The 1149977-nt window shown below is 41.1% G+C and overlaps 3 protein-coding genes and 1 long non-coding RNA gene across 23 annotated transcripts; 2 read left to right on the top strand and 2 right to left on the bottom strand.

Annotated features, from left to right (window-relative positions):
* The first annotated feature begins 43422 nt into the window (after nt 1-43422).
* On the top strand, nt 43423-79578 carry tpo (thyroid peroxidase). The gene is made up of 12 exons (XM_052025435.1): nt 43423-43457; nt 44941-45110; nt 47791-47923; nt 55629-55758; nt 61430-61639; nt 64893-65408; nt 70266-70524; nt 70627-70797; nt 71713-71950; nt 75243-75451; nt 77436-77603; nt 79427-79578. Exons 1-12 carry the CDS (start codon nt 43423-43425, stop codon nt 79576-79578), a joined length of 2391 nt encoding a protein of 796 aa, XP_051881395.1.
* A 276196-nt stretch (nt 79579-355774) lies between these two features.
* LOC127574825 (peroxidasin homolog) lies at nt 355775-559703 on the bottom strand. Of its 4 annotated transcripts, XM_052024224.1 has the most exons (23): nt 559483-559698; nt 488027-488098; nt 468707-468778; nt 455963-456034; nt 424836-424907; nt 421952-422023; nt 421018-421187; nt 419054-419171; nt 417307-417476; nt 415999-416271; nt 414704-414820; nt 413807-413965; nt 413224-413336; nt 394092-394248; nt 391525-391633; nt 389559-389716; nt 383847-385350; nt 380697-380831; nt 378020-378228; nt 366008-366128; nt 364251-364389; nt 363332-363445; nt 355775-357992 (listed from the first exon to the last, which is right to left on the bottom strand). In XM_052024224.1, exons 1-23 carry the CDS (start codon nt 559650-559652, stop codon nt 357867-357869), a joined length of 4422 nt encoding a protein of 1473 aa, XP_051880184.1. In that variant the 5' UTR covers nt 559653-559698; the 3' UTR covers nt 355775-357866. The 4 variants fall into 4 exon arrangements, with proteins under 4 accessions (XP_051880184.1, XP_051880185.1, XP_051880186.1 ...); XM_052024225.1 differs by lacking the exon at nt 455963-456034 and having other exon boundaries at nt 559483-559703; XM_052024226.1 differs by lacking the exon at nt 421952-422023.
* Nucleotides 559704-559835: 132 nt separating this feature from the next.
* Nucleotides 559836-581844, top strand: LOC127574827 (uncharacterized). The gene is made up of 3 exons (XR_007956961.1): nt 559836-559980; nt 565913-565991; nt 581156-581844. It is a non-coding gene; the product is annotated as an uncharacterized LOC127574827 (long non-coding RNA).
* Nucleotides 581845-582489: 645 nt separating this feature from the next.
* On the bottom strand, nt 582490-954761 carry LOC127574826 (myelin transcription factor 1-like protein). Of its 17 annotated transcripts, none has more exons than XM_052024239.1 (25): nt 954087-954305; nt 890011-890126; nt 846619-846660; nt 842539-842593; nt 842325-842358; nt 841965-842027; nt 800623-800921; nt 797974-798951; nt 785276-785410; nt 768927-769017; nt 767462-767569; nt 721465-721676; nt 679489-679739; nt 663720-663968; nt 637545-637669; nt 637133-637195; nt 636419-636487; nt 635220-635282; nt 625418-625501; nt 620687-620908; nt 617377-617468; nt 595495-595598; nt 594435-594473; nt 592669-592812; nt 582490-584903 (listed from the first exon to the last, which is right to left on the bottom strand). In XM_052024239.1, exons 4-25 carry the CDS (start codon nt 842591-842593, stop codon nt 584763-584765), a joined length of 3621 nt encoding a protein of 1206 aa, XP_051880199.1. In that variant the 5' UTR covers nt 846619-846660; nt 890011-890126; nt 954087-954305; the 3' UTR covers nt 582490-584762. The 17 variants fall into 17 exon arrangements, with proteins under 17 accessions (XP_051880199.1, XP_051880191.1, XP_051880193.1 ...); XM_052024231.1 differs by lacking the exon at nt 846619-846660 and adding an exon at nt 919325-919382 and having other exon boundaries at nt 954087-954101; XM_052024233.1 differs by lacking the exons at nt 846619-846660; nt 954087-954305 and adding exons at nt 919325-919382; nt 951671-951828.
* Between the last annotated feature and the right edge of the window lie 195216 nt (nt 954762-1149977).

Genomic DNA, 1149977 nt, shown 5'->3' with positions numbered 1-1149977 from the left:
GAGGAGTATGTTTCAGTTCAACTGGATTGAAAGTTAACTCAGAGTAGAAGGTGAAACGATAATTGTTCCATTCCATTTCTTTTCGGTCACTAGGATTTAAATCTATTTTGAAATTCATGGAATTTTAATGATGTACTCAAAAACAAAATCCCATGCCATCTTGTCTACACCAAGTGGAGAAATTCAGGTTGTCACATTCTAAATTTATTCACTGATCGGGAAAAGTATATTCCTTTCCAGTACTTCTTGGCTTGCCTCATTGTAATTAGATTTACCAATGAAGGTTATCTCAGCAAGATTAAATTCTTGAGAATACAGGTTTTCAAAACATTGACATTGCTAAAAGATCAAAGGAAATGGTTCCTGTGGGATGTAATTATATTGAGAAATCCACTAAATGGTTCAACAGGAAAGTAGGAAAATAGAAGATAGAATGTTAAAATCTCTCTGCAAAGTAAAATTTCTAAGCACCACCATTAGAGCAATGAACCACTGAATTTATTCAAATTCACCATCAACCTCTCTGTCCTTGCAAACTATGATCCTATCCCAACTTTTGTTTCCTCTCCAAAGTGCTTAACTGTGAAAACCACTTATGGATCAATACCCTTCTCTTCTGCAGTTCCCATTCTGAATCTGCTAACTCCCAGACAGTCTTAACCTAAGTCAACGGTGGTTGTAGTACATTTTTCTGCCTTGTGCTCAACTACCCTATTGTCCTCTACCCCATTCTCTTCCTATGTTTCTTTCTACCTCTGGCATCTGACCTCACTTGATTTTACTTTGACCAAATGTGGCCAGAGTATCTCTTTCAATATGTTCTCTTCCCACTACTGAGGTGCCAGCTTAGAAGCTCAAGGAACTTCCTAATTTGCCTTTCTACATAATATTCATTGAAGGCATCATTAGTACACAGTAACACCTCAAACAATTGAACTGCTCGTCTGCCATCTAGACCAGGATGGGCTCAGCATTAGGAAGACCAAAATTAATTGGGTCCAGGTCATCCTGGACCCAACCCTCTGACCAGAATCATGATCCACCATTCCCACATATCCACAATTACCAAGGCTGTATGTGGAGGGCTTATCATTCTTGGAATCCTAGAGTCCAACAGCAAGGTCCTAACAGGTGGGATCAAGGGTAACATAGTCCAAAGGACATGCCCCCAAAATGTACTGATACTGCCTGACAGACTTTGACAAATGCTAAAGCTGGGGTGGAGCTTTGTCTTCTGTCAAAGACATCACTGATTCTAGCAATCTTTAAATGTCTCTGACATTCAGAGATAAATTAAAATTTAATATTGAAAAAAGTAATTTTAAAAATAAATAAAAGTAAAATCAATCAAGGAATATTTAAGCCTAGAAATTGGACTGAACAGCACAAATTTATTAGGCTTTACATTATCCACTTTCAGCTTTACACAGAGTAGATCAAGTGGCACAATATTTCCAGATTAAGTCATCCCAGACACCAGAAGCAAAATTGGACCGATCACTTCTGAGTATCTTCACATTAAACCCCCTGACATTTTCCTAGCATCATGCATGCTCCAAATTATGTCACTAATTGTGCCCCATACAATGTTGCCCATAACAACTGGAGTGGAAAGCTGCACATTTTGACCATCATGGAACAGTCTCAGTAGGACTAGGAAAACATGGTGGGAGTTTGTTGCTTTTTCATAATTTAAAGGTACAGACACTCTACTGGTATCAGAAGACCTGACTGAAACCTTCAGAAGTGACTGCAGACTGCTCACTTTCCAAGGTTCATACAGTATGCTTCAGCAAACAAGGACTGTTTTTTCCAGCATTTAGCTACTGAGATATTCATTTAGTGGGTGCCTTATAAAGGACACCTTTCACAGTACTCTACCTATATAGCCATGATGCTCTCTGGGTGGGTAAGGGACCTTGCAGCAAGAAGCCAAGACATGCCTGACAATGTAAAGCTAACTCTCACTAAGTTTTCAAAGCCCACCACATCCTACTGGAATTTGCTATATAAGCAATGTGTTCAGAGGCTCAGGTTATCATTGAACAGACAGCATAGTGGTGCTGCAGGTAGCATTGCCACCTCATGTCAGTCCTGATCTCCAGTGTTGTCTGTGTGGAGTTTGCACATTCTCCTCATGACTGTGTGGTTTACCCCAGGTTTCCTCCTATAGATATGCTAGTTGTTCTGTCAATTGGCTACTGTGACATTGCCTCTAGTGTAGGTGGGTGGTAGGAGAATCAGGCAGTGCTAATGGACATATGAGAGACAATAGGTTACGGGGAAATAAGTGGGGGAATGGGATTGATGGACTTGTTCTGAGAGCCAGTATAGAGTTGGTGAGCTGAATAGCCTCTTTCTAAGTCGTGAGAAGATTATGAGAGATATTTGACATCCTACGCAAAGACCTTTGTACCTGGACCATTCCGTTCATGGAGGTCAAGTTCACAGTGGCTCTTAATTCCATGGGATCTTCCAAGTCTCCACAACAGATTTCCACCTTGTCTACCAATCTGCTTCTCATCACTGCATCAGGGAGGTCACCCAGTTACTGTGTTCACAGTGAAATGATTTTATCTACTTTGATTTCAGCGAGAAACAGGTGGCACCAAAGGCACTGGATTGCCAGCATTGCTGCTTTCCTGTGAGCACAGGCATCCTTTGGGTATACTCATAAGTCCAAAAGGGCTCTTCGTAATACCCTGAGATCTCCCATCAACAGAAAACACTTTGATTATTCCACTTTGCAGGTCATTGTGGATCATAAGTTGCCAGATGGTGAATATCAGATTTCTGGGAAGTACACCTGACTCTTGCGTCATCAAGGAGTCTGCACTGCCAGGTATTTTCAGCAGCCCGGAGCGATGGATCCTGGGGGAGTAAGGACTGCTCTCTGCATAAGTGAAAAGAAGAGAAGCTAGAAGTACTAATTAGGTTGGCAGCATCTATTGAGAGAGAAACAAAATTAACATTTCAGGTCAATGATTTAGCATCAGAACTGTCACTGTTTCTCCCTCCATTGATGCTATTAGACTTGCTAATTATTTCCAGGATTCTTTATTTTTATTTCAGATTTCCAACATCTGCAATTTTATTTGCCACTCAGCAACACTTTACTTTGCCGGCTTCTCACACCACAGCTCTCTCCAACCACAGCAGCTGAGTGCAGATACATTGAAAGCCATTAAAGTACTACCCACAGACCAAAATGCCATAGGTCTGCTGAAGAGGTTTCTTTATCTGTATTTGTCTAAGAATTAGTCACCTGCAGAATATGGTTAGCAGATGTGGAGACTTCATATCTGATATAAAGATTCATGATGTCTGATACATGATGCAAACTGCACCTGTCGATAATGACCACTGCTGCTGAAGGAAGATGACAAAAAGGAGCCCAGAGCCTGAGGACAATGAGGTGAAGCTTGGAGAGCAGGAGGATCCAAGAGGAGCAGGAGGAAAGCAGCTGCTACCAGGAGATATCCCAGCTCAACATCCACAGCCTCATCACCCAGCTGAGCTGAGGAGTTAAATATTCGCCACACTTGATATAAGGAACACCATAGCAAGACAATTTTCAAAAGGAGCCTGCAAAATAAAATTCCTCAATACCAACTAAGTGACCATCTCCATATTACCACCATTATCATCATTACCACTAACACTGTACACCAAGAATCAGCCTGGGGAGCCCACATCCACATAAAATGTCCCCACATCCTGCACTGATTGTAGCACATAACTGAATGATTTGTGCTTTGATTAATGGCTTCCTGCAACAGTTCTGTACTTCCTGATCAAGTACATCTTGCATAAAGAACTTCAAACTCAGCGACAAATAAATTTTCTGTAAGAATCTCCATTCTGCAGGATCTGAATGGCAGTGTTATGCTGGGGAATCCCAGCTAGATTGTTGTCTTCCACTGGAGTCCAGCCCCTGAATCTATCAGCAGATTCCAGACTTCTGCATTTTGCTACATTCAGGACTTCCACCGATTTTGCCATAATCTTTAACTCCCCTTTTAAACACCATAAGCTTGTTACTATCATAACCTTAACAAGGTTACTTAACCCATCCTAAACCCCACCACTAAAATGTGTTTGAAATCCCATATCCTCTCCCTCACAGTGACCAGTTACTTTCATCTATATTATATCATGTAGTAACCGTAACCTCAGCTCATTTACCTCTGAAATCTCATTTGTACTTCCAGTCTTGATTATCCCAAAAGTATAATGGATGACCTTCTGTATCATTCCACTCTCTGATGACTTGAGCTCAACCAAAGTTGTCCTTCCCCTAATCCATACTGCCCAGCTGTCCATTGCTTTGGTCTTCAGTGAAATAAAAACACTGAATGTTACAAATACTCAACAGGTCAGGCAGCTTCTGTAGAGCAGGAAACATTTCGGGTTGATGACCTTTCATCAGATCAATGACATTGTCCTTTCTGACCTGTCCTCACAAACCCCATATGGAGCTGATTAAACCTTAGCTTTTTGGTTAAATGTCTCCATAGCCTAACTTTTCCTTAACCTCCAGCTTGACAATGCCATCATCACCAAGTTCTCCAGTCCACTGCTACTGGCCTTCAGAGCTTCCTTGAACTCCTCATTTAGCCATTTCTACCCATGCCTAAAGTTAGCTAGGCCCTGATGGTGTGAAATTCTATTTGAGCCCCATCAAACCAGTTCACCTCTGTAAACTATACACCCTTGTAGGTTCTTAGTAGAGAAATGTACTGAGTTTGCAGAGTAACTCAGCACATTACTCATGCTGCAGACAGAGAGAACTTTAATAGGAGTGTCTGATTTATTTGAAGTTCTTCGACTGTGCATAATCAGAAATGCACTAATTGTGTTGCATGCATTGTATTTTAAGTTCAGTCATGGGAAGAGATTATCTGGCAGACAGAGGAAAAGTTTCAACAATATTCTCTAACCTTGTCAATAACATCCACTGACTGTTGGGAATCCTTGACCAAGCTCACTCAAAGTGGAAGAATATTTGGCCTTACCCAAAGAACTTCAAGTCCATGTACTGGGAGCACACACAATCCCAGTATAAAAGATGAAAGAGCATAAAAAATAAAACAGTGTAGCACAGGAACAGGCTTTTCAGTCCATGATGTCTATGCCAATCATGATGCCACTTTAAACTAATTTGACCTGCCTGCACATGGTCAAAATCACTCCATCCCTTGCCTGTTCAGGTACCTGTCTAAATTCAGCTTAAATATTGCTATTGCATTTGCTTCTACCATCAGCATGCTCCAGGCACCTACCGCTCTATCTGTAAAAAAAACTTGCTTTGCAAATCTCCTTTAAACTTCGCCCCTGTCATCTTAAATTCATACCCTCTAGTATTTGACATTTCCATCCTGGGAAAAAGACTCAGACTATCAACCATCTCTGTGCCTCTCATAATTTTATATACTTCTATCAGGTTGCCCCTCAGCCTCCGACATTCCAGAGAAAACGAGAATAAAAGGAGAACTTGAGAAAGGAGTGTACCATCTCAAAAACTACTCATCTACCATTCCCACTTTGATCTTGCAAAGCTTCACTCAACAATTCATGCACTGCCTTTAACTCTTCTGTTTTTCTAAACTCAAATTGCTTCCAGCTTGTATAAAACGACCACATCTCACTCACCATGAGTATACAGTTGCTTGATGTTCTCAACATCTTTGTTACTTCAGCTAGCTTTGATGGTGTAGAGTATATACCTTTGTAAGTTCTTAGTGTAAGAGCATGCAAAGTAAAGCACAGGAAACATGAAAAGGGTGTGTTTGGTTAAATTGAGGTTTCTCAGACAGGAGTCATGCACATGGTGCTCACATGATTATAAAAAGTGTCTTGCACTACACTGCTGCTGCAAAACAGCAAATTTCACGACATATGTCAGTGATAATAAACCTGATTCTGATATCTTTCTCTTTCTTTAAGAGATTTCTTAATATGTAAATGTCATAGAGTCATTCAACACAGAAACAGCCTCATAAGCCCACCTTCTCCATGCCAACCATCAAGTACCCATCTATACTAATTTCCAAGCGCCCGCCTGGTCCATAGCCTTCTATGCCTTGGCTTTTCAAGTCCTCGGCTAGATACTTTTTAAATGTTTTGAGAGTCTCTGCCTCAACCACCCATTCTGGCAATGAATTCAAGCACCATCTGAGTGAAAGCAACATCTTTCTTATATCCCCTTACCTGTAACCTATGCCCTCTGGTTACAGACACCATGGTAAATACTGTCTACACTATCAATGTCCTTCATAATTTTGTACACCACTATCAGGTCCCCAATCAGCCTTCTCTGCTTCAAGGAAAATAAACCCAGCCAATCCAATCTCTCTTCATAGCTGAAACATTTCACCTCAGGAAACATCCTGGTGAATTTCCTCTGCATCCTCTCCAGAGCAATATTGTTTGACCAAGCTCTGCCATTCTTGTGATCTTTCTTTCTTTCACTCAGCTTCCAATCATTTTGGAACATATTTTTACAGTTAAGGCAACATGCCAATGCAAGTTATTCTAGCAGTCTGATATTATTGAAGAATGAGGGCATACATTATCTCACTTAAGATAGAACTTACTTTCACAGTAGACATGGACTGGTAATGGTAATGGTAATTCACATTGCTGCCAGCTTTCTCTAAAAAAAATAAATGTTCTTGGCAGGTATTTTTTTAATGATGAACTTTAATATATGTAACCTCAGTCTCTGGGATGGAAGATCTATCTGCTACCCACACACTTCATTTGGTTCCACCTGCCCTTCACCTTCCCCTGAATGGTTACCATTATCACCTTTCTTACTTCAGATTCCAGGACCTTTTTGTTCCTGTTTATCACCCTCCAGCAGCTGTCTCCACCTTCACCTCCCCTCCCCCCTCCTGGTTCCATCTGCCTTTTTTTTTCCCTTGTCTGCTTCTGCCTATCACCCAATTGTCTCTGTCTTGCAACTCTACTCCTCCCCCACCTGGCTTCATCTGCCCATCATCCTTCGCCCTTCCTCAGTCCACCAGCCCCTGCCTCACCCCTCCTCCTCTCCTCTTCATGCTGGCTCTCTTCCCTCTCCACTCTCAGGATTTCAACCCGAAACATCAACAATTCCTCCCTCCCCACAGATTCTGTTTGACCCGCTGAGTTCCTCCAGTAGTTTGTTGTTTGCTTCAGTACAAGTGGAAGTTAAGGACGGGCGATAAATGCTGGCTTTGTCAGGAAACTCCACTTCCCAGGAACAAACAAAAAAATGTCTGCTTGATTATTTTTCTCTTTACTGTTTTAACAGAACCATTAAATAACATGACTGGAAGAGTAGAGTGAGCAATTTGTTAAATGTTCATATGTTTATACTGCTTTGTTTAAATCAACGATTGAAAGTGATAAAATCTTTATTCATTTTCCCCAAGGCTCCACAACAGTATTTATACCTTGTATATATTCTGGGCAAATCTGCTACATTTCAAGTTAATGCACAATGCATGAACCACTTTTCAGATTGGTACATGTTCTTTCTGACCTTCAGGTCTATTTCACTATAAATTTATTTATTTACCATTATGTGATTATTTTAAGAAATGTTAGGCTTCGTTTGTATTACATTCAAAGCACAGGAAATAATTGCTGCAGTTGCTTCCTAGAGTGGTGTTGTCATAGAAAAGTGTGCAGTTAATTTGCAATTAATCTTGTTGCATTTCAATGTGAAAGCAAAATAATGTACTGGTACAGTTTTTTCTAACCACCAGTAAATACTATAATGTATAGTATTTTCTGAGCACATATAAGGGGAAAGTTACAGAAGCAATATTTAAATGAAAACAATGCTTTTAAACTTTCACCTGTTACCTAGAAGACTCAATTCATAAGAGCTTTGAAAGTGTACAATCCAAAGATTAGTTTATAGCTTTCTGGTATGAAATTTCTCCATCTGTTATCTGAAAAGAAATGTTGGATTACTGAGTTAGGGTTTCTGTGTGAACATGTTAAACAGTTGACTAATCATCATACACACCAAGTTAATGGCCAAAGAGTTGTAAATTTAGCTGCCATAGCTTGAGAAGGATAACAGATATATTATTGTAGAGCATGAGTTTAATTCCTCATTGTGTTCAGTGCAGACATTGTGGGCTGAAAGGCCTGTTCCTGTGCTATACTGTCCTTTGATCTGTGTTCTATGATACTGCAGTGAGAACTGGTAAAGATCTTCCTATTGCTTAGTTAGGATATATTTTTAATAGCTGGACTTTAAATCATGAACAAAACAGTATTAGGAAATGGGCTTAGACAATACTTTTCAAATGTTGGGAAATTTGAAATCAGTGGAAAACCCAAGACGTTTAATCCACCACAGAGGCAGATCACTAAATGCTTTCAGACAGATATGAAAAGTAATCAAAAAGGCTCATGGAACACTGGGCTTCATCTCAAGAGACTTGAATGAAGGGAAAGGAAGGATGTTATGTTTCATTTGTACTGAGCCATGACCTATATCCAACTGGACTATTTCATTCACTTCTGGACATTTAACCTCACAGAGGAGATGTTGAGCTTGGAGAGGGGACTGTACAGATTAAATAGAATTATCCAGGAGCTTCTTACTGCAAGCTTTTCTTGAACGATTGCATTCAAAATAAATCTTGGATATATTTTCATGTTCAAATAGTTGAGAAGGTTGAGGATGGGTGGTTGGGGGGTGGGGGCACTGGTCATGTAATCCAGGATGTAATATGATGAAATGATTTTATGGATGTTTTACTGAGCAAGGTAGCAAAGTGATAATAGAGAAAATTGATGAAATCGGAACGGTAGGCGTGGTTTACATAAACTTTAGTCAGGTTTTTGACAAGGTCCTGCATGGTAGGCTGGTCCAGAAGGTTAAGGCACAAGGGATCTGAGGTGTGTTGGCAAACTGAATCCAAAATTGGTAATAAGAGGCAGAGGGTAGTTGGTGGATGGGTGTTTTCCTGACTGGAAATCTGTAACAAGTGGGATCAGTGTTTGTAATATATTTATATATAAATGATTTGGAGGAAAATGTAGGTGGTATGATTAATAAGTTTGCAGATGACATGAAAATTGGTAGAGTCATGGATAGCAAAGGAGGTTTTCGAAGGATACAGTGAGACTTAGATCAACTGAAAAATTGGGAAAAGCAGAACAGTTGGAATTTAATCCAGACAAGTGTGAGGTAATGTACTTCAGAAGGTGAAATTCTGGAAGAAAATACAGAGTAAATAACAGGAACCTTAGGAACAGTGATGTACAAAGAGACCTCGGGGCTCAAGTCCATAGCTCACTGAGAGTGGTGACACAGGTGAATAAAGCAGTGAAAAGGGTATCTGGAATGCTTGCCTTTATAGGCCAAAGCATTGAGTATAAGAGTTGGGACATCATGTTGCAACTGTACAAAACATTGGTTGGACTTGCACTTAGAGTATTGTGTATGGTTCTACAGAAGAGATTCATCAGGGTGTTGCCTGGAATGGAGGGCTGTAGATATAAAGACAAATTGGACAGGCTGGGTTTATTCTCACTGGAACCTAGGAGGATGAGGGGTGAACTCATAGAGGTTTACGTAAGTATAAGATGCATAGAATGGATAGATAGTCAGAATCAGGAAAGTCTAGAACTAGAGGGCACAGATTTAAGGTGAAAGGGGAGAAATTTAAAGGAGATCTGAATGGTAAATTTTTCACACAGATGTTGGTGAATATCTGGAATGAGCTGCCAGAGGAGGTGGCAGAAGCAGATACAATTACAATATTTAACAAGCATTTGGACAGGTACTTGAATAGGAAAAGCAGAGAGGGATCCGGGCCTAGTGCAGGCAAATGGGATTAGTGTAGATAGGCATCATGGTTGGCATGAACAAGATGGACCGAAAGGCCCCATTTCTGTGCTGTATGATTCTATGATTCCACGATTCTGTGACTTTATGAAATCTTGAAACCTAATTTTGAGTGAAATAGGAAAGCAAATGTTTCTCCACAGAAAAGATGGTTAAAATCTCAAATTATGCTTTCTAAAAGTTCATGCGCCGTGACTAAATTGAAAATTCCAAAACTAAGACTGATAGATCATGTCAGGTAAAGTTATCAAAGAATATGGATCAAAAGAAGGTAAATGAAGATGAGGCATAGATCAGCCACAGCAAATTGATCAATGATGCCAGACAGTCTACCCTCAATCCTATATTGAAAGTCACCTTTAAATCAGTGCCTCGAAACTCATGCCTGGTCAGTGGAGCTAAATACACTGGAAAGTTGTGTCATCAGCTTGAACTGCACCTCTGAAATTCATTCTATTGAAGTCAATGGAGGGTTATGGGAGGTGAAGTAGAGAGGGGGATAGATTGAATGGGAATAAGGTTTAGATAAGTTGGCACAACATCGTGGGCTGAAGGGACCATACTGTGCTGTACTGTTTTATATTCAATGTTCAATGGAATGAATTTCAAAAAATTGAGAAAAGGAATAAAAAATTCACAACTCTGTGAATTATTGTGCTATTCGAGATGAAGGTAAAATGAATATTGGATTTGAAGTGGTTAAAGGATTGGGCTGGAAAGTGGAGTTGAAGCCAAAGGTCAGATCTGTCATGATGTTATTGAAGGGCAAAGCAGGTCTGAGGAATCATATAGTATACTCCTGTTCCTCCTTTTTTATGTACTTACATTCTTATGACTGGAATATCTGGCTGAAGGCTTCTTATTCTGAGACTTGTGCTGGTCAGTAACTTTACCATCTTGTCATTAATTGAAGAAGTTTGGAAAAGATGCCAGATACCAGACCAAAAATATGAGTTCGGTACTTTAATCAACAATTTCCTCAATGGTTCTCTCAAATGATTGTCTTATCTTCAGGGGTACACTTGCAAAAAGTCCATCCGCAATTTCTGCTGAAATCTGGAGACCCCACCAGGAAATTTCTCATACATATTCAGAAACTGACTGCAGATCGCATTATGCCAACCCTGTGAGATCAACTGTAAAATAATAACACATATTATATAATTCCATCTAATAGATAGATAAGTTTTTTAAAAATCTTCCAGGTGGTCAAATTGAGTTTACAGGGATGATTTCACCATGCAAAATGGTCATTCAAATCTAATTTTAAAAAAAGAATGAGCAGAATAAATTAAATTACTTCAGCCAATAATCTTGATATAAGTGAACATAAAATTATAGACCTAGTTGATCACTGAGATCTTAAACTACAGTGTAACCTTGTATTACCATAGTCTAGGTGACAGAAATTTGCCTTCACGGAATTCACAAGTTACTACCAGAAAAAATTGAGAAAAGGAATAAAAAATTTGGTCGCAGAATATGTGAGAAAAATAATTAAATAAATACAACATTCAAAGGAAACAACAAATTTTGTCAACTTTAGTCAAGGAAAAATCTTGACACAGATGGTTTTCTAGGAACACAACCCCTCTCTAACGTGTGGTGTACCGTATTACTGTAAAGATACTGGAAAAGATAAGAGGTTATAATTATCAAGAAAAGTTGAACAACTTGGGCCTCCTTTCTGTAGATCTGGAAGTGACTAATAAATGTCTTTAAAGTAGTTGTGGAGATGTTTCTACTTGTGGAGAACACCAGCACTTGAGGCAATAAATGTAAGCTAATATATATGAGTGTAAAGAATTTAAAGCTCATAGCTACAAGGAGTGCCTGAGGCAAATAGTTATATGTATTTGTGTCAAACTAGGAAGAAACAAATGGTAGAATATGGTTAAATGGTTAATTGAAGAGAGGTGAGTTGAATCTCTAGGCTGCATTAAAAACCATCACAGATCATTGGGCTGAATGACTGTTTCTATAAAATCTGTGTTTATAAAATTCAGGTGACGATTCAACATTTTCAAGATAAGCAGAAAAACTACTGATGTCAGAAATCTGAAGTATGGACATAAAGTGCTAGCAGTTGCCCAATGAGATGGTCAGGTGGTTTACTGTTCTGATGGCCCTTCCTTCATGAAACCTGATATGGTGAAGATGTCCAGTCAGAACATTGCTCTTTTTGTTTCTTTCAAATGTTGGCCATCCTACTGTGGGTGTCAAGAAAGCAGACTGAATTTGGAAGAAATTCAGCTATGCTATTCTGCCTTTCTTAGATTTTACTTTCCTATGTGGGGTATTGTTCAAGTGAATTGAAATTTTCAGTGCGTTCTGGATTTCTTTATCTTATAAAGATAATGTAGGTCATGCTAAAATTTGATTGGGAAATTAGAATTGTTAGGGCCTATTGATTTAGGTTCTACAAGAGTCCTTAAAGCCTTCAAAAGGAGTCTACAACATTTATGAAGTACACTGTCCCATATTGGTGATGGGATTGACAGGTGTACATGACTGCCAGAAGAATGGAGAACAGGCAGAGGAGCTTCTAAAAGGAGGCCACATCCACTAGAATGCTCAGTGAGCATCTCTCCTTCTTGATCCTCAGGAAAGAACAATGTATGAAGCATCTGTATTCACCAGATCAATCAAACTGAAATCTGCCATTTGCTGCAGAGAAGGGCATGGATATCATTGACCATGGCTGTTGGGTAACCTTGGCAGTACACTCCTATGCTTCTTGTCCTTCCAGAATATATAGAACAACTCACAGTATGCCATTCACTCTTATGTGAGGGAGATCACTATGATTCTTTACTCAAAGAAAGTTAACTGTATTTTAGGCTCCTTGCTGACAACCAGAGTCACAGAGGAATCGTGACTTCTTTAGGATTGTAGAACTCCCCACAGCCCAGGGTCTCATTGCCCACATGCACATTGCCTTGGGGGCACAACAATTCAACTCTCCCTGATATCAGAACCTAAAGGAATCTCCAGCTCTCAGTCAACATTCAGCTGGTATTTGACGAGAGACGGGAACCATGCAGGCCATTCCTAGATGCAGCCATTGGACTTCTTGTAGCATTGTGTCCAGATCTTCATTCATTGGCCACCATAGCTAGTTACTCTCGCTACCTGCTAACTGTGTGGCTCCAGGGCTTCCCAGCCCCCAGTGGAAAGAGGACAGGTCTCCTATTTTACACCTGTCCCACCAACTCCTCCAATTCAAATTCAGAAAATCTCGGAGTCTGTTCTCTCCCAAATTGCCCTATTCTGCACTATTTCCCAAGTCAGATTCATTTGCAGAACGACAGCCAGCACCAATTGCAGCCACAGTTTAAGAACAATAGGTTATTATAACAGTGCAGACTATCTTTAATGAGTAATAGCCACTCAATAATATTGGGGCCCTCCTGGTACGCCCAGCCAATTGATGTTATCATAATGCTGGCTGCAAGTTGAAATAATTATGATAACAGGCAGCATTCTGTTGGTGCACTGCGAACTTTGCAATCAATAGGCATGGGTTAATCCACACTCTGCTCATTTTCTGCAGCTTTTAGATTCCATTTGGCTTAGAGAACCGGTGATTATGTGAGATGTGTGATCCAGTAGATTTAGGTTAAATTTCAGCTTGTGGTTTCTCACTTAACTGTGCAATCAAAAGTGTGGTGTTTCTGTAATGTAATTCTGAGCAACATCTAGGTTTAGACTTACTAAAAGCAAAAATTAACTGCTTAGAGCTGAACTTGCATGAACCAAAGTAGGAGCATGCGCTTCATTTATTTGCCATGCTTTGCAAAATTTGGAGAGTTGTCATGAAACATCTTACATCTAAAATAGTCATTAGATGGATTCAGATGATCTGAAATAAATAACTTAGCAGTCAATTGACACCATGAAAATATCCGTGTCTCAGTGTTGACGATTGCATGCAGTGATCCTGGGCCTCTGCTTCTTATATTTTGTAAACCCAATTGGAATATTTAAAACACCCAATGACCAGGTTTATCAGAAAAATTCTACCCACAGATATCAATGTAAGTGAGCAGATTTGGGTAATATGAACATACCACCCAGAATCCTTTAGTCCATTGAAACAGCATTACATTGTGAAAGCCTTCTCACTCACCTGTACTACTTGAGTATCATTTTATACATTTTTTCTTTGCTGCATTGAGTAAACTTTGTGCTTGTGGACAGCTCTAATTATGCACAATAATTTATGTCAATAAATAGACAAATTAACTATTTTCTGCACAAATCTTTGCTTGAATTAATGCAAACAGATCATGTTTTATGACTGAAACATTGAATATACAATCAAATTGTGAATTGTGGCAAAGTTTTTTTATATATTTGCACCATGTAGCCAGTAATCTATTCATTGCTTGTGGTCTGAACAGCAACACGATATATTGGAAGTTATTTTTAAGCATTTAGTCTATATTATTCAATGTAAATTCATTGAAAATATATATAAATTTTTGTACACAGAAACTTTTATATAGTTCTGACTGTGTATGTATAATGTAAATTTGAAGAAGTAAAATCATTAGTTAATGGCTTGTACTTTTTTTGAAATTTGAAAGCAGCTTTGATGCTTAAAAGAGAGCATTAATTTTGTACAATTTTTTTCAATAAAGTGAATTTTTTAATAAAAGGCTATCTCCTAGTTATTGATAAAATGAATGTCACCAGCATGTGCCAGGTTAATAGATTAGTTCTACCTATTTGCAATGACTGTCTCAACAAACCTTTGAGCTGTGTGATTTGTTAAACTATAACAGACAAATTAATGTCTGGTCTATTGATTTATAAATGTTTAATCACTCACTGATAACTGTGAACAGAAAAACTTTAAGTCAAGATACAGTGCCATATGTGTCATTCCAATTTTGAAAATTCTGTTTTCTTGTTATAACTCCAAGTGGATTTCAGGAATTTGTGCTGACACAAAGTCTAATTTTGGTGCATTGCTGAAATTGCTTGGTGTGGATTTTGAACTTGGTGTGTAGTTTGAATGTGAAGTCCCAAGTTGACTCCATCATGAAGCAGAGTGAGATTCATTCTTCTCAGATTTATCCCCTCATTGTGATGTAAAGGAAGCAATGATTCTGGGTACAAACTGCATTAAAGCTATAACTCTCTCCAAGTTAATTGATAAAGCACAAATGTAGTATTCAGAGAAAAGAAGTAAAGTTGCTCTGATGTCCAGAGAAACACTTACCCCAGAAGTAACATCACAAATAAACAATCTGACCAGTTACCTCACCACTGATTATGGCAACTCACTCTTGTGCTTCCTGATCTCAGGAAAGGTTCATTGGATCAAAATTATTTTCTAATCCAGTATGACAACCCAAAGCATGATAACTTTCTCTGTGTGTTGCATATGATTTTTTATGTTTACACATGCTAATATTTCTGGTGTTTGTCGCTACTTGAGTTACTACAAGACTAACTGCAACTCTTTCTATCTGTTGTTGAAAATTGAATTTTCCAAGAAAAACAAGACTTTCATCTGTGGTTCTAATAAAAGGGGAGACAAAAAGCTTCAGATTTAAATTATCTTTTGGATTTGACAGTCACTAGCAACTCGTGAAGTGACTTTCAATGTAAGTAAAAACATAGTCATCTGCACCTTATTTTATCAAGACCTTTTACATTTACTTTGACTTAAATATTGGACAAGATGGGAATGATTGATGCCATACAGATGCTTTGAAAATAAACCAACATCAATAAAATACTCTGAGAACTGAAAGAAATGCAAGACAGCACTAAATAAAATGAAATAAGCTATTGATGGGTACCAGTCTATTTCTGAAACAGAGTGAGCCCATGATATGATTATAAATCTATCATTCTTATTGGTTTTGACCTGGAACAAAATCTTGTTAACTTCTCAGGGATGATCCAGTTCAATGGAATGAAGCCAAAATGCTTGTTTCAATGTTTGTTCAGATATGTTTCCTTGACAGTTCAATGAAACTCCATTTGATGGGTGTGAGTGAGAGGTATCTTAGTTTGACCAAATGTATAACAGACCAAAATTAAACTCAATAGGTTGGCAAGGGCAAAAAATAAGAGGCATCAAGACAAAGAAAGCAGCATGTACTGGAGTTCAGGGAATAGAGATTTAAGAAAGAACTGGGGTACTGTGTGCAGTTCTGGTCACTACACCATAGGAAGGATAAGATAGCATTGGAGAGGGTGCAGAGAAGATTCAGCAAGATGTTGCCTGGAATGGAGCAGTTCAGCTATGAGGAGAGACTGGAAAAGCTGGATCTGATCTCTCTGGAACAGAGGAGGTTCGGATGGAACATTGTTGGGATATATAAAATTATGAGGGGCATAAACTTTTCTGCAGAAAACTTTTTCTCATATCAGGGACAAATGAAACTAGAGGACATAGATTTAGGATAAGCAGGAAGAGATATACAGGGGATATGAGGGGGACCTTCTTCACCAAGGTGTTGTAAGTATCTGGAATGCACTGCCTGAGGAAGTGGTTGAAGCTGGGTGGCTGACAGCATTTAAGAAGTGTCTGGATGAGCACTTTGGTAGCTTAGGCATTGAAGGCTATGGACCAACTGCTGGCAGAGGGGATTATTACGGAAGGGTGCCCACTGGTTCATGTGGACAAATTGGGCTGAATGGCCTGTTTCCATGCTGTATGATTCAATGACTAAGAATCCTTACAGGCTGTATCTGCTACGATATGCCATGTGTGGCACCCTGCTGTCCACTCTTGCTTTGTAAAAGTCAAGAAACATTTATTTGTTAAGCGGGGAGCCTTTGATATTTGATAAATGAGATCTTTGTATTCCATTTGGGAAGGGAAATTGATTGAATGGAGAGCTCAAAAATAGGATTTCTTCTTGCATCTCTGATCCCTTACATTTGATGGGGAACCTTCTGAAAGTGACAGGCAGTTTTGGTCAGTCAATTTTTTCAGTTGGTTGACCAGTGCACGCCATGACTGCAAGAGAGATATGTCCAACCTTTTAAGTGATGTCCAGCTTTAAAATCTGGTTCTTCTGTGAGTGAACAGTGATGGTTGTGTTGTTTGAAAATCATATTGGACATGAATGTTAGTCATTGCAGTAAGACAGAAAACCCTGGAGTTGCTCAGCAAGTTGGGCAGCATCCATGGAGGGAGATGCAGAGTTAATGTTTCAGGTCAATGCTCTTCAGTTAGAATTTTCTAGTTCTACTAGGTCATGCATCTGTAACATCAATTTAGTTTTCTCTCTCCATTGACAGAGTATTTGCAGCAAATTGCTTCTGTTTCACATTTCCAGTGATGGCTGTGTTATGTGGCTCACAGTTTCAGAATTACTTTTTTCTCTCTCTCTACTGCATTCATCTTTCTCTTTACATATCTTCAGACCAGCAATGATTAAAATGCATTCACCACCCTCTCTTAGGACAGCATTAAAAGTTTTGGGTCACTTAGCTTCTTTTGGTCTCCACATTACCATAAGCCTTCCCTTTGTTCTATCTACCAGACAATATTAACAATACAGTGACAACATTCTCAGAAAAATGCACTAACTTGGTTAACACTGTCTTTAATTTGTAGTAGGGTTCAGGCATTGCACAAAATGTTTTCTGAGCCTGTAGTACCTCATGTTTAGTGAAGCAGATTGAGGAAATAAACCCAGTATTACTAGTAATTAGTAATTAGCAGTAATATTACTGCAAACAATGGTCATTGGCATTTTTGGATAATGCATTTTAGGGAATTTCATAAGACTGTAAGATGTGAACACATTTCTGAAAGTGTATACAGAATATACAGGAACTTACAAAAAGGTTGGAAAATTATTCAATGATACATGAACTGCATATGAAAGCTCAAACACATTGATAGCTTACCAGAGTGTGTTCACTCCTTTGCACATGAAAACTACAAGCATCAAAGGCAATGATACATGGATTACATTTTCCATAACTGGTTTCATTTGTCCATGTATTGCAATTGTGTTTGTGCAAAGGATCAAAGTTTTAAAGAAAAGATTTACCATTAGAATTACATTTGACTTTGATCCCAAGTATCACCAGCAACATTTCTTTATGCCAGTACAAAATATTCAAGTCAATAACATTCTTCATAATATACTTGCAAACCTTTGAACACAAATGATTCTTGTTAGGATGAATGCTGGTTTTAGTTTCAATTGGTTTCAGTTGATTCACATTGAAAAGAGCAGGTTTTCATACTTGAAGTACCTTGTAAGTAGACTGGAATGTAATATGTAGCCTGCATCTCCATTTTCTATCTGTGGGGTTTGCAGTTTTGATCTCAGTACATCCCTGCTTTTAATAACTGAATGATATAAATTGCACATTAAAAAATACAAGGTCACAATAAACTATTTCACATTGGCATTCTACAGGAACTTCCTGAAAGTCGAATCCTGTAGTCTACATGATCTTCACATTGATTTAATAATGCAATTTGCCCAGCCAAATCAGGATCACGTCGTTTATTCTTTCAATCTTGATGGTAATTGTAATATCCCCTTTCATTTAATTTGGAACAGCCCATTCACTTCACATCTAATCTAAAGCTGAAAGACTTCAGTTAGGTGAGGACATCATAAATCTGGAACTAAGGCCAGTGAATGGAAGTGAGATGCAGATCAAACATGATCTCCCTGAATTGCAGAATAGGCTCGAAAGGCTGAATGGCTTCATCCTCTGTTCACAATTAGTATTCTTAATTCTCTCTAACCCAGAACACATTTCAGACAGACAATTACTTTATGTCAAACTTAGTTCTTTTCCTCTCCATTAACATGTCGGAATGGAGTGGACAGTACAAAGGTGTACAGAACTAAATCCACTTATTAAACATAAAAGAATGGTTACATCAGTTTGAATGAAAAATTTGGATGGGCCTGGCTGATCATCATGTGGACAACACCCTTCTGAAGCTTCTTTTATCAGGCTGCACAAAGTTAAATGTAGTTTAGAATAATCATAATCACCCATTTCAAAAATCACCTGATCCCTCAACCAGACAATAATTGTATGAAATGCTGAAAGTGCACAGTGACTCAGTTGGCATTTGTAAAATATAGGAACAATCATGTTTTGTTCATGAACTTCCCATTTTTTTAAAATAAACATACTTACTTCCATTAAATTCTGTGCTACATATTTCATGCCAAGTTTGAAATAAAGAGCAAGTGGTCCAGTTTTCATAGCAGTGAAGGTCATTCCCATAAAATTCTTGTTCAGTTTCCTTACAATGGCAGATTGATCTGCTGTGTATTTTTAAAATTTTTTAAATTAAATTTTTTAAATTTTATTTACAGTGTGGTAACAGGCCCTTTCGGCCCAACGAGTCCGCGCCGCCGATTTTAAACCCCCAAATTAACCTACCCGTACGTCTTTCGAATGTGGGAGGAAACCACAGCACCCGGAGGAAACCCACGCAGACACGGGAGAATGTACAAACTCCTTACAGACAGTGACTTTTCTCAACTTTTCAACATTTACATTTTCTTTTCATTTATCCAGTGATAATCTCAGTTTCAATGTCATTTGAGCACAGGATAGACATGAATAATTTCTTATTGATTCATGTTCCCTACTTTAATCAATGATGCAATTAGCTTCTTGCATCAGTGCACACAGTATAGGTGATAATAAGAAAGAACAGCTCCAGCTGGCCATAACATAAAGTTATAAGTAGCACTGTTTCTAAAACATCTTTACTCACAATTATATCTGATAAACTTCTTCCCAAATATTCTGCATTGTTAATCAATGTGAAAAAATCCTATTATATCTCTAGTTATACTTATAATTCAAACCAAATAACACATTTTATTCATCTATTATCCAGAACCTGTACAGTGCAGAATGCTAGAACATGAAATCATTTGAACTTCATTCCACTGTTATAGTCACAGAAAAGGCCAAATATTCAAATACGTATCATACTATGGAGTAAATTTATAAGTTGGGTGCCTCGTTTGAAAAGTGAATGTCCACTTCATTTCCGACAGGTTCAACAGCAAATTGTGTTGGTAAGGCTGTTACCCTGGAATGCTTCAGTGAACCATCAAATAATTAAAACACACATATTGTATCAGAATCAGGCTTGTTGTCACTGACTTATATGTCATAAAATTTGTTGTTTTGGGGCAGCAGTACAGTGCAAAGACATAAGATTACTAAATAAATAAATAAATGGTGCTTTAAAAAAAGGAAGAACGAAGTAGTGTTCAAAAGTTCAGGGACCATTCAGAAATCTGATGGCAAAGGGGAAGAAGCTGTTCCTTAATCATTGAGTGTGGGTCTTCAGACTCCTGTACCTCCTCCCCACTGGCAGTAGTGTTACGAGCTAAGTTGCTACTTGGTGAATGTCCCTTTAAGGCACCTGGACAGTAGAGTAGTAGTGTGTGTGTGCTGTTAGCTACAAGACCGCAAGACTATAATTGGAGCTGAACTGGCTGTTTGCACAGAGTCAAAGAGAGAGAGAGAGAAAGAGAGAGACACTGACTGCTGGTCTCTGCATCGATGGATGAAGAACAACAGCTGTGTCTGTCACTGCAATCCATGTATGGATTTTTGGAGCAATCAAGTGGAGTCCACTTTGTCGTTAACCTGTACTGGAAAGCAGGTATTTCTGTGGGCAGCCACGTATTGAATGCCTTCGGGGTGGCAGATACTTCAGAGCAAAGCAGTGGAGATCTTCGGAGATTAAGGTGTCGTATGGGTTCCATCGTGGAACATGTGGATTTCGTAAATTCTCTCTACATTCTCTCTACATTTTCTCTTCAGTCAATGGTGGTTTTGCAAAAGCCTTTGCTCACGTTCTACCTTATGACTTGCTGAACTTAACTTTGAGAAATATTCCTAGACTTGGGATTTGGGATTTTGCCACACTTCGAGTTTAGTTTTGGGGTCAATGTTTAATATCTAACATTTTTACTTATTATTACAAGTAGTTATTAATAAAATAGTTTCTAACACTTATACATGGCTTGTTATGTTTCTATTGTTGCTGGCACATAACAGTAGCAAGAAGAGGGCATGCCCTGGATGGTCTGGGTCCTCAATGATGGATGCCACCTCTTGAAGATGTCCTCAGTAGTGGGGAGGGTTGTGCATTTGATGGAGCTATAACACAATTTTAGTGTATGTTTATCCCCACCAGGTATAGATAGGTTGCTCTCCAGTGACTGTAAATAATTGACTCTGCCAAGCCATTTTGATGATTGTTTTTGATGGAGTCTCAGTTGATTTATCCATGAAAATTTTGAACTTTGAACTTTCTTGATAGTTTGGTATGGTTGATATTTTATAAACTAAAGGTATCTTGGAAAAATTAATTTTTTTTAGTTCCTCTACAACTTTGCTCTAACAAATGTTTCTTCACACCTCAATTACTATCATGAAAGAAGTTAAGAGCTCTGTTGCAAACAATATCCTCAAAAGGATCTTCAGCGCTCTTTACAATGCCTCAAAATATCACTTACTTGAACTAATTTTCCATTCCTTATTAATCATTTCCCATCAGCTTCTCATAAACTCTGCACAAGAGAGTTCTCTCCTGCTGTTATAAGATATTGAACAGCCCCCTGTACAACAGGATAGACTCTTGACCTCATAATCTACCTTGTTCTTGCCTTGCACCTTATTGTCTGCCTGCACTGCACTTTCTCTGTAACTTTAACACTTTATTCTGCATTCTTTTATTGCTTCTCCCTTGTACGACCTCAATGCACCAAGGAAATGAAATGATCTGTATGGATGGCATGCAAAACAAAGTTTCTCCACTGTACCTCAGTAAATGTGACTATAATAAACCAATTACCACTGTACATTTTAATTACTTTGTGGCAAGGAGGGAATGGGTAACATTCTTTTCTGAAGCCTGAAGTTCATTCTAACCAAAAGGTGAAACTCTGGCTTTTCTGTATCTAAAGCATAGACTTAGCTAATCATATATCATTCATTTGACTTCCATGTAAACACTGTTTTTGTAACTGAGATACCTAAGCTTTCAGTCATTGCAATTTGAAGATCAGCATCTCAAGAATTCCAATACTATTCCATATCTGTCTCCACTTTCCTCTGACTCCCATATCACTCCACTTGCAATTTTTTTGTTATCTCTTCTGATCTTCTCCCCTCTCTGATTCCAAACAGTCAGTCTTCAGGGGAGACCTTAGCTTCAACCCCTACGTACCCACCTCAATAAATTTCTGAACTTGACACAATGTTGGCCTCATCTCTGTCGCCTTCACCTCAGTGCCCACATTTTTACCCAGGTGCCTCCATCCCAGACTGTGGACCCATTTTCCCATCCTCAGAACTCCCGATCCATGAGGTCCCCTGTCTGGCCTCTCACCCCCTATAGATATATTCATTGTTAGCTACCAATGTGACACAAGCTGTCTCAATTTTTCACATTGCCCTTCCTCATTCCAAGCTTCTCCTCATGTCCTCAGAAGATCTTCCCACTACAGCTTCCAGCCTCGTTGTCTCCAAAACCTGCACAGTCTCTTCTACCTCCTCCCAAGAGCTACCAGTAGGACCATCCTGAAAACCCCCATTGTTTCAGACTGCTCTTGCCCCACAGAACTCATTTCTTCCTACCTCGATTCTATTCCCATCTCCTCGTGTCCACTCCCTTCCCCCTCTGAAACACCTCTACCATTCTCCCTCCACCATTTTGACTGTTCCCAGTTTCCTGGCCCCAACAGGTTCGTCTTCACTGTGGACATGCCTTCCCTCTACACTTTAATCCTACACAAGGATGGACAGAGGGCCCTTCCTTTTATCCTTAAATCATTTCCCCTCTACCAACACAGTCGTTTGCCTGACTGAATTTATTTTAACATTGACCAACTCCACTCACTTTCTCCAACTCAGAGATGTAGGTGTGGGAACTCACATAGGTCTCTTTTGTAGAAAGCATGGAATAGTACTTATTTCAGTACTACTCAGGCCCTCTTTTATCAGTACATTTATTACAATATCAATGCTGCTTCCTGCACTCATACAGAACTTGAAAATACCATTGCTTTGGCTGCCAACTTTCACCCCACTCCCACTTTCACATGGTCCATATCCACCTCTTCTCTTCCCTTTCATGACTTTTCTATGTCCATCTAATGGAACTGGTTAATGACCAACATCAATTAGCAGCCCATAAACTCACACAGCTATCTGACTGCATTTCCTCCCACCCTGCTTCTTGTAAGAACACTATTCTATTCTTCTGGTTTCTCCGATTCCATTGTATCCATTCTGACAGTGAGACTTTCTACTCCAGTGCTTCTGATTTATCCTCCTTTGTTCTTAACTGTGACCTGTCCTCTATCATAGCTGACAGGATTCTCAGCAGCGCCTGTTCCATTTCCTGCTATTCTGTTCTCTTCCATTCTCCGTGGATAGAGTTCTTATTGTTCTCAACTTCCACCCCACCATTTTCCACACTGACTCCACACATCTTCCATACGTTCCACCACATTTTCCTCTTCCTTACCCTTTCAGAATTCCCTTCATGAATCTCTGGTTCACTTTTCCATCTCCACTCACCACTTCTCTTGTTACCGCACTTTCCCATGCAACCTCAGGAGATGCGACATTTGCCCATTTATTTCATCCTTTTTCACTATCCCATAATTCAAACAATCCTTCCAAGTGAAGCAGCAATTCATGTGCACATCTTCAAATGTACTCTATTGCTCTCATGATGTGGTGTCCTCTACACTGATAAAACTGGATGCAGATTGGGTGGCCACTTTGAAGAACACCTTCGTTCAGACCACAAAGGTGACCCTGAGTATTCAGTTGCCCCTCACTTTAATTTTCCACCCCACTCCCACTTTGAGATCTCTGTCTTCAGCCTCCTACATTGCTCCAGCAATGCCCAACATAAGTCCCTTATTGCAGTCCTTGGGCTCAATATTGAATTTAACAATTTCAGATAACAAGCCTTTCCTGTTTGTGTTAGAACTGGTCATTTCTTATGTGAGGTCAACTCAGTTTTTCTCTCTCTACAGTGGCTGACTGATCTACTTAATATTTCCAACATTCTCTTTTGTTTCAGATTTCCAGCACCTCGCTGTATTCTGCATCACACACTCCCAGCATATTAGAGTCATAGAGTTAATTTGTTTTCATTTCCCTCTTGAACCATCTTCTTTCACCTATTAACTAAATGTCTCTGAAAGCATTGTGTCACCAGGACCACCTTGGTCTCCACTCTATCATGAACATTCTCTGTGTTCTCTCCACCCTTCGTCCATTCTGTACTTTTCTGGTTCTGATGAAGCATCATTAAACAAAATATTAACTGCTTCTCTCTCCACAGATGTAGCCTGGCCTGTTGAGCATTTCCAGCACTTTCTTTTTTATATTACGGTTTGATATGTGCTTCACTATTACTATTTCCCACTGGTGAGTACAAGAGTTGAGATGCTGTGTTACAATTGTACAATACATTAGTGAGACAATACTTGGAGTATTGTGTGTGGTTCTGGTCACCTAGCTATAGGAAGGATAGTATTAAGCTGGAGAGCATGCAGAAAAGATTTACAAAGATGTTATCAGAACTGGATGGATTGATTTATAAGGAGAGACTAGATAGGCTGTGGCTATTTTTCCCTCATGCATAGAATGCTGAGGGGTGACCCTATAGAGGTATATAAAATCATGAGGGACATAGATAAGGGGAATGATCACAGTCTTTTTACCAGAATATGGGAAGTCTAAAACTAGAGGGCATAGATTTAAGGTGAAAGGGGAAAGATTCAAAGGGCCTTGATGGACAACTTTTTCACATGTGGCTCAAGCTGCCAGAGGAAGTGGTAGAAGCGGGGTACAATATCAACATTTAAAAGTCATTTGGACAGGTACATGGATAGGAAAGGTCTAGAGAGATGTGGACCAAAAACAGGCAAATGGGACTAGCTCAGGTAGGCAACTTAGTCAGCATGGACAAGTTAGGATGAAATGTCCGTTTCCTTGTTGTATAACTCTCTGACTCTATGCTAAAACATTGCTATCCTTATTCAGTCAGCCACTGTATTGAACTATAACAATAAATACAGTTAAGCTAGTGACCAGAGCTCTGGACCATCAATCTCAAGGAACAAGTTCAAATCCCACCACTTTGAAGTGTGTCATTGTTTTAGTACAAGCAATTTAATTGCAGCAAGATCCCCAAGCAATGAGAACACTGAAGAGGTAATTTGTTTGGAGGTTTTGGATGAGAGAAATCCATTGATCAGGAGAATTTCCCTTCTCCTAATTGTGCAATTCCAGCATTTGCCTCTAAATAAGAAGGCAGTGATCCAATTTACTGTTCATTCAGGTTTTGTGATCGGGCAAAGGAATGGGACTTGCCTGTACCACAAACAAAAATCTACCCACAAAAAAATGTATAGGCTCTAGGATGTGGATACCTTTTATTCCAACACAACTTTGAATTTGATGCCATCTGTATCATCCAGCAACATTACAGACAGCAGTCAGGCTGACCATCCAATCAGATTGATCAATTCTACCCACAAAATAGATGGTAAAGATCACAGTTTATAATTTACATTTTTATCATGATGCAGAAAACAAATTAAAGATTCCACATTCACAAGGGATTAAGGTAGGATCAAAAACAGCCAGACAAAACATGTAATTTTTAGATGAGTGCAGGGTGACATAGCCACCTGTTTTTTTCCCTTTCTTGACCTAAATTTCTAGTTATCACTGAAGTGCTTGACTGATTGAGAATTTGTTGTGTGACAAAACCAAAGCTCTTTTGAACCTTATGCTAATGAACTGGAGCATCACACCAGCAATGACATTGTAATGAATGATCGTCAAGTGTTTGCAATGATTGTAAGTACTCCCACTGAAGGTTTATTAGGGTAAGCTATGCAAGACTGTGTTTCTTTCTGCAGCCAAAGTACTAGGGCTTAATGTTAATCAGAACCTGGCAATCTTATGTTAGTGGACTTCATCAGTTTTATTGTGAAGTGCCAACTTAAGACAGCTGTGCATTACTCAGAATTTATCTCCAGTGCCCAAGTGGTGTCAATCCCATCTCCTTCCAGAGATTTGCGAGTAATCAAGCTGTGTCATTAAGTGTGTGGTTGTAACAATTTAATATGACTGACAATTTTCGTTCAACAGCTGTCCAGATACAGTTCCTATCATTCCATCACCAAACCCCATTAAAGGGAACAAAGCAAGAAGCAAAGCAGCTGATGTCTTTCAGATAGAAAAGCATGTCATTTTGCAGAACAGTATATAATAGGAAGTGCCACTGGCAACGTTTTTATTGAAGGCACAAATGGTTTTTTCAAAATTTAAAATCAAACCTCAAACATTGAATGTGTTCTTTGAAGGTCCCGTTCCCTCTTCGATTTCAAATCTCAGTTTGTACAGAAAAGCTTTTTCATGAAAAAGTTGCCAGTTGCATTTTAAACAATACTCTTCATGTTTCACTTTCCTTTTAGCAGCAGCATAAGTCATGGAAAAGTAACTTATTCCATTAAATGCATACAGTAACATAAAATTCCAAGAGTACGATGTGTAGGTGGACATAGTTCCTCTTGTTTTCCTGGAGTATGATAACGTCAAAAGCAAAAGACTGTGGATGCTGAAAACCAAAAATAAAAACTGGGAGTGAGGAGAGAACAAATCAGGATTAGCATAATCAGGCATTGAATCGTCGGTGGAGACTCAGTGGGCAGAAGGGCTTTTTTTCTGGGCTCTGTGACTCCATGACTCTAAATGCTGGAAATATTTGGCAAATATCAAGCAGCATTTGTGGAAGGAAAAACTAAGTTAACAATACAGGTTTCTCAAAAATTCTGTTTATCTCTCTACAGGTGTGTGACTTGCTGAGTATTTCCAACATTTTTTGTCTTTATTTTTAATAGTTCTGTTGCTGCTCAGTGATGCTTTTTAAGAGAGTATATAAAATAATGATAGGATGTTATATCACACATTCTGACCATTCAGGCTGTCAAGATCTTCATCTCTAGCAATATTCTTTTCCTTCCACTCAACCATCTCTTTCAAGTACTTATTTCAATCCATTAGAAAAGGTAGTGCTTTGGTAATGCCTTCTGGCAAATAATTTACTGTGAAAACAGCCTCCATGTAAAGATTCTTCTAATTCTCTATAAATACTTATTGTTCTTGCCTTAAAATTGTCCACCTGTTATTGAGATATTATTACAACACTTCAGGATCTTGAAAATTTCTCTCAGGCCGCTTATAATCTTCTCAGCTCCATAGAAGCGAAACCAGAGCTTTCCAAGTCTATGCATATATAAAGCTGTTAAATTCACAGCTGACTTTACTTTTGGTTAAGGTTTGTGGGATCAATAAATACGTGTCTATGGAATCTGGAGGCAACAAGGTATCCATCATCTCCTACATAAACTATAAAACAAGCAGAGATTAGCAACCTGGTGAAAGCATTCAACATGCTTCGCATAGAAAGCAAAGCACAAGCATCTTAAAGTCTCAGTGCAGAACAAAATTAGATCATATCATTACTCTTCTACCTGAAACCCACATCACCATAACTTTTCCTAAATTAACAATTGTTCAAAATTTGTTTTGACCATCCTAAATGAGACATCATTTACTGAATCCTTTGATATTGTACTGTACAAGCTGAAGAGTATATTAAGAACATAAGAATGTAAGGATTACAAGGAGAAATAGGGCATTTAGCCCTTTAAGCTACCTCCACCAATCACCAAGGGCACAGCAGATGTTCTACCTCATCACCATTTTCCAGCACTGTCCCCATATTCCTTGATTCCTTTGATATCTGGAAATGAATGTCGGTTCTGAATGAACAAATGTGGAGTATTCCAAAGATTCTCCACCCTCTGTGAGAAGAAATTTTGCCTCATCTCAATCTTAAAAAGCCTACCCTCTATTCTGAGATAATGACCCCAGGTTCTAGACTTCTGGTCATGCTAAGGGAGGATTTGGGATTGAGTTTGTGGAGTGGGGTGCCCTAGAAGTCTAAAGAATAGGGCCCAGTGTTCCCAGCAGGGTTGGGAGCAGCAGCACAATGGAAAGTGGGACAAGTTGAGGGAGGAGGAAACCAAGGTTCCTAATGCAGAGCCTTGACCTGAAATGTCATCAATTCCTTCTCCCCACAGATAGTGTTTGACTCGTTGAGTTCCTCCAGCAGTTTGTCATTTGCTCCAGATTCCAGATCTGCAGTCTCTTGCGTCTCCAACCAAGGATCTTTGCTTGATGCAAGGATCTGTACACGCCGCTTCATGTCACAAACTCTAAAACAGTGAGAGGGAGTCTTCCAGCTGGCCAAATACAGGACCATAGAGGTCACTAGAAGGAGCACTGAAGCTGGGAGAAGCCCACTACTCTCCCCCATTCCACAGAAAAGGAAGGAAACAATTTTCCCCAACATTTATTCAGTAGTCTCCTGCAGTATTTTAGTATTGTTTGGTTAATATTACTGAAAAAAGTCTTCTCAAAATTTGTTTGACTCTTGCTATATTTATTTTTTCACATATTTTGGAAAAGGATCCTGTCCTTTCATTTCAAAATTGATCTATTACCTAAAGAGTGAGAATCAAGTCAGCTCTGATGAAAGTTATTTGACCTGAAATGTTTAATCTGTTTCCCTCTCTCAAGATGGTGCCTGATTTACTGAGTAGGTCCAACACTTTCTGTTTTTATTTCAGATTTCCAACATTTCAGGTATTTTGCTTTTGTAATAGCAAGGACTAGTTTGCATATTTCATATGCCACAGCACAGATTAGGTGTAAAAATTGCACCTCATGAATTGCTAGACACTGCGTACATTTCACATCTGTATATTGGACAAGTCACCTTATAATTTCTAGACCCATAACTTCTGCTGAATCTCTTCAAGTGCTGTGGAGCAGCACCAGGCCCACCTTGTAAATAGGATTTGACATTCCTGTCTAGAGTGCAGTAAGGGCTACCACACGGAATGTAACCTGAGAGTGGAGTTCAGAGGACTCCATAGGGCTTGTTGACAGCAATTCATCGACAGAGTTCAGATTCTGCTACTTGCATTACTTCAATATTTACACACAAAAAATAGATGAGTCTTTTTAATGCAGGGAGGAAGTGTGGCAGGACTAGTCTTCTTGAATTGGTACGTCTTTGTTCTTTGGGAAAGGAATCAATTAAGTACATAAGAAATCAATTAAGTCCTTGTGGTGCTAGCAGCAGAATGGACAATTCTGTACTGCTGCAGCCTGTTGCTCTGGTTGGGAGTAGCCAATGGCTTCATAAGAGCAAAGAAATATCCATGGCGTATGAAGCCAAATATCCAAGAAGTGTCATGATGGGAATTGTGGTGGATATAGGTTTTATTTTTAATTTATAGCCCCCATTCCCAACCTCCACCTCCTTCCCCCAAGCCATCATTTTCATGACTGTGACACAAGAAATTCTGCAGATGCTGGAATCTGGAGCAATACACAAGTGCTGGAGGAATTCAGCAGGTCAGGCAGCATCAATGGAGGGAAATAAACAGTCGACATTTTGGGCTGAGACCCTTCATCAGGACTGGAAAGGAAGAGGGCAGAAGCCAGAATAAGAAGGTGGGGGGAGGGGGAGGAGCACCCAGAAAAGAGAGTGATCTCTGCTGCTCTCCAGCTCTTCAACCACGTGCTCAGCCAGAAAAGTCCCCTGCCTGCGTGTGCTCCTCCCCAGACCTGATGGAGGGTCTCAGCCCAAAACGTCGACTGTTTATTTCCCTTCATGGATGCTGCCTGACCTGCTGAGTTCCTCCAGCACTTTTTGTGTATTTTCATGTCTGTGGTGCACTTTTAAGAAAATGTGTCCTTGAAGCTCTATGTGCTGGAAAAGGAGCTCTGTAACTAAGGTCAGGCTTTCAGGCACAAAGCTCACTTCTGGTCTGTAGAACTAATGTTTCAGCCCAACCTGACAACTTGGATGTTGCCTAAACTGCACCAAAAGTCCACTCATCGAGCACGGCAAACTTAACTGGTCAAGCATTCACTGAATGAGGCACCAACATCTTTCAAAGAGAATGAGCATCAGTGACCCAGCTGGAAACCTGTAATTCTGATTGTAGACTGAACCTCAGATATCATTCACAGACGGAGCACAGGGGGCAACAGCCAGTGGCCAACACTCTACCTGACATTTTCATCCTCCCAAAACCCTGGAGACACTGAAGCCTGCTTTACTAATGCCCAGCATCTGAATCAGTGTCTAACATCCGAGCTAAGGCTCATCATTTGTAATATTCCATTACCTCCTCTGCTTTGCTGGTCAACTCGCCATTGCACATGTTGTGCCTCAGATGATTTTCACATTCTCTGCAAAAGTCATAAATCCATTTTGAATTTGCCTTATTTTGTAATATATTACTCTGTAACAGAGAAACTAGCTCTCTGTGAGGGGTCTCAGTGCAAGGGAGAAAACAAGGGAGTAGAAACATCTTCCCTTGTTGTTACATTCTTCGACCATTTAATGGTTGGCAGAATTAGACACTTGGGTATTGTGTATTTGCAATAAACAATCAGTTCACCGTTTTCAACAATCACAGCTAATCGCAGGCATCTTATCCAGCTGAGACTAAGCTCCCATAGAGACTCATTCAGCCACACAAAGTATTTCACAAGAGCCATGGATAGCATTAGTGGATCTATTCACACAATGGTTCCTGGGGCTGGAAGGGATCGAAAAACACAATACACAGACATCAGCTGAAGATGGTCATTGTACCATTGCTATGTGATATAAAACACAACTCCTGGCAATGCAAATTGAAACATCCATCTCATTCCCTTCAAAGGCACATCAACATGACTCACACTAATTTTCTTCATCTGGCCATTAGCTCTTCCTCACTCAAAAATTCCACTGAACTTTCCTGTCTCTGCTTCATCAAACACCCATATTTTTCAGTGGCAAATTCGCTACTCATTACTTTGAAATTCACAATCCTTCCTTTGTTCTTTTTTGAAATATGTTATTTTTAAGATGGTTGAGGGAAAATATCCAGAAGTCCCCATGAATGATTATATATACCATACCTTTAGTCACAATTCCTAGGCTCGTGTGTGCTGCAAAAATTAGCCAAGCCCTGCCTAGTAACAGTCAGTCAGTCATGTTTCCTAGGCAAGAGGAATTGGAATTGGTTTATTATTGTCACTTGTATTGAGGTACAGTGAAAAACTTGCCTTGCATACTGTTCATACAGATCAATTCATTACACAGTGCATCGAGGTAGTACAAGGTAAAACAATAACAGAATGCAGAGTAACAAGTAACAGCTGCAGAGAAAGTGCAGTGCAGGTAGATAATAATGTGCAGGTCATATCGAGGTAGATTGTGAGGTCAAGATTCCATCTTATCGTACTAGGGAACCATTCAGTCGTCTTATAACGGCAGGACAGAAGCTGTCCTTGAGCCTGGTGTTACGTGCTTTCAGGCTTTTGTATCTTCTGCCTTATGGGAGATGGGAGAAGAGAGAATGTTCGGGGTGGATGGGGTCTTTGATTATACTGGCTGTTTTATCGAGGCAGTGAGTAGACAGTATATGGAGGGGAGGCTGGTTTCCGTGATGTGCTGAGCTGTGTCCACAACTCTCTGCAGTTTTTTGCGGTCCCAGGCAGAGCAGTTGCCATACCAAGCCAAAAGTTAAAGTGGACATCATCTGATGGCCCAGATGATGTTCTGGGCCATCAGATGTATCGAGAAATTTTGATGTTAAAAGAAGTAACAATAACCTTTAATCCCAGCTACTGTCTTAAACTATTCACAACCTTGATACCATATTTGACATGACAATGACACTAAGATTAGTTATGCCCAATTTACATTGATAATTCTGCTGCAGCTTCAAGCTCATCTGCAGTTGGAACTATCACCCATGCCTTTGTTACCTCTAATAAACACAATTCAGGCTGATCACCCTTGCACCAACACCTGTAAACTCGGAGCCTTTCAAAATTCTGCTCCCACTGCCCCATTAGGTATCAGTTAACTAACATCTTGACTTAATAATTCTTACCCTGGTTTTCAACCCCTCCATGGCCTCTCACCTCCCTTTCTCTGTATTCTCCTCCGGCATAGTTCAATTCTGGCAGCCATCTGTAAGGAGTTTGTACCTTCTCCCCGTGTCTGCATGGCTTCCTTCTGGGTGCTCCGGTTTCCTCCCACATTCCAAAGACGTATGGGTTAGGAAGTGGTGGGCATGCTACGTTGGCGCCGGAAGCATGGCGACACTTGCGGGCTACCCCCAGAACACTCGACACAAAAAATTGATTTCACTGTGTTTCGATGTACATGTGACTAATAAAGGTATCATATTAAAACTCTGAGCTTTTCTAATTCTGGCTTCTTGATTATCTTTGCATTTAATTATTTTACAATGGGCAACTTTCAGCTTCCAAAGCCCTCTCTAAAATATTCTCCCTGAATCTTCTTATTTCTCTATCTTTCTCTCTTCTTTAAGATGCTCCTTAAAACCTACCTCTTCAACCAAGCTATTGGTCACATGTCTCACTGAGGCCTTTGCTTGCCAAAGCTCCCATAAAGCATCTTGGGCTATTTTCCTATGTTAAAGCCATAATATGGATACAAATTGTTGTTGACACAACCTTCCTCTATCTGCCACAGCTGGCCAAAAAATGTTTCCTTTCCAACCACACCGCCAGCTGCTGACATCATGGAGTCAAGACTTTTGACCTTTCTTCACTGGTAGGCACTCATTTAAAAACCATTCCACTCCAGCCTGTATGTGAGCAGCATTCGTCAGAACCACCTCAACAGGTTGCTCACTCATTTTGACATGGGGCCTCTGCTAGTGAGAGAGACGATCAACAGGGTAAGATGTGCCACTAGCCCGAGGAGAGGTACAGGCAGCAGCAGCTCATGTGAGCAAGGCAAATCTGGCCCAACAATCAACTTTGGGCTGGCCCTAGGTCTCTTGGTTAGGGGACACAAGAGATTGCAGATGCTGGAAATCTGGAGCAATGCATAAAAAGCTGGAGGGACTCAGTGGGTTAGGCAGCATCTCTGGAGGGAAATGGGCAATCAACGTCTTGGGTCGAGACTCTTGACCAGGACCCCAGTCCTGATCGAGGGTCTCGACCTGAAACATTGACTGTCCATTCCTCTCTTGGTTAGGGCATCGCTGGATCTAGGACTTTGTTAATTAAGGCCAGTTTCACCCTGCAAATACTTTAAATCCATGCAAATTTGTGAGCAACATTTTCAAAATATTAAGGAAAAATTCTGTATGTTGTTACCTCTCTGCATTCATATTCCATGCCTCAGCCAATAAGACTAGTATGCTCCATGCCCCTTTCTGCATCTTTTAAATCTCTCATATGACCTTCAGTGATTTATGGACATTTGTCAAATTGTCCTCCTGGATATAAAGAGTTAAATGAAATAATAAAATTCTGTGGAAACTTAACAAGCAAGAAGATAGAATTATGTAATTCTGCATTACAGCAAGAAATAGCTCCCAACTATTGAATGACAATACAGATGGATAAATTGGTATCTCATGCTTTTATTGAAGATATAGCTTTTCACAGAAACAAGCAACTGAGGCCTACATGCAAAGTTAAAGCAAAAGCTTGGGGCATAAATGGCACACCTTGCAACAAAAACACCAGGAGAGTGAGGCCTTGATGGTCAATCAGGTAGCAACAGCAGAGAACAAGGAGAATAAGGACCAAGAGGTGTCAACAATCAGAGCTGCAGCTGGAGAAGGGGTCATCCAGGCAGTCAGAGGACGAGTCAGTACGCAGTCGGAGAAGGGGTCAGCTAGACAGTTGGAAGAAGAGTTGTCTAGGCAGTCGGATGAGGGGTCATCCAGGCAGTAGGCTCCAGTGTGGGTGCTGATCAGACTGAGTATCTGAGAAACATTCACACACAGCAACTATCAGCTGGTTGTTGATCTGTGAGTTGATCGTAGCTCAAGAGATTCAAAACTAGAATTGTTCAAGTGATTTGGAGGTAGTTGAAGTGGAGCCTGGTATGGAGGCTCCAATGTACAGGATTGCAAGAGGGTGCAGATTGTTGTAGACTCAGCCAGCTCCGTCACAGGCACAAGCCTCAAGGACAGCTTCAAGAGGCAGTACCTCAAGAAGGTGGCATCCATCACTAAGGACCCACACCATCTGGGACTTGCTCTCTTCCCATTACTACCATCAGGGAGGAGGTACAGGAGCCTGAAGACCCTCACTCAATGATTTAGGGACAGCTTCTTCCTCTCTGCCATCAGATTTCTGAAGTAATTACTTCTTTTGCACTATTTATTTATTTTGTAATTTATAGTAATTTTATGTCTTTGCACTGTACTGCTGCCGCAAAATAACAAATTTCACATCATATAATAAACCTGATTCTGATTGTGAATGAAAAACACCATGATGCTGGAGGAACTCAGCAGGTCAGGAGAAAAGCAGGCGGGTTTCGAGATAAGCAGGCAGTCACTCTAGATTCCAACATCTGCAGTCCTTTGTTTCTCTGATTCTGATTCTGATGTAGCAGTAGTAGGAGCATTGATAGTATCTACAGAAGATTCAATATACAATCTCAAAGTTATAAAACTCAAGCCCCTAGTCATCTATCTTGTTATTAAATCATCATCTCTCATTTAGGGATAGAAGGGTTGGGTAAATACAGGTCTTACACATTATTTCTCTGTCCGTTACACTCCTCGGTATCCCACCCCTCATTGGCTTGTTTGTACTTCCCGATTCCTAGAACCTCTTTACATGGAATTACAGCTACCACGGTAGTGTAGTGGTTAGCGTAATGCTTTACAGCGCCAGTGACCTGGGTTCAATTCCCACCGCTCTCTGTAACGAGTTTGTATGTTCTCCCTGTTTCTGCGTGGGTTTCCTCCGGGTGATCCGGTTTCCTCCCACATTCCAAAGACATACGGGTTAGGAAGTTGCGGGCTGCCCCCCAGAGCACTACGCAAAAAATGCATTTCACTGTGTGTTTCGATGTACATGTGACTAATAAAGATCTTATCTTATCTTTTGGTCGATTTGACCATCCATATTGTCTTGCAGTCTGCAGCTTTCTTCATTGTTATTAAATTTGCCATTTTTTTTGCATCATCTACATATTCATGCCTTCTACATAAACTCAAAATAATTAATTTATTTCAAGGGATCAAGCATTGAGCTCTGTGGTGACCTTTTAAAAAAAAGTCCACTCTTATTAGTCGTTAGAAGTTTATGCACAGCTATAAGACACAAAAACAAGCTTTCAACTATGTTTTAAGCTTGCCACGTTGACTAAACTGTTCTTCCTTGACGTCAATTGCAACAAGATGAACGAGTCCAGCTTTGGTTTGAAGAGCTTTGAGAGTGCATACTCAATGCTTTTTGAAAAGTTCATGCAACAGACCATGAAGGATATTTAAAGACATGAGGCACTTGGGGTAAGAAAGGAAAAACCAAAAAAACTCCTAAACTTGAGAGAGCCACAGCCTTGGTAAAAGCCAAAGAAATCAGTCTTAAAGGAACGACTTTGGAAAGCAATCAGGTAACATTGGTATTGCTCTGATTAATCTGTGTGAAGTCTGAGGATTTTTTAAATTACTAATTGATTCAATTGTGTAAAATGCTCAATTTATTAACATTCTTAATTTTCTTATTGAAAATGTTTAATTGTTTGCCTAATTTTAAATTATTCAATATATGGCCACCAATTTGATACTGAGTTCAAACATCTGATAACTAATTCAACTATTTTTGACAATAGTTGGGCGAATCATTTTAAATTACAGGGTATTTCAATATTTTAGTGTAATAAATGATTTTGAATTATCATATGTAGACAATGTCAGAATGAGTAGAATTTTAAACATGTAATCACCCAATATGGTCTAAAATGCAATTTGAAATCTTTAAGTATGAAAAAATAATTTTTAACTACTGATTCTTGAATTTGTTGAGCCTGTGGAGAAAGAAGTTATTCAGTTTGCTGTCTTTGCACTAATTTACTCGTCTAGCTTTATTCACTTGTTGTTTGTTTGCAAATGTGAATTAATGATTGGTCTGGAAAACCACCTGCAGCTCTGTACCATTAGTGGAAAGGAAAATGTAAAAGTAAAGGGAGACATATGAAGACACAACCCCTCCTCACCTTGATCTACTTATCACTCGCCAGCTCCTGCCTCATCCTTCCCCCTCACCTCTTTAACTGGCTATCTCCCCTTTACACCCTCAGTCCTGATGCAGGGTCTCAACCTGAAATGTTGACCATCCTTTTGTCTCCACAGGTGCTACCTGGCCCATTGAGTTCCTCCAGTAGTTTGTTTTTTGCTAAAGGTAAATGCACATCAGTTGTTGCCCTGACAACCTTCTTCACTGTCCACTATACTGCCAATTTTGGTATCATCTGCAAACTTACTAATCATGCCACCTACATCCTCATCCAAATCAATAACATATATGACAAACAACAGAGGATCCAGTACCAATTGCTATGGCACACCATTGGTCACAGGCCTCCAATCTGAAAAATAATCCTCCATTACCATCCTCTGCCTCCTACCACAAGCCAACTTTGTATCCAGGCTAGCTCACCCTGGATCCCACGTGCTTTAAGCTTCCGGACCAGCCTTTCATATGGGATCTGGTTATATTGCAGGAACATAAATATTACAAATGACATCCTCGCAAACTTGTCTGTAATGCTGCACTACCTTAACATTCATGGACATTGAAGATCAGCTCTTATTTGGCAAAAATCATGCAGAAAGGTGTAATAATCATAGGGCAGCTCTATCTACAAGTTGTTGAATAACCAAATGTTAATAATATCACGCCATTAAACCCATTGTTGTCATAGTAAGTACATCCACCTGCCCCCACCACAATAATCATTCCCACTTGACCCGATGAGCAGTTAACCCCAAAAGCATCTTCATGATGCTACAATGAAATATAAAGGGAATGAAACATCTCAAATAGAAAATAATTACAGAATTTCAGTAGGAAAATGCTACACTTCGACTTTGAATTTAAACTTGAACTTGGCTTAAAGAAAGACCTGCACCTGGGGCTAGCACTTGCATCCAGCAGCTTTTTGTTTCACCATCCCAATGATCCTAAAGTATTTTTGTAGCCACTGTTGTAATGGAGGAAAAGGTAGTCAACATAGGTGTATGTAAACTTGATGTAGATTTATTGAACAAACTACCACCTGGACAGTAACTTTAATTCAGAACCCCACTGGAGACTTGCCACTTGTCTCTTTGAAAATATGGCACATTAGCAGCTTTATCGATTAACAGAGAAGAGCATTTAGAACTGCCATCAGAGCATTCATAATGCTGCTGCCTGTGAAAACATGATCATATCAATAAAAGTCTTTGGGGTGCACTTAATTAGTTCACCTCACCGAATAATTCATTTCAAATATGTGAATATATATTTCTCTGTTCTCCACTCTACAAGTTTTGACCTTGTCCTTCAGAATGAGATTACTGGCGGTGCTGGGATTTGCAGTCATGATTCTTTGCATGAGATTGCTTCTCCCTTTGAATAAGAAAGGTGAAACAATTATAACCGGTAAGTTTTTAAAATTCATTATTTCAAAGAACTACAATGAAGGGGGAGAGGGGGTTAAAAAACTTTTACGTTATTACTTTATTATTTCTTTTATTATTTATTTGCCAACCTTACCTTGGAGATCTTGTTGCATTAAGACTTCTGACCAAGGGTATTTTTTTCAAAGAATATTCTTAATGCTTTTGGAATTTCTAGAAGTGGAGATTTAAGGAGAAGTTTATCCTTGGCCACTTATACCATTTCAACAATATTGGCTTTCAAAGTCCCCAGTTTTTGGAATTGGGGTACAGCATGTACATATTACTACACCTCAGGTTTACCATATGTGACCAAGGATTTTTTTTCTTCCTGGTATCTGTCTGGAAGGGCCAGCTTATGGCTTTCCATTTTAATTTACAATAGAAAATTAGAGGTTGTAATGTTTGGTTGGCTTTGAGTTGTATATAAATATGAATTAATTTATAAGCAATGGATATATTGTAGCAGCTAGCTACACACTATGAAATGAAGACACAGAGTCGTTGGTTTCAAAATCAGAGGTCGAATGCAGACCTGGGGCGCGGTGCACCTTTAATAGCTGAAAACTTCCCACGCTACCGTTCCCGCGCTGACATCATGCGCGGGTCACCTGACCTTCCCGCGCACGGGCTTTCCCAGCCCAACACTGGGGAAGAAGGAGGGCCCCGCGCCATCTTGGATCGGGGCCTCCGACGACATCGCGATGTCGGGAGCCGGTTCGAATGCCGGTGCGGTGAGTCGCTACATAAGCCCCCCCCAGAACCGGCAATACCGTCGTGAAAACCAGAATTAAATAAACTATGACTTGGGTGGCCTGCCCCTGCGCCGCACTCACTATACCACCATGGGTTGGTCTGAGTCTAAATGAGCCGGCTTCAGCCGGTCGACAGTAAACACCTCCTCGCGCCCCCCAGTGTCCAGCACGAACATAGATCCATCTCCACGGACGAGGCATGCAGGTCCTCTTCTGGCGCGGTGCGTATCCCCAGCAGGACCCAGGGGAGTTTGTCTACCCAGTTGGGCCCCTTAAGGCGGGCCATGAGCGTTGACTTCAGGTGGCGATGGAACCTCTCCACCAACCCATTGGATTGCGGGTGATAGGCAGTGGTGAGGTGGATCCGGGAACCCCACAAGTCGGCGATGGCAGACCACAGGCCGGAGGTGAATTGAGCCCCCGTCTGAAGTGATATGTGCCGGGACACCGAAACGGGCCACCCAAGCTGACAAAAGGGCCCCTGCGCAGGACTGGGCGGAGGTATCTGCGAGGGGAATGGCTTCAGGCCAGCGGGTAAAACGGTCGACAATCGTGAGGAGGTACCGCGCTCCTCGGGAGACTGGAAGGGGGCTGACTAGGTGGACATGGATATGGTCGAACCTCCGGCGAGTAGGCTGAAAATCCTGCAAGGGGGCCTTGACGTGCTGCCGTACTTTCGAGGTCTGGCAGTGAGTGCAGGACCAGGCCCATTCTGAAACCTGTTTACGCAGGCCATGCCAGACGAACTTGTCGGACACCATCCGGACTACTGTCCGGATGGATGGGTGTGCAAGGCCGTGGATGGCATCAAACACCTGTCTGCGCCAGGCAGCTGGGACGATGGGGCGGGGTCTACCCGTGGAGATATCGCAGAGCAGGGTGTGCTCACCAGGGCCTACCAGAAGGTCTTGCAGTTGCAGACCCGAGACTGCGGTGCGATAGCTGGGCATCTCCATGTCCGTTCGCTGTGCCTCCGCTAAGGCGCTGAAATCCACCCCCGGGACAAAACCTGGATGGTGGGCCGTGACAGTGCATCCGCGACCACGTTCTTCTTCCCTGACAGATGGCGGACGTCAGTGGTGAACTCTGAGATGTACGACAAGTGCCGCTGTTGCTGTGCAAACTAGGGATCTGAGACCTTGCGGAAGGCGAAGGTCAACAGCTTGTGGTCGGTGAAAGCAGTAAACGGCCTGCCCTCCGAGAAGTAACAGAAGCGTCTGACGGCCAGGTACAACACCAACAGCTCGTGGTCGAAGGCGCTATATTTGAGCTCTGGTGGTCGAAGGTGCCTGCTGAAGAATGCCAGCGGTTGCCAATGCCCTTCGATAAGCTGTTCTAGAACGCTTCCGACCGCTGTGCTGGAGGCGTCGACCGTGAGGGCAGTCGGGACATCTGTGCGAGGATGCACCAACATGACCGCGTCCGCCAAGGCCCGCTTGGTTTCGACGAACACGATGTGAGCCTCTTCCAACCAAACAATGTCCTTGCTTCCACCTGACAGGAGAGCAAACAACGGGCGCATGATGCGGGCCGCGGGTGGTATGAACCGGTGATAAAAGTTTACCATACCGAGAAATTCCTGCAGGCCCTTGATGGAGGTGGGTTGGGCGAAATGGCGGATGGCGTCGACCTTCGCAGGCAGGGGCGTGGCGCCGTGTTTGTCGATCTGATGACCCAGGAAATCGATTGTCTCCAGCCCCAATTGGCATTTGGCTGGGTTGATGGTCAGGCCGAAATCCCTCAGGCGAGAAAAGAATTGGCGGAGGTGCGTGAAATGTTCCTGGCGGCTGTTGCTGGCGATCAAGATGTCGTCGAGGTATATGAAGGCGAAGTCAAGGTCGCGCCTGACTGCGTCCATGAGTCGTTGGAAGGACTGAGCGGCGTTCTTGAGACCAAAGGGCATCCGGACGAATTCAAAGAGGCCAAAAGGTGTGATCAGCGCCATCTTCAGAATGTCGTCTGGATGCACTGGGATCTGGTGATACCTGCGGACGAGGTCGACCTTGGAAAAAAATAGACTGCCCATGTAGGTTGGCAGCAAAGTCCTGAATGTGCGGCATGGGGTACCGGTCCGGGGTAGTAATGTCGTTGAGGCATCGGTAATCGCCACAGGGCCGCCAGCCTCCGGCTGCCTTGGGGACCATGTGTCGTGGAGAGGCCCATGGGCTGTCCGACCTGCGGATGATCCCCAGCTCCTCCATTTTTTTGAATTCCTCCTTTGCGAGGTGGAGCTTGTCTGGGGGTAGACGCCGGGCGCGGGCATGGAGGGGAGGGCCCTGGGTGGGGATGTGATGCTGGACGCCGTGCTTGAGCAAGGTGGTGGAGAACTGGGGCATTAGTACGGACGGGAACTCTGCCAGGACCCTGGCAAACTCATTGGTCGATGTGGTGACAGAGTCGAAGTGTGGGGCCGGCAGCTTGGCCACACCCAGCGAGAACATTTGGAAGGTCCTGGCATGTACCAAACACTTACCCCGCAGGTCAACCAGCAGACTGTTGGCACGAAGGAAGTCTGCCCCAAGGAGTGGTTGCACGACGGCAGCCAGGATGAACCTCCAAGTAAAGTTGCAGGTGCCGAACTGGAGTGGTACCAACCGGGTGCCAAAGGTCCGAATGGCGCTGCAGTTGGCGGCTCTGAGGGCGGGTCCTCGTGTGCAGTTGTGAGTCTCACGGCCGTTGGGAGGCACGACGCTGACTTCGGCTCCGGTGTCCACTAGGAACCGACGTCCGGAACGCCTGTCCCACACATGCAAGAGGCTATCCGGGTGGCCAGCCGCCGCTGACGGCTACGGCGGCTGGCTCTGGCGTTTCCCGGAAACCTGCATGGTGGCCGGCCTGCTGGGCCTCTCGGTACGTGGCGCGGCAACATGCCCCGCTCTCCTTTTTCGCCCGCCAAAGGACATCCGCCCAGGCGGCCACCTTCTAGGGTTTGCTGAAATCGGCATCCGCCAGGAGCAGGTGGATGTCGTCGGGTAACTGCTCCAGGAAGATCTGCTCAAACAGCAGGCAGGGTTTATGCCCATCTACCAGGGCCAACATCTCACTCATGAGCGCGGAGGGGGGTCTGTCGCCCAATCCATCGCGGTGAAGTAGGCGGGAGGCTCATTCACGTCGGGAAAGGCGGAAAGTCTCGAGAAGGAGGGTCTTGAACTTATCGTACTTCGCCTCCTCCGGGGGTGCCTGGATGAAGTCCTCGACCTGGGCTGCGGTGTCTTGGTCAAGGGCGCTCAGCACGTAGTAGTACTTGGTGTCATCCCTGGTGATCTGGCGAACCTGGAACTGGGCCTCGGCCTGGTCGAACCAGACACGGGGCCGGAGAGTCCAGAAGCTGGGCAGTTGAAGGGCTACTGCCTGTACCTCTTGCTGTGCAGACATCGTGGGTCCAAAAACGTTTGGGCCCGTCGGGGTCACCAATGTAGCGGCTAGCTACACACTATGAAATGAAGACACAGAGTCGCTGGTTTCAAAATCAGAGGTCGAATGCAGACCCGGGACGTGGTGCGCCTTTAATAGCTGAAAACTTCCTGCGCTACCGTTCCCGCGCTGACGTCACGCGCGGGTCACCTGACCTTCCCGCGCATGGGCTTTCCCAGCCCAACGCTGGGGAAAAAGGAGGGCCTCGCGCCATCTTGGATCGGGGCCTCCGACGACGTCGTGATGTCGGGAGCCGGTTCGAATGCTGGTGCGGTGAGTCGCTACAATATTGATATTTTGTTACATTTCATTGGTCTGTGACCTGCCGTCCTCTCAGCTTTGTCAATGTCATTAATTTGCCTTGTCAGGAAAGGTAGTTTTACAGACCAAACCTTCCTGACCTCACATAATGATGCCTGACATAAAGGAAGGACATGGGATTGTCACAACTGTGGTCTGATCATGTTGCTAATAGTTATTGGTGCATTTCATAGAGCGATACACCACAGAAAAGGCTGTTTGATTCACTATGTCTATACTGACCATTAATTACTGATGCAATGGCTTATCTAGATGCTGATAATTGGGCACCTGGATCCACATTGCCTCAGTATAACAATGACCACACTTCAAAGCTTCATCACAGAATCTGGATTCAGGAATGGCTAGCTTATGACTTTCCAATAGTAGACAACAGTAGACTGAATGCAGGTGTTTGGCTAAACCATCACCCAACCTGTTCTTGCTTTAAGGTGCATGTGTCACTTTAATTCTCTTTCCCACTCCTGTTCTGGCCTTTCTGTCTGTGATCTCCTGCATGTGTCCAATGTAAACTTGAGAAACAGCACCTCATCTTCCATCTAGGCATGTTGCAGCCTTCTGGCCTCAATATCACATTCTACAACTTCAAGTAACTTACTGTTTCTGTAACACTAATCACTTCTACTGTACATCAAACATCTGTGACATTCACTGTTTTCCCCTCTCCATGAGTACAGCCTGACTTGCTGGGCACATTCTACAGTCTGCATCTTGCACCTTTTCTCGTTTCTGTGTTTCTAACTGCCCTCATTTGATAGCTTTTGTTCCATTTTCACCTCTCTCTAATTGCCCTCATCAAGCCATCGACCAAATGACCACCTAAAACTTATCCACGCAGCAAATCTGGCCTCACTCTATCAGAAATATTTTGTGTGTTCTATCCAACCCTCCCACACCTTCTCTGTAACTTGTTTCCTCTCTTTCCCATTTCTGATGAAGGTTCTTCAACCTGAAATGTTAACTCTGAAACATCCTCTGATCAACCCTGAAACATCCTCTTTCCACAGTTGCTGCCTGACCTGCTGAATGTTTCCAGCATTCCCTGTTTTTGTTTAAAGAAGTATTTGGTAGCATAGCAGTCGGTGTAACACTATTACAGCACCAGCGACCCGGGTTCAATTCTGGCCACTGTCTGTAAGGAGTTTGTACGTTCTCCCTGTGTCTGCGTGGGTTTCCTCCGGGTGCTCCAGTTTCCTCCCACATTCCAAAGATGTATGGGTTAGGAAGTTGTGGGCATGCTATGTTGGCACCAGAAGGGTGGCGACACTTGTGGGCTGCCCACAGAACACTCTACGCAAAAAGATGCATTTTACTGTGTGTTTTGATGTACATGTGACTAATAAAGATATCTGATCTGACCTGATCTGATCAGATATCAGATGATTCATGTGTGTGACTCACCATTTTCTTCTACTCTAAAGAATGTTTAGAGAAGCTCGGAGATCCCTTTTTGCCTCATGCAGTTCAAAGAGGATTAGATATGGTGGACAAGGCTATATACCAAACAATGAAAAGGTAAGAACAACATTTCAGACCAGATCCTTTGAAAATAAACATTTCCCTAAAAAGAAATCAAGTTAGACTGCTTGCGGATTTGTGCAAAGGTTTCCTAAATTTCCACAGAAGCTGTCCTAATATCCTGTCCTAATATCAAACAATTGATGGAGACAGAATTCTTGATCATCAAAACTGAATGGGATTTTCAGATGCTTCGCAACACCAGTGTAAGAGTCCTTGTTGGAGGCCGCTCAGAAATGGCTTGAAATGTGGAATATTTATCATATTAATAACTGTACACTGCCAAAACCCTGCCCTCAGCCCTTCCCAGTTGTCTTCTACTGATAAATAAGGCTCAGACCAGAATGTGTAAGGTGTCCACAGACTAAATGCCTTATTGTCACCTGTCTCTCACCCAATCTATGGAGGGATACTACCTGGTCCGCTGAGTTCCTCCAGCATCTTGTGCGTTACTCTGGATTTCATCATCTGCAGTCTCCTGTGTCTCTCTTTATTTTGAGATATCCCAGGAATAAACATCTCTCATTCTTCTGCACTGCTGCAATGCAAAGGAATTTGGATTGCTTCTCCCCCTATGGATTATAACCTGGGTGTTTATAATGAAAATGTCTCATTGTACTTGAACCCATTCATCAAGGTGCAAAGTGCAAGGTTTTTAATAATCAAGGATCGTACAGATGAATGCCGAGGATGCAATAATCCAGTTTGCATGATCATAAATTGAGTTCTAATCCTAAGTAAGATATCCTTGACTCTCCCAACTAATCAGTTGTTGACTGAATCCTAGAGAAAAATATTTATTTGCACTATCAGAAAATATAGAACCATAGAACCATACAGCACAATACAGGCCCTTCGGCCCACCATGTTGTGCCGACCTTCAAACTACGCCTAAGACTATCTAACCCCTTCCTCCCACATATCCTTCTATTTTAAATTCATCCATATGCTTATCTAACCATTTCTTGAACTTGACCAACGTATCAGCCTCCACCACCACCCCAAGCAGTGCATTCCATGCACCAACCACTCTCTGGGTGAAAAACCTCCCTCTGACATCTCCCTTGAACTTCCCACCCATTACCTTAAAGCCATGCCCTCTTGTATTGAGCACTGGTGCCCTGGGAAAGAGGCGCTGGCTGTCCACTCTATCTATTCCTCTTAATATTTGGTATACCTAAATATATACATGAAAACAAAAGCATAAGTTGAACTCTAATTGTCCAATGGAAGCTTTGCCTTCCATATCCACTTCTTTTCTTGCATTTCATAATGTAGCTCTGACAAAACACATTTGACTGATTATCAGGTTAATGTATTGAAAAACTGGAATACACAAGTTCAGCTCTGAGTAATCTATTTTGTTTTGCACGACTTGTATAAAACACAATCAGGATCATGTGATATTATTCGATCAAATACCTTTACACTTTAATTATGGCCTGACATGAGATGATTTGGCTTTATCTTTCATTGTCAGGGATATCAATGTCAGTAAACTGTCCACTTCCATTGAGTTGATGTCATTTTTCAAGCGGCCAGACCCTGAGAGCAAAACGATTTCAAGAGCTGCTGAGGTCATGGAAATGTCTTTGATTCTGATCCAAACGAGAGTGCACCAGAAATACAAAAGATCAGTGAATGTTACTGGTAAGGAGGTCATGTCTATACCCACGAATCAGAAGGAATATTTGCATGTATGGCAGCTTTACTCTCAGATGCAGGTTTGAGATAAAGTGAATCATTGTATATAGATTGCATCGTGTCATTAGTTCATAGGTCAGACTTAAGAAGTTCATAGGTCAGACCTAACATATGAGGAATGAAGGTCTTCCTCTCATTCTGCTGTTCCCAAAATATATATTTGTGCTCCACCATTATAAAAATAACAATTTATTTTATAAATATTCTCCACCCCTAGGGTATAACTGAGTCTGAATTTAAAAGAAAAGCAATTTTAGGATATGGGAACCACAGATAATTCCAAAATTTATGACATGATCATGGTTGCCCCATGAAGATAATGCAACTATGCCTGGACAAATCAGGGCATTGGTAATGTCGAACTAAAGTCACAAAGGCCTAACCAGGTCAGAACATTAGTGAACCAGCTAGGCTTTCACAACAGATACAAGACTTGTGTTTTCAAGATTATTACTCCAGGCTCTAGATTAATAATCTGGCCCTATAACAACTGCAGGTCTGGCCTAGATCTCACTTTAGTTTGGTACTGGGTTGATTCTTTAAAAGGCACCATTGAAATAAATAACTTTAACACAGCTAGTCAGGACAGAATTCAAATTTGGCTCTGAGAAGTGAAAAGAATTATGTGTTGCACCCACTGTACTGTTTTATTTAATATATTATGATAAAACATTCAAAAATTACATCTATTAAGCCAATGAAGGAATATATAGGGAGTGTACTATGCATTTCAAATGATTCAATCCCTGCCACATAAATTTTCTCTTTGGATACCTTTGTACATTTTATAAAGTTATTTGAAAATACATTTCCCAGCAGGTTGACAACATTTCTACAGAAAATTATTTGAGAGTAGCCAATTTATTTTAGATTGCTACTGAATATCTATTATTAGTAATAATATTCTGTGGTTTAGCCAGATAGTTTACTGAAACAAAGCATGAAGAGTTTTATTGCATAACATTATGCAAAAATCTGAGTGCATAATCATTAATCTTATACTTTACATGGATTTACAGTATCTAAGATCACTTAGATTATTGCCATCAATAAATCTAGTCACTTAAAATAACAAACTAATGAACAAAAAAGTCTGCATTCTTAGAATTCTTAGAAGCTAAATTGTCTTCCCGAGAATCACACAAACTCCAGAATGGTACTACTCACATTGACTGTAATGATGCCAGTTTATAAGGCTCAAATAAAATCAAATCAATTCCAATTTTTATCCTCCCTCCAGGAGGAGAACTAATATTTATTAGAAGTCATTCAGTTGTGTCCTCAATCTTGTGTCAGTTACTGTATTTCTCAAAGATACATGTATCTTTAGCTAAATAATACAAGAAGCAAATGAAGAATAATGTTTTCACTCAAGTACCTATGATCTAGAATTTACTGTCTGTAAGAAAAGTGGAAACAGAATCAATCAATGTCTTCAAAAGGGAACTAGGTCGGCATTGGATACAGAATAATTTGCAGGTCTCTGGGGACAGATTGGGGAACTTGTCAAACTGTTCTCCTAGGAGCCGACACAGACTTAATGGGTTCAATGGCCTCCTCCTGTGCCTTATCAATTTGGTAAATGTGCATTGTAACTCATTTTTAACAACATTTAAAGTAAACTGAATGTGGGGTCACTTGTTGACATGCAAGCAATCACACATACATGTATATTCTGGCTACAGTTAGAATTAGCATGTTATTTCTCCCTGTTCCCTTTAGTGTGTTTATTGTTAACACACTTAGGTAAAAATGAATTTGCAGACTGAAGTGATTACACAGCAAGAAAAGAGAACAAACTTGGCATCTGAAGAGCTGGGATTAAGGTGCTCCTATTACTGGAGTTCAATATCATTGAAGTGTTGGCTGTCCTATGTGGCTGGCTGTACACCTTGTAAGACATTAGAGGGGTAATCAGGAGGAGGAAGTGGAGTTGTGATTGGAAGGGACACAGATTGGGAATGATTGGATGGCTCACAGCAAGCACACACCTCCTGGCTCCACCACCAAGCAAGTATTTTGCTGGCAACCTCCTGGAGTCGTGCTACTTTAAGAAACACACATAAACCTGCTTTTTTTTTACCTTAATGTAGTCAACTGACCAAGGATCAACCCAATATTGCAGTATGCCTTCAAATAGCTGCTGGATCTCTCACCTGAATATGCAAGAGGTCCAATCCTCTTTTCAGACACCTGCTCTGGATAATCGCTTTCGGTTTAAACTAAAATCTCAGACAGAGCATTTCTGGCTTGTAATTGGCCTACACGTCATATCAAAGATGACAGTGTCCATTTAGAGCCTGAGAAACCAGCACAGCACCATCAAATTACCAGGCCTATGATTTTCCAGGCAGATTGAATTCCTAGTGGAAGTTGGTGCAGATCTTCTACTCAAAGTTCAGCAGTGTGGGCAGCAGGAAATCAAGGGCAAGTGTTTGCAATACTACCATTAATTCAAGGCTTCATAACCACATGATCTGCAGGATAACCAGTTCAGTGATACAGAATATATGGTGGTGGAAATTTTAAAAAAATATACCTTCCTAATGGAAATTATTCTAAAGGTGACACGTTTTAATAGAAACCTCGTCAACTTAAGTAAGAGATTTTTATCATGTTGGTTTAGGGCTTCTCTCTCCGAATGCGTTGAAGGCTCTTACATCTGCGTCAGGGTGTTTACCTCACATGCAGCCTCCAACTTGTTCCAGTGGTTGCTTCGCCAGAAAGTACAGGTCGATAAATGGGAACTGCAACAACAGGTTTCTGGAACTTTCTTCATTTAACTCTTCACTATTATTATGCTTGAATATTTTCCATGTCAAAGGTGTTAAGGTATTTGGATGTTGACATTGGTCAAGTACCCAGTGAGTTTTCCAAAAGCTAATGTTCCATATGCCTGCTTCTTGCATTACTTCATAAAAGGCTTGTGTTCCTTAGAGTGGCTGAACAATTCAAACCTTGGTGAATTGTGCTTCACTATGATAGAGAGTGCTGGCATTGAAATATCAAAAGCTGATGTCTAAGGACAAGCAAAAAATATCTGTGTTAACTTTGTCTTTAAAAGTTGGCTTTGAAAAGGGACACAATGAACTTGGGTGAAAGAAGCATACAGAAGAAAAATGAAAATCAAGTCAGATACAATACCTTAGGGGTGTCGGATGTGACTCAGCTGGTAGCATCCTTTCCTTTGATACATAAGTGTGTGAATTCAACTCCAGAAATTTTGAACACAGTTCAGCTGAAGCTCCAGTACTGTATTGCCAGAGATAAGGTTTTCGGATGAGATGCTAAATAGAGATTCCTACTGTTTGCTCGCTTGGGTGGAAATAAATGATCCACTGGTGCTGTTTTGGAGAAGAACAGAGGAGTTATTTGTGGTGTCAACAAACATAAGTGATTCAATAATTGGTTTGACTTATCTCATTTCTGTTTATAATGCTTTGCTGTTTACAAATAGACTTTCCCATTTCCTGCATCTCAAAAAATCCTTTGGGTTTGTGAATATAATTTAAAATACATCAAAATGTGTTTTGATTGCTAGAACTCACAAACCTGTAATCTTCAACCACAGGGCAGAGGATGATATTTGAAAACAGTACTTACAGGTTCACGGTCCTGTTATAAGTCCTAATTGTGGTGTTGACCCTACAGCAAGGTCCCGGCTTTCAACAATTCATTAAGCTATTATAGTTCCTCTGAGTACACCATGGAGAATCATTTGGCGTGAGCTGTCAGTAAACTAGATAGAGTTTACACTACATTTTGAAGAATGCTTCCTCTCCTGGTTTACTTGCCTTTTGCTGAATTGGAGAAGATGTAACCAGTGCTTCCTCCTGGTGGAAGTTGCCCTGTAAAAAGAACTAGGAATGTCCCCATTTCAATCCAGAGTCACGTCCTAGTTTACTGGCCCCAGTCAGCCAGAGTTCCTCTGCTAGGCTTCCACTGATCATAAAAGCTTTAAGCACAGGTATTGCCTGTTTTAGCCTGTTTTCCTTTATTCTCCCTCATTTTTCAGAAACATTATTTCATCCTCCCTTAGTACCCATGATTAGTTCTCTGGAGTGACGAAGGCTGAGGGAAGATTTGATAAAATTATACGAGGTATAGCTAGGGTAGACAGCTAGTATTTTTTTTCCCAGGAATGAAACATCTAGTACTAGAGGGCATATATTTAAGGTGAGAGGGGAGAAGTACAAAGGGGATGTGTGAGGCAAGTTTTTTTACACAGAGAGTGGTGGAGGTCTGGAATGCACTGTCAGGACTGGTGGTATAGGATAGTTGAAGGGACTCTTAGATAGGCACATGAATATGCAGAGAAGGGAGGGATATGGTCAATCTGCAGGGAAGACAGATCAGATTAGTTAGGAGTCATTGCTTTAATAGGTTCAGCACAACGTCATGGGCCAAGGGACCTGTCCTGTGCTGTACTGTTCTATGATCTTTGATCGAGTTTATCATATAAATATTTTTGCAGGCTGTATCATTATCCACCAGCCATCTACCCAGGTATGACCATTTGTGCTCTGCATATTGGAAATCCTACATTCTTTTGTCTATGTTCTCAGTCTCTAACTGCTCCCATTCACTCATTGACCAGATAACTTATCAATAAGTTTAAAACTTATCCCCATGGTCATTCCAGTTTACTTTATTGGAGGCATCCCCCTCCCCCACCATGCCAACAGTTTAATGAGCTCCTTTGTCCACTTCCTAGCTCTGATGAAGGGTTGTTGACCTGAAGGTTAGCTCTGTTTTACTTCCCACCAGACACGGCCTGATCTGCTGAATACTTCCAGCAGGTTCTTTTTTTTTTATTTTAGATTTCTTTTGATTTTCACCATCTGTGCTCCTTTCAGAAGTATTCCAAACTCATTTACCCTTCATTTCATGTTTAAATGCCTTATGAATAAAGCAAACTGTAAAGAATTAGCTGGTTCCATGGCCTCATCCAGAATGAGAATGAGAAAATGAAACAAGGGAAAGACACTTCAAATGTCCATTAAACCAGTCCTCAATCCCATGCCAAATAGCCAGGCCTTCCAAAGGTAGGCTCTGCATTCCCTTTGCAACTACTTCCCTCCCTATTCCCAAAGACTGGATATTCATTGCAACTCACTTTTTTATCTAAATAATGTTATGCTCCTTAAAGCTTTTTAAACAAATTCATTACCTCTTCTGCTGCTGAGTAGCGGTGGACAAGGAGAGCCTTGGTGTGATCTTCAAGCTGCACAGTTTTTCAATGGAGAGTTCAAGTGGAGGTCAGGGGGGTGGAATTCTATTTGCATTCTAGTAGCCCTAATGCTAGGAAGTGCACGTATCACTATTGCATGTGAGGTCAAGGACTGAGCTTCAGATTGTGAGGTATTTCCTTGCTGCAGTTTTTTGTTCTCTCCCAGTACCAAAAACATGGGTGAAGGAAACCAGCCTGTACACCTCTCACATTCAAATACTGCTCCTCAAGGACTAAACTCAGTTGTGTTTTTCCCTTAAAGTCAATGCAGGGGCAGGATTTGAATATAAGAGATATACAGGCTGGGCTTCTTTTACCACATGTTTTTATTGCTCTCAGAAGAGAAGAGAAAAAAAAATGGAAGGGAATACTTCACGTGGCTCACAACAGACTGAAGGACATGTTTGTTATAATGATATATTTAAAGCAATCAATAAATTGAAAAATCAAATTAACAAGCCAAAAGGTATCACTGTGGAAATCTTTTCAAGGACTTAGTCAAGTAGAATCATATGATCAATTCAGGCTTAACATTATTATCATTGCTGGATCAATGGTAGGAAGCTGCAGAATATACTGATTATTAAGATTCTGAATGGAAAGGAAAACAGAAATATTTAGGCAAGTCAGTTGATAGTGGTAACAAAAATTGAGAGAGTCTGCATCCTGGTATAAGTGCTGAGATGTGGAGCTGAGTTTACCAGTTGATGCTTACCTATTTACCAAGGCCACGAAGCTGGTGAGAGAGGTAGAGTGTTCTTCCCAACAGGAAACTAGTTTCCACTGCCCTCCCATTCTCTTCTGAAGTAATCTAGTTCCCTCCATCATTCTTCTGAACAGGTCTGCGGCTCAGAACTTCAGGTGCCAAGATTGCAATCTTGATACATTTCCTCCAGCTCAAGGCAGAAGAATTAGAAGCACCAGTGGGCCATTCAGCCCTTCACATCTGTTCTGCCATTCAATGAGATAGTGGCTGCTTTTCCTTCACCCCCAGTGCCATTTTCTGTCATTAGTCCCACATCCCTTCATTCCCTTAATATATAAAAATCAATCGATCTGTGCCTTGACTATACGTGGTGACTGTGACTTTACTGCACTCTTAGATAGAGATCCAAAGAAAATTCACCAGCCTCTAAGTGAAGTAATTTCTTCTCATCTCAGATTTAAATGCCCAGCCACCTGAGACTGACTAGTTCTAAACATCCCAGCCAGGAGAAATATCATCCCTGTATCCACTTCATCAAGCTCCATACGAATATTACATGAGATCTCCCATTGTCTTTCAATGTATAGGCCCAGTCTGCCTAATCTCTCCGCATAGGACAGCCTCCCTCCCTCCCTCTTTCTTCTCCACACTACAATCCACACCATACAGCCACACAGGCCCCCATTTGTTAGGAACTAATGTAACTAACCTTTGCTGTATTCTTTTTGTCTCAAGTATATATTCCCTTGGGTGGGAGACCCAACCAGTGCACAATATTTCAGGCACTCTCACCAAGGTCCTGTGCAAGGACAGTAAAGCCTCTTTATACTCGTAGCCAAAACCTTTTTGCAGAAATGGCCAACATACCAATTGTCTTCCTAACTTCTTGCTGCCCTACTTCTGCATCTTGATCAGTTGGTATATTTAGTCTCACCAGGGGCACTTACATTAAATTTACACCATGCTTAAATCACCCACAATATTATAAGAATCAAACAAAGCTGATTACACAAATCCATTCTAGAAGCATCTGCCTTAATAACTTTATCTTTTACAGTGGACTGCCACAGAAGTACCAATATAAAATCAACATCATTCCACAGAATCATAGAAATTTGCAGCACAGAGGTCCATCACATCCATGCTGCTTAAAAAGGGACTTTAGATTAATCCTCTTTCATAGTTCCTGGTCCTGCAGATTTACGGTTCTTCAAGTGCATAATCTGAGCTGGCTGATGGTAAATTTATCTTGGTTTAATTTCAGCAAGCTTTCTCGGTATTTTGTCCCATATTCTTCATTCCATTAATGCCTTTCAATCATTTGGTCATTTATTTCATTGGACATTGCTGATGCAAAATATTTGGTGCATTTGCTAATGTCACTGTAACCACTGAGTTTCAAAAAAATCCTTTTATGGAACAGTTTGAAATGAATTATACATGTGCAAAATAATCTTTAAAGCATTTTGGGGGTGTGACAGTCTACATTTATTGCCCCACCAATCACCTTGCCACTCAAATCCCAGATAAACCATATTAGTCTGGGATTTGAGTGGCATATAGGCCAGAATAAGTAGGTTTTCTTTCCTGAAGTACATCGGCAATCCAGTCGGGTTTCTGCAACAATCCAACTGCTCCTAGTTCACTTTTTCTGCTGGCAGAGTTGTATTTTGAAGGTTTTAACTAAAGAGTTCAAATTGTCAAAATGACATTGTGGGATGTGAACTCTAATTTTCTGAATTATTAGTTCAGACACTAGATTTGTAGTCCAGAAGCGTAATTATTACATTTGCAGATAGTTGGCTTTTCCAGCTATCCAGCATTCTGCCTGAACCCATCTATGTGGAGTTAAACTGGTCAAGGTTCACAGAATGGCACAACCCAGAACTCCTTTAAAAGTTTATTAAGATTAAACAAATATCACAAATAAAATAATATACAGTAGATACAAGTGTACATGACACGAGGTGGTAAAATAAATCAGCAGAGATTTCATAATGTCAAACACTGCAAGATATTGTGAAGTAATATGACCTCTTTACTCTAACAATCTTACACAGCTTTACACATTAACTTCAATTTGCATGCACTTCTCTTAAACTCTGAACACAATCACTCAGAGGAGCCCATCCCCATCTAGGTGGTTGGTTACCACTGTCTGCACTTCCCTTACAAGCTGCACTTTAACATTAAATATTACTCACTCTTTAAATCCAGATGGTACTTTCAGCAATCACTTCAAAGCATATATTCCCACATGTACAGAGGATCAGTCTTGTTCACAGCTACTTTGAATTGTCAAAGTTTGCCTTGAATGCACTTTATTTTACAATACCAAATCAGACATGCATCATTTTGATTGACGCAGTCCACCTTGTACTATTTTTATCCTGTTTGCTTGTTGTGGCATCTTTATGCTATTTCTTTGGTGTTAGTCCATGAATTGGTCAATTTAGAAATGTTTCTTTGATATGAGTTGTTTAATTTGACCATTATTCCAACAAAAATGGTTTAATGTGGAAAGTCTGAGTTAATCAGTATTCTGAAAAGTGAATGAATGGATTTTACTGGAGTGATGATTCTGACGTTTACCACTTTGAAAGGCTGTCAGAAACAGAACCACACTTTGATAGTCCATAGCGATTGTTGTTACTTGTCTGTTCATCCGTAAATCTTGTTTAGAGCTACAATACTGGAGTGTAGAAAAGAATGGACATAATTAATTAATGATTCTAACTGCATCCTGTCTGTATCTGCATGAACAGCATTTTCAGCATTTGGAGTATTGTGTTCAGTTTTTTTAAACCTGCTGTAGTAAAGATGCCATTAAGCTGGAAAGAGTGCAGAGGAAATTTACAAGAATGCTGCTGGCACTCGAGGGACTGAGTTATGGAGAGGTTGACCAGGTTGGGACTTTTTTCATTGGTACTTTGGAGAATGAGGAGTGATCTTATAGAGGTGTATAAGATTATGAGGGGCATAGATACGGTCAATGCCCATAGTCTTTTTCCCGGGGTTGGGTTCTTGCATAGGTTTAAGGTGAGAGGGGAGAGATTTAGTAGGAAACTGAAGGGCAACATTTTCACCCAGAGGGTGGTCAGTATATGGAATGAGCTGCCAGAGGAAGTGGTTGAAGCAGGTACATTAACAACGTTTAAAAGATACTTGGACAAGTACATGGATAGAAAAGGTTTAGAGGGATAAGGGCCAAATGCAGGCAAATAGGGCTAGCTTAGATGAGAATATTGGTCAGCATGCATTAGTTGGACCAAAGGGCCTGTTTCCATGCTATATGACTCTACGGCTCTATGTCTTCTCACCTCATTACCTGTGTCAAAAGTCATTACAAAGCCCGTTGGTTCTATGCTGTGATAGAAAGTTTGGTCGATTTTCAGATCATGTTGGTTCACCATGAGTTCAACTATTTGCTGGAGATAGAAAGCAACAATAATAACCGACATTTTCATTCAGTCCTGGTTTCTTATATTTTTTAAGTAGCCTTTTGAAAAGGAGTGCCATCTTCTTGAGAAAATCCTTCTTGACAAACATCCATTGAGAGAGGGGGAGAAGTAGTTATGGGTCATTCTCATTGCAGAGACATCAGGGTAAAATAGCATGATGGTGCATTTTGACATCTTTTTTCTTAAAAAAATAAATATTGTCAACATATGTGTCACTTCATCAGGGAACAATGGGAGTTCTTGCATGAAGAAATTTTATGTTTACAGGTTATAATAATTCAACTACATGTGATTCCAATAAATTAACAAATCTTGAAGAGTTAAATCTGGTGGTCAAAATGTAGATTTTCAAACTGGGTTTTATGTATCTGAAGTGATTAAGAAGCATTTTGATCTTTTTTTTAACTAAGTATTAACTTATTTCCTTAATGTATTTATTGTCGCTGTTTTGATTAAGAGACACTGGGTTCCAGAGTGTAATGCTGAAATTACCATGTAATTGTGAAATAATTCTTGAAAATCCTTTTTCCAGGCTACATAAAACCTGTTGCTTTCAGTAAAGCAGTATCCAGCAGAAAGAACATCTGGGGTATTTTCAGGCAAGGCATGAGATGAATTATTGTGGGTTACACTTGATAATGTTTCCTTCAGGTCAAAATGCTTGTTATCACAGTATGCACCATGTCAAATTTCAGGACAGAATTATGCATTCTGTTTAAGAGCAAAAAGGACGGCAAAGTGTGACCAGCACCACACTGTCAGATACATAACAATAAATTTTAAAAGCTGGGCACAATCACACGTAGTCCATAACTGCTCCGGTCATTAACAGAGAAGGTGAAACTTTGAACATGTTTTGAATACCTAACACAGTAGCTGAATATACTGTGGTATCACTTAGTCCCACCCTTGGCAACACTTCCGTTTTAAGGAAAAACATTTTATGTGGCTGAAAGCAGAGCATGAGAACAACATGAATAACTAGAAAATTCTTTTAAGATAACTTGAATGATAAAAAATGACCAATGTCCTCAGGATTGTCACTTTTGATTTGAGTTCTCTTTCAGAAATAATCCGAGGTGGGGGGCCTCAAACACTGCTCTTGTACGGTGGCTAGCTCCAAATTACGAGGATGGATTCAGCCAACCGAAAGGGTGGAATTCTGAACACACATACAGAGGCTTCAAGTTACCACTTGTGAGTACTTCACCTTCTCTTGACTCCAGGAGCTTGCGGGGAATCTAAGATTGACTGCTTTAGGGCACTTTAAATTGAGGCATTCTGCACACGTTCATGCACATGGACATATCACTATTGTACCCAATGATTTTGGGGTGTGGGGTTCAGGCAGCCCCTGCTGCCTGCCCCCTCCCAACCCATCACCACTGCCTTCTTCTGCTTGACGCTGAATATATTTTCAGAGCAAGAAATGTTCATTTAACTAAAGCATCTGTTTTATTTCTCAGAATTTTACCAAAATTGTGAAGAAGAACCTTTATGGGCCTTTATTTAAATGCCCAGTATTATGTAAAATGGGTCAGCTCCTGCATTTGTTGTAATTTTTTTTGTATTAACATTAATTTGAAGTGTTTCAAGAAGGTGATGTTTGTATAGAGGCTACTAATTAATGTATACTTCAAATTGTAGTGAAAAGATAATGCAGCCACTCTTGGATGTTGCAATTTGACTGCTTACTTGCATAAGTTTTGTGTTAATTCACATCATTCACAGTTCTGCGACTCCCTGGTTCACTCCTCCTCCTCCCACCTATCCTGCTTCCACCCCAGGAGCCTTCCACTGCCCCTGCCATAGGTGACCCCACCACCAAGCATATCTTCCCTTCCCCACACCTTTCTTCCTTTCATAGGGATCACTCTCTCTGTGACTCCCTAGTTCACTCCTCCCCATCCACACCTATCCCGCTCCCACCCCGGAAACTTTCCACTGCCCCTGCCATAGGTGCAATACCTGCCCCTACACCACCTCCATCACCTCCATCCAGGGACCCAAACAGTCCTTTCAGGTGAGACAGAGACTTACCTGCACCTCCCTTAATATCATCTACTGCATTCAGTGCTCCAAGTGTGGCCTCCTCTACACTGGTGAGACCAAACGCAGACTAGGTGACCGTTTCGCAGAACACCTGCACTCTGTCCGTAACCACGACCTGCATCTCCACAATGCCAGTCACTTCAACACCTCCCCTTCCACACTATCACTTATATGTCAGTCCTCAGCCTTCTCCGCTGCCAGGAGAATTCCAAGCACAAACTGGAGGAACATTTTCCATCTTGGAACCTTGCAGCCTAACGGCATGAACATTGAATTCTCCCACTTTATGTAATCCCTGCCCCCCTTCCCCATAACCACCCCCACCGTGCTTCTTCTCTTCTTCCCTTTCCTAGCCTCTTTTTTTCTACATTTTTTTTCCTTTCTCTCCTTACCTTTGACCCATCCCCCGGTGGATCTGCTCTCCCCTCCTACCCCGCACCTGCCTATCACTATCTCTTACCTGCACTTACCTATCACTACCTTGTGCCTACCCTGCCTACCCTCTTTTCTTCACCTATCACTGCTCTGCTTTTCCCTTCTTTTTATTGGGCTTCTGCTTTTCCTATCTTCAGTCCTGAATAAGGGTCCTGACCTGCTTTTCTCCACGGATGCTGCCTGGCCTGCTGAGTTCCTCCAGCATCCTAGTGTTTTTCATCTAGATTCCAGCATCTGCAGTCCTTTGTTTCTCCCCTCTCTCTCTTCACTCACAGTTCTGTTGTCCACACATAACAAAGTTTGGAAAAAAATTACAAATTTACATTTAATGGCTCTCCATTCCTTTCATTGTGTATCAATATCAACTGGTGTTATTGAAACCTGCACAGCAGCAGATGTAGTGTTCATTGGACCTGGTAGAGATATAATGAAGCTGTGCCTTTGAGAATATCAGCTGCCGGTTGTAATTGCCTCCACACATTTTGGTATTGGCATTGGTTTATTATTGTCACTTGTACCAAGGTACAGTGAAAAACTTGCCTTACAAACCGATCTTACAGGTCAAATCATTACACAGTGCAGTTACATTGGATTTGATTCAGTTGACTTTGTTAAATATGCTAAGATGAGCGCAACCAGCAGCCAGTGCTTACGTATCCATTTGATTTTGGTGGCCAAAGATGAATTTCTTCTTTTCCCCCAACATTTCATTCTTTGCACTATAAGGAGAGTGAAATTCATGTGCACTTTGTTACCTGCTATACTTGGAAGTAATGGTTACCATACAAGGCTTCTGAAATTAATTAACTCAGTTTTGGTATTGAAATGGTTAAACTATTTTGATCTAAAGACTGCACTTGCGAGAATGGGCAGGGGCCACATATGAAAAATGTTGGCATCTACGATCTTTTTATTCTTTGTGACTATGGTAACCCAGGATGTGGAATCAGTTGTGGAGGACAAGCTCTGTAGATCATATCAAAATAGTTCAAATCTGCAAAGGAACACTTCTGCAGAGAAAAACTGATGTCCACAATGGTTTTGTTTCTCAACTGATCTTACACGTATACCATGTGCTGGGCATTTTATGTACATCAATAAAAGAATAGATATTTATTTCTCATGTTTTGAAACTTGCTCAAATAGTTATGAATTATGAATCCAATTTAAGTTACAAAACCTATAGCAATGAGAAGTAGAAAGCTAAGATTTAATGGTTTTTAGTCATAAAATGCAGTTGAATTGACATCGACAACTCATCTTCTCTAACTCACATAATTATTCCTGCTCCTAGACAAGACCATTGTCATTATCAGCAGTTGTCATAGGTAATTTCTTAATCTGCTCTTATAGCACACATGGATAATTAGTTATTACTCTTGTCAGCAGAGAAGTATTACAAAAAGTTTTAAAAGAATGAAAGGAAGCTTAGTGAAATGGTTGACTTCCTACTCTATTACTATTGCCATGGAAAAATCATCACTTCAGATGGTGTGATCACAATTCCACTTGTAAAGGTTATACCCATGCCATTGCCAACATCAGCAGCGAGCTCAAAGTGGATTTATTTCTCTTTGCACTTGCAGGAATACATTATCAAACTAATCAACCATTCACCAAATAAATAGCATTAAAATTACAGTATTTGTAAATTGTCTGTCCACCTGTTCATCTCTCTCAGAAGCTCATTATCAAGAAATTATCCATATCTATATAAAGCATTCACCCTTGAATAATATGTAAATTATTACCACAAGCCACCTGTGGTGTTAAGTTTGATTTAAAGTCAGTGACACATTTGTACTTTGTTGGTCCATCATTTATCAACATGCAGCCTTTTTCTGTTCAGGAGATCTGTTGCTATTTCCTGATTGATCTTGCAACAACCTTACAGCCCTTGCTGAATGTATTCGTGGAATCTATATGCTGGGACCAGTAGCAGGAACCTAAGTATACAACTGTTAATGCAATGGTACAAGGAGTAATGTTTTTCCACTTTCTCATCAGAAAAGTAATATGAAAATCAAAGGCTCTGTTCCTTTCATCAGATTTCCTATAAGCAATGTCTTCCTTAAAGCACCAAGTCAGTTCTAACACAATAACATGCAAATGAGAATTGATGCCTGAAGTTCATTTCTGTTCAACAGTGAAAAGTATTTGTTTTTGTGCCAGTGAGCAGCACACCACCAGCAGAGCCTCTGACTGAGACATAACAACAGGGCACCACTAATGCAAAATACAATTACATACGACCTTGCACCTTGGGTTTCAGCATAGTTTCATATAGGCAATAACCTCTAAGTATTTGAGAGATTCTATTACAAGTCATTTCACTCCCCTGCCTTTATTTTACCTAATTATATTGACAGCATTCCAAGTCAAATAGTTATTTGTTATGAAATTAAATACATATTATTGGGAAAGCAATTTCAATTTTGATATGGTGTATCACATAGGGTGATATGATTGGGTGGTATGATAAGGTGCTGCAGCTTGGCATATTTTAACCTCCTAGGAGAGAGTGGGAGTTAATAATATAAATGTTTAGATCCAGCTCCACCACCCCATTTCCTGGCTTATCACTGAAATAATTGGAGCCACGTCCTGGAAGGTGAGAACAGACTGCCAACAGACATGCTAGTAGTAATATAGCATAGCAAGCCAAAGACATAGCACTTCATTTCTGTTTGACAGTCTGGTTATTTAACTTCATGAAACAAATCCTGGAACTGACAGTGCAATTGAGTTGAGATCACAGATTTAAACCAACTAGGTTAAATTCTGTATTTCTCCCACACACTCCCTCCCTTACCAGCCACCACCTCACACCCCTTCCCAACTCACAACATTGCTTGGAAACTAATTTCAGATTACTATCTGTCTTCAGTCATTATGTCTGCTGCAAGATTGACTGAGTCGCTTTCTAAGTCCCTCAGCCTGATATTTGAGATCTGATGCAGTGACATATCTTCATCCCCCCTAGTTACAAAGCCCAGTGAAACTTGTTCCCTGTATTCAAACATAAAAAAATCACTCCTTGATTTAAATATGAGGGGAAGGGGAAAGGGAAAGGGTGCACCATCCAGCATTATCACTGACTGCATGAACTTTTAACAGGGAAAAGTGGGGAAAGTTGAGAAAGTTACCACACAAAGTTGATTTAATTCGAAATTATAGAGTGTACGTATATATATATATATATATATATATATATATATATATATATATATATATATATATATATATATATATATGTAGATAGATAGATAGATAGATAGATAGATAGATAGATAGGTAGATAGATAGATATAGATATAGATATATATTCTCTATATATATATTTGAAATTATAGTGTGTATATATAGTATATATATTACATAATTGTTATATACTTTGTATAAAATATATAAAATATTGTTATTATGTGTGTGTGTGTGTGTGTGTGTGTGTGTGTAAGACCACTTAAGTAAATGTATTAATTTTAGACACAGTGAATGGATTCTTCATCTTTTTTAATATTGCATTATCAGTGATATAAATCAAGCCAACAAACATTAAAGAAATTACTGCAATAATTACAGGCAAGCTGAAATCAATGTGTATTTTAATTCTGATTAATCTGAACAAGATTTAATGATTTACGATTCAATTATAATGCACGGAATTGAAGTAAAATCCCTTTGTGTGCAGTTTAAAATTTCAGCAAACAACTTGTCTGATAAATTAATAAAAAATAAAGTACAGTGGCAATCAAAACAAATATACAAACTATGTTTCCATATTAGTCCCAAGGAGTTAGGCCATTGGATGGAATCTTGGGTGCCTTAAAATTAATCTCTAGGGTCATAAATCTAAGGCATACCACCATACTAGGTTGTTCTCACTTTTCAATATCTCAGTAGTAACGAAGCAATATCCCTTGACCCTGCTTTGTACATGTTTATGACTGGTTCTGGTGCAAAGCTCACAATGACAAATGGAAATTCTTTGATGTATGATTTTCATACTGCTTGGTACCTCGCAGGATTCAGATAATTTTCTTGTGTAATGTTATTTGAAATAAATGTGACCATTTTAATTATGATTTTTTTATGGTTTCACAATCCTGGATAGAAACATTGTATATCAGAATCCAATCTAATCATTTGCTCACTCTAGATCAAGCAGCTATTGTGTTTTATGACAAATGTCAGTTCTTCCTCCTACTACTATCAAAGGTTCTAATCAGCCTCTTCAGATAAATGTCTTTTTGTTGTTGCTTTCACAGCCTTTCTAATGAAAAGTGTCCATTTAGGCTTCTAACTCAGGAAACTCTATAATACATATTGTAGCAGCCCTTTTGCCTCAGTATCTGTTCTAAACAGATTCTTTCTCTGACAGGTCCGAGAAGTAACAAACAAAATCCTACGTATAGCCAATAAGACTACAATGGCAGAAGATAATCTATATTCCCATATCCTAGTTGAGTGGGGCCAGTATATTGACCACGATTTTGCATTCACACCTCAGAGCACGAGCCAAGCCGCATTCCAAGGAGGAGCAGACTGCAGGACCACGTGCCAGAATCTCAATCCATGTTTTCCAATTAAGGTACCTATACAACTTGAAGTGTCCAGGATCTGAACAATCAAAAGAAACAATCTGAAGATCAGGTTTCCTGATTAGTATCAGGACTGGGCATAAAAATGTATTGAGCCCAAATTTTGAAGGCTTCCTCAAGCACTTCTGGAACATAGATCTCGTTTCACTTGCTGGTGTGAAAGAAATATCTCCTGTGAATTTTAGTTTGAATAACAGTCTTTTCAAATCTTCCCTCCTAACCCCAGTGTAACTCCTGCAAATATTCCATCTGTCCTGCATCATGGTAAAAAACATACCAGTGCAAGTTTTCTACATACAATGTGCAAGTTTTCTACATCATAAAACAATCTAGGACTGAATTCAGGGTGTGCTTATACTCAGGTATTCAATGGGCATTACAGTTGAATGTTCATTTACTATTTGTTCATGGCAATAGTTAGTAATATCACAGACAGAAAGGATTGAATGGCCTTTCAACCTTCCTCTGGTTCTGTTATTGCTGCTTAGATTAGGAGATTGCTGTTGAGAGGCACAAGATTTAAAAGGTGATTAACAAATGTAGTGATACTGCAAGAGAGAACTTGGCATCTTACAAGTGGGAGTCTTTTGAAAGAGAGTTAACAAGGTTTCAATGACAGCATGCTCCGATAAGGGTGAAAGCCAAGGATTCCAAAATTAAGGAACTTTGGCTAAAAAACATGATTGAAGGTTTGATCAGAAAAACAATGGAAACGTAAGACAGGGAAAGGCAACAATAATCAAACTAGTCCAGGAAGCTGTCATGGTCTGTATTCATACTGAAAATCAGATCAAGTGAGCTTTTGCTCTTCTGCTCCATGGCAGGTTTCGTTCCTCCCTGAGCTCGTCTCAGGACACCTTCATTACGGTGTGACAGGTGCACTGCCCCAGTCAAACTCCCCACCTGCCACTGTCTCTGGAGTAGGTCGCACCCAGCTGTCTGGGTGCTTCCGACCAGAAGTGAGAGCCCCTCAGGGCTCGCCTTCCTGCATCACCAGGGAACTGAGGGATATGGATCATGTACAGGCAGAAGAGAGTTCTTTTAATTCAGCAGATTGTTCGGCGCAGACATTGTGAGCTGAAGGGCCTGTTCCTGTGCTTTACTGTTCTACGTTAAGTCCCTTGAGGAATATAGCTGGAGTAAGAGAGTACTTAAGAAGGAAATTAGGACAGAAAAAAAAGAGTCCATGAAATATCCTTGGCAGGTAAGATTAAGGAGAATCCTAAGTCATTCAATAAGTACATTAGGAGCTAGAGGGTAGCTAGGGAAGAGTTGGGTCCCCATAGGGATCAAAGGACTAATCTATGTGTGGAGCCAGGGGATGTGAGCAAGGTCTGAAATGAAAACCTCATATGTATTCACCAAGGATAAAGACATGCAGGATAGTGAGCTCAGTGAGAGATAAGTTGATTGTCTGGAACATGTAGGTATTAAAAGGTGAAGGTGTAAGATGTCTTGGAACACATAAGTGTGGATAAATCCCCAGAGCCAGATAAGAACTATCCCAGAATGCTATGGGAAACATGGGAGGAGATTGGCGGGGCCCTGACAAAGATTTTTTCATCTTCATTCATCATAGACAAGGTACCAGCAGACTGTAAGATGGCTAATATTGTTCCTTTAGTTAAGAATAGCAAGAAGGATAAGCCAATTAACCACAGGCAGCTGAGCCTTACATCAGTTGCAGGGAAATTACAGGAGAAAATTCTAAGTAACAGTGTTTATGTTCATTTTGAAAGGCAGGGACTGAGTAGGGATGGTTAGCATGGTTTTGTGAGGGGAAAACCTGCCTCACTAATTTCATTGTGTTTTTCAAGAAGGTAATAAAGGAGATTGCTGAAGGCAGGATGGTGGATGTTGTCTGTATGGACATCAGTGAGGCATTGACTAAGGTCCACTTGGTAGGCTGGTCTGTAAGGTTGAGGCACATGGGATCCAAGGTGAGCTGCCTAATCGGATCCAGAATTGGCTTTGTGATAGGAGCAGAGGGTAGTGGTGAATGGATTTTATTTTGAGCACGAGGTTGTGACTAGTGCTTTATCACAGGGATCAGTCCTGGGACCTTTGCTTTTTGTAATATATCTTAACGACTTGGATATGAATGTAGGAGAAATGTAGTAAATTTGCAGATGACACGTAAATTGGTGGTATTTTTAGTAGCGAGGAAAGTTCAGCAGGATATAGTTCAGTTGGATGGTCAAATGGAGCACTGACACATGGAATTTAATCCCGACAAGTGCAAGGTGATGTACTTTGGGAAATCGGATATGGTTAGGTCATATACAGTAAACGTCAGGGCACTAAGGAATGTTGATGAACAAAGAGACCTAGGAGTCCAGCCATCAATCCTGAAGAAGGATCCTGACCCGAAACATTGACCACCTGCTTTTCTCCACAGATGCTGCCTGGCCTGCTGAGTTCCTCCAGCATCATCATGTTTTTCATCTAGATTCCAGCATCTGCAGTCCTTTGTTTCTCTAGTCCATCCATAGTTCCCTGAAAGTGGCAACAGAGATCAATACGGTGGTGAAGAAGCCACATGGGATGCTTGCCTTCACAGGTCAAGGCATAGAATACAAAAGTTGAGACGTCATGTTGTAACTTTACCAGACACTGGCTGGGCTACATTTTGTGTGCAGTTCTGGTCACCACACTAGAGGAAGGATGTGACTGTGCTGGAGAGCATGCCTGGACTGGAGGACTATAGCTATGGATTGGATAGGCTGGTTTTTTTTTCCCTTGTAGCTCAGAAGACTAAAGGGTGACCTGAGAGAAGTTACATAAGATTATGAGAGACATAGATAGGGTAGATAGTCAAAATCTTATTTCGCATCGTAAGGGTATCAAAAACAGGAGGGCATAGGTTTAAGGTAAGATGAAGGAGTTTTAAAGGAGATCTGAAGGGTAAGTTTTTTACACAGAGAGTGGCTGATTCCTGGAACAAGCTGCCAGAGGAGGTGCTGGAGTGAGATACAATGACGATGTTTTAACAGGCATTTAGACAGACACTTAAATAAGCAAGGCATAGAAGGATACAGTCCTAATGTGAGCAAATGGGAGTAGTGTAGAATGGAAAAAAGGTCGGCATGGATGTGGTGGGCTGAAGGGCCCATTTTTGTGCTGTACAACTCTACGAGTTAGGTATGGGTTGTTTGCAGTTCTTTGATATGCTGGCTGGAAGTAAAAGATTTGCAGTGGTCCTGCTATTTTTAACTGTGTCTTATCTTAATATTCATCAAATAGGTGCCTGAAAGAGATCCACGTTCCAGCATCAATGAGTGCATCACATTTTATCGTTCATCTCCCACATGTGGGGCAGCAGATCAAGGAACTGACTTTGAAAGGCTGTCAAATCTGAACTGTCGACAGCAGATTAATGCTGTAACCTCCTTTATTGATGCCTCAACTGTCTATGGAAGCACTCCAGTTCAGGAAAGAAAGTTAAGGGACTATTCAAGCGAGGAGGGCCTTCTTCTCATGAACACAAAATACAAAGATGGCAAACGTGAGCTGTTGCCATTTGTGGATCAGGAACCATCCCCATGTGCTCAAGAGCCCAATATTACTCAGAATGAAAGGGTAGAATGTTTTCTTGCTGGAGAAAGCAGAGCAAATGAGGTTCTTACTCTAGCTTCAATGCACACATTGTGGATGCGTGAGCATAATCGGTTAGCAAAGACTTTGCACAAGGTAAACCCTCACTGGAATTCAGAAACCATCTACCATGAAGCACGTAAGATTATTGGTGCTCTGCATCAGGTTAGTAGGCTCACTATTCCTACATTGTTCAAAGATTGTCTTGGGCACAGTGCATGAAAAATACTAGCCCGAAAGTTCGACAATTCTGAACTAGCTTCAAGGTGCAATTAAAGTTATTGGAGGAAGATCCAGTGAGGCTCAACTCATATCTCATTTGTGTATAGTTGGGGTTTTACTGGGAAAATAGGCAGTCACTAAGGGTCCTCTTTGAATGATGATACAACAATTTACAACACACTGGTACACACACAAGGTGCACCGATCCTGAGGCAGATGCCCTCACACATCATTTCAACAGTACCAGGCAATCTGTGTTCACTAAAGTGAAAATACTGCCCGGCCATTATTTTGACAGTGGCATAAGACCCTGGATTTACATTCATGTTGCCTTCTGCATTCAGAAAGTTCCAGCCAGAGTCACTCAGAGAATTTTCAAAATTTTATATCCAGATTTTTCTAAATCTGACTGAAAATATGATCCTAGGTGGACTCTTCTATGTTGCTGCTTGCATAAGTAAATACAGAGTACAGCTATTGGTGGCAGTACCTCTCAACTTAAGCAGTAACATCTGATATAATGATATGTCAAGGCCACTCTATATGGTGCACTCTGTTCTTAAAAGTACCCTTACTCTTATATGCACTACGTTAAAGCACAATTAAGAGCCATTATTGATTTTCAATATTACACATGAAGGAAAAGAATGCAGTTACCCTTATACAGCTGTTGGCTTTACCTTCATAGAAATCAGTGTTAAAGAAATCTTGATTATTTAAATATTTGTAGTTGAATAATGAAACAAATATCTTTTGCTGTTGCAGTTTGCTCAGCTAATTAGGACCTGATTATCTTGGCAGCCAACAATTAATGAAATATTATTATAACTATTCCATTAAATCTACTCAGGCTCAGATTGCAGCAATTAGAAATGATTGTTTTTCCATTAAGGATTTCTGGCATTCTGTTCATTTGCAATCAATGTTCTACTTTTCAGTCATAACTTGCAATAAACGTGCAGAAACAAGGTGCTAGATTTTCAGCTTGCTACCCAACCACAAATGGTTTGACCACTTATTATGGATAACACCCAATTTTCATTTCTATTGAGATAATAATGATTAAAAACAGATGTATTTTAGACAGTAAATTAAACTATAGCATTGGTGAAAAAACAATAAGGTGCCCCATTAAATTCAAAATAACTAAAAGCAGTTTCAGAGGAACTCATTATAAGCTGATTTCCATAACCTTTGACCTGACTAAAGAGTACAATAAATGCAGATGTATCAGGTCTGAGAGTATACAAAACAGATCAAGGAGGCCCTCATGAACAAGTTACATTTTAATGATGCACCTATACCTGAAATGTCCCAAGGCGCTTGATAGGGAAATAATAAGCAGTACAGATGCCATATCAGTTGAGAGAAGTTTGAAATGGCAGCTAAAGGCTAACTTAAAAGGATTTTACAGAAGAAAAATGCAGGAAGTGTTCCAAAGATGAATACTGAGGCAACAGAAAGTGCTGACACCAATACTGGGGTGACAGAAGGTCAGAGAAAGAGAACCAAAGAATCTGCATGTGCAGCAGGTTACAGGCATAAAGAGAGCAATATAGTCTCAATATCTTAAGTGATGAGCTCTTCAATACCTCCTCTCACATGGTCTCACTGAGTGCCTGTGATGCCTTACTTGCTTATCTTCCATCTCTGTTTCACCAATCAAGAGAAGTGATTGGTGTAAACTAATACTCACTGATGAAGGGTCTTTGACCTGAAGCATAGAATGTCTTACTTTCCACAAGTGTTGCTTGACCTGTGAAATTTTTCCAGCCTTTTCTGTTCTTAGCTCACTGAAAGTTTTGATTGCAGGAAAATCATTGAAGCTGCGAGGAATGCTCACAAATGTTGATATCATTTGGGGGAAGATTTCTCCAGAACCATATTTCTATGGTTACGAAAATCCTACCAGAAAGTCACTGGTCAAATTTCCCAGCTGGAGCTGAGAAGTCTGGAAATGGCTGCAATTTTGTTTTATTCTTGGATAATCTATTTTCAACTGCACAGCATTTTTAGCATTCTGAGTAAGAATTTCTAGGCCTGCTTGTCAGGAAGAATATTCTTAAAGGTAAACTATGGGCTAAATGTAACAGCCCGTGTTCTTGAATGGCTGCACAATGCTGAAGAACCCAATTAATGAAAGCCAACCTCTATTTTTAAAAGGTTAAGGTGCACTGTGGATGGATCTGGTGATGACAGTACACTCAGATGTGGAAAGAGATTCAACAATGGCATTAGATGGGAGAGCACTGGTATCAAGAGCCACACTGAAGACTTTGGTGGAGAAAGTGTGTTCTATCCACAGAAGCCAGGAAGCTTTGCAAATTTTCAAGACAATGAGATGAGCTTGGCATGGGATTTAATACTAGGAGTCAAGCTCAGAGGATATATATGCAATTTTACAAAAAGTCACATAGTTAGTGAATACATCTTCAAATGTCATATCCCAACAACTTTCTGCACTGCTCAATGGATCACACCTCCATTCACCTTCCGACTAGTTCGTCAGTCATGAATCATAAGCAGTGTTCATATATTCAGCTTGTTCTCATATTTCAAAGTCTGCACACATAGCCAGTTATTCTACCACGGGAACTGCATCATCTAAGCACACTGCGTGACACTCACTGACACATTTCTCTTCGCAGCACAATATATGTTACAGAGGTGAGGGCACCAGTGTCTTTAAACTGCTGGGCACAGACTCAGCTTCATGTTCTTACCTCCATTAAAAAGACAGAACATGCAACTATTGGAGCAACCAACATGGGGTCTTGACCATCGATGATTCCCGAAACAATGGAAGATGATTATGTTCTCATACCCAATCATCCTCCACACAATTTCCCCCACGCTACAATCCCTGCTGGTTTAGAAGCTGCCGATGCTGTAAGAATACAATTCTTACTTTACTTACAAACCCACCTTTCTCCTTTCAGGCTCCTAACTGTACCCTGGCAAGAAAACATTGAAGACAAAAGAATAGCCTTGCTCAATCTTGCACTTGCAGCCAACAGTCCTCAGGAAGTCAGGTGCTTGTACCACAGCTCCTCTCTGGGGGAAGTTCATGGGAAAGTGAGGAGAATGAAACGGGATTCAGTTGAACAGTTGCTTGACGGTCACTGAGGACTTGGTGTCACTGAGGCACAGTGGTGTAGCGGTTAGTGTAACGCTTTACAGCGCCAGCGACCCGGGTTCAATTCCGGCCACTGTCTGTCAGGAGTTTGTACATTCTCCCCGTATCTGCCTGGGTTTCCTCCGGGTGCTCCGGTTTCCTCCCACATTCCAAAGACGTACGGGTTAGGAAGTTGTGGGCATGCTATGTTGGCGCCAGAAGTGTGGTGACACTTGCGGGCTGCCCCCAGAACACTCTGCGCAAAAAGATGTGTTTCAATGTACATGTGACTTATCTTGATGGGCTGGAGAGTGGGTTTTTATGACCATAACTATGGCTCTGAATGCAATATAGTCATCTCTCTTAGAATGTAGAGCAGATGCAAGTTCTCTCATTCAACAGTGAATGACAGTGAATTCAACAGCAAGTTACAAGGTACTGTGAATATCTCAAGCCAGAAGAAATGAAACACATCAGTGCTTGTGGCCATTGGTCATTTTGACAACTGCTGTTAAATGTCATTCTTTCTTGATGCAGAAGGTGCAGTTGTGAAAGGGTTTAGTAGTGAAGCATTTAATGAAGTGTGGATATCTCACTCACTATGCTTGACTGATGTTCAAGTTGGAAAATTGTCCATAAGCAGCTTGGGCAACAGTGACTACCGGCTGAGAGCCCCTCCCTTGCCCTGCCTTTGCTCCCTCAACCATTTCATGTGCCCTCCACTCATTTTCAAACCTGCAAGAGAAAATGCCAATATCTAATGGCATCTGAATTATGGAGAAGTCTTGGTCAGCACAGAATCCTTCACTTATATTCCCAATTCTAGCCTGCAAGTAAATAATGAAAGATCTTCTATGTATTTAGTGCATTTTACAAATGAGATGACTGTTGCTGCATTGGAGCCATTTTTACACAGCAAGGTGCTATTAAAAACAATGAGATAATTCGTCAAATTCTCAAAACCTGTGTGCTCCAAGTGTATGAATTGATCTTGGCAGGCAAAAGTGCAAAGCCCCAGTAATGGCTTTGGAGCTGACTGTTCCTCTGATTGAATTATTTCAATGAGGTTTCACCACTAGCTGCACTACTAGAGTTTGAAAGCTCACTGGCCTTTAAACTAGACAGAGTGTCAACAAGATGTACCAGGATATTGCCTGATTGGAAGACTTTAATTATGGGAAGAGATTATATAGGCTGGTTTAGTTTTCCTTAGAGAGGAGGCTAAGAGGTGACCTGATGGAAGTATATAAAATCTTTTTCCCTTGGTAGAGATATCAAAAACAAGAGGCACAGGTTTAAGGTGAGAGGAAGAAGTTTTAAAGGGGACCCGAGGGGTAAGTTTCTTTACACAGACAGTGGCTGATATCTGGAATGAGCTACCGGAGGAGGTGGTGGAATTGAATACAACTGCTATATTTAAGAAGCATTTAGACAGACATTTAAATAGGCGCATTGAAGGATATGGTCCTAATGCGAGCAAATGAGATTAGTGCAGGTGGGCAAAAGAGTCGGTATGGTCCTGTCTCTGTGATGTACAACTCTATGACTCTAGGTACACTTACGTATCTAGTAATAAGTCCATTCCAGACTGATGTTTTAATCTTTCTAGTTCAAGATGATCTAAAGTGGCAATGTCATTGCTCTAATGTTTATTCACAGGAGAATTTTGCTGTGTGTTTTTTTAGATTATTACGATGAGAGACTATATTCCTAAAATCCTTGGTTCTCAAGCATTTGATCAGTTTATTGGAACATATGAAGGATATGATGAAACAGTGAATCCCACTTTGTCCAATGTGTTTGCAACCGCTGCATTCCGTTTTGGTCATACAACTATCAGCCCGAGGATACAAAGACTTGATGAAAATTACAAGGAGCATCCCACATATCCAAGCATAAATCTCCACAAGACTTTTTTCAGTCCTTGGCGAATCATTAAAGAAGGTGAATGTTAGAGTTGCTGATATAAAACCAAACACAATTAACTCACTGTGTTTACTTAAGTCCGCCTCTGCTCTAAACCAGTATTTCTGTTGTGATTGATAGGGGGCTTAGATCCACTGTTCAGAGGGCTTCTAGCAAAGCCAGCAAAACTTCAAATGTCAAGTCAAATGATGATTGAAGAATTGACAGAGAAATTATTTGCTCTGACTAATGCTGTAGCTCTGGATTTAGCATCACTGAACCTACAAAGAGGGCGTGACCATGGTCTTCCAGGTAAGTGCAACCCCTGAGCTGGTGCAACCTGCAAGTACGATTAATCTCTGGTGTTTTTCATTCTATTCAGCAAATAATTAGCAGACAATTCAGTTCAAAATAATCCAATATATAAGAAGAGGACTATTTTTCAATTTGAACTATTCTAATGCAATGCTTTGTCAGCTCAAACTAAATTATTCAGTGTGCTTTGTTTACTGCAACAGTACCCCATTTGTGAAATGGGTTGGGGCCTCCACTTTAAAAAGGACATGCTGAGGAAGCTGATATGACTACATTAATCATTTATACAGACACATCTTATTGGAATTAAATTACAGGGGAAGTTATTATATTCCCGTTGCCTTATTTGCTTTGAAGATCATGGTAGTAAGAAGGCATTTACTGCAGTCACTACTGTTAAAGTCTCAACATTCAATGAAGTCCTTTTAGACAGACAGAGACAGTCCAACTCTGAGAGGAAGACAGAACCTCTTCAACATATCCTAATCATAGAATGGAACAGCATAGATGAAGGTACTTGTGCTGACTCTTTAAAAGAGCTGTTCAGTTACACCATTTTCCCTCTCCTTTCATAACACCATGAAAAATTTTCCTCCAAGTATTCATCTGGATCCCTTTGGAAGATACTATTGATTCTGTTGTCAACTATTGCAAACTATAGACTAAAAGTGAGTTATAATAGCTGAGTATAACAATTTACCAGTGCATTATATATGCATTTGAAGTTATTATTTATTATTTTAGTTGAGATTTATTTATTGAGTTAAAACTTCTACTAACCTACCAGAGCAAGTAATTGAGGATTATCCATTAAACCACCACACAATAATATCCAATCCCGTAATTTCAAGACTAAAGTTTGATTTTGATCATTCCAAAGCTAACAAAAAAATGACTTTATGTTACTTTTAGGATACAATGACTGGAGGGAATTTTGTAAACTTGAAAGATTGGAAACCAAAGCCAATTTAAGGAAAGTAATATCTGATTTAGATTTTGTTGAAAAGATAATGGATCTTTATGGGCATCCAGACAATATTGACATTTGGCTCGGTGGCTTGGCAGAAGATTTTCTCCCTGCAGCCAGAATTGGCCCATTATTTGCTTGTTTAATTGGAAAACAAATGAAAGCTTTAAGAGAAGGCGATAGGTGAGTTTTCTATAATATTGTTCCATCCCAATCCAGTCACATACACGGCTGTTAGCTTACGCTATTCTGGTAAATATCTAGTCTTGTCTTATTAACCAGCTTAATACAGATTAATCAAGTACTTTGAAGCAGAACAAATAGGACTAAACAAAAGCAAAGAATAGCAAAAATTACAAGCTTCTTTCCTTGGTAAGTGAATGCGATTGACTTTCAAAAGACGCAAGGTTGCAGTGATACTGTTGGATCCTACAGTTACTACAAATGGTCTCTGCAGTATTATTTGATTGGCAATAGTTTGGCAGCAAAAGAGCTGTTGGCAAGACCTGGAGCTTTATGAGAAAGGGTTATAAAGTAGAATAAAGTAAAATAAGATTACTTTTCAGAGTGTTGAATAAAAATTCCACAATTTACACATTTTGCTACCTGACAGTTAAATGTTAGTTCATACAGAACTCATAGATACATGAGAAGGAGCTGAATGGCACTCTCTGCCCAACTTTATCATGGAAGGAATTGGACTTGGTTTATTATTGTCACATGTACCGAGGTACAGAGAAAAACTTGTCTTGCATACCATTCATACAGATCAATTCATTACAACAGTGCATTGAGGTAGTACAGGGTAAAACAATACAGAATGCAGAATAAAGTGTCACAGCTACAGGCAAAGTGCAGTGCAGGCAGACAATAAGGTGAAAGGTCATAATGAGGTAGGTTGTGAAGTCAAGGGTCCATCTTATCGTATGAGGGAATCGTTCAATAGTCTTATAACAGCAGGACAGAAGCCGTCCTTCAGCCTGGTGGTACATGCTTTCAAGCTTTTGTATCTTCTGCCTGATGGGAGAAGGGAGAAGAGAGAATGCCCGGGGTGGGTAGGGTCTTTGATTATGCTGGTTGCTTTACCGAGGCAGCAAGAAGTATAGACAGAGTCCATGGAGGGGAGGCTGGTCTCCATGTTGTGCTGAGCTGTGTCCACAACTCTCTGCAGTTTCTTGCAGTCTCAGGCACAGCAGTTGCCATACCAAGCCATGATGCATCCAGATAGGATGCTTTCTATGGTGCATCGATAAAAGTTGCTGAGTGTCAAGGGGGACATGCGAAATTTCTTTAGTCTCCTGAGGAAGTAGAGCTGCTGGTGAGTTTCTTGGCCATGGCGCCTACATGGTTGGACCAGGACAGGCTATTGGTGACGTTTACTCCTAGAAACTCTTAACCGTCTCAACCTCAGCACCGTTGATGTAGACAGGTGCACGTGCACCGCACCCACCCCCCCCACCCCCTTCCTGAAGTCAAAGACTAGCTCTTTTGTTTTGCTGACGTTGACGGAAATGTTGTTGTCACTAAGCTATCTCCTTCCTGTATTCCAACTCATTGTTATTTGAGATAAGGCCCACTATGGTGGTATCATCTGAAAACTTGTAGATGGCATTAGAGGAGAATCTGACTATACAGTCATGAGTGTATAGGGAGTAGAGTGGAGGGCTGAGGATGCAGCCTTGTGGGGCACTACTTTTGAGAATGATCATGCTGGAGGTATTGCTGCCTATCCTCACTGACTGCGGTCTGTTGGTCAGGAAGTCAAGGATCCAGTTGCAGAGGGAGGTGTTGAGTCCCAGGTCTCAGAGTTTGCTGATGAGTTTGATTGGAATTATTGTATTGAAGGCAGAGCTGTAGTCAATAAACAATAGATAAGATAGATAAGATAAGATCTCTTTATTAGTCACATGTACATCGAAACACACAGTGAAATGCATCTTTTGCGTAGAGTGTTCTGGGGGGGCAGCCCGCAAGTGTCGCCATGCTTCCAGCGCCAACATAGCATGTCCACAACTTCCTAACCCGTACGTCTTTGGAATGTGGGAGGAAACCGGAGCACCCGGAGGAAACCCACGCAGACACGGGGACAATGTACAAACTCCTTACAGACAGTGGCTGGAATTGAACCCAGGTCACTGGGTCTAACGTAGGTGTATTTACTGTTTAGGTGCTGCAGAGTTGAGTATAGGGCCAGGGAGGTGGCATCCGTTGTAGACCTGTTTTGACGGCAGGCGAACTGCTGTGGGACCTGCACCAGGTTCACCACCACTTTTTAAAGGCAATTGGGAAAGGGCAATAAAAGCTAGCCTTGTCAGAAAAGCATAAAACCTGGAAAATGAACAACAAAAAAAAATACATGTGGTATACAAAAATACAACTGCAAGAAATTGACAAAGATCAGTATCTATAACACAAATATATTGTACTGCTTGGTCCCAGGTATTATGCACAAGACGTCATTTACTATGTTATTTATACCCTGGGTTGTAACTGCAGATTCATTCCTTGTAACTTTATTGTGATGCAACACAATGTGATCATATTTTAAAATGTGTTTGCAGTTTAAAACCAATTCATTGGCTGTAATGTTCTTTAAAAAGCTCCAAGGCATGATAAGAACTAAATGAATGCAAATTCTTTCTTTCCTAAGCACAAGAAACAATACAATTACAGATTCTTCCCATCTTCGCTCAGCCATCAAGAAGTACGTTGGAGACCTCCCAGTGTGACATGTAGTTCTTTCTCAAGCAATTCTGATGATTTTCCTTCCACCACTTTTTCTTCAAGTATATTCCAGAAGTTGATCCTTTCCCAGGGTGCCTTTCATCTCCCTGCATGGCTTGAATGCAACTTCACTTGTTCTGACTGAGGTGTGTTTCAGTGACAAACTCCTCCCACCCCATCCACTTGCATCTGGTTATATTTTACTGAAACCGGTGTCTGCTTATAATTCAGCCGTGAGTGGATTCGGTCGTGGAGCTCTGAAACCACGCACCGTTGCTTGGGTTTGTTTTATTCTTCTTTGTCCACTAACTGCTCCCTATGGAGTACAGCACCTTTTGCATCATGATGCTTGACAGACTGTGACGAAGCTCTGTGTGAGGTGGCTACCATAACCCTGGGATAGTAAATGATCCAAAGTAGAGTTCAGTGCTTTCAGTATTGGTCTTTCTTCTGGAGAGGTGTTGGTCATTCTTAAGCAGCCTTTCAGCACTCAGTATACCAATGCATTTCACTTGTTCTTGACTAAAGTGTTCTTTGAAAACATAAATATAATAAGTAAATGAATGTGACAAATAATGGTGCCAAATGTAAAAAGCAGCCTTCCTACTGTGGAAATACCGGAAAGTGAGATGGTTTGAAACTAGTCCGGGAATTCAAATGATAAACTTGTGACATATTATCCTCTGAAGCACAGAGACAGAAGTTTGCTCTCACACCTATTCTGTAACAAAAGCTTCCTTCTGCTTCCCAGGTTTTGGTGGGAAAATCCTGGTGTCTTCACATCTGCTCAAAGAAATGAACTTTCCCAACACTCACTGTCCCGTGTCATTTGCGATAATACTGCAATCACTGAGGTGCCACTGGATGCTTTTAGAGTAGGACAGTACCCAGAAAACTTCATAGACTGTGATCAGGTTCCTGGGCTGAACCTCCTGGCATGGCGTGAAAATCCTCAACAAGGTACTTTGACTATTACGCCCTGCTCTACACTTACAAGTTGCATGCAGATTTATCATAATTCATAATTGGTATTGGTTTATTATGGTCGCCTGTACCATGATACAGTGAAAAACTTGTCTTGCATACCCTTTGTACAGATCAATTCATTACACAGTGCATTGAGGTAGTACAGGGTAAAAACAATAACACAATACAGAGTAAAGTGTCACAGCTACAGGGAAATGCATTGCAGGTAGACAATAAGGTACAAAGTCATAACAAGATAGATGGTGAGGTCAAGAGTCCATCTCATCGTCTAAGGGAACCATCCAATAGTCTTACCAGTAGTTTGCTATGAAGAGCAGCAAACTGTCAACTGGCAGAAAATATTGGAACAAAGCAAATAGCACAATAAGATGACTTTCAAATCATTTTAATATACAAATCCTGTGAAGTTTTATTTTTCAGTCTCATGCTAACTTCCTCTGTTTCCTTTGGAAGACCTCTATCTTCAGAATGGCAAAATAGTGCAGCATGTAGAGCTGCTGCCTCATTGCTCGAATGACTCTGGTTCATTCCTGATCCCAGGTGCTGCCTGTGTGGAATTTATATGTTTTCCCTGTGACTGCATGGGTGCTCTGCTTTCCCCCCCCCCACATCCTAAAGATGTTCGGATTGGCAGGTTAATTGGTTCTGGTATTAGTATTGGTTTATTATTTTCAGATGCACCAAGATACAGTGAAAAAGCTTTTGTTTTGAGTGCCAGCCAAACAGATCATGCCATATATAATTACATCTAGTTGGTATAAAAAGAACAGGATGCAAAATATAGTGTGGCAGTTGCAGAAAAAGGACAGGGCAGGTAGGAAATTGCTCATAGTCTGTAGGTGAGTGGAAGGTTCTGGAGGGAATTGACAGGAATGTGGGGAAAGTAAGAAATGGAATTAGTGCAAATGGGTTGTCTCGGTCAATCTGATTTCATGTAGTAGACTCCATGATCTCCATGAACATTCATTTCTGTCATAGTTCCCTTGTGGACTTTGGCATTGGTTGCTTCCTCTTCTTTCTCAGAGGCTTTTGACCTGTTTCACAATGTCTTGCACCCTAACACTAAAGTGCCACGGCCACAACACCAGAAAAAGCCCTGAACATTCCTGACTCTAGAATTTCTCACTATTACTTCACCTTTGTGGACCATCGGCTTTTAACCTCCTTATTCGTTCCTCCTCCTCTATGTTGTGCAGGACACCCCTCTAATGGGTTACTTTCTGCCTCACAGTTGTTTAACATTATGACCTCTTCTTGTTCAGTGGTAAGCCAAAGACAATGTGGATGCGGGGAATTGGGAGAGTATTGGGCAGAGGGGTGGAAGTAAATATTCTGAGGGGCAACGGAAATGGAGCCATGAGCTTCCTTTCTTCTTTCCTGCTCCAATATGGGCTGATTTATGATTGCACATGTCCTATGTTGGTGGGACCCACATTAAATAAACAGATCAGGCTCGCTTTACTTTATTTGATGTACTGTGTGCATCAACAGGGCAATATTAGATATAAATAAAATGAACTTTTGACCTTGTTCATCTTAAGTAGAGTCTTCCAGTGAGAGGCATCAGTGAGTTATTGAATCAAAATTGAAAGAATTAAAATAATACTGCCAGATAAATGATAAAGTTGGCGTTGTGATATTTTAACTTTGGTGTGATACACCAATTGTTAAATAGTTATTGAGATTTTACTATGTTTTGTGAATATATGTTTACTTCTGTTGTCAGAATAAATATAACTCAATGAAAGTTAAGGGATTTAACAATGTATGGGCAAAAGTGAAGAAAATATTATATCTATAAAGGTCAAAATTAGCCTATTAAGAAAAAAAATTCAGGTTAGAAAATGACAAGTCAGGCCAGAGAGATAAAGCTCTTTCTTGGTAGAAGAAGTTTCAATAATTACAGGAAAAATATGCTGGTTGTATTTGACAACTCTAATTTATATATTTTTAGTAGGATCATGTGGCCCTCCACCTCAAATAGAAAACGGAGTATTTGTGCAGTGTGCCAGTTCTGGGCAATCCATCATCTCGTATGTCTGTCATCATGGTTTTCACTTGCTTGGCCCAGAGGAGTTGACCTGCAGTATCAGGGGATGGAGCAGTGATCCACCAATCTGCAAAGGTAAAGATTACTATCTTTGTTTTGTGTGCACCATCTGAAATAATCCATCAAACATTGCATAAATTCTGTAAGCTCTGTTTATTTAATCTGAATTTGCCAGAATGAGATGTCAATATTTGCTGCTCTTTGCAGCAACACTTTTTAAACTCAAATAGCAAGGATTTGATTTTTGAATAAATTACTGGTTGCTTTATGGATGTTGATCTGTGAAGCACTGGAATGGAACACGGCTGAAGTCATAATGTTCAATAAGTGAATAAGTGGTGTGGAAATGATTGAGTGTTGTACTCTGAAATGTAGGCTGTCATTAATTGTGCTTCTTTGTGGTTTTATATCATATAAGTTGGTCACCTTAATATACAAAATCAAAAACAATTAATACTACTAGTAACACGGCACAAATATCCTCAACTATATCAAGGCCAATATAGTTGTTTCCATGTCACACATCATCATCCATGATGGAGAGCAAAAGACACCTACAAGTGGCCTCAGGCAAAATTGCCACATGGATACCCCTACATGGCCTCTTTGTAAGGTCTCCAATGTTACATTTATCAGTCATCAGCCAATTTGAAGTTCACAATGGCATTATAAGAGGCACCTAAATACACTGGACATAGGAATGAATATAGGCCGACTATATGTTTGTGTAGTGCTTAAGACCTATGCATCAAACACCAGCCACACAGCTCCTGTGCACTGGCATCTATCCAGAAAGGCTTGTCATCCACACGCAAAAAAATAATGATTCTAACCCAGCTATTTACCAACACATTAGCCACTTCCCAATCATCACTTTGGAAGGAGGCATTAAGTGAGATGTACACATCAGGAAGCTGCCTGCTGTTGCTTAGTTCATGTTCTATTAGAACCAAGCCTCATCGCAATCTTGATCTAAATATGAATTGAATTGATGAATATCTGATAATTGGGAGTAGATATCTTCAATACCAAAGCAACATACATCATCCCCCACCTCACCTGGTTCCACCTGTCACCTACCAGCTTCTGTCTCATCCTTCCCTCTCACCTCTTTACACTGGCTATCTTCCCTCTACATTCTCAGTGCTGATGCAGAGTCTCAACCCAAATGTCGACCATCCCTTTGCCTCCACAGATGCTGCCTGACCCACTGAGTTCCTCCAGCAGTTTGTTTTTTGCTCCAGGTTCCAGAGTCTCCAGTCTCTTGAGTCTCCACTGAGGATGACAACTTGACAAAACTGAAGTCAATGAAAAATTCCAGTTAAAAGGCTTCCACTGACGTAAAATTCCTCAGTGAAGCGACCTATGCCCAAATATCTTCAACTGCTTCATCAGTGATTTTATGTTCTCCCATTGTTCAATAGGTAAAGACAATATAGAGAAGTAGGTCACCTAAACCAGGAGATCCCAGGTGCATGCCCCAGTCTTCATTACTTAAACCAATCCCAGAAAATTAAACTTTAATCATTGCGAATCAATTTATAATCAAGTGGCAGCCTGAGTGAAATTTATGTTTTCACCATCCAGCTGAAAGCTTATGAGCGATTGGATGAAGATTGTTGATGAAGGCTGGACCTGTAACGTTCCTATTCGATGAGTAGTGCTGTGCCACCTTCATGAACTGAGTGGGTTGCTGGGCCGTTTTCAGAGGGCAGTTAAAAGGGAACCATGTTGCTGTGGGTCTGGAGACAGTAATTTCAATAGTGCACCACCTGCATGTTCCACTCATTTACCCCATGGTGAAAGCGAGAAGTAACAGTAATAGATCTGTAATACCAGCTTTGGATTTGTACGTGTGTATTTTCTTATAATGCTGAAGATTCATCTCCTTATTTTAGACATTAATGAATGTGAAAATGCTGCAAGGCCTGCTTGTCACAGTTCTGCAAGTTGTGTGAACATTAAAGGAAGTTACAGATGCATCTGCTCAGATTCCTACCTCCTTTCAGAGGATGGACACAGCTGCACTGGTAACATTCCGTACAAATAACTTTCTCTGGAGGTGCTGTGTCATTGCAAACAGAACCAACAATTCAGATGTCCCTGTCAGTAAAACATATTGCAGCTGCAACATAGATGTATAATGAACATCACATTCTCTTCCTTCATTATCTGAGGTGACTCATTATCATAGCTCCACACATTGCCTGTTGGATGTTCACAAGGCAGAGTCTTCCTTCTCCTGCTTGATAAATAGCTGTGTATAAACACTAGTGATTACATCAGTTTCTCTTTCAAAGAAAACTAAAAGCTTAACCATTTATTCATACATTATTTTTCATACAGATGGATTTCTCCATAGAAATGTCATTAATCCTGCACTCCAATGACAGGGTGGGTTGTCTCTGCCAGGGAACTTTGGATTTTTCCCTTCTCCATGCCAGCTGTCGAGCGACTTTAGACTTACCCACCTTTGGATTCTCCCACTGGCTTTCCAAGGGAACCAGTAGGGATGGCTTCTCCATTTCCCCAAGTGTGATGACTCTTTCGGTTTTGGCATTCTCTGGGAAAGCGCCTCTTCCTCCATAGTTATAGCAAGGTCTATCTTTCACCTCCCCCTTTGGTTTCCCTCCTGCCTCCACTGTCAATATTTTGGTTCCTCTGTGTTTCCCATTTTTATAAATGCTCTGGCATTTCATTTTCCGATCACTGATCTCCTTACCCACAGATAGCTTCTCTAAATTGTATAAAAAAATTTAGCTTATAGAGGATTAATGCCTCTATTATTCAAGCCCTTGGGATCAAACACGAGATATATCCCTAATCCTTGGGAGACTCTGGGCAATCAGCTGACCATGCAAATGATTCCAGGCAATGCCTATAATCATTTCTCAGCACTTATCTTCCCTGAGCTCATTCATACTTTCCCCATAGGCAACTTGCAAATGCTTGCAAGTACACTCCTGGTTTCTGGTAAATGGTATCATGGACAATCAGCACTCAGTCCTGCTGTTCTTAGGACCTATTTCTTTAGACCATGGAGGGCATTCCCTTCTCTGCAGGTAAACCCCTGTACACCTCACCTAATCAAGTAGGTCAAGATGAAGACTTCTTTTGTTTCATCTCTTTGCAACCATCAACACCAATAAGTTGTTCTGCTGCTAGAAATGTTGACTTGAGCAAATGCACATGAGCCAGCTGAGGTAATTTTTCTGCAAATTCTTGCATTTGAAGTACAGTTTATGACATGGCAAACTCAATCAAGAATGAGCGAGTCTCTGATTCCATCAACTATACTTCAACTGTGTGTTCCTGGAACACATTTACAATGAGGTCATGGGTGATGGCTTGCCCATGGGCCTCAATCATCAGTCACTAATCTGTTCCAGTGGGCACCATTAAACACCATTCAGTTGACTGAGCTGTTCTCCAATTCTGTGATTTTACATTTATACTCTTGTGTGATTCCCTCATTCATGCTTTTGATTCTATAGAATCTTAAAGATGGCCTTTAGGTTTTCCCTTCTGCCTCTGCTTTTCCTGCCTACTTCTAATTCCACAAACTATTCACTGATTATTGTATTGTTCTCCACATTCTTTCCTTCCAACTCCATAATTGGTTCCTTATCAACTACTGTCTAATAGTAATCACAATAATCACACCTCCATTTATTGTTTCTCCCCTCTTGTGCTTACAACTACAGTATATAAATCCTTTTTTGGATGGGGGGGGGGAACCCCTGTCCCCATTCCCCGTCTATGTTTATTTTTGCTACACCATATTCTGTTATCCACTCTGATATCAGATTTTGGAGTGATTCTCTTTGTTATTGTTTGTCCTGCAATGCAAAGTCCTGCCACAATCACCAAAATCTGTGGAGCAGAGTTCTTCCAGCATTTCTGTACCTCGTAGTAGTTTGGCTGTGTGATTTTTCAAAAGACAAATAACTGGGATGCTATTATCAAATAACTTTGTTCAGATTGCATGTCACACTTTCTGCAAACACCAGTAATACTTTCACCCTGATTACAAATCACCTGAATTCACAGATCCCAACTCAACTGATATTTGCTTCCTCCCTCATTCCCCAGATAGTCAGTTGGGAAGAACCTGTCTTCTCATATTCAACTGTCCAGGTGAACATGTCCAACTACTATACTGATGTTCATACTCCTTATCCATTTTGTGAACTTGGTTGGGTATGTGATCAGCTCTGGATTGGCCACCTTGGCTACGTGTACCATGTCTCTTCATTGTAGTCTTGTGACATAGACTGAGGCTGTTAGGTTCCAATGTGAACAGTTTGTCTTAGATAAATCAGTTATGGCAAAGTTTACCATTCTACTGTTCCATTATGAAATGCAAATTACTCAATTATCAGGAGTTACTGCTTCTTCATATAACACAGAACAAAGCAATCCAAGGTTTATGCCTTGTGGTTCTACACAGTGGTACTCCCTTTAATTTGAGTTTTTTTCCCTGTATAAGCATTTGGTGATCAGCAAGATAATTCCACATGGGTGAGGGCGAAGCCACAAGGTAAAGATCCCAGAAGATCCTGCTTTATTCCAGATTTCACAATTTTAAAGAGGGTAGCAACGTGAAATAAATTCATGTCACTGAAGCAAAACAATATGGGACAATCATCCAAGAGCAACTCACTTGATATTTCCAGTATCTGGTAGTACTTCCAGACATTTGCAACCTTTGTCCTTCTAAGTAGGTATGGATCGTGCATTTGGGAAATGCTGGGAATTGTAGTGTACTCCATTACATTCCTGACATGCCTTGTAGGTGATGAAAAGGCTTTGAGGGAATTGCTGGTGAGTCACTCACCAAGGGATACCTAGTCTCAAACCTGCTTTTGTAACTGCAGTAGTTATATGGATTGTCCAGTTAATTTTCTGATCAAAGATCCTGAAGGTGAGGATCTAAATGATGGTAATGTCATTGAAAGTCAAGGGTAAATGGTTGGACTCTAGCTTGTTGGCAGTGGTTGTTAACTGGTACTTGCATGGCTCGAATGTAAGATGGTTGAAAATATAAATAGACATTTCTCCCCAAGCAAATATGTAAGCTGTAATCTAATGGGTCGAGGAAAATATTGGAGATATAAAATGACAGAGGGAAGCAGAAATCTAAGAATCTAACTTTCAAACATGTAAATTAGGAGTAAGCATAGGCCACTCCTCCTCAAATTTATCATTCAATAAAATCATGGTTGATCCTCTTGTAAACCCAACTCCACATTCCCATCTACCTGTGGCAAACTTTTATCCTCTTGCTTAACAAGTATCCATCTGTTTCTGCCATAAAAATATTCAAAGGCTCTTGCTTCTACCACCCTTTGAGGAAGAGAATTCCAAGAACTCACAACACTTTGAGAGAAAAGCTTTGATCTCATTGCTGTCTTAAATGAGTGATACTTTATTTTTAAACAGCAAACCTTCATTCTATATACATTCTCTCCATATCCACCCAGTTCAGGTTTCTCAGGAACTTAAAGTTTTAATCATGTCCCCTCTAAATTCCAGTGGATATAAGTCTAGCTTATTCAGTCTTTCCCCATACGACAACCCACTGTTCCAAATGTTAGTCCTAGTATTACTTAGTTGTTTCATAGAAGGAAAGGAAAAAATCCTGACTATCAATGTCCCACTGATTACAGAAACAAACTCAAAATAGGAAGAATAACAATACGTTAATCAATTAGCTGCCCTCAAAACTCCACTAGATCCAGAATGTCAGAATCTTTATGATGATGGTGAATGAATTATTGAGTCTAAGACTAAGATTCCTGCTTCTTGCTGCCATTTTTATGGGTCCAGTATTTTGTGAATACCTTTGTGAAGATGACAAATTGCCTCATGAAACTTTATTATTTTAAACTGGAACAAGGGACATCCTGGAAATGTAATTCAATAACTTTTGAATCTAATTTGAGGAATGGTGACTATTGTGTTAAAGATCAGTGAAAGAATATTAGGGAAATGAATCTCATGTTTAATAAATCCATTTATCTGGGATTTGCATGGCTCGAATTTAAGATGGTTGAAAAAATTAGTCCATTTATCGTTATGTTTAGTAGACGAACCTTACCCATTAGCTTTTGAAATAAAGGGAACATAAGGATGTTTCCTGCTGTTTTCCAGTGCATAGCTGTAGTGAGCAGGCCACCTCGCTCAACCTCTGCTGCCAGTATATACTCAGGAACCTTTGCCTATTGCCATCAGGTAGAGCATTAAACAGACAATATAAATTGGTTGAATAAACAATCAGGTGTGTTCTGAAAACAGAAAGAATTGAGGTGCACAATGAAAGGGTGAGTGGATGGATGTGGCGTTTTCTGTAACCAATTTTATTCACCACTTGATTTCTCAAAGCAGAGGCAATCTTTTGGTATGTGTCAGCTTTGTGATGTTTTGCAATTTGTTTAATATTAATTGACAGTGTTATGTAGAAAGTTCAAATTTAAATATGTATCAATTTATCCTGTTTGCTTGCAGTTATAAATTTCCGATATGAAACATCTTCCATTTATTTAGCATCATTAATATTTTGTTTGCCAGGCAGGAAGTAACACCAAGCAAATTTTTGATTAATGTGCATTTTCAACACATATAACCCTCTAATTTCCATATATACACATTGGCACAATTTATATTTTTAGATTAGTCTAGGACAGGATATTTATACAGAAATCTATATTTTAAATCTGTTTTAATTTAATTATAAATTCAATTCACAAAACAAATAGGAAAGCTGGAATTACGCACGTATAATATTGTTTACTCCATTTTTAGAACACTTGTCACTTTCCTTGGCATGAGATCAATTCCACCTCATAGAAAAGACTATCAAGGAATCTATCAGAACAAATCTACTTTAATGCTGCCAATTCACTTACTGAGCTGCTAACATGAGCTTAATGGCACAGACTTTCTGATCTGTGTTATTTTAACACCAACATTAGACCATTTATTGCAAACTAATTAATGGCATAATTAAAACAACGCTGATTGGGAGATCTAGGCCATTAACTCAAGTCCTCAGATGTTTGGTAATTCCACCATGTTGAATAAAAAGGGGCAATTTCAAGAGAAACCATCTTAGCGTTTCAGGAGAAATCGCTGCCCAAACAATGCACAAAGGTGAAAATCATTTGAAAAAGATAGTATGGCCATGAAGGAGCTTTCCTAATTTTTATCCATTTAGATGAATGGATAAAAAAGATCTGGTAGTGTCCAGTATTATTAACTCTTTGTTCTTGGTTGGTGAAATTTTATAACACCAATTTTAATAGGCATTATTTTATAACATGAGCAAGAAAAAATGATACAGCCTTACAATTAAATAAAAATCAATAAAATATAGATGTTGGAAATTTGAAATAAAAACAGAAATGACTGGAAACACTCAGCAGGTTAGGCAGCATCTATGGAAAGAGAAACACATTTCAGGTTGAAAAGGCTTTTGTTGGAAATGGGAAGGAGAGAAAACTTGTTTGCAACTCTGACGAAGGGGCTTTGAACTGAAATAGAGTCATAGAGTCAAAAAGTCATACAGCATGGAAACAGGCCCTTTGGCCCAACTGGTCCATGCTGACCAAGATTCCCATCATGGCTAATCCCATTTGCTCGCATTTGGCCCATATCCCTCTGAAATGTTAACTTTGTTTCTCTTTCCACAGGCACTGCCTGCCCTGCTGAGTGTTTCCAACTTTGCAGTTATTTCTGAACTTGCAGCAGTCAGATGTCATGTTCAGATTGGGAACAATTATATTGGTACATTACCACTTTGGGTGTGATACTTCATAACACAGTCTAACAGGAAAATTTGCCCTGATGTTTCATAATTTTTTTTTGTTTGACTCGGATAAAAATGTGTCTGCATTCTGAGTTGGAAATTCAATTGGTAAATAACATTGAAAATAAATCATGTGTAAAGTTAATATTTTTTACATAAATATTTATTTCCTTTTTCACATGAGATTATCCCAGCTAGCAAAACAAAAACATTCACCAACCCGTGGGCACTTAGCTTCAAAACTATGGATTAATTCACCCAGCACAACTCAACAGAAAACAAATCACACCAATGTATACAAAAAAGGAAAGCAGCTAAAAATCCTGAAACAGAAGCAGAAAATGTAACAACTATTCCCACTATTTTGCTTTTATTTGATTAAGACCCGTCATATTGAAAAAAAGAACTTATGTTTATGTTGTGCCTTTCACAGCTTTAGTTTCACAGCCAATAAATTATCTCTGAAGTGTAGTTACTGTTGCTGTTGACATCTCTGATAGCCAATTTGGACACAACAAATTCCAATAAACAGAATAGACAGCTTAGGTAAGAAAAAACACTGTGGATGCATAGATAATAAGGCAGAAGCTCTGAAAAGACAGTGAAAAAGAAAAGTCAGGATTATGAGAAGACAGTGAAAGTAAAATAAGCCTAACCTTATGGACTGTCTATATATCATGCATGTAACACAGAGGTATTGTAAACGTTCATTAGAACAAGTCATGTCATAACAGCAATTACTGAAAGATAGGCACTGCAAGGTTTAGCTTAAGTTAAGTATTCTGGATTCTAAGATCTTCAGAAGGGACTGCAAAGAATGAAAGTGAAAAGAGATGCCAGCCTAATTAAGGAAAATATCAGAGAACTTTGTAATAAAACCTTTGGCATGCTGGCCTTCATCAGTCAGGCATTGTATATAGAGGTTAGGATGTTATGTTACAGTTATACAAGACGTTGGTGAGACTGCACTTGGAGTATTTTGTTCAGTTTTGGTCACCATGCTATAGGAAAGATGTTATTAAACTGAAAAGTGTTCAGAAAAGACTTACAATCAAGTTGCCAGGACTCAAGGGACTGTGTTATTGAAAGAGGTTGGATAGGCTAGGAACTTTTTGCTTAGAGTATCAGAGACTAAGAGGTGATCTTTTTGAGGTGTGTAAAATCATGAGGGGCATAGATAGGGTAAATGCACTCAGTCTTTTTCTCAGGGTGGCGAATCAAGAACTAGAGGGCATAGGCTTAAGATGAGAGGTAAAAGGTTTAATAGGAACTTGAGGGGCAACTTTTTTACACCGGGGTGGTACATAAATGGAATGAGCTGCCAGAGGAAGTGGTTGAGACAGGTACATTAACAACTTTTAAAATACAGGTACATGGATAGGAAAGATTTAGAAGGATATTGGCCAAATGTGGGCAAATGGGACAAGCTTGGATGGGCAGCATAGAGTCATACAGCATGGAAGTAGGCCCTTCGGCCCAACAGGTCCATGCTGACCAAGATTCTAAGCTAGTCACATTTGCCCATGTTTGGCCAATATCCTTCTAAACCTTTCCTATCCAATGCACCTGTCCAAGTATCATGGTCAGCATGGACCAGTTGGGCCAAAGGGCCTGCTTCCTTGCTGTATGATTCCATGATTTCTACAATCAGTTTTTATCACCTTTTCAGTTAGAACATGCTAGGTAGGACAAAACCTGTGTGAAAAACTTCTCCAAGTTCTCTTGTAATCCTTTGCTAATTATCGGTGACCTCCGGTTGTTGACCCATTGGTAGGGTAATTCAGAGACTGTCTCATATCATCAACACTTGTCAACTGTTCAAGGACAGAGAGGCAGTGTTTCCTATTGCTTTGGTGAGTGCACTGCAGACACGCATAATAATCAGCCCACTCGCCAGTGAGAATTTTGTTCTACTTACTCAAGAAAATCAGTTATTTCTCAAGTGAAATATGATTGTGATAATTTCCTGGAAGTTGAACTGGGCATTTCCAGAAACAAATATTCCCATGCAGCACTGCCTTAGAGTGTTGCCTGGGAAATAAGTCTTCTTGTTTTGAGTTGAGTAATTGGATGGTATCAGAATGTTTTAACAGTGCTGCTCCAGCCCACAGTTTGGAACCTAACATCCAAGCCTTGTTAATAGGGAGACAATGAAAAACATTCTATTTTCCCCACCACTGAAATAACTGGGATTAAACCATGTACCTTCATCACATATACAGGGAAATGCCACACCCAGATGTGTTCTCCCGCTAAGCTATCAAAATACTCCTATTACATATCCATTCATCCGATCTATTCATGATGCTATGAAAATAGAACACTTAGTAACTGGTTTCTGAGCTATACCAATTTTCTATCTCTGAATCTTTGGCATCATAAGTTAAACATCTATATTTGCAAGGTAGAAAAAAAGTGACATGAAAAATGTCCCCAGTAGCAGAAGCTGGATCACATAGTATTATTTTTCAGTTCTACATATTCCAAAGTTGATTTTACCCAGAGTAAATCATGTTTTACCCAGAGTAAATCACACTGAGGTAGAATTGCATCAACTATCAAAATGAACTAATCAATTACCTTCATGAGACGTGTGTGCACTCTTGACATCTTCCAGCATAACAGGATTTAGCCCATTTCAACACAAACTGGAGCTCCAAGCCTCTGGCACCAACAGTCATGGAACATTCTCAGAAAATGTAAGAGCAAAATATACTACACTCCTGCTTTAACAGCAAGTTAAAGGGACATCCTCCTGCCACCTGTGGTAAAACCTCTGGAGAAGTGCACCTTTGGAGGTTTTGGCATAAGCACGGCAGGCAACTCATGGGGGCTTGGGGTCCTCTCTGCAGCAGACATAGAGGGTCCATTCTAAATGCAGAATGTCTTCAGACAGGACATCATATCAGGACCTGTCTGATGAGCAATGCGTTCACAAGCTCAGATTCTCTGTCTCTCATAAGAGACATCCTACAGGATGACCCCTGGCCATGCTCTCATGCATGGACTGCTCTGTCTCTCTCTCTCCCTCTCTGGATGTGAAGGTGAAGGTCACGGTAACTCTGAAATTCCTGACCACTGCATCATTTCAGATGGCTGCCTCTGACCACCGCCGTGTTCCTCAGCTTTCTGCTCGCCACAGAGAGATCACCGAGGCTTTATATTCAGGGGCAACAAATAGCATTCCAGGCATTGCGCCTTGCCAGATTTGTTGGCTTCCCACAGGTGCAGAAAGCCATCAATTGCACTCTCAAGCACAGAAGGGCTTCAAGGAACAACCTTCAAGCTCTTCATTAACGCAAAGGATTTCTAAATGCTAGACGTCTAGCTGGTCACGGATCACGACACAAAGCTCATGAAGGTGATTGTCATTTTTCCTGGCAGGCCCCCATCACTCATTTACCCCAAGACAAACCACACTGCCAGGCAGCTTCAATGGCCAGCACACCCATGAGGGATGGTTGTGGGGTGGTGAGGGCTTCTCACATCTGTTCATATGCCAACGACACCAGCTGAATGACAATACAACAAGTGTCATGCAGTAACTAGGACAGTAGTCTACTGAAGAGGAGATTACATTGTCTGCGACAGTCAGAACCAGTCCCTGCATTATACACCCAGAGGTGCAGAAAATCTGTTTAAGCATGTCCTAGACAAAGTAAATGGTAGGGTGCTGCATGCATGCACCTTATTGTCGACCTGCACTGCTCTTCCTCTGTAGCTGTGACACTTTATTCTGCATTCTGTTATTGTTTTTACCCTGTACTACCTCAATGCACTGTGTAATGAATTGATCTGTATGAACGGTATGCAAGACAAGTTTTTCACTGTACCTCGGTACAAGTGACAATAATAAACTAATACCAATACCAAAACCTGGCAAAAAAAAGACCAACAGGAGCATTTAGGGCTAGAGCACGATGAAGGGTCCAAGGGGGATATCCCCACACCCTAACAAGCTTCATCTTCCTGCTGAGCGGAGGAGGAAAGTGTTATCTGGATGGAGAATAAGAGATTCTTGTAAAGAGTCTGTAAAATCAGTCCCAGTGCAAACCAAGTGACCTCCTCCACACTCCAATCATTACCATCCACCAAAATTCTTGCAACACTGCTCCATTGAACGTGAATTCCCACTCATGGAGAAGACACCTCGAATCACATCCTCCTCGCCCCTTCTCATGGTGGTTCTGGCAGGTACCCTGGGCTCTCCAGCGCACTGCCAATTCTTTCTAACTTTCTAACAAGATTTTCAAGGTGGGTGGCCACATCTTTTGTAAAGAAACTAATCCATTTTGCATGCAACTCAGAAAATATTATAGTCTCCCAGACAAAGTAAATTGGACTAAATTAAGATTGATAACATAAGAAACTAACAGGCTATTATAATACAGTTCTAATATTGATGCGTACAACATTTATTACATTCTTTGGTACATTGCTGAGTACAAAATTTATTAACAGAATACCAGCAAACTCACTCCTGGCTGAATGATGGCATTACTCAATCCTTATCATTTAATGGATCAATGAATGGATATGTACCTCATTTTTGGTCCCTTTCTACCCTCACATTCTCTACTATCCACCATTATTTTCTCTGCATAGATTGTAAAGGTTGTTTGTCACGACTGGCAAAAACAATAATGGCTATTCAAGGAAATGCTTCTGTCGTTACTTCAAATAATTTTCGTTACTTCAAATAATTTTCGCTACCTTGCACATAATATACTCAAACTGTCAGATTATGATACAACGCAAAATGCATGATGCATAACTAATTCTGTGCTGCAAGCAGATATATATCTTTAGTTCTTATGCCAGTTTGTGCCTTTGTGTGATATTACACATTCGCAAGGCTTGGCCATTCGTTGAGGATCAGGCCAAGAGGTTAAAGCTGGTAATCAGCTGTATATTCGAATTAGCCAATACACTATCAAGTTTTATTTCAATAAACATGCAAATTATAGGTACCTTTATTTCAGGACCTCAGCATATTCATTCAAAGAATAACAAAACTAATATAAGAGGATATGTTGGACTGTCTTTGCTATAAATATACTTACATATTTCATAGTTATCAAAAGTATCACTCAAAGGATATCTCTTCCTCCATCTCCCGTCAACCATCTCCAAAATTCACGAAGTTAAAAACCATTTGAGCACAGATCAGATTAATAACTAAGTAGCAGCTAAGTGCCATCTCCTGCTCCAGTTTGGTTTGGCAGTCTAGGTAGGACAGTTCTCTGGTCGTTTCTCCAGAGAACTGAGCTGGCAACACAACTGGGGCTAACAGAAGCTGGAGATGGATGTTGGGGACAGTTGGGGTGCAGAAGGAGCAGCAATAGAAGGTGTGGCATCTGCTGTGTAAACTTTCACTAGCTGAGTGCCATGTTATTAATGTTGCATTCAGCCAAAATTGCTTGAGTGCGCTGCGTGCCTCTGGACCCCAATGCTCCCACAGTAAGGGTTGTTTCAGACAAGGACAAAGCTCAGCTATGTAGAAGACCATCTCAGCAACACAGGCAGTTCAGGCTTCAAGAGAAATGGAGCAGTGAGCATGTGTCACAATCTCCATCGCTGCCTATTCCCACTTGGTAGAGGGGATGAAAGCCAGAATCAGTGTAGAGGCCAATAGTGAACACATTTCCAAATTTCTCATACATGCTGATATATGTCCTGGTCATCATGATGCTGAAAGGTTGGCCCCGTACAATTGTGTTCTCATCGTCAATTAGTGAGACCATTTTAAATGTCAAAAACCAATGTCAGGTAATCAACCTTATGACCAATACTAAAACCATAACAAATTATCCTTCTGTGATCAACATTGCTAAAAATCTCCAAAAAGTTTGGAAAGAAGTGTGACTTCACAGATCAACACCACCTTCTCTAGGAACACCAGTTCAGGGAAAAAAGAGAAAACAAGAAGATGGCCTGGGGCAAAAAATAGATCACTCATCTATCTAGTGATGAACAGTCTACATGCCTAGAATTTTAGTTCTCGCTGCTTTGGTAAGAAGTTAAAAATGAAGCCTTGTTATTGCCTGTTCCAGTCCTGCTGAGTTCCAATTTTAAGACTGTTGATTTAAGCAGTGGACAAGGCAGGAACTTCATTCAAAAACACTAATTAGGTTTTAAGCAACAGGCTGAAGAAATCCAATAGCTGGAGGGACTGGCAATGAGGCCTTCCATAAAGTCAAAAAGTTCCTTTTCAAAACCACAAGAGCTGGCAGTTTTACAAAGATGGTCTTCAGGTCCCAGCTGTATCATTTTGACTCCTACCTGCACACATGCAATATAAGTGAATCATTTCTGTTCCTGGAATGAGCTTAAGGCATCAATGTAGAGCTTTGCCCATAAACCAGTGCAGATCGCAAAACAAAGAGAAGTCAGGAAGGCAATCCACTTTTTGAGTTAAAAGCCAGTACCACATTACTTTTGGTACAAAGGGGGCTGTGTTAATATGAAAATTCCCTTCAGTCTTTATTGGTAGTTATCGTTAATTGGAATTGCTATTGAGCACTTGTTACTTGATAAAGTCTCCATAGAATTGACGACAACAAGGTCAGCGCAAACATTTACTGTCAACACAATGGAACCAGTGTTGCCAATGAGGGTAACAAGTTGCAATTTAGTGGTTAGTGCCATGTAACTAATATAAGTCTTGACTCAAATAAGTCATTTGGGAGGTAACAAAAGAAGAGATACAGATGTTTTAAAATATAATAAACTTTCTTTAGTTTATGATCTACTTGATGTTAGTCCTTGTGCATTCTCGTTATAATGCAGAGTATGACGGCATTGTTGCATGTACTATGCACTTATAAAATATCATAGCTACATTGTACCCCATTGTATCATCTTCCATAATCATCTGAATAGTATTCTTTTTTAGCATTTCATGTTTTCTGCACTCAAAGTGACTGAAATCTTCTTTTCCATTATTGCAGTCTAGTAATCACAGAGGAAGTTTTTCTGGAGTAAATGGATGAAAGAAACCTGAAGGAATATTATTGGTTGGGGATAACTGGTGAGAGGATTACCAAAATAAGTGCTTCTAAGAATGAATGTTTAGAAAGGGAAGGAGTAACACGAAGGTGGAACCTTATGAAGGCTGTTTGAGTCAATGTTATTGTCAGATGTAGACTGAAACAGAAATGTCAAAAATTATTTCTAACGTCAACTTTAGCAATGGAAGGGAAATGGATTAAATCTATGGTTCTGTGAGAGCAACTTATTGACCTTCGACAGACAAACAGACCAAAACATATGTACCTTCATGATGAAGTCTGAATGTGACAGATGAAAAGCAATTCCATAGCAGAAAATATAGTTTACCCTTTCCTATTAAATTATTTTAACTGGCAAATCCAAGCAGTGACTATGGTTTATTTGCTGGCATGTCAAGTAAAACCTTTCATCAATTTTCTTTGTACTTATCACAAGAAATGAATAAAGCAATCATTGCACTGTCTGCAATTCTCCAATGACATTTTGACATCAGTGCTATATTGTTACTGATGGAGATCTGCAAATGATTGTAGCTTCTGGAACTATCAGATGAGGTTAATATTTGCCTAATACATGTTTATTTTTATTTGTGTAAAATAACCATTAAGAAAACCTGTGATCTGTGAATGATCTTTTTCATGTATTTAGTCAGACAATATTCTGGGGCCATTTTTTATCCTCAGATGGATGATACAGCCCAGTGATAGACCAGCCTGATATAGAATGGAGCATAGAGTATCAGACAACTTAGGGAGTCATTTGTACTGTCTGCAAATATCCCAATCATGTGGGGTAGTAATTCAATGTGAATTTGCTCCCTCTCTATTAAAATGGGCAGGTTATATCACAACTGACCTCTTGCTGTGATGGAGTTGAGCTCCAGTGTTGGAAACCTGATGTCAGCCATGCAGACAATGAGGCCTGCCCATTGGAGTTGGTTGAGCGTAAGCAGAGCCTTGAACAGGATATTTTAGAGGGTACTGATGTTGATTTGCCTTTCATAACAATGACTGAACAGTTTCCCAGGTGATCTTAGATTAGTTCCAGTGGGGAGCTTGTTGGAGGTAAGATATTGTGTTACAGCAGGGAACATTGACAAGAGGGTTGGTGCAATGGCAGAGCCTTGGTTGACTTCAGTCTCCATTGAGATTAGATCTGTAATGAACCCACAAACTAGCTGCCCAACCTTCAGTAACAATGGCCTCTAGCACAAGTCCCATCACAAATCTGCATGGTATCAGTTGTCAATTTGGGATCAATTCAGCACATGTAGCTTCCAACAAACATATGCTGTGGAAACAATTTTTGCAGCCGCTCATTTTTCAAACCTTTTCTGTAGAAGTAGATTAAAAGTTCTGACAAGTGATAGCAACAAGCAGAAGGACTTTTCCTTTGTTCAGGGCAGAAAGGGGACAAAACAATTGTATTTTTGGAACATTTATTCTCAGAAGTATTCTGTAACTACAGTATGTCTGATACCTTGGCATTATCTAATAAAAGATTTCTATTTCTTCGACTTTGGAAAATTATCTAAAGCTTCACTGGTTTGTACCATTTTATCTGTCACTTCCCTTACCTCTTGTGTTGCTCTAAGCCCTAAAGCAAACACTTTCACTGCCAGTACAAGAGTAATTAATTGAAACCTTTCTCCTTTCTCAACAATTTTTAATCTTCCTGATCACTGAAGTATTAACATCGACAGACACAAGAAGTTCTGCAGATGCTGGAAACTGGAGCAATTCACAAAAAGCGCTGGAGGAACTCAGCAGGTCAGGCAGCATCCAGACTGTTTGTTTCCCTCCATGGATGCTGCCTGACCTACTGAGTTCCTCCAGCGCCTTTTGTGAAGTATTAACATCATTATGTTTTGCAAATAGAATGAGTAGATGTGGAACTATTGTTATTCAAGTGTTTTGCACCATAATCATTAAAAAAAATAGGCCTACTATAGCTTGGCTTCTGGTAGATTTGATCTTTGGGGTTACATAATTACTGCCTTTCTTTGGATAATGGGAATCAATGGTTTTAATCTGTGTTTCTGCTACAACATTTTCAGAAACTGTAATAATTCACTGTACAGGCCTGTATGATGCTTTCAAACTACTGAGACCCTTAGAGATGGTATTCAAAACTGGAAAGGGAGCAGTTTACTGACCCAGGGGTTTAAGTAAGCCGAAGGTGCAAAATTAGTAGGCTGAGTTTATTGGTTCAGTACTTCTCTGAAGGTAGGCTATGATAAGAAGAATATAAATCACTCCAAGTTGAGGTGAAACAAATGAGCCCACAACTGGCAGCAACTGCAACAAGACTTCAATGTGCCACCAAATTGATTCCACTGGAACAAACAGAAGCAGATTGAAAATGGGTAATATACCTTCCTGTAATAATGCAGCCTCAGAGATCATTTCGAACTACAGTTACATCCTCTGGCAACCCATTCTCTTCGATCTAATTTAACTATCAGACATAAATCAGGTATAAGCAGTAGTTGCTATTAAAGCACCCGTCGCAAATCCAGTTAGTCCACTGCAGAAGGCAAGATACTTGAGGTCACAGTTGCAGGTATATGAATTTTTACCCACCCAGGGTAGTGGGAATGGAGTGCTGCACTTTTTTGGCCCAATTTCTCTGACAACCTGCTGGCTACCATCTTAACTGCTGACACGAGACTTGTGACCGATCCATTTGTTTGCAGCAGGAGGAAATATCATATATTTATACAAATGGAATTTCCCATTCTATCATTGGGATTCTGATTGGATTTAAACACTGATCTGAACCCCCACCCAGGTCATATGAACATATGAATTGGAGCAGGAGTAAGCCAAATGGCTCCTTGAGCTTGCTCCACTGTTCCATAAGATCATAGCTGATGCAATTTTAACATCAACACTATTTTCCTACACTCTTCCCAGACCCTCTTCCTTCCCATAAGATTTGCCCAAGTCCTTCTTTCTTTCAACACCAGTTGGTCATGTCCAGTCACCTGAATTTCCATGTAGGTCTGGCCACTACCTAGGAGGTCAGCTGGCCAGTAACATGCTGGTAAGGCTAGGCCTGAAGCCAGAGCCTACCAGGACATCCTGTCCTCACCTTGCAAGTTCACTCACCAAAACCTGTTGGGAGTTAAAATCAACCCCCAGGATTTTGAAAGAGTTACTCTCAATAGCATTTTTCTTATTATCCATAAAGCCAATGTTTCAGGAAATACATAACTGGCAGTATTCCCAGAATAATTAGAAAAAAACAACATGACCTGGGTAAAGGTGGATGGTATCAGTGATTTCACCCATTGTTTTCATCCTGCAACATTAACCTAGCTATGAGTTAGGTTGATGTTGCAGGATGGCTAACACAAGGGGACATAATTTTAAGGTGCTTGGAGGAAGGTATAAGGGGGATGTTAGGGGTACGTTTTTTACACAGAGAGTGGTGGGTGCGTGGAATGCACTGCCTGCAGAGGTTGTGGGGGCAGATACATTATTTATATTGATGTTGATATTGATATTGATTTATTAGTCACGATAGACACATGAATGATAGAGAAATGGGGGGTAATGTGGGAGGGAAGGGTTAGATAGATATTAGAGCAGGATAAAATGTCGGCACAACATTGTGGGCTGAAGGACCTGTACTGTGCTGTAATGTTCAATGTTCTATGTTCTATGAGTCCCTATCCAAGTCTCTACACTGAAGGGAATCGAAAGATAAAACCGCTGTTATTAGAAAGAGTCACTGTTGTCAAGATGGACACAAAGATCAGTGAAACATACAGGTACAAGGAGAAGGGAGGAATTGGCTCCAGTGTTGTATCTTTGATGTATGACAGTGGACAGATTCATTAGTGTTCTCCAAGCCTACAAATACATAAACCACATTTGGTATTCTGCAGATTGGTCTGCTATAGGTTGGGAATGCATGGTTGGGCCATAATCAGATGATCAAGGTGGAGAAAAAGAACTGAAATAATTGTTTTTGAGCCTTTCCAATGAAACAGTGCTTATTTTCTTCTTTGCATTGAAGAATGTTTTTATTCTCTGGTAGATTCTGACCTTGGGTTCCAGGGAACAGCCAGTAACTAATGCAGGAGAAGGATCCTCCAGTTTTTTGATGTTGCCATTATAATTATGGAACTTTCCTGAGAGCCAGTGGATGACCATTAACTGGGCTGCAGTGTCTGACAATTATTGCTAAGGTTGCTTATCATATAACACAGGGCAAGGAGTTCCATAGAACCATAGAACCATACAGCACAAAACAGGCCCTTCAGCCCACCATGTTGTGCCGTCCATCAAACCACCCTCACACTACCTAACCCCTTCCTCCCGCATATCCCCCCATCCCACACTCCTCCATATGCCTATCCAACAAGCTCTTGAACCTGTTCAATGTATCTGCCTCCACCACCACCCCAGGCAGAGCATTCCATGCACCAACCACTCTCTGGGTGAAAAACCTCCCCCTGACATCTGCCCTGAACCTCCCGCCCATAACCTTAAAGCCATGACCTCTCGTCTTGAGCATTGGTGCCCTGGGAAGGAGGCGCTGACTGTCTACTCTATCTATTCCTCTCAGTATTTTATATACCTCTATCATGTCTCCTCTCATCCTCCTCCTTTCCAGTGAATAAAGCCCTAGCACCTTAAGCCTCTCCTCATATTCAGTACTCTCCAATCCAGGCAGCATCCTGGTAAATCTCCTCTGCACCCTCTCCAATGCCTCCACATCCTTCCTATGATGAGGCGACCAGAACTGAACACAGTACTCTAAGTGTGGCCTAACTAGAGTTTTGTAAAGCTGCATCATCACCTCGCGGCTCTTAAACTCAATCCCGCGATTTATGAAAGCCAACATCCCATGGCCTTCTTAATTGCTCTTTCCACCTGTGAGGCAACTTTCAATGAACTGTGAATATGAACCCCCAGATCCCTCTGCTCCTCCACACTGCCAAGTACCTTGCCATTCACCCAGTACTCTGCCCTGGAGTTTGTCCTTCCAAAGTGTACCACCTCACACTTCTCCGGATTGAACTCCATCTGCCACTTGTCAGCCCAGCTCTGCATCCTATCAATATCCCTCTGTAAGATCCGACAGCCCTCCACACTATCCACAACACCGCCTACCTTAGTGTCATCCACAAACTTACTAACCCAGCCCTCCACCCCCTCATCTAAGTCATCAATAAATATCACAAAAAGTAGAGGTCCCAGAACTGATCCCTGCAGGACACTACTAGTCACTGCCTTCCAATCTGAGGGCACTCCTTCCACCACAACCCTCTGCTTTCTACAGGCAAGCCAATTCCTAATCCACACAGCCAAGCTTCCTTGGATCCCTTGGCCTCTGACCTTCTGAAGAAGCCTACCATAAGGAACCTTATCAAATGCCTTACTAAAATCCATGTAAACCACATCCACCGCACTGCCCTCATCAATCCTCCTGGTTACCTCCTCAAAGAACTCTATCAGGCTTGTGAGGCAAGATCTTCCCTTCACAAAGCAATGCTGGCTGTCCCTAATCAGTCCATGATTCTCAAGGTGTTCATAAATCCTATCCCTCAGAATCCTTTCTAACAGCTTACCTACCACAGACGTGAGACTCACCGGTCTATAATTCCCTGGCCTATCCCTATTACCTTTTTTGAACAAGGGGACAACATTCGCAACCCTCCAATCCTCCGGCACCATCCCCGTGGACAACGAGGACTCAAAGATCCTTACCAGCGGTTCAACAATCTCCTCCCTAGCCTCTCGAAGCAGCCTGGGGAAAATCCCGTCAGGCCCCGGAGATTTATTTGTCTTAATATTATTTAACAACTTCAACACATCCTCTCTCTTGATATCTACAACCTCAAGAACATTACCCCTACCAGCACTCCCTTCCGCATCATCAAGACCCTCTCCCTGGTGAATACCGAAGAGAAGTACTCATTGAGAACTTCTCCCACTTCCGCTGCCTCCAGGCAAATTCTCCCGCCTTTGTCCTTAATCGGACCTACCTTTACCCTAGCCATCCTCCTACACTTCACGTACTTGAAAAAGGCCTTGGGATTTTCCTTAACCCTACTAGCCAAAGCCTTTTCATGTCCCCTTCTAGCTCTCCTCAGCCCTTTCTTAAGTTCCTTCCTTGCTACCCTATATTCCTCACGGGCCCTGTCTGAACCTTGCTGCTTATACCTCACGTATGCTACCTTCTTCTCCCTAACAAGTCGTTCCACCTCTCTCGTCACCCACGGTTCCTTCACCCTGCCATTCCTTCTCTGCCTCACCGGGACATATTTATCCCTAACATCCTGCGTAAGATCCCTGAACATCGACCACATCTCCATGGTACATTTTCCTTCAGAAAGGACATCCCAATTTACACTCCCAAGTTCTCTCCTTATAGCCTCGTAGTTCACCCTTCCCCAATTGAAAAACCTCTTGTCCTCTCTGCACCTGTCCCTGTCCATGACAATTTTAAAGGTTATGGAGCAATGGTCACTGTCCCCCAAATGCTCACCCACCAATAGATCCTTCACCTGTCCCGGTTCATTTCCTAAAACTAGATCTAACATGGCATTCCCTCTAGTCGGCCTGTCAACATACTGCGTCAGGAATCCCTCCTGGACACATTTAACAAATTCCGTCCCATCTAAACCTTTGGCACTAAGCAGGTTCCAGTCTATATTTGGGAAATTGAAGTCTCCCATTATAACAACCCTGTTATTTTTGCTTCTCTCCAAACACTGCCTGCCAATCTGCTCCTCTATATCTCTACTGCTACCGGGGGGGCCTATAGAATACTCCTAGTAGAGTAACTGCTCCTTTCTTGTTCCTTAATTCCACCCATACGGATTCTAGAGATGATCCTTCTACAACATCCATCTTTTCCACAGCTGTAACAGTGTCCCTGACCAGTATCGCCACCCCTTCTCCTCTTCTCCCCACTTCCCTATCCCTCTTAAAACACCGAAAACCAGGAATATTCAATATCCACTCCTCTCCTGACGTCAGCCACGTCTCAGTAATAGCCACGATATCATAGTCCCCATACTTATCCAAGCCCTCAGTTCATCCCCCTTATTCCTGACACTTCTTGCATTTAAGTAAACACACTTCAGTCCATCTACCTTACTACTTTTATAGCCTGTATTCTGCTTCTCCTTCCCCAAAGCCTCTCTACCTGTTTGATCTAACTTTTCCCCATTCCCTTCTTCCTCTGACCTACTCCTCCGGTTCCCTTCCCCCTCACAAACTAGTTTAAACCCTCCCAAACCACCCTAGCAAATCTCGCCGCAAGGATATTGGCCCCCTTCTGGTTCGGTTGTAACCCGTCCTCTCTGTACAGGTCCCACCTTCCCGAGAAGAGATCCTAATGATCCAGAAATCTAAAACCCTCCCTCCTGCACCAGCTTCTCAGCCACGCATTTATCTGCCACCTCCTCCTATTCCTACCTTCACTATCACGTGGCACTGGCAGCAATCCCGAGATTGCTACCCTTGAGGTCCTGTTCCTCAATTTTCTGCCTAGCTCCCTGAACTCACTCTTCAGGACCTCATCCCCCTTCCTACCTATGTCGTTGGTGCCAATATGGACCACAACTTCTGGCTGCTCTCCCTCCCACTCAAGAATCCTGTGGACCCGATCAGTGACATCCCAGACCCTGGCACCCGGGAGGCAACAAACCATCTGGGATTCATGCTCACTGCCACAGAACCTCCTGTCTGTTTCCCTGACTATCGAGTCCCCTATCACTACTGAGAGAGAGACATAACACTTTGCTCCCACAATACAACCCGAATTTTTTATTTCCAAAATAAACTTCATTCATCATAAAAAACAAATTATTTACAACAATAAAACAGTACAAACTTTTGCATTTGTGTACGGATCAATCATTAGTGTTACCTTTTTCTTAAAAAACCACAGCACCGATTCCACTCATGTGGCTCCCTAGGGTGATACCCCAATCCCATATTCACACCACTTAAGGGGCTTCCTCGCCTGACCTCACCCTTCCCTCTCCAGTGGCAGAAGAACCCTAAACTGTAGTCCTTCCCCACCGAGCCCTTGCGTTGGCTGCACCCAGCTTCAGTGTGTCCCTCAACACGTACTCCTGCAGCCTGGAATGTGCCATTGGCAGAATTCCCCAATGGACATCTCATAGTGCTGGGAGACCAACAAATTTCAGGCAGACCAAAGGGAGACTTTCACCAAGTTGATGAGCTTCCAGCAGCAGTTGATGTCTGTCTCCGTGTGTGTCCCCGGGAACAGCCCATAGATCAGAGAATCCTCTGTTGCACAGCTGCTGGGGATGAACTATAACAAGGACCCTGGCATCTTTTGCCACACCCTCCTTGCAAACCCACAGCCCACAAAGGAGTGGGTGACCATCTCATCCCCAGCGCAGTCACCCTGAGGGCAACGCATGCTGGGAGTGATGTTTCAATCATGCAGGAAGGATCTGACTGGGAGGCCCCCTCTCACCACCAGCCAAGCAAGGTCTTGGTGCTTGTTGGTGAGTTCTGGCGATGAGTCATTCTGCTAGATGACCTGCAAAGTCTCCTCAGGGAACCACTCCACAGTATCCATCAAGTCCTTCTCCTGCAGTGTCTGCAGGATGTTCCATGCTGACCACTGCCTGATGGACTTGTGGTCAAAGGTGTTGGTCTGGAAGAACTTTTATAAAGTTAACAACCATTTTATGGGTTTTCCAGCTGTTAAAGGGACTCTGGCATCAGATGGTGCATCCTCTTTCCCACTCCTTAGGGTCAAGAGGAGTGAGATTGCTTCCCTGTCTCCTTATCCATTCTTCCCAGCCAGTCTTGGCCTTCCCTCCCTGCTGCCGTGATCCATTCTGTCAAGTTAAATCCCCAACCTCCTGACCTTCAGAACAGATTCCTCTTCAGAGAACCAGATGAATTTCCTCCCTTCAGCATCTGAATTCAACAAATTAGTTGGAAATGCAGTGAATGTTGATCAGTAAGCAAAAACTGCATTCCCCATTGCATAGAGCAAGATCCCAGAGGAAAAAGATGAATGGCAAGAAGGGTGCTCAAATCATCAGAGCACCCTATGATTTTTGTGCCTTTAATGCCCATTTAAAAGATTGAAACTGGCAGCCAGGAATTTACTCTGACATCTGTCTGAAGGATAACACTTTAAAGGTGGAGAATTTCCCCAGTAACACACTGGGCTGTTAGCGTAGATAATATTTCATTCCTGAAATATACTGCTCACTAGGCGAATGATACTATGCCAGTGCACAAGAATATTTGACAATGTTGTGTATACATCTATTAACCTTCTCACAGATCTTCTGTATGGATTTCTCCAGATCAGCTGCTAAACTATAGGCTAAATGCACATGGTTAATTCTAGGTCAGAATTTGGAAGTGGGAATGAATCACATTGGCAGCCCCATTTGAAAACCAGTATCTGTTTGTGGACTCAAACTATTTGCATGTTTAACAAACAAAAGCCCTTCTTGTTGTGAGCAGTCTGCCCTCTCCATTAGATAGGAATCTGGATAACTCATAGGCAGTGGTGACCAAGCAGCCTGTTAAGTCTTCAGGCACTGTGATACAAACAAGTGGGTGACAAAAAGAGTTCTAAGGGAATCAGGAAAGATTTGTTGAACCAGTTCACTATGTCAATTTGCTGATGGCCTCCCAATATTCTAACACATCAACTGCAAAGAAAAAGTTTCAGCAGTCACCTTCACCAGCAACATCAGCAGAGCACAACAATCCAAATCCATTTCAGTTCCACACACTGATAATGTGTTATCTGCTTTGAGAATCTAAACTTCAGCAGATAACGCAAGTCAGAATTTAATCAATGAAACGTATCTGATGCAGGCAGGTCCTCAGGGCTTTGACTTTCCATGCAATGCACATGATAATCCTTGTGTTGTCAACAATCAATCGCCATTTAGCAACAGGCGATCCTTATGTAAGTGAAAGCCCATTACACAGATCATTTGAACTGTTCATTAACAACATAAATACCCATAAGAAACGAACTGCGTGTTCAATGGGCTAAAATCTGATTCAGTGTTTGTTTCTTGAAGCATCCATTAACACAGAAGCATATGTAAAACCTTTGAGATTACAGAATTGACAATAAGAACAAATAGTGAAAGAAAAATCTGAAACACAATAGAAGGATTCAGATTAAGGATTATTGCAGCTTTCCAACTCATTTCAGTGAAATCAAACTTTCGATTTAGAATTACTTTTCTCTTAATATGATTTGGGCAAAGTATACAGATGATTGCAACACCTGGTTTTAGTGTAGGCCTGTCTCCTCCTGATTCTTTTAGTTAGATAAAGAAACAAAAGTTATTGTAATACACTTAGGAAACCTAAATTCAGTTGCTGACAGCCATAAATCCACAGCAAAATAATGTTTAAATTAGTCATCAACTAGTACTAATTGTCAGTACATATAAAAGCTGGAAATTTGAAAACAAAATAAAAATGTTCCAAATTTAGTGTTCCCCATCAGCAATTGCTTGGAGAAATTAAGAGAAAAGGAAGAGTGATGTTTAGGGAAAAGGACTTTACCGTTTAGCAGAGGCTAGGAAGTTGAGCTGTTATCAGTTCTACTGTTCTGTTATTGATGTCAGCCTTGCTTTATTATCTTGTTGGGGCCTACGTAAGACATCCCAAGCTCCCATTCAACAAGAATCATTGGATGGGCTGAGCACTGAATCTGCAGTGAGCCAATGTATATTTGTCAGAAAGTGATCTCCAAGGGATCTTTGGGGGTGGAGGGATGCCTAAAAGGATGCAGATATTAAGGATGTGTTCAAGCCTCTCAAAGGCTTTTCTTGACTTTGGTTTTTGACAGTTGCTTCCTTGAGCCTTTGTACTAATTCTCGTTGCTATTCCCAAACCTCAATTTGTCATCAGTGGGTTGTACGATCAGGGTCCAATGCACTTCAGTGGAATGATCGAATTAACCTGAAAGTATTCTGAAATTACTTTCTCATTATGTATCAACATCACTGAAGCTACTGTGAAATCTCAGGAAAAGCAGTTTTTGTGATATTATACCATAAGTATGTAACTTTACCTACTTAACAGCAAAACTACACTGATGTCAGGCAAAGTGCTCAGGATGTGTTCTCAAGAATGTGCTAAAAGGGTCATTACAGCATTATACAGATAGGGATACATTGGTAACAGCATGCTGTGCCGGGAACCTGGTGTGAATCCAGCAATGAATCTTTTACAGGTCACTGCTGGGACTGGCAGCGGCTGCCCCAGGTGTTGACAGAATGCCGGATCCCACAGTCTTTCTCCTCACCTCCTCGTGGACGTGATGGAAGGTCCTGTCTTCCCCTCTTTTTGGCTGCACAGCTTTCCCACTTCTCTGTGGCAATGAGTTCAACAGTGGTCACTAACCTTCTGAGCTTGTGCGGCCAAATAAGAAAGGGGGGAGGCAGCAACTTCCATTATATCCATTATATTATATCCAGTTGGTGATGAGGGAAACGGTAGTATCAGGGCAATCAGTCAACATACAAAGCAGGTGCTGCCAGCTCCCAGCAATGGCCTCCAGTCACTGTGAACACCGAGTGCAGCCCTGAACCCTATACCTCAGTGCTAAGTGGCCATGCTTGCCCCAGCCCATCCAACACTAGCCACACAGGCAGCCTCTCCACACCAAGATTTATCTTCTTATCCTATTCCCTCTTAAAGGTATTTACTAAATCTATCTTTACTATACATTCAGGCAATGTATTCCAAATTTAAACAACTCAAAAGAACTTCTCTCCTTACTTCAATTTACCAGCTGCCTTTAAACAGTGTCGCCTGGTTCCCAGCACCTGCAGCATTGGAACAATCGTCTGGAAATTAAGCCAGAGAGCAGCATATTGCACTGACTTTAGTTCTTTCCATTGACACCTGTGGTCTCTATATAGCCTGTTGAGCTCTACAAACAATTTCAAACTAAATTTCCCCTTATTACTTCATGACCACTTTGACATAATCTCCTATCAACTTATTTTTATTGAGTGGCAACAAGCCCAGTTTCTCCGGTCAATCCACAAATTCAAAGTCCTGCATTCTTGTGTCATTTGTGTAAATTTCCTCTATTTTCTCTCCTAGATCTTACCAATCTCCCAACAAATCAGTTACATTAAGAACTACCCCAAAAGGTTTGCCATTAATTTTATAATTGTAATGACCCAGAGGAGGCCATTCCGCCAATTTGATTGATAGGCATTCCCATGAGAGAAATCCCATTAGTCCTATTCCAACTCTCCTTACTTCCATATACTCCCTGCTACTTATTCCCTCTTACACATACCCATCAACTCCCCTTTTTGATTCTTTACCCCTTTCACCTCCACAAAGGGGTAATTTACAATGGCCAGTTAACAAACCAGAACATCTCTGGGATGTGGGAGGAAATCAGAGCACCCAAAGGAAACTCACGTGGACTCAGAAGGGAATCTCCAAACTCCAGACTCCACCAAGACAGTTCCAAGTTCAGAACCAAAGCCCGGAGCTGTGAGTCAGCAGACTAACTGCAGCAATACCATGCCAAGGCAGTCAGCTTCTGCCAAATGTCTAGCACTTCCAGACTCCTGCTGAAATTACAGAAGATGGATGTGAGACTGGCCTAAAAATTAGTTTAAGGTGTCAACATCAAAGGAATTGTAATTTACAGAAGGTCTCAAATCTGACTAAATTGGAAGATGGAAGTGCAGAGGGCATTTCTCAGTTCTTTTCATTATTATTAATTTTAACTGTTTTGAAATTCAATTTTATGACAGCTAGGGGATCATTGAGTGGTGATAGCTTCACCACATTATTAAGCTTAAAAGAAGCTCCTTGTGCCGCTGTTATTTTCTGTGTCCATGGTATTTCTCATACTATTACTAATGTTCATTTTTTCTGTAACTTAGAACATCAGTGAGAGCTCCTCTGGAAGAAAAATGAATTTGTTCTTTGTGATGTGGAAATGCGAATTCAGAGAAGAATGTCATAACCCTCCAGTGCTGCAAATTGGTTTCTAAATTCTTCACTCATCAGGAATGTGCTGCATAACAATGAGGAAAGGTTTCTGTGTGATGGTGGTGTCTTTGCAACCCATGATTTGTTGATTCACCAACAACCTCAGAATTCCACTGTTAATTGACAATATATTTTTGATTTCTGAGTATAATCAATTAAGATTCTGAAATTAATAAAACTTTAATCAGTTATAAAACTTTAATAAAACAGCTGAATTTTAAATCATTTTAAACATTGCTCTGCTGCTGAAATAAACTAAGCACATGCAGTCAATGAGAAAAAATTTAAGCCAAAGTTTATGTACAACATTTTCTAAGACCCTGCACCACCCATGAAGTCTGCCTCACAACAATTATGCTGCTGGAATATGGAGTCCACTTTGACTTTACAGCCATAATTTCTATACCTGGAATATTATGGCAATTCACCTGCTAATTTTGGGAAAGGCAACCACTGTGGTAAAATGCTTTGTTTTACACTGAGAGAAAATAAGCACATCAATAACTTGAGAGGTATTTTCACTAATTATATTTCATTCATACATTTTTAATTATTGTTATCAGAAGGAATTCATTGTTTTATATTATGTATGAATGGAATATAATTAAGCATCATAAGGAATTGACTGTATTTTTATATAATGCAGATATCTATACCTCACATTCATGGCCCCATTACCCAGTTAAGATCTATCTATCCTCTCCAGTTTTATTCATTTACTAAAGTTTATCGGGCACAGAGCAAAAACTAAAGCAGCTCTGCAATTAGAACACCATCATATCTTTTCCCTCCAGCTCCCTTGCTCACATTTTCAAGATTTTTTATAAAGAAAAAATTCTATTAAAATACTTATTGCTGTTGAATTTGTGAATAAAATGACTATTCTTTCCCATGTGCTAATAGAGAGTCATCCTCATACTCCTTGAAAGAAATTCAGGTGAAGAAGTGTATCTTTGTTCACCAGTGTTAAGCATGTATGAGAGTTTGTTCTTGAATCTTTTTCTCAGTTACCTCCTACTGCCTGAATGACTCCTTTGGTACAGTAAATGAACTGATTTCTCAAGATAACCTGTCCTCACCTAAAACCATTAATCACACTCTAGAAATAATTCGGTGATGTCTGGAATCTTTGGCTGGGATATTGGATCCTGTCACATTGTTTTTCTCAATGAATAGAATCCAGCATGGATTATTAAATGACAGGGTTAACACTGCGCCAGATGTTGGATCTGGAAGCTTCTGTCACACTTAACACTCACACTGATAATGTTGTAATGCTGTTTGCTGTGGCTTTGGTGATATCACTCCCTGCTTTGCAGCACTTTAAGTCCCAAGTGGGAGATACTGGAATATCTTGCTCTGCAGTTCCACTATGACAACAGTTGTTCATCACTTCCAGCGGGACCATGTTTTGTGATGTTTGCTCTTCTGACTGCTGCTCAAAACTCTGACAAGCAGGCATCTGGACCTCAAGATCCCACCTAATCACATCTGCCATTATACGTTGTCTCAGGACCTCTCAGCATTCAAGTATTGGAGCTGGGATTACTCTGTCCTTACACAAAGTGAATTCTTTCTTTCTTCAATTGCTTCCACATCTCTCTCTCTGAGAACCTCAAGCTTGCTCCCTGATTTCAATGTCCTCTCTGTGATACAGAGTCAAACACACACGAATTTCTGCTGTGTGTTTGGTGATGTTGAATTGGCCACTTGAGGAGATGCAACCCTTGCTATTTGCCTCTTGTACCAACAGCCGATAGTAGTTTAATATTGGAATGGCAACGCTGTTTCGTAGCGTTATTTATCAGATGTGGCAACAACTGGTAATGCAAACACAGTACAGACCGTCCCCGGGTTATGAATGCCTGACTTAGGGACATCCCTACATGCAAACAAGCTCCCATAATATTACTAAATTCAAAGGTCTGACGTCCATCCGTATGCTTGTTCCCACAAATGGCAAAACTAGTTTGCTCTCTCTCTCCACTTTTAGTAATTGTTCTTTCCTCTCAGCCTTATGTGCCTTTGATGCCATTTCATTACAATACTGTGGAGGTACGATTACCAACATAGACAAAATCGACTTAAGGATATCTGTAAAAACAGAACCCGTTTGTTACCCAGGACAGCTTGCACCATTATTTATAAATGCTGCCAATTAGCCTTTTATATTTCCTGCAACATTAGGGGTGGCTATTCAGCTCTTTGAGTCTAGCCAACTCCCAGATCAATCAGGTCAATCCTGTTGTCCCACTAATTTCCCTGTAACGCATTTTCTCACACATTCCCACCCACTACCTCCCAGATTCTACCACCTTCAGCTCAATTTACAGCGGCCAGTTAACCTGCCAACCAGCATATCTTTGGGATGTGGGAGGAAAACAGAGCACCCAGGAGAAACCTGTACAGTCAAAGGGATAATGTCTGAAACTCCACCCAGGTCGAGATTGAACCTGGGTCATTGGAACTGTGAGGTAGCAGAACTACCTGCCGCACCACCATGCTTCCCATTTTTTTTAAAGCTAGGAATATGTATGGAAGCGGTATCTCCTTGATTGGTGCACATTAAACACGCTGTGATGTTTGAACGGTGTTTTCTCATCTGTGTCCAATATCCAGGCCTTTGGTTTATGGTTAATTCTGATGCCAGTTTTAAATTCCTTTCAACTTTTCTTGCATTGTTAACAATCAAACAGACGAATGATCAATTAAATAACAGAAAGAATAACTGTGTCAAATAAAAACATTTAAGAGAGAAAATAGAAAGATTTACTTCACACCTTAGGGAATCCAAAAATACATTACAACCAATGTAGTTACCTTTTGTGGTGCCCACACTGCTGCAACCAGACAGCCAACTTTTGCACTGCAAGGTCCACAAGCATCAATTATTAAATAACCAGATGATCTATTTTAGAGCTGGTGGTTGAGAGATGAATATTGGCCAGAACAGCAGAATAACTTGACTGATCTTTAAAGCAGGGTCAATAAGATTTTGGTTTAATGTCTCATTCAAAGGCAGCAGCAGCAATTGTGTGGTATGACACAGACAGCACACGACAGTGTCAGAACAAACGTTGGACTCAAGTCTCTGAAGTGGGAACCGAATCCACAAATTTTTGATACAGAGGCGAGTGTATAACCAAACAAGTCATGACTGATTCTTAAACACCTTTCTTTTAAGCTTCTTCCCTGCAGCTTTTCTTAACTTAATATTCATCACATAAATTAACATTTGAAACTCTTGCTTTGCCAATTTTTTGTTATCTTTAGCCTGAAATCCTAGAAACTGGATCAATTTGTGTGCGTATTTCAAGAGTAAATCACACATCTAAGCCTCGTTTGCTGGGTAGATCGTGCTGGCAGCTATTTCTGGGTGAAATCAGGCCTAAGAAGAAATCATCCCAGGAACTTTTGTGTGCAATGCACTTCAGCACAGCGGATATATTCCAGGCATTAGTTGCACACTTACAGATATCACAGGTGACACAATATATGCTTTCTCCAGTGCCGACAGAAACTAGAGCTGTTGTACACAATCCACAACCCTCACTGTACTATCAAAAAAGATTAGAGCACCTTGTGCAGGGATTGGAAATGAGATAACTGCATTGTATCATGGACACCTTGCACATAGCAACTGCCAACCTCAATTTACAATGGCCGCCATTATGATAAATGCAACAATGGTTCTTACTTCACTGACCATTGCTTCTTTGTTCAAATTAATTCTGAGATGCCAGCTGCAATCACTGACCCGTCGATCAGCTCACACCTCAGTTGCATGCACCCGTCACAGCATGGAAGTCAACTAGTCCAGACCGTTATGTAGTGGTGCCCAGACACAAAGGAGAGGGCAGTGGGCCCCCCCCCCCCTTCCCTCATGCTTCCCTCCCCTCCATGGAAGCCTTTCATGCAGCTATTCTGGGCTGACCTGTTGGAAGTTCTTTAGGAGCTGACCTGGAGATCAGTGCAGCAATGACGTGACAGTTACAATTTCCGCATGTGGCTCTCAGCATGAACTGCATGGGTCCCATTTTACTGCATGATTACATCCAAGATGCTACAGTGCTCCTTTTAACGCACTTGCACTCACTTCACAGATTTTTGCAAGGAATCAAAGTGGGTGATCACACTGTACATAGCACAAGTTTGGTGCACCAAAAGTGGGTGAAATTCAATTGCTCGACTTAATTTCCATTCATTTTTGTATATAGAGTTATTGGCAAATTTTACCACCTCAACGCAGAGTGTTATCTCATGACACTCACACCATTCTCTTATGAATTTATATTACTTTTTGATAGCTAATTATGGATGGTGAATAATACAATTATATTATGTGATTTACAACATTATTAAAAATTCCTTTTTATTATTCCTTTCTTATTACTTAGAATTTATGGAACTGTTCACTGTTATGGCAAGCCTTGAATTTAATCACATATGAATGTTTAAAATGGGTTTATTTTTAAATTAATGGCCCAATAATTGGGAGTGGCATCTTTCAAAACTTACCCAGGGTCATCCCAGCCTGAAAGTCTTTATCCGGCTAATGGTTACTTAATTTTAATCTTTCAGTCACTTGATTTTAATTATTCAATCCATTTTCCAACATATGTTATGAAAGAGATTTGAAAGATTATATTCAACATAAGCAATAGCATTGCACTTGAATTTTGGTGTATTTTTTTCCTTAAGAAAACCGTTTAGCGACTGTAAGTCGATTTTTGGAGTGTGTAGTCCCATTTTTACTGATAGTTGGGGTAATGAATTCAGCTTCGGAGGCCAGGTGAACTGGAGGATGGCAAATCACAAATCTGTTTTGCTCCTCCAAAAATGAACCTGCTTTTAGAATTCCAAACTCGAGCTTGGATTAATAATAGGGTTAATCAAAGAAGAGATGGGAAGAATATAATCCTGCTTTATCAGCGAGACTGAAGAGAGTGGAATAAAATAACTGATTAATTCCCTACTCTCTTCCAATTCTGGCCTTCCATCCTTAGTTTCTTACACTGTTCTATTGAAGCTCAACACAAGTGCAAGTAACAGCAGCCCAGCCTAACGCTTATACAGGTCATGTGATCCAGGACTCTCCATGTCAACCACAAAATCCACAATTTTCCTTCTTGGTCTTTGGTGTGTACACAGAGATGCCTGGATATATGCCGTGGTATACAATGACAAGGAGTGCATCTCAGCAACATTTCTGCCAAGTTCAGTCCCCATGTAAATGGCATCAGCCACTCATTCAGCAGCAGGTCAGAACATGTGAAGTCTGCTTCATTATAACTTAAGAAGGATCTGCCTAAGCAGATAACTGATCATGGAGTTGGCACTGGGAACCAACTTCAGCTAAGTGCACTTCAGGAACAACCTTATGGTTTTGTGGTGGCTGTGCCTTAGATCCCCAGATCTCAACTCCCAATACCCTGCTTATAGTGACCCTATGTGTACACCCCCTTCTTGATTAGGATCCTAAACCATCCCCCCCCTCCCCAGGCAGTTGATTATATGCCACCCCCACCACTATCTCATGCACTGAACTTGTCCTTGAAGTCCTAAACCACCCTTCCACTGCCCACTCCGACTCACCAAGCCTGACTTAGTCCCAAGAAAGGGGAAGACAGGGGTACATCACCCCCATGCCCCTTCCTCTTCTCATGACCCACATACTGGGTGGGCCTCGTATTCATTTCCTCCACTCACTTCCCAATGGCCTGGGCCTTGTGCAAGGCAGAATGTTGCAGCAGTGAGTCCTTGGGGAAAATCAGTCCAGGCTCTGAAGAATAGCAAGGCTCTCCTTTTTGATCAGACTTCCTGACACAACACCAAATTCCACCATTTCAAATAATTATTCTACTATCACAATCTAGCACCACGATTTTTTAAAATCCATTCACATCTGTCACAGACAAGGCCATGGTTTACTGTCCTATGTGTACTGTTCGATTGCCCTTGAACTCAGCAGTTTGTGAGGGATTTTAGAGGGCAGGTAACAGTCACCCACGTTGCTGTGAGTTTAGAGACACATATCAGACCAGCTCAGGGAGGCAGGTTTCCTTTAGGAAAAACATTAGTGAATCTGATGGGTTTTCAAGGCCATGCAATTTTTTTAAGGTTGCCGTTAATTTCATCTTTATCCTCATTTCCCACAAAGGCATTTAAATTCATGCCTTCAGATTATGAGTTCACTCCTGTTGGTTATTAGGCTCAAGCTACTATGAGGCGCAGGCTGATCAAAAGGTTGGTGTTCACATCATGCAGTTCAGTATGGAATCATTATTCTTCCATACCAGAACCTACACTTCCTTCAGACCCACTTTTAGAGGGCAGTTAATGGTCCCATTCCCAATCCCTGCTGTCTTGCACCATCATCTGTTTTGTCAATTCATCTCTTCTGCCTTCCATGCCATTACTGCCCTTCTCTTCTGTTTTCTTTCTGCCCTAAAGCCTCTCCACATACCTTCACCGTATCACCACCATTCAGTACATGCAAACATCCAGTAAAAATACTCACAGTTCAGCAGATGAAACCTTTTTTGTGTCATTATCCAACCACTAGGAGAAATGGAACATCACAAACACAATGTCCATTCAAGTTTTGTGAAATTGCCATCAAGGAATTACAGTCTTAAAATTTGTTGGCCTAGAGCTTTACTCTTGTTTAAAAATGAGGGTTACGTGACACCCTGTGGAGCATCCCGCCAACTTGTTCTGAAATTACTTTCATGCAGGCATGTCAGATAAGGCATATAAAAACATAAACGTTGGAAACAGTCAGCAGGTCAGGTGGCATTTGTGGAAAGAGAAACGGAGTTCACTTTTCATTTCTGATGATGGGTCTCTGACGTGAAACATGGACTCTGTTTCTTTTTCCACAGATACTGCCTGACCTGCTCAGTGTTTCCAGCATTTCTATTTTTATTTCAGATTTCCAGCAACTGCATTTTCTTTTGATGTTCAGGAAGGGTGTTGTGCACATGATGGTTCAAATCACAGTTGTGATCATTCATGAAATTTACTGCTTTGAATCACTCAAAAACAGCAAGTCAACCCACACTTTGAAACATCATTAGCTAGTGCTGTTGAAGAGGAAGATCTCAACCAGAGGCACTGCCAGAATAAAGGGAAAGGTAGTGGGTAGACAACAGTCTACCCACTATCTTGTGAAGAATACCAGGATGGACACGGGATCAGCCACTCTGCCTCCCTGATGCTGAATTAGATATCCTGGATGTGGAAGTAGATTCTTAGAGACAGGATCAAAGCAACGAGAAGCCTTTCCATAAAACACAGAGGACCTCACCTGAATGATGATCAGAAATCTGGCCCATCATTTTGTCCAATGTGACACTAACTATGTCTCTTGTAATGGGCACCCAGCAAAAAAGTAGATAAGGAAATGATTGCGTCTCCTTCCATCTGTTACAAACTGCTTTTCTGTTTGAGCATCAAACTATTTCTTTATTGTGTATCTGCAGTGCAATGTAGTCCAATGTATCAGTCGCAGGATGAAATATATGTTGTAGGACACCTACATCACTGCCATGTGTTCTTCACATGTGGGTGTATCAAGTTCACAGAGCGCAAGATCAAAGGCTTCAAGATGCACTATGCATGAAAGAAAACATTGGGCGACTGAGATTACTCTGCAATCCATTCCACATTATGAAATGTCTAAGCCACTAAGTTTTGAACATCTACTACTTCTGATGAAAGAACTGATGCTGTCTGACCTGTTGGGTTTTTCCAACATTTTCTGTTTACATTTTGGATTTGCAGTATGGTGTTTTTGTGAAAGGGAATGGAATTTGCTTCAATTTTTAAATATATTCCAAAATATTTTTATGACTTTTTCAGTGCTCTGAGGATAAATCACTTCCACATTTTCATCCAAATCAGAGAAATAAGCTTTACATTTTATTCATGTTCATGTAAAAAATGCTATCTGGATTTTTAAAAAATCACATTTATTCACAATTATAGCCTTGTGATAGGTAATTTTTGGAAAAAAATCTATATTCATCATTCAGCATTAAGCAAAAAAAAACATTAAAATGAATAGACACTTTAATTCCGTTTGGCAGATTCATATTAGCAAACACAATCCTAATTGTGGGAGTCTGTGGTTCCCACAACTGGACTGATTCACCACCTCAGAACCTCCAAAACCAGAGTGTATGCTTTGTGCTCAAGGTGAGAAGAAATGTTGAGAATTACACTTGGTCTGTGAATAGAATCAGTTTAAGAGATTGAAAAGCCTTTTGCACAATCTAGGCTTTTGCTTTTCTTTTCTATATTTTTGAGTTGTACAATGCAAAGTTTTAACCATGCACATTTTATTGGGCAAGCACAGTAGTGTAGTGGTTAGCGTAATGCTATTGCACCGCCAGTGACCTGGATTCAATTCTGGCCACTGTCTTTAAGAAGCTTATATGTTTTCCATGTGTCTGCGTGGGCTTCCTCCAGGTGCTCTAGTTTCCTCTCACATTCCAAAGACATATGGGTTAGGAAGTTGTGGGCATGCTATGTTGGTACCGGAAGAGTGGCGACACTTGTGGGCTGCCCCCAGAACACTCTACGCAAAAGATACATTTCACTGTGTGTTTTGATGTATATGTGACTAATGAAGATCTTATCTTATCTTATTACTGTAGTGGATGTCTATCATTTGTCCCAACTATGCAAAGTTAAGCAATGCTCGAATGTCTTGGAAAGTGACTGTGGCATCAGCTTCCACCACAGTTTCAATTAGAACAATTCAACTTGATGCATTAAAAAAAATCTCCTCACCTCCCTCTGGCACCTTTACCTAATTATTCACACATTATCTGATTATTGATCTGCCAGCGAATGAGGCAGTTTCCCCTCACGGTAGCGTAGTGGTTGGCGGCACAGTAGAGTAGTGGTTAGCCCAACGCTATTACAGCACCAGTGATCGGGGTTCGATTCCCGTCGCTGTCTGTAAGGAGTTTGTACGTTCTCCCGTGTCTGCATGGGTTTCCTCCGGGTGCTCCGGTTTCCTCCCACATTCCAAAGATGTACGGGTAGGTTAATATGGGTTTAAAAAATGGGCGGCGCGGACTCGTTGGGCTGGAAGGGCCTGTTACCACGCTGTAAATAAAGTTTAAGTTTAAACTCTTTCAAATCATTTTATAATTGTCAATTATTTCCTAATTGAAAGGTATCATAAGTAAGCAAAAAAGCTAGGAGTGCTCACCGGAGCAGGTGACATCTACGCTCACAGCAACAGAATTAACACTTTAGGTTAAAGGTTTTCCTGAAGGGTTAACTTGGCCTCCTTCTCCATAAACACTGCATGAGCTGCTGAGTATTTTCATCATTTTCTACATTTATGTCCAATATTGAATCTGCAGTGTTTTGCTTTTGCATTCAAATGAAATTTTTTGGGATAATGATTTAACAAAAATTTGGAAATTACGGTTCTGAGTTTCTGCTATGTTACACATCATCCTCAGCTCAGTAATATTAAATATATAATATACAAATGTGTAACATATGGCATATGTATTATCGGTTGGTGCCACCATCATGAGATCATCTGTTTAGTGTAGAGTTGGCTGGAGGAATCTATAGATGAGAGGATGCAGTTCGTAGGACATTCTCTTAAGTGTGTTCCAGTGATGCTCAAGGGGAAACAAAGCAAAGATGGAGAGGTTAACTGAGGCAGGGAAGGTAGCATAACTGGCAGGATGAGAATCTGTCTAGGCCCACGAACTCTGCGAAAAAGGCACTACTGTATGGGGACAACAAAAGATGTTTTGCCAGACCTTTTTAAAGCAAAGTTCTTCACCGTGCTGGGTGCAAAGAATGGGTTCTAGCTTCTAAAGTGTGATGAGAAGAGCTCTTGCTGAACCTCTTTCCATGCACTATTTGTTAGATTCTGTTGGAGAGGAACCCGAGTCAGAGTCAACACAGAAGAACTTCAGCAAAGACCGAATGCTGCACTTGTAGGAGTTAGTGCAGTGAAGACCATAGCAAATGGACTTCTACTTTCACATTTCCTCATGACATGGAAGGAAGCCGTTCACCCCATCATGTCAATGCCATTTCTCAAAACAAGCTCTTCAATCCCATTCCTCCACATATTTCCCTGTACCTTATTCTCTTGTGCCTGCCCATCACACACCCTCTGTTATTTCCTTCACTTGCCTATGCACCAGGGGTAATTTACAGTGGCCAATTAACCTAACAACCCACATGTTTTTGGAATGTGGGAACAAACCAAAGCACCCAGGGAAAACTCATGTGGTCACAGGAAGAACCTGCAAATTCCACACAGACAGCACCGGTCAGAATTGAAGCAGGGTTGCTGGACCTGTGGGACAGCTGCACTACCTGCAGCACCATTATGCCATCTGGTGACAAACTGGTCTCTGAAGAGAAACAGTGGAAGAGGCAGAGTTAGACCGTGACCGTAGGTTGAGAGCCTCGGTGAGCAGATGCAGGGAGAAGCCACTGAAGCTGAATGAGCAAAAACTGAAGTTCAGAGTGAAGGATGTCTCCTTCGTGGAACACATGGTCAACAGTACAGTCCGGAACCAGATCCAGTCAATCCAAGACGGTGAACGAGATACCGAGCCTGATGAACGTTCACGAGCACAAGGCTTTCTGGACTTCTTCAGGTTCCTGCTGCTTCTGCGTGAGATGTGTGGGTCACACAGTTGTCTGACCAAGAAGGCTGTGGAACAACAAAACACAACACTGGAAGCACTCAGTGGGTCAATCAGCATCTGTGGAGGTGAAAGGTATAAGTCAATGTTTCGGGTCAAGACCCGGTATCAGAACTGAGAGGAAAGATTGCCAGTGTATAGCAGTACATGGTAAGTGGAACAGGGGCTGGTAGGTGATTGGTGGAAGCAGATGGGGAGGGGATGATAAGCAGATAGAACCAGGGAGAGGCGTGTGTGTGTGTGTGTGTGTGTGTGTGTGTGTGTGTGTCTGTCTGTCTGTCTGTCTGTCTGTCTGTGTGTGTGTGTGTCTATACACAAACACCCCATGGGTGACCTGGTTACACTACCACAGTTGTGTAGCAGTTAGCATAACGCTTTACAGCACCAGCGACCCAGGTTCAATTCCGGCCACTGTCTGTAAGGAGTTTGTACATTCTCCCTGTGTCTGCGTGGGTTTCCTCCGGGTGCTCCGGTTTCCTCCCACATTCCAAAGACATACAGGTGAGGAGGTTGTGGGCATGCTATGTTGGCGCTGAAAGCGTGGCGACACTTGAGGCCTGCCCCCAGAACACTCTACGCAAAAGATGCATTTCACTGTTTGTTTCGATGTACATGTGACTAATAAAGATCTGATCTTGATGTAAGAGATGGAGGATGCTCACAGGTAATGCAATGTCTAGAGTGAGTGAGTTAGAGATATAATGTGAGCATAATTCCACAATCTGGGTGCTCAAGGTGACTGGATCTTCAAACAGCATTTAAATAAAGTACCCTTGTTGCTAATTTGAATTAGGCTACTTTCAATGAGAGAGTGAGAGAAAGAGTGAGAGAGAGAGTGAGAGAGAGAATGAGAGAGCAAGAGAGAGTCTGTGCATTGTACTCCATTTCCAGAACACTGTTCCATTGAAGTTAATGGAACTTTTCCATTAATTATGCAAGGCACCAGAATCTGTGGCTTTGCCATTCAAATATTGAAACAGTGTACCAGAAACACAAGTTGCAGGGTCCAAACACTCGGAGCAGATTCTCAAAGTCACAGCAGTTGAGTGAAGTGCTTTTTCCTCCAGCTTTCGTCAAAATGATCATCTACAAAGATTTCTAACCAAAGACTTCCTCGGCCTTTATCAATTCATTATTGCAGATCCTTTTTCACAAACTTTTTTTGTAAGGAAGACCTCAGGTGAGAGATGGCGAACCCTGGAATTTTTTAGATGCTGACTTACTAGATTCCCCAGATGAAAGCTGGTCTTGCGAGAAATGCAGCAACCCAGAACAACCCAGAGTGGTCAGGTTGCTCTCCCAGCAGCCACCAGCATGGGATTATGTTATGACGATCAGACAAGGGTAAGTAAGGTGAGAAAATGGACCCATCTACTTTTCACTGCACCATGTGACCCTTGAGCTTGATCACACTCATTCCTGCAAAAGAATCTCAAGTTTTGTTCACAGTAAACTGTGTTGGAGGGAAAAAGTTGTTCAAGGTTCATCCCTGAAGGAACACTACTTCAAACAGATTATCTGTCCATTTATCTCAGTACTGCTTGTGAACAAATTGCTCGCCACATCTCCTTCAATGCCATAAATATATGTCTCTCTTTCACTCTGGCACACAATTTCTTGGGAGGGGCAGGCATTGGTGAAAATTAGATGGAGCAAGGTGAAGTGGGGTGGAGGTGTTGTGGGGTGGGCTGGTTGGTGGGAAGGTTGGGGGCCGTTGCTGATTGGTGGAAGAGGAGTGAGGGCTGGTGCTGATTGGTGAAGGAGAAGTGGGGCTGGTGTTGGTTGGTGGAGGAGAAGTGGGGCTGGGGTTGGTTGGTGGAGGAGAAGTGGGGCTGGGGTTGGTTGGTGGAGGAGAAGTGGGGCTGGTGTTGGTTGGTGGAGGAGAAGTGGGGCTGGGGTTGATTGGTGGAGGAGAAGTGGGGCTGGGGTTGGTTGGTGGGGGAGAAGTGGGGCTGGGGTTGGTTGGTGGGGGAGAAGTGGGGCTGGTGTTGGTTGGTAGTGCAGCAGAATGAAGAATTCCTAGCCAAAAAGTTGCTGAAAAGATAAAGAGCTTCAGGAAGAGAGAAGACTGTTGAAATCTGCTACAGTGAGGTCAGCAGACTGGTGACATCTGCAGGTGAATGCACAGTCACTAAGTCATGCAGAACAGAAGCAGGCCCTTCGGCCCATCCTATCCATGCCAACCATCAATTTCCCATCTATACTAATCCCACTTACCAGCAGGTTGGATGTTGAGCACTTAAAAAAACAAGCTGTTATTGAGCTTAGATCATCTCCATCTTGTTATGTTCATCATATCCACACCCACACATGCACTGTGTCCACTGTTCTACCCAGAAATATCTGCTTCCTTCAGTTTCCTTGTATATTACACCACTATATGTCAAGTTACTATGAAAGGGCCAGGCTAATGGAAGAAAGAGGGGAATGATGATAATTATCCCAATGATAATCAAAACCATGAAGAGAAGAATGATGACTAATACGTGCTTTGCATCTCAACTGTTGTGATCTCAGCTGCCACAACTACATCAATTTTGTCACCTTGCTGTTTTGTCCCGCGTGTCCTCCTGTTCTTTGAAGGAGCAATTCAACCAGCCCCATTACCTGATCAATCCCCTCACCTGAAGGGAAACCTATTTCCAGTTCCCTTCTGTACCCGCTTCCTCTAGTCCTCCAGGTAGTGATGTCCACATCCTTGATCTAGATCCCAAAGGGTCCTGCTTTGATGATAAGGATGTTTGCTGAACTTGTTTTTCCAACTTAGTTTTACTCTGTCGCACTTCATGTCCGTGTTAGTGCAGCAGCAGCTTCCGTTTTCCAAGGTTTCAGACTGCACTCTATTCACATTTCGTGGGAATATTGTCCTGATATTCCATGTATAACCAGTGTGGTAGACTGACTAGTAAACAAAATACTATATTTATACTTTTTAAAATGGAAGAAAATTTCCCCTAGGTATTTGCATTATTGCTTATCTTCAACTAGGTGTCAACATCAACCATTATCAAATACAGAGGACTGGCTTTGATTCACCAAATTACTTTTTTCTCTTTTTCATCTTTTTACTGTCATGTACTAATTCAGATCAACTATGAGCTGGTTCCAGATTAATTTCCCCTACTATTACTAATCTGCTCTGGTGGAGTCGAGTGTCATTATAATTTGCTGAGTAAGCACTTCAGTACTTTTAAACGGCACTGCTTATGCTACCAAGTTGGGCTCAGCAACTTGGACTCTCCTTATTCATGTTTAATCTGGGCAGATTCATTGCAACAACATTTTTCTTCAGCTAGTAATGTGCAAGTAAACTATATCATGCCATTGGAAGTTTTATGCATAATTCACTGCACTTTCTGTTTTATTGGAAGGTACAGCACAATTCGGTGATATCTTTTGCCTATTGTGAGAGGTTGCAAGGTCACAACAAAGTGTGAGTAAGTCCTACTTAATCATTCTGCAAATAAATTGCTTTTCATAGCAACTGCAGACTTTTGTGTAACACTTGGGTCACTAACCATGTCATTATTGATCTGAAGAATCCATAACAATCTTGACTACATTACAAACAAATAATAAACCATGCAATAGTCACTCTTTTTGCAGCTGTGGAGCTGATAAAGCAAATTGGTTCTGCTATACCTTCTTAGATTACTTTATGCCCACTATTCACATGATTAACTCTATGTTCTTCTGCTGATACTCATTAACTAAGGCGCAAAAACAGTTTTTTGCATGCAAGGTATTCCAGTTAGCTTTTTGACATTATGAAGAAAAACATATCAAAAACCCAGAGTAAAGTTATAGGTTTGATGATTATGTATGCTGAAATAAAATATCCTTAGTGTTAAAATATGGTTTTTGAAGCACTTTATGTTACAAAAGGCATTGACCGTAGGCATTGCCTGGGGATTAAATGAAAAGAAAATAAAGAGGCATGGAAAAAAAGTGGAAATATTTGAAATTATCTATAAAGAGAAAAGCTGGTTTAATTTGAGAGAAGACCATTGCCTGGAACTCATGGGAGAAGAGATGGGGTGGAAAGCAACTCTGTGTGTGCGTGCGTGCGTGCGTGCGTGTGTGTGTGTGTGTGTGTGTGTTAGGAGGATGGCAGGACTAGCGGACACATGGTCTTGCTGATTTTCAATTGTCTAACCATTTACAATTTTAAACACAATGGGATGCAAATTATTTTTTATACAAACTGTCACCCAAGCCCTAGCCAAACTGATTTCGGAATGGTTCTCAAATTAGACCCAGTGATCTGCTCCCCCAACCAACTCTACTCCCTGCACCCATCCCCCAAAACAGGCTCAACAATGTCTTATGCCAGTTGCAGAAGCCTGAAACAATGTTTCTTTCCCATTGGTAAGGAGACACAACCCAGTAACACTGGGTGTTGAGTGCCAGAACCAGCGAGTCTCTTGGGACAGTGCAGATTGCTCCATACGGACAACATCAATCATCTGTGGTGAGTTTTGATCTGATCACAGGGTGATGAATTAATGTCATGCTCCAAGTGCAGTCATACATAACAAAAGGTTTGCTACCATTGAAGAATGCAAATGCAAAACAAAGGCGGTCTGCAAACTTAATAAAAGCAAGTGAAATTACGAGAACTGTCATCCAAACCCTTGCCAAATTGATTTTGGAATGGTTCTCAAACCAAGCATAGCACTGCACTGTCCCAACAAATGAAAAAGTTAGAAAAGTTGACATGGCTTTCAGTTTCAGAATCAATTATTTTATACCCTTGTTAGCTTTGTAACATATAAATCAATTGAAGCTATTCCAAAGATTTCCTTTATCTACTTTTCGTATTTTCCATTTTGGCAGATATTACAATACACCCTTTCTAAGGATTGCAACCTCTTACTTCTTTGCTATTCGCCTTCATTACTTGATTTTGTTTTGCTAAATCATCCTCCCATTTCTTCTCCATTTCCATTTTGCTCCTAATTGTTTTTGCTTCTGTGTAATATTTATCTTGCCAAAATGCCTTTACAAGTGAAGATTGCTGCTTCACTCTCTAAAATTATTTCAATGGTCACGGCAGCTCTTTTGCTAAAATTAGTTCTCTTAAAGTATTTATTGCATCTCTAATAACATGCACAGTACTTTGAACCACTTATCTTAGCAATACAGGGAATTAAATTATCAACCAGTGAAGAGCTTAAATTGCACTGGACTGCACCATTACTGGCAGCATCAACAGGTTTAGAAAAATTATTTCCATGTTTCAAGTGTGCCGTCTACTCTTAAATTTCCATGAAGGTAAATCAAATATGAGCTAATACACAGTGAAGACTATTTGCCTTGCCTTTCACATCTGAAAGCAATGCAGTGTAATATTCAGTGTTTGAAGCATAGTGTCTCACACACACACACACACACACACACACACACACAGGGAGGAAATTATTTATCTGATCCCCAAATATATGCATTTAAAAGGAACATATTTACAATTCACTACATAGGGCGACAAAATTCATTCTTCCTTCTTCAGGTAATTCTGCTGCTTTTTGGAGATGACATTTCTCATGTGACTGTTAACTTTCAGTTATCATTTGACTTTGTATGCTTCTTTGGCAGGAACAGAGTCCTTCAAATTTGAATCACCACATTCCCCATCAGTATTATCAGACTTTGGGTCTTCATGATTACTGACAATTCCTTTCCACCCTCTGCATGAAATAACTTACCCCTCAGAACCCCTTTAAAACTCGTTCCTCTCACCTTAACCCCATGCCACCTTGTTTTTGCTAACCCTACCATTGTCCGTAATGGCTATCTTGAGCTCTCGATTACAAGCCACTTCATCTCCCCTTCCCATTCACAGTGACCTGTCCATCCTTGGCCTTCTCCACTACCAGGGTGAGGCCAAACAAAATCTAGAAGAGCAACACCTCATATTCCAACTGGATAGTCTACAACCAAATGGTCTGAACATTGAATTTTCCAGTTTCAGGTAATGTGCACCCCCAGGACTCCTTTCTCTCTCCTTCTAATCCACCCAAGTTTTCCCCTCCCCACTGCTGTGACTGTGACTAAGTCACTGGAGACTGGAAGCTGATAGATGCAAAAGGTCTCTATTCATCACGACAAGCAGGCTTTCCCTCGGAATCTCTCTCAACAGAATCTCCCCGGATTCAAAGTACATGGAGCTTTTGTTCTCTCAAGAGTGACTGATAACTGGAATGCGCTGCCAGAGGAGGTGGTGGAACCTGATACAATTACTATGCTTAAAAAGCAAGGCATAGAAGGATATGGTCCTAATTCGGGCAAATGGGATTGGTGTAGATGGGCAAAAAGGTCAGCATGGTCCTGGTGGGCCGAAAGGCCCATTTGTCTGCTGTATAACTCTATGACTCAAGCTCAGCCGTCTTCCCAATCTGGAGCAGGTTAAATGTTTGGCAGGTGTAATGGACGGGAGTGGGGGGGGGGGGGGGTGGGGTTAGTTCAGCCTGAGGTGCAGATTCAGGAGTATGCAACCCATTTACTATTTACTATTACCATTTACTATTTATTCACAGCAGATCCATCATTTCAAAACAGTATTGGACTAGATTCTTGAAACATCCAACTGCCAAAATTGGGACAGTCTCTAATTTATCTTGCATCACTCTGAGTGATGTTTATTTCGGATATTGGGCCCACAAATCTCCCCATGTCATCTGTGGGGAGGTGACTGGCCCCTGAGTTGTTCATATTCTCTATCCTTGATGGTTTATTACAACTCTTGAAACTGTATTTCCACCAGCCACCTTGTTCTATTATACATAACTCAGCTGTGTGTGTGTAAAGCAGCATCTATTTCAATCTATAAGCTGTCTGCAACTCATCACATCACTTTTCCATTTTCATTTGCAGGTCATTTATATGCTTTTCAACATTTTAATATGCTTAAGACACTTCTCTATTTTTGGAACTCAGCATGAATTCACTTCTCAATTATTATCAAGAGTTCCTGTACTCACTGCCAAATTGCTGGATTTATTAACTTAGGCTATTATATATGCTCACATTGTAGTCTTAACCTATTTCATTGAAAGTTACAGACATATTATAGTACCTTATATTTCCTAATTCTAAAATACACATGAAAAAACCTGCTGAAATTTGCCAAAAATTCAAAAAAACCAATGCCAAAAAATGATGAAATTTCAAGTGCAATTCAGATTCAGAGCTAATTGTTGAATCATAGAAAACTGACAACATGAAAGAAAACCATTTGGCCCATCGTGTCTGTCCCACTCAAAAAGTATCCCACCTTCCAATACTTAATCCGTGATCTGCAGGTCACAGCTGTTCAAGTACACATTCAAACAGTGCTTAATTGTGAAGAGTTCTTCTGCCTCTAGTTCCCTGTCAGGCTCTGAGTGTCAACCACTGGTCACCTGGGTGTAAAACAATTTATCTTATCTCCCTTCTATCCCTTCTACCAATTGTTTAAGTCCTTGCCCTCTAGGTCCTTCTGATCTAGACCTCTCGTAATTTTATACAGTTTAATTAAATCTCCCCCTAGCCTCATCTGTTCCAAATAAAACAGCCCAAGCTTATCTGATCTTTCCTCATAGCTGAAATTTCCCAGTGCTAGCAACATCCTTATCAATCTCGTCTGCACCCTCTCTAGTGCAATCTTTCTGTGACGAGAACAGTAAGAACTACACAGGTTGTGGTCCAAATAATTTTGAATACAGTTCTTGTATAAGCTCCTTTCTCATACATTCTGTGCCTCAGATAGTAAAGAAAAGTATCCCATATCCCCTTTTAACCATCTTTTTGACCAGTCCTGCTTCCTTTATGGATCTGTAAACATATAAGAAATCTTATTTCTTCACTGCTTTCTATATCCTTCCTTTTGTTCATTGTCTTATTATATCTCTCCAAAAGCATTATCTCACACTTCTAAGGATTAAATTCCATTTGCCATTTTTCCACCCAACTGACCAGACCATCTATGTCTTCCTTCAGTCTGAAAATTTCCTCCTCATTATCAACCACAAGGCACAAGCTTTGTGTCAACTGCAAACTTCCTTATGGTGCCTCCTATATCTACCTCTAACTCACTAGCATTTATTACAGAAAGGGCTGGTAGGTTAATTGGCCACTGTAAATTGCCCCTAGTGTGTAGGTAAGTAGTAGAATCTGGGGGAAATTGAAGGGAATGGGGGGAAGAATGCATTACAAAGAAAATCAGTGGCGGAATGGGATTGATCTGTGGGCCAGCATATGTTTAATGGGCCAAAATGTCTTCCTTCCATGTCATAACAAATCCCACTGGTAACAGCGTTCCAGTCACAAATATCACCCATCAACTATTACCCTTTGCTTCCTGTCACGGAGACAGTTTTGGATGCAATTTGCCACTTTCTCTTAGATTCCATGATGGGCTTTTACTTTTTTGACCAGCCTGACCCATTGATTCCCTTTCATACCTCTTCAAAGAATTCAATCTAGTTAGTCAGATATGATCTTCCTTGAACAAATCCATGTTGACTGCACTGCTTAATCAACTCCATATGATCTTCTGCTCTAGGGGTTAGCTACAACAATACCACTAAATAGAATTAGTGATTTTCCATTAATTGGCCTCTGCAGCATATTGCAGGTTCTTCTGAAATGGACATGGGCTGAGTTTCATCTGCACTCTTTTACTTAGACACTCAGTTTCCAACAGTGATACAAACAATGCTACAAGAGATAACCATATAACATTGTCTCTAAAGGTAGTAACAAGCCATCAAATAACAGACATATTATAGTTTCATGTGCAGGTCTTCACGAGGGCAATTAAACCATTACTTTCAATGCTTAAAGACACATTTTGATGCTGTTTTAACCACCTTTTTCACATGCCTTGCTATTTTTGTTGAAGGGCAGATGGAACAGTGAGGCTGCTATTAAAACTGCTGCTTCACAGCTCCAGCGATCCAGGTTCTGACCTGACCACCAGTGCTGTCTGTGTGGAGTTTGCGTGTTCATCTGTAACTGCATGGGTTTCTTCCAGATTCTCCAGTTTCTTCCCACATCCCAAAGGCATGTAAGTTGGTAGGTTAATTGATTACTGTAGATTCCCCCTAGTGTTTACATGTGTGGTAGAATCTAGAGGGGAGTTCATGGGAATGTGGGAAGAATAAAATGAGTTATGGTAGGATTAGTTGAAATAGGTGCTTGTGGTCAGATTTGGTGGGCCAAAGGGCTTGTTTCCTTTCTGTATCTCTCCATGACGCTCTATGGCTAAATTCCAAAGTCCATAAAGTGGTTAAAAAGCCATATGGGATGCTTTCCTTTCTCAACCTGAGGCACAGAATGCATGAGCAGGGAGTTTATACAACACTAGTTAGGCCACAGCTTGATAGGTGCACACCATTCTGGTCACCACATTACAATAAAGATTGCAGTGGAGAAGATGCAGATGAGATTTACAAGGATTTTGCAGCAAGAAGTAATTTCTCCATTTAACAATTATGAAATGTAAAACACAAAGTGCTGAAAATACTCATCAGGTCAGGCTGCATCTGTGGAGAGAGAAACAGAGCTAATGTATCAGGTGTGAAGCCTGTCAGAACTGGAGAAATGAAGAAACAAATGGGTTTTAGGTTACAAAGAGCGGAAGGGATGGAGGGAACAAAGGAAATCATTACATTTCATCTACCAAAGTTCTGACCACTTGAGCCTGGCTTTATTTCCTCGAAGTCTATTACTATTCTCCTCACAGTTCACTAAATCTCCACTGTTTCTGACATCTACATATTTGGGAGTTGTCTTTTGTGCATTTAAGTCTAAATCATAAATACATATTAAGAAATACAGTGATCACAGGACCAACCCTGGGGAACTCCACTGTGGATCTCCCTCCAGTCTGAATAAAGACTTTCCCTACTATTCTCTGTTTCCTGTTCCTTAGCCAATTTTCTACCCCATGCTGTTGCAGTCACCTGACCTGCAGTCTTGATCACGGGCCTATTATGCTTCATCTTGTCAAATGCTTTTAAGTCCATATCTATCACATAAAATATTTAATTAGGAAACTTCATCAAGTTAGTTCTCCAGTCAATTCACATTTGTCCAAGTAACTGTTAATTCTGTCCTAGATATGTGTTTCTAGAATTGACCCCACTACTGAAATTAAACTAACTGGTCTATAGTTACTAGGTCTATCCCTAAACTTCTTGTTTTAGACAAAGATGTAAACTTTGCAATTTTCCAGTCCTCAGGCACCACCCCCCCTTATCCTATAAATGTTCAGAAGATGATGTCCAGAGCCTCTGCAATTCCCTCCATTACTTTCATCAGGTAACCTCCTCTGGAGCAGGTGATTTATCCACTTTAAGTGCAGATAGCCTTTCCAGTGCCTGCTCTTTATTAATTTTTAACCCATCTAGAGTCTTAGCTACTTCTTTGTTTGCTAAGATTCCAGCAACATCTTATTCCTTGGTGAAGATTGATGTAAATACCCTTTTAGTCCTCAGCCAATACCTTCTGCCTCCATGAGTAGATTTACTTTTTGATCTCTAATCGGACCACCTTTCCTCTTACAACCCTTTTCTTGTTCACAGACATGGAATATTTTTGGATTCCTTTTTTATGTTTGCTGCCTGTTTTTTCTCATGGCCTGTCTTTGCATCTCCTCTTTTTTATTTTACATCCACCCCTGAACTTTCTGTAATCGGCCTGGTTTTCACTTATGTTAACAATTTGGCATCTGTCAAATGCTCTTTGTTTCTGCTCTTTCTTTAAAAAAAATCAATAGGTGAGATTATATACAAGGAAAAGTGCAGAATAATAAATCTGCTTTTCTCAACTTCAAAACAGCAAGCTCACCTCATCAACACAGTTTCTCTAATTCCCTTGTGGTTATTCTGTGGGATTGGATTCTCATTCACATGTGAAGGGAAGACAAATTATTTCCTGCTTTGTGCTGCAAAACTCAAATTTAAATTGAAATACAAAGGCTTAAACAGAGAAAGTCTCAGAATTTTGAAAGATGCAATACTATAAATCATACCCAAAAAAATGTATTCAGTTGAGCTGAAATATTTTCTTTTTTGCTCATGCTGTTTCCCCCATGCAATTTTGTCTCCACCTTACTAGAGGAACTGTCTGGTGCAAATTACAAACCTGACCATGTTAAGAAGTTAAATTTATACCATTCGACAAATTCGTTGACTCAGTTTCTCCAATGTCATTTTCATATATATGGGTGTTAATGTAACACCCTGTGACTGTTCAGTTTGACAACTGTTATTTTCAAATGGCTAATTAAACCATCAATGCTCGCTGCTGAGCAAGAACATTCACATAAAAGTAGAGACAAATCATTGAAAAGTTTGTGAAATTAAATCATAACTCATTCAGAGCTGTCAAGCCCCCTCTTTAATCGTCAATGTTTGTAATCTATAAGTTTATATATAAAATATTCAAAGCCCGTTTAGAGTTTCTAGAACACTAATCATGGATGACAATACTGTGTGCCAGTAATCAAGACCCAAGTGAATACATAATTAGTAACTGATACAAGTTATTGTGTGTTTTTTTTGTTAATAGAGGTAAATGATGCAAGTAACATTGTGTGTTTTTTCCTAATAATTGACAGTGCAAAGGCCAGCTTGAAGTTGTCTCAATAATAGAACGCCACAATAAGAGTGTTCATGCAAAGACATCCCATTCAAATCATTCAAACAGCAGGAACAGTACATTGTTAGAAAATAATGATGAATTTGGCAAGGAGAGACTGCATTACTCTTCAAATATAATTTATGCATGAATTACACAGATCTTACTGAAAGCCAATGCATAAATTTCATTAGGCTCTACAGACAACTCCTGAAAGACTTATTTTAGCTTTGTAAATCCAGACAGATCATTGTCATTTCCACTGTGCTGCCAGTCATAGGACTTGTGTCATAAAATGGAATGTTAATTGCTCTCCTGACAACATTGTTAATTAAGCATGAATCAATCAGTCTACACATGCACATTATAAGAAGCATAACCACTATAAAAAGATATATCACTTCTAGACTATTTTAATGAAAGTAAGAATACAATGCACATTCTCAATGCACATTTCAAGTTCCATGCTTCAATCAAGAATGGAGGTCATTAGATTTCACCTAAGTAAACTGTAACATAAGGAAATTTGCTATTCAGTAAAAAATAATATTTTAAGTGAAGTCATAGTATTGTTTTGGAGAGTAGGCTTATCACAGTAGCCTATAGAATTTCTTTTTCACCTTTTCCAATTCACCTTGATCTACTGAATTAATTATTAAAGACAATTACAAAATATACATCTTAACTAACAAAGATTACAAACATTGTGTTTACTGGAGTAAAGAGTGAGCCTTAAAAATATGGTTTTACAGATTATGAAACATGCTGTGTTATTTGCATAATTAACGCACTAAATTGCATATTATCCTTCATGTAGCAGAAACTGTAAAGTCAAACTAAACTTCAAATTACTTCTAAACAACCGCATTAAGTAAAGCCCAAAAACATGTGACCATAATAAAAATAAAAAACGCTGGAAAAGCTCAGCAGGTCGGTCAGCATAGCATCTGTGAAAATAGAAACATGTTTCTCTTTCCACAGATGCTGCTTGACCTGCTGAGTTTTTCTAACCTACTCTCCAGTTGTCAGCTTTTATTTCAGGATTTCCAGCATCTCATGATTTTCAAAAAATGTGACCACACCTTGAAGATTAGCTGTGGCCTGCACTAAGAAAAATCATTGAGAATTTCTCATTCTACATCTATTTCGTCCCACAGTTTAATGAGCTTCTTCAATGGTATTGTAAGGAATATGATGTGCTAACAAAATCACAACATCAGAAGATGGAACACCGGGAGCAATGGTCAAACCCCAAATCTGCTGAGTGACAGGATTTGGTTGAAGCCTGGAAACAGGGAATAATTCTTACTCTGCATTTCCTTGTAAACTTCCAAATCTATGACAAGGTCTGCAAGCACAAACCCAATACTTCTTAACAATCAACGTCAATCAATCACCAACAGATCCAGTCAACCTGCAGCACAGAGCCCATCATGCTGTTGATTAAGATCTGAAGTGCAAATTGGAAGGACTGACACCAAGTCTGCTTGAAAAGAGAATCGACATTCACATACTCTATAGAGTGAGAACTATAATTCTTACCTATATGCTGGATGCTGCAAGTCATGCCATAATTGTGCATGCACGTCTGTAGTATGAAAGGCCAGGGGTCAGATGACAGTGACAACACTACTGACCCCCATGGTCGGATGATAGCATTGCCTATCAGGTGGGAAGCTGCACCACTGTCAATCAATGGTCTGGCTCCGCCCCACCCATTAAAGAGCACACCTGATGATTGGCCCATAACCCACCTTTGTTCTTGACCCTGAATCATTGGCTTGTTTCACCTGAGTGGGCTCCACCCCGCTACAGCCCTATAAAAGATGGTACACGTGGGCTCTTTTCCGATTGCTGCTGGGGTCGAGACCACAGGTGAGAGGGTGCACTTCCACAAGGGTCTAGGAGCATCCTGAGTAGATTCCCAGTAGCGTAGAGCCGTTGTTTGTCCAGATTCAAGGGGTCCAGACAACGTATTTGTTTGTTCCCTGATCGTTCATACTAGTTCGTTGTGTGTGTGTGAGTGAGCATGTGTGCACTTCACCCCTGTTGTGACTCCCCCCATGTTTCGCGATCACCCTAGTGCGAGTGTGCGAGGGTGCATTTGTTCCTTCACATTCTGTTCCCGCGTTGGTCTTTGTGAATAAAATCCTCCTTTTAAAGTACAAAGACTGTGTGTCCAGATACCTTTATCTTCAAGATACCAAAAGAACCTTTCTCATAACAACATCTCACAGAAATTTCAAAGCAAACCAGTGCCTATAATGCCTAAACAATACATGCTGCTGAGCTGCAGTTCAGGATCCAAGTGCCTTTTGAGGGCGTACAATACTGCAAGAAAAGAACAGGAGCATATACCCGTACTTTGGTTCATTAATCTAGAGTTTCTTTCCAGTCTGTGCACATTGAAAGAATATCTCTGTTACAGTCTGGGCTCTCTCTCAATCCTCTTTGGTTGTCCTAGTAAAGAGCATTTTATACATGTACAAGCACGTCTCCCAAGAACTGATATTTGGAGTCTGCAGAATTAAAAAGATCATTTTGCTCTGCTATGTTACACTGCAGACTGCATAGGCTCCCAATCCTGTATTCCTGTCCACTTGAACAGATCATGCAGAAATAATAGCAGTAGAATTTACATTTAATATTTTACAGCTATACAAAGATGAAGAGCTTGCAGCAGACATTCCACATTACTGTTTGTTCAGAAGATTTTAAATTCAAAGTAATAATACCCATGAACTGAAAGGGCCAGGTGATGCTCGCCCGCTCCCCCTGCCCGGAATTTGGTTCTGTAATCCTTCGTCAGAACTGGGAAAGAGAGAGATGCAAGTTTTCATCTGGCAAGGTGGTAGGATAAGAAAAACTCAGCCAACATAGCATAAAAAACAGTAAGTGGAAAATGCTGGAAAAACTAAGCAGGAAAGAGTCGACAGGAATGACCCTGAGCTGGTGTAATAAGGTTAAGCTATGGTGGTGGTGTAATATTTTGTTGACGTGATTCCAGCAGGCCATACTATATACAGAGAGGAAAAGAAAATGGGATGGCAGACAGATATGGTTCTTATATTACACAGGAAGAAAGAGCATGTTAGAGAATTTGATATTAAGTCTGGAAGGCTGCAACATTCCCAGGTGGAGATGAGATGTTGTTCCTCAAGCTTACATTGGATTTCATTGTGACAGTGCAGGAGGCTACTGATTGAGGGATCAGAGGGAGAGTGGGATGGTGAATTAAATTCGCAGGCAACTGGGTCATTCCTATGGACTAAGTGCAGGTATTTCACAAAGCAGTCACCCAAACCTTGTTTGGATTCTCCAATATAGAAGGGGCCACATTGTGTACACTGAATACAGTACACTAGATTGGAAGAAGTGCAAGTGAATTACAGCTTTACCAGTAAGAATGGTTGGGTCCCTGCTTGGTGGGAAGAGAAGAAGTGAAAGGACAGGTGTCACATCGCTTGTGATTGCACAGGGAAGAGCCATATTACAGAGAGTGGAAGGCGGGGGGGACAAAGAGCAGAAAAGAAAGTTGCAAAGCGGAGAATCCCACAAAAAGATGAAGTGGAGGTGTAGAGGAACATGAATCTGGTGGTGGAACCTTTTTGGAACTGGCAGAAATTGTGGAAGATGATGTGTTACTAACTTGCATCTTTCACTTTCTCAGTTCCGACAAAAGGTCGCAGAGGCAAAATATTGACCGGTTCCACAGATGCTGCCTGGCCTGCTGAGTTTTCCCAGCATATTTTATTTTTGTTTCAGATTTGCAACATCTGTAGTTTTGTTTTTAATTTTCAGATCTTTGTATTGCTTCACTAATTGATGAAGTAGTAACTAACAGGGTTACATTTTATATTCACAATGTAATGAATAATGATATTTCATGTGAATAAAATACAAGAGGAAATACTCCAGGATCTAACCCAATAATCTAACCCTTTCGTGCTGTAGGTATCCATGGAGACGTGGATATTCAAGTTAGCTTGACAGAATTATGCTATAACAATGAAACTGAAGCACAAGGCAAAAAAAATCCAGGTAATAACGCTTCTTGTGATGGAGGCAGAAGCACCACCAAGTTTATTCCCCTGGACGTACTGGGCCAGGGAGCGCTTCAATGCAAGAAGATCCCTGTGTTAAGGAAATTTCCTGAGAATTGCCAGCTGTGAGAAAACATTCATTCCAAGAGATGTAAATTTAACAGGATGCTGGTGAAACGTATGATTGATACAGAACAGCATTTGGAAAAATCATCAGTGGTTATGAGTTTCATACTATTACAGTGCACTGCAAGAAATACTCAGATACAGTCTTGTGTTTGGAACTGCAATCTCAAGGGTCCAAGAAAGATTGCTTTGAGAAACTAACCTATGCTTTGAGAAAAGAAATGAGATTTGTCATTTGGGGGGAAGCATGGCGGTTCAATATATCAGTGAGTCAACAAGGCAGAATGGGAGAAAAGAACATAAAACAAAAGAAATCTCTAAAGGTGACAGAACAAATGTTGCAAGCTAAGGCTAAAGAAACCTCAAGGACACTTGAGGGTTGTAACTGCAGAAGGAAACACAAGTTCCAGAGCAGAGAATTGTGTAAAATATGTAACAAGAGCTGAAAGGACAGTGATTTTGCAAGGAAATTCTGTGAAAATAATCACCTGCACATAAGCAGGCAGACAGACCAATTGATGAGGAACCAGGATCAACAATTTTGTCGTCAATGAGATTGGCGTTTCTGGTGAATAGCTATTGCACTCGATCTACTCTTTCATCAAATTTAATTCGGTACCCTCTTTTAATTGTCAAACTTCATCGCTAAATATTATTGCAGTTTGGCAACTACCTAAAGTAGGAGTGAATGCAATGTAATTCTACACTGCTTATTAGAAAGTAACCAATGATTTTAAACTTGCACAAATGAAGACGTAAATCTGCGATGATACCTTATGGGGCGGGGGGGGGGGGGGGGGGGGGGGGGAGGGGAATCATCTTCCTGTAGGAGAACAAGTATGACTATTAGTTTGGTATGGTGACCATGAAGTAGGCTGGGTTGTATGTTTCTGAATGGCATGACTAGAAGACCTCTACTGGCCAGTAAAGCATTTTTGAGCATGAATATTATCAAGCACAACGATAATAATAATACAGGTAATAGAACACCTTCTGCCAGAGTCACGATACATGTCTGACATGATTATAACCCAGTAGACAAGGAATCTTGAATGTAGAAGTACCCTCAGGAATTTAAGGATGAAATTGGACAAGTTGGAGGCGAGTACAGAACCAAGTTTGACGAAAGAGTAGATAGAGTGCAACAAAGAATTCTAATGGATTCAAGGGCAAAGCCATTAGAGACATTTTCAAGCAAGATATTCCAGCTCCAGAACTACACCAAATGCTTGGCTCAGTTCAATGACAGCTAAATATTATGCAGTTAATTCACCTTACTTTGAATAAAAGTCAATTTCCCTTTGCAAGGAACTACTGTCGGTTTGCTATTGAAGAGGAATCAATACAACTTCATCCAAAAGACAAAGTATCTCACAGTGCAACACAGTCTGGAACATTATCCCAGTTGCTGTATTTACATCTCTGAACTGTGGCTTCAACACACAAGCTCCTGACTCAGACAAATTGACTACCAACTGAGTCACAGCTGATACTGCTCAGCTTCATTCAAACAAGGTTGCAAGTAGTTTGATTCAGGCTGAAAGAGTGGCTGCTGAGAGAGATTGACCTCAGTGGCAAATAAATTTGGTGGTTTGGAACAAAGATGATTTGTTTGATCTTGTCGTTGTTCAGACAACAAAAAAATGCACCCTCAACCAATAATGGATGATGATGGAACATAGGAGTAGTCGTCAGCAAAAACCTGGAAGCTAACCCTATACTTTTAGATGTTTTTTTTTTAATTTTATTTACAGCGTGGTAACAGGCCCTTCCGGCCCAGCAAGTCTGCGCCGCCCATTTTAAACCCAAATTAACCTACCCATACGTCTTTGCAATGTGGGAGGAAACCAGAGCACCCAGAGGAAACCCACACAGACACGGGAGAACGTACAAACTCCTTACAGACAGCAACGGGAATTGAACCCCGATCGCTGGCGCTGTAATAGCGTCGCGCTAACCGCTACGCTACCGTGCCGCTAAAGGACAGCAATGTGATTGAGGAAGAGGAAGGAGCTATGGATAGATACAGTAATTGGCAATAACAGGATTAATGGTGCAAGTCTGGGGGGAGGAGCCATTCCAGAAGAGTCTGTGGCTGCAATCGGATTGGTAAGCATGGAACCAATTCAGAGCATTGAGTGAGGATGGCAGGGCCAATGGCATCAAAGGTTGCAGAGCCATCAAAGAGATAGAGTATAGCATCCAAATTCATAAACCAGCTGATCTTTAATGTACGCCAGAGGTCAGACAGACTGGTCAGTACTTCTGTTCTCTCAAAGGGCAGATAATGCCATCCCATCATTTCTCCGTTAACAGGGTAAAATAAATCGACTTATGGAAAAAAATTGAGGCCTATCAAGATAGTGAGAGTACAATACTTCAAAAGATAATGAATACTTCATAAAAGACAGCAATGTGTATAGTAATGTTCCTGAACCAAATTAAGGATGTATGTCGGGAAATTATGCCTTGCTCTCCTTCACCCTGTGATTTTCTGGACATTAATTTCAGTGGATGGAAGACCACAGGATTGAGATGGGCAAGATCCCGATATATGCGCCAGTCACATTCTCCACCAACCAGACACCATATGTGTTCATTTCCTGCAACGTTTAAAAGGCAACCACTTTCTAATTCCACATGTCAGGGTACGTGCTTACATTTTTCTTCATCTCTGTAGGAAAATCAAATTGATTATTAAACTGGTTATGAAATGAATCGGAACAGACAGTGGTATTTAAAACTGTCCAACTTTGATGTCAATAAAGCTGTCACATAGACTGTTATCTAACACTGCAGCTGCAGACAGTCACCTGCATCTGCCATATATTGCTTTTAAACACAGCTATAAATCAAGCCCTACTAATAAGAGTTGCAGAAGAAGAATTACGATGCTCTTTTCTGTACTGTATTGTATATGTGCACACGGGCTTTCCATTGCTTTGTAGAAATAACCTAATAATAGCGATTACATTGAGCTTTTACCAAACAGTTACTTTAAATCCTGAGCCTTAAGCACCATTAACAAGCCCTGATACAGAAATATTGGCTGATGTTGAAAGGATACAGAATCATAGAATCAGTAAAAATTTGTAGCAGGAAGGAGGCCATTCAACTGATTGAACTTGCATTTGTATTGGCTTATTATTGTCACATTTAATGAGATACAGTAAAAAGTTTTTGTTTTGCATGTCATCCAGACAGATTATGCCATACATAATTACATCAAGGTAGTAAAAAGAAAACAGAATGCAGAATATAGTCTTGCTGTTAGAGAAAAAGTGCAGTACAGGTAGACAAATAAAGTGCAAGGGCCACAACGAGGTAAATTGGGAGAACAAGAGTTCAAGAGCATATGAGAAGTTCATTCAAGTGTCTTATAACATTGGGATAGAAGCTTTCCTTGAGTCTGGTGGTTGTTATCTCAGGCTTTTGTATCTTCTGCCCAACAGAAGGGGGCAGAAAAGAGAATGACCAGGGTGGGAGCTGCCTTCCTGAGGCAGTGGGAAGTGCAGACAGAGTCATTGGAGGGGAGGTTATTTGTGTGACAGACTGGGCTACATTCATAACTCTGCAATTTCTTGCAGTCTTGGGCATAGCAGTTGCCACACCAAGATGTGATGCATCCGAATAGGTTGTTTTTGATTGTGCATTTGTAAAAATTGGTAAGAGTCATCAGAGACATGCCGAATTTTCTTAGCCTTCTGAGGAAGTCGAGGCATTGGTGTGCTTTCTTAGCCATGGTGTCCACGTGACTGGACCAGGACAAATTTTTGGTGATATTTACACTGAGAAACTTAAGCTCTCAACCACCTTCACCTCAGCACCATTGATACAGACAGGGGTGCGTACTCCACCCTGCTTCCTGAAGGCAATGACCAGCTCCTTCGTTTTGCTGACATTGGCGGAGAGGTTGTTATCTTGATACTATGCCACTGGACTGTCTAAGAAGGGCCAATCTAATCCCATCTTGCAGTGGGAGATCCATAATGCAGCAGATGACATACAAGTACACATACAGTACACATATACACATACAGATCTTACAAGTCCCAAAGCAGAGGAGTCCAGATTGTGGAAACCCAGCCAACCTCAGTTAATACAAATGCTCCCAGCTGATCATAGTTGATCTACACTGGTCTCAGCTTCTCTGCTGCACCATTTCCCCAGAACCTTCAGTTCCTCGATCTTTCAAATATTTATCTACTTCCACCTTAAATATGTCTAATGATCTGGCCTCCACCACCCTCAGGAGCAGAGAATTCCAGAGATTCACTACCATCTAAGAGAAGAAATATCTATGCACCTCAGTTTTAAATGACCGGCCCTTTATTTTGTAGCTATGTCCCGTTGCTTGTGACTCTCCCACTGGGAAGAACATCTCAACAACTGTCCTGTCAAGCCCCCTTAGGATCTTATACATTTGAATAAGGTCATGCCTTGTTCTTCTAAACTTCATGGAATTGCAGACCCAAACTATCCAGCCTCTCTTGATAGGACAACCATCACATCCCCGGAAATAGCCTGGTGGATCTCCTTTGGACTGCTTCCAATGCTACTGTATCCTTTTTTTGGTGTCAAAACTGTGCACTGTATTCCAAGTGCGGCAACACCCTGCACAACAGTAACAAAACCTCCCCATTCCCCTTTGCAATAAAGGCCAACATGCCATTTGCCTTCGTGACTACTTTTCAGACCTAACTGCTAATATTTTGTGATTTGTGCACTAGAACATATAGATCTCTCTGGACTTCACTCACTTGCAGTCTCACTCCATTTAGATAATAATCCACCTCATGATTCCTCCTTCTGAAGTGCACGACCTCACACTTGCACACTTTCAACTCTGTTTTCCAGGTTATACTGCATCCTGGGCCCTTCCATCTATTTTCGTATCAGCGACAGATTTGGAAAATATACATTTTGCTCCCTTCTCTAAGTCATTCATGTAAATAGTAAACAATCGAAGGCCAAGAGCCAATCCCTGGGTTACTTCACTAGTTACATTCCTCCAGTCTGAAAAGGACGCATTTATTCCAACTCTCTGTTTTCTAAGTGACAGACGGTTTTTAATCCACACTAACATACTTCCTCTAATACCTTGGGCTCTTAACTTATGCACCAGCCTCTTATGTGGCAAGTTGTCAAATGCTTTTGGAAATCTAAATACATATCAACAGGTTCCCCTCCATCAAGTCTCCCTGTCACATCCTCAAAGACTTCAAGCAAATTTGTGAAACATGATTTGCCTTTCATAAAACCACATTGTCCAGGTTTGATTATATTCAGCTTTCCTAAATGATAAGTTCTTTCCTCTTTGATTGTTGACTCCAGCATCTTGTCAACAATAAATGTTAAACTAACTGGCCCATAGTTTCCTGCCATCGGTCTTCCTCCCCTTTTGAACAAGGGAGTTACATTGGCTGTTTTCCGATCTTCTGGTACCCTCCTGAAATTTAGCGAGTTTGAAAAATTTCAACCTTTGTGTCAACTATCTCTGCAGCCTCTTCCTTTAAAACCCCAGGTGCAAACCATTGGGTCCTGCTGATTTGTCCACCTTTAGACCCCTAAAGTTTCTCTAACACTTGATCCATTATGATTGGGATTTTTTACAAGTTCCTCCCCGTTATTTGAATTTAGCCCACCTGTTATTTTAGGGATATTTGCAGTCACCACAGCAAAGACTGATGCAAAAAATTGATTTAACATATCTGCCCTTACTTTGTTTCTTGTCATTAATTCAGCAGCTTCATTCTTTGGAGGTCCCATACCTATCTTAGCCATCTTCTTATTATTTATATATACACAGAAACTCTTACTGCTTGTTTTGATAAACATGCAAGTTTTCCCTCAAAATCAATTTTCTCTGTTACTTATGAGCTTTTCCTGCTGAATCCTAAGACCTCCCTCTGACCTTTCACTAGCCCTCAACACTTTGATTGCTCTTCTTTTCAATTTAACATTAACCTTAACCTCCATTGCTAACCACAAATCGTGTCTGTTGCTCGTGGAATCCCTCTTTGTAATTGGGATAAATTCCTGCTGAGAGTTATGGACCTGCTGTTTGAATATCAGTCACTGTTCATCTACTGACCTATCTCTTAGCTTATTTTCCCATTCCGCCTTAGACAACTCCACCTTCATGCCATTATAATTGCCCTCATTTATGCTGAAAGCTGGTTTTGGTCTGTGGTGTTTGAACTGCATCTGGAATCCTATCATATTGTGGTCATTACCTCTTAGGGTAAAACTCATCTCCAAACTCCGAAACCTAGGACTTGGCACCACCCCCCCCCCCCCACCTCCCCCCAACTGGATCCTTGACTTTCCAACCAACAGAACGCAATCAGTAACGACAGGCAGCAACTCCTCTGCCATGATTATCCTCAACACCGATGCTCCAGAAAGCTGCGTCTTCAGCCCCTTACTTTACTCCCTATACACTCATGACTGTGTGGCCAGATTTTGCTCTAATTCCATTTACAAGTTTGCAGATGACACCATCGTGGTGGGCTGGATCTCAAACAATAATGAGATAGAGCACAGGAAGGAGACAGAGATCCTAACAGCATGGTGTCAAAACAACAACCTCTCTCTCAATGTCAATAAAACAAAAGAGCTAGTCATTGATTTCAGGAAGCTGGGCAGAGTACACACCCCAGTTTGTATAAATGGTGCTGAGGTGCAAATATTTGAGAGTTTCAAGTTCCTAGGTGTAAATATCACCAGCAACTTGTCCTGGTCCAGCCACATGGGTGCTATGGCCAAGAAAGCACACCAAAGTCTGTAGCTCCTCAGAAGGCTGAGAAAATTCAGCATATCCCCAAAGACCCTCACCAATTTTTATAGATGCATAAAAGAAAGCATCCTATTTGGATGCATCACAACTTGGTACGGCAACTGCTCTGCACGTGACCACAAGAAATTACAGAGAGTTGTGAACGCAGCCCAGCCTATCACGAAAACTAGCCTCCCCTCCATTGACTCTGCCTACACTTCCCACTGCCTTGGGAAAGCAGCCAATGTAATCAAAGACTCCTTCCACCCCAGTCATTCTCTCTTCACCCCTCCCCCACCCTTCCATGGGGCAGAAGGTACAAAAGCTTCAAATCACATACCGAGCTCAAGGACAGCTTCTATCCTGCTGTTATAGGGCTCTTGAATGGACCTCTTATCTGATAAAGATGAACTCTTGATCTCACAACCTACTGTACCTTGTCATTGCCCGTGCACTTTATTTGTCTGCCTGCACTGCACTTTCTCTGTAACTGTAATATGTAATATGTTCTGCATCAGGTTTTTTTCCCTTTTGTACTACCTCAGTGTACTTAAGTATGGAATGATCTGTCTGGATGGCATGCAACCAAAAGCTGTTCACTGTGTCACAGCACCTGCGACAATAATAAACCAATTACCAATTAGCGGACCTTTAACCTCAAGATCTCTTATTATCCTTCCACATTACTTGTGACCAAATCTAAAATAGCCTATTCCCAAGCACGTTCCATAACATACTGGTCTAAGAGGCAATCTTGACACACACCACAAATTCTTCATCTACAATATCCTTGCCAGTTTGGTTTGTCTAATCAATATGTAGATTAAAATCTCCCATTATAATCACAATTCCCCATTATGCTCTGCCTTATTGAGAGGTCATATTTTGGGAGTCTATAAGTTACAGGCAGGCACGGTAGTGTAGCAGTTAGCATAATGCTTTACAGCGCCAGCGACCTGGGTTCAAATCCAGCCACTGTCTGTAAGGAGTTTGTATATTCTCCCTGTATCTGCGTGGGCTTCCTCTGGGTGCTCCAGTTTCCTCCCACATTCCAAAGACGTAGGGGTTAGGAAGTTGTGGGCATGATATGTTGGCACTGGAAGCGTGGTGACACTTGCAGGCTGCCCCCAGAAAACTATGCAAAAAGATGTATTTCACTGTGTGTTTCGATGTACATGTGACTAATAAAGATATCTTATCTTATCTTACTCCCACCCATGTCCTTCCCCTGCTATTCATGATTTTGACCAAATCCATTCTACATTACTATCCACTGCCTCTATACAACAATCTATTACTACTCTGATACCTTCCTTGAGAAAAATGGGGAAGATGATGCAAGGATGTTCTCAAAGCTTCCCTGAAAATGTGTAGCATCCTCACCAGCTCCTTGAAATCTTTTATCCGTAGTTTGTCAAAATGGAGAAGGAGAATCCATCATGGCACTAAGCAACAGAGTCCATGGATGGGGAATCATGCAAAGTCTGGCATAAAAGATGGACAGAGCACACTGCCTCCCATAATACCCACCCACCTGTCCTAGCAAGCACCTTGTACCCCACCAGAGACAGAACTTGCATAGAACCAACAGGGCTGGTGTAAGCAAGTCAACCTCAATCCCAAGAGACTGCTTGAGAAGAACGTTACACCTGCATACGTCCCCCAGCACTGTTGCTGTACATGCACACCCAATGCTGTGGCTGCACATTCACCTGATTCATCTGCCAACGTTGTGCCCAGCTGAAGCCTGAGAGTTGAAGGATCTCAGCGTTTCACAAACGCTAAAAGTCTCAGGTATGGATCATCTTAGTGAGGTACCTTTTCTTTAATTTTTCATTCACAAGCTGCAGATGTTGATGACAACACCAGCCCTAATTACCTTACTAAGAGTCAATTACAATGCAGGAGCTGGAGTCATATATATGTCGGATGACATAAAGATAGTAGATTCCTTCACTAAGGGACATTGGTCAGTAAAGTTCTACAAAAACCCTAAGTTCTAAAAAAAACTGTGTGGTGGGATTCAAATCCTTTTCTTTGAACCAGTAGCTCTGAATTCTGGATGCGAGTGTAGGGAATTTAACCACTGCACCCCATGATGGTAAACATACATGGCTTTAATATTGTACAAACTACCAGCAGCAGTTTATTTTTATTCTCAGTGGATTTTAGCAGAGAAGGACCCTTATAAGTATCTTGCAAGCTGGCAAAGACATTATGATGATGAAGTCGTGTCCTACTTGGACTGCCCAGTTAGTTTCATCTCAAAACTAACAATCAAGACAAATTTGTGCAATGGTAGTTTATAAGAGCTGACAAAATCAGGTCTATTGTGGTGGGCTTGCTTGCATGCTTTTGTCTGACTGAGTAATAGAATTTTGCTCATCAGATCTGAATTGACTTGCATCAGGCAGACAGAGAGCCTATGTGCTTAACCTCCACCTACAGCATCATGATTCATAAATATTGAGCTCAATAATGTATTATTAACTGCTCCTAAGTGTCTCAAATTTAATAGATGGGCAAATAATTTGCCAAACGTTGTCCACATAAAAGAGATATTAAAACTCCAATCAGTGCCAATTATAGGCAGATAAGGGAGTGTCTGCTTATTGAGGGTGAAGGTTAGTGTAGGAGATCTACTCAGACCTTAATCAGAAGTCTGGAGTTAATGTCCAAGCGTTGTCATTTCTCAACCGATATAACTTTACAAAAGAAAACCACAAGGCAGCAATACAAAGAGCAGAATGATTCCAGTTTAGATCTCAAGTATTTAAATAAGGGAGGATATCTTGCACTGAAGTTAATTCATTATGAGTCTTCCATGATAACATAAGAAATGTAAATGACTTATTTTAATTCTGGAATGTTGAATCTAATGTGTCTTGTCAATCATCAGCTTCTTTGTAGTTTCAATAAACTTGGATGACATTGTAAAAGTTATTTAATAGAAACAACTATCTGCATCTTTATTACAAAAGCAAAATACTGAAGATCCTGCAAATCTGAAATAAAACAAGAAATACCAGAGGCACTCTGCAGGCCAGGCTATGTCTGTGAAGGGAGCAACAGGGTTAATACTTCTGGTCAATACTCTTTCATGAAAATTGGTTTGTACTTTACGCATCTGTTTTACGTGATGTGGAGCTGCTCATGTGGGAGAGTACCCAAGCCAAGCTCTTATAATAGGAAACAGGAAGATTAACAGGACAGTGAGGACCAATTTCTGGACCCAGGCCACAGCACACCAAGGACCTCTGAAGGATGGCCCACCTGAAATTGGTTTGGACCATTTGTCGGCAACTACGTTGGCCAGCCTAAAATAATTGCTTCATCTTTTGCATTGTTGAGGAATCGTAGGATCTGTTGCAGCATAGAGGCCACCCACCCCTTCGTCTGTGGCAGTTTCGAGCAGAGTTGCTTTCAGTAGTGTATTCCAGATCATGTTCCCATTGACTAATAAGGGGCTCAATGGCCATTCAGGGCCCCTCTGGGAAGCCAAGCTCTGCTGAGCAAAGCTGGCATCAGGCCTGTTCTGTTCAAGCTTTCCTCTTGTGCATGCTACCTTGCAAATCTCACCACCAAGCCAAGGGCAGGCACAGTAGTGTAGTGGTTAGCATAATGCTTTACAGCGCTGGTGACCCAGGTTCAATTCCAGCTGCTGTCTGGAAGGAGTTTGTACGTTCTCCCTGTGTCTGTGTGGGTTTTCTCCAGGTGCTCCGGTTTCCTCCCACATTCCAAAGACTTACAGGTTAGGAAGTTGTAGGCATGCTATGTTGGTGCTGGAAGCGTGGCGACACTTGCGGGCTGCCCCCAGAACACTCTGCGCAAAAGACACATTTCACTGTGTGTTTCGATGTACTGTACATGTGGCTAATGAAGTTATCTTATCTTATAAACACTTTCAACTCTGAACTCAGCAAGAAATTCACAGCCTTCCTAAGGTCACCTGTACGCCAATGCTTGGCTAGATTTAACCCTGCCCCACAGCTAGGCAAAACTGATTCACTTGCAAAACTTTGATGGACACTGCCCATTCACTTAAACTCATTGAACCAGGTCGTAGGCTCAATATTTGTTGAGTGTGAGCCTCCTGGTAAAGAACATCACTGGCTATGTAAGCACAGTCCACTCTATCAGACTTATCACTCAGACCATAATGGTGTAAATTAGCTGCTCAATTTCTGATCGTTGTGAAGAGTCACATGGAGGTAATTCTGTTACTAACATGTGGCAAGTTGATCAGAGGGAAAACTAACAAAGTAGGAAGAATATGTGGAAATAACGAATTCAAGGTGAAGATGGTGATCATGCGATGGAAACTCTTTCTTTTTTTTTCCAAGTACTAGATCTAAAACCCTGTCCTTTTCTGCACTGAACTTAGATCATCTGCCACTGTATGTAGTTCACCTATCACATTGTCTGCACATGAACCTGCAAGATTCTAATCTTACAAGGCAGCAAATGACTAGGTGGCTTGTTCCCTTAAAAGCCTCAAGATTTTTAGGTGGCATGGTAGCGTAGCAGTTAGCGCAACACTATTACAGCACCAACGATCGGGGTTCAATTCCCGTCACTGTCTGTAAGGAGTTTGTATGTTCTCCATGTGTCTGCGTGGGTTTCTTCTGGTTGCTCCGGTTTCCTCCCATATTCTAAAAGACATACTGTACTGGTAGGTTAACGTGGGTTTAAAGTGGGTGGTGCAGACTCGTTGGGCCAGATGGGCCTGTTTCTGTGCTGTATAATAAAGTTTTTTTGAAGTTTTATTTCCTTTTAACCTGCAAACGAACAGCTCCATACAAACTATGTCCTTAAAAATGCTGTCCTACCATTTAACCCTTGAAGGGTACATTGGACCTATTCTTTCATCAAAGTAATTTAATTTCATCTCCAGTCTACCAACAATACACCAGGAAGATGTCTGTATCCGTTCATACAGATCAATTCACTACACAGTGCATTGAGGTAGTACAAGTTAAAACAATGCAGAATGCAGAGTAAAGTGTTGCATAATGTTCTTTTTTACATTAATTATATATTTGATTGTGGCTGATTCATTCTTATTACTTTGCTTGGGAATTTTCATTTTTTTTTGTTTAGTGCCGTCTTTTAAGTTTCTGCCATTCAGCAGGTGCATTCTGATAAAAAATGTATCTTGGATACAGAACCTCAGCTTCCTCAGACATTAATTGGCTTTATCATCATAGGGTCCACCCACTATCAACATCTCAGAGTCACTGATGACCAAAACTTAACTGGACAAGCTACATAAATTCTCTGTCTACAGGTGTAGCTTGGAAAAGCGGTTACTCACTTCCCAAAGCCTTTCCACCATCTACAATTCACATGTCAGGAGTGTGATGGAACACCTTCTACTCAGCTGGGAGAGCCAGCAGCACTCAAGAAACTTGACAGAATACAGAACAAAGAAGCCCACTTAATTGTCAACCAATTCACCACCTTAAACATTCATTCCCACCACCACTGGTGAGTTGTAGGCTATCTACAAAATGCAATGCCATTGCTCATAAAGACTACTTGTGACAGCACGTCCTAAAACTACAACATCACCACCAAGTCAGACAAAGGCAGAAAGCACATGACAACATCTCCTTGCATGTTCCCCTTCAAATCACAACCCATCCCTACTTGGAAATACATGGGCCTAAATTCTGGAATTCCCTACTCACCAGTGCTGCGGGAGTATCTTCGCGAAGGACTGCAGTGGTTCAGGAACGTAGTCACGATCACCACCTCCTGCAATCAGCAATCTGCAATAAATGCTGCCTGTGACAGTGGCTCCCTGTAAAATGAATGAATAAAGACTTTATTCAGAATATCTCTTCAATCTGTAGACTTGATTAACTGTGCAAGCTTTTATGGACTGCTGCACCAACATAAATGAATCGCTTTTTTTCTGCCTTTTTCAAATTATTAATCTAAAGTGCTGGATCTTCTACATTTTCTGCAAAAAAAAATGGATGATTCTCTAACTAATGCTCATTCAGTATCTCGCTGTAACATCCTGTATGGAACAAGCATAATTAATCACGCAGATGTTAATGAGAACCATAAAAGTGATCTGACTAATCTCATCTACCTTTAATGTCAGCAGTTAACAGTCCTGGTAATGTGCATTCAGCATGTGGGGCATCATCAATCCAGGCAGCAAAATGTGAAATGTCTTTTACTTCTGACTAAACCTTATGAAAAATAGAAATGATTTCAGTTTAGGGAATAATTTCCTCCATGCAAATTATTTTACTTAACTTTTGTAACTTCCAAGTTTGTTATTTGTCACCACTTTCAGATAAGAATATTTTTGCAGAAGGGTGGGTACCATTGGTGACCCTAGTGACACAATGAGTTGAATGTCATAATCAACCTCGCAAACAAGGGCAATTCCTTGATTCAACCCGGGTGTGTGTTGGTCTCGGTAAAACTGGCATTCAGCACTCTGGGAAGATTGAGAAAGATTGTATAATCCTTTATTCTGACTATGTTGAAATATTTACCTTATAAACAGGTCCCGTGGCTCTTTGTTACTCAGCCATTGTATGTGCATAATGATCACCGGTAGATTGGTTAATAGTGGCATCAGTTATAATCAAACAGAGTTGGGTCACTAATGTACAATTTTTACAGAACCAGCAATCTTCTCACTTGCTGTCTTATTCCTCCTAAGTCGCAAATTTTAGTCTATAACATAGAAACCTCCAAGTAACCAACAAATTTAATTTACTGCACATTTAAAATTTTGCGCATTTTATTCCATCAGTAAGGCAAGCAAAGTGGTAGAATCATTACAGAATTTCAGCACGAAAATCATTGCTTCAATGTAGGTGGCACATTGTGTTCTGGCGCCACCTTGAGGTAGCAAAGACAACAGTTTGAGCAGACAGTCAAAGAGGGACACAGGTCGAACAATAACTTCACATTATTGTTTAAAAGAATAGATAGACAGACATTCAGATGGAAGGAGCAAACCACAACAACTGGTCAACCTCAATGACCCAAGGAACCTCAGAAGGGAAGTTAGAAATCAAGCCAAAGGGTGAGATAATGCAACAGGAGACCAAACACTTGGTCAAAAAGGTACTTTCAAACAACATTTTAAAGGAAGTGTTCTTGAAGCTCTAGGATGCACTGACATTGGAAATCATCACTGGCCCATCAACATCTGAAAATAGAAAATGTCCCACCACTTTCCGTATTTTAAAAGTTATGGTGCTCGAGGATATATACAATTGCATAATCTTCTCAAAGTTTGAGGCAACTGCCCTTTTTACAGAGTTATTAATGTTTTTTAAAAATGTACTTTATATGTTGACAAGATCATATTGGGAGATATCCTAAAATCCATAAGATCCCATATTCCAGTTAGTTTGAAAAAAATCATTCTTCTTTCCAGAAGGCATTTTGTCTCAGTGTTTGCAAAAGTGCTAATTAGGTCTATTGAACTGGTTTATTTAGTTAACTCCTGATTACGAAACAAAGACCCAACCAGTTCCCTTCAACCAACACTCTCATCCACTTGGAAAAACTTGTTCTCACCTTCAACAATGTCTCTTTCGATCCCTTCTACTTTCTTCAAATCAAAGGTGTGGCTATGGACACTTGCATGGTCCCCAGGTACACCTGTCTTTTTGATGGCTTTGTAAACATAAATGTAGAACGTAGAACATAGAACAGTACAGCAAAGGAACAGACCCTTTGACAAACAAATTCTGTGTCAACCGTGATGCCAATCCAAACTAATCCTATCTGCCTGCACATGGTCCAAATCTCTCTATTCCTTTCCTGTTCATTTGTCTGTCCAAATGCATCTTAAACATGGGACAGTCCTTGCTACAAACCTACTCTACACATCCCCAACTCTTTCGCTGCTACAATGATGACTGTTTCTTGCAGTCGTGCAGAACTCGTTAACTTTATCTACTTTGCCACCAACTTCCACTCTGCCCTTATTTCTCTGACATTTCTTTTCCTTTTCTGGATCTCTCTGACTCCATCTCAGGAGACAAATCATCCACTGATATCTATTATAAACCTATAGACTCCCACAGCTACCTCAGCTACACCTCCTCCCACACTGTCTCCTGTAAGAACGCCGCCCCTTTCTCTCAGTTTCTCCGTCTCCACTATATCTGTTCTCAAGAGGAGGCTTTTAGCTCTAAGACTTCTGAAATGTCCTCCCTTTTCTGGAGATGTGTCTTTCCCTCTGCCATAATTGACGGAACTTTCACACACATTCCTGCACATCTGCTCTCAACCCCCTCTCCCCAGACAGAACAGAGATAGAGCTCCCCTGGTCCTCACCTTTCACTCCATATGCAGCCATCCTTCACAACTTCTGCCAGCTCCAACATGATCCCACCACCAGCCACATCTTCGCCTCTTCCCCCATTTTCTGCTTTCTGCAAGGACCACGTTCTCATGACTCCCTGGTCAGCTCTTCCCACCCCTCTCCCACCCCACCCGTCCCATCCCCGGACTCTCCCCTGCAACCACAGTTGGTGTGACATCTGTCCCTACACCTCCACCCTCACCACTATCCAGGACCTAAGCTGTCCTTCTACGTGAGGCAGAGATTCACGTGCACTTCCTCCAACCTGGAAGTGGTGTGGCCTCCTCTACACCTGCGCTCTGTCTGCAACGGCCATCTTGAGCTTCTGGTTGCATGTCACTTCAGCTCCCCTTCGCACTCCCACACTGACCTGTCTGTCGTCAGACTTCTCCACTGCCACAGTGAGGGCAAACGCAAACTAGAAAAGCAACATCTTATACTCTGCTTGGGTAGCCTACAGTTGGTGTGAACGTTGAATTTTCCAATTTCAAGTAACCCACATTCCTGTGTTCCTTCCCACTCCCACTAGCCCACCCAAGTTTTCTCCCTTTGTCCACCTTTTCCATCCCTTCCCACCCCCACCCTCCCCCCCCACTTTGTTACCAACTCATCAACCTCCCCCACCCGGTTCCACCTGCCCATCACCCACATACCTATCCACCTAGGTTTCTCCTCCCTTGGTTTACCTTTCCTCTCCCTTCCCCCTCCCCACCTGGCTCCATGGACCATCATCCCTCTCTTATCTGGTTCCACTTATCACCTACCAGCCTCTACCTTACCCCTCCCTCTCACCTCTATATACTTCTGCACTCTCAGTCCTGATGCAGGGATTTGACCTGAAACGTTGACCATCCCTTGGCCTCCATAGATGCTGCTTGACAAGCAGAGTTCCTCCAGCAGTTTGCTGTTGCTCCTGATTCCAGCACCTTCAGTCTCTTGTGTCTCCTGATCTTGATTAACTATCTTCAGACTTCCATGCCAGGACTGTGTCATTGAATGATTTTTCCTCTATCTCTTGCTTGCATGAGTTTCTCTATTTAGAGCTAAATAATAGAACACCTGTAGATGTGTTTGTTATGAAAAATGTGCCTTTTGTGGATAATAATATTATTTTTCAAACAACATGGTGAAACTATAGATTAGCCCAGCTAGGATTCTAACATAGAAAGGCATATTATTGGCCCCAAGGCAGCCAATTATTATTGAGCACTCTTTGGGCAGTCTGTTCCTCCATCTAACTGTTTGTCATTGAGTCATAGAGAGAAACAGCAAAGAAACAGGCCCTTTCGCCTACTGAGTCTGCATCGACACTAATTCTACATTCATCGCATTTTTATTCTCCCCACGCTCTCATCAACTCCCCCCAGACTGGGGCAATTTACAGTGGCCAATTAACCTAACAACCAACACATATTTGGGAGGTACAGGAAAACCAGGCACCCACAGGAAACCCATGTGGTCATCAGGAGAAGACATAAATTCCACATAAGAAAGAACCTGGGTCTGTGGCTGTGATACTGTGCCACCCTTTAATTTAGTGTTTATGTGGGAATGTACCTTTAAGAACTGAGCTCACCATGTAGTATGATACATTGTTGCATCAGATATTATTGGTTGAAGGTTGATGTCTTTCATTAGAGGATGTTCTGTTGATAGTTCTGTCTCTGTAGCAGCAATACTGAAGAGACTTGGCATTGAGTTTGGGATGTTTCTGCTTGAGGAAGTAGCAGGGCAGTAATCTGGTGTGAAGTTAATATGGAGCAGTGATGATGATGGGCAATGGATGTGACGAATATGTCGGTGAGCACAAGAGATCCAAGAGTCTCTGCCTTTTACCCCTTTTATGCAGCCAATGCAAATATTCTGAAGAGCAATGTCAAGGTATCAAGTCAGGACAAAGATCAGAACAATGCAGCCTTATGTGAGAAGAGGCCAGTGCTGCCGGTAGGGGCCAGGGAAAATGAGACATTGGTGAGACTGCCAGTCCCACAAGGTGCAGACGAGTTCTCATAATAAGACATTGTAAAAACCATGCAAAAAAACTTTAAACTGGCATCAGTGATTTTTGAGATCTACAAGCTTGGCATGTACACCCCTGTTCAAAATTTCTGTTACTGTGAATAGCTAAGCGAGTAAAAGATGACCTGATTTCCAAAAGGCATAAAGTTAAAGATGACACATTTCTTTAATATTTTAAGCAAGATTACTTTTTTATTTCCATCTATTACAGTTTCAAAATAACAAAAATGGAAAAGAGCCAGAAGCAAAAGTTTGGGCACCCTGCATGGTCAGTACTTAGTAACACCCCCTTTGGCAAGTATCACAGCTTGTAAATGCTTTCTGTAGCCAGCTAAGAGTCTTTCAGTTCTTGTTTGAGGGATTTTCACCCATTCTTCCTTGCAAAAGGTTTCTGGTTCTGTGAGATTCTTGGGCCGTCTTGCATGCACTGTTCTTTTGAGGTCTATCCACAGATTTTCGATGATGTTTAGGTCGGCGGACTCTGAGGGCCATGGCAAAACCTTCAGCTTGTGCCTCTTGAGGTAGTCCACTGTGGATTTTGATGTGTGTTTAGGATCGTTATCCTGTTGTAGAAGCCATCCTCTTTTCATCTTCAGCTTTTTTACAGACCGTGTGATGTTTGCTTCCAGAATTTGCTGGTATTTAATTGAATTCATTCTTCCCTCTACCAGTGAAATGTTCCCCATGTCACTGGCTGCAACACAAGCCCGAAGCATGATCGATCCACCCCCGTGCTTAACAGTTGGAGAGGTGTTCTTTTCATGAAATTCTGCACCCTTTTTTCTCCAAACATACCTTTGCTCATTGTGGCCAAAAAGTTCTATTTTAACTTCATCGGTCCACAGAACTTGCTTCCAAAATGCATCAGGCTTGTCTAGATGTTCCTTCGCAAACTTCTGACACTGAATTTTGTGGTGAGGATGCAGGACAGATTGGAGAAAAAAGGGTGCAGAATTTCATGAAAAGAACACCTCTCCAACTGTTAAGCACGGGGGTGGATCGATCATGCTTCGGGCTTGTGTTGCAGCCAGTGACATGAGGAACATTTCACTGGTAGAGGGAAGAATGAATTCAATTAAATACCAGCAAATTCTGGAAGCAAACATCACACGGTCTGTAAAAAAGCTGAAGATGAAAAGAGGATGGCTTCTACAACAGGATAACGATCCTAAACACACATCAAAATCCACAGTGGACTACCTCAAGAGGCACAAGCTGAAGGTTTTGCCATGGCCCTCAGAGTCCGCCGACCTAAACATCATCGAAAATCTGTGGATAGACCTCAAAAGAACAGTGCATGCAAGACGGCCCAAGAATCTCACAGAACCAGAAACCTTTTGCAAGGAAGAATGGGTGAAAATCCCTCAAACAAGAACTGAAAGACTCTTAGCTGGCTACAGAAAGCATTTACAAGCTGTGATACTTGCCAAAGGGGGTGTTACTAAGTACTGACCATGCAGGGTGCCCAAACTTTTGCTTCTGGCTCTTTTCCATTTTTGTTATTTTGAAACTGTAATAGATGGAAATAAAAAAGTAATCTTGCTTAAAATATTAAAGAAATGTGTCATCTTTAACTTTATGCCTTTTGGAAATCAGGTCATCTTTTACTCGCTTAGCTATTCACAGTAACAGAAATTTTGACCAGGGATGCCCAAACTTTTGCATGCCACTGTATAGAGACCAGAGGACACATTTAGCGAATTTGTGGTCACACTGAAGACACTGGGAGAGAAGTGTTAATTCCAGACTTTTTAGATCAAGGATTACATGATTATTTAATGAATGGACTGGCAAAGGAAAGAATTTATGCAAAGCTATTCGATGCACTGGACATAATGTTCAAGGCAGTGTGCAGAATAGTGACCAAATGGCAGTGGCAATTAAAAATGTGAGGCAGGGATTTGGCTTTCTCAGAACAATGTGATTTTTCACAAAGAGGATGTGGAGGGTCAGTTACTGAATATCTTCAAGACAGGGATTGATAGATTTTTAGATGCTGTGAGTCAAAGGATTAGAGAAGAAAGAGCGCACTGAAGCAAAAGACCAGCATCATAATGAATGGTGGAGAAAGTACAAGGGCTCAAATGGCCAACTTCTCCATCTAGTGCTTACATTAGGTACTGGCTTTGCCAATGACATCCTGTGAGTTAATAAAAAGAGGCTGAAGTCTCTCACTCTCAAGGACATCTCACTACTCACAGTCTAATGATGGTCATAAGTGGCCTCACCAAGCTGTAGAGGGGGCATTCATACAGCATTGGAACAGGCCCTTCAGCCCACTCCGGCAAGGAAATGGCAGATGAGATTCAACGTTGAGAAATGTGCAGTTGTACACTTTAGAAACAGAAATAAACGGGCAGATTATTATCTAGAAGGAGAGAAAATTCAAAGTGCAGAAGTACAAAGGGAGTTGGCGGTACTCGTGCAGGATACCTTAAAGGCTAACCACCAGGTCGGATCGGTGGTAAAGAAAGCGAATGCTATGTTGGCATTCATTTCGAGAGGTATAATGTATAAAAGTAAGGAAGTGTTGATGAGGCTCTACGGGGCACTGGTGAGGCCTCATTTGGAATACTGTGCACAGTTCTGGGCCCCATATCTTAGGAAAGATGTGCTGATGTTGGAGAGGGTTCAGAGGAGATTTATGAGGATGATTCCAGGAATGAAAGGGCTTACGTATGATGAGTGTTTGTTGGTTCTTGAACTGTACTCACTGGAGTACAGAAGAATGAGAGGGGACCTCATAGAGACATTTAAAATGTTGAAAGGACTGGACAGAGTAGATGTGGCCAAGCTGTTTCCCTTGGTGGGTGAGTCCAGGACCAGAGGACGCAATCTTAGAATTAGAGGGCACAGGTTTAAAACAGAGATGAGGAGAAATTTCTTTAGCCAGAGGGTGGTGAAGTTGTGGAATTCCTTGCCACAAGATCATTGGAGGTGTTTAAGGAAGAGATAGATAGATATTTAATTAGTCGGGGTATCAAGGGATATGGGGATAAGGCCGGAAATTGGGGTTAGAGAAAATTCTCCCCCCCTCCCAATTTCTCATTTCTTTTTTCCCTTTTCTTTGGAGCAGACTCAATGGACCGAATGGCCTACTTCTGCTCCCTTGTCTTGTGATCTTGTGATCTAGTCATGTGGATCATTAGCAGTCTAAAAAAGAATCATTGCACTTGTGTCCTAATATTTCCTATATAGTATTGTTCATAACTCACATGCTCAAAATTTTCATATCCCTTAAATATTATCAGCGCTGCACTAATTTTTGAAGAAAACTGTTTTCTGTCATTATCAATGAAAAGAAGAATTTTGGTTCTTAGAAAAATATCAGCGACAAGTAAAATGCATTATAAGGCTTACTAAAATGAATTTGCTTAATCTGATGGAACAAAATCAAGTTGTTGATTTACAGGATTTTTCATGTTTGTGCTTGCTTGGTCAAAGCTTTTTATATTGATCTCTTAAGTATGGTTAGATGCACCTCCCTTCATTCTTTGAACATCCAGCATTTAAAAAGTTCTTAGAGAGCAGTTGGCTCTTTCTCCAGTTTAGTTGTATTTTACTGGGGTATTTTACAACCTGCCTTATGACTCGTTATCAAAGAAAACAAAAATATACATGCAGAATCAGCTATAATTGTTAAAAGGAATTCATTTACATTTTAAATACATAGCTGAATCAATATCAAATTTACGGTTCTACTTTGTGAAATAAAACTGAATTCAAAGCAAGTCCAAAGATGAATAATTCGTTTGAAACCAATAAATTTACAACCAAAAGGTGGGCAATGTAATTCCAAGTAGTTTAGGAGGAATATATTTTTTTTAAATGTCAGGGCAAATAATTTACAGTGTCTCTTAGTAACATGTGGATACATTGTATAATCATATTCCACATAAATCTGGCTTAATAAACTTGTTTGTTTTCAGAATGTTGCCGTGATGTCGTAGGTCAAATCAAACACTGTCTAAATCATTGAAGTTTCCAACAACGACATTACATTTATGTAGTGTCTCTAACATTGAAAAATATTCCCAGGGCATGTCACAGGAAAGATTTTTAATCAAAATTTGACACCATCCTATGTAAGGAGTTCTTAGGACAGATGGTAAGATGATTGTTCAATGAATTAAATGTAAGGGTCATTTTAAAGGAGGAAAGAGAGGTAGAAAGGGAAGGGATTTAGGACACCCTGGATCAGGTGACTGAAGGCACTATTACCTACAGCTAAACACAGAAAATCAGGGGGTCCTCACAGTTTTGAAACAATTATTTCTTCTTCTCCACCTCCTTCTCCTCCTTCTTCTTCCTCCACGTCTCTTGGGTAAAGAGCTCCAAAAATTCACTACCCTCTGGGTGAAATAATTTCTTCTCATCTCAGTCCTAAATGGCAAACCCCTTATTTGAGTCAGAACCCTGATTCAGGACACTGAAGCACAGAAATATCATCCTTAAATCTTCTGTCATGCCCCTTAAGAATATTATATGTTTCAAGAGATCACCTCTCACTCTTCTAAAAATCTAGCAAGTATAGACCAGTCTGCATAGTCTCTTGCCATAGAGCAACCAATTCCATCCCTGCTCCCCTCCCCAAAATCACCACATCCCAAAGACCAATCTGGTGAGAAACATAGAAACATAAAAATATGAACAGGAGTAGCTATTTGGCCCTTCAAGCCTGCTCCACCATTCAACATGATCATGGTCCTACCTCGATATCATATTGCAGCTCTCTCACTATGCTCTTCATTTCTTTCTGGAAATCTACCTACTTCCTTCCAAATTATATTCGGTGACTTAGCCCTCCACTTCACTTTAAGGTAGATAATTTCACAGGTTCACCGCCTTCTCAGTTCTAACTGTCTTACCCTGTTTCCTGAGTCTGTAGCCCCTGGTTCTTGACCACCAAGTCAGGGGAAACAACTCCGTCATCCTACTTGTCAAGCCCTGTCAGAAATGGGTACATTTCAATGAGGTTTCCTCTCATTCTTCTAAACACTAGTGAAAACAGATCTAGTAGACCCAAGCTCTCCTCATCCCTGGAATCAGTCTAATGCGTCCTTGTTTCATTCCTTTCATGACAAGTTTGTTTGTCCTTAGGTAAAGAGACCAATACAACACACGTTATTCCAGGTGTGGTCTCACCAAGGTCCTGTATAATTGGAATAAAACATCCTTGATCCTGTACTCAAAAGTTTTTGCAATGAACGACAATTTACCATTCAGTTTCTTAATCTCTTGCTAAACCTGCATGTTTGCTTTGATTGGCTCATGTAGAAAGACACACACAACCATTTGTACGTAAACATTTACAAATCTATCACCATTCAGATACTAATCTTTCCTTTTGTTTTTAGAACCAAAGTGGTAACTTCACCTTTATCCATGTTATTCTACATCTGTTTTATCTGTTTTATTCTGCAGATCTGCATCTGCATCTGAGATTACCCACTCATCTCACTTTACTGGTACCAGACTGGCAGATTTACCAGACTATTGGATATAATTCAAAATAATAATACATTTTAATTCACTTTTTTAATGTTATATTGTATTATAATAAATTTTCCAGTGAACTTGGTAAAATTAAAGAGACTGTAGGAAACATGATCCTGGCCAGTTTGGGAAGGGGGATGCCAGTCAGTTGAATGGGAGTGTGAGAATTGGGGCCCCGGCTAGTTGGAAGGTCATGCGGTAACTGGGGCCCTGGTGAGTTGGAAGGGAGCGCAGCAAACATTACGTGGTGAGTCATATGCCAAACCATCAGGGTTTCTGATTAGTCGTCTATCTACTGTGCTAGTAAATACCTTCTGCACCCTTTCTTAGACATTGAGATCCTTGCTAAAGTCTGCTGTCCAGAACTGTATTTCACCAAAGCTTAACCATTGGTTAATAAATGTTTTGCACAGCTTCACTATTTATTTGTTCTATGAGTCTATTAATACGTGACAGGGATCCAGTATGTTTTTTAAATTCCTTCTCAACTATTGCTGCAACTTTCAATTGATGTAACACATCCCCCACCTCACTCTGTTCCTGTGCGTGCTTTGAATTGTCCTATTTAGTTTATATTGCTCCTACTCATTCTTTTGAACAACATTCATCAAGATTCTTGCCAAAATTCGTTTTGTCAAAGGAATGCCCAATGATGCTTGTGAGCAGGCTATCTCACCCAAGAATGTTTAATAAAACTTTATGGGTAACAATTAGATCATGGTGAGACTTAATTGCAGGACAATATGAACCTCAGTTAACAAGTAATTTGATCCTAATAAACCCACACCATGCTGTGGCAGCCATTAATTCAGTCTGATGTGCAATCTCCCAAGTAGCCAATCATCTAGAAGCAGATGTGTGAGACGGTCTACAATTACTGATGCTGTTTAAGAAATTGTTTCAACAATGCATGTGTATTTGCAAAATAATGCCCTTTCCTGTTTTTAATAGAGAAAGGGTTACTGCTAGTACTCTTTTCTTATGTATACCAACTGCAGTACTGACTGAGCATTTGCAGTTGACTTGGAATTGCCCTTCAGGCTAAAGTGCAGTGTATCTGTATTCCTATTTTCCCTGTGTAACTTCCGATGAAACAACTCTGGCAAAATTGCTGGTTGTAATTAATTGCTAACTAATATTTCTAATGAGTTATAATTGGGTTCAGACACAGATATCTACTTAATGAGTTAATCATAATTGTGAATTAGAAAGAAATGGAGGAGGTAAGTTTATTTAGTGTTGCAGCTTTTGACAAGAAGAATGTCTTTGTCTCCATTCAAAAGCTCCTATTTTTCATTCCTAAGTCACACTTATGCATTGAGATAAATATTGTCTGGACTTTCCAAGGATGCTGCTCTAAGCAGGTGTGTGGTTATGTGTGTTCAAGTGGGTATCTGTATGTCCATATTATATTTATTCATCAGCAGCAAAACTAGAATTTATTGCCCGTTCTAATGGCTCTTGGAAAAGTTACGATGTTCCACCTTCTTGAGCCACTCATAGTCCTTCTGGAGGATTTAGAGCCAGAGGCAATGAAATTGGAGGGTAACCTGCGGTGGTGGTGTTCCCACGTACTTGCAGCTATTCCCGTGTTCTTGTGTGGTAGAAGTGGGTTTGGAGGATGCAGCCAGTGTAGTAGCATGTATTTTATAGGCTCTATCCACTGGAGCTAGTGTGCTGGAGTGACTGGATGTTTAAGTTGGTAACTTGTTGGAGCTGCACATACCCAGAAAAATAGATAGCATTCTGTCGTGACTTAAAGTTCCTTCTTGATAGTGTAAAGGCTTTGGAGAGCCAATTGCCACTAGACAGTAAGCTCCTTACCTGCTTTTATAGCCACTGTATCAATGTGACTGGTCTTAAGTTACTGATCAATGTTGATCCCAAGAATGTCAATAGTGGGGACTTAGCAAAGGTTGAAAATTGTTTAGCATTCTTGCGGTGCAAATGTTGCTGGCTACTTGTCTGCACTTGTTTTGAAGTTGCCTTGCTGTACTTAGACACACACGACTTCATTTCCTGAAGTTGTGAATGGAGGTGAACATTGTGCAATCAACAATGATCACCCCACTTTCTAAAACAGAACAGAAAATGCTTGAAATACTCAGAAGGTTGGGCAGAATTTGTTGAACCATGTCAATGCCATTATGAACCTCATTAGGGATTTCACTGAAGCAGCTGAGGATGTTTGTACCTAAGACACTCTTCTGAGGAAGACCAGCAGCAATGTCCTGGCGCTGAGACAATTGCTCTGCAATACCCACAACTGTCCAAATGCAAGTTATGACTTACCGATGGAGCACTTTTCTGTTGATACTTCAAGCTCCTGTTTTCAAGGTTTGTGATACCACATTTGGTCAAAAGCTGCTTTGATGTCAAAGGCTTGATCTCGCCTCATTCCTCTGGAATTCTGCCCCTTCATTCTTGCTATAAACATGGCTATAGCTGAATATTCTTGATGGAAAAAAAACTAAGCTGGAGGGCCTTCGCATTATTATATTGTCCATTACCATTCAACCTGTGTGGATTAGAGTGCTTGTTTGTATATTTCTTTTAAAAGAAAGGAAAACAGTTCTAGGAACTTTTAAAGTTATAACTCTTGCAGATTTTGCAGGTTATTGAATGTCAGTGGCATCATTCCTCACAAGTACAGAATGATGGGGTGGTAAATGGCCAAGTTGGATTTGTTCTGTTTGTTTGTTGAAAAATGTTCCCAGGGTTGTTTCCATATTATTGACTGGATGCCGATATTATAACTGCACAAGCAGCACAGCTTGAAATGCAGGTAGTTCCAAGGTTCTTCGCTATGGCTGAATTGTTGCCTGGCTACATAGCCTGTCTTCTATCCTGTGTTTTTGGCAATTTGATATCATGTGGACTAACTGGCTGATCATAGGGACTTTGTAGCAAAGCCAAGATGGATCATTCACTTAACTGTTTGAGTTGAAACAGCCTAAAAATGCCTTGATGCTGTTATTTGCAAGCATTTGCTGGGCTCCATCATCATCTGTTCCATGGAAAATGCTTTTATCCAGGAACACACAATGAATGATTTTGTTTCTGGAATTGATGGACTAAAGAATGCTATAGTGCAAAGAACAACTTGCTTAACAAATGGCACTTAAAGATGTACAAGGACTTGACTGGCTGTAAACTTTCTGCATAACAGAAAATATAAATGAATATAGAAACATTGAAAACCTACAGCACAATACAAGCCCTTTGGCCCACAAAGTTGTGCCGAACATCTCCATACCTTAGAAGTTACAAGGCTTAGCCATAGCCCTCTCTTTTTTTCTAAGCTCCATGTACCTATCCAAAAGTCTCTTTAACGACCCTATCATATCCACCTCCACCACTGTTGCCGGCAGCCCATTCCATGCACTCACCACTCTGAGTAAAAACAAAACTTACCCCTGACATCTCCTCTGTACCTACTCCCCAGCACTTTAAACCTGTGTCCTCTTGTGGCAACCATTTCAGCCCTGGGAAAAAGTCTCTGACTATCCACACGATCAATGCCTCTTATCTTATACACCTCTATCAGGTCGCCTCTCATCCTCTGTCGCTCCAAGGAGAAAAGGCCGAGTTCACTCAATCTGTTTTCATAAGGCATGCTCTCCAATCCAGACAACATCCTTGTAAATCTCCTCTGCACCATTTCCATGGCCTCCACATCCTTTCTGTAGTGAGGTGACCAGAATTCAGCACAGTATTCCAAGTGGGGTCTGACCAGGGTGCTATATAGCTGCAACATTACCTCTCGGCTCCTAAATTCAATCCCACGATTGATGAAGGACAATACACCGTATGCCTTCTTAACCACAGAGTCAACCTGTGCAGCTGCTTTGTGTGTCCTATGGACTCGGACCCCAAGATCCCTCTGATCCTCCACACTGCCAAGAGTCTTACCATTAATACTATATTCTGCCATCATATTTGACCTACCAAAATGAACCACTTCACACTTATCTGGGTTGAACTCCATCTGCCACTTCTCAGCCCAGTTTTGCATCCTATCTATGTCCCACTGTAACCTCTGACTGCCCTCCACACTATCCACAACGCCTCCAACTTTTGTGTCATCAGCAAACTTACTAACCCATCCCTCCACTTCCTCATCCAGGTCGTTTATGAAAATCACGAAGAGTAAGGGTCCCAGAACAGATCCCTGAGGCACACCACTGGTCACCGACCTCCATGCAGAATATGACCCATCAACAACCTCTCTTTGCCTTCTGTGGGCAAGCCAGTTCTGAATCCACAAAGCAATGTCCCCATGGATCCCATGCCTCCTTACTTTCTCAATATTAGGGAAGATAAGTGAATTCTTTTTGAATGCTTCAAGTGTTTAATTTTATTGACCTGCTGGATGTTGTGGCAAGGCTGGTGCTTTTATCCAACCCTAATTTCCTTTTGAAGTGACCGCCATTTTAGAACTAGTTAACAGTCAGCAGCATAGCTGTCAATCTGGGGTCATTTGTTTGGCCAGCGCTGGATCAGGACATTGGGTTTCTTGTTCTGTGCAATAAATGAGCAAGATGTGATTATATATATTCAATTTCTTAGTAACTAGATTTTTGATTAATTTGGGTTTATTTTAATCTTCCTAGTTGGCATTATGGGATTTTAAATCTTGTTCCTGAATCATTTGTCCAGATTGAGTCCAATAACAGTTTACTTCATTGTTTGGCAGGTTGCACCTCGTGTTTACAGCAAATTTTCTTTTTTAATTTTATTTTACAGTGTGGTAACAGGGCCTTCTGGCCCAACGAGTCCGCGCCACCCATTTTTTTTAAACCCAAATTAACCTTCCCGTACGTCTTTGGAATGTGGGAGGAAACCGGAGCACCCGGAGGAAACCCACACAGACACGGGAGAACGCACAAACTCCTTACAGACAGCGACGGGAATCGAACCCCGATCGCTGGCGCTGTAGTAGCGTCGCGCTAACCACTATGCTATCATGTTGCCCCAAATAAGTTGCAGTGTAAGATTTCCATTTGATTTGAGGTTTCTTCCAGTTATAACCTAATCACTTTTAAAGAAAAGTGATTTGCCACTTCATGATAGACTGCCTTGTTCTTCTCCCATATTTGAACTCCTTCCATTATCTCCACTAACTTTCCTTTCTTGTCTGGTGCGCTGCATTAGAAGATATTAGGAGAAGTGATTTGAAGGATTATTGGTGATCTCTCAAGAGTTTCTGATAATTTCAGAGAGGACTATACTTTAGAGATGTAAGAGGACTACTTCCAAATTGCTTGCCAGTCTAATTTTCCAGCTTGGGCATATTTCTCACTATAAACTCTGACCTTCACAATGTGTGCAAGGTGATAAGGTATGGGGTTATTGCATTTATTTTATCCCCACCTCCAGGGGAAAATTTGAGAGATCTGATCAGCACATAGCTAGTCTGATCCAGTTTGTTTCTCAGCGAACAAGTCGCAATTTAAAATTATTTCTCTTCCTTCCTTACTACCTGTGGATCTTCCCGTCTCCCTTAATTTTCACCATAATTTGGAAAGCACATGTTGGCCACTGTTTTCCACATTACACCAGGGTCTATAATTCTAAATGCACTTCAATACTGTTGAATGTTTTCAAATGAATTAAGATCATGAGAGTATGATTATATATATAAATCTTTTAAAAATTGGTGTTCAAAAGACTTGATTGCAGAGGAGATTCACCAGGATATTGCCTGGGATGGAATGTTTCAGTTCTGAGGATAGGCTAGGGTTGTTTTCTTTGGAAATTGAAGGGGGGGGGGGTGATCCTGAGAGCTATACAAAATCATGGGCAGGCACTGTAGTGTAGCAGTTAGCTTAACGTTATTACAGCACCAGCAACCTGGGTTCAATTCCAGCTGCTGTCTGTAAGGAGTTTGTATGTTCTCCCCATGTCTGTGTGGGTTTCCTCCGGGTGCTCCAGTTTCCTCCCACATTCCAAAGATGTACAGGTTAGGAACTTGTGGGCATGCAATGTTGGCGCTGGAAGTTTGCCGACACTTGTGGGCTGCTCCCAGAATGCTCTACACAAAAGATGCATTTCACTGTGTGTTTTGATGTACATGTGACTAATAAAGTTATCTTATGAGAGGCATCGGCAAGGTAGACATTAGGAAACTTTGCCCCATGTCAGAGTTGCACAAGACCTGAGGGCATAGCTTTAAGTTGAGTAAGAGGTTCAGAGAGGATCAGAGGAAGAACTTACTTTTCCACCCAGAGAGTGGTGCAGTGTGGACTGAAGTGCCTGAGAAGGTTGTGGAGGCAGGTAAACACAACATTTAAGAAATATTGGTGTGAGCACTTGAATCACCAAAGTAGTGTCAGCCAAGTGCTGGTAGATTGGATTAGCAGAGATGGGTACTTGATCAGCATGGACATGGTGGGATGAAGGGTTTCTGTGCTGTATGATTCTAACTCTATGAATTCAAGTTTTATATCCAGCTCCATACCCTATTTTATTCCCCAAGATATGTTAATTCTACCTGAGTGTTCAAATGCTCAGTGTACCAAAATGACCCAAATGGTTATTCTTCAGCCTTGAGCTGAGAGAATGTTTGTTAGGTGACACACCTGAGAATGATCCTGTCCTCAATTCGTATCAATCCAGATGAAGGGTTTCAACTCAAAACGTTAACAGTCCATTTCCCTCTACAGATGCTGTTCAACCTGCTGAGTTCCCCCAGCAGTTTGTTTTTTGCTCCAGATTTCAGTATCTGCCGTCCCTTGTGTTTCAATTCATATCACATGCAAGCCCAGAAGTGGACCTAGCCAATTCTTGTTTCCCTGTCTCATGGTTGGTAATGTTCTGCAGTGCTCCAATCATGACCACAGCTAAAACTATCTGACCCAACATCGCTGGACGTTATATATTTGGTACACAATATCTTCCCATCAGAAAATCATAAGCCATCATAAACCATCATAAGCCATCAGAGAAAATCTTCCACATACTTTTAAACCAATCTCTTTCTGAATGTTTAAGTCCTAAAGATGATTAATGATCAGTTCCATCATATTTAGAAATGTATTCAAACTCCTGATTGGAGAATTGTTTCTTAACGATGACTTTTAACACTGAAAAGAAGGGTGTTTAATTAGGTATTTGCAAAATATGTTGTTCTACAAAGTTTGGATGTGTTGATTAATTCTCATAAAATATATAGCTGGTCAATTATGTCTCAATAAATGAAAGAGGCATTCATCCCTCAATAGGTGATTTTTTAAAAAAAAATCCCAGTCTCACTTCCAATTCCTATTACCCTCTCAATTTTCCTCCCACGGTCATTCTCACTGCAGCCCTTCGCTCATCTCCACCAGAGTCTTTATCCTGATGTCTCCTCCACTGTTCCCCTTCCCAGACCTGCTACTGTTCTTCCACTCTCTAAATACTCCCGCTGTCTCCCTCATAAACTTGCTCCTGACCCTTTTCCCATCTGTATTCCTGCTAGCCTCTCATCCTCAGTCCAACTGCTTTCACAACAGAACTCGCTGAATATTTTCATGGGTAATTAGGTACACAGAAAATGAGTGTAATCGGATATGAATTTGAAGAACAAATAAAGCTCATTGAAGCCTCTTAGCAGTTATTGTAGAAGATCTTTTCTACATTCTGACACATGATTGCACACTTGTAAAGCCCCTCAAATCTGTACTATGGCTGAATGTTTGATTCTATGGTGAAGTGATCCTATTTTTATCAACAGTTGAGTCTAGAGAATAGTTTATGTTCCATCACAGCAATGATGACTGTAATAATTCCTGATTAAATATTCACTATAACCAATGAGACATTAAATTAGTTAGTCTTTCCCAGAGTTCTCCTTGAGATGTAATCAAGGCCACTCCAGGCAAGGTCTGTACCATTGATTCGATGCATGCCACCCAGATCCCGTGGGTGTCTAAAGTGCTTATCACAGGGAATTTTTGTGGAGATGAATTTTTTGTGGAGTGTATCTGTTAAATTCAAGAAATGTATTTTTGTGTTTGTTATTCAAAAATATCCTTTACAAGAAAATTGCTTTAAGGATAATAGAGTTGTATCTTCTATTCGTCTCTTCCTGATGCATTTCCATCCTGGGTGGTTGCTAACTGACTTTTGGTTGTTATCTGCCCCCACAGAGATTAACCAATACAGATCCCTGGCATTTCCCCTCTACCACCCACATTCCCTTCTAGGGGACTGTAGATTAGGCATAGAGGAATTCGGCTACCCAGGACATGAATGGCAATCATAGAGGTTGAGTTCCTGATGAGCCTTCCCTCTCTAGCCTTTGCATCATCAAGGAAGTCTCTTTCCCCCTTCAAAATAGAAGACCCTTACAGTCAGCCGTCTCACTTTCATCATCTGCAGGAAGGCAAAAGTTTAAAAATGCTTCAAACACTTTGCAAAGCAATTGAAATTAATTGCTGGAATCATCCACAAGCTGTGGATGAGCACTGCTCACCTTGTAGTAACAGTCACAAAAGACTATCTTTTCCTTGCATTTTGCACCACCCTACCCAGCATCTGGAGAACCCCTGGGCCAGTCATGTGTCTATTCTGTTTATTGATTCCACATATTAATGGGAAACCTTGTGGTTGGGCTCTTGTTCCTTGGTTTGCATGGAAACCCAGGCGTAATTTCAACTTGGCAAACCAAGCACAATTTCCTGCATGTTTTGGAATCAACTGCTAATTGCACTCCATGCAGGCAGCATCTAAAGCAAGGTGCCTCTTGGCCAGGACCCTGTTTGCAATGGTTGCATAATCTTCAACCTGTCTTTGTTGAACTAAACGTTGATGCACCTACAAAAGCAGCCTGATACTCGGCCTTTAAGTCTCAGTCTCCTGGACTGTGACTTTTAAACATGGAAAGTAGCTTTCCTTTAATAGTCTGCCTGGCAATGGATTGTATTGGAAAGTTTTAGTGTGACAGGACTCTGAGAAAACAGCAAAGAAGATCAATGGACTCTGGGTATGAGAAATGCAGTTGACAAGACAGGGAGCTGAAGTTGGGGTCAAAATTCAAATTGAAAGCTGGAGGTGAAAGGCCAAAGGCTTGAGGCCTAAACTGGAAATGGACAGAACCAGTGCGCAGGAGGCATGATTGGGTTTGTTCAGAGGAGATGACAGGTGAGATGGCAAAATGTCCCATGTAAACTGATTTAAGTATAATTAACTTTCAGTACCCAGGCAGATACTTGCAGAATGGCCGAAACTAAATTAGACTCTGAGGGGAGTGATAGAGGGCATGCTGCAAATTCACTTAGTGAATAAATGAGTTATAGATTTACAGAGTCATAGAGCTTTTCACAGCAGAATAAAATTATAATTAATACAAAACAACTCATCCCTGATGCCCAAATATTGTAATTCAATTTGCCTGCATTAAGCCTGTATCTTTTACAGCTTTCCTATCCACGTGCTTTCCAAACATACACTGTAACTCTATCTAGCTCTACAGTTTCCTCTGGCAGCTCGTTCCATATAACCACTGCCCTCTGTGCCGGGCAAAATCTTGCCTCCAAGATTTCTTTTAAATTTCTCTCCTCTCACCTTAAACCTATGCTCTCTAGTTTTAGACTCTGCTACCCTGGGGGAAAAGACTCTGACTCTCTACTCTATCTATGCCTCCATAACCTTATAAACCTCTAAGAACATTCCTACACTCCAGTGAGAATAAACCCAGCCTGTCCAATCTCTTCCTGTAACTGAAGCCCTCTGTTCCAGGCAACATCCGAGTGAATTTCTTCTGCACTATTTCTAGTGCTACCTTGTCTTTCCAGTAGTATAGAAACCAGATCTGCACACAATACTCGAGGTGCAGCCTAGCCAATGTTTTGTACAGCTACAATATGACATCCCAAATCTTGTATTCAATGCCTTGGTCTATGAAGACAAGCACGTTAAACACTATCCACCTGTGTTACCATTGTCAGGAAACAATGAACTTGCACCCTTCGTCCCAAAAAAATGAACAAATAAGAATGGGCACGGTAATGTAGTGATTAGCTTAACGTTATTACAGTGCCAGCGACCCGGGTTCAATTCCGGCCGTTGTCTGTAAGGAGTTTGTATGTTCTCCCTGTGTCTACATGGGTTTAAAAAGCAAACCGCCATATCCAGCGGGCAGCGTCGGAGCGGGCAGCTGAGTGAGAGGGAGCAGAGTGGTCGGGCTTAGCCCTAAGGGGCTTCGGCGTAAAGGGGCAAGGCAGGTGAGTAGCTGGTAGGTAGGTAAAGGTAAGGTTTACCTGTTATCTGTTACAAATTTTTAAGTAAGGCAAAACTAGGGGGTAAAAAAAGGAATTAGTTCAGATGGAGGACATGGTGGTGTGCTACAGCTGCTTGATGTGGAAGCTCATGAACCTTGCTGCGGTCCAAGATGGCCACACCTGCAGTAAGTGCTTGAGGCTTAAGGAACTTCGGCTCAGAATCGATGAGCTGGAGTTGCAGCTTCAAACACTGTGCAGCATCAGGGAGGGGGAGAGTTTTGTAGATACTGTACATAAGGAGAAGGTCACCCCCCCTTAGAGCAGGTACTACTGGAGTCCAGGAAGTAGATAGAAGGGGGACTGTCAGGGGAGGGAAAAGGAAGAAGAAAACGAACAGGCAGATAGAGCAGAGGACCCCGGAGGCTGTTCCCCTCAGTAACAGGTTTTCCACTTTGGAGGCTGTTGAGGGAGATGACCTGCCGGGGCCTAGCAGCAGTAGCCAGGTCTGTGGCACTGGGACCGGTCCTGCTGCTCAGAAGGGAAGGGAGGAGAAGAGGAAGGCAGTAGTGATAGGGGACTCGATAGTCAGGGAAACAGATAGGAGGTTCTGTGGGAGTGAGCATGAATCCCAGATGGTATGTTTCCTCCCAGGTGCCAGGATCCAGGATGTCACTGATCAGGTCCACAGGATTCTAGAGCAGGAGGGAGAACAGCCAGAAGTCGTGGTTCATGTTGGTACCAACGACATAGGTGGCAAGAGGGATGAGGTCCTGAAAAGTGAGTTCAGCGAGCGAGGCAGAAGGACAGGACCTCAAGGGTAGTGATCTCAGGATTGCTGCCAGTGCCACATGATAGTGAAGGTAGGAATAGGAGAAGATGGCAGATAAATGTGTGGCAGAGAAGTTGGTGCAGGAGGGAGGGTTTTAGATTTTTGGATCATTGGGATCCCTTTTGGGGAAGGTGGGACCTGTACAGAGAGGATGGGTTACACTTGAACCTGAGGGGGGGCCAATATCCTTGTGGCCAGGTTTGCTGGGGTGGTTCAGGAGGGTTTAAACTAGATTGCGAGGGGGAAGGGAACTGGAGGAATAGGTCAGAGGAAGAAGGGGATGGGGAAAAGGCAGATCTGACAGGTAGAGAGGCTTTGAGGAAGGAGAAGCAGAGTACAGGCTACAAAAGTAGTAAGGTGGATGGGCTAAAGTGCATTGACTTGAATTCAAGAAGCATCAGGAATAAGGGAGATGAACTGAGAGCTTGGATAAGTACATGGGACTATGATATTGTGGCTATTACAAAGACATGGCTGACATCGGGGCAGGAATGGATATTGAATATTCCTGGTTTTCAATGTTTTAAGAGGGATAAGGAGGGGGGGAGAAGAGGAGGAGGGGTGGTGATACTGGTCAGGGACACAGTTACAGCTGCAGAGAGGGTAGACAATGTAGAAGGATCCTCTCTAGAGTCAATATGGGTGGAAGTTAGGAACAAGAAAGGGGCAGTTACCCTCCTGGGAGTATTCTATAGGCCTCCTGGTTGCAGTAGGGATACTGAGGAGCAGATTGGGAGGCAGATTGCGAAAATAACAGGGTTATTATAATGGGAGACTTCAACTTTCCAAATATTGATTGGCATCTGCTTAGTGCCAAAGGTTTAGACGGGGCGCAGTTTGTTAAGTGTGTCCAGGATGGATTCCTGACACAGTATGTTGACAGGCCGACTAGAGGGAATGCCATATTAGATCTAGTTTTAGGTAATGAATCGGGTCAGGTGACAGATCTCTCGGTGGGTGAGCATTTGGGGGACAGTGACCATTGCTCCATAACCTTTAGAATTGTCATGGACAAGGATAGGAGCAAAGAGGATGGGAAGATATTTAATTGGGGAAAGGTGAATTATGAGGCTATAAGGCGAGAACTTGGGAGTGTAAATTGGGATGACATTTTTGAAGGGAAATGTACTATGGAGATGTGGTTGATGTTCAGGGATCTTTTGCAGGATGTTAGGGATAAATTTGTCCCGGTGAGGCAGAGAAGGAATGGCAGGGTGAAGGAACCGTGGGTGACGAGAGAGGTGGAACAAGTAGTTAGGAAGAAGAAGGCAGCATACATAAGGTGTAAGCAGCAAGGATCGGACAGGCCTCGTGAGGAATATAGAGTAGCAAGGAAGGAACTTAAGAAAGCGCTGAGGAGAGCAAGAAGGGGACATGAAAAGGCTTTGGCGAGTAGGGTTAAGAAGAATCTCAAGGCTTTTTTCTCGTATGTAAACGGCAGAAGGATGGCTAGAGTAAAGGTAGGTCCAATTAAAGACAATGGTGGGAAGATGTGCCTGGAAGCTGTGGAAGTGGGTGAGGTTCTCAATGAATACTTCTCTTAGGTATTCACCAAGGAGAGGGGTCTTGATGATGCTGAGGACCGTGTTGGTAAGGTTAATGTTCTAGAGCATGTTGATATCAAAAGAGAGGACATGTTAGAGCTGTTAGAAAATATTAGGACAGATAAGTCCCCGGGCCTGATGGAATATTCCCCAGGCTGCTTCATGAGGTGAGGGAGGAGATTGCTGAACCATTGGTTAGGATCTTTGAGTCCTCATTGTCCACGGGGATGGTACTGGAGGATTGGAGGGTGGCGAATGTTGTCCCCTTATTCAAAAAAGGTAGTAGGAACAATCCAGGGAATTACAGACTGGTGAGCCTTATGTCTGTGGTGGGTAAGCTGTTAGAAAGGATTCTAAGAGATAGGATGTATGAGTATTTGGAGAATCATGGCTTTGTGAAGGGAAGATCTTGCCTCACAAGCCTGATAGAGTTCTTTGAGGAGGTGACCAGGAAGATTGATGAGGGTAGTGCAGTGGATGTGGTCTACATGGATTTTAGTAAGGCATTTGACAAGGTTCCACATGGTAGGCTTCTTCAGAAGGTCAGAGGCCAAGGGATCCAGGGAAGCTTGGCAGTGTGGATTCAAAAATGGCTTGCTTGTAGAAAGCAGAGGGTTGTGGTGGAGGGAGTGCATTCGGATTGGAGGGCTGTGACTAGTGGTGTCCTGCAGGGATCGGTTCTGGGACCTCTACTTTTTGTGATATTTATTAATGACTTAGATAAGGAGGTGGAAGGCTGGGTTAGCAAGTTTGCAGATGACAAACTTAGTTTGGTGGTGTTGTGGATAGTGTGGAGGGTTGTTGAAGCTTGCAGAGGGATATTGATAGGATGCAGAGCTGGGCTGACAAGTGGCAGATGGAGTTCAACCCAGAGAAGTGTGAGGTGGTCACTTTGGAAGGACAAACTCCATGGCGGAGTACAAGGTAAATGGCAGGATTCTGGGGAGTGTGGAGGAGCAGAGGGATCTGGGGGTTCATATCCATAGATCACTGAAAGTTGCCTCACAGGTGGATAGGGTAGTTAAGAAAGCTTATGAGATGTTCACTTTCATAAGTCGGGGGATCGAGTTTAAGAGCCGCGAAGTGATGATGCAGCTTTACAAAACTCTGGTTAGGCCACACTTAGAGTACTGTGTCCATTTCTGGTCGCCTCATTATAGGAAGGATGTCGAGGCATTGGAAAGGGTACAGAGGAGATTTACCAGGATGCTGCCTGGATTAGAGAGTATGGATTATGAGGAGAGACTAAAGGATCTCGGGCTGTTCTCATTGGAGAGAAGGAGGATGAGGGGAGACATGATAGAGGTATACAAGATATTGAGAGGAATAAATAGCCTGCGCCTCTTTCCCAGGGCGCCAATACTCAAAACAAGAGGACATGGCTTTAAGGTATTGGGTGGGAAGTTCAAGGGTGATGTCAGAGGGAGGTTTTTCACCCAGAGAGTGGTTGGTGCATGGAATGCGCTACCTGGGGTGGTGGTGGAGGCTGATACATTGGACAAGTTCAAGAGATTGTTAGGTTACCATATGGAGGAATTTAAGATAGAGGGATATGTGGGAGGAAGGGGTTAGATAGTCTTAGGTGTGTTTTGAAGGGTGGCACAACATGGTGGGCCGAAGGGCCTGTATTGTGCTGTATTGTTCTATGGTTCTATGGTTTCCTCCAGGTGCTCCGGTTTCCTCCCACATTCCAAAGATGTATGGGTTAGGAAGTTGTGGGCATGCTCTGTTGGCGCTGGAAGTGTGGCGACACTTGCGGGCTGCCCCCAGAATATGCTACGCAAAAGATATATTTCACTGTTTGTTTTGATGTACATGTGATTCATAAAGAAATCTTATCTTAAAGCTTAGAGTCGTGAGCTGTAATTGTTCTGGGACATGACGTACAGCAGCCCCACCTAGTGTCATAAAGACAAACTGAAGTATAATTGTAAATATGCATGTACTGTCTAATACTTCAAAACATAACTACAGATATTGCAGATAGGAGGGTCAAATATGTGATCAGAGGTGGAAAGGGTTAACAGCTTCAAATTCCTGGGTGTTAACATCTAGGATGCCCTGTCCTGGGCCCAGCACATAGATGCCTTCACAAAGAAGGCTCACCAGCACCTCTACTTTCTTTGAAGCTTAAGGAAATTTGGCATGTGACTAAGTACTCTAACAAACTTCTGCAGATGCACTGTTAAAAGTATCCTGACTGGCGGCAGCAGTACAGTGCAAAGACATAAAATTACCATAAATTACTAAAACAGTGCACAAAAAGGGAATAACGAGGTAGTATTCATGGGCAGTTTAGAAATCTGATGGCAGAGGGGAAGAAGCTGTTTCTGAATCACTGAATGTAGGCTCCTATACCTCCTCCCTGATGGTAGTAACAAGAAGAGTGTATATCCCAGATGGTGAGGGTCCTTAGTGATGACACCGCCTCTTGAGGTTGTCCTCTGGTGGGGAGGGTTGTGCCTGTGATGGAGCTGGCTGAGTCTACAACCCTCTGCAGCCTCTTGCAGTTCCTATGTTCAGGAACGCAAGAGGCTGCAGAGAGTAGTGGACATAGCCTGGTTCATCACGGGCACAGCCCTCTCCACCATTGACAACATTTACAAGAGGCACTGCCTCAACAATGTGGCATCAACCATCAAGGATCCCAATCATCCAGGTCATGCCCTCTTCTCGCTGCTACTGTCAGGCTGGAGGTACAGAAGCTGAAGTCCAAAACACCAGGTTCAGAAAAGGCTACTTTCCTACAATCATCGGGTTCTTGACTGACCTGCACAACCCTAACCCTACCTCAGCAAAGGAAAACTACGCACCTCTTGCACTGGCATGGACTTGTCTTTGAGTGTGTCTTTTTTTCACTGCTTTGATTTTGCACAGTCCTTCACTGTATGGTATAATTTTCTGTATAATTTATATTCTGTGTTGTCTGTACCTATGTGCCTGTGATGCTGTTTCAAGCAAGTTTTTCGTTGTCCTGTACCTTGCTGTATTTGTACACATGATGATAAACTTGACTGATTATCTCCTGTGTTAACTGATGAATCATTACTCTTACAACATGGAGAAGGCAATGAGTGGAAAAAACAGTAGGTAGTGAGGGCACAGAATGTACTCTGGGTGAGGTCCATCACAAACAGTGGCTTGTTAGCACCACCATTGACTGTCCCAATAGATATAGCTGCCTGACTGGATGTGAGAGAATCAACAGCAGGGAAAATCTTACTGGACTCTGCTTTCACCAGTCCAGCTACTACTAATGCACTTGCCTAAATATTCTGAAGGTGCCAGTAATTAACGTTGCTATACAGAGGACCTGAAGGGTTTTTGACTTGTATCCTCCTGCAGATGATGGAAGTGAGAGATGACCAGCCAGCCTTATCACAACAGCAAAACCAAAAGTTCTACAGCTCAGCAGTCAACACAATCATCCTATCCAAACTCGTCTTCAAGCTTCAAGACCTGTGCCTCTTTACCTCCAACTGCAACTGACTTCCTCATCAGCAGACCTCAGTCAGTGAGGATTGGTAACAACATCTCCTCCTCGCTGACCATCAACACAGGTGCACCTCAAGGCTGCGTGCTTAGTCCTCTGCTCTACTCTCATTACACACGACTGTGGCTAAGCACAGCTCCGATGCTATATACAAATTTGTTGATGACACCACTGTTATTGGGCAAATCACAGGTGGCGATGAATCAGCTTACCAGAGCGAGATAGGACACCTGGTAGAGTGATGCTGCAACAACAACCTCTCGCTCAACATCAGTAAAACTAAAGAGCTGATTGTTGACTTCAGGAAGGGGAAGGAGGGGGAACATGTGCCAGTCTACATTGGGGGATCAGCGGTGGAGAGAATCAGCAGCTTTAAATTCCTGGGTGTTAACATATCGGATGACCTGTTCTGGGCCCAGCACATAGATGCAACCACAAGGAAGGTGTGCCCACGTCTTTACTTTCTTAGGAGGTTGAAGAGGTTTGGCTTGTCACCAAACCCTAACAAACTTCTACAGATGTACTGTTGAAAGTATCCTGACTGGTTGCATCATGGTCTGGTGCAGCAATTTGAATGTGCATGAGAGCAAGTAGTGGACTCTGCCCAATACATCATGGGCACATCCCTCCCACCATTGGTAGTATCTACAGGAGGTGCTGCATCAAGAAGGCAACATCCATCATCAAAGATCCCTACCATTTGGGCCATGCCATCCTCTCACAGCTACCATTGGGCAGGAGGTACAGAAGCCTGAAATCCCACACCACCAGGTTCAAAAACAGCTACTTTCCTTCAAACATTCAGTTCTTGAGCCGACTGGGCACAACCCTAATCACTACAGTTCAGCAACACGATGATCATTTTGCACTAAAATGAACACACAAGAAATTCTGCAGATGCTGGAATCTGGAGCAATACACAAAAAGTGCTGGAGGAACTCAGCAGGTCAGGCAGCATCCATGGAGGGAAATAAACAGTCCACATTTCGGGCTGAGACCCTTCATCAGGTCTCGAAATGTGGACTGTTTATTTCCCTCCACGAATGCTGCCTGACCTGCTGAGTTCCTCCAGCACCTTTTGTGTATTGCACTAAAATGGACATTGTGTTTTTGTACAGTTGTGTTCTTCCTTGTAAAAAAAAATTGTGTATAATTTATGATTTTCTTGTAAATGTTGCTGATCTGATGCTATGTGCCCGTGATGCTGCTGCAAGTAAGCTTTTTGTTGTACCTTTGCATACATGTACTTGTGCATATGACAATAAACTTAAAATTCAGACTTAAAAGTGATCTTGCCCAACTTCAGACAACTTTCTGGAATGAGAATACTGTCCAAAGGATCTAAGTTCTGAAGCTTTTAGTCTTCCCTAGGTGGGAAATATTTATCATCCATAGTCACACAGTATGACACATTTAAGAGAATGGAGTAACCTAGAGATTAATTGGTGAGATGCAGATGAGTGTTGTTCATGTACACATGGTACATAGAACACTACAGCACAGTACAGGCCCTGTGGCCCATGATGTGCTGACATTTTATCCTGCTCTAATATGTATCTAACCCTTCGCTCCTCCATTTCTCTATTATTCATGTGGCTATCTAACAGTCTCTTAAATGTCCCTAATGTATCTGCCCCCACAACCTCAGCCGACAGTGCGTTCCATGCACCCATCACTCTCTGTGTAAAAAAAACTCCAATCACTTAAAATGATGCCCCCTCATGTCTCTGACTGTCCACTCAATCTATGCCTCTTATCATCTTGAACACTTCTATCAAGTCACCTCTCATCCTCCTCTCCAAAGAGAAAAGCCCTAGCTCGCTCAACCTGATACCTTATGTGATTTTATCTTACGATATTACCAAAAGGCAGCAAATAAGATAAGATTTCTTATGAGTCACATGTACATCAAAACACACAGTGAAATGCATCTTTGCGTAGAATATTCTGGGGGCAGCCCGCAAAAGAATGAAAGCTAGAAGGGACCTAGGATAGATCCTTAAGGCACTTCTTAGGGGATCCTGAGGAAGGTGAAGATGATAGCATATTGGTTAAGTTACTGGTCTAGCAGCCACAATTCAGTGACATGTGTTGGAATCCTACCATGTCAGATGGAAATTTTTAAATCAAGTCATTTAATAAATGTGGAATCAAAACTATTCTGAGGAACGGTAACCATGAAACTACCAGATTATGATAATGATCCCATCTGGCTCACTAACATCTTTCAGGGAGGAAATCTGCTATCATTACCTAGTTTGATCTCCATGTGAGTCCAGATCCACAAATGCAGTTGACACTGAACAGTCTCCTTGATTCAGGGGCAATGGGGGATGGGCTACAAACATTGTTTTTGTTTTCCAATAATGTCTATACCCTGTGAAAACATTAAAAATAAATAGATGTGGTCAGCTGTGTCGAAAGCCATAGATATGTCAAGGAGAACCAATGTCAGATGTGATTTTTAATAACGACCATTTCTTCACTGTGGCAGGGCCAGAAACCAGATTGGAGAGAGAGTTGTGCACAGATTTGGGAAGTACCATCACCTTTAAGAACTCTGGATCCTAAAGAGAAGTTGAAATTGTACAGATTTACCAACAAAACCCATCAGGCCCAGATCATTAAATACTTGGAACTGTGCTTTCTGCTTACTTAATGTTCCAGTTTTTATGCACACTTCAATAATTTTATGATATCGTAAATAAATTATGATTGTTTTCAACTTTTTACTTGTGTGTATGTGTGTCTGTTGCATGCTATTCAATGGGTATTACATCTGGATGGTGTACAAAATTAACTGTTGATTGTTGCTTACAGAGTCTTGAATTTCGGTTGTCCCTCTTTCTGCCAATTGCCTCTCTACCAGCCCTCCATGCTTCTTCCTTTAACAGTTTCCAATTCAAATGCTGGATTTAATTATGACAAGCCCACTACATTTCCATCACAGATGTTTATTTCTGATATTATAAGGGAGCTCTGAGGTTTTTCAACAGAACAATGAAATGAATTGCAGAAGCACCAACACATATGGTTTGAAATTTGATATGAATAATGGCAATTTTAAACATTCCATCACTTAATAGTTGATATCGTCTGATTCCTTGTTTGAAATCTGAAATAAAGTCTGCCATCTCCCAGCCAACTGTACCTACATGACACCATAACCGGAAACGTTCTGGGTATGACCAAGGAGTGAAAGTGACTTCAATTTCTTACTTACACAGTCATATGGCCACTAGTATTTCTTACTAGTAAAGCTTGCTTTCACCTCTGGGTTGACCTGGAATCTCCAGGAACTTAGGAAATTTATGAACTCTGGTGACCTTAGTGTTAACTTTGGGTCAGCTGAACTTGAGTAACTGTATGCATATCTAAATATGGCCTTTCTACCCAATAGGCCACAGGCTTAATTGTTGTGCGCAGGAGGACTGCGCATGTACTAACTGGAACCCATGCCCTCAGTATGAAGGGTTTCGGACATGGTTCTTTGGGGAAAGTTCCTGGGTGTGCAGACATTACTTTGGCACAGAACAGATTGGGCTTGTTTCCTCAGGCTCCATCCTAGTAATTGTGTTTTGGCATTTGATCAATTAGTTCATCCCTTCCAAGCAATAATTATGTTCTTACACAGTGATGGATTTCTGTTTAAAAATAATTATGTTTTCCCTGTATGAAGGCAGTGAACAACAACAATTTACACTTCTAACATCCTCCACACGAAGAGTCACGAAGTACTTCATATGAGAGTCAAAAGACAAAACTTGACACAGAATTAGACAAGAATGCGTCAGTAGTGGTAACCAAAGACAGCCCCATAAGGAACAGTATGGAGAGAAAATAAGGAGGGAATTGCAGATCTTATACCCTTGGCAACTGGATCCTCCCCTGGACAATGAGTGTCAACAGATTATTTTGTTTTTAACATTCCCCACTTCCCCATCATAATTCCCTACCATTACCGATTCTGTTAGCTGCACTCTGAATTATTATGGGCAACTCAGTGGGTTAAGCAGTATCTGTGGAGGAAGAAAGATGGTTGGTGTTTTGGATCGAGACCTTGCACTGTCTTTGCTCTAGATTACAGCATCTGCAGTCTCTTGTGTCTTTAAATTATTTGAACTCCACATTCAAAGTGTGTCTAGTTTGAGTGCATTGTTGCAATGTGAAATGATTGGATGCACAAAAATTTCATTTCACAATCTGAACATCTGTATATATTCTCCTCAGTGCAAATGAAGTTTTCACACTGTGAAAAGCATCCAGCACCAGTTCGATGGTGCATTATATCCAAGTTTGTAAGCAAAACATTTCACTGAAAATTTCTACAATTGTGCAATTTAACTCCTTCACCCAGAATCCTTCTGTTAATGACATATTTTAACTTTATCAGTTACTATAAAGCAGAAGTCTTGAACATTGTACTTGCAATAGGAGAAAGAATTATCAGAGGATTTTAATACTATTATTGCATGATGCAACCACAAGGGGGTAGTAATGAACAAAGAAAAACATTCAAGATCCAATTCAACCCCATATCAGTTTCACGTGCTGGTTATTAGCAGCTTATTTCAATGATTTGAAATTTTTGGCTTTTATTTTTGACTCTTTATTTTTGGAGTGCTTATTCTGTTTTTATTAGTTTCTGGGTACTTTAAATTAGTTAAAAATAAAACTTCAGCCCAAAGTTGCATCAAATTTCGTTCAACATAAAGTACAACTAAATTGAAATGACTATACACATTCAATATCATATTAATTCATTAAACTTACTGGGTTACCACCAAAGTGCCACTTGCCAGCACTGGAGGAGCTGAGATGTAGTCACACTTGCTCCTGAAGTAAACAATAATTCTGAATTTTCTAAAGGAACCTCTACACCTGCGGATGCTCTTGCTACCTGTTCTCTCTGTGCTTTATGCTTGCAAACTCAAATAGCTCAGCGTTCGAACTAATGTGACACAGGGGACACAAAGGAAAGAGATTTACATTGGGCAGCAACATGACCCAGATATGCCTTCATGTATTTCATGTAAAATTACCTCCTTTGAGATATATTCAGAGGTCAGAGGATTGAATCAAATGAGCCACTGGGAGGGGTGTTTGTGTGTGTTGGTGCATAATGGCATGTATATGTGTGCCTGTGCCTGTTGAGTGAACTGATTTTAGTTGGCAGAGACATTAAATGTTGGTTTCAGGATTTCTAACCTCAGGAGCAAAAACACAGAGATCTTTGAATCTGATTTCATAATGAATCAGTTCTACTGGAACATATGTGTGTGGATGTCAGTGTGATGATGTCCCACAATATCAGAACTCTCAATCTAGGTTGATATGAAAGAGTGGTCAAATGAATTCATTATCGTAAGGCTGAAATCATGAGTCAGTCTTCGATCAGAAGGGTATGCCAGTGTTAGGAATTCAGGAGTTATGGAATTATGTGAATTTTGAAGACATTAATTCAAATGAGAACCAGTCTTCAATTCTACTGTAAATTGCAAGCAGTAATCAGTTTGAAGTTAAGAGGGCAGCTTTGTAAACAAACAGCACTGCCTACAGAGCACAGGTCGCTGGGCCACAGCAGGGGGCTGGCTGCTCAAGAGATATGGTTTGTAAAGTGAGGTGACCATGAGACGTTCTCGTCTGCATCAGCCAAATGAAAGACAATGGGGTTATGTTAATTGGCCTACGTCAAACCAGGCAACTATGGCTAACACACACAAAATGCTGGAGGAACTCAGCAGTAGGCAGCAACTATGGAGAGGAATGAACAGTTGATGTTATGGGTCGAGACCCTTCATCAGGACTGGGTCTAACTATGGGTCTAACTTGAACTATGGCTGAGTTATTTTGCACCATTGTGACCAAGTTCAAGGAAGCTTGCAGACCAAACTGATGTTGTCACTTAGCACATCAAACATGGTCACTGGCATATATGCTCTATCAATGGTTGGGACATTTGTGCACTGAGAGAGTCAACCCTCACAGCATTAAAGTTGGGTGTTTGGGATCTCTGTCCTCAGAAGTTTTTAGACCATCCATGTAAGTTAATTTTGTCCCAGAAAAGGTGCTTGAACATTCAGAGGTGTCTCCCATTGTAGATGTGTAACTCAATGGAAGCATTGTCAGACTCAAGACGTTGAAATAAACAATGCCATTGTAGCTATTCAAATTATATTGAATTGCCTGCTGCTAACTTTGATCTTAAGAGCATAAAAGTCTGATGTACTTTGAGTTTGATTCCACCGACAAGGTCTCCAGGAGAATGTCTGCTTGTCATGATGAATAAAGACTTCAATATCATCAGCCTCAGTGTCTCTCCGGTGACTCAGATCCCTGTCACACCACCCGTACATCATGTTCATTGCTTTACATGGGTGACACAGTGGCACACTGAGAGACCTGCAACCAGGTTTCAATCCTGACCTCTGGTGCTTTCTGTGAGGAGCTTACGTGTTCTCCTGTGACTGTGTATATTTTGTTCAGATGCTGTAGTTTCCTCCCATATTCCAAAGATATGCAGGTTGGCAGGTTAATTGGCCTCTGTTAATTGTCCCCTATTATCACAATGAATGGTAGAATCTTGGGAGGATTGTTGGGAATGTAGGGAAAATAAAATGGGTTAGGATTAGTCTAAGGCAGGATGCTTTATGTTTGGCGCAAATTTGTTGGCCAAAGGGCCTGTTTCCATGTTGTATTTCTCTATTACTCTACGGCTGTACATTGCTATTTCAGGTCCTGGGAGAGTAGGGAAATGAGATCTCCCTGCCTCGGTAAAGCAGCCAGCACAATCAAGGACCTCCTCCTCTCTTCCATCAGGCAGAAGATACAAAAGCCTAAAAGCACGCACCTCCAGGCTCAAGGACAGCTTCTAATCTGCTGTTATAAGACAATTGAACGGTTCCCTAGTACAATAAAATGGATTTCTGACCTCACAATCTACCTCGTTATGACTTTGCACCTTATTGTCTACCTGCACTACATTTTCTCTGTAACTGTAACACTTCATTCTGCATTCTGTTATTGTTTTACCTTGTACCACCTCGACGAACTGTGTAACAAATTGGCCTGTATGAATGTTATGCAAGACAAGTTTTTCACTGTATGTGTGACAATAATAAACCAATACCAATACCAATCTTGTAAAATTAGAGACAGATATGGAGATGAATGACTCTGTGACAATTAAAGCTCATATTCATTTTTTTCATGTGGTGGATTATATTAATTCAGAAGGAAGGCTTCTTGATCGACTGCCCAGCTAGGTATTTTGGAACTTGAATCCAAAAGCCAAAGTAGTTGAGTACAAGCTGGTGGAAGTAACACCTTTTTGGTTTAGTATGATGGTCAGAGGACATCTTGAGAATGCAATCCATTTCTGGTCACACCAGATAAAAGGTGTTTTCAATACATGACAATGTACAGGTTTTATGCATCAGCTAGAATTTTGGGTGTAATGTGTGTTTGGCAATGAGTTTTCATACTTCCTATTCTGTTCTGAGGTCTTCAAACACAGATCTGTGGATTTGTACATGTGCAATACGTTATTTGGTTTCTTGAGCTTGGCAACACTGACTATTGCTTGGTAATGCAAGACAGAGATGAGTGGGCATTTAACCAGAGTCTGCATTTTCAATAGAGGAGCAAGAAGCTGTAAACTGTGGCCTTTCCCTCCATTGCAAATGTCAATGGATCGTATCCATGATTTGGTTCAAAAAGAAAACCTTACAGGTATGTGACAACCTTTCTAACTCTTCTTGTAATCATTTTCCAGCTTTTCTCATTGGTCACATTTGTCTTTTCTTGGTGCCAGGAAGTTTGATTGTATTTTGTTCCATTGCATTTCCTCTCATATTCCTATGGCACTACCATTCCAATCACCACACTTGTTCCTGTTTCACAAAGGTTAAAATTCAATAGCACTGAAACTCATTACATTATTAACTTTGTTTCAGCTTTCTCTTGTATAGTAATCAAAGGAACAGTTTAGAGGCATCAGAAATGCATGTTCAGTTCAGAGGCATGGAGGATTTCAAAACATGAATGACAATTTTATCATTTAAGGTGGTGTTGTGTTGGGATCCAACGTAGGTCAGCAAACACATGGGTAGTAGAGGAATGAGACTTGAAGTGATGTAAGTTAAGACCATAATTAGACCATTCAGCCTATCGATGGCTGATTTTTCAACCCCATTCTCCCGCCTTCTCCGTGTAACCCTTAACCCCCTTATCAATCAAGAACCTATCAATCTCTGCCTTAAATACACCCAATGACTTGGCCTACACAGCCATCTATGGCAACGAATTCCACAGGTTCACTATCCTCTGGCTGAAGACATCTCAGTTTGAAAGGGATGTCCTTCTATTCTCAGGCTATGCCCTCAGATCCTAGACTCTCCTCCTAATGAAAACATGTCCACTCACTCCAGGCCTTTCAGCATCTGGTAGGTTTCAATGAGATCCCCACTTATCCTTCAGAAATGGACAATAGAGTTTTGGTTGAGCACAGTTTTACTTAAGATGAAAAATGGGAGGTTGGCACTGGGATATTCAAGGGTACTGCTAACAAAATGTTGTATGTGACAGATGCGATCAGAATTATCTCTCCAACTATGATAACAATGGTTAGAATAATCTTCAGAAAAATAGAGAACAAGGGTTTTATCTGCAAATGAACAAGCTAGATTTGTGGATAGACATTTTAATGGAGACGGAGCTTGAAGATAGATTGGAAATGTGGTACTGGGGTCAAACATAATGCCAAAATTGCAAATGATTAGGCTCTGTTTCAGCGGACAGCCAGAGCTGGAAGCAGTAACCAGGGATTGGGCTTGCTTTGGGAACCAAAGGGAAAAGCTTCAGTCTTCCCAATTATTCTGTAAAGCATGAATGTTGAATTGTGACAGAAGGAGCACACGGATTTCCTTACATTATCAATTCCGGTTTTCTTGTGACAAACATTCACAAGTTCACAAGACCACAAGATCACAAGACAAAGGAGCAGAAGTAGGCCATTCAGCCCATCGAGTCTGCTCCATGAGCTGAACTAAAACTATTCCTATCTAGCCCCAATTTCCGGCCTTATCTCCATATCCCTTCGTCCCTTGACTGATTAGATACCTATCAATCTCCCCTTTAAATGCCCCCAATGATTGGGGCTCCACAGCTGTATGTGCTGCACTGGAATTTCTGGTGGATTCAGAAATTAATGCAGATTCTGCTTTTCTAGTCAGTTGGAGCATTCCCATTGAGGCACGGGAATGGACCTTGCCATTTCTTAAATCCTTTTATTTATTAATTCATGTGTGGATTCCCTTCTGGTGCTTCGGTTTCCTCCCACATCCCAGAGATGTGTGGGTTGGTAGGTTAAATGGCCACTGTAAATTACCCCTAATGTGCGGTGAGTGGTAGAATCAGGTGGTATGTGAGAAGAATAAAAAATGGGATTAAGGTAGAATTCTTAACATGCACAGGAAGCAGAAGTAGATGGCATGTTCTCAGAGAGGAGAGGCAATGATGTCCCAATGCTCCTCAAACTTAAACTGATCACAGTATTGACTCTTGCACACATGTCAATGGTCTGCTTTCAGATCCATTGCCCATATCTATAATCTCAGCAGGTCAGGTAGCGTCTGTAGAGGGGATGGACTGTCCATTTCCCTTTACAGATGCTGCCTGACACGTTGAGTTCCTCCAGGAGTTCATTGTTTTGCTCCAGATTCCAGCATCTGCAGTCTCTTGTGTCTCCAACAGCTATGATCTCCCTACCTGTTAGATCATTTCATTGTTCTGCACTGAGTAAATTAGATTTGAAAGAGAGAACGATGGGATTTGATTGAATTCAAACTGCATTAAAGGCTTTTGACTTGAGCTTTAAGTACATTAAAGATATCCCAAGATCTGGCAGAATTTCTGAGCAGTAAACTTCTGTGCAGGCAAACCTAAGTAATGGAATCTCAGCTAAACTTCTAAGTTATTAAAGATCTCCTCCTTAAAATGTTCAGATATTGTGGGTTTTACTCAGAAGTATCTCTCTCATGATCTTATTAAGTTCAAAATGACTTACAGGAGGATGGAATCCTGTTACTAATGTGAACATGTCAGCAGCCAGTCTCTGTATAAAATCTCTTCCAGCTATCCTGAGGCCTCGTCAGTGTGGCCATTGTAATCTCACTGAAAGTGCAGCAGGAGCACTTAAATGTGGTAAAAGGATAACTGCACCATGTCCTGCTAAGCTACAGCAGTACAGTGGGATCAGCTCCCAGGAAATTCCTGGATAAGTACCACTCAAATGAAAAGAGCATCCAAACTAAATACATAGTTCATTTTAAAAATGTACTGCAAAAATTATCTGTATAAATACATAAAGAAAAGTCAGTTGATTTTTTCGTTCTAAATAATGAAGAAACCATTCAATGTACCCAAAGAATATCCCCAACTAAAAGCTTGATTTATTTGTTAAAAGTGAATTTCTGTAGCATCTTAGGGGCAGTGGATTGAGACTATGGTTGAAAAGTTCAATTTTTTTTGATAAACCGATTATTTTAATCAAACTTTGTCAAGTTACCACTTTTAGACGCTGAAGGAATAGTTAAAGAAACTTAGAACATACTGGCCCAGGAATTCAGTCTTGCAAAAGACTGTGTGCTAAAATGGCATGACATTGGTCCCATGCCAGTTGATCTGGAGCCATTGAGATGTAATGTTCTTTTGTGGTCTTATTGTCCTCATTTGCAGGCCCTTTGCATGGTTTTGCACATAAACTGCACTTGTTTTTGTTTGGAGTTCCACAGCAGCTGTGAACTAACTTGCACGGTGGCCTGTTAATGATGAAACCCTTAAATCAGCAGCTCTCAATTGGAACAGTGGCTGGAAGAAAAGTGGTGATTTGAGGTGTAGGGTTGGAGCAGTGTTGTGCTGAGACAGACACAGAGGCAGGCACCTCACTGTTCCAACTCCGCATGTGCAATTCCAAGCTGAGCCTGTTATAATGTTTTGGACAGATCGGACTGGGGGAAGATAGGATAGAGGAGGCAAATGCAGTAAAAGAGAAAAACACACAATTTCAGCTGAAGTACTGCACATAGCATTCCACTTATAGTTAATCTTTAGCCAATGTAAATCAAAAGGACTGCAGATACTGGAAATCTAAAATAAAAACAGAAGATGCTGGAAATGCTGAAAGGTTTAGAGGGATATTGTCAACTACAGGCATTAGGGACTAGCTCAGGTAGACAATACAGGAAAAGTGCTGGAGGAACTCAGCAAATCAGGCAGAATCCATGGAGGGAAATAAACAGTTGACGTCTTGACCCAAAACGTCAGCTGTTTATTTCCATCCATGGATGCTGCCTGACCTGCTGAGTTTCTCCAGCACTTTTTGTGTATTGTTCCAGATTCCAGCATCTGCTGAATTTTTTGTGTCTCAGGTAGACAAGTTGAACATGTTAGGCCGAAGGGCCTGTTTCTGGGCTGTATAACTCTTTGTCTTTGACTTTGACTTTGACTCAGCAAGTTGGGTTGCATCCATGGGAAGAGAAACAGGGATAACATTTCAGGTCGAAGACCCTTCGTCAAAACACTGTTTCTCTTCCCATAGACGCTGCCTGACCTGCTGAGTATTTCTAGCATTTCTGTTTGTATTTATAATATTGAGCCAAGCATTTCTAAATCTAGATAAATTGATAGCAAACTTTTGAAAGGTGAACAAATAAGTACATATTGAATTTGTCGGTTTTAATAAAAAGCAAAAATCAGAGGCCAACTTGGAAAAATCAATTTTTTTGAGTGATAATATTTCATGGCAGAAATAAAGAGTAATCGAACAATCTTTACATTTACATGCACTTTTCTTAAGAATGTCTCATGGGTGACAAGAGAGGTGGAACAACTAGTTAGGAGGAAGAAGGCAGCAAACATAAGGTTTAGGCAGCAAAGATCAGATAGGGCTCATGAGGAATATAGGGTAGCAAGGAAGGAACTTAAGAAGGGGCTGAGGAGAGCAAGAAGGAGACATGAAAAGGCCTTGGTGAGTAGGGTTAAGGAGAACTCCAAGGCTTTTTTCACTTATGTGAAAAGCAGAAGGATGATGGGAGTAAAGGTAGGACTGATTAGAGACAAAGGTGGGAAGATGTGCCTGGAAGCTGTGGAAGTGGGTGAGGTCCTCAATGAATACTTCTCTTAGGTATTCACCAAGGAGAGGGGCCTTGATGACACTGAGGACAGTGTTGGTAAGGTTAATGTTCTAGAACATGTTGATATCAAAAGAGAGGATGTGTTAGAACTGTTAGAAAATATTAGGACAGACAAGTCCCCGGGGCCTGACGGAATATTCCCAGGCTGCTCCACAAGGTGAGGGAGGAGATTGCTGAGCCTTTGGCTAGGATCTTTGAGACCTCGTTGTCCACGGGAATGGTACCGAAAGATTGGAGGGCAAATGTTTTCCCCTTATTCAAAAATGGTAGTAGGGATAGTCCAGGGAATTACAGACCAGTGAGCCTTGCATCTGAGGAGGGCAAGGTGTTGGAAAGGATTCTTAGAGATAGGATCTATGGGCATTTGGAGAATCAGGGTCTGATCAGGGACAGCCAGCATGGCTTTGTGAAGGGCAGATCATGTCTTCCAAGCCTGATAGGGTTCTTTGAGGAGGTGACCAGGCGGATTGATGAGGGTAGTGCAGTAGATGTGGTCTACATGGATTTTAGTAAGGCATTTGACAAGGTTCCACATGGTAGGCTTCTTTAGAAGGTCAGAGGACATGGGATCCAGGGAAACTTGGCCATGTGGATTCAGAATTGGCTTGCCTGTAGAAAGCAGAGGGTTGTGGTGGAGGGAGTACATTCAGATTGGAGGGCTGTGACTAGCGGTGTCCCACAAGGATTGGTTCTGGGACCTCTACTTTTTTGTGATTTTTATTAATGACTTGGATGAGGGGTGGAAGGGTGGGTTAGCAAGTTTGCAGATGACACAAAGGTTGGTGGTGTTGTGGATAGTGTGGAGGATTGTCGAAAATTGCAGAGGGATATTGATAGGATGCAGAGCTGGGCTGAGAAGTGGCAGATGGAGTTCAATCTGGAGAAGTGTGAGGTGGTACACTTTGGAAGGACAAACTCCAGGGTGGAGTACAAGGTTAATGGCAGGATTCTGGGTAGTGTGGAGGAGCAGAGGGATCTGGGGGTTCATATCCACAGATCACTGAAAATTGCCTCGCAGGTGGATAGGGTAGTTAAGAAAGTTTATGGGATGTTAGCATTCATAAGTCGTGGGATCGAATTTAAGAACTGTGAGGTAATGATGCAGCTCTACAAAACCCTGGTTAGACCACACTTAGAGTACTGTGTCCAGTTCTGGTCGCCTCATTATAGGAAGGATGTGGAAGCTTTGGAAAGGGTGCAGAGGAGATTTACCAGGATGCTGCCTGGTTTAGAGAGTATGCATTATGAGGAGAGTCTAAGGGAGCTAGGGCTTTACTCTTTGGAGAGGAGGAGGATGAGAGGAGACATGATAGAGGTGTACAAAATATTAAGGGGAATAGATAGAGTAGACAGCCAGCACCTCTTTCCCAGGGCACCAATGCTCAATACAACAGGGCATTAAGGTAATGGGTGGAAGGTTCAAGGGAGATATCAGAGGAAGGTTTATTATCCAGAGGGTGGTTGGGGCATAGAATGCGCTGCCTGGGGTGGTGGTAGAGGCAGGTACATTGGTCAAATTCAAGAGATTGCGAGATAAGCATATGGAGGAATTTAAGATAGAGGGATATGTGGGAGGAAGGGGTGAGATAGCCTTAGGCGAGGTTCAAAGGTCAGCACAACATTGTGGGCCAAAGGGTTAGTATTGTGCTGATTCTATGATTGACTTTCATCCCTGCTCAGTCCAACCTACATGTGACTACAGATACAACAGTTTACCTGACTCAGCTCAAGGAGCAACTAGTGACAGACAATAAATTCCAACCTCACCATCAACATTTTTATGAATAAATAATAATCCCTTTTTAAGGAGGTGCTGTCTAATATTTTAAGTAGAAGTTACAGAAACCAACAAAACAAATTAGGCTTTTATGAAGTTAATTATAATTTCTTGTTCTGATTTAATTTTTACCATGTGTACTGTTGGTGAACCAACTTTCTAATCTAATGGTACGGTCTACTGAATGAAGGATTTCCATTTGTATATTATCTTTTGTGACCTCAAGATATCTCCAAATATTTCATAGCTTTTGAAGTGCTTTTGAAGTGCATTTACTGTTGTAATCTAGGGAACATGCTTTGGTCTAACATCTTTCAAATACATTATTTAGTTCTGACAGGTTTGCCATATTTTCAGGAACAATCAGCATAGTACCAGGCAGTGCAGTTTCAAACTTGCGAAAGTCAAATGGTGTTGTTTGAAGCCATACTGATTTGTTGACATTCTCCAGCCGAATTTTGTTTTATCTTAGCATGAACCTGATCTGTTAACTTGCACTTTAGTTTTCTTTATTTTTTGTTAAACTATTGTTTTCTAAAACCGGAAATTCACACTTCCCTTACAACAAGGTCTCTGCTGTGTTGACTTTTTGTTACTTTAGTGAGAAAGGAGTTTTGCTTTTGTGGCGCTTTGTCTCAAAGGGTGGCTTCGAACATCTGGAGTGAACAGTGTCAACATTTATTACAGGTTGCCAAGAGCAACTCAGTGATTCAGAAGAAGATGAAAGAGATGGAGGTCTTGGTGGTGCTCCTTTGCATCTTTATGTATGTTTTATCACAGATTACAAAGAGTCTCACACCCACAAACACATCGTGCACAAAACCTCCCAGGCTGTTTTAGGCACACTCTGTTTCTTTTGTGATTTGATCTGCCAGCAGAACTGGATTGTGGCCTGAAGCCAATAAAGGAGGACTAGGTTCTTATCTATCACCATTGTCCAGTCTGAATGTAAACAGGATAGTGGGAAAACTCCTCAGTAATTAGATTTCAGTTTATTTTTATCAGGGGTTGATATAAAATCTAAGCTGAACATTTGAAAGCTTTAGTTACAGCTAGGAAAAAATATTTATTTGCTTCTATGCGATTGACAGTAAAATTCAAGGAGTATCATTTGTCATACTTAAATGCTTACATTATATGCTGAATGTAGCATCAAAGCAAGATATCAAACTGCAGGCTGGAGTGTATTGTCCTCATGGCTTGGAGAATATTGTTCCCTCAATCAATGGCGCAAAACGTACAGGTCAACCAGTCATTTGTCATATTGGTGCTTGTGGGATCCTGCAGAACACAAGTGATTACGCTTGACAATGAATGCACTTCATCACGTATGAAGGGGTTATGGGACAATTTCAAGAGACGTGATGAAATGCTTTATAAATTAAGGTCCATTATTGGGTGAACTAAACAAAAACAGAATGCAAAGTTAAGGAAATTAGCAAAAGGGCCCTGGTAGAAAGAGGATTTTCTTTCTTTGCAGCAAGCTATTATGATCTGGAATGTGCTGCCTGAAGGCCTGGTAGAAGTTGATTCAATGGTATGTTTGAAAGGTAAGTTAGGAATATATCTGAAAAGGAGAAGTTTACAGGAATGTGGGCAAAGAACAGACGAATGAAACTATCTGGATAATTGTTTCAAAAAAAACAGAGAAACGTGTGAGCTGTTTTCCTTTTGTGCTGTGAAATTCCTGGGCAAGAAATTTGTCTTTGGTCACTAGCACTAAATACATGAGAAAGAAAGTGTGTGCCACCAGCGGACTTGTCTCTCACCTTTCAATTCCAATGTTATCAATGATACCATGAACATCAGCAGCCAGGCATATTATAATGGCCAACATTTAACTAATAATAACAACAGCCAATCAACTCCTTTGCATTAGTGCCTTCTCCTTCACCCAAGTAACATTCCTTATGTAGTGTCCATTCTTTTGCAAGCGATTTAATAAAAATTATTGCTAGTCTGCATCCAGTTACTTGCAAGACCACAATGTAAATCATTGCATAATGTAGCTGTAATTGGAAAAAAATTGACAACTCCACTCAGAAATGATATAGAACAGCTGGGGTCAGGAAATATAAATGTCATATTAGTGCAGGAAGGGGAACTATTAGGAGGTTGGAGGTCAGTGCATATTTGCCAGGAGTGCAGAAAAGGAGCATTACTTTTCATCAGCTTGTGTCATACCTGATGTGGGAGTGCTTGATCCTGACACTCGATGACAAAAGTGAGAGAGTGTTCCATGCCCTAGCATTGACATTCTCCTCTTTGATCCGCACAAAGACAGACAAAACTTGTTAATGGATAATATAGAGCAGACGTATTCCCCTACCCCCCACCCCACCCCACCCCCTGCAGGTTTTTCAGACATACAGCAGTTACATTGTTTTCTTTGTATGACATGGAGGATTGAGGAGATTTTTAATTTAGATAAAACATGGGACAAGAGTGAATCACGGCTGACGGATCCAAAATAAAATGCATTGGGGATGCACAGAACCAAGCTAAGAGTGTTCTGTGATCACCGATATAAATGACAAGAAAGGTTTAGGGCTAGGAGCCTTTTCAGTTCATCCTGCTTCAACCATTCAGAATAAATCATCTAAAATTCCTTCAATATATCATTTCACTGTCTCAAAGCAACCTAAAGTTTTGACCTCTGCTACCCTATCAGGACCACCATTGCAAGCATTAATCACTTATTGCTTGAGGAAAGCTGTCCCTTCAACTCTCATCAACAATCCTTCCACAAATTCTACCCAATGCACCTTCCTTTTATTATCCAGCTGTATCTTGAAGTAGTATTTGGGATCAATGTCAGCAACACAGATATCTGATCCAGTTTTATAAACTCCCCATTCAACTTCTTATAAAGCTGATTACTCCAATTATGAGGGGCACTGGTGAAACGGCATTTGGAATATTCTGTACAGGTCTGTTCTCCCCAGTTTAGCAAAGATATACTTGCAATAGAGGGAATGCAACAAAGGTTCACAAGATTGATTCCTGGGGAATGGGGAGTTTGTCTTTTGAGTAGAGATTAAACACTGTAGATTCATAGATAGAATCATAGAGTTGTACGGCACAGAAATGGGCCCTTCAGCCCACCATGTTCATGTTGACTTTTTTGGCCATCTACACTAATTCCATTTGCCCGCATTAGGACCATATCCTTCTATGCCTTGCCTATTTAAGTGTCTGTCTAAGCACCTTTTAAACATAGTAATTATATCTGATTCTACCACCTCCTCCGGCAGCGAGTTCCAGGTACCAAACACACCCTGTGTAAAAAACTTACCCCTCAGATCCCCTTCCACTCACTTGAAAACTACGCCTTCTTGTTTTTGATACTCCTACCATGTGAAAAAGATTTTGATTATCTACCTTATCTATGCCTCTCATAATCTTGTTTACTTTTATCAGGTCCTCAGCCTCCTTTGTTCCAGGGAAAACAAGCCCAGCCTATCTAATCTCTCCCCATAACTAAAGTCCGCCAGTTCAGGCAGCATCCTGGTGAATTTCCTTTGCACTCTCGCCAGCGCAATCACATCTTTCCTATAGTGTGGTGACCAGAACCACACAATCCTAGTGCTGCCTAACCTGTGTTTTGTAAGGTTGCAACATAATGCCCCAACTTCTATTATCTATGCCCCGACCTATGAAGGCAAACATGCCATATGCCTTTTTCACCACCCTAATGACCTGTGTTGCCACTTTAAGGGAACTATGGACTTGGACCCCTAAGGTTCTCAGTTCACCAACATTCCTTAGTGCCCTACTAAGTGTTCTACCCCTATATGACTACCCAAAATTCATCACCTCGCACTTGTTAGGATTAAATTCCCTCTGCCAGTGCTCCGCCCAACTTTCCAACTGATGTATATTGTGCTGTAGCCTTCCTCACTATCCACAACTTACCAATTTTCATGTCATCCAGAAATTCACTAATCATTCCTCCTACGTTCACATCCAAGTGGTTAATATATGTCACAAATAGCAAAGGTCCTGGCACCAATCCCTGTGGAACACCACTGGTCACAGACTTCCAATCAGAAAAACATCTTTCCACCAGCTCCTATCACCAAGCCAATTTTAGATCCAATTAACCAGGTTACCTTGGATCTCATGTGCCTTCGCCTTCTGGGCCATCCTTTTATGTGGAATCTTGTCAACCTCCTTACTAAAATCCATATAGTCAACATCCACACTCTGCCTTCATCAATCTCATTTGATTACACGGTAGTGTAGCAGTTAGCATAATGCTTTACAACGCCAGTGACCTGGGTTCAATTCCGGCCGCTGTCTGTAAGGAGTTTGTACGTTCTCCTCATATCTGCATGGGTTTCCTCCGGGTGCTCCGGTTTCCTCCCACACTCCAAAGACATACAGATTAGGAAGTTATGGGCATGTTATGTTGGCGCCGGAAGCGTGGCGACACTTGCGGGATGCCCCCAGAACACTCTACGCAAAAGATGTATTTCACTGTGTGTTTTGATGTACATGTGACTAATAAAGATATCTTATCTTAGCAAAAATCAACTAAGTTAGTGAGACAGGATCTCCTCCTCACAAAGCCATGCTGATGATCCCTAATCAGTTACTACCTTTCCAAATGTACATAAACCTATCCTTTAGAATTTTCTCCAGTAATTTCCCTACCACTGACATAAGGCTCACTGACCTGTAGCTACCCTGCTTACCTCTACTACCCTTCTTAAATAAGGGAACAACATGAGTTATCCTTCAGTCCTTTCATATTTCACCTGTGGTTACTGAAGATGTAAAAAATCTCCATCAAGGCCCCAGCCATCTCCTCCTGTATTTCCCATGCCATGCTTGGATAGATCTTATCCAGCCCTGGGGTTTATCCACCCTTATGTGGTTCAAGACATTTCACACCTCCACCTTCTCAAAACTGACGTGCTCCAGACTACCAACATGTCCCTCTCTGAACTCACTATCGTCCAAGTCCTCCTTGGTAAATACAGATGGGAAGCATCATTTAGCACCTCACCCACATCCCCTGGCTCCACACATAGATTGCCCCTTTGTTTCCCAGGGGGACCCAGCCTTTCCTAGCTACCCTCTTGTTCCTAATAACTTATAAAATGATTTAGGATTCTCCTTAATCTTACCTGAGAAGGATATTTCGTGGCCTAATTTTGCCCTCCTAATTTCTTCCTTAAATTCTCTCCTACACCCTCTATATTCCTCAAGAGACTCACTTGATTGTAGTTGCTTATACCTGTCCTTTCTGTTTCCTGATCAAACCTTCAATTTGTCATCCAAGATTGCTTAATCTTGCCATCTTTGCCTTTCACCCTTATTGGAACATGTTGTTCCCGAACTCTTGCTAACTCCCTTTTAAAAGACTCACTTGACAGATATTGTTTTACCCACAAGCATCTATTCCCAATCTACTCTAGCCAGGTCCTCTCTCGCACTATCGAAATCAACTTTCCCCCATTTTAGGACCTTAAGCTGACCACCAACCTGATCCCTTTCCATAATTAACTTGAAACCTACAGAATTATGGCCACTATTCCCAAAGTGTTCCCCAGCTGATACTTGCTCCACCTGCTCGGTCTCATTTCTTAAGATCAGGTCAAGCACAGCCCCTTCTCTGGTAGGATTATCTACATATTGTCTCAAGAAAACTTTCTTGGATGCATTTAACAAACTGTGCCCTATCTAAACCCCTTGCACTGAGGCAATCCCAGTTAATATTGGGAAAGTTAAAATCCCCCACACGAATAACCATACTGCTTTTACACTTTTTTGCAATTTGATTACGCATCTATTTCTGCTAATTCTGACGGGTATTGGGAAGCCTATAGTATATCCCAGCAAGGTGATTGCCCCTCTCTAATTCCTAAATTCTATACATTTGGCCTTATTGGACCATCCCTCCAGGATACCCTCTCTGCCATGATGCACTCCCTAATAATCAGTGCAACTCTCCATCTTCTTTTGCATCCCCCTCTGCCATGCCTGTAACTTTAATGTTGGAAGGCAGCACTGAGGTAGAAGATCAGCCAAGATCTAAACAGAATACAGAGCAAGCACGAGGGGCTGAATGGCCTTGTCTTGTTATGTTCTCATGATGTATCCTAATTTTGCAGAAAACAGTGTAAGTATACTGTTTGGCCTTAACGCTCGTTATCATTTGATGTAATGTAATTAACTAAGTGGAATATTCCACAATTTACTTTTTTTTTCCTGTGAATTTATTTTCCATTCTTAAGGCTTTTCTGACTACTGTTTGTTCACTAAAGTAATGGCCAGACCTAAGCAAATATATTTGGCATTGGTAGGAGCAACTTATACACCAAACTCTAGATCATGTTTTGGAAAATTCCAATCATATGAATTTACTTGATGACAAACACGAGATGAGAATATTTTCTGAGAAAGTTGCAGGCATAGATTTTGCTGTGGCTCCAGTACATGCTGTTGGCATAGTAACAATGCTCCGGGAAGCCATTTAATCTATTGCATCATAATAGTACAAATCAATTTAGAGATCCACAATCTTTATAAAGTCCAGAAATTCTAATAATGGTGAAACATAGAAAACCAGATTTTAGAAAAACTAGTTTATTGTATTACTATTCAGAGATGCTCAAATAGTGTTTTATTTGGGTTCCATACCCAACCATGCAACTTGAAATCTGAAGAGATTTTGGCCCTTTGTCACTTCCACCTATCACTTCCCAGCTTCTAACACCATTCCCACACACACCCCTCCCCCATCTGCCTATCAACCCCTCATCTGGATCCACCTATGACCTCCCAGCTCTTACTCCACCCCTTCCCCCCATCTCTTTATACTGGTTATCTCCCCTCTATCTTTCAGTCCAGATGAAGGGTTTCAACCCGAAATGTCAACTGTCCCTTTCCCTCCATAGATACTGCTTGACCCACTGAGTTCCTCCAGCGTTTTGTGTGTTGCTTGTAATTTGTTAAATTCATCTGCTGGCTATATGGAAATAAAAGTTAAAATGTTAATGTTTAATGTATCTTCTAACCTCTTCAGTCACCGGGACAACCAATATACTGTATGTTGATTGGTGCTACACCTGGGCAATTTTTGTACTTTCTTTCTCTCTTGGAGGTTCAGGTCTTGAAGGCTCAGGGCAGTTCACATGTACATCTACAAATTTGGTATCACTATTGCTTTTTAGCTTAGAGATGTAACTCAGCTCTGATTGGATGGCACTGTCTTTTTCTTTTATTCATGCACAGGATGTGAGCATTGCTGGAAAGGTCAGCATTTACTGCCTACCATTATTGTGTATGCTGTAGAAATCAATGTGTCCTGAAATCTATATCGTGAAGGGAGTCCCACAGAGCAGTTCCTCAGTGTAGTCGTTTCTCGATATAATTCAATAACTTGCCGAGACATTTTAACCATGTTACTGTGGACCTAGATTCAGATGTAGGCCAAAATGGGTAATAAAGATAAATTTCTTTAGCTAAGGATACTGTATACCTTGAAGTCGAATTCAATACAGATTGTCTCATACAAATTACTGTTAAGTATCCAGTTCCCTTTGTTTCGTTCAAGTAAAATAAATAATAATGCTCTTTCTTGTGTGAGCAAGCTAGGACCAGTTACATGCAATATGATATGTTCAATCAATCAATCTCTGCAAGCTGTCTGCAAGTTTTATACACTTCATTTGCTGCTGTGAAGTTCATGGCTATGATAATGCAGTGATAACAATAACTGAGTTCTTTAAGTCCCTCTGCACATTTCATACACCCTTTTCTAAATACATAATGGGAACATTTCCCCAGGAGCTTTATTTTCCTCCTATATTTGGGGGCATGAACTGCAGCTGAGCCTCAGAGACATTATATACCGCCATGTGTGAATATGGACTCTGAACACTGTGGTAAGAAGTTAATCAAAATTCTAGACCCTGATCACCAGAACTTTTTAATAATGAAAGACATTAACCAATGTAACATAAAGACTACTACTTTGTCCTTTGCATGAACGACTGTGGACAAGTGGAAAGTTATTCATTTATGGAATCAATTCCACCGAAGTTTTCTTGGATGGATGATGCTGTTCTTCCTTTTTTCTTCCAGTTTTGAAAGAACTGTGTTTCACATCGATTTCAATATAATGAAAAGTTGCCACGGTGTGATAGTGATTACCAATGTAAATTTGTTCCAGTAGATTACTCTTCCACTTGTTCAACAGTACCTTGTATAGTTTACAAGCACAGGACCAACACAAAGAAATGCCATTGTGATGAAGCCTGAACTTAAAGTCTTTTATGCTCAACTGCCTTCATTGGAGATCATGTACCTACATACTAGGGTAACAGTGAATCATCATTTCAGATGCAGATCAGTTTATAATTCTACAATTCTATATTGCTACCATGATCACTGAAATGTAAAGAAGTTCCCAGAAGAATACACATTGCAACAATTTAGTTGAGTAATTTTAATTTGGATGATCTAGAAAACAATAAAAGGGAAAATTGGGTAATGGATAGAAAGGGTGACTAATTTAATATCACCCATGCTACACTGTCAGCCAAAGACTATTAAATAAATAGGTAGAACCTCACAACAACTTGAAGGGTCTAATCACTAAAGGTGTCAAAAAAACAAATGGAATATTTGGGTCAAAAATAGAGGCAGGATATGCTTAGCTTCTGTGGCATTAAGGCCAATTCTGTATCAACATTTTAAGAAGGATGCCAAGTCCTGAATGACAGTGCAGGATGGTGCCTATTGTGTTGGAAGCTGGGGATTACTGCCCTAACAACAGTGTTGTTTAGGAGTCAATTGGTTAGGGTTGGTCAAAAACAGGAAATGAATTGCATCACCCCCAGTGGCACTGAGGTTGGTGACCCGCGGCTGTGGAATTGAGGTAATTGGTAAAAAGAATCTAGGAGAAGATGTGGGGGGAAATTAATTCAGTAAGTGGAGGTAGCAGACTTACAGTAGTTATAACTTTCCCAAAAGAACGAGATAAATGAAGGTGAACATTTGATGGGATATGGGGAAGCATCAGGGGCGTAGGGTTAGTGAGATAGCCCTTTGAAGGAGCCCAATCAGACAGACTAAATTGCCTCCTTCTGTGCTGCCTCATTCAGTAATTCTACAATACCATTAGTGACAGGAGATGAAAAGGAAAAATATATGCACATGTAAAAAGGCAGAGAAAATTGAAAAATTAAACAATTGCAATAGACAAAATCAACTCAAAAGAAAACAGATGAGTTGTCATATGGAAATTTCCTGCTTTTTCACAGCTGACACACCTAAAGGATAAGGATGCCACACTGTCAGTTTTGGAGCTTCTAATGCCTCAGTATTTCACTACCATCTGGAGCCTCCAGCAACAGCAGCCCAGACTAACCTTATGAAGTAAGAAGACCTTTTGGGATTTTTCACTTCTCTCCATCACTTAAGGACTAAAACATTGCATCCTCAAATAAATCCTCAAAACTTCTCAAAGTCCTTAGAAGACTATTGCCATCCTATTCCAGTTGAACATGGCCTTCAAATCTCCTTTTCAGTTTGTGTTACATTTTTTTGTTTGATGTAAATCAAAATGAACTCATTCTTCTCCACAGAAATTAATGTAATTGTGCAAAATGAAATTCCAATAAAAGCAGCATTCAGCAGATTATACCTAACAACCAGTTGCTTGTTAGCAAAGTATCCAATGTAGGAGTAAGTACATTGCAATTTTTTCGTGAATAACTTTCATTTAAAATTGACTTTGAATGAAAAAGTGAAGAAGAATGGAGACTCCATTATCTGTTTTCCCATAAAATGGAATCTGACTGCAGTAACCTTGAAGAGAAGGGCATCTCAGTATGTGTGCCAGACACTGCTTTTTTCTGTTTATCTCTGAATATCTCAGTTTGATCACTATGATTTGCCAAATATCCCACTGTAGATTAACGAGTGGAATCTATGAACACATGAAATTGCACAAGGCACGAAGGAGTAGCAAAGCTGAAGAGCCAAAGATAGTCAAGCTTTATTTATTTATGAGGGCAAGGTCTAAATAATTTACTGATGTCTAGTGAAGGCCAAGATGCGTCATTCTTTGCTACATTACTAAATCCAGCAGCAACGCTGCTGGTGAATCAGAGGAAAAATTGTTGCAAGAAGCAACGATACTGGACTGAGAAATGGATGAGAATGCTAAGTCCAGGGCCAAAATTGTTTTCCGATTACTTCAGAGCAAATCTGTAAGAAAAACAAAAGCACATGGCTTTCCTGATTTTCAATTAAAACTTTTGTGGAAGATCTTTGAATTTAGAAACAAGAGAAACCACTCAGAACCTGGAACCTATTCCTCCTTTCACTTAGATCTGAGGGACCTGTACTTTAATTTTACTAACTTGATTTCCCATTACTTGCCTAATGCATATCAAAGCTGTGAAATTTTCAATGGTAAGTTGGTAAATTAGTTTATTATTGTCACACGTACAGATGTACAGTGAAAAACTTGTCTTGCATACCATCCATACAGATCATTTCATTACAAGAGTGAATCGAGGTAGTACAAGGTAAAATAATAACAGAATGCAAAATATAGTGTTACAGTTACAGAGAAAGTGCAGTGCAGGTAGACAATAAGGTGTAAGGTCATAACAAGGTAGATTTTGAGGTCAAGAGTCCAACTTAACATACTAGGGGACCTTTCAATAGTCTTATAACAGCGGGATAAAAGCTGCCCTTGAGCTTGGTGGTACGTGCTTTCAAGTTTTTTGTATCTTCTGCCAGATGTCCAGGGTGGGTGGGGTCTTTGAGTATGTTGGCTGCTTTACTGAGGCAGCGAGAAGTGTAGACAGAGTCCATGGAAGGGAGGTTAGTTTCTGTGATGCGCTGAGCTGTGTCCACAACTCTCTGCAGTTTCTTGCCGTCATGGGCAGAGCAGTTGCCATACTAAGCCGTGATGCATCAGGATAGGATGCTTTCTATGGTGCATTGATAAAAAATGGTGAGTGTCAAAGGGGACAAGCCAAATTTCTTTAGCCTCCTGCAGGAGTAGAGGTGCTGGTGAGCTTTCTTGGCCATGGCATCCACGTGACTGGACCAGGACAGGCTGTTGGTAATGTTTGCTCCCAGGAACTTGAAGCTCTCAACCCTCTCGACCTCAGCACTGTTGATGTAGACAGGTGTACATGCACCACCTCCCTTCCTGAAGTCAATGACCAGCTCTTTTGTTTTGTTGACATTGAGGGAAAGGTTTTTGTCATTGACACAATGTCACTAAAGATCTCTAGCTCTTCCTGTACTCCGACTCATCATTATTTGAGATACGGCCCACTACAGTGGTACCATCTGCAAACTTGTAGATGAAGTTAGAGCAGAATCTGGCCACACAGTCATGGGTGTATAGGGAGTAGAGCAGGGGGCTGAGGATGCAGCTTTGTGGGGCATCAGTGTTGAGAATAATTGTGGCGAAGGTGTTGCTGCCTATCCTCACTGATTGCAGTCTGTTGGTGAAGAAGTCAAGGATCTAGTTGCAAAGGGAAGGAGGCTCAATGGGATTTTTCAAGGAGAGGACACCAGAGTTTCATTACTTCATCCCGATTTACCCCGAAGGACTTGGTCTCCTCCACCAGAGGAAATAGCTTACTTTATCTTTGCCATTAACTCCTTTAATTTTCTTCAACTCTTAAATTAGTTTACTCCTTTATGTCCTATATTCAGGTAAATACCACAATAGGCAATACAGCCTCCTCATAAGTTTACACCTTTTGTCCTGATATTACTGAGGATAAAAGGCATTTACTGACAATAGCAAATATGTGAGGCCAAACTATCTGCACTACTGTAGCTGACTCCTTACATGTATAAGCATTTGTATCTGCATATGTTCATACTATGAGCCTGATTGGGCAGGAGAGTCATGTGGTGTGCCTCATTTGCAATAATGTCTTGAGAACAGAAGAAATAGAAGGTGTGGTTCTTTTTTTGTAGTTGCACCCCCATTCAATGAGATCATCACTGATCCTTGAGTTCAGTGCTACTTCTGCATTTATCCCATATCTCCTGATTCCCATAATATCCAAAAACCTACTGATCTCTGTCTTGAATAAGAGTAACAGTCAGTCTGCAACAAGACCTTAAAGACTTGACATATAAATAGTTTAGGTGTTCTACCATTGCCTCTTTGGATATCTTATTTATAACAAGTCTTACTGCCTTCATGAAAACATTAAAAATTGGTGATGAGGATGGTAGTTTTAATTCATGATTGTCAAAAGAGACCAGTGACTCACTTGGCAAGTTTTAGGTGAATCTGTAGGTTCAAAATTGATCTTTCTGATTGTCCTGATGCAGGATTTCAACCTGAAACATCCACAATTCCTTTCCTCCCACAGATGCTGCTCAACTCTCTGAGTTCCTCCAGCAGATTGATTTTTCACAGAGTTTTCTCATGACCACTCGCATACAACCTTGCAGTTTAGGGCCTCTGCTTGCACCAGTGAGAGTGCAGGCCACATCAAATCAAAGTGGCAAGGTAGCAAAGACTGTGGTTCTAAACTTAGCATCAAGTAGTACATGCATGAAGTTTAGCTGTGTGACTTTTGAATAGGAATGGGACAACATGATTGAACCTGAGAATCAATCATCTATCTTAATCAAAGTAATGAACATTTGCAATAAAGCTTAATGGTCTCGTGAAGGTTGAAGGAGAAGGTGATATCATGGGCAGCTAAGATAATGTGAAATGTGTGTGTATAACTGTAATAATGCTGACTGACCCCCAAAATCTTTGGTGCCATGTAAATCAAAAATATCATCTTATTTAGAGATGTTGTGCAGAACTGGAAGATCGCTTTTAGAAATAGTTGAAAGCTAAGGTTGAGACAAGGAGCCAGAAGCAGAATGAGATCATTTCTGAGTATATTGTTTCATAAAATAAGTTATCCTTGCATTGCAGTTTTGGTACCTTTTTTAGATCAAGCCTTACACAATAATTTTGGGTGTGGACTGGGAGATAAATGAATTCACTTAAGTTGTTACAATTCACAAAGTTGTAAAATTGTTCTGTCAATGGAAATAGCATCTGAGAATGCTGGGGAATTTCGACCACTAATGCAGAAGCCACCTTTCACCATATCACACTGCTATCATTAAAGTTCACCAGTTTACCACCACCACAGTTTGGAACAGCCAAATGCTTCATTTGCGAAAAGAAAGGACACAGCCTTCAGGTCCAAAGCTAAGCAACAGAAGTAACTTCAGTGGCAACTCGAAAGAACAACAGAAATGAAGGTTTCATGTTTTGGAATTCAGCCATTGATGGACTGGAATTTTATAACATCTTTGCCAGAGCAGTAATGGAAGCTAACTCATAGACTTTTGAGTAATGGAGTCAATTAACTATCAGTGTACAGACATTGAAATTGATACTGCTGAACACTATTTGATAATGAGTCAGACACTTACTCTGGTGATTTCAACCCAATACCATAGACAGGAAGAGCCGACATTAAAGCAAATGGAGTTTTTCAGTTCAACACAATGAACAGCAAGAATAGCTACCATCATTAAAGGAAACCACAAAAATGCACCTATCAGGCTGTGTAAATCAAGTTTAAAGTTTAAAAGGACTGAAACAACTCAAACTAGATTGGAAGAATATATTCAACACTGATGCCTCAAAATGATGCTCAACACATTGTTAGAAAGGTGTGACGATATTTTCTAAGACAGTTATGGGAGTTTTTTTTGTACTCTATGCAAAGCCCAGAACAATCTTATATGCTCCATAGATTCAAGTTGAGAAGCAACTGGATAAACTAGAACAAAACGGTGTACCTGTGAAAATTGGCCAGAGTGAGTGGACCATGCCAACAGTGGATGTGCCTAAGGCAGAAAAAATGGTGCAGCTGTGTTGAGACTACAAAGTTACTCTATATCAAGCTGTTAACAATGAATAATATCTGCTATTCACCACAAAACTTGCACACAGAGATAGCAGGATCAACGTTTTTCACTAAATTGAATTTCCACAGAAATACCTTACTGCCAACATCCACGAAGGGCTCTATTGAGAGGCAAGGTTGCCCTCTGGAGTCAAGATTTTGCCCAAGGTGAGGGCATAAATATGAATTTGAAGAAAAAAACAATTGCTTGCTTTTGCAATAAGAGGCAGTCTACCTTGGTTTGAAGGTCGATGTTAATGGCCTACAGTTAGTAAAGGGAAAGGTAAGGATCATCAGTAATATACCCAAACCTAGGGATATAACAAAGCCAAGAATGTTCCAAGAGATTGGACTGCATTACTCATAATACCTTCTCAATTTTATAAGTGGGCCTCAGATATTGCAGAACTTGTTGGTGAAGCATATGAAATGGAGATGGAAAAAGAAAGTGGATGTGATCAATGCAAGAAAAGCTCTTTAAAAATTCATTATGATACTACATATGCGTTGTATCAACATGTGATGTATATAAAGATGTCACTAAGCTGGAGAGAATGCAAGCAAGATTTACGAGGATGTTGCCAGGACTCAAGTGCCTAAGTTACAGGGAAAGGTTGGGCAGGCTAAGACATTTTTCCTTGGAGCCTAGGAGATTGACAGGTGATCTTATAGAGGTGTATAAAATCAGGAGGTGCATAGACAGGGTAAATGCACTTATTTTTCAGAGGGAAAGGGAATGAAAAACTAGAGGGCATAGGTTTGTGAGAGGCAAAAGATTTAAAAGAGACCTGAAGGGGAACTTCTTCACGCAGAGGCTGGTGCTGATATGGAATGAGCAGTCAGAGCAAGTGGTTGGGGCAGGTACAATAACAGTTAAAAGATATTTGGACAAGTACATGGATAGGAAAGGGTTAGAGGGATATGGGCCAAATGCAGGCAAATGGGACTAGCTCAGCACCTTGGTTGGCATGGACAAGTTGGGCTGAAGGCCTGTTTCCATGCTGTATTAATCTATGACTCTATGACCGAGTTATGGTTTAAGCTAGGAAATGAGACACTTGTGGGATGCTGGCAGGAGAAAGCTATTGCTTTCAATTCTCAGACTCTCACAAAGAGCATACACAGATATGTACAAATCAAGGGCAAAGCACTGAAAATGGTGTTTAGAATTTCATCCATTTTTATTCAGCGGACCCTTTACTTAAGTAACAGATCACAAGCCACCAACTGACATTATGTCCCAAGTGAGTAATACTTAATTTGGTGATATCAAGGACGCAAACATGGGTAATCTTTCTATCACGGAAAGACAATGCAATTGAGAAGAAGGAATTTCAAGCAGAACTAGCCAAAGCTGATTAAAGTGAAACACATGGGTTCAAGCAAAGTGCTTGATGTTTGGTCATGGCTGCTAAGAGAGAACTCAGACGTTGGAAGTGAAAATGAACATGAAAACAACAATTTTCCAGTTACTGCCTCTGAAATTACAGGCACACCCAGAAAGGCCCAATGATGACAAGAAAAAATGCACAGACGCTGAAAGCATGGATAGAATTTGATCAGTGTATAGATAAGGAAATGAACTCATTCCACAATCATCACAAGAGCAGTAGTGCAAGAAATGGGATAATAGAGTAAAATTACCTGCCACCTTGAGAGAAAATAGTTTGGTTGAACTTCATACTGAACACACAGAAATCATCAGAATGAAAGCACGTGTGAGAATAATGTTTACTGGTCCCATTTGGACAGTAGCCTCAATTTATTGGTAAGCAAATGCAGTATCTGCCGAAGTTGTAGAAACAAGCCGCCAAAAGTTTCACTGCAATCAAGGTCATGGCTTACTGGATCTTTTCAGAGAATATCAACTTTTGTAAGACAGGGGATAACAATTTCCTGGATTAAGGTGAAACATATACTGTCGGTCCATATACCACGACTGAGTGTACAACAGATGAGCTGAAGTCCATATTGGTATGTCATGGTTTACCTGAAGAGCTTGCTTCTGGCAATGACTCTTAGTTTCAACCTATTCTCAAACTTAATGAAATGGATTTATATTAAACAAACTCTCATTCTTTCATGTCATCTGGCCTCAAATGAAGACACTGTGAGAGGTCACTCAGAATAGTTAAGTCAATGTCAGGAAGCAAATGTTGCAAGAATATTCTCTTGGCCAATTTCCTGCAGGAGTAGAGAACAATGTCACATACTACAACAGCAGGGGGCACAGTGGTGCAGCTAGTAGAACTGCTGTCTCACACCAGCAGAGACGTAGGTTCAATCCTGACCTCCGGTGCTGTCCGTGTGGAGTTTGCACATTCTCCCTGTGACCATATGGGTTTCCATTTTCCTCCCACATCCCAAAGGTGTGCAAGTTGGTTGGTTAATTGGCTACCGTAAATTGCCCCCAGTGTGTGGGTGAGCAGTAGAATCTGAGCGGAGTTGAAGGGAATGTGGCGAGAATAAAAAATGGGATTAATGTTGGAATACTGTACATGTCTGGTCGATGATCAGTGTGGACTCAGTGGGCCAAAGAATTTGTTTCCATGCTGTATCTCAGTGACAATGACTACAAACAGCATTCTGAAGAGAATATTGAGAACATGGTTGAGCCTTTTTCAAACACATTTGTTTCCCAGATCAGCAATCAACCTTTCAACTCTCTAATGTACAGTCAGAATCTCCCATCTCCGGCAGAATTTGGTGACCACACCACCCTTCCTCATGATCAGCCTAACTTGTCAGGAGCTTGCCCCATGCTCCTACCAACACAGCTCCAGATTCCTTTTCTTCTCCTGGCCAACATCCAGCAGATGTTCCCTACCTACTCAGCTCAACATCCAGAGATTAACCTGCTTGGAAAAAAATAAAAACACACAGATCCAGTAGAACCACACACATGCAGGGCAACCCAATTTCCTCTGAGGGTTAATAATTTGGATAATACAGAAGGGGAAATGTATTGTTTGGCCAGTTATGCCCAGACTGTGTTCATATTTCTTCCAAAGTGAATCAGTTTCATTGTTCCTTGCTGCTCATCTTGTGCATTAGCTGATATGGATTAGTATTAAGAAGAGGCATTTTAAAACCCAAGACTGGCTTGCATGACCCTTACATTAAATGTTTTCTTTTATCATTAACGATAGAACACGGAACAATGAAAACATCTAACTGCTGTCTCCTTTCTGCTCATTTAGTTACCCTAGATTGCAAGTTCAATGGAAAATTCTTACTGAGTCATGTAACCACAGGAGACTGGTGAAGACATTGTGAACATGCTTCTCAGCAACAAATTGCAGGCTTGCGGTACAGCTTCAATAGTAGTGAATGCATGAGAGCCTGACTCTGTAGTTAGTGGGGGTAAGCAACACAGAGAGCGAAAAAAAGATCAAACAGTTACACAGAGTATAAATGATGACCTGATAATTTAGATTCTACCATCCATCCTTGAGGCTGCCCACTGACTTCTTAAATTACAAGAAGACAAAGATAACAAAAGAACAAAGGAAATAGTCATAGTTTCAACCCGCTTGCAAAGAAACTGGAAATCTAAGTAGATAATATAAATATTTACAATGCCTATGTTATATTTGTAGGATTAGACTGCCTGGGTAATGTTACAGAGAAATCCTGAACAAACAGTGTCTCTTGGATTCTTCTTGATGTTTAAAAAAATATTATTTATAGACATTTAGTTGTTTATAACAGTTCCCGAGCACAGCACAATTAATGTGTGAACCTATACCAAGGGTCATATTTTGAAGTTCTTCTGTGACAACAAAGGCAGATTAAGCCTGGACTGTACAGGGCCTGTGCAGGTTTGACTTGAGGTTACCCTGGAGTAAAATTCACTACATTCAAAATTATTCTTCTACTTCTGATTGAACTGAAATTTGAGGATCTGTAATTCAGCACTTCCATTGCACTCGAGGACCTCACAAAGGCTGTCCTCATCCAGCTGTCAACTCCCAGCCAACAGGAGCGCAGGATTAGTGCAGAGTTTATGGGCTGTGCTGAAGCCTGCTGTATATGGCACCTGTGAAGAGACTCTTGGCTTCTCCAGGAGGATCTCGAGGAGCTAATCAACCACAAACATACTGTGTTTCGGGGGAAAAGAGAGAGAGCTCAATGGGCACCTGGTCCAGCTGAACACCTGAGACCTAAGTATCAGATTGCGGATGGAGAGAGCACATGAAGCCCAGCAACTTAGTGACAGCTATGCCATGTGTGGGCTCTTCATTGCTGTGAAAGCCATCTACAGCCCAATCACCCAAAAGCCCACCTCACTGAAAGCCAGGACCGGGAGTGAAATCATCAGAGACAGAGAAACAGTGAGTGCAGGCTGGAAGAAACATTCTGAAGACGTCCCTAACTGTGACACTGTCCTTCATATGAGCTCTTTGACTCCCTCCCACAGTAGCCTATTCAGGCCAGTCTTGCTCCACTTCTGATTGACAAGAAGTCAAGAAGGTTCCACTCCATCTCAACAATAACAAGCCTCAGGGCCAGACGGTGTCCTCACTGAAATCCTAAAATTTGAGAGTGAAGAGCTTCACTCAGAAATCCACAATCACATTGTCCACATCTGGGAACAGGAGGGAATGGCGAGGGACTTCAGAGGTGCTGTAATCATTAATATCCTCGAGAAAGCAGACAAGTCCAATTGTGGTAAATGCAGAGGGGTCTCCCTGCTATCTGTCACTGGGAAAGAGAATGCTAGGGTCCTCCTCAACCATCTCCACCTCCTCCCAGTAGCCTAAGAGCTGCTCTCTCAATCTCAGTCCATACTTCACATCCAGAAGCAGAGTGGACCTGATCATCAGCACACATCATCAAGAATAATACAGGAAGCAACAACCATTGTATATGGCCACATTTGATCTTACTAAAACCTTACTAAAATCCATCAATCATGATGGTCTGTTGAACACTCTCCTCAAATTCAGCTGCCCACAGAAATTTATCTCTATCGTACGTTTTCTCCACTATTATATACAAGCCATGATACTAACTAATGAGTGGACATCAGAACCATTCTCAGTGACAAGTGATGTCAAGTATGGTTGCATCATTGCCCCAATATCTTCCCCAATATAAGGCTGCAAATTTGCATCTCACCAAGAAACTTCCCTCAGGAGCAGAGTGAATCTTCGGAACTAACAAGAAACTGTTCAACCTACAGTCAGCAAAGTCTAGAAGCAAGCTTGCCCAAATCTTATTAATTGAGACAATGCTTGTGTTTGCATGGACTCAAAGGCCAAGCTCATCAATACATCATCAACTCATTCACATGAGGCTGAGATTTGGACTCAAAATCTGCAAGACCAATGCCGTTCTATCAATCTGCCCTGCTTCGCCACACTGCCCTCCAATAATAAGGGTTCACAAGAAGTCCTGGGAATTGACCCAGCTTCACATATTTTAAGAGCTGCTCCTTGTCAAAGGCAGACATCAATGATGAAATTCACCAATGCCTTCAACAGTCGATTGAAGAAAAGAGCATTTGAAAATCAAGACCACACTTGGAGTATTGTGTTCGGTTCTGGTCACCTCATTATAGCAAAGATGTGAAAGCTTTAGAGACGGTGCAGAGGAGATTTACCTGGATGTTGCCTGGATTGGACAGAACGTCTTATGAGGATAGGTTGAGTGAGCTAGAGCTTTTCTCTTTGGAGAGAAGAAGGATGAGAGGTGACTTGATAGAGGTGTACAAGATGATAAGAGGCAGAAATCGAGTGGACAGTCAGAGACTTTTTCCCAGGGCAAAAATGGCCAACATGAGGGGACATAATTTTAAGGTGATTGGAGGAAGGTATAAGGGAGATGTCAGGGGTAAATTTTTTATAGACAGTGGTGAGTGCGTGGAATGCACTGACTGCAGAAGTTGTGGGGGTAGATACATTAGGCACATTTAAGAGGCTCTTAGACACAGGAATGATAGAGAAATGGGGGGCTATGTGGGAGGGAAGGGTTAGGTAGATCTTAGAGCAGGATAAAATGTCAGCACAACATCATGGGCCGAAGGGCCTGTACTGTGCCGTAGTGTTCTATGTTCTGTGTTCTAAGACCTCCCAGACAACGTCCTGATGAATCTCTTCTGCACCCTTTCCAGTGCAATCTCATCCTTCCTTTGATGTGGCACATAATATTCCAGCTATGAACTAACCCTAGCTTTATAGAGTGGCATCAGGACTTCCATGCTCTTAAATTCTAAGGCCCAGCCAATGAAGACAAGTAACCCATTTACCTCCTTCATCATCTTATTTACCTGTGCTACCAACCTTAGGGATCTATTAATACTTTGTAAGGCCATATCATTCATGGTGTATGCCCTACCCTTATCAGACATCATTTCACACTTATCAGGACTAAATTCCATCTGCCATTCCTCGACTCAACTTTCCAGTTGATCAACATTGTTCTGTAACATAAGACTATCCTCATGAGCAACACCACCACCAATTTTGTTTGAAGATTGGATTCCAAAGGATGGAATGGCTCAGAAGCTGCCTTCGTGGCAAAACAGCAGAAATGGCCAAACAGCAGAGTGCAGCGTAGCTATGAGGAACTTGCACTGCCACAACCTGAGAGAGGGCATTCTTGAAAAATGTGGAAGACAGAGTGGAAAATAGCATAATGATTACATCAAGAGAGATCTGGCAATGTGGATCAAGAGAGATCTGGCAATGCACTTCCACACCAACTCTCAGGGTGTGGGGGGGGGGGGTGGTGGGGGTTAACCATCAACGGATTTCAAGTGGGAAACTGCTAGTTCCAGAACATTAATGGAACTCATTAGCATGCCACCAAGCCACTTCCCACTTTGAGCAGCTTCTGAACTCCGGAATTGTTAGAGCTTGGGTAAATGCATGTAGGTCTTGCAGTAGTGACAACAGCTGCTGGGGTTAGGAGGGGAGAAGAGAAGAATCTAAAATAGGGGAAGCCTACATTTTCCTTCTATGAACTGGAGCAGGACTTTGATTCTCCTTGGATAGACACTTTAGCTTTCTGATCATCTTCACATTGCCAATTTCCTGGACAGATTGAAGTTAAAATGGCTGTTGTGGTCCAACAATGTGATCCCACACTGGCCAATTTACATGGTTTAGCTGCCATTCCAGGACCTATCTGCTGACATTGGATGTGAAGAGATCCCAGCAACTTTGCAGTAATAAGTTATCCAGAGTTTTTTTTATCACCCTCCTCTTCCAGCTTCCCCCAGTTTGAAAAAATTAAGTCCTCTTTTGTGGAGTTAACAAACAGATAGTTAGCCACCAAATGAATGCAGTCTAAATTCCAACATGAAAAGGATGACAAACCTAGCAATGGGTAAGGGAAAACAGGGTAGGGTCAATATCACAGGGGTATGTAGATGCAGATGTGCATGATCTTGACCAGTAATATGAGACAAGAGAACCAATTTCACATACAAGCACATGTCTAATTGAAGAAACACCACTAAGAAATTATATGAGCTGAGTTTCACATAAATTATTACCCAATCTATCATGTTTCAATGTTTTTCAGAAACTTCAAGAAACCAGAAGATGTAGCACAATGACCCAATAAGTTTTCACCTTCATTCTTGGCTGCTAATCTGGCTGAGCAATGGCTCATTAATTATGGAACCCAGCCAATTTTTATTCCAGTGAGCGCAAGGTGTCCCTGCATCATATGATATATGAGGTAAACACAAAGGTTGGTTCCACGATTGCACACAGTCATAGGAATCCTGATCGTGGTTCATATTGTCAAGTTGTCATGAGTGAAAAGGGGAGAAACTAGAGACCAGTTTATCCAAAGACTATTGAGCACTACATTAGCTCCAAAACAACACAGGCAGATATGTGGTCATTTTCCAGTCCCCTAGACTATAATATGAGGGACAATTAATATTTCAAGTGCATGGAAAATATTCTTCTTCCCTAGATGGGGAGGAAAGTATCGTAAATCATTCCTAAATCTCACATTTAAACTTGTCAAAAGCCTTCTGAAAATCAAAATACACCACTTTTATTGGTTCTTCTTCATCTAGACATGTCCTCAAAGAGCTCCATTAAATTGGTCAAACATGATTCCCCTAGCACATTTGTTATTCCATTGAGTGTATTCTGCAAGGAACTGAGCTCGAATTCTTCCTGTGTACTTTAAAGTCATAAGGTCACAGAGTTGTACAGGCCCTTTGTGCTTATCTATACTAACCTCACTTGCCTGCATTAATTCCATAACCCTCTATGCCTTGCTCATTGTTCATTCAACTACCTATCCAAATGCCTCTTACATGTTGTTACTGTTCCTGCCTCAGGATCTCCTCTAGTGGCTCATTCCAGATACCAATTACTCTTTATGTGAAAAATTTCAGGTCTAAAATAAAAACAGAGAACATTCGAAATACTCAGCAGAAATAAGCAAAAAGTACAGAATGCTGGGAACACTCAGCAGGTCAGGCAGCATCTACAGTGAGACAAACAGCCAATGACCGAAAAGGTTGATTCTCCTGCCCAACCCGCTGAGTGTTTATTTCAGATTTCTAGAAGTTTTCTTGATTTTCAACTGCAGATAAATGTTTCCCTTCTCATTAGATTTCAGCTTCTTATTTGTAATCATTTTTTAACAAATTATCCTTTCAATTTTTTAAGCTACAAATGCTCTGCTGCTAATTTGCTGGAAGGCTCAAATCATGCACAAAAGTACCCATTGTGTGTGGTGCAGAAAATTCAAAGTAAATCAGTGCCCAGAGCTCCCAAACAGTAGTCACATGGGAGATGAATTTCATGGCAGCATATTTAATGAATCCACAATGGCATGTTCAGTGTTGGTTTGCACACTGTCAGTTTTGGCTGGGTACTATTTCAATGTAACAGGAATTAAATCCACAAAGTATTGTTGACAATAATGACAGATAGGCACAATACATTTTTCTCATGTAACAGTGTTATATTTTTATTAAAGAATTATCCATTTACTTCAACTTAGTTATTGCCTCCAGTGAATAGTAGATGGAAGAATGCAATGTGGAGGCAGTGTATTTTTTAGCTTTTATCTATTATTACTTGAATCTTAATTCTAGCTGTATAATTTTTCTTCCATATCAGAATCGCAGCGCGTTGTATTGCTTTACTGAATAAAAACAACCATCCATCAGTTTTGAGGTCGGATTTCCAAAAGAAAACTCAGAGGTTTTCCATCACATGACGTCTCTGCAATAGCCTTCATTGCTTTCAAAGCACTTGTGCCAACATTCAAGATATTTATGTTACCCAGACTGTCAACTTTAAAAATGTAAAGATTTCCAGCATTCCCCTCTTTAACTTAACCCTTTCTTTGCTCTACACAAATTGAGGTCATACTTAACTCCCATTAGGAGCTTTGATCCACTAAACTGCATCATCATTAAGTCCACCCTTTTTACCTCGGTACCATCGCCAGTCTCGATTCTTTCCTCCCTCGTTCGCTGTTGAAACTTTCATCTATAATTTGCTACCTTTATATGTGAAAATTCCAATGCACCCCTGGCTGACCTTCCATGTTTGTACCTCCATAAAATTGGCCTACAAAATTCTGCTGCCCATGAACTGACTTACAGCATCCCATTCACCCATTATTCCTCTCTTCATTGACCAGCATTGGCTGCCAGTTATCACTGAAACCCACCACCACCCCCACGTGCCATAGACTGAACTCCATTCTGTAACCTCCTCCAACCCTATAAACGTAAAAGATATCCGCTCTCCTGCAGTACTGGTCTCCAGATCATTTCCAGATGTATTCATTCCACCATTTTCAGCCATTCCCTGGACTACCAAAGCCATATAACTTTTCTCCATTTCACCTTTCCTTCTTCCTGTCAGACTTTTGTTATTATTGAGGCTTTTGGTCATTTTTCTTAATGTGGCTTGGTGTCAAATTTTGTTTGAACGTGCAGCTGAGAAGCACCTTATGATGTTCTGTTGTATCAAAGGCACTAAATAAATACAAGTTGTTGCTGGTCTTTTACTTACTTGAACTGGTTTAATGCAATGGAACAAGGAAACAAGCAGACAGCCACCAAATACTGAAGCTACAGTAATTTCCAAAATTATTCGCAAAAACAGAAAACCCTGAAAACTTCAGCAGGTCGAGCAGTGTCTCTGGAGGGAGAAACAGAGTTGGAAAAGTGAGAAAACAAGTCAAACAAAGTAAGTTGACAAGAGGGGGAAGAGGAGCAGAGAACAGAGTGAATGTCTGTGACAGGACATAGACTGAAGGTATCGTGGTAACAATTACTTTAAAACACAGCAGTTAGAGACAGAAGAAGAAAAAAGAAGCAAATTAAAACAGAGAGGTATAGCCACATTGGTGAAGGGAGAGAAAAAAAGAGTGGTTTCCTGAAATTATTAACTTCAACATTGAGTCCCAAGGGCTGCTACATGCCCAAACCAAAGATGAGGTGGTGTCTTTCAACCTTATGTTCAGTATCATTGGAGACCAAAGACAGAGAGGTCAAAGTGCAATTAAGATGGTACATTGAAGTGACAGGTGACCAGAAAATCAGAGTCACCTTTGTGGTCTGAATGGAGGTCTTCTGCAAAGTGGCCACCCAAGCTGCATTTGGTTTCTCTATTAGAGATGAATCCACATTTATGAGCACCAAATGCAATAAAATAAATTAGAAGTGCAAGTGAATTGTTGCTTCACCTGAAATGACTGTTTGGCCCCTGGATGGTGGGATGGGACAAGGTATAAGGTCAGTAATTACATGAAAAAATGCTCAGAGCAAAGGAGTAGTTGAAGGAGATGGGAGTGTAGACCAGGAAGTTGCAAGGGGAATGATTTCCTCAGAAAGGGAAAGAATGACATGGCTGGTCGTGGCAGAAATCGTGGAGCATGGTGCATTGAATGTTGAGGTTGGTGAAGTGAAGAGGACAAAGAGAATCCTATCTTTTTCTGACTGGGAGGAGAGGGTGTGAGAGAATAAATGTGGAAAATAGAGGAGAGGAGATTGAGAGCTCTATCATAGAGGGAAAGCCAGGGTTAAGAATAAAAAAAGACATCTCAAAAACACCGGTGTGGAAAGTTACATCATCAGAGCACATATGTTGGAAATAGAGAAATTACAAGAATAGAATGGAGTAATACAGTCATAGAATCGTACAGCATGTAAACAGGCCTTTTGGCTCAATTCATCTATGCTGACCAGCGGGCACACTTCTATATTAATCCCATATTCCAGCACTTGGTCCATAGCATTCTATGCCTAAGTGATTCAAGTCTTCTTAAATGCTGTCAGTGACCCAACTTCAACCATTTTCTCAGACAGTTCATTCCCTCAGGCTGAAAACTATCCCCTTCCAATCCCCTCCAAATCTCTTCCCCATTACGCTAAATCTGTGTCCTCTAGATTTATTCACCTTTGATTGGAGGAAACGTTTCCTGTGTCTACCCTATCTATACCCCCCGTAATTTTATACACCTCAATCATGTCCCCTCTTAATCTCCTCCACTCCAGGGAAAACAGATCTAGCCTCTTGTCTCTCCTCATAACTGAAGCACCCTATCCCAGGCAACATCCTGGTGACTTTCCTGTGCACCCTCTCCAGCATTAGCACAATCTTCCCACAGCATGGTGATCAAAACTACACACAGTACTCCAGCTGAAGCCTGACCAAGGTGTTATAAAGTTGGAGCCTAACCTTCCTACTTCTGTATTCAGTGCCCTGACTAATGAAGGCCAGTACCCCATAGGCCTTCTTGACTACGTTATCTACCTGTGTTGCCTGCTTCAAGGATCTATGGACTTGTATTCTAAGGTTCCTCTGCTCCTCAATACTCCCGAAGACTCTAAAGTGTGTGTCCTTACCTCATTACTCCAAAAAGGCATCACCTCACACTTATCTGGATTAAACTCCATCTGACATTTTTCAGCCCATTTCACCAACACACCAGTATCTCTCTGTAACCTAAGACTATCTTCCAAATATTCAACAACTCCACCAAACTTTTTGACACCTGTGAAATTACTGATCTTTCCTCTCACAAGGATCAGTGCTGGGACCTTTGCTGTTTTGCAATATACATGAATGACTTAGATGTGGATGTGGGAAGGAAGATTAGTAAATTTGCAGATGACAAGAAGATTGGCAGAGTTGTTGATTATGTAGTTCCATTTATCTAGCACCACTGGTGTGCCAAACAATATCAAAGTGACATTGAGCCAAATAAGGAGATATCAGGCCCGCTGATCGAAAATGTAATCAGATTATTTTTAAAGAGGATTCTAAAGGGGGAATGAGTGATAGAAATGTTTAATGAAAGTGAAGGGGGATAGGAGAGAGAAAATTCCATAGATTATGCTTTTGGCAGCATGGCCATCATTGGCAGGGAAATTAAATATGCAAATATTTAAGAGGCCAGAATTGGAAAGTGCAAATATCTCATAAGTATTAGAGCAGGAAGAGATTACAGAATTCAGGAGGATAAAAGCCGAGGAAGGATCTGCAGACTTCTAAAATCAAGATATTGGCTATCCCAGAGTGAGTGAAGATCAGTAGGGGCAATAGTATACTGGACGTACAGCCCACCGAGCCCACCTTTGTTATTAAGCATCCACATACATGAACCCTATTTTATTTTCCCCACATTCCCATCAATTCACACAGATACTACCACTCACCTGCACACTTGGGGTAATTTACAGTGGTAGAGGAGCCTACCAACACACACATCTTTGGGAGGAAACCAGAACACTCAGAGGAAATCCACACGGTTACAGGAGAAAGTGCAAACTCCACACAGACAGAACCCGAGGTCAGGATTGAACCTAGGTTGCTGGAGTTGCCTGATCTGAGTTAAAACAATTCAGTTGTGTTTTGAAATTACCTCAATAGTTGTAGGAGGAAGTCCAATGGGGCGTGCATGAGAATATTCCCTCTGCACCCATGGCTCCTTCTAGCCTGTAGAGGTTGTGGGTTTGGACATGCTTGGAAATAGGTCTTGCTGCTGTGGATTTAAAGTATATTTGTAACGAAAGGCTTAACCCATTACTAGTAACACTATCTAATATTGATGTACTTTGTAGTCAAATTATGATAATTCACTGTGATTAAAACTTTTAAAAATGTGGCTTAGAAAAAGGTTAAAAATCCCTAACAAAACATAAACTTTGTCAAAGTTTTAAAATGATGCAGATCAATATACTGAGCTTTATCCAAAAGAAGGAGCATAAACAAAGCTCTTCAAATTTAAGATCAACATTTGGATCAGAAGAGAATATGGGGAATTACTTTGCATTGTTCCAACAAAAAGCCAGCACAAGTGCTCTGGGCCAAATCAATGTTCTTCAATACTGTCAAATCACTATGACCTGATGGCTTCCATATGAGGATTGTTAAAGAAAAGATATCAGAAGTTCCAACAATAAGTGTCTAAAATTCTTTGAAAACTGTGCAAGAAGACAGCAGGGTAGAAAATGACAAAACAGGACAAATCAGGAAATTATATTTAGTCTTATTTCAACCACTATTATGAGAAGAAATTATTAAAAACTTGGCAAAAAATCAGTCAACTGGAATAAATCATTGTGGTTTGTAAAAGACTGGTCATGTTTGGCCAAGATTAATGAAATCGTAGAAATAACAGAGAGGGTAGTTGAAGGAAATGCAGTGGATTTGTGTAATATAGATGTTTATAAGCACTTGAACAGGTGCCGGTAGGAGACATTGAAGTCAATTGTTGAGCCCAGATAATCTAGGGAAAGCAAGATTCTAAATCTGTCAGAGGTGATAAGGTATCTTGGAATACATTTACACAAGTAATTCAGAGTAGTATCATGAATTAATAAAGCTTTAATATATGGAAAAAACACACTGGGATTCATTTCCAGCAGAATAGAATTTGATAAAGAAAAATTATATTACATTTGGTTAGGACATATTTAAGAATACACTTCTCATTCCTAGCCAGCATTTTGCAAAAAGTAAAAGAGGGAGGAAAACCAAAAAAACTATTTATATTACAAAACTGAAAAGGTACAATCATGAAAAGTGACAGATCCTAGGACTTTTGTCTGAGTAAAAAGCAAGCTGAGAAGCCCGATAGAGTCTTCAAAATTATGCCCAGGTAAGCCTTCTTGCAAATCTGTGCTGCAATATTTACTGATTACTTTTACATCATCATATAGCATAATATTCAAAATATACACAATATTCCAACTGTGTATTCAGTACAAACAACCGAGGATGAATCCCTACTTCTATATAACTGAAATCATAACGTTTTCAAAAGCACATACTCAGAGAGACTTCAGGATCCAACTACAAAGGTGCCAAAATTCAAGAGGCCATAGAAAAATCCATATAAAAGTAATCCTTGATTTTATATCTAATGATTTTGCTTACGAAAACCAGGTGGATCAGTGGTACAAGTTGAAGGACTGCGTACAGCTTTTGATATTAAGGACATAAAAGTAGCAACATAGCTTTACTAGAATGCAACCCTTTCATAATTTTAACAACCTCTCTGTCTTTCCTTTTCTAGAGGTGCAAGTTTCAGCCTGTTCAATCTTTTGTGATGGTTGTATGATTGTATATTTTCGGTTTGCCTATCATGCTAAGATTTTCTTCAGTGTTTCTTTGCCCATGTCGCCATGACAGAGACCAGGCGTACGAATAATGTTTTCAAATGTAATCTGTTCAAGATTCTACCTTAGTTTAATATAACTTCTCTGCTTTTGAATATGATTCTACTAGATCGGTGATGTGCATGTGCATCTCTTAACTTTTTAACCATTGTTACTTTGACTCATTTGTGTAACTGTGGCCCTTGATCCCTTTGCAACATTTAAAGACCCAGTAGCTTGGGTCCCCCTGAGCCCTCGTGTCTAAAAGCAGCTACTTGCAATTACTTCCATTGAATGTTCAGTTTCCATTCACACACTCATTCTGCAAGTTTGCTAACAATTGATATATTGCTACCAATCCTCGTCAAAATTAATAGTCACACCTAATTTTGTGTCAACAGCAAGTATTGATATTGTGCTTACTCTCCCTGAGCCCAACTCATTTTGTGTAAATTATGAACAGTGAGCCCAGCAGCAATCCACGTGAAATGCCATTTCCTATCTCCCATCACAAATGGAGAGGGAAAGAAAAAAACAAGTTAAAAGAAAGAGGAAAAAAGATCGAAAAGAAAAAAAACACAGGAAAATAAATACATCTTAAAAATCTTGAAGACATTCCATACTTCCAGTTATTCCCTTACTTGGTCAGAGAGGTCAACTAGCATTGCAGAAACATTGTCGATAAATGTTGTTCCAATCTTTTTTGAGCGAATTTAATAGATAACTATTGGCCAGTTGATAGTAAACTGCCATTTTCACCAAGTTAGTGGTAGAGCGATGCAAATTGTCAAAACTTCTGGTGATTCAAAAGTCATAGAGTATGTCTACCTCACCAAAAATTGTTGAGTTGCTTCCATGTGAGTGACAACTTGACCATTAAACTTGCTCTTATTTTGACAGTGTTTTGCATCAAAACAGAAACTGCAAGTGTCCCTTAATTAATGATTTGGCTAGTCTATGCCGCTTTGTAATTTGAAAATTATCTTTTCAGCCTTTTTTGTATCAACATGTTTATTGTTAGAAATTGCCAGTTTACTTCATATAACTGAACACTACAAAGCACCTCTTCACTCCTGATTATTAGCTGTAATAACAAACTCTACAGTTCCAAAATCACAAGCATTTGTCATATCATTTCCAAATCAGAATCAGGTGTATTTTCACTGTCTTATATGACGTGAAATTTGTTGCACAGTACGGTGCAAAAACATAAAATTACTAAAAAATTACAAAATAAATAGTCCCAAAAAAACTGGAATAATGAGGTAGTGTTCATGGACCGTTCAGAAATCTGATGACGGAGGGGAAGAAGCTGTTCCTGAATCATTGAGTGTGTGTCTTCAGGCTCCAGGTACCTCCTCCCTGATGGTAGGAATGAGAAGAGGTCATTTTGCCATAAAAATGAAGTTAAATAAAGGTTTTGATAATCTTGAGGGTTCAGCAACTGCAAAACTAAATTTTTTTACAGTGAATGTTACTTTTCTAATAGTACCAGATTTATCCAAGGATTAAATTTTCAATCTAGGAAGGTTTTCAGAATACAGATTATCAAGTGTTTAAGTGAACAATTAGCTGCAGCTACAATGTGTGGGCTATTTTGATTGGCTTAGCAGTAAAGCTGTCTTGTGTTAGTTATAGTAATAAAATATAATTAATCTTGCTTTCACCATGATAACAGCTTGTGTTTTTGAAAGAACAATTTACACATGTTGAATAAAGACATGAACTATCTCCTTACCTAGCCATGTTGGTTCAATATGCCTCAGTGACATGTTCATACCCAGAATGTTTTAAGCAAAAATATTTAATGTGACTGTACTTTGAATACATAACTACATAATTACGTAAAGTCCTTTTAGGGGAAAAAAAAGCTTATTAACAATTCTTTTACCTCAATTATCATTTAGCAATAATTCAAACAATTTCACCTGGGAACAGTCATATAAATTGTCATTCATAACATTTGAAAAGGATAGAACATAATTTTCCTCAGTTGTTTATAATAGCAACTTATGTACATAGAGTGTTTCCACAGAATTGCCTTTCGTAACCCTGGAAAAATTCATTTGCAGGAACGTGTTGCAGAAAATGTCTGATTGGTGGAACGTCTTAACATAATGGTTCAACAATGGAAAACACCAGTCGGTATAATTTGTGACAGATACATGCTAGCTCTCTTCCAGTCACGATCCCAACACATTCAATTAATACTATCTTCTCCTATCATGATATTTCTAAATCAACAGCAGACTAAGAATTCTTAAAGCTAAATAAACAGTTCATTTACCAAACTGTTCCCATCATTCCCAATGCCTAAATCCCCATTCACAAAGACTGGATCCAGATCTTCATTAGCAACTCCATTCTCCTTTAAACCCTACTACGGAAAAATTAATTTTGACCAAGTACTTGCTTTCATTGCAAACAAGTCATCCATTGGTTCAAACATTAAATCAGGTTGAAAAAAATACATAGGTAGATTTTAAATTTTTGTGCTATTGTATGAAATTGATATTGTGGATGACGTCAATGGGAATGAAATAGCCTCCATAGCAGCCAGCCCACAGCTGCAGTTTTTGGTCTGTACAGTTGATTGAACTCTATCTCTTCATATCAAAAAATTCTTACCTTTCTCAAGGAAATGATGGGACAAAAGTGGCACTTATATTCCCTCCATAAACAAAGTAAAACCTCAAAAATACTTTCTGCACAGGCGAGAAAGACTTTCTTAAAATATGGGACATGTTCCATTTCAGACAAGCAGCAGAGGCTTCTTCCAGATTATTTGTTCTCCAGTCAGAAACAGATAAAACTCCTTTTTCTGGGCTCTGCCTGCAAAACTTTGGAAACCACTTTGTGTGCATAGCAAGATGACATATTCCATTTTCTGCACCAGCTGAATTGTGGTTCGACTGAATGAAATAGCCATACTTATGCTTTTCTTAATATATGTTAATAACTTAGAGAGCATAATCTTCATATTTGTAGATCATACAAAACATGGAGTAAACTCAGAAGATAATAATATTAGACTTCAAGGAGATGTGGACAGGCTAGTCAAATGGGCAGGTAATTGGTTGATGAATTTTAGTGCTGAGAAATGTGAAGTGTCACATTTTGGAAGGAAGAATGAGAAGAAACAATATAAATTAGAGGGCACATTTTCAAAAGGGGGTACAAGAACAGAGAGATCTGGCGGCTGACACATATTTCATTAAAAATGGCAAGGGAGGTTGAGAAAATGGTTAGAAGAGCATCGGGATCCTGAAGTTTATACAAAAAAGCAACATGTAGAAGAGCAGGGAAGTCATGATGAACATTTAAAAACCAATGGAGTATTGTGTCTGACTATGAGCACTAAACTTCAGGAAAGTTATGAAGGGTTTAGAGATGATGCAGAAGAGATTTCCAAAATAATTCCAGGAATAAGTAACTTTAATTACATGGACAAAATGGGGTAGTTCTCCTTGGTATTTCTCCATGCTGTGTGGAGACTGGCTGTTGCATTTTCCTGCATTACAGTAGTGATTATACTTTCAACATACTTTGCTGAATGTAAACCAACACGAAATATCCTAAGACTATGAAAGGTGCCAGAGAAATGCAAATCTTTCCTTCTTTATCACTCTTCCTTCTATTTACAACACAGATTCATGGGATGTTTGTAATTGACTGGAATGATCCATTAGATCCATTAATCAATTGCAAATGTTGGAATGAATTATAAGATGAAAACTATTTCTTTAATTAGGTATGCCCGAAAATATGGTGAATTGCTCACTTTTCAATACTCCTGTGTGATTTTGCAATGTTCATGGATAGGTAATGGAAAATAATGGCACATTCCAGTGTAATAGTCAAAGAATCTGATAGCTATTACATTGACTTTGGCATTTAATAGATTGATTAATAAGTAAGTGAGTGACAAACTACATAAATAAATGTAATGAATAGGAAGAGGGAGACAGAGGGACAATGATAAGACAAAATAAATCATTAGCATCAGGAAAAAAATTCATAACAGGCCAAAAGTCATCACTATATCATTAGCAAGTTTGGACATATTAGGTTCAGGTTCCTCCTCGAAGTCACAAGGCCTAATGGAGATGTTTGGACTAGCTGTCTGTTGACACAGCACTAATCTGAAAATGACTCATTTACTTCTACTCTGTTCTCTAACCACTACCCATTCCCAACAACCCTAATATTCTAAATCAATCTTCCTTTCTGTGGAACATTACCAAATGCTTTTTAAAAATCTAAATACATGACACACAGAAGCTGGTTTTATTTTCTCACCCAGAGGAGGTTAAGAAAGAAAACAGTTGCATTTATATAAGATCTTTCATGACCGCAGCATATCCCAAAACACTTTGTAAGTGTAGGCAAAGTTACAATGTAGAAAACATGATAACCAATTTAGGTCCAGCATGGTTAAAAATATCATAATGAAATTAGATACAATTTCTTTTCTCCACAGAACAATTCATTCACTTGTTAGTGTGATCATTACATTAAGATTGCCTTCTTCACTCTCGTTAACTAAATGCAACATTGGTATTGGTTTATTATTGTCACTTGTACCGAGGTACAGTGAAAAGCTTGTCTTACAAACTGATCATACAGGTCAATTCATTACACAGTGCAGTTACATTGAGTTAGTACAAAGTGCATTGATGTAGTACAGGTGAAAACAGTAATAGTACAAAGTAAAGTGTCACAGCTACAGAGAAAGTGCAGTGCAATAAGGTGCAAGGTCACAACAAGGTAGATCGTGAGGTCATAGTCCATTTTATTGTATAAGGGATCCGTTCAATAGTCTTATCACAGTGGGGTAGAAGCTGTCCTTAAGTCTGGTGGTACGTGCCCTCAAGCTCCTGTATCTTCTACCCGATGGAAGAGGAGAGAAGAGAGAATGTCTCGGGTGGGTGGGGTCTTTGATTATGCTGGCTGCTTCACCAAGACAATGAGGGGTAAAGACAGAGTCCAAGGAGGGGAGGCTGGTGTCCGTGATGCACTGGGCTGTGTCCACAACTTTCTGCAGCTTCTTGCGGTCCTGGGCAGAGCAGTTGCCGTACCAAGCCGTGATACATCCAGATAGGATGCTTTCTATGGCGCATCAGTAAAAGTTGGTGAGAGTCAAAGGGGACAAACCAAATTTCTTTAGCCTCCTGAGGAAGTAGAGGTGCTGGTGAGCTTTCTTAGCCGTGGCATCTACGTGATTTGACCAGAACAGGCTGTTGGTGATGTTCACACCCAGGAACTTGAAGCTCTCAACCCTCTCGACCTCAGCACCATTGATGTCGACAGGTGCATGTACACCGCCCCCTTTCCTGAAGTCAATGACCAGCTCTTTAGTTTTGTTGACATTGAGGGAAAGGTTGTTGTCATGACACCATTCCACTAAGCTCTCTATCGGTGGTATCATCTGCAAATTTGTAGATGGAGTTAGAGCAGAATCTGTCACACAGTCGTGGGTGTATAGGGAGTAGAGTAGAGGGCTGAGGACGCAGCTTTGTGGGGCACCAGTGTTGAGAATAATCGTGCCGGAGGTATTGCTGCCTATCCTCACTGATTGCGGTCTGTTTGTTAAAAAGTCAAGGATCCAGTTACAGAGGGAGGTGTTGAGGCCTAGGTCTCGGAGTTTGGTGACAAGCTTGCTTGGAATTATTGTATTGAAGGCAGAGCTGTAGTAAATAAACAATAGTCTAACGTAGGTACCTTTACTGTCCAGATGCTCCAGAGCTGAGTGTAAGGCCAGGGAGATGGCATCCACTGTAGACCTGTTTCGCCAACACAGGATGTTCCTGAAAACTTATATAAAATTCCCCAAAATTAGATTTGCACTTTTGTAGGTAAAAATCCATACTCAGTAAACCTATATGTAATTTTAATTTGTAGAAGAAACTTGATGGCATGTTGCAATCCAAAAGGAATATTTCCAGTTCAGACAAAAAGAGTGTGCTAGGTGCTTGGAGTAAGATACGCACAAGATAAAGAGAATTGGATTAAAATAAATATTTCATTTTAATCATAAACTAACCAGCCCTTCAAAGTAAATTTGTTCGGAAAGTAAGGGAAATTCAAAAAGTAAGCAAAATGCTGTAGTACTGGCGTAGTTTGAATCACAACTGGGTTTCCTCCGGGTGCTCCGGTTTCCTCCCACATTCCAAAGACGTACGGGTTAGGAAGTTGTGAGCATGCTATGTTGGCACCGGAAGAGTGGCGACACTTGCGGGCTGCCCCCAGCACATTTTCAGTAACGCAAAAAGACGCATTTCACTGTGTGTTTCGATGTACATGTGACTAATAAATAAATATCTTAAATATATCTTGGGATATACCAGCTCGCTGTCATTTTATTTTTATTGAGCCATGGTTTAAAATAAAACACTTCACATCCACTTCCAAGTTAAAGAAAACAGCGAGGCAGAGCACCCCACCAGGCAGGTTTTAAGGCAACCTGCCAAATGCTGAATGCTCAAATTAGACTTCCTGCATCATTAGTTAATTACCAATGGTACTTTCTTTCTCGTGCTGTCTGGATTTGAGTGATTAGTTCTGCTATCAGTTTAAAACTTGCCTGCTTGATCCTAAAACTGACCTGAAATGTTTTAACTTATGGGTCTGTTTGTTGTCTCACCAGTGAGGTTGGCACTGAATTGGCTGACCCATTCAGAAATGCACCCACCTTCAAGGAGCAAACTTGGGTCAGATAGGTGCATGAAGTGGGAATGAACCTTTTAAAGGTAGCTTTCACTCCCCACAGCCACTTAGACGCAGAGGGATAAACCTCCTGTGAAATGGGTCACTGGCAAGTTCCCAGTTTCTTAAAAGCTGACTTTATGTTAACTGTGGTTAAGATGTAGGGTAACTGGCAACTCCTCTTCTCCAGTAATGTCAAGTGGGTCACCAAACACTGTCCACTAAACATTTGGAGAGCTCTCAGAGATGCTCAGCCCTGGGTGTGTCATCTGCAGACCCGCACTGAGGGCAGGAACCATTTCAATGACCTGACTGAAGTAACAAGGTTCTTCCTTTCCGCACTCTCCATATTACCTCTCCTCCTGTACCCCTCTTTCAACATTTTGTGTCTTTTCATCGCAAACCCACATGATACTGTCTCTACTTCTTAAAACAAAAATGCATTTACACCCTCCTCATTCCCTGCACACCAGCCACCAGCACATGCTCCTCTCACTCAGCAGCCTTTGCAGAGTCAGAAGCTGCTCTGGAGACTCTTTCTTTGCTTTACACTCCACACACTTGCTTCCCATTCAATTCCTCATTATCTTGCTCGATTCCCATTTCATCTCATTATCAACAAACTAGCTACCGGCACATGCCTCACAAGCTCTCACTCTCTTTACTCAGTAACCACGCACTAAGTCCCACCACTTCCTGCAGGAACATGTGGTTCACCACATTCTTGAATGGAGCAAGACCAGGAGAGATCCATTAAGCCTCATGACCCCGAGCAAGCCCAAATTGTGCTGATCAGATATGCGCTTGCTTCCTTAAAATGGTCAGACATGAAAATCAGTCACATCCTACTCTTGTTGTTTTTCCTTTCAGCACATCCTTCTCCAAACCTAGCCAAGCACAAGGAGAAGCACTCAGTGTCATTGTGCCTGACACTGCTAAGCATCTGCTCAGACACTGGCATCTCTGAGTTAGAAGCCAAGGGTTACAGAGTTCAATGTCACGAGAGAAACACCCAACGTTAATGGACTACCCTCAACTGGGAGACAATGAGAATCTAGTATGGCACCTCACTGGAGGGGGGAGGGCTCCACACATTAGTACTCCCTCAAAGACTAGGATGAGGATCACGATAGGAAGGCAATTGTGAGAAGACTGGTGCGGAAGGATACTGAGAGAGTTGGTGCATTGTTCGCCCTGCTTGACTGAATGCATGTGTGAGGATGAGGAACGTGGAGCATCCCATCCTTCCCCTCTCATAGGGCCAGGCAAGTATCACTTCCACACTTTTGTACCAAGATTTGGTGACCCTTTCACTCCACAGCAGCCATTGGGTCTTTTTTCAAACCTGAAGCCTTCAGAGTGCAGACAGCCAGGGGGAGTTATACGTACAGATGTTGTAACGACAGAAGTGGGATCTGGGCTACATCTGGGTCACATCTCCCTACCTTTGTCTACAAAAGTCTTCTGAGTGTTCCATGACAGTGCTGTCCTCAATCAAGTTGGCAGCATTACTCCTTGGTTAATATGCTTGCGGTGTCATCTCAGATATAGAACATAGAACATTACAGCACAGTACAGGCCCTTCGGCCCATGATGTTGTGCCAACATTTTATCCTGCGCTAAGGTCCATCTAACCCTTCCCTCCCACATAGCCCTCCATTTTTCTATCATTCATGTGCCTATCTAAGAGTCTCTTAAATGTCCCTAATGTATCTGCCCCCACAACCTCTGCAGGCAGTGCGTTCCGCGCACCCACCACTCTGTGTAAAAACTTACCCCTGACATCCCCCTTATACTTTCTCCAATCACCTTAAAATTATGCCCCCTCATGTTAGCCATTTTTGTCCTGGGAAAAGTCTCTGATTGTCCACTTGATCTATGCCTCATCATCTTGTACACCTCTATCAAGTCACCTCTTATCCTCCTTCTCTCCAAAGAGAAAAGCCCGAGTTCACTCAAGCTATCCTCATAAGACATACTGTCCAATCCAGGCAGCATCCTGGTAAATCTCACCTGCACGGTCTCTAAAGCTTCCACATCTTTCCTATAATGAGGCAACCAGAACTGAACACAATACTCCAAATGTGGTCTATAGAGCTGCAACATTACTTCGCTGCTCTTGAACTCAAAACCCCAACTAATGAAGGCCAAAACACCATATGCCTGCTTAACAACCCTATTGACCCATGTGGCAACTTTGAGGGATCTATGGACGTGTACCCAAGATCTCTCTGTTCCTCCACACTGCTAAGAGTCCTGCCATTAACGTTGTATTCTGCCTTCAAATTCGATCTTCCAAAGTGTATCACTTCACACTTTTCCGGGTTGATATATTTTGTCCCTCCTTGTGAAAAGGAGTAGCCACCCAGTAGGACTCCTCATCATTGGACTCGGCCATCCAAGCCTGCCTGGAATTCACTCACACAGGCGAGGAACTGGGGTGTGCATTTTTAAATAACATACATATGGGAAATTTCGCTTTGATATTTAAGTTTCTTTTGATTCAGCATTGTCTCGCAGAAATCCATTTTAACAGGTGTGCAGAGATCTATGAAAACAACTCATGAACTTGATCCGGCCCTCTGCGCATGCTCACCCCAATGTTTTTCCAAGAACCTCACTTACTTTTGGCAATCCAGTGGGCATGGTTGTCCTCGAGACAATCTTTTGTGAAGTGGATTGGTTCATGAGCAGGAATCAGGCTTCAGGTGGAAAATTAATTGAACGAATTCACGTGTAACAAATATTTTACCTCTGAACATGGATAAGAAACAGGGGCAGGAGTGGGCCATTTGACACTTTGGGCCTGCTCCACCGTTCAATATGACCATGGCTGACCCATTAGCTCAGCATCATTTTCCTGACCTGTCCCCATTACCCTTGATTTTTCTAACATCCAAAAAATCTATCCATCTCTGTTCTGAATGAATTAATGACTGAACCTCCACAGCCCTCTGTGCAGAAAATCCCAAAGGTACATCATCCATTTACACCTGAATGTCCTACCCTTTATTTCGAGACTGTGACCCTTAGTTCTAGCACGGTAGTGTGCCGGTTAGTGTAACACTATTACAGCGCCAGCGACCCGGGTTCAATTCTTGCCGCTGTCTGTAAGGAGTTTGTACGTTCTCCCCGTGTCTGCATGGGTTTCCTCCGGGTGCTCCGGTTTCCTCCCACATTCCAAAGACATACGGATTAGGAAGCTGTGGGCATGCTATGTTGGCACTAGAAGCTTGGCGACACTTGCGGGCTGCCCCCAGAACACTCTATGCAAAAAATGCATTTCACTGTGTGTTTCAAATACATGTGACTAGTAAAGATATCTTATCTTTTCTTATCTTACTCTTCAGTCAGGGGAAACATCCTCCCCGTACCGAACTAGTCCAGACATCTCAGAATTTAGGTGAGGATGCAATATTATTTGCCATCCCCTCATGATGACATGACCTCAGGTCAACATAGATAGATGAATGGACCATATAATTCACACTGGTGCTGAAATAAGCTGTGTACATGGAGCCATGGTGTGGCTTCTGCCTGCTGCCCAGTCATTACAAGGGTATTTATAGATCATGGATAGAGGCATTGAAATTTTGTTTACATGGCCTCTGCAGCCATGCAAACTTCAGTTTGATCAACAATGAGTTAACCAAGTCACTGTCAGATACTTCTCCCAGCCAAAAGCATGGCAGGTTTGCAACTTTGAAAAGGCCAATTGTAATCCCTAAGATCCAAAGTCAGATGATACACTCAAGGCTTCCACTACCCGGTGGATTTCTCCTGCAAAATTGCTCATGTGATAATACTGCAACTCTTAAAGCACAGTAAGAACTTTGTATTAGTGATGCCATGAACAGAGATGATTATGCATAATATTATGATCAATTATCCTTCTGTTCTTGAAATCCTTTGATACGAATGAAGGGATGTGATTTCAACTCATTTACTTGTAGTATGAAAAGTATGTATAACTCAAGACCACTTTAGAAATGATTAACATTTATTTGCAAATGGGTTACTTGTCTCCTGAAGACTAACAAAGCAAAATTCACACATTCTTGCAAATGATGGAGAAGAGAAGAACATTTCCACTCAAAATTGTTCAAACTTTCAAGAAAGTGGGGAGAGAAAAAAAACTTCGGAGGCTTCGTGGGTTTCGCTTTGGAAGACTTCGGAGCAGATAAGTTTTTCTTTTTTATCTTTTTTAATAGGGTTTTAATTTAAGGGTTAGTTTTTAATAGGGTTGTCATTATTAGGGTTAGATTTTTATAAGGTTCTGTTTTAAGTGTTTTATAAGTTTTAATCGGGAGGAGTGGGGGCTGGACTGCGCAGGCGCGGCGCGGGCAGTTTAGAAAGCAAACTGCCATATCCAGCGGGCAACGTTAGTGCGGGCAGCTAAGTGAGAGGGAGCAGAGTGTTTTGAGCTTTGGCTCAAAGGGCTTCGACGTAAAGGGGTGAGGAAAGGTAGGTGACTTGAGGAAAGGAAAGGGTATGAGTGCGGTTTCCTGTACTCAGTGTCAGATGTGGGAGTTCTCGGAGTCTCCCTGCCTCCAGGAAGGCTACATCTGCACAAGGTGTGTCAAACTGCAGCTCCTGAGGGACCGTGTTAGGGAACTGGAGCTGTAGCTCAATGACATGCGTCTGGTCAGGGACAATGAGGAGGTGATAGAAAGGAGTTATAGGCAGGTGGTCACACCGGGGCCACGGGAGTCAGGCAAGTGGGTCACAGTCAGGAGGAGGAAGGGGAAGAGTCAGGTACTAGAGAGTACCCCTGTGGCTGTACCCCTTGACAATAAGTACTCCTGTTTGAGTGCTGCTGGGGGAGACAGCCTACATGAGGGAAGCAACAGTGGTAGTGTCTCTGGCACAGAGTCTGGCTCTGTGGCTCAGGAGGGTAGGGAAGGAGAGAGGAGGGCACTAGTGATAGGGGACTCTATAGTTAAGTGGGCAGACAAGCGATTCTGTGGACATAGGAAAGAAACTCGGAAGGTAGTTTGCCTCCCAGGTGCCAGGGTCCAGGATGTTTCAGATCGCGTCCAAGATATCCTGAGGGGGGAGGGGGTGAACAGCCAGAGGTCATGGTACATATTGGTACCAACGACATAGGTAGGGAAAGGAATGAGGTCCTGAAAAGAGACTATAGAGAATTCAGAAGGAAGTTGAGAAGCAGGACCTCAAAGGTAGTAATTTCCAGATTACTGCCTGTGCTAAGTGACAGTGGGTATAGGAACAGAATGAGGAGGAGGTTAAATGCATGGCTGAGGGATTGGAGTAAGGAGCAGGGATTCAGATTTCTGGATCATTGAGGCCTCCTTTGGGGCAGGTAATACCTGTTCGAAGAGGACGGGTTGCACTTGACTCCCAGGGAGACCAATATCCTGGCGGGGAGGTTTGCTAAGGCTACTGGGGAGGGTTTAAACTAGAATTGTTGTGGGGTGGGATCCGAACTGAGAGACTGGGGAAAAGGTGTTTGGCTCTCAAATAGAGAAAGCTGGTAGTAGGTATGATTGGCAGGTGATAGAGAAGGGATGTGCTCAGACAGGTTTCAGATGTGTCTATTTTAACGCAAAGAGTATTGTGAACAAGGCAGATGAGCTTAGAGCTTGGATCAATACTTGGAGCAATGATGTGGTGGTCATTACGGAGACTTGGATGGCTCAGGGACTGGAACGGTTGCTTCAAGTGCCGGGTTTTAGATGTTTCAGAAAGGACAGGGAGGGAGGTAAAGGAGGTGGGGGAGTGGCACTGTTGATCAGAGATAGTGTCACGGCTGCGGAAAAGGTGGACGTCGTGGAGGGACTGTCTATGGAGTCTCTGTGGGTGGAGGTTAGGAACAGGAAGGGGTCAATAACTTTACTGGGTGTTTTTTATAGGCCGCCCAATAGTAACAGGGATATTGAGGAGCGGATAGGGAAGCAGATCCTAGAAAGGTGTGAGAATAACAGAGTTGTTGTGATGGGGGATTTTAATTTCCCAAACATTGATTGGCATCTCCAGACAGTGAGGAGTTTAGATGAAGTGGAGTTTGTTAAGTGTGTTCAGGAAGGATTCTTGACACAATATGTAGATAGGCCTACAAGAGGAGAGGCTGTGCTTGATTTGGTATTGGGAAATGAACCTGGTCAGGTGTCAGATCTCTCAGTGGGTGAACATTTTGCTGATAGTGATCATAATTCTATCTCCTTTACGTTGGCACTGGAGAGAGATAGGAACAGACAGACTAGAAAGGTGTTTACTTGGAGTAAAGGGAATTATGAGGCTCTCAGGCAGGAACTTGGAAGATTAGATTGGGAACAGATGTTCTCAGGGAAAAGTAGGGAAGAAATGTGGCAAATATTCAGGGGATATTTGTGTGGAGTTCTGCATAGGCATGTTCCAATGAGACAGGGGAGTCACAAGAGGATAAAGGAACTGTGGTGTACAAAGGCTATAATAAATCTAGTCAAAAGGAAAAGAAAAGCTTACAAAAGGTACAGAGAGCTAGGTAATGTTAGAGATTTGGAAGAGTATAAGGCTAATATGAAGGAGTTTAAGAAGGAGATTAGGAGAGCCAGAAGGGGGCATGAGATGGCCTTAGCAAGCAGGATTAAGGAAAACCCCAAGGCATTCTACAGGTACGTGAAGAGCAAGAGGATAAGATGTGAAAGAATAGAGCCTATCAAGTGCAGCAGTGGGAAAGTGTGTATGGATCTGGAAGAAATGGCGGAGGTACTTAATGAATACTTTATGTCAGTATTCACTATGGAAAAAGATCTGGGGGATTGTAGTGGGGACTTGCAGTGGGCTGAAAAGCTTGAGCATGTAGATTTAGGAAAGAGGAGGTGCTGAAACTTTTGGAAAGCATCAAGTTGGATAAGTCGCCAGGACCCGATGAGATGTACCCCAGGCTGCTGTGGGAGGTGAGGGAAGAGATTGCGGAGCCTCTGACAATGATCTTTGCATCGTCGGTGGAGACGGGAGAGGTTCTGGAAGATTGGAGGGTTGCGGATGTTGTTCCCTTATTCAAGAAAGGGAGTAGGGATAGCCCAGGGAATTATAGACTGGTGAGTCTTACCTCAGTGGTTGGTAAGCCAATGGAAAAAATCCTGAGTGGCAGGATTTATGAACATTTAGAAAGGTATAATATGATTAGGAATAGTCAGCATGGTTTTGTCAAGGGCAGGTCCTGCCTTACGAGCCTGATTGAATTTTTTGAGGATGTAACTAAACACATCGATGAAGGGAGAGCAGTAGATGTAGTGTATATGGATTTCAGCAAAGCGTTTGATAAGGTACCCCATGCAAGGCTTATTGAGAAAGTAAGGAGGCATGGGATCCAAGGGGGCATTGCAGTGTGGATTCAGAACTGGCTGGCCCACAGAAGGCAAAGAGTGGTTGTTGAAGTGTCATAATCTGCGTGGAGGTCGGTGACCAGTGGTGTACCTCAGAGATCTGTACTGGGACCCTTGCTCTTTGTGATTTTTATAAATGACCTGGATGAGGAATTGGAGGGGTGGGTTAGTAAGTTTGTGGATGACACAAAGGTTGGGGGTGTTGTGGATAGTTTGGAGGGCTGTCAGAGGTTACAGAGGGACATAGATAGGATGCAGAGTTGGGCTGAGAAGTGGCAGATGCAGTTCAACCCAGATAAGTGTAAAGTGGTTCATTTTGGTAGGTCAAATATGATGGCAGAATGTAGTCTTAATGGTAGGACTCTTGGCAGTGTGGAGGATCAGAGGGATCTTGGGGTCCGAGTCCATAGGATGCTCAAAGCGGCTGCACAGGTTGACTCTGTGGTTAAGAAGGCATATAGTGTATTGTCCTTCATCAATCGGGGAATTGAATTTAGGAGCCAAAAGGTATTGTTGCAGCTATATAGGTCCCTGGTCAGACCCCACTTGGAGTACTGTGCTCAGTTCTGATTGCCTCACTATACGAAGGGTGTGGAAGCCATGGAGAGGGTGCAGAGGAGATTTACTAGGATGCTGCCTGGAATGCAGAGCATGCCTTATGAAAGTAGGTTGAGGGAACTTGGCCTTTTCTCCTTGGACCAACGGAGGAAGAGGGGGACCTGATAGAGGTATATAGGATGATGAGAGGTATTGATCGGGTGGATTGTCAGAGGCTTTTCCCCAGGGCTGAAATGATGGCCACAAGAGGACATAGGTTTAAGGTGCTGGGGAGTAGATATAGAGGAGATGTCAGGGGTAAGTTTTTTACTCAGATAGTGGTGAGTGCGTGGAATGGGCTGCCGGCAACAGTGGTGGAGGTGGATACGATAGGGTCTTTTAAGAGACTGTTGGATAGGTACATGGAGCTGAGTAAAATAGAGGGCTATGGGTAAGCCTAGTAATTTCTAGGGTAGGGACATGTTCGGCACAGCTTTGCGGCCGAAGGGCCTGAATTGTGCTGTAGTTTTTCTATGTTTCTAACTTGCTTAGCTGCTTCATTGTTTAGCATACTTATATTCAGGACTATTGCAGGGTTGGCTGTATAAGTTAGCTGTTTTTAGTTTTCTGAAATACAGTATTTCTAAATTTCTCATGGTGTGCATAAAGTGCCATCAATTTACATTGCTGCTTACAGATGTACATGAATCCACTTCCTTCTGGGGATGAATAAGTATGCAGTCCTAACATAACAAGGCTTTGGAGGTGCAGTTTTGAAACAACAGTGAAACACAGACAGCTCCTATAATAAATCTGCAGATGGAATAAATTTGGTTTCCAAATGTTGCATTGAGGATAATTATTTCAAGGTTGTTTTTAAGGGAAGAGGCAAATATACCAAAGGATATTTGCTTTAATAACCACCAGACCAAATGGCCAGTTGTTTTGGGTTCAAGAGCCGATGAATTAAACATAATTGTGGGTGAAATGCACATTGGATTATTTAATTGTAAAATGTTTCAAAATAAATAAATCATAAAAGAAATGTAAAAATTAAATTGTGCAGTTTATGTTATATACCAAAATACAACATCGGGGACTTGACAGACAACATGTTTGGATTTATCGTTGATTAGCAGCATTTCACAGCAGCTGCAACTCTCTGTGGATCTGGACAGGTTTAAGTTTCCAGCAGGAAGTTTGAACTCAAAGTGCGCAGTCTTGAAACAACAGAAATGTGTCAGATTAGCATGAAAGGTTTGCAGACATATTTTCCATGTTCTAAAAGACAACAGATGGTCAACATTGGAGGTCTGACATTGCCCATCACTCAAACCCAAGAGCAGGTAGATGGAGTTTCAAATTGAAAACAGGTATTTTTGTCATTAGGGAAAAGAATAAAAGGGAAAAAAGGAAGCCGTGGCAATGTTGGTGACTAGGTTGTTGAAATGGCCTTCAAACACAGCTGATCTTAGAAAAGTATGGGTAATAATTATGGAAGGGATGCTTCAAGAAAAATGCTTCAACCTGTGACAGAAGATTACTGTCTATGGTTAATTAAAATTATAGTTGGAAACTGGTATATAATCCTTAGTTTGTTCACCTAAAGTTCCATTGTTCAATATTTTAATGGAGATATTTCCCCATAAAGCAAACTGAGACAAACATCTCTGCTAAAGCAGCAGATAGAAGAACTTCAGACCTATATGTAAAGAGCTTACAAAGGAACTAAAGTATTGCCATGCTAAAAAATTTCTGAACTCTACTTAATGTGTTTTCTGCTGTCCAAGTAACCACATGATATATTGATTAGACATAAAAATCTGCTTTTACCAATTAGTTTACCACACACCCAAAAATGACAGGAGGAAAACTTTGGGAACCCTGCACCCAGGTGTGCACTGGATAGGTGTTGTTGCACCAAGGCCCCAATGACTGCTTCAGTGGTGAGTCCCCAGTCCAAGTCCTCAGGCCCAGCTGTACAAAAATGTACATGTTCAGTGACAGCCAAGATTGAAAGAGGGGCACAGGATTGTGGCCGATGAGTGGCCAAGGATTGGGGAACATGGCTACAACTGAGGATCAGAGGCAACGATGAGGTTAAGGATTGGAGGTTGAGGTTTCCATTGGCAAACTCAAGGGATTGTAGCCTTGGGAGACTGGGGGGGCTGGAGGATGAGACAGTCAAGACACTTGGGCCATCAGGGGATTGGAGGATTTAATGGTCAGGGAGGGTCTTGTGGGGTCAGTAGTAACATCAGGATTAGGGGCATCACACGGGTGTACCAGGTTGTGGCAGCAATAGATGAAAGGCAAGTAAAGGACTTGTTGACAGGGGTCACAATGTAATGCTGTGTTGGGTGGATCTAGTTATGCTGGAAGTGAACAACGGTTGCTTTCCAAATAATGTTCTCCAAGTTTCCTCACAGTACTCCATATAGAATGTTACATGGAAAACAACCATATCCCCTGCAGCCTTGACCTGGAGATCATGTCAGAGACACAGAGGTGGCTCATGACCAGATGCGCCCATTTGAATTTCTGGAGTGATGCAAATGGTACAGTCCTGTACTTCTGCAGCAGCAATACTGTTGCACGGTACTGCTGCCACAAGCAACAAATTTCACGTTATATGTCAGTGGTAATAAATCTGATTCTGATTCTGGTGGCAATTGTCTTTCACTTCCAAAAAGAAACCAACAATGCTGTGAAAACAACATTGCGTGAAGAATTTTAAGGCACTTAAATCCAAGACATCCGCACTTAACACATATTTTCTTCATGGGTATTTGTCTGAAATTTTCAGCTCATTTTTAGGCATTCAAGACATTCAAGAGCTTCAAGTTGCTAGGAGTGAACATCACCAATAGCCTGTCCTGGTCCAACCACGTAGACACCATGGCCAAGAAAGCTCACCAACGCCTCTACTTCCTCAAGAGGCTAAAGAAATTTGGCACGTCCCCTTTGACACTCACCAACTTTTATCGATGCACCATAGAAAGCATCCTATCTGGATGCAGCACGGCTTGGTATGGCAACTGCTCTGCCCAGGACCTCAAGAAACTGCCGAGAGTTGTGGACACAACCCAGCACATCACGGAAACCAACGTCCCCTCCTTCGACTCTGTCTATACCTCTCACTGCCTTGGTGAAGCAGCCAGCATAATCAAAGACCCCACCTACCCGGGCCATTCTCTCTTCTCTCCTCTCCTATCAGGCAGAAGACACAGGAGCCTGAGGGCAGATATCACCAGGCTCAAGGACAGTTTCTATCCCACTGTGATAAGATTATTGAACAGTTCCCTTATACGATGAGATGGACTCTTGACCTCAGAATCTACCTTGTTATGACCTTGAACCTTACTGTCTACCTGTAATGCATTTCCCTGTAGTTGTGACACTTTACTCTGTATTCTGTGATTGTTTTTACCCTGCACTACCTCAATGCACTGTGTAATGAATTGATCTGTATGAACAGTATGCAAGACAAGTTTTTCACTGCACCTCGGTACAAGTGACAATAATAAACCAATACCAATACCAATTCTCAGATGCCCACACCCACCCACCATAAGAAAAAGAGGCTACCTTTTGATAGAACATTGTGTTGAATTACATTACCATCCATATGTACAGCAACCAACATTCAGACCAAGCATTAACAATGAATAGGCACTTGAGAGAAACTAATTTGCAGGACTCTGGGGGAAGAGTGGGGCATAGTGGGACTAATGGGATTGGAGCTAGATAGATCTGACAGAATGAATTACCTTCTTCTGTGCTGTAGCAATTCTATGATAAGATTTCCTGACATTGACATAATCTTCAGGATATACTAGGCATAGTAATTGCCTAAAATATCTATATCAAATCGCAGTTTGAAAGTCATAATTTTTACAAATATTCCTCTTTTCTTTGATTCTATCAATGATTCAAAACTAAAATAAAAGATATTTGAATAAGAAATGCCATAGACAATCAGTTAGGGTCTTCCAAGGAGATTGTAAATTGCCCCCATTGTGCAGGTGTAAAGAGCATCAATTGGAGTATTGTGGAGAATATATTCCAAAGCACAAGTTCTTGCATAGTGCTGATGGAGAAAGACATAGCTCTGCTAAATAATCCAGACTGCTCCCCATTTCCTTACACCTGCTTGGACAAACCTTCCCAAAACAACAGAGAAAACAGGAATAGTTCAAGAAATTATTGGCAAAAAAAACATAAATTTCCATTTATTTTTCGGCATCGGTTTCTTATAGTGGATGGAACGGATTCGTTGCATTTTATGCAGTTCTCTTGATCTTCTTTTAAGTGTATGTAGATGGAATAGGGTATGGTGTTAGCACAACTGATCCCTTCCACTGGTTCTCTCCCACTCCCCACCATTTATACTATCATCTGTTCACATTCTCTGTGAAGATATTAACATCTTGTTGCATCCATACATATTTTACATTTAGTGATATTTGCTCATATAAATTTTAATAGAATTTTGCCCATAAGATGTTTGCAGATGAGCCTGAGACCACCTGATGGCAATGTGGAGCAAAGATTTGAAATTTCTTTCACAACTTCCAGTTCCAGAGAGGGCCAGGTTCCACTGGAACAAAGCATTTCTTGTGTGCTTGATTGTGTCGACTTAACTTTTAAAATGTTCTTCCCAAAAAGTTTCTAGAAGTGGCATTGCAGCGGGAGTGACAGGGCTTCTGGGATTCTGATGAGCAACTGGACAATATTTCTCCTTAACTAAAGAAGAGTAAAGTATTAAAAAATAACAGCAGAAGGACCTTGAGGAAGAGTGAATTGCAGTGGGTCAATTTAACATCAAATCAAGTACTAAGAAAGAAATAAAGAGAGTAAAAGAAAAATTGTGTGAAGAGAAAAATAACAAAGACATCTTTAAAAAATCAAAATTCTGAAGTTCCAATTTTTTGAATTTTCCAACCATGAATGACAACTTGAAGGAATAAGGCTGCACCAATCGATTGTCCATTACCTAGGCCAAAATGGTTAATTGGCAATAAGCAATCGTCAGTTTCTCAAAAATCTGCTTTTATTCTAAATGAGTAGTTGATTTTCTGCAAAAACATTAGTGGATCAAAATTAACAAATGCTGCAACTTCATCAAAATTGCAATAAGTTTAGGCAGCACAGTGAAAATTGTCCAGTGACTCATGTCTATCCTTCCGGGCTACAAACTGATGGTTGATTTGCATGCTAACCAGAGTTGCTCAGACACAGTTAACCATTTTCATTTAACAAAAGGCCTTTTTTGTTTAGAAAAGGTATTTCCTTGTAAGGCAAGTTGATTTTTAACTTTTAAGTTAGTCTTTACCCTTTTCTAAATATGCACATTTTGCTTTGATCTACTTATCTCTTAGATGGTTGGGCAATTAAGATAGCTCCCCTTTACAAGCTTCCCACTGGGACTCACCCCTCCTCTCTTCTCACATACTCATCTAATCACGTAGGACATCTCCTATCGAAACCTTCTCCCTACACCTTCTTCACCTTCAAGTTGATAAGCCTGAAGATTGATAAATCCTAAGGACACCCCACAGCAGAGTTATCCTTGCTAAAAATTATGCGAGGAATCCAATTATTGCCAATACCGTCCAAGAATCTAGGCTCCTTAAAAAAATCCCCATCCAGTTTGAGAAGCTTTATTATCTAAAAGTTCAAGCACCTTATTATACTTCTTTATCCTGAGATTTTTCAGACAATCATCAACTAAAGATATGACCTGTGGTTAAGTTTTGAAAGAGATGACTTTAGAGGTAGTAGATGCTCTGGTTATCATCTTGTGACATTCTGTAGCTTCTGGAAGAATTCTTCTTATAGATTGGATGGTGACAAGTGTGATCTCACTATTTAAAAAACAGGGATAAGTTAGCCAAATGTCAGTGGTATAATGAACAATGTAATAACAGAACACTTCAAAAATAATAATAAGATTGAGCAGGCTCTGCATGATTTATGAAGGGAAATAATTTTTGACTAATCAGTGGTGGTTCTTTGAGGACGTGACTAGCAGAATAGATAATGGAAACCAATCAACGTGGCATACTTCAGTTTCCAGATGGCTTTCATTAATACCCTGCACAGATTAACAAGGTTAGAACACATGAAATTAGGGATAATGTACTGAGATGAATTGAGAGTTGGCTGTTGGACAGAAAACAAGGAGTGTGAATATATGGATTCTTCTCAGGTTGGCAGGCTGTACTAATGGGGCACTGCAGGGATTGGTGCTTGGACCCCAGCCGTTCATGATCTAATGATTTGGCTAAAGGGACAAAATGCTTTGCTTCCAACTCTGCTGATCATGCTAAACTAGGTAGGATAATGTGTACTGAGGAGGATGTAAAGAGGCTTCAAGGGGACATGTACAAGCTTAGTAAGTGGACAAGAACATGGCAGAAGGAATATAATGTTGAAAAGCATGAGGTCAGTCGTTCTGGTACTCAACACAATAATGGTGAGTAATTGGTTCGATACAAGAGACTGCAGATGCTGGAATGTGGAGCAACACAAAAAGCACTGGAGGAACTCAGTGGGTCAGGCAACCAGTCCAGGTGAAGGGTCTTGACCTGAAACATCGACTGTCCATTTCCCTCCATAGATGCTGCCTGACCTGCTGAGTTCCTACAGGGCTTTTTATGCTGAGTAATAGGGTAGTGTTGATGTGTGCTTGTACACAAGTCACTGACGGCCAACATACATGTGCAGCAAACAATTAGCAGGGCAAATAGTACATTACCCTTTATTACAAGAGAGTTTGATTACAGAAGTAAGGAAATCTTATTGCAGTTGAATAGGATTTTGGTGTGAAGGCTCCTGGAGTATTGGTATGGTGTTGGTCTCCATACCTGAAAGGATGTACTTAGTGAGAGGAAGTGCAGAAAATTGGTTAAGTGCTGGAAGGTCGTTACCCCAGGGGGAGCAGCATGAGAATAAGGGTAGGCTATCTAAGACTAGGTAATGAGAAATTTCTTCACTCAGAGAGTAGTGAAATTTAGGATTCTCTGACTGTAGGAGCTAGGTCATTGTGTCTATTCAAAACAGAAATTGATAGATTTCTGGCTATTAAAGGAATCAAGGGATGTGGGATAATGCTGGAAAATGGTGTTGAGGTCGACGATCAGTCATGATTGATGAATGGTGGAGTACATCGAAACACACAGTGAAATGCAGCTTTTGTGTAGAGTGTTCTGGGGCAGCCCACAAGTGTTGCCACACTTCCGGCACCAACATAGCATGCCCACAACTTCCTAACCTGTACATCTTTTGAATGTGGGAGGAATCCGGAGCACCCGGAGGAATCCCACGCAGACACGGGGAGAACGTACAAACTCCTTACAGATAGTGGCCGGAATTGAACCCGGGTCACTGGCGCCGTAATAGCGTTATGCTAACTGCTACACTACCGTGCCTACCCTCAAAGGAAAATTCCTGCTCCTAATTTTTTATTTAATTCAGGGTTTTTCAGATCTGCTGTTCACTTTGGTTTATGATGTACAAATTACTTGTGCTTGTTTCATTCTGTTCTCACTCTCCATGCTCTTTTCCTGGTGGATGGCTCAGAAAGCTTGGAGCTGCCGTTTACTCCCCTCCTCCAGATCCTGGACTTAGTACCTGCTCTCTTGAAGACTGACATCTCAGTTATGACCATATGTTGGTGGGAGGTGGGGCTGCTGGTCAACATCACATGGACAGAAAAAAAATCCATCCCCCTCCACTCTGCCCATGAATATATGAGTCAGACCAGGCCACAGTGGATTTCAGGACATCAGATGCAGGTCAGTTTGAGGCTGCCCATCCAATGTCCACTGAATTCCATAGAATCAATCCAATAACATATAAATTTTACTTGAATTGGCTGAATAACTCCTAGTCACGAAGCACAGATTAGGTTATTTCCACACCAGTTCCTGCACACACAATCTAGCCTTTGGCAGTTACAATACTGAATCATTTGTGGACGTTTAACTGCTTTCAGGATTGAGGTTCTCCAGAAATCGGTCATTATTTATCATGAGGTTTAAAACTCATCATAGGCACTGATTTTAATTGTATCCATTTGCTGAACTAAATGTATGGCCTCCTTAACAATTTATTTTGTTCAGTTACATTTGGACAAAGCAGAGGCAATTAAAGAACTTGGATGTTGCCAAGACTGGAAAACAACAGCGATGAACAGACCCTGACTGGGCTGGGGTTAGTTTCTTTGGAACAAAGGAGACTGTGGGAAGGGTTAATTGATGTGCATAATATTATGAAAGGCCTACACAGAGTAAACAGCTGAGATCCATTTCCCTTAGCAGGCCTGACAGTAACTAGGAAACAGAGATTTGAAGCATTCAAGGGGAGTTGAGAAAAAATGATGTCAATTCCCAGTGGTGGAGGTTTAGAATTCACTGCCAGTAAGGGTGGTGGAGGTAGAAACCTTGCCCACATTAAAGCAGTACCTGGACGAGCACTTGGAGCTGTAATCTATAGATCTATGGACCAAGAGTGGGGAAGTAGGATTCACCTAAAGACTACTTTAGGCCAACATGGACATCCTGGGCCGAGTGATCTCCTATGTTGTGAATTTCTTGATTTCATGATTATACTGCATTACGTTGTATGGTGTTGGGTCCATAATGGCCAGCATTTTAAAAATATGCACTGGAGGTGGAAAATGTCGTTTTTACACGACGAGTTCAGTTGCTGAAGGCAACTGCTCAATATCAGAGTCTCTGACTTTTAATTGGGCATCATTTTGTGCTGGAAAAATGTTGGTCAATGTATTTTGTGACAGAGTTTCTGTAGGAGCCCATCCTGTTAACCTCACCTCCTCCCCACTTCCAACTCCCCTTTCACCTTCCTCAGACATATCCATTCTGGCATACTTTACCTCCTCTTCCTGCCTAATCAAGAGAATGCCATTTCTCCTTTCCATCCCAACCTGTTCCCCTATAGTCATCATCCTTCAGTCTTTCTTGGCCTCCCCTATTGCACACTACTCATGACTTCCTATCCCCAATCGCTAACTTTGGCTCAATTAAATTCATTTGTTTCTGCCTCCATAAATGAAGTATCTCCAGAGATCAGCCTGTAATGATATAAACTAATGCACGTCATGCTGTAAAATGCAGCAATCTATTCTTAATCAGTTTATTTACTGTTATAATTGTTTAAAACTATAAATTTTCTGTTTCAAATGTCATAAAACTTCTGGTAAGTAGACAGCATGAATGCAGGATAGCTAAAGTGATAAGAAAATGATAACATTGTTGAACCTGAGAAACCACTGAGATAACTGAAGAATATATGTTACCATTATAACTTTCTGTTTATTCCATTTTGTTTCAAAGAATGTTTAAGTTTATCATTTTTAATGTAAATGGCATGAAAATTAGGCCTGTCATAAAATCCATATTGAAAATTGGAAGAAAAACTTAGAAAATCAGAGAAACTGCAAAAGCATACTTAAAATTATCACATATTTATATTTTAATCAAAAATATTTCTTACTATTTTAGTGAAGGCTTCAATTTATTTAAAATAAATTACATTTCAAATTAATGCACATTCCACACTGTAATTTTAAGGCATCCATCACTTTAAGTGGTTAAACCATTTATTTTTAATTCTTTGTTTAGGCTGTACAATATTTTCGTATGTTTCATACTGTTCAGAAAGGAGACTTAAGTAAATACTGCAGACCGCAACGGATGTTGCCTCAATGTGCAAATGAAAGAGGTAGATAGAACCAAATTTTAAATGGATTTAGAAGCCACTCAGTTTCAGAATATGAAACTGAAGCAAGGTCCTGAAATTCAACAGTAAATATAAAAGTTGAAAACATGCAATCTTCTGATTCATACTTATTTTAAATGCACTCTTATAGAGTCATTGGGTCATACAGTACAGAAACAGGCCCTTCAGTCCACCATGTCCGTGCCAGCCATTGCACTTATCCATATTACTCCCATTTACTTGCATATGGACCATAGCCTTCCATGCCTCAGTGATTCAAGTTTTTTCCAGTGATTCTTAAATGCTGTGAGAGTATCTGCCTCCACCAGCTCCCCAGGCAGTGTGCTCCAGATTCCACCCTCTGTGTGAAAGAATCCCCAACTTCAGATCCCCAATTTTGTTTTATTTTGGAATAGTTCTTTCTTTACATGTACATTTATCAGCTTAAGGTTAATGGCAGTAAGGTGAAAGTCTTACAGAAAGTCTCACTGGTGTAGGAGATCTCTCTCTCTCTCTCTCTCTCTCTCCCCCCCCCCACCTCCCCCCCCCCCGTGAAAGCATATTCCATCCAGCTATTCAAAGGTAAAAATAACGCATTTTCTTTTGGACCATTCAAAAATAGTGATTTTCTTTTGCTAACAGTGTAATTAAAAGCTTGATCAGTACTTGATTAACTCTTAAGTGCACTTAACTAAACCCAATTAAATTTGTCATTTTGCCAGTTTTCTGCTAGGGCAAAAATATATTTTAATAAGAGTTAGCTTTTCCTACTTAATTCTTTCAAGGTTGACTCATGATTTTGGACTACATCTCCAAAAACAGGTCATCCATCTTAAGGCTTCTGCATTACTATGCCTTTGCAGCTGGTGATGATGTAAATCATCCTCTGAATACAGTAGATCCATTATTGCTCAGATGACAAGCAGATAGGGAGACCTCCAAGGCATCCAGTTTTGGTAATGACATATTAAAAGTGGGAGGGCATATTTCAGTGAGGGTTGTGCCAGTTGGTCCAAGAAACAAATGGTTGAAAGAAAGTATTGGTATTGTTATTGGTTTATTATTGTCACTTGTACCGAGGTACAGTGAAAAACTTGTCTTGCAAACCGATCGTACAGGTCAATTCATTACACAGTGCAGTTACATTGAGTTAGTACAGAGTGCATTGATGTTGTACAGGTAAAAACAGTAACAGTACGGAGTAAAGTGTCACAGCTACAGAGAAAGTGCAGTGCAATAAGGTGCAAGGTCGCAACAAGGTAGACTGTGAGGTCATAGTCCATCTCATTGTATAAGGGAACCGTTCAATAGTCTTGTCACAGTGGGGAAGAAGCTGTCCTTAAGTCTGGTGGTATGTGTCCCCAGGCTCCTGTATCTTCTACCCGATGGAAGAAGAGAGAAGAAAGGTTGTCCCGGGTAGGTGTGGTCTTTGATTATGCTGGCTGCTTCACCAAGACAATGAGAGGTAAAGACAGAGCCCAAGGACTGGAGGCTGGTGTCCGTGATATGCTGGGCTGTGTCCACAACTCTCTGCAGTTTGTTGCAGTCCTGGGCTGTTCTTGAACCTGGTGATGTGGGAGTTCAGGCTTCTGTACCTTCTGCCTGACAGTAGCTGTGAGAAGATGGCCTGGCCTGAATGGTGGGGATCTTTGATGATGGATGTTGCCTTCTTGAGGCAGTGTCTTCTGTAAATACTGCCGGTAGTGGGGAGGGATGTGCCCGTGATAACTTGAGCTGAGTCTAGTACTCTCTGCAGCCTCTTACATTCCTTCACATTTGAATTGCTGTACCAGGCCATGATGCAATCAGTCAGGATACTTTCTTACTTACAAAAAATCTGCAAATACTGGAAATCTGAAATATAAACAGTAAATGCTGGAAACATTCAGCAGCTCAGGCAGCATCGGCAGAAAGAGAAACAGTGTTAACATTTCAACTCTGAAACCCTCCGTCGGAACAGACACGTAGGCCTTCATTGCAAGGAGACTGAAGTTTTGAAATAGAGAAGTATTGTTAAAATCATACAGAGTGCTAGTGAGGCCACACCTGGAGTACTATGAACAGTTTTGGTCCCCCTATTCAAGAAGGGATATATTTGATTTGGAGGCAGTCCAGAAGAGATTTACTAGGCTACTTCCTAGAACAAGAGGGTTGTTCCACCACAAATGGCTAAAGAAGTTGGATGTGTCTTCTTTAGAGTTTAGAAGAAATGGCTAAAGAAGTTGGATGTGTCTTCTTTAGAGTTTAGAAGAATGAGGGGTGAACTTATTGAAACATATAAGATCCTAAGGGAGCTTGACAGTGTATATGTTATGATGTTACCACTAGTGGGGCGGTCTTAAACAAAGAGACATAGTTACCACATAAGGGGGCAGTCATTTAAACCTAAGGTAGGTAGGACTTTCTTCTTGTAGACAGTGGTGACCCTCTGGAATTCTCTACCCTGGTGGGTTGTGAAGGCTAAATCACTGAAGGTATTTAAAGAGGTTGGAGATAAGTGTTTGAAAGTTCATTGAAGTGAAGGTTATGGGGAAACCAATAGAAGAGGAGGTGACGTCTGGGGCAAATCAGCCATGATCATGTTGAATGGCGGGACAAACTTGAGGGGCCTGGTGGACTAGACTTGCTCCTTTTTTCTTAGGTTCTTGTGTTCTCTTCTCCTCAGACCTCTGGGGACAAAGATTGAGCAAGTAGCTGCTGAATTCCGTAGCAGCAGACCACAAAATTCAGACTGCTAAAACAGTCGCTGGAGAGATGAACAGCAATCTTCTCAGTACACTTAATGGTGTGGAAGAACTTCTCGGTTCTCATGTCATTATCTCAAAGAAGAATAGCAGAGTTAGCCCTGGTGTCTTGGCCTTTGTTCACTCCTGAATTGACATCAGAAAACAGGTCATCTGTTCATTGCATCATTACTGTTTATGGAATCTTACTGTGTGTAGTCTGTTGTAGTACTCTCAGCACCACAATGATGCATGGATGCTGCTAACCTTGGTGTTGAGCATTTTCAGCATCTTCTGTTTTCTTTCTTTCTCTCTCAACATTGTCATCAAAACAACATTAAAAGTACATTTTAAACAAAGAAGTATGTGTTACTAATAAATTGCAGGGTGTAATTTCCAGGTACAATCTTAGATTGACACTGTCTAATTGCACAGCCTTCCCATTGTGACTGTATGCTCTCGTTTAAACCCAATACATGATCACTGCAAATTTTAAACTAACACAACAAGGAATTAAAATCTTTTTATTTTTGCTATTTGCTTTGCATTGTGCTCATTGATATATTCACCAATTAATTTGAGGGAACACATTATTCTACAGATTTTCAGGCACAGATTAATTTTGTTGCCAGAGGATCCCCAAAGCTAAAAACCTCTCCATTTCATGCCTCACTTCCTCCAGTGTGCCTCAATTAGGGAGACTCCTGAAACCTTGATTAATGAGTAATTAAATGAAAGTAGTTCCACTGGGAAGAGTACCATACTAATTATAAACCCATTCTGACAATACTATGTGTGTGGCATAAAACATTACTTCATTGTTCTACTAATGTGTAAAAACTATCAAATGTCAATAATGATATTCAGTTACTTCATGCATGCCAGCTTTGAGTAAAGAATAATGTGGTAACCACTATAATAATTACGAAGCTACTGTTGTTATAATGAAAGTAAGCAAGGGCCCAACCCCCCCCCCCCCCCCCCCCCCCCCCCACTTAACAATCATGGAATTGACGGCTTTGAGGCCAAGTTTGCAGATGATATAAAGATAGATAGAGGGGCAGGTAGTGTTGAGGAAGCAGGGAGACTACAGAAGGACTTTGACAAGTTGGGAGAATGGGCAAAGAAGTGGCAGATGGAATACAGCATAGGGAGGTGTACTTCTGTAGGGAAGTGCACTTTGGTAGAAGGAATAAAGCATAGACTATTTTCTAAACAGGAAGTGAATTCAGAAATTGGAGATGCAAAGGGACTTGGGAGTCTTAGTGTGGGATTCCCTAAAGGTTAACTTGCAGGTTCAGTCCGTAGTCAGAAAGGCAAATGCAATGTTGGCATTCATTTCAAGAGGACTAGAATATAAAAGCAAGGATGTAATGCTGAAACTTTATAACGTACTGGTCAGACCACATTTGCAGTATTGTGAGTAGTTTTGGGCCCCATATCTAAGGAAGATATGCTGGCATTGGAGAGGGTCTAGAGGAGGTTTACAAGAATGATCCCAGGATTAAAGGGTTAATGTATGAGTAGAGTTTGATGGCTCTGGGCCTGTATTCACTGGAGTTTAGAAGGATGAAAGGGGGATCTCATTGAAACCCACAGAATATTGAAAGGCCTGGATACAGTGGATGTAGAGAGGATGTTTCCAGTGGTGGGACAGTCTAGGACCAGAGGGCACAGCCTCAGAATAAAAAGATGTCCCTTTAGAACAGAGATGAGGAGGAATTGCTTTAGCCAGAAGGTGATGAATCTGTGGAATTCATTGCCACAGACGGCTGTGGAGGCCAAGTCATTGGGTACATTTAAAGCAGAGGTGATAGATTCTTGATTAGTAATGGCATCAAAGGTTAAACAGAGAAGGCAGGAGAATGGGGCTGAGAGGGAAAAATAAATCAGCCATGATCGAACGTCAGAGCAGACTCGAAGGGCCAAATGGCCCAATTCTGCTCTTACGTCTTATGGTCTTAATATCTTTTCTTAATGTACCAAGACAGCTGCCACAAACAAATTCATTACATTCTCTGCAATTTCTATCGTCAATTTACTATAACTGAAGAAAGACTGCAGATGCTGCAAGTTAGAACAAAAAAGCAAACTGTTGAAGGAAGTCAGCAGGTCAAGCAGTATCTGTGGGGGAGAGAGGAATGGTCGAGTTTTCAGGTCTTGTTCGACCATTCCTCTCTCCCCATAGATGCTGCTCGGTATGCTGACTTCCTCTAGCAGTTTGTTTTTTAACTATAACAGAAACCTTGACCCCTTGATCTCCAAACTAACTCTCACACAGGGCTGATGTGACAGAAGAATGGCCCATCGGTATGCCTTTGACTGAAAGTGCCTTTAGTGATTATCATAATTTACCTGTCACCTCTGGTTTCATCAAATGCAATCAGCTAACTGCAAATTTGTGAGAGGCTACATTGAAACTGCTGCTGTGGAAGGAAATTAAGTGTTCTCATGTAGACCCTGAATATTTCATTATTCCAAAATCACAAAACATGGCAAAAGGTAATTTAAAATACAGTACTATTCCCCAGTTTTCTTCTGACGTTTCCTAGGTGCATGCCAGCATGTGTTGGTATTGGTTTATTATTGTCACTTGTTTCGAGGTACAGTGAAAAACTTGTCTTGCATACCGTTCGTACAGATCAATTCATTACATGGTGCACTGAGGTAATACAGAGTGCATTGAGGTAGTATAGCGTAAAAACAATAACAAAGTACAGAGTAAAGTGTCACAGATACAGGGAAATGCATTGCAGGTAGACAATAAGGAACAAGGTCAAACAAGGTAGATTGGGAGGTGTTGTGTGAAATCGTTCTTTTCTCTCTTAAGGATCAAGGACTCTGGACACGAGCTTTGTAGACCAAAACTAGTTTAATCACAAAGGCAAACGCGGGACAGAGTAGATGGGAACAGACACACACTCACTCACACGCAGGATACCCTGAACATGAGAGGGGATCGCAACTGGGGTAAGGTACATTCACACACACATACTAATACACACAAGCACACAATAACAATGTACAACTTCAGGATATACACTTCAATGCCTGGCCACACTAGCATTGGCCCTTAACGTTCCCTGAATCTGAGTGAAACACTCCCTGATCATGTGGTGATGCACTCTTACCAATGATCTCTGCAGCGTTGTCAAAAGAGGAAGGGCTAGGGGATGCAGCCCTTTTTATGGTGCTAGGAGGCTGGGTGGAGCCTCACTGTTGTGATTTAAATGAGCCAATGGTGTGGGAGCCAAAGACAAAGGTTCCTGCCACAGCTAATGGTCAGAAAGGTTCAGAGACAAAGGGTACTGGTCAGGCAGGTTCAGAGCGGTCAGGCAAGTTCAGAGACAAAAGGTACTCTCACACCTGATGGGTGGGTGGAGCCGCACCTTGATTGACAGTAGTATCACTTCCGATCAGTGGAGCAATGCTGTCCTCCGGTCAGCGGGGGCCATTGTCGTTACTGTCACGTGACAGCCATGTAGATTTCTCACAACATGAAGTCAAGAGTCCATCTCATCATATAAGGGAACCGTACAGTAGTCTTATCACCATGGGATAGAAGCTGTCCTTGAGCCTGGTGGTATGTGCCCTCAAGCTCCTGTATATTCTGCCTGATGGGAGAGGAGAGAAGAGAGAATGACACAGGTGGGTGGGGTCTTTGATGATGTTGGCTGCTTCACCAAGTCAGCGAGAGGTATAGACAGATTCCATGGAGGGGAAGCTGGTTTCTGTAATGCACTGGGCTGTGTCCACAACTCTCAGCAGTTTCTTGCGGTCCTGGGCGGAGCAGTTGCCATACCATGCCGCAATGCATCCAGATAGGATACTTCCTATGGTACATTGATAAAAGTTGGTGAGTGTTACAGGGGACATGCCAAATTTCTTCAGCGTCCTGAGGAAGTAGAGGCGATGGTGAGCTTTCTTGGCCATGGCATCCATGTGGTTGGACCAGGACAGGCTAATGGTGATGTTCACTCCTAGGAACTTGAAGCTCTCAATCCTCTTGACCTCAACACCATTGATGTAGATGGGTGCATGGACACCCCCCCCCCCACCTTTCCTGAAGTCAATGACCAGCTCTTTTGTTTTGCTGCCATTGAGGGAAAGGTTGTTGACTTGACATCATGTCACTAAGCTCTCTATCTCCTTCCTGTACTCCCACTCATCATTATTTGAGATACAGCCTACAATGGTGGTATCATCTGCAAACTTGTAGATGGAGTTAGAGCAGAATCTGGCCATGGAGTCATGAGTATATAGGGAGTAGAGTAGAGGGCTGAGATCACACAAGATCACAAGACAAGGGAGCAGAAGTAAGCCATTTGGCCTATCGAGTCTGCTCCATGAGCTAAGGAAAAGAAAAAAAGAAAAAGAGAAAAGAAAGGGAAAAAGAAAAAAAAAAGAGAAATGGAAAAAAAACTATTCCTTTCTAGCCCCAATTTCCGGACTTATCCCTTGATACCTTGACTAATTAGATAACTATCTATCTCCTCCTTAAATGCCTCCAATGATCAGGCCTCCACTGCTGTACGTAGCAAAGAATTCCATAATTTCACTTCCCTTTGGCTAAAGAAATTTCTCCTCATTTCTGTTTTAAACCGGTACCCTCTAATTCTAAGATTGTGCCCTCTGGTCCTGGACTCACCCACCAGGGAAAACAGCTTGGCCACATCTACTCTGTCCAGTCCTTTCAACATTCTAAATGTTTCTATGAGGTCCCCTCTCATTCTTCTGTACTCCAGTGAGTACAGTCCAAGAGCCGACAAACACTCATCATATGTAAGCCCTTTCATTCTGGGAATCATCCTCATAACTCTCCTCTAAACCCTTTCTAACATCAGCACATCTTTCCTAAGATATGGGGCCCAGAACTGCACACAGTATTCCAAATGAGGCCTCACCAGTGCCCCGTTGAGCCTCATCAACACTTCCCTACTTTTATACACTATACCTCTCGAAACGAATGCCAACATAGCATTCGCTTTCCTTATCGCCGATCCGTAAGAACGCAGCCTTGTGGAGCACCAGTGTTGAAAATAATCGTGCTGGAGGTATTGCTGTCTATCCTCACTGACTGCGGTGTGTTGGTCAGAAAGTCAAGGATCCAGTTGCAGAGGGAGGTGTTGAGTCCCATATCTCAGAGTTTGGTGATGATAAATCAGGGGAAATGGAGTTATGATGTTTCGGGTTGAGACCCTTCATCAGGACCGGTGAAGGGTCTCAACCTGAAACATCAACTGTCCATTTCCCTCCATAGATGCTGCCTGACCAGCTGAATTCCTCCAGCATTATATGTGTATTGTTCCAGATTCCAGCATCTGCAGAATCTCTTGTTTCAACATATAAACTGGTTCTTGTAGTGTCTCAGTCCAGTGACCACTCTTCATGTGCAAATCCAGCAGCCACTCTCAACTATTCAACTCTGCCTGCCTTATCAGTGATTGACACGTCTACAGATTATTACAACGTGAAAGGGTTAAAATACCTCTTGCTGTGTGTTTTTTTTATTTTTGTGTAGTGATAGCACTTATTTAATTTCCTTTCACAGCACCAGTTTCTATATATTTTCCAGACCAATTAGCAGCATTGCCAGACTGCATTGTAGATCAAATAGAGGGTGACAGATGAATCACAACTACAGTGATTTGTTCCATCATAAATGCACTCCAGTCTCTGCAAGGGCAAAGGGATATCAATGGACTGATAACGTGAGAATATTTTGGCTGTTTTCTCCCCCTCCCCTTCGTTCAGGAATGCTAATGACAATTGCACTACCCCACTCCCACCAGAGGATCTTATCTCAGCACCAACCGCAAATGATCTGAGTTCTTTCCTGGTCTCTACAGTCCTTAGAATATTATTCCCAATTATTTTGTGAAAAGCGGAGAAAATCCTCCAGCTCCTGATCCTTGAACTGGTTTAACTCAAACTAATGATTCAATGGTGCTGTATTTATTGGTGCCAGTTATTTTCATAGTGATCTCTGTCCTCCTGTGGCTGCTTTGATCTTGGCAAAACTCGTTCAAAAGATGTAATTGGTGGCAAAAATACAAGAGTTTTCTTTGAATATTCTCCCATTTCTTCTGAAGATGGTAATGCTCCCACCTGGTAATATACAGCAGGAGAAGGTGGATACCGACTTCAAGGTATTTTTCTCAGGAGATATGAGGCAGCATCAGGAGGGTCTCTGAGTGCAGCTCAATCCACTGAAAGAAAGAAAACTGCCACAATGCACAAAGTGCTGGAGGAATCAGCAGGTCAGGCAGCGTCTGTGGAGGGAAATGGACAGTCAACTTTTTGGGTCGAGACCCTTCATCTGGACTGAAAGAAAGAGGGGAGATAGCTAGTATAGAAAGGTGGGGAGAAGGGATGTAGCAAAAGCTGGCATTCTTGTGAAGTTGCAAATGCACACAAGGTTCCACCAAGAGCAGTATGACAGTGACAGTGGGTAAGTGTTGGCCAGGAGCCTGGGGAGAATGCCTTTGTTATTTTTCATTACATTCCCCTGGGAGCACTGGGGCATCAGCCTAGATTTTTGTGCTCAAAGGCAACTAGGCCGCAGCTGATAGTGAAATGGTCATTTTAACACAATATTATAGTGCCACTGTGGCAACCAGTAAAGTGGACACTGACATGTATGTGATGCTGGTGATCACAATCTAGTTGCACATTGAGGGAACAGAGACTTCACTGATGCCATGGATCTGGAAAAGGTCTGCAGTATGTGTAACCCCAGAGCCCCAACCTGTTATTTCCAATTCCCTTTGAGGACAGAGATGAATTTATTCCCTTGAACAAATGTGGCACAGTTGCATATTTCAAACAGGCCTGAATCGCAGTCCAAGCAACACTGCTGGTTTACCTTCATTGTCTCCTGAAAGAATCCCTAACCAAGGGTTTTGAAGACTGTGGTAACATCAGGCATTGCAATGCAATAGTCCAGGGCAAGGCTAATTACAGCAGGCATTCAGGTCAGTGAAAGCCTCTGGGACAAGCACTGCCTCCTTATTGCTCGTTTGAGAGCCACAGGTAGTTTACCTTATGCTTTACTAACACATAAGAGATTCTGAGGGGGGAGGGTCTTGACAGTGTAGGTACTGAGAAGAGGTTTCCCCTCATCTGGGAATCCAAAACAAAGGAACATCGTTTCAGAGACGAGGAGAAATTCTTCTGACTGTGAATCTTTGAAATTATTTACCTAGAGAGCTTCGGACATGAAGTCACTAATATATTCAAGGTTCTGATTGGCAAATTTTTGGTCCACGGGGAGTTCAAAGGTTCTGGGGATCAGACAGGTAATTGGAGGGACGGTTAAGATCAGATGGTCCTTTTGAATGTTGGAGCAGGCTCGAAGGTCCGTATAGCCAACCCTGCTCCTGGTTCTTGTGTTCTTATCTTCTGCAAACATTTTACTGAGAGGGTAAAGACCTTGCAAGCTCCCGTCCCTCCAGCTGCAGCTCTTGTCCTTCCACAATTTACTGCTGCTAATCCTCCCCTTGCCCGGAAGGAATGGACAAAGCTATTCCCCTTTTCAAATGTAGCCAATATCCCTCCTATGAAGGCTTTGCTATCACAACAAGCAAAGCTCAGAAATGACTGTGGACAAACACAATGATTTCACTAAGGAGTACGTGCCCCTTAAAGTGATATTAAAACAAGTTGGCTCCAACCCTATTGCCCCCAGGCTTTGAGAGAAGTTTAGGAAGTAACAATGGTGGCACCAAATCCGGCAAAGGCAGCATGAGCTTGTGAATGTGTCATAGGACTTCCCGTTAGTGCATTAATTAATCTCTCTGACCACCCCACTATACTCCACCTTGGGAAGAACACTGGTCTCTTCAATGCAGACCAAATAAGTGAGCTTTTAGCAATAAATCTGCTACTATTATTTCCTATGGTTAACGTAATGCTTTACAGCACCAACGACCCTGGTTCAATTCTGGCCACTGTCTGTAAGGAGTTTGTACATTCTCCCCATGTCTGCATGGGTTTCCTCCGGGTGCTGCAGTTTCCTCCCATGTTCCAGACGTACAGGTTAGGAAGCTGTGGGCATGCTACGTTGGTGCTGGAAGCGTGGCGGAACTTGCGGGCTGCCCCCAGAACACTACGCAAAAAGATGTATTTCGCTGTGTTTCAATGTACATGTGACTAATAAAGATATTTTATCTTAATCTGCCTTTTATCTCATTTACAATGCAGAACAGGGTGACGGAGGGGGAGGATCATAATCCAGCCAAGGTGTCGCAGCAGGCTGACACAAACAATGCTTTGTGGTCGGGAGGGAGCTGCTGGGAGTATGAACCTTTAGGCTCCATCTTCACACACAATGTCTGTATAACGATGCTGCAGGATGTTCCATGCTAACCACTGCCTGACGGACTGATGGTCAAAGGTGTCTTCCTGAAAGAACTTTTCCACAAAGGACAGGGAGTGCAGCAAGGCCCACCTGAATGGAATATTGTATGGCAATGAGGTCAGGTCCATCTTTTGCGACGCCAGGGACAAGTAGAACCTCAGTACGTAATGACTCTTGGTGTTTTCATATTTCGGTTCCATGAGCAGCTTGATACAGCCACACACAAAGGTAGCCATCAGAACGAGGGCAATATTGGATATGCTTTCCTGCTCCCACAGCTCCAGTTGTCTGGGGACTTGTGCATCATGGCTTGTCGCATGCATTCCATCGAGGATTCCCAAATGATATGAAAAATGACTCAGGTGCCTGCCATGGCAGAGAAGCAGGGTATGGGCCACAGCAACACCAGGAACACCTCGCACCTAATGACCAGGTTCTTGCCAGTCATCGAGAGGGACCATTGTTCCCACAGCCCCAGTTTTCTTTTACCCATGCCTATCCACTCCAGCTAATGTTTGTTACATGCCTCAGGCCCTCTGAGCCAAGTCCCCCATTCCTTCAGGTAGTCAGACTGATGGCGAAGGGGAGAGTGGACTGGTCGGGTCAGTTGCCAAACAGCATGACCTCACTCTTTCTTTGACTCTGGGCCCTGACACCAGTTCAAACAGATCACAGATGCTGATCCATCTGTGGATTGACTGTGGGTCCGAGCAGAAAACAGTGACATCATCCATGTACAGGGAGATTTTTATCTTAGTACCCCCACTGCCTGGTATTGTCACCCATCTTATGCCCGCTTCCTTCTTGATGGATTCGGCAAAGAGTTCTGCACAATGCGCAAACAAAACAGGGGAGAGTGGGCAACCTGCTTGACTCCAGCCTTGATGGAGGCTATCTGCTTCCCACCCATTGATTTGGACTGCTCTACTGGTGTCTTTGCGGAGCAGTTGGATCCAATTCCCGATTCCCTCCCCAAAGCCCAGTTTGGAGAGCTCATTCATCATGTGCATGTGTAATATCCTGTCGAAGGCCTTCTTGGTCCCTGTCCCACATGTGGGCAATGGCATCCCTGAGCAGCGCAAACTGTCAAATCCTTTCCTGCTTGGTACAGCACAGGGTTGGTCTGGCTGGATCACCTGCCCCAGAGCAGACTTGATCCAATTGGCGATGACCTCGGGACAGGACTTGTACCTAACCACCAACACTCTGCTTCCCCACTCACTCACTGCCTACCCCGCTGTGATAAGACTATTGAACTGTTCCCTTGTAGGATGAGATGGACTCCGACCTCACAATCTACCTTGTTGTGACCTCGCACCTTATTGCACTGCACTTTCTCTGTAGCTGTGACACTTTACTCTGTATTGTTATTGTTTTTACCTGTACTACATCAATGCACTCTGTACTAACCCACTGTGTAATGAATTGACCTGTACGATCGGTATGCAAGACAATTTTTTCACTGTACCTCGGTACAAGTGACAATAATAAACCAATACCAATGCCAATAGTTCAGTCAGCAAACTGAGAAGCCAGCTTCAGGAAGCTTGATATAATTGCATTCAAAACAAGCCCAGCAACTCACTAGAAATGAACCAGGCTCACCCACTTAGGTGAAAGTTGTGTTGTTGCAACACTGCAAGGACCTAGTAGCGAGGATCTCCAATGGAATTTGGAGCTATCCATAGAGACTACTCACTAAATTCAGATGATTTTATTTGCTCGTGTAAGGCCTGGAGCCACTTTTCCTGCTCCAGTTATTTTGGATCTTCCATGATTACAATTGTACATTGTTTTGAACTGCATATTTCCGGTGGTAGCTAGGAGTAAGTCATCCTTGATCCCTAGGCGCTGCCTAGAATGTAGCTGAGAAAAAATTCAAGGCCACCTCCTTTAGCACAAGGAACAAATCTGCAAGATTTGTGCTGTTCAAGTTATACACACAGCACACCCACATAAGGCGAGTTCAACTTTTATTTGGAACACAATCCAAAGGCAGATCTTTCAATTATCATTCGGAAGTACAGCTGGAAAATGTTCCCAAAGTAGTGGCAGAGGACATTTAACTTTTGAATGATATTTTCTCGCAGCCTCCCTTCATGAAGTATGTACTTTCATTCCAATTTTATCTTCTAAAGAAGGAATTGGAAAATAAATGGCAAGGTATATGAGAAAAATCAAAATTGGTGAGGGGAGTAATCCGTGTTCAGAAATGGTCAACTATATTCATCAGCTCAACAATTTTTCAGAGCAATGGGAGCACTCAACTGAATCTGAACCTGTCATTTTAGGAAAGGCTTAATCAAGTAAATTTAGACACAACAATGTGGGAAGGACAGAACTCCTCATTATATTTCATACAGAAGCCTTCATTTCATTGTTGAATACAGATTATTGATGTGTTACATTATGCTTCCAGTGCCAGGAGAGAAACTACAACAGGCATGGGCTTGATTTTTGCATGGAGCACAGATCCACAGTATTGGCATTCCCTCCCTCCCAATGTGCAATGAGTTTGGGGATTCCATACTTGTGGCAGATTCCCAAATGTGATGACAGCTGTTCCCCCAGCATGTTGCCAAGTAAGTTTGACGTTGTACTCCTTGTGCAGCCCAGCAACACAAAGCTCAGCAGCAGTCCATCACTTCAGGTGAGAGATCCACCCAAACAACTTGTGCCATCTTAGACCTGGCCCATGGAGCTCTCAGCCATTGACTTCAGTGGAGGAAGCAGCCTCAGGGGATAATGTAAGTGTTGATAATTTTTGTTATTTCTAATTATTTGACTTTATTTGATCTGTTTTTAAGTGTTTCTAAAAAGATAATATTTGCTTAGCTTGATTAATTTTTAATAGTTCAGTGAAGTGCATACAAGCCAGGAGGTCTTGTCAGCTGTTAAACTGTTAACCTGAACCATTACATGAAATGGAAAAGGGTCTGGCATTTTTTTCAACCCTGCCTCCTTTGATATGACACTGGATTATGCTTTGATTTACAAGGAACATATCAACCATAGTTAATATTTGGAAGAGCATCTAATAAAATTTGGCAGCTGCAAGTGTTCCAAGCACTGACAAGACTATAGCTTAGCCTCTCTTCTGCTGAATATGATTGCTCAATATAGGAGTGCTGGGTCCCTCATGTCTGCTGCCATTGCTTTGCTGGCTGCTTTAAACCTCTTCCAGTAGATAATCCTTATCAACTGATAGGTATTGAACATCCATGAACATCAAACACAGCCAGAGGCAAAGCGAACAGACAGTCTAATGCCTATCTAAATAACAATCAATCTAAGATGGTTTCAGCACCTGCCAATCAGTGTAGACTGGGTGAGATGCAGCTTCATGGATTTTGTCAACCTGGAACAATGAAGAATTATACTAGAGATGGATTTCATCTATCTTTAGTGTACTAAATGGATGCTGCATTTAGTCTTCATGGTCATTGGGGGGACTTGCAGAAAAAATTCTGAATTGGTGAAATTAGCTTTGAAATATCGTGAGGGTGGCTTGCACCCTTTCTTTCATCGTTTATGCAATACCTGGATGTTTTCCAATGGAAACTAACTGTAGAGTTTGCAGTTGCTATGCCGTTCCCCCACTGACTGCTGGGAAATGAGCCTTAAACTACTCTCTATATGGAAGTCATAAGTCTGTAGAAGTTGCTGCTGCTGCTACTTATTGTCCTTCTTCCCTCTTTCAGGATCAAGGAAGGATTATTTCCACGACGTGGGCTCTAAAGTAACAATGAGGTCAATGTGGAAACTGCAGACTCATTGACAGATGGGCCAGAAGGTGCCTGATTGGGCAGATGCGTGGGTAGTTTGCGAGATGATTTGCTCCTTCCACCATTTAGACAGTTCTCCTTGCACGTGGACTCAAGGTTCTTAACACCATCCCGAATGCTCCTTCTCCACTTTGAGCAGTCATGTGCTACGGATTTCCAGGAGTTAGAGAGGGTGTTGCATTTCTTTCAAGGAGATCTTTTGCATATGATTGAAGCTTTTCCCCTATCCACTTGGTAATTTCTTCCCATGCCGGGGCTTGGAATAGCACGTCTGCTTCAGGAGTCTGGTGTTAGACATGTGAATGATGTGGACTGCCCAGTGCTGCCAGCTGAGTGTAATTAGGGTCTCAGTGCTGATGAGAGAGGACATTGACATTGATTAGCTTATCCTTCCAGTGAATTTGGAGGCTTTCTTGCTAGAACCAAGATCACTCAAACTCCAGTTGTCACATTACTTTTGGCAGATGATGTTTGCATTCGCAGGCCAAGATCCAAGCCATCATCAACTCATTCGCTGAAGTAGACAAGATGAATGACTTTCCACTCAACATCCACAAGACAAAGGTTTTGTTAATGAACCTACCCCTGCCAATATGCAGGTAAGTCACAACTAATGAACCATCTGCTCTGTTGCCTTCTTCTATCTCAATCCTTAATGCTGCTGATCTTCCCAGATACTGTGCATGTATTGACCTGGTAGGGAAGGGTGTGAAGATACAATTCGATGACAATGATCCAACACAAAAAAATACTCATATGCACCTTCAACATTACTCCCCTTCATCCTTATCATACCCCTTCTGCCCTGGAACCTTTATTCATACTCCTGTCACTTAATCACATTTGATCTTTCCAATACCCTACTTAATGGCCTCCTAACTTCCACAGACACACGTCCAAAATTCTACAATCTGAAGCAATATAACTCAGAATACCCCCCACTAGATTTATTGGGGTAGGAAATGTAAAATGTAGCATTGGTACAGGGAAGAATGTTTTCCTCAATTCCAATCCATCGCCTTCTGACTGCGGTAATTTAGTAGTGGGCTCCACAGGAAATGCCAGGCATTCAAACTGCTTTTTGCAGCATTTAGATAACTGGCAAGAAGCCAGCAAACAGATCTTACTCATGCTGTTGTGATCTAGAAAGCAGAGTAGTAAAGTCAAGTGAAAGCAGATTCAGTATTAACTTCAAAAGGGAATTCAATAAATGTTTGGAAAGGAAAAGATTTGTTGATCTAGGGCGAGAAAGCAAAAGAGTGAGATTAATTAGATTCCATTTGTTGGGTATCCCTCTCTTCAGGCACTTTGGCCTCTATTGTACACATGTCTATCAAAATTTTTTTCATCTTCTTGATCAGTGATTCAATCTTTCTAGCTTCATATAAAGCTACAGTTTGTTGTGTTTTAATCTGTGAAACACCACCAGACATATTTTTGCATTGATATAAATTCAAATTGTTTTGTAATCGTTAACAAATTCTGTAGTGCCACAGAAGGTAAATGATCTCTTCCTGATTACCTACAAACTGAGCAAACAGCAGAAGGCCAAGAACTCCCATGGAACTGAGCAGAGAGTGAATCTTTCCTGATATTGTCAATACAGTTTTAAATTCAGGCCCTCAAAATCTTCCATTAATTTCATATGCTCAGGAACAAGATGTCTTTTTTTTCTGCAGGTCCAACTATGTCAGAATCCTTGAATAGCTCTCGGCCAAAAATTACAAACACTGCTCACTTTAGACAAACATGGACAAGATGCCGTAAAATATTGGGTTAATTGTTCCTGTAGTTAACATTTCCTGGACCAAGGCACAACTTCATATACTTATCTGCATTTCGTCCTATTCACCAAATTTTTCTCATTGTCATCTGTGTATTGGACAGTAGGATCTACAGAGGAACTACAACCATAGTTCAATTATGGCACATGTGAGGTTGCTTCTTGAGAGCATGGAAGAAAACATTAGGTGCTGTGGCACTCTAAAATAACTACAGTCAATAACGTATTCAGTGTCTACACTCCTAGGCTACAGCCTGCAACCTTGTGGACATAGAACATAGAACAGAACAGCACAAAACAGGCCCTTCAGCCCACAATGTTTTGCCGACATAGCTATTCCCTCCTACCTGCAGAATGCCCATATCCCTCTATTTTCCTCTCATTCATGTGCCCATCCAAGCCCCTCTTAAAAGCCCCCGATGAATTTGCCTCCACCACCCTATCAGGCAATGCATTCCAGGCGTCCACCACTCTCTCAGTAAAAAATGTACCCCTCAGGTCTGTTCTGAACCTACCCCCCTCACCTTAAATGCATGCCGTCTGGTATTGGATCTCTCAATAATGGGTAAAAGATATTGCTTGTAATTTTATACATTTCCAACAGATCACCTCTCAGCTTCTGCCGCTTCAGAGAAAAGAGCCCAAGTTTGTCCAGCCTCTCCTGATAGCTCATGCCCTCTAATCCAGGCAGCATCATGATAAACCTCCTCTGCATCCTCTCTAAAGCGTCAACATCTTTCCTGTAGTGAGGTGACCAGAACTGCACGCAATCCTCCAAATGCGGCCTAACCTTGTGGTAACGTATTAGCTATATTCTGAAGATACCTGTGTTTTTTTTCATCACTGCCACAGTGGTTGTAACATTCAACTTAGGGGTTCCCTGATACATGTCATTCCCACATCTGATTCAAGCCACTGTATATAGTGTGCCATTTCATAATTCCAAGCTGTTTGATCCTCTAACATTATAAAGTTGGATTATAGCAATAGCAACAAAAGAAGAAAACTTGTGGATGCATGAGTTTTTTGGTTAATTATCACAATGTAATTCTCTGCTTCGTCAGATGTTGGAAGATGCAGTAACAGAATCCTAGAATCGTAGAGTATAGAATGAGATCACTCACCACATCGTGACTAGGCTAGATTCTTTGGAATACCTCTGGAAAGACCTTTCACCATGAACATACAAACCTCTCCCTATCAAAGTTGTGTCTAATTTTGTTTGAAACGTTACTATTAAATCTATTTTGCCAGTCTTTCAAGCAATACATTCTAGGTGATAACAATCTGCCAAGTTAAATCAATTCTTCTGAACATTTCCATCATTATTGTCACTAAATCTATGTCCTCTATACACTGGCTCTCCTGCCAGCCAAAGTTTCCCTTTATCTTCTCTAACAAAATCTTCATAATTTTAAACACAGCTATTAAATTTCTCTTTAATTTAGTTTGCTCTCTCAAGAGGGAAGAATCCCAGCTTCTCCATTCCTCCCAAATAACCAAGTCTCTAATCCACAGTAAATTCCTCTGGACACTTTCCAGGATATGGAAGCCGACCTAGAATTAGATAGAAAACCCATGTAAGGCCCAGCTAACATGGTGTAAAAGTTTACTGTCATTTCCTTGCTTTAGCTCTCTTTATCCGTACTTAGAATGCTTGTTTATTTTATTTTGCTGGCATTGAACTGAGGCATGCCCTCCGTGATATCCCTGTAAGATAAAGGGAACAGAGGACTACTTTAATGTTGAAACTGTGTCTTCAAGGAAAGTTTTAACATGCAATAATGATAGAACAACAGAAAGAAAGGTTTGCATTTACATGGTGCCCTTTATGGCACCCCAAATATTTTGGAAGTTTGGCGATTGTTGCAATGCAAAAAACCTGGCACCCAATTCACGTGTAACATTCAATAAAGTGGTAATGAATTGATAATATGCTTAACTGCTGTTAACAGAGGATAAATGTCTGTAAGTGCACAAGAGATAAATCCTCTGCTTTTTTGAAATATTGCCACAAGATTGTTTATTCCAAATTGAGGGAGCAGGTGGGACATAATTTAAAATTTCAATCAGAAGACAGTGCATCTACAATGCAGCGCAATCTGGAAATGCCAGCTTATTTTTATGCACTGATGTTCTGGAATGGAACTTAATCCTTCAACCTTTTGAGCAAAAGTAAAGGATCAGGAGTCAACTGAGGCACAGCTGACAGTAAATAAATTTGAACAAAGTATTCTTTGACTTACCAATGCTCAAGGGTGTTCGTTCAAACTTAATTAAAAAGCTCATGAGTTTCCTTAAAATAAATCAGTATAGTTAAATCCTCTTCTCCTCTATAGTCTCATTATTGTATTCATTGGCTAGACTTTTCATGTGTTCAGATCTTATGGGTGTAACCTCTGGGGCATAATACAACATATAATAAAGCATTACAGACCATTTGTTCAAACCAGATACCTACCAATACAACAAATCAACTGAGTAAATATTACTGCTTTGTTTGATCATATTGTATGTGCATTAGCATGTACTTCCACTAAAAAACAACAACATGAAAGACTAACATACCACTGGCACATGCAGTCTCATTACTGCTTCAGGAACTGACAAAGGCTGATGTAATAGTCTAGCTACTGCAATTGTTCTGGCCCAAGCATCCACAAGACCGTTGGCTGATTTAGCATTCTGAGCAACTACACTTGAATGTCAGCCAGCTGTCTGTCATTGCTGCCTGTTAAAATAGGGCTAAAAGAGAGGGGTTAAAACCTCTGGCCAGGGCATTCAGGTAATTCTCATTGCGCTCCCAAGAAAAAGTTCAAAGATTAAACAATTTGCAAATTTGTCAATGCCTAAACATCACTGTAAAAGTTATACTTTAGTCTTACCAACATAACTGGACCTTTATTTAGCCCAGAAATAAATGAAACAACATCTCTGGAGTCAATACACCTTTAAAAGCATCGGGCGAGCAAAGAAAACCAATGGATGTGATATCAGTCTAACCACTAATTATTAATCATATAAAATAGTAACAAGCATGATGGTGTAAAAGTCAGTGTGAGAGTGTATGACCCTTGGAACAGAATGAACAATTTTATTTGTGAAAGATTATTCCAGTTCAGATTGAAGAAATCGGTAACATTGTCCTTCATTGTGTTTATTACTCTGTGCATTCAAGAAGTCTACCCTTGAGTCCACCAATCGTACTGTAGTAAATGTTTCTCAAAGGAGGAAGGAATAAACTAGGTTTGAAATTGCATCCTGTCTGATTACCTGACAAGCATTTCTGTGCATGGATTAGAATTCATAAACCATTTAATTATTTTTTCATCCTAACAAAAGCAAAGGTAAACACTGAATTATATATATTTTCTATATGATATAATCAGACATAATCTAAAATATACTAGGTGAAGTAAGATTGACTACATTCATGTAAAGCTTTGGTTTATTATGGGTTTAATATTTGTTAATAATGAGCACATCAAAAATACCAAAATAATTAGAATGGAAAGTAACTTAGAATGTTGGAATAAATCTATGGGTCAAAATTATGTTCAGAAGAGAGAAGTATTTATCTGGAATTGACTGCATTTTTATACATGGCTACTTAGACAGTTTTGCTTTATACATTATTAATGCCCATGAGCAACTAACACAGCATTGACTATAATTGACACTATCAATACTCGCAGGAGATAACATTTTTCAGTGACTTGTAGTTTTTCACGGTTTATCAGCATGTGTCAGCATCTGTGCATTCTAACATTTTCCAGATGAGAACATGTCCATTTTAGAACTTTATCATTACCATTTGTGAGTACTTCGTAGAAAGCCAACTTCTGAACTAAGCTTTAGTTGTGAAGTTGATTTTTGACCAAATGGATTTTAACCAGAGAAGTAAACAAACACAAAGCAGAATGGAACTGGCACTAGTCCTGGCATGCACACAATACAACACTATGAAACTAAACACATTATCTTCCCTTTAACATTAATTAATTATATTTAAATGAAATGGTTTACATTTGGGTACTTATGCATATTGGTAAACATAATCGAGACTTGGACAGCAGAACAACGAAGAACAATTGCCCAGATATGATGCTAGTGCCAAAAGGAAAGCAAACATTTTGCTATTTAACCATCTGCTGGTCTGGCCCTTCCATGTATGCCTAATCAAATGTGAACATTCAAAACTTACTATATGATAACAGTCAATTAGCTCCCCCACAGGACATTGCTGAGATTCCCCAGTATTGATATTGGATTCTCGGATCATGATCAAACCTGGTGCTAAATCCACAACTGTATTACTTTTAATGCAATTTTAGGGCTACAGGAAAGAAAGCAAAGGATATAGGGTACGCCTTTTAGTTCTAGGAATACAGACATCTGTTCTTTGTTAGATTTGTAGAGATAAATAATTCAGAAGTATGAAGTGAACACAATCTGATTAACACTCTCAGCTCTATATCAACACCTTCTTTATAACTGATCAAGATTAACATTTCACCTTCCCCTTCTTCATCAATTGTCAGTTTCTGACATTTCTACATAACATTACCTTCTATAACCCATCCCTACCAATCCACATACTACAAACCCCCCATCTCATCTTTTCTCTCATTCTTTTTGCCAGTTACTCAAATTTGTTTCTATTTCTTCTGCACCCTAAACAGTTCCATCTTATTAATGTAATCAAAACCCTTCATATTTCTGAACAGCTCTATTTCATCACCTTACTACCTTCTCTGCCCAAAGGAGAACAATCCAAACTCTTCCATCTCTCCATGGAATTGAAGTCCACACCACTTGGACTCTTCGTGATAACCCTGACTCTAAGGTCTATAGGGGAAGCCTTGTATTGCAATTCTATTGTTATTAATGCCTTCAGGTTAATGAGTGTTCAGTGCTGCAGCTGTGAATGTTCATTTTACTCAATGTTTGATTACTTTGAACAATGCTATTATAGCATTCTAATAAATCTCTTCAGCACTCTCTCTCAGGCCTAACCAACTTTCCCAAACTATGGTGCCCAGAACTTGCCAGAATACTCCGATACTAGGAAGTGATTTATGTATTTTCAGTATGACTTGCTTGGTTTTTTATCTGTTTCTTCAACCTATTCTCCCCATGTCCCTGGATTTGTGTACAGGTATCTCCAGGTTTTTCTGTTCATCTGCCCCTTTAAAATGTACCAGGTAGTTTAGATTGTATTTTTCATTCTTCCTAAACTTCCTACAAAGTGAATCTCACCAAATAAAGAGGTCAAAGGAAAACTTGTAAACAATGGCTTAAGGAGAAGGAGGTGGAGAAGAGATGTTTAGGGAATAGGGAGGGAGGGGGGTGTTTCCAGATCTTAAGGTCTGGGCAGCTGAAAACGTGGCTGGCAATGACAGGGAATATTGACAAAGTACAGACAAGAGGCCAGGTTTGGAGGGAATGGAGGTTTGAAGTTCCAGAGGAAGTTACAGGGATAGAGGGAAGGCATCTCTCAGTCTGACGGAGATTTATGTCTGGGCTCAGTTCTACTTTCAATTTAATTGGTCCTAGGTGGAACAAGTGTTCATGGCCAACAGTGAACAAACTGTTTCCAGGCCTCCACAACGAGCCCAGCTGCTGCAAATGCACAGCACCAGCCCAGTAATGACTCACATGCAGTTTTAATTTTTTTTGCATCCACCACTGTAAAGCTGTACAAAAGAAATGCACTGGTTATTCTTAGCATGTTCTGAACACTAGTGGTAGAAAATATGTTGTGGGATAACTTCCCAGATCACATGTAGACAGGGTGGTAAAAAAGGCATTTAGCATGCTGGCCTCATTGGTCAGGACATTGAGTATAGGAGATGGGACATGATGTTGCAGTTGTATAAGTCCGCACTTGGAGTACTGTGTACGGTTTTGGTCACCCTGTTATAGGAAATACGTGGTTAAACTGGAGAGAGTGCAGGAAAGATTTATAAGAATGTTGCCAGGACCTGAGGGACTGAGTCATAGAGCGAGGTTGGCCAGGTTAGGTCTTTATTCCTTGGAATGTAGGAGAATGAGGGGTGATCTTATAGAAGTGTTCAAAATTATGAGAGGCATAGATAAGGTGGATGATAACAGTCTTTTCCCCAGAGTAAGGGAGTCCAAAACTAGGGGGCATAGGTTTAGGGTGAGAGGGGAAAGATTTAAAAGGAACCTGAGGGGCAACTTTTTCACATAGAGGGTGGTGAGTATATGGAATAAGCTGCCAGAGGAAGTGGTTGAGGCAGGTACAATAGTATCATTTAAGAAGCACTTGGACAGATACATGGAGGGGCAGGGCTTGGAGGGATATGGGCAGAACGTAGGAAATTGGGACTAGCTAGGTGGACAATGTGGTCGGCATGGACTCATTGGGCTGAAGGGCCTGTATCCATGCTGTATTGCTCTATGACTCTATGACTTTAGATATGATAACAAAGATGCTTAATGAAGCTATGATTGCCCACCTTATTTTCTTCCCCTGCTTACTGGTATCACATGGTAAAACTGAATAGAAGAAGAATATGCATTTACAGTGACTTTCACACAACCTTCAGCACTTTTCAAAGCTCTTCGCATCCAGTCAAGTGCTTTAAAAACTTATTCACTGCCATAACCTAGGGGATCCAGGCAAATTCACAGAAACATCAGCAAGATCCAAAAGAAAATCACTTGATTTCAATAATGCAAGATGCATGGGTGAGGAAAAGCACATAGGATGTGGCACTGATGGTTTAACAGTAGACATAATTAGGGGAATTAAGGGGAGCACCTCAGGCCCACACTTAAAATTTAAATTCTCCCACCTACCAAAGAAGTGTAATCAAGTGTACTCTTTCTGGCAAGGAAACTTCTAAATTTATAAGGAAAACAAATATCTTTCTCTACCACAGAGAAAACTGGCAACGTTCCAGGGCTGCAAATCATTAATACCAATGAAATTTGGAATCCAGCTATTATTCAAATAGGTCCTCCAGATGTAGCTGCTGTTCATGGGATCTTGCTCTCCACCGTTTGGGTTTCAATTCCCTGCACTGACAGTTACTACACTTCTAAAGTATTTAACAGCTTGAGAAGTGCTGAGGTCGTGCCTATCACAAGTTTCTGATAAAACGGAAAATCCTGGCTCAGAGCCTTTTGCTCCTAATGCTTTCTATCACAGGTGCTGAAATCAGTCCTACCTGCCACTGTCACAAAGAATATCAGCAATCGTCTACCCACAGCTGGTGTTTATAGACTTCCTGCAATCTTCAACTCAATAAAATCGAGTCTTGGCATAGTAAGATAATTGATATACCCCCAATTTCCCTTTTACCTTTTGCAATCGTCCAGCCAATTGTTCCCTTCTTTACTACAGTTCATCTTAGTTGAGAGAATTAGAAGAGGTAATATAAATTACATGGTTCCATTCTAGTGACCTAGCCTGTAAGCCATACCTCTTTACCCAAGCCGTCTAATTTAAGTGCTGTTCCATTCTCTTTCATAGACTTCTCCTGATCTTGAAAAGTCAACCAGATTTCTATATTTAAAATATATATATTGTGTAGATTGGATAGGTCAAGTAGTCTCCTACTGTGTTGTACTATTCTATAATTCTACATCACAAGCATTTTGACTGATTAGACGAGCTTTGCCTCTTATACAAAAACAGCATCATGTTGATGCTGGAAATCTGAAATAAAAGCAGTAAGTGCTGGAAACTCTCAGTGGGCCAGGAAGAGTCCATGGAGAGAGAGAGTTACTGCTTCAATTCAATGACCTTTCGTTATCTTTTGAATGAAAGGTCATTGACATGAAACACAAAATGTGTTTCTCCCTCTGCATAGCTGCAAGTTGTGTCATTTTCTGTTTTAATTTTCCTCTTATGCACTGAGCAATCGAAAAGAAATGTTAAAAAGCTACACCTCTTACATCTTGAAGCATTAAAAAGTATTTTACAGCCAAATTATGGATTTTCACTTTAATTCTCCATCCCACTCCTACTCTGACCTTTCTGTCCATGGCCTCATGCTCTGTTCCTACAAATCCCAATGTAAGATTGAGGGACAGCATCTCATATTACACTCTGTGTAACACATTGCAACTGTTGGTATCCACGCCAAATTCAACAATTTCAGGAACTTGTTTTCTCTGTATTAAAACTGGTCAGTACTGCTATAGGTGATCCATCTGCAATATTAACTTGAATTTTTCTTTTTTCTATGCAGACACTGCTTGACCTGCTGGACATTCCCCACATCAACAACAGCCCTGACCTGAATTTCGCCCCTTCTCAAGTCCCTTTGTTTTCACACTCTCTAATTGTCCTCACTAATCTACTAACCAGGCAGTTTCATAAACTTTGGACTGAGTAACAATGGCTTCACCCTATCAGATATGTTAGGGAATCAAGGGCCTAGGGAGAGGGAGGAACGGAAGGAAATCAGTATAAGGAAGGAAATAGTGCTAGAAAAATTAATGGGCTAAAGGCTGACGAATTCCCAGAGCTGGGTAATTAACATCCTGGAGTACTAAAGTAAGTGACTCTGTAAACAATGATTCATTGGTGGTCATCTTCCAAAATTGTTTATACACAGGAGCTGTTCCTATAGATTGGAGGGTGTCAAATGTAACCACAAATGTAAATGTAAAGTAGGAAGAGAAAAACAAGGAATTACAGACAAGCAAGCTTACCATCTACAGTGGGAAAATGGTAGAATTGTTTTTAATAGTATGGAGAGCAGTCTTAGTCTACAGGGTGATATCAATGTGTTGGTGAAATAGGTTGAGAAATGGCAGATGGGGTTTAATGCAGATAAATGTGAGGTGATGCATTTTGAGAATATTAATGAGGCTAGGACATCCACCACGAAAGGTATGGTCGTAAGGAGTAGTGAGGAACAGAGGGACCTTGCTGTGCAAGTCCAAAGATTCTCGAGGAGAGATTAGGTCTGTTCTCCCTGCATCAGAGGAGGTTAAGATGGGGATATGATTGAGTTATATAATATTATAAGGGATATAGACAGGGTAGATAACAGGAAACTTTTCCCTGTATAAGAGACAGATAAAACTAAAGGACATAGATTTAATGTAAGGGGTACAAGATGTAGAGGGGATCCGAGATAGCAGCACAGGCAGGTAATGAGGATAAGAAGGCATATGGGATACCGGCCTTCATTTGTCAGAGCTCTGAGTGCAAGAGCAGAAGGGTTATGTTCCACTTTATAAAACATATATCAGATCTCAGCTGGTGTGTTGCATGCAGTTCTGGTCACCACGCTATAGGAAAGATGTGATAGCATTGGAGAGGATGCAGAGAAGGTTCACCAAGGTCAACACAAAAGCGCTGGAGGAACTCAGCAGGTCAGTCAATGTCTATGGAGGGAAATTGACAGTCGACATTTCAGGTCGAAACCCTTTATCTGGACCAATCCAGATGAAGGGTCTCGACCTGAAACATCATCTGTCCATTCCCCTCTGTAGATGCTGCCTGACCCGTTAAGTTCCTCCAGCTCTCTTTGTGTTGCTGCAGATTCTAGCATCTACATTCTCCTGTGTCTCCAAGTTCACCAAGATGTGATTTGGGATGGAGTGTTTCAGTTATGAGGAGAGATTAGGTCTGTTCTCCCTGGAGCAGAGGAGGTTAAGAAGGGACATGAATGATTATATAAAATTATGAGGGATATAGACAAGGTAGACAGCAGGAAACTTTTCCTTATACAAGAGACAGATAAAACTAAAGGACATAGATTTAGTGTAAGGGATACAAGATGTAGAGGGGATCTGAGGGGACCCTTTTCACCTAGAGAGTGGTGAGTATCTGGAAAACACTGTCTGAGAGTGTGGTGAAACCAAGAGTCACTGCCAATATTTAAAAAGTACCTAGACGAGCATGGAAGACAATGGGCCAAGTACTGGAAGATGGGATTAATGTGGATAGGTGCCCACTGGTTGGTGTGAACTTGATGAGCCATATAACCTGTTTCCACGCTGTATGACTCTATGACTCTAGAATCTATACTAAAGATGTGATAACATAATAACATCAGATAGCATTAATAGGACTGGATAAAGTCAGCAAGTGCTTACAAAAGGGAAGTCTTGTGTTACAAGTTTGCTGGTGTTTCTTTGAGGATGTAACCAGTAGGATGGATGCGGGAGGGCCAGTCGATGCTTTGTATTTAGACTTTCAAATGCTTTTGACAATGTTCCACATAAGATGTTAGAGTGAAAATTTAAAACGCATGGGATTGGGAGTAATATATTGGTAAAGATTGAGGATAGGTTGACAGAGAGGAAACAGAATAAGAATGAATGGGTCTTTTTCTGAGAGGCAGGCAGTGATCAGTGGGGTAGCACAGGGACCAGTGCTTGAGCATCAGCTCTTCACTATATATTCCAATGTGTTGGATGAGGAACTAAACATAATGATTGTAGGTATCGTTAAGCCGGCAGTGGGTGTGAGCTGTGAGAAGGATGTCAAGACACTCCAATATCTTTTACACAAGTTGGGTGAATGGACAAATATATCGGAGAGGTAGTTTAAAATGGATAAACATAAGGTTATCCACTCTGGTTCTAAAAGCAGAAAGATTGTTAGCTGAATGTTGATAGATGAGGAAAAGAGACCAAGTGCCCTTGTACATCAAGTGCTGAAAGCAAGCATTCAGGTGCAGTAAGCAGTTATAAAGGCAAATGTTATGTTGGTCTTTATTACAAGAGGTTCTGAGTACAGGAGCAAAGATGTCTAGCTGCGGTTGTACAGATCCAGCTGGGACTCCATCTGGAGTTTTGCATGGTGACCTCTTTAATTGACAAAGGATGTTCCTAACATGGAGAGAAGGTGTACTAGTCTGCCTCCTGGGATATCCAGGATAGTAGTGGGAAAATGCTATTGGTCCCCAGAATGAGATCTTGTTAAGTCCTTGAGTTCTGGGGCTACCTTGCCAAGAAGATGTGGTACATTTCATCCCCAGGTAATGCATGGGTTCCATTCTTACAGACATCCTCAAGTTGATTTTGTCCATAAGTCAGAAAATAAACAATAGTTACTCAATAAAGTAACCGTACCTCCACATTACCGCAATGAATGGCATCAAAAGCACTTAAGACTGATAAGAAAGAACAATTGCTAAAAGTGGAGAGAAAGACGAAACTAATTCTGCCATTCATAGTGTAACGGACTCAGTGAATGTCCCTTTAAGATAGAGCATAGTGGTGTGTGTGTGTGTGTGTGTGTGTGTGTGTGTGTGTGTGTGTGTGTGTGTGTGTGTGTGTGTGTGTGTGTATCTGTGTGTCTGTGTGGGTGTGTGTCTGTGTGGGTGTCTTTGTGGGTGTGGCGTGCTTACGTCGACAGAAGATAAAGGACGTAATGACGTTGTTGAAGAAGGCAGTCGAAATCAGTCAGAGAAGAGAGAGAGAGAAAAGGGAGAGAGACACCAGCCTGCTAGTTTCTCTATCGATGGATGAGAAACAATAACTGTGTCTGTTACTACAATCCACGTATGGAAATTGGGAGTAATCCGGTGGAGTTCACTTTGTTGCTGACCTGTAGAAGGAAACAGGTATTTGTGTGGACGACCACGATTCGGATGCTTTTTGGGGTGAGGAAGTCACTAACGAGTAAACACTGAGGTGTCGTTTGGGTTCCATTGTGGAACATGTGGATTTCATAATTACTCTCTCTATATTCTCTACATCTACGTCTTATCTTCAGACAACGGTGGTTGTTGAAGAAGCCTTTGCTCACGTTTCACCTTATGGCTTGCGGAACTGAACTTTAAGAACCATTCCTGGACTTGGAGTTTGACACACACACACACACGACGAGTTTAGTTTTTGGGGTTAATGTTCAAGGTTTAACATTTTTACTTCTAACATTCTAACATTTTTACTTTTATTTTTCTTATTATCGTAAGTAGTTATTAATAAAGAAGTTTTTAACACTGAATCATGACTCAGTGTGTTTCTTTTGTTACTGGTTCGTAACAATAGAAACAAATTTATGTACGTTGGACTTTTGAATTTAATAATATTATGGGAGTTTGCTTGTATGTAGGGATGTCCATCAGTAAGGCATTCGTAACCTGGTGATGGCCTGTCCTTGCATGGTTCTCAGTCTCTTCCACTGTGGTTAAAGAGTGCATTGACATGATGCATCAGGGATGTAGATTGGAGGCGCCTGGGATACATCACTCTGGGCAGTGGTTGCTACTGTAAAACACCTGGCATTACAGATTCCCACAGGATGAAGAAGTCACATGTGCTTCCAGGAAATGAGGCATTCTTTGTGAGGAAACTTTTTACATGAGCCTCATCCCCTACACATAACGGGAATTGAAAACTTTCCTGTCGATGAAAAGGAGAACAGTTAATGTTTGCCTGCATTCAACAAAAGCCAGGTATAATGGCAAATCCCAGATCTCAGGATAATAACCATTCCACACTGAAAACATCATCCATAAAATCACTGAGACACAGGAGAATGCAGACGCTGGAAACTGGTGAAAAAATAAACTGCTGAAGGAACTCAGCAGGTCAGGCAGCATCTGTGGAGGACGAAACAGACGGCTGGCATTTCGGGTTGAAACCCTTCATCTGGACTGAAAGAGTAAAGGGGAGATTAGCCAATATAAAAAGGTGAGGGGAAGGGGTGGAACAAGAGCCAGCAAGTGATAGGTGGATCCAGGTGAGGAGAAGTGATAGGCAGTTGGGGGAGGGAAAGAAGAGTGGAAATATCAATAAAGGCTGGGAGGTGAGAGGTGGAGGCAACAAAGGGCTGCAGATGGTGGAAGCTGATAGGAGAGGAAGATGGAGCATGGAATGAAATAAGGGAGGTGGGGTGGGCAGGTGGGAATATTAGAGGGAGGGGACCCTGTGGGAGGAGTGTGTCGGTGAAGGACTGGAAAGAAACAGGGTGATGGGGGTCTAGGGTGGGTGTAGGAGAACTGGGTAGATCAGGTCGAAAGAGAAAAGGGTGAGAACAGATGACCTGAAATTGGGGAATTCAATGTTCATCCCATTGGGTTGTAGACCATCACTTTCCGGCTACGATGCCTGGACAGGCTCTCTGATACAGCTGTAAGCAGCACTTTGGGAAACATAGCAGAAACCCATGCATTTTGGAGAGTTTACATGACAAGGAGGTGAAGGGTCAATGTGACTGATCTCCACAAAGAGGATAGTCCAAGGACAGCAACATGACTTAAGCCTTTGAGAAAAGATAGAGAAGGAGGTAAAAGGGGGTGGGGAGGGGGAGAATTGCACTATTAATCAGGACAATATCACAACTGCACACAGAGAGGACATAATGGAGGGCTCCTCCACTGAGTCTATATGGGTAGAACTCAAAAATAAGGAAGCTGCAATCACTCTGATGGGACTATACTATGGACCCCTCAATAGCTGCCGGGACATTGGGGAACAGATACGCAGGCAGATTAGGGAAAGGTGCAAAAACAACAGGATTGTTGCAGTGGGTGACTTCAACTTCCCTAATATGCACTGGGACCTCCTTAGTGCAAAAGGTTCAGACGGGACAGATTTGTTAGGTGCATCCAGGAGGGTTTCTTAAATCAATATTTAGATAGTCCAATGAGAGGAGGGGCCGTACTGGACCTGGTGTTGAGTAATGAGCCTGGCCAGGTGACTGACCTTTCAGTGGGAGAACAGTTAGGGAACAGTGACCACAACTCCTTAAGTTTTAAGATAACAATAGATAAGGATAAGAATGGACCATGTGGGAGAGTATTAAATTGGAAAAGGGCACATTAGGCAGGAACTAAGGAGAGTTAATTGGGAGCAGCTGTTTTTGGGCAGGTCCACATCTGACATGTGGAGGGTGTTTAAGGACCAACTGCCCAGAGTCCAGGACAGGTATGTTCCAGTGAGAAGCAAGGACAAGGATGGCAAGGTAAGGGAACCTTGGATGACAAGAGATGGTGAATTTAGTCAAGAGGAAAACAGAAGCATATGTAAGGTTTAAGAAGCTATAATCAAGCAGAGCCTTTATTATCAAGATCAAACAGAGGATTATAAAGAAGCCAGAAAAGAACTCAAGAAAGGAATAAGAAGAGCCAGCAGGGGCTGTGAAAAATCCTTGGCAAGTAGGATTAAAGAGAATCCCAAGGCATTCTATACATACATCAAGACCAAGAGGATAACTAGGGAGTGGGTAGGACCACTCAAGGATAAAGGAGGGAACATGTGCTTGGAGGCGGAGGATGTGGGAAAAATCCTAAATGAATATTTTACATCAGTATTTACCAAGGAGAAGGAGGTGGAAGATAGGGAGATCAGTGTGGAACATACTAATATGCTAGGGCATTTCAAGATAAGGAAGGAGGTATTGCTGGGTCTTATAAAGAACATTAAGGTGGATAAATCCACAGGGCCTGATGGGATATATTATTGGGATATACTATTGGGATATATTATTGGAAGAGGCAAGAGATGAGATTGATGGAGCCTTGACCAAGATCTTCGTGTCCTCTCCGGGCACAGGTAAGGTCCCGGAGGATTTGCAAGTACGTAACGCTGTTCCATTATTCAAGAAGGGAAACGGGGATAATCCTGGAAACTATAGACTGGTGAGTCTCAAGTCAGTGGTAGGGAAGCTACTGGAGAGGATTTTTGGTGATTCTGACTTGATTGAGCTTTTCATGGAAGTGACGAAGGTGATTGATGAAGGTAGAGCTGTGGATTTTGTCTACATGGATTTTAGTAAGGTGTTTGACAAATTCCCTCATGGGAGGCTCATCCAGAAGATTAAGATGCATGGGATCCACGGTGAGTTGGCTGTTTGGCCATAGAAGACAGAGGGTAGTGGTCAATGGGACTTATTCTGGCTGGAGGTCTGTGGCTAGTGGTGTTCTGCAGGGATCTGTACTGGGACTTCTGCTGTTTGCGATGTATATAAATGTATATAAATGGCCTGGATGAAAATATGGATGGGTGGGTGTTGTGTGAAAAGGTTCTTTTGGGTCTTAAAGATGGAGGACTCTGCACACAGCCTTTGGATTTTAAAAATAGTTTAATCACAAAGGCAAACTCAGGGACAGAATGAATGGGAACGGATGCACACTCGCACACACACATGCAGGAGATCACGAACATGAGGGAAATCGCCACAGGGGTGAGATGCACATGTACACACACACACACACACACACACACACACACACACACACACACACAATAAACTGGTTACAAATGATCAAGGAATAAACAATACAATGCCTGAACACCTTGACTCTGGACAAGCATTGGCTCTAACGCTCCCTGGAATCTTTAACTGACTACCCTGAAGTAGTGCACAGCTTACCTCAACATCCTCGGAGAGAGAGTGAGAACCAAACATGAGGCACTTTTTATACTGCTGGAGGGCTGGGTGGTCCAGCAAGGACAAAGGTGTTTAAATGGGCCAGCGGTTAGGTGTGCCCAGGAAAAAAAGGTGCTCGCAAAGACTAATCCATTGGTGTATACCTAATGGGTGGGTTGGAGCCAAACCTTGATTGACAGTGGTGTCCCTTCCAACCCAATGAGCAATGCTATCCTCCGACCAGAGGGGTCAGTGTTGTCACTGTCACATGACAGCCATGTGCTTTCACAGTACAGTGGGTTAGTAAATTTGCAGACGATATGAAGATTGGTGGTGTTGTGGATAGTGAGAATATTGCCAAAGGATACAGCGGGATATAGATCAGTTGCAGATGTGGGCGGAGAAATGGCAGATGGAATTTAATCCAGCCGAATGTGAATTGTTGCACTTTGGGAGATCAAATGTAAAGGGACGGTGCACTGTTAACGGCAAGACCCTTAACAGCATTGATGTGCAGAGGGATCCTGGAATAGAGTTCACGAGCTGGGAAGTTATGTTGCAGCTTTATAAAACTCTAGTTAGGCTGCATCTGGAGAATTGCATTCAATTCTGGTTACTCCATTACAGGAAGAATGTGGAGGCTTTGCAGAGGGCGCAGAAGAGTTTTACCAGGATGTTGCCTGGATTAGAGGGCATGTGCTATCAGGAGAGGTTGGGCAAATTTGGGTTGTTTTCCCTGGAGCGGCGAAAACTGAGGGGAGATCAGATAGATGTTTATAAGATTATGAGAGGCATAGATAGAGTAGACAGCTGGTATCTTTTTCCCAGGGTTATAATGTCTAATACCAGAGGGCATGCATTTATGGTGAGGGGGTTAAGTTCAAAGGAGATGTATGGGGCATGTTTTTCTTTACACAGAGAGTGGTGGGTACCTGGAATGCACTGCCGGAGTGGTGGTAGAGGCAAATACGATAGGGACATTCAAGAGGCTCTCAGATAGGCACATGAATGTGCAGGAAATGGAGGGATATGGACATTGTGTAACCAGAAGGGATTAGTTTAATTGGGCATTTGATTACTAATTTAATTAGTTTTTTATTTCAAAAATATACTTTATTCATAGTAAAAATATATATAGAAAGGAAGAAACAGTGCAAAAACAAAACCCTAACATTCATGGTTGTTACATTTAGTAGCGTAAACTTTAAAGAGAAAAACACACAAACATAACCACTTATGTGGCTCCCTGAGGTGATACCCCTTGCACGGTTCAAGGAGCTTCCCCACCCAACTCTGCCCCTCCATGTGCGGTAGAGGAAGGAGCCTAAACTATGGTCCTTCCCCACAGAGCCTTAGCATTGGCTGCACCGACCTTCAGTGCGTACCTCAGCACCTACTCTTGCAGCCTGGACTGTGCCAGTCAGCAGGATTCCCCTACGGACATCTTGCTGTGCTGGAAGGTCAGCAAGTTTCAGGCAGACTAAAGGGCATCCTTCACCGAGTTGATGACCTTCCAGCAGCACTTGATGACTGTCTCTGTGTGTGTCCCCAGGAACAGCACGTAGATCAGAGAGTCCTCTGTTACACAGCTGCTGGGGATGAACTGGGACACGCACCCTTGCATCTGTCTCCACACCCTCTTAGCAATCCACAGTCTGCAAAGAGGTGGACAACCGTTTCTTCCCCACCGCAGCCATCCTGAGTGCAGCGTACATTGGGGATGATATGTTGTCTTCAGAGGAAACTCTGACTGGGAGAGCACCTCTCACCGCCAGCCAAGCGAGGTCTTGGTGCTTGTTGGCCAGATCTGTTGATGAGGCGTTCTGCCATATGGTTTGGACCGTTTGCTCAGGGAACAAACCCACAGAATCCATAGTGTCCCTGTCCTGCAGTATCTGCAGTACATTCCATGCTGACCAGTGCCTGATGGATTTGTGATCAAAGATGTTTACTTGGAAGAACTCTTCCACAAAGGACAGGTAGTGTGGCAACACTCAGCTGACTGGGGCTTTGCGCAGTAGAGGGGCCAGGCTGATCTTCCACAACACCGGGGACAGGTAGAACCTCAGTATGTAGTGCCCACGTTCTTTGGGTCCACACACCAACTGATACAGCCACACACAAAGGTGGTTATCAGGATGAGGGCAATGTTGGGTACATTTTTGCCCCAATTCTCAGGGGACTTGTTCAGCGTGACCCTTCAGACTCACTCCATCTTGGATCCCCAGATAAACTGGAAGACATTCCAGGTGATTTGCCGAAGCAGAGGAATGACGAAGGAAGAGCAGGCCACACCTGCACCAGGTACAACAGCCCTGAGGGCATATGGCTCCTGATGACCAAGTCCTTCCCAGTTATTGACAGAGAACACCATTTCCACAAACCCAATTTTTGTTTACCTTCCCAATCCGCTCCAGCCAATTCTTGTTACATGTCTCAGCCCCTCCAAACCAGATCCCCAGCACATTCAGGTAGTCAGGCCAGTTACTGAGGAGCATGGCCTCGCTCTTCCTGCCGTTGACTCTGGCCCCCGATGTCAACTCGAACTGGTCGCAGATGCTGATCAATCTGTAAACTGACCATGGATCCGAGCAGAAGACGGCGACATCGTCCATGTACAGAGAGGTTTTGACTTGGGTGCCCCCACTGCCTGGCAATGTCACCCCTCCTATGCTCTCATCCTTCCTGATGGATTCAGCAAAGGGTTCTATGCAACATGGAAACAAGACAGGGGAGAGTGGATAACCTTGCCTGACTCCAGGCTTGATGGGGAAGCTATCTGTCTCCCACCCATTGATTTGAACTGTGCTATGGATATCTGTGAAGAGCACGTCCATCATGTATATGTGTGATATCCTGTCAAAGGCCTTCTCCTCATCCAAGCTGACCATGTGGGCATCCACTCCTCTGTCCTGCACATAGGCAATGGTATCTCCAAGCAACACAAGGCTGTCAAATATCTTCCTGCCAGGTACAGCACAGGTTTGGTCTGGGTGGATCACCTGTCCCAGAGCAGACTTGATCTGGTTGGTGATGGCCTTGGACAGGATCTTATAGTCCACATTCAACAGTGAAATGGGTCTCCAATTCCTGACGTCCTCCCTCTCTGCCTTCAGCTTGTTGATCAGGGTAATGATACCCTTCCTCATGGAGCCTGACACAATGCCAGCAAGAAGCATAGTGTTATACACTTCCAGCAGGTCCAGGCCCATCCACTCCCACAGAGCCGAGTATAACTCTGATGGTAAACTGCCAAGGGAACAGATGGAGCCAATCAGCTCCTCCAGGGATAGTGGCTGATCCGGACTCTCCCAGTTGCTATCACCTAGCACCTCCATGATAGAGGAGAGGAAATTTTGGGAGGCTGTGCTGTCTGTGGTCTTACTGTAATACAGACTGGCATAAAAGGATCTATAGATCCTCAGTATGTCTGTCTGTGAGGATGTTACTGAGCCATCCTCTTCCTTAAGGCTGTTGGTCACAGAGCTCCCCTTGTGAACCTTTCAGAAGAAGAAGCATGAGCACATCTCATCCTGCTCCACAAAGTGGACCCTGGATCAGAAGATGATCTTGGAGGATTCAGTGGCAAAGAGGACAGCTCAGTGGCTCTTGACCCCTTGGAGTTCCTCTCCCACATCCACTCCCCTCGACTGTAGAAGGAGAAGTAGCTGCAAGTCTCTCTGGAATTGGTGCTGTTCCCTCTGACTCTGTCTTGCTTTCTAAACACCTTGAAGATGAAGAACCTCTTGATGTTCTCCTTGGTTGCTTCCCACCAATTAACTGGAGAATCAAATAGGGGCTTCATGGCTCTCCAACCCATGTAATCCCTCTTTAGTTCCTCAATGTTCTCTGGAGTCAGCAGCTTGATATTCAACTTCCACGTCCCCTTGCCTGCCTTCTGGCCCTCCTGGAGGGTTACAGGGGGCATGAAGAAGGTGGTGGTCAGAAAAAGAGGTTAATTTTGTTAATTTCAAAACTAAACTTTATTCATAATAAAAAATATGTACAAAGGAAGAAACCAGTGCAAAATACAAAAGCTTAACATTCATGGTTGTTACATCCAGTAGTGTAAAACTTAAAGAGAAATAAAAACACACAAGCAAACATAGCACCATTGCCACTCACGTGGCTCCCTGGGGTGATACCCCTTTCATTGTTCGAGGGGCTTCCCCACCCTCCTCTGCCCCTCTGTATGTGGTAGCGGAAGGACCCTAGACTGTGGTCCTTCCCCACAGAGCCTTAGCATTGCCTGCACCGAGCTTCAGTGCGTCCCTCAGCACGTACTCCTGCAGCCTGGAATGTGCCAGTCGGCAGCATTCCCCTACGGACATCTCACTGTGCTGGAAGACCAACAAGTTTCGGGCAGACCAAAGGGCGTCCTTCACAGAGTGGATGACTTTCCAGCAGCATTTGATATCTGTCTCAGTGTGTGTCCCTGGGAACAGCCCGTAGATCAGAGAGTCCTCTGTTACACAGCTGCTGGGGATGAACCGGCACAAGGACCCTTGCATCCTTCTCCACACCCTCTTAGCAAATCCACAGCCAGCACAGGGGTGGGTGATCGTTTCTTCCTCACCGCAGCCATCCCGAGGACAGCGTACATTGGGGGTGATATGTCGTCTGTAGACGAAGGCTCTGATTGAGATGGCACCTCTCACCGCCAGCCAAGCCAATGTGACTGATCTCCACAAAGAGGATTGTCCAAGGACAGCAACACTGCCTAAGTCTTCCAAGGTCACACATCTCAGTGATGGCAACTTAAAGAGACCTGAACCTACAAATGCATTATTCATCAGAAAGGTCCAGCAATGATATGGTGTCTCCACAAATCCTTGAGCGTGAGCCCATCACTGATGGGCATATCTGTGCTTCTTGCCCTATGTTAATAGGATTAGCATCTGTAGAGGAAGGCAATCAAATTAAAATCCTCACATACCTTTGTCCAAAGTCTCACCACTAGACATACTGAACTAACCCTTTGTGATCCCCATGGCCATGATGAGGTTTCCAGTAATGGACTGCTGCCAGCAATGTCCCCAATGAGGACACTTTGAGTGAATATCTGAGCAGCTCAATGCATTCCATAATACTTTTAGCACACTCAGTGGACTGCGGAAGGTGTTTGCACAGGCTCCAGGAAGATATGAGCTGTCCAACCAGATCTTCCACTGTCAGCGGTGTAATCCCTATAAATAGCATACAGAGCAACAAAGCAGTATAATTGTACATAGTTCTACTGAGCTTAACAACAGTCCTGATATGAGGCTTCCTGTTCCTGTTTATGTCAGTATAGGCAGAAATTTGTACGTAAAGGCATCAAGGGGTACAGTAGCATAGAGATTAAGTTCTGGACTTGCACCCAGAATTCTCAACCATTGATCTGGACACAAGTTCAAATTCCATCATGGCAAGAGAGGAATTAAATTTTAATTAATTATATAAAATTGGAATTGTATTTAAGAAAACAAAACTAGTCTCAGTAACAGTTGCACTTCCCTGTAGCTGTGACACTTTATATTCTTTTATTGTTGTTACCCTGTACTACCTCAATGCACTGTGAAATGAATTGATCTGTACGAACAGTATGCAAGATAAGTTTTCCACTGTACCTCGGTACAAGTGACAATAATAAACCAATACCAATACCAAGTAGCCTTGAAGCTATTGGATTGACATGAAAATTAAAATTGGTCAAGCAAGGAAATTGGTATTGTGGACTATAAGTGACTCCAGACCCACCTCTGTGGTTGACTCTTAAGTGCCTTCTCAGTTTAAGGACAGACATAGACAGAAAATGCCAGAATTGTCAGTGACATCCATACCCTGTCAGTGGATAGATTTTTTAAAAAATGGTGTGTGACCAACCCTGGGGAAATGTCAATGCCCAGTCCAATTTCATTGAGTCATACAGCATAAAAAGAGGCCATTCAGACCACCACGACAACACTGATCAGTGGGCACCCACCCGCGTTAATCCTATTTTCCAGCACTTGGCCCATATCCTTCTTTACCTTATGTGATTCAAGTTCTAGTCCAGACACATCTTAAATACTGTCAGTGACCCCGCTTCCACCACTCTATCAGACAGTGTATTCCAGGTACTCACCACCCTCAGGGTGAAAAATGTCCTCATCCAAACCCTTCTAAATCTCTTCCCGCTTATTCTAAACCCATACCTTCTTGCTTTATCTTCCTCTGATATGGGGAAAAGTTTCCTGCAGTGTTCCCTATCTATACCCTCATAATCTCAATCATGTCCCCTGTTAAACTCTTAGACTATTGTTTATTGACTACAGCTCTGCCTTCAATACAATAATCCCAAGCAAGCTTGTCACCAAACTCCAAGACCTAGGACTCCACACCTCCCTCTGTAACTGGATCCTTGACTTTCTAACAAACAGACCGCAATCAGTGAGGATAGGCAGCAATACCTCCGATACGATTATTCTCAACACTGGTGCCCCACAAGGCTGCGTCCTCAGCCCTCTACTCTACTCCCTATGCACTCATGACTGTGTGACCAGATTCTGCTCTAACTCCATCTACAAGTTTGCAGATGATACCACCGTTGTAGGCTGTATCTCAAACAGCGATGAGTCGGAGTACAGGAAGGAGATAGAGAACTTAGTGGAATGTTGTCATGACAACAACCTTTCCCTCAATGTCAACAAAACAAAAGAGCTGGTCATTGACTTCAGGAAAGGGGGCAGTGTACATGCACCTGTCTACATCAATGGTGCTGAGGTCGAGAGGGTTGACAGCTTCAAGTTCCTGGGTGTGAACATCATCAACAGCCTGTCCTGGTCAAATCACGTAGATGCCATGGCGAAGAAAGCTCACCAGTGCCTCTACTTCCTCAGGAGGCTAAAGAAATTTGGTTTGTCCCCTTTGACTCTCACCAGCTTTTACTGATGCACCATAGAAAGCATCCTATCTGGATGTATCATGGCTTGGTACGGCAACTGCTCTGCCCAGGACTGCAAGGAACTGCAGAGAGTTGTGGACACAGCCCAGCGCATCACGGACACCAGCCTCCCCTCCTTGGACTCTGTCTTTAACTCTCATTGTCTTGGTGAAGCAGCCAGCATAATCAAAGACCCCTCCCTCCAGGGACATTCTCTCTTCTCTCCTCTTCCATCGGGTAGAAGGTACAGGAGTCTGAGGGCACGTACCACCAGACTTAAGGACAGCTTCTACCCCACTGTGATAAGACAATTGAACAGTTCCCTTATACAATGAATGGACTATGACCTCACAATCTACCTTGTTGTGACCTTGCACCTTATTGCACTGCACTTTCTCTGTAGCTGTGACACTTTACTCTGTGCTGTTATTGTTTTTACCTGTACTACATCTATGCACTCTGTACTAACTCAATGTAACTGCACTGTGTAATGAATTGACATGTACGATCAGTTTGCGAGACAAATTTTTCACTGTACCTCGGTACAAGTGACAATAATAAACCAATACCAATACTCCAGAGAGAACAGCCTCTCCAATCTCTCCTCATAACTGAACTGCTCCATGTCAGGCAACATTCTGGTGAATCTCCTCTGCACCCTCTCCAGTGCTATCACATCCTTCCTACAGTGTGATGACCAGAACTCCACGTGGTACTCTAACTGAGGTCTGACCAACGTTTTGTAAAGTTGGAACATAACCCCACTGCTCTTGTTTTCAATGCCCTGACAAACCCATAGTGCAAAATTTCTAGGCTTACTTCCCTACACAGAGCTAAACTCACAATTGTATTTAATGACAGGATTGTGTATTTGCAGAAAGAAGATAAAGGAGCAAGAATGGATTTTGTAGTAAAACTAAAAGCTAAAGCTGGTGGAAACAATGGTGTCAGGAAGGACAATCTGGGAGGATGCCAATACTTGCTATGCAGATTGGATTTCACATGATGTACCAGGCAGACTGGGGAATTAAATAAGTGCTCAGTTCAGAAACAGTCATGTGAAATAAATTAACAATGTTCAATCCGCTTATGATATAAAATGGAAGGACATAAAAAAAGAGAATCAAGGGAGACTTGGCCAATAATGCCTTTTATGCAGATGTTGCAACAAAATAGGATTAACATCTGCACTGTAGAGGAAGGCAATCAGATTAAATCCTCACATGTATTTGTCCAAAGTCTCACCGTTGATCAGGTTTATTTGCTTTTCAGACCAGTGAGGTTGAAAAACACACTGCAGATGAATTTTAATATGTAGCACTAATGGTGTCACCATTTCAGGGGAGTTTTACACTGGAAAAAGGGCAAAGAATCAAGACAGAGAGAAGAAAGAACATTTGTTGGAATTGAAATACTGAACACAGAAGTTGCTGGAAATCTGAAATAAGAGAACGCTGGTCAGGCAGTATTTTAGTTAACATTACAGATTGATGATCTTTTATCAGAACTGACTTAGATCACGGAACATAGAACAGTACAGTGCAGAAACAGGCCCTTCAGCCCACGATGTCTGTGCTGAGCATGATGCCAAATTACACTAATCCCTTTTGCCTGCACATGATCGCTATCCCTCCATTTCCTGCATATTCATGTGCCTATCTAAAAGCCTCTTGAACACTACTATCATATCTGCTATTTTACTTGTATTACTTTTGTTTCTACTCTTATCTTATACTTATGCTTCTACTTGTATCTACTTCTATCGTATCAGGTTGTTTTGATACAAACTGGATAACGGCTGGTTATCTGAAATTGTTCAATTTCAATGTTGAATTCACTGTGCCAGCATTTTTTTCTCTGTCTCCTCTATTCTCATTCATCTTCTTCTATGTACATGTCTTCCAACAAATCAGTTCTGGTGAATCGGAATTCACCACCCTCTCTTGTCCAGAAGCACCACCATTTGCAGAAGTCAGCCTCTCTTGATCTTCACCCTATTACTAAGATTCCCATCGCTCTCTCCACCCCTCCCACTGCCCCTCTCCTCCCCCAGTTCCTTCCCTACAACTGAAAGCATGTTTCTTCTATCCTTTCCTAGTTCAGATGAGAAGTCATCAACTTGAAATGTTGATTTTGCTCCTATCTCCACAGATGCTGCCTGACTGCCAGTATGTTTCCAGCAATTTCTGTTTTTATTTCATAATTCTCCAACTGTCATTTGATCCTCGATTTGGTTTGTTTTTGATGAGCAGGGTGATCACATACTAGATGAGCACATGTGACACTGAAGTAGCACAGAGTGGGTGTGGAAACTACTATCAGGCTGGGTGTGGCTACCACTTTGAACCCGCAAGCTTCAAAATGAGGGCATTTTTTTGAGCACTGGCTTAATTATTAATCTTCTTGATGTGTTTGCACAGCGAGTGAGATGATTGTTGCTCCAGTTAAGGTTCAGCTTTTCGTTTGCATCATGATTGTACAGGTAGATGAGGCCAGCCACATGTTTTGTTTGGGTTTGGTTTGAGTTGATTGGCAGCAGAGTGGTGTTGCCCTGGTTAGTAAAACTGTCATTGCACGCGTGATCCAATTGCACTGCCCTCTCCATGTAGTTGGCATAGGTAAAGTTCTGTGTTTGGATGGATTGGTAAGTAAATGATAGAAAGCAGGGGTGCCAATACCCTTCTTTGAGGTAGGCTGTTGCATTGAAAACACCAACAGCTGCATTTTCCTCAGGGTTCATCACAAACGTTTTGGGTTGTCACAATGGTTTACATCTCACGGACTAGCTGATGGTTCTCCTTCATGTCATAGACCTTCCAAAGCAACATTTGATAATTGATGGTGTAATTTGCTGCTGCGAGGTCAACAAAAGTGCCACCTGTGCTTAGGTTTCCCCAAAGCTATCCTCAATGCATCGCTTTAGATTCAGTAACTGGCCGGTGCATGACTTACCTGGCCAGAGACCAGTTCATTAGAGGGTAAGTTGTCTTTAGAGAAGTGTTGATTGTCTTTCCCGATGTTAAATGAGAAACATGTATCTTTACTAATCTGATATTCTTTAATTGTGTAGAATAATAACTATTAACACACTACTAACTGTATGCACGGTTAAATTTTATTTGGGAAAAAAAATTCTTTTTAGGTGGGAGGTGTTACAGACTGGGTTACTATTAGTGAATGTCCCTTTAAAGATAGAACAAAATGGTGTGTGTGTGTGTGTGTGTGTGTGTGTGTGTGTGTGTGTGTGTGTGTGTGTGTGTGTGTGTGTGTGTGTGTGTGTGTGTGTGTGTGTGTGTATGGCGTGCTTACGTCAACAAAAGATAAAGGACGGAATGACGTTGTAGAAGAAGTCAGAAGAAGTCAGTCTGAAGAGAGAGAGAGAGAGAGAGAGAGAGAGAAGAGAGCGAGAGACACCAGCCTGCTAGTTTCTCTATCGATAGATGAGAAACAATAACTGTGTCTGTCACTACAATCCATGTATGGATTATTTGGAGTAATCCGGTGGAGTTCACTTTGTTGTTAACCTGTAGAGGAAAACAGGTATTTGTGTGGACGGCCACGACTTGGATGCTTTTCAGGGTGAGGAAGTCACTACCGAGTAAACACTGAGGTGTTGTTTGGGTTCCGTCATGGAACATTTGGATTTCATAATTACTCTCTATGTTCTCTCTACATCTACGTTTTATCTTCAGACAATGGTGGTTGTTGAAGAAGCCTTTGCTCACGTTTCACCTTATGGCTTGCGGAACTGAACTGTAATAATCATTCCTGGACTTGGAGTTTGGGACTTTGCCATACACGCACGACGAGTTTAGTTTTTGGGGTTAATGTTTAAGCTTTAACATTATTATTTCTAACATTCTAACATTTCTACTTTTATTTTTCTTATTATTATAAATAGTTATTAATAAAGTAGGTTTTAACACTGAATCATGACTCAGTGTGTTTCTTTTGTTGCTGGTTCGTAACAAAATTGGGGGCTTGTCCGGGATTGTTCCCCAGATTGACGAGATTCATCCGGGATCCAACCCAAGATTGACAAGGGTGGTCTGAAATCGAACTCAAGTCTGGTACTGGAGGTCTGAGTTTGAACAAATTAGGGTCTTAGTGGACGACTGATTGTGGTCAGTCTGATAAAAATTTCTTTTTAATTTGCTTGTGTGTGTGGAAACCAGCAACAATGGATACGTTTTTGAAAAAATCCACCCCTGGAGGATTGCAGGGGATGAGGAAGCCTGATTTGGTGAAAATTGCTGCAGAGCTACATCTGGAGGCAGTAACGCGATTTATGAGAAAGGCAGATATTCAGAGACTGATAGCTGGCCATTATGTGGAAAAGAAGGTGTTTGAGGAGGAGGTGTTAAAACAGTTTCCTGGCAGTGAACCAGCGATTTCTGAGGCACAGGTGCAACTGGCAAAGATAGAGGCTGAACGAGAACGAGAGCTAACTCAGTTGAAGTTAGAGGCTGAATGGGAACAGGAACTAACTCGGTTGAAGTTTGAGGCTGAGGCAGAGGAGAGGAAGGCCCAGATGGAAATGAGGAGGATGGAGTTGGATAGGGAGGAGAAGGAAAAGCAGCGGCAGCATGAGTTAAAAATGAAGCGAAGGAGTTTGAAATCTGATTCTGATGATGGGTTTTCAGCCAGTAGGGAGGTTCGTTTAGTCCCTCCTTTTGAGGAAGATCAGGTTGATCAGTATTTCCAACATTTTGAAAAGGTTGCTGTGAGTTCAAACTGGCCAAAGGAAAGATGGGCTCTTATGTTACAGAGTGTAATTAAAGGTAAAGCTCAAAAAGCTTATTCTGCTTTGTCTGTTGAGGATGCAGCTGATGATACAAAGGTAAAACAAGCTGTGTTGAAGGCCTACGAATTGGTACCTGAAGCTTATAGACAAAAGTTTAGAGACTTGAAGAAATCTGCAGATCAGACGTACATGGAATTTGCCAATGGAAAGAGAATATGTTTTGAACGATGGTGCATGGCTAAAAATGTAGTTGGGGATTATGAGAAGTTGACAGAATTGATGTTAGTGGAAGACTTTAAAAGATGTGTCCCAGCTGAAATAACAACATATTTAAATGAAAAGGAGGTGGAAACTTTACAAGAAATTGCTAGGTTGGCAGATGATTATGCTTTAACCCATAAATCCAAATGGGGACCACCTAAAACCTTTCTAAAGAGTTATAAGGACAATCCAGGTAAACCGGAGATTAAATTGGGAGGTAATCAAAAAGGGAAGGCTGAAAAGAAGCCAGTGCTGGAGAAACCTGTTGAGCGTACTTGTTATTACTGTAAGAAACCTGGCCATGTAATAGCTAATTGTGCCCTTTTGAAGAAAAGGAAGCCGTGTCCAATGCTCGTTTTCAGGTAATTAAAAATCAAAAAGGTTTAGGAGATGTTAAAGATCAGTCGTTCCCAGAGGTAAAGGCTGAAAAGTTGGAGGAGGTGAGGAAGGAATTCCATTCTTATGTATCAGAGGGTTTTGTTCCACTGAATGATGGGTCACCCCAGGTGCCAGTGAAAATCCTTAGAGATACTGGGGCTTGCCAACCTTTCTTGCTGGACAGTGTTTTAAATTTTGGTGAAGAAACTGACACTGGTAAGGTAAATCTAGTGCAAGATGTTACAGGTGACACCATGTCTCTCCCTTTGCGCAAGGTGATTTTAAAGTCAAAGTTCGTAGAAGGACCTGTCGAGATAGGGATACGACCTAGTTTACCAGTGGAAGGAGTTTCTTTGTTATTGGGGAATGACCTTGCAGATGGAGAATTTGTCCCTGTGGTAAGATTAACAACCAAACCAAGGGTTGATGAGTCTGAGAATGATCCAGATGTTTACCCATCCTGTGCGGTGACTCAAGCTAGAGCTAAAGACTTAGCCAAGGCCGATAGTCTTGTGCAGCCTGATGTTGTTCCCTGTGACAGCCCTAAACAGGAAGAAAATTATGATGACTTGTCTGAGACTTTTCTGTCTTCACCGGAGGATCAAAATCCTTGTATTGGGCCTGAATATAAAGGTTTGTCTTTGTCGAGGAAAGAATTTATGGTGGAACAGACTAAAGACCCTGAGCTTACTGAATTGAGAGAAAAAGCACTATCGTGATGAAATTGAGAAAGTGCCAATTGGATATTATGTCAAAAATGTTGCTCCTAAGATATCTGATATTGATACTGGGGAAGGCCAACTTAGACCAAATATTGTTCCATCAAAACTAAAAAAAAAACAAAATATCCTGCAGAACCTTGAAACGAAGTTGGATCATTTACAAGTTTCACAAAAACAACAGATTAGAGAATTAATTTTAAAATTTAAAAATCTGTTCCCAGATGTTCCAAACAGAACGTCGATAATTACCCATGATATTGACGTTGGGGATGCAAAACCAATCAAACAACACCCATATCGAATGAATGTGGAAAAGAGTAAACTTGTTGACCAGGAAATTGAATATATGTTAGAAAATGATATTATTAGACATTCCACTTCAAACTGGAGTTCGCCCTGTGTTATTGTGCCTAAGCCTGATGGAACTGTTAGATTTTGCACAGATTACAGAAAAGTGAATGCTGTAATGAAGTCAGATGCTTACCCCATTCCTAGGGTGGATGATTGCATAGACAGAGTGGGAAAGGCCAAATTTCTTACTAAGATTGACCTATTAAAAGGGTACTGGTGTGTTCCATTAACAGATAGAGGAAGGGAGATTTCTGCCTTTGTAACCCCTTCTCAATTGTATGAATATAATGTTTTGTCATTTGGAATGAAAAATGCTCCGGCAACATTTCAAAGAATGATTAATTCGGTGATTCATGGGTTAAAACATACAGATGCCTACATTGACGACCTAGTGACAGGGAATGATACATGGGAGGATCATATCTCTGCATTAAAAAGGTTGTTTGAAAGACTTTCCGAAGCCAACCTTACAGTTAACTTGACTAAAAGTGAATTTGGCCATGCCACTATGACGTATCTTGGTTATGTTGTAGGTTAAGGCAAGTTAGCTCCTGTTCAGGCAAAATTTCAAGCAATATCTGAGTTCCCCATTCCCACAGGTACAAGGACTGTTAGAAGATTTTTGGGAATGGTTGAATATTATCGTAAATTTTGTAAAAATTTTGCTGATATTGCTCTTCCCCTATCTAATCTTCTGAAGAAGGGAGTGAAGTTTGTTTGGACAGATCCTTGTCAAGAAGCATTTGAGAAGCTGAAAGCCATTTTATGCTACCATCCTGTGCTCAAATCACCTGACTTTGAAAAGCCATTTTCATTAGCAGTAGATGCCAGTGATGAAGCTGCAGGAGCTGTGTTGTTGCAGAAGGGTGACCTTGATGATATTGACCATCCTGTAGCTTACTTTTCAAAGAAATTTAATGAGCATCAAAAGAATTATTCCACCATAGAGAAAGAATTACTGTCACTTGTTTTAGCCTTGCAACATTTCAGTGTATATGTTTGCACCACTCAGAAACCACTGACTGTGTATACAGATCATAACCCACTGGTGTTTCTGAGCCGAGTGAAAAACAAAAACAGAAGGCTGTTAAACTGGAGTTTAATTTTGCAAAAGTTTGATCTCATGATAACTCACATCAGAGGCAAAGATAACATAATTGCTGATTGTCTTTCCCGATGTTAAATGAGAAACATGTATCTTTACTAATCTGATATTCTTTAATTGTGTAGAATAATAACTATTAACACATTACCAACTGTATGCGTGGTTAAATTTTTTTGGAAAAACTTCTTTTTAGGTGGGAGGTGTTACTATTAGTGAATGTCACTTTAAAGATAGAGCAAAATGGTGTGTGTGTGTGTGTGTGTGTGTGTGTGTGTGTGTGTGTGTGTGTGTGTGTGTGTGTGTGTGTGTGTGTGGCGTGCTTACGGCAACAAAAGACAAAGGACAGAATGACGTTGTAGAAGAAGTCAGTCTGAAGACAGAGAGAGAAGAGAGCGAGAGACACCAGCCTGCTAGTTTCTCTATTGATGAATGAGAAACAATAATTGTGTCTGTCACTACAATCCACGTATGGATTATTTGGTGTAATCTGGTGGAGTTCACTTTGTCGTTAATCTGTAGAGGGAAACAGGTATTTGTGTGGACGGCCACGATTCGGACGCTTTTCGGGGTGAGGAAGTCACTACCAAGTAAACACTGAGGTGTCATTTGGGTTCCATCATGGAACATTTGGATTTCGTAATTACTCTCTATGTTCTCTCTACATCTATGTTTTATCTTCAGACAACGGTGGTTGTTGAAGAAGCCTTTGCTCATGTTTCACCTTATGGCTTGCGGAACTGAACTTTAATAACCATTCCTGGACTTGGAGTTTTGGACTTTGCCACACACGCACGACGAGTTTAGTTTTTGGGGTTAATGTTTAAGCTTTAACATTATTATTTCAAACATTCTAACATTTTTACTTTTATTTTTCTTATTATTATAAGTAGTTATTAATAAAGTAGGTTTTAACACTGAATCATGACTCAGTGTGTTTCTTTTGTTGCTGGTTTGTAACAGAAGTTGATTTAGTTGATTTGCACCCATGAAGTTTGCAAGGAAATTGACTAGAAGCTTGTTAAATCTGCGGCCCAATCTTAAGTAAATAATCAGAATTTTCCTGGATGTGGAACATTTATATCAGCCAGCCTGTCCCTGCTGGTTTGAAATTTTTTTTCCGTTCCATGTGTACATTATCAGTGTCCATTGCTTCACAGTCTATGGGATCTCTTCTATGTGACCTGAGAAGTCCAAAGATCCTTGAAGGTGGCAGCTCAGGTAACTTACATGCTGAAAAAGGCATTCGGGATACTGGCCTTCATTAGTGCGGGCATCGAATACAAGAGCAGGGAGGTTATGCTCCAACTTTATAAAACTTTGGTCAAACCTCAGCTGGAGTACTGTGTCCAGTTCTGATCACCATGCTATATGAAAGATGTGATAGCATTGGAGCGGGTGCAGAGGAGATTCACTAGAATGTTGTCTGGGATGGGGCACTTTGTTTATGATGAGAGGCTGGAAAGGCAATGTCTATTTTCCCTGGAGTAAAGGAAATTAAGAGGGGACATGACTGAAGAGTAGACTGCAAGAAACTTTTCCCTTTATCAGAGGTAGATAAAACTAGGGGACATAGATGTAGGGTAAGGGGGAATAGATTTAGAGAGGATTTGATGGAGACCCTTTTCACCCAAGGGTAGTGAGTACCTGGAATGCACTGCCTGAGAGAGTCATTGAAGCAAAGTCACTGACAGAATTCAAGTTGTCAAAATAAGTACTTTTATTGCCTAGGCACAGAAGGCTTTGGGCCAAGATGGTTTTAATACAGATGGTGCCTAGCTGTTGACATGGTGGGTACCCATCCGTATTAATCCCTGTTTCCATGCTGTGGGACTCTATGACTATGACAACAGCAAGTTCTGGGAAGAGTGAGTCAGGCAGCACCTGTATAGAGAGAAACAGTGCCAACGTTTCAGGTCATTGACCTTTCATCACAACTAGAAAAATAAGTTAAAAAAAGTATGTTTGAAAATGAAAATTAAGGTGAAGACAACAATGAGAATGTTGTCACAGGCTAGAGACCAAGGTTTACCTGGTAAGACAAATGTTAATGGCTCCATTTATGAAAGGGTAAGATAAGGTAAGATGTCTTTATTAGTCACATGTCCATCAAAACACACAGAGAAATGCACCTTTTGCGTAGAGCGTTCTGGGGGCAGCCCACAAGTGTCGCCACGCTTCCGGCGCCAACATAGCATGCCCACAACTTCCTAACCCGTACGTCTTTGGAATGTGGGTGGAAACTGGAGCAACCGGAGGAAACCCACACAGACACGGGGAGAACGTACAAACTCCTTACAGACAGCAGCTGGAATGGAACCCGGGTCACTGGCGCTGTAATAGTGTTATGCTAACCACTACACTACTGTGCCTGCCCCATGATAAGTGTAAACAGAGGGAGAAAAATTAAGACATCAGAGAGGAAGAAATAAAGCTGGAACTGTGAGATATGAAGGATGTGTTTGGTGGAAATATGAAATAAAAGGGAATGCTGGAAATACTCAGCAGATCAGCAGCAGATGTAGAGAGAGGGAGACATTACAACAGAACTGGGTGGTTTTGACACAAATATGAAATGCCAGTTAGCTGAAATTTTTGAATTTGATATTGAGTTCTGGGGGGTGCAACCAGCTGAGACACAAGTTGAGGTGCTGTTCCTTGAGCCTATATTTGGCTTCATTGGAACTGAGTAGAAGACCGAAGACAGAGAGGTCAATGTGGGAGTGGGATGGAGAACTGAAGTGACGGGCAACTAGAAGCTCAGGGTCGTCCTTACAGACTGAAGGCAAGTGTTCTGCAAAAGAGTCACTCAATCTCTGGTTTCTGCAGTGTAGGGAACACTGCATATCATGAACTCTGAATTCAATACTCTAAACAAGCGATTGCTGTTTCACCTGGAAGGACTATTTGGGTCCTTGGATGATGGAAAGAAATAAAGTAAAAGGGCAGGCACTGCTTCACTTGTAGTTGCAAAGAAGAGTGTCCTAAGAAGGGAAACAGTTGGTGGAGAATTAGGTGTGAACTGGAAAGTTGTAGAGGAAACAGTCCCTTCAGAATGTTGAATGGGAAGAGGAGGGGAAGATGTATCTGGTAGTGGAATCTTGTTGAAGATGACAGACATTATGGAGGACGATCCATTGAATGTGGAGGCTGATGGAGTGGAAAGTGAGGACAAGGGGAATCCTATCCTTGCTTTGGGCAGAAGTGGGAGGCAGTGAGATTACAACTGAGCAAATAGAAGAGACACAGTTGAGAACCCTGTTAATTATGGTAACCCTGTTAATTAAGAGGAAGCCACAGTAAAGGAAAAAAGAAGACATCTCAGAAGCACTGAAGTGGAAAGTCTCATCACCAGAGCAGATGCCATGGAGATAAAGAAGCTGAATAATGGAGAGGAGTCCTTGCAGGAAGAGAAGGGGAGTCGAGGCTGATGTGGGCTTGTATTGGATATTGATTGCCAGAAGGAGACAGAGAAGATAAGAAAAGGAAGAGATGAGTTGGATATGGTCCATGTTAAAGTGAAAGCAAGGTGGAAAATGGCAGAGATAATTACATTTTGAGTTCTGTACAAGTGCAGGAAGTAGCAGCAGAGCACTGGAGAATGAGTTGGTGGAGATGGCCTGAGTCAAACTAAATCAGGATTGTTCCATGGATCCCAAAAAGACTCAGTCATAGCTGCACTCTTAATATGGAGGAAGTCAGTGGACTTTAAGGAGAAGTTACTCCATGTGAAATCAAGTTCAGCCAGGTGAAGGGGGACGGTAGTGGAGGTCTCTGGGCCTCTGTTCAAGGAGGACATGAGTGGCCCTCAGACCATCCTGGCATGGGATGGAGGTGTAGAGGGAGTATCGTCATCATTACAGTCTCAATGTATCTGGACCAGCATTTTGAAATACTAATTCTGCACATGCTATATTCAATCATAACGTCCGTTCAAACTGAAGGAGAGGTTTGTTTTACCCTATGCATGATCAAGCAATCCTCAGCAGACATCTACCATCAACGTCATATTTTTGTCCTGTGAACCAACAATAGATGATGAAAACAGGATCTAGCAACACTATTGCCTGTTGTACAACATACTCACACAGTACCGAGATAAACAATTGGAGATCATGGCAACCATTCAAACACCCAGAGTGGGAGGCTTCCCAACTCTCAACCATGTGAAATGAATACTCCTGAGCCTGCACTTGTCTGTTTACTTAGTAAAATTTGGTTCAGCCTAGCAACAACACGGAGAAAACAGACGCTAACATAAAGCTTGACAGCACAAGAAGACTGCAAACTAGCAGCCGAAAAAAATGACAAAGTGCTGACAGATTATTTGTATCAAGGATAAATATCCAGAAATGAAAGCGGTATAACTAAGTATCAAAAAAGTCTTTATTAAAAGCAGCAAATAACACATGAACCTTTTTGCAATAAATGAAAAGAATAAGATAAGATATCTTTACTAGTCACATTTACATAGAAACACACAGTGAAATGCATCTTTTGCGTAGAGTGTTCTGGGGCAGCCCACAAGTGTCAACATAGTATGCCCACAACTTCCTAACCCGTACGTCTTTGGAATGTGGGAGGAAACCAGAGCACCCTACCACATTAAAAATGGTATGGCACAGTGGCATGGCAGGTAGCTCTATTGCCTCAGAACTCCAGGGACCCACGTTAATTCCTGACCTCTGGTGCTGTCTGTATAGAGTTTGTACCTTCCCCTGTAATGGCTTGGGTTTCCCCTGGGTGGTCCATGTTCCTCCCACATCCCAAAGACATACCAGCTAGTAACTTAATTAGTTACTAATTAAATGTCTACCTAAATTAACACCTAAATTAATTAAATGACCCCTGTGGTAGGTGGCTAGTAGGTGAATCAGAGTGGAGTTAATGGGCAGGTGCAAGAGAGTTGGTTACAGGGAAATAAGTGGGGAAAAGGGATTTACAGAAGTGCTATAAGACCCATTAATGATACGATGGGCCAAATAGCTTCCTTCGATGGCATATGAAAATATGATAGATTTTTTTTAAAACTCAATGGGCCATATGTTTCTTTTAAATTCTGACAAGTTTAGAACTTAAAACAACTGAACTGGAACCCAGAGCAGACATTTTTCTGTCAGTTTTCACCCTGATAACAGCACCAATGGGGGACTTTCTCAAAGTACAAAAGTGATGAGATAAACTTTAATGAAGAAGAATGATGTTCAAAGGCTAGAAACTCATGACTTGCAAAACCGTACAACTAAAGTAATAGATAGCACTTCAAAAGAGACTAGAGAGTTTTACTTCAGGACATACACACAAAAGAGTGAATTACAGACGTTGGACTTACAGAACTTTTCAGCTTTCATTTTGGCTTGGTGCAGATTGACTTTTCATTAATGGTCTGAGCAATTGTGGGATCAATCAGGTTATTTTGAGACAACCCAAAGTGAGGGGCTTGATTCCCAGGTAAGAGATCCCCAGTTAGCTAGTCTTTACTTGCAACTTTAATCAAGGACCAATACGGTTTTTTTTTAATGGTGACAGTCAAAATTGGGTATTTTCAGTTATTAAAAAATACTTTATCAATAGATAGGTCAATCTATTTCTGTTTCTATGAAGCACAACTAAATTGATAGTCTGTTCATAAAAGATGAAAACAGCTTATTTTTATTTGAACCACATGCCTTTTCCCAGCAAGCCACTTAATGCTTTGCTCTCAAGCATGGTAGCTAACTCCAGTTAAAGTCAAGAGGTTGTGGGATGTGGGTTTTCACCCATAGTTCTGCAGTAACGTCGTGGGAATGGGCATAGATTCTCTAGAGGAAGATAAAAAGGAAAAAAATCAAATGACAGTCGAAACAAAAGTGCGCACTTTCAAAGCAAGATTCAATACTGAAGTAAAGAATTCGGTAAACACACATGCATACTCAAAGTCATAATACCTTATTAAAATTTACCACCATCAACCAGATCACTACTGTCAAAACAATGACCAGCACATCCCACAAATAAATGTACATTTTGAAAACTTGTGGCATTGCTAAAGCAAAATGAATGAAATTAATAAATTCTGATTGATTCCCATTTATTAGCAGCACAGAGTTTTACTGGGGGAGGGGAGAAATAAAAAATAATTTATCCAATTAAATTTGTAGGGATCTTCTTTTTGTTTTAAAACAAAAAAAAATTGGTGGAGTCGTAGATAGCAAAGAAGGTTGCCCAAGGATACAGCCGGACATAGATCAGCTGGAATGTTGGGCGGAGGGGTGATGGATGGAATTTAATCCAGGCAAGTGTGAGGTAATGCCTTTAGGAAGTCGAATTCTGGTTGGACGTGTAGAGCAAATGGCAGGGTTCTTAGGAGATTTATGTACAGAGGGACCTTAGATTACAAGTTCATAGCTCACTGTAAGTGGCATCACAAGTGGCCAAGATAGTGAAGAAGGTATTTGATGTGCTTGCTTTTGGAAGCCGAGGCATTGAATATAAGAGTTGGGATGTCATGTTGTTGTTGTACAAAACATTGGTTAGACAACACTTGAAGTATTGTGTACAGTTCTGGTTGCCACACTGCAGAAAGGCGATGGTAGCAATAGAGAGAGTGCAGAAGAGATTCACCAGAATGTTACCTGGAATAGAAGGCTGCAGTTATAAGGATAGATTGGAAAGGCTGGGTGTAGGAGACTGAGGGTTGACCTTATAGAGGCTTATAAAATTATGAGGGCCCCTTAGAGGATAGATGGTCTTTTTCTCAGGGCAGGGGAGTCTAGAACTAGAGGACACAGGTGAGGAGGAGAAAGTTAAAGGAGATTTGAGGTAAATTATTTACACAGAGGTTGGTGATTATCCAGAATGAGCTGCCAGAGGAGGTGGTACAAGCAGATACAGTTACAATCTTTATGAGGCATTTGGACAGGTACTTAGATAAGAAACATGTAGAGGGATATGAGCCTAATGCAGGCAAATGAGATTAGTGTACATAGGCATTATGATCAGCATAGATGAGGTGCACCAAAAGGACCCAATTCTGTGCTGTATGTTCTATGATTCAGGACTAATTATATGCAAGATTTTTATTCACCCAAGGCATTAAGCAATCAGGCACTCTCTCCAATTATCAGTCAGTTAACCTCCCATGAAAGACAAATGATTAGGTCTTCAGATTGCGTTAATAGTTATTTGATTTAGAAATCCACATTACCTTCCTGCTGTACTTCAGTGAGCTGAGGTTACTTTATACTATTCGAAAGACTCATACTCTAAGAATCACCAGTTAATGATCAACAATCACCCAAAACAAAGTCTCAGTCTTTAAGAATCTATTCATAAAAGATGTAAACAGCCTATTTTTCTTTCAACCACATGCCTTTCTCCAGAAAGCCACCCAATACTTTGCTTTCATGCATGGTAGCTAACTCCAAGGAACCATGGGTGACAAGAGAGGTGGAACAACTAGTTAGGAAGAAGAAGGCAGCATACATAAGGTGTAAGCAGCAAGGATCAGATAGGGCTCGTGAGGAATATAGCAAGGAAGGAACTTAAGAAGGGGCTGAGGAGAGCGAGAAGGAGACATGAAAAGGCTTTGGCGAGTAGGGTTAAGGAGAATCCCAAGGCTCTTTACTCGTACGTGAAGAGCAGAAGGATGGCTAGAGTAAAGGTAGGTCCGATTAAAGACAAAGGTGGGAAGATGTGCCTGGAAGCTGTGGAAGTGGGTGAGGTTCTCAATGAATACTTTTCTTCAGTATTCACCAAGGAGAGGGGTCTTGAGGATGCTGAGGACAGTGTTGGTAAGGGTAATGTTCTAGAGTATGTGGATATAAAGAGAGAGGATGTGTTGGAGCTGTTAGAAAATACTAGGACAGGTAAGTACCCGGGGCCTGAAAGAATATTCCCCAGGCTGCTTTGGGAGGTGAGGGAGGAGATTGCTGAACCGTTGGCTAGGATCTTTGAGTCCTTGTTGTCCACAGGGATGGTACCGGAGGATTGGAGGGTTGCGAATGTTGTCCCCTTATTCAAAAAAAGGTAGTAGGGATAGTCCAGGGAATTACAGGCCAGTGAGCCTTACACCTGTGGTGGGGAAGCTGCTAGAAAGGATTCTAAGAGATAGGATCTATGATCATTTGAGAATCATGGACTGATTAGGGACAGCCAGCATGGATTTGTGAAGGGAAGATCTTGCCTCACTAGCCTGATAGGGTTCTTTGAGGAGGTGACCAGGAAGATTGATGAGGGTAGTGCAGTGGATGTGGTCTACATGGATTTTAGTAAGGCGTTTGACAAGGTTCCGCATGGTATGTTCTTCAGAAGGTCAGAGGCCAAGGGATCCAGGGAGGCTTGGCAGTGTGGATTCAGAATTGACTTGCCTGTAGAAAGCAGAGGGTTGTGGTGGAGGGAGTGCATTCAGATTGGAGGGCTATGACTATTGATGTCCCACAGGGATCGGTTCTGGGACCTCTACTTTTTGTGATATTTATTAATGACTTAGATGAGGGGTGGAAGGGTGGGTTAGCAAGTTTGCAGATGACACAAAGATCAGTGGTATTGTGGATAGTGTGGAGGGCTGTCGAAGCTTACAGAGGGATATTGATAGGATGCAGAGCTGGGCTGAGAAGTGGCAGATGGAGTTCAATCCGGAGAAGTGTGAGGTCGTACACTTTGGAAAGACAAACTCCAAGGCGGAATACAAGGTAAATGGCAGGATGCTTGGCAGTGTAGAGGAGCAGAGGGATCTGGATGTTCATATCCACAGATCACTGAAAGTTGCCACACAGCTGGATAGGGTAGTTAAGAATGCTTATGGGATGTTAGCTTTCATAAATCGTGGGATAGAGTTTAAGAGCCGCGAAGTAATGATGCAGCTTTACAAAATTCTGGTTAGACCACACTTAGAGTACTGTGTCCAATTCTGGTCACCTCATTATAGGAAGGATGTGGAGGGATTAGAAAGGGTGCAGAGGAATTTTACCAGGATGCTGCCTGGATTAGGGAGTATGGATTATGAGGAGAGACTAAAGGAGCTAGGGCTTTACTCATTGGAGAGAAGGAGGATGAGGGGAGACATGATAGAGGTATACAAAATATTGAGAGGAATAGATAGAGTGGACAGCCAGCGCCTCTTTCCCAGGGCACCAATGCTCATTACAAGAGGGCATGGTTTTAAGGTAATGGGTGGGATGTTCAAGGGAGACGTCAGAGGGAGATTTTTCACCCAGAGAGTGGTTGGTGCATGGAATGCGCTGCCTGGGGTGGTGGTGGAGGCTGATACGTTGGTCAAATTCAAGAGGTTGTTAGGTAAGCATATGGAGGAACTTAAGATAGAGGGATATGTGGGAGGAAGGGGTTAGATAGTCTTAGGAGTGGTTTGAAGGTCAGCACAACATGGTGGGCCGAAGGGCGTGTATTGTGCTGTATTGTTCTATGGTTCTGTGGTTCCAGTTAAAGACAGGAGGTTTAAATGGCAGTCAAAACAAAAATGTGCACCTTTAAAGCAGGCATCAATACTGAAGAAAGGGATTCGACTGGGACTAGTGACCTAGACCGAGAGATTCTAAGCCTGTTTCTTCACAGACAAGGATACAATTATATTTAAAAGTAAAATTGATTAATATTTGCACAGACATGTCTAATAATTTGTAACGAAGAGGTTTAATTCAATATGCATCAAGAGCTCAAGCACTACCTGACAGAGCATAACCTGCAGTTTAGTGATAAATAGAAAGGAAAGTTCCAGTGCAGTTATAATTAAAATTCAGCAACAAGTTTGGTACATCCTAATGAAATAACAAATCCTACCTTGGCAATGACAAGTTCGATCGGGGTTTCAGTTTTAATTTTGAATGGATTTTTTTTAAAGCTTTTGCTTCTTTACTACCATGAACTTTCATGAGGGATGGAGACAATGTTGATTTAGGATGTTCAGTGCTTCTTATTTAGGAGGTTACTCACACTATTACATCTGAACTGCACTGACACACTATTACAAGCACAACATGATGTACTGCTATTATTAAAACCAGTTAAGTAGTAACCCAATAGAGATTATTCACAGTCACTCATGAGTGACAGTATTAGATTAAATCTGCTTGCCAACAACTGTAAATCAAGTCATCAGATGAAAATATGTTCAGCTTCACCAATATGAGGTAATGTTACTTTACTAAAGCTTCCTGTTTATCTCCATGTTTTCCCATTTTCTACTGTTGTAGGCAGCTTGCCAACACATTCCCTGCCTGTCAGTATCCAGCATTATTCCATGATCATCTGGCAGGAGACTATTAAAACAAAGCTTTGTCTTAAACGTCAGACTCTCTTATCCACCACAGGACAAAAGGCTTCCTCTGTGACACTCAACCACTGAGGACCACAAAGTAATGAAACCAGTTTGAGAGAGATTGATTTATGTGATAGATAGTCCTGGGTTTCAAGCTCATAACCTTCAGTTAGTTGGCAAAGTAACAAAAGTAAAATCATTCTTCTTGCAGAGGAGGAGGAACTTCAGCAATAGTGAAATGTAGTATCCTCTCAACAGCCTGATCTCAATTCTTGGCTGATATATGGCTCAGTATCAAAAATGGTAGTTTCTCTAACACTTTGGATATTGAATATGGCCTCTAACAATCTAAACAGTGTTCAGTTTCTGAAATCTGAATAATCCAGGGTACCGAGGATTGATGATCATGTATAAAGTGTGTGTGCGTGTATATGTGTTCTGGTGGGGGTCATGGCTGGCAGAGGTGAAAAGCTAAGTAGCTTCACACGTATATTGCATAAGTGTAGGTGTTAGAAGGAATATGGAAATTCTAAATAATCACTGTACCACTGTGCCACTCATGTTAGTCATGAAGTCGTTTTGCTATCCAACATTGCTATTAGTGGTGCAAGTGTTAGATGAACCCAGTTCTCCATTGTTCATGAAAATCAACATACTGCAGGTATTGGGATTCTGAATAAAAGACAGAACATGTTGGAAACAATCAGTAAGTCAGGCAGCATCTGCGTAAAGAGAAACAGGGTTAACGTTTCAGACAAAGATCCTTCCTCAGAACTGCGAAAGTGAAAACATAAGCTAGTTTTAAGTTTCAGAAGGGTGGTGGAGGGGTGGATAGGACAAAGGGGATGCCTCTGATAGGGCGAGCCCTGGAATGCCCAGGTGATCCCAATGTTTACAGAGCTGCATATTTAATAACTTAATGAGGGAAGTTAGAGAGAGAAAAAACAAAGGGACATATTAAAGCTGTGAATTGAAAGTCACCAAAAGTACTTGCCCCAGAGTTTCTCATGACAGCCTACTTCTACTTTCCTCAAAGACCTTTGTCCAGTGTTCTTTTCCACACCCACGCTTTCCAGTTCTAACTCAGCAGCAGTACCCATGCCTCAAACTGCCACTACAGTTACCAAAATTTCGAACGCAGTGAAGTCTTATCGCTTGACATGCAGTCCATTTTTATTTTCTCCACATAAGGTCCATTCCTGACATCTTTGTCGCCAGTTTGTACTGTATGTATGGATTCTCATTCTAATGGCATGTATAGCTAGAAATAAAATGAATGACTGAGAGACAAAGAGAACTGCTGAACCACATGAATCTTGTTGATTCCATACTCTTCAACTTTGTAGTGCTCGTGAGTATTCATCGTACATACATATCGCACATTTCCATGTTTTACTGTGCGATATGGTTGAAAAGCTATAGGCAGTGCAACTCCTGCTAATTTGCCAGACCAAAAGTCTAATTTCAGATGGTTTGCATTAGGGCAAAGCTTGCAGCTGCTTGAACACTAAATGTTGCCGGAAACAGGACATCCAGTTAAAAGTGACTTGTGCAGCTGGGTCAAGAACTCAAAGATGGGAAAAAATCTATTAAGCACATCCAGTTTAACTTAACAGATCTATACAAAACTATGTTCTCATCCCCCTGGTCTCTAGACTCCCTTGAAAATTGATCTTCAGTCCTAATTCAAGGTCAACATTCAGAAAGGAGAGAGAGATAACATGCAAGTCAATCATTCACAATTGAGAACATGTTAAACATGAGAGAATACAATTTACTTTGGTAATATTATTATTATTATTATGCAAATGTATTATGCTCCTCTTATGAAATTCTCTCATTAATTCAATTGGGCTGATAAATGGCCTGAAAATGAATCATTCTGTTTAACTGAATAGGATGATAAGAACAATCTCATTCATTAATATGGTATGATCACCAAGAGGACTATGTGTTCTTATGTAGCTTAGTGCAAAGGCTAAATAATATTTCTGGAAGACAGTTTTGTGAATCATTTTCAGAAGTAAAGCAAAATAAAAAATATTTGATCTTGTTATAGAATAGACAGTACAGGCATCGCCATGTGAAGAAAAAGGGAGAATAAATATTATTTACTTAAGTATGATTAAATTGGTGTGTCTGAAAAAATATAACTTCTCAACATTTGTGTTATAAATATTTCATCCCCCCCCCCCCCCCCCGGGAAAACCAGTGTTATACTTTGTTTAATTAGCTCCAATTTAGTTTCTCACAGAGCAAGAGATAAATTCTCACGGAAAGGGCTATTGCATGATGCTTGATGATAAGAAAACTGGAAAGCAAATGTGAAGGAAAATCAGTTTATAACAAAGAGCTATCACTACACTAGGGATAACACCGAGTTTCAAAAATTTTGCTGATGTTTGTAAATTGCCTAATCGTTGCTCTGAAGGTTTATGATATCATGCGAACTGAATTATAATCTTGCAACTCATTTCAGCCATCTGCTTGCCTGTATATATTACATTGTATTCTTGCAGCTGTAGATCATTGAAGCAGTAATTGTGATATCTCTGGAGACAATAGTCATCCAGCTGTCCTGGCAAGAGTAACCACTAAACCTTGCAGGAATGTTAGCATTGTACTCTAAAGGTCAATAACAAAAAATAATTTTACCTTCACACATAAGCCAAGGAAGAAAGATGAAGGGCAACTAAGATGTTTATTTCAAAAGGGACTTTCAAACATGTGGCTAAAACTACCACAAAACCCAGTGTACTATCATATTTCTCCTGCTATAAATGATGTCATATCCAGTCTGGAGTTTATTTTTTGTTCCCAAGCAGTCCCCAATCAATTATTTGCATCCAGATTCTCATGAGGATATTTTGTATGCTTCAAATGTTACTGTTTATATTATCCACAATCTGGCCTCCAAAACGATGTGAAATTAAATCTGTGAATACCAAATACACATCTGGATTCTGCAATATTGATCACATTAAAATGTCCTTTCCATATACAAAAATAGATTAAGTAATAGGATGCCCTCCGTGGTGTATTAATGCACTGTTTCAGACTCTGCTTGGAGGAGCATTTGACCTTACACAGATCTCACAGAACAGCAACATTCCAAATTCATTCAGATCATCAGGTGACACATTAAAGAGAAAAGGTACTTCTGGACACAAGGAGGAGATGGGGGACAAGTCAACCTGGATCGCAAAAGGCAACGATGACCTGCTCATTCTCATCAAGAGGAATTGGGATGAGGGAGAAACTATGAAGAGAATGTCTAAACTGATACAGCCTCCAACAAATTCACCAGCTTTGTATTACCCACCATAGAAAATACTGAATTAATTTACTCCAGATTTCTAACCTCGCTAGAAATATAGGTTGATAATCTAGCTGATTAACCCAAAATAAAACTATCTGCTTTAAGTGGTCTGTGCTTTCATGTTTGCTGGGGAATAAAAGAAATCTGAGCCTCTTGCAATCAAGCAATGAAAACAAATGAACTGTCCAACTGAAGTAATATGCAAGCCATAGTTTTTATGCTGAACTCCATAAAGAATATTATCTACTGACCTCCAGTGAACCATACCCTGGAAATGATTATTGCTGCTATTGATGTATGAGAGAGCAAAATACCAGGAGAGCAGCATGTCACCATTTGGACTTCACCAGATGCTTCCCTCTGTATTCAACCAAAGAAATTGTTCTCATCAGGAAATTATAATTCCTATAGGACCGAAGCTTGCCTTTAAGTGCAAAACTTCCAATAATATAGCATGTATTAAACAGTGCTGATAATCTTACTGAAAAAATATGATTTACAATCTATTCTCTTCTGCACGCCAAATGAGGACAAGGCTTGAAATTTCCTTCAGAAAGTACACCTATATTAGAAGGAGTAAACAGAACATAATCTGCCCCAAGAAATTGCAAATGAAACTTTCCTCTAATATTCACCAATAACATTACTGATCATCCCTGAATCTGGTTTACTGAATGTTGCTTGGTAGCTGAATATACCATTTGAAAAAGTAGCCTTCAATCATCACTCCCAATCCAATTATGGCAAACACCCTACAATCTAATGTGATGGTAGAAGAGGCACAGCAACATTCCTGAGGTAGATGGTGTACTCTAAAGGACAACTTTGTCAAAACTATGCCAGCTTCTTAAAAAATGTCCCAGAACAATGGTGTAATTTTTATTGCCCCTATTTATGAATCCCAGGATCCAATACTCTTTACCAACTCTTCCCTCAACGCGTTCTGTGATCTTCAAAGCTCTATGTACATGTACACCCAGGTTCTACTGTCCCTGCACATCTTTTCAAACTGTGCCAGTCAACCTGCATGGTCTCCTCATTCTTTCTGTCAAATTACATTTCATCACACTTCTCCATCCTTTGCAGTTCTGCACGCCTATCTATAGCTTCTTGAAGTCATCAACTTTCTTCTGTACATCCACTGAGCCTCCAAATTTAGTGTACTCTGCACACGTGGAAATTTTAACCAGAACACCCATACCCAAGGTGTCAATACACATCAAAGAGAACAGTGGTTTGAGTGCTGAGCCCTAAGGAACACCAGTATCTCCTAAACTCCCTTCTGAAATTCTATATTGACATTTACTGCATTCCATTCTTCATCCTTTTAAAAAATACAGTCGACACAATTTGCCTCAAACAAACTAGCATCACATTTCTTAAATTATGCATTTTAAAAGAATCTGATATCTTTGCATGTTAATCAATTTCAAAGAAGTAATATGAATAATACAGTACTTCTCATAATTTGGGAGGCATATCAGTCAAGTAAAGTTTGTACACAAGCTAATATATCCACCAAGTGCTTTAGTGTGTCCGCAGAAGCAGAAATTCACTGAAGAAACCTTGATATGAAACTTAATTAAAGTCTCCTATTTTACTTCCAAGACTGAACAGGAACCACAAAAGATCAAAAAGGATGCCTTTCATGATCAAATACAGCTATCATTCCTGGGAGTTCAAAGGCACAGAAATTGCCTGATGGATTTACCTGATGTCATGTTTATATCTACAGAGCAGCATTTTCAACAGTCCTTCTGCTTTGGCAGGCTGTCAGGGTCGAGGATGACTTGCTTCCACTCCAGTTTGGTAAGTTCTGACATAGTTGATGAAGTCAATATGGAGCTTGCAGAGTCTGCCACAGGAGATGCTTGAAAGGGCAGGCAGTGTGTTGCTTTTGAGCTGGTACACTCCTTCTTCTGTTTACACTGGACTTCTGTGTGCTCTTGGCTCATAGACTCAAGACTCTCCATGGCATCCCAAATGCTCCTTCTCCACTTTGAATGGTCATGAACCAGGGATGCTACTCCTTTTCCAAAAGGCTTCAAGATCTTCCTTGCATGTGTTCCTCTGTTCACTGACTAATCTATTCCAAGTTCCGTCAGAGTAAATGAATGCTTGTTTTTGGTGTCTGGTGCTGGGCATGCAGGAAAAGTGGTCTTACCTACAGAGCAGATTGAATTTAACTAGAGATTCAATGGTGGGGATGCTAATGCTTATCCTTCCAGTGGCTTTGAAGGATTTTGTGAAAACAGTGCTCGTGGTGATTTCTCCAGTGCTTTGAGATGCCTGCTGTACTAGTCCAGGCCTCAGAAACTTATAGGAGAGAGGGGGTCATGCTGTCTGTTATACAGTGAGTTTTGTGCTATGTTTGAGCTCTTGATGTTCACTCTTTTCCTGCGAAAGTCAAAGGCTGTACAGTCACGTTGAAGGCAATGGTGAATTTCCTCATCAACATCTGCTTTTATTGATAGGTGTCTCCCAAGATATGAGAGGTGGTCTGCATTTCTGTTAGGGATTATTCTGGATTTATGAAATTATGGATTAATTAAAATGAGAAACAGTCTTCAGGAAATAAAAAAATGTTCACAATTTAACTTCAACTGATACTTTAAGACTATTGAAACCAATCATTGAGTGTGGGACATTCTCTGATTCTGTACCATTGAAACTACACAGGGGAAAACAATAGATGAATGGTCATGTTAATTGGTGCTCATTGAAAACTTCAGGACAAGATCAGGGAAGGCATTAAGTGGCCATCTCCAGTATTAGCACTTGGTTAAAGGCATATCCCTGCCTCTTAATGCACAGTTCAGGACAGGACTGTTTTGTCACTTAATTTTCTGGCTAGTTATATATTCAGGGAGCCATCCCTCAACACTGTAACAAAAGAGGGATAAGATAAGATACGATATCATAGAACCATAGAACAGTACAGCACAATACAGGCCCTTTGGCCCACAACGTTGTGCCGACCTTTAAACTTCACCTAAGACTATCTAACCCCTTCGTCCCACATATCCCTCTATTTTAAATTCCTCCATATGCTTATCTAGCAATCTCCTGAATTTGACCAATGTACTTGCTTCCAGTATCTCCCTTGAACTTCCCACCCATTACTTTAAAGCCATGCCCTTTTGTATTGAGCATTGGTGCCCTGGGACAGAGATGCTGGCTGTCAGAGTATTCCTCTTAATATTTTGTATACCTCTATCATGTCTCCTCTCATCCTCCTTCTCTCCAAAGAGTAAAGCCCTAGCTCCCTTAGTCTCTCCTCATAATAAGATATGTTAGATAAGATATCTTTATTAGTCACCTGTACATCAAAACACACAGTGAAATGCATCTTTTGCATAGAGTGTTCTGGGGGCAGCCCACAAGTGTCGCCATCCTTCCGGTGCCAACATAGCATGCCCACAACTTCCTAACCTGTGCGTCTTTAGAATGTGGGAGGAAACCAAAGCACCCGGAGGAAACCCATGCAGACACGGGGAGAACGTACAAACTCCTTACAGACAGTGGCCAGAATTGAACCCGGGTCGCTGGCGCTGTAATAGTATTATGCTAGCCACTACACTACCATGCCTGCCCTCTACACTACCGTGCCTGCCTTGAGTGAACAAACATGTGCATGCACAAGCATTGTCTGCATACTGCAGCTCAATGACTGAGGCTGGGGTGTCTTTGGGTCCAGAGTTGATGTAATTGTCTTGTAGATTAGGTCAGCTCCAGTGGGAAGCTTGTTGCATTAAGGTGCAACATTGCAGCAAGAAAGATTGTAAGAAGTGTTGGGGCAATATCGCGTTGGGACAATATCAGTGTTGGTACACCCATTTTCACTGAGATGAGGTTGTCGATTTGTGACTGATGTTCCTTTCCATCAAATGTTAAATCTTCAGCAGGGATACTGTCAAATCTTGAGGCCTTGTTGTCTTTCAACTAACACAGGGCTTTCCTATTTCTTGTCCATTCGGAGTATAGGACCAGATAGTTTGCTGTGGAATGAAGTCAAGGGTGCTCACAGCAAGGACAGTCAGGGATGAGGAGTTCTCCAAATTATTCCTCCTCATGGCTACTGACTGTCTCTCTGTCTTTGACAGTGGTGGAGAATCTGCAGACTGCAGATACTGGAACCTGGAGCAAAAAACAAACTGCTGGAGGAACTCAGCGGCACAGGTAGCATCTGTGGTGGGAAATGGACAGTCAATGTTTTGGATCGAGACCCTTCATCTGGAGTCTGCACCTGTCATGGCCATCAGTGAATTGCTGGACCTCTTGCACTCATTCCACACACAATCTGTTCTTTAGATTACAGGCTTTATGTTGGATCTCACTCTTTTAGTGCCTAGAAGGTTGTATCTTTTCCCTTGATGGATTTTCCAATCCAAGAAAGCCTTGTGTTTAACTAGCTTCAGGATTTTCTGGTCATTCACTTCAAACCAGTTCTGGTGACTTCTGGTAAGTAGGCTGCTTTTCTAGTACGTCTGCAATAACTCCTGTCAGCTCACAATGTAGTATTGAAGCTGGTTATCCACACAATTATATTACAATTTGGAGGTTGTAACTTGTTGACACCATTGTGGGAAAAACTCGTTGAGATAATAATTGCAGGGAAGTAAGTATTCCAAACCAAAGTGCGGTATATACCTCGGTCTCAGGGAAAGAACACATTCTAAGGCTCACATGTAGTTAGCTGAAGTCAATGTTGCAGCAATGTCTTGACTCTGCTCACCTGTAGTGACAGGTTATTTGGACTGTTTATTTTTAATACTGAATGGATTTGGTGGCTACGTTTCATGTATCACAAATGTTATGCCTCTCCCCAACTCCAAGCCACAATTTTTAAAATGAAAACTCAACTGTTCAGTGACATAGGAGAGTGTCTGTTTCCCATGACCTTCCCTGCTCTGCCTCCATTTTAAGTAAATTCTAGTGGACCAAAGTCATTTTATCCTTCTGACTCAGATCAAAAGCTGTCAATACCTCAAGAAACACCCAGAGCCATTGCCAAGCATATCACTGGAGTACTGAAGCCATTCTGCTGATGTATCAAACCAATGGTGGGGAAATCCTGAAGTACCTCTCTCCAAGTTCTCAAAGATAAAGATACTAACAGAGAAAGCTTGAAAAAAAACTCAGCAGATTCAGCACCATCTGAGAGGAGGGAATCGGATACTGTTTCTCTACCTGAAGACCTACTGAGCAGTAAGAGAACAAAAATGACTCCCAAGATTTAGCAAGGAAATATCCTTTTGGAATTAAATTTGTTTCCAGTATGCATCACAGTTGCTCCATTTTCCATAACGAACAAGTCCAAGCAAAGTACAAAGCCTAATGTGAAAGAAAAATATTTATATTAATTAACAGATTCCCATTTTGTAGATCATGTTTAAGTTAACTTCCTCCATCATCCATTTTCCTGTCTGTGAATCCACGCTGGAATGAGCCTGCTGGTATTACAGTCAGGTGAGAGAGCAGTTGCTACTCTGCCTTGAATTATAATGCTTGCCATTAGCTCCTATTAAGGATTGCTGCAGAGGTAATAATTCACGTCTGAATTAATAGGAAGTAAGAGGTGACCTTCAAACTAGAGTTCTCTACGCAGTAAATTTTCATGACATGGGTAATTGAAAAGGCGGCATTGTGCTTCAGACTCCAAGCACACAGAAGTTCATTAATCCTGTGGTTCTGGAGCACAGGGATTTCCCTATCGCCAGTTGTGAAACTATTAGCTCTTGAATTCATTTTTTGTGAGTTCAGATACATCATACAGAAGATATCTTTATTAGTCACATGCAGAAGATAGAAGTTTACAAGCATACATTACACAAGCAAAACCATTAATCTGTTTATTTCATTGATGCCAGTTGTGAAACTATTAGCTCTTGAATTCATTTTTTGTGAGTTCAGATACATCATACAGAAGATATCTTTATTAGTCACATGCAGAAGATAGAAGTTTACAAGCATACATTACACAAGCAAAACCATTAATCTGTTTATTTCATTGATGCCATTTTTGGATACTTTTTTAAAAACTATGGTAGTGTAGCAGTTAGCATAACGCTGTTACAGTGCCAGCAACCCAGGTTCAATTCCGGCCACTGTCTGTAAGGAGTTTGTATGTTCTCCCCGTGTCTGCGTGGGTTTCCTCAGGGTGCTCCGGCTTCCTCCCACATTCCAAAACATGCTATGTTGACGTCGGAAGCGTGGTGACATTTGCGGGCTGCCCCTAGAACACTCTTCGCAAAAAGATACATTTCACTGTGTGTTTCGATGTACATGTGACTAATAAAGATATCTCATCTAATCTTAAAAAGAACAGGTGAAAGTTTACAGTTTAACATGGAAGTTTAATAATGATGAAAATTGGTTGTTGAGGGGTCGTATTCTGAGTGGAGGTCGGTGACCAGTGGTGTACCTCAGGGATCTGTACTAGGACCCTTACTATTTGTGATTTTTATAAATGACCTGGATGAGGAAGTTTGTGGATGACACAAAGGTTGGGGGTGTTGTGGATAGTATGGAGGGCTGTCAGAGGTTACAGAGGGATATAGATAGGATGCAGATTTGGGCTGAGAAATGGCAGATGCAGTTCAACCCAGATAAGTGTGAAGTGGTTCATTTTGGTAGGTCAAATATGTTGGCGGAATATAGTTTTAATGGTAGGACTCTTGGCAGTGTGGAGGATCAGAGGGATCTTGGGGTCCGAGTCCATAGGACGCTCAAAGTGGCGGAGCAGGTTGACTCTGTGGTTAAGAAAGCATATGATGTATCAATCGGGGAATTGAATTTAGGAGCCGAGAGGTATTGTTGCAGCTATATAGGTCCCTGGTCAGACCCCACTTGGAGTATTGTGCTCAGTTCTGGTCGCCTCACTACAGGAAAGATGTGGAAGCCATAGAGAGGGTGCAGAGGAGATCTACAGGGATGCTGCCTGGAATGCGGAGCATGCCTTATGAAAGCAGGTTGAGGGAACTCGGCCTTTTCTCCTTGGAGAGACGGAGGATGAGGGGGGACCTGATAGAGGTGTATAAGATGATGAGAGGTATTGATAGGGTAGATAGTCAGAGGCTTTTCCCCAGAGCTGAATTGGTACCCACAAGAGGACACAGGTTTAAGGTGCTGGGGAGTAGATATAGAAGAGATGTCAGGGGTAAGTTTTTTACTCAGAGAGTGGTGAGTGCGTGGAATGGGCTGCCGGAAACAGTGGTGGAGGCGGATACGATAAGGTCTTTCAAGAGACTGTTAGATAGGTATATGGAGCTGAGTAAAATAGAGGGCTATGGGTAAGCCTAGTAATTTCTAGGGTAGGGACATGGTCGGCACAGCTTTGTGGGCCGAAGGGCCTGAATTGTGCTGTAGTTGTTCTATGTTCCATGTTCTATGAAAATGGAGTAGGGAAGATTCAATGTTTCCCAAAACAGCTGCTTTTATTTGCAATCATCTTGCCTTCTAGGATTACTGAGGCTTTTGTAACTGTCTCCACAATTAGGCATAATTGCTATAGTTACAAAGTAACAGCTATTGGAAATGCAGGCTGAGTTGATGCTGTTACTTCAGAATCAGAATTAGAATCAGGTTTATTATCACCAAATTATATGTCGTGAAATTTGTTGTTTTGCGGCAGCAGTACAGTGCAAACACATAAATAAATAGTGCAAAAAAAAATGAATGACAAAGTAGTGTTCACAGGTTCATGGACCATTCGGAAATCTGATGGCGGAGGGGAAGAAGCTGTTCCTAAATCATTGAGCGTGGGTCTTTGGGTTCCTGTACCTCCTCCCTGATGGTAGTAACAAGAAGAGGGCACTTCCAGGATGCTGTGGGTCCTTAGTGATGGATGCTGCCTTCTTGAGGCACTGCCTCTAGAAAACATTCTTGATGGCAGGCAGGGTTGTGCCCTTGATGGAGCTAGCTGAGTCTACAACCCTCTTCAGCCTCTTGCAATCCTGCACATTGGAGCCTCCATACCAGGCTGTGATGCAACCAGTCAGGATGGTCTCCACTGTACATCTATAGAAATTTGTCAGAGTCTTTGGTGACATGCCAAATCTCCTCAAACTCCTAATGAAGCAGAGCCATTGGCGTGCCTTCTTCGTGAGGAAAAGGGTGTCCAAAGATTAGGACTTCAGACCTAAGACAAAATTCATGATCTACTGGTCTGCAATGATCCCTGGCCTGTCTACAACAATAGCTCGAGCCACTGGAAAGATGCAGCAAATGCTTTCTCTGCAAAAACCTCCAAATTTACTGGAGGAATAAGTGAACCAACTTCAGTGTCTTGTCTCCTCAAACTCCAAACTACTTACCAATGACAACTTAATCAGGACAGACACACTGTGATACTGAGGGAGTGTCATACTGTCAGCTTTTAAACCTGTCACTTGACTTCTAAATCATGGCCCCATCTACCATCTTAGGTAAACACACAATATCCCCAGCCATTAGTCAAGCTCTTCCTTGCTCCTGAACTCCTTCACCTCTGAAGCATAGTCAGTTTATGTGATTAATTATTTCATTGCTGTTTACTGGACCTAATTCTGTGCAGACTGCCTGCTGTATTTTCCTACATTATAACAATGACTGCAGTTCATATCCAGTTGGGGTATCCTGAAGTTGGAAAAGTCACTGTAAGATTAAAATACCTTTATGCAGCTATAGAAGAGGGTACAAAGAGATGTCCTCATGTGCAAGAGAAAAGCTGCAGTTTACGGCATACATTGTGCCTGAACACATTTATTTTGAATACAAGGGTTGAATTATTTTTGGTCTTATTTGAATCAAGTCTTACAGAAAAATAAACTCTATCCTATTTCATTCCAGCTATCAAAAGGAGCAGCATCATTAAGTTGTGACAACACAGCCATCAAGCTGAATCGTATCCCCAGAAATGGTTGGATTGGAGTCAAGCCTGAGTGTAAAATCCAAAACAAAAGATCTGTTGCAGGAATCAAACCATTTCCAGGTTTAATGGAGGTATGAAATGATGTGGCCAACTAATCTTCTCATGGCAGCTGACTTGATCATTGAAATCTTATCAGAAGAATGCTTGCCATCACCTTAATGGTTATTTTGTTCTTAACTAATGCAGGTGGGGGTCTTAAGTAACCCAGACACTGAAAGGAGGTGCAAAGGGCTGAACCTCAACACTATTGTAGACGAGGAGGAGCTAAAATGTTTCCTTCAGGCCCAATCAGCTTGATGAAATTTCACAGGTATCCCGTGGGGCTTCCTGTAGCCACTGTCCACAACTGAAGGCCCACTAAGCTACCCCCAGCCCCCTGACCAATTGCTCCTTATCCCGATCACAATCAGACTCTCCCTCCCCGATCACCGTTGGATCCCCAACCCAACCATTTGCATCTGGGATCAACTCTCCCTCACCCACCCACCGCCTCCCCAACTTCCCACATACTCTCCCTCACCACATGTACACAGGCATTCTGATTAGAGCACCCACCCGCCCTTGACAAATTGGAACCTTAATCAACCCCCAGGTCACACCCACGTCGACTATAGTTTGACTCCACTTTCACTATTCTCCTTAGCTATGTCCTTGCGCTGAAAGCTTAATCACCAATGGGTGTCCATTCCATGGTAGGCAAGAACCTAGCTGCTCTTGGTGTTGCTGCACGGGATGCAGATGTGGCCCACACTTATGCACCGCAGCACTCAACCGAGCCATCTTCCATTTCATCTGGAGACCTCAAATGGATTGCATCCATTGGGTTGTGATGTAAAAGTTTTCAAAGAAAGTGGGTGGGGTGGGGTGGGATGGGGGGGAAGTATACTCAACACAGCCCTCATGGTGACGGCCACCTTTGTGTGTGGCTGCATCTAGCTGTGTGTAGAAATTAAGTACATAAATGCCAAGTGTCACTAAGGTTCGACCTGTTCCTGGTGTTGTGAAGGATGGGCCTGGCCTCATTGCTGCATAATGTTCCATTCAGTTGGATCTTGTCACACCGCATATTCTTTCAAGAAAAGTTTCTGCAGAAAGACATCTTTGACTGCAAATCCATCAGGCAGTGGTCATCACGTAACATCCTGCAGGCCCATTGGGAGAAGGAGATGTTGGATCCTATGGGATGATTTCCCAAGCAGACGCTCAAAGACACTTGGCAGAATGCCTTGTCACTAGAACTCACCAACAAGCACCAAGACCTCACTCGGTTGGCAGTGAGAAGGGCCTTCTCTGTCAGATCCTCTTGCACAGGTGGAGTCTCACTCCCAACGCATGCTGTCCTCCTGGTGGGCTGTGTGCTAACCAAAGTCAGATAGGGATGCAATCGTCTTTGTGGAGTTCCAACCCAAGTGGCTGCAAAACAGTGGACTCTCTGATCTGCTGGCCGTTCCCAGGAATGCATACCAAGTCAAACATCAAGTGCTTTTTGAAGATCATCAACTTGGGAAAAGATGCTCCTTGGTCTGCTCGAAACTTGTTGGTCTTCCAATGTAGGGAGATGTCCGTGAACTTCCAGGGTGCAGGAGTATGTGCTGGGCGATGCAGAGATGCTCCATGCAGCCAATGCAAAAGCTTTGTGGGGCCAGTCCATGGCCCTATAACCACTGGACGCTGAAGGGCTAGACCCTGTGGAACAACCCCTCAACTGCTTCACAGGCATATTGTTTAATGAGGACACATGAGTGGCATTGATGCATTGTAAGAAAAGGTATTGAACTCATGGTACAACAAATGTGGAGAAAGATGTGCATCGATTGTATTTACTCTATATATTATGAATAAAGTCTACTTCTGAAAAAACAATCTGTTGCTGTGGGCTGTAATAAGATAGTGAATGGAATCTTGCTGTTGATGATGTCTGGAAAACCATGCCCTTTGTGTTCTGCATATTTAAATCACCTTACCACTCCCCACCTTACCCCTCCCCACAGAACACTATCTCCAGTCTAAAATCCAGACCTCAACTGCAGCTTGTTGATTTCTGGGTGTTGACCTTTATTAGGCAGGTAAAATGACTAATGGCTTTGCCCTCCACTGTCAGTCAGATATGTGCATGGTATAGGTTTTTTATACCTTTATTAGCTGCTCTCATGTGAAAGCTCCATCTGCAGGCATTAGAACCCTGTTCTAATAGTTAGCTTGTCTTTAGAACAGCTTCAGCTGCTCTGCAAATTTTCATATTTTCACAAAAATAGGATCATGTCAAAAAACAAAGACAAGCAAAATTTAGAAGAAAGCGTCATTGGAGCAAACTGCTACTGATTCACACCGAATGCTAGTGATTCACGCCGAATGATTCACATCGAATGCTACTGATTCACGCTGAATGCTACTGATTCACACTGAACTTTAAACAAATTCTAATGAATTTTTCATTGTTTAATGTTTGTGTGCATTACTTTTAATTTTGAGAGGACTTGTATTGAAACAAAAACACTTTACCATACCCATAAGTGTGGCCAATTTAGGCAAGGTACAGAAAAGAATCAGGGCAAAAAGGGTCACGTCTAGGAGTGAGGGACTACAAGGATCTCTGCTTCAGCCACAGCTTGGGAGAAGCCAATGACTGCCAGGCAAACTGCTGTCTAATCTGGTCCAGCAACAGCAATAGAAACACTGCCCCGAGAAAATTAAGAAAGCTTTTGTTGAGACAACTCAGAGACAACTTGATAAGTCCCAGGCAATGGGACAGTATCTTCAATGTCAGCTGTAGCCTGAAGTGCACCATAATTAGCATTGTGAAGTGATCTTGGTTTCTTTTCCAGATGGATTTGATGAGAATGACCAGGAGACCCAGGAACTAATAACCAATAAACCTAAGATGTTCTTGGACTTGAAATACTGTCATGATACAAGGAAGAAACAATACAGCTCTACTGGCATCTGAAGACAGAGATTCAGCATGAATCTCACACCCTAAAGCATAGATGGTGGGTGAAAGCACTGAAGAGATCCAGCAAACGTCCAGAACAGCAATGTGCACAAATTGTTCAGCTTTGTCAAGACCATCACCAGCTGAAACAACCAAGGACCCACCTTCAAAAAGCTAAGAATGGAGGAGAACTCATCAAGGCCAGAACAGCAATCAGCACCCACTGCGAAGGAGCATTTCAAAGATCTCCTCAACCAGGGCTACATCTTGGACGTGAGTCATCTTTACTCCATTCCACAGTACAATATTTGCAACAATGTTGGCACTGTCTCAATAGGTTGAAAAGGCCATCCAATAGTTGAAGAACAACAAGGATTCAGGAGCAGATAAAATCCACACTAAAATAGAAAAATATGGTGGCGTAGTACTGATTTGCAAATTAATGGACTGAGTTTCCTCATCTTGAAAGAAGAGTGTATGCCAGGTAGTGTAGCAGTTAGTGTAACGCTATTACAGCACCAGCAACCTGGGTTCAATTCCTCCGCTGTCTGTAAGGAGATTGTATGCTCTCCCCATGACTGTGTGGGTTTCCTCTGGATGCTCCAGTTTCCTCCCATGTTCCAAAAAGACGGATGGGTTAGGAAGTTGTGGCATGCTACGTTGACACCGGAAGCATGGTGACACTTGCGGGCTGCCCCAGCACGTTCTCAGACTGTGTTGGTTGTTAATGCAAAAAGGCGCATTTCACTCTGTGTTTTGATGTACATGTGACTAATAAATGAATATTATTATTATTATCTTCTTCACTAGGCACCAAATGATAACGGTCTTACACCAACCTGCCCCACTGCACTCAACAACATGGCCCTTGACAATTCTGTCATCAAAGCGGATCACTTTCCACATCTCAGGAACTGCCTCTCAGATATAAATGACAGAATGCACCCGTGCTTCCGTGCAGCAGCACAGCCTTTGCCCACCTGAGGAAAAGACTGCTTGAAGATCAAAGCCTCAAATTCTGCACCAAGCTTGTAGTCGATGAATAACAATGATCCCTGCTTTTGTATTTGCCTTGGGGACATGGGCAACATACAACAGGCACCTCAAAGCTCTGCAAAGGTATCCCCAACATTATCTTCTAATAGTGTTGAAATCCATTGGCAGGATAAGCAAGCCAACATGAGAGTCCTCTCCTAAGCCAACATCCTCAGCATTGAGGCACTGATCTCATGCCACCAACTCTGGTGGGTGGGCTGTACTGTCTGCAGGCCTAATAACAAACCCCTGAAATAAAATTTTACTCTGAGATCAGTCATGGTAAGAAATTTACAGGGTCCAGAGAAAATGCACCAACACTGTCCTTAAAACCTCTGAAACAGGTTGCAGAGAGGAGCCCAGGAGGGCACCAGTCATTTTTAGGACCTCTGGCAGGTGCACCTGGAGGCCAACCACAAACAGTAAAACAACCCAGACAACTCACCCACTGCATCAAGCTCCACCTGCCCCACTCTTGACAAAATCCGAGGATCTCACAAAGGCTCTTCTGCTACCTCAGAATTCACAGACCTGTAGTGGAAGCAAGACATCCTTGATCATGCGGGACTACTTCAAAAGAAGATGGTAGAGAATGGGGGTGGCGCTCCCAGAAAAATCGAGTGAGAAATGGTCCAAAATATTTGGGAACATCTGCTCTAGGCCGTAAAAAATGGAATTCTTTTTATATTTTGCATCTGTGAGTTATTAAATTTGAAGACAAGTGGGATTAATTAGACAACTCTTTCAAGAGAGCTGCCAAAGACGCTATGAACTGAATAAGCTATAAGCTTCCGTGATCCATAGTCATTAAGCAAGCTTTCTGAGCAATCCTTTCGAGACAAGGCAATGTGTAAAAAAAAGTAATGTTAATTATTTCTAAAATTTTTACTGAGTAACAAATAACTACATCATGGAGCAAAAAAACAAACGGTTGGAGGACCTCAGCGGGTCAAGCAGCATCTGTGGAGGTAAAGGGATGGTCGACGTTTTGGGTCAAGACTCTGCATCAGGACTGAGTGTAAGGGGAGATAGTCAGTATAAAGCGGTGATGGGGAGGGGTGAGGCTAAATCATTCATTGCTGAGGCAGGGAAATGGTTGGATCTAAAGCCAATGTTACTGCGTAACCAGATACTGGAAAGACCATTGAAACACCCTAGTTTGACCTTGCCTTCCAATTTTCTCTTCCTATGAGAAAGCCTGGCCAAGTCTGCAACTCGTTTTGTGGGGAATGTTTCCTCCCATCAATGTGGAAATCTGCTGGCCTGTTTTAACATTTTATTTTTGCAGTCTTTTCTAGTTCCCAATTCACATACTTGTTTTGTTCATTTTTGTGCTGTTGGATACAAGCTCTCAGCTGCAATGTGTCCCACTGAAGACTGTGAAAGGTGGATTGAGCAGAATTCCTGAGGGGTGATCTTGAGAACTCTTCTAGGGAATGACTTCCCCCTCCTCCCACCACCTTGGCAGAAGCACTACTTCCATTCTTCCACCAGAATTTAAAGGGCCAGAGAAAATAAAGATGAAATTCTTGCATCACTAGGTTCCATCCAGCTCTTTTAGCCTTTGACAAAATGTTTGCAGGGATTTCAGGGTGCAGGCTGTGGGGTAGCAGTCTTAGCTGTTCATGCACAGGAAATGACAAGGAGCACAGATCCATCTCCCAGCTCTTGCAAGAGTTTGTGTAGAGCTAAGAAAGCAACAGCTGTGCTCTGGTGAAACACACTTCTTTGCAAGGGTTCAGCAACAGTCCCATCAGATGCCTACTGGCTTAGGTGACACCAAAACAGAGGCCACCCAAAGTCTTGCTGCTTCTGTTCAGTCTCACACTGATCCAGTAGGAAGTGTGTTCTCTGCCATACAAGAACAGCTTGGAGCAATGCACAAATGCTGGAGGAACACAGCAGGTCAGGCAGCATCTACAGAGAGAAATGGACTGTCGACCTTTTGGGTCAAGACCCTTCATCTGGACTGGAAGATAGAGGGGAGGTAGCCAGTATAAAAAGATGGAGAGAAGAGGTAGAACAGAGGGGGGTGCAGCTTGGAACTCTGTAGGAACCACAAAACACCAAGGACAGCTTGACATCCTCATTGAACAGTGCAATGCCATTTGTGAGCTGATTGATGCAGGAATGCACCCATGAGCAGCTCATCATTCTACAAGACGCACGTGAGAAGCTCACTGTTCTTCATGAACTAGAGAAATAATGCATGTGAGCAGATTGCTCTTCAGTATGAGCAGAGATATCTCACATCTAAGCAGAATGCTCTCTTACAGGAGCAGGGATATAACGTGCAGGGGCAGCAACCTGCACATAAGCCTATTCAGATCCATCTTCGTCGTGAAGTTCAGTTCAGGTCACATAGAGGGCTAACTCTGAGAGGCATGAAGACAGATACCAGTGACTCAGGGTCTGTCAGTCTCTAAGCAATGAACTCCTATGTGATGCAGTGAAATATGAGGGCTACCACATGGTGAGATGTGATCTGTTCTACTTTGCTCCTTTTCTAGAAGTCCCTTTTATGTGGCAACTTGAAAGCAACAGGAGGATATGGGAGGGTATTAATGAAATATGATTAGGCAGAAAAACGTGATACTGCAACGATCAGATCCAGTGATTGTAAACTGAGTGCAACAACGTCCTTCTACTTCTGATAGTTTATCAGTTGTACTGCAACGACTTAAATGAACTTTAATGACTTCAAAAGAACATCATTTGGAATCTCATGAAGATTTTCTTATTGCTGACAGATTATAGACTTCATTGGCCTGAAATATTAGCCCTTCAACGCCCCTCCCTACACACTGATCGGCAATCTGATCAATATGTTGTTATGTGCATCACCCTTGGCTGTTGTGCCACAAATGATATTGAGAAGCACTCCAAATGGTTAAGGATTTTGAACGAGGATTAGACCTACAGAATAAAACCGAACTGCAGGAAGCATATTTTGAGCAGAGGCTAGAAGTCTTTTAGGTAAGTGCCACTCACCAGAAAACAGATTTTTAGTAAGCCATGTAAGTAATCAGACCAGGAAATCATTTATTGATGTATATTATTCAGCTCAGCTGGACCTTCACGAGGGGTTATGAGGGAATTTAATGCATCTGGGTTCTACTGACAGGTTATTGGTGTTCTCTGTTGGTGTTGAATGTTACAGCATGGGGAGGGTCACTTGGGTTTGCCTAGGGACCTATGATTTAGCAAGTGCCTTATGAAAATCGTCGATTGTTGGGGAAGCTCCTTATGGCCTGTGCAGACAAAACTTCCCTCCTCCACTCTTCTGGTTGCTGAGGCTAATGCTTTACAGCTGGGACTTTTCCCTGGTAGCTTTCCTCACTCTCCTGCTGACATTGCTCTGCCTCATTCCTGCACCCGTGGAAAGGCAAGAATGTTTTGTGAGGGTGGGTTCTGCTGATATTGGTATTAATATTGGTTTATTATTGTCACTTGTACCAAAGAACAGTGAAAAACTTGTCTTGCATACCATTCGTACAGATCAGTTCATTACACAGTGCATTGGGGTAGTACAGGGTAAAAACAATAGTAGGATACAGAGTAAAGTGTCACAGCTACAGGGAAGTGCATTGCAGGTAGACAATAAGGTGCAAAGTCAAACAATGTAGATTATGAGGTCTAGAGTCCATCTCATCGTATAAGGGAACCATTCAATAGTCTTATCACCGTGGCATAGAAGCTGTCCTTGAGCCTGGTGGTATGTGCCCTCAGGTTCCTGTATCTTCTGCCTGATGGGAGAGGGGAGAAGAGAGGATGACTCGGGTGGGTGGGATAGGCATGTCTTCATCTCTTGCTCAATACCCCCAACGCACCCTGAATGACCAGCCATGGCCATAGCGACACTTCCAGTAACAGAGTCACTGCCATGGCACCCATAGAACAAGCATCTAAGAGGCTAAATGCTGAAGAAAGAACTTTTTGCTAATTGTAGTGCAATCAGTGCAGGGGTTTGAGCAACCTGCAGGAAATTCCAAAACCAACGTCAGCAGAGTGTATCTACAAACTGAAATAGTGGCAACAAACCAGTACATTGCTCTTCCAGTTCTACCAAGACTGTTCCACAACAGGCTGTTGTTTTGAAGATTGATATACGAAGACTGTATAATTTATATATGAATTATGTTCTGTGTGTTGTCTAAACCTACAAGCCTGTGATGTTGCTGCAAGCAAGTTTTCACTGAACCTGTACCTCACCGTACTTGTGCATATGACTATCGACTTAACTTGACATGACTCCACTCCATGTACAAATTTGAAACAGGAGAGGCCACTCTCAAACCTGATCCACGATTGTTGATCTGATTGTTACCTCAATCCCCTAATCCCATCAGTCCCCAGTAACCTTTCACTCTCTTGCTTATCGGCTTTAAAAATTTACAAATGTTCTGCTTCCCAGTGCCTTTTGAGAAGGAGTTCCAAAGACTCATGACCCTCTGAGAGAAAACATTGCACTTCATTCTATCTTAAGTGGTAATCCTTTATTTCTAAACCGTGACCCTTCCTCTCCACGATGAGAGCACTTCCTCTCCACATCCACTCTGTCAAGACCCCTCGTCCACTCGATTTCATCCCCCTCTGGTTCACCTCTTCCCCAGCCCAAATCTCTGTGCTTCAGAAGTCGCAGAGGCATCAATTAGAGGGCACCCTTTCACGGACAATATTGAGTGAAGTCTGTGGATGAGTGTTCAGTTATTTTAAACTGGGGAGATTTTGTTTTGAATAGTGACCGTGTCCAAAGTGAAGAACTTGTGATTCCTGGACCTGAGCATCATCTGAGTGAGCAAGAGAGGAATTTGGAGCAGTCACGGTCATACCTGATCCCAATCCTTTTTCCAAAAATCATCATAAGTTTCAGTTTAAGTCAGAGAGGGCATGCTATGATGTCTTGCAGGAGGCAGCAACTTGTCAGTTGCCATGTTACCAGTATCTGTGCCTAGCAATAATCGCCACAAGAGAAGAGACTGAAAATTTAAAAAGCTCCTTTGTTCAAAAAGACAGTAAATTGGTAATGCTGAAAAGAAGTGAAAAAAAGACACATGAATGATAGAGAAATGGAGGGCTATGTGGGAGGGAAGGCTTAGGTAGATCTTAGAGCAGGATAAAATGTCGGCACAACATTGTGGGTCAAAAGGCCTGTAACTGTGTTGTAATGTTCTATGTTCTAATCCTTTTGGCCTGGGACTGTGGATCCACTCTGTAGCAATCTGTAACCACATGGCTCACTCTCTCTCAATTCACCAGCATTGGCACCTGCCAGCAAACACGTTAAACCCCCAACTCCAGAATCTGGGAAGTCAAGGGAACAGATGGAAATTGTGCCCCATCCTAGATCCACATCAAATGTATTCCTTGGCAGATTAGTGCAAAATAATTTGATATTGGTATTGGTATATTGCTATACTGAGGTACAGTGAAAAACTTGACTTGCATACCATTCGTACAGATCAATTCATTACACAGTGCATTGAGGTAGTACAGCATAAAAACAATAAAGTGTCACAGAGGAAGTGCAGGTAGACAATAAGGTGCAAGGTCATAACAAGGTAGATTGTGAGGTCAAGAGTCCATCTCACTGGAAAAGGGAATCGTTCAATAGTCTTATCACAGTGGGATAGAAGCTGTCCTTGAGCCTGGTGGTACGTGCCCTCAGGCTTCTGTATCTTCTTTCTGATGAGAGGGGAGAAGAGAGAATGACCTGGGTGGGTGGGGTCTTTGATTATGTTGGCTGCTTCACCAAGGCAGCGAGAGGTATAAACAGAGTCCATAGTGGGGAGGCTGGTTTCGTGATGCGCTGGGCTGTGTCCATAACTCTCTGCAGTTTCTTGCATTCCTGGGCAGAGAAGTTGCCGTACCAAGCCGTGATGCATCCAGATAGGATGCTTTCTATGGTGTATTGATAAAAGTTGGTGAGTGTCAAAGGGGCCATGCCAAATTTCTTTAGCCTCCTGAGGAAGTAGAGGCACTGGTGAGCTTTCTTGGCTGTGGCATTTACGTGGTTGGACCAGGACAGGCTATTGGTGATGTTCACTCTTAGGAACTTGAAGCTCCCAACTCTCTCGACCTCAACACCATTGATGTAGACAGGTGCATGTACACCACTCCCTTTCCTGAAATCAATGACCAGCTCTTTTGTTTTGCTGACATTGAGGATCTAAGGAATTTATGAAAAGTACAAGCATAACAAAAGTACAAAGGTGGCACAAGAGACGGCAGATGCTGGAAAATGGAGCAACACACAATCTGCTGGAGGAACTCAGTGGGTTGAGCAACATCTAGGGGGAAAGGAATTGTCGATGTTTTGGGTCAAAACTCTGCATCAGGACTGAGAGATGAGATACTTGTATAAAGAGGAGAGGGGGAGGTGTCTGATGCAAGGTGTCAACCCAAAATGTTGACAATTCCTTTGCTCCCACAGATGCTGCTCGACCCACTGAGTTTCTCCAGCAGTTGTTAGTTGAAAAGTACAAAGACGATCTTGGAACTCAGCTGCCAGCGTTTACATCTCAAGGGTTGCACCATGACTTTGCTACAAGTTTATGTAAAAAATACAAGTTAGAAACTCTGACCACTAGAAAATATTGTTTAGAATGAACACCACCCAATCAATTCTCTGAACAATTTGTTGCATTTGTGTTTTATACACTACATATTATTGAATTTACCAATCTATTGTTTCCAGTGCAATACAACTTGCAAATTGTTGGGAATAAGTCAAAGTTGTGGGCTGTAAGCAATTCCTGAATCTTCAGCAAATTCAGTTTTGTCTTCTGCATTCAAGACATGGCTGAAATTTTCAGCAGGTTGGCAGTTGTGCTGGCTTCATGGTGGTCAGGATGCCAAGGAAGTTTCCCATTATCCAGATTTTTTTCTTTCCCAGGACATTTTAAGACTGATAATTTCCCTTGGAAAAATTGGTTGTGGGGAAAGACACAGCTGTGGAGCAGCTGCGGAGACAGAACTTCTTTCTAAATTATGAAATATCTTTCAGTGTATGACATTTGGTTCATTGCTGCAAAAGAACTAGATACTGGATGTATAATCCACAACTTGGCTTCAGTAAGATCACCCAGGGCTGCTTGTCTTACATGGTGTAAAGTGAAAGTTGGTAAGAGTCAACCAGACAAGTCGATTGCACTGGACTTAAATTGTAAATAATATAAAACACTAGTCATGTAACTGCATGATTTGGTAATCTCCCCTTCTTTACTTTTCCCTCAAGGCACTTGGTTATGATTCAGCTTTAATCGTTCTGCTGTGTACCTCTCTAGCCTGAACTTAAATTGGCTATTTGAAGTCCTGTTTCTGACCCACACTCCCCTGAAGGGTCATTTTATTTCTCTTCCTACTTTTTATCTCCTTACAATTTTAATAGCTGGCCTATCGGTGACCACTTTAAGCAAAATAACTCTGAGCACACTGTTCATGACTCAGGAATGTACAAAGCTTATAGAGGTGATTCCCTTGCCCAGGATATGAAAAATAGGATCTGAGATCACCTGCTTTTACTACATTCCCCTCGAGGCTGTGTGGGTCGTTCCAGTGGACTAAACATTTATCTAATTGCTTACATGAAGGATGATTTCTTTCATGTCTGGAAACAGATAGGAATAGAACTAGCAAGACAAGGGGATTTATGATCCAATTATGAGAAACAATTGTATGCTGAGGAGAGGGTTCTGAACCAGATGTGACATTTTAAGATCATTCACAGAGTGTACATGACCCCAATACTAGTAAGGCTGTTGGCAATGAAGAGGTGCCAAACAAACAATACTAAAACAATGTGAAAAATTACAAGAACTTGTATATTAGGCAAGTTCTCCCCCCTGCTTTTAACTTCCTCCTGTTTAGTGAAAGCATATTTTTTATCTATGCAATTGGTATGTATTTCCACACTGACACAGGACTAGATTGTATTCACCTTTGACTGTAGTTCAAAGAACAGTCAGCCATGCCCATCCCAGTCAGTGCATTCATAACCTTTGCTGCTGGACTTGCTGCTGAGTATGGGACGATTCTGGACTTCCTTCACATTTGTCCCCTCAACCATGGACTGCATATCTAATGGGTCCTATTCATTTCAATGGGGTTACCAATCTTCATTGAAAACGTATGTGAAGGCTAAGGTTTTTGTTTCTTTTCTCAGTATTGTAATTCATCTTTAATTATTCTGTGAATTTTAAATTTTTTTTATTAATTAAACATGATTCAACTAAAGTCTCTGATCATCAGAGACATTTGGAGACAATTAAAAAGGCCTTTGGCAGCCCAAGCTGCTTCAAGGACATGAGGGTGTTTTGATGGCAGAGTCAGGATGAGCCATTGGATAGCTGTAGTAATGAGGCTTTAAGGACGTTGGTGGCTGGGGTGTGTGGGGGAACACAAACTGGTGTTGGGTCCATACCCAAGGCATGGTGGTCTTGAGTTTGATTTGGGCCATTATGAGCAGTACCCTTTAGAACTACAGACATGATGACCTCTTACAGACTCTTCATGTCACAAAGCAACTTAGTCATTTCACAGTAATCATTTTGTGGGATCTTGCTGTGCACAAATTGGCTGCAAAAGTCATGAACATACTGACCCACAGGATGGGCAAAGCCTGAAGTTATTTTGGAAGATAAATGTTAGCCAAGGCACCCCGAAGAACTGTCCTCTTTTCAAAATAGTTTCGTGGAATCATTTACAGCAACATAAGGGTGTTTAACAGCAGTTTGGCTGAGAATGGTGGCACTATCCTTGAATGTGGGATGGGTCTCGCTCAACTATTTCAGTTCAAGATTAAATGGCTGTGAAAGTTTGGATCTGTCTCCTTTGGAACCTCACAGGAAAGTCATCTAAAGCTACATTCACAAACTCTCTGTATGGGCTGAAACTGGCTACTTAAAACATTGTGTATCCACATTGGGCGAGCATTCTGGTTTGGCCAGACATCTGTTCTATCAGCTCACATTTGGAAGTGGCCCATCCACCCTCAGAAATGCACCAGCAAGAAATAAAGCTCCAATTAGAAAATCAGCTGAATGTTTTATTAAAGTCTTGTCACTGAGATTTGTGGTTAAAATGTTGCAAAAAACATATAAATAAGTTCATGGTCATATCATGGATCATTGTTCCCAACAATTTTTCTGAGAGTATGAGTTTCTTTCAAAATATGTGGATGAAATATGGATATCTTCTACAGGAAATTAAGTAAAATAACCCATTTCTTCAATCAAACTTTGACAGTACAGTGCTATTTACCTAGCAATTACCTAACCAATGGCGATTAGTGAATCAGGAAAGGTTCAGTAAATTGGTCCTAAACTGTTCCATCAGATGTGTCCAACCCACGTTCCAGGCTTTCTCCAGAGACATATTAACCATCCAGCCAATTTTCTAGACTTGATAGATCCAACAGGTTTGGCTAACTGAATTTCCAGCCCTACAATGAAATGTTTAAGACTTTTTACATCCATGTGTCCAGGCCTGTCTGACTAATACATCAAGGAGAAACAAATACATTTAAATCCTGCATTATAAAATATATTGCCTTTCCTTCACGGTCACTGGATCCAAATCCTGGAACACCCCACCCAGCATCCTCAGCCTTCATGGGAAGGACCGTTATGGTTCAACAAGGTAGTTCAGGGAAGGGCAATAAAAGTTGGCCTTGCTGGTGACCCCCAAATCCCAGAGAATGAATAAATAACAAATTGCTTTCTCAGACTGACTTCATTAATATTGTTAAGGAAGTTTGAGAACTTCAGCTCTTTGCATCCAACTACTGTTCCTGCAGATTTGGTGAACTGTTTGTGGGAGGTTGCCATGTCCTTTTTCCCCCCATACTACGTCCAAGACAAGGTGATAGATTGACACAGATAGAAGAGTGGCTGCCTCACAGCTCCAGCAACCTGGGTTCAAACCTGACCTCTAGTGTTGTCTGTGTAGAGTTGGGCACGTGGCCAAGTGGGTTTCCTCTGGATGTTCCATTTCTGAAGACATGCAGGTTTGTAAGTTGCCCCTAGTGTGTGTAGGTGAATGGTAGAATCTGAGGGGGGGGGGTGGTTGGAGGGGAATTAAATTGGAATGAGGGGAGAATGAAATGGGATTAGCCGAGGGTCAATGGGGGCGGGAGCTCACTGGTCAGTGTTCACTTGGTGGGCCGAAGGGCCTGTTTCTGTTCTGTATGACTCCATGGCTAAACACACCCCAAACAGACATCATCAACTCTAAAAATGCTTTAGAACATCCCAAATTTGAGAAAGGTGTGATTTCTATGTAGGCTGCCAGCTCTGCACTGCACTTTCTCTGTAACTGTAACACTATATTCTGCATTCTGTTTTGCTTTATAGTACCTCAATGTACTTATGTACAGAATGATCTATCTGGATGGCATGCAAACAAAAGCTTTTCACTGTGTCTCAGTATATAAGATAATATAAGACAAGATTAGATATCTCTATTAGTCACATGTACAACACACAGTGAAATACATCTTTTTGCGTAGAATGTTCTGGGGGCAGCCTGCAAGTGTTGCCACACCTCCGGTGCCAACATAACATGCCCACAACTTCCTAACCCATATGTCTTTGGAATGTGGGAGGAAACTGGAGCACCTGGAGGAAACCCACACAGACACGAGAACGTACAAACACCTGGGTCACTGGCGCTGTAATAGTGTTATGCTAACCACTACACTACCGTGCCTGCAGTGACAATACTGTGCTGTACATGTGACAATGATAAACGAATTCCAATTCATTCTTGTTTCTTACTCCTTCCTCACCCCAGTGGCAATATACTCACAAATCTTGAAATGTGGTCAGATTAACACGTTGTATGATCACAGGTAATTCCTGCCACGAGTAGAATCAGTTACTTTGGAGCAAAGTATGGCATTTGTGTTGGGACAAACAATCTCAGTGAACGGTCTTCAGGTACCAACAGGAAGAAAGATAGCCCTTAACTGTGATAAAAGGGCACTGTGTTAAATCTACCCCACTGAGTGTTCCCAGACTTTATCAGCAAGCGTGTTGAGGAGTGTGTACCAAAGAAGACAATACAGGTGTTCCCAAACAGGAAACCATGGATGAACCGGGAGATCCACTCCCTACTGAAGGAGAGGACTGCTGCACACAAATCTGGTGATCCTGATCTGTATAAGAAATCGAGGTACACCCTTCAGAAAGCTATCAGGGATGCCAAGAGGCAATACCAACTCTATTTTGATGTTGGTGATGTTCACTCCCAGGAACTTGAAGCTGTCAACCCTCTCGACCTCAGCACCATTGATGTGGACAGGTGCATGTACACCGCTCCCTTTCCTGAAGTCAATGACCAGCTCTTTTGTTTTGTTGACATTGAGGGAAAGGTTGTTGTCATGACACCATTCCACTAAGCTCTCTATCTCCCTCCTGTACTCCGACTCATCGCTGTTTGAGATACAGCCTACAACGGTGGTATCATCTGCAAACTTGCGGATGGAGTTAGAGCAGAATCTGGCCACACAGTCATGAGTGTATAGGGAGTAGAGTAGAGGGCTGAGGACGCAGCCTTGTGGGGTACCAGTGTTGAGAATAATCGTGCCGGAGGTATTGCTGCCTATCCTAACTGATTGCGGTCTGTTTGTTAGAAAGTCAAGGATCCAGTTACAGAGGGAGGTGTTGAGTTCTATGTCTCAGAGTTTGGTGACAAGCTTGCTTGGAATTATTGTATTGAAGGCAGAGCTGTAGTCAATAAACAATAGTCTAACGTATGTGTCTTTACTGTCCAGATACTCCAGAGAGGAGTGTAGGGCCAGGGAGATGGCATCCGCTGTAGACCTTTTTCGCCGATAGGCAAATTGTAATGGGTCCAGGTTGTCTGGGAGGCTGGAGCTGATGTGTGCCATGACCAACCTCTCAAAGCACTTCATGATCATGGATGTCAGAGCCACTGGTCGGTAGTCATTGAGGCATGTCACCTTGTTTTTCTTTGGTACCGGGATGATAGTGGTCTTCCTAAAACAGGAGGGAACCTGAGATTGAAGCAGGGAGAGATTGAATATGTCCGCAAATACTTCTGCCAGCTGATCAGCACAAGATCTGAGCACACGGCCTGGGACACCATCTGGGCCAGATTTGTGTGCAGCAGTCCTCTCCTTCAGTAGGGAGTGGATCTCCCGGTTCATCCATGGTTTCCTGTTTGGGAACACCTGTATTGTCTTCTTTGGTACACAGTCCTCCACACACAACAGTCCCTGACCAGCCGCCAGTTATGGCAGGGCTTACATGCCATAACAGGCTACAAAGACGAAGTCGGGCTACATAGCTAACAACAGCGCATCCCTTCCTGATGAACTTAATGTATTCTATGCGCGTTTTGAACAAAAGGGAAGTGGATTGTCACCATCCACCCTGGCAGCCACCAACGCAGCTGAACCTGTGATCACAGTGGAGGACGTAAGATCAGTCTTCCGGAGAGTGAACACAAGGAAAGCATCTGGCCCAGATGGTGTCCCAGGCCGTGTGCTCAGATCTTGTGCTGATCAGCTGGCAGAAGTATTTGCGGACATATTCAATCTCTCCCTGCTTCAATCTCAGGTTCCCTCCTGTTTTAGGAAGACCACTATCATCCCGGTACCAAAGAAAAACAAGGTAACATGCCTCAATGACTACCGACCAGTGGCTCTGACATCCATGATCATGAAGTGCTTTGAGAGGTTGGTCATGGCACACATCAGCTCCAGCCTCCCAGACAACCTGGACCCATTACAATTTGCCTATCGGCGAAAAAGGTCTACAGCGGATGCCATCTCCCTGGCCCTACACTCCTCTCTGGAGTATCTGGACAGGAAAGACACATACGTTAGACTATTGTTTATTGACTACAGCTCTGCCTTCAATACAATAATTCCAAGCAAGCTTGTCACCAAACTCTGAGACATAGAACTCAACACCTCCCTCTGTAACTGGATCCTTGACTTTCTAACAAACAGACCGCAATCAGTGAGGATAGGCAGCAATACCTCTGGCACGATTATTCTCAACACGGGTACCCCACAAGGCTGCGTCCTCAGCCCTCTACTCTACTCCCTATACACTCATGACTGTGTGGCCAGATTCTGCTCTAACTCCATCCGCAAGTTTGCAGATGATACCACTGTTGTAGGCTGTATCTCAAACAGCGATGAGTCGGAGTACAGGAGGGAGATAGAGAGCTTAGTGGAATGGTGTCATGACAACAACCTTTCCCTCAATGTCAACAAAACAAAAGAGCTGGTCATTGACTTCAGGAAAGGGAGCGGTGTACATACACCTGTCCACATCAATGGTGCTGAGGTCGAGAGGGTTGACAGCTTCAAGTTCCTGGGAGTGAACATCACCAACAGCCTGTCCTGGTCAAATCATGTAGATGCCATGGCCAAGAAAGCTCACTAGTGCTTCTACTTCCTCAGGAGGCTAAAGAAATTTGGTTTGTCCCCTTTGACTCTCACCAACTTTTACCGATGCACCATAGAAAACATCCTATCTGGATGTATCACGACTTGGTACGACAACTGCTCTGCCCAGGACCGCAAGAAACTGCAGAGAGCTGTGGACACAGCCCAGCGCGTCACGGACACCAGCCTCCCCTCCTTGGACTCTGTCTATACCTCTCATTGTCTTGGTGAAGCAGCCAGCATAAACAAAAACCCCTCCCACCCGGGACATTCTCTCTTCTCTCCTCTTCCATTGGGTAGAAGATACAGGAGTCTGAGGGCACGTACCACCAGACTTAAGGACAGCTTCTACCCCACTGTGATAAGACTATTGAATGGCTCCCTTATACGATGAGATGGACTATGACCTCACGATCTATCTTGTTGTGACCTTGCACCTTATTGCACTGCACTTCCTCTGTAGCTGTGACACCTTACTCTGTCCTGTTATTGTTTTTACCTGTACTACATCAATGCACTCTGTACTAACTCAATGTAACTGCACTGTGTAATGAATTGACCTGTACGATCGATTTGTAAGACAAGCTTTTCACTGTACCTCGGTACAAGTGACAATAATAAACCAATACCGATACCAGTATTATTTCCGATTTCCATCATCTGCAGATCTTGCACTGGGGCTGACCTTCCACTCCAGTGCCGGCACTGATGCCAGAACTTACATGGGTCTCTCAGCAGAAGCCACAAAGCACATTACTGCCTAGGGCCTAAGCTGGCAGCAGCATCCCTTGGCTGCTGACTGGCTCGATGCCAGTAAATCTGCCCTGAGTCTGCATCTGATGCAAGTACCATGGCCCTATTCTAAAAAAATGGGAACCAGGGCTGCAGGAGAAATGTGAGCAGAGCTTTATTTTAATTTATTTAAGCTGCTTCAAATGTTTTAAGTCTCTTTAAGTGTGTGCGTTGTTTTCTCAGTCCTCTGCCATTAATTTTTATCCACTTTCCAGAACGATTATTTTTAAGCAGTGGCTGAGTGACTTTGATTATCTATCAATGCCGGAGGCATTTAACAACAGTGGCAGCTTTGACAGCCTGTTAGCCTGAGGGCAGGGCCTCACCAGCTGCTTGAGCCTTTCCAGGACTGCAACTGAAATTGTCTGCACTGATAAAGCCATTCACATCTCCGACTGAAAAATCTGAGCTAGGAAGGAAGGCTCTTGCAGTTTGATGATTACCTGCTCAGAATTGTGAAAGTCAATATATGCTGACCAGGAAATAAGAGGATTCACGGCCATGGATATTAATGCTTCTGGTCAATTCCTGTACGAAACGTCAGCACATCTAAGTAGCTCACAGTGGCACAGTTAGTAGAGGTAATGGACTCGGATTTATTCCTGATCTCTGGTGCACGTCCTCTCTGTGAATGTTTGGGTTTCCTCTCGGGTGTTTCAGTTTCCTCCCACATCCCAGAGATGTGTGGGTTAGTAGGTTAATTGGCCATTGTAAATTCCCCCTAGTGTGTAGGTGAGCAGTAGAATCTGAGGGGAGTTGATGGGAACGTGGGGAGAATAAAGTGGGATTAGTGTAGAAATAGTGTAAATGTATGCTTGATGGTCAACACAGACTTGATGGGCCAAAGGGCCTGTTTCTCTGCTGTTTGCTTCTATGCCTCTAACGCCACAGAATAACAAAAAGAGAGTTAAAGTAAAAGCTGTTTGTTCTTCATTAATATTCCCCACTCTTGCACTAATGAATGAACAAAAAAATGATGGTAGTACAAGGCAAAAGGAAGTGATAGGGAGACAAGGAAACACAAAAAAAAGATCTAGAGGTGGCGCAAATGGGAATAACAGAATCTCTAATGAAGTCATTGAACACGTTGGAAACAGAAGAGATGTCAGATGCTGGAATCTTGAACAACAAGCAAAATGCTGGAAGAACTCAGTGGGTCAGGCAGCATCTGTGGAGCGAAGTGGACAGCTGAGGTTTCGGGTCGACTGAACTGAAAGACAGAGGGGGATATAGCCAGTATAAAATGGTGGAGTGAAGGGGTGGAGCAAGAGCTGTCTAGCGATAGATGAATCCAGTTGAGGGGGTTTGGTGGGGGGGGGGGGGGGGGGGGGGCGCGGGGTGCGGTTGGTGACACCAGGTGCAGAAACGGGCGACCACTTTGCCGAGCACCTGCGCTCCATCCGCCATGGCTTTCTGGAGCTCCTGGTCGCCAGCCATTTTAATTTCCCTCCCCGTTTCCACACTGACCTGTCTGTCCTCGGCCTCCTCCACTGCCATGGTGAGGCTAAACACAAACTAGAGGAACAGCACCTCATATTCCCCCTGGGCAATCTACAACCCGATGGCATGAACATTGAAATCTCCAATTTCTGGTAACTGCTCCCCCTCTGTCCCTTTTCTCCCTCCTCCTGATCTACCCAGTTTCACCCACCCCAGCCCCCATCACCCTGTTTCTTTCCCCAGCTCCACCTGCCCATCACCCACACACTCCTCCCACTGGGTCCCCTCCCCCCACTGTTCCTACCTGCCCACCCCACCTCCCTTATTTGGTTCCGTGTTCCACCTTCCTCTCCTATCAGATTCCATCACCTGCAGCCCTTTGTTACCTCCACCTATCACCTCCCAGCCTCTATCGTTATTCCCACTCTTCCCTCCTCCATCTGCCTCTCACCCCTCCTCACCTGGATCCACCTATTGCTTGCCAGCTCTTGCTCCATCCCCTCCCCTCACCTCTTTATATTGGCCATCTCCTCTCTATCTCTCAGTCCAGCTGAAGAGTCTCTACCTGAAACATCAACTGTTCATTTCCCTCCACAAAATGCTGCTTGACCCACTGAGTTCCGCCAGCACCTTGTTTGCGTTTGAACACATCATTGAAGCTGCTAGGTTGAAATGTGTCCAATCAAAAGATGAGGCACTGTTCCTCTAAACTTACACTGAACATCATTGGAACAGTATGAAGCAGGGATTCCTGTTTTTTTTTGCTATGTCCCTTCAGTAGTTTCTTTTTCACACATCCCTTCATTTTCCACATTAATGACAAATCATGAATATCATATATTTTAATAATCAGCCCTCCCATGGATTAAATTTACTCTCCCTCCCCATCCTTGGTGACATTCACTCTCCTAGTTTGAAAACTTACAGTGTAGAGGGCCAAGGACAAGGAAGTCAAAGTGGGAATAGGATGGAGAATTGAAATGAAAAACAATTGGAAGTTTGGAGACACTTTTCACACTAAATGGATATGTTCCACAAAGTGGTAAACTAGTCTACATGTGGGCTCCATGAAGTAGGGAAGACTGCATTCTGAGGAGTGAATGTATTTATTCTAATCTTATATTGGACAACTGATGAGTTGGTAAAACCAAAGGCTTCTTGCTACTCTCTTTATGACACTGTTTTCTCAGGTACAATTACAGGGGTGGCATCACCCAGCAAGGCTTAATTCATCTTTGAGATTTAACAGCAGGTGTCAGCGAACTGGTTGACTGTGGGAACCATGCCACTTTATTTGCAATCAGGGTCATTTGGTATCGAGCAACACTTAAAGCCCTTAATGATTTTCCCCCTACTGTAATCAGACTCCTGATGGAAAATGCGGATGCTTCTTCCAAGCCTGGCTGAGCTTAGCACTGATCACACGTGGGGGACACCAAGATTAAAGAAGTTGCTCTATGATTTATTACACCAGTTGAAATAAGAAAGTGCTCCCAGTGCATACTGAAAATTTTAATTTCTTCCAACAGCTCTCTCACCATAATACTGTCCACCTATTAATGTGTTATCTGATAGAACTTCTGTGTTCTTTTTTATTGCCACACAGCATCCTTCACTACCACACCCTTAAGTATAATATATTTCTCTTATTAAGCTCCAAAAGTGCCACTTTTGAGGATCTACAGCATTTCATTAAACACTCGGGAACATTTAACAACTTGTGGAAGTTTTCTCCATAATTGAAGTATACAGTTCAAACCAGTTCAAACCAATTACTTGACAGGATTGCCTATCCCGACTCAGGCCCTGTCTATCCAAATGCTGATGTATCCTGTCATTTGGAATGCATTCCAATAACGTACCCTCCAATAATCCAATAATTTACCATGTTCGGATGCAGTCCATGACCTCACTGCTCTTGAGAGAGGAGCAAGGTCAGGGACCGCATCCAGATTACGGAAAAGAAGGTGCTGGCTGTCTTGAGGTGAATGAAGATGGATAAATCCCCAGGGCCAGACAAGGTGTCTCCTCGGACCTTGTGGGAGGCTCGTGCAGAAATTACAGGAGCCCTGGGAGAGATACTCAAAATGTCCTTAGCCACGGGTGAGGTGCTGGAGGATAGCCAATGTCGTTTCATTGTTCAAGAAAGGCTCTAAGAATAAGCCAGGAAATTATCAGCTGGTGAGCCTGAGGTCAGTCAAATTATTAGAAGGCATTCTAGACACAGGGTATATAAGCATTTGGATAGACAGGGCTTGATTAGGGATAGTCAACATGGCTTTGTGCGCGGTAGGTCATATCTAACTAATCTTGTAGAGTTCTTCGAGGGAGGTTACCAAGAAGGTTGATGAAAGGCAGTGGATGTTGTCTACATGGACTTTAGCAAGACTTTGGACAGAGTCCTGAACAGGAGGCTGGTCCAGAAGGTTAAGTTGCTTGGCATTCAGGATGAAGTAGCCAATTGAATTCAACATTGGCTTAGCAGGCGAAGCCAGAGAGTGGTAGTAGATGGTTGTCTCCCTGACTGGAGGCCTGTGACTAGTGGTGTGTCGCAGGGATGGGTGCTGGGTCCGTTGTTGTTTATCATCTATATTAATGATTTAGATGATAACATGGTAAACTGGATCAGCAAATTTGCAGATGACACCAGGATTAGGGTCATAGTGGACAGTGAGGAAGGCACCAAAGCTTGCAGCGTGATCTGGACCAGGTGGGAAAATGGGCTGAAAAATGGCAGATGGAATTTAATGCAGACAAGTGTGAGGTGATGCACTTTGGGAGGACAAACAAGGGTAAGACTAACACAGTGAATGGTAGGGCACTGAGGTGTGCAGTAGAACAAAGGGACCTGAGAATACAGATCCATAATTCTTTGAAAGTGACATCACAGGTAGATACGGTCGTAAACAGAGCTTTTGGCACTTTGACCTTCATAAATAGAGCACTGAGTACAGCAGTTGGGATGTTATTTTGAGATTGTACAAGATGTTGTTGAGGCTGAATTTACAGTATTGTGTACAGTTCTGGTCACCAATCTCCAGGAAAGATATCAATAAGTATGAAAGGGTACAGAGAAAATTTACAAGGATATTGCCAGAACTTGAGGATCTGAATATAGGGAAAGGTTGAATAGGTTCGGACTTTATTCCCTGCAGTACAGGAGAATGAGGGGAGATCTTGTAGAGGTACACAAAATTATGAGGGGTATAGATAGGGTGAATGCATGCAGGCCTTTTCCCCTAAAGTTGGGTGAGACTTGAACTGGAGGGCATAGGTTTAGGGTGAAAGGTGAAATATACAAGGGAAATCTGGGGGCAAACTTCTTCACTCAGGGTGGCGTGAGTGTGGAACGAGCTGCCAACGGAAGTGGTGGATGCAGCTCCAATTGTAACATTTGAGAGAGGTTTAGGCAGGTACATGCATGGGAGGGATTTGGAGGGATTTGGTCCGGGTGCAAGTAGATGGGACAAGGCATGGACTAGATGTGCTGAAGGGCCTGTTTCTTTGCACTATGATTCTATGACACTATTATTGCTCTTTTGTCCATTTAGAACCACTTTACAAATCCCTAGAGTATGCCAATTGAAGCATACGATCATCCAGGTAATTATGTGCAAACAGATAAATCATTGTCCTGAAATCCCAGTTCATTAACATGAGCACTCCTGCTGTGCTGCTTAGAATACTTGAACAGCTTTAATAAATTGCCTCACACCTCCTTACCCACCCCCCCCCCCCCCCCCCCCCCCCCCCCCCCGGCTCCCTTCACATTCTAATGTTCAGTAGAATACTCATGGCATTTTACAGGTAAAAGCCTTGGGTTATCTAAGACAATTCTAAATATTAGACAGAAAACTGTGTGAACATATGTTGGGTTTTGGTCAAAACGTGGTGCATATTGGAGATGGACTCTATGTAGGCCTGCACACAGACCTGCCTCTGATATGGTGGTGCCGGGTTCTACACTAGTGATCTCATGGAGAGGGAGTGCTGAGCTGGAGGAAATCGTTTTCATTCACTGGAACAGAATTTCATGATAACATACCATCATCATAGAGATCTTTTCATGGGAGGGAGGAGTGGGGGATGTCCCTAACCAGTAGCTTTTATTATGGTAATAAGATATGCCAGTTTATGATTATTAAGAGATACTGATGAGTAAACAGGAATTGTTAGGTAAAATTCTGAAATTGTTAAGTTTTGCCAGCAACTCAGTAGGAATCCAAATCATGAAGGAACTACTGAATTATGAATAGTCAAGTATTTCTGTCCCTACAGTTCAATAGTAATTGCTTTGTAGCCCCTTCATTCACTAATATCTTTGATTTGGAAGTTTTTAGATGTATATTTACAAAGATTTTGAACTGCTCCTGCACATTTTTGTCTGTTTCTCACCATTATGGTTTAATCATAAACTATAATGATAAAAAAAGAATACCCTGGAGATGCTGATAAATATGAATGTTAAGCTTTTACATGGGGAGATGTGGATCAACAGGTTAAAATTGGTATTGGTATTGGTTTATTATTGTCACTTGTACCGAGGTACAGTGAAAAGCTTGTCTTACAAATCGATCGTACAGGTCAATTCATTACACAGTGCAGTTACATTGAGTTAGTACAGAGTGCATTGATGTAGTACAGGTATAAACAATAACAGTACAGAGTAAAGTGTCACAGCTACAGAGGAAGTGCAGTACAATAAGGTGCAAGGTCACAACAAGATAGATCGTGAGGTCATAGTCCATCTCATTGTATAAGGGAACCGTTCAATAGTCTTATCACAGTGGGGTAGAAGCTGTCCTTAAGTCTGGTGGTATGTGCCCTCAAGCTCCTGTATCTTCTACCCAATGGAAGAGGAGAGAAGAGAGAATGTCCCGGGTGGAAGGGGTCTTTGGTTATGCTGGCTGCTACACTAAGACAATGAGAGGTAAAGACAGAGTCCAAGGAGGGGAGGCTGGTGTCCATGATGCACTGGACTGTGTCCACAACTCTCCGCAGCTTCTTGCAGTCTTGGGCAGAGCAGTTGTTGCTTTCTATGGTGTATCGGTAAAAGTTGGTGAGAGTCAAAGGGGACAAACCAAATTTCTTTAGCCTCCTGAGGAAGTAGAGGCACTGGTGAGCTTTCTTGGCCGTGGCATCTACGTGATTTGACCAGGACAGGCTGTTGGTGATGTTCACTCCCAGGAACTTGAAGCTCTCAACCCTCTCGACTTCAGCACCATTGATGTAGACAGGTGCATGTACACAGCCCCCTTTCCTGAAGTCAATGACCAGCTCTTTAGTTTTGTTGACATTGAGGGAAAGGTTGTTGTCATGACAACATTCCACTAAGCTCTCTATCTCTTTCCTGTACTCCGACTCATCACTGTTTGAGATACGGACTACAACGGTGGTATCATCTGCAAACTTGTAGATGGAGTTAGAGCAGAATCCGGCCACACAGTCATGAGTGTATAGGGAGTAGAGTAGAGGGCTGAGGACGCAGCCTTGTGGGGCACCAGTGTTGAGAATAATCGTGCCGGAGGTATTGCTGCCTATCCTCACTGATTGCGGTCTGTTTGTTAGAAAGTCAAGGATCCAGTTACAGAGGGAGGTGTTGAGTCCTAGGTCTCAGAGTATTCATTAAAGTATCATAATGATTGTTCTGACAAAGTTTGCATTGCATTTCAGAATGATCCTTGGTTGTTGTTTTTCTAAGCTCAGTGGGACCTCATTGGACCAACTCAGAGGGACAGAAGAGTTTCTGCATAGAAGTGGACCACTGATAGATCATCAGGCTCTTTTGCTGTTGTGCACCTCTGTTACCTTATGATTTGAGAGTAAAATCTCCCTTACAAAAGGGGTTCTCTTTTATGGTGAATTACCATTTTACAATCTGTTGAGCAGAGTACATCCTACTATCATGGAGAAATAAAATTTACATGTAATTTCTTTTCTTGACCATCTGATTATGTTGCCCTTGCTGTGGTGTACATTCCAAGGTAAAAATGGAGCTTGCAGACTTCAGGACTTTACATGTAGCCACTTCTTCAGTCAGCATTGTAATTTTTAAAGAGGGCCCCTCAGTTCACTCAAGTTGTCTCACTCGCAACTTAATTAACCGTCGAGTGTCACAGGTATTTCCAATTTTTAAGAAATGCAGAGATTTATGTCATGCTTGTTCAACCTCAAACTGCAGACCACACAGAATTCCAATTCTAATCATTACCATATCCAATGATATGTAGTGTGATTAACTGTAATGGAATGTCTGTAACTCCTGGTCTGCCTCAGTAAATGCCCTTTGACCCATTCCGTGATCGTTGAGCAACTAACATTAGTCTCCCGCACTGCAACAGCTCTGCCTAACGTACATAAGGATAGAATTAGTCCTTCACTTACAATGCCATCTATGATCAGCTGCTAGCATGTCCCATCAATCAAAGCACTTAATTTGCTTGTGAGACATTCTGTTCTTGATGGTGTGCTGCTTATGTGACAAAGCAAATGCCACTCCACAGCCATCCATTTCATCCCACTAAGATTTAACCAGCTGCAAGTTGTTTTGCAGGGAAAAACAAATCAAATTTTAAAAATATATTCATTGCTGCTGATTAACATTCATATTTGTAGAAATGCAATGTGCAGAGGGCACCACACAGGATTTTTTTAAAACAGTTTGGATTAAGGGCAGATTTGATCTCTCATAGTTAGAGATGTTTCCTGTTGTACCAGGAGAGCATATTTTGAGATAAATCATCATGAAATCTACAATATATCTCTAGAATCTGCCCGAGGCCATAATAGTCTGGTAAGGAATGCCTCTCTTTGTCACAGTTCCTGCAGCATTAAAGTGATTTAGTTTAAGACTCAACAAAAGTCCTAGGTGAAATCATCCAGCCATTCATACCTTCCCTGCAGCCCAGATGACAGATCCTTTTGTCAGGTAAGCGTATCCAAATATCTAATTTCCTGAGTCAGAACAGCACAACAGGTCACATTTGACTTCGTTAAGTAACAAGAATCTAACCCAATGCACATACAGTTCTCAGATTACCTTCACACAATGAGAGCATCCCACAGTTAACTATTTTAAACATGCGTGAGTGTTCAATGACAGCATGCATACCCCACACTCATGCGTGAAAATACAGTGTCCCGATCATGTTTGTTCCAATGGAGAACGTCCTTTTATTTCTCCTTATGAAGCAGGCTAATCTGGCGCACCATAATACTTCATGGGAAAAAAAAATTCTATGGTGTCTTTTATTGCTTAAGATAACGACAAGACAATCTGCTTTTTCCAGTGACTTTGCTTATGGTACACATATTGTCCAGGCCTCTGCAGAAAACCTTCCTGATTTGTTTCACAACAGAGCCTTGTGTTCTTTAAACATACAGCACAAAGGATATCTCAGTTTAACGCCTAATCCAAAAGACAGTAACTCAGTCACAGTGGTGCTTGCTCAGTACTACACAAGTGTCACTCGAGATTTTGTGTACAAACCTCTGACTCAGATCCAACACTGAGCTACAACTTTCAGTGCACTACAGTAACACTTTTATAATGGGGACTCTGTTTAGAATATGGCACTAACCAGTCAGCAAGTTCCTCTGTCAAATTTTATTGCAGTCGTTCCAAGGAGCACGTGAACAGGCATGGAACAGTTGTGAGGATTGATAACCACCAACCCTTTAACAAATAATGATTCTGTATAATTCAGCAATCTGCATGCATATCATGGGAACTAGCAATTCTAGACTTGTCGGAAGTCCTGTCTCCAAAACTCACCCACTAAATGTCAAATACCAAACAGCAGTGTAGCGGTTAGCATAACGCTATTACAGCGCCAGCGACCTGGGTTCAATTCTGGCCGCTGTCTGTAAGGAGTTTGTATGTTCCCCCAGTGTCTGCATGGGTTTCCTCTGGGCGCTCCAGTTTCCTCCCATGTTCCAAAAGACATACGGGTTAGGAAGTTGTTGGCATGCCAAGATGCATTTCACTGTGTGTTTCGATGTACATGTGACAAATAAAGATATCTTATCTTATTTTGACCAATAATCTGAGGATAGGTCAGAAAGGAAGACACACAACATCAGGTCACATTATGAAAGAAATAATCATTGTTTTCTTTGAATGCCAAATTTAAGTACTATTACCAGGACATAGAATACTGTATTTTGACAATCTTTGATCGTTTGATTTTACCCACAAATACTTTGCCTCTGAACAAATAGTCTCATCAGGAAAGCTACATCTTTCACAGAAGATCTGCTGAGTGCGAATGAAACAACAGGTGGCTTGAATTCTTTATAGTTTCACAGGATTCGATACATTCACAAACCATCTAACTTGCCTCGTATCCTTCTTACATCAATCACTATTTAGAATCCACAGTGAATATACCTAAATGTGCAATGCATTCTTTGGTAGGATAAATGGTCACAGTGTTTAATATAATGATAATAATTTTGAAGTTCAAAGAAATGATTTATAGAATCTTTGCCTTTGTTGAGAAGGTGATTTTTTTCTGGTGCATCCAAACAAACTAACAATGATGCATTTACCATTGAAATTGTCAGTGAAATCCAATTTACAAAGGCAATGGTAAACAGACAAAATACTTAACCAATATCTCATAAGCTTTCCTTTAAACACTAACAATGCCAAAAGCTATGAGCTGCCATTTTTCACACTGGGGATAATTTCACCTTTACGTTCATTATTGTACGCAATTCTGGTTGTCCCATTACAGGAATGATGTGGCGGCTTTGGAAAGGGTACGGAAGAGGTTTACCAAGATGTTGCATGGATTAGAGGGTATGAGTAATAAGGAGAGGTTGGACAAACTTGGGTTGTTTTCTCTGGAGCATCGGAGGCTGAAGGGCAACCTGATAAAAGTTTATAAAATTTTGAGAGGCATAGATAGGGTAGACAGTCAAAATCTTTTTCCTGGGGTAGAAATGTCAAATACTAGAGGATACGCCTTTAAGGTGAGAGGGGGAAAGTTTAAAGGGGATGTGCATGGCAAGTTTTTTTGATTTATACAGAGTGGTAGGTGCCTAGAACACGCTGTCAGGAGTGGTGATGGAGGCAGGTACGATAGTGGCATTTAAGAGGATTTTAGATAGACAAGTGAATATGCAGCAATGGAGGGATATGGATCATGTGCAAGCAGAAGAGATTTAGATTAATTTGGCATCATGTTCAGTGCAGACATTGTGAGCTGAAGGGCCTGTTCCTGTGCTGCATTGTTCTATGTTCTGTGTACATTTGGGCAGCCAGTTACCAGGATCGACTAGAGAAACAAAGGACTGCAGATGCTGGAATCTAGATGAAAAACATGATGATGCTGGAGGAACTCAGCAGGCCAGGCAGCATCTGTGGAGAAAAGCAGGCAGTCAACGTTTCGGGTCAGGACCCTTCTTCAGGATTGAAGATAGGAAAAGGGGAAGCCCGATATATAGGAGGAAAAAGCAGAGCAGTGATAGGTGGACAAAAGAGGGGAGGTGGGGTGGCCGCAAGGTGGTGGTAGGTGGATGCAGGTAAGAGATAGTGATAGGCAGGTGCGGGGGAGGAGGGGAGAGCAGATCCACCGAGGGATGGGTCAAAGGTAAGGAGGGAGGAAAAAGGGGGTAGAAAGAAGAGAGAGATGCTAGGAGAGGGAAGAAAAGAAGGGGCATGGTTGGGGGTGAGAGGGGTGTGTATGGGGATTACTTAAAGTATCTTATTTAATTCAATGTTCATGTCATCAGGCTGCAAGGTTCCAAGATGGAAAGTGAGGTGCTGTTCCTCCAGTTTACACTTGGAATTCTCCTGGCAGTGGAAGAGGCTGAGGACTGTCATATCTGTGATAGTGTGGGACGGGGAGTTGAAGTGACTGGCAATGGGGAAATGCAGATCGTGGTTACGAACGGAGCACAGGTGTTCTGTGAAACGGTCATCTAGTCTGCATTTGATCTCGCCAATGTAGAGGAGGCCACGCTTGGAGCACCGAATGCAGTAGATGATATTAAGGGAAGTGCAGGTGAATCTCTGTCTCACCTGAAAGGACTGTTTGGGTCCCTGGATGGAGGTGATGGAGGTGGTGTAGGGGCAGGTGTCACACCTATGGCGGGGGCAGTGGAAAGTTCCTGGGATGGGAGCGGGATGGGTGGGGGGGGAGAAGGAGTGAACTAGGGAATCACTGAGAGAGCGGTCCCTGCGAAAGGCAGAAAGGGGTGGGGAGGGGAAGATATGCTTGGTGGTGGGGTCCCGTTGAAGATGGCAGAATTGACGGAGAATGACATGTTGGATACGTAGGCTGGTGGGATGAAATGTGAGGACAAAGGGAACAGTATCCCTGTTGGGTCTGGGAGGGGTGGGGGTGAGAGCAGAGGTGCAGGAAATGGCAGAGATGCGGGTGCGAGCTCTCTCGACCACAGTAAGGGGGAAAACCACGGTTAGTAAAGAAGTTGGACATCTCGGATGTCCTGGAGTGGAAAACCTCATCATGGGAGCAGATGCGGCAGAGGTGGAGAAATTGAGAAAAAGGGATAGTGTCCTTGCAAGAGACAGGGTGGGAGGAACTATAATCAAGGTAACTGTGGGCGGGCGTCAGTGGATAAGGAATCTCCTGAGATGGAATATCCAGCATCATAGTGATTTTACCAGGATCAACTACTCAAACCATCCTGTTTCTATTTCTACTAACTTGAGACAGTATTGCTGAAAATTACTCCCATACAACTATTGGGATCAATAATTCTCAATGCAACGTCAACAGAGAGCAATGCTAGCATTGCTTTTGTTTCAAGCTCCATTAGATTAAAATTGCCCCCATGGGTACTGCATATTAGAAAGGAAAGAGGTTAAATTTAAAGAAAACCAACTCATCTCTCTGCAAGAACCCTTAAGGTAAAGTCATCTGCTTCATTGCACTAATTCCTACCAACCTTCTGACCCACTCAGAAAGGACAAGAATGTCACACTAAGTGCAGAAAGAAATATTATACTTAAGTTGTGAATCCAGAACTATCTCAAGTAAACTAAGCAGGATCTGCTTAGATTTTGAGGCAACTGAAGCTGTGCTGAGCTTGCTGTGTTGGAAGAGGTGACGGCTGCAACGAACAGCAGCAGGTCTAAGTAAAATTCCATAGGGCAAAAAAAAATGCACAGATGGTTTCAGCAACCATTATCACATATCAAATCACCGAATTGAGGACCCAGCTGAAAAGGAATTTGGACTCCAACAATAAGAACAAAATTACAGGAAGAGAAAAACAAGATTAAATAGAAAAATAAGAAAATACGTTAAAAGATAAAAAGCAGAAAACATGTGCCTTACAGCTTCACTGCAGCTCAAAATATGAGGTACTGGTAAGTATCATATCCTTCTCCCTCAGTCACCTCTGCCCAAACTCTCTCACCTACTTTTCCTTCCAGTGATTCCCTCGTAGCCACCCCTTCCCTTTCCTGAATATCTTCTTACCATTCCTTCTCTCCTGGGCATCCTTCCCATTCCTGATTGCCTCCCTCTCTCTCTTTTGCTTCTTCAGTTGCAACCTCCTTTACTCTGGTCCCCCAGTCAATTCCTCTCATTTCTAATTGCCCACTTCCTATACCAAAAGTACCAGTGCTTGCAGTCATCCTTTACGCACCTCGATTGCCCCTCTCTCTCTCTGTGACCCCTCCCCCTCCCAAACACTTCAACCTTTCCGAGTCATCCTATCCCTCCTGTGATCACACCCACTGCCTGTTTCAACATTTGTGTGTATTCCCCCATGCATACAAATTCTCTGCCTCAGCTTCACCTCCAATGTGTTATTCCCCAATTGACTTACCACAAGTTCCTCGTCATCATTCTCCAGCATGGCTTATTTTTCCCTCTTGAGACACAAGAAAGATAAAATTTAATGGAGATGGTACACAACTGCTTCAGCCATTCAATCACTTCAGATGTCACTGGATCTATTGTATCTTGCCATAATTACATGTTATCAACAGCACCCTGGCTATTAATTATCCCTCACTCTGCAAGACTAAGAGAAAAATTATTTGGTCAGTTATCACATTTCTGTCTTGGGAGCTTGCTGTGCGTAAATTGACTGCTACTTTTCTTTCATTCCAATAGCAACCACAGTTCACCGCAGAGCAACATAAAGGCACAGCAGAGCAACATGAATGCACTGTATAAACAAATATCTTTCCATTTCCTTCCTGTTTTCCCAATGCTCTCTCCTATTCATGACATATCTGCTGCTTCCTTGAGCCAAATCTATCACAATGGCGTCAATGTGTACACACAGAGAAAACAAAACTCACAGTTCAGCAGTATTTCATCATGTGCCCTCTCCAGGAAAAGCCATTTTCTATCATTATCCAACCACTAGAGGGAGTTGAACAATAACATTACCACAACTCAAAGTGATGAAATGTCTTTTAAGTCCACTGAACTCCCACAGCCTCCTCCTTGATGACAGAGTTCTCCAATCAGACACTGTTCCTCACCTCATTTTTCTTCTTAAAAAGAACACCTCACCGTCAGCACTTCTCGGGTCAGATTCCACATCTGCATAATGACACTGATGGAAAGCAGATAGAGGCGACCCCCGTGTTATGCAGTTCAGGTAATGGAAATTCACCCTTACAGAATTCATAACCAAAAATCACTAACCAAAAATTTGAGATTCAGAATAAAATTCTCTCTCACAGAATTTATGTGGGGGAAAAGAATAAATAAGCACAAAATTTATTTTTTCAACTCATGTTTCTTGACACATGCATAGTTGATGCGGCTTTGTGTTATGGAATATCACGACACAGGCCACTTTCTAGGAATGCAACACCCCCTTAACACGGGGTTCGCCTGTAACACCTCCTCTTCCAAAGGGATTTCTATCAGTCTCTTTCATAATGATAGCTCTCGGTGCTTTCTGCTCCCCTTCTTGTCTTTGATGAAGTTCTCACCCTCTTTCTTTACCTTGTTAACGGCCAGCACACATGCTCCTCATAACCTGACCTGTCTTTACCAATCTTCCTGCTCTGCTATGAAAGCTGACACCGTTCCATTCATCACCCCCCGCCCCCCGCCAGTTCTGAGGAAGGGTCACTATAACGTTAACTGGTTTCTGTTTCCACAGATGCTGCTTGACCAGGTGCTGCTGCTCTTCCAGCATTTTTGTTCTTGTTGTATAATCACAGTAGCTTCTTCATCATGTTATTCATCACATCGAAAACTTTGCTGCCTACCCTAGATCCCAGCAGATTCCACTCCCTTATCACCAGTTGTCTTACTTTGGCTTTTGCTTTCCCCGAAGTATCAAAGTTGAAGATTTCATCCTTTATATAAATATCTCCATAGCTGTGCCCCCACCACATCCTCCATTCTGCTCAGTCCAAACTCCCCCATGAACCACTGTTCCCACTCCACTGACGCTGATCTCGTTTGCCTTTTCACACTCTTCCCCCTCCCCCATCCTGACATTGTCAGCCGTACCTTCACCTACCTAAGCATAGTGTTTTGGAATTCCTCATCCCCAGCTACTCAGGATGGATTGTTTATTTTTATATTGACGGTACCTAAGTACAAATTATCTGTTCTTGACGACAGATCAGTTATAATGTTGATCTATAGCATGGTGCTTCAACTGATTTAGATTAGATGCTATGTATAAATAATGTACATGTTTTTGGTAGCTGAGCTGGCAGAAAAGCATTAAATGTCAAACTGATGAATAGGCCTTCTTTTCATTTTTTTTCCAAATCTCAGCCAACCAGAAATCATTAAGTGTCATTGGAATTTAACTTTCAAAGTGAACACAAGGTCACAGTACAGTGTGGGTGTCACTCTTCTAATTATAGAGTCATAGAGCAATACAGCACGGATACAGGCTCTTCAGCCCAACAAGTCCATGCCGACCACGGCGCCCACCCAACTGGTCTCAATTTTCTGCATTCGACCCATATCCCTCCAAGCCACGCCCCCCCCATGTACTTATCCAAGTGCTTCTTAAATGATGCTATTGTGCCTGCCTCAACCACTTCCTCTGGCAGTTCGTTCCAAATACTCACTACCCTCTGTGTGAAAAAGTTGCTGCCTTCTACATGCCAGAATCAGATTTATTATCACTGCTGTATGTCGTGAAATTTGTTGCTTTGCGGCAGCAGTACAGTGCAAGGCGTAAAAATTACTGTAAATTACCAAGAAATAAGCAAATAAAATAATGCAAAAGACGAATAACAAGGTAGAGTTCATGGGCCATTCAGAAATCTGATGGCAGAGGGGAAGAAACCGTTCCTGAAACATTGAGTGTAGATCTTCAGGCTGCTGTACCTCCTCCCTGATGCTAGTAATGAGAAGAGGGCATGTCCTGGATGGTGAGGGTCATTAATGATGGTTGCCACCTTCTTGAGGCACCACCTCTTGAAGATGTCCTCGATGGTGGGGAGGGTTGGGCCCGTAATGGAGCCGGCCGAATCCACAACCCTTTGCAGCCTCCTTTGATCCTGCGTATTGGAGCCTCCATACCAGACGGTGATGCAACCAATCAGAATGCTCTCCATCGTACATCTATAAAAATTTGCAAGGGTCTTTGCTGACATACCAAATCTCCTTAAATTCCTAATGAAGTAGAGCCGCTGGCGTGCCTTCTTCGTGATTGCATCAATCTGTTACCAGGAGTCTTTGTTTGATTGACGAAAAGGGTGTCCGAAGACTAAGACTTCAGACCTAACACAAAATTCATGGTCTACTGGTCTGCAATGATCCCTGGCCTGTCTACAACAATAGCTCGAGCCACTGGAAAGATGTAGCAAATGCTATCTCCGCAAAAACCTCCAAATTCATTGGAGGAATAAGTGAACCAACTTCAATGTCCCGTCCCACACCAACATCCCCAATATCAAAGCCCTAATTACATTCAAGTGAGCTCCGTAGGGCAGGCCACAAAGTTCACGTGTAACACTAGACTCCAGAAACAGAACCTCTATTCTGAACCCTGTCAAAGGAAGAGATTGCTAAGTGGACAGAAGAAAGGATTCAATGATGGGTCCAATTGGAAAAAATGCAACATCCCCACCAATCCTTGGGAATCCCCAGTACATGACTGGTTGAAGTGGAGAAGGTGCATTTGAGAATGTTGAATCCATGTGTCACGAGCACATAGAAGCCCTGCATAAACAGTATACCATCTCACAAACTACCCACTCACCTGTCCCATCGACAACTCATACCCCATCTGCGGTGAGTTGCTGCTTCCAGCTTTGGTTTTGAGAGTTTGAGGTGACTGATTAAGCCAAGGTGGAAGCAAGTAATCCTCAATCCTCAGGGATTGCCCAAGTCAAATCAGCACAAGCAGAGGCATATGGCATTTAAGGGACAGGACGAGCCACATGGTAAGGAATTCAGCAGCTTAGTGGCCATTAGCTAAGGCCTACAAAGAAAGATAAATGGAAGTCAAATTGATGCTGTATTCTGCATTCTGTTATTGTTTTTCCCTTTTGCATTACCTTGGTGTACTTATGTATGGAATGGTCTGTTTGGATTGCACGCAAACGAAGCTTTTCATTGTATCTCGATACTTATTAACTTTAAAGAGAAAAAAACAACAAACAAACATACCACCATTGCCACTTATGTGGCTCCCTGACGTGATAGACCCTTTCATTGTTCGAGGGGCTTCCCCACCCAACTCTGCCCCTCCATGTGTGGTAGAGGAAGGAGCCTAGACTGTGGTCCTTCCCCACAGAGCCTTAGCCTTGGCTGCACCGAGTTTAAGCGCGCCCCTCAGCACGTACTCCTGCAGCCTGGAATGTGCCAGTCGGCAGCATTCCCCTACGGACATCTCACTCTGCTGGGAGACCAACAAGTTTCGGGCAGACTATAGGGCGTCCTTCACAGAGTGGATAACCTTACAGCAGCACTTGATGTCTGTCTCGGTGTGTGTCCCTGGGAATACCCCATAGATCAGAGAGTCCTCTGTTACACAGCTGCTGGGGATGAACTGGGACATGGATCCTTGCATCCATCTCCACACCCTCTCAGCAAATCTGCAAAGAGGTGGGTGACCATTTCTTCCCCACTGCAGCCATCCCGAGGACAGCGTAAATTGGGGGTGATGTGTGGTCTGTAGAGGAAGGCTCTGACTGGGAGGGCACCTCTCACCACCAGCCAAGCGAGGCCTTGGTGCTTGTTGGTCAGATCTAGCGATGAGGCATTCTGCCATATAGTTTGGACTGTTTGCTCCGGGAATAGACCCACAGAATCCATAGTGTCCCTGTCCCGCAGTGTCTGAAGTATATTCCACGCCGACCACTGTCTGATGGACTTGTGGTCAAAGGTGTTTACTTGGAAGAACTCTTCCAGAAAGGACAGGTAGTGCAGCAATGTTCAGCTGACTGGGGCGATGCACAGTAGAGGGGCCGGGCCTATCTTCTGCAACACCAGGGAGAAGTAGAACCTCAGCACGTAGTGACACTTGGTGCCCACGTACTTTGGGCCCACACTCCGACTGATACAGCCACGCACAAAGGTGGTCATCAGGATGAGGGCAATGTTGGATACACTTTTGCCCCCATTCTCAGGGGACTTGTGCAGAGAGTCCTCTGTTACGTAGCTGCTGGGGATGAACCAGACCCCAAACCCTCGTTTCCACACCCTCTTAGCAAATTCACAATCTGCAAAGAGGTGGGTGACCATTTCTTCCCCACCGCAGCCATCATGAGGGCAGTGTACATGGTGGGTGATGTGTGGTCTGTAGAGGAAAGCTCTGACTGGTAGGGCATCTCTCACCACCAGCCAAGTGAGGTCTTGGTGCTTGTTAGTCAGATCTGGCATACATTTTTTTAATTCCAAAATAAACTTTATTCATCATAAAAAAAAGCACTCTATATACAACAATAAAACAGTGCAAACCTTTACATTCGTGTACAGATCAATCATTAGTGTTACCTTTTTATATAAAAAAACAGCACCGATGCTACTCATGTGGCTCCCTGGGGTGATACCCCAATCCCGTATTTACATTATTTAAGGGGCTTTCTCGCCTGACCCCGCCCCTCTCTCTCCAGTGGCAGAAGAACCCTAAACTGTAGCCCTTCCCCACCGAGCCCTCGCGCTGGCTGCACCCAGCTTCAGTGCGTCCCTCAGCACGTACTCCTGCAGCCTGGAATGTGCCAGTCGGCAGCATTCCCCTCCGGACATCTCGCAGTGCTGGAAGACCAACAAGCTTAGGGCAGACCAAAGGGCGTCTTTCACCGAGTTGATGACCTTCCAGCAGCAGTTGATGTCCATCTCTGTGTGTGTCCCCGGGAACAGCCCGTAGATCAGAGAATCTTCTGTTACACAGCTGCTGGTGATGTACCATGACAAGGACCCTTGCATCTTTTGCCACACCCTTCTCACAAACCCACAGCCCGCAAAGAGGTGGGCAAATGTCCCGTCCCCGGCGCTGTCCTCCCGGGGGCAGCGCATGCTGGGACTGATGTTTTGACCATGCAGGATGGATCTGACTGGGAGGGCCCTTCTCACCGCCAGCCAAGCGAGGTCTTGGTGCTTGTTGGTGAGTTCTGGCGATCGGGCATTCTGCCAGATGGTCTGGACAGTCTGCTCAGGGAACCACCCCACAGTATCCATCGAGTCTTTCTCCTGCAGTGTCTGCAAGCTGTTCCATGCTGACCACTGCCTGATGGACTTGTGGTCAAAGGTGTTGGTTTGGAAGAACTTTTCCACGAAGGACAGGTAATGCGGCAACGTCCAGCTGACTGGGGCGTTGCACGGCAACGGGGCCAGGCCCATCCTTTGCAACACTGGGGACAGGTAGAACCTCAGCATGTAGTGACACTTGGTGCCCACGTACTTTGGTTCCACACACAGCCTGATGCAGCCACAGATGAAGGTGGTCATCAGGATGAGGGCAACATTGGGGACACTTTTGCCCCAATTGTCCAGGGACTTGTGCATGGCAACCCGTTGGACATGTGACAACAATAAACCAATTACCAATTGATCCCACAAGCTGCCGGCATCTGGGCATGTGGTAGGCAAATTCTCCTTGAAAACTTTTTAATGAGGCTGGCAGGAAAGATACAGCCAGTGGGAAATCTACCAGTGATGAAGGACCTGGGTCAGTGATTTGCCTCCCTACCAAACCTGGTCTCTTGTTTATACCGGTAACCTATTCTGTTTGAGGTTGAAACATGGAGAGGAATGAGGCCCCAAGTAACATCTAGCTCTAACAGTGAAAAGGAATCAAATACAAAGATGAAATGAACAAGCTTCAATCAATCCTTTACCACGTGGCTTTTTCTGTCACTTAAGTGCCATAGTGTCATAGAGTCACACAGCATGGAAACAGGCCCTTCAGCCCCACTTGTCCATGCCAACTGTGTTGCCCAGCGAGCTAGTCCCATCTGCCCGCATTTGGCCTATAGCCCTCTAAACCTCTCCCATCCACGTACTTATCTAGATGACTTTTAAATGTTGCTAATGTGCCCGCTTCAACCACTAGTTCTGGCAGCTCATTCCAAATACACACCACCCTTTGCGTGAAGATGCCCTGATGCTCCTTCTAAATCTCCCACCTCTGATCTTAAACCTATGCCCTCTTGTTTTTAGCACCCCCTCCCTGGGAAGAAGACTATGTGCTTTCACTATGTCTATGCCCTTCATGATCTTATATAGCTCTATCAAGTCACCCCTCAATCTCCTACGTTCCAGGGAATGAAGTCCTAGTCTATATAGCCGCTCCTTGTTACTAAGGCCCCCAAATCCAAGCAATATCCTGGTAAATCTTTTCTGCACTTTTTCTAATTTAATAACATCTTTCCTATAACAGGGTGACCAAAACTGTACACAATACTCCAGCGTCTTATATAACTGCATCATAACTTCCCAACTCTGATAATCAAAGCCCTGATTGATGAAGGCCAGCATGCCAAATGCCTTTTTCACCAACCTACCTACCTGTGATGTTGCTTTCAGTGAATTATGCACTTGCATTCCTAGGCCCATCTGTTCCATAAAACTCCCCAGAGCCCTACCATCACTGGACAAGCCCTACCCTGGTTTGATCTCCCAAAATGCAATACCTCACATTTATCTGGTAGCACTGCTTCAACTTGGGCAATCCCATAGTATTGAGGATGACTTGCTTCCACTTTGGCCTCATCAGTCACCTCGCACCCACAAAACAAATGCGGGAAGCAGAGTCTCTTCCACAGAAGTGAGAAGAGCTGTTGGGGTAGGTGGGTTAAAAGATTATTTCGTGAGTGCAACTAGTGCTCTGCGTTGATCTCTTACAAAGAAGCTAGTTAGTACAAGTTAGGTTAAGAATGGAAGGTGCAAAAGCAGATGATAAAATAGCTATGTGATAGAATTATAACGTTTGCTCTGCCTGTCTGGAATGGTTTCAAATTCAGATCCCTAAAGAATCCCCTCTTTAGGAATGGAATTTCTTTACAAAACTCAACCAAGTTTCCAGTTGGCCTGAATCTGTAACATAAATGCAGCAACATTTGGTTAAAAAATTGGAATTTCTCTCAGAATCCACAAACACTTCTTGTGCACAAAATTAAAGCCTCACTTGTTTGGCTAATCAGATTAAGCTCATGAACTACCCCTGATTAAAAACCCATTCTGAATGCTTGAAGCAGGGAGGTTACTAGACTGCTGTCCAGTTTGTATGTTAGAATGAAAACTGATTCAGGTCCCTCCAGCTTATAAACATCCAACTTGTGTATAGCCTGTATATACAGTGGCATGCAAAAGTTTGGGCACCCCGGTCAAAATTTCTGTTACTGTGAATAGCTAAGCGAGTAAAAGATGACCTGATTTCCAAAAGGCATAAAGTTAAAGATGACACATTTCTTTAATATTTTAAGCAAGATTACTTTTTTATTTCCATCTTTTACAGTTTCAAAATAACAAAAGAGGAAAAGGGCCTGAAGCAAAAGTTTGGGCACCCTGCATGGTCAGTACTTAGTAACACCCCCTTTGGCAAATATCACAGCTTGTAAACACTTTCTGTGGCCAGCTAAGAGACTTTCAATTCTTGTTTGGGGGATTTTCGCCCATTCTTCCTTGCAAAAGGCTTCTAGTTCTGTAAGATTCTTGGGCTGTCTTGCATGCAATGCTCTTTTGAGGACTATCCACAGATTTTCAATGATGTTTAGGTCGGGGGACTGTGAGGGCCATGACAAAACCTTCAGATTGTGCCTCTTGAGGTAGTCCACTGTGGATTTTGAGGTGAGTTTAGGATCGTTATCCTGTTGTAGAAGCCATCCTCCTTTTATCTTCGGCTCTTTTTTTTTACAGTCGGTGTGATGTTTGCTTCCAGAATTTGCTGGTATTTAATTTGATTTCATTCTTCCCTCTATCAGTGAAATGTTCCCTGTGCCACTGGCTGCAACACAAGCCCAAAGCATGATCGATCCACCCCCGTGCTTAACGGTTGGAGAGGTGTTCTTTTCATGAAATTCTGCACCCTTTTTTCTCCAAATATACCTTTGCTCATTGTGGCCAAAAAGTTCTACTTTAACTTCATCAGTCCACAGGACTTGTTTCCAAAATGCATCAGGCTTGTTTAGATGTTCCTTTGCAAATTTCTGACACTGAATTTTGTGGTGAGGATGCAGGAAAGGTTTTCTTCTGATGACTCTTCCATGAAGGTCATATTTGTGCAGGTGCTGCTGCACAGTAGAACAGTGCACCACCACTCCAGAGTCTGCTAAATCTTCCTGAAGGTCTTTTGCAGTCAAACGGGGGTTTTGATTTGCCTTTCTAGCAATCCTACGAGCAGTTCTCTTGGAAAGTTTTCTTGGTCTTCCAGACCTCAACTTGACCTCCACTGTTCCTGTTAACTGCCATTTCTTAATCACATTATGAACTGAGGAAACGGCTACCTGAAAACGCTTTGCTATCTTCTTATAGAGCCCATGGCTGCTGATTTTTGGGACGAGGTTTGAGGAGTCAGGGTATTTATAAAGCTTTGAAATTTGCATCACCTGGCCTTTCCTAACGATGACTGTGAACAAGCCATAGCCCTAACAAGCTAATGAAGGTCTGAGACCTTGGTAAAAGTTATCTGAGAGCTCAAATCTCTTGGGGTGCCCAAACTTTTGCATGGTGCTCCTTTCCTCTTTTCACTCTAAAATTGTACAAAACAAAAATACACTAATCTTGCTTAAAATGTTGAAAAGAATGTTTCATCTTTAACTTTATGACTTTTGGAGATCAGTTCATCTTCTACTCACTTAACTATTCACAGTAACAGAAATTTTGACCAGAGGTGCCCAAATTTTTGCATGCCACTGTACAAGTGAGCATTTGGGAGACCAGTGGGATAGATTTGCTGGCTGTTGTAGAGCTGCAGGCATCTTTTGCCCACGGGAACTTGGTTTGCAGGCTGCATTTCTGACTTGTGAACCATTTGGCTTATGAACAGTTCACAGCAACAGAACCCTGCCGTAACCTGGCGGTGACATGTATTGGAGGTAAAAGCTTCATTTGGCCTAGCAATTACTTGGACATAAAATTGAATGGCAATGTGGAGAAGTTTTCTGATCTTTGGTTGCCATTCTTCATATATATCAGCAAAATAATAACTTCCCAGAATCTGTAAAAAAAAACATCCTAGGAAGAAAACCCACTTTTCTGGTTAGAAGTGTACCAACAGCCACCTGGGGAAAGGACAAAGAAGCAAACAATGCCCTTTACTGGTAATCACAAAGTAAAACAAAAACTGCAGATCCTTGAAATCTGACATGAAAAAAAACCCTGAATGCTGGAAAATCTCAAGTGATCAGGTAGCCTCCATGGAGGGAGAAAACAGAGTTAATGCTTTTGGTTGATGACATTCCATCAGAACTTGGAATAGCTTCAAAACAGAAATGTCTTAAGTTGCACAGAATGGGGAGAGGTGCAGAGAACAAAAGGTAATGTCTATCATAGGGTGGAGCCCAAGAGAAAAAGGATGATATGGATTTGTGTCATCTAACAAAGGGTGGTGAAGGACTTGCTAACAGCAGCTAATCTGTCGGGAGGAGAGGTAAATAGAGGGAGACGACAGGGAGTAGAGAAGAGAGTAAAGTTGCTGCAACTGTGAGATACAGAACACAGAAAATGTTGGAAAAATGAACTATGAGAAATGCTAGAAAACAAAATCAGCAGGTCAGGCAACATCTTTGGAGGAAGGGAAAACTGAGTCAACTTCATCAAGTTCTGATACAAACCAGAAAGTTGGGCCCCAATAGCGGTAGAGCGCACAGAAGCTGAAATACTGTATCTTGAGCTTAGGCTGAGTTTCATTAGAACAGCGCAAAAAAAAACCCAGAACTGAAAGTCAAAGTGGAAGTGGGATGGAGATCAATATGACAGGCAACTGGAAGCTCAGGACTAAATGGGGGTGATCTGCAAAGTGATCATCCAATTAAAATCTGGTTTCTCCAAAGCAGAAGAGACTAGTGCATTAAACTCAACTGGAATAAATGCAAGTGAATTGTTGCTTCAACTGAAAGGAGTGTTTGTATGCCTGGATGGTTGGAAGGTGTAAAGGGGCAGGTATTGAATGTCTTTAGTTGCATGGGATTGTGCTGTAAGGAGATTGAGTGTTAGTGGAAATGGAAGACTGACCCAGGGACTTACAAAAGGAACAGTTCCTTTGGAATGTTGAAAAAGGGAATGGGGAGCCAGACTGATGTTATCGCATTGAAGGTGGTGGGTATTACGAAGGATAATCTATTGAATATGGAGGCTGATAGGTGAAGGGCAAGAACAAGGGAAAATCCTATCCTTCCTCTGAGTGGCAGGACAGGGGGAAAGAGATGGAGCGTAGAAAGTGGAATAGACACAGTTGAGAATCCTGTCAGCAATAATAGACGGAAAACTACAGTCAAGGAAAAATGAGGATGAGGATAATCACAGAAGCACTGGTGCAGAAAGTGTCAGCTTCAAAACAGATGCAACAGTGCCAAAGATACTAGGGGAAAGGAATGGTGTCCCAGCAGGATGCAAGGTGGGAAGAGATATGTTCAAGGTATCTGTGGGATACTGGTCATTAACCTATCACTTGAGATGAAGATAGAGAATTCAAGAATGGGAAGAGTCAAAAGTGAATCAGGTGAAGTGAGAGTAGTGTGGAAATTGCAGCTACTTTTGAGTTTTGTACAAGTACTGGAAGTGGCACCAATATAGTCAACGGATGTGAAATAGGTGAGGAGTGTGACCAGAATAGGACTGAAACAAAGACCAAATTAAAATTGTTTACCCAAGCCTGAGTGCCTTGTCATTTAAGTCTTCCTTCCATGCAAGTAAATTGGATTGAGACAACCTAGAACAGAACCAGGAGACTCAAGAGATTGTAGATGCTGGAATCTGGAGCACCAGTCTGCTGGAGGAACTCAGTGGGTCAGGCAACATCTGGGGGGGGGGGGGGGGGGGGGGGGGGGAAGGGGAAGGAATTTGGAATTTGACATTTTGGGTCAAAACCCTACACTAAATTAGCTCTACATAGAACCTCCATAGTTCATCTTTGAATCCTATCCAAAGCACTGATCCTCAATAACACTTATCCAAGGGCAGCTGAAACTTTTAAATGAGATCTGCAGTCCAAATATCTGATAACCATCAGGTGTCATCATTCAGGGAAGACATGGTTGTGGCTCAATTTCCAATCTTGTAACTTGGAGAATATGCTTATTAATATCATAGTGGAGGACGAATGGAATAATTATTTGTTAAAGGTACTGGTAAGCTCCCAGTTTTTGAGGTTCTGAATTGGAAGAGATGAATAGTTTGAAAAGCAAGTGCAGAAATAAATTAGATATTTTCACATCTTCCCTTCCCACCATTCAGGCACACAAACACTCCTTCCAATTGAAGCAGCAATTTTGGAAAAACGATAAGGATGGGGTATTAGTCCAAAAACCTCAAAACATCAGAGACTTATTTGGGCAACATGGGTGGGATGGAAATTGAAGTTTTCTCTCCTTTATTCACGAAGAACATTGCTCATAATGCTTCCCTTATTCATATGTCATCTGCAATCATAATGTAGAGCAATTTTGTTTTAATAAGTTGATCTTCATTGCCTAATGTATGTGACAGAAACAATAAGCATTGCTGGTTCTGATGAAAGGTCACCAGCCTGTTTCTCTCCTCACAGATGCTGTCTGATTCACAGCATTTTCCGTTTTTCTATATAAGCAATAATAGTTGCATGCCACAATGTATTAGCTTTGTTTTATGGAGAAAAAATGTGCTCTTTGATGAATTCTAAGATATAATAGTTCTCATTGTATGGGGACACAAATAAAAATCTGATGATCTGGCCACACATTGGCATTCAATTTAATTCCTCTCATGAAGGCAGTGTAGCCCTGGTCAACCACAAAGATGTGGAAGGCCGCCACTCTTAAAATACAGAACTTACTTCTTGTGATCATCTAGAATAGATTTTGTTGAATCAGAATTAAACATTTATCAGATTCTGGCATCTTAAAAATCTTGAATGAAATATTCTCACTGTATTGGAAACTCAAAGATGGTCATGATTTTAATGTTTGTGGGTTGCATATGAATTAATCTTTTCATGTTTATGCTCTGAATAATCAAAGCAGACATACAATGTAACCAGATATTGCAGCTAAAGGGAAAGTCAATGGGAGTTGCTTCTTCATTCATGAGATGCAAATGACACTGGCATTTGTTGTTCAAACCCAAATTACTCCTGAACTGAAGAGGTAGTTCAGAGTCAATTGACCACAGTGGTGGGTCAGGAGTCACATTTGGGTCAGACTGGGTAAAGGCCAGGCAGAAAACATAAAAGCAGCGAGGTTATGTTACAGTCAGATAAAACACTGGTTCAGCCACAGCTGGAGTGCCATGTTAGTTCTGGTTACCAGAGAGGAGATTCACCAGGATGTTGCCTGGGATGGAATGTTTCAATTATGGGAAAACGCTGGATGGGCTGGGTTAGTTTCCCTTCGAGCAGACAAGGCTGAGGGGGACCTGATCCAATTCACTCAATTGCTATTTACAGGAGATGATATTGGGTTGGATTCAGATTAAACGTGACTGGTAATCCCACAGAGCATCGTGGCTCTTGTTGCACATCCGCATCGGAACACTGCTATGTGAAAGTCTAGAGGTGAGATGCTGATGCCGCTGATCTCTCACTGTGCTCTGGACTCGGCCCTGAGTGCAGGTATAGAGCACAAAAGTACTAACCCGAGGGCAGAATGCCTACGCACAACTCCAGACTCACCAATGTGGTTGACTTTTAATGGTGTCCTCAATTCAAAGGCAATTAGGGATCAGCAATAAACAATGTCCACATCCCATAAATGAATAAATAACAGCAGTGCTCTTCAGGATTTAGTCCTGGGAATTAGCAAAGGGCAGAAAATTTGGAAGTGTTTGAGCTGTAAAGATGTAGGAAGGCATAGGTAGACTGGTGGAATGGGAGTACACCTAGTGAACAAGACTCAGTGCAGAAAAGCAGTGGAAGGAAGTGGGAAGTGACAATATAAGCTAAATGTCACAACTTTTAAGCTGGCACAAGAGAGCCGGAGAAAACTCCGCACCAATTTTGGTAGGTGACAGGACAGACTATCAAATTCAAAGTTCAATGCAAGCTTGAATTTTATAAAAATCCAGGAAGATACGCTACACCCATTTAGAAAACATGTCTAATGCTCCTCTTCCAGAAGCATCATGTCCAGTTTTCAGCATCACACTTTTAGAAAGTACATGAAGGCTCCAAGAAGTGTACAGAATTGTAGAATGGTTCCAGAAGTGACGGATTACGTGGTAGACTGGAGAAGGTGGCATTGCTGTCCTTTGTTTAAATCTCCTTTTTGCTGTCTTTACTCAAAGTGTTTAAAATTATGAGTTTGAACAGATTATTAAAGAGAATTTCCAATGTTTGTAGGCTTTATAACAGGAGGGTAAATATTTAAGTTGATCCTCCTTTTCATTTCCCATAGAAACCCCTTTCTATTCTCTGTTTTCCTGTTATATCTGTTCTGATCATTAGACCTTCTGTAGGATACATGGAACTGTGGGGCAACTGCCTTTGCAACATCTTCCTTTTTCCTTAGCCGTAACTTCCCACCTACCATATATAATAAGAGGGCAACAGGGTTCTTGACTCCATCTCTTCCATTTCCTGTATTTCTACTCTCATCCCATCCTGGATGGAAGAAGAAGCGAGTTCCTTGTGCTCACCTTCAACCTCACCAGCCCCACCAATCAATGGATCATCCTCCATAATGCTCACTACCAGTCACATCGTCCCCTCCACTCTCTTCCCTTCCCAGCATTCCGGCAGGACTCATTGCACTTCCCTCTCCACCTACCATTTTCCTTCTTGCAGCACTTCCCTATACAACACTCGCTCTTTCACCATTCCCTTTTCACCATTCAGGGACCCGAACAGTCCTTTTAAGCGAAGTCTCAAAGGCTGCAATGTGATAGGACTTGCACTTCTTCCCAGCTAGTGTAGTGCATTCAGTGCCAACATTATGGTCTCCTCTACATCAGAGGAACCAAATTGAGATGAGTGACCACTTTACAGAACCCCTTCAGTCAGTTCACAAAGGTGACCACGAGATTCCATCACCTTTAATTTTCCATCCCCATGGTGAGCTATCTTTGGCCTCTCAACCGTGTCAACAATCCTCAATGTAAGCTCAAGGAACAATGTCCCATCTCCTGTCTCGTCACATTACAGCCTTTGATACCCAAGGTGGAATTCATCAATTTTGGTTATCTAGGCTTTTCCACTTTGTATCAGAACTGGCCAGTCTTTACCATAACATTTACCTGTAGCACAAACTCAGTTACTTTCTCTCTCACCACGGATGCTGCCTGAACTGCTTGGCATTTCTAGTGTTCTTTTATTTCAGATTTCCAGCAATTGTTGTGCTCTACATTTCTCAGTTCCAACATGTTCCTTTGGTCCTTCTCTTTGACTGCTGGTGAAAGACATGTCACCTTAAGAACCTTGGACTCCTGATGTTCCCTTTCTTCTCTCCGGTCTTTGCCACTCTGCAACTTAAAGCACGTTTATTTTCCACACATTTTCAGTTCCGATGAAGGGTCATTAATTCAGTTTTTCCGCTCTCCACATGTACTGCTGACCTGTTATTTCCACCACTTTCAGATTTTGACTTAATCTCCCCATCATTCACAATTATGACCTCAGCTGCAAAGTCTTAAGCTCTGGAATTTTCAGTGTAAAACTTGTATCCTTCCATTTTTCTCTCTCCTCTTCCTCCAAGAGGTCTTTCTTCAAGTTATGATGACGCTGTGTCAACATTCTTGATTCTGTTTTAGTTAACGGCTTTGGAATATTTCATACAGCTCTTAAAAAAGCTGCACTCGCCCATTGGCATTACAATCTGGCTTTCAATCGAAGTGTTCCCATCTCCATTTTTCATCCCAACACTTTTCTTGCTCCCGTTCTTTCCTCCCACCTGCCTACAAACTACCTCCCCCACCCCACTGTCCCAAGCATATTCAACGATTAGCTCAATTTATACATTTCAATTCTCCTTTTCACCATTTAAAGTTTGCATAATTGTTGGACCTCTCTGGCAACATACGACTTTTAACATGCTAGTTGGCCTCACTCACCATTGCATCATTGGTGGATTTTATCCACCTTGTTGTCTCAATGAAAAATTGACACTGGTATCTTGCTTAATGCCCAGGAATGAGAACACTGGTGGAATCAGCACTAAATGGGGCGATGAGAGCTTTACAAATCTAGAGGTGCATTGGTGACAGGAACTCAGCCCTTCCCGCTGCTGTGCTGGGAACCTGTGCGTCTCCTCTCTTCCTCCTGTAGTGACCCACAGCTTATTGGCCCACAGCTCAGTCGGGCCTGAACTTCAAGACAATGTAGAGGGGCTGCCTGTGAGGGCTGAGATGTGGGCTCAGGCTGCTCGTTGCATGGGGGCATTGCCAGGGATTGGCACAGCTGCCCCACCTGTGGACAGAATGCTCTGAATCTACAAGTCCCCCTCATCACCTCCTGCTGAATGTGATGGAAGCCACCTTTCCCACCAGACACCCTTCCCCTGCCATCTGGAGATATGGCATTAAGCTCAGTGGGCAGCAGAAGAGGCAGAAGTTTGCACCAGGCTTCCCAGCACAGCAATGCACAACCCAAGTGGATGTCTGAGTGTCTGAACTGCAGGAACAAGTATGTTATATTGAATCAGTGCTCTGTGGGGAAGCATCAAGGGGGTACCAGTGAACCCCAGGGAGACCTGGTGCAAACTTAAAATTAGCAGGAACTAGAGTCAGAATCATCCAGCATGGAAACAGGCCCTTGGGCCCAACTCATTCATGTTGACTGTGTTGCCCAGCGAGCTAGTCCCACCTGCCGGCGTTTGGCCCATAGCCCTCTAAACCTTTCCTATCCATGTACTTATTTATCTGGATGGCTTTTAAATGTTGCTAATGTGCCCACCTCAACCACAATTTCTGGCAGCTCATTCTAAATACACACCACCCTTTGTGTGAAGAAGCTGCACCTGATGTCTCTCACCTCTGACCTTAAACCTATGCCCTCTTGTTTTTTTGCACCCCTTCTCTAGGAAAAAAGACTATGTGCTTTCACTCTGTCTATTCCCCTCATTATCTTATATACCTCTATCAAGTCACCCGCAATCTCCTATGTTCCAGGGAATAAAGGCCTAGTCAATGCAAATTCTCCTTGTAACTCAGGCCCCCACGTCCAGGCAACATGTTGGTAAATCTTTTCTGCACTCTTTCGAGTTTACTAACGTCTTTCCTATAACAGAGTGACCAAAACTGTACACAATACTCCAAGTGCAGCTTCACCAACGTCGTATATTTCTGCATCATAACTTTCCAACTCCTATACTTAATGCCCTGACTGATGAAGGCCAGCGTGCCAAACGCCTTCTTCACCATCCTATTTATCTAGTACGCTGCTTTCAGTGAACTATGCACTTACGCTCCCAGGTCCCTCTGTTCCATAACACTCCCCAGGACCCTACCATTCACTATATTTGTTCTACCCTGGTTTCATCTCCCAAAATGCAATATCTCACATTTATCTGGATTGAAAGCCATTTGCCAATCCTCAGCCCACATACCTACTTATGTTTAACATAAGTGGGAAATCAGTCGTATTGTGTTGGACCAGGCCCATTCCTTGCATTTGTCACTGTACTAGCCCTGCAGTTCCTAACATCTTCTTGGTACCACAAAGCAGAGCAGAAACTAAGGCCCTACCCATGGACCATCTTGATGGTCTTCCAACAGCTCGTTCTGCCAAAGGTCTTTTCTACCCTGAACAAATGTCTCTCAAGATCAGAGACATTCAAAAACAGTTGAAAAGCAATTAAATCATTAAACAATATTTAGTGATTTATGTAAATTAGGAATGTTAATATTAAGGAACAAATCACTTACCTTTCTTGTATAGGTCAGCAATCCGATTCAATGAGTGGGATTGCTTTAGAAGCACCAGCTTTGGCCGGAGCAAAACTGTGGGGCCAGATATGAAGTGGCTCCGGTCCCAACTCAGGACATCATGGAACATTCCCAGGTTCAATCAGAAATGCAGGGACAGACTAGACTCCAGCATCCTTCTTGCCTCTGCACTGCAGTGTGCAGGCACAGATGTCTGGCACCAGCAATTCCCTTTAGTGCAATCTGACCCAACGACTTGCACTTTTGGTATGATCTTTCAGATTTCCTTGAAAGACTGATAAATATTGCACCTGCAAATTATGTTATTGCAAACAATCTTGAATGGAAAAAAAAACAGCCTGCTAATACGGATTATTCCACCGACACCTTTAAATGAACTATTACATGTTTGGCGTAACTGAATGGCACTATGAAAATGACACTGCATATTTCAGATATTGTGGTCTGTTTAATTTGGTTCGTACAAAAGTATTACACAGTGCAAACATCTCTTTGGTAAATTTATTATTTTATGCTATGTAAAGAGCATAGGCTGTTCTCCTGTTCTGTCTCATTAAACTAATATGGCTATTAAGACTTTCAGCATAAGGACAGTGTGAACAAATTCAACACGGACAATGTTCAGTATAAAAACTAATCAGCACTGCTGTTAGGAGAAATGGAAAATAATACCAAAGCAGCAGAAATGCCTTGCATTGTTCGAACAGAACAATTAATTAATCAGTATCATAGCCTGCAAAGAATCATACAGCACTGGAGATGCCACTTGGCCTGTGAAGCTTTCACCAGCTCTTTGCATTTTCCCAAAACAAAAATACAACAGATTTCCAAACATAAATGAAACCCAGGCACATTTTCTTTGAGCAGAAATGACAGCTAATATTTTCCATAATACTACATTGTTCCTTTATACCCGAGAAGCTCTGGAAAAGACTACCTTAACATTGAAAGTCATGAAAATTAACTTTTCCTGTAAATAGCTGGTATGTTTTTACCAAGAGATCCTACAAAAAAACATTAAATCACATGAGATTTTGTTGCTGCTGTGAAGCACTGATTTTTTTCTACCCCAAATCTTTTCAGTATTACAATAACTTAAAAAGGGGGTCCATGTTAATAAATTTATGACACGTTTTGGCATATTGCAAATATGGCTACTTTTTCTTTTAAAGTAACTTTATAATGTTGCTTTTAAATCAATTAGCACCTTGAGTGAAAAGGTTGAGGTATGACTACTTTTACTTTAAAAACTATTACATATCCTTCATTGATGAATAAAAGTGACCAATTCACATCCGACTGAGTAAATAAATAAAATTTCTTCCCAACAATAAAGAAACAATGATTAGAAATATTAGATGGTATTTAATACTGTTTCATTGGTTAGCACAGCTTTTCAGTAAATAATCAGGGAGTAAGAAGCCCCTTTTATACCCTGCCCTCCCATCCCCCTCCCCATTTCTTATGCCTGTATACAGTAACAAATTCCAACAATGTAAAAAAAACTACCAGTACATAAAACGTTATCCAAAAAAAATTCAGGAAGTGCAAAATGCCATAAATCCAAGGTGTAATGGTTAGAGCTGAAAATTCAGTAGCCAGGCCACAAAAACTTAAAAAAAACCTCTTTAAATGTTCTAATCTAGATTGATTTAAAAAAATCTTACCCATTGTGTGAGAACGCTGACATACAGTGCCAATTAGTGAAAAACCACAAGCACTTTTTCAATGTAGTATGTACACCAACCTGCAAATTAGTAGGCATCTATGTACCAAATGTCCGATAAGTACAAATACATCTTCACATTATTTCCGAGCAGAGCCACAGTAACTAAAAGAACAGCCTACAAGTCTCAACACCTTGGAAGGGTGAAAGACTTTAGGATTTCTAGCACACAAAACACCTGGGACTCTATAACAGAGTAAAAAATAATATATATATTTATAAAAAAAACACTGCTTTAGTGTTTTTATTCCTCCTCAAACTATTTTTCACACTCATTCAAAAAGCAAAGACATATGAACATATGTATGCTGAACTAGAGGAGTTCTTGAGATAGATTTTGCTTTGAAGCAAATAAAGGAGTCTGGAAATGTTATGGTATGTTAGCTCCTGCTATTCACTATAATATCATATACAAGATGATACATGTAGCACCACTTTCATTTTGGCATTTTGAACCTGAGAAGCTTCTTACTAAGAAAACATGGCAGACAAATTGAAATCACCCTGTCATAGATAACATACTACTTCCCTTTCAATACTTTTGCATTGTGGTTCTCTTTGACAGTACATACACGGTACATGCACATATAATGTTTAACTACGTTACTGATTTATAACCAGTTAACATGAAGCATGCATTCGAGCACTTTTGTTTAATATTTCTCAGGATTTCTTCAAATTGATGTTTTCTTTCCATTTTTGACTGAATACTCATGGGTAGTTTTGAAAGCACACAGTATTCACACTGACATCCAGACGTCACAACTCATTGGAGAATATAAAGGACCGTATATCCCCTTCAGTTCTGCAGTGAGAGTTTAGGACTTCTCATCTTGTCTCAAGGCTTGTTTTGCGCAGACCGGACAGCAAACTCCCTCCATCTGTACAGGATTAACACAACTGGCTGGTGGACATGTTTCAACAAAGCAGGTAAGCTGTCCTTCCTGAAAAACACAACAGAAAACTGGTTTGATTCAAGTATGAATTAAATTAAATCAAGCACTGTATCCTAACCTAGACTGTTAGAGTGCAATTAGTCTCTTACTGCTTTCAATTATCTGTTTTCTCCCCAGAATTCAATATCAATCAGACCATAATCCCTGGCTGATGACAAGCAAGTACTTCTGAACAACTTTACACTTCATCATGTTAATGCTCAACTGCAATGAAGACCTTATAAAGACTGGAAAAAACGTGGAAATCATTCCTTTCTTGAAGAAAAATAAAGTCAGTCCAATATTGGCAAACAAAAGACAAAAGGAGGACAAAAATGTGGTTGGTCATGTTGGAAGCTAAGGAGGGGATTAAACTGAAAAAGAAAACATGGGAGGTGGAAAAAGTCAGTGGTAGGCCCAAAGACTGGGATAAATTTTGAATCCTGCAAAGGAGTACAAAATAAGAAACCAAGAAGGAGAAAACAAGCTGCTTGGGCAAACTAGAAGTATAAAGGAGCTCTTATTTTCAGTTTTCCAGTACATAAGGAGGAAGAGAGAGATCAAAGAGAACAGAAATCCCTTAGTCATAGAGTACTACAGCACAGAAACAGACCCTTCAACCCACCATGTCTATGCTGACTTTGTTTTGCCTATCTACACTAATCCCATTTGCCCACATTAGGAACCTATTCTTCTGTGCCTTGCCTATATACGTGTCTGTCTAAATGCTTCTTAAACAGAGTAATTGTTTCTGATTCCACCACCTCCTCTGGCAGCGTGTTCCGGATATCAATCACTGTCAAAAAAAATACTTATCCCTCACATTTCTGATAAATCTCCTCCTATTACTGATTTAGAGGAAGAAAGCTAATGTACTGTGGATGATACAACATTAGGTGACAAGGCAAGCTGCCAGGACAAGGAATTTACAGAGATACTGAAAGGTTAAGAGAGTGGACAAAAAGTTGGCAAATGGAGTACAATGTGGGAACATGTGAACTTTGGAAGGAAGAATGAATAATGGAGATTATTATTTAAATGGATAAAAACAACACAGATGAACCAGAGAGACTAGCATACAGGTTCAACAGGTAATCAGGAAGGCTAAAGGAATCCTGCCTTCTGAACCAAATTTGCAGATAATACCAGATAATTTTGTTTATTTTTCCAGTATGGATACATCCACAATGCTGTTAAGGAGGGAGGTGCAGGATTGTCTGGCATCAACAATCTTTGCCACCTATCAGCCCAGGCCTGGATATTGTCCAGGTTTTTCTGCAGTTGAATATGGACTGCTTCATTATCTGAGGAGTCGCAAATGGTGCTGAACATTGCACAATCTGTGTGAGTTATTCTCACTTCACCTCTGGAGTTTAGATCTTTTGTCCATGTTTGGACTAAGGCTGTAATGAGGTTAGGACCTGTGAGACTTTGGCAGAACCCAAACTGAGCTTCCGTGAGTAGGTTGTCGCTAAGCGCTGTCACACAGTCAGCATGTCGATTGTCCCTTCCTTCACTTTACTGATGATTGAGAGTTGACTAATGGGGCGATATCTGGTGGGTTGGATCTGTCCTGCTTCTTGTGGACAGGACATATCTGGGTAATTTTTCCCCACACAGTCAGGTAGATGCCAGCATTGTAGTTGCACTGAAACAACTTGACCAAGGGTGCAGCAAGTTCTGAAGAACAAGTCTTCAGTTCTATTGCAGGAATATTGTCAGGGCCCAGAGCCTTTGCCTTCAGCCGTGATTGATAGAAGGGAAGAAAGACGTGGACTGCAAGAAGATTTCAACAGACTGGTTGGGTGGAGAAAATTGGAATTCATTTGAGAGAAGTGCAAGTTAATGAACCAAGAGAGGGCAAACTGGACAACAGAATGCACAGGAAATGCTGGAATGCAGAATAGTTTAGAGGAAGAGGGAGATCGGAATTTAAGCCCATAGTAGCAGACCAGGTAGATAAGGTGGCCAAGGCAAGGCATACAATAACAAGGTGTCATGCTATTGGAAGTCTAAAAAGCACAAGTCAGGCCACAGCGACAGCACTGGTACGGGTGAAGTCACCACAGAAAGGACAGTATAGCACTAAAGTAGGGAGAGTGGAAACTTATGGGGATGTTGCCAGGGTTAGAGAAGTTCAGTTGTAAAAGAAAGATTGGGTGCTTTCTGAAGAACAGAAGGTAGCTGAAGGCAGATTTAACATAGTTAGAAGTCCAGGCAGGGCAATTAGAAGGACTTCTTTTAAGAGCAAAGATCCATAAATTAGGCAACACAGGTTTGAGATAATGTGTAACAGGTATGTTAAATAAACAGGTTTTCACCAGAGTAAATGAAACAGAAACCTTTCCAGTTCAAAAGTACATGGAGAGATAAATGATATACCCTAATTGACAATGTTAGTTTGTCCATAGTTCACTGAAAGTGGCTATACAAGTGGATAAGGTGGTAAAGAAAGCATATGAAATGCTTGCCTTCATTGGTAGGGGTGTTGAGTATAAGAGTAAGGAAGTCACGCTACAGCTGTATAAAACTTCAGTCAGACTGCACTTGGAGTATTGCGTGCAGTTCTGGTCACCCCATTACAGGAATGATGTGGAGACTGTGGAAAGGGTGCAGAAAAGGTTTACCAGGACGCTGCCTGGATTAGAGGGTATGAGCTATAAGGAAAGGTTGGACAAACTTGGGTTGTTCTCCTTAGAACCATAGGACACTACAGCACAGAAAACAGGCCACTTGACCCTTCCAGTCTGTGCCGGAACTTTATTCTGCTAGTTCCATTGACCTGCACCCAGTCCATAACCCTCCAGACCTCTCCCATCCATGTATCTACCCAATTTATTCTTAAAACTTAAGAGTGAGCCCACATTTACCACGTCAGATGGCAGCTCATTTCACACTCCCACCACTCTCTGAGTGAAGAAGTTCCCCCTAATGTTCCCCCTAAATCTTTCCTCTTTCACCCTAAAGCCATGTCCTCTCGTACTTATCTCTCCTAATCTAGGTGGAAAGAGCTTACTTGCATTTACTCTGTCTATACCCCTCATAATTTTGTAAACCTCTATCAAATCTCCCCTCATTCTTCTGTGCTCTAAGGAATAAAGTCCTACCTGTTCAGTCTTTCCCTGTAACTCAACTCTTGAAGACCCAGCAACATTCTAGTAAATCTCCTCTGTACTCTTTCAATCTTACAAATATCCTTCCTATAGTTAGGTGACCAGAACTGCACACAATACTCCAAATTTAGCCTCACCAATGTCTTATACAACCTCACCATAACATCCCAACTCCTATACTCAATACTTTGATTTATGAATGCCAGGATGCCAAAGCCTTCTTTACAACTCTGTCTACCTGCAACACCACTTTCATGGAATTATGTATCTGAACTCCCAGATCCCTTTGTTCCTCTGCACTCCTCAGTGCCCTACCATTTACTGTGTATGTCCTACCTTGATTTGTCCTTCCAAAATGCAACACTTCACACTTGTCTGCATTAAATTCCATCTGCCATTTTCTGGCCCATTTTTCCAGTTGGTCCAGATCCCTCTGCAAGCTTTGAAAGTCTTCATCGCTGTCCACAATGCTTCCAATCTCAGTGTCATCAGCAAACTTACTGATCCAATTTACCACATTATCATCTAGATCATTGATATAGACAACAAACAACAATGGATCCAGCACAGATCCCTAAGGCACACCACTAGTCACAGGCCTCCAGTTTGAGAAACAACCATCCACTACCACTCTGTCTTCTCCCACACAGCTAATTTCGAATCCAATAATAAACCAATACCAATACCAGTTTACAACCTCTCCAATGGATACCTAGTGTCTGAACCTTCTGAACTAACCTCCCAAAGGCCTTACTAAAGTCCATGTAGACAACATCCACAGCCTTTCCTTCATCTACTTTCTTGGTAACCTCCTTGAAAAACTCTACAAAATTCATTAAACATGATCTACCACACACAAAGCCTTGCTGACTATCCTTAATCAGCCCTTGGCTGTCCAAATACTTGTAAACCTGATCTCTCAGAACACCTTTCAATAATTTACCTACTACTGATGTCAGGCTCACCGGCCTGTGACTACCTCATTTACTTTTAGAGCCTTTTTTAAACAATGGAACAACATGAGCTACCCTCTAGTCCTCCGGCACCACACCCGTGGCTAAGGACATTTTAAATATATCTGCCAGGGCCCCTGCAATTTCTACACTAGTTTCTCTCAAGGTCCAAGGAAATATCATGTCAAACCCAGGGGATTTATCTACCTTTATTCACTGTAAGGCAGCAAGCACCTCCTCCTCTTTAATCTCTATATGTTCCATGACACTATTGCTTGTTTCCCTTCCTTCCATAACCACTGTGCCAGTTTCCTGAGTAAATACTGATGCAAAAAAACTGTTTAAGATCTCCCCCATCTCCTGAGGCTCCACACATAGAAGACCACTCTGATCTTCTAGGGGACAAATTTTGTCCCTTACTATCCTTTTACAGAGCATCAGAGGCTGAGGGGAGACCTGATAGAAGTTTTTAAAATTATGAGAGGCATACATAGGGTAGACAGTCAGAATCTGTTCCCCAGGATAGAAATGTCAAACACCAGAGGACATGCTTTTAAGGTTAAGGGGTGGGGTGGGCAGGGGGGAGAGGGGAGAGTGGGGGGAGTTTAAAGGTGACGTGAGAGGCTTTTAGGTAGACACATGAACATGAAAGGGATAGAGGAATATGGATGACATTCAAAGTGACAGCAACTGAACCTGCAGCTTGTTCATCTTCATCACCAACGTAAACAATGAGGGAAAAAACTCCCTATGTCTGCGTGGGTTTTCTCCAGGTGCTCCAGTTTCCTCCCACATTCCAAAGGCGTACAGGTTAGGAAGTTGTGGGCATGCTATGTTGGCGCCGGAAGTGTGGTGACACTTGCGGGCTGCCCCCAGAACATTCTACGCAAAAGATGCATTTCACTGTGTGTGGTACATGTGACTAATAAGGATATCTTACCTTAAACAGGAGGACATTTACTATGAATTGGCATGAAGATCGGCATAACATTGTGGGCCAAATGGCCTGTCCAGTGCTGCACTGTTCTATGTTATAGACCAAGAGCCAGAAAGTGGAATTATTCTCTTTAGGTTTTTTTAGTGACCAACAACGATATAGTAGCTTCAAATGGTCTCCTCCTATGCCACGTAATTTTATGGAGAGCCTGAATGCAGTCTCTTCATAGCTTCACTAAGTAGAATTAAAATACTTAGAGTTTGTGTATGGTGCTGTCACAATCAGCACTACAAATTCCACTGGTTTAAAAGATACTGCTGCTGCCTCAAACCTCTGCAATCTTACCTTGCATTTGCAGGTGGTGCAGGAGTCTTCCTTCCACTCCTCATCACTGGATCGCTCTCTTGCTTTTGCATCAGTGCAACTAGATTTACTGAGACGTGCTTCAAGTTTTTTAATCTGCGCAAGTACACAAAACAAGTCATTGATCAGCACAATTAGAGGCAAGGAGATCTCCATCCACCACCGATCGACCTAGGCAGCCAGAGTGGCATCTTGTTCAAGTGGCACAGTGCACAGAACTGTAATACAGGATCAGGTTCACAAAAATATTGATTTAATTTCTTTGCTATTCACCAGATGTCCCATGCAACTGGTCGGGTATTGCAGGGATGAGCCTGGATGAGTCCAGCGTCAGCCCTGACTTAAGTTGTCTACTCAACTACCAACCTCCTTAGCCTACACTTCAACATCTTTCTCTCGGGCACTCAACATCTACTCCAATCCCCAGGAGCAATCAACTGTCCTCCAACTCCCTCGCCTTAACCCTAACCCCCACCCCCAAAAAAAAGAACTCAAACCCCCACGCACCAATTTGCCAACCAATGCCCCAAACTACAACTCCATATTCCAATAACTGATCGACTCACAACTTCAACCCACACCCCCTCCTGACTACCAATGATCCCTTCCCGAGTATTAGTTGCCCAACTTGAACAATGCCCTCCATCCTTCTACCAATTTCAATCTCCATCTTCACACTTAATCCTTGTCCCTTCCTCTTTCCAATCTGCCACCCCCCACATGGCTGTCCCACCAACCCCTCCACCCCCCACCCCCGTTAAATTCACACAGCATTCCAGGGCTTGTGTGCTTCTGTATTTCCCAGCAGTGGACTGGATCCACAAACAAACCACACACCACAACCCGACTCATCAATGCACAGGTCCTAACTAATTTCTTTTACCTATAAATGTCTCTTCACCTGATTTTGAAGACCCGTGATGGTCTTCTGTATGTCAGTCACAAAACTCTGGAAATCATTTGTGCTGTCATCAGCTTTTACAGAAGCGGCTTTCAATGTCAAAGTTAGATTGTCAGCATGAAATGCATTCGACAGAGAACTGCAAGGATATTTTTAAAAGGAAAATGACATTAGCAACAATCAGATATAAACAGAAGCCTATTGTGCCAGTTTTCAAATACTTAAATGATAAGTTATTATCAATTTGATTTCTACAGCTGAGAGAGTAAGGTTCAAAAGATAATCAGGGGTGAGGGAAGCCATTTTGGCAACCTTAGTCTATCTTTTGCGAAAGATCCCAAGCTCCCCATTGCTGCAACTAATAGCTGGGTGGCAGTGACTCAGCTGGTAGAGTTGCCATCTCACACATCCAGTGATCCAGGTTCGATCCTGACCTCCTGCTCCGTGTGGAGTCTGCATATTTTCTCTGTGACCGCATCAGTTTCCCCTAGTGCTCTGGTTTTCTCCCACATCCTGAAGACGTGCAGGTGGGTAAGTTAGTTGGCTACTGTAAATTGCCCTGAAGTGTAAGTGGGTGCAGAATCTGGATGGAGTTGAGGGGAGTGCGCAGAGAGTAAAATGGGATAAATGTAAATGGGTGGTTGCTGTTTGGCGTGGACTCAGAGGATTGAAGGCCTATTTCTGTGCTGTATGACTATGAATAATTAAACAAAGATTAAAAATTTGCTGCATGTAACAGTGAACAGATTATTTTCAAGGCACATTGTGGAAGGTGGAAGTTATTGTTAACTGTCCCTATATACAAATAGAAAGAAATAATTCACATTATTGTCGGGTTCATAAGGATATGGAGACACCACCAATCCACAATCCAGGATCATGCCGTTTACTGATGGGGGATTCTGGGTTGGATTCTGGTGGGAAAGATTCCTTTAAAAGGGACAAGGATTGAAGAACAGGAGGAGGCTATTCAACCCATCGTGCTGTGCCAGTTCTTTGAAATAGCACCTTCTCCCGATCCTCCTCAACACCCTTGCAATACTTTTTCCTTTCCACGTGTATAGCAGCAATGAAACCTCCAACCTCCCTCAGCTGATGAACCTGTACTCTTCCACACTGATCACTGAAGGCAGCATTGACACTGATTTACTTTGGGTGGGAGAATTCAATGACTATTATCAAGTTCTGCTCCTATCCAAGCCCTGAAGAATAAGACTCCCATACTGAGTCAATAGCAGGTGATGAGAGAACACAAGAGATAAACCCATTCGACCTCATGACCACAAGATGGGTTAGTGTAGGATTAGTGTAAATGGGTGCTTGATGGCTGGTGCAGACTTGGTGGGCTGTAGGGCCTGTTTACATGCTGCACCTCTGTGACTCTGTAACACAAAGCACCAGCTCATGAGAAAGTTATGCCACCACATTTCTAAGGGGAGTGAGTATGGGCAATTGATGGTGCATTGCTGGTGGGCTAACAATTATCTGCCCATAAAAATACCAATCAAAAACTATTTTGTAAGTTTACTACTAGAATCCTCAAAATACTAGCATGTTGACAGTTTTAAATCTTGGTTCTATAGGGAGTGAAGGGAAAATACTTTTAATTCAAAACTTGGGTCCTCAGATAACTTATTAATCCTAGCTTTGTGCCAAAACTTTTGAAATGTTTTACAAGTTATCTTCAGTTTCCCACAATATCCACATATGCAAACTATTAGGTTATATATCACAACCCGGTTTTAAGTGAAAGCAACCTGGAACGTGTTGGGATTCTCATTTTCCTTAATGGTGATTCATCATGGAAGCTGTATTTAGGTGAACGTTTGCCACGGAAATGGTGTGACAGTGCATTGAATTGTCCTCTGGTTCTGCAATCTGGAGAGGAATACAAGAGATTCTGTGTAAACAAACTGGGGAGAAAGAAATTGAAGCACTTTTTTTTAATATACCCTTCTCACATCAACTAACTTTTGAATACTGTTGATTGTTTTTGGTCCCTGAAAATAATCTAGCACTGAAAATTGCCAGTCTCATGAAGTAATAAACATGCATGGTCATAATATGTGAAGCCACTTCATTGTTCATTTCAGAATCAGATTTATCATCACTGATTTAAAGGTCGCAAAATTTGTTGTTCTGAGGTAGCAGTACAATGTAAAGACATAAAATTACTATAAATTACAAAATAAATAAATAGTGCAAAAAAAAAGGAATAATGAGATAGTGTTCATGGACCATTCAGAAATCTGATGGCAGAGGGGAAGATGCTGTTCCTAAATTGTTGTCACATACCAGAAAGCACCCCAGTACAATTTTCATTTTATAAAGATCCCAGTTCATTTCCTCAAGTATTTTGAATTAAAGAAACCAATTTAAAATTAATCAGTTTAACAGCAATCTTTTTCTTGAATTGAAATGCATGTGTCCATTGGACCATGGATTAAAATGAAATAACTTTAGAGATAATAGAAACTAAACTCAAGACCAGGTCTAGCAATCCCAATGCACTGCCAATTGCAGTGACGTGACCCAGTGCAACATGCACATAAAGTTGAGGCTCAACATTTTTCACATGACTACAGTCACCAGCCAGTGCTAAGCATGAGGGCAGTACAGTGATGTAGCAGTTAGTGCTTCAAAAATGTAACGTGGAAGGAAACCTGTGGACTCACTCATGAGTCTCCATTATGATTAATGCAAAACAAAGCACAAATATAATGAATTTCTCAGGTTCATAGCAGCTGAAGGTTTGATAAATATGGGGCAGATATATAGACAAATCACAGAGGGATTTGTAATAGTAATAGTAAAAGTAATAGGGCCATAGTTGTGGGGGATTTTAACTTTCACAATATTGACTGGGATTGCTTTAAGTGTGAGGAGCTTAGATAGGGTAAAGTTTGTAAAGTACATCCAGGAAAGGTTTTGAGCCCATACATAGATAGTCCTACGAAAGACAGGGGTGTACTGGACCTAATCTTGGGAAATGAGACGAGGCAAGTGGTGGAAATTCAGTGAAGGAGCATTTTGGAGATAATCATTATAATTCTGCAATTTTCAAGGTAGCTATGGAAAGAGAGAAGGATGGTCTGGAAGTTAGGGTTCTAAATTGGGGGAAGGCGGATTTCAATAATAAGGCAGAACTTGGTGAAAATAGATAGGCAACAGCTACTTGAGGGTAGAACAGCATACATGTGCGAGTCTTCTGAAAGTGAGAATACCACTGGCAGATAATAAGCATCTTTTCCCCATGGCATAATGTAGGAGATTTAGAGGGGATCTGAGGGGGAAGTTTTCCACACAGAGAGTGATTGGAATCTGGAAAGTTGCCTGTGGTGGTGAAGGCAGATACTCTCACAACATTTAAGCACCTGGACAAAGAACTTCAATTGCCAAGGCATAGAAAGTACGATGGCTGGCATGGACATAGCGCAATGCAGGGTTGTTTCTGTGCTAAATGACTCTAAAATAGTTTATCTGCTCGTGGTTATAATACATCAACATACATTGTCTCTCTATTTCCCTTCTTGAAGAATCCACTTATCTATTTTACCATTTCCTTTTAATATGAATTTCTGCCTTTACACATACAAGTGCTTCACTAAAACTTTGCTGTTTTTAAAAACAAATGCTGCCAACAATGACTTTGTGTGGTTCAATGACGATAGCCCAATTTTCACCTTGTTTCTTGCTGACAAATTCCTCTGGATCCAAGTTAAACCTGATTCAGCCTTCAAAGACAACAGATGATTATGGGTTTGATAGAACTGCTGGACAAAGAGGATAGGGCACTTGTGCAGTCACTCACAAGCTGGACTCAGCCGGAAACAGGAGCTGGCCTGGTTTTCACATGATTTTATAAATTGAGCACCAGGGAATGCGCAAGTCTGAACATGTGGGTGTGGTAAAATGCTTTTGGCAATGTGCAACTTCCTTGCACTGGGGACAGCTTAAAAATGATGGCCAATGTTTTCTGGCATGTGTGACTTTTTGGGCTCTAACAGAAGCAGCGTTCTGAAACATTTTAAAATTATTAGAAACTGAATGGAAAATAAGTCAATGTTTTAGGTGAATCAGCGGCTCTCCAGGGACTCCTTGATGGATATGCTGGGGTCTGTCTCTGCTTAATCCTCATGAGGAGGTAAAACACAGAGGGGCTGGAAGAGATGCTGCTACATATTTATTAGGCTCTGAAAAAACATGTTTAAATGTTTCTGTTTAATAGTAAATGCATTTTCCTTTTAAGTCACAGGTGCATTTAAATAATTAGACAAGACTAGAAATAAAATCTTAATATAGGTAAGCCTCAAGGTTAATTTATGACTTAAAATGGCAATTGTTGGGTTTTCAACAGAACCAAGCATGGAGAGAGGAGTGCAACCAGCCACTGATATTCTTACGTGTTTAGGCCTCAATGACATCTACCTTCCCCATTTCCCCATTGTTCCTCGGCTATAAAGTTCCCATAATGGAGCAGGATTTATGAGGAGAAGTGGGAAGTGAGAAGTGGTGAAATCACAGCACTAGGTATTAATAAACAATATTTTCAGTGTTTGTGAACTCCATTGGGTCCTGCTTGCTCACTACAAGCATATCTGTTAATATAAGCAAATCTTGGATTTGTGCTATTGAAATGGCTGCAGTAATAGTTGCTGGAGAGCCCTGGTGTTAACCAAATTCAAAAGTTCCCATGAGGTACTGAGAACTTTGAACTATTTTTTGGAAACAGTCAGAGAATAGTTTTTTTTTGCCAAGTATAACAGCTCATCTTGTCAATTTCATTTGCAACTTCTCAACAAATGCAGCAAGATCTAAACACTGAGGCATAGGCTGATAAATGGCAAGTAAGATTTGCTCCACAAAATTACCAGGTAATAGGCATCTCCAAAAGAATCTAATCACCTTTCCCCTTCCCACCATCCAGTGACCAAAACAATGTAGTGCTCCCAATCTAGTGTACTGCACCAGTATTCACAACATGGTCTCCTTTACAGTGGAGAAACCAAACACAGATTAGGTGACCACTTTGTGAACCATCTGCATTCAGTCCACGGGGGTGAACCTGGGCTTCCGTTTCCACCTTCCCACTCCCTCTCTGTCTGTGGCTTCCTGCACTGTAACAACAAAGCTCGAGACAAACTTGAGGAACAACACCTGGGCACATTGTGGTATTTTAGGGCTTGAAACTGAATTATCGAACTTCAGATTACTCGCTCTTTCTTTCTGTTTGGAATGAGAACTGGCCATTTGTGCTTGCCACCCTTAAGCTTTTTGTGTATAGTCAGACGGTACAAGATTACAGACTATATAACATTAGCCACACATCACACAGATAAAGGAGCTTAGTCTTATTTTGACTGCACCATTATTCACCCATCACCCCCCTCTACCAGACTAACTTGTTTCTCTTTCTCAGTTCTGCTGAGTGTTCCAGACCTAAAACATTAACTGTTTTGTTTCTACAGTTGCTCTCTGATATGCTGAAGTTTTCCTACATGTTCTGGGTTTGTTTCAGATTTCCCCTACCTGCAGTTTTTTTTAACTAACCACCTACCCTTGATATTCAATTGCATTTCCATCGCCGAGTCCCCCACTATCAATATCCTGAGGGTCCCGACTGACCTAAAAACTGAATGGAGGAATGCTTATTATGTCTGGTCTTCAAATCTAAGCATATCCTTCATGTCCAAATGCCCAGATTCATATAATATTGCCATTAAACACCACCATTCAGTAAAAGGTATGCATTCACACAGTTGTGTCCTAGGACTGTTCTTTGTTCAAGCTGAGGGAATAGAAGATATTTTATCCCCCTTTCAGAGAACACTAACATGGAATGTCAGTCATGAGAAGTATGTGTTTGCATCACGAATGAATTGGAAGCAGTACCTCCAGCATCATGAAGCAACAAAGAACGCACATGCAAATACTAGGAAACTGACCATAAGAATGGTAAATGAAATTTATTCCAGAGAAGTGTAAAGTTTTTTTTATTATTAAGTATTTACTTTGGGATTTAGGCATTACTGGCAAGGCCAGATTTATTATGCATCCCTAATTGTGCTCGAGAAGGTGATGATAAACTGCCTTCTTGAACCATTGCAGTTCTGGTGAATGCATCCCAGAGTGCGCCTGGGGTAGGGAGTTCCAGGATTTCGACTCAGCTATGAAGAAGGACCAGCGATACACTTCCAGGTCAAGATAGTGGTGACTTGGAGGGGAACCTGCTGTCTTTGTCTGTCTTGTTGGCAGAGGACACGGTTTGGGAGATTCTGAATGGAATTAGGAAACTTGGCAGATATCCAGGACACTGGTATTACTTGTAGAACCCCATGTTGCTTTGGCTGGGACCAACGACTTCTCATCTCGTATCTAGGATTAGGCTGGGTAGCTCTTTTCCCACCACAATGGGCCAAGTGGCTTCCTTCTATGTCATAAATTTTCTATGATTCAATGTTTCTACTTTAAATACTAATCACACTGCATAATTCTAGTGTTTATAGTGTGCTTGGGTAAAGGTTTTCTAATAAACAATGAGTAATTTATCTCTTTCACTCCTGTCAGAAATTAGTGTAGTCTCAAGATGCTTTTCATTTAAAATTGAGAAAATCAGATTGATATTAACTGCCCCGACTCCCACACTCCAACTGGTGGGAGCTTGGGGCAGGCACGATAGTGTAGAGGTTAGTGTAATGCTTTACAGCGCCAGCGACCCAGATTCAATTCCCACCGCTGTCTGTGAGGAGTTTGTACGTTCTCCCTGTGTCTGCATGGGTTTCCTCCGGGTGCTCTGGTTTCCTCCCACATTCCAAAGACGTTCAGGTTAGGAAGTTGTGGGCATGGTATGTTGGCGCCGGAAGCGTGGCGACACTTACGGGCTGCCCCCCAGATCACTAAGCAAAAAATGCATTTCACTGTGTGTTTCGATGTACATGTGACTAATAAAGATCTTATCTTGATGGGCTCAGTAGGCTGAAGAACCTGCTTCCATGCTGTATGACTCCATTTACGCGGGGGGGGGGGTGGCAGGGGGACGAGGGGTAAAATTAACACCTGAAAAACAGAAAACTGTTGCCGTTCACGCAATGGCAAATGATGTCTCCTACAACAGACCCCAACTTGAAGAGGTCAGAAACTTAATAATTAAAGCAAGCTCCAATCGTGTAACTGGGACTTACTTTAAATTAAACAGCTGGTGGGAAGGTTTTCCAAAGTTCAGGAAATCTGCTACTGAAAGGAAGGCCGGAGCCGCTGGCTCCAGAGAGCAAGTGATTTTTATAGTATACTTTGTTGGCTGGGAGCAGAATTGCTCCCTTTCACCTCTCATGGAAACCTCTGGCCTCTCACCTGCTAGAAATACTATCTGTGTCTCTCTCTCTCTCATTCTGCAATGCCCCTTCCCCAGTCTTAATTTGTATGCAACACCACAATCAGCAAATAACCACTTCTTGTCCTCTCGACCCATTTCCCAACACCACCTGACGCCCCAACCCATGTTGCATTCGGTCTCCAATTCAAATCCTCAGCCTCTATTCTCCAGGAACAATTATCAACGTCTCCCAACACCCAAAACCCCAATCATTTCACCCATTGCCACCAGCCTCGTATTCCACCATCAATACCTCCTCCCTAACTTCTGACTTTCAGCATATTCCTTATCTCAATTGTCAGGGGTAGTCTCCAACATCGGCAATTGACCAGCAGAGTGCCAGGTAGGAAATCACAGACAAATTATAACAAGGTTCTAGTTTCAAATTTGCAAGAATCTAAAAACTGGATTTGTTCCATCCCCCAACCCTTGAACTCCTGCTTTGTGCTCCCTGTAAGCATTCAAGGCCAGCACTCCAATTTACAAATAACTACTGTTTGCAGTATTCCAAAACTTTTATTTCAAGTAAGGCAAATGAACAGTTTGAGGATTCATATAAAGTTTTAATTCACACATAACACTGCAAAGCCTTGTCTACAACACTGCCAATGTCAGTCAGTGCAATGAATATATTGAAGCAGTTCATACATATTTCCCTTTCAGCACTCACACAGATATACACTGTATTGCTGCTTTCAGCAACCAGAATAAAGATGACAAATCTGAAAACCCAGTCTCAATAAACAACCCTATTCTAAAGAACCATTTTGAGAAAAAGAATGAAGTCTCCGCAGCAACCATGGGAAACCCAGACAAATTCCTTTTTATCTTTTGTCAGCCTTACCCCAGAGGTGCCAGATTATGACTAGACAACAGAATAAACAAACTTCAAGTACATGTCACAGAATAACTCAAAGAGAAAATAATAAACGCTCCGTGTAAAATCAATGCACAGCTTATAGGAAACAAACCCCCAAAAGCTGTCTTTTTAAGTAAAAAGTGAATATAGGTTTGAGATTGCTCCAATTGGAAAATAGACCAGTTGTTTATCAAGGCCATTTTGAAAAGGAACAATTATATCCTTCAGTATTTGACCCATTACCCATCCAAGCGTGGTAGACCTCTATATAAATCATAAGTGGGTACTCTGGCAGTTTGACTGCATGGTTGCAGATATTTTCTCAAGCATAGTGTCTCCTGGGTTACGACTCTGGTTCAATGTATTGTACACTAAGAAATCTCATCATGACTTCTCCCCTCCAGTCAATGAACCGCATCACTCCTCCCACTGGGGACACACTCATTTCCCCAAAATTCCAAGAGCGTCAGTTCTGAGCAACACTGAAAAGCTTTTGGACTTACAGGGATTTGTGCAAGAGCATCCTATTTACCTGGAGTTGTCCAGTGAAGGAATTATTTGGCATGCTTTTTACTAACAGCAGGTGCAGTTTTGGGTGGATGGGGTGAGGGATGGCAAAAAGAAACGTTGAGGAGCAGACAATTGTCGCTGAATGCTTCAACTCCCTGGGTCCCCAGTGAGCTTAAAAAACAAGAACTTTGGCTTGGAGTTTCACTGTCCAGGCCTAATCCTCAGCTGGCCATTTGCCTTGTATGGAGTGGGAGGAAGTTCCAACTCTGACCAGGCAACCAGCAAACCTCCAGTAAACAACATATTTCCAGTATGACTAGACTCTTATTTCTTGGGGTTTCCACATTTTTTGTTGGGCTTGGCACTTAGGATACTTTCTTCAATTCCCTATTGTAGAGCTGGTCAGTGGGGCTGCCAATTAAATGCCAATACCTTCTTTGGTGACAGGGCATTTGGAACTCAAGAATTAAAAATGACAACCAAAAACAGGCAAGGATCTTAACTGCAATGATAAACAATGTCTGATGCCTCAAATAAGGACAAGTTCTCAATCTGTATTCTAATTCATATGGAATGCAAATCTCATTCCTTATGTATCAGTCACACCCTGATCATCCAATGGCAAAAGCACCAGCACAATTAAAGCATTTCTAGAGATCTCCAACAACACTAAGTCAATCTGTTATTGACCTTCACGAGCAGGAGAAATAACTGGCATCTCACCTGCCACCTTTCCACAATGGAGTGATAGAACAAGCAAAGTGAAGCATTAACATTCAAAAAAGTGTGTTTTAGTTCTACAGGCTTAACATCACAAACATAAAATTTCAGCCTTGGCTCAGTGGCAGTGGTCTTGCTTCATGTTGGGAGATTGTGGGTTTAAGTCCTGTTATACACAGAAGTGTTCACATCAACTCGGCTAACACTTGAGCACACTGAGGCAAGGAGTCAAACTAGTTCAAGAAAGGCCTTGATCTTATTTGATTGTAAATGAATTTAAATGCTATTCACAAAGCAGGGGAGATCTCCTGGCTTCTTGGACCAAAATTTTCCCCTTAACTGGCACAACTTCACTGTACACAAATTAGCTGCCAGTATGTCCTAGCTTTCAAAAGCTACTGCACTTCCAAAAGGTATTTTGGCTGCACCTTAGAACAAAGGATGTAATAAGTAGGTGGTGGCCATTCGGCCCCTCTATGAATGGCTGATCTTTTACCCTAGGCCCATTAAGGGCATTTTAAGTTCCTCAAGAGTCTTTTATAATGGACAAGCATAATTGTTTTGTTTTAGTTACGAGGTAACAACTTCATTTTATGGTGAAAGATTGCAAGCAGTAGTACAAAGCTCCCAGTTTAATACACTAAAATTTGAGCAACTGAAGGACTTTAAACCATAGCTATTAACAAATTCACATATTTACAACCATGTACCTTTTTTTAAAAGCAGCAATACTGCTCAAATCCTTTTACTTAAACTGCCAAAAACAGCTCAGGTCACATTGGGATCCATCCAAAGTGGTAGCCTGGTTGGGTGTTAACATTATATTTGTTTTGTTGAACATCTATAATTAAAACTGTACTCAGGCATTCAAACTGCACTCTGAAAAGCAAATTTACAGCCTATGCAAATATCTAACACAAAGTCTTCAAATTTACTGTGTATAGATTAGTTGGCAAAGACACCACCAAGAATTCAAAACACCTGTGTAGATGTAAACGCCCCAGGTTTCACCAGTAATCCATTCTCAGTTCGATGATCTTACTCCTCATTTCATTCAGACGCATGATCTTCCATGAAATCAGGCATGCCACTGAACATTATTAATTTATTTTTGTTCATAGTAATTCCAGGTTTTGATTTTTAATCATTAACAGCTGTCTTTCCATTGCAATACCATTGTTGGCCATACTTTCAGTTACCTTGGACCCTAACCTCTGCCATTCACTTCCTGAATTTCCTCTTACCCTTTAAATTGCCCTTAACAAAGCTTTTGATCACCTGTGATATGATTACTTTGTAGCCTGACCTCAAGATTTAGTCCAATAATGAAGCACCTTGGGACATTTTGCTGAGTTAAAGTGTGATACACAAGCGTGGGTTTTTAAGTACCAATAGTTTCTGGGAATTGGTGCTGAATGTGATGATCATGCCATGTTATTTTACAACTCTTTGCAGAAGACAAACATAGGAAGCTGTAGCAGGGGGTACAATTACAATGTTTAAAAGACATTTAGACAGGTACATGGACGGGAAAGGTTTAGAGGGTTATGGGCCAAACACATGCAAATAGAACTAGTTCAGGTAGACAATTTGGTTGGCATGGACCAGTTAGGCTGAAGGGCCTGTTTCTGTGCTGTATAGCTCTATGACAAATATTACTAAACATACTGCTGCCCCTTTGACTATCAGTTCTACCAATGACAACCGTTTCCTCAAAATATAACTATCCCCCATCTACCTAACATCACTCCCCTTTACAACCTTTGGCTCAGACTCCCATTGCACTCTTAGAGGGGCAATGGATCTCAATTCATAGGCAGATACACTGAAAACAAAAACCCAAGGACCTCAAGAAATTCTTTAATATGAAGATCTGACCATTTTGTGCCAAATTGAATTGAATTTAGCATAGATTTTAAAAAAAACATCACTTTTGGCTGTACCTTTAATATAACACAGCTGCGATTTCAGACAAGAATATTGGCTCCTTCTGATCCAGTGAATACAAACAGAAGTAACAGCTACAGTCTCTTAGTACATAAGTCTAGACAATGTCCAACCTAGGCAGTCTGAATGGAAATCATTCCATTATGCCAGCAACTTCACATGAAAGAATGCAACATTATCTTGCCTTCATTTTACTGTCAGAAACTGACTAGATTATGAAAGGATGACAAAGCATGAACACTGACACAGCTACACTACTGGAAAATGTCATCTAAGAGTTCATGTGCAGAAAATCTTCAATCAAATGAATGACTGAAGTGATGATTACTATTTTAACTGAAAAAGATTTTAAAAACTTGATTCCCGGGGAAAAATAGGACCATTTTGAAAATGTTTGAAATAAGAATTTCAAAGTACCTATCTTCCAGCTATTTCTATAAATGGGAAACTACAATATTTAACTCTGAGACATGAAAAAGCAAGCAAGAGAAAGGGTGAAACCCTGAGCATTAACCTGTCAGTCATCTTTTTTTAAGATGTTGATTGGCTTGGAAGATGCCACAGTTTTGATAGAAACTCACCAAGTTACTTAATGTAATACTTGATGTCTCCTGAATACTGCATTTAAAAAAAACATAGCTGCAGTCACAGTCCACTAGCTTTGACTAAACCAAGTCCAAAAAACTGTTTGTATTTGATAAATGACAAAACCAGTTTTAAGTTGGAAAATGTTCCACTTGGCCGGAAATGGAAAGGATGTATATACAATAATGTTGAACGCAGATGTACCACACTAGGCAGGATTTTCTGTACTTAGAACATGAATTGGAAAAGGAAAGGCAAAGCAGAAAATGAAAAGCCAAAAGATTTGTATCCTTTCATTCTGATAGCAAATAGCGAAAACAAAAACGTATGACAACTGATAAAAAGGCATCGACCTGAAATATTAACTCTGCTGACTGACCCAGTGAGTGGCTCCAGAATTTTTGCAGATGAATTTCCAGAATCTGCTGCACTTCACTTTTATGTATCACAATTTTTGTTTGCTTAAATTATCTTCCTACAATCTTAAATGACTCCCGCCAGCCCTCAAATAGCAGTTATACCTTCAGCTGTCTTGCTTCACGCTCTGGATTTTCAGCTCCAATTTTGTCTGTATCTCCACTTCCTCCTCCATGACCCACCTTAAAACTCACCTCTGACAAAACTCAAAAATTAATCAGTACCTGAACTCACACCAAGCCTCTTCCTCTCACCACTGTTAATCAATAGTAGCCTCCAGCTCCAGATCCAGCAATTCATCCATTTTCAAATCCTCATCCTTGCTTTCAACTCCTTCTATTGCCTTCTCGTTTGTTTTGCTGTAACTTCTTTCAGCTCTATATTCCTCTAAGATCTGTGCCAATTCTGGCCTCTTGCATATCTCCACTTCTAACTCCCTCACCATTAGCAGACATGCCTTTGATTAGCAAGGCTCTAAGCTCAGAAACTTTCTCCCCCACTCACTTTTAAGACTTAGACCTCCACTTTCTTCTGACATCACTCTGGATGGCTTGGTGTCAAATTTTGTCTGATAATATGAAGCACTTTGGGAGATTTTATTACATTAACATTATTGCTGCTTCTTTAGTTCATTGGTTATTTATTTTTCTGATTGCCCTTCCAAAGTGCTTCAGAATAATTTTTTGCCTTAAAAATATTATTTAAATGCAAATTGCTGATGATGAATAGCAAGTTTCGTCATTTGGAATGGTAATTGAAAACCAGATTAAACTGAAAATCTATATCAGCTTCAATCACTACCCTGGACTATTAGAAATACCACAGATACCCAGGTCTCACCTTCGGTTCAACACCAGCTACCCTCCTGCCACCTCCACCACCCAACCATTTCCTCAACATGACTTTGACATCATGAACCGACACCTTCCCCTCCCAACCAGATTCACCTTCTCATCTAGACCAGTGTTTTGTTTTCTCCCCCTCAATGCTCCCAACTGCCCAGTCCCAATCTCCACTTGCCTGGCACTTCTTGTGTAAACTTTCAGTGCATACCCAAGTGCTTTTAGCTCCTGCAACCAACAACATCTTTCTCTGTATTTAAACCATGCTTTAAACCATTGCAAAGAACACAGAATATTCACAGTAGTGCTTTAAGTCCACATCATTATCCCCAATAGCTAAACAGCTACATCTTTTACAACAGATGCTAACACTTGTTTCATATTTGGCTGAAGAACAGTCTTGGTATCCAGGAATTATGTTATATTCCTTAGAAACTAATAATACCAAACAAAATTGCTTTAAAATATTCAAGAGTTCACTCATAATTCAAACCATGCCCATTATCTAATTACAAACCTTCACAGCAGTCTTGCCACATCCTCAAGTCCATTTTTGGTATGTCCGCACAACTCTGATAACCATGAGGATATTCTGCCACCCTGAACACATCAGTCTGGATCCTAGTGATGTTGTCTCCATTGTCACACAGCACTCGGCCAAGGGAAGTCTGCTTGATCTGAGTCAGCTGGGCTGGAGTGAACACCCCAGGATTTGCATACCAAAACCTGTTTGCGCAGTACAAATAATAATATTAAACTCTTTCAAAGTCCTTTGAAGCCACTTCAGTCTATTATTTCATTACACTTGCCTTTGGGCTGCACATCTTATTTTTGTTCACTGTAACAGAAGCATATTTATTTCATTTGATTTGTCAGCAACTAGATTACTAGAATTTCAAATTGAATAGGGCTGTAATTCACTGCAGTTTACATTTAATAAAAGGTTCTTCTTTTGACAAACTGCCCTTCAAAAATGCAGTGAATCTGAACCACTCATAAAATGTTACTTTCATTCTTTTAATGAACTAATTTCTCATGGTCTGATTCACTGAATTATTGCACAATACTATTCATGCACATGTATGGTCAAGCACAACTTTCATTTCTGCATAGTTCCTTGTGCACAGAATACATCTCTGTGCATTTTCAAGGGGTGGAAGGAAGTAAAGTGACCATCAAGTAGACAGAAACAGGAAACATTTTGGGGGGGGGGGGGGAGAGGGGGCAAAAACTTGATTTGAGGAGTTTGTTTAAGGCAATCAAAGATAATAAGGAGAAAGGATCAATACATGATAACTTGGATTAAAAAAACACCAAAAGGTGAAGGGGAAATTGCATAAAGCACAAAGGATATACTATTTGAATAATGAAGCATAAAAGGAAGCTTCAGGATGTCACATTAGTAGGAAGAGTGATTTCACAGAAGGAATGGAAAGAAAATACAGGGATCTTCAAGATCAATTTACAGGAGACTCCACCTCCAGGATGTTGGAAAAATAAGATCTCTTTATTTGTCACATGTACATCAAAACACACAGTGAAATGCATCTTTTGCGTAGAGTGTTCTGGGGGCAGCCCACAAGTGTCGCTACTCTTCTGGCGCCAACATAGCATGCCCACAACTTCCTAATTTGTACGTCTTTAGAATGTGGGAGGAAACCGGAGCACCCGGAGAAAACCCATGCAGACAGGGGGAGAACGTACAAACTCCTTTCTGGTGAAGTAAGTTTTGGGCTTTAAGCAGGTGAAGATAAACACCATGACATTCTGAATAAGTTGCAGTTTAAATGAGATGAAGGCAGGGAGGTATGACAAGGAAAAATTGTGGAAGTTAAATTTCAACCCAATAAAATGCTAGATTTAAAATTTGGCAGAAGGGAGTTCCACCGACAGTGACTGTGGGACCAAATGGAAGTATTCAAGTTTATCTCTATTAAATTTGGATAAGGTAAATTACATCACATACAAAGGGGTGCTGCATGTCATTTCAGAACACAGTTGCAAAGAAGGTGCACTAGATTGATTCCAGGCACTGGAAGTTGTCTTTGGAAGAAAGAGACTCTCTCAATATCAGGGCAATGTATTAGTTTCTCAGGGAACTTGGCAAAGTAGATGCTGAGAGGGTGCTTCCCCTCCAGAACAAGGAGGGAAGCTTAGGATAAGGGGTTAATCACTTATTTCTGAAATGAGAAAGAATTTCTTCTCTCAGAGTACTGGAAGTCTTTGGAATTCTCTATCCCAGATAGAATATACAAGGTTGATAGACATGGATTTTTGAACTGTGTGGAAATATTATGGAGATCAGCCAGAGAAGCAATGAGCTAATGATCAGATGCCACAATCTTAATCAATAGGAGAGCAGACCAACTCCTGCTCCTGTTTCTTATGAGGAAGAGTTTTCATCACAGCAGTCAGCTCATGGTACAGCCACATCTGTAATCATATTTGTTTCTCCCCCCAAGTGAACAGACAGCATGTGCCGAATTAAAGTAACAGTTTCTTGAAGAATAAGGATTAGATGAACAGGGAAATGGCAATTATATGAAACATGGCATAAAATATTCAGTTTCTCATTTCCCTATTTTTCTCATGATATTTTCTTCTGGAAGTGTTGTTTCTTGCTGGGGTCCTATAGCATGTATGCTGGCATCTCTCAAGTATCTCATCTGGATGAGCTCAAGCAGTGTGCAGTGGGAAACTAGGTGATCAACAGATTACAGCTAAAAACAATCCTGTTCTCCAAGTATCAGCTTAGCTTTTCACTTTGGGCGAGAAGGTCATAGGTTCATGGTTCATTCAAGGACTGGAGCCCTGAACTAACACAACAGTGCAGTATGTATTTCAGTGAAATGCAATAAGATTTTAATCAAGTAGAAAATAATTTTGTTCCCCACATGTACTCAAATCAAACATATGACTCTAGAAAGGTGATAAAGACTAACAATCTTAGCTAATCTTCAACTCATCCTACATTAAGCCATTGAGACCACTTATAGTAACACAACTGCTGTCCCAGTACAGACAAGCTCTCAAAGTTGGGATCTTCTTGTTTGTAAAGTGTAGCACCGCATGACATTACTTTTACTCACAGCCCCATTATAGCTGGAATTGTACACCAGCGAGTTAGAGTTTGTAATGTTGGAGCAGTTTCTCAAATGAAATAAATAAAGATCACAGTTCAGGCTGGTGTTTACCTGTCACCATCTCGGAGGCGTTTAAATTGAGTGGACAATAAGCACAGAAGAGTTGGTCCCAATCTGGTTCCTGGTGTCAGGTCTTCCACCATTAATGCGGGGAATAAGTCTATGTTCAACGGGGTACCGTATAAACTACAGAATTCAAAGGAAGGAAGAGAAAGATTTCACACAGCATTAACAATAGTTCTGCACTGGAAATATAATCATTTCCTCCACAGATGCTGCTTCCTTACACGTTAAGTGTTTCCAGCATATTCTACTTTTGTTTAGGGCTTTGAACATCTGAAGTTGTCAGATTGCCATATAAACATACAAATTAGGAACAGTAGGTCACTTGACTAATTAGCCTACTCCACCATTTAACAAGATCACGTCAGCTCAACTTCACATTCTTGTCTAGCTGTGGTAACCTTTCACCTCCTTGCTCAAGTACTTCTGCCTTAAAAATATTCAAATTCTCGGCTTCCAGCCTCCACTGAGGAAGAGATATCCAAAGATTCAAACCTCAGAAAAAAAAAAATCCTGTCGCTTGCAAGGACACATCTCTCCCCCTTTTTTTGATCTCTGTCTGCATGTCGGGAGTCAGATTATCCACCAACATCTTCTACAAACCCACTGACTCCCACAGTTACTTCAACTACACCTCTTCCCACCCCGTCGCTTGCAAGGACACAAGTCCCTCTTCTCAGTTTCTGTCTCTGCTGCGCCTGCTCTCGTGATGAGGCTTTCCACTTCAGGACATCCAAGATGGCCTCCTTTTTCAGAAAAAAGGGCTACCCCCCACCCGACTGCTATTGATGGTGTGCTCACCTGCATCTCTTCTAGTTCTAGCCCTCGCCTACCACCCCCTGAGCCTATGCATCCAATATTTCTCCCCCACTTCCACTATCTCCAACGGGATCCCACCACCAGACACATCTTCCCCTTTTCCGCTGGGATTGCTCTATCCACTACTCCCTTGTCCGCTTGTCTCTCCCCACCAATCCCTTTCCAGGTAGTGTTACACTTGCTCCTACACCTCCTCCCTCACCAATTCAGGGCCCTAAACAGTCCTTCCAGGGGAAGCATCCTTCACATGTGAATCCATCGATTTATTGAATCTGGTGCTCCCGTTGCAGACTCCTCTACATCAGTGAGACCTGACGCAGATTGGGGGAAATCGCTTCGTCGACCACCTTCGCTCCATCCACCATATCAGCCAATATCTCCTGGTGGCCAGCCATTTTAATTCCACTTCCCATTCCCACATCGATATGTCTGTCCAGGACCTCCTCTACTGCCAAGTTGAGGCTAGATGCAGATTAGAGGAACAGCACTTCATATTCCACCTTGGTGGTTTCTAGCCTGACAGCATCAATATCGATTTCTCTAACTTCTGGTAACCACTCTCCTGTCTCTTCTGCCCCCTCCCCCAACCCCCCATCACTCCGTCTCTTTCCTCTCACTCACCCATCACTTGAATATTCCTCCCACCAGTTCCACTCCTTCCCTTTGTTCCATGGTCCACTGTCCTGTCCCATCAGATACCATCTTCTTCATCCCCTTGTCACCTCCACCTGTCACCTCCCAGCTCCCATTCCCACTCTCTCCCTCCCTCACCTGCCCATCACCTCCCTTACCTGGATCCACTGATCACTTGCCAGTTCTTGCTCCACCCCCCCACCCCCCGACCCCCACACATTTTTATACTGCTTATGTCCCCTCTTTCTTTCAGTCCGGATGAAGGGTCTCAACCCAAAACATCGACTGTCCATTTCTTTCCATAGATGCTGCCTGACGCGCTGAATTCCTCCAGCTTTTTGTGTGTTGAAGAATTCACTTCATTTGTTTTAAATGGGCAAGTCTATTTTTATTAATACAACGATCTCTAGTGCTATATTCATCCACAAGAGGAAACATTTTCTGCATATCCACGCCACCAATGATTTGTCAGAATGTAATATTTCAGTCGTCCCTCTCACTCACCTAACCTCCAGCAGTACAAGCCTAGCCTGTCCAACCTTTCCTCACAAGGCAACCTGCCTATTTCTGTTATTGGTCTAGTAAACCTTCCCAAACTGCTTCTAATGCATGAATATTCTTCTTTATGCCAGGAGACCAATATTATACACAGTACTCCTGATGTGCATCACCAATGCCCTTTATAACTGAAGTATAACCTCCCTACTTTTGTATTCACTTCCTTGAACAATAAACAAAAGCATTTCCTAATTACTTGCGGTATTTGCATACTATTCTGCCAAAAGTTGGACAATAAAAACCCAACTGGTTCACAAAGCTCTTACAAGGAAGGAAACTTGCTGCCTTCATCCTGCTTGGCCTTATGTAATCCAGACACACATGGAATTTTGCTCTCCAGACTCTCCTCTGAGACCTGTAAGCCACTTAGTGAGGGGCAACTCGGGTCAGGTAGCAAACGCCTACCTTTACAATGACACTTGGATCTCAGGTGGTGTCTTGGGGAAATCAGCACTGATATGAAGGCTAGATTTTCTCACTGAGGATCCTCCAGAAAGCTTCTGACCCTCTCATTCCCAACCTCGACATCCTCAGGCCAAAACAATCAGCAGGCAGCCTTCCTCTTGCCTTCTTGATTGTGGGCTTGCTTCTCCACTGCCACCCTCGTTAGTGTCCCCCACTTACATAATGCAAATAAGGCTCTATATTAAGATCAGCAGCAACCCCCATTTGCATTGATTCCTTTATCAGAATCGGAGTCATACAGCATGGAAACAGGCAAGTCTGCACTGGCCACCAAACATATATCTATTCACCCTAAACAATTTATTCTTCTCACATTCCCAGCAACTCCCTCTGGATTCTGCCACCTGCCTACACTAGGAACAATTTACAGTGATCAAATAACCTATCAACCTGCACATCTTTGAGATCTGGGAGAAAACCAGAACAACTGGAGGAAACCCACATAGTCACAAGGAGGACATGCAAACTCCACACAGACAGCACCGGAGATTGAGAATTGAACCTGGTCTGATGAAGCTGTGAGGCAGCAGCCCTACTAGCTGCACCACTGTGCTGGTCCACCTCTTCATTTTCACCCAATGTATTTACACGTCAGAAATTTCAGTACCATTTTAAACCAACATAATACACAAGATTTTAAGCCAACATAATAACCTCACTTACTTCCTGAGCTTTTCTCTAATTCGTGGATTCTTAATTTCATTTTTTAGGTCTTCAAATTCCTGAGCCGAGGTTAGATTGCAGTAGACTCTGTAATCATTGTAAGGAGGTATTCCATGGTCTCTACCTCTCTGAATGTTCATAGCAGCTAAATCCAGTGCCACTGCATGTGCCATGGAGAAAAGGCGCTCTGTTAGTTCTGTATTGACCAGCTCCGTGGGGACCCGCATCTTTCCTGGAACAGCAAACAACCCTCGCAGCAATGGGTCAATGCCACCCTCATTCACTATACGGAATGGAGAGAAAAACGCTTTGTGAAGAGGAAGGTGGCCCTGAGGAATGGGCTGAAATGTATCATCCAGTCGGTAGAGAATAGGGTTAATAAGTGTGTGCCCAAATCTAAAGGCTGCAGTAGCAAACACATTCACTATTCCTGCATTAACATTAGGATCGTACCCTTTGTAGTCCCCAAGCATTCTCATTCCAACGTCACCAAGAATCTTGGGTAGCCAATGACTATAGGTTATGTGCTGCATCTGGGCACCAACTATTTTACGAGCTTCATGGTAAATAGTTTCACCGTCCCAATGAGGATTCAATTTTAGGAGCTCAGTGGCAATTCGGTTGTGTTCTCTAAACCAGACTGTGTGCATGCTGGTTAAACCCATGTGTTCATTGGAACGATGATCTCCAGCCAGGAAGCAAGGAATGGGACTTTCATTTTCATCTCTCATACATTCAGTAGGTGGACCAGTAGCAAATGGTAAAAGTGGTTTCCCTAATCGATGTGCGATCCCTTGCTTCAATAGGCCTCGTTGGCTGGCCAAGTCCCGGATTTCTTCAGCTTCCTGATCTGAGCTCCCATATACATTGGATGCATCAATAAAAGAAGTCAACTGATTGATCTGTTCCCGTGGATACACAGACTCCATTAACAAAGATGTCATCCCACTTCCACAGACAGGGCTAGACCTCACAAAAAACATGCATCGAGCTCCATTACGCACTCTGGGGTCATTTTGAGGAATCAAGATGGGAAAGCACGGTGGATCATTTGTGCAGACAGAACTACAGTGCTGACCATCTGAAAACCTGGAAAGACTTAGTGCTGCAACAGTCAAATCAATATCATGATCAAGGAACTGACCCCACTGCATCAACATGTGTGTGTATTGGTCATCAGGTGTAATGGTCTCAGTGCCTACCAGAGAGGTTGAAATGAGGCGAGGTAGAGGGAGAGGAAACCCATTGTAAAAGCGGTCTCGATTAATTCCTCTTGGCAAATTAAACCCGTTTTCATAGACTGGCTTCAGAAGGCGCTCAAAAGCTGTAAGGGAAGCCCCCCACATGGGATGCTGGAGATTGTTGCACGTTCCATCGTGAGATCGGTACTTCTGATGAAAACAAATATCGGAACAGTTATTGATTCGACGGTGGGCTGTGCAGCCAGACAGATTCGCAATTAGGCTCAGGAACCTTGGAGACAAAAGGTCATTATAGCGAAAACCTACAAAAGAAAAAGTAAATCAAAATCACAATTTGTTTCCTCATTCATGTATACTGTATATCCCAATTTAAGTGAAAGGGAAATTGAATTTTTAGTGATTACCAAATTTAAAAAATCACATCAAGTTGCCCAAGTTGCAAGTACACTAGAATGCATCAAATTCAGTGTCCCCATCACTGCGTTCTTCAATGCCTCACATTTAAAGCCCTTCTTTTGACATTTGAACACTTCCCCACAGCTCTCATTTCTATCACTGATTTGATGAACACTTCACCATCCAAAGCAATCTTGATTCCTCTCTGACACCAGATTCTGTCACCTCCCCCATCATTTGCAGCCATGTTGTAAGCTACCTACATGAACACTCCCCAAAACCTCCACTTTTGGCTTGACATAACCTTTTAAATCTGTATCCCTGTTTAGAACTTGAATCTCTTAAAAATGACAAACTCTGTCATGGTTAAAATTTTAACTGAAGAAAAGTAGCTTTTTATTTTCTATACAAAACAACCCAAAATCTGTTCAGTACTTAAAAGATAACTTGACATTGGCACTTCTCTTCAAATGTGCTTAATAAGTTTAAGTGAAAGTGTTTGCATTTTAAGTGTAGCTCTATTTAATATTTTCTGCATCAATAATATGTTGTGTACTGTTGAAATAATTATTAGTTATTCATAAGCAATGAGATAGCCATTAACTTCTCATTTTAATATTTTGGTAGCCAACCAAATGGGAAGCTAAGAAAAATGGACCCATGTCATGCATTGTGCTAATTTCAGCAGCTTTTAGTGGCTCATTTTATTCAGCTTTGCATTTCTGGCTGCAATACCAAATTTCCCTCATTAACCCTAGCTTTCCAAATGCTTTCATTTTGAGTCTGCACAAGAATACTGTTCTAAGTAACTGAAAGAACTAGACAGCAAAGCATTCACTGGAGCTGAATCTATGGAACACAATGACCAACTCCGATCTATGCATTAAATCAATTAAGTGAACAGAACTCTGCATATTAAGTGAACAACCAGAAATATTCACTGTGCACAAAGGGCATGCATTATTCAAGCAACACAAAAATGCTTAATTGATGTACGTGTTAGTACCATTTTCAACCAAAGAGCAAAAACATTAAATAAATATTTGCAGGAAGGTTTATTTTAGAATCTGGCTGATGAACAATGGAGAGTGGGGAACAAAAACATACATAATCTAACAGAGCCAGGAGATGATGTGAAGACAGCACTCTGATACAGAGAAGTTCATGCCAAAGACAGCAAATGTATCCACACGTTGTGAGACTAAAAAGAATGAAGTGGGAAAAAAAATCTTACTATCAATAAAAGAAGGGAAATTGGAGGCGACTGGGAAATCATCTCATTGTAATACATTAGTACCATGTCTGGTTACATTACTCAATATTAAAATCTTTTGCTGTGCTTGTTGAGGCACAGATAGACTTGGAGAAAGAGGGATGGAGTGTATGCCCAAATAGGAAAGAAAACACACTAAAAGAGAGGGTGAACAAATAAATGTAGCTTGTGTCTTCTATTTAAAACCATATAATGTTTCAGAAATATTCCAAATCCTGTATCTAGAGGTCACAGGCAGAAAATATTTAAATTGTGTTTTGTTTTTGTGTGGTACACCTCAAAATCAGGTAAAGATTTGGTTAAAATGAACCATAAACCTCAACAGCACCCAGGGATTGTAATCAAACCCCACATCCTTGTGGGCAATTATGTCTAAATTTAAACTTAATATAACAAAGCAATTCCATCTTATTAAATTTATTTAGAATTCCTATCTAACTGCAAAATATGCTTTCTCTTAACGTCTTGCTCCTGCAGATTCTAGACCTTGCAGTATTCAAATAAAATCCCATTGCTGATCTCCCACGGTTTTTGAGCAACATTTGCCGATTGGCATTTTCTTATATGCTACCCTACAGTACTTTTGTTTTGCATCATATGATGATATTATCATTTGATATCCACTACCAAGGGGGGAAAAATGTGAATGGAGCTTGAGCTATGCCAGATTACCATGAAATTTCCAAATGAATACCAAGTAAAAAAATTTTACTCCGAAATTAACAGAGACATTGTAAGCGTTAGCACTGCAATGGAAAAGTGATCTAGGGAATGCGAGATGTACAAACACCAACAATGCAATTTTCATATCAATTTTGACACAAAACATGGTAGAATAAAAAACGTGGCGCTACTTGAAGTACATTAGTGAAAGTATCCCTTGAACAAACCACTGTTGTGGATGTTGGCCCTGTATCAAAGGTTACCCACTGAGTATTTTGATTTTACATCCTGCAGAAGAACAAAGATGACAATTCTCATTTATGTCACATGGCACGAATAGTGCATTGCTGGAAAAATACTGGCACCTCAGTGAACACTGATCCTAAGAGCAATCTTTGGATAATTACCTCTTTCAGCGTAGCTCCTTTACATGAAGTTTAGTGTGCATCTTTGATTCCAGAGTATATGATTTTCCCTTAAATATTCTCCAACCCTTCTCCTCACTTGTGTACTTGAGCCAAGATCATCAGACCATTCACTGACTCGACATTTTCAACCAAATCTGCCACAGCCCTTGGCAACAGAGGATGTCAGGTGATCAATGGGAAACAAGTTTTTCCTCAACTCACCCAAGGCATTAAGCCCTAACTAAGAATGCTCAAACTCATTGGTGACCAAGGATCTAATGCCATTTATCTAAATCTGAGGTTCATCTCTGGACAACGCAGTGCAGTTACCCACATTTATCGCTTACGTGCAATAGTAAACCCATTTTTATATCCATTGCTCCTGCTTATTTTACACCACTGATAATTTATTTGTGGTGACTGTCTAATTTAGACATTCTACGGTGCACAAAGTGCTGCCTCGGATTTGGTACTTCTGTCAATCTACATTTCCTCCATCTGTTCAGCAGCTCTAATTTTAAAAATAATTGCAAGATGTGTTGTCCCTGGCATGATTCTCTTTATATCTGCTATTTGCAACCTGTCAAAAAGACCATGTTGACAATCTTCTGTAATAAACATATGAAAAAGTTAATTACATTGGCCATGTTCAAAAGTACCAAAGAGGCACTAAACCAAATCTATTTCTTTTTAAAACCTCAAGGGAATGTTAGCAATAGCGCAAGTATAAAATTACATAACTTACAAAACTAAACACGTGTACTGACTGACAATTTACTTAAAAATGACACTTTTTAAAATCAAACTACATAAACTATGAATTTCCCCTATCAAAATGCCCCAAATCAAAGCCTAGAAGGCATTATTCAAATGATCCAATACAATTTTTACGAAGAACTACAACACTATGCACAAGCTTAAAAATGCAGCATTAAGTAAATCTTTCCACCCAGAGCTCCTGAAAACTAATGCATTCAAATTTCAAAAATCTCAAGACTGAATATATTGTGTTTCTACTTTTTGCAGTTGTGAAATATCATTAAACACTGAAAACCTCTTACACCAAAGATAGCAATAATACTTTGTGAATGGAGGGAAACAAAAAACAATGAAGGGAGAATATGAGAAAGGAGAAAGCAAGAGTAAATGGTTGGGGAGGGGCGAGGGGGAGGGGGGAGGGACGAGGGGGCTAGCTAGCTGGGGGGGGGGGGAGGGGGAGAGGGAGTGGGAGAGAATCCCATTTCCACAAATGGGGACAAAGTTGACTTTATAGAAGATTGCTGAATAATATAAATTTGTACAGGGAACAGAAACATTCCATGGTGAAACAGGAGTGTAATTAGTAAAAGAAAACGGCACCTTGTCAAAAGGAGGAGATATTACCACACATGTCCAAGAGCTTGGCCAAAGAGACAGGTTTGAAAGAATGCCTATAGGAGGAGAGAATTGAAAAGGCAGAAACACTAAAGATTAGAGGTTGTGTCAACTGAAGGCAGCTACTTGTGCCAATGTGATAAAACAAGAACAACTGTGATTCTAGAATATGGGAAATACAAAGTTGCCAACAAGATGCAGAATGGTTGGACTTTATATTATCTTTACACTGAAATGGGAACATTCACATTGCACACAAAGGTGAAAACTTAACTTTCTCATCCTTGGTACAATTTGAAATGTAGGAAATGAGACAACCACATAGTAATGTTCAACAAACAATGAATGAGTTAAACCATCAGTCTTATCTCAGAATCAGAATTCAACTTTTACTAACCTGTTCCGTTCAGATCAACCATCAGCCCGCGATTTACATGTTCCTGAATGAGCTGCAGTGTCCGTTCAAAAATTTCCCCCGCTCGTGCAAGATCAAAAACAATTGGCAGTCGTGGGTAGCGGAACAAGGCAAGCAGTTCGTTTGGAGTTTGAGGTCGGCTGTTAGGACAATGATTAGATTTTTAAAAATTGCATTAGTGCTCTCTTACAAAACAGTTAATTTTACATGATAATAAAACTGGGTAAAGAAAAATGTAATCCAGTTTACTATAGTAACTATAGTACTATATACTTAAAACAAAGAAGTCTTGAATATATCCTTGTTTACTCACACAACTGGCTCTAATACATTATAACTATTCTCACTCATCTGCTCTAGTTGTACTGCTAAGTGAACTTTAAAAGATGGATACATGTTAAAGAGGAAAACCTTTACGTTGTGTGTAACATAGCCTACATACACATACAATAGAGCAAAGTGCCAACCAAAGTGCACTTCATGAAACAGTGTCAAATTATAAGTCATGGCAGCATATTATATGACACTTTCCGGATATCAGAAGATGTAACTAACGTTAAAGAAGATTAATAGATGTTTCGCATCCACACATGCCTGAGCAAAGTATTTGATACAAGGGAAGCTCACATAACAAAATGTTAATACCACTGATACTATACCTGAACTATATCGTCCAACATGGTTAGAAAGATAAGAAAATAAAGGAGACACTGTTAAATAAGAAAACAAGATAAGTGTAAACACAGAAAATGACAAGTTTTTAAAAATTTCTGATGCACTTGCTAATCTATATATTTTACTCAATCCAGCAAAATATTGCAGTAATTGATATTTTTGAGAATTAAAACTGCCTCTGCAATCACATAACCCTAATCTCAATTTTAAAAAAATGTATGATGCTTTCAGTGGAATAATAAAAAGGAATAGGGCACACAGTACAGAAGAATAACACATGGAAAATTCTAACATACATTTCATCATGACTATTCTTTATTCTGTTCTTTGCCTTGCTCCCATCTGGTTCTCACAAAGTCATTTTTCCTTATGTTCTCCATTACTCTGGGCTTCCGCAGTGGAAGGAATGGACTAACTGAACAAGATGCAGAAGTCCCTGACTGACTGCATCATCTCATGCAAACCAAAGTTCCAGCTGTCTCATCTCAATACTGAACAGGCTTCTCTGACCCACAACCTTTGATGAGAAAGAAGTGTCACCCTTTTTACTTTAATATGAAAGTCTTGTATGAAAAGATGACAAGCAGTGGGACAGAGTGGAAACTGTAAATAAAACAAGACCACACGTTGATCCACAACACAGTCCTAATGCTCCTCAGCTGATCCAGAACAATTGTTACAATTCATTAGCAATGCAGACTTCAACCAGATTACCAATTCAACCACATTTTTTTTCCCAGAACACCATTAGTCTATTTATGCTACTCCAGGCCCTCAATCCCTTACCCATAAACAAGCTCCATTTAAAAAAAAAGTCAATTCCAAAAAAATTGCTTGACCCCTGCACTTGGAACACTCTTAATATCTTTCTCCTTTGCAATTCCAACACATTAAGTGCTTCTTTCAAAGGAAGTCTGTTAGCCAATAACTCTTTAGCACCACACAATCTCTAACTTCTATTCCAGGCATTTCTGCAAATAGTCTAGGAATTTGCTAATGTGCTTTTGGAATAAATAATAACTGCTGTGAATTTTTGGCATGATTTCCAATAACTTTTAGTTTGAGAACCAGTTGGGGGAGGGAGTGGTGGGAGAAAGAAAGGAAGTTGGTTCTGAAAATGCTGATGACTTGAAATATTGTTTTAATATTTTCTCCATACCAGTCAAAATGCATTATCCAAAATCTACAGGAAAAATGCATCATTCCAGACGTACACTCTACAAAACCGAAGAATATTTTCTGTAATATTTGAGAGAGTAAAATTTTATTTTACCTTCCAAATAAATTATTGCGGGTGGAGTTGATGGCACTGTCAACACTCTGAATAGCTTCCTTGATTGAGGACTCCACAAAAGTGTCGCCACTTCTAACAATGTCAGGGACTAGTGAGATAATAAGGTAGTTAATGGTGACTATAGCAGAGATTGCTTCAATGTTAATGGAAGTTTTCATACATTCACTGTAAAAACACCAGTGATCACTTCTTTTCCTTTCAACATACACAGTCTGTGTTCCTTATACTCAAGATGACAGTTTTTACAACTGAAAGTAACTTTTAACAATGGAGTAAAAATACTGCTTATATTTCATAATTTGTGGTGAATAATACAATTGAACATGAGCTAAATTCCGAGTAAGAATTCATAGCACTGATCTGCCACACTATTGTTGTGTGTGTGGGGGGGGGAGCGGGGTTGGTTGGTAAGTTTTAAGAGTTTAACGGAGCAGTTAAGTGAGGTGCTCAGCTGGGATCTTACCTCTACTGACAGAAAGAGGAAGCACTGAAAGTGAGTCAATTTGGAATACTCTACAAAGCTCCTTGCAAAAGGTGTTTAAGGAGCTTTATTGGTAGACTGGGAAAGGCCTTCAATCAATCCCTTCACATTTAGATAGGTGTTGTGGAAAAGTACAGAAAGAACAACCCAGCCCTTTGAATGCACTCCAGATTTTCTGAGTAACAATTCAGTTATTCCTATCCACCATTTTTATCCCTTATTCCTACATTTACTTTCTCATTCAAGTATTTATCCAATTCCTCTTTGAAGGTTAAATTAGTACCTACCAGCCTAGCAGTCAGAGCCTTCCAAATCCTTATCAGTGGTTGCAATGAAAATAAATTCCTTGTATTTCCTTTAATTGTTCTGGTCACTTTGCATCTATTAACTCAAGTTATTGATCATCCATCCATTCAGGGAGGTTGAATAACATTTATCAATGATGAATAAAATCTTTCCTGAACATTTGTTGTTAAACAACAGTGAAGAGTTCAAGGGTTTGTGGATGTTGGCTTAAATCTAATAAGAAAACATGTTGGAGCCTTCAGCTTCAACAGATGTGTAAAATGGATGACATCAGAAAAGAAATTATTCAATGGAAAGAAGTAGTAGTTTAATAGGAGACTGTTAGCTTCCAACTCATGAACACAATTTACTCCCTCTCAGTTATGGAGACAATGTCATATAATTTTTAGAATTATAGTAAAATAAGTTGGTAACTTATGATCAAAATTCAGGTTTTTGAAGTGAGGTGTTTATTCATTTAATACTAAGAAATACATAGCCAAATTGTAGCTGTTCTACTCAAAAAGTCTGCTTATTTCAAGGGAGTGATTGTAAACTCTAAGCATTACATGGTAAATGATTCCATTCAAGAGACAGGATGCATAAAATTAATTTAATGGCTTATTCTAAGCAAGGAAGGGATTCAAGTAATCATGTCCACATTCAGACCATTGTACTATTAAATTCCAAGCTTCAAAGGTAGAGTCTGGGAATCAACATTTTAGCTGATTTTTGGTCTGACTTTAGGGGTGACATGTCACCATTCTTGATTTCAGAAAATATGCACAGAACTCATTAACTGGTTTTCTGCAGTCCTTTCTTATAATTCTAGAACATTCATGATTGTGTAATACCTAGGACTTTCAGATTTTCTTTGTAGCTATAATTAACAATCCAATGTTAATGAATTCATATGTACATGTGCTCTTTCAATATATCCTTCAGAATCATTCAGGGCATTTTTAGTTCTTATTCATGCAGGAAATGGTAAAAGCTAATAAAGCCAAAAAGAGACCACACAATCACAGGAATGACATGTTATTTAGTGACCAGTGCCTTTAAAACCTAAAATACCACGACACAACAGATGGAGTACCCACCATGGGAATATTCCGCAATTCAGCCACAAAACACATTCAAAACAGTGCTCATTTCTTAAATTGACATTATAGTTCAAATTTATGCCCAGCAACTACAATAACCACAATCTAAAAATACTCCATAACCAATACATTACTCCAAATTTTTTCTTCCATCAAATAACAATCCTCAATATATCCATGTTGAATTTAAAAGTGTGACGCAAGAATATTTTGTCAAATCAATGGTGTACAAATCTTTTTTTTAAGTAAATTAGAAAGAAATTCAAAGTTTTATAAATACATCCATTCATTTTCTTGTGCCTAAAGAAAAGCTTAGAAATTAAGAGCCATCTTAAAAATTGACTAAGGCAATGAATTGAGTCAGTTTTGTGGGCAGGGTCAATTTCCAGCACAAACCAGTGCAAACCATCATGGAAGCTTGCCCAGCATGGGGCACAATTTTTTCTTCAAACTTCTCCATGTTTGTGCTGATTTGGCCATTTCTGAGTAAATTACAGTAGGAAAATCAGCATTGCAAAGCAGAAACTCTAACTCACTGAATTTTGCAACATTGTGCGTACAGTCAATTTGAATTAAAATGGAAATTACTGATAAAGTTAAAGCCGTAAGATAAAGAGGGCCTTAATAATATATATTAGTGATTAAAGATTAAAACAAGTCTGGTTTTATAGACTTACCAACCACAGTCAGCACCATGCTAGCGACAGAGTGATCAATGCTGTTCCTGGCAATACATTCATACTGCCCTCCGTCCGCTGATCCAACATCACGAATTGAAAGAAATCCCTCAGAGCCAATATGAAATTTTCCACTCTCTGTTATCTGAATTCCATCCTATATCGAGAATATTGTGTCACTAATGCAGAGTTACGTATCCTTTACAGGACCTGCAGTCTTTCAGGAGACATTCTGATATCCTTTGAAACTCCTCCTCAACCTATCTTTCAAAAGTATATTTCAGCTGCAACTTAAAGCAATTATAGACTTCCATTATGTACAAGCCATATCTTGCTAAATATATGCAATTATACTAATACCAATTTCAGTTTTATGGTTATAAAAGCAGACAAATGCAATAATTCCCAAGAACACTTTAGCTCACAATTTATACAAAACAAAACGAATTCACCTATTCCATCTCATTTTTAATTGCAAAATATGTCACATCTCTTACAACATTGAAGTTTAGACTGCCAACACATTTTGCAATTCTCTAAATTTAATTAGCTACATTAAACAAACCAATGGTTCCAGAACTCTCACATCCATACGTTAAAATTCATAAATTTGTTGCCCAAATTGAAAAGTATTCTCCCGATTTAGGGGCCAAATAAGGAAACACTAATCCCAAAAGCAAGCAGACATCAAGCACGGTGCTCAAATATTTTTCTGCAGCTTGTATTTGTGAGAAGGTACTCTAGATCTGAGGAAGGTATTCAAAATGATTACTTGAAATAAAAACCAAAAATGCTGAAAATAGGTCAGGCAGAAGGGAAACAGAGTGGATGTTTCAGGTCTGAGACTCTGAATTCTGATTCTACTTCCACAGATGCTGCCTGACTTGCTATATGTTTCTAGCATTTCCTGTTTTTGTTTTGGTTTACCAGCATCTGCAAGTTATTTTTTTGATTGTTTGAAATGTTTTTGATGTATACCATCCTTCAACCTTCGCTGCTGATAAAAAGATGTGCTGATGCATTCCTGCAAGGACAGCAAAGGCAGTCCATTGTCCTGGAACAAATGTGAACTTGCAATGCTCTTGAAATCTAGCTGTGTTACTGTCACAGTTAATGCTTGTGTGAGTGCACAGTTGACCAGACCAGAGAGAGCAAAAGAAGAGGTGTAAAAATCCAATTATCTGGTAAGCTTGGGACTTTGGTGGCACCAGTCAAGTAACCTGCTAGTTCTTCAGGACTACTGGATGTTATTCCTATTAATAATTACTCCAACAAAATTTTAGTGAATTTTTTTTTAAGACATCATTATACCCAGCAAGTTTAAAGGGACCATGGAACCAGGGCCATGGTGAGTTGAAAGACAGTCTGTACTACATCAATGCACTCTGTACTAACTCAACATGACTGCACTGTGTAATGAATTGACCTGTACAATCAGTATGCAAGACAAGTTTTTCACTGTACCTCGGTACAAGTGACAATAATAAACCAATACCAAAACATCACTGAGCCAGATGCTGAACCATCAGCATTTTGAAATAGTCAGATAGCAGATTATTGGAGTTTTACTCTATTATAGTATTAAACTTGCCATGGAACAATACTGATGAGTACACCTTAATAAGTTATCCTAATTAACTCCTCATGGTGCTCGGATGTGATGGCCCTGATGAACTCCTGCTCACCAGACTTGCACTCATACTACCTGCTGTGGGAATTCACTTCAGCTATCCTAGCAGCAGTCTACATCCCACTCCAGGCAGATGTGAAGCTTGCATTCAATGAACTATACACCGCAATCAATAGCCTTGAAACGGTGTACCTTGAGGCTTTGTTCATCAAAGCCGAGGACTTCAACCAGACCAACTTCAAGAATGTGCTACCAAAATACTACCAGCCCATCTCCTTTCCCAACAGGGGCCCAAACACCCTCAACCACTGTGACTCAACCAAAGACACCTACCAATCCATCCCCTGCCCACACTTTGGAAAATCAGACCATCAGGCCATGATCCTTCTCCTTGCTTACAAACAGAAATGCGAGGATCTGGTACAGAAAGTCATACAGTGCTGGTCTGAAAATTTACATGAGCTTCTACGCAACTGCTTCGTGTCAGTGGACTGGTCCATATTGAAGGACTCAGTGGCCAATCTAAATGAGTATGTCACTGCCGTCATATACTTCATCAGCAAGTGTGCAGAGGACTGTGTACCAGAGAAGTCAATCTGAGTGTTCCCAACCAGAAATCATGGATCAACAGAGAGATCCACTGTCCAGGTCTGAGGCATTCAAATTGCACAACCCTGAGCTATACAGAAAATCTAGGTACGACCTTTGTAAAGGTATCAGGGAAGCCAATAGACCAAACTAGAGTCCCAGACCAGCCGTCAGTTGTGGCAAGGCTTGCATGCCATAAGGGACTACAAAAGAAAAATTGGAATGTATCACTGGCAACAACACAACCCTTCCTGATGAGCTCAATGCACTCTATGCACATTTCAAACAGAAGGTCAATGAAATGACACTACCCACCCTGAGAGCCTCCAAAACACCTGTACCACGGTCACCGTCATAGACATCAGGCCAGCCTTCCCGAGAGTGAACCCGCAGAAAGCATCTGGCCTGGATGGAGTCCCCGGCCATGTCCTCAGATCCTATGTGGATCAGAATGTGGGAGTACTTGCAGACCTCTTTAACCTCTCCCTATTCCAATCTGTGGTTCCCAACTGTTTTAAGACCACTATCATCCCAGGACCAAAGAAAAACACGGTAATGTGCCTTCATGACTATCACCCAGTGGCTCTGGCATCCATCATCATGAAGTGTTTCAAGAGGCTGGTCATGGCACGCATCAGCTCCAGTCTCCCAGACAACCTTGACCCACTGCAATTTGCCTACTGTTGAAACAGGTCCACAATGTATGCCATCTCCCTGGCCCTACACTCATCTCTGGAACATCTGGGTAACAAAGACACCTACATTAGACTCCTATTTATTAACTACAGCTCTGCTTTCAATTCCATAATTCTAAAGAAACTCATCTCCAAACTCCTAGACCTAGGACTCAGTGTCACCCCCACCACTCGCAACTGGAGCATTGACTTACTGACCAACAGACCACAATCAGTAAGGATAGGCAGCAACACCTCCGACACGATTAACCTCAACAAGGCTGTGTCCTCAGCCACTTGCTTTACTCCCTATGTGGCCAGATTCTACTCTCATTCCATTTACAAATTTGCAGAGGGCCAGATCTTAAACAACAATGAGACAGAGTACATTGGTATTAGTATTAGTTTATTATTGTCACTTGGACCGAGGTACTGTGAAAAGCTTGTCTTACAAATCGATCGTACAGATCAATTCATTACACAGTGCAGTTACATTGAGTTAGTACAGAGTGCATTGATGTAGTACAGGTAAAAAACAATAACAGTATAGAGTAAAGTGTCACAGCTACAGAGAAAGTGCAGTGCAATAAGGTGCAAGGTCACAACAAGGTATATCGTGAGGTCATAGTCCATCTCATTGTATAAGGGAACCATTCAATAGTCTTATCACAGTGGGGCAGAAGCTGTCCTTAAGTCTGGTGGTACATGCCCTCAGGCTCCTATATCTTCTACCTGATGGAAGAGGAGAGAAGAGAGAATGTCCCGGGTGGGTGGGGTCTTTGATTATGCTGGCTGCTACACCAAGACAACGAGAGGTAAAGACAGAGTTCAAGGAGGGGAGGCTGGTGTCTGTGATGCACTGGGCTGTGTCCACAACTCTCTGCAGCTTCTTGCGGTCTTGGGCAGAGCAGTTGCCATACCAAGCCATGATACATCCAGACAGGATGCTTTCTATGGTGTATCGGTAAAAGTTGGTGAGAGTCAAAGGGGACAAACCAAATTTCTTTAGCCTCCTGAGGAAGTAGACGCGCTGGCGAGCTTTCTTGGCCGTGGTATCTACGTGATTTGACTAGGGCAGGTTGTTGGTGATATTCACTCCCAGGAACTTGAAGCTCTCAACCCTCTCGACTTCAGCACCATTGATGTAGACAGGTGCATGTACACCGCCCCCTTTCCTGAAGTCAATGACCAGCTCTTTTGTTTTGTTAACATTGAGGGAAAGGTTGTTGTCATGACACCATTCCACTAAGCTCTCTATCTCCTTCCTGTACTCCGACTCATCGCTGTTTGAGATACAGTCTACAACAGTGGTATCATCTGCAAACTTGTAGATGGAGTTAGAGCAGAATCTGGCCACACAGTCGTGAGTGTATAGAGAGTATAGTAGAGGGCTGAAGACACAGCCTTGTGGGGCACCAGTGTTGAGAATAATCATGTCGGAGGTATTGCTGCCTATCCTCACTGATTGCGGTCTGTTTGTTAGAAAGTCAAGGATCCAGTTACAGAGCGAGGTGTTGAGTCCTAGGTCTTGGAGCTTGGTGACAAGCTTGTTTGGAATTATTGTATTGAAGGCAGAGTTGTAGTCAATAAACAATAGTCTAATGTATGTGTCTTTACTGTCCAGATGCTCCAGAGATGAGTGTAAGGCCAGGGAGATGGCATCCACTGTAGATCTGTTTCGCCGATAGGTGAATTGTAATGGGTCCAGGTTGTCTGGGAGGCTGGAGTTGATGCGTGCCATGACCAACCTCTCAAAGCACTTCATAATCATGGATGTCAGAGCCACTGGTCGGTAGTCATTGAGGCATGTTACCTTGCTTTTCTTTGGTACCGGGATGATAGTGGTCTTCTTAAAACAGGAGGGAACCTGAGATTGAAGCAGGGAGAGGTTGAATATGTCCCCAAATACTTCTGCCAGCTGATCAACACACGCAGCCTGGGACACCATCTGGGCCAGGTGCTTTCCTCGTGTTCACTCTCCAGAAGACCGATCTTACATCCTCCACTGTGATCATAGGCTCAGCTGCATTGGTGGCTGTCAGGGTGGATGGTGACAATCCACTTCCCTTTTGTTCAAAACGCAGAGAATGCGTTATGTTCATCAGGAAGGGATGTACTGCTGTTAGCTATGCAGCCCAACTTCGTCTTGTAGCCCGTTATGGCATGTAAGCCCTAATGAAGAAGATAGAGAGCCTAGTGATATGGTGCAAGACAACAACCTCTTCCTCAATGTCAGTGAAACAAAAGAGCTGGTCATTCACTTCAGGAAGCATGTTGGAGTACACACCCTTGACTGTATCAGTGGTGCCGAGCTGGAGACGCTTGAGAGCTTCAAGTTCTGAGGTGTAAATATCACCAACAATTTGTCCTGGTCCAGCCACTGACACATTGCCAAGAAAGCACACCACACCTCTGCTTCCTCAGAAGGCTAAGGAAATGTGGTGTGTCCCCAGTGATGCTCACCAATTTTTATAGATGCACAAGAGAAAACATCCTATCTGGATGTATCACAGCTCAGCATGGCAGCTGCTCTGCCCAAGACCTCAAGAAATTGCAGAGTTGTGAACACAACCTAGTCTATTACGAAAACCAGCCTCCCCTCATCGACTCTGTCTGCACTTCCCACTGCCTCGGGAAAGCTGCCAACCTAACCAAAGACTCGCCCCACTCCGGTCATTCTTTCTTCTCCCATCGGGCAGAAGACACAAAAGCTTGAGAACACACACCAGCAGGCTCAAGGACAGCTTCTACCCTGCTGTTAAAGACTCTTGAACACACGTCTTACATTATATGAGAGAGATGAAGACTTGATCTCTCAATCTACCTCATCACTGCACTTTATTTGTCTACCTGCACTGCACTTTGTCTGTAACTGTAACACTATATTCTGCATTCTGTATTTTTCCCCCATTTTGTACTACCTAGATGTACTTATGTATGGAATGATCAGTCTGGATGGTTCTTCCATGCAAACAAAAAGCTTTTTGCTCAGTACATGTGACAATAGTAAATCAACTAGCAATACCAGATAGCAACCAGAAGCAAAGAACTGAAGCTTGCTTCATTGAAATCACAATACTTAGATTGCATAGTGAGGTATGACGGAGAGAACTCTGAGATTACAGTAATGGAAAAACCATCAAAAAGTACAGTTAAAACCAATGACTAAAACTTTTTACACCAGTGCTGCTTTGGGGATAAGTATTGTCTTGTGTTGCTCAAAGCCAGATGCTTGCACTGGAAGGATGTTTATGAATGGATTTGATATTGACCTCTGCCACTGCCACCAGTGAGAGTCAATCAACCAGTCAATGATTTGAGCAGGCGCCGATTGCTGGAGGCCTGGAATGGGAAAACTTATTCCTCGGTAATGTATTACCATAATAGAAAGACCCCACCCACCCAGGTCATTCTCCCTTCTCTCCTCTTCCATCAGGTAGAAGATACCAGAGCCTGAGAGCACGTACCACCAGACTTAAGGACAGCTTCTACCCCACTGTGATAGGACTATTGAACGGTTCCCTTATACAATAAGATGGACTCTGACCTCACGATCTACCTTGTTATGACCTTGCACCTTATTGTACTGCACCTTCTCTGTAGCTGTGATATTTTACTCTGTACTGTTACTGTTTTTACCTGTACTACATCAATGCAGTCTTTACTAACTCAATGTAACTGCACTGTGTAATGAATTGACCTGTACGATCAGTATACAAGACAAGTTTTTCACTGTACCTCAGTACAAGTGGCAATAATAAACCAATATCAATAGATGCAGCAAGAACCAGAAGTCCACTAAGTGAGCACCAAGTAGTGGAAGTAAGAGGTTTTGAATAGGAGGAATGAAAAACACATTTAAACTTTCAGTAAGAATTTCATGTCACCAAAGGAGAGAAGAAAGAAAATAACTAAGGTTAAAAAATGTTATGGAAGAGGAAAACTTCCGTCTTATGCATACTGGTAAAATAAACCAAAGAGCACAAAACATTAAAAAAAATTGGTGATTTATTAAACTTTCAAACTGGCTAGGTGGATTGCAATGACCTGTACATTCTTCTGCAGGAACCAGAGTAGCCCATTCAATCACTCAGTTAATGTGGGAATCAAATAAAAACTGCAGATCCTGGAAATCTAAAATTAAAACTCAGAAAATATTGGAAATACTGAATAGGTTAGGCTGCATCTGTGGGAAGAGAAACATAGTTGGTGTTCCAGGTTGAAGTCCCTTTATCAGAATGATCTTCAGAATGACCCTGAAGTGAAATTTGTATTATTACTCCATTTACCTGCCATTTCCTCACACCTTTTAATACCTTCCTGAACAAAAATAATCAAGTTTTAATTTTTCTCCATTTGATTTAAATACTGAGTCACCCTGAAACATAAACCCCATTTCTTTCTCCACAAATACTGCCTGATATGCTGTGTAATTACAACATTTTTTGTTTTATTTCATCTTTTGAAGCAATCTTCTCCTCCCATAAACTGTGCTGATCAACCTGGTGTCATCAGCAAACTTATCATAGAATCACAGAACATACAAAACAGAAGTGGGTCCTTTTGGCCCACCGTCCATGCCGACTGTATTGCCCATCTACGCTAATCCCATTTGCCTGCTTCCCTCTATACCTTTCCTATCCAAGTAGCTGTCCAAATACCCATGAAACATTGCCACAGTTTCTGCCTCCATTACCTCCTCTGGCAGTTTATTCAGATATTCACCACCCTGTGTGTGTGGAAAAACTTACCCCTCAGATCTCCTTTAAATTTCTTCCTTCTCACCTTAAACCTGAGTTCTCTAGTTCTAGACTCCCCTGCCATGGTATGAAGGCTTCAATGTGCGGGACTGAAAAAGGCCACAGAGGGTTGTAGACTCAGATGGCTGCATCATGGGCACAGCCCTCCCCGCCATCGAGGACATCTTCAAGAGGCGGTGCCTCAAGAAGGCAGCATCCATCATTAAGGACCCACACCAACCGGGACATGACCTCTTTGCGTTATTTCCATCAGGGAGGAGGTATAGGAGCCTGAAGACCCACACTCAACATTTTAGGAACAGCTTCTTCTCCTCCACCATCAGATTTCTGAACAGTCCATGAACACTACCTCGTTACTCCTCTTTTGCACTATTTATTTTTGTAACCTATAGTAATTTTTATGTCTTGCACTGTACTGCTGTTGTGAAACAACAAATTTCATAACATATGTCAGTGATAATAAACCTGATTCTGATTCTTATATAAAAAGAAAACTCTTATTTGAGTCATTGATAAATATAGCAAGCAGCTGAAATCCCAGTATAGATTTGTAGGGGACAAACTAACCCATGTGCTGCCAATTAGTGCTGTGCAGGAAAGCCTCAGCACTTCCAGGGACGTAGGCGGGTGTTTTCATCGAGTGCATAATGTGCAATGAGTTGTGCAGATTCAGAAGCCTAGTCCACAACTTTCTGCACAGTTATGTCCATGGGGTACAAAGTTCTGAATGGAAACACGAATGTTGCAGATAGGTCTCCAATCACTGATGGAAATCATAGAGCACAAAATTGTTGAGGCAGATTTATCTTTGACCAGTGGTTAATGGAACAGATAATACACCAGTTATCTGTGGGTATCTGTGATAGTGCAGAGAAAAGCACGACTTATCTTTGAGATGGAAGACATCAGGGGCATCCGGATGACTCCAAACCTTGTTACTTCACCAGGCTACCTGACAGTAACTCAGGCAGGGAATTGGCCCTTTAGCATATCTTAAAGCATGCACTAGGTTGTTTGTATATTCATGACCCATGCCACTTTCAATATACCCATTTGTCCCAAAATATCATGTCAGCAACATGATTGATGTCACTACTACATGCCCAGCTGTTTCTATGCTCAGTGCATCAACAAAAGGATAAGATGATAGCTTTTCAAAGCTGCTAAACACACTTTTGGCAATTAATTTTCTGATTACGGTGAGATGGCAATGCAACAGAATTTCTAGCCCAACATCTCCGATCCTGCACGCTTTCATTTTTTTCTGACAATCATTAGCATGGAAACGTTTCAATTGTCTTCTGGAATCCTAAAAATATCTACAGACCTTTTGTTTTATTTACTACATTACTCTTTCAAAAAATTCAACGAGTTGGTTAGATGTGACCTACTCATTATGCTCTCAAAAGATTCAATCATTTTAGACATGTTGAACTGAACCCATCACTGTTCAGCTCATTTGTCTAAGTGTTCAGTCATTCTTGTCCTTCATGTAACATACATTACTACTTAATTAATCTTTCTATAATTTCCCATTGTATCCATCTGAGAGTTTGGAGATTGACAGATTGCTAATGCAAGGTGACAATTCCTCAACTGAGGCAGTTTGGAAGATGATTGAAGTGCCTACAACCCACTTATCTCCTTTTAAAGCTTGGGGTGGAAATCATCACGACATTGGAAGTCTGACGGTCTGGACTCTCAATTTCTCCTTTCGCATTTGGCAAAGGACTCATCAGGTCCCCTGCCTGATTTAATCTCGATTTTCATCTGACACCTGGCACATCACCTTTCCCTTCTCCTGAGAAGACTAGCATACAGTAATAACTTACTGTGGCTGCCGTTTGCTTATTTTCAACCACAGGTGCACCTGTATCTGGTAAGAGACTAAATTGCCCAAACCATCCTTCTCCTAAACTGGCAAAAACATCACCATTTTAGCCTTGATAAACCTTGGATGTTATTTGTTTTTTATTTTGGAATTACTGTAGCGGTCTGTACTCATGGGACTCAAACCGCCATTGGCGGACACGCAGGAGCACGTCGTAGACTAACTGTGGGTCGGGCCTTCCGGCAGGAATCTTATGTCACGTCCGCCGGAGGAGCTCTCGGGTACTTCTGCGCACGCGCGCGTTTTGCTTGTTGCAGTAAAGGGTGCTCTGGTTCAGCCTCCACGTCTCTGAGTTTTCCTTTCAGCAATGTGTCGCGTTTGGCTACATTTGGTGACCCCGACGCTTCCAGATGGCATCTGGAACCCTCGACATGAATTCCAACAACTCGCACAATGCAGTCTCGCTCAAGCTCCCGACTTTCTGAGCCGCTTAGCCCCATGTTTGGTTCGAGCAGGCTGAGGCCCAGTTCAGTATCAGAGGCATTACAGCCGATGCCACGCTGTACTACTACATGGTCAGCGTGCTCGACCAGGACACGATGGGCTGGATCATCGACTTCCTGCACCAGCCACCAACGGACGACAGGTACGCTAAGATCAAGGTGCTCCTCATCCGCACTTTCGGACTCTCCCGCCGCGAATGAGCCTCGCGGCTTCTGCACATGGATGGCCTGGGCGACCGCAAGCCATCCGAGTTGATGGACGACAAGCTGGCACTCATGGATGGCCGTAAGCCCTGCCTTTTATTCGAGCAGTTGTTCCTTGAGCAAATGCCGGAGGACATTCGTCTCCTCCTCGCGGGTGAAGATTTCAGCGACCTGCGCAGCCTCGGGGCCAGGGTGGACATTTTGTGGCAGAGTAAGCAGTGCGGAGCGGCTTCCATCTGCCTAACCACGACCACGCAGCCTAAGGCCAAGACCCCACAACCGAAGCCACTGAGACCCACGGGGGACAAGGATGAGGGTTCGGATCAATGGTGTTTTTACCATCAGAGATGGGGGTCAAACGCGTGCCGCTGCTGTCCACCGTGAGCCTTTCTGGGAAATGCTGGGGCCAGCCGTTGCTAGTGGCTTCGACGGCTGGCCATCGCGACAGCCTCCTGTTCCTTTGGGACCAACACTCTGGGCGACATTTCCTGGTGGACACCGGGGCCAAAATCAGAGTCCTTCCCCCTTCGAACATGGACACCCGTAACGTGGCCCCAGGCCCTGACCTCACAGCTGCGAACGGCACCACCATCTGGACGTATGGCTCGTGTACCATCCCGCTGCGTTTTGGCCCCAGCTGTTTCACCTGGACCTTCACGGTAGCAGCAGTGTCACGGCTTTTACTAGGGGTGGATTTCCTACGGGCCAACCGTCTTCTGGTCGACCTGAAGGGCCGGCGTTTGGTCCATGCCGAGACGTTCCAAACCTTCCAGCTCGGAGAAGCCCAGTTCCCGGCCCTCCACCTAGACTCCATCATACCCTCGGGTGACGAGTTCGCCAGGGTGCTGGCGGATTTCCCCTCCATCATCACCTCACAGTTCTCCACTACCGGTCCCAAGCACGGCGTGCAGCACCACATCCCCACACAAGGACCACCACTGCACGCCCGAGCCCGTAGGCTCCCACCCGACAAGCTCCACCTCGCCAAGGAGGAGTTCCGGAAGATGGAGGAGATGGGGATCATCCGCCACTCGGCCAGTCCTTGGGCATCTCCGCTGCACATGGTGCCCAAGTCCGCAGGAGGTTGGAGGCCCTGCAGGGACTACAGGAGACTCGACGTCACAACCGCCGACCGATACCTGGTGCCCCACATCCAGGATTTCACGGCGAACCTCCACGGGGCAACCATCTTTTCTAAAATCGATCTGGTCCGGGGTTACCATCAGATCCCCTTGCACCCCGACAATGTGCCCAAGACAGGCTTCATCACCCCCTTCAGGTTGCTCGAATTCCTAAGGATGCCTTTCGGCCTCAAGAACGCCGCCCAGACTTTCCAGAGGCTTATGGACTCGGTGGGGCGAGGCTTGGATTTCGTCCTCATCTACCTGGACCATATCCTGGTGGCCAGCAAGTCACGCAAAGACCACGTGGCACATTTGCGCCAACTCTGTCAGCACTTGAGTGACCATGGACTGGCAATCAACCTGGCAAAGTGCCAGTTCGGGCTGATGGAGGTCGACTTCTTGGGCCACAGGGTCAACCAGCACGGACCCGCCCCTCTACCGGACAAGGTCCACGCCCTCTGCCAGTTTCCCAAACCCAGCACAGTCAAGGGCCTGCAAGTGTTTGTGGGGATGGTAAATTTCTACCATCGTTTCGTGCCAGTGGTGGCGCGTATCATGATACCCTTGTTCGGTCTGATGGCTGGCAAGGCCAAAGAGGTGGCATGGGATGCAGAGTCAATGGAGGCTTTCGAGCGGGCCAAAGAGGCGTTGGCGAAGGCAGCCCTCCTAGTACACCCGAGAGTCGATGTACCCACGGTGCTCACAGTCCATGCTTCCGACACGGCAGTCGGCGGAGTCCTGGAGCAGCTCGTCGAGGGCAAGTGGCGACCGCTCGCCTTTTTCAGCCGACACCTGCGACCACTGGAGGCTAAGTACAGCGCTTTCGACAGGGAGTTGCTAGCGCTCTACCTGGCTATCCGGCACTTCTGGTATTTCCTCGAAGGAAGGGATTTCACCATATACAGACCACAAGCCCCTCACCTTCGCCCTTGCAAAGGTATCGGACCCATGGTCAGCTCGGCAGCACAGGCACATCTCCTTTATTTCGGAGTTCACCACAGATGTCTGCCACATCGCAGGGAAGAACAACGTGGTCGCCGACATGCTGTCCTGCCCCCACATCCACTCAGTGACCACCTCAGCCCCAGGGATCGACTACATGGTGCTGGCGCAGGCAGACACCGAGATCCCGGCCTACCGCACCGCTGTTTCAGGACTCCAGTTGGAGGACGTCCCCGTCGGCCTGACAGTGGTTCGGCTCCTGTGTGACACGTCTACTGGCAGACCTTGGCAGACCAGCAGCATGGAGGCGACGAGTGCTCGACACGCTACACGGCCTGGCCCACCCATCCATCTGGGCGTCTATCAAACTGGTAGCGGACAAATTTGTTTGGCATGGTTTGCACAAGCAGGTCGGACACTGGGCCAGGACCTGTGTACACTGCCAGACCGCCAAAGTCCAGTGGCATGTGAAAGCCCCCCTCCAGCAGTTCCAGCTGACGCTCGGGAGGTTTCGGCACATCCACGTGGACATCGTCGGTCCCCTGCCTGTCTCCCGGGGCGCCAGGTATATCTTTACCATGGTTTACAGGTTCACCAGATGGCCAGAGGCCGTGCCGCTAGCAGACACGTCCACCGAATCCTGCGCCAGGATGCTCATCGCAAACTGGATCGCCAGGTTCAGACTCCCAGTGGACATCACCTCCAACAGAGGGGCACAGTTCACGTTGGGTTTGTGGACAGCACTGGCGCAGCTCCTGGGCACCCGGTTACATCACGCCACGGCGTACCACCCACAGTCCAACGGTTTGGTCGAGCAGTTCCACAGGTACCTCAAGTCAGCCCTGATGGCGCGCCTCAGAGGGCCCAACTGGATAGATGAGCTCCCCTGGGTTTTACTGGGCATCCGCACGGTCCCCAAGGAGGACCTGGGCACCTCCTTGGCGGAGTTGGTCTACGGCACTCCCCTGATGGTTCCGGGCGAGTTCGTGCCAGAGGCCCAAGGTCCAGCAGGGACACCGGCAGAAGTGCTGACGAGGCTGTGGGACAAGGTAGGGACCCTGGCACCGGTTCCGACCTCCAGACGTGGCACTAAACCGTCCTTTATCCGTAAGGACCTCCCGGACTGTGAGTACGTTTTCATTTGCAGGGGCATGCACAAGTCACCTCTACAGAGGCTGTATGAAGGACCCTTCGAGGTGATCTGGCACAACGGATCTACGTGTGTCGTGGAGGTGGGTGGCTGCGAGGAGACTTTCACAGTGGACCGCCTCAAACCGGCGCATTTGGACATTGAGCAGCCGGTGAAGGTACCCTCACCGCGCCAGCGGAGCAGGCCACCCAAGAGGGACACACAGACTGGGGGTCCCACGACCCCAATGGACGTTTCTGTGGGGAGTGGTATAACGGCCCGTACTCACGGGACTCGAACCGCCATCGGCGGCGGCGGGTGGACGCACAGGAGTGCATCGTAGACTAACTGCGGGGGCGGGCCTTCCGGCAGGAATCTTAAATCACATCCGCCGGAGAGGCTCTCGGGTACTTTTGCGCGCGCGTTTTGCTTGTTACAGTAAACTGTGCTCCGGTTCAGCCTCCACGTCTCTGAGTCTTCCTTTCAGCAACGTGTTGCGTTCGGCTACATTACTATCATTTTCTTCACATTTCTTAGCTGCATCTTTATACCTACTAATTGGACTTAATTGAGCTGCTTTAGTTTTAACATTTCCCTCACTTTTTGTGATGACCTGTCACAGATAAAATATGATGCAAGATTTCTTTTAACTACACAAATTTGAATGCCAAAAAACTAAATCTACAGTAATTGACCCCATCTATTGGTACATTATCAAAGTTCCTGTGAACCAAAGTAATCCACTGCAGTTGTGTATCTTCGAATGCACTGGGATAATTACAAGATGACCTAATAATTAACATTGTGCCTCTCCTATTCCCTATATTATAAGCAGATGCACTGGGCTTCAAAGGGTAATGCAAAGGGAAGGGCAGAATCTAATTGCTGTAATCTACGTTGGGACCAACAACATTAAAATGAGAAGGTAGGAGGTCCTGAAGATTACTTGGAACCAGGAGCTAAAATAAAAACTCAAGGGTGATGCTGGTCCACTGACTCAGATTCTAAAAACTGTTCTGTACATAAAAGCAGGGAAAGTTGTCCAGAGGAGTTAAAGATAATATTATGTCAAAGACTTTCACATTGTCAAAAGGAATCTAAAGCCCAGGATTATGAAAATTTTACATTTCATCAAAAGGCCAAGAAATTGATAAGGGAGAGTATAATTTAAAAGTAACCTCAAAAAAACACAAAAGCAGATTGCTAAAGCTTCTATAAATATTCAAAAAGGAGCTTTGTGTGGGTCACCTACAGGCCGAGGTAGGAGAAATTACATTGGGGAATAAAGAAATGGGAGAGAAATTAAGCAAATTTGTGTGATCTTAACAGAAGATGATGCAGAAAATCTCTTGGGAAGTGGAGAACAACAAGTTTAGAGTGAATAAGGAAAGACATTAGAATTAAAAAGAAAAAAAAGAAAATGGGACTGAAAGCTAATGAATTCACAAAAGTAATCCTTTATTCAAAAAGAGAGGAAACAGATAGCAGGAAATTACATACAGTACCAATTAACTTAATATCTATCATCTTAAAAATGTTAGAAGCTAATCAAGACACGATATTAGGACACCCAGAAAACTTCAAGGAACAAGCAAACTCAACGTGAGTTTTGTGATAGGGAAATCAAGTTTGTCCAACTTATTAGAGTTAAGAAGTAAAATATGCTGAGCATAAAGGGGAAATCAGGGAATGTACTAAGATTTACAAAAGGCATTTGATAAGGTGCTGCATCAAAGTTTATCATGGAAAATACGATGTAACACATTGACATGGATAGAAGATTGGCTGGCCTACAATAGAATAAATGGGTCTTTTTCTGGTTGGCAAAATACAACAGGTGATGTACCACAGGGATCAATTATTTTTTTACAATTTGTATAAATGATTTGGATGAAGACACAGAAGCTACATGATAAGTTTGCCAATGAGAAAGACAGGTTGGAAAGTAAGTTATGAAGAGGGTTCACAGGAGCTAAAAAAGGTAAAATAGGTTAAGTTAGAGGGCAAAGATTTAGCAAATAAATTATAGTTGTGAAATTGTCCATTTTGCCACAAAAAGGCACGTTAATTAAATGGTGAGAGACTGGAAAGCTCTCAGATGCAGAGGGATCTGGTGTGCTCATACACAATTCAGATGAGGCTAGTAAACAGCCAGTAATTAGGAAAGCTAACAATGTTTACCTTGCTAAAGAGAGCTGAATAAACAAGTAGAGAGGTTTTGCTCAAATTGTATAAACCATGGACAAGACAACTTCTGTGTACACAAGAAAGATGTTAATGTGTTGGAAGCAGTTCAGTGAAGGTTTGCTGAACTAATGCTGGAATAGGCAGGGTTAGATTAGACAGGCTAGGCTTGTTTCTGCTGTAGTTTAGAAAAATGAGTGGGCAGTTGATTGAAGTATACAAGATCCTGAGGGGACTTGAGAAAGTGGATGTGGAGGAGACACTTCCTCTTGTGGGAGAATCTAGAACTAATACGCACTTAAAACAAAGATGAAGTGAGATTTTCCCAGATGGCAGCAAGTCTTTGGAACTCTCTTCCTTGAAAGCTAATAGAATTAGAATCTTTGAACACTTTTAAGGCAAGTGTTGATGGATTCTTGCTGGGGGAGGAGGGCAGTTGGAGTTTACTGTGGGTAGACAGAATGTGGTGTTGAGCTATGATCTTATTAGTCAACTTGATCAGCCAATGATGTGAACATAGGTGGAGGGGCGTGTTGCGATGAGGACATTGCGATTCTGCAAAAGCACATAGATAGACTGAGCGAATGGGCGAAAACCTGGCAAATGGAGTTTAATGTGGAGAAGCGTGGGGTCATGCACTTTACTAAGAGGAATCAGAAGGCAGATTATCTAAATGGAGAGAGACTGCAAATGAGTGAACTTCAGAGGAATCTAGGTGATCTAACACATGAATCACACGAAGATAGCAGGCAGGTCCAACTAGGAATTAAGAAAGCAATGGCATGTTGACTTCTATTGCAAAGAGGTTGGAGTTTAAGAAAAGAGAGGCTTTGTTATGGTTGTACAGGCTGTCAGTGAAACCACAACTAGAATACTGTACACCGTTCTGGTTCTATTACATGAAAAAGGATATAACAGCATTGGAAGCATTCCATGGGACATCTACTAGACTAATTCCTGGGATGAGAGGGTTGTCCTATCAGGAGAGGCGAGACGGTTTTGGTCTGTGTTCCTTGGAGTTTAGAAGAATGAGGGATGACATTATTCAAAGATACAAGATCCTAAAGGGGGCTTGACAGGGTAGATGTTCTCACTTGTGGGAAAGTCACAAACAAGGAGACATAGCCACAAATAAAGGGCCAGTCATTTAAAACAGATGTGTAGAAACTTCTCCTCTCGGACGGTAGTGAATCTCTGGAATTCTCTACCCCGGAGGGCAGTGGAGGCCATTTGAGGTGGAGGTGGATCGATCAAGAAGTTGAGGGTTTATGGGGAAGTGACACAGAAGAGGAGTTGAGGCCAGCAGAGATCAGCCATGATCATATTGAATGGCAGGGCAGGCTCAAGGGGCCAAGTGACCTACTGCTACTCCTAATTTGTATGTTTACATGACCTAATGGCATGAATCCTAAGGTTTTGAAAGAGTTGGCTATGGAGACAGTGAATTCACAATTGTCTACTTCCAAAATTCTTTCATTTGCAGAATGGCTGCCACAAATTGTAAGGTAGTGAATGTAACCCCACTACTCCAGGAGGGAAGAGAAAATAAAACACTACAGACAGTTAGCCTGACATGAGAGTAGGGCAAGTCCTAGAATCTATTATTATGGAATTGGCAGCAGGACATTTAGAAAATAATCGGTTTGGACAGAGTCAATATGAATTGATGAAAGGGAAATCAGGTTTGTTAAATATGTTAAATTCTGTCTCAAGAATTAAACAAAGTTAGACCAATATGCTGGCATAGATTGAGGATGATTGTAGGTTAGAAAACAGTAGGAATAAACAGGCCATTTTTGGACTGGGAGGCCGTGCACAGTCTGGTACTGCAGGGATTGTCTGAGGCCCCACTGATCACAATCACTATCAAAGATTTGGACAAGAGGATCAAAGGTGTTGTAACCACATTTTCTGATGATACTAAACTGATTGACAGTGTAGATTTTAAGGAAGATGTGGAGAGGCTTCAGGGAGATAAAGAGTCATATTTAATGGACAAAGGCATGGCAAATGGAATATTACGTGAAAAAACATGAGGTCATTCATTATGGTAGAAAATAGAAAGACAGAGCATTTTCTTGAAAGGTGCAAAAAGGTCCAAAATGACCATTTGCTTCTTTGCTCATCCCTTCATCAACTTTTTTCATTTTATATCATCCCTTTCATCATTTAATCTCTATCTTCTGCCCTATCAGAAACCATAGCTTTCACCCCTACACCCACCCCCCCACAAATCCTCACTCTGTGCATTGCAGCTTAAAGCACACTTTTCTCTCATTTTTTTCCCCCCAAATTTGGTCAACATATTGAAATGCCAACTCTGTTTTTCCCTTGATATCTGGTGCTTGATTTGACTTTTATGTCAAGTTTTCAGCTTCTTCAGTATCTTGCTGTTGTGTATTCAGCTAATGCTGACTATACAACAGAGGACATGATGAGAAAAAGATCAAACATATTCCTGGATATAATAAAAATCCATCCAGGGTGGAGTCCTGGAGGGGGCTTGTTCTTGCTCCTATGCCTGCCCTAATACTGTTCATTCCCAACTGATCCAGATATCAGTACCTCAGTAACCTTGGAATTTACAAATATGGATCTTGTGAAGATATCTGAAATAAAGTGACTATTTGGTTTACATTTAGGTTAAATACTTCTAAAGTAATAAAAGATAAATGAGTCATTGCATATGCAAAATGAGCAATGCACCTCAGATTACAACCAGATTTTTAGTCAGATGAGTCTTGCAATAAATTCAATAACCCACATTAATACAATCTTAGCATCTTTTTGTGTTTTCAGTTTTCTAGAAAGCAATCTGAAAATGAAAAGAGTAGTTTATCCAAGTTAGAGTGGTCTACAGTTATTTGCATATCAATATTTTCTTCCTTTTATCACTCTCCCCAATAGTAGCTCAATGCTACAATTTTTTTCTCCACTTGGCAACAGTTGTAAAAATGTTTCCTTTTACTTGTTGCAGATATATTTAATCTATACTTCAGTGATAATCACAACCTCATTTCTGATGCTTCCGAACTGTTCACTAATACTTGCTGGAGTAATACAACTTTATCCTATTATCCTGTTTAGTGCAGAATCTACAACTGCATATCAGTGGAACAAACATTCCGAAAACAGTACAAGCAAAACCTGAATTTGTATAACTCCCTTCAGGACAAGAGGTCTTTATCTGTGCTTCTCTCTCAACAGAATGCTGTCTGACCTGTGGAGTACTTACAGGTCATTCTGTTTTTACTTCTAACTCCCTTAATGTTCTTCATCCTAATGCCATGGAACCTCTCATGTCTGTTTATTAACGAGTCAACACCGAGCACCTCATCAGAAAGATGGCACCAATGCCAATGCAGCATCCCCCTGCATTGTATTAGAGTGTAGGCCCACAACCCGCTGACTCAGGAGCACTGTTCAGTACTTTCTCCCCACAATTATGCTTTTATTTCTATGAGAAAAGTACCTCTGAATGCCAAGATTTTTTTTGTGCAGTTCTTATTTTGGCGTGTTCCTGGCCTAGCAACAAATTTAGTTCCATAAAGATTGCCACCCACCTTACTCCAAGTTACAGTAGGTTCAGGGTCCCCTCGAGCGCTGCAGGGAATCCGCACATCTGTTCCAGCTGCAACCGTCAGGTCAGCTGGTGTGTTTGTAAAGACCAGCGATACTAGAAGCAATTAAGGAGAGAGAAAAGTAGTTAAATGCTTGATTCAAATATGGGACTGGTAACCTTAATTTCCTTCCCAAATCATCAATCACCTCTTCCCAGCAAGACTTATTCCTCGTTAATTGATTTGTGCCCAACGTTTCTTCAGCCTCTGAGGCAAGGCAGGGCATGCACATGTAATAACCACACAGAGTTGTCTACAATAGACTGAGTGGATTATTTACATTTTAGCTAATTATGCAGAGAACTAGAGTTTCTGATTTCATTCATTTGTTAATACTGCTTCCTCTGATTTGCTAATGTAATATCAAATGTAGGAACTGCCATGGTGGGTGACACAGTAAGTCAATTAACAACTTTCCTCACTAAGATTCTATTAAATCTTTCAAAAACATCTGCTCTGACAACAGGCTTCTTTACACTTACGGCAGATATTTTACTTGTACAGTAGCACTAGGTCAGTAGAGTACCTCGGCGCTGTACAGTGAGCTGGACAGCAACTCGACGGGCACCAACAATATTATCAGCCTGGCATTCATACTGGCCCTGATCGTGAAGGGCTACTCTGGAAATCCTCAGTGATCCTGTAGATAGGATAACAAGCCGCCGGTCTCCAGGAAGTGGACTGCCTATAAACAAAAGCAGATTTCCATTAACCTCAATATCAGATCAGATTAGAAAAATAGTGCACAAATTAGTGCATTAGATTTAAGAAAAATACTTTAATGCAAGCTTACATTGTTCTGTGAAATACTGCTTCCACAGTTCATGTTCCAAGATATATACCTTAATGATTTTCTTTTACTGGGAAATCTGAAGCAATTATATCCAAGACCAATCAGCCCCCTCACCATAAAGTACGAAAGACAGAGGCACGGAGAGTGAAAGAGGATAAATTTGTGCTTTCTTTTGGGTCACTTTTCATGTCTGGACAATAGGCACACAGCAAAATTATTTTTAACTCAACCCTACCTACTGGATGAAGTGAAATTGACAAAACAAAAAGCAAATAACTTTTAATGTATGGACTTGGAAAATAACAATGAAAAATGGCTAAACATAAAAACATAGCAAAAGGCTACAGTCACTTAAAACTCTGCCAAATTATTGCCCATTATGCACGTTAGAATAATAAATCCCAAAGATGGAAAAACAAAATTTCCAGTTTTACAGTTAATGAAGCTAAACACATCTTAGAGGTTTTGGGTGCAAGTTTTATTCCATAGAGCAAATAACAGCAAGGGAGAAAAACAAGTACAGTCAGGCACCAAGCAACTAACATTGGTTACAATGATGAATTTGTTTTCTTTTTATTTGGGCACCGAGTTGTTTAGCCTGGAATTGAATAATATTACAAGTAACCATACCTCCTTTAGTCCATGCTATGGTTGGTGGAGGATTGCCCTCTGCCTCACAGTGGAACTCTACACCTTGTCCCTCCACAACTGCTCGATCTTCAGGCAAGACTATAAACTGAGGTGGCGCTACAGGCAAAAGGGTGAGGGGATAATGGGGGTTGGGGGGGGGGGGGGGGGGGGGGAAGAAGAAGAAAAAGAATAATGTCCTAAGTTTGTGAATTGTGAGCTATGTTGAAGCAGAGTAAAGTTACAATTTAAATGTGGGTAAAGCAAACAAACATCTTAATGTCATTTTTGCAATGATAGAATTGGAAAACATAGATGTTATCAAAAAAGTTGGTTAGCCCACACTTGAAGTATTGTGAATGGTTATACCATCATTGGGGTGGCAGTGTCGCAGCTGGCAGAGTCTCAATCTAACCTTGGTACTTTCTGTATGGAAAGTACATGTTCTGCCTGTGATCATGTTGGTTTCTTCTGGATGCTTCAGTGTCCTCCCACATCCCAAATATGTGTAGATTGGTAGAATAACTGGGCACAAAAAACTCTCCCTTGGTTGTAGATGAATGGCAGAATCTTGGGGGGGTTGGGGAGAATAAAATGGGTGAGGGTAGGATTAGCCCTTGATGGTCAGCATGGGCTTGGCGAGCCAAACAGCATGTTTCCATGCAAAAAGCGGAAAGAGGTACCGGTGAAGAGGGCAAGGAACAATGCGTCAGAGCTGACAGTTTAAATTCGGCAAGGAAGGTTCATTTCCACAGAAAAGGGAAGAGTGAGGACTGACCTGATAAAAAGGTCTGAAGGATAATGAAAGGGTTTGACAGATGTAGACAACATGCTTCCACTTGTGACCAAGTCCAGAATAATGGGCCGTCATGGTCAAAAAGTCATTATTAAAGCCACAGGATGCGTTAGAGTGTGGACCTACAAGCAGTAATTCGGACAAAGAGCATGCATGCATATATGGGAAAGCAAGATGAACAGATGAGGGAGGTGGAAAGATGGTTAACCCTTTAGGCATGGACCTTTAAGCTTCATGATCAGTTTTAAAGTTGTAAATAATTTGCTAAGTAATTATGCAAAACTAAATGTAAAGCAAATCTAAATTTTTATAATGAACTAGGAATCAAGTGGATTTTGCCACAAATGCTGCTCGACCTGCTGAGCTCCTCCAGCAGATTGTTTGTTAACTCCAGGTCCCAGCATCTGCTGTCTCTTGTGTCTCCATCAAGTGGATTTCATTATGTTCTATACCCCATAAGCACACTCTGCATAAATGGTTGTATGGTGATTGCATCAAGTACCTTTAATAATTATGAATGCATTTGCTTGAATGGAGTCTTGATTATTATTTGCAAGACAGGTATACTGGCCACCATCTGTTTGCGCTACATTCTGTATATAGAGTCCTCCTGAGGAAGTTATAGTATATCGAGGGTCATTGGGCAAAGGAGACCCATCACTTCTCATCCAGGTGATCCGTGGCTGAGGGTTTCCAGTTGCACTGCACTCCAACGTGACACTCTCACCGACCAAGACCTCGGTGTTTTGTGGCTGAATTACAAAAGCAGGCCGAGCTATTTAAGAAACAGAAGTCAAATTCATGCAGAACTGACATCAAACAAAATTAATATTAATTCACTTTATAAACCATATAACACATTCAGAGCTTAACTTCCACTCCACTGCTCCTCCATAGCAGTGGAGAAAGGAAAAATCATTTTTAAAGTAGCAAAGGCGCAAGATTTGCATTGCAGAACATGAAAAGTTGATAAATACTGGTGTAGCTCGGGAATCTTAAGTCCATCGGACTGCTAGCTGTCAACAGTAATCAAATGCACGCTGCACAACTGTGCTTATATCCAATTGCAATTTTAAATTTATAATTTTGCAAATCTAAGTATGAAACTGTATTGGCATCGCTACCACTTACACCTGGCCCCTAATCTATCACACATCTTTTCTGTGCACCAATATCTCCAATCCCCCACACTCGACCACAATTTGCGCTGCAACATATATTTTTGTCAACCTCTACTGATGAAAGGTCATCAACACGAAACCTTAAATCTATTTCTCTCTCTATGAATGTTGTACGTCACTTACAACGTTTTCTGCTATTTCTTTATTTCTGATTTTCAGCATCTGCTGTGTTTCAATAATATTATGCAAGCAAAATAATCTAATATGCAGTGGTATTAAACACCATTTAATGCAGTGGTGAAATCATTTTCAAGTGCAGATCATCTTATTCTTTGATTATTAAGGGTGCTGTAATGCTGCAGGTAGTGCAGCTACCTCACAGGTCCAGTGAACGAGGTTTGATGATGACCTCTGGTGCTGTTTGTTGGGAGTTTGCAGATCTTTCCAATGACTGCATAGGGTTCCTTCCATATCTCAAAGACTTGCTGTTTGTTAGGTTAATTGTCCAGTGTAGGTGGCTGATGGGAAAAGCAGGGGAGGGGGTTGGCTTTGTGTTAATGGGCATGTCTGACAATGGGCTACAGGGAAATAAGTGGGGGAACGAGACTGATAGGAATGTATTTTATTTCTTCTCATCCTCTCCCAGTCCTTCCCCATCAAAAAGATCTGATGTTGACAAGGATGTTTACCTGGTATCTCAAAGTACCGAAGAATGACTTCAGGGGTCTTCACTTCCCCTGCTATGTTTTTGGCCATGCACTGGTAAACACCTTGGTCATCTTCTTGAGTATTCTGAATCATTAAAGTGCCATCATCCAATAGATTTAAGCGTGGGTTATACTTCATATCTAATGCATTACTGTAAAGGAACAAAAGCACCCATAATGTAGCGCTTGCAAACTTAGGTACTTAAATAATGGGAATTTAAAGAATTCCAATGATTATAGAAAAGTCAAGTCCAAATATTGATTTCAAATCTTATTTGTAATTATATTTGTACCAGGCATATTGGCCAATGTAAATGCTATAAGTTATCTGCAATAGGCAAGCTTATGAATGCTGAACAATAATGATTCGTTAATTATCAATGAGAGATACTGATACATTTATTTTTTTCATTTGACACCTCTCTGGTTGGAATTTAAGTGGTTACAGAAACAGATGGGCATTTTGAACCATACTGTCAACACCAAGATCATATCAGCATGCTGATAACATTTCAAGAATGCAATGGTAGATTTTGTGGATCAAAACAGAGAAGCTGGATTAAAATACTTGTGACATATGTAACTAAACAAATGTTGATGTAGATCTGAATATCAACATCCAGACAAAAAAAATCCACTTTTCATCTGTTTGTAAATTTCTGCCATGCCAGGAAGTATTAGATACAAAGCGATTAACATCTGCTGGGTTTGTCTTTGCCACAAGAATGCGTACAAGACAGCCTAAGGTGACCACTAGCCCGATACAAAAGTGGTCGTAAGTCAACTAGCGCTAAAATTATGCATTTCTGATATTTTAGAATATTCTAACGATGCCCCAAAGTACCAAATCAATTATTTTTAAACTACAGTTACTGTTGAACAGATAAAGGTAGAAGTAAATTTGTACATAAATACATGGAATTTCCTGTGTTACACTGAGCTATTGGTTTAGGTTACGTGCCTTTGTCTGCAATGGAGCAAGAAGCTAATCTGCTGCCTCAGAGGGTAGAGTGCCACCAAATGAATAAATCTATTACTACTGATACAAGTGTTCAGATTAATTCCTATCCTTAAGATTAGCATGACACATTAGTAGTAACATTAATAACTGCAGCAAGTACAGCTTCCCTGGAAAGTGCCACATCTTATTTGGCATGGGAAAATGATAGCGCTCCAAAACTCTTGTCAAGGTCAAAGGATTTCATCTGAACCAGTAAATTCCGATGTCCTTGTTTAATCCTATACACCAATACTGAATCAAAGTAAAGACTCCATTTCCTGCACATGAACAGGATCTCAAACCACTATTCCAATTAAACAAAAAGGACAATATTAAGACTGATCAACTACCTCCACATCTCCATGGGAAGAAATTAATTTTTCTTATCACTTACCACATAAGAAGTAATGATTACTTAGTTATAATGCCATAGGCAAAAATATCTTATAAGATTGCAATGAATACTTTTCCCTTTTGCTAGTGGCAGCTGCTCCCATTCATGTCTTAACAATGGTCACATAAAGTAGGTTAACTAATAGTGGCCTGCTAGACTCAAACAGGGACCAAAATGTTTGGACAGCTCGAGTGCAGGTGAACTTCTGGGACTTCCATTAAAATGTGTATGTACAAGTGAAGTGCTTCCAAGATGTTACTTTAGATTTTAACTTTTGCAATAACCATTTAAACAAAAAAATAAGCTGTATAAGCAGGCAGTAGACATCTACTTACTTGTTACGAAGCCAAATTATTTCAGGCTTCGGATTTCCCTCAGCTCGGCAGGTAAAGTACACAGTGTTCCCAGATGTTACATCTGCATCCTGTGGCTGTGTTGTTATTCGTGGTTTCTCTATGTAGATTGAGAAATAATTTTAAAATAGTTTCCAACTTCACCAGGGAAGAAAGTATCAAGACATGTGCAAACATATCCAAATGTGGCTTGCTGTCTGATGTACCAGAATATTGGCTACTGACACGGCTCAACGCAACACAAGCCAATAACAAAAACAATGTTTAAAGAGTGCACTTGCACACCTGGTAGAATTAGAAGAATAACTATTTTATATTTAAAACACATCAGGCACTAAAATCAAAGCAATTTAAAGGTTCCAGCGCTGTGCAATGAAAATCTGATTAAGGTGACCACATCAAAAACTCAACTAATTTCTGTGCAGTTAGGAGATATACCAACAAGACTTAGGCAGATGGTGCAGCTTCAGCCAAGAACGGCTCAGATCCCGTCAGGTTATGCAGTGATATGCCAACCTTGCTCAGTATGGGTCAGGATGCTTTGTTAGTAACACTGCATGTGCCTTCTGCACTTGATCAATCTTTGGTGCTTCAAACGCATTAATTACATATTTGTATGTGATTTATGCACGACAATGGTCAAGTCACATTTTATCGTGCAATTGTTAGATGGGAAAAATTTAAGGACTCAGGTTAGGTTGGGTTCAGATTGGGCTTTAATTTTGTACTCGAGCAGACTTCTAATCAGAAGTTGATACTTCACCAGGGACCCAAATTCATAAGAAATCCACAACAGCTTGCATTTATATTACATCTCATATGAAAAGTCATCATGTGGCCCTTCAGAGAACTTTGGCACCCTTTCAGTGGTAAAGGCAAGCAGCTGAAAAGATCAGCAACTCACATGCAACAAGTTCACAAACACCTGACACTTCTGAAGCATACTACACTGATACTTTACTTAGTATTCAGGATGGCAATGCTCATTGAATAAAAGGGGTCATTACATACTGCACTCTCACTGGCTGAGCAAGCATGTTACATTTTTGTTTTCTACATTTTCTTAGAAAAGTAAAGGTTTTTTTTCTCTGGGCTAACAGTGTTATAATTGATATACATCTACAGGGAAACACTAAGTCACCACGTATTCACAACCTTGTCTGACCTCAAGATGAATTTTAGTCATGGTCTATTTAACTTGCATGCATCACGTTTGCCTCTATACTCCTCTTGCATCCCCATTACTTTCCAATAAATCCAACAAATCTGGATTCTGGTGCACAATTCCTAACCTTATTCAGCCCGCCCTCGACTATCATCCACACCTTCATTAACCAATGCTGGGTCACATCAAATGTTAAATCATCATCATCTTGCATGCCTCACCTCAGCTCAGCAATCTCCAGAGCCCACTATCAGCCTCAACTGTCACCATCACGCCCAACAACTAAACACAGATGCTCCTTTGTCCTTAAGTCCATTGATTCCCACATCCTGCTTGTTAGAGCTTTTCCTCTAAATTGCCTGTTTCAAAGTATCACAAACCCATCCTCTGACACCTTTCCAACCCCTACAGACACAAGCCAAATGACCGTCATCTAGGTTGTAAATTTTGCATGATTCTAACCTTTCACTTCCTGACACAGCATCCATTCACTTAAACCTATCTGAATAATATCTTAGAATGTTCTTGCATTAAAGATAGTATAGAAAAGGAGTTGAGGAAGAGTCCATATAATTGTTTCCACCATTACAAAATAGTAGAAAGTTATAACCATATATAATTATGACCTTTCATCAGATTAGCAGGGCCTCTCTGCAACAACATTGCAAGATATGTACACAAATAAAATAAACATTAAAAGTGATAAATTGATCTGGTGGCCGGTAATTTAATACCTTGACAGCAATGTGATCTATCTTGGCTTGACCAAACTGAAACTCACCACAGTTAAATTCCTCTGGTGTAACTGTGGCAACGGATCTTCCCTGCAGCCTTTTGGGATACTCGCAGGTAGCTGCTGCTTGTGTGTTACCTGATTCTGCATACTCCTGTAGCATCTCAGCCAACCACATTAGGTCACAGTTACAATTCAGGCTATTTGAGTCCAATCTCCTATTAAAAAGAAATACCTTCAAGTGAAGATAAACTGCTCTTTTAATATGTGTTTCTTTGTGTCAGATTATTTAAAAAGTCCGGTTTAAAAAACAGAAAAGAAAAATCCCCGTTTTAAGGCAGCACTCAAGCAAAACTAAAGCATGAACATTTCACTTCATTAAGAGACTTGTGTGATATCTTCAATCTGAAGACAACACATTCAGTTTTTTTAAAGTTTTAATTCATTTTGCTCTTTTGAAGTAAAGGCTAACTGCATCAAAAATATTTGACAAGGACCCCACTTTTCAATTCCAATTCTACTTCACCTGAAAGCCAGTGGCATTTCTTGACAGCTGCCATGGCATGGTTTTCCTGTTCCCAAATGCATTGAATCACCTGGATGCAAAAAAATATTGGACTAGGGAAGGTTGCATGCCGGTAAGAAGAACTTACCCATTCTTCTTTTCATTTAATATTTAATAGCGATGCCACTTTCATGGAATTACAATATTCACCATTAGATTTTCCTCTCTGTACACCCAACGCAATTCTAAGCACCTGGCATCAGTTTAGTCAAAAGCAAATCTGTCCCAGGTTCTTTTCATTTTTGTAATATGCCTTTTATTAGATTAATACTTCAATGTTCAAGTCCCCTGTTCCCCTTTCAGCAACAAAAAAAATTGGTATTTCACTTTTTTTTGTTATTACATCGATTAAGTGCTCAAAATGGAATCATTATTCCTCCTTTTCCTATCTCCCTATAAAGGAAGCTTCCTACTTACAGTCTTTTCATGGACTCCAACTGACTGAATGTTCCTGGCAATATCTGCGACAATCTATTGTTGTGCAAAAAACTGTAAAAGAAAAAAATCCCAATGTAACTTTTGAGGAATTATCAAAAATAATTACTTAAAGAAGATTTACTAGAATGTTGCAAAGACTCGAGGGCCTGAGTTATAGGGAGAGGTTGGGCAGGCTAGGACTTCATTCCTTGGAACGTATGAAACTGAGGAGTGAGCTTATAGAGGTGTATAAAATCATGAAGGACATAGATAAGGTGAATGCACAGGTCTTTTTCCCTAGGGAAAGGGAACCAAAAACTAGAGGGCACAGGTTTAAGTCGAGAGGGGAAAGATTTATAAGGGACCCAAGGGGCAACTTCTTCATGCAGAGGGTGGTGCATATATGGAATGAGCTGCAGAGAAATTAGTTGAGGCAGGTAAAATAACAACATTTGAAAGACATTTTGACAGGTATATGGATAGGAAAGATTTAGAAGGATATGGGCCAAATGTGAGCAAATGGGACTAGCTCAGATGGGCACCTTGGTTGGCACAGACAAGTTGGGCCAAAGGGCCTGTTTCTGTGCTGTATTACGCATGGAGTCCTTGACTCTATAAATCAGATTATGGTTTCACACCCATCAGACTTATGGTTGCTAATGACAAAAATTAAGACTTATTGAAAAAAAAATCAAAGTAAATAAAAAGCGAATAAAATTAGCTGCTGGTCAATACCAATTTTCCTGGCTAAAACAAATAATATTTTGGCATCAAAAAAAATTCTTCATGGGCACAAATAAATTCCCCACAATAATCACCTTTGTCAGAAGTCTTCACAAGCAGTCAATGCTTATCACTGGCTGCATCCTCAGCATTATCCACTGTGAAGGTTTGTTCATTGTACAGATGAACTGAAAATTACTATGTGCATTGCTTGTCAAAGGTCACCTTTCTTAGGTGGTCCCTTGGGATTAAGGAAGACTTGATTCCCTTCTGGTTGTTTGGTGACTGGTAAGACCACCACAGGATCAGCAAACACTGTCACAGATGTGGCTGGTGGTGCTTGACATGATTGGCAGATGGGTAGTTTGGAAGGTGGTGCCCTCCTCTACTGTTTATGCTGGAGCTCTGTGTACTCCCAGCACTTGAGGCTCTTAGTGTCATGCCAAATGTTCCATGTCCTGTTGGGCTACAGCAGGCAGTGAATTTTTTCCAAACTTTGACAACATCCTTGAATTTTTTTCCTACATTGACCAAGCAATTTCTTCCCCTGACAGAAATTGTGCATCTGTTTTGGGAGGTTGGTGCCAAGCATGCAACCAACGTAACCTGCCCTATGGTGTCAACTGAATTAGGCTGTTAACCTGGGAGAGGACACCGATGTCTGTTTGCTCCTATCCTTAGTAGATCTGGAGCATTTTGTGGAGACCTCTCCAGTGCCTTGAGGTGCCTGTTGTAGGCAGTCCAAATCTTAGGAATGGAAGAGGGCAGGGATGACTGCTGCCCCACAGAACTCGAATTTTGTGCCAGGTTTAAGGTCTTGATCTTCAAACACCCTTTCCCTCAGTTGACCAAAAACTGTGCTGGTGCATTGAAGGTGGAGGCAAATTTCATCGCTGGTGTTTGCCTTCACTTGTCAAACCTGACTTTGTCAAAAATTACATACTGGTATTAACAAACCTATCTTTTTTAAAAGAAAAAGCAAATTTAATTTGAATATTAGAGTTCACATTAATGGGCTAACATCTGAAAACCAGCTGAATGTTACACTCTTGCCCAAAAATTTATTGCCAGGAAATTACTTGAACAACTGATGAATCTTCAATAGGAACAGAATAGTACCATGAACTCCTTCCAAAACAATGCTGGAAAATGCACGTGTTGTCACAATCCATTTGATAGCATAATCTGACACTGCAACACACTAAATATTGGTTCAATCAATTAGTGAATGCAGTGCAAATTTTAGCAAGCCTGAACCCTGGGCACATAGGTCCTCAGTACCAGCAACCATTTTTCTTTCTTGGATGGTAATGAAAAGGCAAAAACAGTCTGCAACAAGAACTCTGCAACAGTCTGTCTCAGAAGGCAAGAAACATTAAAGCAACTTCCCACTCACCACCATAGAGTTTCAAAGAACAGTTGTCCCTGCCACTGGTACAATGAGAAAAAAGGTTCACATCTATCTAACTTTTGCATAACCCAGTTTGCACTGCAGATTTTTGGTAGCATGACAGAATCATCAGTCGATCATCATCATCATAGGTGTGGTTGAAGTAACATTGTTTATTCCCCAATCTCTCAGATTAATCTCCAATACCATAACATTGATGCATTTGATGAATATCATAACAAGGAAGTGCACGTGAAAGTCAAATGGAAACATGTTAAATTATTGAATTGCCTGGAGGCAAACTGAACTTTCAGTACTTCAGTTTGATAGTAAAATACAGTGACTTAGCAGCTTAATGCTTCAGGGTTAGTTGTTAAAAAAGATGCAATAAAGGTTTTATTCTACGTTGAGGTTGAAATGCATTTTGGTTCAATGGTATTAGCAGCAGTTTTTGCATCTTCTCATTTTTATAAGTGTCCTTCTTTGGCATTATATGGCTGTGACTCACACATCAAGAATTAAAACACTTCACTGAGACTCAACAGTCTGTGACTGATGCAGTTAAAAGAAGGGGATGAGAGAGAGCAGTGTCAAGTTGGAAGTGAACAAGAGTTAATTGGAGGCAATACTAGTGTTGCAACTACTGTAGCTGCTCTGTAACTTCCAGTATACGTGCATCAGCTTCATTTATAAAGCAAAGATTTCTGGCTCCCCTACCAAAGCTTTTCAAAAGTTTACCTACTAAACACAATAGGAAATTGTAGCACTCACAGCCTTTCAAGCTTTGGAAGGTCACTGAAGGATTCTGGTTCTAAAGATTCTATTTGATTGAAGTGGAGATACCTGTCAAAAGATGAACAGAAATTTTAATTTACATTTGTGACTTTCAACTGACCAAAATACTTTAGCATTCTTTACTTGCTACTTATGATTGTAAGTATTGAAACTTGGGATTGTTGTCCACAACCCATACAACAAAAAGGAGAGACAACAAATTGCTAAACCAGTTCTTTTCTCAGCCCTGTACCATAAAATTGAATAGGGTAAGATGGTCACAGTTTCAAATGAAATAATGAACATGAACTTAACTTTCTTCCAAGCTGCATATTACAGATGCAGCACTTATACACTGCCTTCAATTCCGAAGCACAAAACATTTCAACAAGAAACTAAACATTTCCATATATATATTTGGGTGATATGGGGCAGTCACTCCATCTAAAGCAAATTGGTACAAGACTGAATGATCAGAAGCTGCTGCCCATGAGCACACAATGGATTTGCTGGGAGCACATATCGTGGAATTCTGAATACATTGCATGTATCTGTACACTAAAAGCAAGTACTGTATGCCCAGTTCTCCAGAGACGTGCTCTGCAGTGCTGCCTGGATCACAAAAATACCCTTGCCTCTTAATTACTGACCATCAATCTCAAATAAAGAGCACTACTTCCTGGTAAACTACCCAAATCCAGTGATGCAAATAGGTAATTAATGTTCTGCTCTTCAAAGTATCAATGTACCCAAGGAACCTTGGATTGCCGTTTGGTAACAGAATTCAGTAGTGAAGTGTAGTGGGTAATGAACCAGTTAGGTATGTTAGGGTGGGGCTTTGAAGACACACCAAAACAATGAGACGAAAGGATTCTTTCACTCATCCAATGGCTGGCTCAGTTAAGACCGAGTCGCTCAATGTGCGAGGGCAGGATTCCAGCTTTGATCCTGTGTCTGTAGTGAATTAGGTCTGCAGTAGAGGGCAGTGCAATTACTTTCAAGGTCACTGACAAAGAAAGAAAAGTTCTTGCTCTAAGTTATGCTCAGTGCACTGCTGTTGGAATCATGCGGTGTTGATGTCTAATGGGAGCAGGAAAGGGGGAAAGGGTTGATGGTTATAGGGCAGTATAATGGAGCAGGCAGTAGAGCACCACCTCGCAGCACCAAAGACCTGGTTTCAAACCGGAGCTTGGGTGCTGTCTGTGGAGTTTGCATGTCCTCCCCGTGACACCGTGGGTTTCCTCCAGGTAACCTGGTTTCCTCCCGCATCTCTAAGACGTGTGGGTGGGTAGGTTAATGGCCACTGTAAATTGCCCCTAGTGTGCAGGTGAGTGGTAGAATCTGGGGTGGGGGGGGGGGGGGGGCTAGTGGAAGAGTTAATGAGAACGCGGGACTTGACAATGTTGATGTAGGGATGTTGTTTCTCCTGAAGGGGGTATCTATAACCTGCGGTCATAATCTCAACAGAAGGCTTTGGCCATTTAAGACTGAAACAAGTAGACATTTCTTCACCCAGAGAGTGGAGATGCTTTGGAATTCTCAACCAGAGAGGGCTGTGGCCAAAGAGCTCTACCAAAGAACTCAGTTGTTGAGTATATTTGACAGAGATTGACAGATTTTTGGATATTAAGTGAAACATGGGATGTTAGGTCAGTGAAGGAAAGTGGTGAAAGATTAACCATGATCTTACTACAGCAGAGCAGACACAAGGGGCGTAGAGCTCAATGAGATTACAGAGAAAACAAGACTTGAGACCATGAAGCAATTTGAGAACAAGAATGAGAATTATAAAGTAGTAGCATTACTTAACTGGAAGCAAACACAAGCGAGGATGCATGGTAATGATGGTACTTGGTGCCAGTTAGGCCATGGGCAGCAGAGCTTGTAAGACTTCAAGTTTATGGAAGGTAGAGTGCAGAATGTTAATTAGGACTCTGTTAGAATAGCCAAATCTAGACAAATATAGGTATGGAAGAGCTTTCCAGCAGATGAACCAAGGGAGGAACTGAGTTAGATAATGGCAGAGGTGTCAAAATAGGCGATCTTAATGATAGTTTGGATACATGGCATCCTGAGGTTAAATATGACACCAGGAGACACTAGGAACTGAAGATGCTGGAATCAGGAGCAACACACAAAGCACTGGAGGAACTCAGCTGAGTTCCTCCTGTGCTTTAAGTATGACAATGTTGTCAATAATCAGAGTGATTTAACCCAGAAATAGACCCTTTGGTCCATCATGTCCAGGTCAACCATCAAGCATTCTTCTGCATCATTTCCATTTTACTTCTTGCAGTCCATCAACTCCCCCACCCCCAATTTCCTGCCACCCACTTATCCTAAGAGTGACTTACAGTGGTCATTGACCAATTAGCACTTCTTTGGCATATGTGAGGAAAGTAAAGGAGGCCTCAGTGGTAAACACATGGTCACAGAGGGAGAACATGTAGGAACAAACCAAGCTTTCTGGAGCTGTGAGACAGCAGTTTTAACTGCCCTGCCACCCCAGCAGACTTGCCCTGGAGACCAAAACCTGCCAGCATTCACAAGGTAGGTGAACACAATAAGAAAAGCTTTCTTCCAGTGGGAGAATCTAGAACTAGGGATTCCCGTTTAACAATAAGTGGTCACCCATTTAAGACAGAACAGTGATGAGTGTTCCCCTCTCACCTTAAACCTATGCCCTCTAGTTCTTGACTCCCCAACCCTGGGGAAAAAGACTGTGCATTCATGCCATCTTAGCCTCTCATGACTTTATACACCTTTAAGATCACCTCTCATTCTCCTATGCTCCAATGAATAAAGTTCTAGTCCACTCAACCTCTCCCTACAACTCAGTCCCTTGAGAACTGGCAACATGCTCAAATCTTTTCTGCACGCTTTCCAGCTGTTGGATCACAACTGATCTGCATCTTAATTCCATCTACTTTTCTTAGTTCTTTAACTTTTAAGATCCTTCCTTAACAATGATTTAGAGTTTATCAGCCAGATTCAGGCACTTATTCAGTCTAGATGCCATGACAGTTTCTAGTTCCCATTTGTACTGCTTATTCTGCTAACAATGTGTCATCTATAGAACTGGATAAACAATCCATTATTCTTACATCCATTCCAAATATGGAAACAAGTGGAGGCCTCATTATAGATTTCACATCTTTCACATTTCATAGTACCTGTCCCCTTTGTATTTCCTACCACTTGGAGCTATTTTGCTGTGTTACTTCTGCAGTTTACTTCAAAGTACTGAATTTAGATTGTTCTGAACACAACAAAGGTTGTCACTAGACTAATCATGTTCAAGTTGTGTTTTCATAGCATTGTGTCTGAAAACAGTAGGTGCCAAAAGGCAAATGCAAGTGCCACTAATTTCAACAGTGCACTTTGAAAATCAAAACTCGCAAAACTTCCAGTTTACCCAAACTCTAATTAGCACAATAACCACAGACACAATTACATAGAGGAATATGACAGTTCACTTTAAATAAATAATACATTACTATTCAATGGAAACACAGTAATGTTGCTTTGCCATTCTCTAGCCTAGATACTGAATTTACATTCCAGACTTCTAGCCTGTTCCAAAGAGACAGATTTTTTATTTTATATTAGATGCTGTCAAAAAGAAATGAAAGTCAAGGCACAATCCATGGATCCCAACTTAACACATTAGAAAAGCTGCAGTAAAGATAAATTGTAAACCGTGTCCATTAGTGTGCGCACTTTTATCAGCTCTTCAAATAACAAAGGAAGTGACACAATCACAAGTGATCTGCACATATTAAGCAAAAGCAGTTCAGGCTTTGACTGCTGTGATAAATTGTGATACGTATTGGCCTAAAGTTTGCAATAGTGCTAGTGGCGAAACCAGTGTACATCATCATCAGATTTCAGCAAAATTAACCACTTCAGGGACTTCCATGCTTGCGTCATTGAACACAGAAATCTTTAAGCAGCTCTCAATCACTTTAACTTCCTCCAATGTTCTTCAATGTTAAAGTAGATGAATTAACAACACAAATAGATGCAAATGGATATGACTTAATTGCCATTATAAGGTCCCTCACCATCCAGGACATGCCTTCTTCTCATTACTACCATCGGGGAGGATGTAAGGAGCCTGAAGACTCAACAATTTAGGAACAATTTCTTCCCCTTTGCCTTCAGATTTCTGAATGGTCCATGAACACTACTTCATTATTCCTTTTTTTGTACTATTTATTTACTTTGTAATTTAATGTAATTTTATGTCTTTGCAAGGCACTTCTGCCGCAAAACAACACATTTCACATTATACAAGTCAGTGATAATAAATCTGATTCTGATTATGAAGGCATGACTGCAGGGTGACCAAGGCTGAGCACTGAATATTAAAAGATATTCAATATTGCAGGCACGGTAGTGTATCGGTTAGTGTAACGCTTTTACAGCAGCAGGGACCTGGGTTCAATTCCCGCCACTGTCTGTAAGGAGTTTGTACGTTCTCCCCATGTTTGTGTGGGTTTCCTCCGGGTGCTCTGGCTCTCTTAGTTAAACTCTTGATCCTTAATTTGCTGAATTTTACTTATCTACCAGGCCAGATCTGCTACTTTTTCTGGCAAACTCTTGTCCCCTCTTCAGATCTGATTCTTCGCTTAAATCCTTTATAAGCCATGATTGGGTTGCTTTTCCTTTGGTGTTTTTTCTCCAGAAATGAATGTACGACAGTTGCAGTTCCTGTACTTATTTCTTAAATATTAGCCATTTGCCTATTCTTCACCATGCCTTTGAATAAAGCCCCCCAGTTTATAAAATTTTCTCCACAATTTTATAAATTGAAGAACTCCCCAGTCCTGAAGAAGGGTCCTGACCCAAAACGTCGATCATCTGCTTTTCTCCACGGATGCTACCTGGCCTGCTGAGTTCCTTCAGCATCTTCTTGTTTTTTCATCTAGATTCCAGCATCTGCAGTCCTTTATTTCTCTTTCTTCAATTTATTTTGGCCATCTCACTCCTCGTACCTTCATAGTTTCCTCTGTTTAACTTCAGACCTGCCGATTCGGATTGAATTACTGCACTTTCCATCTTTGTGAAGAATTCGATCACATTATGGTCACTTTTCCCTGAAGCATCTGGCACAAGTTTATTAATTAATAAATAATCATGCAGGGTTTCTGCCCGAAATGTTGACAATTCCTTTCCTCCCACAAATGCTGCTTGACCCGCTGAGTTCTTCTAGCAGATTGTTTGTTGCTATTAATTATCTTCATTGTGCAAAACCCAATCTAGGATTATCTGTTCCTTAACTGACTCCTCAAGGTACTAGTCTAGAAAACCATCTAGTAAAATCTTCAGGAATTCATCTTGCACAGTGTTATTGCTAATTTGGTTTGGCAGTTCTACATGTAGATTAAAGTCATTTTGTAGCGGCTGCTACCGTGATGCAAAAGTAAGGCACTAGTCGATGAGTTGCAGAACAAAACTGATTTATTTTTCCGCCTTGCGCGGGCCTTTTAAGAGGAATGGTTCCCACCCACTGAAAACGGAAATGATGTATGCGTTATGTCGTCAAACTTTTCCCTCGCGCGGGTTCTCCCTGTCGCTCGGGGAAGACAAAGGCCCAGCGCCATCTTGGGCCACACTGCTCCGACGACGTGTGACCCGACTGCCAAGCCGGTTCGCTTGCTTGGACGGTGAGTCGCTACACAATCCCCCCACCCAGAACCGGCGATACGGTCCCCAAGGTTCGTGGGTTGTGCTAGCCATTGCTTAGGAGGTCGGCCTCTGCGTCGCGGTGTTGGGACCTCGACCGGTTGTTGTAGACCTAAATGGGCCGGTTTGAGGCGGTCTGTCGTGAAAACCTCTTCCTTGCCCCCAATGTCCAAAATAAAGGTGGACCCATTATTCCTGATGACCCGGAATGGCCCCTCATATGGTTGTTGCAATGGTTCCCAGGTTGTGCCCCTGTGAACGAAAACGAACTTAGTCTCGTAGTTCCTTGGGCTCACAGGATGGGGCTTGACCATGCCGTGAAGAGGGAATCAGTGCCAAGCTGCCGAACCTCTCGCGCAGTCTTTCCGGGACTGCCGCAGGTTGTTCCTCTTGCACCTGAAGGGCGGGTATGAAATCCCCTAGGATGACCAGAGGCGCACCGTACACGAGTTCAGCTGATGAAGCGTGGAGATCTTCCTTGGGGGCAGTGCGTATGCCAAGCAGGACCCAAGGCAGATCGTCGACCCAGTTAGGGACCTTTCAGGCGGGCCATCAGGGCTGATTTCAGATTGCGGTGGAAACGTTCTACCAACTCGTTTGATTGAGGGTGGTAGGCTGTGGTGGTGTGCAGCTGTGTCCCTAGCAGACCTAATGCAGACCATAGGCTGGAGGTAACTGGGTGCCCGTCTGAAGTGATGTGGGCCGGAACACCAAAACGTGAGATCCAAGTTGTGAGCAGCGCCCGGGCGCAGGAATCAGTCGTGATGTCAGGTTGCCTCTGGCCACCTCGTGAACCGGTCCACGATGGTAAGGAGGTACCGGGCTCCTCTTGAAACTGGCAGGGGACCAACGAGGTCGACGTGGATGTGGTCGAACCTTCTATGGGTAGGCTCGTACTGCTGTGGTGGGATCTTGGTGTGTTGTTGGATTTTTGATGTCTGGCAGTGTGGGCAAGTCCTGGCCCACTCACTGACCTGTTTGCGCAGGCCGAGTCAGGCGAACGTGCTGGCGACCAGTCGGACAGTTGATCTGATGGACAGGTGCGCCAACCTGTGTACCGAGTCGAAAACACGCTTCCGCCAGGCTGCAGGAACTACAGGGCGGGGCTGACCTGTTGCGACGTCGCAAAGGAGGGTCTGCTGACCTGGACTGACTAAGAGATCTTGGAGCTGCAGGCCCGGGACTGCGGTTCTGTAGCTAGGCAGCTCGTCATCGGCTTGCTGTGCATCAGCCAGGGCTGCGTAGTCTACACCCAGGGACAGGCTGTGGATGGTCGGTCTGGAAAGTGCGTCAGCAACGACATTGTCCTTTCTGGAGACATGTTGGATATCCGTTGTGAATTCAGAAATGTAGGACAAATGTCGTTGCTGACGAGCTGACCAGAGATCGGAGACCTTGGAGAAGGCGAAAGGCAAAGGCTTATGGTCAGTGAAAGCAGTGAAAGGCCTGCTAGACCGCTAGGTATAGCGCTAGAAGTTCCCGATCAAAAGTGCTGTATTTCAGTTCAGGTAGTCTCAAGGTGCCTGCTGAAAAACGCCAAGTGTTGCCAATGGCCTTTGATTAGTTGTTCCAGTACCCCACTGACTGCGGTGTTGGATGCATCCACCGTGAGGGCGGTTGGGACGTCTGTCCTAGGGTGTACCAGCATTGCGGCATCGGCCAGGGCGTTCTTGGCCTTAACGAAGGCAGCCGCGGCCTCGTCGTTCCAGGTGATGTCCTTGCCTTTGCCAGACATCAGCGAGAACAAAGGGCGCATGATACGGGCTGCTGTAGGGATGAACCGATGGTAAAAGTTGACCATCCCCAGGAATTCCTGCAGGCCTTTGACCGTGTTGGGACAGGCAAAATGGCGAATAGCGTCTACCTTGGCGGGTAGGGGTGTTGCTCCCTCGCTGGTGATTCTGTGGCCGAGGAAATCGATAGAGTTGAGTCCGAATTGGCACTTGGCTGGGTTGATAATGAAGCCAAAATCATGAGACGGGAGTACAGTTGGCGGAGGTGGGAAAGGTGTTCTTGGCGGTCAAGGCTGGCAATTAGTATGTCATCTAAATAAATGAACACGAAGTCCAGGTCGCAGCCTACCGCGTCCTGGAAGGTCTGCACGGCTTTCTTAAGGCCGAACAGCATTCGAAGGAATTTGAAGAGGCCGAATGGAGTGATGAGCGCAGTTTTGGGGACGTCGTCAGGGTGGACTGGGATTTGGTGGCATCCCCGGACGAGGTCCACCTTGGAGAATACGTGGGCCCCGTATAGATTTTGTGAGGGACAGGGTAGCAGTCTGGGGTGGTGGCATCATTCAGCCTGCAGTAGTCGCCACAGGGCCTCCATCTGCCGGTGGCTTTGGGGACCATGTGCGGGGGGAGGCCCAGGGCCGTCTGACCTGCGAGCGATCCCCAGCTCCTCCATGCGGTGGAACTCTTCCTTTGCCAGGTGGAGCTTGTCTGGAGGTAGTCGTCGTGCTCGGGCATGAAGAGGTAGCCCTGTGGTAATGATGTGATGCCGCACCCCATGTTTGGGCATCGAATTTGTAAACTGAGGTGCCAAAACCGATGGAAACTTGGGTAGGAGCTTGGTGAACTCGTTGCCAGACAGGGAAATGGAGTCCAGGCGCGGGGCTGATAGGCTGGCTTCTCCCAGGGAGTAGGTTTGGAAAGTTCTGGAGTGCACTAGCCACTTCCCTCACAGGTCAACTAACAGGCTGTGGGCCCAAAGGAAATCGGCTCTCAGGAGTGGCTGGGTGACAGCGGCAAGGGTAAAGTTCCAGGTAAAATGGTTGCTGTTGAATTGTAATTGAACTGTACGGGTACTGAAAGCTCGTATCGTTGTGCCGTTTGCGGCTTTGAGTGCGGGACCCTGTTGCCTGCTACGAGTGTCGCGGCCAGTCAGGGGCAAAACACTGACCTCTGCTCCAGTATCGACGAGGAAACGACGCCCAGACTGCTTGTTCCAAATGAATAGGAGGCTGTGTTGGTGGCTAGCCGCCGTAGCCATCAGCGGCGGCTGGCCCTGGCGTTTCCCTGAAACTTGCAGGGTGGGCGGCATCGACAGGCCTCCACGCCCCACCTCTGATGGTAGAAACACAGCTTGTCACCAGTGTCATTGTCTGTGTTTCTGGGGTGTGGTCACTCGGCTGCTGGGACTGGTTTAGGCAGGAATTGGGCCCGTGGTCCGGTGATTTGGCTGACGGATGACCCGCTCTCGCATTTGGCCTTCCACAGGACATCTGCCTGGGCAGCTACCTCACGTGGGTTGCTGAAATCGGCGTTGGCCAACAGCAGGTGAATGTCGTCAGGTAGTTGTTCAAGGAAGGCCTGTTCGAACATCAGGCAGGGCTTGTGTCCCTCAGCCAAGGCCAGCATCTCGTTCATCAGGGCTGATGGGGATCTGTCCCCCAGGCCGTCGAGATGAAGCAGGCGGGCGGCGTGCTCGCGATGGGAGAGGCTGAAGGTCTGAATAAGGTGGTCTTTGAAAGCCGGGTACTTGCCTTCCTCCAGAGGAGACTTGATGAAGTCTCCGACCTGGGTGACTGTCTCCTGGTCCAGGGAGCTGACCATGTGGTAGTACAGTGTGGAGTCAGAGGTGATCTGCTGAAGTTGGAATTGTGCTTCGGCCTGGTTGAACCAGACACGGAGCCGAAGCATCCAAAAGGTGGGCAGCTTGAGTGCCACCGTGTTGGCTGCTGCGTTGTGGTCCATTGTGTGGGTCCAAAATCCGTTTGGACCGTCGGGGTCACCAATGTAGCAACTGCTACCGCAATGCGAAAGTGAGACACTAGTCGATGAGTTGCAGAACAAAACTGATTTATTTTCCCTCCTTGCGTGGGCCTTTTAAGAGGAATGGTTCCCACCCACAGAAAACGGAAATGACGTATGCGCTACGTCATCAAACTTTTCCGGCACACAGGTTCTCCCCGTCGCTCGGGAAAGACGAAGGCCCAGCGCCATCTTGGGCCTCACCGCTCTGACAGGTTTGCTTGCTCGGACAGTGAGTCGCTACAATTTATTATTATTGCAGCATCCAGCATCACGAATTTCCTGTTTGTTGCCATTCTTTATATTACTGCCATCTGCTTGGGGGCTCATTGATGTTCTGTGCCCTTTGGTTGTGCTTGTCTCCACCCAAAATGATCCTACATTTTGGTTTTCTGAGCCAGTTTCCTTTTCTCACAATTGCTCAGATTTTCTCCTTTGCTATTAACACCACCCCACCTCCTTTTCCTTTTTGCTGTTCTGCACAAATAAGATAAGATATCTTTATTAGTCACATATACATCGAAACACACAGTGAAATGCATCTTTTGCGCAGAGTGTTCTGGGGGCAGCCCGCAAGTGTCGCCACACTTCCGGCATCAGCAAAGGGCAGGGAACATCAATGAGCCCCCAACCAGGTGGCAGTAATATAAAGAATGGCAACAAACAGGAAATTAGTGATGCTGGATGCTGCAGTAATAATAAATGACTTTAATCTACATGTAGAACTGCCAAACCAAATTAGCAATAACACTGTGCAAGACGAATTCCTGAAGATTTTACTAGATGGTTTTCTAGACTAGTACCTTGAGGAGCCAATTAAGGAACAGATAATCCTAGATTGGGTTTTGCACAATGAAGATAATTAATAGCAACAAACAATCTGCTAGAAGAACTCAGCGGGTCAAGCAGCATTTGTGGGAGGAAAGGAATTGTCAACATTTCGGGCAGAAACCCTGCATGATTATTTATTAATTAATAAACTTGTGCCAGATGCTTCAGGGAAAAGTGACCATAATGTGATCGAATTCTTCACAAAGATGGAAAGTGCAGTAATTCAATCCGAATCGGCAGGTCTGAAGTTAAACAGAGGAAACTATGAAGGTACGAGGAGTGAGATGGCCAAAATAAATTGAAGAAAGAGAAATAAAGGACTGCAGATGCTGGAATCTAGATGAAAAAACAAGAAGATGCTGAAGGAACTCAGCAGGCCAGGTAGCATCCGTGGAGAAAAGCAGATGATCGACGTTTTGGGTCAGGACCCTTCTTCAGGACTGGGGAGTTCTTCAATTTATAAAATTGTGGAGAAAATTTTATAAACTGGGGGGCTTTATTCAAAGGCATGGTGAAGAATAGGCAAATGGCTAATATTTAAGAAATAAGTACAGGAACTGCAACTGTCGTACATTCATTTCTGGAGAAAAAACACCAAAGGAAAAGCAACCTAATCATGGTTTATAAAAGATTTAAGCGAAGAATCAGATCTGAAGAGGGAATGTAGAGTTGCCAGAAAAAGTAGCAGATCTGGCCTGGTAGATAAGTAAAATTCAGCAAATTAAGGATCAAAAGTTTAACTAAGAGAAAAAAAAACAGGAGGGTAAACATGCAAGGAACATAACCGTGTATTGTAAAAGATTCTATGTTAAAAAGAAAAACATGAATGACAACTAATGCAGTCCCTCACAGTTAGAAGTGGGAGAATTTATAATGGGGAACAAAATAACGAGCAACAAAATAAAGACTTTGGTTTTGTCTTCACAGAAGAGGACATGAATAACTTCCCAGAAATGCCAGGGAAGCAAGAGGCCAATGAAAGAGAGTAATTAAAGGAAATAGATATCAATAATAAAAACAAAAATGCTGTAGAAATTAAAGGTACTCAAAGCTTTTAATTCCCCTTGGACCAGATAATTTGTATCCCAGAGTACCAAAAGAAGTAGCCGGTGAAAGTCTATTGAAACAGTTCTGCAGATTGGAGATTGGCAAATGCAATTCCACTTTTCAAAGTAAAAGGGGGAAGCAAGAAAACAAAGAATTATATATTACGCAGTCTAACATGAGCAGTAAAGAACACACTGGAGTCTATGATAAAGAATAATGATTATAGTACACCTAGAAAATATCAATGGCATTGGACAAAATCTACATGGATTTGTGAAAGGGGGCACTGTGTGGGTGGGGTTCCAGAATGAAGGTTCACAGTATCAGGATAAGAATACGGAATACAGCTGAAGAGAAATTTCCTCACATGTAATCAGGTTTATCATCACTGACTTGTATAGAACATAGAACAATTACAGCACAATTCAGGCCCCTTTGGTCCACAAAGCTGTGCCGAACATGTCCCTACCCTAGAAATTACTTGGCTTACACATAGCCCTCTATTTTACTCAGCTCCATGTACCTAACAGTCTCTTGAAAGACCCTATCGTATCAGCCTCCACCACCGTTTCTGGCAGCCCATTCCACGCACTCACCACTCTTTGAGTAAAAAAAAACGTACCCCTGACATATCCTCTATATCTACTCCCCAGCACCTTAAACCTGTGTCCTCTTGTGGCCACCACTTCAGCTCTGGGGAAAAGCCTCTGACTATCTGCCCTATCAATACCTCTCATCATCTTATACACCTCAATCAGGTCCCCCCTCATCCTCCGTCGCTCCAAGGAGAAAAGGCCAAGTTCCCTCAACCTGCTTTCATAAGGCATGTTCCGCATTTCAGGCAGCATCCTTGTAAATCTCCTCTGCACCCTCTCTATGGCTTCCACATCCTTCCTGCAGTGAGGCGACCAGAACTGAGCACAATACTCCAAGTGGGGTCTGACCAAGGACCTATATAGCTGCAACAATACCTCTCGGCTCCTAAATTCAATTCCCTGATTGATGAAGGACAATACACCATATGCCTTCTTAATCACAGAGTCAACCTGCGCAGCTGCTTTGAGCATCCTATGGACTCGGACCCCAAGATCCCTCTGATCCTCCACACTGCCAAGAGTCCTACCATCAATACTATATTCCATCAACATATTTGACCTACCAAAATGAACCACTTCACACTTATCTGTATTGAACTGCATCTGCCACTTCTCAGCCCAGTTTTGCATCCTATCTATGTCCCTCTGTAACCTCTGACAGCCCTCCAAACTATCCACAACACCCCCAACCTTTGTGTCATCCACAAACTTACTAACCCACCCCGCCACTTCCTCATCCGGGTTGTTTATAAAAACCACAAATATTAAGGGTCCCAGTACAGATCCGAGGTACACCACTGGTCACCGACCTCCACTCAGAACATGACCCTTCAACAACCAATATGACCCTTCAACAACCAGTTGAACAATATGTTCAACAACAGTTCAATAATATGTTGTGAAATTTTTGTTTAGCAGCAGTATGGTGCAAAGACACAAAAATTACTATAAATTACAAAATAAATAAATAGTGCAAAAAAAAGGAATAATTAAGTCGTGTTCATGGACCATTCAGAAATCTGATGGTGGAGGGGAAAAAGCTGTTCCTGAATCGTTGAGTGTGGTTCTTCAGGCTCCTGTATCTTCTCCCTGATAGTAGTAATGAGAAGAGGGCATGTCCAGATGGGGGTGTTCCTTAGTGATGGATGCCACCTTCTTGAGGCACCGCCTCTTGTCCCCGATGGTGCAGAGGGTTGTGCCCGTGATGGAGCTGGTTGAGTCTACAATCCTCTGCAGCTTCTTGTGATCCTGTGCATTGAAGCCTCCATACCAGGCTGTGATGCAACCAGTCAGAATGTACTCCACTGTACATCTAAAGAAATTTGCAAGAGTCTTTGGAGAAATACCAAATCTCCTCAAACACCCAAGGAAGTAAAGCTGCTGGCATGCCTGCTTCACAATTATACCAATGTGTTCGGCCCAGTTTAGATCCTCCGAGATGTTGACATCCAGGAACTTGAAGCTGCTCACCCTTTCCACTGCTGACCCCTCAATGGAGTCTGGTGTGTTCTCTCAACTTAACCTTCCGAAAGTCCACAATCAAATCCTTGGTCTTGCTGATGTTGAGTGCGAGGTTGTTGTTGTGATACCACTCAACCAGCTGAACTATCTCACTCCTGCACACCTCCTTGTCAGCATTTGTGATTTTACCAACAGCAGTGGTGTCATCTGCAAACTTATAGATGTGTTTGAGCTGTGCTTAGCCACACAGTCATATGTAGTAGACAGAGTAGAGCAGTGGGCTAAGCACACATCCCTGAGGTGCAACCGTGTTGATCATTAGTGAGGAGGAGATATTATTACAAATCTGCACTAACTGTAGCCTCCTGATAAGGATCTTGAGGATCCAGTTGCAGAGGGAGGTACAGAAACTCAAGTTTTGAAGCTTGTTAATTAATACTGAGGGGATGATGGTGTTGAATCCCACGCCGTAATCGACCAACAGCAGCCTGATGTATTTTTTGCTGTTATCCAGGTGCTCCAAAACAGAGTGGAGAACCAGTGAGATTGCATCCACTGTAGACCTGTTGTGGCAGTAGGCCAATTGCAGTAGGTCCAGGTCCTTGCTTGGGCAGGAGTTAATTCAAGCCATAAGCAATCTCACAAAGCACTTCACAGTGGATGTGAGTGCCACTGGGCAATAGACATTGAGGCAGCTCACCCTGCTCTTCTTGGGCACCGGTATGATTGCTTTTTTTTTGATTTTTTTTTATTTACAGCGTGGTAACAGGCCCTTCCGGCCCAACGACTCCACACCGCCCATTTTTTTAAAACCCAAATTAACCTACTCATACGTCTTTGGAATGTGGGAGGCATCCGGAGCACCCGGAGGAAACCCACGCAGACATGGGAGAACGTACAAACTCCTTACAGACAGCGACTGGAATTGAACCCTGATCGCTGGCGCTGTAATAGTGTTACGCTAGCCGCTACGCTACCGTGCTGCCCTTTTGAAGCAGATGGGAACCGCAGACCACAGCAGTGAGAGGTTAAAGATGTCTTTGAAAAGCTCCAACCACTTGGTCGGCACAGGCTTTCAGTATCCAGCCAGATACACCACTGGGGCCTGATGCCTTGTGAGCGTTCAGACTCTTGAAGGATGTTCTGATATTGGCCTCTGAGACAGAGATCACAGGGTCGCCAAATGCTATGGGGATTTGCACAGGTTTAGTGTTATTCTCCCTTTCAAAGAATGCATAAAAGGCACTGAACTCATCAGGGAGTGACGCATCACTGCAATTTATGCTGTTAGGTTTTGCCTTATAGGAAGTAATGGCATGCAAGCCCTGCCACAGCTGTCATGCATCCAATTGTGTCTCTAACCACACATGGAATTGCCTTTTCCTCTCATGATGGCCTTCCATAGGTTGTACCTGGACTTCTTGTAGGGTTCTGCATTGCCAGTCCTGAACGCCACAAATCAAGCCCACAGCAGACTGTGGATCTCTGGGTTCATTCAGGGCTTCTGGTTTGGGAAAACTCAGTATATTCTCAAAGGCACAGACTCATCCACGGAAGTCTTAATGAAGTAGAACATAGAAAAACTACAGCACAATTCATGCCCTTCAGCCCTCAAAGCTGTGCCGAACATGTCCCTACCCTGGTAATTACTAGGCTTACCCATAGCCCTCTATTTTTCTCAGCTCCATGTACCTATCCAACAGTCTCTAAAAAGACCCTATCGTATCCGCCTCCACCACCGCTGCCGGCAGCCCATTCCACGCACTCACCACTCTCTGAGTAAAAAACTTACCCCTGACATCTCCTCTATACCTACTCCCCAGCACCTTAAACTTATGTCCTCTTGTGGCCACCACTTCAGCCCTGGGGAAAAGCCTCTGACTATCTACCCTATCCATACCTCTCATCGTCTTATATACCTCTATCAGGTCCCCCGTCATTCTCCGTCGCTCCAAGGAGAAAAGGCCAAGTTCCCTCAACCTGCTTTCATAAGGCACGTTCCGCATTCCAGGCAGCATCCTTGTAAATCTCCTCTGCACCCTTTCTATGGCTTCCACATCCTTCCTGTAATGAGGCGACCAGAAATGAGCACAGTACTCCAAGTGGGGTCTGACCAGGGTCCTATATAGCTGCAACAATACCTCTCGGCTCCTAAATTCAATTCCCTGATTGATGAAGGACAATACACCATATGCCTTCTTAACTGCAGAGTCAACCTGCGCAGCCGCTTTGAGCGTCCTATGGACTCGGACCCCAAGATCCCTCTGATCCTCTACGCTGCCAGGAGTCCTACCATTAAGACTATATTCTGCCATCATATTTGACCTACCAAAATGAACCACTTCACACTTATCTGGGTTGAACTGCATCTGCCACTTCTCAGCCCAACTTTGCATCCTATGTCCCTCCGTAACCTCTGACAGCCCTCCAAACTATCCACAACACCCCCAACTTTCGTGTCATCCGTAAACTTAGTAACCCACCTCTCCACTTTCTCATCCAGGTCGTTTATAAAAATCACAAAGAGCAAGGGTCCCAGTACAGATCCCTGAGGTACACCACTGGTCACCGACCTCCATGCAGAATACGACCCTTCAACAACCACTCTTTGCCTTCCGTGGGCCAGCCAGTTCTGGATCCACACTGCAATGTCCCCTTGGATCCCATGCCTCCTTACTTTCTCAATAAGCCTTGCATGGGGTACCTTATCAAACGCCTTGCTGAAATCCATATACACTACATCTACCGCTCTCCCTTCATCGATGTGCTTAGTCACATCCTCAAAAAATTCAATCAGGCTCGTAAGGCAGGACCTGCCCTTGACAAAGCCATGCTGACTATTCCTAATCATATTATACCTCTCCAAATGTTCATAAATCCTGCCTCTCAGGATCTTCTCCATTAGCTTACCAACCACTGAGGTAAGACTCACCGGTCTATAATTCCCTGGACTATCCCTACTCCCTTTCTTGAATGAAGGAACAACATCCGCAACCCTCCAATCTTCCAGAACCTCTCCCGTCTCCATCGATGATGCAAAGATCATCGTCAGAGGCTCCGCAATCTCTTCCCTCGCTTCCCACAGCATCCTGGGATACATCTCATCCGGTCCCGGCGACTTATCCAACTTGATGCTTTCCAAAAGTTCCAGCACCTCCTCTTTCCTAAATCTACATGCTCAAGCTTTTCAGCTCGCTGCAAGTCCCCACTACAATCCCCCAGATCCTTTTCCGTAGTGAATACTGACGTAAAGTATAAGTACCTCCGCTATTTCTTCTGGATCCATACACACTTTCCCACTGCTGCACTTGATAGGACCTATTCTTTCGCATCTTATCTTCTTGCTCTTCACAAACTTGTAGAATGCCTTGGGGTTTTCCTTAATCCTGCCCGCCAAGGCCTTCTCATGCCCCCTTCTGGCTCTCCTAATCTCCTTCTTAAGCTCCTTCCTATTAGCCTTATACTCTTCCAGATCTCTAACATTACCTAGCTCTCTGTACCTTTTGTAAGCTTTCCTTTTCCTTTTGACTAGATTTATTATAGCCTTTGTACACCATGGTTCCTGTATCCCCTCGTGACTCCCCTGTCTCATTGGAACATGCCTATGCAGAACTCCACACAAATATCCCCTGAATATTTGCCACATTTCTTCCATACTTTACCCTGAGAACATCTGTTCCCAATTTAATCTTCCAATTTCCTGCCTGAGAGCCTTTACTCCAAGTAAACGCCTTTCTAGTCTGTCTGTTCCTATCTCTCTCCAGTGCTAACGTAAAGGAGATAGAATTATGATCACTATCACCAAAATGTTCACCCACTGAGAGATCTGACAGCTGACCAGGTTCATTTCCCAATACCAAATCAAGCACAGCTTTTCCTCTGTTAGGCCTATCTCCATATTGTGTCAAGAATCCTTCCTGAACACACTTAACAAACTCCACTTCATCTAAACTCCTCACTGTCTGGAGATGCCAATCGATGTTTGGGAAATTAAAATCCCCCATCATAACAACTCTGTTATTCTCACACCTTTCTAGGATCTGCTTCCCTATCTGCTCCTCAATATCCCTGTTACTATTGGGCAGTATATAAAAAACTGCCCAGTAAAGTTATTGACTCCTTCCTGTTCCTAACCTCCACCCACAGAGACTCCGTAGACAGTCCCTCCACGACGTCCACCTTTTCCGCAGCCATGACACTATCTCTGATCAACAGTGCCACTCTCCCACCTCTTTTGCCTCCCTCCCTGTCCTTTCTGAAACATCTAAAACCCGGCACTTGAAGCAACCATTCCAGTCCCTGAGCCATCCAAGTCTCCGTAATGGCCACCACATCATAGCTCCAAATATTGATCCAAGCTCTAACCTTATCCGCCTTGTTCACAATACTCCTTGCGTTAAAATAGACACATCTCAAACCTGTCTCAAAGTAGGTGATGACTGTGGCATATTCATTCAGATCCAAAGATATGAATCCCTGAACATGGTCCAGTCCAGTGATTTAAAGTAGTCATGTGATTTCTCCTCCACCTCCCTTGACCATACCTTCGTGGTCCTCACCACTGGTGCTGCAGTCCTCAGTCTTTGCCTATATGCTGGGAGTAGAAGTACAGTCAGGTGATCAGTAAACTTGTAGAGTGAAGGCGGTAAACTTGTGGATTCTGCTTTAAAAGCCAAAGAAAACTGTGGAAACCAAGTTGCCGAATATATTTCAGGAGGTAGATCAATTTTTAGGCATCAGGGATTATGGGGAGAGAGTGTAAATATGATGTTGAGGTAGGGGATCAGCTATGATTGTAGTGAATAGTAGAGCAGCCTTGAAGGGCTTAATGATTTGCTCCTCCCATTTTCTATGTTTATGTAGCCTTCTGGCAGCCCCTCAAGGCTGAGGATGACTTGCTTCCACAGTACTCTGAGCTGGCTGTTGAGGCCAATGTGGGGCCCACAGGTCGGGTGGATGCTCCTTCTGCCATTCACGCTGCGCTTATGCACAATCGATTCTGGGACTGCCTACACTACTTGTAAACTCTCTGGAAACTGTGGCGAAGTTACCCCAATTGACAAACTTATTAACAAATTAGACCTGCTGCAAAATACCCAATGCTTTATTGTACAACATCCATGTATTTAAATGTCAGACCAAGCCACTGTTATTGCCAAGTAGAATACTTGGCACTAAAGAAAAATTTTATCTATTCAAATTGTGCTTTCTTCACAAATATTTGAAGTCAAAGGATTTAAGTGCTTCCATATTTTAAAGTTCATTTACATTTCAGCTGCTTCTCCTTAACTACGCTCCAAATGTGTATAATGTTTATAAAATTAATTAAAAATTGTGCTTCTTGCTCCCCAGTTACTTGAAAGTAATTGCTAGATCGGCCAGCTTGATGACATCACCAGGGTCATCACTTTTGAACTCTCAGTAGCAGCTGCTGAAAAAACAAATTTGAATTAAAGCACATAAGTAATACAGCTCCACACTAAACTAAGGCATCTTTGAGTTCAACAAACCCATTGCTTTGCTATTGCCCATGAATTTGGATCACTGATACCGTGCATTAGATTTGAAGATACATATACGATTTCACTCTTCCAGTACTATTGTGTATCGTTGATGTGAAATACCAAAGTTCATCACACTGCCCAGTCGTGAAAAACCCACATATTTATTCTTATTCACCAATTGTAACTTATTGCTTTCACGTTACAAATTTACAACAAATTCTCACCCACAATCCAGAAACAGCAAATTTCCCTCTTCAGGTCAGTAGAATATCAGGTCTGCGCTGAAAGGCACAGTTCTGAAAGACTGGAACTATACTGTGCTTTAGCTTTTACACAATTCAGTAGATACAATAATGTATCAGAATTTGGAGAAAATAATATTGAAAGAGACAAGTGTACGTAAGCAATCAATATTTTTAATTTCAACCAACTGCTTTGTTAAAAGATTTCCTTGAACAAAAGTGCAAAGGAAGCCTTGTTACGCTCCAACTCACTTCAAGGATAAACAAACTCCAACCCCATCTTGAAACCTGATTTTTCTTTTGTAGTTAGCAACATTGTTTTCACAGTGGAAAATAAATTACCAATGCTAATGTTTATCAATATGCAAGTCACATTATATGAATGCAGATTTCAATAGGGAAGAAAAGGACATTAGTATATTCTGCGCCATGTTAGATTTCAGACAAAGCAAATGTTGGTCTCTTCACAATCTGCCACTGAACACCTCCTGGAAAAATAGCTTGCCAAAAATAACTATTTAAAAAATAATCAAACTTATGACAAACGGTTTGCTCTTCAGCAAAGGTACCGTGTAGGATCTCTAGAAAATGTTCCTTTTTCCAAAAAGCAGGCATCCAATGTCAGCATCAAGTATCCTATGTCAGGTACGATCTTTTTCGATGAGGAATTCACAACCTCAAACAAACCAACATTAAATAACATATTTAGCTTTAATATGGGGCAAATTACGGCTATAAAACCAGAAAATGTGTTTTCTGCTTTTATCTCTGATTTCCAGCATCTGCAGTTTTTTATTTTTTCTTAAATTCTGCAATCATGAGAATTTCTACTGTTTGTACTTTCCACATCTCTCTTTGGAGAAGACTGAAATGATGAAAATGGGGAATACAAGATTAACTGGAATACAATGTAGGTAATTCTTGTATAGAACTCCCCTCTTTCTATAGTTGTAAAAATGTATTTTCATTGTGGTTTTTATTGTCATTCTGATTTGCCATAGTGCTGATCCCTGGGCCTTGCAGGAAGCAACAAGACACAGAAACTCTTGACTGAAAGTTTTTTGCTACTGAATCTGGCAGCTCTGCAGATAGAAATAAATTCCTGCATGACTGAGGGAATTAGAGACAAGGAACCACACATCAGGCAGGAATGAAGGCCGGAGATTGGCAAGGCACTATTTCAACTTCCTAAAGGTTGCCATCCAGTCAGAAGGAACACACAGAATACTGTCAGTCTTTGAATTCAGAAACTAGCTGGCTCTAACACATTACATTTGGTAAATACCAACAGTCCATTTTCTTTTTGGTGAATAAACAAGCATTAAACCACCCCCCCCCCCCCCCCCACGCCATCTGAACAATACTCTCCATGTATGCTATTCTTAGGTCTTTATTTTAAAATATCTTCCCACGTTTTCCAAATTATCTCTTCAGCACAAGCGTGTAATATTTTCCACATGCAGAAGCCTGGTTACGATGCAGTCCAGGGCAAATCCGTCACTCCCAAACAGAATTGCTTTGGCTCCTTTCACTGAAAGTACTGGTAGATGAGGTGCCTGCCCTAATCTCGTGCTACGTCCTGAATAAACAATGGCAACAATTACTTGGACAGATTAGCTTTTGGGGTTTGTGTTTACTTTCTCACCAAGTGCTAAAATAGTGCGATGGAAGAATTGCTGGAAACCTATGAGAAGCAGCTTAAAATGCTGTTGTTCTGCTGATGATCTGCCAAGCCACCACTGAAAATCCAGGCTCTGAACTTCTCCACTTCTTAATTTGTTGATTTTGTCATAAATCCCCTTCAAATTTGTTTTAGATTCCTGCCATTCAGACACTTTTAATCATTTTACTCCAGGGTTGACAGCCAAACATATTTTGTTTCTAAAGGACCATACATTCACACACAATTTAGAGGAAATGGCTGATTAAAACAAATTGTTAGCCCCAATGAGTACAAGTATCTCACAACTATTGTTCTCCCTTCTTTGAGTACTGAAGAATTAAAGAGGCAAACATGAAGTTTGACTCCATTTGACTAAAGAGATGGAAGATACTGAACTCAACAAGTCGAGCAGCATCTGTGGGAGGAAAGGAATTGTCAGTGTTTCAGGTTGAAACTCTGTATCAGGACTGAGAGTGGACGGGGAAGATAGCTGGTATAAAGGGAAGAAAGCAAGAGGTGGACAGGGGCTGGTACGTGATGGGTGGACCAATGAAGGGTGAAGAATGATGGTCAGAAGAAGCATGATGGGGTAGGAGGAAGGATGGAATTGGGAGAGAGAGGTAAGTAGGTATTAGGTGGAGGCAGACATGGAAAAAGAGGCAGATGGAGCCAGGTGGGGGAGGGAACGGTGAAGGTGGAGAAGAGGCTGGAAGGTGATAAGCGGGGACACACAGGCTACAGGTGCTGGAATTTGACAAGGAAGCTGACAATGGGAACTATTCAGGGACAGATGAAGGGCAGATGGAACCAAATATGGTGGGTGAAGTGCCTTAGCCTTCTCCACTGCTAGGCCCAATGCAAACTAGAAAAACAACACCTCATTCTATCTGGGTAGTCCAGAACCCAATGGTATGAACACTGAATTTTCCAGTTTCAGGTAACCCTTACTGCCTCTCTCTTGCCCTGTCCAATCTTCCTCCAGTCCTCCCATTTTGTTCCTTTTTGCATACCCCCACTATCCATTTTCCTCCCCCTCCTAGTTCCATCCACCTACTACCCACACAGTTCACCCACTGTATCCTCACTGATGCAAGGTCTTGACCCAAAACGCCAAAAATTCTCCCCCCACCCACTCCCCAACAGGTCATATGTGACCCGAGTTCCTTCAGCAGTTTGTCAAGTTTTGAAAGCAAAGGTGGAAGCACAAACTTTGGCCACACTCAAAAGAATATAGTTAGGAATGACTTAAACTAAAAGCCATTAATTTTTGATGCTTAGTATGGTCTATTTTCAATCATGGCAAATGGCACAATGTACTGATTAAATTTAGATTGCTGCTGTGTTCATTTGTCCTGAAATAAAGCTGCTTAACAATTGACAACTGCACCATATTGAGGACATTTTTCAGTCCATCAGTTAAAAGATAAATTGGACCACACTAGGAAATAATGCAAGTACAGCAGTCACATTACAAGGTGATACTATTGCTATGCTGCTATATTCTGTTATTATATGGTCAGATAGAGTAGTACCAGAAATACCAGAGGCAAGACGTACAGAATGCTTAAGAAAAATAGTCGTCACTATCCACAAACTACTTCATTTTCAGGATTAGGTGCCACATCATAAACTGTCGACTTTCAAGATTAGATGAAGGAAAAGATTAAAAAAATACAGGGTGAATGTATAGAATTAGATTGATTTTCAAATTCATATTAATAAGTGGGAGCTAAAACAAGACTTTATACAACTGTTTCAGTGTTAGCACAACACTTATTTTAGTGCCTGCTTAGACTTTTCACCATAATAACCATACTAATGCCAAAGAGCTGTAAGTGGTCAGAAAAATAACCAGGAGATGAACTTAACCAACCCTTGGATTCTCCATCAATTGTAATACAACAACTTTCTCAGATTCAGTTATAAAATCCAAAATCTGGTATTCACTTATCACTCCTGGACAGTACCAGTAATGACAAGAAACATTAGAGAAATAAAGGACTGCAGATGCTGGAATCTAGATGAAAAAACACGATGATGTTGGAAACATTTTTTAAAGTAGAAATTCATTTGCTTTTGGTTTACATAGAAGATGTTATTCTTAATCTTCAAAGGCTATATTACCGTATACTAATACGTCACCATTTTATGGAGGTATCATACAGGTTGGAAATAAAATCCAAGGCTGTTGCATACTGAGATAACAATTTCTTGAAAGGAAGCCAGCCCTGGCCACACCTGCAGAACAACATCATCAGATGCCTGACAGAATAACATTTCCTTTACGCCATTATGACAGTGGCAAAAGGCAAATAACTCAGCAGGACAACTGATCCAAGTGAGCATCACTGCTTATTCCACCACTGGCAGAAAACAACAAAAGAACAGATAAAGCTGACAACTTATTGCCTACTTCAAAGAGCTCAAAAATGTACAGAACTAATCACAAGCTTTTCCCGAGTTGGTGAAGGGTATAGTGTGGGTGTCAGTGTGAAGATTAATTCCCTTTAAAAAGGATGAGACTGTGTGCTCAAAAGCAATCCAATCACCTTAAAATAGCAGACTTAACTATAGGACTTTTTTCAGAGTGGTTTTTGAGTTATGCATTATTTTTGACTTGTCATTTTTCTTCAAGAATCACTATAGCTTTTCCAGGTTTGCAGAGCCTATTATCACAGATGTTGCAAACCCAGCCTTCAATCTGGAAATTCTCTTGCTTGGCCACGTGCACTTATAAATTATGATTCAAGTCTTCAACTGAAGTTAGCTGCCACCATTCACCTCCACAATCAAAGTCCCAAACCTACACATGGCAGACAGCCAGGAATTTCTTAACAGTGCTCCAGGATTGGACTCCTCAAAGACGCCAATGGCAGAGCCCAACTTCACACAGTTTCCCAACACTTAATGCAGGGAATTCCGCCTGCTGAGCTTGAGCCAAGTTGCACCTGGCAATGAAAAAGGTGGGCCATTCATTTGAATGGAGAACAACTGCTGAGGGAAAAGGGCATGAATGTGATTTACATTAAGATAATCAAGTGAGATGCACTGAATTGTTTTTCTGGTGCTTTAATCTTTAAAAACATTTTTTAATAATGTAAAAAGATAATAGTATGTTTAACTTTTAATAGATCTCAAAGGCTTTTGAATATTTGTGAATGACAGAGGCTTCCACAAACACAATAGCTCTTTACTGGTTGTTCATTGTGGGGGTTCAGTTTAACTAGCTTTCAAAGTAAATCTGTGGAAATTTATAACGTGGACGATCAAACAGCTGATTGCCAGCTTCTTGGAGGAAGTTTATGCCTGGGGTCCCATTCAAAAACACAATGAGATAGCTTCTCTTGAAAGCTCACTGTTCTGAAATGTTGTGTTTTTCTCTCTCCACACTTGCTGCCCAGCCTGCAGAGTATTTCATCTGGGGTCCTGTTCACAATACTGGCCTCCTTACTTAAGGAAGGGTGTAAATAAGCAGACTGGTACCTGGAATGAATGGGTTGTCTTTTGAGCCAAGGTTGGACAAACTTGGCTTTAGTTTAAAAGGGTGAGTGGGGATGATTGGAACAAACAAGATCATGATTGACCTTGACAGGGAGGATGTGGAGAGAATATTTCCTCTTCTGAGGTCACTGTTCATAAATAAGGGATTGCCCATCAATGACAGAGATGAAGCAAAATGTTTTCTCTCAGGATGCTGAGAGTCTTTGGAATTCTGTTTCTCACAGGCAGTGAAAGCAGAGGCTTTGAATAATTTTATGAAGGAGGTAGATTGACTTTTGATGACAGGGTGAAAGGTCACAGTGGAAATGTGGAATTGAGGTCACGATGAGATCAGCCATGATGTTATTTAAATGGTGGAGCAGGCTCAAGGGCTGAATGGCCAACTCTTGCTCATAATTCATATGTATATTCATATATAAAAAGGGGAAATACTTATGCCTTTTTATAACCTGAAGGACTGGATTCAACATCAAAGAAACAGTAAGTCACTGGAAAGTTTAAATGACAAGAACAGCAAAGGTAGAACTGGGAAGTCCAGCCAGGAAAATTTGACATGCGGCAGTCGGAGGAAGGAAGCAGGCTTTTGCAGTTAACGTGAGGGAATGGATAGAGGGGAAGAGATAGCTGGGAAGTCAGGGTGTGGAGCTGCCATCAATCTGGAGAGAGGTGAGGCAGGGGAAGGGTAACTCCGGAGATCCCAGGTACAGGTTGAGCTCTGAGCTGCCAGGACCAGAACAGGAAAAGGCACATCAGCCAGAAACATGACTTGGGACTGGCCAGGCACAGCTATTGAGTAAATCTTGCTCATTTTTTCCCTTCATCTATTTTTCAAACAGTAGTAAAAATCAGATTTTTTCCCTCCCAAAAGTTTGATTGGTCAGAAATCCCACTCAAATGACCTGCTATCAAAATGAGAAAGGTTAGTATTTTGCTCATTATTGTAGCAAACTCTTAACTGTGTGTTTTGCTCACACCGTCAAAGGGGATGGAGAAATTTCCTGCAGCAGTCCAAAGTGGCTTTAGCTGTAACACTGATAGAAGGAAGTATTGTTTAGTGAGAATACCAGCAGAGTGCCTTGCAATCAAAAGCACTCACTTCGAGAACCTCTCTACCGGCTCCAATACACAAAGTCTGCAGAATGGTCTTATGATAACATTAGGTATGAGTGAGAGAAAATGTATGCACATCATCACCAAGTAAACATACTATATATAATAGATGTTTAATCAGAGACCTCCAGAAAATACAACTTTTGCAGCTGAAAATATAATACAAGCAAAATTGATCACTAGTTTGTTGTTGTTCAATGGTGATCAGCATTTCACTGCCAACCCCTGGTGTCAGCCCTGACAGAAATGTCCTGCACAGGTGGTGGAAAAGGTCACAGAATGATCATAGCAATGAACACAAATAATTTGTCAACCTTCAGAGATTTCCAAACGTTTGTGAGGAATGATCGAACAAAGTTCCATCTTCAGTGAGAAGTGGCTTCAGAAGGAGTGTGGTAAAAATGAGCAGAACTCTGGAATACACAAGGGCCAAGAAGCTCATTCCCTCTGATAGCAGTAAGGACAGTAACATTGCAGTCAATGGAATGAACTTTGAGAACCCACTGTTGCAAAAATGTGGTATGGTTAACACCACTAACTGAACATATATTCCCAGATGAAAGAGGAATTCAAAATTGTGATTCTGGTGAACATGTACTAGCTGTGAAGCTGGAAGATACCTTTTTGAGAATCATTACTCTGCACCAATAGATGATACTGAAACAGAAAGCATCATTTGAAACCTGCATCAAGCGACAGTCGATGCTTGGATAAGTATCTACCAACTGTTGCTCAAACTGAAGAACTCAAGAGACTTCAATTACCCAGATGGCATTTTGACTTGAGCACTACATCGCCAAATCAAAATTATGGATATTCCCCAGGCCACGACAGAAAGAGACAAGCAATTAATAACAATATTTGCAAAAAAAATGCATGTAAAGCATCAGGCAGCTGAGAGAACTTCTAGACTTTAACTTATTAAATAAGATTTTGTATCCTCTTTAGCACAGGTGAGGTCCTGGAGGACTAGAAAATATTGATATTGGTTTATTATTGTCACTTGTACCGAGGTACAGTGAAAAACTTGTCTTACAAACCGATCTTACAGGTCAATTCATTACACAGTGCAGTTACATCAAGTTAGTCCAGAGCACATTGATGTAGTGCAGGTAAAAAAAACAATAACAGTAAAGTGTCACAGCTACAGAGAAAGTGCAGTGCAATAAGGTGCAAGGTCACAACAAGGTAGATCGTGAGGTCATGAGGTCATAGGTCATAGTCCATCTCATTGTATAAGGGAACTGTTCAATAGTCTTATCACTGTGGGGTAGAAGCTGTCCTTAAGTCTGGTGGTACGTGCCCTCAGGCTCCTGTATCTTCTACCCGATGGAAGAGTAGAGAAGAGAGAATGTCCCGGGTGGGTGGGGTCTTTGATTATGCTGGCTGCTACACCAAGACAACGAGAGGTAAAGAGTCCAAGGAGGGGAGACTGCTGTCCCTGATGTGCTGGGCTGTGTCCACAACTCTCTGCAGCTTCTTGCGATCTTGGGCAGAGCAGTTGCCATACCAAGCCGTGATACATCCTGATAGGATGCTTTCTATGGTTCATCGGTAAAAGTTGGTGAGAGTCAAAGGGGACAAACCAACTTTCTTTAGCCTCCTGAGGAAGTAGAGGCGCTGGTGAGCTTTCTTGGCCATGGCTGTTCCTTTGTTGAAGAAGGGCAACTGTGATAATCCAGCAAATTATAGGTTGGTGAGCCTTGCATCAGTGTTTTGTTTTAAAAACAAAGAACAGCCACCCAATGAAAAAGTGAAACCCAGAAATTCTCATGTCAACATACTACAGCTTTATTTTCATCCTCCTGTACTAAGAGAGCATCGTCTGCATCACGTCACCGATGTTCTCCGGGAAGGTGACTATTCTGGCAATGCAACAAATGAAGCAGGTCAAGCATTTTTAGTACTACAATTTAAGCAAGTTGTAGACTCTTTAAAGGTTTGCGCACACAAGGCCCTTTCGAAGTTGTTTCACTGATGAGCTTTATTTATTATCCAAAGCAACACAGATTTGGTTGCAACCTTTCTGACCTAAAATCAGGTTTTCAATTTAGAAAAAAGCATCTAAAATCTGAATATCTGTCAGTAGAATAATTGGTCCGCTTCTTGAAATGACCTGGCAAAACAACCCTCCTCGCAATAGTTAAACAGAGAATTAGTTGCCATCTTCACAGTAATATTAAGTTCACAACTGTCCTTACTCAAAATTGATTCTGCTTCTGTAACCTGTAAAAAATAGGAACAAAACCAACTAAACAAAACACATTAAAATAGTTTTACTGGCAATTTCACTTTCGAGAGCAAGATAATACTGCAACCAATGTGATCTCTCTTTTTACTTGCATTGTGTTACATTAATACTCACATTCTAAAAGACAAAATAAAATCCACAGCATCAGGGCAGCTCCTTTAATTCATTTGATCTCCTGTTTTCTAAATTTTAATCTTAGTCTTTATCTCTTCTCTGCATAAAAAAATTGTCAAGCAAAAGAATCTGAAATTTTGCCCACTATTGTATGTTATTTCACATACTGTTTTAGACTTAACTACTTATTGACGTTAAAGGAACTGAACCAGTTGTATTAGAAGTGTGATAATTGGGTAATAATGTTAAAAACTGAGAATGAGATAAGTAATTAAAAGTTGAAGATAACTGCACATTCAGTGCTGCCAAATTTGAAGATTCTATCTACATCTGTACTTCCTATCTTTGCTTGAAGTTCAATGGAATATTTTGCAAATTATGCAGCTGCCTGACACAAAGCATGAAAAATCAGCACTGCAGTAGATTTGCTATCAATTTGGAACTCCCTGCTACAAAATTGCTCAGGAAGGCAAACACAGCAGTTATGCTAGGAATGCAAGTGTCCTGAGGCATTTGTCTCACCAGATGGTCAGGGCTCAGCCCACCCATCTAATGCAAATCTGGCAAGCCCAGCTCAGGAATCGACCAATTCCCAGACGTTGGAAACTCCAGTAATCCAAAACCAAAAAAATACAGATGTGGGAAGTCTGAAATTAGAAAATGCTGGAAATACACAGCAAGTCAGGCAGCATCTGTGGAGAGAGTAGCGTGTCAATGAAGTTTTGTTAATTGCAGTTGATGGATCTGGAGACTATCCTGCTCAAAGAGCTATCTAACCCTTCCCTCCCACATAGCCCTCCATTGCTCTATTATTCATGTGGCTATCTAAGAGTCTCTTAAATGTCCCCAGTGTATCTGCCCCCACCACCTCTACCGGCAGAGCCCTCTGTTGCTTTCTAATGTTTCCTAATTTTGCTGAAAGGTCATCAACCTGAAACATTAACTTTGTTTCTCTCTCCAAATATTTCTAGCATTCTTAGTTCCAACTGTGGAAACTTCAGTGCATTGTTACAATTTTGCAAGTGTGAGGGAGAATTCCACGCCCCCCCCCCCACCCCCCACGATCATTTGTTCAGAGATCCTTTCCCTCAATTAATACGCGTTCAGTGGTTTGGACATTCCCCTTCAGAAGTCTAGCATGCCTCATCTCTCTGGGCATACACTATCTTTCCACCTCATCTCATTGAGGATAGAGAAGCATGAGCTCCCACCAGAGAGCCTGCCACCTCCATTATTGTGGAAAGGCATCAGATTCAGGGTGTCAGGGGCTCCAGCACAGACTCAGGCCCTGAAAGCTAACACTAAAGGCCTGAATACCATTTATTTAGATGACACACTACTTCTCAGGGCTTTTGTTACACTCTAAGCAAAGTTACAACTGGAGCACGCTGGAAGGCCCACAGTTTTACGTGGCATTCAGTCTGACATTATGTTTATCTTTAGTGTTTTGTAAAGACTTAGGCATTCTGTTTAAGTTTCTGGAAGCTTTCACAGTGCCAATAACAACATTGACAGCAATTACACAAGCTCAAGATCATGCATTCTCAGCTACTTCCAAGTTAGGCCACATCTCAGGCTCTTGGTTGCAGAACTTTCCCTGCTAACAGAGAATACCTGCAGTGAGTAGCCATCTGCATAAACACACACACACACACACACACACACACACACACACACACACACACAAACAAGGCCTGTTTGAAACTCATCTTGTTCTGGCCAAAACATGCTAACAACCAGCAGTGGTGATTAACCGTGAATGGAAAATGGAGGCCACTTTGAGATGGGTCTGCATGTCATGACAGGAATGGGATTATGCTCCAGTGTCATCACCCAAGTGTAGTTGTACGAAGCAGCACCATGGTTGTGTGTACGTAGCACAAATTACAGTCTGTAATAACTGTGTTATTACAGCAGCCAGTATCTTGGATTCATTCAACTGAGATATGGTGAAATTTTGCAATAACGAACACTAAAAATGTGTCCTGTTCAGACTGAAGTTGCAGTTGACTCAAGGCCAAAGGCCACTTTCACTGTCACTAAATTTTCTTTCAACTACAACTAATGAAACCATTTTATTAATAGTAGGTAGTTTAGTTAAATAAATGCATCAATTGTGGAGCAGGAAATAATGCTGCAGTCCTCTACATTTATACATTATACTGTCACAAAATTAGCAGTTTTCTGTTTCTTCCCATTGTTCATGTGATAATTGGTGGTATCAATTTAGACAGAAAAGTCTTGAAACTTTCAACAACCATTCCTGATAACTTTCAGCATCCAACTCAACTAGAAGATTTACCACATAAATTCAGTAAAAGTATATTGAAACTCACCTGACAAAAATGTAGTGTTCTTGCTGCATGTCAAATTATTAACTGTTTGAATCTATTCACTTTTAGTCAGTGATTCTAAACTGCTGACCTAGTTTAGATGAGGTATGGCACCAGCAATTAGACCAGATGTGTGTAGGTGTAACTCAAACTAAGTAGCTTAATAATAATAATAATATGATTTTTTTTGAAACCTATGATAAGAGTTTCAGGTTAAATTTTGTACATAAATGGAGCATTTTAAACAAAGATACAAACAGAAGAAACAAAATTAATTTAGATGTAAAATCTTACTTAATTGTTATAAAGCAGCATGGATTAAGCAACATTAACTCGTTTAAAATAGACCTGTGTATTAATAGCAAGCTTTTGTTTCAGTTTTTCAAGTTACTGGGGGGGGGGGGGGGGGGGGGGGCGGGGAGAAAAGCAGATCAACTGTACAATGTGCTAGTTATTTGATAAATTCAATTCCTTGTTAGTAATGTTTTTTTTGCTTATGTAGATAAAATACCATAAACTAGTTAAATAATGAATGATTGCATGACCATCCAGTAAAAATTGCATGGTTTAGTGTGTATGCAAAAATCTAAAGTTTTTGGTTGAAACTATCAAAATTTTGCATGCTTGCTAGAAAGATATACAGTTGGTTTCTTCATGAACAGCAATAATTAATGCAAAATATATTCCAATCTATGGAATCAACTGAACATCTCATTCTTGACATGTTAGGCATCTAAACAATGCATGATAATATTTTCTCATCAGCAAGTATATCAAAATGAAGCAAACAATGCATTGGGCAGTACTGCTGAACATACTCAACAGAAAAGTACTGGTTGTCTAAACCTGTCTTCAGCTACATTCCCGTTTTCCTTTAGTTCTGAATTGTGCATTTATGACATGCAAAGCATGCAAGCATTGTCCAGACAACTAGCCAAAGAAACTTTACTGGTAAACTGAGAAAAAGCCAAGCATCAGACACTAGAAATACAATAAAACAGCAATGGAACACGAATAGCAAAGGCACTTACAGTTGTTCTAGAGAGACAAGTCCCTTAAATGCTTGCCTGTCAAGTGATTGGATTTCATTCTTGTACAAATAGCTGAAACAAGAAATAATCAGTAGTATTAGTGACTAGCCACCTAAAGCACTGAACAGGCATTTTGGCCATCTAAGCAGATGTTGTCTGTTGTTGGGTATGCCAAAGATTATATTTTAATAGCCATTTAAACAGGTGTTGAAATTTATACAAAAACAGCAAGTTTCAAAAGGAATCAAAATCAAAACTTAAGACAGTGGCCTCCAATCTGATTATGGTAATCGACCAAATGGACAAAAAGGCAAGACTTTAAATGATGAAATTCTTTAAAAAGCTACATAAAATGCAGGAAATATGCAAGTCAGTCTGAAACTGATGAAAAATGTAAAAAAAGACATTTGGGGTGGAAATAAGCAACATGGCTCCCAGTCTCCACCCTCATTCAAAAAGATCAAGGAAGATCTTTTATATCAACTCAAGTTCCCCTCTCTATTTTCATATCCTTTGATTCAACAAGTGCCAAAACATTGTTGACTATATTGAAGATGAAATTAAGGTTCCATGAAGAGAATTCTAAAGATTCACAATACATTTCGCCTTTTCTCATTTCCTTTATTAAATGATTATGACCCTTTGTTCTAGAAGCTGCAGGAAAAATACCAAGTAATTGGATTGCACCTATTTTTAAGAGCACAAAAACAAGGCTGGGTTGAGTACCAACAACCAATCTAGTTCCCTGATTCGTTCCCCCCACCAGCTCAAAATAAGTGTAAAGTTGGCTCAAATCCAGTTTGAAACAGCGTTAGGGTGGTTTACACCCAGAAACAAGTGTTAAAACAGGAACTGTGTGTTTGTGCATAAGGATTCACCCCAGTTTTGTTACCTTCCAACAGTTTGCTGTGCTACAATCAAGTAATGGTGGCTTAAAGATGCTTGTCATGATAGCAATGCACATTTTGATTGCCATGGAGGAGATTAAGGCAGTAGGAGAGAGGAGGACGACTTCAAGGAGCCTGAAAGACCTGGTCAATGAGACACATGCCAGGAAGATGCACCAGGACACCCAACAAATCCATCATAAGGAGTTTGGTAGGAGGTGAAGACTCTCTGCACAATGGAGCAATGCTGATTGAAATTTCACGATAAAGCAGGATATGTCAATATGATCTGCATGCCACTTAAAACTGCTGAGTTAAGATCCTCATAATCAAAGCGTTTTATGCATAGGTTCAAGATCCAAATGAGAGATGTCACTCATAGGGAAATAAAGTGAAACAAGCCATTAAGGTAACTGGAGTAGGCAATCATTCCATATGTTATATTCAGCGCTGTTGGACTACAAAGCTGCATGCAAGGGCAATTCATGCGTCATTTGCGCTCTGCCAACTCATTATAGGTATACTATGTTGGTTTAAGGATTGTAATGTGCAAAGGGTCGCTTGGTTTGCAACAGGGAATTTTATTTTGAAAGCATCTTATGAAACTTGCCTCTTGATGAAAGATGGCCTTATATCTCATGTTACCAACACCTGTCCCTTCCTGGTAGCTTGTTCCGCCAGGTGGCACTCAGGCTCCGGAACTCCTTGCTGCTCTCGTGATATAGATTGTGCAGCAAGCATGAAGAAGTCTACTCCAGGATGGCCCCATACTGATATAGTCAACAGTATCTCAGCATTAGGAGACTAAAGGCATTTTCCATAAAATCCTGGTTCTTGCAAGGTTTTAGTCACATCTGTGCTCAGCTGCTGTGATTGGAGAATGCCCTGGTGTGAAGAGCCAGGGAAGTGCAGGGTAGTCCTTGGACCCTCAGAAACCATCAGTTTGGGCAGTGCCAGAAGTTGAAAATATCCAGCACTGTGGACTCCCTCTGGATGATGGAATAATGCAAACTCTCCGGAAACACGACATTCACCAGGGTTGAAATACCTCTTGTGATACATAACAACCTGCGTTTCCCCCATTCATAAAAAAGTCTGGGTTAAGTGAATGCAGAGAGTGGCTCCCTGCACTCATTGGAAGCCAGTAATGCTGGAAAATCTCAGTGCCCAAGATGATATCTGTTCCTCACTAAGAACAAAGCAAATAAAATTCTTTTTCTGTGAAGTTAGTACCTGGGCGAGCTCCCTGATACAGTAGCAAGCAGCAAACTTGGAGACAAGATGGCGACCCGAATAGATCCTGTAGTGAGGCAGTTGAGAGTCAACTTGACATTGAGCTCCAGGCAGAAGAGGACATTCAAAGGCCTTTCTATAGCATGTCACGCCTCTACTATGGCAGTCTTGGAAAGCGCCAGCTTTCAATGTTCAGCAGAAGGATCCAGAAAGGATACGAGTCTCTGAAATCTCTGTGGGAGTAGGCTTTTAGCTGATAAGTCACCCCTTTGAAGAAATAAACTTTGGGATCTGTGTATGAACATCCAAAACTTTTTCAATGACATTTACTAGCCTTTCACCTATTAAAAGGCAAGCTAACTATTTTACACATACTCCAGTCAACATCTATTTCCAGCATTTTATGTTTTATGAGCAGGTCAATCTACTATGTATTCTTTTGGAAAATAAAACACTTTTTTCAGTCCAATCTGATGGTATAATTATCTAAATCTTTGATGGATGGTGGGCTATCTGCATGTGCCAGATTTATAACATAAATAAAATCCCACACTGGACCAATAGAACTTATTTGCAGTTATTTACACCACATCAGACAACTGATATAATAGTTAAAATGCGTAAGTCATATTAGCAGAAATGGAAAATTGTTAAGATAAGTAGTTAAAAATTTCAAACAGAAAGGAACAAAGATGAACAATGCCTGTAGACTCGTCCAGCACCTTTGTAATCTATTTACAAGGATGAAAGAGTCTAAAGTTCATGTGTTAGGACTGGTCGTTCTACAGCTACTTTAAAATATTGTGATTTTGAGAGCGAATGTTTAGGGTTACTAAACACCTTTAACACACCTGAGATTAAAATAAGTCAGATATACAAGAACTAATGCAATATCTTCTTTTCTCTAAGTTGCCTGCCCTCGCTTCTCTCATACCCTCAACTTCCATTGGCTTCATCCTCTCCCCTCAACAGTAATTTTCCAAAATCCCTCCCTCCTCTTCTCCTGTCTATTCTTCCTCTCAGTCATTTCACTCTCTCTTTTCTCTGTAATGTCTCCTCCTCCAGTTCCTCTTATTTGACTTCCTGCTCTTTTAAGTCTTTGCTTATTTTTAAATGAAACATCAAATTCAGTCAGGGTGATGCATTAGAGATCTGGGACTTGAACAGAAGATTTAGAATTTTAATGTTAGTGGCCACTGCATCTGGGAATGGGTGGTAAAGGTGGAGGCAGTGTGGTACATCACACAGCAGATTCTTTACTTTCAGCTGTGGAGAGAACCCTGTAGTTTGCTGGGCTATTTCCCGAAGCAGCAAAGTAAATAGCTTCCCAAAGTTCACCAGCCCTTTGACCTTTTCTTTCAAAGAGAGCTTTTTTTTAGAGATTCCATTGTTCTTTGGTTGGCTGCACAAGTCATCAACACTACCATCAACCCTGCTCATAGCACAGGGTCATGGATGGGTGAGATAGGCTTTATCCATCAAATGTGTTCAACTCAAAGAAAAACAACAAAAAACAATAGTCTGCTGGCAAAAGTACAAACAACATTGCTTGCTCTCACTGAGTGAACACCACACCCACAGCACTTTTCTTCTCCCCCAAGTTGGCAAATGCCTCCAAATTCATTTTACAGGTGTCATGTATAAACAAGAGCACAAAGTAGTTTGTGGTTGCTTGTGCTAAATGTGGAAACTTGCTCTTCAGTTCTATTGAAAACTACATGTCGAGGTCAAGTTACGTGGATGAACTACTATGTTGTATGCTTAATGCAGGTGGCCAGGGATGATTTTAAATGCCTTTCATTCACTTGCTACACTCCCAGGGACAGCGACCAACACCAGCTATTGTTTCAGTTCCCCACTTTCAGGTAATTTCTTCTATGAAATTATATTGGTGGACATTTTACTATTAACTTTCAATGTACTCAGTTGTGCGTCAATGATGGGACAGGGAGGAAATTCATTTGGGGTAGGGCAATCCTTTTTTCCCCTAAATAAGCTGCTGAGCTGGATGATATTTGCAAGAGGTGTCATATGGTGACAGATATTCCTTACGTGAGAGGAGCTATGACAGCATCAACAGGAAAATGTCGGGGTCAAAAACAAGATAAAAAAATGTGGCCACCTGCTTAAATAAGAAAATGAATGTAGCCACGAACAGGATAGGAATGTATTGATTCACAAAACTCTTGAAGGAGACAGGATTGACAAAGAATCAGTAACAGAAAAAAAGTGACTAGTAAAGATGAAAATAAGGCTTAGACAGGGCATTCAGAATACTGACTGGGAACTTACTCATCCATCGCCCTGCTTGGGAAAGACTGAAATATTAACTTGATTGGAAGAGTGTGAATCTACTGGGCAAGAGAAATTGGCCAGTAAGTTAGGGGGAAACTGATCATATTGGGGAGTGAAAAATACATTGACTCATGGTGCAAGGAAGTCATTTTAAGATCAATGTGAATGAATGGACAGAATTACAGCACTACAGTGCTTCTATACCAACACACAAAATGCTGGAGGAACTCAGTGGGTCAGGCAGCATCTGTGGAGGGAAATGGACAGTCAACAATTCGGGTCGAGACCCTTCATCCAGACTGAAAGAGGGGAGATAGCCAGTATAAAAAGGTGGGGGGGGCGGGGGTTGGGTGGGGTGGGGTGGGGGGAGGGAAGGAGGGCTGGAGCAAGAGCTGGCGGGTGATCAGTGGATTCAGGTGAGGGGGATGATGGGCAGATGAGGCAATGGGAGAGTGGGAAAGATGTAAGAAGCTAGGATGTGATAGGAGGAAGTGATAAAGGGCTAAAGAAGATGGAATCTGATAGGAGAGGACAATGGACCATGGAATAAAAGGAAGGAGGCGAGGAGGGGAACCAGTGGGAGGAATGTGTGGCTGATGGGCAGATCGAGAGGGCGGGTGAGGGAAAAGAGATGGGATGATGGGGCTGGTGGGATAAGGGAAAAAAGGGGACAGACGGGAGTGGTTACTGGAAGTTAGAGAAATCAATGTTCATGCTGTCAGGTTGGTCAGGTCAGGTTCATGCTGTCTATACCAGTATCTATATAATGGTTGAGAATGGGAAATGTCTAGATTCCAAAATTGATCAACCTCACTGCTCCATGATTGTGAGCTATGGAATAGTTGCAAAGTACCAATAAGATCAAGTTATTTACTTCCAATGATTGAAGTTCATTGAAATCAATATCAAGTGCACAAAAACTCATGTCCAGAATGTTATCCCCGGTTGCCACCACCAAATGTGCTATGTTGTGTACAATTCCCTGACATGACAACCTCCTGAATTTATTCCAGTACCTTCAATGGATCAGAATTTTGGCAGCAGATTATAATGGGTATCCCCACTATAAAACACATTAGTCCTACAGTCCAGAGATGAACTTCTAAGCACTACTGTTCCAATCCCAAATGGCGTCAGGAAACGTCTACACATCTCCAGTGAATGCTGTTTATTACCCCAATCTACATTGACTATTGATTATTAATTTTAATCTACTTTACTTGTAGATTTTACTTGCATTTCACACGAGGAATGCAATGAACAAAATGCACAATAACCTGATAGCACTAATCGCCTTAGTTGGGTAGAACTGTAGACAAGTGCTCTGTATTTAACAACTTAGAAATAGCACCATCGATTATAGAATATCCTAATTTGTTTAACATGTCAGTGAGACATATGGATTCCATAGAACATTACAACTGCTGTTTATGTATATGCTGTAAGGCACTGGGTTCATTACATTTACAAGGCCAAACTTGAAATGAGAAAACAATTTGCTGGAGGAACTCAGCGGTTCAAGATTCCAGCATCTGCAGTCTCTTGTGTCTCCTTTTGAAATGAGAAAACACAGCATTAGAAAGATACTTCTACTCATTGACCTGAAAATCAGTACGAAAAATAGTTAATTTTGTTATATTTATTTGACTTTTTAAAAAAAATTGCTTCTTTAGCATTCTAATTATTGTAATTACTTACAACTAAAGTGACAATAAAAATCTATTTGAAAACCTCTTAGATTTGAAAATACACAAACCCTTTCACCCCAGTTTTGTCAGTCTAGACTTTCAGAGTATTCCCGGAGCACCCTAGCTGTTGCCGAGGTTCCAGAGGTTGGAAGCCAGCTCATCAGCCCTCTGCAGCCAATCCTCTTAATGCAGGTAGGAAGGGGCTGAGGACATCAGGCAGAATCCAGCTCAGTCTGGTCCATATCATGCTTTTTGTTGTGGCCTTATCTCTGGGAGAAAAGTGTTTCATCAGGCAGGGGGAACAGAAGCCTTAAGTCCCACAACAGCAGGTTCAAGAACAGCTACTTCCCTTCAACCATTCTGTTCTTGAACCAACCTGCACAACCCTAATCACCACCTCAGTATAGCAACACCATAGCCACTTTGAACTACAATGCACTTTGGGTTTCTTGTTCTAATTGTGTTCTTTCTTGTATAATTTATTTTTAATTTATGTTTTTCTTGTGAATGTTGTCTCTCTGATGCTATGTGCCCGTGATGCTGCTGTAAGTAAGATTTTCATTGCACCTGGTCAGACAAGTGACAATAAACTCCACTTTGACTTTATTTCTCTACTTGCTTTATAGATTTGGTTTATCGATTCATAAACTTGATTAGATCAGTCTTCATAACATAATTCAGCCCCAGTGTCAATATGCCTTGCAACCTGACAAATAATCATGCTAATGACCTCCTCAAATGAGATTAATCAAACATGCTCCAACCCTTCAAAAATCCAGCTGATACTGTAGAAGTGCTCAGCAAATAAGGAAAGATTCCAATAACATCACCACATTTACTTTCTTCTGGCCTCTCCTCTTTAATAATGACTTCGACCATTTTCAATTTGAGAGCATTAGTCTGAAATCTGCAAACCTCAACTAAAGTTATGACCAGGACACCTACAATTTCCTCAACCACTTCACAACACCTGGGAATGAAAACCATCAAATTTTAATCACATAATTATTTATTCCAAACCTCATTAATTTTCCCATTATCAGATATAAATTCTAACCAGAACCTGTCATTTTGTTTGTACAAGGTATGGTTTAGCACACAGGTGGACTGTTAGCCTCAAATAATATTTATCACTGTAGAATGTATATGACAGACAACTCATGTTTGTGTTCCATCCAAAAAACGCTGCAGCAAGAAGGCCAGTAGGTAGAGACTGAAAATAGTTCAGCAGAAGACTAAATAGAAGAGATACAGTAGGAAAACCAAGACAGAGTACAATGTTGTCTGTACCTATTGGTTCAAAATGACAATGTCATTAATACTTTGTTAAATACAAAAGTTACTACTTTTTATTGATTAATTCAAATTGTTGAATACAGGAAGTCCCCGGGTTACGAACGGGTTCCGTTTTTGAGACTGTTCGCAACCTGATTTTGTGTGTAACTCGGAGCAGTGTCCACGCATGCGCACTTGGCCCGGGGATCGTGGCCCCGGCCGCACCTGCGCACTTGACCCGGGGACCACGAAGGTTGGTTCGTAAGTACGGACGTTCGTAAGTTGGGGACTTCCTGTAATTCAAATTTTAAGCCAAAAAATGGAGTTAACAGGAAAAAACAGATTAACTTCCCAGTTGTTTCTGAATTACATTTTATCAACAAACAGAGTTAACTCTTGGAAACTTCCTCATTCTTCTATTGTATGGGGGCAACAGGAACGAGAGGAGCAAGAAACTGTGGCTGGAGATCAGCTGTTTGTGAATAATGAAGGCCCTTCCATGAATTAAAAAGCATTACACAGGAATAATTGGGGAGTGGGGAGAAAACAGGGGAGCACGAGAGAAGGAATGTACAAAAGAATATTTGTTCACTAACTCAGAGACAAAGAAATAACTGTATGGAAATTTAAGAACAATTCCTGTGGCCTCAGTGGAAAGTTGTGACCCATGTCCAGCTGGTGTTTCCTTCAAGTGCTGCTTCACAACTGAGTGCACTAAATCCTGGAACTTTGCCCTAAATATCTGAAACATAAGTAATGTCTATTTCTCATTGAGCCACAAAATACAATTTTTGTATTCTTCCACTGAAAATGAAGACATGGTGCTCTGAATAATGACCAAGAATATAACTGGAATTGAAGACACCAGCTATTAACCGTTTGTTACCATTGCCATAACTTCACCTCATCAATTCTTCAACACAGGGAAATAATCAAAATCACAGTCATTAGATATGAGGCTTGTGGGCAAAATCTAAAGGAAAAGCAGCAACAGTGATAACTTTTAACTGATTTTTATTATGTAGAGGGAAACTTAGTTACATCATAGTTTTAATAAGCTGACATTACATAATCATCTCAGCTCGAATCCCTGTATCATGCATGCATGCATATACAGTATACTAAAATTGTCATTATGCAATCACTATGTAGAATGATTTCAGTTACCACATCAGCCATGACCTGCTAACTCTGTGCTGTCTGGGTAATCAACTCCAGAGCCATTTGGTCTAATGGTTCATATATCTGCTGTTGGGTTAGGTTGAAAAAGAGGGCATAGAGAATTCCTTCTTTAATACATCAAGTAGGGATGGGCTGACCATCTTACCCTTTTCACTGAAAATGGAACCATACTCATGGAAATGACACTGGGAGCATATATAACCTTGCTGCGTGGAATGATTTCTAATAACCCTATATTACTCTCACCAAGTACAACACAACACTGGAAGTTATTTGGTCAATTGTGCTTAGTTTGACTACCAAATTACATCAGCCCTTTCCCCTCAACCCTATGAATATTCTTCCTTCAAGTACTCATCCAACACTGTTTTTACAACTACTACTACTGTCTTACGCATTGCATTTCAGATCTCAATGCACTGTGTTAAAAGATGTTTCCTCAAGTCACTGCCAGCTCTTTTGACAATCAAAGTCGAGCTTATTGTCATATGCACAAGTACATGCAGCAGCATCACAAGCAATTCACTGAATTCTGATTACCAGCCCTGCTGTCATTAGTTAATTTGTTTACTTACTCTATCAAAATCATTCATGATTTTCAATACCAAATCTCCCCTTAATTTCCTTTACTTGAGCCGGAATAAACCAGCTTCTCTACTTTTCCCCTAGTATATTGTAATGTCTGTAGATTCATCTAGGTCATGGCAAAGTATCTAGAGTGAACAGCAGTATCAACTGACAACTGTGACTTGTCATCAAAGTGGCAATTAAGGAATTGAGGGCGAGTAAGTGGAAGAGACTACACAAATCTGGCTCATGAAAGATTTGTAGTGCATCTCTTATGGATGAGTAAACATCAAGTTTGTCATTTCTCAGCTCCACCTCATGCTTTGAACATAGAAATGGGATAAACTGATATCTTAACTCAAGCTACTGAAACTGCAACTATTTAACTGGAGTTTTCTTCAAGGATAACTTAGTCTTCTTGGATTTCTGAAAGTATTCAGACCAGCCAAACAGTGGGCTTCAGGGACAAGCTACACCAGTTCAAGACAAGTATGGATGGTGTTAAAAGTGCAATGGAGTCTGACAAAATTGCCTGGAAATGTAAGATTGATGTCACCAAAATGCATGGCTGAAGCACGTTATGGAAGGAGGAATAGCTGTGAAACAAAAAATATGTTGTGGAAAATAATGCCATCAAATGCCAGGTGATAAATTGCTTCTTAAGAATTGATATGAAAAACATTCACCAAAAATTGTGTTGCATAGTTTTTCATATCTGTTCTTCAAAAGCAAGATTTGGATCATTAATTATAAACATGCTGTACGGGGAGCATAAACCCAAAAGTGCTTGGAGCCATTATATGGAACGACTACTAAATCACTTACTCTCAAAGCTCTCATTTCAAACTAAGCCTATAAAGCTGCTCTATGTGCCAAGTACACTTACATGTCAAAAACATGTACCAGGTTAGAGATGCGTTTGCCAGGAAGTTTTATATTTTCTAACCGATTTGTAACAGCTCCACCTGGTTTAAAATCTTTGCAGCACATCCCATTTTAATCATTCAGCAACCTGATCCAATCCAAACGAGTAGAAAAGCACTTTGGCCTCTCATATAGCCATTTATCTGCAAAAATAATTTGGTAGCAAATTAATGCATTTACCATGTTAATAATCAGATAAGCAGAATAAACATGTTGTTACACTTCATTCAGATCTTGAATTAAACAGGAATGAAGAGAAATTTAATACTATGAAACCAGAAAATCAAATATTGACCAAAATGAAGCAGGGATTAAATGTAGTTAATAGTGCGTTGATCTATAGTAATAATGTATCTTGCTGCTGCTAATACATAATAACAAAATTTCCATCCATTCATGCACCAAAGAAAAGTCTGTTTCTTCTCAATGATGCCCCTTTTTGACACTTCACTGCCTTTGAATTGGCTCACATAATATGCATTCCCCTACCAAGTTCAGACCAACTTTACTCTCAAAATAAAATAAAAACAGGAAATGCTGGAGATTCTCAATAGGTCAATTACCTTTCACTGGAACATTTCATTTTTATTTCATGTCTCCAGCATGAGCAATTTTTGTTTTCACATTGAACATGTTTATATTATGCTTTCAGGTTACTGAACCTTAACTCCTGTCTGCAGGTAGCAATAGTAATTCAACATGAAACGATAAGTTGGCTTATTTTTTAAAAACCTGATCAAAATATTCACCATGTGATAAGTAACATTAGGAACTCCATAATGTAACACAGTCAATAGATGAAATCACATCACACTTTACCCACTGAAATGTTACTATGCAGTAGAAGTATAATTTCCCATGTGCAAGTAATCTGAAAACATGTCACAAGTTAATACAACACTAATGGTGCTAATCTCTATTTTCCTTCAAGTTCAACAGCTTAAGTAGTAAATTAGGATGTAGCTCACATAGGTAAAATTATGTACAACACACAATTAACTGCATGATGGAACCAGAGGAACTCTGCAATCCCACTGCTAAAACCAAATTAGTACACTTCTTCTGAAGAAAATAAAAAGTTTGAAAGCATTCGGGTTCATGCAAGCCAAAGAGACTGGTTAGAACCTTGAGTTTAAGTAAGCTGACTATAGCTGTTGCAGCAGTGAGAAGTCCCAAGGTGAAGAAGATGGGAGGATGTAGTGGGTGATGAATGCAGAGAAAGGATAAGAGAAAATGAAATGCATAAGCCAGAAATCTTGGTTTTACATCGACTCCTACGGGAAAACATTCAGTTAGATATTTTACTGGCTTAAATTATAATGTTCTGCATCCACTGCCTAAGTTAAAAAAAAGCTTTTGTTTTTACACAGTGCAGAGAAGTGTTGCCTGTTCCTTGATTCTACATATCATCACCAGTTACAACCTTCAATACAGGCAGGAAGTTGATAAAGAGTTGCAGACTTTGTCATACCAACTCTGTGTTATTTATGTACTTGACACAGTTTGCACAGCACAAGCAGTGGAACAATAAAAAATTATACTTTGTTCTTCAGATTAATAATGGCATACTCTCTGCACAACAGTGACAGATTTTAAAAGTTTTATGGTGGCAGACAAAAATGGCTGCATTACTAAACTTTTCCTATAACAAGAAACCTATTGATAGAAATATCATGTTAGATTATACAGCAAAGAGACAAAAAAATGAAAACTGCAAATTTCATGTTCAACTTATGATTTTATTTTACTCCATTTTTATTGTACATTCTTTGTAACTGTTCCTTTAATTCTTTTCTGCTTTATTGGCTCTAACCTATTTAAATTGAAAATCTTTCAGACTTCATTTTTTTTCTTCAGCCTTCTCCTTTCTACCTTTTTTAGTATAGTGGAAAAAGAATCACCATGATTACAAAACCCTAGTGCTAGGCAAGCAAAACATTTATCTTTTTGCTCATTTAAAAGCACAGAACTGAATATCAATAATGATGTAACATAATGCATTCATATTTTCAATATTTTTCCTGCATCCAAATAATAAATGTCTTCCTAAACAGACTGCACCTTCAATTAGCAATCCCCAGAATGGCGTGCGTACGAATAAACTAATCTACACTAAATTGTGGAGGATTACACAGGAAGCAGTCATGAACTGCACTTCAGCAATATAAATAGCTATGTATGTGCTGATTCTTTATTTACAACGATGAAGGATGTTGGGCAGATTTGATTCTCACACTTGAAATTTGTATAAACAAATAGTCTTAAAAACGGACAATGGTTAAGACAGTCCTCACAGAAGAGCAGAATGGAATGTGCAAGAAATCAATTCATTCCAGCTTGGCCTCTCCAACAATAATAGCTGCAAGCCAAACTCTGAAGGTGCCTGTCATGTCTCCCAGTGATAAAACTCATCAGCAATCCAAGCGGCATACATTAAATACACATTTGCCCTCTGCTAGGAGAAAACCTGCCAATATATCTTCATAATGGCCACACAGGTTCTGATTTCCAACTGGACTGCAAACTTCTCTGAGCAAGCATCTGTAATCATGTTTTCATTTGTTTTATCTTCAGGCATAAATTGGCATTTGACAGAAGTGGTACAAAACTAGAACTGACCACAATCTTGCCCAAAAGTGCACAGCAGCTCATCTGACCATTTCAACACTTAAATACTAAAGTGGTTTACTCACAGATATTTTAAATTCTCCAAGTCTTCAAATGCACCCCTGGGAATTCTCCTTATTTGGTTGTTATTTAACAGTCTAGAAAAAAATACAAACAAGTATTACAAACTAAAAATTGCAACTTCATTCTTTTATATTGTGGATTCATTCATCTTTTGCATCATAACTGGTATAAATGGCAAGCAATTTTGTCAAACTTCTTATCTGATCCACACACAGGATGCTGACAGCAGAAATCAATTCAAAATACCAGAAAATTCAACATACTAAAAAAACCTTGAATTGTTGCTTTAAAAAGACATGATTATGTTTAGCTTGGAACCATACTAACAGACAGTAAACACTTAGAAAACAACCAAAGCGCACGATAACCAGCTATTTTGGTTCATGCAAGACTCAACAATTTTTCCTTTTAAAGAAAACAACCCAAAAGTTCAATTGTATGGCACAGTGACTGCATTGCATGATTGCATTTATCAGGACAAGGTCACATTTTATCAGGTAATTTGCAATCATGTCGATATTATTATCTAACTTCTTGCCTGACCCATTGGATCACTCCCAAGACATCACCCCAGTAGATACATTGAAGAACTCCCCACCATGCCCAGCCCTGCAAGCTGCCCTCCACCACCCCTATTTGCTCTCTCTGTATCACCTCCACTCACACTGTCACTTGCTCCATACCAGTCATTTCCCCTGCAATCGGCTCCACACCACCCTTGCTGTGATATCCTCCCTCTGCAAGTGGGAAATCATGGAGGGAAATGCTTGTGAGTGTGACTGCACATGCAGGGCACATGAATCTCACGGAGTCAGTACAACTTTGGTTAATAGATCACTTCAGTAATAGTGAGCAAAATCAAAAGTTTATGAAGCAATTCAGAACGAACTACTCTTGCCAATGGAGTGTCGGGCAAAATTATCAAATCCCTTATTGAACGTTGCACCTCACTGAACTGAGCACGAATCTTAGTCTGGAGAACAATTCCACACAGATAGTGGAATGCGTGTGCATGCAGATGTGCTTTGCACAGTTGTGGCGAGGAGAAAAGGTGGGGCAGTCTTCTGAGGTCAGAAACTTTGGAGGAAGAGGTTTTCAAAAAAAATCCCAAAAGAATTCAAAAAGGGCTCCTTTAAGAAAGGCTTTGGCCCACAGCCAGGGCAAGTAGGTACATCAGCAATGATGGAGAAGGGGTTCCAATTACAAACTGGGGGAAGCAGATTGTCACGTGGGTGGGAATGGTGCGGAAAATACCTCTGCAATCCGCTCTCTGCCAATCGGCATCCACACACGGTAGTGTAACGGTTAGAGCAACGTTATTACAGCGCCAGCGACCTGGGTTCAATTCCGGCTGCTGTCTGTAAGGAGTTTGTACGTTCTCCCCATGTCTGCGTGGGTTTCCTCTGGGTGCTCCGGTTTCCTCCCACATTCCAAAGACATACGGGTTAGGAAGTTGTGGGCGTGTTATGTTGGCGCCGGAAGCGTGGCGACACTTGCAGGCTGCCCCCAAGAGCACCCTATGCAAAAGGTGCATTTCACTGTGTGTTTCGATGTACATGTGACTAATAAAGACATCTTATCTTATCCGCCCACCTAATATGCTCTTCATCAACCAACCACTCTTCTGTAGAAAGCAGGCAGATCAAGCAAGGAGTGATTTACTGGGCAACTTCTTTAACCAGAAGGAAATGCACTGGTTCCTCCTGAGCCACAATGTCAGGAAAGCATTCACCTTAAAGATCCAACCTTTCTTGCCTGCTTTCACCTGCCAGGGTTTAACAAGGCCAGGGAGTTCAGCCCACCTGGTTAAAAGTAGAAACACTTAAAGTGATCTACACGTTTTTGAGAGTTAATACTTAGCTTGTTTTTGAGATTTAATATTTAACTGATGTAGCCACACTGCTACAAGGTAGCTCTGAATGTAAATAACTTTATCGCAGCAATTAAGCAGCCATTCGTTTGAGGCTAAGATTGATTTTAGGAAGTATAAACTGTGGGTGTGCCGCTTTAAACATGTTGAAGGGTATATTCCTGCTGCATAAATCACAATACACCTGATGCTAGAAATTCAAGAAATTAACACAAGTCAGTTATTCCTCAACAATTTCAATATTAACATCAGTGAGAATGTAGGTACACTTGGAATTAAGGAGTGAAGCCTCCTTTCACTTTAATATCTCATACTCAAAATTTGCTAATGTAGCTCAAGAGGGGAAAAAAAAAATCAAACGAAGCCTACATACTCCTTCCAATTACTTTCAATAAGCATTAGTTACAATACAAGCCCATCTTAGTCATGTAGAGAATCAAACTAAGCTGGGCAAATCTACTTTTAACAACACTATAAGAAAGCATTTTCAGAACAAAATATTTCCTTCTGTCAAGAAAGTGGAGCAAACAAAAAAGCAGACAATTCTAATTATTGTAGAAGTTTCTGCTGTAGTGAGAAACAACTTAATTGAAAGAATTATCAGGTTTTCCAAATTTTGAAACTTTCATACAAGGCCTGGTTATTAGAATTATTGCATTCTGTCCTTTGGAAGTTTTTAAAATTACGAAGACTCCTTCCTTGACCAAACATAAAAAGAAGCTAATAGCAGTTATAGTTGCCCCGGCATTATTTTTCCTGCACTTCTGTTAACTATTTAAGCAGCAAAGCCAACAAGTAGAAATGTGACCAAATGTAGAGCAAGGTGATTGGAGAAAAGGAAGGGAAGAGTTAAAAGGAAGTTCCTCCAACTGAAGAGATTCGGTAAATGGTTTTATAGAACACAGAACACAACGCCACAAGACAGAACACAATGGCATCCACAATATCTGTGCTGAACATGATGCCAAACTAAATTAAACCTCTTCTGCCTGCACATGATCCATAACCCTTCATTCTCTGCATATTCACATGTCTATCAAAAGTAGTCTTATACACCACTAAAGTATCTGCTTCCACCACTACCCCTGGCAGCCTGTTCCAGGCACCTATCGTTCTGTGTGGAAAAAAACTTTCCCCACACATCTCCCTTAAACTTTTCCCCCCTCACATTAAATTCTGCTCCTCTAGTATTTGAAACTTCTACCCCAAGAAAAAGATTCTAGCTATCTATCTATGCCTCTTAAAATTTTATAAATAAACTTCTCTCGGGTCTCCCCTCAGTCCCCAAAGCTCCAGAGACAACAGTCCTCTCCTTATAGCTCATACGCTCTATTTCCAGGCAACATCCTGGTAAACCTCTTCTGTACCCTCTCCAAAGCCTCCACATCCTTTCTGTTATGGGGTGACCAGACGGAACTGCACACAATACCCCAAGTGTGGCCCAACCAAAGTCTTATATAGCTGCAACATGACTTCTTTACTCCTATACTCAATGCTCCGACCAACGAAGTCAAGTATGGCATTTGTCTTCTTTACTGTCCTATCTACTTGAGTGACCACTTTCAGGGAGCTCTGGACTAGGATCCCAAGATCCCTCTGCACAACAATGCTTTTAAGGGTCCTGCCATTAATTGTATACTTACCCCTTACATTTGACCCCCCAAAGTGCAACACCTCACACTTGCCCAGATTAAACTTCATCTGCCATTTCTCTTCCCATATCTGTAATTAATCTATGTCCTGCTGTATCCTTTGACAAATTCTTCACTGTCCTCAACTCAATCACCAAGCTGTGTGTCATCTGCAAACTTACTAACCCACCCAACTACATTTTCATCCAACTCATTCCTATATATCACGAACAACAGGGATCCCAGCACAGATCCCTGTGGAACATTACTGATCACAGGCCCCCAGCCAGAATAACACCCTTCCACCACTATCCTCTGCCTTCTATGGGCAAGCCAACTCTGAATCCAAACTACCAAGTCAATGTGGATCCCACGCATCTTAATCTTCTGGATCAGCCTACCATGAGGGACTTTATCAAATGCCTTACTCAACTCCATGTAGACAACATCCAATGCTCCACCTTCATCAATCCGTCAAAAAAACTCAATCAAGATAGTAAGACATGACCTGTCTTGCACAAAGCCATGCTGACTGTCCCTAATCAGGCCATGCTTTTCCAAATGTGCACAAATCCTATCCCTAAGAATCCTCTCCAATAGTTTCCCTACTACTGATGTTAGGCTCACCTGCCTATCATTTCCTGGATTATCTGTATTTCCCTTTCTGAACAAAGGAATTATATTGGCTACTCTCCAGTCCTCCAGGACCTTGCCCATTGCTAGTGAGGACACAAAGGTCTTGTCAAGGCGCCAACAATCTCCTCTTTTACCTCTTTTAATAACTTGGGATATATCCCATCAGGCCCTGGGGACTTATTTACCTTGATGTTCTTCCAAAGACCCAACACTGCTTCCTCCTTGATCTCAAAATGCCCGTGCACATCAGCATGCCCAACACTGCTCTCACTTTCCTCCAGGTCCTTCTCATTGGTGAATACCGACGCAAAGTACTTATTTATTACCTTGCTCACATCCTCTGGCTTCAAGCCTACGTTCACTTCTTTATCCCCTCCTCGGTTATCCTCTTGTTTTTAATACAAGTGGTCTTACCCCCTTCCCTGGTTATCCTCTTGTTTTTAATACAAGCATAAAATGCCTTGGGATTCTCTTTAATCCTACTTTCCAAGTTCATTCCATGGCCCTTCCTGGCTCTCCTAATCCCCTGCTTGAGTTCTTTCCTGCTTTATTTTCCTCAAGGGCTCTGTCTGATTTTACCTTGCTAAACCTTACATATGCTTCCTTTTTCTTTTTGACTAAATTCACAACCTCTCTCATCCAAGGTTCCCTTACCTTACCATCCCTGTCTTACAGGAAGATGCCAGTCCTGAACTCTGCTCAGCTGGTCTTTAAACAAGTCACACATGTCAGATGTAGACTTGCCCGATAACAACTGCTCCCAACTAACACCACCTCGCTCCTGCCTAATAACGTCATAATTTGCCTTCCCCCAAATTAGTATTTACCTGCAAAGTCCAGACTTATCCATACTTAAAACCATCTTAAAATTTAAGGAGCTGTGGTCATTGTTCCCAAAATGCTCTCCCACTGAAAGGTCAGTCACTTAGCCAGGCTCATTCCCCAAAACAAGGTCCAGTATGGTCCCTCCTCTAGTTGTCCTATCCATGAACTCTTTCAAGAAACACTTTTGGATGCACCTATGAAATTCTGCCTCATCCATGCCTCTTGAACTAAGGAAGTCCCAACCAATATTGGGGAAGTTGAAGTCACTCATAATGACAACCCTATTCCTTTTAAATCTTTCCATAATTTGTCTACAAATCTGTTCTTCTATCTCCCAGTGGCTATTGAAGACCTATAATATGATCCCATCAACGTTACTGCAATCTTCTTATTTTTGAGTTTTATCAGGCTTTCTTTTGGGGGGGTCTTTCTTATGTAAATTGCCTGCATTTAGAAATTGAAAGGGTAGTTTTGAAATTTGATAAACCATGATAAGGATCATGTAAGTGTACAAAGTGGACAAAACAGGATAAATGGGTAGACACACAGATGATACAGTGAGAATTGTAACATTTTGAATTGATGTTGGGAGAATAGGACAAGGAAATTATAACATAGTATAACATTAGGCCTTAAAATTACCATGCTGGGAAGAGATTTGAAGTTATAGCTTTTGTTTTCACTAGAGTAAAGATTGTTATTGAGAAGTCTGATAAATGCTTGCACGGTACTTGAAGATAGAGACAAGGTGATGATGATAGTGAGAGCCTGCTTGGTGATTGTCTCGGATCACAGCAGAGGTAAGATGACAGAAAAACATTCTACGAATTCTCTGCCATAGAATAGTCAGAATTCAGCTTCTGATCACATTAAAAAATATTTACTACAAGATTTTCACCCATGACATAGGATGAAAGCTTGGCTTTCATCATTGCCTGTTTCACTAGAGTCAGCTTCACTGAATTAAAATGGATTTCCATAAGCAGCAACTGGTTACAACCATCAAACAGATCTTCCAACCCCTAAGGAAGTCGTCCATTCTGAGCACACAGGTATAGTGATAAGGCAGGTCACCAACTGGGGCTATAGTACTCAATTGCAGTTATGCAACAAAAAACAGAAAATGCTACAAACACAACAAATTAGATAGCATCTGTGGAAAGAGAAACAGTTAACATTTCAAGTTTGGGACCATTAAAGAGGAAAATAGGCACACAGCTGGCCAGGTTTAGAAGACAGGTGAAGGCACAGCCTCAAGTTCACAGAGAGTCAAATTAGGGAAATAAGCCAAATGAAAGAATCAAATATTGAAGCAACAGAGACAGGCAGGAGTATTCTAGTGGTTGATGAGACACGGCAATAGCTAAGTTAACCAATATTAGAGGTGCAAAGAGGCCATGGATATTTGGTCTGAAGTTTATCTTGGAGTTAAACATACGAAGGCTGCAATACTGATTTGAAAACAACATTTGTTGCCCTTCATTGCTGGGTCTAACCCCTGGAAATACATGCTCAATATCATGGGGAGCACTTTAGCTAAAAGGATTGCAACAGATCAAGGCAGTGTGTCATTGCCACCTTCTTGAGGGCAATTAGCGATGGATAACAAATGATGGCTTTATTTGTTGCTGATGCTGATGAAGTGAGTAACTAAAAATAAAGTAACACTGATTCATGAGTTAAAGGCTATGGACAAATTTGGAGTTAGTAACTGGGGAACGGAGCTTGTAATGGGTTCAAACAGGCAGTTCTTAGAAAGATGGGCAGACACCCAGGAAGCATCACTATATTCAGGAGCTCAGCAGGACCTGCTGTTATGATCTTCATGAGAAAGATTTTTTTTCTGCATAGCTTATAACACAAGATAATGATCCAATCATACCCATGCAGATATGTAGCATAACAGCACTGTTGCAGTTTCACTGCCAGGAGGAACAGATAACGGCATGCTTTCCTTCTGTTGTATGTTCATCTGGAAAATCAAAACCGTAGGTTCTTGAAATTCAAGATATTAATTGCTTGCATAACTGTAAATGTGCTCTTGTACCATTAGACCATGGTTCTCTGAATAAACTACTTATCCTTACTACAATTTTTCTTAAAACAGGAAGATTTCCAGCAAAATTGCACAACGGCAAGGAAATTTGAGATTGAGCCACAAAGTGCCAAATCAAAATAAGAATTTCTGAAAACTAGTAAAACAGTAAGTTTTGCAAATAAAACCATCCCAAATTTAGCTCTTTGATGCAAGTTAGGAACTAAAACAAATTACAATCCCTGCAGTTTAACTACAGAGCCGACGCTGAAATAGTCCCATTTCCATGGCATCTAATGCTGTCTTTCAAAACAGCAGCAGGAAGAAAACATAGCATTGTACTTTACTGGAACAAAGACAACCAACATTCCAATCCACAGGCAGCAGGGCATGAGGTTATTGTCCCCAAGGCAAGAGACTAACTAAATACAGGAGACCAACTAATCAGACCATACGTCTGTCTTTGATAGGAGAACCTGATCAGCCGGTGGATTAAAGAACATTCTAGTGCTTCTTAAGATTTTATTGCCAAATGAAGCTGCTTTGATTTCAAACATTTTTTAATTAATATGAAAGTAAACTACTGCAGGAGCTGGAAATTTGAAATAAAGGAGAAAATGCTGGAAATGCTCAGCAGGTCAGGTGGCATCTGTGGAATGAGAAATTGTTAAAATCTCAGGGCAATAACCATTCACCAGATTTAATCTTCTTGATTTATTTAAGTTTGTAGCAGGATCTGTGCATCAGTGCCTTGCATTATTGCACCCAGTTCTGATCAACATACTTTAGGAAGGATGTCAAGATCCAAGAGAGGGTGCAAAGATTAGACAGCAAAAGCTGGGCTCTCCTTGGAGGAAAGATCATTGTTATAAAGAAAATAATCTGCTGTCAAAGAAGTGCACAAGATGACGATTGCTTCAGAGTAAACTGGGATAAGTTCCCAATAGCACATGGTTCAAGTACCACAAACACATGATTCAAAACTGCATGCAAAAGGTAGAAAGATAAAAGTGATGCAAGGAAAAACAATTCTATGCAGTGAGCACTTGCGATCAGGAACTAGCTGCCCTTTTGGGGAGGGGGGGATGGTCTTGGGCTGCTGGAACAGATACAACGAGCAAAAAAAGCCTCTTCCTTTCCCATAACAATTCTATGATTCTAAACCAAGGAAAAGGCCATATTAAGTTTTGTAATAAGATATGAGACAATTTTGTTAACAATCTAACAGTACGTCAACACATTTCAAATAACAATTATAATGATTCAGTTTAAAGCAACAAAGAAAAAGGGAGAAGTGCGAAAGAGCCAAGATTCTAGATTTTCAGTACGATGGACTTCAATGCTACAAGACGAAAAGGGTCTTTGGTGAACTGCAAAGATCTGCTAATGAGCAAAACAAATCTAAATAAATGGTTTGGGCTCAATAAAGAATTTACTACACATAGAACCAGTTTACTCCCTTAAGGGCCGAGGATTCTACCTACCAAGATATAACCATGTGTGACTAATTAAGGGACAACATAAAACCCAAAAAGGTTATTCATAACAGTAAAGAGCAAGGCAAATCCTGCAACCTGGAGAAATACAGAGAGTCACAAAGCTACAAAAGGAGGAGGAGGACACTGATACCTCACTCAGCAGGCAGAATGCATTCCCAGGAAGGAGAATGCTAATAGTATCAGCACTAATAGACTTTATAGCATTATGTATAAACAGAACTGCTGTGCTGAGAAGTGGTGTGATCCTGCTGCTATAGTAGGAAGCTGGGTGCTGGTTAACCTTACACAACCCCCAGCCTACCCCCTTACTGTGTGATGCTGTGCCAGGAATCTGATGGTCTGTCAACACACAGGGCAGCCACTGCCAGTGCCCTGCAACAGCCCGCAGTGAGTGTGCCAGTCAGGGTGCAGCCCTGAGACCCCCTCATCTCAGCGAGAAGCATTGGCACAACTCGCCTGGCCCACCTTTTTTTCCAAAAAAAAGTAATAGCGGTTAAGTAACTGTTAGTGTTTTGACAGGAAGATCAAAAGCACTATAACACAGTACCTGGGGTACCTATGTATGAAAAGAAACCTGCCAAGGAAATCGACAACAACAAAACATTTTTTTACATATTAGGAAAAAGGTGATCAGAAGTGACCTATGCCCATCAGAATATAGATATTGTAGCGGCTAGCTACACACTACAAAATGAAGACACAGAGTCACTGGTTCGAAATCAGAAGTAAAATGAACGACAGGGGCACGGTGCACCTTTAATATCCGAAAACTTCCTGCGCTACAGTTCCCGCGTTGACATCACGCACGGGTCACCTGACCTTCCCGCACGTGGGCTTTCCTAGCCCGACAACGGGGAAGGAGGAGGGCCCCGCGCCATCTTGGATCGGGGCCTCTGATGACGTCGCGACGTTGGGAACTGGTTCGATGCCGGTGCGGTGAGTCGCTACATAACCCCCTCCAGAACCGGCAATACCGTCATGAAAACCAGAATTAAATAAACTATGACTTGGGTGGCCTGCCCCTGCGCCGCACTCGCTGGACCACCACGGGTTGGTCCAAGTCTAAATGAGCCAGCTTCAGCCAGTCAATCGTAAACACCTCCTCGCGCACCCCAATTTCCAGCACATAGACCCATTGTTCTTGACGACCCAGAATGTCCCTTCGTACAGCCGTTGAAGTGGTGATCGGTGCGCGCCCCTCCTGACGAAGACAAACTTACAGTCTTGGAGCGAAGTCGGCATATGGGTCAGGGCCTGTCCCTGTCTCGAGGTGGGAATCGGGGCCAGTTTTCCAAGCCGCTCGCGCAGTCAGTCAAGCGCCACGGCAGGTTCTTCGTCTGGCCCCCGCGGGGCTGGTAGGAACTCGCCCAGGACAACTAAGGACGTTCTGTAGACCATCTCTGCGGACGAGGCATGCAGGTCCTCTTTTGGCATGGTGCGTATCCCCAGCAGGACCCAGGGGAGTTCGTTACCCAGTTGGGCTCCTTAAGGCGGGACCTGAGTGCCGACTTTAGGTGGCAATGGAACCTCTCCAGCAGCCCATTAGATTGCGGGTGATAGGTGGTGGTGAGGTGGATCTGTGAACGCCACAAGTTGGTGATGGCAGACCACAGGCTGGAGATGAATTGAGCTCCCGTCTGAGGTGATATGTGCCAGGACACCGAAACGGGCCACCCAAGTTGACAAAAGGGCCTGTGCGCAGGACTGGGTGAAGGTGTCTGCGAGGGGAATAGCTTCAGGCCAGCGGGCAAAACGGTTGACAATCGTGAGGAGGTACCACCCTCCTCGGGAGACTGAGAGGGGGCTGACCAGGTCGACATGGATATGGTCGAACCTCCGGCGGGTAGGTTGAAAATCCTGCAGGTGGGCTTTGATGTGCTGCTGTACTTTTGAGTTCGGGCAGTGAGTGCAGGACCGGGCCCATTCGGAAACCTGTTTACGCAGGCCATGCCAGACGAACTTGTCTGACACCATCCGGACAGTCGTCCGGATGGATGGGTGTGCAAGGCTGTGAATGGCATCAAACACCTGTCGGCGCCAGGCAGCTGGGACGATGGGGCAGGGTCTACCTGTGGAGATATCGCAGAGCAGAGTGCGCTCACTGGAGCCTACCAAAAGGTCTTGCAGTTGCAGGCCCGAGACTGTGGTGCGATAGCTGGACATCTCCGTGTCCGTTCACTGTGCCTCTGCCAAGGCGCCGAAATCCACCCCCGGGACAAAACTTGGATGGTGGGCCGTGACAGTGCATCCGCAACCACATTCTCTTTCCCAGGCAGATGGCAGACGTCAGTGGTGAACTCTGAGATGTACGACAAGTGCTGCTGCTGCCGTGCTGACCAAGGATCTGAGACCTTGTTGAAGGCGAAGGTCAATGGCTTGTGATCGGTGAAAGCTGTAAACGGCCTGCCCTCCAAGAAGTAACGGAAGTGTCTGATGGCCAGGTACAACGCCAACAGCTCGCGGTCAAAGGCGCTATATTTGAGCTCTGGTGGTCGAAGGTGCCTGCTGAAGAACGTCAGAAGTTGCCAATGCCCTTCGATAAGCTGTTCTAGAATGCCTCCGACCGCTGTGCTGGAGGCATCAACTGTGAGGGCAGTCGGGACATCCGCGTGAGGATGCACCAACATGACCGCGTCTGCCAAGGCCTGCTTGGTTTGGACGAACGCGGTGTGAGCCTCATCCGACCAAACAATGTCCTTGCTTCCGCCTGACAGGAGAGCAAACACCGGGCGCATGATGTGGGCAGCAGATGGCATGAACCGGTGATAAAAGTTTACCAAACCGAGAAATTCCTGCAGGCCCTTGGTGGAGGTGGGTCTGGTGAAATGGCAGATGGCGTCGACCTTCGCAGGCAGGGGCGTGGCCCCGTGTTTGTCGATCCGATGGCCCAGGAAATCAATTGTCTCCAGCCCGAATTGGCATTTGGCTGGGTTGATGGTCAGGCCGAAATCCCTCAGGTGAGAAAAGAGTTGGCGGAGGTGCATGAGATGTTCCTGGTGGCTGTTGCTGGCAATCAAGATGTCGTCGAGGTATATGAAGGCGAAGTCAAGGTTGCGCCCAACCGCGTCCATCAGTCGTTGGAAGGACTGAGCAGTGTTCTTGAGACCAAAGGGCATCAGGACAAATTCAAAGAGGCCGAAAAGTGTGATCAGCGCCGTCTTCGGAATGCCGTCCGGATGCACCGGGATCTGGTGATACCCACGGACGAGGTCAACCTTGGAAAAAATGGACCACCCGTGCAGGTTGGCAGTAAGGTCCTGAATGTGCAGCACAGGGTACCGGTCTGGGGTAGTAATGTCATTGAGGCGTCGGTAATCGCCATAGGGTCGCCAGCCTCCGGCTGCCTTGGGGACCATGTGTAGCAGAGAGGCCCATGGGCTCTCCGACCTGCGGATGATCCCCAGCTCCTCCATTTTTTTTTTGAATTCCTCTTTCGCAAGGCAGAGCTTGTCTGGGGGTAGCCACTGGGCACGGGCATGGGAGGGGAGGGCCCTGGGTGGGGATGTGATGCTGGACGCTGTGCTTGGGCAAGGTGGTGGAGAACTGGGGTGTTAGTACGGATGGGAACTCTGCCAGGACCCTGGCAAACTCGTTGGTCGACGTGGTGACGGAGTCAAGGTATGGGGCCGGTAGCTTGGCCTCACCCAACGAGAACGTTTGGAAGGTCTTGGCATGTACCAAACACTTACCCCGCAGGTCCACTAGCAGACTGTTGGCACGAAGGAAGTCTGCCCCAAGGAGTGGTTGTGCGACGGCGGCCAGGACAAACCTCCAAGTAAAGTTGCAGGTGCCGAACTGGAGGTGTACCAAACGGGTGCCAAAAGTCCGAATAGCGCTGCCGTTGGCGGCTCTGAGGGTGGGTCCTGGCGTGCAGTTGCGAGTCTCACAGCTGTTGGGAGGCATGGCACTGACTTCGGCTCCGGTGTCCTCTAGGAACTGACATCCGGAACACCTGTCCCACACATGCAAGAGGCCATCAGCAGCGGCTGGCTCTGGTGTTTCCCGGACCTGCATGGTGGCCGGCATCTGCGGGCGTCAGCGCCCCACTGCTGGTGATAGAAACACCATTGGTCGGTCAGTGTCTCAGACCTGATGGCGGGTGGGGTGTGTTCAATTGCTGGGTCCAGTCTGCTGGGCCGCTGGGTACGTGGCGTGGCAACGCGCTCGACGGACGCCCTGCTCTCCTTTTTCGCCCGGGTGGCCACCTTCCTGGGGTCGCTGAAATCGGCATCCGCCAGGAGCAGGTGGATGTCGTCAGGTAACTGCTCCAGGAAGATCTGCTCAAACAGCAGGCAGGGTTTATGCCCGTCTGCCAGGGCCAACATCCCGTTCATGAGCGTGGAGGGGGGTCTGTCGCCCAACCCATCGGGTTGGAGGAGGCGGGAGACCTGTTCGCATTGGAAAAGGCCAGAAGTCTCGAGAAGGAGGGTCTTGAACTTATCGTACTCCTCCTCCTCTGGGGGTGCCTGGATGAAGTCCTTGACCTGGGCTGCGGTGTCTTGGTCAAGAGCGCTCAGCACGTAGTAGTACTTGGTGTCATCCCTGGTGATCTGGCGAACCTGGAACTGGGCCTCGGCCTGGTCGAACCAGACACGGGGCCGGAGGGTCCAGAAGGTGGGCAGTTTAAGGGCTACTGCCTGTACCTCTTACTGTGCAGACATCGTGGGTCCAAAAATGTTTGGGCCTGTTGGGGTCACCAATGTAGCGGCTAGCTACACACTACAAAATGAAGACACAGAGTCGCTGGTTCGAAATCAGAAGTTGAATGAAGGACAGGGGCGCGGTGCGCCTTTAATATCCCAAAACTTCCCGCGCTACAGTTCCCACACTGACATCACGTGCGGGTCACCTGATCTTCCCGCGCGCGGGCTTTCTTAGCCCGACGATGGGGAAGAAGGATGGCCCTGCGCCATCTTGGATTGGGGCCTCCGATGACATTTGCAATGTTGGGAGCCAGTTCGATGTCAGTGCGGTAAGTCGCTATAATATAAACCATTTTGTAAATGAAAATACGAAAAATATAAATATGCTGAACAAATGCCTTGGCAACATTTAGAATAAAAGAAAGGTGACAGCATTCCCAAATCTTGACCAGATTGTTGATAATTCAGGGACTGGATCCCACCAAACTAAAAATAATGGCACCGGGAGCACCGGATCTCTAGTTCAGATAGCTTCCATCCCAGGCTTTCGGAGGAAGTAGATGAAAATGCTGCAGATATTCCAACTATTGTTGTCTAGCAGTCTCTTTATTTGGGAGCTGTTATATTACATTGGGAAATTCTACATATTACTTCACTATTTAAGAAATGCAAGAGAGAAGCAATGGAATTGAGAATGAGTTATCCTAATATCTGATGATTTTATAAAATTACTTGAGTCTATAATTAAGGATAGAATGGCTATTAAAATATTTCTATTGATTAGAGGGAAACAATATGGATTCATAAAAATTCGTGAAACAAAATCTGATTTTTTTGTACAGGCAGGTAAAGTAGTGGACAGAGGAGTTCTTATGAGCCTTATCTTGTGGATTTAAGGCATTTGATCAAACCCTTTATAAAAGACACCTTAACCTGCTTAGGAAAAACAGCCTGAAAAGTCAAGAGTTGAAATAATGGGCATGTATCAAACTGCTGAATGGAGATCAAACAGTTTCCCACAAAGATTCATGCTAGGCTTATATTTATAAATTATTTACACATTGGGATAGAAAGCCATATATTCATGTTTGCCTTACCACAAAGACTGGCTTTACTGTGGGCAGTGTGGAAAGAAACAATAAACTACAAAGAGTTGTTAAACAAATAAACAAACAGTGATTCATTCAATCATGGATTTTAATATAAGGAAATAACAAAGTTTTCCATTTTGAACCAAAAACAGATTGAACAAAGTACTTTCTAAGTGATGTAAAGTTAGGGCCACTAAGTGTGAAGAGACATGGAAATCGATGTCCCCAGATCTGCATGGACAGAAACTAAGTAAAAAGTCGAATGGAATGCTACCGTTTTCAACCAGCACTTAACAGAGTAAAAATCATGCCACAGTTACAAAGTCCTGACTAGACCAGACCATGAATACTGCGTTACATTTTTGGAACCACATCTCATGAAGCAGATATTGGTTTTGGGAGGGACTGCAGCACAGGTTTACCAAAATGACTGCTGGACCTTAAGAGTTAAATTAGGAGGGATCAGACAAGCAAGGAATGATTCCATGAAATTTAGAAATTGATTTCATAGATACATACATGATATTAAAGGAGTTGATTGGACAAACATGACAAATGGTTTCTGTTTTCAGGTTGAAGCCATATTCTAATATGATAATGGGATGAGGCCATTCAGGCTATCAAATCTATGTTGGTTCTCAGAGCAATCTCATTAATCCCATTCCTGTAATTATTTCCCTGTAACCTATTCTCACTCACATACCAATCATCTCTTCCACCAAACCCTCTACTCAATTCTCCAACCGCCCATCTAACACTAGGGGGAATTTACAATAATTATTCACCAACCAGCACATCTTTGAGATGAGAGGTTGGGGGGGGGGGGGGGTGGATAATGAAGCACCTGGAGGAAACCCATGCAAACTACCTGCTTTGCCTCTGTGCTGCATTGAGACATAGTCTTAAAATCAAAGCTAGGTAGTTCAGTACTGAGATATAGAACTATCTCAGAGAGTGACAAAAACTTGGAACTCCCTTTTCTAAGTTGCAATTAGTGGCAGCTCCATCTTAATTTCAAATCTGAATTAATACATTTCTGTCAATGTTCTTAAAGGACACAAGGAAATTGCAGGTTTCTAGCATTAGATCACAGATTCACCATAATCTTGGTAATCAAAAGAACAAGCTTGAGTGGTATACAGTGAACTCCTGTTCCTATGTTCCAAAAAATTAAATACATGACATGCATCTACAGAAAAGGACTGTTGGGTGAAAGCCAAAATCTCTACAGAAGCAGGTTGAGACCGGTACAAATTATGCTCCAAATTCTTGAGATGAACCAAAGATAAATGATATTCAGACAAAATATTCCACACAACCAGTTATGTAACTCTAAACACAAGAAACTGCAGATACTGAAATCTAGAGCAAAAAAACGAGTTGCTGGAGGAACTCAGCAGATCAGGCAGCATCTGTAGAGGGAAATGAACAGTCAATGTTTCAGGTCGAGACCCTTCATCTGGACTAAAGAGTAAAGAGGAGAAAGCCAGTATTAAGAGGTCAGGGGAGGGCTGAAGCAAGAGCTGGCAAATGATAGGTGGATCCAAGTGCTGATTGGCAGATGGAGGTAGGTGGGTGAGGGTGGAAATAGTGACAGAGGCTGGGAGGTGCTCAGTGGAGACTACAAAGGACTGCAGATTATGCAATTCTGATGAGAAAGAGTGGCCCCAAATAAGGAATTAATGGTGGGGAGAAGATAGGGGACATGACAGGATGGGTGTGTGGATGAAGGGCAGATAGAGTAGGTGGAGGAAGGGGAAGAATCTGGGTGATAGGGAGCTAGGGAGTGGGGTGCTTTTTGGGAAGAAGGAGGTGTGTGAGAGAACCTGGGTAGATCAGAAGGAGAAAGGGACAGAGGGAGAGCAGGTTACCTGGAAATGGAGAACTCAAATGTTCATGCCATTGGGTTGTAGACTACCCAGGCAGAACACGAGGTGCTGTTCTTCTAGTTTATGTTAGCCTCACCCTGGCAGTGGAGGCAGCAGAGGACAAAAAGGTTGGTATGGGAATGGGAAGGGGAGCCCCACTGAACTTACCTCCTAATGCCTCAACTCTATTTTGTCGTCCCTTGTCCAGTCCCTTCCCACCAGTATCAGGGACACCTCACATGCTCTCCACCACTTTAACAACTTCCAATTCCCTGATACCCACTGTTGCATCTTTACCATGAACGTCTGGTCCCTATTCCCCATCAGTAAGGCTCTCCGCTTCTTTCTGGAACATATACCCAACCAATTCCCCTCTACTAATGCTCTCCTCTGCCTGACAGAACTAGTTCTTACCCTCAACAACTTCTCTTTTAATTCCTCTCACTCTCTACAAATCAAAGGTGTAGCCATGGGCACTTGCACAGGCCCCAGCTCTGCCTGCCTTTTCATTAGCTACATGGAGCAGTCTGTGTTCTGAAAGTACTCTGGCACTACTCCCCGACGACATCAACACTTATACTGGTGCTGCCTCCTGCACCTGTGCGCAATCCGTCAATTTCATCAATTTCGCGATCAACTTCCACCTTGCCCTCAAAATCACTTGGACTATTTCTGACGCCTCTCTCCCCCTTCTTGGTCTCTCTGTCTTTATCTCAGGAGACAAACTATCCACTGATATTTACTACAAACCCACCGATTCTCACAGCTACCTAGACAGTCTTTGATAAGGAATCTTATTAATTTCTCTCAGTTTCTCTGTCTCTACCACATCTGTTCTACTCCACTCCAGGACATCTGAAATGCCCTCCTATTTCAGGAAATGTGTCTGCCCCTAGCCCCCCTCTAACTGTGGTTGATGGAGCCTTGACCTGTATCTCCTCCATTTACCACACTTCCACTCTCACCCAGTCTCTCTCCAGACAAAACAGGGATAGAGTTCCCTTTGTCCTTGCCTTTCATTCCACCAGCCTCCACCGTCCAGCATATCATTTGACATTTCTGCCAGCTGTAACTTGATCCCACCACTGGTCACATCTTCCCCTCCCCAACCCTTTCCGTTTTACATAGACACCAGGGCTCCTTGATTCACTCATAACCTCCCCTTCCCCAGGCACTTTCCCCTGCATCATAGGAGGTGTGTAACACCTGTCTCTACACTTCCTTTCTCACCTCCATCCAGGGACCTAAATAGCCCTTCTAGGTGAGGCAGAGATTCACATGCATCTCTTCTAACCTCGTCTACTGCATTCGTTGCTCTTGATGTGGCCTCCTCTACATTGGTGAGATCAAGCAAGGACTAGGCAACTGCTTTGCAGAACACCTGCACTCTGTCTGCAATGGCCATCTTAAGCTCCCGGTTGCATGCCATTTTGATTCTTCTTCCCATTCCCATCTGTCTTCAACCTCTTCCACTGCTAGGGTGAAGCCAAACGCAAACTAGAAGCCTGTGTAGTCTACAGCCCAATGTCATGAACACTGAATTCTTCAATTTCAGATAACCCACTCCCCCCCATCCTTTTTCTCTCTCCTGGCCTACTCAGGCACTCTCATACATCCTCTTTTTTACAAACCCCATCACCCCCACCCCAATCCCCTTATCACCCACTTTCTTTCCCCTCCCCATCTACTTCATCTGCCGATCCATCTACGCACTCTTCCCACTGGGTCCTCTATCCCCCTCCACCCACTGTTCCCATCTGCCCACCACATCTCCCTGATTTGGTTCCACTCTTCACCCTCGTTTCTAATCAAATTCCATCATCTGCAGCTCTTTGTTGTCTCCACTCATCACCTCCCGGCCTCTGTCACTGTCTCCACTCTTACCGCACCTGACTCCATCCACCACTCAGCCCCTCTTCACCTGGATCCATTTGCCAGCCCTTGCCTGACCCATTCATCTAACCTCTTTATACTGGCCATCTCCTCTTTATTCTCGGTCCAGATGGAAGCGTCCTGAGCTGAAACGTCAACAGTCCATTTCCCTCCACAGATGCTACCTGACCTACTAAGTTCCTCCAGCAGCTTGTTTTTTTTTGCTCCAGTAATGCAATCCCCTGACCACACAAAGCAAATATTGAACTAAATGACATCTAACCTTCCACTGTCATTCTAAAGATATGCTGTCATATTAAAAGCTCTGCTTTTAAATGAGACACTAAATGGATGCTCACATGGTTCCACTTCAACAGAAGAACTCTCTCAATCTTTGACCAGAACCCCTTCTGCGACTATGAGCTCAAAACCTACATAATTGATCAATGCAGTTTTGGGGTATTTGCCCTCTGCAAAATAGAGCATAGAAAAACTACAGCACAATTCAGGCCCTTCGGCCCACAAAGCTGTGCCGAACATGTCCCTACCTTAGAAATTACTAGGTTTACCCGTAGCCCTCTATTGACATCTGGTTGACATTTTCTTACACATTAGTGTATTTCGAAGTAATTTACCACAGATGAAACAGTATGCACTATTTTGTAGACTAATAAAGGCCTTGTGACCTTTTTATAGGTTTTCATTTCATATCTTGCCATGAATGACTGTTGGCACACGAAGTGCAAAATCTCCTGTTTCAAACAAACGAAATTGCCCGCAGAATCAATAGCTGAATTTTCAAGAAAAAAATAAAATTCTAGTAAATATAGCAATGATTTACACTTACACATCATTAAGCAGTTTGTTTTGTGAAATAGTTATGTATCACGCTGACTGGAAGGGATTGGTTTATAAAATATGTTGAATTACATTGATAGTCAAGCATCAAAAATTTAATGAAGATCAAAAAAAATGTAGGAAATCTGTGATGCTGCCTGACCTTTTGAATAATTTCCAGAATTTTCTGTCTTTGTCAAAAACTAAATGTTGCTTTTCATAAATTTATGTCAATTCACAACAATGGAAAAGACATTTTGCACCAACATTTTTGAATTATATTGAGCAAGGTATTGCTCCATAATAGCTACGTCAACAATACTACTTACATTTCATTCAAGGTTACAATGGAGAAGCATCCCAGTTCACTTAAATGCTAAGAAATCTACTCAGTGGCTGCTAGCCAGCAACCTGAAGTAACTCTTAAGTTGTGGATCGCTGCCACCTCTCTCAACTTGCTGGTATGGGTGAGGGAAAGAAAAACTGCTGAGAAAATGAGAGAAAAAGGCACTCACAGTGTGTTGAGGTGCTTCAAACGCCTGAAGGCTCCGAATGGAATATCTTTGATTTTATTGAATCGCAAATCCCTGATTAGAAACACAAAAACAGAAAAAGGGGATCAATCATAATTAGTGGATTGTCATTAGGAAATTATACAACTTTATGAAACAATGTATTTCATGTAATTTCCAAAAAAATAGGAATTATAAAAACTTGCTGCCTATTCCTTACTGCTCCCTTATCTATTCATAATCCAGTTTTGAAGAGCTGCAAATATGCATTTGTACCTCAGCATGAATGCAAGTGCAACAATGTAAAGGAAACTGCACGAATTTAATTCAAAACCAAATCTCAATGAAGTAATTCTCAATATTTCGTAGTAATTTTGCCTATATTGTACACCTAGACTATTTCTAACAGAAGACATTTGAGCAATGAGACTTAATCTTAATTCACATAGTTCAAATCTTTTAGAATCGTGGCCAAAAAATGTAATCATGGTTCAGCATTGTGTTAACGTAAATTCAAAGGAAAGTGAGCACTGTCACCATGCTCTCCATGGCAAAACAAACCAAACCAATCAAAGGACAACTTCAGCACGTAACAGCATCCAGCTGTGAGGTGACATTAACCCCAAATTATTTTAGTCAGTGGAATTTATTGGTCACGTCAGTTTCAAATGTGTCTAGGCAATCCCAAAATAAGACTCCAGACTTCCGATTAACTGATGCAATGCATGATTAATGAAGGGAAATGCAATCCATCAGTAACTGAGGTTGTGGGAAAATGGTGAAATTGGCCAGGAAGCAAGACATGTTGCATGATAAGCATTTAGATGGTTGAATGATTCACAGGACACCACACACGAATGCCAAAAGCCAGAGAGACTTGTGTTCTTCATAAAGGACAAAGTGCATCATACGAATTAAACAAATATTTGCTGATCACGATACCTTTTTGACCAGTATTGGCTGAAAATGGTTTGTCAGAAAAGAGATTTTCTGTCCTGAGGGCAACAAGTCACTTTTAACTACTTAAATACCACTTGACTAATGGTTGGTAAACAGGAGAACAACCAAAGTATTTTTACAGAGTTCCATTTGTAAACAGAACATGTGGGAAGCAATGGTATTTTAACAAAACATTAAGACTGCTGGATTTGCCTCAGAACCCAAGCACACGCCGGTGAAGCTCTCCCGCTCACAGCGATTCCCTTTGATGATCTCCAAATGAACTGCTTACACAGACTTTTTGCACCTGTTGGGTTCGGTCTATCGGTTTGCGGGGGGCCCCGATGGTAGCCCCCACCACTCCCCTCACCATTACAGAATATTTCTTCCAGTGATTCCCGACGGGGTGGGTGCTTCAGGAGCTGGCACTTCCCTTCTTACAACTTGACCTCACCCCGCAGCCATCCAGTCGGCCGAAAGAATGTTGGTGCAGACTTCAAAACGACCACACTCCCACCTTTCCAGTCAGCTACAGTGACTGCGGGAGCAACTGGTACCCAGGGGTCACAGTGACCACCATCAGCGGCACTGCTAAGCTGGGAGCTCCCTGGACCCACTGGGTCTGCGGGCACCGTGCCTACCTGTGGCTCCCTACGAGCTGGTACGGTTGCTGCTTCCCAGCATTTGTGGTGCCCTACATCCATGCACTTGATGACCTCGGGGAGCACCCAGCATACAGCGGCTACCGGCACAAAAGAGTCATCACGGAAGCCGAAAGGTTCCGGATGATTGCCTTTCCCATGTACGGCACAGCTCGACTGTCCCGAGAAATCACAAGGATGACCAGCATGCTCGAGACAGTGGCTGACGAAACCAAAATGTCACTGCAACGTACCAGGTATGCCCTGACACAGACAACAGCAGAGCTGGCTACCATCAGGCTGATGGCCCAGGACTACCTACTCGCTGTAGAAGGCGGAACCTGTGCAGTGGTCAGGAAGGAGTGCTGTACCTTTATCCCAAATGCGTCCAGCAACATCATGGACCTGGCTACTCACATTGGGGACTCAGTAACTAAAATTCAAAAGGCAAGGGACCAGCTCCTCCAGCAAGACACCTCATGGGGAAACTGGTGGCCATTTGGGTCTCAGGGGGGATGGTGGGCAACTATTGTCCACTGGGCCACCACCCTCGTTTTAGTTGTAATAGCAGTCTGCATTTTGTGCTGTGCATGCCAACTTATTAGAACCATTTCTGCCTTCCATTAGGTACCGCACACTGACGCATATTTATGTTAGCTTAGTTGTAGCTATCCCCATGATTGACAAGTGGTATAACTTCCAAGGGGTGGAATGTAGTATGAAAGGCCAGGGGTCAGATGGCAGTGACAACACTACTGACCCCCATGGTCGGATGATAGCATTGCCTATCGAGTCGGAAGCTACACTACTGTCAATCAAGGGTCCAGCTCTGCCCCACCCTTCAAGAGCACACCTAAGGATTGGCTTGTAACTCACCTTTGTTCTTGACTCAGAATCATTGGCTTGTTTGAATTACCTGAACGGGCTCCACCCAGCTACAGACCCAAAAAAGATGGTACATGTGGGCAGTTCTCTCTCTTTCCGATTGCTGGCGGGGTCGAGATCACAGGTGAGAGGCTGCACTTCCACAGGGGTCTAGGAGCATCCTAAGTAGATTCCCAGTAGCGTAGAGCCATTGTTTGTCCAGATTCAGGGGGTTCAGACAACGTATTTGTTCATTCCCTGATCATTTGTACTAGCGTGTGTGTGTGTGTGTGTGTGTGTGTGTGTGTGTGTGTGTGTGTGTGTGTGTGTGTGTGTGGGGGCATGTGCACTTCACCCTTGTTGTGACTCCCCCCACGATTCACGATCACCCGAGTGCGAGTGTGCATTTGTTCCTTCTCATTCTGTTCCCGCGTCTGTCTTTGTAAATAAAATTCTCCTTTTGAAGTACAAAGACTGTGTGTCCAGATATCTCTATCTTTAAGATCCAAAAGGACCTTTCTCATAACAATTTAAGTGAAACGTTTTCATTGCATACAATGGAATTAAGATGATTCAGTTACTGAAATACACCATTAGCCTTCTGTCTCAAGGTCAAAACACATTTGCCAGTTTGTGAAGAGCTGAACTGATGTCCCAAACCAAAGTTCTTTACCCCCACAGATTAGAGGCTCAGTCTCTGCAAAGTACACCAGCATTCAACCTCTAAATACTAGTATGTGGGATATGCTAGCGAGCAAACTCCATGTACTTAACAGGCACTTTCTATCTATTATTTTAGCAAACATTTATCCATTTAAAATAAGCTGATTGTTTACTTTTTCTTTTTATTCCAGGCATCAGAGGAGTGGCAGATTAAATTAATATTACTTTGATAGGAGAATGGATAGTACTTCAGGATTTAACATAACCAAAGCCATGAACCGAAACAGTGCAGCTACCTTAAGCTCAAAGGACAACTTGGTTAGCTTGATCTCTCGCTTTATCTGTCCTCTCCCCCCACAACCCAAGTGGAGGAAACACTGTATATTGGATTGATTGCTTCTGTAAAAGCACTTTCATATGAGAAGACATTTCCACCTATGAAGGCCATGCTGACATTTTCTAAGAGTAATCTAATTAAGCTCATTTCTGAGCTGTTTTCTCACAGCCATTTCTGAAAGGCGAGATTAAATCCATTTCCACCACTCTTTGAGGCAGCCATTAAAAACATAGCTCAATGCTTTATAGTTGTTCTCAAATCTCATATATTCCTCATGGCATAGAAAGAAGCCATTGAGCTTACAAGTCTATACTGGCTCTCAGAGCAACCCCATTCGGTTCTCTGTAACCTGTTGTCTCTCACATGCCCATTAACTCTATCCCCCACCCCAGCCAATGCTCTTGCCACCTGCCTGGACTTGAATTTACACAGGCAGTTAACATACTAATCAACACATAATTGGGAAAGCAGACCACATGTCAGATATCCATGTGGTCATAAGAACATGCTAACTCCACACAGACAGCTGACAAGGTCAGGATTCAGCAGGTCTGTTGGAGCTTTGAAGACAGCAACATTACCAGTCATCAGTGAGTGTGGAAACTGCTGGTCGAAGAGGTTACCGAGAACAAGTAGATGTACCTCCCTATTTACCACATTTTCTAGCAATGCGCCATCCAGAGGTTTTGAAATTGTGCCCTGTACAGCAAAGTCCAAGTCATTCACATGTACTGATGATACCAGCACTAGTTTCTGGGGTACCTTCCTCCAACCCGGAAAAACAGCTGCTTGTTACTACTCTGCATTTTGCCCTCGAGCTAGTGCTATATGTTTCTTATCTTTTATGAAACTCAACTAAAGTCAAACTCGACTTTATTGTCATATACACAAGTACATGTGTGCACAAGTGCAATGAAAAACTTACTTGCAGCAGCATCACAGGCACACAGGCATATAAGCAGCATTCACAGGAAAAATACAAATTAAACTCTAAGGGGATCTAAGAGGAGGTGCTGGAACTTTTGGAAAGCATCAAGTTGGATAAGTTGCCGGGACTGGAGGAGATGTACCCCAGGCTGCTGTGGGAGGCGAGGGAGGAGATTGCGGAGCCTCTGACGATGATTTTTGTATCATCAATGGAGACGGGAGAGGTTACGGAGGATTGGAGGGTTGCGGATGTTGTTCCCTTATTCAAGGAAGGGAGTAGAGATAGCCCAGGAAATTATAGACCAGTGAGTCTTACTTCAGTGGTTGGTAAGTTGATGGAGAAGATCCTGAGAGGCAGGATTTATGAACATTTGGAGAGGTATAATATGATTAGAAATAGTCAGCATGGCTTTGTCAAGGGCAGGTCCTGCCTTACGAGCCTGATTGAATTTTTTGAGGATGTGACTAAACACATCGATGAAGGGACGTAGTGTATATGGATTTCAGCAAGGCATTTGATAAGGTACCACATGCAAGGCTTATTGAGAAAGTAAGGAAGCATGGGATCCAACGGGACATTGCAGTGTGGATCCAGAACCGGCTGGCCTGCAGAAGACAAAGAGTGGTTGTTGACAGGTCATATTCTGCATGGAGGTCGGTGACCAGTGGTGTACCTCAGGGATCTGTTCTGGGACCCCTACTCTTTGTGATTTTTATAAACGACCTGGATGAGGAAGTGGAGGGATGGGTTAGTAAGTTTGCGGATGACACCAAGGTTGGAGGTATTGTGGATTGTATGGAGGGCTGTCAGAGGTTACAGTGGGACATAGATAGGATGCAAAACTGGGCTGAGAAGTGGCAGATGCAGTTCAACACAGATAAGTGTGAAGTGGTTCATTTTGGTAGGTCAAATATGACGGCATAGTATTAATGGTAGGACTCTTGGCAGTGTGGAGGATCAGAGGGATCTTGGGGTCCGAGTCCATAGGACGCTCAAAGCAGCTGCACAGCTTGACTCTGTAGTTAAGAAGGCATATGGTGTATTGTCCTTCATCAATCGGGGAATTGAATTTAGGAGCCAAGAGGTATTGTTGCAGCTATACAGGACCCTGGTCAGACCCCAGTCAGACCACACTTGGAATACTCAGTTCTGGTCGCCTCACTACAGGAAGGATGTGGAAGCCATAGAAAGGGTGCAGAGGAGATTTACAAGGATGCTGCCTGGATTGGGGAGCATGCCTTATGAAAACAGGTTGAGAGAACTCGGCCTTTTCTCCTTGGAGCGACGAAGGATGAGGGGGGACCTGACAGAGGTTTATAAGATGATGAGAGGCATTAATCGTGTGGCGAGTCAGAGGCTTTTTCCCAGGGCTGAAATGGTTGCCACAAGAGGATATAGGCTAAAGGTGCTGGGGAGTAGGTACAGAGGAGATGTCAGGGGTGAGTTTTTTACTTAGAGGGTGGTGCGTGCATGGAATGGGCTGCTGGCAACAGTGGTGGAGGCGGATACGATAGGGTCTTTTAAGAGACTTTTGGATAGGTACATGGAGCTGAGAAAAATAGAGGGCTATGGGTAAGCCTAGTAATTTCTAAGGTAGGGACATGTTCAGCACAGCTTTGTGGGCCGAAGGGCCTGAATTGTGCTGTAAGTTTTCTATGTTTCTAAACATACATTACATACAATTTTTATGAGAAAGAACACAATTAGAACAAAAAAGTCAATTTTAATGCAAAGTGATCATAATGTAAAGCAAACTGCACCTAAACAACTTTTCATAAGGTAGATCCTGGAAGTTTCAGGCATTCACCAAAATTCATCTTGTGGCTCCACCAAAGAAATAAAAATTGGCATCCTTGAGCTATTTTCAGTCCAGACAATTTAAACCATTACTAGAATTCTCCTTTCTGTACAGTTGTTTAAAATTATTCAGAACTCCGGAAATTTTGCCTCCAGTTCAACAATGAGGGAAGTTCAATTTGAAAACATGTCAGTGTATTCCAAACTGTAGTGAAAGTTTCTAACTAAAGTTTGAAAGGACAACAAACCTCATCAACAGAACGGGTCTCAAATTAAATACTTTTTTTTAATGAAAATGAAGCAAAACTGGCAAGGAAAGAAGTGCATCTTGGGTGCTAAATGTGTGCAAGAAAATCAGCCCCTGGTTGTACTCGCCTTCACACATTGAGTTTTAATAAGTTCAATGAAATTCAGTGCAGGATGCAAATACAGCCAGTGACTGACAGTCTCACATGTATTAAGTACTGATGATCAAAGTGGTGTTTCTCCACCCATCTCTATTGTACAGAACATATTAAATGGATTATCTCCATAATAGCATGAAACCATCACAGAACTAAACAGCAACAACAGCATTCGACTCATTGCACCTGTACCATCTCTTCAACAAATCTTACAAATTAACCATCTAATTAACCATCTAATTTTCATACAAAAATGTTTTAGAATCTGTAGTCTGTTATTTCTCCCACCCCATGGAAATGAACAAGCCTACTGACTTTTGTAAATTTACTTTCCTGCAGTTTTGTCTAGTTAGTCCCCAATCAGGTTGTAATGTTCATCCAGCAATTTACATGGAGTCATCTTAATATCAAATGGAGCAAAGTAGTGCATAAGCGAGACACTGTCCAAACTTGCAATAAGTGAAACACTGTTGACAGATGTTGGAGTGAATGACAACCTTATGTCATGCTCTATATACTATCCAAGATTTCATCCTGTCTAAGGTCCACAAAAAACAGAAACATGGCATGCTATGTGTGCTCCATCAATGCTTCGTGAGTTGGTATTTTGCAGTTCTGAGCAATTGATGTCTATTATTCAAGACACAACTACTAGTAATACTGATATTCTAGTTGGCAAAAATGTGGCAAGTTATTTCTTGCAGAAAAATGCATCACCAAATCAATATACAGTATCTGATGCAAAAAAAAGGTTTAGACAGAAAGACACTTGTACCAAAGGCAAGTCTTAACACACATTTGTGCAACCTCTGTTCAAAATCCAGACATGGATAGATCAATCAACCCAAAGCTGAACTTTTCACTAACCTTAGTGACCAAAATTAGAAACACAACCTGTGGCTGGATCAGATCACCGCATTATTTGGTCATGACTTCTTCCACAGTGTATCCTACTGCCTTAACTGTAATGGCTTTCTTGACTGTTGCTCTGCATTGTTTGTGGCTGCTGAGCAACATCCACCAAGTCTGTTTCTAATGTCCTCATCTGTTTTCTTACCATTTATGGACTATTTGATTCATCTATTTTAACTTAGCATAAAGCATGTTACTTTGATATCAAAATTTATTAACAGCTGCTGTTGCTCTGCCCATCTATTGCCCACCATTTCTCACCAGCACCCATTGTCCACTGCCCCTCCTAGCTTCATAATATCTGCAGATCTGAACATGTATCTGTTGTGATGACTCAGCCTGCAATGTTCAGTTCTTGTTAGCAATGGCCTGAATTTCTGACTCCAGTAAGAATTTTATAAATACTTTCCATATACTGTGGAATATATTTACCTAGTCTCAATGAATATCTGGTTCCATTTCCTTTGAGGCAACTGATGATAGATCAGTAAAGTTTACTCAAGTCTAGATCCATCAGATTAAAAACTCTTTTGCTGAAGGCACTTCTGTATCCTGTATATCAAACATCCCACTTCCCCCCAACACTGCATCCCTGCCCCATCATTGGCTCTTCCCCCACCCCCGCCATACCCACCTCCATCTCCTTCCCAACCTCTGCACAAAGTATGGTCTAGAAGGTGTTAAAATGCTTCGCATGTGGTTAAATATCAGGCTAAAGAGTTCCTTTTCCTGCATGATTTTCACCAGCTAATTACATCGTGATATTCTGGCATTGTTGATTTTTGACTAATCTTTCACACTTCTGTGACCATGTAGTTGAGTATTAGAATTTCATCCAGTAATTTGAATCTCCAATCTGTCAGAAACTCCCTTTGAACGAAAAAAATTTGCTTCAAGTGCATTCCAGTCTTAACTATTAAATGGAAAGCCACAGAAGTCTGAGGAAAGACCAGCATCATTGTCATATTCCTGACCTTGATCTGATGGAGCAAAATTGAGAGTCTCCTTCTGACTTCTTTCTACTAAGAGAACATTTTAACTTCATTTCTCTGGTGATGACACCATGATAAAATGGCTCAAAGCTTGTGACACATGAGTAAAAGTTGGTCAAAAAGACAAGTACTAATAAGTGTCTAAGGAGAAGGGATTTGAGCAGTGGAAGAGTGTAAACAGGGAATTACAGAATGCAGGTCCTAGCCTACCCAATACTGATAAAAATTATGGTGCAAGCCATCAGAAATCACAGATGATTGAGGCAGAAGAGTTTGGAAGGCTGTATCCATAAAAGGAAGCTGCAAACAAAGAATCTGAAAATCTGGGTGCAATCAAAATAGCAAAATATAGGGCAGCAGAAATAGGGAGGGCACAGTCAGCAGCATTTAGGATGGGGGTAAAGGGTGGGAAGCTGGCTGGTTGACCACAGGAATAATTCAATCCAGGAGGAGAGCGTGTGAACTGAAGTAGGGAGCGGGAATAGGTTGAGCTAAGTCAGTGGCAATAGACCGCTCTGAAACTGAAGAGAATATGGGGTCAGCAATTCGGCCTGAGATCAAATGGGCATTGTAAATCATCTGGTTCAGTACCCAACAACAGTCAGAGATCAAGTGCAATTCCCAGCTACGGAAAAGAGTTCATCAGTGGTCTTAAGGCAACAGCTTCAGTCTTCCCACGTTTTAACTGGATTAAACTTCTACTCATCCTATATACACAAGCAGTCTTACAAATTGGAGACACTGGAAAATTGGTTGAAACAAAATCAATGGCAAGACAGACTTAGATGTCGCCAGTAGAGATTTGGATTTGAGTGGATTAGAATGTAGATGAGAAATAGGAAGAAGGCAAAGAATGGATCTTTGGGGCACGAGTGGAAATAGGAAACAATGCAGGAAAGTAAACCAGACAGTGTAAGTTTACATAGTCTTTCACAGCATACACATATTGTTAGTACTTATTGTCCATTCCAAATTCCCTTGAACTGAGGAGAGAGTTAACAGTCAACCACATTGGTGGGTTTAGAGTTTCATGTAGGCCAGACTGAATATGGATGACATAACACCTCCAGAATGCACTTGATCAAAACATCTCTCTCCAAGAGTGGGAGTTTTATTTCCAAGATAGCTCCCTTAACACTGTTCACATGCTGGATCCAACTCAGACACTACTTCATGATCGAGCGGTTCAACATCCCGACTTGCAGAGATCATTTGATTTACAAGACAACTTCACACTGAATCACCAACAACTACACATTTCTTGGTTCCACAGAAGTCCATTATGGTTGCTACCTCCCTCTTATGCAAGTTCAACTTGATGGGTTGGTAAATAACAAGAACATGCTCCTAGCGCTTGAAACAATGTTCTTTCTAACCAATGCCATGATAGGATAAATTGCCCATCATTGATAATGCTACATGAGGAATTGCTGCCAATAACACTGAAAGTTACATATGAACTGCTACTATGGTTAAGGATCTACTGACTAAAAACTGATGGAATTTCTTGAATCCAGGTGCTATTCTCAAAGCTTCTGCCTTGATTTGCAAAGTGGAAGACTACAAGGCTGAGTCTCAAGGGTACAGTTGAGACCAGTCTGATTAATTGCTCTCACTGCAATAGTCATCACATACCACTGTGCTATTGGTTTAGAAGAGTCATGAGGTTCCAGTTGGCAAAAAAAAGGTTACATTTTGATGGCCTGAAGATCCAAGGCCAGGACAAGGAACAAACGCAATTTTGCTGGCAATTCAAAATGACAACAAATGAGTATTTTGGAGCATCTGCTGATCATCTGCCAAAGACTTGGCAGACAGATGAGACAAGTCACGCATAACTGACCACCAGAAATTACTTGCAACGGCATAAAATAGCCTTCCAAACCTTCTTCCAATTTTTGCTTTAAGGCATAATTGTACTGTGAACATATGTGGATATTAAAGAAGTATTCTTCACCTGATAAAGTAGTTGCCCAAAAATACTGGCAGTTTATAATTGTAAGAATGGCTAAAAAGGGTCACATTCATTCTATTGGATGTCACCATAGAAACTATTTAGAGAATTAAAAAGATGTCATTCAAGAAACTGAGGTTTAATAAGGAACTCATGAAGTTACCCAATCCCAGAGAACAAAGCAGAAACTGAAAAGCAAGTGAAAAGGCACCTCAACATCTCATGGATCTGATCAAATCACTTGGAAGCTCTGTTACAACCTGAATATTTGGAATTCAATTTAGTTTCAGCCTCATGATGACAAGACAAATTGTAAAAATTGCACTCAAAATAGAGTACTGCCAAAAAAATCATAAGGTAGTCTGTATCTAAAACACTAGGTCAAATTAAAGCCAGCTACTTGTATAAGCAATTTCAAGGTTAATTTAAACTTCCCTTCGTAAACCAATATCTTAGCTTCGGGACAAAACTGTAGATTAACTTCACAACCTTTACACTAAGATTTCTTACAAAGGGAAAGTTAAATAACTGAAGTAATGGCTACCATAACATTTGGTAATTATATAAACAGATTATTAACAAATCTTTATTCTCATACTTCCTGTTACAATTTCTGGTCATGATTTAACAGCAGACATGAAAACTTAGAAAGAGAATCTTGTAATGTAAACAGTTGCCTCTATAATATAGTGAGGAGTTCAGATCAGTAAATGGTGCAAATGGATGAGGTTCTAAAGCTGATCTTCAAATCAGTCATCATCTTGTAGAATAAGAATAAACATGTATTCATCAACTGACACTTTGAGACATCATGGAGAAGTCACAAGCCAATTAAAACACAAAATGTGGCTGTGAAAAGCAAGATGGGAATACACAAGATCTGCTGAAAGTTCCAATTAAAAATACAGATCCAACTAGTTTCATTAAAATTAAATCACAGAGCACATTACAGTCAAGTGTTTTTAATATTCTAGAGGTCTGATAACAGAACCAAAATTTTAGGACTATTGATGATGAAGATGCTTTCCATTACTAGTCTATTAAAAACACAAAAGAAATCGTATAATCTCTGCTGAAGGTCAATAAACTACTCATGACAACTACTTTCAACAATCTTTACAACATGACCAACAAGTGCATTTCCAGTTTACTGCTCAGGGCCCAGTACAATGTTTTAGTTAAATTATTTGTCCCTTCAAGCCCAAGATAGCTCCCAGCATGCTGTTTCACAATTCTTTTTGAAGAGAATTCCTGTAACATTAAATTTTCAAATCACCTACAATAATGCACTTAAACCCAAATTCTCCAAAATAATTTCAACCTTTTCTGATGTACAGCAAATCTGCTTATGGCAAGCCAGAATTGAAGGATCATTACAAATGCTAATCTTTTTATTTGAAGCAAACGAGAGAAAGATAACTACAGGTTAGGCTCCAAATTTGCAAATTTCCATCTACAAATTTCCAGATGACACCACCGCAGCAGGCCGTATCTCAAATAACAATGAGTCAGAGTACAGGAAGGAGATAGAGAGCTTAGTGACATGGTGTCATGACAACAACCTTTCCCTCAATGTCAGCAAAACAAAAGAGCTGGTCATTGACTTCAGGAAAGGAAGCGGTGTACATGCACCTGTCAACGTCAACGGCGCTGAGGTCGAGAGGGTTGAGAGCTTCAAGTTCCTTGGAGTGAACATCACCAATAGCCTGTCCTGGTCCAACCACATAGACACCATGGCCAAAGAAGCTCACCAGCGCCTTTGCTTCCTCAGGAGGCTAAAGAAATTTGGCATGTCCCCTTTGACACTCACCAACTTCTACTGATGCACCAGAGAAAGCATCCTATCGGGATGCAGCACGGCTTGGTATGGCAACTGCTCTGCCCAGGACCGCAAGAAACTGCAGAGAGTTGTGGACACAGCCCAGCACATCACAGAAACCAGCCTCCCCTCAATGGACTCTGTCTATACCTCTCACTACCTTGGTGAAGCGGCCAGCATAATCAAAGACCCTACCCACCCAGGTCATTCTCTCTTCTCCCCGCTCCCATCAGGCAGAAGATATAGGAGCCTGAGCGCACATACCACCAGGCTTAAGGACAGCTTCTATCCCACTGTGATAAGACTATTGAATGGTTCCCTTATACGTTGAGATGGACTCTTGACCTCACAATCTACCTTATGACCTTGCACCTTATTGTCTACCTGCAATGCACTTCACTGTAGCTGTGACACTTTACTCTGTATTCTCTTATTGTTTTTACCCTGTACTACCTCAATGCACTGGGTAATGAATTGATCTGTACGAACAGTATGCAAGACAAGTTTTTCACTGTACCTCGCTACAAGTGACAATTATAAACCAATACCAAAATTTCATGAAATAGTTATAAATCTAGCAACATAAATAAATATTTAAAGCAAAAGAATAAAATAAAGGCTATTTAGGGTATCAGGTATTTTAACAGAGTGCAGCACAGGAACAGTACCTTCGGCCCACGAAGTCTGTGCCAACTATGATACCAATTTAAACTATTCCCATCTGCCTGCACAAGGGAATGGTCTATATCCTTCCATTCCCTGCTGTTCATATGCCTCTCTAAATGCCTCTTAAATTTTGCTATTGTATCTGCTTCCATCACCTCCCCTGGCGTTGTGTTCCAGATGCCTACCACACTGTAAAAAAAAATCTTGCCTTGTAAATCTCCTTTAAGCTTTCCCCCTCTCACCTTAAAGCTGGGCATTGTAGTATTTGACTTTTCCACCCTGGGAAAAAGACCATCTACCCCATCTATGCCTCTCATAATTTTATATACTTCTGTCAGGTCATTCCTGAGCCTCTGATGCTCTGTAGAAAACAATCCAAGTTGGTCCAACCTCTCCTTATAGCTAATACTCTCCAATCCAGGCAACATCCTGGTGAACCTCTTCTGCACCCTCCTCAAAGCCTCCACATTTTTCCTGTAACGTGGCGACCAGACCTGCACACGGTACTCCAAATGTGGCCTAACCATGATTCATGCACAAGATGTCCTAACTCAAATTCTTTCACTCAAGTCCTAAAAGATTTACCAAAATATTCTGAAAGGAAACCCATATAATTTGAAAAAACACAAAGCTAAACTTCAAAGTCAAAGTATGCCTTATCTGTTTAAATAAACTATATTCTTTCAGTATTTGATTACTGCTATCCTTTCTAGCTACTACTTTCACAGGTCTGGCAAGCCTTAATTTGTATGTTTTATCTTTTAATGCCCACCCGGCACCACCCTGACCCCCAGCACTTTGGGATCATTTTCTACTTTCCACAAGTTGCAATATAAAATAGAACTTGATGTTTTCTCGTAACATGGTAATCCTTAGCTGATCGTCTGTCCGGGAACATATCGGTGTTATTTATAAAAATGGTTTAAAGCAGCATTCCATTCATTGTTTTCACTCCAAGTTTGTCATGTAGAAAAATCAATTATACTTGTGTCCTCAAGATTCAGTCCAAACACCCTTCTTTCCTTATATGGCCTATTCCTTAACATGTGCGAATAAACTAAATTACAACTTTCTGAATATCTGCAATTAGAAAGTCAGTCAGCTCTGAAGTTGCTCACTATTTGAAGTCCCAAAGCCCATCTTGGGGGTCACACTTTCTAGGAATATGTCTTTTTGAAAGCAGGTCATACAAAGCAAACTCCCATCTTCAAGAGGTATCAATACCCCTCACTGCACATAGCGAATGAAAACTATAATTTTTTTTCTTGCAGAAGTGAAACTCGAAACCCAAATGCCTGTTGTTACAAGAAATTATTTTGATGATAGGATGTTATTGGATCTCCAGGGTATTACTTACTTACTGTTAATATTATTATTAATTTGCTGACAAAACTATTGCTCCACTTTAATACCTTCCAAGTATTAATGTTCTTTCATGCTTGTGGTGTTTTTTTTATAAAAAAGCTACGCACAATCAGAACATTTCGTTTAACAAAGCAAATTATCCCCCTCTTCACCCTGAGTGGTTGGACACCTTTGCTGCTATGCAGCAGTCTCCTTTAAGACTGCCTCATGCCTGCATTCACCTGTTACTGGAAAGCACGTGGGCTAACAAAGCTTTCCCCCTCCAACTCCATTTTTCAACAGGAAAATAACACAGAGTTCTTGTTGTTTCGGTACTAATGCTTGGCAAAGGGCAAGGTTCAATTGTGAATGAAGCAACCTTCCAACTCTTAACCTGTGACCTTAAATATCAATATTTTAAATTACACACCAGTATTTAATATGTGTTTAGTAATAATGCTGAGGTAACAAAGGTTTGACTTGACAAAAATGGTTTAAGTCACTTGGGATATAAACCAGGGTGAATAAGCAACCTAAACATGTAGAAAAATTAAAAACATACACTAAAATAGTTATTTGTCCACTCTTAAAAATAGAACATGATAATCCTGCAATCAGAACATGCAGATATTAGTACTTGGTTCATTGACCATCACGAAGTAGCTATCTCCAACCAAACCCCGGAATTCTTTCCCATGACTTCATAGGAATGCCATTCTGCTGCTTCATTATCACTTTGAGAAAGGGGCTTACTTTTCTGCAACTACTTTTTAAAAACCTCCTCCTGTCTTTCCTATTTCTAGTGTTACACCATAACTACTAGGTTGAAACCAAGGCCTTCTAGCAAGCTCTTCAGTGACGATGTTTTGAGCTTTTGACACTTCAACAGTAGGGAGACAATGTTGATGGCTGTTAGACCTCAAATCACTCAAACTTTTTGCGGCTGTAACACTATCTGTTCAGTATTTTCCAATTGTGTGCCAGCTCTCAGCAGTTGTTTAGATAAAGATTGATTCTGTTTTATGTCAGGTCTTCGCAAAGCACATAGTAATATGCTTCAGTAAGTTGCTGCTGTACACTAAGAGGGCCAGAGTTTCTTTGCACAAACGTGAAAGCGCATTACACCAGTTTCAGAAACAATTGAATAGAACACTGCAACGTTGTTGCAGCCAGAACCTTAGAAACTTCAGTAAATTTCCTACAAGCGGCCTAGTACAAAACTAGTCTAATGAAAGCACCATTTCTTCAAGTCACACAAAAATAATCTTTAAACTGCATTAAGCAACTAATTTAATGCAGGCTGACAGATGACCTGAGCAATTATTTGGAGGTCTAAATCTGACAAGGACATTATTTTTCAGTGGACTTACTCCAAACCGAATCTTACTCCAGTGAACTACAATGGACATGGACCAATACATACTATAAAAATACATTTCATTCCTTCACAAGTAGAACTTTAGAAAAACTAAAACCCGATCGGTATAAACTGTGCCAGAAATTCCATTGGTTCCTTTACATCCCTGACCACAACAGTAATCCAAAACAGACTCCAGCAGGTCCTCCCGTTATCCACTTCCAAACACAGCCACCTCCAGCTTCTACTTTCAGCTTGAAATTTCAATGCACTACATCTATCTTTCCTCATTTCTTTATGACATAGGAGACCACCATTCAGGCAATTGAGACTTACGGCAGCTCACAGAGCAATTATATGACCCCACTAATCTTCTCTGTAACTTTTTCCCATCAAGTCCAGTGTAATTCTACCAATCTACCATGGCCATTTAATCTTCTAACCTGTACATCTTAGGGATGTGGAAGGAAACCCACGCATTTACAGGGACAATGTGCAAGCTCCACACAGACAGCACTGGAGGTTTAGTTTCAGCTAGATTCATGAGTCAGTAGCTATGCAGTGGAATTCACAACAAGCACTAAAAATTCCATTTGGTCTTGGCAATATTTAGTTGGAAGTTTCTGCTTATCCAGTGCTGGCTATTGGGATAACCTCCAGACAACTGAGAAGCAGTAGAGGTGGTAGTGAGGCAGAGCTAGCTGTTCCCAGCATATGTGTGAAACTGTATAACAGACAAATAGAGTCATAGAGCTATGCAGCACAAAACAGGCCCTTTGGCCCAACCTGTACATGCAAACTAAGGTGCCTTCCTGAGTTAGTCCCATTTGCCTGCATTGGATCCATATCCGTCTAAACCATTCCTATCTGTGAACCTCTCTAAATGTGTTTTAAACATTGTAACTGTATCTGCCTCTACCACTTCCTCTGGCAGCTTGCTCCATGTACCCACCAACCTCATAGAAAAACTTGCCTGCTCAAGTCCCCTGTAAATCTTTCCCCTCTTACCTTAAAATCTATGTTCTCTAGCTTTAGACTCCCTTACCCTGGGGAAAAAACTGTGACTATGTACTCTATATATGCCCTTCATGATTTTATAAACAGCTAAAGGTCACCGCTCGGCCTCCTTCACTCCTGGGAAAAACAGTCTCTGCCTATTCAGTCTGTCCTTATTATAAGCTCTCTAGTCCCAGCAACTGAAAGTGAAAGCAAATAGCTTGCAATTTTATCCACAAATATTATTTAAAAGAGTATCCTTCCTCAGGAAGGCAAGAGGAGAGAAGGAAGTGAGTGAAGTAAAGAGAAGACAGACAAGATAGAGAAACAGAGAGAGAAATAGATATTTATTGATATGTACTGATCAGCAGAAGAAAATGTTATGGTCAAAATAACACTGAATGTAACTTGCAATCATTCTCGAACTGTATCCGAGGCTGTTACTTGACTTGAAAGGCTAAAACAAAGAAGAATTGGACTCATGTGGTAAGGCAATGAATTCCAGAAATGGAAAACAGCCTACAGCAGGTTAATAATTAGAGAGAATGAAAAGGTTTAAGAATTGCTTTCTTGAACAGGGAAAGATAATGCTAGTCTTAACAGAGGTGGTTGCAAGGGCAGGCAGTGTGAAAACAATGGAAGGAGTTTTGCTAAAAGTTTAGGTGACCAGTAGCTAGGATAGAGTAAGAAAGACAACTCTGACCTGAAGGGAAGACACAGCAAAGGCCAAGAAGCTCAAGTCCTTAGATGCTCTCAGAAAAAGATGGAACACAGGAGACAAAACAACAGCAGATTTATGGATGGCTTCACAAGAAATCCTCAATTCCAGTCTCAATTGATGGTGAAAATAAGTCATCTCATATATGAATCTGTCAAACTGTTTCAGAAATTTTACGTATTATTTGAAAGGTTACACAAATCTAGTGCACAAACTACTGAGAATCAATTACATTTTCAATACAATTCCAGTATATTGATGGATCTAATCTTATACTTCAAAAACAGAATTACTCCTACTTCTCATGTATAAAACTGACTAACCTTGATGGTCCTCTTCTGGACTCTACTATTTACCTTACATTTAGATGATTGCCACCTAATCTTGTAACTTATTTACCTTACATTTAGATGATTGCCACCTAATCTTGTAACTATGTCACCTTGTTGGAGATTCTCCCACTAGTGGAAACAACTCAATATCTACCCTGTCATGCCCCGTCGTTATCTGTTCAGCCAAGGCCTCACTGCTGACCCGTGCAGTTCATAACATGAACCGTGTGGCTCCTCTGTCTATTTTTTGGATAGCAGTGCAGGACACAGTAAAGGGAGAGAAGGAGAAAAAGAGACACCCCACCAACAAACTCCAGCATTTTGAATTGTAAACTGCAGGCTGGTCACAACTCCATGTTGAGGCACTGTTCTTAAGTATGCTAAAAGAAACACTTTGTAACCTAATTGTACGGAACAACGAACAAGAGGATAAAAGTGAGTTTTGGCTCATTTTCTCAAAAAAACATTGGGACCACATGCAAACCAAATCCAAATGTACTTCTTCACATAACACTAAACAAGACCAAGCTGTTCCGAAGTCAGAACAGAAATCTGCTTTAGCTCAAAATCTCACAACATTTGATTGATATCCAGCCTGCACTTATTTAACCAACATGAAGTATTCCAATAGTGCTGTCAAGGATCATAAACAGTGCTGCTCCTCACCTAACAAATTTTCAAAAATACATTTAATTTTCATGAAATTCAGTTATTTGCATGGCAAAAATTATTGCCCCCGCCCCCCAAGTATTAAAGTTGAAAAATTACACTAATGGCCAGTTCCCCCCTTTCAGACATACTTTGCATCATCTCCAACACTTATTCCTGTTCCACGAGTAGCGGCAACATGTTAAGAGGTCTGAGAAAAGAGGAAAATAAGTTGGCCCACCCTATTTGATTCTTAAACAGTTGGATGAAAGCACTTGCATCCAGCTGTGGAACAGAAATGAAATGGCTTCTATTTCTTCTCCAGGTTAAGTTTCAGATATCAACAAGAATTCACACAAAACTCAACTTGTACCGTGCATGTGCACATTCCGCTTACTGTCTTCCAGCCAAACTACATTTAAAACGTGCTCTTTGCTTTTTAAAACAAAACACTCACTGGACATGGGCCACACTGACCATTTAACACCCATCCCTAATCACCTCCTGAACTGAGCAGCTGTTTTGGAGGGTCAGTTTTGAGAGTCATACACATTGGAAGGTCTAAAAATCAAAAAGAAAACTGCAGGTGCTGGAAATATGAATTAAAAACATGAACTAAAAACTTAAAGTGCTGTAAAAACTCAGGTCAGAAGAAAGAGGCAACAGTCAACATTTTGGGTCATCAGAACTGGGAAAGAGAGAGAGGTAGAAATTAGTTTTCAGTAGGAGAGTGGGGCAAGGATGTGTAGAGCAAAGGGAATGTATTTGTTTGGGCAAGTCAAAATGGTTTAATGGGGGCAGTTACCAGCACAATAAGCTTCATAAGTCTGTGTAGTGTATTGTTAATGATAAAGGCCAGACATATTCCACATAGGATTAAAAAAAAGAGTCAACATGATTTCAAGAAAGATAAACTCAGTATTTTTCATTTTCTTGCAAGGCAGGTCCCACAGCCTTATGAAAGAAATAAATTACACAGAGCGTGCTTAATGTGCTAGTAACAGACCCCATTAAGCCATTTTGATTTGTCCTATCACAGACATCTGCTTTGTTCTACATATCCCTCCCTCACCCTTTCCTACTGAAAATTAAACCTCTCTCTCTCTTTCTTTCTGAGACCTGAAACGTTGACTGTTTTTCTTTCCACAGATGCTGCCTGACCTGCTGAATGTTTCTAGCTTTTTCTGTTTTTATACTGGAAGGTCTGGAGATAAGGTTGGCAGATTTCCTGCCTTGAAGGGCATGAATGAAGCAGATGGGTTTCTTCAACAACCTGCTAGTTTCATAATCACCATTACTGATACCAGGTTTTTATTCTGGATTTAGTAGCACAATTGAAATTCAGCAGCTGCCATAGTGCAATCTGAACACATCTCCAGATCAATGGTTCAGGTCTATGATTAGCAGTTCAATAACAGACTCAATGTCCTATTAGCATTTAAGGGGCACCACTAGCTCTCCATCATTCTTTTCAAGAGATATTGCAGCTGCTGAATCAAACTCTATAACAGCTCAAGATTAAGACATTTCAGCTCTACAATTCAATTTCAGTTTCTCTTATGATTTATTTTCTTCTTATGCAATATTGAACAACAACCTTTTCTATTTAAAAGAAATGAAACTTAATTCTATTCGCAATTGCATTCAGATCATTTGAGGGGCCTGATTCTGTGTCGCATCTCTCTATGACTCTCTGACAACCAATCATCCCAAAATCTTCAATTTTGTCATCAACTACTTCTAAGAGAAATTGACAGCACTGACCTGTAGTTCAGTGAAATATGAAAATAAAGCTTAAACAGCAAGTTGGTAGGAATTATTGAAAGACTGACATCATATTATGAACATTTCCTATCCTTTCAAAGCATCTCCCTCCACAGTTACCAACTATATCAACATCTCATGAGCAATGCAGTGCAATGAATTTAGTTCTGAAATCTAAATTCATAGTTTATGCAAACTGGAGTCACATTGGAATGGGGAAAACTTTCTTTCATCCATCAATATGATGATTGAGATGTTTCTTCAACATAAATTTCTGCTTAACAGATTTATCCACTCCTTGTGAATGGGGATGGTGAAGCGAAGGCAACTTCTGCAGAGCAGTCTATTAGGATGTGGGATACTCATTTTGTGTTTCGACTGCAAAGAATGGAAGGAGTACGGCATTTAACCTTTTATGCCTGTTTGACATAAAAACATGGCTGATGCTGTGCTGCAAGTCCACTTTTCTACCCAATCCAAATCTACTATTTAAAATTAAATTCCCTTTGTGCCCACAAAGTCTTATCCATGAAATTTTTTTGCCCAAAAGATCAGATTCAGCTGGGGTTTTCATGCACATTTTACATAACAATAAACTTTAAATGCCCTTGAAAGCTTAACACAGACATTTAGAGTTTCAAAGTCTAACATGTATTTCCTGCCAAGAGAGAAGTCTACAAGATGAAACTGTGTCATCAAAAAATTTGTAGCTGATACAACTGGCCAACATTTTCATAGGAAAGAGTAATGTGCAATAAAATGAACAGTAGTACGATGATGATGATGATCAGCCCCATGATGAATTGCCACACTTTCTCTATATATGCAGACTGGCCACTGGTAAATTTCTGGGAGTGGTTCATATCTGTGGACCCAGAGGCTAAAAAGACTGCAAGTACCATCAGGAGAAGAACACCAAAGGAGAACAGAAATTTAAACAAAATACCAGCTACAACCACCAACTCGTACAGTTACTGAGGTCCTCGCCATCTTTTTTTGGATTGTCCAGCAAGTTCAGCAAGATGTCTAAATGCATATTTCTCTCAGCCATAGCCTAATCTAGCTAGCCCCTTCTCCAAAGTAGAAGAAACAGTGCCTTGTAAATCACAGAAAACATGACTTATCACATCTTGTCTTTCAGCCTGCACCTCAGTAATACTTTTACACCAGAATGGGATTAGTTAATCAAGAACTGATGTTTTCCCCCAGTTCTGCAGGCCTGGGAACTTCAAAGAGAAATGCAAAATTATAATCAAGTTTGTGAATGAGTACAAAAGGTGGTCAAAAGATCAAAGGGTGTCACAGGCCACTGTTGGCTTGCTGAAGATCCCAAATGTTAACAGGATATAGACATCAGGCCAGATAATGTCTTGTAACAGCAACATTAGTATTTTAATCTTTATTCTTCAAGACAATTCTCCAGTGCTCCCCCAGTACCTGCCAACGAGGTGCACAAAGGCCAAAGAGAATCAGTAAAATACTGTAGCACTCTGTTAAATGCACAGTTCCTTTGATCATAGTTTTAATGCTCAAGCTGTTTAACACAGTTAAAGTTTTTAATGTTCTTAATAAAAATGAGGGAACATTGGACACAATGAATGAACTGGAAGTGATAAACAAGGTTTCCAAAAAACAATTAGAGTCCACTTTAGAGGTTGGGAAAGGAATTAAGACATGGCCATCCAAGAAATATTATGACAGCCGAAAGCACTGGCAAACTGAGTCTATTAGTCTCAGGTCTGGCAGGGTGGAAAACTCCAGGATGGAGGAATCAAACAAAATCATAGTCATGCACATTCAGCTGAACAGAGGATCAGAACTGTGATAGATAAGACAATAAACCTATCAATAAAATTGAACAAGCCTCTTCTCTCCAGCAAAACTATAAGAGATGACCTAAGTGAGGATTTGAAATCTATGAACAGATTTAATATGACAAGTGTAGAGCTTTCCATGTGGAAATCAAAATTAGTCATGAATTCAAGATGGGCACTAATAAATATGAAAAATAATTGATGAGAAATTTAATTTTTCCCAGAGTATGGTTTGAATATGGAACTTGCCAATTCATGGAGCAGTTGAAGTGAGTAAAATTTATAAATAAAAAAATGAAAGCAGGACTCACATGTGCTCTACTAATCACTAAGATTCTGGCTGATCTTTTACCTTAGCACCACTTCCCTACACTAATCCCATACTCCTCGATTCTCTCAGTACCCAAAGAAACTATCAAATCTCTGCATTGAATACACAATGAGGCTCTTGGGCAGAGAATTCCAAAATTCATTATCTTCTGGGTGAAGAAATTTCTTCTCATGTGCAACACCTTAGTTTAAGACTGTGATTCCCAATTCTAGACACTCCAGCTAGGAGTAACATCTATCCTGTCAAACCCTGTAAGAATGTTGTATGTTTCAATGAAATCATCACTTGTTCACTGTGTTGTTTTCAACTATTTCCAGCTAGTTTTCTGCATTCTGTGAAGACAGGTAAACATTTTTCCATTTCTCTGCTTTTTGCTTATTCCTCAAAGCAACTTCTCCTGTCTCAGATCTATAAGCAACCTAGATTAACTTCTATTAATCTTTTCCATTTAAAAAAAATCAACAGAAGTTTTTTATACTTCAGTTTTCAACTATTACCTTTTTCCTCCTTGATAATGTCTTGGTATGCAAGGGAAACTTAGATATATGCATGACAGAGAAAGGAACACAAGAGTATCAAACAACAACAGAAAATGCTAAAGAATCGAATTAGTCAGGCAGCATCCCACAGAGTTTATTCTCTCTGCTTTCCCCCTCTCTGCAACTTAAAACACACTTGTTTCCAGTTCTGTTCAAGGGCCCTTGGCCTGAAACTTCAACTCTTGCCGATCTCCCCACAACCACTGTTTGACCCACTGAGTACATCCAGTATTTCCTTGTCTTGTTCGGATTTCTAGCATCTGTAGTCTTTTGTTCCAAATACAGGAATAAGTTCAGTTGATTGAATAAAGTAGGGAATGAAGTAGGTTATGAAGAGGCCCGTGTGGAGCATAGCATCAATGCAGATCCATCAAATGGAATAGCCCATTCCTGAGCAGTAAATTCTGTGTATGGTTAGAGGAGTGCTCCTATATTCCAGGTGACATTGCACCCCTCTCCCTCCCCCAAAATCAGCCATGGCTCATTGAACTGAATGGGTCCAGAGCTTTCAGCTCTAACACCCTAACGTGGCATTTGGGGAGCAGTGGGAGGAAGCAGCAGAGGCATGAAACCTCCAACAATCACTGGCATGCATGTGAAAGTACTTAATCTGCTCTCCATAAACAGTCAAGTTTAAGTTCCTGTTCATGCCCTTGCCTTCAGGTAGAACACAATTCCAACTATTAATGACTCTTTGTATGAAGGAATTTTTTTTCCACAAGCTCAAATTTCACAAACTTAGATTTGTATCAGCCTGTCCTGCTTTTAAGGCTTAATTTCGAATACTGCTCCTTCTTTAACTAACTCAATGCACCTTCAGACCTCTCCAACGATCTTGCATTCCGCTTTCTTGCAAAACTACCTGTATTTAAATAGTAACTTTAAAAGTTAGTCCCAATACATTTTACTGAAGTGTTAGCAAAGGCATAAGAGCTGAGTAGATAACTAAGGAGAATTTTACAGGAGGAAATTGCAGCATTTACAGCAGGGCTGCCAAAGGTGGAGCAATTAATTTCAAGGAAGCTCAAGAGGCCACAATTGAAGGTTGCAACTAACTTAGAGTGTTGCAGGGCTGAGGTGATTTCAGAGACAGTGAGGTGGGGAAGATCATGAAATGATACTGATGTCAAAATGGCAACATAAAGAAAGATTAACATTCACAAAAAAAAATTGGAGGAATTAATGGTTCTGAATGTTAGTGAGTTGCTTAGGAAGTGATGATCTGCATTCCAAGGTCTTGAAAGAACTGTGAAGATAGTGGATGCACTGGTTATCATCCAAGGTTCCAGATTCTAGACTTATTCCCACAGATTGGAAAGGAACAAATGTAATCCCACTATTTAAATAAAGAGAGGGAGATGGAAATCAGGGAAATACAGGCCAGTTAGCCTGACATCAGCAGTTAGGAAAATACTAGAGCTACTATTAAGAAAATAAGGCACTTAAAAAACACAGTAATACCATTAGAGAAAGTAAGCATTGTCTTATGAAAGGAAAATTATGTTTGACAACTCTGAATATTTTAAAAATTGTAACTAACAGAACGGATTAGTGGATGTGCATGTTTGAAGTAGCAGATCGCTTTTGATAAGAAGCCATACAAGATTTCATTTTACAAAATTAGAGCACACAAGATTGGAGGCTACATACTGGCATCAACTGATGACTGATTGACAAACAAAAAACAGTAAGAATAAACGAGTCAGTTTCAAGGTCAAGGGGGATGTGACTAGCAGGGTGCTCCATAGATCTGTGCTGGGGTCCCAAGAGTTCACAGATGACATCTACAATTTATCTCCATGATAATCCTGGCATCACCCTATCAGAGGTAACTCAATCTACTTTGCAATTTAAAATTAGCTTGTTTTCTCTCTTTCTGGTTGTGATGAAGGGTCTTCCACCTGAAAAAATAACTGCTTGTGTTGCCATAAATGCTGTCTGCCTTGCTAAGTGTTTCCAGCATTTCCGTTTTCACTTTATATTTCCAGTACCTGCAATTCTTTTATTTTCATTCCCTAATTTTTTATTAGCTTAATTAGATTGGCACATGATGGGACTGTTCCTGTGCTGCCCTGTTCTATATACAGATGCTTCTTGTAATACAGGCCCTCAGGCAAACAGCCTGATTATTTGGAGTCAATGGAAGGAGTTACAAAAGGCACTAAGGAGGTAAAGCCAGATATCAGCACCAAAGATCTGGAAACTGACATCACAACTTAGATTAAAATTGTCAAGGGGAAAACAAAGATGAAAAATAGGTTGGAGTCCAAGATAGGTTCTTGCGGGACACTGGAGAGAACGGTGTAGGCATCCGTAGGAAAGCCAGTGTAGGTACGTCAATGGCATTAACAGATAGTTAAGGAGGAAAATAGGTGAAAGTTTTTACACCCAACTGGATAACAAGGGGAGAGAGCCATGTTACAAATTTTTGAAAGGTAGTACAGTGTTGCAGCTTGATTGAGAAGCTTACAAATCACATAGGAAATCTACAAATGATAGGTGGGAATACGATTAGTTTTATGCCTAAAACATCATCATATTTCAGTGCCATTTAATAAATCCCATGCTGTCAGCACCTTCATTTCCCTTGTACCTGAGGTAATCAAAACTGAATGCTGTGTTAAAACTGGAGATCTTCATTTTTCACACACAAGACTTGCAATCACTGATTTGGCAATATAGTTCATTTCATAAAGCTAAAAAATTGTATTCTTTTGACAGTAGTTGAATGGCCCTGGTCTTACAATCAACAACACAGCAGCTGTACTTGCCTGACCTCAAAGAAAGCTGCCTGCAGTTATAACCACTTCTCATCTCTGTCATTGATTGATGATAGCCAACAGCTCATGGGAATCTCTGGGATCCAAAAACAGTGCTGGTCAGCAAGCTCCTTGAGCAGCCAATCACAATAAAGAATTTTCACAGTCAACAAATAAGAAAAAGAAAACTCACAATGTTTAACTAATACTTTTAAACAGTTTAAAATGAAGATCAGAACACAAACGTATCATTAGAAGCTGAAATATCCTGAACTGAACTTTTAAAGTGATTTTTATTCTGTGGGAATTACTATAACACAAACACGACTAGATATTTTTATGCCAGCAAGTTCGCAAATCAATAATTAAATCTTAGCATTCGTCTAAAATCTTAATAGGACTGCAATCATTAAGGCATTTTTCCAGGGTATTTTACAGCAAAAAAAGTTCACCAAAGCAGCAATATTTCAATAGGAATAACTGCACAATTAAGGATGGCAGCAAACTCACTGGCAACACATTCAGGATACTTCCTTAAGCCATAGTTATTTGGAAATCCCAAATTTGCCAAGAGTGAAACACCATATTTAAATAGTTTTGTTTTCACAATATCCAGGGCAATATTTGCATTTATGAAAACATCCCAAAATAATACAAAAGGGTCATTTACTGGAGTACAGTAATTGTGTTTGCAAATAGGCACACGGATACATAGCATAGCCCAAGGTCTGTAATCTCCTTCTCAAAGAGAATGCCAAAACAGTGATAATTCACAAACAGATGTCAAATGAAACACAGCATTTTTGTTTACACGCACTTAAGGCCTGTCAATATTCTTCTTCAAAGGGAATGCATGGCTGGGTTATTCAACAATTAATATAGTTATGAAGTATTATTTTGAAGCTTGTAAGATAACTCAGATTTTTATAGTGTCTAATGGGATGAGACAATGTATAAAAGTTAATTTCTCTTAACTAACTAGCTCCTTTAGCCCAGTAAAACATTCGTGCTTCACAAGGCATAGGTGACAAGGAAACACACTATATTTAACACATTCATCAATTCAGTAATGCCACAGCACCTATCAGCTTTTGCTCACTCAGGGGAGGGAAGCCCCCACAGCTACAAGAGTTCTCTTTTTCTTCATTTTTGCTGTATATTTGAACATCTAAAGTTTGCTTTGGAAAATATCAAATCCCAGAACAAATTACATTTTTATAAACACTGGATATTCACAAATAGCTTACAAATTATTACAAGCCAAAAGTAAAATCAAAATTTACCACCAAGCATCAAGAGTCATCACTTCATTTCACATTACTTCAACATAGTCAAAACACCGTATGTTAAGTTTAACAAGGTTATCCTCTCAGAGCTTCAGATATTAAGATAATTACTGCTCCTTTTATTATAATCACCAGCATCTGAGGCTGTAACTCTTTTCTTCAGTCCCATTTATTCTTGCTACATTCCCATCAACTTTCTCCCCCCGCTCCCCCAATGGTGTTTTTCTTGCATGTCTGCTGAGTCTTCAACTATTCATTGTATGTATTAACTAGTTAGATGCAAGGCTCTTTATTGCTATATCTATGTTCACTGATGTCTCAGGGCTTGGTGGTTTGTCAAGTTGAGAATGAGGAGTAAACTGCAGCAGATGGATTTCAACACCAATCAGCAATCTATTTTGGAACATTAGCAGTTGTGAATTATAGAGCTTGAATGTAAAAAGGGAAGTTCTGCAACACCCATTCAGAATCCTAGTTATAACACATCTGTGGTAGAGTATATGGTTTTGGCCATCTGTAAGAATATCCAGTCATGCATAAACTGTTAGGCTTTGGCTTAATCTCATTAGTTATTTTAATTTCTTTTCACTTATAATTGACCTGTAGATTTGTACTGTGGTTAAAGTAATGGTTAATGTGATCCAGACCCAGAACTCTTTTGGCTTTCATAACAGAATACGATATAGCTGTCTCTGCTTTTTAATCTTCTATTCAAGGGGGAAAATGATTCACTTAGCCTTGTTGATTTTTTTTTTGTTGCTACATGGTGAAATTAGATGGTCAAAGCAGTCTTAGGATAATAGCCAATTATCCAAAATGATTAGGTAAACAATTGATGATGAACAGATTGATCATCTCAAAGTTTGAATAACCCTAGTCATTCCTGGAAGTCAGGACATAATGACTCAGCAATGATTGACTGTGAGTAGAGGCCAAAGAATTTTTGGCCAATTTTGTACCTGGACAGTAAATGTGTTCGTTGCTCTTCACTTCCAAAGGCATTGCTAAACAGTGCATTTAGCACAATCGACCAATCAACTGTGGGATTTCCAGGCACAAGCTTTTCTCCAAACTTTGTAGTTGGATCAAAAGCTTAAGTCTCTACCAAGAGATAGAGCAAAGCTAGCATTTATTTTTCTGCATATCTGTTGCTTTGATATATTGCACATGTCAAATGATTGATCATATGTCAAAAGGACTAAGTTGCAAACCATAAAATTGGTTGTCATTTAAATCTTATGTATGGCAAATTAGATAAGATCTGACTGGACACCGATTAGAGACCACACTGATATGTCTGCCCATGGCCTCCTCTACTGCCAATTAAGGTTAGATGCAGATTAGAGGAACAGCACCTCGTATTCTGCCTCAGTAGTCTCCAATCTGACAGTATGAACATTGATTTCTCTAACTTCCAGTAACCACTCCCCTCTGTCCCTTATCCCACCGGCCCCGATCACACCAATCTCTTTCCCCTCCCCCGCCCTCTCAATCTGCCCATCTCCCACACATCCCTCCCACCAGTTCCCCGCCTCAACTTCTTCCCTTCATTCCATGGTCCACTGTCCTCTTCTATCAGATTCTATCTTCTTCAGCCCTTTGTCACTTCCATCTATCACTTCCCAGCTCCTTACATCATTGCCACTCTCCCCCTCCCTCATCTGCCTATCATCCCCCCTCACCCCCAACCTGGATCTACTGATCACCCACCAGCTCTTACTCCACCCCTTCCCCCCACCTTTTAATACTGGTTATCTCCCCTCTTTCTTTCCAGTCCTGATGAAGGGTCTCAATCCAAAACGTCGACTGTCCATTTCCCTCCATAGATGCTACCCGACCTCCTGAGTTCCTCCAGCTTTTCGTGTTTCTTAAGATTTTGTATCACTCCTAGTGCAATATTAAGTGCTTAACATGAACAACATCAACTTTAATTTTGGATAGGATATTGTTTGGACAGGTGTCTGGGCTTATCCCTCTAGAACATCCAGGAACTATGATGAATATTAAAGAAGTGCTTCAAAAAGAATTAGCAGATGCAGGTCGTGAGGTTTTGGTCACTAACAACCAAAACAGACAAGCCACATGTGATGTGGCATGCTAGTGAATGAGAAAAATAACTAAGCAGTAAACTGTTTGATAGGACAATGCAAGACTGCTATTGATGGATGGATGGTTGTCTAAGGTGGTTCACTGGCAACTATCATTTGCACTGCTAGAGTCCAAGGGTTAACAAGCCTACAAGTAATGCAGCAATAGCATACCTTGCCAAAAGACTGAAACAGCAGTTCAAAAATGCTAAAGAAGAGCCTTGTCTCCATTTACGAGATAGTCAACTTAAATGATGTGCAATACAAAAGACATTTTTTTTACCCACATAAAAGTTTTCACCACATCACTGCAGTTTTTGGTACTTTCCATGGCCTTTTATTTGCAACCTTACTTTTCTATGAAAAGCCCATTTATTCCTTTTCATGCTCAATTCTAAGACGATCTCTTTATAAAAAAACATTTGTTGGTCAACAACCAAATCTTAAAAACTTCCAAGTTTTCTTCTGCTACGTTTCTATACTATAGAACTATAGAACAGTAAAGCACAATACAGGCCCTTCGGCCCACAATGTTGTGCCAACCTTTAAACCTCGCTTAAGACTATCTAAGCCCTTCCTCCCACATATCCCTGTGGACAGTTACTGCAAAAGGATACCTATTTAAATTATCAAGATCCTTGTGCCTCTGACTGAAGAAAAGTACTGAATTTTGTGTGATATTACATCCATAAGCAGGAACTAAACTTTTAGGTTGGCTGATGGGGTCCAATTGATTCGCTGTGATTCAACCCAATATTATGAGAGTGTCTAAAATAAAGTATTTAAACTCTTCTGCTTTATATTGTTGAAAGTACTCCTTTTTTTTAGGATAACTGTTAACAGAGTAATAGTAGCAAGTTCAGTATAGCATAAAAACTTATGTAAAAAAAACATGCTTTTTCAAGATGGAGAGATGGAAGTGTTTGTAAGCAATACAGCATGATTTTCCAAAGCAGAAAGTGCTTCAACAGTTTTTTATTCTTAAAACTATATCAAGCAATTGGTGAGGTTAAGGTGAACTGAGATAATAAACTCTCTTCCATTTTGATAGTAATTAGAGGAACTAACTTCTTTTGAATTTTGTATAAAAGAGTATTTCTAAAAAAGTCTCCATGCTTCATCAGTGGTTGATGTTAAAATATACACAAGTAAGTTCAGCAACAACTGTTTAACAGTTTAAACAACTTTTCAGGTTCTTTTAAATTGACCTGGTAGCACGTCTGAAACTGTTGTTTCGTTAGTTTTTTTTAAAATTACGAAATAAACTTTATTCATCATAAGAAAATGAAAATATATACAAGAATAAAAAGTGCAAAACCTTTATACTTGTTTGCAATTCATTCAGTAGAGTTAACTTATTTTGTTTAAAACCCACAGCACCGTTGCCACTCACGTGGCTCCCTGGGGCGATACTCCAATCCAATATTTACAATATTTAAGGGGCTTTGCCACCCGATTCAGCTCCTCCATGTCTGGTAGCAGAAGAACACTAGACTGTGGTCCTTCCCCATCAAGCCCTTAACTTTGGCTGCACCGAGCTTCAGTGCATCCCTTAGCACGTACTCCTGCGGCCTGGACTGCGCCAGTCAGCAGCATTCCCCTATGGGAGACCAACAAATTTCGGGCAGACCAAAAGGGTGTCTTTCACTGAGTTGATGATCTTCCAGTAGCAGTTGATGTCCGACTCTGTGCGCACGCCTGAGAACAGCCCGTAGATCAGAGTCCTCTGTTAATGCAGCTGCTTGGGATGAACGGTGACAAAGACCCTTGCATCTTTCTCCACTCTCTTCGCAAACCCACAGCCCACAAAGAGGTGTGTGACCATCTCGTCCCCAGCGCAGTCCACCTGGGGGCAGCGCGCATTGGAAGTGATGTTCTGATCAGCAGGAAGGATCTGACTGGGAGGGCCCCTCTCACCACCAGCCAAGCGAGGTCTTGGTGCTTGTCGGTGAGTTCTGGTGATGAGGCATTCTACCAGATGGTCTGGACAGTCTGCTCAGGAACTACGCCACAGTATCCATCAAACTCCTTGTCCTACAGTATCTGTAGGACGTTCTGTGCTGACCACTGCCTGATGGACTTGTGGTCCAAGGTGTAGGTCACAAAGAACTTTTCCACGAAGGACAAGTAGTGCGGCAACATCCAGCTGACTGGGACATTGCATAGCAACGGGGCCAAGCCCATCCTTCGCAACACCAGGGACAGGTAGAACCTCGGCACAGGGTGACACTTGGTGCCCACGTACTTTGGTTCCAAACACAGCCTGATGCAGCCATGAAGGTGGTCATCAGGAAGAGGGCGACATTGGGTACACTTTTGCCCATTGTCCAGGGACTTGCACATTGCAGTCAATTGGACTTGCTCCATCTTGGATCCCCAGATGAACCAGAAGACAGCACAGGTGATTTTCAGGCTGGAGGAGTGGGGGACAAGCCACACCTGTGCTAAGCACAGCAGCCCTGAGAGCCCCTCGCACTTGATGACCAGGTTCTCCCCAGTTATTGAGAGGGAGTGCCGTTCCCACAGTCCCAATTTCTGTTTGGCCTTCCTAATTTGCTCCAGTCAATTCTTGTTACACAGCTCGGCCCCTCTGAACCAGACCCCAGCACCTTCAGGTAGTCAGCCCCGATGGTGAAGGGGACATTGGATCGGTCAGGCCAGTTACTGAAGAGCATGTCCTCACTCTTCCTGCGGTTGACTCTGGCCCCCGATGCCAACTCAAACTGGTCAGAGACGCTGATCAATCTGCAAAATGACCTTGGATCCAAACAGAAGACAGTGACGTCATCCATGTACAAGGAGAATTAAACCTGGGTGCCCCCACTGCCTGGCGACACCACCCCTCTTGTGCTCTCATCCTTCCTGACTGGTTCTGCAGAGCATTCTATATAGCACACAAACAAGACAGGGGAGAATGGACAACCCCTGTCTGACTCCAGACTTAATGGGGAAGCTGTCTGCTTCCCACCCATTGATTTGGACTACACTACAGATATCTGTGTAGACCAGTTGGATCCAATTCCTGATTGCCTCCCCAAAGCCCATTTTGGAGAGCATGTCCAACATGTACATGTGATATCCTGTCAAAGGCCTTCTCCTAGTCCAAGCTGACCAGTCAAATGTCCACCCCTCTGTCCTGCACGTAGGCAATGGTGTCCCTGAGCAGTACAAGGCTGTCAAAGATCTTCCTGCCAGGTACAGCACAGGTGGATCACCTGTCCCAGAGCAGACTTGACCCTGTTGGTGATGGTCTTGGGACAGGATCTTATAATCCACATTCAACGGTGAGATGGGTTTCCAATTTCTGATGTCATCCCTCTCCCTCTTCTGCTTGAAGATGAAGGTGATGATGCCCTTCCTCATGGATTCTGACATGCTGCCAGCCAGAAGCATAGTGCTGTACATTTCTAGCAGGTCCAGGCCCATCCAGTCCCACAGAGCCGAGTACAACTCAGCCGATAAGCCATCACTTCCGGAAGTTTTATTCCGATCAAAGGAATGAATGGAGCCAGTCAGCTCCTCCAGGGTCAGTGGTTGGTCTAGACTCTCCCACTTGCTGTCATCTAAGACCTCTGTGATAGAGGACAGGAAGTTCGAGGAGACTGTGCTGCCTGTGGCCTTTTTGTCGTACAGACCAGCAGAGAAGGATCTGCAGATGTTTGATATGTCCGTCTGTGAGGATGTTACTGAGCCGTCCTCTTCCTTAAGGCTGTAGATCACAGAGCTCCCCCGTGAACCTTTTGGAAGAAGAAGCGTGAGCACATCTCATCCTGTTCCATGGAGCGGACCCTGGATTGGATGATGACCTTGGAGGATTCAGAGGCATAGAGCTGGGCTTTCCGGCTCTTCACCTCTCAGTTCCTCCCTCACGTCCATCCCCTCGACTGCAGAAGTTGCTGCATTTGTCTGGAGTTGGCGCAATCCTCTGACTCTGTCTTGCTTTCTGAACACCTTTGCGGATGAAGAACCTCATTATGTTCTCCTTTGTCACTTCCCACCAGTGCACAGGGGAGTCAAAGAGGGTTTTCACGGTTCTCCAGCCTGTGTAATCCCTCTTTAGTTCCTCAATGTTCTCTGGGGTCAGCAGTTTGATGTTCAACTTCCACATCCCCCTGCCTGCCTTCAAGTCCTCCTGGCTTGAAGGAAATGGTGGTCAGAGAAGAACACCGTGATGTCAGTGGATCTGACCGTGACAGGCTCCAACACGAAGAGGAAGTCGATCTGACACCGGGCTGAGCCGTCCGATCTCGACTAGGTGGGTTGCAGCTGTGCTCTGCCTGTAGGGGTGCTGAAGGCGTTGCACAACTTGGCATCTTTAACAGTTTCCATCAGGAGCCTGGAGGTGCCGTCCAGTCTGCTGTCAGCACTGCCGGATCATCTGGCTGCACTGATGATGCAGTTGAAGTCACCGGCCAGAACGACCGGCCAGTATGTCGCCAGCAGTGGTGGGAGCTGCTGGAGGACAGCCAGCCACTCGCTCCACATGAGCGAGGTGTACACATTAATTAGCTGGAGCATAGTGGAGACACCCACCAACCACCTCCTTGACATCGGTGATTGATAAGTTGCCTCACCGCAGCAGAATCCCCAGGCCGGAAGTGTGACAATGGTTGGCCCGCGGCCCCCCCCCACCCCCCGACCACACAGACAACCTGTGGGACCACCATTGTGACCACCTCTGACAGTTGCGGAGGTGCAGCTGCCCCCACTCTTGTAGGAAAGTCACATCTGCCTTGACCTTGGAAAGGAACTGCAAGGTGTTAACACATTGCGTGGTGCACATCACACTGTGCATGTTCAGTGATGCCAATTTAATCTCCATGGCTATTTTGGACTTCAGTAGCGATCACACAATCCATTATCAGTCACCCAGGGCCCTCATACCGACAGCTTTGGTGAACTGCATCACCGATTCTGGGCTCTGATATTGGGAGTGGTCTCCCCCGGGTGTGGGGTCCCTTGTGGCAAGGCTGGTGATGTTGCTGGGGGGTGATCAGTCTGTGCTTCTGTTCTTTTCTCTGGCAATCCCGTTCCCTTCATCTCCTGGTGCTAATGTGTCGGATGTGATGCTGCTTCCGCTCTCCTAGAAGTGGGGGATGACGGGCAGGATTCTTCCCTTGCTTGTTCCTGTCGGTTGGCTCTCCTCCTCAGTTTTGTCCCCTCCATTTTGACATTTCTTTTGCTTCCGTCATCGGCTTCTGGTGTTGCCTTCGTCCTCTGACGAGGAGAGGTTGCTGGCGTCCATCTACTGCATAAACCTTTTCGTCCCAGTACCCTCGTTTTCTGTGGCCCATTCTCTCTTGGCTGGTGTCTTCTGTGCCTTCTTCCTCTTCACCACTTGCCATTCCCCTTCTTGTCCCTCCCCCACTCCCATTGACTTTACCTGTTGGGGAGGAGCGCCAGGAGTTTGTGGCTGGGGTTTGGGAGCTCGAAGTGATCAGGCTGTCCTCACCCCTCCGGGTCTTGGATTCTGCTGGGGCTGCTGTGCTGGTGGGGATTGTGTTGGTGTCCCTCGGGGTGTTGTTGGTACCAGCTTCCCCTCTTATTGCCTATGCGTAGGTGCAGGCATGTTTCAGGCAGGCCTTGTGGAGATGGCCTGCTTCTCCGCACAGGTTGCAGCATTTGCTTTCCCTACAGTCCTTGGTCTGGTGACCTTCCTGCTTACAGTTCTTGCAGATCACTGCACTGCAGTAATAAACCAATACCAAATCACAGGCACGTAGCATCAGATAAGCAGTATTCATAAGAAAAACATAAGATAAACAGAAATTATACACAATTTTCACAAGAAAGAATACAATTGGAACAAAAAAAAGCCTATTGTCGTGCAAAGTGGTCATAGTGTTGTTAAACTGTAGTGATTAGTGTCCTGTTGGTTGGTTCAAGAACCAAATGGTTGAAGGGAAGTAGTTGTTCTTGAACCTGGTGCTGTGGGACTTCAGACTTCTGTACCTCCTGCCCAAATGGTAGCTGCGAAAAGATGGCATGGCCTGGATGGTGTGAATCTTTGATGATAGACGTCACCTTCTTGAGGCAGAGCCTCCTGTAGATACTACCAATGATGGGGAGGGACGTGCCCATGATGTATTGGGCAGAGTCCACTACTCTCTGCAGCTTCTTACATTCTCACACATTTGAATTGCTGTACCAGACCATGATGCAGCCAGACAGGATACTTTCAATGGTACATCTGTAGAAGTTTGTTAGAGTGTTCGGTGACAAGCCGAACCTCCTTAACCTCTGAAGAAAGTAAAGGTGCTGGTGAATTTTCATCCACTGTTTCATAAAGACCTAACAAACTGGTGCAAGTATCGGCCAATTGACCCATCGAGCTTGATCTGCCACTGAAGTCCTGCTGGGAATTTATTCCTTGCAGCATAGGAGACTGAGGGGTGACCTTACAGATGTGTATAAAATCATGAGGGGCATAGACAGGGTATCTTTTTCCCAGGGTTGGGGAATCAAGAACTAGGGGGCATAAGTTTAAGGTGAGAGGGGAGAGATTTAATAGGAACCTGAGGGGCAACTTTTTCATGCAGAGGATGATGGGTATGGTAATTGGTTTATTACTGTCATGTGTACCGAGGTAGAGTGAAAAACTTGTTTTGCATGTCATCCATACAGATCATTTCATCACATCAGTACATTGAGGTAGTACAAGGGAAAACAACAATGGGATGCAGAATGCAGACATATGTGGAACAAGCTGCCAGAGGAAGAGGTTGAGGCAGGCACAATAACAGCATTTAAAGGACAGTTGGACAGGTACATGGATTGGAAAGGTTTAGGTTATGGGTCAAACACTGGCAAATGGGACTCGTCTGGATAGGGCATCTTGGTTGGCATGGTCTAGTTGGGCCGAAGGGCCCGCTTCCATGCTTTATAAGTCTATGAATGCACTGGGCCGCCACGTGTCCGGGTTCGTTAGATTAGATGAGGTATGAGATGAGATCTCTTTATTAGTCACATGTACATCAAAACACACAGTGAAATGCATCTTTTGCGTAGGGTGTTCTGGGGGCAGCCCACAAGTGTCGCCACGCTTCCTGCGCCAACATAGCATGCCCACAACTTCCTAACATGTACGTCTTTGGAAAGTGGGAGGAAACCGGAGCACCCAGAGGAACCCCACGCAGACACAGGGAGAACGTACAAACTCCTTACAGACAACAGCCGGAATTGAACCCAGGTCACTGGCACTGTAGTGTTCTGCTAACCGCTACACTACTGTGCCTGCCTACACACCCCGTTAACAGTTGCCACACACCTTGGGTTGTCCTGCGTATATCATATATCCACAGTTCCCTCGGATGGCAAACACTGAGGGAGGGTGGATGATGGATCCACTTGCATCGACCCTCAGCCCATGCAGCTTCCTGCTCCCTTGACGTAACGAGCCAGGAAGGTGAGGACATCCACCATGTGCACATGTGGGTTAAACATGTGCACCGTCATCACACGTTCCTTCTGGGTGGGGGTGAAGAGTGACTGTGCCTCCTGCAGCAAGAGCGAACCTTAATTCCCCTTCTCCCGAAAGTCCTGCAGCAGCTTCTGCCATCCTGCTGGGGACATGAAGGTAACGAAGTACCCGTTACCTGTGAAGTCCTGGAGGCAGTAGATGCCCTTGGCCTCAACAAATTTGCAGGTTTCCATCAAGACCTTTCTGATGAAGAGGTCCTGTGTGAAAGAGTTCCCCTCACTCAGATCTTTCACTGTCACTCTGACAGTATTGCGAACCCCTTCTCCCAAGGTGCTCATCACTACCGCCATCCTGATAGAGCTTGATATAGCAAGTTGTGTGCTGGAAAGAGGTATCAGACAGGTTTCCCAATCAGCATTGGGACCCACCTCTGTGTCAGCAGGTTAAGCACTCATCAGGCAGCCACTTGATCGCGATGAGTCCTCGATGTCTTTCTTCAATGGCAGATGTCCGCAGAGATCCACCATGAATCGGTTCCCCAGATACCACACTTGATCTTAGTCAAAGGGCTGAGAAGCGATCAGTAGCAAGTCTGAAAGTGTTTTTCTGCTAATTAAACACCTCCTCTAGCCTTACAACATATTCCCTCTCCTCCTCCCCATAACTACCCACCCACAGGTGAAGTGGTAATTAACCCCTTTGACTTAGGAAGGACAAACAAAGAATTGGAATTGTGATATATATTCAATGGAAAGAAAGTAAAAGAGAATTTACAGAGTGATCAAGGTATTCCAGAACATAAATTTCCTGAAAACGTCAAAGAGATAGTCATTGTTTGTATCAATGACGACCAGTGCATGTGTCTATAAACCTGTGCAAACCATTGCTTTGGCTAAGTTTAGAATGCAAAATATATTTTGTATACACTATCACAAAATATAATGCTTAGGCTGTATATAAGGCTGTATAATGCTTACATTTATATAGTACCCTTACCTATGGAAAGGCAAGGTAATTTATAAAGATGTTGAAAAATCAAGCAGCACGATAACAGAAGGTAAAAGGTGATCAAATGTTTTTGCCATATAGTTGTGCTTTAAATGGGACTTCAAGAGGAAGAGAAAAGTAGATTGCAAGGAAAATCACAACTAGATATGCTATAATCAGATAGGACACTGGAGAACTCCCTGATCCTTAACAAACATTTACCAAGGCCTTGGTAAGCTTGCATGCAGAAGCCTTCTATTAGTCCGTCCAAACATCAGCCAAGTGTACATATTAGAATTTACATAAGATCAAGTGACTCAGAGCAAAAAATCCTATCAATTTGACCAAGCTGACAAGAAGTGGGTAATGTATGCTGTTAAAACACTTAAAACAAACTCATGACTAACTTGTAAGAATGAGTAAAGCACCAAGCAACAGTGATATTTGCAAACACAACCTCAATGTATTCGGTTTCCTGATGCTGTATCTTGCCAGAATTGTACACGCCTTTGATTGGAACCCCGGGCAAGAAGAAATAAAAATATCTGCCAAGAAGTTACTTGGAAATCCAGAAAGCATTTGAAAGGATACAGTATTTACATTTAACAGTCTCCGCATTCCCTCTCCCTAGCCTTTTCCCATACTGTCAATAATAACTTTCACAAATAAACCTGAATCTCTTCACCATTTCAGACAATGCAATCCAGATAATAACGTCCTCCACACAAAAAATTATTCTTTCTGTACAGGGGCCACCATAAAATCACCATGGTTAAAAAATGTTTGTACTGTTGTAAATTATAATATGAAATTACTGGAAACCAGTGGATTATGTGTCACAGAGGCAAATACTTTACTGATAATTCAGTGGTTAAGTACTGTCATTGCTAAAAGTGCCACAAAAAAAAGGGAAGACTTGTATTAAAACAGCCCCTTTCACAACTAATAGGATAACCCAAATTGCCACTTAAATATTTTTGAAGCATATTCAGTTATATGTAGCAAACAGAGCAGCCAACATTCACACTGCAAGCTCCCACCAACACCAATGTGATTACTACCAGATTAACTGTTCCTACATTGCTCGAGGGATAACTAAGCCAGAAAACATGGGATAATTCTCTTGACATCTTTTCTGTCCCAGATATTTGTGCTCAAATTAAATATTTCAAACTGAAGATTGAAATCCATATTCAAGTGCTACTAGTTTCAAGAGTTAAGACAGACTGCCTACATAATGGTTATTGTGTTTAGCAAGTAATTGCTGCTGCAAGATGGCGCTGGAGCATGGCGACTCATTGCAAACTGCTCTCTGCTGATCTACTTATTACCAATTGTACAGTTATGAGTATTTATTATTGCTCATCACCTTCAGAGTTTAGATTTGAAAGTAAAATAGTTCTGTGACTTATTACATGTTAATCAAAATAATTGGTCTGCATACAAAATTGTGTGCATGCATGACCATTGCTAAGAATTTGCAATTTTCCAAAATCACAGGGAATACCTGTGAATCCTACAAAAATGGAATTCAAAGAAAACATTTTCCAAAGAATGCATTATTTAATATTTAGTGATTTACATAAGCAATTTCAGAATACTGTGGGAAATCAAGTTGCTTGAGTAAACACAAATATGAAAAAACTTGCAAGTTATTAAAATCCCCAGTGAATAATGAATTTCACGGCCAATTGATTTACTGAAGAGGAGTCAATCACACTAGCCTACTTATACACTGCAAGGTCCCAAAAAGTAGTTTTACTCATTTGTTTTTCCAACACTATCAGCTGAGCAATGAATGCTCAAGGGAAGGCGAGTTCTATGTGTTCCTCCGAATTATGGCATCAATTTTCCCAAAAAATAATGGCAGTTCTTTCAGCAAGTTTGGAAATCTCAAGCAAGTACGAATAAACATGGAAGTCCCAAACTTTGAGGAGGTTCTTGCTGATGGCTTTCCAACTGTGCTAAAATATTGGATTCCTCCTGGAGTCAACTGGCCATGTGCCCATCTATAGCAGTTTGATAATAGCTTTGCTGGGAGACCAACTGTTTAGACCTGGTGTGGGTTCAGTGACCTTCCATTTCAACAAAAGAGCATTGAGGGTGAAAGCCAGAGAAATTAACTTAAATTAATAAACTTAGAACAAACTTAAATTATAAGCATGTCCTCTATTGATTGAGGAACTATTTTTAAGCATTCAAAATTTTGTTTTACAAGTAATTTTAATAGTTTTGAATGTTTTCAAATGACTGACACTTTCATAAACATCCAAAATCTTTGACGGCCAGCTCAGACTGATGGGGTTGGGGACACTTAACTGGTAGTTAAAGCAATTGTGGGCAGGGATCGTCTTTTATAGGCAAAGATCCTGTGCTGCCTTACCAATCAGGACCAAGTAGGCTTTATTGGCCATGTCCAGGCGAGCAGGTCCTAGCAGAGGGCTTGATGCTCCCAGGAAATTCCAGGCCAAATGCCTTGCAATCTTTTGCACTTCTCTTTGCCCAAAGGTTATCAACCAAGTCAAACTATTAATTCAAATGCTAAAATGGACCTTAATGTCACCTTCTGCTAATCTCGGGAAAGGTTAGAGCAGAATTTCAGATTTATTTATTCTGTAATGAAGGCTGTAGTCACATTCCAGAAAGAATTGTACAGATTTCAATTGGTATAAAAAATTAAGAATTTCATAATGAGGATCCAAAGATCAGGACACACTGTAGGGCTTTTTTTGATTCATTTGAAATGCATCCTGGAGTAAACTTTCACACTGCTCAACCACCACTAGGCAACAGATATTGCATATGAACAAAGCTTTGAGCAATTTCTCTTTGTACAAGATGCTTTATTTTGAGACCTTGGGGGCAAAGCCAAAACAGCTGATGAAACAGCAGCACAATACTTAACTAACATGTTCACTTCCATTAATAAAAATGAATCTATCCAGCTAACTTGCAACAAGAGTCAGCACCCATTCAGCTTCAGCCAGGCACCGCACCATTTCATTTCAAAATGGAATATCAGAAAAGTGATGGAGAACAGAAGTTATGAATTCCATTTTAACTGACCCAATCCCACAATGCAGTAGTTGTGAAAGGCTATTCACTTTTTTACAAAATGCTTTGTTTGTCAATCATCATCTTCCTTAAAACTTCTCATGCAGTTCCCACACAAATTACTTTACCACCCTGGAGTCCATTCCCGATCGGAGCATGCCTCCACAAAGGAGAACTACCATCTGCCTAAAGATTCTCTCTTCCATCACCCATTGACCCAAGCCATACTCAGATCTCTACAGTGGGCAATATAGTCATCAGACTAGGAGTCGCATCCGTACCAGAGCAGTAAGATAGATGTCTGATCCACTTCCCACCCAGGAACCAACAGACGGCAAATCAGTAAGGATAAGTAGCAACACCTCCGCCAAGATTATTCTCAATGCTGGTGCCCCACAAGGCTGCATCCTCAGCCCCCTACTCTACTCCCTATACATAGGACTGCATGGCCAGATTCTGCTCTGACTTCATCTACAAGTTTGCAGATGATACGGCCGTAGTGGGTCATATAATGATGAGTCGGAGTACAGGAAGGAGATAGAAAGCTTAGTAACATGGTGTCGACGACAACAACCTTTCTCTCAATGTCAGAAAAACAAAAGAGCTGGCCATTGACTTCAGAAAGGGGGGCTGTGCACATCCTCCTGTCTACATCAACAGTGCTGAGATCAAGAGGGTTGAGAGCTTCAAGTTCTTAGGAGTGAACATCACCAATAGCCTGTCCTGGTCCAATTATGTAGATGTCATGGCCAAGACAGCATATTAGCACCTCTACTTCCTCAGGTGGCGAAAGAAATTTGACATGTCACTGTCAACCTTTACCAATTTTTATAGCTGCACCACAGAAAGCATCCTATCTGGATGCATCACAGATTAGTATGGGAACTGCTTTGCCCATGACAAGAAGAAACTGCAGAGTTGAGGACACAGCTCAGCACGTCACAGAATCCAGCCTCCCCTCCATGGACTCTGTGTATACCTCTCATTGCCTCCCACAGACCTGGACATTCTCTCTTCTCTCCTCTCCCACAGGACAGAAGCATGTACCACCAAGCTCAAGGACAGCTTCTATCCTACTGTTATAAGACTATTGTATGGTTCCCTAGTATGATAAGATGGACACTTGACCTCACAACCCACATTGTTATGGCCTTGCACTTTATTGTCTACCTGCACTGCACTCTCTCGCGCTGTTACACAGTGCATTCTGTTATTGTTTTACTTTGTTATTGCTTTACTTCAATGCACTGTGTAATGAATTGATCTGGATGAACAGTATGCAAGACAAGTTTTTCCACTGTACCTCAATACATGACACTAATAAACCAATTCCAAGGATAAGAAAGTGCCTTAAAAGCTCTCTTATAAACAATGAGGCCTTTCTACAAAAAAGTTTGCAAGATCATCAAGTATTTTCCTCAAACAACCTCTTTAGAAACACATCTTTAGACAGTGGGGCCCAACAGATGACCCACAAATGATTGCAAATGGTGGAAAATATAGCTGAGACCATGTTTCCATCATGTTTTATATTGACATGTGCCAATGGATGAACAGGTTCCCCACAACCTCCCTGAAGTGCTCTCCACCCTCCCAACTGACTTCAGGTCTCCCATGACACACATCAGAAAATTCCCAAGGGAGAAAAAGAGGTCCACTGGAAAGTCTACATTAAGATGTACAAAAGCAGTTTATTCTCCGTGTACACACTGGACTCTCCACTTCCTCAACACTAAACATGCAACAACTGCAACAGTGAAAAGCAGGCAATGGGATTTACATTAAACCATCCCATCTTTTTCAAGCACATGGCAGGGTTCGATTCCCGCTGTCTGTAAGGAGTTTGTGCGTTCTCCCATGTCTGCGTGGGTTTCCTCTGGGTGCTCCGGTTTCCTCCCACATTCCAAAGACGTACAGGTAGGTTAATTTGGGGGTCTAAAAATAGGCGGCGTGGACTCGTTGGGCCGGAAGGGCCTGTTACCACGTTGTAAAATAAAATTTAAAAATTTAAATTTAGATGCCACTGCATGAATCCAAAACCCAGATAAATCTACAAGCTGCTGTCACTACAACATGCTAAGATGAATGGCAGAGTACATACCTCCATTTACATTGATGTTAAATTTTAAAGAGAATATTACAATTTATGATTGTGTGCAGCAAGCAAAGCAAGAACAAGGCATGATACTTAATATGTATCGCTGGTTCTAGGCCAAGCAGAAATAAAATGGACTTGGATGGATCGTCTTTTAAATATTATAACCTCCAGTGTCTAGATATATCAAGTCTGAAGTTTATTGATTTAAAATATGGAAGTTTTACTTTAAGTAGACTAAGATTTTTGTACCTCACCAATTTCAAATAAGATTCAATGTTTGCTAAACTTCCCTAAATCCCCATATTATGACCATCTAAAGACAACGAAACAAAACTGAACATCTGTCACAAACTGATAGTCACAAACCTGTTCTTGTTGCATGTTCAAGTTCTCATAATAACATTTTATCCTTTTTCCTCAAATGACCTTTAATAGAAGCACCATCAGCAGTTGATGCTCTATTGATGGTGACATTCTTCCTACCATCTTGTATCAATATTCATAGCTTTTAAACCTCAAAGTTACATCTTTATTCAGCTTCCAACTTATTTCTTTTTCTCTAGAACATTCACCAACTTGGAATGCGTTTTGCAAAATATTCCACATTAAATTTGAAGGCATCACTTACCAACAAAAGGCAATTTCACAGCAAAACACCTTTTACATCATTTAAAACAAGGTATATCCTTTTGGGATCATATTTTGATCAAGAATACAGCTCAAACGTCTGAAATTATATGTCAACAGAAATGGGCAAAGCAATGGCTAACCATTCGAGAGATTACAGAATGAAATACAGAGAAGGAAATCCCTTTATTCACATTTGGTCAGAATCAGAATATCACAGCTTAAAGACGCTGCATTGCATGGGATGTTCAAGCGAGCAAGGAAATAGAACACAGATTGAGGGGAAGTCAGAGGTTTGGCGAAAGTGCAGGCAGCTGAATACAGGCAACCGCCGAACTACAAGGGGTGTGTTCCTAGAAAATGCTCCGCATCATGATTTTTCCATAACGCAAAGCCTTGTCATCGGGTGCATGCAGCAAGAAAATAAAACTTGAAAAAAGAGTTTTGTTTGTTTTTTTTTTAAACACGTAAATTCTGTAAGAGCTAAATTTTATTCCGTACCTCAAATTTTTGGGTGGTAATTTGTGAATTCTGTAAGGGTGAATTTTCATTACCTGAATGGATGTAACATGGGGGTCACAAGCTTTTGGTCATCACTGAGAGGCTGGTGTGTGGGAACTGTTGCCAGGGATACAAGCAGAAGAAAGAACACAAGTATACAAGAAAATAAGAGCAGGAGTAGGCCATCAGGCCCTTCAAGCCTGTCCCACCATTTAATATGATCATGGCTGATCTAGGCTGTCCTCAACTCCTCAAAGACACGAGGAATTCCAATGGCGAGAGGAGACGGTGGCAGGCAGAGGGCTTTGCAACATGGAAGAGTTAAGGGCAGCAACTTCAAGTGATCTGAAAGTGGGAGGGGCCTCTGATCCTTGTCAGTCAGTGGTGACAGCAAGGCTGGCCCAAATTGGCTGTCGGAGGATGGAATCAAGGGTGCTCACATCAAGGACAGAGTCATGGTTGAGGTGGTCTTTGTCATGTTCCTTCCAATGGGTGTTTACTGCACCTCTGTGACTGATGACTTCACCCTTGTTCTTGGCTCTCAGTGAGGTGCAGCTTTGGGTATTTGGAGCACAGATGGGTTTTACAGCATTGAAGTTTTACAACACGCACGTCATGGCTGTCAGAGAGCTGCTGAACCTCTTACGTGCTTCCCTTCCACTATCTGTTTGTCCTGGGTTTTCTGCTTGATCTCAACCTTCAAATGCTTTCGAGTCATTCATTTTTCCTCGAATAAAGGTGTAGCTTCTAAAATAGGAATGCCTTTTGTTTTATGAGCTCCTTGATCTCCCTGTCATTCTCATCAAACCAGTCCCAGTTCTTCTTGGTAGAAAAGCCAAGAGTCTCTTCACAGGTACCCATTTTGGGTGACAATGGGGCAGCCCACAAGCTGTGGATGCTCTGCAATCTGGGATTTGCCACAGTGTCTGTGAGCTGCCTGGCAAGAGCTCATTTGAAGAGTTTGAATCTTCTTGGAGCAACATTTCTGTTGATTCTGATGTTTTGGAGCCAGGTTGTTGGAGATAATAGATTGGATTAGGCAGAAGTCAGTCTAAGCTTTGTCTGTGCTTGTTACAACATGGGTGATATGAACATGTTTGCGGTCTGTCACTGGACCAGAGGTACCATGATATCCTTTACTTGTCCCTCTGACGGACTAGGCTGTCTGTTATGATGAGGTCATGCTCCAAGCATCATGTCAAGAGGAGGATCCCACTGGAATTAGTCTTCCCCACTCCAATGCTTGCTGATCATGCCTTGGCAGAGGATTGTATTCCTTCCCATCGTGGTGTTTCAATCACTCAGGAGGATCAGGTCATCTCCCATTGGGGTGAGAATTATTTGCAAGATTGGAGTTGAAGTCTTCCTTGGCTTCATACAAGGCTTCCAGAATTGGTGTGTTTGCACTGATGATCATAAGTTGTTAATTCCATGTGAGCCAAGGGATCATAAGGCTTTCGGAAATTCTGCAAGGGATGTGACTGAAACAAGCTCGTGCCTGATGGCAAAGCTCACTCCGTTAGGTCTGCATTCCTCTTTCAGTTGACCCCTCCACAAGGAAATGCACTCATCACATTGCTCTTTAAACAGGCCATCTCTTGGTCAAGGTCCCTCACTCAGAGCAGTGATGTTGCTATCCAAACATCCAAGTTCCCAATGGTTTGTTGCTGTTGGAATCATTCACGAAGACGCTGACATGATGGATTCCAAATATCATGTTGTGGAATGGAAGTTGCCAGTGTATGGTGGCTTTCAACATGCGGTAAGCTTTTGCACACCAGATACCACATGGGCTTCACAGAGCAGGGTCTTGATTCAGTGACAAGAGTGGACCAAGACAGCTGGAGACTAGACTCTGCTGCAATACTCCAACACCTTCTTTAAATTATTGACAAGCAACCTCACCAGTATGAACCTGGTCTTTTTAATGGAAGAACATGAAAGAGGAAACAATGGAGATTTTAATCCTCTACTCCAAAATGAATAGGTTATAAAATTGTTCAGTTTCAACAAATTGCCTCCCTTTGCCATAAATCCATGCTAACTGATGCAATGAACGGCAATCACACCACACATACACACAAGTTGGTCACTGAAACCTTCTAAACAAGATGCATGCTTCCATTAGCAAGACTACCATATCTAATGGCCAGGGTTCCTGGCTTCAAGAAGCTGGCAATTGAACAGAGACAAGCCAGCTGGATTTATAGAAAAATTCCTTTCAAAGTACCATTTGTGGGACAGAGGCAGCAGCATCAACACATCCTGTAAACACTGCCCTTTATCCAATCATCTCCCCATCACCCACCCCCACCATTCTCAACCAACAGGTCTACCTACAAGCCCCACCACACCAAAACCATTTTATCCAATGCTATGAGATTTTGCAGATGCCAGAATCTAGAGCACCATACACAAAATGCTGGAGGAACTCAGCAGATCAAGCAACATCTATGGAGGGAAATAAACAGGCGATATTTTGGTTCTGATGAAGGGTCTTGACCCAAAACATCAACTGTTTATTACGCCTCCATAGATTCTGCCTACCTGCTGAGTTCCTCCAGCACTTTGTGTGTGTTCATTCAATGCTAGCCTATCTCACAGGCAACCTAGAGTAGCTTAGAGAAGGAATGTGGGGAAGAAATTGGGGAAAGCCACAATTGCTCGTTTCCTGCCTAGAACATTGCTTGCTCACCCTGTTAATTAAGAGGAAGAATGAAATTAGCTGCAGAAGGTGACAGGAACAGAAAGCAGAGTAAAGAATTAGACATTCAGTTAAGAGTTTTCTCAGTTCAAGCTGTGTCCTACCAGCAGCTGAATCTTGTTTTATATTAAACAGGCAAAAAATAATGTACATTTCCTCATCAGAGGACCATATTAGGTGCATTGTTCTGAAGTGCAAACTCTGACATGGCTTCTGGATAATTCCCCGTATCTGTCACAATTCTTGGCCCTTGGAACAGCTCATTTCTTAATTATTCAACCATAATGCAAGATGCATAGAAAACTGGAGCCCATTTTTTTCTTGTATTTCAGCCAATTTATTATTAGATTGACTATTTTTCTCTGTCCTGTTTTAAGAGTGCCCTTTGAATTTTGATAGCTTCAAATGCACTAGATACATAGAAAATTTGCAATTTATTTCTTTTGAGGCCATCCATGCTTTTAGTTCATGACAAATGATACAGCTGAATTATACAAGAGAGCTTTACTTTAAAACCAAATGTTAGTCTGCAATTCCCTCCTATTTTTTCCCCCACAAACAGCAAAAGTTAGCATCTTACTTAATTGTACAGCTTAATTTTCCCAGACAGCTTCCCAGAAAATCAATAAATTTGTTTGACGAACCCTTCCCTTCTGAAACCACATCAGCTTGAATTTATTACTTGTTAAGTGCTCGTCAACTACTTCCTTTATAAGAGACACAAATATTCATTTCTCAATGCAGATGTCAAGTTAATAGGCCTATAAATTTCAATAATCATATGTCTGACCACTTTGTAAAGGTTACAACACCAGTTATTTCCGAGAAAGGATAACATAGGAAAATTAAGGTAACAAATGAGTCTTGCTTGAGCTCTACCATTCTTGTTCATTTAAAAGGAAAAAGGTTAAATGTTTTCTTAACAATATAGTCCACATACTTCTCACTAGGAAGGTAAATTTGTAAAACTACATTTAACCAATCAGGGAAAATGGCTGCTTTAGAGCTGAGGTATTCAAACCATGGGTCACACCCCCATTGGAGGGAGGGAGTTGGGGAGGGAAGAGGGAGAGAACACTAGGGGCACCAAAAAAAAAAACACATTATTGCTGGAACTTGATTTCCTCGATGCATGGGTACACAGTTGCCTGGCAACTGCCAGTACAGAACAAGCAGAACCTACTGCTGCACAGCTCTTCCCATAAGGTCAGATGTCTCAAACCGACAGCCACGCTCAATAAAAGTGGGAACATTTCCCCACTACAGCTCAAGTCCATCACCAGGTTCAAAGGCTAGAGGCAGAGTCCCTGTGATCAGCATCAGCCCTGTGCCAGCCAAGGGACTCTCTGGTCCTTGTAGTTACAAGCAGGCCCAAGCCTGAACTATGCCGACAATAGCCAGTGACTGGGATCTGAGAAAGACTTCCCAGCAAAACCATGGCATGTCACCCAGGCCAGGTGAGTGCACAGAGTGCAGGTGCCCACCAAAGCATTGTGCCCACTGCAAAACTTCAACAGGGGTGTGCTTTTTTGGATAGTGTATTACTGCCAAAATTACTTTCAATACAGCACAAGACTTTTTTCCAAATCTACTGCAAATAAGTTTCTGAAGGAGGAGCAGCAGATGGCACCTCAGGCTTGAATCCAACTCCATTGTGGATGGTTATTAACTGTTTGGGTCTTAATTAGTTGGAATTAGTTTTTATATGCATCTCCAAGCAATCTTTTTGGGGTATGGGCAGGTTGGGGAAACCTACAATTATAAAGTGGAGTCTTGATTTAAAGAAAGTAAGGAAACAAACTGCTCCAGGGAGCACTTTGTGTTCCCTGAAAGTGAACAGTCTAAAGAGCTCAAGTCAGCAATTCACACTGATATGGAAGCTAATCCAGAGACCACAGCCTCTTGCAACCAAATTTACACATGACCTTGATGAAAATTTATCTCACAAAATCCCTTGAGTAGAAGGACATCCCAAATAACTCCAAAGGAGTGTGTGAGAGTGTGAGTGGCAGAGAGGAGGGCAGAGTGAAGAATTGAAAGAGGAGGAGACCAGGAGTTCCTCCAGCAGACATTCTTTGTTGCTCCACATTCAACATCTGTAGTCTCATGTCTCCAGAGAGATCAGTGACCATTCAGAACTCTTCTTCCACCTGTTTGTTAACCTATAATCAATATGCAGGATATAATATCTTCATAAAAAAAATAGAAAATCTGTTCAAAGCAATGGGGGGGGGGGGGGGGGGGAGGAAAGAGAGAGGGAAAAGGCAAACTATTAACCAATGATGGAATGAAGATGGAGTGTAGAATCTCTAGCTCTGCTTGGAGAAATATTATTAGTTGCTGTCATTTCGTTTTGTATATTGTTCTGTAATAAAGCAGTTCATCGTCCAACTGCAACAAGACCATTGGTGTCAATGAATTTAAACAAAATCCAAATGGTTATATGCAATTATGTTGATTGCAATTACAAAGGACATCTGATTAAACAAATAAATAAGCCAGGCAGATGTTAAATGGTGTACACTGCCTCACAGACCATAAAAAATGTGTATTCAGGGAAAAAAAATCATATGTACACATTGTGCAATCACAGATCCTCTCAGGGGTCCAATGACAATACCAGTTTCAAAAGACACACATTCACACAAACCTTCATAAATTTCCAATATCTTTTATTCAGATACATGGTTATCAATATATCACAAAAATACTACACAGAAAGTTAACTGATTCTCCAGTTGAGCAGCATCTCACAGCACATGCCAAAAGCTTTCCTTCAAATGGAGTTACAGATTCATTCCAGACCTGTGACATAATAGAAGTGGCAGCATCTGGAACTCAGGCAGCCTCTAACTTTGCCTGGAGGATTTCTGAGATTATAGTCAGTCACTATGTGAAGGCAATTGAAATAATACAAGAGAAAAACAGGAACATATTTTCTGTATTTGTGTGGAAAGTAAACATTGTATTGTTTTTCAATAGCAAGAATACAATTCATCAGGAAAATAAATGAGAACTTAGATTGATCTAAAAATGAGTGAGAATTGTGAACCAATTAAGCTGATATGGATTTGCTTAGGGAAGCAAAATAGGGATAATCCTGGGAGCTATAGACCAGTGAGTCTCACGTCAGTGGTAGGGACGTTACTGGAGAGGATTCTTAGCAATCGGATTGATGAGCAATTAGAAAACCAGTGTCTAATTAGGGATAGTCAGCATGGCTCTGTGCAGGGCAAGTTGTGTCTTACTGACTTGATTGTGTTTTTCAAGGAGGTGGTGAAGGTGATTGACAAAAGTAGAGCTGTGGATGTTGTCTACATGGATTTTAGTAAGGTATTTGACGAAGTCCCTCATGGGAGGCTCATCCAGAAGATTAAGATGCATGGGATCCATGGTGAATTGGCTGTTTGGATTCAGAATTGCCTTGGCCACAGAAGACAGAGGGTAGTGGGACTTATTCTGGCTGGAGGTCTATGACTAGTGGTGTTCTACAGGGATCAGTACTGTGACCTCTGCTGTTTGTGATATATATAAATGACCAGGATGAAAACAGAGGGGTGGATTAGTAAGTTTGCAGATGATACAAAGACTGTTGGTGTTGTGAATGGTGTAGAAGACTGGCAAAGCATGGTTAATCCTCAGTGTTGATGAGCAGAGGGATCTTGGCATGCAAGTCCATAGCTCTCTGGTTGATAGGGTGGTAAAGGCGGCATATGACAGGCTTGTCTTTTAGTCGAGGAATTGAGTTTGAGAGTCTGGAGGTTATGTTGCAGCACAAACTCTAGTTAGGCTGCAACTGCAGTATTGCATTCAATTCTGGTCACCCCATTACAGGAAGGACATGGAGGCTTTGGAGTGTAGAAGAGGTTTACCAGGATGCTGCCTGGATTAGAGGGCATGTGCTAGGAAAGATTGGACAAACTAGGGTTGTTTTCTCTGGAACAGCAGAAGCTGAGAGGAGATCTGATAGAGGTTTATAAGATTATGGGGGCATAGATAGAGTGGACAGCTGGTATATTCTCCCCAGGGTTGAAATGTCTTATACCAGAGGGCATGCATTTATGGTGAGAGGGGGTAAGGTAAGTTCAATGGTGTGGGGCAAGATTTTTGTTTTGAAAACAGAGTAGTGGGTGCCTGGAATGCACTGCCTGGGGTGATGGTGGAGGCAAAACCAATGTAGATGTTCAAGAAGCTCTCAGATAGACACATGAATGTGCAGGAAATGGAAGGATATGGACATTGTGTAGGCAGAAAGGATTAGTTTAGTTAGGCACTTAATTACTAATTTAATTAGTTCGGCACAACATTGTGGGCCAAAGAGCCTGTTCCTGTGCTGAACTCTTCTATGCTTATCCTGTCAGTGGATTTGTAGGAGTTTGTGGAGACAGATCTGCAGGGAGTTGGGGAGAATAAAAAAGTGGAATTAATGTAGGATTAGTGTACAATGAGTGGTTGATGCAGATGGTGCATCGAAAGGCCAATTTCCATGTTGCATTGCTCTATAACTCCATGACAGCACTGGTGGTATTACTCTGGTGCTTTGAGATGCCCAACACTTCTGAACAGCCCACAAGAGGGAAGGGATCACTGCTACCCAGTAGTCCATGGGCTTTGAGCCAGGTTTGAAGCTTTGATCTTCAAATACAGTTGATGGCCAGATGGTCAAAGGATGTCCTAGAAGACAGAGGGCAGTGAATTTCATTATGATGTCTGCTTTTAATGAGTGTTTGCTCCTGTGAAATGGAAACATTTTCTAGGGTCTCATTATGGACCTTTATTATCAGGGACAGTGTTATGCAAAAGCAGCAGATTGGTAGAGGAACTTTGTTTCGTGGATGCTGAGTGTATTCAAAGACTTGGAACTCAGTTCCCAAAAGCATTTATATGCAAATGTCATCTGCATATTTCAGCTCATTGATGGAGGTTAGAGTGACCTTGGCTCCAGTGAAGATGACCAAGAGTGAGCACTTTCTTATTTGTCCTGACAATTAATCCCACTCCAGCAGAAACCTTGTTGGAGACTAGGTACAGCATCACATTGAGAAAAACTGATAAACGTTGGGGTGATGGTACAGCCTTGTTTGACACCAGTCCGCATTGATGTTGTTTTTGTTGTGGACCCACTGATTAAGATTGCAGCTTGCACTCCATCACATATCCTGGAAGCTGTGGAAGTGGGTGAGGTCCTCAATGAATACTTCTCTTCAGTATTCACCAAGGAGAGGGGGCTTGATGATGCTGAGGACAGTGGTGGTAAGGGTAATGTTCTAGAGTGTGTAGATATCAAGAGAGAGGATGTGTTGGAGTTGTTAGAAAATATTAGGACAGATAAGTCCCCAGGGCCTGACGGAACATTCCCCAGGCTGCTTCGTGAGGCGAGGGAGAAGATTGCTGAACCATTGGTTAGGATCTTTAAGTCCTCGTTGTCCACGGGGGTGGTACCGGAGGATTGGAGGGTGGCGAATGTTGTCCCCTTATTCAAGAAAGGCAGCAGGGATAGTCCAGGGAATTACAGACCAGTGAGCCTTACGTCTGTGGTGGGTAAGCTGTTAGAAAGGATTCTAAGAGATAGGATCTATGAGCATTTAGAGAATCATGGACTGATTAGGGACAGCCAGCATGGCTTTGTGAAGGGAAGATCTTGCCTCACAAGCCTGATAGGGTTCTTTGAGGAGGTGACCAGGAAGATTGATGAGGGTAGTGCAGTGGATGTGGTCTACATGGATTTTAGTAAGGCAAGGTTCCGCATGGTAGGCTTCTTCAGAAGGTCAGAGGCCAAGAGATCCAGGGAGGCTTGGCGGTGTGGATTCAGAATTGGCTTGCCTGTAGAAAGCAGAGGGTTGTGGTGGAGGGAGTGCATTCGGATTGGAGGGCTGTGACTAGTGGTGTCCCACAGGGATCGGTTCTGGGACCTCTACTTTTTGTGATATTTATTAAAGACTTAGATGAGGGGCTGGAAGGCTGGGTCAGCAAGTCTGCAGATGACACAAAGATCAGTGGTGTTGTGGATAGTGTGGAGGGCTGTCGAAGCTTACAGAGGGATATTGATAGGATGCAGAGCTGGGCTGACAAGTGGCAGATGGAGTTCAATCCAGAGAAGTGTGAGGTAGTACACTTTGGAAGGACAAACTCCAAGGCAGAATACAAGGTAAATTGCAGGATTCTGGGCAGTGTGGAGGAGCAGAGGGATCTGGAGGTTCATATCCACAAATCACTAAAAGTTGCCTCACAGGTGGATAGGGTAGTTAAGAAAGCTTATGGGATGTTAGCATTCATAAGTCGTGGGATCGAGTTTAAGAGCCGCGAAGTAATGATGCAGCTTTACAAAACTCTGGTTAGGCCACACTTAGAGTACTGTGTCCAGTTCTGGTCACCTCATTATAGGAAGGATGTGGAAGCGTTAGAAAGGGTGCAGAGGAGATTTACCAGGATGCTGCCTGAATTAGAGAGTATGGATTATGAGGAGAGACTAAAGGAGAGAAGGACTCATTGGAGAGAAGGAGGATGAGAGGAGACATGATAGAGGTATACAAGATATTAAGAGGAATGGATAGAGTGGACAGCCAGCACCTCTTTCTCAGGGCACCAATGCTCAAAACAAGAGGGCATGGCTTTAAAGTAATGGGTGGGAAGTTCAAGGGAGACATCAGTGGGAGGTTTTTCACCCAGAGAGTGGTTGGTGCATGGAATGCACTGCCTGGGGTAGTGGTGGAGGCTGATACATTGGACAAGTTCAAGAGGTTGTTAGATAAGCATATGGAGGAATTTAAGATAGAGGGATATGTGGGAGGAAGGGGTTAGATAGTCTTAGGTGTGGTTTGAAGGGTAGCACAACATGGTGGGCTGAAGGGCCTGTATTGTTCTATGGTATCAGACTTGAAATGAAGACAAATTTCCGCAAGCAGTCAAATTTGAGAAGGTTGCTCCACAGACCTGCTCAGATATTGGAATCAAGAGGTTTTGCAAGATCAAAAAAATTAATCTAAAGTGAGCAATGACTCGTGCTACATTTCTTTTTTTAGCAGTTGTGCAGCGAGGATCATCTCCATTGTACCTCTAGATGTTCAGATTCCACATCACGAGTCAGGGAGCAGCTCTTCAGTCAGAGCCCGTAGCTGAGGAGATTGTGTCCCAGACTGTAGAATCAATTGATGAACAACTTCACTATCACAAACTGGTAAAAAGCATTAATGGTTAGAATGGTTTCTCACCGGGGAAAGATCATTTGCATACAATGGATTCTTGATGGAGCTGATGTTGTGGACCAAAAGAGCCAGCTTCCATACTGCATCTCTCTACGACTCTGACAAGTTCATACTATGTGACATGAATCAACACCAGAGTGCTCTCCCAACTAGTTTTGATTGCTTCAAATTCAGAAAGGATATCTTTTCAGATTGTGTTTCCCTTAGTGGGTACATATCTTTGATTCTCATGTCATATCTCCCACAAATGATAGGACTTTTAAGTGACAAAGGGAGTATCTACATTGCCATGTCCATGACATTAGCAGTTGCATGGCACAGGCTAGCTGGGTGAGAGGTTGTTTCCAGTGTGTCAGTTCAAGTCATTTTAAATATTTTCAATTACAAAAATATAGGAAAAGTAGCACCCCATGGAACAAACAGTAAATCTTGATTGAGGAGATTGCAATACAGCTCATTCCATCATCATCCAAATGTGGTCTGACCAACACCTTATCAAGCCTCAGCATTACATCCTTACTTTTATATTCTGCTCAGACCACGCTTGGAGCATTGTGAGCAGTCTTGGACCCCATATCTAAGGAAGGATGTGCTGGCATTGGAGAGGGTCCAGGAGGTTTACAAGAATAATCCCAAGATTTAAAGAGTTAATGTACAAGGAGCATTTGATGGCTCTGGGCCTGTACTCGTTGGTGTTTAGGATGTTGGGGGGGGGGGGGGGTAATCTCATTAAAACCAGTGAATATTGAAAGGCATGGATAGAGTGGACATGAAGAGGACATTTCCAGTAGTGGGAGAATAGAATAGAAGGATGTCCCTTTAGAACAGAAATAAGGAGGAATTTCTTTAGCCAGAGGGTGGTGAATCTGTAGAAGTCATTGTCACAGACAGCTGTGGAGGCCAAGTCATTGGGTACTTTTAAAGTAGAGGTTGATAAGTTCTTGATTAGTATGGGAGTCAAAAGATTATGGGGAGAAGGCAGGAGAATGGGCTTGGTGGTTGGTGGGTTGGGGGGTGGGGGGAGAGAAATAAAATCAGCCATGATAGAATGGTGGAGCAGACTCAAAAGGGCCAAATAGCCTAATTCTGCTCCCATGTCTTATGGTCTTCTTGTGCAAACTTGAGTTTAGTTGGTGTCATTTGGATTGAGTTCCACTGGAGGGACCCATCACTTTTTAAAAAAATTAACTTTGAGATCAAATGTTCAGGCAATTAGCAATTGCCACCAATAGTTTTCAGGTAATCAGTGCAAGATCAGGAAAGTTGGAATCTGGACAGAAAGCAATATACAGTACATCAGCATGTTGTTATTGTGTAATGCCAAGATAACATCAAGGTCCCATAAGGAAAGGAATACTAAAAGAAAGGAGCTGCAGTAATTTGAATTTCATTAGAAAACAGAGCAACCAGCCTTGAGTACAATACAGGGGACACAAAAAGTGCAGAAAGTTACTATTAGCTTTACAGCTAGAGACCTGCACTTAGTACCGCTGATGAGAAAAGTATAAGCAAAGCAACAAAGGAGATAGAAGGCTTATAGCGTGAACAGGGCAGAAGCAAGCCTGATTTCTTCCAGTGTACATTTCTATTGCCAGCAACCCCAGGCACTCACTCTTCATAGTCAAGGAATTGATACTGGAACTAGTGTGCATAGCCTGAAGGGTCTTTTGGTCTCAATGGATGCATTTGTCCACAACCTGACAGCTACCTCCCAGATTCATTAAGATCACACATTTAAAAATAAAAAAAAATAATCACAAGAGACATAAAATGCATTGATAATCTGACAGCAATCACCTGCTCATGATTTCCCACTTTGAATTCTACCCAATTTCTATTTAGACCCAAAAACAAATTATTGATTGGAGAAACCTATTCTCCTGGATTGTTAATTAGGGTCTGGGGGGGCTTGAGGAGGGAGGAGGTCGTCTCAGGAAAGTGACCAACAATAAACATTAATGAAGGAAAGAGAAATGCTCTGGGGAAAACCGGAAAAGTGTAGAGTGATCTAGAAGGTAGAAGTTAAGATTAAAAAGTCAAATGAAAAACCAAGTAGGTTAGCAAAGCAAATGTACCACTTAAGAGATGCTTGAAGTCTAGGAACGGTTTATGACATAATATCAATAGGGAATGTTACAACAAAAGCACCCAAGCAAGAAACAACTCTACAACTTGCAGTTTGCCAGCTGGTCTGTGTATTTTAGGTGTTAGAGTAAGGAACAACATTCCTGGGGATTCCAATAATTGAATTTTAGGACTTTCGTCAAGGTACATCAAATTATATTGTGTATCACCAAGCAATCCTGACCAATGCAAAGGACTTAAAAGGGGCGAGACATCGAAACCAGGTTAGTCCTTATTATTTCCATTGCATCCTACTCTGATTAATCTATGGCTTCCTTCAATGTCGCAATGATGCCCAATTAAGCTCAAGGTAAAACAGCTTATTTTTGTCAAGGTGCGTAATAGCCCTCAAGACCAAATATCAAATTCAACAACTTTGGATAACTTGCTTCATCTTCCTCAAGGTTATCTGTAATATTAACTCTGTTCTCTCTCCATGGACTCTGCCGGATCTGCTGGGCATTTCCAACATTCTCCTTTTGGTTTCAATTCTCTGCAACAGCTTGGACCTGCACTTCACAGGTTTTACATGTCCCTTTGATTGATTGTGGCAGTTAGAAGACAAACAATCAGCAGGCAGCATCATAAATATTTCTTCACCACAGATACTGTGGCCTCACCCTATCAGTGTCCCTTTGTCCTAGGCATCTTTATCCCAGCCACTCTACAAATTAAAGCTACATTATTTTCTCACTTTAGGAGTTCTGATTAAGGATCTTTTGATGGTTTCTCTTTCCATGCATGCTCGACTGTTGAGCATTTCCAGTTTTTGTTTTTATTTCAGATTTCCAGCATCTGCATTCTTTGACTTTCACTGTATTTAATTTTTTTTTGAAAAGGAGGAAGATGCACTTATCAATCCTAGAGCACATGATATATCTAGAATTTAATTCACATGGGAGGAAGTAGAGAGCATAAAATTTATATTTTTAATTCCTTGAACAAATTTCATCCATTCTCTTTCAAAACTGTCTCTTTTCAGTGAGGCATCTTTGGCCTACACCAGTGCCCTCTGATTAGAATTTGATCATGAAATTGTCAGATAAACTACAGATCCAAATAAACTGGTGTACTGTTAGCAAGTTTGCTGGAAAGTACAATAAAAGTTTCTCACATCCCAAACCCAATTATACACATACATGGGGGAGTTAATTGTAGCCTACAGAATTACAAAAGGAATAAAACTCTTAATGAAAGGGTTAGAAGAGAAAAAAATAATTAAGATATATCAGCTTGCTGCTGATTTCACACCCACAACTTTGGACATCCTGCTAGCTCCACAAATATCAGGAAACCTTCATTTCCACATGTTGATCAAATAAAACTGACTAAAAAGGCTCCAAATAAAAAAAACTTTAAAACAACACATTCAGCTATAACATGGTCTACACTTGCAGATTTTAGCATTATGGCTGTACAATTTCAGTGTTGAGTCTTTAGAAGCCACGCACAGCAGTTTCCCCCAATTTCAGATGTTGTATCCTCAGCGTTAATCATTTAGTTTCAATTTAGTACCAACATAATACATGGCATATCAACCACAAAACGTGCTTCAAACAGAGTAATGGCTTATTTCTATTGTGCTCCAAAGCCTTGACTCAAAAGTGTCACAAAAGTCAAATAAAACTTGACAGACCAACACAAAAGGGCTATGAAAGTAACTTTAAAAAGACAAAAACAGACCAAAAGAAGCCATAATCTGATTCTAAAAGAATGCCCTGGCAACATCCCAAACATGACCTTCAGCCTCTAAATATACAGAATCAAGTGCTGATAATGGAAGAATGGCTTTTGATAGTATGAATTACCTTCTTAGAAACCATAAAGTATTGGATTACTAAAATAGCTTTATTGAAGGGAGCACAACATTGAACAGCAATAACTTCCTCATCTCTACATTATTAGTTAAATACAGCATGAACCACAGCAAGGCTGGCAAGTCTTAGTCTATAATAATACTTAAGTAAAGCTTGTGTCGAGATGCCAACCAAAAATCTACATCAAGGACAGTGATTAGGAGTCCTTTTAACCTTCAACATTTCAGAAGATGTTATGAAACTTGTATAGCCTTTTTTCTACTCTATTCAAAAGGTAAAGATTAAGCTTGCCCCTTTGAAAAAACATGGCATACATATGGAATAACATACTCCTCATAAGGCATGAACTGACTTCATACAAGTCACTTAACAGCTAAACGAAATGATGGAAAACAAATAGTTACGTCATATGAACAACAATAGACTGTGACAATGATGAGCAGTGCAACATTAATCTGAAGTACTTTATGAAATCTGATTAGACTAAAAGAGGCAATACAAGAATGCAAACTATAATTAGCATCTACAAAACAGTGGAAAGCAAGTTAATTTCTGGAAATAGTTTTCAGATTTTGTTCTCGTTTCTGTGGTCTGGGTGGATATAGTTTAAAAAGGACTGGAGTGTTATTCAAAGAAAAAAGGGGTGTGTTTCACTCATGTGCTATCTGTACACAAATAATATAAATCACTGACTTAACATCAGCAATTTTCTGTTTGGAATTACTCAAATGATAAATTAACCAAAGTTAAGGCTTTACAGTTCTTCCCCATAAGCGAATCTATTCTAATAAAAACAGGCAAAGCAAAAATAACAGATTACATTCAACTATTCAATTTGATTGGAAATAGAGGCCAAAGCAGCAGCACCTGAACTAGATCAGCCATTCTTCAGGAACAGGCCATTAGAGAGTGGTTCATACTTTTCCACTTCCCTCAAAGTTGAATACTTTATCTTGACCTTGTATGCATTTTCTACAATGAGTCAGGGTCAATGCACTTCAGTTAGGAGCAAGATTCCACAACCACCATCTCCCATTTTCCTAATCCAGTTTGGGACATTTGGTTACCATTACTTTAACACAATCTGTTGCAGAAATCATCTGGCTCATTACCAACCAAGAAACAAAACACTTCTGGATTTTTATAGCATTTAGCAAATGAACCAACAACAAAAAAAACAGGTAGTGCATCATGCATAAATCCACCAGTTTTAATGTTACCAGCAACGTGCTTAGAAGTGATCCAATGAGTACAAATGGTCCAACGATTGGCTGGCAAATGTAATCTAGTTAAGCAATGTTCAATCTACAACATCCACTATGATATTTAGAATGTACACCAATTGGAATATTTGAGCAATTATGACATTTCAAAAGTCAATCCAATTGTCCCAATCACCACTCAGTACAACTACTGCCAATTCAAAGTAGTGATAAAGTGTCTTGGGTCATCCACGGTTATAGACACAAGTATGAAAATAAAGGAATAAGAAAAGGAAGAAGAAATATACAAGAGGGTAGAGGAAGGAGATATAGAGTCAAATATGCAGGAAAATAAAATTAGGACAAGGCTACATAATAAAGAAAAAAATAGGGTGGGGTAATGGTGGGGATAGAGAGATAGATAATGAAAGAATAAAAGTGATTTGATCCAACAACTCCAGAAACAATATACATTTAAATTCATATTCCCAAGGTTTCTTTTGCAACCCAATAAAATACTTTGTTTTTGTTGCTTAAATAAATGCAATTCATTTTGCACTGAGTTCAATTAACAGCAATGAGACAAGATTTGTTTACACAGCTCATTTAAAACAAAAAACCTGCAAAGAAACCTGCTGTCTATTTGAGGAGGTTTAGGGAGAGGACCAAAACTTGGTCAAACTAATGGTTTTGAGGAGTGGCTAAGAGGAGGGAGGAAGAGTGATAGAGCAAAGCAGAAAATTAACAGCTCAGGGCAACAGAAGACACAGCCCACAATAGTGAAGTAATCAAATTCAAGAGGCCAGAATTAGAGGAGCTCAGAAGTCTAGTGGATTAAATAACAAAGACTGAAAGGGCTGAAACCATGGATTGAGAACTTTAAAACTGAATCATCACATCAAGAATTTAGCATAGTTCATTAAGCACAATCAAGTAACTTGGTGCAAGTTGGGACAAAGGCACCAGAGCTGGCTTCAAGTTTACCAAGTTAAATGAGTGAGAATTGCCAAAAGCAAGCTGGAATAATGAAGTAACAGAAGTGTTGGACAAGGGTGTCAGTAGCAGATGAACTGAGGCACGGAGACCATGTGATATTACAGAGATGGCTGTAGTGGGTGCCAGTAATGAGATTCAAAACACACAGGAACAATGACAGCAAGTCTTCAAGAACCATTCAAAACACAGCACTTCAAGAAAGTACTCCTGTTCAAGGGCGGGATTGCTTTGTCCCCAGCTTCCACCAGTTTATTATACTCCTTAATTTTGACCACCTTCAAGGAAATATCAGCACAAGATATCTTTCCCTCCTCTCCCAACATTCCCCAGGGAAAGTTCCCTCCCTAACTCCTTGATCCACTCTTTCATCTCCATTAGTGTTTGCCCTTCTACACAGCATCTTCCAATGCAACCACAAGAAAAGCAACACCTGGTCTTCCCATCATCCATGAACCGAAAAATTCCTTTCAGATAAAACAGCAATCTACTTGTATTTGTCCCAATTTAATGTACTGCATTTGGTGCTCACAATGTGGTCTCCTCTACTTTGGGGAAAAACAAGAACAGAATTGCTACAGCAAAGCATCTCCATCCAATCCTACAGAGTGACCATACTTCCAGTTACCCACCTCATTAACTCTCCATCAAATTCCCATTCTGCCCCACCACCTGTTCCAACAAAGTCCAATGTAAATTTGAGGAACAGACACATTCAACAAGTTCAGATAAACCAGCCTTCCCAGAATGGTAATGTTGACTCATTTTTTCCACTCTCTACAGAGGCTGCCTGACTTGCCAAGTACCTTCAACATTCTTTTTTCTTTCAGATTTCCAGCAACTGTTACGTCCTATAATGTAGTTCCAACATTTTTCTTTCACGTTCTGTCTTTGTTCATCTCCTCCAGACAGATCACTAACCTCTTTTAGGCAAATGGCTTCTATTGGCCTCCAGCCCATTGCAGACATTCCCTTTGTCTGCAACTTAAACACCTTGTTTTCTCAATATTACCAGTTCTGATGATAGGCCATTAACCTGATCAGGGTGCTGCAAAGCATTTAAAAAAAATCTTTTATCTCCCAATTTAGACCTCAATCCATTAACATAAGTCACTATCCAATGCACCTGTCAACTGGCCTTTTTGACATGCAATTCACAGTATACTGTTGGGTGGTTTTTACTACAAAGTGGTTTTACTGCAACTGACATCACAGTTGAACCCCGTTCAATCCTCAACAGATGTCCAATTGCTTTTGCGGCATGGCTTCCTGGATACTGACCAAGCCAAGTATCGATGGCTGAGTTTCCCTCTGCATAATGCAAAAGCACCAAAGACAGCAGTAGCGGCACAACTGCTGTCACTACTAGGCGATAAGCAACAAATTTAGCATAAAACTAAGACATTGAATGACATTCTACTGGTCAGTATGATTTTAAGTAGTTAAACTCTACAGGAGACCCTGTCAACCAGTGACTGATAAAAGCAGCATAAAGAATAGAAGAACACAGAATGGTTGCAATTTTCATGCATCTTTAAACTCAAGAATGCACCCCCATTTGGCAGTAGTGTTCTGTTAAACAAAGGAGCCACTCTAGAAGTATCTATTTAATTTCCTAAACAAGCTTAGGTCCCAACTTCACAGTAATGGGCAAATTAAATTTCTGGTGATCAACTATGTGTAATTACAAAAAAAAATCTCAAGTAACATTGAAGCTCCAAGATAAAAAGGTCTGTAGCTCTAGTTTAAAAAAAAGAGAAAATTAATCTACAACTCAAATTAGGAAAAATAAGAAAACTAACTCCACCCTTCTGGCACACTTGTGAAATGAAACACTTTTGCATCCACTGTCACTGAAAACCACTGCAGGCATCTGCAGGAATTTATGATGCTTTAGGGATTTTGTGCTTTGCATTCCAACAACAGAACAAAGAATGGAAAACCTAACTGTAGCAAATTCCACAGATGAGCTATTTCCTACTGTTTGCTGAGGTTGTGTCTTTCTGCTTTTGTTTGCAACCAACTCCTTAATCTATCTTTTCCAAACACTGGCCCAGGCACCAATGTTCACCTGGACATGGGTTTGGAGAGTCGATGGAAACTAAAGATTTTCTTCAGTGTTTATTATTGCAGTACAATATTGCAAATAAAAGTCAGTTTCCTCTCCCCCCCCAGAAAGCAAGTAATAGCAAAACAATAATACTTGGCAAAAAATCCACACAATTTAAAATCACTCTTCAGAAAGGAGATAAAAATGCATTACCAAACAAACTACCTAAAAAATCAATACCATGCTCAATGGTTGGACACCAACTTGTTCACAGATTTCCATCAAGTTTCTAATGTACAAATTACTCAACAGGCCCATGATTTGGAATGACCTTTTAACAAATCACAACACATTCACACCATTATTCTAAACCCAGAACCAATAAAGTTACCAGTCAACAAGCTGACAATTCAAATTGTTTCTCTGTAATGCTTCATTACAGAGAATGACATTTATTTGATGTTTTCATTCTTTATAACATAGCAACTGAAAAATTAAAATCTAATTTGAACGGAAATATCCTGAACATTATCTTATTACCTCCTGAAACAGGGACTACATTCATCCCAATACTAAAATTACCCATTAAGTTCATTCATTTATCTTTATGCATTTAATTGGGTGTTAACCTTGCCCAGCGGCAAGAAATCCATACTAGAAGCAGAAGGTTGTCAGTTAAATCCCAATCCAGAGATTGGGTGAAATTGTGGAACTCCTTGCCACGCACAGCAGTGGAGGCCAGATCAGTGGGGGTGTTCAAGGAGGAGATAGACAGATATCTAAATAGTCAGGGTATCAAGGGATATGGGGATAAGGCTGGCAAATGGGATTAGAATAGTTTTTTTTTTCTCTCTTTTTTCCCACCCCATTTCTTTTTCCCTTTTCCTTGGAGCAGACTCGATGGGCCGAATGGCCTGCTTCTGCTCCCTTATCTTGTGATCTTGTGATCTTGTGACATGCTTAGAACTCGAGAAACAGGTGCATCTCTACAGCCCTTCAAGTCACTTTCCCTCCTGATCCCCATATCCCTTGATTTGCCTGGTGTTCTAAAATATACCGTCAGCCTTGAATACACTCACTGACCAACCATACACTGTCTTCTGGAGGTAGAGAATTTAAAGATTCACAGCACTTTTGGCAAAGATAGTTCACTATTCAAGTCTGACAACAAACCCCTGGCCAGTGACCATGATCCCTGGTTCGAGATCACCAGCTAGAGGGAGTACAGGTCTATCAGGTTCAGTCTATCCTCATACAGCCCATCATACACAGACTATCCCCTCATTCTAGTAATGAATTTAGTATAGTCAGAGTCTAACAGCATGGAAACAGGCCCTTCGGCCCAACTTGTCCATACCAACAGTGTTACCCAGAGACCTAGTCCAATCTAGAATCATTCTATGCTGCATGATCTCCAAAGCAGGCATTTCCTTTCATGGGCACAGAGACCAAAATTCCACATTATAGTCCAGGTGTGTTTTCACAAAAGTCCTGTACAATTGCCATGTGACTTTTAAGGTCCAACTTCCTTCCAATAAAGGCCAATCTTCCATATGCCATCCTAATTATTTCCTAACTGAAGCGATTAATGAAATTTCTGTGCTTAATATGTCAGCACATCTGGATCCTGTAATGCATTTTAAGCAAGATTGATCCAGAGATAATAACTGCTCCTTTAATGCTGTCCAGGGATTTTATAATGTGATGATATGCAGGCTAGCGTTGCAACAGCGCTTCAGGTCATTTGGTCCTGGAGGGGGTGTCTGGAAGAAAGCAGCTATATGCATGTCTGAAGTCTCTTTAAGCAGTTTCATGAATGCTTCATACAATGTTGAATTCATCGATATTAGATATACAGCCACACCCTTTTGTGTCAGAACTCACCAGTTTGGATGAAAGGTCATCTGCCTGTAACATCAACTCAGTCTCTGTCTCCACAGATGCTGCTTCACCTGCTGAGCATTTCCAATCTGCTCTTTCATTTCAGGTTTCCAGACTCCAGTCTTCTCCATCTCACAGCTCCAGCATTTATTTTCCTCTTCTCTGCCCTTATTTACCTTCCTTTATTTACACCTCCTCCAAACACATCATCTATGACTAACAAGCATTCACCACCCTCACTTAGAAGGCACCAACAGCACTTTTGTCACCTGGATTCTCTCGGGATTCCAACCTACCACATTCATCGCCTTTGCATTCTCCACTTCTCCCTTCTTAAAATGCACATTTTCTCATCTTTTTCCAGTTCTGATAAAGGCTCATCATTCCAAAACTTTAACTCTCTCAAAAAATGCTGCCTGACTTACTGAGTATCTCCAGCACTTTCTAATTTCATTTTAGATTTCCAGTATCTGCGGCTCTGCTTTTCAAAGGTTAACTGTGTGAAAGGAAAAGGCAATGGATGGTGGTACAGGGGAAATCAGCGACATCGCAACATGGCTCTGAACTGACATGCAATGTCCTCCTGAAGCAAGCTGTTGAGCTTGAGGCACTGCTGTTGAAACTTAAGTCCTGTGCTCTCTCTATATAAAGGTGACATTGAAACCTACTAACAGATCCTTTCAGCTGGTGATGAACCCAAAGAATCAAGGGAACTAATGTGTACATTTCAGCATATTGGACCAGCAGAATGTCACACAGCATATAGTACTATAAAAAGGTACATCATTGTAGGTAGTGGATCACACTACGAGAGGGTGATGAAGATTGCCTGAGCTGAATCAATCACTTCGCCTACAAAGATTTGGCCCGGCCAACAAACACGTCAATGTTTTCAAAGACATGAATGGTGCCGAGGATAGAGTCTGAGAGGATTAATGTGGCACGGCACAAACCAATCTCTCAGCCATTGACGCAGCAGGCCAATGACACCACTGGCCAAGATGATACAATGAGTGTGATTCAGACAGGATGAAGAAATGCAACTTGAGGGCAGATCTATTCTCTGACCACAAACAATAATTCCATGTGAGAGAAGATCTGGGTAATTATGGCAAACCGATCTTCAGAGACAAAAAGGCAATTGTGTCTAAGCTATGAAGGAATGATATAATAAAAACATGTTCACTCCTCACATCTGGGTTTGTCTCCAAAGTGAGGAAATGTACCTATTGAATAGGGATGAATGAGGTCAGGAATCATGTACCTAAGAGGCCAGAAGATTTTGAGAAAGGAATCGAAGTAAAATCTTTATTTTCATTAAGATCCAGACACCGGGCCAAAGTCAGATCTGTTTCACCCAGATGGGAAATTGTATCTATTGACAATTGATTATTTTTCAAATTTTTGAAAACAAAAATTTTGTGAAGAACATACATTCAAGGGTTATTCTCAAGGTCAAAGGGCAGTTTGGTAGTAATGGAACCTCTAAAGTGATGATCACAGATAAATGGAAACAGCTCACAGCAGACATATATGCAAGATTCTCAGAAGGACAGCTATTTTAATCACCAAGACAGAGGGGACAATCCAAAGCAGAGGAACAATATCCATCTCAGAAAACCCACCAGAGAACATGCTTGTGTAAAGCAGACATGGAGATACTCACTAACCCTGCAGTGAGAAACCCACAGCTAAACAGCAGGCCCTGGGCAAACTGCAACCTGTTAGAACCAGATCTGGAAAGACAGTCTACTGATCCAAGTTACAAGGATTTTGTGCCAAAATAAAACACATTGCACATTTTTTCTTCCTTTTGTCTTTCAATATTAAAAGGAAAGATGTGTTGTATGTATTACTGGTCCATGGGCAATAATTGTTCCTTTAAAGCTGTCGCCCTTTAAAAATTATATCATGCAACTATCTGCAGACAATTATTGCAACTGCTTGTGGATGGAAGATGCCAGATGGTTGGTCACGCAATTGCAAGCAGGTCTGCAGGTGCGCTAAACTATTTCATGAATGAAGAACATACATTTATAATTTAAACTATTCCTACTATTTTGAGTGTAAATAAAGAGAAAACCATAGCAGATCCCTCCATACACCAATGCTTAATAGTTTAATGACCATTTATCAATTTCTGATCTCTTCTAACAAATTTAGAAAAAGAGCTGTACTGTTGTTCAGAGCTGTTGTTGAGAAGAGAAATTTAGTTGAGGCCCTATGTACTTTCCGTACATATGCAACTTCCGTACATATGTACCTATGCAACAACAATATCCCATTAAGATCTCCTCCAGGACCTTGGACAATAATTAACAAAAATTTAAAGAACTACAGCTGCTGAAAATCTAAAAAAATAAAAATGCTGGAACACTCACAGATCAGATGGCTTCTGTGGAAAGAAAAACAATTAACATTTCAGAACAATAACCCGATTGAAAGGTCTTTGACCTGAAGTGTTAACTGTTTCTCTTTCCACAGATGCTATCTGATCTACCGTGTGTTTCCAGCATTTTTGTGCCTTGGACAATATTATACTCCAAATAACTTCAGTTTTTATTTTAAATCATCTTTTCTCCCTTCTGCACATGGTATCTGGTAATGTACATATTGTTTATTCAGTTTCCCTATATTACAAAATTGATGACATTTAAAATATTCAAAGTGCTTTGGAATGTTGTCATTACGAAAAGGTATTTCATAAGTAAAATTTCCTTCTTCTATCATCCTTAGAACCATTAAAAGCATTATTTACTCTTACGATGAGAAAACCACAGAGAGACAGAACAAAAATAGAAACTTCTGACAAAGCATACTTGACCTGAAACTATGCTTCTCTACCCACAGATGCAGCATGACCTGCAGAGTAGTTCCAGCATTTTGTTTTCATTTTAGGATGCCCAGCATCTGCAGTTTTGTTTTTAATTTTCAAACCATGGTGGGAACCGTGTTTCAGGGTCAAGAGTGCAAGGGGTATCAACCACCAGCTTGCTATTTCAGATAAATCCTAGCACTTTATTTCTAGTGCTACTTTGCTGATGAAGGCCTTCTACAATGATGATACTGCCCATGGGCTGCTGATGTTTTCCTTTAAGTCACTCTAGCGGAATCAACAAAAATTTGCAAAGCAGTCACTCCCAGGGAAGAAAGGTAGCCTATTTTTAATCTTGCACTGGTTGAAAATGTGCATGATGTCATCCCTATTTTAGTCACATTTTAAAAATCTAAACAATATACTAATTTACAATATGTAGACACAAAACAAATGGTTTAAACTATTCCCTTTGTAGGCCAGAAACATTGATTGTATTATACTAAAAATTATCACATTCCTGACAGGGTACTCACCTTGCCAATTACACATATTAACTTTAATAGGCAATGAATGTGCAAATCCAGTGCAAAAATCAAAAATGATGGGGAGACTGAGGACAAGATTAAAGAGCACAACAATATAAATGAACTAGTAAAGGTTCTCAACCAGAACCATCTCTCTTCTCAGCAGTTTATGAGCAATTTTGCACATTAATAATGGCATACATCACAAACTCATCATTATATTTCGGGAAGATCTGACTAACAGTCAACTTAAACTTTGTTGTCTGTAACCCACTCAGATAAATTGATAATATGCAATTTCTACACTGTGTGAAAAGAAAAATAATAAGCAGTAATATTGTTATGTATACAAGGCGTTTCATAATTGCCAGTTTTGCAGTGTACAATTACAATTGAAGCCTAATGTAACTCACTGAAAAAACAGACGATCCAATTATAATTTTGTTTTTGTCACCTTTTCTGGAAACCACATGTATAAGGATATCATGTTTCCCAGCAAAGTATGACAGTGACAATATTTTGTGTTGCAAATTAACTTATCCTTTGTACAAAAGGTCCTTTCAACATAAAGTTGGTACTTCTACTATCCTGGCAGTTACAGAAGCTCAAGAACATAAATGGTTTCATTTTCCGTGTTTGACTGTAAATTCCAATTGGATCTACCAAACCAAAAACCTACTTACATAATATGCCCTTCTATCATGACCTGTTTTCATGTCATAATATTTAACAATGCTTCATCAAGAATTCTTTTCCAGATGCAAATTTGAAATTCATATTTTCCCCCAAAATGTGCTTTGTTTGAAGAAAACTGGCCATCAAAAAAACCACTGGCTTCAAAGGGATATTCTGCAACAGAGAGCAAAGCTGGGGTTCAGTATTAAAGGAGAACAAAAAAAAATCTACAGGGATACTAGCATAACATGCCTAATCAGCAGCCCAAGTACTACTGCAGCTGAAGAAAGCAACTTGGACAGCAGTCATTACTTCTGTAGAAAACCAGGTCTATGCCAAACTTCTGAGTGGAACTGAGATATTATGAAAATGGAAAACCCTCATGACCATTCCTTTTCATCCAAGTGATCCTATCATACAAGCCCAGCACAAGATCCAACACTTGTTCGAGGTCATCAACACATTCTACTCACATATGGGAATACTAGACTTCAGCAAAACAGTAGTTTTCATTCTGCTCTTCTGTCAAAGAATAAATTTAGATAAATTAAAAATTTTCAAGAATTCCTTCAGAATTTGTGCTAAAATTTCTCAAGTTTAGTCATTGGCAGTTTCAACCCTAGTGACTTCAAAAGCTTTCACAAAACTGACCTCTGCCGTAATACTCTGAGTCACCTCTCCAATCTCCTCCCACTCACCTTGCTGCCTCCATTTCATGCCCAAACAACTGTATGCTATTTCTGCTCTCCATAAACTTTTGAAGTACACAGCTGGCTTTTTCAGGGACCCGCAGAAGTGAGCTCCAGTGGTTCTTGAGGAGGGCAGAATCAATGAGAAGAGATAAGTGATACAGTAATAAATGCCAACATAATCAACGCAGGCTACTCAACTGATTTTGATTGCCTTAAGAGGAGTGGAAGAGTATTTCAGGGATGAGGGGTGGAAGGTAGAGGACAATGGGCTAAATAGTCTGACCAGGTAGGTGCTTCACTTAGTGTGGGGAGAAGGGGGCATTTCCACAACTAGGGGTTTAGCCTCTGGATAAGTGACCCACACAATTAAGACTTGGATGAGATGGAATTTCTTCAGAGGATTTCAAATTTTTAATTCTTCATCCAAGCGAAATCTGTCATAAGAATATTCAAGGCTGAGAGAGATAAATTTATGGTTCAAGATCATCGGGATCAGGTAAAGTAAAACCCAGTGGAAGCCAAAGGTCAGATCAACCACCACCTTACTGAAGATGACAGTGTTTCCACCCTGTGTGGAAAAACTTAACGCCCAGATCTTCAATTTTTCCCCCCTCTTAACTTAAACCTATGCCCTCCCATTCTTGACTGCCCCCCCTCCATGTCCTGTGTAAAAAAAGATTCTGTCTATCCTATCTATGGCATTGGCAAGACTGTAATGGGAATACTATATTCAGGTCTGGTCCCCCCACCCAAGGGAAGATGTACTAGCAATAGAAAGAATACAACAAAAATTCACTAGATTGATTGCTGGGATGGAGGTGGATTATCCTATGAGGAGTAACCAGGCAGACTGGATCAAAATTCTCTAGAATTCAGACAAATGAAGTCATCTCATTGAAACATAAAATTCTCACAGGGCTTGACAATGTAGATGCAAAATTGATGTTTCTCCTGGCTGGAGTGAGAGAGGAGAAACTTAAAGGAAATCTGAGAGGCAATTCCCCCACCCCCCACCACAGGGTGGTGAATAGAATATCTGGAATGGACTGCCAGGGTCACCGTCTCAAAATAAGGGATTACCCATTCACAACTGAGACAAGAATAAATGACTTCACCTAGATGAAAGTGAATCTTTGGAATTCCCCACCCACAAGGGCTGTGAAGACTCAGTCATTTAGGACAGAAGTCAACTGTTTTTTTGAATAAAGACATCATGGATATGAAAAATGGCACAGATGCAAAATATCCCTGATCTTAATGAATGGCAGAGCAAGTGTGAGAGGTTATAAACTCTTATTCTACTTCCTATCCTGTCATCCCACTCTTAGTTATTTTTTTTCCCTGATTACTCCTCTATCCTGGGAAATTACTTGGCTGTTGTGGATTAGAAAAAATCTCCTCATGATTTTCTAGGAACCACATGAATGGGTGGATCAGCTGACCTCTCTTGCCTGCCGCTTCATGTTTGCTTACACTAATTATAGCTGTAGTGGTTACAGTAAAAGATGTTCTCTCTTTCAGAGAGCTCATTTCTACAAACTCCCCTAACACAATGTTGAAGTAAGCCCCATCTTTTAGAGGTAATGATACACAGAATGCTACCAGATACCTGCCCATTGAACCTGAGCCCTGCAGCATTTCACGTCAGTGGTTGAAAAACTAAAACAAAATAATTTATAATAAAAGCGCAACAAACATGATCAAGTCAGCAGATGGAAGAAACCGAATACGTGGAACAATCCTGTGCCAAGTGACGAACCCCAACAAAGAATGATTTTACTTGATGACTGGCAGATTTTTAAAACTACTCAATTTTTCTTCAAGTCTTCTACTCAGTAAAAAATTAACATGGTCCACAAACCTGTGCCGTCAAACTCAGTTACATGCACATTAACCTTTTGCCCTCACCGGAATAGGAGCATCCATTTAAGTAAATGTATATTAAGTGAAACAGATTCTAGAGGCTTCAAGAGGGCAAGGGGTTAAGAGCAAGAGAGGGATACACCATTCCCACCAAAAACAGCAACATTGAAGACATAGATTTATGATGTAGATCGTTGTTCACTCAGTTTAAACATTCGTTTTCGTACTAGACGGCTTGTTTTTTTTAAAACTGCAAGACTAATCGGTGCTCTGTAACCTCCCCCAGCAGTAGACTGCTTGTAAGCATGGTGGACTGAAGTCCAGCAACAGGAGTTCATGCAGCTGCACTTCGCTGATGTATTTCTTCCCGAATCAATAACTTTTACAGATTGTTACTGTCCCTCTAGAGGTAAGCCAGGAAGGGGTGTTCAATCGGCCAACTTCGAAGTGTTCCATTACATGTACAGTCCTTGGTTTATGATCAAAGTGCCTGCAACTGAAACTTTCTGCCATTTCAAACACCGTTATTTTAGCATTCTTGAAAAACTGCCACTTTTTTGACTGATCTCGGTCCAGTTAACGATACTTTCCAGGTCATGGACAGAACATTACATTTTACACCAAGTAGAAAGCGTGCTCAGTGGGTCAAATCGGAGTCAACAGAGATAAGTACCTAACTGCAGGGTAACTCCAGCAGGCGGCTTTTAATAAGTTTTTAGACCTTTGTCGTTTGTAGCTAAACCTAAAGAACTTCTGTGAAGTGCTTTGTTATTCGTTCTCCTCCATTTAAAATTTGATTTTTAGATTACGTGATAATACATTTAAGATCCTCACGGTCATGCAGAAAATAAGATGTGCTGCGAACGACTGTACTCCGCATCTTTCATCATTATGCTCATCGCACTTATCATTACGTGGTCAATAATCTATTTTTGCTAACTCCCTATGAGAAACTTTTTTTTAAAAAAAGTAACACCATATCCTACTCTTCCAGCAAAAACAGAATTCAAAGGCTTTAAGCAAAGTCAGTTGCCAGTTTGGCACTGGGAAAAAAAAACAGAAATGTTCCGATCTGCAGTCAATGCACAAACATCTGGAAAGAGAATTCCACAGGTGCAGAAAAAAGATTCATATGTCTACATCCGAGCAAATGCTTTTAAATTACAGAACTTCTGTAAAACTCTCCATTCCGTCTGTTCTTTATAACAAAGCTTGAACTAAGTTGCAGAAGTAAGTAACTAGCTCCGTTGCTTCCAATCCCTCCGGCAAGGCAACAAAGCGTTTGCTCTACCCTCTCCCTTAAAGCGCTGCAGCCCCGACGCTCCATACTCACAGGATGGTGGTTTGCAGGGAGACAGCAGGTATATTCTCCAGCATTAAATGCATGCACCTCACCGTGGTGCGGAAGCAAAGGCAGCGGCTCGGGCAAGCGGTAACCCGCGGCGGGAAAGCGACGAGAAAGAGCCATGCTATGGGCAGCAAAGAGCGGGTTTTCCAGGGCATCGTCGCCGCTCTCGCTCGATCGCTCTCACTGATCCCCACTGCCTTCCAGCAGCAATCGCCGCACTCGCAGGAGGCGGCGAACACTCCGCCTCGCGAAAGAACCCACCCCCTTCCCGCGGATCAACCAAGCCCGGTACCTCGGCATTGTGACGTCAGCTGATTGACAGCGGCCTAGCGCGCAGCCCGGTCAATCAGCGGGGAGAACGCCTACCCGCAAGGTTAGGTTGTCCCCCGCGGGCGCAGGGCCGATTAGCGCCGATTTGCCTTTGGCACCAATTTCAGGACGAGCGCAGGGCAGCAAGATCCAACGCAGATCCCGGCGGGAAAGGTACAGTGTGCCCTGTTCCGTCTCGGCCCAGTTGTTTCCTCCCCTGTTTTTGGATGGAGTGAGTGCCTTTTGTTTCATGCGTCTTGGTCTTTGGGCTGAAACGACAGGTACAGAGCAGTGCGTTCCTGTATCCGCCCTGGTCATTGAATCCTGGCCACGTCTGCTCTGGACCTCATGAGAGCTCCAACAATGTTCCCAAATCTCATGGAGATGGTGGCAGAAAGAAGGGGGGATAGAAATATGCTGTACATGATAGACGCGGGAAATGCAATAAAACCTCCTATAGTATCTAAAATCTCCCATAAAATCCGATAAACAATAAAATCTCTTATAATCCGCTATCCGGTTATTTGGAAACCCCGATAGTTCGGCACATGGTAAGGTTTGTGGTGCTCCCTTCTCATTCAACGGGCCTCAGGTTCTCACACTCCCTTTCCACTCAATGGGGCCTCAGATTCCATACTCCCTTTAAACTCACCAGGGCCACGTTCCTACATTCTCACTCAAGTCACCAGGAACCCAATTCCCACACTCCCAACCCGTCAGGGTCCTGTTTCCCACGTTTCCTTCCAACTCACCGGGGCCCCATTTCCCGTTCTTCCCTTCCAACTCACCAGGACCTGAGTTCCCATTTCCTGAGTTCCCATTAAACTTACAGGGACCTTGGTTCCCACACTTCAATTTAACTCACTGGGGTCTTATTAACCGTGCTGTCCTTAAACAGACCAGGACCCATTTCCTGCTTCCTTTAAGCTAACAGTGTTCACTGGAAAACTTCTTATTGTATGGAGCAGAATATTATTAAAGCATGTTCAGCTATTAATAAATACAATGGTCCTGAAATTCTGCCAGTCCCAGCACCAAGGTCCCTAGCATGCTGGATTATCAGAGTTTTACCATATCTCGTGCAACTGGACCCTTGAAAAGCCCTACTACAAGATAACACAAATACAGTAAATCTATGGGTAATATGAAGGGATGAGAAGTTGGGTGATGACTTCAAACTGAATACCAAGTGAAATACTGCAGAAGTTTGAGATCTGCAATAAAAAAGAAACATTTCAAAATACACAGCTGATCAGACAGCTTCTATGTATAGGGAGAGCAAGAGAAATAGGATTAATCTTTTGGGACATCAGAATCATAAAGGATTTTTTTTTAGAAAAAGGGCAATGTCAGACTTAAGGTGAGATTTTTAGGTGTGGGCATGCATCTCCTTATGACATTGGAAGGAAACCATTTTGATCCATTGGGTTTATGCCAGCTCACAAAGCAATCCCATTCCCCCACTCATTTTCCCTGTAACTTTTTTTTTTAAACCCACATTCCCATCAACTGCACAACCACCTCTCCCCCTCGGCTTCTAACCTGCATATCTTTGCGCTGTGGGAGGAAACTCATGAGGTCACAGGGAGAACATGCAAACTCCACACAGATTGAACATGGATCACTGGAACTGTGAGACAACAGCTCTACTAGTTGTGTAGCTGTGCAAGCGGTCGGTGTGGTCTGGCATGGCTCTGCTCTGGAATCACTTTTATTCATTGTACATCACTAATTGAAAGCAAGGCATGGGATGAGGGAATGTGCAGTTTTGTAGATGGTGCCATGCTGAGAACCACCTATTAGCTTTGAATCAAAGATAAGTGATGAGGAAGTGCAGGGAAAGGGGAATTATATAGCACAATCTTAGGAGTTTTTTTTATATAGATGGTCAACATATCACTTTTGACAAATAGTAACAATTATAATGTTAGGCAACATGACAGCCAGTTAGCTGGATATTCCCAAAGACAGCAAAGTAACAATTTGTTAGTGATGTTGATTGAGAGATGTATATATTGAGCAGAACCCAGAGATGTACTCTTAAATGAAGCCCCTACTTGTTTACTCAGATGAACATAAAAGAAGAAGCTGCATTAGCCTCGATAGTTCTGTTTAAATCCTTGGAGTAGGAATCAGAGGCGAGACAGCAAACAACTGGGCAAAACTGGCATGGCAAGCTTTATAGGTTCATTTTAAAAAGACATTAAAAGCAATTAGAAAATAGGTGATTAGAAAAGCTGAGTGGGATGTTGTATTTCAGAGCAAGCACATACGTTCTGGGATAAACAGAGAATCAAGTTAAAACCTTTGCAGATGACTGAATACTGTACAATGAGAATTGCAAAATAAACTGCATACCATTGTTTTAAACTGTTCTTTCACTTAAAAACCTTTGAATTGGCATTTCAACCAAATATCTTCCTTTGGATTATAGGCAAAGGAACATTTCTTTGAAATCAGATTTTTGAAAATGGGGATGATTATCCTAGGGAGGTAGAAATGGAATTATTCTTAAATTGATTTGACAGTAATAATTAATGGACTAATGTGGGTGGACAGTACTGAACACATCACCCTGTTCAACAGCAAATTTGGATGCTTCAGAGATGGCATTATATATCATGGCATTCACAGAAGTGAATCAGTGTCTTCCACTTGACAAAATACCAAAAGAGCTCCCCCATCACTAAACAGAAATTGAATTTCAATATAATGTAGGAAAATATGTAGCCAATAGCTTGCACGTTAGTGTCAAGCAAATAATAGAGAGACAAATGGTCATATATTATTTTTCACTATTATCGGTTGAGAGATATGTGCTGATCAGGGCACCAGCAAGGAGACTTTATGAGAGACGAGAAATAGGTATAGAGCAAACCTTCCAAGGGATGAGAAGTTATAGTAAGGTTGAACAAATTTAGATAAATTCCATTGTGTTTCAAGGTGACAATAGAAACCTATACTTTGATGATGGCTTGAAGGGGGAACTGGAAGGTGGAATAACTACATTTAGAGAGTAATCTGGAATGCAGGACAGGAAGAGGTTTCTAAGTTCAACCAAGTCACAGCGAATGTGAGAATTTCAAAATGAATGCAAACTTGATGCATTGAGGACTGGAAATCAATGTAATGTGCAATCCATTATTGTTTGTAATCGTAAAGTAATCAATCATCTCTTACTTTCCAAATTTCAATGATAGAACAGAAGCTCACTTTATCCTTTGAAATGTGCTGCACTTTCAAAATGACCAATCCTCTCCAATAAATGTTGTGACATTCAAGCACTATTTTAACATTAAACTGTACAATATCCTTTGAAGACATCTTGAACAATAGGCAAACATATCCATAATTGCATTTTTATTTTGCATATTTTATAGCCTTGATAGGGCAATAAAAAGGAACACTGCATTCGATGCATACAGAAACTAAATACAAGAAATTATTAAGCAAGCAAGTTCTTGCTTGAAAATTCTTGTGGGAACATAAAAACAGTGCAGGAAAGTGGATAACTATTTTCAGTATTTGTTAAAAGATGTTATGAAGTTAAGCAAAGAGGTTTGAAGATTAAGAAATCTTTGTCGGCTCTGGATGAAATGAGAAAAAATATCCTCAGTGTTTGCAATGTCTGAGGGATTTGTTGCAATTAAAGATAAACATAATTGAAGATTACTCCAAGAGAGTAAATGGCAATTTAAAGCATACAATTCTCTGTAAAGTTACTGGAATGTTAACAAAGCAAATATTTTATGGTGGTAGTACATAAACTGGATTCCCACCCCCCCCCCCCCCCCAGTGCTCATGAACCCTTTATCAAATAGAGTAAAAGTGGCTGTAAAGTTGTTGAAGTGTTGTAAAAATTGTAGACAATTGATTAGGAGCAAGGAGACTTGAGAGTATAGATAATGAGTATTTATTCCTTCTGGCAGGCTGTGCCTTGTAATATCTCCCAGGGATCTACACTGAGCCTTAACTCCTCACTGTGTTTCCCCACTGACTTTATAGAGTCAAAGAATTATACAGCACAGAAATAGGCCCTTCAGCCCAACTCATCCATGGCAACCAAGGGTGCCTGCCTAAGCTATTCCCATCTGCTTGTACTTGGCCCCTATCCCTCTGAACTTTTCCTATCCACGTACCTAGCCAAATGTCTTTTATAACTGCAAAATAATCATAACTGTACCCACCTCTATCACTTCCTCTGATAGCTCATTCCATATACCTGCCATCCTCTGTAAAAATCTTGCCCCTCAGGTCCCCTTTAAATCTTTGCCCAGTCACCTTAACCTATGCCCTATAGTTTTAGGCTCCTCTAATGTGAGAAAAATACTGCAACTAGCTACTCTCTCTATGCCCCTCATGATTTTATACACCTCCAGAAGGTCACCCCTCAGCCTCCTTCGCTCCAGGGAAAACAGTTCCAGCCTATCCAGTCTCTCCTTATAACTCAAGCCCTCCACTCCCAGTAACATCCTTGTGAACCTCTCTAGCTTAATCACATCCCTCCTATAACAAGGCAGCCAGAACTGCACACAGCACTCCAGATGCAGTCTCATCAATGTCTTGTACAGCTGTGACATGGTAACCCAATTCTTGTACTCAATTGCCCCTTCTGAAGAAGACAAGCATGCCATATGCCTTCTTCGCCACCCTGTCTAACTGCGTCGCCACTTTCAAGGAACTATGTACTTCTACCCCTTGGTCTCTCTGTTCAACAACACTCACCGGGGGCTCTACCATTCACTGTGTACATCCTACCCTGGTTTAACTTCCCAAAATGCATCACTTTGCATTTGTCTGTGTTAAATTCCATCTGCCATTCCCTTGACTATTTACCCAGTTGATCTAGATCCTGTTGTAATCATAGATAACCTCCTTCACTGTCTACCCCACCAGCCCCCTATTTTGGTGTCATCTGCAAACTTACTAACCATGTCACCTGCATTCTCATCCAAGTTGTTAATATGTATGACGAACAACAGGTGACCCAACGCAGATCCCTGCAGCGCACTTTGGCATGTTCCCTTTGACACTCACCAACTTTTATTGATGCACCATAGAAAGCATCCTATCTGGATGCAGCATGGCTTGGTATGACAACTGCTCTGCACAGCCCAGCACATCCCAGAAACCAGCCTCTCCTCCATGGACTCTGTCTTTACCTCTCGCTGCCTTGGTGAAGCAGCCAGCATAATCAAAGACCCCACCCAGGCCATTCTCTCTTCTCCCCTCTCCCATCAGGCAGAAGATACAGGAGCCTGAGGGCACGTACCACTAGGCTCAAGGACAGCTTCTATCCCACTGTGATAAGACTGTTGAATAGTCCCTTATACGATGAGACAGACCCTTGACCTCACAATCTACCTTGTTATGACCTTGCACTTTATTACCTGCAATGCACTTCCCTGTAGCTGTGACACTTTACTGTATTCTGCTATTGTTTTTACCCTGTACTACCTCAATGCACTGTGTAATGAATTGATCTGTATGAACAGTATGCAAGGCAAGTTTTTTCACTGTACCTTGGTACAAGTGACCATAATAAACCAATACACTGATGGTTATATGCCTCTAATCTGAAAAACACCTCGCCAATACCACCCTCTGACTTGTAGCTAATTTTGTAACCAATGGCTAGCTCACCCTGAATCCCATGTGATCTCACCTTCTGGACCAGTTTATCATGTGGTACCTTCTCAAATGTCTTGCTAAAGTCTATGTAGACAACATCTATGGCCCTGCCCTCATCAATCATCTCCATCACCTTTTCAGCCTTGAATAAAGCATAAATGCCATAATGCACCTCCACTGAACTTGTATCACTTGGACAATCTTGGTCCCCACTCTGTCACAGACATTTCCAGAATTTCCCCAGCCAATGCTAGGAAAAAAAAATTGGCAGACAGCAAATCCAAAACTGTAACAATTTTGTGAAGTTACTTCATATCCACCATTTTCAAATGCATTTTAAAATTATTAAAACTAAAATAAACAACTAATTATTGTCTTTTAAATTGAATATTGTAAAATCACCAAAAAGGCTTAAAATATCCAGCAAATACAAATAATTAAAGAATGCAACTTATGTTACTTTTACCTTTCTTAGGCAGGGCTGTAAATCTCCACAGAACTGAATGAGCTGGGAGATCTAACCAGGCACAGAATCTGTGAGCATTTTCCCTATTGTAAGTACCAGGAAGCCTTAAGAAGTTCATGTTCTGCCACTTAATCCCTGCAACCAATTAGGAAGCAACTGGGTAATATGAAAGAGAGAATAGAAGTGTTTCTTTGTTCTGATTGGTTACTATAAGATGGCTTGAATGATTCTGTGTTTTTCTGTGATTATCTACATAGTAATTTCCCATAAATAAGCTACATTTTGAGATAGTAACCCATCTGTTGGACTTGGGGCCAGATCTTGCTGCCTTGAATTGCCTCCCATCAGCCCTCTTATCCCTGCTCACCTGGTCTGAATGTGAAAGGCCTATTTCAATGGCTCAAACTTTCCCATAGTTTCGTGGCATGGTCAGGTTGGTGGCAGAGCATCTGATGACATAGTGTGGAGACCACACCCCCAAAATGCCTCTGAAAGCATTGGCAGCCAACAAAATCCTGGTCCCCAGCTTTGCTGACTCTAAAGTCTGTGAGAGATTTTTATTCATCTTTTAAATGTTTCTGCTTCTGCTGTAAAAAAGTTAAGACCATTAAATCAATTAAAAGCTCTTACAAAGGGTTAAACATCAGTTTAAAATGAATTAAAAGAGAAAATGTGCTTCCCCTTTCCCTCCAGAACCTTTGCCTTGATATTCACAGGTGTAATGCCAGTAATGTAAGGGAACAAGCCCAAATAATTCCACAAGGTTGAAGCAAAGATAAGCAGAAACATTCTTTAATTGAGAGGTTAGTTTGATGGAATATATTGAAATAGATTTAAGTTCAGTTAATAAATATGTCCAATGTACTTCAACTATCCCTAGGTTTAGAGCACTATGGTATTATAGCACCTTCATTGTCTTGATGTTAAGTGCTAAACTTTTCTGTCTGACAACTTTCAACAGCTGACAATGAACTGATAACCAAAGAGATTTGGCTTCATGCACCATTTAATACAATACTAGTCAGCACTCCAAATCTGTCAGTAAGTCCCAGTCTTCTGCATTGGATAGTGCACAATCAGAATTTCCAGACTTCCTGCTGTTTAAACAGCTAAATACTGGTGTTCTTGTTTGGGACCACCAACAAGATCTAGCCAAAGATGCTGTATTTTATCAGATGTCCAACCTACACGAAATTCCACAGAGAGTCAGTTTTGTGAATACAACCAAATTGGGGCCTTCAGAACTGCATATTAGAGACATCCAACAAGTATGGCAGAAAGAAAGTGTTATTTTTGAGATAAACTATAAATCAAAACCATCTCCTCTTCCAGAAAATTGCTAAAAATCTCCAATTATAATCATTCTTTTCCTGTGTTAACAATGAGGTCCCTGAGGTAGCTACAAAGGTTGGAAAATGCAGCAAATGGATTTTTCTGAGTTGTCTTTGGGGGGAGGGGGGGGACCATTGTTAAACACAAGACTGGCTCCATCGTACAACTGTGGGCTTCATGCATGTATGAAGCTAAATCTCCTTGTTTTTCAGTTATATGTTCAAAGTCAGCTCAGATGAATTGAAAGCAATCAGACAGAAAATATTAATATTTGAAACCAAAAAAAAGCATTGAAAGGGATGCAAAAGATAAATGAAAGTACATTGATAAATATTAAGGTATTGAACTTAAATCCGTTCCATCAATTTCCCTCTCAATTAACATATCTTCCTAGTTGTTTCTACTTCAAGCTAATGGAAATATTTAGGCTTATTTGATGTTGCCATCTAGTGCTTTATTTATGAAGGGCAGGTATATCCCAGTAAAGCATCTGTGTTGGGGCAGGGTATTTTCCTGTAATTTTTAATGTGAGATGTTGCCATCTGCTGGACATTTGGGCAATTGCTGTATTAGTACGTGTGAACTATATTGAATCAACGATGGGCAACCTGATTTCTTTTTCTTATGACACAGAAGAAAGCATTTGACCCATCAAAACCACACTGTTTCTCAGAGCAATCCCACTAATTCCATTCCCCCACTTCAAGTTCAAGTTTGAGTTTATTGTAGGCATATATACCCAGGGTATAAATCCCATGAAGATTAGCTTTTTGCAGCAGTACCACAGTACATTACAAACATAAGGTAACATAAATTATGCATAGACTTATATGACAAAATAAACTAAAATCACATAATGACACTAGTGCAAGTTGAGAGATAAAGGAAATAGGGTCTTGAGGTAGTGTTAGGGTTTTTCAGGTTGGTTCAAGAACCTGATGGCAGTGGGGAAGAAGCTGTTGTTGAACCTTGAGTGGTGGGTCTTCAGGCTCCTGTATCTCCTGCCTGACGGCAGCATCGAGAAGAGGGCATGGTTCAGATGGTGGGGATCACTTATTTCCCTATAATCTATTCTCTCTCACATGCCCACTAACTCTACCCTGATTATCCTGCCACCCACATTGTAGGTGTGCAAGGGCAATTTGGAGAAGTCAATTAACCTACTGAATTAACCAACTGACCAGCACCTTGTAGGGATGTGGGAGGATACAGGAGGAAACAAGAACAATGTGCAAACTCCATGTACTCGGCACCAGTGGTCAGGATCAAATCTGGATTGCCCGAGCTGAGAGGCAGGAGGACGACTGCTGAGCCCCTGTGCCATCCAGCAGAGGTTGATTCAAATTATTAATTCAGTAAGCAAAACTTTTTTTTAAATTTCTGAATATTTAAAAGGAAAATCAATATCTTGAATTCCTTCTTGTATTATCAACAAGCAAGGATTACTTGTTTCCACTCTAGTTATTTGGGTCCTAAGGTGGTTGAAGAGTCATTTTCCTTTTAACATGGTCCTGTTGGGATTTCCAGGCTTTGCCATAGATGAGGCAGGTGGTGCTTGTTGGGGCAGATGGTTTGGTAGTTTGGCATGCTGAGTGGTCCTGCCAATGAGCTCCGCATACTCCCGGTCTAGAGGCTTGAGGTGCAAAGTGCTTTCCCAAATGTTCCTTCTCCATTTTGATTAGTCATCAGACCAGGGATTGCCACAAGTCAGTGACAATGTTACAATTTTTCAAGGAGGCTTTTGAGATCATCCTTGAAGCATCTTCTCTGCTCTCATGTTAATCACTTGCTGCAACAGAGCTTGGATTAGAGCACCTATTTCAAGAATCTGGTATGTCATCTGCCCATCAGAGCTGGTTCAGCATGATTGAGTCTTGATCCTGGGAATGTTGGTCCAACATTGGTTTACCCACACAGCCAGTGATTATGGAGGATTTTTCAAACAGCATTCATGAATGAGGGACCTGCAGTAGGTTGTCCATGTTTCTAAAGGGCAGTATTCGCTCCTGCCCCGTAGGCAATAAACTTAGTACAGGGTTTGAAGTATTGATCCTCAAGCCCTCTTGTCCTTAATGAGACAAATGCTGTGCCAGTGCACAGAGAAATATGAATGAATTTCGTCATCAATGTCTGCCTTTGCTGAGAAGTAGCTCCTCAAGATATGGCGTGTGATGCACATTTTCCAAGGTCTCAATATGGACATTTCTTATGGAGGGCAGTATAATGCATTGAAAGCAGTTTGTTAGAAGATCTTTGTTTTACTGATGCAAATCAAATACTGTATCTCATTCTCTTGTACACTTTAATGACGAAGGCAATGGTGACTTGGAACTCAGTCTCTGCGTGTGCACATACACAGTGTCATCTGTGGACTGCAGCTCAATAACTGAGGTTGGAATAACCTTGGTTCTGGAGTAGAAACAAAGGATGTTGAACAGTTTCCCATTCGTCTTGTAGATTAGCTCCACTCCAGTGGGAAGCTTGCTGGGGGTAACATGCAATACTGTGACAAGAAAGACAGAAGAGGTTTGGAGTAATGATGCAATCTTGTTGACTCCAATCTGCACTGGGATTGGGTTTGTGGTGGACCTGATGGTTTGTATCCCAGCTTATATGCCATCAAGCTACAGGTGTATAACAGTGACCAATTTCTTATGGCAACTAAATATAATAAGGGTTCTCCACAATCACTCTCAAATGACAGTGCCGCTTGCTGTGTTTCTCTTGGAGTTGTTGGAAGGTGAAGATAATGTCCATTGTACCTTTTCTAAAGATGGCGACTGCCCCTAGGGTTTGGAGAGCAATTCTTCAGCCTCTGGGAGGAGATGGTTGTAAAGGACTCTTGTAGCAACATCCCTTGACAAACCTCAGGGAGACCCTTCTAAAGTTAGCACAGTCAAATTTGTCTCTTTTCATGAAGGTAGCCACAATTATGGTATCTCTAAAGTCCCCGGCATGTTCTATTCTTCCCAAACTTGGGAGATAAATTTGCATCAGAAGTTCCTCTCCACCAGGTTTTATAACTTCAGCAGAGATGTTATCCACTTCCAAGGGCAGGTTGTTTCTCTGTTGGTTTACAGCCTTTTCATCAAGGCCATAAACCAAAGCAAAGGCCAAAAGCAAAACTGGAGCATATTGTTTATGTGGGACGGAGTCAAGGACATACACATCAAAGACAGTTGAGGTGTTCTTCCAAGTGTTCCTTCCAGGAGATGCCGGACAAATCTATCCTTGAGAAGCTTTCCTCCATTCTTTGCTCTCATTTGGGTAGGCACTTTGGTGTTTGGCCCATGAGACATTAGCCAGCACTAATGAATCCACACATGCCATGATTATCATTAGTTCCTGGACTACCAATGCTCTTTCAACATTATATCCTTTCGATAAGTCACAAGTTTTTTTGTTAAATATCAGCTCTCAGGTAACTGTTGAGATATTTCTTTCCTCTGGCAGTACAATGGAGTTTCAGTCCAAGAATGCATTGGGTTTTCCATTAATTAGCATCTGGATTTCCTGGTCATTCATCTCAAACAAGAGCAAGTAAACATGTAGTTGATATAGGTATTGCACTGACACAAGTACTTCACTGCAGGTGGTGTTGAGAATTTCCTAGTTAGTTGGATTGTTTGTGGAGCAAGATGAAGTTTTGTTGTAGGGTTCTACTGGCAACTCAATAGCAAGGCTTTGACAAAGAGAGATTATTGGTTTAACTGCTCACCCTGTCCTCAGTGAATTTTCTTCATGCATTCTTAATTCTAACAGTGTTGTATCTATTTGCTGAGATAAGCATTCTTATGTCCTTTTGAATTTAATCGTAATTTTCTCATCCATTATCTCTCTCACTGGTTTACCATTCCATTTATTTATCATCATTTTGGTGAAAAAGTCTCAATTTTCCACTCTCAACTGTTGTCCTTTTTGCAAAGATCTATGATCTCTTCTGTATATAATGTCTTCATGGATGCATTGAGACAGTGTCTTATATCCAAAGAGGAGAAGGTTTATTGACAAGGCAGCAGAACATTCAGATGCCTAGTCTTTAAGTCTTGCTGCAGACCGGATATCTGTGAAGCAATTACATTGTTGAGAAAAAGACAAATCACATGAATCTGCTGTCCAATAGAATCAAAATATAAATACACATGACATAAAAATCCTAATTAATGTTTAAAGATAGATTAAAGGTACAATACATAAGAGCCAGTACAATACATAAGAGCATCTAGAGTCAGTTTTCCAATACTTCATAATTTTAAATCGTTTCTTCAGGCTCAGAAGAGGTGAGGAAGTGCTGGATATGAAACATGGCAGATTATTTCATTCAGACTATAAAAAAGGATGAGAAAGATGAAACAGGATGAACAACAATGAAATGTGGCTCAGGAGTGAGAGATATTTGAAAGAAATGTGGAAAGAAAATGGATGTGAGAGGTGAGATCTGAAATTACTAACGTCAATGGTATGAGCTTGCTGCATCAATATGGGAATATATTTGTGACCCCAGCCATTTCACCAGCCCTAGGGTCAGCACCACAGCTTAAAAGAAATTGCTTGGCCTTCACCGAGAAGTTACTCTACTGAACACCTAAGACAGGAGGTAAATTAGACAATGACTAGACACCCTTACATGTTAAATTTTCCTCTATATAGCAGCATGTTGCAGTACTAATGCAGGCCACTCTCACACTGCTACCCTGGTATCTCTTTCAATATTTTTCTCTGGCTCCCCTCAGAAATTTAGCTCTTTTGTCCAAGAAGGCAGAACAGGTGATTACCAGTGGTATTATTAAAAGATCTTCACTTTACCACAGCAAAGCCCATCACTTACATCATCTTTTTCTCCTCTTATCTAATGGACTAAACAGCCTAACTCTGCCATGGCTATCAGCTGTGGTTCCTGCGGAGGCTTTCTTACATTTGAGTCAGAATTCATGTCTTCATTGGTCTTGAGTGCAAGATCTAAAATCAAAGACCATGTAGGTTCTTTCAGGGATAACTTTGCAAACATTATTTATAACTTTAACTAACTGATCATCAGATTATTTGATCACAGATGACACAGATTTACATAGATAAGTTGATACGATGGGTGACCCTTGACACAAACGCTGTTATTCAACCAAGCTCACAACTCCCTCCCCTCACAAGAACACTGATGGAAACATTAACCAGGGGCAATCACTGTAGCAATAAACAAAATGCTGGTGGAACTCAGTGGGTCAGGCAGGATCTATGGAGGGAAAAGTACAGTTGACGTTTTGGGTCGGGACCCTTCATCTGGACTGAAAGCACCATGGCTGCTTTTCCCCTACCTAGTTCAGAAATGCCAATTGTAGAAATCTCTACCACTTCCCTAGCAACTCTGCAACTCAGTGGGTCAAGCTAAAAACATCCTAACTTCTTTACATCATCTATTTTTATTAACTGAAACATTTGTAGGAAGTAGATGCTGTTGTCTAGCATCCCTTCTTCCCCTTATAAAGTAGGTCTTCTTGTATTCACAATGCTGTTAGGCAAGGAATTCTAATGCATTAATCCAAAGCCTCCTTGTTACCTTTATCCCCTATGGACATTGATTGTCTTATTACCTGATCCTAGAGGTCAACATTTATGCACCAATTCAGAAGTGGAATAAGTATAAACCAAAGGGCTGATTTCAACTGCTCTGCCCAGGACCGCAAGAAACTGCAGAGAGTCGTGGACGCGGCCCAGCACGTCACGAAAACCAGCCTCTCCTCCTTGGACTCTTGTCTTTACCTCTTGCTGCCTTGGTGAAGCAGCCAGCATAATCAAAGACCCCACCCACCCGGGTCATTCTCTCTTCTCTCCTCTTCCATCAGATAGAAGATACAGGAGCTTGAGGGTACGTAACACCAGACTTAAGGACAGCTTCTACCCCACTGTGATAAGACTATTGAACGGTTCTCTTATACAATGAGATGGACTATGACCTCACGATCTACCTCGTTGTGAACTTGCACCTTATTGCACTGCACTTTCTCTGCAGCTGTGACACTTTACTCTGTACTGTTATTTTTACCTGTACTACATCAATGCACTCTGTACTAACTTGATGTAACTGCACTGTGTAATGAATTGACCTATACGATCGATATGCAAGACAAATTTTTCACTGTACCTCGGTACAAGTGACAATAATAAACCAATACCAATTCTCCAAGTGAGAGACAATCCTCATTGGAAAAACTGGTCAGAAAAGCAAGCCCTCAGACTTCAGTTTCTGTCTACTACTTTTACTAACCAGGGAATATTGGCCCATGTTTTCCCAATCTGCACTTGCTGAAGGAACTGTTATTCATGTACAACACCCATTTAGACGATTAGTTCTGAAATGTATGTAGCTATTGCCAGTATTCTGAAATCAAATTTTGAGATGGTCACAGAAATTACAGTTTAGCCCTTAAAAGTACAACCAGCAAATGCATCAGTCCTTGCAACCTCGTTAATTAAAATAATGCAACAGAGCAGTCTGATTCCTTCCTTTGCAACTCTTGCATCTCCATTATATAAATTATAAACTGAAAGTGATCAATCCATGTATAGTCCACGGAACTTCAATGCCATTTTTTTGTGTGAGAACTGGTTTTCATTTCCCATTTACACACATACTTCTCAATTTGTCTGGGCTTCACCAGCTGTGGCAAATGACAGAAGACATGTCATCAATGGAGATTCTCCCCTGATCCATTGCCTGATCACTATAAGGCACTGATGAGATTGGTGATGCAGCTGTGTGGGGGTTGTTAACTCTAGCAGCTGTATTCCCATACATTTCTTCACATACCCTCACACAATATGCCCCTATACACCCTACAACACTACATTAAGTGTGCCATTTAAATTCATATGCTTGTATTGGCCACTTCAGCCTAGAATTTTGACCACATAGTCCTGCATCCTAATGCCCCGTGTGGTGTTATTTAATTTTTTTAAAATTATATAGGAAAGTCCAGCATTTTGGATAATGCACATGTGCCATTCACAGTGCTTGTGTGGCCTGTTTCACTGTGACTTGGGGGACAAGGGGACCTGCTGAGCTGGTTCCAGCCCACAGAGTCCATTGCTTGAAACACATACAAACTGAACATGATCAATCCATGTTCAATATGGCCTTTTTTAACATGCATATTGACCCTTCATGATAGTTTTCATTGACAGTGACCCCTATCCCACTGCTGATTGTGACCACCACCTTCAGCACCATCCACAACCATGAGGCTAACTGTACCTCAATGAGAAGGCAGTCCCTCACCATTCCTCCCATTCATTAGCCTGACACTCTCCAAGCCTTGACTGTAAGGGTGATGCTCAGCGCCACCTCCACCCCTGAGCATTGAGCCACCCTCCCATCACCCATTCACTCAGCTGACCAACATCAACCGTCAGATGTCTTCATGGTTTATGAAACAATTTGGTTGCTTCCAAACAATCTTGCATTGCCACATTTGTGTCTGGACCTTTCAGAATCAAGCTGGAGAAAGATTTCTGAATGCTGCTTATTCTGGCTTTTCTCATCACAGAGCAGGTTTGCATTATTCCCAGCCCTGACAAGCATTCCTCCTGCTCCTGCCTTATCCACCAGGAGACCCTCCCGAGTAGCAGTGAGGGACTGGAGGCAAGAAAACAAATTAGGGAGAAGGTTATATGGATGATGCATACTGGCCAAGGTGTTCTTAGCTTGATCCTCTATAAGTACTGAGTTTTTAGAGAAGCAACAGAAGTTCTTTAACTGGCTAGGGGAAAAAATATCACTCTCATAGCCACTGGTTGTGCACTGTAGTTGGATCTGGCTAGTGGAACTCCTTCCCTGCTTCATATTTCTACTACCACCTGGGAGGACAGGCAGATTGAGTTACTATCTGTAAACTCTGCTCCCAGGTGTTGGTTCCTGCCCTGTTCACCTCCCATCTTCACTCCTCCTTCCCATATTCATCTCCCTCCTTGTACCCTTCTCTCCCCTATCCACCACCTACCTGAATGTACTTTTGTCTACCTCTCTTCTGTAGACCACCCCTTTGAGAATGTTGCTGACCCCATACAATGCATTTTTGGTGCCACGGTTACTGGTGGTCACCTTTTTCTGTGCTTTCAGACACATTCAACAATCCTGATCTTGTCAGTTTTTCAGGTTGTTGTATTGTGGAGGGTCGTGGCTGTCATGTGACAGCATTGCCCATTACCTGGTCGTAAGACACACCACTGCCAATCAAGGTTTGGATCCACCCCACCCATCAGTGCACACCTGACCATTGGTCCCTTCAAGCACCTTTGTACTTGGCCTCAGGCCATTGGCCTTTGTGATCGATTAGTTCTTGCTGGCACTAGGCCATTGGCCTTTCTAAATTACCTGGGCTGGACCCCCCAGCCCTCCAGCACTATAAGGAGTGCCACATGTGCTCAGCTCGCTCTCTTTTGACTACTCTGAGGGATTCATCCTGCTTCATCCCAGGCTGAGGAACCGTGGAATGGCGCTGGAGAGATCATTGGTAAGGCGTGCACTGTTAATAGGGTTGGGAGCATTCTAGTTAGTATCCCCTGTAGCATAGAGCCGTGCCTGCACTGAGTCAAGGGGTGGCAGGTATCGTATTGTTTTTCCTTGATTGCCTGTACCTAGTCCATTATGTGTGTGTACTTTACCCTTGTTGCGATTTTCCCACGCTCGCTATAAATGGTGCATGTGTGTGTGTTGTTCCCATTACCCTTTCCCTGCGTTTGTCTTTTATAAATAAATCATTTATCTCCAAAATTGTGTTCAGAGTCCTTGCCTCTGAGACCTGGAATCTATTTCACAACAGTTGTACAATTTGGAAAAGACTTCATCAGCACAAGAATTCTCTGCCAAACATTTACCAGAAGCAGAAAGTGCTGGAAACACTCAGCAGGTTAGGCAGCATCTGTGGAGAGAGAAGCAAAATTAAAGTATCACATCAATGGCCTTGCAATGGAACACAATTTACCATGCGGAATTGAGGCTCCTGTGCTAATTAGTGAGGTCTCATTCTGGTCGGTCAATCAGAATTTTGAACACCCTCCAGAAATGCAGCTCAATCTCATCTGACCATCCCAGAAATCCCATGCAGAACATAGAACACAGAACTGTACAGCACAGGAAAAGGCTCTTTAGTCCACGATATCTGTGCTGAACATTCTGCCAAATTAGATTAATCCCATCTGCCTGCATGTGGTCTGTATCTGTCAATTCCCTGCCTGTTCATGTGCCTATCTAAATGCCTCTTAAGCATAGCTATTGTATCTTCTTCCACCACCTCCCCTGGCAGCACATTCCAGACATCCACTCTCCGTGTAAAAAAAAAAGCTTGTCTCATAAATCTCCTTTAAACCTTCCCCCTCTTACCTTAAAACTATGCCCTCTAATATTTGATGTTTCTACTCTGGAAAAACTATTTACCCTGTCTATGCTTCTCATAATTTTATAAAGTTCTATCAGGTCACCCCTCAGTCTCTGATGCTCCAGAGAAAACAATTCAAATTTGTCCAACCTCTCTATAGCCAATACTCTCTAATCCAGGCAACCACCTGGTGAAACTCTTTTGCACCCTTTCCAAAGCTTCCTTCCTGTAATGTGCTGACCAGAGCTGAACACAATACTCCAAATGTGGCCTTGCTAAAGCTTTATACAGCTGCAACATGACTTCCCAATTCTTATACTCATTTCTCTAACCAATGAAGACAAATATACCGTACACCTTCTTTACCACCCTATTTATTTGTGTTGCTACTTTCAGGGAGCTATGGACTCGCACCCCAAGATTCTTCTGTACATCAGTGTTCCTAAGGGTCCTGCCATTTACTGTATACATCCCTCTTACATTTGACCTTCCAAAGTGCATGTCACACTTGTCCAGATTAAACTCCGTCTGCCATTTACCCACCCATATTTCCAACTGATTGAAATCCTGCTGTATCCTTTGACAATTTTCCTCACCATCCATAACTCCTCCAATTTTTGTCATCTGCCAATTTACTAAACAGCCCACTGACATGTTCATCCAAATCATTTTTATACATCACAAACAACAGAGGTCTCAGCACTGATCCCTACGGAATGCCACTGGTCACGGACCTCTGGTCAGAATAACACCCTTCTACCACTGCTCCCTGTCTTCTATGGCCAAGCCAATTTTGCATCCAATCCACCAAGTCACCATGGATCCCATGTGTCTTGATATCCATGAGGGACCTTGTTGAATGCTTTCTAAGTCCATATGTACAACACCCACTGACCTACCATAATCAATCATCTTTATCACCTCCACAAAAAACTCAATCAAATTTGTAAGACATGACCTCCCCCTCACAAAGCCATGTTGACTATTCCGAGTAAATCCATTTTTTTCCAGATGTGAATAGATCCTATCCCTAAGAATCTTCTCCAATAATTTCCCTACCACTGATGAGAGGCTCACTGGCCTATAATTTGTTGGATTATCCCTATTACCCTTATATAAAAAAAAGGAACAACATTGGCTATTCTGCATTCCCCTGGGATCTCGCCTGTGGCTAAAGAAGATACGAAGATCCCAGTTAAGGCTTCAGCAATCTCCTGTCTTGCTTTTTGTTTATATATTCCAAAATAAACTTTTCATCATAAAAAGTAAACTATGTACAACAATAAAACCTCTACATTCGTATACCAATCAATCATTAGTGTTACCTTTTTATATAAAAACTACAGCACCCATGCCACTTGTGTGGCTCCCTGGGGTGCTACCCCAATCCCGTACTTACAATATTTAAGGGGCTTTCTCGCCTGACCCCGCTCCTCCCTCTCCAGTGGCAGAAGAACCCTGGGATAGATCCCGTCAGACCCTGGGGACTTATCCACCTTAATCATGAGATCCAATACCTCCTCCTTAATATCAACATGACCAAGAATATCAGTATACCCTTCCCTGACCTCACTATCTTCCATTTCCTTTCCCTTGGTGCATAAAAATGCAAAGTACTAGTGTAGTACCTCACCCATTTCCTCTGGATCCAGGCATAAATTCTCTCTCTTATCCCCAAGTGGTCCTGCCCTCTACCTTATTTACCCTCTTGTTTTCAATATATATATATATATATATATATATATATATATATATATATATAAAATGCCTTGGGATTTTCCTTAATCCTAGTCACCAGTGATATTTCATAGCACTTTTTAGCCCTGTTTAAGTTCTTTCCTGCTTCCTTTATATTCCTCAAGGGCCCTGTCCAATTTCAGCTTCCTGAACATTACATATGTTTCCTTTTCGACTAAATTTACAACACCTCTCATCATTCAAGGTTCCCGAACATTGCCATCCTTATCTTTCTTCCTCATAGGGACATGTTGGTCCTGAACCCTGATCAGCTGGTGTTTAAATGACTCCCACATGTCAAATATGGACTTGCCCAATAACAGCTGCTTCCATTCTACTCTCCCCAGCTCTTGTATAACACTGTTGTAATTAGTTTTCCCCCACTTTAGCACTTTCCCCCCAAGGTCCAGTCTTATTCATAACTACCTGAAAACTTATGGAGTTATGTTCAGTTCCCAAATGCTCTCCCACTGACACTCCAATTACCTGGCCAGGCTCAATTCTCAAAACCAGGTCTAGTATGGCCCCTTCCCTGGTTGGATTATCTATATAATGTGTCAAGAAACCCTCTTAGATGCACCTACCAAATTTTGCTCCATCTAAGTCTCTGGAGCCCCAGTCAGTATTGGAGAAATTATAGTCACCCACTACAACAACACTGTTGCTTTTACACCTTTCCACGATCTGCCTACATATCTGTTCCTCTATCTCCTGCTGGCTATTGAGAGGCTAAGTTGTAGGTTACATAAATTTTCATTGCTAAGATACCACGTAGTACCTCCCGAGATCATAGAATCATTAAAATAAATACAGCAGGGAATGAGGCCATTCGGCCCATAACATCCATGTTGACTGATAAAGAGACATCCAGTTTAATCCCACATGCTGTGCGGCTGCTTTGGTTACAACACCTCAGGTGAATGTGAGATGAAGGTTTCTGCCTCTATCATGGCTGGCTGAGGGTTCCAGACTCACACCACTCTTTGGGTAATGATATTTCTCAACTTGCCTCTAAGCTCTCTACTGTTACTTGAAATCTAAACCCCATGATTATTGCATTAAGGGAAAGTGTTCTTTCTTATCCACCCTATCTTGACATTCCCCCACCCCAATAATTTTTTACACTTCAGTCTGATTTGCCTTCAGCTTCCTCTGTTCTAAATAGAACAACCTCATCATATCCAGACTTCCAACATAAATAAAGCTCTCCAGCCTTGGCACCGTCAAAATAAATATTCTCTTCACCCTCCCCAGCATTGGCACATCCTTCCTCTTAATTGATGAAGTTAGTATCTACCTGCCTGCAGTAGATAGTATCCCAACGGCCTGGAGAAGGTTGTTTGCAAGCACTTGGATAAATTTCTATTGACTTGAGAGTTGGTGCTCTGATGCTGGGTTGCAGTCACAGCCACAATTAAGGTTTTAATTACACCCCACCAAGCTTCCAACCCCGCCCACCTTTTTGTTGGACCTTAAAGTTCCCTCCTTGTTATTCAATTAGATTGATTCTAATTGCTTGTAAAACATGATTTTTTAACTGTCTCCAATATTTTTGTAACTGGTTATGTTTAAAGAAAATGAAAACAAAACTTAATTTTGTTTCATGTCCCAATACTTTTTCTCCTAAGCTGTATAAAGCAGGGTTTTTGAGATTCATCTTCATTTCCTGGAGATTCCAGAAGGAAACTGGAGATTTTGCAATTCAGGGAATGTGGATGGAGTTTTGAATAGCCACCCCATGGTCCACATAGACTTCTGTGTGAAATTTGTTCATCTTGTTTGATTTCTTTGGGGAGTCCTGTCATGCTTGGAATACATGGTAGGACCTGGAAGGTCGAATGCCCTGCTTCTGTGCTGTAAATACTCGGTAATACTGAAAACAACGTCTCCATTCAACAAATGGTAATTATCTCTCGTGTCAGATGCAAGGACATCATTGTGTGGGATTACTTTCAGTAACTTTTTTTCCATTTTAGCTGTATGGCAAACATGGTTGATTGAGCTAATTGATGTGGAATTGCAACATATACAAAAATTCACTTGCAATCAGATTGAATATTTTAAGCATTTGTGTAAAGTTATCCTTAAAGAGGTTAAGCCTCTGTTCTGTTATTTGTTCTGTCTTCAACTTCCCTTAAAATTATTTTTCTGGGCAATCGCCAATAATGGAATCACAATAACTTCAAAATTATTTTGCAAAATGGCAACCTCCGAACAACTGCTCTCTGCAATTCAGTGTCAAGCATAATTTTCTCAGTGGCTGCACCCCCATTTCTCTTATCCAGAATGACATTAAACCCAGAAGAAATGTTCAGAGCTATATTAATGCATTGATTTAGATGTCATAATTTCTATCATGCTTTGAGATGGCTTTGAGGCAGGATGTTCCATTATTAGGCAAACATCCTTCTGGCTGTCGTAGGCTCCAGTCACACTGCAGCTGTGGATCTCTGCACCAGATGGAACTTTGAAGGCTAAAGTTCCCTGGGTTTCTTGAAATATTCAGACTCTGACTAATATCATTTTTTCTTCAGATGTCATTACTTTAGCATTTACCTTCTTTCAATCAACTTGCTGTTAAATTTATTTTTTCTCTTCAAGGCCCAGCCACTCTTTTAACCTTCTATCCTCCCTGTCAAATTTTAAATAAGATCAGGTTCTTACCTTCTCCTGTGAGATGTCCCTAATTCTTTGAGCTAGTCAGAGCACTGTGCCTAAGAAAAAAAATGCATTTTCTAATTTTTTTAACAGCTTCTCTTAATGGGAGTGTGCACCTCATCAACGCTATTTTATCTATGTGTTTCCTTTGCAGAAGCTGAGCCAGGCTCGATATTGCCTGGTTGTCAGTGCAATCAAAGCTGACGTGCTGGGTTACCCTCCACCCAAACTGCAAGCCTGTCCAGTGCAAGCATTCTCCAGCCAAGGAATCGCACTGCATTAGCAGCATTCTAAATGATGCTTGCCTTCCAAGTCTCCACAACTTGAGCTCCCCATGCAGCTGATAATGTGTCTCCAATCACTGGAATGGTGGTCACCCAGCGAGCTGCTTTAAGAAAACAATTACAGTTATCAAAAATGAAAGAAATGGTACTTAAGTGCTTTAGTTTTCCTTCAGGCATTGAAAGTGCTTAACACCTCAATCAATATTATAAACCTTTACAATCATTTCAAAGATTATTTGTCCTCGAGGTTCTTGCCAGCTGCTTATTCTTTGAATTCAGTTGTCATTCCACCCTCCTGTTCTCTCCAATGCTTTTGGTAGACATTATTATTTTGTTTTGGCTTTTGATATTGACTGGTTAAGTGGTTTGCCAATAGTGTACTATGGTTGTATCTTTGCCAGAAGACTCAATATGCTAACTGGCCTTACTCTTACCATGTCATATATCTGGAAAATCTTTCAGACAGCATCATCTGCAACTTTGTGTTGAACTAAGACTGTGTACGATTATAATGCTTTATCTTAGTGGCTAGTATACTTTGATGAACACAAATGTAAAATTAAATATATTTGACAATGAAAAACTGTAAATAAAGATGCCTCACTGTCAACAACCAGTTTGCCTATTATAGCAACAGACTTCCAACTAGTCTGGAATATAACCCTCTTTTAATTTCTTTTAAGCAGTTGATGTACAGTCCATAACTTCTTCATCTTCAATACATTATTTTATAGTATTTACTTGACATGCTGTTGCTATATTGTGTTCCTTTTTAAAAAAAATACTATTATTTACTGTGGCATTTCCCCTCTTTTAGTAAAAGGGGAGGTTCACAGAAAAGTGTGAGACCCAGTTCACTTTCCCTCTCACAGCCAGGCAATAGGAGGTATTCAGGGCATTGTAACTTCTGCTGTAACAGCAGGGCAGCAGCCTCACATTTGGAGGTTTATTTAATCTAATTTGACTTCCCACTGAGAAGGCAGCCCTTAGGTCAAACCTTTTTTTTGATTACACAGATTTCTTATAATTCGAAAAAAAAGAAACTATGGTCTCTGCCTAATATCTGTTTCCTTGTGTCTTAGTCCTGGAGGTTTTTAGGAGGTAACATCAAGGGCATAACTCCCTGGAAGGCCAGTAAGCCCCACGACTGCACAATTGCATGCATAAATGAGGTCCATGCCTGATAAGGCTTGGCATGCAAAAGTATGACAATAAGAGGGCAGAGTTCGTGAAATACTTATTATATTAGCTGAATATTTATTTGCCACAGCTGCCAGTACATACAATAAAGTTAAAATGTTAACACTGATCAGAGAACCACTGTGCTACAAATGTGGCAACACGATTTTATTTATAGTAAGATGTGTCAACATCCAGCATGACAAAATTGTACAAAGTTCACAATTTAAAAATGAATCATCACAGCAACTTGTGATTTCACACATTTATAGCAAAATTAAAATGTCAACAAATCCATGCTGTGTTGTACAAAAATAAATCAAACTTCAGTTCCACAGAGAGCACAATAAATAGTTTATACAAAATCCTGTCTTAATAAATGAATATCACTTAAATTAACTTAGAAATGAATATGAACAATAAGTTATTATAAATAAACTCTGACGAATCTGCAATAATCCTTATGAAATGTTAGCATTCTAATATGTGACACGTCTGTGTTCACTATGTCGGAGTCACAGGTACGTTTTGATTCGATATTATGTACCAACATTAGATGAGCAGCAGATTTGTGCTTAAAATCCCTTTTCCATTTACATAGGTGAGAACAGTAATAATCCAAAAGTCAAACTAGCTCTTACTCTATTAAAAGCATTACTATATTGGCATAGAAGCTGCAGACACAATGCAGTGGAAAAAAAGGCATATGCAGTCAATGAAGAACAAAGCCCTAAAAGAGGCTAGGGCAAGTATATATGTATATATATATGGCATAAGGTGAAAGACAAGCACCTTGCTTTAGCTCTCAAAAAGGCAATTCTGAACATGGCAGCTACAACTAAGCACAACAGAAAGTGGGCACCATGCAGGCTCAAAGCCGCATGGACCCAGAGTAATTACAGAATCTTTTCCCAGCTAGTTAAGAATTTGTCCATTGGGAAAACTTTGTAAGTTTTGCACAACGACTATGAATAAAGTGCTGCTGGGATTATGTTTCACATTGAATATTGTATCACATTTCCTGTCATGACCTCATTGTGCCCAATAGCTTCCATTATGGCTATTGCCACAACAGCGGCCACACGGGCTTCTGTGTTTCATTTGTTCAGACTCATGCGACTTTTGTCATATGACTGATAATATCAGCAATTGCACACCTTATTACACTGTAGATATAGGACAAGGTAAGTGCAAAGTAGAACTGGCAGGTTTCTAGGGACAGCGACCCTGTAATTTCCAGTCAGATGAAATTATTAATAAGGTATAAAACCCATACTTCCTTCTACAGAGACCCATAGTACAGATATACATGTACTGTAAACTACAAGACAAATTAACTTCACAGAAAGTGTGCTGTGGCATTCAGCGGCCATCCTATGTTCATTGAAGTGCATTGCTCTAAGCATCTTATAGCCTAGACGGCTGATGAAGTCACAACACCAATCAGTGCAGGGTGTAAGTAATCCTTCTGTCAAGATATCTTGTCTTGGAGTTTAGCCCTGGGCCCTCACTGGGCTACTTTGTTTTTACCACAAACCCCACTGCTCTTTTTTTTAAATAGAAGTAATGCAGGATAGTGAGGACATAGGGCTATTTGGCAAACCTAAACTAAAACAATCTTAAAGCTACTCATTATTTCATTCACTGTTCTAAAATCCCAAAACAATAATTTCATTTGAATGTCCCCACCTAATTGTAATCCACTTAAAACTAAAGCACATAATATTTTTAAAGCGTTGTTCAAAACTAGAGCATTTTCGCTACCAATCCTTGTCTATTAAACAATATGCACATAAATTCTTTTATTTTTAATTCTGTAAAACACAGTCTCCCATATGAGACAGAAAATCAGGGTATCCAAGTGATAGCGATACATAGATCATAGCTCACATGCTCCCAAGCTTTCTGTTATCTGTCAAATTCAATTTGTAATATTAAATTCTTCCCCTTTTGTAAAGCATTTGAAAGAATTCACATCCTATTCAATTTTTGTTCCGTCAACCATTCAAGAGTATACACTCAAAAAAAGTGCATACATTGGCAGCTATAAACATTACATGGCATATTACACTATGTCATCTCATATGAAAACGTACAAAATGTGAATGTTTTTAAAAACTATATATTAAATGCAATTACTATTTTCAAAGCAGGACATAAAATCATTATGAAGTCTCCTACGCATAACACCTTTGTAACAGAAATAAAGTTTCGTTATTCAACACTGTCTGGTAAATTAGAGCAGCAAAAACGTGAGGCATCCAAGCAAGATCTTTCTTAAAAACCAGAAAGTGGTCCTTAAACCTGTATTCCTTTCACAGCTTGCTTTATGTTTTCCAGCAGGGCCTTGTTTTCTGGGCTCTGATAACGATCTTGATTTGTATACATGTCTGTTAAAGTCGTCACGTAGGCATCAAAGTTCTGTTCATTAATTGGATCCTACAACAAGAAAAAAATGGTTATCAGGCACCTTGTGAAAACTCTTATGTAACAAATAGATGTTATAGTCCTTGGGTACTGCATGCCATCGTGTTTGCATTGCAACAGCATGCATTTATAGAACAATTTTATTCTGGTAAACGTTTGCAATATAAACTCTAACAGTGCAATACAGTCTTTTGAAGGTAAGAATTCTTTTAAGTCCTTTGTCAATTTGTTATTGTTTCAATTATTTTATTATTTCTTAACTATATAATACAAAATAATACTTTATTTCAATCTGCTCAATGTTAATCTTCCAGTAAATGAAAGGAGAAAATGTGGGAAACATTCAGCAGGTTAGGCAACATCTGTGGAAGGGGAATGAACATTTCAGGTTGAAGATCCTTTATTAAAACTAGCAGATTAGTTTTCACTCTTTGCCAGTTCTGGTGACAGTATTCAACCTGAAGCATTAACTCTATTTCTCGTTCCACAGATGCTGCATGATCTAATGAGTATTTCCATTTTTTCTGCTTTTATTTCAGATTTACAGCATTCGTAATTTTTTATGCTGTTCATTAGCCTTCCAGTACATCTGTGTGTGTACCGGAAGGCTAATGAAAAGCATAAAAAAATGCACTGGTGGATTTCTATAAGGTAAATCAAGTATCTAGAAAAACTGCAGCATAATGGTTAGAGAGACACTAAGGGAGGTTTTTATGGTAATAGATGGCAAACTCTCTAACAATCAGGAACCAATAAATATTCCTTGCACCATAACTAATTATCTGGATCAATGTTCCATTTGCTGAAGTGAGTGATAGCATTGCTAGGAAGTAATTTCAAGGAAGTAATCTCCTAGTTGTGACAAGTTAATTGTATGTCAGAATTATCTCCAATATGTCCTGCCTTACTTTGACCTCAGAGCAACACCTCATGGTACCAAAATCATATTTCAATTTTCCACAAATACAGATGGTGATTGGCTCCATGAGCACCAAATAATTGAAACAAGTGAAAAAAAACAAATTCCATTTTACTACCAAACCACCAATGAATACAAGAATCCTATCATGTTAATCTAAATTAGATTAGACCCCAGGATGCAGCAAAGCAAAAGCCGTCCATTAATCCATTGTATCCACTTCATGTCTTGTAAAATCTAACAAATGATATGGCTTTTATTGAGGATAAAAAAAGATTCCAATAATGAGTACCTCAGTAATGTAAAACAGCAAGACTGAAGCTAACATTGAGTTAACCACATTGAAGTGTTTGATAATAGGAGCATCCCAACTAACCTCAGTGAATTTAGCCCATGCAAGATTGACTTTGAGAAGATTGAATAGTGCCACTCATCAACAATGTTTGATGAATATAACTATTTCTCTTTTCATGTTAACAAAGTGAGGTCCAGCTTTTGTCAACTACTTTAACAGGTATGAGTTAGTTACTGCGAAGAGTTTGTACCAGCAAGGATTCAGACACTAGTATGGTCGAATTTACTTTTTAATATTGATGTAAAGCTAGTTTGGGTAAATTGGATTTACAATGTGCAGCATAAGTATGCCCAATTCAAGTGATAATCTGATTTTTGAAAAAGCAAAGCCAGTGCAGACAAGAAGTCATAGCTTTGAAAGGAAGAAGGCTCAACAGAGTTTTTCTTAACGATGAGAGATCATAAAGGTTAATGGCATTTTGTTATTTATGCTGAAAGTTTAAAAATATAACAGTGAGGATATTTCAGATTAACGAATATGTGATAAAAAGGTACACTGCAATTTTTCCAGAGCTTTATTGAGACCTGAACCTCAGATGTATGGAACCAGCACAAAACTGGAGAAGGTGAGAAAATGATTAACTTCAACGTGGAGCTGGTCAACCTTTATAGGTCAGGTGGTGGCTGAGATATTTCCAGAAAATATTCTATATGGGCTGGCACCTGGGCACTATTTTTCATTCAGGGTGGAGGAACACATTGTCCAAGGTGGCAGCTGCCAAAGTGCCAAAGCAAATGAGGTTGTAGTGTGTCAGCACTATTCCTAGGCTGCTATTGTCCCTGTTACTACTTGGTGATCACTGCCAGAATCAATCCCCACTTTTGGCAACGCTCATTTGAATAATCTGGTTATTTTCCCTTTAGTCTTCCATCTTGCATTGGATGGCAAAGCAACTTGGTATCGGTATTGGTTTATTACTGTCACTTGTACCAAGGTACAGTGAAAAGCTTGTCTTACAAACTGATCGCACAGGTCAATTCATTACACAGTGCAGTTACATTGAGTTAGTACAGAGTGCATTGATGTAGTACAGGTAAAAACAATAACAGTACAGAGTAAAGTGTCACAGCTACAGAGAAAGTGCAGTGCAATAAGGTGCAAGGTCACAACAAGGTAGATCATGAGGTCATAGACTATCTCATTGTATAAGGGAACCGTTCAATAGTCTTATCACAGTGGGGTAGAAGCTGTCCTTAAGTCTGGTGGTACATGCCCTCAAGCTCCTGTATCTTCTACCCAATGGAAGAGGAGAGAAGAGAGAATGTCCCAGGTGGGTGGTGTCTTTGATTATGCTGGCTGCTTCACCAAGACAACGAGAGGTAAAGACTGGTGTCCGTGATGCGCTGGGCTGTGTCCACAACTGTCTGCAGCTTCTTGTGGTCCTGGGCGGAGCAGTTGCCATACCAAGCCATGATACATCCAGATAGGATGCTTTCTACGGTGCATTGGTAAAAGTTGGTGAGAGTCAAAGGGGACAAACCAAATTTCTTTAGCCTTCTGAGGAAGTAGAGGCACTGGTGAGCTTTCCTGGCTGTGGCATCTACGTGATTTGACCAGTACAGGCTGTTAGTGACGTTCACTCCCAGGAACTTGAAGCTCTCAACCCTCTCAACGTCAGCACCATTGATGTAGACAGGTAGAACTTGTAGAACTTGTGACTTCTTGGGGAACTTGCACCCAGCGCAAGTCCATATTAACTATTCAACTGGGAAATTTTCTCTTGAATTGTTCACCAACCCAATAAATGCAAGCAGTGGAAAAGTCTCTCTGTTGAGAGCACAGATCCAGAAGATGATCATTATGATCATTATGGAATGACACATGCTATACATAACTGGTAATGCAACATCTACTGCAGGTAGAAAAGCCTCGATACTAGCACAGACTAATAACAGTATGTCTTAAGAAATTGAACGAAGCATTAAAAAAAACTCACCAGCATTATGTGATGGAAAGTAGATCCTGCACCAATTTTTTTTTATCTTTGGAAATCTAATAATTTGAATATTTGGCATTTGGTTGCATTTACAAGCAAGTTAATCCCTTACAAATAGGGAAATAAAAATGGAATTTAACTTTTAAAACATTTTAATTAGAATATGTTGTTTCTATACATTTGTGTCTTATGCAATCATCTCCCCATGCACAGAAGGGCAACACTCAAGACATGAAGTGTAGGCACCTGCACCATCAAAAGTACAGCAGTAACTGAGAAAGTCTCACTAGCCATAGAGAGAATGTATGGCTAGTGAGGCCTTAGAATTACATCCAATCAAAAAGCTGCTAACAAGGGTTGGGAAAGTTGAGAAACAGTACACTTGGGCACAGATTACCTACCTGTTTATAATTTAACCCTGTCGATTCATTTTCAATATGAACCTGCAGTGTTCAGCTGATAGGTGAGTCACTTGCCCTAAAGCAGGTGGGAATCACTTGACTTTATGCAGATCAACGAGTTAAAGTCAAATCAGTAATGAGGTAGCTAGAACCATCAAGGTGCCTTTGATGCTACAACCACCCTTCATCAGGGCTCCATAATGTCAAAATAACCCCAACTGCATTTTAACTGGAACTAAAGCAGGGAAACCTCAGGGGTTTTCCTATCAGACAAAGCTGATCTTCACACTGAGGCTTCCATTCATGGGATGGAAGAAATAGTATACTCTCTGGGCTCTGGAATAAATACCGTCATCTCCTCTGACTTGAATACACCTCTGCTTCCTGCAAAACCATCCCAAATCTCCTTCCCTGCTATGCATCTGCATGCTGGCAATGGCCCTAGATTGGCAGATCTTTCCTTGCCAGCACCTGGTCTCAACCACTTCCTGCCCAAGGGTGGACCTTTAAAGGGGTAAAAATGGATTGTACCAAATCTCAGGCAAATGATCCCATGTTTCATATTTGCTGAGCTCTAAACCTCCCTGGGAGCTAAAATTGATCACATGATCAAATCATTACAAATAAGGAATAGGGCACTGTATTAATTTGAAGGTTTCAAACAGATTGGTTTGATTAGCAACCAAAGCCAGAACACACTGGACGACAAAAGTAGCAGAGGATAAGATGGGAAAAAGGGACATAAAATAATCTGAGCGAGAACAAGGCCAAATGGTAAAATGTTCTGTGAAAAAGGAAACAGGAAGAGCAAAAAATGAGACTAGGAATAAACTGGCAAGTAACGTAACATGGAACACCCCCAAGTTTTCCATGGCTGCATAAATAGTGAACAGATAATGTGGAAATGGGGGGTGGGGGTGGGGGGGGAGCTAATTAGGCATCTAAAAGGTGAATTATGTATGGCTGGAAGTGAAGAGCAGGACAGAGATATTTAATCAGTAGTTTGCAACTGTATTTACCAAGGAAGAGGAGGCCTCCAAAATCTCAGTAAAAGAGGAGGTAGTAAAGATTATGTCTGGGACAAAACTTGAAAAGCAGATAGTTTTGGAACTATTGGCTAAACTCAAAGTGGATAAGTTACCCAGTCTGAACAGAACTTGGTTGCTGAGAGAGGTTGAGGATGTGTGTGAAAATGCAGAATGGCTGGCTGTAATCCTTTAGCCTTCCTGAGATACAAAGAGAAGGGCAGAGGACTGGAGAATACCATGTGCTGCACCTTTGTTCATATGTGATTTTATGTTCAAACCCAATAGCCTGGTCAGTTTAACCTTGGTGATAGGGAAACCTTTATGGCTGATAAAAATCAGGGGACAAAAAATAGTTACTTGCGGAAGTTTGAATTAACATAAATATGTTGAAGGCAAATTGTACTTGATGAACCAGATTTAATTTTTTTGATGGGGTAACAGAGAGGATTAATGAAGGGAGTGCATTAGATGTTGTTCACATTAATTTTCAAGAAGGTACTTGATAAAATCCCATGTAAAAGGTTGGTTCACAAAACTGAAACCCATAAAATAAAAAGGCCATGAAATTGGTTCAGGGAAAGAAAGCAAAGAGTTGTATCAATTAATTGTTTTAAAGACTGGAGGATGGCAAACAGTGCTGTTTCCTTGAGGTCAGTGTTGTCACCACACCTAATTTTGATATATATTAATAACCTTGGTATGGGTGTAGAGGTAAAATTTCTGAACTTGAGGATGGCACAAAACTTGACTGATTAAATGAACTGACGTGACAGATTAAATTCAATGCTGAGGTGTAAAATTGTATATTTTGTCATGAGGAATGCAAGGCATTTCGAATGGCTCAGCACGAGAAAACAGTTTTAGCTGGGAGTGGGAGTGGAGGGCATGGATTGTGATGCTCCAGCAGTGGTGTGTGGTGTGGAGGAGGAAGGAATTGCATTGATAATAGCACAGGACTGGAGAGAAGGGATCCCATTGGCAACATAGTTGAGGATGGGAGGAACGGTTCACACTTGCTATACTGCAGGGAGTGCTTGAGGGGCTCGGGCTGGCAGGCAGTGATCTCACTAGCAATGTCATGTGGGTGGGGGTAAAGTGAGATCTAAGGTCAGGAGAGTGGCTGGGGTTATCGTAGGGGAGGAGGAAGAGATACAGAAGATATGGGTTGTTGGCAGAGTGGTTTGATTTAATTAGTGGTGGGCTACACAAGAATTTAAGTAAGTATTTCATTCGTCTTCAGTCTGTGCAGTCTTGTTACCCTGAAAATGCCCAACAACAGGCACCAATAGGACAATGTTGTCCAGGTTGTCCTCTAATGATTCAGAAGAAGCTTTGCTGGGAATTGATGTCGTCACATGTGCCTCGGATGTGGAAATTACATTGAGGTCACTATGGTGACTCACAAGAATTGCCCAGTTGAGCTATCAGAGTTGGAAATGGCTATTGGAATCATAGAATCAAAGTTGTACAGCACAGAAATGGGCCATTCAGCCCACCATGTCCCTGCCGACCTTCTTGCCCATCAACACTAATCCAGTTTGCCTGCACTAGGTCTATAACCTTATCTGCCTAGCATGTTTAACTACCTGTCTAAATGTCTCTTAAAAGTAATGTAGTATCTGACTTCATGACCTACTCTGGCAATGAATTCCATATATCAATCACTTTCTGTGTAAAAAAAACTTTCCCCCAGATCCTTTTTAAAATTCCTTCCTCTTTGATACCCTTACTACAGGAAAAAGATTCTGACTATCTACCCTATCTAAGTCTATTATAGTTTTATATACCTCTATCAGGTCAGCCCTCAGCCTCCCTCACTTCAGGGAAAACAAACCAGCCTCTCCCCATAATTAAAACCTTCCATTCCAGACAACATCCTGGTTAATCTCCTCTGCACTCTATCCAGCATAACCATATCCTTCCTGTAGTGTGGTAACCAGAACTGCACACATTATCCCAAGTGCTATATAACCTATGAAGTCAAGCATGCCATAGCCTTCTTCACTGCTCTATCTGAATATGTTGCCTTACCATTTACTGTATATGTCCTACCCCAATCTGACTTCCCAAAATACATCACTGTATACTTATCTGGATTAAATTTCATCTGCCATTGTTCTGCTAAACTTTCCATCCTATCTGTATCCTGCTGTAACCTCAGACAACCTTCCTCGCTATCCACAGCACCACCAACTTTCGTGTCATTTGCAAACTTACTAATCATACCTCCTATCATAGAAAAAATAGCTTCTAACTCCATAACTGAAAAAAAATTAATTTCCAAGCAAATATAGACTAACTGGTACAACTGTAGGAAGAGAGAGACTTGGGAGTATATGTACATAAATCTTTGAAGGTGGCAGAAAAGGTCGAGAGAATGGTTAATAAAGCATTTGGGATCCTTAATTTGATAAATAGGAATACAGAAGACAAATCAGAGGCCACATTGAAATTTTATGAAACACCATTTAGGTCACTATCAGAGTATTGTGTTCAATTCTGGTCAAGACACTCGAGGAAAAAAATATGAAGGCCCTAGAGTGGGTGAAGAAAAGGTTCACTGGATTAGTACCAGGTATGAGGCATCTCAATTACAATTTCTGAATAAACTAAAGAATATGGGGCTATTCTCCATGGAGCAAAGAAAGTTAAAAGAATTGACAGAAGTGTCCTAAACCTTGACAAGTTTAGAAATGGTAAATAGAAAGAAGATGGTCTCATTGTAAGAGCAATCAAAGACTACTCAAGGTAGATTTCAAATGATGGGCAGAAAATCCAGGGATGAAGAGGGTAAACTTCCTTTTTACACAGTGGGTTTACAATCTGTATTGGGGTAATTGCCAGGAAAATGTGGTAGCAACAAGTTTATTTGTGGCTTTCAAAATGGAACTGGATAAATATTTGAAAGCAAACAATTTTCAATGCCATAGAAAAATAGTGGGCAAATAGGCAACAGGCACAGGTAAATGGGTTAAATAGCCTCCTTTTCTCTTTCACCAATCCTATATTCTATGTTTTGTCAAAACTGCAACCTACCAATGCCTTTACTGGATAATTCTGTAAAATGATAGCCATTGTATCAAGCCATTGATTGTTTGGGGGAATATATAATACAAATATTTTTATTTTGGACCTTACCATGTGTGGCAATTGAATGTTGGCCAAGCTGTGGATTAGGGACTGACTTAGATTGGCCAACTCATGCAGAAGAGACTCATTCTGTTGTTCAATTACTTTATTTTCTTCTTCTATCGTTTTTAGGTTGTTCTCCATTGTTGTGATCTGAAAAGCAAAGCATCCAATATCTATTAGCAACTTAAAGTCAAGCTTACATTACCAACTGATAACTTTAAAATCTACTTCACCATTCAATACACTTATAGCATACAGTATTACATTCATAACATTTATAGCAATTAGTAATTTTAAACCTAAGAGGTTCAATGCCCATTTGTGACCTTAAAAGAAGACTTACTTTACAATTCAGTACTTTAAAAGCTAAAACATAATTTACCACAATATTAGAAACCTACAATTACTAAAGCAATATCAATTACAAATTTTAAATAAAAACCATACTATACTAATTAGTAATCAAAATTATAATATACTTGGTTATTTAAAAATTAAAATATATAATAATCAGTAATCCAATAAGTAACATGTACAATATCAATTAAAACACAATTCTGAAGAATGATTTAAAAAAAGAGAAAAGTTCCAAACCAACTCCAGAAGCCAATGGCCTTGAAATTTTGCTGTGTGAAGATTAGTATTTGAGTATCTTCAAAACAATTCCTTTATTTTGAACAATTTAACACCTTTGTTAGAATTGTGAATAAAGGAATGGCATATGCAAATATATTTAATGTTAGAGTGCTAATCTTTGTACAATGTAATTTCAAGGCCAAGGTGAATTGAATTAGGTTATAGGTCATAGGTTAAATCACAAATTCTTGACTTTTGGCTAATTTTGTTTAAGTGGCCTGTCATTTAATAATCGCTCCTGCATAGCCTGGAAATGAGTGTTGGCAATATTAGGGCCAAGTATTTAACTCTTCTCTATGATATTCCTCAGTTCTCTATTTTATCAGCTGTATTAGTCCAGTTGGAATAAACAGATTAATGCCTATGTTAAAATACAGAACAAAGGAATATCATGCCTGCATTTTGAATGTTGATTGACTAATATCACCAACAGTAATTTCAAAGCTTGTGTCTATGCCAGCTTTGTGAAATCAGGCCATCAGCTCCCCACCGTACTTCAAAACAAAGTGTGTGTCTCTGGTTGGAGCCCAGTAATTGATTAGGAAGCCAATGAGAGGCATTCTGTTTCATACAATTTAGTTCTAGAATCTAATCAATGGCAATTTGGCTGTTAGAATGCCCCATTTATGGTTATCTAATCTGATGATGTATCCACTTGGTCTGGCAATGCTGATGGGCTGATAATGCTGCATCCAGTCCCAGGTTGTACAAAATGAATTATCCACATACTTTCCCAAGCGATACAGAAGGGAGAAGGGGTTGGGAAGGGGATGGTAGAATTGTAAAGGTTATTGGTTGGTGGCCAAGGAAACTTCATACCCTGGAGATTAACTCTATTATACCTTGTAAATTATAAAATAAACACCTTTCCTTCCTTTTCTTTTAGCAGATGTTCTTAATATTGTAAATAAAATGCATTTGGTACTGGTTTAATAATTCACCACACTGCTGAGTGATAGTAAGTGGGTTCACATCTGGTGACCTCAGCCAGGTAACTGTGAAAACTGCAGAGCAAAGGCTGGCAGATGCTTCCCCACCGCTCAGACCTAAAACGCCATCATGCAAGTCAACCTGGGACACTCCGGAAGAGCTCTGAGTAGCCTGTTACAAAGTGGCAAAGACAGCAGATCACCTACCCCCCTCTCAGCCAGGGATTGATGCATGGTGTGGGGGACCTAAAGGAGGGAAAATATAAATGAATAAATGCTTTCTATCATATTATAGTCAAGTCAATTATTATAGAGAATTTCAGTTGAAGAGCACTTTGAGATTGCTGATTCATTGGCTATAATGCTTCATCACACAGTATACAACATGAGCAGTACAATATGGCAGTGAAAGAGGTTTATAGTGAAACTGGGTGCCAAATATGCCTGGATAACCCTCGACAGGAGTGCAGTTATGTTCATTTGCACTAATCCATTCAACCACTGAGGGTGCATTTATATTGCCTCTTTTATGTCACTGTGAAGTAGCTTCCCCTTTACAGCAGCATTAAAATGACAGTGTTACTCTCAGGTCAGGCATAAGGCTAAACTCTCACTTCTTGGATTCGATGCCATATTGGGTCAACACAGTACATTATTGCACCAAGTACAGAAAGTGCTCTGTCTGCTCTTTTAAAATGTTTGAGCATTTTTAATAAATAGACTTAAGCAAAGTTTTAAGAAAGCTAATGCTCCCACTTACATTTCCAAAACATTGGAAGGTTTATCAAACAGGAACAGAGCTGTCCTGGTCCCCAGAAAATAGTTCATAACTTATCACATGACTCAGTGGTTACTGGTTACAAGTCACACTCTGCAGTTACTGCTTCACACCACTAGCCCCTGCATAACTGTGACATAAGTAAGAGTCTGACAGGTTGTACAACATAGTGAGTGGTTGGTGCATGTCCTACAGATGATTTTAATCTACATTTGCCAAGTGGGAAGGGACTGGTTGCCACCAGTTAGATGCTTTGATGACTTGTGTTCAGAAGGAAATTCAAGAACTTGCCCACAGTTGGTTTGTGGGGGTTGGATAGAGAGGGATAGGTTCACAATGTAGGGACCAAGCAAGCACTCTATTGGATGCCATCTGATTCCATATGAGATGACTGTTATTTATTTCTGATGTTAAACAACACCTTTTGCCAAAAGGGCAAAACTTTTTGGCATGCATTGAAAATACAAAGATTTTTTTAAGCATTTCTACCTGAGTTCTAAGCTTGATCATATCTGCTTCCACCTGGGAATTAGATTCATTTAATTCTTTAATTTCTTCATCCAGCTGTTTGATTTCTTCATCATTCTCTATCCCTAGGGAATAAGATTATGTTAAAAATTATAAATAATTGTTGAATACGATTCACGTTTAAATCTTACTCACCAAGATATTAACACTATTTTAATGTTTTCTTGATTTTTTTATAACCCAACTAAAAGTATTAACCCTTAGTTTCTCCTGCAGTCTCTTCCCAAAATTTATACTCATTTATGCTAGAGTAAGTATAAATTTAACTGAAATATTAACAGTCTTAAGTCCGCTTAATCATGTTACATGATTTGTGAGCTCATATTTAGTAGAAGTGTTAAAATGCACCAGTCTAATCCAAGTACAAACAAGGTTAAATTACAGAACAGGATATCTGAAAATTAGAACAATGCATTTTCATCACTGTTGGTTTTTCAATGTAGTTTGCACTGAGCATCAGTCACAATATATCATATGTACTTTAATCAAAATGCCCAGAATGTTCTGTAACCACCTCCCAATGTTTACTCTCATTCATCAGCAAAATGATGGAAGGTGTCATCAACAATGCTAACAAGTGCAACTTACTCATTAATAGCTTTATTTACCAATGCCCAGTTACCAAGATCACTCAGTTTCAGACTTCATCTCCCCCTCCATGCAAACATGGACCAAAAAGCTGAATTCCAGAGGCAAGATGAGAGTGACTAATCTTGACATTAAAACAACATTTGAGTGAGTTTGGCATCAAGGGATCCTGGTAAGATGGAAGTCAAAGGACTTCAGCTCCTCAGAACATTTTACAACCTATGCCTGCATGCAGCAAGACCTAGACAATATTCTGGTGTGTACTGATAAATGGTGCATAACATTCACACCATACAACGGTTAGGCAATGACATTCTCCACCAAGAGAGAGTCTAATCACCTGTGCTTGACATCCAATAGTACTACCACCACCAGGTCCCCCACCATCAACACCTCTGTGTGTACATTGGGGCAGGAGTTTGATCACCATGAATCAGAAGCTCAGTATAAATACTGTGGATACAAGCACAGGCCAGAGGCTGGGCATTCTGTTAAGAGTGACTCACATCCTGACACCCCAAAGCCTTTTCATTAGCTATAAGGAATGTGATAGAATATTCTGCACTTACCTGTATAACTACATACCCAACAGCACTCAAGAAACTTAAAACCATTCAGGATAAAGCACCCCACATGAATTGTACTATGTTCCACCACAATAAACATTCACACACCCTACCACTGGCACACTGTAGCTGCAAACTATGCTGTCTATAAAATGCACTGCTGTTACTTGCCTATGCTATTCCAGCAGTACCTCCTGGATCCAAATCTCTACCACTGGGAAAGGCAAGGGCACCAAATGCAAAGGAACACCACCACCCTTTGGTTTACCTCTGAGTCACATGCCGTCTTGGTTTGGTGATATATTGGTAGTCATTCATCATTGCTAGGGTTAAACCTGAGAAATCCCCATCCATCTGTACTGTGGGGAGTACCTTCACCAGAAGGACTGCAACAGTTCAGGATGGTATCCCAGCCCCATAGTCTCAAGGGCAATTGGTATGGTCAGTAAATCCAGGCCTTGTCAGAGATGTTCAGATCCCGAGAAATGAAGAAAGTAAAAATCAACCATGAGTTTTCTGAAGCTGCTCATTCCTACTTTGTCAACCCTTCTGCTATAAAAAATTGAAAATACTTCCTTGTTGTTTCCCTACTTCCTGTTTGTCACTATATATCTATCAGGTCACCCTTCAGTCTCCTTTCCTCCAGGGAAAACAAATCCAGCCTGTCCAATCTCTCCCAATAACTAACGCCTTTCAATCCAGGTACATCTCCTCTGCACCTCTCCAGCACAGCCACATCCTTCCTATAATATGATGGTCAGAACTGCACACAATACTTACTCCATATGCTGTCTAATGAGTGTTTCGTAAAGTTGCAACATAATATTCCAACTTTTATATTCTGTGCCTGGGCTTATGAAGGCAAGTATCTTCACTAGCCTATTGACCTCTGTCATCACTTTCAGGGAAATATGGACTTGAACTATAAAGTTCTGCCTTTTCATTAACATTCTTTAGCAATTATCTATGTCCTCCCCCTATTTGACTTTCCAAAATGTATCACCTTGCACTTACCAGGATTAAATTCCATCTGCCAACACTCTGCCCACCTTTCCATCTGCTCTATATACTGCTGTAACCCTAGACAACCTTATTCACTATTCACAACACTACTAACTTTCATGTCACCTGCAAACTTACTCACCATACCTCCTACATTCATATCCAAGTCATTAATACAGATATCACAAAAGACAAATGTCCCAGCACTGATCCCTGTAGTACACCACTGGTTATAGACCTCCAATCAGAAAAGCATCCTTCCCCCAGCACCCTCTGCCCCCTATCACCAAGCCAATTCTGGCTCGACTTGGATTGCACATGCCTTGACTTTCTGGAACTGCCTACCATGTGGGACCTTATCAAATGCCATACTAAAGACTTTATCGACAACGTCTACTGCCCTGCATTCAAAATTCTTCTTAGTTACCTCCCCAAAAAACAATCAGATTAATGAGACTGGATTTCTCCCACAAACGTAAAACCATGTCGGCTATCCTTTAGGAATTTTCCCACTAATTTCCCTACCACTGATGTATAGGTCACTGGCCTGTAGTTATCTGGCTTATCCCTGCTGCCCTTCTCCAATAAAGGAACGCTATTAGCTATCCTCCAGTCTTCTGGTACCTTGCCTGTGGGCTAACAGAGATGCAAAAATCTCTGTCAGGGCCTGAGCAATCTCTGAGAAAAATTTTCTTCTGACAACAACCTGGGAGATCCCTCATCTGGCCCCGGGGATTTATCAACTCTTATATGTTTCATTACATCTAACAGCTCCAAATTCATAATTCTGATCTGCTTTAGACTATCAATGTACTTCTCCATGAAGTCATTATCTTTCATGTCCTTCTCCTTGTTGAATACTGATGAAAAATATTCGTTTAGAACCTCACCCACATCACCTGGCTCCTCACATACGTAGATTACCCATAGGAGTGAGATAGATCAGCTGGTTGAATGGTGTAACAACAACAACCTCGCACTCAATGTCAGCAAGACTAAGTAACTGCCTGTGGACTTCAGGAAGGGGAAGTCGGGAGAAGACACTTCAGTTCTCATTGAGGGGTCAGCGGTGGAAAGGGTGAGCAGCTTCAAGTTCCTGAGTGTCAACATCTCAGAGGATCTATCCTGACCCCAACACATTGATGCAATCACGAAGAAGGCACATCAGTGCTCTACTTCGTTAGGAGTTTGAGGAGATTTGGTACGTCACCAAAGGCTCTTACACAATACTATAGATGTACAGTGGAGAGCATCCTGACTGGTTGCATCACAGTCTGGTATGGAGGCTCCAATGCACAGAATCGCAAGAGGCTGCAGAGGGTTGTGGACTCAGCCAGCTCTATCATGGACACAACCCTGCCCACCGTCAAGGACATCTTCAAGCGGCATTGCCTCAAGAAGGTAGCATTCGTCATTAAGAACCCTCACCATCCGGGACATGCCCTCTTCTTGTTACTACCATTAGGGAGGAGATACAGGAGTCTGAAGGCCCAAGCTCAATGATTCAGGAACAGCTTCTTCCCTTCCACCATCAGATTCCGGAACGATCCATGAACCAATGAATGCCACCTGATTATTCCTTTTTTTTTGTACTATTTATTCATTTTTGCAATTTATTGATTTTAAGTCTTTGCACTGTACTGCTGCCGCAAAGCAACAAAATTCACATCATATGTCAGTGATAATAAACCTGATTCTGACCCCTTTGGACCCTAAGGAAATGAACTCCTTTCCTGGCTACCGACTTTTTCTTGATATCGAACCATAGAACCATAGAACAATACAGCACAATACAGGCCCTTCGGCCCACCATGTTGTGCCGACCTTCAAACCACACCTAAGACTATCTAACCCCTTCCTCCAACATATCCCTCTATCTTAAATTCTTCCATATGCTTACCTAACAGTCTCTTGAACTTGACCAACATATCAGCCTCCACCACCACCCCAGGCAGCGCATTCCATGCACCAACCACTCTCTGGGTGAAAAACTCCCTCTGACATCTCCCTTGAACTTCCCACCCATTACCTTAAAGCCATGTCCTCTTTTTTTGAGCATTGGTGCCCTGGGAAAGAGGCGCTGGCTGTCCACTTTATCTATTCCTCTTAATATCTTGTATTACCTCTATCATGTCTCCCCTCATCCTCCTTCTCTCTAATAAGTAAAGCCCTAGCTCCTTTAGTCTCTCCTCATAATCCATACTCTCTAATCCAGGCAGCATCCTGGTAAATCTCCTCTGCACTCTTTCCAATGCCTCCACATCCTTCTTATAATGAGGCGACCAGAACTGGACACGGTACTCTAAGTGTGGCCTAACCAGAGTTTTGCAAAGCTGTATCATTACTTCGCGGCTCTTAAACTCGATCCCACCTATAAGCTTTCTTAACTACCCTATCCACCTGTGAAGCGACTTTCAGTGATCTGTGGATATGAACCCCCAGATCCCTCTGCTCTTCCACACTGCCCAGAATCCTGCCATTTACCTTGTACTCCACCTTGGAGTTTGTCCTTCCAGGTGTACTACCTCACACTTCTCTGGATTGAACTCCATCTGCCACTTGTCAGCCCAGCTCTGCATCCTATCAATATCCCTCTGTAAGCTTTGACAGCCCTCCACACTATCCACAATGCCACCGATCTTTGTGTCATCTACAAACTTGCTAACCCTCCCTTCAACCCCCTCATCTAAGTCTTTAATAAATATCACAAAAAGTAGAGGTCCCAGAACCGATCCCTGTGGGACACCAATAGTCACAGCCCTCCAATCTGAATGCACTCCCTCCACTACAACCCTCTGCTTTCTACAGGTAAGCCAATTCTGAATCCATAATGCCAAGCCTCCCTGAATCCCTTGGCCTCTGACCTTCTGAAGAAGCCTACCATGTGGAACCTTGTCAAATGCCTCACTAAAATCCGTGTAGACCACTGCACTACCCTCATCAATCTTCCTGGTCACCTCCTCAAAGAACCTTATCAGGCTTGTGAGGCAAGATCTTCCCTAATCAGTCTAAGATTCTCTGAATGCTCATAGATCCTATCTCTTAGAATCCTTTCCAACAGCTTGCCCACCACAGACGTAAGGCTCACTGGTCTGTAATTCCCTGGACTATCCCTACTACCTTTTTTGAATAAGGGGACAACATTCGCCACCCTCCAATCCTCTGGTACCATCCCCGTGGACAATGAGGACTCAAAGATCCTAACCAATGGTTCAGCAATCTCCTCCCTCGCCTCATGAAGCAGCCTGGGGAATATTCCGTCAGGCCCCGGGGACTTATCTGTCCTAATATTTTCTAACAACTCCAACACATCCTCTCTCTTGATATCTACATACTCCAGAACATTGCCCTTTCCAACACTGTCCTCAGCATCATCAAGACCCCTCTCCTTGGTGAGTACTGAAGAGAAGTATTCATTGAGAACCTCACCCACTTCCACAGCTTCCAGGCACATCTTCCCACCATTGTCTTTAATCGGACCTACCTTTACTCTAGCCATCCTTCTACTCTTCATGTACAAGAAAAAAGCCTTGGGATTCTCCTTAACCCTACTTGCCAAAGCCTTTTCACGTCCCCTTCTCGTTCTCCTCAGCCCTTTCTTAAATTCCTTCCTTGCTACTCTATATTCCTCACGAGCCCTATCTGATCCTTGCTGCTTACACCTTATGTACACTGCCTTCTTCTTCCTAACTAGTTGTTCCACCTCCCTCGTCACTCACAGTTCCTTCACCCTGCCATTCCTTCTCTGCCTCACCGGGACAAATTTATCCCTAACATCCTGCAAAAGATCCCTGAACATTGAACACATCTCCATAGCACATTTCCCTTCAAAAATGTCATCCCAATTTACACTCCCAAGTTCTCGCCTTTTTGCCTCATAATTTGCCTTTCCCCAATTAAATATCTTCCCATCCTCTTTGCTCCTATCCCTGTTCATGACAATTCTAAAGGTTATGGAGCAATGGTCACTGTCCCCCAAATACTCACCCACTGATAGATCTGTCACCTGTCCCGGTTCATTACCTAAAACTAGATCTAATATGGCATTCCCTCTAGTCGGCCTGTCAACATACTGTGTCAGGAATCCGTCCTGGACACACTTAACAAACTCCGCCCCATCCAAACCTTTGGCACTAAGTAGGTGCCAATCAATATTTGGAAAGTTGAAGTCCCATTATAATAACCCTGTTATTTTTGCATCTTTCCAAAATCTGCCTCCCAATCTGCTCCTCAGTATCCCTACTGCTACTGGGAGGCCTATAGAATACTCCCAGGAGGGTAACTGCTCCTTTCTTGTTCCTAACGTCCACCCATATTGACCCTAGAGAGGATCCTTCTACATTATCTACCCTTTCTGCAGCTGTAATAGTGTCCCTGACCAGTATCGCCACCCCTCCTCCTCTTCTCCCCCCCCCCATCCCTTTTAAAACACTGAAAGCCAGGAATATTCAATATCCATTCCTGCCCTGATGTCAGCCATGTCTCTGTAATAGCCACAATATCGTAGTCCCATGTACTTATCCAAGCTCTCAGTTCACCTCCCCTATTCCTGATGCTTCTTGCATTTAAGTAAGTGCACTTTAGCCCATCCACCTTACTACTTTTATACCCTGTACTCTGCTTCTCCTTCCTCAAAGCCTCTCTACCTGTTTGATCTGACTTTTCCCCATCCCCTTCTTCCTCTGACCTATTCCTCCGGTTCCCTTCCCCCTTGCAATCTAGTTTAAACCCTCCTGAACCACCCTAGCAAATCTGGCTGCTATACTTACAGAATGCCTTGAGATTCTCCCTAATCTTACTTGCCAGGGTTATTTCATGGCTCCTTTTTGCCCTCCTAATTTCTTTCACAGAATCATAGAAATGTACAGCACAGAAACTTGTGGCACTTTTGACCTACATTATCCGTGCTGCCTGTGATGTCTATCTATGCCAATCCCATTTGTCTGCATTAGACCCATATCTCTCTACTCCTTTCCTATCCATGTACCTGCCCAAATGCCATCTAAACTTTGTAATTGAATCTGCTTCAACCACCACCTCATATTGCTTTTAAATTTCTCCCCCCCTCACCTTAAACCTGTGCCCTCTAGTTTTGGACTCCCCTGCCCTGAGAAAAAGACCATCTATCCTATCTGTCCCTCTCATAATTCTATGAACCCCTTTTAGAGGTTTTATAAACTTCTTATTACCCTCGACCCCTGCATTCCAATGTAAATAAAACCTGCCTTTCCAATCTCTCCTAATAACTGCAGCCCTCTATTCCAGGCAACATTCTGGTGAATCTCTTCTGCACTCCCTCTATTGATACCACATCCTTCTAGTCATGTGGTGACCGGAATTGTACACAATATTCTACGTGCCATCTAACCAAAGTCCTGTACGACTGCATCATGATGTCCCAACCCCTAAAATCTTTCCTTAAGTTTGTTGGCCCTGAACTCTTACTCAATCTCTTTTAAACATCTTCCATTTGTCTGATATCATTTTACCTGCAAGCATGCATTTAAGGTGAGAGGGGGTAAGTTCAGAACAGATGTGAGGGGTACGTTTTTTACTGAGAGAGTGGTGGATGCCTGGAATGCATTGCCTGATAGGGTGGAGGAAGCAAATTCATTGGGGGCTTTTAAGAGGGGCTTGGATGGGCACATGAATGAGAAGAAAATAGAGGGATATGGGCATTCTGTAGGCAGGAGGGAATAGCTATGTCAGCACAACATTGTGGGCCGAAGGGCCTGTTCTGTACTGTACTGTTCTATGTTCTAAGCATCTGATACTAATCTACTTTTGCCAGGTCCTCTCTCATGCTATTTAAATCAGCCTTCCCCAAGTTAGGACCTTAACTTGAGGACCAACCTTATTCCTTTCTATAACCACCTTGAAACTTAAAGAATTGTGGCCACTCTTCACAAAATGTTCCCCCACCAACACTTCCACCACCTGCCCATTTCCATTTCTTAAACTAAGGTTGAGTTGTGCCTTGTCTCTAGTAGGACTAGGTATTGTCTACATATTGTCTCAAAAAACTCTCTTGAATGCACTTATATTCTACCCATATTGGATGATCCCTCCAGGATTTCCTCTCTAAGTACTGCCATAATGTTCTCTCTAATCAGTATTGTGATTCTCCCTCACCTTTTGCATCCCTCTCTGTCACATCGGAACCTTCTATACCTGTAATGTTAAGCTGCCAGTCCTTTCCTTTCCTCAACCAATATCATCATTCCAAGTGCTAATCCATGCTCTAAGTTCATCTGACTTACAGGTAAGTCAGACGAACTTAAAGTAAATGCAGATGAGCATGCCAGACCGCCCATGCTCTCTAAACTGCCCCTATCTACTCTGCCTAGTGGCCTTGCCTCATTTATCCTCTGCATTTGAGTGATTCTCTCCACCTGCTGCGCTGCTACTATGCTTCCCACTCCCCTGCCAAAGTAGCTTAAATCCTCCCAAGTAGCACTAGCAAACCTTCCTGCAAGGATATTGATCCCCTTCTAGTGTAGGCACAACCTATCATTCTTGTACAGGTCTTATCTGTCCCAGAAATGATTCCAATGATCCAATTACCTAAAACCTTCTTCCTGCACCAGCTCTTTATCCACATATTCATCTGTCCTGTCCTTCTGTTTCTACACAGGGAGTTTATGACCGGAGAGGTTCTGCTTTTTAACCTTCTGTCTAACTTCCTGAATTCACCTCATCCTTCTTTCTTTCTGTGTTTGCTAGTACCAACGTGTACTATGACATCGGGCTGTTCTGCCTCCCTCTTCAAAATGTTCTGTACCCAATCCAAGACATCCCTGACCTGGGCATTCCATCAGAAGTGTCACTCTTGGCCACAGAAGGGCCTGTCTGTTCCCCACATTAACGAATGCCCCACCACTACTGCTCGTCTATGCTACCCTTCCCCTGCTGGCATCAGTGCCAACTGTGCTGCCACAAATTTCGCTGCAGCTGCCGACGCCTTTCTCTGAGAGGCCACCCCTCCAAAAGTATCCAAAATGGTATACCTACTTAAAAATTAAGAAATTAAATGTACTGAAAAATATTTGTGACAGAATTAAAAACATTAAGATTAAGTAAAATTTAAAAAAAGCTGATTTGCATTTACCATTCCAATCAAAGATAACCCGTCCCAATCAAAGCATGGGGCCACAGTACAGATTCCAACCGCAGCTGGAATAATGCTAAAGGGTTGGATACAAAGTGCATCTGGCCCCTCATCTCACCACACCTGAGCTCCCAACCACGAGTCCAGTGGTAGAGTGGGAGATCAGCTTCACTGCCATCTGACCTCTGACACATTCTGTGTTTCAATGCACAGACACAGAAGTCAGAAATAAGCTGACCTGTGCACTGAGATTATTTGGCAGTTCTGTAAGCATTAAAACACAAGGTAAAATATGTGCTTGAAAACTGGTCTAAAGACAGAAAATGCAGGAAACAATCATCATATCAGGCAGTATCCGTGAAGAGAAAAATGGAGTTAATGTTTACAGTCAAAGCCCTTTTGCTGGAAATGGATCCTTGACCTGAAATGTTAATTCTATTTTTTTGGCACAGATGCTGCCTGACCTGCTGAGTATTTCCAGAATTTCTGTTTTTATTGTGACCCACTTTATTACCTAATTCATGTTCTGGGAGAGGCTACATCTCAAAGAATTTGTAAATATTATAAGGTAGACCGGACATTGTCAGCAATAGTGGCACTCTTCCATTAAGGAAAACATATTGCACTTAATTTAAGTGGAAAATAACAGTGAACTAATTCACGATTACAAAGATGTTAGCTGGACAGCAACTTTTGGCATGATATGGCTGCAGTTAGTTTCAGAAATCTGGAAGTTCCTATCAGAACTGCCCTGCTCCTCCACAGGGTATATTGTTGCTGTTCCTAACAATACAGTGGTCACTGAAATCAATTTAACAGCAAGAAACTCAGGTACTTGTCTGTCAATTCCCCATCATATTTGGCAGTGACTGATACTTTCAAGGATAAGTGAACTCTTAAATGTATAATGTAACAACTACTGCCAAACAACTGTCCTCATCCTGAAATTCAAATTTATAAGCATGGAGTCTCATCTCATCAGAAGTTAATCGTGTTGCAGATTTAAAAGGTACTCCACAAATTTTTACTCCTTCCGTCTCTTTTATTTTTCTTTCTTAATCCTATCTGTCTTTCCCAACTTGCCTCAGGAACATGACCTATTTGTAAACATTGTTGAATTAAAAATGACAGGCTGGAAACTGAATGGGACATGAGCTGGTGTTCAAAGTAGTGCAAAAGTGCGAGATGAGTCAGCTGGACTGCTTTGTTCACAACGGTGAGCTCTGGCTTTCAGTTGCAGCCCTAACAGCAGTATGCAGTGCAGCTACACACACAGGCTACTCTGACAACATTGTTGAACTCACCGTCTCTGCTGTAAAACAGGACAAGGGCAGTAAGTGCTTGAGAAAACACCATCCTGACTTGGAAGTATATCACTGATCCTTCATCATTGCTGGATCTAATTCCTGGAATTCCCTATCCAACTGCTTTGAAGGGGTACCATCACCTGAAGGATTGCAGTGGTTCAAGAAAGCAGCTCACCCCTACCTCCTCAATGGAAATTAGGGATGTGAAGTAAATGCTGGCCCTGCCATTGATGCTCAAATCCTGAAAATTGATTAAAATAAATGGTGCAAGAACAAAGATCAATTGAATCTGATGCTGGCTAAGCCAATATACAGAAACCAGGTGCAACAGGGGAAATGATCAGGATGGGGGGGTGTGCATTTCTGTCTTGCAAGCTTCACATTAAGTTCAGCAAAATCAATGAAAGCTTATCCTTGGGGGCCGTATCCACTGGTATCTTTAAGGAGCAATTGATTAGCTTGACTTGTGTCTGAAAATACTGCCTACATCTTGCACAGTGCACTTTGCCATAAGTCAAAATGAAAACTGAAAGGATGGGGTTTAAGTAGGCAGCAGACCCTCAAGCTAATGCACCTATACCAAGTGTAGGGTGCTGCACTACTGAAACGTTTCTCAAGCCCACTTTGTGCACGGTTCTGGTTGTAATATTATCAAATACCAAGCAGTCAGAAAGGTTATACAAAATAAAAAATTACTAGGTTGAAACCAAAACTGAGAGGTTTCAACTTTCAGGGAAAAGCAAATAGAGTGTGATATATGTCCAAGCTGGGACCCATAGATAGACAATAAAATCCAATAAATCCAGAAGCTGGTCTGCTGAGAGAATGATTAAAATGCTAATTTTAGCACCACTGGGTGTGTAACTGATTGCTAGTTGATGCTTTTAAAAGGAAACTAGACAAACAAATGAGTGAAAATGGAATAGAAGGAAATATTAATAGGGTATGATGAAGAATGGAAGGAGAAGGCTCATACAAAAGGCAACCATGATGATAGACGGATGAACTTGATTACTCTTTCCAAAAGGTTTATGCAATACATTGTAATATCATTTGTAATTTTCAATTGTGTACCCACAGGAAAAGAAAATACCTTAAAACTCTTGGCTGTGTTAACCCAAGCTGGGGGAATCACAGCCTCAGGATCAAAGCTGGGTTGTAGCTTGTAGTCACCCCAGAGCAGTGACCTTGGTTGACTTTTTTCTATGATAAGCAAGGGTGTTAAGAACAACTGAAATGTTTCTGCTGCACTGAAATCCCACTTGTTCTAATAATTTGGAAATGTTCCCTTAGCATTAATTGATGTTGCAATGAAACAGCCAGTTAAATTAAGTCTTTTTAATAAGGTTTCCTTTTATCCCATTAAATTTAATATCAAGTTTTATATGCTGTCATGTTGTGACAAGTGACATCAAATTTTAAAATAGAGAAGTTTCAGGCTATTTCATTAATTTGTATTGAATTTTTCAGAAGGTTATGGACTTACTGACTTCCTACTAACTCTGAACACAGCACAAATGTAAGAGTACAGTGAGGCAATGTGTGTTTTTTCTTCAATGTAAGGAGGGTCTGAGGTTTCCTGCATGTAGAAGCAGGCTTCTCTTGCTGCCCTAGATATAGATACTGGGCATGGAACTGTAATGACGAGCTTGGAAGCGATTCGGGCCTGAAAGATAGCTACAAAATTTAGAGGGTCCCTAGAAACTCAGAAAAATATTGATAAAGTGGATAGATTTTACTGGTGCTAGGTTCTGTTGATGTGCGGTAATTTTTTAAAAAATATACACACACATTTGCATGTTAATTTAAAGGGTCCATCACCAACAAGTGTGTCTGCTCTGTGTGAACTGCAAAGTCAGCAGCACTTCAAGCAGATTTGGTGCCTGTGTAGTCCTCCTTTGATTGGCTGGGATTGTTGTGCAAAGCCATGAGTTCAGGAACAGAGGCAGGTTCTCGGGGCTGGCATAAAGAATTCTTGTGTAGGAGGAGGGAGATTGTTTGCCTGTGAGATGTCTCTTTGTATTGCAGTTGGCACAGAACAGGTGTATGATCTAGGAGAGGGAGCATTCCCATCTGCACTAAAAAGCTAAAAATCAATGGCACTCTTGCCAATATGCAACTGTCTCTTGAGACAGATGGCTTCAAAGCAGATGCTCTGGAAGTAATTATGCCAGCTACTTTTGGCAAAAGTAAAACCCTGAAACAGGTTCAGCAGTCAGGAAGTAAATCTGACTGCAAAGATCTCAAACATTCACTTGCGTTAAATTTATGTTGTGGCACCTTCTTCTGCCACAGTGGGTTCAATCATCTGAAAAGCCACACAGGATATTTTACTGCTGTACTATTCAAATACAGAACAGGGGGAAAATATTAGCTCTGTGCATTCAACACCTTATTTTGCAGGTGCTACCTGGATACTTATCCCTGGATAAATTGCCTTTTCGTAGGTTTATTTTTCTTTTCCCTAAGTCCCAACTCCCTGTCCTTGAATGACATTCTCATCCACTTTTGCATTGCCCCACAACTAGCTGCCCCTCCCCAGGCACTTTTCACCGTATCTATAGAAAAAAGTAGCATTTTTGCATTTGTCCCCTCCCACACTGGGTTTGCCAACCCCTCTGATATTGTTGTGAAATCTCTAAGAATTACAGATTAATTTCCTGAACATTCTCCAGCAACTGGGGAGGAAAATCATTGGGGGATTTTTTATATATAAGATATGTTTCTATATATTTTATAATTATTTTTATTTATTAGTCCCAAAAATAATGGTGGTTAATAAAGACTGAATCAAGAATTGTCTAATCAGGTAGTGAAGCATCTGTTTTGCTAGTCAATTTTGAGAGAAGGTAATATTCTTTGGAATAACGTTTCAGGTCATCAGTGGTGGAAGTGTGAGGGCAGGCTTTTGTTTTACTTCCAAGATTCTCCAAAATGTAAATTTTCCATCATGGTCAGACTTTCTTTGGGATATTGGAGTAAGACCCAATCTCTGCACAAGCAAGACTAAAAGGTCTTGCCTTGTGTAGTGTTTGTGTATTTCCATAAGGTCAGGTTTTAAAATGGTACTGCCAGAAACCATTAACTTAGGTGCTGCAGGTGGAGAATAGAAGAAATCTGAGAAGGATGATCAATGAAAATGCTCTTTAAAACCGTCCTAGATCAGGATTAGAGCCTATTGCAGTCCAATGATAGTGTGCAAATGTGTGGATTTTAAAATAACTCCCATAAATAAAGAGCAAGCACAATTAATTTTGTTGATTAATAGAGATGTGTGAAATATGTTATGTTCCTATGAATTCCATCTTCCTCAGCTGCATCATTTATTCATTTTCATTTTTGTATACTGTTGAAGTCTCTCCATAAATTCTCTGCTCCTAAACAACTCAGTGATGAAAACTAGTTCAACATTTCGGGGAGTTTTAGAGATACTATTACCTGAAGAATAACTACAGTAGAAAGGATGATTTGCATTAGTCTATGCTATGATATAAAAATAGCAAGAAAGGCAAAATCTACAGAAGCTGCCTTACCGGAAACCTGCATTTGTGTAATAATCCATCAGGAGTCATTTTTGCAAAATTAATTGAGCTATGTTTGGCATTCCCACAATATAGGTTAACACAGAATGACAACATGGGAAGAGATGGTTCTCTCCAATGAGTCCATGTTGGTGGTTATTCCCCACATGATAATTATTACAAACCCCTTTGCCTGCTGAGTACACATATCCTCCATTCCTATTTTTCTTCAACTGTTCTACTGAGCCTATTCTTAATAGGTCACAAATCCCAAAGATCTGTCCCGACATTTTGTTTTGAAAACATTTAAAATTTGTTAGGGGATTCCATTATTTTGGGGGTGGTGGTGGGGTTGGGTAGGAAGAGGCCAGCTGCAACCCTGATTGACCACACCCAGGGATCCTTGGGATCTCCCCCTGACCCCATCATCTTCAGCTGTGTAGGATGTGCAAGATTCATCATCATTTTGGGGAACTGCACCAATTATTATAAATTGCTTCCATTAGTTAAGAGATGGCACATGTACTTTTCAGGGCAATACTCAACCAAACCCACACAATGTCATTTTCATGACCTGGAGTAAAAGCAGTCTGCATTGTGCAGGAGCGTTAGAAATAATAGTGGGTGTAGGTGCAAATTAGTTTGGAATCAGACTGAGTAATAGAGAATCTCTGCACAACACTCATGATTTTAATGTCAAGGGAAACCTTTGGATGTTTGATGTAAAAGGATACAGTTGAGCTTCAGTGGATGTGAGTGGCTATATGAGATCAGACAATGTGAGCTGACCAGCTAAATCCAGCAGACAACAGAAGGATATCAGAAGTGTCTCTCAACAAGAAACTTAAAATATTACAGCACAAAGTATTAAAAGAAGATAAAGAATATTGGCTGGAGATCTTAGAGGACATAAATGACTGTTCCAGACTGATGTTGTAATGCGATGTCTGCACCATTTTCAATTGTGGATCTAGTGGGAGATGGAACTGAGGCCAAGCTTGACTGTTTGGGTGAGTGGCAGGCGATTGTGGCTCAGGAATGGTCAGCTCTTGTTGGGGTTTGTGGTGTGGTCAGAGTATGTGGAGGGTTTAGGGAATGGAGGGATGACAGCTTGTGTCAGGGAATGGGAGGTCAGGGAAAACAAGGATCTGTGCCTTGCTTCAGGGTAGATGAGAGAAGGATTGGGGCTTTTCTTTCAACCAGAATGGCCACAATGGGCAGTACTGCCTCCTTCCATATCCATGTTTTCCCATGTTTCTGATTCTCTGATTGAAGAAGGAGCCCAAAATCTGACAGACGAACATTTGCAGTTTGGGGAGGTTGACCAGAATTGCGGGCAATGATCAGTTGAAGACTAGGGAGGGAGGCCATGATGGAAGCAGTGGAGGAATGGAAATCAACGGGCTGTGGGTGATCATGGAAGTTGGGTGATTGGAAGGATCAGATGGTCAGGCCTGAGCCTCAGTGGTTCAGGACTGAGATGAGGGAGTGATGGTGATGTTGATAGTGGAGGGTGGGGTGCTGATGGGCAGAAGGAGGCAAGGTAGGTAAGGTTCTTACCTGCATTGGATTCCAATCCAGCACTGAGTTGGGAAAACCTAGTTGTCCTTGGAGAGATCAACAGTGATCTCTCCCAGAAAACTTAGTCTAAGTTCCCCTGTACTGTGCATAGCTCCAAAGGGAGTGATGCAGGAAGAACAACGTAATCCTGTGAACCGCTGATATGGAAACTGCATTGGAGTGCAAAGGTGATTCACTCCAGAGTGACATGAAATGTCCTGGCAGACATGTCTGTTGGGACTCAGCCAGCTCGATCTGCGGTAGCGCTGCAGAACCGCTCTTGGTAATGGAAATTGAAGTTCACCACCTGGAGTGCCTTCTGTGTCCTTGCTATTTTAAGTGTTTCTTCCAAGCATTGGTCAACATGGAAGAACACTGATTCATCAACGTAGGTACATGGTAATCAGGAGGAGGTTTCCTTGCCCATGTTTGATCTGACGCCATGAGACTTCAAGGGGTCTGGAGCTGATGTTGAGGACTCCAAGGGTTACTCTCTCCCACCTGCAGACTACTGTGCTGTCAACTTTGGTTGTTGTGTCCTGCCAATGGGACAAGATACACCAAGGATTGCAGCGGAGGGGTCTGGCACATTGTCTATAAGATATGATTCTGTGTGTACGACTATATCAGGCTGGCGTTGGACTAGCCTGAGGGACAGCTGTCCCAACCTGGATAACAGTCCCCAGGTGTTTGTAAGGAGAACTTTGCAAGGTGGACGAGGCAGGGAGCATATTGGCCATGACTGATTTGGTGCCTTGTTCAATGTAGGATGGTCCATACAGTTTTATTCCTTCTCTGTTTAAACATAGTGAAACTAGTATGACTGAGTGGTTTGCTGGCCCACTACTGAGGGGAGTTAAAAGTAAATTATACGGGGTGGGTCTGGAGTCACAGGAGGGCCACACCAAGTAAGAATGCAAGATTTGCTTCTCTGAAGGATACTACTAGGCCTCTATGATTTTTATGACAATCCAGTTGTTTTCCATGGACATAATTAGTATAAAGGCTTGGTGCATTATTTTTCTCTAAGTTATAAACTGAATTTCAATTCCACAGCTGCTGTGCTGAGATATGAACTCGGTTCTCTGAATTGTTAGTCCAGGTCTCTGGATTACTAACCTGGTAATTTAGTAACTGTTAGCATCACTGCCACAGTTGTCAATGATTATGGTTACATAATTTCATTGCTGAAGCCTCCAGAGACTCTCCATTGCCTCTGGGGAGAAACTACTTGTCTGCATGTAGTAGAGAAGTGCTGCTTTGTGTAATGTAAGATCTTTCATACATAAGGTACCTTTGTCTCTGTTTAAAAAAAGCTACTCTTCAGTATCTTAGTGAGCGAATGAGAGAAAGTTATTGAGACAGATATTTCTGCACAGTTTTGGGAGGCAAACTGAAAGGATCACCCAGAACTCCTTGTCTACTTTCTGGCAGCTATCTATTGCTTAGCACCTAAATAAACTTGAGTGCAGATCTCAAGTACATTATTACTACCAGGAAGATACGCATGAAAGTTTTGAAAAAAAAATTCAACAAAATCTTAAAATTCACATTTTACAGCCAATGCCAATCATAAAAAAGTCATAATTTACATTCTCCATACAATTTACTTATATTATAATTTTCTTACTTTATGCTATGCAGGGAGGATTTTATAAAATAATTACAGTGATGATTTACTCCAAATGTGTAATAAAAGCCATTGCAATTTGCTGATTTTCTCTTTCAAAGGGAAAACATGTAGCATCAGGGTAACTTCCCCAAATCACATTTAAATATAAAATATTAACAAAATAGGAAATGATTTAAAATACCTTAGCTGACTGCAGCAGAATAAATGATTCAGGTGCTTAAACATAATATATAATTAAAAATCTTGCTTTGTGTATTTAAATATTTAATGAGGCTTAAACCATGCTGAAGACTTCCTCAGCTGCTAATATTACTAAAGTTCAATGAGACCAATTGATCATGCATGCAGAGATACAGGTTGACTCAAACCGCCTTTGTTTCCATCAGGATTGTACATTAGCTTTTTATGGGGGTTGACAACTTTTCTCTGTATTGTTAACCTGTGATTGGAAGCCTACACAGAATAGTAGCACTCCTGAGTGTTAAAGGTCAGAGAGATTTAGACTGCAAGCACCCCTAATATCAGAAGCATAAGGCACACTGGTTTAACAATACAATTGGTCTCGCCCTCCAAGAGATATTTCCCTCTGTCATACTTATCCCTATCTTTGCTAATCCTGAAAACTAACCTTTTTCTCTCTTTCCTAGTTCTGATGAAGGGTGCTGGTTGTGAAACATTGACTCTTTTCCCCTTTCCACAGATGCTCTCCATTCTCCTGACTGTTTCCAGAATTTGCTGCTTTACCTCAGATTTCCAGCATCTGCAGTTTATTTGATTTCCATTATCTATGTAATTGCTTTTGTTTCATCTGAAATGAGAGAAGCCTGCCAGACCTGAGCCAGCCTAATAATTATTACATTACACTCTCTCTTTTCCTTCCCTGTATTTGTCATTAATTTTCTCTACTATCCTTATTTGAAGTCATTGACTTCAAATGGGCCCTGATGCCCAGTGTTGGCTCAGGGGCATTTTATGCAGATGAGCAATGAACTGCTGAAAAGTGTGCTTTACTTCCCAAGGTTTAGGTACTTAATCAAATTATTACAGGTACAAAAAAAGCCAGAACTAATCAAAAAAGAAATCACTTTCAATGAAAACTACACACACTGATGATTTTAAACTCTGAATCTAGTCACACACATTAAGATCAACAACTGCAGTTCCAGTACTCAGAATCTAGGAATCTGCCTCTAAAAATCAATAAAACACAGGCTATTCAGATTTTCTGGTCTGTTTAATTTCCTGCAGTTTCTTATTCTCCACAGCTCTATCATAACCTTGACTATCACTTGGCTGGCTAAGTGTCTGTAAAGTCATGTGATGTATAGGAAATGAATGTGATTGCAGAAAAGGCTTGGTTGGCTGGGCTTCTGCCAGTAAGTCTAAAAGAAATCGACTAAACAAATTCACCCTGCAGAAAACTGAAGTGAATAGCACTTCCATTTGTTATTGTTTATATAAATAAAACATGGCAAGGGGTCAACACTGATTGTCGTTAATGTTGCAAAATTGGCTCATGGCAAATTAACGGCCACTACACTCTGCTAATTTTTCTTTCCAAAAGTCCATGTAATAGAAACTTCAAAACATATTACTATGAAACACCTTGAAATGTACAATATGATAAGGTACTACAGATTTGTTCATCTGTTCATGCAGTCTAATCTAAAGTGAGAATATAATTCAAAAACCAATGCATACACTTCCTTCTTATGACATATATGGCAATGTTCATTGGTGCCATTTTTTTAATAATTAGGATCTTTTCTGTTGACAGATTAACCTTGTGCTCTGTTTCCTGCAAACATGGTGGGATTTCAGATTTAACAATTATGGTACAGTTCCTGCAAATAATTACATTACATGGGGGTGGGGTTGGGGGGGGGAAGATTATTCAGATCATCCAGTCATCTGGGATAGGTAAGTTCTGAGGAAGGTTGATGAGGGGAGGGTAGTAGACACAGTATATATGGATTTCAGTAAGGCTTTTGATAAGGTTCCACATGGTACGCTGCTCTGGAGGGTTAGATTGCAAACTGGATACAACATTGGCTGGATGGTGGAAAACAGAGGGTGAGGTGGAAACAGAGGACTGGAGGTCTGTGACTAGTGATGTGCCCCAGGGGTCAGTCCTGGGCCTGTTGTTATTTGTCATCTATATTTACGATTTGGATGAGAACATATGAGGAATAGTTAATAAGTTTGCATATGACACTAAAATAGGTGGTTTTGTAGTCATTGAAGTGAAGTATTAAGAATTGCAGTGGGATTGTGATCAGCTGGGTAGGTGGGCTGAGGAACGGCAAACGGAATTTAATTCAGATGAGCAAAGTGTTACATTTTGGAAGGACAAATCAAAGTAGGACTTTTACATTGAATAGAAGGGCACTGGGTATTGTTGTAGAACAGAGGGACTTTGGACTACAGGTGCATATTTCCCTTAAACTGGAGTCACAGGTAGATAGGGCAGTGAAGAAGGCTTTTGGCATGCTGGCCTTCATCAGTCAGGGCATTGAATATAAAAGTTAAGAGGTTATGTTGTGATTGTACAAGAATTTGATGAGGCCACACTTGGAGTACTGAGTTCAGTTGGTCACCCTGTTAAAGGAAGGATGTGATTAAACTGGAAAGAGTGTGTAAAAAAAATTACAAGGATGTTGCCAGGACTTGAGGGACTGAGTCATAGGGAGAGATTATATAGACTGAGGGGTGATCTCATATAAAATTATGAGGGGCACAGATAGGTGAATGATCTGTTTTCCAGGGTTGGGGAATTGAAAACTAGCGGATATAGTTTTAAGGTTAGAGGTGAAAGGTTTAATAAGAACCTGAGGGGAAACTTTTTCCACAGCGGGTGGTAGATATATGCAATAAGAACCTGAGGGGAAACTCTTCTACACAGCAGGTGGTAGATATATGCAACCAGCTGTCAGAGAAAGTAGTTGAGGCGGATATATTAGATACATTTAAGAAGTATGTGGACAGGTACATGGATGACAAGAATTTAGAGGGATATGGGCCAAGTTCTGGGAAATAGGATTAGCTTAAATATACACCTTGGTCGGCATGGACCTTTTCTGTGCTGTACAACTCTGTGACTCTATGACCATTCTACTGCAACACAAGAGAAATGTCTGTTTCAACAACACATTTTTTGTAATTCTATTACAGTTATTATTAGCTTGGCATACTGTACAAGATCCAATGCCTTATAAGAATGTCAATTAATAAGAAGAGTTAACTCCAATGTTTAGATGCATCTTTCTTTTAGATGCCCTGAGCATGATTTTGAAACTATACAGGCAGGGAGATGCGCCTGTGATGAAACATTTGGACTTGTGTGAGAGTTGCCTGCGGCGAATAACTTGGTCTCTGATTCCCCTCTCCTACTGCTCCTTGCTGAGAAAAAAAAACTGCTCATCTCTGAGCTCAAAATTTATCTGAGCTCAGAACAACTCTGAGCTGAAAATTTATCAAAGTGAATTGGGGAAAATAAGGGAAAGTTTATACCTGGCTAATAAATCGCATGACATTGATATGCCAGCAGTTGTACTAATGTAGTTCTTTAATTATTTAATATATTCATTATACAGAGTTTTCAGTCCTCAAAAATGCAAGGATCAGTTCTGAGATTCATGAGAAGTGGGAAGAGTGCTTTATTCATTCTGCCAATATATAGATAACTTTCTTATGTTCTGTCGTGGTTGAATCATGCCGGCTGTGGCCAAGAGTTCTCAAAGGAACTGCTGGCACTTACTTTGAATTATTTTTCAAGGATTTTCCTTGCAAATTCTGGGTAAATGCAACAAGTTCATGATCCCCTACTGATCACTATATGTCCGACATCAGAGTGCAGTAAGGAAAATTAAGCCGAGGATGTTTAGGAATTCGATATATGTCAGGAAATCCTAAATTTGGCAGTGTATATGCAGAGAAATTCCAGCAGTCCTGCATGGGAAGCCAAAGTTGTGGCACAAAAAATCCTTTTATTTCATTAAACTTAATATCTGAAGCATGTCAATAGAAGATTATGGTCAGCAGTTTTGATTTCACTCTTTCTGAGCACCACACTATTCCTTTTTACGGTATCTATATTATCATTCTCCCAGTACACTTTCTCTTACATTGCACAATAGATCGGAGGATTTAAATTACTTTACATTTCAGGAACCCAATTTATATATAAAGACACATTTTGACCGCATCTTGTGAAGCATAAATTCATCTTTCCAATTGCTATTTTGAATGGGCTTCTGAGTTTCAAAAACCATGGTGTCTAATTCTGGAAAATCAACCTGTTGGTCTTTATTTGGATTTTTAAGTGGTCACAAACCACAGTTTTGGAGCTTAATTGAGTTATTTGGGATGAAAAACATTTTAGTGCTAAATTAGTTTATGCAGCTAACTGCCCAGGGATCACTAGCTTATATTTGCTGTCCCTGTAGGTTGCATGAGCTTTTTTGGACAAATCTTAACATGTGAGTGGCAATTTCACTTAAGAAAATCCACTTTAAATTATATTTTGGAGGTTTATGAAAAGTATGTGAAATCTGTTTACCGTTACTGGCTCGCTGCTTTATCGTCAACATTTCCTCTCCTGACAACCTTGCCTTCTTCATGGCGGAAGTAGCTCTTGGACATCCTGACAGGCTGGATACATAGAAACGGAGGAAAGTGAAACAAATTAATTGAATATGATTACAACAATGGGACAGAAATGTATACTGACGTAAACATTTTCATTCAGCTTCTACATTTAGTGGGCTGTTCATGATTTATCAAAATTGACATTTTTTATAAAAGCAGAACACTGGAAGAACACAGCAAGTTAGATGCTGCTTGACCTGCTGATATTTTTCCAGCTTTTTGTTGCAGATTCCAGCATCTGTAGTCTCTTTTGTCTTCATATAAAGTTTATAACTGCATCAAAAAATCATTACTGCATACGACATAATTAAAATAATTATGACAGAATGACATCTGAATAGTAGTTTTTGTTCCAAAAGTACTGTTAATTATTTTTGCTCACTCTTGGAGTTTTAAAAATTCATTTTCTTTAAAAACTATGAGGAAATTAATACTTCATATAATTTAGCACTCTTCGTTGTCTTCATTATTCAGATTTGTATTTAAACAACATACATTTTCAGTTATTTGAACTTTTACATACACTTATTTACTTGTTTGAATGCTGCTCCTATAACACATTAGTGCAAATGGCCTGATGTACAATGAGCACAAACACAAACTCATCAGGCTGGCAAATGATTTATGGTTACCATTATGGATAATTATTATCTTACCAATACTTAAACTGTTTTGTCATACACTAAACCATACTAAATTACCCTAATCAAAATAATACTTCAACATGCTGAAAACGCATCTTAAACTGCAGATTAGTCCAGAATTTGCATTGGTGATGTATACTGTATTAAATTGCAAATCATCCAGCAATTTATGGTGAGGAAGAGATAACATAGAGGAAAAAAATGCCTTTGCTAAATATGTGTCTGTGACTCTCAGTCAACTGTTGTTATACTCACTGGCAAAGACTGGCTTCAATATAACCAAGTTTTTGAAGGTGAGTAAAACCTTTAGCCAATACTCTTGCCCCTCTTTAGTTCTGGTGACTGAAAAGAATTTTTTTCTCCCCAACCTCTCTTGCCCACACATTGAATAAATGAAAACCTAAATTCTCATTCCTCCATGAACTTTTTTTGCAGGTTCTGAAAACATCAACTCTTAACTTTTTAATTATTTTTCTTAGATGTCCCTTTTCCTATTTCTTTATTTCACGTTCTCTCTCTTTGTTCTTTCCCTATTTGTATTTCTTATTCTGTATTTGGTTTGTTATTGAAGATACCTACTCTCATTTGCCTTCTTTGATCTTCCAAGGTTCATTTCCCAAATTTTAAACCAAATTGGTTCAGATTATATACAGTTTGTCCCACAGTTTACCAGTTCCTTGTTGCTCTTCCCATGCTGCTCTCAGCTCATAACCACAGCTGCTTTATGGGCAAAAATATTTCGAGTTTAAGAATAGAACACATGTACAGCACAGGAACAGGCCCTTTGGCCCATGATGTTATGCTGAACTAATTAAGCTAATGACACCTAATCCCTTCTGCCTGCATATGGTCCATATCCTTCCATTCTCTGCATATTCACGTGCCTTTCTAAGAGCCTCTTAAACACCTCTATTGTATCTGCCACCACCACCCCTGGCAGTGCACTCCAGGCACCCACCACTCTGTATAAAAAACTTACCCCACACATCTGCTTTGAACTTACCCCCTCTCACCTTAAGTGCGTGCCTTCTCGTATTAGACATTTTGACCCTGGGAAAAAGATATCAGCTCTCTGTCTATGCCTCTCAAAATTTTATAAATTTCTATCAGGTCTTCCCTCAGCCTCTGCCACTCTAGAGAAAATAACCCTAGTTTGTACAACCTCTCCTTATAGCACATGCCCTCTAATCCAGGCAGCATCCTGGTAAACCTCTTCTACACCCTGTCCATAGCCTCCACATCCTTCCTACAATGGGGCAACCAGAATTGAATGTAATACTCCATATGTGGCCTAACCAGAGTTTTATAAAGCTGCAACAAGGTTCTGACTCTTGAACTCAGTGCCTTGACTAATAAAGGCAAGCATGTCCCACGCCTTCTTTACCACCCTATCCACATGTGCTACCACTTTCTGGCACTTTCAGGAATGCCAGAAGAAATCTAAAAGGGCACACTAAGTTATCATGCTCCAGCAAAATAATAGCCAACATGTTTCCTATTGCATAACCTGAGGCCAATTTCTGTGGAAAACCTAAGCAATTTCTATGGTATTGTTACATTCATGCTGTGAAAGGTTTTGCATGGTTGTACACCTCAGAACTAATGAATGATTTTGAAACACCATTTTAACCATTGTCTAATATATGAAATATTTTCCATCTATGGGAATTTCAGATCTACAGAATCTATTGTCAACATTTATTCCATTAAAAGTTTCTATGTCCAAAGCTATAATGGAAACTGTCCATATGGATTCCTGGCTGTGTTAATGTTTTACCACTGTAGTCTTACACCACTATCTACATACTCTGAATTGTACAGCCAATTCTGTTTCAACCCATCCAAATACCACCAGTTTTGCTGTTTATCCAAACATTACATAAGTTTGGAAACATTTCATTAATCTGCACAACCAATTGTTGCTAACTTCTCTAGACCAACTAAGCCCACAACTTCAAACCCTGCTCTGCCTGAAGATTATATGTAGCTGTGATACCTGGTTTATTAATTGCTATAATAAGTATTTTCAAGAATATTGGACATAACAGCATTTTTTTGTTTCATGAAATAAAACATTCAAGGGCAGTTTATTGTGCTGACCACTGCCAAATTGCTTATGGTATTTGGCAGGGAAAGTATTTCACAGGGGAAGAAAAGCTCCACTGGACTCTCTCACAGTTAGGATTGCCAGTCTGGTCAAACAGATTCCTGGAAGTTTAATCACATGACATTTTGCCCTTAATAATACAATTCAGATAAACTGCCTTTTCTCCACTTAGGTAAAAAAAAACTTTGATTAAAATGAAAATCTAAAATATGTAATTTTTTCCATGTCCTTTTAATTTTCCTCCCAGCTTATGTGTGGCAATGTCAAGGACATTAACCTTTAATTGTTAAAGACTCGAGGGCAATCCTAGGAGTTGGCAGCCCTTCATTCTATGCAACATGCGTAAGGAGGGATGGCTCAAAGCAAATTTTGAAGGTGCCAAATGGTTAGTATTATATCTATTCTGGAAATGTAAAAGACATTTGCAGCATTTAGTCACAGTTTCAAGAAACTGTTACCTGATTTCTCACCTGCGATGGGTAAGGAAACTGCCGCTTACATGTCCCGAACCATCACATCCTGGAGTTGGACAGGACATGCCTTCTGTTTTCCCAGACTTCCACGAGAATTGTGAGCCATTGAGGTAACCGTCCTTTTGCCTCTTGGCGGCTAAGGGGCACCCTGATGCGCTGCGATGAGATGCATACTTCCCAGTCACATGTCCTTGGCCATCACACCCAGGAACTGGACATCTGCGGAAGCAATGCAGCAAACATCATCCTTAACTAATTATGCATAAGTAAAATCCACAGAACGAAATAATGTTTCAAAAACAATAAAATGAGTTTGTTATGTTTCTGATATAAAGGCTAATGTCCTTGAGAGTACAGGCTATAAAAGTAGTAAGGTGGATGGGCTAAAGTGCAAGAAGCATCAGGAATAAGGGAGATGAGCTGAGAGCTTGGATAAGTACATGGGACTACGATATTGTGGCTGTTACAGAGACATGGCTGACATCAGGGCAGGAATGGATATTGAATATTCCTGGTTTTCAGTGTTTTAAAAGGGATAGGGAGGAGGGGAGAAGAGGAGGAGGGGTGGCGATACTGGTCAGGGACACTCTTACAGCTGCAGGGAGGGTACATAATGTAGAAGGATCCTCTCTAGAGTCAATATGGGTGGAAGTTAGGAACAAGAAAGGAGCAGTTACCCTCCTGGGAGTATTCTATAGGCCCCCCGGTAGCAGTAGGGATACTGAGGAGCAGATTGGGAGGCAGATTTTGGAAAGATGCAAAAATAACAGTGTTATTATAATGGGAGACTTCAACTTTCCAAATATTGATTGGCATCTACTTAGTGCCAAAGGTTTAGACGGGGCGGAGTTTGTTAAGTGTATCCAGGACGGATTCCTGACACAGTATGTTGACAGGCCGACCAGAGGGAATGCCATATTAGATCTAGTTTTAGGTAATGAACTGGGACAGGTGACAGATCTATCGGTGGGTGAGCATTTGGGGGACAGTGACCATTGCTCCATAACCTTTAGAATTGTCATAAACAGGGATAGGAGCAAAGAGGATGGGAAGATATTTAATTGGGGAAAGGTGAATTATGAGGCTATAAGGCGAGAACTTGGGAGTGTAAATTGGGATGACATTTTCGAAGGGAAATGTACTATGGAGATGTGTTCGATGTTCAGGGATCTTTTGCAGGATGTTAGGGATAAATTTGTCCCGGTGAGGCAGAGAAGGAATGGCAGGGTGAAGGAACCATGAGTGACGAGAGAGGTGGAATAACTAGTTAGGAAGAAGAAGGCAGCATACATAAGGTGTAAGCAGCAAGGATCAGACAGGGCTCATGAGGAGTACGGAGTAGCAGGGAAGGAATTTAAGAAAGGGCTGAGGAGAACGAGAAGGGGACATGAAAAGGCTTTGGCGAGTAAGGTTAAGGAGAATCCCAAGGCTTTTTTCTCATACATGAAGAGCAGAAGGATGGCTAGAGTAAAGGTAGGTCCGATTAAAGACATAGGTGAGGGGATGTGCCTGGAAGCTGTGGAAGTGGGTGAGGTTCTCAATGAATACTTCTCTTCAGTATTCACCAAGGAGAGGGGTCTTGATGATGCTGAGGACAGTGTTGGTAAGGGTAATGTTCTAGAGTATGTAGATATCAAGAGAGAGCATGTGTTGGAGTTGTTAGAAAATATTAGGACAGATAAGTCCCCGGGGCCTGACGGAATATTCCCCAGGCTGCTTCGTGAGGCGAGGGAGGAGATTGCAGAACCATTGGTTAGGATCTTTGAGTCCTCGTTGTCATCGGGGATGGTACCGGAGGATTGGAGGGTGGCGAATGTTGTCCTTTTATTCAAAAAGGTAGTAGGGATAGTCCAGGGAATTACAGACTGGTGAGCCTTACGTCTGTGGTGGGTAAGCTGTTAGAAAGGATTCTAAGAGATAGGATCTATGAGCATTTAGAGAATCATTGACTGATTAGGGACAGCCAGCATGGCTTTGTGAAGGGAAGATCTTGCCTCACAAGCCTGATAGGGTTCTTTGAGGAGGTGACCAGGAAGATTGATGAGGGTTGTGCAATGGATATGGTCTACATGGATTTTAGTAAGGCGTTTGATAAGGTTCCGCATGGTAGGCTTTTTCAGAAGGTCAGAGGCCAAGGGATCCAGGGAGGCTTGGCAGTGTGGATTCAGAATTGGCTTGCCTGTAGAAAGCAGAGGGTTGTGGTGGAGGGAATGCATTCAGATTGGAGGGCTGTGACTCGTGGTGTCCCACAGGGATCGGTTCTGGGACCTCTACTTTTTGTGATATTTATTCATGACTTAGATGAGGGGGTGGAAGGGAGGGTTAGCAAGTTTTCAGATGACACAAAGATCGGTGGTGTTGTGGATAGTGTGGAGGGCTGTCGAAGCTTACAGAGGGATATTGATAGGATGCAGAGCTGGGCTGACAAGTGGCAGATGGAGTTCAATCCAGAGAAGTGTGAGGTAGTACACTTTGGAAGGACAAACTCCATGGCAGAGTACAAGATAAATGGCAGGATTTTGGGTAGTGTGGAGGAGCAGAGGGATCTGGGGTTTCATGTCTACAGATCACTGAAAGTCGCCTCGCAGGCAGATAGGGTAGTTAAGAAAGCTTATGGGATGTTAGCTTTCATAAGTCTTGGGATCGAGTTTAAGAGCCGTGAAGTAATGATGCAGCTTTACAAAACTCTGGTTAGGCCACACTTAGAATACTGTGTCCAGTTCTAGTCACCTCATAGGAAGGATGTGGAGGTGTTGGAAAGGGTGCAGAGGAGATTTACCAGGATGCTGCCTGGATTAGAGAGTATGGATTATGAGGAGAGACTAAAGGAGCTAGGGCTTTATTCATTGGAGAGTAGAAGCATGAGGGGAGACATGACAGAGGTATACAAGATATTAAGAGGAATGGATAGAGTGGACAGCCAGCGCCTCTTTCCCAGGGCACCAATGCTCAAAACAAGAGGGCATGGCTTTAAGGGAAGTTCAAGGGAGACGTCAGAGGGAGGTTTTTCACCCAGAGAGTGGTTGGTGCATAGAATGCGCTGCCTGGGGTGGTGGTGGAGGCTGATACATTGGTCAAGTTCAAGAGATTGTTAGATAAACATATGGAGGAATTTAAGATAGAGGGATATGTGGGAGGAAGGGGTTAGATAGTCTTAGGTGTGGTTTGAAGGGCGGCACAACATGGTGGGCCGAAGGGCCTATATTGTGCTGTACCGTTCTTCGGTTCTATGGTTCTATATGCCATCTTATGCATATTAACACCTTTCACCTTTATCTACTTGAAATAAACTTAGATGGTCTTAACCTAACATCTACTCCCACAGAGTCATAGAATAATATAGCACAGAACTGGGACCTTTGGTCCACCATTTTCATTCTGACCTTTTTGCTGATTTACACTAATTCCATTTGCCTACTGCATCATAGCTCCATTGCTCCTTAGCTCCATCACCCAAAATTGTCTGCAAACTGGCACAGAGTCACAATCACATCCAGCAACGCTTGATGTGAAATGAAAGAAATTGTATCAGCAAAAACAGGTGTGCGTCTCAGATGTTGATGCATATCATTGGAGAAATAATTGCCACCTTGCTTTGCTTATGGCTGGGGTATTCCTAACGTGCTTGATGTTGCCTCTGCGTGTCAGAAGCAGCAAATAAATGATCTATTTCCCACAACTTGAATCCCTTAGCTCGTTATGAACAAAATAACAGAAAAGTATTTTTCTGTAAACTAAAGGGTAAAATTGATCGACTTGCTAAAACCTTTAACATGCTCCTGCTGTGCTAAAGATGGAGCACAAGTGTGAAAGATTCCTAATGATAATTATCATTTCATTTGTAACACTGTCTTGAAGCAAAACACCAGAAAGTACATCTTACAATGTCTAGCTTATGATACTAAGCTTCACCCTCTGGGAGTGTGGTCTGGGGATATGACTGCAGAGATCAGGGAACCCAGCTGGGTTTCTTGTGGGACAATGTAAAATTATCCCTCAGGATGATGAAGCAAGTTGACAGCTGAAAGTAGTACTCACTGACATTCACAGAAGTGGAATGAATATATTTGAGGTATTTCTACTGTAAGTTAATCAAAACCCTTTTGCAGTTCAAAATAAAACATTCAAAGATAGGGTCAGTCACCTTCATATTGGTGATGATGAAAGCACCCAATGGAATAGTTAAAGAACTGACCTTTATATTACTTATAATTTATTACTGGTATTGCCTTACTTTGCTCTTATTAAACAAATGATTAAGCTTTATTATCCATTGATTAACAGAAAGTAATCGGAATTTGTGCTATCTGATCGATGTAATTTTTTTTACTTCATGTTCCCATTCTTTGGCGCATGTACTCCTTGCTTTGGAAAGGAAATCACTGCAAACAACCTTTAAAGCTTTATTAAAATAACCAGTACAGATGTCTTTACTAATTAAGACTGATCTCTACCAAATACCAGGCTAAACTTGTCCTGTAATTGCTGGAACATTTGGGCAGCAGTTTCAAGTTCATTCAATATAGTGGTGTGAAATTACCTGCTTCAGGTGGACTTATAGCCTGAGCCTGAAGTCAGTTATTGGTGCCTTTACATTCCACTTATACTATATACCTCTGTTGATGTGAATTTTCAATGGCTTTAAATTAACGTAAAGAACGCAGTTTAATTCATGAAACACAAGGAGCTGTGTGGCAAACCATTACTCTTGTGCTAAACTGGACTCACTTGATTGGCTCCTGATCCTCTTTATCATCTTTGCTCTGAGCAATTTTGATTCCACTTTTCTTTGCTCGCGGACAGCCTGAAAGACTACAAAAATATGTGCATCATAAATTACTCAATTCATATTGCAATTGCTCTTCATGACTCTCATAATATACCAGTAATAATGAATGACATGACACTGTTCAAATGTCCACTTTTCATATGTGAGTCTTAATAGTGAGTGTCAGCAGGACATCTTACTTTCAACCAGCATCCATGCATGATTCTATATCACCAGAGTGCAGTTGCAAGCTGAAGCCTCCTAACCAGCTGAGATAAGAAAACTTTATGTAAACCAAGGGACTTTGTACGTCCTGAGATTTTAAAGATTAGTGCTTTTCTTTCATTGCGTTAGTTATCACAGTTTCATGTTGTATATGACAAATGAACAAATGACTTTTGCTCTTTTGGATAATTACCCTGAAATAATAAATTACTGTGCTATCTTGCATGTAGATGCGCAGCAGTTGGAAAATGTTATTCCTATACCAGCAGGTGGTGCTCAAGTAAAGGAAATCTGGAGACTGCACCGCTGGACACAATTCCCTTGCAAGCATATCAAAACAAGCATTGTGGCAGAGATTCTGGGCATGTACAATTCACAGGAACTCCCGGTTACTTCCCTTAAGCATTCTGAGCTATTGTTATTGCCAAATTGTGCATGGATACTTTGAACAACAATATTTCATTTTTCTGTGAGACTGAAAATAAATTATTGTTCTGCATTACTGATAAATATATTTAATTGTTAAAACTCAAAGCACCAGCTTCCTGTTTTTACCATCAAATATTTATCCTCCTTCTCTCCTACAGAGAGTTTTCCAACTGAAATTGTAGGTGAACAACTAACTCCCAAACATCCGCAGTGTCAATTGTGATTTGTCTGGGAAATGATGCAGAAGAGCAGATTGGCTAATTTCACCCTCTGATCCTCTGGAGTAAATGATTAATTTTTGTGCAACACCTCCCCAGCATTGTAAATGTGTTATGAACTCAACAATAACTGCAAAGCACTTCATGAGTGTTTACAGCCGAACATTTTGCAACACCTGCCTGCTGCATTATCGTTTAGATTCATCGGTTCAGCATCAATGGACAGCAATCTCTATCAGCCCAGGACAGTGCTATCTGATGAGTATTCACAGGGCCTTGAAATTCAGTTCAGCCAGTGGTCTGTTTCCCTCCCCTGACCCCAGTCAGATAAGGGAGATCCTGCTGTTATTTCTAATACAGTAAACAAAATGCCTTTCAAGGACAGACACACAGTCCAGCAGGACCAATGTGAATGGGGGAGGTTGGAGGTGGTGGGAGGCAGGGGGATGTAACTGGAAAGCCAGAACGAGAGACTCCACAGTATAAAAAGATCCTGCTGGCAAGAGCACGCACGGAAGGATGGTAACTGGGGCCACTACACTCCTCACTTTTCCCTGTCTCCTATCCCTCATCAACCGTCACCCTTAATGACCATGAGCACATTAAGAACAAGCATGTCTGCACATGTGTATTATAGGTGTATATTTAAAATGTCCCTTCAAAACAACTCAAATGCAAATCTCTACACATAGGCCTACCTGATAGTCTAGTTCAGTGCAGACCAGATGATCTTTGAGGAGACTGGCAAATGGTAGACTCCTGAGTCCAAGGGGCCATGGTTGGTCTTGGGCCTGGGCAATTTCCCAATGCTTCCTCATAATGTGAGGAGAAAGGAACCTACCCAATGTTCCCTTGTCTGCATTTGCATCTTCCACTGCAGGGAAATGAAGTCCTTTCGTTTTAACCACAAAAACTCTCTCTGAATCAGTACCAGTGGTCACCAATTGGTGTAATAACTAGGATCATATGCCCAAGGAAAAAATGGTGCCAAGGAGCAGATCAGTTAATTTTATCCACTGATCCCCAAGGAAGATCAATGGGTGAAATTGGATACTCTGCTCTTCAGCACTAATCTCCAAGCAAATTACAATTGACACGGCGTACATCCATTTCATTTCTTTTGACAAAATCTCATCAAGAACCAATCAGTGAGTGCACTCCAGGTGATCCCACTGGCTGATGTCACCATGACAAGTCCTCATGTCCTTTCATGAGTGTGGATGATTTTTGAACTTCAGTTAGAATTTTAAAAAATACATTAGATAAATAAAACAGAACACATGAACACATTCAGAGTACTTAACATAGAACTTCAATCAATTGTAATGTTAAAGCATTCACCCTCATCTATTGAGTAATACTTAAAAGAACTTACCATGAACATGGGATTTTATTTGCCCATTTTAATTTAAAACTGGGTTAGTCCACATTTTTTTGGATTAGTTATAAGGTTAAAGTTACTGCCAGAAATCACAAAAAAAATTGTGGCAAGAAATTTCAGAACTGATTTTCGGAAAGAATGCAATGCTCCTTTGTTACAGTTTATCATGGTGTTGCTGACCCAGGATGAATACCTAAGAATTGGGTTTGTTTTGATATATGCATACTCTGTTGATGTATATTGGCAAATCTTCAAAAAACCAGGTTTTAGGAGTTCAATATTTTCATGAAATACGAAAATTGCAAGGAATGGATTACTTCAGTTTTAGCTTTCATAGAGTCATAGAGCAATACAGCACAGATACAGGCCCTTTGGTCCAACGAGTCCATGCCGATCATAGTGCCCACCCATCTAGTCCTAATTTCCTGTCGTTGATATTTCTCTTTTCCCCATCTTAAGCTGATGACATGCCATGTATCCTGTCAAGGTGAGAGTGTAGTTTGAAAGTCAATTCTCAGCATTTGCAATGTTAGCTGATAGGAGGTACACAAAACTGGGTGACTAAATGTGTCTTCTTCTTTCTCATTGACTCTCCATGTGGAGTCATGTTTTGCTTTACATGTTCTGTGATTGCTGGATTGGTATTAGGCATCACTTTTCCACGCAATGAAAGTTCAAGTGGAATCATGTGGAGAAATCATTTTTTGATCAATAAACAAATTGCTGGAGGAAGTCAGTGGGTTGAGCAATATCTGTGGAGGGAAAGGAATGGTCGACATTTCAGGTTGAGGCCCTGCATCAAGACTGAGAGAGTAAAGAGAGTACAGCCAATATTAAAGGGAGAAAGGGAAGGGGGAGGAGTGAGCCAGGCCCTGGTAGGTGATAGGTGGACCTAGGTGGAGTGAGGGATGATGGGCAGATGGAGTCACGTGGGGGAGAGGTGGGGTGGAGTTGGGAGACAGGCTGGGGGCGATAGGTGGAAAGAATCATGATGACTGGAACTTTACTATGTGCTACTGCCATACTAATCCCAGGTATTCCAACTTTCACATTTTAATTTAAACCATAAATGTACAACTTGTTTTGAACATCAGTAAAAATTCTAATTTCTTATTATATTATTGCCTAATGCAAGTACATATAGTATGATATTAGTTTATAGGTATTTGGAAACCTAAATCTGCCTGTAGAGATGATGGCGACTGGTAACATGATCCACTAATATTCCAAAGTCAGGTAAGCCATGGAAGAGGCGAGGATTTAACAGACTAGCCAATGAAAGTCAGTATAATTGAAGTTACATAATGAGAACAAAGATCAAACACTTCTCCAGCTGTTTCCCTCCAAGCAATCTCTTCAGGATCTGCAAGGGTACTCTCACACGCATCTAACTGAGTGACTTGAGACTATGATTGCTCAGATTTGCCCCAAAATGATGGAAGAGGAAACAAAAACTAAAGGAACAGTTATACCCTAATACATCAAGGGAAGCTGGCATAGTGATTAAAACAGTGATAAATATGATGTAGAATGTTTGCAGCAGAGGAGAGAAAACCATTGTTAAATGTTAAATGGTCAATGACACTGAAAGGAAACGGGGCAATATTTCTGCTCCCACACAAAGTACAAATCAGCAACTTTGCAGAGCAGAACAGTGGTGAGTGAGTTCCATTGAACAAGCAAGGAAATAGACAAACACAAATTACACTACAAAGGAGCAACTCAATGGCAGCAGCTTAAAAGTAATTAAATGAGCCATTGTAAATTTGTATATATTGGGTTTAGAATGCTTGCGAGTTCAGAAACAGATCAGGAATATTTTTCATCAAGGCTTCCAAGCTAAGAAGGGATACACAGAGAGCTAGAAGTTATTTTCGCTGAAGAAAATAAAATTAAGAGCAGACAATGCAAATCATTAAGATGCTGGCAGACATGACTAATGTAAATGTAAATAGGTTATTTAAATTGGACGGTGAATTTAAAATGAATCACCCTCAGGAGAGTCCAGGTTTGAGAAGATATTGGAGCTGAGAATTTGTAGTCATCTTATGCACTCATAATAATGCTGATAGCCTATATTGTTTAAGTTATTTATTCAGGAGACGTAGACATTTTTAAGTCCATGATTTATATCACATTGCTGATTGCCCTGGAGAGGATGGTAGAGAACTGCTTTCTGAACAGCTTCAGTTCCTCTGGTGAAGAAACTTCTGAAGTTCCAGGAGTTTGACCTAAAAACAATTGAAAACTACAGCACTTGGGCTGAAATTGGGGTTGAAGCCTCTGTCTATCATGGACATAACATTTTCCCCTTTCTGCAGTTCTCTGTGATGTTTGGCGATGGGCATCTGGTGAAAACTGGGGAACCAAGCCACTGAACAGCTGTGAGCTCCACTCGAGGGTCCACCCCACAGATTTAAGTTCTTGTGTAGTTTTTAATGGTAAAGTGGCCTCAAGACCATCACGATACAGCTTTGCACTATCCTACAGTTAAATGCACTGGCATCCTCTTTGCTTGCAGTGCAGCAGTTCACCAATGTCATGCAAAATGGAAAACGTTTCTCTGATACTGAAACATCTGGCAGCATTAATTGTGGAGGTTTCTGGTCAATAAATCCCAACACAAGGCCTGGGATGTGCTCTTTTAATAGAACAACCTTTCAGCCAGAAGAGAGAACATTGGTGGGTTAGGTGGATGCAATGACAATAATACTTGCAAGGTAACCTTAGAACAGAAATTACTCAAAAGATTTGTGAAATACTTCATGTTTCTCTATTATTGAGCTTCTCTTGGTGTTGATTTCCTCATTGCTTATTTATATGAGAATAGAAAACTGGAACATATTGCTCCATGATGCTACACATACACATATGGTTTACAAAGGCTTACATTGTATATGAAAGAATACGGTCAATTTTATCCTGCATATACTTATAGAACATACCCTAGCTGCTGCAGACCCTCAAGATATCAATGTGAAGCCTATTCTGTGCTTCTGGGCTGGAAAGCTGCACTTCATTCTCTGTTACCGGCAGAAGGGGTTATCAATCCTTGACATTTTTCAAGACAAGTTACAGGCAATGTAACATTTTGTTCTATGACTTCTGTAAACTCTTGTAAACTTAATTAGTTTTAAAGGGTTTGTCACTTTTATCTGTGCGAGATTGATGTTTAGTGGAAGCAAATAAAGTTCAATGGCAGAGATGAAGAATGACTGGTGATGCTGAAGAATCTTGATCGGCGTGTAAAACTCCTCTCAGAAAGCCTGCTGAAGTTGTTCTCTGAGATTTCTGAAATCTTTCTCAAAGATACTGCTGCAGCTCATATCAAATGAATGTGACTTTGAAGCCAGTGCACTACAGAATTTAATTGCCTACAGCCTTATTGCCCAAATCTTTTACATTTATCTTCCCAAATTAATAACAATTACTGCCTGTGTTAATGGCCAACTGATTGCATCGTGTCTTAAATCTATGAAGTTGCATTGGAAACACACTCACTTGAAGTGACTTTGAAATTGTTAGTTTGGACCTGTGAATTATTATCCACTCTTCACCTGCCTGCTCTTCTCAATCCTTGGAGGAAAGTTGAAAGGCTCTGTAACATATTAATCTTCTGTTCCAGAACCTTGTTCTTCACTGATTTCCGTTTTTGCTTTTCTGCAATTTCATCTGAGGAGGTACCACACTGTTGCCCAGACCATGGATTTTTGGGGAAAAAATAGACCCAAAGAAGGGTCATCTCCAGAACCAGGGTCATGGTACGTTACAGCGACAGGAATTACATTCATTAAGTGATCCATCAGAACTAGATGGTTGGAGTAACTGAATAACCTTAAGTTTTGGCCAACCAGCTACACATTCATATGGTTCATAATTTTGACGAAGAATTTTATTTGTCTTTGTTTAAGTTAATGTACTTTTAGTATGTGCACTCTCATGATACATGGCTGGATGTATTCCTACAACATTTGAAGTGGGCAGATTTTGAGTTCTGCATTAAGTAACATTTCCAGATAGGGGGAATAAAGTACAGGAAGAATATTTGATAATGGAGGTGATTTACTCAGTGAAAATACTAAGTTACAAGAAAGAATTGTAAACAGCAAAAAATAGATTTACCCAGTCAAAGAATGTCATCTGAACTTTTGCCTCCCAGGCCAGTTACAAGTTCTGGCAAAATGAACTGGAAGGATATCTCATGTGACAGAATCAGTTTCCCATTTTGAATCAAAGGAGGGCTAGTGGCTTTGAGAAATCGTATTTTGTCCATGTCTGGTGCACCAATTAATGTTATTCCCTCCACTTGCGATTCTTGTCTCAGTGACTTCAAGGGTCAAACTACGCTCTTACATCTCTTGACCTGTCTGTTAAGCTTCTTATGGCTTAGAACGGAGGCAGCTTCTTGTGACAATCTCATTATTATCTCCCGAAGTTATTGCCTTCATGATTATTTCAATGTGCCTGATGGAAAGCTTCTTCCTTAAGCTACTTCTTTTGAATAGGTGTCTGCACAACATTATGCACCTTTATGTCAACTGGAAGCTCATTTTCATTATGGAGTTGAGAAAACTGAACAAAATCTATTGGTAATTAGTTTATTATTGTCGCATGTACGGAGATACAGTGAAATGCTTTTGTTTGCGTGCCATCCAGACAGTTCACTCCATACATTAGTATATTGAGATGGTACAAAAAGGAAAAATAGAATGCAGAATATAGTGTTACAGAGAAAGTGCAGTGCAGTGCAGGAATACAAATAAAGTGCAAGGGTCATTATGAGGTAGATTGTGAGATCAAGAGTTCATCTTCAGTGTATAACAGGTCTGTTCAAGAGTCTGACAACAGCAGGATAGAAGCTGTCCTTGAGCCTGCTGGCACGTATTCTCAAGCTTTTGTATCTTCTGCCGATGGGAGGCAGAGGGTGGGGGGAGAAGAGAGGATGATCAAGGCGGCAGTTGTCCTTGATTATGTTGGCTGCTTTCCCAAGGCAGCAGGAAGTGTAAGCAGAGTCAATGGAGGGGAGGCTGGTTTGTGTGATGGATTGGGCTGCGTTCACAACTCTCTGCAATTTTTTGCAATCTTGGGCAGAGCAGTTGCCTTACCAAGCCGTGATGCATTCAAATAGGCTGCTTTCTATTCATATTTTCACTATTTTTCACATATGCAATTGACACACTATCACCAAGTGTGTTTGCAGCTACAGGCAAATGGCAGGCACAGTTTTTGTTATTTGGACACCAGGGGCAAAATGGAAACTACCAAGTGTTGGAACCAAGCCATATAAACTATACAGATTATCAATGGCTTGGACATTGTCTTTTTCTGCTTATTAAGTTTTGGTAGGTAACTGTCCTCACAAATATGAAGATTTTTTTACAAATGTAAATTGCTTGTGAATATTCAGAGATTCACAAACACTTACTAAGTCTGTAAAAGCTTCCAGGAGAGTTAAGTACCATTTTAAATAATGGTAGGCATAATATAACTTTTATTGTTGAACTTCAAATGGACCAGCTATGACAAACCATTTACAATTATATTAATCATTCTGCGGTCAGGGTAACCCGTGTACACAATTTCCTTTTTTAGTTGCTTTGGTAATTGATGTTCTATTCACATTTGACTTCCAGCGTGGGTGTATCACAGAACCTTCCACATCCAACCATAATGGATATGCACATTTTCAATTATTGTAGGTTGGCAGAAGCAAGGCATTCTGTGGTGTTTATATTATTAATTCCAAAACAAAGTGCTTCAGAAATTGGAAGTGGTTTAGTTTTGAAATGTCATATAAACAAGATGCATTTTTGGTGTCAGTAGTTAAGTAAAGCAATGCTGTCTAAACTGACATGGGGCAGAAAATGTGCTTGTGTTTAGATCAGACAATCAGTTACTTAGCAACAAACAGGTTTCTTTTGCAATTTGACATTCATCTTTGATAAAAAGAAATAATGGTGTAAAGTTCTGAATCTATGTTCAGCTTATAAAGAAAGTACAAAAGAAAATTCTACCTGGTAGGTCTGAATGACTATTCATGATTTCAAACCAACTCTTCTAAAGTGCAATTATGTTGCTCCTCCAGTGGTTAATCATAAAATCATATAGCACAGGAGGCGGCCATTCAGACACATTCTCTGAAACCTCTGTTTAATTCACCCAACTCCCCTGCACTTTTCCCATTGCCTTGCAATGTTTATGCTTTTAAACAGAGACTACCTTTTGCTATTATTGAATCTGTTTCCTGTATCCTTTCAGGCAACACTTTCCAGATTGTCAAATTGCTGAGTTAATACAATCATTGTCATGTGCATATGCCGAAGAATAAAACTAATAACGAAATTCAAATTGGAGCAAATAATTATTAAAAGCAGGCAATTTACAAACCTGGATTTTTTGCTGTAGAGGACATCATGAACATACTTATTAATAGCGAGTGAAAATAACCACAGCCTTGATTTTCATCTGTCCTCACCGTCTGGAGGCAGGTTAGGCAAGTATGCATCTCTTGAATAAAAAATGAATGATTGTGCAATATTTATGTAAAGCAGGTATATTTGTGGGGCTGCACTATTGGGTACAGGTACACAACACAGAAATCCATCCTTGGGATTTTACAGGAAGCAGCAACATTCAAGGGGTTGTTTTGGAGAAACTCCAGGACAATTATTAATTCTTAAAACTTATACAACAGTTTTGGAAGATAGATCAGAAAGGGTGCCAATTTTTATACTGAATGTTACTGACATATTTTGTTTTAAGTAAAACTAACTCATGGGTTGTTAATATTATTATTTTGCTCAGATCCTGTTGTGCATCTCGAAGGTTGGTGGCAGTCCAACTCCAAAGAAATCCATGTGACTAAAGTGCAGCTCAGAAAGTTTACTTACAATAGGAATCTGTTCTGATCCATGCTGGAAATCTGTGCCCAGAACCACGAGACATCAATTCAGATGTAACTTCCTCTTCAGGCACAATTAGTTTCCGGCATCAGGCAAATCCTGGAGGATGTTTGTCCAGAGCTCCTCAAATGCAGTAAAGGTACCGATTTTTGGGATACTATTTGGCAGTATGGAAGAGGAAACTGTCTTGTTCTAATATCTCCCAGTGGTTTATCTACTTATGCCAGAGATTAGCCACTTCATAAAGACTTTAGGCTTCAGCTAAAGCTTGAATCATTTAACTAACCACATCCAACTTCATAGTAGCTGGCCACAATCTTCATGAGTTGGTTCCTGCTTCCCATTAGCCCACCACTGTAAGTGGAAAATTGTGGATATTTTTGGGAGAACAGGAGCTGGCTTTCCCCTGATAAAGTAGCCTGCTGGCACTCACTGCCTAAGTTCACACATGCATAATGGTAATGTAGAAATGTGAATGGTATCTACAGCAATCTACCTTAGCAATAATTTGATCAAATAATAGATGGAGAAATGGAAGGTCAAGAATTCAGATAGAAAAAAAAGAGGGAAAAAAGAAGCTACTGTGCAAAATAAAAGTCTGGCTTACCTCCTGTGAGAAGCATAGTTTCCAGTTATATGCCCAGAACCATCACATCCAGGGGTTGGACATCTATCAGTGAAAATGTAAGAATTGATCAGATGCACCTAGTATCTATTATAGAATTTACAAGTGGAAAGTGCCTAAATAATATATGCAGCTTTTTAAAGTTATTTTTGAATAACTATATTCATATTGTTAATAACACTAATTTGATCACAACATACTGTGAAATGCATTGATCTCTAAGCTGTCTGATACTAAAGAGGCAGATGTGCTTAAAATACAGTTCTATAAAAGTATGAAATAACTTATGCAATGTACAATATTAAAATATCTAAATTTCAGCTAGAAAAACTCTATTGGATGCGGTGTGAATGGTAAACTGCTTTAGGTACATTTTACAGCACTTTGTAATTTTTGACTAAAATAAAACCATCATAACTGATATTTCCATTATTTATAGAGCTTCTATTCCACGTAATTTGCCCAATAATCACCAAAATGTCCATTGCTTAAATTAACTGAATGTATGGCTATAAAATTCATGTAAACAATTTTTACAGGATTCTACCAGCTACCTGCTCTAGCATTTCATTCCTTCAAACCACCCTCCCGCTATCCTTCTGTTCAAGGTTTAGTCTTTTCTCTTTGCTACTCACACTATGACAACCACATTCAAGTCAGTTGTGTGAGAAAGCCAGTTGCAAACTTATTTATAATCACCGACCTTGCAGGTGACCAAAAGAGAACCTTTATGGAACTGGTGAACGTTAAAGCCGTAACACTAAAAGAGGAAATCTCACTGGTGATTGACATTGTTGTTACATTGTGGAATTGTACATAAACCAAATTGGATGCTAACTGCAACAAATTAACAACTTGATGGTAAATCCAAGCTGAATTAAAATACTTATATAGAGACAACTAAGCTGAGTATTCGATCAGGTTGCTAAAAATCAATTTGGAAAAAGAAAGTGTTTCCCAGTTAGGGGTTATTGCCAAAAGAAGCAACTAGAAATGGATCTTAACAGAAAAGAGAAAAAAATATATCTGTCTGTGTGATTCTATCCATTCAATTCCTTTAACTGCAGGCTTCACATTAACTCTGGCAATTATTGGTTAAAAGAAATCCAACATTAACAGAGTAAGATTGCTAATGACAAAATGAAGACTCTATGCATGCACTAATGCCAATTAAGCCTTACTTTAATTCTTGGGAGCTGGTGGCCATCATACTTCGGATACTTTTGTCTGCCAAAGGACAGCCGGAGAGACTGCAAGATACACAAGGCAACAAAATCAATTCATGTCAAGTCAATCCAACCTTTCATACACACATATGACACAACTTGACAAATGCAGAGAAGCATGGTTTCACTGCTGAATTGCTGACAGATTCATGCCAATAGTTAACCCTCTGAATATTTAAGCAATCTTTTTTTTTAATCATGGCCTATATATATAATGGAATTTGATTCTTAAAGCATTGCACTTACTTCTTTAATGTGGACTCATTTTACAATAATTTACTTTTGAAAACATATTTACAACCAACATTAAATTTCAGTAATATAATAACATAATATAATTAAAGATAAACGTTATATGTAATTAATCATTTACATTTCATTTCCAGATATAAAAGAAAGGGAAAAGTTTACAATTTATTCATGAAGTATTGACAATAAAGAAAACTTATTTCTTCTTAAATAATATTCTTCATGATATTCAGCCCATAATCTTAGTGATTATTGTAAAGAATTCTGTAACAAACATGCTGCAAACTGTCAAGAAAATTCAATTGTCAAAGGGTTAACATGCAAGATTTTTTTTTCGCAATTCACTTGACAGCATTGTTCAGGTAAGCTGAAAACAATAAATTGAAAAGACAGTATCCACCATGAAAAAGGAAGTCACACCTTCTATGTGAGGCGTAATTACCCGTGACATGACCACTCCCATCACACCCTGGTGTTGGACATCTGCCACCAAACAAGAAAACAGCCAAAAATAGTAATTAAGTTTTTAGAAAACTTTTTTTTGATATTTCATTGTTTCCAGTTTAGCTTCACTGTCTGCAATGGTTTGCTAAGCATCCTAAGGAAAAACTGCAAAAATGAAGCAATTACATAAATGATGCTTTACTTAATCTTAATATAATGCAATTAAAGTAAGAAACTTTATCCGCCAAGAAAGTTTGGGAAATGAAGATTAAAAAAATACATGCTGCATATTGTGTTGCATGCTACCAAAATACAAAGAAGAGTTTATTTCAAAGGGATATTTAGCAAATAAAGTCAAAGAGAAGATGACACTATTCTGCTTGCTTACGTTATGAGATCTTTTTTGTTGATGTCCTTGCATTGTCCATATTTAGGTTTGGGACTTGGTATTGTGACCTCTCCGGGATACCTCCGTTCTTCCAGGCTTTCCTGAAATGGATCCATATCTTCTGGCTACAGAAAAATGAGTAATTGTTGTTGGTTTATGTTTGTACTGTTTATGAACATAACCATGAGCAACAACAGCTGTTGCACCACCCTGTCTCACATTCACAATGGCTAGAACATCAAAATTAAATACTTACCATCCACCACACTTCCTCTTCCCTACAATCCCTTCTCCTGTACCCTACTAAGTATCCTTTAGAAAAGTTTCAATGTAACAGACTGTATTTTGTTGGCCAATTAATAATGTATTAATCACTACTATCAATGTGCAAATCAAGCAGCTATTTCAGGGGATCAGAAATTATGTCAAGAATAGCAAATTTCTGGTGCTTACACATCAAGTTGTGCAACCTACAGCCAGCTATTTATCATAATTTAGCCAGATAAATAGCATAAAAATGTTATGTTTTTATTTACTTATTTTTGTTATTTATAGTAATTTTGTGCCATTGCCCTGTACTACTGCTGCAAAACAATAAATTTCGCGTAATCTAAATCAGTGATAATAAATCTGATTCTGATTCTGAATCCTATGGTTTATTTTGCATTAAAACTATCTCTCCCCTTGCCTATTCATATTGCTTCAGAAAGTTAAGTTTCATAATTATTAATGGAAAGCCAATCATTATCTCTGGTCTGGAAAAGGGAACAATTTAAAGTATTAAATCTTGTTTCTGGTGGTATTCAATGTTGCAGCAGCATCTTCATCTATACCAATAGGATCAACAGCAGCTAGAAAGTCCAGTGAGAGGCAGGAATTTCTCATCAGCAATCTGAAGTAATTTAGTGGGGTTAAGCTGATGAGTAGGCTGGCTGCAGGATACTCATGTTAAAGAGAAAAGTAATACAATAACAGCTCTTCTGCCCATACTGTAGGATTTACACTGATGAAGCCACTATAGAAACACAAAAGATGATTATTTCTTAGACGATTAAAAGTAAAAGGTGATGTGTTTCCTTGGATTTATTCCAGTCAATTTCAAAATAAACCATATGAATTCAATGTACACTAGCACCATATGCCTGGATAGTTTGTATTGTTACCTTCAACAAGCGGCAGTAGGTGCAAAAATAGCATTAGTGAATGTGGCATGACCAAATATAAATAACAAATGCTTGAGCGAAGCTTCAAACTGTAAACAATTTGTAATACAAAAATAAGTTCTCATAAATCATAGCCTAAATATAATCATAATTCTGACTATTTTAAGTACAATGACCACCAGTTTAGAAACCAAATGATTCGGATCTTTGGCAGAATCTTTGGCTACTGGCAGAATCTGGTAATCTTACCAAAGCTGTGCAGTGACATGTCTTTCCAGATTTCCGCTGCTGGCTGTGCCCATTTTTTTCGTCGTGGGGAGAACAGCTTACATTAAATATGACAATGGAAGACATGATGGGCTTTTTGCAATTAGCAGGGCAGGGAAGGAGTACATGATGAACTGCTCAAACTCCTTGAATCCTGCCTAAATCTCCTCCACTCCAGCCTTTGCTCCTCCTGAGCCTATGGAGAAAAGCCATGCCTATTCTTGAAATACCTTGATCATGGGAGGAATGGGCAAAGGGTGAGGGCTCTGAGAACTTTTTTTTGTACAAAACGTTTATTCGCTAAAAGCACTACAAAAAAACAACCAACATCAAATACAGTACATCTAATACAGAAGGAAACAACTAGGCAAAACTAATACCCGCGCAACACTACGCCCGCCACCGCAACACACAACACTTCATATGAAAATCGCATCGGAACCGTCCATGCCACATGCGATCCCCTGAGGGGCCCACCGAGAGTGGAACTCGGCCAGGGTGCCCGCGGAGACAGCGTGCTCCCGTTCCAAAGACACCCGCGCGTGCACGTAAGCACGGAAGATGGGCTCCGATAATTCTCCAGTGATGCTGTGAGAACCAGTCAGAATGCAGGTTTCCACAGAGAAAAATGCAAAAACTAAAAATGAGTTTGAAAAGCCATAAAATTACCCCACATTCTTCATGACTCTTCAAGCTCCTCCCTTGCACCTTGGCCAGGTGATTAGGCTGCCAGTTCCTGCACCTCATTCATCTCAGTCACTCAACGTACAACAGGATGTTGGAAACTCAGGAAACACACAGCTGCTACGACAATGACTCTCACTCTTATTGCAGGTATAGATACAGAAGGGCTCAAAAAGCATATGGAAAATTAGGAGAATCTTATCAGGGTTGTACAGACCTAGAAACAAATTCCTCCTAAGTTTCTTTGTTTAAGAACATGGTGTGAGATTTACACACTGTTTCCAATTTGAAGTGGTGAGAATATTTACCATCCTAATACTGCAGCTATGACCAGTTACCTTTTGAACGCATTTATTTTGGCAAAGCAACAAGATGTGCCTTGCATTAGCAAGTGCATCAATATTTGATCTGGTGTTATTGGAACTTCACCCCCTGCCTTCATTATGTTAAGCTTGCACTATTCCCATAGTCTCAAGATAGGTCTCCAACCTTCCAAAGTAGTCAACATAAGATCACTCAGCTGCTCACATTCGCAAGCCACTATTTGGTCAACACCCTGCTGGGATAATCCACACTGCATTTTCAACTTCACGATGCACATTGATGAATTCAATCCTCATTACTTCTGTAGTTCTTACCAGCTTCATAAGCCTTAAGATAACTGCATTCCTCCAATTCTCATCCAGTTTGTATCCCTCCACTTCATTCAGTACAACAATTGCAGATGTGCCTTCAACATGCATGGGTTCTAAGTTCTAGAATTCCCTTTCCTTCACTCCTTTGGGCAATTTTTAGCTTTCTGCCCTAATTCCATCTTTTTTTTTAACTCGATGCCATTCTTTACTTTCTAGTGCTTTACTGAATTATGTGATGAAATTTTTATTATGCTAAATGACATGAGGGAATAAAGGTTCTTATTGTTGGTTTAGGTTTTAGCTAAATAAAAATCAAAACAAATTTGGAGATGCTGGAAATCTAAAATAAAAACAGAAAATGCTGGAATTATTCAGCTGGTCAGGCAGCATCTCTGGGAAGACAAAAAGAGTTCAGCTAAGCGGTTCAGATTAATTTCTGGCACAAGGTTTAGCAACTGCTGATGCTGCGTAGGTAGCATCATCACTTAAATTAAGAATATACTTGCCCCAATTTACTAGATTTTAACTACATCAGCAGCAGCTGCCTTTTGGAATATCTATGATTTTTTAAAAATTCCTTCACTAATAGTTGCTGGTGAACCAGCTGGGTTCTTAAGGCAATCTTATAGTTACATTCTTTATTCCGATACCCTCTGAATTAGCACCTATAGGAGTGATGGTTGAATGGAACATAGTATATTTATTCCAGAATTAACTGAAATTAAATTTTCCAGCTGCCCTGATGACATCTGAACTCAGAACTTGGGGTCACGCTTCCTGGTCTCTAGATAACTAGTCTGGTAACATAAGGGCTACATTCCCGCTCCTGATGTGTATGACAATCCAAAGATAGAAGGTGATGCTGCTGTGCAGGGAGGGGAAATAGTGTTGGAGACAATTCTAAAAGGGAAGTACATTTTATATTTGGTAACTGCTCTAGAAATGGAGTTATACATTCCTCGGATCAACCTTCCTGATAAAATTAATCAACTATTGGCTGAATTCAAATAATTTTCGATATCACTAAATTATAGCTGATACTCTATATCTGAAATGGACTAATGGGCCAGTCTGTCTGGCTGGAAGTTCCAAAGGTAACCAAAGGCCAGCTACAATGTCTCCCAGTGCCTTCTGGACTTCTCCTTCAATGCAATGCAAGGAATGAACTGGAGGACTGCATGTATCTGACTTCCTACTGCACACTGGACACAGCACTGTGTGCAGGGGTGGTCCCAGCTCATACTGAGCTTTGGGACCCTTCAGCTGCACATTAGCCATGGCTGGTGTATCTACTGTGGCCCCATTTATTTGAATGGGGTTGCAGAAGGTAAGTGAAGCTAATTTTTTTTTGTAATTTTAATTAGTTTGAATTTTTAAAAATTAATTTACCTAAATATGAACACTTTTTTGGAAGAGTTTTTCACGTATTTCTACCATTAGAGGAAGCTGAAGAGGCCTTTGACAGCACAAAGAACATCAGGGTGGTCAGGGGCAGGACCTGAGTGCATGCTGTCTGGGGCCTGGCTGTCACTCATGGACTGTTTCACCCACAGCAGCATGGCTCCAGGACACAGGAAGTTGGCTGCTGCAAGAGGTTAAGTACTGGCATCACATGGGAGGTGAATGTGAGGTGTGGGGCGGGTAAAGTGTGATCCAGCCCATGTCAATTCCCTTCAGGGAAGTCACAACACTTCAGCAATTTCACAAGTATTTTCATGTGATCGCTTTACATTAAGTAAAGCACAGAAAAAGAACATTTAATCCAAATGGTCTATGCTGACGTTTAATTAAACTGATTCCCTCCTAGCTTGGCATGTATGGGAATTTAAGTGCATTTAGAGGAGCATGTTAAGCATAAACATAACATACATATGTGCCTGTGTCCTCAATTTCCTCAATGATTATTGGAAAGTGGGTCATGTACTTGCTTGTGCCCCCCGCTTATGCACCAGTAACAAATGTTCATTCCACTTCTCTTCATCTTACCCTATCAGCATATCCTTTTTTTTAACTTAAGCATTAAAATGCAATCTCTGCATCACGTAATGTGCTTGATGCACACATACAGGTGTGGAGGTGGAGGTACAAGGCAAGACATTTGTTATTCTTTTCTATGAGCATCCTTGCTTAGGATCCAACTTGTAACAATAGCTTTTCATTTGGTTGTTTTTTATATTCTGTATAGAGTATCTCATAATAGCCTTGAGTTTCAGCTGTGTTTAAGACATGGGTGTCAGATTAAAGTTGTTTCAACACTGAGCTCTACAGCATTATATCTTTCTCATAATTGTAAAGTAGCACACAACTTGACAGGACTTTGAAACTTCTCTGAGGATGGTTAGATCTTGTGCATTATAAAACACCTCAGTATATACGCCTCTTAAGTGTGCCATTGTTAGCAACTATTGAAATTAAAGTACATGCTTAAAATATAGAAATGACACAAATCATATGCTTTTCAATGCACCCGCAATTCTAATAAAATGCAATCTTGTTTTTGTTTTTGCTGGCCCTATGCAACGTGGTAGATTTTAACACATCTATTTCATAAGGCATTATATTAGGGTGACAAGGACAGAGTTTTTCTTCCAAAGAGATGTCTGATGATTTGCACTTCATTCTTGCTTTTATTTCATGCTTTCGTTGATTAAATTTTATGTGTTTTTATCATTGAGTTTAAAATACTACTTGCATTTTACAGTAATTAAGCCAACTTCTCTCTGACCTCTGAGACCTGAGTTTAAACTCAGTTGAGATTGATGGATGTAGCTAGATGTAATGGTCAAATGTGAAAGGAATTTATTCTGTTCATAGAAAGTTCGGACTCACAGAAGGAAATGTGAACACAACTGTCAATCTCACTCAAAGATACCTTCAGATTAATTTGTTGTTATGAGGCTGTTCCTATGCTGAAGATAACAGCTGTTGCAAAACTGTAACATCATCTTGTTTTCTGTGCATGTGAGAACACTTATTGGTAACCAGGTTTATGCAAATACATGGTGACTATAATTAATGCCCCTCAAACTAATTAAACTGTCCTTCAAGAACCCAACAGTACTAATGCAGAGTGCCTGTGAATAATCAAAAACTGCACCATAAGCCCACTTTTCAAAGTGCAATTATGTGTATCTATACAGACCGTCCCTGGGTAATGAACTGGTTCCATTATTATAGATGTCCTTAAGTCAATTTTGTCTATACATTGGGAAATACACAAAAATCACTCACTATTGTAACTATATCTCCACAGTATCGTAATGAATGGCATCAAAAGCACATAAGACTGAAAAGAAAGAACAATTACTAAAAGTGGAAAGAGAAAGGAAACTGGTTCATTCTGTAGTACGTTAGAATTTTGATTTTAATAAAAATCAAAAGCTTGTTTGTATGCAGGGGTGTCCATAGGTCAGGTGTTCTTAATCCAGGATGGCCTGAAAACAGTGACCATTTCCACCTATTTCTACACAGGAAGTGTAGAAACAACTTAGTGAAAAGCTGCAAAACAAAATATTACATATTCCAAATGGGGAAGACATTTTCTTTATATTAAGAACTTTCAAGATTTGTTCATTATGAGGTATTAAAAAGAGATTCTGTTAATATTCATCCCTCTGTTTAACTATTTTTCTCTCAGCTTCTCCTCCCACCAAATATAAACTATTCCAAGGTAAAAATAAATTAAATATCACAACACTGAAATGCAACCACTAAAAAAGACATTTTTTTGGGTATCTTGTAGAAACAATATCCCTTGTTGGTTCTCTTTTAAGTTATATACTTTCCTGATTTGAAAATGTATCAATGTTCTTTCATTGTCAGGCAGTCTAAATTCTGGACCTCCCTCCTGAATAGCACTTTCAGCGCAACTTCTTGAAAAGGATTGCAGGAACTCAAGAAGGTAATTCACAACCATCTTCTCAACGGCAATTAGGGACGGGTAATAAATGCTGGTGACACCCACATCCCAAAAGTTGAATAAAAACAAGGGGGACATTAGATTGATAAGTTTTAAATTTACAGTTAATCTATCACAAAAATCAACTCAATTACTTTTTCCCAAATAACTTGGCAATGTAGAATCCTATGGGCTGAGATAAATGCTGCTTTGTCCATGTCCTATCATTTCTTTGTTTGTCCAAAACCAGATTGCTCTATTCTCAGGGCACAAGGGCTCATTACCTTCCTGACAGGAGACCCACATGTCTTAGCAAACGTGGGAACTTTCTTTTGTACACAGTTGGAGATGCTGGGAATGGTTCAGGCATCAAGCATTTTGTTGCTTTTTAAAAGCAAACACGGGATAAATATTTGAAACTTAAATGATACATTGCTGCAAGGTGATTATGATGCAATGGGATTAGTTTTGAGTTGCTCAGGCAAAAATGTTGAAGTGTGTCCTCTGCTGTAAGCTTCTATGATGGATTGTGTTTACTACCTCTGGAAACGTAGAGAAACCTGACTATAAAAGATAGGGCTTACAGAGGCAAATAAGAGGAATGGAAACTATTGATTCTGGGCCTGAACAATAAAGATTTCAGACACCAAACATCAGTTGAGAAAGCCAAGAGTTGTCACACAACATACTTGCCTTTTATAATGAGTACAAGACTTGGAAGCTGTAAATTAATATTCCAGAAACAACAACCTCAATCCCAAATTATAAGAATGGAATTAAGTGAATGTCTTGATTGTTACAATACTAATGCTGAAGAATGTAATGATAGAAAGAAACAAGAATTAAATAAAACACTAGACTTACCTTGATAGAGTCTGGGTTAGTAACAAAGTAGAATTATAAAAGACACAGTGGCCAAAATTCCAACACCTACCGCAACTTTTGGTTTTGCATTGAGTGTTTTCAGATGAAATGCAATTGCTAAAAGCAAGGTTCAGCATATTGTAATACTTTTGATGTGCCTATGCATGAGTGGGCATAGTGGCCTTGATCATAGGAGCAGGCCTTTAGCACTCAATGTGGCCTCGATCATAGGAGCAGGCCTTTAGCACTCAATGTGGCCTCGATCATAGGAGCAGGCCTTTAGCAGAGGGTGGAGGTGGAAAGAGTACTCACCACCTGAACCAATGTTGGGATGTTCAGCTATGAATTGAGGAACTGGGTCATCTCAGATGGTTCGAACGACTTCTATTTCAAAGCAGAGGCCTGTTTGTGCAGAAAATTAAAACCCAATGCAAATACCACCTGACCTCGACCAATCCAAACCTAACTAGGAATTTGCAAAAAAGCAGAGTCAAAAACTTATTACGCAACATACTAGCATGCAAATTAGGACCAGGAATAGACCAATCAGCCCCTCAAGTTTTCTCTGCCTTTTAATAAGATTATGGCTCATCACATTATGGCCACAACTCTCTGTCCCTGTTTATCTGTGGTAATCTTTTGCCCACTTGCTTATCAAGTATCTATCTATGCTGCCTTAAAAATATTCAAAGACTCTCCTTCCACCACCCTTTGATTAGAAGCCTTCCAAGGCCTCACAACCAGCTGAAAGAAAAAATTCTCCTCATTTCTGTCTTAAGTGGGTGACCCCTCTATTTTTAAACAATGATCCTGTGATTGTCCCACAAGGGGAAACATCCTTTCCAAATCTATCCTCAGGATCTGATATGTTTCAATCAAGTCCCCTCTCACTCTATTAGTGTCTAACAGATACAAGCCTAGTCTACCCTAGTCACGTCTATTTAAGATCAGAGGACATGTGCAAAAATTAAATACAAAACATCCTGAGCTGGATAAAATCAGAAGCCTGGTCAGCATGGCATGGCCTGATTCCACCCCATCGGAATCTGAATGTTTTACCAGAATATCAACCTGATCTGACACAAACCCGACCAAATAATTGGCGCTTGGTGGGCTCAGGTTTGGTAGCCAGGCTCTAAGGTTGGGAGGATATGATTGGAATGACCTCTGCCCTGGGTGTCCACCATTGCCAACACAATATCCCATCATTGATCAGAGATGTGTGCAGCCCATTCTCATCACTACCACTTGAAGATGATGAATCTGCTCCCAAGCAGCACTGGTGGTGATTCACAAATCAATGCATCTCACACAACTTTGCAACCAACACATTGTTAGCTGTGACTCATAATTCTATAGCACTCAATGCACCACAACCCATCTATGTTAGAAATTACTCCCCCTCAGCTTCATTTCAAGCTAGTAATAATCCCTTGTGCCATATTATTTTCAACATGTCTTTTAAAATGTGAAAAAATTTGTAGGCCATAATAATTTCAATGGGGACAGACAGTACTTAAAACTATTCATTAACTCCATCATCCAGGGCATAAATTTCACCCTCTCCTCCTGTGTTTCAGTGTGTCTGAGTAAACTCCTGACCACTTTGGGAATTCCATCATCTCGATTTCCTGTTGGAACATTACGCTTCTCTAATAGACCCTAAAAGCAATCAAAGTAAAGGCATTCAGTAATTAATTACCTCTAAAATCATGGTCAATCAGTTGCACTTTGGATGATGAAGGAAACATATGGGCAATTTATAATGGCTCTTTCTGGGCCTCTGTTACTCCTACAACAAGGGCTAGATAACCTTCCCTTGATACATGTAGGTCACTACCCCTGATTATGTAATCAGCCTGGACCTTCTGCATGAGGGCCAGGAGTTATTACATTGTTGTTACAGGAGTGTGATCCTCATCATTTTGGCCAAGGGGATAGAAGGCTATATATCAAATGCTGGTTATGGGATTTTCATTGATGGATACTTGATGGTTGGCATAGTCATAGTGGGCCAAGGGGCCTGTTTTTGTACTGTATGAATCTATGATTCAAGTGTAATCATTTAACTATTAAGGCTGTATTAAAACAGTTTCCTTCACAAAATGTCTTGTCTAATAGCCATTTTCTGAGCACATTATTGAAGATGTAATATATAGTTCAACTGAAAGTAGATGCAGAAGATACCTCTGAATAAAAATTAGATCTTGATAGTACCCAGGTAAATGCTTAGGTCCATTGAATTTCTTGAGGTTTCATTGAACTGATTTAAATCAAAATTATCTGCGCTTTTTTCCTCAAGGCTCCAGATGAGTAGCACAAGATTCTCATTGAATCTAGGTAATCAGCATTGATATTTAGCATGCTAAGAGGATTGGAACAGAGAGCAATTCTGCAGTTGGGCCTGCAAGATTTTGCTCTGGAAGATTCCTTTAACTTGATAAGTATTCCAAGGACTTCCAGATACATAAATATCAAAGGCGGATGGCTTAATTCAAGGCTGTGGGAACATTACATTAGGAGCTATCAATGTTATAGTAAAAGTAAACCAAGAAATGGAAGAGGGTGAGAGAAGTCACAGTGAAATAGCTTCCTTTGAAAGCTACAAAGTGGCAATAGATTCAATGATGAAATGATTCAAAAAGGGCCTCAACAAATTGGATTTTCAAGGCATAGTAACTCAAAAAATATATTTCATTAGCAAGCAGCAGAGTGGGTTTATGATTTTAGAAAGCACCTATGTTTTAAAATTGCTAACAAACAGTGTCCGGCAGAGGCACATAGCTGAGTAGGTCAAGAAAACTTAGGAAGAAACAAAGTTCATTGCATGAGAGGGATCTCTAATGTAAAAAGGCCCAAGCTAATACTAGGAGTATATCAGAGATCTCCAGGACAAAACAAGAAGTGGACTTTGCTCTGGAAAGAGATACATAATGGTAATATAGAAAACATTCCAATGAGGGATTTTAGTCATTCAACATAAATTTGGTAACTCTATGCAGATTAACGTCAGAGTTTTCAAATATATTGTTCATCAGGGTGACCCACTGTGTCCATGCCCAAGAGTTATGACTACTTCATAGTTCTTGTGTATGGGCACAGTTGTTAAGCCTGATCTAGTCATTGTAAATGACCCAGAAATCCTTACAGTAATGGCGAGTAGTGGCCACAGAGTGAATAAATTCAACTGCCAAGGTGTTCTGAGATTCTGTTATACTAACAATAAATGGCTTGGAAAATGTTATTTGTCTATATTTCAGTAAATAGAACTCCTTCAATTGAAAAGTGCTGAGCATGTAGACCAAAAACTTGGTCTGAAGGTTGGCAATATCAAAGTCAACAATTATATGAAGAGTCATTAAGGCAGGGAAGGAGGCCATTTGACCTATTAAGTTCATGCTGGCTCTCTGTACAGCAATCCAGTGGGTTCCATTCCCCCACTCTATCCCCATAGCCCTGCCAGTTTATTTCCCACAAATGCCTGTACAATTTCCTTTTGAAATCATTCACTTTCTCAGCATTCACCAACACCATAGGTAACTGTTTCCAGGCCATCACCTCTTGCTGAGTAAAGAAGTTATTCACTTCACCACGTATCTCTCTCTCTCTCGAAGTTTCATTAAATCTGTGTCTATTAGCCCTTGTAACATCAGCTAATGGGGAAAAGCTTTTCTTTGCTTCCCTTATCTAAACCTGTTACAATCTTGTAAACTTCATTCAAATCTCCCCTCAAATTCTTTTGCTCCATGAAGTATGACTCCAGCTTTACCTAGGCTTTCCATCATCTTCACCTTTCCTCGGCAACGTAGGATGCAAGCAGTTTATTCACTTTAAGCATGGCCTACCTGCCTATCAATTTTCACCCCATCCATTACCACAACCATCCCCACTTCTACCATCATTTTACCAACAACTTCTTCCTTACTAAACACCATTATCATTAAGTTTTTAATCCTTGTCTGCTTCCCTAATCATGTATCACCTTCGTTATTCTTAATACATGTCAACCCCAACTCTTATTATCCTTGCCTAATGCTGGAGAAAGATTTTCAAGTTCCATTTTATGTTAACTGCCAATCTATTCTCATAATCTCTCTTTGCTGATCTTACTTGCCTCTTCACTTCCCCTCTCAACTTATTGCTATGAAGATTCACCTAAAATGTTTCAAACACTCTTCATATTCTTTAGCTCCCTTGTCAACCACAGAACGCTGGCTTTGGTTCCTTCACTTTTCCCACTTGCAAAAATGTACTTGTCCTGCACCTGAAACATACCCTGCTTAAAGGTGTTTTGTTGTTCTGTTACAATTTTACCTGTTGAATTTTAGCTATACTTTACCTTGCCTGGATTCCCTTTCATCCCATCAAAGTTGGTCCTTTTCCGTTTATAAGTTGCACTTTAGATTGTTCCTTGACTTTCTCTATTACCAGTGTAAACCTCATGATCTGATGACTCTTACCCAAGAGATGTCTCATAGACACTTGGGTCACCTCATTCTCTCGCACCAGATGTAGCCAAGAATATCCTAATTCAGAAGATTCTGTGGAACTCATTTCAGAAGTTAGCCCCCCAAGACCACAATGTCTTCCCTGTTCAGTACTGTTACCCCATGTCCCTCTGTTCCTTCCCAATCTTTTCTGAACACTTTGTATGCATGACTAATAAGTGCTCAGTTCTCACCACTTTTATGCCATGTTGCCACTCTGTCATATTCTCATGGGGCTTTTGTGTTTGTAGCTCACTGACTTTACTCACCACAGTTTGTGCACTTACATACTACACTCTAAATTTGCCTTTGTATTGCTTATAGCTCTACCTGGACTGCTCCTATCTGATATGATACTATGTCCTCCTCCAGTGCTATTCAACAATCTCACACCTTTCTGCACCACCTTCTTCTATAAACTGACACCTTTCCTCTCACCAATTAAAGAGGGTTTACCAAGAAGTGTTCTCTACACTTCTGAAGTGGTTTGGAATTTTTCTTCCACAGTAGTTTCTGCATAAATGCAAATAGTTGTAAAGGTGTAATAAACAAGGAGAAAATAATGTACTAGAAAACAAGGGAAGGCGTTTGCTAGGTTGTTACAAGAAAATGGAGAAACATGCCCAAAGGTTGCTCAGGAGGATGATGACAGACCTAGGTAAAAGGATAGTTGTAAATGTAAATTACAACAGATCAACATTTGAAAACATCGCAAAAGAAAGTTATTCATCTGAAAGGTTTACAACTGGATTAGAAGATGCTAATGAATTGACACTTAAATTCAGGATGAAATAGTAAGTATTCTGAATTATGAACAACTCTCCTTTGTAAAGCACCAGGACAGGGTTCAGGATCCTGGTATAAAAGATGCAGGAAGTCTTGAACAAACTGAAAATGGATAAGATAAACAAATGCCCCATATCAGTTGGTATCTACCCTAGATCATGGAGCAAGATAACAAAAGAAGTTGCTGGTGTGTTGACAATCATTATAAGAGAGTCACTGAAGGTCTTAGTGGGTTAGAAATTGATGCAGTGCCCATATTCCAAAAGGTGAGAAAAGGGTCAACTGTAGATACATTGGTCTTACTTATCTTCCATGTAAAGTAATCAAATTGAAACTTGAGAATCTGTATAACAATCTTCTGATCACAGCTTTACACAGGAAAGATTCTGCCTGAACAAACTCCCAGTTTTCTTGAGAACTGACAGTTTAATGTAGTTGACATTTTGGCTGTATGCTTCCTTCTGGAATGCATGTAGTGAAGTTTCATCTAAAAGACCACAATTCAAGTCAAAAGCAGAGGATATAAATTCGGAGCAAAACTTGGGAATAGATAAGAAACTGGGTGATGGATAGAAAACAAAAGATAAATAAAGGAATGATGTTGTGTTCAAGAATGATCCCAGGCCTGAACCTCAGTGCAGTTTGAAACAAATCAATAATAGAAAAAATCAAGGAACTGAGAAAGGAAACCTTTATCATGTATTGACTGCTGATAAACTATTGGAAGTCTTGCACTACTGTTTGAAAAAACTCTCCTTCATTATGCCTAACTGTAGAAGCTGTCCTGAATGTCATCCTTGAGAAAATGCAATGTCTAATATCATAATAATACCTAGATGAAGGAATTAAACTATGCCAATAGACTGAGTAAACATTTGTTAAATTGCAGGTGAATAAACCTAAGAAATAATCTGATCATATTTACCAATGAAGTAGATGACAGTGAAAGTGAACAATTTCCCTATTGCTAGAGGCATCCGGAATCAATAGATATGCTTAGAATTCAAGTTAAACTGATCAATGACTAGTCCTGGATTAGTGGATCTTGTGATGCAAAACTACTCGAGGTCTTTAAAAGGGAGATAGTTAACTGTGATGTAAGGGCATAAAGGAATATGGCAATAGATAATAGTCATTAGAAGAACATCAAACAGCTGTGGCTGAGAAAGTAGCAGGTAAGCTGAATGGACCAAATAGGCTACTTCATTCCTACGTTCCTAACAGCAGTGTTTGTCAGCAAGCTGCACAATAAACCAACTAAAATAGATGTTCTAGACAGTCCCCAGGTTACGTGAGGGTTCCATTCCTAAGAACTGCTCTTAATCTGATTTGTCCTTAAGTCAGAAACGTCCATTTTCTATAGTAACCTATATCATATTGCTCTACATACACTTGCTGTAATTCTTTCATTTTGTTGAATAATCACCCTGGCACTACCCATAATTAAAGTAATGGAATATAATTCTGTTCAAAGAGGACGGGTTGCACTTGAATATCCTGGTGGGGAGGTTTGCTAAGGCTACTGAAAAGAGTTTAAACTAGAATTGTTGGGGGGGGGGGGTGGTGTGGGATCCGAACTGGAGATACTGGGGAAGAAGTGTTTGGCTCTCAAATAGAGAAAGCTAGTAGTAGGTACGATAGGGAGGTGGTAGAGAAGGGACGTGCTCAGACAGGTTTGAGATGTGTCTATTTTAATGCAAAGAGTATTGTGAACAAGGCAGATGAGCTTAGAGCTTGGATCAATACTTGGAGCTATGATGTGGTGGTCATTACGGAGACTTGGATGGCTCAGGGACTGGAATGGTTGCTTCAAGTGCCGGGCTTTAGATGTTTCAGAAAGGACAGGGAGGGAGGTAAAGGAGGTGGGGGAGTGGCACTGTTGATCAGAGATACTGTCACGGCTGCGGAAAAGGTGGATGTCGTGGAGGGACTGTCTACGGAGTCTCTGTGGGTGGAGGTTAGGAACAGGAAGGAGTCAATAACTTTACTGGGTGTTTTTTATAGGCCACCCAATAGTAACAGGGATATTGAGGAGCAGATAGGGAAGCAGATCCTAGAAAGGTGTGAGAATAACAGAGTTGTTGTGATGGGGGATTTTAATTTCCCAAATGTCGACTGGCATCTCCAGACAGTGAGGGGTTTAGATGGGGTGGCATTTGTTAAATGTGTTCAGGAAGGATTCTTGACACAATATGTAGAAAGGCCTACAAGAGGAGAGGCTGTGCTTGATTTGGTATTGGGAAATGAACCTGGTCAGGTGTCAGATCTCTCAGTGGGTGAACATTTTGGTGATAGTGATCATAATTCTATCTCCTTTACATTAGCACTGGAGAGATATAGGAACAGACAGACTAGAAAGGCGTTTACTTGGAGTAAAGGCAATTATGAAGCTCTCAGGCAGGAAATTGGAAGATTAGATTGGGAACAAATGTTCTCAGGGAAACGTACAGAAGAAATGTGGTAAATATTCAGAGGATATTTGTGTGGAGTTCTGCATAGGCATGTTCCAATGAGACAGGGGAGTCACGAGAGGATAAAGGAACGGTGGTGTACAAAGGCTATAATAAATCTAGTCAAAAGGAAAAGAAAAGCATACAAAAGGTACAGAGAGCTAGGTAATGTTAGAGATCTGGAAGAGTATAAGGCTAATAGGAAGGAGCTTAAGAAGGAGATTAGGAGAGCCAGAAGGGGACATGACAAGGCCTTGGCGGGCAGGATTAAGGAAAACCCCAAGGCATTCTACAAGTATGTGAAGAGCAAGAGGATAAGACGCAAAAGAATAGGGCCTATCAAGTGCATCAGTGGGAAAGTGTGTATGGATCTGAAAGAAATGGTGGAGGTACTTAATGAATACTTTACGTCAGTATTCACTACGGAAAAGGATCTGGGGGATTGTAGTGAGGACTTGCAGTGGGCTGAAAAGCTTGAGCATGTAGATATTAGGAAAGATGAGGTGCTGAAACTTTCGGAAAGCATTAAGTTGGATAAGTTGCCGGGACCGGATGAGATGTACCCCAGGCTGCTGTGGGAGGCAAGGGAAGAGATTGCGGAGCCTCTGACGATGATCTTTGCATCGTTGATGGAGACAGAAGAGGTTCCGGAAGATTGGAGGGTTGTGGATGTTGTTCCCTTAAAGAAAGGGAGTAGGGATAGCCCAGGGAATTATAGACCAGTGAGTCTTACCTCAGTGGTTGGTAAGCTGATGGAGAAGATCCTGAGAAGCAGGATTTATGAACATTTGTAGAGGTATAATATGATTAGGAATAGTCAGCATGGCTTTGTCAAGGACAGGTCCTGCATTACGAGCCTGATTGAATTTTTTGAGGATGTGACTAAACACATCGATGAAGGGAGAGCAGTAGATGTAGTGTATGTGGATTTCAGCAAGGCGTTTGATAAGGTACCCCATGCAAGGCTTATTGAGAAAGTAAGGAGGCATGAGATCCAAGGGGACATTGCAGTGTGGATCCAGAACTGGCTGGCCCACAGAAGGCAAAGAGTGATTGTTGAAAGGTCATATTCTGCTTGGAGGTCGGTGACCAGTGGTGTACCTCAGGGATCTGTACTGGGACCCTTGCTCTTTGTGATTTTTATAAACGACATGGATGAGGAAGTGGAGGGGTGGGTTAGTAAGTTTGTGGATGACAAAAAGGTTGGGGGTGTTGTGGATAGCTTGGAGGGCTGTCAGAGGTTACAGAGGGACATAGATAGGATGCAAAGTTGGGCTGAGAAGTGGCAGATGCAGTTCAACCCAGATAAGTGTGAAGTGGTTCATTTTAGTAGGTCAAATATGATGGCAGAATATAGTATTAATGGTAGGACTCTTGGCAGTGTGGAGGATCAGAGGGATCTTGGGGTCCGAGTCCATAAGATACTCAAAGCGAACACGCAGGTTGACTCTGTGGTTAAGAAGGCATATGGTGTATTGTCCTTCATCAATCAGGGAATTGAATTTAGGAGCCAAGAGGTATTGTTGCAGCTACATAGGTCCCTGGTCAGACCCCACTTGGAGTATTGTGCTCAGTTCTGGTCACCTCACTACAGGAAGGATGTGGAAGTCATAGAAAGGGTGCAGAGGAGATTTACAAGGATGCTGCCTGGGATGCAAAGCATGCCTTATGAAAGGCCTTTTCTCCTTGGAGTGACGGAGGATGAGGGGGGACCTGATAGAGATATATAAGATGATGAGAAGTATTGATCGGGTAGCTGGTCAGAGGCTTTTCCCCAGGGCTGAAATGGTGGCCACAAGAGGACATAGGTTTAAGGTGCTGGGGAATAGATATAGAGGAGATGTCAGGGATAAGTTTTTTACTCAGAGAGTGGTAAGTGCGTGGAATGGGCTGCCAGAAACAGTGGTGGAGGCGGATACGATAGGGTCTTTTAAGAGACTGTTGGATAGGTACATGGAGCTGAGAAAAATAGAGGGCTATGGGTAAGCCTAGTAATTTCTAGGGTAGGGACATGTTCGGCACAGCTTTCTGGGCTGAAGGGCCTGAATTGTGCTGTAGGTTTTCTATGTTTCTATAATATATACTGTATCCAGTCAGTAATGAATACCATGAAATATTTTATTACTATTACCAGCTTGAAAAATGCTTTAAAAATATATGGGAGAATTTGTGTAAAGTCAGATTTCCATAAGTCAGGTTATTCATATGGTAGAGGAACCCTACATCACAGCAGAGAGCAAATGAGAGGTAGAAAAGAGAGGAGATGACAATTAAAGTAAGTCCAGCAAAACATAACAGGATACAGCCTGTTTTCCATTAAACCTTGAGGTCTGATTGGAGGTTTCTTTATGGAAACTAATAATTTCCTGAATAAAGAATGTCTGCAAAATTTAAGGTAATTTTTTGATTTTATGTGAAGTAATAGAACTGAACAAGTGTGAGGTCTGCCAATGCTTTGTGATTTTGTGAATTAGGGATTCTAAATCTGTTGTGCAATGTGTTATGGGGGGAATAGAAGAAAGAACTCTTGAGTTCTCTGTTCTGGATCGTCCTGTGATTTAGTTTTCTTAGTATGTTGTGACATTCCTTTGTGGAATATTGCTTCACAGTGTGAAGGCTCACTTGCTTTGAAGGGCTTTTCCTGTCTCTTGACCAGAAGTAGATGTAGCAATGAACAGTTCTGATGAAAGGTCATCAACCTGAAATGTTAACTCTGTTTCTTTCTCCACTGATGTTCCCTGACCTGTTGAATATCAACATAATTTTCTGCCTTAACTGAGGAATCAACAACACTTGACAGCAATACAACTGACCTTCTTAAGAAACCAAACCTTCACATTATCCTCTGCACCTACTGCTGGGTAATGTCTTAAAGCTCACATAAACCAGCAACTGCTTCATCAAGATCCAAAGAATTAAATGCCTGTGCATCTTCAGTATGTCCACTCTTAAGAGATGATAACAGGGTTCTTGGCCTCTGGATGGCTAAGTTCTCCTATGCGCTGGTGCTGCTAGAAGCTCAATGGCAATCTCAAGATGTATTTCATGAGAGTTCAATGGAATGAAGCAATCTTCAGTGCAAAATAATCGGTAAGGAGCCCAGTCTGTTCATGAAGAAGCCTCCATTCTGAAGAAGTCGTTGATCTGTAGCTGTACTATGCCTCTCTTCAGTAGCAACCAAGCCACCACTTCTGTCCTTTCTCCAGTCATCAGGGTCCTTTAAAGTACTCCAAAAAATATGCCCCTTTTGCTGGTGTGTTGTTGTGGTGACAATTGCAGAGTGCTACAGTGAAGTGTGCTGCTGAGAGGGCTTGACTTGCTGCACTTTGGATTGCAGTTTTTCTGCAACAAGAAGCCAGTGCAAAGGGTTGGATATAATGCTATTGCTATAGACAATTCTTTGCAAATTTCACATACACAACACAGCTTTAAAACTGTATTTGTACAGACAAAATGAGTGACTATAATTATATGCCTGAGCATAGGTTTGCATCTCAGCCATGTGGTTTATAGATTCTGAGCCAAAGAACTTCATGATAGCATCTCCAAAGGGGGCATGGTTGGATTGCTAACTTTCTTGAGCTTCCCGTGCTCTGAACTTCCTGTTTGTGAGAGATGGGAAATTTTCATTGAATCAGTGAATATCTTGCAGTGTTTTTAAGATTTCTTTATTAGTCACACGTACATTGAAACACACAGTGAAATGCATCTTTTTTTTTGCATAGAGTGTTCTGGGGGCAGCCCGCAAGTGTCACCATGCTTCTGGCACCAACATAGCATGCCCACAACTTCCTAACCCGTACGCCTTTGGAAAGTGGGAGGAAACTGGAGAACCCAGAGGAAACCCACGCAGTCATGGGGAGAATGTAGAAACTCCTTATAGACAGCGGCCGGAATTGAACCTGGGTCACTGGTGCTGTAATAGTGTTACGTTAACTGCTAAATAAGCAACAATGCTGATTTATGGCAACTTGCAAGGTTTATCTGAATATGAAGTATCTTGACTACAAACTGGATAAGAAAATGCTTGAGGGTAACTGAGTGAGCTTTTGTTGATAGCTGTTTATGTCAATAATTACAATCAATTGTCAGGATTTCTATGGTCCACTATTCCAGGTCTTAATTCTCTGAGCCCACTCTGCTGGTTCTCAAATGTTCATTTTTTTTCCTTCATGTCCTATTTTTAGCAGGCTAGTGGTTTCAATTTGTGCTAAGCTATTAAAAATATTTTATCTTGCGCAATGATATTAACATAGCTCATCTGGCACTTGTAATTTACTTTAATTGGCACCAAGCTGCCACCATAAACAGCAGGTTAGTTTATCTATACTCATTTTCTATTTTACTTGAACTCCTTTTCACGTGTGGTAACTTCTCTTCAAAGTACTTCAGGATAACTATGCTCTGGAACATTGTACTGTCCTCCCATACCCATCTCACACACTGAGCACTGGCTTCTTTCTTTATTGCACAGTTTTAGAACTTCTAGATTACTCCTTCACTTGTCATGGGCATCCTGCATTTCACTACTAGTATAGTTCTAATGTGATGTAAAAGTTATATCACATTACAATTACACTAATATCCAGTAGTTGTTTCAGCAGCAACAGTAGCACAGTTTCTGAGAGATGTTTGTACATGTCTCTGTGTGTGAATATGTATGCACTCTAAAGAGATTTACAAAGATCTTCCTGTGATAATGAAAAAATATAGAACAACCATTTAAATTCTCGTTTAAATTATTGGCTGTACACTAAGAATAATCAGACAATATTTATTAACAAGCCAACAAAGTTTTGATGTTGGCTTCGATAACCAGACCAACTAAACTGTAGAAAGCTGTACTCTTCTTTAGTTAATTATCCAGAGAAATAAACTTTACTTTCAGCCAGAAGAGCAATCAGATTGAAGAGAAACAAATAGAGGGAAAGAACTGGCAATAATATTTCACCTTTCATCACATCCCAAAGCAATTTGCAATCATTGTAAGAAACAATGTAATGACTTCACGGATAGCAAGCTTCCACAGCAGCAATGTGATAACCTGGTTGAATGATGTTGACAAAGGGACAAGTATTAGCCTGCTGAACTCACCTGCTTTCCCGTATGTCAATTTGTGTACATGAAGGTTTATCTGGCCTTTGGCTGAATGTTTCAGCCAAAAGCTTGTGCAGTGCTCCCTCAGTAATGCATTGGAATTTCAGCCTGGATAATGTGCAAGTGACATGATAGCCACCATTTCTGGACCGAATGATTCTGAGGTTTAATGACTCTGGATGGCAGAGAGAGGAGATCACCTGCTGAAGGGAAGGGGGCAGCTGCATATGCACACCAGTTTGGGGTGGTACCTAAAGCTGTGAGGTTTTTGCTCCACGCTAAAATCATGCCAGTCAGCAGAGCAGAGTCTTCATCCATCTCAATAGACATGTCTGGAAAAATTAATATGATATTCTAAGAATTCTGCCCACTATGCCTTTGTGAGATCCAGTAAAGATCTTGCCCATTAGGAGTTCCATTGAGGCCCCAGGAAAAGCACCAAAAGCTTTCAAGAGTAATGGCTTCATTAATCTGCCACACTATTGTAAATTATCTTTAGAAACATGCTGGATGCTCTGCTGACACATCATTTCAATGTATAGTTATCCCAACTAAGAGAGAGGCAAAGGAAGAAAAAAGATTAAGAGACAGAGAAGCAACGTGAAAGCAAGGAAAAGTGAGAAAAAAAAGAGAGATTTAAAAAATTTCTAACAACAATGGAGGACTGAGATTCCACATTTGCAACTGTTCATTTTCTAGCTAAGAGAGGTTGATTGGTAGTCATTAACAACCATCATATTATTAAAAGGGTACCTCTGGTGTTAATTACTAGATCTAACTTTCTGTGATTAATTTAATGGGGCATGAATGCTGAAAATTCATGAAACAGAGGGAGGTTAAGTACAAAGTGATATTTTTACGAAGTGGCAGAGTGGCCAGCAAGTTGCAGCAATTCACAATTTACAGGGTATCTTTTCTTTGCCCAAGCTGCTGATCATTTAAAATATTAACATTGGTGTGTTCAGCTTACACATCCTTCATTTTCAGAAAAATCTGGCTCCTCATTTACCACATTTCCCTAATAATTATTAATAGGTCCATAGGATAACCTGGTTATATAAGGGTCAGCTGTTAAAATTGCCTTCAAGGATATGTCTTCAGAACTTAATGGAATACAAGTTGTGGGCAAAAAGGAAAAGCACAAATATACAAAATCCAAAGTAAGAAAGAAAATCTTGAAAATGCATTGGAATTAGAGTTGGACAGTCATAGACAGACACAACAAGGAAGCAGGCCCTTCGGCCCACCAAGTCCATGCCGCCCATCCACCAACCATTTACAGTAATCTTACATTATTGTCATTTTTTATTTTCCCCATATTCCCATCAACTCTCACCGGATTCTACCACCCACCTACACCCTCAGGGCAATTTACAGTGACCAATTAACTTACCGACCTGCACGTCTTCGAAAGAAACTGGAGCATCCAGAGGAAACCCATGCAGTCTCAGGGAGAGTGTTCAAACTGCGCACAGACACACCGGAAGTCAGGATTGAACCTGGGTCTCATGCACTGTATGGCAGTAACTCTTGTTAGCTGCACCACTGTGCCATCCACAATTGTGAAATACTGGAAAGGGAGCTAAAGTGAAGCTAGAGCAACAATCAATCTGCAGGAGGAACTCAGCGGGTTGAGCAACATCTGTGGGAGGAAAAAAATTGTCGACGTTTCGGGTCGAAACCCTGCATCAGGACAAAGTGAAACTAGATCTTGGGCTTGGAGGGACTACAAGATTGGATTGGGGGACTCAATGGGGTGAGAAACCAAGGTGAGGCCCTTTGCTGTGGCTAAGGAGAGTGGGCAGAGGGGAAGCAGAAGAAATGCTGTGTGCAATTTTTACCTGGCTTAATGGAATTTCTGTCCCAGCTCTGGTAAACCTGGACCACAACCTTAACTGGGATAAACATAAGCCAGGACAAGCTGGGAATGAAGTGACCCAGCCTCTGATGGGGATTCCATGAGTTTGGAGCATGCACCTTAAGGTTTGGGAAATGCACTGCAAAGTCGGTGTGAGCTGCCACCTGGGAAAGCAGGAAAGGGAGAAGAACTTGTTCATTTGTTCTCCAAGGAGCTTATTAGTGAACATCAAACATCTGGGAAAAGCTGTAACACCATGGGAAAGCTAAGGTCGATAATGAAATGCTTAGACATTTCTGTGGAATTCTTCTCCCCTGCTGTTACTTTGACTGGTTGGCAGAATAACCCCGACAGAAATACAGGAGTAAAAATACTGTGATGTTAGAAATCTGAACAAAGGGCCATTTTTAAGTAGCTAATGCATTTACTCCAGGGCTTCCATTGATCTCAGGTGAATGTATTTACACACTGCTGGAAGCATCAGGGCTGCAGATGGAAATAGCGAGGATTAGAGAAGGCAGAAGTGGAAAAGTGAAGGATGAAAGGGAATAAATTGGCTGCAATGGGAGAAGGGTGAAGTAAGGAGCAAGGTGCTTGGTCCACCTGATTGACAGCACATTACAGGCCATCAGGTGATTACAGAACAATGAGATGTCTGATCATGGCTGACCACAAATTATTTTATGAGGTGGATAGACAGAACAGACAAAAAAAGTCCGTCCTGCATTTTTGAGGTCACGTTGTGCTTTTCATTCTGCTTTTCTATTTATGTTGTTCTGTTAGTGAAGGAACCGAGGCAATTAGTCTGATTATATATTTGTTACTAACAGCGATGTGAAGAACAAGCTACAGAGTAAAAATTGTGTACCCTATGCTTGCATAATCTATACTGAATACTTCTTATTGAAATTGTAATTCACATTTTGTATGTTCTCTTGAGATGTAGTTGGATCACAGTTTGAGTAGTGTGTACAGTTCTGATGACTGTATTTCAGGAAAGATGTGATTGCGTTGGAGAAGATGCAGGGGATGTTTGTGAGGGTGTTGCCAGGACCGGAAAATCACAACTGTGAGGAAAGATCGGATAAGCTAGGGTGTTTTCTCTGTAACAGAAGAAGCAGAGGGGAGATAATAGAGATGTATAAAATTATGAGGGGCTTAGGATCGCATGGATAGGAAGGACACACCTTCCTCAGCAGAGGAGTCAAAAATGAGGAAGCGTAGGTTTCAAGTAGTTGATTAGAGGATTAGAAGGGAGACAAAGAAAGTCTTTTTTCCACCCAGAAGGTGATCAAGGTCTTGAACTCACTGCCTGAAAGGGGTGGTAGAGGCAGTAAACTGCATCACATTTAGAACAGCCTAGTTATTTACTTGAAGAGCTGACCTGCGGATCAATGGATCTAGTACTGAAATATGGTAATCAGATTGAGTAGTTCCTCTTGACTGGCACAGATGCGATGGGATGGATGGCCTCTGTCTACGTCATAAACTTTCTATGACTCAGAGTCTTTGTTTACACTAGGATTGTTGTCTTTCCCAATGCTAAAGAAAGAGGACGTTAGAAAGCGAAGAAACAACACACATGTAGTTAGGAAACTACTTTTCCACATAACATCACAAAGTTTCATGAAGTTTCCAGACGATTAAGGTCTTTAGAATTTCCAGCCTCAGACTAACTGGCAAAGTACTCACTGGTAGCAAGGAACCTTTAATACAGCATAGCAAAAAACAACTGGGTTTACATTTTTCAGCTGAGGTATGCTGACCTTTGGAGTCTGGTGGAGACCATTAAAAGTTTTATCCAAACAGAAAGAGATCTCTGCACCTCCTGCAAGGTGATCCCTACAAGTTCTGCAAAAGACATTACAAAACACGGCTAGCAGAGTCACATATCACATCTCTGCAAAATCCTCCAAATCTACTGACAGGATCAGCAAACCAATACCAACATTCTCTCCCAGGCCAACACCTCCATTACTGAGACCCTCATCACACTGCGTCAACTCTGTTGCACAGGCCACATTGTTTGCATGCCTGACACCAGAATCCCAAAACTGGAACTCTATGCCACAGTTCATCACAGCGGGAAATTCCCAGGAAAACACAGGAAACAATTCAAAGAAATTTTCAAGGCCTCCTTGAAAAAAAATGTCACTTTGTCACGAGGGGAAGCCTTACATAGAACATAGAACAGGCCCTTCAGCCTATGATGTTGTGCTGACATTTTATCCTGCTCTGATATCTTTCTAACCCTCCCCTCCCACATAGCCCTCCATTTTTCTATTATTCATGTGCCTATCTAAGAGTCGCTTATACGTCCCTAATGTAGCTGCCTCTACCACCTCTGCTGGCAGTGCATTCCACACACCCACCACTCTCTGTGTAAAAATCTTGCCTCTGTCATCCCCCCATACCTTCCTCCAATCACCTTAAAATTATGCCACTTGTGTGAGCCATTTTCGTCCTGGGAAAAAGACTCTGTCTGTCCACTCGTAATGGGCCTTGGCCTTGGCCCATTACTGATCAAAATGGAGAAGAAACATCTGGGAGGATGCTGAGAACCTGAGTCATCTTGTCAGGAGCACACAGGGACCCAATGTAAGTGATGGAAGGTGCGTATTACTCCACACACTAACCACTCACATGCCCTGTCAAACACTTCCTGCCCCACCTGTGGCAGAGTTTGTGGGATGCACATTGGCCTCATCAGAAGCCACAGAACTTGAGTGGAGCAAGTCATCCTCAAATCCAAATGACTGCTTGAAAGGGGAAGATACATCACGTATAGTTCTAGTTATCTACTTTCCTCTGACTCATCCCAGTGACAAATTAAAATCCTATATCAGGAAAGTCCTGAGGACATAAAGGGGTGACAAACCAAATCACCAGTTTTTGTCTGAAACAAAATATTTTTAATTCTTTGCTATTCTGCTGCTTATTTCTTATTTGCATTGTTCTGGCCAACTGTGTACTTATAACAGAGAACATCACAGCAGATGAATATGGGCAGCCATTTACAGTCATTTCAAATATTGTGGCTTGCCCACTGAACATATTCCCTGCAGTAAGAGATAAAAAGATAATCTGCAAATACTGGAACCTGAAATAAGTAGAGGTCATGTTGGAAATAAACAGTAAGTCGTCAGCAGCTGATAAATAAAAAGGGAGATGACTCGAGTTTAGTTTTTTTTGACAAACTTGAAGTGTCACATCCAAAACATTGATGTTCTTTTTTCTCAAATATTTTTTGATCCTTCTCTTTTGATTTCTGGGAAATGAATTGTGTTGGTAGCTGTTGAAAATTTTTTTTTTAAATCTCTGGCCAGCAAGAAAAGCAGCTCTACCATTGAAGGAAAATACAAATATACAGGCTTAAGCACAAATGTCCATCAGTGGCCTCTCTTTCTAATAGGACATTATTATCTAGAAAAAATAATTAACGAGCAAAGACAAAATGTCATATTCAGTCAGGGATGTCAGTCAAGTGTCATGTGGGGACCCTACCATCAAGATTCTCTTAATAAAAATCAGGCTATTATAAACTCTGATGATTAATATGAACATCTGAAAGATTTCTTTCCCAATTCTCCTCCCTTCACCAACATTTTTTCTATTATCAATATTCAATAGCAGTTCCAATGATATTGTTTGGAACTGGATTGGTGAAAATACTAATTCCATGTGCAAAGGGAGTGAATTATCATCAGCAGATATCAATAACACAGGGTATTTCGTCTTCATTTATATGCACATGTTAATTTGTACACTTGGGCTCCTCTGAGCTGCTTCACCAATGGTGATCCCTGAATGACCAGTTAAAAAAAAAGTTACAGGGAAGAAAGGAAGGTCAAAATGCATCATAATTCTTTGCAAGTGATGGAAAAACACTTAATTCTATTTTTGCACAGCAGGAATATGCATAATCAGTAAACCTCAGGTGTTTTGTCTTTTGCTTGTTTTATTTTAAATTGGCCTTTCACAAGTACCTCTTTGGGGTCCTCCTCATCCATCGTCCCAGGTTTCATTTTGGTGTAGTCTACCGGGAAGTCCCAGCAATCATTCTCGTTCATTGCATAGCACTTGTTGACCATCATGTTCTGTCGCTGTGGGGACATTGGCTCTAATGGAGTCAGCAGGCCAGTGCTGCTGCTGCTGCCACAGCTGCCGTCCCTGTGTCTCTGTTTGTTCATGCTCAGATCTAGGGTTCCATTCTCATCCACCTCGATCTCAGGATTCTGTATAATAAAGATCATCCCTTTTAACTGACTTTGCACTGCATACCAGTTACGTTGTATTCTCTCTCTATTTAGTCTGATCTTAAATTAATGATAGTTTTATGCATTACATTAAACCCCTTGTCGGTCTTGGGGTGTTGTGAATAATGTCAAGTTCCCTTCAATCAAAAGGAAAACACTCTCAGGAGAATGACAGATTTGAAACCTCAAAGTGCTCTTGCACTTTGGTAAGAATCATAAAAAAGGTCAGCATTCTTTTCGATTAGCATCCAATCTTTTTCGTATTACTTCTTTATAATTTCAATATTTCTTCAGCAGGCATGAAAAAGTTTAAAAAAGAGCAATAAAAAAATCCCTTCCCAAATTTTGAACAAGAAGAAGCATACGTTCTATATTTGATTTCTAGAAAGAAAAATATGATCTTGTTGTAAATTTTGGCAGTTTTTCTCCGGGGCAAAATTCAAATATCAAAAAATTGCTGGGGAAAGAGGATGAGGAGATTAATGAAGAATGTATTATTTTTCATTTGCTTACAATATAGTCTTTGCAGGTCTACCAAAACTCATAATCTAACATTTAAAATTGTTTGTAGTTACAGTATAGACAGATATGCAGTTTTCCATGAATAATGGAGCTTTCCCACTTGTACAGTATCCACCCTCCAGTGTCCCTAAAAGATGTAATTTATTACATTATTCTTATGTGGTTTTGCAGGCAATATTACAATCAGGGATCAACAAATTGGCCAAGGCCTGCCAGCAGTTTATCTAACTTGAAGCAATTCAGACCCATCAATGTCACTCAGAACTGGATAACTCATCCTTAATTCTCTTCCCATGGCTAAACTGACTTCAGGGATAATCAAGGCCCTAGTCGATGCAGACTCCTCCCTTGACAGATGCAGTAGTATTACCCAAAGATAACTCTTTCTACATTATGTTCTACAGGACCCAGATGTCATGATAAATTCCCTGAAGACGTTGCAGTGGGCAGATGATATTGACTGCCCTCCTCCTGTACATTTTTGTTAACATTAACTGCATCTGCCAACAAAACCTGCACATTCCCAGTTCTTCATTGATGGCCTCTTTGTTCCTTAATCAGTGCTGTCTATCTTGCCTGACATTAGATTGTAGGACACCCATTAAGTACTAGTCGATGAACTCTTGGCTATTCAGATCATTTGGCAGTTTCAAGTTTATTCTTACTCCAGTGGGCTGCAAGTTGATGATTTAGGCATTGTCCTTGGATGGACAATTTGAGGTGGTCTACTTGGCATGCTACAAAGAGCTCTGACTGCTCATTAAAAGTAATTACATTTCCTAGAAAAAACTGACGCCTGGGAAACACTTCATTAGTTCTCCTAATAGGATATGAAGTGACTGCACCAGAAATAACAAAGTTCATTCACCTGACAATGAATACATCACATGCAAGAAGAGAAAAACCAGGCAAGAAACAGGGGCAAGTTAAGTAGGGGTTAAGACTGCATCTTTTAGATTGGCATTATGAATGAGTTCAGAGATAATTAGGATAAAGATGGGGATAAGGTCAAAGCCAGTAAGATGAAGTATATTACAGAAGAGAAATGAGGAGAGGAAGGTTCCTGGACTGAAAACAAGTGACAGTGTGGAGACATGCAGATAGAATGACAGAACTAAATGGGGAAACAAAATAAATTAGCCAATTTAGACAGTGCTCTGCTAGAAAGAGAAAATAGATCGGGAAGTATGTTTGATGTCAAGATTTCAGAAATTGTGCTTGGATTGCACACATTTACTTCAATCAAATTTACTAGGTTTTGCTTCTTGACGATTCTGATTGTAGAGATCATTTTAATTTCCTCCATTCTCCCTGCTGATTTTATCTCTTGATATTTGTTCCCTGAAGGTGTTAGGTCTTGCTGAGTTAGTTTCATGGGAACCAATAGCTTTGGGGCACTTTGCCTTAATTATCTTCATATATTTTGAGCATAGACAGATTGAAATACCACACTTGGTGAATCTAGCCACTGAACTTTCATAAAAATATCCACAATTATGACTTTAACTGATAATATGCTTCAAGTGTAATGAATAATACAGATCAGAACTTTGCAAAAATTTGTCTTCAGCAACCTGGTAGGTTATTCCTAACACATATGGCAATGTAAGAATTCTGCATTCCATCTCCAAAATTAAATGCCACTGAAGCCAATAGAACCAAATTTCTGAAATGGAATACAATAAGCATATTCTACCGTATCTTTTTAGCACATGCTACCAAGCCCAAATTTTAATTGTGGGAGAGAAGCAAGGTGCTGTTTGGTAGGTTCATTGCTGTTAAATCTGACAGACCATAATTAAAAGTATATGCAATTTAAGTTATTTGAAGTTCAGTTCAGGTATGGATAATCTACCAGAATGACCTGTGACCGAAGCAGTTCTTTTTAAAAGAAGGTATTTTTCTGTCAGGTTATTCCTAACATTGTTTGGAATGCTAATTTGGAATTATCTCCAAAGAGCTAGTAAAGAACACAAAACACTTGAAATACAACCCCACATGATACCTCCAAGTTTTCTGTTAGCAGTTTCTTGTTGTCTGAATTGGCTAGTTCTAAATAAAATAGAGTCCTTGTACTGGTTTTTCAAGAACAGCTGCCTGGCCTATCTAAAGTGATCTTATTTGCATAACCTCAGTAAAACACATTGGTGGCTGGGAGACTATCAATGCAGGATTTAAAACTCTGTGATAGCCTCAAATGGTAGATGGTGTTGGGGAAGAGAGGAAGAATCCATTCCGTTTGGAAAATTATGCGTTAACAATGCAACAGGCCAAAGAATGGCCCATTTCCCTGATATTATCACAGAAATTCTAACAGTAGAATGAACGAGCAGAGCCTCAAACAAGGTGCACACCAAGGACAGCAGGAGATGACAGCAGCATGATCCAGGAAGTATGAGAAATAATTCCATAATCAATTGTAACTTGACTTACTAATCTACATGCTGTGTAAGCCTGCCTCAACAGTGGGCACCATGGGATTGTGAAAGAACACCTTAAAGACTTTACAGTGTCATTTAAAATAACAGGACAGACTGCAACATCCTCTTTGCTCAATATAGTAAACACAGAGTACACTTAAAATAACCCTTCCTCAAATTGCTTGAATTACTGTCCAAGCTTGGAGTGGAAACCCAGAAAACCTCAGAACTATTACAGATCTGGTCCTATCTCCACTCCAACAGCCCTCTCTGATAGGTGCACAAGATCAGGTAACCAGAGCAGTTGTGTCTACGGTGGAGTCTGCAGCTGGCAAATGATGACTACTTCAAACCCGGGAGGTTCTCTTGCACAGATATCAGCCAGCCATAACATATACTCCTACTCCCCAGCTAGACTCGCTGTGAGAAGACATACATCACCCATTGAGGCCAACAAAACAAACAATAATGTCTCACACTCTGCAATTTTTGGCATTAGAAAATTGGTTGTGGCACAGCTGAGTGTTATGAAGGATGTTCTTGAAAGAGCTTTCATGTGTGTTCCATGAAAGATCAGGAATGATAATGGTTGTGAACTGCTCAGGATACTTACAGCATTGTTGCCAAATAATTATGGAAGTCACAGGAAAGTGTAAATAGGAGAGTTAAAGCAAAAGGTTCACTAAATTAAGGACATGTATGAGAGCATGCCAATGCATATTTCAATCATGCATCAGGTTACCTTTCACAAGTTTTTCAACATGCTTTAGCTCTCTTTACTGTATGTGGTCTTTTTTTCTGTTACCTCTATGATAATGTCTCTTTAGAGGGCATGATAGATACCAGGTAATAAACTATCTTAATATTTTAGCTAGGCTGTACTATAAAATAGACTGAGATATATCCAAGCTTTGTGGGTACTGGACACACTGTACTCATATTCAACTAGTTTACAGAGATATGTGGGAATCTCTCTGGCACCAGTCTTTTGCTGAGCAGCAGGTTGCTCAAGCTCACTGGTTGCGTGTCCTTGATCCTGCTCTTACGTAGCATGAGCTTCTGTGTCCAATCTTCCAGCAGGAAGCCAGGTTCTGATTGACTGATAAGGTCCAGCACAGGGCCCCCCAAACCTAGCTTACAGAGTCCATCCCTGGTAATGCTTCGAAGGGACAGTTAAATCCTACCCTCTGGCTACTGACTGCCAAAGTTACAGTATCACTGCAATTTGATATCTGTGTATGTCTGTGATGTCAACAAATATTCAAATTAACCAAACAATTTTAAACATTAAAATACCTTAAATATTTTAAAGTTATTAAAAATTAAAAAAGAAACAGTATGGAAAAATTAAAAACAATTAAATCAACTCAATGATCAAAAATCCTCTGAAAACATATGAGGTTCTGCACATTCTTCCATCACCAGCCAGTTTTCTCCAAAGAATTCAATGTGTGTGTTGATTTACATCAGTTTAATCTGATGCAGGTTCAGAGATAAGATTTCTCAACTACATTCTGGCTTTTCTTGGGTGTTCAGAATGTGTGCCCAGTTACATTGGTAAAAAGCAGCAACTCCTTGTGGAACTGTTGTTTATTAAGGGGAACATCCGGGCTATTGGTACATAGGGCAGTATGATTATTCAGCAGCCACTTTAAGGTTTAGATACTGTAGTTCAAATAGTAGTTGGAACATTGGCTACTTTACAATGAAAACATTAATATAACTGCTGGAAAGCATGCAATGATAAACTTATGATTTTAACCAAACTAAAACTTTTGATTGGAAAAAGATAAAATGGAATCCTTTCCAATTCTGAAAGTAATGGCACATAAAATGAAACATCCAAGACAATACCAGTGTGACCTTTGGGCCTTTGAGAGCTCTTTCTGGAAACTGCCGATTGTTCGTGGAAGAAGGGGATAAAATTAATAGGTAAACAAAAGTAGCTAGTCACCACTTGAATTATACATCATTTAGATAAGTATATGGATCGGAAAGGTTTAGAGGGATAAGGCTAAATGCGGGCAATGAGACTAGCTTAGGTGGGCACCTTGGTCAGCTGGATGAGTTGGATGGAAGGGCCTGCTTCTGTGCTGTATTATTCTATGACTCTATACTGTGGATTATGGACTATCCATGATGTTTCCAGTCACAGTTTACACAATTTGAAGGCATAAAAGGTTTATGGTTATCTTCACAGCTATTATAGGGCAATGTCTGTAGATGGGTTTGATTGGAGAATATAATTGCAGCTCTTGTGATCTTACCCTGACTTTCAGAGTTTAAAGGATGCTCAATTTGGGCTGTAAGTGCAGACTGAGTGGTAGAGGTTTCTTTCCATAATTATTCACAGAATTTATTGTGCATCCACAAATAGCTCCTGAATTTCATGGCGTGCATGTCAGGCAGTATATACAGACCAAATTGTATAAAAGCATATTTCTTTCTCAGAAGACTATTTGAGAATCAGCTGTATTTTTACAACATAGTGATCCTTACTGATAAACTGATTTTAATTCCAGACTTATTTTTTAATTATTGAATTTAAATTCCGTAGCTATCCACAACCCGAGGTGGATAGCCCAAGCATCTGAGGACAAGTCCACAAGTTTAGCAACCACATCATTAGACTTGTGGTTGCAGAGCATCCATACTGCAACCACACATCTCTCCATTGAATCTTATCACCCTCCTCCAAATAATATATGTGATTTTAGTTTTTTTAGTTCAAATCCACGGACCAGACACTGCAGAGATTTACCAATGGCTTTGATCATGCACTGTGAAATGTGGAAGCCTTAGATTTACTGACTATTTTGGAAGGTCAAATCTGTCATTTTGCTGAGAAACAGGGCAGGGCGCAGACTGCTCGACTTTCCCAGAATTACACTGGGGAACTGCATTCAGATGCTGCTCCAGGTCATGAGGGGCACAGATAAGGTGAACACATATAGTCTTTTTCCCCAAGGAAGGGGAATTAAAACCTAGAGGGCATAGGTTTAAGATGAGAGCTGAAATATTTAAAAGGGACCTGAGGGGCAACTTCTTTACACAGAGGGAAGTGCGTATATGGAATGAGCTGCCAGAGAAAATGGCTGAGGCAGGTACAATAACATTCAAAAGACATTTGGATAGGAGACGCTTAGAGAGATAAGGGCCAAATGCAGGCAAATAGGACAAGCTTGGTGGGCACCATAGTTGTCATGCACAAGTTGGGCCAAAGGGCCTATTTTCATGCTGTATTAATTGGTGACTCTATGCCATACACCTCAATGGCGATTGCAAGGCAAAGGTTCACTCAGTAAAGGAGAAATGTTTTTAAAAAATGATACATTGCTTTTAATATAATGTTTTTAAAAATGCATTTTAATTAAATTCATATCAAATGTTAATTCAAAAATAATTTTAATTCAAAATTGTTTTCTGCTTTATTTGTGTCACCTTTATTCTCAATTTTCTGACAGGTATAATTTGGTGTAAACCTCCTGAAAACAAGGTTAGGGAAATGTGATGTCATTTCCCTCCTCATTTAGTTTTTCCTAATGTCTGTTTAATTTAACTTAGTTTTAATCATTTTTAAATGTATCAGAACATTGGAGACATTTAAAACCCATTAAATTCAATGACAGCTTTCACAAAGTAGCCGTGGACGACGGGTTGGTTTTGGAGTTGCAGCCTCCACTCTGTCACCTGAGGCCCAGCCAAGCTCCTGACCTCACTGCTAGACTCCAGGATACTGAAGCCCAGCAAGATCAGTCCTCTGTCTCCAACCCAGATAGTGGGTGAACTACAGACAGTGACTCTGGGTAGTTCCCCCCATCCAGAACTATCCCACCCAGTGATATTTGAAAAAAAACTCTCAGCTATCCACTGACTTCTAAAAAGAAATCAGAATAAAAAGAAAAAAAAGTTACTGATGATTCACAAATCGTACACACTGTCTCCAAGAAAGGTTCTTAACCAATAGTCTTTCAATAGTCCCTAGTTATTGTGAATACTCATTTGTCACAGATGTGTTGATTAAATGTGGATCCCACTGGTAAAGCAAAGAAAATGTGTGATGGATGTGAAAAAAAAATCATTGAAGACTTACTAACATATGCAAACTCAGGGTATCATTGCACTTAATGGAAGACTAAATAGGCAGATAACTGGCAGTATGGTCTCTCACCTGATTTCCAAGTAGCTAAATTACACACAACTTTTAAGGAAGACCAATTCAGAAAGTTGAGGATAATAATGACAAAAATATGAGAGAAAACATTTTGAATTTTATTAAAATCAATGTATCTGGTATAAAAGTCACCCACCCTGTGATCTAATATTGGTCCCCCTCCTTCCTCTTGGCCACATGTTGCGCCTGAGCAACATCATCTATCAACAGGGTCCTAGTTTCCAATGCACACTGTTCACACCACCACCTCCGTTAATGCTCAATTGCTCTAACTGTTGGATTATATGATCAGCATCCAATACTGGATGAACAGAAATCACCTTCAATTAAATAATGAAGAGAGCTTTAGAGACAGGAACAGGATAGGCTATAAGGCTGCTTGAGCCTGCCCTGCTATTCAGTAAGATCATGGCTGATTTGATCATTGGTCTCAATTTCACTTACTTGGTTAGTCCTTATAACAATTGATTTCCCCTAAGTCCAACAGCATTATCTATCCCTATCTTGAAAGACGCAACCCAGGCAGTCTCTAAGGTAGAGAATACTAGAGCTTCATAACCATTTGGGAGAAGAAATTCCTCTTCAACTCTGTCTGGGCAACCTCTTGTCCTGAGACAATGCTCGCTAACTCTGCATTCCCCTATCAGAGGAAATATTCTCTCAGCTTTTACCCTGCAGGATTTTATATGTTACAGTGAAATCATATCTTGTTCTTAATTATAGTTCAGTTCTAAGCTATAGAAAACATGTCCTCTTCTTTGTAATTATAATGGCACAGAAGGCCAAGTGGCCCATTAGGTTCAATCAGTTCCAGCAGAGCAACCCTGGAAGTGCCATTTCTCTGTCCTTATTTCCCAATAGCCTGTACAACTTCCTCTATCTCTCACATGCCCATAAACTTCCTTTTGAATCTTTTGCTAAACCTTTCCTCAAAAGATGCTTCTTTATAACTGGAACAGATGTGGTGAATCTTCACTACACTGCCTCCAGGGTAAGTACATCCTTCCTTTAGATGAGGCCAAAACTGTATGGCACACAAGCTGTGGTTTCACCAAAGTCTTAAAGTTGTAGCAAGACTTTCTGACTTCTATACTCCATCCCAATTATAAAAAAGGCCAGAAAACATTTATCTTTGTTGTTACCTGAATGTTAATTTTGTCTTTCCTTTGAGAGGACACCAAGAACTCTTTGAATGACAGCATTAAATGGCCTCACATCACTTATGTAATATTCTGTTTTTCTGTTCTTCTACTTAAGTGGGTAACCTTGTGTTTCCCCACATTACACTCTCTCTGCCACAGTTTCGCCCCTCAAGTACCCTGCTTACATCACTTTTTAGATTTGCAGTGACTCCTCACAGTTTGGTATCCCACTTCTCATAATATCATCAGCAACCTTAGATATGATACACTCGGTACCATAATGTAACTTAATAATATAGATGGCAAACGGGCTGAGCTGCAGCACTGATCCCTCTGGATCCCACAAGTAACAGATTACCAACCTTTACCCCAACCTTCTGCTCTCAGTCAGTTAACCAATCCACTATCTATGCTAATATATTACCCCCACCCACATACCAAAGGTCCTTAACTGAGCAACATTCTTTGATGTGGCACCTTAATGAATATCTTTTGGAAGTTTAAATATATTATATTTGTTCTTTTTTCCTTTATCCACTCTACCTCACTACTTCCTCAAATCAATTTGTTAAACACAATTTCGCTTTCCTAGAACAACATTGATTTTGCTACATCCAAAAATAACGGAGGATTTTTTTGATGTAGCAAGTAGTTGGGATGAAGAATACAATGATAGAATTCAGGTGTAGCATTGAAAAGGCAGCTGATAAAGTATTTCAAAAGAAAGAATTAGCAGGGTGTGGGGAGTGGATTTAGGAAAGGGACTAGTTGCATAGAGTTGGTATGGATTCAAAGGTTAAATGGTCTTCTACACTGTAATCACTCTGTGATTCTGTAATCATTTAATGATTTTCTAAGTTCCCTATTAACAGTTCTTAACAATAATTTTCACCATTTTCCTGACATCATCTATTAAACTAACAATGGTTCCCTGCTTTCTCCAGTCTTTCTTTCTTAAGTGGTGATGTAACATTTGTAGCTTTGCAAACCTATGGACGTTAATCTAGGATATTGTGGAAGTTGACAACCAATGTATCCATCATCTTTGCAGACATTTCCTTCAGAACATTAAGATGCAGGTCAACCAATTCAGGGAAATTATCAGTTGTTGGTTCCTTCAGTTTGCCTAATATTTTTTCTCTTGTGATAATGATTACTCTAAGTTCCTCTCCTTTTGCCATCTAACCTCCTGTAAGTTTTGGTATATATAATTTGTACCCTCATCCTCAAGCATCACATTTTTGTTGCAACATTATCAGCCTTTACTTTCAATCTAACATCACTTCAACCTTTTTAGTCAGCCACAGATGGATCCCTCTTCAAAAAGTGCCCTTATTTTTCAATGGAATGCATCTTTCTTGAAAATTATGAGGTATTTCTTGAACTGTCTCCCAATGCTCATCTATCTTTTAATCTATATCCCCAATTCACTTTAGCTAATTCTCTCCTCACTCCAATATAATTGCCTTTATTGGGTCTTATGTTTAAGATCTTACTTTGAGGTGCAAGTTTGTTATCCTCAAAGTGAATATGAAATTTCATCACAATTACCCTTCCCCAGAGGATCCTTTACTTACAAGGAGGTGTCTTCCTTATAAAAGGAAAGCCTTGTTACATATGACTGGATCTAAAATAGTCTGTTCTCTGGTTGTATCCGCAACATATCGTTCTAAGAAACTGTTTTGAAAGGATTCCATACTCTCAATTTCAAGATTACCTTTGCTGATATGATTTGCTCAATTTATGTGAAGATTAGTCACCCATAAATACTGCATTAGTCCTTGGTCCCAGTCACAAACTCCTGTCGCCTGCTAACGACTCTATTCCTCTCTTCGGCACCTTTCAGAAACTAAGACAGACTGTTCACAGCCTCATTTTATAATTGAATCAGAGTTAAGCACTGAAACTCATCTCTATGTCATCTCCAAGATAACCTATTTTTATCTCCTTAATATCATGTGACTCCTGCCCTGACTCAGTTCATCCATTGTCGAAAGAATCATCCATGCCTTTGTTACCTCTAAACATGACTTCACCAACGCACTCCTGCCTGGCCTACCTCTTTCTGTTCCTCATTAACTTGAGATCATCCAAAGCTCAGTTAACTACGTTCTACGTTGCTCCAAGCCCCATGTCCTTATCAAATGTGCTTGCTGACCTACACAGCTCCAGGTTCAACAAACACTGATTTTAAAATTTTCATTGATATTAATAATTTTATCAATATTATTTCTAATTTACAACCCTTCACTTGCACTTCCCTTTCCTTTCTTGACTTCAGATCATAAGTTATTATTCATTGCAATCTAATTGATTTCCACTGACACCTTGATTACATTGATTACCATCCATGGTGATTAACATAGCTCTCAACCATGTCCATTCCATTTCCTGGATTTCTGCTCCTACCCTTTCTTCTCCTTACTAGAACCATAAAAGATTTCTCCTGTTTTCACCTTTCATGCTCTTATTTCAACAGATCATTCATTGCACTTAGGGAACTTTCAGCATGGACACATCTTCCCTCCTTTTCCTTTCAGTATTCCAGAGGGATAATTTCCTTCATGATACACTGGTTCACTCCTCAATCACTCGCAAAACCCAATTCCTTCCCACATCAATTTCTCATACAAGTTTTCCCGCATACCTTCACACTCTCCAGGAACCTTACATCTTTCCCCAGGTGAAACAGTGACTTATCTGTCTTTCTTTCAATGTAGTGTACTGCATTATCTGCTTAGTGTGGCCTCCTCTGCACTAGGGAAACCAAATGCAGACTGGGCGACCACTTTGCTGAACATCTCCAATTAGTTCACAAGGGTAATTCTGAGCTTACTGTCATTTCAATTCCTCACCCCTCTGTCATCTTTCAGTCTCGGTCCTTGCTCCCTAAGGTGTTTCAATCAAGTTCAACACAAACTCACGTGACAACACATCACCTTTCATTCAAACACATTGTAGCTTTTTGGGCTCAACAATGAATTCAACAATTTTAGAAAACGATGCTGCTTCTCTCATTTATATGTCATCTAGATCCAACTGTTGCTCCCTTTATTTGTTCCATTACCTCCCTTTGGCCTTAAACTATCACCCCTTTTGTCATCTTTCCTGCTTTTCACATTTTTTTTACACTCCTGCTCCAAATATCCCATCTAGACTGTTCTGCACATTAACATTTATTATATCTCTAAGCATTGACTTGAAATGTTTTTCCATCCCGACATGCTGCCTGAATCATTGAGTAATTCCAGGAAATCTTGGTTTTATTACAGCATTGTGACGTGGTGTTCTCCAATTCCGAGGTCTCAGATTTTTATTCTATTCATTAATGGCTTGAATAAAAGAACTCTGTGTCCAAGTTTGCAAATGACTCAACTGACATTAGGAGGGACAGTGAATAATGCAGCTGGAATGAGGAAGATCCAATGGGAAATAAACAATGAGTAAGCAAAACTATGGCAGTTGGAGTCTTATGTATGTAGGGATCTGTTCTGGACCTTAGGCAATAAAAACAGAGTATATCCAAATAATGAGAAACTGGGAACACAAGGGAGCAAAGAAAGGGGGGCATCCAAGTACACAAACTATTTGAAACTTAGGTACCAAAAGCCATCATGGGTGGGTTGATGTACAAAGGATAGGAAATTATGTTTTGTCGACTACAACCACCACCAGATACCTTCTTGAATTATGAAACCACTTGACAACATGAAAGGTTGGTCAGGTGTGACATGTCTACACAAAGCAGGACAAATCCAATCAGCCTCAATCATTAACCAGGTGATTGAAGAGATCATTGACATTCAATAAGCTGCCATAAAATATAAAAAGGAGCAGGACCAGACCACTTTGCTTCTTGTCTGTACTCACTCGCTAATCTCATCTGTCACTCAGTTTGGGTACTGCCAGTACTTCTTAGACCCAGACCTCAATGTAACTTTGGCCCATGCATGGGCATAAGAATCGAACCCTAGAAGAGAGTGACTGCCCTTGATATAAGAACAGAATTTGGCATAGAGTAGTCCTGATAAAATGGGTTATTAAGAAAATCAAGGGGACTGCTCTCCAGAGGCCAGAGTCAGATCTTGCATGAAGGAAATTAAATCTGGCCACTGCAGGTTAATCATCTCACCTCTGAAACACTGTTCGAGAAGGTCATCTGGACAGTCTGCTAAGACCAAACTTCAGCTGCTTCATCAATGACCTTCCATCCATCATAAACTTCACTGATGATTGCACAATGTTCAGTTCCATTCATGACTCTTCAAATAATGAAGCAATCCATGCCTCCACACAGCAAGACCTGGACAACATTCTGGTATCAACTGATAAGTGGCAAGTAACATTTATGTCACACAACTGCCAGTCAATAACCATCCCCACAAGAGAGAATCTAGCAACATTTCCTTGATATTCAACAGCATCATCATTGTTGAATTCCCTATCATCAATATCTTGGGGGTCAACACTGCCAAGAAACTTAACCAGACCTACCTATAAACTGTAGTTACAGGAACAGGTCACAGATTGGGTATCCTGTGGCAAGTGATTCACTTGCTGATACCCTAAGGCCTTTCCACTATCTCCAGCACACAAGTTAGAGTGCGATGGAATACCTTCCATCTGCCTGGATGAGTTCAGGTCCAAAAACACTCAAGAAGCTCAATACCATGCAAGATAAGACTGCTCTCTTGATTGAGCCCCACTCACCAACCTAAACATTCATCCTCTTCATTATTTTCACACCACTGACGTCGTGTGTCTCATGCATGAAATTCACTAGTTACTTATCAAGACTACTCCAGAAGTACTGCTCAAATTTGTAAGCTCTACCATGAAGAAGGACAAATTCAGCAGACTCATGAGGAACATCACCATTTACAATTTCCCATTCAAGTTGCACACCATCCTCACTTGGAAATATGTTACTGTTCCTTCATTATCACTGGGCTTAAATCCTGGAACTTTCTACCTAATAACATTATCCCTCAGACTGCAACCTTTCAAGAAGTGGCTGACTTCAGTGTTCCAAAGGACAATTTTGTGGGCAATAAATGATGACCTTGCCGATAACATCCACATACTATAAAAAAATTATTTAAAAACACTACATGTAGTTTTAAGGTACTTCAAGAAAAATATGCTTGTACTGGAGAGTCAGGATAAAGTATTTCCACTGTGAGGGGTATCAAGAATAGGAGGACATAATCCTAAAATTAAAGCTAAGCCAGTGAGGAATAAAATTGAGAAGCAAATTATTATGCTATATTAGGAATCGAGGATTCTCTGTGCCAAAAGGCAGGAGATGCGGAGAAAGTTGGCACTTTCAAGGCTGAAATTGTGAGAGTCATCTTGGATAGAGAATCAAGTAATATGATGTGCCAGTGGGTAAATGGATCAGCCATGATCTAATTAAATAGCACATTAGTCTCAAGGAGCTGAAGAGCGAGCTTTTTTTGAAATTTCAGCATTGTTATTATACTTATTATCAATGATCTCTCAATTGTTAGTTTTACACTAGCTGAAAGAGAAGCACAAAACATTTCTCAGAAAATGGGATTTTAAGAAATAATTAGACATGGAAAGGATAAAGACATTGGAGTAGAGTCATGGAGTCATAGAGTATACAGCACAGTAATAGGCCCTTCGGCCCAACTTGTCTACGCTGACCTAGGTTCCTACTTGAGCTAATCCCATTTGGCTGCATTTGGCCCATATCCCTCTCAATCTTTCTTATCCATTTACCTGTCTGAATGTATTTTAAATGTTGTAATTGTACCCGCCTCTACCACTTCCTCTGGCAACCTGTTCCATATAACCATCTGTGTGAAAAGTAAGTGCAGGATTATTAGAGTGTTTCAGGCACAAGATAATGTGGCACAGAACTTCCAGCCTCTCTAGAAGTGCAGACTAAAAATTTTGCTCAACTGCATTAATATGGACTCTGAAAATATTAGTTTCGTCTCCTCAACCAGGTATCTAATGGGTATAAACCCACTGCATAAATTAACTGCCTTAAAAATGCTTTGAGTAAGACATGGGAAAAAGAAAAATCATGCTGAGGAAATGCAAGAGGAGTGCTTCTTGAAATTGTGCACTTAAGTCATCTCATAGATTTTAAAAGGGGATTTCCAGCCAAGTGTTTTTTTAAACACAGAGTGGTGGGTGCCTGGAATGCGCTGCTAGGAGTGGTAGCGGAGGCAAATACGATAGAGGCATTTAAGGGGCTCTTAGATAGGCACATGGATGTGCAGAGAATGGAGGGATATGGACCTTGTGTAGACAGAAAGGACTAGTTTAGTTAGGCATTTAGTTACCAGTTTTAATCAGTTTGTCACAACATTGTGGGCTGTTCTTGTGCTATACTGTTTTATGTTCTATGTTTTAACACAAAAAAATGAAGTGTTAGGTTGTGATTATAGCTAAAGCTATCAATATGGGTCAGTGGCTACAACGTTGAATCTTAGTAAGCAATACGTTACTTATGCAGCTTGGCTGGAAATCCAGTCGTTGCACGAGGAGGTGAATCCCTGCTTACTGACACATTGGTCTCAAGGAATTGAAGAGCTTGTTCCAGTTCCTTGAGACCAATGTGAGATATGTTTTTTTTTAGCATTTTTGCCTTTTTAAAAAAAATTCTTATTATGAATTATTTCTCAAAGAGCTCTGCTTCCACATCCTTAAAAGGTTTTGTAAGGCCTTAAGTTTATACGGCATCTGGAATTCCCAGACGTGTTTTAAATTGAACTTGACATCACATAGTCATTACCTTCCATATTATTCTAAGCCCGTGTGGCAGGAGACGGAACGGTGGAGTCATGCCCTGCCCTTTATACTTAAAATGCAGAAGTGAGAGTACAGTTGTGACCTTACATTCCCAGCATTGCCACCCTTCACCCAAGGGGGAAAATATGTAAAAACACGTCTCAAACTGGAGTTTTCCTTTGCTCCACTACCTGAAGACAATTGTCGGAACTGAACCAGAATGAAAACTCTCCTCATTCAATAATTTCTAAATTGAAATCCTTGCTAAAAGCCCAGGTTCACAGATTAAAGGATCAATTACAATACTTCCACTAAGCCAGCCTCTTCAGTAAGGCCATAGCATTATATGTTCATCAATGTTATCTGGGTTTTCTTTGTGCTTAGGCCTGTATATGTGCACGTACATAGCCTTGTGGATGATGGAGCCATGATTGCTAATTACACTGGAGGAAACCTTTGGAAAGGACATCACTTACCCTGGCACATAGATCCTGAGGCTTGGTTGAGAGGTTCTGTGGCATCTCTCGGCACCTGGTGGACAAATTCAGAATAGCCGTGGCTGCCATATGTGCTGCCTCCATGTCATGCGTGTAGTCGAAGCTGCTCTTGCTCGAGGTGCTGCTGGCACTGCTGCCTCCGCCACAGCTGACACTGCTGCTGCTGCTGCTGGGAGCATAGCTGCTCGTCGTGCTGCTGGCTGAACTGGAGTTCTTACAAAATCGCTTTGCTGTAACAACAAGCAATAAAGGGAACACATGACCACTAATTATTCTATTAACTAAACGTCAGCAACAAGATTTTGTGTTGTTTCTTTTTAACATAAATTTGGCCCTTAAATTGCATTCTGGGATTCTGGTGTAGGAACACATTACATGTTCATCTACAAAATCCTTAGTCCAGTCTCTCACTGAGAGTTTTAAACCTTACATTTTAAACGAAGATTCCCTATCAACCTGTGGAGAGTGGAAGACATCAGATAAACCTATTAGAGGTATTCAGTATTTGTTTCCAGGCATTATATCAAGGTACAGTGAGATTAAAATATTGCAAGTTTCAGCAAATTCCCTTTCAGGTTTTATAGTTTAATATGTACATCTAATTCCAAATACTTTCCTCTGTGCAATTGTTTTAGTAATTTTATAATGTGTATATTAAATATATGCTTATGGATGAATCAAGAGGGAAATATTGAAGATCGATTGAATTGTCTTAATTTACTAATGCAACACACAACATGCTGGAGGAACGCAGTGGAATAGGCAGCATCTATGGAGAGAAATGGACCATCGCCATTTCGGGTTGAGACCCTTCATTTGGACCCTTCATCCCATTTCCCTTCATAGATGCTGCTTGACCTGCTGAGTTCCTCCAGCATTTTGTGTGTTACTCCAGATTCCAGCATCTGCAGTCTCTTGTGCCTCCTCTTGACTTACTACTGCATCGATATGAATTAGGTGAGGATTAGGGTTTAAAATCTGTAGCTGTTGTTCATTGGATGCAAAAGTGCAGGGAAAACCACAAGTTTCCCAGCACAGTCTCCCCACCTAAGGACAAATATCTGCCGCCATATTGGGATGGCTGATATCCAGGCAACCCTGGTGGTTGCTTGAACCAGGCATATGTTAATGAAAGACCTGTTTCAGAGCCTATCTTGGATTGAGGGAAGCCCAATTCGGCATGTTTTCTTCAGAAGCTATAGTTTTTCAGTGGCTGAACTCATGGCCCTTTAAAAGGAGGCCATCACCAAATCAATATTTTCCATTAACATTACCTTTGTGTGCAATAAGGAGGAATGGGAGCTCCCCCCTTGCGTCTGTAACAACATTGTTGGTCTCCCAGTCCATGCTAGCTGCAAAGCCCACTTTGGTTTCCTCGTCCCACTCCTAGCAGGTTGCAATTCAGCCTCTTCCAGTGAGGCACATAGAACAGTACAGCACTGGACAGGCCATTCAGCCCATGATGTTGTGCTGATCTTGATGCCAGTTTATACTAAATGTCCTCCTCCTGTGTATCATCCATATCCCTCCATTCCCTTCATATTCAGGTGTCTATCTAAAAGCCTATTAAGCTCTCCTACTTCCACTACTACCCTTGGTAACCCATTCTAGGCACCTACCACTCTCTGCATAAAAAGCTTGCCTCTCATGTCACCTTCATACTCCCCCCCCCCCAACCTTAAAAGCATGTGCTAAAGCAAGCACCTACACTAGATTACTCTTCTTCAAGGTGGAAAGCTGATTCTGAATGCCAGGCTGCCAGCTGCAGTCTGGAGAGAATATATGACAAGACTTGAGGCCCAATTTCCGTCAAGTCTCTAGCCTCCAGTGCACACATCTACCCAGTAACCAAAAATGGTCCCACAAAAGTAAAACAGTAAACAGCTGAGCACATGTTGTGTCTTCTTACATCTTGTTTTCTTGAAAAAAAAGATAGATCAAAGGTGGTATTTTGAAAGGCCTTAAGGAAAGAAGAAATATGAAACATGCTAACTGATAAGATTTCATTCTACAGTTTTTACCTGAGGAAATAAAATCTGTCTCCAGTTAGGTAACTAGTTCAGTCTCATAAAAATGGATGTAAGCTCATACAGAAGTTAACAACTCAAATTATAATTTTCCGTGTTGACTCCAATGAAAAATGAACCAAATTTTAACATACTTATGCAATTTTGAGGCAAGGAAGATGTACTTTTGTTATTGGAATTAGTAAATTGCAACACTGAACAGATCATGGACACTAATGGCAGGAAAAGAAGGGATGAGGCAGAAAGAGAAAGGGAACGATGAGAAGGGATGGGGCAGGAATAGCGAGAATGGGGAAGGAGCAGGAAGAAAAGGAATGGGGCAACGGGAGACAGGGCAACGGGGAAGGACGGGAAGGAGAGGAAGAGGAGGGATGGGGCAGAATGAGAGAGAATAGGGCAGGATGAGATGAGAAGGCATTGGATGAGAAGGAATAGGTCAGAAAGAGAAAGAGGAAGGAAGGTAATAATAAGGGATGGGATAGGGTGGGAAGAGAAGGGATTGGAAAGAACCAGAATAGAAGGAGGACTGCAATATATATAAGACTTTGTGTCTTTAGGAACTGAGTGTAACATATAGTACAAGATTTGGTACATTGTCATATCCGATACTGACATTAGCTGAGAGCTTACTGCCTTCAGTAAGGAATATTCTATTGATAGCTGTATTTCTACAGGCAACCATTGTGTTATGGCCATTCAGGTTATGGAAATTTGTCCTTACAGAATTCACAAATCAACACCCAAAAATTTGAGATACAGAATCAAATTCACTCCCATGGAATTTATGTGAACAAAAGGTAAATACATCAACAAAAATTTCTTTTTCAACTTGTGTTTCTTGATGCATGTGCAGATGATGTGGTTTCATGCTATGCAAAATTGTGATATAGCTCGTTTCTTTGGAATGCAACCGCACTGTAACGTATTAGAATTATAGTCATACAGCAGAGAGACAGACCCTTCAGCCCACCATGTCCACATTGACTATTGTACTTATCTGTTCTAGTCCCTTTTACCCTCAGTTGGTTCATTGCCTGCCATGCCTTGATGATTCAATTGCTTATCTAGATGCTTCTTAAATGTTGTGAGAGTATCTGTCTCCATCAACACCTCAGGCTGCACATTCCAGATTCCAACTACTCTGTCTGAAAAAAATTCCCCCTCAGATCCCCTCCAAACCCCCTACCTCTCACATTATACCACATCTATCCCCTTCATCATTTTGTATCCCTGTATCAGGTTACCCCTCAGCCTCCTTCACTCCAGGGAAACTTAACCCAGTCCACCCAATCTCTCCTTATAACTGAAAAGCTCCAAGCCAGAGAACGTCCAGGTGAATCTCCTCTGAACTCTCTCCAGTGCGATCACATCCTTTCTATAGTGTGGCAACCAGAACTGCTCACAATATTCCACGTGTGGCCTTGCCAATTTTTTTTATAAAGTTGTTACATGAAAAACTTGCTCTTATATTCTATGCCATTGCTGATGAAGACAAGCACCTCGCATGCCTTCTATTACTTCTGTTGTTGGCCTTTGTAAACAGTAACATGAAGGAACCTACAGACCACAAAAAGAAGGCTGAAAAGGAATAGGAAGAGCCATGGAGAGATATAGCACAGGAACAGGCCCTTGGGTCCACTGAGGCTGCTGTGACCATCATCCATTCATTTTTACACTAATCCTGTCCTGACCTATTTAATTCTACCCACATTCCCATCAATTCCTCTCCAGATCCCCCCTCTGACCTACACACTTGGGCAACTTACTGTGGCCGATTAACCTCCATTTTTTGGGGTGTGGGGAGAAACAGGATGATGGCATTGGTAAGTGCAGAAGTGAAGAGGAAAGAAAGAAAGGAAGAAGGGCAGGTAGAGGATGGGCTAGGAAAAGAAGGGGGTTAGAAGTGATGGGAAGGGTGGGGCAGAAAGGGATGAAAAGTGTTGAAAGGATAAGGTAGGAAGAAAAAGATAGGGGAGTATGAGAATAGAAGAGATAGGGGTAAAAGAGACTGAGCAAGAAAAGAGAAAGGGTGGGAAGAAAAGGGCAGGATGAGAAACAAAGGATCAGGAAGGAGAGACATAGAATAACGATTATGAAATGGTGACACCAGAGCACACTCACCAGGCTGATGCAGAATTAGATAGAAGTTGTCTGTTCTTAAGTTATATGAAAGCTGGACCTCTAGTCTGTCTGTAAAATGGGCTGGATCACAGAAAGCGTCTGGCATTGATGATCTGTTAAAACCTACTTATGTGATGTGGCTGATAATTTTAATATCTCTACTGTGGGGATAAAATCTAAAATCACTGTGGGTGGCAAGAAGTCAGAATTGAGGAAGATTATTCAGAGATATTGCACTCGTGGTGAGAAAGGTATTTTGATAACAAAGAAGGGAGAAGCCACTTGAAGCAAACTGTGTGCTTTTTAATGAAATTGGTCAGAATTGAGTGATTGGTGGCGTGCAGAAACAAATTTGTGTTTGGCCTCTCTTGATGGTTCAGTCCAGGCAACATTTCAGAGTGTGTACTGGCAGCAGAGATGCCTGTGAGAACTGCCAGGGAAAGAAAGAGCTTTCACAGTCGGGCACAGCCCACCCACTGTCTCTGTGGGAGCAGCTCTGGACAGTCAAAAGAAGCTTGTGACAGCTCTTTGGCACCCCAAAGCCCATGAAGGTGGAGAAATGGCGGTTCCACAGTGGTTAGACAAAACTTCACATATTCCTTTTATATTGTGGCCCTCCAGTAAATCTATTAAAACTAAGATGTTTGTGGTGTAATTATTATTTTTGCATCTACTGTTTAACTTTTGGCTACAGTTTATTCTAATACAGTAGATGTGACTTGTGGCTTGTTGCACAATTTACACAGTTTAATGGAGTGTAAATCATTGTGTTATCTGAAGAGTAAAGAAACAAAAAGGACCTGTGTCAATTTAATGAGATAATTGCAGTGACAGGGTTTCTGTTTGATTGTTGGGCAATGCTGCAATAATGGATAGTGAATATATAAAACCACGCTCTACATTGTAGCAAGTCAAAACTTGTTCAAAAGAGTGGTCTCTGATGCTGAGCACGGGTGCATCTGGTGAACCCTTAACAATGCACCAGATATTACAACTCATTTTATTGTACAGAGGCCTGATTTTTTAAAAAAAACGTCATTTTTCCTTTGTTTGCTTTTTTATTGCAAAACTACATAATGCAGCTTAAAAATTAAAAATGCATTGATATTCATCTTTGTGACTGTAGTTGTGTCCATATCCCGATTGGTTGAACTGGTTTGTTGTGTTAATCTATCTTGCTTGTATACTTACCACATCTCCAGGCTGCCTTGAGATTCCCAGTCACCTGCTCTCTGGATCACGGTATGATCCAGGGTGGAATCTTCTACAAAGAGGCCGGTTCCTAGTTCATGGGTGAGACTCAGGGCAGTACAGTGGGGCACAGAGATTCCCCAGCGCAAGTGCCTGCCTGTGTGAGCTCATAGAATGGTCTTGACGATCAATGAGGCCCTGTGCCCTGGTTCACCTGCTGACGCTACTGTTTAAAGTCGATTTTATTGTCATATGCACAAGTACATGTGTGCACAGGTGCAATGAAAAACTTACTTGCAGCAGCATCACAGGCACATAGCATCATATAAGCAGCATTCACAAGAAAAACATAAATTTAAACGTAAATTATACAAAATTTTTACAAGAGAAAAACACAATTGGAACAAAAAGAAGTCCATTTTAGTGCAAAATGATCAGAGTGGTCACAGTGTTGCTAAACTGTAGTGGTGATTAGGGTTGTGCTGGCTGGTTCAAGAACCGAATGGTTGAAGGGAAGTAACTGTTCTTGAACCTGGTGGTGTGGGACTTCAGGCTTCTGTACCTCCTGCCTGATGGTAGCTGCAAAAAGACGGCATGCCCAAATGGTGGGGATCTTAGATGATAGATGTTGCCTTCTTGAGGCAGCGTCTCCTGTAGATACTACTGATGGTGGGGAGGGATGTGCCCATGATGTATTGGGCAAAGTCCACTATATGCAGCTTCTTACCTTCCTGCACATTTGAATTGCCGTACTAGACCATGATACAACCAGTCAGGATACTTTCAACAGTACATCTGTAGAAGTTTGTTAGAGTGTTCGGTGACAAGCCGAACCTCCTTAGCCTCCTAAGAAAGTAAAGATGCTGGCGCGCTTTCCTTTTGATTGCATCTATGTGCTGGGCCCAGGACAGGTTATCTGATATGTTAACGCCCAGGTATTTGAAGCTGCTGACTCTCTCCACAATTGTAATGACTCTCTCTACCACTGTACTCACTACCAGTGTAGACTGGCTGGGAATGTATTTGAGGTCAATGACAGATACCATCACTACATTGACAGATCACAGTGATACCATTACAAACCAGACTTCATTTCACACAAGGTAACCACTAGAGTGAGCTTATGGCTGGCCGGTGACTCCCATGTAAGGACCAGGGTGCAGATTGGCAGAGAGACTGAATGTGATTGAGTTTAGACTGATGTTAACAGATTTGTCAACAACAACTTGCAGCTTGTAGCAGCTTTAACAGAGCAAAACATAACAAGGGACTCAGCAGAAACTCCTATTAAAGTAATTTGGCTCCATACTCCATAAGGATTTATCAGGGAAGGTGGGTAAAAGTCAAGGGGGACTTTTAAGAAGAGTATTGAAGGGGGAAAGTGGGCTCTAGACATTTACGAAGGTAATTCCAGAGGTTGTGTGTTTGGCAACTGAAGGCATGGCTGCCAGTGGTGGAACAGCAGACAAGTACTGGGAAGGTGGATATTGGGTGGGTTGTAAGGAAGGAGGAAGAGGTAACCAATGAAAGGACTTGAATTCCAACTTGATATCCAAGCATTGAGCAAGTGGAAGCCACGATGGGTTAGCAAACACACAGTTAGAGTGTGGGCAGCAGAGTCTTGGATGACTTCAAGTTTACAGCAGTTGGAAGGTTACTGGGTGAAGCACCAAGGTTTGGTCTATTAGAACTGTGGCAGAGAATGGATGCATTCCCAGTCTGAATCAAGGGATGCACAAGAGCCCGCAGATGCTAGAATCTCGAGCAAAAAACAAGCTGGTCAAGCAGTATCTGTAGAGGGAAATGGGCAGTCGATGTTTCAGGTTGAGACCCTTCATCTGGACTGAAAAAGGTAGAGGAGAGATAGCCAGTATAAAGAGGGGAGGGGAAGGGTGAGAGTATAGGAGCTGGGACATTATGTTGTCGTTGTATAAATCAGTGGTGAGGCCACACTTGGAGTACTGTGTACAGTTTTGGTCACCCTGTTATAGGAAAGACATGGTTAAACTGGAAAGAAGGTAGAAAAGATTTACCAGGATGTTGCCAGGACTCGAGGGCCTGGATTATAGGGAGGGGTTGGCCAGACTAGGTCTTCATTCTTTGGAATGTAGGAGAATGTAGGGCGATCTAATAGAAATGTTCGAAATGATGAGAGGCATAGATAAGGTGGATGGTAACGGTCTGTTCCCTGGGTAGGGGAATCTAGAACTAAGGGGCATAGGTTTAGGGTAAGAGGGGAAAGATTTAAAAGGAACATGACAGGCAACCTTTTCATGCAGTGGATGGTGAGTACATGGAATGAGCTGTTAGAGCAAGTGATTGAGGCAGGTACAATAGTATCATTTAAGAAGCACTTGGACAGGTACATGGAAGGGCGGGACTAAGAGGGATATGGGCCGAATGCAGGAAACTGGGACTAGCTGGGTGGGCACTGTGGTTGGCATGGACTGGTTGGGCCGAAGGGCCTGTATCTGTGCTGTATTGCTCTATGACTCCATGACATGCACAAACATTCCAAATCTCATGTAACTTGTTAGCAAATAAACATAATGTCAAAATCAGAAACATATATACACAAAAATATTTAAACTGACTTAAATCAGAGGTTCCACTTACCTTTCTTGCATGACCAATTTCTCCCATTCATTGCAATGGGCCCACGGTACTTGAGCCAGGTTCAGTGGATGGATTTTGCATCTGTGGATGTTGTTGCTGCCCCTTTGGAGGAGTCCACCATGAGGAGTCCACCAGTCAGGTGTGTATCCTGCAACTAGCTCTCTGCTGAGCAGAAAGCTGCTCTACAACTGCTGCTCAGGACTAACCCATTACAGACATATCTGCAGGTGGATCTCAGCAAAAGGTTAGTCCTGAAGAGCTGCGGCCACAAATTATAGTGAATAATGTATGGTTAGGTGGCTGCAGTGTTTGCAGTTCCCTGCATCTGCAGTACCTTGGTAACCATGTCCCAGTAGTACACTTATTCCTCATGCCCTATAATGTCTTATACGAAGATTTGAGGCAGAGTTTCAATGTTCAATAATCTAATCTACTGCCAGCAAAAGTCACCTTTTTGCTATGCAAGCCATTATGAAAAATCTCTGTCAGAAAAGCATAGTTTTCAATGTTTCAAACAGCCACATTATGGGCAATCTGATCTATTAAGCCCACAGTTCCACACACAGCCTATTCAGAGCAGAGAGATAAAAATGAGAACCAGTGAAGGTACACACTCATTGACATTCCCAACCAGGCAGGAAGATTGAATCAGTGTGTCACTGAAGGAGGCAGCTTTCTTTTTTGACGGGCACATTCTTTCAGAAAAGAATTGAGCAAACTTCATCATTTATTCCTAGAGGCGGCAATATACCCAAGTCCATTTTTATTTTTTTGCTTTCATTCCTGCTATTCTGAATTTTCATCTTTAGGATCGATTTTTGTTCCTTACGCGTATCGACTTATTCTTTTACCTTGTTTTTAATAAGTTTCAGATGAAAAGACACAACTATGTTCGTTTTGAAGAAAGAAAAGGGTGTTCCGCAATGGAACTTCCTCCAGGACTTTTTTCTCCTTTGCAAAGAAGGCAGTACTGTGTCATACAAGTTCAGAGCTTGAGGTCAACTGCTACACATCATGCAAATCAGGTGGACGGAATATTTTTGATGGTGCCTTGGCAAATTTCTCAACAGCAATCAAGTGAGGTGTCAGCCAAGTAAATGCCACCAGCCCCACTGCCAGGTTGAAATTTAACAACTATTCATATTGCTCTTGCTCTTGCTTTACCTTATTTTTCTCTCAGTAATGCTGATCCTTCCCTTCCTGGCATCCTATGCCTCTTCTGGAATGGAACAGGACATTTCCTGGATTGGAGCACTTCAGTTATCAGGAGAGAATGGATAGGTTGGGTCTGTTCTACCTGGAGTGAAGGAGGCTAAGAGGTGACATGATGGAGGCACATAAAATTGTGAGAGGCATAGACAGGGTAGGTAGCAAGTGTCTGCTTCCCATGGTAGGGGTGTCTAAAGCTAGAGAGTGTTGGTTTAAGGTGCAAGGAAGAAGGTTTAAAGGGGATCTGAGGAGTAACTTTTTCACACAAAGAGTAGTTGGTATCTGGAATGAACTACCAGATGAGATGGTGGTGGCAGGAACAGTAACAACATTTATGAAGCATCTTAACATGTACCTGAGTGAGTAATACATCGAGGAATATGGAATTAATGGAGGCAAGTAGGATTAGTATAGATAGGTGTGACGGTTGACACAGATGTGGTGAACCAAAGGGCCTGTTTCTCTGCTGTGCAATTTCAAATGCTGTGACTATTTCACTAAGCTACCTCTGCTTGAATGTGCATAATCCAAATATGCCTCACATTGAATTGCCCCTCTTGCTCCTAGGACTCATTCCCCCATCTTGCAAGAACACAGCCTCTTGGGATCTGCAAATGCTGTCTGAAAGATCAATCTTTAATTGCAACCATTCTTCCTCCTTCCTTCTTCTTGTAATAATTAACTCTTCCTCACACACGCAATAGGGCAGTCTGGTTACAGAGCTCTCAATCACCTGCCCTTGCCATTGCATGCTAACCTTTGCTGCTCTCTCCTCCTCCTGGACCTATCAGAAGCCTTACGTCACCAGGAGGAAGAGAGCCTTTCTGAAGACGCACCCTCACCCTGTCAAGTGTTGAACTTCGGACCACAAATAGAGGTTAAGGAACCTGCACTGCGTGTTTCACTGAGCACAGTTCAGCAGGACCAAGTGCAGGTAGAAATGGTGAGTCAGAGACCATCTACCTATCTAACTCCATCTACAAGTTTGCAGGTGATACTACCGTTGTAGACCGTATCTCAAACAGTGATGAATCGGAGTACAGGAAGGAGATAGAGAGCTTAGTGGAATGGTGTCATGACCACAACATTTCCCTCAATGTCAACAAAACAAAAGAGCTGGTCATTGACTTCAGGAAAGGGGATGGTGTACATACACCTGTCTACATCAATGGTGCTGAGGTCGAGAGGGTTGACAGCTTCAAGTTCCTGGGAGTGGACATCACCAACAACCTGTCCTGGACAAACCACGTGGATGCCATGGCCAAGAAAGCTCACCAGCGCCTCTACTTCCTCAGGAGGCTAAAGAAATTTGGTTTGTCCCCTTTGACTCTCACCAACTTTTACCGATGCACCATAGAAAGCATCCTATCAGGATGTATCATGGCTTGGTATGGCAACTGCTCTGCCCAAGATCGCAAGAAGCTGCAGAGGGTTGTGGACACAGCCCAGCGCATCACGGACACCAGTCTCCCCCCTTTGGAGTCTGTCTTTACCTCTCGTTGTCTTGGTGAAGCAGCCAGCATAATCAAAGACCCCACCCACCCGGGACATTCTCTCTTCTCTCCTCTTCCATCGGGTAGAAGATACAGGAGCCTGAGAGCACGTACCACCAGACTTAAGGACAGCTTCTACCCCACAGTGATAAGACTATTGAACAGTTCCCTTATACAATGAGATGGACTATGACCTATGACCTCATGACCTCACGATCTGCCTTGTTGTGACCTTGCACCTTATTGCACTGCACTTTCTCTGTAGCTGTGATACTTTACTCTGTACTGTTATTGTTTTTTTTACCTGTACTACATCAATGCACTCTGTACTAACTCGATGTAACTGCACTGTGTAATGAATTGACCTGTAAGATCGGTTTGTAAGACAAGTTTTTCACTGGACCTCGGTACAAGTGACAATAATAAACCAATATCAATACCAATCTTGTTCGAAGGGAAGCTGAGAACTGAGCTCAGAACCTCATCCTCCCCTCTGTCAGTCTTAGTGAGCTAAGGTAACGTGGGCAGCAATTCTTCCATGGGAGAACAGCAGATGATGCTTAGCATCTGAAAGCTAACTGCAAAATGAAAGTTGATTGGAGTAAGGTCATGGCCTCTTCAACCTGAAGGTAATTGGGTTTGAGCCCTGCCTGCTTCCTCTACCACACTTCCTCCTTCCTACTAGATCACTCTCCTCTTAGATATCTAAATCAGACAGAAGCATGAAAAAAACACATTTGTCAGCTGATGGAATTGTAGTAGCATTATTTTAAAAAGATACTACCGTTTGCATGACGGAAAGTGCAATCGATACCATGACATTAATTGTGCTTAGAATTGTCTTCCTCCATTTTCTACACACTGTTGTTCTTACTCCTTCTGTTGCAGCCATCATCATTAAAATGTCAAGTAAGGCAATTTGTTGCCTTGTCCTCCTCTCTTCTGTGTATCAGTAAGCAGCCAACAGTATTATCTAGAATCATTAGAGAACTGCAAACCAAAAGATGGCTAATCCTAATCGCATTTATAATTGTCAGAGAAGTTCCATGCTCTAAAGTCACAGAGAGTTCTTGTTTTTTTTTCCCAGTGTATAATGCATTCAGCAATGGTCAGCATTTAACCCACTGACTCAAGACCTGAATAAGCAGTCTACTGAAAAGAGGCAAGCTGAATTTATATTCTTTGAAGTGGTTCATTCACTGGGTATAATTTGAATAGACCAAGTAAAGCAGAAATTCGATTGACCTTAAGACTCCTGACAGCAGAAGATCAGGAGCAGACTTCATTCCTCACCAACATTTGAAAGTGGATGCACTTCCTGAATTTTAAGGTTCCTGAAGCAGAAATAATGGAGATAATATTGAGACCTATCATGCACGTAGTTTAAATGAACTAGGTGTGCGCAGTACAATCACCAGAAGCTATCACTGTCACAGTTCCTTTCTCAGTCACTGAAATTGACATTATGTCAGAAAGGTAAATCTTGAAGGATTTGAGATGATCCATGGTTGCCTCAATGGTTGACACTGTGACTAAATGACATGTCTTGGACCTCCCTCAGCTACTCAAATGTCTTTATTTGATCAAGAGGTCTTAACATTTCAAAACATTTAAAAGACCAAGTAGTTAGTCTAGATTTGTTGAACAACAATGAAGATTTTCTGATTTGTTGGAAGCAGTGGCATTACTACTTTGGATTTCTGATCAGTTCAGTCTGTGATGCTTTGTTTAGCAACAAGGATAGAGCCATTCATCTAACAGAAAATTCATTTTCTCCCTCTGCAGATGCTGTCTGATCTGCTGAGTAATTTTAGCAGTTACTGTTTATTTTTCAGTCATTAGAGTTGTTGTTGTCCATTTGGAAATATTTTAAAATTATCTGATTAAAAAAGAAAGAAAATGATTATAAAGAAAATTGGATCAAATATTTTTATTCAGTTGGGGTCTGCTATAATCAGAGAGCTAACATTACTGTACACACTGGCCATCTCCAGGAACAATAGATATGAATTCTTCACATTTAACAGTTTCAAATATAAAACTGCATGAGACTTTATTAAGAATAAATTTGCTTGTAAACCTATAGATCATCATATTTTATTTATGTTCAGTACGATAACCAGATTTACATTATATAGGTGAGACCTGGGGCAGGTCAGTTATAACTGCATTGGATAGTGGGCAAGCTTTAGGGGCTTTGTGGCCAACTCTTGCATCTATTTTCTTATGTTCTGTTGTGCTTAATATTCAGAAGGAGCAATTCACATGAATAACTTCGTCTTTCTTCCTTTTCTCTCAAAATTTACTGACATTTCAAACAAAAACTTGGTCTCACTTAATTATTATGTATCTATCTAGAGTTCCCTCCCACTCTTTCAATTCTGATAGAAAAGTAAAAAAAATTGCAGATGTTGGAAATCTGAAATAAACACAAACAATGCTGGAAACAGTCAGTCAGGCAGCATCTGTGGAAAGAGAAATAGAGTTAATAGTTCAGGTCAGAGGTTCTGTTGAAGTATCTTTGATCTGAAATGTCAGCTCTGTCTTTCTTTCTACAGATGCAGTGTGACCTTTCTTTCCTGATGCCTTGATTTATTGAGTCTCTGCTCTTCATCTCTGCTTCTGAAAAGAAAATTATCTATTCAAGCAATTGGGAAACCTTTCAGAGATAAAATAAGTAAATATTTACTTTTTCATTGAGATCACTTATGATTCGCTTGCAAATAGTTTGAAAGATTAAACATCAAAGGCAGAAATTAGAATTAGTAACATATCTGCATTTCATATATTTGATTCACCTCTTGAATGCCATGGATTTCCAATAGACAAGCACTGGCAATGAAGGACTTGATTTATTCTACTAGAATTCAAATTTTCAGTAACAACAGGATGAATAGTGGAGACAATTCCTCTTGGCTTCGAGGGGCTGACAAATGATTAATTTTCATATCCTCTATTCTGACATTGGCTGGAAGTGAAATCCTCTGGAAACTGTCAAAATAATGTGCCCTAAGCTCAATGACCAACAATGCAGTCATCAGTTCGATTTAATTTAAGGCTCTTGTTATTATCTCAACCTATAGTACCGTCATTATAAGTATCATTTTTGACAAAGGTAATCTAGAAATGCTGTAGGTATGCTTCCGTAAATTAGCTTCCTCCCTTCCTCTTTAGTAGTATATTCAAATGTTAGCTGGTTGCTTACAGTTTATCATTATGTGGAATAGACTTTCTTTTGCTTTAGTTTTTTAATTATCTGCACAATACGTTCCTTATAAAAGGTTAACAGAATACACATACAAACTTTTCTGATGGTGATAATTGTTACACTTTTGTGGTCTTCCATACCTATTGAACATAAATCTATCCTTCCAGAGTGTATAAAGTACACGTCTCACTAAGTGGGAAATAGAGGACAAGGAAGAATCTTAGAAAAAACTCGAAGTATCTATCATTGTATACTTCCTGGTCCATGAAGAGCAGAAAGAATGTAATAAGAGGAAGTGACAACACAGGGGAGATAGCAAGAATGGAGATATTTTTTGGCTCTTGGATTTGATTATTGGTATATATGCTTGGACATGTAAGATCAGAAAATTGATGCAATTTGTTATTTCACAGTGGAAGGGGAATGGGAAGGCTAAGACCAAGAAATTCCTTTACTGACTTAAAGAACCAAGGATCTCCGATGTCTGAGGAGCAGCTGGGTCCTAGCTGTCATGAAGGATAGAGAGGACAGGAGGTTGGGGGAAGGTGGGGAGAATTAGCAGGTGAGGGGTGGTTAGGTGAGTATTGACTGGTGGGTGAGGGAAGCCTTTGATCGCTGGTTTTGTGGGGTTGGGAGATCAATGAATGCAGAGTCTGTGGGGTGGTGGGTTTCTGTTGATCCATGGATGGGAATTTGGTTGGGCAAGGGCCATAAGCTTGATTGGCAGTGGAGACAATAATGCTGGCAGGAAGTGAGCTCAAGGCTCACAGGAGCTCTGGTACGCCAGATCTTTTTCAAACTGCGTGGAAATGAGCCTCACAGGACCATTGAAAGCCTTTGGATGGTGCGCACTACTTCAACACTGGACCACTTGGGCTGAAGGGCCTGTTTCCATGCTGAATGACTGTGACTGTGAACACAATGAAAATCCCAGAAAAAGGCATGCATTGTCCATCAATGGATGAAACCAAGGAAACTGTAAGGAAAACTAAGAAGTTTGTGATCTCCATTGTAAATCCCCAGTTTTCATTCACATTTTACTTTTCACAAAAACTGGATTGATGAGAGTATAAACAATGTGCCCATACATGATTTAATATCTGAGCAGTAATAATTTAAGTGATGCAAGTTTCTTGCTTTCTGAGGAGCATCCCTCTAAAAAGTAGATAACCATTTTTGGTTTTTTTTCAGTCTCAATTACACACTTATTCATCTATTAATCCTCAAAAATCTGCTTTATAACTTATTACATATAACAGCACCTCTCCTTATATTGTTAAAGCAGCAGACCAATCAACTGAAACAGTAAATAGGCAAAACAAAATCATAAGGGCCTCTATAGATTGTGCAAACAAGCAAAGTTATGGCTTTCTGCCTGTTGAAAGCTCACGTTTATGCTTGGTTGTCCAGGCTTCAGACGATAGCACTGCAGCCTTTTCCACCAGTACATATGAAGGCAAATAAATATGATTGCTTGATTTCAGCACAGAGGAAATGGACATTTTATTTTGATTATTTTCTGTGTGTCAAGTAATTTAATAAATGTGGAATTAAACCAAAAGCTGACCTCTGTAGCGGTGACTATAAAACTACTGGATGCTGTAAAAACCCACCAAGGTTCACTAATGTCTTGCAAGGAAGAAAAAAAAAGTGTGGCCTGTATCCGACAGTAGATGCACCAATGTGGTTGACTCTTAACTTCTTTCTGGGGAAATTAGGGATGCAAAATAATTGCCAACAATGTTCACATTCTGACAATGAATAAGAAAGAAAAAGTAAAACTGTTTACACAGCCTGTTCTGCAGTACAGAGACACAGCACACTTACCTAAGAACAAATAATAGAAGTTTAAGTTATTGAGAATCAGGATTTAGGGCTCCCAAATTTAACAAAAGCAGCAGTTATAGGATTAACACTAGGCACAACATAGCAGCAATCTACTAAAGAATCTCAGCACAATTGACAGGTCGATTTGTCGTAGTCTCTTCACTTAACCATTTGTAAACAAGTGTCTTGGAATATTTTGGATCTGATGAGTTTACATGTTAATTGGACATCACTGATCACACAGCACATCTATTCCAAAGATGTTTTACTTTTCCTTAAAGAATCGAGTCCAAGGTCTACATGCCCTAGAGAGACAACAAATGCCATAAGTGCCAGCCAGTCAATATAAGCAGCACACCTGTCCATTAAATCTCCACTGACATTCCTTACACTGGACACACCACAGAAAATGCAAGATAGATTCAATGTCATATAAAACTATTTACTTTTTTTTACTAAAACATTATTTTCCTCAAATTATTCCAGGTGTCATGATAGCAGTGATATCCATCAAATGACAATATCAGTTAACCTTGACTCTCCCTACTAGGGAATGCTTTGCTGACACTGCAGGGTGATTACAGTTAGCTGAGCTAAAAAAGAAGTACCCTCTTGTTTCTTCATACTTATCTCACAGTAAAAGCTAACATTAGTTGCTGTTTGCATCGATATGAATCAAACGTACAGCACAGAAACACCCATTTGGTCCAACTATTCCAAATTTCTATTGATGCTCTTCTTGATCCATCTATTGATTTCTCTCTCATATGTTCTTTTAGCTCCCAAATTATTCATCTCAAACACATCCTGTGGTAGCAAGTTCCACATTCCCATCACTCACCAGGTAAAAGTTTTCTGAATTCTCCATTTAATTTCTTAGTAACTGTCTGATATATTTGATCACTAACTTTGTTTGACCCCAGAAATGGAAGCTCTCGTTCTATGACTAGCCCATAAACTTTTCACCATTTTAAAGTTGTCCATCAGACAAACTATGGGAAAGAATTTTGCAGAATCTTTGTTTTAAATGGGCAACCTCTTATTTTTAAACAATGATCTCTGGTTCTAGCTTCTACCATAAGGGAAAGATAGGTAGCCTAGTGGTTAGCATAACACTATTACAGAGCCAGTGACCTGATTTCAATTCCGGCCACTGTCTGTAATGAGTTTGTACGTTCTCCCCGGGTCTGTGTGAGTTTCCTCCTGGTGTTCCGCTTTCCTCTCACATTCCGAAGACGTACGGGTTATAAAGTTGTGGGCATGTTATGTTGGTGCTGGAAGTGTGGCGACACTGGTGGGCTGCCCCCAGAACACTCTACACAAAAGATGTATTTCACTATGTGTTTTGATATACAGGTAACTAATGAAGATATCTTATCTTATCCTCTCCATATTCACCCACTCTGGTCCTTATCTGCTCCAATCTAACTTGTCCGTCTAATTTGTTCATTTTTTTCTCATAAGACAAGATGCCCATTCCACATATTAGTCTAGTAAAACTTCTCTGAACTGCAACCAATGCATTAACATCTTTCCTTAGTTAAGGACATCAATACTGTGCACAGACTCCACAACTGAGGAGAAGTGCTCGGGATAGTATTAACAACTGGGGCTACACATCAGGAGCATGCAGAAGGCTTGCTTAAGCAGTGGAAAGAGTATCACCTCACAAACTACCCACCCGCCCATCCTGTCATCCACCTCCTACCCATCTGTAGAAGAGTCTGCACTTGCCACATCAGCCTCATTAGCCATCTCAGAACTAATCAAACCAGAGTGGAAGCAAGTCATCCTTGATCCCAAAGGTCCATCAAAGAAGAGTAAGATATTTCTGAAGTATGACCTCCCTGCGTTTGCATTCAATTCCCCTTGAAATAAACAATAACATTCTTGTGAGCTTTCCTAATTATTTGCTGAACCTGCAAACCAACCTCTTATGAACTGTAGACTTGGACACCCAGATCTCTCTGCCTCTCAGAGCTCTGCAATCTCTCAACATAAGGAAAATACTCTTTTTTTTCCCTGCCAAAATGGTCAATTTCACATTCTTCACATTGTACTCCATTTGCCAGATCATTGTCAATTCATTTGACCTATCTATATCACTTTTATAGCATCCTTGTGTCCTCTTCATAACTTACCTTCCTACCTAACTTTACGTTGTCAAGCAAATTTAGCAAAAATACCTTCAGTGCTTTCATCCAAGTCATTTACATAAATTGTAAAAGTTTGGGATATCGGCACCCATCACTGTGGTACACCACTCCTTACATGTTGCCTATCAGAAAAAGATCCATTTATGACAACCTTCTATCCATGCCAATGTGTTACTTCCTATTCCATCAGCTTTTATTTGCCTCAACAGTCAATGATGCAGCAACATGTCAAGGGTCTTGTAGAAAGGTCAGTACGTTCACCGGTTCCCCTCTATCCACAGCATCTTCAACAAATTGCAATAAATTGGTCAAACATGATTTCTCTTTCACAAAACCATGTCGATTTTGCCCGGTTACCTTGATTTTTTTTTCTAAATGCCCTGCTACGAAGTCTTTAATAATAGCTTCTGACATATTCCCTATGCTAGATGTCAAGCTAAGTGGCCTGCAGCATCTCATTTTCTGTTTCCCTCCTTTTTTTAAAGGAAAAAGGAGGGAAAGCATTACATTTGCTAATTCAAAAACTTAGATATTTAATTGCAATATATTGCAAAATATAAATTGTGAAGGTCTCTGCTCCCAGCACTGAATCTACTGAGACCACTCTTTCTGCTTTTATCCTCTCTTTTGACAGTTAACTATGACCACGACTTTTTGCTTTCCCTCTTGAACCTGACAAGTCATCCATTAAAATATTTAATTCCCAGGATATGCATTCTCGAACCTATTCATTAATCTATTATGAGGTAACTTTATAAAGAATTTTTTTGGAAATCTAGACATACAGTATTATATATTCTGTGTTTTCGCTTCAAAGAATGTAACAAAGTTAGTCAAGCAAGTCATTCCCTTTTGAAATCCTTCCTAAATATTCATTAACTTATTTTCATTTTCTAGAGAAAGGTATATTGCCAGATAGCTGGCACATGGCTAGCATGTTTTTTTTAAAGTGAGGTCGAACATGTACAGGGAACTTCAGATCAATTAGCTTAACAGCTGTAGCAGGGAAAAGAAGATTCCTAACAAAGGAGAAAATGGGGGAAAAAAAATTGGTAACACAGACACGAGATTCTGCAGATGCTGGAGTCTGGAGCACTACACACAAAATGCTGTAGGAACTCGGCAGGTCAGGCAGCATCTATGGAGAGAAATAAACAGTCGATGTTTTGGGTTGAGACCCTTTATCAGGACTGGAAAGGAAGAGGGCAGAAGCCAGAATAAAAAGTTAGGGGGGGGGGGGGGAGGAGCACAAGCTGGCAGGTGATAGGTGAGTCTAAGTGACAGGGGGGGTAGGTAGGTGGGTGGGGGAGGGGGGATGAAAGGAAATGATGTAAAAAGCTTGGAGGCGATAGGTGGAAGAGGCAAAGGCCAAGAAGAAGGAATCTGGTAGGCCATGGAATAAAGGAAAGTAGGTGGGGAATAGGAGGGAAACCATGAGGGTGGGGGAGGGGAAAGAGAAGGGGTGTGGGAGCAACAGGAATGAAGGAGAACAAAGGGGGGGAAGGGGAGAAAAAGAGGGGGGAAACACAGCGGGGAGGGGGTACTGGAAGTTATAGAAACCGATGTTAATGCCGTCAGGTTGGAGACTACCAAGGCGGAATATGAGGTGTTGCTCCTCCAACCTGTGTCTGGCCTCAATGTGGCAGTAGAGGAAGCGATATGTCGGTATGGGAATGGGAAGTGGAATTAAAGTGGCTGGCCACTGGGAGATCCTGGATGTTGCGGTGGACGGAGCAAAGGTGCACGGCGAAGTGGTCGCCCAATCTACGTCAGGTCTCACCGATGTAGAGGAGGCTGCACCAGGAGCACCGGATGCAATAAATGACACCCTCGGATCCACAGGTGAAGCGCTGCCTCACCTGGAAGGACTGTCTGGGCCCCTGAATGGTGGTGAGGGAGGAGGTATAGGTGTAACTCTTTGTATGGTTGCAGGGATAAGTGCTGGGAGTTATTAAGTAAATTGGAGTATTAGTAAATTGGCAAAATGGTTTATTATTGTCACATGTACCAAGGTACAGTGAAAAACTTTGTTTGGCAGCCATCCATATAGATTATTTCATCTCATCAGTACATTAAGGTAGTACAAGAGAAAAGCAATAACAGAATGCAGAATAAAGTTTTATGGTTACAGAGAAAGTGCAGTGCAGGTAGACAATAACGTGCAAGGCCATGACGAGGTAGATTGTGAGGTCAGGAGTCCATCTTATCGTACTAGGGGACCGTTCAATAGTCTTATAAAAGCAGGAGGGAAGCTGTCCTTGAGACTGGTGGTACATGCTTTCAGGTTTTTGTATCTTCTACCTGATGGGAGAGGGGAGAAGAGAGAATGTCTGGGGTGGGTGGGGTCTTTGATTACATTGGCTGCTTTCCTGAGTCAGCTCACTGGCAATACACCTCTCTCTAACAAATGATCATAAACATTATATTTGTCAAAGAGTGCCTCTGCTGTACACTTTTTAAAAATCCTACCTTAATGCAGCTACATGTACCCGACAATTTATCCTCTGAGTTTGATTAGTTTATTTAATCTAAATGCAGTTTTACCATTTCTGATTTTATCCGCTGATGTTATGACCATTTACTCTGGTTCCCTGGAAAACACTAAAGCAATGCAATTGTTTAATATTTCTATCATTTCTCTATCGCTGCAGGGATGTTATGTTGCCCATCACTCGAGGCAATCCTGCTCATTCCATATTATCTATGTGCCTGAAAAATGTTTGAAGTTTTTAGCATCATTTTCCTTGATAACTTGATAGCTTCTCTTCGCCTTCCTAACTGGCTCCCCTAATCTCATCTTCTCTGCTCCTGTCTGTCTACTTACAGTATACTGCTTACCTTGTCCTCAGTTTTCTCCTTGGGTCTTTATCCATCCATGGTATTCCACTGGTGTTTAATTTTCTCCCATTTTTCAGTAAACTGCATTCTTCCTGGACTCTTTCAAAATTAGTTTGAAATGTTTCTTATTGCTTTTCTACACCAATGTTTCACAACATTGGTATCCCTTTTATTTTCCCAGGTTCTGTTCTAAGACCTCAAAGATGATTTTTTTCCCCAGTCTTTCACCCAAGCCTTGGTCCATCCAATCAAGTTTTCTCAATTATTATCATAAACAATACAGTGTTATAAAAGCTGTTGCTTCAGTCTTCCCCTAATTTTATTCCTTGGGTTCATTCCCCACTAGCACATCTTTCTTTTTGGGCTGTTTATATATTGGGTTAGAAAGGAACCCTATACAAATTGTCAGAATCCTTTCTGAACATGGACAGGCCATTCAGTATCCTCTCCAATAGCTTCCCTACCACTGACGTGAGGCTCACTGGCCTATAATTACCTGGATTATCCCTATTTCCCTTTTTGAACAAAGGAACAACATTTGCTGCTCTTCAATCTCTTCAGTTTGCTACTCTTCGCTTGTCTTATGAGGATAGGTTGAGCGAGCTAGGGCTTTTCTCTTTGGAGCAAAGGAGGATGAGAGGTGACTTGATAGAGGTGTACAAGATGACAAGAGGCATAGATCGATTGGACAGACAGAGGCTTTTTTCCAGGATGCAAATGGTTAACATGAGGGGGCATCATTTTAAGGTGATTGGAGCAAGGTATAAGGGGGGATGTCAGAGGTAAGTTTTTACACAGAGAGTGGTGGGTGCATGGAATGCACTGCTGGCAGAGGTGATGGAGGCAGATACATTAGGGACATTTAAGAGGCTCTTAGATAGCCACATGAATGATATAAAAATGGAAGGCTATGTGGGAGGGAAGAGTTAGATATATCTTAGAGCAGGATAAAATGTTGGCACAACATTGTAGGCCGAAGGGCCTGTACTGTGCTGTAATGTTCTATTTTCTATGATTCTGTTCTCTGGGACCTCGCCTGTTGCTAGTGAGGACACTAAGGTCCTTGTCAGAACCCCAGCAATATCCTCATCTGCTTCTTTCAATATAAGATAAGATTTCTTTATTAGTCATATGTACATCAAAACACACAGTGAAATGCATCTTTGAGTAGAATGTTCTGGGGGCAGCCCACAAGCGTCACCACACTTCCAGTGCCAACATAGCATGCCCACAACTTCCTAACCCATACGTCTTTGGAATGTGGGAGGAAACCGGAGAACCTGGAGGAAACCCAAGCAGTACAAACCCACGCCCGGGAGAACGTACAAACTCCGGACAGCAGCCAGAATTGAACCAGGGTCACTGGCACTGTATAGCATTATGCTAACTGTTACACTACCATGACTGCCCCCTACACTACCGTGCCATATATTCTGGCATATATGCCATCAGGCCCTGGAGACTTATCAACCTTACTGATTTTCAGAAGACCCAACACTACCTCCTCCTTAATCTCAAAAATGTCCCAGCACATTAGCATGACCCACTCTGCTTTCACTATCCTCCAAATCCTTCTCCTCAGTAAATACTGACACAAAGTACTCATGAAGTACCCCAGCCACTTGCTCTGATTCTAAACACAAATTCCCTCCTTTATCTTTGAGTTGACCAACCGTCTCCTTAGCTCTCCTCTTTTTCTTAATAGAAGTACAATTCTGCTCATTTCTTACCCAACCTTTTCTGGCATGTTAACTTAAAGAAACTGATTTTGTTTCCTCTCAACATCTTATTGCCACCATTTCCCTACTTTATTTGAGACACTGAAGTAGAAATGCCTCTTGGTTGCATGCTCTTAATTACAATAAAGTTGCTTCTCGGCATTGTTCTCTGCTTCTGAAATTCAGTTCAATGGATTTAAAGGAAATTAATTCTGGAAGCAAAGTAGAATGGACAGCTGGCTCTGGTCTGTTTAGCATGTTACCAAGGACAAATTTCCACCCTTACAGCTTGTGCCATGTTGTATTGACAATTTAGTTTATTTCACCTTACCTTTTAACCTTTTAACTCCTGTTCAATAAGTCTCTACGCTCCTTGGCTATGTACATGTCCTCCCTTTGTTTAGATTGCCAGTGCTCTCCTTTTCTGCTTTGTTCAATTTGGGCTTTGACTCATATCTTAAAGGTCCTGTCCAGCAGTTTTTGTCCAAAAAAATTACTTCTGAACCAATTTTTAAAATTTGTCCGGCACTTCAGCCCTCCTTTTCAGAATTTACAAATTTACTTGTATTGGAGCAAAATCCAGAAGCTGTAGAGGAAAACCTGTTTCATCAACTTATTTTGTACATGATTTGCTTGGATAATAAGGCTATCCTTGGCAGTCACTGATAAAATAACTCTCAATCACTGTCCCTTCATGTCTGTGTTCACTTGCTCTGTTCTTATATATTCCCTCTTAATTTATTTTGATGTACGCCAATATTTCTTTCTTTCTTTGAGTATGCCACAAGTTTCTTGTCCTCGAAATTCAATTCCTCCTGAATGGAAGCACTAAGTCTGTGCTGGATGTTTAACCTGCACTTATTCATACTAGTATAGCTGTGATGGGATTGTGAAAATATCTATATGCTTTTTCAGCCTACAATTCCTTCTTTCCTTTGTTAATGAGCAGTTCAATGAGCGGTTCTTAATGATTTGTAGCTCATTAATGTGCTCCTGACGTGTGTTAATTGACATCAAGGCCCCAGCCCTTCAAGTCTCATCTCTGCTAATCCGGGAAACAGCTGGAAGTGGAAGTGATGCTCTAATTTAAGCTCTGATGGTTACAGGGGAGAAAACATAAGGTAAAGAGTGTGCACTCCACTTCTGAGATATGGACATTCATTCTCTTGTGGAGGAACAATGTCCTTTAAATCTGGGAAGTTAGGAGAATTCACAGATCACAGATCTACCTCTGAGGATGTCAGGATGAATTAGGTACACAACTTTCAGGAGGACAGTCTCATAATGGTGAATGTTTCACGTATTCACAATGTCTGCTGGTCACTTCTAATTGTGGCATGCATGGAATACTTACCTACAACAATACAAAGCTCTTTTTGTCTTTATCACTGCAGAATTTTCATATTTCCATGCAACATAGGAGGCCATTTGACCCATTGGTTCACAGAGCAATCTCATTCTCCCACCAATTTTCCCTGAAATCTATTCTCTCCGCATTCACATCAAATCCCGTCCTGTGCTTTGGTGAAAGCAGAAACCTGCTCCACCAGCTGCTGCTCTGTGGGACTGTCGAGGGTCCCTGGCACCGAGATGCGTGTCACTTGCAGAAAGACCCCAGAAAATTATGGAGGAGGTAAGAACTTAATATCCCCTAGCTCCATGCAATTCTACCATCTCCTTATACTAGGATGGATGGTGGAATTGAAAGGAGCCAGGGAATGAATTCCTGTCCTCCAGATGATACTTTCTATTCCAGGGCTTCTGAAATGTCCTCCTTTCCAGGAAATATGGCTTCCCCTCAGCTATAGATGATGCAGCCCTCACTCACCTTTCCTCCATTTCCTGGACGCCTTCCCTCACCACTCCCCCTTCCCACCCAGACAAAACAGAGATAGAGTTCCCTTGGTCCTCACCCTTCACCCTGCTGGCCTTCACATCCAATATATCATTCTTTGTTATTTCCACCAGCTGCAACAGGATCCCACCATCAGCCACATCTTCCCCTCCCCTCCCCACCCCTTTCTGCTTTCCACAGAAACCGACTCTCTGCATGATTCCCTGGTCCACTCATCCCTTCCCACCCACCCATCCTCAATTCACTGGCACTTTTCCCATTAACTGTAGGAGATGAAACACCCATCCTTACACCTCCAGCCTCACCACCATCCAGGGATCTAAACAGCCCTTCCAGGTGAAGGAGTGATTCATGTGCACCTCCTCCAACCTCGCCTACTGCATTTGGTGCGCTTGACGTGGTCTCCTCTACATCAGAGAGTCCAAGTGTGGACTAGGTGACCATTTTGTGGAGTACCTGTGCTTTGTCCACAACAGCCAACTTGAACTTCCGTTTTCATGTAATTTCAACTCCCCTCACCATCCCCACACCCACCCATCTGTCATCAGACTTGTCCATTGCCACAGTGAGGCCAAAAGCAAAATAGCACCTCATATTCCACTTGGTTTGCCTACAGCCCAATGGTATGAACATTGAATTTTCCAACTTCAGGTAACCCACTCCCTCTATGTTCATTTCCCCCTCCTACCGGTCCACCTGGGGTCTCTCTCCCCTTGTTCACCTTTGCCATTCCTATCTGCCCATCACCCACACAAGTACCCACTTGGGTTTCTTCTCCTCTGGCTGACCCTTCCTAACTCCTCCCCCCCCCCCCAGTTCTATCTGTCCATCATCACCCCCTCCCATCTTCTCTGGTTCCAATTATCACATTCCAGCCTTTGTCTCTACCTACCCTCCCCCCACCTGGCTCCATCTCCCTCCCTTCCCTTTTCTCCTTACCTGTTTCCACATGATCACCCACCAGCCCCTGCCTCAAACTCCACCCCTCCCCCACCTGACTCCATCTGCCCATCACCCCCTACCTCAGCTGGTTCCACCAGTCAGTCTGTCACACTTCTCCCCCTCATCCCTTTATACTGGCTACCGGCTATCTTCCCTCTACACGCTCAGTTCTACACCCAGAATGTTCACCATCCCTCTACCTCCACAGGTGCAGCTTGACCCACTGACTTCCTCCAGCAGTTTGTTTTTTGCACTCATACTGGGGACCATTTACAGTGGCCAATTAACCTATCATCCTGTGGATCTTTGGGATGTGAGAGGAAACAATTGGAGAAAACTCAAGCAATCACGGGAAGATGGGCAAACTCCACACATACGACACTGGAGGTCGGAATTGAACCAGGGGCTGGAGCTGTAAGGCAGCAGCGCCACCAACTGCACCTCTATGCCTTTCTGAATCACCAGTGCCCACTCTCTCCCTTCCTCCACAACAATACTACAGAAGAGGAAGAAGGTGTCCTATCATTGGACCTAATGTCACCAATCACCAACTCAGAAAGGAGACTATGAGGTTGCCAAGGCGAGATCAGAGGTACGTATTTCACAGGGGATTCTCCTGCCTCTAATGGCTGCTGTTATCCCAGATGGATCGGGAAGCTATCCCTTAAGGGAGGGCTTACAATGTTAAATTTCAGCCCCAGAGGAACTGGGCATTGGTGGGAATGCAGCTGTGGATGTATGTAGAACTGTATGGTGTGTTGTCTAGCAGGTGCAACAACATGCAAGGAGCCTGGGGTGTTTAGTACTTACCTACTCTTCGACTTCAGCAGAGGCAGGAGCACATCCTTTCTTGCCTGCAAGTGGCACAAACCTCAGTGGCAGCCAGCCTCGATAGCCCTGCAGAGCAGCAGCTGGTGGAGCAGGTTGCAGCTTCCACTGAAGCACGGCGAGAAGTCTTCCAAAGCCTGTGCATCAGCGGAGTCTCGGGCTACGCCAATCAAAACCCTGCTTCCTGCAATTTGGGACCAGGCTGCTGTTTTTCAGGAACAGAAGGTGCCTTTCCGGAGCAGATTGTTGCCACCCAGCAAGAGTGCTTCTGATGAGGAGAGAAATGTCAACTGGCACCACACTGAGGCCTTCAGGGAGCACAGCACTGCCTCATGGGAGCTGATTGACTGTGTTAGTGGAGGCCTGGAGGCATTTTATTATCTTTATTTATTTTTCAGACAGGGGAATTCCTGGCAAGGCTAACATGTATTGCCCACCCCTAACTGCCCTTGAGAAGGTAGTTGTGAACTGCTTCTTGAACCATTGCAGTCCTTAATGTGAAGGTGCTCCCAGAATGCTGTTGGGAAAGGAACTCCAAGATTTTGACCTCTGATGATCAACGTGAGAGAGAAAGATTTAACAGCAACTTGTGGGGCAACTTTTTTTTTACAGAGAGTGGTGGGTATATGGAATGAGCTGCCAGAGGAAGTGGTTGAGGCAGGTACAACAACAACTTTTAAAAGACTGTTGGACGAGTACATGGATAAGAAAGGTTTAGAAAGTCATGGGCCACATGCGGGCAAATGGGACTAGATTGGATGGACATCTTGGTCAGCATGGACCAGTTGGGCTGAAGGGCCTGTTTCTATGCTGTTTGACTCAATGACGCTGTGGTGCATCTGCAAGTCAGCATGATGAGTGGCTTGGAGTGGAACCTGCAGGTGGTGGTGCTATCATGCACTTGCCGCCCTTGTTCTTCTCGATAGCAGAGGTTGTAGGTTTAGGAGATGCGTTCAGAGTAGTCTCGGAAGTAACTGCGTTGCTGTTTGCAGATGGTACCCACTGCAGCCGATGGGGAGGGAAAGCACTCAAGTGGGGCATAAATGCCAGCATTGATTGACTGGGACAAATGCCCTGTTTCTTGTCGTGTTGCCGATGGAATCTTACATATTTCCAAGGTGCTTCAGAACAGGAGACTGTCGTAGAGACCTCATTTGACGAAACATCAACTCCCTGAATACTAAGTCCAGATGGTGCAGAGGCAACCTTTCATTTCACCCGTTATTAACCCAACGCCTGGGCATGAAGGTCCCAGAAAGAGTCCTCAAGAAAAAGACACATGGCAATAAGATGGAAATCCAAAAGCAGTCAGAGGCCAGGGAAAGAGAGAAACCCTTTATCCTCAATCTAGCTGGCTAGGCAGCATGGTAACTAAAATATGGCAGCTACACAGACTGCCTGAGAATAACTGGATTCGTGCAAATTCCCCAGAAGCATGGTACAGACCGTGAGAAATTTATTTCTCATTGTAACACACGAGTTATATATTCACTGAGTGATAGCTTTATGATTCATGTAGAGCTTTAGGATTTTGAAGCAGAGGCTGAAACATCACATGAGTGCACTGTATCACTGGTACCAAGTGGAGGAACAGCAGTGTACTTCACCTGAACTCACTCAGTGACCTTAATGTACCAGTCAATGACTCCAGGGAGTCGCCAAAATTCACTCCAGCAAACTGTGGAAGGGTCAAGTGTCTGAGTGGCCCTTTAAAGGGTGCAAATACAGTGAATGAAAATGCAATTCTCTGCCAGGGAGAAATGATATTTCTAAAGCAAAACAAATGTAACCTTCCTCTACAGCAAACACACCAAGTATTGCATTCTGGAATACAACACTCAGTGCAGCTCTACCGCGATACATATCTTATGTGCACTGAGGTGTACGGAACCAGGAAAACCAGGTTAGATTTGTAATCTGTGCAATTCGCACAGAATGGTTGCATTTTTGTGATTTACACCTGAACATATCAAAGCTCATTTGCATTGCACTGATAAACATGTTACAATGTCTGCATTTCTCTTGTGTTTCTGCAAAATGTTTTTGTGTAAAATGAGGCCAGAAAGGTGAAAATTGCCTATTGAATTTCAATGAATATCTTCAGGAAATAACAGACAGGATTCCAGGGAGAACTCTTCAGCTCTTATTTGAAGTAACATCAGGGGATTCTTTAAGTCTGCCCAGAGGGCAGATGAAGTTTCAGTTAAATGTCTCTCAAAGTCAGCAATATAAGCGCTTTTCAAAAGAGCCCAGGTAGCTTCATTGTGTGAGTACTCCTTCCAATGGGATTCATTTCAGCCCACGCAGAGGTTGAGAATGTGAATCACAGAAAATTTACAGGAAGCCACTAGATCTATTGTGTCTGTGCCAGTCAAAAAACAACCACCAACTTAAACCTGGAGGAGCTCAGCAGGCCAGGCAGCATCCATGGAGAAAAGTAAGCAGTCAACATTTCAGCTCAGGACCCTTCTTCAGGACTGAAGATAGGAAAAGGTGAAGCCCAATGTATAGGAGGGAAAAGCAGAGCAGTGATAGGTGGACAAAAGAGGGGAAGTGGGGTGGGCACAGGGTGGTGATAGGTAGATGGAGGTGAGAGATAGTGATGGGCAGGTGCAGGGGAGGAGGGGAGAGCAGATCCACTGGGGGATGGGTCAAAGGTAAGGAGGGAAAAAAAGGAGAAAAAAGAAGGATGGGCTAGGAAAGGGAAGAAAAGAAGGAGCATGGTGAGGGTGGGGGTGGGTGTGAGGATTACTTAAAGTGGGAGAATTCAATGTTCATGTTGTTAGGCTGCAAGGTTCCAAGATGGAAAATGAGGTGCTGTTCCTCCAGTTTGCGCTTGGAACTCTCCTGGCAGTGGAGGAAGCCGAGGACTGACATATCTGTGATAGTGTTGGAGGGGGAGTTGAAGTGACTGGCAACGGGGAGATGCAGGTCGCGGTTACAGACGGAGCGCCAGTGTTCTGCGAAACGGTCGCCTAGTCTGCGTTTGATCTCACCTATGTAGAGGAGGCCACATTTGGAGCACCGAATGCAGTAGATGATATTAAGGGAGGTGCAGGTGAATCTCTGTCTCACCTGAAAGTACTGTTTGGGTATTGGTATTGGTCTTGGTTTATTATTGTCACTTGTATCGACGTACAGTGAAAAACTTCTCTTGCCTACTGATCGTATGGGTCAATTCATTACACAGTGCAGTTACATTGAGTTAGTAGAGAGTGCATTGATGTAGTACAGGTAAAGACAATAACAGTACAGAGTAAAGTATCACAGCTACAGAGAAAGTGCAGTGCAATAAAGTGCAAGGTCACAACAAGGTAGATCGTGAAGTCAGAGTCCATCTTATTGTATAAGGGAACTGTTCAATAGTCTTATCACAGTGGGGTAGAAGCTGTCCTTAAGTCTGGTGATACTTGCCCTCAGGCTCCTATATCTTCTACCCGATGGAAATGCCCTCACATTTCATCCCACCAGCCTACGTATCTAACACATCATTCTCCGCCACTTCCGCCATCTCCAACAGGACCCCATCACCAAGCATATCTTCCCCTCCCCACCCCTTTCTGTCTTTCGCAGGGACCGTGCTCTCCATGACTCCCTAGTTCACTCCTCCCCCCTATCCCTCACCCATCCCGCTCCCACCCCAGGAACTTTCCACTGCCCCTACACCACCCCCATCACCTCCAACCAGGGACCCAAACAGTCCTTTCAGGTGAGACAGAGATCCACCTGCACCTCCCTTAATATCATCTACTGCATTCGGTGCTCCAAGTGTGGCCTCCTCTACATTGGTGAGATCAAACGCAGACTAGGTGACCATTTCCCAGAACACCTGCGCTCTGTCCATAACCGCGATCTGCATCTTCCTGTTGCCAGTCACATCATCTCCCCCTCCCACACTATCACAGATATGACAGTCCTCGGCCTCCTCCGCTGCCAGGAGAATTCCAAGCGCAAACTGGAGGAACAGCGCCTCATTTTCCATCTTGGAACCTTGCAGCCTAACAGCACGAACATTGAATTCTGCCACTTTAAGTAATCCTCACCCCCAACCCCACCCCTCCCACCCCCACCATGCTCCTTCTTTTCTTCCCTTTCCTAGCCCATCTCTCTTTTTTCTCCTTTTTTTCCCTCCTTACCTTTGACCCATCCCCAGGTGGATCTGCTCTCCCCTCCTCCCCTGCGACTGCCCATCACTATCTCTCACCTCCATCTACATATCACCACCTATTGCCCACCCCACCTCCCCTCTTTTGTCCACCTATCACTGCTCTACTTTTGCCTCCTATATATTGGGCTTTCCTCATTCCTGTCTTCAGTCCTGAAGAAGGGTCCTGACCCGAAACATTGACCATCTGCTTTTCTCCACGGATGCTGCCTGGTCTGCTGAGTTCCTCCAGCATTATCGTGTTTTTCAGCTACATTCCAGCATCTGCAGTCCTTTGTTTCTCTGCCAACCTAAATCTACCTTCTACCATTAGGTCTTTAGTCTAGCAGGCCACAGCTCTTCCAGAAAAGTATTAGTGTGATGATGGTTTTGTAAACTATGCAATTTGCAGCTCTACCACCCAGCCAGGCAGTGAGCTCCACACCCACACACTCTCTGGTGAAAAGATATTTCCTCATCTCCCCTCCAATCCTACTACCAATTTTGCCCCCTGATTTTTGACTCCTCTGCTAAAGAAAAATGGTCTTTTGTATTTACTCCAACTGGAACTCTCATGATTTTATGCACCTTAATTAAGGCTCCCCCACGTCTCTTCTGTTCTAAAGAAAACAACCCAGTTTATCCAATCTTCTTTCATGATTGTAAATTTCCAATCCTGGTAATAAACTTGTAAATCTTCTCTGTACACCGTACAGCTAATTGTTGATCTCAACATTTTTTGCATACTCACTTTATAACAGGGCAGCACAGTAGCGTAGCGGTTAGCGCGACGCTATTACAGCGCCAGCAATCGGGGTTTGATTCCCGTTGCTGTCTGTAAGGAGTTTGTACGTTCTCCCGTGTCTGCGTGGGTTTTCTCCGGGTGCTCCGGTTTCCTCCCACATTCCAAAGACGTACGGGTAGGTTAATTTGGGTTTAAAAAATGGGCGGAGTGGACTCGTTGGGCCGGAAGGGCCTGTTACCATGCTGTAAATAAAATTTTAAAAAAACACACTCGTTTTCTCATTTTTCTCAGCTCCGTTGGAAGTTCACTGATCTGAAATGTTAACTTTGTTGCTTTGTCCACAGATACTGCCTAACCTGTTGAGTGTCTAGAGAATTTTTTGTTTTTGTTTCAGGTTCCCAGCATCTATCACTTGTTGCTTTTAGATTTCCAGGCCCTCTCTCAATTTCCTTCTGTTATTCTACAATCCTATTCAACCTGTTGAGGGATTTGGGACTGCAGCTAGGGAAATTTCCTTGATCTGCCTTTCATGTATCATGACAGTGAAGCTGACCAAGCTGTCTGGGGAACATGCAATGTAGAGGAGTGTTTGATTTTCCAGCTGCTATCTGTGTGAATAGTGAATACTGGCCATCGCCGGATTACAACCGCCCAACTAATGGACACCCCTTACAAACAAACAAACTCCTATAATATTATCAAATTCAAAAGACCAATATACGTACATACATTCATTCCTACAAATGGCAGAACTAGTTTCCTCTCTCTCTCTCCACTTTTAGTGTTTGTTCTTTCTTATTAGTCTTGTGTGTTTTTGATGCCATTCATTACAGTACTGCAGAGGGATGGTTACCACGGTGGGTGACTTTATTGTATTTTCAGACTTATGGGCAGAATTGATAAAGGTGGCTGTAAAAACGGAATCCATTGGTTACCCAGTGGCCATCTGTATAATACTCTTACAATGGAATTAGCAAGGTCTTACATATTAACATTATGACAATTTTTAAAGCTAGTCTTGGCTGCCAAAATGCAAGCCAAAGTGTGAATACTCAGGACTGAAATCTCTAGCCATCAGTTGTGTTTGAGATAAATAGTGATCCCTCAGCTCCTAGTTAGGAAGAGTTCAAAGTAAAGCTATGAACCTGAAATCACATATTTATAATACCAAATGCTGCGTGATGAAATGGGTATGCTGATCTTGAGTATATCACCCTGCTCCAGATGGTAGTTTTGTCTATAGTTCAAGTTTTCAGTCATTTCTCAATGCAAAATTGAAGGCAAAGCAGAGGGCATAAAGTTAACCTGTGCCATGCTTGCACATCTCCTAGTTATTGTCACTAAGAAAGGTCAGGGAATAGGCCTCTTTTTAGCCTTGGAATGTTGCAGTTATGGAGGTACTGCAAAGGCAGACTAAAAGATCAGCTTGATGGACTGTGGAGGGGAAGTGTGGTGAGCAAGACTAACAAAAGCCATTCAATATTTTCTTCAATTAATTTAGATGGAAGAAAATTGAGAAGGTCTTTTTTAACATCTGTGATTTTTTTCATGTTCCATGTTTTACTCTGCTTACAATGCAGGCAATGTTTTTGGTCTAAGAAGTGAAAATTAAATCTACTCAATATGGCGATCTCTTCCTCTCACTGACCAACTCCCAACATTTTTCTTTATAGGGTTGCATTTTTTTCCAACTTGTTATTCACCAATTGTCTTCAGTAAGAAATCTTTTCCCTAAATAGGAGGGATGAGGGATCCAAGAACAAGATATTTAATAAATCAAGAGGAACTGGGGGAATGGTAGCACAGGAAATTGAGGAGGAAATTGACAAGTAACGTGTGACAGGCTTGGACAGGAAATGTAAACAAAGTATGCAGCACAGAGCAAATCTAAAGTTAATATAAACTGTAAAGGAATCAAAGCTTAATGGTCTTTATTGAATGTACATAGCATTTGCAATAAGATTGATGAGTTGACAGCACAGGCTGTAACATTTGAGTATGAATTATTAACTATTACAGAGACGTGACTGCAAGATGACCAGGACCAGGTGCTCAATATTCCAGGTTATACAATCTTCCAGAAGAACAGGCCAAATGGGAAAGGAGGCAGGATAGCATTGGTAATCAAGAAAGGTATCAGAGCAACATTGAGTCGTGATATAGAGGCAGTAGGTAATAATGTAGAATCAGTTTGTGTTGAAAACATGAATAGCAGAGGAAAGAAGACACAGGTGGGGTAAGTCTATAGCCCACAAAATGTGATGTTTCAATAGGACAGAGCATAAATGGGGAAATATCAAAGGCAAATTTGAAAAGAATGCCAAATTGTCACAGAAGATTTTAATCTACATGCTGATTGGATGAAGAAAACAGTCAAGGGTATTGTAGAAGAAGAATTTGTGGAGTGCATCCGGGACTGCTTCTTACATTGGTACATTATGGAACCTAACCAGGAAAAGGCTATTTTAGATTTGGTCATGAGTAATGAGATCTTGTGGTTAAAGAGCCCCAAGGAGGCAGTGACCACAATATGATAGAATTCCAGATGCAGCTTGCACACCACAATACCAAAACCACTGCTTTCAACTTAAATAAGGGCAATTATAATGGCACGAAGGTGGATTTGTCGAAGGGGGAATGGGAAAATAATGGTAAGAGACAGGTCAGTAGATGAACAGTGGCAGATATTCAAACGGCTGGTCACCTACACTGTGTAGGCACAAGAGATGCCCAATCTGCAGTTAACAGAGGAGGACAAGGACAATGTTAAATCGAAAAGCAATGCATACACAGCAGCAAGGGCTGGTGGTAGGCCAGAAGACAGGGAAGCTTTTAGGATGCAGCAACAAACGAGTAAAAAACTCATAAGATGGAAGAAAATTGATTTTGACAGAAAACTTGCATGTAATATCAAAACAAAGAGTAAGAGTCTCTATAGATATATAAATAGGATAAAGGTGGCTAAGATCAGTGTGGGACCTCTAAGGAATGAAGCTAGTGAATTCATAACAAGAAATAAAGAAAGAAATCAATTTTCTGCATCATGAAGGACACGACAAATATCCCCAAGAGAACAGATGGACTAATTTCAAACAACATGCAGGAACTTGCAAAAATCCCACTCACGAGGGATAAAGTATCAGAAAACTCCTGGGGCAAAAGGCAGACAGCTCACCGGGATCCAATGGTCTGCACCCAAAGGTTTTAAAGGGAGTGGCTGCAATGAGAGTGGACCCATTGGTTGAACTTTTTCAACCTCGCTAAATTCCAGGAGGGGACCAGAAGATTGGAAAACAGCCAATGTGACTCCAAAAAGGGAAGAAGACAGAAGGTAGGCAAGGCCAGTTAGTTTAACATCTATTGTTGGCAAGGTGCTAAAGTCAATAATCAAAGAGGAAATAAGTAATCATTTAGGAAAGCTGAACATAATTAAACCTAGAAACATGGTTTTATGAAAAGTAAATAACATTTGAAAAGTAAAGAATTCTTTGAGTATGTAAACAGGGAAAGTTGATAGAGGGGAACTTTTAGATGTAGTGTATTTAGATTTACAAAAGGCATTTGATAAGGTGCCACAGAAGACCCTGATACATAAATTAAGAGCCCAAGATTTTGGAGGAAGTGTGTTAGCATAGATTGAAGAATGGCTGTCACATAGAGAACAAACACTTGGAATAAATGGGTCCTTTTCATGCTGGAGGGATGTAACCAGTGAAGTACCCCAGGGATCATTTCTTGCCCTTCAATTGCTTGCTATTTATTTTGATGACCTGGAGGAGAGACTGAAATGTAAGGTTTCCAAGTGTGCCGATGATACAAAAATAGATGGAAGGGTATGTTGTGATGAGGACATTGTGATTCTGCAATGGGATATGGATATATATTGAGTGACTGAGTGAAAAACTGGCAAACTGAGTTTAATGTGGAGAAATGTGAGATCATGGTGGATTATTATCTAACAGGGAGGAGACTGCAAATGAATGAAGTTCAGAGGGTTTTAGGTGTTCTAGCAGGCAGGTCCAACAAGCAGTTAAGAAGGGAGGTTTTGTTACAGTTCTAGAGGGTGTTGGCGAGGCTGTATCTGGAATATTGGGCACAATTTTGGTCCCCTCATTTAAAAAAGAATACACTGGCATTGGAGGCAATCCAAAAGAGGTTCATCAGGCTAATTCTTGGGATGAGAGGGTTGTTCTATCAAGAGAGGTTAGACAGTTTGGGTCCATATTCCTTGGAGTTTAGAAGAATGAAAGTGATCTTATTCAAACATATAAGATCCTGAGGGGGCCTGACAGGGTAGATGTTAAGATGTTCCCACTAGTGGGAGAGTCATGGGTTGGGGGACATAGCTACAAAATAAGGGGCATTTAAAGCTGAAGTAAATAGAATTTTTTTTTCTCTCTCTTGGAAAAAAATGTATCTCTGGAAACTCTATCCCCAAGGGTGTGGAGGCCAAATTATTAGATATATTTGAGGTGGGTATTGAGGTGGAGATTGAGGGTTCTGTGGAACTGGGACAGAAGAAGAGTTGACGCCAGCGTAGATCAGCCATGATCATACTGAATGGCAGAGCAGGCTTGAGGGGCCTGGTGACCTACTCCTGCTCCTATTTTCTCGTGATCTTGTGTATTCATTGTCCCAACTTTATATCAAAACAATGCAACAAGATAGGGATGCTACATCATTTGATTTAAAGAATATGATGGCTAACAGATTCCCATTTCAAAGATGGAGCATGTTAAGATCATGCTGATGGAAAAACATTTCGGGCTCCAGAAGTTTCAATCTTCATTTAAGACTCCACACTTCTACTTAGCGTGCTACTGCTCCTGTGATTTTCTACCTACAAGATGACCTTTTTTAATTTGTATACAACATACTGGGAGTAATGTTTATTTTAAGCATCTGGGCCAAAAGTATGTGGGTTCTAAAGCAGGCAGGTGAATGTTACTCCCATTATCTCTTCACCCCATATCCCTCCCCCATCATAAGCTCGAATGATGACCTTTGTATCTTGGTTTCACCTCAGGCCACGAGAATCCAGCAATATTAATTTTTCCAAAACATCCTAAAGAGCAAATAAAACTGCAAGACAAACATTGCTATATCGCAGGATGAAATGAAGAGAAACTATTTCAACATGATCACAGAATCAGACAGCACAGAAACAGGCTCTTTGGCCCTCTTTGGCCCACTTTTTCCATTCCAACCATGATGCCGACCTACATTAATCCCATTTGCTTGCATCAGGCCCATACCCCTTCACACTTTTCCTGTCTAATTACCTGTCCAAATGCTTTTTAAACATTGTAATTGTATGTACCTTCACCAGCTCCTCTGGAAACTCATTCCACTTTGTATGTGAAAAACTTGCCCCTCCGATCTCCTTGAACCTGTGCCCTTCACTTTTGGACTACTTGGCCCTGCGAGAAAGATTTTGACTATCTTTCCTATCTGTGCCTCTCATAAATTTATAAACCTCTATAAGGTTACCCATCAGCCTCTGACGTTCCAGTGAGAATAACCCAGCCCACCCAACCTTTCGTTAGCCCTCCATTCCAGGCAATAGCCTGGTGAATCTCTTCTGCATTCTCTCTGTTGCTGCCACGTCACTTCCTAAAGTCATAGTGATCTTTGCTATTTTTTCTTCAGGCTGATTCTTTCTCTTCTCAACCCACATAGAAGCTTTCAATTGAAATAAACAAGTGTTGCAATGCCCAACAGGTACCTAATTATAAAGGGCCTTCTCACTGACCTAAGCCAACCAACCCTCCCAGTGTCTGCATATTCTCCTTTCCATTCCAAGCATCTGAGCTAAATAAATGGAAAGGGCTGTTGCCATAGGCATTAGAAAAAAAACACAGTTCACTATTTCAGTTTAACAAACATTAAATTCGCTTTAGTCTCATCTTCAATTCCTTCTGCTCCAGTTTTATTCTCATTAAACATGCTGATCAAATCAAACAAATTGCCTATTCCTAACTGCTGGTGAGCCAATCAGAAAGAAATTCCAATATTTCCACACACCTTTATCTACCTCACACTACTTTCCAGTTTTTTTGGGGCAGGGAGATATGTATTACATTAAGTTAGAGTTGCATACCATTTTAATCAGATTCAGCATTATAGTTCTTTGCACACAGCTGCTATTACTTAATTTCTGATTCAAACTCCCACACAAATATAGCCAGAAGACTTATTGCATTATTAATGAACAGCAGCATTCCCTATGCCATTTTTCCTCATGCACAACATTTCCCTACAGTCTTACAAAACTCCTCTTAAATTGACAGTTCTGGGTCTTGATGTTTCCCATTTTATTTTTACCAGGATCTTTCCTGCAACTGCAGATCTGATTCAACCCTCTCTCTGGATAATTTATTGCTAATCTAATGGTTGCTTTATTGTTCCTTTTTTTAAAATAATCAACATAATCTGCATAAAAAGTTTCAACTTTTTTACTAAAATAACAATTGGAGTCTATTCATAAAGCTTTAATAGATTGGGATTTTTTTTATATATACGTTTATAGAAGCCATTCTAGGAAAGGATTTAGTCATTAGTGTTGAACTGTAAAAACAATGTTCCAGAAATCTCAGTATTTATTAAGGATTAAAATAGATGCAAGCAAATTGGTTTTATCTACTGCTTATTAATTCATCTTAATCTGCAAATTGAAATCTGGAGAAATTTTTAATTTTAGAGATTTTGCTACAACAGTTTAGCAGAAATCACTCCCAAAGAATATTGATATTTACTTGCATCATCAAATAAAACATTTTCTTAATACTCACCTCGCAACGTTGAAAGACTGCAGCGAGACCCCTCTTTATAGACATGATGCTGTTTACTACAGTAATGCTTGAAGATTTGGACAGGTGCCCAAGTCATCAGGAGTTATAGGTTTAATAAGCATGTTGTGCGGGGAAATTCATTCAGTTAGCCATCCATGTCATGCTGCATGTCTTAAGTGACAGATGCTCTCAGGCGAACACATCTCAGTATTTGGATTCCTGGGTCACAGCAGGAGCAACAACAAGCCAGCTATGATTTCAATTAAACGGCAGGCTTTACAACTGTCTAGAGTGCTATTGATTGCACATTTGTGACTCTCAAACCACCATCCATTATGAGGACATGTGTCAGAAAATGGTATTAAGCCAGATATATGCAGATGCACTGTGATACCTTGTATTAAAATCATTCTTCTAGTCTCACTTGGCAACTGAGGGTCTGTGACCCTCTTGTCCCTCTGCCTCTCCTGGATAGACCTAATAAGCAGTTGATTCTTCTCCATTGGCCTTGGCATGATGCATTTTTGTGCCACTTCAGATCATTCCAACCTTGCTTGATATCTATGTTGGATCTCAAGTTCCTGGATGTCCGTAATGATTTAAGTAATCTCCTAAGGATAGCCAAAGCATTGGTCCAGAATGCTGGCAAAATCAAAAATTTACATTCATGTTTGATAATTGTATCTTTCTACTGTTATATTAGTAATCATAATAAAGATGAAATATCTGATTGGGTACCTTCCTTTAAAATTCAGAAATAGTAAAAGAATTTTAATACATGGAACAAAAATGTAAATTAACACTAGTACTTCAAATCAAATGAAAAGCAACCTATCTCCTACAGACTTGTTTTAAAAAGGGATTTCATTATTCTGTGAACAGTATCCTCCAGTAAATTTAACTAAGGCTTCTGCTTTTAGTGTTGTTCGCCTCTCTCCTCCTCCACATAATGACACATTCCAAAATTGGGATCAATGCTAAAGTGCTATAGTTCTGGTGAGATACATATGGCATCTATCTCCATTTGGCACAGTTTACGCTTTAAGTTTTTTCTGTAGCCCCAAGCAGCACCAATGCACAACATGCCTTCAGATGTCTGGATCACCCTGATAAAGTGGAATGAAAATGGATCAGGGAGGAGACACTGAGATTGGAGATGGTGACATGTCCTGGCTGCATTGTGTGGTGCTTCGTAAAAACATGTGTAAAGTTCTCATTATGTCAAGTATTATGGTATTTATAACTAATCAGGTTTCTAATTGTGGAAGTTCCTTCTTACTTTGCACTGAAGCATGCAGAGCAGATTTGCTTACACTTGACTTCACCTACTGCTTTGATCTATTTCATTTTGTTTTTATGTATTAAGATCCAATGCACTCAATATGATCATGGTCGATCTATGCTGGCCTCAACTCCTTTCTGCCAGTACCCCATAATCCTCCATTCCTTGATCTTTTAGATATTTATCCATCTCCTCCTTAAGTATATCTAATAATCTGGCCTCCACCACCCCCAGGGGCAGAGAATTCCAGAGATTCACCACACTCTGAGAAAAGAAATTTCTATGCCGTTGTGGCTATCCCTCGAGGTCGAGGATGATGGTCTTCGTTCCGTTGATCTATTTATGGGCTCTCAAGTAGCTTATGAGTCCAATCTCGGCTCTAAAAGTTCTTCCGCATTCAGGACAGGTAGTTCCAGATGGCAGATCGGGCTTTGGTTGTTGCTGCCTCTCTTTCCATTTTCTTCTCTTTTCTTCTAATTCTGCATATCTGTTGGCTTCAAAAGTTGCTGTTCCTTCTTGGATGATGGTTTGCCAGAGTTTCCTGTCCTTGACATTGGTTTCCCAATTGTTGATGTTGATGTTACATTTCTTCATGTTGGCTTTTAAGACGTCTTTGAATCTCTTCTGTTGTCCGCCTCTTTTACGTTTGCCTTACTTTAAGCTGGGAGTAGAAGATTTGTTTCGGCAGACGTTCATCTTTCATCCGAACAACATGACCGCTCCGTCTTAGTTGGTTCTTGATAACGTAGGCTTCAATTCTTGTTGTTTTTGCTTCATTTAGCACGCTGACGTTGGTTCTTCGATCTTCCTAGCTGATATTTAAGATATTTCGAAGACAGTGTTGATGGAACTTTTCAAGTGCCTTCAGATGTCGTCAGTATGTTGTCCAAGTTTCTGATGCATGCAGGAGTGTTGGGATCATCACTGCTTTGTACACTAACATTTTAGTGTCTATTCGGATGTCACGATCATGAAAGACCCTTGTTCAGAGATGTCCAAAAGCTGTTCCAGCGCATTTAAGACGATGTTGGATCTCGTCATTAAGGTCGACATTGGAGGAGAGGTAACTTCCGAGATGTAGAAAGTGGTCCACATTTTCTAGGGTTGTTTCGCCAAGTTGGATTGATGGTTCTATCTGATTTGTCTCAGTACCTCAGTTTTAAATAGCTGACCACTTACTTTGAAGTTATGTCCCCTTGTTTGTGACTCTCCCATTGGTGAAAATACCTTATCCTGTCAAGTCCTCTTAGGATCTCATATGTTTGAACAAGGTCACCCTTGTTTATTTAACCTCCAAGGATGACAGAGACAAACTGTGTAGCCTCTCTTGATAGGATAACCCTCTCATCCCAGGAATTAGCATGATGAACCTCCTTTGGACTGCAACGCTACTTTAATCTCCTTTAGACTGCTTCCAATGTTACTAACACACTGGGATCCAATCTAACAAAGCTCTGGGTTAAGCAAAGACCATAAGCAGGCAGTAGTCTTCTAAATCAATGCTATTTTTAGTTTACTGTTGTATAGGCCCTCCTCACCATCCTGTCCACCCTAGTTTAATTGCTCCTGTCCTTTGCTCTCTTCTCCAACATTTTTTGTTTCCATTACAAGAGTGAGTCATTCAAGACACAACAACTCTAATACAAATCTCTTGTCAGAATGAATCTTCCTGGATTAACACATGTAGCCAGCAGCTACAATAAGCACCAACCTGACTGCTCTGGCAATTTAATCTTCACCATATAGCAGAAAAGATTTCGCACTGTGTTTGACTCAAGTCTTGGTGATAAGAATTCCACATTGTGGCAGATTTTTTTTACTGTGAATAGGTGGTGTTCCTTCAGGGCTAAGCTAAAACTGTCAACAAATCCATTTCTCTGTTCATTTTCTTGCAATTTTTTTTCTGTCAAATTCATCAGGTGTCCCTGAGAAACTATTATCCTTGGGAAATGAAAGATATTTTCTTATCAGAAAACTAGCAACTGTCACATTTTGTTGATACTTCCCTAATTTATGTAACAATATCATATGTAATAATATAATCACACAAAAGCAGCTTTCCCCAAATATAACATATACTTAAGTATTATTTCATAATATTAATTGTTTTGATTTTTGACATGATTATTGTTTTTTCTTCAATATCCCAACTTGCAGAGGCTTATGAAGACACATCAAACTGAATTCAACGTACATTACATATGTAGTGAGTTCTGCATGAACTCAAGGAGTCCAACTGCAGGATCACAGCAAAATGGTTCCAAATCTTTCTTTGCTTACTATGGGTGAGCTGCAGGTAGTAGCAGTTGGGTCCCCAGGGGGAGATCATTGGCTTCAGGGATGAGTGCTGGAGTGGAAATGACTAATGGCTGGGAGTAGTCTGCAGTTATGATATGGAGGTCTCTTTGTGGCTCTACATTCGGTTAAATCGTTTGCTAAAATGGTAACTTTTGGTGACAGTCTCCAGAGATTCCTCAGAGAAGAGTGGTTTGAATTCATGTAACATGGTTGCTCCTGACACAGGAGAGAGACTGTACGTTCAGTACAAACTAATTTCCCTTTGGGTTCACAAACAGAGCTTAGGCTTCTTATTGGTTTTATCCAGGGCCAAAGTTTTGTTATCAGTAGATGCTAGGGAAGGGTCCAGGAGAATGACCTTCCAAATGAGACCTCTTTGCCCCTGTTTTCTGTCCAGAAAATAAGCATAGTATGGTCAGCTTCAACCCCATCATGTTTTAACAGTATCACCAATTGCCATTGATATTGTGCTTTTAAGATGTTGTTATATTCACATTTAGACTTGGTCAGATATAATGTCTGAACAAAATGTTGGAAATGCTCACAAAGCAGAATACAATATAAGCTGCAACCTCAAGCCTGTTTCATTTTGGGATCTTCTAACAAATTTTCTTTGCAAAACATTATTTATTACTGTTCTACAATATTGTAAATTACTTTTCTTACCATCATACCCTTTGGGAGATGCATCCCTGGTCTGAACTTTAGGAGCAATTGCTCGTTTTCCAAAAACTTGGTTGTCATAGTTGTTATATTCAAATGTAGTCTTAGAATATTTCTCCAGCTCTTTTGCCAGGTTAGATCGAGGTGTGGTGGTGGAAACATTGTGTCTGTAGCCATATTGTGGGATCTCGAGCTGCTTAACAAAACACATAGGCCTAAAATGAAAGAGATATGTAAATTACTAGGACCTGTGTTTCTTACATACTTGCTGAAGAATTTATACTTTTTCACAGGATAAGATATAAACAATTCAAAATATAAGGACAAATTTTCCACTTCAGTGTTCCAGTGTGGATCAGCCCCCACTGGGAGCACATATTGGGAAATTATGCATCTGTAGCCTATGATTTGCTGTCCATAATTAATGTTCCTGCCAGGCAGGCTTCTGCACTGGGGACCCTGGAGCAGAAAATTTACCCTATCATATTCACACTTCCCTAGAATATAAACTGTTTGTAATTAGTAAAAAAATTGAGCCCATAATTATGATTCTATGCACACTTTTCGAATGACAAAACATTGTTTTAACAAAAATCACTTGAATAGCGGAAAAAGGTGCAAACTTACAAGACATCTCTGAATCACAGATTATTTTTTTAACAATTAAAAATTGGCATTACAAACCATCTCTTTGATGTCTTACTTTGGAATATCACTGCTTTCAACATCAAATGTTAACCAGGCAAGAACCACCATTGAGCTAATGATCTGTCCTAAGTCAAGTCCTTCTGGGGTGATGTGGAGGCGTAAGACATAGCAGTTAGAATTAGGGAGAAGAAAATCAAATGCAGATTCGACTCCTGATCTGGATTATCACAACCCACTCCAAAAATATCTTGATGTAGATGATGGTCAAATTTAGCTGTGATGCCTCCAGCAAACACCATGCTCGCACCTGCTATAAGATATCCAAGGATCGCTAAAATTCATAGGGCCATACTCCAGCATCTTACAGTCTTTTGAAAGTTGTGGGGAAAAATGTAAGAAACAAATGGGAAAAATATTTGTTCCACAATGTTACTGCCGTAATTTGAATATTATTTTCAAAAAAAAGCAAATAAAATCAGAAACAAAAGTTTAAAGTAATATTTCATGAAAATCTGGCAGTTGTCAAACTGTAAGGTGCTATTTTTTTTACTGTAACTAGTATCAGCAATACATATAACTTGATGCTCCATTGCCTTGCAAAGTCTCAATGTCATTTTAAGAATACTACCCATATATTTCTAGTTCCCAGTTGAGACCACTAATTTAGACCAATTATTGCCATTTTCTGTGCCATTGTCACATGGGAGGAGACTTGTTTAACATTAATGGATTTCTAAACAGTGAAGATGTTCATCCTGTTGGTCGAGATAAATTTGAACAGTGATTACAAATATTCAGTCCTCTTAATTACCCAATATCCTAGAGTATTCAATTTAAACTATCATTTCATCTCACTGGAGGCATCATTTGGATAGATTTAGCTTTTGGACAGCCATTCCAGCAGCAAAAGGGTCAGGGCAGTTTTGCAACCGCTTGCTTATTTCAGCACAGAGCTACTGGCCTTCTGGTGCAGCTCACCAGACTTCAACCTTGAGAAGGTCAGCCTGCTGGGGTGTTGGCAGAGGTCTGAGCTGCTGCCTTGGGGAGGGAGAAGGAGAGAATGTTACTGCAAGGGGTCATGTTGGGATGGCAAAGGCTATCAATTTTTTTCTGTGGGGCCAGGCAGAGTCCAAGATCCTACGCTAACACACATCTTTGCATTTCATTTGGGTATTTCATGTCTCCTATTAAAACACAATTAAGGCAGTGGGAGGCTCACTTACATTGGTAAAAGACTGGTGAGCTGATTCTAACAGAAGCTTTGCCTACACAGGGAGAGGGGCGAGCAGAGAGGTGGGGAGAATGGAGGAAGGAAAGGAGAAAGAAGAGAGTGGAGGGGAAATGAAGAGACAGAAGAGTGAGGGGGAAACTGAGAGGAGATTGGTGAGGGAGTTGGAGGGGGATTGGACAGAGGAGAGTGGAGGGGAGAAAGAGGGAGAGGGGTGTGGAGGGATACAAAAGGAGGGAAGCGTTGAGAGGAGTCAGGGACAGAAGATTACAGGTGAGGAAGGGAGATGGAGGCAGAGACAGAGGGGAAACTGAGGGGAAAACAGAGGGGGAGACAGAGAGATGGGAGATGGAGGGGAGGTGGAGGAAAGATGTAGGGGAGACAGAGGAGGTGGAGACTGAGGCGTAGAACGAGAATCAGATGGAGAGGGGAGACAGAGCAGGTAAGCACACAAGGAGAGGAAGGAGGAAGGGAGCCAAACAGGGAGACAGCAAGAGGGAAGATAGAGGATAGTGGAGATCAGAAAGTTAGGAGAGATGGAGGAGGAGGAGAGTGGAGGGAAATACAGAAGCAAGAGAGTGGAAGGGGGCAGGGATGGAGAGGTAAGGCAGAGGGATGGTGGAGTGGTGTGTATAGAGGGGGAGGGGATTTGTATGGGTTGGGGAGAGAGGAATGGACAGACAGAAGGAGAGGAAAAGTGAGTCATGGGGAACAGGGAGAAGAGAGAAATGTAACATAGAAGAAAGGTGAAGTTTGGTGGGGAGTCTGGGTGAGAGGAAGGGAATGGAGGATAGAGGAAAACAGCTAATCATTTAGGAAAGCTGAGTAAAATTCATGAAAGGTTAATAATGTTTGACAAATTTGCTTGAATTTTTTGAGGATGTAACAGGGAGAGTTGATAGAGGGCAACCTGTAGATGTGGTGTATTTAGATTTCCAAAAGGCATTTGACAAGGTGTCACATAGGAGGCTGGTGCATAAATTTAAACCCCATGGCATCAGAGGAAGTGTGTTGGATTGAAAACTGCCTGTCTCATAGAAAGCAGAGAGTTGGAATAAACTAGTAATTGCTTTATTATTGTCACATGTATCATGATAAAGTGAAAAACTTTGTTTGCATGCCAGCCAGGCAGATCATTCCATACAATGAGGTAGTACAAAAGGAAGAGAAAACATAATGCAAGATGTTAGTGTTATAGTTACGGAGAAAGTGCAGTGCAGGTAGACAAATAAGATGCAAGGGCCGTGGCGAGGTAGATTGTGAGATCAAGAGTTCAACTTTATCATCTAAGAGATCTGTTCAAGAGTCTTATAACAGCAGGATGGAAGCTATCCTTGACCCTGGTGGTATTCTCAAGCTTTTGTATGTTCTACCCAATGGAAGGGGGGAGAAGAGAGAACGTCCGGGCTGGGAGCTTTTCAGACAGGAAGGAGGGAACTAATGGAGTACCACAGAGATTAGTTCTTGGCCCACAATTGTTCACTACTTGCATTAATGATCTGGAGAAAGGAACAGTATGGAAGGTTTCCGATTTGCTGATGATACAAAAACAGGTGAAAGGGCATGTTGTGATAATGAAATGGTGATACTACAAAGAGATATAGATAGATTGAGTAAGTGGGCAGAAGACTGGTAAATGGAATTTTAATGTGGGGAAGTGTGAAGTCATGCTCTTTGGTAAGGGAAATGAAAAGGCGAACTATTATCTAAATGGAGGGAGATTGCAAGTGAGTGAAGTACAGAAGGATCTAGGTGTTCTAGTGCATGAATCATAAGAAGTTAACAGGCAGATCCAACAAGTAATTAGCAACTTTTTATTTCACAAGGTAAGTTCCCCAAAATGTCTCAGATGCTCTGCAGTTTCTCACAATGAGTTCTCTGTCAAGACTAAATGGGCAGTTAAGAGGCGAGTAAGAAGAGAACTGACTTTTGCAGCTTGGAGTTTCATTATCATGTGGGATGTTGGTGCTTTGTGACAGGACCATTATTTTGCCATTGAACTTTTGAATGATAAGCTCAAATATCTTTCGAACAGATCTGAAACCCCACCATACCAGAACAAGCTGGAAGTCACTACATCGGAGAGCACCTTTTGTTTAAGTATCAATGATTCAACACGCCTGATCAAAGAATTTCTATTCCATTGAGTCTCTGAGTTTTTTTTTGAGTATGTTCAAGTCTCCATCTGATGTGAGGCCATGTGGTTCTTGCATCCACAGCCTCTTCTGTGTCTATCATACAAGCCCATGGGACTCATGCTTCACATGAGCAGGTGGCTATAGTTATTCTACTGTAAATACAATCCCTTTGATAGAAGTGTTAAGACTGTTGCTGGATCCCAATGTTAAAACTGTATCGTTTTGTAGATCTGTTCAAAATGTTTTCAAGCTTTTAGTTCAAAAGTTATGGTGAGGAATTTCTCATGGTCCACATCCACCTGGGATGCTTCATGTAAGTGTGTGGAATTTTAAGGCAAGATGCAAAGGTGGTGGAGATTCAACTGCTATGCCAATTCATCACAGACTTAACAATCATTAGTCAGCTCATGGGTTACTGTAACAATACAGAAGCTAACGATCGGAACACCAAAGCGCAGCAGGTTTAGCACTGGAATATTGCAACAGTCTGAACATTTCTGCCAAAGGGCAGAATGGGCTATAAATAACTACAGACACCTGGTCACACAAGCATCCAAAGAAAGTCTCCTACATTCAGTAAAAAGAATTTTGGCATGTCCCCTTTGACTCTCACCAATTTTTATCGATGCACCACAGAAAGCATTCTATCTGGATGCATCATGGCAACTGCTCTGCCCATGATTGCAAGAAACTGCAGAGAGTTGTGGACACAACTCAGCACATCACGGAAACCGGCCTCCCCTCCATGGACTCGGTCTACACTTCTCACTGGCTCAGTGAAGCAGCCAACATAATCAAAGAATTGGAAATGGAATCGGAATTGGAATTGTTTTAGTGAGGTATAGTGAAAAACTTGTCTTGCATACTGTTCATTCAGATCAATTTATTACACAGTGCATTGAGGTAGTACAAAGTCAAACAATATAGAAGGCAGAATAAAGTGTCACAGCTACAGAGGAAGTGCAGTGCAGGGAGACAATAAGGTGCAAGAATCCACCCACCCCAGACATTCCTTCTTCTCCCCCCTCCCATCAGGCAGAAGATATAAAAGTCTGAGAGCACATATTGCCAGATTCAAGGACAGCTTCTATCCCACTGTTATAAGACTATTGAACAGTCCCCTAGTATGAGAAGGTGGACTCTTGACCTCACAATCTTCTTCGTTATGGCCTTTCACTTTATTGTCTACCTGCGCTGCACTTTCTTTGTATCTGTTACACTTTATTCTGCATTCTGTTATTGTTTTACCTTCTGCTACTTCAATGCACTATTGTAATGAAATGATATGTATGAATGGTATGCAAGACAAACTTTTCACTCTACTTTGGTATATGTGACAATAATAAATCAATTTACCAATTTCACTTTCCAATCATCCAGGTGACATGCAATCACAGGACAAGGATTACTATTCAATGCACAGTCTCCAGGGACTGAGAGAATATTATTCCAAGGGATTTACAGACTTCCTGGCTTTTCCAAAATGAACACAGTCTAAATGGGAGTTCCAATTCTGTGTGAAATACGTCAAAGTTGAATGCAAATTATCCCAGTTTCTGCCTCAAAAAATGGGTAGAAATTCACACTGAGGACAGTAACCCAGGTCCATTAACATTCGCAGTTTTCCCAGCTATAAATGCAGGACAGAAATTAGGGTGGTATATTCACGACATGGTCATAACATCGCAGTACAGTTGCCTATATTCAATAAACGATATATGTCAAGCCAAATCCCAGGGGCAGGAGCATCATGGCCACTGAACAATGGGCTGATTATGTGCATCAGTCCAGGGGTGCCCTGCGAATACCATAGTAAGAGGCAGAAGTATAACTGCAGATGCAGAACAACAATAAGCCTGCAACAGCAGGAGCTGGATGATGATTAACTAGCAGCCAGCAGCAGCAGATTAGTCACTGCTGGAAATAGCAGATTCTGCTTGTGGAGTTCTTTCTGTGAGCCCTCTTTAGAGCCCTGCACTAAATTTCAAGCTAAATTTGAGGGTTCCAGTACATTTTAAGCTTCTATCTTTTCTGCTTGGTTAAAAACCCTTATGGCTATTGTTTCCTTTCTGAAAGAGTTCTTAAAAGATATTAACTCTAATTTGCAACTAGATAAGTCATGTTTCTGTAATATATTTCATTTGTAGGTTGTTGATTGGCCAATCATGTTTGATGATCTGCCTGAACTATATTCAGAGGTCACTAGCATGCTCGGTGAGAGGGTATCCCTGGATGTTATTTCCAGAAGGCACCTGATAAGGTTCTAGACAAGAAATTGATGTCAAAGATGACACTTTGTGAAATCAGAGGTAACATTATGACATTGGTTCAGTGAAAGGCAGGAGACAGACCCAGAAATCGAATTGCCCAGCAATGTTTTCTCTTTCACTATTACAATAGGTCAGAATTTTGTAGCAAATTAGGATTGCGCAATTGCCACACTTTTCACATAACTTGTCAAGATGAATTATGCAATGTTCATGACATAGACAACAATCAGGCATCGGCTGATAAATGTCAAGTAATTCTAGCCCCATATAAGTGCTAGGCAATGACCGTTTCCAACAAGAGAGTGCAGTCCAACTGCCCTTGATGCTTAATGGTGTTATCATAATCGAGAACCCCACCATCTATTTCCTGGAGGTCACTATTGAAACTCAACCAAGCTGGTCACAGAAATACCTTGGCAACAAGAGCAGGTCAGAGGCTCATTGCCCTGAGGGGAGTGAACCAAGCTATGACACCCCAAAGCCTTTCCACCATCTGTAATGCACAAGTCAGGAGTGTGGAGAAATACTCTCCACCTGCCTGAATGAATGCACTTCCAACAACTCTGAAGAAAGCACTCTTCCAGGACAAAGCAAGCAACTTGTTTGGCATCCCATGAACCACCTTAAATATTCATTCGCTTTAATACTGTTGCACAATGGCTGCCATGTGTGTCATTTACAAAGTGTGCTGCAGTTAATTAACCAAACCTTCTCTGATGGCACTTTCCAAACCTACAACCTTGATCACCAAGAAGGACAAGGGCAGCAGAAATTGATCCCCTCCAAGCTGCACACCATGATAACCTTTACCATCAATCGAGGAACTCCCTATCCAACAGCACTGAGAAAGTATCGTCATTTGGAGGGGCTGCATAAATTCAAGGTGGGGGCTCAACATGCCTTCTCAAGGGCAATTAGGGAGGGGCAATTAATGTTGGCCTTGCCAACAATATCCGGTTCCTGAAAAATGAATAATAAGAAGAATAAAGTGGCTCTGTGGATATTGGAGGCACACATGAGAAGGAGACAGATTAGGTGATGCCAGTCCCTTCTCAATGCTGATTTGACACTTGGGCTACAAACTGGACTGCATTAATCCACCTTCCTCTCTCTGTGCACCCACAGAAAACATGTTCTTCCCAGCAGGATGAACTCTAGCACATATGCTATTTAAGGGGATCCTCAGTTATTTGGATTTGCTTGGTGTTGGTTAGGAGGGTAGGAGGATTGTCAGAACTGTGCCCTCTATAACACTCCCATTTGTGAAGTGTGAGATGAAAGGATGACAAAATGAGGAGTTATGGTTTTCATCCTACTGGTCTACCAGCATGACCATGAATAGCAGGAGAGGATCAAAAGACAAAGCTTTTGCACCAGTGAAGCTAAAGGGTTAAAAGAGGAGAACAAGAAGGGCTTTGGCCAGGAGGCAATAAAGTCAGTTGTATGAACCAGCTTATAGACTAATAATGTGTAGAGGCCTGGATTCTCCAAGGAGGCAGTCACTATGATCTGCAACCTGCTGCTATTTTGTTCTGCGATAATGAAACTCACCAGAAGTCTCGAACTTGTTGGCCCCCAGTTCATTTCAGACTGCTGTCATAGGCATTAACTATACATCACAGTTTGAAGTGCACCAAAGCATATTCAACTTCACAAACACTCTCGATTCAAGGACTGGAAAATATTCTCCTTGTTCTTGGGTAGCGTGTAGCAAGTGACAAAGGTGTACAAATTTGCAGAGAAATTTACAGCAGGCTTTCTCAAGGTTCAGGGAATGATAAACTGCATACATGTGACATTAAAGGCTCTGCTTCCACTTCAGGAAAGCCATGCTGTGGGACAGAAGACCCAGCATAACCAGAAGTTTAGTCTAGTCTTAATATTGCTCACGCTGCCTGCAAAACCTAAGAACTGATATTGAAGTAGTTGCATTGCCAGTAATGACATTTACCAGCTGCAAGGAGCACAAATCGATGGCACCAAAAGTTGGCAGAAAATTTATTCCACATTTGACGACAAACATTGCCAAACCCACATCACCTTATAGGCCTTTCATTTATGACAATGTATGCCCAAAGTGAATTTAAGGAGTTAGATTATAGACTGAAAACCAGAGCCTCAAAAGCTGGATTGCTTCCAGTACCATATGCTACAAAGTATATCAATAAGATGATAGGTTAAATGAATGCATGGCTGAAGAGATGAAGGGCTTTAGATTTCTGGGTCACTGGTACTGTTTCTGGAAAAGGTGGGACCTGTGCAATTTAAACTACTTGCTCCTGAACTGAAATAAATCCACCATCATTGCAGGTGTGTTTGCAAGAGTTGTTGGGGAAGGCTCACACCAATTTGGTTGAGGAATTGGCATTGTGTAAGAGTACAATAGGGGGTGAGAGAAAGAGAAGAAAAGTCTCCAGGTACAGGGAGGAATGCAAGGCTGGAATGCATCCATTTTAATGCAAGGAGTCTGAAAAGGACAAAAGACTATGGGCAGTGATTAACATATGGTAAAATGATAGTATTGGTATTGGTTTATTATTGTCACTTGTACCAAGGTACAGTGAAAAGCTTGTCTTACAAACCGATCATACAGGTCAATTCATTATACAGTGCAGTTACATTGAGTTAGTACAGAATGCATTGAAGTAGTACAGGTAAAAACAATAACAGTACAGAGTAGTGTCACAGCTACAGAGAAAGTTCAATGTAATAGCGTGCAAGGTCACAACAAGATAGATCGTGAGGTCATAGTCCATCTCATTGTATAAGGGAACCAAGAAGCTGTCCTTAGGTCTGGTGGTACATGCCCTCAGGCTCCTGTATCTCCTACCCAATGGAAGAGGAGAGAAGAGAGAATGTCCTGGGTGGGTGGGGTCTTTGATTATGCTGGCTGCTACACCAAGACAACAAGAGGTAAAGACAGAGTCCAAGGAGGGGAGGCTGGTGTCCGTGATTCACTGGGCTGTGTCCACAACTCTCTGCAGCTTCTTGCGGTCCTGAGCGGAGCAGTTGCCATACCAAGCCATGATACATCCAGATAGGATGCTTTCTATGGTGCATCGGTAAAAGCTGGTGAGAGTCAAAGGGGACAAACCAAATTTCTTTAGCCTCCTGAGGAAGTAGAGGCGCTGTTGAGCTTTCTTAACCATGGCATCAATGTGACTTGACCAGGACAGGCTGTTGGTGATGTTCACTCTCAGGAACTTGAAACTGTCAACCATCTCGACCTCGGTACCATTGATGTAGACAGGTGCATGTACACCGCCCACTTTCCTGAAGTCAATGACCAGCTCTTTTGTTTTGTTGACATTGAGGGAAAGGTTGTTGTCATGACATCATTCCACTAAACTTGTAGATGATACCACAGATTCACAGAGACATTGATGTCACAGAGACATGGTTAAATGTGGGCTAGGCTGGCAACTCAGCATTCCAGGGTATAGAATCTCCAGGTGGAATGGAACGAGGAATATGAAAGGGGAGGCAGCATTGTGATGTTAATCATAAAAAGAGGAGGGAGGATATCCTGGAAATGAAGCCAAAAGGGCAGAGCATAGAAACAAAAAAGGGGTTGTCACTTGGCTGGGGGTATACTACAGGGTTCCTAATGGTCAGCAGGACACAGAGAAACAGAAATGTAGGCAAACCACAGAGTAATGCAAAAATAGGGTAATATTAGTAGGGGATTTCAACTGCTCCAATATTAACTGAGTTTGTCCATTAAACAACCTCCAGTCGATCATTGGATCAAAGTAGTTCCAATATTCAGAATCAGAATACAGCAGCATGATGTGTGATCACTTAATGGCAATCATGAAGAACTGCAGCTTCAGAATGTTTACCACTGTCCACATGGTAACTATCCACCTAAAGATCAAGACTGCCACTCTGCTATTACACCACGCCAGAACATAATGCAAGTGAACAAACCCCAACAGAACATAATCTTCAAATTTTGAGTCCTCAGTTCCCAGTTATGACACCTAAATGGGCAACTTTACCCATCAGATCAAGAGAATAAGGGATGATGAAGCCAGAGGTATTAAATAATGGTATTAAATAATATGTTAGTAAATAGTATTATCAAATTCTATTGATAAATGTCTATTAAAGACACAAAGCAATCAGCAGTCATACTGAAAGAACAACTTATCAGCAATCTCAATGAACCAGAGCAAGGCTGGATCTTCATCAATGTTTTAGCCTCCTCAAAACAAAGCCCCAGTACAAGCTGCACAGATCTGTAATCATGGGAAGGCAGTGTGCTTGAGAAGGTAAAGTCCCAGTAGCCTCCAGGGAGAGGTGAGGAGGAGCAAGTGATAGTGACAGGAAGGACAGGAATCTGTCAGAAGTACAAAACTGGATTATCTGGTCATTAGCACAATGCTATTTGTGGGAATTGGTTATGCACAAATTGGTTGCTTTTCTTCCCCAGTTCAACAATAACTACCCTTCAGAACTACTTCATTGGCTGAAAAGATGTTTTGGATAGCATGAAGGTTCTGGAAGATGCTAAACAAGTGCAAATTATTATGAAGAATAGTTCAGTGACATCCTGCAAATATGACTAGCCAAAGAGAGAGGAGATTAGATAGCTGGTTGTGCAATTGTTTCACAAGTGAGAGGGCAAAAGATTAGCCGATAGTGTGGGGATGTAAATGATTAGATTGGGAAGACAAAAAAGTAAGAGCATGGGGAACACTGCTTGCCACTGACAGTGCCAACTCTATGGTGCAGATTGGCTGCAGGTGTCCTTGCAACAGATGGCGTGGCTCACAAACTGGCTTCCTGCTGTTCTGAAACCTGTTCAGTCCATTCCTCATGGTCACTGCCACTGTAGGTGCACTGAATCCTGCTTCTATGACTGATGACATCTCGGCAGGTGCAACACATCTTGCTGATCTGCCTTCTCAGATCCTTTTTATACCTCATTTCTTTCTGCACCACTTTAAAGCATGAAATACTAAGGCTGGAATGCTTTCCAACTACCCACAACAGTAAGCTAACAGTGAATTACCAAAGGGCATTAGATTTCGTGTAGCTTGCGGTATAACATTGAACATAGTGAGAGGAACTAGCTACAGGATGTCCTTGTTCTGCAGAACTATTGGAAAGAATTTCTGCTGTGTCAAATTATCCTGTGATATTAACAATGCTGCAACATCTCTCATACAAACATTCCATTCATGCTCTGATTCAAAACTCATCAGCTGTAAAAAAGGCTATAAACATTCAATGGAAAAAAAAAGAAAAATTCAAAGAGGGCATTAAAAACATTTGCTTTCTGCTTTTTATTTGATTCTAAATGACCTTATGTTCACACATTATTACAATAATCAGAAACCCTCATTTTGTTACCTTGCTTTATGTGTATTTAATAATACTCTTGTTCAAAAGGTGTGGTAGTAATTAACACCACAGTACAGCCCCATTAGGAATGTACATGAGGTGCATTTTCTGCAGGCACTAGATTGGAGATAAAATTTCACATTCCCTATCACTTAAATCTGACCAGAAGTAGCAATGACTCCTAGTGGAAAGCACACCTATGTTCATCACCTCTGTCAATATATCCCACACCTTCAGCTCATTAGTGGATTGACCTTTCGTACTGAAGAGAATATGCCTGGAGGCCCTTGTACCATCTGCAGGACTGATCAGCTAAGCAGGCTCTGTGCCATTTGCATCCTGGCTTCATGGCCAGTCAAGGTAATAGCATTTCACAGCTGGATTGTCTTCTTTGCACCATTTAAGTTTGCTAAGTGGTTTATTTGCTAGCACCATTATTACACATGCTTTTTGAATGGCTTACTGCATTGCATATTAGCCACAAGCCATCGAAGTAAAAAAAAATGATGTTTTTAGACCACATACTGAAACTGGATGAATCTAGATATACATAAATATATAGGAGGGGCTGGTATAGGATTAACATAAAGGTGCTCAGTGGTCAGCACGGACTCAGATTGATTTCCGCGCAGAATAATTCAATGACTTCCTGACCACTGATTGAACAAGAACTTAGCTAGAACAGAACAATCAAGTTAAGTTTTATCATTTTTAATATCATGTCATCCTTATGCAGGCAATTACATTTGTCTAGAATACAACAAGGCCAAACTACAAGATAACTTGAAGGTTTTAGCTTTCCCTCTATGGTTAGAGAGATCTCATTAAATATTAGTTCTTAAAATACATCAATGCTTTATATTTTGAACAATTAAATATTAATATGTTTGAAAAATATTACTGGGATATATTATTTGTATATTATTTTGGACATTGGGATCAAAACAGCAATAATGTTCAAGACATTTTGAGCAGCGAGGCCAAATTACAAGGTACTTTCTTCATCAATATATTAGCAGAAGGATTTCTATATTAATAAGGGCCTATAAATAATCTTAAAAACTAAAAATGCTGCTCCCAGTTTGTGTCCGATTCACACATCACTTAGAGCTTTCACACACTGAAGGTGCCATGCTTAATCCTGCATCTCCTTTCCTATTCGTTTTGGTTGACTCAAGTATCCTATACATGACACACAAACTGACCAAAAAATATTTTGCTCAATAAACTGTGGAAATTCTGTAAATCAACACCAAATAACACCCATAAAACTTACCAGGCAAGTCATTCAGTTTGTATTTCATGTCCACTCACCAGACTTCAGGAAAGCAAATTCAATCAAATTACATAAAGATGTTTATTGAATCACTGATTATATCTGAAGAATCACAAAATGGGTTTAACAAGGAAGGGAGCCATTCGGCCCAACTAATGCATACTACGCCTATGTAAGAGCAATCCAGCTAGTCCTACTCACCCAGCTATTCCTACAGTCCTGCAAATTCAAGGAATTATCATAATAAGTACAAACAAATCAATTTCAGATAAATCAGTAAACAACAAATCCGTTCCATTTTGGTGATCCCTAGAACAACTTACTTTGGCAGAGGCCTACCCCTTTCTCTCGGGCCTGGTGGTAGAGTTCTATGAAGTTCCCCTGTTAAATAAGTTTTCCTGCTGATGTTTTGTAGGGCTCTGAACAAGCTCCATCTCAGTCTGCAGCTTTCCCTGGGATTATTAGGCTACGCCCTCTTCACCATGGTGCTATATCTTCAAAATAATGCCATTCCCTGGACTAAAACCAGAAAATGCTGCAGAAGGTCAGACAAATCTGTGGAGAGAAAGTTAACATTTCAGGTCGATGACTTCTGATGAAAGGTGGTTGAATTGAAATGTTAACTCTGTTTTTCTCTCCACTGATGCTGTCTGACTTGCTGAGTATCTCCAGCATTTACGGTTTTTACTTCAGATTTCCAGCATTTGCAATTCTTTGCTCTTCTACTTCCTATAGTGTAAGTTTACAGCACCCTGTAATTGAATGCTATACACCATCCTTCAGATTAGGTACGACCAAGATGTGGGTTGTCCTCTTAGGCGAACATTAATTGGAGAACAGAAAGAGATTTCTGCTCACATCCTGACCAATATTTATCCCTCAATCAATTGCACTAAAATAGAGAATCTGATTAACTATCTTACTTCCCTTTTGTGGGATCTTGCTATGAACAATTTGGCTGCTGAACACTAACTGCATTTAAAATATACTTCACTGGATTTGAAGCAGTTTGGCACATCCAGAGGTTGTAAGCAGCACCATGTTAATAAAAGAACTATAAATAAGTAATCAGGTACCTGACCTGATGACTGCAGTCATGCTGTATACAATAGGGTTTAACAAATACCACAACATTGTGCTGTCAGCAGCGTGCCCTATTGTCCCCTTCCAATCCCATTCTACTCCCTGCTCCCCCTCCCAGCTTCCCTTCCTACGCTATTAACCTTTCACCTCTTGTGCTGCCTATTCTCCTTCCAACTCTGGCATGAACATAAGGTCTAGGGTTTAGGTATATTATAGAAAACAAGTTGACATGCACACAATGCACCATGGCCCACTGAGTACAGAGAGAGAGTGCAGCTACAGCACGAGTCTGGAATACATCTTTACAGATGAGCTGTGGAAATGATTAATTGTATTCCTGTCAACAAAAGACTCATAGAATTTTAGGATGATGCAAGTTAAGCATAGAAGCAGAGCTACCATGGACTCCGAAAAATGAGAGATGCAAGACAGGTCCGACAGTCTAGACTAGCAAAGTGATAAATTGCAAGGCTTGACAAAACTGGTTTGTGCCAATTTTCAGTTGAGGAGAATAGCTTAAGATGCTGTAGTAACATCATACACTGTGTCTTCAAGAAGGAGTGTTATAGAAAATGTATGAAGCTTATTGCATATTAAGGGTGCAGAGCAACTGGTTCGGAAAACAAGCTCAAGGCACCAAGTTCTATTCCTCACATGTACAGTGGCAGTTATGAGATTACTATGATTGATGCACCAATATAAGACAAGGCAGAGCCTAAATCTTGTACTTATTTCTTCAGCAAGGTTGCTGAAACTAGACTGTTAGTACTATTAAATAGCAAGATAAGACAGAAGTTAAATTATTACACGAAACAGCCACATCTACGATCTACCACCTGACCATTAGCTCTTGATCGCAGTTCACCACTCACTCCTGGCTAAAACTGTCTTTTGCTTTCATCTGTACATGCTGCAGCAGCTACTACATAACTTGTTCTCATCCAGAGATAGAGCTCCCAACACCCAGTGGAATCCATTGCATGCTGGCTACTCTGTTTCCTTGGGCTTTGAAGTGGCGGGATGCATATATTTAGTGAAGTGACATGTGTCAGGGCCCTTTGGAGGCACTGAGAAACTGGTAAAAGAGTGATGATAGTGGTGTCAGACACTCACCATGTGAAAACTGAACAGCAGTATCCACAGTCAGAGCCCCAAATTTACACAGAAGCAGTAAGGCTCTGGGGGAGAATGAAAACCAAGAAAGACTGAGGTAGTAGCAGATCATTACCATCTGGTTGTTTATTTTTCGTCACCCCCGCAGGCAGAGAGGCTGGTGGTAGGTGGGAGGGATCATCAGCAGAAGGTTGTAGTTGGACTTCCTAGAGTGGGCCCTGGACAGGTGGTGAGGTCACAACTTAGAAGTTGGCAGTTGGTCTGGGGAAGGTAAATGTGGGTGCACATTTGCATCCTCTAGTCCACAAGGACTGCTGAAATGAACGTACGACCTGTGGAGCTAATAGTTCCATAGGTTGTGTATTCCTTCCAGACACCAGGGAACTATGTACGGTAACACTAAATTTCAAATCGGACTCCCAATTGCACTGTGCCACCTTACAAAAAACTGTGAACGTAGGTTTGGTGGTTTGGTCTTGCTTTCAGTGCATTCCATTTATTAATCCATCCCCTCACCCCAGCCCTCCACCCCTCTCCTACCCCTTGAGGGAAGTTAATATCAAGTACAGAGATGCAGAAAGAGAAATGACCAATGCCAACAGACAGAAGGCTGGACTACAAAAGGGAAGGAAAGAAAAAACAAAGACCAACTTTCATTTTTAAGTACATTATCATATTGAAATGTCTCAAAATTCTGGACAAGATAAAGTAGCTTTGAAACTGGATCACATTACACTGATCTTTAGGCTATAATAAAGCAAGATTCAATTTTACCTTTAGTTCATCGGGTTATTGAACGTTCCCAAGTGAAATCATGCCAATCACTAAATTAGACTGGGCAGCTCCATGTGGTATCCACGTTAGCACACCCATCTTTTCCCAATTTCAGTCACCAACCTATGAAGAGAGATTAAATCGCCTGGGACTATACTCGCTGGAATTCAGAAGAATGAGAGAGGATCTTATGGAAACATATAAAATTATGAAAGGGATAGACAAGATACAGGCAAGAAAGTTGTTTCCACTGGTAGGTGAGAGTAGAACAAGGGGACATAGCCTCAAGATTCAGGGGAATAAATTTGGGATGGAGATGAGGAGAAACTGCTTTTCCCAGAGATTAGTGAATCTGTGGAAATCTCTGCCCAGGGATGCAGTAGAGGCTCCCTCATTAAATATATTTAAGACATAGTTAGATAGACTTTTGTATAGTAGGGGACTTAAGGGTTATGGGGAAAAGGCAGGTAGGTGGAGCTGAGTCCACAACCAGATCAGCTATGATCTTATTAATGGTGGAGCAGGCTCGACGGGCCAGATGGCCTACTCCTGCTCCTATTTCTTACGTTCTTATGACATCACTAACCACATAATATATATTACTGCACATAAAAATATAACGTAGAGTTCAAAGCTCCAAACTAAGACTGTCCTGAAACATTCTCAGTAGAACAGGCACCACATTGGGCTGTTTGGTTGTTTTTGCTATTTAAAGGGACACCTGGGATCAAGAGATCTGACACCTTCAGAATACACTGCAGGCTTCTCAAGCACATTCCAAGGTTCACAGAGCATGTTAAACACACAAGGAGTGTTAGCTGGTGAGACACTCACTCAATTATGCCTCTGTAGTAACACTGCCAGCATCACTGCATCAGGAGAGATCCCAGTCCTTGGGTAGGATGGCAAGACATGCTCATCAACAAGGAGTCTACTCCCAGAGAGTCTTCAGAATACTGCATCCTACCAGAACTTCTCTGAGGAACAATATCTTTGCAGTCTGTCATCATTGCGACATTTTGTGGGAAGACCTTCAGTCATATTCTTGTGCCTGGACTGCTCTCTCTGAGGTCAGCCTTCCAGGACACAGGGTATTTCCAACTGATGTCAACAGATCTCTGTAGTGTCTCACAGCTTATTGCTAACCACAGCATCAGAGAGGTCATCCAAGCACAGTATTCACAGAGAAATTATATCATCTATTTTGATTTCAATGATAAACTAGTGGTATCTCAGACACTGGGACTTGCCAGTATTACTGGCTTCCCATGACTGCAGGCATCCACTGACTGTAATCATGTGTCCATGGAATACCTGGACTTTGTCATCAGCAAGAATGGTTTTCCGATCCCTCAATGTGAAGATAATGATAAAGAAAAATTTCCTCAGGCTGAGTGCCATGTTTCCAGAAAGCTCAGATGACTCCTTCATCCTGAAGGAGTCTACACCACCAGCATTTTCAGCAGCTAGCACACCCAAGATGGGTGTGCCCTGAGGTGGCAGGACAACCTCGGTTTCCCCGCCTCCTCAGAGCTGTGTACTCCCCATCTGTCGAAGCTGAAAACAGAGACAAGAACTGTGCAAGTACAAGGGAAATGCAATTGTCTTTTCAATGGTAAGGTTTTGCTGCCTGCATCAATCTGGCTACATCATGTAGCAGACACCAAAAAATTTCAAAGACCTCACCTTGGTGTACTGCATTCTGTACAATCTTGCAAAATAAATATAGCGGCTAATACTGGAGGAAGAGCAACGAGAAGCCCCATAACCTCCCATGAGAGAGAGCCTGAAGAATAGCAGGAGAATGGCAGCTGCTAGCAGGTGTAGGTCCCTACTCAGCACATACAGTCTGGGCCTTGTCATCATGGGATAGAAAGGGATCACTGCAAAACAAATCCTTCTCCATAAGAACCTGACAGATCGTAGTCTCCAATTCAAGCCCTGTGACTTTCTGTATACTCTGATCATTACCACCCAACAGAGTATGCCAAAATCAGTTGGAGAAGTCCAAATGCTGCTGTGCATGTCCACCAGCATTTGTAATAACACATAAATAAATAACTCCTTGCTGCAATTATTTAATGGCTTGCTGCAACATCTCTGTGTTTCCTCTTGTCAGCCTCTAGCTTACAGAACTCACATGTGTACATAAATTACAGATTTCTTTGAGGTTCTCCACTCTGCAGGTGTAAACCTTGTTGTGCAGATGACCTGGACATATCTTGTGAAATTATGCTTTCAGTATTGCTCCATTGTGTGGGGATTCTCACTCCAGAAGAAGACTAGACCTGCTACCTCCTGCCCAACTCCTCTTCTGGTGAGCCTGAGGAGCTCCTGGCTCACTGGCCTCCTGGATGAATCCTATTACAGTTGCAATCAGATCAGCCATCATCTTATTAGATGGCAGAACAGACTTGAGGGGCTGAGTGGCTTACTTCTGCTCCCAATTCTTACGATCGTAGATATATTTTTAATTGACCGGGACCTGTATGTTTCTTGGAGTAGAATGTGGGAGCTCTCTTTCATCTGCAACCTTTCTCTTCTCCACAGCAATCAAAGTGTGTATTGTTTGCTGCCGTCATGGGGATAATGTATTTAAGGGCTGACAACCCTCACTGGCTGTTGCTCCACAAAATATCGAAAGATATACAAAGTTGAGCAAGATCCCATTGGAGATCATGCAGATCTCATCTTATTTCTGGGCATAAAGTCTGTTTCAAATGTCTTTGTGATGAACTTAGACATTTTTTGCCGGTGTTTGATAAGGCATTGATACAAAATGTATCCATGTTTAAGCACAAAGAATAGGTATAATCCAATCGTTGTTGAACTCCAGTAGCCATCACTATGTAGGTAAAAACAACAGCACAGTTTGATCCCATAACTCATGTTGTCGGTTGAGGAAAAATTGTTTGTCAGGTAATTGAAGAACTCCAGTTCCATGGGTAATAACTACCTTTATCTGGATCTCTAAAATGAACAGATGAATCCTCTGACTAATATCTTATCCACATAACGATAGTTTTGGAACACACTGTGATGTATTATGTCATTCTCTAAAGAATCAGAGCTTCTATTTCTATTCACAAGCAGTGTTAGAACATATCAATTCACCTCTGGTCCAGAAGTTCAATAGCACCATGCCAATTTACACATACAAAATGGGTGCTCATACACCAAATATGGCAAATGGTGTGCTCAAACGTTTTCCACTTATGGCAAATGGTGTGTTCAAATATTTTCAGAAATGTGCCATCTATCCTACTGATAAAGCTTGGACCATAGACAACCAGATGTCACATCTGAAATGGGAATTAAGAGATTCTCACATGCAAATGTGGACTTTATGACTGCTCCTAAAAATATGCTGGCTCAAAAACAGCTGGGTACAGTTCAAGATAATGTGCCTGCACGGAATCTGACCAGCTATTCCTTAAGTGATCATCGAAGGGTACCACCAGAAGATTTTTTAAAGTTATTAAATATTTACTTGAATGCACAGCTTGGGGGAGCAGAAGAATCCAGTCAGAACCTATGGATCTCTCCAAAGTGCAGATGATTTGATTTGATTCCGCTTCACTGAAATTCAGTCTTTTGTGTCTGGTCTGTGACATAATTGCCAACCTTTAACTCTGTCTCACTAATGTAATCATTTAAAGTGTATTTGAACTGACCTGAAATGACTGCCTTAATCTATGGTTCATTTGTGCAGATTAAGATGACAATAGCTGATAATTTTGAAGTACCAAGAAAGAAAGTGGATCTTGATGCATTGATTTTAAATGAAAAGAGATGAATAAAAATTCTCAAAGTTGCAGTTTCCAGTGACAACCACTTCCTTTTGAAATTTTAGTCTAAAAGCTTATTCCTCAGATGAGATAAATAATGTCAAGTGATTGAAAGATAGCTAAAGTAATTCACATTTACACAAGATGGGATAGAAATTATAACCAGGACACTGTGGACCAATTAGACGAGTGTCAGCTGCTCACAAAATTTCAGAAAGCTCAACTCAAGAACAAAGTAATAAGCATGAAGAAACGTAAGATTCAATCAAGGGCAGGTAGGAAGGATCAGTTACATGCAAATTGCATTTAGCATTTTTATACTTTTTTCAAGAAATTATTAATTCAATAGATGAACAAAATATTGCTGTTTTCAGAAAGCACTTTATAAACAGTCTCATGGGAGAATTAGTTAAAAGATTTACTTAGTGTTTCTAAAAAGAGGGTAGAGTATGATAACAGGGATAAGGAACTATGGTGAAAAGAAGTGACTGGAGATTCTGGATACTGAGAAGACTAATGGAAGCTTTTAATTATGTAGCCTATTTCCTGTGGCTGGGGAATCTGTTATTAGGGGCCATCAATATAAAGCGTTTTCAAGGATAGGAAGGCAAGGGTGGCAGAGAACATTACGCCTGTTAAAGTACATATGAATAGGTATTTGAAGCAAAGAAGAAATGTAGAATTGGGGGAAGAGAACAAAGTAATGGAATTAGTTTGGGATTGGTCAAGCAAAGTGCACTTTTCACATTGCACAGACACAATAGGATGCATGACTTCTGTATTGTGAATTTTCTATGGTGCAATTGAATTCTGGGGAACAACATTACCACACTGGCCTTGATACCAAAAGGTAGCAACTAATTTGGAAGTTTCAATGCTAACAGTATTGAACATTCAACAGTAATAACAAGAGAGTACAACTGAAGGCAATTTGTACCAGGGCACATTTTTAACTGAAAATCTCAAACTCAGGATTTGCCCAGTGCCGCAGACCTGACATAACATGAAGACATTTAGATAGTTTGAAGAACTGCCTTAATATAAAAAAATGGATGTAATGCATTTTTAAAACAAAATTCTCCAAACTTGCCACCACTGTACAGCCTGACTGTGGGACCTAAATATAGGCATGTTATGATCAGATATCACTCTACTTGTTAAATTGAATTGTAGGATATTAGGAATGGAGACCTAATATTGCTAGAGATGCCAGTTTTCTGTCTGAATAAGCAGATTTGTTTAAATGTAATATAGCAATCCAGTGAGACATTTTCCAGTACAACTTTGAAGTGAGTTGTTCGTTGGCCAGGTCAATAACCCTTCAAGTGAAAGATGATAATTTCCTCGACAGTTACTGCAATAATAAATATTAACTGTGCAAGGGTCTGCATGAATCTGTTTGGGATTTGTAACAGAACAAAAAGGTTCCTAAGGTGAGGCACCATGTGGTTAGCTTTTGGATCAGTGAATAATACTTTTAAAACAGGTGAAATTCCTTCCCTTAAGAAAACACATATAGATCTGTGCATTTCACACTAAAATAATGAGGAAACTTAATTTTATGACACTGGCACATGGCACATAGGCCACATTAATTTAGACTGCATTTCCTTTAATCTCCTGCAGGTTAAGATCTCTGGACTGAAAGCAATGTACTCCCCCGAGTCCCAAGCTTCATTTTTACAAAGTCAAGCATTAACCCTCTCAATGAATAGTGTCTGACTTGCTTTGTGTTCCAGCATTTTGCACTTTATTTCCAATTAGTGCTGCTGTGTTGGTGGCATTTGAGGCTTGGTTCTTAACTCATTGTACACTGCTGGCCAGAACCTTAAGAGTTCTCTAATACTGCTGTAATATTGGTGTCTTGAACCAGCTTAAATTTCATCACTCCTTCTTTAGTTGTTGCAGCGTCAGCTGCCATGGTAACACACTTTGGAATTTCCTTCCTAAACCACCTACTTCCCTTAAGATGCTCCTTAAAATCTAACCCTTGACAAAGCTATTAGTCATCTGTTCTATTCTCTCCATATGTAGCTTGATGTTGATTTCTATTCAATTGTATTTTTAGACGTATTTTACTGCTTTAAATGTATTATATCAATGGAAGTTGTTCAGGGCAGCTGACAGCATTGGGGCAGGAATTCCTACTGCAATTGCTTGATGAGAGTCGCTGGCTACTTCTCTTCACAGACCTCATTAAAACAACTCCGATTTACCTCTCACCCATCGTGGAAGAAATGACAATGCAACTGACAAGCGGATGCAGGAAATTAGGAATGAGGCTGATGCAACTGAAGAGCCATGGGAACAGTTCCTGCAAAGAAGTTAGGAGATGTTGGTGATATGAGAGTGTGGCTGCAGGCCGAGGATTCCTTGCAAAGTCTGCAAGAACACCCATGCTCCTTCTTGCTGTGAATAAGCCTCACAACAAATTTCTCTTACTTTCATATCTCCTTATATAGAAGAAGGGCATTCAGCCCATTGCATCTATTGGGAGGTCTCAGATGAATCTATTAATCCCAGTCCTTCTCTTATTTCCCTGTATTCTGTTCTCTCACACATGTCAAATAACACTCCTCTGGTTATCCCACCAGCCATCTACATGCGAGGGCCACTTTACATTAGCCAATTAACCTAACAACTAGCATGCCTTGGGAAGTGGAAGGAAACCAGAGTACCCAAGAGAAACTCATGCAGTCACAGGGAGAATATGCAAACTCTGCACGGACAGCACCAGAGGCCAGAATCAAATCTGGTCCCAGAATACTTTCCTGAGGAACTCCTGCAGCAATGTCCAGGGGCATTGAAAAGGGATTGGTAAATGTATTTTTTTCTATTAATATTGAATAGTGAAAGTAATCAAGGTCTGGAGAAACTTTGTTGTAGTCTTGATCCAAAGAAGGAAAAAGAGCTGAATTCCAGCAATGAGATGAGAGTCACTGACCTTGACATCAAGGTAGCATTTGATAGAATGTGAAATTAAGGTGCCCTGGTGAAACTGAAGTCAATGTACTTCAAGGAGAAAACTCTCCAGTGTCTGGAGTCATTATCACACAAAGGAAGATGGTTGTGCTTGTCAGAGGTTAGTCATTTCATCCCTAGACACTGCTACCGGAGTTCCTCTGGGAAGTGTCCTCGGCCCAACCATCTTCAGCTACATCATCAATGAATTTACTCCCATTATAAAGTCAGAAGCTGGAATGTTCTTCAATGACTGCATAATGTTCAATGCCATTTGCAATTCAGCAAATGAAGCAGTCCACAAGTGTATGCTGTAGGTCCTGGATAACAGTCTGACATGGTCAAATAATACTTGTGCCACACAAGTGCCAGAAAATGATCATGTCCAACAAGAAAGAGTCTATCAATATTTAATGGCACTACCATCATATAGACGCTAGTAATTATCCTGGGGTCATCCCTGGCCAGAAATAGTGCAGTGACTTGCCGTAAGTGCAAGTCAGAGGTTGTGTATCCCATGGCAAATGACTCACCTCCTGACATCTCAAGGCCTTTCCAACACCTACAAGGTACAAGTCAGGTATCTGATTAAACAAGACTCAAGAAACTCAACAGCAACAGGACAAAAGTAGCCCACTTGAATGGTCCTCTGTCCATCACCCTAAATATTAATTCCCTCCACCACCAGTACCCAATGCCTGCAGTGTACCATTTACAAAAAACACTCAGATGCTATTCGAGTAGTGCCTTGATATGACTTCTCATACCAAGAACCAGAAGGTTAGAAAGTACATTGTAACACCATCACTTGCAAGTTCACCCAAGACTTACATATCATCCCGACTCCAAAGTATGTAGTGTTTCTCCATAGTTATTGCTGCTAGGTCTAAATACTGGAATTCCCACATTGTAAGTACATTTACCAGAAGAACTACAGCAGTTCAGGAAAGCAAATCACCACCACATCTCTCAAATGATTAGGGATGGGGTATAAATGCTGGTCTTGTCAACAATGTCTAGATCCCACAAAGGAATAAAGAAAAATGTTGCCCACATCTCCATCCTCTACATGTAGCAATTTTTTGCTCCATTACCAAAGATCCAGCTCCAAGCCACATTATTTATATCTGATCTACACACTGAGGATGGAAATGGTATGCAGTAGGAATGGTTGAGCTGCAAGATAATAAGAAAACTCTTCCTATTCCAAGAAAAAATGCAAAAATGGTAAACATTGAATAGTTGCTTCATACTTGTACAGTCAGTATTTATGAACCATTCCAATCGGGTCAGTTTCAACACATTCTCTGAGTGGGAATGAGGCTCTAACATTACATTGCTCATAATTTGATACTAATTGTCAGTTTCATCAAAACCACAAGGTATGGCAAATGCAAATATCATACTTGAGCAGCAATTTAATTCTTTCCCTACTTAAGCTAACACTTCTTGACATTGGCACGGTTCATACAGTGAGAAGTGTCGAATTTCCTAACAGTGATATCCCTCACCTTGATGTGAGCAAAAGAAAATCCATGAAACTGTTGTACTTGAAGGCTGGTGATTGATCAAGGTCAGACCCAAGGGCATGAAACAGAAGACTCAGTAGAGGGTACTGCGATAATGCCAGTGGATTCTAAGATGTTGAATATGCTTTTGGTCTTTAAATGGGTTCAGAAGCATAGTACTGTAGGGGATAGTTCTTGATAACTCTAGTGCAAAAGAATGCAACTGTATTATTTAAAGGATGCATGTTAACAACTGCAGGTCCTGCAAAATATTTGTGTAAATGACACCACATTGGTAACTCATAAATACAGTTCCACTGATCATTTCTTATCAGTGATAAAACAGTTTTTGACTTACGTATTAAACTAGGTATTAGATTATTGTACAAGTTTCGCTGATTCTTACTTAACCTTTCCATCGATTTTAGATGCATAGTGCAGATTTAATGAAAGATGTCACATACTGGAAGTATGCATGAAACATTCCAAAAAAAGATACACAGTAGCTTCAATACAAGCATATTAAAATGAACAGAATACATACAAGGAGCTGAATGTTAACTTAAAACTAGGGCTCTCAGGGGAATTTTAATTTTCATCATCAGTCAAATGTTAATTGCTAGTTTTTCCTTTAATCTATTTTAAACTCAGGCCTATGGAACAAGGTTAGAACCCATAGATGTGACTAGCGGTGTCCCACAAGGATCAGTTCTGGGACGTCTGCTTTTTGTGATTTTTATTAATGACTTGGATGAGGGGGTAGAAGGGTGGGTTGGCAAGTTTGCAGATGACACAAAGGTTGGTGGTGTTGTGGATAGTGTAGAGGATTGACGAAGATTGCAGAGGGACATTGATAAGATGCAGAGCTGGGCTGAGAAGTGGCAGATGGAGTTCAATCCGGAGAAGTGTGAGGTAGAACACTTTGGAAGGACAAACTCCAAGGCAGAGTACAAAGTAAATGGCAGAATTCTTGGTAGTGTGGAGGAGCAGAGGGATCTGGGGGTTCATATCCACAGATCCCTGAAAGTTGCCTCACAGGTGGATAGGGTAGTTAAGAAAGCTTATGGGATGTTAGCTTTCATAAGTCGAGGGATCGAGTTTAAGAGCCGCAAGGTAATGATGCAGCTCTATAAAACTCTGATTAGACCACACTTATAGTACTATGTCCAGTTCTGGTCGTCTCATTATAGGAAGGATGTGGAAGCATTGGAAAGGGTGCAGAGGAGATTTACCAGGATGCTGCCTGGTTTAGAGTGTATGCATTATGAGGAGAGACTAAGGGAGTTAGGGCTTTACTCTTTGGAGAGGAGGAGGATGAGAGGAGACATGATAGAGGTGTACAAAATATTAAGAGGAATAGATAGAGTGGACAGGCAGTGTCTCTTTCCCAGGGCACCAATGTTCAATACAAGAGGGCATGGCTTTAAAGCAATGGGTGGGAAGTTCAAGGCAGATATCAGAGGAAGGTTTTTTACCCAGAGGGTGGTTGGGGCATGGAATGTGCTGCCTGGGGTGGTGGTGGAGGCAGGTACATTGGTCAAATGCAAGAGATTACTAGATAAGCATATGGAGGAGTTTAAATAGAGGGATATGTGGGAGGAAGGGGTTAGATAGTCTTAAGTGAGGTTTAAAGGTTGGCACAACATTGTGGGCTGAAGGCCCTGTACTGTGCTTTACTGTCCTATGTTCATAACTCATGACTTGCATAGAAATTGCTTCGTCATTAATATCTGTGTTTGCAGGGCTCATTGAGAAAGTATACAAAGAGGTATCAGATCTGAAGCACACATGACACGTGAAAATATCTAGACAAGGGGCATCACAATACTGACTGCTCCAACATCAAATGAACTATGAGGAGAAACAACAATAGTAAAAACCTTTCATTAGAAAGGAAGTGGCTGTTAGTTTTCAAGATAGTCCTGTAAATGTAAATTCAGTCATTTCTCAACAGTTCTACAGAAAATCAGTTTAAATATCAAAGCAGCAGACAAATGAAATCAGATTATAAATTTCATGGGATTATAAAGGTATGTGGCACAGTTAGAAGTCATACTGGAGAAAAATGGAGAAAATTCAAATGCAATCCTCAAGAAAGTGATTCATAAAACATAGCAGCTTCCTCAAAAACTAAGTGAGCTTCATCTACAGTTGTTTAGCTCCCACAAAACAATCACTTACAAATGCAGCCTCTATGAAACATCACCTCTGTAGCAAATGGAAAAGGGTCAAGCTGTAAGCACATCCCTAGCTCTTGTGTAGGTGGATGGCCTACTGAAAAGTCTTCAAAATCCCACACACATTTTCTGACACTTCCTTTCTACCTCGGTCATTCAGTTAATTTCAGAAGCTATCTTATTCCTTCCCAGAACAATGTGCTTCAGTGTCCCCCACCTGCCACAGTAATACATCTCCTTCATCTGGAACTATTAAAGCACTGCACACAATCTAATGCCAGTGATAATTTGAGTGGAACCTAAACAAGATTACATGCAGTGTTATTTTCTTCACTAATTGTATTGACAAGGAGCAGGGAAGATAGTAAAATTTGATCGCATCCTCGTGATAATAAGCTGATTTTCTCAATAAGCCTGACATACACAGACATTAATGTCAAAACAATTTCTATCAATGTTAAAAATTAAATCCTTATATCTGTGAGGGAGAGAGTGAAAATGAGAAAGTGGCAGGGTGAAACAGTGACAGCAGGGCAGTACGAGGGGTGAGCGGCTGCCTTTGTTCGTGTTAATGAGGGGGTTTGAAAGGTGGCTAATTATCTCCACCTGTTTCTGTGGTCAGTGCTTAATGAGTTACACCTGCGAGAGAGAATCCCGTCCTCACACATTTAAATCAGATAATGAGCACGTGTGTGCGTGTGCGTGTGTGAGAGAGTGTGTGTGTGTGTGTGTGCATGTGAGTGTGTGTGTGCGTGTGAATGTGCATGTATACGTGCATGTGAGTGTGTGTGTGTGCACGAGTGTGTGTGCGTGTGAGTGTGAGTGTGCATGTCAGTGTGTGTGTGCGTGTGAGTGTGAGTGTGCATGTCAGTGTGTGTGTGCGTGTGAGTGTGCATGTGAATGTGAGTGTGTGAGTGTGTGTGAGTGTGTGTGCGTGTGTGTGTGCATGCGAGTGTGAATGTATGTGTGTGTGTGTGTGTGTGTGTGAGAGAGTGAGGCAGAGAGTGTGTGAGAGAAACAGAGAGAGAGAAGCAGAGAGAGAGAAAGCAGAGAACGAGAAGCAGAAAGAGAGAGAGTGAAGCAGAGAGTGTGTGAGAGAGAAACAGAGGGAATCAGAGAATGAGAGAAAGCAGAGATAGAGAGAAGCAGAGAGAGACAGTGAAGCAGAGTATGTGAGAGAGAAACAGAGAGAGAAGCAGAGAGAGAGAGAAAGCAGAAAGAGAGAGAAGCAGAGAGTGTGTGAGAGAGAAACAGAGAAGTGTAATACCAGAGAAATAAAGGACTGCAGATGCTGGAATCTAGATGAAAAACACGATGATGCTGGAGGAACTCAGCAGGCCAGGCAGCATCCATGGAGAAAAGCAGGCGGTCAACGTTTCGGGTCAGAATCCTTCTTCAGGACTGAAGGTAGGAAAAGGGGAAGCCCAATATATAGGAGGGAAAAGCAGAGCAGTGATAGGTGGGCAAAAGAGGGGAGGCTGGGTAGGCACAAGGTGGTGATAGGTAGATTGAGGTGAGAGATAGTGATAGGCAGGTGTGGGGTAGGAGGGGAGAGCAGATCCACTGGAGGATGGGTCAAAGGTAAGGAGAGAAAAAAAGGGGCTAAAAGAGAGATGGGCTAGGAAAGGGAAGAAAAGGCTTGGTTGGGGGGTGGTGGGGAAGGGGTGTGGGGATTACTAAAAGTGGGAGAATTCAGTGTTGATGCTGTTAGGCTGCAAGGTTCCAAGAAGGAAAATGAGATGCTGTTCCTTCAGTTTACATTTGGAACTCTCCTGGCAGTGGAGGAGGCCGAGGACTGACATATCAGTGATAATGTGGGAGGGGGAGTTGAAGTGACTGGCAATAGGGAGATGCAGATCGTGGTTACAGACAGAACATGGGTGTTCTGTGAAAAGGTCATCTAGTCTGCGTTTGGTCTCACTAATGTGGAGGAGGCCACACTTGGAGCACTGAATGCAGTAGGTGATATTAAGGGAGGTGCAGGTGAATCTCTGTCTCACCTGAAAGGACTGTTTGGGTCCCACGATGGAGGCGATGGAGGGTGTAGGGGCAGGTGTTGCACCTATGGCAGGCGCAGTAGAGAGAGAAGCAGAGAGAGAGAGAGAGAGAGAGAGAGAGAGAGAGAGAGAGAGAGAGAGAGAGAGAGAAAGCAGAGAGAGAGAAGCAAAGAGAGAGAGAGTGAAGCAGAGAGTGTGTAAGAGAGAAACAGAGAGAGAAGCAAAGAGAAAGAGAAGGTAGCTGAAAAAGACAAAGGAAGAGAAATGGGGGGAGAGAGAGATGAGAGAGGGAGAGGTCAAAAGAGATGAAACAATGGAGAAAGAGAGAGACAATAGAGATGAAAGAGACAACAGAAATGAGACAAGGGTAAATGAAAGAGGCAAGAGATGACAGAGAAGTAAGAGAGATGAAAGAGAAATAGACAGGGGGGGGGGGGGAGCGGGAAGACAATGAGAGAAAGGGAAATGAAAGACCAAGATGAGACAGAGAAAAATGAGAGGCAGCTGAGAGAGAGAAGAGAGAGACAGAGGGAGGTGAGAGACAAGAAAGTGAGATTAAAGGGAGGTGTGGGACAAGGGATGGAAAGTTCAAAAGAAAAACAGATGAGAGAATGAATAAAACAAAGTGAGAGTGAGAGAGAAAGGGACAATGAGAGAGAGAAAGGGAATATTTGACAAACTGACACACACATCTACCCCCCCCCCCCCCACATGCACACACATACCTCACAGGCATATACACATATTAAGAAAAGCAAAAAGTTTTTCACTTAAATTGAACATATTGAACATTGCCAGACTGGCCAAAAAATAGACATTAAATTTAAATTAGTCTGCAAAGCAGATTTAGGATTCTAGCTATTGGCATTGGTACTAATTTAGGTCCTCTCAGGTGTGGCGTGTGGATAGAGCAATTTCCCCTCCTGTGAGTTATGTCATGTTTTTAACATTTTTCTTTCATTCTTTTGATGACATTTTCCAAGGGTCTCATTTTGACCACATCCAATGCTTTGTTCTGCATTGCACTGGCACTGCAATGGACCTTTTTTTTGGTCTAATTGTGCTCTTTCTTGTATAATGTTGTATATTTTATGTCTAATTTATGTTTCTCGTGTGAATGTTGTGTCTGTTACTATGTTCCTGTGATGCTGCTGCAAATAAGTCTTTCATTGCACCTGTGCATAGATGTACTTGAGCATATGACAATAAAGATATGGTCTTTTTTGCCTTATATGTGTTTCAGGCAGAGATTATTTACAGCCTTTAATAATTTAACATATGGTACACTACCAGCATCAAATATTGGCTCATGCAACCATTTATTTCAGATGGTGTGGTACCCATTTAACAACAGTAAAACATGCAGCATCAATTCATAATACAAATCTGATTGGTTTAAGGAGAATAAGTATGCAAAATAAAAGGAATGAGGACAAAGAGATAGAGTGGGATGGACAAAGAGAAAGACAGTATTGTGAGCCAGGTTTGAAAGTTGGAGTGATTTGAGAGAATAAAGGGATGGGTGTTGATTGAGAAGTACGGTGTCTTCTATCATTCCAGTTTCTTTTTTAATAAACATCAGCTTTGACAGTAGCCAAAAGTTTCATAAAGATGAGAGGGACAATGAGAAATTTGGAGCTCCTGCCTTCTCATCATCAGTCCCTGGGCAGAGATGAGGGGGTTTACCTATGAGGAGAGATTGAGTCGCCCTGAGACTATACTTGCTGGCATTCAGAAGAATGAGAGGGGATCTAATAGAAACGTATAACATTATGAAAGGGGTAAATAAGATAGAGGCAGAAAAGTTGTTTCCACTGGTAGGTGAGACTAGAACTAGGGTACATAGCCTTAAGATTCAGGGGAGTAGAATTAGGACGGAGATGTGGAGAAACTGCTTTTCCCAGAGAGTAGTGTATCTGCGGAATTCTCTGCCCATGGAAGCAGTAGAGGCTACCTCATTAAATATAGTTAAGACACAGTTAGATATATTTTTGCATAGTAGGGGAATTAAAGGTTATGAGGAAAAGGCAGGTAGGTGGAGTTGTGTCCATGCCAGGTCAGCCATGATCTTATTGAATGACAGAGCAGGCTTGATGGGCCAGATGGCCTACTCCTGCTCCAAGTTCTTATGTTCTTGTGTTCAGAGCAAGAGTAGGTGCAGGGTCAATGGTGAACGAGATGACAACAGAGGAAAAGATCAGGGTAGTGATCCAAAGCAAGACAAGTGAGAGACTGCGGCAGTACAAAGATTAAGAGAGGGGATGAGAATGGATTGATTGAAAACCACCTTTACCCCACAACTCACATTCAAATGTAGCCTGGGTTTATTTAGTCATTGCAGCCAATGTTCCACCCATCCCTCCCAATCTAAAGAAACAGGACATCAAAATAGAATGTGGTGCAAACATTGTATAACAAAAAGCGTTATGACAGAGAAGCCAAAGCAAAGAGCGAAAGTGTGAGAAAAATATATTGAACTGAAAGAGAACAAAAACAAAAAGACCAGCATGATGACAGCTGAGAAATCTAAAAGATTGTTTGCATTCTTTCTTTCTTTCTGCACAGTCTCATTGGAGACCATCAGGTATTTTGATGTGAAGACCTAACTAGGAATGTTTGTTCTTGTTTGTTTCAAGGCATGCTTTGAGGTTAGTTTGATTTAGGATATAGAATTCCTTCTCTATCTTTTTCTTCGCAAAACCAGTGCCTTCTTAAGTAGACGTCTTCTGAAACATAATTGCAGGAATGACACAGGTGAAAAGTTTGGTGAAAGCACATTTGCTGTGGTTTGTCCTTTTCTTTGGTGTCTTATCCAATGTGTTTCTTTTTTCACCTGCCTTGCTTCTATATCCAATACAAAGAGCTGCATGGCAATGTCTAAAATAGCTCTATGACCAAAAGGAGTGGGAAGCAATTGATTTTCCTGCCTCAAAATGCAAAATAGGTAGCCTGTAGTATTTTTTCCATGCACCACAGCTGAGGAAAGTTTTACTGAGCACTTTGATCAAAGCTAAAGCTTGAGGCAACATGTGGAATTTCAGGTCTTTTTGTGTTTTCTACCCCAAGAGCATTGGAGTGGAGCATCAGCCTTCCCTAATCCTAACTTATGACTTCAGTTCAAAATCCTGGGTCACGGGTTATTAAATATATATAGAGTAAACTCCTGGCAAGATCAACAAATACAGACATGGGCCTGTCTTCAAAGAACAGTCTAGCAGTCCTGGAAGGAAGTGCTGCTACTGTGCTAAGAGAGGTCGGACAAGTTTAAGTGAGACAGAAGAGCCTTGAAGATCAAAAAGGAACCTACAGTTTTGTCTGAGGCTGAAAGCAGTTACGGGTTATTTGGAGAGAGGTGTTTGGCATTAGGGCTACTCCCTCTCTGAAACAAACATCAGGGTGCCTTCCAGTGCTGTCTCAGAATTTACCAATATGTCCATGCTTGGATTTCTGGGTGGAGAAAGCCAGCTCTCAGAACCTATGAACTCAGCAATTTCCTGTTTTGCCCAGTCATCACAGGTACCTCTTTATTCTACAGTCTGAGCCAGGTGTAATTCTGGTGCAAATGATCACATTTCTGGGAGCAGTTTGGTCCTTGTCATCCTTTTAGCTGCTTAATGATTTAATTACTTTCTCTCCTTTGACTGTGACTTGTGCATATTTTTGAATGGATGAAACCCTGACATTCGCCCCAATTTTATTTTTAGGAATTTTTCTCAAGACCAAACAAGAGCAAATTAAATCTGAATTTTAATTGTCCTAATTTCCTTTTATACAGACTGCCTTCTTTATAAATAACATTGCTGAGAATTATGAACAAATAAATGTTTTGGTATGTTTTTAGGCTCTGCTTACAGCTAGCAAATTAATAACAAAGGTATTCAAACTTAATCTGCTGATGTTTTTGTCTCTCATTCCTGTCATCATTAATCTGAAATGTTTCCCTTTCTTCTTCTTAAAGCCTTACCTGTGAGAATAACAATTTATAGAATAAAATCAATGATCGCTTGATAGAGTTCTTCAGATCAGGGAAACATTGAGAGCCACTTGAGACTTCGACCTCCTCTACAGAAATATCCCCAGTGTTGCAATTCTTCAACCAAGAATGAGCTTGAGTGCACTTTCCACCAAACTATGTTTCCAAAATACACTCCAGTTTTCAAGAAGTTATTTTCAAGCAGATTTTCCAATTGAAGGGCTGAGTTCAATCAGTTGCAACAGCAGTTAGGAGAATAATACAGGAATCCCTTTTGTCCTGAGCCCATCTAAATATAATGAGTGCTGCTTCTACTGAAACTAGTGTATTGTCACACGAGATGTATTCAAGTTACTTTTAAGTGAAATGTACGATTTTCTTGCCAGCAATATACTGAGTGGTGATCAAGCCATTATAAAATGCTCAATGCTTGGAATCCATATTTTGACCTTTGACAGATTGTGATCTCAAAAGCATGCTCGAATTTTTGCTTTTGTAATTTTTTTTTCTTTTCAGGCTATTTGGGAGATGAACCTTTAGTTTGTGCCACCAAGGTTTTAAACTTGAGAATTCCTCTGAGTGCTTTCCTCTTTCTCTAACTAGTGGGAGGAGGAGCAGGGGCATGTGAGCATGGGTGACTGAAAGGTATGTCAATGGTGCAAGTGGTTGGTCTCTCCCACCTTGAAATAGTCATGTCTACACATCCAGGCATACCCGATTGCTAGCTGCTATTCATCAGGGAAGTCATGATGTGTTCTCAGGTTCAAACCTTATATATAAACAGGTACAAGGATGATTCTGTCTGTGCATTAAAAAATACCCAAAGCCCTCCAAGCCAGCCTGAGAATATAGTGTAGAATATAGGACCAGGTAGCTGATCATCAGCACAAGTGACTGGTGTGATGGTGATTGATAATTTATTTCTGACCAACAGCTCAATGGAATGATCATCTTTTTGTCCAAATTTCTCACAAATCAAATGGTAGGTTGGTTCCCTGCTACAAAGTCCATAACCCTCACTATCTTATGCACAGGATGATGGAGGTGAAATCTCTCCTTTCTGCTGATAGAGAATAGCACTTAAATGCAACAGGCAAAGATGGAGAGTTTGAGGCACCAACAGCAGAAGTAATTTCCTAAGACCAGCACCAACTCTTGCCCTATTATATTTTCCTCTTCCCTAAATAATCCACTGGCTGAAGCAGAATTTGCGCTCAGAAGACTATTGTGGGACGTTTTTTGAAGTGGTGGCATGTAGCCAGCTTTCTAACAGTGGACAATAAAACAGAAAATGCTGGAAACAGAACATGACCTGGAAACAGGTCAGGCAGCATCTGTGGAATGAAGAATGAGTTAATGTTTCAAATTGTGACCTTTGATCAGAACTGGGAGAGAGTGAGAACAAATTAGTTTTTAGTAGCAGAGAAGGTATGAGTGGGTTCAGTAGCACAAAGGGAATATTTCTGACAGGGTGAGGCCAAGTGAGTAAATGCACTTGTTAGAGCAGCAGTTAGAAGCACATTATGGTTCTTTGTCTGTGTAATGTACTGTTAATAGCAATGCTGTGGGACGTGCCAGCATGCAAAACTATACGATGAGAGAAAGAAAAACTGAGCCAAAGTGATGACAGGCAGAACCAACCAGTTCTGTAATAGACAGAAAGGAAGTGAGTTCCCTGAAGTTGGAGAATTCGATATAGAGTCTGGAAGGCTGCAACGTGCCTCGCAGGAAAATGAGGTATTGTTCCTCAAGCTTGTATTGGGCATCATTGTAACTGTGTGGGAGACTACTAACAGCTAGGTCATGAGAGTGAAATGGTGAATTAAAGTGGCAGGTAACTGGAAGCTCAGGGTCAGTCCTGTGGACTGAACTCAAATGCCCAGTAAAGTGATCATCCAATCTCTGTTTGGTTTCTCCAAAGTAGAGGAGACCACATTGTAAGACCTGGTTCTGACAAAGGGACTCAGAGTGAAATGTTAACTGGTTCTCTTTCCCTGATGTTACCTGACCTGATAAGTGTTTCCAGCATTTTCTGTTCGTATTTCACATTTCAGCATCTGAAGTTTTTTTTTCAATCTTCATCTTCTAATCATTGGTAGACTTGTTGTAGTAACTTTCCTTAGGCTGTCTAATTTCTCCCTCATTTGTGTGCAGCCTTCTTTAGAGATTAGGTGGCGCTTTTATGGTGCACAGGTGGCTTACTCTCCTTGCTCAGAAAAGGGCAATCCTCCTCTCTTCTACTTGATGTATAAATGGCATTTTTTTTCAGCAACCTCCTTCACCAATTAGCCAACTCTACAATTTTTCTGCTTGCCCAATAATAAAAGAAAGTAGTTAATGAAAGAGCAGCTGAATTCCTTCTAACAGCTGCAGGTAGACAGGAAATATCACATTAAGCAAGCTCCCTCTAGCAGCTAGAGTCCAGAATAGTAGTTTGCCAATGAATAAATAATGAGTTTCAACAGTCATAAAAGATTAGCCTTTTCCAGAATGTGCTTATTGCAGAGATCTGGTGTTAGATTGGTAAATAAAGATGAAAAAAATAAATCAAGAGCCGCCAATTATGCTGGTACAGCAAGTGAAACAAAGCAGCATTTCCTCATATTTGTCTGTTCCTGCCCATTGATCTGAGCTGCTAAAACCAGGGCCATTATTGCTTGCAGGTAGCAACAATCCTAAAAGGACATGTTTTAGAAACACTGTTTTAAACGGATATGAAATTTGATTTCCAAACCGCCAAAGCACATGTGTTTATGACTGAAGACAAAGGTTGAAGAAGGGATACTGAAAATGTTGGAAACGTCCTGCACGTCGGACAGCATCTGTGGGAAGAGAAACAAGGTTAAGGCTTCAGGCCGAATGAGTTCTGATGAAGGATCTTCAACCTCAAATATTAATTGTATTTATTTTTTCGAAGATGCTGCCTGACCTGGTGATTGTTTCTAGCATTTTCAGTTTTGTTTCATGTTTCCAGCATCCGCAGGTTTTTGAGTTTTGTTAAAGAAGAATGTTAGGTAGAGCAGCAGCCACCAGAGTTAGAATGATCGCACACTGCTTTGCAACCTAGGAACTCTATTATGGGGATGAGAAGTTTGCTCTGCTGAAGCCCATCACCCAGCTGTGCTGAGTGCCTTCTTTTGTATGCTGCCGTCTCTGTAAGAAGGAAGATGCATGGAAACATTCTTCTTTACCATTACTTTCCTTTGTTTGAAACTCTAACAAGCTACTTGATCAAATGGCCTTAAGCACAATACAATACTCAAGTAAATCTACCTGACACTTGCAACTTTGACTCTTAGAAAATGATTTCCTACAGATATGTTATTTCATTTGGTTAGTCATGGTTATCCTGATTCTCACCTTGGAACTTTTCTTGTGTTCTTGTAGTTATTCTCTGACTTTTACTAAATACAGAATCCTCAATGACATCCAGATTGATGGCTTCCCATCTTTCTTTAAAATTTTTTTTAAAATTTTATTTACAGCGTGGTAACAGGCCCTTCCGGCCCAACGAGTCCATGCTGCCCATTTTAAACCCAATTAACCTACCCGTCCGACTTTGCAATGTGGAAGGAAACTGAAGCACCTGGAGGAAACCCACGCAGACACGGGAGAACGTACAAACTCCTTACAGACGGCGACGGGAATCGAACCCCGATTGCTGGCGCTGTAATAGCGTCGCGCTAACTGCTATCTTGTGCTTCATACATCATAAAGAGAACTGCTCTATATCCACAAGCTATCCATTATTATTCCAGAGGTTGCTCTTCCTGAGTATGGTTTTCAGATGCAGCATTCTCCTCTGTTGATCATAAACTGTGTCCTCACAGCTGGATGCTCCATTGTGTACTACTTTTGTAGTTAGTGCCTGGTTAGTTAGCAGAGCAGTATTACTGCAGGCTTGTTTACATTCACCACTCAGTTGTGCATAGTTTTAACATGTTCAAGATTTAAACGTGAACAAAGTTAAAATTGCATGTTCCTATGACGGAATTAAGAAGGCCAAATTTTAACTCATTCTACTCTTAGTTTGGCAGTACGAGGATTTTAAATTCTTCCATATTTAACATTGAATAAAGATTATTTAACTTTATAAGCAACTACTATGTGTAACACTTTACAGAGACGTCATACCTCAAGGCATTACATATCCTTCAATCACACATCCAAGTGTCACATTTTGGACATCACATCTCAAAGCACTATGCATACATAACCAATAATTAATGAAACAAGGATGTGTGTTAACAACCAAATTTTCAACTGAATATATACATCACTTCATTAAAAGTTAATATTCATTCCTCAAATGAATTGAAATGAACTTCATCTCATTCAGAGCATACATCAGCATGATGGAATATTTTCTTGTTTTTCTGAATATATTAATGCATGCACTATTAGCAGAAATGTTCACCTGCCAGACATAAGTATCAGGAAATTTCATACAAGTGCCCCACAACGAGAAACTAAACGTCAACAATTTCACTCCGTGCACAGACAGTGGAAGAAGCCCTTTCCTGGGTTTGCATAAGATCAGCTCTATTGCACTGGTCAATAAAGGGAACGTGTGAGAGATGTGTGGAAGGGAGAAGACACCGAGGAGTAAACGTATCACAAAATGAGTGAGACCAGAAAGGGAAAAATGTTAACATAGTGGTGAAGACTGTGCATGGAAGCCAAGGCAGTTGTTGGGTGGTGGTGGGGTGGGTGGATGTAGAGGGGAGATTGAAAAAGCACATTTTACAAAGTTCTACAACAAATATTACCACAAAGATTAAAGAATAATGTAAGGAGAATGTGGTACAAGGCAAATGTCTGGATCATACCAGAAAGCTGTAACAGAAGACCATTCAAGCTGAGAAGGTTTCATGTAGGGTACCACAGGAATCCTTCTTAGAAATCTGCATTATCAGAAAGACCCCCACAGATAGCCAGAAATAAAGCAGTGACACAGTAACTGAAAGGTTGACCATTATCAGTGATGAGTTTTATATATTGGACCCAAAACTTCTTGGTGCTACTCCATCAAAAGAACAGCTGAGAGAAAACGCTTGTGACCTCCACTTCTGACCCTATCAGGAGTATCTGTGGTCATGATGGAATCAGCACTGAAATGATGGGTACCCATGCTACTTATGGGTGTATCTTGGCAATGTATCAGGTGAGGAAATGAAAGAAATTGATCAGGTAAGACACTTATGGATCACTTATGCAAATACCAACTGCACTCTTATATGAGAGGATCAATAACATTCAAGCAACTATGTTCAGGTTCCCAGTCCACCCATGGGGCCCTCCGGCAGCTCTCAAACAACTTAAAAGCTGGATTCATAACAATAACCAAAAAAGTGAATGTGGCTGAGAAAATCTCATTCCCCAGACCCATCCCTTAAGACACAAATTGGCTCGGCCCAGACCAGCCCATTGTTCTGCTCTAATTGTGTCCAGCTGGAAATCAACAAACTGGACCTAGTGCCAGCACAGCTACATATATCCCTGAGTCCATACTGTACTCCAAACTGCCATACACCTTGACTATGCTCTTGCAGATGTTCAGAGCCATCCAGTTTTTGTGATGTAAAAAGTTTTAACGTAACCTGGTAAAACCTGATCAAACATGTGCAAACTACATAGTGTTGTCATGTAGAATTAAAAGGCTTACGTTTGGCACACTTCCCTGACAGTAAAAGTAACAATGCATTTTGTCTAAAAAGTACTCGTTATAAGAGCAAGAATTACATACGGAACATTTCTCCAGGCCAAAATTCCTGATTGGCTACAAAACAATAAAGGTTAACAATTCAGAGGTAACATTAATGGTTACAGCAGAAAGTAGACCACACAGTGTTACAGGTGGACAAAACAGTTTCTAATTGCAAACAGAGATTTGGGAAAAATGGGTCACTTTTGGGTTGGCAGAGGAGGCTACAGGGATCAGTTCTGGAGTCTCAACTAGTTACTGTATAATCTATGCTGATGATGTGGATGAAGAGATGAGATGTAGTGTGGCTAGATTTGCTGATGATACAAAAATAGGTGGATTAACAAGTTTTGAGGAGGACACAAAGAGCCTGAGAAAAATATAAATGAGTTAAGCGAGTAGATAAGAAGTTGGCAAATGGAGTATAAAGTAGGAAAATGTCAGCTTTTTCAGTTAGGAGTGTGTAATAAATGCTGGCCTTGCTTGTGACACGCAGATCCTGAAAATGAATATTAAAAAAAGCTGAAGAGGCAGTTAAGAGTCAACCTATTAGTTGGTGTGGAATCCAATAACTGCCAGGCTGGGCAAGGATGGTAGATTTCCTTTCCTGAAGTTATTAATGAACCAGAACAACAACCTGGTAGTTTCATGGCTGCCATTACTGAACCAGCTTCCTTAAAAAATTCCAGATCGACATAAATTCCTGAATTTAAAGTTCCCACCTCTCATGGTGGGTTTCAAATACATCTCTGGATTAATAGTTGTCTGTTTTGTCACTAAACTATCATACCCTGGTTTACATATTTTCCATTGCCAGATCTTTCACCATATTCTTAATGTTCACTTACTCCTCAAATGTGGCAACCCCTTAAAAAGTGCTGATAGAAAATTACAAGCTGTGATATATGTGATCCCTTCCATATATTAGACTAAAACTACCAGAAGCTATTTCATGGCCAGAATTTCTTCACAAGTTAACATAAACACATTTTGTTCCTGCTCACTGGAAAGTTACTGTCCTCAGATTCAATCATTTAACTGAGCTTAGAAACAATCAAGTGACTGGTTGTCTTTCCATATGACTTTTTATACTGTTTTCCAGTTACTCAACCGTCTTGGTATACATCTATTTCTCAGCCAGCATCACTAAATATAACAGATTAACTGGTTCATTATCACGTTGTTCCTTTTGGGAGTTTGTTGTGTGTAAAGTGGCTGCCATGTTTTTTTTACAGTTTAACAGTGACTAATGTTCACTGTTTTAAAGATGCTTTGGGATGTCCTGAAAGGTGGTACGTATATGCATGTCTTTCTTTACCTTTAGAGTTCACCGTTCTGACATTGCATTTGCTCAGTTACCTTGACCATCTAGAAAGGTGACAGAGGCCTCCAATTAAGCTCCTTTCTGGACCTCCACTGCCCTTCATTTATCAATGGTACTTTAGGTTGACTGGACTCGCACTGCTTTTGATGAAATCAGGAGTACTTCCTGACTGCTGACAATCAATGGTCAATATTACAAGCCCAGATACGTATTTCCACACTCCTCTCAATTACTTCAGACTTTCATTCCAGCAAGAACCACTTCAGTTACCGAGCCCCATTTATTATCCCCGTTTCAGTTAGTTGTTTCACCTGTAAAATGCTACCATACTCCTGATTCCCTCACCAGTGCCCTCACACCCCATTGTTCTGAGCTCCACGCAGGTTCCACTGCCACAAATCTTGCCTGTGAGTGCTCACAGTATTCAAATTACCCTGATCTCATTGCCCACATTTTTCAAAACATTCAACATCCTGAATGCTCCCTGACCCCGCATCCATAAGAGCATCTGATTTTCAAGCACCAGTTCTAATCTGACATTCCAAGGACTCTAAGGGGAGCTCCAACTATGTCATAAATACTCACATGCTCTGGCACGCTCTACTCAAACATATTCGCAATCTTAGAAATCTCAGAACCCCGATAACTTTCAGGCCTGGTCTCCAATACTGTATCCCACACTTTCAGTTGTAAGCTAGCCACAATCCTTTATCTCCAACTCCCCTCCTCAACTCTTACTCTGCAGCATAGATGACTGCATTGGCACTGCTTCCTGCATTCATACAGAAATCATCACTTTAGTACCTGGTGCTACTAAATTCCACTCTGGCCTCAAGTTCAATTGGACCATCTCTTCCTTCCTCTCCATTCCTCTCTCAGTTGCTCTGCCTCCGCCACACATTTCTCAAGATTTGGCTTTCTGGTTCAGGACATCTGAAATGTTCTCCTTTTTCAGGAGACATGGCTTCCTCTCTACCGCAGTTGATGGAGCCCTCACTCGCATTTCCTCAATTTCCTGGCTGTCTGCTCTCAACCCCTCCCCCCCCCCCCCGCTCATTACAGAGATAGATTTCCTTTGGTCTTCCCCTTGCTGCCCACTACTCTCCGCATCCAGCACATCATCCTTCGCCATTTCTGCCAGCTGCAATGGGATACCACCAGCACTTCCCCTCTCATCCCCTTCTGCTTTCTGCAGGGATCACTCACTCCATGGCTCCCTGGTCCACTCATCCTCATCCACCCACCTCTCTCCGTAGCCTGGCACACTCCACTGCAACCGTAGGAAGCGCAACATCTCCCTCACCATCATTCAAGGACCTTCTAATGAGGCAGAGATTCATGTGCACTTCCTCCAAACAGGTCTATTTCATTCAGTGCTCGTGACTGTGGCCTGCTCTACATCAGCGAGACCCCAAGTATAGACCAGGCAACCGCTTTGCAGAGCACCTGCGCTCTATTCGCAATGTCCATCTTGAGGTTTCAGATGCATGTCATTTCAACTACCCTCCCCATTCCCACATCAACCCGTTGTCCTTGGTCTTCTCAACTGTCAGGGCTCTATGTTCTATTAACCAAGTAAAGGAGGGATGATGGACAGATGGAACAAGTTTGGGCAGATGGGGATAGGAGACTCAGTAGGAGTAGTGTGTGGACGATAGGTAGATGGAATGAGGTGGGACAGGGGAACGAAACTGAGTGGTGAAGTGATGAGGGGGTGGTTGCTAGGGGTAAATGAGGCTCAGCTAAAAATAAAGCTGCAGTTGCTGGAAGTCTGAAATATAAGCAGGGAATGGTGTAACTAGTCAGCAAGTTGGGCAGTGACTCTGGAGAGACAAACAGTGCTAATGTTTCAAGCTGCTGAGTTTTGATGAAAGGTCTTTGATCTGAAATGTTATTTTTTTTTCTCTCACCACAGATGCTGCCTATCCCATTGAAGTTTTCCAGCATTCTCTATTTCTTTGCAGCACAAAATAATTTGGCTTCACTACATTGGAAAAAGTCTTTGAGATTTCAGATGGAAGGTTAGTGTCATTGTTATGTTAAGATGCCAATTAAGAAGATGTCCTTCCTCTTGTTATAACTTCCTGTAATACTGTCTGAACATGACAGGTGTACAAAAGTTCTATTCTCTGGAGTGTGCCAATCCATCCAGTAATAATTGAGATAATTGCGATAAAAATATGTTTTTAAAAACTGCTCAAAACTCAGTCGGTCTTTAAAACCCTCTCTTTATATATCCGTTATGGATTCTGTAATCCTTCAGTTAAAGTCATGTAGCCACTCAAAAGCAGTATGCAAGGTTATAAGCAACATAACACATTAGAGAAGCAACTGTACCAATACAGACAGGGTCTGATAGATGCAATTTTTCATAATTTTTACAGCAAGGCAAATTGGATAGGCTGTGGTAGTTTCCACCTTTGCCCCCCCCCCCCCCCCCGAGAGGGGGCATGGTATCATGGGTGTAGTAATCTGGTATTGCAGGCCTCTTGCGTATTGTGGAAGGTTCCTGGGCTTCTTCACATTGATTTAAATAGGATAAATACTTAGCAGATTCCCTAATGGATTATTGATCTGTTCCATCAGAATACTGTGCAGGTGGTGTAGGTGCAAACTCAACCTGCGATATTTCCATTGTCATCCTCATCTGCTATTGCTTTGATTGAAAACCAAGAATGCTACTGCCATGGTCAAACCATTTCTCTGTGGAATAAGTCAAATATAGTTCTGTAAATTTGGTCTTTCTACCTTATATTTTCTAGTTTTTTCTCCCCATCCCCATCCCCCAGAAGCCTTATCTCTATAATGTCTCTGTAATTATAACCTGTTATTTTTATTTTCTCTTTTCTGATGCAAGATGCTGAAAAAATCCCTGAGCCATGTCTTACAACTTTGACCTGAATGAGAAGGAAGCATGGATGATTCCATTTACTGAGCTACTGGGCTTTATATAATATTAATTACATATCCATTATAGACTGAAAACTGGAGTTTCATTATCAGGCAGCAGTGGGAGACATTTCCTATTCTTTATTTGCAATAGAGATGGAAAGGGACATTGAGATGATGACATAAACCAAGAGTGTCAGTTTTCCCCCTATTTTGATCCATTCTATCGACAGAGGGCAGGGGAAAGAGTAGCTTAACATTCAGCAGCAACATAAGATCAGATTGACCATCCATTACACTCCATTTTCCAGTCTTTTAATAGAAGGGGCAATCTGGTGAAGTGTATAAATGAGAGTTGATAATTATCACCTCCATCATCAAAAGTTAAAATTACCCCCAGAAATGAATCTATATAATTTGCTGAAAGGTCTGGAGTCACTTTCCTCAACTCCTCTTAAAGACAGATGCAGCAATTTTCTCTGGGGAACGCAAATAAGGAATAGCTCAATCATTGATCTGGAGTTAGTGCTACAGTTGGACAACAACACCAATGATGTGATTTATGTTAAACATGGAGAATGCTGTAATTGGTAAAATAACAGATTCAGTATTCTGACTGGAACAGGCAAACAGTCAGGGAGTAAAGGTCCCACCCACCTCACCAACTGTTATCAAGGTTTTACATGTTTTTGTGCTGTGATCATCTTTAACACAGCACCTGGTTTAAGGACACTTCAAACAGACAAGCTCTAAATTGTTGATAAATTATGAAATTCCATAGTCGTGGGAAGTCAATGAATTCAAAATTTGGATTATTAAGCAAATCACTGCAGCTTTGCAGAAAGCAGTGACTAATTAAGAAATGAATTTAAATACAATTTATAATGGAAATCATATAACAATTTTATTTATAAAATTTGTAGCTCATATATTTCTGGTTTCCAAACTTAGAATTTAATTACAGGCAGAACAGCAAAAATGTTCAAATTTTGGTAAATGTTCTGTTAATGAATCAGGCAGAACAAAGTCAATGGTTTGGTTATTTCCTCCAGTGTTTCACTTTCCACTGGTTGATCAATGTACTTTTCCATGAAATGACTAGTTGAGTGCCTGTCAAGCTATGAAGCATAAAATTCACACAATTGCAAGTAAATCCTAACTGACATAAGGTTTCTGTCAGAAACACAAAAAACTTATTGAAATATAAAACATACAAAATTGAAATCCAAAATTGTTGTATTCCTTAAAAGGTGCAATTATGGCTCTTCATACAGCACACCAATGGCTGTTTCAGTCACAGATTGCTGCTGCAAACTCCAACAGCAGCCAAGAGAGGACTGGACCTGCAATGCGCCAGTGTTGGGGTAAGTGGATTTGAGGTGATAGAAATCAGGCTGTTATGTGTGAGAGGATCACTGGATCAAGCTGAATGAGAGATTCAGGCATTCAGGATATCAGGCCTTCAGCTGTTTGAGGAGTCAAAGAGTGGGTGAGAAGAGTCTTAGGAATTACCTGAGTAGGGTCCCAACCTGGAATAATTATGAAACTATGGTTGTCCTGAGAGTACCCAAAAATGGAAGACTGGAGATAAATTTATCCTGCAAAAGGAGTGTTACAATGGGAATTATGCTATTTGACCTTTAACCAGAAATACCCAGTCAAATTTCTGAATTGACACAATTTGACCCACAACCACTCTATAGAAACAGAAATCACTTTTCACACTCATGGCACTGAAAGAAACAGGGCTAAGTTGTCCATACTTCTATGCCTTTGTAACTACCATCTTTATTTGTTGAGAGTAATCAAGGCATGCTAAGATTAACACCCTATTTTTTTAAAATGGAAAACATCCCCCAGTTCTAAAGTTCTACTTTTAGCAATGTTACCATGGGAAATGAGAAGCAAAACCTGTCAACGCTGCATTGATTAATTTCTTTCATAAAGTAATTTGATAAATATCTGACTGGCAATGGGATTAGTGGTTTTAGAGATAGGAATAGATTGAAAGGTCTATTACATCACAAAATATACCAACACTTTTCATTGCTTCCCCTACCTGCTTTTATTTTTGGAAGAGTTTTAAGAAAAAAATCTTATCAATATTTTAAAAAAGTTTTTCAATCTGTTAAATTTATGCTCTTCTTCGTGGACTGAGTGACCCACATTTTTGCCAAATGTGAATCAAAGTGAAATAGTTTATAGAGTGACCTTGATATTCCCCACGAGTCTGAATTTCTGACCTTCTGTTAAATTGCCACTAAGTTACTGCAGTTCTAAACATCATCCTTACACATTGTATTACACAAAAATGCGAATGAACTATACTGTCTTCGAAAACACTGACATGATCTGCAGTCGGTAGTGTGAAATAATCATGGACCATTGGTGCACAAAATATAACCCATAGACCACATGCAGCTCAGAGAATGGGTTTATACAGCACTTTATTATTCACTCCCCTCACTGCATTCACTGCCCCACAACCCCATGAGATCTGCTTCTTTATTAGCTTGCTGTCTGCCTAAGCTGACCACACTGCTACCCTGGCCAACTTGCTTCTGTCCCCTGAGTTTTGTGGTTGGCCCATATTTCCCAAAGTCCTAATGGTGTTAACTCTCCAGTCTCAATTGGTTGTAGACTGAATTTTTACTTCAATGGTCCAATCAGGCAGAGGTTCCAGCAAAGGGAAAGGGTGGATCACAGCATGCAGCCTGCCTGACGAGCGCTAAAAGACCTCAGTCGTTTGGACTATTCAAGTAAAAACCCTTTCTCCTCAGAAGTCACAGTGAAACTTAAGTGAAATTTGAGATCATTGCCAAGGTGGGAAACAGCAACAGATTCATGGTGAAGGAGTAGCAAGAGAAGGTGGTGAATGGAGTAGCAAGAAATATGGAATTTGCATCTTTACACATGGCTGAGTATATCAGCGTCTGCTTATATATGAAAATAATGCATGCATAACCAGATACCAATATCTGGGTCTCTCAGAAGTGGACTGTAAATCTCATCCTCCCTGCTAAAAAAGTATTGCCCCACTGCAAAGGGGTCTCTTCGTAACTTCAATGGAAATTTAACCAAGGTAGCGAACAACTCCTACCCGATATTTATCAATTTAATAAAATAAAATGGTGTTTTAACAGAGTCCTATTCTCCTTCAACTGCACATTTGAAAACTGCTGATAGCAACTACAGTATTCTCCATTAACTTTTGGCTAGTTACATTTACCTAGTACTTCTTTAAAGTTAATACTCGCAAATATAATTATAAAGTTCAAAATTATAGGGGAAACCAAGCAAAAATCTAAAAGCAGCTTCAGATATTGATAACAGCAAGAAATGATAATACTCCAAATATATGTCAGACAGGGGGCAGAACTGCTCGAGTTGCTGGGTGCTGCAACATAATAATGTGTTTCTGAAAATTTCCTCCATTCCAATTTTAGTGAAATCAGAAACACCTTCATTTAAGCAAATCTAATTTGTCCTTAATTATGGATTAGAATAGATCTTCAAGGCCCTATTAACAATGCATCTCTGCATATTGATCAGAACAATGTACCTCTGACACAAATAATATGGAAGCTGAACGTGAATTGGCTCAGCACTGGAGAAGGGCAAAAGTGGTACAAGGCCATTTTCTGTAAAAGTTAGAGAAATCCCAAGGCAAAAGAACGAATACAAATAATTCACTTTGGAATGATGCGGGCTTTTTTACATTAACACAGCATTTTATTGCATGATGAAAAGTATAACTTTGCTGAAAGTGGTTCTCAGAAGTTAACACACATCTTCCCTACCTTAACACACGATCTGAACCCTGGTTAGATTTTGTTGCCTCACTGTTATGGTGCTTTTCTTGAGCTTTAGCCAGCTTCTCTGCAGCAGCAATGGGACATCCGGAGAGACTGTGGGAACAGAGAAGTAATTAAACACTCATGCAGCAGTAGAAATGGCAACACAAAGCCAAGCATTAGGAAATTAAAACATATGGCTGATTGCATCTGAGCTGTTGCAAATTTCAGGGAAGAAGTAATTAAATAGTCTAGCTTTTGTCAACATATCAAAATCTTAGAGTATAAATAAAAGTACATTTAAAAAAAATCAAATAGGCTTGCTTCTGATCCCTGTGTATTTACATAACCATACAATTTTTGGCTGAGTTATTATAACTCCTAGGTTTTTCCAATGTACCAGAAAGATTTTTTCACAACAATTCATGATGTATTTGGGGGTTTTGTGAAAAATCAGCCTGATAGCAATATTTTAAATAACATTCATTACCTGAAGGAAAGGTTTTAGAAAATTGCTGGCCATGTTAGGAACTGATTGAGTTAGAAAGAAAGTTAGGTGAAAGATAAAGTGAGTGGAAAGGATTGACAAAAGGTCCTAGCCAAGCCAGGAGAGATGCTTATTGTGCGTTAACTAAACAGATGCATGAAAAGGAAATTCTTAACAGAAAATGTGTTCCCATTATAAAGCTCAATTTCATGATTAAACATTAAATGCGTTGCAGGGTATAATGTTTCCTGCTGCATCGTTTGTGCTGAGGGGAAAGGTGGATGAAGGAGCTGGGGGAAATGGGGCAAGGTTTTGGATGTGGTTAACCAGGATTCAGTAGTGATAATCTGAGAATGGACCAGCATTCTGAAGACTTATTTGATTATTTCTGGAATCCAACCATGGCCATGCATAACTGACTAACAAGTAATTAAGTGACTGGAGTCGATTCTTCAACAGCATGTTATATATGTGACCTATGGAAGAAGTGATCTCAATAATCCTGGTGTTCTTCCCCATTCCAATCCCATGCTTTTAAAGCAGTCTAGGTGAGTGATCATCTAATTCAGCAAAAAATTATAGTTTTTTTTAAAGTGCTCCAGTAAATTACCTCTTTGGTGCATGGAATATTGCTCCAATGCTATTTCCTCCTACACAAATGCACTAACAGGGTAATTTGCCTGTACTCCAGTCTGTGAACTGTGTACTGAGCCTCCTGTACTGATTTTAAGTACTGATTTCAAGGGAGGGAAATGGCTGTGTGTTCTGCTGAACATTATTTAATTTGGCAAAATATGAATTTGGGATTCCTGTAATTTTTTTCTATTGTCTACTGCTAACAATTAAGTGTTTCTATTATTTTGTATGTTGATGACTAGCTCATGATGTTATGAGCAGGGAATGACAAATATTTGAATCTATAGAGCTAGCTCTTCTGTGCCTTTTGTTCTGCTGTTACTAAAGTAAAATAATATCCTTGCTTACCTTCTATGAGAATTCCTGTTGCTATTTACATGGCCTCGCCCAGTGCAGCCTGGTGTAGGACACTTAAGCACATTTTCATGCATGGCAAGAACTTGACAGAAAAAAGATTGGAAGCGATTAGTAAAGAATGATCATAGAAGTAAAACACAGGCAAGAGAGGGAATAAGTTCAGAACCCTAACCCAATGTGATTAAATTTGGTTTAATAGACAGAAGACCATATTTGTATTTGCAATAGATATCTTCTTTATTATAAAAGAATAGCATCAGGCTGAAACATGCTGAAAGGCAGAAGCGGTCTCATTCATTCTGAAAAATGTTATTCCTAATTAAGTTAGCTCACTACGAAATGAATTTCTGAAAGTTGCCACGATATACATACAATAAAGGAAAATGGATTATTTTAAAGCACAAATTGTTATCTGAAATTAGTTGAAATAATATAATCTATGACCACAACTGATATAATTATAAAGTGGGATCAAAAGGAAACGAATTATGATCAACATCATCCCTCAGGTGGCTACTAATGAATACCTTAAGGACATATTATGTTTAATAGCTATAGATGACAGCCTTCTTCATTCTTTGAGCATTATCATGCCACTTGGATAAGCCCAAGTGATCAACAGGGAAAATAAAAAGCAAAACCATTACAGATAATTTGAAGATTTTTAATCTCACCACTTCATGTGTGTGACTATCCTTCATTACATTCAAGATATGCCTCTATTGGGCACTTAGCTCTGTTGCAGAGGAAACAAAGCACTTCACAACTAAACAAAAGTCAATAGAGTATGAAAATTTTGAACATTGATAATCAGATAGATATAAATAGTTCATCGGGTGCACAGAGCGTGGTAGGTGCTTTAAATGATAAAAATGATCACATTTGGTAAGTAATTTCCCCATGGGCCCTCCTGACCCTTCACCCTAACTTCAACAGAAGTCCTTGAAGAAAAGGAGTATAAGGCGATTTCCCATGGCTTGCACTGATCTTACGCAAATAGAAAAGAGTAGTGGGGAATTCGTGGGAAATCCTATCCCATTGTCCTTTTTTTGCCTCAGTTTTTTCCTTTCATGAGGATTGTAACTGATACAGTTCAAAGAGCACGAGTGACTTGTGACAACTCACCTACTTTTCCATTCTTCACAAACGAGCCTTGATTATAAACATCATTACCAACTTTAGGCACACCTTTTATGCCCAACTGTGGTCAATGAATTTGGTGCACACCTGGTACATTCTTGATCTGTATGGCTCAGATACATGAATAAATGTACAGGCGACCCCCCCCCCCCCCACCCCGTGTTATGTCCGTATGGGTAATGGAAATTCATCCTGATAGAATTTAGAAATCACTACCCAGAAATATGAAATATGGAATAAAATTTGCTCTCACAGAATTTATGTAAATAAATAAATTAATTAATCAGCATGGATTTTTTTTTCAATTCGCATTTCTTGACACATGCGCATTACGGAAAATTGAGATTTGGCCCATTTTCCGGGAATGCAACACACACTTATAACACGGGGGTTGGCTGCATTACCATAAAAGCATTATGTTTTTCCACATCAGTTGTGCCTTCTGGCAAGATTTCAATGCAGTTGCTTCACCCATGAAGAAATCGGACACATCAGGTAATTCCTAACATCTTCATTAAGTATAGAATCGTTAATTAGTCACAACAGGTCTGAATCATGCGTGTCCAAACTTCTATCGGTTATCCACATGATCACACATCCATAACGTTTAAATGGTTGTTCCCAGTAAATTGAGTTATGACGAGAGCTAATACCACTGGACTTGGATGTGCTTGGAACATCCTTCCAAATCATCGAGCTCTTAAAAGTTCAAAAGTGCCAGCAAATAAATAACATGCACAAATATTACCTGGTCTTTGAATGCTGATTTTCTTGGAAAAGGGACCACATAAAGTCCCAGGATTAAAGATTGAACTCCTCAAGCTAAATATACTACTTCGGAAATATATAGTGATCACTCTATATCCAGAACCGTTTGTTACCTTGCACATTCAAAAGCCAGAACCCACTAACCTACTACCCCTGCCTAAAATTACTGCCTGCAGTCTGTCTATGTCTGTACTTTCCTAGTCCGGATGTGGAAGACCAACTTCACTGGCCCTCAGCATCCAAGACTTCAGTCGGGTGGCTTGATCAATGACAGGACCTCTGGCAGCACAGTGAGGTAGCCCCACTCCAAAATCTTTTGGCAGTTCACCAAGCCCTGCCTAAGGGCCTGGGCTATAAAAGTTGCACATGATTTTAATATTATTTGAATAGCTCTGACATCAGAGCTGTATATTCACTTAATATTGAAGTAATTTGAAAGATTATAACTTAGTACAAAAACTAATAATATGAAAATTTAACTAAAACACAAACACATAGTTAACTTGCCTTCTCCTTTGCCTCCTAATGTTAAGACATGGCACTGGATCCAAGAGATGAATCCATAGTGCAATGTTGGGGAATCTCAGCAAGACTGGGTTCCATGTGGAGTCTACTGGCAGAATAAACTGACAACTTTCGCCTTCTGAATCTGTCCACAGAAGTCTGGGACTTGCTGGCATTTACACGGCTGAAGGCTGGTGCTTCCATTCAGAACTGCGAGCAGCAGTCAGCAAGTTTCAGCCCATTATTGTGGAGATTAACCCAAGAAACACTGACAGAATGGAGAGAATGATTAATTATTCAAGAAGGCCCTTTTCCTCTGCCAATTAGTTGACCACATTGTCCTACAAGAAGTGGATCCCTGGTTTGATTTACAGGAGTTCCTGACTTTGAAACTTATAATGCCATCAATAAATGAAAATAGCACATCACTTCTGTTAACCATGTTGGAGAGATAGCAAAATAAGAAATAATTTGCCTCCAGGGATAAGAGGTACTGGAAACTATTTTGGGAGCAATTAAAGGGATAAAAATATTCCATTGGTATGTTATTCAAAGATGGGTTGATCTGCCATAAGGTGGAATTTGCAGATCCTTTCTCCTGATGCCAGTGTCTACTGTATATCTCCAAAAAATTGGGTGCTGTGAATTAAATGTTAGATGAGTTTGCTCAAAGAAATCACCAGCAATGGAAGTGAGCGATTTTGTGTGAGGCAACACCAAAGGATGATTAACTAAATGTGTACGTAGATGATGATGATTACAATCAGAGTCATTAATATCTAGCTATTATGCAAGACATTAACACTGGATAACTTTGCTCATACCATCAAAGCATTGGAATATTGATCTTTAACTATTGTCTGTGCCAACCAATTCTTGAATGGGGCTAATTACAGTGATCAACTGTTAGGGCTCAAGTATTTACTCTTGGCATCATGATATAGAATGAGCTGAATACTGGTAGTTGATGGTGATGAAGTATTAGCCAAAACAAAACAAAATTTTTGTGACTTTAGGGCAGAGGAAGCATTGTTTTTATGTAGTTGAATATTATGGACCTTAACAAAAATGAAAATTTGTTCTGATAATTTTTATGAAAATATCAAAACTGCCCAAAATAAAATTATTGCCAAAGAAATGATAAGTCTCTCATCAGTTTTGTTTTAAAGCCATAGAGGTTAGCATAACACTATTACAGCACCAGCGACCTTCAATGTGAGTAAACAAATCTAGACATAACCTCATCCATGACAACTGCAAGTACAGTAGGATACATATATATTCTTCTGTGCAAGTTACTGTGGTAAGAATTTCTCACAAATGACAATTTAAAACAAAAGCTAGCATGAATTATATTACTTGTGATATGTGGACATCAGGTTCTTTAATTGTGCAAAGCAGGAGCTGAGCACTGACAATGGGGTGGCACGGTTGTGTAGCAGTTAGCATAAAGCTATTACAGCGTCAGAGATTGGGGTTCAATTCCCGCCACTGTCTGTAAGGAGTTTGTATGTTCTCTGTGGGTTTCCTCCGGGTGCTCCGGTTTCCTCCCATGTTTCAAAGATGTACAGGTTAGGAGTTGTGGGCATACTATGTTGGAGCCGGAAATGTGGCGACACTTGTGGGCTGCCCCCAGAACACTCTACGCAAAAGATGCATTTCACTGTGTGCTTCGATGTACATGTGACTAATAAAGATGTCTTATCTTATTCCTTTTTCATCACTACATGCATCATGTCAACAAAAACAGATGACTGGTCCATTACAGTAAATAAGTTACTGGATATCTGCTCTTTACCAACTATCTTTGAGCAAGTACAAGAATATACAAGCCTGGACTTCTTACTAAAAGACTCAAAGCACCCTTGCATTGAGCTGCAAAATTTGAGAAATGACTTATTGCTGACATCACAGAACAAAGTTTCCTGTATTTATCAAAGGCATTGTTTTCAAACAACTTTCTAGATGAGGTGGCTTTTAAGACTCGTAGATACAAGAGAAATAGGAACTGGATGTAAACAATATCTAGGGGTTTCAATGGATACATATTGTAAACGGTCATTGACAGCTTATTGTGTCTTAATGCAGTGCCCAAAACTAGCAAACAGAAGATGATGAAGGTTAAAGTGGCAAAAAGGAAGATAAATAAACATGCTAAGGAGGAACAAACATATTATTAGATGCTTAGCATTAGAACACTAGCCTCCAACGCACAGGATCGCAAGAGACTGCAGAGGGTTGTAGACTCAGCTAACCCCATCACAGGGACAACCCTCCCCACCATCAAGGACATCTTCAAGAGGCGGTGCCTCAAGAAGGAGGCATCCATCATTAAGAATCCTCACCACCCAGGACATGCCCTCTTCTCATTACTACCATCAGGAAGGAGGTACAGGAGCCTGAAGACCCAAACTCAATGATTCAAGAACAGCTTCTTCCCCTCCACTATCAGATTTCTGAACAATCCATGAAACCTCATTATTCCATTTTTTTTGCACTATTTATTTACTTTTGTAATTTATAGATTTTTATGTCTTGCCCTATACTGCTGTCGCAAAACAACAAATTTCACGTCATATGTCAGTGATAATAAATCTGATTCTGATCCTGGCATTCAGACTCCCTTAATGAGGTACCACTGAGGCTCCCTCAGTGCTCCCTAATGATATCCTAGTTTGGTCTTAAAAGCTAAACTTATGAAGACAAGTGATTTAAAATAAGAAAAGAGAAATGTTATTTCAATCACTATCAGCCTAAGAGATATGTCTTTCTGCGTGCTCACACAAGGTTATAATAGCTAACAACTTCCTTTGAATCTGCAATGGTGGCACAGTGAACATATTGGTGAACTGTGTAATTAGTTTTTGAATCTACTGAATGATTGAACTTTCTCTAAGACTGAATATCATCTAATGTCAGTGAAATGTTTATTTCAGTGACTGGCCTAGGTAGCATTAATTATTGGACTGGATACTTGTATTCATGTTTAAGCCAAATCATTATTTGAACATGTAGGTGGACAACACAACTTAGCATCTTTAACTTCAGTGCAGTACCTGAGAAAAATAATTTAAAGGAAACCAGGTATAGATGCAAATTAATGTAACTTATCTGGTTAAATTGATAAGCAATAGGGTAAGATTCAATAGTTACTTGTTATAATACTTATTCAGGAATAAAGGGTAAGAGTAAAGCTCAGCACAGTCCTTCAAAATATAACTGTTCTTTCAATAATTCTATGCACTTTATAAAAGAAGAGAAGTACTCTCAGCTAAATTTTGTTTTCAAGTGCTGTGAAACATAGGTGAAGATGTCTTTTGTTCTTTATGTACAGTGAGATTAAAACTTTTAAAGAAGAGTTTTGTGATATAAATTATTTCATATGCTCAGAAAATCTTCCCCACAGAGAGGATAATTCCCTGAATTTTATTCAATGCATGCTTCTGCATAAATTATGGTACCAAAAGGATATTATTAGTTTGCATGAAACTTTTGAACAAAGAGTAAGTTAAACATGGAAAGAATACTTCTGAGTTAAAACCATTTAAAAATAAAACACTTACAAAGGTCTATAATTAACCAGATCTGATAAAAGGTCATCATCCTGAAATTTAATCTCTGTTTCTCTCTCCACAGATGTCACCTGAACTGTTGAGTATTTCCAGCATTTTCATTGGTCTCAGTATTAAGGAAATAGCTGAAGGAGAGCCAAGACAAGGGAGAGATATTTTCCCTCAGGTGCTGACAAATATAGCATGGTCGCTATTCTTGGACTCCATTTCCTAGTCACGGCCTGCCAGGTTGAATGGTCGGCTAACTGTCAAGCAGATCGACCTCTAGCCCTGTGCTACAGCTAGGTGTTGATTAGTGAAACAGGGAGGGACAGAGGTAGGAAGGGGATGGGGTGGGGCGGAGCTTTGATGTGAGGACCAGAGAGATGCAACGGGCTAGGTGTCCTGAGTCCCAAGAACCACTGTTTGTTACGATAAGTTGATAAAGAGAAACAAATCTGAGGTACACATTCATGAAAATATCAGAGGAAGGATTTGCCTCCTGAGATCAGGTCAGTCTCTGATCTAAAATTCTACTTCTGTTGAAACTGGAAGAGACTTAAGCCAATGCAGATTGAGTTTGGGTTTAAGTATTTTGAAAAATTTACTTCCCACCTGATCAACCATTCAGAGTGGATAAAATTCCTCTCATTGGGTTGCACAAATTTCAGAAGTGCACGTACAATCAGATACAATTCCTGAAAGAATTGATTTCATCTGTTGATGTACTTAACTATTGATCCAAATCTCACCAGAATGTTCACTAATAGCCACCGTCAAGAGTTAGCTATCTGTGTAACCATTAGCAGCTCTTGTGATAACTTCAACAGGTGAATATAGCACATTAATGGCAGGAGCAGAAAACTGTGTGCAGATGAAAGACTAAGAATCAAAAACTTGCAGATAACTTAAAGAGAAATTGCACATCATTTAAAAGATGCACCTTAGCCCTTTGCAAAGAACAAAGGGAAGAAATGAAGTGACTGGCTGAAAATAAGAGGTGTAGGCACAATGCAAGCTTGAGGAACAGCACCTCATCATCCGGCTGGGTACCTTGTAGTCTTCCGGACTTAATAGTGATTTCTATAAATTAACTTAATTTTTCTGTCTGTATCAGTCACCCATCTGTAATATTGCTCAGTTTGTTTGTTTTTAATCCTCTTTTTTCCTTTTTCTCCACTGGGAATGCAGGACATGCCCAGAGCAGGCTGGAGTTGCAAAATTCAGAGCAGGTCTACTGCTCTGAATTTCTCAACTCCAACATTCTTTTGGCTATGTTCTTTTGACCATGTTCTCACTCTCTGACAGCTTCCATTCACTCATTGACCAGATAACCTTGTTTACAGCTTATCTCCATGGGCACCCTAGTTTTACCCTATCAGAGACATTCCCCTCCCCCACCTTCCCTGTATCGTAACAAGCTCCTTTTGCCTCCTTCTGAGATCTGATGAAGTGTCTTCAACCTGAAATGTAACTCTGTTCCTCTTCCCACATATGGGGCCTAACCTGCTGAGTATTTCCAGAATTTTCTGTTTTATTTTAGATTTCCAGCTTCAGGATTTTTTTGATTTTCATATTCTGAATCATTCCATGGATCATTCTGCATTTTTCTTTGCTCACATCTCAGCCAATTTTACTGAGGTAGACTTGTTGGGGTTATAGACTTCATTTGTCAGCCAGAAGTCAAATGAGGTGACAAAGTTAGAGGTGAATATTTGCAATCAGTTCTATAGGGACATTAACTGTCCAATGTCCAGAATATCTTAAATTTCTATGCATGCTTATTGAAATGCAGGTGTCCAAAATGTTCTGAAGGTTGGCTTTCAGTGCACTTGACCTTCAATTCCACCAAAGAACTCACCAATGAGCCCAGTGGCACTAACATGCTGAAGAGAGGATTCATATGCATCACATCCACCCCTAAACATGAAGGATTGGTGGACAGTACCTCGGTACAAGTGACAATAATAAACCAATACCAATACCAAATGTGAGTAAAAGCTTGGGTTATTTTGTTTGACTGTCTGTAATCATTTTATTAGTGTGTTTTAATTAACGTTTTTAATCTTTATTTCTATACCTATAGTTATTAAATGTTTCTCTCAGGGACACTTAAAAAGTGTTGAAAAGCCTTTGATAATGTCTTGGAGTCTATTTCATTTTGGAGGTTTCCTCTCATCTTCGGAGGCAAAGCTTCTTTGGGTCATTGAACCCAGAAAATTAAGTCTGGGTAGGAAATGTGGATGACAAGAGTGGACATCAAGGTAGATCCAAGACCTTCTAGCCCATTGTCAGACACAATACAATGTACATTCAATCTGAAGAGATTCTCATCTTCTATGGAGATGCTTAAACAAACTGGGATAGAGTGCATGAGTTCGTACTTTGTTCACTGCGCTCAGTCTTTTAGCAAGGAAAGTCTTAGTCTCTGTAAAAGACTAAATATTGTCAAATGTTTATTGCAGGCTAACCACATTAAGCCAACACACCTGCTCTATGAGATAAGGGCTGTACAGCAAAGCAGGGTATGCTGGGTGTTAATTACCTTGACATGTCTTTTCAGTTAAGTGAGACTGAAAACATCATGATGTGGCAATAAATTCAATACCATGGATTATTTAGGCATTCACTTATCACTGAATCATTATGACTCAAAGGGAAGCCATTTGGCCTGTTGAGTCTGTGCCCTGCACTTTGACAAGCAATCCAGATGGTCTCATTCCCCACTCTTTCTCCTCAAGTGCAAATCAATTCCCTTTTGAAAGTCCTGATTGGCCCTGTTTCCTCCACTCTGACAAGCAGTGAATTCCACACCAAGATCACTCTTTGTGTTAAAAGGATTTTTCCTCACATCCTCTCATATCTTTTTCACATCACCTTAAATCTGGATCCTTTGGTTATTGAACCATCTTCTAATTGGAACAGCATCTCTTCATCTAATCCCATCATGATCTTAAACACCTCAATCAAATCTATCTCTGTCAAAATCCCTATCAACTATATTGTAGCAAATAACCTGGTGAAGTAGATTTCCTTACGTACAGTCATCTCCACAATCAATCTTCCTATAATTAGTATTAATGATCATAAAGCATCTCCAGCAGACTAATGCATGCCTAGCATGTCCCATAGGTGATTTCTTCTGCCTAAAACTGTGGATTGGTCACCATCCCCAACCACCCACCACCCCCCCACCACCGCCCCCCCCCCCCCCCACACACACACCACTATTCTCACCATTAGTAGAAGCAGTGGTGCTGCAGCAAAGCTTTTTTGAAGCCAGTAGTTACATACAGTACCAATAAGGACATACAGGATATTCAGCAGCTCTTCCACAGAACTCATCTGGGATTGGGAGGCAATTGATATGTAAGATACAGGTACAAGGAAAGCCCAGCATTACAATGTTAACATTCCCTTGACCACTCAAAAATCATGGAGCACACAAAGAGACTGACTACTTTTGAAATAATTTTCATTGGTTTAAGATTTTCTGGTAAAGTTAGTCAGTGTAGTAAATGGAGACACAAGAGATTCTGCAGATGCTGGAATCTGAAGCAATACAAAAAAAGTGTTGGAGGAACTCAGCAGGTCAGGCAGCAGCCATGGACAGAAATAAACAGTTGACATTTCGGGCCGAGTATATGCAGTATATGCCACATTGACTGCTATCTCAAATTTTGTCAATCCTACACAGATTATAAAATCTAGTTTATTATATTGAAATTAGGCTCCCAAATGGGCAGATATCAGACCACTATATGTGGAGGCACCAGGTTAGAAACAGGGCAGTACCTGTAACATTTTTGGCAGCACTCAGCCCTTCTTGCTCATGGAATGGAGTTCAAATTAATCCTTTGATGCTTAGATTTTATCCAGCAATGATGCAATACCTCTTCATACGGCCTGTCCGAAACAAGCGCCCCATTTTGTTCTTAAAAAAGATCAACTTGTACAACTAAGTGCAAACTTAGTTCAGTTGTCTGTGCTTTAAAAGCCAGTATTTGGAATTTAAGATTGATGATTAGATATTTCTTCCCTAAAAAACAGCAACATGTGACATCAGTTCAAATCTCAAATAAAAGACAACGTTGCGGGTGATGCAACACACTCACAGTACAGCAATATGTCTAGATCATGATTTCAAGCATTGAAGCAGGATGTGAATCTATATGTAACCTCCTGACTCTGAGAAGGAATTTTCTTCGTGCAGTCACTGCTAAGTAAATCATCCAAATTAATTCCTTAAATAAGATCATCATTACATTTTTTTTCTTTGAATTAAAAAATGAATAGGACTGGAACAAATGTGTTGTAATTAAACCTAAGTAGTGTCCTGAGGGCAAGCAAACATTTTCAAATAATCAGAGTTAAGTACAGAGCATCTCATGAATATCACAAACTCCCTGAAATATGAGAGTTCTGATGAAAGGTTGTCAACCGAAAGCGTTAATTCTATTTCTCTATCCAATGCTCCTTGAATTGCTGAGTATTTCCAGTAAGTTCTGTTTTTACTTCATACTTCCCTGCATTTGCAGCATTTTTCTTTCAGATCCTTGAAACAAATGTGACATTTAGGTTTACATTTATTACCCTGTTTCTGAAATTTGGTTCCATTAAATCCAACAGAACTCAATTTTGGAAGAAGTGTATAATTCAAAGCTGCTACTGAATAAAGTATTTACCACTACCTAAAGGGAATGAATTTTGAAGCAACTATATATATTTTGAAAAGTCATTTCGTTTATTAATAAAAATGACAGCGCAATTTTTTTGTCTAACATATAATTTCTCATTCTTTCCTGTCTTCTTGCACACTGAGGACTGAATTGCATAGCACTCAAAAACAAGGACACAGAATGAAAAAACACAATTAACCTATCCCAGTGATGGAACCAATGCCTATGCTTATTATGATGACTGCAACGTTTATTCAGTGGAAACTATACTAATAGATCCCAGTTCACCAGAAGCCACAGGCAAGAGCTTTGTAGGTTGCAGGATAACACTGATGAAGGTGCACAATGAAGTGTTTGATGAACCATCAGTCTTACCAGAAAGCCTACTTGCATCTTCAAGGAGCATGAAGGTAATGAGTTCTAGGATTGCACAGCACTTGGAGCCCAAACATATCACCATGGATGAGCTGGGCAATTCCATTGTGGAGTTGGCCATGGTGAAATGTCTGATGGCCAATGTCTCAACTTCCATTGGAGCACAAGCAGAACCCACTCTGTCTGGCATCCCTGATGATTTTTTGCAATTTAGCAACCAATGTTTGATTCACTTTATAATCTGTATTGCTTTTCCTTTGTTATACTTGGTTATGCATGAAAGCTTGACCATATTGGATGAATTCCTAAACCAAGATATTTTTAATGTTGCAGAGAGCTTTGATGCTTAATAGACTTGTGCATAATGAATATTCTAGCTATCACATCATAATCTCAGAGACCAGGATAACTGACTAAGCATCTGATGAAAATAGTGGTATTATTATGAATTATGAATGCTTTTATGGTAATGGAAATTTGTGGACCTTCTCAACTTAGTAGCTTATGAGACAGAAAGAGCCCATTTGGCCATCAAGGCTATGCTAGCTCTCAGAGATTTTCCATCAGTCCCATACCCCCACTTATTTCCCTATAAACTTATTCTCACATGTCCATCAACTCCCCACTATTTCTCCTGCCACTCATCTACACTAGGGACAATTACTAGCAGCCGACCTGCAGAAATGCAGAAAACCTGCAGATTCCTCTCCCATCTCTACCTTAAGGCTAGTTAATGTTTTTATCCTATCATTGCCCACACTCAGTCTGCTAATAGCTTTCCCTTTGATTTGTCTATTTTTACAATTAATTTCTTCAGCAGAAACAATATTCTTATTTTCTTCACTTTCTGAAGTTAGTTGATTTCTTACTTCTATCATCCATTTTCAGTTTAAGAAACACAAATGGGCAACTTCTTGTAATACATCTTCAGAAATGTTCTTACTATGAAACCCAAGCAGTTACTTTTATCCTTGCTAAATTTTAGTCCCTGGCTCCACTTTTAAATAACCTTCTGGTCTGGATTTTGCCAACTGCCTGCAATCACTGCTCTCTGAACCTACATAATGCAGCAATGGAAGGACTGTCTAGCTAACCAGGAGCAATGATGCCCTCAGCAGTGGCAGGGATTCATACTAAAGTAATGTGGCTGGGCCAGAAAGCCCTGGGAAGTCTTTGGCAACCAGCAAAGCTCTGTCTTTGGCTCTGCCAACTGGCAGTGTTGTTTGATTGAATCAAGGTTCCTGATAAAAGAATTTAAAAAATATTTTTTTCCCAAAAGATATAAACTCAACTAAAAGACAAGATATTTTTATGATCAGTGAACCCTGCAAATAATTTAAAAGAAACTTTCTTTCTTATCTTTCTTTCTCATGATCTTTTGATCCTCATTGCACATCCACAGCGACCTCATAAATACTGTGCCAGGTTAAACTTGGCACAGGATCTGAGAGCCGATTCTTGTGTAAATTCTGAAGAACCTCAGTAAGATCCACTTCCACCATTTGACCCCATGAGGTGCCCAGCAATGGAATGTATTAAAACATACAGTGCATGTGCTATTGGAGAGTAAAAGGCTCCAGACTTCAACATTGCATCATGCATAAGCAGAAGTTCTAGACTTGCCAGCAATTCTGGTCGAAATCATAAGCAAAATCTCAGCTTATACTTTTAACATAATTTTTTTTTGCTTTGGAAAAGGCGACTTTCCCTTTTTTCAAGGTATAATTCGACAGGTGAGAGATTGGACAACTAAGCCTCATACAGCATCTTCAGCAATTCAGCTCTTGCAATTAGTTTCTAACTGATGTGCTCATGAAGTTGATACGATTCAGTCCAATTTACTACTTTATTCAATTTAGTTCAACTCAGGGTCACAAAATGGGTGTTAATGAATTGGGATACAGATATGCACTCAATCTAATTTTCCTTTCTATTAAGTTAACCCTGAATCAAAGATGAATTTTGCCTATCTCCACAGATGAGCTAGCTATTTGAAGTTGAAACAAACATCTTTCCAGACAAAGGACTAATGCCACTTTGCAAGACCAGCACAGATATCGTGGCACCTGGTACTGACACAGGCTGATGGTTCACCACCGTATGAATCCCAATTTGGTGGCCAACGCTCCAATAGAAAAGTGGGAAATGAAGAAAACTATTTGTAGTACTGGAAGGATTGCAAATCTGAGGCACAAGGGAAAAGCAGGTAGGTACATTAAGTGAACGTCTGCATCAAGTAGCTCCAACATCCTGCAGGAATATCCCAGGCAATGTTTTGTTCCTTAGCTTTGTTATGTTGGCTAGCCCAAGCAATAAATTTGTAGAATCTAATTTGAACACTGCCCGACATCTACGAAAATTTGTTGAGGCAGTCCTTGCTCCAATCTGCAAACTTCAGATGTCTCTATCATCGCAACAATTTAAATGGATATAAATCCTTTCTCCATCAACATTAATTTCACAGGAAATGAGGAAATATCATAACCAAGGAGAAATGTACAGAAATGTCTTCAATTACCCTCTCTAAACATCAGGTAACAATGGAACAATTATATGTACATATAAATTATTTATTGTTGTTTAATAATAAATAATAATAAATAATAAATTACTTATTGAACATATATTATTCAGTTGGATTAATTCTTTGTTCCAGAGATTAATTGCAAAAAAATCCATGTTATTGTCACATAGTGGCTATGTTATTTGACTAGTCAAAGATGCATTTCACTGTGTGTTTCGATATACATGTGACTAATAAAGAAATGTTATCTTATCTTATTCCTTCAGAGCCTTGGATCAATGATCTGGAGACACAAGTTCAAATTCTATCACACGAGCTGGGGAATTTAAATATGGTTAAATAAATAAATTTGGGCTAAAATGACAATGACTATAAGATGAGTGGATTGTTTCTACATGCCCAGCTGATTCATTTATACCTTTTAGGGAAAATTCTGTTATCTTAACCAGGTCTCTGGTTTATATGTGACTTCTGACCCTAGCAATATGGTTGACACTGAACTGCCCTCTGAAATGGCTCAGCAAGCCACTCAGTTCACAGCCCATGAATAAATAAGAAAGGATGAATATGTGAATACTTATTATGTAGCTGCCATTCACTGTGAACAGCTAGAAAATAAGATGAACTGAGGTCACTAGCAGAAGAGAGAGTTTGTGAACTGAAATAACATTTAATGAAGTCATCAGCAACATCTTGTCTCTTTCCATCATACCCCAATGGACAACTACACTTCCAAGCAGATATAATTACTTAGGAGTGCGAAACCTGGCTGATTATTGCCTGTTAACACAGGTATGGGTCACCAGGTCTTACATGCTGCGGTTTTTGCCAGCATGGTAACAGTAGCTGAAGCCATTGAGGAAATCTCCAGATTGGGAGTCATATTTGATTTAACTAATGTTTCCATTTACTCTTGAGCTTTTTGCGCATTATTCCTGCAATAATGCCAAATCGCTCATTTTTGACTCTTACAACATGCCATGTGAAAATAGTTTCCCTCCTCCTCTGTTCTTAGATCTCCATTTATTTTGCTTCCTATCCCACAGATTAATGTAGACTGCTCCTTTATGATGAAATAACATTATCCAAAACGCTTCCCCCACACTGGCTATTTACTTCTTCATCAATTACTAACATGGTTCTACTTCAGACATTATAAATACTTCTGAATGTCATGAAATCACTGCCAGGCTGAAGTTGGTAGGAATCATTCCCAAGAAGTGACTGTTGCAGCGAAGTAAAGTTACTTCAGCTAAGTAAAGGAATTTTCTCACAACCCTTTCCATTCCAACAATTCTTCAGAAGCATCTCTTAATAGTTATAAGTGCTTCTGTTGTATTTATGAAAAGGGGGAACAGCAAATCAGGTGCAATCTGCAGAAAGTTAGAGCCTATGTTAAATGTAGCTCTGAATTAAATAGCAGTGTTGCACGGCTAAAATAAGTCTTAATTGTACTGCCAGTTATAGATAAAATTGACTCTCCAAATATGCTGGCCATTTATTTATTTTTTATTTTGTATTCTCTGTTCCTTTGTTTTTTTCTTCAATTATTTTGAGTTTATTTTCTTCCTTTTTGATGCTCTACTGATTTGTAATTTCATCTTTGTTATTCAGTTTGCAATTTTTCATGATGGTACGGCATCTCATTTGGTGTTTTGGTATGCCATTTCAAAGAGTAGTAGAATATTTGCTTGTGCCAATGATCAGGAAATCTTGGACAGATGTTTAAAAGCAGGATATACATACTTGCGATTTCCTTTACCAACCAACTCTCAATTCCTAACTGGCAAAGACCCCAGTCATGTCGAGTGTTGAGTTGCCCACCACAAACTGGTGCTACAATAGCTTATGAGCTCTAGTTTGGCATCACCATGGACAAAACTGGGTACCATGTCTGCTCACAGATCGGTAGGCAGTGGAAAGGGAGTGGAGAGGGAGGGGCCACAAATTGCAATGGTGAGGGTCAGCCTGGTCCAACATCACACTGTGCAAAAATTGCCAATTTTGAATGGCAAAAATGATACCCAGAAATTTTCCTGGACTCTTTTTGGATTGGCCAGCTAATCCCTCAAGCTCCTGAAAACTGCAGTTGTAATTGGAATCCAAACTTATAAATTTAAGAGGTAGCAAGCTCTCAACAGATGTGCTTTCCAAGTTGTCCAATTTTGCTTTCCACTGACTTTAGCCGAAAGTCTAGCCATTTCCTGCTTTACACTCCAAAACTGAAAGCTCCATCCCTCAAAGCAGGTTATCTATGTGTTTTGTGGCAATAGTGCAACATACATTCATTTTAAATTTACTATTTTTTCTTTCCACAAATAGATGTTTTTAAAAGGTTTTAGCACTGCAGTAAGTTTGATATTCATCTGTGCTATTTTGTCCAGTTGTTTATAAATTCATTGATTGTAAGAGAGAGATAATATAAAGGGTGAAACTGGGCTTTGTCAGTAGCACACAATTATTCAGAACAAACTGGTAGCTTGGTTGACACTATGTTGGATTTTGTTATCCACGTGAGTCAATTGGGCTGATTCACTGGTATAAACCATCATTCCCGCCCACACGTCCCCCTTCTTCCCCACTCCTAACCCCATCTACGTGCACAATTCCCTGTATTTTGTTCTGTGATTTATCAAGGAACAAAAGAAAACACATAGTTCACCTTGATGATAAATGAAGAGGTCGATATGGCATCAAAAGTGACAGGAAATGACATTCTGCAGAGAGATACGGCAAGCTACATATTTTAGGTATTTACAAATACGTTTACCTTGTAATTTGAACTTCCTTTTCACTTACTTTCTGGGGGAACCCTGTCTTTGTGTGGACAGCCTGACAAACTGCGATGATGAGGGTAAAGGCCTGTGACATGTCCAGTTCCATCACATCCTGGCGTGGGACACTTGCTTTCTTTCTTCTCAGGCCGCGATGAATCTATGAAAATGAGAGAAGTTGTTTTACAAAAAAATTACACTGTAGTTACAGAGCTTGGCACATCATACAGAAAGTAGAATCTACATTGGATTACAGTGAACAGTGTTGCCCTCATGTTGCCAACCTGATTGCTTTGAGAGGCCCAAGCTTCCAAGCAAATTTGCACTTTTGACATTTGCCAATCAGATGCCTGGAATATGCCTTGAAGTCACAATTGTAGAGGGCATATAAGAGGCCACAGTTCTATTGCTCAAAATTAAACTGGTCAGCCTTGTTACCATGCAGCCAGTGAACTGAGAACTTCCATTTGGTGCTCTAAGCAACCCCATCAGTTAGGATGGGTAAGGAACTGGGAACAGAAGGAAGTAATTCTTTGAAGCTGGGCAGACATGGATTGGCAATGCTGCTTTTTGAGCAAAAGAGTATAAGACCTACATTTCAGAAAAGCTTGTAGCAATAAACTTATTAACTGTTGTTTAAGAAACTCCATGCCAGGGAACAATAGTGCAGATTTAAAATGAACCTTGATAACTTCTGAAATCATTTTTGTTTTAGGTGTTAAAGTGGAAGAGGTTCAAACTACACATTTTTGGTAAAGAGATTAATTCCACTTAAGAATTTGGATAAAAGGCTGAATGAATAGAAAGTGGTTGTGAAAGCAGAGCTTGAATGCCTTTAATTTAGAAGGTTAGGGTGCTCTAATTGGAAATTATAATGTGATTCAACAGACAAATAAACAACTTTTACTTATATAGATCTTTAAAGAAATAAAGCACCCTGCAGTTCTTCACAAGATATTTATTAAGCAAAATTTGGCACTACGCCATATAAGAATATATAGGGTAGGTCACAAGTAAATTTTAAGGACCACCTTGTAGGGTAAAACAATACTGAGGAAGAGAATTACCTTGTCTTATTTACATCTACCTTCACGATAGATATTAAAACTGCTTTATGAATAATAGCAGGGAAGTCAGGTGCAAAGTGTAATGAACTTCATTGATGTCAATCAAGAAAAAGTTCTGGAGGAAGTAATGGATTTAAAAAAAAACATGTCCCTTAATCAAATGGCTGACATCCCAGAGATATAGAACAGTTGGCTACAGGACTTTAGAATGGTCCCAGTGGATTAAAAAATAGCAAATGCAATATTAGTATTCAAGGAACCCAAGCACCCAAGAGAAACACATGGAATCAAAGTGGACGTGCAAACTTCAAACAGAAATCACCCAAGGTCATGACTGAACCCTGTTTACTCTCAGAGAGATTTGGGCGTGCTTATACAAAAATTACAGGAAATTAGCAAGCAATTAAGGTGAATGACCTTAACTGTAAGAAGATTAATGTAACATAAGAAAGTCTTAGTTCTGTTGTACAGGGCTGTGGTGCTGTGCAGATCGTTGGTCTCCTTATCTCAGGAAGGATAAATCTATCTTGGTGATAATATAACAATGTTCTACACCATTATTTCTTATGACAATGGGCCCATATTCTATGGAGTTCAGAAGAATGGGAGGTGATCTCATTGAACTATATAATTCCAAAGATGCCAGATAGGTGGGATGCTTAGAGGAAGATTTCTTTTGAGCTGCAGGGTCTGGAACTATGGGCATAGCTTCAAGATAAGGGACCAGATATTTAGGATTGAGATCAAGAGGAATTTCTTCACCTGAAAGATGGTGAATCTCACGAATTTTCTAAACAGAGGATAATGGATGCTTAATTGTTGCGTCTACTAAAATATCAATAGATTTTTGGATTCTATGAGAAATGAAGAAGTATGGAGAATGAAAGTTGAGGAAGATCAGTAATGACCTTGTGCAATAGCAGAGTAGTCTCAAAGGGCCATGCAGCCTTCTCCTTATTCTATTTCTTATGTTCTGATGGTGACAAGATTAAGATTGTGTTGTGCACGTGGCTAGAATTGGAGGAGTGAAGAGGATTTTAGCACTGATGGATGTAACAGAGAAAAGGGGGGCTTATATGAAAGTCAAAAACAAAATTTAAGATTGAGGCTTTGCTGGACTTGAAGCTAACGGAGTTTTGCAAGCACAGTGATCATGAATAAATGAGACTTGATAAGAATGAGTTCATGGTCAGAAGATCTTTGGATGATTTTGTTAATAGAAGACAGAAAATAGGAAGGTAGCCAGATCTTTGCAATAAAAAGCCAAAGATGGTGCATGTTGGAAATCCATAATTTAAATAGCAAATGCTGAAACTATTCAGCAGGCCAGGCAGACCCTGAAAAAAATGAAAAAGTTAATTTTTCACATCAATGACTTTTCATTGGGTTTAGTCAATACTATAGGCAACAAATAGAATCCATGGTTGGGGTGAGCTGAGTTATGGGCAGTGCTGGGTAACGTCAGAGGCGAAACTAGTTGGTCTTGGTGAGTTATTGCATCAGCAGAGGGAGTCCAGAATATAGGGACATTCCATTAAGACTCAGCCCTTAAGGAATGGAATTAGGAATCATGCTTTCATGAAAAAGATTCGTGGAAGGCTGTTTTCCAAAAGCTTTTTGCCACTGAATTAATTGGAACTATCTGGACTGAGCTCTGTACTGTTACAAGGTAAAAGATACAAAGCATATGAAATAAAACAAAAAAAATGGATTTGAGATGCCATCAGCAACACTTTAATTAAATAGTGGGAGGCTGGAGTAATGGAATGTCCAACTCTTGCTTCCACATTGCAAAGTTCCAGACATGAACAGGTCCAACCTCAATGGTGGTCTCTTCCAAATGACTTTTAAGATTTTGGTGAGACTTGAAAAAAGGGAAAACCACTGGTGGTTTGTTATTCTCTGTCAATGCCCTCAACCCTCACCCACCCACCACCTGGTCTGTTAGTGCAATCAAAAATGTTGCCAACAGAACTGGCATGGTGTCGTGGGACCCCAGCTCCCTGATAACATGTTAATAAAATATGAACCTTAAAGATGAGCAGAATTATTGTTGATGTCATCATTCCAATAGTTTCCCAGGGCATGTTGAAACCAAAAACGTATAATGTCTTATCACATTCACCAGGATATCACAAATATTTAGTTGATAATTAATCAATTCATAATTGCAGTCTTTTACATAAAACTGAGCAGCTGTGGAAGACCTGGGGTCCTCTTACAAGTTAATTAAGGAAAGAGCTGGATGAGACATTTCTTAAAAAATATAGTGCCTTTCAGGACCTCAAGACCTCTCAAAGAGCTTTGCAACCAATAGTATACTTATGATATATAATCACCACTGCAACGTAGGAAGTGCAGCAGCCAATTTGGGCACAACAGTGTGCCAATAACTGGTGATATTAGTTGATGGACTCTGGGTATAAACCCCTGCTCTTCTTCAAAGCAGTGCGAGCAGGTCTTTTACATCCACCTATCAACTAAACATTTGATATGAAAGATTCCACCTCTGATAGCATAGTACACATTCAATATTACATTGGAATACCAGTCTAATATTTATTCTCAAGTCCCAGGGGGGTGACCTTTTGAAACAGTGGCATGTCGGCTATAAATGGAACCAAACCAACTGAATATTCCTTTGTTTTCTCGAGAATAGTGGACCAGCTGGGATAGTAAGTGTTCAGTTAGAGAATACCTTCATGAGAGAGCAGAATTTGTTACTCCATGGGAATAAAATCAATTTTTCTAAGCAGTGGTTATAATGTAAAATAAATCACAGTTAATGTAATCTCCTGGACCAACTTCAGGAGAGGAATTTTCTGATATTTCTGTTAATTAGTAGTTTCTTTTTCTTTTAATCAGAGTTATGCTACTTTGAGAAGATCTTTGAGTGAGGTGGGATTATTTTATTATTCAACATATGATTTGTAGCTGGAACTTCCTTTGCACATCTCCAAAGAAAATGGTGCCGAGCAGTTGAAAATCAGTTTAGCACGGACTCCTGCAATTTTGTAAACATTTCTGGGTATCTTAGCACTCTTGAGAAATTTGATTCTGGACTTTTCAGAAGTACTTTCATTTGTGCTAGCACCTTTTTCAAAATAAAACTTTTCCAGATGATGTCAACATTTGTACAACATCCAATATTCATCTCTAATGTGATTTTCAACCTTTCTGCTCTGATAAAAGACTATTCCTATCAGCTTATCCTTCAGGACCAGGCAGAGCAGGCACACAATAAGTATACTGCAGGCTTCTCCAAAGTGCAGGCTCACATATAGTATTATTCCTTGGTGGCCTCCCTGGCAACCTCTTGCCGGGAACTCTTGGCCGTTTCTTTGGTTCTCTTGCACAAAATAAAAGTGCCTCCTGCAGGCATTGCTCTTCATCAGCCTGTCTAAGTCCCTCTGATCCCCTGGGGCACTCTCTCACTTCACCCCCAAGCCTTCCATCATTGCAGCATCACTTCTAGTATTTGTCCCAATTATATGGCGATGGGCCTCTTTGAGCCATCTGCCATGGTCATTACTGCTAGGCTAAATGCTTGCAGCTGCAAGATCTTGCAACAGACCAGCAGAGAAATAACACACTGACATTACTGCATTAGTTTTTGCATTAGACAGAGAAACCTGACAATGCTGTTCTGGCAACCCACTCTGTTAATGGGATTTCCAAAAAACAATAGTAGGATGGAACACAACACTGTTATAACACCAAGAGTATGGTAACTTTTTTTTATGTATGTCAGTAGAACAGTTGGATAAATCAGTACATCTTTTCCATATTCAGACAGTTGTGCCCGATAATTTTGTCATTACTATTGTTATCCAAGGAAATGCTTTGTATATAATATAGTTTTAGAAAAATCTGTATTATTTATATATTTACATGCTAAATTACTATATTATATATAATATGTTATTTTTATACTATATTATTTATATAATATGATAACTATATTATTTAAATACATTGGTTGGGGTAAAACATTTGTTTACAGAGTATCACCGTTGCTATAACCTGCAATACCTTTGTTGGGTGATACTGATCAAGTTTCTTTTTAAAGCCACAAATAAAATTTGAATCAATTACCAAGAGCATGGTATCTTGTCCACCAATGTGGGAACAGCAGCATAGGAGGAAGAGAACGGGTTGTCACATTTCAAGGTTTGAGAATTTTGTATGTGTCCTGTGATCCTTTGCTCACTGTCCACATTATGTAGCTTGATTACTTCTGGGTCTCTTCAGTCTCTTTTCCATGCAAAACAACTTGTAACACTACCACCCAATCCATCCAGCTGAGAGAACGGTTAAGATTGCCCCCATTACTTACCTGTCTTAATGTAACTGGGAACTGACAGTCACTAATTCTCTGACTTGTTTGGTTCCGGGCTGCAATTTTAACAGGGATACCTAAGTGTGAAACAGTCATTTGCTGTTAGGCTAACAAGGTAGAACTGTGTTGAGAAGAGAGCCAGTAGGGTAACTTTTTCTTGTTTAAAAAAGAGCATTAGTAGCTAGACTTCCCTTCTTGCTAACACCCCAATCATTAATCTCGTTTCTGGAGCAAGGGCTGTCTTCCTGACTCGCAATGCTGAGTACCTGCTGAAGACTTGGGCTGTGAGCTGGGGCTTAATTTCCTCAGGACAGTTTTGTAATTTAATGAACTGAATGCTTTTCGTTCTTCTCTGAAGTACAGAATGTAAAGTACAAATTAATGTTCTCTGGTTATGAAGAGCAGGAATGTTCCTTCAAGGTCTACAAGAATACTGCCTGTTTCGCAGCCTGTGAAGATTATCCCTCCCATCCCTCTTCTTACTAGTTTGGCAGATAGCTCAGCATCAAAGCCTCCTAATATCAGGCTAGATCAGAGGTCTGCATGTATTCATACCATGCTATTTAAAATCTATTCCCAATTCTATGGATCTGACAAATAATGTGATCAGCGAAAGGTTCTGGAGATAATCAATGGAACTTCTTCAGCAAAACCTGTTTCCTGTACCCCCTTTAATTCACCAGGGCCATGTCTCCCACACTCCATTTAAGCTCACTGGCACTCTGTTTACCATACTCCCTTTGAATTTACTGGGTTTGCTGGAAAATTTATCACTCCACTGTGTAATGTCTAAACAAAGTGAGTTAAAAGTGGTTTCACATATTAATTGCAATAATATCCAATAGTCCATAAAATCTATTAGTCTGACATACCATAGTCCCAAGAGTGCAAGATAAACAATATTTTACCATATTACTCCATTTCATAAATGCTACATTTTGTGTTTAGTGCACTCAGATAAAAACAAATTTATATCCCACTTGCAATGAAAGCAACATACAAGGGTTTTAAAAAACATGGAAGTTCTAAACTGAATTACCAGAATTATGCATTACTTTTAGCTATAATCAGGCACTATTCTAATAGTTAATAGCTGACCACCTACTCAATTTTCCAGTTTATCTGGGGCAGGCTGCAGAGGGAAATGACATACAGATCCATGATAAGGTACATTTACACAGTTTTGTACCTGACCTACTTTCTGCTGTCATTCCTGAAAATCACCTGACCATCTGCCATTTATTATCTCATACAAAGGAATCAGTGCTAAAGTGAGCGCATCATACACTCAATTTCACTTTATAATCTTCCCGGTTATATGGCGTTATCAGGTGTCACAGAAAATGTGAATGAGAATTAAGGATGTTAGATTTCTCATTGTTGTTTGTATTGCCATCAACTACTTTGCCCTCTCCTTTAATTCTGTTTTCTGAGGGGCTGTCAATTGCTCTCACTTGTACTTCATGGCAAGGAATTAAATAAGTACAAATTGAGTGGGTTCCTTAACGGAGCAGTAATCTGCTCTGCAAGATTACTTTTGATGAAAGGAAAAATATATCTTACAGTAATTTTGTGGGAGCTCCTCACCACCTTTCATTCTTGGAAGAGGATTGGAAGAATGCCAAGCTGAGCACATGCCACTGAACAGAAGCACAAGAAATTCTACCTGCCTTTGGCTGAACAATAATGAACTGGAGAGGCACGGAGTCACTCAACACAGAAACGGGTCCTTTGTTTCACTAGTCCGCGTCAACCATTATGCACCCAAATAGATTAATACTACACTAATCACATTTTGTTTTCTCCACATTTCCATCAACTCCCCACAGTTTCGCTCATCTATACACTAGGGGGGCAATTTTACAGTGGCCTACGAACCCGCATACCTTTAGGACGTGGGAGGAAACCAGAGCACCTGGAGGAAACTCATGCAGTCACAGGGAAAGCATGCAAATCATACGGCAGCGGAGGTCAGGATTGAACCTGGGTCACTGGAGCTGTGAGAGAGCAGCTCTATGAGCTGCACCACTGTACTTGTAGAGGCATATTTAATTTCAATGTGCAGGCTCAGTCCAGGCTGCAACCAGGAACATATGCGATGTTAGCCAAACAGCAATTCACGGATGTACTGAAGCAAATTACTGGTGGTTTTATTATACTAGAAATATGGCACAGAATAGACAATTTCTCATTGTCTGAGAAGTCACAGATTCGACCCACTTTCCCATACATGAAGCATTTGTGGCCAATAACAGATTGGAGGGTGAATAAATATTTGTCTCCCCGACAATTCCTTTGATTCAGACGCCGAGAAATTCATCCCCCATTCCTAACACAGATCATATTGTGTTGACTTTAGTGGAATGAATCTGGCAACAGGAATCAATGCACCTTTGCTACTACATGATGTGCTGAACACTACTGACAGAGGATGAATTTCTAGGCATTTTGTTTAATAGTGTTTGACCCATGAAGGGAGGTCCCTGGCTAGACTCTAGGAGTTTATCTGCCAGACTCATTTGCTGCCTGTGCACTCTCACAGGAATTCCACAGAGGCCAGCAGAGCCATCAGACTGATCACTGAGCACATCACTGAGATGTTGAAGGTAGAACGGATATGGAAATAGGTGACAATACAGTCAAGAAAGGATTTGTGAACATCAAAATGCAGATGCTGAAAGTCTGAAACAGAAACAGAAAATACTGGAAGCATTTAGCAAGTCAATCAGCATCTGTGGAAAGAGAAATAGTTAATGTTTCAGGCCCAGGACTGTGTCTCTTTCTACAATCGTTGTGTGACCTGCTGAGAGTTTCCAGCATTTTTTGTTTTACCCAAGGTTTGTGGGGGTGTGCCTCAGATTGCACGAGTTGGCCTTCTTAAGCCTGCAAAATTCAAAGACACCAGACTGAAGATGGCAACCCAAGGACATATTCTGCTCAGCACATCCTAACAGAACTAATGTATGCTGGCTAAGAGCAGCAAACAGCTGAGACAAAAGTTGCCACTTTTTAAACATTTAAATGGGAAGAGTTTTTCTTAAAATTCTTCATTCGTCAAGTTAGGATCTCTAATCAGGTTCCTCTAATCAGAGCCATAGGGTGAAGTTCCAATTTCTAGTTACTTCTTTGACATCAGGGCCCTTGAGGCATCTACAAAATTGCAGTGCACTTGACAATTTATATAAATCTCCAGGATTAATGCCAGGGTAATCCTTGTTTGCTGAATGGCTAAAATTTCATGCCACTGTACTTCTGGCAGTGAGCAGTATTCTAGTAATTGTGTGCAGGGGCACAATACCACCATAGTTCCCATTGGTGCCAATGCATCACCTGTGAAGTCTTAGGCCTAAGCTTGTATTCCTCCATGCTTATCAATGCATCAGCAGAATGCCTTGCTGCCACATTCCACTAAGAACCTCTAGAAACTGGGTTGTTTTCATCTGCTGGAAACTAAGTCTGCAGACTGACCTGCTATAAGTTGGGCCTCTTATGATTGTATTAGGCAGCCTATCTTAGTGTTCCTTCAGTACAAAAAGGAGCTGTCTTAGAACTCGCTTGTACTGGCTTCTAGAGTTAAGGAACAATCACATGACCATATCGGACAGCCAATGGTACTAATCGTCTTCTCCACAAGGCCATTTTACTGGCGTAAAACAGACTTAATTATATCATTCAGATGACATCAATCCATGTGATACTTGTCACCACAATTCCTTCAATGTGTCAACAGAATTCTCCCCAATCTGATGCCCAGCCCTCTTTCGGAAAGCCTTCTGAGCATCAATAGATGAAGCACAGCAACCTTCATGGCTCTTCTCTGGAAGCCTCCACTGCAGTAATCCTTGGAGTTGTCATAATCTGGAAAGGACTGGAATGCTGCAAAGTCATCCTGAATTGTACTGCATGTTTGGCTTAGAGGAACTCTCCGTGCAATCTACTTGCCCTATACTACTTGACATAACTACCAGTGCCTGCATACATCTTTGATGGTCTGCAAGTACTTAAAATTAGCACCCTAAGCTCTCCAACTATATGCAATATATCTTGAACATCCATTCATTGGCATGTTCCTCTTTATGTTCTACCACTAGCTGCTCTGTGTGTCATCCAATGCACTTCTCTCTGGATCACTATGTAATATCCCTACATGCAAGACACAGAGTGAGTGATGACGTGTTTTGCAGGACTAGAACAACAGTATCCTGCTTTTGCTTCTTCTGCACAGCTAGAGGATGAAAAGAGGAAGAAATGTTAGAATATGGAGTGAGGACCAAGGATTACATATTTTAACAGATGAGTAACACGAGTATTTTGTGATATACCTTTTTTTTAGAAAACAAATAATATAGAGAGGAGAAGGAAGAGATGCAAAATGTCATGATGAACCTTGGCACTTCCCTTTCTACTTTCTCTTCTCAGGTAACTTCTACTGTCTCACTCCCCAGGTCGTGGAGAAATATTTCATCATAAGTACTGAGAGAGAAGAGCTTTAAGGTTCATCATCTGTTGTTGCTCTCTATCTGGCATTATGACTGTATTCTACTTAAGAAAGAATGCACAAGAATTAACATGGAGTGTCATCCAAATATTAACATGCAGTCCATTGCTGTTGTAATGACAGATGCTTGCACAAAATAATTAGATGTGAAGCTTTTGGTATGGTAATTGCATGTTAGGCTGTGTATGAAAAAAACTTTCTGGAGAATGCTGGGAATATAAAAGGCTCCATGCTATTTCATGGACACAAATGGAATGCATTTCAAGCACTTGCAACACACTGTGAGGTGAGGTTATCATAAATGATTATCAGTTCAGAAGGTGTGGATTGACATTCCTACTTTGCTTCATCAGCTAAAGTTGTTAATTTTTTATGCATGTGTTGCAATGCATCAGTATTGGCATTGGTTCTCACTCTCTTCCAATTGCATCTGAACCATGCATCTATGGTGACTGCATTACTGTTCTATTGTGCTTCCTTCCTCTGCGTGACTTCATCCAGCAGCATTTCTAGATGCCTCTGTGAATCTAGAGGCCTTTTGCCTTTCTGCAGATCTGTCAGACATTACTTTTGCAGTAGCCTTGCTAATGTGTTTCCTACTTAATTATTTGAATCATTTATCACTTGAGCTGCTGCAGGCCCCAACCAAGCCAACCCTTGTGCCTGCCACTGCCCTCACCCCCCAACAAGTGGTTATACTTTCTAATTAATCTGACCCTGAAACTGTTGTGGCCTAGCTCACTTCACTTCAGTGAGTACAAATCACACAACACATAACTCCAACTTTCAATTTCATTCTTGTAGAAAATCTAACTTCAATGCCTATAAATATCTTCCTTTAATCCTTAATGGAATCCAGATAATATTCACATTTTGCCGAGGAAACTTCCAGATATTTTGCATTTACAATTCCTGCATAACACATACTTCATTAACTTTCCTATGGGCAATGTTTACCGTAGAGTACTTGTTATAGATTTTATATAATTTTTTGCTTGCTTTGCTAATATACAAATTGGACTTTTGGGGTCATTATGCTGGCTTGAGGGACCAACCACTTAAGACTGAGAAGAAGAAGATTTTTTTCTCTAAAAGCTTTGTGAATCTTGGGAATCCTCCTCTCAGACAACTGCAAATGCTGAATTATCAGTGGTTTCAAGGCTGAGATAGGATTCAGAATTACAGGGGAAGGAAGACTTTGGGAATTGGGCAGGGAAATTTAAACTGCGGCCAAAGATCTGATCAGTCATGATCTTATTGAATGGTGGAACTGACTCGAGGGCAAAAACGACCTTCACCTCCTTTGACATTCTTCCAGAAGAGATTTGAGACAAAACAAAAATACAGTTTTAGAAGTGCAAAATGCTTCATGTTTCACTCCTTTTGCCAGTATCTTAACATGTTTAACTCATTAATTTTGATTGTTTTGTTTTTAAGTACATCAGTTTTAAATTAACCCCTGCTTGACTCTAACCATGGTGTATTGTCTTGAAGCAATCCATTGGCTATGAAGTACTTCAGGACAACCTGAGGTTTTGAAAGGCACTATATCCATGCAAATTCTATTCAATACCATTCTCCCAACTCAAAAAAAGACAAATTGCACTGGCTATTTTTCATCAGCTATTTTTCATTGAAAGTTATCCTCATAGTTGACTTTTAGCCAATGAGAGGGCAATCTGTCCAAATTTATAAATATCTCCAAAGCGGAGGCAGATAAAAGAAAGCAAATTTTACAAAAACATACATCAAGAAGTTGAATGGAGTTAACAGATAATAAAAGTGGGAGAGGGGGAAAAGGCAGCAGAATGGAGGAAAAATATAACACTGGTAAGCAGAAATAATTTTAATTCTACGGTTATAATGGTCAAAATTATTCTTTACATTTGTATAAATTAAAACTGTAATATCAGACTTTCTTTAGAACCATTGTGAAGGCTGATTTGCTTTAAAAATAGACTACCATTGGTAAAATTAAAATTGCTCAAATTTGCCGACGGTCTAAGATTCAAAGCAACAAGACAATACATAAACACACAATTTCAGTTTAAATTCTATGAATTAATAAACTCACTGATCCTTCTTTTCATTGTCTCTACGCAATAAACACTCATGAAATCAAGACCAACTGACATTATACAGTTTGATGGGACATTCCATAGATGTGTACATCAAAATTATAAATTATAGTATACTTGTGGCACCTTAAGCAGGAAAATCAGGAGCCATGTTAATCGGAAAAAATATTGGAATATGAACCTTATTAAGTTCAAAAGTTATAAACCACTGTTAAGCTGAATTTATCATAAGACAAGAGCAATATAATAGCTTGAAAAGGTATTTCTGTGCATTTTTGTTAATGTTGAAACCAAAGGCTGAATTTTTGTTGAGGTCCTTCTGTTTATCTGTTCTTACTTTGGCAGAACTACCAAGGCAAAATAATACGATGCCAGTTATGTTTATTGGGGTCTCCTTCCACACTTCAGCCAACATTATGGAAGATGAACAGAGGAACCTCTATGAAAATTTATCCCCCCAAGGTGTTTTCATCTTGTTGATGTGCAATTTGCAAAAGAATGAAATCAGGTGAAGTGGGCTGTGACTTAAAAATAAATAACTACTGATCTATCCCCGACCACTTTTAGCCTTGCACAATGAATCATTTCCATTAACCTCTGTGTTAACATGATTAACATAATTAGTCTTTTGTTATTGGTCATTTTGATTCTGTTCAATTTTTTTAGGCAAACTTTGTTTTATAGACAAGACAGCTGAATTAATAGCTCTCAACAGATTCCAGAAACATACAGAAGTTGTACCTTTAGGGTAGTATGGCTTTTTAACATGACCATCAGAGGATCTAGACTTCTTGTCATCTCCAACATGATGCCTTGGAATTTGCTCTGAAGTGTCTCTCTTTGCAGCTTCCATGGCCATTTTTTCTCTCATTGCCTTAGCCCTCTCTGTTTCCAGTGCAATGGCCTTCTCTAACAGAGTCAAATTTCCCTTGGTCATATCAAACACCTCCTCGGACCTGTCAGATTTGACTGAGCCAGTGTCATCATCTCTGTCATGTGAATCTTCTTCCTTGACACCAGAAGGAAAAGCTCTGGAGCGTGGACTCAGTTGCTCTTCAAGCTTCATTAGGTTGACCATATCTGAATAGTTCCGATCTGACATCCTTCTTGTAACGTCATCATCAGGTCTGTTCTGTTGACAATCGCTAAAATGATGTTGCTGGTTTCTTTCTTCATGTTGACTCTCACTTAGCTTCCTAGCCAAGTCAAAACATTGGTTCCTTAGGCACTCAAGACTGCTCAGGCAAACAGCCTCATCACTTTCATCAACGGTCTTTTCCAAACCATCACTGGCGGACTTGCATGATCCTAAGTTCACATTTCTAATTTCATTCTGTATTAAACCATCTATACGACCCCTAACATTTGCATTGTCTGAAAGTACCACACCATGTCCTTGTGCCAGTAGTTTAAGTGAGTCCACTGTTTCCCTAACAACATCACTGTCAACATCTAAACTCAACTGGCAGGAGTCACTTTTATTTGTTTTTCTAACCCTGCTCCCGTTAGTGTCACTATCATCCTCCAGGCCACGCGCTGTGCTGTCACTCATTTCAGACTCTGTCATAGCCCTAAATGCTGCATCTTCAGCTATTTTGCCCAGGTTTAATAATGACTTTGCAACAAGCTCATCATAATTGTCATATTCATCATTGTTGTTATCATCTTTCTCATTGTCCTGGTTTCTCCTGATATTATCAGATTCTTCTTGAAGGTCTTCTAATGGAAAACAAAAAAGCAAAGCTTAATTATTGTTTTTCAATAACCTAGAGATAAAATTATTCAATGGGTATTATTACCACTAAAGCTTTCTGCCCAATTTGCCTCCTGTTCTAAAGGCAGAGACTCAAGTTCTACAGGCAGGTGTCATCTTGTATCTTATTCATCTAATCACTTTCTATGCATCAATAGCAAGATATAGGAATTCCAGTGGGTCTCTTCCAATCCCCTACCATCATTTTGCCAGGATACAGGATGAACCCCCAAGGAAACAATGTAAATGCTGGAAATGACCATTTACTTTTTTTTGTCAGTGGTTTCAGGAGGAGAACCTCCATAGAGTTTCAAAGGTTGAATGCCACCACGTTGATTTGTGATGAGAGAATATCACCCATTTATGTTTTCCTCAGCGTGCTTCCAAACTCTGCACAAGTTCCAGCAGCAGTTATCAAAAGTGGAAACACTGATTTTTATTTTTCTGGGTAATTCTTTTTCTCTTCTACAAAGTTAAGAAACATTAGGCCAATAATTATGGTCTCCTGCTGCTCTGGCTGAGATCATCAGTCTCATCAAACACCAGAGATAACACCTGGTATCTTCATGCACCACTCAATATCGCACCATATGGCGGCATTTTTCCACTGGTTTCAGGAATGTCTGTGCTTATATTCCAAATGTATGTACCACTTATCAAGCAACATTGAGCATAGTTATTAATAAATGCATGTGTATTTGAACCACTTTTTCCAATTAATGGGAAATTAATGATAGATTCATCAATAAAGAATACAATTTAGTTTCAGTCTCATAGGCCCATGATGGAACACTGATAAAAAGACATGTGCTGCAATGATTGGCTTGTAGAATCAGCTTATATCTTTATGAAGATCTATCACGAAGCCATAGAATTCACCATGCTTGTTAAAATGAACTGATAATAAAAACAAAACCTAACTCATGGATTAATATAACTTTAGTCAGGAAATTAAAATGATATACTGGTTTTACAGCAAATTATCTTTAATTAGGAATTATGTTATATTCACCTTTCTGTAAAACCAAATAATATCCTAAATAACCATCTGGGTGTAGAAAATCAAAACTAATTCAGATCCATTAGTGATGCAGTTTATAATTATTGTATAATTAAAATAAAAACCTTTGAGCTCACATACTATAATTACGGCTATTTTCAAGTGGATATTCACAGGTTTAATACAGTCCCTTGGATGACAAAGTTTTTAACTAACAGTTCACCTTGAAATTAACAAGCAAATTAAAGATATGATTGGCATGTAGGAACAAGAGTAGCTTTTACATGACCTCATGGCCAGTTAATGCAATTCTGCTCAAGTTAAAAAACAAATTTATGCTGATTCACAATATCATTTAACAATACATTTAATACTAAAAGGATTGTTTTATCAAAAAATCTGGCCTATAGTTCTGGATTTTCATTGCTGAGCCAAGCTCCTTTAGAATACCACTTATCAGAGTAAGTGTGAGATCAGGAAACTTATTTGACTTATTTTATCCCTTAATTTGTTTTAATAATGCAAACTAAAAATGAAAACAATTGAATCCAAACTGGGGAAATCTTTGCATTGACAGTTAAACATTGAGCAATGTTCAATAGATTTTAAATCTCTTGAATAGCTATATGATTCATACCTGGTTCATTACTCTGATCTTCATACTCTTCATCCTCCTCATCTTCCTCTTCCAATTCATCCTCATCTTCCTCTTCTGCTTCCACATCCTCTTCCTCCTCTTCATCTTCCTCCTGATCATCATTCTCATCAGAGTATTCCTCATCTTTTTCATCCAGCTCCTCTGTACCATCAGTCTCATAGCACTCATCAACAGAAGAGTTGTCTGTTCTCACCAGAAATGTTTTTTTCTTGGGAGTTGGTTCACTTGGTTGCTTGTCCTGTATTTTACGCTTCTTTGCCAACGGACATCCATAAACACTAGAACAAGGAAGCAGAAACATTAACACAATAGGAAGAATTTCCATCATAACTAGAATAACAACATAGGTAAAAGATACATAAGAGAATCAATACTGCTGGCTGAAGTTTTAATAAATCAGTCAGAATCTCTATTTGAGCATCCAGTATCACTACTAAGTTCCTAAAAGATCACTAGGCTCACTGAGAATATTTTAAATTTCATTTTTATCTCTGTAACAATGATAGAGAATCACCTGGTCCATTGTCTCTGATATAATTAAAGTATATACTCAGCAATGTAAACAAAATTCTGCACTGCTTGTTTGCCTCTCACTAGAGAAGTTAAATCAAGTAACAGAAGATTTAAAATCAAAACATGTTTTTATTCAGTACTCATCTTTTTCAAAAGAGTCTTCTGCCTTCTTGCAATCTAAGATATTCCTATGTTCATTTTATTTATGTTTTATTGACCCCAGTCATCAGACTATGATAATTGAAAAGCTCTAATGCCCATTGAATCCTTTTATTAAGTTTTGGAATCAGAAATTTATAGCACAAAAAGTGGAAATTTGGCTTATTGTGTCCAAGCCAACAAAAATTGGTATGGGTATTGGTGTTGGTTTATTATTGTCACTTGTACCAAGGTACAGTGAAAAACTTGTCTTGCATACCGTTCATACAGATCAATATATTACACAGTGCATTGAGGAGGTGGACTTTAAGTAGTGGACTAAAATGGACTTTAAGTCAATCCTTCAGCACTTGTTAGTATCCTACCATTTTTCATGTAATCTTTGCTATCCTCCCCCCACTTTACAGATCGCTGGACTAAATTCCATTGGCTACTTTTGTGTCCACCTAACCATCCATTAATATCTGCATCAGCAGGGACTTTCTCATTAACAATCACCCTGAAAATTTTGCTGTCAATGGCAAACTTCTCACTTTTAAGCCCAAAGTATTTATATATACCAGGAGAAGCAATAAAAGCAAGGGATCTAGTCCTAGGCCCTGTGGAGGACCATTGTGTTCAGCCCACCCGTCAATAAAGTCTTGTTAACCATTATCCTTTAGTTTATGTCAGTGAGCCAATTCTTAATCCAACTTCATAATTTCCCTTGGATTTCACAGCTTTTCCTTTTTTGACAAATCTGCCAAGTGTGATTTTGCAAACACCATGTTAAAATCAAACACTCTCCCTTCATCGAGAATCCCTGTTACCTCCTCAAAAACACAAGTCAGACTTGAATCTTGACCTCAACAAATCCTAAGCATTGACATGAAAGTTTACTACAAATAGTTTTGAAATTGCCTTTTCTTTTTACAATTTTCCTTTGAATTAGTTGCTAGAACCTTTAAAAGACACATGTAAAAATGTGGAAGAAGCTTACATTTAACTCTACTCTCATGTTAATCAGCAGCAACAACTGTTAACAGGTTTCAGGGACAACATACCAGGAGGATGGAATGAAGTGAACTTTTCACCATAATTAATAACTAATCAGAAAAGAATAAGAGAGGGAACATGGAAGGCAACCAACAAGTTAAATTGTGCTGCTAGCTAACTTCATGGAAAATTAGCAGCTTGCTGCAGTGCATGGATTGGTTAATTTTGACTTCTGGATTTGGGCATTGCAATATGGAAGTCAGGAATGAGGTGGAGATTAGCTGGTGGTGCACCTCAGGTTGACGTTCAGCACAAAGCTCAGTCATGCTGGTATGAGGAGTTGAATGGATTTCACCCATAGGCTTCAGTGTATGGGATCATCAACATTGATTGAAACAATAACTGTAGGTAAGTGGATTGTTATGTTTTCTTTATTTTATTTAATATTAATGCCTTAATTCATTTCCAGCACTTCTGATCATCAGAGATGTTACAAGGATATAAAAAGGCCTTTGACAGCACTGAACAGTCAAGTAGCCATTAGGGTGGTCTGGGAGTTTGGCCTTAAGATCCAACACGTGAGGCCTAGTTGCCACATGGCCCCTTTCTATTTTGTGTGATGATTGCAGAAACCAGGACCTGAGGATGTTTGGCCTCATGGGGCTATAACATGTAAGTGTGACCATGGGAACAGCATGAGCGCAAAGCACAATGAGTGGGCCAAATCAATCAATATTATAGGTAAAATACTACATGTGGTATGACTTAACCACTTTAGTCCCTTAAAACTATATTGAAAAGGCATTATTTTTGCAATCAAATATTCTCCTGACTGCTGAAATGTTTGATTATACCTTTACCTATATTAAACAAATGGTTATTTTGCTCATGGATGTGTCATCAAAGTGAATGACCCAGGCCTACTTTTCAAAGCACATTGTATGCCTCCCTTATGAAATACAAAGATCCAAATAGATTTGTTCTGCTATAGTCACAGTAGCAATAGTGTGCTCAAAACCATAATTCAATCAAAGGAATAAATTGCTCATTTCAGGATAATATTCATCAACCCTATCTGGTTGTTAGTTGGATGATCTGCTGATAAGTAAAACTTTGAAGTTTCTGATTTTGATTCTGTAACTTTCACTGATCTTGTACTTGCTGCTTTAAGGTTAATGTCTTCTTTCATTTATTTTCATATAATTTCGTTATCAGTTACTGGACATTTTTGTGCATGGTCCTGTCCGCAATTCTGTGGCATTAATAAAACTGTTCCACTTACAATTCAAAGTACTGGAGAATATATTTATGAAGAGAGGGAAAAGAAATTCTTGTTAAGGCTGAAATCAAATATCATTGAATTGATATTCAGGCCAATAATTCACAACTTGGGCATAATTGGTGAACAGGGTTCAACCTGCCCGAGTTTTGCAACTTTTTCCATTTGAGCAAGGTTCTGCTCAAACTTATCTACATTTGAACTGAAGTTAAAATCTTCCATGAAACAGTAGCATTGGAGAGTAGTTCTAAATGTATTTTTAAATGAAATTGTAATCAAACTATTCCTTGATATATTTAAGAGTATTTATCTGGTGCAGTTTTATAAATACTGCTGAAAATGGCATCATTGTACTAATAATAACATATTAATTAGACTGTTTAGTCCAGCCACAGTGTGTAATTTGATTTTAAATTTCAGAAAATTATATTAAAAACTGTACACAACCATTTTCTTGTCATATTAATATACTGTTGCCAGTATTTTTAGTATATATAAAAACTCGACTTCAAAGCTTTAGAAGGGTCTTTCTTTGTGTCCTTGCCACCATGAAAAATACTAAACGTTAAGGCCAACACAGAGGCGTACAAATCCACATAATTTGAGGAAACTCACTGTCGTGACTGATTTATGCAAGATGTAGAATTAATTTTATGGACTGTTTTCAGCAAAATGTTTTTAAGAATAATGTAAGAGATTATAGAAGGTCAGTTTGCACTACATGCAACATGCACTTGAAAACTCTTGAACTTTTAAGATTATAAGAAAGAGAAGTAGAAGGCCATGGGTCTGTCCATGGGTCGACTCTGGCATTCAATTGAACCATGACTGATTTTTTTCCTTCAGCACCACTTTCTTGCACTAACCCCAGTGCTGGTTTGGCTGATTTTGGATGAAATGTAATTAAAAGTCCAAGGCAGCTGAGCAGAAACTTCTGCAAAGAAAATTTCAAGTTATATTTAATGTGCCTCCCAGCAGGAATCTCTGAAAGATACTAGGAAGATTCCTTGAAGGTGAGGCCTAGCCTGCTTAAAGGGTCTTCTGAAGAGTATGGGTTTGCGTGGAGGAGGTAAAATAAACCGTTGCCACAAACAGAAGAGTGACACTTTGACAGCTGGCTACATCACGTATTATCAAAGGCTGGCAAATACTTAAAAACTAAATTATTCATAAATGCTACGTAAACATAAAACAAAAACCTCGAAGTACCTCCAATAAATTTGGAAAACTAAAATACTTTAAGAGACATGAAAACGTTTAAGTGCCTTTAAGCACATAAAAAGTTAGATGAAAGAATTAGAAAATTTATTAAGGAACAATCCAAAAGTTACATGAAAAATTATTTCTGTAAAGAATAGAAGGGATCAGAATTTGCCCTCTGTATCAAGATGCCCATGCTCACCACTGACTTCTGAGATAAATATGAACATACCTTTAGTAGTCCTCCCAAAGGGAACTTCTGGAAACTGCTGGGAGGAGTCCTTGGTGCTGAGGTCCTGCCTTCCATGCCATAATGGGATCAAAACAAGCTCTGGCCACAAATATCTTAGGAAAGAAATCATTGACAGCTCGCTAAGCCTCACTCTCTGATTTAGCTAGAACTGTCAAAGCTGTCAAATACTTAAACCGCTGAATATTACTGATATTCAGAAATATTCAAAAGTATTTAAAAACCTCACCAACAGCTCCAATTCAGTTTAAAGCTTTCAGTTCCCCTCAGCCATTACCATCCCTCTATCAATTGCCCAATTTTGCAGATGTTTTACTGATCTAAGATCATAATGCAGTTTTTGGCTTTGACTCAAATGAGTGGCACTCTTGTCACTGAGGCAGAATGTTATGGCTTCAGCCACCACTTCTGCAAATTGAATACTTGATCTGGATTAACATTTCTTAGCAGGTTTGTTGAAAAACCTGTCTTTTAGATGAGTTGCTAAACCAACTGTTTCCATTACGGTTTTAACTAAAGGATTCAAAAAAGTGCAGAGATGTTCTCTTGGTGTCCATGCCAATAATTATTCCTCAATTAAACTTCAATAAAATAGGTTATCTCATTGTTGCTAGTTGGACCTGGATGTTTGTAAATTGCTTGCCACAAGTCCCAGCAATATAGTTAGTGCTTTGCAAGATGTACTCTGTTGGCTGTAAAGTGTTCTGGACCATCTTGAGATTATGAATATTGATGTATAGTTGTAAACTCTTTCTTTCCCTTGACAGAAGTGCCTATTTCCTGATTGAAAATATCAGGAGACAGATAATGGGCAGAATCTCACTGGTATATACTGGCAGTTCTGAAACTTCTGGTTCAAATGCACGATTCCTGACTGTTCACCTGATAAACTTTTTATCTGTAACTGAGTTCACATTAGTTGGTCAACTTTTCATTGATGAATGAACTGGATAGTTTAAGTGAGAGCAAATTTGCAGCTTCCGTGCATGTGTCATCAACAGAATTCCCCAACATTTTGACAGATTTGGGATGCCAAGTATGTCAGTTCAATTCACCAGTGGACTCAGATTTCCCAGTATTTACGCTTGGTCAAATATGCTGCAGAATCTGAGGCCCCAGTGATTTAAATGGAGATTGAAGGGTTTGGATAAGAAAGGAAAAGAGAAGATAAGTTCCAGCTTCTTAATTGTTTCTAGCTCATTGTATTTTTATCACTCAAATATTGTATTAATTTTTGCAATTATTTATTTTTAATAGTTTTGAAATATTGCTAAATGTCAGAGATATTCAGTGAAATTTAAAGATGTATACAGGTGGCAAAGCTTTCAGGGCAGTTTCAGGGCCTGGGCTTCTTCTCTGGGTGACTGGAATTCCTGTCACAACTTAAACCACATTACCAGAGTCCAAGATTCCTCCAGCCTGCAAGGTGGTCCTTCCACATCTAGGAAAGGAAGCTATGAATGTGGCGACTACAAGTAGATGACCCTAGCAAGCAAGATCTGGCCCAATGAAACTAAAAGGAACAGTTATATTATCTGCGTTTTTTAAAATTGAAAGGAACTATGGATGACGGGGGAAAGTTAAATTCTTCCACTGCTTGGATTTTAGTCAATTTTAATAAACATTCTCAATGTAACTGGATTTACTTAAAAATAACGCCAGGATAAGGTTTCTTGCTTTTAATCTATTTCACTTATTCATCATCAAGAAATTGACCAAAAAATCTGAACACATGGCATCATCAATTTCAAACTAATAGTTAAAAGTGTTCTAAGAGTACTTGATCCCCTCAATGAATTGAAGGACTAAGAAACTATTGTTCTGTTTCCCATATTCTTTATTTTGATGTGAACAACATTCAGTGAAAAAATAAGGTGCATTGCACATTGGTTAAATTACTGGACTAGTAATCCGGAGGTTTGGATTATGATAGAATCCAACCATGGCAGCAAGGAAGAAAAAAACTAAGACTGGCATTTATAATGATGACCACAAAATTGTTGAATTGTTTATGAGTAATCTCTTGTTCAGTTATGTGCTTTAGGGAAAAAAATCTGTTATCAATACATCAGAACTGAATATTAGAAACTGAGTAAACACATAGTCACCACAATACTGCACATTTTGAAAAGGCAACCAAGGCTAATGTTCTACCCTTGTGACTCTTCCCCACAATAAGGTCAATTTTAAAATCCTCATCTTTGTTTGCAAACCTCTCAATGGCCTTGGCCATAACCTTGTCTGTAATGTGATCCAGCCATAAATCTCTAAGGTACTTGTGCTCCAATAATTCTGCCCTTTGATCATCCCGACTTTAAATTCTCCATTATTGGCAGCTACGCTTGAGATTCCTAGGTGCCAAACTTTCAAATTCTTTTCTAAAATCTCATCTCCAGTCCAGATGAATGGTCTCAACCCAAAATATCGACTGTCCATTTCCTTCCACAGATGCTGCCTGACCTGCTGAGTTCCTCCAGCATTTTGCTGTTGCTCCAGATTCCAACATCTGCAGCCTCTTGTGTCTCCATATCCCAACCTCTCTTCCCTCCTTTCAGATATTCCTTCAAACTTAGCACAGCTCCGAGTCAAACTTTGATTGCAAAAGATCCCATAAAGCACTTTGGGATGCTTTACTACATTTAGGATGGTATCTAAATGTCTGTTTTCTGCTATGTTGAAGTTGGGTCAACTGTCGATATCAAAACGGGGATCTAAAGGCCATTTGTTGGCAAGATTGTTATGGAATCAAAGTGATTAAATGGAGTTCAGATTCAAGTGGCCATAATCAAATTGAACAGCTATTTACATGTTCCTTCCTTCTCAAAAACCACATAATATTTCATACTGACATGATTATCTGGATTATTGACATATTTGCAATTATCATCAATGCCACTGAAATTGATTTCCACTCACTATGGAGTATGAGATAATCAAAGTGAAGACAAGATGATTCATTGCAAAATTTTCAGTACCACCCACAGCAAATATGAAATCATTTTGAGCCCTACATCTGATCTTGCTTTGAACGTACAAATAATCAAGCATTACTGTATACAACACCTGACTACTTGATAAGGAAAGCCAAAATTTACACCTGGTTCCTTTATCCCAGCATAGGTACTGAGGCAGTAAAGATCAGGAAAGTGTGCTAGAGATCAAAATATTTTGAATTTCAAAATAATTTGTCACAGCAGGCAGGAAACACGTTGCAAAAAATATTTTTATGTTGTATTATAATCGACACAGAAACTTCTTCCCCAAATAAAACAGTTCAGATTCCAGCACTATGGAAGACATAACGTCTTCCACATTATAGAAGACATAATGTGGACAAATGGGATTAGTGTAGATGGGCAAAAAGTTCGGTATGATGTGGTGGGCTGAAGGACCTGTTTCTGTGCTCTACAACTTCATGACTCTATGATAATGAAACCTGATTTGTATCATTTTAACACCAGCACCAACACGTGGCAATGACTTCCAACAATGCAAAGCTCTAAGGGACGTTGATCAACCTCAGGCCAGGAAAACCAATATCCAAAAGACTGTTAAATCTTTACACCAACAAACAGCAGATGAACAGCTAACATTAAAGCCATTGAAAATTATGTATTGAAAGTTCTGGAACTACACTGTAGCCTGTTTTGCATCAGTTTTGCATCAATTGTATTACATTGGGAGTACTAAGGGGATAACTACCTGATCTCACTTGCCAAAATTCCATCTTTTAGATAATGCGTCAATATTTCATCTTACAGTTTACAGTTATCTCATGTCAGCAGGATAACTCAGTATATAGCACACTTATCTCTGAATCAGATGTTTGTTAGTTTACATCTGGGACTCGATACCAGAATCCAGGCTGACACTCCAGTGCAGTAATGAAAAAGTTCTGCACAGCCTTTCAGCTGAGACATTAGGCTAAGGGCCCTTACTGCCCTTCCAGGTGAATAACACTACTTTGAAAAAGAACACAGGAGCACTCCCAGTGTTTTGAACAATCTAATCCCTGAACCAACATTGCTATTGTCTATCACTTTCACATTACAATTTTTAGAATCTTCTTGTTCACAAATTGGCTGTTGTTGTTTCTTGCATTACAACAGTGACTACGTTTAAAAAAAACACTTCATTGGTTGTAAAGTGCTTTGGGAAATTCTGAAGTCAGTTGTTCTTTCAAAGCTAAAATGGTCTCGTAATGAATGCCTCCAACTTATTTATTCGACAGCTACAGTGTAGTTCCAGAACTTTTAATACATAATTTTCAATGGCTTTAATGTTAGCTGTTCATCTGTTGTTTGTTGGTGTAAAGATTTAACGGTCTTTTGGATATTGGTTTTCCTATCAGCACACTGCCTCTGGACATTCTTGTTAATTTTATTTTTGATCCCTTCCAGCAGAGGTGGAATCCTATCCCTAAATTAAGCACTGCACAAAAATCAGCAAGTTGACCTTCAGATGTCCTACCTAACATAATTATTTTAGTTCTAATTAAAAATGTGCTTGGACGCATATTTGACATCTGCCTTTGAGGTTAACATAATTGGTTTTGATTGAAAATTTGTGAAGAGTTTCATGTAACATTCTCCCTCCTCTTAGAGTTTAACTTAGTTGTCTTCAGTTGAATTTCTACATACGTGTAAATGTGCTAACCTTAAAAAAATTAACAATGCGATGAATTAGTTGTCCTTCTTAACATTTTTTCTTTCTTGACTCCAAGGTATTCAAATGCATAACTTTGAACAATAAAAGTGTTATAGGGATTGGATTGGGGCCACGTGGGAGAGACAATTGAGGGAATGATATGAGGAGTGGGGCAATAGTAGTGGTAGCAAGGTGGGAGGGCATCATGGAGCAGATGGATTGAGATCAGTGAAGCTGTGGAGATGATTGGAACTGAGGAGAATGGGAGTCCAGAAGGGATGAACACAGGGAGATGATGGGGGATATTGGGCTGAGGTGATAATGAGGAGTCTGAGGAAGTAATGAGGTTGGATGTAGTGCTGAGAAGATTATGGGGATGGGGTGGTGGCCAGAGGAAATAATCAAAGGACCTAAGGATATAATCCAAGCGCTGGGGTTAGGGGACATTATGGAGATAATTGACGGTGCTGCCTATAGAAATAATCAAATAGGATGGTGCCTGAGAGTCTAGTCAATGGGAGGGTAGAGAGATGAAGGGGAGGCTGAGTAGAAGATCAAGTAGGTCTGAGGGAGATCCAGGCTGAGCAGGGCAAACATTAAGAATGAAATGTTAAAGAAGGAACCTGACTTGAAGAAAATTAAGCTTTGGCATCAGTCCAGGAATGGTCAGGCCCTTTAACTAATACCAACAAAAGGCTTAACCCCATGGTTAACACCTGGTCCACTGTTTGAGGACTGATGTCACTCAGAGTTGTACACCAATTGATATCACTGTTCTTACTGAGTGATCTCCTAGAGTTGGAACATCATATGCACAGAAAATATCTAAAAATATGCTACCAGATTTATCCCTGGGATGGGGAAAACATGGAAAGATAAAGAAGATTGGGCTAAGTTTCAAAGAATTAGAAGTGATCTCATTGAAATATATAAAACTCCTACAAGGCTTGATAGGGTAGATGCAAGGATGATGTTTCCCCAGGCTACAGGGTCTTGATCTGGGTTAACAGAATCGAAATAAGGGATTGGCTATTCAGAGCCAAGATGAGGAGAAATTTCTTCACCCAGCGTGTACTGGTGCATACACATCAACAATATTAGGAAAAGATAGAGCAGTAGTTGCAAACTCCCACCAATTACAGGATTATTTTGCACTAGTTCACCACTAGACTTGCAATAACAGATGTCACCAATGTTTTTCCTTTGAGCTTAAAGAATTGCTTGCTATATGTATCGAAAGGGGGAGTTAAACTCACCAAAGAATATTAATGATGGAGCAACCAACTTAATGATAAGATTTACCCTCCTGTGCAACTATTCAACTCAGAGGCCTAGAAGTCTCACACACAAAGATAATATATTAAAAATTATACAAGTAATATTTTAAATTTTATACTTATTTTTCCCCTATACCTTGCTCTTTTTTTCTCCTTTTCTTTTCATTTTGCCCCCTCTTTTTATGCCCTGTCTAACTTGATTCTAGTTTATTTGTCTCTCCATCATTCTTGTTTCTTGCAGTGACCTGAAATTTCAATAACTGTGGAAGTAGGCAGTTGACCCCATTTTTCACCAAGAAACATTTGTTCCATTGACTTCACTGTGTTATCATCAACTCACATATCCAGCAATATGCAGTATAAAAAAGATTTCAAGTTAAAACATGAAAAAAAAGATCAGTATAAGTGTGGCACAAGTTCGAGCAAACCCTCTGCCATTACACTAATTTTCACAACATGTAAATTAGTTTGTATACCAAGAACAGATACTTGTTTTGTATGTTAGTTAGTAGTCAGATCCATTTCCAAACTAACTGCCTTCAGTGAAGTTTTTGTTTTCATTTCAATTGTCTCTTTCCAAGAAAATAATTATGCAAACTGAATATGACAGCCATTTTCTGAATAGACCAATCCTTATTTATTCCTAAAGTATTTGCAGATTTTAAATGAAATAAATGATGTTCCTCACAGGTAAGGTTATTTCATGACAGTTCACTACAGTGAATTGTTATGTTACAGGCCAGTAAGGCCGGTACCTACAATCCTAAAGAATATTTCTATATAAAATGAACTATGCATGTTATTTTCTTCTGTTCTGCTGAACACCATTGAATGATAATGTTTTGTATGGGATATTGTTATCCTTAAAAACAATCACCCATCAACTGCTGTAAGGCCTTAACATCCAATTATCATCACAATCCTTCCATTCTTAATAGGAATTATCCCACATACCAAATTCACATGTAGCAGCCCCATTTCATCACAATAAAATAAAACATAATCACAAATAAAAATGAATAATTGCACTAAGAGGTTAAGATGATATAAAATTTTGTCACTTCAGGTAGCTTCTGAATCCCTTGTGACACCATCATCAATCTGTAATTTCATCTATTTCTATGCAATTCATGTGGGGATATAGGTCATTGAATACAATTCTGTTATTCAATGGTCTTTCATTTGCATAAGTTAACCAAGCCCTGGGACTGGGACCAATTGCTGACTACACTTAATGCTTACAATTGCCTCAGCTAATGGCCCAAAAGTAACATATTTCAATAATTTCTACGGCCTTATTGCAAATTTCTATCCATTTGTATGAATTTATTTTTAAATTGATGATTTTAGAAGAAGGAATCAAATAGGGGAGAAAACTCTGACACTGCTTATTTTTGACTTGGCCAGCTGCAGCCCCAATAATATTTATGCTCATCAGTACTCCAAATCAAAGACTAGGAACTGAAACTTAAACAAACGAGACAATAATTTGTTAGTGAGACTGTGCCTAATCATACTTTTTCTTTCACCTTTGCAATTAGATTATCATGATGGTAGGAAAAAATAAAGCTAGGTAAATAGGAGATGATATATAGAATATACAACATAGAAATGGGCCGTTCAGCCCAAATGATCTATGCTTGCTCCAGAAAAGTCTTCTCTCACTCTGTGTCATCTAATCCGATCAGAATATTCTTCTATTCCTTTCTCCCTCATGTCCTTAACCGCTTTCCTCAAATATATCAGTGGCTTTACCTTAACTACTCCTTGTGGGAGGAAGCGCCACATTCTAATCAATACTTAGGTAAAGAAGTTTGTCCTGATTTCCCTACTGGGTTTCTGTCAATGACCACCTAATATTTATGATCCATATTTGGACTCCTCACCACACATAAAGATCTTTTAAAGACCTCTATTAGCCGTCTTTTTCCTTGAGATATGTGCCTCAGCCTGTTCAGCTTCTCTGATGGTTGTACACCTTCTCTATTGTAGAGATATAGAGGAGCAGATTGGCAGGCAGTGTTTGGAGAGAAGCAGAAATAACAGGGTTGTTATAATGGGAGACTTCAACTTCCCAAATATAGACTGGAACCTGCTTAGTGCCAAAGGTTTAGATGGGACAGAATTTGTTAAGTGTGTCCAGGAGGGATTCCTGACGTAGTATGTTGACAGGCCGACTAGAGGGAATGCCATGTTAGATCTAGTTTTAGGAAATGAACCGGGACAGGTGAAGGATCTATTGGTGGGTGAGCATTTGGGGGACAGTGACCATTGCTCCATAACCTTTAAAATTGTCATGGACAGGGACAGGTGCAGAGAGGACAAGAGGTTTTTCAATTGGGGAAGGGCTAACTACGAGGCTATAAGGAGAGAACTTGGGAGTGTAAATTGGGATGTCCATTTTGAAGGAAAATGTACCATGGGGATGTGGTCGATATTCAGGGATCTTATGCAGGATGTTAGAGATAAATATGTCCCGGTGAGGCAGAGAAGGAATGGCAGGGTGAAGGAACCGTGGGTGACGAGAGAGGTGGAACGACTAGTTAGGGAGAAGAAGGTAACGTACGTGAGGTATAAGCAGCAAGGTTCAGACAGGGCCCGTGAGGAATATAGGGTAGCGAGGAAGGAACTTAAGAAAGGGCTGAGGAGAGCTAGAAGGGGACATGAAAAGGCTTTGGCTAGTAGGGTTAAGGAAAATCCCAAGGCCTTTTTCAAGTACGTGAAGGGTAGGAGGATGGCTAGGGTGAAGGTAGGTCCGATTAAGGACAAAGGTGGGAGAATTTGCCTGGAGGCGGCAGAAGTGGGAGAAGTTCTGAATGAGTACTTCTCTTTGGTATTCACCAGGGAGAGGGGTCTTGATGATGCGGAAGGGAGTGCTGGTAGGGGTAATGTTCTCGAGGTTGTTGATATCAAGAGAGAGGATGTGTTGAAGTTGTTAAATAATATTAAGACAGATAAATCTCCGGGGCCTGACGGGATTTTCCCCAGGCTGCTTCGAAAGGCTAGGGAGGAGATTGCTGAACCGCTGGTAAGGATCTTTGAGTCCTCGTTGTCTACGGGGGTGGTGCCGGAGGATTGGAGGGTTACGAATGTGGTCCCCTTGTTCAAAAAAGGTAATAGGGATAGGCCAGGGAATTATAGACCGGTGAGTCTCACGTCTGTGTTGGGTAAGCTGTTAGAAAGGATTCTAAGGGATAGGATTTATGAACACCTTGAGAATCATGGACTGATTAGGGACAGCCAGCATGGCTTTGTGAAGGGAAGATCTTGCCTCACAAGCCTGATAGAGTTCTTTGAGGAGGTGACCAGGAAGATTGATGAGGGCAGTGTGGTGGATGTGGTTTATATGGATTTTAGTAAGGCGTTTGATAAGGTCCCTCATGGTAGGCTTCTTCAGAAGGTCAGAGGCCGAGGGATCCAAGGAAGCTTGGCTGTGTGGATTAGGAATTGGCTTGCATGTAGAAAGCAGAGGGTTGTGGTGGAGGGAGTGCCCTCAGATTGGAAGGCAGTGACTAGTGGTGTCCCGCAGGGATCGGTTCTGGGACCTCTACTTTTTGTGATATTTATAGATGACTTAGTTGAGGGGGTGGAGGGCTGGGTTAGTAAGTTTGCGGACGACACTAAGATAGGCGGTGTTGTGGATAGTGTGGAGGGCTGTCGGAGCTTACAGAGGGATATTGATAGGATGCAGAGCTGGGCTGACAAGTGGCAGATGGAGTTCAATCCAGAGAAGTGTGAGGTGGTACACTTTGGAAGGACAAACTCCAGGGCAGAGTACAGGGTAAACGGCAAGGTACTTGGCAGTGTGGAGGAGCAGAGGGATCTGGGGGTTCATATTCACAGTTCGTTGAAAGTTGCCTCACAGGTGGAAAGAGCAGTTAAGAAGGCCAATGGGATGTTGGCTTTCATAAGTCGCGGGATTGAGTTTAAGAGCCGCGAGGTTATGATGCAGCTTTACAAAACTCTAGTTAGGCCACACTTAGAGTACTGTGTTCAGTTCTGGTTGCCTCATTATAGGAAGGATGTGGAGGCGTTGGAGAGGGTGCAGAGGAGATTTACCAAGATGCTGCCTGGATTGGAGAGTATTGAATATGAGGAGAGGCTTAAGGTGCTAGGGCTTTATTCACTGGAAAGGAGGAGGATGAGAGGAGACATGATAGAGGTATATAAAATATTGAGAGGAATAGATAGAGTAGACAGTCAGCGCCTCCTTCCCAGGGCACCAATGCTCAAGACGAGAGGTCATGGCTTTAAGGTTATGGGTGGGAGGTTCAGGGGAGATGTCAGAGGGAGGTTTTTCACCCAAAGAGTGGTTGGTGCATGGAATGCACTGCCTGGGGTGGTGGTGGAGGCAGATACATTGAACAGGTTCAAGAGCTTGTTGGATAGGCATATGGAGGAACGTGAGATAGAGGGATATGCGGGAGGAAGGGGTTAGGTAGTGTGAGGGTGGTCTGATGGACGGCACGACACGGTGGGCCGAAGGGCCTGTTTTGTGCTGTATGGTTCTATGGTTCTATGGTTCTATATTATTCTAATATGAAGCCTAACACCTAGAAATCTCTCCTCAAATCAGGTTAAAATCTCTGAAACCAAACTAAAAGATTTGGAGTGCATTTGCCCTACTATATCTCGTACAGATTTCTCCTCCCAGAATTATTAAATAGTCTCCGATGTTTAAAATTAATTTACTAAGAAAGGAAAATGTTCAAACAACAAATTTTGAACATATGATGTAAACAAGATATGCAAATCATAGAGCATAGAGCAGGATTTATTTTAACATGGCCTATCAAATTGAAAAGTCAAAAGTCACTGCCAAGGTTAGAAAGCGTAGTAAAAGCAAAGGTCATTGGTTTGAAATATTAACTCTAATTCCCTTTCCAATTATGTGTCTTGACCTGCTCAGAGCTTCAAGTATTTACTATTCTTATTTCTAATTTCCAGCATGCATATTATTTTTCTTTCATTTTAGTAAAACAATTCCAGTAATTCAGTGGTGTCAAAATTTGAAATGTGAAGAATGGGGCAAGGTGTTCTACAGCTTTGAAAGACTTTAGTTTGGAGATTCTGTGAAGGATCTTGCATATTGAAATACTGAAGATGCTGGGAGCAGGAAAGGCACAGGCGTGCTGCCTCTTAAGAGAATCTAGAGGTTAACAAACATAAAATCAAAGTGGTGTTAATAAGATAGAGAGTGGTATGCAAGAAGCCATTGGTCGGAGGTCTCAGAGTAATTGATAAATATGATTATCACCTTTTATCATAACTAATAATATAGTATAGCACTTGGACATTGGATGCAAAGCATATTTTCTGTGTATTGCCTAACCCAAAGTCAATGAAAAATCATTCCCAGTGGAGAAACTATCTCAGGTGGGTTTTCATAGAATCATAGAAACGTAAGGCACAGAAACATGCCCTCTCAGCCCACCTTGTTTTCTTCAAGTTAAATATTTAGCCTGCACAAGTTTAACCCTACCCCTTCTGGTTGCACCCCCATGCCCTTCTGTTTTATGACTCTTGTCTGATGCCCCCAAACATTGATCTGTAGCCAGCCCCCAAGTAATCAACAACTGCTACTGACCCTCCCAAGGCTCTTATAACCAGTAACCTGGCACCCAACATTCTCACCTGATCCCTTCTCAGATCGACCACATTCTGGTGCCTGACCCCCATGCCCAAGCAAATGTGTTATATAAACCACTTCATTCACCGGCACATAACATTTTTGTTTGTTTTATGGACAGCATAATTTTATTATGCCTAATAAGTGACTCTCTTTTCCAAAGATCACTCCAATTTATTCACTTTCTCACTGATATCCTCAGTCCTTCCACATGGAGAATGCCTCCAGGAACTATTTCAGCTTCAACTTCTATCATCCTCTTTGATAACTCATTTGATAATTTCACTTCATTGTTCTCATACTCCCTCAGTTGTATATTTGTGTTCCCAGTATTTGGACCCTTGCCACAGTGAATGACACAGCACAATTTTGACAAGTTAAATCAAGGTCTCTACAGTCCCAAAGGAAACAAATAGAACATCCTTCAGCCTTCCTCATGGCTTAAATATTGATACTAGGAATCAGCTTTTGCTGTTCACATGTATCTTCAACATGTAATTTTATTCTGTGTAAATTCAGAATATAATATACCAGAGACAGTCAAATAGCAGCTCTTCTGCGGTTCAGGTGGGGTTCTGAGAGATTCATGGTATATTAACTCTGTGATGCTCTGACATTGTAGCTTTGACAGAAGTACATTGGGGAGCTATAATGCCCTGCACAGGGTACCCTGAGACTTCAGCAGACATGTATCAAGAGGGCTAGACGTCCATTGCATGGTGCTCTCTCACCACAGAAGACATGTATGAAGTGGGGCTATGACATTCTTCTAACTTTGGAAGATTGCAAGACTGTATTGTGGGACTATGATGTCAGATGGCAGGAGTCAAACAGATCCTGCAGAATATTTCTGTGAAATACAGGATCTGTTTATCAGAGGTAGTGCTCACTGCTAATTAGACAGTGCTAGAAGCTTTACATTAATCTATAGATGACAAGGACATCCTTAACATGCAGGTAAGAAGAAGAAAATGTAAATTTAAGGCAGATTTTACATTCACTGGTAAAGATGGCAAACTGCTGCACCTTATCTGCAAAGCATCAGTCATTTGCTACAAACCAGAAATATCATCATAATACCATTCATGTAGGTTTTTATCTGAAAATCCTCATGGATCAGAGTTATGGATAAGCAAGGAAATCACCAAATGTATTGTAGTCAATGCTCTTCCTTTCATAAAGTGGCGTGCCAGCAAAGAAGATTCATGTATAAACATTGTGCACATCTTGCAACTACTGTTCATTGCGCTTCTGAGGCCAGTAGGTTTGGCCACCATTGTCATGTGCAATTTTTTTTATTTCTAAGCATTTTACATACACAAGTTGTACATGCTTTGAACTATTAAATTTGAGTTCCACTTTTAAAAGTAAATGTTTTTATGAATCAAAAATGTTTCTTAAACCATTAACATTTGGTTTCCTACAATTTTAAAAATACATGCCTAAACATTGGTATTATATTTAATTTCCATTTGGAACACCTGCAAAAACAAGATAGTGGGAAAATTTATTTTTAAAAAATAATAAGGGGCTTTTTTCACCCTGATTGCTATGTTGAAACATGAGTTGCACAGTTCCTGATGGCAGCTGTCAGCAAAGATTGCAGCCATTGCATCTGGGCACTGCAAATCATGGGAGGTATCATAGTCCATGGCAACATTCTGGCTGCCCTGGAGGTGAGGGAACATGCAGAGGTATGGCTCTCAGCCTTAAAGAGGCAGGGGTTCAGTACTCCACAGAGATCACAGCAGGCATCTGTGTTGTGCATAGTTGCAACAAGTACTGTGAGACCTAGGAATGAGTATGCAGAGCAATAAAAATCCAGGCAGGCAGGTGCCGACAGCTACTCGTCAATGTCTCAGCGGGACCCTGTAATTCTCATCTCCTTGCCAACTTGTTGTAGGGTTTGTTCCTTGATTTACTAAAACTGAAGGTCATGGGTTGCACATTATTTTTCCAGTTTCTGTCATTAAGGCACGTACATTGATGGGGACATTACCTGTCAGAAAGATGTTGGCAAAACTTCAGCTTAAAAGAATCAGACCTAGAAGTACCCGGTCTAAGCTTGTGATGAGCAGCATTTCAACAGGACATAGTCACCATCATATTAAAACATGCATTGTTTGACTTTATGATGATCTGTGCACTAAATAAAACAGGCAAAAATATGTCCAGTTTCTAGGCTATAATCTGCAGGGCACTTCAAAGGTTTTCAGAGATCTATTGCATTGCTGTCAATCAATCAATCAAATGTCTTTGCCAGTAAATGACTTTTAAAATTGAAATCATAATTAAAAGTATTTCATTTCTGGCACAATATGTCTCCAGAGTTAAGCCATTGTCAATGCTTTTCATGGGGATAATTTTGGTATCACTTATTGGGAACTTCTTCTGGGTTCTTTGCATCAGCTAATGTAGGTGTTAAATCATTCCCTGATCAGGCAAATGCTGAACTACTCTTCAGTGATCAGTTCCTATAAACAGACAATGGCTTTAGGTGCATTTTAATATGCAAAAGTGCATCACTGATAGGAAGCTCAATAATTGTGATGTTGAAGTTGTGTTTAGGAAATTTAATCTACTTTAGAATAAACAACAGACCTAATTATTAGATCTTTGTCGTTGAGTTTTCCCACCTCTCTGTATACCAGAAGTCCATTTATATTACTGACTCTGTGTGGGTATCTTCCAAGCACCAACTATTGACTTCCCTTATACTTGTTTAAAACAGTGCTGCATTATCTTATAGTATATGCAAATTAAATACTCTAAATGCAGCCTAATTTAGCTCATGTTATATCATTGATGTTATCACAAATGATAACTGCAGGTGCAGTAGCTTAATAAAAAAAAGAACTTGTCTTCATACAGCCCCTCCTTCAGAGTATAACTTTCCTAAACAATTTATAAATGTTTAACCAAACAAAATTTGCCTGAACAACATAACAGGTCACAAGCAGTTTGTCAAAGTGTAGGTTTCCAAAAGCATTTTAGAGGAGAGAGAAGGTAGTGACACAGAAAAATTTAGGAAGATAGTTACAGAACTTAAGGACTTGAGAATGAAAGGCGAAGCCCAAAGCTGAACTGATAAAAATTGAGAATGAGTGAGACTGCAGTGTTCTTGTAGTGTCGCAGGGCTGGAGAAGATTGTGGAATTGAATTGAATTGAATTGGTTTACTATTGTCACATGTACCAAGGTACAGTAAAAAACTTGTCTTGCATGCAGTTCACACAGATCAATTTGTTACACAGTGCACGGTAAAACAATACAGAATACAGAGTAAAGTATTACAGCTACTGAAAAAGTGCAGTGCAGGTAGACAATAAGGTGCAAGGTCATAATGAGGTAGATTGTGTGGTCAAGGGTCCATCTTATCTTACTAGGGAACCATTCATTAGTCTTATAACAGTGGGATGGAAGCTGTCCTTGAGCCTGGAGGTGCATGCTTCCAGGCTTTTGTATCTTTTGCCTGATGGGAGAGGGGAGAAGAGAGAATGTCCCACGTGGGTAGGATCTTTGATTATGCTGGCTTCTTTACCGAGGCAGCGAGAAGTATAGACAGAGTCCATGGAGGGGAGGCTGCTTTCCGTGATGTGCTGAGTTGTGTCCACAACTCTCTGCAGTTTCTTCTGGTCACTGGCAGAGCCGTTGCCATACCAAGCCGTGATGCATCCAGATAGGATGCATTCTGTGGTGCATCTATAAAAATTGGTGAGGATCAATGGGAACATGCCAAATTTCTTTAGCCTCCTGAGGAAGTAGAGGCACTGGTGAGCTTTCTTGGCCATGGCGTCTACGCGATTGGACCAGAACAGGCTATAGGTGATGTTCACTCCTAGGAACTTGAAGCTCTCAACCCTCTCAATCTCAGCACCGTTGTTGTACACAGGTGCATGTCTCCCAGAATCCCCTGGAGTATCTTACCCATCACTGATGTTAGACTCAGCAGCCTGTAGTTCCCTGGCTTGTCCTGGCAACCCTTCTTAAATAAAGGCACAACGTTAACCAGTCTTCCGGTATCTCACTTGGAGCTAAGGAAGATACAAATATCTCTGCCAGGGCCCAAGTAATTTCTTCTCTGGCTTTCTACAACTTCCGAGGATACACAATGAAGTCTGGGAGGGTGGCTAATGTTGTGCCTTTATTTAAGAAGGTCTGCAAAGAAAAACCTGGGCACTATAGACCAGTAAGCATAACATCTGTGGTAGATAAGTTACTGGAGGGGATTCTGAAGGATAAGATAAACATACCATTGGAAAAACAGGTTCATTAGGGATATTCAGCATGGCTCTGTGTGTGGGAAATCATATCCTGCGAATTTGATTTGAGTTTTTTGAAGAAGTAACCAAGAAGGTCGATGAGGGCAGGGAAGGAGATGTAGTCTTTATGGACTTCAGTAAGGCCTTTGATAAGGTTCCCCATGGTAGTTAGCTATGAAAAGTTAGATCGCATGGGATCCAGGGAGAGCTAGCTAATTGGATACGCAATTGGCTTGATGGTAGAAAGCAGAGGATGATGGTGGAAGGTTGTTTTTCATACTGGAACCCCGAGACTCGTGGTGTGCCTCAGGGGTTGGTGCTAGGCCCATTGCTATTTGTCTTCTATATCAATGATTTGGATGAGAATGTACCAGGCATGGTTAATAAGTTTGCAGATGACACTAAAATAGCTGGTGTCATAGACATGAAGATGGTTCTCAAGAATTACAGAAGGATCTTGATCATCTAGGTAAGTAGGTGAGCAGTTTAATTCCAATAAGTGTGAGGTGTTGCATTTTGGGAAGACAAAGCAGGGTAGGACTCTAAAAGTGAATGGTAGGGCCCTGGGGAGTGTTGTAGAACAGAGGGACCTAGGAGTACAGGTACATGATTCACTGAAAGCAGTGGTGAAGAAGGCTTTGGCACACTGGTTTTCTTCAGTCAGGGCATTGAGTACAGAAGTTAGAATGTTATGTTGCAGTTGTACAAGGCGTTAGTGAGGCCACATTGGGAATATTGTGTTCAGTTTTGGTCACCCTGCTATAGGAAATATGCCATTAAGCTGGAAAGAGTGCAGAAAAGGATGTTGCCAGGACTTGAAGGACTGAGTTTTAGAGAGAGGTTGAGCAGGCTAGGACTTTATTCATTGGAATATAGGAGAATGATGGGTGATCTACAGCAGTGCATAAAATCATGAGGGGCATTGATCGACTGAATACACACAGTCTTTTTCCTAGGGTTAGGAAATCAAGAACTAGAGGGCATAGGTTTAAGATGAGAGGGGAGAGATTTAATTGGAACCTGAGAGGCAACTTTTTCCACACAGTGGGTGGTCTGTATATGGAATGAGCTGCCATGGGAAGTGGTTGAGGCACGTACATTAACAACATTTAAAAGGCACTTGTACAGGTACATGGATAGGAAAGGTTTTGAGGGATATGGGTCAAACATGGACAAATGAGACTAGCTTAGATGGGAATCTTGGTCAGCACAGACCAGCTGGGCCAAAGGGCCGGTTTCCATGCTCTATATCTCTGACTTGGTTGGGACCCAGGGATTTATCCGCTTTTATGCACATCAAGACCATCAATACCTTCTATTTTGTAAATTGATTTGTTTTAGGACATCACTGCTTTCTTCCCTGAATTCCCCAGCTTCCATGAGCTTCTCCACAATAAACACAGATGAGAAACATTCATTTATGACCCAGCGTCTCTCCCTTGGCTCCACATAGACAACCACACTGATACTTAAGGGGACCTATTCTCTCCCTAGTTACCCTTTTGCTCTTAATACACAAATAGAATCTCTTAGGATTCTCCTTTACTTTATCTGCCAAGGATCTCTCATGTCCCCTTTTTTTCCTTGCAAAGGAATCAAGTAATATAGGACTGTATTGAAAATGGAGCTGAGGAAGAAATCAGTCATGATCTTGATGAATGGCAGACCGGTCTCAAAGGCCGTTTGCCCTCTCCTTGCTTCTAATTTTTTTGTTCATATGAAAATAAGAGCAAAAATTAAAAAAAACAAGGCACTGCCAAACTGGAAGTTAATGGAGATGAACAAGCAAAGGGGCATTGCTGCTTCAGATAATTCTTATAACTGCTTGCAATGTGGATAATATTAATTGTTATTTTTGTTTTCTCCTTCTATAATCCCACCAGGGTGTACTACTAGTCTATCAATAGGACAAAGTGGTGCAGTGGTCCCAACCTTTGCCAATGCTAATCTATATAGTTGGCCACGAGGTGGTGCACTGGAGTGGCACATGTTAACATAGATTCTTCTTCCTCTCTGTTTCAACACCTCAGTCAGATGACCTGGATGACATTGGGAACTATTCACTTTGTGGAAATCATGGGTTCTAACCTATATTTTACTACCTTCAGATAGTAAATGGTGACTTTGCCATCCAGGATTATTTTTAAAATATCCTTTGTGACTAAGCCTTCTGTGCATGATTTCATGACCACTATGATTTGTGTATGTGTGAGTGACTAATGTGGTGTAGCTCTCTGTCTAACCTAGAGTGACCTTATAAGGGCAGAAGATGTGGTCAGGTTCTTAATGATCTTGTGATAGTCACTCACTAATGATTTTTAGAGTTTGAAATTTGCGTTCAGATTCAGAGAGAAAAAAAATCAAATCTGTAAATGTGAAGTTAAAATTTATCTGGAGCATCATCTCCTGTTCATCTGAAGTTGCTGGTGAACTTTTTAAACATTCAAAACTGATATTCCTGTGGAACTACATTTACTTCAATGAGCTAAAATTTGTTAATTTGCTTCAGTTGAACACCTTTATGTCTGTAGGCTACAAAAGCTAAACATGTCTGCAATTTCTTTTTACTTCGATCTGATAGTAAAACTGATTTTTGTCCCCAAAATATCTGTTGATTTCATTCTCAGAAATGTTTCTAACATTCAAAGTAAATTTGATGACATATAAGCCTGGAAATTGCACTATGCAACATAGTTCTAAGAGTAGTTAGAATGTACATTTCACGATTCTCTCCATGTTTTAAGAGAGCAGGTTAAAAGTTCTGCGGAATCACAAAGAGGACAAAGGGGAATACTGCAAATGTTTGAGGAATGGTATTTCAGAGTATAATTTCCAGACTATATTTCCTTCTGGTTGTCAGTAAACTTGCAAAACCCATGTTATTAATCAGTGTTCAACAATAAGAACCATTACAGCAAATTAAAGAGGCAGAGAAAACATTTTAGTTTAATTTAAATACGTCATTTTTCATTAACGTATGCAGACCAAAACATTGATTTCTTTAAAATGAGAGCTGAGGAACTATACTGGTAACAGTATCACACAGCAAAATAATTCCTCTTCCTGTTAATTATTTTGAAATAATTCTGGATTGCAGCTTTACTTTGACAGACATTTTCTCAAACTGACATAGAGTTATAGAGTTTTACAGCACAGAAGCGTGTCCTTCAGCCCAACTCAACTATGTCGACCAACGTGCCTTCCTGAGTTCATCCTATTTGGCTGCATTTGGCTCATTTCCCTCTAAACCTTTCCTATCCATGGACCTGAAGTGATGGAATGATATGGGTTGCAGCTTTTCCAGGGGTGGCTGGTAATGCTGTTTATGGTCAGCTAACTAGAGGTATGATTTGTAAGGCAGGCCATGTTAGCTTTTGTCTCACCTTGCCTTTTGTTCACTGCGGTCGAAGGTTTTGCTTCTGTATAATACTCATCTGTTCTGCCTTCCTCCATCCACAATAACCCCAAGCAAATACCTGGCAAGGCTCAACCTACTGAGTAACAGAGGCTCTGGGACTTGAGCAGGTGACCTCCTCAGTTGAGAATCATAGCACTCAGATGACTGAGCGGGTATTTCTTGCTTCACTTTCCATAGACTGCACTGGTCAATACCAAAAATGTGTTCTCATTATTAATTAAACTGTAAAATATCTGAATGAAATATCCCATCCAAGTGTTAATTGATATTTCATCGGTCAGACTTATGTATTTCAACAATTTGACTTTTATTTCATATCTCTATTGTTCATTATTTTCTTTTTATTTGTATCTTATAGAAGACTGGTTGATAACAAGGTAAAAAATAGTATTTTAAGGAATGGATACATCCCCTTCTATTGATTGCCTTTGGGTTTGTCATTGGAGGTAGGAGATATAACCTCCTATCTCCAATAACCTCAATTCATAGGCCCACCACTGGCCTCCTGTTATTTCCCTCATGATTTCACACATTAGTTGGGAAGTGAACAACTTGTTTTATTATTTCCTTATTCACTTGTGCAACTCCGTAGAATTTCTGGGGATAGAATTTAAGCTTAGACCCTGGGTGGTAAGTTGCCGAGAGCAGATTGGTGGCCTATTGTACACCTCATCAAAATTTGCTTTCTGAAGGTATCAATAGAAAAAGAATCAGATTAGCAGGCAGCTGATCCACCACTGCAGTTCATTGTCCGGTGGTGAATGTTCAAAACTAGCCTCTGGAGTGTGACTGACATGTGCTAGAGGCAAGACTGTTTGACTCTTAGTGGCTCTTCCATGGAAATCCTCACAGTGACAATGCTGCTTTGAGGGAAAGTGGAAGGGGGTGGTAGCGAGTGGGAGATAGGAATGGGAATAGAGATTTTTGATCAGTAGAGCTAAAAACAATTGTTCAAGCACCACAAAGGTGTACAGAAAACAAAGAGAACACCTTTGCGGTGATCTTTTATCTTTAAACCTTTCACCTTAAAAACATATATTACTTAGGTGACCAGATTTATTGGGCAGTATCGTGTATTAAAACTGAATTTGTGTGTTATGTGTATTAATGAAGAAGTAAAGATAAAGGACCAAGAACGATCATGTAGCTGTCAACAAAAGTGAGAAGAATAAAGACAACTGAATACCATTTTTAGCTTGCTTAGGTTTAAAAGCCGATAAATTTCAGGAGGAAAGAAATGTAGAGAAATTCACTCTTTTTGTGACACAAAGAAGGCTTACATTTTAAAATGGATAGTGAGAAAATATACATCAATATTGCATCAGATATTAATTAATGTAGTAAACTAGAGGTAAAATGGACTGATGTGTTGACTGATCAATTACAGGAACCTCATCATCAGCACATTAACAAGATTTTGTAACCAGTCAAGTTTCAGTTTTATTTTAATGCAGGTTCACAGCCACAATCTCTAACATTGTAATTAAAAGTGTGCTTGCTTTTTTAAAAAAAAATGTACACCAAAAATTGATGTCTCCTTTTCTTGCACTTAGGAATATTACATCAAAACACTTCGGGCATCAAAATAGATAGACCCTGAAAACAGGCACAAGGATTATAACGCATGAGTAATTCACACCTGATCCTTCCAATGTAAGCAGAATGTCTACTTCATGCTGTCTGCTCACTAGCATGAAGGTTGGATGCACCCAGTACAATCCGTGCTACCGAGTAGTTGCATGGTTCAGTAGGGTCCCCAAAAATGGCAGAGGCCTGCAATGCTTCAAGTGAGCCTGGGCTAGGTTAAAGCTAACCTGTTCCTCCTAAAGCAAATGGTGGATGTTGTGTTTGGAAAATAGTGATACAGCTTTGATAACTTTCTATCACTTGTCAGCTGAGAAAGTGGAGATGTGGTGAGTAGAGAGGGTTAGGTGGATTCCAGACAAGTTCTCTGAGGGTAATGACCTCAAAAGTCAATGCAAGGAGTCAAAACTCCAAGGATCTGGAAGCAACACTGCAATAAGTACAATGACCTCCCAAGAGTGGCCAAGGTTAGTGAGAAGATCTACGTATACCACATTCCACTCACTGCACCCACAGGCCTCAGACTCTGCTCAACGGACCACTCTCATGTCACCCACTTAACTGCAATTCCTATCAATCAGGAGTCACCTCTGTTCTTCCCACCCTTATACTGCTGCCAACCATACATCCACATGCCAAGGCTTGCACAAACCGCCTCATCTTAACACACTATGTAACATTTATTGACACACTTCCCTCTCCCATGCAGAACACAGAGGGAGCAGCAGCGAGCTTGTGGTGGTGAGAAGGGGAGTTGCAGGTCAAAGTCCATTACGCTGCTGAGAACACAGAGCTCACCAGCCTTGCAGCAGCCACTGCCTGAGGCTGTTGCCCGTAGCATGTTTGCAACAACAGAAAATGTTGATACTCTGCCTAATCTTCTGTTATCACATCCCAGTTATCCCTCATCTGATTTACAAGTGGCAGATGGTGCAGGCCTTAATTCTGAGCATTCAGGTAGCCAAGAATTGCAATTTGGCCAGATGGTGGTGGACCAGGAAGAAGATTGAGAAGATCACAAAGCACCATCACTCATATTCACACTTGCTTTGCTTAGGAACTGTGCCTGAATGCCCATTGTCAGGGAGCAAGAGCAGTGGAATGTGCCACAACCCCAGGGGGCAAAGTCACACTTAACTTCTGCTGCAGAGGTTTCAGGTGAGCACTTCAATGGTACGGGCTACAGAGGAAGAGTGGTAGCCCAATGAAATGCTTAATGCACTCACAAACCTTGCATGCAACATTAAGCTGCCCAGAACATTCTACACCCACTTCTCACACAGATTTTCAGAGCTTCAATCCACCCTTTACGTCAAGGACATGGTGGGAAACCTGCATCTTCAGACCTGTGGGAATCAACTTGATGACATAGCCTCTACCGCAGCACAAATATAATCACCCATGTTTAGGTGCTGCTGCTGAAGCTCATGCAATCCATTGCAAGCTGAGTTTCCTGTCACCTTGTTTAGAAACATAGAAACATAGAAAAACTACAGCACAATTCAGGCCCTTCAGCCCACAAAGCTGTGCTGAACATGTCCCTACCCTAGAAATTACTAGGCTTACACATAGCCCTCTATTATTCTCAGCTCCATGTACCTATCCAACAGTCTCTTGAAAGACCCTATCGTATCAGCCTCCACCACCATTGCCGGCAGCCCATTCTACGCACTCACCACCCTCTGAGTAAAAAACTTACTCCTGACATTTCCTCTACATCTACTCCCCAGCACCTTAAACCTATGTCCTCTTGTGGCCACCATTTCAGCCCTGGGGAAAAGCCTCTGACTACCTACCCGATCAATACCTCTCATCATCTTATACACCTCTATCAGGTCCCCCCCTCATCCTCCGTCCCTCCAAGGAGAAAAGGCCGAGTTCCCTCAGCCTGCTTTCATAAGGCATGTTCCGCATTCCAGGCAGCATCCTTGTAAATCTCCTCTGCACCTTCTCTATGGCTTCCACATCTTTCCTGTAGTGAGGCGACCAGAACTGAGCACAATACTCCAAGTGGGGTCTGACCAGGGACCTATATAGCTGCAACAATACCTCTCGGCTCCTAAATTCAATTCCCTGATTGATGAAGGACAATACACCATATGCCTTCTTAACCACAGAGTCAACCTGTGCAGCCACTTTGAGCGTCCTATGGACTAGGACCCCAAAATCTCTCTGATCCTCCATACTGCCAAGAGTCATTAATACTATATTCCGCCAACATATTTGACCTACCAAAATGAACCACTTCACACTTATCTGGGCTGAACTGCATCTGCCACTTCTCAGCCCAACTTTGCATCCTATCTATATCCCTCTGCAACCTCTGACAGCCCTCCAAACTATCCACAACACCCCCAACCTTCGTGTCATCCACAAACTTACTAACCCACCCCTCCACTTCCTCATCCAGGTCGTTTATAAAAATCACAGAGTAAGGGTCCCAGTACAGATCCCTGAGGTACACCACTGGTCACCGACCTCCACGCAGAATATGACCCTTCAACAACCACTCTTTGTCTTCTGTGGGTCAGCCGGTGCTGGATCCACAATGCAATGTCCCCTTGGATCCCACGTCTCCTCACCTTCTCCATAAGCCTTGCATGAGGTACCTTATCAAAGGCCTTGCTGAAATCCATATACACTACATCTACTGCTCTCCCTTCATCGATGTGCTTAGTCACATCCTCAAAAAATTCAAACAGGCTCGTAAGGCAGGACCTACCCTTGACAAAACCATGCTGACTATTGCTAATCATATTATACCTCTCCAAATGTTCATAAATCCTGCCTCTCAGGATCTTCTCCATCAGCTTACCAACCACTGAGGTAAGACTCACTGGTCTATAATTCCCTGGGCTATCCCTACTCCCCTTCTTGAATAAGGGAACAACATCCGCAACCCTCCAATCTTCCCGAACCTCTCCCATCTCCATCGATGACGCAAAGATCATCGTCAGAGGCTCCGCAATCTCTTCCCTCACCTCCCACAGCAACCTGGGGTATATCTCATCCGGTCCCGGCGACTTATCTAACTTGATGCTTTCCAAAAGTTTCAGCACCACTAATATCTACATGCTCAAGCTTTTCAGGCCACTGCAAGTCCCCACTACAATTGCCCAGATCTTTTTCCGTAGTGAATACTGACGTAAAGTATTCATTAAGTACCTCCGCTATTTCTTCCAGATCCATACACACTTTCCCACTGCTGCACTTGATAGGCACTTGTTTGTGGACACCTGTATTCAATGTGACTTGAAGGTGTTGAATTGGGGTCTAAATTGCTTTTTAAATTGTTATTTTTCTTGTTACTTAACTTTTTTATGCTTACTTATATGTTTGTATAATCACCTGTTTGTCTGTAAATTTTCAGTTGATTTTGAAGTTTCTTTGTCTATAAGCCTGAGATGTCATGGCAGCATAATCAAGACTGTCTTTGTTGCTCACAGACTGTCCTTATCAGAGAAGACTCCCTTACCTAACCAGTTTAAACTAGTTTGCAGTATAAAGAGAGAGCACGAGGACAGGTCCTTTGTTACTTGCAGTTCCTTGCTACTAGTTACTGTTACTTCTTTGTTACTTGCCTTACTTGCTTTTCTTGCCTTACTTGTCTGCTTTACTTAGTGTTACTTGCTGTTTCAAGCTGACACTGCTTGACCTGTATTTTGACGAACATCTAATTAAATGGCTGTGACCATAATATTTGCGCCTCATTTTTGACTTCCGAAGAACCTTTTGGACAATATCATCTCCAGATGCAACAAAGGGCACCATAGCAGTCCAGCAATCTGTCTCCAACAGATTACATGGACTATTGATGCAGCGCCTGGGGGACTAGTAGTAGCCCAAGCCTCCTGCCCACACACACAACGTCAGCAGTTCTCCTCCAATCTATCACCATGTTAGCAGTCTTGCTGTTGCCTGCCATTCAAGCAAGACTCCTGCTACATGGACCAAGATGGTACAGCAGGAAGCCTGATCTTCCAGGCCTAGAGTGGCCATTGTTGAGGTCAAAATGCTGTGATTGAGGTGTAAGTAATGAGGCTTTGTCTCAAGAGGCTTTGATACAGAGGCTGACCAGGATCTTTCACTTTCCTCTGTAGTCTTACCAGTTTAGGGTTGGCAGTCAGGGCAGTCGTATGTTTCTCCTCTGCATGATGTGGGAGATTAGGGAAATTTCCAGCAACCATGGTGACTATACATGTGGGAGGTGTGTCCAGCTGTAGCTCCTGACTGACTACATTGAACAGTTGGAGCTGGTGTTGAACTTAGTCAGGAGCATCCATGATTCTAAGAGCATTATAGACAGGAAATTTAGTGAGGTGGTCACGCCAAAGGTACAGGCAGCAAGTAGTTGGGTGACCACCAGGAAAGGTAGAGGGGTAGACAGAGAGTGCAAGATTCCCCCGTCACCATTCCCCTTGGTCACAAGTGTATTGTTTTGGATGGTCTTTCAGAGCAGCAGCAGCAGCAGCCAGATCTGTGGTACAATGACTGACTCTGATACACGGCAGGGGACGGTGGAGTCAAAGAAAGCTTTGGTGACAGGAAGACTCATTAGTCAGGGGGACATCAGAAGAGTCTGTGGCCATAAATGAGTCTCCAGGATGGTATGTTGCCTCCTGGGTGACAGGGTCAAGGATGTCTCCAAACATTTGCAGAACATCTCAAGGGGAGAGTAAGCAGCTAGAGGTTGTTGTACACATTGGAAGCAATGACAGAGGTAGAAAAAGGGAGGAGGTTCTGCAGAATATAGGGGAGTTAGGCAGAAGGCTATAAAGTAGGATCTCAAGGTTTGTAATCTCTGGATTACTCCTGGTGCCATGCACTGGTAAGGGTAGGAATACTGGATAGGGCAGATGAATGCGTGGCTGACGAACATATGCAGGAGAGAGAGATTCAGGTTCTTGGACAATTGGGAACTCTTCTGGGGCAGAGGTGACCAGTACAAGAGGGACAGGTTGCACCTGAACTGGAGATGGATCAATATCCTGGCAGGGAAATTTGCTAGAGCTACGTGGGAGGATTTAAACTATTCTTGCAAGGGGATGGGACCCGAAATAGTAGTGCGGCAGATGAGAAAGTTGAGGCAATTATAGAAATTAAAGCGAGCAAGTTCAGTAGGCAGGAGAGGCAGGGGCAGGACAGGGAGCGAGGAAGGTCTGATAGACTAAACTGCATTTATTTTAATGCAACAAGCCTGGCAGGTAAGGTGGATGAACTCAGGGTGTGGATAAGTACATCAGACTGAGATATTATGACTATTACAGAAATATGGTTGAGGGATAGGCAGGACTGACAGCTCAATGCTTCTGGGTGCAGATACTACAGGCATGACAGACGTGAAGCAAGAGAGGAGGGAGAGTTGCGTTTTTGATAAGGGAGAACATAACGGCAGTATGTAGAGAGGATATTCCTGGGGGAATGGGGGAATGGGGGAATGGGAAAATAGCTGTAGGAATAATGGCGTTTTAATAGTAGGTGATTTTAACTTCCCTAGTAATACCTGGACAGACATAGTACTAACGATTAGATGTGGTGGAATTTGTTAAGTGTGTTCAGGAAAGTTTTCTCAAGTAATTTGTAGATGGCCCTAATAGAGAAAGTTCCACAAATTAATGACCTAAAATTGGGGCAGGGCTAATATTGATGGTATTGGAAAGGAACTTGCAAAGGTTGATTGGGAGAGGCTGTTAGCAGGTAAAATGACATCTGATAAGTGGGAGGCTTGTCAGGGTTCATCAGCCAGGGTTCCCTCATTACCCTTCACTCTAATAGGAGCCTATCCAGATGAGTCCTATGTTTTCCTATAATTATTTAAAAACTAGTAGAATTATGGTCACTGCTCCCAAAGTGCTCCCCCACTGCTATCTCAGCCACTTGCTAAACCTCATTTCCCAAAAGGAGGTTGAGTGTTGTCCCTCTCTAGTTGGGCCATCTACAAGGACAAGCCAGGGAACTACTGGTGGGCTTAACATCAGTGGCGGGTAGGTTACTGGAGGGGATACTGAGACACGGGATTTATCTGTGTTTGGAAAGGCAAGGACTGATACAGGATAGTCAGCATGGCTTTGTGCATGGGAACTCGTGTCTCACGAATTTGATCTGAGTTTTTTTGAAGAGGTGACCAAGAGGATTGATGAGAGCAATAGATGCTGTCTACATGGACTTTTGCAAGGTTTTTGACAAGGTCCTACATGATAGGTTGGTCCGGAAGGTGAGATCACATGGGATCCAGGGTGAGCTAGCCAATTGGATACAAAATTGGCTTTGTGGAAGGAGGATGGAGTGGAGAGTTGCTTTTCATGTTGGAGCTCTTTGACCTGTGGTATGCTGCAGGGATCGGTGATAGGTCCCTTGTTGTTTTTCATATATATTAATAATTTGGATGATAATGTAGGTGCATGATAAGTAAGTTAGAAATGGCACCAAAATTGGTGGTGAGGTGCACAGTGTAAAAGCTTGTCCAAAGTTACAACAGGGTGTAGATCAACTGGGGAAATTGGCAAAGGAATAGTAGACGGAATTTAACTCAGACAAGTTCAATGTAATGCATTTTGGGGAGTTAAACCAGGGCAGGATATACACAATGAATGACAGGGCCCTGGAGAGTGTTATTGAACAAAGAGACCTTGGGGTACAAGCACATTGCTCCCTGAAAGTGGCAACACAGGTAGACAAGGTGGTGAAGAAGGCATATGGGATGCTTTCCTTCATCTGATGGGGCACTGAGTACAAATGGGGCATCATGTTACAGCTGTGTAAGATGTTGATAAGACCATACCTGGAATATTGTATGCAGTTCTGGTCACCATACTATAGGAAGGATGTCATTAAGCTTGAGAGGATGCAGAGAAAATTCATAAGAATGTTGCCGAGACTGATGGGTTTGAGTGGATAGACTGGATCTGTTTTCCCTGGAGTGAAGGAGGCTGAGGATTGACCTTTTAGAGGTTTATGAAATCATGAGGGGCTTAGATAAGGTGGATGGTGACAATCTTCTTCCCAAGGTAGGGGATTCTAAAACTAAAGGGCTTAGGTTTAAGTTGAGAGGGGAAAGAATTAACGGGGACTTGAGGGGCAGGTTTTTCACACAGAGGGTGCTGGGTATATGGAACGAGCTGCCAGAGGAAGTGGCAGAGGCAGGTATAATTACAATGTTTAAATAGACAGTTTGGTGGGGTCATGGATAGTAAAGATTTAGAGGCATGTGGTGCCAATACAGGCAATAGGGACTAGCTCAGGTCGGTATCTTGGTCGGCATGGATAAGGTGGACCAGAGGACATCTGCAAATTTCTCCACCTCACAGTGGGACCATGGAGTTAGCACAGGAGAACTGGGATAGGCAAAGACAAATGGAAGACAGTCACAAAGATAATGTACAAGAAACATGCCAAATTTATAAATTTATGTTGTAATAATTGTTTTGTCTTGGCTTTTGTTTTTGCATTGTGGCCGAATGGATACTGTGATGGTCAGTGGCAGAGACCAGGTGAACACATAGGATATTCACGGATGAAGAACTGGAGCTGTGTTTGCCAATATTGCATTTGGAGGTATTGTTCTTGGTAAAAGGCTGATAAGGTTCCTTTGTCCACCTGCACACTATAGAACTGGCAGGCCCTCATGGTGGCAAGGTTGTGCAGTATATAGCACAAACACTGCAGGCTCCACTGAAGTGGTCCAAATGGTGGTTTCAACATGACAAACATCTACCTCGCGTTTTCAGTGGAAGTATGGATTTTGTTGTGCACATGATGTCCATGTGCATATGGTCTGTCTTATACAATCATGAGCTATGCTGCAAGTGCTTCATGGAGCAGCTGCTGTATCTAGAGTTAGTTCATTGTCCTTCCGCAACTGCCACAGGACTCTCTGCAGATTTTATCAACTTTAAAGATCTCTAGGTTGCACAATGCCAGTGCATGCACCGAATCAGTATTGTAGTAAAAGTCAAAGTTGAGTTTATTGTCATATGCACAAGTACATGTACAGTATGCACAGGTGCAGTGAAAGACTTACTTGCAGCAGCATCACAGGCACATAGCATCAGATACATAACATTCACAAGAAAAACATAAATTAAACATAAGTTATACAAGAAAGAACACAATTAGAACAAAAAAGATGTCCATTGTAGTGCAAAGTGGTCATCGTGTTGTTATACTGAGGTAGTGATTAGGTTTGTGCATATTAGTTCAAGAACTAAATGGTTGAATGAAGTAGCTGTTCCTGAAGTAGCTGGTAGTGTGGGACTTGCCGCTTTGCATCATGATATGCTTTTTCTGCATTACTTCAGTGGGTGTTGGATGTGCATAGAAATATCACGCTAAAAGCAAAATGACTTTAGTGTGGCAAAATGCACAAGCCGCAAAATTAAATTAAGCCACTCTCCAGTTACCACTCATCTGACCCAGGGCAGCTGCAGTTGGTCCCACTGGCACCAGGCACAGGGAAGGGAAAGAGGCGTATTCAGGGTCTCTGCTCCTCCACATTATTCCATAACTCTGACTGGGAATGTGGGTGTGTCAACTGCTGCTGAAGACTGCGATACCCTATGTTGTCTGCCTGCATTTGAAGATTGTATGTGACAAGTAGCCACTTGGGTAAGCCCTAGCAAGCTGGAGCTAGAGGAAATGTGAGCAAAGATAAATCATTGCTTCAGGAAAAAGGAGAGGAAAAGTCAGTGAGCCATGGGATAGGGTGAGACTTTAAATATCCGATTAATGAAGGCTGGAAAGAAGTAGCTACTACAGCAGCAACTGCAGGGTTAAACCAGCAAATACAAGTATTTGGTAGCAAAAACAGCATTAATGAAGTCATACATCATATAACATGCAGAACCTTAGTGGCTACCCAGTGTGTTCAGAATTCTCTTCATACCTATTTAAACTGCAAACTTCTGTCCTTCTGAAATGAGTCAAAAATGCTATTAAGCTTACAAATATTAAAAATCTCTCTGGACGAAAGATAAATCTTATACTTAATTGAGATAGTTTTTGTCCAAGATAATGATAACAGATGCAGAATTACATTAATGTGGTTCAGAAAAATCACAGGGGAGGAAAAAAAGAACTTAAAACTGGCCCTAGTATAGGCACTGCATTTCTAATAAATATCCCACAGTGCATTCTCTGTACAGCAGTCATACATTAATTAGTGAATTCAGTGTCACTGCATTGTGTTACATGCATTCATGTGAATCTTCATTTTTCACTTATGGTGACTTACTAATTAAACATAAGCCTTGCAATTAAATGGAGAAAATGTTGTTAAAAATCTTAATCCATGCATGCTGCAAAAAAAAGCCCACAGTTTTGTACTTCACTTGGTGAATGCAAATCATATTTTTATATTTTTATCGTGCTAACGTAGCTATGGAAATGAAGCAGCTTTCATTTTGTAGATGATACTCTGAGTAGTAAGGTGCAATGTTCCAGAATCTCCCTGCCAGTACCTGGCCCTAGTCCAATGCTTTTAGTGAGTGCTATCTGTCAAGGCATGAATAATACAGCCCCTAGGCTGTCGGCTGAATCCAAATGAGGCATACATCACGAAGAAAGCACTCGACTTTAGCTCCAGAACATGCTCCTGCTACGACAGGCAATTATTCACCCACTGCAGCAGCCATGGCAATCAAACTGGTGGGTGAAAAGGTACACAAAATGAAAAGAAATTTGAATAAAATACAGCAAAATAGGCCAGAGATTATTCAATAATTCTTTATCAAGAGAGAGCAATGGCCAATTTTATATACACTCTGAGTTATTCTGTTTCATGGCTTTATGAGAATCTATTCATAAAATCTGATTTTCATGGGTTGCCAAAAATACATAGTTGATGTTGAGAAGCAATAAATTATTATTGCACAGGACAGGGAACACTTTAGAAGAGCAATCAAAAAATTCAGACTGGCCATTGTTGAAAAGGTTAGCAATTATAAGATTCTGAGTATCTAAACTACATTTTTTTGAACTGCTCACTGGAAACAACATTGTGGTTTGAGCATATTAAGGAATGCCATTGCTGATACTTAGAGAAATAAGAACAAAGAACTTGATAGCCATATTTTTATTGACTCAGGCACTGAACACGAAATCACCCACAGCTGCAGTCCTCATTTAAAATGGAAGCCTCTAACAAAAACTAGAAACACATAAAAATAGTTGGCACCAGGAAAGAGAAATCCAAGTGGGAAAACTAATTACCCCAACATGTACTCCTTTTATGAAGAGCTCCTCAGTGTCATCAAAATAGAAACCACTTACAAAAAGCACAAAAGGTAAAGAAACAGAAAATGCTGAAAATGGTTTGTTAGCATCCAGAGGGGAAAGATTCATTAATGTTTTAAGCAACATCCTTCCAATGAACCCAACAAGCAGTCAAACTCAAAATGTTAATTAATGTTTATTATAATCTCTGTGTAATTCCACCACAATAACAAACTAAATAAAATTGGAAAAAGAACCTATCAATATGCTACGCAATCAATTGGACAATACAGTAGATATGTTCCAAAAAAATCCTTTCTATCTAAAAAAAGTCATGAGAAATCCATGCTTAAAAACATCTTCAAGAATACAAGTAAGCTACTTCAAGTTGAGGAATACCCACTAATTCATTTCTTTGCCTCATATGCTAAGAATGACTGATATTCCAGATTACATTTCTCTGGTGCATTCGGTAACCGAACTGCAAATAAATAGTTCAAGAATTTGATGTGTCCATCTTTTAATATTCATTCTAATTTGAACAAACTCGAAGTCTAATTGTCTAAGATTAATAATGGCGCAATAACTGTGAGGGTACAAAGATGCAGTGAGCTAAAAACACTGTCTTCTTCATTACTCTGAAACTCTAGCTTTCAGTTTAAAATAAAGCATGGAGAACAAAAATATTTTCTCTTTTACATGGCTGTTAGAGCCGTAAGAAACTAGGATTTCAAGTAAACGAATCTAGTTAGTCATGGGAGAGCACTGAGGCAATAGCAGGTGCCATGGATTTAGTCACCCTAAATTAAGAATGCTTATTACTGCCATCAGCAGCAGACATAAAACTGAAATGGTCTGCGTAAGATCCAATGTTCATATAATAAAAAGACTAAGGTAACTGGAGTTTTATCTCTTCTATTACAATTCACACCACTGTCCACCAAGCCATCAACTGCCAGAGACCATGTACACCCTATACTATTGGAATTCTACCATTAATTCTGAGAAAGTCCTGAACGAATACCTGCACATTTCTGTAGGCAATCAAACAAAATTCTAGAATATTTTTATTGTGCTCATCTCCATCACACAACCCTGTCTGACTATCCTTTGTAGACAATGACCCACATCCTGGAGCACAGGAAACACAAAGTGCCATTTAAAGTAAACAGGAAATAACCCAGTCAGAAACATACTATTGGACGAAATGGAATTTCACTTATTCAGTCACGTAAATCAATGAGTCTAATTATAAATGGGCAAGATCACAAAATGTGATCTGAAAATACTGTTAAGCATCCCAGAATCTAAAATAATAAAACTAGAGCTTGGCATTCAGTCACCATAAAATACTGTCCCTGGGGACAATTATACAATGAGAACACATGGTTGAGAAAGAGGAAAGGGGAATGACATGAACATTGGATTCTGTTATTCAAGTTATTTGATTTTCCTTGCAATTGAATTCAAGGGAGAAAAAAAGATTGGAATAATGGTATTATAGGTGGCTGATCTGCTCCCATTCTTTCTGGGCCCCTGCTGAGATTTCCATAAGTGTTAGCTGTGGCTCTGGCTGAGAAGGTATGGTTATATGACCCATCTGTGGATGATCAGGCGATGTAGCATGACACAAGGGCTGTTTTGTTAGAAAGATGCCATATTTCAGAACAAACATTAAATCTGCTCTCCTGGATGGATCTAGCCAAACCCACACCAGATTTCAAAAGAGAGCAGAGAGTCCTCTTTTGTGTCGCTCAACAAAAAATCAACTAAACAGATTATATGATTGGTTTCTCAATGCTGTTTCTCATATATTGTTAACTGACCTTGTCAATTGACTGGTGGATTTCAAAAAAAGTACTTAATTAGAGACGATATTCTTTGGTGCATGCTGAAGTCATGCTTTGCAATAGAAAGTTGTTCTTCCTGAAATGTTGCCACCAGCTCAAGTTCTCTCAGTATTTAAAGTTTATAATGTACATCTTGCTGAGGAGTTCATTCTTTGAGTGGATGATTCAGCTATTATTTTTAATGTAAGCTAGGCAGGAGTAATCAAGCTGTAAGTTTATAGGAGATTTTTTTTGTCCAGTGTAGGATTTGCAGCAGCTCAGAAAACAATAAAATCCTCGGCATGATGTTCAGTGCCAATAGTTCGAAGGGAAAATGCTGGTCCTCCTAATAACATGATAAAATACTTCCTCAGCTGAGAAAGCATGAGCACAAATAAATACACTCTGTTCAGTAAGGGAAGCATCCAAATATATAGGCATTATTAATTAAACTAGGTACAAACATTAATACAAAATAAATTTTAAAAGACCTGAACATTAATGAAAAGCCAGAGAAACTAAATCTGAACCTGCAAATTCTAAACAAAAAACTGGAAGAGAGGCATTAACTCCAGATGCAAGAGAAAGGTAATATGCATTGAAATAAATGTGCATCCTGTAACAAATGAATGCTGATGCACACAATATTTGAAGTAATCTGCCTTAAGAGAATTGAACAATAGCATTTCCACAAGCTGCACCATTGATCCTACTCACAAAGCACACCCTGTGTGGAGTTTTGTACATGGCAAAACAAGGCAATCCTTACTTAGGTTTAAAATATATTTGCTTTTACAATCCTTGTTCATAGGATGTGGATATTGTTGGCAATGGAGGCAGTTTGTGTCTTTCCCTAACAGCCCCCGAGCTAAGGCAGCAGTTAGGAAGCAACCACATTTGTGGTTCTGATGAAAGGTTATCAACTTCAACCATTAACTCTGTTTTTCTTTCTCCACAATGCTGCCCGACCTGCTGGGTATTTCCAATGTTTTCAGTTTTTATACCAGGTTTCCAATGTCTGCAATAATTTGCTTCTGAACCATGTTGGTGGATATGGAGTTACAATAGGCCAGACCAGGTAAAGAAGGCCGAGTTCCTTCACTGAAAGCCAACAGTGAGTCAGAACAATTCTTATGACAATCGGATAGTTTGATGGATCTGGCTGTGTTTTTTTTAAAATTCCAGATTTACTTAATTAATTGAATTTAAGTTCTTCAGCTGACATGGTGGGATCTGAACTCATGCCTCTGGATCAATGTCCCAGAATTCTGACTGCTGGTCTGTAATTTAACTATTAAGCTACCATACCTCAAGGGAGAGATATAACTAGGTGCTGAATTCAGGTGGGTTGTACAATTGTTGGACTTTTTTTTTGACAATCTCCTACTACCCAGCTCGATGTCATCAACTTGAGGCCAGCGTTATGTTAAATCCCTGCTGGCAGCCAAATCCCCTGTGCGCTTAGGGTAAATGCAAGGAGGAAACTGGTTGGTTGGTAGCAAGTGAAGATCAAAGTTTGTTTGCCGGCACACGGGAACGTAGTGCAGGTTATTTTTGACAGGGTTTCACAAGTGTGGGGGGGGGGGGGTAAGTGGGGCAGAGGGGTTAGCGTGATGGTTGGAAGAGGAGAAGGGAAAGGCAACAGGAGATGAGAATGGTTTACCTAGATATACTCCAATCACAAAGTCGTTAAGAGGATCTTGGTGCAATCCTAAGCATTGCATGTATTAGTGAAATGCCACTGCCTGATATGTACCTTATCCCTCTGAATACAAGGCATTGTTAAAGAGATAGTGGGCAAGAATAGTGTAAGAACAGAATGAAGAGTTTTCAGAGGTGACTTTAACTGTGCAGTCACACCCTTCCCATCAGGTTAAAATTGCCCTTTTAGCACCAGCATCAGCATTAGTTCATCAATATCACTGGAGTAACTTGGAGTGGGATTAAAGTAGGCTCTCTTGGGACAGCATGGTTCAGGAGAGGTTTACAGAATGAGATCAAACGATTCAGCCACTGTTTCAAGGACAGCTGGCATACTAACAGAAGTGCATTGAATTTTCCTTCACAAATTTTTAAAGCCTGCAGTCTTTATACAACTTCCTTCCCCCATTCGGGGCTCCCATCAGAAATGCCATCCTAACTCACGTCCATCATATTGAACTGTCTCAGTTTACTGATGTCTGCACCGTGGATTGAGATTCAGGTTCAGGCCGTCCATTTTAAGGCATCTTAATTGGGCAGCACTGGATTTTTAAGTGTTAAAGCAAGGTAAACTTCAAGATCAAGAACAAAATACAGCCAGGATTAGAAAGAGTAGAGGGATGATGAGATAAATCATGTTGCTGTGACGTCAAACTTGAGTTTGAAAAGGAATTGAGGCATGTCTTTTTCCTACAACAAAAGTGTAAGATCTGCAGGTAGTTAAGACAGCTCATTATTTGGGAAAAGGAAAAATATAAATTGCTGGCAATAAAAATAACTGCAGAAAATAGTTCTTAAAACGTGGGTTGCAGTGGGATATATTGCTCATTAGTCAACCTCATCTCCAGGTTCTAATCTAGTCTGCCACTCAGCATTTTCTTATTTAAACCAACAGCATTTATGATTCACTATTCTCATATCTCATGTCAGATTTACCCCCCGTCCTTCCTACTCATCACATTTCTTTCTTTTTTCAAAGGAGAATTGCAGAACCCAATCATCTCAGAAATGTAGTTTACTCACTGGTCTAGGAGAGATGCACAGAAGGAGAGAGAACAGGTTCAAGGGCAGCTGGCACCTCCCTAGAAGTGCATCTAAATTTCCCTTACAGATCTTTAAAGCCCACAGGCTTCATGCAACTTCCTTCTTCCATTTTGGAATGAGCAGCAACTCCCATTCAGTCGATTACCTTGACACTACTCCATCACATTTAAAACAGCTGAACCTGGACACATGACTGAGTTCAGGCGATGCCAGGTTGAATCTCTACAAAAAACATGCCACTCATTTTACAATGGTGTGGATGAAGGGGAGAAGGCATCAGTTACCAGAGCTACTGCACCAGCTTTTTCTTTCCAATATCGAGTCTTTCTTGTAACCATGAAACTTATTTTATCAAACAGTTCAGAATGTTAAACTATATCCACTTCACTTATTAATTCACTGAATTTTGAAACAGACACGAGGTTAAAATCAAAGGGAAAATTAAGTTTTTTTTGGAAAAGACTAACTTTAGTCAGTGCAAATCATATCATCGATTTATTTTTTCCCTGCTTTATTTATGAGAGAGCAGCCTCAGAATTTTCACCCTGATACTGTCTTACCAACAGTTTATACCAGAAGCAGGAATCCCAACCATTTTATATTTATGCACATTTGCTTCTTTCAATGATGTTTTCTTCATGTTAAAGGCCAGGTGCTAGGTAGACTCTTTTTTCCCTGCATAAATATATGTTGAACATTGCCTGCAACCTTTAGAGCATTGCACATGGTATAATGATTGTCTTTAATACAAAACACAAGTGGCAGTGGCACAATGTCACAGCACTTCCATGTCAGTCACATTTTCAAATACAAACATTAATTCTAGGTCTATCCATAAAGCAAGCTTGGTGAATTCGGTTGTATATTTTTGTTACAATTTTGGCTCAAACCATAGTACAATTGTTGAAATTTAGAGGGTTTAATTAAGATTATATTAACTTCTGTAATTCTGTGTGTCTGCACGATAATGCATGTTTGCTTCTTCTACTTTAGTCCTATTGCTATTTTTGTACTAAATTTGTCATACATTTCTTTGTCTCCATTACAAAATTGCCTTGAATTACAATGGACAAGTCCAATGCAGCTCCATTGTTCCTGCCAGAATTCTGTCTCAGTCTGAGGCAGGCATTCAGCTGTGTTCATTTTCCAGAATGAATGCAATTTTCAAAGTGTCAAGAGCAGGATATTCACATGTGCTTGTGGGGCTACCCATCATTAAAAAAAGTAAACTGAACCTTTACAGCATAGCTGGAATATTTGCAGCCGTGAGCTCAGACATCACACTTTGCACTTGCCTCACTCCAGCATTCAGAAAGAAAATAATTAAATTGAAGCACACAAATTACCTTCGGTGCCTTGCGTATTTTCCACTAACATGGCCTGTGCCATCACAGCCAGGAGTTGGACAACTAAAAAAAGAGAAAAGCTTGATTGTGATAATTGTCACTAACACTGATTCATGTGTGCAAATATGCGCACGTGTGCACAGCTGTGAGTGTACATGTAGGAGAAATAGAGTAAAAGAAAGAAGAAAAAAGGTTGAATACTGGATTTTCTTTATTAGCAAGTCCCAGGAGAATCAATTTCTCCAGAGCAGCCAGACATAAGCTGACCACCAATGTAAGTGACAACGTGCTTTATCCATTAAAAAGCATGAAATTTCAGAATTGCTAATGTGGTGAAATTTTTTTACGATGAGCACTCACCTGAATAGTTCTTGGATTACAGGTTCTATGGGGACTGGGGAGAAATGAAAACAACACAGGTTTATCATCTCTTATAATTACCTGGTTCTTCATATATAACAGCCAGTAAGTTGCCATGATAACTACAGTCAGGATGAGACAAGCAGAGAGGCTCTGGTGGATGAAGGTCACCCTGAGCTGGGGTTTGACTGATTTACTGAGCCAATAGCCTTACCTCGGATACCTTTAGAGCGTGTGCGGTGACGCTTCTGGTCTGCATCCGCCTCCATCTGAAAACAGATTAGTAGGCATTCAGTGTCCTTATCCAGCACACACAGACCTTCATACGCAGCATGTCAAAGTGTGTTACAGGATTTATTAACAAGCCTTTTCCTGCTTCCCTATATAAACTAAAAAACTAATAAAATTTATGACTTGAGCATCTCCTATTATTTATAATAATAAAGAAAACTTAAGTCTGCATTTAAAGAAAAATATCTGACTTTGACGTTTTTAGTGCAACACTGCAATCCAATATTTTTCAGGGTTAGTTTTTTTTTAATCAAGATAACCACAATGTTGATTGCAATAAAATTAATTAGGATAGATGTCAACAGTCTCCCATTTATGGGAGAATTATAAACTGAAACATTAAAGGGTCACTCAAGTCTATTTAAAAGATGAACTCCTTCAATTGCAGACTCAAAAATTCTGCCAAGTGTTTCAGAATCATATATTATTGCATTATCGAAGGATCCAGCAATAATATTTTACTAAGAGGAGTCCATGACATTGCCTTCACTCTGCATATTTTTAGTGATGTTGCAATTCAATATCAAGTTGGCTTTCTTTCTGTTATTTGACAATTTCTCTTAAAGCACATAATAAAATATTTTTGATACAACCAACGGCAATTTTACAAATGAACTCCAAATTTCTCCACCGGTATCACTCCTTTTGTTCAACATTACACTTGAGCCTCTGAAATTTCATCCCTTAGAAACAAAAGAACAACAACCCAATCATTGAGAAATAACCAAAATACTTATATTGCAAATACTCTTGAAGAATGGAATAACGATACAGAAATTTTTCACCAATCAGGTAACCTGGGTAATAATTTCCAATAAGAATTACATCTGCCAAGAGGACAATCTTTCCTCAAAACATTAACCATTTGATTTTTTTTAATGCAAGACCGGAGGACAGATGATCATCAGGGAGCATCTGTTTGCTCAGGCTTTGGTATGAGCCCAGGGTATGTGCAACATGTTCACCCAGATAAACTCCACTGCATTATGCACTTTGCTCTTCATTTTCACTTTTGTCCAATGTAGATGCTTCTCTTTGTGCTATTGCCTCCATAACTGCCCCACTCCTTCCCCACTTAGGAAGCACTTGAAGATAGGTTTTGCAAGATCCCTGCCAAAAAACAGCCCAGGTTTTAATACAGCTTTAGTTTATTAATAAAACAGGACACAAAGAAGGACTAGATAATCTACAATAAGAAAATATGAAACTCAGTAAAGCATGCAAATGATGCTACGGATTAGTAATTTTAAAACATGAATTCAATAACCTTATGCTCTTTTATTTTATTCAAAATTATCAATGTAAATAGTTGCAGTCCTGATAGCAATATTGCATTCTGGGATCCAGTTTGAATCCAGTTAAGACTGGATGTGATTGAAGGTTCCTCTTTCTGCTGGCTACAAGGGTTGAATTAATTTGCCCATTTTAAACGTACTTTTTGGTTGGTATCACAGCTGCACAAAACCATCCATAATTTGGCACCAATTTAGCAAAAGGTCACACCAAATACTTCAAGGATAGCTAGTGTGAAATGACATACTGTTACAGCAAAGGGGTTGCTCTAAAGTCTATTTGTTGTCCACCACTGCAGCAGAATCAGGATACTATCCACCTAAACAATGCCCGATTTCTGAACTCAACACCAACACTGGATTCAAAAAGTGACAAAGAAGCTCCTACATCCGAGGTTGAAGTCCCCCGCCTTAATCAAGGCAAGTAGAAAGTTAAACAACAGAAGGTGGGAGAGATAATGTTGCCTAGGAGTCACATAAGGACGGAGTTGCAATCATGAGAGACAGAAGAAATTTGATAGTAAATTACAATAAAATGCTTCCTTCCAGTAAAGTTAATTTCTCTGCAAAAAAAGTGCTTGGTGTTATATGCAATAAAAAGGTGGGAGAATGGCATCAAAATCATATTTAATTCTAAAGTTGAAATGTCCTTTGTGTAGCTGGATTGAAACAAACAAATTGAGTTATGTGAGATTCCAGTATCCTCACACAGGAGCTTGCTGAAATTACAGCAGGCCACCAGGGAGGAAATTCTTTCCTACCAAACTGTAAGAATAATGAGGTCATTTCCTCCCACGGTTGGAGAAGCCAGAGCAGTTTAAAAAAAAACTTGACAGGCACAATGCCTACTGAGAATGCATGACTGATGAATCAGGGATTGGCTGAAGTATGTAAGCAAATAAACCTTCGGAGCTATATGCTGTGAGCTGCTACAAAGGCTAGCGCAGAGGTAATGCTGGAATACCGCAAGTCAACAATCAGGAATTCACGTACATTTGGAGCTGCAAGAAAATCATTCTAAGCTCTTCACAGGGCTGTTAGACAATACATCCTACAATAAGAATTTGATGCCTTATTCTTATGCAACAGAGCTGTGTTTCCATCATAAAATGAGGCAAAGGTGTTACTGTGCTGCATTGCCGCTGCAGTTCAATCATATATTTGATATATGATGTATGAATAACATACAATTGAATGTGAATTAATAAAGAACTGATACAGAAATGCAAATGGTGATTAGTGTCTTATATTTTACTCTATATTCATAAATTGGATTGGCTTTAAGTTTCAGTGAGTAAATACATCATGCAGCATATCATAAAGAAATATGGGCCAGAAAATCCCAAGATTCAATGAGAACAACTTATTTGCATTGAGCTGGCCAATCTCAACCATTCTAATATGGTGAGTTGCTGTAATTGGTAAATTCGAGGAGGGATAAGGCAGCCAATCTCCCAGTATGGTGTGCATGCAGAGTTGTTGGCTAAGGCAAGCACCAGACTTGGCCTTGACGTCTGTGTGACTGGAAAGCCCAGCAACATTCACAACCTAGATTCACACAAGAAGAATGTTCATGTCTGTGAAATACTGAAAGGGTTCCTGGAACCAAATCAAACCATCAGAAAAAGCAAGGACAGGTTGAGTGAACTGATGCCAGAACATTAGTAAGCAAAGTTTCCTGATTAAGTTTCCATTATCCTTAAGGTTATACAAGCATAAAATAACAAGAAGAGCTACTCAGTCTATCTACCAGATCCATTATTCAGATCAATGTCAGATTCATTTTCACTTCTTTCCATGCAGATCATGCACCTTTACATCACAGAACAGAATAATGGAATTGTCTTGGCAGAGAAGAAGGTCTTTCAGCCCATCCCATCTATGTCAGCAGGTGCTAGAACTATCCTGTTAGCCTATTCCTGCACTCCTTCGCCTACAAATTATTCTCTCAAGTGGCTATCCAATCCCCTTCTAAAAGCCCTGAATGATTCTATTTCCATCACCCCTACAGGCAGTGAGTTCCAGATTCATAACCATTTTCTAAGTTAAAAAAAAGGTTCTTCCTCATGTGCTCCTTTATCATTTGCCCAAATTTTTAAATGCGTCCATCCTGCTCCTTGAACCATCTGGTGATAAGAACTGAATCCTTTTATTTACTGTATCCAAACTTGCATGACCTTGTACACCTCATTCAAATCTCTTCTCAACCCAATCTGCTCCAAACAAGCCTAGCTTTTACAGTCTAACCTTATGGCGAAGATCCCACATCACTGTTACCATTCTAGTCTGTGTCTTTGCACCCTCTCTAGTAACTTCACCTCCTTCCTATAGTGAGGTGGCCAGAATTGGATGCAATACTCAGATTGGTATATCTTGTAAATAAACAAGCCTAGAACATACTCAAGGTTTATTAGAATGTAAATGTAATTTACAACTTATTCTGCATAAGTCAACTGCTTTGACATTTTGTTTGATAAAAAACAATAATGAAAACGGTCAATCAAAAAATGTCATGCTCTGACAAACTAAAATGTGCATCGAACATTAACCTTAACAAAAGCTAAGGGAAATGGAGATAATATTTTTGTATTAAGTTGCCAAATACATTTGAGAATAAGTAGTAGGGGTCTACTACATTCTTAATTATTTATTCATTCACAGGATGTTGTCTTTGCTGGCAAGCCTGGTATTTATTTTCCATTCCTAATTACCTGAACTGAAGTAGCAGTCAAGAGTCAAGTCAATTGGCGTGCCTGAAATCACAGAGAGATCAGAAGAGATAAGAATGGCAGACTCCCTTGCCTGAAACTTAAGTCAGTTAGGTGAAATTTTAAGGCAACTGCCATCTCATTCAACCCATTTATCCCTTCTGCAGACTGCATTTTAATAAAAACATTGGATATGGCTCTTTTGGTCTGATAGGTAAACACAGTGGCACAGCCTTTAGAGCTGCTGCCTCACAGCTCCAGTGACCTGAGCTTAATCCCGACCTGTGCTATCTGTGTGGAAGTTTCAACTGTGTGTGTTTCCTCCTGGTGTTCTGGTTTCGTCCCACATTCCAGACTCATGTGGGTTGGTAGATTAATCAGCTACTGTAAATTGCTCAATTAATTGCAGTTTGTGGTAGATTGCAGGGGGGAGTTGATGGGAAAGGGAGGAGAATGAAATGGGATTAATGTAAGGGGGTGCTTGATGGTCAGCATGAACTTGATTGGCCAAAGGACATGTTCCCATGCTGTGTGACTCTACGACAAAATATGACTGGCTCTGAAGAGCAGTCAAAGCCGAACCTTTGTCACAAATGCCACTTTTGCACCGTCAGATAAGAAGTAGATGTTGGCATACAATAAAGTATACTGACTAGGCCTCCCTGATCAAATAAAAGATTAAGTTTGAAGAACAAACCAACCTTTTCACATCACTGATTGTATTAATAATATTGTCATGTAAGTCAATCATTCAACAGGAAAGCACCCATAAAAAAAATGCACAGAGTGAATTGATGCATGTCAAAATTTAGGGAAGTGTATTGCATACATAAACCAAAACCTGGGACACTTCCCGAAATTAAAAGCCACCTTAGGACCAGTGTCTAATTTTTATTTCTGCCTTCCTTAGAGATACACTTGTCACAATTGCCTAATTCTTTGAAACGAATGTACACAGGAGACATTGATACTTCACTCCAACAACAACCCTGCCCAAAATTGAACCAATCTCTTTTTCTTCAGATGCTGACAGACCTGCTGTGCATTTCAAGCGTGCATTTCAGATTTTTGGCCTTTGCAACTTATTTTGATTATTGCTGCTGACATTGTGAGCAATTGACACAATTAGCCAATGCATTCCTTTGTTCCTCTAAATACTTTACCGTATTAAATATCATGTTATATTTGGCAGCAAGATTACTGGGGAAAGACAGTTTCCTTCAAAAGCTCAATAACACAGTTTCTCATGTTGTTGAGCTCAGTGGAGTTCTAGAGCTATATTACCTCACATGATAATAAATAGCATTTATAACATGCCTTTAATGTAGAAAACTTCAAAGAGACATTGGAGTAAAATAAGTACGAAATCTTGGAGGGTGCTCTATCAACGTCAGGGCTTGCTGGTCTATAATTACCTATATTTTCTTTTCCTCTTTTTTAAAATAGTGTGGTTACATTTGTTATCCTCTGATCTGTAGGAACTTCTCCAAAGTCCAAAGAATTTTGAAAGCTAAGCATCCTCAGTGCATCCACTATTTCCAGAGCCACTTCCTTTAGTCCTCTGGAATGTAGAGTATCAAGCTCCCGGCATTTGTCAGCTTTTAGCCCTATTAATTTCCCTGGCACTATTTCTTTACTAATTTTTATTTCCTTCAGATTCTCCCCTTCATTAAACTTTTGGTTCCTTAACACACCTGGGAGGTTATCTGTGCTCTCTTCTTTGAAGAAAGAACCAAAGTATGTGTTTGACTGTTTTGTCATTTCTTTGTTTCCAGTTATAATTTCTCCCATTTATGATTACATTTGTCCTCACTAACTCTCACTAACCCTTTTCTCTTCACGTATTTCTGGAATATATTTCTTCACATGTTTATTGAATCTTTATAGTCAGTATTTATGTTTCTTACATTTATTCTCATATTCCATCTTCAATCAATCTTTTCATCCTCTGCTGAATCCTCTGCTACCTTTTTAACCAAAAAGGTAGATGAGGGTAGGGCAGTGGATGTGGTCTATTTTGACTAAACAAGGCCTTCGACAAGGTCCTGCATGGTAGGCTGGTCAGGAAGGTTAGGGCCCATAGAATCCAGGGAAAGCTAATTAGGTGGATTCAAAATTGGCTTGGAGGTAGGAAGCAGAGGGTGGTGGTTGCAGGTTGCTTCCTGGAATGGAGGCCGGTGTGCCACAGGGGTCAGAGTTAAGGAGCCTTGTTATTCTTTATTTGTATAAAAGACTTGGGTGCGAATACACAAGGCTTGATCAGTAGGTTTGCAGATGACACAAAATTAGGAGGTGTTGTTGATTAGTAAAGAAGGCTATTGTAGATTATAGGGAGATCTTGATCATTGAGGGAAGTGGGCCGAGGAGTGGCAAATGGATTTCAATACGGTAGCGTAGCGGTTAGCGTGACGCTATTACAGCGCCAGCGATTGGGGTTCGATTCCCGTCGCTGTCTGTAAGGAGTTTGTACATTCTCCCGTGGCTGTGTGGGTTTCCTCCGGGTGCTCCAGTTTCCTCCCACATTGCAAAGGTGTATGGGTAGGTTAATTTGGGTTTAAAATGGGCAGCGCAGACTCGTTGGGCCGGAAGGGCCTGTTACCACGCTGTAAATAAAATTCTAAAAATAAATGTGAGCTGATACATTTTGGAAAGTCAAACCAGTGTAGGACTTATACAATGAATGATAGGGCACTAGGGAGTGTAATAGAACAGAGGGACCGAGGAGTACAAATGTGTAGTTCATTGAAAACGGCATCACAGGTAGGCAGGGTGGTGAAAAGTCATTTAGCATGCTGGCCTTCATCAGTCATGACAGTGCGTATAGGAGTTGAGACATTATGTTGCAGCTGTATAAGTCAATGGTGAGGCTGCACTTGGAGTACAGTGTGCAGTTTTGGTCACCCTGTTATAGGAAGGATGTGGTTAAACTGGAAAGAGTGCAGAAAAGATTTACGAGGATGTTGCCAGGACTAGGGGGCCTGAGTTATAGGGAGAGGTTGGCCAAGCTAGGTCTTTATTCCTTGGAGCATAGGAGAATGAGAGGTGACTTTAAAGAGGTTTATAAAATCATGAGGGGCATAGATAAGGTGGATGGTAACAGTCTTTTCCCCAGGGTAGGGGAGTCCAAAACTAGCGGGCATAGATTTAGAGTGAGAGGGGAAAGCTTTAAAAGGGACCTGAGTGACAACTTTTTCATGCAGAGGGTGGTGAGTATATGGAACGAGCTGCCAGAGGAAGTGGTTGAGGCAGATACAATAGTATCATTTAAGGAGAACTTGGATCGGTACATGGAGGGGCGGGGCTTAGAGGGATATGGGCCGAATGCAGAAAATTGGGACTAGATGGGTGGGCACCATGGTCGGCATGGACTCGTTGGGCTGAAGGACCTGTACCTGTGCTGTATTGCTCTACAGCTCTATCACTCTATGAATCCTAAACTGCTCCCAATCCTCTGACATGCTGCCTTTTTTCTGGTAATTTTATAGGTTTCCTCTAATACTGTCCTTAATTTTCACTGTAAAGCACAATTGAACTATCTTACCTAACTTATTTTGTACCTAATAGAAGTGAATAATTGTTGAAATTCATATACACATATTTTAAATGTTATCCATTGTCTATCCACCTTCAACCCTTTCAGTAAAGTTCCCTAATCTATCATAAGTACAGAATGGTCAAAAAGATAGATTTAAGAACTTAAAAGAGGAAAGAAATGCAGAAAGATTGAAGGACTTTGAGAGGAAATTTCAAAATGGAGGGCTATGGATTATCAATGCCAGGGAAATGGTAGGGGAGTAAACAAAATGCTGCGATTGGATGAATGGAGAATTGAGGAAAGGAGGTTGGGGAGTGAGTGTAATGCAATGTTGAGACTAGAACCTTTGTGCCAGGTGGAATGAGGAGAAGCAAGGACCTGGAGGGACGTAAACATATACATCTTGAATGTCAGGTTCCCTGATGCAGGTCTGGGTTAGTAATGACTTATTGCTGTTAATTCAGATGGGAGAATTTTGACATATTTTCTTTATGATGTGCCATCACTCATAGATACACAGTATCACTTTAGCCAACAGCAATACAAAGGAGGCATACATTATGCCTCGATTATACCTAGGACTCATGTTTATTGGATTGACATTGAAGATTTTATGCCTCCAATAGATCAAATAAGTCCTCACGCAAAAGAAAAAAATAAAAATATTTGTCACCTTTTATTGTCCCATAGCTCCATATAATCTACTAAGCTCATTTAGAAAGTTCAGCAACTATTGTGGTGTAGAAAATATGTCAGTCATTTTGAACATGACAAGTTTCCACAAATATAATGATAATGACCTGATGCTTAGTTTCAGTAATGTTGACTGAGGGATAAATATTTTCCTGAAATAACTACCTGCTCTGAAATAATGTTGTGGGATCTTTTATGTTTCAAGGGAGAAGAAGAAGAGGCATCTGATTTACAAAAAAGATTACAAATTGGCTTGACAGTAGGAGACAGAGGGTGCTCGTAGAGGGTTGTTCATCAGATTGGAGGCCTGTGACCAGTGGTGTGCCGGAGGGACTGGTGCTGGGTTCACTGTTTTTCATCATTTATATCAATGATTTGGATAAGAATGTACAAGGCATGATTAGTAAGTTTGCAGATGACACTAAGATTGGTGGTATAGTGGACAATGAAGAAAGTTATTTGCGATTACAACAGGATCTTGATCAACTGGGCCAGTGGGCCAAGGAATGGCAGATGGAGTTTAATTCAGATAAATGTGAGGTGCTGTATTTTGGTAAGACAAACCAGGGCAGGACTTACCAGGCCCTGGGAAGTGCTGTAGGACAGACAGACCTAGGGGTGCAGGTACACAGTTCCTTAAAACTGATGATACAAGTAGACAGGGCGATGAAGAGGGCGTTTGGCATGCTTGACTTCATTGGTCAGGATATTGAGTGGTCCATATATGGAATAAGCTGCTAGAGGAAGAGGTAGAGCCAGGTACAAATACAACATTTAAAAGGCATTTAGACAGGTACATGGATAGGAAAGATTGAGAGGGATATGGACCAAATGCAGACTTATTTCCAGGATGAAAATGGCTAACATGAGGGGGCATAATTTTAAGGTGACTGGAGGAAGGTATAAGGGGGATGTCAGAGGTAAGTTTTTTTACACAGAGAGTGGTGGGTCTGTGGAATGCACTGCCAGCAGAGATTGTAAGGGCATTTACGCTTGGGGCATTTAAGAGATTCTTAGATAGCCACATGAATGATAGAAAATGGAGGGCTATGTGGGAGGGAAGGGTTAGATACATCTTAGAGCAGGATAAGATGTCGACACAACATCATGGGCCGAAGTGCCTGTACTGTGCTGTAATGTTCTATGTTCTATGTTAAATGGAACTAGCTCAGTTAGGCAACTTGGTCAGCATGGATAAGTTGGGATGAAGGTCTTGTTTCCGTACTGTATAGCGCCATCAACCAGAACATCAACTTAAATATTTTTGCTCAAGTTCCTGGAGTGGAATTTGATCCTACGCTCTTCTGGTTGCAAAAGCGCTACTAAGACGATAGCTGATATCTAACATGCTGTAAAGTAAAACCCTTTCAATGCCCAACATCAACATAAATTGCATTTTAATAAATCTTCAGATCTGTATTTAATGGCATCATCATATAAGCAAATTAACAAAAGGATAAAAATCAGGATTGCCAATTAATCAAAATTATTCACAACTGTTTTTATATGGGATACTCCTTGCTATTATGTAATACTTTTACTCACTAAATCTCCAAGAGAGCTCTTAAAAGTGTTACATTTAAAATGAAAATCCTTTTTTGATCAATTTTAATTCAACATAATTATGTAACAAGTTGATTTCATTGATAACAAGTCTAAATTCATCTCACACATGTAAATTTTCACCACTCAAGCTTAAAGGAATTTGATTCAGTATGTACATTGCTGTGTTTAAACCACTTGAATATATTGTGTTCTGGTCTGGGATGGGAGCTCCTGTGTGGCCATGTGTGAAATGAAGTTGCATCTCGAAGGCTGGAGGGCGTGAACAAGGGCCAAGGATGGCAACTCTCTAGATTGGGAATCTCCATAAGCTCGACCTGGAAGGCAGCTACAGCATTTCTGGAGATCAATGTGCCTTAGGGAAACATCATTACAGAGGTGGCTCTAGAGCACGTCATTGGAGTCCATGACACAATCCTAGCCTATTTTCTTTGAGATTTAGGGAAAAAATCAGGTTACTGCATTTGAGGGATGCAGTAAAACTCTAGGTATTTGTGACACTCCAGCTAATGGCTGTAGCTAACATCGCAGCCAAGTATCAGCTGAAGGTATCTGACAGTAATTTCTGAGCTTGTGAGTGTTTGGTTGGATGAGGTTGGAACTAATGTTCGCCATCATACATGCACCCTCAACCACCCGCCTCCCTGTTTCAAAGAGTCCAACCGTGTTCACTGTTTAGACCAGCAAATGCAGAATAATCCCTTCAGATACCATTTCAGGGTTGGGCCAAGCGCTCTGCATCCCACACAAGTAAACGTTCTTCAAATGTAATGTTTGGCAGTGAAAATCAGGACCTGTTCAAGTACAGGACCAAAGACTAAAAATAGAGACAGCCAATGGTTGAGCTGGCTTCTCAAGCCAGGGTTCATCATGTGGGTAACAGCAAGTTTGTGGGCGCATGTGCATGTGTGTGTGTGCGCGGGAGAGCATGCATGTGTGTGCCGTGTATGTGCACATTGTGTGTAAATTTTCTTTGTGTGTATGTGTGTGTGCATGCATCTCAGCTATAAGGAAAGCAAGTCGGTTTCTTTAACTTCTCTATGTGGTTGAATTTCTCATCCCTGTTTCTCTTTCCACAAATACTGGATGACCTGTTCATTGTTTCCAGAATTTTCTCTTTTTCTTTTCATACTTGGTATCTTGTCGGAAATGTCCTTGGCTTTCTATGGTCTAGAATTGTTCATTGCTAGAGCAGTTGATGGGCTAAAAATGATCCTTGAAGGTAGGGCTTACAATACAGTGTGTTGTACTCTACCACTGAAATTCAGTTCCTTTGACTTTGGGATCTGAGAGGCAAAGAACAAGTCTGTGGCTACTAGATGATGTGCCCAGCTTAGAAGCAAGATCTAAAAAGAATGACTATAGGTGCCATAGAATTGAGCAGCAGGAATATGATTCCTCCAACCCTGGATCCAGCGCCACACACTGTTTACTGTTAGAACAGCAGCACGGTAGTGTAGTGGTTAGCGTAATGTTAATACAGCGCCAGCGACCCAGGTTCAATTCCCGCCGCTGTCTGTAAGAAGTTTGTACGTTCTCCCTGTGTCTGCGTGAGTTTCCTCCAGGTGCTCCGGTATCCTCCCACATTCCAAAGACATACAGGTTAGGAGCTGTGGGCATGCTACGTTGGCACCGGAAGAGTGGCGACACTTGCGGGCTGCTCCCCAGCACATTCTCAGTAATGCAAAAGGACGCATTTCATTGTGTGTTTTGATGTACATGTGACTAATAAATAAATATCTTATCTTATCTTAGTAAAGGTAAACACAGTCACTTACTGTATATCAATCCACCCAATCTACACATTAAACATACAAATCCAAACACTGACTTACCTTGCACAGGCATTCATATCCCTACCTGTTTTTACATCTGACCTGCCCAGCTAGTCCATTCAGCCTCAATTTTATGCAATGCCATGCCTCTCTCACATTGTCACTATTGCAGATGTTTTCCACCTATCCCTTCATCACGTTCCATTACTGTCAGTCACAGGTCTCTCCTTTCCTTGCAGGAAAGGAGATCACAGAACATCAGTGTAAAGTAAACAACAGGAGATAGCCTTCCATCCTCATTCCAAGTCAGTTCTGCACAGTAAGTGGCCCTTGAGGTAATAGCCTTGACAAGATGGCTAGCCCTTGGAGGCAAAGAGATGCGGCCTCAGATCTAGCCAGTAACAAAGTTGTAATTCATTTGCATTTAAGTCATCAGTTAACACAAATGATCATGCATGTAATGATACATTTAAAACATTTCTATCTTGACAATTCTAATTCATAATTCTCATTTGCAGCAGGTGAAGCTCCTCCCTAATCACCCACAATCTCAGAACATGATTTTTCATACACCAGCTCAGATATTTAAACTTCAGTAGGTCCAGTCAGTTGGCTCAAACCACACAGTCCTGGACAGTGTTCAGTGTGACAGCATGAACAGAACATGATCACCTGGCAGCATCTCATGTGGACTGCTGCACTTTGGCGAGAGACACGTGACTAAGAAGAATAAGGAGGGAAGCTGTAAGGTGAGAAGAGCAGGTCAGGCTTTATGTGCCAACTGGTATTTTTCTGCCAATTTATTTAGTTCAAAAGCTCTTTGTCCAGTCAAAACTCAGGATACCTTACCCATTTCTAGGAAAACCGATTCCAGAATAATTGCATCAATTTACGTAGCAAGCCTACCATCTTCTCAGAGAAACCAGTGATGGTCCATAATTATGGTTATTGTGAGCGTCATTCATGCAAAGGTCAAGCAAAAGATCCTCGCTTTCTACATTCAGACTGTTCTCTATATTTTTATTTCTCCTTCTTTCTCCACTGTTATATTTACTCAGACATAGTCTTCCTTCTTGACGATCTTTGTTTCCTAGGTGCTTGCCACACTGAATGTAGTCTCTCTGACGGTTTTCCAGCAGTTTTTTTCCCCAGCTTTCTCCCACTCCATTTTTGATTCCTCAATCACCTTCCTCTTCCTTACTTTGTTACCAGCTTACCTCCTTCCTCCTTGTGCTACAGCTTCTACAGTTCTCTTTCTTGAGGCATCTCATTCTATTTCTCTTTATGCAACTTCTGTGATATATCCTCTTCCTTTACTCCCCGTCTCTTCTTATGCTCACACTTACTTAATTCCTGCCTTTGCTCATTTTCTCCAGCCTACACCTGTCTATCTTTCTGCTGCTCCTCTCCCCGATCACAGAATTTCCTAATTAAACTAAAAACAGAACAAAAAAAATCTGTTGGGATTTCTAGCAGCCAAGCATTTCTATCACTCACCATGTTCACACCTCGATCTCATTATTTGTTTCCTGTTTTCTCTTTCTGTCCACCAGTGTATTGCTGGGCTGCAATCCCTGAGAGTTCCAACTGGCGCAACATAGGAACTCAAGTGTTATTCTTGGAGAAATGCCCTGTGTATGCACATTATGTTAGCTTACACCCATGATCTTACTCAAGCCTTGCAATGATCAGCGTTCACCTAGAACAGTCGGAGAGTGTGAACCAGACTCAGGTAACAATTCAGGGTATTCAGCCACTCAGCTGGATGAGGTGGTAGAATTGGCTATAAGCAGATGTTTTGCGAATGGTTTAGTGTCTGTGTTACATACTGAATGTGCTTTTGGTGGTATACCCCAATGTCATGACAACCACATTTCGAAGGATTGTTTTTATTAAACATTCATTGGTTTAGATTTTGGTTGGTGGAGTTTAACTGTGAGAAAACTAAAACTGGGAAGAAACCAATCTATAAAATGATTGATGTCAAGTGAAAGCAGAAACAAACTAATTATGCAAAAAGAAAATACAGTTGTAATTGCTTAACCTGTAAGATACAAATTAACAACCACAGTTAAACAATGTTGACATATACGATACACCACAATAATAAACAGGAATATGCAGATATTGCTATTGTCCAAGATAATTTACTTCTGTATACTTTTCATAAGTAGACTGAGGTAGTTTTGCACTATGATTTATTTTTACTTAATCTGAATGCAGTTTATGTGCATTGCTTTACATCATGCAGAGCACGTCTGCCAACCAAATGGGGAAAAAGCAACACATTACATGCAGCCTTACATTCTCAACATGTCAAAGGTTATCAGCTGAACTACATAACCTTATGCTGGTTGTCTGCATACCAATCACTGAAAAACATATTTTATGTAACACTGAAATGCAAAGCCATGCTTGCTCCATTTTTTTTCATTGCTAATAGTTACAATATGGAATAAAACATACCTCAATAAAATTCAGTATCAAAATTAAGCAACTTTTAATCTGAATTTGGACACTGTCAAGGTAATGTTATGCATTGTCATTTTGGCAGTCATTCTGTGTGTAAAAGAATAATTCCTTTTCTGGGATAATCCTTGTTTTTCAGATGAATGAGCCTTCACACAACAGACAAGTAATTTTAAAGTGCTAGCTAGGAGAAGCACTGTGAATGCACTCCCTGAAAGTTGTTTGTTATCCTGATGATGTTGGTAGGCACATTCCTTCCACACTACATCTAAACACTTCCTGCTTCTGATTTAAGTATGCTTCTGATTTAAGAGACAGGGTTAGATAGTAATAAAAACAGAAATGCTGGAAATACTCAGCAGGTCAGGGTGCATTGACAGGAAGGGAAACAAAGTTAACGTTTCAGGTCAAAAACCCTTCGTCAGAATTGGAAAGGGGACAAAGCTTGTTAAACTGCACAGGACAGGGGAGGGGAATGTCCTTGAAAGGGCAGAAAAGGGAATAAACTGTAAACAAGGTCATCTGGTCAATTAATGAATGCGACAGTTAGGGAGTGAGAACAGAGACAAAAGAATGTTAGAGTTGCACAATGCAGAGAGGGAAGACCTGCCTGACAGGTCAGGTTGGGCATATGCTCCATTTCCAGAGGAAAAGAAAAGGTTGAGTCAACATCACAGATGGACAACTGATAGAGACACAGAAATTAGATTACCTGAAATTGTAGAATTCAATATTGAGTCCATAAGGCCGCAACAAGCCTGGCGGAAGATGAGGTGCTCAAGCTTCTGTGAGGCCTCATTGTAACAGTGCAGAAGGCCACAGACCAATAGGTCGGAGTGGTAGTGGGATCGCCCCTACGGACTGAATGCAAGTGTTTCGCAAAGCAGTCACCCAATCTCCACTTAGTTTCTCCATTATAGAGGAGACCACAATGTGAATACCGAATGCAGTATACCAGACTGAAAGAAGTGCAAGTGAATTGCTCCTTTGGCTGGAAAAGACTCTTCAGGTCCCTGGATGGTGGGATGGTGGGATGGTGGGAAGAGACGAGGTGAAAGGACAAGTGCTGCATGACCAACAGTTGCAAGGGGAAGTACCATAAGAATAGGGGTGGTTGCTGGGAACGGATGAGTGGACCAGGGAGAGGTGAAGTCCTGTGAAATGCTGAAAGGGGAAGAGAGGGGAAGATGTGCATGGTGGTTGAATCTCTTGGAAGTGGCGGAAATTGCAGAGAACAATCTGTTGATTGTAGAGGTTGGTGGGTGGAAGCCAAGGACCAAGGGAACTCTATTCTTATTGTCGTAGAGGAGAAGGGGTGAGAACAGAAGTGCAAGAAATGGATGAGGTGCACTCAAGGGCGTTGTTAACAACAGTAGAGGGGGAGCCACGGTTCAGGAAGAAGGAAAGGAGTACAGTAATTCAGACCACAGTATTATATGTGCCTGGTACTGTTTGTTCATTCAACCTAAAAAAATTACTGATGCAAAGCCCCACTATTACATGAAAGTAAGGAGTCTTTATTCCTGTCACAGCCAGCTAACAATTTAAATTAAACAATTTAAACTTCTCTGTTCTAGGAAACTTGTTTTGGGATTAAAGCTGCAACTTCCTGGCTTATTGGTCTCTCCTGTATTGAACTTAAATGAGCTGCTGCCAAAATACCCTCCACTTTGCTTCCAGTTTTGTTTACTCTCTATCTGTGAAGATGGTAGCACAAACCGATTTAATCTTCATGTACTTTGTCCAAATCCTTTGTGTATGAGGTTAATTACTAACTTTTGGCAGGAAATCATGTCCTTAACTAATGCTCAGAAGGATTATTGGATAGTAACCAAGAGTATGACCACTAGGTGATTTTTTTTTAATCTTTTCCAGCTCAGAACAGCAACATTAATTGCTGTACCACTACCCCTGGCATAGCTGTGATCTTCATGGTCAGCACGGATCAGTGAATGAATCTATAAAAAGAGTCACAGAATTAATATTTCAGGTGTAAAGTTAACTGTGTCTCTTCCCACAGATGCTACCTGATATGTATTGACTCTGCAAAGTCTTTCCACCATCTACAAGTCCTAAATCACGAGTCTGCTCAAATACTCACGACTTGCCTGAATAAGTGGAGCTCCAAATACACAGGACATTCAATACTATCACCTCCTGCACTCATCCTTCTAGATAGTACAGATCTTGGGTTAGAGAGATGCTGTTGAAGGAGCTCTGATGAGTTGCTGCAAGGCATGTTGCAAATAGCACACACTGAGGCCATGGTGTACCAATAGTGAAGGAAATGGCTTATTTAGGTGTTGATTGGGTGGAGTACTTACAGCATTTTCTGTTTTATTTCAGATCTCCAACATCTGCAGTATTTTATGTTTGAAGGGATGAATCTAGGCCCATTGTGGCTTGGTACCATCTTATTCGATCATTTATCTACTCAGCCACAAGGAGATTAATGTTGCAATGATTTGAGATTTTACCTTACATTAAAATGATTTTTGTACTCATTCACAGGATATAAACATCATTGGAAAAGTAACATTCATTGCCCACCTCTAAATGTCCTTGAAGAAGTGTGGATGGTTCACCAGCTTCAATTCCTGCAGTTCCCACAGTCTTATTAAGTGAGAGGCTCCAGGAATTTAACTCAGCAACAATGAAGGAATAGTTATATATTTGCAAGTTAGGATGATTTTTGACTTAAAGGAACACATACAGGTGATGGTATTCACATTCATCTCCATCTAGTTATCATCATTTATGGATTTGGGCACTGCTGTTGAAGAAACCCTGGCGAGTTGCATCTTGTAAATGGGTTATAGTGTCCTAGCAGTGGAAGGAATGGATGTTTAGATGGTGGGTGAAGTACACATTGTATTGAACTTCTTAAGTGTATTTGAAGCTCCACTCACTCAGGCAAGTGGTAGGTATTTGATCACACTCATGACTTAGAACATGCCAATGGTAGGAAGACTTTGGAGAGACAAAACTGAACGACTCACTATCAAAACCAAAACTAAACACTACCAAAGACTGAACTACCAAATACCCAGCCTTGGAGCTCTTTTTGTAAACACAGTATTGATACAACTAACGCAATTCAGACTGTGCTGGTCTGAGAGATAAGATGAGCTTCTATGTGACTGCTTTGAGTCAGTGGACTGGTCCATGTTCAAAGACTGAGCTGCCAGCCCAGATGAGTATGTTACCATTGTCATGGACTTTATCAGCAAGTGTGTTGAGACTGTGTACCAAAGTGGACAATCCGGGTGTTCGCAAACCAGAAACCATAGATGAACCAGGAGATCCACTCCATACAGAAGTCCAGAACTGTGGCGTTCCGGACTGTACAAGAAATTGAGATATAACCTCCGTAAAGCTATCAGGGATGACAAGAGACAATACCAGTCCAAAATCGAGTCCCAGACCAGCTGTCAGTTGTGCCAGGGTTTACATGCTATCACGGGTTACAAAATGAAGTCGGGCAGCATTGCCGACAACAGCGCATCCCTTCCCGATGAGCTTAACACATTCTATGCATGTTTTGAACAGAAGAGGATTGGTATGTCACCACCCACCTCAACAGCCTCCAATGAACCTGAATCCACAGTCATCCCTGCGGATGCAAGATCAGTCTTCCAGAGAGTGAACCTGCGGAAAGCATCTGGCCCAGATGGTGTCCCTGGCCATGTCCTTAGATCCCGTGCAGATCAGATGGCGGGAGTATTAACCAGACATTTTTAACCTCTCCCTACTACAATCTGAGGTTCCCACCTGCTTTAAGAAGACCACTATCATCCCAGTGCTATGAAAAACAAGGTAACTTGCCTCAATGACTACCGACTGGTGACTCTGACATCTGACATCCACCATCATGAAGTGATTCGAGAGGCTGGTCATGGCATGCATTAACTCCAGCCTCCCAGACAACCTCAACTCACTGCAATTTGCCTACTGCCGAAACAGGTCTATGGCGAATGCCATCTCCCTGGCCCTGCACTCAGCTCTGAAGCATCTGGACATTAAACACACCTATGTTATACTATTGTTTATTTACTACAGCTCTGTCTTCATACTATAATTCCAAGCAATCTCACCTCTAAGCTCCTAGACCTGGGACTCAACATCACCCTTTGCAACTGGATCCTTGACTTCTTGACCAACAGACTGCAATCAGTAAGGATAGGCAGCAACACCTCCAGAAAGATTAGTCTCAACACCGCTGCCCCACAAGGCTGTATCCTCAGCCCTTTACTCTGCTCCCTTACATTCGCAACTGCGTGGCCAGATTCTGCTCTAACTCTATTAACAAGTTTGCGGATCATACCACCATAGTAGGCCATATCTCAAATAACAATGAGTTGGAGTACAGGAAGGAGATAGAGAGCTTAGTGGCATGTTGTGATGACAACAACCTTTTCCTCAATGTCAGCAAAACAAAAGAACTGGTCATTGACTTCAGGGAGGGGGGGGGGGTGTACATGCTCCTGTTAACATCAACAGTGCTGAGGTTGAGAGGGTTGAGAACTTTAAATTCTTAAGAGTGAACATCACCAATAGCCTGTCCTGATCCAACCATGTAGACGCCATGGCGAAGAAAGCTCACCAGTGCCTCTACTTCTTCAGGGAGCTAAAGAAATTTGGCATGTTCCGTTTATAAATACATCATAGAAAGCATCCTTTCTGGATGCTTCATGGTTTGGTATGGCAACTGCTCTGCCCGGGAACACAAGAAACTGCAGAGAGCTGTGGACGCAGCCCAGCACAACATGGAAACCAGCCTCTCCTCCATGGACTCTGTCTATTCCTCTCGCTGCCTCAGTAAAGCAGCCAGCATAATCAAAGACCCATCGAACCCGGACATTCCCTCTTCTCCCCCTTCCATCGAGCAAAAGATACAAAAGCCTGAAAGCACATACCACCAGGCTCAAGGACAGCTTCTATCCCATTGTTTTAAGACTATTGAACAGTTCCATAGTACGATAAGGTGGACTCACATTCTACCTAGTTATGACCTTGTACCTTATTGTCTACCTGCACTGCACTTTTTCTGTAACTGTAACACTTTATTCTGCATTCTGTTATTGTTTAACCTTGTTTAACATTCTGAATGTTTAATGTAAACATCTAAGTGACTGGCTTTCCTGACACAGTATCAACCAAATTCACAACTACTGACAACATTGGTTAAGCTGTACAGACAACTTCTTCTGCATTACTGAACAAAGATCTTGAGGAATTGGAGTGAAACTTCTGTTGTTGGAAATTATGCACCAATTTATCCAAAATCTGAGCAATAGTATTCCATCGTTACAATAAAACTGCAGCTTGAAAGTTGTACAACCATTTCTGAGGGAGACAATGGAGTATGTGTACTCACAAAGTACTTAGAAATGTAGATGGACTGCTCTTACACCTTCAAGTAACATTCATTGAAGACTTGGAAAAAGTTAGTGTTTAATGAATGCTACTTGAAGGTGTAGGAGACACCAAAGATATGAACAAGCCTTTGACAAAAACTCATGGAAACCAAATGAACTGCAGATGCAAAGACCTCCATTCAGGCATTTTGGTCATGGTTGGCTCCATCGAAGAGCACAGCTCTCCAAAATGGATAGATAGTTGCCATTAAGTCCAACTGAACACAAGCACACTTCACAACAAGAGCACTGCGATCAACAACTGACAACTGGCTCCCAACACTGTGAACATCCCTCAGGTGTTAGAAAGGAGTCCTCTGTTGCCCATTTGGTTGATCATATCCATGCAAACCCATCAAATCAGATCCACCATAGGATGGAAGACATTTCGTGAGTGCAGCTCAAATCAAAGCACCAACCATGGGAGAGACTCCAAAAATACCTGCCATTTAATGACAATGGAAGTTTCAATGGAACAACAATAATCCGAACAAAGATCAACCTTGCACAGCAGTATCCTGACTGGACTTTCCATGCAATTCTGTAGACAGCCCTGAACTAGTTATAAAACAGCCAAGATACACGTGGTCAGCTTTTACACTGGCGGGAACTTAATTCAAGTCTTAGTTGTGATTGCAACAATGAAAGTCAAATAATAGAGCTTTTGTTCAAAGACTGCCTGACTCCCCCTATGACCAACGGCCACACTCCTCCTCAGCCACCTTACCCTGATCATTTCCATGGGATATGGCCAATATTCATACACCATATCAGATGCCACGACCTGATCCCACAACCTGGGCATTAAGATATAAATTGCTACCACTGCTATATAATAATAAAAAGAAGCCCATGCCTAACATATTGGCTTGTCCCCACATGTATAGGCTTGTTGTTTAATCAGTTGACACCACATTTTAGATATGCCTGCTGCTGCTCATTCCTACTTCTGGAAATGCTGATGGCCCACTGCACTTCATGGATGTCCAGTCGTAGCCAGATCTGAGCCTATGCCACAGGGCACAGTGCTAAAGGCACACAATGTGATGCAGGAGGCCCTCAGTGTGAAGATGGAATTTAGATTACGTGATGGTCATTGCTAGTAACAGATTCATAAGGGACAAGTAAATTAAGATTAATGAAATCGGATAGATTACTCGCTCATGTTGGCTCTCTTATCATTTGGTGCAGGCCGTTCCTTGACTAGTCACCTTTGCCAATTTATGAAAAATGCCTTGTGAGTAGGATTCAAGTGTTGATTGCCCGAGCCCTGTCTTTATTGTTTCCAAATCTGGTTTCTAAGGCTTTCCAGGATAGCATGTTCCATTTGATTCTTATTTTGTTATTTCACACTGGTTTGATCGGAGACCATTAAAGAGTCATCACTTAGTTATGGCTCTGGACTCACATACAAGCTATGCAGAATAAGGACATGAGTTTCTCTTCCCTGAACTCTCTGACATGAGTGAATTAGTATTCTTTAAAGCACTTGGTAGTTTCATGATACCATTATTGATTGTTGTCTTTGATTACAGCTTATATAAGTTTCCCATCCATGTGAAAATGACAGTTCAGCTGTAGGTTCACTTCCCACTAATATGGGTCCATGAAGGAAACCTGTCATTAATTTACAATAGACCTACACTAATTCTGTATTGCCAGTGATCCAGCTTTAAGATGGACCATTAAACAAAGATCTTTTTTTTAATACAGAGGTGGTCAAATCACGTAGATGCCACGGCCAAGAAAGCTCACCAGCGCCTCTACTTCCTCAGGAGGCTAAAGAAATTTGGTTTGTCCCCTTTGACTCTCACCAGCTTTTACCGATGCACCATAGAAAGCATCCTGTCTGGATGTATCACGGCTTCGTACAGCAACTGCTCTGCCCAGGACCGCAAGAAGCTGCAGAGAGTTGTGGACACAGCCCAGCGCATCACGGACACCAGCCTCCCCTCCTTGGACTCTGTCTTTACCTCTCGTTGTCTTGGTGAAGCAGCCAGCATAGTCAAAGACCCCACCCACCCAGGACATTCTCTCTCCTCTCCTCTTCCCTCGGGTAGAAGATCCAGGAGCCTGAAGGCATGTACCATCAGACTTAAGGACAGCTTCTACCCCACTGTGATAAGACTATTGAACGGTTCCCTTGTACAATGAGATGAACTATGACCTCACGTCACTTGTTGTGACCTTGCACCTTATTGCATTGCACTTTCTCTGTAGCTGTGACACTTTACTCTGTACTGTTATTGTTTTTACCTGTACTACATCAATGCAGTCTGTACTAACTCAATGTAACTGCACTGTGTAATGAATTGACTTGTGCAATCGGTTTGTTAGAACAAGCTTTTCACTGTACCTAGGTACAAGTGACAATAATAAACCAATACCAATACCAATACATAAAAGAGACATAACTTTAAAGAAGAACAGGATTTGTTCTTTATCTGTCCTAGATAAGTTCCTGTGTCATATTATCTGGTTATGTATCACATTTGCATTTATGGAATCTTACTATGTGCAATTAGTTATACAAAATAATAATGACTTCAAAAATAATGCATTGGTTATAAAGTACATTGGAAATCTTAAATACTCAGCAAGTCAGAATGCAAACACCACATTATTCTGTTCCTCCTCCTTTAACAAGACAGATACTTTTATGCACCCTATTGGCTGTAACCAGCCCATATCTGACTAAATCCTTAGGCTGCTGCTTTGTGGACGTGAAATATGACCTGAAATAATTATAATTATGAGCATTTCAGCTCATGGAGTCAACACATGGATAACTTTGACATTTGTTGACTCATACAATTCTCTAGCAGATTATACATTTGGCTACCAAAATGACTTTCTGGAACTTTCTGTCCAGATTTAATAGGAACTTCAAAATTAAAATATAACAGCTAGCTAGAATGCCGCTGGCAGCGGTCCAGACACTCAGTGCAGCCATCAGTGCTTAGCATGATGACAAGCTATCTACCTTTGCTGTGATCCTTTGGTGAAGACCTTTTAATGCCAAGACAAAATCTTAGTCTGATGAAAGGCCATTCTGCTTTAACTAAGTGTTTTTCCATGTATTCAAATCTCCCACAACAGGATAAGAGAACTTTGAATGCTCTTTCTGTTCTATTTCCAAAGAATACCATTGTCCTTATCTTTGCCATAGCAGAGGATGACAAACCCCCAAAACCTGAAGAATCAAGACATCTCTTTACTAATCGTGTGATCAGACCTTGGGATCTCCCCCACCAAGCAACCTCTGGCCTTGTTCTTCTTCCAGGCCTCCCAGTTCTGTCCCATCCAAGATCTCAGGGATGTGCACTTGCATTTTTGCTCCAGATTCCAGCATCTGCAGTCTCTCTTGAATCTCTGACCTTCCCCATGGACCTCACCCCACACCCAATCCCAAGAGTCTCTGGCACCCCTATTCTCCATCACTCTACACTAGAGGGTGGACATTATATGGAACAAGTGCCAGGGGAAGTGGTTGAGGCATATACAATTATGGCATTTAAAAGGAATTTGTACATATACTTGGAAAGGAAAGTAGAGAGGTATGGGCCTAATGGGCGTAAAAGTGATGAGAGTGGATAGGCATCACAGTCAGCATAGATGAGTTGGGCCGAAGGGCCTGTTTCTTTGCTGTACAACTATGACTCGCTCTTCAGTTATACATAGAATAGAATCTTGCTGGGGCAAATTATTTCAAATCTAAGATACTGTTCCAGCAATTACTTAGTGTAGTGTTCTCAGTTAACATTTAAAAATCTGCCCCCCAATATTAAGTTATAAATGGGCGTCTATGTTGAGGATTGTAATGCTCATTTCCATTTTCAACTCCTCAGATCATGAAACAACCTATGTGTGTGTTCAGCAAGAGCTAGACAGCATTCACATATGGGCTAATACATGGCACAAATGTTATGTTCCAGCTAACTGCAAGGAAATGGCAAATCTCCACATGAGAGAATCTAACCTCTTCACCTGGGACATTAGTAATATTTATATATCCTACAGGTATAATATCCTTGCTAAAGTATTCTATGCATGTTTTGAACAGAAGGGGATTGGCATATCACCAACCATCCCAACAGCTTCCAGTGAACCTGAACCCATGGTCACCATTGAGAACATAAGGTCAGTCTTCCAGAGAGTGAACCCGTAGAAAGCATCCGGCCCGGATGGTGTCCCTGGCCATGTCCTCGGATCCTGTACAGATCAGCTGGCGGGGGTATTTGCAGACATTTTAAACCTCTCCCTGCTTCAATCTAAGGTTCCTATCTGCTTTGAGAAGACCACTATCATCCCGGTACCTAAGAAAAATAAGGTAACGTGCTTTAAAGACTGCCACCTGGTGGCTCTGACATCCACCATAATGAAGTGCTTTGAGAGACTGGTCATGACACGCATTAATTCCAGCCTCCCAGAAAACCTCGACCCACTGCAGTTCGCCTACCACTGAAACCGTTCTATGGCAGACGCCATTTCCCTGGCCCTACACTCAGATCTGGAGCACCTGGACAGTAAAGACACCTACATTAGACTGTCGTTTATTGACTACAGCTCTGCCTTCAATACTATAATTCCAAGCAAATTCATCACCAAACTCCGAGACCTGGGACTCAAAATCACCCTCTGCAACTGGATTCTTGACTCCCTGACCAACAGACCGCAATCAGTGAGGATAGACAGCAACACCTCCACCACGATTATTCTCAACACTGGTGCCCCACAAGGCTGTATCCTCAGCCCCCTATCCTACTCCCTATACACTCATGACTGTGTGGCCAGATTCTGCTCTAACACTATCTATAAATTTGGAGATGATACCAGCATAGTGGGCCATAACTCAAATAACAATGAGCCGGAGTACAGGAAGGAGATAGAGAGTTTAGTCACATGGTGTCATGACAACAACCTTTCCATCAATGCCAGCAAAACAAAAGAGCTGGTCATTGTCTTCAGGAAGGGGGGTAATGGACATACACCTGTCTAACATCAACGGTGCTGAGGTCAAGAGGGTTGAGAGCTTCAAGTTCCTGGGAGTGAATGGCCTGTTCTGGTCCAACCACATTAACACCATGGCCAAGAAAGCTCACCAGCGCCTTTATTTCCTCAGGAGGCTAAATAAATTTGGCATGTCCCCCTTGACACTCACCAACTTTTATCAATGCACCATAGAAAGCATCCTGTCTGGATGCACCATGGCTTGGTATGGCAACTGTTCAGCCTGCGACCGCAAGAAACTGCAGAGAGTTGTGGACACAGCCCAGCACATCATGGAAACCAGCCTCTCTTCCATGGACTTTGTCTATACCTCTCGCTGCCTTGGTGAAACAATCAGCATAATCAAAGACCCCACCCACCGGGGACATTCTCTCACCTCCCCTTTCCCATCAGGCAGAAGATACAAAAGCCTGAAAGCACATACCATCAGGTTCAATGACAGCTTCTATCCCGCTGTTATAAGACTATTGAATGGTTTACTTTATTTACTTTATTTATACAGCACGGTAACAGGCCCTTCCGGCCCAATGAGCCCGCACCACCCAATTACACCCATGTTAACCTACTAACCCGTATGTTTAATGTGGAAGAAAACCGCAGCGCCCGGAGGAAAACTACGCAGTCATGGGAGAACATACAAACTCCTTACAGACAGCAGTGGGAATTGAACCCCGATTGCTGGCGCAGTAATAGTGTTACGCTAACCGCGACGCTACTGTGCCCCAGTACAATAAAATGGACTTTTGACCTCACAGTCTACCTCGTTATGACCTTGCACCTTATTGTCTACCTGCACTGCACTTCATCTGTAGCTGTGACACTTTACTCTGTATTCTGTATTGTTTTAACCTGTACTACCTCAACGCACTGTTGTAATGAATTGATCTATATGAACGGTATGCAAGATGAGTTTTTCACTGTACCTTGGTACATGCGACAATAATAAACCAATTCCAATTTGAGTTCCAATTCCAATTTGTATCCTATGGGAGTAATTGTAACAATTTCAAAGACGAATAGATACACCTGTAATTGTACCCTTTAGTTTACATTGCCTCATCTCATTCCCATGACCAAAATAAATCATTTCACACTGTTCTGGATTAAACCTCATCTACCATGCATCAGCCTATATTGTCAGTCTGGCATTTCAGTTGGAGGTCCAATATTGTCCTCTTCATTGTTTACTGAATTATCAAGACCTGTATCATCTGCAAACTGTGGAATTATAGCCAATATACTCACACCCAGGTCACAAACATGCATCAGAAGAGCAATGGTCCCAACACTCAGATCTGAAGGGCATCAGGGCATATTTCCCCAGTTTGAAAAATAAGTAGGCTGCATTACATTCTCTTTTTTGCCCCCATGAACATTTTCACAATCATGCAAATTGTTATCCTTCTAACTCCACAGGCTGCAATTTTGTAACCAAGTATTTTTCTGATACTTTACTAAGCATCTTTTGATAGTTCACATGCACAACCAAACTGCGCTCATCAACCCTCATTGTTACTTCATCAACAAATTTGATTGAATTAGTCAATCTATGTTTTTCCAAATGCCATTTAATTTTACTCCAGATTCCTTTCTATGAAGCTCTTACCACTGCAATGAGGCTGACTGCCATGTAGTTATCAGGTTCATCTCTCTCCCCTTTTCTCAATAGGGATGTAACATTTGTAATATTCCAGTCAACTGGTGGTACTACACCAACTAAGAAGATTAAAATCTGGTAGAACTGCTACCTCACAACTCCAGCAATCCAGGTTCAATCCCAACCTCCAGTGCTATGTGCAGTTTGCAGACCAGACAGATATTTCCAAAGATGTCGAGTTGGTTGTATAATGGGTACTGGTGTGCAGGTGAGTGGTAACATTTTGGAGGCGAGGGGGGCAGCTTTTGGGAATGTTGCAGGGAAAATTAGCGGGGAATGATGTTGCTCTGGATTGCTGTGTGAGCTGTCAAGGACTTGATGGGCTGAAATGGTCTTTTTACATGTTGAAAGAAAATATAGAAACATAATGTATTGGTATTGGTATTGGTTTATTATTGTCACTTGTACCGAGGTACAGTGAAAAACTTGTCTTGCATACCGATCGTACAGGTCAATTCATTACACAGTGCATTGAGGTAGCACAGGGTAAGAACAATAACAAAATACAGAGTAAAGTGTCACAGCTACAGGTAATCACAACCAATCTATTTTTATCCCGTTTAATTTCCTCAGTACTGCTTATTTTACTGAAACATTGGCAGCATCCTTGTTTTGAGTAAATATGCTTGTTTTTAGCATCCTTTAGAGTTTCAACTACACCCATTCCCTACACAAAAAATTCGCCTCTTTGGTTTCTAACTGGCCTCATTACTTGTTTCACCAAACCTTCTTGCTATTTCTATTTTTATAAAAGACCTTTAACTTTTCTTTTATGTTGCGTGCACATCCATTCTCTTACAATTTCATATCTTGCCCTGGTTATTTCCTTTTTGAGCCTTAGTCTCCTGTCTTAACCCCTATGTTAAGGGTACCATTGTTAGAGAAAACCCAGTTTCATGTTTTAAAAGGCTCAATGGGTTATGGCCACATACGCCAAAATGGAGCTCAATCTGAAGTAGGAACTCCACTGGAAGTTGCAGAATTTATAAACTTAATACTTATCACTCCTTCCAAGAATCATTTTGGGCATCAGCTTGGCATTAATCAACAGTGAACTTCATTCTCCACTCCTGACCCCAACTTTCCAATCTACCTTTTGCCCATCAGTCTTATCGTGATAAATTACAATGCTTTCTATCTTGGAATCATTGCTGTTAGTGCACAATATGAATCCATAAAGGTCACAACTTTGATCTCTAAGGCAGTCTATTGACCAGGCTCTGTCTCCTTTTGATGCTAATCTACTTCAATAATTTGCTATCAATTCCATAAGGCTCTTTTACCTTATGGGACAATCTCTTATATGGAACTCCAGTAAAGTATGTATAAATAATATCAATTGAGTTGTAGTATCCAGAATCTCAAATAGTTCTTTGACAAGTAGAACCTTCTCTCCATAAAGCATCTTGACTCTACAAATAACTTCATAATTCATAACAACAATCCATAAGAAAGCCTCCAACATTTTATCCACAGGACTGACAATTTCACAAGCTTGTAATTTCAAAGGCAATCCATTTTTGCTTTCAAGAGATAGATGTTCACTTGTTTTGAATACTTTGACACACCCCATTGATCAAAAAAAAATTGCTACATAACACTACCAGGGATTTCAGAGGTTGTTCCCATAAATTGGTTTATTATTGTCTCATGTACCGAGAAACATTGAAAAACTTTGTTTTGCATGCCATCTATACAGATCATTTCAACACATCACTGCATTGAGGTAGTATAAGAGAAAACAATAACAGAATGCAGAATAAAGCGTTACGGTTATAGAGAAAGTGCAGTGCAGGCAGACAATAAGGTGCAAGGCCAAAACAAGGTAGATTGTGAGGTCATGAGTCCATCCTATCATACAAAGGGACTGTTCGATAGTCTTATAACAGCGGGATGGAAGCTGTCATTGAGCCTGATGGTTAGTGATTTCATTCAGGCTTTTGTATCTTCTGCCTGATGGGAGAGGGGAGAAGAGAGAATGTCAGTGATAGATGGGATCTTTGATTATGCTGGCTGGTTTACCGAGGCAACAAGAAGTGTAGATAGAGTCCGTGGAGGGAAGACTGGTTTCCGTGATGTGTTGAGCCATGTCCACAACTCTCTGCAGTTTCTTGTGGTCTCAGGCAGAGCAGTTGCCATACCAAGCTGTGATGAATCCAGATGGATGTTTTCTATGATGCATCGATAAAAATTGGTGAGGGTCAAAGGGGACATGCTAAATGTCTTTGGCCTCCTGAGGAAATGGTGGCCATCTAGTCTTTCTTCCTTTTCCTTGTTCTATCACTTCCTTGTCAATAATTATCATTGTCCTTCATATACCTACCCATTTCCCTGAACAATAAGACCTTACTTCAAAAACAAATTTAGTAACTTTTTCCACAAAACCAACAGAAGGAAATTCTGGTTAACATCTCTTTCCCAATTGCCTGAAACCACTCCGCAGTACAATCTGCCAAATGCTTTATTGGCTTTGGAGAGATTCAGCAAAGAGTAGGAATAGACATGAATGGCGTAATTTGCTAGTGGTTTCAATGGCTGTAATTCTTTAAATATCTATAATTTTACATTGATTTAATATTCCATTAAAAGTCTAATGTCATTTTTGCCTGATCAGCCACTGGGGGGAGATATCCAATTTTCCAATACAATTCTGAAGATTGGAGATTACCATCTATTCACTGGTAACAGGGACCCACCCAGATGCCAAAATCAGATTAAAACAAGGTCAGCATCCACCCTTGGGAGCCACTGTAGGAGATGTGTGTCTGATATGAGGAAATCTTGAGAGACAGATGAAAGTCTCTTGGTCCCCCTGACCTATGAGCAGCGCTGTTCAGAACATAAGAAATAGATGCAGGGGTAGACCATTCAATCTGACTCTGGTTGATCTTTTTACCTCGCCTCTGCTTTTCCACACTAACTTCAGGTACAGACCAGTAAGCCTTATGTCTGTGGCGGGCAAGCTGTTAGAAAGGATTTTAAGAGATAGGATCTATGAGCATTTAGAGAATCATGGACTAATTAGGGACAGCCAGCATGGTTTTGTGAAGGGAAGATCTTGCCTCACAAGCCTGATAGGGTTCTCTGAGGAGGTGACCAGGAAGATTGATGAGGGCAGTGCAGTATATGTGGTCTACATGGATTCTATTAAGGCGTTTGACAATGTTCCACATGGTAGGCTACTTCAGAAGGTCAGAGGCCAAGGGATCCAGGGAGGCTTGGCCATGTGGATTCAGAATTGACTTGCCTGTAGAAAGCAGAGGGTTGTGGTGGAGGAAGTGCATTCAGATTGGAGGGCTGTGACAAGTGGTGTCCCACAGGGATCAGTTCTGGGAGCTCGACTTTTCGTGATATTTATTAATGACTTTGATGAGGGGGTAGAAGGGTGAGTTAGCAAGTTTGCAGATGACACAAAGGTTGGTGGTGTGGATAGTGTGGAGGACTGTCGAAGCTTACAGAGGGATATTGGTAGGATGCAGAGCTGGGCTGAGAAATGGCAGATGGAGTTCAATCCGGAGAAGTGTGAGGTGGTACACTTTGGAAGGACTAACTCCAAGGTGGAGTACAAGGTTAATGGCAGGATTCTGGGGAGTGTGGAGGAGCAGAGGGATCTGGGGGTTCATATCCACAGATCACTGAAAGTTGCCTCACAGGTGGATACAGTAGTTAAGAAAGCTTATGGGGTGTTAGCTTTCATAAGTCATGAGATCAAGTTTAAGAGCTGCGAGGTAATGATGCAGTTCTACAAAACTCTGGTTAGACCACACTTGGAGTACTGTGTCCAATTCTGTCATGTCATTATAAGAAGGATGTGGAAGCATTGGAAATGGTGCAGAGGAGATTTGCCAGGATGCTGCCTGGATTGGAGAGTATGGATTATGAGGAGAGACTAAAGGAGCTAGGCCTTTACTCATTGAAGAGCAGGAGGATGAGGGAAGACATGATAGAGGTATATAAAATATTAAGAGGAATAGATAGAGTAGACAGCCAGCGCCTCTTTCCCAGGGCACCGATGCTCATTACAAGAGGGCATGGCTTTAAGATAATGGGTGGGAAGTTCAAGGGAGCTATCAGAGAGAGGTTTATTACCCAGAGAGTGGTTGGTGCATGGAATGCGCTGCCTGGGGTGGTGGTGGAGGCTGATATGTTGGTCAAGTTCAAGAGATTGTTAGATAAGCATATGGAGGAATTTAAGATAGAGGGATATGTGGGAGGAAGGGGTTAGGTGTGGTTTAAAGGTTGGCACAACATGGTGGGCCAAAGCGCCAGTATTGTGCTGTATTGTCCTATGGTTCTATGGTTCATATCCTTAATTTCTTTAATATCTACACATTCATTGATTTCTGCATTCAATATATCGAACAATAGGGCCTCCACAACCCTCTTGGGTAGAGAATTCTGAAGATTCACTGTTTTCTGGGTGACAAAATTTCTCCTCATTTTTGTCCTAAATTGATGCCTTCTCATTATTGCCCCATTATGCCCGGGTCTTCCCACATCTGTCTGTCAAACCTAATAAGTATTTTATGTTTCAATGAGATTACCTTTCTTCCTTATAAACTCAGGACAGTATTGGTCCAGTCTATTTGATCTCCTTATCCCATCATTCCAGAAATCAATCCAGTGATCCATAGAACATAGAACATTACAGCACAGTACAGGCCCTTCGGCCCATGATGTTGTGCCGACATTTTATCCTGCTCTAATATCTATCTAACCCTTCCCTCCCACATAGCCCTCCATTTCTATATCATTCATGTGGCTATCTAAGAGTCTCTTAAATGTCCCTAATGTATCTGCCCCCACAACCTCTGCTGGCAGTGCGTTCCATGCACCCACTACTCTCTGTGTAAAAAACTTACATCTGGCATCCCCTTTATATCTTCCTCCAATCACATTATAGTCTTCTTCAGAAGGTCAGAGGTTATGGGATCCAGGGAGGCTTGGCCGTGTGGATTCAGAATTGGCTTGCCTGTAGAAAGCAGAGGGTTGTGGTGGAGGGAGTGCATTCAGATTGGAGGGCTGTGACTAGCGGCGTCCCACAAGGATCGGATCTGGGACCTCTGCTTTTTGTGATTTTTATTAATGACTTGGATGAGGGGGTAGAAGGGTGGGTTGGCAAGTTTGCAGACGACACAAAGGTTGGTGGTGTTGTGGATAGTGTGGAGGATTGTCGAAGATTGCAGAGGGTCATTGATAGGATGCAGAGCTGGGCTGAGAAGTGGCAGATGGAGTTCAATCCGGAGAAGTATGTGGTTGTATACTTTGGAAGGACAAACTCCAAGGCAGAGTACAAAGTTAATGGCAGGATTCTGGGTAGCATGGAGGAACAGAGGGATCTGGGGATTCATATCCACAGATCACTGAAAGTTGCCTCACAGGTGGATAGGGTAGTTAAGAAAGCTTATGGGATGTTAGCTTTGATAAATCGTGGGATTGAGTTTAGAGCCACAATGAAATGATGCAGTTCTACAAAACTCTGGTTAGACCACACTTAGAGTACTGTGTCCAGTTCTGGTCGCCTCATTATAGGAAGGATGTGGAAGCGTTGGAAAGGGTGCAGAGGAGATTTACCAGGATGCTGCCTGCTTTAGAGACTATGCATTATGAGGAGAGACTAAAGGAGCTAGGGCTTTACTCTTTGGAGAGGAGTAGGATGAGAGGAGACATGATAGAGGTATACAAAATATTAAGAGGAATAGATAGAGTAGACAGCCAGTGCCTTTTTCCCAGGTCACCAATGCTCAATACAAGAGGGCATGGCTTTAAAGTAATGGGTGGGAAGTTCAAGGGAGATATCAGAGGAAGGTTTATTACCCAGAGAGTGGTTGGGGCATGGAATGAGCTGCCTGGGGTGGTGGTGGAGGCAGGTACGTTGGTCACATTCAAGAAGTTGCTAGATAAGCATAGGGAGGAATTTAAAATATAGGGCTATGTGGAGTAAGGGGTTAGGTAGTCTTAGGCGAGGTTTAAAGGTGGGCAGAACATTGTGGGCCGAAGGTCCTGAACTGTTCTATGATTCTATGAATCACCTTAAAATGATGCCCCCTCGTGTTTGCCATTTTCGCCCTGGGAAAAGGTCTCTGACTGTGTACTCGATCTATGCCTCTTATCATCTTGTACACCTCTATCAAGTCACCTCTCATCCTCCTTCTCTCCAAAGAGAAAAGCCCTAGCTCACTCAACCTATCCTCATAAAACATGCTCTCCAATCCAGGCAGCGTTTTGGTAAATCTCCTGTGCACCCTCTCTAAAACTTCCACATCCTTCCTACAATGAGGTGACCAGAACTGAACACAACATTGAGGCAACCAGAACTGAACACAATATGAGGCAACCAAAACTGAACAAATCCTTCACTGCTTTCCCACTATCACAATTATATCCTTCTTTAAGTATCTCACAGCTCCAGAGACTCCTGTGCTTTTTAAGTGGAGTTTGCATGTTCTCCATGTGACTGCATGGGTTTCCCCAGGTATTTTGTTTTCCTCTCACATTCCAAACAGGTGCTGGTTGGAAGGTTAACTGGGCACTGTAAACTACCCTTAGTGTAGGTGGAATGGTGGGAACACAGAGGACATGCGAGAGAGAAATGGGTTACAGGGGAAAAAATTGGGGGAATGGAATAGATGGGACTGCTCTGAGAACCAGCATAGGCTGGAGGCTTCCTTCGAAGTCATGTGGGAAATGTAAGGTAGTAATATCAGACTTGCACACAATATCCCAAGTGCAGTGTCACCAAGGCCTTATTTAATTAGAGCAAGACATCTCTATTCCTGACTTCTGAATTGTCTTTAGTACTTGCATGTTAACTTCCAGTGATTTGTGTAAAGGAACACCTGAATCCCTTTGAACACCAACACCTTTCAACCTATCAAAACTTTAAAAAATTGTCACGTTTCCAAGGCATAGTATGCTAGAACCAAGTATAGTAAATGGGTTTAGTATAGATAGGTACTTGATGGATGGCATAGATATCATGGTCCAAAGGGTCTGCTTATATGCTGTATGACTCTCTTTCCAATTCTCTACCAAAGTGAATGATCTGACATTTTCCAACATTATATTTCATCTACCATATTCTCAGCCGTTCACTTAACCTGTTCATCATTTACTCAACCGATCCCCATGAAACTCCTTGCATCCTCCTCAAACTTACATTGCCACTAAGCTTTCTACATTTGCTCCTCTCATCGAAATCACTGACATAAATTGCGAACATCTGGGGTCCCAGAACCAATCTGTCCATCACTCCACTACTTACAGCCTCCCAGAAGGCTGTTGAGGAACTCAGTAATGAACCTGACACATTCATTCTAATTCTTTTTTTTTGCCCATTAATTAATTCTCGATCCACACCAGTAAATAACCCCAAAACCATTTACTCCAACTTTGTTTAATAATCTCTTGAGCAACACCTTATCAAACACATTTTGAAAGTCAAAACACACATTTCAACTGAGCTCCTCCTTACTTATTCAACTTCAAAAAACTCTAACCAAGACATGGTTTCCCTTTCATAATTTGGCATTGACTCAGCCCAATCTTTTCATTATTTTGAATGTACCTTGTTACCTCTTCCTCAATAGTAAATTCCAGCATTTTCCCTATCACATATGCCAGGCTATTTGTCTTCTCTTTCCCTCCTTTATTAAATAGTGGGATTAAATTTGATTCCTTCCATTTTGTCTGAACAGAGTATAAAAAAATTTCAGATTGCCATCTGCATGTCACTGACCCATTTTTGTGCATTAAAATTCCAACTGACAGACAAGCTTTGTACTATTAGGAGGCCATTTGGGCCCAGATATCAATACTATCTCAAAAGGATCTTGTAATTTATGGTTCAACATATGCTCATCCAAGTCGTGTACTGGGAATGGGAAGCTGTAAACATAAGAACATACTTGAAATGCTGTAATTAATTCCACTGACAAGGAGAAACCAAAGAATAAATTAAATGAAAGTATATAAAATTATTGTTGGTTTGACATTTTAAACTGAGAAGGGTTATTTCTTCTGTTAGGGAAGTCTGTAATGAATGGCAATCAATTTACAATTATTACCAAGAGAGAGAATAGGAGAAATTCACTAAACTGTTTGGAATGATTTCCCATAGGTGGATATATTGCAGCTGTTTGTTGAAGACTGGATAAATATCTATGGGTCAGGAAGATGCATGGTGATGTGGAAATATCAGGGAGATGTGCTTAATTTTTGGATTGCCCTTGGCTAAGAGTATGTAATGGACTAAGCTGGCTCACTCTGTGCAATAAGCATCTTGTGATTCTACGAACCTGGTACATGATACCTGTGGAATTCCCTCCATTTTGCCTTTTATTGCCAACATTTATTGCCAACATAGGGCTTCATTTAATCCTGCTGCATTTCTTACCCAACCACGTAAATTGACTTCTCCTCCAAGTTTTGCCTTCCCAAAAATACATCCCTGTCTAGCTCCATTGAATGCTTCCTCATTTCTGTTCTCTGAATAATAAGAGGTTTATTGGGTAAATTTCCTCAACATCTCTCCTGCTCCATCAACTAACCAGTGGATGCAGGCTATGTAGACAGTTTTTATGTGCAAATGCTGTTTCTACCAATGTCTGCTAAAATTACACTGGCAGAGCAAGTACTGAAGAAATCCATGTGTCAAGTTAAACAATATCAATTTAACATATCAAACTCTTAATATTTTTTAAAAATCTTTACTAAATCTCTTCTTAGGTTTCTCTGCTTCAATGGAAATAGTCCCAGTCCCTTAAGTATGCTCTTAATGACATTTTCCTAACCATTTTGAGGATTTTGTCAAGTACGATTATTGTCCCCAAGAGAAAATCATAAAAACTGCAGATGCTGGAAATTTAATATAAAAACAGAAAATGCTGAAAATACTCAGGTCAGGCTGCATCTGTGGGAAGAGAAACAGAGATAATATTACAGGTCAAAGACCCTTTGTCAGAACTGGGAAGGAGACAAAACGAGGCAAAATGTGAGGAGAGAGGACTACATTTCCCTCCCTCCACCTTGCTCCATCTGATTTTTATCCTTTTTCCTCTTTGCTCTCCCTCTTTGTCTGCCTCCATCTATCATTCACCTGCCACTGTCTCCCAACTCCACCCCTGTTCCCCTCCCCCACCTGGCACAACCTGCCTGTCATCTTATTACACCCCTTCTTACACCAGTCACCTTGAACTCCTTTCTCACCACTCCCTTTCTCCTCTGTACGCTGGCCATCTCATCTCTCCGCTCTCAGTCCTGATGCAGGGTTTCAACCCGAAACATCGACAATTCCTTTCCCCCGACAGATGCTACTCGACCTGCTGAGTTCTTCCAGCAAATTGTTTATTGCTCCAGATTCCAGCATCTGCAGTCTCTTGTGTCTCCAAGAGACAAAAGAAGCTTGCTGAGCTGTAGTAAAGGTGGGCGAAGCAGATGTCTCTGATAGGGTAAAACCAGTATGACCATGGGAATAAACTGTTAACAGGTTATCTGGTCAATTTTGGTCCAAACTATGCCTGTCTCTATGTGGGATATATAGAGCAGTCTTTAAAATCATACAGTTGTACAGCATAGAAACAGAACCTTTGGCCCACTGTGTCTACCCTGACCATCATGCTTATCTATACTAATCACAGTTGCTTGCATTAATTCCATCTCTCTTTATGCTTTGCTCATTCAAGTACATGTCAGAATGCCTCTTAAATGTTGTTACTGTTCCCTGCCTCCACTACCTCCTCTGGCAGCTCATTCCAGGTACCAACTACACTTTGTGTGAAAAACTTACCCCTCAGAACCTCCTTCCTCTCACCTTATACCAATACGCTCTAGCTTTAGACACCCCTGCAGTGGGAAACAGACATGGACTATCTACCCTATCTATGCCTCCCATAATTTTATATAACTCCATCATGTCACCTTGAAGGCAGCAAGCAGATGTTCTCAGCTTTCACCTCTCAGCCTCCCTCGCTCCAGGAAAAAGAGGCCTAGTCTATTCAACCTCTCCTGAAAACTCAAACCCTCCAGTGCAGGCAACAACCTTGTGAATCTTTTCTGCACCCTTCTCCAGCTTCATCACGTGCCTCCTGTAGCTTGCTTCAATCCTATCACCCAGTGCCGCTCACACCTACTGCGATGAACTGCTTTGAGAGGTTGGTCATCGCTAGAATTAACTCCTGCCTGAGCAAGGACCTGGACCCTCTGTAATTTGCCTACCACCGCAACAGGTCTACAGTGGACGCAATCTCACTGGTTCTCCACACGGCTCAGGAGGATCTAGACAACAGCAAGACATATGTCAGGCTGCTGTTTATTGATTGCAGCTCAGCGTTCAACGCCATCATCCCTTCAGTACTAATCAACAAACTTCAAACCGTGGGCCTCTGTACCTCCCTCTGCAACTGGATCCTTGACTTCCTCATCAGGAAACCACAGTCAGTGCAGATTGGTAGTAACATCTCCTCCTCACTAACAATCAACACAGGCACACCTCAAGAATGTGTGCTTAGCCCTCTGCTCTACTCTCTCTACACTGATGATTGTGTGGCTAGGCACAGCTCAAACGCCATCAATAAATTCACCAATGGCACCACTGTTGTTAGCAAAATCTCAGATGGCGATGAGGAGGCATACAGGAGTGAGATAGATCAGCTGGTTGAGTGGTGACACAACAACAACCTCGCACTCAACGTCAGCAAGATCAGGGAATTGGTCATGGACTTCAAGAAGGGGAAGTTGGGAGAACACACACCAGTCCTCATTGAGGGGTCAGCGGTAGAAGGGATGAGCAGCTTCAGGTTCCTGGATGTCAACATCTCTGAAGATCTATCTTGGTCCCAACACATTGATGCAGTCATAAGGAAGGCATTCCAGCAACTCTACTTCATTAGGAGTTTGAGGAGATTTGGTATGTCACCAAAGACCCTTGCAAATTTCCACATCTGTATGGTGGAGAGCATTCGGACTGGTTGCATCACCACCTGGTATGGAGGCTCCAACGGGTAGGATCGAAAGAGGCTGCAGAGGGTTGTAGACTCAGCCAGGTCCATCATGGGCACAATCCTCCCCACTATCAAGGACATCTTCAAGAGGTGGTGCCTCAAGAAGGTGGCATCCATCATTAAGGACCCTCACCATCCGGGACATGCCCTCTTCACATTACTACCATCAGGGAGGAGGTACAGGAGCCCAAAGATCCACACTCAACTTTTCTGGAACAGCTTCTTCCCCATTGCCATCAGATTTCTGAACGGTCCATGAACCCATGACACTACCTCATTCCACTTTTGAACTATTTATTTATTTTTGTAACATATAGTAATTTTTTATGTCTTGCACTGTACTGCTGCTGCAAAACAACAAATTTCACGACATATGTCAGTAATAATAAGCCTGATTCTGATTCTGATTCTGATTCCAAGTGGGCCTACTCCCTCAACTCTTTTTCCGGTACTTTGATGACTTCATTGGTGCTGCCACCTACACTCATGTGGAACTTGACAATTTCATTATTTTTGCTGCTAATTTCCACCCTGCCCTCACCTTCACATGGTCAATCTCTGACTCTTCCCTTCTTTTCTGGATCTCTCTATCTCCGCCCAAGGAGATAGGCTAGCTACTAGCATCCATTACAAGACTGCTGACTCCCACAGCGAGCTCGACTACTCTTCATCCCACCCTGCCTCTTTGTAAGGATTCTATTCCATTCTCCCAGTCCCTCCAATGATGAGACTTCCCGTACAGGTGCCTCTGAAGTGTGTTCCTTCTTCCTGAACCATGGCTTCCCCTCTACCATTGTTAACAAAGCCTTTGACCACATCTAATTCATTTTCCATGCTGCTGCCCTCACAAGCTCTCCACTGGGACAGAACAAGGACCTTATCTTCTAGCTCTCCAGCCCCGCCATTCAACAGACCATTCTCTGTGATTTCTGCCACCTTCAAATAGATTCCACCATCAGGCATATTTTCTCCTCTCCCCTTTGAGACTCCCTGTTCACTCATCCGTTCCCACCAACCACCTCACTTCTTACTCACTTTCCTTTACAAACACAGATGATGCAACACTTGTCTCTTCCCACCTCTTCCCTTCCCATCATCCAAAGAAGATTTCCAGCATTCAACATTCTACATTGCATTTCTTCCAATATAACGTACTGCATTCTGCATTCACATTGTCATCTCCTCTACATTGGGGAAAAGCAGAGTGGGTGACCACTTTGTAGAATACCTACGTTCAGTCCGAAGGGGTGTCTCTGAGCGTCCGGTTGCCTGCCACTTTATTTCTCCATCCCACTCCCATTCTGACCTGTTAGTCTGTGGCCTCCTGCACTGTTACAACAAGGCCCAATGCAAACTTGAGGAACATCACCTCATCTTCTGTCTGAGCACTTTGCAGCCTTCTGAACTCAATATTGAATTTTACAACTTTAGGTAACTTAATTTCTCAGTCTGTATCAGTAGCCCATCTGTGCTGTTGGCTCAGCTTGTTTATTTTCTTTACCTCTGGGAGTGGAGGACTTGCCCAGTCTGACCTGCCGGGCATGAATTCCTGCTCCGCATTTTGCAGTTCCTACATTCTTTTGTCTATGTTCTCATTCATTCATTGCTCCCATTCACTCATTGGCCAGATAACCTTGTTTGCATCTCATCCCCATGGTTATAGAACATAGAACAGTACAGGACAGGATACGGCCTTCGGTCCATAATATCTGCACTAACCATCATGCCAATCCAAACTTATGTCATCTATTTGCATGTGGTCTGTATCCCTCCATCCCTGCCTGCTCATGTGCCTATCTGAATGCCTCTTAAATGTTGCTATTGCTTCTGCTTCCACCATTTCCCCCGGCAGCACGTTCCAGGCACCTACCACTCTCTTACCTCTAAAATCTCCTTTAAACTTTGCCCCTCTCACCTTAAGCCTATGGCCTCTAGTATTTGTCATTTCAACCCTGGGAAAAAGGCTCTGACTATCTACCTGATCTATGCCCCTCATTGTTTTATATACTTTCATCAGGTTGCCCCCTGAGCATCTGACGCTCTAGAGAAAAAAAATCAAAGTTTGTTCAACATCTCCTGAAATCTAATACTCTCTAATGCAGGCAACATCTTGGTGAACCTCTTCTGCATCTCTCCAAAGCCTTCACATCCTTCCTGTAATGCAGCTACCAGAACTGCACACAATATGCCAAATGTGGCCTAATCAAAATTTTATACAGCTGCAACATTACTTCCCAACTTTTATGTTCAATGCCCTAACCAATGAAGGCAAGTATGTGTATGCCTCCTTTACCACCTTATCTACTTGTATTGCCACTTTCATGAAGCTATTGACTTGCACCCCAAGATCTCTCTGCACATCAATGCTCCCAAGGGTCCTGCTATTTACTGTGCACTTTTCTCTGACATTTGACCTCCCAAAGTGCAACACTTCACACTTGTCCAGATTAAACTTCACCTGACATTTCTCTGCACACATTTCCAGCTGGTCCGTATCTAGCTGAATCCTTTGACAACCTTCCTCACAATCAACCACTCCACCAATTTCGGTGTTGTCTGCAAACTTACTAATCAGACCACCTATATTTTCATCCAAATCATTTCTACATATCACAAGCAACAGAGGTCCCAGCACTGATCCTTGTGGAACCCCACTGGTCACAGACCTCCAATCAGAATAACACCCTTCCACCACTACTCTCTGTCTTCAATGGCCAAGGCAATTTTGAGCTGAATCTACCAAAGTTCCATGGATCCCATGTGTAATCTTCTCAATCAGCCTACTATGAGGGACATTGTGGAAAGCTTTACTAAAGTCCACATATACAACACCCACTGCTGTCCTGCCCTCATCAATCATCTTCGTCACCTCCTCAGAAAACTCAGTCATGTTTCTGAGACATGCCATGGGTCGCACAAAGTCATGCTAACTACCTCAAATAAGTCTATGCTTTTCCAGGTGTGAGTATCCCGGTTTTACTTTATCGGAGAAATCCCTACTTGACTCTCCCTGCAGCTTAGCAAGTTTCCTTTATCTCCTTCCCGGTTCTGAGAAAGGATCTTTGACCTGAAATGTTGGCTCTTTTTCTCTTCCTACAGATGCAGTATATCCTGATGAGTATTTCTAGCATTTTCTGTTTTTATTTATTGTCCCTAAGATGTCCTTAAACCTTGCACATCAAAAAACTGCAGATGCTGGAAATCTGAAATAAACATAATTCCTAACCCTTAATTGTTTAACTGTCCCTGAACCATTAGACAAAACAAAAGGAACCAAAGCCAGCATTTTCCTTGTACATTCTTTATTAGTTGAGTCATAAAAGCCATCCATAGTTAACTCCAAAACAAAACCTTTTTTCTTTGTTCTAGAGGACACTCATGGTGAATTCCCGACAGATATTGTAGTTTGCACACCCACCCCCGAAAGAATCATATTAGTACATGAATCATTTCTTCCTAATCCATCACTGTGATTGGGAACTCATAGCAAATCCCAAAACCCAGCTTGTTCCCATTATTATTCCTGTTTCATTCTGCAACTTAATTAACAGTATCTAATTTATCCACACAAAATCCAGATTTTTATTTATTCTTTCATATTTAAAAAAAAATTCTTGACCCACCTTCTGTTGCTGCATAGCCATTGGCAAGTTCTAATCTCTCATCCACTTCTGTATCCCTATTTAACTGGAATTGTGTTGTGCCTGTAATAATTATAGTCCACACACCTTAAAGGTCCAGATTGTGCAATGTATTCTTAATGCATTCTTTTATAGTTACGTAGAGCATTTTAAGAAATTTACCTCCATTAATTCATGCCATGTATCGCACTCCTGATCTCTCTTCTTTCCTTAGTCTATGTTGATTCATAAGCTGTTCTACATTCAAATACCTTTGGGCATGCTGTATGGTCCAATTCTATGCTGTGTGTTTGTGAATCTTTAAGTACTCTTTCTGCTGGATGATCGGCAATCCATCCTGGGTACTTATCTTCTTCTCTAATAGATTGTTGTCAGTAAAGTTTAGCACCAGTTTGTACAACTTCACCTGTTGCATACTCATCCAATATTCCAAGATCTAAATATATATCTGCATTTCAAACCATAGCTCTGGTACTATGTTCTCTTTATTATCCATCATTTGCAATTGGTTATCTAGATATTTGGTAAATTGGCAAATTGGTTTATTACTGTCACATGTACCATGGTATAGTGCAAAACTTGTCTTGCTTAACATTCATACAAATTAATTCATTACAACAGTGTATTGAGGTAAAACAACAACAGAGTGCAGAATTAAGTGTTACAATTACACAGAAAATGCAGTTCAGAGAGACAATAAGGTGTAAGGTCATAACAAGGTTGATTGTGAGGTTAAGAGTCTATCTTATCGTACTAGGGAACCATTCAATAGTCTTATATCAGCTGGATAGAAGCTGTCCTTGAGCCTTGTGGTAGGTGCTTTCAGGCTTTTGTATCTTTTGCCCAATGGGAGGGGGCAAAGAGAGAATGTCCGGGGTGGGTGAAGTCTTTGATTATGCTATCTGCTTTACTAAGGCAGCGAGAAGTGTAGAGTCCATGGAAGGGAGGCTGGTTTCCATGAAGTGTTGAGCTATGGCCACAACTCTCTGCAGTTGTGGTATCTGTTCTTCAATCCAGCAAATAACTCCTGAAAATCTGACTAAAGGATCTCCAACTCACTTTGCTATGTCATTGAATTCCAAATGGATGACAATACTAGTTACCTTCCTGCTCAGATCTTTATTGGCCTTTGTGTAATAGGCATCCTTGTCTTACATCAAGCAGGCCAAATCACTTGGAACAAAATAATAGATGAAAAGCTTGGCATTAATCCCCTACTACGTATTCCTCAATTATTCTTTGATATCTTTTCATCTAAACCTTGGATGACTGCTGCCTCTACAATAACATTGATTTGGGCTTCCCTCCACAAGGTCATTTTTGACATTTCTCTACTTTGCTATCCAAAGCCATGTGGCCAAAGCAAATGTTGGAACCCAATGAATTCATGAATCCACTGTCTCCCTGTGGATGCCCACCTACTTTGTTCTCTCCCTCAACTCTTGAGCTGAGCTATTCAATGAATGCATTGGTAGCCAGATTCTAGAAGTTGCAATCCAGCAGTTGCTTGCTTCCAGATGTAACAAATCAGTGCACACACTCACCAATTGTATACTTGAGAGATCAACTCCTCACCTAGCACTTGATACAGAAATTGGATTCCTGAAACATAACTTGCAAAGATTCATTCATAACAAAGCCAAGGGCAGCAAAGTCACATGCCAGCCTTTAAATAATGTTCTTTATCAGGGTTAAACTTAAGTCACAAACTCCTGATAACTAAAACTTGAAGGATCAGGCATAGGATTCAAACCCCCTTGCCACCATGATGTGAATACAATTCCTGACCAGAGAACAGAAGGAAGGCTTAAAACTCAAATGAGAAAATGAGAAAAGATACACAGCATTGAATTTTGGATCCACACCTCTCAGTGCCAAGCTTGATCTTTTGTGTGCAGCTGGCTGATTGCACAATGAAGCACAGTCCCTCGTACTAGAAATAAAAATACCTTATGTTGTCCAAAAGTGCTATTCCAGCAAAGGAGCAGACCACACAGGCCCCTTACTTATATGCTGTTGAACACTCCTGGTTGTGTTGCCAACTTTCCTGTTGCCTCTGGCGCACTGTTATAATGCACATATTCCTGAGTGATCATTCTGATTTCTACAGATAGCTTCAGCAGATGCAAAGTGTGAAATTCAAACAAGAATACATCAAGTTTCCAGAACAAATACCACAGATAATAATTGTGGATATCATTTCACTGCAAAACAAAATGTTTACACACTTTAAGGAGATAAGTATTTTTCTATTTTAAATAAAAACTCCAGTTACATTACTGAAATATTGGTTGGAAGTTTGATGGACCATAACCTTCCTTAATGAAGTAAAATTAGGGGAGAGCCTGACCACTGAAAAAAAAGCAAAAAAGACCTGATGCACAACACAGGAGAAGGATCTTTATACAGCACTGCAAAAGGTCAAGTGAGTATTATCCCAATGGCATAACATGACACACATCAAATACATTATGTCGAGGCTGCATTTGTGGGATTCTCCCCATTAACAGCTTGGGATAAAACAGAATTAGAAAGAAATATACACATTTCTTACTAAATGACATTATTGAACAGATTTAACTATCACCAAAGGTAAGCATGTTAATGGCTATTCATTTAAATTACAATCATTTGCAACTAATCCTTCAGACAAAATCCAAATGAGTTCACTATAAAATAAACTGTAAAAGATAACTTCTAATAAACCCTCTTGCCTTCTCTTCCAAATGGCAACACCTCCAAAAACAGATTCCTTCTGTTGTGTTCTTTCCCAGAAAGGTATTCAAGGTTTCTTCACCAATAATTAATTAGTTTCAACCAGTTCATGATTTTGATAGTTGCAAACATTACTGAAACCTGATTACCTTCATCAAAAAATGCATCATGATGTACACAGGTCAGAAGTCCCACTTCCTAGTCTACATTAAAATATATATTATTTTCAAATATTCTCAGTAGTTAAAAGCTGGAAAATAATTACTTCATCATTTTATTGATTATTGAATTATAAGTTGTAGATCCACACAAACAACAGCCCTTGTTTCCTTCTATTTGTCTAATAATAAACAATAATAATATAATGGCTTAATTACAACCAGAACTCCTTTGCAGCTCACATCTTTGAGAATGACCAAAGTAGATCAGCAAATAAGGATACAGAGACATATAAGCATAGTTTCAATAAGCTAACTAATTTCAACAAGCTTTTCATTTTAAAGATTAATCAGGAATTCACAGAGATTCAGTCACTCTCTGATTGACATGAAATGACCCATATTTGCTGATTTGAGGAGTTACTGGGGCAGAGTTTCTGCTGGATTCTCACTGTACTTCAAGGATCCCCTCTAAACTGCTGATGAAGTTAATGTTGAAGTTCAGAACTCTCACAGGAATTCTAAGCAATTGTAACTTTCATAATAGACTAGTTTTTCCTAACTGCCTTTCTGAAATCAATATAAAAATACAGGTGATTTAATTATTCCCCTTTCAAGTTGAATGTCTTTGACAATCTCTTATACTACACTTGAGTTTGAAGACATGGGGTAAATTCTGATTGCAAAAGAGCCAAATTCTCAATTTTTAATTCAATTAAAATAAAAAGAAATTAAAAACACGGGCTGCAGATCTCCTACTGTACACATTTTCTGTAATCGGTTACTGTTTCTTTTCAGACCCATTCAAAAATTGCTTAAAGAATTTAAATTGGATATTTCAAAGTTGCTCAAACTGCTACTTGAAAAAACAATGGTTAGGCTGTTCTACAAAGAGTTCCACTGCTGAGCTTGTGTAGAGTGCTTGCTGTCCAGAAACTGCAACATGTCACAAGTTATTGAGGCTCCCATTCACTTATGACAGGAGTAACGTTGAATTACTCTCTTCAAAAGTAAATTGTGCGAGACATTGACGGGAATAGGTAGGTATATTCTACCCAGGGACTGAACTTATTACCTCTCTATTCTTACCAACAAACAAGATGCAAGTGATATCAAAATTTTGTATATGAAAAACAGAGTGCAAGGCAGATATTTTAATGGAGATAAGGAGGGAATTGAAAACTGAATGATGTCTTACTCATTCTTATGCAATCAAAGGGAATACAACATTAGAAAGGCTTGAAGCAGACAGGATGACTGTTCCAATTACCATAGACAATGAGTGCCTCAAGTACCAACATGGGAAGATTAGGAACAGGAGTGGGCCATTCAGCACCTTGGTCCTGCTCCATCAGTCAATTTAAACACAGCTGATACCATAAATCTAACTCTTTCTGTCTTGAAAACCCCATTGTCTAAACAGAGAAAATGTGAATTATAATACTGTAAGCCTCAGGAAAAATAATGCATTTGCATTGCCTTTGCATTTTTAACGGTAATGATTTCATCTATAAATGCACAGAGTGACGCAGCATGTATTCAAGTGGTATAGTAGGAAAAATTTTAGTCCTATGGCCTGTGCTGAGTTACTGATCACATCAGGGCAACAGTCAAAGAATGAATGTGTGACAGAATAATAGAATCTCTGAAAGATTAAGCCAGAGCAGTACGGAAGTGCAGAGCATAAGGTGAGTGTTTCTGCACAGAGTGAGAGTAAGACTCATTAATCTAAGGCCAGTCAGGCATAGCTATTTCATTTGGATAGGCACAAGTGGAAGGAGGATAAGGCAAGGAAACTAAATGAGAGGAATAGGAAAAAATGAGGATAAATTAATCTTTAAAACAGTAAATGAAAGCAAGGCATGGTAGAATGACATTCTTCAGCAATGGATTAGCACCCAAGCTGACACATTGAGCTTTGCCTTCCCTTGGGGCATTCTATTTAGTGATGAAAAATGCAGGTGTGCTCTGCCAAATAAATATTCGTTGTCCAATTGAAATCCATTTTCACTACGTATTCATGTTACATCAGAATTTCAGTGGCATCTCTGCAAGAGATGGTGCAAATGCTATTAAGTTCTTAAAGTTGTTACCTGCCCTCACTAAGTATTAGCAAAGGGTAGTATATGGTACTAATTTAGGAGATGTGAACAGTCAGTATTGGATATTGGTTTACATTATTTATTTCAATTTAATTATTTTTCTGTTTATAATTAATGGTGAGATATAATTCCACAGGCAAATAGTGACCTGGAAAACCTCCAGAGTGTTTAGGTGAATGTTAATATGGATGGAGAGAATGAGCAATGGGTGACTATTTGATCCTAGCTGCCAATAGAGCTATACCTATATTTTTCACCAGCTGGTACCTGCATGCATTTCCAGTAGCCATGGCTGGATAGCATTCAAGAGCAGAAAGCCTGTCGAGTTCTTCTCTCCCGAATGCACAAAAGCTGGAATGCTCTCACTGCAGTTGTGAATCTTAGGCTTTTATTGACTGCACAGCCATGCATCACATCAAGACAGTGCATTTACCACATTACCATCAGAAGAATGTTGATAACAATACAAATTATAGGCACCTTGAGAGTCTGGGGCATGGTGTCTGAAAAATGAAACAATACACTGCCCTTCTGGGTATATCAGGTGCTTCAGCCTTTAATTGAACTTCTTTGCTTTTCTTTGCAGTTTAGTTCAAAAGAAGCAAACAACAGAACCAGAGAAGAGGGAAGATACCAGTGGAAAATATGCTAAATTGACAGAAAAGTAAAACATTTTTATTGCACTGCACACTAAACAATACTAAATCTAACCTGTAAGTACAATAGTATGGTGGCATCGTTGACATTCTAAGTTATAGTAGTTAATTTATTTATGGCACATGTCCATATTTTCACTACCCTCTTTTCAATGGAATTTGGTAATGTTTTAATATTACAGCCATTATTTACACCGCAAGGATGTCTGTGTACTGCCCTGCTAAGCAGCATTGCTTGGGATTTTCCTGTCTACCAACAGAAACACTACATTGCCTTTTCATGCACGAGTGTTATTTCTGTTAACTATTTAGTTGCTGATTTAATATACATACATACTTTTTCTGGAATTTATTTTGTAATTATTTTTATTTTCTCATAATTTTCAATCAATTAAATGAATCTGTTATCAGTTATTTCATTTTATTTTTCAGTTATTTCATTTTATTTTTCAAAGTGCTGTTTTCAAATTTCTATCAAATTATAGCTGAAAATAATTAAAGAACCACCAACTAAAAACCTACATCAGGAGAACAGTTCCAAAAATTAGGCAGTACTTTGAATGCCTACAGCATTTGAAAGCAGCCAGTCCATCATTGTGCAGTCGCTGTTGATTAAAAAAACAACCTAGATAGATAGGCGTATGATTTATCCCCTTCCCATCTTGTTCTGACTTTACAATTTATCTAGCCTCCTTTATTATCAAGTGCTGCATTATTCTGTAAAGGCTCATTCTACTTATGTGTGTGATTTTTTTTAGCAAGTGGAACACCACATGCATCACCTAATCGAACGGCAAAGGGGGCTTTTTACCCATGAATCATCTGGTGGCAGTGAATGCAAAAATAATACAGATCCTTTACTGCCCGTGAGGACTCAATGGAAGAGCTTGCAAATAACATCACGGTAGTAGCAATCTTTTAGAAAAAGAACAATTCTGAGGAAGATGAAGAAAACTCAGCTGTTCAAAGTCTCCAGATAAGGCTTTCATTTGATGGTTCTGTACCTGAAGTTGTTTAGTGGCGTGATTTTTCTTTGGTCCACACTTTGCCCTTCTGAACCAGTCACGGCAGCTGTGAGTCCACAAATACCGATTCACCAGTGTTCTTCTGGGTTCATTTTCTGTGAAAAATTTGAGATAACATCTAAACCAGGGAAATAATGTGTTTTAAGAAGAGAAATAAAAATATATCTATTTACTTCTTTTGTTTCCAACAAAGAGGGATGGCTGTAAGAGTAGTCACATCTTTTTTGTAACCAAAAAATATATATGGCATTATTTTCACGTCAAGCTCCAAATTCAATGATACTAATTAAAATTGGTATATTGCAATAACAGACGAAGTGTTAATGGGGCAGCAGTCAAGTGTGTCAGGAAAATGAAGGGACCCTTGGGGGCCTGGCACGATGTTTATAATCAGCTAAAATCAGCATCCACTGGAGAGCTGCTCTACCATAAATCTCCTAATAGCTCAAAAGGCACCAGAGAGAATTTAAAAGAAACACATTTGCTGTTAAACATTATTTTAACCTGACTGATGTATTGCACAGTATCTGGTACACCATAAGAGGTTTCTTTTAAAATAAAAAAGCAAAACAATAGCATCTTAGGTTCCAGAAATAAATATTTAAGTTTAGAGGGTTTACACTTCCAAGATTTCTACTTTCATCTTCACATTCAGTTACAAACCTATTTAGTCAATATTTCCCATAAAATCTCAGCATTATTCTTTCATTCAAAGTGCACATAAGACCACCCACCTGTCTACCATACAAATCGCAGAACAGGCAACTCCCAAGACTGGCTGCTAATGTCACAATATTTGCAAATTCTGGGGAGCGAATATTTCCATTCTCCATTAGAACAGAACTGGCCTCAGGTTTTCGCTCATTTATTTTTTCTGGCTGCTGCAGCTGCTGTGAACCTTCCACTGCTTCCCCGGTCTTAGCGTAAGCTTTCTTCAGCACCTAGGCCAGCAGCTGCAGCCAGGCTCTGGAACTGTATCTGTGATCTGACAGGCATTGTTTATTTTAGCACCATCTTCTTACAGTCGCGGCTTGGTGAAAGTTAGGAGAAGGCTGCTAGAATGGAAGCAGTTTGTCGTGCTCCTTCATTCAAACTTCATCACTGGCAGCTGCTTTAATAGTTCAGATTTTTTTTTACTTATCCAAAATACCAAAGGTTTTTTTAGCTATTTCCTTACTACTCAAGAGTGGTTTATAAAATATCTTAGGAAGCATGTTTGTTGATATCAATTGTAAGAATTAATACTTTTTGAGAAAATTAAAATGTCACCATTGGATTAATGTTTCTCAAGTAAAAGTTACAAAGAAAATGTTAGTATTTATCTGCAATTAAACTGGCATTTTTAAAATACACATTTGATGAGCTTCACAGAGAGATAGTCTGCGAATTCCCTTTAGAAAAGTGGGAAGTATGCTTTGTGAAAATGTCATCTGCCGGTGCTGCAATTACTTACACTTCAGCAATCATGTTCACAATGCAGAATGGGTCGAATTCAGGTGAGTACCAGAACCAGCAATCATTCTCTGGAATGAGAACAAGGCCATTTTCTTTCATTTCCCATCAACACAACTATCAAGGCCTTAATTACAAGGCAAGTGTCAGGCCTGGCTGGTGAAAGGCTTATTATTATACAGCTCAGCATCAAATCAGTTTTGTATTGATGAGAAGTAGAAATGAGAAAGCTAAACTTGGGTCCCACAAGAAAAAAACAAAAAGCTCTGGCCAGAGGAGAAGATGTGGAAAGTCTCAATCATATTAGTTCACTTTGACCTGATTTGACCAGGATACGTTTGCAACAGATACAAGAGAAGCAAGTGTAAGACGGCTCAGCTGCAAAGTCAAGTTATTTTTAATAAGTTCATTCTTTTTATGAGTTAGGTTTAAAGACACTGGCATTTTTTTAACTTGCCTAAACTACTTCAAGGAATTAAACTTTGAGCTTCATTTACCTACAGATTGTAAGAGAAAGGCTTTTGTTCTGTTTTATTTAGTACTTGGGACATTCCACACAAAAAAGATGGCCCTGCTTGATAATGGCCTTATGTTTTAAGTGGTCCCACGGCATCACAAAAGTCACTCAGGACAACTGCTGCCTAACTCAGTTTTGAAGACAGCCTACAAGCTATACCAGCTTTACCACACACAAAGAGAAAGGAGTATTTCATCAGAATGTATGTCACCTTCATATTGTTTAATACATTTTAACTATGTATTGTATTATATTAAATATTCCACCCACCAAATATATTTTCTTTTCCACATATTGCATCCATTAAAGAGATGAGTTGCACCCATCTTCTTCTGCTGCTGCTTCAATGGGGAATGAAGGAATGGCATTCAACCAATTGAGTCCACCCCTACCAAAAAACTGCATTGAACATCAACCTTTACAACAGCTATTATACCATGACAGCAACATAAGCAGTGCTGGTTAGCAATAACCAGTCATATCCCACATATAGATCTGCCAAATTGAACTGGAGCCACGTTGATTGCCACTATCTCCATTAGATATTCTATCCCATTCTTTTTCAGATATTCATCTACCTTCTTTTATGAACTTTATTCTCTTCTATTCTATTCTCTTCAGTTTCTTTGACTGGATTTTTGTTCAAATCAAATGGTGGGTGCTGCACATTTTACTCCCTTTCCAAACAGGCGATCACTATTGCACTCCATGTTAAAGGCTGCTGACCAGGGATGACTATCAAGACATCCATCATCTCAATGCATCCTCCTAAATCATAATTCATATCAGCAAAGTCTAATCCAACTACATTGCTGAGACTGAATATGTGAACTGTTTTAACTCCTTCAATCCTCACTTCCTGCTAACAACATTATCTTAAAACCAAGACCAGCATCAACCCACCAGTATTCTTGATTCAATGGATTCTCCTTCCAGTTCATTTCAACTTTAGATTTATCCTGATAAGATAGGAAGAGACTTGTATTTATATAACACACTTCACAAACTCTGGATATCCCAAAGCACTTTAAAATCAATGAAGTACTTCTGAAGTGCAGTCAGCCATACAGTGTGGGGAAAAGCAACAGGCGAAAAGCACAAAGCCAGATCCCCAAGACCGAAATGAGATACATGAACCACTAATCTGCAGTGATATTGATTACTTATAAAAATTAGCCGATATACTGGGGCAATTCTGCTCTTCCTTGACTTTTGGCAGAGTTTTTTCATGTCAGGAAGGGCAAATAACAAAGATCACAACAGAATAATTCTCCATAGTCCTATGAATAGCAAGAGAATGGACATGCAAATTGTGTGCTGGAGTAGGGATGGGAGTTGGCATAGGTATTGAACAGAGAATGGTTTTAGGCCTGCTCAGAAGAGAGATGGAGTGAAGAGGACAGGAATGGTAAAACTTCTGTTTCTTTTCCTTTGCTTTCATGGAACAGATGGATTATAGAATAACAGAAATATCCATGGACTGGCTGATAGAGGTTATTAAAAAAAACAATGATGCTACAGAAGTCAAAATGGGCATATCAGTGCATTCTGATGATAGGCATCCAAATAAGCAGAGGAAATCTTGTGAAAAATATGGGAGATGTTGATTAGTATAACGAGCATTTTGCTAATATTTCATCCTTTGATTAGTTATAACCATCAGTCCATACTTATATAGAACATAGAACAGTACAGCACAATACGGGCCCTTCGGCCCACAATGTTGTGCCGACCTTTAAACCTCACCCAAGCCTATCTAACCCCTTCCTCCCACATATCCCTCTATTTTAAATTCCTCCATATGCTTCTAGCAATCTCCTGAATTTGACCAATGTACCTGCCTCCACCACCACCCCAGGCAGCGCATCCCATGCCCCAACCACTCTCTGAGTAAAAAACCTTCCTCTGATATCTCCCTTGAACTTCCCATCCATTACTTTAAAGCCATGCCCTCCTGTATTGAGTATTGGTGTCTTGGGAAAGAGGCACTGGCTGTCCACTCTATCTATTCCTCTTAATATTTTGTACACCTCTATCATGTCTCCTCTCATCCTCCTCCTCTCCAAAGAGTAAAGCCCTAGCTCCCTTAGTCTCTCCTCATAATGCATACTCTCTAAATCAGGCAGCATCCTGGTAAATCTCCTCAGCACCCTTTCCAATGCTTCCACATCCTTCCTATAATGAGGCGACCAGAACTGGACACAATACTCTAAGTGTGGTCTAACCAGAGTTTTATAGAGCTGCATCATTACCTCGTGGCTCTTAAACTCGATCCCTTGACTTATGAAAGCTAACACCCCACAAGCTTTCTTAACTACCCTATCCATCTGTGAGTCAACTTTCAGTGATCTGTGGATATGGACCTCCAGATCCCTCTGCTCCTCCACACTACCAAGAGTCCTGCCATTAATGTGATCCCCTTAAAAAACAGAAACAAGGATAAATAGAAACGTTTTATGACCAAACACCGACTTAACTCGGTTTTCAGTATAATACAAAAGTATAGGAATATTTAAATATAAATTATTAAGCATTTGGAGGACATGAGAAACTGAGGTCCAATTAGCGTGGATTTTTAGAGAAAAATTCCTTGGCCAAAGGTGTGGGTTCTATAAATTATTATTAAGCATAATATAAGCAACCATTTAAGAAATGTGTGTTTAAGATGTCGGCATGGTAAATATATTCTGGCCAAAATTAATAATATGGATGAGAAGAGATGGTTAGACAACAGAATGCACAGGATAGAGTTAAAATGTTTCGGACTGACAAAAAGAAAGCCCCAACATTTACAGGTGTTGGGAGAAGGGCGGCGCGGTAGCGTAGCAGTTAGCACGAGGCTATTACAGCGTCAACGATCGGGGTTCGATTCCCGTCACTGTCTGTAAGGAGTTTGTACGTTCTCCCGTGTCTGCGTGGGTTTCCTCCGGGTGCTCCGGTTTCCTCCCACATTGTAAAAAAGACATACAGGTAGGTTAATTTGGGTTTAAAAAATGGGCGGCGGGGACTCATTAGGCCAGAAGGGCCTGTTACCATGCTGTAAATAAAAAAAAGAACTGCATGTTTGTGGGTAGGATTGCTGGAAGTCCTGGTAATGCAAAATCCTGCTGAATTTAAAGGCAAGACCTTAGTATCATTTTATTCTACTCCATTCCCATCCATCAACTAGTCAGATTGACAGGCCGATTAGATGTTGGACAGTAGGCCAATAGATGATAGATGCATCCAATAATTGATGGGAGCTGTCCCTGGTCGTTGGCAAAGATTGTACATTTGGCAAAAAGTATACCTGGCAGGGATATCAGACTGTCAGTTGGGAGGAAGCAGGGACAGGAAGACATAACTGTTTTGGAAGACAGAACAAGTGAAGATCTGGAGAGAGTACTGTTTTCTCTGGACTATAAAAGACAATTACCCACTAAGTCAGTTGCAGCACCCCCAAACATTACCCACCATCCATCCACTCCTTTATCTGCTGGTTTACCTGAATTATGGGAAACCTGTGCAGTAGGCATTAATTTCAAGTCAGTGCCAAGATATCAAGAACTAAGCCTTAGCTGCATATTATGCATCCCCTCCAGAATAGGTTACCTAACTACCCAAGAGCCAATGCATTTGGGGCTAGTTGGCATCAAGTTTTGTAAATAATAGGGTTCACCCCCAATTCTCCCCCAATCTTATTTGAGGTAGCAGATAGGAGGGGTGAAGGATAGGCAAAAGGAGCAGTTGAAATTTCCTCTCATATTGCTTCATAGAGGCCTGTATTGGGGCCACTCTTATTTACTAAGTGCATCAATGATCTGGACGTATGAATGAAAGATTATTATTGACATATAGTGATGACACCAAGTTGGGAGGATGATAAGTTGTTGAAGAGAGCTCTGACAGATGGAAAGAAAACAAAAATAAGTTTGTTGTAGATCAGTGATGAAAACATAAGTAATACGTTTCAAAAATGCGAAAATGAAGAGTAAAAGCAACTTAAACAGCAGGATATTTAATGAAGTAGAGGAGCCTCAGTAAACAGATACACAGTCCTTTCCAAATGACATAAAAAACAGAATCCATAGCTCTATATATACATATATGTATATACATATATATATGTGTAAGAAGGTAATATTGAACCTATAATGTTAGTTAAACAGTACTGGGTGGGGGTGGAGTGGGCTGGGGCGGGGTGGGGTGTGGTGGTGGGGGGGGGGAATGTCCACTCTTTAGGTCATCACATTTCAGGAAGGATACAAAATCACAGAACCACACAACCCAGAAAAGACCCATCATGCACGTGCCGTCTCTTTGAAAGGTCTATGAAATTAGTCCCACCTCCCTGCTCCATCCCTATAGCCATGCAAATTTTTCATATAAAAGCAGTGGAATTGTAGGTTCATTAGATGTTGCCAGGGAGTTGCACAGAGGGTGGTTAGGATGTGGACTTGTATTTCACAAATCATTGCTGAAGCAGACCACATCATTATTTTTAGGAGAATTAGATAACTGTTTTGAAAAAAGAGGTAATAAAGGTTACAGAGGTGGGAAAAATCAGGAGAGTGGGGCAGAAGTAGGTGGCACATGTAGAGAATAATCCCTGTTAAATTGTCTGTGTTATAACATTCAATGATTATGCAATTTGTTCTTTTCCCAGATTCAAAATTATTGGATGTTCTGTTTCCAAAAACCAGAGATTGATTATTAATCCCTTTTTGGAGCATGGCATTTACTGTCTCCCGAACAGTTCAGAAAGTTGTACTACAAGAAATCATATTCACCTTTTCCACAAGTCTCATTATCACCAGGGCTTCAAAGTGCACTGGCACACTTAACTCATTAATTGTCACATGCTGGCTGTGATGTGACAGGGTCTTTTTTACTGGGCAACAATGAATATCCATGCAAAAAATGGTCATAACTACACCCCCTCCTTCCTCCCGTGAAAAGAATCATCAAATTCTAACAACTATCCAAAATCTTATGTTTTGAGGTAATAACGCGCTAATCTGAACATCTGTTTGTCGAACTATCACAAAACTATTCCGTATGCATGTCTGTCAGCAAATTGAAACATAAGACTCTGACGAGAATGCAACATACAATGGCATAAAGGCACACCACTCAAAAGCATGCACAATGGTAGGTACATAGTACAGCATGTAAATGTCTCCCATATAAATACGCATACCAGCATGCACATGTGGCAGCTGGTACCTGCAAATATATCCATACTGTCACACACTAACATGCAAATAAAATAGTAACTGATTGTCTTTTGTGCTTCTTATGTATTTCTTCAATAGATTTAGCTTTTCTTTCTGTTTGAAATCTGCATTTACAATTGCTCTATTTTACTTTTATTTTTTCGTTTGCATCATGTCTAACATTCTAACTTATTTATACATTTTATCTGTTAACATTTTATTCTATTAACTTTTACGTGCAATTGTAAATTTTCATTTTTTTGTACTTTAGTGTTAACATTAAAATGAAGGACAAGAAAAAAATTATTTAATTTATTATTTCATTTAATTTCTCCCAGGTCCGTTCTAATGTTGCGCTTTTACAAGTAAAGGGCAGAGAAAGGAAAATGAGTAGGAGCTTTCAGCACAGGGGTAGAGAGCAGTATAAACTTAGTGACTGAGGACAGTGAAATACAGAGAAGAATGAAGATTGAAGAGGATACGAATAACAGTAAAGAAGGTAGATGTGAAGCAGAAAAAAAATAGGATAAGCAATCAGAAAAACTCAGAATCAAATAAAATCAGACCAGTAAAAGTGAAAGACTGAGAAAAGGAATGAAGGGAGAGAATAAGAATACAATGAATTAGGGAAAGGGCAAAATGAAAAAGTCTAACATCCTATTACATTCTGAACAGCCACATAAGATACAATGCAAACCAAATTAGCTTCAATAGTTCAAAAAATGAAAGAAAAGTGCTGGATTCATAAAATCACAACTACTAATGACTGTTCTATTCCTTTTCTTTCATCTGATAAATGAGGCCAATAAATCACAATAACTTAAGGATTTGCTGACATCTTAGGTTCGACCACCTGTAGGACCTGTCTCTAAATCAGCAGGCCCAAACTGATGCAATGAAACTCTTTCCTCCTGCAAAGATCTAATTGAAATGAGGCATCCTGTAACAAGTCTGCAGCACAAAGCTGTACATAATGCTAAAACAGCAAGTTTCATCAGTGACCTAGGTGATGATGGCTGTGGGAAAAGGAAGTGACTTGTTGAACAAGTACAGACTGCAGCTGTGATGTAGAGTACAGGAAGTTTCACTTCATGTGTCCATCTTGTGAGTCCTTTGTGTTATGTTGGCTTCGGAAAAGGAAACATTTTCTAATTTCCAGCAGGATTTCTTTCAGTTTGATGTGCACACCATTACCTTACCTCACAAGAAAAAAAAATCAGCAAACGTATCACTGAGAGAAAATAATTCACTGGACTTTCTACTAAGCCTGAATTTCTATGTTTCTGCCATCCTCATTGTGGTAATGTGCTGAGGCTACACAGAGACACGTTGAGAGGACAAATCTACATATTAGCTTTCTTTAGATGTGGAGGCTGTTTATTGGAGGTTTTATGCAAAAATTGCCATCAACTATAACACACACAAGTGGATTTTCTACTGCTAAACCAATATTAGAGATTAGGCAAGCTGGAACATGCTTTAACTTGTTATTGACGTGGTCCAAATCACTCTGCTCAACTTTCACCAAAAATGTCATTCCATAACCTTTAATTCCATTCAACTCGTTGACTGCTTGACAAGGTAAGATCTCAACATATTATTTAAATCTGAGCTGATCTTAAAACCAAAATCCACCCTCCCTTACCAAAACTGTCGCAGCAGTTTTCACCTCCAATTCATCAATTGCGACTGAAATACTTAAATGATTTCTCTAAGGGCTCCTGTATTTACACTTCCCAAGTTGCAAGTATTTCATAATTTTCTCAGTAAGTATGCATTAAATCTTCTCCACCAACACTTGCCATCCCCAAGATATCAGTTTCGCATTCTTTACCGTATGGATAACTATAATCGAAGCCTCACCACCCACTCACTCCCACTTATGAAACCCACTTCAGCCCTTAATTCAATCACAGACCCTCCACTCCTCTCATTATTGTCCACTTTGCAACCACCCTTTTCCAATTTCACCCTTAGGAAAGCAGTCTTCAGATTTTGGTTACACACCATGGATAATAGAACTAAACCTTTTTAATTTGACACCCCCATTGCTCTAATTCAATGACCTTCATAAAACCAATCACTTTGATCTTCCCTTTGTTCTCACATTGAAACCCCTTCTGCTCTGAAGCACCTGGGGATGGTTTAATACATTACAAGCATATTAATAGTGTAAGTTTTTGTTATGATGGGTCCTAGGGCAGAAATCTTGAAATGTTATTTTTTGCAGATTCATTAAAAGACATGAGATAAAAATAAATTTTACAAATAATGGAAAATTGAAATCAGAAATGGACATCAGATGATTCAGCATTTTGGGGACAATCCTTCAAACCCATCAGTATTTTTCCAATTCAAAAGATGGGTGGTACCATCCAAAATATTCTACTTCAAGCAAGACACCGTACAACCAAGAGATAGTTTATATAAAAAGTGCATTTTTAAATCTTTGTTGCATATTTTGCCTTTGACTATTTTTTTTGCTTGAACTCTTGAAATTGGTATTAATTCAAAATGTATAAAGAGGAGCTGTTGCAAAATCAGTCACAAGGACAGGAACTGTCTGGCGACAGATATGATTGTGCTGCACTCCATTATAAAGGCAAAGAGGACTGCCAGAAATACCGAGTTGAAATCCAGCTTCTCTAATCACATTTACTAATTTCAGATCTGTCACTCTAAAGACACAGTTTGATTAAACAACCAAGAACTTCTGCTTAGGCTGATTGAGGATTCTTGAAGCATGCCTTGAATCCAACGTTTACTTGAGAAACATACAGTGATGTTTTGAAAAAAAATTCAGGTAGTATTAAGGAGCTATCGTGAGACAACATAACATTGTCAGGTCACGTAAAATAAATTCCAGATTGTTGACTCAATCATTATTTTTCTCACTGTGGGTGGAATTTTATCAACATCGTAACAGTCAGTACTAGTGGGGCATTAATCTGTCTCCTGCCTCAAACACAACCAGTGATATTACACAGAATCAGGAGGGATGAAATTGGACATGGACAAGGAGGAGGAAAATGCAGTATTGCATCAATTGCCTTTTGTACACTCAGCCTGATATTCAGTTACATTGCCTTCAAAAGAACTGAACATCAGTCATGTCCTGCTAATGTAACCAAATGTAATTACAGTGCTATGCATCACTACCAATGTTAATTTCAACCCTGTGGTATCTTGTAACACAAAAGTTTTGCCTATGCTGGCTCTTTGAAAATGTCATCCAATGGTCCTATTGCCCTACTTTTTCCCTCTGGCCCTGCACATATTTCTTTATCAATAATGAATCCAATTCCCTTTTGGAAGTTGCTTCCTCCATCTTTCCAGGCAATATATTCCAGATCACAACAGCTTGCTGCTTAAAGATACTTAATTCTCACTCATTGCCCAATTGATTCATAGAGTCATCCAGCATGAAGACAGGTCATTTGGCCTATCATGTCCATGTCAGCCAGTGGAGACCCATCCGTAATTAATCCCATCTTCCAGCACTTGGCCCATAGCTTTCTATAGGTTCATAGAATTCAAGTGCTCATCTGCAGACTTCCTAAATGCATTCTGTGATTCTGGCCTCCGTCACTCTCTTAGGTAGTGTATTGCAGATACTCATCACACTCTGGGTGAAAAAAGTCACCCTCAGATCACCTCTTACTCTAAATCTAGTTTTATCTATCTCTGAAATGGCAAATAGTTTCCTGTAATCCACCCTATCTATACCTCTCATTATTTTATATACAATCATGTCCCCACTTAACTTCCCTCACTCCAGGGAAAACAGACCCAGCCTCTCCGGGCTCTCCTCATAACGGAACTGCTCCATCCCAGGCAACATCCCAGTGAATCACCTCTGCACCCTCTCCAGCACTATCACATCTTTGCAAAAGTGCAGTGACCAGAACTGCACTCAGTACTCCAGCTGAGGTCTGACCAATGTTTTAGAAAGTTGGAGCATAACCTCACTGCTCTTGTACTCGGTGCCCTGACTGATGAAGGCCAGTATCTCATATGCCTTCTTAATTACCTGCACTGCCACCTTCAAGGATCTTTGGACTTCTACGTCAAAGTCCCTCTGTTCCTCAATACTCCCTAGGACCTTAGCATTTATGTCCTCCCAAAACACATTAGTCCTCCCAGATTAGTCCTCTCTGATTAGTCCTCCCAAAATGTATTACCTCACATTTATCAGGATTGAACTCCATCTGCCATTTCTCAGCCCATTTCACCTTCAATCTATATCACCCTGTAGCCTAAGACTACGCTCCATACCATAAACAACTCCATCAATCTTCATTTGTAAACTTATTGATCATACCTCCTAAATCCACATCCAAATCATTCACGTATGTTACAAACAGCAAGAGTCCCAGCATTGATCCCCATGGAAAACTAACAGTCACAGACGTCCATTCACAAAACTCCTATTGCCAAGTCAGTTTTGGATCAAAGCTAGCACATTACCTGGGCCCTAAATGCTTGGACCAGTATCCCATGTGGTACCTTGTAAAAGGCCTTAATGAAACTTGTCCCTCAGAATGTTTTCTAATAACTTCCCTACTACTGATGTTAGGCCCACAGGTCTGTAATTACAAGGCTTTTCTCTGCTGCCGTTCTTGAACAGAGATGGACATTTTTTAGTCTTTCGGTCATCTGGTATCTCACATGGCCAGAGATGATTTAAAATTCTCAGACGGAGCACCAGTAGTCTCTTCCCTTGCCTCTCATATAGCTGCCTGAGATAAATCTCATCTGGCCCTGGATATTTATCCACCTTTAAACCCCCTAAGGCATCACATACCTCCTCCTTATTTATGAAGCCAGTGTCTCTATCAAGTCAAGGATTCAGCACATTTCTTTCGCTTCTTTATCAACTTGTTCTGCCTCCTTCAATAACTTGTATATCTGAACCTTCAGGTCTCTCAGAAACCATTTGTGTGCCTATCTTCTCTTTCAAAATGCACAATGTTACACTTTGCATTAAATTTCAACTTCAACATTTCTGCCCATTTAACCAGTCGATCTAAACTCCTCTTGAGATCTGCTGCTACCCAGATCATGGTTCTTTACATCTCTGAGTTTTGGTATCATCTGTAAACCTTAAAATTATATATACATGTTCATGTCCAGTTCATCAAAATATGGCAAAAAGAAAGGAGGCCTTCAACGTGCCATGGGACGCACCACAGGTTATTTTCATCCAGTCTAACAAGCAGCTGCTTGTCAACAACTTCTGCTTTCTCTGCTGATTTTGTATCCACTGCCCCCTTTGAACCGATTGAATTGAATTCTGCTAACATTAATATTGTATGGTACTCTATAAAATGCCCTTTGAAAGTCCATACAACAGATATCATTGTCCCTCTTTGTTTTCATTTTAAAACTTAATCAAATTTGACAGTCACAATGGCCCAGAAATTGTATGGGACATTTTTAGGCACATTAAATGGTTCAAGTACTATTGCCAGTTTTTCTTTACCAAGTCCATACCGGCAGTCATTAACCATTTATTAATCTATTTATTGTCCGAATTGCAATTAATTCAGAGTGTCTATTCTCAACAGCCAGGCAGTGTCCATCAACAATGTCTGATAATCTGATGAAAGGACATCAACCCAAAATGTCGAATATTTATATATTTACATATTGCCCTACAACATAGAGAGAGGCCATTTCAGTTCATTGGTCATTTCACAGAAGAATCCTATTCCCTCACTAATTTTTTCTGTAACCTATTCTCCCCACAATCCAACTGCCCTCAAGATTCTAACACTCAGTACACACCAGTGGCCAAATAACCAACCAACCCAGATGTTTTGGGATTCCAGAGCACCCAGAAAAAAACCCATGTGATCATAGGAAGAACATGCAAACTCCACACAGACAGCACCAGAAGTTAGGAAGGAACCTGGATCGCTAGAGCTATGAGGCAGTGGCTCTTTTTATTTCAGATTTCCAATATCTGTGTTTTTATCTGATTGTTGGTTTGGAATGAAAGCAGGCCATGGCAAACACTGTAGAGCAAAGAAAACTAAATTACTTGGAAAATAGAGTCTATTTTAAGAGCAGAGGAAACAAAACTTCTGACAGAAACTGCAACAATTTCTCCCAATATAAGGGGTGTAATTTCTCCACAAAATTGCACTGAATGGAGCATAGTTACATGCAAATTAAGTGCACAAAGACAGTCTCAGGCACTTATTGCAGTGTGGTCACTGGCCTTGGTTGATAGGGAAATTATTCAATCAGCTCCACTTAGGCTAGGAATCATACTTGCACTAAATGCAGCCCAATTAAGTTCATCCTGGACCATTGTCTCTAAAAGTTTCCCCATTACCAAATTACCGGCCTTTGGTTACCAAGTTTATTTTTCTCCCTTTAAATGAAAAGGGCCCTCCATCACTGTGGGAAAAACTGTGGCTGAAGGTTTTGTTATTTTCACCCGTTAGCATTCTATGATGCATCCCATCTGAATTTGGTGACTTTTCAAATTTGAGCACTGCTAATCTCTCATTACCTCCTCTTTTTTTGTCTAATTTCTCTACCACCTCCTCCTTTAATGTTGCATTAGCAGAATCATCTCGTGTCTGAATACAAAGTACTCATTTTATGGCTCAACCATGCTTTCAACTTCTTTACGTTTCTAACAGACGTTGTTTCCTTCTTAATTACTCATTTGTTTTATCTCATTTATGTTCTTTCTCCTTCTCATTTGTTTAGTGATTCATCTCTGTAACGTGTTTCTCTAGACATTTCTCATGTGCTTCCTTTTTTGTTTTACTCAAACTTAATGTTTTTAGTCATCTGGTGAGCTCTAATTTTCAATGTCATTTCTCTTACTACCTTTTGACACACTGTATCCAAACAACCTCCTCCATAACTTCTACCTTTGGAATTAGCTCTCCTCTGTCTGGGTAACTTTGTCATTAATTGATCTTTTCCATTACTATTTAAGCCTAATGATTTTGTGATCACTGTTTCCCAAAGGTTCTTCCATGATTCCGCTTTGTTCTGCAGAAGTAAATCCAATGTCATCCCGAATGCAACCCTAGTCTCACCCTATCAGAGATATTCCCTTTGTCCTTTTCATTGCTGGCCTACCTTTCCTGCAGCTTAAAACTAACTGGCTTTCTCCCATTCCCAGTTCTTTCAGTTTTCATGTAGGGTCTTCGACCTGAAATGTTAATTTCACTTCTCATTCCACAGATGTTGACTGATCTGCTGAGTGATTATGGCATTTTCTGTATTTATTTAGGACTTCCAGCATCTGCAGTTTTTTTTCAATATTATGATGAAAGTCTCTTGTATATATCCCATTCCTTCTGCTTGACTGTGTTTTATATCTCCAGTCTATGTTAAGATAATTAAGGTGAGAGGAAGTAGGTTCAGAACAGACATGAGGGGTATGTTTTTTACTAAGAAAGTGGTGGATATCCAGGATGTCTTGTCTGATAGGGTGGTGAAGGCAAATACATTGGGGGCTTTTAAGAAGGGCTTGGAATGGCACATAAGTGAGAGGAAAATAGAGGGATATGGGCATTCTGTAGCTAGGAGGTATTAGCTATGTCGGCACAACATTGTGGGCTGAAGGGCCTGTTTGGTGCTGTATTGTTCTATGTCTATGTTCTATAATTGATGTTCCCCCACTTTCACTGCTCTATTGCATTTAGATCATTCCGAAAGTTACTTGGAGTTTTGTCCTTCCATTTCCTTCCCTGCAAAATGGCTAAAAGAGTGTCTGCTTCTCTTACATCAAATGTCACAATTTGTGAGTGCTGATGAGATGATGAGTGCTATTGAGATACCCGTACATCCTGAAAACTGTATCGATTGTCTGAAAGACTGCTCACCTCCTTGAATACATATATACTCCAATTCAAGTGCAACCTGAGAAAATTCAACCAGCTGGCAACATGATGTCATTGTAGAGATGTTTCACTTGAAGAAGTTGACAAAATTAACCAGTTCAAAACAGGGAAGTTTAACATTGGAGGCCAAAGAATAAGGACTAAGAATTAAGATTGGAATCAATAAATAGTAACATGAAGAGGAAATATCTGGGGACCGGCAATATAGATGTTGCAAAGGAGGATTGCCATTGATATGTTACACTGGGTTCTTTGACAGATATGGAAGATGGGGATAAAGCAGCGGGAATTGAAATATTTTAGAAAGAATTTGAAAAGGTTCAGGTAGAATTTTTGAAGGTGGCTATTGAGGAGGCATGAATTCGGAAGAAGTGTTGCAAATTGGATTAATTCTGGTTAAAAGGGAAAAAAGGGAAAATATGAGATGCAGGTTGTTGCTCAGTGTAGTTGGAAGTGATTGTTAATGTCCCACAAGATCCCAGCTGGATTGGGTCTCTTCATTGTGCATATCAATAACGTGGATAAAGAATATGATGTCCAAATTACTTAAATAGCTTCAAGGTAAAAAGAAACACCAAGGGCCAACTGGTAAGAAAAAAGTAGCAGATGGAACTCAATGTTGGTGAAAGTGGGGTGGTACTTTGAATTGATAAAGCTGAGTTGCAAGGAAGAGCAGAGAGATTTGAGAATTAAAATTCATTGGCAGCTTATTCACACCAGAACAAAAACAGAAGAACTCAGCGGGTCGATCAACATCTGTGGAGGCAAGTGGTGTAATTTGACATTTTCGGTCGAGACTGAGAGAAAAGAGGAAAAATCGTCAATGTATAGCAATGCAAGGTGGTGTGGGATAGAGGCTGGTAGGTGACAGGTGGAACTAGATGTCCTCAAGATGACGCCTTCTGTTCTAGGGCTTCTAATATGTCCCCCTTTTTCTGGAAACATGGTTTCCCCTCTGCCATAGTTGACAGAACCCTCAGATGCATTTCCTCTATTTCCCACACATCTCCTCTCACCATCCATCTCCCCAGAGAGAACAGCAATAGAGTTTCCTTGGTCCTCAGCTTTCACCCCACCGGCTATTTCCACCAGCTCCAACATGATCCTAGTCACATCTTCCCCTCTTCCCCACTTTCTACTTTCTGATCTCTTTATGACTCCCTGGTCCACTTATCCTTTCAACACCCACCTCTCCCTGTCCCTAGAATTCTCCACTGCAACCATAACACCTGTCCTTTTACCTCCTCCCTCATCACCATCCAGGCACCTAAACAGCCTTTCCGAGTGAGGCAAAGGTTCACCAACACCTCTTCCAACCTGGTCTACTGCATTTGGTGCTCATGATGTAGTCTCCCTTACATTGGTGAAACCAAGTGAAGACTAGGCAACTGTTTGGTGGAGCACCTGTGCTCTTTCCACGACAACTATCTTGAGTTTTGGGTTGCATATCATTTTAACTTTCCTTCCCACTCCTAAACCAGCCTGTCTGTCCTCAGCCTCCTCCATTTCCATGAAGAGGCCAAGCACAAATTGGAAGAACAACATCTCATGATCCACTTGAGCAGCTTACAACCCAATGACATGAACACTGAATATTCCAAGTTCAGGTAACCCACACCCCTGGTGATCTCCTCCCACACTCTCACCTGTCCACCTAGTTTTTTCTTCTCCCTTTTTTTACCTCTCCCATCCTCTCCCACACTAGCTCCATCTGCCCATTATCCTCTCCATCTAGTACCACCTATCACCTACCAGCTTTTACCTGCCCGCACCCGCCCCCCCCCCCCGACTCCCCACCCACCACACTGTACTGCTAACTACTGGCAACATTTCCTTTTCCTTCTCAGTCCTGATGCAGGGTTTCAATCCGAAATGTCAACTTATGCCTCTTGCCTCCTCAGATGATGATTGACCTGCTGAGTTTTCCCAGCATTGTGTCTTTTGATGATGATTGACCTGCTGAGTTTTCCCAGCATTGTGTCTTTTGTTCCAGATTCCAGGTCTGTAGTCTCTTTTGTCTATATTCACACCAGTAGTTCAAATGAACGAGCTATTAAAAAACTATTAGAATAGGTAAGTATTTTGTTTTAGGTTTGGAATTTAAATCTGAGATGTAGGGATTAAACCATCTGAAGCACATTTGAAATACCTTGTGAGTATTGGACTCCATATCTTAAGACTGATGTTGAGGCTTCGTATAACAAAAAAAGAATATTAAGTAAAATTCAGGCTGAACTGTGAGGGTATCCTCTTTGGTAGAAAAGCAGAATATTAAATGAAGTGAATGCTGCTGGACAGAGAGATCAGTGCAAGCTGATATATGAAACACAGACAGATAGAAAATAATAAGGAAGGCAAATGGAAGGTGGCTCTTTGTGAAAAGAGAATAGGTCTAAAAGTTGAGAAGTCTTGCTGCAACTGTACAGGGCATTGATGAGACAACATCTGGAGCTCCGCATATGGCTTTGGTCTCCTTAGTTTAGGAGGGATACACCACTGGAGATAATTCAGAAAACATTCCCTACTTTGTTCCTAAGATGAAGATGTTGACTTCAGGAACTGAAGAGCAGGTTGGCACTTGGCTCACTAGAATTTAGAAGAATGGGAGATGATCTTTTTGAAATACATAACTTTCTGTTGGGACTTGACAAAGTAAATGATGAGAGGATCTTTCGCCTTCTAGGGGAATAAGAATTGGGGGCATAGTTTCAGAATAAGGAGGTCACCCGTTTAAGACAGACATGAGGAGGAATTTCTTCCCTCAGAGGAATGTGAATCTTTTGAATTTTTTAATCCAGAGAGCTGTAAAACCTAAATCACTGAATGCTTTCAAGGCCAAGACTGACGGATTTTTGTTCTAAAGGGGAATCGAGGGATATGGGAAACAGGCAGCAAAATGGAGTTCAGGTCAGGACCAGATCAGCCGGGATCTCATTGAGTTGCAGGGCAGGCTCAAGGGACCATATTGCCTGCTCTTGCTCTAATTTCTTACATTTTCATTAGAGTAAACATACGACACAGTAATTTGATAGAGGTGGTTAAAACATTGAATGGATGAAAAAGAATACAGGGACAAAAAAACTGTTTTGAATGCCTAAGTTTAGAATAAGGAGAATTAGGTGCACAATTAAATTTACTAAAGAGCACAGGAGCACAAGAGTTTGCTAGACTAGAAGAAAACTGGAGGTAAGCTGGAGAATCATGAAAATATGTACAGGGATTGCAGTGCATGATTGCTGACATTGATGTAGGCAGTTGGATTAAGTTATAATGCCTCCAACTTTAATATTTGCTGCATGCACCCAAGGCCTGTGACTTTGGTGGACCAAATGACTGAGAAGGAGATCTTATAATGAAAATGAATGCCACTATTTAAAAACAAACAACACCTCTCAAAGCAGAGGTGCATTGTGACTATAATGGTGGGATGGAGAGGGAGATGGTGATGAGGGGAGGATAGAGGTAAGAGTAGGAGATATGGAGCTGGTATCCCACATGATCAGGAGACACTGGGAAAGAATGCAGACCAGCAGAATACCAGACTTGTGGATTTACACCCCTGTATGCAATGTTGGAAAAAGTTCAATGTTCTGACCTGAGTCATCAAGATAGGATCGATTCCAAATCACTTTTCTTAACAGCCGCAACACTAGACCCATCAACTGTTGACATCACACCATCCAATCCCCTACTTGCCAACAACCTTTGTCAATCACTAAGCAACACTTTAATTCATATGCTAAACACTGCTCTCACACACATCACTAAATGTTCAATCATGACCTTATTTCCCAGTCATATCATGGGAGACTCACTAACCCCTTTACTTGCAGAAGGTTCTTGTGCATAACATGAGGCAGCATTGAAAATATCTTCCATGTAAGTAGTGTCTTCAATGCAGCAATGTACATAAACACCCATCACAAGAACATTATCAAGTAAAATTTAACAAGAAAACTATTAGGACAGCTGAACAAAGAGATCGATTTCAATGGTAAACAAATAAAACTGAAATCTGAAACAAAAACAGTAATGCTGGAACACCTCAGCTATTTAAGCAGCATCTGTGGAAAGAGAAACCAATCAATGTTTTGGGTTAGTGACCATTCCTCCATTCTATTGTTGATTTTATTGGTGTTTTGGAGGAAGGAAGGAAGGTGGAGCAGTGGCAAGGTTTAGATTGGACATTCCCGAGCATATTTAGACACCTGTAGGAACAGCTACCACTGGTAGATTGATGAAACCTGGAGTGTGCAAGGGTGTGCAGTAATTTTATAGGGTTACAGGACTGAAGAGGATCACAGAGACAAACAGCAGGCAGGTCACAAAGGATCTGGAAAAGAAGAACGATGGTTTTAAAATTGAGAAGCTTTTTGATCTGGAATTTGTGTAGGCCACAAGTGTGATAGATGTACAAGGCTATATATGACAAAGAACGGATGGCTTCAAGTTTACAGGGGGTGGACGATGGGGGACCATACAGGAGGCTTATAGAATTGTTGAATCTGAAGGGGACTAAAAGTTGAAGAGGATTGCAGCAGCAGAGAAATAATGATAGGAGTAGACAGTCTTGGCAATGGATCAGATATGGAGTTGAATGTTCTGCTCAGAATTGAATAGGATATTAAGATATATTTTAGCCTTGAATTGCCAAAATTATTCCTTTTGGCTCACTGCACCGGGGGATATATAGTTACTCAATAATTCCATGATAATAAAATGCTCAAGATTGTTTATGGTTAACTTTTTCATACTTAAAATGAGAAGAATAAGTTTTGAAAGAGCTGCAAACAAAAAAAAATTCAAAAACACAGACATATAGGTAGAATGGTGTTGGTAAATCAAGTTCAATTTTATTTAATTTAGCAACAAATATTGTTGGAACAATGTCAAAATTATTGTCTTTATTTAAAATGACAAACTAAAAACATAAATCCAGAAGACAATATTACATTTCATGATTCCAGGATCTTTAAAACTCATACAACTGCATTATACAGTTCAATTGCTCATTAAATCATACACATTGTTCTCTTTGTGCAATTCCCAGACTTTGAACTTAATTATGTTGTAATTATTACTCATAACCCCTCGATGAACTGAAAGCTATAAATTTACTGCTTCTTAAATAACAATAATATAAAATAGGTAATGTTTATTACAAGATTTTGGGGCATGAAAGCAGTACTATATTTGTCTTTGCACCCTCAAAAGCCCTAGAATCTAAGAACATGCACTTACAGATGTTTATTACCAAATTACCACGAGAAAAAGAAAAACAATTCTGCTCAAAAATGATCTGCTTTTTCCTTTAAAATTGACCTGAAAGGTGCTGAATTCAGCAAGAAATCATTCTCATTCTAACTAACCCTCAGCTATTTTATTAATGTAGTTATTCTGTATGTGTGAACTGGACAAATAGTGTTAGCAGATTTTTGCCTCTGGCCTTCATCAAAGTCAAGCCAAATATCATCTTGTTCCAATGTATACACAATGTCACTTCACAAAAAGGGATCACAAGATTGGCATCGGAAACAGAAACCCTGGAAATTACCTCTCTTTCAAAGGCACCAAGCCAATAGTCACACCAATGTCACCCAAAACATGCAGCACTTACTGATGGTTCTCACCTTGCCAATCTATGGAACTATTTAACACACAAAATGCATAATTTTAATTCTTCTCAACAAAATCAGCTTCTATTTAAATGGCACCCCTTTTAAACAAGGAAATGATCAAGGTGCCTCATAAATAAAGACAATAATTTTGATATTGTTCCAACAATATGCATTGCTAAATTAAATAAAGCTGAACTTTGTTTACAAACGCTATTCTACCTATATGGGCAGGTGAACAACAGCTTGATCAAAGAGATGGGTTTTTGGAGGAAAGAGTTCAAGAAAGTTTCTGAAATGTGTACAAACATAATCAGGAACTGATATTGCTCTTCAAGCACTAGGATGATAGATTAATGAGACTTCATGTTGAAGGGCAACACATTAATGAGAAACAGCAAGTGACCAAGGTTAGATCTATGGGGAACATCACAGGTAACTGTGCGGAAAGTGGTGGTGATGCTGGTCCTGGTGATTTTCTGGCTACAACTTAATGGGACTTGGAGAATGTGGTACCACTCAGCTGGATGATGAGGAGGTGGTACTGGAGGAAGATAGTGTGATCAAATGCGTCAAAGGTTGCATACATATTTGAAAGACCAAGGAGGGATAGGTTCCCTAATTCAGAACATAATATCTTCTATAGACACCAGGGAGGGCAATCAAACACATTATGCTTGTCAGTAATGCAAATATCTTCTTTTCTAGAATGAGTCATTTTCAACACTCTCTGCTGATGTGGAATGGGAAGCCCTATAAATCCTCCATGAGTTCTCTTCCACTGATTGAAACATAGCAAATATCAGAACATTATTGTAGCAATTTCTATTACAGTCATCTTACAACATTCTGTGGGAGGATTTTCACCATGAAGCCTAAATGATCTCAAGGAAGCCATCATCTTCTCATGAGCAATAAATGTTAGCCTGGCCAGAGAATCCTGCAACCCATGTATGAATTAAGGAATCAGAAATTGAAAACGAACCCCACCATAGAACATAGAACAATACAGCACAATAGAGGCCCTTTGTCTCACCATGTTGTGCCGACCTTTAAACCACGCCTAAGACTATCTAACCCCTTCCTCCCACATATCCTTCTATTTTAAATTCCTCCATATGCTTATCTAACAATCTCTTGAACTTGACCAACGTATCTGCCTCCACCACTACCCCAGGCAACACATTCCATGCACCAACCACTCTCTGGGTGAAAAACCTCCCTCTGATATCTCCCTTGAACTTCCCACCCATTACTTTAAAGCCATGCCCTCTTGTATTGAGCATTGGTGCACTGGGAAAAAGGCACTGGCTGTCTACTCTATCTATTCCTCTTAATATTTTGTATACCTCTATCATGTCTCCTCTCATCCTACTTCTCTCCAAAGAGTAAAGCCCCAGCTCCCTTAGTCTCTCCTCATAATCCATACTCTCCAATCCAGGCAGCATCCTGGTAAATCTCCTCTGCACCCTTTCCAATGCTTCCACATCCTTCCTATAATGAGGCAATCAGAAATGGACACAGTACTCCAAGTGTGGTCTAACCAGAGTTTTGTAGAGCTGCATCATTACCTCGCAGCTCTTAAACTCGATCCCATGACTTATGAAAGCTAATATCCCATAAGCTTTCTTAACTACCCTATCCACCTGTGAGGCAACTTTCAGTGATCTGTGGATGTGAACCTCCAGATCCCTCTGCTTCTCCACACTACCCAGAATCCTGCCATTAACCTTGTACTCCACTTTGGAGTTTGTCCTTCCAAAGTGTACCACCTCACACTTCTCTGGATTGAACTCCATCAGCCACTTCTCAGCCCAGCTCTGCATCCTATCAATATCCCTCTGCAAGCTTCAACAGTACTCCACACTATCCACAACATCACTGACCTTTGTATCGTCTGCAAACTTGCTAACCCACCCTTCTACCCCCTCATCCAAGTTATTAATAAATATCATGAAAGGTAGAGGTCCCAGAACCGATCCTTGTGGGACACCACTAGTCACAGCCCTCCAATCTGAATGCACTCCCTCCACCACACCCCTCTGCTTTCTGCAGGCAAGCCAATTCTGAATCCACACGGCCAAGCTTCCCTGGATCCCATGCCCTCTGACCTTCTGAAGAAGCTTACCATGTGGAACCTTGTCAAATACCTTACTAAAGTCCATGTAGACCACATCTGCTGCACTACCCTCATCAATCTTCCTGGTCGCCTCCTCAAAGAACCTTATCAGGCTTGTGAGGCAAGATCTTCCCTTCACAAAGCCATGCTGGCTGTCCCTAATTAGTCCATGATTCTCTAAATGTTCATAGATCCTATCTCTTAGAATCCTTTCCAACAGCTTGCCCACCACAGACATAAGGCTCACTGGTCTGTAATTCCCTGGACTATCCTTACTACCTTTTTTGAATAAGGGGACAACATTTGCCACTCTCCAATCCTCTGGTACTATTCCCGTGGACAACGAGGACTCAAAGATCCTAGCTAACAGTTCAGCAATCTCCTCCCTTGCCTTGCGGAGCAGCCTGGGGAATATTCCGTCAGGCCCCGGGGACTTATCTGTCCTAATATTTTCTCACAACTCCAACACGTCCTCTCTCTTGATATCTACATGCTCCAGAACATTAACCTTACTAACACTGTCCTCAGCCTCATCAAGGCCCCTCTCTTTGGTGAATACTGAATAGGAGTATTCATTGAGAACCTCACCCACTTCCACTGCTTCCAAGCACATCTTCCCACCTTTGTCTCTAATTGGTCCTACCTTTACTCTCGTCATCCTTCTGCTCTTCACGTATGTGAAAAAAGCCTTGGAATTCTCCTTAACCCTACTCGCCAAAGCCTTTTCATGTCCCCTTCTTGATCTCCTCAGCCCCTTCTTAATGATCATTCCATGAATGATCATTTGGTTGCATCAACTGGAAGATTTGCAAAAACATATTAAAACATGAAAAATATAAAGAATTTACGTCTTGCAAATTCTAATGACAATCATCCAGAAAGTAGAATGCTTTATTTGTCTATATTTTTTTCCACAAAAGAAATAACTGGCTAGAATCCCTGCTCAAGACTGCTATCCATACTAAGTTATTGATATCAATGTTGCCCAAGGACAAAATTAAGCTGACTGTGAATTTTCCTCCACTTCATGTTTAATTGAATGGTCAATCCTCAATGCCTAACCATGCACCCAAACAATAAGTCCTTGCAACTGGTATCACGGAATACCCATCAAGCATACATGCAAAACTCAATATTATTCAAAAGCTTTACAAAGAGGAAGCTTTACAAATGTGACAACATATCAGACAAAACAAAAATGAATGGGCTATAGTCTAAATATTCACTCTGGTTAACGTCGCTGGTTTCAGGGAATTACTCCTGTGAGTGAAGGGGCAGGCCCAATGTACATCAGTACGGGAAACCTCAGACAACCATTAAGTGAAGAGTCCTGGTGTTTTGGGTCGCTGTGTTTTGTGGCAGCCATAGGTAAAAATTTAAAGGGGGGGAGAGAAGTAAAGTCCATTTGGTGGAGAGACACAAGATGGTCAGATCCTAAAAAAGATAGTTGCAGCACATGAGCCCCAAGTTATCATTGATCCCAATTCTGAATTCTCCCTCCTTCTCGGGTTACACCCAATCAGGGTATTTATACAACCCATAATCCCACCTCTCAAAGAACTGTCTGACCCCCAGGCCTGAGTAATATCCGAGTGGGTCTGCATGACTTTCATGCTTTAATTTAATCTGTTATTTGCCCTCATATAATCATTCAATTTTCATGGGAGATATGGGTCTTGTTCTGCCTCATTTCTGGGGAATGATCCAATCTGAATTTTTGAGGAAAAGTAAAATGAACATATGTAGTTCCACTGTAAATTTATATAATTGGATCAAATTCCAAAGACTTGTTTATCTAAATTCTAATTAACAACAGGAGACTGCTGTATAAAGCTGACAATAAAATCCTCAAATGTCCTTTCACCCCAATGGACTGTCTTCTACGTTGTACTGCACATCACTGTCAATTTATCTTTCATGGTTTGTTGCTCCATTATAAAACCTGAGCTCATAGCTTTGCATGATTTATCTATATCCAGACCAACCACCACCAAATTTCTATTCAGCTGATACTATCTTTATAGTGTATGGTCACTACTGAGGTGAAGGTGTGTTGAAATGCTGTCCTCCAGGTTTGCACATCTACACATCACAAATGTACTTCTGAGCAAACAGTCATAATTCTTGATTTTCCTTCAAAGAGGATCACATTTGACTGCCTTGTGAACTCTTGAAGGCTTTTTTTAATATAGGTATTTTTTCCTGCATAATATTTATAAATTTGAAAAATAATAGTCTGTTCTGTCTAGGTATGCTAAAGCGCCTTTGTTGGGCATGTAAGCAGTTGGCAATATGTCTTGGTCCAGCTAATAATTCAGAAAAACAGTTGCCTTTATTCTTTAATTGCATGCAGCAACTGCAAAGTGATAAAGAAGTTTCAATCACCTTAATTAAATGGGGTGTGGCAAAATGGCTGCCTAACCTGGTCCACTGTTCATGCCTGAATAACTCATTGCGCATAATAGTTGAGAGGTGTGGTGAACTACCCTATCACCGGTACACCTGGTATTGATGGTTGACTATTCCTGTAGGTTTAATAGGATCAGACAGTGCACTTCATTGTGGACCTGCTGCTGAGCTTTACTGTACCTCCATTATGAACAGATGGATGGCTCTTTTGCAGTGTACAAGAGTAACACGAATGGTATCCACTGTAAGTCTTTTGCCTGCTGGTCACCTCTATTACTGCTGCTGCAGTCCTTAAAATGCTCATATTTCTTAAATATGCTGATGACAGGTCTGACCTAGAGTAAATTATTTACTTTGCTGCAATGCTCCACCATTATATCATTCGAGAACAGCTTTTCATAGCTCACCGCCAATAAGACATAAATATGGCTTTTATTTTAAAATAAAGCTCTCCACTTTTTTTCAAGAAACCCATTTTTACTGGCATTCATTTTTCCACTATAAGTAACTAATATTGGTCCTGGATTCTCAACAGGTTTCTAAAAAGAAACTCAAAGGCTTAATTTTCCCAGTTTAACTAGTTTAAAATTCACTGATTTTTTAAATCAAAAACTTACAGTAACCAAACACGATTTTTTATTCGTCTAGCAATTACATAATTTACAATTCCATTGCACTTTTCTTGTCTATTTTTAATTCCTTGACTCAATTACTCAAACACAATACCCTCTCCATAAAAGACTAGGTTTGGAATTGATGGGTTTTCCCAGAACTGTGATATGTAGTTAGGACACCTGCAGTGCGCAATTTCACAGGATATATCCATACCAATCCATCTACTGTTCCCATACTTCCTCACTTTTTTCACTTACTGCTCAGAAGAAAAGCCAGGGGCTAAGTACTATTCAAAATAAGTAATATGCTTCTTTATAAAAACATTGTGGCTGCATGTGCTTTCTTCCAGATTAAATACAGTGTGTCTAACTATGGGATTGTATAAAAGACAATAACTAATTAGAAAGCATCTGTAACTTTTGGGCCATCTTTCACAAACTTCAGACATTTCTTTCATCTCAGCAACAGTGATTTAGATGTTCACACTTCCAGCACTGAATTAGGTAACTCTCTATTTGAATGGGTCAGATAACCAGTAGCTCTATTGACATTAACCACCACTGAATGCCTCTAAACGCAGAGGTATCTATCCGATGCTACTGCTAATTAAGGTGGATTTTTGCAATGCTCACTTATTACCAAGATATCCCGTTTTTGCAAAACTGAAATGCAGATCTTGGTGGAGCACGTGATGACACAAGGAACATTCAGAAAGGAGACTGAAAGCAAGATACACTAGCCAACAGGTTGAGAATGCATGAAGCATAACTTAAAGGAACTGGCTGCAGCACCAAATACCTTTCAATGATCTTATAACAAGATCTCAAGAGTGAGAAAGATATCTTCAACTTTCATGTCAAATTACATTACAATACTTTTGGCCTTCTGTCCCTTCCTGTCAATGATTCTTCCCCAACTACAACACTATACCTCTGACTTCCACTCACACACCCATTACTTGTGGCTGCCATCACAACTGGTAGTAACAGCATTCTGCTTTTACCAGTAAGCCAATAAAATGAACATCACTATTACACCAAATGATTTTAAACCACCCCTTGGATGAAATCATTTTATATCTAACCATATATTCCTGCACACTACTTGCTGTTTCTCCCCTCAGCATGCAAACAATCCAAAGCTGTGTTACAGATCTGCAAATCCTTTCAAAGTGCCACACAATAATAATTGCAGTCTTCATGTAAGAACTAGCATTCACTGATGCTGCCGGAACACCTTTAGCAACAGACAAAGGGGTATCCCTTGCCATCATATGGACAATATTGGAGGTAATGAGGAGGGTAAATTAGTTGGCTGCCAGGATAAAAGCTTGATATTAGCTGCTAGAAAGGCAATCACAAACCTGAATGAATTGTTGGCAGTGCTCATAGACTTGCACAAAACGAGGGAACAAAAACCCATATGGTACATTAAGGTTGCTGCTTCTTTGACAAGAAATCGTTTTCTGTACTTAGAGGAAGCTTGTTACCTTTTCCAAGCTCACAGTGTTTTCTTCTGTTGTCCATGGAAAATATGATCTACCAGTTGGTGCTTGTGAAGAAAGCATGAGTGACCTGGTTGAGGCAGACCAGAGGGAACAAATCTACTTGTGTCACCAGCTAAAGAAGTTGATCTGGTCTCCCACGTCTGAGAGTTTCAGCTTATGTTGTGCCAAGCTGCAGAGGTTGATAGCATCCTCCAGGAGAACCAGTCTTTCTATATTATAGCTTATTAGAGGCAAGCTGCTTTGGACATTTTGATGCTACAAACAGCAAATGGACACCATCCAAGTATCATCCTTCTTTAGATTCCCACTACAACCCCAAATACAATTACCAAAGGTTCCCCACCTTACTCTTCAATAAGAAATAACTATCCAAGCCAATTCTAATTTTTTGTTGTTACTTATACACACCTAAGCTTCCTAAGAATCCTGAAACAAATTAAAGCAAAAATTCAGTGACTTACAAGTCAAAACAATTCAGATGTCTTCCATCAGATTCTAACAATCTGAATACTTACGAGCGAGAGTCACTTTAAATTGACTCGATCCCGTCTATTTGTAAACTGTTACACTGAGGGCTATTGTGACGATGGGGCTTCAGTAGTAGTTGGGGGTTTCAACATTCAGAGCAAGTCTCGTTAATTCAGAAAATGTGGCATTATAACCCAACCAACATCACACAATCCTAATTTGTATGTGATAATAAGTCTCACAAGACCTCTGGCCAACAATCAATCCCCTCTAATTTGACAGCAAGCAGGAATAGGGTAGGAAGTTCTATTATTTCATGTTTTAAATTTTATATCATCTTCTTCTGTGGAAAAGTGGGCAGTAATGAGATGAAACTTGGAGCAACAGTCTTCTCTGTTCTAAATGGAGTTCAAACTTTTGAAAAATAGTTTAATTTTTAAACTGTATCAAATTATTTTACCTGGTTCTTGCCTGTTATGTTGAGAGATAGAAAAAGTAAACATTGCAATTGCTGACAGCTGCCAGGATGATAGATGGATGTTCACACACAAAGCTCTCAAAGGATTCTGGCAGAAACTTGCCATGACATGTGGTGGAGAATCCACCTGACAATGGTTGTGCTGTGTCTCTGTCAGATCCTTGGACTTACTACTTTCCTTATATGGGAATTGTCATCATGGGAGCCAGACATAGAGTTGGCACTCCATATTTAGGGAGTTCCTGTTAACTTAGCTTTGTCAGGGCCTGGTGCATTGAATGAGACATTCCTGGCTCCAGAAAAGCTGAAGACGAGCAGAGCCACTCAAGTTCAAACTCCTCATGACCCAGCCAAAGGTCATTTCCTTCACTGTGTTTCAACACATCCCTCTGTGTTTCTCACAAAGCTGCTTCCAGTTTCTTTCAGTGAATTTGTGGACCTTTCTCCATTCAGCATGAATGAAAGCAGAATTACAAAAGTACACAGTGAGAAAGCAGAACTAAATGTGAGGCAAGTGAGCAAGGCTTTTATCTAGAGGATTTCATTGGTTATGATATCATCTGATCATTGATTGGTAATGTTAAAAAGATACTATAAAGCAGCATGGGAAGGTAATTCAGTGTGCACTAGTTTAGTGTGCTATCCTTTCATCTCAATGGTTTTCATCTAAACTCACAAGATGAACACATACATTTTTAGCCTCTGCACAGGCCAGAAAGAAAATAAGTTTGTCTGACCAGTGTCAATGTGAATTTCCAATGAATGAAGTTACACAAAAGTACCCACAGATTTGTATTAAATTTACAATTTATGCCAGACATTCCTATGGGTAGTTGGTGTGGTTGGCTGAAACCTAAACACTTGTATTGTTGTAAAATTATTTTGTAATTGGGGTTTAGAAACTTTCACAGGTATGATTTTTGACCTGAGTATCTTTAATGCTGGCAAAAGTGGCAAGGAATTTTAGTCAAAGGCACTGACACCTTTCAGCTTAATTAGAAGTTTCACTATAGAAAATGTTTCACAACAACAACAATAAATACTCACCAACTTAAGTTTAAGTCAATGATGGTAGGTTCATTCTGTACTGCTATTTTGGCATCATCTGAAAAGTTAACATAATGGGAACTTAAATCTAATTAGAAACATACACAATGTAAAATGGCTGGTGCTCCAATAAGCTAATTTTTCTGAGTATGTTCTGTCACTTGATGACTTTCCCTGCTACCATATTATGCTCAAAAAGTTGTCATCAATGCATGCCACAATATTGCAAGTTGGAATGGTGGAACTAGGGTCCATACTCACAGAGCTGAGTTCACATATTAAGATCACAAACTGAGTCATGAGCTTTTGTGAGGCCCATCCACACTAAATGCAAGGAAGAGAAGTTTCCTTCACTAATTCTACTTTCTGGAAGTGCACCACCTTCAAATTGGAAACTGTAAGATTATAGGTCTTCAAACACTTAATTGAAAGAGGCAATAAGTTCCTGGAGAAAGCTTCTTGGGATCTCTAACACTTTAAATTACTGAAAACTTAATCCAGTTTTTCTCTAAAACAAAGCATTATGCACTCAGAATATGATCAATACCTCAATACAATACTGTGTTGTAGCTTTTTTATGGCAACATAACACCTGTTATACCAGAGAATTCATTTGAAATCAAAGGTCACTTTAAGTGCCAACAATCGTAATTAAACTATTGGATTGGAACCCACTGCCCCAGTAACCCCAATCCAAACATTCCTTCTGAACCACCCACACCCTGATCAAAATGTGAAGGATTCATCTTGTTGCCTCTTATTATCCCAGATTCCAGCAGTGTGCTCTCAGCAGTGACTGGCAGACCTTAATGCCCAGGTTTGCAGGCTGTAAGAGCTGCAAGAGGTTTCAATAGTTTTTAAATGTCTCTGATACTGAGAAATATATGAACCTGTTGAAATTGAAATAATTTTTTTAAAAAATACATTACATTTTAAAAATATAAACTTAAAAACACAAATAAATTAAAAACATTAAACTAAAAAGAAATATATTTTTTAAAGGTAATTTCCCCTCTCTCTTTGCTTCCATGTTGGACTTTAAGGGGCCAGTCATTCAAAACTGAGGTGCATAAGAATTTCCTCTCTTAGAAGGTAGTGAATTTCTGGAATTCTCTGCCCTGAAGCTGGTGGCCAGATCATTAAATACATTTATGATGGAGTTAGATAAATATTTGAAAGATAAAGGAATTCAGGTTGATGGGGAACTGGCACAGAAGAGGCCAGAATACATTAGCCAAAGTCCTACTGAAAGGTGGGACAATCTTGAGGGGCCGAGTGGCCTGCTCCTGCTCCTATTTTCTGGTGATCTTGTGTTCTTGCGATCTTGAACAAGGAACCATGTGGGATTCCCCACTGTTCTCCTGGGGTTCAGGCAGCAAGATTCTGTCTACTGCTGGAATCTACCGATGAACCAATCTGACAGATTTGCCATTCTGAATCTGTCAGTAAGTCCAGGATTTCCATATTTGACAGAACATGCACAGAGGTCTGGTGAGTCAACATTTGGAATATTGTGTTCAATTCTGGTCACCCTGCTATTGGAAAGATGTCATGAAGCTGGAAAGAGTTCAGGTGAAGTTTACAAAGATGTTGCTGGGACTCGAGGGACTGAGTTATGGAGAGAGGATGAGCAGGTTGGTAGCATTCTTCATTGGAGCATAGAAGAATCATGTATACAATTATGAGGGACATAGATAGGATCAATACACACAGTCTTTTTCCCAGGGTTGGTGAATCAAGAACTAGAAGGCTTAGGTTGAAGGTAAAGGGGGAAAATTTAATAGGATCCTTAGGGGCAACCTTTTCACCCAGAGGGTGGTCAGTATATGGAATGATCTGCGAGAGGAAGTGGTTGAGGCAGGTATATAAACAACATTTACAAGGTACTTGGACAGGTACATGGATAGGAAAGGTTTAGAGGGATATGGGCCAAATGCAGTCAAATGGGACTAGCTTAGATGGGAATTGGTTGTCATGGACCAATTGGGCCAAAGAGTCTATTTCTGGACTGTATGGCTCTATGACGCTGTCTGGACCTTAATGTCACTCAAATGGCTCAGTTTCTATGGGCTAATTGGCATTAACCAATGAGATTCAGCTCATTATCTACTGATGCTAGGCGCACATACAAATATATGCAACCAATGAAGTTCATCGACATAAAATCAGGAGAAAGAAGGGTAGGTGAACATCAAACAGCCCCATGACCCTGCTCCATCAATAGATAAAAACTGATCCTTGATTCCAGTTGGACCCTCATAACCCATAATTCCCTAAGGAAAAAAAACTATCAATATCACTGGTGAATATACTGAAAGACCGCATAAACACTGATCCCTGGGTGGAAATTTCCAAACTTTTATTGTCTGAGTAAAAAAAAATTCTCCACAACTCCATCCAAAATGAATGATCCCTTTTCCCCTTATTCTAGAGCATCTATCCAAGGGAAACACTCAACACCTCCCCAGAGAAGCTCTCTCAGAACATTAATGAAATCATCTCTGGTTCTCCCAAATTCCAGAAAATATAAGGCTATCCTATTCAGTCTGCCTTCTTAAGATGACTGCTTCATCTCAGGAATCTAGTGAACCTCAGCTGCACTTCCTTCAAGGCAAATACATCCTTCCTTATGTTCATAGACTAAAACTGCACACAGTACTCCAGCTGTCATTTCACCAAAGCCACATACAATTCCAGAAAGACTTCCTTACTCGTGTTTTCCAATACCCTTCCAAGTGAAGGCCAACATCCCATTTATCTTCCTAATTACTTGAGAGCATGTCTCCTTTGTGTTTCAAAACCAGCACACCAAGATCCTTCTGTATTCCAGCATTTACTAGTTTCTTACCATCTGAAAAATGTTCTGTTTTTCTATTCTTATTATCAGTGAATAGTCTCATACTTCACCACTTTATTCTGTCCACTAATTTTTTTCCATTTGCATATATATTTTACATCCTCCTTGCATCTTATTTTCTCAATTAGCATGGTAACTTTGGACATATCATACCCATTCCCTCTATCTCAGTCATTAAATGGCTGAAGTCCCTGCATTCACCCTTGTGATCTCCAGCTGGTGAAAGTCTGTCAACCTGAGAATGGCCCATTTATTTCTACTCTCTCTTTTTGAATCAAGGACAGCTTATATCTGCTGTTATAAGACTCTTGAATGTACCTCTTGTATGATAAAGATGAACTCTTGATCTCTCAATCTATCTCGTCATGGCCCTTGCACCTTATTTACCTACCTGCACTGCACTTTCTCTGTAACTGCAACACTATATCTTGCATTCTGTTATTGCTCTTCCCTTTGTACTACTTTGATGTATTGATGTTAGGAAAGACCTGTCTGGATGGCATGCAAAACAAAGCTTTTCACTGTATCTCGGTAAATGTGAAAACAATAAACCAATTACCAATTGTCCTTTCATCCATGTTAATATGTTATCCCCAACTACCTAAGCCCTTATTTTGTCTTTCAGCCTTCCATGTGGCACCTTATCAAAGCCTTTTGAAAATCTGGTTGTACTGCATCCACTGGCTTCCCTACAACCCTGCTAACTACATCATTAGAAAACCAGTAGATTCATCAAATGCAATTTCCCTTCCATAAAATCATCATAAAATCATGCTGACTTTAATAAAAAGGAGAAAAAAGCTAATATACTGTTATAGATTCAACAGAATGTTAAACAAGTTTGCTACTTTTAAAAATGATTATTGGATTAGTTTAACCTGCTTGCTGAAGGCAATGGTCAGTATTTTTCTTCTCCTGTGGCAGAATTTAATACCCATATTCCTAGTCAAGGGAGCAATCATATTATGAATCTGTAAATACAAAGGCATTGGTTGTGTGTCTATGCCTTTGTATCTGTGTCTGCGTGTACTGACCTTGACCCACAATATGGCAGGCACAGTAGTGTAGCGGTTAGCACAATGCTATTACAACGCCAGCGACCCGGGTTCAATTCCGACCGCTGTCTGTAAGGAGTTTGTACATTCTCCCCGTGTCTGCATGGGTTTCCTCCGGGTGCTCCGGTTTCTTCCCACATTCCAAAGACATACAGGTTAGGAGTTGTGGGCATGCTATGTTGGCACTGGAAGCATGGAGACACTTGCGGGCTGCCCCCAGAACACTCTACACAAAAGGTGCATTTCATTGTGTGTTTCAATGTACATGTGACTAATAAAGATGTCCTATCTTATCTATATTATCTTAATTGTAAATCACTCCAGAGTACAACTCATGATGTTACTTTGTAAGAGCTGCTGAGTAACAAATGTATGCCTATGATGGAACTGTTTTTTTTTGCTGGAAAAGTATTAGGGACGGGAAGTCAATGAATTAAGAGTGCATCTGGAGGTGAAGAGACTCTGCAATTAGAATTACAAGGCAATAGCATAAATGGTAGGTTAAGCACATACAGGATGAGAGGGAGAAGAGTAAGACCCTTGATTCCTTACGAGGAAAATATCATCAAGAGTATGGTCACAGAGACAATTGAGGAAGTGAGAGATGGTGAAACCGGAGCTCTCCCACCACTTAATAGAGGGACAGGGTTCAGCCTCTCTTTTATTTTATTAATTGTTTATTTTGTCAATTGACTTATAATACAGCATTTCAGTATAAGGCACAATTCAGTCTTTCACTATATTTCAGCAGAATGGGGGTGGGAATTGGTGAGGATATTGAAGTGGTGGGAGAGTCCTGATTTCATCATCCCTCATCTCCTTGATCACCTCTGTAATCTTAATGTTATTTTCCTCATTAGGGATCAAGGGTCATGGTCTTCTCCATCTCCTCCTGTCTGTGCTTCAGCTCCCATTTATGTTCTAATCCAGTAATTTGAATTCTAGTCATACAGTAAAAATTATAAGGATGTTTTATTGGTTCCTCCAGGTAAGGAATGAAATATATGAGGTCTGTCCTATAAGTGAGTTCAGACAGCATCATTGGAAAGAGAAACAGAGTCAGCATTTCAGATCCAAAAAATTTCAAAGGAAAAAGATAACAAAGTCTGCAACTTCAAAGAAGCACCAGTTTTCCTTTACAGAGCTGTAGGAGGAAGGACTTGGTAAGATATTTTGGGAGAAAAACAGAACTGCAAGAAAGACCCAGCTCAAATGCTGAGCTCATAAATCCGACTTCATTGACCTTGCCTATCAGTGCTAGAGCTTCAAGGAGACATCAGAGCGTTATCAGATTAGAGTGTGTGGAGATATCACTGGATGTGCTCACAATCTACATCTGTGCAGTGTCATATGGGAAATGGGCAACATCTGGGTGTTACCTTTCTCCTAATGAAACCTACTTTGCTAACCTTCACACATGGAACCCCAAGCCCAGGCTTTGCACCCCTCAAGAACACAATGATACAATGGTGACCATTAGCTCCAATCTACATCTTTATGTCTCTCCCAGCTTCACAGTTTTGAAGAATCACAGACACTTCCACATCTTCAACTGCCTCACAGATGTCCCAAATTTTTCTTCCACAGACCACTAAGGCTATATCCAATGGCAGCAAAATTGCAAAAGTTTGTCAGATGAATCCTCTTTCACAGATTCATGCTGTCTCATTCAAATGAGTAGAGTCATTGACAGTTCTTTGGTAACCACAGAACACTTTCATGCCAAGCATATGATCAATAAACAGAAAGGTATGGAGTCATGCTGGTTATTGTGACAGAAACTGTCACAATTTGACAGAAACATTATAACTCTGTAGCCAAAATCTACTCGGGGAGCGGCCTTAGTGGTGTGCAAGATGTAAAGTAAAAGATGCACCTCACACAATTTGACTGATGGAAATCATTGGACAAATCAGATGAGAAAATACCTGTACCATCGAGCAACAAGCAGGATGCTGGAGGAACTCAATGTGTCAGGCAGCATCTGTGGAGGAAAATGGAGAAATGACATTTCGGGTCAAAACCTTCCACAGATATTGCCTGACCCTCTAAGTTCCTCCAGCACCTTGTTTTTTGCTCCCGATTCCAGCATCTGCAGTCTCTTGAGTCTTCCCCCTGTGCTAAAGAGTTTGTATATTAACAAATATTGCATTGGTTGAAATTTGTTATAATCAATCTTGATTCTATCGTGGAAATTCATTGGTGCTGACAATGCCCAATCCCTATTAATATAAGAGGCTTGGGCCATTATTTACTTTGATTCAATGAATCTTGTTTTGCCACAGAAAAGGACCTAACAGGGGGAAGTGCAAGAATAACCAGCAAAATTTGCCATGCACAAATCAAGGGGGTTGTTGAATCAATTTCTGTATCTCAGTGTAGCTCCCACCAACTTAATGGGCATGATTAGGATTGTCAATAAAGAAAGGAAACAGAGCTGGTGTTGAAGGTGATGTTCAGATGAATAGATTCTGTGCTTAGCGTAAGATAAAAGAAGAAGTGTCACAAGAAAGCATGAATAATTAAGCTATCGTAGAAAAAATGGCACTGAAGAGGATCTCAATGGCTCAGGGAAGAGGGTATTTCCAATCATAGTCATTATCTAGTGATCCCTGTAAGCAAGTGCCTAGAGTGAGAAAAGAACAACTCAACATTTTACCCACCATGACCATCTCCGTCTGGTCTCACTAAAAGATCACCAGCTTAAAGACACTCAGTGATGATGTTATGTCAGTGAATTCAAAGGCAGAGTGGAGACGGGGAAAAGAGTAAGAAGGAAGAGATTGATTTAGGGAGAAAAGCAAGAAAAATGGATTGTGTGTTTTCAATTGCCATGTTCTCATGTCAAAGTATCATGCTGCCTTTTCATCATTAACTTTGAAATAAGGAGGCACTCCAGGATAAGAGGAAAAACAGGCTTCAATTAGATAATGATGTGGTCAAGGTAAGATACCATGATTTGTTGGGGGTGGGATCAGTTCCCTTGTGTAGTTTCCTTCTACCACCATCTATCTCCTCTGCCATACTCTTTATCATGAATGGTAAGCAAGGTATAGCTGAAAGAATTACGGTACTTAGCAAGTGTATGATTTTTAAGAGAGCAACTGTTATGCTGTGAATAATTATTCTTATTTGGGGCTCTTAGGATCAGTTTTGATATTCTCAACACTGCAGCAATAGACCCCAAAGGCCACCCCACATATGCACCACCACACCTCTTAACATACTCATCAACTCAGTCAGAAACAGAATAGAAGCTCTAGGTTTCATTTCCCTAACTCAAATATAGTTAATAGCATTAGAGAAAATACTAGCTGCTGATAAGGGAACAAAAGATTCAGTCTCAGGATCCTACTGACATTCATAAATTGCTGAAGATGAATAAACGCTTGCTCAAAAACATACATTTGAAACACCACAATAAAGGAGGAGAGTGAGGTAAAATGCTTCTAAAGTGTGCAGATGCCCCAGCGAACATTACCCTTGTTACACCGATAGAGGCATTGCATAAAAATACGAAATAACGTTGATCTCTGACTCTGCTTGTATACATTTGACAGGACTCTCATTTCTTTAACTCGAAACTATGTTTTCTAACAGTTAACAATCAGCATTAACAAAGAAATATACAAGTACAATTATACATTGGCTTTGGTGAGAAGTGATGACACAAGTATTTGTTACTGTAAGAGTGGATTTTCAGGAATCACTGGTTCAGCCCTTCACTGGTGATTTATGGTTTTACTAGAATCCCTCACTGAGTTCCAACCTCCCTCCCCAAAATGTCCTTTGCCAGGAATTGATATCTAAGAATAACACATCTAAAATGTGACAGTTGAAAATCTGGTTTGAGACGAGATTGGCAGATACCAATGACTAAAGGATGTGTGGACCATGATTGTTACTGAGCACCTGAAACAATAAAAAATTGTTCAATAAATGTACCTGGTTGAAAATTAACAATATATTTCTTTTAATTCTTAAGCCTGAGATTGAGGATGACTCCAGTTTTGTGAGGTGGCTGATGAGAATAATGTGGGAACTACAGACTCTTCTACAGATGGGACAGGTAACTGATGGATGATTGGGTGGTTAGCTTGTAGGCTGGTGCACTGGTTATTCAGGGTTTCAGTGTGCCCCACTGCTTGAACTCAATGCTCTCTGAATGCTCCTTCTCCACTTTGAGCTGTCATGGACCAGAGACACCCAGAAGTCAGTAGGGATATTGTATTTCTTCAAGGTGGCTTTGATCAGATCCTTGGCAATCTCTATTCACTTGGCAATCTCTTCCTATGATAGAGCTTGGAATGGTGTGCCCATTTTGTGAGTCTAGTGCATTGGGCATGCAAACAACAGGTCTGCCCAATGCAGCTGACTGAATGTAACTTGGGCCTCAATACTCTGGATGTTGGCCTGCGAGAGGACATGAACATTGCCTCTGTGAAATCCTCCATATTTACTGGAAGAATGAGCAAACCAAAGTTGGTTTTATTTTTCCATTTCCATGAAGTGCCTGATGTAGGTAGTCCACTCTCAGAAGCACAGGAGGGCAGGAATCGCTGCTGCCTGGCAGACCCAGGGTTTTGTGGCAGGGCTGAGTTCTTGACCTTCAAATATTCTTTTCCTCAATCCACAAAGTAAAGCCTGCTACACATTCTGGAGTTTGCTTGATTTACATTTGAAGGCAGGAGGAAGCCCTTGAAGAGCTATCCCTCAGGAAATTAAATAGCTTGGAAAGAATTCATGACAGGACAAATTGCACATGGCTGCCAAAAGAAATAGGCTTGATCATCCAAGTGCTTTATTTTCATTTCAGGTTTTGTAGTATTTGTACATTCATAAAAATATTCCAAATATATAAAACCGTCACTGCAGGGTGAACAGATAAATGCATTTTGACCAATCTAAATCACTTTTTACAAAATTGCTTCCAGCTTTAATGGTTGCATGTCCTGTGATGCACCATGCAATCAGGTATCATTCTGACTCTATCACCTTCCATGAAATTTAAGAACTACTTTTTAAAGGATAGAAGAATGATCAACTTAACTACAAGACATGACCATTCCAACAACAGCACACTTTGATCACATTAAACATGTAGAAAGTTTATGTAAAAATGCAAATTAAAACAAATCATATCTATACAATAATGCATTTAACTTGGTAAAACTTCTCACCCTGATTCACAAGGGTATCATCAAACAAAATTTGACACAGAGTTAGATAAAGATTTACTAGGGAAGCTGATCAAAAGCTTGTTCAATGGGTACATTCTAAGCGCTTCTAGAATGTGCACATAGTGCAGCAAACCAAACCACAATTTTGTTGACTGAGGCACATGCAAATACAATGCAGCTTTCTTCTCTGTCATGGCATGTAAATATTTGACAGGACTCTCATTTGGTCAATTTATAACAATGTTCTCTGACTGTTAACTGAACAATATATAATGCAACTACACATGGTCTCTGGTGACAAGTAATAACACAAGCACTTGTACTTGTTAAAATGGATTCCCAGGAATCACTGGTTCAGCCCCTCAATGGGAGAACTGTTCATCCAACATGCACATTATGACAGAATGAGGTTGGCAAAAGGAACTGAAACCACCTTATGATCATCACACCTCATGGTAATTATCTGGGAATTGTCCTTTTGATCACATTATCACATAATTTCTTAGAAATTGGTGTTAAGGTATTTTAGGTGCACTAAATGGGTTTTCCATCTGGTACTAATGTTAAATCAGAAATCACAAAAAATTGTGAAATTGGGATAGACCTGCTTTAAGAAACCATTGTCATTGTTTATTCCCCTTTAAGAACATCAAAAGTTGGCCTGCACGTTTCACAGGTACTGCTACTTCTTGGATGGTATCTTCCACAATATGGGAAATGGGCCAGCACTTCTAAGGATACCTCCCCACAGCAGCTTGCTGGGAGAAGAAGGACCATGGAAAAATAGAGGTAAAAGGAAAATAGGGATGGGTGAGAATAATGATGTATGGGTTTCCCAGGGGAAAGCTCCATCTGACTATTGAGTGAGCCAGCCCTTGCGATGAGCAGCACCCAGCAAGTCCACAGATCACAGAAGGATCAATCTTTTCAGAAGTCAACCAGGGCCAATTTTTAAAAAAAATTAAAAATACAGGAGATGCTTTTATACATATCAAATGATGTATTGGGAGTCTCTTAGATTCCTGTAGAGTTTATTGCTTTTAGCATAATGTGCCCATAGTTTATAGTGAGCTATTTACAAAGATCATAAATTACAACCTCAATCTAATTTTTGTTGTTAAGTAAGTAAAATGAATCGCTTGTGCTGATAGCATTATCATATGCCCAGACTTCTCTAGGGAAATGAAACATTTATTAGAGTGAATCGTGACAGGAAATGCCTGGTCCAACTTCCTGATGAAGTCCTGCCCATGCATTTGCTTAGGGACTTAATCAGGAAACATGGGTGCACATAGTAAAGCAGTAGTAAAATGGTTTCTAAGCAGGATTTACACACAAAAATAAGCACAAATGAGTCCAATTTCCTGGCAAATTTGTCTGATAGTCTGGGTATGTCATTCAGAAACTTTTAAAATATAATACGAAAACATAAAAAGTGTACTGTATCAAAGTATCGTCATCAGAAAGTTATGGGCAGTACACTATCCCAATCCACCCAGTACCAGCATTCCTGACAGATGGTAACAAACTGGGTACTATAATCTCTGGATAAAGCCTGAGAAATGAGGAACCAATTCCATAACCTGAATCAAGATCTTCAAAGAAATTGACACACCCAGACAATGCAACAAACATCACAAGGGAGCTAAAGGAATATAGAGCCTGAACAAACCACAGAAAACTAGAGCAATAAAACAAGTCACTGGAGAAAGTCAGTGGATTGAACAGCATCTGTGGAGGCAAAGGGATGGTCCATGTTTCCAGTGAAGACCCTGCAGCTATGACACCCCGCATGCCCTCCACCATTTTGACAGCTTCTAATTCCTTGAGCCCCACTGCCTCATCTTAGAGGCAACGCCTCTATTTTTTGAGGAAATTGAGGAGAGCCAGACTGTCTCAGAACATTCTGGTGAACTTCTACCAGTTTGCGGTGGAGAGCATCCTGACATACAGCATTACTGCTTGGTATGCCAGCTGCACTAGGAAGGAGCAGAAGGCTCTGCAGAGGGTCATCAAGACGGCCCAAAACATCATTGGGGCTCAGTTACCAGCGATGGATGACATCTATCAGGCTCGATGTCGGAGCAGGGTTTTAAACATCATTCGAGAACCAGCTCACCCTGCTCACTACCTTTTTAAACTATTCCCCTCTAGTAGGCGATACAGGACAATACATGCACACACTACAAGACTGAAACACAGCTTTTTTTTCCCAAAGCTGTTAAATTGTTGAACATGGACTGACACCTCCTATACATACATACATACACGTACTATGTCTTCCCCCCTTTACCAGCTGGACTTATCATGGTGTTATTTAATATATTGATATTGATATGCTGCTGATTATCATTATTATTATTATCATGGTTCATTTGCACACTGCCTTTTTATTTTTTTTATATTTTATATTTGTGTAAATATGTTTGTTTTATTTTATAGTTATAATTGTTCTTATCAATTTACTGTTTTGGTTTTTATTAGGCAAGAGAGTGCCATCGTAATCTCGTTGTGTTGTTGTTGCAACAGTACAATGACAAATAAAGAAATAATCAATAATCAATAATCATCTTCACCAAAAGAAAATGTCCTGATGTAAGCTCTTGACCCAAAATATCAACCATGCCTTTTCCTCCATAGATGCTGCCTGACCCATTGAACTCCTTCAGTTGTTTTTCGCTCCGTGTTCCAGCATCTGCAGTTTCTCTGTGTCTCCAGTGAAAACTCTGGTGGTTTTGAAATAAAAAGAAATAGGTGGAAATAGACAGCCACTTAGATAGCATTCTGTGGAAAGTGAAGCAGAATTAACATTTCAAGTCAATGACCTTTAATCACTATGGTAGTTTTCACCTTAAGGGTCATAAAATGTGACCTAATGAGCTTAATTGTAGGGAATCTATGCCATGCATTTAAGGACTGCACTAAAATTGATCAGAAATTTGGATAAAAATAATGGTTGAAAAACTTGCTATGAATTTCTAGTGAGAGCTTAAAATACCAAAGTGTTCCAGTATGCATGCGGTTATTGTATTTCTGAATGTCATATAAATTCTGAAGCCTCCTTATAATATCTAACTTTTCTCTCTCCCAAAGGATCCTGAAGATCCAGACGACAAACACTTATTGGATTACACAACTCATCAGAGGCCACCTTCACTGATCGGGAACGAACTGGAAAAACCAAAGAGAAGTCTCAGCCTCCCGAGAGCTGAGACTAAAGTAGAAGCACAGACGGATGTAGAAGTAAGTGGAGCTCCCTTGTAGATAAAAGCCCCCTGTATATTCTGGACACCAAGCACATTGCAATGGCATGAGGCTGGGATGGATAGAATGACCTATGTTAGTAGTGAATACCTCAATCTCTGGCATGTTTGCTGTGCTATAACAATGATTAGATCAGGTAGGAATGCCATATAAAAATGTCAATCAGCACAAATTTACACTGAGAAACTTTTCAACCACTTAGTAAGCAATTTCAAAATGCATAGATTCAAACAAGAAACTCCATCCAGTGAGAATGCATATTGTGCTTTGCAGCATATTTTGTGTGGGTATTTTTTCCTAGGTACTAGTAAGCCATCAGCAGAATTGACAATATCTACAAATACACCTGTTAAATGATGTGCATCTATTTGGGTTGAGGCAAGACAACATCAGATGGCCTTCCTGGGTTTAACTTGGACAGTGTCAAGTAGTTTTGCATCAGTACAAACCATATATGTACACATCTGTGTATTGAAAGTGGAAGATTCAAAATTCTGTGCACAATTTACTGGCAAATAAATAACAGATATTGCAGTCAAAGGTTGGCATTATGCTAGCTCAGGCACTAATTGTGCCCACTGAATTTAAATGCTGATCATTGCTTTTGGCTGTAATAACATCAGATACTTCTGCAGGTTATGTAACAGCAGTCTTGACCAGAAATCCAATAGTATAAATACTACCGGCTTGTAATTATTTAATTCCTTCTGCAGTTGTGAGAAATTCTCCTGAGTTAGGATTACATAAAGGCCTGTTTACTTAAAATGATGGGATGAGCCTAGAAAATAGACTGTGTCTGAGTTGGTGTAAGGTCCTTCTATGGCATGCACCACACAAGTTGAATGAGATTGGTAATGGTGAATTAGAATGATAGCTTCATTCACGGAGCGCAGGGGAATTTTGAGTACCAGAGTATTGTCCAGAGACAACTAGATGGCTGCAGGGTTGGACTGTGGTAGCTGGGTGGAGATTGGTGAAGTAAGATCTGGATCAGAAACTAGCTGGGGCATCATGAGGGAGCAAGAAATGGATTGTGCATTTAAGGTGGAGCAGCAGTGATGTGCTTGACACTTGGTTTTTAGGAGGCAGCATCCGGAAATTCCTTTAATCAACCCTGATATGGCAGTTGTGCGTCTGAAGGAATTTACTACAGCAGGCAGTGAGCAAAAACTAAACACTTGAAGGGATGTGGGGGGTGGGGGAGACATTGAAGCAGATGTTAGGCCCGTTATCTGCACATGCAATGAGCCTAATGGCAGTTTCAGGCATGTGTCCTGGATGCATATTGAACAGTTCAGCTAATAAGGCAGATACAGGATTTCCTGTGCAGAAGCCACACTTACTACCTCCCATTCTGGACCCTCAGGCACAGTTTTATTTGAGGTTATGGACACTTATTGCAAAATTATTCTAAATTTCATTGCAAGTGGCTATCAGGATTGAAGGTGAATGAGCTTTATTACAAATCCACGAGTTTTATAGTCTGAAAAGCCTTTAGATGCAGTATCACGCCAGGATCCATGTGGTAACAATAAATTTACATAAGTTACATATATAAGTTATGTTCACTAGAAATGCATCATGGAAATTCTCTCACCCATGAATGACCTGTAAATCATGAGTACTGCAAGAGTGAGTTATGATGGGTTTACACGCATGACAGAATGTCCATAACGTGCTGCCAGTAGTGTGATGTTTTATTTATCGCACAAATTTGCTTTTAAATATCTCTTAGAATGTGTTTTACAGGGAGAAGCACAAAGTGATAATTAACTCCAATAACTTTGAGTTTTTATTTTCACTGCAGTTAATTATCACATTCGTGAATTATGGTATTGTCATTAATACCATAGCTTTATGGTATCAATTTTTTTTTCAAAAAATCGTAAGCTTCTTTTCACATATTCCACTAATCACCAACCCACAAATTCAAAAGGAAAATTCCATCCAGATTTTATTTATCTCTCTACAAAATCAGGATCTAAAATAAGATGTTAGTCTTGAAATACTTGATTAGATCACAGCTGATCTGTTCTTTACAATTCCATTTCCCACCCTTTGATGCTCTTAATTAACAGGAATCTATTGACCTCAGTTTTAAATATTTCAGGTTGAGCATGCCTGGTGGTAAAGGGTGCTTCAGATTTCTACTCCCCTCTGTGTGAAAATGCTTTATGATTTCATTCCAAATGACTCTTTTGAGATTTTATCTTGTTTTAGAGTCATACAGCAATAGACTACAGAAACAGGCCTTTTGGCCCATTGAGTACATGCACTCACATAATTTTATTCTCCTCACATTTCCATCAACTTTCCCAAGATTCTACCACTCACCTTCAACACCAGGGGCAATTTACAGTGGCCAACTGACCTACCAACCTGAGTATATTTGGGATGTGGATGGAAGCAGGAGCAACCAGAGGAATCCAACATGGTTACAAGGAGAAAAAGCAAATTCCACACAGCACCAAAGATCAGGATTGAACCTAGATCACTGAAGGTGCGAGGCAGCGGCTCTACTGGCTACGCCACAGTGCTGCCCACTTGGATTCCCCTAGCAAAAGGAATGGTCTTGGGCATCAACCTTATAACATCTCCATACTGTTTCAAATACCTCTATTAGATTACCAAAAAAAATTCTAAGCATAATAAAATTCAAACCGCTTGTCGGATTTAAAACTCCAGTTCCTTCAAACTCCAGTTCTCATTTTGCTAAATCTACACTGAATCACCAACTCTAAAGTATCTGTCCTAGGTTTGGTGCTGGAAACTGAACACAGTGTTCTAGATGTGGTTTGTTCAAGGCTGTTTGTAACTGCATCATCCTTTCTTCACTTTAGCTTTCTAACCCCATTGAGATAAAGACCAACATTCCATTAATCCTTTTGATTCCTTTTTGTACTGGTGAGCTGAATTTTAGTGACTGGTAAATGCACATATAAGATATCCTCTGATAATAGAAGAAATAGGAGCAGGAATGGACTATTTTGCCCCTCATCCCTATTTGTGGCCCCACATACTTATAAGATCACAGCTGACCTTTTACCTCAGTGCCATGACATGAAACAACTGTATAATCCCCTAATAATCAAACACCCTGCAACTACCATTTTGAACACACACAAAGGCTGAGCCTCCAACACAGATGTCATGTCCCCCACCGTTAAACATGGATAATATCTTAATGGTAACTTTTTAATTTGTGCAGACCAGGCAGAACTACCTTGCTTTGTCAAGAAAATAGAAAGACTTTTTTTAAAGAAAAAATCCATAAAGATGCAGAAGTTTATTAAGCTTTCTAATTGATAATTAATCAGAAGAGGATAGCCTCTTATATGCTTATACTGTGGCCTGAAACCTGAGAGAGCAGTGCAGGCACAAATGGATGTAGCAAAACCAACAACACAAGCATTTATAAAAAATGTTTAATAGCAGTGAACATCCAAGGGTACTTCACAGCAGCATTTGGCATCGATTCACATAAGAAAGATATTAGGACAGATGACAAAGCGAAGCCAAGCAGGTAGATTTTGGGGGCAAAATAAAATGCAGAGATGGAAATCTAAAACAAAAATAGAAAATGCCAGTATACAGGTCAGGCAGAAGCTGTGAAAAGAGAAACAGAGTCAACGTTTCAGGTCAATGATCTTTCAGTAGAAATTAAAGGAAGAGGGCCTGAAGGAAGAGGGAGAGTTAAAAAGCGAGGTGGGTTTAGGAATGACATTCCAGAGCTTAGACACTAGGATTGGCTAACGCCAGTTGAGGAAACTGTATTTGGAGTAGATAAGAGGTGGGAATTAGAGGGGCACAGAGGGTTTAGAGTAGGTTACAGAGGTAAAAAGGAGCGAGTCAGTGGAGGGATATGAAAACATGACAATTTCTGCCAGAGTGACAGCCAAGGCATAAAAACAGAAAATACTGGTAACACTCAGCAGGTCAGGCAGCATCTGTAGAAAGAGAAACAGAGTCAAGGTTTCAAGTCTCAGAACCTCTTTGTCTATGTGAACCAAGGTCAGTTGGTAGGAAGACCAGAGTTTTGGAAGAGTTCAAGTTTGCAGAGAGTGGCTATGTGGGAAACTGTCAATGCAGAATGATATTGGTGCTGAATCCATCTCTTATTCTTAACTTGAAAAGGATGACATGAAAAGCATGGCAGCAGTTCTTAAGGAAATATCATCCATCTTTGAAGGGCAATTTATGATAAAGACAATGAGTGACTCATTGTTCAACGTTTCTCCTTTCTGTTCCTGTATATAAGGCTGCTTGACTATTTACAACTGATGGACACCCTCCAATAAAATCACAAGTGTCAGACAGAGATTCATACTGAATCAGTGCAGTCATCTGGCTTCCTCTCGTCAAGCTGCAAATGTGGAAAACTTTGCTGGTATCCATAGCAAGGTTGGTCATTTGATTCTTCTGCACACATTTAATTTAGTGTTTTGTCACCATTGTACAATCTTAAAGTGAAAACTGTTACAGCCTCTGGAAAATGACATTAAGCATACAATAATTTATTATGGCCAAGCTATATGATATTTTTCATAAGTGGCTGCTAAAGGAGAGAAAACTGTTGCCAAGACCATGGTGTTCCTCTGCTCATGAAATTATTCCTGTGGGCATATCCTACCTGAAACAAAGTTGAGTTCAAGTCCGACCTACTAAGGAAAGGCAAGGCTGTGTTATGAAGAGATGTGATTGTCACATGAATAATGTGTGTAATGCATTGCTTTCTGAAAGTGATGGTGATCCAGTGAAAGATGTTCACTCTGTCTAACCCAATATCACTTTTCCCTGGATAAGTGATGGAGCTTTTCCCTCTTGCAGATACAGCAAATGACATTTGCTGGATGCATGTACATAGCAGAATGACTAATGTGGCAGATGTCTCCTGGGGTGCCTTGGAAGGATCTCACCATCACCAAACCACAAGAATACAAAACTGAAGGACTATATAGCATAATATTTCAATGAAGGAAGCAAAATGCAGCAGAATCTGTTTAAAAACATATTTTGTGTTCACCTTTACCATAAACCAAAATCCCTCATTAAGTAACCTCTTTCATCAGGCCCTGTTCCACGCTTTCTGCATAGGTTATATTATATTCTTTTTATATTTATAAGAGGGCAGAATAGTGGGATCTTTTCATTTGACAAAATCACGTATCACAAATGCAGTATGCATTAAATCAGGATGCAGGATTAAGTGCCGTAGTTTCCACTTCCTCCTCACTGTCTATAAGACCTTGTGTCGCCAGCCTCTAAAACTGTGATATTAAGACCAAGACATTACTTGGTACCTGAAACAATGTGTTTATATGGTAGTGTGTGGAAGGCCAACAGATGTATTTTTCCAAGCCCTTGTACACAATAGGTTTTCCCTGACACATTTGGCATGCTCGAGAACCTTTCCTCCATGCCATCTGCCATTGAGTAAGTGGAAGAAGAGGTGTGTTGCAAGTCATGGAGGTTGAGGTCTGGGGGGAGCCAGTTTGCTGGTCAGGGTCAGAGACCAAAGCTTGCTTCAGGGCATCGCAATCATCAGCTGGGGTTGGTGTAAAAATCACGATCGGGTTGGATGATAATGCACCAGAGGGATAGAAAGCCCCTTAGATTATTTAGGTTAAACTGTGGGGGCTACTTGAAGCTGATTCCTAGCCAACAAATTCTAAAGTTCAGCATATCCTTGTTAATTTACAACAAAAGAAGCTTCATTCTGTGAAGGCCTATCTCTGTGCAGGACTCCCAAACCACCCAAGGCACACCCATCTATGACTGAAGATCATGGAGATGTCATTTAGACATTCTGTGTATGCCATTAGATGCCATTACACTTGTCTAGGCTCCTCTGTGCTTTGTGTACCAGATACATGGTGGACCTGGCACGAAAAATCCAGAATATGCAATGGAGATAACAAGTCCCCAATTTCTTTAGCAACTTTTTTTCATAGAAATTCAAATCTATAAGTACACATAAACATTAGACTACATATTAGTACTTTTTGGTCTAAGTTTCCAGGAAGCAAAATGTCTATCTAATGCCTTCTTTTAATAGCAAAATACTACAGATGCTGGAAATCGGAAATAAGACAGAAAATGTGGGACTTACTCAGACATCAGACAGTGAGAGAGAAACAGAGTCATGTCAGCAACCTTTGAACAGAGCTAATGTTGCTGCTTTCTCTGTTTTCTTTCTGATGCTTTATTTCTAATATTTGTTTTAAATAAACCGTGAATATTTTGCAAAAATAAAAACCATACTTTCAGATTTGTTGAACAAATTTCATTGGACACCAACATCGAATGTGAAACACTATAGTCACTGTATATTGTACTTCACTTCCAAAATGCATTTCCTTTCAGTGTTTACTGCCAGCAAATCAAGGACAAATTTCACTCCCATTAACAATTAGCTACAGAAAACAAACATAAGGAAATTATGCTCAAAGCATTTGTTAAGACAGAGTTGAATTATCACGTCCAACAGGACACTTGAAAAGATGTCAATGCATTTGAGATCCAGTGCAGATTTCCTGGAATTGGTCTAGAGGGGAAGGATTTCAGTTATGTAACTAATCTGTTAAATATGAGCTGTTCTCCTTACAGCAGAAAAGGTAAAAGATTATGTTCAATATTCAAGATTATGAAGAATTTCAGTGGAGTAAATAATGATGAATTGTTTCCAGTGGCAGAAGATTTGATAACCAGGGGATGTTTAGGTTCATTAACTGTCAAAGCCACGCTGGGCAACACCCTAGAAACTGGATCACGTGTCTCCATTTCTTTCACCACTATACATTTGAAAATCAATTTAACCCACCAATCGGGAAGTTTCACAGATAATTCCTGCTGAGAATCACTGTTGTGCCCATGACATCGTTCCCATGTTAGGTATAGTTATTCTATACATGATGCTCCTTTAAGAACACTGCAGGGGAACTTGGACCAGGTTACCTTGTGGAAGCCCATCACTGGTCTTAAATCTACAGTGTTGAACTGGGAGGCCTGCAATGTAAGTAAATATTCACTCACACCCTTAGGCCCCCATACCCCAGCACTGTACTGAGCCTCCACCGATCTTTACCCAAATCCCAGAGTCTAGATCCAAATCCCACACTTCCTCCCCGATTCCTTAAGTAGAATACTGGCTTCTTCCTTTCCGATCCTGCAGTATGAGTTCCATTCCTTCACCCATCCACCATTCTCCCCCCTCCTCCCTCCCCAAAACAAAGTGCCAGTTCCCAATCCCTCCTCCACAAACCCCACCTTTGCTGCAGGTTCAATGGTGCCTGAGGACCAGACAGCACATTTTCACCTGAAAATGTACAATGCCCAATCTTTGGCATCTGAGGTTTTTGGCCTCTGTCACTAATGCAGTGGGACAGTAACCATAACAGCTGAAGTTCCAATTCATCTGCACCATGGCAGGGTGAGGGAGTACAGGACTTTCATCCTAAGATATGCAGGAATTTCTGGGCAACATGAATTTAAAGAAAAAAAATGATGCAGTGAGCTATTATTTGACGGTGCTGCCCAAAATGGAGATGGCAGCAGCAGATTCAATCACAAGTTTCAAAGGGAGGATCTTAAATATTTCAAGGGGAGTATTCACAATGACGTAGGGAAAGAACTATATGAGATCAATTGGAAGCACACTCTTACAGTCAGCACAGGCAAAATCTGCTAATGGCCTCCTTCTGCAGTGGGACTGTCAACAATTCAAGTCACATTTACGTGGAGCAGAAATGTATAAGTCAAATATAAATTCCAAAGCTATCCTGAATTGAACTCCATATTAAACCATTGTAATTAACTGGATTGTATTGTAAAATAATTCCTCACAAATGACTTTACAAGCCATATAGAAAACAATTTTTTTTACAATCCATTCTCACCATATATCTTGCATTGTTACAGAGCAATTTAGCATCACCACAAACCATACAGCATAAATGAGGTGTGAAGGCACCTGAATTGAATGCAGGTATTGGATGTGTTCTCATACCACTTCAACTTCACACCACTTTAACTGCAGCTGTTGTGAAATGAAGTTTTAAAGCCAACCATTCCAGTTATTCTCTGCTAACAGTAGCATTTAACAAACAGTTGAACGCTATTAATCAGGATTCAGGTCTGCCTATTTGAGCAGGTTTTTCCCTGGCTAGAGTATGATGTGGAGGTGGCATGTAACATAAGTCACAACATTGTTTCAAGTAGGCATTTCTAACAGTTGCCTGGAAGTGTGCTATATGGAGAAAACTGAGTGGGTGGCAAACGGATTACAAAGCAGTAATCCTGTTGCGTTATTCAGAATTTACCACAGAGGAAATGTGTTTGTCATTTGAACCCTGAGACTGAATTACTGCCTGTAATCTCCAGCCATCCATCAATATTTCTCATATCATGTGAATTTTTATTTTAACCTCTGTTAGCGTCATCACTTCTTAGTTGCAGCTGCCTCTAGGTGAAGCCCCAGACAGACACAACAAGCTGATGATGCAAAATGATGCAATATTTCACAGACCATCAGGCTGCTGACCCAAACTGGCATCGCATCTCACAGACAATCACCTTCCTCAAATGATAAATTGCTAAGGAATTCGCCACCTTTCATGTAATTTGAGGCCATAACATATGTGCAAGAGGGATCAAATGTTTTCATGAGCAGACTGAGTAATTTCTGAGAATCAGAAGAAAAGCTGGAAGTGCTGGGGGTACAAAGCAGGTTAGTCAGCTCCTGACACAAAATGAGAGGACGGTGTTTCCTGTTAGACCCTCTGTCAAAACTGCTGGTCATGCAGTAAACACCATGACGGCATTAGCCACAGCAAAGTGGAGTCAGAAGGCACAAACCAGAAACAGAGGTTGAAGTACAAATTATTAGCTACTTACACACGCAACAACTGTTAAGATTTCATAGCTGTTACATCCTTCACAAGACTGTCAAAGCTTATGGTTTCATTACTAATGTGGATATGTAGAATAAAGAACTGAGGGACACATCTATCTCAAATTTGGATCCATCTCAAGCTACTCCTACTAATTTATCCAGGTGTTCTAATTTAGGATTTATCCACCAATAAATGACTGCTCTGAAAACAGTTTCTTCCAACCCTCCTAGTCCACAAAACACAGACAGGATGAAGCAGAAAATGAAGAAAATGTGAAGAAACAGCCAGGAGTTGATCGAACTTTTGCAGGATTGCTACGCAATTGCTTGAGAAGTATAACAAACTCTGCTGACAAAGAATAAACTTTTCATATGCATGTATATTTCCTTAAGACTTCGACAGAGCCATTCGGCCCATTGAGTCTATGCCAGCTCTTAAAGCAGTTCCGTTCTCCCACTAATTTCCCTGTAACCTGTTCTCTCACACATGCCCATCAACACCCCCCACTTCTACATTTTCCTGAAATAAATATAAATTTCGTGAATCCTCACTAAATAATCTGGTCTTAAATTTATAGATCTCTGTTCTACAATATTACCCATCAAGGTTTTCTACTTGGTGCTGAACTTATCATATATTATAATACTAATTCCAGTGATGCTAACTTTCAAAGTACTCAAATCATATTTGAGCATTTAGCAAAGACTATTCAATTAAAAGCTAATTACTATGCAAAGGTTATTTATGTGTATTTTCTATAAATATTTTTTGTCACCATTATTTAACCTTTGCCAAGTTTTTCATCTTCTTTCCTCGTCAACCTCCAGACCACCTTAGAACCAGTAGAATGGGACTGTCTGGGTCACAGACTTATCAGTAAATGCTACTCCCAATGAGAGAGGCAAACGGTGAGATGATAAGAGTTATTGCCAATCTTTACCTGCCCTGAAAATACATGTTCTGTAACTTTGTCAAAACTGAGCTCATTCACTAAAAACAAAAGTCACTGCTGTGCTCAAAGAAATCAGAGGTTGGGATTTCAAACCTGGCTTTTTGAATGCCAGTTAATTAATCTATTGCTAAAGAAAGAAAGGTCCAGAAAACTCCAATGCTTAACATTGATCCCTATTGTTTGAATGGTTGTCTGCTTTACTTGGGTGTTCCACCAAACCATTAGCAAACTTGGACATTCTGTACAAGAGTTCTCCAAACCACTGGTGGAGAATTGGAGAAACAGAGAGAGAAGCCACTTTTATTGTTCCTCCAGCACATCTGTAGTTCTAATACTGAAGCTGTGACAGTAGGGAATGCCTCAATAGAATAGCAACCTCTTGGAATTTTGCATAGAACCTCAGTCTGATATTGAATACACAAGACCCTATTCATGACTTTCCATGATTCTTATGCTCCACTGGTTTTCTGCATCTGAGCATAATGCTACTCTGATCAAGCTTAAACATAAACTGGAATTCTTTGTTACAATTCCTCTACAACCGTGGACCCATCAACTGCAAGTCCAAAGCAATACTACAGTATTGAGGAAAAGCAACAAGATTAAGCCATTCACCCCCTTAATCACACTCTGCCATTTAATTGGATTATGACTGATTTTCCCTGCAACTCAATTTTACTGTTCTTCCTCGATGTCTTTACTGAACCAAGATCTATCAATCTAGGTCTTGATTCAGCATCCATTTCAGGGGAAGATTTACAAATTTCTACTGTGCTCTCCCAGCATCCAGAGCTCTTTTAGGGAAAGGGTTACACATTTCTACTCTGCTTTATATGAAACATTGCATTCTGATTTTGCATTGCTTAGGCCAAGTTCCTAATAGGTGGTTGATATTACAATTTAATTTTGAGCTTGGTTAAAATTGTAATTTTTGGTTAAAATTACAATTATTCAGAATCTGTGGAAAACTGGAATTATGATTCCCTGTACAAACCTTCCTTCCAACCCCCTTATCACCACTTCTGCTGCATTCTATTTTCAGGGGCTTGGTTGTCTGCATATTGATATCCTTCCTGTACCCTGCTCAGAAAGCCTTCTTCAGTTTTGCTTATGGAGAGTAGGCTTACAGGGGCCTTTTGAACTAAGCTCATAATTGGACTTGATACTGCCTTTATCTTGTATACACACACACACACACACACACACACACACACACACACACACACACACACACACACACACACACATAACCACTGAGGAAATTGATGACAATTTGGCTACGTTTTCTTGATCCCTGCAGCTGGAATATTGCAGCCTGTTGTTGAAACCCACAACTACCTTTGTTCACTCTGTACAGAGCAGGGATCTAATCAGGGACCTCTCCCAGTCTGCATTGCCCAGAGCTACATCAAGTGATGTAATTTTGTAGTGTGGTATTGGTGGCAATACTGCACTTTTGGAAGTGCCATCTTGCTCATGGAGCATTAAACCAAAGGTCTGCCTACCTTCTCAGATACTGCTATGTTGAGAAAAAACAGAGTTGTTCTCCCAGTTGTCCTGACTAATATTTATCCCTTAATTAATTCCACTTCATCATAATCACATTGGAGTTTAGGCAAATTTGCTGTGCACAAATCAGCTTCAACTTTTCTTATCACTTTAAAGATTCTTCACAGAAATCTAGAAAATAGGTCATTCAGCCTATCAGGCCTGCTCTGCTTCAACATAATTATTTTCAGAACCCTGTTCCCACCTTCTCCTTACATCAGTGATCTTGGCAGCACTGAGAGGTTTATCTACCCCCTTTGTGAACATACTTAATGACTTGGTCACCACTGCCTTCCGTGATGGAGAATTCCATTGGCTCACTGCACTCTGGGTGAAGAGGTTTTTCTTCATCTCCCATATCCCATATCCCATATCCTGAGGCTGAAGCCCTTATTTACAGACTCTCCAGCCTTCAGAAACATCCCCTTAGTGTCTAGTCTGCTTGGTCTCATTAGAACTTCATAGATTTCTATGAGGTCCCGTTCATTCTTCTAAACACTCGTCAATGAAGGCCCAATTTCTCCTCACATCTCAGTTCTGCTATTCCAGGAATTAGTCTAGTAAACCTTTGTGGTACTACATAAACATCCTGCCTCAGATGAGACCAAAGCTAACCAAAATATTCCAGATGAGGTCTCACCAAGACCTTGTACAGTAGCAGCAAGACACCCTTGCTCCTGCACTCAAATCTCCTGCGATGAAGGCCAATATACCACTTGCCTTCCTAAATGCTTGCTTTCAGCTTTCAGCTTTCAGCTTTCAGCTCATCTTGCACCTTTCCTTCTCCCAATCTATCACTATTCAGATCATGACAAGCCTTTGTATGTTTAGAACCAAAGTGGATCACCTGACATTTATTCATGTTAAATCCATCTGCTATGCATTTCCCTAGTGACCCAAATTACCTAAACCGTTTTGGGGCCTCTTTGCATCCACATCACAGCTCACACCCTTGCCCTGCCAGCAATGCATCATCCGCAAACTTAAATTCATTGACAATAATGAACTTTGGTATATTGCTTGTGGCAAAAGATGACATAAAAATGCCATAAACAATTTGTTCTCTCTTTAGGAGGTCGTAGAGAAAGTGCAGGGCAGCAAGACTAATTTTGGATGCCTCTGTCAAAAAGTTGGATTAGATATGATCTGTGAAATAATGCTCTACAGTTTTATGGAGGATAATTCTAAAACTTACTGTGAACTCTGCTGTGTCAATTCTAAATTATGTAGAATATGGAGATATTTTTTATTTGCGGTGCTCATAAACATCACAGATGTCATGAGAAAGTGAGTCTGGTAGCTCATCTGTAAGTTAGTGTTGGACTCCAATTTGCTTAGAAAATATATTGCACAAATATATGGAGAAATAATTAAAGTACAAATAAATATATAAAATTATCTTCTGAGACAAAGGTATTCTCATTTACTCAGCTGGGACAGCTAAACAGTTGGGAATACGGTGGAGGATTGGTGGTAATGGTGGTGGCAAAACCTGTAACTCTGGGTTTCGCTCCATTCTACAGAGTTCCAGCTCAAGTTCTGGGAGATGGGTCTGGGCAGAGGGGGTGCGTCCAATCTCCAAGCCCATTTGGAGTGTCAGAGCAAAAGCAACCCTGTTCTTCCTGGCCCACAAACAGTGCAGTTATGAACGGTATGGGCACTTGCATCTCTTCAAAGCTGTTATCGCTTTGCTGCAGCTGTCAGGCTTCTGGCTTCATTAAAATATTAAATTGCAAACATTCAGGCTGAGAGTGGGTTGGCTGCTCATGCATTATTTCACCTCCAAAATAACCTGGAAGATGATAGTTTGGAGTTGACTTTCCCTAGTTCAAATTTTTTTCACAATTTAATTCTCAGCCCACACCCAGCAGCATACACTCAACTATATTAAAATTCCCCTCATTAGTCCTGAAGCTACAAATCTCCGATAATGCACAATAGATGCCAAATATATAGTCAATGTTTCAGACTTTCATACAGTTTAATGAAAGAATAGAAATAGGGATTCCATTACTGGTTTCTTTTTCCATAAATATAAATGAGGTAAATCTCAGTCCTCTAATTACTGACCTACCCTCATCCCTATTTGGCAGTTTGAAGAACTCTTTCATTTATCATATACTGTTTCTCTCTCCGTCTGCATCTGAAGTGACCCTTTAACCATTCAATATGTAACCAGAGTGGACCAAACTCTCAGGAAAATGCAAAATCTAAGCTAAACACTGGGAGATGTGTGATCATGACCTTTAGTGACCCATAAACAGATTTGTTCACTTGATAATAATGACAAATATTGTGAGGAAATATTGTTGCTCCCCAGAACCTCCAAACACTAACTAGTCAGAATAAGTGCTGAACAATGGCTACATAAGTGAGTTAGTGGAGAGCAGTCCACAGCTCTAGAACTTTGGCACAATATGTCTATGCTTCAAAAGGAAAAGTTAAAAACCACATTACAAGAATTGCATAACAACAGTTTTTGATAACATAAACAATAGTCATGTAATTCTTCACATTGCCTTGGAGAGAAGTTTAGCAGGAACTCCACCTCAACACGTTAATTGTGGTTCTGCTGCACACCCATTAAAATAATGCTGGGGAGTGGGAGAAGCTCCAAGGAACTCTCCAGCCAATGTTGCTGATGCAGTACCAGCACTCCGGGTAGGAACCATGAGAAATGGATGTTTTAGAGGAGGCTAAACATGCCTATTCCAGAAATTAAGCAAACCCCAAAATTCCCTGCAACCATGGCAATACATTTTAAATGCTGAGAGGAACACCGAAAATAGCCACTTCTGCGATTGACAACAGATGAACTTTGTAGGCAGTCAACCGCTTAATGGAGAGTTTGAATCAGAATCATTAAAACATATACTAATGAGATTGTCATAATGTTGTCAATTTAAACAAATCGGTTTATGTTGTTTATGATGCTGTAATAATATGTGATTCTTTTCTTCCCTCTCTTCTGTAGGTGTTAACTTTATGTTGGTGTATGGCTCAAGCAATGTTGTCCACTATTTCATACCTTACTCAAGTAGTCATTGCTTACATAAGTTTTGACAGAAAATATCAACTGATCATTAACCACTGGGGGTAACATACCCAAATTTAATTTTGTCCTCCCTGGGTATTGAAAAAGTTGTTGGGTAATCATCAGGCTTGCCAGTCCTATTTAGGTCCTCTCTTCATGCAAGAGACATCAAGGCCAATTGTATAGCCACTATTTTCCTCTTGTCTGAGAAAATACCACTCCAGAGATCTATGACTGAAAACCCAGTCCATGGACTTATATACTGACTTGGTGATTTCATTTAGTGGTACTGGGAACTATTGTACATGAACTTTGTAAATAGTGGCTCAATGTGTTGCTGCACTGCGCACTTTTTATTGGGTATCCTTTGGAAGTAAATCTGCATGGTCTTCAGAAGCCCTTGCACATTTCATGGAAAACATGTTAAAACCAATTTTCAATCATGGCTATCAAAATCACGCTTAAACCTGAAGTTTTGAAAAGATAAAATAGTCAAGTTTAATTATTTGTAATCTGTCCGGCCAAGTAATAGAAGCAAGACTTGATTAGGACAAGAGCTGAGAAATTCAAAGCTCTGATTTCCTGGGCCATATTTCAACAATACTGATTTGAAGAATGAAATATATTGTCGTAGAGTCATATAGCAAGGAAACAGGTCAGTTAGCCCACCAAGTCCGTGCCGACCACCACGGACCCACTAGATTAAACCATTCTATTATATTCCTATTAACTCCCCCCCAGATTCTTCCTCTCACCAACATACTGGAGGCAATTTGCAGTGGCCAATAAACCTACCAACCAGCCTGTTTCTGGGACATGGGAAGAAACAGGAACACAAAGGGGAAACCGATGTGGTCACAGGGAGAACACGCAAACTCCACACAGGCAACACAAAAGGTCAGAATTGAACCAGGTTTGCTGGAGCTGTGAAGCAGCAGCTCTTCCCACTGTGCCACTGCATCATCCAAGTGTCATAAATGCAGCTTAAGAAAGATCAAGAGAATCACCAATCTCTCCCATATATTCATTGTCTTGCATGTGGTATATTATTTCTTGTAAGCATTTCAGTTAAGGTTCTGCCACACTAATCAGAGTTTGTTGGTTGGATCAAAGTAAAACAACAAATGAAATCTGAGAAGGCAGTCAATGAACAAAAGAGAGAAAAGTATGCTGCAAAATCTGCAGCCTAAAATAACTAATGTTCTTAACATATTGTCCATTAAGTAGTACAACATGCCTGCAGAACAGCAACTGCTCCTATTCACCATGAATAATTCCAAAGATCTGCCAGTGATTGATTCTGATAACACTCTGTGGATAAAATGGAGGTGAACAAAATTGCTCAGTTGAGAGAGGTTGGTGACTACAAGCAAGAGAGTGATGTTGTGTCAGAAAAATCTTTCCAATCTTTTTTCCACATCATTTCTCCCTTAACTTTAATTCTTCCTCAATGGTGACTCCTCTTGTTCTTCTACTCTTTTGATTCCAATTTTTATTATGTAGCCATGTCATCCAGGCTATTGTGAATCAACTCATTCAAACATAGGTATATTGCTGGGAAACTGCAGACAGATCAATATTGGAACTTTAAGTTAAGGTGCCAATGACGTTTCTGACTTTCACAAGTCTATTAGTATTCCTCTGCTTCTTAGGTTCATTGAGATTGTTGGGAGATGTCATCCATTGGAATTTTACACCCCAGATATCATTTGGACTTTCCCAAGTGGATATATGTCTCACCTTCAAAGTTTGGCAGAAGCCATCAGCAAAACAGAAATAAACTTGCATAATCCATGACCGGACCTGCAACATAACTTCTGAAGGTCTTCCATTTCAATTGCCACCATCCACTGGCAATGTACAGAATGGCTTCTACTTAAGAGAATATTAGTGGCTTGCTCACCACGGTTATGCGCTTCAGACAGAGAGAAGATGGGAATGTGGTCTGCAGCAGTCCTGAAGGAGCCTGAGGCAAGAAAGTTCAAGGAGGTTGGTGACATTCACAGTTCACCACAAATGGCAGTCACCTGTTCCAGTAAGGAGCACATCATGCAGCAGGAAGCTGCACAGATCGGTACATAGCCTGCCAACTCAATGATTTCCCCCCTGCAATTGACTTGAATTGTGGTGTTAACTTAACCATAGACCCTGCGAAATAGGCACAACCTTCAAAAAGCAGTCCCCCCAACTTGCTTTCCTTGTTGCAGGGCTGATGCTGCTTCTGTCACCAACCTAACACCATGCCCCTTCCAACTACTGCCACTACCATCACATTCAAATAAACTCTCTGGGCACATGCCCACCTCAGAAGTCATTTTAATTACTCTGAAAACATTCAGAAACAGTCACTTCAATGTAAGAATGGAATGGTAAGGAAGCATTGTAAATCGTATTGTCTCCCCTGCTTCATTCCTGCTGGTTAGGGAGGGTTTAAATCATGATGTGGAGTGCTCAGCTTCAGTTTTCCGCACTTCCTGCAGCTCAATGAAATCAATGCAGCCTGTCCCAGCCACAGACATTGAGACATGAATAGATTTAAAATGGTTTTTACTCTTTTGTAAATAAAACTTTTGTTTTGAAATTATAATTTTGGGGATTCCCACTGAAGTTATTTATATAGTTCAATGACCCTCCGTGTTACTTTGGCTCCAGAATGATAACAAGGAGTGGGGTGAGTTGGGATCTGAACATCTCATACAAAACAACCTCATCATTTGTAAAAGCCATTCATATTTTGAAGACAGAATATAAATAATGATGTGGCATCCAGCAACAGTACAGACAGCATCATACAAAGCACACTCACAATGACAAAGAGGAACAAGAAAAGTACTAATTAACTTATGAAGTTGAAATTGGGATAGAGTGTCACTCATGTAACTTACACATGTGGAAATTTAAAAAAATAACTTCCTAGCTTTACAATATAAATAATTTTATCTTTCTTGGCACCTCAAAAACACAAAAGTGGTGCATCTTATTCTTTGCATCAATGAAATCAATACCATATATGCAAGATAACATACATTACAGCATATTCACATGGATCTATTACACATTTTTTATTCAGTTCAATACAGATTTGTAAATAAAAGAATGTTGCTTATTTGGAAATATACAGATATTATTCAAGGCACATAGAACTAATGGTCTATATCTGACACTTTTATGGAATTAAAATGAAAGCAAACTACATTTAAAGAAAGAGATCAACATTTAATAACAGCCTATGAATTGGCAAGAAAAGTTTCAGTGACTGGTGAATATATTTAATCCATTCAAATAGCTATAGTATGCAGTAATTTCAAAGTGAAGCTTTTCCCTTACAAAAAAAATCAAAGCACCAACACGAACTCACTTCTAGTACGAGAAATAGAGATATATAGATTAGCAGAAAAATAATACTAATAAAATTATTTTTAAAGATTTCTTCAATTTATAGTTGCAAGTTTGCTGAGAAGGTATTACTGTTCACAAGGCTTAAGTGAGTTAGCTACTCTTAAACTGAAAAAAATACTTTGCATCGTTCTGACAACATTCAAAGAAACCACTGTGCTGGAAACTTTCTCAGTTGGGAATAATGCTGAGGATAAATTTTGAATGAATTATGCCGTGCAGTTTTGATCTTTTTTTCCTTACAGTTTAAATACAAGCCTTGGTATCCGTAACAAAAGAAGATGCAGTCTCTTTAGGAATGTGCAGAGGCTGTTTGATTCATTTCACAATACAGATATCTAACACATCCAGTTTTCATATGCTGTATTTGGAAGTTCAAGTACAAAAGCTGTATAATATCTCCTTCACACAACTGTTTTACACATAATGAGACTTGTTATTTACATCCCCTAGATTTTCCCTGTCATCATATTTCTGCAATTTTGTAACCTTGTAAGTTAGGAATGTTCATGATAAGAGATGTTTCAACCAAGAATATATTTGCTTCTGTTTTGGTGCACCAGCTTCCTTCTTGGCTTCATACGGGTTCATGTTGCTAATCCATTTATTTATAGCCAATGAGGAAGATGTACTAAATAGCAGTATTTGTAATTCAACGGACATTTAATTTGACACATGCAGGATTACTTTAAATACAACAATATATTTTAAAATGGAGATAATTCTACATAACTGTCACTAACAGAACCAGCTACACCATTACTATGTAGGGAAAACAGTGATTCAATAACTATTTCTATTAGTCAGATCATAAATTTATGGAAAGGTAGGTTCCAAACTGTATTTTGTTTCAAACTAGCTACAGTGTAGTTAAAGAGGCTTTCCATTTTTGATGGGCAGTTAAAACTACAGGAATCTTAAATTAATTCCATCAAACTAAAGTTAACTTATTTTACATCCTGTATACCTGTATTTAAAATAATTAAATACATACATATGAAGAAAGATCCATCAGCTCAGTTCTATATACAAATAGATCTTCCCACTTTCACCACTCAGCGTTTCAGCAAAAGTTTGCCAGCAAGGTTCACAACCTGCTGCCTCACAATACTCCATTTTACTGCCATGGTTATTGGTCCTATTTTTGACCCGTATTTGTTTTGTATGTTTTTGGTGAGACCATACGTACACAACCAATTATCAAAACCACTGATCAAATCATAATTACAATATAAAGCAGCATCCCTGAATATTCAGAAAATGTAACATAATCTCCTGAATTGAAAAACATTGGTTTCTTTCTTTTCTATCCTTCACTAAAGCAGAAATGCTGTGACTCCTAGAATGTTGTGTGTATTCACGCATGCAGTTCATAAATGCTAAAACTTATTTAACTGATGCTTTACATTTTTTAAAATGCAGTTCAAGAACCCAGCAGCATCAATTTTAAAACTTGCAACTTTCTTTCATTTTCCAAGTAACAACAACTTTTAAATTGACATTCAATGCATACTTTAAATCAGAGCTATACCATTTTAAAAAAGACAAAAAAATTACCTTACTGGAACCTTCAATGAAACACCAGACATAAAGAAGTCAGATAGACGGGATTTCCTTTGCACTGCAGTCAGATTTTGCACTCCTGACTAGGCCTGAGACTACCAGGGAAACATCTCAAAAGCAAAGAAAAAATACTCAGCCCTCCATACTGCAGTGCATCGCCTAGAGAACTGTTAGCCTTACCCCACAACAATAAACTTCAGCAATAGCCTTGATTTCCACCACCCCTCAATACTTTTCCCATCTCTCTAATTACACGTTTTACCTGGACGTCTGCCTTTTATCAAAACTCCCGAAGATCACCACTGTTCATCTGTATGCTAATAGCAATGCCACATGGACAAAAGTGATAATAGTCCTGGTGGAAATATCAACAGGCCAAGACAGAAACTATAAATTCATCCATAAAAAGAACAATAAAACAAGGAAAAAGGAATAAGCCTACATATTCTGCAAAGGCTGCTGAATCAAACACAACCTCAGCTTAAGGGCATCAGACAGACAAGAGACTGCAGAAAGCCTAGCTATGTAGCATGCATCGAATATGAGCTCCCTTAAGAGACAATCCTTCTGCAGCAATTTAAAATTACTAGCATATTGCTGACTTACCTCTTCCTCAGCCACAGTCTTAGATCAGGCAAAGTTGTATTCCATCCAAATCAAAATGTGTGGCTGAAATTTCATGGATATCAGAACAATGGAAGCAAACGTGACAAGTGTTTCCTAACACTGTCATCAATTCTGTGGTCGATTCTACTAGACCATGGTTTGAGGTTGTATACCTTGTGCTACTAATACAGTACCCATGGGTCCTTGAATCTCTGGAGCTGTCTGTGTCTAGTATTGTGTGCATTGCTGTATATAATGTAATACAGGGGAAGGCTGAATGTAAGATCTGACCAAAAAGAAATACTAATTAAGCTCTTAATTTAAAATTAAAACTTCAACAATTTTCAAACACTTTTTCATAAAATAGTACACACATCTATTTTTTAAATCATGAAACGTTAACTGCAAAAAGAAAATTAGAGTTTGGAGCTTTAGAGACCATTGCAGATTACAGTAATAATATATGGGTGATCTGCTTCAGATCATTACTTTTTAAATTGGATGAAGTCTGTGAGTTATTAGATTAAATCCTTGAGCACTAAATTTCCTTTGCACCTTAAAACACATGTGCTACTTCCTATTGTCAACTAAATGATTAATCTAAACCTATAGTTATATCATTTATGAAAGTCCAATATTCATAGCTGTGAATAGTACAAAAATATTGCTTCCTCAGAACAATGCAAAACATTATGCTGAGCAATAAATGTCTAACATTTAAAATTTTCTCATAACTTTTTTACTGATAATAGGAATTTCTGAAATACCTAATAAAGCAGCATTTTTAATTCAAAATCACCAGTGAGATACAAATCAGAAATAATTCACAGAGTTCTGCTAATATGTTAGTATATTCATTAACCATATCAGTTACTCAAGATAATTCTCCTTATATTGGATTTCCAAGTTTGAATAGAAAAGTTGGACAAATAATTTAGTTGTTTACAATTAAGAATTCAAAGAAAAGCATATTAAACTCAGGTAGGACTTCATAAAGTATTTTGTGCAACTACAAAGACAATGCCTATGCTGGATATATTTTAAGTTCCTAAAACAACAACCTAACAAATCAACATGAAGATAACTAAGATAAAGCAAAAGAGTCATTCTCAGTCTGCCTGTCAGCCAGTAGGGGGTCAATCAGAGCTCAGAGTACCAGTTATGGACAGCTCCTGGTGCTGACAGAAAACTCGGTTACATATGCCAAATGAAGCTAACCTTCAAAATAACTAGCAAATATATTGATGCCTAAGTAAAAAAAAGCAGTAATCACAGAATTCTTGCAGCAATACAGGACATTGTGAAAACTAAATGTTAACTTACAAGAAAAAGAAAGGCACCGTAGGTTGGGAAAAAAATACCAGTGAAGAATTGCACTGTAATTTCTATTTTATCCTGACTCTTTCAATACCACCTTCACTACAAAACTTTTAATTATCTGAATAACTATTCTGCTTCTGCAGTGTACTTATCTTTGAAAGTGCTGAGTAGCTCCACAAAGTAGACCAATAAAAGATCTTTAAAGTAATAATGGATTTGTAAAAAAGACTCTGCAAGTTATGGTGATCTATGTTAATATGAGACAATTTAAAAGAAAAAATGCAGTATAAATAGTGCTGTTTTTCCAGGTTCTGGCAAATATCCAGGGTATTTTAAGTATGTTTACCTTGATTCAGAAGCATCAAAACTTTGCAGCGCATAAACTAATTTTGTGAAAATGCATGTAGGACAATTTTAACAATTTTGGCATCTAGGTCAAGGTTGATCTTTTTCATATTTGGCCTAAATCCACCAATTCTATTTTCTTTTCCATATCTGTAAATTAAGGGATTAAGGGAAGATATATATATATATATATATATATATATTTGAAAATATTACACTTGCATTGCTGATGTTAAGTTAAGCCTTTGAAACTATGGTGCATGCAGACTTAACAACTTCCACTCACTTTCAAGCCTTTGTCCTGACTTTGTGTTAGTTGCATCAGTCCAACAAATAACAGATCAGTGGCTAACTTTCACTAGAAGATTTGCAGGCAGATGACTGAGTATAGAATCAGAGAGTTCAGCATCTACAGTATAGCTGTCATTAGTAACCAACAAACACAACTAAAGTCTGAACCAGTTGATTCAATAGACGAACTAAAAGGGCTCTGTGCAGCAAATTCTTAGAGTGCACATTTATAATTATATTCTTTTTAAATCATCACCCAGATATAAATCTGTACTAGATCACTGACTGCAGTGCCTATGTTATTCCTTCTTTTCTTAACAAACGCAGTTGTTAAAACACAGCACAGATCACAACTAGAAAGAAATGAATGTCATCAAATCGATATTAGAAATACTTGAACATTAGCAGTCTACTTAGAAAAATTGGGAACAGCAAAAAGAGAGAACCAAACTACACCCACCACAATAAGCAAAACACTGACTTCAATCAGACTGCAGGGAACAGCACTCTTCGCTGTGCAGAAGCTTAGGTAAAAATGTCGCCTTGGCAAGGATGACAAATGCAGCACGATAGGCTACCAGGCCTAAGGGATCTGTTATACTTCCACATACATCCACTAATGCACACACTCCCACTCATCCTCTCGATAGGCTTTTTTCACATCTTTTTACCAGCTTCAAATCCCCGGCATATGACCTTCTGTTAAATAGATAAAAAAAACGCTTATCAGTCATGCAAATGAGGCTGAATTCATTTTCCACAACAGATGGCCTCATAGATAATGATGATGGAACACAGAAAATTGAATGTCTCTTGCTATGTGGCCATGGCAACCAAGAGCAGAATAATATCAATAATAAGAGGTACTGCATAATAAGGTTGTCAGTTCTGAAAATCACACATTTTGACTAAAGCAGGTATAACGGGCAAGTTAATTTTTATATTTGAATTTTCTGCTTTTATGAGTGACAATGAATTTTAATACAAAGTATCACCTTGGTTGCTGAAGCAGAGTGCAGTATCCTTTTCTAACCTTTGTTGAGAACTGCTTTTTTTGGCTTTTGATCTGGATGGTGTCAGGGAGGTGGTCACTGTATCAGGGTGGGTTTTGATTTAAATGCTAGTTTTTAATCCGTGCTTGCTGCAGTCTGGCTGATATGGAATGCTGCAATGATGCAACGATGGCTCGCCTCAGGCTTCCACCCTGGCTCTCAAGGGGCCGTCCTGCAAAATGAATCAGCAGACGTCCTGATCAAACTGATTAAAATGAAAATGGCAAGGCACACGTCTGGGCGGAACTACCCGCGCTTCACTGCCTGACTGGCAAGCACGCTCACAGCACCTCCACAAATGGCTGATTGACTCTCACATCCAACAGCTCGAAAAAGAGGTCTGCAGTTTCTACCCCTTTCCCAGACCAAATAAAGAGCCAAGCCAACAGCAAAGTGCTAGTTATATAAAAAAAAGGTGACTTTTCTCCTCGGCTGTGTCTGCCATTTGATGGGTTTGTTGCTAGCCCTTGTGCATTTTAATTCAGAAATCAATAGAGCTGCTCTAATGGAAGCTCCACTTTCCGAGCAGCTGCAGACACCAGTGCTCAAAACAACTAATGACGTCTGTGGAGGTTTTCAGCTGATTGGGCACCGCATCGGATGTTCTGTGAACCAAGGAATAGAAATCATTTACAGTCTGTTTAAAAAAAATGGCAGCTTGGATATTTCAGTGCAGGGAAGAGTGAAGCTGAACCCCTACACGTTCAGCTTGTACCACTGAGAGGCACAATCTCCTGAAGCCTACGTGATCACCAGAGTCCACAAGCTGTTGCCCTCACACTGTCAGACAGTGGCCTGATCTAACTTGATAAGTGAAATGAGGACAGCAGTAACCCTTTCAGAAAACAAAAGGATTCCACATGTCTTCTGTGAAATCAAAACAGTGGCAGTAGAGATCCTGGCATTTAATATTTATTTACATCAGGTTAACATTATACTTGTATATTCCAGAAATGCACTTAACTGTATTTCATAAACTGATATCGAAAATTGTCCTTTCCCTGTCATAAAAAATTATTTTTCACAAATAACGTCTGAATGCTGCCATTATATTTGCAGCAAAACTCTGCTTAAATGTCTACAAGTAAAGAACATGCAGAGCTGTGCGAAAGGGCTGGGGAGGGGAATGGACTGAATTGCTCTTACCCTGAGCCAGTACAAACTCGACAGGGTGAACGGCCTCCTTCTGTGCCGTGATCATTCTGTAATTCTGTAAAATGCTTTATGCCATACAGAGCTCAGATAACATCTCGTTCATTGCACAATGCACATGATGGGCCAAATGACCTCATATCACACTGTAAATTGCTATGATACTGGTGAATTCATGTTATGAAGGCTGACACATGTAGCAAAGAAAAATGAACAATACTCCACATGTCGTCAAACTAGGGCTTTGAGAACCGAAGCAAAACTTGCTCACTTTTATATTCTAGCTTTCCTTGTCACATTCCTCAACTAGCATGACTAAAATAGATTATCTGGTTATTATCAGAATGCTTTTTGTGGGAATGTGCTTAGTGAAAGCTTAGTCCAACATTTCCTATATTATAGGATTGACTAAGCTTAAAAAATACCCTTTATTGTTTATAAAGTATTTGGATATTCTGAGATCATGACAGGGAAATTTAAATGTGTTTGTTTTTCTATCTTTTGCTATTCAACCATGCACAATTCTATCATAAAAGATGAAGAACCCACAGTCCAGACCAATGGCCATTCATCTAAATGAATAAAGTAAAAATACATTTAACTGGTAATATCTTATGCTGTGTTGATTACACACCTCCATTTCTATAGGCAGCCATGTCTTTGGAAACACCACTTTAACTAGCAACACCTAAGATAGGGGGAGCCACTTTCTGTAGCCACTGATCGTTCTAAATATAATTCTCTATTGTGTCGTGATCATAAGGTTCTTGAGTTCTCAAGCAGTTGAGCCAAGATTGTGAAAAAGCAATTTTCAAAATGCTACAATTGCACCTTGACATGGGATAAAGCTCAATATTTACAAGTTGCAAAGACTAATTTTGAACAACATGTCGCTTACAAAATCCAGAAGCCAAGGCACAGCACAAATGGATAACTTGGTTCTTCAATGTCTCCAGAAGACTTCGCTGTTGCTGCACATATTCTTGACAGGTTATTTAAAAAATAACTGATCAACATGCCATAAAATAAGGCATTAGGAAAAGATTGTGGTGATTTGTTAAGAATGTTTGCTAGGGGTGAGAAGAACCTTGAATCCACACACTGAGTTTTAATGCTGAATCAAAGGGTCTTTCACACCAATAGAAAGCACATGATAATATGCCTCCCCATTGTCAAATGTTAAATTAATGTTAAATTAATTTGCATGTATGATATATATATAAATGTAGCAACTCACTAGCTGAAATAGGCATGTTCTTAAGTTGAAGCTACCATGAATAATAGGAACTGGATCTGAACAAGTATTTGCCATTAGCTGTGGTTCAGTCAACCTCTGACTAGAAAGTCATGGGATCACTTCCCACTTCAGAGACTTGAACACAAAATCCCGCTGACATGCAATCAAAGCATTGAAGGAGTGCTGCATATCCGAGGTGCTATTTTTCATTTGAAGTGTTAAGCCAAGGCCTTGCTTACCTGTTATAAAACAAAAATCTGCAGATGCTGCCAATCTGAAATAAAACAGAAAATATGAGAAATGCTCAGCAGGTAGGTAGCATCTGTGGAGAGGGAGAGTTAATATATGAGGTCAAATACCTTTCATCAGACCTTATTCACTTTGTTTCTCCCTCCACAGATGCTGCCTGACCTACTGAACATCCTATCTATCTTTCTTAGATGAGTACAATGGATCCTATGGCAGTATTTACGAGAGATGGAAGGGTGACAACCCTTTGTGTCCTAGCCAATATTTAGATATATCGGTTGAAGTATTTCCCACAATACATCAGAAACTGAGCTTTAGAAGCACCTCACTGGCTGTGAAGCAATTTGTCATGCACAGAAATTATGTCGGACATTATATAAATGTTTTTTTTAACTTTAGCATGCAGGTTTTCTTAAAACATGCTATACTAGCAAAACTTGAATCGACGTTCAATTACTGGATCAGATTTCAGAGTCAGAAGTTGTATAAGATTGAACACTGAAAACAATGAATAACTAATATCTTTCTAACTGGGATGAAGGTCTCATCTATCATCTTAATCAATCTCAGTTAGATACCACTTCACCAGTTGTGCACGTGTAACATTTTCAATTATCCTTTTCGTTCAACTTTGAAAAATCCCCTGAACATATTTTAAGTGAATACAGAAAAAGAGTACAAATGCAAAATACCAAAATAATCACATGGCTCAAATTAGTAGCAATCAGACATTGGCAAGAACGAAGCCAGATAGGGACAAAAGTAAGCAACATGGTATGGCTGCACCATACTTCCTGCACTATCCTTTCACTACTAAACATACATGCATCTGAATAATCATAGCAGCTGTTCTGAAAAATCATTATTTCATTGCTTGTAATAGTAAGATTCAGAAAATCTAAAATATGTGCAGAGTAAATCCAGAACTAGCTGAATATAAATGTGCAATTTCAAATTCTCATTTACTATTACATCTAACCATATTTTTGAAAGGCCTGCATTGTTCAATACGTAATGCTATTTTTTTCAATCCTGGCTTTACTCACTGCATCAAATTCCCCATTCAACTTCACCTTGAATTAACAAAAAAAATATATGGGACTGTGAATGGTTTTCACCCTGTCGTTGATGTGAAGCCGTAAAAACACATTTATTCTCACATTTTACAATCTACCGTTACACATCCTGCTGTCTGTGTGGTAAAAGATATTTCCAGCAAATTCAAGAGAGAATCCGTTTCCGATGCTTTCTCTTGCTATGGTTTGGTATTGCACCAAACATCCATAAGTCAATACAACCACCCCCTACCCACGCCTCCAGGGTTTATGCAGGCTCTTCAGGGAATCCTGAGTTCTGGTATCAGATTTCTTGCAAGTGATCAGCCTTTTTAATCACTGCAGACATTTCAGTTCCCTGGCCCTTTTGTATCAGCACCGGGAAATACACAAAGGGAGGGAAAGCCTTTATTTATTAGGTCTTTTTCCTACACATTCCCTACAGACATGCACTCTTCACATTTGTGATTCATATATAGAATAAACAGCGAGGAGTGGCCCTGTATGCAAACAGTATAAAATAGGAAATCATTGGACCACGTCATCCTTGAGTCTAAAGGACGAATAGGTCATGCAGCCTGCCAATGCAAATTGATTTTTGTATGAATCTCCACTCCCTGTCATCTATTCCACTTTAATGAAACAGTGCAATCATATTGATAATTTAAAGATATCACAGTATTATAGTATTTTTGTTCCATTCTATATAAATTGCCTTGTGAATTAAAAGATCTGTGTCTTACAATCATAAACAGCAACACCAGCGTCTGTATGAATCCTGCACAGATGGAATGTTAAAAGCTGTAAAAAGCATGTTACCTTCCATGAAAAAGAATGAAAATCTGTGAGAGTCCCACTGGTCTCCCACTTCAAATCTGGCAGGAGGCCAATTGAACCACTGGGAAATGGCAGCAATGCAGGTTACACCAGGTTCCTGCCACTTCCAGGATTTTCTAGCCTGGTCTTTAAAGGAAGGAATGTCATGCCGAATAACTCCAGTGTCGCTGCCTGCAGAGGGAATTCAGAGGTGGAGGGGCAATGTCTAACTTGTCTTTGTTGCTCATTTGTGACCCATCATAGTACCAGAAAACAGTATGCCAAGGTCATAGGATTAGAAGGGCAGAAGGGAGGGTACTTGAAAGAAGATAAATGCCTTGAATTCCCCAAATCACATGTACATTTTTGAAAAAATATCCTGATCAGCTACTTTACAGAGAAGTTCAGGGGAAAATGATTTATGTCTGGAAGAGTCAAATACAGTGCTTTTGTATGACTGATTCTTGGGGTGTGAGCATTGATGTCATGGCTGGTATTTATTAGCCTTCTCTTGCTGCCCTGAGAAGAAAACTGTCAGCCACACCTTTACGAACCACTGCAATCAGTGCAGCATTTTTAATCCACGATTTGTTTATGACTTGTTTAAAATTCCACCAGAGGGAAGTTATGAGTCAAAGTTAATGATGTGGGACTGGAGTTACGCAGGACCAGAGCAAATGAAAACAACATGTTTCTTCCCCAAGGTAGACGAGTCACATTTGGGGTTTTTACAATAATTAAATTGCTTTGAAGTAATCTTTTCCCCTGATGCTATCTGTTTTATTTATTCCTATGACTGAAATTCAAAAACTGCCATGGGGGATTGGTGTACGTTTCTGCATTGATAGTCATGAGCCCTGGATTACCAGTCCTGCAACAAGAGTGACATGCACATGTCTGTTTTTCAGATGGATACAACAAGCAAACATCTGAGATATACCCATAATATTACCATATACATATCACAGTAACTCTGACAGGGCACCACACCCAGAAAACTTAAAGGGCCAAAGTACCTTGCTGACGTTTTTCCTTCATAATAGCTTTATGTGGACATGTCACAACGTTCTCTTTTTTTTGCACAAATTATATCTGGCTGCTTAAAAACAAAGAAAAAGCTTCTGACAAAATTACAATGATGTTTGTACCTTGTTAAAGTCGCCTGGAAAAGTAGTAACTGAATATATGAGTGGGAAGCAAAATGGATGACAGAGAGAGATTGGAGCAAGGTGCATTGAACAGATTTGTTTTTGTGGTAAATATTAGTAGTCATGGTCAGTGGTGACCACAGAAGGATTACTCAATCTGCAATGAAGAACTCATTTGCACCTTTAAGTTTAGCCACCACTTTTACAGTTGCATCAGGGAAAACCACAACAAATAACCCTGTGTTTTAAAATATGTGTTTACCCGGAAGTAAATAAAGTTTTCCAAATATTTGAGTAACCATTCCCTGAGTTGACTGTGGACCAAGGTGAAATGAGTAAAAGCAAAGTAAATGTACCAGTTTTGGCATTAAGGGAAAAACTGGAAGTTCTGGATTAAGAAAATATATTGTTTTAGCAAGCCACATCATGGGTTCAATATTACATCTCACCAGCCACCCAAACTCTCCTCCCATCAGTCCCCCTGCAATGAATGAAAGGTTTGAGAAAGGTTAAAAAGCAGGATGGATTCAAACCCAGAAGTCCATTATCTTTATGAAATATAACGTGTCCCACCACAGAAAAGCTTGACATTTAACTAATGTATTTACACTTCACTGTAGGGATGTGATCAGGAGCCTGATTTAAAGCTCACTGCCACTGCAGGAATTTCCCAAGGGCTCAGGAAACCTAGCACTGGAAGAGAGGGGGAAGAGCTGGTGCACAACACAAGCACATTTTTGCGCATTCCTTGTGGTTCAGAAGGAGTCATCTCACCCACCCTTAATGATCACTGAACTCCTAAACTCACTCTATGCCCCTATGAATGATATTCTTTCTCCAGCCTTAATCTGTGACATCTCCCTCAGTCCAACCCTGAATGATGACCTTCCTCTATTGCAGGCCTCTTTCTTCATTTGGTATGTTGGGACCAAGGTCCACTGACTAAGCTTCCTGCCACTGATGGTACCTCTTCTCCAACTGGGTATTCACATGGCTGGAGCTTAGATCTACAAAATGATAATTTGGTTTAGTCACTATAATCAACAGGAGCACTATATTCCCCAAGATTCTTCAATTGTTTTCACCTTCCCTCGTATCGTCTCTTTAGAAGTACAACATAGGTTCCAGTATGACATAGCAAAATGAACAACAAAAATATTCCATACATACACAGACATGAGATAGAGAGAGATGGAGAAGGACAACAAGAGAGAGAGAAAGAGAAAGAGAGAGAGAGAGAGAGAGAGAGAGAGGGGGGGGAGATGGAGAGAGACAGTACAATTATACAGTTGTACAGCATGGTAAAGAGGTCCTTGAGCCCACCATCAGACACCCACTTACACTGGACAGAATGCACAGCAGGAGGACAAGCCCAGCAGGCCAGGCTGAGCATATCCTCCACCTCCAGAGAGAGAACAAAAGAAAAAGAAGTTGTGCTATTTCAGGTAACCCACACCCTGTGTTCCTTTTTCTCACCAGCAGCTCTACTTCATTAGGAGTTTGAGGAGATTTGGTATGTCACCAAAGACTCTTGCAAATTTCTACAGCTGGAGAGCATTCTGACTGGTTGCATCACAGCCTGGTATGGAGGCTCCAATGCACAGGATCACAAGAGGCTGCAGAGCGTTGCAGACTCAGCCAGCTCCATCATGGGCACAACTCTCCCCACCATCGAGGACATCTTCAAGAGGCAGTGCCTCAAGAAGGCAGCATCCATCACGAAAGACCCTCGCCATCCGGGACATGCCCTCTTCTCATTATTACCATTGGGGAGGAGGTACAGGAGCCTGAAGACCCACACTCAATGTTTCAGGAACAGTTTCTTCCTCTCTGCCATCAGATTTCTGAACAGTTCATGAACCCATGAACACTACCTCATTATTCTTCTTTTGCACTATTTATTTATTTTTGTAACTTATAGTAATTTTTATGTCTTACACTGTACTGCTGCCGCAAATCAACAAATTTCACGACATACATCTTTCTTGCAGAATTGGCCCGGAGAGACGGAGAAGTGGGTCCCTCACAGAATCGGCCCGGAGAGAAGGAGGAGCAGCAGGTCCCTCACGGGTACGGGCTAACTGTTTAAAAAGCTTGTGTGTTTTCGCAGGCTTTTTCTTGCAGAATCAGCCCAGAGAGACAGAGGAGCAGCAGGTCTCTCACGGGTACGGGCTAACTGATTAAAAAGCTCGGGTGTTTTATGTGTTTTCAAGGGCTTTTTTTTCTTGCAGAATTAAGAAGAGCCAATAAAAAGGAGGTTGTGTAAAGCGGAGTGGCCAATGTCGAGAGGCCATTGTCGGAGTGAGTGACCGAGTCAGAGTGGTAAGGCTTTGGCTCAACAGGCTTCGGCAAGAACAGGCAAGAGGCAAGGTAAGTGGGTAAGTTGACTTCTTTTCCTTGTTACATTCTTTGTAGAATTAGGTGGCATGTCTGCAGGGTTAGTGCTTTGTTCAGGGTGTCAGATGTGGGAATCCTGGGAGACTTCTGGGCTCCCCGATGACCACCCCTGCGCCAGGTGCACCAAGATGCAGCTCCTTAGAGACCATGTTAGGGAACTGGAGCTGCAGCTTGATGACCTACAGCTTGTTAGGGAAAATGAGAAGGTGATAGACAGGAGCTACAGGGAGGTGGTCATCCCTAGGCTACAGGAGTCGGACAACTGGGTGACTGTCAGGAGGCAGAAGGGAAATGCCAATATAGTGGAGAGCACCCCTGTGGCCATCTCCCTCAGCAATCAGTATATCGCTTTGGATGCTGTTGAGGGGGATGACCTGACAGAGGACAGCCACGGTGACCGGGTGTCTGGCGCTGAGCCTGGCTCTGTTGCGCAGGAGGGAGATGAGGAATGCAGTAGTCATAGGGGATTCCATAGTGAGGGGAATGGACAGGAGATTCAGATAGCCTGATAGAGACACCTGCATGGTGTGTTGCCTCCCAGGTGCCAGAATACGGGATGTCTCGGATCGGGTCCAGAGTATTCTGAAGGGAGAGGGTGAGCAGCCAGAAGTCTTGGTACATGTTGGTACCAATGACAAAGGTAGAAATAGGGAGGAGGTCCTGAAGAGGGAATACAGGGAGTTAGGAAGGAAGCTGAGAAGCAGGACCTTCAGGGTAGTAATCTCAGAATTGCCACCTGTGCCACACGATTGCGAGGGCAAGAATAGGAGGATCAGGCAGATGAACGTGTGGCTGAGGGACTGGTGCAGGGGGCAAGGCTTCAGATTCTTAGATCACTGGGATCTCTTCTAGGGCAAGGATGACCTGTACAAAAAGGATGTGTTACACCTGAACCCGAAGGGGACCAAATATCCTAGCGGGCAGGTTTAATAGAGCTGTTAGGGAGGGTTTAAACTAATTTGGCAGAGGGATGGGAACCGGAGTGATAGGGCTGAGGAAGGGGAAAATAGTAATAAATCAAAGATCGCGCACAGTAAAGAGGACAGGAAGGACAGGCAGGTGATGGGGCAAATTTGCAACCAGTGAGATGAGTTGCAGTGCAATAGAATTGCAGCACAATCAAAGCAAAAAGTACCAAATACTGGACTTAAAGTATTATACTTAAATGCATGCAGCATAAGAAATAAGGTGGATGATCTTGAAATACAGCTACAGATTGGCAGGTATGATGTTGTGGCCATCACTGAGATGTGGCGAAAGGATGGATGTCTTTGGGAGCTGAACATCCAAGGATACACAGTGTATCGGAAGGATAGGCAGGTAGACAGAGGGGGTGGCATGGCTTTGCTGGTAAGAAATAATATTAAATCATTAGAAAGAGATGACATAGGATTGGAAGGTGTAGAATCATTATGGGTTGAGTTAAGAAATCGCAAGGATAAAAGGACACTGATGGCAGTTATATACAGGCCTCCAGACAGCTGCTGTGATATGGACTACAAATTACAACAGGAAATAGAAAAGGCTTGTCAGAAGGGCAATGTTATGATAATCATCGGGGATTTTAACATGCGAGTGGATTGGAAAAATCAGGTTGATACTGGATCTCGAGAGAGAATTTGTAGAATGTCTATGAGATGACTTTTTAGAACAGCTGGTTGTTGAGCCCACTAGGAGATCAGCTATACCGGATTGGGTATTGTGTAATGAACCAGAGGTGATTAAAGAGCTTAAGGTGAAGGAACCCTTAGGAGGCAGTGATCACAACATGATTGAGTTCACTTTGAAATTTGAGAAGGAGAAGCCGAAATCTGATGTGTCGGTATTTCAGTGGAGTAAAGGAAACTACAGTGGCATGAGAAAGGAACTAGCCAAAGTTGACTGGAAGGGGACACCAGCGGGAAGGCGGCAGAGCAGAAATGGCTGGAGTTTCTGCGAGAAGTGAGGAAAGTGCAAGACAGATATATTCCAAAAAAGAAGAAATTTTCGAATGGAAAAAGGACACAACCGTGGCTGACAAGAGAAGTCAAAGCCAAACTAAAAGCAAAGGAGAGGGCACACAAGGAAGCAAAAATTAGTGGGAAGATAGAGGATTGGGAAGCTTTTAAAAACTTACAAAAGACAACTGAGAAGGTCATTAGGAAGGAAAAGATGAACTATGAAAGGAAGCTAACAAATAATATCAAAGTGGATACTAAAATCTTTTTCAAGTATATAAGGAGTAAAAGACAGGTGAGAGTAGATATAGGACCGACAGAAAACGACGCTGGAGAAATTGTAATGGGAGACAAGGAGGTGGCAGAGGAACTGAATGAGTATTTTGCATCAGTCTTCACTGAGGAAGACATCAGCAGTATACTGGAGACTCAAGGGTGTCAGGGAAGAGAAGTGTGTGCAGTCAAATTACGACAGAGAAGGTACTCAGGAAGCTGAATGGTCCAAGGGTAGATAAATCTCCTGGACCAGATGGAATGCACCCTTGTGTTCTGAAGGAAGTAGCTGTAGAGATTCGGAGGCTTTAGTAATGATCTTTCAAGAATCAATAGATTCTGGCATGGTTCCGGAGGACTGGAAAATTGCAAATGTCACTCCACTATTTAAGAAGGGTGTGAGGCAGCAAAAGGTAATTATAGACCTGTTAGCCTGACATCGGTGGTTGGGACGTTGTTGGAGTCGATTGTCATGGATGAGGCTACGGAGTATCTTGAGGCACATGACAAGATAGGCCGAACTCAGCATGGTTTCCTTAAAGGAAAATCCTGCCTGACAAACCTATTGCAATTTTTTGAGGAAATTACAAGCAGGCTAGACAATGGAGATGCAGTGGATGTTGTGTATTTAGATTTTCAAAAGGCATTTGACAAGGTGCCAAACGAGGCTGCTAAACAAGATAAGAGCCCATGGAATTACAGGAAAGTTACGAGCATGGATGACTGATTGGCAGGAAACAGAGTGGGAATAAAGGGATCCCATTCTGGTTGGCTGCCGGTTACCAGTGGTGTTCCGCAGGGATCCGTGTTGGGGCCGTTTCTTTTTACGTTGTATATCAATGATTTGGATTATGGAATAAATGGCTTTGTGGCTAAGTTTGCCGATGATACAAAAATAGGTGGAGGGGTGGGTAGTGTTAAGGAAACAAAGAGTCTGCAGAGAGACTTGGATAGACTAGGAGAATAGGCAAAGAAGTGGCAAATGAAATACAATGTTGGAAAGTGTATGGTCATGCACTTTGGTAGAAGAAATAAATGGTCAGACTACTATTTAAATGGGGAGAAAATTCAAAATTCAGAGATGCAAAGGGACTTGGGAGTCCTCATGCAGGATACCCTAAAAGTTAACCTACAGGTTGAGTCAATGATGAAAAAGGCGAATGCAATTTTGGCATTCATTTCTTAGAGGAATAGAATATAAGAGCAGGGATGTGATGTTGAAGCTCTATAAGGCATTGGTAAGACCTCATTTGGAGTACTATGTACAGTTTCAGGCTCCTTATTTAAGAAAGAATGTGCTGACATTGGAGAGAATTCAGAGAAGATTCACTAAAATTATTCCAGGAATGAGAGGGTTAACATAGGAGGAACGTTTTGACGGCTCTTGGGCTGTACTCCTTGGAGTTCAGAAGAATGAGGGGGGACCTCAAAGAAACATATTGAATTTTAAAAGGCTTGGACAGAGTAGATGTGGCAAAGCTGTTTACCATGATAGGGGAGTCTAGTACAAGAGGGCATGACTTCAGGATTGAAGAGCACCCATTCAGAACAGAGATGCAGAGAAATTTCTTTAGCCAGAGAGTGGTGAATCTGTGGAATTTGTTGCCACGGGCAGCTGTGGAGGCAAAGTCATTATGTGTATTTAAGGCAGAGATTGATAGGTATCTGAGTAGCCAGAGCATCTAAGGTTATGGTGAGATGGTGGGGGAGTGGGATTAAATGGGAGAATGGATCAGCTCATGATAGAATGGCGGAGCAGACTCGATGGGCCGAATGGCTGACTTCTGCTCCTTTGTCTTATGGTCTTATAATAAACCTGATTCTGATTCTCTCTCCTGATCCACCCAGGTTCTCTCAGTGTCCCCCTCCCCAACCTTCTTTCCAAACAACCACGCACCTCCAGCCCCCCGTTACCCAGTTTCAATCCCTTATCCTAATCTGCCGATCACCCACATATTTAACCCAATGGGTCTCCTATCCTCTCTCCCAACAGTTCCATCTGCCCTTATCTGGTTCCATTTATCACCTTCCCTACTTAAGAGATTCTATAATCTGCAGCATTTTGTGATCTCCTCTTATCACCTTCCAGCCTCTGTCTCTACCTCCACTCTCCCCTCACCCCACCTGGCTCTATCTGCCCACCATCCTCCTCCACAACTGATTCCACCTATCGCCTGCCAGCTCCCACCTCACCCCATCTCCTCACCTACTTATACTAACCATCTCCCCTCTGCACTCGCAGTCATCACGTAGGGTCATGACCCGAGATGTTGACCATCCCTCTGCCTCCACAGATGCTGCGTGACCCGTTGAGTTCCTCTAGCAGTTTGTTTTTTGACCCATTTACACTAATCCAACTCTGATCCCGTGTTATTATTGTTACATTTCCATCAATTCCCCCAACAGACTACCACTCAACTACACAAAAGGGGCAATTCACAGTGGCCAATTGCACTACCAAACCACACAGTTTTGGGATGTAAGAGGAAACCTGAGCGTGGTCTCAGAGATAATGTGCAAAGTCTACATCAACAGTACCAGAGGTCAGGATTGACTGCAGGATGCTCTACTAGATGCACCCCTGTCCTGCCCAGCTGATATTTGATCAGCTGAAGGGCTAGGAGCTTCACTGAGAATCAGAATGAAGGAGAAACAGTGTCAGCAACCATGCCTATATGAGGATGATATGAATTTCCACCCCAAGAGAAAGATACCCTTTAAAGTAAAACAGAAGCTCAGCTAGAAATAGCTCAGAAATGGGAGTACCTCACCCCTAACAATTATGAAAATGAAGGCAATTTAAAGTTGGAAAAAGTACAAAAGCATCAGGAAACATCACAGAATCACATGGTTACAGCGTAGGGAACCATTTGGCCCATCAAGTCAATACTGACTTTATATCAGTGAAATCCAGTTAGTCCCATTCCTCCTCTCTTTACCCATAACTCTGCAAATTCTTTCCTTTCTTTTTGATACAATAAATGAATCTGCCTCCACTACAACCACATGAAAAGCACTCCAGATCCTGACCACATTTTCCTTGTGTTACTTTTGGTCCTTTTGACAATCACGTTCGTCGTCGTTGTCGTCGTGGCTATCCCTCAAGGTCGGGCATGATGGTCTCTCAAGTGGCTTATGAGTCCAATCTTGGCTCTCAAATTTCTTCTGCATTCAGGACAGGTAGTTCCAGATGGCTGATCGGGCTTTGGTTGTTGCTGCCTCTCTTTCCATTTTCTTCTCTTTTCCTCTAATTCTGCACATCTGTTGGCTTCGCAAGTTGCTGTTCCTTCTCGGATGATGGTTTGCCAGAGTTTCCTGTCCTTGGCATTGGTTTCCCAATTGTTGATGTCGATGTTACATTTCTTCATGTTGGCTTTTAAGACGTCTTTGAATCTCTTCTGTTATCCGCCTCTTTTACGTTTACCTACTTTAAGCTGGGACTAGAAGATTTGTTTCGACAGACGTTCGTAGGCTTCAATGCTTGTTGTTTTTGCTTCATTTAGCACGCTGACGTTGGTTCTTCTATCTTCTCAGCTGATATTTAAGATGTTTCGAAGACAGCGTTGATGGAAATTTTCAAGTGCCTCAGATGTCATCAGTATGTTGTCCAGGTTTCTGATGCAGACAGGAGCGTTGGGATCACACTGCTTTGTACACCAACATTTTAGTGTCTGTTCGGATGTCACGATCATCAAAGACTCTTGTTCAGAGACATCCAAAAGCTGTTCCAGCACATTTAAGACTATGTTGGATCTCGTCATTAAGGTCAACATTGGAGGAGAGGTGACTTCCAAGATATGGAAAGTGGTCCACATTTTCCAGGGATGTTTCGCCAAGTTGAATTGATGGTTCTATCTGATTTGCTTCAGTTGGTGACGGTTGGTAGATGATCTGAGTCTTCTTGGAATTGATGGTAAGTCCAAGTTTCGTGTACGCACGGTTGAAGGCAGTCAGAATCTGTTGTAGTTGGTTTTCTGAGAGAGCTGCAACACTGTTGTCATCTGCGTATTGGAACTCGATGAGGGAACTCGTGGATGTCTTGTTTTTGGACTTGAAATGGGCAAGATTGAAAAGTCTGCCATCTGTTCTGTAGACAATTTTGATTCCTGGGGGTAGATTGTCCTTAATAATGTGGATGATTGTCGCAATGAAGATGATGAACAAAGTTGGGGCAATCACGCATCCCTGTTTTACTCCTGATTTGACTTGAAAAGGCTCACAGTTACTGTTGGTTTTCTTTTTTCGTTCCGTTGATCTACTTATGGGCTCTCAAGTGGCTTATGAGTCCAATCTTGGCTCTGAAAGTTCTTCTGCATTCAGGACAGGTAGTTCCAGATGGCAGATTTTCTCTTTTCTCTTTTCGTCGATGAGTTGTTGGAGTAGTTTGTCGTTATCATCGAACCAATCCTGATGTTTTTTGTCTTGAACCGAATTGTTTCTTTGCAGGAGGTGATGATAGCGTTCTTCAATTGATTCCAGTGTTCTTCTACAGATGGTGGGATTTGTTGAGGCAGTTGTTCTTGAAGATTTTTTTGGAACTTCTGTACATGGTTGATGCCTTGAAGCATGTCAACATTGAATTTCTTAATAGTGTTCTGATATTAGTGCCTCCTTTTGGGCCAAATCTTCATTCTCATGGTGGATGAGATGAGTCGATGGTCTGTCCAGCACTCGTCGGGACCAGTAACAGCATTTGTTATCAGTACATCTTGTTGGTCCCAAGATCGTACGATGATGTAGTCGATGAGATGCCAGTGTTTGGAGAGTGGATGCTGCCAGGAGACTTTGTGTCTGTTTTTCTGGCAAAGTAGGGTGTTTGTAATCACCAGGTTGTGTTCAGCACATTTGGTGAGGAGGAATGTTCCATTAGCATTGACCTTGTGAACTCCTTCCTTGCTTATTATTCCAGTCCAGAGCCTATGATCTTTCCCGACTCTAGCACTGAAGTCTCCCAAGAGAATAATCTTGTCATTGTTGGGAACAGTGCAAAGGATGTCAAGTTGGGAGTAGAAGTTCATCTTTAATTCATCTTCAGCGTCCAGAGTTGGAGCATAGGCGCTGATGATAGTGGCATGTTAGTTCTTGACGAGCTGGATTCGCAGAGTCTTGAGACGTTCATTGATTCCCAATGGTTGCTCTGTCAGCTTCTGAAGTAGGCTGTTTCGGATGGCAAAACCTACTCCATGGATCCTCGGTTGTTCAGGATCAAGTCCTTTCCAAAAAAAGCTGTATTCACCTTGCTCTTCCTTTAGTGGCCCTTCTCCAGCTCTGCAGGTCTCACTCAGAGCAACAGTGTCAAAGTTGAACTTTTGGAGTTCCTGGACAACAAAGGCAGTTCTCCTCTCTGGTCGGTCTGAGTTTGGGTTATCTATCAGAGTTCATATATTCCAGGTTCCGAATTTCATAGTTTCACTTCTCAATGTTTTTCGACCGCATGATGGTGATCCCTCTGGATGCGGCTTTCCAGACAGGATGGGGTGAAGCAGACTATTTTTAGGGCACCTTTTACAACCCCCTCCCAGTTCAGGGTGAGCAGAGTGGATCCTAAATAGGGCTGCTCAGACATGAATACTGCTACCGAACAACTTTCCTGCCTCTGTCCAAAAGTTGAGCGACTGGATCAAGTATACACCGCTTTTGTGCCGGTTCTTGACTAGGAGCTTCCAGCCTTCACATTGCCTGCTCCTGTCCCCCTCCCCCAATTGCCGAAAGACTTGAGAAGTAGCCCACAGAGCGAAGATGCCTGTGTGTGTATTTGTTTAACGTGTACTTGATGTTGCACTACAAAAAGCACACGATACTTCACAAATCAACCAACTGATTCCAAAGGCATGGCCAAGAAAGCTCACAGTGTCTCTACTTCCTCAGGAGTCTAAAGAAATTGGGCATGTCCCCGTCAACCCTCACCAACTTTTATTGATGCACCATAGAAAGCACCCTCTCTGGATGCAGCACGGCTTGGTATGGCAATTGCTCTGCCGGTGACCAACAGAAACTGCAGAGAGTTGTGGACACAGCTCAGCACATCATAAAAACCAGCCTCCCCTCCATGGACTCTGTCTACACTTCTCGCTGCCTCAGTAAAGCAGCCAGCATAATCAAAGACCCCACCCACCCCAGACATTCTCTCTTCTCCCCCCTCCCATTGAGCAGAAGATACAAAAACCTGAAATCACATACCGCCAGGCTCAAGGACAGCTTCTATCCCGCTGTCATAAGACTATTGAACAGTTCCCTAGTACGATAAGATGGACTCTTGACCTCACAATCTACCTCGATATGACCTTGCACCTTATTGTCTACCTGCACTGCACTTTCTCTGTAGCTGTTATCCTTTATTCTGCATTCTGTTATCGTTTTACCTTGTGCTACCTCGATGCCCTGTGTAATGAATTGATCTGTATGAATAGTATACAAGACAAGTTTTTCACTGTACCTCGGTACATGTGACAATAATAAACCAATTCCAATTCCAATACCAAGAGAATCAGTAGGAGGAGTGTGTGAATAATGGGCAGATGGAGAGGGAGAGGATAGGGGACGGGACAGACAGAGGTGTGGGGGCCGATTGGATCAAGAGGAGAGAGAAAAAAGAAGGAAAGAAGAGGAAATAATAGGGGAAAAGGGACAAAGGAGGAGTGGTTACCGGAAGTTTGAGAATTCGATGTTCGTGCCGCCAGGTTGGAGACTGCCCAGGCGGAATATGAGGTGTTAGTCCTCTAATATTTGCTTGGCCGTGACCTGACGGTGGAGGAGGCCATGGGCAGACATGTTGGTGTGGGAATTGAAATGGCTGGCCACTGGGAAATCCCGGCTGGCACATAGGACGGAGCAAAGGTGCTCAACAAAGTGGTTCCCCCAATCTGTGTCCGGTCTCACCGATGTAGTGGAGGCCACACCGGGAGCACCGAATGCAAAAAATAACACTGAGGGATTCACACATGAAGGACTGCCTCACCTGGAAGGGCTATTTAGGGCCCTGGATGGTGGTGAGGGAGGAGGCGTAGAGGCAGGTGTAACACATTGTGTGGTTACAGGGGTGAGTGCCTAGGGAGGGAGGGGGATTGGAGGGGAGGGATGAGTGGACCAGGGAGTCATGGAGAGATTGATTCCTGTGGAAAGCGGAGAAAGGAAGGAGGAGAAGATGGACCTGCTGGTGGGGTCCCGTTGCAGGTAGCGGAAGTTGCGAAGAATGATATGTTGGATGCGTAGGCTGATGGGATGGGAGGTGAGGACTAGGGGAACCCTCTCTGTTCTGCCTATGGAGGGGCAGAAATGGGGTTAGGGCAGAAGTGCAGAAAATAGAAGAGATTGAGGGTGAAGGCACCATCAATAGCAGTGGGGGTGGGCCCCGTTTTCTGAAAAAGGACATCTCAGATGTCCTGGAGTGGAAGGCCTCATCATGAGAACAGATGCAGTGGAGACAGAGGAACTGAATAAAGGGAATGGCATCCTTGCAAGTGGTGATTTGACCAGGACATGGTTGGATCAGGACAGGCTGTTGGTGATGTTCACTGCCAGGAACTTGAAGCTCTCAACCCTCTCGACCTCAGCACCATTGATGTAGACAGGTGCATGTACACCTCCCCCCTTTCCTGAAGTCAATGACCAGCTCTTTTGTTTTGTTGACATTGAGGGAAAGGTTGTTGTCATGACACCATGTCACTAAGCTCTCTACCTCCTTTCTTTACTCCGACTCATCATTATCTGAGATACAGCAAACAACGGTGGTATCATCTGCAAACTTGTAGATGGAGTTAGAGCAGAATCTGGCCACTAAGTTGTGAGTGTATAGGGAGTAGGGGGCCGAAGACGCAGCTTTGTGGGACACCAGTGTTGAGAATAATTGTGCTGGAGGTGTGGCTGCCTATCCTCACTGATTGCAGTCTGTTGGTCAAGAAGTCAAGGATCCAGTTGCAAAGGAAGGTGTTGAGTACCAGGACATGGAGTTTGGTGATGCATTTGCTTGGAATTATAGTATTGAACGGGGAGCTGTAGTCAATAAATAATTGTCTAACGTAGGTGTCTTTACTGTCCAGATGCTCCAGAGATGAGTGTAGTGCCAGGGAGATGGCATTTGCCGCAGACCTGTTTAGGCGGTAGGTGAATTGCAGTGGGTCAAGGTTGTCTGGGAGGCTGGAGTTAATGCATGTCATGACCAGCCTCTCGAAGCACTTCATGATGGTGGATGTCAGAGCCACTGGGTGGTAGTCATTAAAGCACATTACCTTATTTTTCTTATGTACCGGGATGATAGTGGTCTTCTTAAAGCAGGTAGGAACCTCACATTGAAGCAGGGAGTCCCCTCTCCTATCATATTCCATCTTCTTCAGCCCTTGGTCACTTCCACCTATCACCTCCCAGCTTCTGACATCATTCTCGCCCTCATCTGCCAACCACCCCCTCACCTGGATGCACCTATCATCCGCTAGCTCTGGATCCACCCCTTCCCCCTACCTTTTTATACAGGCTATCTCCCCCTTCCTTTCCAGTCCAGATGAAGGATCTCAACCACAATGTCGACTCTCCATTTCCCTCCACAGATACTGCCTGACCTGCTGAGTTCCTCCAGTGCCCAGAATCCAGCATCTGCATTCTCTTATGTCTTCTTTATTTATATTGCCTCTTCTCATTCTACTTACCAAATTAAGACATAAATTCATACATTATAGAAATGGGGTCCTCAGCCTGCACTGTGCCTACACCGACCATCGAGCACGTGTTCATGTTTATCCTATTATTCTCTTGCTGCATTCCCAAAAACTTCCCAGATTCACAGATTTACCTGCACATTAGGGGCAATTTACAGTGGCCAATTAACCTACTAAGCCACACATCTTTGAAATGTGAGAGGAAACTTGAGCACCGGAAGAAAACTCACACCACCACAGGGAGAATGTGAAAGCTCATTACATAGAGCAACAGAGGTCATGATTGAACCCAGGTCACTGGAGTTGCAAGGCAGCAGCTCGACAACTGTACCACTATGCTGCCCGATGCCACAGTCCTGCCCAATAACACTCACATTTGTCAGCATTTAAATGTCATCTACCATCATCCATCCATTTCACCAGCCTGTCCATATCTGCTTGATGTTTATTACTATCCTCCCAACATTTCACCGAATCTCCAAATACTATGTCATTCATAAATTTGCAAACTGTGCAAATCCTCCAGAAGGAAAAACAACCTTTCCTTACTACTGTCTCTTTACTTATTACATACTCAATTTTCTATCCATGCTGTTAGAGACCTTTTTATTCCATGGGCTTCAATCTTCACAACAAGCCTGTTATGTGGCACTTTATCTTTTGGAAGTCCATACACTTTCTTTAATCAGCCAGTTTCTCACCTGTGTTAACAACCTGGCATCCATCATATGCCACCTTTTCTACTCTATTTTAATCTATCTTTTTGGTTACCATTGGCCTTTACTTTCACAGCATGGTCTCTGTGGAATGTAGCTGAACATCTCCACCTTACAGGCCTCTTATTCTTCAGTTACAGATTTCCCTGCCAAACTTTGTATTCAATTTAGCCTCTGCCTCACAGCGCCAGAGACCCGGGTTCAATCCTAACCTCGGGTACTGTCTGTGTAGAGTTTGCACATTCTCCCTGCAACCAGGTGGGTTTAACCCTATGTTCCATTTTCTTCCCACATCCCTAAAACATGCAGGTTGGTAGGTTAATTGGCCACTGTAAATTGCCCCTGGTGTGTAGGTGAGTGGTAGAATCTGAGGGGAGTTGTTAAGAATGTGGAGAGAATAAAAAATGTTATTATTGTAGAATGTGTGTATCTGGGTGGTTGATGGTTGGCACAGACTCAGTGGGCTGAAGGGCCTGTTCCTCTGCTGTGATTCGGTGACTCATCTGGAAGTCCTCCCCCGTTTGCCCTTTTTGTCAATGCTACCCAGTCTACACTTGGATAATTGAAATCCCCCATTATCATTACTCTATGGCTTTTGCACATCTCTGCAGTTTCCCTGCTAATGTGCTCCTCAATATCCTTCCTACTAGTTGGCAGCCTATAGAATAGTCCCCGAAGTGTAATTGCAACGCTATTGTTTTTTTTAAACTTAAACCAGATTCTGCCCTTGATAGTTGCACAATATTCTCTCTCTCCAGCACTGCAATATTCTCCTTAATCAGCTCTGCCACTCCCCCTCCTTTATTCCCTTCCCCAAACATTAGAACACGTTCCTGCCCTTTCTTGCCACAAATTATAATCTGATGTGGTTAACTGCACCTGCAGTTCACCAATTTTGTCTAATATACTTATATAATACATTGCACTGTTACCTCAGAACTGATAGAACATAGAACATTACAGCACAGTACAGGCCCTTTGGTCCACAATGTTGTGCCGACATTTTATCCTGCTCTAAGATCTATCTAACCCTTCCCTCCCACATAGCCCTCCATTTTTCTATCATTCATGTGTCTTTCTAAGAGTTTCTTAAATGTCCCTAATGTATCGGTCTCCACAATCTCTACAGGCAATGCATTCCATGCACCCACCATTGTCTATATAAAAAACTTACCTTTGACATCCCCCTTATTTCTTCCTCCAATCACCTTAAAATTATGTCCCCTTGTGTTAGCCATTGTTGCCCTGGGAAAAAGTCTCTGACTGTCCACTCGATCTATGCCTCTTATCATCTTGTACACCTCTATCAACTCACCTCTCATCCTCCTTCTCTTCAAATAGAAAAGCCCTAGTTCACTCAACCTATCCTCATAAGACATGGTCTCCAATCCAGTTGGCATCCTAGTAAATCTCCTGTGCACCATCTCTAAAGCTTCCACATCCTTCCTATAATGACCAGAACTGAACACAATACTCCAAGTGTGGTCTAACCAGAGTTCTATAGAACTGCAACGTCACCTCGTGGCTTTTGAACTCAATAACCCGACTAATGAAAGCCAATACACCATACGCCTTCTTAACAACCTTATCGACCTGTGCGGCAACCTTGAGGGATCTATGGACGTGGACCCCAAGATCCCTCTGTTCCTCCACACTGATAAGAGTCCTGCCATTAACCTTGTATTCTGCCTTCAAATTCAATCTCCCGAAGTCTATCACTTCACACTTTTCCAGGTTGAACTCCATCTGCCACTTCTTAGCCCATGTCTGCATTCTATCAATATCCTGTTGTAATCTACAGCAACCTTCTACACTATCCACACCACCAACCTTTGTATCATCAGCAAACTTACTAAACCACCCTTCCACATCCTCATCCAAGTCACTTATAAAAATCACAAAGGTCAGGGGTCCCAGAACAGATCCAGTCCTGTGTAAAAATGTTTCATTTCTTGTGCTGGTGTTCTCTCACCCAATCATTTTTTTTAATATTCTTTTTCTCTTTTTTGATGCTACCGTACTGTGATCACCCTGCTGCCAAATTACTTTGAATCTCTCCCTACAGCACTAGTGAATCTTCTCTATTCTGGTCCCAGTTCTGTTGAGGTGGAATCCATTCAGCTTCTACAGGTTTCACCTTCCCCATATTGGATCGCACTACTGCAGAAATACAAAGTTCTCCCTCCTATACCACACCTTTTGCTACATTTATAATCTGCATTCTCCTCCTATTACTATTGCTCTTCCTACTGAGTCACACAAGAAGTAACTTAACAGCACCACCTTTGAGGTCCCATTTCCTACGTGGTTTATCAAAATGTGACTGCACGACCTCTCCCTTTATCTACTTGTGTTATTAGTAGTGATAGGGACATATAGACACCATGTTCACCTTCATTTTCCAGAATATTCTGTAACCACTCAGTGATATCCTTAATCCTGGCACCAGGGAGCCAATAAACCATTCTAGAAACATACCTGCAATCATGGAAAATCTTGACTGCTCCCTTAACTCCAATAACTATTGCTTCCAAACTTTTTCTTTCCTCCCTGTAAGGTTAAGCCTCTCAGAGAACTCTGGTCTTGGCTCTGGCCTCAGTCTTCAGTAAAATCCTCTCTCTCATTAGTATTCAGAACTAAATACTGGTTGGAGAGCAGGATACCTTCCTGCACTATCTACCTGCATCTGTCTGAGCGTCACCCATTTCCTCTCTGCCTGTGCTTTCTTGAACAGCGTGGTGCCCACTCCTGAAACATCCCATCAGGTTATTGGATGGATGTGTCAGCTGTTGCTTAGGCTTCAAAACCTGGAGCTTGAACTCCTCCAGTGGATGCCACTTCCTGCACGTGCAGTTATCCAGACACAGAACTCTCAGCAAGACGCTCATTCCATTGGTTTTAGATGCCTCTGTCTATTAACTGAACTCAATTAACAGATAAAGAGTACACTTAACGTACTATTACTATTATATTATTTACCATTGTAATTATGAATGAACCCTCTTAGTTCCCTCATTCTTCTATTCAACCAAATGCTAGTTTAAAGTTACAAAGACACCATTTCCTGCACTCCTTCTACTCACCAGGGCTGATTCTCACATTCATTTTACTCTTCAGAACCTCTTTCCCACACTCCTTTTACTTACCAGGACTCTATTTCCTGCCTTCCTTTTAAACTCACTGGAACTCAGTTCCCATGCTCCTTTTAAATTCTGGTGCAGTCATGGCACTCTCATAGATTAACCATTGTAACCGTCAATTGTTCCTTGTACTCAGAGAACACTGCCAGTCTATAAAACAAGACCAAACTCTTTTTCTCTGGTTCCAGTAAAGCACAGAACTCCTAAATGAAGGATCAATGACCTTGTTGATCCAATACTGAGTCGATATTAGAATAAAATGGCAAAGATGATCAGATGCTGCCTTAACGGATCGAACATCAATGGAAGTGAAAGTGGTACTAATATTGACTGGTTAAAGCAATGGCATCTCCAGACAACAGTTCACCTTCAGAGAAAGCACAGTAGGATCTTTTGTAAACCCTGACAATCTTCCATCTGCATAGGGGAGCAAAAATCTTACTCTAAATACTTCCAATTATTCCTCCTCTTCCTCTGAATAATATCACCTTCAATATATAGAAACAGCAGCACCCACTGGGAAGCCACCCCAAAACTGTTACAAAGTGGGCAATAATTCAGTGCAAAATCCAGCCTCTAATAAAAGATATTAAAAAAACAGTGATAGCTGAAAACAGTGGCTATCACTTATCCCTTCCCATCCATCCCAACTGTTTGTGTGGCTTTGTTGTAGTATGATAACATGATCGGAAATTCAAAGTTTTTTGGGCAGCTCAGGACAATGTCATGCTTTAACTTTAATGACTTGAATTACAGAAACAGTTACATCAACAATAAGTTTGCAGTGAGTCAGCAGGTTGTGGGGCAATCTCAGCGGATACCGAGAGTGCCAAATAGATTGTATGTTGGAAGGGTCCACTGATCCCAGAGGAATATTGGCTTGAGAATGGCGGGAAGGAGGGCAGCTCTCCTGACTCAAAAGTCCTGTTCCAAAAAACACAGGGGGGAGATCGAGAGTGCCAACCTCCCTTTAGCCATTTTGTTTTCCAAAGCATTAGATTTAAATAGTTACCAAAGCATGAGTGAGGGAAGCTCATCAACACAGTATAATCACAGATCCATCTTTTCAGAACAAGTTATACAGATGCCATCAAACCAGTATTTGCATTGTATTGCGTTGGGTTTTACATATTTATCCATTTAAGTCTCCCACAACCCTCTTCTGCCTGTCTTAAAGGATTTAAAGTTTCCCCTTAGCTCTAATTCTCCTTCTAGGGATGTGCCTTACTTTCTAAGTCTACTCCAGATTTTATGCTGTCATTTCTAAATATATTTTCCACATGTGTGCCTTTGCATTTTGTGATAACAAGAAAAGCTAATGATAAATAAAATAATACACTGTCTTCTTATGACCCAGTACTTTGCTGCGAACATTGGCCCTGCAAGACGGACTGATGTTCAATCTCAGACTTCGTAACATTTTTGACCTACGGTTTATTGATAAAAAATGAAGGTATAAAATAAAGCTACATGCAAGGGAATTTGTGTTGAAGCATCTCTTTGAAAATTAATTGCAGGTTCCCCAATGGTACAGCAAATATATCCAGTGGGTCGCTAAACCACACAGGCAAGCAAAGACTCAGTTAATCCCAATTTGAGATGAATCAGCTGATGTCACCTGCAATTGGTGATGTCATGAACTGCTCTGTGGATCGAATAAGTCCTCTGTGAAACTGGAGGAGTCCTCTCTTTCAAGTGAATCACAGCAACGCACCTGTATTACACAGTTCACAAACATACAAAAAGACATGTAAGCAGGAATCTCAGTAAATCTTTGAGGCAACCAGATGGCACTCAGTGGTTGAAGAGCAAAGACAACGGGTAATGACGGGTAATGTAGAGGAACTCACAGAGTGCTGATGTCAAAGTTCTTTTGGTAGAGATTTGTCCATTCCTAACCTTTAGTTACTTGTACCACTTTAATAACATTCTACTGCATCTCACTTTCCTTTTACCCTCTTACCTATTTCTCCCTTCTGCATTATGGGCAGCCATCAAACAAAGAACTTCCATCTACCGTGATGAAGTGCTTTGAGAAGTTGGTCATGGCTAGAATTAACTCCTGCCTGAGCAAAGACCTGGACCCGCTGCAATTCACTTACCGCCACAACAGGTCTACAGGGGACGCAATCTCACTGGCTCTCCACTCGGCTTTGTAGCACCTAGACAACAGAAAGCATATGTCAGGCTGCCGTTTATCAATTACAGCTCAGCGTTCAACACCGTCATCCCCTCAGTACTAATCAACAAGCTTCAAAACCTGGGCCTCTGTACCTCCCTCTGCAACTGGATCCTTGACTTCCTTATCGGGAGACCACAATCAGTGTGTATCGATAGTAACATCCCCTCGCTGACAATCAACACAGGCGCACCTCAAGGATGCGTGCTTAGCCCACTGCTCTACTCTCTCTACACTGATGACTGTGTGGCTAGGCACAGCTCAAATGCCATTTATAAATTCGCTGATGACACCACTGTTGTTGGTAGAATCTCAGATGGCGATGAGGAGGCGAACAAGAGTGAGATAGGTCGGCTGGTTGAGTGGTGTTGCAACAACAACCCCTCACTCAACGTCAGCAAGACCAAGGAACTGATTGTGGACTTCAGGAAGGGGAAGTCGGGAGAACACACACCAGTCCTCATTGAGGGTGGAAAGGGTGAGCAGCTTCAAGTTCCTGGGCGTCAACATCTCTGAGGATCTATCCTGGGCCCAACACATTAATGCCATCATGAAGAAGGCATACCAGTGGCTCTCCTTCATTGGGAGTTTGAGGAGATTTTGTATGTCACCAAAGACTCTTGTATATTTCTATAGATGCATGGTGGAGAGCATTCTGACTGGTTCCATCACAGCCTGGTATGGAGGCTCCAATGCACAGGATCGAAAGAGGCTGCAGAGGGTTTTAGACTCAGCCAGCTCCAGCACAGGCACAACACTTCCCGCCATCGAGGACATCTTCAAGAGTCAGTGCCTCAAGAAGGGAGCATCCATCATTAAGGACCTTCACCACCCAGGACATGCCCTCTTCACGTTACTACCATCGGGGAGGTACAGGAGCCTGAAGACCCACACTCAAATTTTCAGGAACAGCTTCTTCCTCTCCGCCATCAAATTTCTGAACGGTCCATGAACCCATGAACACTACCTCATTATTCCTCTTTTGAACTATTTATTTATTTTTGAAACTTAGTTAATTTTTATGTCTTTATGTCTTACAATATACTGCTGCTACAAAACAACAAATATCATGACATATGTCAGTGATTCTGACTCTGATTTTTACAGCATCTTTCACATCCTTAAGATGTCCCAAAGCACTTTACACCTAAGAAAATGTATTTGAATTGAGGACACTGTTGCAGGAAATGCCACAGCCCACTTGGGCAGAGCCAGCTTCTGTAAACAACAAAATGGTAAAGACCACATGACATTTAAGTGAGGTTGGTTGAGGGATAAAGATGAATATTGACCAGGATATCTGGAAAAACTCAATTGCTCTTCTTATGATGAGTTGCACACACCTCTTGCCTCCACCTAAGAGGGCACTCACTTTCTGGGTTCATGCCTCAACAATAAGAAACATAGATAGTCAGAACATAGAACAGTACAGCTCAAGAACAGACCCTTTGGCCCATGATGTCTGCACCAAACACAACGCCGAATTAAACTATATCTCTTTTGCCTGCACATGATCCATATCCCTCCATTCCCTGCATATCTGTTTCTACCACTACCCCTGGTAGTCCGTTCCAGGCACCCACCACTCTCTGTGCAAAAAAACCTGCCCCACAATCTCCCTTAAACTTTTCCCCTCTCACCTTAAATACATGTCCTCTAGTGATTGATATTTCTACCCAGGAAAAAGATTCTGACTGTCTGTTCTATCTCTGCCTCTCACAATTTTATAAACTTCTATAAGGTCTCCCTTGGCCTCCGATGCTTGATGAATCCTATTGTGAATTTCCACTTTAGTTCTCTGCTACAGACTAAGTGCACTGAACGTTATATTATACATACTTTTTTCCTCATAGAAAAAAAACTTTTCAGTTTATTGATTAAAACATGAAGGACTTGATCAGTAAGTTTGCAGATGATGCAAAACTAGGAGGTGTTGTTGATAGTGAAGAAGGTTATCATAGATTACAGGAGGATCTTGATAAGCTAGGGAAGTGGGCCAAGAATGGCAAATGGATTTCAATACAGATAAGTGTGAGGTGATGTATTTTAGAAAGTCAAACCAGCATAGGACTTGTACTATGAATGGGAGAGTACTAGTGAGTGTAATGGAACAGAGGGGCCTAGGAATACAAATATATGGTTTGTTGAAAGCGGCATCACAGGTAGGGTGGTACAAAAGGCATTTAGAACACTGGCCTTCATCAGGCAGAGCACTGGGTATAGGAGTTGGGATATTATTTTGCAGTTGTATAAGTCATTGGTGAGGCCGCACTTGGGGTACTGTGTACAGTTTTGGTCACCCTGTTGTAGGAAAGACATGGTTAAACTGGAAAGAGTGAAGAAAAGATTTACAAGGATGTTGCCAGGACTAGAGGGCCTGAGTTATTGGGAGAAGTTGACCAGTTGAGGTCTTTATTCCTTGGAATGTAGGAGAATGAGGGCTGACCTTATGGAAATGTTTAAAATTATGAGAGGCATAGATAAGGTGGATGGTAACAGTCTTTTCTCCAGGGTAGGGGAGTCCAAAACTAGGAGGAATAGATTTAGGGTGAGAGGGGAAATAATTTAAAAGGACCTGAGGGGCAACTTTTTCATGCAGAGGGTGGTGAGTATATGGAATGAGCTGCTGGGGGAAGTGGTTGAGGCAGATACAATAGTATCATTTAAGAAGCACTTGGATAGGTGCATGGAGGGGTGGAGCTTAGAGGGATATGGACCGAATGCAGGAAATTGGGACTAGGTGGGTGGGCACCGTGGACGCATGGACTCATTGGGCCAAAGGGCCTGTATCTGTACCATATTGCTCTATGACCCTATGGTTCTATGACTAAAATAAAACTACATGCAAGGGAATTTGTGTTCAAGCATCTCTTTGAAAATTAATTGCAGGTTCCCCAATTGTTCAGCAAGTACACAGAGATGGAAGCTACCAGCCAGGAGTGGATGAGATATATTACAGATTAGGTGTAATTGAGAGCCTCTCAAATATCGACAATGGACAAAGAAACAAAAAAATCATACAGACCCCTTCAACTGACATAAGGCAAACAACTTTCGAATTCATCAGCAACAGAGTGAGGGTAGCAACCTCAAGACAAGGAGTAAAGTCTCTGCAGACAGCTCAGATTGCTGACACATTTACTCCTTCCAATAACGTCAAGAACCAGTGGTGCATCAGTAAATGAGTTACCTAGGCAATCTGGAGGGAGGACTATGTAATAAAGAACATGTCTCACCTTCACTACTAATACAAATAAAGACACAATATGTAAAGCAGCAGCCATAAAGTCAAAATAGACTTTTCAAATTACTGCCCGGTTCTCATTCAAGCCCTGGCTGCCACAGCCAGCCATACTGGGCTCTTTTATTCAATATCGATGCTGATAAATCTGACATGCATTTCCATCCTTTCACTGAAATGCAGACAATGTATCATTATTCCCCCAGGTTGTTGCTCACAGGCTGACTGAGACACAGAAATAGATGTATAATTACTGGGAAAGCTGGAAAGTATTGCAGAGATTGTCCTAAGAGAGTACAACTAATGCCACAACCGCATCTGCACAGATTCAGTACAACTGCAGAGAAATATGAAGTCAGCTTTGTGAACCTGTGCTGGGGTATAATAGGCCAGTTGTCCCTTCCGCAGTTGCACATGTAATGTCCATCTGTAACATAAACTCACCTGCCACATATGTGTCCAAGTGTATATATATGCAACACTTTCTTTTGATTTATTTGGTGTAACAGACTGAAATTCAAATAAAATACTGCTGAACTTTTAGACAAATGCGAAATAGAAAGCACTAGTATCTTCTCTTTCTGATACTAACATGTACAAGTGAGTGCAATGCATAGCAGAGTAGAATAATAGTTTACTAACATGGCTGAACAGATGATACTAACTATACTGTATATTTGTTATTCCAACTCTAGAATAATTGTTCTAGTTATTGTATAATGAATGACCCCATTTTCCAAGAAAAGTGTCGCACGTCTAGATGTGGAAATACACTACATTGCTCCTCTGCTTTAAGAAGACAAAAAAGAATTTTGTTTTCAGAAAAACATTTATATCTATATTTCACTCAAAAACAATAGCAATACAGAAATCATGAAATTAACAAACTCTTGGTTCAGTCTCCCCACAGTTTATAAGCTTTGGCAGATCTTCTCACAGGTTATATTTCTTCTCTAGCTCCACCTTCAGAAGAAATGATCTCACTTCTGAACTTTACCCAATGATCAAGTCAACAGACTCATCTCCTGGAAGCACTGGAACTTGAATCAGTTTGGCTTCACCAGTGATTCTGCCATTGCTTCCATTGCTGCTGTTGTTGAATACTCTGATGACTGTGGTGTTGCTGAGAGCACTGTAATAGATAGTGAAGACAACCTGGTTCATTATCAAAATGCAACTGAAATTTGATTCGGTCCTCTACACATGTCGCTGAAATCATGTGATCAGCTGTTCCAGTTGTTGTAGTAAGTGGTTCCAAATGGTATCATCTTCATATTGCTGACATAATCAGGAGTGTAATTGATTTATTATTCTCACATGTACTGAGATACAGTGGAAAAACTTGGTTTTGCATGCCATCCAGACAGATCATTTCAGAACATAAGTGTATCAAGGTAGTACAAAAGGAAGAGCAATAACAAAATACAGAATATCGTATTACAGTTACAGAGAATATGCAGTGCAGGTAGACAATAAGGTGTAAGGGCCATAGCAAGGTAGATCGTGAGGTTAAGAGGTCCGTTGAAGAGTCTTATAACGGTGGGCTAGAACCTGTCCTTGAGCCTGGTGGTACTTGTTTTTAAGCTTTTGCCCGATGGAAGGTAGGAATAGAGAGAATGTCCAGGGTCGGTGGGGTCTTTGATTATGCTGGTTGCTTTCCGGAGGCAAATGGGTGTAGACAGAGTCCATGGAGGGGAGACTGGTTTTAGTGATGGACTGAGCTGTGTCCACAATTCTCTGCAATGTTTTGTGGTCTTGGCCAGAGCGGTGGTCATACCAAGCAGTGATGCATCTGGACAGGATGTTTTCCATGGTGCATCTGTAAAAATTGGTGAGAGTTAACAGCGACATGCTGAATTTCCTTATCCTTCTGAGGAAATAGAGGCACTGGTGCACTTTCTTGGCCATAGTGTATACGTAGCTGGACCAGGACAGGATATTGGTGAAGTTCACACCTCGGAACTTGAAGGTCTCAACTATCTCCGCCTCAGCACCATTGATGCATGCAGGGGGTGTATGCTCCACTCCCGCTTCCTGAAGACAATGACCAGCTCTTTTGTTTTGTTGACCTTGAGGGAAAGGTTGTTGTCATAACACCATGCCACTAGGCTCTCTATCTCCTTCCTGTACTCCGTCTTGTTGCTACTTGAGATCCGGCCCACTACGGTGGTGTCATCTGTGAACTTGTAGATGGAGTTAGAGCAGAATCTGCCCACGCAGTCGTGAGTGTATAAGGAGTAAAGTAAGGGGCTGAGGATGCAGCCTTGTGAGGCACTAGTGTTGAGGATAATCGTGTAAGAGGTGTTGCTGCCTGTCCTTACTGATTGCGGTCTGTTGGTCAGGAATTCAAAGGTCCAGTTGCAGTGGGCAGTGCTAAGTCCTAAGTCTAGGATTTGGAGATGAGTTGGTTTAGAATTATGGAATTGAAAGCAGAGCTGTGGTCAATAAATAGGAGTTTGACGCAGGTGTCTTTGTTATCCAGATGTTCCAGAGATGAGTGTAGGGCCAGCGAGATGGCATTCGCTGTGCACCTGTTTCGGCAGTAGGTGAATTGCAGTGGGTCAAAATTATCTAGGAGGCTGGAGTTGATGTGTGCCATGATCAGCCTCTTGAAGCACTTCATGATGATGGATGTCAGAGCCATTGGGCCATAGTCATTGAGGCACATTGCCTTATTTTCCTTTGGCACTATGATGATAGTGGTCTTCTTGGTGGGAACCTCAGACTGGAGTAGGGAGAGGTTAAAAATGTCTGCAACTATTCACACCAGCTGATCCACATAGGATCTGAGGACAATAGCTCCAGTCCATCCGGGCCAGATACTTTCCGAGGGTTCATTCTCCAGAAGACTGATCTGACATCTGCAATGGAAACTGAGGGTACAGGTGCATTGGAGGCTGTCAGGGCAGGTGGTATTATTTCATTGCCCTTCTGTTCAAAACATGCATAGAATGCCTTAAGGTTATCAGGGAGGGATGGCATGTTGTCGGCAATGTTGCCCGACTTCGTTTTGATGCCTATTATAGCATGTCAGCCCTGCTACAACTGATGGCTGGTCTGGGAGTCTATTTTGGACTGGTATTGTCTCTTGGCATCCCTGATAGCTTTACGAAGGTCATACACGTTGATCATGTGATTTCAGTTAAGTGTGTACAGGACCAAATCAAATTTCAGCTGCATTTAGATAATTTAGATACCGTGCATGGCATGGTAGCATAGTGGTTAGCACAATGCTTTACAGCGCCAGCGACCCGGGTTCAAATCCAGCCACTGTCTGTAAGGGGTTTGTACGTTCTCCCCGTGTCTGTGTGGGTTTCCTCCAGGTGCTCCGGTTTCCTCCCACATTCCAAAGACATACAGGTTAGGAAGTTATGGGCGTGCTATGTTGGCACCGGAAGCGTGCCGACACTTGTGGGCTGCCCCCAGAACACTCTACGCAAAAGATGTATTTCACTGAGTGTTTCGATGTACATGTGACTAATAAAGATCTTATCTTATCTTATCTTAGCTAATGGATTAGCTTGTGTTCACTATCTATTTCCCAATTATCTGCATCCATTTTATTAGGGAGATTAAAATCTCCAACATGATCGTTGACTCAAATTTTATTCTCTTTACGACCTGACTTGAAGTAACATTTCTGACAATCTTGTTTGTGCTCCAGACTGCCAGCGATATTCAGACGTACTAAGAGCAACCTTGTTCACAATGGACTTTTCGTGAGTAGTTAGAAGACTGAATGGGAAATGTTTTGCCCAGTGAAGAAAATCTTCATACTACTTGCTTCTTTAAGGTGTCCAACTAGTTTGACAGGTTGTTCAGCAGCTCCATTAGCCGCCAGCTGATAGGAGATACCAAGGTACACTTGATGTCATTTCTTCTCACAAAAACATTGAACTGATTTGAGTGAAACTATGGCCCTTTATCACAGATTCTCTCCTAGCAGACAATGACATGCAAAAATTGTTCTCCTCTCATCTAAGGTAAGTTCTGTGATGGTAGAGCATCTTTGGGCTTAACTTGTAACCAATTAGAATGACTATCAGCAAGAATTCAGAATTGATCTCATCCCTTTTCAATAAATATCCATGTACACTCATTGAAAGGGTTTCTTTGGCTGTGTCCTTATTTGCAATGGTGTTTTCCTGGGTGCCAGTCTGTATTACTGATAGATAGTACATTGACTATTCAGTTGCTCTGGATTTCAATTCAAACCTGAACAGTATACAAAACTGCAAGAAATTTCATTCCTTGCTTCCGCACCAGTGTGTTCTGCAGGTAACTTTGGCAATCTTTTTGATCTTAAACTAGCAGGCATTATTAAATACATGCCCCCCTTATAAGCATCCTTGATTGCATGACAACACACGATGCCAGAAATAAAATGGTTTTAGCTCTTCACATGTGCCTTTTTCCCAACAATAACAAGCCTCCAAGAGTGTGTAAATAAGCATGAATCAAACCAGATCCTTCCACATTTGCTCTACAATTTCTAAAGCGGTCACCAGAACATCATCATTCACCTGAATTAGGGAATGAATGGTGCTTTCATATTCCATGTTCGGTCTCTCATGGGGTAGTTGAGGCAATGCTTCCACATCAATATTCTGCTTTGAGGTCTAGTACTCCATCTTGTCGTGGTACCAGAACAGAAGAGTTGTCCATTATTGTACTGCCATTAGTGGTACAGCTGATTTCGGACCCAAAATTTCCAGTAATGATTAGTAAACTATTACCTTCCGAGGAGGAATTAATGGAACTTTTTGACAACAAATCTCATGGGAGGGGCCTGCTTTTCTATTTGGGCATAACTCTTCTCTCTATTTATCAAAGTACCAGATGCAAAAGCAATGAGTTTATCCTTGCCCTCACCTTTCTCACAGTTGCTAACTGCACCAAGACTACTAACCTTAATGCATTGGCAGAGTTCTAATGGACAAGAAGAACTTTACTAACTAACCTCATCTTAGACGTAAATGAGCATGTTATTGCACTTTGTCCCAGGTCCACGGGACATCTTTCTTCAATAGATCTGTGCTTATTATTGGGAAGAGTACAATATTATGTAAGATTTCTACTGGCAAGCATACATAATATTGTACTATTCCCAAGAATAAACATAGTTCAGATACATTCTCAGGTTCAGAGCATTTATGATGCCTTGTACCTTTTATAGACTGCAAACCATGTGTATCCACTTGTAAGTGAATATGAACCATTCACACTGCACAAAAGCGCACTTGTTTCTCTTAAATTTCATGTTATGCCTGTGTAATCATTTCAGTATCTCTGCTGGAATTTAAAGATGTTCTTCTTCAGTGCACACAACAATCAGAACATTGTCCTGTTCCAAAGAATAAATCATTGCATATATAAAGTTTTGATCATAGTAGTATGAAAGAGTTTAAGGGATGATTTAATATCATGTATGAGTTTGTAGTAAAAATGGAACTCATTCTACCTATTTGATGATGTATGTTGATCTGATTAATATTCAATTGTGTAATTGCATGAAATTAACCTGATTTTTAAAATCTTTCACTCCAACCAGCTCAGCATAACAGTCTTGTGATTTTGAAAGTGGATAATGTTCATCACCTGTTACCTGAATTTTGAGCTCTCATAGTCACCACAGTGCCTAATTGTTTTTTTTCCGCTTTTGGAACCAGCACAATCAGTGTGGCCCAACCAATACGATCTGCCTTCACCAGAACGACATATATCTCCATGTTTTCAAACTCTTATTCAACCTGGGCTTTCAATGCACAAGGAAATGGGGATGGATTGAAAAGAACAAAGTTTACACCTGGTTTAATGTGGATGTCTGCATTAAGGCCTTTAATGGCATCAAGAGAATTGTTAAACATATTTTTCATACTTTGTAGAGTGCCTGACCATCACCAAACTGAACATGCATTTCCAGTTCAGCTTCAGCAGCCCTAGCCTGTCCTTTACACCAATGTTGGTCTACTATAGTTAGCTAATACAAAAGTTAATGTCGACCACTGGGACATTACATCTCAGCAAGCATTCCATTCATTCAAACGTTTGGAGAATTTGTCTGGAATTCAACTTCAATTGGACTATGTTTTTCTTTCAGAATTATACTGCTGAACTTTCTGTAAATAAGTATCAATGGTTCCAAGTGTCAATCTTTATCACAATGTTTTGTATTGTTCAAAATCTGTAACTTGTCTTAATTCACTGAGTTTTCAATTCACCCACATAATGTACACACATTATACAAGTTATTTCTTCATCATGTTCATCAGCTTCCACACTTAGCATGATTATCTGCCGCTACCTTCAGTTTGGGCTGTGATCTGCAAACTGCTTTGATATGATCCTTGCATTGGCATTCATAACAGATGGTTATTTTAAATCTGTACTGCTGTTTTGGGTGATGAGCACTGCATCTCCCATAAGAGAATCACCGAGACATGCTCTTTACACCCTGGCTTTTGTTAAATGCAAAAGAAGCATAATAGTGCACAAGGGGCATGAGACATGGAAATGGACAAAGCTCTTTCATAGTTGCAATCTGACAGGATTTCTCAAAATTTGTTCAGGCACAATGAGCATTTTTGATTGGATCCTTAAGTCAGTCTATCCACAAACTGGGCTTTGTTAACTAACTCACCAAAGTTGCAATGCAATGAATGGTTCTTCAATACCACATTATAAGCACTAATAGATACCATGCCTTTGATTGTGCGTTCCTAAATTAGAGCTTTCGGTTATCACTAAAAATGTAGGGCTAAAGTACTCCTTTAATTTATTTACCAGATCAACAGGAATGATGCCCATTGCTTTCCGAGACATATGTAAAATGGTCAGAGTTTTGTATAGCCCAAGTACAATTTCAAATAAAAGGATTGCTTTCATCTTCTGTTGAATTGCCTTCTTGAGTACTTCAGTATTTTGTGCACATTTCTGTAAGATACGATTGGACCGAAAGAAATCTGTGTGCTCAATGTATGAACCTAAGGACTCTAAATCTTTATTGACAGCTCCAAGCTTTACTTATAAAGAAAACCAAAAATGATATTACATGAGTTGTGAGGAAAGTATAAAAAAAGGCTCGTTATTTGAATACATGCAACATTTATGATAAAATAAATGAATTACATTTCTCACTGCCTTGGTAAAGCAGCCAACATAATCAAAGACGCCACCCACCCCAGACATTCTCTCTTCTCTCCCCTCCCATTGGGCAGAATATACAAAAGCCTGAAAGCACGTACCACCATGCTCAAGGACAACTTCTGTCCCACTGTTATAAGACTATTGAATGGTCCCCTAGTATGATAAGATGGACTCTTGACCTCACAATCTACCTCATTATGATCTTGCACCTTATTGTCTATCTGCACTGCACTTTCTCTGTAACTGTAACACTTTATTCTACATTTTGTTATTGTTTTATCTTGTACTACCTCAGTGCACCGTTGTAATGAATTGTTCTGTGTGAACGGTATGCAAGACAATTTTTTCACCGTACGTCAGTACATGTGACAATAATAAACCAATTTAGCAGCACAAGTAGGAATAAATAAATACAATCTAATAGTCATTTCAGCGATGTGGTTGCAAAGTAATCAAGATTTGTGAATTAAGTATTCCCGAATGCTTAAGGCCTAGAATAGACAGACAGAGTGGAATGGGAAGGTGGATAGACTGATAATAAAGAATGGGATAAAGGTAGTAGAGAGAAAGGATTATAACTCAGAGAATTATGGAGTAGAATCCGTTTGGGTGAAGCCAAGAAACAGAAAGGGCAGAAGATATTGGTAGAGGCTATGTGCAGGCCACCAAACAGCAGTGGTAGTATAGTATAAATCAAGAAATTGCATGCAACAAGAGTGAGACAATAATCATGGGGAACATTAATTTACACATAGAGTTGGCAAATCAAATTTACATTAATAATGTGGAGGACAAATTCATGGATCATATAAAAGATGGTTTACTGGATCAGGACATTGGGGAATAGGCCAATAGTATTATGCAAAGGGAAAGAGTTAATTGATGATCTGGCAATTAAGAAGCCTTTTGAAGGCATGGCAATTACGTGGAGAATTTTTGCATAAAGATTGAAAGTGATTTAGTTCAATCTGAAAAACACATTTTAAATCTAAACAAAGCGAACTGCGAAGTTATGATAAACTGGAAAGCTGTATTAAAAGGTATGACAGTAAATCAGTGACATCCAACAATTAAAGATCTAATACATAGTTTACAATAAATATTTATCCCTTCAGGACACAAACATCCAAAAAATCAAGTCATCCAGCAGCAGCTTAATGACATAAATTAAAAGCAGTATTAGACCCAAGGGAAAGGCTTATCATGTTGCCAAAAAGAACAGTCAGCTTGTGGAATGGGAAATTTCAGATTTAAGCAAACAAGGACGAAGAAACTGGTAAAGTAAGGGAAAACAGAATGTGAGAGTATTCAAGCAAGAAACATAAAAAACAACTCTAGTAGCTCTACAGATGTGTTAAAAAGAGAATTATACTGTAAAAGTTAACCCTCAAAAATCAAAAACTGCAGAGTCTGAAAATATGAGTTTTTTACCTGGAATATTGTACAGGTCTGTTCTCCCTACCTATGTAAGTATATGCTTATGATAGATGGAACAGAAGTTCACCAAACAGATTCTTGGTATGCAGGAAAGTGGTGGGGTAAAGTTAACCTTTGAACTAGACTGGACCCATATTGTTCTGATTAAGGGTCTTTGATGTGAAACATTAACTCTGTTTCTCTTTCCATGGATGCTACCTGACCTGCTGAGTGTTCCCAGCATTTTCTGTGTTATTTCAGATTTACAGCATCTGCTGTTTTTGATTTTCCAGGGCCTAAAACCTCTTGAATTTGGAAGAATAGGGGATGATCTCCTTAAAATATATAAAATTCTTTCTGAGCTCTACAGGATCAAAGCAAGGATAATGTCTCCCCCAGCAGGAGAGGGGTAGGGAGGGGCAGGCTCTAGATCCAGGGGACACAGTCTCCAAATTAAGGGTTAGCTATTCAGGACTGAGATGAGAAGAAATTTCTTCACCCAGATGGGATATGGGATCAGTGCAGAAAATGGCACTGAGGTGAAAGATCAGCCATCATTTGATTGAACAGCAGATCGAATGTTCTTGTACAGCACTCAAAATCTTCCTACCATTTTGGGAACTGCTAGCTCAATGCCCTCATCATTAAATCAACTACCAACATCATCCTTTTGAATGCCATTCCTGTGTTACAGAAACTGCTGCCTTTGCTTATTGGTGCCTTGTAGCCTTCTCTGCCAACATTTGGCCAGTCCACGTTGTACGTGCTGCTGGCTGTCACTGGTACCTTGCTCCCCACAGCACCCTTGCCCCTGGCTTACACCGCTCTGAGAATGCCCTCAGAGACTGCTAACATACTTACAGCACTAAGGCTTTGGAACCACCACTCCTTCACTGATACTAGTTCTGGGCTTTTACTTAACACAAGGCAAATCATTGAAATAATTTTTTTTCTCTTACAGGTTGTTTTATCCAGTCTTGTTGGCAGTTTGTCATGTCTTCTCAAAACGGTGCAGATATATAGAAGTGGGCAGAATAGATATGAAGGAATAGTAGTGATTTATTAACAAGAGTGAGCAGTTAGCACCTAAAATGTTACCCCTATTAACCTCTACTCCCAGCTGACAATTGCAGTTACTGTTTCAAAGTGGAGATATAACCTGATCCCCTCAGTCAAGAGTACTGTATGTCAACATCTAGAAATACACAGTAAAAGTGGGCATGTCACTAATCCAATAACATGCTGTCCCTATATGTAAATGGAACAACTGGGGAACTGATCTTTGCTTTGTGGGATATGAAGGCTAAAGTTTCTATGGTTACAAATGTAGTCCTGGCTGCAAACAAAATGTCTTTGATGGTATGCTGGAAAAACTAAATATTTAAAATAGAAATGTATTCTATTAAAGATGTTACAATTTAAGCTAAAGTTAGAGTCCTTTTGTTCCTTTTTTAATTTATTCATCTTTCAGGATCTGGGTATGGCTACAAAGGGCCAGTATTTATTGCTCAGCCCTAACTGTTCTGGAGAAAGTGACAGCGAGCTGCTTTCTTGAACTGACACAGTCCTTCTGGTGAAGGTGCTGCCACAGTGCTGTTGGGAAAGAAGTTCCAGGATTAGACCCAGTGACAATGAAGGACCATAATACAGTATATTTCCGAGTCAGGATTGTGTCTGACTTGGAGAGGAACATGCAGGAGGTAATGTTTCCATGCATCAACTGTCCTTATCCATCTTGGTGTATGTAAGAGGTGCTATTGGAGAAGCAGTAGCAAGGACCTGCAATTTATTTCAGAGATGGTACACATTGAAAACAGTGTGTGCTACTGGAGTGAGGGGAAGGAGGGGTATTCAATCTTCAAGTGGGCTACTATGACCTGTACGGTGTCAAGCTTCTTGAGTTCTGTTGGTACTACACTCATCCAGCCAAGTGGAGTACATTCATCATACTCCTGACTTGCGCCGTGTTGATGGTGGAAAGGCTTTGGGGAGTTGAGTCATAGTCACTCATTGCTGGATACCCAGCCTCTGACTTACATTTGTAACCACACTATTTATATGGCTGATTGGCTGATTTCGTTCGGTTTCTGGTCAGTTGTGACAACCAGGACGTTAATAGTGAGCATTCAGTCATGGGAAGGCCATGGATTGTCAAAAGCAGGTGGTTCAGACTCTCTCATTGGAGACAGCCAATGCCTGGCACATTTGTGGTGCAAGTGTTACCTGTCGTGTATCAGTTCATGCTAGAATATTGTCCAGGTCTTGTTGCATGCAGGCATGGTTTATTTCATTTGCTGCGGGACTGTGAGTGGAGTTGAACAATGTACAATCAGCAGCAAATAGCCACACTTCTGACCTTATGATGAAAGGATGGTCATTGATGAAGCAGCTGCAGAGAGTTGGGCATAGGACAATGGTTGGTCTCATAGATGGGGTGATTGATCTCCAATAATATCTTTCTTTCGTGTGCAGTTATGACTCCAACAGCATGAATGTTTACCCCTTGCTGCTCATTGACTTCAGTTTGTCGCTTTGGTGTCAAAGGCAGTCACTGCCACTGCACCTCTGGATTTCTGCTTTCTAATTCATGGCTCTGATGAGTACTGTTGCCAAAAGGTCCTACTTAAACCCAAACTGGGCATTAGTCAGCAGGTTATTGTTAGATAAAAGCTGCTTGATAGCATTATCGATAACACCTTCCCTCACCCTGCTGCTGACTGAAAGTTGACTGCTTGGGTAATTGGACTGGTAGGGACTGGTAGGTTGACTGGTAATTAGCTGGATTGGATTTGACATACATATTATAAAATAATTGGACCTATTCCTGTTTCCTGTTCCAGGACACATTTATATAACTGTACAGTTAGGGAGGCAAAAGTCTTGTTAATGTAGTGCCACAAATGGTTCTTTAATCCTTCATAAGATGAAGTATATATCACAGGCTCATACAGAGTAATGTAACTTTACTTAAATCCAAACTGGGATGCACAGTCTGCCACTGACAAAGACTTGTTCTGGAAAAAAATGCTCAAAAAGCCCTTAACATAACATCTTCATTTAGGATGTAGCAAGTGAGGAGACCTGCCCTCATGAACAAAAAAATTCAGGGATGTCAATAGGAAGCACACTGGAATAGATTCAAATTTGAAAATGAGCAATCATTTCAAAATGTAAAGTGTTGCATTGGCACAGGATAAAAGTGGGTACCAGCGCACTGAGACATGACAAGTCACACTGCGTCAGCATGGCTGATGAAGTACGATTGAAGATAAAATTAAGCTCTGCAACTTTGACATCCACCATTCCAACAGAAAATGAAAATTCTGACAGCTTGTCATGGAAGTCATGTAACGATTTAATTGCCAAAAAGCTGAAGAGAACGAACAGCAACAGGCCCATGATGGAAAGGATAACAACTTCGAATCTCAATGAGATTCTAGATAATGCATTACTGATAGCCCATCTGGAATTTAAACAAAACTGACCGTCAACAATTTGGAGGCCTTCCAAGTCTAATACTGTTCACTAATACCTTGACAATATTACTTAAAGTGAAAACTTTCCAAAGAAAAAAACCCAAAAAGGCTAATGGAAAGGAAAATGGTTCAGGTGCCATTTATGCAGACCCATGAACTGAGCTGACAATTGCAGTGTCAGGTACCATAGTATTATTATCCTGAAGCTGAATTCAATGCACCCAATCAGGTTTCCTTTGGTCTGCAGGTATAATCTATGCATCATTATGTGTTGCCCACCAGAACTGAACTAAGAAATTGATAGCTGCAACAATAATAGAGAACACATGCCACAGCAAGGTGAATATATTCTGAGCCACATCGTCTATGTGTCCACAGGTTGCTTCCATACTGGTTCTTCCTATTGCAGACAATCAGCTTTGGACAAACAACACAATTGGCCAATTACTTTATTTCTCTGGAGTTTCCACCGATCTTCCACTAAATTGATAGTGGAAGACTGGGAAATCCCATTGAAATTCTACCTAATTAACCCTAAGTACAGTTATCTAAGTATTAGGTAAACAGTAATTTATACTTTCTGTATCTTTCTTTGCTCTCTCATTCACATACTCACTCACTCCCTTATTCCCTTCTGGTAGTGACAAATTATATCATAAAATGCATAATGCATAATTTTGTTTGCTGTTTAGTGTCGTTGTTCAGATAAAATTTAGGGAGAAGCTTGTGTCTCTTTCTGCCTAGTAGTCACTCCAAACTTTCCTCTCACCTTTTCTTCACTTTGCCTCCCAGTCTTTTTGTCTGTCTCACTGCATTCCTTTGCATATCTTTGATGTTGATTCTGTACCTCTGGTTTTGAATGCAAACTCTTCTTTCTGTCACCTCTCTTCTTAATGCCTTTTGTATGATTTCTCCCTCATAAATTTACTTCCTATACTTCCCACACATTGAGTCACTTTTCCAAAGTATATCTCAAATAGGACTGCAGTAAAGTTTTGTTGTGATTCCTTAATCTCTCCTTTTCATCCCACATGTCACTTAGAGTTGGCTGAAAGTTCTAGTGTGCTGCTCTTCTGCTTGTGGTCTGCAATAAAATGACTGGCTAGGTGTACTGCAGGAGTCAGTTCATTCCTGACTTTTGTATCATATCTGACTTTCCATCCCACTGCCATTGTCAGCACTGATGGCAGGGATGGAGCACAGTCCAGCTGAGTTAAGAGCCACACGCTATTTGTATCAAATCCCTCAGCTTTACACCAGCTGTGAGTGAAACATTCATTTGAATAGGCTCAGCAACCTGAATTGAAAAAGTAAATACAAGTAAATTGTTTGATTTTACTGAAAAGGTTTAATTAATTTCTACCACTTAAATGTTTCTGTAAGTAGGTTTTTTTAATGACTTAGATTTTTTTAAGTAATTAAGTCCATCTTTAAATGTCTCCAATGGGCAGGGACACAACTGTTAAAAAGGCTTTGTGCAGCAGGAAAATATCAAGAGGCCATCAGGGCTGTCAAGGAGAGGGCCTCAGGATCTATCGCCTCATCTTTATGGAAGAGCTTGAGGCTTATTCAAAATTCTCCAATCAGGCTACTATCCTTTGAAAAAGCACTACAAAAAACATAAATAAAGTCACTGGTTGTGATTATTATTTTTTTAGGCTCTCAATGGTCTTGGGCAGCTTTTGAAATTTCTCCTCCAAAACCTCTCAAATGTTGATAATCTTTGGAATTGCCCTCATGTGGTTCCATCCCCAACAATCCAATCATAACTAGAGTACCTAGCAGTGGATTCCCTTTCAGTTCTTGCAGCATTAATTCCCTCAAAGGTCAAATCTGGACCTCCACTACTTCTATCTCAACTATTTGAACTCTCTTTTGGGCATACATCAGGCCAAAGGGTCAGTTTATGCTAAAACCCAGCTTTACTTATCCACCATCCCTCTGGAGCCCTGCTGCTAGATTGCTTGGTGAGCCCTATAGTCCTCCAAATTGATCTCATCAGTCACCTCAGAAGTGAAGGCAAGTCATCCTCAAAGCCAAGTGACCACCAAAGAAGAAGAAGGAAAAAAAATAAAGGGAGGAGTGCACAAGAGGCTTGAATGAACAGAACCGAGAAGATGGAGGTTAATGTGTAGTCGGTGGGGGTTGTTTGGAGAAAAGATAACGGAAGCCCAAAATCATGGTGATGTTTAAAACAAAGGATAATCTTGTAATTCTGTGTATTGCATAATTGGGAAAGGAAAAAGCCATTTTCATTGCTCTCTGCCTAAATCTGCCTCTCATCACTGATAACACCATCCTGCCTTTCATTAGTAGCTTCAGATTGAACAATACTGTTGCCTACTTCACCATACTGTTTAGTATCCTAAATGGCTTTACAATTTCAAATTCTCTCCAGTCTGAAGATTGCTTTCAGTACAATGAACCAGCAAAGGAACATCATCTTCACGGAGTTCACTCGGCCATAAAGAATGAGTTAGTCTGTGTTTCCCTGTGGAATCAGTGAATGCCTCATAACTTTTGGTTCATCAACATCTCACGCTCATCAGCGCATGCATCCAAATTCTGGAAACTTCAGAAGGAGTCAAAGGAGCACTTTCGCTCCAATCTCGAAAAAACTCTGGTCCATGTCCATGAAACAAGCTAATGGCCCAGGGCAACTTCAACACCATGGTGGGAAAAGACACAACCTCCTAACAAAGTGTGATTGGCAAGGAGGGAGTTGTCAAGGCTAACTCCACTGAGGTCCATCATCATTTGGAGCAGTACCTTGTCATAATCAATGCCCTGTTTCATCTTAACTTTCATTTTATTTTCCCTCCTATATATTAGGCTTCCCCTTTTCCTATCCTCAGTCCTGAAGAAAGGTCTTGACCCGAAATATTGCATCTGGAGTACTTGAATTACCAAGTGCTGGTAAACAGGGTTAGTGTAGACAGCTATTTGATGGTTAGAATAGACATGGTGGGCTGTGAGGCCTGTTTCTGCGCTGTGTGACTCTTTGACTATTAATTATGTTTGAGATATTAGTTAGCTTCTTCTTAATTTTGTGTTTAGATTGCTGAAGATTTCAAAGTTTTTTTTAAATATTTCAGTTATACCATAGAATCCAGCAAGATAGATTATTCAGTCAATTTTATCTTTGCCAGCTCTTTGAAAGAATTCAAATATTACTACTCCCCTCCTCTTTGTCCATAGCCCTGCATATGTTTCTCATTTTCAACTGCATAAGCACATTCCCTTTTATACTGCTTACAACTAACTGTCAGGTAATGTGTTCCTAATCATTGAAACGCACTTGACAAAATTAATCTCTTCATGTTCCTCCTGCATGTTTTGCTAGTTACCTCAAACTAGTATCTTACAGTTGCAGACTGCCACCACCCTCACCCACTGCAGAAATTAATTCTATTTAATTCATTCCCTTGCCAATTCTCACCGGTTGCTAAATAATAATTTTGTTACATGTTCTTTCCTAACTGGTCAGTTGTGATTTCCTTCTGTTTTACAAAATTCATATTGGAGGAAGTTAGGTAAAAAGATCACCAAGAATTTACATGAGGAATTGCAGTGGTAAGGCATGAGAGAGAGAACAATAGAGAAAAAGAATGAACATGCTCAAGCATAGAGGATGAGGAGCTCTGAATCAGTCACAGTATTTGGTATTGATTTTCTTTCTTCCACAACTGCCTCAGGTCAGTGGAATCTACCCAAGTACCTCCCAACTGACCTGCCTGTATCCAACTGGACTGATAAATTCAGGTTATCTGCATAAGTCCAATAATCATCCATTGTCGGAAAACTTCTTGGATGGGACCTGCACCAGAATTTGTTATCCAGCTGCTGCTGTGGATCTGGAACGCTTTCATCAGCAAAAATGGCTCCTTTACTTTCTAGCAGCTGTACGAAACAACAGTCAACAAATAATTACAAGGGAGATGCAAAAATAAATTCATAAGTTGTCTTTTATGACTCCATGCTTTGAGAGATACTCAGTACAAGGACCACTAATAATTTCTTCTTAGTGGGAATCAGCCTAATCTTCCTAGTTGGAGCTGAGCTGGGCTGAGAGTAAGGATGTACCTGCTTAGATTGTAACTGCTCCAGATTCTCATTCCCATGGTCATTGGCCTAAAATACCTCTGTTTCTTTTACATTGCTTTAAAACTAAGGATTGAGTTTTCCTGGGTTTGCAACAGAAAATAAAAACTGGAGCTTGCATATTTTATAAATGATGAATTTGTGCGAAAATCTCCAAAAATGTCAAAGAGCCAAGCAGGATCGACAATCTGACAAGGTGGAACTAAGTAGAGAGCTAATTTAAGGGCTTGTTGGTGGAAGTCATTCAGTCGAGAAGCCACGAGAACCCCAAGATGTGAGCTTGAAAATATTTGAAAATGTAAGTGACCATCGGAAAGGCAGTGGTATGGAAAATCAGGTACTGTTGGTAACCTTTAGGAACCTAAGAGTCAGTACTGACTCTATCCATAATGAAGCGGCATATCAGTCACCTTCACTGAAATCCCTAATCTAAATAAAGGAAGCGAACAACGGTGAAATCAAAGTCACCAAACACCATTGAAGATCCCAGCACATACTGGGTAGGATCTGAAAGATTCATTATACATTCGCCTCGTCACCAACAGGATAAATCATAGGCAGAAACTATGTCAAATGAACTGAAGCTCCAAGGTTGAAGAGGCAAAATGACAACAAACTATTTTAGTGGTTGATGAACCTGTATAATTAGAGAACCGGGACATAGAGAGGAAGAATCAGATAGCTGTTTACCAGAAAATATGAAACTTGCACCATGGGATGGAAAAGATTCAGAAGGATTCCCTGTATTGTCAATCAGATGCCAAGATGTGGAAGGTATACTTGTAACATTGTGTACCACTGGACTGAAAATGAACCTGATACTTGAAAATATTCAGTCTATGTCCCTGGAATTTCCTTTATACATTTGTCCATCTAAGGGTTAATGGCTTCCTACAAATACTGCATCATGTTGATTCCATGCTATAATCCCCAATGTAAACTATAAATAGTCGAGTGTCACTTAGTTTATACACATACAGAGCGTATCAGGGAGAGCCGCTCAAAGCCTGACACAGACAATAGAGAGGAAATGGCTGCAGTATAGAAATTTTCTTTTCTTTTACTCACTGTGGATATTAGATTAAACCACTTTAAAGAACAATTAAATGCATTACAATTAAAATTACAAATGCATTACAATTAAAATGCATCAAATGTCTAAAAATTGAAGAGTTATTCCAGGGAAAAAAATTGCTGATGCTTCTCCTATCCTGAGTGCAAAGAAAAATAAAACTGAACCTGCACATCAAATAAAACCCTTTTTTGATATGAAAATATTAATGCAAGCAATTCACTTGATCCTTGCAAGTTAACTGCTCAGAAATTGAAATAACTGTCACCATATACGTGTGTGTGGGTGTGAGTGCATGTGGTAGGGGGATCACGCAGGGGGGAGTAGAATACTGGTTCATGAATGGTAATTAATCAAGTAAGATTATAAAAAATGATTGACCTTATTTTTCTACAATAACTTGTATATGTCAAGAAAAAGTCAGAAAGGAAAATTAACCAGTGTGATAGAACACTGATGTGTTAAAAAGATCAAGAAAAATGCCCAAAATACATTCATTTGTCCTGCATGACAAACTTCCACTAAAATGCCATTATACAAAATCTCCTTCCAAAATTAATTGTTAAGTAACATGCATTTTCTTAACCTCACTATTCCCTGTCAATATCATAGATAACTTGCAATTTTATACAGACTTTTCACATAGAACATAGCTTTCTACATTACACAGTTAGAAAGAGGACATGTCAGTCTGTAAATATAACATTCTGTTTACAGATGAACCATATTTGCCCTCTGCAGTGCAAACCAGTCAGTTGTATCAATTGACATTGACAATGAATATCAGGTTTGCTGAAAGTATGCAGATCCTGAAGTGAATTTAAAACATAATCCCATACAACACTGCAAAATCCAGGATTAATTGCAAACAATTTTTATGATTTCTTAAAATGAACTTTCTAGGATTTTCACAAAAATATTTTTTTGGTATACTTGTGACACTCTTAAGACAATGATTATATCGATATACACAAGTAATTTGCTCTAAACAAGTGCAGGGAACAAAACCAAGAATTGTTCATTTTGAACATGGAGAAAATGTAATGACTGTAAAATAAGCAAAGATTAAATAACAACTACCCTACCTAATTTTATCAACAAGATGTAAGAGCGCACTGGAATTATGATTGGCAGGTCATGCCAAAATTATCTAAAATATGGTGTTAGCCATATGGAAATCAACATTAACTACTGGTCACTGAGAAAAGTGCCAATCAAATTCCATATTCCTCTTCTGAGTCTGCCTATGAATCCTTGAATCCTGGGAAGTCTCAAGTGCAGCCCTTCCCATGATGCTTTACTTGGAGCATGAAAACGGAGAAGTAGATGTCCCTTCCAAAGTAAAAAATATTGGCCACATTTCTCATTCAGCAGTGAACAGTGAACTAAAAGATTTTGCGGATGCATTCAACTGCAGCCTGCATTGACCACGTGTTGTGAAAAGTGCACAGTGCTCTTTGCAGTCATGGGCAGCATTGACCCTCTCCTGATTTGGACTTCCAGTTGTGGCCATAGAATTTCATTACAGCCTTCTTGGTAAACTGCTGATACCTCACACATTGCTCCTCAGTCAGAATGATATGTAAAAAGAGTTCATTAAAGACCTACTGTGGGTAAAGCTTCTGGCTCACTGCCCGACTCCATCCTCTTTCTCTAGCTGTTCCTGCTCTCTCCTGTGCTTCTTGATGCTACCCTTTCTTCCGTAAGCTCCAATGCATGAGCGAATACTAATATCTGCAAAGCAGACAGACAATCCAGCACCCAGAAAACGTGGTACTGGAAAACTGAAATTCATTTACAGAGCAGTTAAAAGTCAGAATCTCGCAGTCATCAGCTTCACTCCTGACCATGAATGTGCAGTCATAAAGATTAAGCAAGGATAGATTTTCCCATTCTCTCTGTGATTTAGATTAAGGGTAGGGGATCTCTGGCTTCAAGTTGCAGTAACGTCACAAACTGGCTGAGCACCCAATCAGATTAGGGAGTTCTAACAGAGAGTAACCAGGGAAATAAAAAGCCTGATTTTATTTAACATTTTAATCAATGCACAGACAAACATGTGTGTTCAAGGCTGAAGCTGAAAAGTAAACTTTAATAACTTTTATTACTTTGAAACTCATTAAATGGCATTTTGAGGGAATGACAATCAACACATAAAATTAGATTTTCGAGACTAGAGGGAATGTTCAGCAGTAATTTTATCTTAGCATGACTGTAAAAATTCAATTGTACTTCACTCAAAAAGGTTCAACATTTTAGTAAAATTAAAGCTAGAGTTTAATTCAAATCAATGAATCTATGATTTATTGCATCTGCAAAGGCTGGAACAGCACATCCTGTGGAGAAACAGGATATCCCTGATTGGAATGACATAGTCATGGGTGTGAGAAACTGCAATCAGTTTTAAAGAGTAATGGCAATGAACACTAACAGCTTCACTGTCATTAAAACTGCAAATTCTGGCTCAATAACAAACAAAAATCTAAGTAGTTGAGCAGGCATTGAACAGAACAAATCTGTTATGAAAGACATCAAACCTGCAATTTGTACCCCTCCAGGATCACTGCTAACAGGGCTGTGATTTGTTGAGTTAGATCACAGATGAGTTACTATCATACTGAATGATGGAATAGGCTCAAGGGTTAAACTATTCCTTTTTCTGTATTCCTAAAAAGATCCCAAAACTAGCAAAGGATCCTTATTACATTATAAAGACTTATTAAAAATGCAGGGATAGACCCATAGTCACAGATTAGTCTTAACTTCAGTGCAGGGGAAAATACTATAAACAATAATCAGGGACAGAATTAGCAGTTACTTGGAGAAAGATACATTAATTAGAGCAAGCAAGCATAGATTTGTTAAAGGTAAATCATGTCTAACTAATGATAGAATTTTTTGTTGAAGCAACAAAGAGTTGATGAGGGAAGTGCAACTGATGTGGTATCCCTGTACATCCAAAAGGCATTTGATAAAGTGCCACAGAGTATGCCATCAAGATTGAAGACAGAGTAAAAGCAAAGAATGAAAAGTCAGCTACATAACAAGAAACTGAGAGTAGTAAAGTAAGGAAAAATATTCCAGATCTCCAGCATCTGCAGTTAAAACAGAAAACGTTGGAAATACTCAGCAGGACAAGCGGCATCTGTGGAGAGAGAAAGAGAGTTAATGTCTCAGGTTAATGACCTTTATTAGAACTTACAAAAGTTCACCTACTTGATCCGCTGAGTATTTCCTGCATTTTCTGTTTTCAGTTAACTGGAAGAGGTACAGTAAAAGACTTCAAGGAAATATAGACAGGCTGGTGGTATGGGCTGATACATAGAATCATACAGCATGGAGCAGGCCTTTCAACCCAACTCATCCGTGCCGACCAAGGGATCTATTCAAGTGAGTCCCATTTGCCTCTAAGTCATTTTTATCCATCCCTTATCCCTCTCAACCATCTTTATCCAAGGCAGATGAAATTTAATGCTGAGAAAAGTGACATGTTACATTTTGGTAAGAAAGAGAAGAATGAAGATAAAACAGAGGTTACAATTCTTAGAAGGGGTACAGATAAAATTGTGGGTGAGCGTGCATTATTCATTGAATGTGGCAGGGCAAGTTGAGAAAATGATTAAAAAGCATGCAGGATCCTGGGCACAGTGTACAACAGCAAGAGAGTCATGATGAACCTTCATAAAATACACTTTCAGCTACAACTGGCGTACCATGACCAGTTCTGCATACCACTCTTTAGAAAAAAGTAAAAACTTTAGAGAGGGCATATAAGAGAATTTCTAAAGTGACTGAAGGATTTAATCACGTGCAGAGATTGAAACAGCTGGTGTTGGTCTCCTTGCAACAAAGGTTGTGAGAAGATCTGAGAAAGATATTTAAAATCATTAAGGGTAAATGCAAAGCAGATAGAGAGAAACTGTTCTCATTAGCAGAGGGGTTAAGAACTAGAGACACTGAATGAAGGTGATTGGAGTAAATTTAAAAAAAACTTGGATAAAAGACTCTACACAATGAGTGATTAAGATCTGGAAGATATTGCTGGGGTAGTCATAGAATCATAGAGTCTTACAGCATGGAAAGAGGCCCAACACATCTATGCCAACTGTGTTGCCCAGCAAGCTAGTCCCATCTACCCCCATTGTTAATGTGCTCACTTCGACCACTATTTCTGACACTTCATTCCAAATATGCACCACCCTTTATGTGAAGACGCTGTCCCTGATGTCCCTTTTAAATCTCTCACCTCTGATCTTGAACGTATGCCCTCTTGTTTTTATCACCTCCTCCTTGGGAAAAAGACTAGGTGCCTTCACCCTGTCTATGCTCCTCATGATCTTATATACCTCTATCAGGTTACCTCCCAATCTCCTGCGTTTCAGAGAAAAAAGTCCTAGTCTATGCAACATCTCTTTGTAACTCAGACCCCCAAGTCCAGGCAACATCCTGGTAAATGTTTTCTGCACTCTTTCCAGTTAAGTAACACCTTTTCTATAACAGGGTGACCAAAACTGTACACAATATTCCAAGTGCGGCCTTATATAATTGCAACATAACTTCCCAACTCCTATACTCAAAGCCATCACTAATGAAGGCCAGCATGCCAAACGCCTTCTTCACTACCCTATCTACCTGAGATGCTGTTTTCAGTGAACTATGCACTTGCACTCCCAGGTCCCTCTGTTCCATAATACTTCCCAGGGCCCTACCTTTCACTGTACAAGTCCTACCCTGGTTTGGTCTCCCAAAATGCAATACCTACATTTACCTGGATTGAAAGCCATTTGCCAATCCTCAGTCCACATACCTAGCTGAACATAATTTTTCATAACCTTCTACACTATCTACAACACCACCTATTTTAGTATCATTTGTAAACTTTCTAACCGTGCTTTGTGCATTTATATCCAAATTGTTTATATAAGTTACAAACAACAAAGGTCCCAGCACCAACCCCTGTGGCACACCACTAGACACAGGCCTCCAGTTCGAGGAACAACCCTCGACCATCACCCTCTGCTTCCTGCCACTGAGCCAATTATGAATCCATTCCACTATCTCACACTGGATCCCATGCAATCTAACCTTCCAGATTAGCCTGTCATGAGGGACCTTGTCAAAGGCCTTGCTAAAGACAACATCCACTACCCTACCCTCATCTACCTTCTTGGTTACCTCCTCAAAGAACTCCAAGAGATTTGTCAGACACAACTTCCCATGCACAAAGTTGTGCTGACTGTCCCGGATCAGACCTTGTCTCCCCAAATGTTGGTAGATCCTGTCCTTCAGAGTTCCCTCTAGCAATTTACCCACCACTGATGTCAGACGCACTGGCCTGTAGTTTCCTGCCTTGTCTTTGCTCCCCTTTTTAAAAAATGGTACCACATTAGCCACTCTCCAGTCCTCCGGAACCTCTCCTGTGGCCAGAGATGAAGCAAATTTCTGTGCAAGGGCCTCTGCAATTTCTTCTCTAGCTTCCCACAAGGTCTGAGGATGCACCAGATCAGACCCTGGGGATTTATCCACCTTAATGCACTGCAAGGCCTCCAATACCTTCTCCCAGCTAATTCGTATGTGGTCCAAGACAACACCGCTCATTTCCCTTATTTCCTTAGCCGTCATCATTTTCTCCACAGTCAAAACTGAAGAGAAAAATTCATTCAAAATCTCTCTCATTTCCTTTGGTTCCACACACAGGCGACCATGCTGATCTTTAGGGAGACCTATTCTCTCCTTAGCCACCCGTTTACCTTTATTATATCTATAGAATCTCTTGGAATGTTGCCTCACCTTACCTGCCAGATCCTTCTCATATCCTCTTTTTGCCTTCCTAACTACTCTCTTAAGTACACTTCTACATTTCTTGTAGTCATCAATGGATTCACTAGCTCCCAATTGCTTATGTGCAGTGTATGCCTCCCTCTTTTTCTTAACCAGAGCCTCAATATCTCTCATCAACCATGGTTCCCGAAACCTGCCAGCCTTGGCCTTCACCCTAACAGAAACATGGAGGCCCTGAACTCTTGACATCACACTTTTAAAGGCCTCCCACTTGGCAGACGCTCCTTTCCCTGCAAACAATCTCGTCCGATCAACCTCTGCAAGATCCTGCCTGATGCCTCCAAAATTTACTCTGCGCCAATTCGGGACCCTTACCCATGAACTGACCATATCCTTCTCCATAACTATATTGAAACTATTAGAATTATGGTCACTGGACCCAAAGTGCTAGCTAACAGACACTTCTGACACTTGCCTTACCTCATTTCCCAGGATGACGTCCAGTGTCTCACCTTTTCTGATAGGTCCCTCTATATATTGATAAAGGAAGCTTTCTTGGACACATTTCACAAATTCCACTCCACCCAAGCCTTGTACACTATGGTTGGCCCAGTCTATATTAGCAAAGTTAAAATCTCCCACTAATATTACACTATTATGTTAACAACAAGCTGCAATCTCTCTACGTATCTGTTCCCCCAATTCCTGCTGTCTACTGGAGGAGGGGGGCCTATAATACAATCCCATCAGAGTGACCATCCCCTTTTTGTTTCTAAGTTCTACTAGTAGAACTAGGATAGTAGTGGAGACAAATTCAATTGTACCATTCACAAGGGAGATGGATAAGACTTTGCAGAGATATGGAGAGGGGGTAAAAGAGTAGGATTAGTTGGATTGTTCTCACATAGAGCCAGTATAGACACAATGGGCGGAATGAACTCCTTCCATGTTGCAACAATTCTGCGATCTGTGATAATAAGCTTGTTGTATATTTCCAGCATGGATCCTGGACATTTAATTTTAAATACATCACAGATATGGAACTGTTTTTTTCATAATAAATAGCAATAAGATGGGGGGGGGGGGGGTGCTCAAGTGACCCATGTGTTGTATATTAAGTATAAAGGATAATCTAGGTTGAAGAGTCATGACTTTGTTTCTACTCATTAAGACAAAACAATATTGTGTTGTATTAATAAATGATTCATCATCTGCTGGGTCACTAGAATTTTGGATTTTCAACCAATGGACTTTTACAATTGAATGGACCTTCTTAAATTCCTGACGTTGATGCTGAGAACCTAAATTCAGTTGGGTTCACAATGCATCTCTGTGCTTGGCAGCTGAAGGCACATTGCAATTCCACCTCAGTGGAAAATCCATTGTATTACTTGCATTGGAAATATGAGCCAAAAGCAAACCAGTCTTGCCCCTATGCAATACTGTAAAGCTTTGGTCAGAGCATGTAATTCACTCAAACCAAGCAAAAGCAAGATTCTGAAGCAGACAGGTTTCCAAGGCATCACTTTAATGATAACTACAGGCTTAAATCGAAAATATCCATCAGTTTATAAAAGTCTCACATTGAAACTAATCTTCCACCTGACTTTCCTAATCTGAACTGAAATTAGATCAAAAACAGGGGTAACAATCTGAAGTACATGCAGCATAATTTGGCTACTTCCTTAGCTAAATATGGTGGCATAAAAGGACTATCATATACAATAAGGATGTGGTCACCTTTCTTCCAGAATCACACATCAAAACTGTTTTACTTCACCTCACAGTAGGGAGGTAATTTTGAACTTGGGCAATAATGTAACAAGGGCAATATTGATTCAGCTGCCTGCTATACATCTCTCCCGATTTTCTATTGATTTCAATGGAAATGAAAATCAGGAGAGATTAATAACAGAAGGCTGAATCAATATTGGTAGTTTTATATTCACCCAAAGTAAAAATTAACCTGCTCTTGTCTAAAAAGGCATAAGTAACAGCATGATACCCCTTAGATTGAGCATGAATTTTGCTATTTCTTGTTAGGTTGGTATGGACTATGCCAAAATTGTTTCCTTTTCTGCAGAGCAAATCAGTTCCACGAGATACAGAAGGTGTGAAAGCAACAGTATCCTCTGATGGTTTGGTATTGTGAAGGTCATAAACCCTTCCTTTCATCACTATGACAAATGTCTGAATAATCAACGTGAAAGGAGGAAAATTTAGAGAAATCTTCAATGTAAAACTGTGTTATTTGTAGTTCCCAAGAGCACTATTATTTGCTTTGACTCCTTGCTCAAATAAAACACATAAGAAGCCAGCTCTGAAATCACTGCAACTGCCTGTTGCAAAATCTGGCTAGTTAGCAGCATTTAAAGGGAGTGATTGGCCTTAAAGGGGAGATGCATTTTTCAGTGTCAGACTGGTTAGAAGGCAGCAATATATTACAATGACAAACCTCTGAAGGTCGTTCTGCAGGAGATGCAGCAATGGCTCTTCTTGGGTCAGAAAGTCACATTCTGCAAAGGCAGCAGCAATAAGATCTTTAAATGCAATAGAAAGAGGCTGTGCACAGTTATACTCCACTGACACTGTGCTTATAAGCTGTAAACCCAGCTTAACGTTACCATAACAAGGTTCACGTAAATGCCTTCACAAAGTTCTTGTCCAAGAATGGAGATGGTATAATCAAAAGTTATTTATTTGGGGTGCCATACAAGCTCTAATATCCTTTGCTATATTCTTCTTAGAAAGTAAAACCACCCACATGGGACAAGAATAGCCAGGTCGCCAGCAGTCCTAGAGGAACTTGATCTCAGTAAGAGATTGGTCACTCTGTTGCTGGACAGTTAAATAGTTAAAGGCTCTTGCAATTCCTCCAAGATGTTAATGCAGTTGCAGCCACATCCTTCTTATGCACCTGATTCACTGGTTATCTGAGCAACCTCATATCTGTATTTGCTGCTCTTTGGGATTTTCTAACAGTGGTCAGAAGCTGTCTTTATTAGAAGTTTCTTGATCGCCAAAGAGTCTTTTGCACACCTATCTCCACCTTCACAACAGATGTAATGTGGACTGCTAAAGAATGAGCCGTTTTAGGTGTTTCCATGATAAAGGACATTTATATGAAGGATTGGAAAATGCCGGCATATCACTGGAATGCAAAAACATATTACATTTGGTGGTTTCGTTGCAAACTCATTTGTCCAATGCAAGAGTGAACGCAAGGGTTGCTCATTTGACTGAACTCCATAGAAAGTTCTGAATGGATGCTGTGTTACAGCAGCCTAACATCTTTATGGTTATCACAGGAACATTAAGAGCTGTCCCAGTTCTTTGTATCACTGCTGAATCAACCTGCAGAAGTTGCCACGGTGTCCGTCATGAAGCAGAGGCATTGAAAATAGGGATCAGTGAGATGTCCAGGTAGGACTCAGTGTTCTATACAAACAGCTACTGAGCGTGGGTAATGGTCATACTTTCATGAAGTAGCCTTTCTCATCCCAGTTAAGCTGCAGTATGTGAGTTGATGCAGCTGGGGTCATCTTAGCAATCTTAATAAATTGCACTTTGATTTGAGTTAATGCACTTTAAACAGAACTACTGAAAAGCAAAAGCCAAAGTTTTACAAAATAGCAGCAATATGAACAGCCCAAAAGAAATATGCACAATAATTAATTTTCTAAATCTTATTTGCAAAAAAAATCAATTCTATTCCCAAATGCCGGCAAAAAGCAACAAACCAGCTTTAAAGAAGGCCTTCTAATCAGGTTCTGCCTGCTTGAGCAAGGAAGCAGCCAATATTTACAGAGGAGGTTAGTGCTGTGGTTGGAACCTGAAACATTCATTTACATAGTAATGTGAAGACTGCACAGACTAAATGTGCAGTCTTCTTCAACTCCTCCAAATCACACCTTGTAAAATCGGACACATAGCTTATTTTCAGGCTTAATCCCATTGTGTGTAAGGCACCATGGATGACACAGACCTGAAAAAATATCCCTCAATGTCTCCTTCACTAATGTCAGATCTTCTAATTAATCAAATGTTTTTGATCAATTTACAACAACATTATGCTGACACAAGCCAGGAATTGTAGATTGCTCAGTAGCGCCATCCTAAATTTCAATCTATCTTCAGGCGTCCCATTCAGTCCATAGATCATTGGTTGTATAGATATATCCAACTAGATTTAGCAGAAAACACAATGATGCTGGAGGAAGAAGGATCCTGACCCAAAACGTTGACCACCTGCTTTTCTCCACGGATACTGCCTGGCCTGCTGAGTTCCTCCAGCATCATCATGTTTTTCATCTAGATTCCAGTATCTGCAGTCCTTTGTTTCTCTAGATTTAGCAGACATGTCTGTTACTTCATGAAAAGAAAATTTCAAGTATTTACTGCAATAGAATTGCTCCATGTGGTACAACTTCAGAATGCCATATAAAAAAACAAAAAGACTGTAGGAATAGTTGCATTTTCCTTTCTACTATTTGCCCATTCTGGTACAAAATTAGTAACCCACCAAATGTATACATTGTCCCGAATGTGGATCAAGTCACCCACAGTAAGTTTTTATCTAAAACATACGTTGAAGAAATACATCAAGATTCAAAGTCCCAGGGATATGCAGAAAGACAATATGAAACTTTTATAGGAAGCCAGGCAAGAACAATGGAAGATTCACAGTATTCATACAGCACTAAAGACGAAAGAATGTTCATGTGAAAATCCAATTCATTATGTACAAGGATGTTCTATAATAAAGTGCTAGTGGAGAAGTTGTTGCGTAAGAGAGCCCTGAAGCAAGTCAGTCATCCAGGATTCACTCATTAATGTTTAGTAAAACTGCAATGCTTATTTTCCACCTCGATATTATAACTTAAACAGGGTTTTTTTAAATAACTAAATGAGTCATGCTGTTTGTGGAGTCACGGAGCACTCAGATATAAATAGATGTCCAGAAACAGAAACAAAAGTACATGATATTACAAAGCAAAATAAAACTGCAGATGCTAGAATTCTGAAATAAAAACAGAAAATGCTGGAAATACCCAGCTGGTCTGGAAGCATCTGTGGAGAGTAAAACAGAACTAGTAAGGGGTTATTGACATGAACCATTAGCTCTGTTTCCCTCTCCACCGATGCTGCCTAAACTGCTGAATACTTCCAGCATTTTATTTTTAACAATCAGAAATGTATACAACTTAGAAAAAGCATGTTTGGTTGAACCAAACTGTTTTTTTTATATGCTCTCTATAAAAGTAAAGATCACACTTACCACCAGGTTCTCACAATCCTTGAATCCCTTTTTCTTCATTCAGATATCCAACCTAATCACCAATGTTGATACTGGGAAAGAAATTTGTATTGCTGTGGCTCCTGGTGCAGAGTGGGCAGTGGATCTAGAATGTATGAATGAAACAGTGGTTCAAACGCACTCTCAAACTGGGCCTTGGGTCACATTTCTACAAAACAGCAAGCTGCACAGGGCTTTCCCAAAACTAGGCAGCTTCAGCACAGAGATCTGCAGGCAACTCAAATGGATGAGATGAGTTCAACTCAACAAATTTCACAGTAGAGCTTCTCCCTGATCCCTACTGAAACAATTAAAGCTGATGACCTGATCTGTTCTTTAGCAGCAGTCAGCAGTTCCTTTAAGGATGAAGTCCAGAATAAGGGTCTCAAACCGGAACATCAACTGTCCATTTCCCTCTACAGATCTGCCTGACCCATTGAGTTTCTCCAGCATTTTGTTTTTTTGTCCCTTTAAGAGCCACCATGCGTGGTCCAGCCATTTTGACTCCAGGACCAAGGCTCCTGATCGGCATGTTGAGGGAGTTTCAGACAGGTAACCAGGTAATCAAAATTTGCCTCCACCAGTCTAGATACTTACATTGGGTATTGAGCATGGCATATTACATTCAATGATCTATTGCAGCATGAATTTTGTGTACAGAAAGCAAATAATTGGAGGAACAATTGCCTTAGCCCCCAACCATGAAAGCAAATACTGCAACCCTTACAGCTGTGTAAATTAGTTTCAACTACCCTCAGTTCCAAATCTTTTACATTTAAACTAATACCCAGGTCCACTTGATTTTGATCCTGTCAAAACTTTAAACATTTCTATCATTTAATTCTATAATTGACGTTATGTAATTTCTCTCTCTCTATATATATATTATATATATATATATATAGATATATATATACATATATAGATAGATATATATATATATAGATATATATATATAGATACACACACACATATATATTTAAATACATTAAACAGATATGGATGCAGAAACAGCCCCAAGTTGCAACAACCCAAACATACCGATCACATTTCCCCTGGACAAGCAGCTACAGGACAAAGCTTGGTAGAGAGTCAATGCAAGGACAACATGGCCACTAGGGAAGAGTAATGGTGTTAGTATTTCCATATCTGCAGGCTTGTTGTGGTGTTTCATAGCTGGTTCGCTCACGGCTGGAATTCCTGGGATGGGAAGGAAGGAAATTTGTAAAATGTGCACATTTGTATATAATGACATAAAGCTTGAAGATGAAGAAACAAATTGAGATTATTTGGAAGAAAGTCATTAAAATGAATAAGAATGAATTCATCAGCAGTAAAAGTTAATAGTGTACAAATAGTGAACCTGCAAGGAGCCTAGATTGGTGAAAATAAAGCTTTTTTGCTAACCATAAACAGAGTCACAGAATCCTACAGTATAGAAACAGTCTGCGCTGAACATCAGCACCCATTTATCCTACCCATTTTATTCTCCCCACATTCCCATGAACTCCCCCTGTCCCTTTATTTCTACCAGCCATTTACACACTAGGGCAATTTACAATGGCCAATTAACCTACCAACATGCACATCTTTGTGATGTGGGAGGAAACCAGAGCATGCAGAGAAAACCCAGACAGTCACAGGGAGAATGTGCAAACTCCACACCAACAGCACCAGAAGTCAGGATCAAACGTGGGTCAATGGAGCTCTGAAACAGTAGCTCTACTAGCTGCACCACTGTGCTGCCCTAGTATTGTTCCAGTGTAAAAACTAATAAACCGTGGTCTTATGTGTAACTCTAATATAGCAACATATTTTGGTAATAATATTCCTTCAAATAATTTTGGAACTCGCAATTTTTGGAATTTAAACAAATCAAAAAACACAAAATTACAGCAAAAATAGCATCATCACACTCAAATTATAAAGATCTCTATTTACCATGGGAATACCCTATGATATCATTACTGATTTATCAAGTAAAAACCAATGGGAAAGAACAGATATAAGAGAAATTTTCCTTTCTCAGTGTATTTGACTTTTTTTTCTTTTTGTATATATTCTGAATTAAATCTTCACAGAATCTTTAATTCATAGAGGCTATAATTCTCCCTGCAAAAGAGTGTGTGAAAGGCTGTTTCACTTGCTTTAAATATGCAATCCAATAACTCTCTTTAAATATAAACTAATCTTTCCAGCTGATGGACAGTGGCACATTATTAAGCCAACAGCTGTTCAGCAACATGCAGGCACACCTAGGCTCAGGTTCTGTAAAGGAACCAGAGCACAAAATGGTCTCTACTCACATATCCTTTTCTAATGCTACAGAATGAATTTGCCTTTAAACATTCCTCACCACAAAATATTTTCAAAAGCCATTGAGGTAAGAATAGTCTGCAAAACGCTAAAAGCTGCTCCGTGTTGTCGAATTAAAAGCTTTCTCAATGTTAGTGGCATAATGCCTAAGCATTTAAAGCTCTGTTCTTAATGTATTGTTTTGTAACCTATAGTACGCTGTAATTACAGTTATGAATGGCTTTCTCTGTCTGCGATTTGTCCCAGAAAAAAACAAAGAACTGCATCTCTTGTACACAAACTATATAACTGAGAGCACACCAACATATAAGAATGTGTCAAAGGATCTGCTTTTTAAACTTCTTCAGATTGCCAGATTTTTTTTACATTAACACAATGAAATGATGCTCAAAGTTAATAAATATTATCCACAAACAAAATAAAAATACATGCAGTTGCTAGATTCATTCTACCATTGATGTAAAACCTAAAGCTCTATTTCATTTTTCACCATTTACTTTAGGGGGAGGGGAAGACTTTTTATTAGGAAGTCTGATTTTTGTTTTTAACAAACAGGTCAATCACACACTCAGGCATAATTATGGCCTCACTCTAAAATATAGATTTTCTTCTGTGTCATACAAGAGAACTCCTATTCACTTAAATTTGCATATTGCAAATCATTATTTATTGAAACATTGATTTAATATAGTCTAGTGTATATTTCAAACTTACATTTCCATTGTGTTTGTGATGTATGCAATATGGGAGACTTCACTAATATTATAGCACAGGAGGCCACTTAACCCATCATGACTGAGCCAAATCTTTAATCTGACTGCTTAGTCTCCTGCTCTTTTCCCAAAGCCCTATAAAGGTTTCCTTCAAGTATATATCCAATTCCCTTTTTGGAAACTTCCACCAAGTCTATTTACGCCAGAACATTCCATTTTAATCCAGTTGTGACACTAATATGATTAGTTGGATCTGTTTCTGCAGTAAAACATATTAAATTAGGATTTCCTTAAATATTAAATATATCGTACCAATACATATGAGGACATGCATGCCTGATAGCACTGTATGGGCTATATTGTTGTTTAACACTATAAACTCTGTTTCTGAAATTCTTCCATTGACTTCAGTGGAATGAATTTTAGACCATAGGATAATGCCCTGATGTTACCATGTAGCACACTTAGCATTACCAACCAGCATGAATTTCAAGGTAGTAGCTCTGTATTTGTTCCACTAGTTAGTTTGTCCATTAATTAGTCAGACCTTCCTGGATCACACACCAAATCTAAATAGGTACACAGAAAATTGGTCACCACCAAGCCAATATTTTATCTCTGGTGGCCACAGTAAAACCTGATGACAACTCCCGCAGCACTGCTGCACATTCCCCTCCTCCACGGGGAATTGTTTAGCCTCCACACACCTCACTCAGACTGCAGCATGAATAACCACCAACAATTCAACAAAGTGCCAATCATAGACTGTATCATTGTCCTAAGACTTTCATGAGGGTGATCTCATAGCCAATTTAACTATTTCCCACAGAAAACCAGATGGAAAAAGCTGATGTAAGAAGCCTGTTATTCATCATTTCATTGCCACACTATAATATCGCGTTTCCAGGCAAAATGCTGAGAAAGAATACACCTTTATCCTAGTATGACTCTTTTAATTTGGCTGCCCTATTATTTCCTCTTCTAAAATGGTATCAGTTCCAAGGAAAGCTCTTTACTCAAAATATTAATCTATCTTTTATCAAATGACAAGCCTGTTGTGTTATCTTGAGCACCTTCTATTTTTATTTCAGATTTTTCCCCCCTTTCATTTCAGTCTCACCATCTATCTCGCAAAGGTAGATTGCTGTTTGGCAGTCTGGTGGGAGATGCATCACTGTTCCCTAGTGGTACAGCAGTGAACATACATCTAAACTTCAGGCATTTCAGTGATGAGTATAGAATTGTGTGTAACTGTTAAAATTCTTTTAAGATCTATGGGAATAGGAAAATCTGCAGATCTGTAATTTCAATATACAGTGCCTGAAATTAATCTTCAGAGTTTTTGGAATACATTTTCTACCTTTGGTGAAATCAAAACTTCCTGTTAAATTTGCCCATTTTGAAAATTTTTCTCATTTTCCCAAGTTTTCACTCAAACTTGCACATTAGCAAATGTAAAACTGCCATAAAACAACACATTGGGTAGTGATTTGAAGTGTAGGTTTTGTTTACTGTTGTTTTTTCTTTAAAAAATCCCTTGTTTTATTAATGAGTGTCCAATAAGTGAAATTTGATATACCCATCTGAAAATGGATTATGTTCAAACAATATGTATTTTAAGTCCATCACCTGTGAGTAACCAAATTTGAAATTTCTGAAAATACCATGTAGATCAGGATGCAAGAATGTGTGAATTTAAAATTCACTCAAAACCTTTCAAAAGTTACCTATTTTTGTCCTTGCGTGTATAATTTTGGGAATCTATTTGGGCATATTGAATTGAAAAAAAAAGTACACTCAAGCAAAAATGACTGATCAACTGACAATATACGTAGACTCTCATAAGTTTACAAACTGCAGTAGCGCTTTAAATCACCAGCGACAGACAACCTGCTTCCTGAGGACTTTTCCTGGCAATGCAATGTCACTACTATGCACCCATAAAATCAACAAGCAACTTACTAAAGAGGTACAGTGGCATAGCGGTTGAGTTACTACACTGGTGTCCAGAGGTATTAATTTGCACATAAGAGTTCACATCCCAGCCTGGCACCCAGTGAGTTAGTATCAATGATGGCATCTATCTTCATCACTAATAACCTAACTGGTTCACTAATGCCCTTCACAGAAAGAATTCTGACACCGTTAACTAGGACAGACATTTGTAATCCCAGAAAACTGTAGCAGACTCTGAAATGTCCTTTTACGGATATTCAAGAGCAATTAAGGATGAGCAATAAATGTTGACCATGCCAGTGATACTCATACCCAATGAAGAGAAACAGCTTTTTGCCCCCATCTAGCTTCACATTAGATTATCTATGGGGATGCTCCACTCATAAGCAAGCTGAGGAGCAAATGTGTTGCACTATTCAAAGTCAGTGGGAGGTTCCTCCATGAAAAAAATCCAGAGAGCTATCTATTCCACCACAGATACTTCTTCAAAGCAAAATGGAGGAAATGTATCTCTAGCCACTCATATGAAGAGAAGCCAGTTTAAAAATGGGCCTGAAATAGTTCGTGACCTGATTCCTTCTTCCACCAGCCCCCGCTCCACCCCTTGCTATAATTAAGCCTGTACAATAACCTGACCTGCCATGTAGGTGGGTCAATGTGGGTCCCACTTGAATAAAAACAGAAAATGCAGGAGATACCCAGCAGGTCAGGCAGCATGTTGGACAGAGAAGCAGAGTTAACATTTCAAGTTAATAATCATTTATCAGATTTTTAGCATCTGCAGTTTTTTGCTTTCCAACTGGGTCCATCTTAAGTGGGGCCAATGACGGTGCGCTCTCTCACCCACAACAGACATTATGTAATTTCTAACCTCAGAATAGCTTTGCTTACCCCTACCCTAACCAAAGCACCACTGGCATCAGGAGTTAAATTTGAAGAAGGATTCACTGTACTGCATTCAATGTTCATCATATAATCTCCTCTACTTTGAAAATACCAAATGCAAATTGGTTGATCACTTTGCAGAATGTCTTTGTCAGTCTTACAGGGGCAATCAGAGGTTTCTGGTTACCTGCCTTTAATTTTCCATCCCATTTCCCCTCTGACCGATCTGTCTGAGGCCTCCTGCACTGTTATAACACGGCCCAACACAAGCTTAAAGAACAGCACCTGATCTGAGAACACTGCAACCCCCTGGACTCAATATCAAATCTCCAACTTCCAATAAATCGCCTCCTCAGTCAGAAATGCCCTTTTTTGTTTAGCTCCTCCATTTGTGATATTGGTTCAGTTTTTTTTATTCTCTCTATTGACCTGGCCCACTCTTTGCAACACATCACAATTCATTAATCACCCTCTAACTGCCCCCATTAACAGTTTGTACCCACAGCAACTCTGTACTCAACCTATCACAAATATTCCCTCTGTCCTATCCACCCTTCATCTACTTTCTCTGCAACTTAAAACTATTTTCACTCTTTCTCAGTTCTGATAAAGGGTCTTCAGTCTGAAGTATTAACTCTGTTTTTCTTTCCACTGATACTGTTTGACCTGTTGAAAGTGTCCAGTATTTTCTGGTTTTGTTTCAGATTTTGCAGCAGCTGTAATTTTTTTTGATTTTCAGAACAATGGGAACAAGATCATCAGGTCCTTTTTTAATCACTTTTCAAGCTCATTAACTTCTCTAGTAATATTTCTTCATGAATACTAAATTTATTTTACTTCCTCATTTTCACTACACCATTAGTTCTCCAGTATTTCAGAGAGTCAGCATGGGAACAGGCCCTTCAGCCCAACTCATTCATGCTGACTGTGTTGCCCAGTGAGCTAGTCCCATCTGCCTACGTTTGTCCCATAGACTTCTAAGTCTTTCCTATGCATGTACCTATCTAGATGGCTTTAAAATGTTGCTAATGTGCCTGCCTCAACCACTAGTTCTGGCAGCTCATTCCAAATACAGACCACCCTTTACGTGAAGAAGCTGCCCCTGATGTCCCTTTTAAATCTCTCGCCTCTGACCTTAAACTTATGCCCGCTTGTTTTTAGCACCCCCTCCTTAGAAAAAACGTGATGCACTTTCACCCTGTATATGCCCCTCATATACCTCTATACCTCTAGCTGGTCACCCCTCAATCTCCTATGTTCCAGAGAATAAAGTCCTAGTCGATACAACCTCTCCTTGTAATTCATGCCCCCAAGTCCAGGCAACATCCTGGTAAACTTTTTCTGCACTCTTTCTAGTTTAATAACATCTTTCCTATAACAGGGTGACCAAAAGTGTACACAATACTCAAAGTAAAGCCTCGGTAATGACTTATATAACAGCGTCATAACTTCCCAATTTCTATACTCAGTGCCCTGATTGATGAAGGCCAGTATGCCAAACGTCTTCTTCACCAACCTATCCACTTGAAATACCGCTTCCAGCAAACTATGCATGTGCACTCCTTGGTCCCTCTGTTCCATAACACTCCCCAGGGCCCTACCATTCACTGTATAAATCCTACCCTGGTTTGATCTCCACATTTATCTGGATTAAAAGTCATTTGCCAATCCTCAGCCCACATACCTAGCTGATCAAATCCCCCTGTAATTTTTCATAACCTTCTGCACTACAACACCACTTATTTTAGGTATCATCTGCAAACTTACTAACCATGCCTTGTACATTCACATCCAAATCATTTATATGAATTACAAATAACAAAGGTCCTAGTATCAACCCTTGTGGCACACCACTAGACACAGGCCTCCAGTCTGAGAAACAACCTCCAGCCATCACCCTCTGCTTCCTACCACTGAGCCAATTATGAATCCAATCCGCAATCTCCCCCGGATCCCATGCGATTTAACCTTCAGTTAAAGGTTTTTTCGCCTCATTTATCATGAAGACAAAGCAAGGTATCCCCATTATAACTTCCCTTATCTCCATCTGTGAGGGAACCATATTTGCCCTCACTGGCATTCTTTTTTCACCTACCTACAGACCCTCTTAAAATTTGTTTTTTAATATTTCTCATTGGTTAACTCTCACAGTTTATCTTTCTTTGTCAATTTCTTGTCTTGCTCCCAATCCTCAGGCATTCTCTGGCAACTTTGTAAGCCTTTTCCTTAGATTTAATAATATTGTTAATTTCTCCTGTAATTCATGGTTGGTGCACTTTTCTTGTATTTTTGTGCCAAGAAAGAACCATAGAACCATAGAACCATGCAGCACAAAACAGGCCCTTCAGCCCACCATGTTGTGCCGTCCATCAGACCACCCTCACACTACCTAACCCCTTCCTCCCGCATATCCCTCTATCTCACATTCCTCCATATGCCTATCCAACAAGCTCTTGAACCTGTTCAACGTATCTGCCTCCACCACCACCCCAGGCAGTGCATTCCATGCACCAACCACTCTCTGGGTGAAAAACCTCCCTCTGACATCTCCCCTGAACCTCCCACCCATAACCTTAAAGCCATGACCTCTCATCTTGAGCATTGGTGCCCTGGGAAGGAGGCGTTAACTGTCTACTCTATCTATTCCTCTCAATATTTTATATACCTCTATCATGTCTCCTCTCATCCTCCTCCTTTCCAATGAATAAAGCCCTAGCACCTTAAGCCTCTCCTCATATTCAATACTCTCCAATCCAGGCAGCATCCTGGTAAATCTCCTCTGCACCCTCTCCAATGCCTCCACATCCTTCCTATAATGAGGCGACCAGAACTGAACACAGTACTCTAAGTGTGGCCTAACTAGAGTTTTGTAAAGCTGCATCATCACCTCGCGGCTCTTAAACTCAATCCCGCGATTTATGAAAGCCAACATCCCATTGGCCTTCTTAACTGCTCTTTCCACCTGTGAACTGCTCTTTCCACCTGTGCCTTCTTAACTGCTCTTTCCACCTGTGAACTGCTCTTTCCACCTGTGTAGGTGGAAAGAATGTACTGTATATTTGTTGCAAACGGTGCTATTACTTTAAATATTGGGCATTGCTTGTCCACAGTTATGCCCTTTAATGTATTTTCCCAATCTACCAGAGTCAAACTGCACGTCATACCTTCATTGTGTGTTTACATCTGAAAACCCAGGATTCAGATTGAACTACATCACCTTTGCAAAATTCTATCATGTTATGGTCACTCTTTTCCAGCTACCCCTTTCACACAATGCTAAGTACGGTCGTGTAGCAGTTATCATAATGTTATTACAGCACCAGAGACCCAGGTTCAATTCCAGCCACTGTCTGTAAGGAGTTTGTATGTTCTCCCCGTGTCTGCATGGGTTTCCCAGGTGCTCCGGTTTCCTCCCACATTCCAAAGACATACGGGTTAGGAAGTAGTGGGCATGCTATGTTGGTGCCGGAAGCGTGGCGATACTTGCAGGCTGCCCCCAGAACACTCTATGCAAAAGATGCATTTCACTGTGTGTTTCGATGTACATGTGACTAATAAAGATATCTTGTCTTATCTTATTTTAAGATCTAAAATAGTTTGTTCTAGCATACTGATCTAGGAATTTATCTTGTATCCAAACTCCACTAGAGCTGCTTGGGCATGTTAGAGGGCAAGGGAGGACATCTGGAAAGTAGAAGCTGAAGGAATACATGCACCAGTAGATGAAGTCCACAAGTGGTATAACATTGTACATCTCATAATGTGCTTCATTGATCTTCAAAATACTCACAGTTATATACTACATTTGGAAAGTATGCCTACTTCAGGTAATGGTGTGTATAAGATGCAAAGAATAAGTTCTTAAGACTGGGTAAGGGGATACATTCCTTTGGAAGCAATCCCTTAACCATTCTATGGTTAGGAGGCGTTTTCTTGCCAGGTTCTATGTAATGTGTCATTGTCTTCTCAGTTTGTTTCCAGATGGTGCATTTAGTATGTACAATATTGTGGCTCCTTAACACCTGCTGCCAAAAATAGCCAGAAAGGGGGTCTTGAAGAATCATTGGCACGGTAGTGTAGCGGTTAGCATAACACTATTACAGCGCCAGCGACCCGGGTTCAATTCCAGCCACTGTCAGTAAGAAGTTTGTACGTTCTTCCTGTGTCTACATGGCTTTCCTCCAGGTGCTCCGGTTTCCTCCCATTTTCCAAAGACGTACGGGTTAGGAAGTTGTGGGCATGCTATGTTGGCGCCGGAAGCGTGGCGGCACTTGTGGGCTGCCCCCAGGACACTCTATGCAAAGAGATGCATTTCACTGTGTGTTTCAATGTATATGTGACTAATAAAGATATCTCATCATTTGAGGCAATCCAACCTTGTGCAGCTCCATAGTCAATTGGCCATTTCTTTAAACAATGTCAGAAGCTGTCTAACTCTATCAGTTCCTCACAACATCTGTTCGTACCATCTAAGTGGATTTCCTTTCAATTCATCTCCACCCCTTCTCCCCACCTTGGCTAGGGCTGAAAAATATTGAATTGTAAATTGCTAAAAAGTGATGTAAAAAGCTACCCCATGCAAAGGCACAAACCTTTAACTGCACGTGTCCCTTTAATTTGGATGTACTGGCTAAATATTCAGCTTCATTTACAAGGTCTCCATGTTGAACAATGACAGGTCTGCATAGGATTTTACCAAATATTTTGAAACTAAAAACCTCGGTTGCATCAGTAAATTTCAGCCCAATAGATGATTGGCCACAATCAGTTTGCATCAGTCATTCGTGAGATATGAGGTGGGGGAGGGATGTGAGGAGGGAAGGGGTAAATTCATATCTTGCTAGACTACAGGAGGCTAAACTAATAAGTAGTTAAACAGCTGTACCATCAGTAAGCACAGCCAAGGTCACAGCTTATAGTTGCAGCAGCAGCTACACAGAGCAGGTGAAAATTTCTGTTAGAAGAGTGTGGCAGGGGTAGGGACTGTAATATTTTGAGAAACCTTTACAGACTTATCAACCACTTACTGATTAGTTCCTACACAGCAACTGAAGCCAAAATGAATAAATGGATAAGATTCTGGAAAAGCCACCAGCAGCAGGTCAGTTTACACTTGACTAAGGTTACACATGCTGACAAAATATCTAACGGGCTCTTGTACAGCCTTTCATACCCTGAGAGGTCCAGATTACTGAGACTATTGTCAGAAAATCTGAGCTGCTATGTATTGAATTGAACGTGTACAATCAAGGAACAGTAATAAAGACCCATCAGCTGCACCAAAAGCATCAAAACATTGGAAAATGCAAATATTTTTAGCTCCAGTGGGATTTTTAGATTGAATTGCTTGTCTTTCCAGCCTTCCGTTCACTGGGGTCTTGTATCAGTGCAAGCCAAGCTCAATACAAACAAGACTTGAGATTTTTTTCCCCAAATTGTGAGAGATCCGAGTTTGTGGATTCAGCCAAAAGATGATATTATGTCGAGACGAATTATAGCAGCACGGTATCTAAATGCATTGCAGCAATAACTGCTGTACAGTAACCATATCACGAAGGCTGCTGTGTGCCTCTCAGATACGCATACTGCATGTAAAGCAGCGATGCTAAGAGACATTCTATGGTTATTCAGGTCACAAATAAGGCACTTTCTAGTAGTTTTTCAGACAGCTAGCTGCTAGGACCCCTGCAGGCCATTATGCTCATACACAGAAAACATCTTAAAAAGAAGTCATTAGAACTGACAGGTAGCTTTGAACTTGAGGCCCGTGTTCCATCCTTCTAGATCCTGCAGTGCTCAGGCAGTCTATCAGCAATCACTCTCATGCCCTGCGGGAAATATAGGAGTGCATCATCATTCACACAAATTCCTAAGGACGGAAAGAGGAACTCCCTATCTGCCTCAAACTTGTTAAATTATGATGCTGTGGAAAGATGGAAACAAGGCAACTATAGCCTTAATCCCCATCCTTGACTAATATATAGTGAACAGCCAGCTTTACAGCAAGATTTTAATTATGGTCTCTTAACTACAATTCTTCCAAAATTAATGTTGTGTGTCATTATGGATTTTCATATGCATTCAGTTAAAGGGCAGTTTTCTCAGTGATGCTCCATACCAGATATTTTACAGCACCAATCTAAAATACACACTTGATAATGTCAAGACATCATTGGCATCACAGCTCCAGGCACAGTCTATAATTTCACCTTGCAGCAGACAATTGAACAAACCTGCCACAAACCATATACAATCTACTCCATCATTGATTCTGCCCTATTCACTTAATCTCTTGATAGAAAAAAGTTACATAAAACACTCTTGAATCTGCAAAGCTAATGAAAGAAAATCATGAAGTCCATTCCTCCTTATATTCAACCTTAGCCAACTTATGACACCAACAACTAATCACATGCCAACTTTCAATTAATACTTGAGAAAAGGGATCCATTTATTTTAAATTGTAATTCAAAAAAATTAACCAAGCCACACAACTGAGAAAATCCTGATCATGCCTAAAGGCATTCAGGGGCCAGACGAAGAATCATGGAAGACAGCATTTCTCTATAAGTATAGTTAGCATTCTGAGAGGAGTGGGCAGCGGGTGGAGTAGAGACAGTTTTAATGGCTGTCAGAATTCCTTGCATCACATGAATCAGATGCTGAAGTGACTGGCCCATCATAGGCATTAGTATCTATTCTTGAATATTGTGGCATCATACATTATTCCTCCTATTCAACTGGTCCAGTGATGACGTTTGCTGAAGCTTCAGTATCATCTGTTGTTAAATGCCCTAAGTAAATTTCCAGCTCTAGTTCTGCACCTACTTGCAGCTCAGCATGTGAGGGCAACACTTGAATAGATGCAGGGGCTTCCAAAGCCAGATGTCCTCTGGAGACTCTCCTGAAGTACAGAAGGACTATCTCAATTCAATGTAAATACTTCTGGCCCAAATAAAGTTCGGGAAGCCTATTCGGATAACAGGAGTCTATTTAATAGTGATCTCCAATATATGGAGGTGGGCATGGCAGCAAATGCCTTCTTCACTAAATATCTTTGCCACTTCAAACACTTCCCCTTACTGCACCTAAGTGCTTTAATGTGTTTTTCACTGATGTTTAGGTTCTGTACGATCTTCATACCCACTGGTTCTCCACTCATGGCTTTCAACTGGGTCATCCAGGGAGAGGCTCACTTAAAATACAATTGCATGCTTGCATCTTCACCCTATTAATCCAAATGTAATTAGTCCTCCATTTATAAACTTGCCTTCAGCTGCCAAAGTCCTAATCTTTGGAATTCACTCCAGAACATCTCCATCTCAGTATCCTCATTTAGGATGCTGCTTAAAACCTCGCTTTTTGACTGAACTTTAGGACATCTACCTTTTGTTTTGGTTTGGTAAAGCTCCAATGAAGTGTCTTGGAATGTTTTTGCCACATCAAGTTTTAATATGTAAGGAAGTAAATGCAGTTGTGATCTTCTTGTTATATCCAGATCAGAAGGCGTCTCGAGAGAATGAATGGTACCCCAATTTTTTTTGAGCTTATCCTAAAGAAGACAACCTAGAATTGAGGAGAGAGATTGCATCTGTGGCTTTTATTCTCTCGACTTCAAGAAGCAACCGAGGAACTGCTAGAGAGGTCATTCAGCAAAAAAAAAATGGAGATGTGAAACTCACAGGACAGACTGTAGGTTTGTGATGAAATTCTGCTCCTTTCTCTTTCTTATGAAATTGGCCATACTGAACCTGCCAGAAAACTAAATCACAAATGTAAAGGGAAAACACTGGACACACTCAATAGGTCAGGCACCATCTGCGGAAACAGGGATACTGTTTCAGGTCAAAAAACCCTTTGTCCCAAAATCCTTGTGTAGGGTGAAACAGAATACATCAAATGGAAACAGGCCATTTGGCCCAATCAAATCATGAGACTATTTATGTCCTAGTTGAGCATCCTCTCAACTTTCTTTCATCTAATACAACTATCTATTATACATTCATTCAGTCCTCTCTTAAATGCTTCACTTCAAATGCTTTGCGTGGTAGCAAGTTCCACTCTCTGGCTATTATTTGGTTTAAGAACGTTTTTTCTGAACCATGTATTTGATGGCTATCTTATACTGACTTCCTCTAATGAAAACCATCCCTGTCAATATCAACAGGTGGGTATTTCTGCCTTCTTTATTACTTTCATGTACTGAACTATAAGGAAAGGTAGAGACTTCAAATTGCAGTAAGTTATGCTTAGAGTGTAATTAAGTTCCATGGTGTAGTTAGTTACTACTTCAGGCTAGAGTACTGAGGTAATTCAAAGGTCATCAATGGCAGGAGAACTTGGCCCCATGGTATGCTTCTCCTGTATTATGTGGGAAATCAGGGACGTGCGAGAAGTGTCCAGCTGCAGTTCCTGATCGACTGCATTGCACAGCTGGAATTGCAGATGGATTCACTACGGATGTAATGCCTAGGACATTGTGGATTGCATGTTTATTGGCTGCACGAGCAGGGCAATAAGCACAGACAGAAATTACAGGAGTTCCCTGTAGCCATTTCCCTCTCATACTGATACACCATGTTAGGTACTTTTGGAGTGTGTGGCCTCCCAAGGGAAAGCGGCAACAGCCAACTTTGAGGCACCACAACTAGCTCTGCTGTGCAGAAAAGAGAGAAAAGGACAAGGACGCATTAGTGATAGGGGATTCAATTGTAAGGGGAGCAGACAGGTGTTTCTGTAGCTGTAAATAAGATTTACAGATGGTACGTTACCTCCCTGGTGCCAGGGTCAGGGTTGGCTCCAAGCAGCTACAGGACATTCTGAAAGGACAGGGTAAATAGCCAGAGGTTGTTATGAACAACAAAGGTAAAAAGGGGGATGAGGCTCTGAATACAAATTTAGAGAGCTAGGTCGTATGTTAAAGAGCAGGACCTCTAAGATTGTAATTTGTGGATCACTTCCAGTGTTAGGTGCTGGTGAGTATAGAAATAGGAGGACAGATCAGATGAACCTGTGGCTACAGTGATAGTGTAGGTGGGAAGGCTTTAGATTTTTGGATCATTGGGAATGTTTCCGGGAAAATGAGACCTATACAAGCAAGATGAGTTGCAGCTCAATCAGAATGTGTTCAACATCCTTGCAGAGAGATTTATGTGTACTCTTGGAATCTGGAAGTATAAATCTAAGTTAATTTGGCAGGAGAGTGTGACACAAAGTAGGTGAACAGTTGAGTTGGGGAGGGGGTGGGGAATATAGCATAAAATCTAAGTCGGTCCAGTAAGTAGAGTAGACAAGGGCTTGTAAAGATGCATGGGAGGATTAGAAGGCTAAGCTGCATCTATTTTAATGAAAGGAGATGAATTTAGTGTTGATCAGCACATGGGACTATGATATTATCGCAATGACAGGGACTTAGTTGAAAGAGAGTCAGGACTGGCAACTTAGTGTTCCAGGGCATGAAAGCTTCAAGCATGATAGGAGAAGAAGTAAAAGAGGAGGGGTCATTGTGGCATTGATCAGGGAGATCATCATTGTGGTAATGATCAAGGATGACCTGGAAGACTCATCAAATGAGGCCAAATACATGGAACTTAGGACAAAGAAAAGTGTGGTCACCTTGCTGACCATATATTACAGGTCCCACTCCAGCTCCCATCCAGTCCAGGACAAGGGACTAGCTTCATTGGCAAGCTACTCCATCACTCCACTCACCTTCACATGAAACTAAGTGCTGCAGTTATTGTTGCTCTGCAGGGTTGGATCATCTGGCCCACTCAAAACCTCTTATAGTTTTAAATAATTCAAAAAAGCCACCCCTCAACTTTCCCTCTTTATGAGAAGAGACCCATTTTTTTCAGCCTTTCCTGATAGATGTAACTTAGCAATTGCCATACCATTATTATATATCTTGTTTTCAGCCTCTCCAGACCTCCATATCCCTCTTATATTACAACAACCAGAATTCTACAGTGCTGCAACTGTGGTCTGACCCAGGCTCAATACAAATTTAGAAGAACATTTCTATGTTTCAGTTCTAGCCCTTTGCAAATAAACACTGGTGCTTGCTTTATTTGTTTTATAACTTAATAACCATTGCTGCTATTTTTAGTAATTGATGTTTTTTATACTTCCAGATCCTGTTGTTCCTCTATCCTTTTCAGATTCTCATTTTCCAACTGATATCCAACTTCCCTATTCTACTGATCAAAATATAAGAAGTCACAATTTGAATTAAAATCAATTTGTGAATTATATGACCATTATGTAAGCGTATTAAATGTCTTTTTATGATTTGCTACATTCTCTCCATCCCTATCATTTGGAGTTGCCTACACATTTACAAACGGCACTTTGATTCCAAAATCTGAATTGTGGACAAACATGGTTCCACAACTGATCCTTGAAGGATTTCATTTTCCACTTTCTACCACTCTGAATAACCACTCTTTACCCAGAATCTCTACTTAAAGTCAGCTTGTTATCCATTTCATTCTAATATCTCTGCATACCTGGGTCACTAATCTGTTACATGGACATTTTGGACATCTATATATATTACATCTCCTTGTTTCTACTCTCTGATATCTCTTCAAAATGTTCAACAAGGCTGATTAAGAAAGAACCCACCCTTTTAAATCCACTCTGATGACTCATTATTGTATTCTTGCTTTTTAGGCATTTTTCTATATGCTCCCTTTCATTATCTTTCTTCTCACTGATGGTAAACTAACTAGTCTATAGTTCTCTAAAAACGTTCCAACTTCTCATGAATATAATTCTGATAGCTGTCTGGAGCTATCCTTTTCATACTAATTTATAAAGTTATCTTCTAAAACATGTGGATTTAATCCATCTGGACTGGGGTTCTATCCTCTATATTTGATTAGTTTAATATTTCTGTCATGTTGCTCCCTGTGCCTGTGATTTTATCCTGTCCATATTCCAATCCCAACTGAACTTTATTTATTTATGTGCCCGTTGAATAGTTTTGCTTTTAATCTCATGCCTCTTGATAATATAACCTCATTGTCCCTCCTCTGCCTCCCCAACATTTTTTGACTTCTCCCCTAATCACGTTCTCTTTTATCATGCCCTTTTCCTCATCCTCATCGTTTTCCTTATGTCTTTACTTACTTATGGTCCTGCTGTAGTGATTGGCTTGTTCTTGATTTTTAGCAGAAAATACTTTCTTGGACTCTGTTGAATAGCTTTGAAAATGTTCCCGAAGCTGCTCAATATTGCTGCCCACTTTACTTACTTATTGCAGCATAGAGGACATTTGGACCATTGGGTTCATGCTGGATCAGCAACTCAGTCAGTGCTATTTCCCCTTTCCTGGTACCCCTGCAACTTATTCTCTCTCACATGCCCATTAATTCCCCTTTGATTATTTTGCCACTTAGCTACAGCAAGGGCCAACTTACTGTGTCCAATTAACCTACCAACACACCCTTGGGACTTGGGGGAAAACCAGTGCAATCTTGGGAAGAACGTGCAAGCTCAATACTGACAACACTCAAGATCAGGATCAATCCCTAAATCCCTGGAGCTGCGATGCAGCAGCACTAACAGCAGAGCCATTAATACCAGGTTTTGTTTGATCCTAACCCTCAAGTGCTGTCTGTGTGGATTTTACATATTCTTCCCAAGACTGCCCTGAAAATCAGCTTTTCTTCAGTCTTTTGCCCTGATCTTCATAATATGTATTGTCATTCTCAATCATTGTCTTAAGGAATATTATTGTCTCGTTGTTCCCTTATTTTAGTTTTCTTATTTGTCCTGGTGCATTTCTCATTAAAACCTTCAGTGATTAATCGTTCCTTGTCAGGTTTCTTACATCTAGAATTGGAAGGGAGTCTTGCATGCATTGTTGGAACTCCATTCTCTTATCCCCTTTATCAACCTCTACTCGGTAATTCATTTTCTGATAAATGAACTTTCTAATTTTTGTTTTCTTTGAGTTTCCTGACTTAACATATTTTTCCCTCTGCCTCCTTTTCACTACCAGGTGGTACATAAACACTCTATGAGTATGATTTCTCCGTGTTTAGTTCTCTGTTCACAGGGTTCCATTTTTTTTCCTATGAATAATTTGTGTTTCTCTTGCCATTGTACCTTTAATAAGCACAGCTATTCCACCACTTCCTTTGTTCTCTTTACCTGTTCAATTCATGTTATTTACTGAAATGTTTACTTCCCTGTCCTGACTTTGTTGCATCCTATATCTTAGTAATCTATACACAACCATTCCTGATACCTTAAAAATTAATGCCACTGCTACCTCAGTTTTACAATGGACGATCTGTCTATAGCTTTACAGATAATTTCCCTTATTTTTTAAACAGCAATTCCTCTCACTGTTTTAATCCATTTACTAACACCTGTATCTGTAGCCTTGCTATTCCTTGCCTGTTTATATCTTCCCAGTATAGAAATTGTTAGCAAAAGGATCAGGAGTAGGCCAATCATCCTTTGAGCCTACTCCATCTTTCAATAGCTCAACAATTTAATTTTCTTTCCCAATCCTCAAACTCTAGATTCCCCTGTCATCAAAAGACTTATCTATCTCAGCCTTATTTTTGCTCAGTGATCCAGCATCCATGGCCAACGAGCAATGAGATTACAAGATAACAAGATTTGCTAACCTCAGAGAAGAAATTCCTGCTCCTCTCTCCTTTATCCTGAGACTCTGCCTGCAGGTCCTAGACTACCCCATTAGGGAAAGCAGATTGTCAGCATCGATCTGTCAAAACCCCATAAAACCTTATTGGTTGCTAAAAGATCAACTGCTATTCATCTCAACTCACAGAAGTATAGGGTTGTTTGGATCAATCTTTACCCATTAGATAACCCTCTCTTCCCAGAAATCAGTCTGCACTTCACTGCAATGGTTACAAGCCAAGCATTTCCATCTTTTAAAACAGGGAGACCAAAACTATATGCGGTGTGTCGCATATGGTCTTAACAAACCCTTGCCAACCCAAGAGTAGTTCTCCACTTTTGTACTCCATGTCCTTGCAATGAAGACTAACATTTAATTTGTCTTTTTAGTTACTTGCTTTACCTATATGATAATTTTATGATTCTGTGTGAGGGCACTCAACAATGTTATAACATTTAAGAAAAATATCTTTTTTTTAATCAAAGCGAATAACTTCATTTCTATATGCTGCTTTTTGCCCACCCACTTAACTCATCTCTATGCAACCACTTTGTGCCCTGCTGGTAATGTACCTTTCCCACCTGCCATCGTGTCATCATCAAACCTGGAAAAATCAGAGTAAAAAGAGGGGGAATACATCAAAAGAACACAAGAGCAGGAGACGAGGTGAACCGCTGGCAGCAGAATAAAGGAAGTCAGAAGACCCAATGTCTCTGAACAGTGATTTCACACTGGGTTCTTTTGATAAAAGAAAGGTGTCTCCCAAATTTCTTGCTCTCTGAGAATGTGCAGTTGATGGAGGAAGAATCCATCACCAAGGTCTGCAGTATCATGGATGGAAGCACTTATAGCAATCCAGATTACTCAGCAGAGGGCTCTCTCTTCTAGCTAAATTAATCCTTCCCCACCAGCACTTAATGCTGATGCCATGCTCTAGTGACAAGGTGGGGTTACATTCACAGAGGACTAGGATCTCAACATAACAGCGCATTCATTCCCTCTTACCGGTCTCCTTGATTTCTTGGTATTTGTGGCAGAAAAGACACAAATACAGGCTCTCTTTACAGCAGGAACAAATATGTAAACTACAGCAGGACCATCTTAATAACTGCTCTGAGACACACATTACCTGACACCCAGGATTACTCTAAGAAGAATGGATCATCCAGCATCCTTGTACAGTTCTTAGCACTCAGCTAACAACTGGAGAAGGCAAAGATGAGGTTTTGCTTTGAGGATCACTAGGTGGATGTCAGGTAGAACTCTCCAGAGACAGTCTCCCCCTTTACCATTCTCTGCTGTAGCTGACACAATCATGGTATAATGAGCCTGCAGCCTCTGCCCACTGCAGACCAGCAAGCGAAGGAGGAAGATGATGATAGGCAGTGATGAATGCTGACCCACTCTGCACTTGTTATGAAGGACACTGCTAATATGACCTAGGACATCACTCTAATAGATGAAGGCTCAGTCACAGACGCAGTAACTGAGGCAATGCTTGAAGACCATACCATCATTTAGCCTTGGAATGCTGATATGGCAAATGTTGCTCCATTTTAGTGCCATTGGTAACCATATCTACATTTTTCCTTGACAATGAACAATTGTGCCATTGCCCATTCCTTCAACAGCAATATTCTGGGAATCATTACTAAGCACATAATTACTATGGAGACAACAAGAGACCGCAGATGCTAGAATCTGGAGCAACAATCTGCTGGAGGAACTCAGCAGGTCGAGCAGCATCTGTGGAGAGAAAGGAAAGGAATTGTCTACATTTCGGATCGAAACCCTGCATAATACTATAGCTGCAAGAGTGTATTGTAAGCTCACAGAAAGAGATTCAACTACTTATTTTCCAAAGACTCTCTACTATCTATCGGGGCTGTGGCGAACTTCATCATGATAGAGGTCCTTGCAATGTTCCCAGACATTGGAGAACATTCCCTCCTTGCCTCTATGAACTCAGGTTCCAAAAACAGTGAAAAAAATTAACTCATTCAGCACTGTCATCTCCATTAATCACCCTACATAGTCATCGCAGTTCTACAAAGGCCTGCAGTGTGCACTGCGAATCAAACAGATGGCAGGAACTTGACAAGAGTTCTGCCCAATCACAAGGAAAAGGCTTAACCTGTATCGAAAAATACAAAAGCAGCGGTCACTTGGACACTGCTGCAAGATTGACTTCAAGTCACACATCATCCTATTTTGCAAATACATTTTCCTTTTACTCTGTGATCCCTCAGTCAACCTATAGGAGCTAACTTCACAACGCCAGCACAAACACTGTACTAGGCTAGGATGAATGCACTTCAGCACTCTCAGGTGCAATTAAAGATGAACAACAAGTATTGATCACCTGGCCATGCTCACCACCCATAAGCAAAAACAGATAAAGAAAATCAGAATCTCTATCGTTTCGTAGTTCTCACATTACTGATTATCTTAGTGTTGCCTTGTGTACAATTTATGACAGTCAGGATCAGTCAATCAACATTCATCTGCATTCAGTCAATACCAAAAACATATAATTGTTGACTAATCACCTTTACGCAACCCCTTGATGTTTCTTGTCCACATGCCGTTATATGCTCTACAATGCAGTGCTCCCAAATGGCTGCAGCCAAGAAAAAGGATGGTTGTTCATTTGTAGTGAAGGTGGTTTCAGGTACCTAGGAAGGTAGATTTCAACAGCTCAGGGCCAGGAGAGCTCAGCTTTAGAATGCGCTATCTTGCCACAAGTGATAGCAGTCTGGGCTGATTAGTTGATGGCCAATAGTAAGGGCACTGATGCAGCAGTAGTGGTGAGAGCACAAAGCCTGTCATTCCAAGAGACAACAAAAGAGTTGTAATACACAGAGTCACCACTACCAGGACAAGGCATCATGAATCCTAGCAGTGCTCTAGAGGAGAGATTGCTCGAGTGCCATGACACCCTTAAGCCTCTGAGAATAATATTCAAGACCACAACAACAGCATTCGGACCTTGCAAGGGAGCAAAATGAACTTAAATGCTGAAATCAGAACTCCCACATCACCACTCTACCTGAGCTGCAATGTAGGCTAAGAAATCTGTTATTATATGGTTGAATATGAATGAAATCACAAGCACTGATACAGAACTAATCACTGTTTCTACGCTGCATCAGTTTGGTTCCACGTTCCACACAAAGCTGTGCAAGGTTGGACTCCCCCAGGCACTTGGACATCTCACACAGGCTTCCTGAAAGCAGAGACTTGTGGTTAAAGAAAGGATGGCAAAAGGTGGAAAGCAATGTACTACAAGGATTAGTGGTAGGACCACAGGTGTTCACCATTTATATACTCACAGACCTTGTAACTTATACACGCCATCAACCTATTCAGCAGGTACATTGCATGGACTCATTGCAGAGAATTCACTAACACTCTTCCCCTTTCTTTCAGGAGACAATTGCTGGTTGTAGCAAGAGATCCAACAGTGTCCGTAGTCTTAGCCACATTGAAGAGAGTGTGCTTGCAATCAAAGGTCTGACAATTCTCCCAAGTATCTCAATGTGGCTGCACATCAGCCTTCATGCTTCAGCTGTTCATTTGGATCCTAATTTTAGACTTTGGCAATAGAACTGCTTTACAACCTTCTCTTCCAAGAAGTGTACACAAGCCATGTCTTGTTCCTGGCCTGCATCAGTCGACTCACGTAGATCATCCCAGGTTATTCCAGGCCATGCAGTGCCAGAATCTTGCAGGCAGATGTGAATGCCACACTTTACAGCCTAAATTACATATGAAAATAGGGACATCCTCAATGATCCCGCATCTGCCACTTGCTAAAGGCTTAGGTGGATGAGCGTCTGATTGCAAGCACACGCTCTTTGATGTGGGGATGACTGTGGACATAGTAGGTCCTACCTCCTGTCTCTTGCTGCAACCAGCAATTAAGTGCCATTTTCTCTTGAAATAGTAGAGGAGCAGTGTTAGTAGTCTTCTGCAAATGAGTTGGTTTAATGTGGCTGCTGAATAGTAGACAGTGTGTGCAAGTTGTGAGATATGTGCCTTTGTAAATGGAGAACTCCAGTGGTCCTACCAGTGATTTTCAGGTAGACTACTTTCCATCTTTTGCCAAGTTTCCTTTAACCCCTAGTTCCTGCTTTCTGATTTGTAGTCAGAATGCGATTGATTCTATACATCATCCCCTGACTCTCCAGGTTCTGACTTTTCAGGTTCTGACTCTCCAGGACTGTCCTTTGTACTGTACCAGAAGATTATTCCGAAATCCAAATACATGACATCCACTCCATTACCCTTGTTTATTTTTGTCACTTCTTCAAATAATTCTATAAAGCTCATGAAGCGTGATAATTCCCTTTTGCCATCCATGCTGAATCTTCCTTATTTCATTTTCATTTTCCAGGTACTTCACAAAAAAGAAAATGGACCGATTCATATCAAGTTAAGCACTGGATTCAGAGATGACAAAGGCACACCGAGACAATTCAATCTTGAAAACTCCTTTTGAGGGTCATAAGCCAATATTGGGAATTCACTGAAATCAACCAACACTTTTGGAAGGGCTATTAAGAAACATCAATAAATATAAACAATGAGGCTTCTTTCTTCCTCTTAATAAATAGTGTTAACAAAGTCTTTTCTCTGTGACATTAGCCTGGATTATTATACTTTGTTACTATGCATCACTAGTGTGTTGATTTTGCTTCCAAACTACATAACACAGTTATATAAAGCTTTCTTGTGAGCAGGTTCCACACTGATGATCTCACAAAGCTCATTTTAATTATAAATAAACTATCTTTACTTTATTGATGATATAATATAGATTTTGAAATATAATGGGAAGGGAATACATAAGAGTGTCACTTAGTGATACATATTCCTGGATTACACTGTCTGGTTAGGACTTCGGCAGAGGGAAATGCCGTCCTGCTGTCTTTATTTTGTTCATACTCGTGGCGGCTAAGATCCTCATCAAGGAGGCTACTGTTTTCAATGTAGTCTCCCAGTGTGATTGTGGAAATGGTTTTTTTTACACGCCATTGGTCCCAGCTTGCCTGCAGCAGAATAAGAAGCAGTTTGTCTAGAGTGAGGAGTTTAGGAACAAAGAAATATTCCTTTTCAGTGCCCTGTCTTGCATGTTCCATGATCAAAGATAATCAATGGACAACTGTAAATAATTTGGTATTGACCACCCAATTCCAATTTCCATTTCCTTGCCTGAAAGCATCCATTGTTACTCATGAGGGGTGAAGCACTGGGTAGCCTACCAGTATCTTGTCAAGTTGAATTTTCTTATATGTGAGCTTGGTGAAGAAATATTTATACACTTTGCTACTATATTAAACAATATTGTTAATCTCAATCATATCCATTACCTGTAGTTTGCCAAGGCACGGTTCACAAATATTGAGTGACCAAGAGCAGATATTACTTTATTTTCCTTCCTCACCCTTGGTTGCTGTCTCTAATTGCAACCGCCAATAGCTGTCTGACAGAAATCACAATACCATAAAATTGGGGGGGGGAAGCACAAATCTTGTCACTACAGTTAATGTCCTACAAAAAATAATTTGTCTATGAAGCTTTCTGGCAAATGAGGGGCATTTTAAATTGGACCAAGGGGGAAAAAAAGTATTTTTCTCAACAAATATTCTAAAGGCAATGTGGCCACATTTTCAGAAGAATCTTTCTGTTTAAATTTCAAATGCTTTAACCCAATGATTTTGGCGCAAGATATCTGCAGGCAATAAATATAATGAGATCCATGGGACTACAAGAGGTGCAATGGAGCAGACCATTTGCATTTTTAAGCCTCATTTTAGATGCTTTAACAAATCCAGTGGAATCCTACTGTACAATTTAGCAAATGCTTCAGCTTAATTGGAACTGTCAGTAAAGTACATCATGCTCCACAAAGTTGTTGACTCTGAAGCTGAAGGGGCCAGTGGTGACAGAGAAAAAATATAGCCAACCACATCAGGAGGAAAGAGCACAAGAGGAAGTGTTGGAGCAAGACAGCCACTGACCTGCAGCCAGAGCAAGGCAGCAACAATCTGCCTCACCTGCTAAGCATTTCTAGCACTTTTTTTATTTCAGATTTCCAGAATCTGCATTTTTTATTTTCATAACAGCAACTGTTTGGCCAATTGCCTTCAATTAATAAAACTGCAGTAAATGTATAAAAGGCCTTTCCACATGCAAATCTCCTCCCGTTAATTTGTTAAGAATTGCATCTCCAAAGGCAATTTATCTTGGCTTAGAAACCAGAACATTCATGTGCTTGCATTTCATCAATCTGGTATTGGTATTGGTATTGGTTTATTATTGTCACTTGTACCGAGATACAGTGAAAAACTTGTCTTGCATACTGTCCATACAGATCAATTCATTACACAGTGCAGATACATTGAGTTAGTACAGAGTGCATTGAGGTAGTGCAGGGTAAAAACAATAACAGAATACAGAGTAAAGTGTCACAGTTACAGGGAAGTGCATTGCAGGTAGACAATAAGGTGCAAGGTCATAACAAAGTAGATTGTGAGGTCAAGAGTCCATCTCATTGTATAAGGGAACCGTTCAGTAGTCGTATCACAGTGGAATAGAAGTTGTCCTTGAGTCTAGTGGTATGTGCCCTCAGGCTCCTGTATCTTCTACCCGATGGAAGAGGAGAGAAGAGAGAATGACCCAGGTGGGTGGGGTCCTTGATCATGCTGGCTGCTTCACCAAGGCAGTGAGAGGTATAGACAGAGTCCATGGAGGGGAGGCTGGTTTCCGTGATGCGCTGGGCTGTGTCCACAACTCTCTGCAGTTTCTTCCAGTCCTGGGCAGAGCAGTTTCCATACCAAGCCTTGATGCATCCAGATAAGATGCTTTCTATGGTGCATCGATAAAAATTGGTGAGTGTCAAAGGGGACAAACCGAATTCCTTTAGCCTCCTGAGGAAGTAGAGGCACTGACGAGCTTTCTTGGTCATGGTATCTACATGATTTAACCACATTTTTAAATTTTATTTACAGCATGGTAACAGGCCCTTCCGGCCCAACGAGTCCGCACCGCCCATTTTAAACCCAAATTAACCTACCCGTTCGTCTTTGCAATGTGGGAGGAAACTGGAGCACCTGGAGGAAACCCACTCAGACACGGGAGAATGTACAAACTCCTTACAGACAGCGACAGGAATCGAACCCCGATTGCTGGCGCTGTAATAGCGTCGCGCGTGATGTTCACTCCCAGGAACTTGAAGCTCTCAACTGTCTCGACCTCAGCACCGTTGATGTAGACAGGTGCATGTACACCACTCCCTTCCCTGAAGTCAATGACCAGCTCTTTTGTTTTGCTGACATTGAGGGAAAGGTTGTTGTCAGGACACCACATCACTAAGCTCTCTATCTCCTTCCTGTACTCCGACTCATTGTTATTTGAGATACGGCCTACAACGGTGGTATCATCTGCAATCTTATAGATGGAGTTAGAGCAGAATCTGGCCACACAGTCATGAGTTTGCTAAGTTGTTGAGAGAGATGGAGTCATTATTACACTGCATGAATCAATGTATGAAATATATCCAAAGTCAACAATTCTCCAGTAACCAGGGTGCATTGTGAAGTATTTGGTACAAAAAGGCTCATGAGTGTGCTGGTGACCCAAGGAAGGAAAGCAAACTTGGATAGTGCTGTACCTTATTTATCTTGATCACATCACTCAACTTCTTGCTGTACTGCTTTGCAATCTTGAGGTGAAAGAGTTATTAATCAATACCAATGACATTCAACAATATGTATCATTGTGCATTTTATTGAAGCTGTGCATTCTCCTATTAAAGCTCTATTTCTTACCCTTTTTTGTAGGAAAGCCTGTTTAAGTAGCCAAAGTGGCGCAATAATATTTGTGAGGCAACATGTCAAGCCACCTGTCAATGAACTGTGAGCTGTTCATTTTTATTTCAGTTGCTACCACAACCTACAAACCAAACTGACATTTTAATGCTTCACTCCAATTTCTGTACACACCAATACTACCTCAATGAATTGACCTGTACAAATGGTATGCAAGACAAGTTTTTCACTGTACCTCGGCACAAATGACAATAATAAACCAATCCCAATACCAATACACAAATTCCAATTTAGGTCAATGGCTCCTCCAATAGACATAAAAATCCTCAATCAGAATAAGAAACTCTGATGCAAACAGCTCCCTGCGCCTGGGTGCAATATGTCCAGCAGTGTTATAGCACTACTTTGTGAAATGGAATCATAAATGGATGGAAGGTAGGAGAAACAGTAGAGGTAAAGTACATGTTCTCTGTATGATGGGATGCAGCAAGTGACCTGGACTGGGGTCTCAGTTTTCCACCCTATATAGCAATAACCAGGTTAAAGAAGTAGAGAGCAACACACACAAAATTCTGGAGGAAATCAGCAGGTCAGGTAGCATCTGTGGAGGGAAATGAGCAGTCAACATTTCAAGCCCACACATCAACTGTTCATTTTCCTCCACAGATGCCTCCTGACCTGCTGAGTTCTTCCAACTTTTTATGTGCGTTGCTCCAGATTTCCAGCATCTGCAGTCTCTCTTGTGTCTGTAAAGAAATAGAGAGTTACATTTCCAGGTTTACAGATGAAATAAAGCAAGGAAGCACAGAATAAGTGAAACTAATTTTTAGCAGTAGCTGAAATGAGATCATAGTAAATCAGGTGGCAGAGTAGCACAGCGAGTAGAGCTGCTACCTGAAACCTCATGACCTGGTTCAATCCTGTGCTCCAGGACTGTCTGAGTGCAGTTTGCACATTGCACCGTGACTGCATGGTTTCCTCTGGCTGCTCCAATCTTTTCTTCACAGCTCAAGGACATGTGAACATAGAACATAGAGCAGTACAGCACAGTACAGGCCCTTCGGCCCATGATGTTGAACCGACCTGTATAAACCTTATCCCTATTCAATCTATCCCCATCTCTCCTTCACCTCCCATAACCCTCTATTTTTCTTTCATCCATGTGCCCATCTAATAGTCTCTTAAAGTGGTCGGTAGATTAATTGGTTATAAATTTCCCCTAATGTGTAGGTGAGTGTTAGGATTCAGGGGAAGTTGATGGGAATATGAGGAGAATAAAATGAGATCAGTAAAGGGTTAGTGTACTCGAGTGCTTCATGGTCAGTGTAGACTCAGTGAGCTGAAGGGTTAGTTTCCATGCCTCGATGACAACAGCTCATGTTCGACCATGCTCAATTTCTTTTCTGCTCTCAGTGGATCAGAAATTGGTGTCGTGTAAAATAGGCTGCTAAATTGATGAGACACTATTTGGGTCAATGGCTCAGATCAATTTTACCTCTAGTGTGCAGTGTAGATGGAAACAGGAAGTTGAAAAAAGATTTTTTTCGATTAAATGAGTGGGACGAACAGTGCACGATGGTATTCAATATTGGAGATTGTGAAGTACAAACAAACATACAAATTAGGAGCAGGTTTGGGTGACCTGAGCCTGCTCTGCCATTCACTAAGCACATGGGCGATCTGATTGTAACCTCAACTCTGCACTCCTGCCTACCCTTGGTAACCTTTCACCCACTTGGTCATCAAGAATCTATCTAACGGCTTAAAAACACTCAGAAGCTCTAAATTCACTACCCTTTGAAGAAAAGACTTCAAAAACTCTCAGGTCACTGAGAGATAGGCAACTTTTTTCTGTCTTAAATAGTGAGCCTACATTTTCAATTAGTAACACCAAATTCTAGAATCACCTGCAAAATCCTCTCCAAATCCACATGTCAAGTCCCCTCATGATCTCGAGATTGAAGAAAGACGACTAAAATATTTGAATAATGGTAAGAAATTAGGATTTGTGACGAAGCAAAGAGATTTAGGTATTCATGTGTATTAATCATTATCAGGTGGTATGTACACATACGGAGTAATTATTAAAGTTCTGGGTATGTTGAACTTTCTATTATCAAATTCTGAATATAAAAGAAGCAATGCTTCAGTAGCACAAAGCCTTGATCAGAACCCAACTGGAGTACTGGCACTCCACCTTCTTCACTTTGGAGGGAATACAGTGTAGATTCATCAAAATGGTGCTAAGACTTATGCTGCATTATGAAGGAAGATCGAAGATGGTTAGTTTGTATTCCTTTGGCCTATGGAATTTGAAAGGTGATGTAACCAAAATTATTAAAATGATAAAAGGATTTTATAGATACATAAAGAAAATGATTATCTCTGACTATATTCTGCATTATCTTAAAGATCAAGTTGAGTTATGTTGATGTGAAATTTGGATGTATTTTTTTTTGTTTACCCAAAACTTAACAGAAATCATAGAAACATAGAATTATCCGGCAATGAAATGGCCAGTTGGCTCATCATCCTTGTACCACCTCTTTGGCAGAGCTTTTCATTTGATCCCACCACCCTGTTTTTTTACTCAAAGCTTTATAATTTATTTTTCCTTTCAAGAATTTCTATCATTTTCTTTTGAAAAGTTACAATCGAATCTGGTTTCAGTCAGCATGTTGCTGATCGCAACAACTTGCTGGAAAAAAAATTCATCTCATCACTTTTGGTTCCCTAGCCAATCAACTCAAATCTGGGTCCTTTGGTTACCAACCTTTCTGCTACTAGAAACAGTGGGGGTTTAATTGAATAACCCCTGAAAATGAGTGTGGGTAATCGTGATGTGTGATTAACGAGCATCCATTGATTGCAATGCAGGCAGCTTGCCAAATTTGTGCATCTTGCTGATTATCTTGATTGCTGTTTGCAGTCAGCACCAGTCCTGTAAAACATTGGCTGAACACTTTAATAAGGGTCATATCATGAACATCTTGAACTACTTAGCCAGTCTGCACCTCTTAAAGGTGAGATGTGAGAATGCTGCTGGAAGTGCTGAGACTATTTAGCAGAAAGATTAAAAATGGTGTGTCATAGACACTGCGTGTACCAAGATTTTTGAATGGTCCATCGAAGATCTTGGTGGGGGAGATTTAAAGGTCTGATATTCTCAACAGTACAGAAGACAAGCAGATGCATGTTCAAAAAACAATGGCAAGGGACAGTGATGATAAATGCCAGAAGAGAGCACTAAAGAACTGGATGCTTTGCAGGAAAAAAAATCTGATGATGTCACCCAAGCTGACAAAGCCATACTTTGTAAATTGCACCACTGCTTAATTCATTACACTCACTTAAAAGTTTCTACCACTCAGGATATAACCCACCCATTCAAGCAGAGGAGTTCACTTTCCCAGTTCCTACTGCTGCAAGCTTTGTGTTCATATTTCGCACTCACTTCTAGATATTCGAACATGACAGCCACTTCAGCTAAACATTGCATGCCCCATAATGGCATGGTTCCCTTGTTGTTACAAAAGGTACAGAAGAGGAGCTGGCAATTAACTTGGAGAAGGCCAACCACACCTGTATGTTTTAACTCCATGGATCAGTCTGCAGTCAGGCTGCAGTGCTTGAACATGAGGATGGCCACATGGCTAATTCCCCCTTCCTTCATCACTTGGTTTCTGAGTTACAAGCTGCTTTGGAAGAAATCACACACTTATTTTCTCCCTTCCCTCAGTACAACACAGTAAAAATGTGTGTTCTGAGTGCCACACTTTCAGAAAGAATAAAAGTTTTAGAGTGGGTGCAGCAAAGATTTACTGAAATAATTCCAGAGATGGAGCATTTTAGTTATGTGGAAAGACTTGTTATGTGGGTTATTCTCTGTGCAACAGAGGACATTAAGAGGATCTGTCATATGTATACAAAATATATGATAAATATATGAATGATATACCTAGGTAGAATACATAACACATAAATGAATGATATACATAGGTAGACTAGACAAACTGTTCCCAGTATCAGAGGGGATATAGAAGGAAGGTGATTAGTAAAAGAACTAAAACCAACCTAAGGAAAAACTGTGAGTGGTTAGGGTTGGGAAAGTTCTGCCAGACATACATATGAAGACCAATCTAATTATAGCATCTATATGCTTATCCAGCTCTGTGTAATATCAAAAGAAAGTTGCAGAGTTATGCGGAAAGGGCAAGGAACTGAAATTAGCTGGATTGCTCCTACACAGAGCCAGTGCAGACTTGAAAAGCCAAATAGTCTCCTTCTGTGCTTCTGTGAAACCTTGGTGCTTTTCCCATTCCTGATACTTAAGAACAAGAAGCTCTCCGGTGTTTGAAAGAAGAACAAGAAGCAAGTGAAGACGAAGACACAGTATGATTTAATTTCAAACCTGCAGCCACCAGCTTGCATACTGGGTCCACGTGAAGGTAATACTCTTGATGTGGATACTGAACATAATGACACCTCAGGCATAAATGCATTGGGCCCAGGGCTAGTGTAAAGGATAGCACAGGTATCAGGTGAATTTACCCACTAATTCAGCAGTAGAGAACAAAGATGGTGAATAAGGAAATTGCTTTCTCTGATTATCTTTCATCAGACCTGACCTGATAAAATTGCACTGACTTGAGGACTAGCTTCTCTGTCCTCAGATACTGTCTGACCCAATATGTATTTCTAGTATTTCCTATTTATATCTGAGAAAGCCAATATGGATTCAAAAAGTGTAAACATCTAATGACTCTAGTTAAATGTTTTGAGGAGGTAACTAATGTGGTAGATAAGTAGAATTTCTTAGTGCTGTGGTAATAATTTTTTCACTCAATAAAAAAACTATCAAAAAGTGGAGCAACACAAACAAAGTGCTGGAGGAACTCAGCAGGTCAGGCAGCCTCTATGGAGGGAAATAAACAGTCGACGTTTCGGGTCGAGACGCTTCATCAGGACTAGTGATCAGGCTGGTGATCAAGACATCAGAGCCCTGATGAAGAGTCTCGATCCGAAACGTCTACTGTTTATTTCCCTCCATAGATGCTGCCTGACCCGCTGAGCTCCTCCAGCACCTTGTGTGTGTTGCTCCAGATTCCAGCATCTGCAGGATCTCTTGTGTATGAAAAAATGGAACCACATGGAACTAGAGGAAAACTATTGACATAGATAGGGATTGGGTAGGTGTAAAAGAGTTTAGGGATATTGAGTGTGTATTCACTAAAAAAAAACTCTAGCTTCTCAATGTACTTATAAATGATGTGGACCAAGGATGTGAGGGCTGTATATTTAAGTTTGTTGACAACACCAAGTTATGATGGCACAGTAAGTACTATAGATGGGAGCAGAAGGTTGCGAGGAAACATTTGTAAATTAAGGATTAAGTTTAGGTGCAGGGGAAGCTGTGACTGATGAGTTCAATATCATGAATTCAGAATCAGAATCAGGTTCATTATCACTGACTTATTTGTTGTGAAATTTGTTGTTTTGTGGCAGCAGTACAGTGTAAAGACATAAAATTACTATCAATTACAAAATAAATAAATAGTGCAAAATAAAGGAATAATGAGGGAGTGTTCATCAGTTCATGGATCGTTCAGAAATCTGATGGCGGAGGGGAAGAAGCTGTTCTTAAATCGCTGAGTTTGGGTCTTCAGGCTCCTGACCCTCCTCCCCGATGGTAGTAATGAGAAGAGGGCATGTCCTGGATGGTGTGGGTCCTTAGTGATGGATGCTACCCTCTTGAGGCACCGCCTCTTGAAGATGGCCTCGATGGTGGGAAGGGTTGTGCCCGTGATGGAGCTAGCTGAGTCTACAAACTTCTGCAGCCTCTTGCAACCCTGCACATTGGAGCCTCCATACCAGGCTGTGATGCAACCAGTCAGAATGCTCTCCACCATACAGCTATAAAAATTTGCAAGAGTCTTTGGTGACATACCAAATCTCTTCAAACTCTTAATGAAGTAAAGCCACTGACATGCCTTCTTGTATGATCATTCAGATTGGAGATAAGAAAGGTAAAACAAAGCACTTTCTAAATTGTAAGAAATAATGAACAAGGCAGAGAAACAGCAATATTTAAACATAGAACTGACTAAAACAGGGAGGTAGGGACAGAAGCAATTTAAAAGCCTATAGGAATATTGTTATATATCGCAGGGACAGCCTATACAAGGAGAGGTTATGTTACATTTTATAAAGCTCTGTTGGAGCACCATTTAGAGTACCATGTTCAGTTCTAGGTAATGAACTTTGAGAAGAATCTTTTGGCTTTAAAGTGGGCACAGCAGAACATTACAAGGGATAAAAGGATTAAGTAGTGAGGACTGCATACGCTAGGCTTGTGTTCCCTTGACTATGGAAGATTGAGGGATGATTTAATTGAGGATAATATCATTAAAGAATTTGATGGAACAGAGAGAGGGAAGCAATTTGTTCTGGCAAAAGAGAACTTAAAACTAAAGCCAAGGTTATTTAGGATTGAATTAGGAAATAATTCCTTGCATTAAAGACTGTAGAAGGAACTTTCTCCTGCAAAAAGCTGTAGGGATCTGGGTCAACTGAAATTTTCAAAATTAAGATGGTGTACTTACATAAAACAAAAATACATCAATAAGGTCAGTGATGTTGACCTTAACCTTGTCTTTCACAATATAGATTAGTGTATGGGGAGATTTTGTAAAATAGTCTTATGTTGCAAGAAATTTGATCTGATAAATAATAATCCTGAAATGATTCCTTTGGAGGTAGCGTGGAAGGTTGCCCAAATGAAAGCAATCACCTCATCAGCCAAGTAATTGTCAAGATCTGGTCACTCAAACTGAAACCTGATTAGAAGCCAAATTTAATAGCTGGACTAACACAGGAATGATATTGAAGGAGGTTATTTTGGACCTTTGGTTTCTGCCTGGCTATAAGGAGATAAATCATGTAAACTGCACACATCCTGTACATCATCTGAGGGATTGTTCTTACAAGAGTACAGGGCTCACTTGAGTTTCCATTTTCAGTTTAATCTGGGAGATAGAATCTGAGAGCCTCTGTACCAAAAAAGATTCAATGCAAACAACACTATTGCAAAAATCAGCCTCCAATAAAGCTGCTGGTCACATCAGCCTTCGTGGATAGTCTGAAAGGTAACAAAGGTAAACTGTTGTGGATGCAAATTGCTGGGAAGGATCCATGACAAACCAAGATTTGCAGTGGGCTAATTACTAGAAATGGGAACAGGGATGGTCATGTGAGATGGCCTCAAGTAAACAGCAGCAAGCCACATTTCAGAATCATGCTGCTGAACTTTTAAAATAAAACCTGAAAACTTTGCAGACTAAACTGAACAAATTAAGTTGAAAGAAGCTGAAAGACTTTGCTAAGCTACCAATACAAGAGCAACAGAAGAGAATTTGAACTGTGTGTAGTAAATAGTAAATCAATAAATGTTGATTTGAACTTTCTTACATGGCGGACAACAGAAGAGATCATTTGCTGATGGTGGGGAAAAAAAAGAATTAAGGCATGTCCCAAAAGGATACCTGATATTTGGTGGAATTCAAGGCATGGATTTCTTAAAGGGGCAGAGTCCAAATTAATGTTCTCTTCCCACATCCCCACAACCTCCTCACTGGAAGATTACAATTCTGTTGGTATTCAGAAAGGGAACACAAGATTATGCACATTTATAGAGAAAAAATTAGATGAATTCATATTAAATCAGTTGGCAAAAGAGGAAGAAAAGTGCTTGGATGTGAATCAAACATTTATTCAAATTACTTAATCAATGTACTACTTCTATCAGCAATGCTAATCACACACCATCTCAAGAGTATTCGATTATAACAAAACAAATCAGTATTTTAATCCTATGCAAATGATTGATGAGACATTTCACACATTCAACGTAGGATGTGTCAAATCACATGTGAAGACATATTGGCTTGCTGGAGTTTTGAGGAGGCCTCTGAGGTTAGTGAAAGATGTGGCAGAGCAGAAATTTTCAATCAGAAGGCGGAGGATTCAGCCCATCATTGCTAAACCAGTTCATTGGTGTTCAATATTACTTCCTTGTTTTCTCATCAAAGTCCAATAAAATTTTGCCTTTCAAGTATTTGTCCTATTCTATTTTGATTAAGGAAAAAATAACTAGCGTAGAAGGCCAATTGGACCTTCAAGCCTGCCCCACCTTTCAATAAGATCGTGGTTGATCCAGTCTTGGCCTGGTTCTCTTATCTCTTGTTGTTTAAATATCTATCAATCTGTGCCTTGAATATATTCAATGGCTCTGTCTCCACAGTCCTCTGATACAGGATTTCAAGTCACAACCTTCTGAGAGAATTTCTTCTCATCGCCACCTTAAATGGGGAACGACTTATTCTGAAACGATGTTCCTTTTTCCAGATAACCCCATTAGAAGGAACATTCTCACAGTATCCACCCTGTCAATCCCTCTTAGAATCTTATGTTTCAGTAAGATTACCCCTCATTCTTTTATACTCCAATGAGTACAGGCCCAGCTTCTCTTCAACACCATAATCCAAGGAATGCACAGTGTATTTTCTCTGTACTGCCTACAATGCAAATATAACAGTTTTTTAAATATGGAAACTAAAATTATCCAGTGATCTGTAAAGTTGCATTAAAATTTCCTTGTTTTTATATGACATATCTCTTGCAATAAATCTATTTGCCTTCCTAATTGTTTGCTGTACCTGCTTACTAATATTTTATGTTTCAAGTGCAAGGAGCATCAGATGTTTTTGTACCTCCACATTTTGTAATATCACTCCACTTAAAAAATAATTTCCTTTTTCATTCTTCCTTCTAAAATAAATAATCTCACATTTTTCCAAATTATACGACATCTTCCAACTACTTACCTTAACCTAGCTATAAGCCTTCTCAGGCTTTTATGGCCTCCTCACAATTCGCTGAACCAATCATTGAATTATCAGCAAATCTGGCTGAAGTACACTTCATCCTTTCATCCATGTCATCAGTTAAATTGTGAGGCTCCAGCGCTGATCCCTGTGTCACACCATTCGTTACCAATTGCCATTTATTCTGATTTATGTATATCTCCTTACGTATGCAAATATATCACTCCTAATGCAGCATGCTTTTATCATGTGCAGTAATTTTCTATGTGGCACCTTATTGAATTCCTTCTCAAAATCCAAGTACATCTTTTGGTTCCCCTTTATCCACTTTGTTTGTTACATCCATTAATGAGCTCCAGCAAATTTGTTAAGCACAAGTTCCCTTTCATACAACTGTGCTGACTCTGGTTGATTGTCTTATGATTTTCTAGACGTCCTGCTATTACCTCTTGAAAAACGTATTCCAGCATTTTCCCAATGCCAGATGCTGGACAGACTTGCTCTTGGTTTCCTGCTTTTTGTCACCCTCCTTTCTTGAGTAATGACAATATATTTATGGTTTTCCAATTCTTGGGACTTCTCCAGAATCTAGGAAATTTTGGTAGGTTATGAGCAATGCATCTACCATCTAGGCAGTCACATTCTTTAAGACCCCTAGAATGCAATCCATGTCCAAAAGGCCTGTTAACCTTTAGCCACATTAGCTTGCCTGGTTTAAACTTCCTCCCTCCCTTTATCTTCTTTATTATTGTATTATTATTAGGATGTCTTTAGTGTCGTCTATCATGAAGACCAAGTCAAGATAATAATGTAGATTCTCTGTCATTTCTCTATATTCCAATATTAATTCCCCACTCATCCTCTCAGGAACCAACATTTACTTTAGCTACACATTTCCTTTTTTACATGTTTGTAGAATCTCTTTCTGCATGCTTCTATATTTCTTTCTAGTTTACTCTTATTTTCCATCTTCTCCCACTTCATAATATTTTGCTGATTTCTGAAAATGTCCAACCCTCCAGCCTACCACTTACCTTTTCCATACTATATGCCTTTTCTCCCCAATTTAATATCATTATTAACTTCCTCAATTAGATGGAAATGGTGTACCTTTCTCGTAGACCCTTTCTTTCTCATTGCAACATATCTTTGCTGAGATTAATGAATTGTCACCTTAAATGTCTATTACTGCAAATCTACTATCTTACCCTTTAATCTATTTTCCCAGTCTACTTTAACCAATGCATCCCAGACATATCACCTTCTCAAGTGAAAAAAAGTACCTCAGCCCACCTTTTTATTTTATAAAATGCTATCTATCTGTATCCTTTTGCTTCTGACCTTTGTGGCACTGGAAAAAGTTTTACTTAAGCTGCTCTCTTGGTAGCATTCATCATTTTGAACAAATCTCTTTCTAATCCTTTATCTGCTCTAAGGAGAACAATCCCAACTCCTCCAGTGTCTCCACATAAATAAAGCACCGCATCCTTGGTAGCGCTCTTGGAAATCTCTCCTGCATTTTCTCCAAGGCCTTGACATCTTTTGTAAAGCGATGAATTCAGTTCAAGGTACAATATGCCACTTGAGACATAACCTATTTTATTAAGATGTAATACAACTTTGTGTTTATTTTATATTCTTTTGTTAATAAGGCCATGCATCCCATTTATTTTTTTAAAGCAGTTCTTTCAATTTGCCATGTCTTCTTCAAAGATTTCCTTCAAAGATCAAGCTAACTCTACTCCTGCAACCTCTAAAAGAGTACCGCTGAGTTTGTGAAAATCAAAAAAAAATCTGATACTGGAAATCTAAAATAAAATACAGAAAATGCTGGAAACAGTCAACAGATCAAACAGCATCTGTGGACAGAGAAACAGAATGAATGTTTCAAATTGAAGTTTTTTTGTCAGAATAATTTAGCTTGTGTTGCCTTTCCTCATTCTTCCTACAAAAAATATACTTCACCGTGTTGAATTTTAACTACATTCTTCTGAAGAAGATTTTCATTATCCACATGCTTCATTTTTTTTACAATATTTCCAAATTTTGCCTAAACTATGCCTCATTACCAAAAGCCTGGTCATCAGCTTATGCAAAAAAGTGCACTAGCCTGTTTACTCAACCCTAGTGACTGCAATACAAAACTTCTCTCCAGTCTGAAAATGACCATTGTCAGCATCTGCAATTTTGTTGTTTTTCTTTTACTGTTGAAATCACTGCCATTTCTCATCCAGGAATGGCAAACTTAAAGTTCTCTTCTGCTCTCTAGAGTTTGTGTTCCACCTTTTTCTGTGAGAGGAAAGCATGCCATGCAATATGTTTGACTGATAACTCTGGATAGCTGCCAGTGCAAGGTGTGAGAAGGTTATGTGGGAAGCAGGTAAAACAGGTAAATTTTAATGTTGATGGAGTGGTGAACTGAGCAGAACTCAATTGCCGGGGATGGAATTGGCAGGATAGACCACTTTGAAGAAGGACAGGGCATGACAGTGCGACAAATCTGGAAGTTTCTCTGAGCACCCAAGCCAGTAGAATTGTCCTGATCTCACAAACGCTTCAGCCTTCATGGTTTTTCATTCAGCCTCCTGCAATCAATTTGAAAGCTACTGGTCTGCCCACAGAACACAGTACCACTCTTCAGAAAGCAAGGGTGGCACTGTAGCATTGCGGTTAGCGTAATGCTATTACAGTGCCAGTGATCGGGGTTCAATTCCCACCGCTGTCTGTAAGAAGTTTGTACATTCTCCCCGTGACTGTGTGGGTTTTCTCTGGGTGCTCTGGTTTCCTCCTACATTTCAAATACGTACGGATTAGTAGGTTAACATGGGTGTAATTGGGTGGCATGAGCTCGTTGGGGTGGAAGGGCCTATTACCGTGCTGGATAACTAAAGTAAAGTTTAACAAAACCCTGGCTGGTGTAAACTTGAAACTGTACAAGGATCCTATACACACCTTTGGACCCAGCTTAAATACTTTAGAGACCTTCCTGCCTCTTTTGCGTGACATTTGGCCTGTTCAAATCAATACCTGCTCAAAAATCCTATCAGATGCTTTTGGTGACAACTGATTCTTTTCAAAGCAACCTGGTTTATTATGGTGAATAATGAAGCAACAGTGAGCTTCAGATTGTCCTCAGTACTGTATAGCTCTGAAAACAATAGTAACAATATAAACAACTTGCAGGAATAATGCAGCAAAAATATCCAATTATTTCACATGAGAAAGAATTGACTCTCAGACAAACAGTGAGTTGACCAAAAGCTTGGTCAAACAGATCAATTTGGATTTTAAGAAGCATTTTTTAAGGAGTAGGGGTAGGGAGGAAGATTAGGTTAAGAGATTAGAGTGTAGAAGTTCTTCCTCACTTGCTTGTGCTGAACATGTTACACTGTGGAGACTGTATGTTGTTCTCTCCCTCACAAAGTCAGTTTCTTTGAACTCAGTTAATACAGGATACACTTTACATTAATAAACTTTGACAAAACAGACACAGGTAACAGTTCATGCTTTGCAGTGTTATCCTAAAACTGGTCCTCCTCACATCCCATCACCATGTATGTTTTCCTGCAATGAATCCAAAATGCAGTGAATGCCACTGCCAGTGAATATTAAAACAGATTGCTCACACGAACAGCTGCTTTGAATGGAGATGTTGCGAGCTAATGAAGAACAACAAAGCAGTTAATGGTGCGTGACTTGTGGATGCTGGCATTCCATTTAATAAAAGCAGTAGGTAAGGTTTCAGTGGCTTTTTCAGTGCTTTCTATAATTCAAACTTCTATAAGTGTACTATTAAATAAAAAGTAAAACCTAACCATTCAGAAAATATGGCTTGCCTGACTCCATTTCACTATGTCTTTTCATACCCTCTTCCTCATGCAAACCTCCTTACTCTCGTAAATGGAATCTTCCAACCCAATTATCAAAGTTTCTAATCATTCTTAAGTACCAGATATTAAACTAGTAAAACTAACATCTTTTGTCCCATTCCCACGTTTCTCCTCTTTCTAGATTAGAATGCCTTTTATTGCAATATGATTTCACAAGCCCCACAATTATAGCTCTCTTACAGATATGTGCAGTTAGACATTGAATGTTGACAAGCTCTTTAACTTTAGAGTACCTCAGCATAGCTGATCAAATCTCCAACCAATAAATTCTTTCCAGCTGCAGCCACCAGATAGTGTTCAGGAAGTTGGAAGACTAGCTGATGGGTTTAATTACAGTTCTCTTATTCCTTTTAAGGGAAGCTGCAAAATTTCCACTCCTAAATGTCAACATTGGTTAAAATTAAGATTCAAATGTCAATCCCCTTGCTGTGACCACCACATAGTTTTTAAATACATACTTATAGTTTTGAAATTTGAAGCATGTGAAATATTACGTGTGTAACACTTTGGCATCAGATACAAAGATCATATAGTTCTTTCCATTATTGCCTTATAGCTTCATCCAACGTATCCTCCAACAACATGCAGCACTTATACTATCAACAATTTATTAACTTACCCTACATTACTCTCTTGATTTGATGCTACGTGCAATTTTTGATATTTAGGTCTAGAAGCTGAATCAAATGGCACCCATTTTATAGCATGATAAGCTGACCCTGTCGGAGTTACTATTGCATACGATATGGTCATCTTCAATTTGCACCATTCAAAAGGAGGGTCCAACGTATGGTTCATACTTTTTTTGGGAATTAAATCATAACTGGTCATAGGATGTGATGTGCATGCCTGATTAGTTCTCTCTAAACCAATCATCAAACAAGTCCTGCAAGGAATGCTGGAAGCTGCCATGAGAAAAGTAACCGTCAATGTTTCTTTCTTAAACCTGAAACCAAGAGGAAGAGGAGGGAAGGCAAACACCAGGCGCTGATCAATCCACTCTCATCTCTTCTTCTGAACCGTCTGAAGAGCCTGGTGCTGACTTCTGTGCCAAATGCCCTTCTTCTTCGCCTCCCACGTACTGCCTCCTGACATGCAACAAGTCCCAATCACATCTTGACCCGATGGACTAATTTCACACGAGACGGTTGTGCATCACTTTTGTCTTTGTAGTTATTACCAGTGCTGGGTTCAAGTCCAAATTTTAAAATGTTAAGTCCAGTAACAACATATTAGGAGTCAACCTGTGCTTTCTACTAAATGACTTGCTGTTGTTAAATCGACAGTCACCTTAGGCATTAATTAACTTGCCAGCCTCCATTATACTGGGCTGGTTGCCATGAATTTAATAACAGTTAAAAGGGGTCACAGAATCACAGAGATTAAAGGCATAGAATGAGGTCATTCGTCCCATCATGTCTTTACCAGCCCAAAGAGAGTTATCCAGCCTAATCTTACTTCTCAGTTCTTATTCATGGCTTTACATGGTCCATTAGTTCAACTCCATATTCCTTTTTTTTTGTAATGGGATCAGGTTCTGTGCCTCCACTGCCTTTTTAGTCAGCAGAGCACTTTAAGCAAAAAAAAATTCACCAATTCCCCTCTGATCCTTCTATCTATTACTTTAAATCCACATTCTTAGTTAATCTCTTTAATGGGGAGATTAAAAAATTCTTCCAAACAACTCTGTTCAGGCACCTCGTAATTTCTTGTACCTCAATTAAATTTCTCCTGAGCTTTCCCTATTTTAAAGAAACAATAACACAGCTAATCTTTTCTTATAGTTAAAATTATCCAGAGCTGGCAAAATTCTACAATACTCTACTAAGGTTAACTAGCATTTTGAACACTTTCAGCAAAACCTCCATGTTATATAATCTACGCTTGACTTCCCATGGAGCTTTTTATCTACTACTACCTTCCTGCTACCTTCAGGGATCTGTATTCAAAAGGAAGCGTTGAAACTGCAGCCCCGATGTGTTAAAGGGAGCATGGGAACTGGAGCCCCAGCATGTGAAAATGAGCACAGGAACTGGGGTACCAGTTTGTGAAATAGAGCATGGGAACTGGGGTCCCAATGTGCGAAAGGGAGAGCACGAATCAGTGCTCCCTGAACTAAATGTCAAAGCATCAGGATTTCTGAGGAGTCAGATAGCTGATTATCACAGCTTTACTGCAATCACTGAATAACCCCACTTGTGCATCTTCTTGGTTGGTGCCTTCTACATAGTACCTCTGTCTGCCCTACTGCTTCTATTAGGTGTTCCCTCAGTGCCTGCAACCAAGTTGGTGGCTGGTTGTTTTACTGGCAATGGAAAGACTGCCAATAGCCATGAAGTTCAGTTGTGTGCAATCAGGGCCAAGGTGGCTTGGCTTCACCTTGGTACTATCCCAGAGTGAAGTTCTGCATTGTAAACTAGCTACATTGGTGAGACCAAATGCAGATTAGGTGACCGTTTCGCAGAACACCTGCGCTCCATCCATAACAGCAACCTGCATCTCCCCATTGCGAGTCACTTCAACTCCCTTTCCCACTCCATCACAGATATGTCAGTCCTCGGCACCCCACCACCACTGCCAGGAGAAGTCCAAGCACAAACTGGAGCAACAGCATCTCATTTTCCGTCTTGGAACTTTGCAGCCTAACGGCATGAACGTTGAATTCTCCCACTTAAATTAATCCCCACAAACCACCGCCCCAATCAAACATTGTCATTGTCATGCATGTTCTTACAATCAATATTTGGGATACTTGTGTACTCAGAGAGTTAACCCTCACAATTTACCATTTTAAGTGTTTGATGTTTTGTGCTTAGAAGCTTTTAGACCATTCATTTGAATTACAAAGGTGTCCCAACAAAGGTGTTTGAATATTCAAAATTGGTCTTGTTGGTCAAGGTGTGCTCCCATTGTAAATGTGCAATTCTACTGAACCATTTGTCTACACCCAAAGTATTTAAGTAAACTATACAATTGTAACTCTTGAAATTGTGTTTAATCACCTGCTGTTATCTTTGTGCTTAATGAATATAAAAACTCAATGTACTTTGAGTTTGGGAAGATTCTTCTATCAGGCGTCCTCCTGAATGTCTGTTTATGCTGAATAAGACATAAATTCTCCATGTGGCTCATTCAAAATAATAACAGGATGTATGATTAATATGTTTTGCAAATAACACAAAAATCAGCAGAGTTGATAGTGAGTAGGATCGTTGTAGGCTACAGGATAATATTGATCAGTTGAAACGATGGATAGACCAATGAGAAATGGAATATAATCCTGATTAGTATGAGGTTATGCACTTTGGGAGGATTAATAAGGGTAGAGCAATGAATGGCAAGGCCCTGGAAGTATTGAGGGACAGAGGTGCCTTGGTGTACAAGTGCAAAGATCCTCAAAGGTGACTGCACAGGTAGATAAGGTAATGAAGATGGCATATGGGATACTTGCTTGTGGACAGTTCTGGTTACTACACAAAAGAAAGATGTGATTGTACTGGAAGGAGTGCAGAGGAGATGCATGAGGATGTTGTCTGAGATGAAAAGTATCAGTTATGAGAAAAGACTGGATATGCAGAGTTTGGAACAGAGAAGGCTGAAGGGGAACCTGATTGATGGTAAGTGGGTTTAATATAGATAGGAACTTGATAGTTGGCATGGACACAGTAGGCCAAAGGGCCCAATTCTGGGCCGCAGGTCTCCATAGAAACAACTAAAGCACTTGACAGAAAAATCATACAATCTGCACACAAAGATGTACAGTGAGGATAACTAAGATTTTTCTTGGTTTATTCAGCAAGTGCGACAGCAAATAAGTTTTACTGAACTCTGCTTCCAAAGCACCAGGCTACCTGCTTTCATGTCCGCTATGTGTAATTATTTATAACCTTAACAGTTTTATTCAAGGTCTGTCAAACAGCATGTGCTGTAAAGTGGTTTTTCATCCTCTTCTAATAACATTCCATGATTTTGGAATTGCACAAGGAATATTCCATGGCCCTCTGATTTACAATGCAATGAACTATTTAGCCTCCACTCATCATCTACCCAATTTCACATATCTATTATCGTCAAACCCACTAAATTGGTCCACAGTTCCCACTGCCTTGGGAAAGCAGCCAACATAACAAAAGATGCCTCCCACCCCAGTCATTCCTTCTTCTCCCCCCCTTCCATCAGGCAGAGGATACAAAAGCTTGAAAATATGTACCACCAGGTCCAAGGACAGCTTCTATCCTGCTGTTATAAGACTCTTGAATGGACCTCCTGTATGACAAAGCTGAACTCTTGATCTCACAATCTACCTCATCGTGGCCCTTGCACCTTATCTGCTACCTGCACCAGTTTCTTTGCAACTGTAACACTATATTCTGCATTCTGTTATTGTTTTTCCTTTTGTACTACCTCAATGTACTTATATCTGGAATGATCTGTCTGGATGACATGCAAAACAAAACTTTTCACTGTATCAGAGATAAGATAAGATAAGATAAGATCTTATCAGAGATAAGATAAGATGTACATCGAAACACACAGTGAAATGCATCTTTTGCGTAGAGTGTTCTGGGGGTAGCCCACAAGTGTCACTACGCTTCCGGCGCCAACGTAGCATGCACACAACTTCCTAACCTGTACGTCTTTGGAATGTGGGAGGAAACCAGGGCACCCGGAGGAAATCCACGCAGACACGGGGAGAACATATAATCTCCTTACAGATAGTGGACAGAATTGAACCCGAGTCGCTGGCGCTGTAATAGCATTACGCTAACCGCTACACTACCGTGCCTGCCCCATGTGACAATAATAAACCAATTACAAATGATAGCTCATTTCTTATTGTTGAATAGCACATCTCCATTGTGCTTGAAATCCCCCAGCTGCAGCCCCAAATGCAAGAGCCTACTTGTAATTGAATATAATTGAAATGAATGCAAATTGAAATAAGGAGCCACATTACCTGGAATGAGGGAAGCTATGGAGAGGTGCTGATTTTACACAACTGCCCAAAACTGAAACTATCATCATTGAGATTGGAAGTGTCATATCATTAAAGGAAAAAGATGCATTATTCAGTAGTAATTCAGCAAGGCTCCATTCAATGCATTGTGCTATCTTTCAGCCACATTGCAACTATTCCAATAGATATAACTACTGAAAATATTAAATGTACAACTTGTATTCTCTTAATAAATTCAAGACCAAGGAAGATGTAAGAAAGCAGTAAACAGAAATTATTTTCAGTTGGGTGCACTGTACTCCTGTGATAAAATTATGTCTCGAACTGGTCATTTGAATAAATTAATATACACAAAATTATTTTAGATTTCATATTTTACTACCCAAAATGATTAAGCTTTATGCCTGAATGTATTTGAGGGAAGCCTAAAGATTATGATCCAATCCTTTAATATATTCAGGTAACTTAAGTCAATGCCAATTATGACATAGATGTAAGATGTTACTTTATTTGATGGCCAATAATTTTTTCAACAGTTGCTTCTACTCTCCCCTTTCATTTTCTCAAAAAATTCTTATATTTTACAAAATGTTTTTAAGCTTCTCTATATATCTGCATATATCTTAATTATTTGTTATTCCACCAAAAATCATGTTCACGTTCTATTGTGTTTCAGATCCTTACAGACAGAATCTCACAGTCTCTGTGTTAACCCACCGCTGACACGAAACACTTATGGGAAAAGAAGGGAGGTAATGATGAACCTCTATTAAACACTGGTGAGGCCACAGCGAGAGAATAGTGTTCAATTATTGATGTCAGATCTTAGGAAATATAATGAAGGTCCTCAATAGGGTACAAAAAGTATTTACCAGAATATTTCCATGGATGAAGTCCACCTGGAGTGACAAGAGAAGCTCAACTTAAGAAGATATCAAAACAGATCAGGATACGCAAATTTCATACGAGAGGAATCCAAAATAGAGAAATTGAAGTATTTGGGATGTCAACAACAAAAGACCCAAAGCACAAGAAAGAAACGGAAAGTCTGGCAAAAAGGTCTGTTAAATTTTATAGCCTTTTTTTTTAATTATCACAATATTTAAGAATAATTTTAAGGAAGCAAAGCAATAATTATTTTTGAATAATTTTGCCAGGTGATCATCCTCTTAAATCCATGCAGCATACAAAAGGACCTCAGAAAAACAAGCAATTCATGTACCCTTCAATCAAAATTTTCAGAATCTGGGAAGGCATATGGATATGCTGAGTTATGACTCTAAGCAGGAATATCAAAATAACATTCATGCATTCCTGACTGGAATATTATCATGAGGAAACAGAGGCAGAGGTAGAAGCTCCCTGGAGCAGGAGTTTCCCCATATGCCAGGGCTCACAGGGTCCCAACACAATATTTTAATGAAGTGCAGTTTCAGATAAGATGTGCTTCTATAAGTAAGAACAAATTGTATGTCTATTTTGCCTAAAACATGCTGGGGGCCAGGAGGTTTTAGAGTCACTGTGTACAGTACAGAAAAATACCTAGAAATGTATTCCCAATCAATGATACTAAACATGCCACCTCCTAGTAATTGCAGTTGATGGGACCAAATCTCAAAAATGGAACAGTACACACAGCCATTGTTATGTAGCATGAATAGCACTACCATTAGGGGATGAATTTCTAGGTATAAACATTTATTGTTTGGCTTATCAGCAATTCAGACACACCATCCTTAATTACAGGCTCTAATTTCCTGACAATAGATAGTAAACCTGTGTGGCATAAATATTACTTATCACCACAAGCCTGAATGTTGTCCGGAACCTGCTGCACATGGGTATGGACTGCCTTCATCTCCCAGCCATGTTAATCGTGCTCAGGCTCCCTGGATGAAGCAAAGAGCAGTTGACTGGGCACTTCCAGCACATCAATGGTGACTGTATCAATTCTCCTCTTCCTGCTGTGTAACTGCAGCTAAGGTTTGGGTCTACATGGTGGCAAGGTTCTCCTGGGCATAACAGGCAATAAGTAGTAGAACTTCACATCTCTCCTTCAGAAATCCATTCTGCAGTGTGTCTGGATCCATGACTGTTATTGTGGAGCCTGGTTACTACAACTCTGAATTGGATAAAGGCTTGGGATTTCAGCAAACTGTTTCCCTCCCAGAAGCCACCAATCTAATGACTGGAAAATGTTGGGCAGGGGTGAGTGTCTCAGAATGAAGGAATCATGCAAGATCCCCAGGTGTAGATCACTGACCATCATATTTATTAGACTGTGGTTACAAACTATTTAAACATTAAGGAGGCAAGACCCTTTGCAAATCTAGTGTAGGTCAGGATGTTGGCATGAAGCTTTAAAAGATATATCTGTACAGTTTGTTAACCCTCGTCGTACCAAGTACTGATCTACCTCTGCCTTCCAAATATTTAACGTCAGTGCTCCCTCTGAGGGAGAGCGTTCCAGAGGATCAGGAACCTCTGAGGAGACAGGACCCACCTCAGCCGTGCCGGACATGGATGATTCCTGACTTGTGAACCGTGACGATGAGTCCTAGGTTGTCCCACAGGGGGATCCCCCTCTCCTCACCCCCTGGTCACACACACCTGGACCTTACACCTTGCATCAAAACTTCCTTCAGACTTCAGACCATTTCACGGAAGGCCAACTCTGCATTAAACATGCTTGTTGTAACTGCACACTTTCCTTCACCAGTCATGCACTGGGACCTTTTCTGTGATGGAACAATAGGGGTCTATGTGGGAGGGAAGGTTTAGACAGATCTTAGAGCAGGATGAAATGTCGGCACAACATTGTGGGCCGAAGGGCCTGTACTGTACTGTAGTGTTCTATGTTCTATGTTCTAATCACCTGCCGTACTATGGGGAAGCCTAATGTGGTTGCAAACCATGGTGCCTGGCCTGCCTGCTGCTCTCTTACAAAGCAGGAGGTGAATTCCCCTCTTCTTGAACAGTGACTCTCTGTTACTAACTTTCCTCATACCGTCGTGCACCATAAATTGAGGGACAGTTATGTCTGTTGTCAGAATCATCCACAGAAGTACTAGCTATTGTAAAACACTCAACACTGCCTTCTCTCATCCCTTAATCATCCCATATACTAACCTCTTAATCATCCCCAAGAATCCTGCAAGTCACTGATTATCCTTTGTGGTGCAGGTTGGGAAGGGGCTTCTTCCAGCTCCAAATTTAGTTTTCCCATGCACGGTTTGCATAATGTGGTAGTTGCATCAATGTGATATAATTCAGTATGGAAAGCATCAAATCAGCACCAAGTGAAGACTGATGTCACCAACAGCTGCTGTGCTGACTCCTGATATGCACATGCAAATGCTAAAGGAACCAATGTATTTAATTTGCTGAGCAGGCCAAATCCCACTAAAAATGTGAGATCACAATTTATGAATGAAATTGTGAGCCAATCAGCAAGACAAGGAAAGGAGCACTGTGCAGTCAATTCTGCTTCAAAAGCCTGTCTGGAACAAAGCACAAACTCACAACATTATTGTGTCCAACAGCTTTCAATAGAATGGATTTATAATCCAGTGTCATGATTCTCTTATAAGTAGTTCCTTTCAATTCAAAGCTGCATACTTAATTACAAAAGATATTGTTGAACGTAGCTGTCAGAAACAGCAAAATGACCAATCACTGAAGTGAGGAAGCCACTTCTCTTTGGCTGCACGTCATGTTCTATAAGATTTTATGTCATGTATCAAAGGCAACAAGAGTGTACAAACATCAGTTGTATCACATGTAGATTCTCCCACTGGAATATATTCTCACACTGAACCATCCACAAAATCATAGTGTACAGATACCCGACACTGAAAGGGAAAAAAAGCAATCAACCTCAAGGTATCCAAAGTGCTCTGCAATTAAATAACCTTTCTTAGAATGATGGGATGTAGAACAGTGCAAACTAGATACAACTGAGACAGAATAAAGTCATACATCAGTTTAATACACAGAATGATTTTTAATTAGGTAATACATTTTGGACATCCATTGATAAATGGTCACAAGATTTCAAAGCAAGTTAGATTTTTCCACACCACTATGAATGAAAACACTTGCGTAGGAGTGTATAATTATAACATCTTATGCAGCAATCAGATCTCAGAACCTTGTAACTAGGGATTAATCACATTGCAAGACCATTTTTTGAATGTCATTTCTGATAAATATTGCTCTGACATTCATGGGAGATCCCCATGTCCCAGCCACAATTAAATTGTTATTTAATTACTATATTTCATTTATCTAATCCATTTGCGATTCATGACATTCATTTTTATGCAACCATTTCTGAAACCTTATTTGCTCCCCCGTATTTCCAAATGTGATCTGTTTTATTGCAATTTCATTTAAGCAATTCCCACTTCTGTATACAAAAATGCTGTGTTATCAAGGCCTGTCACCTTTGAAGTTATAGCTTTCATCTCTCATTCCAATTGGTTTAATGGTTATTGTACCGATGAACCGTTGCAGCCTGGTTATCATTTGTTTATTGTGGCGTGGATGAGGGAAGAAAGGAAGTCAAGATTCCAAATGGCTCCACAAAATAGATCTTTCTCATAACCTGTAACCGTACGAGCAAACACGTGTTACAAAGTGTTTGCAGGAATTGAGATTTCAAAAACCAGGCACCTTTCTGAAATTAAATCTGTGCATCTTGAAGAATTGGGAAAGGAGAGAGAACTGAGTAGAAATTGAAAAGTGTAAGCAAGATGATCACTCTTGCTCAAGGGAGACACAAGAGATTCTGCAGATGCTGGAATCTGGAGCAACGCGCACAAAAAGTGCTGGAGGAACTCAGCAGGTCAGGCAGCATCTATGAAGGGAAATAAACAGTTGACATTTCGAGTCTTGACTCGAAATGTTGACTGTTTATTACCCTCCATAGATGCTGCCTGTTATGTTTGTTCTTCATCACGAGACAAACTTGGCGAGGGTTTAACATCTGAACATTTATTAAAACAACAAAACAACAACAGGCTGCAACAGACTTGCAACAGACAGGCTGGCTGCTTTTTCCTGCTCTTTCCAGCCACTTCCTGTTTCCCTATGTGACCCCTTGCATTGCCTACTGGGAACTGTAATTCTTTATTATAACTACATAATAACACAAAATAATACATCTTCCCCCTTTAAGGAAAAAAAACATACACAATACTTTGTCCTTATAAACCTGCCAAGAACCCTTGTCCACTCAGCAGCTTTCAATCAGTCTCTGAGGTGGTTTAATGGTCCTTTTTGGACTGGTACTTGTTTCCGCAGGTGTGTTGCTTTCATTTGCTGCATTGGTGTTTTCCTGGGAACTCTGGTCCACATGTTCAATTTCTTCATATGCTGGCCCCTTTGGTGTACTGACAGGAGACGGGTCACAGCCATGGGTTGGAGCTTGTGGTCGTAGATCCACATGGTACCTCCTCAGAGGTGTCCCTCACTCTGGATCTGGTATGAATGTGGATTTACTTCCTCTTGCACAAGTCCTTGCATGGACCATGTGCCAGAATCATGATCTCGGATTCGCACTTGATCCCCAGGCTTCAGGACTGGTAGGCTTTTCACTGTCTTGTCATGATTCCATTTCTGTTTTTCTTTCCCTTCCTCTTTAGTCTGTTTGACCTTGTGTGCCCTTTCAGGTGTCAACAGGTTTTCATGTATTGGAAGGTTAGTGCATATGCGTCGACCCATCAGCATTTGGGCTGGTGAAAGGCCGTTCTGCAGTGGCACACTTCTGTAAATCATTAGACTTCTATGGAAATCCTCTCGTCCATCTTGTGCTTTCTTCATGAGATCCTTCACCACCTTAACTGAACTCTCTGCTAGGCCATTAGATTTTGGGTGGTGTGGGCTTGAGGTTATATGTCGAAACCCCCAAACATTGGCAAAGGATTCAAATTCACTGCTTGAAAATTGTGGACCATTGTCTGATACTAGTTCACATGGAACTCCATGCCTCGCAAACACAGCTTTCAGGAACGTGATAATTGCTTTGCTGGACGTTGATTGCAGTGTCGCAACCTCTGGGTAATTGGAAAAGTAGTCTGTTACAACAATATGGCTCTTCCCATTACAGTCAAACAAATCCACTCCAACTTTGAAATATGGCCTGTCTGGTACAGGGTGTGGTGTAAGTGGTTCTGCTTGCTGCTTTGGTCTGTAGGTAAGGCATATTCCACATGAAGCAGTAGTCCACTAATGTCTTGGTTCATTCTTGGCCAGTACATCACTTCATGTGCTCTACATTTACACTTTTCCTCCCCAAGATGCCCTTCATGTATCTTCTGGAGCATCTCCTTGTGTAGTGACACTAGAATCGCAAACCTGTTCCCTTTGAAAACCATATCTTTCACTACTGACAGTTCAGCTCTGCATGCCCAGTAATCCCAAATACACATTGGACAGTCATCCTTTGCTGCTGGCCATCCTTTCCATATTGTATCCTTGAGTACTTTCATTGTTTCATCTGCCTCTGCTGCTTTCCTAATCTGCTCTGTTCTATCCGGAGATACTGGAAGAGAGGTGGCAATCATGTCAACATAGGCCTGTATATCTGCATTAACCTGTTGGTCACTCTTTTCTGTCTTGTTGACTGCTTGAGACAGAACATCAGTAGCAAACATATATTTTCCCAGTGTGTAGATCATCTTCACATCATATTTCTGCAGCCTTATCAACATACACTGTATCCTCAAGGGACAGTCATTCAGTGGTTTGGACATAATTGAGACCAATGGTTTATGGTCTGTCTCCACTTCAATAGCTTGCCCATAAATGTACTGATGGAACCTTTCACATGCATATGTAGTGGTGAGAAGTTCTTTCTCTATTTGTGCATAGTTGGCTTCCGCACTTGTTAAAGCCCTTGATGCATAGGCCACAGGTTGCCATATGCCATCATGCTGCTGCAGTAGTACTGATCCAAGGCTGTGCTGGGATGCATCAGCTGATATCCTGATACACCTTTCCAGATCATAAAACTTCAGCACGGGCTCTTCAGTTAGGACCCTTTTCAACGTCTGGAAACACTTTTCTTGCTCATGAGACCAAATCCATTCATTTTGTTGTTTAAGGAGTGACCTAAGTGGTACTGACGCTGTTGACAGTTGAGGGATGAACTTAGCCAGGTAAGTCACCATCCCTAAGAAGTGTCTCACCTCCTCTTTGTTTTGGATCCTCTCCATGTTTTCAATGGCTGACGTCTTTCCTGGGTCAGGCTTCACTCCTTCTTCAGATATGACATCTCCTAAGAAGGTCAGTGTCTTAACACCAAACCCACATTTCTCCTTATTTAATTTCAAATTGACATTCCTTGTCACGTCAAGCACTTGTCTCAGTCGAGTATCGTGTCCCTCCTTGGTGGACCCCAAGACGATGATGTCATCCATCATGGTCTTGACACCAGGTATGCCCTTGAAAATCATGTAGATGGTTTTATGGTAGGCTTCTGGTGCGGACAGGATCCCATATGGCAGCTGAAGTTAGCGATAGCTTCCCTGTGGTGTGTTAAAAGTACACAGTCTGGAACTTGCCTCATCAAGCTTCATCTGCCAAAACCCAGACGATGCGTCGAGCTTGCTAAACCATTTGGCACCTGAAAACCGGGACATGATCTCCTCCCATGTTGGCAATTTAAAATGCTCTCTCTTGATGGCTTTATTGAGATCTCTTCGGTGTAGACGTATCCACAATCCTCCATTTTTCTTTTGCACAATGACCAGTGAACTCACCCAATCTGTTGGTTCTTCAATTTTCTGTATGACATTCATTCATTCCATGCATGCTAGTTCTTGTTTAAGTTTATCTCTAAGTTGAAACAGAACTTTCCTGCATGCATGGACAACAGGAGCCACTGCCTCATCTACGTGAATTTTGTGTACACCAGATAAGCATCCGAGCCCCTCAAAGACATTTGCATACTCTTCCATGAGTGTTGTGTGGTCATCTTTGGTATTTGAAGCTACTATGAAAACTCTTTTCACTAGGTTGAGCTTTTCACATGCACTTGGACCTAATATTGGCTGTACTCTCTTTTCTACAATCGGTAGCTGTGATTTTAAGTGCTGCCCCTTGTGCTTAAAGGTCACCATACAGCCCCCTTTTACTGAAACGTTCCCTCCAGTGTAGCCTGTCACTTTTAACTTCACAGGGTAAATGTTACTCTTTACTGTGAGAGTCTTATAATCATCCATGGATAGCAGATTCGCCTGAGCTTCGGTGTCAAGCTTGAGTGGAATTATTGTCTCATTCACAGTTACTGGAACAATCCATTCTGTTTTACCAGCAGCCACAGTCTGTACAGAATCCACAAAGAATTCCTCCATTTTCTCATCAACTCTGTGCACCTTTCTCTTGTTAGCCCCAGCTTTGCAGCACCTTGCAAAGTAATTCTTCTTCCCATAGCTATTGCAGGACACATCTTTGGAATGTGTTTACCTCCACATCTGCTGCATTTGCTGTTTGAGCCTTCCTCTTTGATTTGCTGTTGCTTTCGGAAACGCCTTGGGAGCTGCTTCTCTGTTTTCACAGCATGCACTGTTGTGTCTGCTCTGTACATCTCCTTAGCTTGTGCTCGTGTGGTTTCTGCTGACCTACACATATTCACCACCTTTTCCAGGGTCAAATCTTTTTCACCCAACAGTCTTTATCTAAGTCTATTATCTGGAATTCCACAAACTATTCTGTCTTTAACTAGTGAGTTTCTCAAATCTCCAAATTCACAAGACTTACTCAGTGTGTGAAGCTCAGCTAAGTATTGGCCGAAGCTAACGCCTTGTTTCTGGTCACAGGAAAAGAATTTATATCTCTCAAATGTGATGTTTTTACTTGGGATAAAATACTCCTCAAATTTTTCCATCATGGTGCCCAACTCAAGAGCTGTCTCATTAATTTGAAAGCTGATATAGATGTCCAAAGCATCTTAACCAATCACGTGCAGAAAAATAGACGCTTTCAATTTTTCATCTTTCCTTCCCACTCCACTAGCATCTAAATATATGTTGAATCACTGTTTGAAGCGTTGCCAATTATTGGCTAGATTGCCAGTAAACTGCATAGGCTTGGGAGGATTTAGCTTATCCATAACGGGAACTCTTGGCCTCTCACCAGAATCTCTCTTGGCAAATCCGGTGACTGCTGAACTTCAGGAACAATGTGCTCTTTCGCCACGCCAGCCGGCTTTTTCTCCGTCTTTTTACAGCTTTTCTTTCGTACTCACTGAGTCTCTTTCTCAATTGCACACAGTATTCATTTGCTTTCCTTGTTCAGACCTCACACCAACTTCTGACACCATTTTATGTTTGTTCTTCATCACGAGACAAACTTGGCAAGGGTTTAACATCTGAACATTTATTAAAACAACAAAACAACAACAGGCTGCAACAGACTTGCAACAGACAGGCTGGCTGCTTTTTCCTGCTCTTTCCAGCCGCTTCCTGTTTCCCTATGTGACCCCTTGCATTGCTTACTGGGAACTGTATTTCTTTATTATAACTACATAATAACACATAATAACACACTGCCTGACCTGCTGAGTTCCTCCAGCACTTTTTGTGTGTGTCACTCTTGCACAAGCGCTGTTTAAGCTTCTGTAATCATAAAAAAAACAGAAGATCTTGCTTGAGAGCAGCCTGTTGAAATGTAAAGTTAATGAGTCAAACCTTTGATGATCCTGCAGGACTTATCTTATTCTCTCAGCTATCCCAGGTCCTCACAGGATTTTCTTAACTAAAAATAAGCAAAGTTAAGGTGAGCATTTACCTATCTTCTAAGCAGTTTCCTGTTAACCTAAGTGCTTCCTCTCTAGCATGACCCCACTATAGAGCCAAAGTCTCAGTGGATCTCCCAGCCCTTACCTCACCAGTGAGCCCCACTCCCAGCAATCCAGGCAGAGTCAACACACTTGGATCATTGAAATAAAGGGAGGCACATCCGTGTCTTCTGGCCAGGAGCAGAAAAGAGCCAATAAGGAAATCCAGATAGGAGAGAGTGAAATGGGATGAAATGCACAATAGAGATCTCTAATACAAAGAGAAAGAGAAAAAAAATCTATTTGTAGCCTCTCCTGGACCAGGCAAGTGGAGAGGGTGCTCAGGCATGAGTAATCATTTCCTTGACCAACTAGGAGCTGGAAGCAGAACAAAGGCTACTGCTAACCAACAGGGATAGTCAGCATGGCTTTGTGCATAGGAAATTATGCCTCACTAATCTGAGTTTTTTGAAGAGGTGACCAAGAGGATTGATGAGGGTAGGGCAGTAGATGTTGCCTACATGGACTTTAGCAATGCTTTTGACAAGATCCCGTAGGACCAGCCTCCCCTCCTTGGACTCCCGCTGCCTTGGTGAAGCAGCCAGCATGATCAAAGTCCTCACCTACCCAGGTCATTCTCTCTTCTCTCCTCTTCCATTGGGTAGAAGATACAGGAGCCTGAGGGCACGTACCACCAGACTTAAGGACAGCTTCTACCTCACTGTGGTAAGACTATTGAACGGTTCCCTTATACAGTGAGATGGACTATGACCTCACAATCTATCTTGTTGTGACCTTGCACCTTATTGCACTGCACTTTCTCTGTAGCTGTGACACTTTACTCTGTACTGTTATTGTTTTTACCTGTACTACTTCAATGCACTCTGTACTAAGTCAATGTAACTGCACTGTGTAATGAATTGACCTGTACGATCGATTTGTAAGACAAGCTTTTCACTGTACCTCGGTACAAGTGACAATAATAAACCAATACCAATACCGATACCAATAGGGTAGGCTGGTCCAGAAAGTGAGATCACATGGGATCCAGGGTGAAATATCCAACTGCATAGTAAGTCAGCTTGGTGGAAGGAGTCCAACGGTGGTAAGATCAGATCAGATCAGATATCTTTATTAGTCACATGTAAATCGAAACTCACAGTGAAATGCATATTTGCGTAGAATATTCTGCAGACAGCCCACAAGTGTCGCCATGCTTCAGACGCCAACATAACATGCCCACAACTTCCTAATCCGTATGTCTTTGGAATGTGGGAGGAAACCGGAGCACCTAGAGGAAACCCACGCAGACACGGGAGAGAACGTACAAACTCCTTACAGACAGCGGCCGGAAATGAACCCGGGTCACTGGTGCTGTAATAGCGTTACGCTAACCGCTACACTACCATGCCTTAGTGGATGGTTGTTTTTCATATTGGAGACCTGTGACCAGGGGTGTGCCACAGGGATCGGTTCTGAGTCTCCTGTTGTTTGTCATATATATTTACAATTGGGATGAGAATGTAGGTGGCTTGACACAAGGGAGACAGCAGATGCTGGAAATCTGGAGGAACTAACACAAAATGCTGGAGGAACTCAGCAGGTCAGGCAGCATCTATGGAAGGAACATAAGTTTGCAGATGACACTAAAATTGGTGGTGTGGTGGACAGTGAAGAAGGTTGCCATAGGTTGCAACAGGACCTAGATCAACTGGAAAGTGGGCAAAGGAATGGCAGAAGGAATTTAACTTAAACAGGTGCACAGTGTTGCACTTTGGGAAGTTGAACCAGGGCAGGACATACACAGTTAGTGACGTAGCCCTGAGGACTATTGTTGAACAGAGTTCCCTGAAAGTTGCGACACAGTTAAACAGGGGAAGAAGGCACATGGCATGCTTGCCTTCATTAGAGTACAAGAGTAGGGAAATCATTTCACAGCTGTACAAAACAATGGTGAGGCCACACCTGGAATATCGCCTGCAGTTCTGGTAACTACACTAAAGGAAGGATGTGATTAAGCTGGAGAGGGTGCAGAAAAAATTCACAAAGATGTTGCTGTGACTGCAGGGCTTGAGTTATAAGGAGAGACTGGATAGGCTGGGACTGTTTGCCCTGGAGCGAAAAAGGCTGAGGGGTGAACTTATAGAAGTTTATAAAATCATGAGGATCATAAAAAGTGGATGGTCAGTCTTTTTCCCAGGGTAGAGGAGTCCAAAATTAGAGGGACAGGTTTAAGGTGAGAGGGGACAGATTCAATGGGGACCTAAGAGGCAGGTTTTTTCCACACAGAGGGTGGTGATTGTATGGAACGAGCTGCCAGAGGAAGTGGTAGAGGCGGGTACAATTACAATGTTCAAAACACATTTGGACAGGTACATGGATAGAAAATGTTTAGAGGGATATGGGCCAAATGCAGGCAAATGGGACTAGCTCAGGAAGGCACCTTGGTCAGCGTGGACTATTGGGCCAAAGGGCCTGTTTCTGTGCCACATAGCTTGATGACTCTGAGGGCAAAGGTGGAGGTGGAAGTGAAGGAAGAAGAGGAAAAGAAAGAGGTGGGCAAAAATCCGTCTCCCACACCCTACAGCCTAACACTGATGAGACCTGGATTCCACAGACTGTTGATCTAAGCCAAGGAGTTTCTGATGTCCACTATGGCAGGAGAGAATGTCAAGTGTACTGGGCACATGGCCTGGGCTTTTTGAAACTCTCATTTAGGGAAGGACCTGGTTTGGAAATTGATAGGATAAGTTAAGAAAGGGCTTCCAGAAAAATATTTGGGGAATACCCCAAGTGCTTGCAGAGTGTATTGGGGGTCACTTCTAGTCAAGAAGCTTAAGTACTGCAAAAGGATCAGTAGATTTTAGTGACACTCTCAAACTGAACCTGGACATAAGGAAAGCAACAATGTACTCGCAATGGTCTGCAACCAACAAGCTTAGATGGCTCACCAGTCATCAGAACATGACTAAGTAATAAAAACATTTAAGTGCAGAATGTTTTGAAGATCTTTAAGAATAGTCAAAGATCTTGTATTTCTGTCCAACAGAACGTGCAACCATGTTTACAACAAACTGTACAAAATATAGCAGATAAAACATTGACAGAGGAACTATTGACAGTTGGCAGTGAATTCACCTTGCTGCATTTACAACTGCAACCATATTCTTATACTGAGTCTGCAAATTCAAGTGAAGAGTGGCAAAGTGAGAGATTAAATAAAGCACCTTACATTGTTGTGTTGGTAAACCAATGACTTCAGACAAGTTAAAATCTCCCATAATCAGGAAAACCAGTAAATGCTTTAAAAATGAGAAAACATTTTAAACTGATTATGAAAGCAGTGCTTCTGCTTCAATGAAGCAACCTGATTCTGGAAAGCTGCTGCAGTCTTTCACTGCGAGGATGAAAAGGCAGTGTAACTAAGTGTTGCTATTAATGATTAATGCCACTTGCTATGAAGTGGTTCTTAATCAACTGTGAGGGTCCAATTTTTACCAACTTGCACCATTGCCACTCAGCACTTAGGTATTCAGAATACAAAGCAAAACCACAAGACACAAATACTGCAAAAGATGGATTTTTTTTGACCAGAGCATTTCACAGTTTATGAAATGCACTGTTTGTGCTGGCTGTTGTAACTTCTCCAATAGAGTGCATTGAAGTAGCTTCAGCAGAAACTGCCTCAAACACTGCTTGGTTTCTATCTGGGAACACAAGGACCTGATCAAAAACTGAGCATATTTTTGAAGGGAGTCCCAGCAGTTTGGTTGTGATGGAGCTTATTTTGATATGATGCTAATGATCTTGACATCTGCAGCAATACAGCTGATGTAGTAATCCTTTCTTCTCTGAAAGATTCAGGAAAAGAGAGGACAGTGGATGCAAATGAGATGCTCCCCAGCTGAAAATTCCAAAAGTTAAAGGCACTTCTACATATTGCATTCTGCACCAATTCATTAAGTCAAAAGACAACAAAATCTCTGTTGATTTTTAACCACTGCAATGGAAATGACAAAAGTTGATGATTTCCAATCTCCATCCAAAATTGCAGAATTCTTTGCAGCATGTCACGTGATGATTTTTCTGTTTGAAAATAAGTTATTCGTTTATCTTTTCGTAATGTTCTATTTTTGCTATATCCAAAAACTAACAATATGGACTCATTTCATTTGGGAGTCTCCCTTGACTCAGTCAGTGCATTCTTATGGGCTGAAGTCCCAAGCCAAAGACATGAACACAAGTCAGCTGAAGCTCTAATACAGTATTGAGGGAGTACTGCACAGTCAGACCTGCTCTCTTTTGCATGAGATATTAAATTGATGCCACTTCTGATGGAATAGATCCCCTGGTGCTATTCAAAGAGGATTAGGTATTTCTCCTCAACCCGTGGCCAATATTTATTCATTTACTATGATCACTGAAGAATAAGTTATCTGGTTACTATCTCATTATTGTTTGTGGAGTTGTGTGTGTAAATAAACTACCATGTTTCCAAATTACAACAAAGCACTTCATTGGCTAAAAAAAATGTATGAATGTCCTGCACTCCTAAAAGGCAATTTGCAAATACAATATCTTCCTTTTTTAAGAATGTTATACTGTATTTATTTTAAAATGTTATAATCATTCATAATTTCTAAGAAATCTATAATTTCTATGAAGCATTCACTCGTGTAATAATGTGCAAAATGTATACAAAAAAAATGTTATGAATAAGAATAACCTTGATTTTTGTTACCAGTTCAAACAAATGAAAGGTGAGGACTAAACCCAGAGGTATTAAGAAGGACTTAAATATTGTGGTAACAGACAATAGTGTATATCTGGTTGGAAAAACTATAATAAAGCAAATGCTATTGAAAATCTCAAACAGTCTGGTCTGAATTCAACTCCAGACTTTTGAATCCCCTCCGAAATGGTCAAGTAAGACACTCAATTGTGTAAATGCCACCAGGTTGAAAAAGACAGACAAGGAGTGGACTACGTTGCATCCATTGAGACACCAAATTTGGATATCGCAAAGTCACTCGAAGTCCAATAGACCTTCCAAAGCCCTTCTCACGAACATCTGGGGATTGGTATCTCCAGACTGGGAAAGTTATTCCACAGATATTTTTATGCCTTCGAGACAATGTCACCAGACTCCTCCGTCACAGTCCCTGGGTACATCCTGTTCCATTGGCAAGTCAGACCCATCTGAGGCGGCAGCACAGTAGCATAGAGGTGAAAGGAACAAGCCCTGGGAGATGTCGACATTGACTCCAGACTCAATGAAGTCTCATGGCATCAGATCAAACATAGGGAAAGAAACTCAGATTGCAACCTATGGACCTCCCTCAACTGTTGAATCAGTGCAGTTCCATGTGGAGCAACAGTTGGAAGAACACTGAAAGTGGCAATGGCGCAGAATATATTCTGGGGGGATATTTCAATATCCATCATTAAGATTAGCTTGGTAGCTCGCGCTGAGGAACATAATAAGTGAGTTCCAACACAAGGGATAAGTCTCCTTGACCTTGTCTTCACCATCTATCTGTGCTAGAAGAATCTGTTCAGGAAAGCTTTGGTAATGGTGCCCACTGCAGACATTGTGGAGACAGAGGATCCCCTCTGTCGTAAATATTGTGTGGCACTACAGTCATCCTGCGTGGGATAGACTCATAACAAATCTGGCAGCTAAAAATTGGCCAACCAGGAGGCACAGTGAACCATCAAGAACAGAAATGTACACCACCACAATCTGTAGTCTCATGGCCTGGTACATCCCTCATTCTATACAAAGCCATGGGAACAATCCCGGTTCAGTGCAGAAGAGCATGCTGGAACAGCACCAGACACACCTATAAAGGTGGACAACAGAGGCTACAGGTATTGAAATCTGGAACAAAAAGACAGAAGGATGGAAGAACTCAGCAGGTCATGCAGCATCTGTGGAGGAAATAGACGTAGGCTGATATTTTGGGTCGAGACCCTGCCTTAGGGCTAGAGGGGGAAGAGGAAAGATTGCCCGTATATAGCAGTACAGGGGGGAAGGGTGGGATCAAGGCCAGTAGTGATAGGTGGAACCAGATGGGGAGGGGATGATTGGCAGATGGAACCAGATGGAGGAGAGGGGGAGGCAGAGGTAAATGAAGGGAGAAGAAAGCTTGGTGGACAGGTGAGTGTGAGTGGGAAAACACCAGGGGTTTGGGTTACCTGAAACTGGAAAATTCAATATCCATACCATTGTGTTGAAAGCTGCCCAAGTGGAATACAAGATGTTGTTCTTCCAGTTTGCTTTTGGCCTCTCTTTAGCAATGGAGAAGGTCCAGGACAGACAGGTTGGTGTAAGAATGGGAAGGATATTTAATATGACATGCAATAAGAAGCTCAAGATGACCATTGTGGACTTATCAAAGAGATGCCATCCTAGAGAAACCGCAATGCAGTTAAACATGCAATAAACAGAGCCAAGCAATCACACAATCAATAGACCAAAGCTCTGTGCTTCTTCTACATGTTGTTGTGAATCACAGTGTTTATTTATACAGCAAACGGGCCGATCCAAGGGAGGCAGATCCAAAAACATCCCATCCACAATGATGGTGGGGCCAACTATGCAACTGTCAAAATCATGGCTAAAGCATTCACAACTACTATGTTCAGCCAGAGGTGCTGAGCAAATTGTCCATCTCAGCTTCCTCCCAAGATTCCCACCATCACAGAAACATTCCTCAGCCAATTCAATACATTCCACGTGATATGAAGAAATGGATGAGAGCACTAGATACTGCAAAGATTACATGATTGATCAACACTCAGGTTGGAGTACTGAAGACCTGTGCTCCAGAACTAGCTGTGCCTCAAGCTAACCTGTTGCAGTACAGTTACAGCACTGACATCTAAATAAAAATGCCCAGTTCATAAGAAGTAGGAAAAATTCAATCCAACTAATTATTACCAAATCAGTCTACTCTCAATTATCAGCAAAGTGTTGGAAGGTGTTTTCAACGATGCCATCAAGTGGTTCTTACTCATCAATAAGCTGCTGACCAAAAGCCAGTTTGAGTTTTGCCAGGGCAACTTCTCTCTCGACCTCATCACAACCTTGATTGAACATGGAACAAAGAGCTGTGTTTCAAAGATACAGTAAGAATCATCAAGGTAGCATTAAGGAGCTCTGATAAAACTGGTCAAAGGGCTTCAATGGAAAAACACTTCAATGGATGGAATCGTAGCTCACATAAAGGAAGGTGGCTGTGATTGTTGTCCTAATTATCCCATCCCCAGGGCTTCATTGCAGGAGTCCTGGGCCAAGCATCTTCAGTTTTTTCCTTCATGGGGTTAGAAGTGGAAATATTCAGTGATGATTGCACAATGTTCACTCCCATTCTTAGATCCTCAGTAAAATGAACCCACAGCAAGCCCTAGACAACACTTAGGCATGGAACAAGTGACTAGTGGCAAGTAACATGTGTGCTGAAAAAAGTGCCAGGCAATGACCATCTCCAACAAAAGGGTGTCTAACCACCTACCCTTGACATCCTGTGGTATTACCGTCACTGAGCATAAATAGTGTCGCTATGAGAACACGTCAGAGGCTGGGTATCCTTCAGCAAGTGATTCACTGCCAGCTTTTCCCTTGTCTACAAGGCACAAATCAGGAGCATAATGAAATCCTTGCCAGAAGTTTGACAACATCCAGGACAAGCAGCCTGGTTGATTGGTACTCCATCCACCATGATAAACATTCATTTCCTCAACATAATGTCTATGTTGTACCATTTACAAAGTGCACAGCAGTGACTTACCTAGCTACCTCCCCTCCCAAACCTCTAAACTCTACCATCGAGAAGAACAAGGGCTTCAAGCACATGGGAATAAGACCATGTGTAGGTTTCCCACTGCTTGACCCAGAAATATGTCGCTGATCCTTCATTGTCAATAAATCCTGGAACGAGCAACCATCAGCAACTGAGAGCACATTCACCAATAGGACTGCAGCGGCTCAAGGTGAAGGCCAACCATCAGCTGACCAGATACTAACTGCAGTAGAAGGGTAAATTTCTCACTCCCTTTATTTATTTAAATTTCATTTATGAAAGATCTGACTTTAATTTTTAAACTAAGCCTCCTAATCCTAAACTGTCCAACTAGCAGAAGTGGTTTTACTCAATCCATTTTACTGGGTCCTGTAAACTCCTGAAAATTTTGACCTAAATACTCTGCACCTTTATAAAAAAAAGAAATACAACTCCAGTTTATGTTGAAAGTTGAAAAAAAGCTGCAGCTGCTGGAAATCTGAATTGAAAACTGAAAATGCTGGAAACATTCAAGCATTTACCACACAGGAGGACGTGTTGTCCCTTGTGTATGTTTGAAAAAGCTGCTGCTCGTGGATCTTCATGGACACATCCAAGAGCTGCTTAAATGTGTCACCACCACCCTTTCAGTCAGTGAATTCTTACCCCACTTGGAGTACTGTGCTCAGTTCTGGTCGCCTCGCTACAGGAAAGATGTGGAAGCCATAGAGACGGTGCAGAGGAGATTTACAAGGATGCTGCCTAGAATGCGGAGCATGCCTTATGAATGCAGGTTGAGGTAACTCGGTCTTTTCTCCTTGGAGAGACAGAGGATGAGGGAGGACCTGATAGAGGTGTATAAGATGATGAGAGGTATTGATAGGGTAGATAGTCAGAGGCTTTTCCCCAGGGCTGAATTGGTGGCCGCAAGAGGACATAGGTTTAAGGTGCTGGGGAGTAGATATAGAGGAGATGTCAGGGGTAAGTTTTTTACTCAGAGAGTGGTGAGTGCGTGGAATGAGCTGCCGGAAACGGTGGTGGAGGCTGATACGATAGGGTCTTTCAAGAGACCGTTAGATCGGTATATGGAGCTGAGTAAAACAGAGGGCTATGGGTAAGCCTAGTAATTTCTAGGGTAGGGACATGTTCAGCACAGCTTTGTGGGCCGAAGGGCCTGAATTGTGCTGTAATTGTTCTATGTTCTATGTTCACACTACCCCTTCATCCAAGTTATTCGTAAATACTGTGAATTGTTGTAGCCCTCGGACAGATCTTTGTGGGACACCAGCTTAAACTATATATTCCTTTTAGTCACATCCTCCAATCTGAATACCTGCTCATTACCCCTATTCTAATACTGCTCATTCAATTCCCTAACCAGGTCAAAAATTTCCCTATACTTCCATGCGCTTCAACTTTCACTGTCTGTTAAGAGAGGCTTTTATTAAATGCCTATTGGAAGATCAAATAAAAATACATTAATCAATATTCTCTTTCCCATTATTTCGAAAAGCAGTTTCATTAGGCATGAACTACATATCATCAACTCACGTTGTCCCTCTGATCAGAAGATTACCAAGTGTTCAGTTCCTCTACACTTAATTATAGTCTCCAGTAAATTCCTGACATCAGATGTTAGGCTAACTGTTCTATAATTCTCCAAGTACTGAATCACTCTTCCTTAAAAAGTGGAGTGGCAAATGCCATTTTCTAATTTAAAGAATGCTTCACATAGTTAGAGAATATAATAAGATTATAGCTACCTGTGCAGTGACGTTACCACTACTTCCTTTAAAACAATGGGTGCCATTATTTCCTTCACTACCATTGTGTTACTGAAGTTAATTTTAGAGAGCCCTCAGCCATGGCTGAGGAGCAGTTTCTTAGAATTTCCAGCATGCTAGCCTCTTCGGCAACAGTAAGTACAAAGCAATTATTCGCCATGTCCACCATTGCCTTATTTATATTCACAATATCACTGCTACGAGTTTTCATTACTCCTCACAGTTGGATATTCACCAGCTAATATTGCAGTCAGGCTCAAGATTTTATAATTAATGTTTAAGGATTATCAGCCACCATGGTATATCTGTATGAAACACTAATTTCTGAACACGCAGATAAGCAGTGTAGTACAGACAATGAATTTTTTTTCGCATGATATCTGGTTTGCATTAAATACCGTCACTCCTAAAGTGCCTGTTATCACAGGTACACTATACCTTTCGAACAAAATGAGGAGTTTTAATCACTATTTAAAAATAAACTGACAAGAGTGTAATCAGGAAGAAACAATGTGGGCTTAAAATCATAACTGTGATGGTGAAATTGAATTTTCTACATTTATTTGAAATAATGCACAAACTTTTTGATGTAGGGATGGAAGGCAGTATAAAAATGTTGAATGCCCTCCCCAGATTATGAGCTCCTGACTTACGGACACCTTACATACAACGAGCTTCCATAAAATTCAAAGGTCCAACATAAGTGGAAACATTCATTCCTACAAATGGCAGGACTAGTTTCCTCTCTCTCTTTACTTTTAGTCATTTTCAGTCTTATGTGCTTTGATGCCACTCATTACAATATTGTGAGGTACAGTTGTTATATTGAGTGATTTTTCTGTTTTCCGAATTATGGACAAAATAGATTTATGGGCATATGTAAGATTGAAACCTGCTGTTAGTTGGGGACAGCCAGTGTCTGATAGATGTTCAGTTTTGCTTTGGTTGTATCTATAAATAACATAAGATTGACTAGAATTAAGAAGAGTGAAAGGGGACTTGTTTGAAACATAAAAACTTGAGGGGTCTTGATAAGGTGGATGTGAAGTGGTTGTTTCCTTTAGTGGGAGAATCTAAAATTTGGGATCACTGTTTAAAAATAAGTGGTCATCTACTTAAGACAGAAATGAGGTGATTTTTTTCTCTGTCAAATGGTTGCGAATTTTTGGAAGTCTCTTTCTCAAAGGGTGATAAAAGAGTTTTTGAATATTTTCGAGGTGGGGTAGATGGGTACTTTGTAAGCAAAGGGGTGAAAGGTCAGCACAGGTAACAGAAAAGCAGAGTTAGGTTATAATCAGATTAGAAATGACCATACAAGATGGTAGACCACATGGCTGACTCTTGCTCTTAATTCATATAGACTTCATGGGTCTGGAGTCAATATTGAGGACTCACAGAGCTGCTCCCTCCCATCCTTATGCCATTTACTGTCAGTGGGGACTGAGGAGGAGCTTGGCACATTGCTTGATTCTGTGACGGCAACTATGTCAGGCTCTTGCTTGAGTAGCCCGTGGGATCTCTCTCATGCTTTAGATACCAGTCCCTATATATTTATTAGCAGGTCTTTGCCAGGTACAAGTTCAAACCCAAGTGGATGCTGGGTGATCCCTCCAATTTTACCCTTTAGAATACAAATGAATGTCTTGATAGGACAGCAATTAAAGTTCAACCATTTTGCTTAAGCCTGGAGTTGTATGTAGGCAAGAGCATAATAGTGAACCATTTTAATTGACAAATAGCTTCCTGATCACTGTTATTGAGATGAATTCCCTTTTCAGAAAAATACAGCTATCTTAATTAACTGAATTTAAATTCTTCAGCTACAATGGTGGGAATTGAACTCCTGCCTCAGATTTGTTAGTTTAGACTTTGCTAGTCCAAGAACTTATCTGCAGTGCCATCACTGTATCCATGATTTGTTCAACACCTTAAATTTAAAAAAAAGAGCTTGTACATTTAGTTTATTTTGTTTTCTGGATTTGGGGAAATAAAGGAATTCTTCAACCGCTATCAACTGATGCTCTGTGATATTGCTCATAAGAAAGGAAACATATCTGCACCTCCCTTTAATTATGGCTTTAAACACTTTTCATACCTCTCCAACCTTCTGCCTGATTTCAGTTTATTCTGCGTTTTTTTTTCATCTAATGGATTGCTTCTCAGCTGTCTCAGTTTCTCTCTCCCCAGTCGCAAGCCTGTGCTTAACTGCTGTCTCCTCTCATCATCAAGGACGCTGAATTTTAACTCACCACATGTCGAAACCACCGGGAGCAGTGAAGCAGGGAGCAGATCCAAATTTTCTGCAGTGCATTTGGCAAAGCTAATTTAAAACAGCTATGTTATTTACAGGTTTCCTGACCAAGTGGAGCTGAGGTTGCCACAAAAGTGAGAAGGATTGCACTTCCTTATCCTTGCATTCAGTGCAGCAAGTGGTTTAATTAGCTCATTGGATCAAGAAAGGTGAACATGGTGCCAATTCTTGTTTGTTACTCCATTGTACTCAATCAACCTTCCTAAATCTAATCATCAAGTCAATTCAATTTGCAAGTTCCATGCACTTCTTCATATTCCCATCCATCCAGTCATCTTCCTGTAACATCATGTATCCCTCTTGGCCACCATTAACAAAGATTTTCCAGCCATGCCATCACTCATTATGGAGAGTAGTGGAACGTACATGAACTTCTTCTTTCTACAAAGGAATTGGTGGAGTCTGTTTTGAGTGTTAATTGGATTATGCTTGCAGCCTTCTGCCATGACACTTTCATGATAAAAGGATGGACACCTGTGTGAAGCAACAACTATAGCAATTGCAAAAGTGCATGCAGTCTCTTATTTGCACACTACAAATAAGATATATATAGCCCAGGTTGCTCAACTCCTTACTGACATGCAGCAAACTGCTCCTGAGCCTTTTACAAGGAGGGAAGTGCAAGGAGTTCTTGAGACTGTTGAAAACAAATGGGGGCATTGATGGAGGGGCTCTCAAAGTATTCCACATCTCACCCATTGAACCATCCACCCACCAAACCAATTTAGCATCCCACATGCTGTCCTGGTGGCACAGTATGTCATGCCAGAGGTTTATGGAAACATGTATGGAAGGGAATTTTAAGAGGCTCCAAGATGGAACAAATGGTTAACTCCCCATTTAATTCTTACTGCCTGTTCTACTTCAGAATCATCATAACAGACTCAATTCAGATTTGCTCAATCTTTGTTTATTGATAATTGCATACAGAACCGTAACAATACACACCTGAGAGATCCTGAAATGGTGATCCAATAAGTTTATGAGTTTGTCATACTATCATGTCACTTACAGAAATGTCGTTGACTACACATTGCAAGCTTTACCCCAAAATTTATACACTAAAATTAATTAATTAGTAAATAGTCTGTAGGTCCAATAATCATGTAGCAGTTAATTAAATTTTCTTATTCTTGCTCTTAGCCCTGACTAAGTCTGTCTAGTGTTTAGTTTCTCATGTTTCCCTGTAGTTGATTGACGAACAGTTTCCATCCATCCACTTCTATCATTGTTTCTCTATTATTTGCTTGCAATTTCCCTTCTGTGCAATACATTTCCTAAACTTCTTTTATCTAATCTTTTGAATCTATTGTACACCCTTTTCTTGCTGATTTGGTTTCTTTTGGCATCCTTAACTCTCATTCTGTTAATATAAAATTATTTCAAATGAGTTATTTACATTATTTCCATTCAGTTTCCTGGACTCAGCACTTTGTTGCAGCCATGACTGGATCTAGAAAGGAGAGAAACTAAGTGAAGCAGACCCTCATGTTTGCAAAGAAAGTTTCAAACCACCCAGACCATAAAGGATCAATAAGTCAGGGTCTGCCAGATAAGGTAATTTTATTTTTAAGAAAACCAATCAAATTATGCTCAGAATAAATGTTAAGGATATTAAGTGTGGAAAATAATTAAAATATACATAAATAATATGGAAAACATTGGGAAGTGTGGACAGGGGTTTTCCTGACCATCCCTCACATTCTGGCAAAATATAGTTGATATGTGATTCACGTTTCATTTTGATTTCATGTGACTTCAGTTACGTGTGGAGAAAGAGAAGATGGGACATTCTTATTAAGTACTTTTGCACAACTAGTAATACCGTCACATTAGGTACTCATTTCCAATGGCATTTCTGACAACCTAAATAAAACATTAAGGAGAAATATTAGGACTGAAGCATTTTAATGCAAATGTTTGAAGATTTTTGAATTTAATGACAATGGCCTTTATTTAGTTAACACTGCCAATTCAATTGAAGTTTATTTTAGTATTTATTTATGTGACTCACCCTTTTCTTTCTAAGCTCTGTTCCACACCTGTAAATTTTGTAGATGAAGGAGAGCTCTTTTATTGTAGAAGTTTTCTCTTATGTCAAAGCAGTGCCTTGATGTGGCCAAGCAGCAATTTCACAAAATGACTATGAAACATAAAAATAGGAGAAGGAATAGGTCATTTGGCTGCTTGAGCCTGTTTACAGTTCAATAAGATCATTACCCAAATGATCTTTGGCCTCAACTACATTTTCTTGCCCAGTACCCCGATGATTTTCCCCATCGTCCAGAAAAACCTCAGTCTTAAACATGCATAGTTCACTGGGTTTGAGCAAGTTATGTGTTACTTCACTTTCATAACATCATACTGACATTGTCTAATCCTGATATGCTTTACTAAATGCTCTGCTATCACTTCTTTATGAGATTCCAGCATGTTCCTGACAACTGATATTAGGCTAACAGTCTGTAGTACTTCATTTCTTCTCTCTCCTTTCTTGAAGTTTAATGTTACATTTACTATTTTCCATTCCGCTGAAACCTGAGGAAACTTGAGAAGGTAATAACAATGCATCCAAAATCCATGGAGTTAATTCTTTTAGAACCGGAGGATGAGTCCGTTACGTTCAGGGCATTTGTCAACACTCTATCCCTGTGATTTGCATAATACATGTTCTTTTGCCTTTGGTTACCTATCATTTTTTGCATGCTTTTAGCATCATCTGTTGTGAATTTAGATATGTCTCCATTTAATGTTTCATGTATCTGTCTTTTCCTTATTTTCCATTATTAATTCCTCTGTCTTATCTAATGGATGAACATTTATTTTTGCTTCTTGTCCTCTTTATGTTCTTGTAAAAACTCTAACACCACACCATACATCAACATACCTTTTTGTTTGAATGTTAATCCACCACAAGGAAATGCCAGATGACCATAAATCACAAATACAAACTGGAGATGAACACACATGCCATATTTCAGACAGAACATGATCACAGAAAGATTTTAAAATATTGCATGCATCACTGGCAAACAGATAAGCAACACATTTGTTAACACTGCTAATATTGCTCATAAATAATGTTAGTTTTCATAGCATTAAGTGATGCAACACGAGGAAACCAACCAGCCATCTGTACTTGTGTTGACTCTTTAGCAAGAAAGAGTTTTCCAATTAGCCCCAAACTCTTGCTCTTTCCCAACACCCTGAAGTATTTAGCAAATTGCCCAATAATGACATTACTGAATCTTCTTTAACCAGTCTTGCAGATGATGGATTTCAGATCGAACATTCTTTACATTATTTCCACATATCACTAGCGGATCTTTTGTCAATTAACTTAAATCTGTATCCTGTTTGCCAACTTTGCTGCCACCAGGAATTATCATCTATTCCCAAAATTATTAGTATTTTTAATTTGGATATATTTACTTATCAGATTATAATCATTTATATATCATTACAGATCAAGCAAGTATTTATTTCACACCGCAATTTACAAACTACAAACTGCTTTTGTTTCGCTTATATTAATCAATATTTTCCACTTGTATCCCCCATCTTAAAATTGAAAATATGATTATTTTCTTGTACACTTTACATAAAGCTTTAAGGCATTCAATTTACAAATGTACTTTTTGTACCTTCCAGAATTTGTCAGGTTAATGTACTCTGTCAATGTTTGAGTTGTCCCAAAGAAGTCAAAAGCTCAAAATCTTTCCGTGAGCACTATTCTGCAATTTATTACAAAGAACACATGCAGAATGAGAATGCAGCATTAAACATTCACCAAAATGTTGTTTAACTTTTGAACGTTAAACTTCAAGTTAATGAATAAGATCAATATGCTTTTTTCCCCAGATACTACCAAACATTGGAGAAACACACAAAGGAGCTGAAGGAACTCAGCAGGTCAGGCAGCATCTATGGAGGGAAACGGACAGTTGACGTTTTGGGTTGAGACCCTTCATCTGGACCAAACATTGATGCTTTTATGTTTCAGCCTATGAAATAGCCACACAATAAGGAAATTATTGCTTGTCATTTTTTATTAATCATATTTTATTAATATTAATTTATATTCTTTATTTTGCATATCAGGTTAACAAACATCATTCACCTTTAATTCTTTGATTTCAATGCACTTGTTATAGTGATGACACAACAGTTACATTACTAGGCGAGTAATCCTAAGACTCAAGTTCAAACCCCACCATAGCAGCCACGAGATTGTTATAAAAAAACATCTGTTTCACTTATGTTCTTCAGGCAGATGCGGAAGTAAGCCAGTACGATGCAGTAGGGCTTATCAATAAGAAAGTGGCCCGAGAAATCTTTACCAATAGGTGAAATCAGCAATGCAACAGTGTTGCTGGGAAATACGTAACTTACATCCCTGACTTTAGGGGAAGAAACCTGTCCGCCTTACCCAGTCTGATCCACATATGGCTCCAGGTCCAGCCCACCCATGTGGTTCTAGCAAGCCATTCACTTCAAGGGCAATTAGGGAAGGGCAATAAATGCTGGCTTAGACAGTGAAGCCCACATCCTGAAAAATACAACTTAATTTATCCTCATTATTTCCCATTATCTCAGCTCCTGCAATAACGGTCATTATTCAGCTGAACCCAACCAGATACTGAATAAAACTGATATAACCTGCAGACCCTTTTAAGAAAAAGATAATTAATCACAGCAGATCAAGGGGGCAAAATCAGCACATGGGTGTTCCTACTATGCACCAAAAAACTGCACATGTCAAAATGAGGGTATAGTTTTAAAATAAAGGTTCCATCTGAGGTATAGGGAGTTTATTTCCCTCAGGTAAGTTTTCTCTGGGGTCAGGGAGTGGGTCAAGTGACCAGGTGCCCCATGGGGTGCGCTGCCAACAACAACAACAACACCTCATGAGCATCCTGGAGGAAAAGTGAGCCAAAGTCTTCTTTGCGGTCTGTGTTTCATTGGTGCCGCTTGACTTCAGGGAGCGAGCGTTTCCACACTCCTCACTTGAATAGCAAGCACTCCTGCAGTTGCATTGTTTGCAGTGTAACAAAGTTTGGGATATTCGGTGACTGGTATGGGGAGAAAATGCTTTAAGTGATTTTTTTTTGGTGTTCTGCAAAAAAAAACAAGCAGCTGTATTATAGATAGAAAAGTCAATTATTGTAGTTGGTCTAATGTTAACTTCCCATCTGCCCTGCATGATGTTGTCAGCTGTCCTCTCAATTATATATCTCAGCTAAGTCTAACTTGAATTTTGCCACATGTATTACTTTCCTGAATGGTTTAAGGATCAAAGTACAGGCCTTTTGCAAATGGTGAGACGTCTTCTACCAAGCAATTTATTGTGAAATAACTAAAACTGAATTGTACAAATTTTGTTAGGGAAATTTTTCCCACCAGTTAGGTAGACAATGCTCAATATTTTCTAACAAATGGATGGTATTTCCAGCAAAACGAATCATTATAAATAAAGAGTTGGCTTGTACTGTTGAGAATAAATGGATAATTTTCAATGCAAAAACAATTGATGTGAGTTGAACCTGCTCTACCTAAAAAAAATCAGGAAAGAGAATATTTGTAAAGAGCTATTCAGAACCATTCAGACGAGATTAATGATGGGGGGAGAAAATGGAACTCACAATGAGATAGATCATTGAGAGAAGATAATTAAAAATGGACAGTTGTGCATGAACTGATGACCAGGGATATGTAAACATGTTACTTAAAAGAAGATATATCTACAACAGTGCTTGAAAAAGGAAGAATTTGAGCCAGAATTTGAGGTTGATGTCTCCAAAGTGAACAGTGCTGTGGGAATATCAGAATCTAAACATTCAGAAATGAGAGCATGGACTAAAATGGAGTCTTCAACCCACATATCTGTGATACAGGGGAAGTAAATCCTGTGAAAGTCTGGGGGGAGATGGTTAACAGTTTGTACTCATTGCTTATCTGAAAACATTCAATATCAGGCATGTGCTACACACCCACAAGCTGGCATAGAAAAGGATAAAATACACTTATGACAGGTATAAAGCATGTGTGAGAACAGGAAATAATTTACCAGACTTCAGTGAAATAAGAAAACGGAAGTCCCAAGTATTTCTTGGTGAGTGTTAGTACATAGGACATGTTTTGCAGACCAGTGGAAGGAGGACCCAATGCTTGACCTGCCATTTGTGAAGAATTATGATAATGTACAAATTAACATGGTCTAAGATAAATAAATACCTAAGACCAGAAACAAGGTATGTAATTTTAAAGAGCATAAATGCTGGGAAAACAAACAAGTCAAAGTCGAGTTTACTGTCATATGCACAATGAAAAATGTACTTGCGGCAGCATCACAGGCACAAGAAAAACATAAACATAAATTATACAGAATCATACAAGAAAGAACACAATTAAAACAAAAAAAAGCAGACAAATGGGTTAAATAATACTTTGTTTTGAGAACAAATGCTACATCTTCATTTAATTCTTAGCATGCAGAATAAATGCCTCCTTGACAACAAATACCTTGGGTTAAACAAATATAATCTTAAAATAAACAAGTTAACTGATGTAAAGGTAGGAAAGGATGCATTTATTTGGAGGAATCTAAGGAAATGCAGGGTATGTGCAATCAAAGGGGTACAGAAAACACTTAGAAAACAAGTATAAGAAAAGGAAAAGATTCTTTCAGTGATTTTGAAGCAAGAAAGCAATTGAAGAAGTAAAATCAAAAATTCAAATGAAATAAGTGAGGGTGTGGACATAATTCTCAATGAGTACTTGCTCTAAATATTCACAAGACCGGAGTAACAGGCCCTCTCTGAAAAGAAATAATCAAAGTAATTTTGTGGTCTTACTATAAATGAGATGAAAGTTTAGGTTTGCTTAAAATATCCAAAAGAAACAAGTCTCCAGCAACTTGTATTATTTATCTCAGAGGACTGAAATTGACACAAGATGAGGCACAAATGACTATTATGAAGACATAATGAGAGAAACAGCAAACTGGAAATAAACTATGTGATGCTCATATTTAAAAGTGGTGTTTAAACAGGGCGAGCTAGCCAATTGGAAACAAGATTGGCTTAATGGTAGGAGACAGAGGGTTGTGGATCTTAATCAACTGGGCCAGTGACCCCAGGAATGTCAGATGGTGTTTAATTCCGATAAATGCAAGGTATTGCATTTTGGTAAGACAAACCAGGGCAGGACTTGCATAGTAAATAGTAGGGCTCTGGGGAGTGCTGTAGAACAGAGAAACCTAGTGGTGCAGTTATGTAGTTCCTTGAAAGTGACAACACAAGTAAGCAGGGTGGTGAAGAAGGTGTTTGACACGCTTGCCTTCATCATTTGGAATATTGAATACAGGAGTTGGAATGTTATGTTACAGCTGTACAAGACATTGGTAAGGCCACATTTGGAGTACTGCATGCAATTCTGGTTGCCCTGCTATAGGAAGGATGTCATTAAACTGGAGGGCGTGCAAAATAGGTTTATGGGGACTGGAGGGCTTGAGTTATAAGGAGAGGCTGGATAGGCTAGGACTTTTTTCACTGGAATGTAAGAGGCTGAGGGGTGACCTTTTAGAGGTTTATAAAATTATGAGTAGCAAAGATAAGGTGAACAGCCAATGTCTTTTCCCCATGATAGGGGAATCCAAAACTAGAGGACAGATATTTAAGGTGAGAGGGGTTAAGATTTAAAGGCGACCTGAAGAGCAACATTTTCACACAGAGGGTGGTGGGTTAATGAAACGAGCTGCCAGAGGAAGGTAAAATTACAACATTTAAAAGGCATTTGGACAAGTGCATGGATGGGAAAGGTTTAGAGGCACATGGGCCAAATGTGGGCAAATGGAATAGCCTCAGTTAGGCAACTTGGTCAGCATGAATGAGTTGAGCCAAAGGGCTTGTTTTCGTGCTGTATACCTCTGTCTATAACCACCTCTGGCAGCTTGTTCCGGATATTCACCACCCTCTTATGTGTAAAACTTGACTGTCAGACCTCTTTAAATTTCTCCACTCTCACCTTAAACCTGTACCCTGTTGTTCTAGACCCCCACCCCAGCATAGGAAAAAGATCCTGACTATATATCCTATCTATGTACGTCTTAACTTTATAAACCTCAACTAGGGCACGCCCCTAGCCTCCCATGTTCCAATGAGAATAAACCCAGCCTATCCAATCTGGCCTCATAACTACAGTTCTCCTTCCAGACAACTTACTGGTGAAGCAAACTACAAGTTGACGGAGGAAATCAGTAGGCCAGTCAGCATTAGTGGACGGAAATAGACTGTCAATGTTTTGGGCCAAGACACTTCACCTGGACTGAGAGAGAGAGGAAAAAGGTTCCTCCAGTGACTTGTGGTTTGCTTCAGATTCCAGCATCTGCAGATTTTGTATCTACATACCCGTGAATCTTTTCTGAATTCTCACTATTGCTGCCACATCATTTCTGCAGTATGGTGACTTTACTTTATATGTCCTAGCAGAATTTGACCTCCCGAAGTGCATTACTTCACACTTCTCTGGATTAAGTTCCATCTACGACCACTCTGCCCAACTTTGTACTGTTGTATCTTTGGACAACCTTCTTTCCTATCTATAGCTCCAACAATTTTTGTGTCATCTGCAAACTTACTAATCATACCACCTACATTATCATCTAAGACATTTCTATATACAAACAACAAAGGTCCCAACACCAATCCCTGCAGTACAGCTTTTATAGATTTCCAGTCTTATCCGTCTACCCTTTGTCTCCTCCATAGCAACCCAGAGGTGTGTTGCTGTTTTAAGGGCTGATGTCCTTCTCTGGTTGCTCTTCATAAAACGTGTGAGGAGATGCACAAAATTAGTAATGTGCCACAAAGAATCATGCAAGCCCTGTTTTAGCCTTTGTTTCAGAGTGTGAAAAATCCTAATGCTGTGTTGTGATTTTGTTTACCAAGGGACGCGATTATGTATAAGCATGAAATGCAGCAATGTCTTAATGCACCAAAAGTAGGTACAATTCAATTTCCCAACTTTCCTGAATGGAAAATCAAACAATGAATTGTGGAGCACCTGTTATAATCCACTTAATCTACTATGTATACTATAAATGCAGATGTACCAGAATATTGAAAAAAATGTAAATCTCACCAATTTTTGAAAGATGATGAAAGAATAATCCCAGAAATTATAGTCCAAACAGGATACCCTGGTGAGCATTTCCCTTGTTAACAGGTATATCGTTTTGGATACTGTTGGGGGGGATGAATCACCGGTGGAGAGCCACAGCAGCCGGCTCTCTGGCACAGAGTCCGGCTCTGTGGTTCAGAAAGGAAGTGGGGGGGAGTGGAGTGCAATAGTATTGGTATTGGTATTGGTTTATTATTGTCACTTGTACCGAGGTACAGTGAAAAACTTGTCTTACATACCGATCGTACAGGTCAATTCATTACACAGTGCAGTTACATTGAGTTAGTACAGAGTGCGTTGATGTAGTACAGGTAAAAACAATAACACTACAGAGTAAGGTGTCACAGCTACAGAGAAAGTGCAGTGCAATAAGGTGCAAAGTCACAACAAGGTAGATCGTGAGGTCATAGTCCATTTCATTGTATAAGGGAACTGTTCAATAGTTTTATCATAGTGGAATAGAAGTTGTCCTTAAGTCTGGTGGTACGTGCCCTCAGGCTCCTGTATCTTCTACCCGATGGAAGAGGAGAGAAGAGAGAATGTCCCGGGTGGGTGGGGTCTTTGATTATGCTGGCTGCTTCACCAAGACAGCGAGAGGTAAAGACAGTGTCCAAGGAGGGGAGGCTGGTGTCCGTGATGCGCTGGGCTGTGTCCACAACTCTCTGCAGTTTCTTGCGGTCCTGGGCAGAGAAGTTGCCGTACCAAGCCGTGATACATCCAGATAGGATGCTTTCTATGGTGCATCAGTAAAAGTTGGTGAGAGTCAAAGGGGGCATACAGAATTTCTTTAGCCTCCTGAGGAAGTAGAGGCGCTGGTGAGCTTTCTTGGCCATGGCATCTATGTGATTTGACCAGGACAGGCTGTTGGTGATGTTCACTCCTAGGAACGTGAAGCTCTCAACCCTCTCGACCTCAGCACCATTGATGTGGACAGGTGCACGTACACCGCCCCCTTTCCTGAAGTCAATGACCAGCTCTTTTGTTTTGTTGACATTGAGGGAAAGGTTGCTGTCATGACACCATTCCACTAAGCTCTCTATCTCCTTCCTGTATTCCGACTCATCGCTATTTGAGATACGGCCTACAACAGTGGTGTCATCTGCAAACTTGTAGATGGAGTTGGAGCAGAATCTGGCCACACAGTCATAAGTGTATAGGGAATAGAGTAGAGGGCTGAGGACGCAGCCTTGTGGGGCACCAGTCTCGAGAATAATCATGCCGGAGGTATTACTGCCTATCCTCTGATTGCGGTCTGTTGGTCAAGGATCCAGTTACAGAGGGAGGTGTTGAGTCCTAGGTCTCGGAGTTTGGTGACAAGCTTGTTTGGGATTATTGTATTGAAGACAGAGCTGTAGTCAATAAACAATAGTCTAACGTAGGTGTCTTTACTGTCCAGATGCTCCAGAGCTGAGTGTAGGGCCAGGGAGATGGCGTTCACTGTAGACCTGTTTCGGCGATAGGTGAATTGCAGTGGGTCAAGATTGTCTGGTAGGCTGGAGTTGATGCGTGCCATGACCAGCTTCTCAAAGCACTTCATGATGATGGATGTCAGAGCCACTGGTCGGTAGTCATTGAGGCATGTTACCTTGCTTTTTTTTGGTACTGGGATGATAGTGTTCTTCTTAAAACAGGTGGGAACCTGAGATTGAAGCAGGGAGAGGTTAAATATGTCTGCAAATACATCTGCCAGCTGATCAGCACAAGATCTGAGCACACGGCCAGGGACACCATCTGGGCCAGGTGCTTTCCTCGTGTTCACTCTCCGGAAGACCGATCTTACATCCTCAAATGTGATCACAGTTTCAGCTGCATTGGAGGCTGACAGGGTGGGTGGTGACAATCCACTTCCCTTCTGTTCAAAACGCGCATAGAATGCGTTAAGTTCATCAGCAAGGGATGTGCTGTTGTTAACTGTGCAGCCCGTCTTCATCTTGTAGCCTGTTATGGCATGTAAGCCCTGCTATAACTAACGGCTGGTCTGGGACTCTATTTTGAGTTGGTATTGCCTCTTGGCATCCCTGATAGCTTTCCAAAGGTCATATCTCGATTTCTTGTACAGATCAGGATTACCTGATTTGTGTGCAGCATTCCTCGACTTCAGTAGGGAGTGGATCTCCCGGTTCATCCATGGTTTCCTGTTTGGGAATACCTGTATTGTCTTCTTTGGTACACAGTCCTCCACACACTTGCTGATAAAGTCTGTTATGGTGGTGGCAGACTCATCAAGGCTGGCAGCTGAGTCTTTGAACATGGACCTAGTCCACTGTCTCAAAGCAGTCACGTAGGAGCTCATCTACTTCCTCGGACCAGCACTGCACGACTCTCCATACCGGATCCTCCCGTTTCAGTTTCTGTTTGTATGCAGGGAGAAGGAGCACAGCCTGGTGGTCTGATTTCCCAAAGTGAGGATGAGGGGTGGCACAGAAGGCATCTTTGATGGCTGTGTAGCAGTGGTCAAGGGTGTTGGTGCCCCTGGTGGAGCAGAAGTGCTGATAGTATTTTGATAACACACTCTGGAGGTTGGCCTGATTGAAGTCACCTGCGATAATGAAGAGGGCCTCAGGGTATCCTGTCTCAATTGTTGAGCACGGAGTATAGCTCATTGAGTGCAGGCTTCATGTCTGTCTGTGGTGGGATGTAGACTGCCATCAGGATAGCTGAAGTGAACTCCCTTGGCGGATAGAATGGTCGACACTTCACCGTTAGATATTCCAGGCTGGGTGAGCAGGAGCTCGCCAGGACCATCACGTCCAAGCACCATAAGTTATTGATTAAGAAGCAGACCTCTCCACCTTTAACTTTGCCTGAGGACGCAGTATGGTCCATTCGATGAATTGAGAAGCCCTCAGGTTGAATAGTACAGTCAGATGAGGCAGGTGTAAGCCACAACAGTCCCTCGGTTCTCTTTGGTAGGCCAGTCTTGCCCTTAGTTCATCAACTTTGTTCTCAATGGACTGGACGTTATCTAGTAGTATTCTGGGGAGGGGTAGTGATAGGAGATTCGTTGGTTGGGGGAACAGGCAGGAGATTCTGTGGACAATAATGAGAATCTCCGATGGTATGTTGCCTCCCAGGTGCCAGGGTCAGTGACGTCTCGGATCAAATGCACAGTATTCTTAAGGAGGAGGGTGAGCAGCCAGAAGTCGTGGTGCACATTGGCACCAACAACATGGGTAAGATAAGGATGAGGTCCTGAAAAGTGAGTTTTGAGAGTTAGGAAGGAAGTTAAAAAGCAGGACCTCAAGGGTAGTAATCTCTGGATTGCTGCCTGTGCCACGTGTCAGGGAGGGAAAGAATAGGAGGATAAGGCAGATAAATGAGTGGCTAAAGAGTTGGTGCAGGGGTTAGGGCTTCAGATTTGTGGATCATTGGGATCTCTTCTGGAGTGGATACGACCTGTACAGAGGGGACAGGTTACACTTGAACTCGAGAGTGTCCAATCTCCTTGTGGGTAGGTTTGCTTAAGCTGATGGGGATGGTTTAGACTAGGTTGGCAGGGGGATGGGAAACAGAGTGTTAGATTAGTTGATGGATCAGTTGGTGTAGAAGTAGATGCAATGTGTACAGAGGATGTGAGGAAGGATAGGCAGGGGATAGGGCATAATTGCAGTCAGTTAGATGGGTTGAAATGTGTTTACTTTAATGTGAAAAGTGTTAAGAATAAGGGTGATGAACTTGGAGCATGGATCAATACATGGAATTACAATGTTGTGGCCATTACAGAGATGGCTGTCGCAAGGGTAGAAGTGGCTGCTTGACGTTACGGGGTTTAGATGTTTTAAAAGAGATAGAGAGGGAGGTAGAAGGGGTTGGGGGGTGGCATTGGTAATTAGGGATAGTATCACAGCTGTAGGAAGGGAGGACATCATAGAGGGTCGTCTATTGAGTCAGTGTGGGTGGAAGTTAGAAACAGGAAGGGACCAACCACTCTATGGGAGTATTCTATAGGCCCCCAAATAGCCACTGGGACACTGAGGAGCAGATAAATAAGCAGATTTTGGAAAGGTGCAAAAATGACAGGGTTGTGTTCATGGGTGCCTTCAACTTTCCTAATATTGATTGGCACCTCCTCAGTGCAAAAGGATTAGATGGGGCAGAATTTGTTAGGTGTGTACAGGAAGGATTCCTGACACAGTATGTAGACAGGCCAACTAGAGGAGAGGCCATGCTGGATCTAGTTCTAGGCAATGAACCTGGTCAGGTGACAGACCTCTCGGTGGGCAAGCATTTCGGGGATAGTGACCAAAACGCCCTGACCTTTAGCATAGCCATGGATAAGGACAGGAGCAGACATTATGGGAAGGTATTTAATTGGGGAAGAGCAAATTACAGTGGTATTAGGCTGGAACAGTGTAAACTGGGAACAGATGTTCTCTGGTAAATGCACTGCAGAAATGTGGAGATTGTTTAGAGACCACATACGTGGGGTTCTAGATAGGTTTGTCCCACTGAGACAAGGAAAAGATGGTAGGGTGAAGGAATCATGGTTAACAAGAGAGGTGGAAGGTTAGTCAAGAGGAAGAAGGAAGCTTATTTAAGGTTTAGGAAGCAAAAATCAGTCAGGGCTCTTGAGGTAGCCAGGAAGGAGTTTAAGAAGGGACTAAGGAGAGTTAGAAGGGGGCATGATAAGGCCTTGGTAAGTAGGGTTAAGGAAACTCCTAAGGGGTTCTACACATATGTGAGGAACAAGTGGATGACTAGCGTGAGGGTAGGACTGCTCAGGGATAAGAGAGGAAAAATGTGTCTGGAGGTGAAGGAGGTAGAGGAGGTCCTGACTGTATACTTTGCTTCAGTGTTCACCGAGAAGAGGGACTTAGATGAAGGGGAGGTTAGCGTAGAACAGGCAAATGTGTTGGAGTATGTCGAGGTTAAGAAAGAAGCAGTGTTGGAGCTACTAAGAAACATGAGGATAGATGTCCCTGGAGTCAGGTAGGATATGCCCCAGAGTACAATGGGAAGCCAGGGAAGAGATTGCTGGAACATTAACAGTGACCTTTGAGTCCCCCCGGCCACAGGAGTGGTACCGGAGGATTGAAGGGTGGCAAATGTTGTTCCATTGTTCAAGAAAGTTAAAAGGGATAATAGTGGGAGTTATAGACAAGTTAGTCTTACGTCATTGGTGGGCAAGCTATTGGAGATATATTCTTAGGGACAAGATTTATGAACATTTGGAGACACGTAGTCTTATAAGGGATAGTCAACGTGGCTTTGTGAAGGGCAGGACATGCCTTACTTGCCTAATAATGTTTTTCAAGGAAGTGACAAGACAGATTGATGAAGGTAGAGCGGTGGATGTGGTATATCTGGATTTTAGCAAGGCATTTGACAAGATTCCCCATGGTAGGCTCATCCAGAAGGTCATGAGGTATGGGATCCATGGAAAATTGGCTGTGTGGATTCGGAATTGGCTTGTCCACAGAAGGCAGAGGGTGGTGTTAGAAGGGGAGTCTTTGAGCTGGAGATTGATGACTGGTGGGTGTTCTGCAGGGATCTGTTCTGGGACCCCTGCTGTTTGTGATTTTTATAAATGACTTGGAGGAAGTGGAAGGGTGGTTTGGTAGGTTTGCCAATGACATGAAGGTTGGTGGTGTAGTAGATAGTGCAGAAGTTTGTCGAAGGTTGCAACGGGATATTGACTGGATGTGTAGCTGGGCAGAGAAGTGGCAGATGGAGTTCAATCCAGAGAAGTATGATGTGACACACTTTGGAAGATTTAACTTGAAGGCAGCGTGCATGGTTAATGACAGGATTCTTAGCAAGTGTGGAGGAACAGAGAGATCTTGGGGTTCTAGTACATAGACCCCTTAAAGTTACCACGGATATTGATGGGGTGGTTAAAAAGGCGTATGGTGTGCTGGCCTTCATTAGCCAGGGGATTGAATTCAAGAGCAGAGAGGTAATGTTGCAGCTCTATAAGACCCTGGTTAGACAACATCCGGAATATTGTGTTCATTTCTGGTTACCACATTATGGGAAGAATGTGGAAGCTTTGGAGAGGGTGCAGAGGAGATTTACAAGAATACTCCCTAGATTGGAGAACAGCTCTTATGAGGACAGGCTGAGCAAGTTAGGGCTTTTCTCCTTGGAAAGTCGGAGGATGAGAGGAGACTTGATGGAGGTATATAAGATTATGAGAGGTATAGACAGAGTGGACAGCCAGCATTTTTTTCTCAGGGCGGTAATGGCCAATACTGGAGGTCACCCGTCTGAGGTGCGTGGAGGAAAGTTCAGGGGGGATGTAAGAGGTCGGGTTTTTCACACAAAGAGTGGTGGGTGCCTGGAATACACTGCCGGGAGTGGGGTGGTAGGGGCTGATATGATCAGGTCATTTAAGAGACTCTTAGATTGGCACATGGATGAAAGAACAATAGAGGGTTATGAAGTAGAGAGGGGGATAGATGGATTGTGGATAAGGTTTATATAGGTCGGAACAACATCGTGGGCCGAAGGGCCTGTATTGTGCTGTACTGTTCTATGTTCTAAAGATTAAGGATCCAGTCTCCACGGAGGCGTGGGTTCGAATCCCACCACTGCCATTGGGTGCATACAGTACCAACTGCACCCAATATTGGGCAGGCACAGTAGTGCAGCGGTTAGTGTAATGCTATTACAGTGCCAGCGACCCAGGTTCAATTCCAGCCACTATCTGTAAGGATTTTGTACGTTCTCCCTGCATCTGTGTGGGTTTCTCCAGGTGCTCCGGTTTCCTCCCACATTCCAACAAAAAAGACATACGAGTCAGGAAGTTGTGGGCATGCTATGCTGGCGCCGGAAGCTTGGCGACACTTGCGGGCTGCCCCGAGAACACTCTACGCAAAAGATGCATTTCACTGTGTATTTCGATGTACATGTGACTAATAAAGATATCCTATCCTATCTTAATTGGCCAGTGGTCAGGTAACATGGTTGAAGACCTTTGACCAAATGACATGATTACTGATGAGGATGTTACAATTTGGAAGTAACAAATCATATCTCAGGAACATACTTATTTTTTTTGAAAGCTAGCGATATATATGTTAGATTAATGATATGTCTAATATATGAAATGTACTTGAATTTTCAAGAAGCATTTGAGAAAGTTCTACAAAACACTGTAAGCATTCATAACACTAAGGAGACATTACCGAGTAGCCTTGCAGTCAAAAGCAGATGCTTATAAAAGGGAGCTTGGGGAGTAGGGGAGTGAGTCAGGTATTCTGCTGCTCCTGACTGCTAGAATACAGGAATTTGTTGTATGTCCTCTGCAAATTAAATAATTTTGTCTAGGCAAGTATAACAGATACTAATAATAAAAAATAGGGAGACGAAGCGGCAAATATAAAAGAGAATGATAGCATTCAAAATGGACCAGGCATGATTGAACAGAGATGTAAAGAAAAGGGGATGCACTTCTGTTCAAAAAATGTATTCTGAATCCAGTCTTGTAAATGTAACAAAGAATTGCCATTTGGAAAAGGAAAAGAATTAAAATCGATTGAGCAACAATGAAGTGAAACCTAATGGGAAGTTACTCACATTTCATGCATTGTAATTGCATGTCCACAATAACAGTTGCAAAGGCCTGTAAGCTGATCAGTCCTTATCAGTGCTCATCTTTAGATTTAAGTCCACAAATAAATATTAAGGAAGATAAATCTGACAGCGGACAAACATAAAAAAGGAGTTTGTATTTTAGGTTATGTAGATCAAAGAACTTGCTTCCCATACCTGTGAGACAAGCTGCATCTATGACTTCCTTCCATCTTGCTTGCATAAATTATGTGGAATTCACAATCCAGACACATGTAATTTTACAAAAATGTATGCTGGTTAATACTCCAAATGTGTTTCCTACCCATCCTGCTTCACATCATCCTATCAATGTATCTGTCTAAGTTTAAAGTAGGAAACAAAAGAGATATTGCAATATCATCCACATTTGAACCAAAATGTGGTTCTGATAGCCAACTAGCAGAATTTCTGTTCTGAATGTATTGCCTTCTTTGCACTGAACCAAAGAAAATAGAGGGATGAGAATATTCTTTTAATTTATTTATTTACAGAATGTGGTGCCATTGGAATATCAGACTTGTTACCCATTCCAATTTGGAATGGACATCTCAGAGGGCAGTCAAAAGACAACCATGTTGGTGGATCTGGAGTCATGCGTAGTCTCAACCAAGTAAGGATGGCCAATTGTTCTCCCTGAAAAACTTAGTGAACCAGACGGATCTTTGCCTGTATCATAGACACCATAACCAGCTATTTAAAAGGTACAGATGTATTTAGTTAACTAAAATCGAATTTTCAAAATATATTTTATTACATATTATACATTTTTTTACAAAAGAAGTTGTATATACTATAAGAAATAGTTAATTGAAAAAAAATCCAGCTGCCTTGGCGGGATTTGAACTCAAGACTCCAGACCACTACTCAAGGGCCCTAGTACAGTAATTTAACCACTATGCTGGTGTATTCTTGTCCGATGGAGTCATAAGGGTAACAGCTCAGGGTGGATTTGTGGAGCCTGCAGTAACGCTTGTGCTCATCCCAACACCACAAATTAATTTGTAGCTTGTCTTTGAAGGGCCACCACCAGCTAGGGTTTGCAGTGTGTACAATGTTTCTCCAGTTACAAAAATGTCAGCCAGGCTACCTGTTTCCTCTTTCACTTGCCTGTTGGTGCTGCACCAGCCATCTGGTGATGATCTCGCTGAAAGTTGCAAAGATCTTTGTGGGCTTGACAGTGTACATATAAGTGGGATGCTTCCCCCTGGTCGAGGAGTCTGGAAACCACTGAGATTGTGATCCTAGAACCAGTGATCACAATCTCAGAATAAAGGGAAGACCAGATAGAACTGAACTGAACATTTCTTCACTCGGAGGTTCGTGACTCTTTAGAATTCTCAATCCTGGAGGGCTTTGGAGGTTCATGCAAAATGGAGCTCAATAGATTTTTGAGTATTAAAGGATATAGAGATGGTGCAGAAAATTGGTACTGAAGTAGCAGATCAGTAATGATATTGATGAATGGAGGAACAATCCTAAAGGGCCAGATAGCCTACTTCTGCTCCTATTTACTATGTTATATTCTAGTTGTAGGTCTCAGTCCCAGACAGCAGGCCAGTAGGCCAGGCAAAGGAATCAAAGAATCAACCCAATTGGTCCCTGATCCAAATTGATTCCTGACGGAGTGCTTTAATGACATAAAGTTCTCCCACTTTTATCTCCTGCAGAGCAACAGAGGTACTTATTTTATCTTATAGTTACCAAAATCATGTTGATTAAGGTCCAGCTTAATCCAGGCATCAGGAGCAGGATACACATAGTGTATAACTGCTCCTATTATGCAGTTACTGTCACATTAATCCATTACTTTGTCTTCAAATGGGCAAATGAGTTCACCAGCTATTTGTCTAACAAAGTAATTCTCTTGCAACTAAAGCTCGACAATAACTATTTACATTTTAGTAAATCTTTAACCTGTGAAGCAGCTTGGAATGATTTCCTAAGAGCAAATAAATATTGATACCAAGCTATAAGTGGGCTTATCAGATGTCCAAAATCTTGTTTAAAGATGTAGAGTCTTAAAGGAAAGAGATGGAGAGATGTTAAGGCTTACGGGAAGGAATTCAGGCACTTAAGACTTTGACAGGTAAAGTTACAGCTGCCAATGATGGAACAATTAAATTTGTAGTTGATCATGAAGCTAGAATTACAGGAGCACAGATTTCTCAAGGGTTATAGGGCTAGAGGAGATTATAGAGATGGAGAAAGCCAAGATTATGGAGGGATTTCAGAGTAAGCTAAAGGATTTTATAATCAAGACCAGGCTTAGCTTGGAGTCCATTAAGGTCAACAAACACATGGCATGTGAAAGATGTTCAAGAGTTGGTGTGAGTTACAACATGAGCAGCAGAGCTTTGGATGACAAGTTTATGGAAGGTGGAGCAAGGGATAAGGGTGACTATGAGTACATTGGAATGGTCAGGTCTAGAAGTAACATAAGGAATGCATGGGTGTTGCAGCAGCAGATGAGCTGAGACAGGGACAGTGTGAGACAAAGTTATGCAGATTCTACCATGTCACAGCCACAGAGGCTATTTTTTATGGCTATGATAAGAGACATTTTGATCATGTAGCAAAGACAGGATGATTCGAGCAAGCAATTCTGCAATGATTGACATGAATTTGGCAGGTTATAATATGTTCAAAAGCTGGAGAGAAAAGGAAAGTTGGTGATGAGGCAGTAGTTTTCATGGGCAGAGGAGTCAAGCAGTCTGAGATCACATGGAGGATTTTATTTGCCTCTCGTACAACTTGGATGACCTGGACAGAGTTTTGACTTGCAATGTATCTCTGAGGAGCTCAGCAGGCCATACAGCATCCGTGGAAAAAAGCAGGCAGTCAACGTTCTGGGTCAGGACCCTCCTTCAGGACTGAAGATAGGAAAAGATAGGAAGGAAAAGCAGAGCAGTGATAGGTGGACAAGAGAGGGGAGGTGGGGTGGGCACAGGGTGGTGATAGGTAGATGCAGGTAAGAGGTAGTGCGGGAGAGGAGGGAGAGCAGATCCACCAGGAGGATGGGTCAAAGGTAAGAAGAGAGATGCAAAAAGAAAGGGCCAGGAAAGGGAAGAAAAGAAGAAGCATAGTGGGGGGGGGGGGGGGGGGGGGGGTGGTTGAGGAAGGGGGGTGGGGATTACCTAAAGTGGGAGAATTCAATGTTCGTGCTGTTAGGCTGCAAGGTTCCAAGACGGAAAATGAGATGCTGTTCCTTCAGTTTACACTTGGAATTCTCCTGGCAGTGGAGGAGGCCGAGGACTGACATATCTGTGATAATGTGGGAGGGGGAGTTGATGTGACTGGCAACTGGGAGATGCAGGTCGCAGTTACCGACGGAGCGCAGGTGTTCTGTGAAACGGTCGCCTAGTCTGCGTTTGATCTCACCTACGTAGAGGAGGCCACATTTGGAGCACTGAATGCAGTAGATGATATTAAGGGAGGTGCAGGTGAATCTCTGTCTCACCTGAAAGGACTGTTTGGGTACCTGGATGGAGGTGATGGAGGTGGTGTAGGGGCAGGTGTTGCCACCTATGGCGGGGGCAGTGGAAAGTTCCCGGGGTGGGAGCGGGATGGGTGGGGGGAGGGAGGAGCGAATGAGGGATTCACGGAGAGAGTGGTCCCTGCAAAAGACAGAAAGGGGTGGGGAGGAAAAAATACGCTTGGTGGTGGGCTCCATTTGGAGATGGCAGAAGTGGTGGAGAGTGATGTGTTAGGTACATAAGCTGGTGGGATGAAATGTGAGGACAAGGGGTCCCTATCCATGTGGGTCTGGGAGGAGGTTGGGGTGAGACCAGAGGTGCGGGAAATGACAGAGATATGGGTGCGAGCTCTCTTGGACACAGTAGGGGGAAGCCCTGTTTACAAAAGAAGTTTGGACATCTCGGATGTCCTGGAGTGGAAAGCCTCATCATGGGAGCAGATGCGGCAGAGGTGGAGAAATTGTGAAAAAGGGATAGTGTCCTTGCAAGAGACAGGGTGGGAGGAACTCCCACACTATCGCTGATATGTCAGTCCTTGGACCCCTCCGCTGCCAGGAGAATTCCAAGCACAAACTAGAGGAACAGCACCTCATTTTCCATCTTGGAACCTTGCAGCTTAATGACATGAACATTGAATTCTCCCACTTTAAGTAATCCCCACCCCCTTCCCCACAACCCCCCCCCCCCCACCATGCTTCTTCTCTTTTTCCCTTTCCTGGCCTATCTCTCTTTTTTTCTCCCCCTTTTCTTCCTTTCTCTCGTTACTTTGACCCATCCCCCGGTGGATCACCTGCCTATCACTATCTCTAACCTGCATCTACCTATCACCACCTTGTGCCCACCCCACCTCTCCTCTTTTGTCCACCTATCACTGCTCTGCTTTTCCCTCCAATATACAGGTCTTCCCCTTTTCCTATCTTCAGTCCTGAAGAAGGGTCCTGATGCAAAACGTTGACCATCTGCTTTTCCCCAAGGATGCTACCTGGCCTGCTGAGTTTCTCCAGCATCATCGTGTTTTTCATCTAGATTCCAGCATCTGCAGTCCTTTGTTCTTCTGCAATGTACCTCAATCCAGTTGTTGCTCAGAATTGTTCTTGCTGCTTTGTTTTCAGTAATAGAAAGAGTGAGCATAACTAACTGATAATGATGGAATGATACCAAATGTTATTCTTTTCATCATACTACCACAATGAAACTGAACCTTAATACTTGCTTCTCGTGACCATCTAGTAATATCTAGGCTGCTGTCCTGCAAAAAACTAAAGGTCTGCTCCAGCAGATGCTATCAGCCTTGGAGTAACCACCACTAACCTGGCACATTACTTGGGACTGTCAGAGAAGATATGTATGTTGCCTTTGTGCTGCTGCAGATGATGGAGTTCAGAAGCCTCGGGGATTTGCTCATCCGTTCCTTCCCACCACCACTTTTGAAGCCAAACCAGGACTTATGTAAAAATATTTGAATTGGATGGATGCCAAAAACAGTGAGAATTCTTTCTCCGCTATCTCAATTGTTACTATACCTGCTAAAGAGGAAAATCCAAGCCAATTCAGTATCCAGAATTTTCTTTTCAACTGTTCTCTGTTGGATAAGCCATGTTTAATTTTTGTCAAAATAATTATGCGGTAAAATTCCAAGAATCCACTCTCTCACCATGCCCTCAGTTCCCACGCTCACTTTCAACTCACCATATCCCTAGTTCCTGTGATCTCTCCAGTGACAATCCTGGGCATTCATAGTCTTTTTAGGAAAAGAGTTCAACAGTTGACTGCTTAGATGTTTGGAGAGGAGACAGACAAGCATATATGGAAATCATGTTTAACTCCACAGTGGATTTACACTTCATATAACATGTAACAAAAACAGTATATGATTACCCTTTCTGGCAAGTCTCAATCTATTTCTTTCTGGACTCATTTTTGCACCCTAACTTTATGCTTACAGTGTCAATTTAATTTCGGTGCATGCCCAAGTCAATTTATATCAGTGCAGTGTGACTGAGATCCAGCAGTCCAAATGACCTAAATGTTGTGTTGAAATAATGCATACAACTGACGCAACAATATTTGGACCATTTTTTAAGAATTATGTACAAGTTTTAACCTGCATATTGGCTTAAATTTGCAAAACGCTATGAACTGAATTCAACTGTCATTTGTCGACTAATATTGGTGCAAGATTACCGTCTGCCCCAGCGAGAGGCGTGTGCAGGAATTTAAATATGATTGCCATTGGTGTGGTACTTTAGACAGACACATAACATACATATATACTCACTTGTGTCTTTCACATGTCTTTAGATTACAGGGAAGGGGAAGTTAAAGGCCGCACTGTCTTGCTGGCTGTGCTCTATTCACTCCTCTGTTAGTGTGTATCTGTCACTGACCATTTACAGTCTTTCCCAGGACCTTTTTTGTACTAAAAGGGTGGGATATGAAAGATAATATTACTCCTGAAAGAACATTGTCATTGGGAGGAAGGAAAGCTTTGTGGCCAAGTATCTGGTAGAGAAGTATGGTCCCCATGTTTTCTGGCAGCAGGCAGTGCAAGTGAGTTGAAAATTTAGCTGAGCCCAGGGCAAGACCAGTAGCACCAAAGCCTCTCAGAGTTCAGATGCATATGTGCAAATGTTGCTGGCTGTAGGAGGAGATACTCAGCCAAAGAAAACAATAAGCCCACATAGGAAAGACATTAATGTTCTTAAGGGGAAGGTGCGCAAAGCTATCTGTAAAACCACCATCACTCCATGAATTGACATCCAGTATTTAACAATATCTTGGCTGGAAGAAAAACACACATCCATCTCCATCATGGCATCCTTTTACTTAAATAGGGCTATGCCCAGGCCACTCCAATGCCTTGAACATTGTTTACTCTAACTCCAAAGAAAAGCTTTCCCGAAATTGCCACAGAAAAATACAACCAATGGTGAACTCTGTGTCTGAACAACATAAATCCACATTATTCAAATTCATTGTGAAATGTAGACACACAGACAAAAGGGCTTTAAGACATGATTAGACTCTAGGGAACATGACACAAAAGGTTGTTAAAGTATTACAATGCACATAACATGTACTGCCTTTTCTTAAATTTTATCAAAGTGTTGCTAAGCCTTATCATTTACCAGTTTTTTTATTTCAGGGTGTTGAATGTGCAATTAAGAAAGCACCACTTTGAGGGTGTAACCAGGAAAGCAAATAGAGCAGAGTGCCTGTGTTTTGTACATTAAGTTTTATTTATTGAAAGTACCAAGCTATAAACCGTGGCCTCAGTCGTGTTGAAAGAAAACTGTCATTAACCAGCATTCTGTAATCATATTTCAAGGCCTGTCATTCCTTTCACAATTAAGTATTGCTGAAGAGTTTTTCAATCGCTGGAATAGTAAATTAGTTCCTATGTTCATATAGTGATTTCATATTATTTAATTTCATTAAATAGTTTTATTTCATGTTTCAAATTTGGTGGACAGTAAGTAGTTTAGAAGGATTCAGAAACCACAGAGGAAAGTTCATTGGTGTGCGATTCTGTAATTGTGACATTCACTCAGGGGAAATTCAAGGTCAAACACTTGGGAAAAGTCAGAATACCTCTCAAATGGTAACAGTATTAAATATCCCAAATTGCCCTTGAGATGGTAACGGTGAGCCACCTTCATGAACCACTGCAGTCCTTCTGGTGAATGTATTGTTGGGTAAGGAGTTTACCTTTTTCATTTTTTTTAGGAGAAAAACACTTTGATGCTGGAGGAAACACTTTGATCGTGGTGGCACTGTAGTGTAGCGGTTAGCGCGACGCTATTACAGCACCAGCGATCGGGGTTCGATTCCCGTCGCTGTCTGTAAGGAGTTTGTACGTTCTCCCATGTCTGCATGGGTTTCCTCCGGGTGGTCTGGTTTCCTCCCACATTGTAAAGGCGTATGGGTAGGTTAATTGGGTTTAAAATGGGCCGCGTGGACTCGTTGGACCAGAAGGGCCTGTTATCATGCTGTAAATAAAATTTTTTTAAAAACTCAGCAGGCCAGGCAGCATCCGTGGAGAAAAGCAGGTGGTCAACATTTCGGGTCAGGACCCTTCTTCAGGACTGAAGATAGGAAAAGGGGAAGCCCAATATACTGTATAGGAGGGAAAAGATCGACACTTTCCTATCCTTTTCCCTCCTATATATTGGGCTTCCCCTTTTCCTACCTTCAGTCCTGAAGAAGGGTCCTGACCAGAAACATTGACTGCCTGCTTTTCTCCACAGATGCTGCCTGGCCCGCTGAGTTCCTCCAGCATCGTGTTTTTCATTTAGGTTCCAGCATCTGCAGTCCGTTGTTTCTCATTTTTTTAGGATCTGGGTGTTGCTGAAAGGGCCAGGATTTATTGCCCATCTGTAGTTGCACTTGAGTAGTAGCGGTGATCCGTCCTCTTGAACCCACAATCCTTTTGGGTGAGGAGTGGTATGAATTAGACCCAACGACAGTAAAGAAATGGCGATAGGTTTCCAAGTCAGATTGGTAGGTGACTTGGAGGGGAGCCTGAAGGTTGTGAGTGAAAGAAGACAACAGGGTTTAAAAATTAAAGCCATGTTGTTCAGAGGAAATTTCAGGAGCACTTGACATCCAGAAGTGAAGTTTATAAGATTATGAGAGGTATAGATAAGGTAGACAGTCAGAATCTTTTTCCCAGGGTAGAAATGTCAAGTACTAGAGGTCATGCATTTAAGGTGAGAGGAGAAAAGTTTAAAGGAGATGCTCGGGGCAATTTTTTTACACAAAAATTGGTAGGTGTCTGGAATGGGCTGCCAGGGATAGTGGTGGAAACAGATACAACAGTGGCATTTAATAGGCTGTTAGACACATGAATATCATTGGTATTCAATGGGCGGCACAGTAGCGTAGCGGTTAGCGCGACACTATTACAGCACCAGCGATCAGGGTTCGATTCCCGTCGCTGTCTGTAAGGAGTTTGCATGTTCTCCCGTGTCTGCGTGGGTTTCCTCCCACATTCTAAAGACATACTGGTAGGTTAATATGGGTTTAAAAAATGGGCGGCGTGGACTCATTGGGCCAGAAGGGCCTGTTACCACACTGTAAATAAAAATTTTTAAAAATACAGGGAATGGAGGGATGCAGATCATGTACAGACAGAAGAAATTTAGTTTAATTCAGCACCATGTTTGACGCAGACATCATAGGCCAAAGGCCTGTTCCTGTGCTGTACCATTTGATGCTCTATGTTCACTTCTTCAGACAGGGGATAGTAGAAATATGGAGCTCATTAACTGAGAATTTCATTATCAGATTAATAACTTTGTGAAGCAGGTTGGCTGAACCAAGGAGACACAAGAGACTGCAGATGCTGGAATCTGGAGCAAAATAACAACAATCAAACTGATGGAGGAACTCAGGTTAATCAGCATTTGTGGAGGCAAAGGGATGGTTGATGTTTCATGTTGAGGCCCTGCATCAGGACTCAGAGTGCAGAGTGAAGATAACAAGAAGGAATATAGCAAGCATAAAGACACACTCTGTCCTAATGCAGGATCTCAACTAGAAATGTCAACCATCCCTTTGCCTCCTTAGATGCTGCCTGACACACTGAATTCCTCCACCAGTTTCACTTTTGGTGGAACCAAGATAGGTAGATGGAATTAAGGTACTGCTCAACCACAGTCTAACTGAATAGGGGAATGTGTTAGATTGGCTGAATACAGATCCTCCCCAGGCTATGACAGGTTTCTGTTCCTGTGAACTGTTCGTAACCCAGACAGTTCACAAGTCGGAAATGTGAGTGAGTTCCCACACAGCAGAAGGTGCCTACAGCACCACAGCAGCTGGCAAATCCATCCTGCTGGTCTCCCAAATACTCTTTTGTATGTAGAGGGTATACTTGCACCTACTTACTGGTATTCCTTCGTTATCAATGCATGTATGCTCTGTGGCTTTAAAACCCATTTGTTCTTCATTGGTTTCTCATTTTGTCTCTTGCTTCGCCTCTGTATTCCTGGGAATGACCATCCCTTTGGACAGATTAATTGCCATCGATATATGACGAATGTAAGACTTAGAACTTCACTTTAAAGTTCCAGTTAACTAGCTGTACCGGAGTGGTTCCTAACTTGGTGCTATCATATTTGTTGTGGATAATATATACAAAGGCACAATATAATAGTTCCTCCTCTGCAGAATTTTCAATCTTTGGATTGATTTTCCACTTTCAGTTGAAGTACATTAATCACAGACTATTAACAACAAGGTAACAAAGTCCTGAAATGTATCTTGAAAGTGCTTCTATCCAGTTAGTGATTAAATCTTACAGGACTATTTTCCAGAGAAAATGCTTGATCGTAAAATGCCAGAGCCAGGTGGAATAACAAACAATAGTAACAATTTCACCTTCAAACCAAACTCTGCTGTCCTACCATTATAAAGAAGTGGAATAAAAAGAGAAGATGCTAGGTTATTTTTAGAAAAAGAAGCAGGATTTCGGATCAAGACCCTTCATCAAACCTATGAGAGAAAATATGTTGCAGAGATAATGGGAGAGAGATGGATAGGACAAAAGGAATATCTCTGATGCTGTGAGGCTGGATTTGTCCAAGTGATTACAATGTTTATGCCATCTGATTAATAGATTAATGTGGGCATCTAGAAAGAGAGAAAACAAGTGGACATGTTAAAGCTATGAAATGCAGGTCAGAACTCTTGCTGAAGGCTGAAACCAAAAGGAGAAGGTGGGAAATGCTGAGCAGATCAGGTGGTGCCTGTGGAGGGGGAAAACGGCTAATACTGCAGGTGGAGAGCCTTGTAGCAGAACTTTCCAGTTCTAATACAAAAAGGAAAAGTGAGTTATCTGAAATTGTTGAGTTTGATATCAAGTCACAAAGGCCGCAATTTGTTGAGAGGGAAGAAAAAGTGCTGTTCCTTGAGTTTACATTGGCCATCGTTCAGGGGTGTAGACAGATAGATCGGAGTAAGAATGGAATGGGGAATTAAAATGATGGGCAGCTGGAAGCTCAGGCTTGCCTCTGTGGACTGAATAAAGGTGTTCAGCAAATTACTTGCCCAATCTGTGTGTGAACACTCCAAAGTAGAAGAGACCACATTGTGAGTACCAAATGCAGTGTACTAGATTGGAAGAAGTGTAAATGGATCATTGTTTTGCTTGGTAAGATACTTGGGTCACTGAATGGTAGAAATGGATGAGGTACAAGAACAGGTGTTGCAGTTTCTGTGGTTGCAAGGGAAGGTGCAATGAGAAGGAGAACAGTTGATGGAGATGGAAGAACGAACCTGGGAGTCGTGAAGGAACCAGTCCCTTTAGAATGTTGGAAGAGGAGGGGAAGGAATTGCTTGTAAAGAAGTACCTGGTGTGTCCTTTCCCTGAATTATTACTGGAGCAGCAGCATAAAATTAGCTACAGTTTAACTCGTGTCTTGTCATTAATTCAATAAGTGCTGCAGCCAAGCTCTGATGCTTCCATATCAATCTGAATATTTGAACCGAATAATCATTGTGAAACTTCTGGCTAATTTTCCTGTTTGTGGAGCTTTTCCCTGGGTGAGTGTCATCACCTGATACTCCGTCCCTACCACATACAAGTCAAAACACAGAGTTAATCATCACTTTCCGTATTAAAGCTGTTATAGCATGTACTACACTCCTGGAAATCACTAACTGAAACCTCTGCAGATTTGATTCGGTAACTGTTCTATCCAGGTCAAGTTTGTGACATACTATCAGGGTCATTTTGCAGTATGCAATGAATAAAGTCTAAGCAAAACAATTACATTAATAAACCCGCATTTGAAATTATGTGTAATTTTGACTTGAAGAAAAGTATTGTCACTTTGGGGATTCTTCAAAGAACAGGGAATCAGAGATGTGTTTAAATACCATGCTATGAAACTCCATGGATATAATTAACTCAACTCATTGAAAAACTTTTTTTAAAATGTTTTAATATTTAAAAGAAAATAATGTTATAAGTATTGTTAATTTGCTTAGCAAACTATTGCAGGTCATGAGCATGTAAATATAAAATCGCAAAATATGAACAAGATTCAGTAGAATTTTTGACAGAGCAGTAAAAATGTGAAATGTACTCCAATGGTATATCGATTTTACACTGATTACCTCTCTTTAAAAGAACCATTTGAATGTTTGGATGTGAAATAAAATGAAGATACCAGCACAATTATTAAGATAAATGATGAACTGCAATCCAAAGTGCTGCTTAGCCATAAAAACGCTTACTATGGAATATGATTGACGAGAGCCAAACACAAGGGGTGCTGAGAATAGATTCTGAAGGCCCCTATGGGTAATGGTTTGGGAGTGGGAAGCAAAGCCCTTGCAGGCTTCAACTAGAGAGTTAAGTGCAGAATGGAGAGCAGTCATATCTAACTGGAAAGGAGTCAGTAGCCCAATTCAATACCTTTGGGGAAAAGAAAACGAGATGTTACATTCACTTCTGGTAACTACTAATACAGAATTGAATCCATAAGATTAATATAAACCATGGAATAGGAAGATACTGTGATTTCTTTCAATGTCTAATGCGTACACAATTCGAACATGTGTACCCTGTAATTATTGCAGAAGTGAATGTACTGCTCTTTGTGGTATTACACCAAAGAAGTAACAGTGACTCCACAAGGCATGAATCTGCTGATCTCTCAGAATGGTAGCAACCTCACTACTGCTCCTCTACCAGTGCCATTGCTTCTGTCGCTTGACATTGTGATTGCTCGCAAAATATGGTTTACAGTGTCGATTTGATGTTGGCCTTTATTCAACCATTCAGTCCAAACAGATGATTAACGTCAGAAGGAAGGTAAGAAGGGAAATGAAGTGTAATGTAAAATTGGGAATGCAACCACTGAGTCAAGGTCTAATCAGTTGATCATGGAAAATACATCCAGAAAGGAGCTGATGTTGCCTTCGTCAATTCTCTTCCTCTTCCTGTTGCTATTTCTCCTGTTCCCCTGCTGCCTGAATCCACTGGAGCATTCAGCAGATGGTCACAAGTGCACATAGGCGCTGTGTTGGGTTTTGCAAGGAGCCAGCGGCTGTCCAGGCAGCAAAAGTAATGTTTCTGTGCACTGATGGTCTGTCGGATGAGGTTGCACAGTCAAGTGCAGTTAGGAGCCAAGTGCTTGAGGAATAGTGTTGCTCTTCCAGGAGCACTTAAAAGCAGATAATGATGATGAAAATATTGTAAATGAAAACAAGGAAATGATGGAAATGTTGAATGGTTATAAAACTTACAACAGGGGAGGATAGCATCCCAGACACCTTGAGAAAACTAATACTGAATCTGGGACAGGGAATCATCTAAGTGTAAGCAAAATAAAAGTAACAGTAAAAATAAAGGCATCAGTGGTAATGCATCCCCAGAATAGTTTCCAAAGCCAAGATTTTAAAGGAAACACTTAAATACATTGTGCATTACTCAACTTTCAAAGATCTTTTGATTTAGGGGACAATTCCTTAGATTGGCAGATTGTGTGTGTGTGTGTGTGTGTGTGTGTGTGTGTGTGTGTGTGTGTGTGTGTGTGTGTGTGTGTGTGTGTGTGTGTGTGGTGTGTGTGTGTGTGTGTGTGTGTGTGTGTGTGAGGGAGAGTGATTGTGCTATTTAAGAAAGGTGAAAAAGGAAAGTCTAGAAATTACAGACCAGACACTCTAATATCTATTGTCGGGAAATAAGTATATTTACGTTTAAAGGTGGAGTGACTAAACACCTTGGAAGCTTTCAGCTACAACCAGCATTGATTTGTAAAGGATAGGTATAACATACAAACCTGATTTTTGAACAGTTGACTAGATTAGTTACAAAAGTAACATTAATGAGCAGACTGTTTGAATTTTCCATGTATGGTCTGCATTGAGTCAAATGGGCATGGGTAGTCTTGCTTTGCAATCCCAGTGGATGGTTTTCAGCACTGTTTCACTTAGCCCATTGTGTTTGCTGCATTACAAAAGATAGATTTCAACAATACTTTCAGATGGCGTTTCTTTCTTTCCTTCAATTGAAGCTGTAGCCATGTGAATGCATTGCAAATCAGAATCAGAGACCACGCCATCAACCTTTGTCACACAACTAGGTGGGAAAGCTGGGCTGTGAGGACACAAATATTCTGCAAAAAGTAGATGGATAGGTTAAGAGAATAAGCAAAAAGATGGTAAATGAAGTATAATGTGAGATCATTTGCTTTAATGGGAAACATAAAAAATGTTCTTGTAAGATATATGGTGAAAAACTGTAGTAATAAATCTTAGCATGTGAGGGGATGCTGGCATGCAGAGAGACTTGATGTGCTCTGGTCCACAAGGTGCAGTATTCATGCAGGTAGAGTAAGTTAAGAAACTGATACGTTGCCTGCATTTCCAGAAGTTTGGAGCACTAACATAAGTAAGTCTCACAGATATTGTGTAGGACTTTATTGAGTCAGTTCAAGTACCATGAGCAGTTTTAGTCTCCAGACCTCCTGATATATATACTTATCTTGGAGTTGCTGGGATATAGATTTCCCAGATTGATTCCTGGGATGAGAAGGTTATCTTGTGAAGAGACATTCAGTCATAGTGGCCTATACTAACAGGATTTTGAAAGAATGAGAGGTGATCGCATTAAGCAAACAGATTCTGAGAGGGATTGATATGGTATATGCTGAGAGATTGTTTATTTCGCTGAAAAATCTAGAACCAGGGACAGCTGTTTAAAACTGAAATGACAATTTTATTTTTGCAAAAGATTGCAAAACTTTTTTTCTACCGAAAGCACTGGATGGCCAAATCCTTGGATATATTCAAGGCTGAGGTTGGTAGATCTTTGACCCAAAATTAGAGGACCTGCAGATCAAACAGGAAAGTGGACGAGGCACAGAGTCAGCCATGATCACAGAGTCAACATGGCAGACCAGCTATGAGGCCATATGGCTCACTTCTGCTACTTCTTTGAACCTTATGTCATCGATTTTCTAGCCTTTGGCTTGCAATGATGGGTGAAATACAGTTGGCAAGTTTACTTCTTCATAATGGAGACATCATCAGGCATTGACTTGCATGGTACACCATGTATTTTCACACTGCAGCTGGATACTGAGGACATGGAATCCCTTTCAATTTTATTTCTATGGCAGATTTAACATGTGGCACATGCAAACGCAAGCATGTGCAGTTAATATTGGCATTGCACCCTGGGGAAGCCTGCAGTCCTAGGAAACCCTTGTAGTTGCTCCGTCTCTCTCTGACAGGAGAGAATAAGATGGAGTCTGCTTCCTTTGAGAAGGGACCTTCAGTGCTCTCCATTACAGTAAGTGTCAAGCTGTGTTATGTCACCAGCATCTCATGAACATGCTGGACAGACCCAAGTGCATTGGTGTTTATGGGAACGGTCATCTTGACGGCCATGATCAATCTGATTTTTTTTCTCCCTCCTCTGATTTTAGTTGTGCTGCACCACCCGGCCAATTACGGAGAGGGTGTCAGATTTGGCCCACTGACTCGACTCACTGCCCGCAACCCACACCCGGCCACGTGCATTGAGGACAAATGTGCAAGGCCACGTGAGCTGAGGCCCTGCCCCAGATCATCCTGACAACCATTGACAGAGGCCAGAGCCAGTGACAATTTGCGCTTCAGCTGTATTCTACAGGTGCTTGGAGCTTTGCGCCAGTCCAGATGAAGGGTCTTGACCCAAAGAGCTGACTGTGCATTTCCCTCCATGGATGCTGCCTGACGTGTTGAGTTCCTCCAGCGTTTTGTGTGTTTCTCTGGATTCCAGTATCTGCAGTATTTGGGGCTCCTTGTGACAATGTGATGCTTTGTAATAATTCTTAATTCTCTCTGTAAAAGCTGTTAGGATTGATGTAAATGTTTTTTAAAAGATTTGACATTCATCATTAAATAAAATTAATAAAATTAAGTAAAATACATTAAACCCTTGTAATAATGAAAAATATGAAAATAACGTGAAGTAAATTAAAAATTTTAATAAATAAATTCACTCCTCTTTTCTTTTCCGATCAACTCTACAAGATCAAGAATAGCCATTCAAATCAAAGGGGTTGTTGCTCCCACATCAGATCAGGCTGACATAGATGGAAGAGGTAAATTTCCCAAACATAATGCCAGGGAACCTGAACATGAGTGTGCTCTAGCACTGTGCTCCATGTGGAATCTGGTGCTAAGAAGGAGTGACAGATGCAGGCACCATCTGCCACTCAGCACATCCCAGACTTGCAGCAGATCTGCTTAAGTCCTGGACTTACCTGGGAGTAGCGAACGTGGTGGTTCTCTTTGTAACCAGCCTCAAGCAGCTCATTAAAGTGTAGATACCTCAAACGTTCTTCTTCACTGTGATCCTGGTAGGAGAATTGTTCCCTGAACACCTTGGGCAGGTATGTGTTAATCTCCTCCTCCTCCATCCTCTTCCAGCAGTTCTACCTGCTTTGCCTTGGCCTTGGCTTCTTCTCTCACTAGGGAAGAAAGTGAATGTGTCCATGACTGGGAGCAATTGGTTTGTGAAGAAGCTTTGAAATTGGTAATAAAATCCCTCACATCTGTCACAACACTCCTTGGAAACCTCCAACTTGAAACAGCAGTGGAAAGGTCCAAGCACATGTCGAGTATAGCTGAAGCCAGAATAAATCAACCAGTAAGAAACCTGTAAGTACTTGGTAAGCAATTTAAATTGTGTGCAATGTGTGTTCAGTTTACTTAGTTTTAGGAACATAAGAAGTAGTAGCAGGAGTAGGCCATTTGGTCCTTCGAGCTGCTCCTCCCTTCTTGAAGATCATTGTTGATCTTCTACCTCAGCTACATTTTCCAGCGCTAACTCATATGCCTTGATTTCTTTAATGTCCAGAATACTATCAATCTATGTTTTGAATGAACATTACAACTGAGCCTCCACAGTCATCTGGGATAGAGAATTCTAAAGATTCACCACCCTCTTGGTGAAGAAATGTCCTCTCATCTCAGTGCAAAACAGCTAGCCCTTATTCTAAAACAGTAGCATTGGTCCTAGACTCCTCAGAAAGGAGAAACATCCTCCCTGCATCTAGTCTGTCAAGCCCTAAAGGACTTTGTAAACTTTGGTGGAGCCTTCTCCTCATTATTCTAAGCTTGAGAGAATACAGTCCCAATTTCCTTCATCTCTCCTTGCATTGAAAACTTTGCCTAGGGGTAGAGATCCAAAATTACATAAATTGTGTTTGTCAACATTACAAACTGCTTTGTACTGTGATCTGCTTATTTTGCACATCAGGTTTGAAACTAATCTTTGGATGAAGGAAGGTAGCAAGAGAGAGGAATAGAATTTTTGCCAGTGACATTAAACCAATGGATTCAGTCTTCCCAGTATTTAGTGGGAGGAATTTTTCTGCTCATTCAGGACTGGGTGTTATCCAAGTAACAGGCAAAACATGGAGCTCACAGGGGTGGAGAGAAAAGTTTTGAGGAAGATCCAAGCATTTTAAGCATGATATGCAAGTGTTTGTTTTGGGGTGATATTGCCAACTCTGTTTTAATATCTGCATGCCAGATAACTCGACATTTTGAAACACTGAATGTTTCTCTGATCACTTAATTGTTTTAATGCCAATCCCATATTTTTGTTTGTCATTACCATCTACTGGCCATTGAAAACAATCTAATACAGTACATATTATAATAATTGTATTTCTTTAAAACCTCCATGACTTTATACCTTGCTGTAATTGAATCCCTTTGCAGCTGAACTAATATTTTTGCATTCAATGCCTTAAGATACAAAACCAAAGTGTACATCAGTCTTTTTATGGCCATCTTCACTTGCATTCCCACCTTTAAAAGCCAGTGTATTTGCACAGAAATTCCAGACCTCTTCCTTTAACATTGGAATTTGGATGTCGATTACTGCTATTCTAAATTCCATGACAATGGCTGCTAGCAGAAGACCTTACCAAAACTTCAACCTAGGCAGATGATAAAATATGATTACCAAACCTGATGCACATGAACTCCTCCCAAATAATGCAAGAATTGCACCTGACAACTTCAGCTCAGGAGAGTAGGTTGCCTGCATGACTTAGCAGCTTGAGTTCTTGGCATTTGTGGGTGTAAACTGTTTCCACTCACCAACTGTTATTTTCTTCCTTGGAAGATTTATCCCAGTTACCAAAGATGGTCTCTTTTTCTTTCCATGTTTGTCTTGCCTAAACATAGTCCCTTTGGGCTTCCTCCTTTTGAACACCAAATCGAACCCATTCATAAGTTGATGGCGATTAGATAAATGATCATGCATTGTTAACTATGTTAAGGTAGTTGCCCTTCAGTTTGAATCATTTAACTCTGTTTCTCTTTCTGCAGATGCTGCCTGACCTGCTGTGTATTTCCAGCATTTTTCATTCTTACTTCAGATTTCAGCAGCTGCAGAATTTTATTTTTGGATTGCAGTTACAACCATTTGGTTTGCCTGGTAAAAGTCAGCATCTCCTTGCTGTCAGTCTGCTTGTCTGAATAAGATACCCAATCAATAATCTTGCTTGACCCCTAGCTCAATATAGTTTGTGTTCTTTTAACTCTTATTTTGCTAGGTCAAAACCAGCTCTCTTATGCTTTTGGAATTATATAAATAAATCCTGGTATTAAACCACCATAAAAATGATGCATTTATTATTGAAACAGCCCCTTCCCCTATTTCCCCAGTGTTTAAAATTAAGTATGGTTAGTACCGTGGAATCCATGATTTGTAAAACTAATATATCACAATATTCTCCTTGCAAAGTGAGCCACATCAAGAATTACAAAACAAAAATGACCAAAACTCCAGACAAGAATAATATTTGCTGGTGTGATCTCTCTGCACATTGTCAAATTGAACAAGCAAACTAATATTATTTTTCCAAATAAAATCAAATGTTTTATGTTTCATTTCATATTTCAAGTTGGAGGTTGGAATGTCACCGTCATTATTATCAGCAAGCAAGCAATACTCTTCTATAGACTGGAACTGATCTAAAATTTTGTGGACAGATGTGAAAGCCTTGCAACCTGTAGAAATGGCCCAAATGATGATTACTTAGTTGATGTGTTTCTCGTTTGTTCAGTTACAGTTTGCTACTGTTTTATGAATGAAAAAAAACTGAGTAAATCAGCTGAAGTATGAAATGCTTTGTATAAGACATGAGTATGCAATGACATGTGTAATGATAGCTGAAATATGTTTAAAGGCTACATATGCACAGCAACGTTATGTCATTATAATGAAACTGCTAGGGAACAGAAGGCGGAAAGAGCACCACCTTTATTATGAGAGAATTTAGAAAGACGTCTGTAAGAAATTTTTCTAGAGACTCTAAATGTGTGTATTAATATATATTCAGAAATTAAGTGGATTCTCTTTTCCTTACCCAATGAAGGTAGATAATAAGCAAATTATCAAAATTATATATCTCAAGAAAGATTGAACAGACTGGGGCCCTTAATAGACGTCATTAAAATGCTAAAAGGTTTTGATAGAGTAGATGGGATTAGAGAAAATGCTTACATTTGTCAGGAAGATTATGACCAAAAGTCACCAATGTAGGATGGTCACCAAGAAATCGATGAGAAAATGCAGAAGAAGCATTTTTACTCAAAGAGTAGTGAAAATGTGGAACTTGCTACCACAGGCATTGGTTGAAGTGAATAGTATAGATCTCATTTAAGATGAGATGGGATAAATTATATAAGAGAGAATGAACGTAATACTGACAGATTTAAACTGAAGAAATTCAGGAGGCGGCTCGGGAAGGATATCAGTGGCATGATCTGGTTGGCTGAATGTGATGTTTCTGTGTTGTCATCCTTACCAACTCCTCTTCATCCCTTGTTAAAAGTTACGTAAAGAGCACAAGACAGGACGGAAACTATAGACACTGGACTTGCTGTCCTGAAAAATCTTCAGTGAAAGAAGAAAGATTATGTTTTTACACAGGATTGTCCAGCAATTTAAAATGTCCCTAAACACACTACAAAGTGGCTACATTTCAAAACTGAGTTGTAATACATGACATACATAGAAACACACAATCACTTTTGCTTAATAGTAGTCTTCCACAAACAATGATGTGATGATGGCCAAATAACTTTTAGTTAGGTAAGGGATAAGACATTGGGCAGATTTTGGTGGGTGGAAGGGTGGTAGTGGTGGTATCCACTGTATTGTCGGCCAGGCATGACTGATCAAACCACTCACCACAAACCTCCTAACAATTTTAAGTTCCACTTCGCCTTCACCGACTTCAATATTATATGTTTTTTTTCCCTTGGATATTTGATACATCCTTTCTTCTCTGGGAACAGCTGATCCGGTGAACTGTCACACTTCCTTCATGGGAGCACCCTTCATATACCCAAGTCTGCCTTTGCCATGCAATGACATGTATCAATTAGCATCAATCAAAGCAAAAGAGGTAATTGGGGCTTAATGTAACCATGTTATACTTGAGTGAATGGAATCGATATTAAACAGTGGGAGATTGTCTCAGTGAAGAATAGTAGCAAGAAGCTCTTGACGGTTCAGATCTTCCACCTGCCACTCAGAACCTGTCATTACTGTGAACAGTTCCCTTGACACATCCTTCCGCTGGAAAACCAGTTCTCAGGTTACAGGTGAGGGGCAGGACCTTTCTTTTCACACAACCCAGGACCTGCATAGGGAACTGCCATGAGGGCCAGGTAAACCATGTCTGAGGCTAACTGCCTGTCATTGCTGCAAAAGAGATTGAATATTTGTGATTGCCTCTGACGTTCCTATTAATTTAGAACCTAATAAAAATTAAAAATACTGTGAAAATGATTTTAAATTATTAGCATTAAAATATTAACACATTAAAATACTTAAAAACAATTGAGCACATTTTAATCAACTCAATAAAATCATAAAAAAAAGGAAATGATCTTGTACATTGGTCTGTAAATGTTCTTTCAGATTGAAGTGAATGAGTGCACTGAAGATGTGCCATATTAATAAGTTAACAGATTTCCTAACCTAACTGCTGGGTAACCTGGTGATGTGTGTGCTTCCCCCACTCCATAAATTGCCCATTAGTTGGATACGTTTGGTCCTATGAGGTGCAATTGGTCAGCTGTATAAAAGGCTGAAGCTTCCACCCTTGCTCATAAGGCCTGAACTTCCACACTTAAGGAAAAATCGGCATTCTGGACAGAGGTGTTCTATTTTAATATTTCCTTACTACAGGAAGGAAGCCACTTGGCCCATTGAGTTATGCTGGCTCACAGAGAAATCCCATTGGCCCACTTATTTTCCTTTAACATATTCTCTGTCACATGGCCATCAACTCCCATTGATTTTCCTACCAGCAATACACTAGGTGTAAGTTACAGTGGTCAATTAACCTACTAATAACCAGAATATCCTTGAGATGTTGGAAGACACTCAGATGGTCATTGGGAGTACATGCAAACTCCACACAGACTGCACATGAGACCAGGATTGAAGCTAGGTCACTGGAGCTGTGAGGCACAGCATTAACTACTGTGCACTTTTATGGTCTGATCTTTCTTAAATTTTTTTTTTTTGCAGAATCTTTCAGAATTCCCTCCAAAGATGAATAATGCCACTGCTTTTCCCCGTCATATGAATATTTGCATGATCAATCATTCATTTGGGTTGCCATTGCAAAAAAAAGTGAAAGAAAGACAGATGAAACAGAGCTTTATAATCTGTCGTCAAATATAAAGATTCCAGGTGGAGTTTAATGTTCAACATTTCACAGATTTAACATCTCATACGCAATGACTTGAAGGTAAGAAGAAAACTACTCAACAAAATGTCAAAGTATTTTTATTTTATCTTGTATCTGATATTTTTTATATGTTCATAATAATGAATTCCAATTTCTTTTGTGATCCCTAAGGGGCTTTATTTTTAATAAATTCCCATTGGAGGAGATGGGATTTGCATTAATCGTGGTGTGGACTGTGAATGGTCAGTGGTGACATAAATCATTACAGAAATGTGGAAATTATGCAGACAGATTAATGCTGTGAGCTGGTGGCTGCTAAACAGGGTCTCTTTAACAAACCTTGATGGATCAGGGAATCATTGTACTGTATACTATTCTGCTGCTAAGAAAGAAGCATGTCTGTTCATTTACCAGGCAGAATATGGGCACATAGGATAGAATCAGAGACACAAGGTAATGTGTCGGATCCACTCTGCCATTACCATCAAAGTATTCAGCTCCTTGAGCATGCTAATGAGGGGCTAACAGCTGGTTAATGACCTAGTGAAACAGGTCCTCAGTGGGATGGCTGCAGGCTGCCGACAATAATGTACGTTTCCTTTACAAGAATAGAGGAGGGAGGTGCAGAATTGATGCTCCCAAGCCCTACAACACTCCAGAAGGTCACTGCCAGCCAACAATGACCTCGCCTTCTTTCTCTGCATCTTCCCAGGAAACCCAATGGTTGCTGGCAGTAGGTCAACAATCACATATTTCAAACTGGAAAAGGGCTTGGACCATTTTCTAGCCCAGAAGGTCTAATTACTGTTACGTAAAACATAGGAGATGATACGCTCCTTGAATAGTAATGAAAAATGGGTGATAGTGCATTGTCAGCTAGTTTTATACTCTGCCTGCTTTAGTTTCCATAGGCTGTTGTTGAGATTTTACTTTCCTTGCCAGGCAGGAGTATGTGGAATATGGAACATTAAATCCTGCTGTATTTCGAGCTGAAGTCCTTATAGTTTGTGACACATTATGAATGTCTATTAAATCTGCCTTTTAGATTTTTTTTATATCGTGGTAACCCATAAGAATGATTGTTTATGCACACCACTTCGGGAAGGATTGTAGCATTTCACATGCCTGTAGGCAATTTTGAATAAAAATCATGATTGTTGAAAGACCCAGATCTTCCTCATAAAAGACATTAACTTTGCCCAGGCTAGCCAACTTTTACCTATATAAATTTTATCTATATGAGGGCAATATGATGATGATTGTGACTCTGCTGTGAAACACAGATAGATTGAGTGAATGGGCAGAAAACTGGCAAATGGAGTTTAATGTGGGAAAGTGTGAGATCACGCAGTTCGGTAAGAGCAGTCAAAAGGCAGATCATTATCGAAATAGGAAAAGACTGCAAATTAGTGAAGTACAGTGGCTTTTGGGTGCCCTTGTACATGAATCACATACTTGGACTACTGCACACAGTTTTGGGACACTTGCCTAAGAAAGGACCGAGTAGCATTGGAGAACCTGGAGTCCAAGGGAGATTCACCAGGCTATAGAAAAGCAAACAACTGCAGATGCTGGAACCAAGCTGAAAAACACGGTGATGCTGGAAGAACTCAGCAGGCCAGGCAGCATCCATGGAGAAAAGCAGGTGGTCAACGTTTCGGGTCAGGAACCTTCTTCGGGAATGAAGATAGGAAAAGGGGAAGCCCAATATATAGGAGGGAAAAGCAGAGCAGTGATGAGTGGACAAGAGGGGAGGCGGAGTGGGCACAGGGTGGTGATAGGTAGATGCAGGTAAGAGATAATGATAGACAGGGCGGGGGAAGAGGGGAGAGCAGATCCACTGTGGGATGGGTCAAAGAAGAGAGAGGATAAAAAAGGGCTAGGAAACGGAAGAGAGAAGAAGCATGGTGGGGAGGTGTTTTGTGGAGAAGGGGGTGGGGATAACCTAAAGTGGGAGAATTCAATATTCATGTCGTTAGGCTGCAAGATTCACCAGGCTATTCCTGGAATGGGAGAATTGTTCTATCAAGGTAGGCTAAGCAGAATAGGTCCATGTTCTTTGGAGTTTAGAAGAATGAGTGGTGATCTTATTGAAGCATTTAAGATTCTAAAGGGGCATAACAGGCAGATGTTGAGATGTTTTCACTAGTGGGAGAATCTTGAATAAGGGGACATGGTTTCAAGATGAGTGGCCAGTTTTTTAAAACAGAGGTTAGAACATAGAAACATAGAAACATAGAAAAACTACAGCACAATTCAGGCCCTTCAGCCCACAAAGCTGTGTCGAACATGTCCCTACCCTAGAAATTACTAGGCTTACCCATAGCCCTCTATTTTTCTCAGCTCCATGTACCTATCCAACAGTCTCTTAAAAGACCCTATTGTATCCGCCTCCACCACCGCTGCCGGCAGCCCATTCCACGCACTCACCACTCTCTGAGTAACACAATTACCCCTGACATCTCCTCTATACGTACTCCCCAGCACCTTAAACCTATGTCCTCTTGTGGCCACACTTCAGCCCTGGGGAAAAGCCTCTGACTATCTACCTGATCAATACCTCTCATCATCTTATATACCTCTATCAGGTCCCTCCTCATCCTCCGTCGCTCCAAGGAGAAAAGGTCAAGTTTCCCTCAACCTGGTTTCATAAGGCATGCTCCGCATTCCAGGCAGCATCCTTGTAAATCTCCTCTGCACCCTTCTATGGCTTCCACATCCTTCTGTAGTGAGGTGACCAGAACTGAGTACAATACTCCAAGTGGGGTCTGACCAGGAACTATATAGCTGCAACAATACCTCTTGGTTCCTAAATTCAATCCCCGAATGATGAAGGCCAATACACCATATGCCTTCTTAACCACAGAGTCAACCTGCGTGGCCGCTTTGAGCATCCTATGGACTCAGACCCCAAGATCCCTCTGATCCTCCACACTGCCAAGAGTCCTACCATTAATACTATATTCTGCCATCATATTTGACCTACTAAAATGAACCACTTCAAACTTATCTGGGTTGAACTGCATCTGCCACTTCTCAGCCCAACTTTGCATCCTATCTATGTCCCTCTGTAACCTCTGACAGCCCTCCAAACTATCCACAACACCCCAACCTTCATGTCATCTGCAAATTTACTAACCCACCCTTCCACTTCCTCATCTAGGTCATTTATAAAAATCACAAAGAGCAAGGGTCCCAGTACAGATCCCTGAGGTGCACCACTGGTCACCGACCTCCATGCAGAATATGACCCTACAACAACCACTCTTTGCCTTCTGTGGGCCAGCCAGTTCTGGATCCAGATTGCAATATCCCCTTGGATCTCATGCCTCCTTACTTTCTCAATAAGCCTTGCATGGGGTACCTTATCAAATGTCTTGCTGAAATCTGTATACGCCACGTCTACTGCTCTCCCTTCATTGATGTGTTTAGTCATATCCTCAAAAAATTCAATCAGGCTCGTAAGGCAGGACCTGCCCTTGGCAAAGCCATGCTGACTATTCCTAATCATATTATACCTCTCCAAATGTTCATAAATGCTGCCTGTCAGGATCTTCTCCATTAGTTTACCAACCACTGAGGTAAGACTCACCGGTCTATAATTCCCTGGGCTATCCCTACTTCCTTTCTTGAATAAGGGAACAACATCCTCAACCCTCCAATCTTCCGGAACATCTCCTGTCTCCATTGACGATGCAAAAATCATCATCAGAGTCTCCGCAATCTCTTCCCTCACCTCTCACAGCAGCCTGGGGTACATCTCATCTGGTCCCAGCGACTTATCCAACTTGATGCTTTCCAAAAGTTTCAGCACATCCTCTTTCCTAATATCTACATGCTCAAGCTTTTCAGCTCGCTGCAAGTCCCCACTACAATCCCCCAGATCTTTTTCCGTAGTGAATACTGACATTAAGTACCTCCGCCATTTCTTCCGGATCCATACACACTTTCCCACTGCTGCACTTGATAGGCCCCTATTCTTTCACATTTTATCCTCTTGCTCTTCGCATATTTGTAGAATGCCTGGGGTTTTTCTTTAATCCTGCCTACCAAGGCCTTCTCATGCCCCCTTCTGGTTCTCCTAATCTCCTTCTTAAACTCCTTCCTATTAGCCTTATACTCTTCCAGATCTCTAACATTACCCAGCTCTCTGTACCTTTTGTATGCTTTTCTTTTCCTTTTGACTAGATTTATTATAGCCTGTGAACACCACGGTTCCTGTATCCTCTCATGACTCCCCTATCTCATTGGAACATGCCTATGTAGAACTCCACACAAATATCTCCTGAATATTTGCCACATTTCTTCCGTACTTTTCCCTGAGAACATCTGTTCCCAGTTTAATCTTCCAATTTCCTGCCTGAGAGCCTCATAATTCCCTTTACTCCAAGTAAACGCCTTTCTGGTCTGTCTGTTCCTATCTCTCTCCAGTGCTAACATAAAGGAGATAGAATTATGATCGCTATCACCAAAATGTTCACCCACTTAGAGATCTGACACCTGACCAGGTTCATTTCCCAATACCAAATCAAGCACAGCTTGTCCTCTTGTAGGCCTATCTACATATTGTGTCAAGAATCCTTCCTGAACAAACTTAACAAACTCCACCCCATCTAAACCCCTCACTGTCTGGAGATGCCAATCGATGTTTGGGAAATTAAAATCCCCCATCACAACAACTCTGTTATTCTCACACCTTTCTAGGATCTGCTTCCCTATCTGCTCCTCAATATCCCTGTTACTATTGGGCGGCCTATAAAAACACCCAGTAAAGTTATTGACCCCTTCTTCTTCCTAACCTCCACCCACAGAGACTCCGTAGACAGTCCCTCCACTAGGTCCACCTTTTCCGCAGCCGTGACACTATCTCTGATCAACAGTGCCACTCCCCCACCTCTTTTACCTCCCTCCCTGTCCTTCCTGAAACATCTAAAACCCGGCACTTGAAGCAACCATTCCAGTCCCTGAGCCATCCAAGTTTCCGTAATGGCCACCACATCATAGCTCCAAGTATTGATCCAAGCTCTAAGCTCATCTGCCTTGTTCACAATACTCCTTGCATTAAAATAGACACATCTCAAACCTGTCTGAGCACATCCCTTCCCTATCACCTGCCTATGGTACTTAATCCTAGCTTCCTCTATTTGAGAGCCAAACACGTCTTCCCAGTCTCTCCAGTTCGGATCCCACCCCACAACAGTTCTAGTTAAACTTTCCCCATTAGCTTTAGCAAACCTCCCTGCCAGTATGTTGGTCCCCCTGGGATTCAAGTGCAACCCGTTCTCTTTGAACAGGTCATACCTGCCCCAAAAGAGGCACCAATGATCCAGAAATCTGAATCCCTGCTTCTTACTCCAATCCCTCAGCCACGCATTTAACCTCCTCCTCATTCTGTTCCTATACCCACTGTCGCTTAGCACAGGCAGTAATCTGGAAATCACTACCTTTGAGGTCCTGCTTCTCAACTTCCTTCCAAATTCTCTATAGTCTTTTTTCAGGACCTCATTCCTTTCCCTACCCATGTCGTTGGTACCAATATGTACCACGACCTCTAGCTGTTCTCCCTCACCCTTCAGGATATCTTGGATGCAATCTGAAACATCCCGGACCCTGGCACTGGGAGGCAAATTACCTTCCGAGTTTCTTTCCTGTGTCCACAGAATTGCTTGTCTGCCCACATAACTATAGAGTCCCCCATCACTAGTGCCCTCCTCTCTCCTTCCCTACCCTTCTGACCCACAGGGCCAGACTCTGTGCCAGAGACACTGCCACTGTTGGTTCCCCCAGGTAGGCTGTCTCCCCCAACAGCACTCAAGCAGGAGTACTTATGTCAATTGCTCTCTGGTACCTGACTCTTCCCCTTCCCCTTCCCCCTCCTGACTGTGACCCACTTACCTGACTCCCGTGGTCCCGGTGTGACCACCTGCCTATAACTCCTTTCTATCACCTCCTCATTCTCCCTGACCAGACGAAGGTCATCGAGCTGCATCTCCAGTTCCCTAACACGGTCCCTCACGAGCTGCAGCTCGACACACCTGGTGCAGACGTAGCCTTCCAGGAGGCAGGTATACTCTGGGAACTCCCACATCTGACACCGAGTACAGGAAACCACACTCATACCCCTTCCTTAACTCGTCACCTACCTTTCCTCGCCCCTTTACGCCTAAGCCCCTTGAGCCAAAGCCCAAAACACTCTGCTTCCTCTCACTCAGCTGCCCGCTGTGACGCTGCCCGCTGTGACGCTGCCCGCTGGAAATGGCAGTTTGCTTTTTAGCTGCCCGCACCCTTACCTGCTGACGTCACATGCCTGCGCAGTCCAGTCCCCATTATTCCCGATTAAAACTTATATAAAAACTTATAAAGCAGAACCTTATAACACTAAACCTTATAATAAAAACCCTATACAAGAAAAAAGAAAAACTTATCTGTCCCGAAGTCCCGACATCTGCCGAAGCAAAACCCATGAAACCTCCGTTTTTTTTTCTACCCGCTTTTTTAAACTGCCCGCGCCTTACCTACTGACGTCACGCGCCTGCGCAGTCTGGTCCCCACTATTCCTGATTAAAACTTATATAGAAACTTATAAAAAAGAACCTTATAACACTAAACCTTATAATAAAACCCTATACAAAAAAAAGAAAAACTTATCTGTCCCGAATGTGGAAATTTCTTCTCATAGAGGGTGGTGGTGTTCTGGAATTCTCTGCCCCAGGGAGTTGTGACTAATTCATTTGAATTACTTAAATTGGAGGTAAATAAATTTTTGAAGGATTGGGCGATTACGGGCTACAGTGATCTGTCAGAGAGAAGGGAATTGAGGCCCGGGACAGATCATTCATGATCAACAGGGCAGGCTTGAGGAGCCAGGTAGCCAAATCCTGCTTCTCTTTTGCTTGTGTGGAAGTGGAGGACAGGTGACTCAAGGCAAAAGCCCTGTCCTTTCACACAGCTAGTCAATCGCCCCTCCTGGGACAGTTATGCTCTGCTGTTGCACTCTTCCTGGAGCTCTGAGGGGAGGGCAAACATCCCAACGCTTAGGATTGGAGGTCTGCCCACTGATTAACATGGCACCTGTCCAGTTGCCCATTGATTACAAATGAAAAGAAAATCTTCCGACTTAGGGGTAAACACAAGATAATTTTGTTTTCTTTAGGATTTAATTGAGTGATTTAAATGCCTATCGCTTTTAATTGCTTTCAGTGTTTTATTTATTTAAATGCAATAGTTTTAAACATTATTTATTGCAAGCTGGGGAAGCAGGAATTCTCCCCACATGCAAGTCCAATCTGTTGCATGTTGCATAGCTTTCCCCAGTCTATTGTCGGGAGACAGGCTGACGATTTCCTTGGTGATTCATTCTGGGCTGCACACTCTGAGAGGCTGGTCCAGAAGGTTAGATCACATGGGATCCAGGCTAAGCCAGCCAATTGGTACAAATTGGCTTGGTAGTAGGAGTCAGAGGGTGGTAGTGAAAGTTTTGTTTTCCAGATTGGAGGTCTGTGACCAGTGCCAGTGTTTGGTGCTGGGTCCACAGTTGTTCATCACCTATATTAGTAATTTGGACGAGAATGTAATTGGTGTGATTAGTAAGTTTGCAGATGACACCAAAATTGATGGAATAGTAGACAGTGAAGAAGGTTATCTAAGACTCCAATAGTATCTAAATCAACTGGAAAAGTGGGCCAAGGAATGGCAGATGGAATTTAACTCGGACAAGTGCAAAGTGTTGCATTTTGATAGGTTAAACCAGAGCAAGACTTGCACAGTAAATGACAGGGCCCTGGAAAATGATGTAGAATAGAGAGACATAGGGGTACAAGTACATAGTTCCCTAAAGACAGGTAGACAGGCTGGTGAAGGCCGCACTTGGCATGTTTGCCTTCATCAGTCAAGACATTGAATACAGGAGTTAGGATGTCATATTACAACTGTACAAGGACCTTGGTGAGACCAGACTTGGAATATTGTGTGCAGTTCTGGTTGCCAGTCTATAGGAAGGATGTCATTAAGCTGGAAAGGGTGCAGAGGAGATTCACAAGGATGTTACAAAACTGAAGCTCTTGTTATAAGGAGTATAAGAGACTGAGGAGTGACCTTTTGGAGCTATATGAAATATGAGGGACATAGATAAGGTGAATGGTTTAGTCTTCTCTCAGAGTAAGGGAGTCTAAGACTGAAGGGAATAGATTAAGGTGAGGGGGTAAAATTTAAAAGGGGAACTGAGGGCAACTTTTTCATACAAGAGGATGGTGGGTACGTGGAAGAGTGGCCAGAGGAAGTGGTTAGAGGTGGGTACAATTACAATGTTTAAAAGACATTAGAAGGTCCGTATAAAGGTAAGGTTTATAGGGACATGGGACTAGCTCAGATAGGCAACTTGGTTGGCATGGACAAGTTGAGCTAAATGGCCTGTTTTTGTGCTGTATGACACTATGACTCTATCTGTAACCAAATCATGTTTAGTGATTAGGTACATTATTAACACGCATAATGTTGATCCTGGTCACCTGTGTGTATGATATGCACTCACACAGAGATCACAAGGCATATTTGAGTAATGTCAAATGATGTGGACCATTTGTGTGCATATAAGGCCCTCAGATGGTATGAAACATGTATATTAAAGCAAGCCATAAGTAAAGGGTTGAAACATCCTTTGTCTTTAAGTAAAGGTGGCCTGACCTTACTTAGACCACTACCATGGAGTCCAAGAAACATTGTTGATAGATCCTTTTTTAAGCCTCTCTGCCTTTCCAGCTGACACACTTAATCCTCCAATGAGCTAGCTGTTTGAGCCTGACCCTGAATTGTATCCTAATGGCTGTATCCAATATATTCAAATGTCAAGAAAATATAATATACACGATTCAACAGTTAAAACTTGCTGCCCTGTGTAAGATACCATTTTAATTTGTGTTTTCCTCCTCCTCGATATTACTGATAATAATAGGAGCATAATACAAGGCTCTCCCAGGGTCTTAATTTGGAATTGGTTTATTATTGTCACCTGTACCGAGGTACAGTGAAAAACTTGTCTTGCATACTGTTCATACAGATCAATTCATTACACAGTGCGTTGAGATAGCACAAGGTAAAACAATAACAGAGTGCAGAATAAAGTGTAACAGCGACAGAAAAAGTGCAGTTCAGGTAGACAATAAAGTGCAAGGTCATCACAAGGTAGATTGTGAGGTCAAGAGTCCAGCTTATCATACCAGGGTATCATTCAATAGTCTTTACAACAGCAGGATTGAAGCTGTCCTTGAGCCTGGTGGTCTGTGCTTTCAGGCTTTTGTATCTTCTGCCCGATGGGAGAAGGGAGAAGAGAGAATGTTCTGGGGTGGGTGGGGTCTTGATTATGCTGGCTGCTTTACCGAGGCAGAAAGAAGTGTAGACAGAGTCCCATGGAGGGGAGGTGGCTTTCATGATGTGCTGAGCTGTGTCCACAACTTTCCGCAATTTCTTGCAGTCACAGGCAGAGCAGTTACCGTACCCATACAGCTGCCACTTGTATTGTGAGTCCATCTTATTACATCCCTTTTGCCTTAATTTAACAAGAAACAGGAGCAGCAGTAGGCCAATCGGTCCCTCTAACCTGCTTTGCCTTCAATAATACTGTGGTTGATTCAATCTTGGCCTAAAGTCCACTTTTGCACTCTTTCCCCAACCCTCTTGACTCCCTTATAGTTCATGGATTCAACGATTGCATGCTCATAGCTCTCCAGGGAAGAGAATTTCAAAGAGTCACAACTCTCTGACAGAAAAAAAATTCCTCCTAATCTGTGTCTTAAATGGGTGATCCCATATTCTGAAACTATAAAACTTAGTTCTAGATAATCCCATTAAGGGACACGTGCTCTCAGCATCCACCCTGCCAATTACCCCTTGGAATGTTTCATTTTTCCATAGATTGGCTCTCAGCACTTCCCTTTGCAATAGGATCCTTGACTTCCTGACCAACAGACCACAATCAGTGAGGATAGACACCAACACCTCCACAACAATTGTCCTAAACACTGGTGCCCCACAAAGCTGTGTCCTCAGCCCCTTACTTTATTCCCTATCACAAGACTGTGGCCAGATTCTGCCCTAACTCCATCTACAAGTTTGTAGATGATACCACTGTAGTGGGCCGTTTCTCAAATGACAATGAGTCAGAGTACACGAAGGAGATAGAGAGCCCAATGACACGGTGTCAAGACACGTTTCCCTCAATGTCAGCATATCTAAAGAGCTGGTCACTGACTTCAGAAAGTTGTGGTGGTACACACACCTATTTATACCAATGGTGCTGAGGTGGAGGTGGTTAAGAGCTTCAAGTTCCTAGGTGTAAACATCACCAATAGCCTGTTCTGGTCCAACCACATCAATGCTATGGCCAAGTAAGCACAATAGCACACCCAATTTCTCAGGATGTTAAGGAAATTCAACATGTCCCCATTGACCCTCACTAATTTTAATCGAGGCACCATAAAAAGCATCCTATCTGGAAACATCACAGCTTGGTATGGTAACTGCTCTGCCCAGGACCACAATAAACTGCAGAGAGTTGTGGGACACAGCCCAGCATATTGGTTCTGCAGTTCGTAAGGTCTTAAAGAGCAAGGACTCTGGACACAGTCCTTGGAGTTAAAATGATTTATTCGCAAAGACAAATGCGGGACAGGATGAACGGGAACAGGCGCACACTTACACACATGCACATGGGTGATCGCGAACGTGGGGAAATCGCAACGGGGGTGAGATGCACACACACACACACACACACACACACACACACACACACACACACACACACACACACACACACACACACACACACACACACACAACAAACTGGTTACAAATGATCAAGGAAGAAACAATACAATTCCTGACCCCTCAACCTCAGTGCAAGCATCGGCTCTACGCTACTGGGAATCTACTTAGGACGCTCCTAACCCTTGTGGAAGTCCACCCTCTTACCAATGGTCTCTTCAGCATTGTTTCACAATTCCTGGAGCAATCAAAAGAGAGCAAACCACACACATGTGGCATTCTTTATAGTGCTGGAGGGCTGGATGGTCCAGACCAGGTAATTCAAACAAGCCAATAGCTCAGGGTCAGGTACAAAGGTGGTTACAAAGGCCAATGGTCAAGTGTGTGCGCTAATGGGTGGGTGGAGCCAGACCTTGATTGACAGTGGTGTGGCTATCGACCATGTGGTCAATGGTGTCAAGTGACAGCCAAGACCCTTCACACTACACCAACATAATCAAAGACCCCTCCCACCCGGGACATTTTCTCTTCTCCCTCCTTCCATCTACAGAGGATACAAAGCCTGAAAGCATGTACCACCAGGCTCAAGGACAGCTTTTGTCCCGCTGTTGTAAGACTATTGAATGGACTTCTTGTACAATACAATGGACTTTTGACCTCACAATCTACCTCAAGATGGCCTTGCACCTTATTGTCTGCATGCACTGCACGTTCTCTGTAACTATAACACTACTTCTGCATTCTGTTATTGCTTTTCCCTTGTACTACCTCGATGTACTGATGTGGTGAACTGATCTCTATAGATGGCATGCAAAACAAAGTTTTTCACTGTATTTCAGTACATGTGGCAATAATAAACCAATTACCAATTACTATTTTTCAAAATAATGAGCACAGGCAAAACCTGCTTAACTTTTCCTCATATTTTCAACCACTTCACCCCAAGACTCAACTTGGTGAACCTTCTCTGCACTACCTCAAATGCAAGTATATCCTTCCTTAAACATTCAGATGAAACTATGTAGTCACCAGTGACCTGCAAAGTTGCACTTAAACTTCCCTACTTTTATACTCTGCACCCTTGCAGCAAAGGCCAACATTCCATTTACCTTCCTAAATACTTGCTGAAGCTGCATAATATTTATGTTTCATGTACTCTGACCCCAGATCCCTTTGTCTGGCAACATTTTGGAGTCTCACTCTGTTTAATTAATAATTTGTTTTGTCATTCTTTCCTAAGCAGATAACCTCAAATGCCAACCTTTTGCCCATTCTGCTGGTAAGCAGGCAACATGCAAGGGATTATAAACATCTGTCCTAACTAAACAAATGATCATCTTACAGTGCTGAGGAGTATCTGTCTGGCTTTGTATCTCTTTTGGTTGTGATCTCATCACCGTTTATGATGCCGTTTGCCTTCACCACATGAACAGTCAAAGCAGTCCAGTCAGAAAACTCCAGGGGTTCACTGGTAGCCCTTTGTGTTACCTCCAGCAGCTGTCTCCAACCTTCACCCTCCCCTCCTCTCACCTTGCTCCATCTGCCTCCCTTTTTTTCTGTCTGCCTCCATCTGTCATTCACCTGCCACTGTCTCCCAACTCCAACAGCCCCTCCCCTCCCCTCCCCTCCCCTCCCCCCTCCCCCACCCTACCTGGCGCAACCTGCCCATCATCTTTCACCCTTCCTCAGTCCACCTATCACATCAGGCCTCTGTCTCACCACTCCCCTTCCCCCTTTATACTAGTTGTCTCCACTCTCAGTCTTGATATGATATATGATATGATATGATATGATATGATATGATATGATATGATGTGATGTGATGTGATGTGATGTGATGTGATGTGATGTGATATGATATGATATGATATGATATGATATGATATGATATGATATGATATGATATGATATGATATGATATGATGTGATATGATGTGATATTTATTTATTAGTCACATGTACATTGAAACACACAGTGAAATGCATCTTTTTGCATTACTGGGAATGTGCTGGGGGCAGCCCACAAGTGTTGTCACTCTTCCAGCACTAACATAGCATGCCCACTGCTCCTAACCTGCATGTCTTTGGAAAGTGGGAGGAAACCAGATCACTCAGAGGAAACCCACGCAGACACGGGGAGAATGTACAAACTATTTACAGACAGTGGCCAGAATTGAAGCCAGGCCACTGGTGCTGTAATAGCGTTACGCCAACCGCTACACTACCATGCGATGCAGGGTTCCAACCGGAAATGACAATAATTCCTTTCCCCCAACAGATCCTGCTCAACGGACAGAGTTCCTCCAGCAGATTGTTTGTCACTTTAGAAATTTTCTTCATGTTCTTGATCTCTCCCCAATCTAGCTGTATCACTGGTCACCATTTTCGGTTCTGTCAAATTAGATCCCATGCTATGGGACAATCAGAAGACAGTTTTCACTGTTTCTCATTCACACATCCCTTTCATCTTGATCCTTGTGTAGGCACAGAGCAAGATAAATAATTTGTGGAGATTCACTTTACCATCTGGCCAATGGCCCTTGAATTCATGCTCATACACCATCAATACTGCTGCACCAGTGTTATTATTGATAATCTTTCCTTCAATATATATATCAGCATATGGAAGGTACAAGTAATTCTTTGGACTTGACATGAAGAGCTAATATAATCTGTCTGGATAATTGCTTTCTTCACCTGGTTTATGTATACAATACCTTTTGTTATTCTTTCCAACAGGGAAGTATAAGTAAAAGGCTTATATATGGGTAAGTTGTTTGAACTTTGTCATGCTCTTGCTTTACTTTCAAGCAAACTGATGACTCTTGATACCACAGTTCAAGCGAACAGGCTCCTTGTGTCTGTACTCATTAGCTCAAAGTCATGTGCTGCCACAAGAATAACATCTCCTCTTTAGATTATTCTGCCTTCATCCGAAGATACTGTGCCTTAACATGTCAATGCGCTGAGCCTTCGCTGGCTGAAGTTACAAATCCTATGCTTGACTGACCACTGTCCCCATTGCCTTAGCAATATTGAATAAATGCTGGACCAAAATATAGTTTCTTCTCATTGATCGGCCTCCTTTGGAATAAAGGTATCTTGAAAACTGTACATTCCCACAACATTTCCTCCACACTTGGACCATACTTGCTTTGTTCAGCAATCAATCTCAAATCTGTCACGCATTCCACAACAGTCTCAACTGGATGCTGATTCTATCTGTTAAACGTGTACCAATGTACAAAGAGACTAGAAGTGGGCCAGACAGGCTTTTCAGCTAGTTTAACCAACTCTTCAAATGTATTGTTTCTGGGTATGGATGGAAACTGACTTTTATAAATATTTACACTTTAGCATCTGCCAGATGAGAGCAAAATGAACATTTTTCCTCCCTTATGCAGCATCACTTCAGCAAAAAGGTGTTCTGGCTTTCCCATGTTTTCAATATATTCAATGGAACTATTTGAAAGAATTGAAAAGTACTAGTTATAGTGTTTCTGACTATCTTGATACAGCTGATGAAAGCAAAAAAGACTAAGTCAGTGAAATTAGTGGAGTAAACAGCACTGCTTCCACAAAGAAACCTCCCAAATCTCATGAAAGGGAAGTATTACTTTCCAGACAACATCCTGGTTAATCATCTTTCATTCTTGCCACCAATTATCATTCATTCAATGTATTGAAATCATGTAACAGTAACACTCATGATTCAGCACCTAAAATGTGCTACTCTGTGTGAGAAGCCATTTTTACTTGTGTTGTCATCAACTAGGAAGTGTAGATGACAAAGAGGGTTGCCCCAGGAATGTAAAGTGTCCTCCCATCACAATTTATCACAAAGTGCGGAACTTGACAGTTTCATAAATTTCGTCATTAATGTTCACCCTGCTCTCCAATTCACTTGGACTATCTCTGACACCTCTCTCTCCTTCCTCAATCTTTCTATCTCCATTTTAGGAGATTCCTTATCCATCACTCACATGGGCCCCAGCTATGCCTGCCTCCTTGTTGGCTACGTTGAACAGTCTCTGTTCCAAACCTACTCCGGCCCCATTCCTCAACTCTTTCTCCGCTATATCGACGACTGCATTGGTGTCACCTCTTGTACTCGTATGGAACTCAACAGTTTCATAAATTTCACCACTAATTTTTAACCTGCTCTCCAATTCACTTGGACTATCTCTGACACCTCTCTCCTTCCTCAATCTTTCCGTCTCCATCTCAGGAGATTCCTCATCCACCTAGATTCCAGCATCTGCAGTCCTTTGTTTCTCTACAGTTTATCACAGGTTACTTTTAACTCCTTACATCAGCTTGTATGCCCAGTCTTCCTGGGCCCCAATTCTATCTTCAGTATTGGACTTTAATTCCCCTTTGAGACACTGAAGAATTTCTAGTACTTTATTTTCACTAAATGACATTTCCTCAACTTTTTGTTCCAGTCTCCCAACTTGCTTTGATTCTTGTGCCATAATAACCTAATTTTTATAATCTTCAGCAAACCTGAAGAACTTTTGTTATGATCCTACCCACCAATTCTCTGATAAACATCAAAAGAACCCGTGGTTGTGAAACTGTTCCTTATATGCACCATTAGTCACCACATTTCATAGAATCATAGAGTCATAGAACAGTACAGCACAACACAGGCCCTTCAGCCCACAATGTTGTGCCAACCTTAAAACCTCGCCTAAGACTATCTAATTCCTTCCTCCTACATATCCCTCTATTTTAAATTCCTCCATATGCTTATCTAGCAACCTCTTAAATTTGACCAATGTACCAATGACCGGTTTCCTGTACTCAGTGTCAGATGTGGGAGTTCCTGGAGTCTCCCTGCCTTCGGGAGGGCTGTGTCTGCACCTGGTGTGTCAAGCTGCAGCTCCTGAGGGACCGTGTTAGGGAACTGGAGATGCAGCTCAATGACCTATGTCTGGTCAGGGAGAGTGAGGAGGTGATAGAGAGGAGTTATAGGCAGGTGGTCACGCCGGGAACATCGGAATCAGGAAATTGGGTCACAGTCAGGAAGGGGAAGGGAAAGGTGAAGGAGAAGAGTCAGGTACTAGAGAGTACCCCTGTGGCTGTACCCCTTGACAATAAGTACTCCTGCTTGAGTACTTTTGGGGGAGACAGCCTACCTGGGGGGAAGCAACAGTGGCAGTGTCTCTGGCACAGAGCCCAGCCCTGTGGCTCAGAAGGGTAGGGAAGGAGAGAGGAGGGCACTAGTGATAGGGGACTCTATAGTTAGGTGGGCAGACAAGCGATTCTGTGGACGCAGGAAAGAAACTCGGAAGGTAGTTTGCCTCCTAGGTGCCAGGGTCTGGGATGTTTCAGATCGCGTCCAAGATATCCTGAAGGGGGAGGGAGAACAGCCAGAGACCGTGGTACATATTGGTACCAACGACATAGGTAGGGAAAGGAATGAGGTCCTGAAAAGAGACTATAGAGAATTAGGAAGGAAGTTGAGAAGCAGGACCTCAAAGGTAGTAATTTCTGGATTACTGTCTGTGCTAAGTGACAGTGGGTATAGGAACAGAATGAGGAGGAGGTTAAATGCGTGGCTGAGGGATTGGAGTAAGAAGCAGGGATTCAGATTTCTGGATCATTGGTGCCTCTTTTGGGGCAGGTATGACCTGTTCAAAGAGGACGGGTTGCATTTGAATCCCAGGGGGACGAACATACTGGCGGGGAGGTTTGCTGAGGTTACTGGGGAGAGTTTAAACTAGAATTGTTGGAGGGTGGATCCGTACTGGAGAGACTGGGGAAGAGGGGTTTGGTTCTCAAATAGAGGAGGCTAGGATTAAGTACTATAAGCAGGTGATAGAGAAGGGACGTGTTCAGACAGGCTTGAGATGTGTCTATTTTAATGCAAGGAGTGTTGTGAACAAGGCAGATGAGCTTAGAGCTTGGATCAATACTTGGAGCTATGATGTGATGGCTATTACGGAGACTTGGATGGCTCTGGGATTGGAATGGTTGATTCAAGTACCGGGTTTTAGATGTTTCAGGAAGGACAGGGAGGGAGGCAGGAGAGGTGAGGGAGTGGCACTGTTGATCAGAGATAGTGTCACAGCTGCGGAAAAGGTGGACATTGTGGAGGGATTGTATACGGAGTCTCTGTGGGTGGAGGTTGGGAACAGGAAGGGGTCGATAACTGTGCTAGGTGTTTTTTATAGGCAGCCCAATAGTGACAGGGTTACTGAGGAGCAGATAGGGAAGTAGATCCTAGAAAGGTGTGAGAATAACAGAGTTGTTGTGATGGGGGATTTTAATTTCCCAAACATTGATTGGCATCTCCAGACAGTGAGGGGTTTAGATGGGGTGGAGTTTGTTAGGTGTGTTCAGGAAGGGTTCTTGACACAGTATCTAGATAGACCTACAAAAGGAGAGGCTGTGCTTGATTTGATATTGGGTAATGAACCTGGTCAGCTGTCAGATCTCTCAGTGGGTGAACATTTTGGTGATAGTGATCATAATTCTATCTCCTTTACGTTAGCACTGGAGAGGGATAGGAACAGATGGGCTAGAAAGGTGTTTACTTGGAGTAAAGGGAAGTATGAGGCTCTCAGGCAGGAAATTGGAAGATTAAATTGGGAACAGATGTCCACTGGGAAAAGTACTGAAGATATGTGGCAAATATTCAGGGAATATTTGTGTGGAGCTCTGCATAGACATGTTCCGATGAGACAGGGGAGTCATGATAGGACACAGGAACCTTGGTGTATGAAGGCTAAAATAAATCTAGTCAAAAGGGAAAAAAAAACAGACAAAAGGTACAGAGAGCTAGGTAATGTTAGAGATCTGGAGGAGTACAAGGCTAAAAGGAAGGAACTTAAGAAAGAAATTAGGAGAGCCAGAAGGGGACATGAGAAGGCCTTGGCAGGCAGGATCAAGGAAAATCCCAAGGCGTTCTACAAGTATGTGAAGAGTAAGAGGATGAGATGCAAAAGGATAGGGCCTATCAAGTGCAGCAGTGGGAAAGTGTATATGGATCCAGAAGAAATAGCGGAGGTACTTAATGAATACTTTACATCAGTATTCACTAACGAAAAAGATCTGGGGGATTGTAGTGGGGACTTGCAGCGGCCTGAAAAGCTTGAGCATGTAGATATTAGAAAGAAGTGGTGCTGAAACTTTTGGAAAGCATCAAGTTAGATAAGTCACTGGGACTGGATGAGATGTACCCCAGGTTGCTGTGGGAGGCAAGGGAGGAGATTGTGGAGCCTCTGACGATGATCTTTTTGTCGTCCATGGAGACGGAAGAGGTTCCGGAAGATTGGAGGGTTACGGATATTGTTCCCTTATTCAAGAAGGGGAGTAGGGATAGCCCAGGAAATTATAGACCAGTGAGTCTTACCTCAGTGGTTGGTAAGCTGATGGAGAAGATCCTGAGAGGCAGGATTTATGAACATTTGGAGAGGTATAATATGATTAGGAATAGTCAGCATGGCTTTGTCAAGAGCAGGTCCTGCCTTACGAGCCTGACTGAATTTTTTGAGGATGTGACTAAGCACATCGATGAAGGGAGAGCAGCAGATGTAGTGTATATGGATTTCAGCAAGGTGTTTGATAAGGTACCGCATGCGAGGCTTATGTAGAAAGTGAGGAGACATGGGATCCAAGGGGACATTGCAGAGTGGATCCAGAACTGGCTGGCCCACAGAAGGCAAAGGGTGGTTGTTGAAGGGTCGTATTCTGAGTGGAGGTCGGTGACCAGTGGTGTACCTCAGGGATCTGTACTGGGACCCTTACTATTTGTGATTTTTATAAACGACCTGGATGAGGAAGTGGAGGGGTGGATTAGTAAGTTTGCGGATGACACGAAGGTTGGGGTGTTGTGGATAGTTTGGAGGGCTGTCAGAGGTTACAGAGGGACATAGATAGGATGCAAAATTGGGCTGAGGAGTGGCAGATGCAGTTCAACCCAGTTAAGTGTGAAGATGTTCACTTTAGTAGGTCAAATATGTTGGCGAATATAGTATCAATGGTAGGACTCTTGGCAGTGTGAAGGATCAGAGGGATCTTGGGGTCCGAGTCCATAGGATGCTCAAAGTGGCTGCGCGGGTTGACTCTGTGGTTAAGAAAACATTTGGTGTACTTTCCTTCATCAATGGGCGAATGGAATTTAAGAGTCGTGAGGTATTGTTGCAGCTATATAGGTCCCTGGTCAGACCCCACTTGGAGTATTGTGCTCAGTTCTGGTCGCCTCACTACAGGAAAGATGTGGAAGCCATAGAGGGGGTGCAGAGGAGATTTACAAGGATGCTGCCTGGAATGCGGAGCATGCCTTATGAAAGCAGGTTGAGGGAACTCGGCCTTTTCTCCTTGGAGCGACGGAGGATGTTAGAGGTGTATAAGATGATGAGAGGTATTGATAGGGTAGATAGTCAGAGGCTTTTCCCCAGGGCTGAATTGGTGGCCACAAGAGGACATAGGTTTAAGGTGCTGGGGAGTAGATATAGAGGAGATGTCAGGGGTAAGTTTTTTACTCAGAGAGTGGTGAGTGCGTGGAATGGGCTGCCGGAAACAGTGGTGGAGGCTGCTATGATAAGGTCTTTCAAGAGACTGTTGGATTGGTACATAGAGCTGAGTAAAATAGAGGGCTATGGGTAAGCCTAGTAATTTCTAGAGTAGGGACATGTTCGGCACAGCTGTGTGGGCCGAAGGGCCTGAATTGTGCTGTAGTTTTCTATGTTCTATGTTCTATGTACCTGTCGCCACCAATTGATTTCTTACCAATTACACTTTACATCCTCTGACTCAAAGGTTCAATCATGATAAAAGCCCCAATCTATCTGTGTCTTTCAATCTTGTAACTTTTCATATGATTTTGTGTCAAATGCATTGCTCTGGTCAAGGTATATTAAATCTATTGGTTGCTCCTGATCATTAATTACATTATGGGACAGAAATTAGTCTATGGCTATTCTTGGACCCAAGGCTTGATGTTGTGTGAGTAGTCTGTGCCTGAATTTTGAATGCTGTGGAATTCCTGATCTTGAGCCATGAGCCTTGACGACAATGCTTTGATGAGCTGCAGAACCTCCTGGATCTCTTCAATATGCTTGCCCTGTGAGATGCATGAATTTCACCACTGCTGAAGGGACTGGGCTGGGTCAGGAAATACAGAGGCTTTACAGTTAAGTGGAGCTTACCTGGTTCTCCTGGCCCCACAGAACAATGTCTCAAAGCAAATATTAATACTTATTTTCTCATGGTGGCTGCAGGATCTGCTGAGGTATCCTGACTTCAACAAGAACTAATTACACAAGAGGCATCAGACTGCTCAGAAACATATCTGAAGGTTCCATCACTTGTAGGAAGATGCCTAAAGATCAGCTCCATAAATTGATGATCAGTAGAATGTAATTTGGACTCTGCCTGTCTCACTTTGACTGTTTTATTTCTGAAACACTCCACCCCTCTCATTTTCCTTGTCCTCCCACAAAACTAGGTTGAAGCTTACTTTACACTTCAAAATTTTGTGATCATTATTAGTTAATTCTTTGAATTTACAGCGATCTGGCCATTTCAGTTTTGGTTGTGTCTTGTCTGATACCTATCCCTCAATTAACATCACTAAAGGAGATCACCTGGTTACTATCACCTTGCTTTTCATGAGACTTTGCTCACTCTCTACAACAGCGGCATATTTTAAAGTAGCTGATTGGCAGCAAAGTGCATTGGGACTCATAATGGAAAAGAAATACAACATCCAGTTTTAACTTGAAATATTGGACTCTGTAGTGATGAAAAGGAAGTTAAAGTGATGGATTGGTACACACGTTCCTTTTATATTTCTATTTCTCATGCTATTTTTCAATATAGCTACTGTGAGTACCTCAGTCTATAAACATATCCGGAAATAATACTTTAATTCTCAAATTCTTATTAAAACCTTGCAAACTATTCTGAAATAAATTGAAATCCTTCCTTTGTGTAAAATGCCCTAGCTATATCCCAGGTTAAACTGAATGCCCTAAAACAGATTCTTAACACAATTTATTCCATGTCATCTACACTGAAACAGGAAAAGGCTAATTTCAATTATATTTAATTCATCTTTATTGTATATAATTATTCCATCTCTCAATGTTCTCTTCTATTTCAAACATTCCCGGTTTGCCTTCTGCTAGACTAAGATGGCTCAAAAATTAAAATTAAGTCAGAATCAGAATCAGGTTTATTATCACTGACATATGTCGTGAAATTTGTTGTTTTGCGGCAGCAGTACAGTGCAAGGCATAAAGATTACCAAATGTTACCAAAAAATAAATAAAATAGTGCAAAAGAAGAATAACGAGATAGTGTTCATGGGTTCATGGACCGTTCAGAAATCTGATGGCGGAGGGGAAGAAGCTGTTCCTGAAACATTGAGTATGGATTTTCAGGCTCTTGTACCTCCACCCTGATGGTTGTAACGAGAAGAGGGAATGTCCCGGATGGTCAGGGTCCTTAATAATGAATGCCACCTTCTTGAGGCACCACCTCTTGAAGATGTCCTCGATGGTGGGGAGGGTTGTGACCGTGATGGAGCTGACTGAGTTTACAACCCTCTGCAGCTTCTTTCGATTCTGCAAATTGGAGCTTCCATACCAGGCGGTGATGCAACCAGTCAGATTGCTCTCCACTGTACATCTGTAGAAATTAACAAGAGTCTTTGATGACATACCAAATCTCCTCAAACTCCTAATGAATTAGAGCCGCTGGTGTGCCTTTGTTGTGATTGCATCAATGTGTTGGGGCCAGGATAGATCCTCTAAGATGCTGACGCCCAGGAACTCGAAGCTGCTTACCCTTTCCACCGCTGACCCCTCAATGAGGCCTGGTGTGTGTTCTCCCGACTTCCCCTTCCTGAAGTCCACAATCAATTCCTTGGTCTTGCTGACATTGAGTGCGAAGTTGTTGTTGCGACACCACTCAACCAGCTGACCTATTTCACTCCTGTACGCCTCCTTGTCGCCATCTGAGAAATTCCAAGTAAACCATACTTGAGAGCTAAACTCCTGTTAGAGCCAAACTTTCTATATTCAGTTGCATAGTCAAGTAACTCCAGTTATGGAGCACAATCAGCCCATTTAAACACAATGTTTTGCACATATATTTGTGCTTGTATCGTTGAAGTTTGTCGTTGTATTGATAATAAAAGTAAGGAAGTCATGTTACAGCTGTATAAAACTTCAGTTAGGCCATATCTGGAGTATTGTGTGTTCTATCTGCCACACTGGAAGAAGGCTGTGGAGGCTTTGGAGAGGGTGCGGAGGAGATTCACCAGGATATTGCCTGGATTGGAGTGTATTGGCTATGTGGAGAGGTTGGACAAATTTGGATTGTTTTCTCTGGAGTACCAGAGGCTGATGGGTGACCTGATAAAAGTATATAACTTTACAAAAGGCATAGATATGGTCAATACTGATAATTATAAAGGAGTTTTATATTCAATGTATAATATATTAGTTGACATTACTCAAGAAAGACAATGTGTTCTTCCTTTTACCTAACTTCAATGTTTTTGAGTTGTATATTCATTCTTATTTTTTTATCTTCTTTCACTTTTTGATCTTTTGGCTTTTACTTTCCTGTTGATTGACAAGTGATAATTGTCATTGCACAATTGTAAAGGAAAGGAATCACTAACGGTTACAAGGTATACTTAGGTTGGGAGTTGAGGGAAGAATGTGGATAACAGCACCTCATCTACCCCTCCCTCTCATCTTTCCATCTTTCCTATCCTCCTCCTCAAATACAACATTATTTCTTGTCCCTCCCCCTTTGAACTTCAAAACCTGCCTCTATTATCTTCCTGTTCCCTCATTCTGCTGTCATTTGTATCACCTTTGCCTCTTTTCTATTTGCTTCGTCAGAAGATGGTTCTGTGAGTGCCTTTCCTTCTGTCTCTTAAGTTTCATTGACTGGCATTGATCTCTCTTATTATTTCTTATGTTTTATGAGTATGTTATTGCATAACACAGGAACAAAGGTAAGGTAATCAACTGACTTTTTTGACACTGAAGGGTAAGTATAATTAAGAATGGCGGCATACAAAAAGGAGGAAGCTCACTGCTGAGCAGATGCTTGCTACTGAGGGTGGGCAGTGTGGGTAGCCTCAACCTGAAGGCCAATAACCACTGCCCTCTGCCTTTGCCACCAAGGAGATGATAGGAGGCAGAGGGTGGTGGTCGAGGGGTATTTTTTCTGTTTTTGTACATTCAAGGATCCAACATTCTTGTAAGTTTCAATGAAGGATATTATTCTGGCTATTTGTAAAAGCTCCTCTGATGTTGTGGGCACTGGAGGTGTGGTGGCATCCTGTCTACTTGTTGGCAATTTCCTAACAAACCTTGTGCTCCTTCTGTAAGAATGTTTGATCATGTAAACCATTCAGTTCCTTACTTATACATCATTAGTTCCCAGATTTATACCCAATGCATAAGTTGTGTCATACAGATTCAGAAAGATAAATCTGCAGGTGGGAAGGTGATAAAGGAGAGTGGCAATTGTAAAACTCACTAAAATCCACAGGGAAATTGAGGATGTATGTGTTACTCGTTACTTTGCTCTGGAACTTACTCTCTTGCTGTACTCATTTCACATTCAAAGTGAATTAAGGACTAATATTTAAAATGTGCTTCAGTTCTTCAGATTTTTATGGTAAACTGGAAACTGATTCATTATGACAAAAGTTCGTAAGATTTTTCTGTGATGCTCAGTTCTGTTGTCCTGTAATTACTTGCTGGGATCACCTGACAGTTCTAGTTTGGTTGGGGGGGAGGGGGGTTAGTGTGAGGTGAGAGGTCATTTAATATAGGAAATGGAGGGTCAGTGCCACCTCTAGCTTTAACCAGTGAGCATCAAAAGTTAGCATTTTTTTCAAATGAATTTTGCCATTTTTAGAAGCATTGAGGCTGCAAAGCATGTTGGTGTAAAATGTTGCAACATGCAAGATTTTTATCATATTGTTGGTATTGATAGGCACACAAACAGAGGCTTTCATATTTAGTACAAGTAATTTCTATAACTGTTTAACTTTCTGCCTCACTTCATCTACCTCATTTTAAAACTAATTGATTATTTTAACTTTTTAGCATTGCGTTGTTGATGGCAAATCTAAACCTATCATTGTGGTACATGGATAATCATCATTTGTTCAGACTGGTTCTGTGAAAAACAGTTTCTTGTGTTTAAATTGTTATGAGCCAGGTTCCTATGTTGTGAATGTCCCTTTAAGGCACCTGGACAGTAGAGTAGTAGTGTGTGTGTGGTGTTATCTCCAAGACAGCGAGACCGTACCAACGTTCTGACTGTTTTGAGAGAGAGAGAGTGAGAGAGAGAGAGAGAGAGAGAGAGAGAGAGAGAGAGAGAGAGAGAGAGAGAGAGAGAAACTGCTGGTGTCCGTATCAATGCATGAAGAACAATAGCTGTGTCTGTCACTACAATTTGTTTGGAGCAACCAAAAGACCACTTTGTCGTTAACCTGTACTGGAAAACAGGTATTTTCTGTGGACAGCCACGTGTCGAATGCCTTCGGGGGGGCAGATACTTTGGAACAAAGCAGTGGAGATCATCAGAGATTAAGGTGTCATATGGGTTCCATCGTGGAACATGTGGATTTCGTAATTTCTCTCTACATTCTCTCTACATTTTCTCTTTAGTCAACTGTGGTTTTGCAAAAGCCTTTGCTCACGTTTCACCTTATGACTTGCTGAACTGAACTTTGAGAACTATTCCTAGACTTGGGGTTTGTGAATTTGCCACACACACACTTTGAGTTTATTAGTTTTGGGGATTATGTTTAATATCTAACTCTTCTTATTATCACAAGTAGTTATTAATAAAATAGTTTCTAACACTTATACATGGCTCGTTGTTTTTCTATTATTGCTGGTACATAACAAATTGTTTAAACAGTTGCATTCATTAGAACATAGAACAGTACAGCACAGGAACAGGCCCTTCAGCCCGCAATGTCTGCACCAAACACGATGCCAGTTAAACTAAATCTCTTCTGCCTGTACACAATCCATATCCCTCTATTCCCTGCATTCATGTGTCTAACAGCCTGCTAAATGCCACTGTCGTATCTGCATCCATTATTTCACTCTGTCATGAAATCCAGAAAAAAAAAATTTTAAAAACAAAATTTAACTTGCAAATTATCAAAATGCACAAACGTCCCAAATTTTAAATAGAGTTCTCTCAAATTTTTATGGAACTAAATTACAATCCTCCAACTTAACAGATATAACAATTAACAGATCCTGGGTGCAAGAACAATAATTCCAATAATTGATGGCAAGAGAGCAGGCATTCTTTTCCAATTTATTGCACTCTTCCATCAGCCACTAGGAGGGGTGCTAGGTCAATCCAGTTTCTTTTTGTTCCCCCCACACAGGTCACAGGGAAAAATCCCAATCTCAGCAAGGAGCACAATTCTCTGATATTGCAAACATATCACAGTACGTGTCCATTGTTTGATTCCAACCATAAGAAAATAACTAACATAAGAAATGTTTACTTTACTCAATATGCAGGCATAGAACCACAATGGTATAATGTGATTAAAACTTGACTGGATGTCTAAGAGAAGATATTCATAAAGGCGTTAATAGTTTCAGTTAATATATTTTTTAGGAATTTGGTACTTTATGAGTAATATATTAGCTGTTATAAATTGGATTATTTTTAAATATTCCAATGCAGAAATGTGATTTCAAATGCAAGTGTTTCCTTTCAAACTAATATTCCCACCAGCGAGTGACCAAACAATCGTCTCAATAATGTCTGAAAGGAAATTATCCACCAGAATGGTCTTTATCTGTTATTATTTCTCTTTTCTGTTGTTGGCTGGAATCAGAAGTGACACATCAGGGCAGATTTCAACAAGCCTCAATCCAAAAGTTTCAGCTCATTTACCAGAGGTGACCAACACTTACAATTTCACAGTGGTGTAAGAATACCATTCTCAATGTGATAATGTTGATAAGGGCAGACTCTTATCGTTAGCTCTTTTGAGCAACCTTTTCTGTGTAAAGTGATTTAGTTTTAATATCTAAAAATATAATTAAATATTTTAAGAGTTAGTGAATCTTCCTTATATATTAAGTATTCTAATTCATAGAATGGTCTCCTCCCACAGCCCCAAGATGTGTGTTGGTGGATTAATTGGCCACTGTAAATTGTCCCTGGTAGGTGAGTTTAGAATCTGGGGGAGGGAGGGGGTGCAGTTGAAAGGAATGTAGAGAGAATGGAGTGAGATTAATGTAAATGGGTGTTTGATACTCAGTGTGGACTCAGTTGACCAAAGAACCTATTTCTATGCCATATGACTCTAAGATATGACCTGTTCTGTGACTCTCCATTGTTTGAACACTCAGACTGGGTATTTGGAGGAAGGCCTGTATCATACAAGGTTGTCCAGTCCTTATAACTCTGTTATAACTTCTTGTATTGTCACATTTCAGAGGTGGTATATTGGTGCAGCTGGTAGAGCCATCACCTCACAGCTCTGGTGACCTATGTTCAATCCTAGCCTCAGGTGCTATCTGTGTGAAGCTTGCATGTTCTCTCTGTAACCACAGGCGTTTCCCCCTAAGTGCTCTGATTTCCTGCCACATTCCAAAGAGAGGTTGGTAGGTTAATTGACCGCTGTAAAATTGTTCCTAGTATGTATGTGAGTGGTAGAATTTGGGGCTGATGCAGTGAGAGAAGAATAGAATTGGTTAGAGTAGGATTGGTGTGAAGGGGTGCTTGTTGTTAGTGCGGACTCAGTGGGCTGAAAGGCCTGTTTCCATGCCGTGTCTTTCTGTGACTCTATGATGACAGTGGCTCAGCTTTGGAAATGCATCTAAGGATGTAAAATAAGATGCCCAAAAAACACAAACAACCTTATATAAATGCTTTGTTTTTCCCTTTTTCGTCTAGGAAACATTACCCAGAATGGTGGATGCTGCTAACAGGACTGCATGTAAAGTTACCTAAAGATGTTTTGTGATCATCGAGGAAAAAAATTTGAGGATTTTCAATCTAATTTGGCTTTCTACCCTATCAACTTTGGAAGTGATCTTTTTTTATAATGAATTCATTTATTGAAAGTAATGGAATAATGCGATATGACATTCAAAATAAGTTTGTTCACAGTAAGAGCATAAAAAATAGAAATGGGAGTAGACAGTTTGACCACTTGTGTCTGCTCTGTCATTCAATAAGATCATGTCTAATCTTTTAGCTCAACACCATTTTCCTGGACTAACACGATATTGCTTAACTATCTGAAAAATCTATCGATCTTTGCAATCACACATGCACATATTCTCGTTAAAATTATTACATCATTTATACCAATCAGGATTTTGCTATTATAGTTATTATCAATCTGATTGATTTATTTCCTCTTTACAGAAGCTCTACCCTCTTTTATTAGATCCATACTTCCCTGTTAATTTAAAGGAGACTGGTCGCTTCAACATGTCATGTGCCAGGAAAGGTCACTTAGGTTAGAAATGTTGTTATCTATTTTCATAGAGTCACATATCATCTACAAACATTTTCATATATTTTACAGAAAATTTTGTCCCAAAATCTGTGATTTTTCTTTTTGTGTGGGGTCCTGCAATTTCATGTGGCAACTTAGCCTTTCACTTCTAAGTCAAATTCAGTCTCTTAGTCTCACATCATTTTTGCGGCTTTTATGAAGCAAAATTCCAAACACCCAGGTGGGCGGGCATCTGAAAGGTGACATCTAGTGGTGGTACTACTACAGTTTTACCTTGCCCTAAAACACAGATCTAGAAGTCAGACTATAGATTGCAATGTTCTTTCATTTTCAATATAAAAGAATTACAGAAGAAAATCATAAACTTGGGGACTTTCCCGTGGGTTGCAACATGCCCATGATTTTCCTTCTGGCTCCTCTGTGAGTCTGATGTGCCAACAAGCAGGGGAGCCCAGAGGTGCGTGGTGGCAAGCAGATGGCACTGCCATTTGTGTAGAAGGAGGCTTTCACAACACTTTTGAACCTACTTGTAGGGAGCATGCTTCAGTGGGTTCCTTTTCAGGCAAGTCTTAAAGTAAAACACATAACTGTTGTAGTAGCTCCCCTTTGAGATACCAACACAACTCCCTCACCCTCTTTAGAATGTCCAACCTGGTCCTGCCCATCCATTTACATCCACCTCAGCATCTCCCACAATTTCAGGCAGATCCCACCACTGATCTCCAGGCTGCCTCTCACTGCACCCACTGCTGACCCATTTGAACTTAAGGTTTCCCCACACCAACAACTTGGACTTGACATCCAATCAAGGTCAATTTTCCATGGTTTCCATAGAAAGCGCTTTTCAACTTTTCAGTATGAATGGAATTTGAGAATTTATTCCATTAATGACCAAATTCCTTGAGATTCAAATAATAGCGACCTGGTACAGAGCAGGACCATCAACTTTTAAATCTGATTCTGTTCTGGTACTGAAATCATGATTGAAGTTTATCTTTCTGCCAGCTGCAAGGATTCATGCTGCCCTGGTGTTAGCACATTTGTGGCCAGTGCAGATTGCAATGAGCCTGAAACAAGAGCAAAGTTCTGTTCACCTCTGCACTAATTGACACTAAATTCTAATGATCAAGAAGCCACAATGATTAGATAGTCTAACAGACTGAAAGGGTTGCTGTGAATTTGCAGTTAAAGTGCTTTACTGAAACAAAGAAATTAGACAGTGCCTTACAAACTTGAAGATATTTAGTTCTTTATCAAGATATTGGTGATGAACACATTTGGCTACATCTGGAAAAGGAAAAGTCAGTCCTTCACCTCACAGACTTTAGATTTGCTGGAGATGATCAAGTTTGCTCTGATCCATTATGACGGGTGCTCTTTCCAGCTGATTACAAAGGCTTTAGATGCATACAGCACCAATCAAAGCCAAACTCGTATTCTGATTCTTGCTGTGCTAACACGGAGTCCTATCTGTCCAGCGTGCAAATCTGATGTTTGTGCTTCCTGGAATTTCTTGAAGTGTGCTGCTGGTGGGTATGGCTCTCCTCTGGCGGCACAGGGTCAGAGAATTCACCACACTGGGCAATTTTAAACCAGAGCTATTTACAATCAATGGCAGGTGATATAAAGCAATTTGAAATGCCACTTATATAAGAATTACATTTTTTATTTAAAAAGAAACTGGTGTTGGTGTATGAAATGACTCTCCAATAGATTACCGTTATCTTAAAAATGATTAATCTTATTTGCATGATATTATAGTATAGGCTACACAGCTGTGTGTTTCCCAGGATACAGACTTTAGTCAATTATAATCTTATTTTGAATTTTAGGACTTTTTCTGGTTGAACCTTTTGAATAAGGGTGAGAGATGATAGGAAGAGAAATGCCTCATGATAAAGAAATAGATGAGAGGAAGCATGAAGTGTGAGTGATGCAGTTGAATGAATGAGACTAATAATAAGATAAAATAAGTAAAGTGATAATGAATGTACAGAAAGGATATTTTTCTCAAAAGGTGAAATAGGGATAGAAGAATATAATGACTATTGGGATTGCCATTCCTACAGCACTTGTCCAGGTGTTCAGGAATTAAAGACTAATTTTCAGAACACGGCAGTAGACAGCCTGGGAGAAACATACTACATGATTATTTAAAATATTTTGGTGCACAATTTTTCACCTGTCATAAAGTTATTTGGGATATGAATATAATTCGTTTGATTCATCAGTAAACAACCTACTAACCAATGGCAGAAGCCTTGGGGTGGGGTGGTAGCAGGCAGGAATTCTCATGACTGTATGTAACCTGAATAAACAGCCCTAAAAATCACACACAAATTACAATGTTTCTTTTTGTTTTGACATTCACCTTTATCAGATTGGGGTGAGTCCCTGACATTAGATGAGACAGTATTCCTGGGTCTCTTCCTTCCTGGAGTTTAAATGGGAATAGTGAACCTCAGGATTAGCTGTCCCAAGCTATTTAATTCACCTCTTAGAGTAGAGAAGCAGGCGTGCTCCTCGAAGGCAGAATGCTGACAGCAGTGGCAGTAAATACAAAGGAATCTGCAGATCTCTTGACCTTCAACGTGATGATGAAAATCATCTGCAAGGTGGTCCTGACTTCAGTTTAAGCTCCTTGGGGGGGAAAAGTCGGAGTAAATAATCATGCTGTGCTGAGCATAATCAACATCCCACAACCCCTTTGCCTGATCAGTGAGGGGTTTGGGGGCAGGCCACAGCATTGTACTTGGAAACAGTCAAGTACTTCCACCATAAAGATGGGCAAGATACCTCTCCTTCTCCCCTTCCTATGCCAAGTACCACCACCTCCACACTGTTTCTCTTTGGCAAGTATTTTCTGAGAAAATAAAATATCATTTATATATCCAGGGAATCCTGGTTAAATTGTAATCAAATGTTATGGTTCTGCTCTGTGAGTTCTCTCCCTCCTGGCCCTCAAGTTATGTTGCCTTCCAACTAAGATAACCTGACCTGTTCCAACTACGCTTTCCTGAAGTACCAAGGCCCCAGCCAGGGCTGTAAGCTTATTTCTTTCCATCCCTACTTTGTATCAGATATTTTGTTTCTGGCAGCAGCTTCTCTGGTATGTTTTGCAGGTGTGTACACCCCAAGTACTCACTCACAAGTCTTTTGACAGATTGGTAATACCAGTGCAAGCACCATGCTGCTCCTGGACAGAAGCAACAACATCAAGTCCAAGCAGAGTTAACTCCAACAGTATGATACATTTACATTCCCTTTCCTCCATGGCCTTCTCATTATTTTCAACAGTCCTCCTCCTAATTCAGTTTTGGCAAGTGCATCAGAAATGATTCTGCTTTTGGAATGAAAATTGGTGTCATATTATCGAGCAATTTTGCTTTCCACTTGCAAACCTTTCAGCCCCAGACTGGATTTCTTTTGTCATCACAATCTTTCATGTATTTAATGTTTTCTTCAAAATGTCAATGTCATTGGTCTACTTGAGTCAACGCTAAGTTTACAGTGAGTGGTTAAGATGCCGCTGCAAGGCTTGTGGCTTTGATTCAATTGACATTAGTATGCTTTTGCCTTTACTCTAGGTCTTGTTGGGCATGTTTGATTGCTTTTGACCTTTGGGACTGGGAGATAAATCGTGCCTCCATGAGCAGGTGTTGGATTTCAGAAGATGATGAAGGCCACAGAAATATAGGCATAAGGTATGGATGGTGAAGCCTTGAATTGCAATGAATTCATGTGGAAGCTTACCCACAAGCAAGGAACTAAATAATCCTGTAATAAGAATAGGAGATGCTGGAAGTACTCAGCAGTTCAGAAAGCATATATGGTTAACGAAAGAGTCAACATTTCAGGTCAGTAACCCTGCATCAGAACTGGAAATGTGAGAAAACTAGTGTGTTTTAAGTTGCAGGGAGGGGAGGGGTGAAGGGAACAAGGGAACGTCTGTGGTTCAGCAGAGACCAGGATTGTCCAGGTCATTAACCTGAAAATGTTAATTCTGTTTCTCTCTCCACAGCTGCTGGCTGACCTGCTTAATATTTCCAACATTTTTATTTTTATTTCCGATTTCCTGCATCTGCAGTTTTTTTTTGCTTTTCAGCTAAACTCCGATGCCTGGAAGAAATGTACACCATTGGGCTTGGTGAGGTAATGGGGTGGCAAGGTGATGCAGCTGATAATGGGCTTCATTTTGAATAGCTATCTTTCCTCCCTATGCTATAATTCACACTAAATAAGGAAGTCAGCAGCAAATCCCCAGGTGAGGACTTGCTCACATGCATTACAGTATTTTGTGAATTTTGTGGATTTGCAAGTATCAGTCACAGCTTATGATTATTGTTCCAGTTATGTGCCGGACCTCAGCCACCAGTTTTTTAAGTTACGATGGAACCTAGTCCTTTTGAGTTCAATGACCCTTGCAGCCTGGCTCTCCCAGCCAAGGTCCCATCTTCCAGTTTCTCTCAAATGAGTGTGGTACCTTCTATGCCTTCTATGGAGGTTTCTCCCTGTCAAGCCCACATCCTCAATTCTGAACAGTTCCAATAGGATTCTCTTCTTATTGCATGTTGCAGCTTTAAATAAGGTGCATTTGCAAATTCTGAAAAATCGGTAAAAGTTGTGAAGAATAACAATCATGGGCAAGGAAGTCTAAGGAAATAGTGACTGTGGTAAGATTCAAATCTGAAGCAAGAAACATGAGGCAAGCAGAGGTCTACAGAGTGAACACTAAAAAAAGTGAGAGAGGAAAAAATCACCAGGGCTGTGTGTTTTGACAGTGGCCTTACAGTCTTGCCTGTTTCCTGCTCTAGTTGTGCTGTGTGATAAATTGCAGAAAATATCTGAGCAGTATGAGAAATTGCCCAGATACTTAAAGCTGCACGAATACAAATCTCAAAAGCCAGACATATTGATGTCATCCGTCTTAAATCATACTACATTTGACTTCATAGTCGACCTTCCAAGCAAACACCTGCATCAAGTAGGTGTGCATTTGTCAGAAACAACTGATCCAGACTGAAAAAGTTCCATAAAAGTAAAATGCACCTTTACTTCCAGTGGAAGGATAGTCATATCTTTGGAATTTCTTTTCTGCAGGGATGTGGAAATTTATTTTGCACTGTTCTTGTGAATTCTCTGCCGGCCATTTCTGTAACCTATGGAACGAGTTCATCTGATGTGGTATGAGGGAATAATATTTTGAAGTTGAAAAATGGGATTCCCTCAGGGGACTCTGATGATTTATGATGAACATGTTGGAGGCAAAAGGAGCACCAGCAGCTGGAGGCTTCACTGGAATAGAAGGCATTCCAAGGAGAGCCAGTCCATCCCAATAGTAGCTTTGGTGCAGGAGGTAATGGCAGGCAGACTTCCCAGCATCTTTCATGTGTTGTGCCCTTGGAGGATGTACTTCAGCCAAAAAAAAATTAGTCATGTTTGCGGCAAGGTCTTTGCAGTTCAAAAGGATGAATAGCTTTCATTGTGACACCATTTACCATGGCTCAGAAATTTATGCCTCCAAGTCATTGTAGATGAAAAACATTTTGAGGTATTTCTCTGAGCTTTAATGAGGCGTTATATAAACATGTTCCTATTTCTCTATTTTTACACTGAGCTGCTTATTGTTATGGTTCAGTAGGACTGAAAATAGAGAAACCTGATTCTTACATGAGGAAAAAAAACTATCTCGAGCATATACTTCACTCTGCCCTAATGTCATGTTTGAGATTGGAATGTGTTCCAAGGAGTGGAATGGAATCAGTTATCTATATTTCTTAGTCCCTTGGCACAAAACTCTAAAGTTTGTCTGGTAATCCACCTGATCCACCCTATGAATGAGAAGACTGGAGGAAGTTATCAGTATTATCCTTTCTCGGTCTTGCACAATTAGTTTCTCTGAATGCTTTATTTTCTCACACAAGCATCACACACACACACACAGGAATGAAATTATTGAAGAAAACTTGAAAAAGATTGATAAACTTTCAGAAATTATTGATGACTGTTAACCTTCAGCTTAGGTTAGTTATTAAAAATTCAAGTATGAGTCTAGCATTTGAGTTCTGTCATTAACAGAAGTGGAAACAAAGCCAGCCAACTGACAACTCCAGGAGGTAATTTGGCAATTTAGGTATTTAAATGAGTCAGCATCCCTATAAAGAACCACAGATGTGGGTGTGGACACTCAACCCACTCGCAGTGAGGGATGGATTTGAAACAGCAGCAGCTTCTTTTGAGTCCTGTCTAGCTGACTGAACTCCAATCAATTGGGCTGATCAATCAATTTGACTTCCAGTTGGGAAACCTGGACTTGTAGATTTGAATGAAATTGAGTTTAGCAAAATTATTGGAGTTCTTTGAGAATGTATCTAGCAAGGTTGATAAAGGGATAGATGTAGTATATTTGGATTATCAAAAGGCATGCAATAAAGTAAGATTTACTGCACCAGTCTGTAGGACTCAATATCGAATTCTCCAATGTTGGATAACTTGCTCTGTCTTTATGTTTGTATCAGGACTGGCCATTTTTGCCTGCCATTCCACTCTATTTGTTTTCATTTGTATATTTTGGCCTACTAGGCTTCTCAGCTTTGTCTTGCCATTAACAGTAATGTTGAGAAGCCTAGTGTACTGTTAAGGGTCCTGCCATTAACAATGTACAGTTAATAGCAAAACCCTTAAGAGTTTCAATGTACAGAGGGATCTTGGGGTGCAAGTCCATAACTCCCTGAAAGTGGCTGCACAGGTTGATAGGGTGGTAAAGAAGGCATATGGCAGGCTTGCCTTTATTAGTTGAGGCACTGAGTTCAAGAGTCAGGAAGTTATGTTGCAGCTTTATACAACTCTAGTTGGGCTGCGTCAGGAGTATTGCATTCAGTTCTGGTCGCCCCAATACAGGAAGGATGTGGAGGCTTTGGAAAGGGTGCATAAGAGGTTTATCAGGATGCTGCCTGTATTAGAGAGCATGTGCTACAAGGTGAGGTTGGACAAACTTGGGTTGTTTTCTCTGGAGTGGCAGAGACCTGATAGAAATTTATAAGACTATGAAAGGCATAGATAGACAGCCCAGTGTCTTTTTCCCCAAGGTCAAAATGTCTAATACTAGAGGGCATGCGTTTAAGATGAGAGTGGGCAAGTTCAAAGCAGATGTGTGGGGTAAGTTCTTTTTTACACAGAGTGGTGGGTACCTGGAATGTGCTGCTGGGGTAGTGGTGGGGGCAAATGCAATAGAGGTGTTTAAGAGGCTCTAGATAGGGACAAGAATGTGCAGAGAATGGAGGGATATGGACCTTCTGTAGGCAGAAGGGATTGGTTTAGTTAGGCATTTAATTACTAGGTTGATTAGTTTGGCACAACTTTGTGGGCCGAAGGGCCTGCACAGGAACAGGCCCTTTGGGTTCCTGTGCTGTACTGGTCTATGTTCTACAAAGGAGCTCAACTGTGCATTTAGTGGCTACATCATTTCACCCTATCACAGCAATTCCCTTTGATTCACCCATTCCCCTTCTCTGCCACCTAGACTAATGTTTTCTCTCTTTCTCAGGTCTTCAACCTGTAACATTAACTGTTTCTAATTCTGCACGTGTTACCTGACCTGCTAAATTTCTCCTGCATTTTCTGTTTTTATTTCAGAGTAGGGCTGGGTATTTCCAATACCTGCAGTGTTTGCGTCTCTGGTGTTTTGTACCTCACTGTTCCAGCATTGCTTTTCTTTCTCTCTTCTACTCCTTAATTCATCTCTTACTTACATTGTATCCAGGCAGATCAGCTGTAATTAAGAAGCCTTCACCCTCTCTCAGCCAGCACCAGCACCACTTGTCATCTTTTGGCCTTCATCCCATCACAGACATTCTCTCAACCCCCTCACCTTCTCTGCAATTTA

The sequence above is a fragment of the Pristis pectinata genome, chromosome 10 (assembly GCF_009764475.1).
Source record: "Pristis pectinata isolate sPriPec2 chromosome 10, sPriPec2.1.pri, whole genome shotgun sequence".
Taxonomy (NCBI): Eukaryota; Metazoa; Chordata; class Chondrichthyes; order Rhinopristiformes; family Pristidae; genus Pristis; species Pristis pectinata.
The sequence above is the reverse complement of the archived record's forward strand: the minus strand, read 5'-3'. Positions and strand labels throughout refer to the sequence as shown.

Excerpts from the sequence above, each read along its gene's own strand:
- tpo (XM_052025435.1), top strand. The coding sequence starts at position 43,423 with ATGGTGGACAAGGCTATATACCAAACAATGAAAAG. Across the intron at positions 61,640-64,892 it reads ATCCATGTTTTCCAATTAAG|GTGCCTGAAAGAGATCCACG; the intron begins GTACCTATACAA and ends TTCATCAAATAG. Across the intron at positions 71,951-75,242 it reads GCTTTAAGAGAAGGCGATAG|GTTTTGGTGGGAAAATCCTG; the intron begins GTGAGTTTTCTA and ends TCTGCTTCCCAG.
- LOC127574825 (XM_052024224.1), bottom strand. The coding sequence starts at position 559,652 with ATGCCCTGGAAAACCCGCTCTTTGCTGCCCATAGCATGGCTCTTTCTC. Across the intron at positions 488,099-559,482 it reads TCCCTGCAAACCACCATCCT|GGATTTGCGATTCAATAAAA; the intron begins GTGAGTATGGAG and ends GTTTCTAATCAG. Across the intron at positions 391,634-394,091 it reads CATGGTGCTGACTGTGGTTG|TCCCTGACATTGTTAGAAGT; the intron begins GTAAGTCTATAA and ends TTATCTCACTAG.
- LOC127574826 (XM_052024228.1), bottom strand. Across the intron at positions 679,740-721,464 it reads ATCTCCCAAAGGGTATGATG|CAAAGCGATTTTGTAAGAAC; the intron begins GTAAGAAAAGTA and ends TTGTTGTTACAG. Across the intron at positions 625,502-635,219 it reads AACTATGCTTCTCACAGGAG|TCTTTCAGGCTGTCCGCGAG; the intron begins GTAAGCCAGACT and ends ATATTTTTGTAG.